This window comes from Chiloscyllium punctatum, chromosome 39 (genome assembly GCF_047496795.1).
Source record: "Chiloscyllium punctatum isolate Juve2018m chromosome 39, sChiPun1.3, whole genome shotgun sequence".
Taxonomy (NCBI): domain Eukaryota; kingdom Metazoa; phylum Chordata; class Chondrichthyes; order Orectolobiformes; family Hemiscylliidae; genus Chiloscyllium; species Chiloscyllium punctatum.
In genome coordinates this window covers 23,324,689-24,478,121 of record NC_092777.1, presented here as the reverse complement: position 1 = coordinate 24,478,121, position 1,153,433 = coordinate 23,324,689, and the positions used below count along the sequence as shown (strand labels likewise).

Genomic DNA, 1,153,433 nt, shown 5'->3' with positions numbered 1-1,153,433 from the left:
CAGAACTCAATCCCTCTACCAATAAAACCGAACACACCGTATGCCTTCTTAATAGCACTATCAACCTGGGTGGCAACTTTCAGGGTTTCAGAAAGCCTGTAGAAAGTAGACAAAGACGACTCAAAGATCAAAGCCAAAGGCTCCAACATCTCCTCCTTAGCTTCCCAGAGAATCCCCTGATAAATTCCATCCGGCCAGAGGACTATCACTCCTTCTCGAATTGATAACATCTCAATCCTTACTAGTCTAATATGTCATATCTCAGTCTTCTCCTCTACAATATTCTCCTTTTCCTGAGTGAAAACCAATGAGAAATATTCGTTTAGCACCTCTCCGATCTCCACAGGGTCTACACACAACTTCCCACTTCTGTCTTTGACTGGCCCTGTTCCTACCTTAGTCATCCTTTTATTCCTCACATACCTATATAAAGCTTTAGGGTTCTCCTTTATTTGACTTGTTAAAGACAGCTCAGGTCCTCTCTTTGGTCTTCTTAACTCACTCTTTAAATTCTTCCGAGCTGATCTGTAACTCTCCATCGCCTCATCTGAACCATCTTGTCTCATCGTCACATAAGCCTCTTTTTTCCGCTTAACAAGAGATGTAATTGCTGTAGAAAACTACAGTTCCCTTACCTTATCACTTCCTCTTTGCCTGACAGGGACATACCTATCACGGACATGCAATATCTGTTCCTTAAACCAACTCCACATTCAGGTTGTCTCCATCCCCTGCATTTTTCTTCCCCATTCCATGCATCCAAAGTCTTGCCTAATCGGATTATAATTGCCCTTCCCCCATCGATAACTCTTGCCCTGTGGTATGCACCTATCCCTTTCCATTGCTAAACTAAACATAACCAGATTATGGTCACTTTCTCCAAAGTGCTCACCTACCACTAAATCAAACACCTCGCCTGGTTCATTACCAAGCACGAGTTTAAAGGGATATGGGCCAAACATAGGCTAATGGGATTAATTCAGGTAAGGAAACCTGGTAAGCATGGAAGAGTTAGTCCAAAGGATTTGGTTCCATGGCATATAACTCTATGACTCTATGTTTCTGCTCTTATTTTAAAGAAACAATATCATTCACAATTACTTCATTTTGATAATCCCGTGAGGTCAAATCTTATATTGCAAACATTCAAAACATCTTTATCTTCAGCAGTCCCTCAGAAACGAGCATGACTTGCTTCTAGTCTGGCTCGATGAATTCTGGGATAGCCATCAGCTAAGTGCACAGTCTACCGACTCTGCCACCTGCAGGGTTCTTGAAAAGTTGGGTAAATGAGTTGTTGAGAACTTTGTGTGCTCTCTCCAACTTCACCTCTGCACATCCTCGATGCAGTCTGCCAAGATGCCTTCCTGGATGAAGCTTCTCCAATTTGGTGGGTCAAAGGCCAGGGCCTCTCATCACTTAGTGGTGATGTTTAATCTGATAAGGACACTTTGAGAAACAACCAATCTGATGTGCTTCTCAAAGTCTCCTGGTATGACTGAATTCTGAACAAGTCAGGCAAATGAGAGACATGGTGGATTTTGCATGGTCAGCATTATATTGATGAGCAGGTGGCTTGAGAGGGGATGCTGTTGTTGCATCCAAATTTGGACAGTCTTGGGAATGTATCACTGTATGGTATTTCTGCAGTGTTTTGAGGTGCCTGCTATAGGTCTTCCAAGTTTTTGAAGTATATAGCAGCCCAGTGGTACTAACTGGTTGCAGCAGCAGCATTGTGAGATCACAGATGTACTATGCTAAATGGCACATTAAAAAAACCCTCAACCAAACTTTTTAAAAAGAAGTTTCAGCACCATTGAACTATCTTTGAACAATCCAGCAGGTGGAGAGATTGCCAGTTTTGTATTTTGTCGATTTGTCTTAAAGACTAAGCACTAAAAACATCATCAGATAAAACTAATCAACAGGAATTCCTGATTCTGGCATTATGAGAGAACTGAATTAACATTAATCACCCACCTTAAGAAACCAAGATCTATAAATTAAAGTCATTTACAAGATACCATGCAAGAACTATAAAAAAACACTACATCGGACAAGCTAGCAGGAAACTTGCCACCAGGATACATGAACACCAACTGGCCACCAAAAGACATGACCCACTATCACTAGTTTCTATACATACAGGCAAAGAAGGACACCACTTTGACTGGGACAACACACATATCCAAGACACTCACAAGAGTTCTTTAACGAGAACTCCATCAATAAATGTAAAGATTTAGATCCTATCTACCTCTCCTTGAAAAAAGAACCGGAAATGGCATCACTCACCCTAAGAAACCAAGACCTATAAATAGAGAGGTGGAACATACCACCAGCGCTTTACCAGAGACTCTCACTGATGATGTTACCTAGTATAGTGATGGAAGGTCTGAAAACAGACCTTCAAGCTCAGTGAGCTAACTTACATACTGAATTAACACATATATTGTTTGAAAGATTTAATAAAACGCTTACTGAAGCATTTTGGAAATACCACAATTCTAACCACATCTCCTTCCAGAGCTATTTCAGATATCAAGTTGAAATTTGCCTTTCCTCCTCACTCCAATTCTATTGCTTAACTGACAGTCATCACAACATACTTTTGAAACAGTATTTATATTAAATTGTGTTTATAATAAGGCAGAAAAGCAAGGCAATCTTCAAGCCTGTGAGTAAGGTTTTAATTCTTTGATTTTGGAAAAAGCAACTAAGATCATGCAAGTGAACTTACCTGCATTCCAAAAAGTTTTCATGACTCCTTCATTTCAAAGAGGTCCTGTTGCGTAATGTTTGTCAAAGCAGCCATAAAGTGTGAAGGCAGATGAGTGTCCCTGTTTTGAATGTGAGTTCAACTGCTGTAGTCCAATTACTGAGATGAATTCTTCAACATTGAGTCAAGCATTTGCCATATATTTAATTTGCAACCAATGGGATGTCAATGGATGCTTCACAACAGAAAATGCAACGTGTTATCAATTTTAGAAGGAGTGAAAGTAGACAAGTCTCCTGGACCAGATGGGATTTATCTGAGGATTCTCTGGGAAGCCAGGGAGGAGATGGCAGAGCCTTTGGTTTTGATCTTTGAATCATCATTGTCTATAGGTTTAGTACCAGAGGACTGGAGGATTGCAAATGTTGTGTCCTTCCTTGTTCAAGAAGGGCAGTAGAGATGACATGGGTAATTATAGACCAGTGAGCCTTACGTCTGTTGTAGGAAAAGTTTTGTAAAGGATTATGAGAAATAGGATTTATAATCATTGAGCAATCAACAGTTTGATTGCAGATAGTCAACATGGTTTCGTTAAGGGCAGGTCATGTCTCACAAACCTCATTGAAGTTTTTGAGAAGGTGACCAAACCTGTGGATGAGGGTAGGGAAGTTGATGTGGTATACATAGACTTCAGTAAAAGCCTTTTTAAGGTTCCACATGGTAGGCTGTTGTAGAAAATGCAGAGGCATGGGATTGAGGGTGGTTTCGCAGTTTGGATTAGAAACTGGTTTTCTGTAAGAAAGCCGTGAGTGATTGCCAATGGAAAATATTCAGCCTGGAGTACAGTTACTAGTGGTGTGCCACAAGGATTTGTTGTGGGACCACTGCTGTTTGTCATTTTCATAAATGACTTAGACGCAGGCATAGGTGGATGGGTTAGTAACTTTACAGATGACATTAAAGTTGGTGGAGTAGTGGACAGTGTGGAAGAATGTTGCAGGTTGCAGGGAGACTTGGATAAACTGCAGAATTGGGCTGAGAGGTGGCAAATGGAGTTTAATGAGATAAATGTGAGGTGATTCACTTTGGGAAAAACAGGAAGGCAGAATACTGGGTCAATAGAAATATTCTTGGTAGTGTGGATGTGCAGAGGGATCTTGGAGTCTATGTACATAGATCCCTGAAAGTTGCCACCCAGGTTGATAGTGCTATTAAGAAGGCATATGGTGTGTTAAGTTTTATTGGTAGAGGGATTGAGTTCTGGAGCCATAATGTCATGCTGCAACCATAGAAAACACTGGTGCGGCGGCACTTGGAATATTGCGTACAGTTCTGGTCGCCCCATTACAGGAAGGATGTGGAAGCACTGGAAAAGATGCAGAGGAGATTTACCAGGATGTTGCCTGGTCTGGAGGGAAGGTCTTATGAGGAAAGGCTGAGAGACTTGGGTCTGTTCTCTTGGAAAGAAAAAGGCTAAGAGGCGATTCCTACAAGATGATTAGATGATTAGATAGGGTAGACAGTGAAAGTCTTTTTCCTAGGATGATGTCATCAGCTTGTACGAGGACAGAATAGTTACAAATTGAGGGATGATAGATGTATAAGGTTACCCCTGTGGGAAGAAAAGTCCCAACCTGTCCAGCCTTCCATTTTCACTCAAACCCTGTAGTCTTGGCAACATTCGTATAAATCATTTCTGCACCCTTTCCAGTTTAATAATATCCTGCCTATAGCAGTGTGACCAGAACTGTATGCAGTATTCCAAAAGTGGCCTCACCAATATCCTTCACAGCCACAACATGATGTACCAACTCCTATACTCAATGTTCTGAACAATAAAGGCAAGTGTACCAAATACTTTCTGCACCACCCTGCCTATCTGTGATGCCACTTGCAAGGAACTATTCTTCTAATGAATTAAATTGTCCCAAACAAATTGTGATTTTGACTCAAAGTTATCTGTATGCTTTTTCTTGGAGGCATCTATGGTGCAATTATTAAGGCATTCTTTATGGTGATTTTTTTTTGTAATACCCTGATATTTCTAAGCAGTTGTTTTGACATTCTGTACAAAACCCCGGGTGTGAAATCTATTGTGTCAACTGGAGTTAATTACGTGCCTAAATCGAACCTTTCCTGCTACAACAGGCAATGCACAGAATGAATTGTCCCAGAAAAGAAAGCCAAAGTCACTTGCTTTCAAAATCAATTGAACAATATTTCAAGCCATGTTGAAAGATGAATTGTTTAATAAAAGATTGCCAGCTGTTACTGCTCAGCAAGCTGGAGAGAAGGCAATTGTTCAAAATACAAGTTGCATCTAAATGGTTTTGCATGCATCGGCTCTCTGTTGAACTAAACAATAGTGGCATTTTTGCTGATGTGTAATGTAAATACTCCAATGAGGTTGAAAAGGCAGAGGAATTAGAAAGAACTGCCATCCTCATAAAATACATATTTGTTTACACTTTAATTATATCTGCTTGAAGAAATGACAACAAAATAATTGAAAACAATTAAATAATTTCATGATTGCATTTTCAACAATATTTAATTAGTAACTGACATGCAAAGGAAGTTTGATGATATTGAGAATAGGCAAGCCCATTAATTAACAGGCCACCTAAACTCCATCTGTGCTTTTAGCCAGATTGATAGGATCTTGCAGTGCAATGTGACAATACTGTGGCTTTAAGAGGTTACTTTATCCTGGGTTTTGTTGAAGAGAGTTTTTAGGGCATACACCCCAAGCAGTCTACCAAAGCCACTAGAGTAAACAGCTGGTGAGGCCTTGTTTTCTTTTTTTAAAGTTGGAACAATAGAAGCAGCCTGAATGGGTGGGGTCAAGTGCCCACAGAACCAGGATTTTTCATCATAACTTTCAGCAGTTGCTGTTGGCTCTTGAAGAAGTGGAAGCTATTTTTTCTTTCTCTTGTTTCTCGGCAAAAGCTAGGGTTCTTTTCCTGCAATGGGAGTTACATTTGAAGCCATCTGTTTTCTGAATTTGCCTTTTGCCAAGGATGTGATTATGAGATGTTATTATATTGAAACAGTTATTTATTAATAGTTACTATATCTATTATTCTATCAAGTATTTTCCAATAGAGTTAAATTATTTCAATTTCTTCTTTCTTTGTTGAATTTTAACTGTAATGGATCAATAATACGTGCTTTGTTTTAAATCCAATCGTTTGACCAATCAAATTGCATCTGGAATGCAACACCTTATATTTACTTTTAAAACAAGAAAAAGTTAGGGTCTAGACTATCTTCTGAATATTTTGAGGAGGTTTTGTCTGGTCCATAACAGCAGAGAAAGAACATTTGACTGATTGTGCCACTTCTCTTCATTGGAGCTATCAAAAATCAATCCCAAATGCTACACTTTCACCTCATGACCCTGCACCAAGTTCAGCATCAATAATATTGCAGAATCAGTCACACCCTGGTGAGAGTGGAATGTGTAGGAGGAATGATATAATCCCTATGGTGTAGAAGTGGGCCCTTCTGCCCATCAAGTCCACACTGACCCTTCAAAGAGTATCCCACCAAAGTTTTTGCTCCTGAAGGCAAATTAGATGCTAATTTCTGTCTGTTGGACATCTCTGAAATAACTGACAGGAACTCATACAGGGTAGCTGCAGACTGGTAACACTCAACAAGGTACATGGCTGGACATTAAAGATGACAACAGCGCCAGGAATCCCAGGAGGTACTGGTAGTGCCAATATGTCTCCTGTGATGAATGGGACGTTCCAATAAGTGGGGCACAATTGGGGTGTAATATGTAGAAAATGAGGTATGTTTACAAAGAGAAAACTTGCCAGAGCTTGAGGAGAGAATAAATCAAGCTGGAATTAAAAGTTAGCCGTGGCAGAAGTCCAACCTTGGACGATAAAAGTCTGAACTTCTACCAAAGTACTCAGAACTTTGGAGCACAAAGCTTATACTGCAATGGAAGCTGCATCAACCATCAGATCCTGATTGTGTCTATAGATGCAGTCGACCACTTTGGGAAGAGTAATGCTCTGAATTCTGCCCAAATTTCTGTGCCTAGTTGCTGCTGGGCTGTCCTGTGGACCTTGATATGAAATACACAATGTCTGGCAGCTTTCCAAAAGTACCAAGTATTTTGTCCTCCATACTCAATGGCCATCTGCTGTAGGATACTCCTTTAAAGGTTCCCACTGAATCCTCCAAGCGGGCACATGTTCCATCCTTGTTCCTGCCACAACAGCAGTCTACTCATGCTCTACATTACACCATATACATGCTACACTTCTAATCTATCCTCAGAGACAAGCTGTGAGGTAATGGTTGTAAAGGTTATATCTTACTTATCACTCTCTTCCTTATGATTCTCCACTGGCTGGCCAGGTTGCACATCCTGAATATCGGAAAGGAAAATAGCACCTGGTTGATGTGGTGGTGTGGGCAGTGGGAGTTAGAAGTTCATACTTGCACCATCTACAGCTTGTACATCAGCAGAGAATCTGGGATGAGAACACAATCATCTTCAAAAGTTTCACTCTTTGGGCAATGATTTCAGCCTGTGCCATCTCAATAACAATCAGCACTGTCATCTCTGAAGGGGCCAGGACATCTAGGTATCCTCGGATGGTGCCTGACTTGCAGTGCTTTTCCAGCACCACTCTAATCTTGACTTTGATCTCCAGCGTCTGCAGTACCGACTTTTGCCATTTCGGTATCCTGTCCACTTTGGGTTAGTTCCTGGTTGTACGCCACCTTTTCCTGCAAAAGAAAGTGAAGTCTGGCAGCGAGTGCCATGCGATTTATTGACTGATGTAGCTATAGCAGCTGAATAACTGATAATGTGTGCAAAATAGGAGTTGCAGCTGGCAGGCATGTGCATGCCTAGGTGTGTGAGAGTGAGCTGAAGAATATGAACATCAGGTATGAGTGCTGATTGTTGGAGATATTTAATCGATGAGTAATGTGGGTGTGGGGATTGAGGCTGAGGCTAATATTACAGTTGATAGAATATGGTATTTGAAGGTGTATTCATTGATCTTGATTGCTTAAGTCATTGAACTTCATGTGACACTGCCTCAAGATTCTCAGGATTTGAATCTCAAGAATAATGTCCGCAGTCCTCTCTCTCTCTCTCTCACTGCCTTTGGGCTATTTTTCTAGAGAGGCTCCTGCTCCCTATTGATACAGAATATTATTCCAGCACCTCCACCAGGATCTCTAGTGTAGCCTGTGCTAAACTTAAAGCCTAGCCACTCTACTGCTGTGCCTCTCCTCAATCTGTCACAGGTCAGATACTCTTCAGTTATGGCTCTCGCCAACTGCTCTGAGCAATGTATACCTTTAGTCCAAGCAATGCAGGCTACTTCTGAACAAGGCTGACTTGCGTTTGGCAATTCTGCTGTGGCAAGCAGGGAACAAATAGTGCTGTTAGAGTTAGATGGACACAGGCATCACTTAGATGAGCAGGCAGCATGGTGTTGGCATCTTGCCCCATTTGCAATCAGCGTGCATCACGATCCCTGTGGCGAAAGTGAGGACTGCAGAAGCTGGAGATCAGAGTCAAGGGTGTGTTGCTGGAAAAGCACAGAAGGTCAGGCAGCATCTGAGGAGCAGGAGAATCGATGTTTCAGGCATAAGCCCTTCATCAGGAATGAGGCTTGTGAGCCAGGGTGGCTGAGAGATAAACGGGAGGCGGTGGGGCTGGGGGGAAGGTAACTGAGAGTGCGATAAGTAGATGAAGGTAGGGGTAATGGTGATAGGTTAGGGAGGAGGGTGGAGTGGATAGGTGGGAAGGAAGGTGGACAGGTCAGACAGGTCATGAAGGCAGTACCGATTTGGGAGGTTGGATCTGGGATAATGTGGGGTGAAGGGGAAATGAAGGAGGAGAAAGTGAGGACTGCAGATGCTGGAGATCAGAGCTGAAAATATGAACAGGAATGAGGGCTGAAGAAGGGCTGATGCCCGAAACGTCGATTCTCCTGTTCCTTGGATGCTGCCTGACTTGTTGCGCTTTTCCAGCAACACATTTTCAGCTCTGAAGGGGAAATGAAGAAACTAATGAAATCTACATTGACGCTGTGTGGTTGGAGGGTGGACGATGAGGCGTTCTTCCTCCAGGCATCGGATGATTAGGGTGTAGTGATAGAGAAAGCCCAAAACCTGCATCTTACGCAGTTCTTCCGCAGTTACACCAACACCACTCCCCACCTTTCCCTCCGCTACATTGATGACTGTATCAGCGCCACCTCATGCTCATACAAGGAGGTTGAACAGTTCATCAACATCGCCAACACATTCCACTCTGACCTTAAGTTCACCTGGACCATCTCGGACACCTCCCTCCCCTTCTTGAACCTCTCCATCTCCATCAATGGTGACCAACTTAACACTGACATTTTCTACAAACCCACTGACTCCCACAGCTACTGGAACTACATCTCCTCCCATCGTGCTTCCTGTAAAAACACTATCCCTTATTCCTAATTCCTCTGCCTCTGCTGCGTCTGCTCCCAAGAGGACCAGTTCTACCACAGAACACACTAGATGGCAGCCTCCTTCAAAGACCACCATTTCCCCTTCCACAAGGTCAATGATGCCATCCCGCACTTCCTGCACCTCCACCCTCGCTCCTTATCCCTCCCATGCACCAAGAACAGAAATGCACCCCCCCACCCCTCACCTTCCACCCCGCCAACCTCTACATACATCACATCATCCTCCACCATTTCCGCCATCTACAAACAGACCCCAACACAAGAGATATATTTCCCTCCCTACCCCTATCTGCATACCAGAGAGACCATTCCCTCCATGACTCTCTTGTCAAGTTCAAGCACCCACCTTCCCCTTCCGGCACCTTCTCCTGCCACCACAAGAATTCCAAAACCTGTGCCCACACCACCCCCTCACCTTCGTCCAAGGCTCCAAATGAGCCTTCCACATTCTTCAGAGTTTTACTTGTATTTTCACACATCATTTGCTGTATCCGTTGCTTCCAAAGCGGTCTCCTCTACATTGGGGAGACAGGACACCTACTTGAAGAATGCTTCAGAAAACATCTCCTAGCCACCTGCACCAAACAATCAAACTGCCCCCTGGCCAAACATTTTAATTCCTCCTCCCACTCCACCAAGGACAGGCAGGTCCTGGGCCTCCTTCACCACTACACCCTCACTATCTGAGGCCTTGAAAAAAGAACACCTCATCTTCTGCCTTGGGATCCTCCAACCACACAGCATCAATGTGGATTTCACCAGTTTCCTTATTTCCACTCACCCCATCTTATCCCAGGTCCAACCTTCCAACTAGGATCTGCTCTCATGACCTGTCCTACCTGTCCATCTTCCTTCCCACCTATCCCCTCCACCCTCTTCTCCGACCTATCACAATTACTTCCACCTCCATCTACCTATCACACTCTCAGCTATCTACCCCCAGCCCCCCCCCTCCTATTTATCTCCCCACCCCTGAGACTCACAAGCCTCATTCCTGATGAAGGATGTTTGCCTGAAACGTTGATTCTCCTGCTCCTCGGACACTACCTGACCTGCTGCGCTGTTCCAGCACCACACTCTCGATCTCAATCCCATTTTCAGGAGATACATACTTTAAATACCCAAGATGCAGAAGGGCTAATGTCAGTGCAACAGTCCCTGCAATTTGGTTAGTCAGCTGAATTTCAAACTACAAGAGATAGAAAATCAAAGATATAGAGCTCTGAACCTGCATTTAAATCCAAAATATTTCTCTTTGACAGGATAAGGCTGATGGAAAGTTCAATCACTTTCCCCAGGCAGCAAGAAATCTGCATTTTACTGTAATCCCACATTGATCTGTTCTGCACCTTATAGGAAGAATGTGAAAGGCAGAGATTAAGAACTGGTTCTTGCACCCAACTGCTTTGTGCAGCTGCTCTTTCAAGTTTACCTGAACCTTTCTGACATGAATCGTATAAAAATGACTGCATTACAAGCCTTTTTCTGCAGAGGCAGCTAATTTTAAAACACAGCACGTGTAGAGATTGACACCACCAGCGTCAGATCACTGCAGTGGTTCCTGCAAGACAAATCTCTGTTTCTGGACATGTATGCTGATCATGGAGCAAATTGAATCTGAGAAGCAGAGGTCTGGACTGGATTGTGAAGACTTGTATTAATTGACAAGGACATCATTGAATTCTAAATTGGACAATATTACATTCAAAATTAAATGTCAGATTGCAAGCTGAATACTGATCCCTCATTATTAAATTGAATTGGCTCTATATTGTAGTTAGTTACAATGTCAAGGAGCAGCTCCTGATAGAACTACTTGCTGAAAGACTCATAGCTAGAATTGTGCTAGAATTATGTTCTGTGATAGTATTGCAGGAACATGCTGTTGCATTTGCAAGAAATTCCTTTGTCTCATAGTTTGATGGAGACATTAGGTTGTTTACAGGTTAATCCTCTGTATTTTACTCGACCCATATTCAAACCAAAACTTAATGAGAAATTGCTTCATGGACAGACAACGTGTTTCCCGACAAAGTTGGCCCCTTCCTGTGTTGCTTGCCCAGTAGGAGAAGGGTACACTTAGGTGTTGCCTGTTGTATACACAAGAGGCCTCTGACTGACTGATATCACCTCAAGACCCTAGTTATCAGAACAAATATATAGGCTGCGACCATGTTTATTTACTGAAGGGAAAGGAAAGCAAGAAATTACAACTTGGACTTTAATTCAAAGGGCTGTGGACTGTGTTCCAAACATCTTTGGAACCATCCAGGGTACCCAGCATCTCAGTGCGCATGTTCATTGTGTTTTCCTGCATTGTCCTGTACACCCAGCATTGAAATTCTTATCAAATTTCTCGGTAGCAGAATGCATGTGCAAATTCACCCTTCAGTGAGCCAGCAAATTCACCATCTATTAGCCGTAGAATCATAGAATCCATACATTGAGCCCATTGAGTCCAGACTGACCCTCTGAAAAGCATCCCAAACTATCCCTGTAACCCTGTGTTTTCCATGATTAGATCACCTAGCCTGCATATCCCTGAACACTATGGGCAATTTAGCACGGCTAAACCACCCAACCTGCACATTTTTATACTGGGAGGAAACCCAAGCACCCGGAGGCAACCCACACAGATATGGGGAGAACATGCAAACTCCACAGTCACCCAAGGCTGGAATTAAACTCAGGCCCCTGGTGCTATGATGCAGCAATACTAACCACTGTATCAACCTTGCTTGGTGAATTCCACTTTTGCCAAAAGACTATGTATTGATCCCAACTCTACTCCCATTTTCTTTTGAGGGTAGTACACAATAGTCTCCTGACCCTCCTTGGACCAAAGGATCCATCTCCCCACACTTCTACTCCAGTGCCTCATTCATGACAATGGACTCTTCTGTTTGCCCTAGTATTCACTTGGCATTAAATTGCATCTCAACATTATTCTTATGTTGCTCTTCTACAGCCTACCTTTATAGTGAACAGGTTGTCCAGTTTGACTGACAAGGAAACAATACCGCTGTGCTATTTGGCTCTCCATACAGGGGTGCAAGTAGCATTCAGGAGCTATTCAGACCAACTCTAAAATCATCTAGATGAAATGTGTGCATAAAGTTGGGGTGTTGTTCACCCCTCTCTGTATCTGTCATGAATTGAAAATCACACAGCTAAATAAAATTTCCAAACTGACAGTCATAATTGCAAACCTACGCATAAAAGGTAAGTGCAATCTCATACCCTCCTTATCAGATGAAAAGTGAAAATGATTCATTGAGGAAACAGTTAAAAATACGTATTATTTTAGTGAGGCTCTTAATTCTAGATCACATTTAATCATAAGCAAATTTATTTCCAGAGAAAATTTATTCTACCGTCTGTAAATGAGTCATCCTTCCCCATGATTCGCTCTCACTCTGAGTACACCCCTGCTGTCTTTCCCATTTTTCTAAAATGGGTTAAAATAAACTAAAACTACAGAATAACATGGAGCTAATTGTAAGTGCAGGAACGTTTAAACATTTGGAATAATTGACACTCTCTCCTTCCTGCTCTCTGTTATTGATACAAATCATCCTTTTGGAAGGATTTCAGCTCCTATTTCTCCAGGAACATACTGATTGCACAACATTTACAACTTCTTAATTCACCTATCGATCATTCAAAGCCAAATTTCTCATCCGTACCCTTCAGATAATTGGCAAAAAGAACCATGGGGAAGATGAGCAGAATATTTTTATGCATCGAGATTTTATGACTTAGATTGCACTCCTTGAGACGGTGACAGGAGAAGACTCAGGAGGGAATTGGATTCGTCCTTGAGAGAGAAATACAAGCAACATCATGGCCATGGAGAGCAAGTTAGAGAGTAGGACTTATTTGACAGTGCCTTATAACCTTTATGTTAGAGATGCTCTGTACCTCCAGTTGGTATTGTCATAAACAAATAAAATTACTGAGGATGAGCTGCATAACAGTTAGAACATAGTTGAACTTCAAAGCTCACATTCAACCAATGACTAAAGTACTTATGGGGCTGTGAGGATGAACAGGGGAATGGCTGGCATGGGCTGCCATGGACACAGTGGGATGAATAGCCTCTTTCTCTGCCATGACAACTTTTTCAAACATATAGCTCAAGCAAAGAAATGTATGATAAGTGAGAACATGGAACAATTGGGAGGGATGTAAAATGAAAACACAATTTGGAAGGCAAAGATGAACTATGGAATAGAATAAGGAAAATAAAACAGAAGAGTAAAATATTTCACATGCGTTTCAATAAATAAAAAGTAAGCCTGGAATGGGTGCATGGTTATCAGGGATAGATAGGATTGCACTGTATTAACGAGATGGAAAAAGTATTAACTGATTATTTCATTTAGGTATTTACAGAGAGAAAATATAGACACGACATTCATTGATGATGTGAATATTGAGATCACTTAAAATAAACACAAGGGTGTGTATAGAAAGCTTTAAAGCTGATCAGGATAGATTGTATTCACATATTTAAAAAGATTTTAGGGAGGATATTGTAGAGAAATTACACAACATTTAATAATTTTAGAAATAGATCTAGTGCCACACAACAGGTACATAGCTAAACCTAATTTCTGTACTTAAGAAGGGGGTCAGAACACACGCAGGGAATTAGAGACCATTCAGTTTAACATCAGTGATGGGAAAAAAAATGGAAGTTTTGCTGAAGGGGAGAATAGAACATCATCAATAAATGGGAAATATGAATAGTCAACATGGACTTCAAAAGGGGATCTTTTGCTTGACCAAACTCAATGAATCTTTTGGGAAGTAACAGAGAGATCTAAAGATGATAATGCTGTTAATGTAATATATCTGGATTTTATGAAGGCCTTTGATAAAATTTCTTGTAATCAACTATTGAATATGGTCAGAAAGTGTGGATTTAGGGACAAGTAGAAGAATAGATTGCTAACTGGCTTCAAGCCAGTGGGTAAGCTAAGTTGTGTTGCTAATCTTTGGATATCAAGCCATCTGATAGTTTCAAAAATGCTGCAGAAGTGGCCAACTTCACATTCAGTACTAGTGACATTAAGGATCTGGCCTAGTCTCTGATTCACCATTACTGATGGAAATTTGCTGCTAGATATATACATTTTGAGTCCCTTATATTTTGGGCAGAACAGTACAGACACTAAAAGAATCTTTAAAAGAGATGATATATCTGATTTTGTGGAGGAATCAAGTATTTGCATCCAGTTTTGAATTGAGAGGAACTAAATTCAATTTTTAAAAAAAATTCCTTTGTAGGATGTGGGTGTTGCTGGCTGGCCAGCATTTATTTACCATCCCAGGTTGCCCTTGAGAAGGTGGTGGTAAGCTGCCATCTTGAACCGCTGCAGCCCACTGCTATGGGTTGACCCACAACATCATTAGGGAGGGAATTCTAGGATTTTGACTCAATGAGAGTGAAGGAACAGCGATGTATTTTCAAGTCAGGATAGAAAGTAGCTTGGAGGGGAACTTGAAGGTAGTGATGTTTCCATATATCTGCTACTTTTATCTTTCTAGGTGGAAGTGGTTGTGGGTTTGGAAGGTGCTGTCTGAGGATCTTTGGTGAATTTTGAAGTGCATTTTGTCGATAATACACACATGCTGCTACTGAATGTCGGTGGTGGTGGAGTGGATATTTGTGGATGTAATGCCAATCAAGTGGGCTACTTTGTCCTTGTGATATCAAGCTTCTTGAGTGTTGTTGGAGCTGCAACCATCCAGGCAAGTGGGAAGTATTCCATCACACTCCTGACTTGTGCCTGGTTGATTGTGGACAGGCTTTGGGGAATGAGGTGGTGAGTTACTTGCTGCAGTACTCCTAGCCTTTCACTTGCCCTTGTAGCCACTGCGTTTATGTAGTGAGTGATAAGCCCGCAGGATGCTGAGAGTAAGGATTCAGTGATGGTAACATCATTGAATCTCAAAGGGTGTTGTTTAGATTGTCTCTTATTGGTGATGGTCATAGCCTGGCTTTTTTTTGTGCAAATGTTACTTGCCACTTGTCAGCCGAAGTCTGAATATTGTCCAGATCTTGTTGCATTTGAACATGGACTGCTTCAGTACCTGACGAGTCATGAATGATGCTGAATGTTGTGCAATCATCAGCGAACATCCCCACTTCTGACCTTATGAAGGTGCTGAAGATGGTTAGGCATAGGACACTACCTTGAGGAACTCCTTCAGAGATGTCCTGGAGATGAGATGACTGACCTCTAACCAACTCCAACCATCTTCCTTTTTGCCAGGTATGACTCCAACACCGAAGAATTTGCTCCCTGATACCCATTGATTGCAGTTCTACTGAGGCTCCTTGACACACTTGTTAAATTTAGCTTTGATGTTGAGGGCTGACACTCTCACCTCACCTCTGGAATTCAGCTGTTTTGCCCATTGTTGAACCAAGGCTGTAAGGAGATCTGGAGTAGAGTGGCCTTGGCGGAAACAAACTGAGTGTCACTGAGCAGGTTATTGCTGAGCAGGTGCTGCTTGATAGCACTATTGAAGACACAATCCACCACTTTACTGATGATGCAGAGTAGCCTGATGGGGTAGTCATTGGTCAGGTTGGATTTGTCCCGCCTTTTATATACAGGGCATACCTGGGCAATTATCCACATTGTCATTGCCAGTGTTGTAATTGTACTGGAACAGCTTGGCTAGGGGGAATGGCAAATTCTGGAGCAGAAGCCTTCAGTACTACTGCAGGAATTATACATAAGAGGAACTACTAGCAGGATGTGCCTATATTACGATAAAGAGGGAGGTATCTGGGAAGTACAGTGAGCACATCCAATTTCCACTGCAAGTTTGGCCTACTCCTTTGGAAACTTCACATGTGATTTTGCATTTACTCTAGATGTCAGTGTATAAGAGGAGCTTTGAAACCTTGAAACATCTGTTCAAATGTGGAAGTCGGCTTTCCCGCTGAATATAAAAATTAACCACTGATGTGAAGTGATTGGCTGTCATTTTGAAATGTCATTTGCATTCAATGTGAAGAACAGATCTGTCTTAAACTTAAGCACAGCTTCACAACACAGCTTGCATAACATGCCTGACTTTTTCATCACACCGGGTTTAAAACTGGAGGTTGACTGCTAATGGGGGCATGGCCGATTGAAGTCGAATGAGAGCTAGGGTCAACAGTGCTGAGTATATGCAAAAACCATGATTTATAGACCTGGAATGACTGGATCATCTTATATACTGGATCGACTTATACTTTACAATTTACAGTGCTTTTTATTACTTTGTATTCTTTTCCCCCTGTCTTATCCTCAATTGATTGTTCCCATTTGGTTTCAAAAAGTACACACCTTGCAAAATGTCTACTATCCATTGAGATACAACGCTAATACTTGACAGGAGAAAGCTGAACATATGGGGTAAATCCATCAATTTGTATATTCTAATGGACAAGATGTCTATACACATGGGTGCACTGCAGGTCTTAAAACAGAGTGTTTGATTGCTTCTATGCACAAGCAAAAAATTAAATGGAGCAATCAGAGAGAGAAAGAGAAAAAAAAGAGAATTCTTTACATGTCCCTGACTTTTGGAAAATCTGCTAATGGAGCTGATAACCACATAATGCTCTTCAACTTACACATAGAAATTTAAACAATGAATTACTGTCAGGATAAATCTTAGGTTAAGGCAATACCATTGTATATAAAAATTGTTTGTGTAATTTCCTAATCCAAACATTATCGATGGTTTCACAAATACAAATTTGATTGGAACCCCAATCATGTTTCAATAAACAGAGATCAGAGCTGAAAATCTGTTGCTGGAAAAGCGCAGCAGGTCAGGCAGCATCCAAGGAGCAGGAGAATTGACATTTCAGGCATGAGCCCTTCTTCAGGAATGAGGAAAGTGTGTCCAGCAGGCTAAGATAAAACGTAGGGTGGAGGAACTTGGGGGAGGGACGTTGGAAATGCAATAGGTGGAAGGAGGTTAAGGTGAGGGTGATAGGCCGGTGTGGGGGTGGGGGCGGAGAGGTCAGGAAGAAGATTGCAGGTTAGGAAGGCGGTGCTGAGTTCGAGGGATTTGACTGAGACAAGGTGGGGGGAGGGGAAATGAGGAAACTGGAGAAATCTGAGTTCATCCCTTGTGGGTGGAGGGTTCCTAGGCGGAAGATAAGGTGCTCTTCCTCCAACCATCGTGTTGCTATGGTCTGGCGATGGAGAAGTCCAAGGACCTGCATGTCCTTGGTGGAGTGGGAGGGGGAGCTGAAGTGTTGAGCTACGGGGTGGTACCTCTGGGACACCCGGATCAACCAACCCAACCACCCCGTAGCAACACGACGGTTGGAGGAAGAGCGCCTCATCTTCCACCTAGGAACCCTCCAACCACAAGAGATGAACTCAGATTTCTCCAGTTTCCTCATTTCCCCTCCCCCCACCCCACTCCGGCCTATCAACCTCCTTCCACCTATCGCATTTCCAACGCCCCTCCCCCAAGTCCCTCCTCCCTACTTTTTATCTTAGCCTGCTGGACACACTTTCCTCATCCCTGAAGAAGGCCTTATGCCCGAAACATCGATTCTCCTGTTCCTTGGATGCTGCCTGACCTGCTGCGCTTTTCCAGCAACACATTTTCAGCTCTATTCTTGTAAGCTCCCTAGTTCCTGAGCCCCACTTTTCTGTCGATGCAGATCACAGTCCCATTTGTAACTGGATTTTCTTTTCCCCTGGATTTTTATTTTAATCTTCTTGCCCTTCAGTTTTGGAAAAAGGTGCTCTTAACACCAGCAATCACACTGAGAGATTCCACTCAGAGTATCAAAATCTGTCAGTATTAGCAACATGAGACATATGTAAATTTTGGAAACAATGACTTAATCCTTGCACGTAGCATATGAGGCTGATTTCACGATGGCCCTAAATTATAATCATCTTTTTAAGGCTGTAAGCAATTACTGACCAGACCATTGAGGAATTTGGTTGCAAAAAGTTTGCAAATATCTGTTGTTCATAATTTAAATCACACCAGGTCCAATTCACTCAATCACCTCTGTGTTCACTGTGTCACCTACATTGAATCCCAGTGCGGCAAAGATTTGGTTTAATTTACTTTTAATGCTTGTTTTCAAATTCGTCCATCTCTTCAATTCTTTTCATCAAACTTCCTTGAGCCCTATTGACCACCAAGAATTCTGCACTTTGGCAATTCTATTTTTTTTTGTGTCACTGATTTTCCTTACTCTTTCATGCCTTCAGATGTCTCAAAGTGAATCTCTGGGAAAGGTTCACACAGTAAAAACCAAATCATGACAGTAAAACAATGCTTTAAAGTTAACCATGTGACAAATGAGGGGTTTTAGCCACAATTGGTTATAGTCCAGCAGAGGCACTAGATAGTAAAATTGCTAGAGTACTTGAATGGCAGTGACAAACATAAAATTGTTTGAGAAAGACAGCACCAGGACTGATAAAACCTTGTCAAAATAAGAATTTTACACATATTAACACACAGAATATAAAAATAAATTGAGTGAATTGAAAAGGTCAAAGACAGCTTGAGGGTAATGACATAGTGGCCATTACAGATATGAGGCTGCAAGCTGACCATAATTAAGATTAGACTCCCTACAGTGAGGAAACAGACCTTTGACCCAACAAGTCCACACTGACCCTCCAAAGAGTAGCCCACCCAGACCCATGACCAATTCACCTGACCTGCACATCTTTGGACTGTGGGAGGAAACCCACGCAGACACAGGGAGAATGTGCAAACTCCACACAGACAGTTCCCCGAGGCTGGATTTGAACCTGGAGCTGGGAGGCAGCAGTGCTAACCACTGAGCCACCGTGTCACCCCCAAGAGTCAGCAATTCCAGAATGTGAGGTCTTCAGAAAGATTAGATTCCCTAACAGTGTGGAAACAGGCCCTTTGGCTTAATAAGTCCACACCGACCCTTCGAAAACTAACCCACCCAGACCCATTTCCCTTTGACTAATGTACCTAACACTTTGGGCAATTTAGCATGTCCAATTCACCTGACCTGCACATCCCTGGATCATGGGAGGAAACCAAAGCCAACCCACGTAGACACAGGAAAAATGTGCAAACTCCACATAGACAGTCGCCCAAGATTGGAATCAAACCCAGGTGCCTGGTGCTGTGAGGCAGCAATGCTAACCACTGAGCCACCATGTCACCCTTTTCATAAAGTGAAAAGGTTTGGGAAGTTTTAACATAAGGAGGGGAGTGGTAGGATTTTCCTAGGTAACTAGTTCTGGTACATTGTATTCATTACCTCTACCAGCATGTGAAAGAAGACAAGGAAATATATCAGTATTTATATTAGAAGAAAAAGATAAGTGAAGTGCAACATGCACTTTAAATCAAATGTGATTGTTTTTCTGCATAAGGAGATATGGAAATGGCAGATATCCTTGAACAGTTACTCCTTGTTTGTCTCCAAAGTAGATGAAGCGGATTAGATCACTGGCATTCCCCAGGGAAAATAATAATGAGTCTAGGACTTGAACTCACTAATGTCAGCAATGATTAAAAAAAATAGTCAAAATAAAAGCACTGAAGACTGGAAAATCCTAAGGATTGATCGTTTCCACTCCAAGACTTTAAATGAAGTGGTTGAGCAAATCACAAATGCCAAATCATAATCTTCCAAAGCTTCTTAAATTCAGTCACCATGGGAAAATTGCAAATATAATTCCATGCTGTAGAAAAGTGTGAGAGAAAAACCGAGCAATAATGGGACAAGTTAGATTAACATCTTTTTACGACAATTTTTTTAGAATCCATAATTAGGGACAAAGTGAAATTTGAGCTGACTAATGGTAACCACCATTAATTCAGAAACGTAGGCTATGTCTCACAGATGTAAATTACTCTTTGAATCAGGAACAAAAGTAATAAACAAAGAAATGCCCGTGGATGTAACTTATATGGATTTTCAGAAGGTATTTTTCACATTCTACAGAAGAATCTGTTACCTGAAAACAAAAGATTGCAGGATTAACAGTAAATATTAATCTGAACTGGAGACTGGTTAGACAGTGGAAAATGGAAAGTGAGGATAATGCAGATGTATTCAGATTGGGAGCAAGTGATTAGAAGTGTCTCACAAGCACCTCTGGTGGGCCTCAACTGTTCTCCATATTTATTAATGACACATTGTCAATGGAACAAAGCTCAGCAGCACAGTAAGTAATTACAGAATTCTCTGCAGTATGGAAATAGGCCAGGCAGCTCAGTGAGTCTACACCAATCCTCTGAAGCCAGCCACTCAGACCCATTCCATCCCTGTAGCCTTACATTTCCCATGGTTGACCCCCCCCCAACCCACCCACCCGCCTCCCCAGCCTCCATACCCCCGGACAAGCATGGACAATTCACCATAGCCAATCCACTTAATTTGCACATCTTTGGACTGTGGGAGGAAACCCATACAGACACAGGGAGAATGTGTAAACTCCACACAGACAGTCTCCTGAGGCTGGAATCAAACCCGAGTCCCTGGTGCTGCGAGGCAGCAGTGCTAATCATTGAGCCATCATACCACCAGTAATGCTTACAGGAGCATAAAATCATGAAGAGACACTGATGGATTAAATAAATTGACAAGATTGTAACTGATTAATTTTAACACATTAAAACATGTTAAAATGTTGGAGCACCTGTTAACACATTTTAACACATGCTAAAATGTTGGGCTGGTAGGGTCACTCAGTGGTTAGCACTGCTGCCTCACAGCACCAGGGACCTGGGCTCAATTCTAGCCTCGGGAGACTGTGTGGACTTTGCACATTTTCCCTGGGTTTGCTCTGGTTTCCTCCCACAGTCCAATGATGTGCACGTTAGGAGAATTGGCCATGCTAAGTTGCCCATTGGTCAAAGGTAAATATAGGGTAGGGGAATGGGTCTAAGTGGGTTACCCTTCAGAGAGTCAGTGTGGACTTGTTGGGCTGAAGGGCCTGTTTCCACACTGTGGGGATACTATGCTATGTTGATGTGATGCCATTTTGGACCAAGAAAGGATAGATTGAAATATAACTTAGATGGTGAAAAGTGGAGGTTCAGTCAGTGATTTAGTTGAGGTTCAAGGACATAGATCTCTGAAATGAAGTGCTGAGTTGTATGAAGATCAAAGGCTAATAGGATATTAACCTTTATATTTAGAAGTCTGAAACATACATGGGAGATAGGTTTTCGTAGCTTTGGAACCCCATGGAAGAATTACATCTGGAGTCATCCCAGCCAGTAATGATAAATTGAACTTGAAAGGAGTGAGGAACAGGTTGACCAGAATGTTAACAGGGCTCCAGTGGTATAATTATGAGGAATGATTAAACTAGGCACATATTCTCCAGGCTATCAATGATTAAAAGGTCTTGTGACACAATTGTAGTGTATCTACCTCTGAATGTGAATGAGGTTTATCTGCAATAATTCTAGAACTGAGTGATTTGCTGGATCATTACAGAATCAACCCGATCATTGTGGATTGCTGTCACATATATCCCAGAGCAGATAAGGACATTAAAGGGCATTCATGTACCCAGTAGAGTATTTACCCTTTTGTGATTATTGCTGAGACTAGCTTTTAACTCAAGATTTATTGAATTTTAATGTCACCAGTTGCGATGTTGGGATTCAAATCTATGTATCCTGAGCATAAACCTGCATCTCTGGTAAGTAAGTGATATTACTGGTAATATTGTGTCACCCTGCCTCAAACGTAAAATAGGTGAGGGGAAGAAAGACAGAGATGCGGAGATTTTCTGTTGAGGTCAAAAGACACAATAGTCAATGATGCAATGGGCATTTATATAAACATAATAAGTTTTAGTGGGAATGACCAGCAATAAAGAAGCTGTTCAGAGCTTAGAAAGTAAAGTGGACCAAATAAACCACAAGCATCATAGTTTATAAAATGGAGAACATGTAAAGGTTTCAAGAAAGAGAAATGTTGGAGGCAATGCTGGGGAATGGAAAGTATGATCAATTATCAGATGATCAGTTTTCTTACAACTGCCTAATAGTTCAAGGGACTGGAAAGCCTCAGATTCAGAACCTCTGATGGCAAACGTTCCCTCTGTATCGCAATTGTAAAGTTTTAAAAATATGTTTACTTTTAGTGGAAATATAATTGGTAACATATTGACATCACGATGTGTATCTCTGTTCACAAATATCATAGCCTAGTATCTTCACCACTTATCGGATAATGATGGCCCCTTAAACTGTCACATCTGTTAATTCTGGCACATTATAAAACTATTCTGCTTAATAATGGTTCAGTTTGTGGTGCTGAAGTTCGTACACAAAGATAAGTAGCTGTTGAGTGGATATAATTGAGGTCCTCGAAATGATGAAGGAAATAAATTATTTCCAGGTGGGTAAGTTATTTAAACTAGACAAGAAGGCTAAAGTGGGGCATCAGTACAAAATAAGAAAATATAGAATAACTTAGAAGGCAGTGGTAGTGTTCCTGCTTATGTGCCAAGTGGCCTGAATTCAAGTCCTGCTTGCTTCAAAGGTCTGTAATAAAATCTCTGACCAAGTTAATTACAAAATATCAAGAATAGGCTCAACTGCAAGAGGAAATTCTGAATTGAGGACCAAATCATGTGGTAACTCTGGTCTTATTATTAGCCTTTAAGAAGCAACTGTACAGGACCCTGTAAATGGGAAGACTTCTTGGTGACAGAAGATGGGTGGGGCCAGACCATGCCAATATTATTATTTACTCCAGTGTGATTGTCTTTGGCAGGTAGACAGTAGTTTCCTAAAACGTTTTCCTCAACTGAGTTAGACATGTTTCTTTTTCGTTGTTGTTGCCACTTACATGGGATCTGGTTTTTGGCTCAGGAAAGCTACCCCATGTCGAGATAACACAAATTGCTCTGGATTTATAAATCTGTGCCAACACCTTAGAGCACCAGTAAGAAGGAGCAGCTGGTCTGGAGGAGGAGTGGAGATACATCAAGTTTATCTTTGCACGTGTGTGGCCTAGAAACTAGGTACTCCTTTAGAGACAAAGTGAAAAATTCAAAATTGTTAACCAGAAGCAAAAATAGAAAGACTGCAGCTGGTCACACAGCTTTGAAAGAACAGATTAGTTGGATATCCTTTGACAGGATTGACCTGCTCAGGCTGGAAAATGTATAATTTTTATGAATACCGGCCAGGCCAGGCTGGGCCAAGCAAATAAAGTGGATGAAGGAGATAACAAGTAGGATTTACTTCCACTGATTCACACAAAGCCTTAGATAAATCTTATTTAATTGGATGTAAGCAAGAATTTTTTTCCTGTCTGTTATCACAACCACTGGTATCCTTTGGAAGGTCTTGAAATTTGAAATACAAGATAGAAAGGTCACAAAAAAAAACCCTATCCCAACTCAAGTTCACCTGGACCATCTTGGACACCTCTCTCCCCTACCGGGACCTCTCCACCTCCATTTCCAATGACAGACTGAACACAGACAGCTACTACAAACCCACTGACTCCCACAGCTACCTGAACTACACCTCCTCCCACCCTGCCTCCTATAAAAATGCTATCCCTTACTCACAGTTCCTCCGTCTCCGCCGTATCTGCTCCAAGGAGACCAATTCCACCATAGAATACCAAGATAGCCTCCTTCTTCAAGGACTGCAGTATTCCCTCCCAAGTGGTTAAAGATGCTCTCCAGCGTGTCTCCTCTACTTCCTGCACCTCCGTCCTTGAACCCCATCCCACCAATCACAACAAAGGCAGATTACCACTGGCCCTCACCTTCCACCCCACCAACCTCCGGATACAATACATCATCCTCCGCCATTTTGACCACCACCAGGGATATATTTCCCTCCCCACCCTTATTTGCATTTGGCAGAGATCATTCCTTCTGCGATTCCATTGTTAGATCCACAGCCCCCACCAATCCACCCTCCACTCTCGGCTTCTTCCCTTGTCACCACAAGAAGTGCAAAACTTTCACGCTTATCTCCCCCCTCACCTCCGTCCTATGCCTCAAAAGATCCTTCCACATCCGACAGAGATCTACCTGTACTTCCACATGTATCACCTATTGTGTCCATTGCTCTTGGTGTGGTCTCCTCCACGTTGGGGAAACAGGACAACAACTTGCACAACATTTCAGAGAACATCTCTGGGACACACGCACCAAACCTGTACCGAACACTTTAACCCCCACCTCCCACTCCGCCAAGGACATGCAAGTCCTGGGCCTCCTCCATCGCCAAACTCTAGCCACCTGATACCTGGTGGAAGAACGCCTCATCTTAGGACCCTCCAACCACATGGGATCAATGCTGATTTCACCAGTTTCCTCATTCTCCACCCCCCCACCTTATCTCAGATACAACCTTCCAACTTGGCACCACCTTCTTGAACTGTCTTACCTGTCCATCTTCCTTCCCACCTATCCGCTCCACCCTCCTTTCTGACCGATCACCATCAACACTCCATCTCCATCTACCTATCGCATTCCCAGCTACATTCTCCCCAGCCCTACCATCCCTCCCATTTATCTCTCAGCTCCCTTGGGCCACCCCTCATTCCTGATGAAGAGTTTATGCTCAAAACATTGACTCTCCTGCTCCTCGGATGCTGCCTGACTGTCTGTGCTTTTCCAGCACCACATGTTTTGACTCTGATCTCCAGTATCTGCAGTTCTCACTTTCTCCCTGTCCCCACAAGTGTCAAATCTGATTAACTTGAAATGTTGTGCATAGAAACCATGATCATTAGTGCACAAAGTTGGGTCATAGAGATGTAGAAGCAAACCCTTCAATCCAGCATGCCAACAAGATATCCTAAATTAATCTAGTCCCATTTGTCAGCATTTGGCCCATATTGCTTTAAACCCTTCCTAATCATATATCCATCCAGATGCATTTTAAATCTTGTTATTGTACCAGCCTCTACCACTTCCTCTGGCAGAAATTCCATCCACGCATCACCCTCTGCTTGAAAACATTGACCCTTAGGTCCTTTTTAAATTTTTCCCCTCATCTTAAAACCTATGCCCTCTAGTTTTGGACTCCCCAACCCTGGGGAAAAGCCCTTGATTATGCACCCTATCCATGCCCCTCATATAAGGTCACCCCTCAGCCTCTGATGCTCCAGGGAACATAGGCCCAGCCTATTCAGCCTCTGCCTACAGCTCAAACCCGCCAACCCTGACTACATCCTTGTAAATCTTTTCTGAACCTTTTCAAGTTTTACAACATCTTTCCTATAGCAGTGAAACCAGAACTGAAAGCAATATTCCAAAAGTGGCCAGATCAATGTCCTGTACAGCCACAATATGACTTCCCAACTCTTATATTCAATACACTGATCAGTAAAGGCAAACACCCAAATGTTTAAGTCTTTGTATTTCTACCCACTGGAACAACACAAGTTCAAACACTCTTGAAATCTACCAACAGAATTCATGAATATGCATTCTCTGTTAATTATTTTAGATTCAGCAAAACATGGTGACAGTAATCTGCTCAGTATCTGTAGTCTTTGAAATAATAATTTGCACCAAAGTTGTTAGGTACAATTGGACCATACCAAACAGTCTGGAAAATATGCAGGACCATCATCAACAGCAGGAGGTGTTTTGAGAAAAGAACACTTTACCAGGAAGGGACAATGTTGACAGTGTGTGAAGGTCACAGTTCCCAATTTCTTGAAGCATTTAGCAAAGTAACTATTCCTAAAATTTACAAGAAATGAAAAATAAGCAAGAAGTAGTGGCAACATAGCAAAATCAAACAATTTTCAAAAGCTATACTGCCCATGGTATTTGTACTGTGTTACATACTGCACTTATGAAAAGTGTGAAACTGCCTTCCGCAAACAACATTCTCTGAATTTGATTAGAGTCTTTATGGATAGTTGTTCTTAACAATTAATTGAAAATGCCTTCAAAGCATGAAACACCATACCTTTATCTATTAATTTGACAAAATCAATATTGACACATCTCTAAATCAGAAGAATAATACCTGCATCCACACATATAGGTAAACAGGACCCACAGTATCTGCATCTGTGGTTTGGCATTACATCCCAGGCTCTAGGCAAATTTGAAAAACTGAAGTTGACAAATAATATACTTGGAATGGCAAGAGGCAAAGAAACAAATAAATTGTGCCAGACAAAATCTGACAGAAATAATAAGCATATTTAATGAGGAAATACTCAGAAAGGCAATTGTTCAAACGCTAATAAATAAAAAATGTTATTTCATTTTCAAAACTGGTAAAGGAGCCTGTGATGTTTTGTCTATTGTTTGCATCCACAGTGCATCCATCTTACTCACCATATGCTTTGGACTGAGTGCATGAGCTGTTAGACAGCAATTACCCAGGGAAAGTGAAAGGGAAGGAGTGGTGTGAATACTAATGAGCATATTGGCCATTGAAGAGGAGTACGTGCACTAGATTCCTGGAAACTGTGAGCGCCCAAATGTCTTATATTTTCCACCACACAGCCTATCTCAGCACACCTTCAGGTTTGTAATGCTTCTTTGATTGTTCTGCTGTTACCTACTTATATCAGCATCATTGCCTTCTGTGTTTGGCTGCTACGTTGTGAAGCCTGAATGATCTCATTACTATATCTTCCCCCACCCCCACATTCTTATCTGTATCATTTATATATGCCATAAACAGTAAGGGACCCAGCACTAATCCCTATGGTATACAAGTGGACACCAGCCTCCAGTCACACAATCATCTTACCACCACCCACTGTCTCTGACCACTAAACCAATTTTGCATCCATCTTACCAAGTTAAGCTGGATTTTATTTGCTTTAACCTTCTTTATTAAATTCCCATATGGGATCTTATCAATGGGTTTGCTGAAATCCATATAAACTAATTGACTGCACTAACGCCATCTACACAAATCATCACCTCCTGTTAGGCATGACTTCCCTTTTCACAAAGCTATTACTGATCAAGATTTGTCTCTGCTTGTGCAGATTAATTCCGTCCTTCAGAACTTCCACTGATGTGAGACTCTTTGATCTGTAATTCAGTGGTTTGTCCCTACCACTTTTCTTGAAAAGTGGAATCACACTAGCTGCCCTCCAGTCCTCTGGCACCTCCCCTGTGTCTAAAGAAGAGCTGAAAGCTTTGCAATCCCTCTCCTTGAATTCTGTACCTGAGTCCTCACTTTTCTGAGTGAGGTCAGAAGTGAAGCATACATTTAGTAGCCTATCAATGTCCTCCAGCTCCACACACAAATTACTCTCTGGTCCCTTATGGGCCCTAATCCATCCCTGGTTATATCATCCTCTTGATATATTTACAGAACACCATGGGGTTCTCCCTAATTTTACCCATCTAAGATTTTTCTTCTGCCCTCTTTGTTCCCCTAATACCTTTCGCAAAATCTCCCTGCACTTTCCATCCTCCACTCAGGCTTCCATTGATTTGCTCCTTTTGTACCTACTCATAGCCGATCTTTTCCTTCTTCTCCAGTCCTGAATATTTCTAGACATCCAGAGATTGTTGGACTTGCTAGTTAGATATTTCACCCTAAAAATAACACAATAAGCCCATCTTCTCACCATTTCCTCTTTGAACACATGGTTCAGCAGTAGATTTTCCCACAAGTAACTGCTGTCAATCTACTTTGGTCAGATCCCGCATTATTTTAATAAGATATACCTGCCCCCAATCCAAACATTTTTTTTTTGCAGACCATATATTTCTTTTTCCATTACATAATTCGGTCCAGCATTGCACCATCCATTGTTTCACCTTTTAGGTGTTGACATAAAAAGGTCCCCCGAGTACATTTTAAGAAATCCATTCCATCTAAATCCTTTATGCTGACTATCACAATTATTGTTGAGGAAGTTGAAATTCCCAAACTTAATTACTCTATTATTGATATGGATCATAGTGAATTGTCTACTCTATTTCCTGGTGACTGTTTGGGGGCCTCAAACACACGCCCAGCAATGTGACTGCCCCCATTTTTACTCATAAGCTTGACCCTCAAAGCCTGATTTAATAACCTTTCCAAGACATCACTCTTCTTTATTGCAATAGCTGACTCTTTGATTGAGAATGCAACACCACCACTTCCTTTACACCCTCCCCTGTCTTGAAGATCCTATATCCCCGAATATTGTATTGTCAGTCCTGTTCCTCCCTTAATCATGTCTCTGCAATGGAAACAACATCACAATTCTACGTGCCAAACCATACCCTTAACTCACCTGTCTTACTTCTAATTTCCTAACATTAGAGACCATCCAGACTCACCTTACTCCCTTGAATCTCAACATGACGGAACACTTTCTGATGTGGTTCTTTTAGCCCACTATGCTATGTCCTGATCGTACTAATGCCCTGTGTTCCCTCCCGCTGCCGAATTAGTTTTAACTTCTCCAAACAGCACTAGCAAACCCATCCACAAGTATGTTGGTCCCATTCTGGTCCAAGTGCAGGCATACTCTATTGTACACGTCTCACCCCAGAAACAATCCCAATTCCAGAATCTAAAACTCTCCCTCCTGCACTAACTCGTGAGCCATGCACTCGTAAGCCAGCTGCTCTACTCTCTTATTGTTGTACTCGTGAGCCTGTAGCACAGGAAATACATATGAACAGGAGTAGGCCATTCCCCCCTCCTGGCCTGTTCCACCATTCAACAAGATAATGACTGACCTGTGGCCTGATCCCATATGTCTGCCTTTGGCCTGTATTCCTTAATATTTTTAATACCCTTAACAGAAATTTATCTATTTAAAATTAAAATTAACAACTGATCCATTCTCTGCCATTTTGGAAGAGAGTTCAAAACATCTACTACCCTTTGTGTGCAGAATTGATTCCTAACATCTCTCCTGAACAATCCAGCACTAATTCTCAGACTATGCTCCCTAGTTCTTACAGCCCCAACCAGTGTAACTTTATTTACTGTCTTTTCCTGCTAAGACCTTGAAGGCTTCGATCAGATTCCACCTTTACCTGCTAAATTCTAGAGAAAACAGTTCTAATTTGTATAATCTCTCCTCATAACTTAACCCCTGAATTCCAAGTGTGATTCTTGTAAACTTACATTGTATTCCTTCCTGAGGCCAATATATCGTTCCAAACGTGTGGTGCCCAGATCTGCTCACAGTACTGGGGTCAAACCAGGATTTTGTCTAACTGTGACATAACTTCTGTATCCTCTACTTCAGTCTTCTCAATATAAAGGCTAACAGTCCATTACCTTCCCATCTCCCTTTAGAAGTCCTGCTTTTTAATCTACTGCCTTGCTCCCTATTTTCTTTGATCACTTTTATTTCTTTAAATCTATGCTGTGCTCCATGCAATACATATCTGTGGAAGTAGTAAAAACTTAGCATACTGCTGCATGATGGGATACTTGATCAAGGTAAGAGGTGGTTTAGCTCTCAGGCTCGCAGCTTTATTGGAAAAATACTGCTAGAGATAAAGACTGAGATTGTGTAATTATTGTTTGACAAAATATAGGGAGTGTATCTTAACTTCATTAGAGGGAGTGCATCTTCGGTTCATTAGTTTCCCTGTCCTTGAGCAACATCACATAACAAAGGTTATAGCTGCACTGTGTTTATCTTTATCTTGAATTATGGTAAAGTTTGGAATATAAGCAAAGTTGTTTGTATAAGTATAGGCTGACTGTTCAGCTCGAGAGAGTGTTGTGAGACAGTGGAGACTGTAGCAGCCTGTCCATGAATTCATGATAAATAAAGCTTCTTGAAACAAGCCTCAAAGTCTCAGACTAACTTATTTCCTCAACAATATCCCAAGGTGTGGTGCCCAGAACTGTTCATAGTCCTCTGGACCCAGCCGAATTAGGCCATATATAGCTAGAAGCATAACTTTTAACTCCTCCTACTCTCAATCTTTAGTGACAAGGCCAGCATTACATTTGACTTTTAGATTTTTTTTCTACCTGTCCATGCCATTTTAGTGCTCTACGATTTTGGAGCCTTAAACCTAGACAGACCCCTACAGCTTCCAGCTTTTTCCCATTGATAGTATTCTGCTTTGTCCTTCTCAGGACCAGTGTTGACATCCAAACGTTTTGATGAGATTGACATCCAAGTTTCAAAGTCTTGCCCCTTTACTTAGTCTATTAATACCTAGTAATTTTCTGCTTCCATCCATACTGCTTCTGAAGAAGTCCATTTGTATCAATGGCAAACATTGATATTTGTCTTTGTATTCTATCATTGAAATTATTACAGATAGCTGATGTTCCATTACATATTCTGTAGGAAACCATATCTGGAATGTTTACAAGGGTTTGGGGTGCAGATAGGAGCTGGCAGGCAGCTGCACAAACTGTTACTGGTGACCTTCATGTTTGTTCCCCATCATAATTGACAGGTAGCCAATTGAGGCCAATTAAATTTAATTACAAAGCTGATTAAGGTCAAGTTCCTGCACTGACTCAAGTTTCAGTCAGCAAGATGGGCAGCCTACATGGTCAAGCCAACACGATCAATTCCGAGTGGAGAGGGTGAGATCGCATAGGAGTCTTCCTGCTTGGGACCCATAATGACCACTGGATCAGAACTGTAGCTGTCAGCTGGAGAGGTTGCCCCACAGGGATCATCCAGGCATCTGTGGCTTTTTAAGAAATAAAAAGAAACTTACCCTGCACCATCACCATGTGAAGACTGGTTCCTCTGGTGGTGGCACTGTCAACACTAAGTTGTGGAGGATCTCTCATCCATCATATCCAATTGGGAGCATATCTGCTGTCTTTCATTGGGCAACAGGCTCCCTCTCTGGCTTCCTCTTGGCTGAGGACATTAAAATTCCTATGGCATGCTTTAAGCATGCTGTGCAGGGTTGAGACCGAGAACTAGCCACCCAGCTGTTTGGTTCCTGAGTACTGCTTGAAAATCCAGCTCCAACAGTCACATCACCATGACCCCCATCTTCTGCCACTGAGCTAATTTCCGAAATCAGGGCAGTAACTTGCCATCAATGAGCTACATATAAATTTTGAAAGTATTTCAAGAAAGAGGATCAAGATCTGTGGCTGGTTACAGATTATATCTTGTGCAGTGAGACCTGACTGCACAGAATGTACCACTACAAAATCATTTTAAATAAAACTGAGTAGGAAGCATAAAAGATGACTACATACATGAGCGTGCACCAATACATTTGTTTTTTCCTTTCTCCTGTAGAGTTCCCTTGTGTACTGCACTCTGCTCCAGCACAACTCTCTGAAATACTGTCTTTACATGTCAAATCCCTCTTGAGCAAGTGACTAAATCACAGTATTACTTAACTATATACCACAGGTCATCAACACCACCAAGACAAAAAAAAGAGCTAAATCATTCAAAACAATCTAAAACTAAAAGTACATCTTGACACAATGAAATCTATGGACTGAAGCCATTAGAACATTATGATATAAAATATCAAACTCACATGGACCACCAGCCCATAATATGGGATTCATAGAACCTTTACAGTGTGGAAACAGGCCATCTAGCCCAACAAGTTCACACCAAGCCTCCAAAGGGTAACCCAACCAGACTAATTTCCCAACATTTACCCTGGACTAATGCACTTAACCGACACATCCCTGAACTCTATGGGCAATTCAGTATGGCCAATTCACCTAAGCTGCATATCTTTGGATTGTGAGAGGAAACCTGCACAGACACAGGGAGAATGTGCAAACTACACACAGACAGTCAGCCAAAACAGAAATTGAACCTGAGTCCCCAGCACTGTGAGGCAGCAGTGCTAACCGCTTAGCCACAGTGCTACCCATAATATGGCACAACAAACCACAAATGATGCACTGGGATTTGTTGTAATGTGGTGGAAGTGTTCTTCCAATTATTGGATGTTATCTTTCATTTTAAGAATCTGTGTTTAGACATGTAATTTGTGGAATTAATTACTTACCACCTTTTGTGTCTACATAAGGGAAACTGTTAAATAATTTGTCACACTTCAATCTTTTTGATAGTGCATGACAGTCTCGCTGCATATTACTGCACATTTGTTGGTACTAACAGCTTGAGTGTTTGTGTACATTCTTCTACTCATGTTTGATATGATTTGAGTGTGAATGTCTATGTGGATATGGAACAGGCTGCAGTGAATGCTGCAAAATGATTTTTGACAATTTTGGACATGGTTTGGAAACATTGCAGTCATTGTTATTCCAGCAATCAGTACACAATCTGTCATTTTTCTTTACTCCTCCCTTGCGGTCTTACCTAAATGTGATTTTGACTTGCATCTGGTATTGTTGACATTTCAGTAAAAACCTGACAACTGTAAAATAATGAATACCTTGGATTGTAAAGTATTAATTGTCATCAGCTCCTTACAAACTGGAAATAAATCCTTGCTAACTTTCAGATTCCATATTGTGTCTCAGTTCCGTGTAAAACTTGAATATTGCTTTCAAATTCGAGGACTTTTTTTGACATATATGCAAACAAATGAATTAGGAATGTGAGCAAATCATCTGACCCCTTGAGCCTTCTCCACCATTTGATAAGCTCATGGTTGTTTTGATTGCAGCCTCAACTCTATTTTCTTCTTGAGATCAGGTTCCCTTCCTTCCATTTTGTAGAATACAAGGAAGTGTTATTTGGGAAGTATCTCCATTAACACTGTTCTGTCTTTAACATTTTGACCTTTTCTGGTGAGGTCATTGGGTGTTTGCATTCCATGATGCAAAGGGAGGTGAACAGTGATCCTAAGAAAGGAAGTTGGACCACAGTTATGGATTGTGCCTGTAGGCTTGTCATCATTGTACTCTAAAACTCTAAGACTTGCAATTATCTAGTGCATTTCTTCAGAACATCAGAAAGCACTTTAATAAAGCAGCAAAGGACTTTACATTAGCAACAAAGCACTTGACTGTGAATGAAGTACTTTTGAAATATATTCACTTGTAGCCTAAGAAATGTAGTAGACAGTTTTTGCACATCAAGGTCACATAAACAGCAACATGGTACTGACAAGGCAATCTGTTTTTGTAATGCTAGTTGATGGATAAATATTGGCTAGATCACTGGCAATAACTAACCTGTTCTTCTTCAGAGTACCTTCATGGGATCTTTTACATCCAAGTTAGAGAACAGACTGGGTTATTGTTTAGCACTTCCTCAGCATTGTACTGGAGTGTCAGAAGAATTTATTTTGCACTGGGCTCTGCTGTGGGGTTTGGAACTACATTGTTTGATTCAGAGCTGACCAACTGGGCCACAACTGGCAATTCAACATATTGTGACACTCCAAAAGTGTAGAAGTATTGTCTAGGGTTTAGTGACTAATTTCCACAGCATTTTGCGTAGAACTTCACAAACCTCACAGGTGTGTTTTTGGATTATTGGTTTGCAGTTTTAATCAAAACTATGAGCATTTAGCAGCCTGATGAGCTATAAAAATGGGTTTTAAAGTATGCACATCTGTTTAATTTCTCATTGTTTTGAAGTGGTGATTGTTGTTATCTTCAGTATTTATTTCTGTTCCTTCTCCCCCTCGTACCATAATTTCTTGAGCAGGAGAAAGATAGAGAAAAGTATTGCACTTGATCCATGCAAAATCCATGAGGTAAGTCTTCACTGATTCCACCTTTGGGTGACATGCCCATATTGCTGCCTGTCTGCTTTGATTTGAAGTAAATATTCAATTTTCACTTCCTCAGAACCAAAGGGTTCTCAAACTGTTCATTCTTGTCCACATATAACATGAACACACACACACACACACACACACACACAAACTAGACTGATGCTGTCAAACACAAATGTGAAAATGCTACACAAACTTCTGTGACCTGTAGGGAAATCTCTTTAACTCAAGTAAATGACTTCACCTGGTTCTATCTCAAACACATTTCAAATTTAAGTTTATTTCTCAGAAAGTGAAACCTATTATCGTTAAATAATAAACCCTTAACATCTGGATTTCTACAGTTTTCAAGCTTGGTTTTCATGTGAGTAAATTTTGCCTGAAGTCCCAGGAGCTCTAACTTCAAGACTGGCTGATATCCGATCTTATGGATCCTTCTTTAAATACATCTGAATATGCATATATCCTTTTGGGATTTGAGTCATACCACATGTTATCCAGGCAATATAATGAAGTGAGATTCGTTTGCATAATAAGTATCTTGTTGGTTTAACTGTTCATTGAATAAGATTACAAGACAGAAGCAGAAATAGACCAGTCAGTCCATCGAGTCTACTCTGCCCCCATTCAATGAGAGCATGGTTGATTTGATTAATCCTCAACTCCACTTCACTCTTTTTTCCCCCATTACCCTTCATTCCATTACTGATTAAAAGTCTGACTATCCCAACCTTGAATATGCTCAACAGCCTTCTGGTAAGAAATTCCAAAGATTTATAAGAGATGAAATTCCTCCTCATCTCTATTTCAAATGCATTTCCTCTTATTCTGAGATTATAATCTTGGTCCTAGAATCTCCCACAACAATCTTTTCACATCCACCCTCTCAAGTACTTTAAAAATCCTTGATGTTTCAATGTATTCCGGTCAGCAAGTGCCTAATCTACTCAAGCTCTCCTCATAAGACAATTCCTACATATCTGGTTTCAGCCCAATTTAACTTCCTGCTTAACATTATAGAGGAATCAGAAATGCCTTGAACAAACTCAGATCATTAATGTGATTACTGGTAGGTCAATGCTGCCGTTTTTTTCAGCTAAGGTCTGATATCAACATGTATCCTTATCTCACAATGACCTCAAGATGTGAATAACTTTGAAAGGACACTTGACACAAAAGCAAATCCAAACAGTTTCTCTCTACTGCACCAGCACATGGAAATGCAATGCAAGTTCTATGTCAAAATGTTTTAGCCCCTGAGACTTGGTGGGCATTTAAGGCACCATTCAAATAGATATCATCATTACTATTGCAAGGCCAATATTCAAGATAAGATGAATATGTATATCCATAAATGTGGTGTGTAAATGTGCTGCATTGATGCTTCTGAGCCAACCTGTTTTTGGGAATGGTGTTAGAAGAGATGTGAGGGCTCCATTTGAGATCAACTTGGAAGGAAGACAGAGACACAAAGGTGAGTAATCTCAGAAAAAAAGGTTCAGAACTGTTGGTTAGATTTCAAATAACAAGAATCAATGTTCAAAAAAACTGCATGAGTTATGATTTTCTGCTTTCACTGAAGGGCATTGAATGGAGGTCAAAATGTACTGAATAAATTGTTATACTCCAAGATTGTGGGCACGAGGTCATGAATGTATAGTGTTCATTTGTAGTGGGCAACTTTTAAAGGTTATTGTTAGATTACAGAAAGAGGTTGAGCAGCATGTTTTGTACATTCGGTAGGATAGTTTATGAATTTTCAAGGAAGGTTTTTTAGATAAACACGGGAAAACAGAAATAAAATGAAAATGAAAATACAACTGCCAATGCTGATCATTTAATGTAAGAGCAAGAAAATTAGCACTGCTTAATCATTATTTCATCTCTTCTGCGTTTTCCAATCTGGCATTCAATTAAAAAGTTTAAAGGACCTGGACTAATATGAAGAAAATAAATTGTGACTTTGAAGTATCTAATTGGTGCTATGGTGTGTATATATAAACACATCAGAATCCAGATATACTGAAGGATGCCTATAGCGCTACTAAAATCTATCTTCCTTTGTGGGTGGTTGACAGCAGTACTCCGAACACAGGTTTTAAATATAATAAAGTAGCTGTCAAAAACAGCTGGACACTTCCAATTCAGACCCTGCTGAGGTCCAGAAAAAACTGGCACTACATAATGTTGGCAAGCAAAAGAGTTGGTCTTGTCTCTTGACACAAGCTGTAATCATTGATTACACAACCACTGCGCTCCTCACTGGTAATCCATTTAATGTACCGTGAGATTAGTAATCGAAGTTTTAGCATGGCACAGAAACTTGTTTCACTGGAGGAAGAAAATGCATGAAGCCACTTATTAATAATTGTAGGAAATTGGAAAAGACGACAAGGAAAAAAATAGTGAAAATCAAAAGGCCTGGTAAATCAAAACACTACATCGGTGCACTGGTAGAGAATTTAAAACCACTTTTCAAGGCAACCAAACATTATTGTTTAAGGAAACAGGAGATTAAAAATTGGAAATGAATGTAATTACATTTTATCAGTTTTCTCCAATTCCAACATAATTTTAAATGTGCCAATACATTCTCAGCCAATATAATCCCATGTAGAGCAAAAGATAGAGAAGTAGAATCAGGTCATCCAGCCAATCAAGTTGGCTCCATCATGTGATCATAGCTGATATGTTTCTCAACCCCATTCTCCTGCCTTCTACCTGTAACCCTGAATCCCCATACCAGTTGAGAACCTGGTTATCTCTGTCTTAAATACATTCAAAGTCCTGGCCTCCACAGCCCTCTGTGATAATGAGTTGCACAGATTAACCACCGTCTCATTGAAGAAATTCCTCTTCATCGCAGCTATAAAGGGCTATCTCTTCACCCTAGGGTTGTGCCCCTGGGTCCTAGTCTCTCCTACTTTCTTCATGTCCACTCTATCCAGACCCCTCCATATTCTGTAAGTTTCAATCAGAGTCCCACTCATCCTTTGAAACTCCACAAGTACGGACCCAGAGTCCTCAATTGGTCCTCTTTTGACAAGCACTTCATCCCAGGATCATTCATGTAAACATACTCTGGACTCTCTCCAATTCTAGCACGTCTTTCCTTAGATATGGGGCCCAAAACTGCTCACAATTTTCCAAATGCAGTCCGACCAGATCCTTATACAGCCCCGGCCAAAAGTCTCGGCTCTTGTTTCCTAGCTCTCTCAAAATGAAGGCGAACATTGCATTTGCCTTCCTAACTGCTAACTGACCCTGGATGTTAACCTTAAGAGAATCCTGAACTAGGACTCCCTTTGTGCTTCAAATTTCTGTAGCCTTTCCCCATTTGAAAATAGTACATGCTTCTCTACTTCTAAGAAAAATGTATAACCTCATACTTTCCCACATTGTATTCTGTCTGCCATTTCTTTGCTTACTCTCCTAGCCTATCTAAGTCCTTCTGCAGCCTTCCTGCTCCTCAACACTACCTGTCCCTCCACCTATCTTTGTGCCATCTGCAAACTTAGCATCAATGCCCTTCGTTCCTACGTTCAGATCGTGAATGTATAACATGAATAGTTGTAGTCCCAACAATGACGCCTGTGGAACTCCACTAGCCACCAGCTGCCATCCTGAAAAATACCCTTTTATCCCTATTCTCTGCCAATCCTGTATCCATATCAGTACCTTGCCTCTAACATTATGAGTACAGCCTCCTGTACAGCACCCTGCCAAAGGCCTTCTGGACGTCCAAATAGACCACATTCACTGGCTCTCCTTTGTCTAACTTGATTGTTACCTCTGTTATGGACTAGACCAGAACACCCCTGCCCCCAAAAGCATTATAAGGAGATAGCCTAGACTCTAGCTTCCATATTTATTTGAAGGTATGTGTAAGGTGCTGTGTTCCAGATGTGATTCAATTGGTCCATCACTAGGTTTTAATAAAAACTCACTTTAGTTTTACAACCCAGTTAAAATAAAATAAAAATTACCTCAACTCCATTGAAATACTTAACAAGATAATGTATTACTTAACCACATCACAGTTCCAATATAGCAGCAGCCTATAAACAGACCCTTGGCAAGGCAATTTAGCAAAACAGTTAGGAATCTCAAGTGCTGTCTTTCTTCAGTCCAGCAGAACAAAATACTGAAAGAAACAGTTTGTTTCTCTTTGTATATAAGAGAAAGCCTTGCTATCCAAGACTTCACTCCAACAGAGAACTCAAGCTTTTAGCTCAGCAGCTAACAGAGTACCTTCTTATCAATTGAAAGCAAAACTAAAAGCCTTCCTGTGTCTTTGTGAGCCCTGACCCTGCCCACTCAAGATTCTTTTGTTTCATTTAAACAAACACTCATGGATACCTCCAAGCTGTTTACCAACTGTCTGTCTGAAGGAGACATTCTGTCACAACTGACAATACTCCTCTGCAAGAGAAACAGGACAGAATCCATCTCTCTTAAAGGCACTGTACTATCACAACTCCTTCAAGAATGCTAACAGATTTTTCAGGCATGATCTCTACTCGTTGAAGCTGTGCTGACTTTACCCTAATTTGCCATACACTTTCAAGAACTTCATAACCTCATCCTTAACAATGAACTCTAAAGTCTTACCAATAACTGAAGTCATGCTAATGGGCCTATAGTTTCCTGTCTTCTGCCTCCATCTCTTCTTAAACAGGGGTATTACATTAGCTAGTTTCCAGTCCTCCGAGACCCTCCCTGCAACTAGTGATTGCTGAAAGATGACCGGCCATTCCTCTACAATCTCCTCAGCTATCTCCTTCAGAACTCTGGGGTAGAGTCCAGCTCTGGCCAGCTCCTCTCTCACCTTTGTAGTTACCAATAATCAATTGTAGTGTTGTTACTTGTGATTCGAGTTTCTCCCTCTCAAACTGCAGGGTGAATTCTAACATATTACAGTCATTGCCCCTAGAGTTCCTTCACCTTATGCTCCCTAATCAAGTCTGCCTCATACATCACCAAATCCAGAATTGTCTGCTCCCAAGTGGGCTCTACCATAAACACAAATTCATTGTGTTGACATTCCACGATTTCCTTTTCTTGAAACCCTATATCAGCATCATTTTCCCTGTCTACCTGCATATCAGAGACTCCATGTTTATTGTATTATTATCTTTCTGACATGCCTTTTCTGATTCATGATCTATTTTCTCCCTCACATCCTGACTGCTGCCGAGAGGCCTGTACACAGCTCTCATCAGAGTATTATTTCCTTTGTGGTACCTCAGCTCTACCCACACAGATTCTGTGCCTTCCAGCTCAGTATCATTTCTTACTAAAAAGGCAACACTCCCCCTTCTGCCCAATCTTACCTGTCCTTTTGATAGGACACGTGGACATTTATTTCCTAGCCCCAATACTTTTGCAGCCATGTCTTTGTGATACCCACAACATCGTACCCACCAATTTCAATCTGCGCTACCAGTTCATGTATTTTGTTTTGTACACTGTATACTGTCTGCATCTAAGTACAGCATCCTCAGTCCTGTGTTGACTGCTCCCCTTTTCATAGTTGTCCTATTATCTGCTATGCCTGAAATTAGAGATTCCTGACCCTTTCAATACTCTCTACTTTATATACTTCCTTCCTGAAAAATTCTGTTCGTGGCTCAGGCAGTAATCCAGAGTAAACCTTTTGGCTTCTGCCTTTTCATTTAGCTTCTATCTGCTCATTTTCCCTCAGCAGAACCCCTTATCTCTTTCTACCTACGTTGTTGGTATGTACGTAGACTATGACAAATGGATCTTTCTTCTGCCTCTCCAAGTCCCATAGGGCGGCATGGTGGCTCAGTGCTTAGCACTACTGTCTCACCATGCCAGGGAGCTGGGCTCAATTCCAGCCTCAGGCAACTATCTGCATGGAGTTTGTACATTCTCCATGTGTCTCTCTGGGCTTCCCCTCGATGCTCAGGTTTCTTCCCACAATCCAAAATGCACAGGTTAGGTGGGTTGGCCATGCTAAATTGCCCATAGCGTCCAGGGATGTGCAGGCTAGGTGGATTAGCATAGGAAATGCAGGGTTACAGGTAGGGGGATGGGTGTAGGGATTTTGCTCTTCAGAGGGTCACCGTGGACTCGATGGGCTGAATGGCCTGTTTCCACACTATAGGGATTCTATGATTGTATTTTGCAGCACAGATGAGATATCCTGAATCCAGGCAAGCAACACAACCTTTGGGACTCTTGATCCTGGCCACAGAGGACAGTGTCTATTCCCTGACTATATTATTCCTGTTTATACCTACATTTAGTTGTCTTTTCTTCCCCCTTTTGAATGGCTTTCTGCACTATGGTGCTATGGTCAGTTTGCTCATCCTCGCGAGAGCCCCCACTCTCATCCACACAGGGAGCAAAAATCTCAAACCCGTTAGACAAGCAGAAGAGTTGAGGCTTCTTTGGCACTACTTCCTGGATCCCCCTACCTGCCTTGCTTGTAGTGACACCCTCTTACCCCTGAGCATTGACCACATTTGAAGCAGTTAATCCAAAGGGTATAACTATCTCCTGAAACACCCCATCCAGGTAACTCTCCCCCTCCCTGATGTGTTGTAGTGTTCAAAGCTCAGAGTCCAGCTCATGAACTCTGAGCCAGAGTTCTTTAAGCTACAGATGTGGTTACTATGAATGACTTTGTAATTTATCAGCTCCCACACCATGCAGTTACAATAGATCACCTGGTCCAGCATCTCTATTTTAATGACATAGTTGTTAATTTGATTTTGAAAAAAAATTCATACTGGGTCTTTTCATTTATAGCCTGTAAATGTTTCCCCTATTTATCTTCAAGCTGAAAGTAAGCTATAATAGATAGTCAAATTAACAGCTATCACCATCCAATGAACGTGTGGTTTACCTGTGATGTCACCCTTGTGTTGGGCCCCGATCCTGGGTTCAATTATCCTGTAAAAAAATCTTACAAATCATGAGCCAAAAAACCCCAAAACACCTCATTCCTTCCTGCACTGAATTGCCATGTTGCCTCTAAATTTCGTGAACTATATACTCATTGTGTTTTACTCTTGATGTGATCTCTCCCTCCTGATCATGCAAATTGTTGATTGTGAACTTTCAACAGGCCCTTTCTAAATAGAGCTGAGATGACTCTCACTAATGAAGCTTCAACAGTAAATTAACACCTATTAAGGATCTATTCAAGCTTCAGGATTGACTGTCAGCTACCTTATTAACTTTTGCACTAGACTACTGGATTTAAAATCTTTAAAACAGCGAAAAAAAAGATAGATTTATTAGTTGAATTCCCACATTGTCACCAAACTCTATACATTCACTTGGACTGTGTCTCACTCAGGATGGGATCTCTCCTGCCTGACCATGCCAAGATAGAATAGAAGAATATGCTTTGGCCCTCTGACTCATGTATGGCGATCAGGGAATGATTTTGATTATTTTTTTTGTTACAAATTACAATCAATTACATCCACCTCTGTATTAGTAAATATAAATTTTCTGTTTTATAGCTACACCAAAAATGTTTATTTTGTCTATCAAATTAATTTAAAGCATTTGTTCAGCCAAGTATAAAGACGCATTAGTATTATTGTGATTAAAGACTCTTAAACCAAAGTACAGACAAAAGCACATAAACAGAGTTTCTGTTTGTTTGATATACTCCTTCCATTGGACATGCCTACTGGGATATAAAGAATTTTGAATCAAATACCAATGTTTATAAGCCCTTTGAATTTGTTTAAGAATAATTCTGGAGAGCCCAGGAAAAGGCTCACTAATGGGCAATTGGCTGTCCAGTCAGGTCTCACTTGTTTGGGCAATGGGACTTTTGGAATTATCTGGAGCCAATATGGTAGATTGTGACTAGAAATCTCTTCCTTCAGGTGTTATCAATAAACTTGACTGACTAGCCCATTTGCAATCGCATCCAAAAAAATTCTAACCAAATTAGTTCCTGATTTTTGAATTTGTGAGTCACAGGGCCAGACCCCGTATATGACTCTGGAGAATAAGGGAAACAAGGAGAAAACCTTAAATGCGATTAGTGATCCCGATGTCATCATGGAAAATGAAAAGCAATAATGGCATATAAAAATCTTAATGGGAGGGCGTCTAATTTCAGTGAGCGGAAAAGTGTCTGGAAAAGGTCAATTTGAATCAAAAATAGGTAGACAAAACATTAATTAAAAGGCTTTCAAAGAGTTTAGTTAACATAAGTAGGAATGGAGTAAAGAAGAGAATCTAAGTGTTAAAGGTCCATGGTAATGTAATAAAGATAAAAATGAAACAGGGGAAGGGAACACATGAAAAATTTATGATTCAAACTACAATAGAACATCAAGCTGGTTCCAGAAACATGTAGTTAGTAAAGGTGTAATTCTTAAGACCACCATGTTTTGTGATATGTATATCAATGATTTTGATTCTGGCTTTTAGGTCAAAAGGGCAGCACGGTGGCTCAGTGGTTAGCACTGCAGCCTCACAGCATCAGGGACCCAGGTTCAATTTCAGCCTTGGGTGACTGTCTGTGTGTGGAGTTTGCACATTCTCCTTGCGTCTGTGTGGGTTTCCTCTGGGTGCTCCGGTTTCCTCCCACAGTCAAAAGATGTGCTTGTCAGATGGATTGGCCATGCTGAATTGCCCGTAGTGTTAGGTGCATTAGGCAGAGGTGAAAAATGTGTTGCTGGAAAAGCGCAGCAGGTCAGGCAGCATCAAAGGAGCAGGAGAATCGACATTTCGGGCATAAGCTCTTCTTCAGGAATGACATTATGAATGCTCATTCCTGAAGAAGGGCTTATGCCCGAAACGTCGATTCTCCTGCTCCTTGGATGCTGCCTGACCTGCTGCGCTTTTCCAGCAACACATTTTTCAGCTCTGATCTCCAGCATCTGCAGTCCTCACTTTCTCTGCATTAGTCAGAGGGAAATGAGTCTGGGTGGGTTACTCTTCAAAGGGCCGATGTGGACCTGTTGGACCAAAAGGCCTGTTTCCACACTGTAGAGTATCTAATCTAATCAATTGTGAGCTTTGCAGATATATGAAACTTGAAACTGTAGTTAATGTGGAAGAGGACAATAGTGGCAAATTTCAGGAGGACGTAGATGGTTTGATAAATGAAATTTCATGCACAGAAGTGTGAAGTGATACATTTTGTCTTAAGGATGAATGGAGGCAATGGGAAATACATTAGCACAAGAGGAAAGAGGTCTGGAGATGCCTACATACAAATCTTTGAACATGGCAGGAACCTGATTAAAGTAATGGCATTTTGAATCAATATGTTTCTTGAAAGAGGCATATGAATTTATGCCAAATCTTTAAAACTTTCATTATGCCTCAACCACACTTAAGAAAGCATGTCAAGACCTTGCAGGGGGCAAGAAGAGGAGTTTCGGCTATTAACAGGGGTAAGAGACGCCAGGAAACTAGAAAAAAAATCATGGGTTGTTCTTGGAACAGAAATAGTTAGGAGGAGGTGTGATACAGTTGTTCAAGTTTTGAAAGTGGAAATATAGAGAAACTGCTTATACTGACAACAAAGTAATTAACTGGAAATTTAAGGTGATTTGCCAAAAAATAAATTAAAAAAGAAAAGTGAAAAAGCAATATGCAGAGTTGTAACCTTTATTGCATTGATTAGATTAGATTCCCTACATTGTGGAAACAGGCCCTTCAGTCCAACAAGTCCACACCAACCCTTCGAAGAGTAACCCACCCCGCTCTGACAAATGCAGCTAACAACTGTCCTATCCCCCCTAGTTCAGGAACTCCCCACATAACGTTCGAGACACCACCCACGCCTTCCACCTCCTCCAAGACTTCCGTTTCCCCGGCCCACAATGCCTCATCTTCACCATGGATATCCAGTCCCTCTACACCTCCATCCGCCATGACCAGGGCCTCCAAGCCCTCTGTTTCTTCCTCTCCCTACATCCCCAACAGTACCCTTCCACCGACACTCTCATTCGTTTGGCCGAACTGGTCCTCACCCTTAACAGTTTCTCCTTTGAATCCTCCCACTTCCTCCAGACCAAAGGGGTAGCTATGGGCACCCATATGGGCCCCAGCTATGCCTGTCTCTTTGTTGGCTACGTAGAACAGTCCATCTTCCGTAATTACACCGGCACCACTCCCCACCTCTTCCTCCGCTACATTGATAACTGCATTGGCGCCACCTTGTGCTCCCGCGAGGAGGTTGAGCAATTCATCAACTTCACCAACACATTCCACGCTGACCTTAAATTTACCTGGACCATCTCTGACACCTCCCTCCCCTTCCTGGACCTCTCCATCTCCATTAATGACGACTGACTTGACACCGACATTTCTAGCAAACCCACCACCTCCCACAGCTACCTGGATTACACCTCTTCCCACCCTACCTCCTGAAAAAATGCCATCCCGTATTCCCAATTCCTCTGCCTCTGCCGTATCTGCTCCCAGGAGGACCAGTTCCACGACAAAACACACCAGATGGCCTCCTTCTTTAGAGACTGCAATTTCCCTTCCCACGTGGTTAAAGATGCCCTCCAACGCATCTTGTCCACATCCCGCACCTCGGCCCTCAGACCCCACCCCTCCAACTGTAACAAGGACAGAACGCCCCGAGTGCTCACCTTCCACACTACCAACCTTCGCATAAAACAAATCATTTGCCGACATTTCCGCCACCACCAAACGGACCCCACTACCAAGGATATATTTCCTTCCCCACCCCTTCCCACCTTCTGCTAAGACCGTTCCCTCCGTGACTACCTGGTCAGGTCCACGCACCCCCTACAACCTACCCTCCCATTCTGGCACTTTCCCCTGCCACCGCAGGAATTGCAAAACCTGCGCCCATACCTCCTCCCTCACCTCCATCCAAGGCCCTAAAGGAGCCTTCCACATACATCAAAGTTTTACCTGCACATCTAACAATATCATTTATTGTATCTGTTGCTCCCGACGCGGTCTCCTGTACAATGGGGAGACTGAACACTTCCTGGCAGAGCGCTTTAGGGAACATCTCTTGGACACCCAGACCAATCAACCACACTGCCCTGTGGCCCAACATTTCAACTCCCCCTTCCACTCTGCCGAGGACATGGAAGTCCTGGGCCTCCTTCACTGCCGCTCCCTCACCACCAGACGCCTGGAGGAAGAATGCCTCATCTTCTGCTTCGGAACACTTCAACCCCAGGTCTTCAATGTGGACTTCAACAGTTTCCTCATTTCCCCTTCCCCCACCTCACCTCAGTTCCAAACTTCCAGCTCAGCACTGTCCCCATGACTTGTCCTACCTGTCTATCTTCTTTTCCACCTATCCACCCCATCCTCCTCCCTGACCTATCACCTTCATCCCCTCCCCCACTCACCTATTGTACTCTATGCTACTTTCTCCCAACCCCCACCCTCCTGTCATTTATCTCTCCACCCTTTAGGCACTCTGCCTGTATTCCTGATGAAGGGCTTTCCCAAAACGTCAATTTTACTGTTCCTCGGATGCTGCCTGAACTGCTATGCTTTTCCAGCATTACTCTAATCCAGAACTATGGACAATTTAGCATGGCCAATTCACCTGACCTGCAAATCTTTGGACTGTGGGAGGAAACCGGAGCACCTGGAGGAAACCCACGCAGACACGGGGAGAATGTGCAAACTCCACACAGTCGGTTGCCGAAGGCTGGGATTGAACCTGGGACCCTAGCGCTGTGAGGCAGCAGTGCTAACCACTGAGCCACCATGCTGCCCATTGGCTGAAAATGTAGTGGATACAAAATCAGAAATAACTTTCATAAGACCCTTGAATAAAACACATGATTAAAAACAGGTACAAGGCTATGTGAGAAGCTCAGGGAGTGGGATTAGTTGGATAGCTTTACTTAAGAGGGACAAGGAGCTGAGGAGGCTTCTGTGCTGTATGCTCCTACAGTTCTCAGATGTGAGAATTACGTGTCTAACTGAGTAGCCAAAGGCTTCTGACTGCCAGATCTAAAGCTTTGTAGGAAGAATTAACATCTCTGATCTCTGGTGCATGGTTTTCTGGATGATGTGTAAAGAGGAGCTTCCAATCTTCCTCCAGTAGGTCTTAGCCTGCAGGATATGTGGCAGTGTCTGCAATTATGTTCTGAAACTGATAGAATATGCCATGTGAGTCTATTGGAAGTGTATTTAAATTCACATTACCATAAGAACTTAGAGTCTTTCCTTTTTGTTTAAACACACAGTAGCCTATACCCTATGATTGTTGATGTATGGTCATTTTGAGACATAATCCAGATAGAATGACAACTAAACTCTTGCAGCAATGAGGAGACAACAAGATCAGCACCACAAGAGTGGTATGTTTGATTGCTGAGAGGCATTTGGCAGCTGTCAGATCACTGAGGGACCATTTGTTTCCTGCAAGCTTCAGCAGCATTACAATGAAGCAAGTGGAGGGACACTCATTTCTGACTCTTTTATAATATATCAACAGTGTCAGCGTTGCAACACTGCTGACTGATATAGTCATAATATGGTGCTGCTGTCTTCTGACTGCCCATTACATATTGCCTATGTCAACCACTTGATTATACCCATCCTCTGATGGCTACTGCTGAACATTTCCCCTGCTTATATAGTACACCCAAAGTATTCTGGACAGATAGAATAAACAACGTAGCTCTGTCAAATTGATCACTGTAGCCTGAATGGAGCCTAGACCATCATAACTTAAAGTTACAATTGTTTTAAGAACAATATTCATGGTGAATTACTCCTTCATTTGGGGTACCTTATCGTGGCACATCATGATACTCAGGCAGTGATAATATTTTGTTTTGTACCAATATTTATTGTCTAGATTAGCAACATGTTATGTATGTGGCTCTGCTAATATACAGCGCCCATCACTAATTGCCCCACACATGGTGGTGTGAGTTGCCTTCTTGTTACTACTACACTTTTTAGTGTAGGAACACTTACAATGGCGTAAGGGAGGGAGTTCCAGGATTTGGACCCAGTTGCAGTGAAGGCATGGTGATCTTGTTCCAGGTCAGGATGGTATGTGAAGGGAAGAGAATCTGCAGGAGGTGGTGTTCCTTTGTCTCTGCTGCACTTGTCCTACAAAGTGACCAAGATCATTTGTCTGTTGGGGGCGTGCCAAAAAGGTGATGAAAAATAAGAACTTTCAGGTGAATCAGCTGAGGCAAGTTGTAATGCAATTAGTAATGTGACAAAATGGCCTCCACCAGAAAACAACATGTACAACATTTACACGTTATTTTATAAATGTTTCATGTAAAATAGCTTCTTCTGTCCACGGCATGCTTGTGATTAGTATTAGTTTAAGTTGGTGAGGTTCAGATTTCCCATAAAATTATTCCTATTCCTATCTTTCAACTACTCTACCATCCAAACTAAAAATTATAAAATAATTAGATGCACCAAAACAGCAACACTCTCACATTGTTTTCATTCCCTAGTGCAATCATGCATTCTTCTGGATGACGACCTGCAGTCCTCCTGCCTCCCAATTGCTCAACTATACCACAAAGCAAAGACCCTCCCACTCATCCATGCAGGTCTCCAAGTTGGCCCATACTCTGCCCCACAATCAATGGCCTGCTTTCCACACTGGAAAATCCCTGCTGTGTCCTCGGTCCAGAGTACAGAGTGCAGCGTAAAACTTAAACCAAGAAGATAAATGAAGAAGTACATGGAAGAAGCAAGCAAACGAGAGGAAAGAATAAGCCAGAAGTTGAGAAGAGAGAAAAAAGAATCACAACATACCATGCACGGGGGGATGAGATGTAGTTGTGTTGTAACGTTCGCAGTCAGTCAACATGTCCTGGGCACTACCTTCCAAACATTGTATCTTTCTACAGATGCAAAATGATCTTAAAATGCTAGGTTGTTCTAAGCTCTAATAGTAAACCACGAAGCACATTCTGATCAGTGAAAATCTTTGACTGAATAACTATGATGCTATAAGTGACATTAGCCTGTATCAAGGTACAGTAATTATAATGTTCAGCCTTAAACATGGTTTAGCAGCACAATAGATACCTCCTGATATTAATAATATTAATATATTAAATAATATAGAAATGTTTTTTAACATTAGGATTCCTACAGTGTGGAAACAGGCCCAACAAGCCCACACTTGTTGAGTAGCCACACTCTGAAGAATATCCCACCCAGATGCATTACCCTACATTTCCCCTCACTAATGCACCTAACCTACACATCCCTGGACACTTCGGGTAATTTAACTTAGCCAGCTCACTTAACCTGCACATCTTTGCACCATGGGAGTAAACAAGACTACCCAGAGGAAACCCCTTCAGACACGGGGAGAACGTGCAAGCTCCACACAGACAGTTTCCCCAAGGCTGGAATTGAACCCGGGATTGTGGTACTGTGAGGCAACAGTGCTAACCACTGAACCATCATACCACCCATATTCTGATACAATGTTGGAATACATGAGACTTGAACCCCAGCCTCCTCTCAATAAAATAGCTTGAAATCAACCAAGTGGAACATATTGTGACACATTTCCAGCACTGATGGGTCTTGAACCTAGCCTGTTTAGCATAGAGGTAGAGACAATACCACACCACCACAAGAGCTCTTTCTGTATGCAGTTAAACATATGGATTATATATATTATAGCTTATAGAAATCAACCTCATTAAGATTCACTGATTTATGTAAATATTTTATCAACAGGAAGGAATGAAACAAATATGGTCCGAAATCTTCTAATCATTTAGTATACTGCTTTCATTTTCATGCGATTTTTACTTCATCAAGTTATTGATAAATAATTACTCATTTTCCTAGTAACTTATTAATTATTAAGACTTCCTTATGCCTTCTTAATTTATAATATATTTGGATTCTGCTCCAACTGCATCTCCCCCTCCAGGGACAGAGACTGTTTTGTTAATGATCTAGCCATTTGAACACATTCTTCAGATTGAGCTGGGTCAGTTAACCTCACCATTACCAAGTAATTAGAGATCTATTTCCTCTGATGGTTCAGATAATTCTTCTGAATGACACCTGAGTTGTTTTCTATTCATCTGGTATTCTTTCAATCTTTCAACCTGTCAGCTTTGACAGCACTCGTCACCCCAATCACAGGTTACATAACCAATTGTAGTCTGCTATTCCAGCCAGACCAATGACAATCACCAAACTGTCTCTGGAAGGTGTCAGGTGAAACATCTCATTTGAACAGGAGGTCAGAGAGCCACAGTCAATTTCTGTGGAGTCTATTCAGATGCAATGTGCTATGCCTTTTCCTGCTTCTGTAACTCACTGGTTAACCTGTTATTTGCAGTGTCTGTTGCTTCTTCGAAATGGGACACATAATCAAAACTTGAAAGCGCTTCTCAGTTGTATTTCATTGTTACAGTGGCTCAGCCAATGTAGTTTAACACATGGTAAAGTTGCTTGAATGAAGTCTGGGCATTTTCACTATCTTAGGCAGTTTCTTGCTGCTTCAGTTTCACCCTCATAACATCACAAGTACAATCAATACACTGTGAACCTTAAGATGCAATAGAAAGAAAAACTCACAGTTTGTACAGTGTGCTTCACCACATCAGGGTGTCTGTACACTCATTGCAGTTAATTAAGTCTGCTGTAATGTAGGAAACACAGCAGCCAATTTGTATATGACGAGACCCTGCAAACAATAATATAATAATTATACAATTTATTTTTGGGATGTTTAAGGGCAAAGTCATTGGCACTGACAATAATTGGCTTGTTCTTCCTTAAAATAGTATGCTGGAATTTTCTAATGTCAGTCCTAAAGGTTGGACAGGTCTGATTTAACATTTGACCTGAAAATCAACACCACCACTGGTGCAGCATTCCCTCAATAATACACTGCAGTATCAATCTAGATTTTTTTAAATTTCAAAAATATACTTTATTCATAAAATTATTTTGATATCTATACAATTGGTCATGCCATACATATGTATACATCCATTTCTTTACATACAGAGATCGGAATTAATCATTCATATGTACAAGTCTGTACATTGACCATCCAGGTATTTAGCTGAGGCACCAGTGGGGCCCAATTACTGGGTGGGCCCCATGTTCTTAGGCAGGCAGACCTTTCACGGTGATCCTTCCCCACCACACCTTGCCGGCAGCTGCCCCAAGCTTCAGCGTGTCCCTCAACATGTAGTCCTGCAGTATCAATCTAGATTGTTGCACTGAAGTGTCTGGAGTTGACTTGGAACAAAGACTCTCTACCTCAGATGTGAGAGTGTGGCTATTGAGCTGTAACAGCACTGCATGGGTGACTGCCTTTTAAATCTGTCTAATGTTAATGACAAAACAATTGTTCCAAACAAACAGAGTTGACTTTTCAGATTGACTGTCGTTTATCCAAACTAAAAGATGCTAGAGAGGCAATATATTTCTTCTAAGTAGAAAGGGATGAACAAAACATCTGTGATAGGTTTGAAAGTAAGAGAGAGTAAAGGACAAGTGTGTTGATTGTAGGAGATAAAATGAGAGGGTATTTAAAGAAACTGAAGATAAGTCAAAAGGAAGTTTAAATCCAATAGCAGAATTGTTAACAGGGTCTGTTGATTGAAAAAAATGAGAATGATGGTTGTTGTTTGGAACTTTGATCTCAATGCTGGATCTGGAAGACTCGGAGAAAGTGAGGACTGCAGATGCTGGAGATCAGAGTCAAAAAGTGTTGTGCTCGTAAAGCACAGCAGGTCAGGTAACATCCGAGGAGCAGCCATTCATCAGGAAAGGGATCTGGAAGGTTGTAAGATACCAAATTGAAAGGTGAAGTGCTGTTCTTATGGTTCCATTAAGCTTCACTGGAACAATGTAGGAGGTCAAAGATTGAGAGATCACAGTGGTGTGGGAAGAACCTCAAATCAGCAAGTGGCAGAAGGTCTGTGTTGTGTTAATGAACAGATTTATTTACTGGTATAATTATCTCATTTAAATCTGCAGACACTTCACTGCAGAAGACATCACATTATGAACAATGAACACTGAAGTGGGCACAAGTTGCTGTTAAACCTCAAGAAAAGTGTTTGAAGCTCAAGATGGCGGAAAAACAAGAGGTAATAATCAGCAGCTGCTGCAATTCCTGTGATTGCATGGAAAGGTGACATGGAGAGAAGGAAGTGTTGCTGAGAGTGATTAAAGAATGACGGGGCTGACCCTTTGAAGTGTTTAAAGTGAAGGGGAGATTTGTCATGGTTCTGAGATGGAGGGAAAGGCTGAGACAGAAGCACAGGAAGGGGAGCAGGCAGAATCAAGGCCCTATCATCCACGCTGAGCATAGGTATCATTCAAATCCACAGTTAAGGAAAAGGAAGGTACATCAAAATCCCTGGTGGCATCATCAGAATTAGATGCAATCAACATGGAAAAATCAAGAAGTAGAACAGCTAATGGGAACGGGATGAATTGTAGTCACGATAGGTCGTGGGGTTACAGTAGTTAATGGTTGACTTCCTAGACCCAGAAATGGAGATAGAAAATTGAAAAAGACAATGGATAAATCAGCAGTGGATAATGTGAAGGTCTAGGTAGGATGCAAAAGATGATAAGTATTTCTTATTTGGGGCAAGAGTAGGAAACAACTGCTACTGTCATCAATATTGGCATCAGTATGGAAAGGAAAAGGTGAGTTAAGTCACCTAAGCTGATTACAACTAAGAAAGTTCCATGTATTGCATGAGAAGGCAGTCATAGGCAAGACCAACACAGGTCCTTACCGCAAGACCATTTTGTTTTGAGGAAATGAGTGGAATCAAAGGAGCAGCTGTTCAGTGTTAGAACAAATTCAGACATTATAGGAGGGTGGTGCTGGATGGAGCATAGTCAGGCTGTCATTTAAGAAAGAAGAATCCTCTTGCTGTTCCAGTAGGTTAGAGAAAGGGGAACAGAGACCTTAAGATAGTCTATAATACATCACCAATTTAGAATGAAAATATCTAGAAGGGTTAAGAAACCAGACAGGTGGCGAAGAGTAGACACAAGTGTTTGCTGAATAAGGGGAAAGCAACATGGCCAAAACAGATTGATTTCATTCATTTGTGGGACATGGGCATCACTGACTGGCCAGCCCATCCCTAATTGCCCTTGTAAAGGTGGTGGTGAGCTGCCTTCTTGAATCACTGTAGTCCACTTGCTGTGGGTTGACCCACAATGCCAGTAGGGAGGGAATTCCAGGAGTTTCACCCACCAACTGTGAAGGAATGGCAGTATATTAGGTGTTGAGGAAAAGAGATGGAAAAGTGATTAAAACGATGTCAAATTCAAATATGAAGCTGAAATCTTTGTTGAGGGTTGACTGTTCAGGACAGAGAGGGTAAGATAAGAGTGAAACTTATTCAAAAGTCTGAAAGAAGGAATGGGGTCAGAGAAATTTGAGAGGGAAGGAGAATCCTGAGGAACATGAGTTGTTATTCAAGGACTGTTGAAGCTTGTAGTCCTTAGGATAAAAAGAATGCTTTTGTTCAAGTGGCATTTGAGCTGAAGGAGGAAATGAGGGAGTTGGTGCTGCTGAAGAGAGGCCTCCATGGTGTTAAGTGTTATTCTCATGAAGGTGTGAGAACTGTGGGTTGAGAAACACTGAATATCACAGAGATAGTTGGAAGCACGGATGGTCTCAACCATGAGATTTTCAGTGGAATTTTAGGAGGAATCTGTGTGGTCAAAGTCAGAGCCAGAGGCACTTGCTGAAGAAAAAAGCTAAGACCGAAACTATAACTAAGAACAAAACTACTTCACAGAAGCACAGAATAAGTTAAGATGCTTAAATGAATTGCTTTGTGCAACAGCTCAATAGTATGACATTTCATGTAAAGAAAAAGCTACAAAAGATTCCATGTACCAGTTAATCATACACACAAATGGGTTTTGGATGGTAAAGTCTAAAGTGCTATATTGTATCGACTACTTGTCATAAACCCTATTAATGTGCTACACTAGTGAAGTTTATGGAACTGAGTAGAGGGATGGCGAATAACACTTAACTGATTCAATAGACAGTGGTTTGCATTATTGACCAGAACCAATATTCCCCTCATTGTATAGAGTGAGATTGAGGCAAAAATACAAGTTGACAGCATTGCTCTCAGTGAGAAACTGATTTCTGCCAAATATCTATGTCATCGATTCACACTCATTTTATCCTAAAGTGTTGAACTGTGAACTTTTGCTGAGGACACAAAATCTCAGCCCAGAATGAGATCTGGCACTGCATCTTCTTACTCACTGCCTTCTTGGTGCCAAATGGAAAATGACAATAAATGGAATCGGCTAAGCAGATAATTGAGGCTATCCATTTTTCCAGTGGTAATAGAAACTGGGTTGCTACTATGATGCGCTAAGGATTGAATGAGACAAATGAATCATGCTGAATATTGACTTCCAGGTTCAGATTTGCAAGCATATGAAGAAAAGGATTAGCTAATTTCTTTGGAGCAAAATAGAATGACAGTTCAAATCATTCTGTGGGAGGTGACAGATGACAATCTCTTCAACAATTCCACTGAGATGCATCTTTAAGAAGATTGAATCTTTCAATGTTGACATCTTGTGTGCAGCTGAGAAATAGAAGATTTCAAATTTTTGAAGTGTTACTATTAATTTAGATGGTAAATATAGAAGGTAGGTCTCTGCAATCGAAAGTAGTTTGTGACATCTTGTTACATGATTCTGAAGTTTCAATCATTTACCCTTGTTTTGGCAAGAAATGTAAAAAGAAATATGATTACATTGATTATGGGGAAGAATAATGTGAAAGGATGCTCTTTTTTCCCCACTATACACAAGTTCAGAGCCAGGATCTCCAGTACTACACTTCACTGATATAATCTACCATAACCCTAATGTAACAACTCGAGACCCACAGCAAGGTGGTTGACTCTGAGCTACCTTCTAAAAATAATCCACCAAGTCACTTTCTTGTAGTAAACTGCTACAAGAAACAATCAAATTGCATGAAGCACCAGGTATCTACTTAAATATAAGATAGGGCAAAGGGACACCAAGTCCAGCAAAGTTTGCTTTACCAATATCTGGAGACTTTTTGCCAAAATTGGGAGCATTCTTCAATAGGTTATGGAAAAAAATAAACCTGTCATATTCACAAGACTATTCACAAACTCTAATTTTCAGCCAATGGGTATACCTTGCACCACTGTCAAAAAAAAACTTACCAGAGGAAACAGCACAGACTTAACCATTTGAGTCCTCAACATTGACTCATAGAATCAGGTCAAAGGTAGCATCCTGCTTGTTACCATCTACCATCTTCTCACAGTTAATTAATCAAACTTCCTTCTTGTTGAACACCACTTCCTGGAGACACTAAGACTGGCAAAGGAACCTAATGCTCTCTGGATAGAGAACCATAATGTTCTTCAGCAAGAATGACTCCATTAACACAAGACCTAATGCATGCTAAACAGTGAAACCTACATGCAATAGGCAGTTGAGTGATCTGACAATCAAGTGATCAGATCAAAAGATTGCAGTTCTATCAAATCCAGTTAGGAATGGGTTGGGTAGTTAAACAATTAACAGAAGGGGGAGGCTGTGTCCAGGTGTATCCAGAAAGGATTCCTGACTCAATATGTAGATAGGCCGACTAGAGGGAAGCCATATTGGATTTGGTACTTGCCAACGAACCATGCCAAGTGTCAAATCTCTCGGTGGGACAGCATTTCAATGATAGTGATCACAACTCCCTGACCTTTACTGTTGCCATTGAGAGGGATAGGAGCAGATGGTATGGGTAAGTATTTAAATGGTGGAGTGGGGATTACAATGCTATTAGACAGGAACTGTGGAGCATAACTTGGGAATAGATATTCTCAGGGAAATGCACGATAGAAATAGGGAGCACTTACTATGAGTCCAGGATAGGTTTCTCCCAGTGAGGCAAGGAAGGAATGGTAGGTTAAAAGAACCTTGGATGACAAGAGATGTGGAACATCTAGTCAAGAGGAAGAAGGAAGCTTACTTAAGGTTGAGGAAGCAAGGATCAAATAGGGGTTTAGAGAGTTACAACGTAGCAAGGAAGGAACTGAAGTATGCACTTAGAAGAGCTAGAAGGGGGCATGAAAAAGCCTTGGTGGGTAAGATTAAGGAAAACCCAAGGTATTCTAAACTTAGTGAGAAACAAGAGGATTGCCAGTGTGAGGATAGGGCTGATCAGGGAGGGAACTTGTGCCTGGAGTCAGAGGAGGTAGGGGAGGTCCTTAATGAATACTTTGCTTCAGTATTCACTGAGAGGAATTGTGTCGTTTGTGAAGACAGCATGAAACAGATTGATACGCTCAAACAGGTTGATGTTAAGAAGGAGGATGTGCTGGAAACTTTGAAAAACATGAGGAAGGATAGGTCCCCTGGGCCAGATGGGATATACCTGAGGTTACCACAGGAAGCAAAGGAAAAGATTGCTGTACCTTTGGTGATGATCTTTACATCCTCACTGTCCACTGGAGTAGTACAAGATGATTCGAGGGTGGCAAATTCTATTTCCTTGTTCAAGAAAGGAATAGGGATAACTCTGGGAATTACAAACCAGTCAGTCTTACTATAAATGCCGGAGGAAACAGCACAGAAGCGCTTCACAGGAGGCTCCCAAGCACTGAGGATGTCACCTAGACAGGGGACGAAACGTTTGCAAGACAAATTCCCAGCTCGGCGAACAGAACCACAACAACAGTCAGTCTTACATTGATGGTGGGCAAATTATTAAAGAGGATTCCGAGAGACAGGATTTATTATTATTTGGAAAAGCTTAGTTAAATTAGAAATACTCAGCATGGCTTTGTGAGAGGCAGATCATACCTCACAAGCCTTATTGAATTCTTTGAGGATGTGACAAAACACATTGATGAAGGTACAGCAGTCAATGAAATTTAGCTATATGGAATTTAGCAAGGTGGTTGATAAACATTTCCCATGGTGGGCTCATTGATAAAGTAAGGAAGCATGGGATACAGGGAAATTTGGCTGTCTAGATACAGAAGTAGCTGACCAATGAAGACAGAGGGTGGTAGTAGATGGGAAGTATTCAGTCTGGACCTTGGTGACCAGTGATGGTTCTAGGACCAGATCAGTTCAAGGACTGCTGTTCTCTGTGATTTTTATAAATGACTTGGATGAGGAAGAGGGAGGGTGGGTTAGTAAGTTTGCTGATGACACAAAGGTTTGGTGGAGTTGTGGATAGTGTGGAGGGCTGTTAAAGATTGTAACGTAACATTGACAGGATGCAGAGCTGGGCTGAGAAGTAGGAGCTGGAGTTTAACCTGGAAAAGTGTAAAGTGATTCATTTTGGAAGGTCAAATTTGTATGCAGATTACAGAGTTAAAGACAGGATTTTTGGCAGTATGGAGGAACAGAGGGATCTTAGGGACCACGTCAATTGATCCCTCAAAGTTACCACCCAAGTTGATGTTGTTAAAAAGGTATATGGTATATTGACTTCCATTAACAAGGAGATTGAGTTTAACAGCTGCAAGGTTATACTGCAGCTCTATAATGCTCTGGTTAGACTACACTTGGAATATTGTGTTCAGTTCTGGTCACTTCATTATAGGAAGGATGTAGAAGCTTTAGAGAGGGTGAAGAGGAGATTTACCAGGATGCTGCCTGTACTGGAGGGCATGTCTTATGAAGAAAGATTGCGGGAGCTAGGGCTTTTCTCATTGGAGTGAAGAAGGATGAAAGGTGACTTGATAGAGGTGTACAAGATGATGAAAGGCATAGATAGAGTGGTTAGCCAGAGAATTTTTCCCAGGCAGAAATGGCTATCACAAGGGGACATAATTTTAAGGTGATTGGACAAAGTTTAGGGGAGGTGTCAGAGGTAGAGTGGTGGGTGCGTGGAATGCACTACCAGTGGTAGTAGTAGAGTCAGATACATTAGGGACATTTAAGTGACTCTTGGATAGGCACATGGATGATAGCAAAATGAAGAGAATGAAGGTTACTTTGATCTTGGAGTAGGATAAAAGGTTGGCGCAACATTGAGGGCTGAAGGGCTCGTACTGTGCTGTACTGAGCTTTGTTCTATGCTCCATCCATAGCCCCATCCTCAATGATGGTACAGTCTGCATCTGAGTACAAGATACATGACTGAAAGGTTTGCAATCATGTTTAATTGGAAGTGCCAAGCGAATGAATCACTTTCCTGATATAACCAACATTACAGATATATCCATCAGACAACTAACTTGACTTCATCTGATATCAATAAATGACCAACTGAACTCAGTAGATATGCCAAAAGCTTGCTCAATAATATTCCATTCCAATGGGTTCTTCCAGGGTCATAACACACGACCTCAATTAAACCTTGGTTCAAACTTGAACAAAGCAGCCGAATCCCAGTAATAATCTGAGAGTGACTGACTTTGACTTCAAAGCAGCATCTGACCAAGTGTGGAATCAAGAAACCCTCGCAAAATTGAAGTCAAATGAATCAGAGGGAAATCTCTCCACTGGCTGGACTCAAATCCAGTATAAAGATTGATGATTGTGGTTGGAGGTTAATTGTCCTAGCCCATGAACATCACAGCATGCGTTTCTTCAACCCAACTATCATTATCATCATATTCACAGAATCATATTTTTCAGCCAACAGCCCTAAGCATGATTTGTAGTATCTACTTTGTACTATGTTATCAATCACCTCCCTCCATCATAAGATCAGGAGTGGGGATGTTCAATAATCACTGCATAGTATTCAGTTCCCATCCCAACTTGTCAGATAATTAACAGTCCTATAGACCTAAACAACACACATGCTTGATTTGATATGTAGAATATAATACTTATGCTGCAAAAGTCCCAGGCAAGAGCCAACTCTGACAAGGGAGAGTCTAACCACCACCCATTGATATGCAATGGCGTTGCCATTACTAAATCCTCTAATATTAGCTGGGGTATTTAAATCAAACTAAATCTGGTATAAAAAGTGAATTAAACTGATTGAAAGAAAATTGGATTGGATTAAGATAGATGTGATAAAGGGACGTAAGGAAAATATTTTTAACAGCATTTGATTTGAATTTGGTTCTTTTTATCTTTCCTATCTATAAAAGTTAATTCTACATGCCGGAAGGGTTGTTTAGTAGCTTAGATTGCTGCATACTTAAAAGGGTGCTCATAATGATTGGATAAATCTTAAGAGTTTCTGGCCAGTTTGATCTGTGCCTGTGAGATATGTTTAGGAACTTCAAGCCATTGTATTTCAGCAGTGAGCCTGATTGTGAGATAACATTTTTGGGAAGCTCATGGAGGTGAAGGCATTTCAGAAAGCAACTTCTAGGGTTTTTTTGTTCAATTGCATGTGTACATTCATTAAAAGTTGCTCTCTTAATAACACAATAGCAACATCAGATCATGGTTATATTTACATGAAGATCTAGATCATTATTAGTCGTAGGTAGATAGGATAGTGAAGGCGGTGTATGCTTTCCTTTATTGGTCAGGGCATCGAGTGAAGGAGTTGGGAGGTCACATTGCTGCTGTACAGGACATTGGTTAGGCCACTTTTGGAATATTGTGTGCAATTTTGGTATCCCTCCAACAGGATGGATGTTGTGAAACTTGAAACTGTTCAGTAAAGATTTACAAGGACATTGCCAAGGTTGGAGGGTTTGAGCTAGAGAGAGAGGCTGAATAGTCTGGACTGTTTTCCCTAGAGCATCAGAGGCTGAGGGGTGACCTTATCGAGGTTTATAAAATCATGAGGGGCATGGATAGGATAAATAGACAAGGTCTTTTGCCTGGGTTGAGGGAGTCCAGAACTAGAGAGCATAGGTTTAGGGTGAGAAGGGAAAGATTTAAAAGGGACCTAAAGGGCAACTTTTTCATACAAAGGGTGGCGAATGTATGGATTGATCTGCCAAAGAAAGTGGAGGAGGCTGGTACAATTGCAACATTTAAAAGGCATTAGGATGGATATACGCACAGGAAGGGTTTAGAGGGATATGGGCCAAATGTTGGAAAATGGCTCTAGATTAATTTAGGATATTTGTTCGGCATGGACGAGTTGGACCAAAGGGTCTGTTTCTGTGTGGTACATCTCTATGACTCAAAATCTATCAGTAACCCCTTAGAATTAGTGGCTAAAAATTGGATGATCAAATTGTTTCGACCAAGTGGTTGTCATTCTCCACCTACCAGCCCCGATTGTCACAGAGATAGGCAGCACATAAATTTCATCCTGCCTCTTTAAACCTGGTAACCGTATTGATCTGATCCAATCAACTTCAGGCTACCTGACCACTCAGTTCAGAGCTGAACAGTGTCTGCTGATAAAAGGTGGTATCACCAGCCTTCTCTTGTGAAAGGCATTCTGTCCTTCTTAAAAGGAAGCTGCATTTTATCATTCACTGAACATTATAGCAACAATTCGGAAGAAAGTTGGTGAATTACAGAGATAGAGGGTTCTCAGGTTTCGGAATTTTCCATGGCCGGGATCAGGGGAATAGGTGCCATTGTTCCAAAAGGAGCCGGTCTCACTGAGAAAACTGTGATTGAGTGTCTTCCTGTCTATGTCCCTTCTTAACATCCAGCCCATCCTAATCCTATGATTGGACATGAGAAAGAAGTTACCTTAGACCTTTTTTGCTTTCCTTCCTCTCCCATCCCCTCAGCTCAGCCTTCTCTTTTTTGATTTCCTGCTTTCAGATACCCAAGAAATGTCAATCCTCCAGGAAATGACAAATGAGTTCCGAAGGCTAATTGATGTTATGTCAGCATCAGTTCAGATACTTAAGGTACATACAGGGTGCACATGTGCAAATACTCAATCCTGTGTGTGTTGCTGCATGGGCTAAACCAGGAACTGGAGGTGTAATGGTGTACATTTCCACACTTCAAGGCCCTCTGATTTCCAGCACTGCTGTTTTGGAGTTGAGGATGTCTAGATATCTGAGCCAGCTTTTTCTCCAGCGCAAATATTTTAACTGAATGGAACATAAATAAAAATTCACAATTTTGTAAATATCCAAGCTATTGGTCTTCATTAAGATGCACCAAATCTCAACATCAACCAATTAAATCACTTGTTCTTTTTTAACTAAGTTTACTGCTTTTATCCCTTTCTAATCCGTTAACTAAGGATTCAAAATATGATTTGTTACATGATTTGTGGGCGGCACGGTGGCACAGTGGTTAGCACTGCTGCCTCACAGCGTCAGAGACCTGCGTTCAATTCCCGCCTCAGGCGACTGACTGTGTGGAGTTTACACGTTCTCCCCGTGTCTGCGTGGGTTTCCTCCGGGTGCTCCGGTTTCCTCCCACACTCCAAAGATGTGCAGGTCAGGTGAATTGGCCATGCTAAATTGCCCGTAGTGTTAGGTAAGGGGTAGATGTAGATGTAGGGATATGGGTGGGTTACGCTTCGGCGGGTCGGTGTGGACTTGTTGGGCCGAAGGGCCTGTTTCCACACTGTAAGTAATCTAATCTATCTAATCTAAAAATCACTTACAAATTTCTTACTTAATAATCAGCCAAAGAAACTTACCTACTTAAACTGGAGTCATTTACAAAGTCTTATATTTAAGACTTTAAGGGCTTTAAGGGCTGGATATATAATTGAATATTTTCCCAGAAGTATTCTACTGGGTTAGCACTCTGTAGATGTATGGTGTAAATTGCTATTTTTCTTTCATGGTTTGAAACCCAGTCTTGGAATAAAACGTTCGCTGCTTCATCCAGGCTTGTCACTACAGTTAACCCACGATGTATATTTTTCACATCATAGAAAGAGAGCCTAAAGAAGCAGAAGGAGTAAATAGAACAAATATTTTGAACATTTGTGTTCACATTTTGAATTCAAAATATTATTCTTGGAAAATGACATAGTATTACTTTGCTTACTTGACAGAAAAGCATTTTGACTTATTGCTTCAAATGAGTTTGAGTTATAAAAATAGGCTGAATAGGCTGGGGCTTTTTCACTGGAGAGGAAGAGGTTGAGGAGTGAATTTACAAAGGTTTATAAAATCATGAAGGGCATAGTTACAGTAAATAACAAAGGTCTTTTCCTTCAGGTGGCGTAGTTCAAAACTAGGGGGTATATTTTTAAGGTGAGAGAAGAAAGACTTTAAAAGGACCTGAGGGCCATTTTATTCATACAAAGCGTAGCTCATATGTGGAATGAACTGCCAGAAGAAGTGGTAGATGCAGGTACAGTTATGACATTTAAAACACATTTGTTGAAAAGTGTGGTGCTGGAAAAGCGCAGCAGGTCAGTCAGCATCCGCGGAGCAGGAAAATCGACGTTTCGGGCATAAGCCCTTCTTCAGGAATGAATCATTCCTGAAGAAGGGCTTATGCCCGAAACGTCGATTTTCCTGCTCCGCGGATGCTGACTGACCTGCTGCGCTTTTCCAGCACCACACTTTTCAACTCTGGTCTCCAGCATCTGCAGTCCTCACTTTCTCCCAGTTGAAAACACATTTGAACAGGTACACAAATAGGAAAGATTTCGAGGGATATCGATCAAACCCAAGCAAATGGGACAAGTTTAGTTTGAGAAACCTGGTCAGCATGGGTGAGTTGGACCTAAGGATCTTTTAATGTGCTGTATGACTCTGAGTTGAAACCAAACAAAGTAGAAGGTAAAATGTTTTTTTCAACTAATGCTAGAATGATTGTAATAAGTTTATATTTTACTCCAGAAGGTGATTGAGAGAAAATGAACAACAGACATCAGAAAAAGTATTACATATGGAGATATGGATAATTAGCAACTCTAACACTTTGCTTGAATTGAGAAAACAAAAAAAAGACTTTTTGCACTTTGACCCTCAGCGAGAGATATACAAGATGTATATTACTTGTGTATCGCCATGCCATTTAGTGCAGACACAAAGGCAGAAACTTGTCATGGTTGTCAGCATGTCTCAATGAAGAGAGCTAGCCTCTGGTCAGGGAGTCCTGGCACAAGGGCAGCCTCTGATATCGTCTAAAGACCTGGCCAAGATCAATCAGCTGTTTGGGACGGTATGAGTCAGGACACTCTTTATATAAAGGATTAGGAGCCAAACATCAGGAAGTCCACCTTGACACTACCTGCCCAATTGTGGGCTGTTTTGCAACTGGAATGAGAGACAAACAGTTAGAAGGGAGATGAGAGTGGGTGACACAGCTATAACTTTTGGTATGGGTGAGGAGGTATTCTGAGTGAATGAGTAAGCAGCACAGAGTTAGTGGTGTCAGGGGTTGACATTGGTGATAGCAAGTGAGAGAAGATGTTGCAGGCAACAGTGAGACTGGTAGAGCATGAGTTTTGTTGGGTGGTGGGTACAATAGCAGAGACAGTGTGTGTGTAAGGTATCGGATGGAAGATTGTGGCACTCACACTGGCAGAGTGGCGAAGGTCGTTGACCTACTTCCTGTAGTGCTGGACATTCCTCTGGACAGCTGAAACCATTTTAAGCCAGGTGGTAACCTTGGAGTAAGGCTGGTATTGCCTGTTGTTGGAGCCTCCATTCCCAATCCTGGGGGAAAAAAAGGAAGTCCCCACCTCTGCACCATGTCACCCAGCAGGACCCGCCAGCTCTCTGTCTGCACAGCAAGGCACTGATTTCCGTTTGACTGCTTTGTTCAGGGCAAATGTCAGGAACTGTCCAAGACAGCTTTAGATTGATTTTGCACCCGGACAATCACAATGTACTTTTAAAAGGGTCACATAAGGGATTCTGGTGAATTCTGGGATATCCTGGTAGTGGTGAGTTGTTCAGGAAATGGCACAGGTTATAATGGAGCTGGAATTGGATGTAAGGAATGCCATGGAGATAGGATAGGCAGTTAATCAGATATACTTGGTAAGATATGGTGAGAAAACCCACCAGGTCATGTGTTGAAAATCTCTTTAGTGATCTCAACGCAACTTGGACTTTGCCAAAAATAGTAAGATTCAGCCCCAAGTTTTGAACATTACTGTGCAACAGTAAGGCTCACAGTCCATCAATCTGCATCGTGCTATGAGTCACAACATCATAATGATCAAAAGAGCAGAGAATGAAGGCAAATCCTGCTCTGTTAATTCCACTATTTCACAGGACATCCTGCTGTCTGGATCCCACTATTTTTGGGATATCCTGCACTCAGGATCCCACTATTTTACAGGATATCCTGCTCTCTGGATCCCAGTATTTGATGAGATATCCTCTCTCTGGATCCCACTATTTCACGGGATAGCCTGCACTCAGGATACCACTATTTTGCAGGGCATCCTGCTCTCTGGATCCCACTATCTCATGGGATATCCTGCTCACTGGATTCCACTATTTTATGGGATGTCCTGCTCTCTGGATTTCACTATTTCATGGCATAGCCTGCCCTCTGGATCCCAGTATTTTATAGGACAATTTGAAAGATCTGAGAGTCAAGAACTGGCTTGTTCAATCACAACATGATCCACATGACAGAAACATATGACCCTCAGCTGGCTTGAGCCCCTTCCATGGATTTAATTCCTTGCTGAGTCTGCCCACCATGATATCTGTCATTGGGTGTCTATACTCTATTTCTGAGCCTGTTCGACTTCATTGGACTGCTCCTGCTATGCATTTGCTGCCTTCTTTATCTCTACCTTATCCGGGAGTCAGTAGCAACCTTCCATACTAGTGTACGGAATATTAATTACAACTCTTGCACAGCTCTTCCATTCTTCTCTTCTCTAAGTCTTCATATAAGTGACTGTTGATGTCAGAATGACTTAATCACATAGATAATCACCATTAACATATTCTCAATATTCTTGAAGCATTCACAGACATCATTCTTGAATCAAAAGCCAGCAGACAATGATAAAATACTCGGGCTATCCTCAGTATTTGGGACCAATTCAAGAATTCTCTCCTTTACTCCATTCTACTAACCTAATGTTAATTTAATCCATACTGTTAAATCCATTTTAGCCTTGTCAAGCTCTGGAACACTTGACCTAATTTTGGCTAAATTGTGTGCCATTAACAACACAGCCATAAGAAGCTGAGAAAGTTCCCCTCATTGTACTGCCAGAAACCAGGAAGATCCCATTTTTACTCCTCAATCACTTATTTCAGAACCTCTTCTATCCCTTACTAAATACTGGAGAGAGACAGAGGGAGACATTTTGCAGGAATGTTCATAAATCAGCTGTAACTTTGGTGAAAAACATAGAAAAGTGGGGTTAATGCTTGCTTTCATCCATTTCCGTCTTTGTGGATTTTTACCCAATATCCCTTTGAACAATCACTGGGATCTATCATTGTGTTAATAAAAGTGGGAGTAGCTGGTTGAAGGAACAAAACGACAGATTTTGATTTTGACACAAAAATAGGCAGAATAGAGATAACATAAATATCTTAATAGTGACAATACCACATTGTCGAAATATTATTTGCTATGCTGATCATTATTCTGAATAAATATAGTGTAGTGTATGGTATAGCACGCCTATTATGAAGGAACAGATTACCCTGTGACCTCATGAGTAACTTCACAGAATATCAACGTGTGCCAGTTTTGATGTAGTTCTGAATATTCACACTGAATCTATGTATTTATGTGTGAGAGTAAATGGATGAAAGGTGAAGCACAAATCCTTCGACACATCTTCATCTTTTAATGTTGGTGATTGATTTGCAGAAACTACAAGCAGCACTATTTTCTGCCTGTATGGTATTTTGAGCTGATCCCTTTTTTTTCATCCATGTCCAACAGAAATTCCAAATTCTGGTTTCCCCAACACAAAGGAATTGCAGCTTCAGCAGAGAAACAAAAGCAATCTCTACATTTAATTCCACTGAATCAATCACAAGGAGAAGGGAGAGAGAGAGAGAGAGAGAGAGGAAAAACACAACAAACGTGTTAGATTTTACGATGAACAATTAAATGCGTAGGATTTTGTGTCCTATTTAAATAATTTTAATTGTTGCTCATTAAAGCTTACTCGCTCTCTTATACAGACCTGTTCCAACCACAATTTCGATACAGCACATTGTACTAAATTGTATAATAGGCAAGGTAGATAAACTTAGAGTGTTGGTTAGTACTTGGAATATGACATTATTACAATTACAGACACTTGGCTGAAAGAGGGACAGGACTGGCAGCTGGATGTCCCAGAATGTAGATGTTTCAGGTTTGATAGAAAGAGATGTCAAAGGGGTGGGGGAGTTGCATTACTGGTAAAGGAGTATCTCATAACTGTACTGAGGGAGGATACATTGGAGGACTCATACACTGAGGCAGTATGGGTAGAACTCAGGAATTGGAAAGATGATCACAATGCTGAATGTATACTATAGGCCTCAGGACAGCTAGCAAGGGGTAGAGGAAAGAATATGGAGACAGATTTTGGACAGATGTAAAAACAGAGATGTTGTGCTGGGTGATTTCAACTTCCCTTATATTAATTGGGACTCATTATATGCTAGGGATTTGGATGGGGCAGAATTTGTAAGAACCATTCGGGAAGGATTCTTGATATAATATATAAACAGTCCAACCAAGGGTTATACTGGACCTGGTTTTGGGAAAAGAGCCCAGCCAGGTGAGTGAAGTTTCAGTGGGAGAGCACTTCAGGAGTAGTGACCATAAAACCATGCACAATAGCAGTCCTCGGGTGAAGGTGTTAAAATAGGGGAAGGCGAACTACAACAATAATAGGCAGGAAGTAGAGGGTGTTGATTGGATGTGGCTGTTTGAGGGTAAATCTGCATTGGACATAAGGGAATATTTCAAACGGCAGTTGATAAGAATTCAGGAGTGGCACGTTCCTGTGAGATTGAAGGATAGGTATAGCAGGTTACATGAACCTTGGATGACCAGGGTTGTTATGATCTTGGTCAGAAAGAAAAAGAAAGCAATGTAAGGTCTAGGAGGATGGGAATTGACACAGCCCTTGAAGTATATGAGGATAGTAGGAAAGAACTTAAACAAGGAATTAGAAGGGCTAAAAGGGGTTCATGATAAGTTGTTAAGAAACAGGATTTAGGAAAATCCCAAACCTTTAATCTACAAAAGGTAAGAGGGTAGCCAGGGGAAGAGTTGGCTCACTCAAGAAGAAAGGAAGGAATCTATTTGTGGAGCCAGCAGTGGTAGGTGGGACCCTAAACAAATACTTTGTGTTGGTTTCAGCAAAGAGAAATAATTGGTAGAGAATGATCTTAGGGAAGGGAGTGTAAGTTTCTAAGCCAAGTTTCTATTAAAAAGGAAGAGATGTTCTGCATCTTAAAAAGTAATAAGGTAGATAAGTCACTGGGTCCTAACTGGATCTATCCCAGAATATTGAGGGAGGCAAGAGAACAAATTGCTGTAGCAATCTGTGTATCCTCTTTGGCCACAAGGTGGTCCCAGAGGACTGGAGAATAGCCAGTGATGTCCCACAGTTTAAGAAGGATAGCAGGGATAATCCTAGAAGTTACAGGCCTGTGAACCTCATGTCAGTGGGAGGGAAGTTAATGGAAAAGATTCTCATGGACAAGATCGATATGCATTTAGAAGAAAATGGACTAACCAGTGATAGACAGCATGGTTTTGTGCAGGGGAGGTCATGCCTCACTAACCTGATCGAGTTTTTTGATGAGGTGATGAAGATGATTGATGGGGGAAAAGTGGCTGATGTTGCTTACCTGGACTTCAGAAAAACATTTGACAATGTCCTTCATTGCAGTCTGGTACAAAAGGCAAAGTCACATGATATCAGGGATGAGCTGGCAAAATGGATACAGATTGTGTGCAATTTTGGTCGCCATACTATAGGAAGGATGTGGAGGCATTGGAACGGGTGCAGAGGAGGTTTACCAGGATGTTGCCTGGTATGGTAGGAAGATCCTATGAGGAAAGGCTGAGGCACTTGGGGTTGTTTTCATTGGAGAAAAGAAGGTTTAGGGGTGACTTGATAGAGGTGTACAAGATGATTAGGGGGTTAGATAGGGTTGACAGTGAGAACCTTTTCTCACGTATGGAGTCAGCTATTACGAGGGGGCATAGCTTTAAATTAAGGGGTTGTAGATATAGGACTGATGTTAGGGGTAGGTTCTTCACTCAGCGAGTCGTAAGTTCATGGAATGCCCTGCCAGTAGCAGTGGTGGACTCTCCCTCTTTATGGGTATTTAAGCGGGCATTGGATAGGTATATGGAGGATAGTGGGTTAGTGTAGGTTAGGTGTGCTTTGATCGGCGCAACATCGAGGGCCGAAGGGCCTGTACTGCGCTGTATTCTTCTATGTTCTATGTTCTATGTTCTATGTTCTAGAACTGGCTGTATAGGAGACAGAGGGTAACAGTGGAAGGGTGCTTTTAGAAATAGTGAGCTATGACTAGTAGTGTTCCACAGGGATCAGGGATCAGTGCTGGGACCTCTGCTGTTCATGATCTACATAAAAGATTTGGAGGAAAATGTAGCTGGCCTAAGTATCAAGTTTGAAGATGATACAAAGATTGGTGGAGTTGTGGATAGTGAGAGGATTGTCACGAAACAGCAGGATATATATCAATTGGAGACATGGGCAGGAAAATTGCAGATGGAGTTTAATCCAGACAAATGGAAGGTCAAGTACAGGTGGAAATTATACAGTGAATGGCAGAACCCTGAGGAGTATTGATATGCAGAGGGAACTGGGTGCGTAGTTCCACAAATCACTGAAGGTGGCAGCGCAGATGGATAAGGTAGTGAAAAAGGCCTATGGCATGCTTGCCCTCATTGAAATGGCATTGAGTTTAAGGAGAGACAAGTTATGCTGCAACTTTATAGAACTTTAGTTAGGCCACATTTGAAATATTGTGTACTGTTCTGCTTAGCGCACTACTGTGGGCGGCACGGTGGCACAGTGGTTAGCACTGCTGCCTCACAGCGCCGGAGACCCGGGTTCAATTCCCGCCTCAGGCGACTGACTGTGTGGAGTTTGCACGTTCTCCCCGTGTCTGCGTGGGTTTCCTCCGGGTGCTCCGGTTTCCTCCCACAGTCCAAAGATGTGCAGGCCAGGTGAATTGGCCATGCTAAATTGCCCGTAGTGTTAGGTAAGGGGTCGATGTAGATGTAGATAGAGTGGAGAATATGATGATGATTTTTCCCAGGGTGGAGAGGTCAATTATAGGTGCAAGGCAGGAAATTTAAAAGAGATGTGCGAGGCAAGGTTTTCACACAAAGCGTGGTGAGTGCCTGGAACACGCTGCTAGAGGAAACACTGGAACGAACATATGAATAGGAAGGGAATAGAGGGATATGGATCCTGTAAATGAAGACAGTTTTAATATGGAAGGGCAAAATGTATTGGCGCAGGCTTGGAGGATCAAAGGGCCTGTTCCTGTTCTGTATTGTTCTTGGTTGTGAACCTCCAAGACAATGAATTTGAAAATAACCCATTGAGACACAGTACAAGGTTGGTGTCTTGATTAAATGCACAGGCATGTCATATCACAAACTGTTTTGAAGCATGCATCAGTTTACAGCATTAATGACTAAGTTGTGCAACCAGAACAATAGTATAATGCTGTTGTCCTAGTTGCAAGCTAAAAAGTTCTATTTGGTCCATAATTAAAGCCACACGCCAAGCTATTGTGATTTAGAGGTGCTGGTGTTGGACTAGGTTGCACAAAATTAAAAATCATATCAGGTGGTTGTGAAGTATAAGATCGTAAGACACAGATTTTATAGCAAAAGTTTTCAGTGTGATGCAACTGAAATTATATATTGAAAAAGACCTGGATTGCTTGTTATGTATCTCATCTTTTAGAATGACCATGTCGGTTTCAGTTCTTTCATAAGTAAATCCCAGAACCTTTTTTAAAGTTACATTCTCAAGTGAACTTTAAAAATAGGTGCCATGTCAATTCAGATAATGAGCTAAAGGTGTGAGGTGCCCTGTGTGAGGCTATCTGTGCCCCAATGTTCAGACTGATTCTAATCTAAAAAAGGGATTTACAGAATCTTACATGGATTCATGCAGCTTTTGAGCAAAATAAAATGCATTTTACAAGTACTCCACAACTCCTGATGAAGGAGCAGCGCACGGAAAGCTAGTGCTTCAAATAAACCTGTTGGACTCTAACCTGGTGTTGTGTGATTTTTAACTATGTTATTGGGATTTTAGTTGATATACTGATTCACGTTGTTCTAAACTAAATATGATACAATTGCGACAACTTTTAGATATATTTAAAGAGTGTTCTCTTCCATAGTGCTCTCTAATCTTTGACGAATTACCCTCCATTCGACTGTATCTTTCTATAGATGGTAATCGGAAGTTGGAGGATTATTTTATTTGCTGCACCTGTAATAAAGCCAGTGACAATCAGGATCTTATTCCTCTTACTATGTCATCACTATTAAAATGTGAATGACTTAGTGGTTAAAACCATTCAATTTTTGGGCAAAAAGAATGGTTGGGATTTGATTTTGTTTTCACAGGGGGTTCACTTACACTGAGCAGGAGCATTGGACTATGCTGTTAATTGTGCTTTAAGGTCCAGTAATTTTGTTAGTTAATATTTATGGCCACTATTGCCCTGAGTTTTCAAATTACTTCTGCGAGTAAGTAACTAGAACACACATTAACGCAATGGCCTGGTGTTAATTTTGCTTTGTAAAATGATCATTAAGGAAAATGAACAGGAGTCATGAAGATTCCAAGAGGATTTGGCTGATTAGCTTGTAGCATTAATTTTGTACAATTGAGACTGGTATAAAAGAATGACAAAGAGTGGTGTTGATGGGTGGACACGGGAGGAAGCAGTTTAGCAAAATAGAGTGGAGTTATTCAATGAACTGCAGGTGCACATCGCACCTCTCTGTCAGCCACTTCAGAGGAACAGGAGTAACAATCACTAAACATCATAGGGCCTTTTGGTTTAAGGCAGGGAGGGTGCATTGTCATTTCTCACAACTGCTGGAGGAGGCATCAATGACAGTTCCTTATTGCATTCACTTCGCTGCACTTGTACCTCCAGGTAATGGTACGCCATTTGTAACAGAAAAAATTCAATTCCCTTAATATTGAGATGATGCATAACCACCAGTAATGAATGATGCAGGTAGGTACATCTTGTACTGAATGCTCATGACACACAACATTTCCTGAGGGAAATAAGATACGAAAATCTCTAACAATACCTCTGCACAGTTCTTGGACCCATCAGGGGAAGCCTACAACAGTGTATATCTGTGAGACAGATCTATATATCCGAACACCCTGTGGATTTGTCCCAGAGAAAGAAATTACTTGCATTTGAATAATGGGTTTTACAACCTTGGGACCTCTCAAAGCACTTTACGGCCAGAGATAATTTTAAAGTGCTGCCCATTTGCAATTGTCAGTTGTATGTACCACAAAGCTGCAGCTAAAACTATATTGATGCTTTCAGCCAGTTCAAGCAGCTGATTCCATTTAAACCGTACAAATACAGATGTTAAGGCATGCTTTTAAATATTGGTCCTGATGTATGTACTACTTAAGGAATAATAGCTATCAGTTAAATAATTAACAATATAAATGGATGTGGCAAAAAAACACCTTTCACTGGATACTTAGTAGGCTATTTGCAAAAAAGCACTCCAGTGTCCAGTAATGTGCTGATTCTGTTGACTTCTATGGTGATTGGTTTGGTGCTTCTTATGTAAGCCTACATGTAAATGAAGGCTTTGCTAAGAAATACATTTAAGGTTTGTTGTGTTTAGTTGACCCACCCTGTCCACATTGTATTCATCATCATGTATAGCACACAAATTCTCACAGATGTGACCTGTAGGGAGAAATTATGTATTTCTTCTTCAACACCTGCAATTTTTGAATATATTATTTTCTTGAATGAGTTATTGTTAAAAGTAAAGAATACTTCCAGCCTTACAGGTCAGACACTTGAAAATGAATGCTGCAACAAATTATGTTAGCTTGCTCTCTCTCCATGGATGCCGTCTGACCTGCAATGATCGCCAGCATTTGTTGTTTTCGCTCAAGAATGAATAGCAACCTGCTTTGAGGGATAGCAGATCGGATTGTTTGATTTGACAAAAAATCTGTTCAGAGATAATGTGCTTTTGTGACAGAGACAAGCAAAGGTAGTTTCCTAATGCACCAGGTGCCAATAGAATAAGCCCCATCTGCTGCCATTGTTTGAGGTGTTGTTTTGATCGACAGTTCTGAGGTTAAAAGCTAAACTTGGGAATAACTACATCAGCTGCTGGTGTCACGGGGAGGAGACAGCAACTCCAGAACATACCTGTGCAGTTCTCATGATACTCCAGATTTTGTCTTTGGATGTCTAACCATTGTTTTTAACACATCTCTGCCTTCCCTCCTCTCTCTGTCTTATTTAGATGTGGGAGTTAAGCTACAGTAGATTTTAAAAAAACTTTTATTTCTGCAGAAGTAGCTTATTCTGATCATAGTCAGTGCCAAATATGCAAATAATCAGCACATCTGCAAATAGTCAAGTATTAAATAACCTATACTTACAGTTCCTTCCATGCCTACTACATTGTCAAAGCTACAAAATAAATTTGCATGAACTGATTGCTAGAACTAATAATACTTTTCAGAGACAGAATTGATTCTCAGTCTAATCTACAAAACTAAACAAGCAGAATGTTTATGACAGTCTTCAATTCTACACTTACTTTAGGGCAATAAGTATGTTTGTGGATAAAATGAACACAATGTAAAACCTAAAAGAAATCCCTTCAGTCACCAAGTTCAATGGTTCTGCATTCGATTATATAAGTCTGTTTCCTATTGAAACTCATTGTGCTCGATAAGCTATGTCTGGGTGTGGAATCAGGGAGATGGAAACAAACTATAAAAAAAGAGTTGGAAGCCCCAGGTGATGCACGGATTAGACGTTTTAAAATATTGAATAAAACTCACACATAGAAATAAATGTAATCTCTGCACAGATATAATTTATAAAATGAGCGTCACCTAGAATTCTCATAACAGTACTTCATCTAACATTATATAATTATAAACATGACCTTTTGCTACAATAGTATGTCTACTTCAGAACTTTAAATCCAAAATGCGCGTAATTACTTAAATAACAGTACAGGCCTTTCAGAAATTATTTCCTTTGGTTCAATCTTTTTATTGGTTTACTTTTGTTTTTGCTAAACTAGATCAAACATTCGTTTGATCACAATGCAGATTGATGCCAACAATATGGCTTCAATTTCTGTTAAGGCTGAGGTTACTACGAAGTTCCTGACTTCTCAACCTCATCCCTCACCTGAGTTGTGGTGATCCTCAAGTTAAACTTACCATCAGACATCTCTCTGAAAAGCTGCATAAACCTCTAGAACGATGGTAACTTTACCCTTATAAGAATTTTGAATAAACCTGTTTCGAGATGTTAATACACACCTTTGGAGCAGGCGGAACTTGAACTTGACCTCCTGGTTCAGAGGTGTAGGTATGGCTACTGCATCTCAACAGCCTCTCCCTTTACTTTTATGGACGTTTCTAATCCACCTATTCAGAAATATTTTTCACACACCTCAAACATGGATGTGACTTGAACTCTCCTGGCTAAGAGGTAGGGATTTTACCGCTCCGTCGCAAGAGCTAGTTTGACTTTTTTGTTTTAAGATTCAGAAGTGCTCTTACATATAACAGGACATTATTTTCCCCCCATCACCGAATCACCTGTGGTAATGTTTTTAAAACCTCTTAATCACGACCAGTAAATCACTCATGTTTTCCAACTGATTAACTTATGCACGAGGCCTGTTAAGGGCAATGCAGACCGGCAAAGGTGAGGGAGAGGTCAGGAGACAGGGAGGGGACTAAATCAAAATGAAGTTAGAACTTTACCTTTATGCTTTTTTTCATGTCTGGAAGTCCTCTTACTCACAACTAACTGGCTTTCTCACCACCGACTCACCCTGACTTTTCTTTGTGTTTTTAACTACTAGGTGCCACCAGTAAATCACCTGAGTAGAAATTGGCATGCAAAGTCCAACACAGGCAATGCAAACTATCAAAGTGAGGGAAGGGTAGGGACAGTAGGAAGGGACTAAATCAAAATGGAGTCAGAGGGGAAAGTAAAGCACTGTAACCTTTCCCATTATATTGCTCAGGCAAATAACTACCACCCATCTGCTTCTCTTAACCTTAAATAACGACATTAACAAACCCGAATAAATGTGATTAACCACACATGAACACATCAGATGCTCTCAACAAAGAACCTATTGATGATGTATCAGGAAATTGAGACCATGCATCACTAATTAAAATCAAAACTTGGGTTCTGCATTATTTGCTAATGTTTTACTCTAAAACTCTACAATATGTTTATTCTCATCTGACCTTTATGAAATTTCAAAACGATATCTCTGCTTCAACACTTGATACATTGTTTTCAAATCTCAGATGCAAATCAATGTTTTGCAAGTATATGTGTTCCCATTTTAGCCCTGAGGTTAACATTCTAGGACACAGCTAGACAAGTTATCTTGACTATTTTAGAGAGGGCTTATTTGGTTTAAATGGGTTAATAACTCTGATAACATCCCAGAAGCATAAATTTTACAAATGCATCAAACAATTTTACATAGAATTATAGCAGGACTTTGAAACCTCAGTATCTGAGGTTAGGACATGGAGGTGCAGCACCTTTTGCACCAAGTATTAGGATTCAAGTCCTACCCCATACTGCTCAAAAAGACTGATAGTGTCTCTTGGCCACTGAAAAATGCTTAGCCATACAGTTCTTTAAAGGCATTTGTTTTCTGCTGTAAAGTATTTGGGGTCATACCTGAGACCACGACATGGAGATTAAATACTTTAGTATGAAGTACGGAGTTACAAGACCTGCCCCCTCACTGGTCATGAAGATTAATAGTGTCTATTTGGAACTGAGAAATGCTTAACCACGTGGAGGCTTTGAAACACTTGCTAAATACTTTACAGGTGTCTGAGGCCAGAACATAGCAATGCAATTCATTAGCGCTAAATATTTGTTTTCACGACATGCCCCCACATGAGGATTAATAGCAATTCCTGGGAACTTAAATATTATTGTGGACCTTTTAAAGCAGTAGCTATATATCTTGGTCATATAACACCAGGGTATTGATGAATTGAGAGACATATTGCACTCAGGACAAATGTAAAACTGCAAAATTGAAACGATTGTAGCAATGTGTACAGATACGATGATTGATTCTCAGCAGGTCAGGCAGCATCTATGGAGAGAGAGAGAGAGAAACAGAGTTAATGTTTTGAACCCAATCCAAATTCATCTGAACAATGAAGATTTTTCTCAAGAAGAGCCATATTGGATTAGAAACGTTAACTTTGTTCCTCACTCCACAGACATTGCCTAACTTTCAGAGTCTCTCCCACATTTTCTGTTTTTCTTCTCTATTTCCAGAATTTGCATTAATTTTCCTTTGCCACAATTTATGCTGATAAAGAAGTGACTGCTCAATAGTTGACAAACCATCACTAATTGGAGAGATCAACTATCCAAGAGCCTATTCGTCCCCCAATCTCTGTTGCAAGGCCTGGGGAATTGGAGTCAATTCGCCAATTGATCAGCACTCTGTTCTCCTGTTGCATGAAGGGATGAAGTGGTTCCAGAAGGCAGCTCACAGTGACCTGCTCCAGGGAAAGTAAGGATGTGCAATAAATGCTGATCTATCCTGTATTTACATCCTATAAACGAATGACAAAAAAGGTGTTATGATGGTTTGAAATTTGGCATTCTTGCATTTGTCCTGGACAGTGCATGATGAAACATTTTGGCACAATCTACTTTTTCCAGCAATATTCAAGTTATCTATGTTTCAAATAATGTGATACCTCACTGACATTCCTTCAATTACTTATTTCTAACCAGATAGATCGAAAAGAAGAAAATTCTGAGGGAGAACTTATCTTTTAAAAATGCATAGCTAGTGATAGCCTTACACTGGAGTTCTCCATTAGTACTGTTAGTTTTGATATAACCCACTTATTTGGAGAATTTGATTCCATTACCCATTTATAGAATTTGATTCCATTACTCTTTATTTAATTAGAGTAAATCATATTAAGCATTAATGTGTTGGGTTTATGGAACAGAAGTAAATTATTTCCAAACAAGTGCTACGGAAGAATGATGAAAAATTAAAATAAAATATGCAGATGCTAGAGATCAGAAATACAAACAGAAAATTCTACAGGATCACAGCAGGTCTGGGATCTATGGAGAAAGAAACAATGCAAACATTTTTAGTGCGATATGACACTTCTTAACTGCTGAAGGGGGCTGGAAATGATGGCTTTTATGTTACTGTGAAAGGATGAGGAAAAGAGAGTGGAACGGATAGTGAGGGTATGCAGAGATAAAAACTAAGGGAATGCAACTGGTAATAGAGGAGAGTTTCATAGGTGCAAAATAGGTACGAATAGTAGGTGTGAATAATAGAAAGTAGAACAGCTCTGCTGAGAACAAATCTGTACAAACAGGACATGGAGGTGGAGGGTGCTGTACTCTAAATGGAGGACAGGGTTCATGGTCTGAAGTTGTTGAACTTAATATTGTTTCCTGAAGGTTGCCAAATGCCAAAATGGAAAATGAGGTGCTGCTCCTTGAGCTTTTATTGGGCTAGACTGGGACACCACAGCAGGCATAGGTCAGTGATGTCAGCTTGAGAGCAAGATGCTGCATTAAAATGAGAAGGAAGTGGAAAGTTGGGATCGTGGACTGAGCAGAAGAGATGCAAATTGGCCACTCAGTCTGCATTTGGTCTCACTGAAGTTGAAGAAACTACACTGTGAGCAGCAAATGCAGCAGACTAGGTAAAAGAGGGGTAAGAAAAATGTTGCTTCACCTAGATGGTGTGTTTAAGAGCCCAGACGTTGAGGAGGGAGGATGTATAAGGGTAAGTGTTACAGCTTCTGTGACTGCATGGGAAGATGCCATTGGGGGAGGGAGGGGTGGAATGGTCAGGGTGTTGGTGAGTAAGTATAGGGTGTGATGGGGGAGTGGATTAGCTTACCAGGAAGGGAATGGCCCTGGCAAAACGCTATCCAGTGATCAATCATTATTCTGGGAGGGCAAGGAAATGGGTTGAACACAGCAGAGAGTGTTTTCAACCACAATAGGCAGGCTAGGGGGTGGAGTGGGGGCGGGGAAGGGGAAGAGTCTACAGTTGAAGCAAGAAAAGAAAATGTCAGAGGCATGGAAGAAATGGAACTGAGTTAGAAGAGAAATTGTTCAAAGTGAGAATGAGCTTAGCCAGGCAAAGTGGGGAGGCAGTGCGGGATGGTCGCTGTTCAGGCCTCCATTCAGAGAATATGTGGAAAACAGTCAGATCATCCTGATGGGAGATGGATTTGTGGAAGGATTTCATGTCTGTGATAAACAAGGAGGGGCTGGGATCAGAAAATAAGGATACGTGGAACTGACAAAGAGTCGGAAGAGTCCTGAATGTAGGTGGGAGAAGACTGAACAAAGAGGGATGGCGAATCGTGTGAAAGAATGAAGAAGGTGGCTCACTGGGACAGGAACAGGCTGACACAATAGGTCTGCCAGGGCAGTCATGGTTCCAGACTTTGGAGAGAAGATAGATGTGGTCTGTGCAGTTTCAAGGTAGGAAGCTGTGGTGGGGAGATCCCTAGAGGAAATGAGGTCAGTGGCAATCTTGAAAACAAAACATAACGTTCAATGGTGGGGTCATGGTTTAATGGGAGATAAAAGAAGAGGCTCAGATTTGGAGCTCAGCCATTACCAGGTAGAGGTCAGTACACCAGATAACACAGTATCACCCTTATTGACAAATTTAACTCAGGATTAGACATGAGGGAATGGAGTGCTACAAGTTAGAATGGGAGGGAGAGCAGATTATTAAATATATGAAAAAGACTGCACAGAAAATAACTGTGATATAGAGTCATAGAGATGTACAACATGGAAACAAACCCTTCGGTCCAACTCATCCATACTGACCAGATATCCTAACCCAAACTAGTCCGACTTGCCAGCACCCTGCCCATATCCCTCCAAACCCTTCCCACTCATATACCCATCCAGCTGCCTTTTAACTGTTACAATTGTACTAGCCTCCACCACTTTCTCTGGCAGCTCATTCCATACACGTACCCCTCACTGAGTGAAAAAGTTGCCCCTTAGGTCTCTTTTATATCTTTCCCATTTCACTCTAAACCTATGCCCTCTCAGTCTGGACTCCCCCACCCCAGGAAAAGACCTTGTCTATTTATCCTATTCATGCCTCTCATAATTTTGTAAACCTCTATAAGATCACCCCTCAGCCTCCAACGCTCCAGGGAAAACAGCTCCAGCCTATTCAGTCTCTCCCTATAGTTCAAATCCTCCAGCCTTGGCTACATCCTTGTAAATCTTTTCTGAACCCTTTCAAGTTTCACAACATCCTTCTGATAGGAAGGAGATCAGAATTGCATGCAACATTCCAACAGTGGCCTAACCAATGTCCTGTACAGCCACAACATGACCTCCCAACTCCTGTACTCAATACTCCGGTCAATAAAGAAAAGCATGTCAAACACCTTCTTCACTATCCTATCGACATGCGACTCCACTTTCAAGGAACCATGAACCTGCACTGCAAGGTCTCTTTGTTTTGTAACACTCCCTAGGACCTTATCATTAAGTGTATAAGTCCTGGTAAGGTTTGCTTTCCCAAAATGCAGCACCTCGCATTTATCCTGAATTAAACTCCATCTGTAACTCCTCAGTCCATTGGCCTATCTGATCAAGATCCTATTGTAATCTGAGGTAATCTTCTTCGCTGTCCACTAAACTTCCAATTTTGGTGTCATCTGCAAAGTTACGAACTATACCTCTTATGCTCACATCCAAATCATTTATATAAATGATGAAAAGTAGTGGATCCAGCACCGATCCTTGTGGCACTCACTTGGTCACAGGCCTCCAGTCTGAAAAGCAACCCTCCAGCATCATCCTCTGTCTTCTACCTTTGAGCCAGTTCTGCATCCAAATGGCTAGTTCTCCCTGTATTCCATGTATACCTTACTAACCAGTCTCCCATGGGGAACATTTTCAAATGCCTTACTGAAGTTGATATAGATCACATCTACCACTCTGCCCTCATCAATCCTCTTTGTTACTTCTTCAAAAAACTCTATCAAGTTTGTGACACATGATTTCCCATGCACAATGTCATGTTGACTATCCCTAATCAGTCCTTGCCTTTCCAAATACATGTACATCCTGTCCCTCAGGATTCCCTCCAACAACTTGCCCACCACCGATGTCAGGCTCACTGGTTTATAGTTCTCTGGCTTGTCCTTACCACTCTTCTTAAACCATGGCACCATGTTTGCCAACTTCCCGTCTTCCGACACCTCACCTATGACTATTGATGATGCAAATACCTCAGTGAGAGGCCCAGCAATCACTCCCTTGCTTCCCACAGAGTTTGAGGGTACACCTGATCAGACCCTGGGAATTTAACCACTTTTATGTGTTTCAAGACATCCAGCACTTCCTCCTCTGTAATATGGATATTTTTCAAGATGTCACCATCTGTTTCCATGCATTCTATATTTTCCATGTCCTTTTCCACAGTAAACCCTAAGGCAAAATATTCATTAAGTATCTCCCCCATCTCCTATGACTCCACACAAAGGCCGTCTTGCTGATCTTTGAGGGGCCCTATTCTCTTCCTAGTTACCCTTTTGTCTTTAATGTATTTGTCATTACTCTTTGGATTCTCCTTAACTCTATTTGCCAAAGCTATCTCATGGCCCCTTTTTGCCCTCCTGATTTCCTTCTTAAGTATACTCCTACTGCCTTTATACTCTTCTAAGGACTCCCTCGATCTCTCCTGTCTATACCTGAGATATACTTCCTTCTTTTTCTTAACCAAACCCTCAATTTCTTTAGTCATTTGACATTCCCTACACCTACCAACCTTTCCTTTCACCCTAACAGGAATATACTGTCTCTGGACTCTCATTATCTCATACCTGAAGGCTTCCCATTTTCCAGCCATCCCTTTACCTGTGAACATCTGCCCCAATCAGCTTTGGAAAGTTCTTGCCTAATACCATCAAAATTAGCTTTCCTCCAATTTCGAACTTCAACTTTTAGATCTTGTCGATCCTTTTCCATCACTATTTTAAAACTGATAGAATTATGGTTGTTGGCCCCAAAGTGCTTCCCCAGTGACACCTCAGTCACCTGACCTGCCTTATTTCCCAAGAGTAGGTCAAGGTTTGCACCTTCTCTAGGAGGCACATCCACATACTGACTCAGAAAATTTTCTTGTACCTCTCCATCTAAACCCTTAATGCTGTGGCAGTCCCAGTCTCTGTTTGGAACGTTAAAATCCCCCACCATAACCATCCTATTATTCTTACAGATAACTGAAATCTCCTTACAAATTTATTTCTCAATTTCCTGCTGACTATTAGGGGATCTATAATACAATCCCAATAAGGTGATCATCCCTTTCTTATTTCATGTTGGAATGAAGATTCTACTTTCTTTCTTGCAGTGGGGGTTACTGTTATTTTGTTTCACATGAAAAGTGACAAAAGATGGTGCATTTAAATCTTAAAATGCAAACCTATTTCAAATGAACTGTGTTCACTTGAATATTTTGGTGATAATGCATGATCTGCACGTTAATTCCCAGCTATAAAGTAGCTATACTTAAAGTTTGTTCTCAAAGTTGGATAAAAAATTAAATGAAGGGACCAATTATTGCTGTAATCTGCTCGAGTTCTTATTTTGAATAGTAATGGTTTCTGTTTACAACCAACTTCAATAGATAAATGTAATGAACAGATGTCCATACTTTGGAGAGTCTTGAGCACAATTCCAAAATGAAAATTATCTGTCAGAGATCTTTTCATTTTGTCTTCATTTGCATTTCATCAACATGTTAGTTTTGAATTGAATTCTGCTTGATGTGTCAGTAATTAGTACTGTTCACTCAAGTTTATCCAAAGAGAAGAAAGAGATGGATGTTTTTAATGAGCTTTTTGTTTGTGGAAACAAATTATGAGGGATTGGCTTGTCCACACTTTCAATTACGTTTTCCTCATTCAGCTTCCTATAGAATTTTGGCAAAGCTAACAAATTGATATGTTTGTGATATGAAGGACAGACAAATTGGGTGAAATATTGTGAACTTCTTCAGGACTTTAAGTGTTGTGGGAAGCCTTGAGTTGAACCTCATCAGTTTATACCAATCATGTTTATTCTGTGGAAAAATATCAATGAAGAATTGCGGACAACTAGGTTTGGAAAGGCTAGGAGAGAAGATAAAGCAAGTCCCAAGAATCTGTGGTTGAGTTTCAAATGCCTCTAGGTTGTAGAAGGAAATGAAGGTAGAGGAAATTAAGAAATGTTATCTATTAAAGAATGAAGAATGTGAGTTTGAGCAAAAACTGAATACCAAGGAGGATGGAGAGAAGAGGAAGATTTGTAAGTATTTGGGATTTGGAATGAGTAGGAAGGGATAGATCAGAATAATAACAACTATCGTAATGTTAGTCAATTAACACAAAGAAAATATGAACAGAAATTGCAGTTGGAGTTTCCTGCAAAGGTTGAAGTGCACCTCCAGACAGAATTCCTGGCATTGGCCATTCTTTCTTGTGTGGGAACCACAGTGAGGAACATCAGGAATTCTGTGCCATTGGAGCAGTGGAAATTATGTTATTGAATTCCTTTTAGGCAAAATAAAATACACCTTTTATCTACCAAAGGACATGGGGTTTTGGATAAGTTAAGATCACAATCAGATCAACATTGATGTTATTGAATGGAGCAGGCTGGAGCGGTCAAATGCCTACTTTATCTTCAATTTCTAGGTTCTTATATTTTGTCAGCTAGTACCAAACATTAAGAGAAGTCACATTCTGCAGTGGAAGCCAAACCTCTAAGTTAACATTTCCCAAATTGATCTCTTCTGCATTTAATTTCATAATCTGCTTACTTTGTAACATTTCATGCATTACAACATTACTGTTGCCCTCAATCTATCTGCAAGAGTTTCACAGCCGGAATTATTTTAAATTGTGAAGCAGCCACATTTTTATAAATTGAACTAATAAATTCAATTACTTTTTGTAATGTGAAATAACTGCGAGTGTTACATGGCAGATAGTGAAGTTTGAATGAAAAGAAATAGTTGGAATTAAGAATCTGATGATAACTGTGAAACCATTGTTGAGTGTCAGGAAAAAGCCTCCCTGGTTCACTAATGTCCTTTCCGGAAGGAAATTACCATCCTTACCTGGTCTGGCCTACCTGTGACTCCAGACCCACAGCGATGTGGCTGACCCTCAAGTGCCCTCTGGGGTAATTAGGGGTGAGCAATGATTGCTGGCCTTGCCACTGATGCTCACATCTTATGAATAAATAAAACAAAATATGCATACACTTACATATAAATAATGAGCTTAAGTTATTTAGTTTTTTGAAATTGAAATGAAAGTGAAAAGTTTTATTGATTAAATACAGACAAGAATTTCCCACTCTGCAACATTTACATTGGGTGTGGGTGTAATTAAAGTTCGTTGCTTTTGTTTTGCTATCGCACCAGGAATTGCTTAGTTTCAGTGCTGATTAGTGGAATAATTGAACTGCAATAACTATTGGTGTGTTCTCTTGGTATTTATTTTATTTTCCTTCTCTGAGATTAAATATTACTGTCTACATGCTTTGAGGCAACAGCCTTTGTTTAATTCTGCAGAAATTTGTGCTATTTCATAGTTGCGAGTTTTTTTTCATTAAACAACATTGATCTGTGCTCATTTCTGACTCTGCCAGCAGCTTAAGTGGCAAGTTATTTGGTACATTCTGAGTAATGCAGTAGGTTAGAGATAAGGTCATATAACATAATTAACAAGTAGTAAAAATCAATATGTTCACAAGCTAGCAACAAATTCACATACACATGTGTCATAATGTTAGAAGTATTTTTTCATAATTCTTTTATTATCCAACTTTGAACCATCAGGTAGGAAGGTGGCATGAAGGGCAAGTGACCTAAAGTTTACTCATTTGAGTAGGACATAGGGGAATTGCTTGAAATGGGTGGGAAATTGGCTGAGTTGACCATAATGAAAAGAGCAATTGCAGGCTTTTGAAATTCAAATTTAAAACCTGAGAAATGATTCTCTGAAAAGTGGTGGTTATGGGGGTGGGGTGGCGGTGGTCAGTTCGCCGAATTGGCCAGCTGGCTGGCTGTGGTGTAGAAACTTTGGCTCAATCCCTGTACTATCTGTGCTTGTTCATGAAGGTCTACTTTTGCACTTTGCCCCAAACTTGCTGTGGAATGGTATGTCTGAAACAACCTAACCATTGGTCACCCTCTAATGCAGAGAGATACCTAAAATCCTCCATGAAATATGACTAATTATCAATATCAGCGGGTATAAAGAGAATGAATAAGTGGTGGTTGGAGGATGCCAGAGAAAAGCGAAAACAAAAATGTCACAATGCATAGGGGATGTTTTGAGTGGTTCAGGAAAATAGCTATTAACATGAACAATGGTGCAAGTCAACTATTTGAAGGTAATGTGATTTGGGGTATAGGTGTGCTACCTGCCAGTGATATTGTTGGGGATGATATCACTTTATAGAATGCTCAGTCAGATATGTCAGAATCATCTGAAGCTGATGAGCTCGATGTGAAACCAATTTCTGTACCAAGGCAGCAGAGTTGAGGAAGACATTGAATTGGACTAGTTGGTTTATAGAGACCACATAAGCAAAGTTTAATCAGTCAATTGGAAAAAGAAGCAGCAACCATTGCTCCTTATAATAGAAGGAACAGAATAAAAGGCAACATTGTAAATTACACACATACTTTAAAAATGAAAATTCACATTGCTGCATTTGTATGGCATATTGTTGCTAAAATGGAACTAACCCTGATTTTGAGGCAATTGATATTCAATGTGAGATGTACCCAACAGACCCTTGTTATAGTGCAGACCTTACATGGTATTTTAGCTAGAGAATGGACTATTTCCATTGAGCTCAATTAAATGTTAATATTAAAGTGATAATTACCTGTGTACGTATTTTAATTTTTGCATAAAAAAGGCTATTGGATCGTCCTCTATTTGTTTCTATAGAATATGTTCAATATCTTTAGGTCAGCACATTGGAACCTGTGAACAGTTCCTCAGTGTTGCTAGAGTCTGGTCTGAACACCTCACTGTCAAGATGTAGATTATGAAGACTCACAGTCAGCCAGTGATCATTTGGTGTTACTGCCTTAGGAATAAATATAGGCTGGAATATTGGCAAAATTACCATGACTTTCTTTGCAGAATACCATGTGGTCTCCAAAATTCACCAGTCGCTCAGTACAGCATTTAAATGCTAACTTAAGACCTTTGACTTTCAGATACAGAGGCAGAGTACTACAGCTACTGTATTTTTACATGAACTTGCATCACATTCATAATGGAACAATGTCTGTCATGTACTGAAAATTAATTTATGCATTTTTTCCATTTGAGGCTACCATACACAAGTGTCAATAGAGGAAGTCTACCAGGAAGAGAATAATTAAAAAAAGGAATACATTTTTAACAGCTCATGCAGTTCTAATTGTCAATGTCTATGGCAGAATGTAGAAATGTTTCTGCCCAAAAATATTCACAACAGTGACAATATGGTGGAAAATAACCATTATGTCAATGAAAAAAATGAATTGCAAGTTATTTATTTGACTAAATACAATTCACTGTGTTGGAGTACTCATACAGCAACAAAGAAAAACAGTCATTCAGCATTTTCTTCAAGGTATAGCTAGATTTTAATTCCAGCAACAGAAGATAAAACAGAGACTTGCATCAACATGGTGTCTGTCAAATAGCAAAATATCCAATCAAAGTGCAATTAAACAAAATTTGCATCAAGTCACTTAAGAAGATATTGGTACTGGTGAGCAAATGCTCAGGGCAAAGAGGCAGGTTTTCTGGAGCATCTTAAAGGAAGAGAGCAAGGTAGATGGGTAGAGAGACTTGGCACGTCAGCTTCAGAAGTTACGGCCCAGACAGTTGAAGGCCTAACAAAGGGTGGAGAGGTGAAAATAGTGGGATTGCACAGGGAGCCAGAATTCAATGAACACAGAAATCCAGGAGGATTTGAGGGCAGGAAGAAGTTACAGAGTGGAACCTTGAAGTTCGGGATGAATTTGAAAACAAGGATGAGAATTTTTAAATCAAGACATAGCTGAACTGGAAGTCAGTGTGATCATTAGTACCAACACAGTACATCACACACATTAGAATATATTGTCCAACAGGCTCTCGTCCTTCTGGGGAAAAAGACACTGCTCAAACAACAACAACTTGCTTATAACAGTGCCTTTAACAAGGAGAAACTCTCCTTGAGATGCTGAAGATCCAGCAAGCATAAGAAGGTGCTACAAAATGATTAAGATTACACTTTACAATGCAGTTATTCTGTTCTTCAGCCATGAAAATCGATCCCTAACTTTCAATGTAATGAGAACTTCCACTGGCTTGAATCATCCTGACCGATAAATGTCTTTGTGTAAGACCTTACCAGCAAAGAATGCCAGAGGGACTTACGGCTTGTACTTAAACAAATGTTATTGTAGGATGTATTTCTATTTAGATGTCCTTCTTCGTTCTTTCATGGGATATGAGTGTTACTGGCAAGGTCAAAAGTGTTGGTTATCCCAAAAATCCCTTGAGTTAAATGGCTTGTTCAGATATTTCATAAACCAGTTAAGAACCAACAACTTATCATAGAGTCATAGAGATGTACAGCACGGAAACAAACTCTTTGGTCCAACTTGTCCAAGCCAACCAGATATCCTAGCCTAATCGAGACCCACTTGCCAGCACCCGGCCCATGTCCCTCCAAACCCATTCTATTCATACACCCAACCAAATGCCTTTTCAATATTGTAATTGTACTAGCCTCCACCACTTCCCCGGCAGCTCATTCCACACACGCACCACCTTCTTAGGTCTCTTGTATATCTTTCTCCTCTCACCCTAAACCTATGCCCTTTAGTTCTGGACTCCCCCATCCCAGGGAAAAGACTTTGTCTATTTATCCTGTCCATGCCCCTCATGATTTTATAAACCTCTATAAGGTCACCCCTCAGCCTCTGACGCTCCAGGGAAAACAGCCCAAGCCTATTTAGCCTCTCCCTATAGCTCAAATCCTCCAACCATGGCAGCAGCCTCATAAATCTTATCTGAACCCTTTCAAGTTTCACAACATCTTTCCGATAGTAAGGAGACCAGAATTGCATGCAATATTCCAACAGTGGTCCAACCAATGTCCTGTACAGCCGCAACATGACCTACCAACTCCTGTACTCAATACTCTGACCAATAAAGAAAAACATTCCAAATGCCTTCTTCACTATCCTATCTACCTGTGAATCTACTTTCAAGGAGCTATGAATCTGCACTCCAAGGTCTCTTTGTTCAGCAATACTCCCTAGGACCTTACCATTAAGTGCCTTAGTCCTGCTAAGATTTGCTTTCCCAAAATGCAGCACCTTGCATTTTTCTAGAAGTGGATCAGAAATCACATGGAGGCTGGACACTGTAAGAATTGCAGATTTCTCCCTCTGAAAGTCAATGAACCAGATGGGATTTTCCAACAGTTAATGGAAAGTGTCATGATCCTCATTACAGAAAATAGCTTTCAAATCCAGACTTATTAATTACCCCAGCTGCTGTTGTTGGTATTTGAACTCATAATCTCAGAGAATTATGTCAGGAATATGCAGTTATAATTAAAGACCATCTGGGAAATACTGGAAGATTTTGGATACATTAGGTAATCGCTGTATTAGGAAAGGGGTTACCATGCGATATCTTGGAAATTGATGTCAACAGTCTGATGTGCAATGTGAGCTTCCATATTTTTTCTTTGGAAATCAAGTGATTTTGGAAAAGCTCCTCAACAAAGCTGAAGGAGATAAGAGAAGTGTTTATTGCTTTAATACTCGAAAAGAAATCTAGCCATGAGTGGACTAATACCCCACTGCTGATGGTTGCCTAGCAACCCTCTCAGGCCTTAGAATTCTGTTTTGCAGACCCAGGTGTCACAGGAAGGAAGACATCCCAGAAGCAGAAATCTCCTGAATCCTGTTTCTCAACAAAAATTCCTGGGAATTTGATAGTATTTGTAAATATCTATCTACCTGGTAGAACCTGAAATAGTGGACAGTGACCAATTCTCATATACGTGTATCCAAGTTGATTGGAATCAGAGCTGGAAGTCTACTGTTAATTAATAGATATCAGTCATTCAGCTTCATTGGCAAGATAAAGCAGATGTGAGAATTCATCCCATTTATTCCCAGACCCTTGGCCCACACAGCATTATGCTGGTTCCCTCTTGTCTCTTCTTTAAAATCCATAATTGTTGCAGAGAGTTTTCCTTTTACGTGGCATGTGTGCATCTGTGTGTGGGATTAGAGTCATAGCGACATACAGCACAGAAACAGACCCTTCGGTTCAACTCATCCATGCTGACCAGATATCCCAAACTAATCTACACCCATTTTCCAGAGCTTGGCCCATATCCCTCTTAACCCTTCCTATTCATATGCCCATCTAGATGCGTCGACCACTTCCTCTGGCAGCACATTCCATACACACCACCCTCTGTGTGAAAAGTTACCCCTTAGCCCTCTTTTAAATTTATCCTCTCTCATCCTAAACCTATGCCCTCTAGTTCTGGACTCCCCCACTCCTGTGAAAAGACTTTGCCTATTTACCCTATCCATGCCCATCATGATTTTATACACCTCTATAAGGTCATCCCTCAGCCTCCGACACTCCAGGGAAAACAGCCCCAGCCTATTCAGCGTCTTCCTACAGCTCAAATCCTCTAACCCTGGCAATGTCCTTCCATAGGAAGGAGACCAGAATTGCATACAATATTCCAAAAGTGACCTGACCAATGTACTGTACAGCTGCAACATGACCTCCCAACTCCTGTGCTCAATACTCTGACCAATAAAGGAAAGCATGCCAAATGCCTTCTTCACTATCCTATCTAACTGTAATTCCAATTTCATGGAGCGATGAAACTGCACTCCAAGGTCTCTTTGTTCAGTAACACTCGGCAGGACCTTACCATTAAGTGTGTAAGTCCAGCTCTGATTTGCTTTTTCAAAATGCAGTACTGAACATTTATCGAAATTAAACTCTGTCTGCCACTCATCAGTCCATTGGTCCATCTGATCAAGATCCCATTGTACTCTGAGGTAACCTTTTTCGCTGTCCACTGCACCTCCAATAGACAATAGACAATAGGTGCAGGAGTAGGCCATTCTGCCCTTCGAGCCTGCACTACTATTCAATATGATCATGGCTGATCATCCTTAATCAGTATCCTGTTCCTGCCTTATCTCCATAACCCTTGATTCCACTATCCTTGAGAGCTCGATCCAACTCTTTCTTAAATGAATTCAGAGACTGGGCCTCCACTGCCCTCTGGGGCAGAGCATTCCACACAGCCACCACTCTCTGGGTGAAGAAGTTTCTCCTCATCTCTGTCCTAAATGGTCTACCCCGTATTTTTAAGCTGTGTCCTCTGGTTCGGCACTCACCCATCAGCGGAAACATGTTTCCTGCCTCCAGAGTGTCCAATCCTTTAATAATCTTATATGTCTCAATCAGATCCTCTCTCAGTCTTCTAAACTCAAGGATATACAAGCCCAGTCGCTCCAGTCTTTCAGCGTAAAGTGGTCCCGCCATTCCAGGAATTGACCTCGTGAACCTACGTTGCACTCCCTCAATAGCCAGAATGTCTTTCCTCAAATTTGGAGACCAGAACTGCACACAATACTCCAAGTGTGGTCTCACCAGGGCCCTGTACAGCTGCAGAAGAACCTCTTTGCTTCTATACTCAATCCCTCTTGTTATGAAGGCCAGCATGCTATTAGCCTTCTTCATTACCTGCTGTACCTGCATGCTTACCTTCATTGACTGGTGTACAAGAACACCCAGATCTCTTTGTACTGCCCCTTTACCTAAATTGATTCCATTTAGGTAGTAATCTACCTTCCTGTTCTTGCCACCAAAGTGGATAACCATACACTTATCCACATTAAACTGCATCTGCCATGAATCTGACCACTCATCTAACCTGTCCAGGTCACCCTGTAGTCTCCTAACATCCTCCTCACATTTCACCCTGCCACCCAGCTTAGTATCATCAGCAAATTTGCTAATGTTATTACTAATACCATCTTCTATATCATTAATATATATTAAAAAAAGCTGCGGTCCCAGCACTGATCCCTGCGGTACCCCACTGGACACTGTCTGCCATTCCGAAATGGAGCCGTTTATCACTACTCTTTGTTTCCTGTCAGCCAACCAACTTTCAATCCAAGTTAGTACTTTGCCCCCAATACCATGCGCCATAATTTTGCCCATTAATCTCCTATGTGAGACTTTATCAAAAGCTTTCTGAAAGTCCAGGTACACTACACCTACTAGATTTCCCTCATCCATCTTCAGAGTTACATCCTCAAAAAATTCCAGAAGATTAGTCAAGCATGATTTCCCCTTCATAAATCCATGCTGACTCTGACCTATCCTGTTACTACTATCCAGATGTGCCGTAATTTTATCCTTTATAATAGACTCCAGCATCTTTCCCACCACTGAGGTCAGACTAACTGGTCTATAATTTCCTGCTTTCTCTCTCCCACCTTTCTTAAAAAGTGGTACAACATTAGCCACCCTCCAATTTGCAGGAACTGATCCCGAATCTATCAAACTCTGGAAAATAATCACCAACGCATCCATGATTTCTCGAGCCACCTCCTTCAGTACACTGGGATGTAGACCATCAGGCCCCGGGGACTTATCAATCTTCAGACCTAACAGTCTCTCCAACACCAATTCCTGGCAAATATAAATTCCCTTACATTCATGTCCTTTAGCCACTGTTACCTCAGGGAGATTGCTTGTGTCTTCCCCAGTGAACACTGATCTGAAGTACCAATTCAATTCTTCTGCCATTTCTTTTTTTCCCGTAATATATTCCCCTATTTCTGTCTTCAAGAGCCCAATTTTAGTCTTAACCATTTTTTTGCCTTTCACATACTTTAAAAAGGTTTTACTATCCTCCTTTATATTATTGGCCAGTACCTCATTTTTTCTATGTGTATTTCCTTCTTAGTAATCCTTTGTTGTTCTTTAAAAGCTTCCCAGTCCTCCGTTTTTTTCCTTTTTTTTGCTATGTTATACTTTTTCTCTTTTAACTTTATATGTTTCTTAACTTCCTTCGTCAGCCACGGCCACCCATGCCTCCTCCTAGGATCTTTCTTCCTTTTTGGAATGAACTGATCCTGCAACTTCTGCATTATACACAGAAATATCTGCCATTGTTCCTCCACTGTCATCCCTGCTAAGGTATTGCACCATTGAACTTTGGCCAGCTCCTCCCTCATAGCTTCATAGTTCCCTTTATTCAACAGAAATATTGTCACTTCCGATTGTACCCTCTCCCTCTCAAATTACAGATTGAAGCTTGTTGTATTATGGTCACTACTTCCCAATGGCTCCTTCACTTCGAGGTCCCTGATCAATTCTGGTTCGTTGCACAATACCAGATCCAGAATTCCCTTCTCCCTGGTAGGCTCCAGCACCAGCTGTTCTAAGAATCCATCTCAGAGGCACTCCACAAAGTTGCTTTCTTGAGGTCCAATACCATCCTGATTCTCCCAGTCTACCTGCATGTTAAAATCCCCCATAACAACTGTAGTAACATCTTTGCGACAGACCAATTTCAGCTCCTGATTCAACTTACATCCAACATCCAGACGACTGTTTGGGAGCCTGTAGATAACTCTCAAGAGCGTCTTTTTACCCTTAGTGTTTCTCAGCTGTATCCACACTGACTCTACATCTCCCTGATTCTAGGTCCCCCAGCGCAAGGGACTGAATATCATCCCTTACCAATTTTGGTGTCATCTGCAAACTTAGTAACTACACCTCCTATGTTCACATCCAAATCATTTATATAAATGACAAATATAAATGACGGTATTAGGCAAGATCTTTCAAAAGCTGATTGGAGGCAGATGTTCGCAGGTAAAGGGATGGCTGGAAAATGGGAAGCCTACAGAAATGAGATAACAAGAATCCAGCAAAAGTATATTCCTGTCAGGGTGAAAGGGAAGGCTGGTAGCTATAGGGAATGTTCGATGACTAAAGAAATTGAGGGTTTGGTTAAGAAAAAGAAGGAAGTATATGTCAGGTACAGACAGGATAGATCGAGTGAATCCTTAGAAGAGTAAAAAGAAAGTAGGAGTATACTTAAGAGGGAAATCAGGAGGGCAAAATGGGGATATGAGATAGTTTTGGCAAATAGAATTAAGGAGAATCCAAAGGGATTTTACAAATATATTAAGGACAAAAGGGTAACTAGGGAGAGAATAGGGCTACTGCTCCTCAGATGCTGCCTGAACTGCTGTGCTCTTCCAGCACCACTAATCCCGTCAAAGATCTGCAAGGCGGCCATTGTGTGGAGCCACAAAAAATGGGGGAGATACTAAATGAATATTTTGCATCAGTATTTACTGTGGAAAAGGATATGGAAGATATGGACTGTAGGGAAATAGATGGTGACATCTTGCAAAATGTCCAGATTACAGAGGAAGAAATGCTGGATGTCTTGAAATGGTTAAAGGTGGATAAATCCCCAGCACCTGATCAGGTGAACCCGAGAACTCTGTGGGAAGCTAGAGAAGTGATTGCTGGCCTCTTTGTATTATCGATAGTCACAGGTGAGGTGCCGAAAGACTGGAGGTTGGCAAATGTGGTGCCACTGTTTAAGAAGGGTGGTAAGGACAAGCCAGGGAACTATAGACCAGTGAGCCTGACCTCGGTGGTGGGCAAGTTGTTGGAGGGAATCTTGAGGGACAGGATGTACATGTATTTGGAAAGGCAAGGACTGATTCGGGATAGTCAACATGGCTTTGTGCGTGGGAAATCAAGTCTCACAAACTTGATTTAGTTTTTTGATGAAGTAACAAAGAAGATTGATGAGGACAGAGCAGTAGATGTGATCTATATGGACTTTAGTAAGGCGTTCGACAAGGTTCCCCATGGGAGACTGATTAGCAAGGTTAGATCTCATGGAATCCAGGGAGAACTAGCCATTTGGATACAGAACTGGCTCAAAGGTAGAAGACAGAGGGTGGTGGAGGGTTGTTTTTCAGACTGGAGGCCTGTGACCAGTAGAGTGCCACAAGGATCGGTGCTGGGCCCTCTACTTTTTGTCATTTACATAAATGATTTGGATGCAAGCATAAGAGGTACAGTTAGTAAGTTTGCAGATGACACCAAAATTGGAGGTATAGTGGACAGTGAAGAGTATTACCTCAGATTACAACAGGATCTGGACCAGATGGGCTGAGAAGTGGCAGATGGATTTTAATTCAGATAAATGCGAGGTGCTGCATTTTGGGAAAGCAAATCTTAGCAGTTCTTATACACTTAATGGTAAGGTCCTAGGGAGCGTTGCTGAACAAAGAGACCTTGGAGTGCAGGTTCATAGCTCCTTGAAAGTGGAGTTGCAGGTAGATAGGATAGTGAAGAAGGCGTTTGGTATGCTTTCCTTTATTGATCAGTGTATTGAGTACAGGAGTTGGGAGGTCATGTTGCGGCTGTACAAGACGTTAGTTGGGCCACTGTTGGAATATTGCATGCAATTCTGGTCTCCTTACTATTGGAAAGATGTTGTGAAACTTGAAAGGGCTAAAAAAAGATTTACAAGGATGTTGCCAGGGTTGGAGGATCTGAGTTACAAGGAGAGGCTGAACAGGCTGGGGCTGTTTTCCCTGGAGCGTCAGAAGCTGAGGGGTGACCTTATACAGGGTTACAAAATTATGAGGGGCATGGATAGGATAAATAGACAAAGTCTTTTCCCTGGGGTCGGCAGGTTCAGAACTAGAGGGCATAGGTTTAGGGTGAGAGGGGAAAGATATAAAAGAGACCTCAGGGGCAACTTTTTCACACAGAGGCTGGTACGTGTATGGAATCAGCTGCCAGAGGATGTGGTGGAGGCTGGTACAATTGCAACATTTAAGAGTCATTTGAATGGATATATGAATAGGAAGGGTTTGGTGGGAGATGGGCCGGGTGCTGGCAGGTGGGACTAGATTGGGTTGGGATATCTGGTCGGCATGGACAGGTTGGACCGAAGGTTCTGTTTCCATGCTGTACATCTCTATGACTCTATGACTCTAAAAAGCAGTGTATCAAACACTGATCCTTACGGTGCACCATTGGTCACAGGCTTCCAGTCTGAAAAACAACCCTCCATCAGCACATTCTGTCTTCTACCTTCAAGCTATTCTGTATCTAAATGGATAGTTCTCCCTGTATTCCATGATATCTAACCTTGTTAACCAGTCTCCCATGAGGAACTTTGTCGAATGCCTTACTAAAGTCCATTTGGATCACATCCATCACTCTGCCCTCATCAATCCTCTTGATTATTTCTTCAAAAAACTCAAACAAGTTCGTGAGACATGATTTTACATGCACAAAGCTGTGTTGACTATCCTTAATCAGTCCTTGGGTTACCAATGCATGTAAATCCTGTCCCTCAAGATTCTCTCCAACAACTTGTCCACCACCGATGTCAGATTCTCCGGTCTATAGTTCCCTGACTTTTCCTTGCCACCTTTCTTAAGTAGTGGCACAATATTAACCAACCTCCAGTCTTCTAGCACCTCCCCCGTGACTATCGATGATTCAAATATCTCAGCAACGGGCCTAGCAATCACTTCCCTAGCTTCCCACAGAGTTCAAGGGTAATCTGATCAGGTCCTGGGGATTTGTCCACTTTTATGCATTTCAAGACATCCAGCACCTCCTCTAAGGGGATATAGTTTAATTCTGCTTATTAACTGGAGTTTATCACTTGCTTTAAGAATAAGTTCTGTTTATAATAAATGGATGATTTTGCATTAGTTAAAGAATGCTTCTTTTACATTAGGTAGAATTGCAAAAGAGTGGAACTCAACATTTTGTTGATTGAATCCACAAGTTTTATGGTGCAACTGGTGGAGTGGTGAAGCTTGATTCTCAATACATTCCTCCCGTCACAGTTGTAACAAATAGTCTGCTTCTCTGGATGCGCCTCAGTGACATTACTATTGCACCACTGTCTCCCCAACAATTGCTTTGGAATAAAAAAAACCGTTCAAAATGTTAACTTTCCAAACAGCCACTTTACAAACCTTGTGCTGAAAATGTTTCTGCAATTCAGACAAATTACAAATTGTAACGTGGTTCAACTGCTACATTCGGGTGATACGCAATTGTCTTTGCTATAATTGTGTTTTATTCTGACGAGATGAATTGCTATGTCTTGAAAGAGAACGTGTTAGAACAGAAGATAGTATCACATTAAAACTGAAATTGAATGTTCTGTTGGATCTGCAAGATTTTTCAAGATAGGATAACTGGCAGTTTCCATTAAGTGATATGTTGCTGAATATTCATTCAGAGAGAACTGCCTATTATTCTCGACGATGCCTCAAGGAATCAGTACTTCCAATTCTTGGTGGAAACACTTTTTTAGATTTGTATCCAATGAATAAATTATTTATGTCAAGTCCCACCCACCCATCTCTCCCTTTAACTTTCTACATCAATTGCCTGTGCAGTCAATAGAGAATACCTCACCACATGAGTAATTTTGAAAATGAATACACATCCCTTGTATTTTGAAGCTTATCCTATTCCTTTGGACAAGTGTTGCTTGAATGCACAACTATTGCTGGAAGCAAGAGAAAAAAAGATAATTTTCCTTATAACTTCAGGTATAAATTCACTGCACACTTCGTGATTTATGAGACTTATATTCAAAAGCTAGGATTCCAGAAAATGTTAGAGGCTGACACACAGAGAAGGAGGGGAATAAGGACACTGGGGCAACATTTTAATTTTAGAGCATGTGGCTCATTTGAAACACCAGAAACACGTCAGACACCATCTTTAATACCGCAGTAATTATTTGGAATTCACATGCATACACATGTGAAGCAATGTTGGTGATGGGAGTGATGTCTATTCTCTCTGATTAAAACAAAATCTTCACACACACAAAGCAGTAATGCTTGGAATAGATTTACACACCCTGTCATAGTTTATCATCTTCAAATCTTGAGTAATCCATTAATTAGGTCATTGCAATTAACGGGTAATAAGCATCCGACCTAACCAGATGCATCTTGCTACACAACGTGCCAATTATCATTAAACAGTGACATTTTCTGTCATCCTAATTTGCTACAATCGAGCCAGCACAACACCAGTGCAGGTGTTCCACTACTCAGGGCTCTTATTGCGTAGTTTAAGATGATTCAGGTCACAGTTATGAGCATGCCACCACGGTTTGCCAATCTTGAAGAAGAAACAAAGGATATTTAGGAATTTGGAACACTGAAGACCAAGAATCAGTAATTGTCCAAACCTCCTTTATTCCGAATGGATGTTTTATGCTTACGTCTGAGAATTGAAAGAAATTACGGCGTCCTCTTAATCAGTCTTATCAGTCTGAAGCTGTGGAAATGTTGGTCTTGTTTGCCTCTAATAACAAAGATGTTGCAGGAACAAGGTCTCCAAAGAAGCAAACCTAACACATTTGACTTTTGAGGCAGTGGGATTCTTCAGGTGTATTAGAGAATTCACTTGGTGCACTTACTATAGGTGTTGTTGATCATTCACATTGTCAGCTTTTTGGCATCAAGTCATAAACGTCCAAGTGTCAAACTATATGGGCAAGCAACATACAAAAACAGAGCCAATCTGTCTCAAAGTGTGGCTTTGCAGTAAATGTTGTTCATCATCTCGAAATTGATTTGGTCTAAGATTCATTATTATTAAACAAAATCATAGGATGTCTCAAAGCACTTCACATCCGTACAAAACTTATGACTTTCCAGGTGAGTGCGACATAATGATTTTAAAAAAAGGCAATATGGATGCTGAAGATCTGAATGAAACTAGAAAGTGTGAGACAAACTCTTGAGGTCTGATAGGATGTGTGGAGAGAGAAACATAATCGATGGCTGTTTTTCAGGTTCTGATGCTGCCAGACCTGCTGATTTTTCTAGCAAGCTAGGAGCAAATTACTACTGAAGCTTGATTCTGTAATGAAAACAGAAAAATGCTGGAGATCACAGCAGGTCAGGCAGCATCCATGGACAGAAAGAAAGTCAGCTTTTCAAATTGAGATGACTCTTCATTACAGCTAAGGTAAAATGTGGAGGGGGCAGCATTTATGCTATGGTTCATGTCATCTCGGTTCAACATTAGCTTGCTCTCTTTCTGCATGGATGCTGCATGGTCTCTAGTGCTTTTTGCTTTCTTCAGCAATGTCTGCCTTGATGTTTTATATCTTAACCATTCAGTGCATAAATTTGCTAAGTGTGAAAACGTCAATTAATCTGGGTACAGCTTCAAACATCATAATTATAGCTTTTTCAAATGTGCTTGACAGGGTCGATCACATGGTTAGGAAGCTGCTTAAATTAAACCTAAGTGAGATTCTCATCCGATGCACTCAGTAACCTTACACAAACAGCAATATGACAATAACAGAACATCTTTTTGTATGTGATTTTATTTTTTGAGGGATAAATATTGACCATTAGAGCAGAGATAACTACCCACTCTTCTTTAATATAGTGCCTGTGGTCTTTCACAATTGCTTGAGCAGGCAGATGGAATCTTTTATCATCCTAATCAAAAGATAATACCACTAGTGCGTGTGTCTAGCCTTTTGCACTCAGCCCTTGGAACTGGTACCTTATGACATAGCAGTAAGTATGCAACCAACGGTGTCAGGGCTAACAAGAACAGTCATAATACTGAGGTGCCTACAAAGGTTACCCAGTCAAAAGGCCAGACCTCTTGGCTTCTATACTGATAATATATAGAAATATGAACTAGAAGCATGAGGAAGCCATTTGGCCCATTCAGCCTGCTCTCCCTTTCGATAAGTGCATGGCTGATCTGACTGTGGCCTCAACCCAATTTCCTGGCTATTTCTGATACCCTCTGACCTCCTTGTTAGTCAAGTATTTATTGACCTCTGCCTTAAATACATTTAGTATCCCTGTCTTCGTCGTTGTCTGGGAAAGAAATTTCACAGACTTACTAAACTCTGAGAAAAAAAAGGTTCCTTCTCTTTGTCTTAAAAGGAAGATCTGTTACATTTAAACTATATTCCTTTGTTCTAATCTCTCCTCTGAGGGGAAATAGCATCCAACCTGTCGAGCCCCCTTGCATGTCTCAATACAATCACCTCTGCTTCTTCTAAACTCAAATGAATACAGACCTAATCTGTCCAACTCTTCTCACAAGATAACCCTCTCATCCCAAAAATTAGTTGAGTGCATTTTCTCTGAACAACTTGTCGTGAATTATATTCTCTCCTTCCTGAGGTGCAGATGAGCTTGAGCTTGGGCTGGCCTCTCATGATTTTTCCACCCACAGCGAAGGCATGAAACCCTTCAGCATTGGGCTTAGTGTTGACTACCTGCTGCAATATATTGCTTGTAAATATTGGAAGCAATGGGCAAAGGTTAATAATGCATCATGATGCCTAAACCCATTTAGTGTTAACTAAAACAGATTTTTAAAAAAAATTCACAATCTTTCCATATAAAACTAATATTGTATTTGATCACATGGTGTAATTTGCCTTTCTCTTATTCCAATTAGCACTTACATTTACTGAAGAGGCAATCCAACATCTTGCACTGAATCCAACATTATAGTATAATGTCTGAGACCCCCCCCTTCAATGACTTTGTTACTATCAGATATCGTGGATCCAAAGTGTTCCTGACCTGCCTCCCAACTATCCTTTGTAAACTTGTGGCTGTGCAAAACTCTGCTGCTCACATCCCTACTCACATAGAGTCTCATTCACCCAATATCTTTATGTTGTCTGACTTACATTGGCTCCTGGTTAAGCAATATTCCAATTCTAAAAATATCACCACATTTTCAAATCTACACTAACATATGGATTAGGACCAGGAGTAACTCCTTGAGTCTGCTTCACTGGTCAATTAGATTACTGTTGAAATCTTTCCATTTCTTTGCCCCTCCTGAGGTCTGTAATCTTGTCTTGTCCACAGTGCTCCAAAACACATGTATCCCCTAATGAGCATCCCCAAATTTAATTGCATGTCCCAATATCAGCCTTTAGCTGCTAACCCATGCTCAGAATTTACTGCCTAAACCTCTTGGGCTCTCAACCTCTCTAACCCCCTTTAAACCCCTGTTTGACTAAGATTTTGACCAACTGCCCCAGTAATACCTCATGTAGCTGAATATCAACTTTGCCTTACAGTCCCCTTGTGAAACGTATTGTCTTATCTCTATTTCATTATTTGTCTTAAACATAGTATCTCTAAAAGGAAAGCACTGCAGATGCTGAAGATTTGCAACAAGCACAGAGACTGCTGGAGAAACTCAGCAGATCTGGCAGCATCTATGGAGAGAGAGAATCAAAATTAACATTTTGAGTGAGATATGACTTTTCTTCAGAACAGTCTTTGGCCAGATCTGCTGAATTCGTCCTGAACTTTGGTTTTGTCTCTGTTTAATTCAAATTGAGTTATTATTATCCTTGTTAATTTTAGTTGATTTAGATAACATTAATTCCCATGCTGATATTGATCGGTAAATGGAAAATATTAACTTAAAAGTGGAATTTTAAGTCCCAAGGTAGAATGTGAGTTAAGATCTCCCATGTTTTTCTACCCTTTTGTCATTTCACAACTCTTATCAATTTTTGGTTTTGGTGCCTGCCTAACCAGGAATTTTGTGTCTGATAATGTTCGCTGCATCACAAATTTATTTTCAGAACCTATGGGTGGAATGCCAGTAACAAATGAGTAAATTAGGTACTGACAGTAATTCAGCGCCTGTTTTCTGTGAAACACTGGTATCCTCTGAAAGTGTCAACTCGTGGCTGAAGGCTTTTGTGGCATGAAATCAGTATTAACTGGTTGAAATTCCTGTCATGGAATTCCACCAAATGTGATAGCAGATTGCTGGGCTTTTGGTCAACCCTGGCCCTTATTTGAAGTAGATGTTCAGAGAATAATGGAGCATTTGGCCCATCAAGCTAGTGCCAGTCCTTTGTGAAGGGCTAACCCTCCCTTGTTCCATCTCTGCAAGCCTGCATTTTGTTCCATTGAAGTATATCGAATTATGCATTGTACATACTTCCACTATCCTTTCAGGCAGCAAATTGTAGATCATAACAATCTGATGTGCTAAGGTTACACCTTATCTCCTCTCTGGCTCTTTTGCCAAATGTCATTTTCTTTATATTCATTCATGGGATGTGGGCACCATTGGTTCGGGTAGCATTAATTGCCCATCTCTAATTGCACAGACTGCTGTAGGTCTGGGGTCGTGTGTAGGCCAGACCAGGTAAGCATACTAGTAAACCAGATAGGTTTTTATGACAATCGGCAATGGTTTCATGGTTAACATTACACTCTTTATTCCAGATGCTTTATTGATTTCGAATTCCACCATCTGCTATAGAGGGATTTGAATCCAGGTCCCCAAAACAGTTGGGTTTCTGGATGAACAGTCCAGCGCTAGTACCACTAGGCCATTACCTCCCTTTCTCAGGTCCTTTTGTTGCTATTAACCAGTTTTAAAACTTTTCCCTCTTTAGTGTATCAGAAATCTTCATAATTTCAGCCTTTCTCGTCTTGCCACATTTTGGTAACATTCTATTAAACCTCCTTTGCACCCTTTCTAAAGTCTTGATGTAATTCCTATTGTGACTGTAACTGTAATAATTTCAACGGGGTCTATATACTGATTAGTAAAGGTGTCTCATAAGGTCACCTCATTTCATGTTGAAAGGCTTCCAACTATTGAAGTTGTGATCCCATACTGGTTATGGAGCTTTGATTACATATAAATACGTGAAACATGCTCTGTACATTAACTTCAGTGGTTGTGAATTAGGTTAAATTTTTTCTTCCTAAAAACTAGATCAGTTTATCATTTACATCTGTAAGCATCTTCACTCACATATTTTATTTCTCATGTGGATATACAGTGATGTGCAAGGAACTTTGACATGTTCACAATGTCTTTCAGGTTGTACCTAAAAGCATGTATTTCCAGCAAATTGATATTTAAGTCATTACCAATTAATTCAGAATTTTTAAAAATCTTATAATACCATCATGTCTAAGAAAAGGTTGATGGCCCTTCAACAAATTATGTTACTGCCACTATTTCTATATTACCACAGGATTGACAGACCAGTGCTCAGAGAACTCAGCAATTCAGTGTTAATTACTTCATGCACAACAACTTGCAATACCTTAAACATCAAAACATGCCCAAAGTACTAAAAGAATGTTACCAAAGAAACTTTTACTTCAAAATTTGAACAGATATTAGGGCAGATGATCAAAAGCTTGCTCAAAGAGGTGGTTTCAAGGAGTGTCTTAAAGGAGGAAAAAAAGATAAAGAAACTGAAAGGTTTGTTCGGAGAATTTCAGAGCTTAGAACTTGGCAGCTGTATGTACGGCACCAGTGGTTCTGAAATTAAAGTCTGGGATGCTCAAGGGGTAAGAATTGGATCAGTACTGAAATCTTGGAGGATTGTGAAGGTGGAAGGGGTTACAGAGAGTGAAACTGTAGAGAAATTTGAAAACAATGTTAAGAACTTTAAAATTGAATCATTAATCTGGGAGTTAACATCGGTCAGTGAGCACAGACTGATTGGTAAATGGAACTTGTCTCATGGCAGGGTATGAGAGTTTTTGGTTGAGCTTGAGTTTATGTAGAGTGAAAGGTGGGAAGATGTCTAGCAGAGCATTTCAATAGTCAGGTTCAGTGGTAACAAAGATATGGATGAATGTTTTAACAGCAAATGAGACAGGGCAGAGTCAGAATATTGTTATGATTCCAGCTGGTGTTATTACTGGACAAGTCAGATCCCAGACAGGAAACCAGCTTGCTGGATCACAATTTTATTTGTTTTCATTTTATCAAAGTGGTTTCTCACTGAAACGTGAGCATACATTGCTGCAGGTTTTGTTTTAACAACAAGTGAAAGTTTAGTACAAAACAAACTACAATAAAATCGAATAACTCAAATAATCTACTTACAATACAAACTCAAATATTTTATATACACAACAAAGGTACAAACTAATTAGTCACAAAATGCATCTTTATAAATTGATAATAAACAGAACAGCTTTTTTAAAGTACCCAAAACATTATGGCACAGTTTGCAAAAATACCACCTGCATAATGCTCACACCAGAATCCCCGTATCTAACATCTGGCTAAGTTCAAGTCGCTTGTGACATCAATTTTTAAAGTGGAACTGCAATGGAGTTCTGGAGCTAGAATACACCGGAGCTTCAATCAACTCATCTTAAATAAGTACTTCTGGGTTGGTATTCAACAGTTTGGTCAGGGACTAACACTAATATTTCATTCCAAGGTGATTTAATTCACTAAATCTGTCATTCTGTTTTCAGGAGAACAACTTTCTGCAACCATTCCATTCCAATGTCTTTCTAAGACTAAAAGCACCACCCAAAGTTAAAAGTGAAACCGAGCATCTCTCAGTTGTGGGCATTTCCCTTAAGCTTTAAAAAAAAAACTGGATTTCAGAATTCCCTAACAAACCTTTGAGGCCCCATTATTTAACACACTGAGTCAAAATACCTCAAATAAACAGAAGCCCATTATGGTGCACAATCCATTCACTCTGCAGCCAGGCTTCGAAGACCTTTTTTTTTAAAAAAAACGCTGCCATGGTTACAGAAAAACTTACACAAGGAAGTCACCGGTTCCTAACTCAAAAAACAAGACTCATAATCATCTCAAATGTCATTAAACTTGTATGTGTAAGTCCCAATATCAGTCTATAACCTGATTATTGAATGAAAAATATTAAAATTCACCCTGTCAAGTCCACAGCATAAACTATAAAGAGGAAAGATATAGGCAAATGGGACTGAATTAGAACAATATAATCCTGGGTATATACATTGCTGATTTCATGGGTTATTAGATTATTCACCCCTTCATGGGCTTGCTCTCCTCCACTCGATCTCATGTATCTTGAACCATATGAACAATATAAAACTAATTTAGGATCATGTATAAACAGCTGTTAGTTTTCTTCTGAATCCTCATGTATGATAATAGTAATGGATATTTTACATAAATAGATACAATAAAGAATTAGTGCTTTGCAGAAGGAGGGATAGTTGCAATGCTTCCTTTTAGTTAATGATTTCCATTGTTTGGAATTCTTTTATAGTGCCAGCTCCTTTCAGCAAGACACTGTGCAACCTCTGTAAAAACATCCTCCTCTAGTTGGTCCATGTTGATCATTACTAAATTATTCTGCAACTTATAAATTATGCTGTTTGATATCCCCGTCTGCATTATTTTGAATGGCTCTGCTTCCCTCATTCAGAGGTGGACTATGGGATAATCAGTATAAGCACGGTCTGTATGGGTGTATCTATTTCTCTCTTCCAAATGGAAGTGGTTAAAATCTCAATAGGTTTGTACAAAACCTAGTATTGTGTGATTTTTAACATACACTCAAGTCCAACACCGGCATCTCCAAGTCAATAGGTTTGCGCATTTTAACAAAATCCAAAATGGTGGTTGAACCTGATTTTTCTTCTGCGGTGACAAAACACAAATACATGCCGAAGAACAGGAGACCGGTTAGTTGCAAAACATGAGCAGCAACACTGCTCCTTTCCCTATTCTCAAGCAGCTAAGTTGCAAATGGTGCAACTGGGAAGGAAAGTGCTTGGCCACCAGTTATGATGCACATAATATGGTTTGACAATATCAGCCTAAGTGGGTTTGTCAAGGAGAGAGGGGAGAGATTTAAAAGGAACCTAAGGGGCAACATTTTCATGCTAAGGGTGATGCATACATAGAATGAGCTGCCAGAGGAGGTGGCAGAGACTGGTACAGTTACAACATTTAAAAGGCATCTAGATGGGTATATGAATAGGAAGGGTTTAGAGGAATTTGGGCCAAATGCTGGCAATTGGAATTAGATTAATTTAGGATATCTGGTCGGCATGGATGAGTTGAACTGAAGAGTCCGTTTCTGTGCTGCACGGCTCTATGACTCTGTAACTCCACTATTACCGGCAAGGCAAAGATCAACCCTAGTTTGATTAGGAATAGAGGAGGGCAGGCCAGAAGTAGCAGCAGGCACACCTAAAAATGAGGTATCAAACTGGTTAAGCTACAAGGTAGAAATACTTTGGAGTGTCAAACAAGAGGATAACATTGAAATAGCCATGGCTAAGTGACCCTACAACCAGTGGATTCGATCTAAGCTCTGCAGACCTATCACATCCAATTCATGACTGGCAGTGGACATTTAAACACCTGGTCTCCAGCATTATTGATGCCAATCTTCAACCAATTTGATTCACTCGATATGATGTCAAGAAATGGCTGAAGACACTAAACACTGGAAAACTGTTGGACCAGACATTATTGCAGCAATAGTATGGAATGTTTGTACTCCAGAATCAGCCACACTCCTAGCCAGGTTGTTCCAGCAAAGCTACAAGACTGTCATACACCCAGCAGTGGAGAAGATTGTCCTGGTATGTCCTCTACATAAAAAGAAGACAAGTCAACCTGACCAATTATTGCCCGATCAGTCTACTTATGCTAATCATAAAACTGATGGAAAGGGTTATCAACAGTGCTACTAGTATCATTTACTCAGCAAAACTTGCTCACTAACACTCAGTTTGGTTCTATAACGTGCACTCACTTGCATGTTCCCCTCATTACAGCATTGGTGGAAACATGGACAAAAGAGCTGAACTCCAATAATATGAGAGTGTCTATCCTTGACATCAAGGATACTCTTTGACTGAGTGTGGCATCAAGGAGCTCTAACAAAATTGGAATCAATAGAAATTGGGATAAACTCCATTCTGGTTGGAGTTATACCTGGCACCTAGGAAGATAGTTGTGATTGATGTTGTGGTTGTTGGAGGTCAGTCACCTTAGTCCCAGGACATGTCTGCAGGACTTCCTCCGTGTTCTAGGCCCAACCATCTTCAGCTGATATGTTACTGATCTTTCCTCTACCATACAATTTAAAGTGGTGGTACTTAACTGATGATTGTATACTAATCAGCCTCATTGGTAACTCCTCTGATACTGCAACAGTTTGTGTTCATATACAGCAAGACCTGGAAAAGACCCAGGCCTACATTGATAAGTCACAAATAACGTTCTTGCCACACAAATGGCAAATAATGATGATCTCAAAGCAAAACAGAATCTAACTATTACCCTTTAATGTTCAATGGCATTGTCATCACTGAATCATCCACAATCACCATCCTGGCAATGCCAAAAGGATGTCATCTACAAGATGGACGCAATAACTCACCGTGGCTCCTCCAACAGAACCTTCCAAACACATGACCTCTAAAAGGACAAGGTCAACATGTTCACTACCACCTCCAAACTCTCCCCTCCAAGTCACGCCAGTCTGACTTGGAAATGCATCATTGCTCCTTCATTGTGCTGGATCAAAATCCTGGAGCTCCTTCCTTAACAGCCCTTTGGCTGCACCTGCACACCAAGGACAGCAACAATTCAAGAGAGCAAATCATCACCCACCTTCTCAAGGGCAAATTACAGAGTGAAATGTACACTGGCAAGGTCAGCGATGCCCACATCTCATGAAGGAATAAATAAAAGAAGATCCCTATTAAACTCATAAGGCTCAATTGACCTGAAAAGCATGCATATCCAGCAGAAGACAGCTATGTCTTCTGCTGGGAATCATCATTCACCCCTCTGGTGTAGTGTTCTATTCATATCTAATAAATACATGGTTTGCATCCTACACTATATTGTTCATAAGGTGCCACTGGAATTAGAAAGGCTGTATGATGCTAGATACAGTACCTCTTGCATTTCCACGCTTTTGTTGATTACTGCCTCTTTTATTTCTGAACAAATTGTTACTTACTTTTTCCCATCAGAGTAAGAGGGCTGACTCGATTAGACGAGATAACTTGAATTAAAGTAAATCATGACACAAATCCGACAGATCAAATTGTTACCTTTTATGCCACACTTATAATTGGATCATGCAAAGGGCCATAAACTCTTCACTGCTAATTCATTTCAAGTTTAATACTTTAACAGCTGACAAACATTTATGTTTACTATTCAATTCAAGGCAAATATCGTAGAATGGGAGCTAAATGCAAAACAGCGCCAGGCCAGCAAGCTCCCTCATTAGAGAGAGGTAGGGATGGGTACATAGTTTATTCTATGTTCATGAGACTGACAGCAATCGATGTGAACACTGGGGCTGGACACAAGTAGAAAAGCAATCAGAAAGATTACAGGAAATGTGAATGTACAATGTGTAAATAAAGATTAAAAAGAAAATCTTCCTGCAGCCTCTATCCAAGCTATTTTTAGAGTAAGAGGAATCTAGCTGCAATTCATAGAATTCCTACAGTGCAGAAGCAGGCCATTATGCCCATTCAGTTTACACCAACCCTCTGAAAAGCATGCCACCCAGACTCATCCCCGTAACCCTGCATTTCCCATGGCTAATCCACCTAACCTGCAGACTATGGGCAATTTAGCATGGCCAATCCACCTAACCGGCACATCTTTAGACTGTGGGAGGAAACCGGGAGGCCCGGAGGAAACCCACACAGACACGGGTAAACCGTACAAACTTCACATAGACAGTCGCCTGAGGGTGGATTCAAACCCAGGTCCCTGGCACTTTGAGGCAGCAATGCTAACCATTAGCCACCTGACCATCACTCAAAGTGAAGAAAAAGACAAGTGTCTTATGGCATGTGATAATGCTGTTACCTCCAGACTAAATGATTAGGGTTTAAGTCTCACCTTAATATGTGATGTCTGCAGAAATATGTTATAGTACATCTAAACAGGTTGATTTAAAAACATAAGCAGAACAAAGATCCCAAAACATCCACCTTTTCACTTATGCCTGCTCTTTCTACTTAAATTTTCATTTGATGACCACAGGAAAGTCTAGTCCATGTTTTCTGATTCAGAGGATGAATTGATGGTCTACATCCCAGTGTACTGAAGGAGGTCGCTCGAGAAATCATGGATGCGTTGGTGATTACTTTCCAGAGTTCGATAGATTCGGGATCAGTTCCTGTGGATCGGAGGGTGGCTAATGTTGTACCACTTTTTAAGAAAGGTGGGAGAGAGAAAGCAGGAAATTATAGACCAGTTAGTCTGACCTCAGTGGTGGGAAAGATGCTGGAGTCTATTATAAAGGATGAAATTACGACACATTTGGATAGTAGTAACAGGATAGGTCAGAGTTAGCATGGATTTATGAAAAGGAAATCATGCTTGACTAATCTTCTGGAATTTTTTGAGGATGTAACTCTGAAGATGGATGAGGGAGATCCAGTAGGTGTAGTGTACTGGACTTTCAGAAAGTTTTTGATAAAGTCCCATATTGGAGGTTAATGAGCAAAATTATGGCACATGGTATTGGAGGCAAAGTACTAACTTGGATTGAAAATTGGTTGGCTGACAGGAAACAAAGAGTAGTGATAAACGGCTCCATTTCGGAATGGCAGGCAGTGACCAGTGGGGTATCGCAAGGATCAGTGCTGGGACCGCAGCTTTTTTTAATATATATTAATGATATAGAAGATGGTATTAGTAATAACATTAGCAAATTTGCTGATGATACTAAGCTGGGTGGCAGGGTGAAATGTGAGGAGGATGTTAGGAGATTACAGGGTGACCTGGACAGGTTAGATGAGTGGTCAGATTCATGGCAGATGCAGTTTAATGTGGATAAATGTATGGTCATCCACTTTGGTGGCAAGAACAGGAAGGCAGATTACTTCCTAAATGGAATCAATTTAGGTAAAGGGGCAGTACAGAGAGATCTGGGTGTTCTTGTACACCAGTCAATGAAGGTAAGCATGCAGGTACAGCAGGTAGTGAAGAAGGCTAATAGCATGCTGGCCTTCATAACAAGAGGGATTGAGTACAGAAGCAAAGAGGTTCTTCTGCAGCTGTACAGGGCTCTGGTGAGACCATAGCTGGAGTATTGTGTGCAGTTCTGGTCTCCAAATTTGAGGAAAGACATTCTGGCTATTGAGGGAGTGCAGCGTCGGTTCACGAGGTCAATTCCTGGAATGGCGGGACTACCTTACGCTGAAAGACTGGAGCGACTGGGCTTGTATATCCTTGAGTTTAGAAGACTGAGAGGGGATCTGATTGAGACATATAAGATTATTAAAGGATTGGACACTCAGGAGACAGGAAACATGTTTCCGCTGATGGGTGAGTGCCGAACCAGAGGACACAGCTTAAAAATACGGGGTAGACCATTTAGGACAGAGATGAGGAGAAACTTCTTCACTTAGAGAGTGGTGCTCTGCCCCAGAGGGCAGTGGAGGCCCAGTCTCTGGATTCATTTAAGAAAGAGTTGGGTAGAGCTCTCAAGGATAGTGGAATCAAGGGTTATGGAGATAAAGCAGGAAGAGGATACTGATTAAGGATAATCAGCCATGATCATATTGAATGGTGGTGCAGGCTCGAAGGGCAGAATGGCCTACTCCTGCGCCTATTGTCTATTGTCTATTGCTGATCCTTTAACTTACCGTTATCAAAATTAAAGCTCACATGTCAGAAGGCCAGCAAGAATTATTGGAGGACTGGTGGTCTCCATGGAGGAAAAATGGGAAGATAAGGAGGAAATAAATTGGACAAAATATCCTTAAGGAAAATGCAGACTTCAACTTAAAATAGAGCTTTGATATTAAATCACAAACCATTAAGCAGCAATAATATAAGCCATCAATACTGGGCATTATTAAACATTCTCCATTAGTTTTTACTTGTTTTGCAAAGCTCATATTCATGGAATGATAAAGTCCCTTTAAGGCAGTACAGGTTATGAGACTCCAGAGAAACACTACAGATTGCATTATGAGAACAAGCTGAGGTTGGTGCAGAGGAAGTCGCTGGGGACCTTTGTTCTCAGGAACAATTCAATACTTGAGCAGTTGCATTAGGAAGCCCATTTCTAAGTACTCCGACCCGAGACAGGTGGGCCTCGTGGGCATTGACTGATGCATCCAAGTTTGTCACTTTTTTCGCATCATAAGCTAGGCAGCCTAGAATTTGTCTGCAGGAACATTTGCAATTGAAATTGCTTATACTTTGCGAGATGCAGCATGCAGTTTAATTTAATCCCTGCTGGAGACTGGCACAGCAACAGCTGTAAAGGAGTTCGAAGCGTGTTGGTGCCTGAACAGGAGATATAGCTGAATTGGGTGGAATCGGGCAGATCAAAATGAGTGCTGCCTTAAATCTGTTCAAAGATGCTGTTAAGGGGTAAAGCCATGACCACTGAATGTGTCTCATTAAGAATAGTTCGAAAAGTAAGCTTCCTAATATGCACCAAATCTCTGATGAGCTCAGCAGTCAAGGACATTCACAGAGCTTTAATTCTTCTGTCTTGTGATAAAAAATACTGAAATAGAGGCTGACAATTTGGATCCTATTTTAAACTGAAAGTCCAGGTCTTTGCGAGTGCTGCCAAATGAATAAATACCTTGTATAGTTTATTTGCTGACTGTCATTTCAAGGATAGACTGTGCCCATTACTCTAGTTCCACCTTTTCATTGAACGTCCCATCAATCACTGAATCAAGGCTTTCACTGAGCCTTCTCTGACATATCAAATGATGTAGTGCTTTTTGACTTGAGACAATGGAAGTCTTAGAGCTGCAGTGACCTGTGATTGGTGCCATTATTTTCCCCTGGTTTCAGAATCCAGTGTCATTTTCTAGGGCTGATCATTACAATGTAGAGAACTGAATATATATCTGGATATGAACCAAGATTGAAGGTGGGAGGAACATATCCGGTCATAGACAGTCATATGAATGACTCATTGCCTCAACTGAACTTTGACAATTGGACATCAACTGTGGAATCAGAATTGTTAATGCTAATTATAATGCACATTAATCTCCTGGTGTTATCACTTCAGAGTTCAAGATGCACAGGACACTGGTTCGGCCACTTTTGGACTATTGCATTCGATTCTGGTCTCCCTGCTCTAGGAAAGATGTTCCAAAACTTGAAAGGGTTCAGAAATGATTTACAACGATGTTGCCAGGGTTGTAGGGTTTGAACTACAGGGATAGATTGAATAGGCTGGGGCTGTTTTCCCTGGAGTATCGGAGGCTGTGGGGTGAGCTTCTAAAGGTTTATAAAATCTTGAGAGGCATGGAGAGGGTGATTAGTCAAAGTCTTTTCTCCAGGGTAGGGAAGTCCAAACTAGAAGGCATAGGTTTAAGTTGAGAGGGGAAAGATTCAAAAGGGACTTAAGGGACAATATTTTCATGTAGAGAGTTGTGCATGTATGGAACGAGCTACCAGAGCAAGTGGTGGAAGCTGGTACAACTAAAATATTTAAAGGGTATCTGAATAAGTATATGAATCAGGAAGAGTTTAGAGGGATATGGTCCAAGTGCTGGCAAATGGGACTAGATTAAATTAGGATAGTTGGTTGGCATGGATGAGTTGGACCATGCTGTACATCTCTATGAATCTATAATCATTTATAAATTTGCTTTTCTGAAAGTTCAGGACATAAAGTATACTTTAATAGGCATAGAACAAATGATTCATGATTCCTTCTAAAGATGGTGGTCAGACAAAATGAATAAACTTCATTCATTCAGTGTTTTTCAGAGACACTTACTTCAAGATCAGGAATTAAATGTCCAGGCTCATCATTCAGGATGAGGTACAACAAGCAATGCACTATTCTGACCTTGAGAAAAAAGGGCTCAAATATCAAAGTACTGTCAACAATTCCCAATGGCTGCATTGAGCATAGCTGGAAAGATGTCAATGCAAATAGGTCATTGGAGTGGGTGACTTGGAAGATTAGTTTGGGCTGGGTTTACCTGATGCACAGCCATACTAGTCCAATATTTACAGAGTTGACCATTTGGAAGAACAGTGGATGGAACACTGAGCTGTATAAGTGCATTGAGAATGTCACTTTAATATTTTCCTCAGCCAACTAGCCAATGGTCAACCCTTGTTCAATGAAGAGTGTGAGAGAGTGTGCCAGGAACAGCACTAGCCATATCTAAATATGAGGTGTCAACCTGGTGCAGCCACTAAATAGGTCTACCTGGAAACCTAATAGAACAATAAGAAAGTGATAGACAATGCTGAGTGAGTTGACAACCAACAGATCTAAGCTCGGCAGTCCAGCCATACCCGGTCATGAATTATGATGGACAATTAAATAACTTGCTGGATGAGGATGCTCCACAAATATCCACACCCCGAAGAGTGGATAATTCCAGCATGTCAGTGCAAAAGATAAGGCTAAAGCATTTGTCACAATCTACAGCTAGAAGTGCCAAGTGAATGATCCATCACAGCCTTCTTTGGAGGTTCCCAGCATCACACTGACAATTTCCAGTTAATTTGATTCACTCCATATTATGTCAAGAAATGGTTGAATTATGCAAACAGCATGGATCCTGACAAAATTCCACTAACAGGACTGAAGACTTACACTCCAGAAAATGCTGTGCCTAAGGCAGGCTATTCACTTACAGCTATAATACAGGATACAACACCAACCAGCAATGGAGAAAATTACCTCATATATCAACTCTGTTAACTCTCAGTTTCTCTCTCCATTGATGCTGCCATAGCTGCTGAGTTTATCCAGCATTCTCTGTTCAGGTAGTCCTGGCCGAGTAAGCTAAGGGCAGCCTCCAATTCCAGTCTAGGGGCATAGATACGATGGTGGTGACAATCTGGACCCTCTTCACCTTAGTGGTAAGGAGCTGAATGCTGGGCCACCTACTACCCATCTCGATTCTTTCTGCCTCTTTGGAGGCTGCTTTCCTCCTGGAATGAGAGATTCAGGGATTATCTAGAGGTGTCTTTCGGGGTACAGCTGCTACTTTTGGTGCAGTTGGGGAGTAAGTGAGTAGATTGTAGAGAGGGCGTGTAGGGGTTAGTAATATCAGGGTTACAGCTGGTGATACTGAGTGAAGGAAGTTGTTGCAAGCAGTAGTGAGAGTGCTAAACCATGAGCCTTGGTGGGAAGTGATTCCAGTTGATGAGTATATGGTATTGCAGAGAAAATGGCAGCACTTTCATTGACAAAGTTGAAGGTCATTGACTTTCTTCCTACAGTTAACACATTATTAGATACTTCAATTGAAATGGATTCATTTATAAAACCTGTCTTATGACCAAAACTCAGAGTGTTATTAGCGAGTCAGTCTGTTAAGAATCTAAATGATTACATTATAGCAAAGACTCCATCCAGGCTTAGCTAAGCCTGTTAACAGTCTAAATGCCCCTTGAAACCTAGTCAACTTTGTCAACTTTGTTAACAAGAAATTCTATAAGATCAGTCAACTGTGCTGATCTGAATCAGAACACCTCCAAACTAATAGTGACTGAACACTGACCTTGTGGACTCCAGAATATGTGAATTAATGTGCATACATTTGGTGTTTAAGTTATTCATAATTTGAAATTCTTTCCTTTCCTTCTTTCTCTATTTCTTCCTTATATGTTGTGACACTCATCCCCAGGGTGTAACTGCATGAATAAACCATACTTCCGGTTTAATATTCAGGAGTTTGCTTGTGGTTCATTTTTAATTTGAATATCACAAATAGTCTGGGACACACACCGCAATCTATTTCAAACTCAAATTAGAATTAGGATCCCTACAGTGTGGAAACAGACCCTTCGGCCCAACAAGTCCACACCGACCCTCTGAAGAGTAATCCACCCAGACCCATTCCCCTACTCTATATTTGCCTAATGCACCAAACCTACACATCCCTGAACACTATGGGCAATTTAGCATGGCCAGTTCACCTGACCTACGCATCTTTGGACTGTGGAAGGAAACTGGAGGAAACCCATTCAGACACGAGGAGAATGTGCAAACACCACACAGACTGTCAATGGAGCTGGAATTGAACCCAGGTCCTTGGCACTGTGAGGCAGCAGTGCTTACCACTGAGCCATTGTTTTTCAAACTAGTAATTGATTACAGACACACAAAAAAAAGTTTACTTCTCTCCCCTGTATATGTATTGAAAATTGAGGGCTCAAGTACAATGAATGAAAATGCACTAAAATCTGTCTAGAGTCCGAATTTAAGAAATGAGCTGAATCAGGTATCAAAAGAACCAATTGGAAGCCAAGTGGGAAAATTCAATGGTTGAAATTGCTTTTTTTCTAAAAAGAAATCTAATAAACATGACATGGCAAATTTTCTTAATCTTCAGATTATAGCAAAATGTGTACAAAGACATATGTAGAAGAGGAAGTCTTAACAAGCAAAACATTAACCTGATCATGCAACGTTTGAAATTTGTAACCACGAGAATATAAGTGGAAACATGTAGCAAGACAAAAAAACTTGAGTTACTCTGGGTGTTTCTCAAACATTTGGGCTTCAATCATACGTAGAACAGATAGACTGTCAGAATCTAAAACTGACTGGGCAGTCAATCCCTCATTCGTGATGAAGACCCTACGTTTGAAACATTGATTCTCCGGCTCTTCGGATGCTGCCTGACCGGTTGTACTTTTCCAACACCACACTCTGATCTCCAGCATCTGCAATCCTCACTTTCTCCCAGTCAATCCAATGACCAATTTTGGACAAACAATGGCTGCTAACAGCTGGAAAAGAGGAGCGAATGGCTAGAGTTTCAGGGATGACCAGGAGAGGAACAATGAGCTTTTCAGCTAAAAAGATGATGGAGATGAAATTATAAAGTACCAGTGAGACAAAGGGAATTAGCTATATTATACAGAAACAGCTCAATAAGGTACTGCACCCAGAGAATCAAGAGAAGTTCAAAGAGATTGGACAAATGGATGGGAACTATGGATGCAGTAAATCAGAAACAAAAACAAAAATTGCTGGAAAAGCTCAGCAGGTCTGGCAGCACCTGTGGACTGAAATCAGGGTTAATGTCTCAGGTCGAGTGACCCTCTCAGCTCTGAACGCTAACTTTGATTTCTCTCCACGAATGCTGCCAGATCCGCTGAACTTTTCCAGCAATTTCTGATTTTGTTTTTGCTTTTGTTGTTGTAGATGGGAACCACAAGGTTCTGTGGAGTTACTGAGAGCAAAGGAGCTGCCAAACACCCTAAAGGAGATGCAATTGGCAGCAGAAATAGAAAATCAAAAGGCAGATCCACAGGAGGTTAGGAGGACTAAAGTAGAGCTTGCTCGATTAAAAGGGTCAGAATAGAACCTATCAGAACTCAAAAAGGCAAAGAAACACCTACAGAATCAGATAGAGCCAGTCAGACCTCCGGGAACTGTGGAGAGAGAAAGGCTGGACTAACAAAACCAACTGAATAACGTTCTGTGGGGTTTAAGAATGCTGGAGGGGGTTTAGAAGACCCTGCTTAGATTAAAACAACTCATCGGGAATAAGCTGACTCAGAGGAAGCTACCTGTTTGTCAAAATGCTGAAGTCAAAGCAGTAGAATTGAATCAAAGAATGAAGAAAGAACCTATATATTTCAGAAGAGGTGAATGGACTGAATCAGAAATGAAATGGGCAAGCTCCTTCCTTAAATTAAATGGGGGCTGGGGCTATTTCCATGCTGAGAGAAAGACCTCATACAATAGAGAGACAGACTGGAAATTAGCCAGCGCTAGAGGAGCCAGGGTGTCCCGAAGGACATGGGATTCTTTCGGTACTGGTGCAACACTGCAGCAGCTGAACTGAGGAAAATATTACTCCATAAGGAAGACCACACTCACAGTCATCCAAAAGGCAGTATGAGTGCTGCTGATAACTCTCAGGCATCCAAAACTGGTGTGCGCCATTCTAGTGAGAGCCAGAAGGAAGTAGTAATGTATGAATGGGATGAGCAGACCTTTAAGGAGAGGCAGTCAAAATGCAGAGAGCATGATATTAATTCCCGGGGATAAGCATGAGCATGAAAAGTACACAGAATGAGCTGGAAAATTTGAAAGGCGGGGAACCCTGAGTTTTGTTGGATGAGCAGGAGGTCTGGCTGATGGAAACCTGCTTCCTACAATTAGATGGAGACCCAAGAAGTTTTGAAATAGCCTCTCAGCTGGTGAGGAGGCCATCTAAGTCAGAGTTAAAAGGAGAGGAGTTCATACTCTTGCTGGACCAGAAGGGTGGCTGGCTATCTGAAACCTTCCAACATTCCACAGCTGGTCAAGGAGCTTCCCCCCACAGTTTGATAAGAAACCCCTTGTTGGATGTGCTGATACCTTTTCAACTTTAAAAGGGGATTAATAAAGTTCCAAATAGATTTACAGTTGGTGAGAAAACTATATGAACCTCTAGATTTAACAGACGATGGGACCACATCCCTATTGGATGAGCAGGAGGTCTGGCTAAGCAACACCATCTTTCCAACATTAGAGAGACAACAGGGGAGTTCCCAGGTAGGCAGGTAGATAGTGTGGGAGATGCCTCACCAAGCTGAAGCGCAGTAGGGCAACGCTGCAGGAACTGGATGGTCACCAGGGGGCAGTACTATCCTAAATCATTTGGCAATTTAGGCACCAACTCCTCCCTACTGTAAAAGAATTAGGAAGGTTCATAATCCTGAGGCTGGCTCAACAGGGGTTTAAGTGCAGATCGAACAGTATCAGATTCAGAAACCAATCAATCAATGAGTACCTGCCAGAGAGAGGACACTTTGGAAGGTAAGCAGGAGGAGCCAGTTGAGGAGGCAGAATTAGAACTTGCTCAGTTGAGTTCTCCCTCCAAGGCTGGCAGCCACTGGAATCTGAACATCCCTGCTGGGTTCACCTATCTGTTCCTGTCAGAATTTTATATGCTTCTATGAGATTCCTCATATCCTTCTACATTCTAGGGATTATAGTCCTCACCATTCCAGTCTCTCTTTATTCATCAGTCTTGCCATCCCAGGAATAGTGGGGTAAGTCTTCACTGCACTCCCTTCCTCAGTTAAAGAGACCAAAACTGCACATAATACTCAAGGTGTGGTCTCACCAAGGCCTATACACTTGTAACAAGACACCCCTGCTTTTGTACAGAGACCAGTACAGCACAGGAACTGGTCCTTTGGCCACTAAGACTGCACAAATACATGATGCCTTCTAAACTAAAAACCTCTGCCCGCCTGCTGTCTCTATCCTTCTATACCCTGCCTATTTATACATCTGTCAAGATGCCTCTTAAACATTGCTATTGTATCTACCTCCACCACCTGCCTCTGGTAGCATCACCCTCTGTGTAAAAAAAACTCTCTCACATCTCCTTTAAACTTTCCCTCCTTTACCTTAAACCTATGTTCCCTGGTAATTGACACTTCTATGCTGGCAAAAAGACTCTGACTATCCATTCTATTTGTGCCTCTCATAATTTTAGAAAATTCTATCAAGTTTCCCCTCATCCTTTGACTTTCAAGTGGAAACAAACCAAGTTTGTCTAATCTCTCCTCATAGCCAGTATTCTCCAAATCAGGCAACATCCTGGTAAACCATTCCTTTTTCCTCTCCAAAGCCTCCATATCCTTCTGGTGTGTGGAGACCAGCAATGTATGCAACATTCCAAATGCAGTCTGACTAAAGTTCCCTACAGCTGCAACACGACTTAGTAATTTTTATATTCTATGCCCAGAACCATGAAGGCGAGCATGCTGTATGCCTTCTTGACTACTGTCGTGGTAAGATTAAAAATGATACCTTCAAAGCAGATCATTAAGGGTTAATTGGACATGACAATTGAATAAAGTGGAAAAGTACATGGGAAACAGGCTGAATACCGGAAGCAGCTTGTTTTGGCTGAGGAAGGACCACGTGATATGACACTGTTGTGAGAATTGTCCTGTTTGGCCCTTAAACAGAGCCACCTGGAGTTGTTTTTTCCTGGATATTGGACCTCCACAAAAGTACATGAAAGTACCATAGAATGATGATTTGGCAGGTCAGCTTAGATTCAGAACAGTATTAATAATCGAAGCCTTGGCTCTAAACAGGGGATTTCATCTTGGGCCGGGATTGCGAATGGAACCAAAAACCCCAAGTTCTCCAGACTAGCTGCTGTAAAGCAGGCTCCCCAATGGCAGGAGGCAGTGAGGTTCATTGTTGAACATGTCGAAAGTAGTTTCAGCATTCATTAGTTTAGGTGTGTTTCTAACATAACGAAAATGGATTACTGCTTATAGATATATTTACTGCTATTTATACATATTTACTGCTTCATGTACATACATATATTTATCTCAATATATCAATTTACTCCTTAGCGCATTCATAAATGTTTAATATAAATATATTACCACCAAGAAACATTACAATTAGCATCACTTAGCTCACAATATTTTGTTCCATCTCACCAAACCCACTATCAAAGCATAACAACCATCTTATGCACTTAAAATGCCAATTTCAGGTAATTCTGGATGTGTATGCCTAAATCCCTCTGTATCTTGATGCTACTAAGGGTTGTCCCATTTACTGCATGCATCCCTCTCAGATCTTCAAAATGCATTGCCTCACATTTGTCTGGATTAAACTCCACCTGCCATTTCTCTGCCCATGTCTCCAGCTTGTCTATATCCTGTTGTATCCTTTGGGAATCCTCCTCATTATCCAGAGTTAGCCCAATCTTTGTGTTGTCTGCAGATTTACTAATCAGGCCACCTATATTCTCTTTCAAATCATTTATACATGCTACAAACACACAGGGGTCCTAGTGCTGGGGTCAGTAGTTAGTACTGTTTCCTCACAGTGCCAGGGACCTGGATTCGATTCCATCCTCATGCAACTGCCTGTTTGCACATTCTCCCTATGTCTGTGTGGGTTTCCTCCGGTGCTCTGGTTTTCTGCCACAGTCAAAGATATGCGGGTTAGGTGGCTTGGCCGTGTCACATTGATCATAGTGTCCAGGGACATGCAGGCTAGGTGAGTTAGTCATGGAAAATATAGGGTTAAAGGGATAGAGTAGAGGGGTGGGTCTGGGTGGGATATTCTTCAGAGGGTTGGTATGGACCTGATGGGCAGAATAGCTGCTTCCTTGCTGCAGGGAGTCTATGATTCACTGATCCATGTAGAACACCACTGATCACAAATCTTCAGTCTGAAAAATACTCTTCCACTGCTACTCTCTGTCTTCTATGACTAAGCCAGTACTGTATCCCATTTTACCAGCTTACTGTTGATCCCATGTGTCTTCACCTTTGAATAAGCCTGCCAATGAAGACCTTCTCAAAGACCTTGCTAAAGTCCATATAGACATCATCTACACCCTGCCTTTATTAATCAGCTTTGCCAGTTTCTCAAAAGTCTCTCCACAAAAAGCCATGCTGCCTATCACTGATAAGTCCGTATTATTCCAAATTTGAGCAAATCCTATGCTTAAGAATCTTCTCCAATAATTTCCATGTCATTGACATAAGGCTCGCTGGCCTGTAATTTTGCAGATTATTCCTGTTGCCCTTCTTAAACAAAGGAATAACATTGGCTAATCTTGGGTCCTCTGGGACCTGTCCTGTGACTAAGGAGGATACAAAGATTTTGTATAAGGCCCCAACAATTTCCTCAGCTGTCTCCCTCAGCATTTTGGGATAAAACCCATCAGGCCTTGGGGACTTATCTATCTTAATGCTTTTTAAAATTAACAACACCCCCTCCTTTTTTAATATTGCCATGCCCCAGAATATCAACGTACCTCTCTCCAGGCTCACCATCCACCAAGTCCTTCTCCTTTGTGAATACAAATGCAAAGTATTCATTAACGACCTCAATCACTTCCTCTAGCTCCACACACAAATTCCCTCTTTTATCATTGAGTGTACCTTCCCTTTTCCTAGCTCCACTGTTGCTTCTTGTATATGTATAAAATGCCTTAACATTTTCTTTAATTCTGTTTATCAAAGACATTTTGTGGCCCCTTTTAGACCCCTAATTCCTTGTTTGAGATCTTTCTGGCTACCATTGCATTCCTCAAGGGTTCTGTCTGTCTTCAGTTTCTGAAACCTTCCTTATGTCTCCTTTTTCTTTTTGAGAATCCAACATTATTTGCCTCTCAGGGTTGACCAGATATCTCTTTTAGACTCCTGCTTGCCATTGGCATGCATTAGTAGGATTTTTATGTTGGTATTCAACTGTTTTGGCCGCATTATGAATGAACTTTCTTTTGGCCTCAGGACCTGTGGTGAGACTTGAACCTGAAGAGTCTGGCTTTGACAAATGCGAGATCTTGCACTTTGGCAAAAAGAATAAAAGCACAGACTACTTTCTAAACGGTGAGAAAATTCGTAAAGCCAAAGTACAAAGGGATCTGGGAGTGCTAGTCGAGAATTCTCTAAAGGTCTAAAGTCTGTGATTAAGAAAGCGAATGCAATGTTGTCACTTATCTCAAGAGGGTTGGAATATAAAAGCACCATTGTGCTACTGAGACTTTATAAAATTCTGGTTAGGCCCCATTTGGAGTACTGTGTCCAGTTTTGGTCCCCACACCTCAGGAAGGACATACTGGCACTGGAACGTGTCCAGCGGAGATTCACACAGATGATCCCTGGAATGGTAGGTCTAACATATGAGGAACAGCTGAGGATCCTGGGATTGTATTCATTGGAGTTTAGAAGATTAAGGGGAGACTTAATAGAGACGTACAAGATAATACATGGCTTGGAAAGGGTGGATGCTAGGAAATTGTTTCCGTTAGGTGAGGAGACTAGGACCCGTGGACACAGCCTTAGAATTAGAGGGGGTAAATTCAGAACAGAAATGCAGAGACATTTCTTCAGCCAGAGAGTGGTGGGCCTGTAGAATTCATTGCTGCAGAGTGCAGTGGAGGCCAGGACGCTAAATGTCTTCAAGGCAGAGATTGATAGATTCTTGTTGTCTCGGGGAATTAAGGGCTACGGGGAGAATGCGGGTAAGTGGAGTTGAAGTGCCCAGCAGCCATGATTGAATGGCGGAGTGGACTCGATGGGCCGAATGGCCTTACTTCCACTCCTATGTCTTATGGTCTTATGGTCTTAAACTCTCACTCAGCCCTCTCTCCTTTGTGGAGCACCGTGCTTGAATAGTGCATAATTTGGGTGTGGGTTGCTAGAATAAATTAAGTTCTGCATTTGTAGCCACAGTAAGGGAGTAAAGGTGAATTAAAAAATCTTAAAATTCCACTTATAGTTCACCTTTAGAAAGGCAAATAAAAGATAACTTGCAAAGAACAGTAATGATTCCTTCATAAGTTTATTTATTTACACATGGGATATGTTGTTGCTGCCTGGCCAGCATTTATTGCCCATCCCTAGCTGGTGATGTGCCTTGTTGGTCCGCTGCAGAACACCTACTGCAGGTACATCCACAACGCTCTTGGGGGTGGTGTTCAACACTTCATTTTGGCCCAACGACAGAGAAGGAACATCAATATATTTCCAAGTCAGGGTGGTGGGTGATTTTTGAGGAACTTGCAGGTGGTGGTGTTCCCATGTATATGCTGCCCTTGTCCTTCTAGAAGGAAGTGGTTGTGGATTTGAAAAGTGCTGCATAGGGATCTTTGGTGAATTTCTGCAGTGCATCTTATAGATAGTACACACTGCAGCTACTGAGCATCAGTGGTGGAGGGAGTGGATACTTGTGAATCTGGTGCCACTCAGGTGGGCTACTTTGTCCTGGATGGTATCAAGCTTCCTGAATGTTATTGAAGTTGTACCCATCCAGGCAGGTAGGGAGTATTCCATCACACTCTAGATTTATACCTTGTAGATGGTGGACATGCTTTAGGAGCTGTAGATTAGTTTCTTATACACTTGCAAAAATATTATAAAATTATTCTACCAGAAAGAAAGACAACTATTAAATAAACATAGTGTCGCTTGCAGTAGGCTTGATCTTACCCCAATTCCTCAATCAAATTAGATATTTGTCATTGCTACATATATTGTCTCAAGTTCATGAAATACAAGAGTACACAATCCAACCAAAAAACTGTGCATGATGGCGGAAACATAATATGCCAGAAGAGGCTTCTTTTGGGTTAGACTAAACTAAATTCCCATCTGCCTATTTCGGTGGATATAAACACTTCATTGTTTGAAGGTCAAGGAAGTTTCTCTGGGGATGAATCAACAGCCCTTCCTCAAGCAGTATCTTCAAAAGCAGAACAACCATCCATCTATCTCATTTACTCCTTGTGGAAATTGCACTAATTTCCTCTTTTTCTCAGCCTCCCAATAAATAGTGCACACTTTTGTTACATTGTGCTGCACTTCAAATCTGAAAGGCACTGCATAAATGCTGTTCCTTTGACTTTCATTTCAAATGTTGCAACACAACAATATCATATCAGCTTCAAAGTTCATAAGCAGTCTAATCTAACTTCTATTTGACTGATCGTTTATGCTGGTTTTGTTTTATTAGAGACAGTTGTGTAGATGAGAGAACAAATGAGAAACAAACAGTGAATAGTCTATACTTATTCATAGCTCCATTCAATAAGTTTCACAATGTCATCAGGATTCCTAAACATTAGCAGCATTAATCTCTTGCCACCACCCATTACAATGGAAGTAAATCAATTTTAAGGAATTGTCATTCTGCTATTGTATTGACAAATAGCTTTCACAGATCTTATGCCTACCTTGTGATATTTGTACGAGCTGTACAAAGTAGTCATTCAGTTTCACAGGATTTATATCCTAGACCTGCAAATCCATACTGACTTTATCCGAACGATCTCCAGTTTCAAGATTTCAGTTACATTGGGACTGCAAAAATTGATTTATTTATGACATCCTGAGGACTCAATGTAACTCAGGCAACAAAATCCACTAAGTTTGCAATTGATCAACAACTTCACTAAGAGCAGTTGATTGTCTCTACTTTGTAACTGCAGGGTTCACTGGATCTAACAGAGCGACATTTTCTAACCCTTTAGCAATTCTTTCCAGTCACTGGACAAGTTCAGCTCCACGCTTCAGGCTCACTGCCTTTATTCCTGATGAAGGGCTTTTGCCTGAAACGTCGATTTCGAAGCTACTTGGATGCTGCCTGAACTGCTGTGCTCTTCCAGCACCACTAATCCAAGTTCAGTTAAAGTCAGTGCTCTAACTTTGTGAAAAAGAGTCACTAACCCAAACTATGTGGGTAGCAAAGAAACAATACCACTGAGCTCAAAGAAAGTTGCCCACAAATACCTAGCCAGTGTGTCGTGGCTTCCCCCTTCTCCAACATTAATTTTGTTGTTGCTGCACCAAAATGGGATCTCTCGAGATGCCATCAAACAAACTAAATAGTCAATCACTTTAACAGATTATATAACCAGAAAGTAGTAAATGGGTTTTGTCCTTCTTTGTTCTGAAAAGGTAAAACAAAAACATTAGTATGAATTGAGGTAGAAGCTGAAATATTATAAATATATCATAAAAATTATTTATTATTTTAAAAGTCTAACATGGAATTTTTGTAAGGAATGGAGAAATGTGATACAGCAAACTTATTTTTTAACCGGCATCGGCAAAACTTATATACCTCAAATAACATGACGTTTACTGTATTGTTCTGTCCAATTATTATCGTTTTTTAAAAATTTATTTATTTCAATGTAAATATACTCATTGTTTAATAGGATGGCTACACAAAATATCAACAGTTAATTCAATTTCGAGTCAATTTCTCCTCAAATGCAGCAATTTACCACAATGTCTCAGTAATCAGTTGAGGGTGCGAGTGAGAAGGCTCTCTGCCAGTAAGTTTAATTTAAAACAAATTCACATTATTATTTAAGTGATGTTTGCTGTAAATCAAGAATAACCGTGATGTGTATACCCTCTGTGTTACATTTCCATTATTCGAGTGTGTTTTTTTTTACATTGATTATATAGATCTCTTGATCACCAGAATATTTGATCACTAAGTGCACACTTGCCCCTTGGTGCTGGACAATAACAGGTTTACGAGTGTATTCCACAAATATGAATTTTAATTTTAGAGCTGGAGTGGTTATTCAAACATAATCATTACTTTGCACATCATGAAAAATAAACAGTTGCTCACATTCCACAAAGATTAAGTTTTCAAAACTTTCTAATGCATAAGTAATATTAATTTATTGGCATCTGTGATTTCCACTTGATTTCTATTGCTATATCTTCAAAAACATATTCAATGAAAGAGTCGACTACAACTGATAGTAACCTTTGGATTTCAGAATTCAGTGCTGATACTAGACGTGCTGCCAGATTCATATGTAATGATGGGTGAGTGTTAACAGTCCTGCAATTGCGACAAGCACAAAATCAAAGTCAATTAATCTGTTTAGTATAAATCTGTCACCTCAGTTTCATGCTAATTTATTTCAATATATTATCAGACGATTGACATGTTAATTTCATCACAACTATTATGATGTTCAGCTTAGTGTGTACACATTCTGTTTTCTTTTTATGAAGCTAATACTTTTGGTGAATGAGTTGTGATTAGCCCTTTCCTGAACCTTTTAACAAGTTTGTTCTTTTGACTTTGTGTACCTGTTAGCACTCATTCAACATCCTAGTAGTTAGTAAACAGCTAATTACACATGGCCCAGTGGGCTCATAAATCATATGTAGACACTCCAATGTTGTCCTGGATGAATAAATCATGTCAAAACACATCCAGCTCTTGTTAGCAATTATTATGCAGATTGCTGACAGCTACACACAAGAAAGTAGGTGTGTGTTTTTATTGAAGATTGTTCTTATGCAACAGAAAGGAAAACTCATTCTTTTTAATCGGGAAATTGTTCAAGTTCCAATTGAACATATTATAAAGTCCTGTTGTAAAGAGTAAAGATACATAGCTAAAGGTTTACACAGTAGAATAGCGAAACATGCAAGGCACTGCACATTATCATGTTAAATGTGAGTCATATTACACCTCTTCAGTGATATCAAATGTAATGAAAGCATTCTTGCATTCATACTCTGACATTCAACTAGGAACTAATTTTTCCTAATTGGTGGACACTCAACTAGTGATTTTGCTGCAATGATATCACTGATCAAACAAATATCCCGCAAACAAATATGATGAAAGTAAGTAGAAAATAACTAGTCAATCATTCTATTGCTATCTGTGTGGAGTTTGGATGTTCTCCCCATGTCTGCGTGGGTTTCCTCCAGGTGCTCCAGTTTCCTCCCACAATCCAAAAATGTGCAGGTCAGGTGAATTGGCCATACTAAATTGCCCGTAGTGTTAGGTGAAGGGGTAAATGTAGGGGAATGGGTCTGGGCGGGTTGTGCTTCGGCAGGTTGGTATGGACTTGTTGGGCCGAAGGACCTGTTTCCACACTAAGTAATCTAATCTAATCTAATCTAATCTAATCTAATATTCTGGTTTAGATTGATTGCTGTTTATGACTACTCAAAAATTGTTGGATATTATGATTAGTTTATTTAAAATAATTATAAAAAGTGATGCATTGTTTATAGAGTCATAGAGATGTACAACACGGAAACAGATCGTTTGGTCCAACATGTCCATACTGACCAGGTACCCTAAATTAATCTAGTTTCATTTGCTACCATTTGGCCAACATCCCTCTAAACCATTCCTATTCAATTACCCACCCAGATACCTTTTAAATGTTGTGATTGCACCAACCTCCACCACGTCCTCTGGCAGTTTGTTCCATTTACGCATCATCCTCTGTGTGAAAAAGTTGCCCTTTATGTTCCTTTTAAATCTTACCCCCTCACCTTAAACCTGCACCCTCTAGTTTTGGACTCCTCTACCCTGGGGAAAAGACCTTGGCTATTCACCCTATCCATACTCCTCACGATTTTATAAAGCTCTGTAATGTCACCCCTCAGCTTCCAGTGCTCCAGGGAAAATAGTCCGATCCTATTCCTATAACTCAAACCCTCCAACTCTGGCAACATCCTTGTAAACCTTTTCTGAACCCTTTCAAGTTTAACAACATCTTTCCTATAGCAGGGAGACCAGAAGTTATTTGACTTTAATGAGATTTATTCTCAAATTTGTAATTAACAGTAAACTGTTTGATGAATCACTGCCTTGTGGGATATCAATTGATTAAATTAGTTACAAGAAAAATGAATTAAAGCACATTTTAATACAAATATTTGAGTACATTTGTTTGTGCACTGAATGTTATTTTACCAATGGATCTAAAAAAATACCTTTTGATCTAGGTTTAGTTTACTTCCAAAAGCTATTTCATTGTTCATACTTTGCTTTTCTTGCTGTTTGTTATGATGTACCGTTACTTAATCAAGACCATGTAACTTCCATTCAAGCCTATAGCTGTTACAGATTTAGTGGAAGAGATTAGAATTCTGTAGTGTTAGGATAAAAAGTCAGGCTAAAAGGGTGATAAAAGTCAACATGGGCAAGAGTGTAAAATAGATTATGGCATATAGCCTGCCGACGATACGTAATGCGCAGTCTTCCTGCCCGAAGTAATGCAAAAATAAAGCAGGTTGAATGTTTCATTGGTGCATTCCTTACACTCACTCGGGCCAATCTGCCATTCCTGCTTTGCATTCCTGCCTAAGATGATTTCATCCTGAGGACTTTGCACAAAGCTTCACTTTAGGAGTTAAGTAGTGAGCCCACGCTAAGGTAAATTGTACATGACTGGTGGGAAAATTGGATTGAATAGCTTTTCTTACTTCAGGCTTTTACGCTAAGTGTTGATCAACAACAAATTTTCCCATTCTGTGATTGTCTGTGATTCTATCATCACCTACCCAGGAAAGAGGCATGGAAAGCTTCAACATCTGTGATTCTGTGATCTCTGGCTGCTTTGCCAATGGATGTGAAGCACTGGGATGATCTGTGCATAGGATAATGCCCTAGCCAGATTAAGTGAGTTCACAATGATATTTTGAGGGCCAGTGTACATTGAAAGGTTTCTCAAGTCAACAGTTCATACACGCAACAAGTGTGGTCTCAGCTACCTGGCCAATCTTAATTTTCTTGCGATTGAAATTTTATTATTTTCTCCTGCTGTTGTCAATCCATGGAATATAATGATTCTACATCAGATTTAAAAATGGTCCTGGAGGCTATTAACTGAGAGTTAAAGGGACAAATATTTCTTTAGAAATCAGGGTGAGGCTAACAATGCTTGCTGTCTGTACCCAGGACTATAAATCCTCAATAATACTGAAATCCTCCACTTTGCTATAGCCATCTGTTTACCTCATGGCACCAGACTCGGAACTGCACTTCTTCTAGATGTCGCAACTCTTTAAAAACTCATTTAGCAAAGTCAAGTCAGGGAATGAACTTGTTGTCCAGCCAATGACCAACCCATAAAGTACAAGCGGGCATACACAACTGCAATGGTTTGGGAATCTGACACTCTGAAACCACAACTCAGCACTGGTTGCCAGAGAGGGTGGTGCAATGATGCTGTCAGTCAATATGAGGCTTGGGGAGGGTGAATGGGTGGGGCAGGGTATTGGGGGAAAAGGCAGAGAGTACTGCTAGTACAACAGAGTATAGGAACTCAGATGTAATTATGGATTCCAAAATAATGGGAGACTTGCTGACTCTTTGGCAATTGTTAATAACTTTGCAAAAGCGAGTCTTGATTTTCAGTGCACTCTCTCAGTCAAGGCACAAAATATTATGTAGTAGTCCAGTCTCAGTTAAGAGTTTCATTTCCATATCTCTATTATCATGTACATGATGCAAAGCTTTGGATGAAGCTGGAAGTAATGTCTAGAGGCAAATGTTTCTTCCTATTTCTAAGATTGAGATTGTTGTTATGAACGCAGAATGTTTGAGATAGTAATTTACAACTGAATATAAAAAAGAATACCCTGGAATGGGGAATAGTTTACTGAACTTTGCCCAGACACAGGCTTTTATGCTTTTATGATTTGATTGTCATGTGGACAGAGATCCAGGTTGAAACTTGGTGAAACTCAAGTGCTAGTTTTCATACCTTGTCACAAAGGAAGGGCAGCTGGTCACCCAGGATCCATCCCGTCAGATTTAAGCAGACAGCGAGAACTGGAGGTGGCGATGGAACATAGCTGCTGATTTGTTACCTGAATGCTGGTGGGAACTGATTCCTTGTTGAAGAGTTGAGACTTGGAGAGACTTGAAGACAAAGGAATTGCCAGAGGGTGCCTTATTGTTGGAAGTTAATCGATGATACGCATTGGATGGAGTGAAAGCTCGCAGGGGCATGGAGAAGAGAACCTATGGAATAGTTAGGAAGAGTTTGCCACGCTGTTGAGAGTGCGATGTAATATTTAAACTCAGCATAGTTTTTTCTGTTGTCATAATTTATTATTGATGAAAATTCTTCTTCTGTGCATGAGTTGCCGAATTTTCTAAGATTTATTTTGTTACAGTAAGTATTTTTAAGTCATGCGATTTTTTTCAATTGGTCACTCTTTTGGTCACGTTGATTTTCCTGCTCCTCGGATGCTGCCTGAACTGCTGTGCTTTTCCAGCACCATTCTAATCTAGACTCTGGTTTCCAGCATCTGTAGTCATTATTTTTACCTCAACTGGTCACTGGGAAATTCCTACTGTATATACTTGAGAAATAGTCTAATTGTTTTGTCTACTTTTTAAGGTTAAATTTATGGGGTCGACTATTACATGGACACCACTTTTGAGTGGCTAAACTTCATGCCTGCCAAAATTCATACCACCATTAGCAGAATCCCAATTGATCTCTGAACAAATAAAGAAAAAAAAACACAATGAATTATGGTAATTCTGAAAACCCGAAGCATTGCGCAACAGCTGGTGGACTGGAATACCCAGAACAGAGCAGGGTGACTGGCAGATTGGAAACCTGGAATGGAGCACAACGACTGGCACACTGAATCAGTTGATCGTTATCTGTGAAAAACTAGGCTGGACTTTTATATGAGATATATGGAAAATTCCAGCTGTTTTGGCCAAAAATAGGGGGTCAATTTTTACATGAGATCGACTGTTACTCGAGTATATATAAAGTATCTCTTTTAAAAAGTGATCCGTCTCCTTGTCAAGAGCCCTACATCACATATTTTGCAGATCTAACTTTTAAAACTTAAAATTGGTTGAATCTGTTTCAAACTGAATTAAAATAAGACAAATTACTGAAAAATTCAAAGCAATCTCACAGTGGAAGGAATAGGAGGACAAACAAATACATTTGAGAGTGTGAATGGAGGTACAGAAAGAGGAGTAGCCAACAATCCAGACCTTTGAGACATATTACAGGGTCAGCAAAAAGTTGACAACATGATGATGGAGATGAACCTGCTGAAAAATACCTCTGGGAAATATACACTGGAACCAGTATTTCGAGGAAAGTTCTGAGAGATTTTACCAGCTTAATGAAAGGGAAGCTGCTGTCTCCAATGTTCTCCTTCTCAAAGAGATGACCCAGAACATGTGGAAAACTCACAAGGAAGATGTATATTAAGAAATATGAACTTTAAAATAACTGAACATTCTCTACTGCTGACTGCATCCAAGAAACTAATAAGCTGACATTGAATGCAAGTTAAAGCCTTAGCTTCACTTACGCACAGTGGATTCTGAACTGATTTCTTCTTCATTTTCCTTCATTCTGGACACTTGTTTCCTTTAAGCTGTGTAGCTTTTTACATTTTCTTCAAAAGCACACTTTTTATATCTCTGTGGTCCAAAAACCATTTGCTTTCTCCATCGAGATTTCATTATCCAAAAGTATGATAATGTTTTGTGACTTTAATCACTGCTTTACTTTTGTAACTCTCACTGTCCTGACAAGTCACCATTGATTGCTGGTGGGTGGTACATGTGCTTTTTAGTAAGAAGGGTGTAAATCCAATTCCAACCCTTGAGACTTGAACATCAGAACTGACTGTATGGAGGGAGAGCTGTACATTTCGTTCTCACCTTTAATGTACACAATAAACCAAAGCCATTTCAGATAACGTCTCATGGCAGCTTGTTTGAAGATATATAAAGGAATTATCCCTGCTGTTCTGACTAATTTTTATTTTTTAATCAACTTTGCTAAAACAGATGATACAGTCATTTTCATATTTCTGTTTGTGGGAACAGTTCTGTTTAAATTGGCTGCCGAATTCCCTCCATTACAACACTGACTACACTTCAAGAGTCTTTAACTAGCCACTAAGAGATTTGAGGTCATTAAGTCATGAAAGGCACAATATATAATTAAGTTGTTTTTTTCTCGTTTAAAGATACTTTGGTGGTCTCAACTCCAAGACCACTTTTGTGTTTAGAAAGTTTGCAGACATCAAGTCAAATTGGAGTCATTTTTTTCACCAAAGGAGCAATGGGAAACAAGGTTTTCAGCCTTCAACATGAACTCCATTCACTCACTATGATCTTTGCCAGTCACCTACTCAAGCTGAATCATTCAGCCGAAAACTTTGAAGTCCTCTTTGTCTGAAAGCTGAGGTTGAAACTCAATGCGTCATTCATAATTAAAATAAATTACTTGATATATTCTCTTTGATTGCTACCTCATTTGGTTTTGAAACTCTCATCTATGATTTTGACATCTCTCGATTTTAATTTTTTTCAGGCAAAGGGATTGTGACCATACATTGTGCCTCTTAAATAAAACAAAAATATGAAGAATAATTGTTCCCTGATACAGTCTCCATGACAACTCAATCAATCAGAGTAGACCTTGCCAATCAATCAGCACCCTTTTCTCATGTAGTATAAATTATTGCTCTTTTTAAAATGTAGTATTCTTGGGCCTGTCCTGATGAGTGCAAGATGAAAAAGTTTAACCATTTGTTTCTCTTCCCAGCAACTTACTAAACTCTAATAAGTTGAGAGAATTATCATTCCTTGCTGTGCATTTACTCATGTCAGTAATCACTTCCACCTTCAATAGACGTTTCCTCACACCTGTTGCAGTCAAATTAAAATCCTTGTCTTTAAGGCTCTTTAACTGCATTTTCCTGAGCTGGCTTTTTATCCCTGCCAATCCACTAAGACATCCTTCAGTTTTTTTAGTTAATATTTTTTGCATACACCAAAATCTTCCCCTGTGCCATTACTCCCATCCAATCCATATCCCCACCAGCCCTTTGGCCAGAGTCTACACGATTATTTAATTTTCAATTTGGAACTCTCCTTCTCAATCTCCACCTTTGAAACCTCTTCATGTCTGTTCTTCTATTCATCTCGGTATAATTTTCTTCTCTCCCTCACCAATACTCTAACATGACCCACCTCCAACACACATGCTCACTTGACAAATTCTCTTCACATTAGTGGAATACGAGGAAGACGTTTTGTACCTTACAAATATTGTCAAAGCGCAAATCACCTTCAATGGGCATGCATCTGAACAACTGGTGCTGTAGACAGGTAACATGCTTTTATTTTTAAAAAATGTTATTTTTAGGTCCTTAATGCATTTCGCAATTCACTACTGCAATTAAAAAACTTGGAGGAAACTTGAAAAGAATACAGATTCTCCATGTAACTTCAATACTTTATTTCAACTGTGGTGCTATATGCCAGCAAGATTAAGTGCTGTGATAAATCTTCTGCAGTTAGTGCCTGTGGAATGCAGGCTCAGGACATTTTGTCCAGCAAAATTTATACTTATAAGGAAGGCAGCTAATCGTAATGCACCATAAAGAAAGAGTTTAGTTCAATATAATCTGGTAGATGTTTTGAACTCACACCCATAGTTTACCAGTTGATGTTGTACATATCCTAAGAATTGTAATACATGTACTTTCAATAACCAGCATTTTTCTCTGTTAAGGCTGTTTATTAGTTGCTTTCATTACCAACTATACTTGTCAGTTTATTCATAAAGTTTGAGTTGTCTATGTATAATTCACTGGCATGTATTCTTCTTTCAGGCTTGATTTATCTTTTGCTGTTTCTAGGAGAATATGAGCATTGCTCACTATGAATTGCATGTAGGATAACAATTACTCAGCAGTCTACAATAAGTTCGAATAATTCAAGATTATTTATATCAACAATCTATTGCTGGCAAAACAATTCATGAATGAAGCTTGCTGATTGTTGACTGAGATCTTGTTGGTTAACAGCAGGCAAGCCAGAGGTTCTAAATTCAAATAATATTGTCTAGAATTTTGCATAATTACAGAGACTCAGTGGGAATTCAAACACAGTGTCCAGGGTTCATTTCTGGGACTCCTACCCACATTTTCAACACCCCCAACATTTGCTGGATTGGGAGATGGTTGCATGCTCTGCCCTTTCTCCTTGCCAGTGCATGGCAGATAAAATATCTCCAAGTCACCTTTAACCTTTATGGAATCAGCTTCTCAAGTACTCATGAGCCATGGGCCCTCAGAAGAGGCACAAAGCATAGTTTAGATACAGGAACCTATTGAAACATTAGTGGAAAGGCCTAACGACTTTGCCTATGCAAATTCATGCTCCCCACAAACTCACAATGACCCCTCATACCCTCCATGCCAATCCATGCAAATTTATACCCAGCTTCATCATGCACACTGAGCTGAGAATCCAGAATTGCTGAAACAAGTGCACGGAAGGTAAAACATTGCTTGATTTATACTTTTAGAAATTGTTTTACTGTGATCTACTTTGTCACTGGCTCAATGTTTATTTCTGCAAGATGATGAGGTGTCAAAATCTAATGGGGTTTCTGGTGTTGTGGATATTTTAAATTTCCCATTGATCGATAATGTTATAGAGATGATGCAGAGCACTTTCTTTCGGAAGTTATGAATTACCCGCCCAGCAACTCAGTTCCTAGTCTGTCCCAATCTGTGTCTTGAGACAACAGACCCAACCCTGTCCTGACACCCACCTCCTCAGAGGGGGTGAAGATTACACTCAGGTGCTTGTCTCCTAACCTGGGTACCTGAGCTACAAAATTTCACATCTGAATTACTCACCTTGGGAGCAAAAATGCACTCCATTGTTCTCCTCTTGTCTGTCCCTTTTCTGTTAATGCTGCAGTTTCTTTTCTCTGTGTTTTCCCTCTTCTTTTTCTGTCCTCTTAACTCTATTCATTTATTTTCCTTTGCATCTGTTCCTCTTGCTGGCTTTATCTTTTGCCTGTTAATTGAGAGGAAGAGGATAATAAGATTAGAAAAGGAACGTATTTTCCAATTCTGGTCTCCCCGCTATAGGAACAATGTTGTGAAACTTGAAAGGGGTCAGGAAAGATTTACAAGGATGTTGCCAGGTTTGGAGGACTTGAGTTATAGGGAGAGGCTGAATAGGCTGAGGCTGTTTTCCCGAGAGCGTCAGAGGTTGAGGAGTGACCTTATAGAGGTTTATAAAATCATGAGGGGCATGGATAGGATATATGGACAAAGTCTTTTCCTCAGGGTAGGGGAATCCAAAACTAGAGGGCATGGGTTTAAGGCGAGAGGGGAAAGATTTAAAAAGATTTAAGGGACAACATTTTCATGTCGAGGGCAGTGCATGTGTGGAACAAACTGCCAGAAGAAATTGTGGAGGCTGATACAATTACAACATTTAAAAGGCACCAGGATGGGAACATGAATAGGAAGGGTTTAGTGGGATATGGGCCAACATGTGGTAAATGAGAGTGAATTAATTTAGGATATCAGTTAAGCATGGATGAGTTGGACCGAAGGATTTGTTTCGGTACAGTACATCTCCATGACACTATGACTTTATGTGGCCCCCATAGAATCATAGGATCCCTACAGTGCAGAAAGAGGCCATTTAGCCCAACAAGTCCACACTGACCCTCCGAAAAGTAACCCACCCAGATCCATTCCCCTAACTTATTAATCTACATTTACCCCTGACTAACCAGGGTAGAAATGAAAGAATAGGCAGGATGAACATGTGGCTTGAGGCCTGGTATGAAAAATGCTAGCTTTGAAGAGAGGTTGACTAGGTTAGCATTGTTTTCATTAGAAAAAAGGAGATTGAGGGGGCACCTTATTGAGGTCTACAAAATTGTGAAGGGTATAGACAGGGTGGATAGAGGTAAGCTTGTTCCCAGGGTGAGGGATTAAGTAATGAGGTCATGCGTTCAAGGTGAAAGGTGAAAGGTTTAAGGGGGATAAACGTGGAAAGTACTTTACACAGAGGGTGGTTAGGTGCCTGGCCAGCAGAGGTAGTAGAGGCAGGCACGGTAGATTCATTTAAGGTGTGTCTGAACAGATGCATGAGTAGGTGGGGAGCAGAGGGAAACAGATGCTTAGGCATTGGGCGATAGGTTTAGACAGTGGATTTGGATCGGCTCAGGCTTGGAGGGCTGAAGGGCCTGTTCCTGGGCTGTAAATTTTCTTCGTTCTTCTTCTTTGCTCTTTGTGATGCACCTAACCCACACATCCTTGAACACTGTGGGCAATTTAGCATGCCAATTCGCTGACCCTGCACATCTTTGCTGCACAATTGAAGCTTATTCAAGGACCAGTTACTGTGAGTCCTTAATAAGTGTGTACCGGTCAGACAGGGAGGAAGTTGTCAAACACAGGAGCTGTGGTTTACGAAGGAAGTTGAATCTCTCTTCAAGAGGAAGAAGTAGGCTTATGTTAGGATATGATGTGATGATTCAGTTAGAATGCTTGACATTTACAAGTTAGCCAGGAAAGACCTAAAGAAAGAGTTAAGGAGAGCCAGGAGGGGACATGAGAAGTCATTGGCAGAAAGGATCCAAGAAAAACCCTAAGGCTTTCTATATCTATTTCAGGAATAAAAGAATGGCTAGAGTAAGATTAGGGCTGAAAATGTGTTACTGGAAAAGCGCAACAGGTCAGGCAGCATCCAAGGAGCAGGAGAATCGACGTTTTGGGCATGAGCCCTTCCGGGCATGAGCATCTGCACTCCTCTTCTAGAGTAAGATTAGGGCCAATCAAATATAGCAGTGGGAAGTTGTGCATGAAGTCAGAGGAGATGGGGAAGTGCTAAATGAATACTTTACGTCATTATTCACACGAGAAAAAGACAATGGGGTCGGGGAAAATACTGAGATACAGTCTATTAGACTAGATGGGATTTCGGTGCATAAGGAGCGGGTGTTAGCGATTCTGTAAAGTGTAAAAATAGGTAAATCACCTAGGTCGTATAGGATTTATCCCAGGATTCTCTGGGAAGCCAAGAAGGAAATTGCCAGGCTTTTGGCTTTGATCTTTAAGTCATCATTGTCTACAGGAATAGTGCCAGAAGACTGGAGGATAACAAATACCATTCCCTTGTTCAAGAAGGGGAGTAGAGACAACTTTGGAAATTACAGACCTGTGAGCCTCACTTCTGTTGTGGGTAAAGTTTTGGAAAGGCTTATACAGATAGGATTTATCATCGTCTGGAGAGGAATAAGTTGATTAGGGATAGTCAACACGGTTTTTGTGAAGGGTAGGTCGTGCCTCACAAACATTATTGAGTTCTTTGAGAGGGTGACCAAACAGGTGGATGAGGGTAAAGCCATTGATGTGGTGTATATGAAATTCAGTAAGGCATTTGATAAGGTTCCCCACGGTAGGCTATTGCACAAAATATAGAAGCATGGGATTGAGGGTGATTTAGCATTTTGGATCAGAAATTGGCGAGCTGAAAGAAGACAGAGGGTGGTAGTTTATGGGAAATATTCATCCTGGAGTTTCATTACTAGTGGTGTATCGCAAGGATCTGTCTTGGGTCCACTGTTGTTTGTCATTTATATAAATGACCTGGATGATGACATAGAAGGATGAGTTAGTAAATTTGTGGATGACACTAAGGTCGGTAGAGTTGTGGATAGTCATGAAGAATGTTGTAGGTTACAGAGAGACATAGATAAGCTGCAGAACTGGGCTGAGGCGTGGCAAATGGAGTTTAATTTGGAAAAGTGTGAGCTGATTCACCTTGGAGGGACTAACATGAATGCAGAGTACTGGGCTAATGGTAAAATTCTTGGTTGTGTAGATGAGCAGAGAGGTCTCGGTGTCCAGGTACATAGATCCTTGAAATTTGCCACACAGGTTGGTAGGGTTGTTAAGAAGGCATATGGTGTGTTAGCTTTTATTGGTTGAAGGATTGACTTTCGGAACCATGAGATCATGCTGCAGCTGGAGAAAACTCTGGTGCGGCTACATTTGGAGTATTGTTACAGTTCTGGTCAGCACATTACAGGAAGAATGTGGAAGCTTTGGAAAGGGTTCGGAGGAGATTGACTAGGATGTTGCTTGATATGGAGGGAAGGTCTTACGAGGAAAGGCTGAGGGACTTGAGGCTGTTTTCATTAGAGAGAAGAAGGTTGAGAGTCAACTTAATTGAGACATATAAGATAATCAGAGGGTTAGATAGGGTGGACAGGGAGAGCCTTTTTTCTCGGATGGTGATGGCTAGCACAAGGGGATGTAGTTTTAAGTTGAGGGGTGATAGATATAGGACCGATATCAGAGGTAGTTTCTTTACTCAGAAAATAGTAGGGGCATGGAATGTACTGTCTGCAGCAGTTGTAGACTCACCAACTTTAAGGGCATTTAAATGGTGATTAGATAGGCATATGGATGAGAATGGAAAAGTGTAGGTTAGATGGGCATCAGATTGGTTCCACAGGTCGGCACAACATCGAGGCCCAAAGGGCCTGTACTGCGCTGTAATGTTCTGTGTCCTAGCTTTGGATTATGGGAGGAAACCCACGCAGACACAGGGAGAATGTGAAAACTCCACATGGCAGTCGCCCGAGGCTGGAATCAACCCAGATGCCTGGTGCTGTGATGCTGCAGTGCTAATCACTGAACCACCCTGCCACCCCAATGCCATGCCATCCTCAACGGATTCCCCTCCCCCATGATAGAATAATCACACACAGATCTCAGTAAGGTCTCGTGTGGGATAGCTCAATTGTCAATTGGGTTTTTCTCATTCCATGTCCTCTTCTGCTCTTATGGTTTGTATTTGTTAGTCTATATGCCTCCAAAAGATCCATTACATGTTATTTTAATGTAATAGCAATTGTGATTATGAATTTCCTTTTTATATTTTTGACCTCATTTTAAAGTCCTTTGAAGTGTACTAATCCTCATTCAGAGCTGGTCAGAGATCCTCACAAATTTTCCTTGCAAATTTTTTAATGACTACATTGTATTTAATTGTCTTTGTTCTTTCACAGGATGTTGGTACCCATTCCTAATTGCCCTTGAAATGATTGTCTTGCCTTTCTGTGGATTGAAGATTCCCTTCCTTAAAACGACATTACTGAAAGGGCTACTCTGGATGGAAGGCTGAGACTAGCTTTCCATTCCCAACTTAAATAATTGAAGTTAAATTTCACCATCACTGTCAAGAGATTTGATTGGAGCCCCCAAAGTATGCACCTGGTCTTCTGGAAAACTAGTCCAATGACATTATCATTCCCTCCCATTTAATGCCTATAATGAACCTTAATTTGAAACAACAACAGCTTATGGAGTGTGGCAGCAGCTGGGGGCCTGGATCAGGAACTTGGATGGTTGGAGATCGAACCCAACTTGGTCGTGAGGGAGGTTCCGTGGAAGCGAAGGAATGGTGATATAGTTCCAGGTCTGGATTGTATTTAACTTCAGATGTCAGTATACTTACAGCACTAAGGATGGGATAAATCACAGAATCATGCAAGTGGCTATTCAGCCCATCTGGCCTGCACTAGCATTCTTTATAACTGAAGTTTCGCATCTATGGAACCATTCTTGTAAATCGTTTCTGCACTCTCTCCACCACATTCAAATCTTTCCTCTTTTGTAGTATCCACAATTGTACAAAATACTCCTGCTGGGGTGTAGCAAGTGCCTGACACAAGTTCAACATCACTGTTTAGAATGTAGAGGACAACTTCACTATGTTGCTGTTGTACTCTATGTCACTATTAATAAAGTTAAGGATACTATGTACTTTACTTACTGCTCTCTCTCCATCTAATGCCACTTTCAATGATCTGTGCACTTATACATCCATACCCCTCTGCTTCTGCACCCCCTTACAATTGTACCCTCTATTTTTTATTCTCTTTCAATGTTCTTCCTATCAAAATACATTACCTCAGACTCATCTGCAGCGTACTTGCTCACTCCACCAACTTGTCTATCTCCTTCTGCTGTTCCATGCTGTCCTGCTCACAACATACGATTTCTCCCAATGATAGGAAAAAGATTGCCTGCACTGTTCTGCTAAGTCTTTTTGCAATGCTATGGAGGAAAAGAACTGGCATCAACATCAACAATGTGTGGAAGCAGTACACCCACCCCTGCCAACACCCCCTTCACTGCTGAACATCGTACAGTTTAAATCAAACAAAAGGGAGAATAAAATAAGTCCATAAGAATAAACAATACAAGTTCTCATGTGCATTGCAACTTAGTAGAATGTAAATCTACCATGGACATTATGGATAACTCTGCTTGTTATATCATCACCAATACCTTCCAGTGGCTGGCACAATAAACACAACCTCATTCATTGAGTACTGCCATTGATTTTCATTAATTAACTCGGTTTATTTATATTGGACCATATTAAGGTGTGCCTGCTTCATAAGAAATGTGTAGACATGAGGGATTGGCATACAAATCTGCTGACTTGCCAAGTTAGCAGCAGCAGAACAATTATTCTGTTACATTTAAACTGCAACAATGTGGTTTTGTGGGTGCCTGTGTCTGTTTAATTTTGTGTATGTGGGTGTGTCCATTGGTGTGACCAGAGGCTGGGCGAGTTCCCTATAAGTCTAAAGGCCCAGATGTAATATCCCAAATTGTCAACCTGATGGGTGAAGAGTGATGAACTGGCTCTTCTGCTCTAATCATCCTCAGTTGGTTGCAAAAAGGTTAATTTTCCAAAGACTCTTTCTCCCAGATCAAATGAATTTAAAAGGAAAGTCAATTTAACTGGGTCTTATTGAATTAATAAAAGAGTGAGTTTATTAGTTTTTAAGTATGAGAAGAAATAATAACACAAATAACACACATGCCTACAGATAAGATGTGAGTCCAACAAAAATATAACATTTAAATGAAGACATGCAGATGAGTTGTTCATGAACGGTAGGTAATAGAAGTTTTGGGCATTATATTCAGTGAAAACAACAGTTTAACATTGAGAGTTGAACAGTTGATTGAGGTGTTTGGCTTTGCAGATCAACTGATTTTTCTTTATCCTGGATCCTTTCAACAATAGCTGGCTGACTACATTGAGTAAAAGTTTTTCCCTCTCGTTAACTGCATTGTAAAGTGTTTTATGGCTGTTCTCAAAGCTGCTCACATGGCACTAGACAGCCACTGGATTTATACATACAGTCCTTGTCTTAAAAAATACAAGTTTTAATTTAAGTTTGATGTGTCTATAATTGATCTAGGGAAGTGATTTGTGTTTATGATGGCATATAACAGTTTGAGAAATGACAATTAAGGGAGCAACATAGCAGCACATACATTAACCTTACATTATATCCCCAATGGATCTAAATCTAACTGTATGTGCAAAGAGAAAATACACACCAATTCCTGAACATATAAGAACATTCAACCTTACTCTGCCATTTAATATGATCATGGCTGGTGTGGTCAAACCACACTTCGTATCAATAAAGATTTTTCCAAAATTTACTGGCTGGAAAATCCTAATTTCATTTCAAAAACCCGAAGACACATTTGTATTACTTGAAATCACAGTCTTAGAGCTGTCTGAACTTTTGGATCATTATACCTTCTACATTGCAAAAAGACTAAAAGGGAGACAACGTTTCTTCAAAGTCTCACAAGGAAGAATTACCATGAAGATGTATAAAAGTGGTTTACATCCTATCCATGGACTATGAAAGAAATCTACTCAGATGTAATGTTAATATGTAAGACCTGGAATCCATTGGCCATAACCATATTAGTTGCCTTGATAATTGGATACAAAAGGCGATGGGGTGCATCAGCTATGCCTTGCATATTTCATCACTTGTTTTTTTTCTCCAGACCATTACACAAGCAAATGAAGTTCTGAAGAAAAAAAAAATCCTGACTGGTCCTATATTTTCTCTTTTTTTCTCCAACTGACTTGCAGGTTGTGAAGTCTGTCTGCTGTTTGACTGTTCATGTGCTAAAGTCAGAGAGTTAATATCAACCTAAAAGCTGCTGAAGGGGAGATAAATTGACCATCAACATCTTCATCACTTTAACTCCAAACCTAAAAGAACCACCCAGTTCAGGCTGAAGCCAAATGAGTCAACAGGCATTTCAAGAGACGTTTGCTCTTTAGTTCTCTTGTATTTTAAATTGCTTAATCTATCCTTCCACTTTAACACACTTCTGTGTATGATAGAGCATTTTGTATTGTTTGTTTAAGCTGCAATAAAATCTAATCTGTCATCTTTTATAAAAATTACTCAAGGAAACCTTTCTGGATTTGTCTTTTACAATCATGGCACAGGAACAGTTAATACTTACTGAATTGCAAGCATTTTTTTTTCTCTTAAAAAACTGTTACAGTCAAACAAGGAATGGGAAAAGAGAAATGTTCCTACCCCCTCCTCACCTGACCACACTTGTTCTGTCCATTCAAAGTAAAAGATAATAGGGTGAAATGTGCAAGTAACGCAAACATCTGAAGACAGGAATGCTAAGTTAATGACAACGATTGTTCAATTAATGACTTGGCTGGCAATCCTTCAAAGTTTACCTCCCTTTTCATTTTTCAGGCTTTGCGAAACAAGCAGTGTTATTCCAACATCTTTTTTAATTTCAGGAAATGTAATATTTGATCACAAATCTGTGTTCATTCAGATTGAGTTTCCACAGCGACACAAAACATACTGCAGATGTGATGTTCGACTGAATGCTCAACTGTACAGGATTTCTTAGTAGCTACAGTGAAACTGTTTTAATCTAAATGCAGTATTGATTTTTCTAACCAATAACAGTTCTCAAGCTAAGTGGTAGCTGAACATTAATTATGGATGAAGTATGACTAATAAATGATCAAAAATATTGTGACATTCATATCAAAACTATTCTTTGCTCCTTTACAAACAAAAAATGGCATTTCTCTACTGACCGAAACATGTATTTCAAATTAAGCTTCATTTCTCTCCAACTTTTATTATTATTGCTCTGAGCAGAAAGGGTGTATAAAAGGGCTTATCAATAAAGACACTTCTATCAATCAGTCTGATAACTACCTTCTGTAGATCTGGACTGTGGTTCTAAAACATGGGATTTTCTTCTTTATCAGTTTTCTCTCAACCTTCTTTCCTGCTCATTACTTTTTGCAAGCACCACCAGAACTTCAGTATAACAGTCTTTCTATGTGTTGGCCTTGATGTGAACTGTCCCTAAGTTGTTTGACCAGAGAGAACATGGCACATACCCAGATACATGCACAAAATGTAGAATTTAGCAGGACCAACCAAAGCTAATGACGTATCCACATCATTTGTTTGTCCAGGAGCAATAAGGGAATTAAATTCTCAATTGCTGAATGTTCAGCACCCCACCCCGCGACCCCCCCCCCCCCCAAAACCCACCCCCGGAGATCCAGGCTCCAAGGGGAATATGTGATTGCGATACATCCCACAGTGTGCTGGAGATCCTGAACCCTGAGAGGTCCTGGCCAATTTGAGGCCAACAGCTCTCCACTACGAGTAGCACCACCAAGACCAGAGAATGGGCCTTCACCAGGGTTCATCATGGCAGCCCTGGAGTAGCTAAGTGACAGTGAGTTATACAGAGGGGAGCACCGGCCAAGATGAAGTAGGAGATTGGATGAAAGGCCAGGTTGATGGCTCTCAGTGTTCACTTCCTTTGACTGATGCTGTGTCCCTCCATTAGGCACTCCCTTATCCATCATCTGGAGTGAGGCCTTTAAGTTGATTTTGCATGCTCATTTGAGGGTCTCAATTAGGGTAGAAGTGGAAAAGGCCACCTGCTAACCTGCCTGCTCTGGAACTAATCCAGGGGAGGTAGGGAGGCAGCAGAGTTCAAAGTCTGCATTCTCCTTCCCAATCACGTTTGCCTTTAAACCAACATCCAAGAGTGATAGCAGGGAGTATTACATAGTTTATTAAGTGTGGGGACCTGAATACATTCTAAAATTATAGAATTAAGATTTCTATCTATTCTGATTGGAATATTGAACATCAATGAGATACTAGATTTCTGATTGATATTGATGGCCACAGTGAGACAAAATGGTCATCAAAGATGAACTGCAAATATCCTGCCTACTGGAAAATAAAGTGCACTCCTGATTTGATTGAAATGGTAATATGCTAAATTGATTCCAAACTGAGCTGAAGTTCAATAAAATAGGCATGAAAATTTGACATTAATTTTATCAAACAGAAGTGGGCCTACTGAAAGTACAAGTCCAGTTTTAATAGATTTTCACCGAATATGGATCAATCAGGAATGCTGTAAAAATGATGACCAGATCCCAATTCCAGGATTTCCCACACTTACCCCCAAATGTTTATTCCCGGACATTTGTTTTGATATACATTAGTTTCGATTAGAGCTTCAGGCTGGTATGGGTGATGCATTGTACCTGATCATTTATTATACTTCATACACTGGATATGGGTGTCATCGGAAGGTCCAGCATTTATTGCCCAACCCTAGGTTGCAGTGAGCTGTCTTCCTGAACTACTACAGTCAATATTGTGTAGATAGACTCACAATGTCAGTAAGGAGGGAATTCCAGGATTTTGAACCAATGACATTGAAGGAACGGTGATTTTGTTCTAGATCTGGATGGTGACTGGCTTGGAGTGCCTTGCATATGCTCCAGTTTCCTTGTCCTTGTTACAGCAGTGGTTGTGGGTTTGGATGGTGCTGTCAAAGGAGTCTTGGTGAATTTCTGCAATGCATCTTGCAGATGGTATACATTGCTGCCATGCTGGAAGGAGTGAATTCTTGTGGATGTGACTCCAACAATCAGGCTGCTTTGTCTTTAATGGTATCTGGCTCCATGAGTGTTGTGGGAGCTTCATTCAAACAGGCAAAGGGAGAGTATTCCATCATATTCCATACAATTGACCTCATTGTGAGGATAGAAATAGATCTCCACAGATTTCTTGGTGTTGGGTGACAGCACCCAGAAATGTGACATATCATATTCTACAAGGCCATAAGCCCACAACACAGAGGAGCAGAATTAGGTCATCCAGTCCATCAAGTCTGCCCATGGCTGATACATTTCTCAACTCTATTCTGCTGCCTTGTCTCTGTTGACACTTAATGACTTGACCTCCACAGCTCTCTATGGCAATGGGTTCCACAGATTCACCACCCCCTCACTGAAAAAATTCCCCCTCATCTCAGTTTTGAAGGGTGTCTTTTTACTCTAAGCCTGTACTCTTGAGTCCTAGTCTTTCCTATTAGTGGAAATATCTTCTCCACATCTGCTCTATCCAGGCCTCTCTGTATTCTGTAAGCTTTAACTAGATCCCCTTCATCATTCTAAACTCCAATGAGTACAGACCCAGGGTTCTCAACTCCTCATATGAAAGCCCTTCATCCCCAGGATCATTCTCCTCTGGCTCAAAACTAATCACAATTTTCCAAAATGTAGTCTGACCACAGCCTTATACAGCCTCAGCAGTACATCTCTGCGCTTGTATTCTCGCCCTCTTGAAATGAATACTCACATTACATTTGCAATCCTAACTGCCAGCTGAACCTGCATGTTAACCTTGAGAGAATCCTGAACTAGGACTCCTAAGTTTTTGTGTTTCAGATTTCCAAAGCATTTGCCCATTTAGAAAACAGTGCATGACTCTATTCTTCCTACCAAATTGCATAACCTCGCATTTTCCCACATTGTATTCCATCTGCCATTTCTTTGCCCACTCTCTTAACACGTCCAAGTCATTCTGCAATCACTCCACTTCCTCAACACTGCCTGTCCTTCCACCTATTTTAGTGTCATCTGCAAACTTAGCAACAATGCCCTCAATTCCTTTATCCAGATTGTTAATACATATCATGAATAGTTGTGGTCCCAACACTGACCCTTGCATTACTCCACTAATCACTAGCTACCATCCTGAAAAAGACCCCTTTGTCCCTACTTTCTGCCTTCTGCCAGTCAGCCAATCCTCTAACCGTGCCAATACCTTGTCCTTAACACCATTTGCTTTTATTTTATTTAGCAGTCTCCTGTGCAGCACCATGTCAAATGCATTCTGGAAATTCAAATAGATCACGTCCACTGGCTCTCCTTTGTCTAATTTATTCGTTACTTCCTCCACAAGAATTCATTGGAATCCTCGACATTTCGAACATAAGCTCTTCATCAGGAATCCTGATGAAGAGCTTATGCTCGAAATGTCGACTCTCATGCTCCTCAGATGCTGCTTGACTGGCTTTACTTTTCCAGCACCACATTCTTCGAATCTTTCCCCTCCCATTTGTGCAGCCCAGATGAGATATCCTGAACTCAGGCATTAGGCAAGCAACACATTCTGCGTGAGGTCTTTCTGATGATCTTCTTTTCCAAGATGGGTCTCCCACCCTCCCTGATGGTCCCTCATGCCAATGATGCCTCCAGCCATGCTCTAATATACCTCATGATGACACCATGCCAAATAAAGTCATAGATTCATAGAGATGTACAGCACAGAAACAGACCCTTCAGTCCAACACGTCCATGTCAACCAGACATCCCAACTCAATCTAGTCCCACCTGCTAGCACCTGACCCATATCCCTCCAAACCATTCTTAATCAAATACCCATCCAGATGCCTTTTAAATATTACAATTGTACTAGCCTTCTCAGGCAGTTTGTTCTATACATGTACTATCCTCTGCATGAAAAAGTTGCCCCTTGGGTCTCTTTTATATTTTTCTCCTCTGACCCTAAACTTATGCCCTCTCGTTCCCCCACCCCAGGGGAAAGACTTTGTCTATTTATCCTATCCATGCCCCTCATGATTTTATAAATCCCTATAAGGTCACTCCTCAGCCTCCGACGCTCTAAGGAAAACAGCCCTAGCCTAGTTAATCTCTCCCTGCAGCTCAAAACCTCCAACCCTGGCAACATCCTTGTAAATCTTTTCTGACCCCTTTCAAGTTTTACAACATATTTCTGATAGGAAGGAGACTGGAATTGCACAATATTCCAACAGTGGCCTGACCAATGTCCTGTACAGCTGCAGTATGACCTCCCAACTCCTATACTCAGTATCCTGACCAATAAAGGAAAGCATACCAAATGCCTTCTTCACTATCCTATCTACCTACGACTCCACTTTCAAAGAGTTATAAACCTGCACTGCAAGGTCTCTTTGTTTAGCAACACTCCCAAGGACCTTACCATTAGAAACCCGGGTTCAATTCCCACCTCAGGCAACTGTTTGTGTGGAGTTTGCACATTCTCCCCGTGTCTGCATGGGTTTCCTCCGGGTGCTCCGGTTTCCTCCCACAATCCAAAAATGTGCAGGTTAGGTGAATTGGCCATGCAAAATTGTCCGTAGAGTTAGGTGAAGGGGTAAATGTAGGGGAATGGGTCTGGGTGGGTTGCTCTTTGGAGGGTTGGTGTGGACTGGTTGGGCCGAAGGGCCTGTTTCCACACTGTAAGTAATCTAATCTAATTAAGTATATAAGCCCTGCTAAGATGTGCTTTGCCAAAAATGCAGCACCTCACGTTTATCTAAATTAAACTCCATCTGCCACTTCTTAGCCTATTGGCCCATCTCATCAAGATCCTGTTGTAATCTGAGGTAACCTTCTTCGCTGTCCATTACACCTCCAATTTTGGTATCATCTGCAAACTTTCTAACTATACCTCTTATGGTCATATCCAAATCATTTATATACAGAGGAAGGTTGATTATCCGAATATCAATTACCCTAATATTGGATTATCCGAAGGAGATCTCGAGGTCCCAATGGAAACATTGTGTTTCCAACACTAATCGTATTTGTTGTTTACAGTGATTAACCAGGCACTGTCTCCAAATGACTGACCTCATGCCCCCTCTCTCTCCCCACAGTTTCCCTGGAGTTCTACACGGGGGTGTACCCTAAATCCCCCTTCCCCAGATAATCTCTCCAACATTGTCCTGTACAGGGCAAATGTGGAACCTGTCAAAACGTTTCAGTAAAAAGTTGTGCGTGTGGCTGTGGCTGTGTGTGTGCTATTGTGCTTCCCCACAAAGGCAACTGCAGCAGTCTTGTTGTTGGTGTCCAGTCCAGCTGCCCTGGAGAGGAGACAGGTGTGTATGGGTTGGGGCCGGAGGGGGGGCGGTGTTGGACGGGATTGGGGTGTGGTATTGTCGGCGGGGGTAGTGTTACATGGGTTTGGGGGCAGGGATGTGTTGCAAGGGGTTGGGGTGGGGGCGGTGTCGGACGGTGTTGCATGGTGTTGTGGCGGTGTTGGGGCAGGGGCGGTGTTGCGCGGGATTGGGGTGGTGTTGGGGGCGGGGACAGTGTTGGAGGAGGGGGCGGTCTTGCATGGGGTTGCGGACAGATTTGAGGGTGGGGAATGGTGTTGCACGGGGTTGGGTGTAGGGGGCGGTGTTGCCTGGGGTTGGGGTGGGGGGACAGTGTTGCACGGGGTTGGGGGTGGTGTTGGGGGAGGAGCGGTGTCACACGGGTTTGGGGATGGGGGGGGTGTTGTACAGGGTTGGAGGCGGAGGAGCGGTGTCAGACAGGGTTGGAGGACAGGGGACCGGTGTCAGACGGGGCTGGGGGATGGGGGAGTGATGTCAGACAGGATTGGTGGCGGGTCCTCGAGCGCTGTGCTGCTGCAGTCTCCTGAACGTGGAGCAGACTTTAAAAACTCCGAGCCCCAGAGGAAAGGCATTTAATCGATTAACCGAATAATCAATTATCCGAGCGAAATAGTGCCCGCCCATCACGTTCCGTTAATTGAGGTTGCCCTGTGAATGATGAAAAGTAGTTGCACTCGACTGGTCATCGGCCTCCAGTCTGAAAAACAACCCTCCAGCACCATCCTCTGTATTCTATCTTTCAGCCAGTTCTGTATCCAAATAGCAAGTTTAGATTAGATTACTTACAGTGTGGAAACAGGAATTTGGCCCCACAAGTCCACACCAACCTGCAACCCACCCAGACCCATTCCCCTACCTTTACTCCTTCACCTAACACTATGGCCAATTCACCTAACCTGCACATTTTTGGATTGTGGGAGGAAACTGGAGCACCCGGAGAAAACCCAAGCAGACACGGGGAGAATGTGCAAACTCCACACAGAGTGCCGCCTGAGGCAGGAATTGAACCCGGGTCATTGGCGCTGTGAGGCAGCAGTGCTAACCACTGTGCCACCGTGCCGCCCAGTTCTCTCTGTATTCCATGAGATCTAACCTTGCTAACAAGTGTCCCATGAGGAATCTTGTCGAACACCTTATTGAAGTCCATTTGGATCACGTCCATCACTCTGCCCTCATCAATCCTCTTTGTTACTTCTTCAAAAAAGTCAATCAAGTTTGTGAGACATGATTTCCCACCACAAAGCCATGCTGACGATCCCTAATCAGTCCTTGCCTTTCCAAATACATGTACATCCTGTCCCTCAGGATTCCCTTCAACAACTTGCCCACCACTGATGTTAGGCTCACCAGTCTATAGTTCCCTGGCTTGTCCTTACCATCTTTCTTCAACAGTGGCACCACTTTAGCCAATCTCCAGTCTTCCGGCACCTCACCTGTGACTAACAATGATACAAATATCTCAGCAAGAGGCCCAGCAATCACTTCCCTAGCTTCCCACAGAGTTCTAGGGTACACCTGATCAGGTTCTGAGGACAGATCCACTTTTATGCGTTTCAAGACATCCAGCACTTCCTCCACTGTAATATAGACATTTTTCAATTTGTCACCATCTATTTCCCTACATTCGATGTCTTCCATGTCCTTTTCCACAGTAAACGCTGATGCAAAATATTCGTTTAGTGTCTCCCCCATTTTCTGTGGCTCCACACAAAGGCCGCCTTGCTGATCTTTGAGGGGCCCTATTCTCTCTCTAGTTACCCTTTACTCCTTAATGTATTTGCAAAAACCCTTTGGATTCTCCTTAATTCTATTTGCCAAAGCTATCTCATGTCCCTGTTTTGCCCTCCTGATTTCCCTCTTAAGTATACTCCTACTGCCTTTATACTCTTCTGAGGATTCACTCGATCTATCCTGTCCATACCTGACATATGCTTCCTTCTTTTTCTTAACTAAAACCTCAATTTCTTTAGTTATCCAGCATTCCCTACACCTACTAGCCTTCCCTTTCCCCCTGACAGGAATATACTGTCTCGTCACTCTTGTTATCTTATTTCTGAAGGCTTCCCATTTTCCAGCCGTCCCTTTGCCTGCGAACGTCTGCCTCCAATCAGCTTTCGAACGTTCTTGCCTAATACTGTCAAAATTGGCCTTTCTCCAATTTAGAACTTCAACTTTTTGATCTGGACCAGTATTTTTTATCACTATTTTAAAACTGATAGAATTATGGTCACTGGCCCCAAAGTGCTGCCCCACTGACACCTCAGTCACCTGCCCTGTCTTATTTCCCAAGAGTAGGTCATGTTTTGCACCTTCCTATAGTAGGTACATCCACATACTGAATCAAAAAATTGTCTTGTACACACTTAACCAATTCATCTCCATCTAAACCCTCAACACTATGGCAGTCTCAGTGTATGATGGAAAGTTAAAATCCCCTACCATAACCACCCTATTATTCTTACAGATAACTGAGATCTCCTTACAAGTTTGTTTCTCAATTTCCCTCTGACTATTAGGGGGTCTATAGAACAATCCTAATAAGGTGATCATCCCTTTCTCATTTCTCAGTTCCATCCACCCAAATAACTTCCCTGGATATATTTCTGGGAATATCCTCCCTCAGTGCAGCTGTAATGCTATCCCTAATCAAAAATGCCAGTCTCTCTCCTTTCTTGCTTCCCTTTCTGTCCTTCCTGTAGCATTTGTAGCCTGGAACATAAAGCTGCCAGTCCTGCCCATTCCTGAGCCATGTTTCTGTGATGAACCTCATCTGCTCTACATCTCCTCATGCACCCACTGCTGAGTTATGGAAATTTCATGCCATTCACTCACCCCACACTACATAGAAATAATACAAAATAATGACAGAAGGATAATTTAAAAAATCTTTTAAAGAAAATCATTCACTGATCATATTGAACACTTAAAGAAAATCCTGTTGTTGGGCAAAGTTCACAACACAGAATCAGATAAGTTCATCGTTGTTTTAAGTCAGTCCAAGAGAAAGGCTGCAGTAGTGGGTACAGTGGGTTCTTTCTTGATTATATGTTTTTGGAAATAAGTCTCTTGATTAAATTTAAAATATAAGCCAAAAATATGAATTTAACCTGGTGCAGTGTTTTGTAGAGGAATAAGACGGTGTTATTTTCTGGGTCTGTAGGTTGTGAAGGAACAAAAATGACCTTTGCAGTGATATGTACTTCTTGTCAGATGTGGGAGTTTAAAGAGAGTTTAAGGGTTACTGTGGATTATATCTGCAATAAAATTTGCACAATCTCTCTGTGTCTGCGTGGGTTTCCTCCGTGTGCTCCCGGTTCCCTCCCGCAGTCCAAAAATGTGCAGGTTAGGTGAATTGGCCATGCTAAATTTCCCGTAGTGTTCGGTGAAGGGGTAAATGTAGGGGAATGGGTCTGGGTGGGTTGCTCTTCGGCAGGTCAGTGTGGACTTGTTGGGCCGAAGGGCCTGTTTCCACATTGTAAGTAATCTAATCTAATAAAAATACTGTTAGTTGCAAATCTTATCATATCAAATGCATTGGTTGGAGAGACAGTTAGAAGCGATGAGGAATTTGCAACAGCAACAGTATGTGATGGATGGCATTATAGGAAGGGGGGGATGTCTCAGATACAGTCACATAGATGGGGTTAACTCCAGGAAGGGTAAGAGAGGTCGGCACATAGGACAGGAGTCTTTTGTGGAGACACCCATTTCAAACAGGTATGCTGGTTGGGAACATGTAGGGGCTGAAGGATTATCAGGGGAATGTAGCACAAACAGCCGGGTTTCTGGCATTGAGACTGGTTCTAATGCAATGAGGGCTATGTCAGGTTCCAAGAGATCAATTGTGTTAGGGGATGCTATAGTCTGAGGAACAGACAGACGTTCCTGTGGCCAGCAGAGAAAAAGCAAAATGGTGCTGTTTCCCTGGTGCCAGGATCAAGGATGTCTCAGAAAGGGTGCAGAATGTTCTCACGGGGGAGAGAGGCCAGCAAGAGGTCATTGTCCACATTGGAACCAATGATATAGGAAGTGAAAAGGTTGAGATTCTGAAAGGAGATTACAGAGAGTTAGGCAGAAACTTAAAAAGGAGGTCCTCAAGGGTAGTAATATCCAGATTACTCTCAGTGCTACGAGCTAGTGAGGGCAAGAATAGGAGGATAGAGCAGATGAATGCATGGCTGAGGAGCTGGTGTATGGGAGAAGGATTCACATTTTTGGATCATTGGGATATCTTTTGGGTTAGAAGTGACCTGTACAAGAAGGACGGATTGAACCTGAATTGGAAGGGGACCAGTACACTAGCAGGGAAATTCGCTAGAACTGCTTGGGAGGATTTAAACTAGTAAGGGGGGGGGGGGGGGGGGGGGGGAATCCCAGGGAGATAGTGAGGAAAGAGATCGATCTGAGATGGGTACAGCTGAGAACAGAAGTGAGTCAAACAGTCAGGGCAGGCAGGGACAAGGTAGGACTAATAAATTAAAATGCATTTATTTCAATGCAAGGGGCCTAACAGGGAAGGCAGATGAACTCAGGGCATGGTTAGGAACATGGGACTGGGATATCATAGCAATTACAGAAACATGGCTCAGGGATGGGCAGGACTGGCAGCTTAATGTTCCAGGATATAAATGCTACAGGAAGGATAGAAAGGGAGGCAAGAGAGGAGGGGGAGTGGCATTTTTGATAAGGGATAGCATTACAGCTGTGCTGAGGGAAGATATTCCCGGAAATACATCCGCGGAAGTTATTTGCGTGGAACTGATAAATAAGAAAGGAATGATTACCTTATTGGGATTGTGTTGTAGACCCCCGAACAGTCAGAGGGAAATTGAGAAACAAACTTGTAAGGAGATCTCAGTTATCTGTAATAATAATAGGGTAGTTATGGTAGGGGATTTTAACTTTCCAAACATCGACTGGGACTGCCAGAGTGTTAAAGGTTTAGATGGTGAGGAATTTCTTAAGTGTGTACAAGACAATTTTCTGATTCAGTATGTGGATGTACCTACTACAGAAGGTGCAAAACTTGACCTACTCTTGGGAAATAAGGCAGGGCAGATGACTGAGGTGTCAGTGGGGGAGCACTTTGGGGCCAGCGATCATTAACTCTATTCGTTTTAAAATAGTGATGGAAAAGGATAGACCAGATCAAAAAGTTGAAGTTCTAAATTGGAGAAAGGCCAATTTTGACAGTCCTAGGCAAGAAATTTCAAAAGCTGATTGGAGGCAGATGTTCACAGATAAAGGGATGGCTGGAAAATGGGTAGCCTTCAGAAATGAGATAACAAGAATCCAGAGAAAGTATATTCCTGTCAGGGTGAAAGGAAAGGCTGGTAGCTATAGGGAATGCTGGATGACTAAAGAAATTGAGGGTTTAGTTAAGAAGGAAGCATATGTTAGGTATAGACAGGATAGGTTGAGTGAATTCCTGAAGAAGGGCTCATGCCTGAAACGTCAATTCTCCTGCTCCTTGGATGCTGCCTGACCTGCTGCACTTTTCCAACAACACATTTTCAGCTCTGATCTCCAGCATCTGCAGTCCTTACTTTCTCCTGAGTGAATCCTTAGAAGAGTATAAAGGAAATAGGAGTATACTTAAGAGGGAAATCAGGAGGGCAAAACGGGGACTTCAGATAGCTTTGGCAAATAGAATTAAGGAGAATCCAAAGAGGTTTTACAAATATATTAAGGACAAAAGGGTAACTAGGGAGAGAAAGTGTCCCTCAAAGATCAGCAAGGTGGCCTTTGTGTGGAGCCACAAAAAATGGGGGAGATACTAAATGAATATTTTGCATCAGTATTTACTGTGGAAAAGGATATGGAAGATATAGACTGTTGGGAAATAGATGATGACATCTTGCAAAATGTCCAGATTACAGAGGAGGAAGTGCTTGATGTCTTGAAATGGATAAAGGTTGATAAATCCCCAGGACCTGATCAGGTGTACCCGAGAACTCTGCGGGAAGCCAGAGAAGTGATTGCTGGACCTCTTGCTGAGATATTTATATCATCGATAGTCACGGGTGAGGTGCCGGAAGACTGGAGATTGGCAAACGTGGTGTCACTGTTTAAAAATGGCGGTAAAGACAAGCCAGGAAACTATAGACCGGTGGGCCTGACCTCAGTGCTGGGCAGGTCGTTGGAGGGAATCCTGAGGGACAGGATGTACATGTATTTGGAAAGGCAAGGACTGATTCGGGATAGTCAACGTGGCTTTGTGCGTGGGAAATCATGTGTCACAAACTTGACTGAGTTTTTTGAAGAAGTAACAAAGAAGATTGATGAGGGCAGAGCAGTAGATGTGATCTATATGGACTTCAGTAAGGTGTACGACAAGGTTCCCCATGGGAGACTGATAAGGAAGGTTAGATCTCGTGGAATCCAGGGAGAACTAGCCATTTGGATACAGAACTGGCTCAAAGGTAGAAGACAGAGGGTGGTGGTGGAGGGTTGTTTTTCAGACTGGAGTTCTGTGACCAGTGGAGTGTCATAAGAATCAGTGCAGGGCCCTCTACTTTTTGTCATTTACATAAATGATTTGGATGTGAGCATAAAAGGTACAGTTAGTAAGTTTGCAGATGATACCAAAATTGGAGGTGTAGTGGACAGCGAAGAGGGTTACCTCAGATTACAACAGGATCTGGACCAGATGGGCCAATGAGCTGAGAAGTGGCAAATGGAGTTTAATTTAGATAAATGTGAAGTATTGCATTTTGGAAAGCAAATCTTAGCAGGACTTATACACTTAAAGTAAGGTCCTAGGGAGTGTTGCTGAACAAAGAGACCTTGGAGTGCAGGTTCATAGCTCATTGTAAGTGGAGTCGCAGGTAGATAGGATAGTGAAGAAGGCGTTTGGTATGCTTTCCTTTATTGGTCAGAGTATTGAGTACAGGAGTTGGGAGGTCATGTTGTGGCTGTACAGGACATTGATTAGGCCACTGTTGGAATATTGCATGCAATTCTGGTCTCTTTCCTATCAGAAAGATGTTGTGAAAAGATTCAGAAAAAGTTCAGAAAAGATTTACAAGGATGTTGGCAGGGTTGGAGGATCTGAGCTATAGGGAGAGGCTGAACAGGCTGGGCCTCAGTTCCCTGAATCGTCGGAGGCTGAGGGGTGACCTTAGAGAGGTTCACAAAATTATGAGGGGCATGGATAGGATAAGTAGGCAAAGTCTTTTCCCTGGGGTGGGGGGATCCAGAACTAGAGGGCATAGGTTTAGGGTGAGACGGGAAAGATATAAAAGAGACCTAAGGGGCAACATTTTCAAGCAGAGGGTGGTACGTGTATGGAATGAGCTGCCAGAGGAAGTGGTGGAGGCTGGTACAATTGCAACATTTAAGAGGCATTTGGATGAGTATATGAATAGGAAGGGTTTGGAGGGATAAGGGCCGGGTGCTGGCAGGTGGGACTAAATTGGGTTGGGATATCTGGTCGGCATGGACAGGTTGGACCGAAGGGTCTGTTCCATGCTGTACATCTCTATGACTCTATCACTCTAGTTCAATGAAAGGGTAAAGAATCCAAATCCATTAAAGTATAACCACTGAAACAGCCAGCACTTGATCCCTCTTTGTCTTATGTAAGTAAACATTGTGGCATTGTCAGCAGAGATCTGAGAGACTGGACTGTAAATCAAACAGGGCTGCAGGAGTTTCAGCAGAGTTATGGATAACTTGACTCTCAGATAAGACTCATTGTACATTCTTGGAATAGGGTTCAGAAGGTTCAATGAGGTGTGGAGGGAGCTAAAGGTGGAATGGATAAGGTGTGCATGGGGGTTCGGGCTGTGAGCCCTGATGTGCTGTAGAACACTTTTGTTTTTATTGTAATTGGGATGAAGTTTCATATCTCCAAGGTAGGTCTGTTAAACAGACCTCTTTGGTACATGGTAGCCTCTCTGAATGCCACCAAATATTTTCATGATGGACTGGCCTGACTAGACCCCTAATTGTACCCCTCACTATGAAAATCATGGCACTGTTAACTGAAGCAGGTGGGCCACGCAAGAACTTTCCTAACTCTGGTCCCCCACCTTGACACTGAAAGTTCAGACCTAAATCTTCCAAGTTGCTTCACAGGACCATTAAATATGACACTAAGACATGAAAGGAGGAACTAAGTCAGATAATGAAAAGCTTGGTTGAAACAGTACACAGAGGAGCCTCGATTTCCTGGCATTTGATTATCTGAACAAGATCACAAGATCCGGATCTTTGGCTAAACTGTGTTATCCGGCAATCTGTTTTGTTATCTGAACACAATACTCCCCACCCGTGTCATTCGGATAATCTAAGTTTCTCTGTATATAAAGGAATGTTTTAAAGTGGAAAGCAAAATAAACAGGGGTAAAGGTAGTGAGAGGGAATTCCATTTCTGGAGCCTAGGCGACATGATAAGGTGCTGAAAATCAGGGATGCTCAAGGGGCCAGAATTAGACGAGCACACGTGTATTCATTAATTTTACTAAAATATTTAATAGCATTATCCAACAACACAACACAGGTATAAAGCAGGCACATGAGAATCTTCAAACTCCTCCAAGTCACACATCAGCCTCACATAGACACACCTCTCTATTCCTCCATTTTTGCTGTGTCAGGATTCTATAAGTGCTTAATCACTGCCATTTTAGTGTCTGAATTGTAACAGTTGAAGCAGGTGGTTCAACATCATTTTCTCAAGGGCAACTGGATTGAGCAACTAATGCTGATCTTGCTTGTCATAGAGTCGTAGAGATGTACAGCATGGAAAAAGTCCTGTTGGTCCAACTTGTCTATGCTGACCAGATATCCTAACCTAATCTAGCCCCATTTGCTAGCATTTGGCCCACATCCTTCTAAACCCTACCTATTCATGTACCCATCCAGATGCCTTTTAAATGTTGTAATTGTACCAGCCTCCACCACTTCCTCTGGCAGTTCATTCCATACACGCTCCACTCTCTGTGTGAAAAAATTGCCCCTTACGTCCCTTTTAAATCTTTGCCCTCTCAACTAAACCCTATGCCTTCTCGTTCTGGACTCCTTTAACCTGGGGAAAAAACCTTATCCATTGCCCTCATGATTTTATAAACCTCTATAAGGTCACCCCTCAGTCTCCAAACAGCCCCAGACTATTTTACCTCTTCCTATAGCTCAAACCTTCCAACCTGGCATCATCCTTGTAAATCTTTTCTGAAACCTTTCAAGTTTCACAACATCCTTCCTATAGCAGGGAGACCAGAAATGAATGCAGTATTCCAAAGTCTTGACAATGCTTTTCTGGAAATTATATACAAGGGTACTTCAGCAGTTTTGATTTGATACCAGATGAATCTTCAACATTTAATCTAGTTTTATTTTTCCAAACAACCATATTTTTATCTTAAGTGTCCAGGAGCTGATCTTGTATTTCATTCTTCTGGAAGAAAGTTTAAAAAAAAATCATATATCTCCACTTGATTCGGGGACAATGATCTATTCTAACATAAGTTCCAAATGTTCCAGTTCCTGGAAATACTGCATTCATTTTTGCAAAGTTGCATTCACATACTAAGTTTCCAGAACATGCTATTCTGTCATGTGTAGAAGTTTTCAAAAGGTTTGATGCTTTGAGTCTAAAATGTAATAAAAATGTGTTATACAATCGGATCTTATTTTTAACTGTCACTCATATGCGGCAAGGTCCAATATAACTAAGCCTCATTCTGTTTTCTTTTCGTTCCTCTTGAGGCCAGTTCCAGTCATGTTATGATTACAAAATGTTTTATTACAGTAAATAGCCATTACTTCTTCTGCTTCAATTTACTGAGTGCTATAACACTGTCAATTTCAAATACTATAAAGGTCATATTGCCTTATTGGGTACAGAGGTGTTGGAAGAATGCATAATTTATGTTGTAAAGGGCCAATAATTAAAATGATTAAATGGCAGAGCTGATTCCACAGCCTGCCACGGTTTGAAAAATCATCATTTTCATTGAAGAAAATTGGTAACTAATTATGATTAATGGAGAACAAAAACAATGCATATTTTAGTTGAATGAATTCTCTTATATACAGATATATGGCACATATAAATCTCAAAATCCACACTGTTGTTTTGTTGTTTAAGTGCACAATTTTTTAGTGCAATGTTAATTAATATTTTACCATGTCAGTTTAGCTATTACATATATTGAACATTTACTGGACGTGTTACCATACTTATTGAACCATGATCAATTAACTATTTTGAGTAGAAATAACATCCCTTGATTATTGAGTCATGGAGTCATAGAGTCATAGAGATGTACAGCATGGAAACAGACCCTTCGGTCCAACCCATCCATGCCGACCAGATATCTCAACCCAATCTATTCCCACCTGCCAGCACCCAGCCCATATCCCTCCAAACCCTTCCTATTCATATATCCATCCAAATGCCCCTTAAGTGTTGCAATTGTACCAGCCTCCACCACATCCTCTGGCAGCTCATTCCATACACGTACCACCCTCTGCATGAAAAAGTTGCTCCTCAGGTCTCTTTTATATCTTTCCCCACTCACCCTAAACCTATGCCCTCTAGTTCTGGACACCCCGACCCCAGGGAAAAGACTTTGTCTATTTATCCTATCCATGCCCCTCATAATTTTGTAAACCTCTATAAGGTCACTCCTCAGCCTCCGACGCTCCAGGGAAAACAGCCACAGCCTGTTCAGCCTCACCCTGTAGCTCAGATCCTCTAAGCCTGGCAACATCCTTGTAAATCTGTTCTGTAACCCTTTCAAGTTTCACAACATCTTTCTGATAGGAAGGAGACCACAATTGCATGCAATATTCCAACAATATTCTAATCAATGTCCTGTACAGCCGCAACATGACCTCCAAATTCCTGTACTCAATACTCTGATCAATAAAGGAAAGCATACCAAACGCCTTCTTCACTATCCTATCTACCTGCAACTCCACTTACATGGAGCTATGAACCTGCACTCCAAGGTCTTTTTGTTCAGCAACACTCCCTAGGACCATACCATTAAGTGTATAAGTCCTGCTAAGATTGCTCTCCCAAAATGCAGCACCTCACATTTATCTGAATTAAAATCCATCTGCCACCTCTCAGCCCATTGGCCCAACTGGCCCAGATCCTGTTGTAATCTGAGGTAACCCTCTTTGCGTCCACTACACCTCCAATTTTGGTATCATCTGCAAACTTACTAACTGTACCTCTTATGCTCACATCCAAATCATTTATGTAAATGACAAAAAGTAGAGGACCCAGCACCGATCCTTGTGGCACTCCACTGGTCACAGGCCTCCAGTCTGAAAAACAACTCTCCACCACCACCCTCTGTTTTCTACCTTTGAGCCAGTCCTGTATCCAAATGGCTAGTTCTCCCTGTATTCCATGAGATCTAACCTTGCTAATCAGTCTCCCATGGGGAACCTTGTCGAACGCCTTACTGAAGTCCATATAGATCACATCTATTGCTCTGCCCTCATCAATCGTCTTTGTTACTGCTTCAAAAAAACTCTGTTAAGTTTGTGAGACATGATTTCCCACACACAAAGCCACGTTGACTATCCCGAATCAGTCCTTGCCTTTCCAAATACATGTACATCCTGTCCCTCAGGATTCCCTCCAACAACTTGCCCAGCATTGAGGTCAGGCTCACTGGTCTATAGTTCCCTGGCTTGTCTTTGCAGCCCTTCTTAAACAGTGGCACCACGTTAGCCAGCCTCCAGTCTTCCGGAACTTCACCAGTGATTATTGATGATACAAATATCTCAGCAAGAGGCCCAACAATCACTTCTCTAGCCTCCCACAGAGTTCTCGGGTACACCTGATCAGGTCCTGGGAATTTATCCACCTTTAACCATTTCAAGATATCCAGCACTTCCTCCTCTGTAATCTGGACATTTTGTAAGATGTCACCATCTATTTCCCTACAGTCTATATCTTCCTTTTCCAGAGTAAATACTGATGCAAAATATTCATTTAGTATCTCCCCCATTTTCTGTGGCTCCACACAAAGGCCGCCTTGCTGATCTTGAGGTGCCCTATTCTCTCCCTAGTTACCCTTTTGTCCTTAATATATTTGTAAAAACCCTTTGGATTCTCCTTAATTCTATTTGCCAAACCTATCTGACGTCCCCGTTTTGCCCTCCTGATTTCCCTCTTAAGTGTACTCCTACTTTCTTTTTACTCTTCTAAGGATTCACTCGATCTATCCTGTCTGTACCTGACATATGCTTCCTTCTTTTTCTTAAGTAAACCCTCAATTTCTTTAGTCATCCAGCATTCCCTTTCACCCTGACAGGAATATACTTTCTCTGGATTCTTGTTATCTCATTTCTGAAGGCTTCTCATTTTCCAGTTGTCCCTTTGCCTGCGAACATCTGCCGCCAATCAGCTTTCGAACGTTCTTGCTGAATACCATCAAAATTGTCCTTTCTCCAATTTTGCACTTCAACTTTAAGATCTGGTCTATCCTTTTCCATCACTATTTTAAAACGAATAGAATTATGGTCGCTGTCCCCAAAGTGCTCCCCCACTGACACCTCAGTCATCTGCCCTGCCTTATTTCCCAAGAGTAGGTCAAGTTTTGCACCTTCTCTGGTAGGTATATCCACATACTGAATCAGAAAATTGTCTTGTATAACTACCCTATTATTCTTACAGATAACTGAGATCTCCCTACAAGTTTGTTTCTCAATTTCCCTCTGACTATTGGGGGTCGATAATACGATCCCAATAAGGTGATCATCCCTTTCTTATTTATCAGTTCCACACAAATAACTTCCCTGGATGTATTTCCGGGAATATCTTCCCTCTGCACAGTTGTAATGCTATCCCTTATCAAAAATGCCACTCCCCCTCTTCTCTTGCCTCCCTTTCTATCCTCCCTGTAGTATTTGTATCCTGGAACATTAAGCTGCCAGTCCTGCCCATCCCTGAGCCATGTTTCTGTAATTGCAATGATATCCCAGTCCCATGTTCCTAACCATGCCCTGAGTTCATCTGCCTTCCCTGTTAGGCCGCTTACATTGAAATAAATGCAGTTTAATTTATTAGTCCTACCTTGTCCCTGCCTGCCCTGACTGTTTGACTCACTTCTGTTCTCAGCTGTACCCATCTCAGATTGATCTCTTTCCTCACTATCTCCCTGGGTCCCCCCCCCCCCCCCCTTACTAGTTTAGATCCTCCCAAGCAGTTCTAGCGAATTTCCCTGCTAGTGTACTGGTCCCCTTCCAATTCAGGTTCAATCTGTCCTTCTTGTACAGGTCACTTCTACCCCAAAAGAGATTCCAATGATCCAAAAATGTGAATCCTTCTCCCATACACCAGCTCCTCAGCCATGCATTCATCTGCTCTATCCTCCTACTCCTGCCCTTACTAGCTTGTAGCACTGGGAGTAATCCAGATATTACAACCGTTGAGGACCTCCTTTTTAAATTTCTGCCTAACTCTCTGTAATCTTCTTTCAGAATCTCAACCATTTCCCTTCCTCTATTGTTGGTTCCAATGGGGACAATGACCTCTTGCTGCCCCCTCTCCCTTGTGAGAACATTCTGGACCCTCTCTGAGACATCCTTGATCCTGGCACCAGGGAAACAACACACCATTCTGCTTTTTATCTGCTGGCCACAGAAACGTCTGTCTGTACCTCGGACTACAGAATCCCCTAACACAATTGATCTCTTGGAAGTCGACGTAGCCCTCATTGCATTAGAGCCAGTCTCAATACCAGAAACTTGGCTGTTCGTGCTACATTCCCCTGAGAATCCATCAGCCCCTACATTTTTCAAAACAGCATACTTGTTTGAAATGGGTATATCCAGAAAAGACTCCTGCCCTAGTTGCTGACCTCTCTCACCCTTCCTGGAGTTAACCCATCTCTGTGACTGTATCTGAGACTTTCCCCCCTTCCTATAACTGCCATCGATCACATACTGTTGCTGTTGCAAATTCCTCATTGCTTCTATCTGTCTCTCCAACCGATCCACTCGATCTGATAAGATTCGCATCCAACAGCATTTATGGCAGATATAATCCGCAGTAACCCTTAAATTCTCTTTAAACTCTCACATCTGACAAGAAGTACATATCACTGCAAAGGCCATTTTTGCTCCTTCATAATCTACAGACCCAGAAAATAACACCGTCTTATTCCTCTGCAAACACTGCCCCAGGTTAAAGTAATAGCTATGACTTATATTTTAAGTTTAATCGAAAGACTTATCTCCAAAAACATATAATCAAGAAAGAATCCACTATACTCACTACTGCAGCCTTTCTCTTGGACAGACTTAAAACAACAATTAACTTAACTGATTCTGTGCTGTGAACTTCGCCCAACAGTTCCTCGAAGATTAGTTGTGAATTTCACTGTTTGTTAGTTTTCCCAGATGCACTCTGATGTCCAGCGATACACAAAGAGAGAGAGAGTGTGTGTCTCTCTCTCTCTCTCTCTCTCTTCCCTTTGTCTACTCTTCTCCCTTTTTTTTTCCAAAGTTCCAAAACAATGCAACAACATATAAAACAGTAATTGCTGCTCCTGGAATTTGAGGAAATCACCTCCAACACCTAAAATACCTCAAAAAAAGGAGCAGCTCTCACACCAGAGAGTTTTCCCGTCCTCCATCTTGGATGACTCAGAATCTGATTAGTTGTAACTTTATTTTAAACTTCAGCTATCTTCGATTAAATATATCATGCAAGGCTGATATTGTGTTTCTCTTTCTTCCATGCAGATCATATGTTCAACTACAGGCAACCGTTATTGAACTATTTATTACTCTTCAACAAAGAAGGCAGCAGAAAGTATAATATAAGAGAATGCTCAGTTCTTACAATACACAGAGTCTTGATAAGTAACTTAACAAGTTACTCTTAATAATTAACTATGCTATATCTGTTACTATGAATTTGTTTAGAGGGCTTTACGGTAAGGCAGTGTGGTGTGCAACAAAAACAGAAGTTGCTGCAAAAGCTCAGTGGCACAGTGGTTAGCACTGCTGCCTCACAGCGCCAGAGACCTGGGTTCAATTCCCGCCTCAGGCGACTGACTGTGTGGAGTTTGCACATTCTCCCCGTGTCTGCGTGGGTTTCCTCCGGGTGCTCCGGTTTCCTCCCACAGTCCAAAGATGTGCAGGTCAGGTGAATTGGCCATGCTAAATTGCCCGTAGTGTTAGGTAAGGGGTAGATGTAGGGGTATGGGTGGGTTGCGCTTCGGCGGGGCGGTGTGGACTTGTTGGGCCGAAGGGCCTGTTTCCACACTGTAAGTAATCTAATCTAATCTCAGTGGGTCTGGCAGTTTCTGTGAAGAGAAATCAGAGTTAATATTTCGAGTTTTTAACACTTCTTCAAAACATTTTTTTTGCAAATACCCAGTCAAACAACAGGAGTGACAGTGATATTAATTAAGTATGGTGTGCAACTGAATAAGCAGTTTGATTAAAAAAGGGGATCAAGAGTATACATTAGATATCCACTGTTAGACTAGGGTGCAGAGATGATTGTTCAGACCACTGTTAGTTCTCAAACACTGAGACAAGCTGGAGGTTGAAAACAATGTGTTAAATATACAGACAGCATTAAAACTGTGACAAGAGTAGGACCCAAGGCATTGTTAATGCGCAGAACAATTTGGGTTAGTTGTGCTTTAAAGAAGTAAACAACAAATAATTGTTAATATTAACAATTATGAAGTATTTCTTTTTGGGTAAAACCAGCATTCTGGTTGTAAAATGATGATAATTCAATTGGAACATAGAAACGTAGTTGGTAACAGTAGATTTATCAGCAATTGGGATACTAATTGAAAAAGTGAATAAAATGTTAGGATATATAAAGTATATTGTAGTAATACAATACTTTCTAATTCACTGACCACACCTGAGGTACAGTTTGATCAGCACGTTTCATAAAAAGACACAGTTGTATTGGGAAGGGTGCACAAAAGAGAAATAAAATGAACCCAAGAATATAGTCAATGAGCTTTGACCCTGACTGATATAAGCCTGAGCTCTGCAGCCATCAGAAATGTTTAATAGTGCACTTCAATGACACATACAGAAACTATTATATGGTATATATTATAATATCATAGCCAACTAAGTTAAGCAAGTAGAATAGGAGGATATAAATTGAAGTTTGGGCAAAACAAAAAGTACAACAGATACCTAAAGATTAATTTACATTTTAAATAATCCAAATTAATTTAATCTAATTTAAGGGGAGGCTGTGTGGTGGTAATGTCACTAAAATGAATAATCTAGAACCCCAAGGCAATATTCTGAGGAACATTGAATTCCTCAGGGTAAAGGGTGAAACTTGAGTTTAATGGCATCTGGAATAAAGAGCTGGTCTAATTTAGTGATGTAAACACTGTCAATTGTTGTAAAAACCCTTCTAGTTCACTAATGTCCTTCAGGGAAAGAAATCTGACATCCTTACCTGGTTTGGTCTATATGTGACTCCAGACCCATAGCAATGTGGTTGACCCATACATACTTTCTAGACAATTAGTGATGGAGAATAAAAGCTGGCCTGGCTAGTGTCATCCATTTTCACAAAAACGCTAAAAGGTGGTAAATTGAGAAACCTCTCAAATACAGTTATATACAAGTAAAATGTGAATTCAAGTGTTGGAGCATGTTTGGACGAAATGGTCTTGTTTTCTCTGTTGATATAATCTCCTTATGTCATAATGGGTTTTATTTTATCTAAGTGAGCAAAGCGACTGATTTGTGGAACTCAAGTGGAAGCCATAGAATATTGAAGGTTAGTGTGGCTTTTTGGACAAATATAAAATACTTTAGTCAAATGCATGTTTTTTAAAAATATATCTGTTTGATTCAGGTGTGACCATAAACATGATTGCTGAATTTGTTCTTTGTGCCCTAGTTAACACATCCCTGTGACGACAACAACATGTTTTGTAAACAACTTGAAATTAGTTTGAAAAAAGTGTTATTTTCTGAATGCAATTATCAAAGAGTTAACGCTGTAACCTCTCAGTTCAAACCACCTGAATATATTTGCACATTGCCAACTCTGTTTGGAAATTTTACAGGCGATTTTGTCTTGTGACCTCCCTCCTTCCAGCTGGACTACTGAGTCAATCATTGAGGAGAGAGTGAGGACAGCAGATGCTGGAGATCAGAGCTGAAAATGTGTTGCTGGAAAAGCGCAGCAGGTCAGGCAGCATCCAAGGAGCAGGACAATCGACATTTCGGGCATCAGCCCTTCTTCAGGAATGAGGAAAGTGTGTCCAGCAGGCTAAGATAAAAGGTAAGGAGGAGGGACTTGGGGGAGGGGCGTTGGAAATACGATAGGTGGAAGGAGGTCAAGGTGAGGGTGATAGGCCGGAGTGGGGGTGGGGGCGGAGAGGTCAGGAAGAAGATTGCAGGTTAGGAAGGCAGTGCTGAGTTCGAGGGTTGGGACTGAGACAAGGTGGGGGGAGGGGAAATGAGGAAACTGGAGAAATCTGAGTTCATCCCTTGTGGTTGGAGGGTTCCTAGGCCGAAGATGAGGTGCTCTTCCTCCAACCGTCGCTATGGTCTGGCGATGGAGGAGTCCAAGGACCTGCATGTCCTTGGTGGAGTGGGAGGGGGAGTTGAAGTGTTGAGCCACGGGGTGGTTGGTCCAGGTGTCCCAGAGGTGTTCTCTGAAACGTTCCGCAAGTAGGCGGCCTGTCTCCCCAATGTATAGGAGGCCACATCGGGTGCAGCAGATACAGTAAATGATGTGTGTGGAGGTGCAGGTGAATTTGTGGTGGATATGGAAGGATCCCTTGGGGTCTTGGAGGGAAGTAAGGGGTGATGTGTGGGCGCAAGTTTTGCATTTCTTGCGGTTGCAGGGGAAGGTGCCGGGAGTGGAGGTTGGTTGGTGGGGGGTGTGGACCTGACGAGGGAGTCATGGAGGGAGTGGTCTTTTCGGAACGCTGATCGGGGAGGGGAGGGAAATATATCCCTGGTGGTGGGGTCTGTTTGGAGGTGGCGGAAATGACGACGGATGATACGCTGTATATGGAGGTTGGTGGGGTGGTAGGTGAGGACCAGTGGGGTTCTGTCCTGGTGGTGATTGGAGGGGCGGGGCTCAAGGGCGGAGGAGCGGGAAGTGGAGGAGATGCGGTGGAGGGCATCATTGATCACATCTGGGGGGAAATTGCGGTCTTTGAAGAGGGAGGCCATCTGGGTTGTGCAGTATTGGAACTGGTCCTCCTGAGAGCAGATACGGCAGAGATGAAGGAATTGGGAATATGGGATGGCGTTTTTACAGGTGGCAGGGTGGGAGGAGGTGTAGTCTAGGTAGCTGTGGGAGTCGGTTGGTTTATAGCAAATATCCGTGTAGATTCGGTCGCCCGAGATAGAAATGGAAAGGTCTAGGAAGGGGAGGGAGGAGTCTGAGACGGTCCAGGTGAATTTGTGGTCGGGGTGGAAGGTGTTGGTAAAGTGGATGAACTGTTCAACCTCCTCATGGGAGCACGAGGCTGCGCCGATACAGTCATTGATGTAGCCTGCTGGACACACTTTCCTCATTCCTGAAGAAGGGCTCATGCCTGAAACGTCGATTCTCCTGCTCCTTGGATGCTGCCTGACCTGCTGCGCTTTTCCAGTAACACATTTTCAGTACTGAGTCAATCATTGCCAATATCTTTTAAATCATTAATGAAAACTGCATTGGAGATTAATTTCTAAATGCTGGAGACAACAGGACAATTCTAATGGGCGGAAAATTCTAACAGGTTCCTATCAAAATATTATGGACTGAATCTTTTTACTGTTTGACTCTGTCAGTCGGTTTTGTTGAGTTTCATGGAAGCTCTCTCATTCTCTGCGAGGCCTAATTAAATCGCTCGTTCATATCTTACCCAACTCTCCTCATGAATAGCCCACCCTGCCCTCATGATGCACCTCTCTTACGTAATCTCAGCCCCATTCTACCACTTACTGTTCCCAGAAGAGTACATCATTCACCAGATATCTGCTAAACAATTGGCATACCTGGCACCAGCACTATCGCTGAAAGGCTGCCGTACACCTGATTGAGCACTGGCATTCCAAAGCAGTCCTGCTTGCCAAAGGACACTTTCCCAAAGATGTGCCTCTTAGACACACTATCCCCAAAATCCCATATGTCGTTGATTAACCAAACACGTGTCAACCTATACTTTAAATATACTCAAAGACTGAGCTTCCACAGCCCTTTAAGGCCGAGAATTACAAAGATTCACCAACTTCCTTATCTCTGAATGATTTCAAGATATGAAATACAAAGCACTTTCTGCAAGGAACTGATTATTGAATGAAGGCTTATCTTCAGAAGTCAGTAAAGTTCTAATGCCTATGAATCTGAGAAAAAAATGTATCAGTAGGGAATTGTCAAAACCACCAAGAACTGGAAAAAACATCCAAAAGGTCAGTGAGCAACATTGCGTGTTGAAATTGCAGAATGATAAACTAATGTGTAAAATGGAGTATCCAGAACAGAAGACGGTAAAAGCCAATCATATAATGAGTAGACCATAGTCCAAAACTGGGAATGTGATGGGATTTTAATTCAAATGAACACTTTTATTATATTTATGAATGAATATCAAAACATCAAATTTTTACTCTTTACTTCCAGAATATGTTTTTTAAGGACTGTTACAGAGACAATAACTGCAAGGTATAAAATAAAAAAATCTGTGGGGGACTGATGGGATGTAATGCCTAATGGTGTCAAAGAAACATCAGTGTAAACTGAAACTTCAATTGATAACGGGCTCCTGCTCAACAGCAAGCCACCCCCTGTAGACACGTTTTCTTTCTTTTCCTTTGAAGAATACACAAGCGCTGAAATTAAAAAGCTCAAAGATGAAACAGACAGAGTGTCAGGAGAGAAGTTAAAATTGGAGCAGTGGACATTAGCATTTTGGGGAAAAAAGAGAAGGCATGAGAGAGAGGAAGGAAAAGAAGAGGAGAAGAGAAGAAGTTTCAGGAAAAGCTGCAGGAAAATGAGTTTTCCTGAAATGAAAAGGCAGCTTTAGCTGAGGAGCAGGAATCCTACTGTGTCCCCTGAAGATGCCATTGGTTTAGACTTGAGGTAACTCTGTGATGGGAAGGATACTATTCAGCTGGGGAGGGGTCAGAAGAGATTTACGAGGATGTTTCTGGGAATGGAGGGCTTGAGTTATCAGGAAAGGCTGGATAGGCTGGGACTTCTATCACTGGGAGGTTGAGAGGTTATCGAGGATTATAAAATCATGGGGGGTATGGATAAAATGAATGAGGTAAAAACAATGACTGCAGATGCTGGAAACCAGATTCTGGATTAGTGGTGCTGGAAGAGCACAGCAGTTCAGACAGCATCCAAGTAGCTTCGAAATCGACGTTTCGGGCAAAAGCCCTGAATGGCAGGTGTCTTTTCCTTGGACTGGGCATGTTCAAGACGGGGGACATAATTTTAAGGTGAGAGGAGAAAGATTTTAAAAAGACATGGGGGATATTTTGTTTACATAGGCAGCAGTTTGTGTGTGGAATGAACTTCCAGAGAAAGTGGTGGATACGGGTACAGTTACAACATTTAAAAGGCATTTAGATAACAATATGAATTAGAAATGTTTGAAGGGGTATAGGCAAAGCACAGGCAGGTGGGACTAATTTAGTTTGGGATTATGAGTGGCATAGACTGGTTGGAACGAAGGGTCTGTTTTCTTGCTGTTTAACTCTATGGCTCTATAACTCAGTTAACTAAATTAATTGTTCAATTCATTCCTATGTATGAGGATATAGAGATGAAAGATTTCTTGACTGCTTTCAGCTGGCTAGTACAGCAGTTTAAGTGGCCAATCCAACACAAACTGTGTGAGAGGAGGCGGTGTTGGTACAGTGGTTAAACACAATGGACTAATAGTCCAGAAACTTCCAACCAACTGGCTCAAATTCCACCCTAGCAGTTGACGAAATCTGAATTTCTGTTTGTGTAAGAAGTCATAGATTTAAAGCAGCTTGCAAAAGAAGTAACAAATTTGCTTTCACCTTATGTCGTCTGGAATTCATTGCCTGGAAATATGGTGAAGGCATTCAAGAAAACTTTGGATAAAAATAATATGCAAGGATATGGGGAAAAAGCAACAGATTAGCACTAGACAGTGATGCTCATTTGAAGAGCCAGTTCAGGTACAATTGGCTGAATGGCCTCCTTCCCTCCTATAACACACTGACACTTTTTATGGGAAATGCATAAAATGTACTTCCATTTGCCTGAGTAGCGTGCTGCTGATTAGAAGGCAGTAAGTCAAGCTATCATAACACTAACAGTGAGTGCTAGAGGCGTGCCATCAAACATTCCATTCACTCACAAAACAGCCTTACCTGAAAGGCTGAAATAGTTCCTTTTGACCAATGAGTATGATCATTTAAAATGGAAGCCACTCACATAAACTTCTGTAAAATAATTCTCCATGATGGGTTTATAAATGTCATCCCCCTTCCCAAAGGAATACACCCACGGAGTGTGATTGGGTCTAGGCAAGCCATCACACTGAGCTGATCCCCAAATCCTTCCTCTAGTCACTCTCAACCAACTGCAATGGACAGAGATGGGAGAGTGAAAGGAAACTGAGGGTAGTGCTGGGAGCCCTTCTCATGACAGAAACAGTGGTGCTTGGATAAAAGGTGGAGCCAAGAAACCTGTCTGTTTTAGCTGTGAAAGGATAGTGCAGGTCCGGGTGAGCTGCTGGAGGTTACAGTGGGAAAAAAATGGGATTTAATTAGGGCATATACCAGACTACAGCTTTGACTACATCTGTGAATCTCTGTGAAGGCATTTCTGAAAGTGCAGATGAAGCTATCCTGGAGTCTGGCCAGTTTGCTGCGAATAACAGTTTAAGATTTGGTGGTTGTTTAAGGCGAGAAGTGGAGATGTGGGGAAGGTCTTGGTGAGATACTCATCCTCATTGATAATGTGTTGCAGGCTGTGAAGAACATGGCATACTTTCTCCACTCACGGGAAGTACTGGACAATGAAGGGTACCCTGTTAGTCGCAACTCATGTCTGTTTCGTGAGGAGGTCATTACGATTTCTTGCTTTAGCAGGTCAGAACTGGTGATCGATGAGTTGAGCATCATACCCTGTTCTTATAAGGGCGTCCTTCAGCACTTTCACGTGCCCATCGCGTTCCTCCTCATCTGAACAGATTCTGTGTATGCCTTTCAAGACAGCATCGATCACAACACTGTACAACCCTGTCATGGCAACCACTGCATGACATGTCAGAGTGTTGACATGGATACATCATTACACGTGGGGACAGCACCCACCATGTGCACGGCAGGTATTCATGTGACTCGGCCAATGTGGTCTATCTCATACACTGCAGACAAGGATGCCCCGAGGCATGGTACATTGGGTAGATCAAGCAAAGGCTACGACAATGGACGAGAGGACACCACGCAACAATCACCAGGCAGGGATGTTCCCTCCCAATCAGGGAACACTTCAATGGCCAGAGACATTTGGCCTTGGATCTTCGACTGACCTTCCTCCAAGGCAGACTTTGGAACAGGCAATAATGCACAATGGCCGAGCAGATGCTGTTAGTTCGGTACCCATGGGGATGGCCTCAACCTGGACCTGGGGTTGATATCGCAGTACAGGTGACCCCACTAGACTATACACTCTTATATACACACACACACACACACATGCTCTCACACACACACACACACACACACACACATGCTCACACACACACACATGCTCACACACACACATGCTCACACAGACCCTCCCTCATACACATGCTCTCTCTTGGACACACACACACACACAAACATGCCCCATACACCCACGCGTCCACCCTCTCATCACTGAGATGGGATTGTCTTCTGATTGGCTGTTGATCTGACTCCATTCTCCGCCTTCTCGCGTTCCCGGATGTCTGACCCCATGTGACCTCCTGCTGCCCGCGAAACAGTCTCCACGTGACCTCCTCTTGCGCGCGAAACAATCTCCACGTGACTTCCTCTTGCGCGCGAAACAAATATATCATTAAAGGCTTCTGAATGCCTCGCACTAAGCCATATATTTACAACACACAGACATGCACACACTCACACTCGCACTCTCTCCCACATATACGCACACTCACTCTCCTTCACATGTATACATACGCATATATGTATACGCGGTGAATTCGCATTTGCAGAATTGTAATTGCAGATATATTCTATTTTGCACAAAAAAAGCACAAAGTCTGCAGGCAGTCAATGCAGGCAGTCAATCCATGTAACATTTTATAAATTCCGAATTTGGAAATAGAACCAGTCTGTTTCCAGGTTGGGATACAGACAGACTCTAACCTCACGCCTTTAATGCATTGTTTGAGCTGAGACATCACCTTTTTTTAATAAAACCTTAAGTTATCTCAGGAATGTGACTTGAAAGAAGTTCTGGGATTTGCATATTAATGAATTAAAACCTGTAACCCATTCTAAAAGATGAAAGCTTTAACAGCAATCTAGGTTTGTTCAATACATCGTATCAGTTGCATGACACTATGATCTTTGTGCTATAAATTCTGTGTCTTATGATCTTGCCCCACTAGCTACCTGACAAAGGAGCAGTGCTCCGAAAGCTCCTCCTTCTAAATAAACCTGTTGAACTATAACCTGGTGTTTTGTGACTTTTAACTCATTTTAGAACGTAATTACCTAATTGATCATGCTGTGTGTTGTGGTTTAGAAAGTGTCAATAAACAGCAGCTTACAGTGACCAAGGTGTATACAAAGTTTAAAACTGGAGTTCTGGAGAGTGCTGTCTAATCAGATACAGAGACCGTCCCAGAGGTGTTGGTGAGTTGTATCATCGATAGTCACAGGTGAGGTAGAGGAAGACTGGAGGTAGGCTAACGTGGTGCCACTGTTTAAGAAAGGTGATAAGGACAGGCCAGGGAACTATAGAGCAGTGAGCCTGACATTGGTGGTGGGCAGGTTCATATCCTGAGGGACAGGATATACATGTATTTGGAAAGGCAAGGACTGATTTGGGATAGTCAACATGGCTTTGTACATGGGAAATCATGTCTCACAAACTTGATAGAGTTTATTGAAGAAGTAACAAAGAAGATTGATGAGGTCAGAGCAGTAGATGAGATCTATATGGACTTCAGTAAGGCATTTGACATGCTTCCCCATGGGAGACTGGTGAGCAAGGTTAGATCTCATGGAATCCAGGGAGAACTCACCATTTGGATACAGAACTGGCTCAAAGGTAGAAGACAGAGGGTGGTGATGGAAGGTTGTTTTTCAGACTGGAAGCCTGTGACCAGTGGAGTACCACAAGGATCGGTGCTGGGTCCACTACTTTTCATCATTTATATAAATGATTTGGATGGGAGCATAAGAGGTACAGTTAGTAAGTTTGCAGATGATACCACAATTGGAGGTGAAGTGGACAGCAAAGAAAATTACCTCAGATTACAATGGGATCTTTATCAGATGTGCCAATGGACTGAGAAATGGCAGATGGAGTTTAATTTAGATAAATGTGAGGTGTTGCATTTTGGAAAAGCAAATCTTAGCAGGACCTATACACTCTATGTAAGGTCCTAGGGAGTGTTGCTGAACAAAGAGACCTTGGAGTGCAGGCTCATATCTCCTTGAAAGTGGAGTCGCAGGTAAATAGGATAGTGAAGAAGGCATTTGGTATGCTTTTCTTTATTGATCAGAATATTGAGTACAGGAGTTGGGAGGTCATATTGTGGCTGTACAGGACATTGGTTAGGCCACTGTTGGAATATTGTGGGCAATTCTGGTCTCCTTCCTATCGAAAAGAAGTTGTGAAACCTGAAAGGGTTTAGAAAAGATTTCCAAGAATGTTGCCAGGGTTGGATGATTTGACCTATAGAATAGGCTCGGGATGTTTTCCCTGGAGTGTCGGAGGCTGAGGGGTGACCTCATAGAGGTTTATAAAATCATGAGGGGTATGGATAGGATAAATAGACAAGGTCTTTTCCCTGGGGTGGGGGAGTCCAGAGCGAGAGGACATAGGTTCAGGGTAAGAGGGAAAAGATATAAAAGAGACCTAAGAGGCAAAGTTTTCACTCAGAGGGTGGTACATGTATGGAATGATTTGCCAGAGGAAGTAGTGGAGGCTAGTACATTTGCAACAATTAAAAGGCATCTGGATGGGTATATGAATAGGAAGGGTTTGGAGGGATATGGGCTGGGTGCTGGCAGGTGGCACTAGACTGTGTTGGGATATCTGGTCGGCATGGATCAGTTGGACCGAAGGGTCTGTTTCCGTGCTGTACATCTGTATGACTCTATGACTCTATGAGTGAATAAGGGCTATGACAGGTAATTGATTTAAATGGTGGTAACATAACTACAATAGCTTACATAGTTTGAAATTACGTGTGCACTGAAGCAGATAAACCAGGTGTGTGATAGCATTGTGCGGCCACAATCACAGTGTATATGCAGTTATTCTGAATGGTAGACAAATATAGAAGGTGGGCATGAAATTATTTGAGTAGTCATTGATTGCTGATACATGAACAACTCATGCACACCTGTGTGGGCCTGAATTGATTGGATATATGAACTTAACGGCTTATTATCACTTGGATTATGCTTATATCCACTGAGTGATTATTCACAAAAATCTTGTTTTCTATTGTTCAAAGAATGCCTGTCAGCTTTACTGAATTTCATGCTTCCAGGTATATGTTTGAATAAACCAGTTGAAGTCTGGTCGGTAGCCAAGGAAGGAGATCGAACTCCAAAGATTCCCTGTTTAGTCAGAGATCAGAGACGGAGTGTTCACACTATGTCCTAAGCTGAACAAGAAAGCAAGAGAGATAGTATGCCATAAAATTGCTACCTATTTTGATAAGTATTAATCTATAGCTTAAGTAAAGTTTCTTGACTTATCTCCTTGGATTGTCTCCTGTTGCATTATGGTTAAAGTCTAAGAATAACAAATAAATATGGGGATTTGAGTTTAAACTCTCATCTAAAATTTATACCATATATCCAAGCAGAATGAATAGATACCAACTAACTGTTCTGCTTTGTAGAGATAAGTCAAACTTGCATAATTATGAGAATAGAAGATCAATTGCTTTAAATGAAAACAGATCTTATCCGTTCGAAAGGTTCCTAATTACTCAGAAAAGATGACAAAAAAAATCTCAGCATGCAGGATTAAAAGAAAGTAACTGGAGATTGTACAGGAAGAAACAAATTGAAGATATTAATCCAAAACACAAAAGCATTTGTTCATTTGGATGTACATTTTAATTGGCCAAGCTAAAATTGCCCATTGTGTTCAGGGATACATAGGTTAGGTGCATTAGTAAGGGGTAAATGTAGAGTAATGCGGTAGGGGAATGGGTCTGGATGGCTTACTCTTTGGAGGGCCAGTGTGGACCTGTTGGGCTAAATGGCCTTTTTCCACACTGTAGGGATTCTGTGATTCTATGGTAATTGTCATAGTGTCAAACGACAGAAATAATACAAGAGCAAAATACTATAAATGAAACAGAAGTCTGGCAGCATCCAGGATGAAAGAAGGAAAGTGGGTGAAATCTTCCAGATCCAGAGGAGGTGGACAGGGAATTTAGTTAGGTAATGAGGAGGCACACCTGATCTCATCATTTTCCCACCTCCAGCGGAACTCGATGCAGGTCCATGGCCCAGTTTCCCACCTTAATGTTAATTGAGACCTTTAGGTGGACAATCATTAATCCAAGATTAAACCAGTTGCAGATCATCTTTGTCAGAAACAGTGAGGATGTCTCATTACTTTTTTAGGCACAGAAACATATAAAATAGGAGGAGTAGGCCATTTGGCCCTTCAAGCCTGCATCACCATTCATTGTTTTGGCCACAATTACTTTCTGCAGCAGAGAATTCCACAGGCTCACTACTCTCTGGGTGAAAATATTTCTCCTCATCACAGTACAAAATGGACTACCCTGGGACTTCCCACTCATCGGGAACATCCTTCCTATGTTTACCCTGTGCATCATATCTTTGAAACCCAGAAGATGCCACTCAGTTACTGAGCTGAACTTCTGAGGGAAAGATTCTGAAGCAAGGTTGGGGTTTTGTGTGTGTGTGTGTGAGAGGTGGATGGGGGGGGGGGGGGGGAATGTATTTAGGGTGGGGAGTGGGATTATAAGGTGGCCCCTATTGGGTGGTTGCTGTTTGGAAAATTGGAACTTTCTCGGGATTGATTTGGGAATTGGTTCAACTGGCTGGTCCATGAAGCTGGGCTTACACATTCTGAGACCACCATCAGAGTGGCCTTTCACTGTGTGCTGTACAGAAGTTGCTCCCCAGCATCAGAACATGTGTCTGTCAGAGTCAGAGGCTCCATGTGCCCATTGATGAGGCTGAAAAGTTGCCAGGCCAGTCTGTGAGAGGAGTTTACCTTCCGTTCCGATGGGCCTACATTCCTCAGGCCTCTTTGTTTGTCAATTTCAATGCAGGCACTTAAAGCCCTTCCCTGCCTGCTTTGTCAATATCCACCTCTCCCAATGGAGCTGTGAGCTATCTGATTGGGTTGACAGTAGCATGAGACTCAAGTCAAGGGTGTGGTGCTGGAAAAGCACAGCAGGTCAGGCAGCATCTGAGGGGCAGGAAAGTTGACATTTTGGGCAAAAGCCCTTCATCAGTAGCAGGAGACTGCCCGTTGTCCCCAGTAGGATGGTGAGGGTAGGGGTGGTCAGTTGGGCATAAGGGCATGCACCTCTCACAAGGGCATGTTGGCACTCACACTGATAATGTAGACAGGGTTAATTTCCAATATCAGGACTCCAGTACCTATCAAAACCCAACATCATTCGTAAATCTAACCAGTTGAAAGCAACTGTGGAAGCAGCTAAAAGTCCTTGTGGCTGAATTTGTATTATCTGCACACAAATAGCAGTGAGCTACATTTTCCACACTGTTATCTTGGCAGCAAATTATGTTTTTTTATAAATATAAATCTGAATTGATCTACAGTACTTGCTGCCAGCTTTCATTGCTCAGACATATCCCTTTGTGCAAATACATAGTATTTTGCTGCATTTTATTTCAAGAACCCTCATGCTGTGTGAAATTTAAAATATCGGTCTTTGATTCTTTTAATTATTTGAGCTCAGTGTGAGTTTGCCTCCAACAAGGTGTTTTATCTGAGGCAGCAAAGCTTATGTAACCACCCATAACATAAAAAAAGGGGGTGGATATTTATTGTATTAAGAAGTGAACACAATTTTTTTATACTTAATTATAAATCAGTAACATTATTTTCTACAGGCATCTGAGTGTCTGGCCAAATGAGAGTTATTAATTTACAACAGAGGAATATGCTTCCATTAGTGTGTCATGCTTCAAATGATCTGAATTAAGGGAGAATCTGAGAGCTTTATACTCTTAGGTCACATGCTATGCAATAATGATATTTTGGACTTTGTTTCTTCTCGGTACACTGATGCACTGAACATGAGACAACACAAAATCACCCTATTTGCAAAGATAAAATCTTATGCCAATCAGGTATACATCTTTCACATAGGCACATGTTGTCAATTTTACATTTGTATAAATAGTGAAGCAAAATGTACAAGACTAACAATTCAAGCTCCAATGTAATGCTTTGGCGGTTTAACAGCTCTCCCTGATCTGATGATCATATACCAATCTGAAGAGGTACAGCATGTCCTTGTTGCACTTGTTTGAAAACACAGTTTTCCTGTTGCTGGTTGCTGTCACTCAATATCACTACATTATCATCACTGAAGTGTTCTTCCTCTCTCTCCTCATGCTTCATTGGTGTTCTGGAAACTGATCTGAGCTAGTTTCTGTTCCTTTGCAATTTAGTATCATGATCAATAATGACTTCGTATGATCTGGGCTGGCTGCATATTTTTGAAACCTTTGGTGGTATCCAAGTATTTGTATTTCTAACTCTCACTCTTTGGTCTGTGCAGGGTTTTGGTAACTCTCTTCCCACCTGCTGGTTGCGTATCTCCTTCACACTCCTCTGTCTTAGAAGATGAATGCCTGTGTCTCAGAATGGCGAGACAATTTGTTGCTGGGTAAGGTTGTTCATACTTCTCATCTGATCACAAACTGTGCTGGGCATGTTAATCCCTTCGCCATCGGTGTTGCATGATAATGCAGCAATGCAGTGTGAAATTATTAATGGTATTGGTTTGATAGTGCAACAAACTTTTATTAACCAGTATATAAAGCACAGCAAGTGTACTGATTGGTCAAATATTCTGGATAATCAAGAGGTATGCATCAAGACGTAAATAAACCCTGACCAAGTGAAGTTTCGAGACATTAACACCCCTCAAAAATCTGTGTAAAACATCAACACATCTCCTAAAGTCAAAGTAAAATCACACAGTGAGTAACAGAAACTTAATGCAGGGGGTATACACATCACTGTTATACATTATTTAGAGCACAAACACTTGGACATCATGATAAATTGTGGTATTTAAATTATATAATTTTTGTCAGCTTACCCAGAGTAAAAATTGATAAGGTGCCAGTTAAAACAAAGTTTGTTCTGCTTTGTATACATTCTGCTCGATTGTATGAGTTTTGAGAGTGGGGTGACAATGTGATAGGGTTCACTTTGCACTTTGTAAACATGTTTTGAAATTACCTTCCAATATGCCGAGCTCATTGTCAGACACCAGCTGACCCGGGATACCAAATTAACAGAAGAAAGCAATATGTCAATATTGGTCATGCTTATTCTATTCCTAAATCATTAAGCAAATCTTCCCTGTCCACAATGGATAGTTCTGTTGTTACTTTCATCTGTTATGACACAGGGTAATCCCCTCTGCTAATTTCAACCAGCAACACACAAAAAAGATTCACCCCTGCTGTAATCTGTTAAAATTTAAGAGGCAAAGAAATATCCAAGAGGTCACTAGTTAAAGTAAAAATTAACAACTTTATTCCTTAAGTCCAACAGAGAAAAATTAAAACCAACAACTATTTATAATTCCTTTCTCTTAAACCTATCTTTTACCTCCCACTCAACAACACTAGTCTGATAAAATTCCAGATGAAGATTCACAAAAAAAAACACATTTCAAAACCAGTCAGCTTTGTCGAGTCTCCTTTGTAGATATTCCTCTGTAGATTCTCTCCAGGTCAGTTTCGATATTCTGCTGTGCAAACTCCTTCCACAGACAGGTACCTCTCAGAGAGCTCTTGAGCTGGCAGCCTACATTTGTTGGTCTTTTCGCAGTTCTCTCTCTAGCTGTTCAAAATGTCCAGTTTTATACCCCAAACCATCCGATCATTTTATTGATTTTAATATTAACAAAATATTAAATTCAAATTTGATTGGATTCTGGTATCTTTGGGCATAATTTAAACTGATTGACTGAATTTGAATTTGTTTTTGCTCCATAGCAATACAGCTGCTGCTAGCTGTTTCAACCAAGTGTTACATTGTTACCTTGTTCCAGGCTCTGTGTGCTTTGTCCTGACTAGCATTTCAACTCTTTTAAAGGTCCAGTACCTCCTCACCTTCATAACATCTCCTCCCTTAATGAAAAGATGGCTTCATTTTTTTTCTCTATTCCTTAACCACAATATCATGACACACATATGGTTTTAATCTAAGTTCATATTAATATCTTCCCACATAACGATAACATTGAATAAATCTCAATCTTATTTACATTTTATCAGTTAAATCCATGATAACGCATCTGCGATTATATTTTTATGAACTGCAACATGTACGATATGTAAGTTAAAAATCTGCAACATAAGACTACAACGAAATAGTCTCCTATTGTCTTTAAAGCATTCCAAGAATGTAAGGGGATTGTGATCCATGTGCACAACCATGGATGGTTGTGATATACACATATTGTTTGTGATATACACATTAAAATGTTGTAAGGTCAGTACCAAACTCAATAGTTTGACCATGGAGTATTTCCTCTGGTGGATATTGAGTTTCTTTGAAAAGTAACCAACTGGAAGTTCAATTCCCTCATTATCTTCCTGTATATGTACAGCTCCAATTACTGTGTCACTAGCATCAATGGCAACTTTAAAAGGTTTTGAAAAGTCTGGCGTAGCTAAAACTGGTGTGGTGGTTAAGATTGCTTTCAAATGGTCAAATGTCTTTTGGCATTGTTCTGTCCACCGAAACTTTGTGTTCTTCTTCAGCAAATCAGTTAACAGTGCCACTACACTTCCAATAGAATCCGTTTAGTCCCAAGAATCAAAGCACCTCTTTCTTTGAAGTTGATCATGGAAAATCCTCGATGGCCTTCGCCTTTGCGTTCTGTGGGGGTCAACCTTCCATGACCGATGTTATGTCCCAAGAACATCACCTCTGCTTTCATATTCAGTTTTGTTTAAGTTCATTACCAGTTTTGCTATTCATTGTTCTTCAAAGGGCTCTGCCAACTGTATCATGCGATCTTTCCAGGACTTACTAAAGATTCAAATAGACTGTATAATTTGTTAACCCAGCCACAACTCTGTTCATGAGTCTTTGGAATGTGGCGGGTGCATTCTTCAATTCAAAGGGCATCACTTTAAACTGATATAGCTGATTTGGGGTTACAACCGCAAACATTGCTTTCACTGTCTCTGATAAAGGTACTTGCCAGTAACCATGCAGTAAGTCCAACTTGGTGAAGTAACTGGCTTCTCCAACTTTCTCAATACAGTTCTCTAATCTCAGAAGTGGATATGAGTCCAATTTTGTAACGGTGTTGACCTTCGGATAATCCATGCAAAATCATTAAATCCTGCCTAGGTTGGGAACTAAGACAATTGGCAAATTCCAATTGCTCCGGCTTGGTTCAGTGATGTCCTTGTAGAGCATGGCCTCCACCTCTATCAGGACCTGTTTAGCTTTGAAAGGATTAAGTTGATAGGGGCGTTGTTTTATCAGAGCAGTATTTCCTACATCTACCTCATGTACAATAGCATTAGTCATCCCCATCTGATTCTTACATATGCCCTTATACTGTACTAACAAACCTTTCAACTGTGTTCTATGCTCCTGAGATAGACAGCTTATAACCTATCCCACGCCTCAAGGACTTCTTCATTTTTTAATCTATTTTGAGGCACATCAAAATCCATATCATCTGGATTTGATTCCTCACTCTGCACAGCAGTAACTAAGCTGAAAATGTGTTGCTGGAAAAGCGCAGCAGGTCAGGCAGCATCCAAGGAGCAGGAGAATCGACATTTCGGGCATCAGCCCTTCTTCAGGAGAAGAAGAAGGGCTTCTGAAGAAGGGCTGATGCCTGAAACGTCGATTCTCCTGCTCCTTGGATGCTGCCTGACCTGCTGCGCTTTTCCAGCAACACATTTTCAGCTCTGATCTCCAGCATCTGCAGTCTTCGCTTTCTCCTCACAGCAGTAACTAACACCTGTTTCTCCAGTTCTTTCTCTCTAGTGTAATACTGTTTCAATATGTTCACATGACATACCTGATACTTTTTTTTTTATCTGGCATCTTTACTAGATAGTTCACCTGACTCAACTTTTTCTCAATTTGATAGGGACCATTAAACCTGGCTTTGAAGGGATCTGCTATCACTGGTAACAGTACTAAACCAATATCCCCTTGGGAAAATGCCCGAGTCTCAGAGCTTTTATCTGCCACCTGCTTCAGACTATGCTATGGCCTCTTTAGGTGCTGGTTAGCTAACACACCTACTCAACTTAATCTCTCTCTCACTTCCTATATATAATCTAAGTGTCAGATCTCTGATTTGGTTCTGTCAATTGTTCTTTAATTAATGTCAAAGGACCTCTTACTTCATGCCCGAATATTAATTTGGAGGGAGTGAACTCAGTAGATTTGTTTGGGGCATTTGTAATGGCAAACAATTTGAATGGGATACCTTTATCCCAATCACTTGGGTAATCCTGACAGTGTGCTCTCAACATGGTCTTCCTGGTCTGATGTCACCTTTCTGAAGCTCCCTGTGATTCATGCTGATATGCACTAGATTTAAAGTGCTGTATACCTAAGCTATCCATAACCTCCCTAAACAGCATTGCAGTAAAATATGACCCTTGATCCGACTGAATCTCTCTGGGTAGCCCGTACCATGTGACGAAAGCCACGAAATCCTCTACCACCCTTTTTGCCTTGATACTCTGTAATGGAATTGCCTCTGGAAATCTGGTAGATAATCCATTGTGGTTAACAAACACCTGTTCCCACTTTTAGTGCTGAGGAGGGCACATACACAATTAATTATGACCCATGTGAAAGGTTCTTAAAATGTGGGAATTGGCAACAAAGGTGTTGGTTTCATTATTGCTTGTGGTTTACCTACCATTTGTCATGTATGACATGTATAGCAAAAGTTAACCACATCCTTGTTCATTCCAGGCCAATAAGAATGTTTTTGTACCTTAGCCTGAGTCTTTCATACCCCTAGGTGACCTCCTACAGGTAGTTCATGTGCTACCCATAACACTTCCTGTCTCTATGCTACCGGCAACATAATCTGGTACACTTTGACCCATTTCTCCTTTACAGTAACCCGCTGTGACCTCCATTTCCACCTTAGGATTTTACCTTTCAGATAATAACCCTCTGGGATATTCTCTGCCTCCTTTTTGGAGTATGCATCCACATATATATATTTTATTGTTTTGTCTTGCTGTTGCAAGTCCCTTAGCCTTTCACGACTAAACACTTTTGTCTGACCCTCTGCCTGTTCAGGTTATTCCTGCACCATCACGTCAACCAGGGTGTCCACTAACTGAACCTCAACTCCTTCATCTTTCTCTTTAGTTTTTGCTTCATGCTATGACTTATAATAGTAGGATCTGGTTATCATACAATCAGGGAAAATGCCAGGATATTTCTGTTTTAACTCCTCAATTTCTTGGTTTCCCTTGGGCTTCTCCACAACAAGGGGTGTCACTCCCACATTGGATCCTGCTAAATCATTTCCAACAACAGACTAAGTTCTTGGAACTGACACTCTGTCAATCATTCCCACTGTTACTTCCCCAGTCTTGGAGTTGCCAGTCCAACCTGATCTTCCATAAGGGAATGCTAAATTTCTGTCCATCTATCCCACAGGTGAAAGGAAAGGCTGGTAGGTATAGGGAATGCGGGATGACTAAAGAAATTGAGGGTTTGGTTAAGAAAAAGAAGGAAGCATATGTCAGGTACAGACAGGATAGATCGAGTGAATCCTTAGAAGAGTAAAAAGAAAGTAGGAGTATTCTTAAGAGGGAAATCAGGAGGGCAAAACGGGGACATGCGATAGCTTTGGCAAATAGAATTAAGGAGAATCCAAAGGGTTTTTAAAAATATATTAAGGACAAAAGGGTAACTAGGGAGAGAATAGGGCCCCTCAATGATCAGCAAAGCAGCCATTGTGTGGAGCCACAGAAAATGGGGGAGATACTAAATGAATATTTTGCATCAGTATTTACTGTGGAAAAGGATATGGAAGATACAGACTGTAGGGAAATAGATGGTGACATCTTGCAAAATGTCCAGACTACAGAGGAGGAAGTGCTGGATATCTTGAAATGGGTAAAGGTGGATAAGTCCCCAGGACCTGATCAGGTGTATCCGAGAACTCTGTGGGCAGCTAGAGAAGTGATTGCTGGGCCTCTTGCTGAGATATTTGTCTCATCAATATTCACAGGTGAGGTGCTGGAAGACTGGAGGTTGGCAAACATGGTGCCACTGTTTAAGAAGAGTGGTAAGGACAAGCCAGGGAACTATAGACCAGTGAGCCTGACCTCAGTGGTGGGCAAGTTGTTGGAGGGAATCCTGAGGGATAGGATGTACATGTATTTGGAAAGGCAAGGACTGATTCGGGATAGTCAACATGGCTTTTTGCGTGTGAAATCATGTCTCACAAACTTGACAGAGTTTTTTGAAGAAGTAACAAAGATGATTGATGAGGGCAGAGCAATAGATGTGATCTATATGGACTTCAGTAAGGCGTTCGACAAGGTTCCCCATGGGAGACTGATTAGCAAGGTTAGATCGCATGGAATCCAGGGAGAACTAGCCATTTGGATACAGAACTGCCTCAAAGGTAGAAGATAGAGGGTGGTGGTGGAGGGTTGTTTTTCAGACTGGTGGTCTGTGACTAGTGGAGTGCCACAAGGATCGGTGCTGTGCCCTCTACTTTTTGTCATTTACATATATTATTTGGATGCGAGCATAAAAGGTACAGTTAGTAAGTTTGCAGATGACACCAAAATTGGAGGTGTAGTGGACAGCGAAGAGGGTTACCTCAGATTGCAACAGGATCTGGACCAGATGGGCCAATGGGCTGAGAAGTGGCAGAAGGAGTTTAATTCAGATAAATGCGAGGTGCTGCATTTTGGGAAAGCAAATCTTAGCAGGACTTATATACTTAATGGCAATGTCCTAGGGAGTGTTGCTGAACAAAGAGACCTTCGAGTGCAGGTTCATAGCTCCTTGAAAGTGGAGTCGCAGGTAGACAGGATAGTGAAGAAGGCGTTTCGTATGCTTTCCTTTATTGGTCAGAGTATTGAGTACAGGACTTGGGAGGTCATGTTGCGGTTGTACAAGACATTGGTTAGGCCACTGTTGGAATATTGCGTGCAATTCTGGTCTCCTTCCTATCGGAAAGATGTTGTGAAACTTGAAAGTGTTCAGAAAAGATTTACAAGGATGTTGCCAGGATTGGAGGATCTGAGCTACAGGGTGAGGCTGAACAGGCTGGGGCTGTTTTCCCTGGAGTGTCGGAGGCTGAGCGGTGACCTTATAGAGGTTTACAAAATTATGAGGGGCATGGGTAGAATAAATAGACAAAGTCTTTTCCCTGGGGTCGGGGAGTCCAGAACTACAGAGCATAGGTTTAGGGTGAGAGGGGAAAGATATAAAAGAGACCTAAGGGGCAACTTTTTCATGCAGATGATGGTCCGTGTATGGAATGAGCTGCCAGAGGATATGGTGGAGGCTGGTACAATTGCAACACTTAAGAGGCATTTGGATGGGTATATGAATAGGGAGGGTTTGGAGGGATATGGGCTGGGTGCTGGCAGGTGGGACTAGATTGGGTTGGGATATCTGGTCGGCATGGATGAGTTGGACCAAAGGGTCTGTTTCCATGCTGTACATCTCTATGACACTATGACTCTATGACTTGATCAGGTGTACCCGAGAACTCTGTGGGAAGCTAGAGAAGTGATTGCTGGGCCTCTTGCTGAGATATTTGTATCATTGATAGTGACAGGTGAGGTGCCGGAAGACTGGAGGTTGGCAAACGTGGTGCCACTGTTTAAGAAGGGCGGTAAAGACAAGTCAGGGAACTGTAGACCGGTGAGCCTGACCTCAGTGGTGGGCAAGTTGTTGGAGGGAATCCTGAGGGACAGGATGTACATGTATTTGGAAAGGCAAGGACTGATTACATATCGTCAACATGGCTTTGCGTGGGAAATCATGTCTCACAAACTTGATAGAGTTTTTTGAAGAAGTAACAAAGAAGATTGATGAGGGCAGAGCAGTAGATGTGATCTATTTGGACTTCAGTAAGGAGTTCGACAAGATTCCCCATGGGAGACTGATTAGCAAGGTTAGATCTCATGGAATCCAGGGAGAACTAGCCATTTGGATACAGAACTGGCTCAAAGGTAGAAGACAGAGGGTGGTGGTGGAGGGTTGTTTTTCAGACTGGAGGCCTGTGACCAGTGGAGTGCCACAAGGATCGGTGCTGGGACCTCTACTTTTTGTCATTTACAAAAATGATTTAGATGCGAGCATAAGAGGTACAGTTAGTAAGTTTGCAGATGATACCAAAATTGGAGGTGTAGTGGACAGTGAAGAGGGTTACCTCAGATTACAACAGTATCTGGACCAGATGGGCCAATGGGCTGAGAGGTGGCAGATGGAGTTTAATTCAGATAAATGTGAGGTGCTGCATTTTGGGAAAGCAAATCTTAGCAGGACTTATACACTTAATGGTATGGTCCTAGGGAGTGTTGCTGAACAAGGAGACCTTCGAGTGCAGGTTCATAGCTCCTTGAACGTGGAGTCACAGGTAGATAGGATAGTGAAGAAGGCGTTTGGTATGCTTTCCTTTATTGATCAGAGTATTGAGTACAGGAGTTGGGAGGTCATGTTGTGGCTGTACAGGACATTGGTTAGGCCACTGTTGGAATATTGCATACAATTCTGGTCTCCTTCCTATCAGAAAGATGTTGTGAAACTTGAAAGGGTTCAGAAAAGATTTACAAGGATGTTGCCAGGGTTGGAGGATTTGAGCTATAGGGAGATGCTGAACAGGCTGGGGCTGTTATCCCTGGAGCGTCGGAGGCTGAGGGGTGACCTTATAGAGGTTTACAAAATTATGAGGGGCATGGATAGGGTAAATAGACAAAGTATTTTCCCTGGGATCGGGGAGTCCAGAACTAGAGGGCATAGGTTTGAGTGAGAGGGGAAAGATATAAAAGATACCTAAGGGGCAACTTTTCCACACAGAGGGTGTTACGTGTACGGAATGAGCTTCCAGAGGATGTGGTGGAGGCTGGTACAATTGCAACATTCAACAGGCATTTGGTTGGGTATATGAATAGGAAGGGTTTGGAGGGATATGGGCCGGGTGCTGGCAGGTGGGACTAGATTGGTTGGGATATCTGGTCGATGTGGACAGGTTGGACCGAAGGGTCTGTTTCCATGCTGTACATCTCTATGACTCTATGACTCTAATTGAGTTTTAAACTCCTCCAGCAGAATAATCTCTCTTCGAGCCTCAAATGCCCTATCTATCTTTAAAGCATGTACCTATCTATCAAAATGACTATGTTTAATTCTTTCAAACGCAACATAAATCTGACCTGGTTCCTTACTTGTGTTTCCAAACCGCTGACTATACACTTCCCTCCCAATCCATAAGCACTTAAAATAACCTGTTTGACCTCTTCATAATCTCTTGGTCCCTAATCTGACAGCACAGCAAATCCCTCACTAGCTCTGCCTACCAGTTTAGTCTGAACCAGCATTACCCATAAATTCTTGGGCCACTCCATCTGCCTAGCCAATTTTTCAAAGGAAATAAAGAAGGCTTCAATATCTTTCTCATCAAAATGTGGCAGAATTTTGATATATTTGTATATATCATTGTCTTCTCTTTTAGTCTCCATCCTGTTAACTTGACTTTGCTGACTAAGTCACAACTTCTCAAGTTCAAATTCTCTTTCTTTTTGCTCAGTTAAGAACCTTCTATTTTTTCTTTCTCCTCTCTCTCTTCCATCTCACTTTGTCTCTCCCTTTCTTCTCTCTCTTTTTGCTCAGCTAAGAACTTTCTTTCTCTGTTTACTGTATAACTCCATTTACCTCAGTTGTAATTTAAGTTTTTCTACCTCTACTGCACTTGGAAGTTTCTCTGACATGCCTAAGTGTTTAAGTAGCCCCTTTACAATTTCAGCTTTACTTTTGTCCTTGGTTAAACTCAAATCTAACTTATTTGCTAATTCTAAAAGTATGCCTTTTTCTTTCCGTCTAAAATTTCTTGGCAAATTTGAGAATCATCTTCAAAGCCCAGCACCTATTTAGCAATTTTACGAGCCATTTCTCTCACTTTTCATTTAACAAGTCCCCGAAATTAAACAAATTGTCTCATTTATGTTTTTTTAAAGATCCTGGACACTAACCGGCAAGTATTTAAATCTACTGGGCTTTTTTATACCCCAAATCTATTCAAATCTGTCCAAATCTCAGTCTGGATCTGTCTAAACCTGTTCAAATCACAGACAAAAGCTCCCAAAACTGTTATGACATGGGGTAAACCCCTCTGCTAATTTATACCAGCAACACACAAAAGATTCACCCCATGCTGTAATCTGCTAAAATTCAAGAGGTAAAGAAATATCCCAGAAGTCACTATTTAAAGTGAAAATTAACAACTTTATTCTTTAAGTTCAACACAGAATTTTAACATCAACAACTATTTACAACTCCTTCCTTTTAAATCTATCTTTTACCTCCCACTCTACAATACTAGTCTGATAAAAAAATCCCAATTAGAATTCGCAAAAACAAAATCATGTTACAAAACCAATCAGCTTTGTCGAACCTCCTTTGTAGATTTTCCTCTGTAGATTCTTTCCCAGTCAGTTTCGATGTTCTGCTGTGCAAAATCCTTCCACAGACAGGTACCTCTCAGAGAGCTCCTGAGCTGTCAGCCTACATTTGTTGGTCTTTTGGCAGTTCTTTTCAAAACATTTATTTTTATACCCTAAAACATCCGATCATGTTATTGGTTTTAATATTATCAAAATATTAAATACAAACTTGATTGGATTCTGGTATCTTGGGGCATAATTTAAACTGTTTGGCCGAAGTTGAATTTTCTTTTGTTCCATGGCAATACAGCTGCTGCTAGATGTTTTGACCAAGTGTTATATTGTTACCTTGTTCTGGATTCTGTGTGCTTTGTCCTTGCTAGCTTTACAACTCTCTTAAAGGTACAGTACCTCCACACTTTCATAACACCCCCAAAGAGCAGGTAGAACATGGTGTGTAAGTGGAGGCTTTCTCCATTGATGTTGACATGAATGCATGTGAGGAATGCAAAATATAAGTTTTTGATCATCTTGATTTACTGGATAGTATGTAGATTCATCTGCATTCAGTTGTGGGAAGCCTATCTTTGACAATGAAAAGCAAGATTTTTAGAGCTCTTTTCTCACAGTCATCATGTGTTTGATGTATAAAGTAGACATTGCCCTATTGTTTGAACAGTTGTAACTCAGTAAAGGTGTCATTGAATGTCGGCCAATCCACAATGAGGTTTCTATTATCTATGATTCCAAGTTAAAAATATTCGGCTTTATCACTTTAAGCCTTTATCTCCCTAACTTCACTGCAGTGTGACATTAAAGGTGTTTTCTCCTTCAAAATACAGACTTTGCAGCAGCTGTTCTGATATACTTGTATTATGTATCAACTATCAAGAAGAGCACTTACTTAGTTCGAGCTTCTGTATTAGATTTGTGCTGCAACTCAAAATGCACAGCAGCATTTCTTTATTCAAAGTACAGCAATATTAGAAATGTATTTTGTCCTGAATCAGTTCTCATCAAAAGGAAGTCAGTGTGTTTTCTTCACAGTTAATGCCCTCCCTGCAGATGCTACAGTTGGAAGTACTCACAGAAATTGGTGTTGCTGAAAAGTTTCAGAACTTCTACCTTTGTTTGAATTCTCTGTTGTCTGCTTGGTCTTTAATCAGTTTTCCAAATATCTACCACCGAAATACTGGAGACTTTTTTAGATAGCCACTGCAGGTAATGTGAGAGTTGACTTTCATCAGAGTGTTTTGCCTGATGCAGCAGAGTTTACATTATCTCCAGTAACCTGAGAATCTGGCAGACCACATCATCTAGATGTCTGACACAAGACCCCCAAAACAAGCTCACTATTGTGAGCTCTGTCAAGTAAGTGGTTACCAGGAGGGAACTTGAAATGTTTCAAGGACATCCTGAAAGCCTCACTGAAAAAATGCAAGATCCCCACTGACTCATAGGATGCTGTTGTCCAAGTTGCCCAAACTGGAGAAAAAGCATTTACAAAGGTGCCAATCATTCAGCATCTGAGGCAGATCCTAGTGGTGGCCAAATGCAAACAGTGGAGGAAACCTGCTTTTTCAAGCACCACCATTTGCAGCAATGTGGGTGGATCCAACATTGGACTGTTTCAGCACCTAAGGACCCACACCTCTGGAGTGCAAGAAATTCATTCTTGGTCTTGAGGGACTGCTTCAGAAAATAGGATTGTGAAAGTCTTGCTGCATGCTGTTTCATCACCTAACAAAATGCATCATTAAACACAAGAATTCTACATATTTTCTGATAATTGTCTTTTCAGAAATGGCATCTTACTATCTGCCTTATTTTGGAAATGTTTTGAATGATGTATGATGTTACATGGAAACTTGCATGGTAGGTCCAAACCAAGCTTGTCACATCAATTGAATCTTTTCCATTTCATTCTAATGATCATTTTAACATGCTATTTTCAGCTAGTCTGGCATTTAAAATTATTAAAATTGAAGAGTCTTATCTGTTCAGGTTGTAATTGTTGTTGGAGATTCAAAACAGTCAAATTTATCATATTAAACACTGAGTGTCTTTCTTTCTCTATAATCTCTCTCTCAATCCAATTTTGCTTTGAGTCCCTTTGTTTCTCTTCCTGGACCTGACTTAACATCCACTCTCATTTACACTTCCTTCTTAGCCCAATCAATGTCACAATCTTCAGTCTGTTGGTTAAGGAGATATGCAGTTGCTTGACCCATGAACTCAGGCCCCAAGTGTTCCATGTCCTTCACTATAATCTTATCAAAGCACATTTTCAGCAACTTGTCACTCAGTATGTAGGAATGATAACATGCAAGGGCAAGTCTAACTAATGGCAGAAGCTATTATGGCCTAATGTATTTTACCAAATTTATAATAACCATATGGCTTCTATTCTGTTCATCTGCCATCAATGAGAACAAAACATTAAATCTACAGCTGTTGAAATCCCCCCGATTCTCTTTCTATACATCACAGTTTTTCAACTAACAGACACACCATTCTATTACTCACAGTGATTGAATTCAAAGCCAGCTTCATAAAAGCATAAAGCATTCTCATTTTAGCATCTCCGCTGAGAAAACAAAAAAAGCTCCAAAGTATAATACTCTGTTTCAGTCTTCAAATTTAATGAACATTCCCTGGACATCAGTATTATGCATGAAGTTAAACAACACTATTTTAAAACAGCTCTAGAGCCACACACACACACATATGCATTATGATTTGGAATGGGGTTAAGGAGCATTATATCATATTTGTGCTAATTCACCCACCTCAGATCTAGTGCACCATTAGGCACATCATTGGGGAACATAATGGCCACTCTTTCAGGCTGGAGTGGGATTCATATGTGTGGGCTAAAGCAAGTGGTGAACAGTTTGTGATATAATGGGATTCATATAAATCACAACAATATAATGGATTGTGTAATCCTGACAATCTCTTGGAGTGAAGATAGCTGTCTAGAACACGCATGTGAACAGAATGGTCTTTGACACTAACATGCCAATATTGTTTAGTGTTATCAGCAGCTGGGATTATAACAGTAGAAGGCTTTGAAACAGAATGGAACTCAACTCAATAGCAACTTGGAGGACAGTTTGCCATGACTGAAGTATGAGAAAGCCAGACCAGCTAACATAAAACTCCAAGGTCCAGGAGACACACATCTTGAAGCATGTGGTCAAAGCTTAGTCACAGAGGATGAGATGTCAATGAAGCACTATTTACACGAAGGAATCAAAATATCTCATTGTTGAGCAAAAATGCTCAAGTGTCTTAGTGAACGCAACAAGTTCAGGCATCTTAGTGAGTGTAGAATCATTACTTCTAAAGAAAGGTGGGAGAGAACTTCAGCAAGAATTTCTAAAGTTATTTAACAGGTATGTTGAAGCAGGTATACCACATCACTTTACAAGAAAATGCTCAGCTCATCTGTTTGCACATTCCCTTTCTCATCTTGAGTTTGATAGCATGACTGAAATCAAAGTCATACCACCTGGGACAGAACTGACTCAACAGTGCAGGGATTCTCAAGACAAATGGAGAACTAAGATTTTGTGTGGGATCTTACTCATTTTAACAAGGCAAAATCCACCCTATTTCAACTGTTGACAACAACTTGGCATAGAGTCATAGAGCTGTGCATTTTGATCCAACTCATCCACACCAACTAGATTTCCTAAATTAATCTATTTGCCAGCATTTAGCTCATATCCCTCTTAACCCTTCCTATTCATAAACCCATCCAGATGCCTTTTAGATGTTGTAATTGTACTAGCCTCTGCTCCTTCCTCTGGCAGCTCATTCCATACATGCACCACCTTCGGCATGAAAAAGTTGCCCCTCAGGTTCCTCTTAAATGTTTCCCCTCTCAACTTAAACCTATGCTCTTTAGTTTTGGACTCCCCTACCCTGGGGAAAAAATCTGCGCTATTCATCCTTTCCGTGCCCCTTATGATTTTAGAAACATCTCAGTCTCCTACCTCCCAGAGAAAATATTTGGCCTCTCCTTATAGCTCAAACCTTCCAACCCTGACAACATCCTTATAAGTATTTTCTGCACCCTCTCAACTTTCACAACATCTTTTCTATAGCTGGGAGAGCAGAATTGAATGCAGTATCCTACAAATGGCCGAATCAATGTCCTGTACAGCCACAACATGACCTTCCAACTCTTATACTCAATGCATTGATCAATAAAGGCAAGTGTATCAAATGTCTTCTTCACTACCTTGTCTAGATGGGACACCACTTTCTAGGAACAATGAAGCAGCACTTCAAGGTCTCGTTGTTCTGCAACGGTCCCCACTACCTTACCATTATCTGTATGCCCTGTCCTGATTTGTCCTACCAAGAAGTCATGCTTCACATTAATGTTTACATGCAAATTTTTCACAAAAATGGGGCTAACAGTGACAGATAAAGCTGGACCAAGACTACAATCATTATACTGTTTGTTCAATATTGCTTCAACTGTCTACAATTTAGGATCTCCTTTGTATCAGAAATTTGCCAAAGGGAAATGTCTAGAACATAGAAGGGAAGCAGAGAACAATTTGACATATGGATAACATCTTGGTGCATGGTGAAAGTAAGAAGGAACACGACCAGAGGACCATAGAGTCATAGAGCCATCGAGATGTAGAGCACAGAAATAGACCCTTTCATCCAACTCGTCCATGCCAACCAGACATCTCACTACAATCTAGTCCCACCTGCCAGTACCCAGCCCATATCCCTCCAAACCCTTCCTATTCATATACCCATCCAGATGTCTTTTAAATGTTGCAATTGTACTATCCTCCACCACTTCCTCTGGCAGCCCATTCCATACATGTACCACCCTCTGCATGAAAAAGCTGCCCCTTAGGTCTCCTTTATATCTTTCCCCTCTCACCCTAAACCTATGTGCTCTAGTTCTGGACTTCTCCCATCCTAGAGAAAAGTCTTGTCTATTTACTTTATCCATACCCCTCATGATTTTATAAATCTCTAAAGGTCACCCCTCAGCCTCTGATGCTCCAGGAAAAACAGCCCTAGCCTATTCAACCTCTTCCTATAGCTCAAATCCTCCAACCCTGGCAACATCCTTATAAATCCTTTCTGAACCCTTTCAAGTTTCATAATAGGAAGGAGACCAGGATTGCATGCAATATTCCAAAAGTAGCTTAACCAATGTCCTGTATAGCTGCAACATGAACTCCCAACTCCTGTACTCAATACTCTGACCAATAAAGGAAAGCATACTAAATGCCTTTTCCATTATCTTATCTACCTGCGACTCTACTTTCACGGAGCTATGAACCGCACTCCAAGGTGTCTTTGTTTAGCAGCACCCTCTAGGACCTTACCATTAAGTGTAGAAGTCCTGTCCTGATATGCCTTTCCAAAATGCAGCACCTCGCATTTATCTGAATTAAATTCCATCTGCCCCTCCTCAGCCCATTGGCCTATCTGATCAAGATCCTGTTGTAATCTGAGGTAACCTTATTCGCTCTACACTATACCTTAGATTTTAGTGTCATCTGCAAACTTGCTAACCATACCTCTTATGCTCACACCCAAATCATTTATATAAATGATGAAAAGTAGTGGACCCAGCACCGATCCTTGTGGCACTCCACTGGTCACAGGCCTCCAGTCTGAAAAACAACCCTCCACCACCACCCTCTGTCTTCTACCTTTGAGCCAGTTCTGTATCCAAATGGCCAGTTCTCCCTGGATTCCATGAGATCTACTGAAAACATTACAGGACACAGGCTTTGCACTGAACAAAAAATGCCAATGGCTACATTTCCAGAACACTTTATCCAAGAACAAAGCATCATACCTGTGAACTTCCAGTAGTGAAGTGTATAAATGATGCACAGTGTTTCTTAGGGATGGTCAATCAAATGGAAAAGTTTATCTACAACAAAGTCTGATTCAACCCATAAGAGCAGTTTTGAAAAAACTCAACAATGGTATTGGAGTCAGGAACAGGCTGCAGCCTGTGAAAGAATTAGAAAGAAGCTACTTCCCATTGATGCATTAATACATTATAATCCTGATTTATTCACTACAACAACTGCTGATGTATTGTTCACAGGTCTAGGAGCAGTCCATATTAAAATACAAACTGATGGAATTTGAGAAGTGATATATTTTAGTTCAAGATCTTTGAGGGAGACTGAACAAAGTTCTGCAAACACAAAAAGGGAAGCAATTGCAGATAAAAAGGCATGTGAAAGATTCACAAACTTGGAAGCATTATAACCCGTGAGGAGGATGGTAGACCTTCAAATGGACATTGGCAAGTTATTGGAGTTGGCGGATAATTGGCAGACAAAGGGCGGCACGGTGGCACAGTGGTTAGCACTGCTGCCTCACAGCGCCAGAGACCTGGGTTCAATTCCCGCCTCAGGCGACTGACTGTGTGGAGTTTGCACATTCTCCCCGTGTTTGCGTGGGTTTCCTCCGGGTGCTCCGGTTTCCTCCCACACTCCAAAGATGTGCAGGGCAGGTGAATTGGCCATGGTAAATTGTCCGTAGCGTTAGGTAAGGGGTAGATGTAGGGGTATGGGTGGGTTGCGCTTCGGCGGGGCGGTGTGGACTTGTTGGGCCGAAGGGCCTGTTTCCACACTGTAAGTAATCTAATCTAATCTAATCTAAAAGATCAATGTGGCAAAGTGTGAGTTGGTATTTTTTTGGGAGAAAAGCATAGAATAGATCCATACATTGCAGGAGCAGTGTGCAGGAGCAAGGGTGTCTGGGTGTCCCTCTGGAAAGAGGTGATGGCCCGATGGTACTATTGTCAGAGACCCAGATAACATTCTGGGGACCTGAGTTCAAATCCCATTAGAGCAAATGGTGGAACTTGAATTCAATTTTTTAAAATCTGTAATTAAGAGCCTGATGATGACCATGAATCTGTTATCAATTGTCAGAAAAACTCACCTGGTTCACTAATGTCTTTTAGGGAAGGAAACTGCCATCCTTACTTGGTCTGGCCCACATGTGACTTCAGACCTACAGGATGTGGTTGGTTCTTAGTTGCCGTCTGGGCAATTAGAGTTGGGCAATAAATGCTGCCTCGCCAGCGATGACCTCATCCCATGAATGAATTTTAAAAAGTGCATAAATCATGAAAGGTGGAAGAACAGGGTGACAGAGTTAATAAAGCATATAGTATCCAAGGTTTTATTAATAGGGCATAAAGTCCAAAATCAAGATTAGATTAGATTACTTACAGTGTGGAAACAGGCCCTTCGGCCCAACAAGTCCACACCGCCCCGCCGAAGCATAACCCACCCATACATCTACATCTACACCTACCCCTTACCTAACACTACGGGCAATTTAGCATGGCCAATTCACCTGACCTGCACATCTTTGGACTGTGGGAGGAAACCGGAGCACCCGGAGGAAACCCACGCAGACACGGGGAGAACGTGCAAACTCCACACAGTCAGTCGCCTGAGGCGGGAATTGAACCCGGGTCTCCGGCGCTGTGAGGCAGCAGTGCTAACCACTGTGCCACCGTGCCGCCCTTTTATATAAGACACTATTTCCACCTCGGCTGGAATATTGGGTACAGTTCTGGGTGCACACGTTAGCAAGATGTGGACACAATAGAGGAAGTGAAGTCGTAGTCTTAAGATGGGTTCCAGGGATGAGAAACTTCAGTTATGAAAATAGACTAGAGAAGTTGGGTCTGTTTCCTTAGACAGAAGAAGGCAAAGGTTCTGGATTAGAGTGGCGCTGGAAAAGCACAGCAATTCAGGCAGCATCCGAAGAGCAGGAAAATCGACATTTCGGGCGAAAGCCCTTAATCACCACTCTTTCCAGCACCACTCTAATCCAGAATCTGGTTTCCAGCATCTGCAGTCATTGTTTTTGCCTAGAAGAAGGCAAAGAAGACATTTGAGAGAAGTTTTCAAAATCACGAGAGGTCTGTACAGAGGGGACGGCTTTATCTAGTTGTGAGAGAATTAATAAAGAGACATCGCAGATTTAAAGTGATTTACAAAAGATGCAAATGCAACATCAGAAAAATCTTTTCCGCACAAAATGTGATTTGGGTATGGGAAATGCGTTTCCTGGGAACATGGTGGAGTCAAGTTTAATGGAATTATTGAAGAGGGCATTGGATGGTTAATTAAATAGAAATAATGTGCAGGGTTGTGGGAAAATTGGTGAGAACGGTGTTAAGTCATGATGCTTATCCAGAGAAGTAGTACAGACTGAAAGTCCTCCTTCCAGACCTTAACAGTTCTGTGAATAACGACCAACATCTTAATGTTTAATTTACTGTATCATTTTACATTTTTGTCAAAAAAAATTAGTGAAACCTTCTTCCAAACCCATGACCTCTACTATGCAAAAGAATAAGAACATCAGATACATGGGAACTCCTCCACCAACATGTTCTTCTCCAAACCACACACTATCCTGACTTGGAAATATATCATATTTCCTTCACTGTCTTGCAGTCAGAATTCGAACTGTCGGGTACATCACATGGGCTGCAGTGATTGAAGTCGGCAGCTCACATTCATCTTTCCCAGGGCAATTAGTGATGGATATTAAATGCTGGCTTAGCCAACAAAGCCTACATCCTGTGAATGATTTTCTTAAAATTGTATGTTACACCACAAATATTGCAGCAGTTCGAGAAGAGAGATTAGCACCACCTTCTCAAGTGGCCATTAGAAGTGGGCAAGAAATGCTAGATTCGCCAGGTAACACCCATACTCCATGAAGGAATAGAAAAAGTCACAGAATTATTTAAGATAATTGGGCATACAGGGAATACTTCAATATCATAACTAATATGTTAATTAGACAAGATGCACATGCACAACACATGCCCCTACATTTGAGAGATAGTGAATGGGAACTTTAATGGCTGAGATTCTTCAAAGTTATGAACAATGTCATTATCCCAGGAAATATAGTCCAACTACCACAATGTCAATATTATGTAAGGAGTTGAATGTATAATTAACATGTTAACTATTGCACATATAGGTGATTAATGAATGCCCTTATGCTCAACATAAGGATATAAGAATTTAGAATGTTTTGAGATTGTTGAAATAGATAAAGTAGTCCAGCAGTTGTAAAAATTATTGGACTCTTGCAAGATTTCATGGAATGAGGGAGACAAACTGAAATACATCAATACTTTATGGGACATTGGGAAAGCCAAGCTATTTGTTAATGACTAAAAGCATAAAAACCTATAGGCTGCAACTAGAGCTAATCTATAAAAATGACAAAGCAGATTTAACAGCTTGGAAGGCATGTCCCCTGTGCTGGTTTTTACAATCACCAACTGTTAAATCGCATCTATTCTTCATGTAAACTATGTTGGAGTTTTATTGGGTATTTTGACTCAATCTTCCAAAATTTACTTGAGTTAGATAGAAAGACAAATTACTAGTTTTGAAACCAGCTATGTGAAGGGCCCTGCACGTTCAACTGCACTATGTGCTCTTCCACTCTAGAATTTCTACAGCATGAAAGCAGGCCATTTGGCCCATCGAGTCCACACCGATCCTCTAAAGAGAATCCCACCCAGAGCCACCCTCCGACCCTATTCTTGTAACCCCACATTTCCCTTGGCTAACCCATCTCACCTGCACATCCCTGAACACTATGGGCAATGTAGCATAGCCAATCCACCTAACCTACACATCTTTGGACTATAGGAGGAAAACAGAGCACCCAAGGACACCCATACAGACATGGGGAGAACATGCAAACTCCACATGGACAGTTGCTCGAGTGTGGAATTGACCCCAGGGTCCTGCTGCTGTGAGGCAGTGGTGCTAACCACTGAGTCACCAATTCACACCACTAAAAAAAACTTTTTTCACTGGAAATCTAAGTTACTGTGGCTTCAGTGGAGAGGTCATTGAGACAAAAACATAATACCAGAGTCATTCTCTAGCTTTGTGCAGTGGAAATTGGTCACTCTGTGCATCCAGAGACATTTGTCAGAAATATTGGTGCGTGCTGCACCCTATTTTCTGATTTTGTTTTTAAATGGTGGGAAAATCAGTGCACAACAATTACAATTCTGACATTAATTATTGAAAAACTACAAGATCCTAATAGATGAGAACTATCATTTTGGTTCCTATCACTTTCAGTACTGCACAGATGAACATTACCTGTCGCTCCATTGTTGCACCGAATAATTTGAGGCTTTTGAAACCTTTTGAGGCTTAATCAATTCTGGGACCTTTGTTATTTGTAATCTCATAAATGATCTGGAGGATAATATAGGTGGTCTGATTAGTAAGTTTGTAGATGACACCAAAATTGGTGGAGTTGCAGATAGCGAAGAGGATTGTCAAAGGATGCAGTAGATATAGATATATTACAGATTTGGGCAGAGAATTGGCAGATGGAGTTTAATCTTGACATATGTGAAATGATGAATTTTGGATGATCAAACTCAGATGTGAATTATATAATAAATGGCAGAACTCTTAGGAGTCCTGACATAAAGAGGGATCTGGGTGTACACAGATCCCTGAAAGTGGTAACACAGGTGGATAAGGTAGTCAAGAAGGCATACAGCATGCTTGCCTTCATTGGCTGTGGCATTGAATATAAGAACTGGTGAATGATATTACAGCTGTCCAAAACTGTATGGATTTGGAATGCTGCATGTACTTCTGGTCATCACGGATGTGGATGCTTTCGTGAAGGTGCAGAGAAGGACTACCAAGCCGTTGCCTGGTCTGGAGGGTTTGGATATGAGGAGAGAGGTTGGGTAAATGCAGAGTGTTTTCACTGAAAAGATGGAAGCTGAGGGGTTACCTGACAGTGGTTTACAAAATTATGAGAGGCACAGATAACGTGGATAGTCAGAGGCATTTTCCCAGGGTGGAAAGTTCAACTACAAGAGAGCACAGATTTAAGGTGACAGGGGAAATTCTAGGAAAGAATTACAGGGAAAAAGTTTCACACAGAGGGTGGTGGGTGCCTGGAATGCACTAGGTAAAAACGATGACTGCAGATGCTGGAAACCAGGGTTTAGATTAGAGCGGTGCTGGAAAAGCACAGCAGTTCAGGCAGCATCCGAGGCGCAGTAAAATCGATGTTTCGGGCAAAAGCCCTTCATCAGGAATACAGAATGCACTGCCAGTGGAGGTGGTGGAAGCAGGCACGTTAGCAACATTTAAGGCTTATCTCCATAGATGCTTGAATGAGAGACAAACAGAGGAATAGAAAGCATATATATACAATAAATAGCGGGTCGAAATGAGGATTAAGAATCAGCTCAGGCTTGATGGGCCGAAGGGCCGAATCCCGTGCTGTATTGTTTGGCTCTTTATTCTCAGTATAGAGTCATAGAGTCATACAGATGTACAGCATGGAAACAGACCCTTCGGTCCAACCCGTCCATGCCGACCAGATATCCCAATCCAATCTAGTCCCACCTGCCAGTGCCCGGCCCATATCCCTCCAAACCCTTCCTGTTCATATACCCATCCTAATGCTTCTTAAATGTTGCAATTGTACCAGCCTCCACCACATCCTCTGGCAGCTCATTCCATACACGTACCACCCTTTGCATGGAAAAGTTGCCCCTTAGGTCTCTTTTATATCTTTCCCCTCTCACCCTAAACCTATGCCCTCTAGTTCTGGACTCCCCGGCCCCAGGGAAAAGATTTTGTCTATTTATCCTATCTATGCCCCTCATAATTTTGTAAACCTCTATAAGGTCACCCCTCACCCTCCAACGGTCCAGAGAAAACAGCCCCCCTCTGTTCAGCCTCTCCCTATAGTTCAGATCCTCCAACATCCTTGTAAATCTTTTCTGAACCCTTTCAAGTTTCACAACATCTTTTCAATAGGAAGAAGACCACAATATTCCAACAGTGGCCTAACGCAACATGACCTCCCAACTCCTGTATTCAATACTCTGACCAATAAAGGAAAGCATACCAAACGCCTTCTTCAATATCCTATCTACCTGCGACTCCACTTTCAAGGAGCTATGAACCTTTACTCCAAGGTCTCTTTGTTCAGCAACATTCCCTAGGACCTTACCAATATGTGTAAAAGTCCTGCTAAGATTTGCTTTCCCAAAATGCAGCACCTCGCATTTATCTGAATTAAACTCCTTCTGCCACTTCTCAACCCATTGGCCCATCTGGTCCAGATCCTGTTGTAATCTGAGGTAACCCTCTTCACTGTCCACTACAACTCCAATTTTGGTGTCATCTACACACTAACTGTACCTCTTATGCTCGCATCCAAATCATGTATGTAAATGACAAAAAGTAGAGGGCCCTGCACTGATTCTTATGACACTCCACTGGTCACAGAACTCCAGTCTGAAAAACAACCCTCCACCACCACCCTCTGTCTTCTACCTTTGAGCCCGTTCTGTATCCAAATGGCTAGTTCTCCCTGTATTCCATGAGATCTAACCTTGCTAATCAGTCTCCCATGGGGAACCTTGTCGAACACCTTACTGAAGTCCATGTGGATCACATCTACTGCTCTGCCCTCATCAAACCTCTTTGTTCCTTCTTAAAAAAACTCAATCAAGCTTTTGAGACATGATTTCCCACGCACAAACCCATGTTGCCTATCCCGAATCAGTCCTTGCCTTTCCAAATACATGTACATCCTATCCCTCAGGATTCCCTCCAACAACTTGCCCACCACCGAGGTCAGGCTCACTGGTCTATAGTTCCCTGGCTTGTCTTTACTGCCATTCTTAAACAGTGGCACCACGTTTGCCAACCTCTAGTCTTCCGGCACCTCACCTGTGACTATCGATGATATAAATATTTCAGCAAGAGGCCCAACAATCACTTCCCACAGAGTTCTCGAGTACACCTGATCAGGTCCTGGGGATTTATCCACCTTTACCCATTTCAAGACATCCAGCACTTCCTCCTCTGTAATCTGGACATTTTGCAAGATGTCACCATCTATTTCTCTACAGTCTATGTCTTCCATATCCTTTTCCACAGTAAATACTGATGCAAAATATTCATTTAGTATCTCCCCCATTTTCTGTGGCTCCACACAAAGGCCACCTTGCTGATCTTTGAGGGGCCCTATTCTCTCCCTAGTTACCCTTTTGTCCTTAATATATTTGTAAAAACCCCTTTGGATTTTCCTTAATTCTATTTGCCAAAGTTATCTCATGTCCCATTTTTGTCGTCCTGATTTCCCTCTTAAGTATACTCCTACTTTCTTTATACTCTTCTGAGGATTCACTCGATCTATCCTGTCTGTACCTGACATATGCTTCCTTCTTTTTCTTAACCAATCCCTCAATTTCTTTAGTCATCCAGCATTCCCTATACCTACCAGCCTTCCCTTTCCCCCTGACAGGAATATACTTTCTCTAGATTCTCATTTTCTCATTTCTGTAGGCTTCCCATTTTCCAGCCATCCCTTTACCTACGAACATCTGCCTCCAATCAGCTTTCGAACGTTCTTGCCAAATACCATCAAAATTGGCCTTTCTCCAATTTAGAACTTCAACTTTTAGATCTAGTCTATCCTTTTCCATCACTATTTTAAAACGAATAGAATTATGGTCGCTAGCCCCAAAGTGCTCCCCCACTGACACCTCAGTCACCTGCCCTGCCTTATTTCCCAAGAGTAAGTCAAGTTTTGCACCTTCTCTAGTAGGTACATCCACATACTGAATCAGAAAATTGTCTTGTACACACTTAAGAAATTCTTCTCCATCTAAACCTTTAACACTATGGCAGTCCCAGTCGATGTTCGGAAAGTTAAAATCTCCTACCATAACTACCCTATTATTCTTACAGATAGCTGAGATCTCCTTACAAGTTTGTTTCTCAATTTCCTTCTGACTGTTGGGGGGTCTATAATACAATCCCAATAAGGTGATCATCCCTTTCTTATTTTTCAGTTCCATCCAAATAACTTCTCTGGATGTATTTCCGGGAATATCCTCCCTTAGCACAGCTGTAATGCTATCCCTTATCAAAAATGCCACTCCCCCTCCCTTCCCTTTTGCCTCCCTTTCTATCCTCCCTGTAGCATTTGTATCCTGGAACATTAAGATGCCAGTCCTGCCCATCCTGGAGCCATGTTTCTGTAATTGCTATGATATCCCAGTCCCATGTTCCTAACCATGCCCTGAGTTTATCTGCCTTCCCTGTTAGGCCCCTTGCATTGAAAAAAATGCAGTTTAATTTATTAGTCCTACCTTGTCCCTGCCTGCCCTGACTGTTTGACTCACTTCTGTTCTCAGCTGTACCCGTCTCAGATCGATCTCTTTCCTCACTATCTCCCTGGGTCCCCCCCCCCCCCCCCCCCCTTTACTAGTTTAGATCCTCCCAAGCAGTTCTAGCAAATTTCCCTGCTAGTGTACTGGTCCCCTTCCAATTTAGGTGCAATCCGTCCTTCTTGTACAGGTCACTTCTACCCCAAAAGAGATTCCAATGATCCAAAAATGTGAATCCTTCTCCCATACACCAGCTCCTCAGCCATGCGTTCATCTGCTCTATCCTCCTACTCCTGCCCTCACTAGCTTGTAGCACTGGGAGTAATCCAGATATTACTACCCTTGAGGACCTCCTTTTTAAATTTCTGCCTAACTCTCTGTAATCTTCTTTCAGAATCTCAACCATTTCCCTTCCTATATCATTGGTTCCAATGGGGACAATGACCTCTTGCTGGCCCCTCTCCCCCGTGAGAACATTCTGCACCCTCTCTGAGACATCCTTGATCCTGGCACCAGGGAAACAACACACCATTCTGCTTTTTATCTGCTGGCCACAGAAACATTTGCTTGTACCTCTGACTACAGAATCCCCTAACACAATTGATCTCTTCATGTTCCAATATTGCAACACTCCCTCAAATCCTGATTGAAATACTTTGCTAAATGATTTGCACAATTGTATGAAGGGTCTTGACCCCACAGCTTCAAACTCAGAAACATGGGCACTACTAACTGAGTCAAGTGAGCACTGAAACTAACAGTATATGCATTGTGAATTGAAGATTAGCTGACATTTTCTGGGGATAATTGAACATTTCTTTTTATAATGGCTTACAGTATATTCTCACAGCATATTTTGCATAAATGTGACTGAAAACATTGGATCTTAATTTAATATCTCATAATTTGTCACTTTTATCATGAAATATGAGGAACGTTTTAATGCCATCTCATGAATTTTACTGTAAAACAAATTAACACAGAACATTCAGTAAAGACCATCAAGATTTCAATAACACACCTTTTCAAACTCAACTTCTAATTCCATCACTATGTACTTTTATAGATCTTTTTCTATTTTTAATCAGATGATTTTATAGTTTCTGCCTTTGTATAATAGCCACACGGTAAAGCACTCAACATTTTAATAAACATCAATTTAGAAATATATTTTTTAGCTTCCCCGTTCTGATATCTCAAGAAAGAATAAAAGAATGATGCTGTGCAATTCTAAAGTATTGGACTAGATAACATACAATGCTTAGTCAACAATGAGGGAAATACTTTTACATTTTTTAGAGTACAACAGCATAGAATTGGTAAGACCTCATGGAAGGGAGCACACTCAGAGCTGAGAAACTGTGGTGTCGTCCCCACAAAAGATCTGCTGGAGTCAGTTGGAAAATATCGAGGCTTTTATTATATTATTGTTTTTAAAATAAACCACATCTAGTAAAGACAAGCAGAGAACAACCCACTAGCACTGAGAATATTAACATTAAAACTACATTGCATTATTTAGATGATTTTGGTTTCTGTTCCATTCCTTTTTGCAGTCTGATCTTGAGAGATTAGGGTAAATTCAACTTTACCTGTCTTTTGGGAAACTGATAGGATTGAGTGAAATGGAGAGTGGCACAGTCTTGCTTTTAGAGGGAGCCGGTACACACATGAAGGGCTGAATGGTCACCTCTATGCTGCAACCGTTCCAAATGAATTCTACTTATTTATCACTTTATAGATTATCTAAATTTCAGTATTTGTGCAATACCTCGTAGGAGATAAAACCAATGCTTTACTTAATCTTATGCCTTTCAAAATGGGCAAATTGATTAAAATTACCTCCTTACATTTATTTTCAACGTAGTTCAACTATAATCCCTGTAACAGCAAACACGTTTTCTTCTTTAAAAAGGTATAACAGCAAAAATTGCTAAAGTGAATTTTTAGTGTTGATCCAATCTTTAGGTCATACCTGCAAGCTATTCTAATTTTATTTTTGCAGCTTCTGATGTTTTCTCAACCCTTGTTTAGACTACTGATTCATAAGCAGATTGAATAAATCCATTTCATATCGTGAAATAGTTGTATGCTATCTTATCCTTCACCTATGATTCATTTTTGGCATGCTTTCATATTTAACCAACCACAAACATTGGAGATTGAGCTGGTATGAACGACTGCAAGGAGTGAAAACTATTTATGGTCTTGCTTTCATTGAGATAATAAAGACAGGCATCTATTTAGATCAAATTCCTGTAGACCGAATACAAATTGCAACTATTTTCATTGTGGCTGTAAAATGAAATGCTTTTTGTTTTATGAATCAAATACCTACATGATTCAATTTAAATTAGTTCATAATTTTTAGTGTAACTAAAATAAAGCAACAGCAAGCTTGGAGAGTGGTACTGTCTTGGAGAGTGGTACAGCCTTGGAGAGTGGTACAGTCTTGGAGAGTGGCACAGTCCTGGAGAGTTGTACAGTCTTGGAGTGTGGTACAATCTTGGAGAGTGGTACAGCCTTGGAGAGTGGTACAGTCTTGCTTTTAGAGGGAGCCAGTGCACACAAGAAGGGTTGAATGGTCTCCTCTATGCTGCAACTATCCCAAATGAATCCTACTTACTTATTACTTTATAGTTTATCTAAGTTTCAGTATGTAATTTTATTTGCAGTAAAATCATGTGTGATCTTTTTATCTAGCCCCATTTGAGCAGTGTTTCTGAAAATTTTAAAAACAATCAACTCTACTTAAATGCTGAAATATAAAAAAAAATCCAGACACTGCTAGTCAAAAAAAAATCATGCCAAAATGATCCTGCTACTTTTATTGTGTGGCATATTGCATATTGTTCTAATCTACTCATGCATACTTATGAATGCTTAACAAAATATCTCCTTTACGCACTTGATAACGCTGGATAATGGTCTGTTCTGAGTCAGTTGATCTCAGCCAAAGCAGAATATGAGATGCTACAGATGGATGACATGCTAATGACTTTAGGCTGGTGAGAGGAAAGACATCATTGCGAGCTCTCATTTGATGGGTAATCAGTTTCAAGGTGTGGGGGGGGAGGATGTTTAAAAAAGATGTGCGAGACAAGTTTTTCATACAAAGGTTCGTGTGTGTCTGGAATGTGCTGCCAGAGGAGTTGGTGGAAGCAGACACAATAGCAGCATTGAAGGAATACTTGGACAAATTCAGGAATAGTAAAGGAATAGAGGGATACAGATCCTGAAGTGAAGACAGTTTTAGTTTGGAAGGACAAAATGCATCAGCGCAGACTTGGAGGGCCGAAGGACCTGTTCCTGTGTTGTATTGTTCTTTGAAATTAGATTTATCTCTGATTTTCCTTGGAGTTGAACAAGTAGCCAAAATTCACTGTTCTATATTCACACAGGCTGTGATGAATTTACACTTGGATTTAGTAAAAACATAGACTGGTTTCAGTAACAGACCTTCATTCATGATGTGTTTTGAATGAACCAGATGAACCAATACTTCTATATTATTTGATGATACAACATTCCCAGTCTTGCTGCATTATTAAAAAAATATTTACTGAGCCTGCTAAGCTAAGAAATACATTAACTTTACTTAAGAAACATCTGACTGTAGCTCCATCTTGCCATGAGGTTTCAAGAGGGTGTAAGATCATGTGATATTGCATCATTTACTGTTATGACATTTAACTGTGTCTCATGGGGCATGTCACACAATTAGATTTAATCCCTTAAAACTGCAGGTAATGGAATCCATCTTGCTTTTGTCCATGACCCCTGATGACTTTGAGAGAACATTTGCTGAGCCAGACAAGTCAGAAATCTTACCTTCATTTAGGTGGCTCACCAACATTATTTAGACTGTTGGTTGATAAGGCACAATCATTGAGCAGTGATCTGTCCTGGAAGCCTCATAGTTTCCACTCTATCCTGGACTTTTCAATGTTTGGTGGAGATGCTTCTTGTGATCACAATCAGTCTCACAACCATTGTTTTTCAGCAAGATTCATGCTACTGAACAACAATTACTGGCACAGACACACAACTTTTCTTTCATCACAGTAACATTCCCAAAAACAAATATAAAGCAGTCATTCCATATTCACCAATGTAATGAAAATTATATATAATTGCAATTCAACACATGATCACAAAATATTATGTGTGATTAATAACTACTTGGTGAGGAAATGGACCATGACAACAGCATTGAAACCATGACAAAGATGCTGTGCATATTTGGATGCTGTATTTTCCTACATTACAGCAGCAATTAAACTTAAAAGAAAGCTTTGAAATGCTGTAGATATCTAAGGTCACAAAAATATAAATACAGATTCTTCCCCATTTTTAAAACTGCTGCAAAAAGAAAACAGTTGGAGGGGTGGCAGGGATGTGGGAGTGGGGCGGTTGCAGAGGGTAGTGATGTGATGGGGCGCATGATATTCTCAGACTGAAGGAAAGGGAAGAGAGGTATTTGAGAACACAAAAGTGTTTGATAGAAATTATACATCCTGCATTGCAATAAAATAAAAAAGTAAGGTCAACATTGTCCTGCTTTTTCATTCCAGAGAAATGTTTAGTCATGGTTTAACTTGAGGATCACACACCTCAGGCAAAGGCAAGAAGGACAGTCCTTCATGGTAACTGAAATAACTCCATGAAGGCCGGTATCCTGCCATTAAGTTACCCTTACTTTCATGTGCATAGTACATGACACTGACCCAGCTAGCTCAGAGCCGGCTCCTACAGTGATCAGAACCTCCAACACTCTTGTTTATATCCGTGAGCCAGGGCCAATAAGGGAAATCATATTTTATGAGGTCTACCTGGCTGACCTTGTTACAATCACTACAGTGACCTTGGTTGGTGTAAAACTTGAACCTACACAATTGGAATCACTCCACATTGCAAACTAGATGTCCAGCCAACTGAGCTAATGTCTTCATTGGCACTGTTCATAGACACAGTAATACCACTTATCCCTGCTCGCATACTGTCACTGTTTGATTAGTATTAGTGCTCTGATTCTAAAGAGTTGTTCATGCATCAAAAAAAGATCTCTCAGAAGTGTAATAATCTAATGGCATAATAACATTTAAAAATTCTTCCTGAATAACCTTTGATGCGAGAGGGTGCCATGTTAGAAAGACATGTAATACAGAGTTTTTTTTAACCAAAGAAGGAAATCTGATTAGAGAAAAGTTCTTCAAATGAAATTTGGTCAAAAATTACATAGATTCTTTTTTTCAATTCAACGATTGTCTGAAGGACTACAACAAACAAAATTATGATATAATTTTGATGAATTTTGTAAAACAAAATGGTGTACCAAACAATAGAAACAGGAATCAAAGTAAAAAATAAAAAAAAATTGGTCCCTTCAACTTCATTTTATCCTGGAGACAATGTAATCTTTGTTACCTACTCCTTTGATCATGCTGATGTTCTGGCAAGGTAAAAAATAAGCAAAATATATGATGGTCCAAGGGGAAGAAAAACTTCTGTGATATTCATCAGACACTCCCTGAGTCAAATCAAACAGCATCAAGGATATTATGTTTTCTCATGACACAACGTTGCTACCTTCTTAAAGACAAAGAGGAATGGCCAACAGATTCTGTCCCATGAACGAATAAAGGAAAACATTCTAAATTAGCAATGAATTTACCTCCAGCAAATCATATTCCTGTTTTCTAAGCAACCTGTTATCTTCTGACAGGATTGCAGTAACTCTGATTCCCAGTCTGTGAAACCAGGCTCCAGGTGATGATGTCTTTCTGTGTGGAACAAAGTGCTTTCTGAATGTCAATGGACTCCACTGAAACCATGTCCTCTGGATACAAAGGAAATCAAAATGAATTTCTTGGAGAAGGTGCCTTACTGAAAATGATTAATGACAAGTATGATGTTTGTTGAGTACGATGCAAACTACCACCAACAGATCCATGAAGCAACCATAACTCTTATAAACTCAATCCAATAAGCAAAATGTGCAGGCATCTCCTTTTGGATCAAGATGCCCAATGACAAGATCAAATGTGTGTCCTGACTACGGACATTATTGGAACCATTGAAACAACATCATTTTTTTTGCTGGATGGCTAACTAATGGCACAAAAAAGTGCTCACTATGGTATTAAGGAAGGTAGGCAGGCTACTGAAGCTGGAAGGCAGATAAGAGACCCTCAAGAAATAGAGGAGTTGCAGTCTACTGATCTATGGAGAGAGAAGATGCCTCCATCACAGCATCTTTAACGTATTTGAAACAAGAATGACTGGTGAACCCATTGTGCAAAAAGATATAGAAAGTAACGAAATAGATGGTGAAACCTTGCAAAATGTCCATTTTATAGAGGAGGAAGTGCTGGATGTCTTGAAACACATAAAGGTGGATAAATCCCCAGGACCTGATGAGGTGTACCCTAGAACTCTGTGGAAAGCTAGAGAAGGGATTGCTGGGCCTCTTGCTGAGATATTTGTATCATCAATAGTCACAGGTGAGGTGCTGGAAGACTGGAGGTTGGCTAACGTGGTGCCACTCTTTAAGAAGGGTGGTAAGGACAAGCCAGGGAACTATAGACCGGTGAGCCTGACGTCGGTGGTGGGCAAGTTGTTGGAGGGAATCCTGAGGGACAGGATGTACATGTTTTTGGAAAGGCAAGGACTGATCAGGGATAGTCAACATGGATTTGTGCGTGGGAGAGGCTGAACAGGTTTTCCCTGAAGCGTCGGAGGCTGAGGGGTGACCTTATCAAGGTTTACAAAATTATGAGGGGCATGGATAGGATAAATAGACAAAGTCTTTTCCCTGGGGTGGGGGAGTCCAGAACTAGAGGGCATAGGTTCATGGTGAGAGGGGAAAGATATACAAGGGACCTAAGGGGAAACATTTTCACGCAGAGGGTGGTATGTATATGGAATGAGCTGCCAGAGGAAGTGGTGGAGGCTGGTACAATTGCAACATTTAAGAGGCATTTGGATGGGTATATGAATAGGAAGGGTTTGGAGGGCTATGGGCCGGGTGCTGGCAGGTGGGACTAGATTGGGTTGGGATATCTGGTTGGCATGGATCGGTTGGACCGAAGGGTCTGTTTCCATGCTGTACATCTCTTTGACTCTATGGCTACTGCTATAGCTGAGTTTCAGTGCCAGCGTCTGGTGGGTGTGGAAAAGGAGTTTTGCTCATATAATTCTGGAGTGTTTAATCCTGCTCAAGGTTACCTCCAGGCATTGGCCATGGCCTCAATGCCATCAAAGACCTACAGGCCATAACACATTCCAGTTATCTTCTGATCGATGGTCATAAATGGTCCTTTAATTGATTTGACTAATTACACTTTACTTACAAGTGGTTAGCTATACATCACCTGACATAACCTTCAGCAAAATGACTGGGATTTGGGACCTTGGCAGAGAACTGGTACAAAGACCGGTTCGGTGGAAATCCACGCCCATCTGTGTTCCCACATTCATATCTGGGTCAAATTCCTGCCTGTGAACTTAACCTAAATATCTGCAAAATTAAATCTTCCCTCTTCATGGTAGAACCAGTGCAAATTATTTTAAGTTCTTAAATAGTAAATTTGAAGTGCAAATTAGTCAACGTCATGTGTGTTTCTATGATCCAATTGCATTTGCTTTAATAGCTGATGTGTTCCTTCAATGAAATTGGTCGTGTCACTAATGAAATTCCTTCAATAGAAGCGTGTTCCTTCAATGAAATTGGTCGTGTCACCAGGATGGATTAATTACCATTGGAAATCTCTGCTCATTGTGCTCATTTGCAGTCTTCAAAAAGAGACTCCAATGGTTAAGTTCAAAATTTTAAGTGAAGCACACTAAGAGTTATGGTTTAATAGTATTCAAATGCTTTTTATTCAAACCAGAAGAGAACAACGAACTGACTATTGTGCTCATCCAAACAAATAGCTTTGTATATTATATTAGAGTTCATTATTTGTAACAAAAACAGCCAACTATTCAGAGGTTGTGAATTTGCACTGTGATTTAAAGTGCTTTTTTTTTCCATGCCCAATGCATTTTTACCTTGATTAATCAATCTTTACTGAATTACTGCTCTTAAAGTATATCAAGATATATCTTGATAGAAGCATCATTAAAATAAACCTGCCTGAATACATTGGGTTCATGGTACGTTTAGTAGTCAGTAGAGTCATTGAGCCATACAGTATGGAAAGGTTTGGTCCAATTCGTCCACGCCGACCAGACATCCCAGTCTGACGTAGCCTCATTTGACAGCATTTGACTTTAAACCCTTCCTATTCATGTAACCATCCAGATGCCTTTTAAATGATGGAATTGTACCCGCCTCCCCCACTTCCTCTAGCAGTTTATTCCATACATGCACCACCTCTGCATGAAAAAGCTTACCTTCAGGTCTGTTTTAAATCTTTCCCCTCTCACCTTAAATCTATGTCCTCTAGTTTTGGACTCCCCATATCCAAGAATAAAGACCTTGGATATTCACCTTATCCACGCCCCTCATGATTTTATAAACCATTATAAGATCACCTCTGAGCCTCTGAGGGTCCAGGGAAAATAGCCCCAGCCTAATCAGCTCCTCTCTACAACTCAAATCCTCCAGTCCCAGCAACATCCTTGTAAACCTTTTCTGAATCCTAATTTAACGACATACTTTATCTCGAAGGGCAACCAGAGTTGTGCACAGTATTCTAAAATCCTTGAAAATCCGAGAAAAGAAATATTTGAAATTAGCTCAATTGGTAGCTGAGTCATTTGTGCCCAGAGTAAAATCTCTACCCCAATGCTTTTCAGCAATAGCTGTGGCCACAATTTCGAGGGCCATCCCGTAGGGATTGAATTCACAACACTGCATGTTGCCAATCCATTTGCCAACAGAGATCAGCAGACATTAGTCTAATAGGCAGTGAGCAAAATAATTGTACTCATTCTAGACAGTTGGAACAATATGAAAAACAGAACAGCGAAGAAATTAGGTGATTTTCACTTCAGTCTGACAAGCATAACCTCTGAAAATGAGAGATCTGTGCAGTTTTGTTCTTCATTTACATTTCCAAGAGACCAGAACACTTAAAAACCTATGCAATTCATCGTGGCCCCTCTTGAGATTTGCAAGGAAGAGTTGAGACAAGAATAACACAACCCTCGCATTCATATTCAAAGCTGAAAGACAAAACAAAGCTATAAATTAGTGGTAGGCCTATTCAGTTAATTGATCTTCAAAAGTCAGTTTCAGATGAATTGGTAGATGATGGACCTGGTTCTTTCTAACCCAGAAGATAAAAATCCAAATGTAGCCTCGACTATGAGTTGTTATCTTGGCTTGTGTGAAACATATATTTCTGTGACACTCACAAATCCTTCCACAGTCACCACGCTTAATCCCATTTAAGTGTTAAATGAATGAAGACTTTTTAAAAACTGGAAATTGTGCTTTAAAACATAGACATTGCATTTTAACATACTTAAGCTGCAATGAATTGCTAACAAGTACATGAACTGATGTGCACGTAATTACAACAGCCATCATTGCAGACTGCAAGGTACCACACAGTCTGATGAAATGACCTGTCAATTTTTCAAAACAATTGGTTGCAGGGTGTGGACTAGGCCAACATTTATTGCCTATCTATAAACGCCCTCGAAAAGTCAGTGTAGTGTCAGAACTTTGAGCCAGCAACAGTGAAGGAATGGCAATGATATATTTTCAAATCAATGTGGAGTATTAAGCACATTTTTGAGAAAGCCCATGTTCAGCCTGTTTTACTTTGGTATAGTATAGCAAAGTAGATAACTGGTTATATAAATGTAACATCTTGCTTCCAATGATGGTGTTTCCATTCAGGAGATTGATTATAAAATCGCTTACTGGTAATAGAACATAGAACATAGAACATAGAACATTACAGCGCAGTACAGGCCCTTCGGCCCTCGATGTTGCACCGATCAAAGCACACCTAACCTACACTAACCCAATATCCTCCATATACCTATCCAATGCCCGCTTAAATACCCATAAAGAGGGAGAGTCCACTACTGCTACTGGCAGGGCATTCCATGAACTTACGACTCGCTGAGTGAAGAACCTACCCCTGTTCCTGGAATTCTTCAGTCATTTGAAAAATCAGGTTTTCAATTACAAATGCTGTTTCAATTGCACACTGGCATCCTGTGGTGTTTGTGCCTATGTCTAGTGCTGGCTGTGCTGGACACTGTTTTAAAAAGATATTGTTTCATGGGATTTGTGCAAATCCTGCATTGTTGCCTATCATTAATTGCCCTAAAATCGAGTGTTCAGCTATTTCAGGAGGACACTAAGATTCAGCCACAGAGTAGTAGAGTTAGAGTCATGTGTAGGCCAGATGAGGTAGACTTCCTTCCATAAAAGACACTAGACAGCTAGATGGGTTTTGTAATGACAACTGATGCTAGTTTCATGGTCACCATGGTGACCACTGCTGGCACTTTGTATGGTTTGCTACCTCTACTAGTATGTGGCACTGGGTAAGGTTCGTTTGAAGTTGTTCATTGTCACCAATCCTCTTTTTTTTCTCTGATTTGTCAAGGACCTATCCTGTGGTACAGGATACACCATTAGACAGAAGAGGCACTTTACTTAGAAAGGTTTGTTGCAGGATAGCAATAAGTACAACTACCTTACAACAGACAAATATTAAGAACATAATTACTACAATACATGTGCTCCCTCTAAAAACTGCAGTAGAACTGTTTGTCTCCATCCACAGACTCTGCATGACATCAGGACAATGGGTGGAGCCAATGTAATATAAAGATACATTCAGATACCTTACCTCATGCAATAACTACCCCCTAAGCTATTTTCCCTTTAGTTAACCCATTATATATATATATAAAACAAACCTATATAAAACATTTACCACTATCGTAGCCCGCTTTCTGCACCCCCCCCCCAACCCCCACCAACCACTTCCCCCAAATCTCTGACTTCATAATGCAGACAGTCTTGACATTTCAGAGTTTTCTCAGAAGGAACTCTCTTCAATCTTGCAAGAATGCTACATCTCTTGCTTGAGGGCTGTAGACCTCGTTTCTGATCCACAGATCATTCCTCCATTTGAGGTTCTTTTATCACTCGGATATACTTTGTCAACCTTGTTTTGACCCAAGAGGGACTGTTAATTTCTCCCACAGGGAAGCTCTTCTCTGATAACTCCACTATTTGTCCCATAGCATCATCTGATAATCTGAAATCGGGAGAACGTCCATCCTTGAAGCCAGCTGCAGTACTTCCTTCCTAGTAGTATCATGGATTCCTAGATAAGGCAATCCGAGGAGGTGATGGCCTAGTGGTATTATAGCTAGACTATTAATCCAGAAACTCAGTTTATGTTCTGGGGACTCGGGTTTTACCATGGCAGATGGTGGAATTTGAATACAATTTTTAAAAAATCTGGTATTAAGAATCCACTGATGATCATGAAGCCAATGTCGATTGTTGGAAAAACCCATCTGGTTCACTGATGTACTAATTCACTAATTCAGGGACAGAAATGTGCTATCCTCACCCAGTCTAGCCTACATGTGACTTGAGATACCACAGCAATGTGGTTGACTTTAAATTACCCTCTAAATTGGCCTACCAAGCCATTCAGTTGTACCAATTGCTACAACGTTTCAAAGAAATGAAACCAGACAGATTGACCTAGGCACCGGAAACAACAATGGCAGAAATAGCCCTGTCGACACTGTAATGTCCTTCTTGTTAACATCTGCGAACTAGTGCCAAAATTGGGAGAGCTGTCTCACAGACTTGTCAAGCAACAGCCTGACAACAGTCATACTCATGGATTCATCTCTTACAGACAATGTCTAAGACACCACCAGCACCATAATTGGACATGCCCTGTCCCACCGGCAGTACTGACCCAAAAGAGGTAGGGCGACAGTGGCATTCAGTGGGGCAGGAGTTACCCTGGGAGTCCTCAACATTGACTGTGGATCTTATGAGGTCTCGAGGCTTCAGGTTTAAAGATGGGTAAAGAAATCCTCTGCTGGTTACTACATACCGTACTCCCCCAGTTGATGAATCAGAACTCCTCCATGTTGAACAACACTTCGAGGATGGCAAGGGCACTAAATGTACTCTGGGTGTGTGACAGCAATGCCCATCACCAAGAGTGACTCAGCAGCAGTACTACAGATTGAGCTAGTCGGGTTCTAAAGAACATCGCTGCCAGACTGGGTCTGCGGTAGCTGGTGAGGGAGTCAACAAGAGGGAAAACATATTTGACCTCATCATCACCAATCTGCCAGCTGCACATGCATTTGTTCTTGAAAGTTTCAGTAAGAGCGACCACCGCTCAGTCCTTGTGGAGTCAAAGTCCCACCTTCACAATGAGAATAACCTCTATTGTGTTGTGAGGCACTATCACCACGCTAAATGGTACAGACTTCAAACAGATCTAGCAAATAAGACTGGGCATCCATGAGGTACCATCAATAGCAGCAGAATTATACTCCAGCAAATTCTGTAACCTCATGGCTCGGCATATCCCCCACTCAACCATTACCGTCAAGTCAGGGGATCAACCCTGGTTCAATGGAGTGCGCAAGAGGACATGCCAGGAACAATACCAGGCATATCTGAAGATGAGGTGTCAACCTGGTGAAGCCACCAAGCAGGGCTACTTGTGTGCGAATTAGCATAAGCTGCAAGTGATAGATAGAGCTAAATGATTCCACCACCAATGGATTAGATCAAAGCTCTGCAGTCCTTCCACATCCATCTGTGAATAATAGTGGACAATTCAACAACTCACTGGAGGAGGAGGCTCCACAAATAGCCCCATTCTCAATGATGGAAGAGCCCAGCACATCAGTGCAAAAGATAAGGCTGAAGCTTTCACAGCAATCTTCAGCCAGAAATGCCAAGTGGTTGATCCACGTTGCCCTCTTCCAGTGGTCCCCAGGATAACAGATACCAGTCTTCAGCCAATTCGATTCACTCCACGTGATATCAAGAAATGGTCGGAGACACTGGATATTACAAAGGCAATGGTCCCTGACAGCATTCTGGCAATAGTACTGAAGATGTGTGCTCCAAAACTTGCTACTCCCCTAGTCAAGCTCTACCAGTACAGTTACAACACTGGAGTCTACCTGACAATGTGGAAAACTGCCCAGGTATGTCCTATACATATAAGAATCAGGACAAATCCAACCCGACCAATTACCACCCCATCAATCTACTCTCCATCATCAGTAAAGTGATGGAAGGTGTCATCAACAGTGCAATCAAGCAATACCTGCTCAGCAATAACCTACTCAGTGATGCCCATTTTGGATTCTGCCAGGGCCACTCAGCTCCTGATTTAATTATAGCTTTGGTTCAAATATGGCCAAAACAGCTGAATTCCAGAGGTGAGAATGACAGCCCTCAACATCAAGGCTGCATTTGACTGAGCATGGCATCAAGGAGCCCTAGCAAAGCTAGAATCAATGGGCATCAGGGGGGAAAACTCTCCAGTGTTTGGAGTCATATCTGGCACATAGGAAGATGGTTATGGTTGTTGGAGATATGTCATCTCATCTCCAGGACACTTCTGCAAGAGTTCCTCGGGACTGTCCAGGACCCAACCATCTTCGGTTGCTTCATCAACTACCCTCTATCATAAGGTCAGAAATGGGAATGTATGTCGATGATTACATGATGTTTAGCACCATTCATGACTCCTCAAATACTGAAGAAGTCTATGTTCAAAAGATCTGGACAATATCCAGGCTTGGGCTAACAAGTGGCAAGTGACATTTGTGCCCCACTAGTGCCTCATTATGATCATCATCAATAAGAGATGATCTAACCACAGCCCCTTGACATTCAGTGGGATGACCATCACTGAATCTGCCACTATCAACATCCTGAGGATTATCACTAACCAGAAACTCAACTGGAGCCACAATATAAACACAGTGACTAAAAGAGTAGGTCAGAGACTCAGAATTCTGTGACAAGTAACTCACCTTCTGACTCCCCAAAGCCTGTCCACCATCAACAAGGTACAAGTCAGGAGTGTGGTGGAATATTCCCATTTGCCTGGATGAGTGCAGCTCACACAACACTCAAGAGGCTTGGCACCATCCAACAAAGCAGTCCGTACTACATCCACAAGCATCCACTCCCTCCGCCACCAACGCTCATTAGCAGCAGAGAATATTATCTATAAAAATGCACTATAGAAATTCAGCAAAGATCCTTAGATAGCATCTTCCGCATCTATGACCAGTTCCATCTAGAAGGAAACATATATCCCCTCCAAACTACTCACCATCCTGACTTGGAAATATATGGCCATTCCTTCACTGTTACAGGGTCAAACCCCTGGAATTCCTTCCCTCATGACATTGTGGTTCAACCTGCAGCAGATGGACTGCAATAGTTCAAGAAGGCAGCTCGCCATTACCTTCTCAAGGGCAGCTAGGGACAGGTAATAAATACTGACCAGCCAGCAATACCCACATCCCACAAATGAATAGATAAAATAAAGATATCTTTCTATTTGGAAGAGGTTGTCTCTAATATCCTGAGTGTTCAGACTAGGCAATTTCTTACTGAATGTGTCCTGGATCTGTAGACATTGATTTTGCTCCCATGGCGTCATATGTAAGTTATCTCCATAAGGATATTGATCAAGCTGGACATGTTCAGGCACTCTCTGGTTCTTTGACCGATGGTGTAGACCTTTTCAAACTCTCAGTTGTGTTACTGAGAGGTTGCTGTTCACTCAGCACCATCACTGAACACATTGACTGTTCTGTTGTAAAGGTTTGCTCACCAGATCATATGTCTTCTAAACAGCTTCAGTTAAGATTCCTGAGTGGGGGGATCCAAGATAGCGGTGATGTAGGAGGATCGCGTTGTAGAGTTCCGCACTGCAGCACAAGCGGGACGAACTTTTAACCCACCCAACCTAGACCATCGCGATATCCTTGGAATCTGGAAGGGTCGTGGAGTCCCAGGAAATTGTTGAAAATCAACTGACTTGGGTTTTTGCCGTCAAGGGATGCTGAAAAAGGAAGGAGGAGCATCCGAGGCCAGGACTGCAGCCCAGCCTGCAGGATCCTCGGACTCAATTAGTTACCAGGCCCCGGTGAGGGAGCTTGTGAAATCTCATGAGATCTTGGGAAGTAGATAGAGGAGTAGCTGGCCCCGATCTCTATCATACTGCATGCTGGGAGTCGTGGAAAAAATGGATGGATGAGGTTGAGCACAGGGTCACAGTGGTGGAAGCTGATACCAGTTCCTCCAAGGATGGGATCCAGGCCCTGGAGATGCAGGTCCATAGTTTGCATGACCAAGTTGATGATCTCGAGAACAGGGGCAGGAGAAAGAAATTTCAGATCGTTAGTCTGCCGGAGGGTAAAGAAGATGAGCAGCCAGCGGAATTTATTGAGGACTGGCTGCTGAAGTTCCTTAACTTGGAGGCTGGCATGAGAGGCTTGAAGATTGAGAGGGCTGACAGGGTCACGGCACGGAGGTCAGGCCTGGGTCAAAGTCCTCGTCCTCTCTTGGTGCGGTTTCATCATTATAGAGATAAGGAGAGCAGCATGGAAGCTTCCAGAATTCAGGGGAAGGATCTGAAGACCCTAAGTTACAAGGTCTCTAAGATCATGTTCTTTCAGGACTTCTCAGCGGTGATGATCCAGAAAAGATAATCCTATCATGGTGTCAAGAGAAGACTGAGAGAGCTTGGGATCCAGTACTCTCTGAGGTATCTGGAGGTGCTTCTGAATACCTTAGATGGATCTGTACATCGCTTTGACACGTTGGAGTAGGCAAGAGACTTTGTGGACAAATTAACTTAATCTGAACAATTTAGTATGTACAAATAGTAGTGTTGTCTTTTTTTTCTTTAAAAAACAGGAAGTCTGGTTGGAGCTTTCTTTTCCAGTTTTTTTAACATTGGTAACAATCTGTTCAAACTATGTTTGGCGGTGGTTGAGATGTGTACTTTCAATTTCAAAGTTAAGTTATACCAAAGGATGGGTGGGGTATTTACCTCTTTTCTAAAAACAAATTCTTTATTCACATTGCTATTTCATGGTGTATTTTCTTTCTTTTCTGCTTCTGTTTGCGGTGCAGCTCTAGCTAGGAGGAAGGAAAATGGTTGGGATGGCTAGATGCCTACTTACAGACATTTTATACCTGGTTCAGGTATTTAATTGCCTGGGCTGCAGTCTTGGCAGCAGGATGGGAAATTGGTTTTGGGATGGGTAGTTGCCACCTTTGGGCAGGGGGTGAATTCCCCTATTCAGTGCCATTGGTGCTTTATATGTTGGTTTGCTTTTTGGATTTTGTTGTATGTACTCTTTGATAGTTTTATAGGTTTGTTAACTGTAGTGGCTTTAGTTTATGTAGTTTTTAATGTTCGCTGGATCTTGCGATACTCAGGCTTGGCAGCTTGTGGTTCGAGTTCCTCCTCTCTGGAATTTAAATGTTACTGCAGAAGGTTATGGCTAATGACTTGATTAAATGGTGTACCTGGAATATCAAAGGGTGTCATTCACCGATTAAGGTACTTTCAAGTCTTAAAAAGGGGAATGTGGATATTGCTTCATTACAGGAGACACACTTGGATGAAAGGGAGCAATTGAAACTACAGTAGAATGGCTTTGATGGGGTTTACTTTTCATCTTTTAATACCAGAAATAGGGGAGTGGCTATATTGGTAGGACGAATCTCCCATTTAAGTTATTAGAGTGGGTTAAAGACTCACACGGGAGATTTGTCAGTCTTAAAGCCCTGATAAATGGGGAAGAATATGATGTTTTAAATGTTTATTGCCCTCCAGCACACCTCCTTAAATTTTTGGTAGATGCGTTCTCTAAACTGATCAGTCTTGAGTCCCAGCATATTATTATAGGGGGGAGATTTTAATTATCTCATGGATCCCACGATAGACGGGTTGCCCAAAAGTCTCCCGATACCCTCTGTGCAAACTAAACAATTAGCGGATCTGTGTGGGAAGTTAGGGTTGGTGGACGTCTGGAGGCGTCTCCACCCTACAGGCAGGGATTTTACATTATTTTTCCAATCTGCAAAGATGTCACACCAGGATTGATATTTTTCTGATCCCCGTGGCAATCCTGGAATTGGTGGCATCTTGTATGATTAGTAATATTACCATCGCCGATCACGCTCCAGTATACCTGTTGGTTAAGATTAAGGGCTTTTCAGTGAGTCCAAGGCACTGGCAAATTAATCCCTTTATCCTCAAGGATAATGTGTTTGTGAAGTACTTCTCTAGGGAATTTCGGGCATTCCTCAACATTAACTCGGGCTCGGTTAGTAGCCCATCTCTCCTTTGGAAAAACTGCCAAAGCCTATGCCAGGGGTTAGTTATTTCCTTCTCTGCCAGTAGGAAGCGGCAGAATGGTGAGCAGCAATGTCTCCTTGAAGCACGGTTGAATACAGCCAAGAAGGCTTACTTTGATAGGCCCTCGTTGGCCAACCTACATAGGATTACGGGGCTTCCATCTGTATTGAATTCTGTGCTCACGCAGATGGCAAAGAAGGAGCTATTTTTCACAAAGCAAAGGTTATATGAGCATGGCGACAGGCCAGGCAAATACTTAGCATATCTCACCAGGAAAAGGAGTGCCCCTCAAGCCATTATGGTGATGAGGGAAGGGTCTGGGAACCAAGCATGTGACTCCAAAAAGATTAATGTGGCATTCCAGAGATTTTACTCTAAACTGTACCAATCCGGGGATTGTGAGAAAGGGTGGGCCAAAATGGAGTCCTTTTTCAAGGATCTGGAGCTCCTGGGCATGACCCCGAACGCCACCTTATCAGAGCAAGAGGTGCAGGAGGCTGGGAAGCAGCTTCAGAGTGGAAAGGCACCTGGTCCTGATGGACTTGCCAGTGGATTCTATAAGGAATTTATAAACATATTGTCAGGCTCGATGATCAACATGTTCAATGACTCACACAGCCATGATTGTCTCCTGCCATCTCTGAGAGAGGCCAATATTTCACTTATTCTTAGAAAAAGGAAGGTCCCGGAAGACTGTGCTTCACACCGGCCCATTTCATTCTTAAATGTGGACTTCAAAATCCTCTCTGAGACCCTAGCATTAAGGCTGGAGACTATGTTACCTTCTATTGTTAAAGACGACCAGACAGGCTTCATAAAGGGCCGCAGATCCTCCAATAATGTTAGGAGGCTGCTTAATGTAATTCAAGCGTGTCAACAACAGTCAATACAGGGATTGGTGATTTCTCTAGATGCAAAGAAGGCATTTGACCGACTTGAGTGGCTGTACCTTTTTAACACTCTGTGGTTTGGCTTGGGCGAATCTTTTATAAGATGGGTAAAGGTTTTCTACAGTGACCCTCTCACTGTGGTCATCACTAATGGGGTACAATCAGTGTTGGACAAATGTCTTTGATGTAATGTTTCTGTCGAGACTTCGAGATCTCCTTCGGGTAATCCGGTTTTCGGATAATTGGTATTCGGATAATCGAGGTTCCTCTGTATTGTCAAAATACCTCCCCTTACACCTATAGTGGGTATTCCAGGTCTTCAACCGTGGATGATAGATTCAGGATTCAAACATTGGGCAGCTAGGGTTTGTCTCGCATGGGCAATTTATTTGAGGGAGACACAATTATGTCCTTTGATTAGTTAGCATGGAAATACGAGCTATCTAACAGGGACCTCTTTCTTTTTTTTTCAAGTTAAGGATTTTATACAAAAAAACACTACACTTTTCACTGATTGCTACAAATCCAACATAGAAAGGAGGGTGCTCAGTGCTAAGAATACACTTTCCGTCAGTACTTTACATCATCAATTGGGGAGTGCCCCCTCAGGTGAGTTCGATTGACTCTGCAGGGTGTGGGAGAGAGAGCTAGGTGTTGAGGTCTCCTCAGAGGCAGGGGAAGATATTTGGGAAAACACAAGACATCTATCAATGCTTTACAATTGAAGATTCTCCACAAGGTCCACTTGGCTGCAGAACGTTTGTCAAAATTTAAATCGGGGTAGCTTCCACATGTCCCAAATGCAAGGTCTGCACGGGCACTCTTAACCATTGTCTGTGGTCCTGTGATAGGTTTCAAACATACTGGAGCGCTGTGCGGGTGCAATGGAGGGGATTTGGGTGTAAGGGTGAAGAACGACCCAATTTCTCTTCTTCTGGGCCTGCCCAGTGCGTTCCCTGTAGATGCATATAAGAAAAAAAATTTTCAACATCCTCACTCTCTGTGCAAGAAAGAATATCTTGCTAGGTTGGGTATCCGAAAATCCCCCGGGCCTATCAGGTTGGTGGAAGATTGTTATGGAGCATATCCCTTTGGATTTTCTCACAAGTGTGGTTACACCACAAAACTGAGAATTTCTATAAGACATGGCAGCCCTTTTTGGACTACCTGGACACAGATCTGTCTGCCACACTAACCAGGACGTTTACATAACTGTAACAATTTTGCTTCACGAGGTCAATATCCGGAGAGGATGAACTGTGAACATATGAGTGTTTTATTTGGCTGAGCTGAGTTATTACTATTTATTAGTTTGTTGCTGGTTAGTATTTATTTAGTTAAATAATTAGTTGGGTTTTTTTAATATATGTTTTTCTATATATATTTTTACATTTGTGCATGAGGGCAGTTTGGGTTTTTAAAACATTTTTTGGTGTTCTTTCTTTGTCTTGTTTTGAATTGTATTGTTTTGTATTTGCTGCAATATTTTAAAAATCCATTCTTCAATAAAAATACATTTTAAAAAAAATTCCTGAATGAGTTCAATTTGGTTGTGCTGTTCATTTTTGCTCAGAATTTTGATTCTTCTTGCAAACTTTGTTGGGTTTTAGTGTTTGATCTGCCTTCAATGATGACAGGAGTGTTTTCCATTCCTGAAGACCCTGCATTATTGCAGATTTCATAATGAGTTGCAATCTTTATTGTAATTCCTGTCCACCACATCATTGACTGGACTCTTGTTCTCCCCCTGACAATTCTTACCCATTGCCCAGTGTATTCCTTCCAGTACATTTTCCCAAAGTAAACGTGGATTAATTAGATTACCGTCACATACTAGCAAATCATCCATGAATTCAGAATGTTGATGGTGTTCAAAGAATATGATGTGATTGCATTAGAGAAGGTCAATTTGGAGTGATTCAGCTTTAAAGTGAGACTACGTAGGCTGGGGTTCTTTCACTTCAAAAAGAGAAGGCTGAAGAGACATCTGATTGAGATGTACAAAGTTCTGAGGGTCCTAGACAAGGAAGATAGGCAGAAACATATCCCCTAAATAGAAGGGTCAATAACTAGATTTCACACATTTAAGTAAAGGAGCAGGAAATTGAGAGCAAATTTGTGGAAAAATGTTAAATTCCAGTTTCTTCTTGCATTCTATTTCTGCTTTTGTTTTTTTTAAAGGTCACCTCTGAACCTTTTAATTCATCCTGATTTTCAATTGTATAGTCCATCAAACTGAGACTTGGAGATGGTTGTATAGGGTGGAGTTATGCACAAAAAGGTCACTGTCTGGCACCATGAATGATCAAGGAAGGTAGCAGCTCAAGGAAAATTGAAGTTCCAAACTTAAATGATCAGGGGAAGCAGGTTGGGGGGTGGTAGGATGATGTGGGGGGAGGTGGAGGAAGATGTTCAGGGTCTATTGCTAGAAAAGGCTAGGGAGACTAGAATAAAGAGCTATCAGGGTATGAGGCAAGAATAAAGAGATGGGCAAGTTCAAAAACCAGAAGCTTATTAGAGGCTGGGATCAATGAGGGAGGCTCATAGCTTAAATTTGATTCCAGGCTTATGAAGGTTGGGGAGATTGGAGGCCTCACAAGAGTCAAGGGAAATATCTGCTCATTGCTGATGGGGTTTAATGAAGGAAGAAAAGTAGATCTTGAAGCTAAATGAAAAGTTATTTATCTCCTGGATGTGGATGACCTTTTCCTCCATCTCCTTTCCCTCTCTCATTCTGATCCAGCTCCCATTAAAAATGTGTTCTCCTGAGGCCCTCAGATTTGGCTCACCAGGGGTACATTTAAATTGGAAGCAAACAGCCTCCTGTAAGATTTCAACTCTCCCTCGGGAGTGGACTGGTGGTTCTGACCCATCACTACCCCATTAAAACCAGGAGTGGGCTAGTTGGAATCAGGATTGAAATTTTTAATGTTTTAACATCAAATTATTTCCAACCATTCAGTTGGTATCCATAACTGATAAGCTGTGGTAGGAGAAAGTGAGGACTGCAGATGCTGGAGACCAGAGTTGGAAAGTGTGGTGCTGGAAAAGCGCAGCAGGCCAGGCAGCACCCAAGGAGCAGGAGAATCGACGTTTATGCCCAAAATGTCAATTCTCCTGCTCCTCGGACGCTGCCCGGCCTGCTGCACTTTTCCAGCACCACACTTTTCAACTCTGATAAGATGTGGTGCTAAACAATTGATCACAGACTATAAATTAACACTTGAAAAGACCTTGGAACTGCATCATTGAATATAAATGATATTTAATGAGTTCGTGAGAATGTTTTCCTCTGGCTTTTAAATTTATTTTGACAATGGACAAACACACCTTCAGAACAAAAGTGTAAGAGTAAAGGAGTGGAACTAGTTGGAATAGTTCTTTCAAAGAATGCACAGCTATGATACACTGATTGATTCCTATTTGTCCTCTATAATTGTATAGCAGAATTTCGTATCATTAAACCTGCACAGAAGAAAACCTGACAGTGCTTTTAATCGGAGGATGAAATGTGAGAGTATGATGTCTTGCATATTTATTCAGCTGTACAATTAATCTGTAATCATCATTTTCATCCTCAAGCACACCTCTTGGATATGTAATTTTACCAGCTACAATTACTCAGGTTACCCAATAGCTACTTCTTGACAGCACTGCTGTGGGATGTCACACTGAATCTAGATAAACCTGAAGCTGTAGTTAGATTTCAGCATGCAGTAAGAATTGCTTTCAATATAATCTATTTTACTGAATCCATTACTCATGATATAATATACAAACCATGTTAACAATATGAAAGTAATCTGCTTCCAAGTAATCTGATCCATAGTTTGCAGCATTTTAATACAATCTAACCATTCTGTTGAAGCTCTCATTTATCACACCCCAGTCTCATATGGCTGTAATGTTTGCTGAAGAAGCTTACTGTATCTGTCCCCCATTGACCTATTTTACTGCTAACAATTGATGTTCATGATCGATGGGAAATGTTTGCTACTCCTTTTGTTATTGAGTAACTTGTTAGACATATATAGGGAGATATGAATTACTGAAAATGGTCATTGCAATACTGCCATTTTCAAAGCTCACAAATTGCATTTTATAAAGTCATAAATCTAAACATTTCCCTCAGTGCAACAATGAACTGTATGTGCTTTATGTAACACCAGTTTTATGGCACATTTTGGCTCTTTTAAAAAAAACATAGATAGTGTCAGTAACACAGCAGGGAAGCTCCAGAATTTTGATCCATATGTCTTTGTTCCATTTTTTTCAGATTTTCATACATTGAGAAAAATTGAACTGTTAAACCCAATTCATCAGGTTACCTCAATGTAGATGAATAAAGGAGGAAACAATAGCTGATCAAACAACTTAGCAGCTTTAAAGCACAGCGATTAATCACTTCAATTCTGAACACTGAGTGAGTTAAAGTACACAAACAGAGGTTGTTCAACTCTTGGAACCTGTCCCACCATTCAATCAGTTAACTGGCAATCTGCATCTTAACTCCATTGATGTGTCTTGTTATATTCCCAAATACCCTCGTCTAATATCTATTATGAATTTCAATCTTGGAAGTTTCAATTGCCTTCAAATCTACGAATATTTTGCAGGAGCGAATCATACATTTCTAACCCCTTGCTTGAAATGTTACTTCCAGATTTCATATCTAAATGGCCTAGCTCTCATATTAAGGATGATGGGCTCTTGTTCTGGATTCCCTGCCAGAGGCGCTTGTTTCTCTGTATGTGTCTCACAATTTATTTAAAGGCTCTATGCAAATGAAACATCATCCTCAGTTTTGAATTCTAATTCCCTTGAACTAATCAGCAACATTCTGTTAGCTATTAGAATGGATTTTTGGATCCATACACTAGATTTTACTGATTTCTCTACATGGACACTTAAATACTTTTGTTCGCTTACAAGCTTCTTGGCTCTCACTATTAAAAAAAATTATTCCAGCTTGTCTTTCTCAGATGCAAGATAGATCATTTCATACTTTGTCACAATAAGCTAAAGCTTCAGCATGGATTCTTGCGAAACACCAATTGTCACACCCTCCTAATTGGAGAAGAAACCCTTTCTCACTAATCTTAGTTTTCCACCTCCCACACAGTTACCGACTTTTATCTCAGGAATCTTCCAATGTGGTGCACTCTCATGTTTTGATAGAGCCTTCAGTGCTGAACAAGATATCTGCTGGAGTTTGTGCTGTAAAGGGTTAACTGTACATTTGATCTTAGAATGGCTACTGAGCATGTATGAAAGGAACAGTGTCAATGTTTTATCGTATAGCATGGCGTTTCAGCCTAAGCCTGTTGATTTGCAGAAGATGTCCACTCTAACATTCCTTATTATTATTTTTGAACAAAGCCTCTAATGTTCACACATGCTGTAGACCTGATCTTACTTCAGAGCTCATACTGCTCAGCATACTAGATAGGTTTTGTCCTGAGACCACTGTTGTTGTTTACCCAATATCTTGTATCCTCAACAATGGTGTAATTTACAGATTTTCATGAGCTCTTAGTGACTGGATACTTCTACAATTTTCTTTCTCACTTGTTGCTGCATTTCCAGCAGCTCACAAATAGAGAGAGAGAGAGAGAGAGATAAGGAAAGAGAGAGAGGGAAGGAAAGAGAGAGAGAAAAAAATGGAGAAAGAATGAAAAAAAGAGAGAAAGCAACAAAGAGAAAGAGAGAAAGAGAAAGAAAGAGAGAAAGAGAGAAAGAAAGAAAGAGAGAAAGAGAGAAAAGAGGAAAGGAAGAGAGAAAGAAAGGAAGAGAGAGAGAAAGAAAGAAAGCCTCTAGGTTCTGCTGTTGGAATCAATCTTCACCTCTTCTTGCCTGCTCAACTGTCAATCAGCTACTGATCTATGGTTCATATGAGAATGTCCAATTTGGCACAATTATTCTTCCCAACTAGACGGTTGCCAGCAACCTTTCATATACAAAAAATATGCAACTTCTCATTCAAGTATAAATTAAAACAGGAAATGTAAGTTTCTTAACAACTCAGTTGACTGCTTTCAATGTCTTTGAATAATGTGACAATTTCAGTTTAGTCAATTTTGTTTGTTCTACATTAGTTTCCTGACCCTGTCTAAATCTGTGGTCTGATGATTACTGCAGGTTGAGTTAGGTCATATGAACAAAGAAATAGGAGCAGAGAAGAGTTTGGCCTCTCAAGTTTGCTATCCAATAAGCTAATTGCTGATTGGTTTGCATTTTGAATCCACGTTACTATCCAATCCTGATAACCCTTGATTCCCTTGCCTCAAAATAAACTATCTACTCCACCTTGAAAATATTCAATGACCCTGCCTTCACCATCTGCAGCAGCAGAGTTCAAAGTCACAGAACTCTTGGAGTGAAGAAAAGTCTCTCCTCATTTCTATTCATGTTTCTTCCTTTTTAAAACCAGTTTAGTTCATGAAGATAATGGAAGTTGAAAAGTGATGATCAATATCTTACCATGATCTTGATCAAACAGCTTTCCAATGTTCCAAATGGATGTTGTACCTCTTGGGTACCTATTAAAATGTATCTGACCTTTTAATTGAAAGAGGGGGTTTCCTCGTTTCATTTTTTGCATCCAAGCCATACTCTTGATTTTTTGCACTCTATAAAACTGTCCAGTTGACATAGGGTACCAAGGCAGTGCTCAGTGACATGAACAATGTATGGTGTAACTGAACCTAAACTGCACTTGAGCAGCTTCTACTGGGTAAACACATTGAGATAGAAATCCAGATCACCTCCTAGCTTTAGCATTCAGAAACGAAAAACATGATGCCCACAGCATTTGGTTCAATACAGATATGCCCATTACCATGCATGAGGCAAATCAATAAAAGTTTGTTGTGCAACCAAACATAGCACAAAAATCTATAAATATTAGATATTATGTGTTCAAATATATTTTGTATTTAAAAATGTAATCTCAAATTAATTTGCACTATACATTTAACCGCACTACAAAGCACTACTTAATTATTGCTTATGATTTGTTTGTCGCATGCAGTTTTTCTGTAAATACATTTTCTTGCTTCGTTTGCATTGCCCACGACGCCATATTATACAGTAATGTAGTTATACAATATAGAAAAAGCTCTTCAGACCATCAAGTCTGACCTGACCTCTCTACACTTATCCCACTTTCCAGCACCTGGCCCATTGCCCTGAATGTTATGACATTTAAATGCCCATTCACATATTTTTAAAAATATTATGAGGTTTCCTGGCTCTACTCTGCTCCCACACAGTGCATTCCAGATTCCCACCATCTTCTGGGTGAAAATACTTTCCCTCAAGCCCCCTCTAAGCTGCCTGTCCTTCATAAAATTATATTACTTTGTTATTGACCCTCCAACTAAGGAAAACAACTGCTTCCTGTCCATCTATTCACACCCCAGAAACTTAAACACCTCAGCCAAGTCACCCTCAGCCTTCTCAGCTTTAAAGAAAACAACTGAACTTATCCAACCTCTCTTCATAGCTAAAATGCTCCAACTCAGGCAATGATCCCTCCAGTGCAATCACATCCTCCCTATGGGGTGGCAACCAAGAACTGCACACAGGTTGGTCAGGTGGGCATATCAGTGGCATTAGAATTTAATCCTGAAAAGTGTAAAGTGGTGCATTTTGGAGGAAGTAACAACACAAGACAGTATTCGATGAATGACAGGGCACGAGCAAGCTTAGAGGAACAGAGCCACTTGGGGTTACTTCTCCACAGATCCCTGTAGGTGGCAGGACAGGTTAATAGGGTGGTTTATGGCAGATGAGACATTTTCCTTTGTCAATTGTGGCATAGATTATAACAGCAGGGAGGTTATGTCAGAGCTGTACAAAACTTCAGTTAGGCCACAGCTAGAGTACTGTGTGCAGTTCTTGGTTGCCACCCCATAGGGAGGATGTTGGAGTCTGTAAGTTGAAAAAGTCCATGTATTTAGATAAGGAGAGAATAGTTCGATGTTACACGGATTTCACAAAGAATATTTATGTTTGACAAACCTTGTAAAAGTAGTTTTGGGAATCTGATAGACATAATCACTAGAGGAAATGGGGCGGATGTATAGTTGGTGAAATTTGGGACAGCCTTTGGCAAGATGTCACATGGGAGATTACATGCAATGGAATTCGTGGATGAATATCAAGTTGGCTTAAAAATTGGTTAGAAGGGAAACAACAGAAAATAAGCATTAAGAAAAGTCAAACTGTGTGTTTGGGAATAGGATGTGGTAACTTGTAGGGTTTAATTTTGGAGTCACTTCTGATGATTGCATATATCAATGTTTTGGATGTTGATATTTGCAGACTGTATAAAAGTAAAACATAGAGTTAATTCTACATTATACCCCAAATCACTGATATAAGGTTTTGAAGAGATGAGGGATTAGCCTTAAAGATAGCTGAAGATAAAGTCAGTAAGATGACACATTTTGGTAGAAAGTAACAGCATCAGTTCCTATGCTCTGAATAGAAGCACGTTCCATGATGTGAAAGAACAGAGAGACTTGAGGGTAAGGATTCACTGAATATTGAATACAACACATCACACAGTAAACATGGAATATAAAGCAAGTCCATGGATGACGATGAAACTTCCATCCATTAATACAAAAAGTTATCTGGTTTACTAATGTCCTTCAGGGAAAGGAAATCTGCCATCCATGTCGAGTCTGGCACTGCAAGCTGTTGCAAGGGATGCTTGCAACTGACTTTATTCATTTAAGTTTTCTGAAACCAATCATTGTACTCAGTGCATATCCAAGGCTTACCAGCAAAAAGAGGGAAAAGATAACCATTTCTACGTCTTGGCCAAAGAGGAATGAGATTGCATAAGAAGAAAAGAATTATTACATAGTCGTAAGAACAGGTGACAATAGATTAAGAATAATTATCTAGACTGTACTGGATAAAGAGAAGTTGGTATGTTTTAAGACATAGCAGCTTGGTCTAATCTACATGGCTTTAGATAGCAGAACTGGTTAGTTTAGAACCAATTTAGATTAACTGACTAACTCCTCCCAGAGAATATCATTTCGAGCTCAGTGGACACAGCCAGTCCAAATCTTCAAGGACAATTAGGGATGGGAAATAAATGCTGGGTTTGCCTGCCATGTCATCCTATGAATGAATAAAGAAGATTAATATGTGTTTAAAAAAATTAATAGATTTCAAAGTTTTATCATAAAAGGCATGGAATATAGAAAAGAACATGATGAGCCAATATAAAACTTAAATAAAACGTTTGATAGAGTACTGTATGCTGTATTGCTCACTACATTAAACAAAGGTTATTGAGTTATTAGATTGCTTGTAATGTAGAAATGCCGTTTGAAAAAAAGCTTATAAAATGCAACTAACTTTTTTATTCAGTGACCTTTCTTGCAGTCCTTTTTTGGATAAAAATTCTGGATCCAAAATAAATATCTCAAATGGAATTTCCTCAGATCCTGAGCAATGTGAGTATTAGGGAGAAATATGTGTGAGAATTATGTGAGGTGGCCAGTGAGGAGCATGCCTCAAAATTAGAATGCAACAAAATCTGCATTTTTATGGTATATCTCGTTTCCCATTCTCCCACTCACCAGATAAAAACTAGATGGTGACAATTCCTAACACTGAAGTCAGGGTGGTTACCTAGTGGCTCCTACATCAGTCACCAACATCTCAGGCACATGATAAACTCAGAAATAATGAGTGCTATGACAGGAGATGAATAGGGTGGAGGTAGTTATAGAGTCATAGATTCCTTCGGCACGGAGACAGGCACTTTGGCCCGAACTAGTCTATACTGATCAATAGCACCTGAGGACACAGTGTTCTTGTAGAAACCTTACATTGATTGGTACCAGTTCAACTGGAGACGAAGCATTAAAGTGCAGAAACATCCCGTTAGTGGATGGGAGATGTGTCACGAGAGTTCTTAGAGATTGGCAAACATCAAATGCCAATGCATGTGGACATAATGTGCATGTTACCATTGCCCATGGAGTGTACCCTGAGATATTCATGCTCAGTGCCCAAGATGGGGATTCTTTGGAGTAAGTGGCTAGTTTAAATTGTCTGGACTATATTCTGACTGCCATGTCAAGAATCCTCAACGTCTTGCTTGTTTGATGGGTTTGGTAAGCCATGAAGTTGTAGATTAGTGAAGCATTAGTTAAGCTATAAAATCGCCTTAATTGGCAACTCATTCTTTAATAAGAAACTCACCTCAAAGCTCAGCAAAGATGCAGTGAGTTACCCTCGATATCAAGATAGGCCTCAGCAGAATTTCTGCAAAATTGAGCTACAGATCTTGCCACTGTCCATGTTATTCCAACCTTTATTAGCTTCTGCTCAGAATCTTAATGGTTTGCAGGTTTGGTCTCAAGCCATAAATGGCACCTTCAGAAGATCATCATTGAATGGCCGATACCATAGTATCATGGATTTGCTTCCCATTTAAGCCCCAACTTGCCTGATTTGTACACCATTTCCAATTCTCCTCTCTTTTCCTGAGGAATTCTGTGACACACGTTCTTGAGCTGTAAATCTGTATGGGTTCTTGGTGGCTGCATCTTGCTGAATGTTTGCCCTGGCCATCATCCAAGTACTTCACCACAGCGACATCCCTGCGCCATTCTCTCCACCAATCATGCCAGTTCGTGGATCAACTTGTGCATCATTTCAATCTTTCAGAGCTTCCATTGGGATCTCAGGAACATGTAACCATGCATGCTTCTGCCAGGTCACTTTGCACACAGAGAGACATGTGCATCTCTTGCATCTACACAGGACGTAGCTTATGATTCTTAGCTTGCTTTGTTAGTGCTCGCTTACTTTTACTGACTTGGAGGCTGTTCAGTCTCTACATATATTATATTTCATCCTTAGTGCACAATCACTGATTTTAAATCTGTTCTAAAGACTGTCAGTTTCTATGTGGATCACACTGCATCCTCAGTTTGCAGCACCTCCATTGCTCAGTTCCAGTCTGCTAGCCTCTGATGCTTGCATCGCTTTCCAGAGTTAAAGGAGAGTTTCACCATTTGTGAGGTGGGGAACACTGAACATTCAAGAAGGCAGATATATCACTGTGTTATATCACTACATTAATGTTACACCTGCACTATCAGCCAGTAGTCTAGATGGTAAACACATTGCATGTGCTTAAAGCAAATAGCTGTCTCTGAAAGTCAAAGTGAGTTGTCCTTAGTGAAGCAAAAGGAAACAAGAGTCAAACAGGGAATACCACCATAGTCAGTAAAGTTGCTCCTCCGATTTCAGTACAGAAAGTCAGGTGCTTGGTATTATCAGAGCCTGTAGATCCATGTCCCTGCAGTCTAGGTTCTGGATCATGATTAGTCACTGCTTGTCAAGTGCAACCACTGTGATGATTATAGATCGGTGAGTCAGGTTGCTGTTTAAACATCAGTGTGGAGGGTGAGCTAGTTTATCCTGCATTGAGGCAAAGAGAGGGATTGAGTATGACAACAATAGATGGCACAGTAATGAGTGATGATGCACAAGCAGGAGAGGTGGTGAGGTGTCCTCACTGAGTGAATGGGAAGCTCGGTGGGTAAGGAGAGTAGGTAGTTGGGAGGGTAAGGTGAGAACCAGAATCCTGGAATTCCCTCCCTAATGGCATTGTGGGTCAACTTACAGCACATGGTTTGCAGCGGTTCAAGAAGGCAGATCACCCCCACCTTCTCAAGGTCAATAAATGCTAGTCCAGGCAGCAATATCCAAGTTCCACAAGTGAATTTTAAAAAAAGCTGTTGAGTGGACATGATGCCTGAATTAGTGAGAGTTAATGACCATGATCCTTGGTGAGAAGTGTGTTCAATAGCCTAGTTGATGTCGGTGATGGCCCTATGATTGTGAGATATTAGGGAGAAGGTGGCACTTACTGTTATGAAGTCACAGAAGATTTCTGGCTTTCTTCCTGCACTGCTGGGTCTCCCACCTCACTGAAAACAGAGCTGTGCTGCAATTTGCATCCATAACGGCTGGGTCTGATGGTGTGGCCTCCTGGAGTAGTCGACTGGAAACTGGAACAGCCCTCCCCTCCAACAGTCTGTCCACCATCGCCTGCAAAGTGGGCAATGAACTTTCGTCTTCTCTGGGTCAGGTCTTGAGCATTGAGGCTTGAGCAGCATAGTGTGAGGGGACGCTCCTGGGCCGCCGTGACTGAAGTGGTAGGCAGCTGAGCTTTTAATGTGGTACAACTGGCATGAACACCAGAAGCTCCAACTCTTTGCTGTCCAAATTCCCAGAAAAAAGGTGCCCAGGAGCATTACTAATGAGGGGGGAGAACAGAAGGTTGCACCTGATAAGCTGTTCTGATCCATTGGAGGCTGGACACCATGATTCTCACTCGACAAAACACTTTAACTGGAAATGGGAAAATTCTGCCCAGAGTCTTTACAGGTCTTGAGTATAGAATAGGATGCCGTGGATAAAATATTAAACAAAGGTGATTTAGGACACAAAGTCAGTAAAATTCATGGAGTCTTGTGAAGAAGGTTTCATCTACTTTTAGAATGCTTTAGCTACTACACTGCAAGTAGCAGGCCTCCCTCAAATTGTAGAAGTAAATGTCTTTCTTCAGAGTAAACTATAAAAACTCTCTATTTGGGAACTCAGATGGCTCCAACTTAGTTTCTTACAGGTGTGACTATTTATCTTAAAAGCTGCTTATAAATGAGAAAGCTAAAGATAGAATTTTAACCATAACTTCTCTGAGAATATATGGCTTGGACTCCCATGTCTCCATTACTTTACATATTAGTGTCAGTAGTTATATTTTGCAGATAAGGGATATAATCAGTTTGAGAAGATAATCTGCTTGAGACCAAAACAAAGCAACTACAATGGGTTATGAGCCACTAATAATAGAAAATAAATGTGGTTATTGTAATGAGGTCAGCCAGGTTGACCCCATAGAATATGAGTTCCCTGCTTGGGGTTGTTAATCTGGTCCAATTAGGGAGCCCTAGCTGACAGATATAAACAGGGGTGTCAGAGGTTCTGTTCACTCTGAGAGCTGGCTCTGAGGGAGCTGGATCTGTGTAAATGACTCTCCATGTGCCAATAAAGGGTAACTTAATGCCTGGTGCACTATGATCCCAAGGAAGATCTGGTACTGACATTAGATGCCTCCCTGGAAGGCACCGGGTAGTATTGGCTCATAGGTTGCCCAATAGAGAGGAATGCCAAATAGCGTCTGCATTCAGGGCTTTAACTAATACAGAGTGTAAACATACCCAGATAGTAAGGAAGGTTTGGCTGTCATATTTGGATTCAGGAAGTTCCACTAATACCTTTATGGAAGTAAATTTGTAATGACAATAGACCACAAACCCTTGCTAAGTCTAAGAGAACAATGCAGTGCTGACCATAGCTTCAGGTTGCATTCAGCAGTGGGCTCTAATGCCATATACATACAATTACAAGTTGGAACACTGTCTGGGAGGCCAATTAGCAAATATGATGGTATTGAGCCCCTCCTGCAGGCAGCTACTCCAGTGGTGATACAGCCACTGGAAGAGTCCAGAATGATTTTAATTGCTTTGGACATACTTCAGGTCACAACTGACTGTGGATGCAGAATGATCCAGTCCTGGCAAAAAGGTTTCAGTTCAGGTGGTGATGAGGGAGACCAAAGGGCCATCACAACCCAAACCCAGAGGGCGGCATGGTGGCACAGTGGTTAGCACTGCTGCCTCACAGCGCCGGAGACCCGGGTTCAATTCCCGCCTCAGGCGACTGACTGTGTGGAGTTTGCACGTTCTCCCCGTGTCTGTGTGGGTTTCCTCCGGGTGCTCCGGTTTCCTCCCACAGTCCAAAAAATGTGCAGGCCAGGTGAATTGCCCATGTTAAATTGCCCGTAGTGTTAGGTAAGTGGTAGATGTAGATGTAGGGGTATGGGTGGGTTACGCTTCGGCGGGGCGGTGTGGACTTGTTGGGCCGAAGGGCCTGTTTCCACACTGTAAGTAATCTAATCTAATCAAACTGAAAGCTCTTTGGACCTGAAGAGAATATATTTCCTCTTCTCAAATTTTCACATCATCCTGTCCAGCCCATTCCAAGCTCAGGTACAAAAAAGCCGCTAGTGACCTTGCCTTAGATTTTTCATTGTAACATTTGTAGTGGAAGAGTCCTACTATAGAACATAGAACAATACAGCACAGAACAGGCCCTTCGGCCCACGATGTTGTGCCGAACTTCTATCCTAGATTAAGCACCCATCCATGTATCTATCCAAATGCCGCTTAAAGGTCGCCAATGATTCTGACTCTACCACTCCCATGGGCAGCGCATTCCATGCCCCCACCACCCTCTGGGGAAAGAACCCACCCCTGACATCTCCCCTATACCTTCCACCCTTCACCTTAAATTCATGTCCCCTTGTAACACTCTGTTGTACCCGGGGAAAAAGTTTCTGACTGTCTACTCTATCTATTCCTCTGATCATCTTATAAACCTCTATCAAGTCACCCCTCATCCTTCGCCGTTCCAATGAGAAAAGGCCGAGAACACTCAACCTATCCTCGTATGACCTACTCTCCATTCCAGGCAACATCCTGGTAAATCTTCTCTGCACCCTCTCCAAAGCTTCCACATCTTTCCTAAAGTGAGGCGACCAGAACTGCACACAGTACTCCAACTGTGGCCTAACCAAAGTCCTGTACAGCTACTATCTGACGGAGAATGTTTCTTAAACACTTTGTGAAAGAGCATTTGTCTTCTCTCTGAATCATAATGCAAGGCAATTATGAGGGAACGATAAGTTTGTCTGTTTTAACAGATTTAGAAAGAGCATTGCCACTTATATGTGTATGAATGATTTGGTCCTTCTGTGGGGGTGAGGCAAAACAGTTTCTGAGGTTTATGCCTCTTGTACTTTGTTTAAGGAGTCTATTACGTATTGATCACTCTTCATGAGAAAAGGATTTTATGATATATATTAAGATGCCCTTTTAATAGTTTAAAAGCTGTTATCTAGTCCTACTTCCCAAATTTATTATAAGGCAATAGTCATGATTTATTTTTTCATGTTATTTACTTTCTTGTACAATGTTTTAAAACAACCATCTCTCTAATACATCCCTTCCAGTCTGAACAAAACACAGGCTTCTCTGATCTTCCTCAATGACTGAGACACATGGCAATAAAAATTGTTCCTGTCTTCATTGCCTGTTGTCCAGAAATGTACACAGAATTCAATGTGTAACGTGACAACAGCACTGTTCTAAACAGTCATGTTTTCCTCAATTTATATTTGACCCACTGAAGGAGGCACAATGGCTCAGTGGTTAGCACTGCTGCCTCACAACACCAGGGACCCCAGTTCAATTCCAGCCTCGGGTGACTGTCTGTGTGGAGTTTGCACGTTCTCCCCGTGTCTGTGTGGGTTTCCGCCCACAATCCAAAGATGTGCAGGTTAGGTGAATTAACCATGCTAAATTGTCCATTGTGTTCAGGGATGGGTAGGTTAGCTGCATTAGTCAAGGATAAATATAAGATGGGGGGATGGGTTACTCATCAGTGGGGTTGGTGAGGGCTGTAGGAATTCTATTTAAAGAGTTTAGTTTAGCACTCTATTGGCCTTACTTGATTTCTATGCCTTTATTGAGTTTTCTTTAATGTTTCAGCAGTGCATTTCCTTTGAAGCCTCCAAACTACCACACATTGCAAATAGGGGGATGCTACACAACAAAAACAACTTATCATAGGCTAAGAAGGAACATTTCCAAAATCCATCTTGCAATGTGTTACCAGAATTTGTGTGCACTTATTTTTTATTCAGCACATTCTTTCATCACCTGGTCATTAAGACTATTTACTCTGTACAGCACCTAACAGAACATATCTTCTGAATGGATAGAAGGAAAATTATTTCTTCAAGTTAAGTTTACATCAGAACAGTTTATCTCTTTAAATCTTATCTTTGAAATAAAAAGCATAACTGTTGGAAAGTAAGCTAGAAGGAATAAAATGGACTCATGTTGAGGGACAGTCTGTCCTGAGAGATAAGGTTCTACAGTGCAGGACAAAACCCTGACAACCAGACCTCATGGTCAGCAAACTCCATGGGGACAGAACATTTACAGAGGTAGATTATTCCATAGTGTCAGTACAAATCTTGGTGGTATCTCAGGAGGCTTCATTATTGATGTTCCAGATCACAATCCACAAAGAGAACATCCAAAGGGTTCAGTAGTCAAAGGTTAAACTGAAACAGAAGATTTAGCGGGGTCAGAGATGTGCTGAAGCCTGTGCAATGGTAACACCAATTGAATCACTGTGTCTGCTGTAGCAGTTTGACAATGCAGGAGCTAGGTATGGAGATCTTTATTGGTAAGTGTGGAAGAAACAGTTCCAGTGGTATCAGATAGCATTGGGGTTGCATGTTAAAGAGGAGAAGCACCATCTTTGTATAATCATATGTACACTTGAAAGTGCAGTTAACAATGTCTCCATTGTGACAGAGAGTTGAAGAAGCAACTGTAGGTTTCAAGTCCATCCAAAAGGCATTTGATGCATATTTTAGCCCAAACAACACTCATAATTGATCAAACAGGATTTAATTAAAGGTTCCAGAGTCAAGGGAGCTCTAAATGTTGAGCAGAGTCATGATTAGATCATCATTTTCATCCATGATAAGTTGTCAGATTTCTTACTGTCAAAATGATTCAGTACTGGATGCAGGCTGAGATCAGGCCATTATCCAAGAAAACAAGAACAAGAACTATGCTTGTACGTTCCCATTATAGATCAAAGCACTACCACAAACGCCATGAGTGCCCAGAAGGGGGAGCCGAATATTTCCAATGTCATCACCACAAAATCAGCATGAATAGTCTCACCAAGGAAAAGATTCCTGAGAAAGGAAAGATTATTACGAAAGGAAAAATATAGCAGAGTGGAGGTAAACACCAGCAAGACAATACCTGTACTTCTTTTGTTGGTAAAGTCAAAAAATGCAAGCAGAGATTCTAGATCAAGGAAATGGAAGGCTTCAGGACAGAGATTAAATTTGAGTGCAGCACAGTGCTTCACATTTAGCTGAAAATTGACGGCTTAAATCATTAACTATCCAGTCAGTGAGCATTAGACTACAAGGTCTAGTGGGCACATGTCACCAAATACAAGATTGGTTCACTGCTACACTTAATGACAAAGGGTGAGAGACCAACAAGGTTCTTTCAGTCTTAATGATTCAAATGACATCTCTTTAGAATAGGAATGCACGCAGACAATTAGGTTTCTTGGAAAGACTGAGTGCAGTATCATAAGAAGATAATGTGATAAAACTGCATCAAGAATTCCCTTGGTTTTTCAAGGGCTAGGAATGTGCAAGAAAACAATGTCATGTCACATTAATTCAGCATGTCAGCCAATAGGTTTATGCCAGTGCTTGCTGGTGCAGGCAACTGTGGGCAACTATGCATGTGCACTCATTGGGGAATGCACAGTTCCAAGCAATGACATCATCACATAGACTTTGCTTGTGATATCATAAGCAAATGCATTACTGCATATGTGCAGAGAAGGACATGTGATTCTGAACTGGGGTTCAGCATTGGGGAGAAGGAGATGTGGGGAGCTACCTGGAATGAGAAGCAAAGATGGCCCAGGAATTGGGGTGTGGAGGCTGGGGGCCTAGGCATCAAAGAGACGCCAGGACAGAAATCGGTGGGTATCTCCCAGAAATTTGCACATGCACAATTAAAGTGGTATATAGTGTGTATGCGTCGATATCAGTAAACCCAGCCTACTGGAAAGGACATTAGCAGGTGGTGCCATGTGAAAGTGAGAGGAATACTCAGATTGTGAGGTCAGTCACCTGATCCAATTGAATTGGCACATGTGACAGAACATTACCCTCTCTCCCATGGTGTGGGGCAATCACAAGAAAGTTCAGACAGTATGGAGAGAATGAAAGAAAGTCAGAATCGTGATGTCAAGAAAATATGTTCCAATCTTCCCCCTAAATTTTAAATGTGACATCAGAATCACTACCATATCTGCATGTGATTGGCATATAAACCACTGCCACTTCTCTTCTACTTCCTAGAGAAAAAGGATGATGGAATTTTCCAGCCAGGAAGTCAGAGTGGCTACTGCATTCACTGATTCCTTGTGTGGTCATCACCTGGCTGCTTGTTCACAACAATGTCCCAGCACGTTCCGTGGTCACTATCAACCTGCACGTCACTGTCACCAAACCACATCACCCATACCACACCAGGAAGACTGCTCTCTGAGCAACTCATCTACCACATCTGGACTTCAACACTTGTCTTTAACACACAGGGAAACCTACAGCTTGCATGATCTGGCCAGCTCTTTAAGGTGGTATTTGCTGACACCATGAAATTACACATGAGCTCTCATTGGGAATGCAAGTACTGACATCATCACTTGGACTTTATATGTGATATCAAACACAAATGCATTTCCAGTGAAGCTCACACAATTTTGAGAGCCCAGGGATTTGTGAGTGGGGGTTGACGCTGGGGTGGGGGTTAACAAGAAGACCCCAATGTCCAAGTGGCCCCTACCCCTTGTACTATTGCTCTGTGCTCCCTTAAACTCTTTTCCCTTCCCCACCCTGGCTCCCTCCCCCACTTTATCTCAATATCTTCTACCAGCCCACCCCCCTCTGCCCAATCTCTTCCCTCTATTCCAGCTTGTCCCTGTCTTCATCCTGAAATTCAGCAAACTCCCAAGTTAAAGCAGTGTTTTGCACACATGTGCCAATGTGAGGAAACACGGCCTTTGCATACCTACATTCAGGAGCAGACTACACCCATTGCTGGAGAAACTGAAGGCACAGTATCGCAGTGTGCAACAAAGTGGAGCAAAACCTCCATCGCAGAGCCAACAAGGTGATGTTCAGGACCGATCATTATTACCTAATTCAATGGTGAGCTCAGAAAATGTGTATACCTCACCCAATTAAACAAGACAGTCCAGAGAAATAAAAAAACCTAATATCTTCAGCAATTGACAGTCTGGCGAAACTAGAATACTTCTTATGAAAATAGTTAACCATCTTTATCACACCCTTCCAGTGGTTTGGTTTTAAATCACCTTTTTGAAATAACATCAGGCCCAAAAAAAAGTTCAACATACAATATCTCAAATCCTAGAAGAACAAAAGGAATCAAATCTGCTTTTAACGAGTGTAGAAATAATTGGTGACAAACATCCTGCAAGTTTACCGCAAATGGTATTAAAATGGCCTGCTTTCATTTGGTCACGGCCTCACAATTGGTTCTTCTTGAGAAGAATCAAACTGAAATGTAACGATCCAACTCAACCAATATCAATTGACTGCTTTCTGGAGATCACATAAAGGGATATTTTCTTGATTATCTTGAAATAAGTACAATTGATAGCTTCATCGCTTTGAGTCTGGAAGCCTCCATAAAAAAGGAAATCTAGACATCGACACCTTTAACTCCAACGTTCTCCTATTTATACAATTGTGAAGCAAGGTCCATGCTCAAAAAAGCCTTCATAACCTGACAATTCCAGTAATTAGTTAATTAGTAAGCTGCTTAATTAGTAGACTTCTATGGCTGACTAGTTTCGAATGATTGTTTTTCGGTCTATGGCTGGCTTTCTTATCCCTTGTGTAATAACTGAAGATGCTATCATGGAGTTGAACAGACCCCGTTAACATCTGGCTGCATAGACACGCACATTTCTGAGAAGGTATTTCAAAAGATAAACCAGTCCATTCTAAATAACAACTTGTATTTCCATAATGCCTTTGAAGTAATAGATTGTTACTAGCTGCTTTGTTGTTGCATCTGTGCTGCACTATGACACCAAACAAAAAGCAGGCAAAATTAGACCTGTTTTTGATCAATGAGATTAATTATGGATCTTGTAGTGAAAGCTCACCGGGATAGCAGTGACCAGAACACGATACAATTGAAAAAAAAATTAACAAATTGAGTGCTGGTTCTATAGAAAACAAATCTGGAGAGTTAGTAATGGAGAGAAAAGAGATGACAGATGAATTGAACAGATATTTTGCATTGGACTTCACTCACGAGAATCCTGAAAAATAACTGCAAACCAGGAATTGAAATGGAAAACCTGAAGAGAATTACAAGCTCCAAGAAGTAGTACTGAGTAAGTTGTTGGAAGTAAGAGTTGGCAATTCTCTCTGTCCTGATAGATCACATCTTATAATTTTAACACAAGTCGCTGGTGTGATGCATTGGTATTAATTTTCCAAAATTCATTAGATTTGCGAAAGGCTCCTTTAAATTGGAATGTTTATGTGAGCATTTCTATGATGTCACTCTTTATTTTTCAACAGGAATTGACTACAGGACACACTTCCCAGTCTTCTTTTTATTTCAAAAATATACTTTATTCATAAAATTATTTGATATCTATACAATTGGTGATGCCATACATACGTATACATTCCATTTCTTTATATACAGAGATCGGAATTAATCTTTCGTATGTACAAGTCTGTACATTGACTATCCAGCCATTCTGCTGAGGCGTCAGCAGAGCCCAATTACTGGGTGGACCCCCTATTCTTAGGCAGGCAGACCTAACACGGTGGTCTTTCTCCACCACGCTTTGGCGACAGCTGCCCCAAGGTTCAGCGCGTCCCTCAACACGTAGTCCTGGATCTTGGAATGTGCCAGTCTGCAACACTCATTCGGGTACAACTCCTTCAGTTGGAAGATCAACAGGTTTCGGACAGACCAAAGAGAGTCTTTCACCGAGTTGATGATCCTCCAGGCACAGTTGATGTTCGGCTCAGTGTGCGAACCGGGGAACAGACCATAGAGCACGGAGTCCCGCATCACGGCACTGACTAGATTAGATTAGATTACTTACAGTGTGGAAACAGGCCCTTCGGCCCAACAAGTCCACACCGCCCCGCCGAAGCGTAACCCACCCATACCCCTACATCTACATCTACTCCTTACCTAACACTACGGGCAATTTAGCAAGACCAATTCACCTGACCTGCACATCTTTGGACTGTAGGAGGAAACCGGAGCACCCGGAGGAAACCCACGCAGACACGGGGAGAACATGCAAACTCCACACAGTCAGTCAGGGAATTGAACCCGGGTCTCTGGCGCTGTGATGCATCAGTGCTAACCACTGTGCCACCGTGACGTCACTGCTCGGGACGAACCTCGACAAACACCACTGCATTCCTCTCCAGACTTCCTTTGCATAGGCACACTCCAGAAGGAGGTGTGTGACAGTCTCGGCCCCTCCACTGCCACGTCGTGGGCAGCATACGGTGTGGCAGAGAGTCCGGGCGTGCATAAAGAATCTCACAGGCAGAGCCCTTCTCACCACCAGCTAAGCCATGTCTTGGTGCTTGTTGGAAAGTTCTGGCAATGAGGCATTCTGCCAAATGACTTTGACAGTCTGCCCTCAAAAGGATCCGCCCTCTCCTTTTCCCCAAGGGTCTCAAGGACATTACGTGCTGACCATTTCCTGATGGACTTGTGGTCAAAGATGTTTTTCTTCATAAATTTCTCCATGAAGGGCAGGTGATATGGAATGGTCCAACTACTTGGAGTGTTCTGCGGCAGCGAGGCCAGGTCCATCCTTTGCAATACCGGCCATAGGTTTCTATTTTGAGAAACTCCCTTCCACTACTACTCTCTGTCTCCTATTGCCCTACCATTCTCTATCCATCTAGCTAGAACACCCTAGACCCCATGCAACTTCACCTTCTTCATCAGCCTACCATGGGAACCTTATCAAATGCCTTACTAAAGATCATGTATATGACATCTACATCCCTTCCTTCATCAACCAACTTTGTCACCTTTTCAAATAATTCTATTAGTTATGTAAAACATGACCTTCCCTGCACAAAATCCAGCTGCCTATCACTGGTAAGCCTACTTTCTTCCAAATGGATATATATCCTATCCCTGCAGTATCTTCTCCAGTAGCTTCCCTACCACTGACGTCAGACTCACAGGTCTATAATTACCTGGATTATCCCTGTTACCCTCCTTAAACAAGGGGACACCATTGGCAATTCTCCCGTCCTCTGGGACCTCCCCTGTTTTCAAGGATACTGTAAAGGTATCTGTTAAAGCCCCAGCTGTTTCCGCTCTTGCTTCCCTCATTAACCTGGGATAGATCCCATCCGGTCCTGGGGACTTGTCCACCCTAATGCCTTTTAGAATACACAATACTTCCTCCCTCCTTCTGCTGACTTGACCTAGAGTAATCAAAGATCTATCCTGATTCACCCAGTGAATACCGATGCAAAGTACTCATTAAGAATCTCACCCATTTTCTCTGACTCCACGCATATCTTGCCTCCTTTGTCCTTGGGTGGGCCAGCCCTTTCCCTGGTCATCCTCTTGCTCCTTCTGTATGAATAAAAGGCTTTGGGGTTTTCCTTACCCCTGCTCGCTGAGGATAACTCATGACTCCTTTTCGCCTTCTTAATTCCTCATTTCAAATTGGTCCTACATTCTCAATATTCTTCCAATGTTTCATCTGTCTTCAGTCACTTAGACCTTATGTGCACATCCTTTTTCCTCTTAGCCAGTCTCACAATTTCACCAATCATCCATGGTTCCCTAATCTTGCCTTTATGATGATGACTAATAATCACACTGCTGATGTTGCCTAGCATAGTGACAAAATGTCTGAATACAAACCTTCCAGCTCAGCAAGCAAAATGTTTCTCACTGAAACGGATGAAGTTGTCAGCAAGAGCTAGGCCGAGAGGGTATCCCTTGGCAACATTACCTATTCAAGCGTGCAAGGTGTAATTGAAATTGATCTGAACTCAACAAGTTGATCAGCTTAACAATTCAATGAAAACATATTCAGACAAGTGCCCATCTGATTGTCCTGATATAGTCAATCAATGCAAACGTCAAGCTTGAATGTTATCCAGGTCAGTCTGTGCAGAGGTACAGGTTGCTTCATTGTCTGAATTGTATGAATACAGCTGAACGAATACTATTCAATCATCATTGCAATTCCTCAATTCTGACATTATGCTGAAGGTAAAGTCATTGATGAATCAACTGAAGATGGTTGTGCCATGGACAAGAAACCAAGGAATTTCCACAAAAATATCCTTGTGTTGAAATTATTGACTTTCAACAACCACAACAACTACCATTCTGCTAGATGTTATTCCCACGATTGGAGATTTCGCCCCTTCCCCAACCAACCCCAGGTGGACAAAATCCCTGGGACAGAATGGGATCTATCCCAGGTTGCTGAGGGAGGTGAGAGAGGAAATAGCTGGGGCCCTGACAGATATCTTTGTCGTATCCTTAAACACAAATGAAGTGCCGGAGGACTAGAGAGTTGCTAATATTATCCCCTTGTACAAGAAAGGTAGTAGGGATATTCCAGGTAACTACAGACCAGTGAGCCTGATGTCAGTGGTGGGAAAGTTGCTGGAGAAGGTACTGAGGGATAAGATCTATTTATATTTGGAAGAGAATGAGCTTATCAGTGATAGGCAACATGGTTTTGTGCGGGGGGAATCATGCCTTACCAACTTAATAGAGTTCTTTGAGGAAGTGACCAAGTTGATAGATGTAGGAAGGACTGTAGATGTCATATACATGGATTTCAGTAAGGTGTTTGATAAGGTTCCCCATGGTAAACTAATGGAGAAAGTGAAGTCACATGGTGTACAGGAGGTTCTCGCGAGGTGGATAAAGAACTGGTTGAGCAACAGGAGACAGAGAGTAGTAGTTGAAGGACATTTCTTGAAATGGAGAACGGTGACCAGTGTGTTCCACAGGGATCAGTGCTGGGGCTGCTGTTGTTTGTGATATACATCAATGATCTGGGAGAGGGCATTGGTGATCTGATCAGTAAGTTTGCAGATGACACGAAGATTGGTGGAGTAGCAGAAAGCATAAGGGACTGTCAAAGAATGCTGGAGAATATAGTTGGACTGGAGAGTTGGGCGGTGAAGTGGCAGATGGAATTCAATCCGGTCAAATTTGAGGTGATGCATTTTGGAAGGTCTAAATCTGGAGCGAACTATACTGTAAATGGAAGAGCCTTGGGAAAAGTTGATGAGCAGAGAGATTTGGGAGTTCAAGTCAATTGTACCCTGAAGGTGGCTGTACAGGTGGATAGAGTGGTCATGAAGGCATATGGTATGCTTGCCTTCATTGGACGAGATATTGAGTATAAGAGCTTGCAGGTCATGTTAACATTATACAAGACTTTGGTTTGGCTGCATTTAGAATGCTGTGTACAGTTCTGGTTGCCACATTACCAAAAGGATGTGGACACTTTGGAGAGGGTACAGAGAAGGTTTATGAGGATGTTGCCTGGGATGGAAGGTGCTCGCTATGAAGAGAGGTTGAGTAGGTTAGGATTGTTTTCATTAGAAAAAAGGAGATTGAGGGGGGACCTTATTGAGGTCTACAAAATCATGAAGGGTATAGATAGGGTGGATAGAGATAAGCTTTTTCCCAGGGTGAGGGATTCAAAAACAAGAGGTCATGCGTTAAAGGTGAGAGGAGAAAGGTTTAAGGGGGATACACACGGAAAGTACTTTACACAGAGGGTGTAGGTTTTGCTGGCGATCCCTAATGCCACACATGGCCAAATACTGTCTTAATGGCAAGCAGATACATCGTTATTTCTTGTCTGAAATTCAACTTTTCTGTCAATGATTTGGAGATGCCAGTGTTGGACTGCATGTACAAAGTAAAAACTCACACAACACCAAGTTATAGTCCAACAGGTTTATTTGGAAGCACTAGCTTTCAAAGCACTGCTCCTTCACCAGGTGGTTGTGGAGTATAAGATCGTAGGACACAGAATTTATGCTATAATAAGTAGCATAAATTTATTATGTTACCTGGTGAAGGAGCAGCACTCTGAAAGCTAGTGCTTCAAAATAAACTTGTTGGACTATAACCTTTTGTCAATGTTTGTGCTAAAACTGCAATAATTACATATTGGAGCTATAGCATATCCTGGGCAGCACTGATAAGGTTATTGCTGTGTGAGTGCTGCTAGATAGCATTGTGTATGATACCTTCCATCATTTTACTGGTGATTCAGAGAAAACACTAAGAGGTCTCCAAGGAAACCAAGATGAAATCTAAACTGAAACATTGTGTCCATTTTTAATGAAAAATGTCATCTCAGGAAGCTTGATGTGGAAATAACCACCAAGAGGATCATTGAGTTATCTGTTAGTGCTCATTAAGAAGGCTGCATGCCATTTTGCGGACCAATCCTTGATCGAATGTTCTTTCTGAGAAATGACTAGCTGACTGGAAACAAAAAAAAATTGTTATGGAGGATTTGGAAAGCTGCTTAAAAGCAGTGTCTCTTTTTACTGTTCATTCGCTACTGGACATATGAAAAGGAGTTTTGAAACACATTGGGAGAACTCAGGGACACTTGGTCAAATCTTCACTGACGTTCCATCAACATTAATTCTGAATAATCCCTGAAGGCCTCAGTTAAAATGTGCTATGTTACTCAAGCTTATTAGCTACCTTACAGAAAATATCAGGAGAAAGATCAATGTCCTGTTAGGATGCCAGAAAATTAAAGGTGCATGTGTTGCATGACGGAGTAACATTGTACACTAAGATTAGGTGCTGATAGGAAGTTGTCTACATTCATGTTAGTGAACATCAATAAACCTTATTAAATGTTCAAGTGATGGTAACAGAGGCCATCTCTGCATTTCTGCAGATGCAGGTCTCAGTTCCACATGAACTGAGGGCATCACAGCACAGTTCCTTATGCATATGCTCAGAAGCTAATCTTTAAAGGTGTATGTTTTGTAATGTCAGCCACTACCAGCTTGAGCTTGGAGGATTTTGCTGCCCCCATCCCTCTTCCTTGTCTGGATCTAAGGGCCTCTTTGATCGATGAGTTTGATTTTATTGTCACATGCATTTTACAGTAAGAACACAACAAAATACAGTGAAAAGCTTCCATTTGTCACCTTGACGAGGTGCTATTTTGAATAATTTAAGATTAAGGAAGAAAAAGACATAGTTTGAAGAGAATCCATCAGTCCTAAGCCAGCTCATCACCGCTGAAGATGCCTGTGCTACCATCCCACTGCCACTACTTCACACCATCTACATCAGACCCAATCAACACCAAAGTCACCAACCGTCAGGTGCCATGTTTGCCACTGGGCCAATACTCCTCTGCTGCTGCCTCCCCACTGTCAGACCAATCAATGTCAGAGTCGTGTCTCTCACTACTGGGCCAACCTCATCCATGTCACAGTGATGCCCTTCCACCATTGCTTTGTCACCTCCAGTGCCAGACCCAACCAATAATAAAGCTGCCAATCCTCAGGTGCCATCTGTTGCTGCTGAATCTACCTCGCTGATATCGCCACTGCCAATGTAGCAGCTGCCGATTCCAGGTCCTGGGCTTTCTCCAGAAAAGAAAGTGGGGGCTCTCTCTCCTGTGTGCTGGACGATCCATGTAGGCCCGCCCAAAGTCCATGCACTGTGCTCTCGGTGCCACCGATGCCATCCAAGATAGGTCGGTAAGAAAAGTAGAACAGAAAAGGAAATAAAAAGAAAAGGAAAAGGAAAAGCAGTCAGAGCCGACAAGCTTCAGCACAGGAGCCCTACTCCACAACCATCATGAACTGGAAGTACTTGGTTTACATGACTCCCAGCGGGAGACCTCCATTTCTGTTTTTCAGCGGCAGCAGGAACTTGAAGGACGGGAGCTTGCACCAGGGACCTGCCGGGAGTGGTGAGTCACTGACTTGTGCTTTTAAATTTGAAGTCAGAGAGCAGAGGTTTCTTGGGAAAGGAGGGACTTCTTATTTTTATTTCTGTCCAGCTGTATATATGTCAGTGTTTTCTCAACCCGAGACCCTACCTTTTTAAGGCCTCCCACCCAACCACCTCCTCTAACCTTAAAGACCAGGGACATATCTGGTAAGTGTCTCTTCGTTTTTACTTTGTGATGATGGGACTAGCAGGGATGTTGAGGGGGACAACTTACCAGGGGTATGCAGTGGGGCCCAGGTCTCTGGCACAGAGTCTGTCCCTGTTGCACAGGATAGGAGGGAAAGGAGGAGAGTGTTAGTCATTGGGGACTCAATAGTTAGAGACTCAGATAGAAGGTTTGTAGAGAACGAATGAGACTCACAGTTGGTGTGTTGCCTCCCAGGTGCCAGGGTCCGTGATGCCTCGGATTGTATCTTTGGGGTCCTGAAGGGAGAGGGTGACCAGCCTCAAGTCATTGTCCATGTAGGTACCAAAGACATAGGTAGGAAGAGGGATAGGGATGAGGAGTATTGGCCCAGTGGCAAACATGGCACCTGACGGTTGGTGGCTTTGGTGTTGATTGGGTCTGATGTAGATGGTGTGAAGTAGTGGCAGTGGGATGGTAGCACAGGCATCTTCAGCGGTGATGAGCTGGCTTAGGACTGATGGATTCTCTTCAAACTATGTCTTTTTCTTCCTTAATCTTAAATTATTCAAAATAGCACCTCGTCGAGGTGACAAATGGAAGCTTTTCACTGTATTTTGTTGTGTTCTTACTGTAAAATGCATGTGACAATAAAATCAAACTCATCGATCAAAGAGGCCCTTAGATCCAGACAAGGAAGAGGGATGGCAGTGCAGGGAGAGTAATGTTCCTCCTGCATGATGTTTGAGGTCAGGGACACCAATAGTGTCCCATCCAAGTACATCTGCAGGAAATTCACCCAACTCTTGCTCCTCCAAGACCATGTTAGGGAACTGGAGCGGGAGCTGGATGAACTTTGGATCATTTGGGAGGCAAAGGCTGTGATAGATAGGAGTTACAGGGAAGTAGTTACTCCTAGGCAAGAAGAAAGTTGGGTGACTGTTCAAAGGGGGAAAACACAGTCAGTGGAGGGATCCCCTGTGGTTGTTCCCCTAAAAAACATGTATAACATTTTGGATTCTGTTGAGGGGGACAACTTACCAGGGGTATGCAGTGGGGCCCAGGTCTCTGGCACAGATGCTGTCCCTGTTGCACAGGATAGGAGGGAAAGGAGGAGAGTGTTAGTCATTGGGGACTCGATAGTTAGAGGCTCAGATAGAAGGTTTGTAGAGAACGAATGAGACTCGCAGTTGGCGTGTTGCCTCCCAGGTGCCAGGGTCCGTGATGTCTCGGATTGTATCTTTGGGGTCCTGAAGGGAGAGGGTGACCAGCCTGGAAGTCATTGTCCATGTAGGTACCAACGGCATAGGTAGGAAGAGGGATAGGGATGTAAGGAAGGATTTCAGGGAGCTAGGGTGGAAGCTGAGAGCTAGAACAAACAGAGTTGTTATCTCTGGTTTGTTACCCTTGCCACGTGATAGTGAGGCAAGGAATAGGGAGAGATATCAGCTGAACACGTGGCTTCAAGGATGGTGCAGGAGGGAGGGTTTCAGATTCTTGGATAATTGCGGCTCATTGTGGGGAAGGTGGGACTTGTACAAACAGGATATCTTCACTTGAACCGGAGGGGTACGAATCTCCTGGGTGGGAAATTTGCTGGTGCTATTCGGGTGGGTTTAAACTAGCTCAGCAGGGGATGGGAACCGGAGGTGTAGTTGCAGTGCACAGGAGGATGAGAGTTGGAAGGACAGGGACAGGATTTCAGGGTCACAGGAATGTGCTGGCAGACAGCAAAGTGGTTTGAAGTGTGTCTACTTCAACGCCTGAAGTATCCCAAATAAGGTAGATGAGCTTGCAGCATGGATAGATACCTGGGACTTCGACGTTGTGGCCATTTCAGAGACATGGATAGAGTAGGGTGAGGAATGGATGTTGCAGGTTCCAGGGTTTAGATCTTTCATTAAAAATAGGCAAGATGGTAAAAGAGGGGGAGGCGTGGCCTTGTTAGTCAAAGATAGTATAATGGTGGCTGAGAGAATTTTTGATGAGGACTTTCTACTGAGGTAGTGTGGGCTGAGGTTAGAAACGGGAGAGGAGAGGTCACACTTCTTGGAGTTTTTTTTATAGGCCTTCGCAGAGTTCCAGAGAGGTGGAAGAAAGGATTGGCAAAATTATTCTGGGTAAGAGTGAAAGGAACAGGGTGGTCATTATGGGGGACTTTAACTTCCCCAATATTGATTGGAAATGTTATAGCTCTAGTAAGTCGGATCGATCAGTTTTTGTCCAATGTGTACAGGAGGTTTCCTGACACAGTATATCAAAGGGCCAACAAAAGGGGAGGCCACAATGGATCTGGTGCTTGATAATGAACCAGGCCAGGTGTTTGATTTAGTTGTAGGTGAGCACTTTGGAGAGAGTGACCATAATTCAGTTACATTTAGTTTAGCGATGGAAAGGGATAGGGACATGCCACAGGTCAAGAGTTATCGATGGGGCAAGGGCAATTATAATGTGATTAGGCACGAATTAAGATACATAAAATGGGGTAGCAAAATGCAGGGGATGCAGACAATGGAAGTGTAGAGCTGGTTTAAGGAACAGATAATGCGTGTCCTTTATAGGTATGTCCCTCTCAGGCAGGGAGGAAGTGATAAGGTAAGGGAACCGTGATTTACAACAGAAATTGCATCTCATGTTACGAAGAAGAAGGAGACTTATGTGTTGATGAGGCAAGATGGTTCAGATGAGGCAATGGAGAGTTACAGATCAGCCAGGAAGGATTTAAAGAGAGAGTTAAGAAGAGCAAAGAGACGACACGAGCAGTCTTTAGCAAATAGAATAAAGGAGAACCCTAAAGCTTTATATAGGTATGTGAGGAATAAAAGGATGATTAGGGTAGGAATAGGGCCAGTCAAAGACAGAAGTGGGAAGTTGAGTGAGGACCCTGTTGGGATCAGAGAGGTGCTAAACGAACATTTCTCATCGGTGTTCTCTCAGGAAAAGGAGAATATTGTAGAGGAGAAGAATGAGGTACGAGAAATTAGACTAGAAAGGATTGAGGTTAGTTATGAACAGGTGTTATCAATTCTAGAAGAAGTGAAAGTAGACAAGTCCCCAGGGCCGGATGGGATTTATCTGAGGATTCTCTGGGAAGCTAGGGAGGAGATAGCAGAGCCTTTGGCTTTGATATTTGAGTCGTCATTGTCTACAGGTTTAGTACCAGAGGACTGGAGGATTGCAAATGTTGTACCCTCATTCAAGAAGGGCAGTAGAGATGACCCAGGTAATTATAGACCAGTGAGCCTTACTTCTGTTGTAGGAAAGGTTTTGGAAAGGATTATAAGAGAAAAGGTTTATAATCATGTCGCAAGCAACAATTCGATTTTAGATAGTCAACATGGTTTCTTCAAGAGCAGGTTGTGTCTCACAAACCTCATTGAGTTTCTTGAGAAGGTGACCAAGCATGTAGATGAGGGTAGGGCAGTTGACGTGGTATACATAGACTTCAGGAAAGGTTCCACATGGTAGGCTGTTGGAGAAAATGCAGAGGCATAGAATTGAGGGTGATTTAGCAGTTTGGATTAGAAACTGGCTTTCTGAAAGAAGGCAGCAAGTGGTGGTTGATGGAAAATATTTAGCCTGGAGTCCAGTTACTAGTGGTGTGCCACAAGGATCTGTTTTGGACCACTGCTGTTTGTCATTTTTATAAATGACTTAGACACAGGCATAGGTGGATGGATTAGTAAATTTGCAGATGACACTAAAGTCAGTGAGGTAGTGGGCAGTATGGAAGAATGTTACAGGTTGCAGGGGGACTTGGATAAACTGTAGAATTAGGCTGAGAGGTGGCAAATGGAGTTCAATGCAGCTAAATGTGAGGTGATGCACTTTGGGAAGAATAACAGGAAGGCAGAGTCCTGGGTCAATGGAAAGATTGTTGGTAACGTGGATGTGCAGAGGGATCTTGGAGTCCATGTACATAGATCCCTGAAAGTTGCCACCCAGGTGGATAGTGCTGTTAAGAAGGCATACGGTGTGTTAGGTTGCATTCGTAGAGGAATTGAGTTCCGGAGCTGCAATGTCATGCTGAAACTATACAAAACGCTGGTGCGGCCACACTTGGAATATTGTGTACAGTTCTGGTCCCCATATTTCGGGAAGGATGTGAAAGCATTGGAAAAGGTGCAGAGGAGATTTACCATGATGTTGCCTGGTCTGGAGGGAAGGTCTTATGAGGAAAGGCTGAGAGACTTGAACCTCTTCTCATTGGCAAGAAGAAGGCTAGGAGGGGATTTGATAAAGACATACAAGATGATCAGAGGATTAGATAAGGTAGCCAGTGAAAGTCTTTTTCCGAGGATGGTGATGTCAACATGTAAGAGGGGGCATAACTACAAATTGAGGGGTTATAGATCTAAGACAGATGTCAGAGGCAGGTTCTTTACGCAGAGAGTGGTAAGGGCATGGAATGCCCTACCTGCTAATGTAGTCAACTCAGCCACATTAGGGAGATTTAAACAATCCTTAGATAAGCAGATGGATGATTTTGGGATAGTGTCAGGGGACAAGCTGACATCGCGGGCCGAAGGGCCTGTTCTGCACTGTATTGATATATATTCTATGAATCTAAATGAGAAGAGGATTTCTGTCTTAAACAACGTGCAATTGATTGTATGATAGCAATAAGGCACATGTTACATTGCTTAGACATTGCTACTAAGACTTTGAGGAGACCTAGGTTTTAGGTCTTCATTCTACAAGATCCTAAGCTGTTCTGTCTTTGTCCCACTCAAGTCCATATGACACTATCTGATTGAGTGAAGCTTAATGGAGTCTCCTTTAACCCTTTCAGAACCAGTTGTTTGGACAATTTCTCCCCACAAGTTATTTTTCCACAATTAATATTTATATAATGATGTGTCTAGGTATATTTACAAATAAGGGTAGTATAGTGGCAAAGGGAGGCACAGTGGCACAGTGGTCAGCACTGCTGCCTAACGGTGCCAGGGACAAGGGTTCAATTCTAGCGTAGGGTGACCGTGTGAAGTTTTCACGTTCTCCCTCCGCCTGTGTTTCCTCCCATAGTCCAATAATGTGCAGGTTAGGTGGATTGGCTATGATTAATGTGAGGCTATGGAAATAGGGCGGGATGGTCTTCGGAGGATAAGTGCAGTCTTTGATGGGCCAGTGGCCTTGCTCTGCACTGTGGGGATTCTATGATTCAACAATTACTACATGTCCTTCAAGTCACTTCAGACAGTCAGAAGGTTTCAAAGTTCTTTAAGAACATGTTTTCTTTGGACGTTAAAAGTCATTTTTTTGTCTTGAAGCCTGTTGACCTTGATCCTGTTCTTGACCCTGGTAGGTCTGTAAATCTTTACCATCGTGATGTTCCTCACTGGATTCATCACAATTAATTATTGGTGGACAGTTGTTCCATAAAGAGACAAGGTATCTGCAGTTACTTCATTCAACTCATTGAACAATATATGATAGCTGCTAGTCTGTTGCCTCTTTAATGAAATGCTATTGGAGTCCCATCTCTTTCCGTGTTGCTAAATTCCCAAATATGCTATCTATTAGACTAGGCAGTTTGTTGCTCTTGATAAGATTGCTCCTTCTTACATCCATCCTTATTGTCCTGTGATAAGATGTTTTCTGCCTGTTTGCAACTCTGATGGCAACTGTCATGGTTGGCATCCCTTACTGTGGGCATGTCCAGGAGCTTGTTAATGTTCAAATCTAAAAATGTCTGTAAATTTACTGAAAGGCTCATTAGCAAACTGTAGTCCGTAATCCAACATGACCATATCAGGGATTCCATGCAAGACCCTGATAACTGTGTCTCTTATGATGGAGTGTAACCATTTCTCCTCGATCCACTGTGTAAAATAGTTGATGGCAACAAGCTAAGATTGTCCATTAAACCTAAATAGATCTGTTCCTGTTCATTCCCATGGGTTAGTGGGGAAAGTGATGGGTATCAGTTGCTCACACTGCTCAGACCTTCTACTGTGGTTAAATGGGGGTCTGTTCAGTTATCCCAATGCCTCAAATATATGTAAATATAATCTTGAAGTAATAAAAAAATTCCAATGTTTATTTTTTCTTCAAATGTTACCATATAGAACTGGACTGCTTTAGTGACTATGTATGTATGTAAAGATATATTTATGAATAAAGTATACTTTTGAAATTAAATAAAACAGCCTTTCATTGTCAGCCATGAGGTCCTCAATCTCATTTATGATTTGGAAGAGCTGGTGTTGGACTGGGGTGTACAAAGTTAAAATTCACACAACACCAGGTTATAGACCAACAGGTTTATTTGGAACCACTAGCTTTCAAAGCGCTGCTTCTTCACCAGGTGGTTGTGGAGCAGGATCATAAGACACAGAATTTATAGCAAAAGATTAGTGTCATGCAGCTGAAATCATATATTGAACAAACCTAGATTAAGTCTCCCATCTTTTAGAATGGATTTGCTAGTTTTGGTTCTTTAATATGTAAATCCTAGAACTTCTTTTATTCACATTCTCAAGATAGGGTGGCACGGTGGCACAGTGGTTAGCACTGCTGCCTCACAGCACCAGAGACCTGGGTTCAATTCCCGCCTCAGGCGACTCTCTGTGTGGAGTTTGCACATTCTCCCCGTGTCTGCGTGGGTTTCCTCCGGGTGCTCCGGTTTCCTCCCACAGTCCAAAGATGTGCAGGTCAGGTGAATTGGCCATGCTAAATTGCCCGTAGTGTTAGGTAAGGGGTAAATGTAGGGGTATGGGTGGGTTGCGCTTCGGCGGGGCGGTGTGGATTTGTTGGGCTAAAGGGCCTGTTTCCACACTGTAAGTAATCTAATCTAATCTAAAAAAAAACTTAAGGTTTTATAACAAAAGGTGCCATCTCAGCTCAGACAACGCATTAAAGGTGTGAAGTTAAAGTCCATGTGTATCAAAATCTTGCGTCAGACTGGTTCTGTTTCAAAAAATTTACAAAATATTACATGAATTGACTGCCTGTAAATTATGCATTTTTGAGCAAAATAGAATGTATCTGCAAATATAAATTCACACCCTAAACTTACATATATGTGTGTGTGCATGCAGGTGGGAGAGACAAAGTGAGTGTGTGCATGTGAATGTGAGTACATGTGAGAGAATGTGTGCTTGTGTGTTTGCAAGCTTGGAAAAGCATGTGTGTGAATGTGATGGGGTATAAGCCTGTGAGAGGATGCATGCATGGGTGTAAGTATGGGCGGTGTTTGTATGCGTATGAAAGAGAGCTTGTGTATGAGAGTGGGTTTGTATGAGTGTGTGAGTATGTAAGAGTGTACAGTGCAGTGGGGTCATCTGTAGTGTGAGATGAATCCAAGGTCCCAGTTGAGGCCATCTCCATGGGTACCGAACTTGGCTATCAGCCTCTGCTCAGCCACTTTGTGATGTTGCCTGTCCTGAAGTCCGCCTTGGAGGATGGTCCCCCGACAGTCCAAGGCCGAATGTCCCTGACCGTTGAGGTGTTCTCTGACTGGGTGGTAACACGCCTGCCTGGTGGTTGTTGTTACGTGGTGTCCATTCACCCATTGTCGTAGCATCTGCTTGGTCTCGCCAATGTATCCTGCCTCGCGGCATCCTTCCCTGCAGTGTATGAGATAGACAACATTAACTGAGGTACATGAGTGCCTGCCATGTACATGGTGGGTTGTGTCTCCACGCCTAATGGTGGTATCAGTGTCGACACTCTGACATGTCTTGCGGTGGTTGACATGACAGGGTTGTACGGTGTCGTGGTTGATGTTGTCCTGAAAGCTGGGTAATTTGCTGAGAATAATGATCTGTTTAAGGTTTGGCAGTTGTTTAAAGGTGAGAAGTTGAGGCATAGGGAAGGTCTTGGTGAGGTGCACATGCACACACTCACTCTGCCTCTCTTTCTCTCTACTGCACGCACAACACATGTAAGCTTATGGGGTGAATTTATATTTGCAGAATTATATTTGCAGATACATTTCACTTTGCTCAAAAAATGCATAACCTACAGCCAATATTTTGTCATTTCCACTTTCAAAATAGAAACAATCTGACGCAAGGTTGGGATACAGGCAGACTTTAACCTCACACCTTTAATGCATTGTCTGAGCTGAGATGACATCTTTTGTTATGAAACCTTAAGTCATCTTGAGAATGTGACTTAAAAGAAATTCTGAGATTTACATATTAAAGAACCAAAACTAGCAAAGACATTCTAAAAGATGAAAGACTTCCTCTAGGTTTATTCAATACATCATTTCAGCTGCATGACAGTATAATTTTTTGCTATACATTCTGTGCCTTATAATCCTGCTTCACAACCACCTGATGAAGAAATAGCACTTCGAAAGCCAGTGCTTCCAAATAAACCTGTTGGACTATAACTTGGTGTGTGATTTTTAACTTAATCTCATTTATAGTCATGTTTTCACTTTGAGCCTTCTCAGTTCTGCAGTTAATTTAAAGTTTTCATCTTGTCCAACCGGAATTTTTACTTAACCCACAGAACTCACCAGCTGAGAATTTGTGTGTTCCCTCACTCAGTCCCTGAACCATATGAACAGCAACTTCAGTGGAGGCCTGTACAAGGAGCCCACGTACAAAGTGAGACAAAGATTGTACCTCATCAGGATTACACGTACATCTGTAGGTACCTGCTTAGTGCCTCTAGGCAAATTCAAATCATGTTAGTTAGCAGTTGGGACCAAAATTGTCTGCTACAAGCAAACCTGCATAAACCGGAAAGAAAATTCAAATGCTGTAAAAATGTGACTATTAATGTCATAATGACATCACGCCAACCCCTAACCCTGAAAGAAATTTCACTTTCAAATTGCCGGATGATAGATTTAAGACAGATGTCAGAGGCAGGTTCTTTATTCAGAGAGTGATAAGGACGTGGAATGCCCTGCCTGCCAATCTAGTTAACTGAGCCACATTAAGGAGATGTAAACATTCCTTGGATAAGCATATGGATGATGGTGGGATAGTGTAGGAGGATGGGCTTAGATTAGTTCACAGGTTGGCGCAACATCGAGGGCCAAAGGGCCTGTTCTGCACTGTATTGTTCTATGTTCTAACCTTCTTGAAGGATAGTTAACAACAATAATGAGCAGAAACTTTGACCAGAGTGTTTGGCCCATTTTGTGGGTGTAACCAATTTTGAGAGTAATTTTTTTTTTCAAACTAGGGCAAAAAATTATGGAAATTCAATTTGCACTAGAGTTAATTTGTGTTTAAAATTCCTGGATAATTTGTGCTGGTTGGTCAATTTTGGGGAATGAACTGCTGGAACAAACACAGCACCACCTTGTGGAACCTCCTGATCCCTCACCACGACCCGAATAACTTGCTGATAGCTGACTTGAAGCTCAGTGGTAGAAAATTCTCTTGTACCTTTTTTGAAGAAAGGAATGATGTCTTTTCAAATGTTGATGATTTTAGTTCATATTTCTCTCATTATACCATTTTTAAAATATTCATTCATGGAATGAGGGTGTCACTATCTGGACTGCCATTTATTGTCCATCTCTAATTGCACAGGAGGCAGTTGAGAGTCAACTACATTGCTATAGGTCTAGAGTCACATTTAGGCCAGACCAGATAAGGATATTAGCTTCCTTCCCCAAAGGACATTAGTGAGCCAGATGGGACTTTTCAACAATCAACAATGGATTCATGATCATCATTAGACTCTTAAATCATCTTTATTAGATTCAAATTCCACCCTTTGCTGTGGTGAGATTCAAATCCAGGTCCCCAAAAAATTACCTATGTGTCTGGATGAACAGTTCAGCAACAATGCCACTAGGCCATCACTTCCCCAGAAGATACCTATGAAAGCAAATTCACCCAAAGTTTACACAGTTTGTGGGTGGCACGGTGGCACAGTGGTTAGCACTGCTACCTCACAGCACCAGAGACCCGGGTTCAATTCCCGCCTCAGGCGACTCTCTGTGTGGAGTTTGCACATTCTCCCTGTGTCTGTGTGGGTTTCCTCCCACAGTCCAAAAATGTGCAGGTTAGGTGAATTGACCATGCTAAATTGTCCGTAGTGTTAGGTGAGTATGGGTCTGGGTGGTATACGCTTCGGTGGGTCGGTGTGGACTTGTTGGGCCGAAGGGCCTGTTTCCACACTGTAAGTAATCTAATTCAGTGAGAAATGGAATGCATTTCCACAGAGAGGTGATTTGGGAAATATGGCAACTAGATGCTTATTGAGATAAAAGAAAAAGAATCAAACTTGTTGATGTAGGGAGTTGCTTGTTATTTGGAGAAAATGTTCAATTCTGGATGTAAGTTTGCTCACTGAGCTGGAAGGTTCATTTTCAGACATTTTATCACCGTACTAGGTAACATCATCAGTGAGCTTCCGATGAAGTAATGTTAGTGACCCACTTTCTATTTATATGTTTAGGTTTCCTTGGGTTGGTTCCTTCTCAAAACTCATTCAATTCTGTGTTATTTCATTTTTACTGTTCAGGGAATTTACAACATGCGTCACAATCTCAAGATATTGAGATTGATGATTTAGGACCAAGAAGAAATTACTTCACGCAAAGAGTTACAAGTCTTTGGAAGTATCTCCCTCTGAGTGGTACTCTTCAGTAAAGGCTGGGATAGACAGGTATTTGGTCTGTCAGATACAGAGCTGAAGACAAAGATTAGTCGTGATTGTAATAATTGGCAAATTAGGTTTGGTGTGCCACAGTTTACTCCTGTAGTTATTATTGGTGTTCTTCTCAGCTAGGCTCAGGGGAAGCACTTGGTATTGGCATGAATGAGGCAGGAGATTGTGTCTTCAATTCCCACTCCAGGATTTGAGCACAGGTTGACAATTTGGTGAGAGTCCTGCATATTAGAGGTTTCGCATTAGACCAATACCCTACTTACAAAAGCTCTTCTAGTACCAGTTGAAAAGAAGAAATGTCCATACACACCTTTCAGTTTAGTCCTCAGAAAATACAGAATCACTTATAATGTTTTTTGTTGTTTTTAGGGCTTGCTATTTGCAAATTAAGAAGCATTTTGTGATACCCTTTCTTTTCTTTCTGTTGTTATTGTCCTTATATTGTTACTGGAACCGACGCCTGGAGGAAGAACACCTCATCTTCTGCCTCAGAACACTTCAACCCTATGGCATCAATGTGGACTTCACCAGTTTCCTCGTTTCCCCTTCCCTCACCTCACCCCAGCTCCAAACTTCCAGCTCAGCATTGACCCCATGACTTTTCCTACCTGCCTATCTTCCTTTCCACCTATCCACTCCACCCTCCTCTCTGAGCTATCACCTTCATCCCCACCCCCATTCACCCATTGTACTCTTTGTTACCTTCCCCCACCCTCCTCTCTGACCTATCACCTCCATCCCCACCCCCATTCACCTATTCTACTCTGTGCTACTTTCTCCCCACCCCCACCCTCCTCTCATTTATCTCTCCACCCTGCAGGCACTCTGCCTCTATTCCTGATGAAGGGCTTTTGCCTGAAACATCGATTTTCCTGCTCCTTGGATGCTGCCTGAACTGCTGTGCTTTTCCAGCACCACTCTAATCTCGAATCTGGTTTCCAGCATCAGCAGCCCTTGGTTTTACCTTATATTATTACTTTCCAATTACAAGAGACAAAATAAGTTACAGAATGGCAAACTGCTGATTTATCATTGTTAAAGTGAGTGGAACATTGCTGTACTCAAGAATTATGCACACACTTTATGTCATATAGAACTTGACGTGAAAGTTAAAAGCTGGTACTAAGATGTCTTCTGGGAAATTAATGACTGGTGCAACGTTGCATAAAGCAAAGGGTTCCTGATAATTTTATTCTGTTCTTTACAAATTGAAACATTGAGTCTTCTGACTCAAGCTTTGCTGCTTGTGAGGCAAATCAAATATAGAATCATAGACATAGAGCTGTATAGCTTGGAAACAGATCTTTTTCCAAATTGTCCATGCCGACAAGATAACCTGAATCAATCTAGTTGCACTTGTTAGAACTTGGCCCATATCCCTCTAAACCTTAGTATTCTTGTATCCATCCATATGTCTTTTAAATGTTGTAATTATACTCATCTCCATCACTTCCTCTGGCAGCTCATTTCATACACATACCACCCTCTGCATGAAAGCGTTGCCCCTTACGTCTCTTTTAACTCTTTCCCCTCTCACTTTCAATCTATGCCCTCTAGTTTTGGACTCCCCTACCCTGGGAAAAAGACCTTGGCTATTCACCCTATCCATGCCCTAAATGATTTTATAAATCTCTAAAATTTCACCTCTCAGCCTCTGATGCTCCAGGGAAAATAGCCCTTGCCTTTTCAACCTCTCCCTTTAGCTCAAACTCTCCAACCCCAGCAACATCCCTTGTAAATCGTTTCTGCACGCTTTCAAGTTTAAGTCCATTTTTCCTGCAACATGGAGACCAGAACTGACCACAGTATTCCAAAAGTGGTCAAATCAATGTGTGATTGCATTTTCAAAACCAAGGATGATAGCAGTTTTTTTTTCTCTCCCTTCAGGATGTACAGCATACTGTTTCATTATTTAACATCCATTCTATAACATTAAGTAGATTTTTCATACAAACTGAAAAGCAATAAAAATTGCATAAAGAGCTAGTGAGTTCCTCTGCTCATTAGTAGGTCTGGGATCCCAAATCTCCAGATTATGTCAATTTAATCCTTTTTTTTGGTCAATTGTCATTTTAAAAAGTTTCATAACTGGGTTAAGGTGTTTGATAAGGTTCCCATGGTATTGCACAAAATATGGAGACTTGGGATTGAGGGTGATTTAATAGTTTGGATCAGAAATTGGCTAGCTGAAAGAAGACAACGGATGATGGCTGATGGGAAAGGTTCATCCTGGAGTTTAGTTATTAGTGGGGTACCACAATAATCTGTTTTGGGTCCACAATAGTTTGTCATTTTTATAAATGACCTGGATAAGGGCGGAGAAAGATAATTAGTAAATTTGCGGACAACACTAAGGTCAGTAGTGTTGTGGATAATGCCAAAGGATGTTGTAGGTTACAGAGGGACTTAGATAAGTTGCAGAGCTGGGCTGAGAGGTGGCAAATGGAGTTTAATGTGGAAAGGTGTGAGGTGATTCACTTTGGTAGGAGTAACAGGAATGCAGAGTGCTGGGCTAATGGTAAGATTCTTGATAATGTAGATGAGCAGAGGGATCTTGGCGTTCATGTGCAAAGATCCCTGAAAGTTGCCAGCCAGGTTGATAGGATTGTTAAGGCATACGGTGTGTTAGCTTTTATTAACAGAGAGATTAAGCTTCAGAACCATAAGGTCATGCTGCAGCTGTACAAAACTCTGATGTAGCAGCACTTGGAGTATTGAGTACAGTTCTGGTCACTGCATTATAGGAAGGATTTGGAAGCTTTGGAAAGGGTCCAGAGGACATTTACAAGAAGGTTGCCTGGATTGGAGAGAGGGTCTTTTGAGGAAGGTCTGAGGGACTTGAGGCTGTTTTCGTTAGAGAGATGGTTGAGAGGTGACTTAATTGAGACATATAAAATAATCAGATTGTTAGATAGGGGAGTCACTGAGAGCCTTTTTCCTCAGATGGTGATGGCTAGCACAAGGTGGCATAGCTTAAAATTGAGGGGTGACAGATATAGGACAGATGTGAAAGGTAGTTTCATTACGCAGAAAGCAATAAGGACATGAAAGGAACTGCCTGCAACAATAGTAGACTCGCTAAATTTAAAGGCATTTAAATGGTCATTGGATCGGCATATGGACATTCATGAAATAGTGTAGGTTAGAAGGGTTCAGGTTGGTTTCACAGGTCGGCACAACTTTGAAGAGTGAAAGGCCTGTACTGTGCTGTAATGTTCTATGTAACTTTGCTGGAGGTAACTGTGATATTTTCCCACTTGACCACTTAGTATTTGCTATGTCTAACAGCGTGTGGAGCTGGGTCAGATTTGTTTGAGGTAGTTTCCTACCACTGACCTTCTTTTACATTTTCTATCTATTGATTACTTGAAGTAGATACACCAATATGGAATATCTACAGAAGAGGCACTAATCAAGATGATTTATTGCATGTTAGCAATAAGTCCAACTACATTTGGTCATGCAGTGCTACTAGAAACTTACAGAACAGGTACAGATAGATCTGCTCCCTCAAAAGCTGGAGTAGATCTTCTTGTCACCATCCACGGTCTGCTGGGGTGACATCAGTTGAATGGGTGGAGCAAATTTTACATGATCATTAACTCCTTCAGAAACGTAACAATAACAAAGCCTTGATAGCATTCTTTGCAATATGAATGTCAATCGTCCAATTTCACAAGTGACGGTATTTGCTAAGATCCATAATGCCCTCTAATTTCGCTGAACACCAGCATCACAATTTCCTTACAGTGGAAACATTTTTGAAAATTCTCTTATTTTTGGGAGATGTACAATACATTTTTGTAATGAGGAGGAATTAGGCAGAAGACCCATTATCATTCACGTTTATGCTACTGAGAAATATGCACAAATTAGAATTTCTGTTTGTTCAATGCCGAATATAACTCCTTCTCCTTATAGCCATGTGTTTTTGTGTGTGTGAAGATGATTGTAGGATATCAAAAAACATTTTACTACAAAATTTGCATGCTTTTGGATAAAAGTCACTTGTATCATACACAGCGGTGAAGTAAATGTCGAGATCACCTATTGACTGAGAGATAATTGGTAACTAGAAAACTGGGAAAGCTATTCCAGTTTGAGTTTGAATAATGCCAAACCATTTCTCACTTCTACTTGAGAGGGTAGATGGACCTTTGGTTCAGTGCCACATGAGGCAAGTAGGTATGTTTAACAGTGCAGTATTTCCTCACTACGCTGATGTGGCAGCTAAAGTCATTGGCATGTCACTGGCAAAGCTTTTGCTGTTTGGCCAATGTGAGTCACCATACTTGATAGGGATTTGTGGATACCTGGAGACAGATCGGTGGGATGTCAAAAGCCTTGTTCCCAGATACTGGATTACTGCTCCAAGCTCTAATAGTGAAACAGGCAGTGTTTGGTAAAAAAATGTGGAGTACTTAAGTCCTGGCTCTAAGTTATCCAAAATGCCAGGGAAATGAAATGCTCATATTGCACAGATGAAAAGCAGCATTTGTCATACTCAGCGACAGAACACAAACATTTATTAATTATGAACTGAACTTTGTTAACCGTGAAAAGAAACAGTTACAGAATGGAAAGAATTATCTTCAGAGTCTTTCTAAAATCCTCAATGTACATAGACAGTAAGCATTCAGTTTTAATTTCACATCTGCTCATATCAGGACTTTGAGGATTCCTTCAGTGAAGGTATGCAATTTATGGAAATCTAGTCATCTATGAATATTTAAAGCTGCAGTTGATTGTTTATTGGATGCTAAGAGAAACAATTTTTAAGCTTCAGTAGCTCCAGGCAATTTACAAACATGTTAGTGCGGAGATTACAAAGCATTGGTTAGCTCCATCCTTAAACCATATGGCTGACATGCTGGCTGAATCTCCCCATGATGATTAATAATTCTGAAGGTCTTTCTATCTTGTCCCCAAAGTTTTTCAGAACACTAAAACTTGGAATCTGATGCTTTATTCTCATCTTATTTTCACCTTCCCAGCAATCATATGTTTGAAGGCTGTTTAATTATGTAGTAGATGAAATGTATGCACTGAATGATGCAAGAATTGTTTGATAAACACTCACCCAGAATCTTACTGCTTTCATAGTTATTTATTTGCAGATCTGTTATCTGCATTGAAATATTACTCAAAGCCAATGGATCACAGTTGTGTCAGATTTAAAAGGTTGATGGGCATTGGATTCAAGTAATGACCTTTTTTTTAAAAAATGAAGCACATTTGTAAGGTTTGTACCAACGGGTTCACAGTTCTGTAAACACACTACTTGACTTGGTCATAAATGAAAACTTTTTGCATTCATTGAAAGATGACACGATGCTTGACCTTCTGAAACCATCAACTGGTTTGACTGGCGCAGTACAGAAATGATAGATTTGTGTAGCATTGTCATGTTGAGTATAACCCAAGATGCCGACATATAATTGCACTCACCCCAAATTTCAGTGACAAAGATCTCTTGTTGGAGTCCTTGTGAACTTTTACAGAAATACAGTTTATCTCACAGCTAAATGTACTGTATAATAATTATTGCTTTGATGGCATAAGACATTCACAGTATATAAAATAGCGTTTTACAGAAATAGAATTTTCATGAGCTTTTCATTTTTTTTCATCTCTGTTGTTGCACATGAACACCTCAGTGGAAAAGTCCCGAGGTATTTGTATAACAAACATTTCATGCTGAGGTCTAGGTTTCTGCTATGTGGTGGAGAAACACAACAAAAATCTGGTTTATTTGCTTGTGAATAAAACTGTGCAATGAATGAGGATATAGATTTAATATAGCCATATCAACATATGGACTTACAATGGACCAATGTTAACCAATTTTGTAGTAAAAAGGCCCATATTCAATCTGTACAGGAATTCAGGCACTGTAAAATTGGTCAAGGTTTTCATTTAGGTGCCTGCTTGCTGTATACATTTTAATCTTGAAATGATGCTCCTGAAGTCTCTTCAGAATCAGATTCCTCACTTTGCTTGCAATGTAGAAACGTGACTGCTTTTTCCAAGTCTTGGGCAAATTGCAACAGAAGGGTGGAAGAGTGCTTGATAGCCTCATTACAGAAATCCTCAAATGGACCACAGTAAAGAAAGAAGAAGTAAACATACTCTGTAAACCAACAATGGTTAGCAGCTCTCCTTCCCAAATGTAGGTCACCATGCCTAACGTTCCCTTCAACTCCATCCACAAGGCCTTGATGTTGCATGGATGGTGTGCTATGTTGGGGAACCTGGTTTATTCTGATGCAGGCTGAGCATGAACAATGATAGTTAGACAACTGAATGCCATCCCGTATTCCCAATTCCTCCGCCTCCGCCGGATCTGCTCCCAGGAGGACCAGTTCCATCACCAGATGGCCTCCTTCTTTAGAGAGCGCAATTTCCCTTCCCACGTGGTTAAAGATGCCCTCCAACGCATCTCGTCTACATCCCGCACCTCCGCCCTCAGACCCCACCCCTCCAACCGTAATAAGGACAGAACGCCCCTAGTTCTCACCTTCCACCATACCAACCTTCGCATAAACCAAATCATCCGCCGGCATTTCCGCCACCTCCAAAAAGACCCCACCACCAGGGATATATTTCCCTCCCCACCCCTTTCCGCCTTCCGCAAAGACCGTTCCCTCCACGACTACCTGGTCAGGTCCACGCCCCCAAACAACCCACCCTCCAATCCTGGCACTTTCCCCTGCCACCGCAGGAACTGTAAAACCTGCGCCCACACCTTCTCCCTCACCTCTATCCAAGGCCCTAAAGGAGCCTTCCACATCCATCAAAGTTTTACTTGCACATCCACTAATATGATTTATTGTATCCGTTGCTCCCGATGCGGTCTCCTCTACATTGGGGAGACTGGGCGCCTCCTAGCAGAGCGCTTTAGGGAACATCTCTGGGACACCTGCACCAATCAACCACACCGCCCCGTGGCCCAACATTTCAACTCCCCCTCTCACTCTGCCGAGGACATGGAGGTCCTGGGCCTCTTTCACCGCCGCTCCCTCACCACCAGACACCTGGAGGAAGAACGCCTCATCTTCCGCCTCGGAACACTTCAACCCCAGGGCATCAATGTGGACTTCAACAGCTTCCTCATTTCCCCTTCCCCCACCTCACCCTAGTTCTAAACTTCCAGCTCAGTAACTGTCCCCATAACTTGTCCGGACTTGTCCTACCTGCTTATCTTCTTTTCCACCTATCCACTCTACCCTCTCCTCCTTGACCTATCACCTTCATCCCCTCCCCCACTCGCCCATTGTACTCTATGCTACTTTCTCCCACCCCCACCCTCCTCTAGCTTATCTCTCCACGCTTCAGGCTCACTGCCTTTATTCCTGATGAAGGGCTTTTGCCCGAAACGTCGATTTTGAAGCTACTTGGATGCTGCCTGAACTGCTGTGCTCTTCCAGCACCACTAATCCAGACAGCTGAACCTCTCCATCCTGTGCATTGTCATTGTCCAGTACTGGTATGGCACCCAGAATGAGGCCCTAAGGTTTCACACACCTTTAGAATTCAAGACGATTTGAATGTCAGAGCAGACTTGCAGGGTCAAATGGACTACTTCTGCTTCTATTTCACATGTATGAGGCCATTTATCCCATCACTCTAAAAATGCTATCCACTTATTTATATTTCAATCTACTGCATGTTACCTTTTCTCCAAGTTTTATCCACTTGCATTTCCATAGCTGTTTGAGATTCCCTTCCTTTACACATAATGTTTTGGGCTTCCCATCCCTAATTATGCTGGTACCAGTGACTTGTTGGGTCATTTCAGAGGTCGGTTAAGAGACAAGTTGGGTCTGGAGTCACATGTAGGTCAGACTAAGTGAGGATATCAGCTTTCCTTCCCGAAAGGACTTTAGTGAGCTAAATAGTTTTTACACCAAATGATGGACTAGTTTACAATTTCAGATTTTATTATTTAGATTGAAAATTCAGCCATATTTGAACTCATGACACCAGAAGGTTAGTCTGGTTACTAGTCTTGTGACATAACGGCTATATCAACATGTTCCTACGTCCACTATTTCTGACAGAGCCTTCTATGCCTTAGCATTCCTTATTGAAAAAATCTCAAACTTCTGTCATCATTCCACACTGTGGCTCAGTCGTCAGCACTGCAGCCTCAGAGTGCCAGGAACATTGGGTTTGATTCCAGCCATGGGCGACTGTCTGTGGATGTTTCCTCCAGGTGCACTGGTTTCTTCCCAAGGACCAAAGATGTGCAGATTTAGTGGATTGGTCAAACTAAATTGCCCGTAGTGTCTAGCTGGATTAGCCATGGGAAATGCAGGGTTATTGGGATGCTCTTTGGAGGGTCAATGTGAAAGGCCTGCTTTCACAAGTCTTTGATAAGTTTAAACCAATACATCTAGTTAGCAATCCACCAACCAATAGAAATAATTAGTTTTCTAAATACTGTATCTTATCAAAACCCTCCATAATTCTGACTATTTTAGCATGTCTTCTACTTCATCCCTTTTTGTTAATCAAGTGTATCCTCGTAGCCAAAGTCTTTCATCTCTGATATAAATGTAGTATTTTTTACATTAAATATCACAGTGCTGGAAGATGAGGAGCAAATTGCTGGTTTTGTGGTTTCATTGTTTTATTTTAATTGGATTATTAAAGCAGCTTCCGAGAATGAAACCTTAAAAAATAACTCTTAAGCATATCAGACAGAGGACAATAGCAGGCTGTGCTTTAAAGTGGATCAGATTACTGCAATCAGGTCACCGTAACTCAATAAAGGCTGGGGCAGCATAAGGAGCAACTTTAATCATATAAGATAATACTAAACTCATCAGAGCTGTCCTCCCACAGGCTTTGTGATAAATACACTGTATTGCAACCCATGAAGCGTTAACCTTGCTATTGGCTTGCTACCCTTGTAGTGCAAACATTGATCATTCACAGATGGTATAATAACTGATTATTACACGGCTGGGCTTTATACTCCATTCTGCTTGTTTCTCACTTTTTTTCTGCTCAAGACATTATTATTAAAAGGTTATGTTCTGGAGGAATCCTGAAGCATAAGTAAGTTTGCAGATGACACCAAAATTGGAGGTGTGGTGGACAGCGAAGAGGGTTACCTCAGATTACAACACGATCTGGACCAGATGGGCCAATGGGCTGAGAAGTGGCAGATGGAGTTTAATTCAGATAAATGCGAGGTGCTGCATTTTGGGAAAGCAAATCTTAGCAGGACTTATACACTTAATGGTGAGGTCCTAGAGAGTGTTGCTGAACAAAGAGACCTTGGAATGCAGGTTCATAGCTCCTTGAAAGTGGAGTCGCAGGTAGATAGGATAGTGAAGAAGGTGTTTGGCATACTTTCCTTTATTGGTCAGAGTATTGAATACAGGAGTTGGGAGGTCATATTGCAGCTGTCAGGACATTGGTTAGGCCACTGTTGGAATATTCTGTGTAATTCTGGTCTCCTTTCTATCGGAAAGATGTTGTGAAACTTGAAAGGGTTCAGAAAAGATTTACAAGGATGTTGCTAGGGTTGGAGGATCTGACCTATAGGGAGAGGCTGAACAGGCTGGGGCTGTTTTCCCTGGAGCGTCGGAGGCTGAGGGGTGACCTTAAAGAGGTTTACAAAATTATGAGAGGCATGGATAAGATAAATAGGCAAAGTCTTTTCCCTGGGATTGGGGAGTCCAGAACTGGAGGGCGTAGGTTTAGGGTGAGAGGGGAAAGATATAAAAGAGACCTAAGGGGCAACTTTTTTACGCAGCGGGTGGTATGTGTATGGAATGAAGTGCCAGAGGATGTGGTGGAGGCTGGTACAATTGCAACATTTAAGAGGCATTTGGATGGGTATATAAATAGGAAGGGTTTGGAGGGATATGGGCCGGGCGCTGGCAGGTGGGACTAGATTGGGTTGGGATATCCGGTCGGCATGGACGGGTTGGACCGAAGGGTCTGTTTCCATGCTGTATATCTCTATGACTCTATGACCTTTTGACCATCCTATCATGGTTCAGCTGATAGTGTCTACCATTTTACAATTGCGCTAAATGAGCACATGCTGTATTAGCATGCTTAACGCCAACTTCTGGAGTGGCAGAGACTGCACTTATCGCATTTTCCCATCAGAACAATATGCAATGAGACAGAGCTTGGATGTTAATTGAACATTGGACATCACTCATCCTTAAAGGATTATGCACTTCTTTGGTGGAGACTTAAGTAGAAAGAACCATTGCCTCCCAGAGAAGTGTGCAGTCACGAATGATCACATCGACACACACATAAAGTGGGAACATGAGAGCGGGCCATGAACAATTACAAGGTGTCAATGGTAACTTTGGCCTCAATGATCTCCTTATTAAAGTGCTAAGTTTGGCTGCACTCATAGACATAAGGGTTGAAGGATGTCTACAATCTGTGCTATCCAGGATGGTTTTCATAGATGACCAATAGCTCACCATCAGAACTTCTATTATCCTTGGGACATAAGAAGAGGCTGCTTAACTTTAACATGGCAGTCATATAACTTAATGCGCAGCTAAAATGGTAATTAGACATGTGATGCTTGGAAGTGCATCGTCATTTATAGCCATGAAGTACATTTATGATATGTACCACCCCTGCTACCTACGAACCCTCAGAGGTCTTTATCCTTGCCCTTTGACTATGCCTAATGGCAGTTGTGGGGTGGAGGGCACCTACTATGTAGTGGAGTGTGTTGGTCTGGAATATTTGGGCAGACCATTCATGGAGAACGTTTGTGCCTGGAAGCCACACACAACCTAACCAGACGCACGCTCACCTTTCTCAGCTGCAGCGATCACAGGCAGGGTGGGGATGGAGGAGTCCTGACCAACTGGAGTGTCTGAAGAGCAGATGTCTGGATGGCTGTATCATCTCATCCTCCAGCTGGGTGCTTTGCCCACACCGCCATGTCCCCCTGAGGTGGAGTGGAACCCAGAGTAAAAGCAAGGTCACTTTTCTCCCTCCTGACTTGCTGTTGTCTGAGAGTGCAGGTCTGCATGCACCTCCAGCAGTAACATTCTGCTGGCTATGGCTTTCTATGGCAGCTGCCACACTGTCCGTGCACACTAGAACCAGCACAGTACTGATGACATTGGAGTGCTGGTCCAACCTTCAATCCATTTTATCATGCATATCCATGCATGCCCAACAAGCCTTCTTTGCTTCTCCTGTGTCTATTTGTGCATTTGTGTTAATGGCCAGACCATGGGATCATCTTTTATCTGGGACTGAGCTGGTGTCCAGCACTCCTCTGAGTTTCAGTGACCTGAATTGTTTCTTTCTGGACAACTGTGGGGATGTAGCAGCAACAGGATGACCAGGATGTGTTTCTGAATCTAGATAAAGATTTCTCAGAGCTGAATGTCTCCTAGCTGGTAGAGGACTCAGGAGAAAGCATTGCTGGGCCAACCTCTGAGGGATATTTTGCTCCTTCCTCAGAGGTGATGGAGGAGCTGATGAGCTCGGGGATGGTCTCTTTTGACTGGAGGCATTGTGAGTGTCATTGGGTGCCTTTATAAGAGAAGAGAGTTACCCAATGGCAATAGAAGCCTGAACATCTTAAGATGTGTTCACAGTGCTGTGGTGGGAGAGCAGCAGTGCACAATGAAGCTGACTTGGTTGCCTCAATGTGGAGATCTTGGCATTCCCTCATGTGCAGCCATGGTCCTTCCCTGCTATTTCAATGATCTTCTCCTTATTGGAGATAAGACATGACATCAACCACTCCACAGCACATCTCTGTCCAACTGGCCCTGTTGTGTGATCAGTTTTCCCACAGTGAGACAAAAGGAAGGAATGCTTGAACAGAATAGCTGTTAGTGGCGCTACAGGAGTACAAAAGTTGGTGAGGTGTTCCCGAGGGGCGGTCAGGAAAGGTTACTGAAAGGGATGAGATGTTTGAGCACCACCAAATGGAGATGCTTCATGTAATGATGAGAGTTCCAGACTCTGAACCTTGGTGGCAGGTAGGTACGGTAACATTGAGACAGTGAAGTAGCAGAGGTGGTACTCACCTTCTGTGAGTGCAAAATGCCATTAGCTTTCTTATAGATATTGCTGGGTCTTTTTTTTCACCTGAGACACTGCACTAACTATTCCCATCCAGGCTGCCTGCATCTGGTGGCATCAATTATTTTGTCAGTCTGGAAGACCACTTCTGTTGACCACCTGTCCTCCAGCAGGAGCAGGTTGCTGTCAGAAAAACTGGATGGCGACTTCCCTTTCCAGGTCATTTCCCTCATGAGAACAGAATGACGGTGTAAAGACCAGCTCCTGATTCACAGAGTTTGAAGAGGTTCAATGAGAGTCTAAATATGGTCTCCACAGTACGAATGCTGGGAGCTTCCAGGAAGGGCAAGCAAACCTACCCCTCCAGCCGCACAACTGAACAAGATAGGTAGTCAAGGAGCCCAGATACATACTTAATGAGGTGAGCAACTGAAAGTGGTACAAGAAAAGCTGATATGAGCCACAGTGGAAACGCTACATGGAAATCTGCAAAAATAGCTGAAAAAATGGGGGAAAAAAAGAGTCCAAAATGTCATACAAACATCCAAAATAGATACTGATCACTGTCTTTTGTCTTAGTGATTTGATATTGACCATTAGAAACAGCTGCTGTATTTTCACTCCTTTTGTCCTATTTTGAAAAGATAGGTGTTTAATAGTTACTTTTGTACAGGTTGTTGCAATTTTATGAGGTTGACCTTGAATGAATGGTTTTACCCCACTTACAATCTTCGAATATTATCCATCAATACACAATTGTCATAGGAGTTCTATTTAAAAAAAATTGTTCTTGTTAAAAGTGGAGATTCTTACACAAGTCAACACGTACTTTTTTGGCTTTATGCTGTTATACACTTGGCATGTTTGATCTATGTGAGTTTAAGTATTGTTTAAAGCTTTCTTCAGAATCAATTTTCACAAAGTATGCAATGTTTTGAAAGAAATTTGAAACTGGGCACAGGACAGGACCCTGAACTACTTCTCATTTCTCTCTGTCAAGTGGCCTTTCATTGAACTGTCAAGGATCTACCACAGTATTTCTGTTCAGGGAAAACCTTATTTTTACATCTGCAGTTATCAGAGTCCATGTCTGAAATTTGAAAGAAAACAATTATTTTCACAACAGATAATTATTTGTAGAAACATTGTACAGTTCCTCATTGTACAGACTATGCTTCAGCTTTAATCACGAACAGTGCTCACAGATTTAAAGAATGTAGCAATCATGTGGAGATTACTATAATTGCCTTGGCAAATAATGACAGATAATCCAAGCGATTAACTTTTACCTATTCTTTTGCTTGTTTCCAATTATGATATTTTAACAATCTACTGATTATCGCAAGAATTAATTATAATTCACACATAATTGAGGCGGCTATTGTCTGCACAAATTACTGTAATGAGTCTTCAGCATATACCAAACAAATTAAGAACTGGTTTAGTCATTGCCAGCGTTGATGATTTAAAAAAAAATTAATTTCTACTGCTGAACTGTAAATTTTGCAGCTGACAATGTGACATGATAAAGGTTATGATCTGAATGCTCATAAAGTGAAAATAAATGAACAAATTTAAAACTAAAAGAAAAATACAAACAAGTATCTGAAGAGTAATGAGCCCCAAACTTAACTTCCTTATCCTTTCCTGCTCCAATCTTACTAATTGCTATTTTAATTTGGAGAAAGTAAGGACATCTGCTACAAGCCAAATATCCACCTTAAATAGGTAGAATCATCCAATTCTGTCACCTGCATGGCATCATGGGCCAAAAAGATCACATGACTTAATCACACTAGCTCAGCTGATGACATCATCATTGACATGGTCTTATTACAACACCATGTGACATCATCAGAGTTTGACCTATTGTTGTAGCTGGAACCAGAGCTGAAGGAGAGAGACAGCTTTCCGCTGAACCCATACTTGTCGTGAATTGGGTAGTGGACCAGAAGAAACTGAGCAATGCACACGTTTACACTTCCAAAAACCAGGGTCAAAATTTTACCAGTCCTATGCATATTGGGCTGAGAGATTGATGGATGGCAAAATTTTATCAGGAGGGAAAGGCCCAAGTGTCCCCATTGCCAGAGAATGTTCAATGTGGTGAGGCTGTCACCTTAGGCTGCCATTTTACTGAATTGTCCTCATTTTACTGGCATAGGAATGGCAATCGCTTTCCCGCCATGTAAAGAAGTTGCTAAATGTAGTGAGGTGACCTTTCAGTGTCTTTGCAGAGAACGAGAGGCATTCCTTTGCTGGCCCAGCAGGGGTTGCTGGACTCCAATAGCTATTCCCATGGTCCTGACATCATTGCAGAAACATTCATTCCTCTGATCAACAGGACCTGCTTGCCTTGCCCTGGAACATCCTTAAATTTCTTAGCGAGCCATTGAATGCATTTCAATACAGAGGCATCTTCTCTGCTCCCTCTCCTCTATTCCTGAGTATGATTGGGCCAGCACATCTGAGAGCTAACTTGTGTTGTTAAAGAGATAGCATCTCAGTTGTAACCTCTAGATTAACTGTGGCAAGTAAATTTGCTGCTGCAGTCTTACTGTCTGCCCATGGGGGCTCAGTGCACTCGTTTGGTCCTGCTAATGAGCTTCGTAGTATGCCAATAAAATCCTAACTCATGGGTCTCTCAACTCCCTCACCCTCCAACCCCCAAGATCGCTTCTCTTTCTTCTCCTTCTCTTTGTTCTTTGACTGCAATTGCTCCCTGCCCCATTTCATTGAAAATTGCTGAACCTGGGTCTTGGGACAAAGGCTATCTATCACCAGGATCTTTGCTTCCATCCACCAGCCAAGATCAGGGTGTATGGGAGATGTTTGTAGTCTCCTTATCATCTAGCCACACATCCACATCTAAAAGGGTGTGTGTTGTTGTCTCAAACTGTTACACCAGCAGCCATACCCCAAGATCTTGACTTGGAAAAAACAGACTGTGGCAACCAACTGTAGTGGTGTGGGGATGTCACCGTTATCTTGGTGCATAAAGTCTGGGGAGTGGCAGATGAAGCAGAAGATCCTAACATGTTAGTAGTACAATGGCTAGGAAGGCAAAGGCCAGCAAGGTGTGAGGCATACTGAGTGCACTGTCATGACCCAGAGGAAGGCAAGTGGCCATCTACCTTTGAAGAATTTTGGGATCTTGCACATTGTAAGCTCCATAGTTAGTCGTGGAAGATTACAACCAAACCACAACATCAGTTCACCAACTCAGAGCAGCCACAGGCAAGCAAGACAATGATTTCTAGCCATCATTGACAGTAGTCACAACCAGATGACATGCAAAGAGCAACAGAAGTTAAAATATCTTTGAACCCCAAATTGAAAAACTGGTTGCTTGTCTACATCCCAAGCATGTTATTATGTCCCATCACATTGAACCATTCGGTGGATTCTGAAGGAGAGATAGGAAGACCTGTATGACAGTAGAGTGTTTAAACACAATTTCAAACCACAGGACACTATATTCTAACTTACACCCAGCGAAATGTCTGAGCTTTTATCAGGCAAATCGAGGATTAAAACCTATCTTATTCTGGAGCTTCCCGATTGGAAACTAACACAATATTTTATTATGTTTATTTCACTAATACTTTCTCAATGTTGAAAAGCTATAAAAGAAAATAGGATTGATTGTTGATGAAACTGGCCTCTTGTACAAGTGTTTATTAACTTAAATTTTTAAAAAATAAAATGCTTTTCAACACTTACTCATCCAGATCCTTTTCTCTCAATGCAAGAATGCACGTCAAAAGCACACACTTATTCATGTCAAGTCAGTGCTCTGAAGCATGGTGAATTTACATAGCCTTATTTGCCTGGAAGCCAAAAAAATTGAGTGAAGAGAAAGATGGTCATTTTCAAATATTTCATTTTCAGTAGAGCTCTGATGAAAGCATTAGTTGTTGGAGTAATAGGCTTTTCCTTTCCTTTCTTCTTTCTGTTTGCTCTAGTCAAATGCTTGCTTGACAACAGTCCTACAGTGACATTTCCAGAGATAAAAGGAATATTGAGAGCTGCTGTTACATTATAGGGCAGTGTACAATGCCAGCAGGTTCCCAATTAATCAAATGACTTTCAGACTGCCAAAACAGTAAACTTTCTGAAGAAGTGTCACTGGATTTGAAACATTAATGCTAATTTCTCTCCACTGCTGCTGTAAGACCTGCTGAGTTTCTCCAGCAATTTCTCTTTCTGTCTGGAAGCTTTCGACTTGCTGCATTACAATCCCGACCTACATGTGTGCTTGTTTTGTTTGAAATTCATTCATGAGACATCACCATCATTAGCTAGATCAACATTTACTGCCCATCCCTAATGACCAGAGGGCAGTTAAGTGTCAACCACATTGCTGTGGGTCTGGAGTCATGTGTAGACTAGACGAGGTAAGATGACAGATTTCCTTCCCTCAAGGACATTTGTGAATCAGATAGTTTTTTCCTGACAATCAACAATAGTTTCATGGTCATCAGTAGACTCCTAATTCCAGCTATTTATTGAATTCAAATTCCACCATCTGCTATGGCAGGATTCAAACATTACCAATATCTGTGGATTAATAAACCAACGATAATACCATTATGCCATCACCTCTCTACAGTATAGGCATTTATATCATCAATGCTATAAAACATTGATGTGTGTTTTTTCAATTTATTTTGCGATCTGCCAGTCAGTGGCAATGCTGGCACATGCTGCCTCTTGGAATGCCCTTTAGAAGATGGTGGTAAATTGCTCATCTTCTTGAATAAGAGTGATCATCTTCTTGAATAAGATTGGATAGCATTTCAAAGGGCAGTTAAGGATGAACAATTCTGATGTAGACCTCAGTCACATAAAGATCAAACCAGGTAAGGACGTCAGATTACCTTCTATCTTAGTGAGTCCAATTGGTGCTTAACTTTCAGGGTCCCCATTATTGTGATGACTTTTATTTTCCAGAGTTTTGGCTTGCTTAGGTGAATTTGAAGACCCCAGCTACTGTGGTGAAATTGGTACTATTGTCACCAACTTTAAGTTGGAATCAAGAATAAACAATTCCTGGTTCCACAAAACATTGAATTAGTAGAGACAGCATCTTGATTCTAATATTCTATGAAGACATCTGTCCAGTTAATTGAAATAAATTCAGAAATTCTCACCAGGAGTCACAGAATAGCAATTAGGAGTTATCAATCATGAGATTATTGCATGACAGAGCAGACTGATGAGCTGAATGGCCCAGTGTTTCTTTTTTAATGATTTTATTAATTCTTTCTCAAAGGTGACCACAGTTAGCTTGTACAACTTCAGCAATCAATAACTGTCACTGCCAAAAAGCGTGGGGCGCAGGGAAAGTACAGCCAGTCAGGCAGCATCCGAGGAGCAGGAGAGTTGACATTTCAGGCATAAGCTCTACATCAGGAAATTAGGAGGGGGTGCAAGGGGGCTGAAAGATAAATGGGAGGTAGTGGGGCTGGGGGTAGGTAGCTAGGATTACAATAGGTCGATGAAGGTGTGGTTGGAGAGTCCTAAGATGGAAGATGAGGTGCTGTTCCTATAGGGTGGTTAGGATTAGGTGGTGGAGGAGGCCCAGGACTTGCATGTCCTTGGCGGAGTGGGAGGAGGAGTTGAAGTGGTCAGACACAGGGGAGTGGGGTTGTTTAGTGCATCTGTCCCAGAGATGTTCTCTGAAAGGTTCCTGTCTCTCCAGTATTGAGGAGACCACATCAAGAGCTAGAAGATGATGTGTTTGGATGTGCAGGAAATGGTCACAGCCTATGTCGAACAAATCTGATAAAGACATATAAAATTAATTCCAACAATGAGGTGGGCACAAAAAGTGAAGCCAAATGTGCCGATTTGGTGTTGCTGAAGTGCATAGGTTAATCTGGGCTGATCTAAAGAGAGAGCTACCTGGCAGGTGGTCTTCAAAAGACTGGGTTAATATACTGCAATAATTTCAAAGTGAAACGTTCTTTTGTAAAGTTAGTAAAACTCTATTCTTGTTCCAGGTTTCTTGAAGTCAGGTCACATTTAAGATTTAATAAGTAAGTAATTCTGCATTATCTATGAAAAAGCAGCACTGCTCCATTCATTCTGTGATTGATGACAAGCATTCACTGACAACAGCGAACATCTGACCGAGAATTGTTGCGTATATCACATCTGTCATTTTCTTGGGAAACTGTCAGCATCTAGTCAGAAGTGATCATGTGATCTTCATTCATTGACATTATATGGCAGTGCTGAACTAGGGCTGATGCTGAACTCTGCTGAGGAGACAGCAAGCAGTTTGTGGATGTGTTTTTCAAGAACAAAGATGAAGTACATCTGAATGCAAGAACAAGAACACCAGACATTGGAACAGGGGTAGAAAGCATAATTAGTAAGTTTGCAGATGACATGAAAATTGGTGGTGTTTTTGATGGTGAGGAAGATCATAGGATCCCTACAGCATTGAAGCAGGTCATTCAGCCCAGAAAATCTATACTGACACTCCAATGAGCATTCAACCCAGACCCAACCCTTTCCCTGTAACCCTGCATTTCCCATGGCTAACTCACCTAGCCTGCACACCCCTGGGCGAATTAGCATGGCCAATCCACCTAACTTACGCATCCTTGAAATGGGGGAGGAAACCAAAACACCCAGAGGAAACCCATGCAGACATAGGGGAAATGTATAAACTCCACACAGAGGGTTGCCCACCTGGAAGCAAACCTGGGTCCCTGGTGCGGTGAGGTAGCTTGCTAACCACTGAGCCACCCCCTTGATGGTATCAGGCTCCAGTCTGATATTGATCAGCTAGTAAGGTGGGTAGAGCAATAGCAGATGGAATTTAATCACAAAAGTGCAAGGTGTTATGTTTTGGGAGATCTGATGAGGGAAAGATATCGACAATGAATGAGAGGTAAATCTTCCCCATAGCAGATGTGTCTAAGACCCAAAGGCATACATTTAAGGTGAGGGGCAAGTGGTTTAGAGGAGATCTAAGGAATTTGTTTTTCACCTAGAAGGTGGTAGAAATATGGAACATGCTGCCTGAGATGGTGGTAGAGCCAGGCACTTTCACAATATTTTCGAAGTATCTGGATGAGCACTTAAAATGCCTACGCAAAGTTGACTATGGACCAAGTGCAAATAAACGGGATTAGTGTAGTTTGGTGTTTGTTGGTCAGAATAGACATGGTGGGCCAAAGGGGCTGTTTCTTTGCTGTATGACTCTATGACTCTAGACCTGATTGTTGAGCCTGTTTCACAATTTAATGTAATCACAGCTAATGTTGGGCTCCAACTTGGAAAGTGAGAATGGGGGATTGATACTTGGTAATAAAGAAATTGCTGTTAAAAAAAATTCCATCTCTCTTCACAATAGATGATGCAAACAAAAAAATTCCTGTAATAGCTGTAAATCAGAAAACAAAAAGGAGAAAGGACCTTGGTGAAATTATAGTCATCATGGAAGCAGTACTCAGCAAACGGATGAGGCTGTGGGCTGACAAATTCCCAGGTTCAGGTGGACTTCATCCTCGGATCGTAAAAGAGCTATGAATGAGGTCATACATGCTTTGGTGCTAATTTTCACAAATCTGGTACTTTCAGGAATCGTCCCACCCATCAGACTGGAAAGTATTAAATAAAAGCTCTCTATACAAGAAGGAGGTGAGATTGTAAACAATAATCTATTAGATGGTCAGCTTGATGTCTATCATGGAGAACCTGTTAGAATCAACCTTTAAGGAGGACACTCAGAAGAGGTTAATTGGCAAGAGTCTGCATGGTTTCGTGAAAAGGAAATCATGTGCAACCAATTTATTGGAGTTCTTTGAAGACATAACATATATTGTAGGTAAAGGAGAGGCTGTAGACATACTGTACTTGTATTTCCAGAAGGCATTTAACAAGATGCTACAGAAATGGTTATTGTGTAAACATGAGCTCATGGTCTGGGGTGCAATATACTAAATTGGATAGAAGATTGGCTGGCTGGGAGAAAACAGAGAATACGAATAAATGGGTCTTTTTCTGATTGGTGGGTTATGATGATTGGACTCCTACATGGGCCTGTCTGTGCTGGGGCCTCAGCTCTTTACAAGTTCTGTCAATGGCTTAGGTGAAGAGTGTGAAGACGTGGTAATTAAATTTGCTGACAACACAAAGATAGGCAGGAGAGTATGTTGTTTGCAGGGCCACCTGGATGGATATAAATGAGCAAAAATCTGGCAGATGGCATATATTGTGGGAAAATGTGAAGTTGTTCATTTTGGCAGGAAGAACCAAAAAGTTAAGTATTTCTTATTGTAAGCATTTTTTAAAACACAGAATGACTACAGATTCTGAGATGCAAAGGGGTCTGGGTCTTCCAGGATTAGAAAATGTCAGTAAACAGGCACAGCATGTAATCAAGAAGGTTAACGGAATACTATCCTTCATTATAAGGAGAATTGAATAACAATGTAAGGTTGTTATGCTTCAGTTATTTGGGGTATTAGTGGAACCACATCTTGCATATTGCATATAATCTTGGTCTTCTTATTTAAAGAAGGCTGAAAATGTGTTGGAGGCAGTCCAAGGGAGGTTTTCTGGTTTGAAACATGGAATATACAGGTTGTCTAATAAGGAAAGTTTTGACAGACTGGACAATTCCAGCAGAGTTTAGAAGAATGAGTTGTGATTTGATTAAGGTATATAAAATGCTGAATGACCTTGAAAAGGTAGATGATAGTGGACAGGCTTTGGTGAGAAAGCAAGTGAGTTACTTGCTGCAGAACACGCAGTCTCTTATCTTTTTCTGTTCCCACAGTAGTTCTATGGCTGGTCCAGTTGAGCTTCTGGCCAATGTTAATACCCAGGTTATTCATAGAGGTGGTTTCAGTGATGATAATGGCATTGGACATTAAGAAATGATGGTTAGTTTCTATTTTATTTCAGAAAGTCGTTGCATGGGTGTTATATGTCATAAATTTTACCTACCACTTCCCCAAGCCTTGCTACATATGAGCTACTTCTGTGAATGGTATTAAACATTGTGCAATTATTAATGAACATTCCCTTTACTAGCTTTATGATGGAGGCAAGGTCATTGATGAATTTGCAGTATCCATTATTCTTTTGATATCATGTGAAATTAATTGATTTGGTTGAAGATTGGTAGCTGTTTTGCTGGAGATTTCTGGAAGAGGTAAAGATCGATCATCCACACAACACTTTTGGCTGAAAATGGATACAACTGAATCAGACTTGCCTTTTGTACTGGACTCCCCATAATTGGGAATGGGGATGTCTGTGGACCCTCCATAGCTGGTTAATTGTCCACTACTAGTCATGACCGAACGTGACAATTGTAGAGCTTAGGCCTGATCCATTGCCTGCGGTGTCACTTAACCCTGTTTATTGCATGCTGCTTCCATTGAGTAGCATACCTAGTGCTGCTCCTGATTTACTTCCTGAACTCTTCATTCATCCAGGCTACCATTGATGGTAATGGTACAACAGGGGATCTGCCAGCTATGCCTCATAAAATCTCAATTTTGAGTTTCTACATCTGTTTGAAGTCTGTCTCATTTAGTGTCACACAAAATGATGGATATTACCCCTAATGGCAGCATGGTGGCTCAGTGGTTAGCACCGCTGCCTCACAGTGCCAGGGATCTGGGTACACTTCCATTCTTGAGTGACTGTCTGTGTGGAGTTTGCACATTCACCCTGAAGTTTTCTTCAGGTGTTCCAGTTTCCTCCCACAGCCCAAAGATGTCCAGGTTAGGTGGATTGCCCATGCTAAAATGCCCATGGTGTTCAGGATAGGTGGGCTAGCCATGGGAAATGCAGGGTTACAGGGATGGGGTTGTTCTGGTGGGGCGCTCTTTGGAGGGTCGATGTTGATTTCATGGACTGAATGGCCTGCTTCCACATTGTAGAGTTTCTATGATTCTATGAATGTGCAGCAAGCATTTCATCTCCACAGAGACAAATTGATGATCATTTCTCCTGCTGCTGAAGGTCTTGCCTCAATAACTACTGCCCCATTGAGCTTACACCCACCATCATAAAGTGCTTCAAGAGGCTCATGATGAGACATATTAAGACCCTTATACCCTCCTCACTGAACACCTGGCAGTTCGTGTATCGACCCAACTGCTCAACAGATAATGCCATTTCCACCACCCTCCATCTGGCCCTCACCAACCTAGAGAAGAAGGGCACCTACATCAGACTACTGTTCGACTTCAGTTCTGCATTTAACACAATCATTCCTCAGCACCTGACTGGAAAGCTGAGTCTGCTGGGCTTAAGTACCTCCTTGTGTAACTGGATCCTGGACTTCCTGACTGGGAGACCTCAGTCAGTTCAGATCAGGAACAGCATCTTCAACAGTGAGTTCACTGAGTGTAGCCTGAGCTGCTGCATCACTGCCTGGTTCAGGAATTTCCCTGTCTTGGATCGTAAGAACCTGTAATGGGTAGTGAGGACAGCTGAGAAGATCATCAGGGTCTCTCTTCCCTCCATTATAGACATTTATACCACACGCTGCATTCAAAAGGCTAAGAGCATTGTGGAAGACCCCACACACCCCTCATTCAAACTCTTCCCCCTCCTGCCATCTGGCTGATGGTACCGGAGCATATGATCTCTCGCAGCCAGCCAGTGCAACAGTTTCTTCCCCCCAAGTCATCAGGATCCTTAACACAGTATAATCAGACTCTTTCCCATCTGAAATTCTTTTGTATTGCTGCTAGAAAAATGTGTATCATTCATCATTCTTCTGTTACACTGTAACTTGCGTATTTTGTACTTCTTATGCCGTGTACAAGTGTGGAGTTTGTGCTGCCCATGTAGCACCCTCGGTCCGGGAGGAACGCTGTCTCATTCTTACTGTATTAGTTGCATATGGTAGAAATATCAAATAAAAAGCTACTCCACACTTCTCCATTCCACCTTACTAGTTTAAATCCTCCCGAGTAGCTCTAGCAAATCTCCCTGCCAGTATATTAGGCCCCTTCCAATTCAGGTGCAACCGTCCTTCTTGTACAGGTCACTTCCACTCCAGAAGAGATTCCGATGATACAAAAATGTGAACCCTTCTCCCATGCACTAGCTTGATTTCTTTCACCTAGTTCTAAGGTGCTGATAGGCAAACCATCCACTTGTGGAACAAAGAATTGAGACTAACTGCTAGTGCAAGTATACCAAGCCATTGCTTTGAAAAGGACAGTCAGCTTGACATGTTGTACAAATGCAAACACATGAGTTTTATTGGGCCAGACAAATGGGATTGTCTTTTATGCCAGTTTGTTTAACAAGTCACAGTTTATTTATAGAGGAGTTCTGAACTATGACAGGCTTTGATGAAGTACATCGGGAGAAATTGTTTTCACTGACAGGAGGATTGATGACACAGATTTAAGATTATTGATAGAAAAGTAAGGGGGAGGAAGATGAGGAGAATATGTATTTTTTTACACTGCAAGTTGACATGATCAGGAATGCACAGTCTGAAAGACACAAGCTATCTGTTTCAAAATATCATTCAGACCACACAAATTCCAAAACAAAGAAAATTTAAACATCTCCCCTTGGAATCCTTTGGCATTACCATCACTGAATCCCCAACCATCCACATCTGGGGGTTACCATTGACCAGAAAGTGAAGTAAACCAGCCACGTAAGTACAATGGCCGCAAGGTTAGATCAGAGCTTAAGATTTCTCAGCTGAATAACTCATTTTCTACAATGCCTGTACAACATCTCCAAGCACAAATCAGAGTGTGTTATTTACCTGGAAGAGTGCAGCTCCAATAACACTCAAAAAGCACAACATCATCCAAGGCAAATTGGTCCACTTGAACCGAATCCACCATCGTCAATATTTACTCCCTCTGCCACCGTAGGGACAGCACTGTGTACCATCTATACAGGATGCCAAGGATCCATTCATGGCTGAATATGAATATGAAGACAGGGAGAGTGGGATACCCTGTCATCACTAACAGCACAACAGAAGCAAGAATGTAAGTACAGAGAATGGATTGTCCAGAGGCTTTTTAACATTTCTATAAAAGAATAAATGGAGTGTGTATGCACAATAGACCCCTCAGGGCGTAGGTCAGACATGCTTGAAAGGAAACCGCAAATGAAGAAAATGTAATAATTTCAGAAGTTCTATTGTGAAAAGTAGTGTCGTCAGAATGGCAGCAAGAGATTTGAGAAATTGAGGAGAAAGGGATCTTCACCAGAAGAGTGACCATTTATGTAGCTGGAGAAGGATGAGAGTTGTCATGGAGTCATTACAGTGCACATTGGATCTAAGCAGGACGTTTTGTTGGAGATATCCACCAAATATGGAAGAATTAATGCTGGAAATACTTAAGAAAAAACATGCATAGAATGTAAGGAATTTTTCAAAGGATGGTTAATCTTTTTTAGATTAGACATTAAGGTAGACGAACCTGGAATTCCACCTCAGCATTTAAAGGAATTAATTATATATGACGTAAATTCCAAATTAGGAATCTATTCAGCAGATTGAAACAAAATGTGCTGTGCTCAAACAGAAGGGTGACGCTAAGCACAGCATTAAATCCCAAACACTGCATTAAATCTCATGTGCTTTGCAAATATTTTGCTTTGGTGAAATTATTATCTTGTTTGTATAGAGCAGTACTGGGAGAAGAGAGAAACTATTTGGGTCAGTAAGTTTCTCAGAAGAAAAGAGATGAAGACCAACAGAAAGAAAGAGCTCCCTCATATTGAAAGAGACCTGTCATTTTAAGTGCATGATTGTAATGTATTGCAGAGACAGTTCTGATAAGATTGCCACCTTTCCAAGCAAAAGTGCAAATTCTAGCTCTCTGAAGAGTTGCTTCTGCTGCTGATCATCAGCGTTGGAACACCGAATGGATACAGCACGGAAAGAAGCCACTGTTATGCTGTTGTCAGTCTCTGAAGGAGCAATTCATCTAATGCAACTCAGCTGTCTTTTTCCCGTATACCTGTGCATTTGTCCTTATCAGGTATTGATCTGTTTCTCAAAGCCTCAATTGATCCTACTTCCAAAACACTTTCAGGCAGTTCATTCCAGATCATTACCATTTACTGTGTGAACAAGATTTCCTCACGGTGTCAGTGTTTTTCATTCCGATTACCTTAATTTTGTGCCCTGATTTTCAATCCCTCCATTGTAGAATCCCTACAGTGTGGAAACAGGCCGTTCGGCCCAACAAGTCCACACTGACCCATTCCCCTACCCTATTACTCTACATTTCCAATGACTAATGCACCTAACCTACCCACCCCTCCAGGGAGAGCATTCCTACATATCTACTGCTTCACACCAAGCCATTACAACTAAAAATTGGCATTTATCCATGTTCCTGGTTGCTACTAAAACAATTGAACTGCTTAACCACAGCGGGCAATGATAGAGGGGATCAGAATGAACCACTGAATTGAAAGAAGGTCAGTCCAGGGATGAGGAGATATTGTTTTATGGAGATAGATTGGAGAAATTGGAGCTGTTCTCCTTGGAAAAGTAATGGTTCAGATGAGACTTGATGTTCAAATCCCATGAGGAGTGTGAACAGAGTAGACGGGGAAAAAAATATTTCCTATGGGCGGCATGGTGGCTCAGTGGTTAGCACCGCTGCCTCACAGCACCAAGTACCAGGGTTCGATTCCTGCCTCAGTGACTGTCTGTGTGGAGTTTGCACATTCTCCGCGTGTCTGCGTGGTTTTTCTCTGGGTGTTCCGGTTTCCTCCACAGTCTAAAGGTGAATTGGCCATACTGAATTGCCAGGTGTCCAGTGAGGAGGGAAGCAGGGTGTTAATATGCCTCATCATGAGTCTCTTGAAGCATCTCATGATGATGGGTGTAAGCTCAATGGAGCTGTAGTTATTGAGACAAGACGCTGAAGACTTCTTTGGCACGGGGATGATGGTAGCGGCCTTGAAGTATATTGGAGCTATGGCGCAGCTCAGGAAGATGTTGAAGATGTCCATAAGAACATCTGCCAGTATGTCAGAGCATCCTCTGAGCACTCTGCCAGGGATGTTATCTGGTCCAACAACCTTATGTGGGTTGACTCTGCATAGGGTATTCCCCACGTTGGCCGTGGTAAGACACAGCACCCAGTTGGGGGGGGGGGGGGGATTATCTTCCTCGCTGCCATGTCGTTTTGTGCTTAGAAGTTGTTCAACTCATCCGGGAGGGAGGCACCACCAGCACAAGTAGGCGATGCTGTTCTGCGGTTGGTGATAGCCTGGATGCCCTTCCACATGCTCCATGTATTGCCGCTGTCCTGAAAGTAACTGCGTATTTTCTGTGCGTGTACACACTTTGTCTCTTTGATGGTCTGGGTCAGGTTAGCCCTCGCTGTTGTTAGGGCTGCCTTGTCATCTGCACTGGAGGTGGAATCACAGCTCCTCAACAGCGCACAAACACCTTTGCAGTGATCCATGGCTTCTGGGTGAAGTGATGGTGTTGGACACAGTGACATCATCAATACACTTGCTAATGTAACAAATCACCGATGCCATGTACTCCTCCAAGTTGATGGAATTGCCATCAGTTGCTGCCTCTCTGAACACATGCAAGTCAGTGCACTCAAAACTGTCTTGAAGACCAGAAATGGCTCCTGCTGGTGGAGGAGTGGGACCCAGGGAAATAGTGAGGAAAGAGATCAACCTGAGACTGGTACAATCCAAGATGGTGCCATTCTCAATCCAGGCAGTGGGAGAAGGAGTGAGTCAAACAGTCAGGGCAGGCAGGGACAAAGGAGAGAACAAGGGAGGACTGATAAATTAAACTGCAATTACTTCAATGCAAGAGGCCTAATAGGGAAGGCAGATGAACTCAGGGCATAGTTAGGAACATGGGACTGGGATATCTTAGCACTTACAGAAACGTGGCTCAGGGATGGACAGGACTGGCAGCTTAATGTTCCAAGATATAAATGCTATTGGAAGAATAAAAAAGGGGGGGGGGGCAAGAGAGGAGAGGTGTGGCATTTTTGATGAGGAATAACATTACCGCTTTACTTAGGGAGGATATTCTTGGGAATACATTCAGGGAAATTATTTGGGTGGAACTAAGAAATAAGGAAGGGATGATCACCTGACTGGGATTGTATTATCAACCCCCGTAATAGTCAATGGAAAATTGAGAAACAAATTTGTAAGGAGATTTCAGTTATGTGTTCGAATAATAGGGTGCTTATGGTAGGGGATTCAACTTTCCAAACAGAGACTGGGGCTGTCATAGTGTTAAGTGTATAGATGGAGAGGCATTTGTTAAGTGTGCACAAGAAAATTTTCTGATTCAGAATGTGGATGTTCCTACTAGAGAAGGTGCAGAACTTGACCTACTCTTGGGAAATAAGGCAGGACAGGTGACTGAGATGTCAGTGGGGTGCACTTTGGGGCCAGCGACCATAATTCTATTAGTTTTTAAATAGTGATGGAATAGGATAGACCAGATTTAAAAGTTGAAGCTCTAAATTTGAGGAATTTTGACGGTATTAGGCAAGAAATTTCAAAAGCTGACTGGAGACAGATGTTCGAAGGCAAAGGGATGGCTGGAAAATGGGAAGCCTTCAGAAATGAGATAACAAGAGTCGAGAGACAGTATATTCCTGTTATGGTGAAAGGAAGGGCTGGTAGGTATAGGGAATGCTGGATGACTAAAGAAATTGAGGTTTTGGGCCTCTTGCTGAGATATTTGAAACATCGATAGTCACAGATGAGGCGCCGTAAGACTGGAAGTTAACTGATGTGGTGCCACTATTTAAGAAAGGTGGTAAGGACAAGCCAGGGAACTATAGACCGGTGAGCCTGACATTGGTGGTAGGTAAGTTGTTGGAGAGAATCCTGAGGGATATGATTTACACGTATTTGGAAAGTCAAGGACTGATTCGGGATAGTCAGCATGGCTTTGTGTGTGGGCAATTATGTCTCATGAACCTGACTGACATTTTCGAAGAAGTAACGAAGAGGATTGATGACAGCAGAGCTGTGGACATGATCTATTTGGACCTCAGTAAGATGTTCGACAAAGTTCTCCATTGGAGACTGGCAATCAAGGTTAGATCTCATGAAATACAGGGAGAACTAGCCATCTGGATACAGAACTGGCTTGAAGGTAGAAGACAGAGGGTGGTGGTGGAGGGTTGTTTTTCAGACTGGAGGCCTGTGACCAGTGGAGTGCCACAAGGATTGGTGCTGGGTCCACTACATTTCGTCATTTATATAAATGATTTGGATGTGAATGTAGGAAGTATAGTTGGTAAGTTTGCAGATGACACCAAAATTTGAGGTGTAGTGGACAGCAAAGAAGGCTACGTCAGGTTACAATGGGATCTTGGTCAGATGGGCCAATGGGCTGAGGAGTGGCAGATGGAGTTTAATTTAGATAAATGCAAGGTGCTGCATTTTGGGAGAGCAAATCTTTGCAGGACATATACACTTAATGGTAAGGTCCTACAGTGTGTTGCTGAACAAAGAGATCTTGGAGTGCAGGTCCATAGTTCCTTGAAAATAGAGTCGCAGGTAGATAGGATAGTGAAGAAGGCGTTTGGCATGCTTTCCTTTATTGGTCAGAGCATTGAGTACAGGAGTTAAGAGGTCATATTGCAGCTGTTCAGGACATTGGTTAGGCCACTTTCGGAATATTGCATGCAATTCTGGTCTCCTTCCTATCAGAAAGATGTTGTGAAACATGAAATGGTTGAGAAAGGATTTACAAGGATGTTGTCAGGGTTGGAGGATTTGAGCTACAAGGAGAGGCTGAATAGGCTGGGGTTGTTTTCTCTGGAGTGCTAGAGGCTGAAGGATGACCTCATAGAGGTTTATAAAATCATGAGGGGCATGGATAGGATAAATAAACAAAGCCTTTTCCCTGGGGTGAGGGAGTCCAGAGCTAGAGGGCATAGGTTTGGGGTGAGAGCCGAAAGATGTAAAAGGGACCTAAGGGGCAATGTTTTTACTCAGAGGGTGGTACGTGTATGGAATGAGCTGCCAGAGGAAGTGGTGGAGGCTGGTACAATTGCAACATTTAAAAGACATCTGGATGGGTTTGTGAATAGGAAGGGTTTAGAGGGATATGGACCAAGTGCTAGCAAATGGAACTAGATTAAGTTAGGATATCTGGTCGGCATGGACAAGTTAGACCAAAGGATCTGTTTCTGTGATGTACATCTCTGTGACTCTATGTTGTGAAGATGCATGAGAGTTTAAGGAACGCCTATTCTTCGTATAGATTGCTGATGACATTTAAAAATGGAGACCACCCATCCCCATACCATTGTTTCACCTTACACTTGGTATATGAATGGAACCCCTCCCCCTATTAATGGAGGGAAGTCTTCAGCCTTTGGAAGTTGACCCCTGACATCATCCATTAAGCTTTTGTGGCCGAAGACAAGTTATCTCACCAAATCAACGTAACATCTCAATATAAACAAAACAATAAATCCTTCATAGCAATCCATAATCTAGTATTCTGTATTTAGTGTGGAATTAGGATATTGCCAAGTTTCAGGCCCAATTATTTCAATCGTTTCATTGCCATTAGGTCCAAAAAACTCTCGGAATTCTGATATTGGAGAGGTTTATATGTTGATATCTTTTAAAACACTATCGACATATGTACAAACATACTTGAAAGCAATCAAAGAAAGCCAAAATATTGCCCCCAAAGGTGCTACTCAACCATATTTAAGTCCAGACAAAATAAAATACTGCAAGCGCTGAAAGTATGTAATAAAAACAGAAGGTGCTGGAGAAACCCAGCAATTCTGGCAGCAACAATGGAGAGATAGAGAGAGAGAGAGAACGAGAGAGAGTTAACTATTTGCTTGACTCTTTTTGGAACTCTGCTGAGGTTCGCCAGCACATTCTGTTTTTATTTCAACTCTAGATGGCTGTCTTCCAAAATTGACATGCCATCTCAGCACCAAAATAATCTTTGTTGTGTTATCTCTTACAGCTAACATGCAGCAGGCCTTTAAGAAACATGCTGATGATCCCATTGCCATATCAAAGTATGTGAGTATGAGTATAGAAGTCTCAGACTTCATTTTAACAGGGCCTCTTGAAGTATGACATGCCAATGAAAGTGAGCATCTCTTTGTAAGAACTTAGTACTAGCGCACACAATGAAGTGTTTATGATTTTAAGATATATGTGTAGCAAAGAGTTTATTAACCAGCATATGGGACTAGAGGTGTGCCACTTGATCAAGTATTCTTGATAATTAAGAGGTACGTATAACTGCAATAAATTCTGACCAAGTGAAGCTCTGAGACATCAACACACCTCATAAAATCAATGTAAAACATCAACACACCTCATAAAATCAATGTAAAACATCAACATTCCTCAGAAAAATGTAAAACATCAACACACCTTCTAAAATTAATGTAAGACATCACCATTCCTCAGAAACTCCATGTAAAACATCAACACACCTCCTAAAATCCATGTAAAACATCAACATTCCTCAGGAACTCTATGTAAAGCATCAACACACCTCCTAAAATCAATGTAAAATCATACAATAGGTAATAGAAACATAATACAGGGTATACACATCACATTTTTACATTATTTACATAATAACTATTTGGACATTGTGGTAGACCATGGTATTTGAGGAGTATAATTTTTGCCAGTTTATCAAGAGTGCCAATTAATAAGGTGCCATTTTAAAGAAAGTTTGCTTCATATACACCACCAGGAACTGTAATAAGCATTTATTGAATCTTTAGGTACAACATCCCAAAGTCTAGCTCTTATTTTACACCAAGCCAATGTAAGAATTACTTCACCTGGTATAAATACCCTGATGAAGATAAAAGCTAACAACACAATTATGGCTGACAATAACAGGTCAATCATCACAGACATGATTTTCTATTCACCAATCACTGTTCATTTTTTTACTCTGAAGCACAGTTAAGAATGTAACAGATGTGATCAAGGTCTGGAAGAACATTGCTGAGTTTTTGCGTTTTCAGGTTGAAATCTTTAGCCTGCACGCAACATTTCTCAGTCACAGATTCACATCCACTTAAAAATCTTCAATGCAACATCTAGTCCCAATTCAGGGAGATCTCTTGATGTGCCTATTCCTGTTTTCATTTTAATTCTTTCATCCATTCACTCACAGAGGGCCTTGTTACCAAGGCCTATATTTATTGTCCTTGCCCAAGTGCCCTTAAGAAACTGGTAGGAAACCTCATTCATGAACAAGTGTAGTCCATGTAGTGGAAGTATTTGTATCATGTTGTTCAATAAGGAGTTACAGGATTTTGACTGAAGTAATGAAGTAACAGCAACAAAGTCAGGGGAGTGAGTGATCTTTAAGGGGAACACGGAGCTCATACTGATCTCAATCGCCTGTTGCCCTAGTCCTTTGAGGTGGTCGAGGTTTAGGAAGTTCTGTTCAAGAAAATGTGGTGAGTGTATCCTGTACAGGTTTTTCACTGTGGTCCAACAGCACAAAGGAAAGGACAATAAATATAGACCTTTGGTAACAAGGCCCACTGTGAATGAATGAATGACAAGAGATTTTAAAGGAAACAGTATACGCATAGGAACAAACAAGGGTAGGACTTATATAATCAATGGTAGGGCCTTAGGTAGTGTTGCAAAACAGAAGAATCTAGGGGTTCAGATACCTAATTCATTGAAGTTTGCGGCACATATAGAGAGGGTGGTTAAAAAGGCATTTGGCATACTTGCCTTCACCGCTTAGTCCTATGCGTATAGGAGTTGGGAAGTCATGTTAAGATTATACAGGACTTTGGTGAGGCTTCATCTGGAATACTGTGTCCAGTTCTGTTGGCCAGTTATAGAAAGGACATTATTAAGCTGGAGAGGGTTCAGAAGAGATTAACTGGACTGTTGCTGGGAATGGATGGATTGAATTATAAAGAAAGGCTGGATAGGCTGAGATTACTTTCACTGAAATGTAGGAGGTTGAGAGGCGAACTGATAGAAGTTTATAAAATGAGAGGCATAGATAGACTTAATAGTAGTTGTCTTTTCCATAGGATGAGGGATTTCAAGACTTGGGGGCACAATTTTAAGGTGAGAGGGGAGAGATTTAAAAAAGACATGAAGGACAAATTTTTTACACAGAGGGTGATTTGTGTGTGGAATGAACTTCCTGAGGAAGTATTGCATACGGGTACAATTACAACCTTTAAAAGACATCTGGATAAGTACATGAATAGGAAATGTTTGGAGGGATATGGGCCAGGAGCAGGCAGGTGGGACTAGTTTAGTTTGGGATTATGTTCAGCATGGACTGGTTGGACCAAAGAGTCTGTTTCCATGCTGTATGACTCTATCACCTAAGATATGTGGCTGGTTTAATTAAGCTTCTGACTACATGAGATCCCACTATTTTATAGGAGAAAGTTTATTGGCAATAGTGCCATTGCCAGTCAAGGAAAGATAGTTAACCACAAAGGATAGTTAACCAACCTTTTCCTAGTGACAATCAGTTCTGAAGAAGGGTCGGTGGATTTCTCTCTTTAGATGTGTCAGACTTGCTGAGTTTCTCCAGCAATTTTGGGGTTTTTTTTTGGTGATTGCAGTTGCTGGTACATCTGTGGCGTGAATGCTACTCACCATTTATCAGCATAAGCCTGGTTGTCATGTAGGTCTCACATGTACACACAGGCTGCTGCTTCATTATCTAAGGAATTGTACACCTTGTTGGAGATGGCTAAACAAAACAAATCCAAAGAACTGTGGATGCTAGAAATTTAAAACAAAAACAGAAACTCAGCAGGTCTGGCAGCATCTGTGGAAGAAAACAGTTAACATTTCACGTCCAATGCCCATCTCCAGACACACATTCCTCTCTCCTCTCTTATCAGTCTTCCACAAGGCCCATTTCCTCCAGGAGACCCTGGTGTACTCCTTCTCCAATTGCAATACCTCCCCACATGCTGACAGCACCTTCCCCTGTAGCCGCTGAAGGTCTTACACCTGTCTGTTTACTTCCTCCCTCCTCACTATTCAAGGTCCCAGACAAACCTTCCAGGTGAATCAGCACTCAACCTGCACATCAATCAATGTAGTCTACTGCATCCGCTGCTCACAATGGGATCTCCTGTCAACTGGGGAGACAGAAAGCAGACTGGGTGATTGCTTTTCACAACGCCTGTGTTCTGTCTGCAAAAATGACCCTGGATTTCCTGTTGTCTGCCATTTCAATACACCATCATGTCCCCTGGCCAATATCTCTGTCTCGAGCATACTGCACTGCTCCAGTGAGGCTCAGGGCAAATTTGAAGAACAGCATCCCATTTTCCACTTCAGGACCCTGTAGCCTTCTGGACTCAATATTGAGTTCAATAATTTTAAGGCCTGACCACTTTCCCACAATCCCCAGAGTCCAGGCCTTGTCATCACATGGGCTGTTTTTACAACCATCCCATTGTCAGCCACGGATGGTCCCCATTAGCAGCTATTGATTCCCTGGGCTGACCTTCACCCATTCTTTTGTCTGTCCAACTGTTGTCCTTTCCCTCTGGGCATCACCTCCACTTTTTGTTTACTCCTCCCCTCTCCCCCACCCCATCTTCAGCATACATACCAACCTTTTCCTAGCGACAATCAGTTCTGAAGAAGAGTCGGTGGATTTCTCTCTTTAGATGTGTCAGACCTGCTGAGTTTCTCCAGCAATTTTGGGGGTTTTTTTTGGTGATTGCAGTTGCTGGTACATCTGTGGCATGAATGCTACTCACCATTTATCAGCATAAGCCTGGTTGTCATGTAGGTCTCACATGTACACACAGGCTGCTGCTTCATTATTTAAGGAATTGGAAACAAATTGATCCCTTACAATTATCAGCAGACTTTACCCAATCCAATCCCAACTGAAACATATGATGAAGGGTTTTATATTAATGATAACAATCTGAACATCAGTGACTGACTGACATTGAGGATTGGTTTATTTAAAACAATTTAAGTAGATAGTGAGGACAGCAGATACTGGAGAAGTCAGAGGCTATAAAGTGTAGCACTTGAAAAAGCACTATAGGTCAGGCACCTGAACAACGAGAGAGTCGATGTTTTGGGCTTATGCCATGGAAGCAAATATTACAGCAACCAGCTAATTTCATTGTGTGCAAATTGCAAACTCACAGCAGAGCAACTGCTGATAGAATTGTATACATACAGGATATTGAATTGTTAAAGTTAACTCTCTTATAGACAAGGTGCATATACAGCAAAGGGCAGGTCTTTTCTGAAACAGATTATATTTAGTTTGGCCTCAAATGCAGTCTTAAGGGAATCATGTGGTGATATCCATCGATCACAACTTTTACCCTTAGTGCTTAGTATGATTCCACCATCTTTAGGAAAGATTTCTCTGAATTCCCATTTACCAAGAAACCAGTTGAATCATTCGCACACAGATTTCCTGCCTCATGACCATTAAATCTGAAGAAAGAGAGTGAGAAGTCTCTCTGTTTTTCGTGTTTCCTAACCTCATAATGGTTGTAACTTTATGCACAAGGCACTCACAACTTAAGACTTGATCAGTGACACGGTAACATGGATTCTTTATTCAAGGATTGTTCTGTATGTTCACACAAGTCTTTAGTGCACAAAAAATGTCTTCAAATGCCAACATATAGAAAACACAGCCCTATGCTAGAAATATCACCAATCTAATGAAGGTACCTGAGCACCTGCAATACCTTATACAGAACATTAAATCCTGCTCAAAAACATTAAGACACAAAATAGAATTGCACTCTGTCTGGGAGACATAAAATGCAGTAATCGGGAATTGGAGAGGCACCTGTTAACACTTTACACGAGAACTGGCAGATGGTCTGATACAGTCTACAAACCAACTGATTACATTTGAGTGCCTATTCTTGAAGTGTCACAGTGCCTAATCATGAATTTTAGAAACCAGTGTTTATCTTTGTGCATTTGGCATTGACAACATAAAGGGCATATTTACATAATGCTAATTCAAAACTTTTAACAGAAAGCCACTCATTCAAGAACTTGCTTAACTACAATCCATGAAGTAATCTTAAAACAGACAAATGAAAGTCAAATATACATTGAAACAGTTCAGGAGTCAGCTTCTCAATAGAGCAGGGTAAAATGTGAATAACAACATTTCATTCTGCAGATGTCAGTCTTGCCTTCTGTTCTGTGATTAGTAAAGACTTTCTGTTATGTGCTGACTTGCAGAGAAAAATCATTCCACCCTTCTCTTCTGTTTGATTATACTTGGCTGGCAGCTAAGTTATTCAATACCACGGTAGATTTGTACTGATAACAGAAGTTTGAAGACCCTAGGTGGTCAACAGGATAAGGTAATTCCTTGTGCTCTGCACAAATGGGTTTGAATCCTCTTCTCTCTGTTGATTTAAGAAAGGTCAACAGCTGTATTCTTTCCAGCTGCTGTCCCTACCTCTGAGCCAGAAAGCCTGAGTCCAGGGTTGAAAGGTTTTGTTTAAAAAATTGGGAATGGAATCGAGGGTTATGGGGGGAAAAGGTAGGAAAGTGGAATTGAGGATTATCACTTCAGCCATGAACGGTGAAGCATACCTGATGGGCTGCATGGCCAATGTTTGCTCCTAGCCCTTATGACTTTATGATCTAAGTCCCACCATTTTCAGAGGTGTGTTGTAATATATCCAAACGGGCTGATTAAAAATACCTACAATAAAAGTTTGAGGCTGCAATACAAAAATTTGCTGTAGTCTTAATCTGCTCTAAATGTTTGGCGACCTACAGCACTGTTCCCTGGAGTCCTTTGCATTCAGTAAAGGGAAGGAATGTTTTTGGATCCTGATCCCATTGGATCTTGATATAACAGAGGCACTTTAGCCTTATAAACAAATACAGAAGTTGATAGAAAAGCTCAGCAGATCTGACAAATCTGTGAAGAGAAACCAAAGTTAAGATTTTGGGTCTGGTGACTCTTTCTTCTGAGGAATCAGACCCGAAACGTTAACTCTGATTTCTCCTCACAGATGCTGCCAGACCTGTTCAGCATTTCCATCAACTTCTGTTTTTGTTTCTGATTTACAGCATCTGCAGTTCTTTCGGTTTTCGCTTTAGCCTTATTGTTCACTTGGAGTTTGTTGGAAAATTGAAATGAAAATGATTCCACTCAAAAGGATCTCCTTGTGACAAGTTAAGGATGATCATTGACGAAGAAAACAGGATCTATTGAGAAAGACATTAAGTAATGAAAAGCCAAAGAAAGACTAAATTATGACATGCCTGTTCACATTTCCATGCTTAGTTTTCTATGCATACGAGAATTGATTATCAAGCCTGCAGAGAACACAGTCAAAAAATCAAGCTACCAGAGCTCTCTACCTTGGCTTCCCTGCTGTGTCATAGGATTTGGAGCCGTTCCTGTAATTATAATGCAATGAAAATTAAACACTCTTGACTTTAAATGTCCTTTTTTCAATTTCAGAAATTTCTGATACCTCAAGTTAACAGATGTGCTGAGAAAATGAAAGAGATTTGCTTTCTACTATAATTATTTAGTTCCTTTAAATGTGCTCATTAAGTTGGGAGAGAGTCAGCGTGGGCAACATTTTTAAAATGTATCATGCTTTATGATGTATGTACCTGCTGCAGGCCGCTTTGAGCTACCCTCCAAGTAATGCTTCTCTGCGTTCATTAATCAGGTCGGTTGACCAACAAAGTGTGGAAGCCAATATATTTCCCAACCAAGCTTCCACAGCCACCTAACAGCAATGAGTCACCCAGTCAGTGTTTATAGCTCACTGGTGACATTTAAATGTGACAAAATCTAATTTTGATTCAGGCCTCATACTGACAAACAGAATAGCCGTTCTACTGAATTCATGTCTGTTTTAAGCAGGAGTCAAACTGTTTGAACATCATTCTCCAAAACTAGATTATAATGAAATAAATTAGACAAATTACATGCTCTTCAGTCTCCTGTCTCATTTCCCAAGTATGTCTCATACTGTTATTAAAAACAGTTCACAAAGCCATATAGAAATATATCTTGAACTCTGATTCAAAGAACAAACAATCGCAAGCTACTCTTAACTTTTTAATCATTTGCTGATAGGGTTAGATGAAGGAGGAATTGGGAGAACCTCATATGGAACATAATCCCTGGGGTGAACCTGTTTGGCCAAATCGACTGTTTCTGTTCTGTGCATTCTATGCAATTACTGTAGTCATTTATAACACTAATTACATCATTGAGCATCTTACATAGGCTTAACACAAACATTGTACATTGAAATCTGTTGCATGTAATTAAGAGCAAGGCATCACAGCAATGTAGAACAAAACAAACAGATGAAAATTATAGTGTGCATTCAATATGCAACAGTGCGATCTCAGTGCAAAATGAGCTGCATTTGTTAAAGTTGTAAATACGGCACTATGAACTGTTAACAATCTGCTAATGTGTATTGTGAATATAAGTAAACAGAAAGAAAATATGAAACTTTAGGAGTGATTAAATTAAATGTGTTTGCATTAGCATTTTTAAAAAGCTTTGGGGAAGATATTCTGTAGCTTGTTATATTTTAATGACATCATCAGCATAACAGCAATACTTCCTCTCGTTGTAACTGAACTCAGAAGCATGATCTTCCCAAAAGATTTTATGATGTTATGAGTAAAACCATATCTGATGGGATCTCCCTCTTGTATTATATTACATGTGCTTTTTCCGGTGAATGTGAGGGAATTTACAGTTGATTAATCTGAACCATTGCCAGCGAATGTGGGATAAAGAGCTACACATTATCCACATGCGGACATCAACACAAACATCTGGACATCAATCAACAATGTCCAGGACCTCTGGAAACTGACTGTTCAGAAGAGTTTCAGAATAGTCAAGGAAGAATGGAAAGCTCCACTGAGAAGAGGTCTCAGCAAAGACAAGCCAAAAAGAATCCTGCACCTTCTCAGCCCCCTTCCTTTATCTGCACCAAGTGTAGCAGAGACTGACTTACCAGAGTGGTGCTCCTGAGCCACACTATGACTTTTAACATAGATCTGGCAGCCAAGGTGCAAACCATTGTTTCATACAAGTGAAGGTTTGCAGGGGTGATAACTGGAGAAACTAAAAAAAACTGCAAATACTGGAAATCTAAAATACAAATTGCAGAAAATCTCAACAGGTCTGGCAGCATCCGTAGAGACCATTAGGAGGTAATGTTTTGAGCTATACATAACTTTGAAGATTCTGAAAGAGAGTTCCTCCTTCTACAGTTGCTGTCAGACCTGCTGAATATTTCTAACACTTCTTGTTTTTGTTTCATCTTGTACTTGATGACTACGCAAGCCAGATTCTTAAATAATTGCTCCTGAAAAACAACTTAACTTCTATAGTATTTGACACATACAAGATGATATCTCAAGTTAAGGCAATTGAGTGAATAACAAGAAAGTAAGAATAACTGGAGAGTCATGGAAAAGAAAATTGCATGCAATGTAATATGATGTTGATGTAGAATGTTCATTTTGTGCAAGGAAGCAAGACTAATTCATACACAATGTATTTAGTATAATACCATTATAGTTGCAAATAATGATTCTGTCATAAACTAAGAATTGAAGTTGTTGCCAACACAGAGTTTATTCTTCCCTATCGTAAATGAGGATCTCTGCTGTTCTTGATTTTAACTCTTCCTCTGCTTGATGTATGGTACAGCAAAATTCAGAAATAGTTTCATCTTGGCAGGGTCAGGTCAGGGCATGAGCTTAAACCAAGGATTAAAAGGAAAAATAAGATTTGATTTGCTTCAGTTCATTGATAGATACTTTACTGTTCAAAATTCTAATCAAATTTATTCATTTTGCCCAGAAGGATGGCACTTCCTTATTTCTAAACAGCAGATTAAACAGAGGCTTCATGCGTATTGTTTTGTGAAAAACTGACTGAAATGAGAAATAACATTGTACTTTAGAGTAAATTGATGATGTGATGCTGATTGAACACCTGTCTGAGCAGCTTGCCAGAACTTCCTGTTTAGTGAATACTTGCCGAAGCTAAATGGCAAAAAAATGCACTTCTCCCACTTGGTAAACCTATAGCATGACAGCAAACATTGTACAATGATTCCAAAGTAAAATGTAATTGGTTGCATTAGTTTTCAAGCTACTGTCAGACTCATTTTCACTTTGTACTTGGTCTTTCTTTTGAACTGATCATTCAACCTGAAGCATTTTTCAGTAACTCTGTTTCTCAGAAACTCTGAGCAGGAATTCCTACAATGCCCCACTATCCAGCCAGTGGGAATGGGATAATTATTGGGATTATACAGGATCAAATAGGACATATGTCACAGAAACAGACCATTTAGCTCAAGAAGTCTATACCAATATTAATGCTATACTTAAGTCTCCCAAAATAATCAGAATAGCATCACTTTAGTACAGGTTTGAAAGCTTTAAATCCAGCAATTTTACATATTATAGAATTATTCAACCTTTGAGGTAACCAGAACAAAACAGCACTGAATTGCTAAGGGATTCAAAAAACTTCAAAACAATAAGTAAATACTGACACTGAGAAGAAATTGCAGGAGGAAAAATATTGTCATTAAAATTTATTATCAGGGATGGGAAAAATAGAACACAGGATTTGATATTATGGAAAAAAAACAGTTCTTGGATACACAATTAAACACTAAATCACAAGCTGAACAAATAACTAAATTATTGAATCCAGTAATTTCGAAAGCTGATATCAAAAATGGTCAAAATATGAAAGAAAGTATAGGTATTTCTGGAAGTGTTTGAATAGCTTTTGATAATCACTTCTGGCAAAGAATAAATAAGCTTCTTGAAATAGCAAGATTTAATAAAAGAGTTCAACATGCAGGGGATTTGCAAATAAGGTCATGAATGTCTTGGATAGATTCATGGAAAAATGTGAAAGCAGAGATTCCAAGAAACATATTTATTGATGAACTATTGTTGGAATTATTAAATGAACTTTTACCAGATTTATTCCATCCCAAAGAAAAATTGATATTAGAGAATACAATTCAAATTGTGCCAGAAGCAGAAATGAGGAATGCTCCCACTCAAAACCTGAGAGGAGAAGGCAAACCTTAATACAGAAGAGCAACAGAACTGATTCACTAAGAAGATGCAAACGTAAGCTGAGTTTCTGGATAAATAGTCTGCTGATAATACCACTCACTCATTGCCTCTTCATTTATTTTCTTACAGTTTTTCACATTGAATGTACCAAGACAATTCACAAGAAATATCAATGTAAAAGGAAAATAGTATTTATGCTCTATGGGAAGAAAGTGCTGATTGGTCGGTGAGTAGATTCTGGTTGATAGATACATTGCCATTGAGTGTGGTGCTGGAAAAGCACAGCAGGTCAGGCAGCATCTGAGGAGCAGGAGAATTGATGTTTTGGGCATTCCTGATGAAGGGCTTATGCCCAAAATGTTGATTTTCCTGCTCCTTGAATGCTGCCTTACCTGCTGGGCTTTTCCAGCACCACACTCTCGACTCTGATCTCCAGCATCTGCAGTCCTCACTTTCTCCTAGATGCACTGCCATTCAGAATGCACCATTTGGTGATGACTGGCATTAACTGCTAAGCTTTGTCTAAATTTTAAACAAGGAAATTTTAAAACAAGGAAAAACCCTGAAGAAGGGCTGATGCCCGAAACGTCGATTCTCCTGTTCCTTGGATGCTGCCTGACCTGCTGCGCTTTTCCAGCAACACATTTTCAGCTAAATTTTAAACAAGGCAGGTTGACTCTGATTAGTCAAAGCTTTAACTAAAGTCCAACCAATGTGAGTCAACTTTCTTGATTGCATTGCCTCCGTAATTGTTGGGTAGAATTTTCCAATGGTGATGTCAGTTCTGATGAATCAGCTAGGAAATATAACAAGTATGCAAAAATGAAGTTTTCAGCATTGAGGAGAAACTAAGTCTGATTTTCCAACTGAGGTTTTAATGACTGGATGAAAATCTCAGTAGTAAGTGGTGAGGGTCATATTTACATTCATTGACATTTCATTTTCACGTACCTCTTGCCTCATTTGCATGCAGTATTCTATTTTCCTGGTCAATGAAGAGAAATAGGAAACAATTTTCAATGTGAAAATCAAAGCAGTTACCTGGTGGCTACAGTTTGCTGATGTCTTCTCCACCTTGGCCAGCATTCCTAATATCTTAGAGCATACTCCATGGTTGTGATTGCCTGCATTCTTCAGCTACAGAGTTTGCTCCTGAGAGAGCAGCAGTCTCACACATCAACATGCACACTCAGACTCAACACAGTTCAACACCTCAATACTGCACTTTAGAATTACCAATACTCTACATTGCAATGCTGCTGTCAGGCCATTTATACGTAGACTCAGGCATTCATCTCATGTACCAAACATGAGCCATCTCTGGATTTGTAGTCTGCTTTTATATGTCACACTCATTTTGTGCTTAATTGGAAGCTCATAACATCTACTATCTTGCCTTCCCTTTTTGAGTAGACAGATATACAAACAGCTTTCCATATTTGGCAACAATGACTGTGGCCACTTCGGGGGCTGATGCAACTGAGAGATTGTGCTTTATATTTTTTCACATAACCAATACTCCAACAGCAAATTACAGTTATTTTTGCCATTGGTACTAGACATTATTGCCCAGCACAGTCATATGGTCACTAACACAGTACGTCATAAACTAAAATCACAGTTTACTAATAATTAAATGGATTTAACCAGACAGTTTAACACCAGAATATCACCAGTCCTCAATAAAATGATATGCTTACATGTATCTTAGAAATGTTTAATTTAACTCAAAATGTTTGAAAGGCTAGTGCAAGTTTTAGTTAAATTTTGGTTCTTTGCTACCCAAGCAGCTCATTGTTTCAGGAACATGACCTCACAAATTTCTATAGAGAATATGAATATTTTGGGGCAGAAATCCATCTCAGACAGTATCAGATCTGCTGTCCTTTAAAGCAAACAATTGATATTAAGTTCCATAGCAGTCTATGGAATTAAATTTCAGGCACTGCCTCAATTCCATACTGCCCAAGTCCAGTCTTGATTTATGCTCTGCTATCTCTTATTGCAGCAAGCTGTCTACAATTCAGGATATTTGGCTGGGCAATCAAGAAATTGCTCATGTCCTCAGCAGATGGCATAACATTTGGAAATAACTGGTATAGTTAGTCACAAATGCATCTCATTAAAATTTTTGCAAAAACGATAAATCTTTTTGGAGTGGAGGCATCTTTCTGTTTTGGTAGAGAGAGAAACCTTTGCCTGATGTATAATTTAATTTACATTGTTCACTCCAGTCAGTTTGAGCCTTCAGGGTATTCAATTAGATCTCTAGTGTTTACAGAACTGAATATTAGAAACAAATCACCACCTTTACAGCAGATTTTTACGAATAATGTAAATTAATCAACAATGTACAGAGAGGTACTTAACAGATTAGTCAAATGACTTCCTCAAAACAAAAGAAACATTTTACATTAACACTGATGGTATCAATATTATTTTTTGAAAGACCACGTTTGGGATGAAGTGCATCGCAACTATTTGGGGGAAATAATCAGGAGAAATAATACTATAAATTCTAAATTCATGTTTGGAAACATCATCTAACTTAACATTTCACTGTGTGAAGGGATGAGTACAGAGCACTTTTGAAAATATTTTTGAAAATATCACCATTGTCACTCTCCTTTATCTTTTCATAAATGTCATTTCTCATTCATTCGGTTTTTGCTGAAATTTGTTTTGACAAGGCTCTTTGCTGCACTTCATTAGTTGTGAGTTATGTTGAATTCTCCTGAGATCATGCAAGTACTACGTAAATGCAAGTCTTTCTTTCCTTGATTACAGTTTCATAACAGCATTTGCTCCCTGACATCTTGTCCAAATAGCAATTCTGTATGTGTGAGCTTTGTGTATAAATGCCAGATGTTGTTATCTTATTAGATAGACAATGGTAGCTCAATGCTGTCCTGCTGCAATATTCTTACCTTTGCAAGACAGGATAAGCTTACAGTCATATGCTTAGTTTTGGATGTAGATTTGCTCACTGAGCAAGGTATTTTGATGTAGGGAAGAATGGCTCGGGTTTCTGGACGTGTTTTGTCTGCTTGTTTGGGTTTGTTGTTGAGAAATCAGTGGACTGTGTTCATTGGATGCCCGTTCTTTTTGAATACAATGTACACCCTACATCAAAGACATCTCAGAAATGACAGCCAGACTACTCAGACTCCTTGGCATAATGATAGCTCACAAACCCATCAAAACATTAAAACAGCAGCTAATGAACTTGAAAGACCCTATACAGACAACAAGCAAATCCAATGTCAGTTACAAAATACCTTGCAAGAACAGAGAAAAAGAACAAGAAATTACATCACCATAGGAAATGACATTACTGACCCAAGGAAGCTCAAACACATAAATAGAAAGTGGGCCACGGCACCAGTGCTTCATCTGGAGGCTCACTGAAGATGTTACCTAGTATGGTGACGAAACATCTGAAAATGAAACCTTCCAGCTCAGCGAGCAAACCTACATCCAGAACCTCAACCTGAGCTACAAATATTCTCAAAACTCACTAATATGTTTAGTTTGCTGGCCTCCTAAGATGCTGAGTGAAGAAATGAGGTGTTTCTTGGCTCAAACCCATGCCCAAAGTGGCAATTTTGATTGTTGCTCAAATTCCACTTCTGGAATCATTGGCTGCATTGTCCATGCTCTGAGTAAATTCCATTAAATGCAATCTTAGGAGGTCGAAGCCATAGAATTCTGCTGTTGGGTCAGTGATGGGTTTATATACTGCACACATCACATCATTCTGTCCATCAGGATTGTGCTTATCAGTTGCGTGAATATTAGCTGCTGTGTTGCAGAATGGCTATTTGAAATGAATTTTTGTCATTTTCATGTTGCAAAACATTTTTTCCACCTGATGATTTGTGACCATAATTTCTCAAACATTCATTACATAGATTTCATGAAGATGGAAGTTAAAAGACAGTCAGGTAAAAAACAAGATGGTAAAGTAGATGTATTATATTGTAAAGCAGAGTATGATTAAATCACTAAAGTCAATCTCCATTACAACGTTATATTTCTGTCTAGTTTTATTCTCTTAGTTTTCCATTCCTGTTCATTGACGACCTGTGGTACATTCTGTCTGTAGCAAGTGTCCTTGTGATTTCACATGCAATCAGCCTCTTCATGATTTTAAATGCAGCTTGTTCTCTCAGGTCCCTAACTGAGTGATTGCAGACTGTAACTGTCAATCTGTTAAAAAGGGATAATTTTATAGCCAATCCCAAATCCATCCCTCTGTATATCAATGCAAAACTGGTGCATGTTTACTTTCATGCTTCAACCCTCCAGTCTGTGCTGTATTATCTGATCAAGGCTGGTGTCAGTGTCAAGGATGCTTAAGTTCACTCTAACTGAATGATTCCTGGAGATGTATGATGATGCTCCATTTGCTGTTCACTGCAAGATCATATTGCCACAGGAATTAAAATGCTGTGACAGATCCAATGTTTGCTCAGTACACCACTTACTAATCCTGATTTGAATTTAAATTTTAGGGCACTAGGCAGAATTTGCCAGTCCGCTCTTAGCCTTGGGCATTACCAGACAACAGTACCCAACCTTTCCTTGACTGTTCATTTTATCAAATGCTAAAACAGCAAGAGATAGAATCCTTTCAAATACATTTACAATATCTTAAATAAAGTCAATGTTATAAATGCCAGCACTCTGATCAGAAAGACAGCATTCATATATTAGAAAAAAATAATCTGGTGAGATACAACTGTCTACACTTAACCAGATTTTTGATGGGAGAATCATGTAGCACAGGAGAACATTCATGGGAAGAATATAGAATACAGGAGGGCATGCCAGGAGCAGCACCAGGAATACATAAATTGAAGTGTCAATCTGGTGAAGATACAGCACAGGACTACTTGCATGCTAAACACTGTGAGCAGCAAGTGGTAGACTGAGCTAAGCAATCCCATAAATAACGTGAGTATACATGTTAAATTTTTTTTAGTTCTGGTTTTTCTTCAGTTCCTGGACGCAGTCGGAGAGGTCCCAAGGTCACCAGGGAGCAGCGGAGCCTGTCGGGACATGTAAGTAAATGATTTAAATTTCTTTTATTTCCGGTTGCTTTAACCCAAAAGACTACTTGGGTAGTGTCTCCCACTCACCATCCTCCTCTAACCAAAAACACCATTCTGTGCATCGGTTGATTAGGTGACAAGTGTTTTCTTTAGTGTTCCATTTGTTTAGTTTTTTTCCGGCAGTCTATTTGAGTATTTAGAATAGCGGGAATAGAGGTTAGGGCATTTGAATGTTCCTCCCTAAGTATGTGGGAGTGAAGGTCACCTCTAGTGTCCCTGCTGACTTCATTTGTAGGAAGTGCACCCAACTCCAGCTCCTCGAGAACCATATTAAGGAACTCGAGTTGAAACTGGATGAACTTCAGATCATTCAAAAAGTAGAGGGGTTTATTGAGAGGAGTTACAGGGAGGTAGTTACTCCACAGCTACATGAAGAAGGTAGATGGGTTACTATCGGGGTGGGACAGGGAACCGGCAAGTAGTGCAAGGATCTCCTGTGGTGGTTCCCCTCAACAAAAGTATACCGTTTTGGACACTGTTGGGGAGAACAGCTTACCAGGGGTAAGCAATGGGGCACAGGTCTCTGGTGCAGAGTTTGTCCCTGTTGCTTAGAGGGGAAGAGGGAAGAGGAGCAGAGCTTTAGTCATTGGGGACTCCATAGATAGTGGGACAATAGGAGGTTTTGTGGGAATGAGAGAGACTCACAATTGGTATGTGCCAGGGTTTGTGATGCCTCTGATCGTGTTTTAGATTTAGATTTAGATTAGATTAGATATTAGGGATCTTTGATGGGGAGGGCAGTAGCCCCCAGTCATGGTCCACATAGACACCAATGACATAGGTAGGGAGAAAGGTGGGGATCTAAGGTAGAAATTCAGGGAGCTAGGGTGGAAGCTTACAGCTGGAACAAACAGAGTTGTTATCTCTGGTTTGTTGCCCATGCCACATACCAGTGAAGCGAGGAACAGGGCTGAACATGTGGCTGCAGGGATGATGCAGGAGGGAGGGTTTTGGATTCTTGGATAATTGGGGCTCTTTCTGGGGAAGGTGGGACCTCTACGAACAGGATGGTCTTCACCTGAACCAGAAGGGTACCAATATCCTGGGGGAGAGACTTGTGAATGCACTTCGGTGGGTTTAAACTCATGCAACAGGGGGATCGGAATCCTGAACTGTAGCTCCAGTATAAAGAGGTTGAGAGTATTGAGGTCAGGGATAGGTTTACAAGGTCGCTAGAGAGCACCGACAATCAGGATGTTGGTGTGAAATGTGTGTAATTCAATGCCAGGAGCATCCAGAATAAGGTGGGTGAACTTGCAGCATGGGTTAATACTTGGGATTTCGATGTTGTGGCCATTTCAGAGACATGGCTAGAGGAGGGACAGGAATGGTTGTTGCAGATTCTGGGATTTAGATGTTTCAGCAAGAACAGAGAAGATGGTAAAGGAGACTGGGGTGTGGCATTGTTAATCAAAGGTAGTATCTCAGCACCTGAGATAACTTTTGAGGACTCATCCACTGAGGTAGTTTGGGCTGAGCTTAGAAACAGGAAAGGAGAGGTCACCCTGTTGAGGGTTTTCTATAGGCCTCTGAATTGTTCCAGGGATGTAGAGGAAAGGATAGTAAAGGTGATTCTCGATAGGAGCGAGAGAAACAGGGTAGTTGTTATGGGGGACTTTAACATCCCCAATATTGACTGGGAATACTATAATTCAAGTACTTTAGATGGGTCAGTTTTTGTTCAATGTGTGCAGGAGCGTTTTCTGACACAGTATGTAGACAGGCCAACAAGGGGCGATGCCATATTGGATTTGGTACTGGGGAATGAACCCAGCCAAGTGTTAGATTTGGAGTTAGGTGAGCACTTTGGCGATAGTGACCATAATTCTGTTATGTTTACAATAGCAATGGACAGGGATATATATATACCGCAGGGAAAGGGGTATAACTGGGGGAAAGGCAATTATGATGTGATTAGGCAAGATTTAGGATGCATAGGATGGGGAAGGAAACTGCAGAGGATGGACACTATTGAAATGTGGAGCTTATTCAAGTAACAGCTACTGCGAGTCCTTGCTAAGTATATACCTATCAGGCAGGGAAGTAGTTGTCCAGAAAGGGAGCTGTGGTTTACTAAAGAAGTTAAAGCTCTTGTCAAGAGGAAGAGGAAAGCTTATATGAGGATGAAGCATGAAGGCTCAGTTAGAGTGCTTGAGAGTTATAAGTTAGCCAGAAAAGATCTAAAGAGAGGGCTAAGAAGAGCCAGGAGGGGACATGAGGAGTTGTTGGCCAATAGGATCAAGGAAAATCCTAAGGCCTTCTATAGGTATATCAAGAATAAAAAAATGACTAGAGTAAGATTGGGGCCAATCAAAGATTGTAGTGGAAAGTTGTATGTGGAATCTGAGGACATAGGGGAAACGCTTAATGAATACTTTGTGTCAGTATTCACACTGGAAAATTGAAAAGGGTTCAGAGGAGAGTTACTAGGATGTTGCCTCATGTGGAGGGAAGGTCTTATGAGGAAAGGCTGAGGGAACAGAGGCTGTTTTAATTGGAGAGAAGAAGATTGAGAGGTGACTTAATTGAGACGCATAAGATAATCAGAGGGTTAAATAGGGTGGACAGTGAGAGCCCTTTTCCTCGGAAGGTGAAGGCTACCATGAGAGGAAATAGCTTTAAATTGAGGGGTGACAGATTTAGGACAGATATCAGGAGTAACTTCTTTACTCAGAGAGTGGTAGGGACGTGGAACAGCCTGCCTGCAACAGTAGTAGAATCGCCAATGCTAAGAGCATTTAAATGGGCACTGGACATACATATGGATAATAATGGAACGGTGTAGGTTAGATGAGCACCAGATTAATATCGCAGGTTGGCGCAACATCGAGGGCTGAAGGCTTGTACTGCACTGTAACATTCTATGTTCCATGTTCTAATGGACCAGATCTTGGTCTGCAGTCCAGCTGCACCTGATCATGAATGATAGTAGACAGTTAAATAACTCACTGGAGGAGTATACACAGATATCTACAACTTAAATAATGTGGGAATATAACATATCAGTGCAAAAGACAAAGCTGAAACATTTCACCTTTCTTCAACCAGAAGTGCGGAGTGAATGTTCCAGCCTGGTCTCTTCCTGAAGTCTCCAGGATGCTAGCCATTTGTGAATTCAATTCACTCCATGTGATATCAACAATGACTAAAGGCACTGGATACTGCAAAGACTGTGGGACCTGATACAATTCAGGTAAGTGGTGGAGGCTGGTACAATTGCAGCACTTTAAGAGCATCTGGATGGGTATATGAATAGGAAGGGTTTAAGAGAGATATGGGCCAAATGCTGGCAAATGGGAACTAGATTAGGTTAGGGTATCTGGTTGGCATGGATGAGTTGGACCAAAGGGTCTGTTTCTGTGCTACACATCTCTATGACTCTAAGGTTCTAAATGTTGGAGTTGTACCAGCCTCCACCACTTCCCCTAGCAGCTCATTCTATACATGCACCACCCTCTGAGTGAAAACGTTGCCCCTTAAGTTCCTTTTAAATCTTTCCCCTCATCCTAAACCTAGACCCTCTCGTTCTGGACTCCCCAACCCATGGAAAAGACCTTGTGTATTTCCCCTATCCATGCCCCTTATGATTTTGTAAACCTCTACAAGGTCACCCCTCAGCTTCTGATACTCCAGGGAAAACAGCCCCAGCTGATTCAGCCTCTCCCTGTAGCTCAAATCATTGAACGCCGGCAACATCCTTGTAAACCTTTTCTGTACCCTTTTAAGTTTCTCAAGATCCTTCCAATAGGAGGGAGACCAGAATTGTACACACTATTCCAAATCTGACCAAGGCTGCTTAAGGCCAGAATTTGGACTTTGGACTTAGATTCAGTACCAGATGTAGTGATAAACTGTCCCCCACAAGCATGTCGCAGTGCTGTCAGTGGAACTGATCACAGTCCATTTGCAACCCAGTGAAGGATTGAAGTACACAATTATATTGGCTCTCGTGACGCTCTGCTGACCTGCAGAACAGCGTCTGGCAAAGACCCAAACCTTTTTGTCACAAAATGAAGAATAATCCGCCCCAGGCTCAGGGACCTACTAGCTTGAATTAATACCAAATGGCAGAAATTGTGCGATCAAGCCTGAAGGTTTTATTGTTTATATGAGTGTCATTTGTATTTATAAATTCAAATGATTTCTACTCAACAAGTGGTGATGACAAACAGATTACTGATTGCTATTTAGATGTGTTTCTTTTTCATTATTTTGTACCTCTTGGTGTAAGGTAATACCACCATTCAAATGGCAATAGAGTTACCAAGCTTGGGTAGTTAACAGGTAATGCATCACACTTGCTGGACTTTTAAGTTTATTTAAGAAAAAAAAATCACTAATTACTTCCAGTGCCTCTCTACTGGTTCTTTTCACTTGAATCTGGTTGAGTAGAATGCAAATTTGCTAATTGTAATATAAAGTTACAATTATTTTAGGTGCTCCCATACCTGCAAGCAAATAACAGACTAAAGACCACATAAATAAATGAATAAGATTCTGTATAATTTAGCAGTGAGAGCTGCAATGTTAAAATTCAAAATAGTCAGTCACAATCGCTATTTTTTAACCATAATCTAAAGTGACTTGGCTTTAAAAAGAAGTATAATGTATAATTTTTTTTCAGATGTCCATCATTATAATCATTATAATGCAGAAAGATCTTGTGAGCATTGATCAAATGAACTATTGATCTCCCTGGCAGATTGAATTACACTGCCAGCACTTACCCAGGACTTTCTGATGAACATTTACATCTCTAATGGGCAACTGTATCTCATAAATATAAAAGATTTCAGAGGTAATTGGCCCAAGGGTACGAAGCCTCAGTTAGCAGGGAAGTATGATTAATTAAGAATACAAAAAGTTGGCAGAATTGTTGTAAAGGATTTCCACACTGCAAAGCATTCAATTCAGGCTGTAACTGATGGACAGAATCCTTTAGATATGCTTGCACAATTTGCTTCATGTAATTTAAAGAAAGACCTTTCTTCCTTTTTAAATTTAGCAAAATCTGATAAAAATGGATTGCACTACTTCCTGTATCTTTATACATCACTGTTCTTGCCTGCAATGGCAATCGATCACACAAATTAAAACTTTTGCTTGAAAACTTAAAAATAAAATTTCAATACAAATACCGACAGCTCTCAGTCAATTGTACTGTGGTATCTGGATCACTAATGTCCTTTAGGGAAGGAAATTAGCCATTCTCACCTGGTTTGGCCTTTGTGTGACTCCAGACCCACTGCAATGCAGTTGACTCTTAACTGTCCTTTGGGTAATTAAGAATGAGCAATAAATGCCGGCCTAGCCAGTGACACCCACATCTCATGAATAAATACATCAAGAAATAAACAGCATGGATTCTGAATGGTATTAACCAGTGCTGTAGTAACAACTTCTGCAACAAATACTGTTTGATGTTACAAAATACAGCTATGTCACTTCAGTATTAGGGAGTTGATTAAATGAAACAAAACCTATGACTTTAGGTAACACTTAATCACATCCTCAGCTTGTCTCAAAACATTCCCTAACCAATTTATTATTTTTGAAGTGCCGCTATTGTTGTCATGTTGGCAAACCTAGCAGTCAATTTACATCCATAAACAGCAAATGAGATGAATGACCATTTCAGCTGATTTTATTGGGATGTGCGAGGTAAAATTGCAGGCCTGCATTTCAAGGAAACTCACTGCTGCTCTTTAAATAATGCTAAAGAATCCATTTGGGTGGAGGTAAGAAATAACAAGTGGAAGAAGACACTGATAGGAGAAGTCTACAGGCCCCCGAGCAGGATCTGTCCCACAGGATAGAGAATAAATCAGGAAATAATAAGGGAATGTAAAAAAGATAGTACATGAATCATGGGTGAATTTGGTCTTCGGGGAAATTAAAGTGGTAAAGGTAGTCAACAAGAAGAATTCATAAAGTGCATTTGAGACAGTTTCCTGGAAGTGTAGAAATTGAGGACTGCTGGAGATCAGAGTCGAGAGTGTGGTGCTGGAAAAGCACAGCAGATCAGGCAGCATCCAAGGACCAGGTGAATCAAATCCTCCTGCTCCTCGGATGCTGCCTGACCTGCTATGCTTTTCCAGCACCATACTCTCGGCCCCAGTTTCCTGAAAGAACCAGGGATCATGTTAATTTTGGCTCTGGGGATATGTAATGACGCAGGATTAATAAATGATTTCAGGGGAAACGATCTCTCCTAGGGTTCTGTGACCATAACATGGTGGAATTTAACATTCAGATTGAAAATGAGAAACTTGGGTCAGAAAAAAAGTGCCAAACTTCACCAAATAATTCATCAAAGATCTTTCAATAGCACCTTCCGATCCTGCATCCATTTCCATCTAGAAGGACAAGGGCAGCAGATAAATGGGAATCCACCACCTGCACGTTCCCCTCCAAGCCATTCACCACTGTAACTTGAAAAATATCACCATTCCTTCATTGTTGCTGGATCAAAATCTTGGAATTCCCTCTGTAAGGGCATTCTGGGTCAACTTACAGTTCACACTCTGCAGTAGTGCAAGAAGGCAGCTCACCACCACCTTCTCCACCTCAACCAGGGTTAGGGCAATAAAATGCTGACCAGCCAGCCATGTCAAAGTACCACAAGATTAGATTACTTACAGTGTGAAAACAGGCCCTTCGGCCCAACAAGTCCACATGGTCCCGCCGAAGCGCAACCCACCCATACCCCTACATATACTCCTTACCTAACACTACGGGCAATTTAGCATGGCCAATTCACCTGACCTGCACATCTTTGGACTGTGGGAGGAAACCGGAGCACCCGGGGGAAACCCACGCAGACACGGGGAGAACGTGCAAACTCCACACAGTCAGTCGCCTGAGGCGGGAATTGAACCCAGGTCTCTGGCGCTGTGAGGCAGCAGTGCTAACCACTGTGCCACCATGCCACCCAGCGGTTGGAGTGAAGAAGCGTGATGTCTGGAAGAGGTAAAGGAGGCAAAGGCCTGGGAAAAGGCGGAGCGAAGCGGCACCACACAACTGAATTAAAATTTTAAAAATACTTAAATTGGGCTAATTATATGTATTATGGAGCATGAATCCAGGATTAGCTAACTAATAGAACAAAGCACCAGGGTAAAGGAGGAATTTTTGGGATGGTAAACTTTAACTAGTGGATTATCACAAGGATCAGTCCCAGGCCATAATTATTTCCAACATATATCAATGATTTATGAGGGATGATGGGAAGGTAGTGGCCTAGTGGTATTATTGTAAGGTTATTAATCCAGGGACCCAGATAATGTTCGAGGGACCCAGGTTTGAATCAGAATTTGAATGACCATTAAAATGTTGCTAACTGTCAGGAAAAAAAAAATCTGGTTCATTAATGTCCTTTAGGGAAGAAAACGTGACTCCAAAACCACAGAAATGTCGTTGACTCTTAACTACCCTCTGGGTAATTAGGGATTGGCAATAAATGCTGGCCCAGCCAGCAACACCCACATCCTGCGAATGAATTTTTAAAAATGCAATTTCATGTATGAGGGGCCCTTGTGCGTGCATCACAAAAATTCAAGGGAAGTAGGTAAAACAGAAGGCAAATTGAGTTTTTCAAAAGGAATGAAGCATAAAAATAGGGATGTCTTGCTAAAAGTATACAAGGAACTACTAAGACTACGAGTAGAATGCTATGAAAGGTTTTGGTCCTGTTGCCTAGACCGTCAGAGGTAATCCACATAAGGTTCACTTTTAGATTAGATTACCAACAGTGTCGAAGCACAACCCACCCAGACCCATTCCCCTACATTTACCCCTTCACCTAACACTATGGGCAATTTAGCATGGCCAATCCATTTAACCTGCACATTTTTGGATTGAGGGAGGAAACCGCAGCACCCGGAGGAAACCCACGCAGAGAATGTGCAAACTCCACACAGAGAGTCGCCCGAGGCAGAATTTGAACCCGGGTCCCTGGCACTGTGAGGCAGCAGTGCTAACCATTGTGCCACCGTGTCACCCATCTGACCGATCCCAGGTAAGGAGAGATGTTCTTAGGAGGAGATGTTGAGTACGGTTTGGCTTGTAGTCATTGGAATTCAGAAGAATGAGCAGAGACCATATTGAAACATATAAGTTTCTTATAGGAATTGCCAGGGTAGATACTCAGAAGTTGTTTCTTTTTTTGGGAAAGTCTAGGCCTGAATCTCAGAGTAAGAAGTCACCATGTTAGGACAAAGATGAGGAGGAATCTTTTCTCTCAGAGGGTAACGTATCATGGAATTCTTTAGCGCAGCGAGCTGCCAAGACTGGATCTTTAAGTGTATTCAAGGCTTTAGTGGACAGATTTCTATTCAGTAAAGCAATCAATTAAGGCAGGAGAGTAGACTTGAGAATTATCAGGTCAACCATGATCTCATTAGATGGTGGAACAGACTCATTGGGCTGAATGGTTTACTCCTCCTCCTGCATCTTATGGTTTCCTCATAACCAATGGCACAGGTAGGCAGGATCTCTGCTGATAGACAGAACTCCATGTGCTCCATGCACTGAAGCATCAGCCCGAATAGTCGGTGTGATAATTGCAGAGGCTAGCTCCTGGCAGATATTTTAACAAAAACAAATATGATTTTGTAACATAAAAATGCAAAGTGGACAGCAATTGTTTCAGACAAGGCAGAGGGAAATGATTTCCTCCATCAACTGCGTTATTTACTCTCTTTTTGTAAACTGGAGTAAGCTCTGTGCTTGGAATCCATTCCTGAAACAATATTCAAGACAGAGACTCTCAAAACATTTTAAAAATGAATTCAGAACTGAATCCTTACAGTGTAGAAGCAGGCCATTCAGCCCATCCTCAACTCTCTATCCCACCCAGACTTACCCCACCCTTGTAACCCTGCATTTCCCACAGCTGATACACCTAGCCTGCACATCCCCAGACATTATTGGCAATTTAGCACGGCCAATCCACCAAACCTGCACATCTGTGGGCGGAAACTCATGCACACACGGGAAGAATTTGCAAACTCCACACAGAGAGTCACCTGAGACTGGAATTGAACCAAAGTCCCTGGTGCTGTGAGGTAGCAGTGCTAACCACTGTGCCACCCCACTTGAAGTACTGTGGTCAACAAGGCTGAGTTGGAAAGTGAGACTTGGCTGCATAGCTACATGATGCCCAGTGTAAACTCAACAGAGTTAATGTTCTTCTTCCACACTTTAAATTGTGATGATTCTATGCAAATCTTTGACTCCTTTGAGACAATTCAATTAGGAAACTGTAATGTTCGTTCATTTTCCCAATAAATGATATTAATAACCAGATAGAAACAGATGGCATGAAATTACCCAACCATATTGCCTGAGATATTTTACGGCCTTGTTTACATCACCTAAATATTCATTAGTTTTTCATTATTGATATTCTGCATGTTTCCAGTCTTATTACCTCTTAATACATTGGTTATTGTTGAGATGTGGCTATTCAGAAAAAATTCCAATCATATTCTGAAATATTGAATTTAATTCAACAATATTTAACTCTGAGACAGTCCAAAGGCTATTCCTCTCAGAATGCCTCAAGATAATGCCCAGAGTGAATTACTCCTGAGATGATTTATGATTTATGCTTTGGAGAATTCACTTGCCCGTGGCTCCTCCAAAACTCAATGGACTGTACTTTGTGCTCCCTTGATGGCTGTGTTTTTCTGGCTCACCACACATGCCTCAGGAGAAAGTGTTCCAAATAATGTGATCTTTGTTCTTGAGAAGGGGGGTGCAGTGTGTGTGGGCTTGAGTTGTGTCTATCACACCAGAGAAGTAAATCACAGAACTGTCAAATGCAGAGGCAAGCTGTTTAAAAATCTTAACTTCATCTGGATCATTTTATAAAAATTAAGAACTCCACCCTCAGTCTTCACATATAACTACCATTCACACCCAATCTTCTGTCAACTCATATCAAACCATGTCCCACTTTTCATGATGTCCTACATCTGCAGATCTACACCTCCCACCCATTCCATTGATGTCTTACAGCCCCTATGCCAACTTGGTGCCAACCCATGCCCCCTATATCAATGGCCCCTGAGAACCAGATGCAATTTACCAAGGATCCACCACGGAAGGATGTCAGGAACTAGGCTGTGATCAAGTGAAGTCTCACCCATCTAAATCTTCCAGACCACTCTCCATTCCCTATTTCATCTCTAATCCAGAATGTCCTCACTTTTCCAGCTCCAGTTAAGAAGGACATAGCATACCATGATAATGTGGCATATTCCTTTCTGGGTTATACCACTAAGCCCTGCTGGGTTGATCCAGAATTTAGAACCTCACTTTCAAGAACCCTATAATCTGATCTACTGTGGCCTTAGTGGAAGCGTGGAGTAGTGCAGTATCACTACACTGCATGTATGAAGCATTTGCCAAGTCCTTAACTCACAGAAGCCAACTCTTTTTGAGCAAAGGATGTTTAAAGGAGAGATCAAGGCAGCTTCCAGGCTATCTGGCACGTACTTCCACAATCTGGTATTGACTGTCATAGATGGGCCTGACAGTAATGGAGTGGATGGAGACCTGTTCTTACTGATGAACTCTGCAGGTTGGTTAAAGGCCATTGTCAAAGATATAGGTGCAGCCTCTGGACCAGTGCCAGTGATGTTGGAGAACTCCACAACTGGGGTTGCTTTCCTCTCCACATCTTGGGGGAATGTTATAAACTGGTGTAAACCAGACAAAATGTCAACTGTGACTTCCCAGTTGCAGTTGGGCACCGATGGTTTGGGAGAAGCCACACAGATCCCCAGTTTCGTTTTGGACTGAGCCACTGACTTAACAATACAGGGCAGCAGTGACCTTGATGGGCATGAGGATAAGTTGGTCTCTCAGTCCTTCTGAGCACAAGTCCTGTTCTGAGGGATGACTGTTCAGAGATGATGGCCCAGGATATCCTCATCTGAACCTGTGTATTATGCTTCCAAGAGCTGTGACTGAAACCTGTAGATTCAGGTCTTGGTCATTGTCCTCTCACTCTCCGGGGGATTGTCAGCTGTGGATTCATCCTCTGGAAGCTGTGCAGCATCTACTGGAGGTTCCTGCTGTTGCTGCATTGTTAAAAATGCATTAATTAGAGTCATAGATTTATACAGCATGGAAACAGACCCTTCAGTCCAACTCATCCATGCTAACCTAAATTAATCCAGTTCCATTTGCCAGCATTTGGTCCATATCCTTCTAAACTGTTTCCTATTCACATATCCATCCAGATGTCTTTTAAATACTGTAATTGTACCAGTATCCACCACTTCCCTGTGCAACATATTCCATACACGCACCACACACTGCATGAAAAATTTGCCCCTTAGGTCCCTTTTAAGTCTTTCCACTCTCAGCTTAAGCCTATGCCCTCTAGGTTGGACTCCACTACCCTGGGAAAAAGATCTTGTCTGTTCACCCTATCTATTCTCCTCATATTTATGTAAAACTCTTTCTGGGCCTGTCGATTGTGAAGGAGCAAAAATGGCCTTTAGTAGAGAGATATGTGCTTCTTGTCAGATGTGAGAGTTTAAAGAGAGTTTTAGGGTTACTGCAGATTATATCTGTCATAAATGCTGCTGGTTGTGAGTCTTATCAGATCGAATGAATCGGTTGGAGAGACAGGTAGAAGCAAAGAGGAATTTGCAACAACAACAGTATGTGATGGATGGCAGTTATAGGAAGCGGGGAAAGTCAGATACAGTCACATAGATGGGTTAACTCCAGGAAAGGTATGAGAGATAGGCAGCTAGTGCAGGAGTTTTTTGTGGTTATACCCATTTCAAACAAATATGCTGTTTTGGAAACTGTAGTGGGGGATGGATTCTCAGGGGAACATAGCACGAACAGCCAAGTTTCTAGTATTGAGACTGGCTCTAATGCAACGAGGGGTACGTCGGGTTCCAAGAGATCAATTGTATTGGGGGATTCTCTAGTCCAAGGTATAGACAGACATTTCTGTGGCCAGCAGCGAAAAAAAACAGAATTGTGTGTTGCTTCCCTGGTGCCAGAACTTTCTCACAGGGCAGAGAGGCCAGCAAGAGGTCATTGTCCACATTGGAACCATCGACATAGGAAGGGAAAAGGTTGAGAGTCTGAAGGGAGATTACAGAGAGTTAGGCAGAAATTTAAAAAGGAGGCCCTCAAGGGTAGTAATATCTGGATTACTCCCAGTGCTACAAGCTAGTGAAGGCAGGAATAGGAGGATAGAGCAGATGAATGCATGGCTGAGTAACTGGTGTATGGGAGAAGGATTCACATTTTTGGATCATTGAAATCTCTTTTGGGGTAGAAGTGACCGGTACAAGAAGGACAAATTGAACCTGAATTGGAAGGGGACTAATACACTGGCAGGGAAATTTGCTAGAGCTGCTCGGGAGGATTTAAACTAGTAAGGTGGGGGGGGGACCCCAGGGAGATAGTAAGGAAAAAGGTCAACCTGAGACTGATACAGTTGAGAACAGAAGCGAGTCTAACAGTCAGGGCAGGCAGGGACAAGGTAAGACTAATAAATTAAACTGCATTTATTTCAATGCAAGCGGCCTAACAGGGAAGGCAGATGAACTCAGGGCATGGTTAGGAACATGGGACTGGGATATCATTGCAATTACAGAAACATGGCTCAGGGATGGGCAGGACTGGCAGCTTAATGTTCCAGGATACAAATACTACTGGAAGGATAGAAAGAGAGGCAAGAGAGGAGGGGGAGTGGCATTTTTGATAAGGGATAGCATTACAGCTGTGCTGAGGGAGAATATTCCTGGAAATACATCCAGGGAAGGGATGATCACCTGATTGGGATTATATTATACACCGCCTAATAGTCGGAGGGAAATTGAGAAACAAATTTGTGAGGAAATATTGGCTATTTGTAAGAATAATAGGGTGATTATGGTTGAGGATTTTAATTTTCTAAACATAGACTGGGACTGGCATAGTGCGAAGGGTTTAGATGGAGAGGAATTTGTTAAGCGTGTACAAGACAATTTTCTGATTCAGTATGTGGATATACCTACCAGAGAGGGTGCAAAATTTGGCCTACTCTTGGGAAATAAGGCAGGGCAGATGACTGAGCTGTCAGTGTGAGAGCACTTTGGGGCGAGCGACCATAATTCTATTAGATTTAAAATAGTGATGGAAAAGGATAGACCAGATCTAAAAGTTGAAGTTCTAAATTGGAAAAAGGCCAATTTTTACAGGATTAGGCAAGAACTTTTGAAAGCTGATTGGGGGCAGATGTTTGCAGGTAAAGGTACGACCAGAAAATGGAAAGCCTTTAGAATTAAGATAATGAGAATCCAGAGAAAGTATATTTTTGATAGGGTGAAAGAAAAGCTGATAGGTATAGTGAATGCTGGATGACTAAAGAAATTGAGGGTTTGGTTAAGAAAAAGAAGGAAGCATATGTCAGGTATAGACAGGATAGATCGAGTGAATCCTTAGAACAGTATAAAGGCAGGAGGAGTATACTTAAGAAGGGAAATCAGGAGGGCAAAACAGGGACATGAGATAGCTTTGGCATTTAGAATTAAGGAGAATCCAAAGGATTTTTATAAATACATTAAGGACAAAAGGGTAACTAGGGAGAGAATAGGGCCCCTCAAAGATCAGCGAGGCGGCCTTTGTGTGGAGTCACAGAAAATGGGGGAGATACTAAATGAATATTTTGCATCAGTATTTCCTGTGGAAAAGGATATGGAAAATATGGACTGTAGGGAAATGGATGGTGACACCTTGAAAAATGTCCAAAGTACAGAGGAGGATGTGCTGGATGTCTTGAAATGCATAAAAGTGGATAAATCCCCAGGACCTGATCAGGTGTACCCTAGAACTCTGTGGGAAGCTAGAGAAGTGATTGCTGGGCCTCTTGCTGAGATATTTGTATCATTGATAGTCACAGGTGAGGTGCTGGAAGACTGGAGGTTGGCAAACGTGGTGCCACTGTTTAAGAAGGGCGGTAAAGACAAGCCAGGAAACTATAGACCGGTGAGCCTGACCTCAGTGGTGGGCAAGTTGTTGGAGGGAATCCTGAGGGACAGGATGTACATGTATTTGGAAAGACAAGGACTGATTCGGGATAGTCAACATGGCTTTGTACATGGGAAATCATGTCTCACAAACTTGATTGAATTTTTTGAGGAAGTAACAAAGAAGATTGATGATGGCAGAGCGGTAGCTGTAATCTATATGGACTTCAGCAAAGCGTTCAACAAGGTTCCCCATGAGAGACTGATTAGCAAGGTTACATCTCACGGAATACAGGGAGAACTAACCATTTGGATACAGACCTGGCTCAAAGGTAGAAGACAGAGGGTGCTGGTGGAGTGTTTTTTTTAAGACTGGAGGCCTGTGACCAGTGGAGTGCCTCAAGGATCAGTGCTGGGTCCACTACTTTTTGTCATTTACATAAATGATTTGGATGTGAGCATAAGAGGTACAGTTAGTAAGTTTACAGATGACACCAAAATTGGAGGTGTAGTGGACAGCTAAGAGGGCTACCTCAGATTACAACCGGTTCTTGACCAGAAGGGCCAATGGGCTGAGAGTTGAAGTTCTAAACTGGAGAAAGGCCAATTTTGACAGTATTAGGCAAGTACTTTTGAAAGCTGATTGGGGGCAGATGTTTGCAGGTAAAGGTACGCCTGGAAAATGGAAAGCCTTTAGAATTGAGATAACGAGAATCCAGAGAAAGTACATTCCTGATAGGGTGAAAGAAAGGCTGGTAGGTATAGGGAATGCTGGATGACTAAAGAAATTGAGGGTTTGGTTAAGAAAAAGAAGGAAGCATATGTCAGGTATAGACAGGATAGATCGAGTGAATCCTTAGAACAGTATAAAGGCAGTAGGAGTATACTTAAGAGGGAAATCAGGAGGGCAAAAAGGGGACATGAGATAGCTTTGGCAAATAGAATTAAGGAGAATTCAAAGGGCTTTTAAAAATACGTTATGGACAAAAGGGTAACTAGGGAGAGAATAGGGATGGAGTTTAATTCAGATAAATGCAAGGTGCTGCACTTTGGGAAAGCAAATCTTAGCAGGACTTATACACTTAATGGTAAGGTCCAAGGGAGTGTTGCTGAACAAAGAGACCTTGGAGTGCAGGTTCATAGCTCCTTGAAAGTGGAGTCGCAGGTAGATAGGATAGTGAAGAAGACATTTGGTATGCTTTCATTTATTGGTCAGAGTATTGAGTGCAGGAGTTGGGAGGTCATGTTGCGGCTGTACAGGACATTGGCCACTGTTGGAATATTGCGTGCAATTCTGATCTTATTCCTATCGGAAAGTTGTTGTAAAACATGAAAGGGTTCAGAAAAAATTTTCAAGGATATTGCCATGGTTGGAGGATTTGAGCTATAGGGAGAAGCTGAACAGGCTGGGGCTGTTTTGCCTGGAGTGTCGGAGGCTGAGGAGTGACGTTAGAGAGGTTTACAAAATTATGAGGGGCATGGATAGGATAAATAGACAAAGTCTTTTCCCTGGCGTCGGGGAGTCCAGAACTAGAGGGCATAGGTTTAGGGTGAGAGGGAAAAGATATAAAAGAGACCTACAGGGCAACTTTTTCACACAGAGGGTGGTACATGTATGGAATGAGCTGCCAGAGGATGTGGTGGAGGCTGGTACAATTGCAACATTTAAGAGGCATTTGGATGGGTCTATGGATAGGAAGAGTTTGGAGGGATATGGGCCGGGTGCTGGCAGGTGGGTCTAGATGCGGTTGGGATATCTGGTCAGCGTGGATGGATTGGACCAAATGGTCTGTTTCCATGCTGTACATTTTCATTTTTTTTTCCAGTTAAGTTACTCAATTGAAATTTTAATGAAAAACGATAGAATTCAAACTGACCTTGTTGACTATGTTCCCTATATTAGCCTCTTCACTATCCCTCTTACATCCAAACTGCAGTAATCTGATGCTGAAGGTATTTATTTCTGCATTTCAAATGTGACTTGGCCACTGATTATTTGCGCCAGTCGGCACACTTCATTAAGTTGTTCTGTAAATACATCACAAGGCATTCTGCAATAGGAAACAAACAAAAATAAAATATTCAGATTTGGGCTATTTAAAGGTTTGGCAGGAGAGTAGGAGAAAACTCGGGGTGATAAAGCTGAATGTAGTGGGGATATTATAATCTAAGGCGTGATGGTTTCAGTCTGACAGTATAAATTGCAAGCAAGAGGCAGGTGGTTTGTGACTTCCTCAATGAGATGAATAGATATTGTGACTTGACTATTAAGAATGCCCATAGGCAGTGCTGTACAAAATGAATGGGATCATAAGGAATCACATGCATGATTTGCTGATCTCTTAGTGGTTAAACCAATAATGGCAGTAGCTGAGGGGGAGGTTTAGAATCACGCTGCATTATGATAGAAGTGTTAAATAAACTGAATCTAACAATTTCAAATGCTAAGAAATCTTACCTGGTCCAAATCCTGCACAATTGTGCTTTAATTCTCTCATATTTTTCTCACCAACATTCATCTGACAATATATTGATCAAGGATCTGGTTTTGTGATTTTCTACCTCAGTTACCTCTCACGGACAATCGAAACTATCCTGTTAAAAAAGAATACTTAATTCACAATGCTGCCAGGATCTGGAGCTCAACTCATAAATGTTTCAGACTTCCCCTAGGCCCTTATCCTCTGGCCCTAGCCTTGTGAAATCCATCAATTATCCTATCAGTGTCAGATTTGAGACAGAAAGTCTGGTCAGAGTGAAACCTAGACAGATTTGGAGATTTTTTTACTAACATAGCATACCAAATTATTTTGAGAAACATTGTCAGAATCAGGTCTAAATCTTGTTTGCTCATGCACATAACAAATTTGAGGGTTTTTTTTTCTTGGTATACTTCAGCCTGTATAGATCATGTACCTGTTCATGAAGACATGTTTTGAAAGGTCATATCATTAGCACAACCTTTCATGTGATAGCACCTGAAAGCACAGAAGAATCCATTCCATTTAGGAACTCGTTGAAGGTGATAAAGCACTATTGCTTGGGAGTGTTATTGATAATAGGTTGAAAGAAATGTTGCTGGAAGTGTGTGTGTACCAGGAATTATAGCTTTGCAGCAATGCAGCGTAACTGAGAGGTCTAAGTCCATCTGATTTGACACTGCGTGCCTCATCCAAGAAAATGTGTAAGTGGTCACTGCCTGCCAGAGGTCCATAGGTAAGTCATATAATTACTTTGAGAAATGTCTTGCCACCACTGTCTGGATGCTTCCAGTGTGACTAGTGTTGACTGTTTTAAGTCTTGAATCAATGTAGAGAATGACACTGGTTTCTATTTCCCTGTAAAAAATGATTTGTAATAGTCACAAAATGTCTCACACACCTATACTCACAGCTCAAGCTTCCATTCTCCGAGTCCAAACCCAGAATTAATCAATCAAGCAGGTTGAGCTTCAATTATAAACAGACTCATGTATTCAAATTCAGAGCAATTAAACATTGCCTCATAATGCCTCATACTGGAAAGGACATTAGCAAGTGGGTACCATGTGAAAATGACAGGAATACTCAGATTGTGAGGTCAGTCAGCTGATCTGATTGAATTGGCACATGTGACAGGATATTACCCTTCCTGCCATCGTGGGGAGCAATCACAAGAAAGTTCAGACAGTATGGGGTGAATTAAAGAAAATCAGAATCCCGATGTCGAGAAAAACTGCTCCAATCTTCCCCTTAAGTTTAAATGGTGACTTCAGAATCTCTACCATATCTCCATGTGATTAACATATAAACCACTTTCAGTTCTCTTCAACTTCCCAGAGAAACAAGATGATGGAAGTTTCCAGCCAGGAAGTCAGAGTGGATACTGTGTTCACTGATTCCTTGTGTGGTCATCACCTGGCTGCTTGTTCACAACAATGTCCCAGCACGCTCTGTGGTCACGATCGTCCTCAACCTTTCATCACTGTATGTCACCATCACCAAACCACATCACCCTCACCACACCAGGAAGACTGCTCTCAGAGAAACTCACACACCACTTCTACCCTTCAATACTTGCTTTTAAAGATCAGAGACACCCACAACTTGCATGCTTCTGCTAGCTCTGTTTGCACACAGAGCCAGACATGTACCTTATACATCTACATGGGAAGTACCACATATTTCTTCACTTCCTTTATGAATGCCCACTCACTATGAGTTTAGTTATAAATCACACAATACCAGGTTATAGTCCAACAGGTTTATTTGGATGTACAAGCTTTCGGAGCGCTGCTCCTTCATCAGGTAGCTAGTGGAGCAGGATCCTAGGAGACAGCATTTATAGTGAAAGATGATAGTGTCATACACTGATGTGATATATTGAACAAACCTTGATTACTGTTAAGTCTTTCTGCAGGTTTCAATTCATTTATATGTAAATCCCAGAACTTCTTTCAAGTCACATTCCTAAGATAACTTAAGGTTTTATTTTAAAAAGTGATATCTCAGCTCAGATAATGCATTAAAGCATGAGATTAGAATCTGTATGTACTCCAATCTTGAGTCAGGTTGGTTCTATTTCCAAAGCACGCACACACACACACACACTTACACTCTTCCCCCACTCTCTCTCTCTCACACACACACATAGACACATGTACACTCTCTCTCTCTCTCTCACACTCTCTATTTCCCTCACATTCATGCATTTACACACACACATAAATGTTTATGGGGTGAATTTGCATGTGCAGAATTACATTCTATTTTGCGCAAAAAGCACAATCTGCAGTCAGTCAATATTTTTTATAATCCATGTGACATTTTAAAAATTCCTACTTTGGAAATAGAACCAGTCTGGCTCAAGATTAGAATTCAGATAGACTCTAACCTCACATCTTTAATGCATAGTGTTAGCTGAGATGTCACTTTTTTTTATAAAACCTTAAGTTATCTCAGGAACATGACTTGAAAGAAGTTTTGGGATTTACGTATTAATGAATTGAAACCTGCAACCCATTCTAAAAGATGAAGGACTTAACAGCAATCTGGGTTTATTACGTCAGTGTATGACACTATGTTCTTTTGCGATACATTCTGTGTCCTATAATCCTGCCCCACTAGCTACTTGATGAAGGAGCAGCGCTCCAAAAGCTTGTACTTCCAAATAAACCTGTTGGACTATAACCTGGTGTTGTGTGATTTATAACTTTGTCCACCCCAGTCCAATACCAGAACCTCCATATCATGGAGGCTGCCAGCTTCACATTGCTGGCAACTTCTCATAGTGAGAGAGAACTGAACAGCCAAAGAGGTGGATATATAGCTCTGGGAAACACTTGCAGCATGTGCCAGCAGTCTACATCACACTGCTTATGCTTCAAGCAAATGGCCATATCTGAAAATCAAAGGGGAAGCAGTGCTTAGTGAGGCCAGGGGTGACGACAGTCACTTGGGAGGGGGTGGGGGGGTGGGGAATGTGGGTGGAGGGAGTAACTCCATTGTTAGTTAAGGCACTGTCACTCAATTCTAGTCCAGGAGACTCACCATGGTCAGACAGGCACTTCATCTTACTAGTATCTGAGAATCCGTGCCCTTATACTATGGGGACTGGCCTGCACATCAGTGTCGGCATTGCAGATAGGTTAGTCAGGTTGCTGTAGAGATATCGTACCGGGGCTGGGCCAGTTCTTCCTGCAGTGAGACAAATGGACGGTTTGAAAATATTAGAAGTGGCTGGAGAGCAGTTAGTGGTGATGAAGAAGAAGGACAGGTATTGAGGTGTCCCCAGAGTGAGTGGAAAGCACAAAGGGCTGGAAGATGAGCAATTTAGGAGGATGAAGGGAGTGAATGTCACTGCGTGGGCATAACATTTGCAATAGCAGAAGTTGTCACCCATAAAGCTTGATGACAGAGTGAAACTGAGTGGTGCCCCTGTGAATGCGAGGTAGTGGAGAAAAGATGGTGGCACATACCCTTGCAGAGTGCAGACAATCTTTGACTTTTTTGCTGAAGTGATAGATATTCCTATTAACCCAGGACAGAGCACTGACATAAACATGTCATCTATATCTGAGTCTAAGCCAGTTGTGTCTGGTGTTATAACCTTCTGTGGTTGTCACTAGGATAAACAATGGTGCTCCTCTCTATTGTCTCATGAGCACCTCCAGGTGCCAGTCCATAAAGTGGGGATCGAGCTTCCTTTCTGGGCCATATCCTCAGTGATAATGATTGAGCACCACAGTGTGAGGGCGGTTCCTGGCTTACTGAAGTGGTTCACAACTGGGCTTTACGTATGGCACCAGTCGCAAGTACCCGAGAGTGATGCTGAATAGTGAAAGATCATGTGCGAGAAAAGTCCCTGTGAGTTATAGCAGACAGGACTCCATGAATCTCACTCAACAAAACTTTTCAATAGAAAAATGAAGACTCCGCCAATGGTTTCAAAATTTAGACTGCACTCACTCAACAAACACACACATACACACCCAAGGCATTGAGCAGCATGAGGCTGGAAAGGCTATTTAGTGATTGTAATGAGGTCAGCCATAGAATATGAGTTCCATGATTGGGCCTGTTAATCAGGTTCAATCAGGGAGCCCTGGCTGACAAATATAAACAGGAGTGTCAGAGGTTTTGTTCACACTGAGAACTGCTCTGAGGGAGCTGGATCAGTGTCAAGAACTCTCCATGTGTAAATAAAGGGTGACATGGTGATGGGATACCAGCCTTTGTGGAGTTATTTCGGGAGCTCACTAGCAATATCTAAAGAAATAGCAATCCAATTTTCAGGTGGGGTGCTACCAGGAGTCTGGAGGCTGCCCCACTAAGTAAAGGGAGAAGGAAGGGGCAGTTGCGCTTTAGATATCCCTATCAAAACTTCGATCCCAGACAACCCTGTCTGCCAAGGACAAGTAATCGCAGCAGGGGTAGCATAAGTTAATCGTGGCCGATAGTCCCAGGCAACCCTTGCCACCCCTGTGTATGGAGTCACAAACACTCAGCAGAGGTTTCATTCAGTGAGTATTTTACGAGCCTATACAAAGAGAGTTTAAACCTCCCATCCAATGAAGTTTTTAATTATGGTTGTTGGCTTTAAATCACAGGATTGCGGAAAGGTGATAATTTGCACAGGCGGATGTTTTACATTGAGAAGCTCTAATTCATACCTATCAGCAAAGGCCACAAAAAAAACTTTAAAATAATCATTTCTGACAACAAGAAGCTCAGTGCAACTGTTTGGTTTAATAAGATGGTTGCATATCAGCAATAAATTACAGTTTTATACTCGTGCTACTGAATTACGTTAGATATTAAAATTGCTGACAGTTTTACTGCTCTTACAGTTTAACATGTAGTAATTATACCCAGTAGCTGATGTATCAAAATGCAGAGTTACATTTCCTTAATGAAACTAGAACTTTCCTTTTAATCAAAGTGACTTTCCCATTTTCTGGTGAATGTCCTTGCTGTCTTTCATTGCTATTAGTGTACAGTAACGATGTATAAACCAAAAATGATGCCCCTAAATAATAAGTTTTCACATCACAGGCTGCCAGCTGCCAAAGGCTTTATTAAAGGTTACAGCAGCGAAAGCTTCTGGAATATAAAAGAGAACACATTAAATATTTAGGATCTGAGAAGCAGTGGTTTGAACTGTTGATATGAGAGAGGTAATTTAGGATCAGGCATTAGTTACTTCTCAGTTGAAATTGAGTCATTCCAAAGCACACAGCGTGACTTTCTTTCCTCTCCTCTTCATTTTGGTTAATTCTGTGCTCATCAAGATGAAGGATATTTGTGCTGGGATTCTGGAATTGTTTAAACAACTGGTATTTTGACTGACACATCCCGGCTTAGTTTCAATACCTTTAAGGTACTACTGTGCTCTTATACTCTCTCAGGAGATGAATTCTAGTGTTGTGCAACTGTTAAACTTTCCTTTTTACACAAGCTATCTTCGGGATTCTCTCTGAATCAGTTTGTCACCTGAGTATCAGGGGCTCTTTGTGTTGGAGCCCCATAAATACTCGGTTAAGACCAGTCAAACTCTTTTCACATCTAACCATTTTCATGCTATTAAGGAAACAGCAATATCAAATGTTTCCAGTTTCAATGGATGATCATTATGTCACCTAATTAACTATCAAGGAAATGCAGGGATGGGATGGTGGGGGTAAGTCTGGGTGGGATGCTCTCCAGAGGATGGGTGTGGACTCAATGGGCCAAATGGTCTGCTTCCATGCTGTAAGAATTCAATGATTCTATGAAGTCTTCCAAAGGATGATTTACATCTAATTGAGAGGGCAGGTAAACCTTCAATTTAACAACTCACCTAAAAGGCAACACCTCTGAAAGGGCAGGGAAATTTGTGCCAAAGTCCCTGGAGTGGAACTTGAATCCACAGCCCAGAGACAAGCATAGCCTTTCCTACTACTGCACATGAAATGGCAGGCAGACAGGGAACTGATCGTCCAAGGATGACTAACCCAAATACATCAGTGATCATTTCTTCCAAGTAAAGAGGAGCTTTTTAAAGAAACCTCCCAAGTCAAAAGAATCTTCTTCCCACTAGATGTGCCACATTATTGAGAAATTATACTCATCTAGTAGGTAAAGTTGAAACAATAGAACCACTTTGTGGTCTACCAAGTCATTTGCTTTGCCACTAGCTGAAACAAAGTCTATTGGAATTTTCCTTGCCTTTTTTCACAATTGCAAACCTTAAGGTGCTATCACATCAGAAAGTGCGGCACATGATAATCAAGTCTGACCTCATTAGGCTCTGAATCACTCACTAAAATGGCTTGCTCCCTAAAGCAAATAACTTTGCATATCGTTTTTCATTCCCTAAGCCCAACAAAGAAGCATCTTTTTATACAGTATTAATATATTTACTGTTCAATATTTACAAATATCAAAGTTTCAAATGAGCAGAAATTTTAGAACTTGAAACAAGATTGGTCTTTGCTTCCATCTCACTTGTTAACCACAAGGTGCTTAACTTCTCTACCTTTGACTAAACTGATAAGTCTGATATTTGTTCAATTCAATTTTCTTGAAATGCATACTGATTAATGTCTTTAAATCTCTGAAGCTGAAATCAGACATTCAGGTAAACATGATCTGACTGCTGGTTAATTATTTTTCCATCTATTGCAAGAATCGGTTGTACGAAGATCATAGAATGACAATTGAGGAAAGTGTACAACTTGGATACAAATTGAGGTCTGAAACAGAACCTCACTAGTGACTCTGAACTGAGAGAAATGTTATCGCACAGAAGGAGGCTATTTGGACAACTGTGTCTATTTTCATTCTCTGCAAAAACAATTCCCCTCACACTTTTCACCATGAGCCTATAACCTGCATTTTTTTTTTCTATTCAGCGAATGATCCAAATCTGTATTGGAAGCTTTGATTGGACCTACATTGACTATGTGCTCAGGCAATGCACATAAAATAATTTTCTGTTATGTCGCCTTCTTTTGCTGATCAATAGAGTAGTTGTCTTAAATGGTATAAAACAGAAAGTAGTTGGTAAATTGTTCACATGATGAAGAAAACCTCTGAGTAAATGTAGCAAAGGACACCAATTGTGAGTTTTAAATTTATTTGATGGAGCATTTTACTCATTGACAAAAGCCACATTCTTGCCTAGTCCTTGTGCCAAGACATCAATAAGCTCAGAGCTGCAATATGTTTCAATTTCAATTACAAGCTATTAATACAATGCCTGCCAAAGTCATTACCATAATTCTGCAACAAAAGGTCAAGTTTAGAGCAGTAAAATTCATTGCAGTGCATCTTCCATTCATTATCTGTGTCAGCAGCAGCAGCAGTGTAGTTTTAACTTGGTAAACTCCATCCATTCAAGTGAAATCTCAATGTCCTCTCACACTTTAAGATCACCCAAGCTGAACAGTATCAGGGATCTTTCTGATTATGCTGGGGGTAACTGAAGTCATCATTAAACAAAAGATTTCAGACTATGTCATGTGATCAAGTGACCGGGGCTCAAAACTGGACATTCTAATTTGGCAACAGCTGGAGAAATTAGGCCTGACTGAATATTGGCCAAACTAAGTTAAACAGCAGCCAGTAGTTATTGACTACAGAAAACAGTGGAAACAGAGGTCAAAGAGGTCAGAAAGGTTCCGAGGGGGCCAGCTAGAACAAGCCCGAGGGATGTGTATTAGGGAAATGCTGATCAGACTTCTGGGCAGCTTGACATCCAGCCAGTGCCTGAGGATGTGCACTTTACACCTCTCTGGCATAACAACAGTGACAGGTGTTGGCACAACCCCATTGGGTGTTTTGAACCGAGCCTGTGACCAAAGGCCACAGAATATTCAGGAAGGTCTGGGATGAAGGGATAAAAATGCACACCTGGAAGCCATCATCCTCAGCAAAGAGTCACAGCAAGACTTGTGGCTGAAGGCTGTGCGGCAATCCAAGAAGACCCAGGAGAAAATCTGCCCTGACCTGTGAGACCCACCTTCATGGAAGAGAGCCAGCCCTAAGTCAAAGAGGGAGGAAATTCCAATGACCCAGCTCAAACACATGGATTGTTGTGGGGAATGTACTTTTCCAGACAAATAGTGCTGGATAGAGAAGAAATATTGTGAGAATTTGGGAAATGCTCACATGATGTTTTTAAAAAAAAGGATTATTTTGTTAATAAAAACAAGTTGAACCCCAAATTCTGTGCCCTTTAATCTGCTTCTTCAACAAGAGTGCTTGGGTAAAGTGTTATTAATAAACTGGGCAAATTATCCAAAGCACGGATGACACTCAGAATCAGTGACAACAAGAGTTCTGAAGATATCCTTAAAACGCCGATGAAACATTGCTGATCTACATTTGGCTACTGTCAATGTTTCTGACCTTTGAAATTATGTTGGTGGTATAATCAAATCACCTGCCCCCCTCAGAAAGTTGGCATTGCAGGATGTGACACTGTCACTGGATTCTTGGCAATAGAGTGACAAGCAATGTTGGGGCAACTGGGGTATTAGAAATCAAAGGGAACATTCAACAAGGTTAGAAATTGGAATCTTAGAAGATAGAACATAGAACAATACAGTGCAGAACAGGCCCTTCGGCCCTCGATGTTGCACCGACCTGTGAACTATTCTCAGCTCGTCCCACATACTATCCCAAAATCATCCATGTGCTTATCTAAGGATTGTTTAAATCTCCCTAATATGGCTGAATTGACTACATTAGCAGGTAGGGTATTCCACGCCCTTACCACTCTCTGCGTAAAGAACCTGCCTCTGACATTTGTCTTAAATCTAACACCCCTCAATTTGTAGTGATGCCCTCTCGTACAAGCTGACGTCATCATCCTAGGAAAAAGTATTTCACTGTCTACCCGATCTAATCCTCTGATCATCTTGTATGTCTCTGTCAAATCCCCTCTTAGCCTTCTTCTTTCCAATGAGAGCAGACCCAACTCTCTCGGCCTTTCCTCATAAGACCTTCCCTCCAGACCAGGCAACATCCTGATAAATCTCCTCTGCACCTTTTCCAATTCTTCCACATTCTTCCTGTAATGGGGTGACCAGAAATTGTCGTTCCTTCGGAGAAATCAGATGATACGAAAATTTTGCTTACATGCCTTACAAATTTTGCTTACAAACTGCAACTTTTTCATTTTTTTGTTGTGATTGTGCTTTCACCTCAGTTGAGTTTCAAAATTAACCAAACTGTAGAAAGAAATGAGCTGAGAAAATACGTAGAGTTGAATTAAATCTAGAACACCTTTGCTGATTATCAGATTGCTATTCTAATATAAGAAGGCACAAATTCCAGAATTCACAACAGAATTAATTTAACAGCCAAGGTTACCTGTAACTTTATTTTATATACACAAGGATTTCTGCCTTCAATGAAAACCCATTATAGAATGTATTTACAGCAATCTGCCTTTATGGTGTACTACAAAGGCTTGTGTCTCTGAAAGTTTTATAAGTCATTTTCAAAGAGTTGGTGAAATAAATTGCAAAACAGCCATGTGCAACCATTTATAAATTTCAAAACAATGATCAAAACCATTTCCCTGTGTGTTCTTATCAAGGTGAGACGTAACAGTCGAGGGAAGCGATGTGCATTTCTCATGCACATACAAGGAGAGGGCCAGCAACTTTCCAATTAGGAAATTCAGAAGAATTTAGGCCCTTTGATCCTGCTTCATCATTCGATAATATCTGATTGTGGCCCGAAATCTATTTTCTAACCTGCCCCACATATCTCTTGACTCCCTTGTGAATCAAAAAGTTGAGTATCCCAGCTCTGCAGATAAACAATGATCCAGCTGCCACTGCTCGGAGAACTTGAAAGCATAATGATCCCTGATAGAAGAAGTTCCTCCTTATCTTCATCTTAAATGAGATACTACTCGTTTATTAATAGCAGCCCCTAATTCTCGGGTCCCCCACAAGGGGAGTAATCTTCTTAACATCACATTGTCAAGCCCCTCAGAATCTTATATGATTCATCGAGATTGCATCTCATTCTTCTAAACTCCAATGCATATGGGCCCAACCTGCTTAACCATTTCTCATGACACAATCCTCTTAACCCAGGAATCAGCACAGTTAATATCGTTGAACCACCTCCAATGCAAGTTTAATGCTTCCTGTGGAAGATCATCAAAACAGTCCTCCAGCTGCAGCTAACCAATCTTCTGTCCACAGTAATACATTCCCCCCAATACCACATGCTCTTATCTCATGTAGAAAGTCTTTAAATTACAACTTATGTCATGCATTTTGGAATTACAAATACATCACTGTTACCCATAAAACCTTTCTGCTTATGGATCCTCAAAGAACACAAATAAATTTGTGAAACACAATTTCCCTTTTATAAAACTGTGTTGACTCTGCTTTACTGTTTAATGATTTTCTCAATGCTCTGCTATTACCTTTTTTAGTATGAATTTTATTATTTTCCAAGAAATAGATATTAAATTAACTGGCATGTAGTTTCCTACACACACACGCACACACTTTTCTGCTTGGGAACTCTATTGCCTTCTGGACACAATATTGATTTCAACAATTCTCAGGCTTGAGTTCTCCAGTGTCCTTACCACAACCCCCACACACCAGGCCTTGTTATCACTCAGTCTGCTATTACACACAACCCATTGTTAGTCACTAACAATCTCCATTAACAGCTATTCATCCTCCTAGCCTGGACATTATCCACTCCTTTGTCTGTCCAACTGTCTTCTCTCTCTTTGGGCTCTATCTCCATCTATCCCTTACACCTTACCTCCTCCACCTACCCCATCTTGTCCATTAAAAAAAACCTTTCCCTTCGGTTCTGAGGAAGGGTCACTGGACCCAAAGCATTAACTCTGTTTTCTCTCGACAAATGCTGTCAGACCTGCTGAGCTTTTCCAATAATTCTGGTTTTGTTTCTGATTACTAGCATCAGCAGTCCTTTCGGTTTTTAATTTCTATAATTTCCTGGCTTTAGTTTCCCTCCTTTCGTGAATGATGGTGTTATATTTGTGGCTTATACATCTGCTGAAACTTTCTAGTCACTTACAATTTTGGACAATTATCACGTATGAAGGCATTATCTCTACAGCCTATGATGGAACCTGTAAGGTTCAGGGGTCTTGGCAACTTTTATTCTATTAGTTTTACTAACATTTTTTCTTTAAGATCCTGATTGTCTTAAGTTTCCTTTATCTTTTACCCACCCCTTTTCTATTACCCTTGAATGATTTTTGATCTTCTGTTGTAAAGACAGATACAAAATATTTGTTTAAAGTTTCTGCTATTTCCTTGCTTCAACTTATTAATTCCTGGTTTTACTGTCCCAGGGACCAAAACTCAGCATTGCCACTCTCCTTTTTTCTATATTGAAAGAAGCTTTTACTGTATGTTTTAATATTTCTTTTCGGGTTCCCATCATTATTATTTATTTCTTTATTATTTCTGGATGATCTGAGGCTGATTTCCAAATTTTTCTCAATTTTTCCAGCCTACCACTGATCACTACCACCTTTGATGTCTTTTCAATCTTTTAAATACACTCGTTTTAACCCTTATCAATAAGCTTTTAAATTAGTCACACAATCAGCATCTTTCTTGTAGAATCTTTCTTTCTCAATGGAATGTCCTTTTGTTTAGAATCATGAGATATGTCCTTAAATCTGCTGGAACTCCACCACCTTCCTTTTAACACACTTGAGGCAATTTTGACTTCAGTACCATTGGTCTTTATTTAAGTTGAAGACAAGTAAAAATTCTTCACCCAGAATTGGAATTCTTTAATATTATAATCACTGTTATCTCATGGATTCTTTACTATGTTGTCATTTATTAATTCTTTCTTATTGCTCATTACCTGGTTTAAAGTAGTCACCTTCCAATTGGCTCCAGAAGGTATTGTTCTGAGAAACTATCTGGAGTTAACTCTATGAACTTATTCCCCTGGCTACCATTACCAATTTGATTCATTTAATCAAATGAGTGGATTAAAATTTCAAATGATGACTACAGTACACTTCTTACAAGCTTCCATTATTTCTTGATTTATACTGTGCCCCATAGTGTCGTTACCACTAGTGAATCTGTAAACCACCCTGTGTCCAAAGCACAGTAGCACAGTGGTTAGCACTGCTGCCTCACAGCGCCTGAGACCCGGGTTCAATTCCCGCCTCAGGCGACTGACTGTGTGGAGTTTGCACGTTCTCCCCGTGTCTGCGTGGGTTTCCTCCGGGTGCTCCGGTTTCCTCCCACAGTCCAAAGATGTGCAGGCCAGGTGAATTGGCCATGCTAAATTGCCCATAGTGTTAGGTAAGGGGTAAATGTAGATGTAGGGGTATGGGTGGGTTACGCTTCGGCGGGGCGGTGTGGACTTGTTGGGCCGAAGGGCCTGTTTCCACACTGTAAGTAATCTAATCTAATTTTAAAAAATTTGTACTCTTCATTTCCCCCAATAATGCTGATCTTATCTTCAATTAACAGAGCTACCTTGGTGTGTTGCTTAGATGAAAATTGGATTATCACGGCCAGGTGCATTGTTTTGAAACCTATATGCATTAAAAATGTATTGATGAAGTGTAACATGGTGGTAATGACACCACGTTAATAATACAGAGGGCTAGCCTAATCCTCTGGGGACTTTGGTTCAGATCTCACCACAGCAGGTAGTGGAATATTAATTCAATCATAAAATCAGGATTAAAAGCTAATCTCAATCATGATGACCATGAAACAATATATTATTGGTTGTTCTAAAAAAACAACTCATCTGGTTCATGAAAATCTTTTAGGTAAGGAAATCCGTCATCCTTATGTGGTCTGGTCTAAATATAATTTCAGACCCACTGTACTGCATTTGATACTGACCTGCCTCTGAAATGGTCCAGCAAACTATTCAGTTCAAGGGAAATTATGGATGGGCAATAAATGTTGAAACTTAGTGGTGACACTCACATCATATGCAAATATTAAGTCAAGACTTCTTTTACTCTCTTGCTTTCCTTCTGAAATGTCAAATACCCTTGAACATTCAGATTCTAGCTCTGTCCCTATAATGGCCATCATTTTGCACTCATTTATTTCTGCTGTGCTCTCAGTTTTTCCTTTTTGTTCTAAATGCTGCATATCTTCAGATAAAGAGCTTTTAATTCTGACTTTTTAACCATTTTCCTTACTCTGACCTTATTTGCTTGTGCACAATTAAGTTTCAATGCTCTAATCCTTCCTTTCAAACTCTGCTTTTTATTACCAGCATTGTTATCTTGTAGGAATGCCTTGTCATTTCAATTTAGATTTCCAGTTCTCCCGTAATCTTCTATTTTACAGTTTAGTTTAAACCCACTCACTATATGATTCGGCCAGACGTTGGCACCAGCAAATCCCTTTTTTCTCAGTACGACTCCCAGTGCCACATGTCTAGAAACACCCATTTCTCACGTGGAGCATTCAACTTCTGATCTTGTTTACCCTCTGCATTATGCACTTGGCTTTGATAGTAATCCAGAAGATGATTCTGGTGCATTTTCTTATTCTTCAGCAGACCCCCTTCCCTCGATAGAATCCTATTCTTTGGCATACCCATGTTGTGGGCACATGCAAGGGTCACAACAACTGAACTTTTCTACCTGCTCTCAATCCAAGTTATTCTCCAGCCCTGAGGAGATGTGTTAACCCTGACACTGGGCATGTAACACAACTTTTGGGAATTGTGCCTGCAGATAATGGTATCTGTCCCTCTCACTACTCCAGTGGCATCTACTCCAATGGCATTCCTTTTAGCTCACTCCATTGGAATTGTACCATGGTGTTCTGGTCAGTTTGCTCAACCATCATCTCTTTTACACGAGCCACAAGAACCTCAAACCAGTTGGACAATGTCAAGGGCTGAGTCTCTTTCATTGCTATCTTCTAGAATCTTCTAGAATCCACTCAGTCTCCTGTACAGTCATAGCCTCCTGTCTCTGACCACAGGGCAAGTTTAAACTACCTGACCTCAGGGGAGTGATTGCCTCCTGTGTGGAAGTAAATTTCTCCTTTTCTAACACATCACAGTATCTGAATCTCCCTGAATCACAAAGTTGACTATAAGTTCCCATATGAATCAGTGAAACATATCCCCTGACTGCCTCCTTATAGTTTTAATGTACCTAAATAAATTTCAAGTCTAGAATGTTACACATAGACTATCTGTAGTTATTGTAGACTTATTCTTCCAGTCAGTATTGCAGTATACCTTTAAGAGACACAGTATGCCAGTTAACCAGTTATGCTATAAATTTTATATCATTGTTATATACACCCAGGACTGGTTTAAACCACTGCCCTATTCGAAAAGAGGAAAGATCTTCCATGAATGCTGATAATCTAAACTTCATTTTTCCATTCACAGGAGTGTTTTTCTGTTGTAGTTTCACCAAGAGATACTTGCGCCGTTTAGCTCTGAATCATTTCAAACAGGGAAGTGCTGAGCAGAGGCATCACCATCTCTCCACAAGGAAATGGGAAAATCTGAGGGAAAATGATATTGTGTCAAAATGATTGCAATTATCTCTTGATAGCTGGCTTCATGGAACCCGAGTGCCAGCCTAAATAGATTAATCTTTTAGTTGCTGCCTTGACTTCAAATGGATGTAAAAGGTGAAAAGATGATAACAAAAGGAAAATTATTAAAGTACTTAGTTAAAGGCAAGTTAAAGGAGAACCGATTCCTCTTCGTGGAAGGGTCAGTGCTTTAAATGAGACTGGTTTCTGGAAAACCATCCGGATTTAACATTAGTTAGAAAAAGTGGCAAATATTTTTCTGTATCTCAGCATAGTTACTTTCAATGATTCAAAACTTAATATGATATCTTCTGGAAATCGTGTGGCAGAAGATAATTTACAATATAAAGATTTTTAAAACTTAAAGACTGAAACATATGTTGTCATGTAATAATATTATCTAAAAATACCATTATTGTGAACACACCATAGACTGCCCACGAGGTGAAAGTGAGGACTGCAGATGCTGGAGATTAGAGTCGAAAGCGTGGTGCTGGAAAAGCACAGTAGGTCAGGCAGCATCCGAGGAATGGGAGAATCAACGTTTCGGGCAAAAGCCTTTCATCAGGAGAGAGGCCTCATTCCTAATGAAGGGCTTTTGCCCAAAACGTTGATTCTCCCATTCCTCGGATGCTGCCTGACCTACTGTGCTTTTCCAGCACCACACTCATGGACTGCTCACTGCCCATTCATTGGGATGTATCCAGACTAATTTGATGAAAGATTTTTTTTCACCATTATTGGTCAAAATAATTTAATGCGCACTGACCAGAATTCAAAACTGCCCCCAGGCAAGAGTACTGCCCAAAACCCAATTCACCCTGGAGGTAATCAGAGGGAGCCGTGAAGGAAGCAGAACCTTCACTTTGCCCCCTCCCACCTGATCATAGAATCTCCTTCCCTTCAGAGGGGGAGTTACAAAATTCAGCACTTGTTCTTCAATCTTCCCCAACCATTTATCACTGACCTAGGCTAAACACACTATCTTCAATTTGAATGTCACATCTGATGTCAATGTGAACTACCAACCACACATCCTGACCATCTCTAAGACAAGTCTATTTCCATTTCCACAAACTTTCCAGATTTCTCACCTGCATCAGTCCACCTACTGTTGAAATCTCCATTTATGCCTTTGCTACCTCTAGGCTCCTCCATGTTAATTCTCTCCAGGCCAACCTTCCATCATTTACCTTTTATAAACTTAACGCCGTCTAAACCTCTACTGTCCATATCATAACTTGTGCAGGGCATCACCTCTGTCCTCACTGAACAAAAAAGATTCCTTTTAAACAATGCTCGTGGTTGCTTGCAAATCCTACCATGGCCTCAGCCACATCCCTCTTTGTTCCTGTGAACTCTTTCCAGCCCATGTAACTTGGAGATCTCCATGCTCAAAGAATTCTGACTTTTTGAGTATTCACAGTTTTAATTGCTCCACCAATGGTTGCTCTGCCTTCGGTAAGTCAAGTCCTCCAAGCCCCAGAATTGCTTGCTGACAGCTCTCAGTCTCTGTATCCCTCTTTCCATTTTTAAGACAATCCTTTATATAGATCCTTTTAATCAACCACTTGATCAACTGCTTTAGTACCTTTGCACGGCTCACAGGCTGTCAAATTTTGTTTGCTACTGTTCCTGCGAAGTACATTCCGACAGTTTACTATGTCCAAAGATGAAAGATGTATGAATGCATGTTGTTTTTGAATCAATATTTATGACAGCAAAAGCATTAGATGTTAATCCTATACTCCTTCCAGTTAAATGGCTTAACAAATAGGAGGTATTTATTCCTGATAATATACATGCCCTGTTATACAGGAGCTCCTCTAAATCAGACTCTTTTTATTATGTTCTGTATAGATCCCACACAATAAAGTTTAAAACAAGATGTGGGGAGAGGTGGGCTGTGTCATCAACTGCAAAAGCACGAAATATTGAAAGGGCTTCAGCAACTGGTGCAAAAAAGGTGTATTTGCTTTGACAAGAGCAATAGTGATGACTGCAATAATTTGACATTTATGCTGCATCACATTATTAGCTACTCTGAGGAGAATAACAGAAATGGTTGTTTCAAATATTTTAAATTGAACAATAGTTTTAAAAATGCTACTTGTCACACAGTAATAGCTTGGTTCATTTAACCTCAATTGAGTTAAGTACATCGTATCTTTATTTTTCTTCGAATACAAGCAACTGAACTATGCATTCCTGCACTGTCAAGTGTGTGCACGTTTCATTCTATAGGAAAAATCTGTTTCTGTATGACAACAATTTAAAATAAGTATTGAGTTACTTCAGTTTAACTACTGACTTGATGAAACTTCAGAGAATTTTTCAAAGTTTATATGACTTAAAAATGCAACAATTGCTGTAAATATTGCAAAATACATACTTGGCTTGTTAAGACCTGAAAAAAAGCAACAAGAATTGAAACAATATTCTACTTTTCCATTGTTCTAAAGTTTTAAAATTGCAATATAGATACTTGGTATTGCTGTTCCTTCCAAAACAGATTAAGCCACAATCCATGTGAATAGTTTTAGGTTGAGAGCAAATACTGAACTCAGAAGCAATGAAATCCAATGTGGGAGCAGTGAAAAAGTACATTAGAAATAATAACAATCCATCTAGGATGTGTTTATTTCCCCAGAAGTAACTTTGCAGCAAACAGCCCAAACAAAATTGATATCTTTTGTTCCATTGCACCTTAGGTTGTAAGTTATGTAATCCCCTGACTATTTATAGGGTGATACCAATATATTGTAGCTATAAAGGTGATTGTGTCTGCATGAGTGATGTTGCCTGGATGATTAACTGGACTCACAACATTGAAAGTAGAGAGATGGCTTTTGAACTTATTGGAAGGAGATGGCATTCAGAGCAGACACAAACTGTGTTTTTAAAGTGTTAAAGGGTAAGAATTATTTACAAAAGCAGAGTATTCAATTTAAACTGAGATTTGTAGGAATTGGAGATCATGAGTCCAAAATTTTAAAGAGCTAAGCAAGACCAAATACTTGGAAGGAAAGTTTATGAAGTTAGGATTTGCAAGTTGCCTTGATGATGATGGTATGTGTCACCATAACGAAGACAGCCTCTGGCTGCTCGTATCATGGAACAGTCTTATTTTGACAAGGAATACATTTCTACATATAAGACATCGGATATCATATTGACCTAGTCTTTGTTTTCTCTTTACTTGTGTTGGCTAGACAGGACTTGCTTCAAGAATTGACATTGCCTTTTTTTCTTTTTAAGGGCTGGGCAATAAACGCTGGCCTAGTCAGCAACAGTCAATTCCCATGAACTAACAGAAAAAAATCTTGTGCCAGTTGTTCCTGACATTTGCATCATACTTTCATGTGTTGGTTAGGATGTCACTTGCTTCTGGATTGGTACTGAGGCAATCCATATTGCTTTTGAACTGAGTATCATGAGAGCATCGATCATGTTCAGCTCACATTACTATTAAACCTCACTGTAGAGCACACTAAAAATCGAACCCTGCTGTTCCCGAAATCATTAAAACTTTTTTATTCAAGTGTGCAAAGTTTCCTTTTTACCCAGCCTGACAGATTCAGGTTAACAGAAAACCAGGCTTCTGTATTTACTGTCTATTACAATTAAATAGATTCTAACTGCAGGTAAAACCAATCAACCATTGACATATAACTCTGCTGCTTAAAGGTTAACACCCTTGTAACACCTCCTCATCACCCCCACTCCCACCTACACAAAAAAAATTAACAAAAACATTGGATGGAGGGGTCAAACATATTGGAGAAACAATTCAATGGCACCAATTCTCAGGTTCAGTAGAGAGCTTCCTTTCGATTCCCAAACTCTAGTCGTTTGATCTTTTCCTTCAGGTTCTTTCATTTCTTCACACTTTGGGCAAAGCGATTGGTTTGAAAACTATAAAGACTCTGACTTACTGGGTTAAAGCTTGCAACAGCTTACAGCAACTGGTAGGAGAAAACAACTGGATGTCTTTAGTTTTGAGTATTTTGTCTGAGGCAGAGACACACATCACCTTCCCTTCCAGAGGTCTGAGGGCTTCTGTATCATTAACATCCACAAACTGTTCACCTACTACAGGAACCAATCAAAGAGATGCTGTCAGGCTGATGATCTTTGGTATCTATGTCTTGTTACAATTCCACAAGCCAATCTGCTGTTTGTTGCCAGCTGAATCTCAGTTCATACACATATCTTGGTGCTGTTCCATCTATTTATGCCTTCTCCCACTGCTTGCAAAGCAACGGTGGAAACATGATTTACAGTGAGTCTCAGTAATTTACTTGCGAAAAGTACAGCAATTTCTTCCTCGGTTCTTGTTGTTAAACAGTCAGTAAATAGGTACACGCCATGGAAACTTGCAAATCTTGTTATGTAATCAGGGCTTGTGGATAGTATTGCTGACAGGGGCAGCTTTGGCAAAATTACTTTTAAACCAGTGTGAAAGATAATGAAAATCATTTTACACTTTACATAAATCATGTTTTAGATTCTTCAGTCCTTTGTGCTAGTTGTTCCCACTACACACTCGATTCTGCTAATAAAACTAGCACAAAGTAGTTGAAACTTGCATTTAACTTTCAATGCAAGATAGTTGCTTTCCTTGACATAAGAATATATCCCCCAGCACTCTACTTTCTCCCAATCTGTGACATTCATAGTAGGTTATTGCAGAGCATGAGAAACTTCACATTTAGGTTAGGGGGTACTGTAAATTGAATAGACGGGAGCAGGAAACTGCAAAGGGCTGTAAGCCATTGCACCAAACCTGATGTACCAAAGGACCATCCCAATTTGGTCTTCTTAGTTGGTGAGATTGAGATTGGCATGCTGCTGACACCAATAGCAGCCCAATGGGCAGTGTACTGATCCTGAAGAAGGGAACGATCAGCCAGAAAGGATGTTCGCATTGCATCTATGGAGAGTTTATGGCAAAGAGGAAGTGAGCACTTACACCTTCTAACTTGATTGCTATTCATCTGAGAAAGCTAAATGCAGAATTGCTGCCAGACACTGTGGTCAATTATCAAACAGTTTCCTAAATTAGGAGATGTAAGCCAGGAGCTCAGGACTTTGCTCTGGAGTTCAAATTCCTCCCCAGCTTACAGAGTTTACACGAAGTAAATAAATCTGAAATATGAATCTGACCATCAGTAATACTGACCATGAAACTATTGTTTATTGGGACAAAAGCCCATGTGGTTCACTAATGTCCTTTAGGAAAGAATATCTGCTGTCTTCACTTGGCCATTTTGCACGTAACTCCAGAACCAAAATAATGTGGTTGACTGTTTTGAAACGGCCTACCAAGCCACTCAGTTCAAAGCAATTAGGAGTGGGTAACAAACGTTTGCCTTGCCAGCAACATTCACATCTCATGAAACAATAAAGAATAAAATAAAGGTCTGAAACAGACCCTTCATTAGCATGAATTATGCACCTATTAATGCAATCGTGTCACATTGGAGTATTTTGACACATGAGAAAATGTTTAGCCATTCCAAATGTTTCTAAAAATATCCTTATTACCTGACATAGATGTTCTGCTTACAGCACATTATTAAATAAATTAAAGTTAAATGTTTTACTTTCTAAAATGAGTTCTGCAAAACCGTTTTAGATACTGCTCCATAAGATAGATGATTTGTTAAATATAGATGCCAGAGCCTATTTCCTTTCCTGTACCCACAGAATTCTTGCTTCCCAGTTAGTAATTGTTACACATGTACTGTGCTTTTAAGAGAATTCATCTTTTGAGTCTCCAGGTCCGGTGTGTATACAATACTGTGACTCTGACTGTCAGTTGGTTTGCTATGGATTTGCTAGTTGTACATACAAACACCAGCTTGCTCACTGCAATGTTTGTTTTATTACTTATAACCCCAGATATTCTGATGCCCAGATAGGTGCCAGGGCAGCATAAACTGAAATTATGTGTCAGTACCATATGGAGTTACTGACACAGCTGATTCCAAGGGGATTGCCTGGGAAATTGAAAATTCCAATGGCAATTCACCTTTCCTGAGAACATTCCCAACAAGCCCCCTCAAATTAAAAATTATTGAAACTTCTAATTCACTAAGGTTACCTGTGGAAAGTTGGAAGGTTTGTAAATCTGCATTACTCAGAGGTGAGTATTAAACTGAACCTCTGACTCAAAACTGATCCTCCCAGTACAGGGTCTCTAATCCCTCACAACACATGTGACATTTCCCATCTGATCACCAGGGGATCTTATGTTTTTAGCATCTTACAGATAGCTGTTTATTTTACCCTCCTGGCTTCAGAGTGCACCCTTTACAAGAGCATCAAAGTTCTCTCATTTATGTTTGCAGCTTTCCCCTTTGGAGATTTTCTCAAACCAATCTTAGTCTGTTTCATCAACAGCTAAGAATATGCAAAACACATTTGAAAATTATTTTTCCCAGTTTAGATTGCAGTGTCAAACTTTATGTCCCTCTGATATTCTGTACTTAGCGCTTTCCCAAACTCCGAGCTTCTCCAATCTCAGGATTGCTATTTTCTTGTCTGTACTGTACCATTTGGCAAGGAGTAACTTTGTGAGATGTTCTCTGGATTCAGAATACCTCAGAAATCCCCTGTAACTCCAATGGTGCTATTGGCATTTTAATCAGTAATTTGATGTTGGCTTTTTCCTTGGACACAAACTTCACTATTAGCACCTTAATCTCCTTTTCCAATAAAGTTCAAACCCTCTCTTTTTTTTCTTATGATGCCACATATTCCCCAAATTCTTAAATCATTTCTAAGTTTTTAATTCTAGTAAGAGATATCACTTAGCTGGAAGAGGAAAATAAATGAACAATAAGAGGAATTTCAATATATTGAGGGTAAAGGAACAAAGGAAAATATCATGGCTTCAAATCTTTAGATCCTTATATAGCAAAGCTTGAAATATTACCAATTCAATAGTGTTTCATCATGTACTCTAATGTAATCCACAAATGACTACGAGATATACTTTTTTGTAACTTTCCAACAAAATAAACAACTTTATTTTAATAATTTTACAATTAATTCTACCTGGTTTATCTCAAGTGATTTAAATGGTGAAGAACTGTATAATGAAAATGAAAGAGAAACAGTAAAAGATTAAGCAGGTTTCAACAGTTACAATGTGATACCGTCAAGCACTAATCAAAATAGTCAATTATCTCTGCTTGCCTTCTGGCAGTCATTTTTCTTGTTCAATTATTCTTTGCAGTGAGCTGAAATAAGTTTTCTGAATTTAATGTTAAGAGGAACCTGAACAGTTTTGTTACTGTTGCCAACCTGTCACTTGATTTGATGGTCTGTGTATATCAATTTCTTTTTTTCATCTCCTTCATTTTCAACCTCTGAAATGGTAAGAGTCACTAGGTGTTTGTTTTTTAATTGATTCATGGGATGTGGGTGCCACTGGCCAAGCCAACATTTACTGCCTACCCTTCATTACCCAAAGGACAGTTAAGAGTCAATCACGCATTGTCGTGGGTGTAAACATGTAGACCAGTGACATGGTGTAAAGAAAACAATCTCTCCATCAACGTCAGCAGAATGAAAGAGCTGGTCATTGACTTCAGCAAGCTGAGTGGAGGGCACGTCCCTGCTTGTATCAATGGTGCTGAGGTGGAGATGGACGAGAGCATCAAGTTCCTAAGAGTGATGATCACCAACAATCTATCCTGGTTCACCCACATTGACAGAATGCTCAAGAAAGCAAAACAACACCTCTACTTCCTCAGGAGTGGAAGGAAATTCAGCACGTCCATAAAGATTCTTACCAATTTTTATGGATGCACCACAGAAAGCATTCTATCTGGACGCATCACAGCTTGGTATGGCAACTGCTCTGCTCAGTAAGAAACGACAGGGAGTTGTGAAACACAGCCCAGACCATCTCACAAGCCAACCTTCCATCCGCTGACTTTATCTATACTTGCCACTGCCTTGGGAAGGCAGCCAACATAAGCAAAGGCCCCTCCTATCCCAGTTATAATCTCTTCCATTGGTGGAAAAGCTTCCAACAGATTTAAGAACAGCTTCTTTCCCACTCTTATTTGATTTCTAAATCGACTTGTCAAATTTTAAATTTAATGTTGATCTCCCTCTTTGTGCACCTCAGCAGCTGTAACATTGTATTCCTCGCTCTGTTCTATTGGCTTAATGCACTTTGTATGGTATGATCTGCCAGTACTCCATGCAAAACAAATGTTTTCACTGTACCTAGCTACATGTGATAACAATAAATCAATCACAGTGGGATTTGAATCCATATCCTCAGAACATCAGCTTGAGGTCTGGATTTCTAGACACTGATATTATCACTGCACCACTTCTTTCCCTATGCCTGTCAGCCTTATACAGACCTTATCATCAAAAGCCAACATATGGAGAAGACAAAAATAATGTTGCTTGCATTTGAGACCACATGTCCTCCTTTTTGTCCTAATACGAGATCAGGTCTTAATTACAATTCTGCAATCAGTTTTGTTACCCTCACATGATGCATAGGATTGTGGCTCTGGAAAGAATGCAGATGGAAGGCCAGTGGACTAGTTTCAGGTTTATCAGGACACTTTAAAGGTATGCTCCTAGTCTTGAAATTCCCCCATCCTAGAGAAAAGACACCTACCATTAACCTGATCAAACCGCTCATGATGTTACAAACCTCTATAAAGACAACTCTCAAATTCCTACACTCCAGTGCAAAAAAGTCCCAGTTTATCCAGCCTCTCCTTATAACTCAAATCCTCTATTCCTGGCAAGGTAATGTCTCATCTGGATAATAGAGGTGATGGAAATCAACCAGTTTTGTTTGTTCTCTGATGTATTATAGTGGAGCACTACCCTCTTTGGCTGTTAGAATCCCTACTTTAGTGTGGATCATGTGTGTTAGAGGCAATTTTCCATGTCAATTTCAAGTGGAGTATATCTCCCAGATCCATTTTCCTCCTTCCCCATTACTGGTAAGAGAAAATTCCTACCTTTGTAAAAATAGAAGAGGGCAATAATCAATGGCTACCTTTTTGTTCTGTCTCTTTCTTCTTATCTTTTTCAATATTCTGAAGACAATTTGTGAAAAAGTTGTGTCGTCATTCAAGTGTTTCATTGCTTTTATACATCATGGGTAATGAGTACAAGTACTGAAATGCTTTACAGATTTTCTTACATTTACTGACTACCTTTATGCCTTTCCAGGCCATGAGCTCAGAGAATCACTTTTATCGCAAGTGAACATTGTCCCCTGAGAAAAAAAGTCAAGGTTTTGTGAGGAAGGTTTGTTAAAATAACCTGAACTCTGCAGGAAGGACAGTGTATGAAACGATCCTTCAGTCATTTTCAGCATGATATGGTTGGACATACCCTATCATTTGAAACACTATGCTGTCTAACCAATGTGATACTTGGAGCCTGTAGCCATATCAAGGTTTTGTCATAACACAATTTTAGTTGTTTTAATATATGGTTATTCCATAACAGGAAACACTTAAGCCAAGCATTACTGTATGGACCTGAAAGGATAAGAATAATGTCCTAATGCCCTAATAGACTCAATTTTATACGAGTGGATACACCAAGCTCTCTCTCTCAATATATGTATTCAGGTGGATTTTTCAGGTGGAATGGAGAAGATATTCCCACTAAAACTGACAGCCCTGCAGCTATTTAATGCTCCAAAGAACATTATTTGGGCGAACCTGCGACTTGCGTCTCTCAGTCGAGGGGAAATCTGACTTTAGGAAGCTGTTGGCTAATCTGATTCAATGATTGTTGGTGTATAAAGTAACAATACTAATGTCTGAAGGGAATAAAGGCACAGATGAGGACTTCAGCAACAGATGAGCTGAGGCCGGGGAAGACATGGCGTAATGTTACGAAGGTGGTGGGAAGTGTTTTTTGCCAACCAAATGCTTGTGATTTGCAGTCCAAAAATTACAGTTTTGTGGAAGGAAAGTTCAGTGGAAACAGCAGTTTGTGACTGGATCTAAGTGAAAACAAGTTATCTTTAACTTTTATATTCCTGCCTGAGGTTTGAATGCCAACATTTGACATTTGTGAATCTGTTATGCTTGTGAAATATAAACCTCGGATATGAGTTTATACACTGGTGTAACACAGATATTAGGGAATCTACAATCTGTTTAATATCTGTCCCAATTTGTACTTTCATGGAATTTAAAGTGAGAGATGTAAGACAATTTCTTATCACCCTTATAGCATCAGAGAGCATTGTGAAAAGTTAGCCCATACAGTTCAGTGTGAATAATTCAAAGTATTAATCACTTTGGGAAATAACCTATTTAACCTCACATGGTCAACATTCCTTTCTCGAAATGAATGGAATTTAGGACTTTTTTGTACTCACGAATAATAATATTTTATAAAATGGAACTTAACCGTGTTTCATCTGAGCTCACATAATCCCTTTTAAAGACGGTACAAATAAGTAAAATTTCTATTATTTCAAAAAATATGTTTTCACATTGATTATTTCATGATGTCCTTCAATAATATTTGAAAAAACAAGTTTGAAATGTTTTGGTTGTGTACAAACCATTCAGATTTAACTATGTTAAACCTGCAAAACAATATGAAAAATGAACTGTAAAATTGTGGATTCAAATTTCAAATACATTTTACATAATTTCATTCTTTGTTCAAATTATAACAACAACCAAATGAGACTGACTAGTATGGAGCACAGAACTTGACATTTTATAATTATTACCACACATGACAGGCATTTCAATCAAGCAAGCCAAACCTCCATTCATTATGAATAAAATGAAACACTTTTCTTGATTCATGTTACAGGGGGATACTTAAAGGATGAAGTTCGTTTGGTCTCATATCCAGAGGGATTATGAAAGTACACAGTTTATGTAATAACCAGTATGATTATCTTCGCCAGTATCTATCAAAACAAATCATCAGACTCACAGCCTAAGCATTTCCAATTACATTATAGACTGGGATGTATCCTTAAGGAGATTCAAATGAGACACTGATATGCTAGACTAGTACAAGAAGAATCCACTTTGGCCTATGATCCAATGACACTGACAAGTCAGGTCTTTTGGTTATTAAATAATTGTCCACTGCTGTATGAGATAGGAGAGGCTGCTCAACCAAATCACAAAAGTAGATCACATATTGCTTGCAAACTCAGATATCCTTAAAATCCTGAGGGAATTTAAGAAGAAGAGGGAAAATTCCAAATAGATAAGACTTTATGCAGTTTATTTCTCATTCCTGAAGGTAATTGAATGAAATTTCCTTGAGGGCTATCTAAAATTGCAATCTCAGTTATTCAGTTTTATTTGGTTACATTTCATGGATTATCGTCCCATCGTTCTGCAGGAGAAACAAATCAAATGCCTTTACTCATCATGTAGCCCCGACATTTTTTTAAGTATTTAAGTTTGAGATTGACTATTGCCAAGTACCAGGATCTGAACATCTTTGTCCATCTAGCAAAACAGTTACCAAGTCAACAAGACTGAAACCATGGTTTTCTATTGAATATTTGATGATATATATTGTATTTCATTGCATTAGCCATTCATGACTTCCTATGTCTTAATTAACACAACATTACTTTTGATATATCTTTCAGAAGATAAGAAGGTAAATGCATGGTTTAAAGATTGATGTATGAGAAATGGGTTTGAATTCATGGGACATTGACATGAGTACTTGGGAAAAAAGGACCTGTTTCGATGGGACGGTCTTCACCTGAACCATACTGCAACCAGAGTCCTCATGAATCGTATAACTAGGGCTGTAGACAGAGCTTTCAACTAAATAGGTGGGCGGAAGGTTCATTTATAGGGAAAATGTAGAAAGTAAGAGTGCAGAACTCAGGAGAGGTTATTAAAGTCTCCAGCACAGACACAAATAGGACAGACTGTATGGAAAGGGGTAGCAATCAAAGTTCAAGCACACTGGACAGGTGAATAACAATGAGAAGAGGGAAGGTTAATACAAGACTGAAGGTGTTATATTGAATGCACACAATATAAGGAATAAGGTAAATGAACTTGTGCATAGATTGAAATTGGCAGGTATGACGCAGTTGGCATCAGTGAGACGTGACTGCAAGGGGATCAGGATTGGTAGCTGAATATTCAAGGATATACATCCTATTGAAAAGATAGGCAGGTGGGTGGGGGGTGGGGGGTGGGGTTGCCTTATTAGCAAGAAATGAAACAAATCAATAGTAAGAAACAAAGTAGGGTCAGATGGTGTAGAATTGAGGAATCACAAAGGTAAAAAAAGCATAGTTGGAGTTATGCACAGGCCTCCAAATAGTAGTCAGGAGCTGGGGCACAAGATATACCAGGAGATTGAAAAGATATGTAGGAAAGGCAAAGTTACAATGATCATTGGGGGATTTCAATAAGCAAGTAAAATATGTTGGTGATTGCAAGAAAAGGAATTTGTGGAATGTCTATGAGATGGCTTTTTGGAGCAGCTTGTGGGGGGAGCCCACTAGGGAATAGGCAATGCTAGATTTAGTGTTGTACAATGAGGCAGGCTTGATAAAGAAGCTTAAGATGAAGGAACCCTTAGGAGGCAGAGATCATAATATGATTGAATTTACTCTGTAATTGAAAGGGTGAAGATAGAATCAGAGGTAACGGTATTATAGCTGAATAAAGGCAACTACAGAGGCACGAGGGAGGACCACGTAGGAAAGACAGTGGAACAGCGATGGCAGGAGTTTCTGGGAGTAATTCAGGAGACACAGCAGAGATTCATCCTGAGGAAAAAGAAGTATGGTGCGGCGCAGTGGGGGAGGGGTGGTGGGGAATGAGGCAACCATAGCTAACCAGGAAAGTCAGGTATAGCATAAAAGCAAAAGAGAAAGCATATAATGTGGCGAAGGGCAGTGGGAAACCCGAGGATTGGGAAGCTTACAAAGTCCAACAGAGGGCAACAAAAAAAGAAATAAGGAGGGAGAAGATTAAATATGAGACTAAGCTAGGCAGTAGTATGAAGAAAGACTGTCAGAGTTTCTTTAGATATATAAAGGGCAAAAGAGAGGCAAAAGTGGACATTGGGCGGCTGGAAAATTATGCTGGAGAGATAGTAGTGGGAAACAAGGAAATAGCTGATCAATGGAATACATAATTTGCGTCAGTCTTCACAGTGGAAGACACAAGTTAAATCCCAAAAATTCAAGAGAGTCAGGAGCAGAGCTGAGTACGGCGGCCATCACAAAGGAGAAGGTGCTAGAAAGAATGAATGGCCTGAATGTGGATATATCACCTGGTCCAGATGGACTACACTCCAGAGTTCTAAGGAAGAAAACTGAAGAGAAAGTGGAGGCATTAGAGTGATCGTTCAAGAATCACTAGAATCAGGGAGGGTCCCACAGGACTGGAAAGTCACTATTGTGACACCCCTGTTTAAAAAGAGAGTAAGTCAAAAGATGGAAAATTACAGACTGATTAGCCTAACCTTGGTTGTGGGTAAGATCCTGGAATCCATTGTGAAAGATGAGATTTCTGAATACTTGGAAGTGTATGGCAAAATAAGGCAAAATCAGCATGGTTTCATCAAGGGGAGGTCATGCCTGACAAATCTGTTAGAATTCTTTGAGGAAGTAATGAGCAGGTTACACTAAGGGGAGCCAATGGATGTCATCTACCTGGACTTCAAGGTACTGCACAGGAGGCTACTGAATAAGATAAAGGCCCATGGTGTTAGAGTCAAGGTACTAGCATGGGTAGGAGCTTGGCTATCTGGCAGGAAGCAGAGACTGGGGATAAGAGTGTCCTTCTCAGGATGGCAGCCAGTGACAAATGGTGTTCCACAAGGCTCAGTATTGGGACCACACCTTTTCGCTTGAAACATTAAAGATCTAGATGAAGGATCTGAGGGCATTCTAGCTAAGTTTTCAGACAAGACAAAGTTAGGTAGAGGGACAGGTAATATTGAGCAGATTGTGAGGCTGCTGAAGGGTTTGGACAGGTTAGGAGAATAGGCAAAGAAGTGGCAGATGGAATACAATGTGGGAAAATGTGAGGTCATGCACTTTGGTCAGAAGAATAGAGGCATGGACTATTTTCTAAATGGGGAGAAAATTCAGAAGTTTGAAGTGCAAAGAGACTTGTGAGTTCTTGTCCAGGATTCTCTCAAAGTAAACTTGCAAGCTGAGTCAGTATTTAGAAAGGCAAATGTAACAATGACATTTATCTTGAGAGGACTTGAATTTTAAAGCAGGGATGTACTTCTGAGGATCTGCAAAGTTCTGGTCAGACCACATTTGGAGTATTGAGCAAAGGTTTGGGCCCATATCTCAGGAAGGATGAGATGGCTCTCGAGTATGTTCAGAGGAGATCCACGAGAATGGTCCCAGGAATGAAAAGTTTGAGATATGAGGAACATTTGAGATCTCTGGGTGTATCATCAGTGGAGTTTAGAAGGAAGTCAGCTGATCTAATTGAAACTTACAGAGTACTGAATCACCTGGAAAAATATTAGGAAGATGTTTCCATTGGTGGGAGAGACTAGGACCCAAGGGAGTAGTAGGGTAAAGGGAAGACTTTTTAGAATGGAGATAAGGAGAAACTTCTTCAGCCAGAGAGTGACGACTCTATGGAATTCACTGCTACAGAAGGCTGAGGAGGCCAGGTCATTGCAAATATTCAGGACGGAGATAGACAGGATCTTGAGTATCAAGGGGATCAAGGGTTATGGAGAGAAAGCGGGAGAATGGGGTTGAGAGACTTATCAGTCATGATCGAACGGCAGAGCAGACTCGATGGGCTGAATGGCCTAATTTCTGTTCTTAGTTCTTATGGTCTTATGGAAGAATGCAAAAATAAAACCTCTTCCAATGTCTAAATCTAGACCATCCCCAGGATAGCAGTGGAGTACCAGCCTAGCTGCAACCTCCTGCCGGGAGCCAATTGTTTGCTTTTCCATGTTGTTTCCTTCTTTCACAGCTTTTGTTTTCTTTTTTTAATCTATTTATCTTCTGTGGAGAGATCAAGCTAGCATGAAGGACAGTGAGAGAGCACGGGGAAGAGCAAGCCCAACGTGAATGAGGTCCCCTAGCATCTGCGGTGGTGTTGAGTGCGGTGTGATCGAACCAATGTGGAGGAGATCAAGCCCTTTTGGAAATTGTGAGCCCAGCATGGCTCAGCAACCAAGGTGGACTGCAATGTTGAACTTTTAACAATATTTCCTTATTTTTTCATTTTGTATCTAAGATTTTGTACCTAGGTTTTTTTTGTACCTAGGTTTTTTTGTACCTTGGGCGAAAGTGAAGACCGCAGATGCTGGAGATGAGAGTCCAGAGTGTGGTACTGGAAAAGCACAGCAGATCAGGCAGCATCCAAGGAGCAGGAAAATTGATGTCTTTGTACCTCAGGGGATACTAGGAACGGTGACATTGTGAACTCACACAGTACTCCTGTATGTCTGTACTTCAGTACACATAACATTATAACCTCATTCTAACTCTAATTATAGACTTAGAAGTTTTGTGTTCATGTTCTTTCAGCTCTGCAAATTTAGTTAATTTATTTTAATAAAATTGTAAGTAAGTTAACGATATGCTTTCACATTTGAAAACACAAATTATATTACAACGCGCACGATGCAAAAAACAATGTTTTCATAATGTATGGGCTTTAAAACAGGGATTTATCCTAATTACCTCAAACTGAATCTTGTGAATTGACAGGAAACAGTATACCAAATGTAGTATTTACCAAGGAATTACCCTTCTAATTTACATCAAATTCCATTAAAGGACTCTGAGCACAAGGCAAAACGGGAAGGATTTTCACAGGTTTGTGTATATATAGACATCAATTTCCTTGGTTCTTGACATTATCATATACCCCGTTTGATGTTTGAAATCTGGCAAATAGGTTACAAAGGTCATTAAAAAACCAACTAGCAATGTTCTTATAAGCATTTCTGGATATTCCAGTCAGGAGATTTGTTTTCTGTTCTATCAGCAACTCACCCTGCAGGGTCACCAAGACAAGTATACAGTAGGAGGAGGATGTTCAATGAAACTAACCGTCAGAATCCAACCCCTTATCAGGCATCCTCTGCATCATTCCCAGGAGCTTTCAGTTTAAGGGTTCTCTTTCTTAGCCAGAATGTAACGGTTTTGGGACTACAAGGTATGTTGACCTGAAGAGAATAGTATGTAAGTCAGCATGTGGGGTTTGGCACTTTAAAGTGCTCCTCTACTGTCCTAGCATGCCCTTCTGGGGTTCTGGGTTGTCTTGGTGCACTGTCTGTTATGTCGGAAGAAGTCAATCTAGTTTCCTGCCTTTCTCAGCTGTTTCCATCCATGCCTGCTTGGTTGGAGAGATTGTGCACTTATTTCCTTTTGGAAAAGGCTTGATTACTGCATCTCCTTAGATCACAAAGCAGCACCTCCAGACAAGAATGAAACCCCTGGTGAGGAATCTTCCTAAGTCTCCTCTCCATTCTGCAATCTCTACAAGCCTAGTGTTGATCAGCCCTTGTAACTCATTTCAAAGTACCTTTAGCCAGAAATCCTATCTTTAACATAATACATACATCTTTAATTGGCTAGAAATTCTGATGCTGATAATACTGTGGCTGAGTCAAAGAGTTTCAGTAAAGCCCACTGATTAGGCAAATGGATTCCTAACCTGAAAATATTCCTGCTGTTCTGGCAAGCAGAACATTCAGAAGGTTCCACCTCATAGCTCCAAGGAGGTCAATTAGTGCATAATGATCATGCTGGGTTTTTTTCTGGAAGTTTCTCAAACATAACTCTTTCACTGAGGTAACATTTCCTTAACTATTCTGATCAATCTCCTTTTTCTAGGACAGGCCATGCTTGCTGTGTCCCCCACTCAGGTCTTCTGCAAACCGAACCCAAAAACTTTTGAACCAAATTAAAGAAACTTGCTCATCCTTGATTCCGCAAAAACTAATGGCTTAACGTTTTCTTTCTCTTATTGTAAACATGCATATTGTAAACAAACTTCCATTAATACTCCAGGCTGTCTTGCATTGGCCTGGTCTCTCTGATGCATACTGGTTTTAAAGTCATGGTTCCGGAAAGGCAGACCTAAACAATTTTTAAACCCTTTCACAAAAATATACCAACAACCCATATGACACTAATATAAAATCCAAACTCTGAAAAGGATATTTCTATATACATATATCTCACACACATTTCATTTCAAATGTTTTTCTTCGAAATAATTTAAGTGAACAGCTGACCTTCCAGTTTCGAGTTCCAGCCCAAGTGTTGAGTCTCACAATCCTTCAAACAATTACCAGCTCTCTCATGTCCATCTTGTAAGAGTCACACTAGCATTCTTCCTGGTAGTTGCCAGTTGGCATGGCAACTAAAGTGGTTTCAACTGCTCCTGGGGTTTCAATGAAGAATTGGAGTGGATTGGTCAATTTTGCAAGTCAGAGAAGATGACTTATACTACTGTAGCATCTTGCATGAGCCTGGGATGTCCCAGTGTACAGCCAACATTTCTGAAGTGTACTAACGTTTAAGGGAGGAGAGTTGCTCCTATCATTGAGGCCCCACAAACAGGAATATGATAATGACCAGATTTTGTTTAAGCAATAAATATTGATGGGAGAGAACTCCTCAGTTTTTTGCTGAATTAGCACTGCATGTTCTTCTACATCCAACTGAGAAGTAAGATAGGACCTTGGTTGAAGGTCTCATCACAAATATTGCACTAGAATGTCAGCCTAGATTTTATGTTCAATTCTCTGGAATAAGACTTGAACCCATGACCTTCAGGGCTATGAATGTATGGCAGAGCCACAGGTGGCACATTTGAGAAGAACTTTCTTCTTTTTTTTTCAATATGATTGAAAAACATCAAATGGACCGGATATGAGCGAATTGCAATGGCATCCACCAAGTGGATGATCTGGGTTCAATGACTGGAGTGTGGGATTTTCTTTCTAATCTGTGTGAAAATGTACACATGTTTCAGTTCTAAAATTCTTTTTGTGAAGAGTCAGAAAGATGTTGTGAGACTTGAAAGGGTTCAGAAAAGGTTTACAAGGATTTTGCCAGGGTTAGAGGATTTGAGTTATAGGGAGACGCTGAACAAGCTGGGGCTGTTTTTCCTGGAGTGTCGGAGGCTGAGGAGTGACCTTATAGAGGGTTACAAAATTATGAGGGGCATGGATAGGGTAAATAGGCAAAGTCTTTTCCCTGGGGTCGGGGAGTCCAGAACTAGAGGGTAAAGGTGTAGGGTGAGAGGGGAAAGATATAAAAGAGACCTAAGGGGCAACTTATTCACACAGAGGGTGAAACGGATATGGAATGAGCTGCCAGAGGAAGTGGTGGAGGTTGGTACAATTGCAACATTTAAGAGGCATTTGGATGGGTTTGTGAATAGGAAGGGTTTGGAGGGATATGGGCCGGGTGCTGGCAGGTGGGACTAGATTGAGTTGGGATATCTGGTTGGCATGGATGGGTTGGACCGAAGGCTGTACATCTCTATGACTCTATAAGTGTCACTGCCAATAAAAAGCATCAGAATGGATATATGAATAGGAAGGGTTTAGAGTGATATGGGGGCCAAGTGCTGGTAAATGGGACTAGATTAGTTTAGGATATCTGGTCAGCATGCATGAGTTGGTCTGAAGGGTTTGTTTCCATGCTGTCTATCTCTATGATTCTATAATGCAAAGAATGAGCATGAATTTGATCACTAGTACGAACAGATCCACAGCAATCTCACCTAGTCACTATCATTCATAGAATCTAAACCCACTTCTTAACTTATTCTTTATGAAATGACAAAAGATCAGGTTCATTCCACATTATCTATAGTTGTCCTCAAACAAATTATTTTATTAAATTGAAAGCCGTTGATCTTAAATGGATAGGGGCCTAATGCTGTGAACACCAAAAGCAGAATCTATCAAATTACATCAAATGATATTGTTCCAATTACTTCTGAGGTTTAAGAAAACAGGATTTATTTCATTGAGGGCACTTTGAGCCAGTCTCAGGGAGATTACCTGGCTCCACATTCTGATAACCATAGGGTTTTCTCATCATGTTCTTTGAAACAAAGATGTTAGTAAGTTTTCTAATTATGGCTTTTAAATTAAAAATCAATGAAAATGGCTTAACTTCAGGCTTAGCATTGGGCATTCATTAAGAATGCATTAGTCCTAATTATGAGCTGTCTGCAGGGAAGCATTCTGATACTCTCAATGTGTTGCTGATCCTAGCTGCAGGAGACTGACAAATAAAGTGAAAAGTGTCTCATAGACTCTTAACCTCACTGCAGCATGCCAGATCTCAAGGGCAGTCTTTTATTTCTGAGATAATAAATGGCACATTGATGTACAGCTGAGATGCAGTTACCTGGTCTTGATTTACTACTTACAATAGCAAACTGAGGCTACTCAGGAGATAATACTTTTTAAGATTTGGAACTGCATGATCTTGTGAACAAGTTACGATGAAGATGTCGTATACATCCAGATAGCAGTCACACTGCAATTATGATGAGAAAGCAGCTTCTTTGGCACTGTGATTTGTTGTTATGGTCAGACAAATAATAAGTTTATTGAGAAATTAACATGGAGGCAGATGTTGAATTGTGATGACAGGACAAATATAACAAGTAGTAGTCAGATAAAGTGCTGCTGACATGGAGGAGAATGGTTTATCAGTTGCAACATATTGGAACCGCGCTCAAAATATCTTACAGATACAGATTGACCTGGGTTTTCATTTCAAAGTTGAATATTTTGCAGGGCTATTCAAGTTGTATTATTTCTGCTTACAGTCCTTCGCATCAACCAAATCATCCACCGACATTTCCGCCACCTCCAAAAAGACCCCACCACCATGGATATATTTCCCTCCCCACCCCTTTCCGCCTTCCGCAAAGACCGTTCCCTCCGTGACTACCTGGTCAGATCCACACACCCCTACGACCCACCCTCCCATTCTGGCACTTTCCCCTGCCACCGCAGGAACTGTAAAACCTGTGCCCACACCTCCTCCCTCACCTCTATCCAAGGCCCTAAAGAAGCCTTCCACATCCATCAAAGTTTCACCTGCACATCCACCAATATCATTTATTGTATCCGTTGCTCCCGATGTGGTCTCCTCTACATTGGGGAGACTGGGCGCCTCCTAGCAGAGCGCTTTAGGGAACATCTCCGAGACACCCGCACCAATCAACCAAACCGCCCCGTGGTCCAACATTTCAACTCCCCCTCCCACTCTGCTGAGGATATGGAGGTCCTGGGCCTCCTTCACCGCCGCTCCCTCACCACCAGACGCCTGGAGGAAGAACGCCTCATCTTCCGCCTCGGAACACTTCAACCCCAGGGCATCAATGTGGACTTCAACAGCTTCCTCATTTCCCCTTCCCCCACCTCATCCTAGTTTCAAACTTCCAGCTCAGTTACTGTCTCCTTGACTTGTCCGACCTGCCTATCTTCTTTTCCACCTATCCACTCCACCCTCTCCTCCTTGACCTATCACCTTCATCTCCTCCCCCACTCACCCATTGTACTCTATGCTACTCTCTCCCCACCCCCACCCTCCTCTAGCTTATCTCTCCATGCTTCGGGCTCACTGCCTTTATTCCTGATGAAGGGCTTTTGCCCGAAACGTCGATTTCGCTGCTCATTGGATGCTGCCTGAACTGCTGTGCTCTTCCAGCACCACTATTCCAGTATTTGGTTTTCAGCATCTGCAGTCATTGTTTTTACCTTACAGACCTTGTCTACCCTGATCAGCTAACTCATAAAAAAAATGAGCATTTTCATTACTGGCGTGCTCATTTATATGCAACTATACGCTTGGGTTATAAGGCAAAATGCACAAAGCATCTAAATAGCTTACTTAAATACTTTAGAAATGATAGGGTGCCTGTTAGATCTTCAGAACTGCCCAGTTTTGCAGAGGTCAAGATCTGATTGAAACACTCCCAGATTTGACAGAACACGCAATAAAGAATTACTGTCACCATCACAATATGATCATTAGCAACATTAATTGTGAATGTGACATGATAGTGCCACTTGATCTATGTGTATAGATATGCTTAATTAAATAACGATGGGGTCACTAATCAAGGGAATCAAGGCATCGCGAGAATAAAACAAGTTTAATTCATTCATGTCAACTGAAGGCATGGTGAAGGCATTGACTTGATAAATGGTACTTATTGTGGACAAATGAATATCCTAGGAGCAAGACCATAAAGTTGATGTATCACTCATCACTCAAAATAATTTCAATTATTGTTTATACTGAACCATGATTTTACTTTATTGCAAACTCACCACCTTGTAGTGGTCTCATTTCCAACACCTCACCATCTAATGAGAAGTTAAGGTCAACCTCAAAGGTTGAATTTGAGGGTTCTTAAACTCAGTCATGGGATATGAGCATATCTGACAATAACAGTGGTTACATGAGTACAACTGGGCCAGCTTTTTAATTTCAGATTTACATTTACAACTTGCCAATTTGTAGGAACCATTACAGAATTAATAGAACTTTGAAAGATAATGGCCAACAATTCCATTATTAACGATCTCCTTCAACACTCTATGGTGGGAGCTTATTGGATCCCAGGAATTTGTCAGATTTCAGTCCCATTAATTTATCTAATGCTCCTTTTTGCACTGACACTAATTATGCTCAATTGTACACTTTCACCAGACACTTGGATTTTAATCATTTCAGGAATAGTTATTGTACCTTCCTCTGTGATGACAGACTCAATGTACGTCTTTAACTTCTCTGCCATTTCTCTATTTCTTTTTATTAATTTTGTTATTTTTGCCTGAAACAGAAATGTGTTTTTCTTTATGAATATTGTTCCTTTTTGCATATCTATTTAGGCTTTCTTAATCCCTTTCTTAAAGTTTCATGCTATTTTACATTCATATTCTGTTCTGTCTTTATTTATCAATTTTTTTTGTCCTATTAAGCTGATTTAAAAATACTCCCAATTATCAAGCTTACAACTATTCTACTGGTAACTTTATAAGTCTCCCCATTTGATCTATTACTGACTTTAACTTGCCTTGTTAACGATGGTTCTCCAACTGTTCGTGTTGCTTATTTCTTTCGTTAAAGTATTTTTTTTTGAAGACCAAGCATTTATACTTTTAATACTAGCCTTTGATTAGCTATTGCCTAACATTTTAGTGTACCTTCCAATGCACTACAACTAATTTCCTCTTAGTACCTTCATAATTTCCCTTGCTTAGATTTAAGACTCCAGTTTCAAATCGAGCTACATTTTTTTCAAACATAACAAAGATTTATATCATACTAAGGTTCCTACTTCCTAAGGGTTCTTTTAAAGCAAGATTATTTATTAGCCTGGCCATATTTCATAATACCTCATCTAAAATAACCTGTTCTCCAGTTGGTTCCTCAAATTATAGCTCCAGGAAACTAAGTCCAGGAAACCTTTTGCATTAAATTCAACCAATCTATATGTAGATTAAAGTCAGCCATGATTATTGCAGTCTTCTTGCTACCAGTATCTCTAATTCCTTGAGTAACACCATAACCTCCATTGCCACTACTGTTTGGTGGCCAATAAAACACACATACCAATGTTTGTTGCCTTTTGCTGCTCTCAGCTGAACCCAAACACATTTTACTTCCTGTTGTCCCAAGCACAGATTCACTTCCACTAACACAGTCATCTCATTACTTACAATCAGCATTGCCCTTCTTTCTTTCCTCTCCGAAATGTTGCATGTACTTTTATTTTCAATTCTCAAACTCAATTATACTACAGTCTTATCTCTATATGGACAATTTAATCATACACTTTTACTGCTACTGGTGTTATCAATTCACCCATCTTATTGTAAAAGTTGCATGCTATCAGATAGAATTCTTTTAACTCTTCATTTTTAAAAAATGCCAGCAATGCCTTCCAATGTACATAGGAACATAAGAACAGGAGTGGACTGTGGACTGTTCAGGCCCACAAGCCTGTTTTATCATTCAATGAGATCATGGTTGATTTGTGGCCTAACAGCTTATTCCTGCCTTTGGTCCAACTCCATATACCTGCCTTTGGCCCATATCCCTTAATTCCTTTGCTTAACAAAAAAAATCTCAAATTTAAAATTAACAAGGGATCTAGCCTCCACTGCCATTTGTTGAAGAGAATCCTAAATCTGGATGTAGGTTTGTTTGCTGAGCTGGAAGATTCAATTCCAAATGTTTTGTCATCCTACTAGGTAACATCTTCAGTAGGCCTCAGGCTAAGCATTGTATGTGATTCCTGCTTTCTATTTATATGTTTGGGATTCTTTAGGTTGGTGACGTCATTTCCTGTGGTGATGTCATTTCCTATTCTTTTTCTCAGGGGGTGGTAGATGTGGTCTAACACAATTTGTTTGTTGATAGGGTTCTGGTCGGGATGCCATGCTTCTAGGAATTCTCATGCGTGTCTCTTTTCGGCTTGTCCTAAGATGGATGTGTTGTCCCAGTCGAAGTGGTGTCCTTCCATATCTGTATGTAAGGATACGAGTGAGAGAGGGTCATGTCGTTTTGTGGTTAGTTGGTGTTCATGTGTCCTGGTGGCTAGTTTTCTGCCTGTTTGTCCAATGTAGTGTTTGTTACAGTCTTGCACGGTATTTTGTACACTAAAACAGCAGCTAATGAACTTGACAACAAGCAAAACTAATGTCAATTACAAAATACCATGCAAGAACTGTAACAAACACTACATTGGACAACAGGTAGAAAACTGCCACCAGGGTACATGAACACCAACTAACCACAAAACGACATGGCCCTCTCTCACTAGTATCCTCACATACAGATAAGGAAGGACACCACTTCGATTGGGGCAACACCACTTCGATTGGGACAAGCCAAATGGAGACACACATGAGAATTCCTAGAAGCATGGCATTCCAACCGGAACTCTATCAACAAACACATCGAGTTAGACCCTCATCTACCAACCCCTGAGAAAAAGAACAGGAAATGACATAACCACAGGAAATGACCTCACCAACCCAAAGAAACTCAAACATATAAATAGAAAGCAGGAATCATGTACAGTACTTTGCCTGAGGCCCACTAAAGATGTTACCTCGTAGGGTTTCGAAATGTATGGAAAGAACTTTCTAGATCAGCGAGCAAACCTATATCCAGAACCTCAACCTGAGCTACAAATCTTCTCAAAACTCACTAATTTCTAAATCTCTTCTATCCTTCTGTGGAAGGTGCTTCCTAACATCTCTCCTGAATAGTCTGGCCCTAATTCTCAGACCACATCCCCTCAGGAAGGCAATGGCGTAGTGGTATTATTGCTAGACTGTTAATCCAGATAATGTTCCAGTGACCCAGGTTCAAATCCTGCCATGGCAGATGGTGTAATTTGAGCTCAGTAAAGTCTGGAAGTAAGAGTCTAACAATGACTAGGAATCCATTGTCGATTGTTGGAACAACCCATCTGGTTCATGAGTGCCCTTTAGAGAAGGAATCTGCCAGCTTTACCTGGTCTGGCCAACATGTGACTCCAGACCCACAGCAATGTGGTTGACTTAACTGCCTCTGGGAAATTAGGTATGGGCAATATATGCTGACTTAGCCAGTGACACCCTCATTCCATGAATAAATAAACAAAATTTTAGAATCCATTGTAAGTAGTTTATCTTTATCTACCCTGGCTTTTCCTGTTAATATCTTGAAGACTTCAATCAGATTACCCCTTAACCTTGGAAATTCTTCAGAAAACAGCCATAACTTGTCTAAGCTATTCTAATAGGATAAACCCTGAAGTTCAGGTAACATTCCTTTAAATTTACATTCTACTCCCTCCAAGACCAATATATCCTTCCTCAGGTGTGGTACCCAGATCTGCTTATTGTACTCCAAGTGGGATGCAACCAGGATTTTGTATAACTGCAGTGTAGTTTCTGCATCCTTATGCTTCAGATATAAAGGCCAGTTTTCCATGAGCCTTCTTGATTATTTTCAGCACTTTTTTCTTCATTCATTCACAGGATGAGGCCTTCACTGGCTAGGCCAGGATTTATTGCCCATCCCTAATTGCCAGAGGTGGGGTTTAACATTGATGTGGATCTGGAGTCACATGCAGACCAGGTAAGGATGGCAGTTAGAGAAACAGATGGTTTATTTCTGGCAATCGGCAATGGATTCGTGGTCATCATTAGACTCTTAGGTTCAATTTTTTCAAATTGAATTCAAATTCCACCATCTTTTGTGGCATTTTAAAGATCTATGTGTGAACTTCCAAGTCACTTTGGACATCACTGTATTTAACTTCTTATCATTTATAAATATCTAATTCAAAATGGATAACCTCACACTTGCTTACATTGAATGCCATCTGCCACCATTTTTCACATTCACCAGTCTCTCAATATCCCTTTATAATTTAAAGTTAGCATGTACATTGTCTCCAATGCTGCCTAACTTTTTATCATCAGAAAACTTGAATATATGACTTTCTAAACCATTTTCCAAGTTCTTAACACATAATGTAAATAATTGAGGCCCTAACTCAGATCCTTGTGGCACACCATTGTTTACATCCTGCCAATTTGAGTATTTACACATTAACCCTACTTTCTGTTGCCTGCCATTCAGTCATGTCAATAATTTGACCTCAATTTCATGGGCCTCAATTAACACTTTTGTAAATGGGACTGTATCAATGCCTTTCGCAAGTCCAGATAAACAACATCCATTCACATTCCCCTAGTTATTGTCTTAGTGTTCTCTTTGAAAACAAGAGATTTGCCAGGCATGACCTGTAATGAATCCATGCTGGCTTTCCTTGATTAATTGAAAATTTTCAAGGTGTTCAGTTAGTCCATCCTTGACTATAGACTCTAACAGTTTCCCGAGCACACATGTTAGGCTAATGGTTTTTCTTAAAAAGTGGAATGATCTTGACAATTTTCTAATCCATAGATACTACTCCTGTATCTCGGGATCTCTGAAAAATTATAGTTAGGTTATCTACAATGAGTATCCCTTTTTCCTATAACACCCTCAGTTGGAAACTGCCAGGTCCTGGGAATTTTCCTTCTTTATTTCCACTAATTTCTTTATTATTGATATTGTACTTATACTCATTTTAGTCAATCCCTATCCCCCATCCACTATCGATTTTCTCGGGACTTCCTCCATGCTATCCTCCTTTTCTACTGTTAAGACTGAAGCAAAGTGATTATTGAACGCATTTATTATTTCTCCATAGTCACTGACAACATTTCACTTTCACTTTAACCTTTAGTAAGAGACAACAAAAATCAAATTAAATTTAGAGTTGATTTTTTTGGTGTCAAAAATTAACATTAATTATTCCTGAAATTTTGTACTTCTGGAGGTGGCGTGTTTGGAGACAAGAAGGTAGCTAGATTTGGTGGGGTAGTGTTACAACCAAATCCTCATCCTCACTTTCATCAGAGTGAGGCTTAACTGGGGTGGGAGTAAAGTGGGCCCTCAAACAAAGGCAATCAGTCTGATCAAGAGCCTAGACTTTGGCCAAAGAGGGTTACCCTGAGCAGAAATCCCCTGCCCTTGCTTTCAATCCCCCCACCAGAAACACCGTCTCTCCTACTAATCATAGATTTACTTCTTGATCCTCTACTATCCTGGATGTCCTTCCAGCAGCATGCATGGTCTTCTACTCTATAGTATTGCCAAGTGCAAGAGCTGCCAGCTCAGAGCGCAAGAGTTCTGCCCTTGAGTCTTGACAAAAAACCCACCAGTGGGCTTGTCAACAGCATGACTAGCGTTAGCGCCATCAGGTCCTGCTATAAGGAGTCAGCACTGGTCTCTTATCAGCTGACAAGCCATCGTGTCCTCAACATAATTCCACTTTATGTCTAAAAAGTGCGATGATATTGAAAATCAAAATATTTTAATAAATTACCACCACTAATGGAATGGGTTACAATTAAAAGGTTAAAGAGCGTGGTAACACTGAATGAAATCTAATCTCCAGCATTCCTTATTACAAGAAGTAAGAAATGCCTCAGGGCTGAGCTGATCCTCTGTAGATATTCAAAATGACAAAGGATTTATTTAATCAGGCACCACATTCCTGTACATGCTACTTGATGAATTGTCGGCATTTGCAAAACTGCTATCCATTTTCCAAAGTATCTCTGCTGCTCTTTAAAACTGACTGGGTCATTTACTCACCTAAACTGAATGCAGCAATGCTAACATGCATTGAAACAGCAAATTCAGTGCTGCTTCTGTGAGAAGAGTTTAGTTCAAATAGGGAATCTTGATGATAACATCTGGCTGTTGACAAGCAGAGCATTATCCACCTTCAAAAACAAGAAGGAAGCAGACAGGGAGATAGTGAGAGACACAGCAACATGAAAGTGATGAGGTCAGACAGCCCCTGGGTACTCTGACTTACAATACGTAATGCCACAGAAAGTTAACATGCAACAAATGTCTTGCAGTTGCATGTGTTTTAACATGAGCAACAGCAATGAGATGTCCCACGGACAGTCAAAATTATTCAAGTGGAATGAACACAAATGGGCGGCACGGTGGCACAGCGCCAGAGACCCAGGTTCAATTCCCACCTGTGTGGAGTTTGCACGTTCTCCCCGTGTCTGCGTGGGTTTCCTCCGGGTGCTCTGGTTTCCTCCCACAGTCCAAAAATGTGCAGGTTAGGTGAGTTGGCCATGCTAAATTGCCCATAGTGTTAGGTGAAGGGGTAAATGTAGGGGAATGGGTCTTGGTGGGTTGCTGATCGGAGGGTTGGTGTGGACTTGTTGGGCTGAAAGGCCTGTTTCCACACTGTAAGTAATCTAATCTAATCGAATTGAATGAATGCTTCAGTTCAGAAGTATTAGGACTGTTTACTTTTGCAAAGTATTTTGCTGGTGAGGTTCAGTGAAGCTGGAAGAACAATTTTAAACCTAGCCCTTGGGTACTGAATTATTAATTGTTCTCAAACAGATATCTGTATTAGTTAGGGAGATTCGTAGCAATTTCTGACGTGTTAAGAAGATTTGAATATGAAATCTTCAATGATCTTTCTTCCAGCATTACTATTGTATAAGAAGTCAACAAAAGTCTGAACTGTAAACTAAACAATTTCCAGTGCACGTTACATACAGTAAATATTTCTGATTGTGTCCAAAGCAGGAATTATCCCTGCCAATGTATAACATATTGTGAATTATATCTACACCCTCACTATTATAGAGTCCATACAGTGTGGAAACAAGCCATTCGACCAGCATTTGGCCCACATCCTTCTAAACCCTTCCTATTCATGTACCCATCCAGATGCCTTTTCAATGTTGTAATTGTACCAGCCTCCACCACTTCCTCTGACAGTTCATTCCATATTTGCACCATCCTCTGCATGAAAAGGTTGTCCCATAAGTCCCTTTTAAATCTTTCCCCTCTCACCTTGAACCTATGCCCTCGAGTTTTGGACTGGGAAAAAAACCTTGGCTATTCACCCTGTCTATACACCTCATGATTTTATAAACTTCTAACAGGTCACCCCTGAAGAAATTTTTTATCATTTCAGTCCTAAAAGGTTTACTCGTTATCCTTAAATTATGATCCCTAGTTCTAGACTCCCTCCGCATCAGGAAAATCCTTCCTGCATCTAGCCTGTCTAGTCCTGTTAGAATGTTATAGGTTTGTATGAGATCTCTCTCTCATTCTTCAAAGCTCTAGTGAATACAATCCTAATCAACTCAATCTCTCCTCATATGTCAGTCCTGCTATCTCAGGGATCAATTTGGTAAAACTTTGCTGCACTTTCTCTATAGCAGGAACATCCTTCTTCAGATATGGAGATGAAAACTTCATACGCCATTGCAGGTGTGGCCTTGCCAATGCCTTGTACAGTTGCGTCAGACATCTTTGTTCCTGTATTCGAATCCTCTCACTACAAAAGTCAACATTTAGTTTGCTGCTTTTACTGCCAGCTGCACCAGCACACTTACTTTCAGTGACTGCTGAACATGTACATCCAGATCTCATTGAAGATTCCTCTTTCTCAGTTTAGAGCCACTCAAATAATAATCTGTTTTCCTAGTTTTGCTACCAAAGTAGTTAACCTCACATTTTTCCACATTATACTGCATCTGCCATACATTTGCCCACTCACCCAGCCTGTCCAAATCACACTGCAATATCTCTGCATCTTCTTCACAGCTCATCCTTCCACCTAGCTTTGCACCATCTGCAAAGTTGGAGATATTACATTTAGTTCACTCATCTAAGTCATTAACATCTGTTGTGAATAGTTGGGTTCCTAGCACCGCTCTCTGTGGGACTCCAATTGTCACTGCCTGTCGTCCAGAAAAGAAACCCGTTTCTTCCCACTCTTTCTTTCCTGTCTGCTAACCAATCTTCTGTCCACTTCGATATGCAACTCCCAATCCCACGCATTTAATGTCTTATGATATTAATATTAATACATATTTATCTCTTATGTGGGACTTTGTCAAGAGCCTTCTAAAAGTCCAACTGAACCACCGACTCTTCCTAATCAATTCTACTAGCTTTATCTTCAACAAATTCCCAATAGATTTGCCAAGCATGATTTTCCCTTTTGTAAATCCATGTTGGTGATGTCTGATTTGACCACTTGTTTCTGAATGCGCTGCTTTGAAATCCTTGATAATGGACTCTAGTTCACAACTGACATCAGACATCAGACTCACTGGTCTATAATTTTCCCTGTTTTCTCTCTCCCTCCCTCCTTTTTCAAATAGCTACCCTCCGGAGTGTAGGAACTGTTCTGGAGCCTAAAGAATTTTGGAAGATGATCACCAATGCATCTGAAATTACTCTTCAAAGGTCAGCATTGCATCACCAATCATCCTTTATTTACAAATCCATAGCATTTAACAATAGCACTGTCTCTCACTGAGGCATTTCCAGGCCTCAATATCCCTAATATTTTATGTTAGCCAGCTCTCCCTGATTGAACCAGGTTAACAGGCCCAATCAGGGAACTCATATCCTATGCAGTCCAGCTGGCTGACCTCATTGCAATCACTGCAGCATCCACTATTTCTATGGCCACTTCCTTAATTACTCTGGAATGTAGATTATCAGGCTATGGGCATTTATTAAACATCGATCCAATCTATGCCGCCAACATAATTTCTCTAATCATACAGATTTGCTTCAGTCCATCCCTCTCACTAAACTTTGTGTTCCCCATCATTTCTGGTATGTTATTCATGCCCTTCTTTGTGAAGACAGAAGTGAAGTATGAACTTAGTTCATCAGCCATCCATAACGAATAATGTTTCTGAAGGGGAAGGCGTGCTTGACCATCACCAGTTTTATCTCATAGATTTAATGTCTATTTTCTACAGATGACCACAACATTGTTAAGACAACTGACTGTTAACAGACCAAGAGAAAGATTGAGGTACTTGCTGGAATTTGGGAATGTGGAGATATTCTATTAAGACTCAATGTGGTTTTAAACAAATGGAAAGTTTAATTATTGAAACAAATCCTCACCATGCAGAAGCTAATCTATTTTTACAAGTTGTTACTCTGTTGAATTCTTTCTGTGCATTTAGGCATCACTAAATAAATCAACTTTGATGATAGAGTTCAACCAAAATATATAATAATTTGAATTAAATATGTTTAAACATGCCACTCTGCATTTTGGCATTTGAGTATGCAACTTGATCTATCTGCAATGCAGAGCAGTGCATCTTATAACCATATCACAATTTGTGTTTGAGGGCAAGACTTTTTCTGTGTACCTCTGAAAATCAACATTATGTTCAAATGAAGGTCTGTAGCTGCACTGAGTAAGAAATGGTCGCTCAGTGTGATTTCCTGCAGAACAGCCCATTAATGGTCAGAGGGTCTGATCTCAGAGCTGAAACAGGTCTCTCACTTTGAAAGCAGCAGGAGCAAGATGCCACATCAGGTAGATGAAGGAGCGTGCATATCAAATAAAGAGCCACCCTCCGATCAAATGTTTTCACAGTTCAAATAAAAGAAGGCTTTTGTAGCTAGGCCACCACCAAGATAATAGGAGCCCCACCAGAGGGTGGTCAGTGGTAACTGCAGAATCCAGGCAGGCAGTGTCCTACATACCAGCTTCCCCCACATCCACACCCTACCCCCTCCCCACTTTCCACCATGCCATTCTCTGTGACATTGGATTGGGGATGAGATGAGACTGGGGACAGGCTAGTGGCAACGTTCCACTTCCCCACCTCCCTTCTGTGCCCATTCCTGATGAGGTCTCAAAGTCCAGCCCTAAGTTTGTATATGGATGTTAGAATCACTGAATTCCAAAGCACTCTGCACAAAAGGAAGCCATTCAATCAATTGTGCCTGCACCAGCTCATTATTTGAGCATCATGCCAATCTCCTACTTTTACTCCATATTCTTGCACATTATTTTCATCTAAATAATAATCCAATGTCATCTTGAATACCTCAATTGAACCTGCTTTGACCACATTTCCAGGTGGTGCATTACACACCCTGACTACTTGTTGAGTGAAAATGTTTTTCCTCGCTTCACCCTTGCTTCTTTTGCACATCAATGTAAATTTATCACCTTTTTCTTCCTCCGTTTACAAGCAAAACGTTTCTCCTTATCAACTCTATCACGCCTGCTCATGACTGAAAAACTTTATCAGGTCTCCTTAGCCTTTTCTCTCCAAGGAGAACTTGCAATGTATCTTCTATCTACCCTCATACCTGACACCTCTGGAGCCATTCTTGTAATCCCTTTCTGCACTCTCTTCAACACATCACACTCTTCCTATAGTATGGTCCCAGAACAGTACAGTAAAGGACAAAAGTCTGAAGTAAAAACAAGAGCAGTAGAAAACAAATCAATATTTCAGGCGGCATTTTCAGATGTGACATGGTTAAGTAGATCAGGCTCATTTTGGAAAAACCACGATATAGGTGGGAAGAGGTGAGAGAGGAATGACTTGTGGAGGTCAAAAAAGCAAAATGCTACTTTAATGCAAGAAGATACAAATCGATTCAAAGCCTTGTAAATATACTTTTCAAAGTGTGACAGATTGACTGAAACTTGAGATATGACGCAATTGCTGTGATGTCAGGCATCTTTCACAGATGGCCACCATATCGCATGATGAATACGATGGTCACCTCCCAGGGTCAACTCTCATCACTTTGACTACACGATGAACCCTGATACCCTCCTGATTCTACTAAAGACCAAAGATTCAGCAAAGCAACCAACAATTATTCAATAGTTTCTAAAATTCATGATCTTCAATGTGTTGCATGAAGGAATTACAGCAATTGTGGCATAAAGGATTGTCTGAGTCTCATGCATGAAATAAAGAATTAGAAAAGGAGAATCAAAGATACACAAAGACCTGATTGAAAATTTATTTCGGAAAAAAAGACCTCCAATTTAATTTATTCCTTTCATGGTCTCAGGAGATTCCAAAGTCTCTACAGTCCATGGTCTCTTTTGAAGTGCAGTTACTGTTACATCTTGGGTAATGTGCCCAGTAGTGCCCAAATAACCTAATCTAGTGATGACAATTAGCAGATGATTATCAGCTAGAACTAAAGAGAACATGCCTATTCTGCTTCAAATTGGGACTTGGGTTAGAATTCCACTAGGACACATGGAGTGAGACTCCAGATGTGTGGGGGATATATGGAACAATGACAATATGCCACTGGAATTGGGGGAGGGGACCCCACCCTGGTAATGACCAACACTATGACCTTCACAAGGGGAGCAGAGAGGTGCAGCCTGAGCTTCATCAGCTGAGTAAATATGGAGCTCAGAGGGCAGGGAGGACTGTTGGAAGTGAGGTTTGGTGGGATATAATAGGGGATTTGGATGGTCTGGGGTGACTAGGTGGAGCCCAGGGTTGATGAGTGGTGTTTCCTGCCAGCATTTGTCATTGTCCAGATTGAAGAGCTACCAGTATTATTACTCTGGTGATTGCAAGGAGGTCAGCCAGGTGGACCACACAGAATGAGTTCCCTGAATGGGGCTGTGAATCTGATCCAAAGAGGAGTCCTTGCTGATAGATATGAACATGAGTGTCGCCCGGGGTAGTCTGGTCAGTACGCGGGGCGACTGGGAGCTAGATGGTCGACAAGCAGCCTGGAGGAAAGTGGGCCTGGGGAGGGTCAGTCAGTATGCAGGGTGACCGGAGACCAGAACGCCGATGACAATCCTGCAGGAGGGTTAGTCAGGGACGATATGATCAGTGGACGGGTGTCAGGTGTTTTTTTATAACTATATTGGGTCTATGCACTGTTTCTCATTTGATTGCACTGTCTTGTCTGTGTTTGTATTGTTATCTTTGTGATGAATGGAAGTGGGATTTGACATTTGTCCTCATCTCCCTGAAAACTGGTCGAATGGTGGGATTTGGGGTTTGGCTTTGCTGTCCTTTGCCCTGTATATACTGTTGTTTTGTGAACTGCTACTTTCTGTTTATTGTCAACTGTATTTTGTACTGTTTAATAAAATTTTTAAAAAACAGGATTGACACAGGTTCTGTTCACTTTGAAAGTGAGTAAATAAAGGGTGACTCGGTGATGGGATACCAGCCTTTGTGGAGTTGTTTCAGTTACAATGCCCCTTGGTGGATGGAGTCAATACCCAGTGGATGGGAAAAAGCATGGGATCCAAATTTGTTGGTCAATAGGACCTCTGGCTATATTTAATCTCCAATCATTTCACCATTCAGGTGCTGCTAAGGGTAGAGATACTGATCAAAGGCAATTTGCATCATGCCTGGGGGACCCCGTCTTCATTAAACTTGGAGAAGGTGGTTTAGAGCACTTGCATCATACCATTGGTGTTTGCAAATGGAACACTAGTAGACAGACAGGAGGTTGGAATAACACAGCAAGCCAGGCAGCATTAGGAGGTGGACAAGTTGATGTTTCTGGTGTAACCCTTCTTCAGGACTGGGGGTGGGTGTGAGGGGAGCTGCAGATAAAGTGGGTCACGGGATGGGAATGGTGAAGACAGGGAGAGGATACAACCTAGTTGGTCAATGGGAGGAAGAATCTGGATGGTGGCAGGGACCAGTGGAAGGGCGGGGGGAGGGAAATGAGGGATGGGAAGGGATGCTATTTGAAGTTGGAGAACTCAATGTTGAGTCCTCCGGGCTGTAGGCTACCCAGGCGGAAGATGAGATGTTATTCCTTCAATTTGCAGTTTGGTTCATTGTGGCAAAGGAGGAGGCCAAGGATGGTTACGTTGGAAAGGAAGTGGTTGGGGGAATTAAAATGGGTGGTGACTGGGTGGTTCAGTTGGCCCCCGCGGGCCTGGCTGAGATGCTCGGTGAACCGTTCCCTAAGTTTATGTTTGGTCTCCCTGTTGTAGAGAAGGCCACATCGGGAGCATCTGATGCAGTAAACTAGGTTGGAAGAAAGGCTAGTGAACCTCTGACTCACCTGGAAGGACTGTTTGGGGCCTTGGATGGTGGTGAGGGGGGTTGGTATTTTGCACCTTTTGTGGTTGTAGAGGAAGGTACCTGCAGATTTGGTGGGATTAGTGGGGAGAATGGTACTAATCAAGGACTATCAAAGGGAATGATCCATTCAGAAAGCTGGAGGGGTGGGGAGGGGAAGATGTTCTTGGCAGTGGGATCTATTTGGAGGTGGTGGAAGTGTTTAAGGATGATGTGTTGGCTTTGGGGACGGTGGGGTGAGGACAGCTACATTTAATCTGCTAAGGGCAGAGATACTGATCAAAGGCAATTTGCATCATGCCTGGCGGGGTCTCTGTCTTTATTACGCTTGGAGGAGGCAGTTTAGAGCATCGGAATGGGGAATGGATGTTGTGCGGTGGAGAGCTGTCTGAATGACAGAGGGAGGAAAAGCACGTTATTCAAAATAGGTGGCCATCTGGGATGCAAGGGAGTGAATGTCTCCTCATCAGAGCAGATGCAGTGGAGGCGGAGGAATTGGGAGAATGGGATGGAGTTCTTCTACGATATTGGGTGGGAGGTGGTGTAGTCCAGGTACTTCTGGGAGTCTGTGAGCTTGTAGTAAATGTCCATCTGGACACTGTCTGGGAAATGGAGGAAGGGAAGGGGGAGGAGGTATCCGAAATGAATCAAATGAATTTGAGGGCGGGGTGGACGTTGTGGGTGAAATCGATCAACTGCTCCAGTCCAGCCTGGGCGCAGGACGCTGCACTGAGGCAGTTGTCAATGTAACGGCAGAAGAGTTGGGGCACAGTGCCTGTGTAGGTACTGAAGAGGGACTGTTCAACAAAGCCGGCAAAGAGGCAGGCCTATCTGGGGCCCATCTGAGTGCCCATGGCTATCCCCTGGATTTGGAGGAAATGGGAGGACCAGTTTGGTGAGGAGGAGGAGGGGGACTGGATGGGTGTGTTGGAGTGAAAGAGACGGAAGGGCTGGAGGCCGAACTTGTGGGGTATGGACGTGTCTAAGGACTGCACATTCATAGTGGAAGATAAGGTGCTTGGGGCCAAGGAAGTTGCTGAAGAGTTGGAGGACGTGGTTGGTGTCGTGGATGTAGGTTGCAAGTGCCTGAGCCAAGAGGGAAAGGATAAAGTCGAGATAAAACGAGATGAGTTCAGTGGGGCAGGAGCATGCCAAGATGATGCATCGGCCAGGGTATTTGGGCTTATGGATTTTGGAGAGCAGGTAGAACTGGGCAGTGCGGGGCTGCGGGACTATGTGTTTGGAGACAGTGGAGGGGAGATCACCAGAGGCAATGAGGGCACTGAAGGTGTCTTTGAATTTGGTCTGATGGGTCATGGTAGGGTTGTGGGCCAGGGGGAGGTAGGACATGGTCTCGGAGAGTTGCATTATACAGGTTGTGGTATAGAGGTCTGTTCTGGAGGACCTCTACCATTCTACATCCAATGGAGAATCCACAGCTCAAAAAACAATTTCTCGGTTTCATATCCAATTCTAAAAATTGGAAGTTTACAAAACTGCTCCTCTCACCTCCAGCTAGATAACTCGCTCACTGTTTGAAATTCACGCCCTGGTTCTGGCTGCCTCCAGACACCTTTCCCCTCGCTCAACACCATCCCCCTCGCCCCGCTGCTGCAACCACCCTTCCCCATGTGAAGACTTCATCCAGCACTGGACCTCTCCAGTCCATAGCCACTTCCAGTTTGGACGCCACTTCCGGTTCCGAGTCAGTACCCGTGCCATTGTAACCACATACTGGGCCCACCAAGTACTCACCCACAAACTCCGTCTCTGCTCTGGACATCTCCTACAATGCTGCCCAGGATTCTGCTGACAACAGCACTTGGACCGACCTCCACTGCCCTCCAACTTCTGCCTCCACCTCTGGCTCCCCCCACTCTGCAAGCAAGACTTGGACTACATTTCCCAGGGTCACCCCGAGGTCCTACTGCCAACCTGCTAGCCAGCCAGCGCAGCAGCTCTCCTTCCTCACTCATCTACCACCCACAATGCACCCTACCCCTCCACGACTCCCTCTTCACTTCATCTCCCCTCACCACTCCCCCACACCACTCCCCAGACCACTCCTCCCAATCCCCCTTCTTTCCCAAATCCACTCACCCACACCACACCACATCTAAACCTCGCCCACTACATGCCATCACCCTTCCCCCTCCCCTCCATCAGCCACCTCGGAAACCTCCCAAAACCCCACCCCTGAGCCTTCCCACATATTTACTATCCCCTCCCAAGCTCAAACTCTCTCAGGCCGAAAATATAAAGGAGGATAGTAAAAGCTTTTTTAGGTATGTGAAAGGCAAAAAAATGGTTAATACTAAAATTGGGCCCTTGAAACAGGGGAATATATTACAGGGAACAAAGAAACGGCAGAAGAGTTGAATTGGTACTTCAGATCTGTGTTCACTGGGGAATACACAAGCAATCTCCCTGAGGGAACAGTGGCTGAAGGACCTGAACTTAAGGGAATTTATATTTGCCAGGAATTGGTGTTGGAGAGACTGTTAGGTCTGAAGGTTGATAAGTCCCCGGGGCTTGATGGTCTACATCCCAGTGTACTGATGGAGGTGGCTCGAGAAATCGTGGCTGCATTGGTGATTATTTTCCAGAGATCGATAGATTTGGGATCAGTTCCTGCGGATTGGAGGGTGGCTAATGTTGTACCACTTTTTAAGAAAGGTGGGAGATAGAAAGGAGGAAATTATAGACCAGTTAGTCTGACCTCAGTGGTGGGAAAGATGCTGGAATCTATTATAAAGGATGAAATTACAACACACCTGGAGAGTAGTAGCAGGATAGGTCAGAGTCAGCATGAATTTATGAAGGGGAAATCATGCTTGACTAATCTTCTGGAATTTTTTGAGGATGTAACTCTGAAGATGGACAAGGGAGATCCAGTAAATGTAGTGTACCTGGACTTTCAGAAAGCTTTTGATAAAGTCCCACAAAGGAGGTAAGTGAGTAAAATTAGGGCGCATGGTATTGGGGGCAAAGTACTAACTTAGATTGAAATTTGGTTGGCTAACAGGAAACAAAGAGTAGTGATAAACGGCTCCATTTCGGAATGGCAGGCAGTGACCAGTGGGGTACCGCAGGGATCAGTGCTGGGACCGCAGCTTTTTACAATATATATTAATGATATAGAAGATGGTATTAGTAATAACATTAGCAAATTTGCTGATGATACTAAGCTGGGTGGCAGGGTGAAATGTGAGGAGGATGTTAGGAGAGTACAGGGTGGCCTGGACAGGTTAGGTGAGTGTTCAGATTCATGGCAGATGCAGTTTAATGTGGATAAATATATGGTTATCCACTTTGGTGGCAAGAACAGGAAGGCAGATTACTACCAAAATGGAATCAATTTAGGTAAAGGGGCAGTACAAAGAGATCTGGGTGTTCTTGTACACCAGTCAATGAAGGTAAGCATGTAGGTACAGCAGGTGGTGAAGAAGGCTAATAGCATACTGGCCTTCATAACAAGAGGGATTGAGTATAGAAGCAAAGAGGTTCTTCTGCAGCTGTACAGGGCCCTGGTGAGACCACACCTGGAGTACTGTGTGCAGTTCTGGTCTCCAAATTTGAGGAAAGACATTCTGGCTATTCAGAGAGTGCAGCATAGGTTCACGAGGTCAATTCCTGGAATGGCGGGACTACCTTACTCTGAAAGACTGGAGTGACTGGGCTTGTATACTCTTGAGTTTAGAAGACTGAGAGGGGATCTGATTGAGACATATAAGATTATTAAAGATTGGACACTCTGGAGGCAGGAAACATGTTTCCGCTGATGGGTGAGTGCCGAACCAGAGGACACAGCTTAAAAATATGGGGTAGACCATTTAGGACAGAGATGAGGAGAAACATCTTCACTCAGAGAGTGGTGGCTGTGTGGAATGCTCAGCTCCAAAGGGCAGTGGAGGCCCAGTCTCTGGATTCATTTAAGAAAGAGTTGGATAGAGCTCTCAAGGATAGTGGAATCAAGGGTTATGGAGGTAAGGCAGGAACAGGATACTGATTAAGGATGATCAGCCATGATCATATTGAATGGTGGTACAGGCTTGAAGGGCAGAATGGCCTACTCCTGCACCTATTGTCTATTGTCTATTGAACAGTCTGTCGTCAGGAAAGGGCACACATCCATACCCCTCCACCCCCACCTCACCGAATTCTGGATCCGCCACGACGTGGAGCTCTTCTTCCACCAGCTCTGCCTTCGTGCCTTCTTCTTAGACAAAAACCTCCCAACGTCCCTCTGAGGACCCCTTCTCCCACCTCCAACCTTCTTCCTCCACTTGGTCACCACCTGACAGCCTTGTACTTGCCCTTGACCTCTTCATTGCAGATTGCCAACATGACATTAACTGCCTCAATTTCTCCACCCCCTCACTCACTCCAACCTCACCTCATCCAAACGTGCAGTGCTCCACACTCTCTGCACCAGCCCATAGTTCACCATCAAACCTGCTGACAAAGGCAGTGTGGTGGTAGTCTGGAGAATTAACCTCTATGTCGTGGAGGCCAAACACCAACTCTCTGACACCACATCCTACCCCACTCCTTGCCCACGACCCCAACGTGTCCCATCAGGCCAAAATCACTTGCACTGTCCCTGCCCTCATTGCCTCCGGTGATCTCCCCTCTACTGCCTCCAAACTCACAGTCCCCTAGCCCCGCACTGCCCAATTCTACCTGCTCCCCTAGATCCACAAGCCCAATTACCCTGGCCGACCCATCATCTCAGCATGTTCCTGCCCCACCGAATTCATCTTGTCCTACCTTGACGCTCCACCTTGGTTCAAGCATTTCCTACCAACATCCACGACACCAATCACCCCCTCCATCTCTTCAGTAACTTCCAGTTCCCCGGCTCCTAGTGCTTTATCTTCACTATGAATGTGCAGTCCTTAACAAGTCCATATCCCACAAGGACAGCCTCCAGGATCTCCGCTTCTTCAACTCCAACAGACCCATCCAGTCCCACTCGACCAATACCATCCTCCGCCTCCCCGAACTGATCCTCACCCTCAACAAGTTTTCCTTTAACACCGCCCAACCTGACTCTTACTGCCTCAAATGAGGGTGATTTTTTTCCTGCTATTAAGGAAAAGGATAACAAATGTCTTGGATCATGCAGGACAGCTTCGTACTGCCAGTGCTTGACCAAGTGTATAATCGCTTTTTAAAGATGGTGCCAGTACCAGTGAGCCCGAGATATCCCAGCAGAGGCATGTGCTTCTGACTATGGCACTGGGTGAATTGGGCCAGCACTGGATGAGGGAGGCACCACAGGGGGCATGATATCTCATTAACAAAGTGAACTTAGGATGATTGCATGAGAAAACTCACTAGGCCTCACAGGAAGAAACCTTCCACAAAACTCAGTAAAAATGACATTCAGCCAATTTCTGGTAAAATGAATCTCATTGGCATTTGTCTAACTTTGGAAGTGCAATGATAAAAAAAATGTTCTATAATTTACAATATAATAAAACAAATAACTTATACAAAGATGTGCCATAGCTGCAAAAGGTGCGTGTGTACATAGAGTAGTGGCATTTGATATTATGCAAAACTGCATAGAATCTCTTAGAACAAAGAAAACTTTACACCAGGAAAAAAAACATTGTTGAAAATGAATAAAAAAAAGTTTCTAAATATGAAAAGAAAACACAGACATTTACATCTACCTCATGAATTACAATGAGAAACAGATGGTTGCTTACTGAAACATGACATTATTCTCTGATTCACTTCTCTCATTATTTCAGGGCTGTTGTTTCCAAATCACTCCAAGATTCTTAGTACTGTAATCATTGCAGGAGAACAGCTGCAAAGGTGAGCTACATGTAGGAAAGATTTCCCTCCCCAATCTAACAAGATTATGTGGCAACACAGTCCCATATTGTCAAGGGCCATCTAAACTCCAGGTACAAGAGTAGGATAAAAATAAAATGGGAGTAAAATCATTGCTCCATGAACTAATCCCCATCAAGTGGTTACTCATCAAATAGAATCATAGAGTCATAAAATCATATAGTCTAGAAACAAATCCTTTGGCCCAACCAGTCCATATTGACCATAATTCCAAACTAAACTAATCTCACTTCCCTGTATTTGGCCCATATTCCTCCAAACATTTCTTAATCATGTACTTATCTGTATGTCTTTTAAACACTGCAACTGTACCCACATCCACCAGTTCCTCTGGATGTTTAAAGTCAGAAGCCACATGACACCAGGTTATAGTCCAACAAGTTTCGTTGAAATCACAAGCTTTCAGAGTGTTGCTCCTTCGTCAGGTGAAGTGGCTGTTCAATCCACACACGAACCACTCACTGAGTAAACAAAATGCCTCTCATGATTTTTTAAAAAATCTTTCTCCTCTCACCTTAAAAATGTGCATGTTTTGAAATCCCCCACCAAAGGGAAAAACCCACCTGCCATTCACCTTATCCACCCCCCTTATGATGTTATAAACCTCTATAAGCTCATCTCTCAACCTCCTATGTTCCAGTGAAAAGAAGTGAAAAAAAAGTGAAAAGCATACCAGACTCTCCAGCCTCTCCTTATAACTCAAACCCTCTGTTCCTGCCAACATCCTGGTAAATCTCCTTCCTATAACAGAAAGACCATAACTGCACACAGTACTCTAGAAAAGGCTTCACCAACACCCTGTATAACCTCAACACAACATCCCAACTCCTGCTCTCAAAAGTCTGAGCAAGGAAGGTATGCACACTAAACACCTTCTTAACCATCCTATCTCTGTGTGGTGCAAACAAGTGATGCTGAAATGTACATAACCAGTGCATAAAAACTACACTTTTTTTCTAAAGGCTTTGAGACGATGATGATATCAAAACAGTTGAAATTTACAACACTGGCTAACTACCTAATTACAGTGAGTGGAAGGCTACTTTATCATGAGAGTCGAGAGTGTGGTGCTGGAAAAGCACAGCCGGTCAAGCAGTATCCGAGGAGCAGAAGAATCAACGTTTTGGGCATAAGCCCTTCATCAGGAATCAGCATCTGCAGTCCTCACTTTGTCCTACTTTATCATGAGAAGCTATTCCAATGTCGTCTTATCCTGTTCTCCAACAATGATCCATGGGCACAGTGTCCAGCAAGAGCCAGTGAATTGATGTCAAAGGGTGTCACTGAGATGTCCCAGGGACACTCCGTGGGTTGTGGGCATGTTTTGTACTTCATCTGCTGTTCACAACCTCAACACAGACAGAGATGGTCAAGACTGGCTCAAGTTGGGCAGGCTCTTTTTTCAAGTTTCTTTTGTTTATTATGATCAGACACTGACACATGAAAAGATTAGTAAGAATTTGAAAGTTTTTAAATATATTATGCATCAAGAAAAGAAATGATTATTTATAGAAAGAGAAAAATGGAATATTTAAGTGCTTTCCATCAGAATCCTACAGAGGGTTAGAATTTACATCTTACACTTGTAAACTTTGCAATTACAAATGAAGCAAATCACATGATAGGTAGTGAAAAAGTCCAGGAACAGTCAGAGTTTGACAGATTGTTAAAAGACTTAGCCAAATGGAAATGCCAACCTGATCTTTAATGGAGATCAAATGTCCAGGAATTTCATAATTATAAATGTCACGCTGAACTGAGAAGCCATTTATATTCAAGCTGCTAATTTACTTCGGTAGTGAACAAGCAGCTGTGAATTTGTACTGGTCGTCAAAACACGATCTATTCATAAGCTGCAAGTCAAAACCCAGGGTGCTAATCTACTCTTGGCTCCATCATTGTCATTTGATTCACTTTCCAATTATAGTTGCCACTGAAGACACTTGAAGGATCTTGAATGATTCTATGATCCTTCACCCCTCCTGCAGTCCTCAAGGGAGTTCAAGGTTCACAAGGTATGCTTCCACAAGGCTAAATAAAATTTCATTTGTATTGGTTTCCCTGGGATGTCTAAATGTCTCTTTCCTAATTCACTAAACCTGAGGGATTGAGACCCGTTGAAGTTAATGGTAGAGACATTTAAAAGGTTAATTACCTCAACTAAAACACACTGTGCAGGACTGTGCTCCAAACCTCAATGTTGCATGTGGAAACAGAATTTAAGAGATGGGGATAGTAGTTAGCTTTTGAACTGAGTTGTGAGGAAAGGTTACCGGACCCAAAACATTAACTCTAATTTCTTTCCACAGATGCTGTCAGACCTGCTGAGCTCTTCCAACAATTTCTGTTTGTGCTTGTGGCTTTTGAATTGTTTGATTCACAACTGATCTTGGAGGAGCTGTTGGGTGAAGTTCACAGCTTGTTGCTTTAAGTGTGATCTACAGAATGTTTGCAGTAGTGAGGAGAGTGAGTTCTTTCTTGATTATATGTTTTTGGAGAAATGTCACTTGATTAAACTTAAAACATAAACCATAATTATTAATTTAACCTGGGGCAGTGTTTTATAGAGGAATAAGACAATGTTATTTTCTGGGTTTGTAAATTGTGAAGAAGCAAAAATGGTCTTTAGTAGAGTGATATGTGCTTCATGTCAGATGTGGGAGTTTAAAGAGAGTTTAAGGATTACAGCAGATTAAATCTGCTATAAATGCTGTTGGTTGCAAAACTTAAAAGATTGAATGGATTGTTTGGAGAGACAGTTAGAAGCAATGAGGAATTTGCAACAACAACAGTATGCAATGGATGGCAGTTATAGGAAGGGGGGAATGTTTCAGATACAGTCACAGAGATGGGTTAACTCCAGGAAAGGTAAGAGAGGTAGACACCTAGTGCAGGAGTCTTTTGTGGCTATACCCATTTCAAACAGGTATGCTGTTTTGGAAAATGTAGGGGGGTGGGGGGTGGTGGGGGGGGGGGGTGGTGAGGTGGGGGAAGGATTCTCAGGGGAGCGTAGCATGAACAGCCAAGTTTCTGGTTCTAATGCAACGAGGGGTACGTCAGATCAATTGTGTCAGGGGATTCTCTAGTCTGAGGTATAGACAGATGTTTCTGCGGCCAGCAGTGCAAAATCAGAATAGCGTGTTGCTTCCCTGGTACCAGGATCAAGGATGTCTCAGAGAGGGTGTGGAATGTTCTCACAGGGGAGAGGGGCCAGCAAGAGATCATTGTCCACATTGGAACCATCGACATAGGAAGGGAAAAGGTTGAGAGTCTGAAGGGAGATTACAGAGAGTTAGGCAGGAATTTCAAAAAAGAGGTCCTCGAGAGTAGTAATATCTGGATTACCCCTGGTGCTACGATTAGTGCAGGCTGGAATAGGAGGATAGAGCAGATGAATGCATGGCTGAGGAGCTGGTGTATGAGAGAAGGATTCACGTTTTTGGATCATTGGGATCTCTTTTGGGGTAGAAGTGACCAGTACAAGGAGGATGGATTGCACCTAAATTGGAAGGGGATAATATACTGGCAGGGAAATTTGCTAGAGCTGCTCAGGAGGATTTAAACTAGTAAGGTGGGGGGGGGGGGGTACCCAGGGAAATAGTGAGGAAAGAGATCATTCTGGCACTGATACGGTTGAGAACAGAAGCGAGTCAAGCAGTCAGGGCAGGCAAGGACAAGGTAGGACTAATAAATTAAACTGCATTTATTTCAATGCAAATGGCCTAACAGGGAAGGCAGATGAACTCAGGGCATGGTTAGGAACATGGGACTGGGATATCAGAGCAATTACAGAAACATGGCTCGGGGATGGGCAGGACTGGCAGCTTAATGTCCCAGGATACAAATGTTATAGGAAGGATAGAAAGGGAGGCAAGAGAGGAGGAGGAGAGGCGTTTTTGATAAGGGATAGCATTACAGCTGTGCCGAGGGAGGATATTCCCGGAAATACATCCAGGGAAGTTATTTGGGTGGAACTGAGAAATAATAAAGGGATGATCACCTTATTGGGATTGTATTATAGACCCCCCCAATCGTCAGAGGGAAATTGAGAAACAAATTTGTAAGGAGATCTCAGCTATCTGTAAGAATAATAGGATGGTTATGGTCGGTGATTTTAACTTTCCAAACATCAAAGGGGACTGCCATAGTGTTAAGGGTTTAGATGGAGAGGAATTTGTTAATTGTGTACAAGAAAATTTTCTGATTCAATATGTGGATGTACCTACTAGAGAAGGTGCAAAATTTGATCTCCTCTTAGGAAATAAGGCAGGGCAGGTGACTGAGATGTCAGTGGGGGAGCACTTTGGGGCCAGTGACCATAATTCTATTTGATTTAAGATAGTGATGGAAAAGGATAGACCAGATCTAAAAGTTGAAGTTCTAAATTGGAGGAAGGCCAATTTTGATGGTATTAGGCAAGAACTTTTGAAAGCTGATTGGAGGCAGATGTTCGCAGGTAAAGGTATGGATGGAAAATGGGAAGCCTTCAGGAATGAAATAACGAGAATCCAGAGACAGTATAGTCCTCTTAGGTGGAACGGAAAGGCTGGTAAGTATAGGGAATGCTGGATGACTAAAGAAATTGAGGGTTTGGTTCAGAATAAGAAGGAAGCATATGTAAGGTATAGACAGGATAGATCGAGTGAATCATTAGAAGAGTATAAAGGCAGTAGGAGTATACTTAAGAGGGAAATCAGGAGGGATAAAAGGGGTCATGAGAGAGCTTTGGCAAGGCACGGTGGCTCAGTGGCTAGCACTGTTGCTCCACAGCACCAGGGTCCCTGGTTCGATTCCAGCCTTGGGTGACTGGCAGTGTGGAGTTTGCACATTCTCTCTGTGTCTGCGTGGGTTTCCTCTGGATGCTCCAGTTTCCTCCCACAGTCCAAAGGTGTGCAGGCCAGATGAATTGGCCATGCTAAATTGCCCATAGTGTTAGGTGCATTAGTCAGAGGGAAATGGGTCTGGGTGGGTTACTCTTCGGAGGGTCAGTGTGGACTGGTTGGGCTGAAGGGCTTGTTTCTACACTTTAGGGAAACTATTCTAAATACAATTAAGGAGAATCAAAAGGGGTTCTACAAATACGTTAAGGATAAAGGGTAACCAGGGAGAAAATAGGGCCCCTCAAAGATCAGCAAGGTGACCGTTGTGTGGAGCCCCAGAAATGAGGGAGATACTAAATGAATATTTTGCATCACTATTTACTGTGGAAAAGGATATGGAAGATATAGACTGTATGGAAATAGATGGTGACATCTTGCAAAATGTCCAGATTACAGAGGAGGAAGTACTGGATGTCTTGAAACGCATAAAGGTGGATAAATCCCCAGGACCTGATCAGGTGTACCCAAGAACTCTGTGGGAAGCTGGAGAAGTGATTGCTGGGCCTCTTCTTGAAATATTTGTATCATCAATAGTCAGGTGAGGTGCCGGAAGACTGGAGGTTGGCTAATGTGGTGCCACTGTTTAAGAAGGGTGGTAAAGACAAGCCAGGGAACTATAGACCAGTGAGCCCGATGTCGGTGGTGGGCAAGTTGTTGGAGGGAATCCTGAGGGACAGGATGTACATGTATTTGAAAAGGCAAGGACTGATTAAGGATAGTCAACATGGCTTTATGTGTGGGAAATCATGTCTCATAAACTTGATTGAGTTTTTTGAGGAAGTAACAAAGAGGATTGATTAGAGCAGAGTGGTAGATGTGATCTATATGGACTTCAGTAAGGCGTTTGACAAGGGAGACTGATTAGCAAGGTTAGATCTCATGGAATACAGGGAGAACTAGCCATTTGGATACAGAACTGGCTCAAAGGTGGAAGACAGAGGGTGATGGTGGAGGGTTGTTTTTCAGACTGGAGGCCTGTGACTAGTGGAGTGCCACAAGGATTGGTGCTGGGTCCACTACTTTTTGTCATTGACATAAATGATTTGGATGCGAGCATAAGAGGTACAGTTAGTAAGTTTGCAGATGACACCAAAATTGGAGGTGTAGTGGATAGCGAAGAGGGTTACCTCAGATGACAACAGGATCTTGATCAGATGGGCCAATGGGCTGAGAAGTAGCAGATGGAGTTTAATTCAGATAAATGCAAGGTGCTGCATTTTGGGAAAGCAAATCTTAGCAGGACTTATACACTTAATGGTAAGGTCCTAGGGAGTGTTGCTGAACAAAGAGATCTTGGAGTGCAGGTTCATAGCTCCTTGAAAGTGGAGTCGCAGTTATATAGGATAGTGAAGAAGGCGTTTGGTATACTTTCGTTTATTGGTCAGAGTATTGAGTACAGCAGTTGGGAGGTCATGTTGCGGCTGTACCGTGGTTAGGCCACTGTTGGAATATTGCGTGCAATTCTGGTCTCCTTCCTATTGGAAAGATGTTGTGAAACTTGAAAGAGTTCAGAAAAGATTTGCAAGGATGTTGCCAGGGTTGGAAGATTTGAGTTATAGGGAGTGGCTGAACAGGCTGGAGCTGTTTTCACTGGAGCGTCAGAGGCTGAGGGGTGACTGTATAGACGTTTGCAAATTATGAGGGGCATGGATAGGATAAATAGGCAAAGTCTTTTCACTGAGGTCGGGGAGTCCAGAACTGGAGGGCATAGGTTCAGGGTGAGAAGGGAAAGATATAAAAGAGACCTACAGAGCAACTTTTTCACACAGAGGGTGGTACGTGTATGGAATGAGCTGCCAGAGGATGTGGTGGAGGCTGGTACAATTGCAACATTTAAGAGCCATTTGGATGGGCATATGAATAGGAAGGGTTTGGAGGGATATGGGCCGGGTGCTGGCAGGTGGGACTAGATTGGGTTGGGATATCTGGTCGGCGTGGATAGGTTGGACCAAAGGGCTGTTTCCATGCTGCACATCTCTATGACTGGGAACATTTACTTTGAGCAGACACTTGAGGATGAAGACATTTCCAAATTACAGTACTCAACTGTATTAACGATGAACAGTGTGTGGGGTTGGGATTTTTCCCCTTGGTTACCATGGGTTCTTGGAAAATATGTCCAGAATTCATTTTCTATCCGCTGAAAAGAAGTATGAGTGTTCTTTATGTGTTGAGCCGAGGAAACCAGCAAGATCAAGGGATCTTTGCTCACTCCCTGAAGCTGGTCTACCTGCTGGGTTCACCTTACGCCAAACACTGACTATTTGACTACATAATCCATCACAGCTGCCGAACAAAGCTTCTCAACATTACCTTTGTCCTTGCAGCTGGAGAATGCCGAAGAAAGGAGGAAGCTTGCCTGTGACCAGGTCAGAGCCCTGGCCTCTGAAGCAGCGGGCTTGCGTACTCACCAGATCAGGATTGAGGAACTGGCCAAATCTCATGAGGTCCTGGGGAGGTAGTTCCAGGAAAAAAATCAAGGAGAAGCTGCCTCCTGTATCTGCTGCAAGACTAGGGAAAAATGACCAATGAGCTCGAGCTCTGGGCTGTAGGGTAGAGGCAGAGACTGACTCCTCCAAGAGCCGGATTGAAGCTCTGGAAATATAGGTCCGTGGTCTGTTGGATCTGGTAGACAATCTTGAAAACAGGGTCAGTAGAAAGAATCTGCTCATTGTTGGCGTAACGGAGAGGACGGAAGGTGAACATCGGTGGAGATCTTTGAGAAGTTGTTCCCGGAGTTCTGTGGTTTGGAGGATGAGAAGGGAAGGATAACAATTGTAAGAGCCCACCAGATCACTGTACGAAAGCCAGGTGTGGATCAGCACCCACGTCCTGTCCTGGTAAGGTTTCATCATTCTAAAGACAAGCAGAGGGTCATGGAAGCCTCTGGAGCCTAAGGGAGGGATTCGAGGGTGTTGAAATGTGACGGCTCCAAGTCTTGTCTTTTCAGGACTTCTCGGCGCAGTGGTCCAGAAAAGGAAGTCCTACGATGGCTTCAAGAGAAGATTGAGAGAGCTTGGGATCCAGTATTCTTTAAGATATTCAGCAGTGCTTCGGATCAATCATAACCGATCCATACATTTGTTCAGGTTACCAGAGAAAGTAAAGAACTTGGTGGATACATTGACTTAAGTTGAACAGCTGAATAGGTGCAGAGGACAGACTTGTTTGGATTTGGTTTTCTTTAAAAAGAACTTGGTGGAGTCATCTTTCTGGTAATAAGTTGTGGGAAAGATGTCCGGGACGGATAGAGTATTTATTTTTAATCTCTAAGTTCTGTTAAGCAATGGGTGACATATTTATTTTTAGTTTATTTGTCTATTGTACTAACCTTGCTATTTGGTGTTTTTCTTTCTCTACTAGGTGGTCGGTGCGTGTAACGCAAGCCTAGTTGGCAGGAGTTCAGGGGGTGGTTGGGATGGTTAATAGGGTCATAGGATGTGTAGGTTCCTCCTTTGAATGGGGGGTAAATTCCTCCAATCAGTGCCTTTGGCGATCTTTTGCTTTTCTGTTTTTGCTGGACATATTTTTTATAAGTTTTGTAGATTTGCTGGTTGTAGTTATTTTAGTCTGTGTGTTATTTTTGAGTTTTGTGGATTCATTTGCATTAAAGCTCAACAATCTGTAGTTCTGGTTCTTCTCTCTGGAGCCGAGATGGTGCGATAGAAGGATATGGCTAAGGATGTGTTTAAATAGTGCACCTGGAATATTAAGGGGAGTCATTCACCTGTCAAGGGGAAGAAGGTATTTTCCCGCCTTAAACGGGAGAGGGGTATGTTGCCTTGTTACAGGAAACACACTTGGATGATGCAGAGCACTTGAAGCTGCAACAGAATAGGTATGACCGGGTTTATTTTTCATCTTTCAATACGAGGAGTAGAGGGGTGGCCATTTTAGTTAGAAAGAATCTCCCATTTAAGTTACTAGATTGCATTAAAGACATACACGGAAGATTTATAATCCTTAAAGCATTGATACATGGGGAAGAATGCGGGATCATAAATGTTTACTGTTCCCCGGCCCACCCTCTCAAATTCTTAACAGACACACTTTCTAGATTGGTTACCCTTACATCTCAATATATCATTGTAGGAGGGGATTTCAATTGTCTCACAGACCCCATGGTAGACAGATTGCCCAAAGCCTGCTGATATCTTCTTTGCAATCTAAACCACGAAGGGATTTGTATGCTGAATTGGGGTTGGTAGATGTTTGGAGGCACCTTCACCCTGCTGGCAGGGACTTCACATTATTTTTGAACCCACATAAATGATTGATCTTTTTCTGACCCCCGCAGCACATCTGGGCTCGGTGGTGTCATGTCCAATTGGTAATATCACTATTTCCGATCACGCCCCAGTGTATTTAATGGTTAAGACCAAGGATACAGTGGTAGGCTCGAGGCACTGGCAAATGGACCCCTTCATCTCCAAGGATAGCAAGTTTATAGAATTCTTTTTGACTGAGTTCATGGCTTTTAAAAATATTAATTCAGGCTTAGCTAGTAGCCCATCCATCCTTTGGGGAACAGTGAAAGCCTGTGCTAGGGGTTTGGTTATCTCTTATTCGGCCAGTAATAAGCAACGGACAGGTGAGCAGCAACGCTTGCTCAAGATGCATTTGAAAGTAGCTGAAAAGGTATACTTTAACAGGCCCTTTCTGGTTAAACTGCAGAGGATCACGGCATTTCGGTCTACTCTGAACTCCATGCTCAGATGGACAGCCAAGGGGAAGCTTACATTTGCAAGTCAAAGGCTGTTTGAGCTTAGGGATAAGCCGGGCAAGTACTTAGCATATCTTGCCAGGAACAGGCGTGCCCCCCCAGGCCATTACCTCGATCAGAGAGGACACTGGAAATTTGACCTACAATTCTAAAAGGGTTAAGGTAGCATTCCAGAAATTTTACTCTGAATTGTACTAATCTGAAAGCTGTGACAGTGGGCAGGTTAGGATGGAGTCTTTTTTTAAGAATTTGTACCTTCCGGGATGACACCTGAACAAGAATCTCTCCTCAATGCCCCATTGTTAGAGCAAAAGGTGCAGGAGGCTGTGAGGCAGCTCTGGGATGGAAAGATGTCAGGTTCTGATGAGTTTGATAAGGAATTTATAAGTACATTGTCAGGGCCGATACTTAGTATGTTTAATGACTCACATAGTTGTGACCTCCTCCATCATCTCTAAGAGAAGCAAACATCTCTCTTATTCTTAAAAAAGGGAAGGCCCCAGAAGATTGTGCTTCATATAGACCCATTTCACTCCTGAATGTCAACTTCAAAATCCTATCAAAAACTTTGGCATTAAGGCTCGAAACTTCCTGCCCTCCATCGTTAAGGAGAACCAGACGGTGTTCATAAAAGGTCGCAGATCAATGGATAATGTCAGGAGATTACTTAACATGATCCAAGTTTGTCAACAGCAATTGGTACAGGGATTGGTGATCTCCTTAGATATAGCAAAGACATTTGACAGGGTCGCGTGGCTATATCTTTTTCATACTTTGAAGCAGTTTGGCCTGGGAGAGATCTTCATCAGGTGGGTGAAGGTTTTGTATAGTGTTTCTCTTGCTGCAGTCCTCACCAATGGCATAGAGTCAAGCAATTTTAATATTTGTAGGGGCAGTCGACAGGGCTGTCCCTTGTCCCCATTGCTTTTCACATTGGTGATTAAACCACTGGCAGAGGCAATATGTAAGCATCCCAATATAACTGCTCCAGAAGTGGGTACGAAGTCACATTCAATCGCACTGTATGTGGATGCCGTTCTTGTCTTCTTATCAAACCCAACAGTCTCAGTGCCATACCTGATACGATGCATCAATCTATTTGGTGACTTCTCAGGTTATAAGATCAATTTTGTGAAGTCAGAGGCCATGCCCTTGGGTGGTCTCAGAGTGCCTGATCCTGGGGGTGGATCTTGGTTCCCCTTTAGATGATCACAGGAGGGCTTTCTCTACTTAGGTATATTTATTACTCCCATTTTTGATTGGCTATTTTAAGCCAATTTTGCCCATTTATTTGACAGAATCAAGCAGGATCTTCATAGATGGAGGCACTTCTCATTTCTTGGTTAGGTCGGATAGCCCTCATTGAAATGAACATTCAGCCCCGCCTGTTGTATCCTACGTGAATGCTTCCTCTGCTTTTTACTAAGCAAATATTTAGAAGACTGAACGGCTGATTCAGTTCTTCTATCTGGTATTGCATGCAGCCCCTAATTAAATTGACTAAACTGCAGTTCCTTTACAGACTGGCAGGAGTGGGCCTCCCAGATATCAAAAACTATCAGTTAAGCTCGTTGCTATCTTATGTGAATGACTGGGCCTGGTGGGAGGGAGGGGGTGGGGGGTGGGGGGGGGGGGGTGGGGATGGTGGGGAGCGGGGAGGTGGGGACTCACCCACTTTGGTTGGACATCAAAACATCTCAGGCAAGTTGCGCCCTTATTAGCCTGTTGTTCTTAGACAAAATGAGAACAGTTAAGAAATATTGCCATAGCTTAATAGTCATCCATACTGTCAAGGATGGAGGACATTGCATCAGAGTGAGAGCAATAATGCCAAAACATCATTTTTGACACCCATAGTTAGTATGCTGGGCTTTCAGGCAGAGATGATGGACTCTGGGTTTAAACTCTGGGCAGCTAGGGGCATGTCTTGTGTGGGTGATTTATTCAAAGGGACATATTAATACCCTTTGATTAGCTGCCCAGAAATATGAACTGCCCAGTAGGGAACTAATTCATTTCTTTCAAATTAGCAACTTCACACAAAAAGAGACCACACTTCTAACCAATTCTTATAGGTCTGACATGGAGAAGAGGGTGTTAAGTGCTGAGGGTACTTAGCAACACTTACCATCTGTTGGGAGAGGATCACTCAGACAAGACTGAACGGCTCTGTAAGGTATCGGAGAGGGAATTGGACATTGAGATCTCTTCTGAAATATGCCAGAAGGATCTCAATTTGCAACAGGACCCACGCTTTGCAATTGAAGATTCTCCACAGAGTCCACCTGGTCCCAGACTGCCTTGCCACATTTAAAGCAGGAGTATCTCTAATGTGTCCCAAATGCAAAATGAATGTCTTTGGTCCTACACTGGGGGCATACTTGAGTGTTGTGGTAGGTAAAATAGAGAAGGCCTTGGGGACGGAGGTGGAGATGGTGTCACAAAGTTAGTCCCTTACTCTTTCTAAAAGCTGTCCCTTGGCTCAAGGATACTTTGTCCTTTATTTTTATCAGAAGGGTAATAAACCAGGCCGGGCTCCGATCAGTCTGGTTTGGTACCGAGATGAAAAAGATTTTGAGAGGCCTTTTGTTTATATGTAAACAGATTAGTCTTCAGGCCAAAGTGGTTATGTTTTAGAAGTGACCTGTATAATGAAAGGGGAATGGTCAGCTCTCTAGCTGAACTGAGCAGTTTAGTTCAGTCCTGAATGGGTTGGAAGTTCAACAGGGAGCTGTGGTATAAACTCGCTATCTCTTTTCTGCCTTTCAACTTCAACTTGTAAACATGTGTTCTATTTTTACTAGTTTTTAAGGGGAGTTTGCTTATTGGGACTGTTGTGTATATTCACAATAGCATAATTAAGTCTAGTTGAATAGGTTGAGTTCTCTCGGGGTTTTTTATTCTGTTTTTTGTGTTCCATTGTGTAACTTTGTGAATACATTTTTGTTTGTTTTAAAATCTCGTAGTCAACCTAACTAACTTCAGGTAATTTTCACTGTACACTTACTGAAACAAATTGCAAAGTTATGGTCTAGGACCATCTGCTCAAGAATGCTTTGAGAGGTCTGGCTTAGTGCATAACAATGGATCCAGCATCTCTTCTTCTTGCCTTTGTTCATTCACTTTCATTATTTGCACACAAAAAAAGGCTCTTCAGAATCTTCACTTATTGTGCAAGAAAGAACATTCTGTTAGGGTGGGTGTCAGAAAATCCCCTAGGGCTGGTGGGCTGGCGTAAGCTAGTCATGGAGCACACCCCCTTGGACCTTCTGAGGAATGTGGTGCACCATTACACTGAGAATTTCGATGAGACATGGCTGCCCTTTTTGGACTACCTGGGTACAGATTTGTCAGCCATACTAATAAGAGCCTTTACATCGCCATGGCAATTCTATGTAATGAATCTGGTACCCAGAGGGGAGGAACTGCGAACATATGAATATGTAGAAATTTATACACTCGATAATTGAGGGCTGTTGCTTCGTTGTACTGAGCTGTGATATGGTTATTATCATTATTATTATTGTTAAGATTTTCCTTTTTTAGCTTAGTTATCAGTTATTAGTTATTTTTGTAATTAGCGGCTTTTTTTCTTTAATATCATGGGTTTGTTCTTTAATATTGGTTTTAATTGTTTGGTTTTGTATTCATTGTAATGTTCAAAAGAAAATGTTTTCCTTTTTTAAATGAAAATATATTTTTAAAAAAAGGAATAAGGCAAAAGACAGATAATTACAGATCGATTAGCCTAATCTTGGTTGTGGGTGAGATTTTGGAGCTCATTGTGAAGGATGAGATTTCTGAATACTTGGAAGTGCATGGTAAATTAGGGCATAGTCAGCCCTAGTTCCACCAAGGAGACATCATGCCTGAATAATCTGCTGCATTGAGGAAGTAACGAGCAGGTTAGACCAAGGAGAGCCAATGGATGTTATCTACCTGGACTCAGGAAGGCCTTTGACAAGGTGCCACACAGGAGGCTGCTGAATAAGTTAAGGGCCCAGGAGTTTAGAGGTTGGGTGCTCACATGGATAGAGCTTGGCTGTCTGGCAGAGAGTGGAGATAAAAAGGTCCTTCCCAGGATGGCAGCCGCTGACAAGTGGTGTTCTGCAAGGCTCAGTGATGGGACCACAACTTTTCATTTTATACATTAATGATCTAGATGAAGGAACTGAAGGCATTTTGGCTCAGTTTTCAGACAAAACAAACAACAAAGATGAGATGGTGAGGCTGCAGAAGGACTTGAACATGTAAGGAGAATGGGCAAAGGAGTCGCCGATGGAGTATGGTATGGGAAAGTGTGAGGTCATGCACTTTGGTCGGAAGAACAGAGGCATAGGATATTTTCTGAATGGGGAGAAAATTCAGAAGTCTGAAGTACAAAGAGGCTTGGGAGTTCTAGTCCAGGATTTTCTCAAGGTAAACTTGCAGGTTGAGTCAGTAGTTGAGAAGGCAAATGCAATGATGGCACTTATTTTGAGACGTCTTGAATATGAAAACAGGAATGTACTTCTGAGGTTCTATAAAGCTCTGGTCAGACCACATTTGGAGTATTATGTGCAGGTTTGGGCCCCATGTCTCAGAAGGATGTACTGACCCTGGAGCAGGTTCAAAGGAGATTCACAAGAATGGTCCCAGGAATGAAAAGCTTAACATATGAGGAACATTTGAGATCTCTGAGGTTATACTTGTTGGAATTTAGAAGGTTGAGGGGGATCTAATGGAAACTTACAGAATACTGAATGACCTGGACAGAGTGGATGTTGGGAAGATGCTTCCATTGGCAGGATAGACTAGGACCCGAGGCACAGCCTTAGAGTAAAGGGAAGACCCTTTAGAACGGAGATAAGGAGAAACTTCTCCAGCCAGAGAACTGGGAATCTATGGAATTCACTGCCACAGAAGGTTGTGGAGGCCTGGTCATTGAGTATATTTAAGATGCCGATACATAGGTTCTGGATTGTAAAGAGGATAAAGGGTTATGGGGAGAAAACGGGAGAAGGTGTGGTTGAGAAACTTATCAACCATGATTGAATGGTGGAACAGACTCAATGGGCTGAATGGCCTAATTTCTGCTCCTATTTCTTATGGTCTCATGGAGTTCCTAAGATTTCCTTCATGGTATGTGAGGCAAGTTAGGATCTCTATCTACAAAGGATACACGACCAATGATGCCATATAAGGAATTGGAAATGGAACTCCTGACTGTTTCAATTTTCTGATCAGTTGGGTGCCTGATAAAAATGATAGGGGGACCCCCTTAGCAGTGGGGAATCACTGGTGCCCGAGCCAACTCACCTAACGATAGGACCAGAAGGCACATAATTCATTTTATTTCTAGCAGGGACAAAGATAGACTTCTGGGCTCACAGGTATTTGGCTGATATTCTCATATCAAGTCTGCTACAGCAACACCATTTCTCTAACGAAGCACAGTACAGGAAGTAAATCTGAGCCATTTATAGCCCAAGCTAGCGCACAACTGGTCACAGCAAGTGTCTGAGCAAGCACAGTAGCCAACAGGAATATGCCAACTATCTAATACTGTTTAGAGCTAGTCACTGTCTCTTAACTTTAACTAGCCGGCCCAGTGAAATAGACGTTGTACATCAGCTCCAAAATACTTACAGTGCTTTACTGCAAAGGAGGGGATTTTGTTTTGCTGGATTAATCTGCGTCTGAGAGATTAATTTTTTTTTGTATTTAATCAAGGGATTTGAGCACATTGGTGAGTGCAGCATTTGTGGCCCATCTTTAACTATCCTTCAGAAGGACGGTACACGAATGACATATGCTGATCGGATGCCATCTATTAAAATGCAAAGCCCACACCTTCCACGAGCATTTGGATACTCGCAGCAAAAAGCTCTGGAATTAAATGTGGGAATGTGATGGGTTGGAGCTGGCTTGTCAATGCAGTGTCAATTATTTCTATTTTCACTGGCCAAGTCAACTGGACAAGTCAAACATTTAACAAACTGTGTTGAGAAAAATGCGCTTACTCAGTGTGCCTTATCCATGATTGGCACAAATCAAACCCGTTTCACCAAGCTGTCCAAATCCTAAGTGTGAGATTCTCAAGCACTCTGAGGGTTTGACTGCTCACATAAGCCATGATTCCTGCTACAAATTGCTTTTTGCCACGCACTAAGGATCTGTATTCTGCAGAATATTTGCAGATAATTGCGTCGTCTTGACACAAAAAAAACAAGGAGAAGAAAACAGGATTTCTCAAAAGCTGACAGAAACCGAATTTGTTCCTCCTGTATTTGAGGTACTTTATAATGGTACATCTGCAGGAAGTAAATTAGCTCCCAAGTGATTTCTTTTTTTATGTCTAGTTGTGGCCCCCAACCATACTTCATTCAGACACTGACTTCTCAACTTCATAGATTGATTTGAGAATAAGTGCTGCTTCACCTGTTTAGGTAAAGAACAACATTCATTTGAAAAGTTGCAATGATTTTGCCTACTGTGTTAAAATAACAAATCTCTGAGAAATATAATGCTTTTATAGCAGGAATGATGTCTTAGCATTCCAAACGTGCATGTTTTTAAAACTGTTGCTGTGATATTGTTTCTTCTGTTACAGACCTCATCCAGCCTGATTGTTTTAATAATGATAAGGCAGATAGTTTGATTGTACCCAAAGTACTCTGTGCTAAAGACTTTCCGTGCCAGGAGGGGAACCATTCACCATTTTGGTGTGTATTGCTCAATTCATGGGAAGTGTCAGAATTTGGTGTTCAGTCCACTGCATTTGCAAATTAGATTAGAATGAATGTTCCAGGCAAATGCGAATGAGTGTGGCCTGCATTTGGGACAGCTTTCCTCAGCAGTAGACCAAGAGTCTGCCAGCAAAATAAAAGGCACGTTTAACACTGTATTCTGTCTACTGTCAGTCATGAAGGGAAAGGAATGCTAATTGTCCATACAAACTTCCCTCATTCAAAATTTCTGGGATGTGGCAAGGCCAGCATTTATGCCATGTCCCTAATTGCCTGTGAACAGAGTGTCTTGCAAGGTCTTTTCAGGGACTACGTCAGAGTCGACAACACTGCTCTGTGTCTCAGGCCACATTTTACTAGTTTATATTAAATCAACAATTTAATGTTAAATATCGCCTTTTGTTTTAATTATTCTATGAAGGTAATGCTTAACTTTCTAAATTTTGATTCTGTACTACCTTGTACCTAAGTTTTTTATACCTAGGTACCTTTGAACTTAAGATGACGCAGCATTATACACTTATTGCTGTACTCCTGTACTTCAGTTTTTGAGCATACGGGACAATAAATCTAAATCTAAACAAACCAAATAAAGATGATGAATTCTTCCTTTTCCACATGGATTTTTACAGTTTAATAACAATTACATGATAGTTTCATGTTTCATTAGCTTTCAATTCCACTCTTTTATAAAATTAACTAATTCACTTTGTTATTTAGCAGGGTTTAAACTCCACCAGATTTGAAATGTTTGACCGCAGTTCACTAACCAGGGCCTCCAATTTGTTATGAAGGCTTCATATTTAATAATTTTTGTGAATTTTAATTTGAATGATTGTGGACACATGGATTTTTATTTGTTGAAGGAAGTACAGTTCCGAGTTTGGTATAACTTCTCTCTAGAACTCTTTATCAGTTCTGAAGAAGAGCCATCTTATGCTAAATGCTAGCTCTGTTTCTTTCTCTCTACAGATGCTGCTAGGCCTGCTGAGTTTCTCCAGCATTCTCTGTGTTTATTTCAGATTTCCAGCATCCACAGTACTTTGGTTTTATTCAGTGCTGGGAATTGTCAATATGGCATCCCATGACAGTGTTCCACCATGATCAGTCTTTTGTTTTTGATTTTTGTTTGTCTCATGCATCCTGGCCCTATAACATGTCTTGGGTATCTGTTGGAAATTGGAAACGAGTACAGGCTGTGAGATGTGAGTGTGGGGCTTACAAGAGTGTTTGAGGATGTCAGCTGAAGCTACAAATGCTCTTCATAGTTAAATAGGAAACTCAGAATTACAGTCATCCATTTAAGTTTCTAATACTTCTTTGGTATTGGTGATAGAGAAAAGGAATTTGACGAAAAAAATTACTTGAAGTGGAAGTGTAGTTGAAGTGGAGTTGAAGTCGACCTCTGTGGAGAAGAAAAGCTAACAGTAGCATCTACATACTTAATTGCTTTAAAACTTATAACTTAAGCATCTCAAAACAAGTAATTTCAAAATTAATGTAATCATTTTCTCTTAATGCTGTAGCAATTTACTCCCCTCCACTTTTCCTGGGCTGAAAATGGTGATTCGATGTATTCAGAGAGTGGCACTGCTGCCTGGCATTTCTCTCCATTGACTATTCTCTAGTTTGAGCGGAGAGGAGCAGTTTCTTTGAGAAAGGCATCAGAGCTGAGTCTGATCTTAGCCTGATCAATATCCATTAACAGGCACCTGCAAGAGGTCCGAGTATTTAGCAACTTTCATCCTGAAGCTAGACATGCCAAGATAAATGGCAGCATCCAAATACTAATCCCTACTAAGGTGCCCCAACTGAACACCAATTAGAGCTCAGGTCAGCCTGTTCCTAATGTTGTAGCTAATGTTGCAGTGAGAGGCGATGGCCTAGTGGCATTATCGCTGGACTGTTAATCCAGAGACTCAGGTAATATTCTGTGGAGTGATGCCCTTACCCCATGAATGGAATAACAAAAAAGCTGAACCTTTGGTGGTGCTGGGGTGAGGGAAGGGCAGGGGTGTGTGAGGAGGAGGAGTGTGTGTTAGATTTGTCCTTATTGTTTGAGCTGTCAATAGGTGTGGGACTCAGGGTCCTATCCTGCATGTTAGAAAGTCTGTAATCTCAAACTCCTTGTGTCTCTTCTGGCAGTCTGAGCCCCTAGTAGTTCTTCTTTACCTGAGAAACTGCTGTCTGATTCTGCTAGGTTTCTGAAGACTCTTATTTTCACTACAATTGATTGGTATCTCTAGTATATCTCTCTAGCTTTTTTATTTATTAGTTCATGGGGTTTGTGTGCATGGTATTGGGGGCAAAGTACTAACTTGGATTGAAAGTTAGTTGGCTGACAGGAAACAAAGAGTAGTGATAAACGGCTCCATTTCGGAATGGCAGGCAGTGACCAGTGGGATACCGCAGGGATCAGTGCTGGGACCGCAGCTTTTTACAATATATATTAATGATATAGAAGATGGTATTAGTAATAACATTAGCAAATTTGCTGATGATACTAAGCTGGGTGGCAGGGTGAAATGTGAGGAGGATGTTAGGAGATTACAGGGTGACCTGGACAGGTTAGGTGAGTGGTCAGATTCATGGCAGATGCAGTTTAATGTGGATAAATGTATGGTTATCCACTTTGGTGGCAAGAACAGGAAGGCAGATTACTTCCTGAATAGAATCAATTTAGGTAAAGGGGCAGTACAAAGAGATCTGGGTGTTCTTGTACACCAGTCAATGAAGGTAAGCATGCAGGTACAGCAGGTAGTGAAGAAGGCTAATAGCATGCTGGCCTTCATAACAAGAGGGATTGAGTATAGAAGCAAAGAGGTTCTTCTGCAGCTGTACAGGGCCCTGGTGAGACCACACCTGGAGTACTGTGTGCAGTTCTGGTCTCGTAATTTGAGGAAAGACATTCTGGCTATTGAGGGAGTGCAGTGTAGGTTCACGAGATCAATTCCTGGAATGGCGGGACTACCTTACGCTGAAAGACTGGAGCAACTGGGCTTGTATACCCTTGAGTTTAGAAGATTGAGAGGGGATCTGATTGAGACATATAAGATTATTAAAGGATTGGACACTCTGGAGGCAGGAAACATGTTTCCGCTGATGAGTGAGTGCCGAACCAGAGGACACAGCTTAAAAATATGGGGTAGACCATTTAGGACAGAGATGAGGAGGAATGTCTTCACCCAGAGAGTGGTGGCTGTGTGGAATGCTCAGCTCCAGAGGGCAGTGGAGGCCCAGTCTCTGGATTCATTTAAGAAAGAGTTGGATAGAGCTCTCAAGGATAATGGAATCAAGGGTTATGGAGATAAAGCAGGAACAGGATACTGATTAAGGATGATCAGCCATGATCATATTGAATGGTGGTGCAGGCTCGAAGGGTAGAATGGCCTACTCCTGCACCTATTATCTATTGTCTATCTCGGCCAACATTGGTTATCCATCTGAAATTGACCAGAGAGCAGTTAAGAGTCAACTATATAGCTGTGAGTCTGGAGTCACGTGTCAGCCAGACATGGTAAGGACAGCAGATTTCCTTCCCTAACATGCATTAGTGAGCCTGATGGGTTTATACAATGATCAATAGTGGTTACATGGTCATCACTAGGCTATTATATTATTCCAGATGTTATTGAACTTAACTTTTACCATCTACCATTTTGTGACTCAAGTTCATGTCCCCGAAACATTAACCTGGGTTTCTCAATAGATAGTCAAAAAGCGTGGCACTGATAAAGCTTGGCAAGTCAGGCAGTAGGAACAGGAGAATCGATGTTTCAGGCATAAGCCCTTTCTCAACAACAATGACATTAGCACCGCATTACTGCTTCTTTCCTGGTACAACTCTATGCATCTTTTTATCAGCACCTCTCGTATGTGACTGTTGATCGATTTGTTTTATCATTTAGATATCACCACCTCATCGATTCTCATTATACTACAGCAGAAAGAAACCATATTGGCACTAATATTTATCATAATTATTAAATATACAATGCACATCAACACTAGAAGGTTAATTGACTGTTAACATCTGCATTGACACCCACTGGTGGTCTAAAACTCGAGCTAAAATATGTTAAAATCACCCAAAAGTTCAGACTATAAGAGTATTAAGTACATAGATATTTCAAGTACAGAATCTCATCACAGGATTCAGATAACATTTTCAGAGTCTTGCTGTCATAGTTTATGATATGGTCCAACATCCTGATTGAAATTATTGTTTTGTAATGCCTCTGACGTATTAATTATTCTTGATTAAAATTTTTAAATCAGAAGATTGGTTTATGAAATAACTTTCACTGTATGACTTCACCTGTGCAAAGATAATAACAGAGATGACCACATTTGAAATAAATCACAAGAAACCTACTAATGTTTCCCTATACAACCATCTTTCAGTGCATCCTCTATTAAATCAAGCATTGGAGGACATGTGTAAGTTATTGTTGCAAATAGCTCAAGGTCAGAAAATTCTTGTCTTCAGTTCATGTCTACAAGTTTTCTAAAATCAATCTCAGGAAGAATCCAAGACATCAAATTCTCCCCAGAAATTGCAAGTAAACAAGACCGGATACAACCAGGAGGCCAGACTACAATAAATAGTCATTAATGTTTGACACTTGTCATCATTGAAACACTTAACGGCTAACAAACAAGCAAGACATTAAATGGAAAGCCAGTGAGCTGCAGTTCATTAATCGTATTTCTTTGGTCTGCATAACTGTTTGAGTTCTTTGAATTTTGATAAATTGGGATATAAGTATTAGGTACTAGTGATGCCTTCATACTTCTCTAGTGTATGCTGTGGATCTAGCCAGGACCTGCACAAGTTTGTGTAGAATTTGTTTTTTTCTTTATTCATTCAGAGGATGCGGACATCACTGGCTCAGCCCCTCAGGCAGTTAAGTCTCAACCACATTATTGTGTGTCTGGAGTTACATGTAGGCCAGACCAGGTAAGGATGGTAGTTTCCTTCCCTAAAGGACATTAGTGAACAAGATGGTGATGAATCCATTCCAACAACAGAATCATTACTTTCAGATTTTTTTATTGACTTCAAATTTCACCAGCTGCCATGGCAGGACTCAAAGCCAGGTACCAGAACATTATCTGGATCAACAGTCCAGTGATAATATCACTAGGCCATCAACTTCCCTGATGTTACCACCAATTCTCCTTCCTACTTTTTTCTCTGAAAGAGGAAACTTTAAACTGGGAGCAATATCTAATCTTCAACAGAAACTTCAATAAAACTAGAATGGAAGGTATTAACTCACAATAATGTTATCCAGGGTGATGATGCAACCCAACTACTCCAGTGCCTGCCAGTCTCTAAAGACTCAATCTTCCTTTCTGGATTGGATCTAAGGATCTGTTTGTTTAACAATAGTACAAGTTGAACAACTAGTGAATGCGTGTAAAAAGAGGCACTTGTCTTAACAAGATGCACTTTATACCATTCTAGAAATACAGCCTAGTCAAATTACTTACTCCATGATAACTTCAAAGACTATCAAGAGACAGGTAAAGACACATCTGACCCCAAAGGGACCTTGAGCTAGACCTGTTTTTTTTTCTTAAGACTGTAATACATTATCAGATTAGATAAAACCTAATTAGAGCAGTCTTTAGTCATATCAGAGCCATTGACTTATATAGCAATATCAAACATAAAAAATAGTAAAATTTTAATATGTAGCTGCTAACAACAAATTCATTGCTTCCAAAATTATTGGATTGGACAGATATGCCGCATGGTTGAATATTCTGATCTCAACAAATGTTTAATTAAACATTCAACTGAAAGGGGCAGAGTGGAGCAAGACAGGAAGAGAGAGATTTTTAATTATGGTAAATCTGGAAGTCCAATGATGGCCAGGAGTCCATTACCGATTGTCAGAAAATCCTATCAGGTTCACTGATATCTTTTAGGGAAGGAAATCTGCCATCCTTACCCGATATGGCCTACTTGTGACTCCAGGCCCACAGGAATGTGGTTGACTCTTAACTATCATCTGGGCAATTAGGGATGGGCAATAAATGCTGGCTGAACCAGTGATGTCTGCATCCTGTGAATGAATGTGATGATTTACATGAACAGTCTATATCGTAAAAGAAAAAAAATCAGGATCTTCCTCAGCAGAGGTCAGATCCAAACATTATGGGTGGAATCCTGTGATATTTCTGGAAGTAGTAAGCAAGGAAGGTCGGGGAAGTTAACAAAATGAGAGGGTAAAAATCATGTTCCCAATGGCAGGAGGAAAGTTTTCAATTAAATCCTCAGAAATTAAAATACTTGGTAGTATTGATGTGGAGGTGCTAACATTAGACTGGGGCAAATAAAATTAAAGATCACACAACATCAAGTTATAGTCCAATAGGTTTAGTTGAAAGTACAAGCTTTCAGAACACTGCTTCTTTGTCAGTCACCTGATGAAGGACCAGTATTCAAAAGCTTGTACTTTCAAATAAACATGTTGGACTATAACCTGGTGTTGGGTGCTGTTTAACTTCCTGGCAGTAGGCATTGGAAAGTTGTTTGCAAGTACTTACATGTTATGCATGTTCATTAAGAGGCCAATTAAGTTTGCCTTTCCAATTAAGTTCTCTGTAAACCTTTCAGTTTTCAACTGCACAGAAAAGATGGATGTCAGGTGAGGATGGCAGATTTCCTTCCCTATAGGTTTTTCCGTCAATCAACAATGGATTCATGGCCATCATTAGACTTCCAGATTTAGTGTAATCAAAAAGCTTTCTTTCTCTCTTGCTCCACTCTGCCCCCTTAAGTTGAATGTTTAATTAAGCAGCAGTTGAGATCAGCATATTCAAGCATACTGCGGATTTACACAATCCCAATAATTTTAGAATGCATGAATTTGTTGTCAGAAGCTACATATTAAGATTTTACCACATTTTATGCTTGAGGTTGTTACATCAGGTAATTGGTCTTAAATAATTAATGCTAAAGGCTCTCTAATTAAGAGCAGACTGCTGGAGTCGAAAGAGAGATGTTGTCAATTTGAGGTGTTTTGAGATGTGCTAATTGAGATTGTGTGGAGACAGTCTAAAGGGGCATGGAGCAGATTGTCTGGGGAAGTGAAGCATTGTGTCCAGTTTCTCCAAGTGGCCAGGGGAGGGGTTTCCTGGCAGGGGGGCTACTAAAAAAAAAGTACCGGGCAAGGTTCATATTGTCTGTGGTGAGGTTCTAGGAGTTAAAGTGAGGGCACTGGGATGCAGAGAGAGTAGTGACAGTTAGGAGGGAAGACATAGAAAGGGATCAGGTTGGGTGAGAGATATATTGATGTTGGAAGTTGCAGAATGTCATGGTAAAGATAGCTTGGATCATGGGAGGGATCAGATTGGATATGGGGACAATGATGGACATTGATTCAGGGAGGAGAGCAGTTCCATAAACATGCTATATCGGAAGCCACATGGACCCTTAGGTCAACTTGTATGCAATCATGCCTCCAATGCTATGAAATATCTGAGTGTGTTCTCTGCTTCTAGATCCTCTCCAGCCATTATAAACATTCCTCACCCAATGACGTTACAGAACCCCTTGAGAGTTTTGCACGCTTCAATTAAATCACCTGTAATTCTAAACTCTAGAGAATACAGGTGGAATCTCCTCATCTCTTCTTGTAGGGAAATCCCACTTGCTCTGTACGTTCCCTTCATAACTTTGGTTTCAATCTGTTAATGGCAAGCATATTCTTCCTTATAATAAGTGGCCATCACTTTCACAATTGTGCAGGTGTGATCTGCCCAAAGCACTAAACAAGTGCAGCAACACAACTCTACACTTGCTTTCGATTCCTCTTTGACAGCTAATGAAACCATCTGACTTCCTAATCTTTTAAAAATGCACTTATGGGACATTGATGTTTCTGGCTGGGCAAACATTTATTGTTCATCCCTACTTGACAAGCTGGTGGTGAGCTGCTTTCTTGAACAGCTGTACTCCATGTTCTATAGGTAAATCAGAATGCACTTAGGAAGAGAATTCTAGGATTATGTTATGAAATGACAGACCTAACCCCATCAGTACTGTACTCTGTGTTATGCAGTGACAGATCTGCTCCTACCAGTGCTTAATCCAATGTTATACAGAGACAGACCTGTCTTCATTGGTACTGAACCGTAGTGTTATGTAGTGACAAACCTGTCCCCATGAGTAATAGACCCTTGTCACTTTCTGAACCTGAATTTGAGCTTTCAGTGAACAGGGACACCCACAAGCATATGGACATTACCATTAAACAGTCTTTTACCATATAAGAAATGTTTTGTATTTTTGTTGAACCTACAAAGGTGGAAACCCTCACATTGTTCCATGTCATATTTTCTTTGTTATGTTGTTGCACACTCCATTAGCCAGTTTGCTGACCCTTGAGATGTCTGCATCCTCCTCAAGACTCACTGCAGGATGACAGACACAGATCAGATGACAATCACAGAAGATTCAAAACATGGTGTTTGGGTCCTATGGGTTGCCTGATATATTCCAGAGCCAAAACATCCCAAAGGTTGCCATGTTTTAATTGTGCACAAATCAGGACACTCAGAGATTACACTGTTGATGATGCGGGACAATAATTGCTATGTCCTTTGGTCTGCATCATTTGAAACTGATGGGATATGAGGTGAAGTACCCTTGAAGGCCTCAGACCATTGCACAAACCATCAGGATATTGCGAATATAGCAAGCGTAAAGAAAGTGCTATGCAATTTATATTGACAAGGGTTATTACTATACAATGATTGCATACCTGTGCCATCTATGGGGTTTATAATATTCCTCTATCTTTTTATTGTATCATTATTGTCAAGGATGACGAAGGATTGCTGTGCTTTTCAAACAAATAGTTTGACACTCATTGTTCCAGCAGTTATGGAAACCTAGTTTACAGATGAGCTGGAGGCAAGGGAAGTGCACAAATTAACGGCTCTCATCAAGTAGCTGATTGGTCAGTGGACCGGTTCTGGATAGTGATGAGTATCGATGACAAAGGCCTGTATGCCAACAGCTCTGTGACTGGCTCCCAGGAAGCTGAACAGCTTGGTGGTGTGAATGTTTTGGCAGAAACCATTGGATGTCTGAAGGAAAAGAAGATGTTTTCTCCACTGCAGTAAACAGCATCTCAAGCTGAAAGGTAGCTAGTTTTTCTCCCTCCAACAGTTGTTGTAAGTTATGGCTCTTAACCAGTCAGCCAGAAACTTTAGAAGCATCAACCAGTCATACTGTACATTTGAAAAGTCAAAGAATATGGAGAAGAGTCATGGAGTAGCATGTCCTGACAAATTAAAAGGACCATCTATGAATAGAGACCATTGAACTGCCTTCCCAGTCATTGCCTTCACTCATGTTTTGTGTATGTGTGTGCGTGTGTGTGTGTGTGTGTAGAGGTGGCATTTACAGTTTTAACTAGTAGAGTTATATGTTGATGATTCATTATTGTTTATCTCTTTAAAATCTATGTATTTGGAATAAACGTTCATTCTTCTTAAGTTCAGAATCCTGTACTGATCCCAAACCTGATCTAGAATGCACAGCTCCTAAGATGGAAGTCTCCATGCTGCCAGAAGGTGAGGATTCAGCATCAGTACGCAGCCCCCTTCACCATTCCCCCTCCCCACCTCAGAAGTGGAAGCAGAGATGCAGGTGGAGTTGCAGCAGTGAGTAGAATTTCTCTACCTCTTCTTTTATGTACATGCCGGCCACAACCTGCAATGAAAAACAAAAAAAGAATTAGTTGATGGTTATGCAGACTCACTAATCTGAGCAGTGTTTCTAGCATGACTCCTGTAGATTTATCTGTCAAAAGAAGAGTGGAGATATCCTCATAGTGATGTCCCAGTCTCTCCGTCGATACACATGCAGTTCCTGTCCTTCACTGCTAGTTATTTGGCCTCCTTCTCACAGTGGGTGAGGAATCTTATTATCTAGCACTCCTCATGAAGCCTGCAAATAGTCCATCTGTTTGTGGTCATTCTACTCCTGCAGATAACCAGAATGATTGAGTATTATCCCAATGGGTACATGAGTAATTTGTGAGCATTCATGCACTTGACAGCTCTGGAGCCCTCTCCAGTAAGTGATGAATAACCACACTATTCTGGAACTGATTCAACATTGACAGCATGATTTGGTAACACACATTCAGTCCACACATTCTACCTGCTGCTGAGGTCTGCATGTGTTCCTACTAACGAATATCCCTCTGCAGTTGCATCATTACATGCCTGATACCTTTGTGAATGTCACTTTGCAGTGATTACACAGTGCCAATTATCCTGGTGGAGTGCGCCAGATTATTCATCCATTTGTGGCATTGCAGTCAGGTCTGAATGGGCCCCATGTGTGCCAACCTGTGCTGCTACCTCATCGTCAGGCTGATGCAATCTCTTCCTGGGAAACAGGATCTTCTGCTTTTTTCCGGATGGTGAGGAGAAATCGCTGAAACAGGAAGCCACTTGTTGTCTTGTCTTTGACATCTCTGACGGGTCTGGGGGCCAGGACCAATTGGCAGATAGCTACTCCTGGGCTGCGATGTTTGCATACCTGTAAGGATGCCATTTAACTTTGGCACCAGCGGGGTGTGGCAAGTTCCTGCCCGTCCCCATCGTGGGTTTTGCCTTGTTACTTGCATATGCATACTTTATGAGCTTAAAACTGATAACCATGGAAAAAAGAAAAGCTACCTTCCCCTTCCAACAATAGTGACACTCACTTCCACACCCACTGCCCTTTAGAACAGCCCAGAGTAACTGCAAAGGTGCAAAAGAAAACTGAACAATGGGTATGTACCAGCCAATAGGGAGGTGTGTGTTACCTGGACGACATCTCCTAAATCTGATAATGATGCTGTGTTCAGGGAGGTGAAAAATGCAAACCAGAAAATAAACAACTAAAACAGAAAAGCTATTTTCTATAAACAAGTGACTCATTCTCAATTCTATTAATTAATTCTGTTTTATGATATCTTAATAAGAAGTATGTTTTTACAATCGCCAATTGAATAATAATTGTAAACAAATCACGCCTGCTAAAGATGATCTTGTCTGAACAATTTACAATCCTACTGCTATTTCCTGAACAAAGCTTGCAACATTCATTGAACCTTGTCAAAGTTTTCAGCATCTGTTTGTACTACAACCCTCAGTGCATGAACCATCCGCTATGATTATTTAGTTAGATGATATACAATCCTACAATTCATATTTGCCATCCAATCTTATCTTCTTGATTATAAATTGGCAGTTGTAATGAAACGTTAACTTGCCCGAAAATTGAAAAGACTGACAAAGTTCGCACAAACAAATTGAAGATAATTTTTATATCAAAGGTTACATTTGTCTGTTTTGTCACATTTGAATGCACTTTACTGAGGTTATTTTGACACTACTGCCCTACCTGCAGTAGGTATGGGCTGCACATATTCACTCAACACCATTCCTGATTATACAGACCTCACTGCAGAAACTGCTGATGGAGCTATAAAATATTTCAGAATTTGAATGTGTTAGTTTTCACCAAAAATATGCTCAACAGTATACTTAGTAGCATTTCAGAGAAGAGGGCTTTCAGATAGGATGTTAAATTGAGTGCCTGTTAGCTTTCTACTGTGAATGTAAAAAAGTCCCATAGCATTATATTGAAAAAGGTAGGGGAGTTATTGCCAGTCCTAGCCAACATTTATTACTTAGGTCACGTCACAAAAGCAGATTATCCATTCACGCCCACGTTGCTGCTTGTGGGATCTTGCTGCAGGCAATTCGACTGTAATTTTTCCAACATGACTACATTTCAAAATGTGTATCATTGACATTGAAGTATTTAGAATATTGATACTTCTAGATTAGATTAGATTAGATTACTTACAGTGTGGAACCCACCCATACCCCTACATCTACCCCTTCACCGAACACTACGGGCAATTTAGCATGGCCAATTCACCTGACCTGCACATTTTTGGACTGTGGGAGGAAACCGGAGCACCCGGAAGAAACCCACGCAGACACAGGGAGAACGTGCAAACTCCACACAGTCAGTCGCCTGAGGTGGGATGTTAGATGAGATTCCCAATCCGTGATAGCTCCCAACAGAATACCCAAACTATTATGTTACAGAGTGAACATGGATGAACTGGAACCTCTTCTTTCTTCACTCATCCCTCAGTTGCTTGGAACAAGGTTAATTTTAAAAGGATCACTTCCCTTTGCTGATACCTTTCTCTGAAACCTTTCTCTTAAAAATACTTTATTTAACCAGGCTTACTTGAGTTAACAAAGAGTGAATTTATTAATGACCAAACACAAGAAGAATTAGTACCATTAGACAAAAACACATATTTGAAATATGAATTGACTCCAAACAGACAAAAGTTATAAAATAACAGATATACTGATCAGTCTTTGAATTGTTTATGAAGAGCAGATAGTTGATTGGCCATTGTTGTAAAAATTACCAGTAGCATTAATGCTGAAAGCTGAACAGTCATTTTTGGCAAGCTTGGCTTTATAGGTTATGAATAGCTCAGTCACATCGAAGAGAGAGTTGAGCTGAGCAGACTATTACTTTCCTGTGAAATCTCTAAACTTCCTTCAATTGTCTTCATTATGAACAGACATGAACAATGGTGAACACCTTCTATGATGGACATTTAGCATATGAAGCAGTTAATTAAGCTGTGTAATAAAATAATAAAGAAAACTATACAATTAGCAGCAATAATGCTTTGATCTCTTCCATTAAGGTAGAACTATGAACCACCTGGTTAAATTGAGAAAGTAGAGCATTAGTTTGATCAATTATCATTGCACAAATGAACAAGAATTTTACCATTTGTATCAACTAATTACAAGAGGACAATTTTTAAGAAAAGTGCATGAGGAGAGAATTAAATTGATAGTCTGTTCTTTTTTCCCAGATAACTGGAAAAGTAGCTACTTATAATGAAGAGAAACTTCCAGCAGTACCCAAAACTAAGACATAAATATAAATCAAGCAAAGCAGAAGGTAATAACAACACCTCCAGAATCTCATAATATGGCATTGTCCTGTTCAAAAACCACTACTTTTACGACTTCTAGTGTTTATCATTCGGTTTTGATTTCCTGTCACTCAGCTTGCTTCATATCCATGCTGCCATTGTCCCGTTTAACTTTGGTGGCAAGCCTGCCTTGTAGTACTTCATCACACACCTTTGGAACTCCATGTACACAACATCAACACAATTATTTTAATAAATCCTGTCTGTTAACTTGTTAAATAAAGTTAGTTAAATGTGATTTCCCTTTAACAAATCTGTCTAGGCATTCCTTAATTAAACAATTGTTGAAGTGATTTATTTTTGTCTCAAAGTAAAATTCCTAAAGATCTTTCCATCAGCAAGACTAAACAAACCAATTTTCAACTGCTGACCTTGGCCTTACACTATTTTTTTGAAGAAAGAAATAACAATTGCAAATTCTCTAGGCCTCTGGCACTATTACCAGGGAATAGCCAATGACTTTGCAATTCCCACCTTTATTTGTTTTAATATCCTGAGACGCATTGGATCTGGATTTTTTCTTGTCTTTTCTGCAGGTGATTTAAAACCTATGATATTGTGAACACTGTCACCTAAATGTCCCTCCACTTACACTTGATTCATTTGAACAAATAATTGAATAGAAGTAGATTTATTTGTAGAATTAAAAAAAAATAGACCCTATGTAATTCTAAATCAAAATACATACAGAGTGATTCTGTAATCTGGAACCAGAAATCCTGAGTTACATAAACCAAATAAAGAACAGAAATATAACATATCCAGGCATATTAATGTGTTAAATTACTGCACAATAGCATGTATGTAAAAGGTGTGTTGGCTCTAACACAGACAGTAAATAATTTCATCATGTTCCATACTGGCATCCTCTCACCTGGTTTTGTCAGGACTTTTGAGAATGTACTGTAAATAATCTCTCTCATTCTTGCTGATCATCCTTAACTTGCAGAACTTTGTACACAAAACATTGTTCATCTAATTACATAGAGTCATAGAGTATGGAAACTGACCCTTCGGTCCAATCCATCCATGCCAAACATGATGCCAAACTAATCTAGTCTCATCCACCTGTTCCTGGCACATATCACTCCAAATCTTTCCTGGTCATGTATCCATCCAAGTGTCTTTTAAATGTTGTAATTGTACCCACATCCACCACTTCCTCAGGAAGTTCATTCCACACACGAATCACCCTCCATGTAAAGAAATTGCATCTTATGTCTTTTTAAAATCTCTCTCCTCTCACCTTAAAAATGTGCCCCATAGTCTTGAAGTTCTCCGTTTTCAGGAACAGACAACTACACCTCTCATTATTTTATAAATTTCTATTAGGTTACCTCACAACTTCCCACGTTGCAGTGAAAAAAACTCACAGACTATCCAGCCTTTCTTTATAACTTAAACCTTCCATTCCCAATCTTCCTAGTTTATCTGATTTACCAATCTTTTCAGTCCAAGGAATATGCTGCATTGGGGAATTTAGCCCATTGCCTTGAGTTTTCAATGATAAAGAAAATCAATACTAATGACAGTAACATCTTGGCTCTGAAGATCCTTAACATTTAAGTTATGTATGGTGACTAACTAAACTCAATAATGCATTCAGAAGTGCACAACACAGAAGATGAAAATGGGTGGTGTCTTTTCAGTGTTTTAAATTTCTTTCTGTGCTCTGTAGGAAAGGTCCTGAGGCTGCTCCTAATTAGATGAGTCATCGTTCCTAATTTATATCAACTCCATCATATGTCTGATTATGTTATGTATGAAAGTTCAAGGTAAAGTATGTACTTCTCAAAATCAATTTAAAAGTTGAATTTTACAAGATAAGTTTAATTCTTTTTCTATTATTTCAATTTTCTTTGTGCACTGTTCAATTTACAATCAGTGATCCAATGTGAGATAGAGAAATTAATCATGGATGAGATCAATTTCATCCAGAATGTACTAACATTGGAAATGTGATGATATGTCTTTGAGTCAACCTCAAGGAATCTCTGTCTCGTCTACTGTCATAGCTCTTGGGCAGATATGCAAAGAGATCCTATGGATAAAGCTGTGAAATGTCCCTCCAAAAATGGAAGTTAGCTGAGTATGAAAATGAACTGTTGGTATTTGTTATCTTGAACTAACCCTACCCAGGTTCTGCCATGTGTAGCTATGTCCTCAACTCCCATGTGTCTTTGCAACATAGCTCATATTGCCTATTTGATGCTTTGCGCCCAGTTATAAGGTACTGGTAAGTACAACAACCATTTGTGAGTGAAAAATTGATTCCAACTATAGTATATAAAATGTCCTTGTTGTTCAATTTATGTGCATTAGTTTTGGAGTTGAGAAAATGGGGTTATTGCATATATCAATAAACTTATGTGGTTCAATCTATGGTACATTCAAGACAAGAACCCAATCCTAAATATTTCCTGAGATAAATGGGTGGAATGTTCCATTAATCAGTCTAAGATCAAAAGTGGAGATTGAAGGAAGCATCACATGCACGGGGGTGAGTGGGCTATCAATGAGCAATCAGCCAATTTTAAGCTCATTGTATATACATTGTAAAAGTGCAAGTAGTTCAGCAAGTCTTGAAGTGGGGAATCAGGAATTCGGTTCTCCTACAACAAAGCTACATGATCAAAGGCACCATATTTAAAGGGCATCTGCATGCATATTAATTCTTTACAACTGCAATTCCACCTCTTGGAGTAGACACCTGTAGTTAAACTAACCCTTCCTCCACTTCCTGGCTGAGTCTGCTTCCATGTCCCAGATGGACTTTCACCATTGGTCAGACTCCTTGACTAGTCCCTGTTATACTCCAGTGCCTATCCCCCAGTCATTCACTGTACCCCATACCATTACCAATCAGAACATTGCACAGAGGAGTGTGAAGAGGTCAAGGCATTGGCTACTGACTCCAAAGATGAATGAGTACAACACTTTCCCTACTGTATGCCTCTTACATACAGTGAGGAATTGAAGGATATGAATTGTTTGCTTATAGATAATTTAATTGGAACGAAACTTTATTCAATATAGTTGGTCTTTTATTAAGCGTGTACGAAAAAGGGCATCCTGAAGCCCACTGATGGGAAGCTTGAACCACCTTTAAATTTCTGATAAATTAATTTCAAATGTTCATCCTACTATTGTGAACTTGATTTTTGGCACACTAAGGTTCCTTGTGGGCTCTGCTTTCTGTTTGCAGGATCAGCACAAGATTCTTTCCATGATTTATATTTATCCAAACTGGCTTAAGCTTATTGCAGAATAGGTACTTTTATTGCACTCTACTGAATCCATATTTTGTAGCTATTCATTTTTATGCCTTCTTTGAGGGCAGAGCTAGACAATTGCAATGCATTGGCAAGTATATCCACCGATCAGTCCAGAAGACTATGAATGCCAATTCCCTTTCAGGGCATGTTACCCGAGGACAGAGTCACATTGAAAATATTTGATGTTATCTTAATTTCAATTTATCCATGCTCCCCAAACCTTTCTTTAGCCACATATTCCGTAAACATCAAATTGGAAAGATTATATGCTGAAAGATATTAGTGCACTGAAGGCTATAGAAGACATGAAGAGCTCATGATTAAAATGAAGTGTTAATTATTTAGGTACAAATCATAGCCATTGACATCAGGAGAAAATTTGCAGAGGGGAGCTGAGTATATATTTCCACTATATTGCCAGAAACCAAACACACCACTAATTCAAAGTACTTTGCAACTGAAATATAAATGAATACATTTGTATTCAAATAAAATAATATTTGCCCACACTTTCTTTGCAATTTATCCAATCAGAACAAATATAAATAGCCCTTTAAGAGGTTAATTACATAACACGAGTTCTGAATATAGAAATGGAGAGTGGGTTGCTTTTAGTTACTCAAACATGCAGCTGACATCTTCTCTTTCACAGGCAGTAGGAAAGAAACAGAGAGAAAATTCACCCAAATAGCAAGGAACTGGTTTTCTGAATGTCAACTACCAGCAGGGAGTTGAAAGAATCAGAGGTTGAAGTGTAAATGATGATATTTATTTCAAAATAACAGTTTGATAATTCACAAATACACATTCTAAATTAAACCAATGAATTTTTTTTCTCTCCTTTATAGTTTTCAGGATTTCAAAATATACCAGGGAATGGTTAAGTTGGGTTAGTTAATTCTGGTAAATATACTGTTTCGTGTGGAAATGAGTCTATCAAACATGAAGTTCACAGAGTTGATGACTAACATGCGCTGAGTTGAAGGATCTTCCTTAATAGGATTTGGGACTGAGAATCACAGAGCCAAAGAGCTGTACAGGACGGAAACGGGCCCTTTTATCGGATTCGTCCATGCTGACCAGATATTCTTCATTAATCTAGTCCCATTTGCTAGCATTTTGTACATATCCCTCTAAACCCTTCCTATTTATATACATATCCAGATGCCTTTTAAATGCTGTAATTGTACCAGCTCCACAATCTCACCTGGCAACTCATTCCATTCGCACACCATCCTCTCCATGAAAACGTCACCTCTTAGTTCCCTTTTAAATCTTTGCCCTCTCACCTTATACCTACGCCCTTTAGTTTTGGACTCCTCTATGCTGGGAAGAAGACCTTGGCTATTCACCCTACCCATGTCCCTCATGATTTTATAAACCTCTATAAGGTCACCCCCAGTCTATTCAGCCTCTCCCTATTGGTTAAACCAACCAACCCTGGACAATATCCTTGTAAATATTTTCTGCACCCTTTCAAGTTTCATAACATCTTTCCTATAGCAGGGAGACTAGAATTGATTGCAGCATTCCACAAGTGGCCTCACCAATCTCTTGTACAGCCATAACATGACCTCCCAACTCCTGTAACAGCAAAAGTCGGCCATTCTACCCTTCAAACCTGCTCCACCATTCAATATAACTGTGGCTAATCTGCTTGTGGTCCCAATTCCACTTTCCTCTCTCCCCTTTATAATCCTCGATTCCCTTGTTCATTAAAACTCTCTGACTTGCAAGTGAGCTGTCTTATTCTGAATATACATCACCTAGTTTTCTTCTCTCCCTCACAAGGGGAACCATTCTTCTGGTAACCATCCTTTGCAGTCCTCTCAAAATATTATAAGTTTCAGTGAGGCATTCTCCAAAGTTTCTCTAAATTCCAACAGGTAAAGTCCTCATCTTTACATTCTTTCTTCATAAGATTAGCTTTTAATTCCAGGACTGAGTCAAGTGATCCTTTTTGAACTGGTCCTAATGCAATTATATACTGGATTAGTGGTGCTGGAAGAGCACAGCAGTTCAGGCAGCATCCAATGAGCAGCGAAATCAACGTTTCAGGCAAAAGCCCTTCATCAGGAATAAAAGGATGAAGGGCTTTTGCCCGAAACGTTGATTTTGCTGCTCGTTGGATGCTGCCTGAACTGCTGTGCTCTTCCAGCACCACTAATCCAGTATTTGATTTTCAGCATCTGCAGTCATTGTTTTTACCCTAATGCAATTATATCCTGTTTAAATAAGGACACCAAAACTGTCAGCAATATTCCAAATGCAATCTCACTAAGGTTCTTTAAGGCTACAGTAAGGTTTCTTACTTTTATATTCCTTCCCTCTTGCAACACATGCCAATTTTCCAATTGCCTTCCTAATTACTTGCTGTACCTGCACGCTAACTTATTGTGATTCATGCACCATGACACCTAGATCTCTCTTTCTATATAGAATTCTGTGATCTCACTCCTTTTAGATTGTATGCTGCATTTCCATTCTTCTGCCAAAGAGGACAAGTTCACACTTTCCCAGATTATATTCTATCTTATATCTGTCGGGTTTTTTTTGCCCATTTATTACACTTATCTGTATCCCTTTGCAGCTTCTCCACTTTGCCTTCAGAGGTTGTACTGCCACCCATCTTGGTGTGATTAGCACATTTAGTTACCACACATAGGATGGGGGCAACATAGTCAACATAGGATGGGGACAAGAATGATGACAAATATGCTTTTTCTTTCCATTTGCTGACACTCGCAGCTTCATGAAAACAGTGAGTCATGGGGACCGTAATGGAGATTGGTCAGCTTCCAGGCATACATGCCTCAGTGTCTTTTGGAGAACAGGAAAGAAAAGTGTAGAGGAGAATAAGATAAATTGAACTGTGATTTAAGAGGCAAATTTGAAAATTAATTTTCCATTTAAGAGAATGAACAATTTAATTGTAAAACTGAAATTGTCCCATTAGTAGGAGCAGAGAGCAACAGTAATGGATGAATCTTTTGCCAGTAATTCACAACGCTTAGGATCATTAATAATGGAAGCATCACTGTTTCAAAAAAATTGGACTTTTAAAAGATGTTGACTGTTTAATAGTGCCTCCATCGGTTATATTTCCCCAGCAACAGGAACAATTCATCTCTGCTAATAACTGCCTAGTCCATGTCCTCAGCTCATTATAGAAGAAAATTGAATTGAATTGAAGTTGACCACTAAAACTGATGACAACAAATTTTTATGAGAATTTATGCCTGTAGGAAAAGTGTTTTTCTAAGTGTCGAGGCCTACAACCATCTGTTCAGTAACTGGATAAGAGGACCAGCATAAGATGTAACCTGGAACACAGATAACTACTTTAAACCAATGAGATAGCTCAGTGACTAAAATAAAAGCAGGGATTGTGAGTGGTAGGAATTGATTGACACTGTGAGTATTCACTTCTGTTATTAAATAATCCCTGTCCATTTTGCAACGGTATAAGCCAGTATATGTATGTTTATTTTGTTATCTTGTTATGTAGATTTAATTGTGTGAGTTAGAGATTATCATGAAAATGTCTAACTCTCAATAAACAATTTTTACTAATTAATGAAGGGTCAAACTTGAAAGGTTGTGACCTGCAAGGTGTGAAAGTATGCCATAAAAATAATTATTGATATATATATAGAAAAACAAAGAAACAACTGAAACTTGCATTACCACATCAGGAGAGTCACCATCAGATAAACAAGTGCCAGTACCTGTGATTACCTGAACCAAGAGAAAAACAGATTTGTTAAACATGGTGGCTCACTGCTGCCTCACAGCGCCAGGGACCCGGATTTCATTCCAGCCTCGGGCAACTGTCTGCATGGAGTTTGCATGCTTCCCCGTGTTTGCATGGGTTTCCATTGGGTGCTCCGGTTTCTTCTCACTGTCCAAAGCTGTGCAGGTTAGGTGGATTGGCCATGTTAGGTTGCCCATAATGTTCAGGGATGTGTAGGTTAGCCGCCTTAGCCATGAGTCCCGTAGGGTTACAGGGGTGATGGATCTGGGTGGGATGCTCTTCAGGGGGTCGGTGTGAACTTGTTGGGTTGAATGACATGTTTCCACACTGTTGGGATTCTCTGGTTCTATGAGATGGCCCTGATCACCCTAAACATTTGTGTTGTGAGTGCATAATCTCATATTCTTTTGATATGCCAAAACAAGAGAAGGTTTAACTTGATAAAGGTGTCGAGTCAAAGTGGACAGTATACTCACTGTCTCATTGAAGGAAAATCAAAATGATAAGCTGCAAATCACTACAGTTTTCATGGTTTTACAGCCATATGATCAAACAGCTATAAGAATATAGGTGAAACAGAGTCGATTGGTAGAGGTTGAGATGCTGCACAAGCTCTACCCTGAGGAGAAACAGGGTAATACAATTCCACTTCTCTTTAAATCGCTTTTTAATTACAGAAATATATTAATGCTCATTCCTTCTTGAAATAAAGGGCCGTTGTACAAAAGTTGTTGTCAGCATGGACTCTATTACAGCTGCTCAGATTGAAACAAAGATCAGGCTAAACAATCTCCTCTGGACGATGCTGACGGCCCATGTCAAACTGTGTTTTATTTTCATTAGTCAGATGCACAACCTGGAACCAGCCAAATTATGAATGACTTATGTCTCGACTTAAACCGGAGATAAAGGAAGAGTCACACATATTGCTGAACAGTTTACTGTCATCTTATGTTATTTATTTCAGTGAGACAAAGCCGATAACGTTGTAATTTATTCATTTGTACATGTTGGTTATCGGCTGGGAGGGCAAATGTAACAATTTTTCCTAATGTCATTTACATGGAAATAGGATTCAAATTCCTACAGGATTGTAATTATATTCTGACCCTTTCAGCTCTTTGCATGAAGGAATGTCCTTGGAAATTAAGTTATTGAAAAGTTACCAGAATGCCATGGTTGTCATTTACAGGTAGAGCAAGTAACCAAGCCCAGAACTTACTTCTACCATGTTAGGGAATCAACCCTTATGATGCTGGCTCTAACCTGATCCACATGTTCGCTGGTTAGTCATCCAAGACAACTGGGTCCCCATTTATTCTGACTTACTGTCTCACAAAGATCTAAGTCTCAGTAAGCTTGAAGTACATTACAAACCTGCAGTATGTCAAACAGTGGATACAGTTAACTATTCAAGTGGTGACATAAATTGATATAGCAATTATTAATTTGATATATGCCACTTTTCAGCAGATCATTTTCCCCAGCAATTTGATATCACGTGTGGTAAATTAGATAATATACTCTATGAAGGCAGATGATAACGAGAAGCTGTGAAGTGGATGTGGTTATGAATATCAGGAATTCTGTGGCACTTGAGACATTCTACTGTATTTACTTTGTAGTATGCAATTTGGCACAATTTGAAAAGATGTGTAATCGGGTGTGAATCAACCCTTTAACAAATGAAAATTGGTGCAAACTTTCTCCAAATCAAATTGCATTGCAGACAGAAAAAAAAGAACAAACTATGGCTTGGAGTTTGCATACAGAAAAACCACGAGTCTATCTATTTCCATCATTATTGTGCAAATAATAATGCATATATAGCCTCCAGGTATTGCATATATACAGGTGACTGCAGAAATCTAGGAGTTTCTGTTCATGTTACCTTGTTTCTCTGTAGTCCAACTATAACAGCACATCGTTGATAGATTGATTTCAATGTCAAGTCAAAGTTGAAGTTGCTGTGCTCACCTACTAAACACACCAGAAAAAAAAACTTCTGGTGCATTTAGGCATAAATGATTACTTTTAACCTGGTTGATAAGTCATGGCTACAACATAACAAACTCTCTGCCCCTGAAAATTTACAGATAGGTATGAAGTCTCATTCCTTCAGAACTGAATTATGGTTTGAGATTTAAAAATATTTTTTTCCTCTTTTTATCTGTTTTGCCTTCTTTAATCTTTCCTATTGTTCTTAATCTTTATTTCATTTTTTGATATATGATTTAAGACTAATTTTAACATCCTGCCTTTGATTCTCTGGAATGTTTCAATGTTTTGATCCTCTGGGAGCTGAGGGAAACATATGTGTTCAGATTTCTCTGCATAAAGTCAGGCAGGAAACATTAGAGAAGTTGTCATAGCATTAGGTAGGTCTGTGCTCTGATCCAGGGGTATCCAGCGCTGGTGTAGGGCAGGGGCCTAAGTCCATGGGAGGGATCAAAAGCCCAGAGGAAGATTAGGGAGTATAGATAGGGTTATTTAGTAGTTACTGATGGAGGAGTGATAGCATGGAGAGAGAAGATTATTGGATGTTGGTGAGGCACCAGCAGATGTGTTGAAAGACATTTACCTTATGGATACATCAATTTACACTTGCTTGCAGCAGTGTTAAAAAGTTCGCATGATCCTAACTGATGATTATGTGGGACAAAATCAGATTTCAGAGTGAAAACTGGCTTGATAGACCATAAATTATATTTTTCGTTTAGTTTGCCATGGACATCAGTCTCTGAACATATTTCAAGAGGCTGCCAATGTTCTTTTTACAAAAGAACAGAAAAATTCATTACACAAAACAGAAACACAAAGTATATCACACTATTTAATGAATATTGGAATGATCTCATTACCAACATTAGAAAGAAAACTCATTCCTATTGACTTAGAAATTTTTTTTGTCACAACCCAGATGGTGAGAGTGCACTGGAAATCAAGCGTCCATTAATCTCTGAGTCATCACAAGTCTGAATCTGACTGATTCAATCACTACAGTGGTTACTTTACCTAACGCTGACCACGATCGAAGATATAAAAAACACTAGATTTCAACAATGTACAATGTACACACAACCAAAAGACCATATTTTAACAGCAAAGTTATTCCCAACATGTGGCAAAAGTCAATTATAAACAGACAAGGCAGATGCGTCAATTTTCAGGAATACTGTGGGTGGAAAATAAAGTCAAAAGCAACAAAGTCAAGAATCGAAACCACAAGGAGAAATTAAGTGAATTCTATCTGTTACTTTGATTTTTGGTGATGACATCACAATGTTGTCAACTGTGGTGATCCTCAATTCATGTCAAACCTATACTTTAGCTTGAGTTCATTTCGTTTTCCATTTTGTGGATTTGTTTTCTAAATACAGAAAGGGAAGAAGAGTTCTGGCTTGATTGCAGGCTTTTTGAGGTCTGAGAGTCTCACTCCTCTCAGCTCAGTGACAAACTGCCACTTAAAATAAATCATAAAGCAGTTGCTGGGCAGTTTCCACTTCCACTTCCAAGGCACCAAGAATCACATAGTCTTCTTCTGAACATTCCATGTTCTTACCACTCAATGAGTGAACACCACACATTGCTGTTTTAGCTTGAGTGATAAAATCAAAAATAACTGGCTCTTTTCCTGTTACAGAGCAATCCAAACTTTAATTTTACAATTTATATTTCCATATAAAATATCTATCGTCCATAAAGATGTTCAAACCTCAGTGATGGGTGTTATCTATCTCCATATTGAAATCTTTGTGCTCAGCTGATATTACTGTAGACAGTTTCCTTACAGCATACTTCTGTGCATTCAGTTGATCTTTTTTAAGATAATGTCTCTTCCTAAAAATCTTAAAATAAGCTGCTAACTCAGCTCACTTATTATTTAACGTGGGTTCCTGAGACCTACATTTTCAATAGCCTTGTAGGATTCTTTCCATTACGACATATCTATAGCCTTCTACTTTAGCAGTTTTCATCTCAGGAGATCCCCCAAGTCCTGACATTTTGGAGAGAGCTAATCGCAACATTTCTGCTGGTATGGCCTTCTTCTTTCTGCTTCTGGTCCCTTTTCTCTCTCTCTCTCTCTCTCTCTCCCTCTCTGGTTTGTGAAACCCAAGTCTGCAAACTGCTAAGCACTTATCTCCCAGGTGAGTGGTCATTTAACTAAAAACACACCACCTTTTTGGAGATGCTACTTTGAGCTTGCTGTTCAAAATGACTTTCTGACCTTTTCAAACAAAAACAAGTCCAACCTTCACAGGAAGTAAATTGAGATCCATTTTTGGTCAAATTTAGAACCCAAGTTCTCAGATAACAATACCATATTAGACCATAAGACCATAAGACATAGGAGTGGAAGTAAGGCCATTCGGCCCATCGAGTCCACTCTGCCATTCAATCATGGCTGATGCGCATTTCAGCTCCACTTACCAGCGTTCTCCCCGTAGCCCTTAATTCCTCTAGACAACAAGAATCTATCAATCTCGGCCTTGAAGACATTTAGCGTCCCGGCTTCCACTGCACTCCGTGGCAATGAATTCCACAGGCCCACCACTCTCTGGCTGAAGAAATGTCTCCGCATTTCTGTTCTGAAATGACCCCCTCTAATTCTAAGGCTGTGTCCACGGGTCCTAGTCTCTTCGTCTAACGGAAATAATTTCCTAGCATCCACCTTTTCCAAGCCATGTATTATTTTGTACATCTCTATTAAGTCTCCCCTTAATCTTCTGAACTCCAATGAATACAATCCCAGTATCCTCAGCCGTTCCTCATATGCTAGACCTGTCATTCCAGGGATCATCCATGTGAATCTCCGCTGGACACGCTCCAGTGCCAGTATGTCCTTCCTGAGGTGTGGGGACCAAAACTGGACACAGTACTCCAAATGGGGCCTAACCAGAGCTTTATAAAGTCTTAGTAGTACATCACTGCTTTTATATTCCAACCCTCTTGAGATAAGAGACAACATTGCATTCGCTTTCTTAATCACGGACTCAACCTGCATGTTTACCTTTAGAGAATCCTCGACTAGCACTCCCAGATCCCTTTGTGCTTTGGCTTTATTAATTTTCTCACCATTTAGAAAGTAGTCCATGCTTTTATTCTTTTTGCCAAAGTGCAAGACCTCGCACTTGCTCACGTTAAATTCCATCAGCCATTTCCTGGACCACTCTCCCAACCTGTCTAGATATTATGAATCTTCATCTCATAGTTCAGGGTTAAATTTGAAATGAGACACCAACATGAGGTAAAAAGCCTTATTATTATATTTAGTTTGACAACTCATCTCTCAGGAGAGGATGTTTGCCTGTCACACTTCTTGTCTCAGTTAAAACTAGAAGTGAGTAGTACAGAGGCAAGTTGGGGTCAGAATTCAGACTGTTGATTTGGTGTTGTTTGGATAGAAATATGGGAAAAATAGTGGAAGTATGTAACAGAAGTGGTGCAGGTACAATGGACAGAATGGTCTCCTTCTGCGCCGTAACTATTCTGTGATCATGTAAAGTTTTCAATCTAAACACCAGGAAAACTCAGCTAACAGCTGTCAGTATGATGAAGGGTGAGTGTCTCTGGCTGCAAAATCTGGGCCATTGCTTTAAAACTGCTGGTTTTTATTTCAAGGGCACTGAATATGAACCAGCAAGATCTTTGTATCAATTCATAGTCAATAAGAAAGAAAGCCAGTTTTATACATGCAAATATTACATTTCAAAGTGAAGAAGTAGCATTGGGTTCAACTTTAACAGTAGATGGTAATTATACTAATTGCATGGATAGACTCAGACAGCAATGTATTTCATTATTTTCTTACCTGATTAGCAATTATGCCTTATAATTGAATTAAATAAATATGTAACATATACTATGATCACCAATTACAAGAAAGAAAGACTTGTTTTGTGGCTATGATGACCACATAGTGAATACTGAATCATGACTGGTGTTTACTAGTAAGCAGAATGACTACATATACTATATAAGAAGTCATATTGGACACAAAACATTAATTTCATTTCTTTCCCCACAGATGCTTCTGAATTTGTCTAGCATGTTCTGTCTTTATTTCACATCTCAAACCTGCACTCTACCTTGTATTTATGCAAAATATCAGTGCGAGCCAAAATTTGGCAAACATGTTCAAAAACCTAATATTAATACAGAAGACCATAAGACCATAAGAAATAGGAGTGGAAGTAAGGCCATTCAGCCCATCGAGTCCACTCCACCATTCAATCATGGCTGATGGGCATTTCAATGCCATTTCCCTGCACTCTCCCCATAGCCCTAAATTCCTTGCGAGATTAAGAATTTATCAATCTCTGCCTTGAAGAAATTTAACATCCCAGCCTTCACTGCGCTCCATGGCAGTGAATTCCACAGGCCCACCACTCTCTGGCTGAACAAATGTCTCCTCATTTCCATTTTAAATGGACACCCTCTAATTCTAAGGCTGTGCCCAAAGGTCCTAGCATCCCCTGGATGTAGGTGTGCTCGCTGAGCTGCAAGGTTCATTGCCAGACGTTTCGTTACCCTACTAGGTAACATCTTCAGTGAGCCTCAGGCGAAGCAATGCTGAAAATTCCTGCTTTCTATTTATACATTTGGGTTTCTTTGGGTTGGTGATGTCATTTCCTGTGGTGAAGTCACTTCCTGTTCCTTTTCTCAGGGGGTGGTAGATAAGACCATAAGACCATAAGACATAGGAGTGGAAGTAAGGCCATTCGGCCCATTGAGTCCACTCCGCCATTCAATCATGGCTGATGCGCATTTCAGCTCCACTTACCAGCATTCTCCCCGTAGCCCTTAATTCCTCTAGACAACAAGAATCTATCAATCTCGGCCTTGAAGACATTTAGCGTCCCGGCTTCCACTGCACTCCGTGGCAATGAATTCCACAGGCCCACCACTCTCTGGCTGAAGAAATGTCTCCGCATTTCTGTTCTGAAATTACCCCCTCTAATTCTAAGGCTGTGTCCACGGGTCCTAGTCTCCTCGTCTAACGGAAATAATTTCCTAGCATCCACCTTTTCCAAGCCATGTATTATTTTGTACGTCTCTATTAAGTCTTCCCTTAATCTTCTGAACTCCAACGAATACAATCCCAGTATCCTCAGCCGTTCCTCATATGCTAGACCTGTCATTCCAGGGATCATCCATGTGAATCTCCGCTGGACACGTTCCAGTGCCAGTATGTCCTTCCTGAGGTGTGGGGACCAAAACTGGACACAGTACTCCAAATGGGGCCTAACCAGAGCTTTATAAAGTCTTAGTAGTACATCTCCGCTTTTATATTCCAACCCTCTTGAGATAAGAGACAACATTGCATTCGCTTTCTTAATCACGGACTCAACCTGCATGTTTACCTTTAGAGAATCCTCAACTAGCACTCCCAGATCCCTTTGTGCTTTGGCTTTATTAATTTTCTCACCATTTAGAAAGTAGTCCATGCTTTTATTCTTTTTGCCAAAGTACAAGACCTCGCACTTGCTCACGTTAAATTCCATCAGCCATTTCCTGGACCACTCTCCCAACCTGTCTAGATCCTTCTCTAGCCTCCCCACTTCCTCAGTACTACCTGCCTGTCCACCTAACTTCGTATCATCGGCAAACTTCGCTAGAATGCCCCCGGTTCCCTCATCCAAATCATTAATATATAATGCGAACAGCTGTGGCCCCAGCACCAAACCCTGCGGGACACCGCTCGTCACCGGCTGCCATTCTTAAAAAGAACCTTTTATCCCAACTCTCTGCCTTCTGTTAGACAGCCAATCCTCAATCCATCCCAGCAGGTCACCTCAAACACCATGGGACCTCACCTTGCTCAGCAGCCTCCCGTGTGGCACCTTATCAAAGGCCTTTTGAAAGTCTAGATAGACCACATCCACTGGGTTTCCCTGGTCTAACCTACTTGTTACCTCTTCAAAAAATTCCAACAGGTTTGTCAGGCATGACCTCCCTTTACTAAATCCATGTTGACTTGTTCTAATCAGACTCTGGGGTCTAACTCGATGTGTTTGTTGATAGAGCTCCGGTTGGAATGCCATGCTTCTAGGAATTCTCGTGCATGCCTTTGTTTGGCTTGTCCTAGGATGGATGTATTGTCCCAGTCGAAGTGGTGTCCTTCCTCATCCGAATGTGAGGATACTAGTGAGAGAGGGTCATGTCTTTTTGTGGCTAGTTGGTGTTCATGTATCCTGGTGGCTAGTTTTCTGCCTGTTTGTCCAATGTAGAGTTTGTTACAGTCCTTGCATGGTATTTTGTAAATGATATTAGTTTTGCTCGTTGTCTGTATGGGGTCTGTCAAGTTCATTAGCTGCTGTTTTAGTGTGTTGGTGGGTTTGTGGGCTATTATGATGCTAAGGGGTCTGAGTAGTCTGGCAGTCATTTCCAAGATGTCTTTGATGTAAGGGACAGCAGCTAGGGTTTCTGGACGTGTTTTGTCTGCTTGTTTGGGTTTGTTGCTGAGAAATTAGCGGACGGTGTTCATTGGGTACCCATTCTTTTTTAATATACTGTATAGGTGATTTTTCTCTGCTCTGCATAGTTCCTCTCTGCTGCAATGTGTGTTGGCTCATTGAAATAATGTTCTGACGTAGCTTCGTTTGTGGGTGTTGGGATGATTGCTTCTGTCGTTCAATATTTGGTCTGTATGTGCTATGGTCTTGAAGACACTGGTTTGATGTTCCCCATTGGCTGTTCGCTCTACTGTGACATCTAGGAATGGCAGTTTGTTGTTGTTTTCCTCCTTTTTAGTGAATTTTATGCCAGTAAGGGTATTATTGATGGTCTTGAAGGTTTCCTCTAATTTGCTTCATTTAGTGATGACACAGGTGTCATCCACGTGGGTTGGATGGTTGACAGAGGTGTTTGTTCAAGTCTCTGCATTATTGGAAGTGAACCTTGCAGCTCAGCGAGCAAACCTACATCCAAAACCTCAACCTGAGCTACAAATCTTCTCAAAAACTTCTAGTATCCCTGCCTGATGGAAACAATTTCCCAGTGTCCACCCTTTCTAAGCCATGCATTACGCTGTAAGTTTCTATTTGATCTCCCCTCAACTTTCTGAACTCTAATGAATACAATCCCAGGATCCTCAGCCGTTCATCATACGTTAGGTCTACCATTCCAGGAACATCCGTGTGAATCTCTGCTGGACATGCTCCAGTGCCAGTATGTCCTTCCTGAGGTGTGGAGCCCAAAACTGGACACAGTATTCTAAATGGGGGCCGAACCAGAGCTTTATAAAGTCTCAGTAGCACATCACTACTTTTACAATCCAACCCTCTTGATACAAATGACAACATTACATCTGCTTTCTTAACCATGGACTCAACCTGCAAGTCAACCTTTAGAGAATCCTGTACTAGCACTCCCAGATCCCTTTGTACTTTGGCTTTATGAATTTTCTCACCGTTTATAAAATAGTCCATACCTGTGTTCTTTTTTCCCAAAGTGCAAGACCTCGCATTTGCTCACATTGAATTTCATCAGCTATTTCTTGAACTATTCTCCTAAACTGCCTAAGTCTTGCTGTAACCTCCCCACCTCCTCAGAATTACTTGCCTGTCCACTCAACTTCATATCATTGGTGAACTTTGCCATAAAGCCCCCAGTCATAGAGAAGTCATGCTAAGATTTGCTTTCCCAAAACGCCTTCATCCAGATCATTAATAAAGTGAACAGCTGTGACCCCAACATTGAACCCTGCGGGACACCACTTGCCACTAGCTGCCATTCCGAAAAAGAACATTTTATCCCAACTCTCTGCCTTCTGTCAGACAGCCAATCCTCAATCCATGCCAGTAATAGACAATAGACAATAGGTGCAGGAGTAGGCCATTCTGCTTTTCGAGCCTGCAACACCATTCATTATGATCATGGCTGATCATCCTCAATCAGTATCCTGTTCCTGCCTTATCTCCATAACCCTTGATTCCACTATCCTTGAGAGCTCTATCCAACTCTTTCTTAAACAAATCCAGAGACTGGGCCTCCACTGCCTTCTGGTGCAGAGCATTCCACACAGCCACCACTCTCTGGGTGAAGACATTCCTCCTCATCTCTGTCCTAAATGGTCTACCCCTTATTTTTAAGCTGTGTCCTCTGGTTTGGCACTCACCTATCAGCAGAAACATGTTTCCTGCCTCCAGAGTGTCCAATCCTTTAATAATCTTATATGTCTCAATCAGATCCCCTCTCAGTCTTCTAAACTCACCTCAAATACCATGCACCTTCACCTTACTCAGCAGCCTCTCATGAGGCATCTTGTCAAAGATCTTTTGGAAATCTAGATAGATAACATCAACTGGGTTTCCCTGGTCTAACCTACTTGTTACCTCTTGAAAGGTCCTCTGCTGCAATGATTGTATCCCTGCCTCAGACCCAGACGCTCTAGGCTGAAATCCAACTTTAGGAGATGATGAAACTGTGTCCATAATATTGCCAAGGTAATCCTTCCAATACACACAAATAGTGTGTTGACATTGCATTAATCCCACTAAAGTGCTTGTTACACAGCATTCAGATTTTGCATCTTGAAACAGGGATTCTCAGGTTCCTGCTAGAATGCAGACATTTTGTTAACTTTCTGCTATAGATGCTTTGATATCCATGAGTGTTGACTATTGTCATATTGATTTTAGTAAGGGCAAGCTTGCATTTGACTGAGCCACTAATGTGTTTTCCATCTAATGTTGACATACACCCATTTATTGCCTTGATTATAACAAATACCTCACAATATGAGCCTGGAAGAAGGAGGAGCAAGTTTTGGATCTCCAGCTCCTCTGATCTGCTATCCTGTTGAATAAGGTTAAGGCTGATGGTGCACCTGAACTCAACCTCTCTGTCAAATCACCAGATACCATGCTTTACTTTGCAACTCAAAAATCTGTTCATCTCAATCTTCAATATGCACATTCACTAAAGAACCATAGCTCTACCAGGTTGTGAATGCCAAGCAAATGGAATGATTAATGTGAAAAAACACCACCCTATCTCACTCCTAACTGGCCGACCCACCTATCCTGATAGGAGGTTACCTTATCCTGGTTTTCTAGTCAGGGGAAAATAGCCTATGTGACAAAGCTGGTCCTTTTTCTAAAAGCTGTTCCTTTTCTCAAGGATACTGCGTCCTTGATTTTTTTCAGAGGGTTGCAAAGTACTCCAGGCTCCCATCAGACTGGTTTGGTACAGAGATGAAAGAGTTTATTGAGAGGCCTTTTGTTTATATGAAAACAGATAAGACTTCAGATCAAAGTGGTTATGTTTAGAAGTGACCTGTATAATGAAAGAGGAGTGTTCAGTTCAAAACTTTAGTTAAATTTGAGTCAGTTCAGCTGTAGGCTGTGTGGAAACAGGCTGCTAGACTCTCTCTGCTTCTGCCTTTCTGACTCGACCTGTTAGCCTTTGTTTCATTTTTTTTGCTCTGTGTTTAAGGGGTTTGTTTAATGGGACTGTTGTGTAGGTTTGAACAGCATAATTAAGTCTAGTTTGGATAGACTGAGTTCTGTAGGTGTTCTTTATTCTGTTCTTTGTGTTTCATTCAGTAATTTTATGAAAACATTTTTGTCTGTTTCAAAACCTGGTAGACAACCGAGCTAACTTACTCTGGGTAATTTTCACTGTACACTTACTGAAACAAATTGCAAAGTTATGGTCTGGGGCTGCCTGCTTAAGAATGTTTTGAATAATCTGGCCTAGTCCATAACATTCTATCAACATCAGCCCGATCAAACCCCACTAAAATTATGATATATATTTCAGTTAAATCATCTCTCATTCTTCTAACCCCAGGCAGTATAAACTCATTTTACTTTATCCTCATATTGCATGAACCAATCTTGGGAATCTTGATTGAACACCCTCTAAAGCAAGCACATCCTAAGTTAAGATGACATGTACATATTACTGCTGGTGTAACCTCACCAAATCTCTATCTTATTGCAACAAGACCCTTATGCTCTAGCATTATTGCAATACCATTTTCTTTCCATTTTTTAACGTGGAAGTTTCCCATACAAGGACTCCACATATATCCAAATATCCATATTTACTAGTTTAAAAGAACATTAAAATATTTTAATTTTCCATTTGTTCTGCCATTTATTTCATATTTTGTCACATCATGCTTCATTTGCTAGCTTCTTTCCTATTCACTTAACCAGTGAATATTTCTCAGTTACCTTTTCCACCTAGTTTTATAACATTAGCAAACCTGAATGCATCCCATTTGAGCACTTGATCATTAACATAGATTGGAAAAAAGCTAAGACCCCAGCACTGATCTTTCAGGCATTTAATTAGCCTGGCATTCTGAAACTGGCCTGTCAATTCCTAGTGTTTTCTATTTATTAACCAATCTTCACTCCATGATGACAAATTATGGGAAGCACCATGGCTCAGTGGTTAACACTGCTGCCTCACATCATCAGGGATTGGATTTGATTCCAGCCTTGGGCGACTGACTGGGGGGTGTTGTTGCAATAAGATAGCGATTTAGTGTGATTACACCAGGAGTACTATCTACATGCCATCTTAACTTAGGATGTGCTTGCTTTAGAGGCTGTTCAATGAAGATTCTCAAGATTGGTTCATGCAATATGAGGATTGAGTAAAATGAGTTTGTACTGCCTGGATTTAGAAGAATGAGAGATAATTTAACTGAAATATGTATCATAATTTGTCAACATAATTTGTCTGACACTCTCCCTGTGTTTGTGTGGGTTTCTTCCAAGTGTTCTGGTGTCTTCCAAAAATGTGCAGGTTAGGTGGATTGCCCATGCCAAATTCTCCATTGTGACTAGGGATGTGGGTGAGGTGGATTAGCCACAGGAAATATGGGATTATGGGGATAGGGTAGGGGACTGGGTTTGGATGGGATGATCTTTGGAGGGTTAATGTGGAATCATTGGGCTGAACAGTCTCTTTCTGCAATGTAGGGATTCTATAAGATTACAGCAAATCTTTCGAGTCCTTGTGTAACAATTTCTTTTGTGACACTTCATTGAATGTGTTTTGGAAGTCTATAGAGAGTACATCCACTGGTTCCCCTTCACTACGCACTTGTCAAAGTTCAAACCTCCTTTGTAAAACAATGCTGACGTTGCCTAATTGTACTGAATGCTCTGACATCCTTGCATGAAATCGAATGAAACATTCAAAATGGGTTATTAAACAACATAAAATTGCAATTCTTTGAGCTTCACAAAATAAAGAAAGTCGATTCAGTTAGCAGTTTCTTACAGCTTGATCCCTTGTGTAAACGAAGAATAGAACTTATGCAAGGAACAAATGGAATACTAAGCATAATCCAGATCATTTGTTAGCCAGAAACAGTTGCCCCATAACTCCATTGGAATATCTGCCATGGATCAAGTTTCAGCACATTTCACTTGTACAGGAAACTGTTAGTTTGGGTAAACAAGATTTATGCGATATATTTTTTAATGACACATCATCCAAGATATAAAAAAATTTGATTCGCTGCTTTTGACAAATTAGGTATTTTACTCTTGAAATGGGTTGGTGAACAAATTGCATTTTACTTATTTATATAAACATTGGCTAGAGGCAAAAGCGGTGAACTTTTGAATTAACAATTCCCGCAAGCAAGGTTATGAGGCTAGTGTTTGCATGATCAGAGCTATTTAATGCCTCATTACTTTTGCTCCTCAATGATTCCCTCACCTCTCCTGAATGCAATAATTCTTTACTGAAACATACTTCTATGTGCAGCTGATGTCCTCTGTACATTCCATAACTAATTCTTCAAAGGTTGAGGGACTGATTGGCCATTAAGCCAGGCACAGTTCCTGATGGCTACATTTACAATCTTTCCAGAGGGCAATAATGGGTCAGAAATAGAAATCCTACTTGGATTGGCTTCCAGTTGGCTGTTTTTTGCTCAAGTGTTTTCCAACTCAGTTCAGAATGGACCAATGATTGTATCTTAGAATGATATATAATATGCCACCAATTACAACAAGATGCATAATTGAGGTATTAATTGTGAGAAAATATCCAGTCGGACAATAAAGAGGTTTAGTTACAAAAGTCATGAGCTGTTACAATTTGGAGTACAATGCCTGTACAGATTTTTTTCTTAGAATTAGAATGCCGACTGTGTGGAAACAGGCCCTTCAGCCCAACAAGTCCACATTGACCTTCAGAGTAACCCACCCAGACCCATTCCCCAACTCCTACACATCCCTGAACACTATAGACAATTTAGCATGGCCAATTAACCTAACCTGTACATCTTTGGATTGTGGGAGGCAACCACAGGAAACCCAAGCAGACACAGGGAGAATGTGCAAACTCCTTACAGACAGTCACCTGAGGCTGGCATTGAACACTGCTGCCTCACCTGGTGCTGTGAGACAGCAGTGCTAATGACTGAGCTACTGTGCGGCCCATAATGTTGGTAGTAGATGAGATAGAAAATTTAAGAAGGGGTTTGGGTAACTGGGTGTAAAGGATGAATTTGCATGGCAATAGAGAAGGGGCAGGAGGATGGGACTATTGGTCACCATTGCCAAAGAGCTGAAACAAGCACTGACTGATTTCTTATGTTTTATGAGCCCATGTACCTAGGAATTTTCAGTTGCCATAGTCCACAAAAAGCTATTGGAAACATGGGACAATTGCTTACGGATAGCTTGAAGGCCATTATTCCACTAACATAGAGAAAGGTGAGGACACAGGCATGAACTACCTCAGCTAGTATACACATGGAAGCCACACTTTTGGCTTTCTTCAGCATCACGCTAGAGCCATCTAGTCAACTGAACTATAGAAACTACCCTAGCCTCTTTGGTAGCATGTATGAACACTATAAGATGCACTTAAAAGCCACAGAAACTGTTTATAAGACTTAATTAAGAACAATTAGAAACCTTATTTGAGATACTCCTTTGTAATTTTCCACTTTTCAAATTATACAGTTTGTGTGTGACTATGAACATGGACGGGAACTTTGCACCACTTTATTGATTAAGGGCTGCTGTTCAAAAAGAGACATTTATTAAAGTAAATCTCAAAACAAAATAACTTGTGTTTGCTTCGGGGTTCATAAGTTTAGCAAAAGATTAATTACTATTAGTGCTAGTTCATAAATCTCACTTGTGCTACTGAGAAGATATACTGAGATTAATTCAGTCCTTCAAGGGAAACACAGTAAACAGCACTAGCTCCTGGTGATAGGTTATATAGCAAGAAAATTAAATTTAAACACCAAAACTAAAAGTAGAAAATCCCAGCTATACAAAGCAATTTTATTTAAAAATGGATAATATTGTTTTGATCAGCAATCATTTGACAGGACCTCTGCTAAAGTATTTTTGAAAGGGGTTTCTCAAAACAGTTTGTACCTAAATTTGAGAAATGCTTGATGCTGTCATGGATGAAGTTTTTGGTTCTCTAGCACTAACATTTCGCACATTAATGAGCATACATTTGTCAACAGATTTCCAAATCACCTTATAAGTATTCCTTAATGTACACTTGAGCGTAAGTTATTTAAAAAACTCCTTTTTTGCACACATCTTCAAGATTGATGCTGACTGGCAACAAAGTGATATATAAACCAGCATAACATTGTTACAGGATTTCTGTACAAATCTCTGTCGTGGATGGGATGTAGAGAAATATTTCAGTATCAACCTCATGTTTATCTGTCTACCATGTGCTTTAATTGATCATCCTACAAAAACCCAGTATCTATCTACCTTTGTATATATTACATTCTGAAGAAGGGAATTCCAAATATTCTCAGTTGAGAATTTTTCCCTCTTTATTAATCTTGTAGTTTGTGTATTTTGTCTAATCCTTTGACCTGCTAGCCACCTTTGCAGAATGAAATGTCATTTCTTTGAGTTTGAAACTACCTTTGACATTTTTAGCTCACTACAGATGGTGAGCCTGTCTCTTAAAATCTTTCTTGTTTGTTGGAATGTATTTATTTTGTGCTTTCTGGAATATCCCCTTGAATGAATATCACTGTATCTCTATTGATTTAACCCCTTAACCCAAATTGCAAACTCACTTTCATGCTCTCATAGCTGCCCTTGTTTAAACTCAAAATAATTGTGTTGGACCCACGTCACCCCCTGAAACAGTATGTAAAAATTCAATCCTTCCCTGGGGGCTTTCACAATGAGATCAGTAGTTAAACCTTTCTTGTTGATCAAAATCAAGTGTAACATAGTCGACTGTGCACTCGATGCCATAACATGCTGATCTCAGAAGCTGCCCTGAAAACATTCAAAAAATTTCTCATTTAGACTACTTCCTGCCAATATCCCACCCCAAACACCCCTGACTCCCAGCCACCACTGATTTCTCTGACTATATGTAGTTACTGTACCCTTTTGATAAGCTGCTTTTCTAATCTACCATGTATCTACTGTTAGGAGGCCTATACCCAATTCTCAGAAGTGATCCCTTGCCTTAATCAATCCTTATCTCTACCCAGACTGCTTCTATATCCTGGTTTACTGAATTTAGATTATCCCTCTCTGTTGTGGTAATATCTATAATCACTAGAGCCAGATGTATTAGAGTGGTATCAGGGTGTGAGATTCAGTTACATGGAAAGATTAAATAAAGTGAGGATGTTATCCTCAGAGCAGCACGGTTTTAAGGTAGATGTACAGAACTGGCTCAAAGGTAGAAGATAGAGGGTGGTGGTGGAGGGTTGTTTTTCAGACTGGAGGCCTGTGACCAGTGGAGTGCCACAAGGATCGGTGCTGGGTCCTCTACTTTTTGTCATTTACATAAATGATTTGGATGCAAGCATAAGAGGTATAGTTAGTAAGTTTGCTGATGATGTGAAAATTGGAGGTGTAGTGGACAGCGAAGAGGGTTACCTCAGATTACAACAGGATCTGGACCAGATGGGCCAATGGGTTGAGAAGTGGCAGATGGAATTTCATTTAGATAAATGCAAGGTGCTGCATTTGGGAAAAGCAAATCTTAGCAGGACTTATGCACTTAATGGTAAGGTCCTAGGGAGTGTTGCTGAACGAAGAGACCTTGGAGTGCAGGTACACAGCTCCTTGAAAGTGGATTCGCAGGTAGATAGGATAGTGAAGAAGGCATTTGGTCAGAGTATTGAGTACAGGATTTGGGAGGTCATGTTGTGGCTGTACAGGACACTGTTGGAATATTGCGTGCAATTCTGGTCTCCTTCCTATCGGAAAGATGTTGCGAAACTTGAAAGGGTTCAGAAAAGATTTACAAGGATGTTGCTGGCTAGGGCTGTTTTCCCTGGAGCATTGGAGGCTGAGGGGAACCTTATAGAGGTTTATAAAATCATGAGGGCATGGATAGGATAAATAGACAAAGTCTTTTCCCTCGGTCGGGGAGTCCAGAACTAGAGGGCATCGGTTTAGCATGAGAGGGGAAAGATATAAAAGAGACCTAAGAGGCAACTTTTTTACTCAGAGGGTGGTACGTGTATGGAATGAACTGCCAGAGGAAGTGGTGGAGACTAGTACAATTGCAACATCTAAAAGGCATCTGGATGGGTATATGAATAGGAAGGGTTTGGAGGGATATGGGCCAAGTGCTGGCAGATGGGACTAGATTAGGTTGGGATATCTGGTCGGCATGGACGGGTTGGACCTAAGGATCTATTACCGCGCTGTACATCTCTGAGCCCATGACTGTATGTGACAGAGGCATTCTAAAGTACGGATGATTTTGAAAGAATAAAGAGAGAATCTGTTTTTATTGGAAAGAGAGTCAACAAACAAAAGACACAAATTTGATACCATTCATAAAAGAACAAGAGTGGAGGTGGAGATTTTGTTTGAAATATGCTGAGCTGTTATGATTTGAAATACACTATCTGAAAGGCTCATGTGAAGTGTCGCAATATGAGATCCACATTCATCAATATTAACTGATTTTACTGAATGGAACAATATGAATGATAAAAGAGGACATCATATCTGCATTCCAACAGATCCAGAGTCCAGGTCTATGTGGTCTGATATCATTATCATACATGCTCAGTAGCTACACTTAAAGATATAGGTATTTACTCCACAAAATGATTAAATTCTAACTTATACGTGAAAATTAAATAAATGTGTATGACTAATAAGCTGCAAGATTGCACAGAAAGAGCAAGAAAGTTGGATAACTCTTTATAAGATGAGCAAAAAAGATCTCCTTTTGTGGTGAATATTTTTCTCCTGTTTGTTTCAGTGGCTTTCCATTATATCTTAATTGAAAGTTTTGCAAATATTTAACATAGGTGCTTAACATATCACTTGGTAGCACATATGGAAAATCAATAATTGGTTCATTTTCTGAATGGGATTCTTGCCGTACATTTCACAAATGATGCTGGTAAACAGTGAAATTAGCTGCAAATTACATAAAGGATGTGGTACGTTTTGCATAAACAAACTCAAAGCAAACAAATGTGCAGAGTCCACCTCAACCAGATGGGATACACCCTCAAGTCATTAAGGAATTGAGTGATGAAATACATGAGGATTAGTACATTTCCAGAAGTTCTGAATATTCCTGGACCACGCTCAAGGATTGCAAGGTTTCCAAAATAACTTAAATATTTTTTTAAAATTACAGAGTCATAACATGTGCAATTATAAGCCTGGCAACTGTAGCTGAGAAAATTTAGATTTCCTTTCCACGTGATATGATTGAAATTCACCCGAAGACTATTGAAACCAACAATAAGCTTTTAAACGAAGTAGATTATGCCTCAAATATTATTAGAACTCTCCAAGGATAAGGAGTTCATGAGAGACTTCCAATAAGTATTCACTGATTGCAATGGACTTTCTTAAGACGATTGATCAGCTTCCGCACTTGAACCTTTTAAAGCATTTGGAAGCACATACTTTTACTTTGTAAATTGACGAGGTAATAGTTTGCTGATCAATAGAGTGGAGACTGTCTTGAAGTTAAGTTACAATTAGAGATTCATTGCAGTCTGTTACGGGTGAGATTTTTCTTTGCACTATTCGCAAATGATGGTGGAAATAAATAATTTTATGAAGCTTTCCAGGCACCAAGCTGTGTGGTGCAGTCACCTTTGTAGAGGAGGGACACCAATTCAATTAGAACTGAAACAGTTCTTGAAATGGGCTAAGGAATTGCAGAGTGAGCTTATTAAATATAAATGTATTGTGATGAGTTTTAATGCACAGAACAAGGATATCATATGTACCATGGATGGGCATCTGTTAATAAGAATGGAAAAGGAGAGACAGAATAGTCCTTTGATTATTGTGCTTGCACCAAAATCATCTGGTCAATATGACATTAATGAGGGAAATCAGGATTGAGAATGTGTCAAAAGAGAATTTGATATCAGATCAAAGAAACTTATTTTAACTCTATACACGTAACTGTTGGCACAAGGTCATGTTTTGACATTTTACAAAACACATTCATCCTTTGGACAAGTATCAGCAAAGAAAGAATAGGGTGGATATAAAACCAGGAACTCTAAACTCTAAAAGAACTGAAGTTGCTGAATTTGTGTAATTTTAAATTAGAAGAAGAACATTAGGATACAACACTTTTGAAGTATTCAAAACTATTAGAAAAAAAGAGACTTTGTGAACATAATTAAGCCAGAAGACATAGCCTTAAGACAGAAAAATCTGATGTAAGGCTAGCATTTCAAAGGAATGCCTTTTTCACTGAAATAATTTAGTTGGAGAAAGGATTTTGCTGAGGTTTAACACTTCGATTCACTGTAAGGGGTTGAATATTAATGAGAACAGTGAAAGCAAAGAGTGAATTTAGATTGCTTAAATAGCTATTAAATACATTGGAGGATGATTCAATAAATGATAAAAAAAACAAAAAAAGTGCAGAAAGCTTGGTGTTTGAAATCCTTCCAAGTTTTAACTGGTACAAGTCATCTTCCTCAGGCATTGGATTAAGGATGAACTGATGGATGAGAACATATCTGTAGATGTTACAGTGGTGAGACTAAGCTTGATAGACTTCCACAATTCTTTTTTATGCTCTTTTAAATAAACAAATTCCTTTCTTAATTTTAACTTCTAACCTTCATCCACAATGGTTCAACCCACAGCATAATGGAAAATAATTATTTGTATCATCTCCATTACCCTTTATATTCTAGTGAACGTTAATTGGTTCAACTTAATGCCTACTCTTTTTCATAAAAATAAAGATGGGTTTCTTTAATTTTCATCATGAAAGCTAAATTATCAATCAGTATTTAGCTGGGCCACATACAATCAGTGTCCATCTTCATCTCATGAAGAATTGCAAGCTGTTTGCATTGGCAACAATCTTTAGCAGTACTGATGTGATTATAAGTAAATTCATTCTTGTCAGGCAGCCTTTAATTTCCATGAGTGATTATACTTATTAATATCCATTATTTGTATTAATGATTAATCACAAACAAAGCTTAGGAAAAAATCATAATGTTCTCTTGACTAAGTTTGATTGAAGTTTGGGAATTGTACGAATGCGTAACGTGTTCAGAGGGCATTCGTTGAAAGGAAAAACTGAAAGATGAGCAACAAACTATGAAAAGAAACATCCATCATTTCATACTATTGCAAACTTTCATGTTAAATCTCATTTTTAAAAAAAGTAAAACCAGAATTGATAACAATAACTGATGCATTCTAAATCTGACTGTTTGCTGTTCTTGATGATACAGGAAGTTTGGAAGAAACACTTGTATGTAGTTACAGCCAGCCAAAGATTTCTGATACCTAAAAGACTCTTATATAAACATGAAAACAAACATCAGGAACAAACAGAAATCGCTGGAAAAACTCAGCAGATTTGGCAGCATCTATGGAGAGAAAAAAGTTAATGTTTTGGTTCAGTGGTCGCAACCCATAGGATGTCAAGATCTGGTGCGTGGATGTTTGGGGATGGTGGTCAGATTCTAAAATTATTGAACTTGATTTTGAGTCCTGAAGGCTGCAGGGTCCCCAAATGGAAAAAAAGGTGCTGTTCTTCCAACTTGTGATGAGCTTTGCTAGAGCACTGCAGCAAGAAGGAGAGACAGAGATTATTGACCATGGTGGTGTGTTGAAGTAGCATGCAATAGGAAGTTCAGGATTATTTTTGTGGACAGAACGTAGGTGCTCTGCACAGTGGTCATTCAGTCTGCCCTTCATCTGCCCAGTGTAGAGCAGGCCACATTGTGAGCAATGAATACTGTAGACTAGACTGAATGAAGTGGAGATAAATCACTGCTAGCATAACCGACCAATTGCCAGCCACTAAGGGTCCCTATTAACAGTTCTTGATTTGCCTAGCTGATCTTTACCCATTCCTTTTCTGCCTCTTTTTCTCTCTCTCTGGCTCCATCTCCATCTATCTTGTATTCTGTCCACCCAATCTTCAGCATACATACCAACCTTTTCCTCACTACAATCAGTTCTGTTAACTCTGTTTCTCTCCATTAATGTTTTTTAGATTAGATTAGATTACTTACAGTGTGGAAACAGGCCCTTCGGCCCAACAAGTCCACACCGCCCCGCCGAAGCGTAACCCACCCATACCCCTGCATCTACATCTACCCCATACCTAACACTACGGGCAATTTAGCATGGCCAATTCACCTGGCCTGCACATCTTTGGAGTGTGGGAGGAAACCGGAGCACCCGGAGGAAACCCACGCAGACACGGGGAGAACGTGCAAACTCCACACAGTCAGTCACCTGAGGCGGGAATTGAACCCAGGTCTCTGGCGCTGTGAGGCAGCAGTGCTAACCACTGTGCCACCGTGCCGCCCATAAATGTTGTAGGGATTGCTGGGTTTATTCAACAATTTCTGTTTTTGTCTCTCATAAACATGGGTACATTGAGCTATGGTGAGTCTAACATTTTGAAATCTCTGATTTCCTAGAGACCAATTTATTTTGTAGCACCCTCACCAACAGCAATTCTAATTTGGGCAAAATATTGTCAATTTGTTGAGAGTGGTCCAGATAAATGTCTGAATTACAGTCATCCCCAGAATGTTGGTAAGGAATTCAGTGTTGGCAATGCTGTTGAAAGTCAAAGGGAGATGATAAATTGTCCCTTCTTGGAAAAAGTCATTGCAACTTACATAGAGGAACTGTTATTTGCTCCAACCTCTCCTGTGTTATCCAGTTCTTGCGATTCAATAACTGAGAAATTGCAAATGGTACTGACTACTGTGCAATCATTAGCAAACATTTCCATTTCTCATCTTACAATGGAAGAAATTTCATTGACGAAGCAACTAACAATGTTTGGATCATCTACAAATACATTGCACAAGAGAGAAATGTTGTCTCCTTTCATGCCTTCAGAGAACTTCTTCCATTTTCCTACGCAGATATCCAGGAAGGAAATAATTACATTGACTTTGTTGTCTCACAACTAAGCACTTGCTAAAGTAGGTACTGTTGCACTGCTAAAAAATGTAGTAGAATATTTGTGCACAAGTTCTCAGAAATGCCAACAAGACAATTAACCAGATGATGTATTTAAACAATGTTGGCTGATGGATAAATGAAGTTGTGTCCAAGAAACTCCCTTCTTATTCTGTAATAAAACCATTATATCTTTCACAGTTAGCAGAGTCTCCACTTCACATAACATTTGAAAGACATACGTTCAACCTTTCAACAGCACAGCATTATCTCTGTACACTGACATGTCAACTGGATTCTGGATGGGAGCTTGATCCTACAGTCAGCTAACTCAGAGGTAGAAATCCTATTAATAACTGATGGCTGTCATTTCAATATTGTTCTATCACTGATGCACCTACTTGTGGGATCTGCTCTGAAAATATGGAATAAGTGGGTGTTATAGCAATGTGTTTATATCTTTGTCAATGCAAGTCAGACTACAGACCAATTTGTTGAAGTGTCTATGATGGATCTGTATATCCACATATAAAAGGTTCCTACAACTCGCTCCACATGTTATAGCCCCATAACCTATCAATTCGTCATGTAGTCTCCTGTGAAACTTTAGAGGCAAAAAAAAAACAATTCGCCGTTCATTTCAGAAAAATAGATGAGCAATTCCTCCTCCCACACCTCAGTTGATTGAGAATAGTCCAGCACATATAAACTTCATTATGCTCTTTATTGCTGCATTCTATCACTGGCCTGGACACTTCATAATATTCCTGTTAGAAAGATGCCCAATTGCTCTTTGAAGGATTAAAAGGCTATAGCAATCTTTGTTCTTCAATAATATGTTTCAGAGGATATTTATTCTCCGTGAAAAAGGAATATTTATTCTCAGTTTACAACTATTTTTTCCATTCCACCATCTCCAACTGGCTACAATCCATCCCTTTGTCCTATGAAGAAAATCAATCCTAAATTATGAAAGCTAATGCTTATCTAATAAAAAAAAGGCCCAGCTCTTCACATTGATTCCAGGGACTAAAATTGCTCAGATTGTAGAACTTCCATACCATCGCAAGTCTAAATTGTAAAGCCTACATCTTCTTCATATTTGTGGGTTTTTAATTGTGCCTGAGAAGGGGAAAGAACTGTTTTAAAACCAAGAAATGTGGGAAGGAATTGCTTCTCTTTTTAAAAAGCAAATTGCTGAAAGTCATTGCAAGTCATGTTTACATTGCTGCATTGGTCAAACTAAAGAGAGACTGTTTGCAGATGGGCCAACACCAAGGGCATGTGTAATATGAGATTCAACTTGCAACAGGTAGCTGATTGGTTTATGCAGTTGTGAGCATTTATGAACAACAAGGGCTAGCAGCCTGAGAAAAATAACCTGATTGGCTTCTAGGAAGCTGTATAGCTTGTGGCTATGAATGATACTGGCAGAAGCCTTTGGACCTCTACAATGGCAGATGGTGTGTCCTTTTCTCCATAAAATACCTAAAGCATGGCAAAAAACAGTTTATTTTTTTCTTCACTGGTTGCTATAAACTGTATCCCATAAGTCAGTAACTAAGAGATTTTGCACTGAAAGTACCAATTGTCTGTAATTCCAGCAAAGAAGTTAAAGGAATGTGGAGAATAGAGACTGGAGAACAGCAACTCCTAGCAAAAGGAGTATCTAAACTGAACTAGGGGCATTGAACTGTATTCCCACATTTTTTCACTCCATTCATAATGCCATTTTTTAATTGTTTGCATGTGTGTGGGGGGAGTTTTAGAAGAGGCAGACTAGAGTTTTAACTTGTAGTGTTACATGTTGACAGTTAACTTGAGGCTATCAGACAGGAAAAGTAGGGAAGTTTTAAGTACTTTGATAAAACATTTAAGTTGTTGACAAATTCTGGAATAGTGGGCCATGATTTCCAACACATCACCCCCATAGGTATTTCACCCCCCTCCCCACCTCCGTAATAATGACAATATTATCTGGGGACCAAAACTGGATACATTACAGGTTCAATAAAGAAACGTATGATTGAATTAGATTTACATGCACTGTTTAGTAATTTAGCCAAACTTTCTACTTATTTTTATTCATGTTAATCCATAGTTGTAATGTTTCATCAATTATGAGCCCCAGATATCTCCCCTACTCTTGTAACTGTTGATGAATAAGTCTGTCATTTCTCAGTATGTCAATAGAACATTATTGAATCTAAATTTGCAGAGCACATTCAGATTTTTCTGTCACTCCCAAATATGTGAATCATCTCAGCAATCACTTGCAAGGATTATTAATAGAAATAATGTCATCACTGAGTCCTGCAGCACTCCTATCATGACTAGACTTAAACAGATCAAACTCCATTGATAATTACCTTCTGCTTGTGGTGATTGCAAACAGATTCTAATCTCAGCGGTGAAGCATAGACAGCACCTTCTAAACCCACAATCACTTCCATCTTAAAGGGCAATGCCAGCAGATACACGGGAACACCATCACCTGCAAGTACCCTTACAAGCTATTCAACATCCAGACTTGTAAATATATCATCATTCCTTCATTGGGTCAAAATCCTACAACTCCCTCCACAAGAGCATCGCAGGTCTACCTCCAGCACATGGGCTGCAGCAGTACAAAAAGGCAGCCTACTACCAACCTCCCAAGGGCAATGAGAGAAGGGCAATAAGAACTGGTACAGCCAGTGATGCCCGTATCCCCATGAGTGCATTTAAAAAATGCCATATAATCTCATCTTACCCACTTCTACCATGCAGCACTTCATTGAACAATTACAGGAAACCAAGGTGTGCAACTTTTTCACTGTGAAACATGCCAATGAAAAGGGGATAATTTCAAATTAGGTGGTAACTTGGTGGAACCAATTGGCCAGTGGAATACAGAGGAACCTCGATTATCTGAACAAATCGGGGAGACAGTATTTTGTTCGAATAATTGATTATTTGGATAATTGATTTGACCTTAAACAGGGGAAGCCATACTGATCTAATGTTGTGCTCTACTGGAGAGTTTGTTTAAATCTATCATTTTGACGAGTCTGCTATTTAAACAAATAATCTTTGCATTCTGCAAATCACAGGTTAAACCGAGAAGGACTAACCCCTTATCATCACATAAATATATGAAATCCCAGCATTAAGCAAGGTCCCAAACACCTTCTACAATCACAAAGCATTTGTCAGTTTCTGCTGAATTCAGTGTTGGATAGAAAGACAAAAGCACTACCTCATGCATGTGTTTACTTTCTCCGCCAATTATTTTCATGAACGGCCTGGTAAAGTGACAGGTATAAAGCACTGGGTTGTGTAACTAAACCTTATGTTAAAAAAAATCCCATCACTGTTGCTTGAGGTGCTTGTGTTTCTTTGTTTTTGCCACTGTTTTCACATGTTATTCAGTACAGGTAATCCGAATACACTTACCTCTTTGATGTAAAGTTTTTATAGGACCATGAGATCTTATTCAGATGATCTGAAATTTGAATAATTGATATTTAGATAATTAAGGTTCCTCTCTAGATCACTCCCATGTTGTGTTCCATTGCAATTTATGAGTTCTATATTGGCTGAACAATATTCACAGGTCACTATGCAGGGTCCTTTGTTAAAAATGTCCTCCCTGCCTGGGTGTTAAATGTTGTTATGCATCAAGTTCTTCCAATCAACTGCAAAATAAAGGTGACATAGAGATTAGAGGTGGGATCTCATCTCAGGATCTTATTGTAAGGTTGAAAGATCAACTGTGGCTCTTGAACGTGTATCTGGAACATTTTCCATGGTCAAACTTTGTCTACTGCTGTATCTGTTGTCTCTGCAAGAAACCAAACCAAGAACTGAGACCCTGAGGCAGTCATGGTATGAATGGAATCTCAGAACACAGAACAATTGGTGTGACAGTCGGAAATCGGAATTTACTGAAATGCATCAACATAAAGGCTACATTTCAAAGTAACTTTTTTTTTTGCTTTACCCATCCATTTAAGGAGAAAGTACAGGTTCTCATTGCATCCCTTGCTTTTGCAAATTAGTGGAAAATGTTTGTATTAAGTTCCTTTAGCCAAGAAAGAACCATTATTCCCGTTTTAAAATGACAGCTTTGACAAAATAGATATTTGGAAAGTGTTTTTGCAAATACAGACCTTGACAGTAACAATATCCTTTAAAGTGAGTGATGAATGACCAGGAACATTCCAATTATATTTCACTGCTTCTCACCAAAAAAAATTGAACAAACTCAGTAAATATGTTAAATGGCTGGACAAATATTTATTGACATGTAACTGTGGTACATAGCACATCATTTTTCCTTGTCTGTTTATCATCTTAATTGCAAAAAGTGAAATGTTTTTCCATTATTTTCTTTTGTTTCTCCTGAGGACACTAATCCAGTCTGTGAATGATATCAGCCAGTAGTCAGTAACTTGACCATGGTTCATCCTTCAAATGCAATCAACATACACTGTTTGCAGGACCTACCAGTTTGAAAACATCCAATCTTAATCTGAATTTAGAATCTAAGCAGACTCAGGTCTGGTTACTACTTGGATGGGAGACTGCACCACATTCAGAGGTTCTTGTGGTGGAGTGCTTGAATCCCCGCCTCTGAGCGAGCTGGTCTTGGTGCAAGTCTCACCTACCCCGGATGTCTTACAATGCATTTAAACAGGATGATGCAAATCTTAAGGGCTCCTTTGGCTTAGTGGCAGCATCCTTACTTCAGAGTTGGGAGGCCTGGTTTGAAGTCCAACCTGCTCCCAACATTTCTGAAGAGTTTGTTTGGGCAGTATTTGTATGGTATTGGTGGTTGTGCCTTTAGCTACATACACCCAAGCTTTAGAATTCCCTCCCTAGATTTCTCCACTTCTCTACCTCTCCTCCCTATAGGATGCCTCTTAAAACATACCTCTTTATTCAGACTTCTGGCTACCAGTGGTTTGATGTTGAAATTTGATTGATATGTTATGAGGCAGTTGGACACAGGGGCAGACAAGTTAAGATTCTTATGATGTATAAGCCCAGTAACAGAGTGAAGTCATATTGGGTGAGTATCAGTCAAGGTGGATCACATTTGACCATGAGTTAAAGAGGATTTTGAAGCTGAGGTTTGGTGAACACATGACATGAACATACATAGAAATGCTGATAAATTTAAAATCTGCTAGTAGACAATTGTTTGGTCATTGGAAATTCATCAGTGCTTCTGCGCCTATCAAGAGATTAGAAAGAGATTATAATCATAATGTTAGGGGCCAAAATGACTATACATGTCCCATGTGAATTGAACATAATTTACACCACACACTGGGATGTGCATGTTGACAATTCACTAACCTGGGAAGCAATTTATGATGTTAAATAATTTAATATAAAACAGAATCATGCATCTGTAAGCCTGTGTAAAATTATAAGCCATTATTATGTAAACACATAATATCTAGTTAGATGAGTAATAAAATAACTTGTGTTACACAAAATATCTCTCTCTATCGTTGGCCAGCTGAGAAAACACCATTACCAAATAAATGGCAGGTTTACAAGTAGCGAGTAAGCTATTAAAGTATTCATCTTAATGAATAAACTAGATGCTTTAAAATCCTCTGTTTAATTGTTGAGGTATAACATCCTTTCTTGTAATTATAGAAGTTCATTCTATCATCTGCCTTCCTAATTTCAAAGAAGTAAATGGTCTTAGTAAGCAGATCTGCTGTGCACATGGACTCAATTTGAGACCCCTATTTCTATTTAAAATTATTGGCAAGATGTTTTTGTAGAAACAACACTAGGCCCAAATAAACTACAGGATGTGGGTTTTTTTCCCAAGATGTGTAACCATGAGCATTTATATAAAGTGTACTTCTGGTATAAAATTTTCAGCTGGAAGTACAATTATAGACTTTGAACTTCTGATCTCGTGTTGTACCTTGAGAGAGTGTTTTGAATGAGACTCCACTTGGATGGAGTGCTGGTGGTTATGTTCAATTTTAACTAAAAAGTGAAGTTTGCAACACTACACTGATGTTGTTTAAGTGCAATTTTTCTTTGGTTTATTGAAAGTAATAAGTTTGATCTTGATATTACGTCAATTGGTTGAACAACTCAAAAAGCTGATATCACCTATTTAAGTTTAAAGCTTACAAATTTAAAGCTTGCAAAGATTCAGATTCAGTTCTGATTCCCCACCACCATTGACCTCCTTGCCCCACCTATATCCCACAACTCTCCTTCCAACTTCCAACTAGATTACAAACAAGAACAGAAATTGATGGAAAAGCTCAGCCGGTCTAGCAGCGTCAGTGGTGAGAAACCAGAGTTAATGTTTCAGGTCCAATGACCCTTCCTCAGAACTGGTCCAAACCAACTTACACTGGCCATTTTCTTGAACTGTCTTATGCCAGAGCGAAGAGCAGATATAGTTGTGACAACGTTGACTAATTGTGTGACAAAACTAAGTTACAGTAAAAGAATGGTTGTCTAGTAAAGTTGCAGGTTTATTCTTGCTAGATTGGCCAATTCAAGTGAGCTACATGCATTGCTCTAGTTCTAAGTACCTGGCATGAAAATGACTTCAACAAGAGTGATCCTTCCACTGACAGCTAATAGTTCCAGAATGAAACTCATCTCAAAATTTCTGTTTGCGTGATTTCTATCGAGAGTCAGAATATTAGAATGCAAAGGGAATTAAAATGCTCCTGTTCAACAATTAAGCAAACGTTTCACTGAGAGGCTTTAAACAAGTGGAGGAGACTGAATTAGGTTTTCTATAATGGATTTTATCCTTTAGCTAACAATATTTTAAAACATTTATTGTCTTAACATTTTACTTGCCTTTCACTGAAAGCTTAGCTCAGCAAAATACTCCCCTCAATAGTCAGGATTGAAGGGCCCTTCTGGTGCCTTGCGAATAAATGAATAGATCAGTCAGTGACACAGCAAGTGCTGAGTCAGCACATCTGAACTAGGAGAGAAGCAATGTGCGAACATTGACGACAGCATCACAGATTTGGGCAGGTAAGGGCGAGTAACAACTGGATAAGATTCACAATCAAAGCCTCACCAACCTGCCTCACAAAGATCGGCAACGGACACATGAGCTACTTAATCGCTGCTAGTATTGATGGAACAATGCTTTAAAGATGCTGAAAACTGCATATGATTCATTGATTTAAAGAGACTACACAAGGTCCAAGGCAACTAAGTTCTCTATGGTGCACTTGTGCGGAAAAATGCATCTTCTACTTCACCAACCTTAAGGCACCTCAAATAGCAATCAGGCCAAATGATTACTTAAGCTTTTTCTGGTTATTTTGGCTGAAGAAAGAATGCTAGATACAAGAAAAAGTCTTCCTATTAGAAACATGGGAACCTAATTGCCAAGTAGGGTGGTTTAATGGCTCATCTAAAAAATACCACCTTGTTCATTGCTGCATTGCAATGTCAGCCTCCAGCATGTGTTCACATCATAGAGTGCAGATGGAACCAGCAATCGCAACAATTCCCATTTATATAATGCTTCTAATATAATAAAATGTTCCCGTGCATTTCACAGATGTATTAGCAAACACCACACCTCACAGGAAACTATTAGTTCATTGCAACTGAATGGCTGCATTTAATTCTTAAACTGTACCAGAATGGTTAACAGCTAAGACTCTACAAGGATGATAGAGTCATTGACTCCTACAGCACAGAGACAGGCCCTTTGGCCCAAGCTGGTCCATGCCGACCAAAATGTCCATCCACGCTAACCCCATTTCCCTGGATTTGGCTCATGTCCTGCAAAGCAAAAGTGAGTGCTGAAGATGCTGGAGATCAGAGTCACCAATCAACTCCACCGCCCCATGGCTGAACATTGTGGTTCCCTTGTTCAAGAAGGGAGTAGGGATAACCCGAGTAACTATAGGCCAGTAAGCCTCACTTCTGTTGTGGGCAAAGTCTGAGAGAGAATTGTAAGGGATAGGATTTATGAACATCTGGATAGGAATAATGTGATCGAGGATAGTCAGCAAGGTTTTGTGAAGGGCAGATCGTGCCTCACGAACCTTATTGAATTCTTTGAGAAGGTGACTAAGGAGGTGGACGAGGGTAAAGCGGTAGATGTAGTGTATGTGGATTTTAGTAAGGCGTTTGATAAGGTTCCCCATGGTAGGTTACTGCAAAAAGTACGGAGGTATTGAGGGTGAGTTGGAGGTTTGGATTAGGAATTGGCTGGCTGGAAGAAAACAGAGGGTAGTAGTTGATGGTAAAGATTCATCTTGGAGTGCAGTTACTAGCGGTGTTCCGCAAGGGTCTGTTTTGGGACCATTGCTGTTTGTCATTTTTATAAATAACCTGGAGGAGGGCTAGAAGGTTGGGTGAGCAAATTCGCGGATGATACAAAAGTCGGTGGAGTTGTTGACAATGAGGAAGGATGTGTCAGGTTACAGCGGGATATAGATAAGCTGCAGAGCTGGGCAGAAAGGTGGCAAATGGAGTTCAATGTGGGTAAGTGTAAGGTGATTCACTTTGGTATGAGTAACAAAAAGATGGGGTACTGGGTTAATGGTCGGATACTTGGTAGTGTGGATGAGCAGAGGGATCTTGGTGTCCATGTACAAAGATCTCTGAAAGTTGCCACCCAGGTAAATAGTGCGGTGAAGAAGGCATATGGTGTACTGGCTTTTATTGGTAGAGGAATTGAGTTCCAGAGTCCTGAGGTCACATTGCAGTTGTATAAGACTCTGGTGCGGCCGCATCTGGAGTATTGTGTGCAGTTTTGGTCGCCATACTATAGGAAGGATGTGGAGGCACTGGAACGGGTGCAGAGGAGGTTTACCAGGATGTTGCCTGGTATGGTAGGAAGATCGTATGAGGAAAGGCAGAGGCACTTGGGGCTGTTTTCATTGGAGAAAAGAAGGTTTAGGGGTGACTTGATAGAGGTGTACAAGATGATTAGGGGTTCAGATAGGGTTGACCGTGAGAACATTTTTCCACGTATGGAGTCAGCTATTACGAGGGGACATAGCTTTAAATTAAGGGGTGGTAGGTATAGGACTGATGTTAGGGGTAGATTCTTTACTCAGCGAGTCGTGAGTTCATGGAATGCCCTGCCAGTAGCAGTGGTGGACTCTCCCTCTTTATGGGCATTTAAACGGGCATTGGATAGGCATATGGAGGATAATGGGCTAGTGTAGGTTAGGTGGGCTTGGATCGGGGCAACATCGAGGGCCAAAGGGCCTGTACTGCGCTGTATTTTTCTATGTTCTATGTTCCATTTCAACTCCCCCTCCCACTCTGCCGAGGACATGCTCGGCCTCTTCCATCGCCACTCCCTTACCACCTGGGGCCTGGAGGAAGGACGCCTCATCTTCCACCTAGGGACCCTCCAACGCCACAACCTCAATGTGGACTTCACCAGTTTCCTCATTTCCCCTCCCCCCACCTTACCCCAGTTCCAGCCTTCCACCTCAGCACTATCCTCATGACCTATCCCCTCTATCAATCTTCCTTCCTACCTATCCGCTCCATCCTCCTCTCTGACCTATCATCTTCTCCCCCACCTCCATCCATCTACTGCACACTCAGCTACTTTCCCCCACCCCCACCCCTCTCCCATTTATCGCTCCACCTCCGAGGTTCCCAGCCTCATTCCTAATGAAAGGTTGATTTTCCTGCTCCTCGGATGCTGCCTGACCTGCTGTGCTTTTTCCAGCACCACTCTAATCTTGACTCCCATATCCTGCTAACCTTTCCTATCCATGTATTTGTCCAAATACCTTTTAAATGTTGTTAATGTACCCGCCTCAACCATATCCGCTGGCAGCTCAGTCCATATGTGGACCACTCTCTGTGTAAAAATGTTGCCCCTCAGGTTCCCTTTTATTCTTTCCCCTCTAACCTTAAACTGATGCCCTCTAGTCCTCGATTCCCCAACCCTGGGAAAAAGATGAGTGCATTCACCCTATCCATGCCTCTCATGATCTTATACACCTCTATAAGGTCGTCCCTCAATCTCCTACACTCTGAAGAAAAAAATCCTAGCTTGTCCAACCTCTCCCTATAACGCAGACCTTTGAGTCAAGGCACCATCCTTGTAAATTATTTCTCCATTCTTTCCAGTTTAATAACAGACTTCCTATAACAAGGTAACCAAAACTGAACACAATACGCCAAGTGTGGCCTCACCAACATCCTGTACACCTACAACATTACTTCCTAACTTCTATACTCAGTGCCCTGACTGATGAAGGCCAGTGTGCCAAAAGCTTTCTTCCCTGCCCTGTCTACCTGTGAATCCACTTTCGAAGAAATGTGAACCTGAACTCCAAGATCCCTTTATTCCACGATACTCCTTAAAGCCCTGCCATTCACCATGAAATTCCTCCCTTGAGTTGACTTTCCAAAATGCAAGACCTCACACTTGTCTATATTAATCTCCATTTGTCATTTCTCAGCTGATCAAGGTCCTGCTGCAATTTTTGATAACCATTCTCACTATACACGATACCGCCGGTTTTAGTGTCATCAGCAAACTTACAAACTTGTACATTCTCATCCCAATCAGTGATATAGATAACAAACAGCAATGGTTCCAGCACCGACCCCTGAGGCACTCCAGTAGTCACAGATCTCCAACCTAATGAACATCCTTCCATTATGATCCTCCTCTTCCTACCATCAAGCCAATATTGTATTCAATTTGGCAGCTCGCCCTAGATTCTATGTGATCTAACCTCCCAGAGCAGCCTACCATATGGAGTGTTATCAAAGGCCTTACTGAAATCCATATAGACCATGTCTACAACCCTGCCCTCATCAACCTTCCTGGTCACTTTATCAAAGAACTCAAAAAAAATTTGTGAGCCATGATCTCCCACTCACAAAAACATGCTGACTACTCCTAATCAAACCTTGTCTGTCCAAATGCATGTATATCTTATCTCTCAGAATCTTCTCAAGCAACTTACCCACCACAGATGTTAAGCTCACTGGTCTATTGTCCCCAGGCTTTTCTTTGCAGCCCTTTTTGAGTAATGGCACAACATTTTCTACCCTCCAGTATTCCAGGACCTCACCCGTGGCGAACGATGATGCAAAAATATCAGCCAGGGCCTCCGCAATTTCTTCTCTAGCCTCTTACAGTATTCTTGGGTATATCTGGTCAGGATCAGGAGATTTATCCACCTCATACATTCTAATACATCCAACACATCCTCTACTGTGATATGGACTGTCCCCAAGATATCACCATTAACTTCCCCAAGTTACCAAGTCTTCACGACTTTCTCCATGGCAAACACAGAGGAGAAATATTCATTGAGAAACTCGTTAATGTCTTGTCGTCTAAACATACATGTCCACTTTGGTCCTTGAAGGGCCCTATTTTCTCTCTAGTTATTCTTTTTCCTTTAATAGACTTAAAATACCTCTCTGGATTCTCCCGAAATTTTCTCAGCCAAAGCTATCTCGTGCTCCCTTTTCACCCTCCTGATTTCATTCTTCAGTAAGCTTCTGTACTTTTCTGTATACCTCCAGGGATTCCATTGATCCCAGCTGCCTTTCCCTGAGCCAGGTCAAAGCTTCAATATCTCTTGTCATCCAGGGTTGCCTATTCCTGCCAATCTTGCCCTTCACGCTGACAGGTACATATAGACTTTGAACTCGAGCTATCTTACTTTTAAAGGCCTCCCACTTGCCAGAGGTCCCTCTGCCTGCAAGCAAACTATTCCAATCAACACCTGCAGGCTCCTGTCTAATTCCATCATGGGATGGGAAAAAGTAGCCAACGTCACAGGAACAGTAGTTTGCAGTACAAGGCGGAAGCAAGCAATGCCGTTAAGCAGGAATCTGGTGATAAGGCCTGTTAAAAGGCTGCTTGATCTTCATGTTACTAAAACTACAAATTAAAGACAGAGGGAGGAAAATGAAACAGGTGTATCTTGCCTGTATGGCCCTTGGATGATCTTAGAGTCAGAAAGGGTAAGTGTTGAACTTACAAAAAAAAAGCTTATAACATTAAGTATTTTGAAGACATTAGCAATGTAACATAGGAACAACCATTACAGAAGCAGGACCCTGAGCTCGGAATTCAGAGAAAAAGGACAGACACAGCTAAGTGAATGAAGCCTGGCCGGCGATCCCTCACTGTTGCCAGTAACACCCAAAGCTCAGTTGTGTCTTCAGCAGCTTTGTTTGTAACCTGATGCAATTTTATACTGTAGTGTTATATATAATGAAGTAGATTGCAGTAATAGTACAGGCTGTATTCATTGTGTTGACCGCATTGATATAGCGAGGGCAGCTGACAGTAAAAGGAAACTCAAAACTTACCTCAACATTTTCAGAAGAATTGCAAATGAAAAGAGAGATGTTGGGAAGAGGCTTAGTGAAGGAATGACAATGCTTAGGGCCTCAGCTGCTGAAGGCACAACTGTTCACAGTGGACAAATTAAGAGCAGAGATGTACCAGACACCAGAATTGTTGGAGTCGGACATAATGGTTGGATTATAAGGCTGGGGGACGTTATAGATGGAGCAAGAAATGGTTGCCATTCCAAGAGCCAATGTACGTCAGTGAATACAGGGCCAATAGATGAATGAGACTGGTGTGAGTTAGGATACAGGTGATAAAAATTTGAATGCATTTAAGTTTATGAAGGCTGGAAATACCACCTGATTTTAAAGAGACAGTGTTACCAACTTTGCTAAAGTGAAAACTGGATAGAAGAAACAAAGTGAAAAACATATGGTTATAATCATGATTACTCAACTCTAATGTTGCTTGTATGTGTTAATCATAATGTATTTCAAATGATCCTAATTACATGTGAAGAATGTGCAATAATGTTCAGCTGCTCATTTTATAGGTTTTAATCCATGACCAAGGATCATAAAGTTATTAAGGAAAGTTAAAACAGTTCTAAAAATAAAAAATTAAAAGGCAAAAATAATTTATATAATTAATATACTGTGTTCTCAAGTTTGTTTCAACAAAATTTCCAGTATATGATAACAACTGTTACAAAAGCAAAATACCTTAGATAGTGGAAATCTTTAAAAGAGCAAAGAAAAGGAATGATTTTCTTTTACCAGTCTTCAAGTTGAGGTAAATCTCCTGAGTAGATTACTAGGACAAAGGGGTTGGTTAGCTCAGTTGGTTGAATGGTTGGTTTGTGATGCAGAGTGATACCAGTAGCATCAGTTCAACAACAAAGGTATTGACGTGTATTTCTACTGCAAATGAGCTAATGTGGGACAGCTAAGGAAGAACCAGTAGGATGTGGTGCATTTGGATTTTCAGAAGGTGTTTGATATGGTCCCTCTTGAGAGGTTAGTGGGCAAAATCAAAGCACATGGGATAGGGTGTAATATATTGACATAATTTGATTTGATTGACAGACAAAAAGTACAAAGGGGAATAAATGGACTTTTTAAGAGTGATGTCCAAGGTATGGCCTCAATTCCTTTCACCAACTGAGGTTAGCATGAAGGATTTTCCTTCTCAAGCTGTCCCCTCACCTGACACCTGATGACCCTTCGGTTAAACTACCATTAGTCATCTCCCTGTAATGGGAAACCAGCCCACGATCTCTGGGAGCATGGGAACTTTACCTTTATGAGAGCACAGTTTGTTCATCACTGCACAAAATACCAGGTGCAGCCCAACTTTGCTGAACTACTGTGCTATTCTAAGTACAATGATGACTTTATTAAGCTTCACATGGAAAACCCTTGGCTATTAATTTGATATAGTTACATGACAGAAGAAAGTCCTAAGCAATAAGTTTTATAGTGTGCTATGTTTGCTTGAATCTTTGTCAATATAGCTTCATTTTTTTGGCAGCACCTAAGCTCATTGCTGGGGAATTTATCAACACAGGCATTCACATGGACAGAAACACATTATTTGGATACAAGCACGGCAATACAGATCATGCCTCCTATCTTTGGTCTCTGCTGAGCCTATCAGCGCAGCAGGAGCTCAGGGTTTCTCGAGCTCGGGATAACTACAATCAGTCAAGACATGTGCTCTTGATTTGTGTCCAAAGGTAGGATTTGCTTTCCTACAGCGTCTTTCATTAACCCAAGATGTCCCCAAGCTCTTTACAGCAAATTAACAGACTTTGAATTATAGTCACTGATGTAATGTAATAAAAACGGCAGCCAATTTGCACATGGAGCAGCCAACAAAGAACAAAGAGATGAGGATCAGATAAACTGTTTTACTGATGTTAGTTGAGCTCCTTGACAGACACCAGAAAGAACTCCCCTGGTTCTCTTCAATATAATGTGATGTGTAATTTTAAATCTGAAAGGGCAGTTTCACTTTTCATTGGAAAGATGGTACCTCCACAGAGCAGCACAACCTCAACTTGGGTTATGTGTTTGAAGTACGGCTTGAAAATAAGCTCTTTTGTCTGAGAGTTAAGAGTGCTACCAATGACAACAACACACAACCTACTACTTATAATACTGTAGCACTCAGTTCTGATGATCCCCATTAGAAAATACCCAAGTGATAATTCCTGGTCATGTTCTGTTATTATTCCATATGCAGGAACTTATCACTGCCTATTGCCTTCAATATAGTTAAATGCTCCAAACTGCTTCATAGGAGAATTATTACCCAAATTTAAAACCCAAACACACAAAGAGGTAGCAAGGGATAGGGTGCAAGATACTGTCATAGATCTAGCATTAGTTGATAGGCATGATACAGAGAATGGGAATAAATGAGCCCTTTGTACAAGTGATAGGCGGTAACTACCAGTGTACCACAAGGATCAGTGCTTGGATCCCAGTGATTCACAATATGTATAAATGATTTGAATGATGGAAATATTCCATTCGATTGCAAGTTTGCTGATGACCCAAGTTTGCTGGATTGAAAGTTGTGAAGAGGATTTAAGGAGGTTTCAAGGTGTTTTAGAGGAGTTGAGACAACGGACAAACACATCACAAATGCAGTACAAAATGGCTAAATGTGAAGTTATGCACTTTGGGGTGAAAATCAGAAAGGATTAGGAAGTGGTAAGGTGGTACATTAGGAAGTGTGGATTTATAAAGGGATTTAGATGTCCTTACCAGTCAATGAAAGTAAACAGGCAGGTGCAGCAAGCAATTCTGAAAGTAAATGGTATATTGGTGTTCATTGCATGCAGTTTTGAGTTCAGAGGCAGGGATGACTTATTGTACTTATGAGGGGCTTTGTGAGACAACATGTGGAGAATTGCATGCAGTTTTGGTCTCCCTACCTAAAAAGAGATATACAGAAAAATCTTGGTTATCCAAACAAGATCTCAAGGTCCCATAAAAACATTATCTATTATCCGAACAATCAGTTATCCAAATAATCAATTATCTGAACAAAATACTCCCCGCCCATCTCATTTGGATAATTGAGGTTACTCTGTACTTCCCAGAGAGGGAATGCAGCAAAGGTTCACTTGGCTGATACTGGAGATGGCAGGACTGTCCTATGGCAAGAGATTAGTTCCACTGGACCTGTATTCACTAGTGTTGAAAAGTGTGGAACTGGAAAATCACCAGGTCAGGCAGCATCTGAGGATCAAGAGATTCAACGTTTAGGGCAAAAGTTTCTGACGAAGGGTTTATTCCTGAAACATTGACTCTCCTGCTCCTCAGATGCTGCCTGACCTGTTGTGCTTTTCCAGCACCACACTTTTCAACTCTGACTCTCCAGCATCTGCAGTCCTCACTTTCTCCTGTATTCACGAGAGTTTAGAAGGATGAGAGGGGATCTGACTGAAATATATAAAATTCTAACAGAGCGGGACAAACGAGATGAAGGGAGGATGCTTTCTCTGGTCAGTGAGTCTAGAACCAGGAGGCATCGTCTCAGTATATAGGGTAGAGTATTTAAGACTGAGATGAGGAAAAATGCCTATACCCAAGGGGTAGCAAGCCTTTGGAATTCTTGATCACAAAAGGATATGGAGGGTAAGTCACTGAATATATTCAAGAAAGAGGTAGATAAAAATTTTAGATTTTGGCATCAAGGGATATGGAATGAAAGTGGGAGTATAGCATTGAGATACAGGATCAGCCATGATCACACTGAATGTTAGGGCAGGCTCGAAGGGTCAAAGGTCCTACTCTTGTGTTTAGCTTTGATTTTTTTTTGTGAAAAGTCAAAGACTTGGGAGGAGGTGGAACACTGGCTCATTTAATTATATAAACAAATGCATAACAATAATAATTTAGCAATTGGCTTGAGGGGAGGTGTTCCATATGAGTCTCAAAGGGTTTGCAAGGGTTAATACTTAATTGGGTTCAATAAGTAACATCTACTGTGATGATGACTTGAGGGAGACTGTAAAGTAGGATTTTGTGTGTGACAAGCTGTAAGGCTAGGTCTTCCCAAATGCCTTGTAGTTATGTACAGCCTAGCTGTAGTGATTGTAACAAGACAGACAGGCAGAGCGTATAGATTATGAGTTCCCGGATTGGAGCTGTTAACCTCGTCCAATCAGGGCGCCCTGGCTGACAGATATAAACAGGAATGTCAGAAGTTCTGTTCACTCTGCAAACTGGCTCTGAGGGCGCTGCATTAGTGTCAAAGACATTCCACATGTAAATAAAAGTGACTTGGTTATGAGGTAACAGCCTCTGTGGAGTGACTTCACTATCCTTAGACCAGATAGTGGATACTTTCGCACACACTAGACCATGAAAGCCCCTGAAAAAGACCTCACATTTAGAAGTCACAACTGGGAAGACATACCTTGCAGTCAGTCCTGCTCCACAATAGACCAAAATATGCTATTTTTTCAATCGTAATGAATCACAGAATCATTGGGTAAGTCACACACAGTATCCAATCTTAGGTAAACAACACCACATATACTGCTTCAAGAGTAGAATTAACTTCAGATTTGAGTAATATGTTAAAAAAACAAGGAATATTGAGTTAAGGGCCCTCCCATTGAGAAGTTTTAGGTCAATGAATCTTAAAAAAGTGTCCAAATACCAACCTCCAATTTATTGTCATGGACTCATACAGTCAACTTAGAATACAAAGCCAGTAAAGTTATTAATGGTTTTCCCAAGAGACCTTTTTTGTGTTGAAATATGGTTGTTATTGAATGCGTTAGTGACACCTAGTGACAGGTCATTAATCGTGCATCAATATTTAACTGACAGCCTATTCAATTTGAATATCTTCAATTTTGCCTCTGGTAAGACCAACTAAAAGAACAATACTCATTTATAATTTGGCCACATTGTCCTTTGAACCACTCACACCTTGCCAAAGTTGCCATCTGTCTGATAAAGTGTTAAACCAGCGCCCCCGTGCCTTCACAGGAATATGCAAAAGATCCTGTCAGCCTCTTCAAAGCGGAAAAGGGGAAATTCACTTGGAGCAATATTTATCCTTCAACAAACATCATTCAAATAAAACCAAATGATATTTTATCATCTTGCTTTTCATGGGAGCTTGCTATGTGCAAACTGGCAACCAAATTTCCAATATCACATTAGTGACTACACTTCAATGGTACTTTATTGACTGTAGAGTATAGGTTAATGAGAGTAGATTAGTTTGTAAAATGGTAATATATATCATGGTGTGACATCAATATTCTTATGCAAGAAATTGTGAAGGAAGCATGAAATAACGTGTATCAATGAGAAATGAAGCTGCAAAGAACATTATTTGGTACAATAGTATAAAATAAAATATTTTGCAGAAACTGATCAGAGTAAGGCAGTAGCTGTTCTTAAATCATCACAGGCCACAAACTCCAGAAAAAAGCAAGAGTAGTCCTTTGTGCAAAGTGTATAGTATCCCAGGCCACAAGACTCACAGCAAAACAAGTAACAAAGTGTTGCGGGATGTCTTGAGTCTGTGACAGACACAATATCAAAATGTGTTCACTTTTCATTGCAATTGTGTTTACTGGTCTACAGCAGATTTTTCTCCTGTCATATCACAGGGTGCTCTGGTCACATCTATGACACGGGCCAATCAATTTACAGACCTTGAGCAACCAGTCTTCTCAATCAGTTTTAAGTCAATCATAATCCTTTGTGTCATTTGCTTCTCCCTCCAAAGTGGATGGTGAGAAACAGGAAGAGAAAACAACAGAGAAAACATGTCTAAAAGTGAAGCCAAAGAGTCTACGAGTTGATAGATGACAGATAGGGTAGATGATAAAGAAGTATAGAGTTGAAATAGGAGAAAACAAAGGGACACCAAGATAAATAGAAGTAAAGGATTTATGTCAGTATTTATTTTTCTTGTGGGGGATTCAAATTCCAATAATTGAGCTCCTCTTACATCTGAATAGCTTTGCTACTGTAATATTAGTTTTTGTTATAGACTCTATTATCTAAGGTGACATCTGGCTCAGATTGATGAATCTGATCCTCTTAGACAACACACTCCAGATCAAATGACTCACTTCATTCATTTCATTTCTCTTATGCTGCTTCTGGTTCTGTCAGCAATCAACTTAACTTTGAGTCTTCCAGTCCTTTGGTCATTAGAAAATGTTTCTCCTATTAATCTATTGAAACTGCTCATTATGTTGCATAACTGTATCACATCTCCTCTAGGGTACTGTATTAAAATGAACAGCTCCAGCTTGTCCAACCTCTTTATATACCTACAGTCCATTCTCAATTTTTATCTGCTTTGAGATTTCCAAGCTTATAATGTGTTCTTGCCATGTGTATGGCCAATGCATAAAAAAAACAAGCTGAGTTCAGCTTTGAGATTATGGACTGGAAGTTTAATTTTTCATGGGGAATGCTCAAAAATGTAACCAGACACTAATGAGAAAAGGATCCCAAGCCAAATAGTAAAGCATAAAACTAGGCACAAATCCCTTTCTTGATGGTAGACTAATTTACAGAATGCCGAATTACATATGTCAGCCTCCTACTTAACAAAACAGAATCCCAGATGTCTCTCTTTGTAAGTGTCTGAAGGGCCTAATTAAACAATGTTTTCACCTCTGTAGCTTAACAAAGTATAGTTAACATATTATTTAGATACAAAGGGCCTGATTTTTAAGTTTAAAGTCTATTTTAATTTCTAGGAAGCATTGTACTGTATATTGATGACTTCCAATATATTATATCTGCATCGAGTCAAACATTCAAATTCCAGTTTGGCCCTCAGTGATTTGCTTGACACCACAAAGATTCACAAAAGGTTTAAGAAAAAGAATTACATAGCATTCTCCTTTGGGAATTTGATTCATCATGGAAGACAATATTAATATTATTTATATTGGTAATGTTGCTACACTATTGACTACACTATAAACAAAGTTTCCTTTGCTTTACATGCTTGAAGTTAATCACAATTTTTAAATCTTGAATGAGTAAAACCATACATTAACTCTTGATGAATTGATTATAAATATTAATGAGTCAAAATAGAAAGTGTAATCATGGCATCCTATGAGTTGCATTCTGAGCTTATTGTTGGGAAATATGTTGGTAAATCTTGGGAACAGCATGAAGTGCAATATAAATGCAAGTCCACTTTTTAAATGCTCAACACAAGAAAAGGAAAAACGTTGAACTCTGTAACGAGTTATGCTGTGTACTTCCAGCATTCTCTGCTTAGTTGACGTTTTGAGTGTCAACACTTCATTATTTCCAATAAATAGCTATTGGCATGCTATTAGTTTAAATATGTAGGCAGTAACCTGGAGGAACATGTTTTCTCCTTGTTACAGAACTGGTCTGAATTTCATTCTGGTGAAATCAGTGGAAGAAAACCGTACAAAGGACGGGAAATCAACTGAATTAGCATCCAGGTGATTGAACTAAAACTCTAACCCCGATGTCTGAAACGGAAGTGCACTGTTCCGTTCTGTGTGTGACTATGAGAGTCTGATAACTGATTTATGCATGTGATCCTTGATTGATTCAGCTAGGGTGTGGACTCAGGGACAAGTAAACAAACACAGGCAAGCTACAAGAATCCAGGATTTTAAAAAAATTGACATAAAACTCTGTAAATAAAGTTCCTGCACACTTCAAAGCTAGTGGTCATCTCGGCATTGTTTTGTAGTGAATTAACACATATTGTGAGGCATTTTACTTTCGCTTCTGACAAATTTTCTGTGTTTTTACTCCTCAGGTCGTATTAATTCTGAAGATCTAATGTATTATCATTGAACTGGACAATAACAATTTTCCCAGAATAAATACCTCAGCCGATGGTCAGGCATGAAATAACTAATGCTTTCTGCACTTGTGACAAATGGAAGTTACTGGATAATAGGTATGATGAAAGACTAAACTCATTAATTTATGTCAATAACTAGTCAAATGAAACTACTTGGTCAGCCACATGAAAGTATTATTTTACTCTGAAGTTGTCACAGTGTGTTATGACACCTTATTGATGATATTGAGGCAATAAGTGGCTATCTTATCACTGCTGTAGCTAAGTTACTGATAAATTTAGGTGTGTCCATATTGCTTATATCATAAAATATAGTTGTGATAATTGAGAGATTTAATTGAATTTAGTCATTCCAGTTATTTCATTTGATAATGTAATTTTTTTGCAAATTGCTTTTGAATATGTGATTCAATGGCTGACACAATGTAGTTCAGTTTCACTCCCCCACTTTTGTGTGCAACAACTCTCTCCCCAGCATCTGACAGTCTGTGTTAGTAAAGGAGCAATACACAACATAAATGTAATCATGTGACCTGTCATTGTTGAATGATGGGGTGACAATCCAATCACAGTGCAGGAATTCACTTGATAATAATGTATTACAGCACAGACTTGTACTTTGTGTTAAGATCAGTTCAAATCCCAATTCCTGCTTTACCATTCTGACATTCTCCTTACTAATATTTGTAAAGAGACATTGCCATGGGACTGGCCAACATTATGTTAAGTATTAATGCCTGCAGACTTGGATAACAATATTATTGTTTCATTGTTAATATATTCATCGTTATGCATAAACTGAAAGACGCAGGCAACCTCTTTATGATTTTCTTATTTCCATTGTCTTCTATTGTGTTACCCACTACACCTAACAGACCGAGCCTATGAGCTATTCAAAGGCTCTGGCTGAAGATGTTCCTCAGCACAGTCAACATAATGAGAGACAAAAGCTCATATTGGCGTGACTTCCTTCCTTCAATGTGATGAATCACTGAGAATTTTCTAGGGATACGCCCAACAGCCCATCTTATATCTCACCATGGGTATAAACTTGCATCTTGCCATCACCATGTCACATTTATACTGAACATTTGTGTCAATAAGATTCTCCATATTTACTTTATTTGAAGTCCTTTCAATATCAATCAGAGAGGTTTCTGAGTCTAGTACCTGCTGACTCATCCTCCCATCATTAATGCATCATGTCCCCTGCTCAGTCAGCAGTACACACAAACATACTGACTGAAAATCAATTTAAAACTGGTCATCATGGCCCTCATGAAGAAAAATCGAAAATCTACTTGTGCACGCTTTCAGAGATGGATTAGACAATTGTGATTAGTAAAGATTACTATGTTGAGTTAACTCAAAGAACCTATGATTTTGACTGGGCTCTTCACAGCCTATGGTTCTTAACAGTTTTGTTGTGGACACATTCAAAATAATTTTTCTGAAATAAAGGCTAAATATTGTGGATGATGGAAATCTAATATAAAACCAGAAAATGCTGGAAAACTCATTAGGTCTGACAGAATACATGGAGAAAGAAATAGAGTTAACATTTCAAAGAAAACCAACACCTGAGTATGTTGAAAGTCTGAAACAAAAACAGAAATTTTTGGAGAAGTTTAGTAAGCCTGGCAGCATCTTTAGAGAGAAAGCAGAATAGGTAATATTTCAGGTCCAGAAGATGAAGGTGAGACCACTGAATACTAGGCCTAGGACAATACCTAGGCAAAAGTGAGGACTGCAGATGCAAGATTGCAGTGGTGCTGGAAAGCACAGCAGGTCAGGCAGCATCTGAGGAGCAGGAAAATCGATGTTTCGGGCAGAAGCCCTTCATTAAGAAAGAGGCTGGACCTAAGATGACAGACCTTCAACAACCACTACCAGCAAAGAGTGTCCCCCGATTCCCATTGACTCCAAAGTTTGCTGGAGTTCCATAATGCCACTCTTGGTCAAATGTGGCCTTAATGTCAAGGACAGTAACTTACATCCCCTCTGGAGTTCAGCTCTTATGTCCATACTTAACCTAAATCTGTAATGTGATCAAGAGCTGAGTGGAACTCAAACTGAGTATGAGGTTACTGCTAAGCAAGTGTAGTTTGATTGCACTGTTTTTGACATCTTGCATTACTTTACTGATGATCAGGAGTAAACTGACTGGGTTGGATTTGCCCTGTTAATTTTGCATGGGATATTCTTGGACAATTTTCCACACTAGTGAGTAAATATCAGCATTTTTTGCCATTAATGTTTCTGGTACCTAGGTCAATACCAGGTGGTCCAACTGGTTTCAGTCCTCTTTTGAGATTTTTAGTGGTTAATATAACTGAATGGCTTGTTATTTCAGAGGAAAGAATCAAACACATTGCTGTGGGTCTGGTGTTGTGCACAGGCCAGACCAGGTAAAGATAGCAGATTTCCTGCAATAAAGATCATTAGTGAATCAATTTTTAAAAAAATGACAATTGACAATGGTTTCAAGGCAAAAGCCCTTCATCAGAAATAGAGGCCTATTCCTGATGAAGGGCTTTTGCCCGAAACGTCGATTTTCCTGCTTCTCGGATGCTGCCTGAACTGCTGTGCTTTTCTAGCACAACTCTGATCTAAACTCTGGTTTCCAGCATCTGCAGTCCTCACTTTTGCCTAATGGTTTCAAGGTCATTACTGTATTTTAATTCCAGATTTTACTGAATTCAGATTCTACCGCTCTGCAAGGTTTGATTGTCAATGCAAAATGTGTGTTCCCAATTATGGGGAAGTGCAACATTACAATGGTTAAGATGATAATTACCCAGTAATTAAATCAAGAATTCAAATGAAACCTTTTTACCACAGGCTGGTGTGAATGTGGAAGCTACTACCACAGAGGGCAGTAACAGTGAATAGGATAGACATTTTTAAAGGGAAAACAAATAATGCAAATGTGGAAAGTAGGAAGACGAGGAGACAAGAGTAGAGGATTACACTCAGAGTTATATTCAGAATGGATGGTAGGACGTTCAAAGACAGTATCAATGACTATATTCCTTACACTGCAATAAGTTCTATGCTGGTTTGACAGTGGCTCCCTCTAAACAGTGAAGATTGCCTAGATCCACCCTTGCAGATATAACTACATCTGAGGCAGATATGACCTCTTGTTGAAAACTGCCCTGGCTCTAAAGAGCATGAATCTAATCTCTCTCAGGAAGACAGCGACTGTCCAACCAACTCTTCTATTTTACAAGTGGCTTATCAAGTTGCTCTGACTGCTACCATCCATGTCAAGATGGTGGAATCCAGAGCAGGAATTTGAATTAAAGCTTTCAGTGAAGTAGCAGAGAAAGGAATGCAATGAATGTTACTTGCATGGATTTAAAGACAGAGTTTCACAAGGAGCGCATCAAAGGTTGCTTGAAGATTAAGGATAAAATAAAGCAGTGAGTCATCGTAAAGGTATTTTTTAAAAATCAGATTGAGAGTGGTAGACTGCAGTATGTTCAAATCTTACAACTTTCATTTGAATTACCTCGGAACTTTGGAGGCCTATAGTTTCCTGTTGCTATCTCCATGGCAACATCACGACCAGTCAACTTTCCAACTGATCAATGCTCCTTTTGCCTATGCTATAAATTATTGTGATCATTTGAAGTTTGCCATTCTTGCATTTGGCCTTATGAATGCAAGCCAAAAGATTTTGATAACATCACTCTTTTTAGTGATATTCAAGTTCTGAGCCATCAAGTGACAGTTTACAAATAGATATTAATGAATTAAATGAATCAACAAAATGGCAAATGGATTTCATATATGTAAATGTGAGTATTTAATTTGACCCAAAGTAGAATATAACAGGGCTTTTTCAGTGGCGATCCAATTAAACGTCAGTCTCTTTGTAGCAAAATTGTTAAAATGTCATGCAGACAGATAAAAAAATCATCAAAATTCCTAATGGAATGCTGACCTTTATATCTAAAGGACTAGTATAAAAGGCAGGAGAAGTCATTCTACAGCTATCATTACAATCCCCAGAAAAAAACAGTAACTTTTAAAGAAAGGTATCCCCATGGCACCAAAAGGAATATCTAAAGGTCAAGATTTCAATTTTTAAGACTTTTACTTTAACAAATGCTATGATCCCAGCTGACGATAATACTGGACAAGTCAGATTTCAACGCAAGACCTAGTTTAATAGACCATAAGTTATATTTTTGCTCTATATTTTGTACCGGGGAAGTCAATCACTGAACAAATTCACAAGAGGCTGTCAATGCATTATTCACAAAAGCACATAAAAGATTATTAAACAATATGAGAAAAAAAGTCACTAATTACATGGCACTATACAAAAATGACTGGAATGAATTCATTACAAATATCAGGAAGACTTAGCCCTTTTACTCCAATAATAACTGTGCAGTCAATCAAACCTCAGTGAAGTGTCTCTCCTATTTCCACACCAAAGCTTCAAATTCAGCTGGTGTGGCTTAATCAGGCTCCTTTTTGGCAAATTCTATGCATTCATTCAATACTATTCTCCTAAATGAAGCACTTTAAACAAGCTCCTCACTCAGTTCACTATTCCTTATGGACATGGTTTCCTCAAATTCATGTCTTCAACAGCCTTGTTGGAGGTCTTCCTCTCTGACCCCTCCAAGCTTCCTACTTGAGTTTTCTTTTGAAGCAACTCTAAACTCTCGCATGCCTCCTTCTGCCCTGACTGTTTTGGAGATAACTAATCTAACAGCTGCTGTTGACTTTCTAGGAACATAAGAACAGGAATAGGCCATGCAACATCTTAAACCCATTCTACCACTCAATGAGATCATGGCTGATCTGTGACCTAACACCATATTTCCTGCCTTTGGCCCATTTCCTTAATACCTTTGCTGAAAAATAACTAATCTAACTCAGAGTCAAAGTTAACAACTGATTTAGCATCTGCTGTCATTTGTGGAAGAGTCCCAAACATCTACCACCTTTTGCATGTCGAAGTGCTTCCTAATGAATTCTCATATTATACCCCTGGTTCTAGAATCTCCAATCAGTGGAAACAGTTTCATCCTGCTGTGGGTCTGCAGTCACATGTCGGCCAGGCCAGATAAGGATGGCAGCTTCCTTCCCTAAAGGACATTAGCGAACCAGATTTTTGTTCCTGACAATCGATAACGATTTCATGGTCATCATTAGACGTCTAATTCCAGATACTTATTGGATTCAAATTCCACCATGTATCATGGCAGGTTTTGAACCTGGATACCCAAAACACTGCCTGGATTAATAGTCTAGTGATAATACCACTAGCCATCACCTTCCCAGAGTCACACAAACAAATTAAGATCACCAAAGATCAAGTATTAATTAGCAGGTAACTTAGACACCACATTAAAGAAAGAGGGACCTGTAGGTAGCTAGCATAAACAAAATGTTCCTTACAAAATATTTTTGGCTGATACATAACGTTAAAAGAGACTGTCTCAAGAGGCCCAGTTTCCTGAAGTGGGTGCACCACGCACCACCGGACTACACCAAAACGTTTTGCATCCTTCGACAATCATTCTAATCCCTGGAATTTTCTGGAACCAATTTTCACCAGAAGGTACACCTCAACAAAGGTGCCTGCCCTCAGGGCACGGCAGTGCTGACAATCCAGAGTTCTGGCGATTCCTGCGCTCAATCTCTTTAAATGTTTTAGACATGTCTGGCATAACTGCCTTCTCCATTGAGAATTTTTAATTCTGCTCCTCATTATTTCCATCAGAACAGGAAATGGTTATTCCTGGGAGAATTCCAATGCTTCGCAGAATCCGCTTGTTCTTCTGTTCTGTTAGCTACTTTAAGAGGTGCTATAAACTGCAGCTGGACACCTTAGTGGGTTTCTGTTTGAGTTTCACTGGCTTCTCAAATACTATCCTCCTGGATTTATCATAAGGTCAGAAATAGGGATGTTTGCCAATGATTGCACAATGTTCAGTACCATTTGCAACTCCTCAGATACCTGAAGCAGTCCATGTTTAACTGCAACAAGACATGGACAATATTCAGGTTTGGGCTGAAATATGTCCAGCAACATCTGAACCACACAAATGCCAGGCAATGATAATTTCCAATAAAAGACAATCTTGCCATTATCCCTTGAAATTCAATGGCATTATCATGACTGAATCCCCCATTATGACTGCCTGGTGGTTGCCATTGACCACAAACTCAGTTAGACTCTCTGTATAAATACAATGGCTGCAAAAGCAGGTCAGAGGCTTGTAACAATCACTTGACACCCTAAAGTCTGTCCAATTCCAAAAGGCACAAGTCAGGAGTGTGATGGAATATCCCCCCTTTGGATGGATGAGTGTAGCTCCAACAACACTCAAGAAGCTTGACACCATTCGGAACAGAGCAGCCTGCTTGATTAGCATCATATCCACAAGCATCTAGTCCCTCTGCCAACAATTAGTTACAGCAGAGTGTACAGCTTACAAGATACTTGCCAAAGATCCCTAGACAGATCCATAATCACTCCCACCTAGAAGGACAAGGGCAGCAAATGCATGGGAACACCACAATATGCAAGATCCTCTCCAAGACACTCATTATCCTGACTTGGAAACATGTTGTCATTCTGTCACTGTTGCTGGGTCAAAATTCTGGATTCCCCACCTAATGGCATTGTGGGTTTACCTGCAGCACATGGACTGTTTTAGTTAAAGAAGGCAGCTCAGCATCTTCTTGAGGGCAATAAATTCAGGCCAACCAGTAACACCTGCAACCCAAAAGTGAACAAAATAAAATGATGTAATGAGTTCATATATCTGAGGGAGGTTGACTAACGTGGTGCCACTGTTTAAGAAAGGTGGTAAGGAAAAGCCAGGGAATTATAGACCAGTGAGCCTGACATCGGTGGTGGGCAAGTTGTTGGAGAGAATCCTGAGGGATAGGATGTAAATGTATTTGGAAAGGCAAGGACTGATTAGGGATAGTCAACATGGCTTTGTATGTTGGAAATCATGTCTCACAAACCTGATTTAGTTTTTTCAAGAAGTAGCAAAGAGAATTGATGAGGGCAGAGCGGTAGACATAGACTTCAGTAAGGCATTCGACAAGGTTCCCCATGGGAGACTGGTTAGCAAGGTTAGGTCTTATGGAATACAGCGAGAACTAGCCATTTGTACACAGAACTGGCCCAACAGTAGAAGACAGAGGGTGGTGGTGAAGGGTTGTTTTTCAGACTGGAGGTCTGTGACCAGTGGAATGCCACAAAGATTGGTGCTAGGGTCACTACTTTTCGTCATTTATATCAATGACTTGGATGTGAGCATAAGAGGTATAGTCAGTAAGTTTGCAGATGACAACAAAATTGGAGGTGTAGTGTAGAGCGAAGAAGGTTACCTCAGATTACAATGGGATCTTGATCAGATGGGCCAATGGGCTGAGAAGTAGAAGCCGGAGTTTAATTTAGATAAATGCGAGGTGCTGCATTTTGGAAAAGCAAATCTTAGCAGGATTTATACACTTAATGGTAAGATCCAAGGAAGTGTTGCTGAACAACTTGGGTGCAGGTTCATAGCTCCTTGAAAATGGAGTCGCAGGTAGATAGGATAGTGAAGAAGGTGTTTGGTATGCTTTCCTTTATTGGTCAGAGTATTGAGTACAGGAGTTGGGAGGTCAGGTTGCGGCTGTACAGGACATTAGTTAGGCCACTTTTGGAATATTGCATGCAATTCTGGTCTCCTTCCTATCAGAAGGATGCTGTGAAACTTGAAAGGATTCAGAAAAGATTTACAAGGATGTTACCAGGGTTGGAGGATTTGAGCTATAGGGAGAGGTTGAATAGGCTGGGACTGTTTTCCCCGAGCGTCAGAGGCTGAGACGGTGACCTTATAGAGGTTTATAAAATCATGAGGGGCATGGATAGGGTAAATAGGCAAAGTCTTTTCCCGGGGGTGGGGAAGTCCAGAACTAGAAGGCATAGGTTTAGGGTGAGAGGGGAAAGATATAAAAGAGACCTAAGGGACAACTTTTTCATGCAGAGGGTGGTACGTGTATGGAATGAGCTGTCAGAGAAACTGGTGGAGGCTGGTACAATTGCAACGTTTAAAAGGGTATATGAACAGGGAGGGTTTGGAGAGATATGGGCCTGGTGCTGGCAAATGGCAGTAAGTTGTGTTGGGATATCTGGTTGGCATGGACAAGTTGGACCAAAGGGTATGTTTCCGTGTTGTACATCTCTATGACTATATGGCTCTAAGTTGTTTACTGAGAATACACCACCTTCCTTTTTAGAACTTCTCGATTTCACTTGAGTTAAAATCATAATTTTAAGTATTAGCTTGTAAAGTTCACTGTTTGTGACACATCACAAAAATATGTTGAGATCACAGCTGGGATATGTGGTGTAAAGGGTATATGGGAATGTAAGTAAGATAGTTTAGATCAGCAAGGAAAATTGTGTAAGGTCACATCACTCCAAGGAAGCTGTCTGACCTGCTGTGCTTTTCCAGCACTACTCTAATCTAGACTCTTGTTCCTGGAGTCATACAGCCATTGAATCAGACAGCATGGAAGCAGACCCTTCGGTCTAATCAGTCCATGCCGACCATAATGCAAAGCTAAACTAGTTCCACCTTCCTGTGCTTGGTCCATATCCCTTTAAACATTCCTTATTCATGTACTTATTCAAATGTCTTTTAAAAATTGTAACTGTACCCGCATCCACCACTTCCCTTGGAAGTTCATTCCACACGCAATCCACTCCCTATGTAAAAATGTTACCCCTGATGTCCGTTTTCAACCTTTCTCCTCTCACCTTAAAATATGCCCCCAATCTTGAAATCTCCCACCACAGGAAAAGGCATCTGCTATTCATCTTATCTATACTACCCATGATTTTAAATACCTCTATTAGGTCACCCCCTCAACCTCTTATGCTTCTGTTCACCAATGAATGGTGTTAAGGGATACGATACAATGATGGGTGTATGGAGTGAGGTCATACATATCACTGAATGTCAGAAAAGCCTAGAGCTGTTAAATGGGTTTTACTCTGTCTCCGTTGTTGCTATGCACCTATGACCTAGGAAAATATGTTGAGGTCACAGGAGAGTCAGAATGATTGGCAAAAGTCACACCCTGATCCATCTCTAACAATGATACAGCCTGATTGAAAAACTTAGGCAATGCCACAACAACAAGTGTGCATAATGTCAGTGCTAGCTTTCTGACCTCCCTTCGGAAGGTTATAGTTTTAAACTCAATCTCTGTCTTAAGCTCATTACCTAGGTTAAAATGTAGGCGTAATTTTGACAGTGCGTAGTAGTCCAATCTTGGAATAGGAGCATACAATGCAGAAGAAATCTATTCAGTCCACAATGCCAGTGACTGGTCTCTCACACTCCCTACTAACCTTGGCTTTTCCACTCTTCCAAGTAGCACAACAGCTGCCTAAATATAAAATATAAAATTATGACATTCTAAAAAGAAAATCAAGTTTTTTTAGCTATTATTGCTCCCTTAACCATTTTAAATCCATTTTTTTTTGTATACTGTGTTCCTGTGCAGATTGGATGCAGGCTGTTGGCTACATTGGTTATGCTTTGAAAATAACTCATTGGTTGTGAAGCACCGCATCATGAGGTACTCAACAAAGACTTTCTTTACTTTAAAATGTAATCAAATTGTAAATGATCTTCAAACTTGAAAAGTCAGTCACACAACCTTGGTTATTATATCCATTAAATATTAGTTTAATTCTTCACAAAATCCAACTTTCAGAGTCAAAGCCAAAATAATGTCGAGTATATGAGACAGCAATCATAAACTACCCTTTATTTGGTTCGAAAGGCTGCTAAGTATTAAGCATTAAGGTTGACAGTGGAACATTTTGTAGCCCTAGGTGACAAGCAACTTCAAACAGCTACCAGTGGCGAAAAGAAATTAGAGCAAAATTCAGAAGTAACAGAATAATCAATGCACAACATTTCATCACCAGCATTTTGGTTTTGCAATGTCTGGTTAAGTACTTTAACAGAAAAATTTAAATTCAGCACCTTGTGAGCGCTTAATGACGTGTTGGATATCGTAATGCCCTTTTCAATAGTACATAATTAATAAATCCCAAACCTGACACTGTGCAATAAAGTTAAGATTCTGTCATGCATACCATCAGTGTATAACTTACTGAGCATAAAGAATAATAAGCCAAGTTATAGTGGAGGTTCATTAGCACTTTGCAAAACAAATGTTTCATTCATTTCAAAGTTATGCTGAATTTGCACAAAATTGATTATGAATTTATTATTTATTATTTAAAAGGGCATAAAGATATGCAATGAGCTATTAAAGTGTTCACACAGGCATGCTTTCAGAGCGATATTGCTTCAGTAATTCACTGGGCATTTTCTGACTCCATAAATCTTCTTGAACATCCAGAACATTGGTGACAAAATGTCATGTGCTGCTCTTTCAACATTATGTCTGAGTGTAGCATTGATACCTTTTTAAACACATGCAAACCAGTTATGACCACCATATTCGTAGCATGGCTGTATCATTTCATTGTTTAAAGCTAACACAAATAAACAGAGAAGGGTAAGAAGCACATCTCATGTGAAAACATAGGTTTGAGTTGTTGAACGAACATAGGACAGTACAGTACAGGAACAGCCCTTCAGCCCACCATGATGTCATTAATACTAATCCAATCTGCCTGCGCATGGTCCACATCCTTCTAATCACTACCTGTTCAAGCGTCATTCTCAGTGCTTCTTAAACATTGTTATTGAATCTGCTTCTACCACATTCTGTGCATTGGTTTCCAATTGGATACCCACTGTGTAAAAAATTTCCTTCATACATCCCCCTTAAACATTTCCTTTCTCACCCTAAATCTATGCCCCCTAGTATTCAACATTTCTGCCTTGGGAAAAAAGACTTTCCATCCAATCATGCCTCTCAATGTTATATACTATCAGGGCACCCCATAACCACCAATGCTCTAGCAAAAACAATCCACATTTATCCAACCTCTCCCTATAGGTAATTCATATCAATCTAGGCAACATTCTGGCAAACCTCTTCTGCACCCTCTCCAAAGCTTCTACATCCCTCCCATTATGTGGGGATCAGACCTGAACACAATACTCCAAGCATGGTCAACTCAAAGTCTTATGCAGTTTTGACAACACCTTGTACATTATTTTCCAGTTTCCTCTTTTGTCCCCTGGAGGTGTTGACTTTGGCTAGGATATCCGGTAGAATCTTGTTGGGTTGTCAGGGGTCTTGCTGGAGAACTAGCAAGAGGCCAGTGCTGCCTCTTCCCATGAAGGCCCACAGAACTACAAGCCATTCAGGTAGTGGTCCTGCCACTGGAGTCAAGAGCCTGGAGGTTGAGGTCTTTCCAATCAAGAGCTGCTTGCCAATCTGAGGCCAGCAGCTCATGTTCAGCAGTACCATAGGGGAGACTTTGGCCTTCGCCAGAAGGACAGGTAGCAGAGACCCCCAGCCTGTGGAGCATCCCAGGCCAATGGTGTGGCAAGGGGGGGGAATGGGAGAACACATTTCCACAGGGCAGGAACCACAGTGAGAGGCATGTAGTGATTGGTTGAGACAGGGCAAGAGGATAGTTCTAAGAGTTCCTGCTTCTTTTCCCAATATTTCGGCCCTCAATAGGCAGTGAGTGTGATTGACTGGGAGACAGCATCCAAGCACGCTCCCCCCTCAAATACCCCAAGATGAAAAGCAGAACACACAAATTCAGTTGTCTTGCATAGTAGGTTGTACAAGATAGACCAGCCTGCAACTGAGCTAATACCAACAGTGGGAGAAATGTGGGAGGAGGATTTGGGTGTAGGTTTGATTGCTGAGCTAAAAGGTTCATTTCCAGACGTTTCATCACCTTACTAGGTAACATCTTCAGTGGACTTTATGCAAAGCAATGCTGAAACTTCCTGCTTTCTATTTTTATGTTTGGGTTTCTTTGGGTTGGTGATGTCATTTCCTTTGGTGATGTTTTTTCCTGTGGTAAAGTCACTTCCTGTTCCTTTTCTCAGGGGGTGGTAGATGGGGTCTAACTCAATATGTTTGTTGATAGAATTCTGGTTGGAATGCCATGCTTCTAGGAATTCTCGTGTATGTCTTTGTTTGGCTTGTCCTAGGATGGATGTATTGTCCCAGTCAAAGTGGTGTCCTTCCTCATCTGTATGTGAGGATATTAGTGAGGGTGGGTCATGTCTTTTTGTGGCTAGTTGGTGTTCATGTATCCTGGTGGCTTGTATTCTGCCTGTTTGTCCAATGTATTGTTTGTTATAGTCCTTGCACGGTATTTTGTAAATGATGTTAGTTTTGCTCATTGTCTGTACAGGGTCTTTCAAGTTCACTAGTCTCAAAACTTGCTGTGGGAGGAGGGTTTGGTGTAAGACACACTTAAGAGTTATTTAACTAGCTACATAAGTGGATCCAGTAGTAGTAGAGCAGGAAATTCAACAACAGGTCTCCTTGCAAACAATTTAACTTTGGTTGAAGTGAGAAAGTGCTACACTTATCCTGCCCATGAAAATTGCAACCACCCCCACCGCCACAAGCTCACCACCAGAAAAAGAAGATTTTATCTGTGGTCATCTTGTCACTATCTTGACCCACCACCTCACCAGGAGAGGGTTGGGCTCTTCTTTGAATCCATAATTTGCTGGTTTTTGTCCATTCTCAGTACAGCCATCATTCAGATGTTACGGAATCAGAGTACGCTGTGTTTTAGAAGGACAACTTAGAAACATAGAAAGGAAGCTGTATCAAAACAGGCTCCAAAAATCTATGAGGCTATTTGTTACATTAACTAATCTTTATTTCCAGTTTGCTAATGCCAAAAAGTTTAGTGGCATAACAAGTACTACAGATGGGTGTAGAGTGCCTTGCAATGACATTGATTGATTCTTTGAATAGATGAAACTGTTGCACCTGAATTTCAGTGCAGATAGATGTAAGGATGAATCAACAAAGGATAGATCTGAGTAAAATGCAAGTGGTGAAACTCCAGGGACAGTAAAGGTCTATAAAGATCTGGGAAATCCATACACGCAAATCACTAAAATATGGGAGCCAGATAGAAACTAATCAATAAGTCTAAAAGAAAGTTAGCCTTTGTAAATAGAGGACTAGAATATAAAGGAGAGGAGGTCTTAACTGCAGCAGTACACACAAGGAATGTCTTGGATAAGAAACTGGGCTTATTTTACAAGCTTCTCTGAATCTTTATATTTAAAACAAAAGACATCCAAGCCTGGATGCAAATTTCTGAGGGTGAATCAGGTCAGAGGGCAAGTTGTTGACTTTGTTGGAAGACCTGCAGTGAATGGTTGTTGGAGCAAACAAATCACATTTTCAACTTGCATGCACTCTGATTTGACATAATTGTTGGTGTTTTTGGAGTTCTTGCACTAGCTAATTCCCTTTAACCTCACACTTGCGCCAACTAGATCAGAAACGCTGTGGCAAACGAAGAAATGTTTGAATTATGATAAGGGCTTTTGTTGACCATATCTCTATTGGTTCCAGTGTTGAACCCAAGCGCAGCTGGACAGATTGCAGCCAGTGCAAGCCATACTATCACTGGAAATGTAAATGTCAAGGATTGCATTGGTGTACTGCATGCAACATGGCCTCACCGTTATGAAGGGAAAACCAGAGCCAGTCAGAGGCAAGAGGAGGAAGAAATGACAATGAGGAGGAGAAAGATGGAGAGGAAGAAGGTGAGAAAGGAAGAAGGCAATCTATATTGCTCCTTGTCATGTGTGTTGCGGAACCAATCAATACCAGCTAATGGTTGGGATAGAACAATATGTGAGCATACTCAGAGTGGAGGGGGACATGGGACAATGTGAGCATGCTCTCCAAAATGGGTTAAAGAGTTTGTTTGGTTAACAGAATTAGAGGGTGAACCACTATTGAATCTTAACAAGAAGAGGAACTATTTAGTCTTAACAAGAAGAGGAACTTATCATATAATAGTAGATTGATGATGGCATTAGATACAGGTTACATTGTCTCTTTAGATGTAATTACTAACACTATTAAAAGCCAGAGATGACACATTTAACCTCATTAGGATCTTGAGCTAAACTCCTCTTTTCTCTACTGTATGACATTATCAGATTGAGTGCAGCCTAACGCAATCTCCATTAGATAGTGAAATAAAGGTAATGTGTTGAATTAGTAATCCAAAGCATTAGGTCAATGTTTCATGGACATAGTTTCAAATCCTACCACAGGAAGTGGTGGAATTTGAATTCTGTAAGAAATCTGGAATTAAAAGCTACCTAATTTCATTGTTATCACCAGGAGCAATTCTTGTAAAATCTAATGACATGTATGCTCTTTATGGAATGGAAATTGCATTGTTTAGCTGGTCTGGCTAACATGTGACTCCAGACCCACAGCAATCTAACTGAATCTTAAATGCCCTCTGAAATAGGCTAATGACATTTGAATCTCACCAATGTAAGGTCAAAGTGAAGGAATGAGCTGAGACAGACCATCTGTCATCCACCTAGTCTCTGGAAATGAGAATGGAAAATACAGCCCTGTCAAAGTTCTCCTTACCAATGCCTGGGGGCAAGCGTCAAAATTGAGAAAGCTGTCTCACAGACAAACCAAGCAACAGCAATCTGACATTGGCATACTCACAACATCATATCTATAGACAATGTGCCAGACAAAAACCGAAATTTGTTGGAGAAACTCAACAGATCTGATAGCATCTGCTGAGTTTCACCAGGTATTTTTGGGTTTTTTTTCTCAGTTTTCCAGCCCCCATAGTCCTTTGTTTCTTTTTAATGTTCCAGACAATATTGTCAGCACCTGCCAGTGATGCAGGACAGACACACCAAAGATGGAGGCACAGTTAGGGAGGAGTTCCACTGTGAGTCCTTAATATTAACTGTGGACCCATGATGTCTTATGTAATCAAGTCAAACTTGGGCAAGGAAACCTCTTGCTGATTACTACCTACTGTACCCCATTGAGTGATGAATCAGTACACCTCAATATCACATTGAACAATAAGCAAGGGCACCTTATGTACCCTAGAAGGGACTTTCAACATCCATCACCAAGAGTGGCTCAGTAGCCCAATTATTGACTGAATTGGTCGAGCCTTAGGGGACAACAATAGACTAGGTCTACAGCCATTGGTGAGAGAACCAAGAACAGGAAAAATCTAATTGACCGTGTCTTTCACTGGTCAGTCACAAGTCTGGCAGTATCAGTACTCATGACTATAACACAATGATTTTGGAGATCAAGTCCCATGTTGACATGGAGGAAACCCTCTATCGTGTTGTGTGGCAATCCCGCTGTGCTAGATGGCACAGACTTCAAACAGATTTGGCAACTCAAAGTTGGACATCCTTAATGCCTTGTGGACCAGCAGAACTCAGTTTGATTAATATTTTAACTTTATACTTGGCACATCCCCCACTATACCATTATCATTGAGCAGGGAGATTAACCATGGTTCAGTGAAGAAGTCAGTAGGCCATGCCAAAAGGAAGACAAGGCACAACTAAAATGAGGTGGCTACTTGTGTACCCAAACAGCAGAAACAGACATAACTAAGTTATGCCACAATCAATGCATCAAACTTAAGTACTGCAGTCCTGCCACATCCATTTGTGAATAGTGACTGACAATGAAACAACTAATAGCAGGTAGAGGCTCCACAAATATCTTCAATGGCAAGGGAGCCCAGCACAAGGGCTTGTGCATCCATCTTCAGTCAGAAGTGTTGAGTCGATGTTTCATGCTTCCTGCAACTGGGATCCCGAGCGGTACAGATGCCAGTCTTCAACCAATTCAATTCACACCATTGCAGGAGGCACTGAATACTACAAGAGCCATGAGTCCTGATAGCATTTCTGGAATAGTGTTGAAGACTTGTTCTCCAGAACAAGCTGCTCTCACCAAGCTGTTGCAGTCCAGCTACAAAAATGGCAGCTACCCGACAATGGAGGACATTGCCTAAGTACGTCCTGTGGACAAGAGGCGGAAAAACTGACTTGCCTATTACCACCCTGTCTGCCCCCAAGTGCTTCCAGTTTCTGACTGATTGAATATTCTGCTATGACTAAGATGGGAGAGTACACTGTTGCTATAGTCCCATTAATCTCCTAGTTTCAACATAAAATGAAAAATACTATACCCATTTTTGGATAGAGCGAACCATATAGTTTGTGTACATTGGACTTAGAATAAAAAAGATCAATTGACCAGATTTGCTTGATAAACATAAAATGTTTGATTTGTTATTAAATAAAACCCACTTAATGAAAATGCAGAATTAGCTAAGAAACAGAATTCATGACACAAAAATGTAAAATGTTTACTGTTCAAACTAACCTAAAGGACACACAAACAAACACACTCCAAGTGAAAGAAGAAAAGAGAGAGATTTTTCCCTGTACAGAAGTTAAAAATAAAGTCACTTTCTGGCCACTGATGGTTATTTGTAAAAGCATAAAAAGGGCAAGGTCGAAAATGCCCAATGCCTGTTGATGGGGTGTGCTTGCCTTTATGGTGAAGTAGTTAATCACACACAGCTGTCTCTGGAATTTTGGCAGACACAGCTTTCGCAGGAGAAAAAAGAATATTGAAAAGTTCTTCTGATCACTATTGCATCAGGTTTCAGCCTGATTTCATAGGCAAGGTTCCAGAAACAGGAGATATGAGTTGAAAAGCATGTTCCATACAAGAGTCCTCTAACTAATCCAGATATCAAATGTATTTATAAGCCAGTCACTGTTCAACAGGGGTCTACAGAATTATAAGAGATATTGGTTTAAAATAATCTTTCACTGTGCAAAGACCTTTCACTGACCTGTCCTGGTATCCTCAGGACTAGAAACAAATCCACTTTCTGATAATCCTTCAAGTCCTCGAGAAAAAATAAATATAAACGTCACAACGATTTTTAAAACATAGTAGATTCACTTGTTGTCTGAACTTTGTTTCTCATCTGGGTCACCCTCCTTCACCACCAGTACCTTGGGATATTTAAGCAATCTTCCTATGACGGCTCACATGTGTATATGATGCAGCACCCTTTGCTATCTGCTAATGGTTTGGATAGAGAGCACTTGCTATAGGATAGCTCATGAAAAGCTCATTGGAGTGCCATTTTATTTACTGTAAGCTCAATTCCCCATTTAGCAACAACTTATATTTACTTTCCCTCCGTCTCTGACCATCTGGCTACAATACCAAAATACAATCTACTAAAAAGCCAATAATTTGAGTGAAACTTCAGATAGAAATCATACAATATTGCATACAAAGTCAATATATCAACCATATGCATTCCTTTATTGACTATAGCATTGTAGAACCATAGAATTCCTACATCCTGGAAACAGGCCATTCGACCCAACAAGTCCACACCTATCCTCTGAAGAACATCCCACCTAGACCCATTCCCCTATGTTTTCCATGACTAATGCACCTACCTACACAACACATAATGGGCAATGTAGTATGGTCAATTCATAACCTGCATATCTTTGGATTGTGGGAGGAAACTGGAGCACCTGGAGGAAACCCATGCAGACCCAGGGAGAATGTGCAAACTGCATACAGACAAACACCCGAGGCTGTAATCAAACCCAGGTCCCTGGCACTGTGAGGCAGCAGTGCTAACCACTGAGCCACCGTGCTGCCCCTGCAGCCAAACAGAGCAGCGGACAACGTGGCAGGGTCGGGGTGGTGATGTGTTTCTGCCTTACTTGCTGCATGGACAATGCAGACCTGGAGCCTGATGTTTCAGCAGCTGCTCAAGACTATCTTCTCTTTATTTTTGCCTGTCCCAGTGTTTCTGAGCAGTGCAACCACAGTAGCTGCAGCATTGGTGGTGGAAGGCAGTAATTTGCAGTAATGATGGCCTCAGAGGATGACCTCAAGCCGCTGTGGGCCTGAAAGTCCTGGCTGTGGACTGAACAGTAGGCAGCAGTAATTTGCACTGTTAAGTTGAAAGGCAATAGCAAGAGGATTGACTGAGGTGTCCAGACATCAGGAGGATGCACAGCTCATCAACAACACCTCACATGATCTTCCAAAACCTCGCTGCCTTTTGAGATGATGGTTTATGTCATAGTGGTCAAGTGGTGAGGTAAAGGAATTCCACACTGGCAGGACAGTCATTGCTGCATTTGCTCCAATCAAAGCAATAAGCCTGGTTTGTCTGCATCATCTTGCTGAATGAGCAACTCATCTAGGCCTACTGCCTATGTTCTTTCCATAACCCAGAAGATTCCTCCATTGTAGATAATAATTTAATTCCCTATTCAAGATGACAGACATTTGAGAAGAAGCCACATTTGCTGCCTTCTGATTACTCTGTGATCTCTTCTAGGTCAGGAGAGTTTTGTATTTTTGCATTAGCTCAGTTAATTCTCCTTCAGATTGAGATTATGTAATGCTATTAATACAGTAACAATTCACAGGGCACTGAGACATAAGGGGGTAGATGGATCCTTCTATCCAGTCATGAATGGATATCACAACTGAGTTTAATGCCACAAAAGACAGTTTCTCTGATATACAATAACCTCTCAGTACTGCATATAAATACCAGGCTAGTTATATCTTTTTTCACACAGAGGGTGGTGCATGTATGAAATGAGTTGCCAGAGGAAGTGGTGGAGGCTGGTGCAATTACAACATTTAAAAGTCATCTGGATGGGTATATGATTAAGAAAAGTTTGGAGGGATATGGGCCAAGTGTTGGCAAATGGGACTAGATTAGGTTAGGATATCTGGTCAACATCGACGATTGGATCGAAGGATCTGTTTCTGTGCTGTACATCTCTATGACTCCATAAGTGTCTAGACTGGTCAATCAGCCTGTAACCTTCTGACTCCATGACAAAAACGTTAACAATAAGCCAAGTCTAAAAAAGATCACAGTACCAATGGTACAACAAAACTCCCGTCATTCATGGGATATGGCCGTTGCTGGCTAAGTCAGCATTATTGCCCAACCATAATCGCCCTTGAGAAGGTGGTAGCAATGCCCTGTCTGTTTGAACTGTAACCATCCTTGGGTGCCTTTGGGCATGATTTCCAGGATTTCGGCTGAGCGACAGTAAAGGAATGGCGAGATATTTCCAAGTCAGAATGGTGAGTAGCTTAGAGAGGAATTTGCAGGTGGTGGTGTTTCCATGGTGCCAAACCTTTACGGGGTTAAGCATTTTGAGTGTTGTTGAAACTGTACTTAGATGGCGTCCAGGTTTTGGAGATTCAGGATGGCAGTTACTTACAGCAAAATTCCGAGACTCCATCCTCTCTTGGAGCTACAGTATTTATTTGGTTGTCAAAGAGTGTGGTGCTGGAAAAGCACAGCCAGTCAGGCAGCATCCAAGGAGCAGGACCACACTCTTCGACTCTGGTCTCCAGCATCTGCAGTCCTCAGTTTCTTCTATTTATATGGCTGGTCCAGTTTAGTTTCTGGTTAATGGTAACCTCATGATATTGATAGTGGGGGATTGAGTGATGGTCATGCCTTTGAATTTCAAGAGACAATGGCGAGATGTGATTTGTTGGAGATGGTCACAACTTGGCACTTGCGGAGCAGAAATTCTACTTGCCTCTTATCAGTCCTAACCTGGAAATTGTCCAGGTCTTGCTACGTTTGGACTGTTTCAGTATTTGAGGAGTCACAAATGATGCTGAACATTGTGGGGACATCAGTAAACATTCCCAATTCTGACTTAATGATGGAGAAAAGGTCATTGATGAAGCAGCTGAAGATGGTTGGGCCTAGGACACTATCCTGAGCATGATTAAGAACACTTCTGGATCTAAAAAGAAAACAAAACATGAGCATGGTGATAGTATCACACCACATGGTACAGAGCATCCTCAATACAAAGATGAGAACTAGTCTCCAAAATGACTGATCAGTCCTCCCAATAAGGTCATAGATAGATTCATCTGTGATGAATAGAATGGCGAGAATGGGATCAAGTAAGTTTTTCCCTCTTGGTTCCCTCACCACCTGCCACGGCCCCAGCCTTGCAGCAATGTCCTATAGGACTGGACCAGCTTACCCTGTAGTGGTGCTACCAGCCCAGTGTTTGTTATGGATATTGAAGTAACCCAAATTCAGTGCAATTGCCAACCTCATTGTTTTTTTCCAAATGATGTTCAATATGAACGAGTATTCATTCATCAACTGAAAAGGGGGAGCAGGGGGTGATGGAACAATTAGTAATGAGTGGGAGGTTTCCTTTTCCATGTTTGACCACATGCGACATCCTGGGATCTGGAGTCAATGCTGAGGACTCCCAAGCAACTCTCTTCTGACTGTACATCATGCCTGGTAGGACAAGACATACCTGGGGATACCACTGGTGATCTCTGGGAGGTTGTCTGTAAGCTATAGGTCTATGAGAATGACTGTGGCCAAGCTGTTATTCACCTACCCCGTGGGACAGCTCTACCAATGTTGGCACTCTGCCCCAGATATTCATTTGGACAGCTTTGTCGGATCAACAGTTGTTGTTGGCATTTCTAATACCGAGGTTAATGCTGGATAATTTATATGGTGGCATTCTTTGCTTGTAGCAATTTTTGACAACTGTGTGGCTTGCTGGCAATTTCAGAGGGCAGAAAAGAGTCAACTACATTACAGATCAGGTTAGAATAGCAGTTTTCCTTTCCTAAAAGGCATTGGTGATGGAGATAGGTTTTAAACAATAATCTAGAATGGTTATAATTGCTAATAAACTAGCCTTTACAATTCCAGATTTACTATTCAAATTTAAATTTCATCATCCCTCCTAACGCATCTCCACAGCATTAGCCTGAGGGTCTAGATTGCTAGTCGAGATTAGAATGGTGCTGGAAAAGCACAGCAGGTCAGGCAGCATCTGAGGAGCAGAAAAATCAATGTTTCAGGTAAAAGCCTGATGAAGGTCTTTTGCCCGAAACGTCAATTTTCCTGGTCCTCAGATGCTGCCTGACCTGCTGTGCTTTTCCAGCACCACTCTAATCTAGACTCTGATCTCCAGCATCTGCAGTCCTTACTTTCTCTCAGTCTAGATTACTAGTCCCGTGGCAATACAGTTACACCACTGTGATATCAGCGAAGAAAGAATATCCCAGATTATCAATTGTGCAATGGAATAATCCAATAGATAAAAGGCATAGGCAATATTGGTCATTTACTTGTAGCAGGTAAAGTAACAATGCTGGAGTCTGTATGACTGCCTCAACAAGTGAGGAAAAATACATTCCTTCTAAGACCTAGAACTTCTTCTGCCTGCATGGCTGGTCTCTGTGGGTAACTTGGTATTTCCTATTTTTGCATGCAACTATTCCTTCAAATTCTGGCAATTCCACAGCCAAATTACTGAAACCTTAGTCAGTTACAACGGTTGAGTGGTTATTTTGCAACTTCAGAAGTGTAGCTGATCAATTTTATTCCTGTTGATTTGTATTGCATGAATAGCAATCGATGCAAGGTCATGCACTATCATTTCAATGTGGATCTATTATCAATAGATAGCACAATGTAACACTTCATTCATGAAAAGACAGGACCTGTCCTGCTTTCACTCAGAAAATGTGAGTAGCCATGGGAATGGCAACAATTCACATATAGGAGACTAGGCATAGGTTGAAAAAAGGTTGAGTTTAAATTATAAAAGTAAGCAGTGCAGCTCTCATATGCCTAATAACTATACTTTCTTTCGTTGCATGCATATCAGTAGCTAATACTGTAATCAATATTAAGCCCTTTAATTTCAAATTAAAACATTGGAATTAAAATCACGACATTAAAATGTTCAAATCTAAATTAACAAGTCAATTTGACCAAAGCCTCTCTCATTTGAAACCTGAAAAATCTTTACCCTCCAAGAAGGTTTCTGGAAGGTTATCATTTGGGTGCTGCTGATGCAATGATTTGAATTTTTTCTCTCTCATGTGCTTTATTTCATGGCTGTAAAAACAATATTACTAAACTTGTCTAAATTTTGCTATCCTGCATTTAGATTTCACAAGATTTGTGGATGTGATGTTGGCTTCAATTATTTGACTGAAAGTTCTTCAAGATTCATATTGCTTAACAGACTTTTGATGGAATAAGTTATTTTGTGAATGTGTGCACAGAATAAGAAGACTTTTGGGAAAGATGTATAATTATCTAGTAACTAAATAACACTTTCGGCTTTCTCAGTTACAGTGTGTTTTAAGCTGACATTGCACAAAGTCAACAAATTATTGCAGTGCTTTGGACTTTTAAAGGATATTTTTCAGGATGCAAAAAAAGTATTCCAAGTAATAAAAAACAGCAATTAACCAGTTGCCTTGCAATGGCATTCAGTGTTCACCTTGTCTCAAGCTCCACTGTAATTTAACGATCAATTACTGAGCGTAGGATCAGCAAGATTCAGCTACTCAGCCCTGTTACACATTCAATTATGTCACAGCTGATTTGTACTTCAACTCCATTTTCTAACTATTTCTCTCTGTCACTTGATGATTGTAATTAACAAAAATCTATCACAACTTTGAAAGGTAGGCTTCTCTATCATTAAATTATACTTGTGTATTTCCAACAAAAATCATTGGTGCTGTATCTAATTAGTGTTGCAATGATTTGGGGTTCAAATATGATCATCACTGAAACTGGTTTGGTATTCATGCTTATCAGTCCTTACTGTAACATATTTTAACATTAGGGAGAGATGACATCCTTCTGAGACAAAGAACCTGAAGATACACTCCTGTGTATCTCAGCAAACTATCACCGCATAAAGGCAGGGTAGTGCCCATACTTTGACTGAAACAAGTATTTTCAGAGAGTTATTGGGACATTTCAGACCAAGTTAAGGCATTGTTCATTCAAAGAACTAAACCAAGGTTTGGATTATCTTAATTCATCTTGGTTTGGTTGATAGAAGGCCACAAAGTTGCAAGTTCAACCCATAGAGAGCAGCTTGAGCACATAATCTGGGCCAATACACCAGTGCAGTAATGGGGGATTGTAACCTGGCTTCGAAGTGCTACTGTCAAATAAGAGGTTAAACTAGAGCTCCCATTGTCCACGGAGGTGAACGTTAGATTGCCAAGACCCGACCTCCACACTCTTGTCAGGCATGCTCCTCATTGTGCCTTCTTCGATCATCAGAGAGTTGCTGCCTAATAATCTCTACACAGCAAAATATATTTCATGGTGTGATGTATTCCAATGTGATACCATGCAATATAAAAGCCAAGTTTTGCATTAGATATTCTATTACCTTCAATGTTACATTAAGTGCATCAGCTCTGATGGACTTATTTTACGAGTTTGCCTGAAGCCTTTCCTTCTTTTTACTGCTTGCTCTTGTTTTGCTGAAAGCAGCATTAATAATACCATTAAAGTCTTCCTTCCACACTACAGACCAAACAATCGAGGCAGATCCATTCTGGATCCAAATGTTTCAAAAAGTACCAGATGTATCAATCATGACAACTCACTTCCTTCATTCAGTTATAGAGCCAATTATACACATATAGAAGGCCCTCAAATCCATAGCAGTTCTCTGCAGAGAAACCCAATTAATTCTACACTATGTTCAATCCTTTTAACCCTGCAAGTTTATTCCTTTCAAATGCCCATCTAATTTCGTTTTGAAATCACCCCATTTCCCCTTCCACCACATTTGTGGGTATAGAGTTGCAGGTTATTACTATTGATGGAGCAAAGACATTCTTCCTCATGTTACACAACATCTTATAAATTGTATCCCTCTGTCCTTGTACCATGAGCTTAAAATGAAAATGTTTCCTTGACCACATATCTAAACCTCCCATAATCATATACACACACCTGTCACATCTCTCCTCAACCTGACATTCCCAGCCTTTCCAATCTAAAGTTGTACTTGGATTGAAATGCAATCATGCTGTTTTCCCTGGAGCATCGGAGGCTGAGGGGTGACCTTATAGAGGTTTATAAAATCATGAGGGGCATGGATAGGGTGAATATACAAGGTCTTTTCTCAGGGGTGGGGGAGTCTAAGACAAGAGGGTAAGATAGGAAAAATTTAAAAGGGTGGCATAGTGGTTAGCACTGCTGCCTCACAGCACCAGAGACCCGGGTTCAATTCCCGCCTCAGGCGACTGACTGTGTGGAGTTTGCACATTCTCCCCGTGTCTGCGTGGGTTTCCTCCGGGTGCTCCGGTTTCTTCCCACAGTCCAAAGATGTGCAGGTCAGGTGAATTGGCCATGCTAAATTGTCCATAGTGTTAGGTAAGGGGTAGATGTAGGGGTATGGGTGGTTTGCGCTTCGGTGTGGAAGGCTTGTTGGGCTGAAGGGCCTGTTTCCACACTGTAAAGTAATCTAATCTAAGACCTAAGGGGCAACTTTTTCATACAAAGAATGATGTGTATATGAAATGAGCTGCCAGACAAAGTGATGGAGGCTGGTACAATTACAACATTACAAAGTCATCTGGATGGGTATATGAATAGGAAGGGTTTAGAGGAATATGGGCCAAGTGAGAAATGGGACCAGGTTAACTTAGGATATCGGGTTGGCATGGACAAATTGGACTCAAGGGCCTGTTTCCGTGCTGTACAGCACTATGATTGTATGACCTTATATACAAATGTCCATCATAGTCAGCTGCATTCATGTGATGTCTACCATGAACATGTACTCTTGGCAGACATCATACATTCACTGTTATAAAGACCTTGTGTAGAAGACATTACACAGAAACATGGGTATATCGAGAGTACTGTCACTAAAATAAAATGAAGAACAAAGAAGCAAGCCACAGTTAAAATACTGGTTAAGAGAAAATGTCTGCAGCTCTTCCTCTACCTGGTACCATTATTCGGAGATGCCGGTGTTGGACTGGGGTGGATAAAGTTAAAAATCACATAACACCAGGTTAGAGTTCAACAGGTTTATTTTGAATCACTAGCTTTTGAAGTGTTTTGTGTGATTTTTAACTCTACCAGGTGTGGTTGAACTGACTGGGGATGCAAAGCAAAACTGACTTTCTTCGACAAATTATGGAATAGCAATAGATCTGTTGAGCAAGCCAGCACAGTTTATTACTGTTGACAGTGACTGTTCCAAGGTATATTACAATGTAGATGTCTTTGAAGCCAAAAAGCAACACATGGCTGAAATTGGAAGAGCATTAACTGTATATATTGAACACCAACTGACATGCCGTATGAATGGTGAGGATTCCATTTTCGGGGACAAAGTAAAATTCTGATTGATCAATAGCTCAGCTCACCCTGTGAATCTGTGTAATTGAGGATGATCTAATTAAAGGCAGGTATGTATTAGGCATTACAGAACCTACAGTGAGAGCATGCCTGTGAAGAGAGGAAAAAGCCACACTCAGGAGAGCAATTGATATATGAAGAAGTTCTGAGGTTGTAAATCAGCAGGTAGAGCATGTTCATCCCAGAATAGACAACATCCTAAATTATCCTGACAGATCTGCCAGGCAAATAAACACAGTAAAAGGGCAGGATTCAGAGGACATCCAGCATAGGAGGAGACTGCATGGGAAAATCGAAAGACAATGTTCTCTCTGCAAGAAAACAAATAATTTTGCACACAAGTATATGGTTAGAAGGAAATACAACAAACAAGTAGAGATGGCACTTAATAAGAATGAGATGACGATTCGAAAGAATCACTATACAACAGGTTAGTGCAGTCAATTTAATAGGAGAGACATGACTGATGGCTGTTGGAATGAGAATTGCAGGAGGAGAACATCAGGTCACCAGAAAATGTCAGAATGACCTTGGTGTGTCATGCAACATCATGAGCTTCACGGGTCTGCATGAAGTGGCATAACATGGCAATCCAAAAACAAAGCCCTCAAAAGTAAGATTAGGACTATGTGGTGACACCATACTTGTACCAAGGGGGCATATTACCCCATGAGCCCACTGCAACAACATGAATAAGGATTTGGAGTTCCAGATCAGAGATGGCATGCAAATGTCACTTGCTCAGCCAGAGCAAGTCCAAATCTTAGACTGGTAATTGTCAATATGTCAAACTATGTTTGCAGTGTGATGCACACACTAAACCATTGACCATGGAACAGATCCTTTAGGAGTGAAATGTGTTTACACAGTTAGGATCATTTTCAGGGAAATATCTTCTCAAAATAGATGCACATGTAAGGCTAAAATAACATCTTCTGAGGATTGTTCCAGATGCTCACAAAGCCAACCGAAGGAAAGAAGAGCTAGAAAAGAATGGAGCAATCAAGAAAGAATGGATTAGCAGCAAGGTAACGGTGAAACAACCTGGATAGCTGAGAGCATACATCAATCCAAAGAATCAAAATAAAGCCTGGAAGAGATCTCACTTTCCCGTACCAACCATCAAAGAAATTTTGCCACAACATGCAAACACAAAGACAAGGATCTTCACTAGCCTAGATGTGGATGATTGTTACTGGCAAGTGAAGTTGAATGAAGTTGTATCTTTCTAATCACATTTTGGACACTCTTTGGGAGGTACAGATGGTTGTGCAGGCCATTTGACAGTTCTACTGCTCCAGAAGAATATCAATGCAGACAATATGAAGTAGTTGGTGATTTTCCTGGAGTGGTAACTATCGTGAATTATCTGCTGATTTATGGTTGTGGAAGAAATCATTACTGACCACGATTAAAATCTAATGCCACTGTGCGCCAGATAAACCTGATATTTAACAAAATAAAAATAATAATTAAAGATACCCAAGAGCAAGTGCATAGACCAGGTACTGAGAGCAGAAAGACTTCACTCAGGCCATGATAAGGTGAGAGCTGTAATAATGAGGTTGTGACCATCAGATGTAAAAATGTGTAATTATTTGCTGGATTTTTCAACTATTTGGCAAAATTCTTGTCTATTTTGTGGCAGCGTGAACCATTATACTAATGCATGACCAAGAATGTGTAGTGGTCTTAGAGTACTGAGCAAGAAGTGGCATTCACACAAATCAAGCAACTGCTGCTGAAATATGAAGTAAACTAGAGAACTATTAATGATGCACAACACCCATGGACCATGAATGAAGCTGGGAATAGACATCTTCAGAATTGCAGAAGCTATTATCTTGTCAGAGTTGCCCCTATTCTGACAACTGGAAGGTAGACCCAGTTGACTTCAAGAACTACTGCTGAAATTATTGAATGTTTAAAAGCATGATTCAGCTGTTACGATGTCTCTGACATTGTCATGAGTGACAATAGCCCTCAGTTCATCAGTGAAGAATTCAGTTGCTTCATAAACAGTTGGCAAACCCAACATCATGTGTCATCTCCATTTTATCTCAAGTCAAATGGAAAGGTGAAGGAGGCAGTGAAAATTGCCAAAGAAATCAAACACAAATGTACCTGAGGCAATCTTCAGGTGAAGAAGATACACATTCTTGTGTAGTAGAGAGAAGTCCGGTACAAAGATTAATGCCACGTTGTACACACTGAATTCAGTATAGCAAAGTAAATACTGAAGCCAGAACGAGTAACAAGTGTGAATGCCAAATTCAAGGTGAAATAGAGTAAATCCAAATTTCATTTTGACAACCATTGCCAGATACAAGTATCAGACAGCCAGTCAGAGTACAAACCTTCATCATTCTATACAAAGACAGTCTAAGTGGCAACTTGCGACATGCGTAAAGTCACTGTTGCCTCAATTACACTTGGTGGAAAGGAATGATCAGATCTCCTGTTGCAACCTTAAGTAGATAGGCAGGATTGCTGAAGCAGTTCCTTAACTGTGGGCAGCTGATCAGGAGAAGGTGAACACACCACCAGCACAGAATTCACACAAGGTAGTGCAAGGACAATTATTGATGGAGAATAAATGTTCACTCTGTCATAGATGCTCATATTGCTAGAATAAATTAACAAAAAGGTGAGGTCCTTCTTCCACAAACCCTCTCTTAAGCCCCCGCTATCTGCACCTTTCAAGAATTTTAGAGGAGAGGGGAGCACTGAACATTTTTAAAGCTTTGTTGCTTTAGTTCTGCAGTATCCAATGTATTGACAGCAATTTTGTACAGCAGTCAGTGCTGAGACCTGACCCGATTAGCTAGCTTTTTTTTAGGTTCTTAAATTGGACTGCATAATGCTGTGATGGTAAAATTGTGGGAATTATTTTTTGTTTTAGCTAAATATAGTATCTAATGAATACTCTTCAATATCCTTTTTTGTTTACTTAGAAATATGTTTGAAACTTATAAAAAAATTAGGAAGTAAGTTATAATATTTTGCAACTTATTTAAGGATTCATACAGTGTAATCCAAAATTATGTCGCCATATTTCAAGAATCTGTACCTGTGGTGTATATTAATCAGAATCAAATCTGGTGTCATTATTTGCAAAGTTTAGTGCAATAGTTACTTATTCATGATTGACATTTCATCTTCATGACTATCAATAAAGAAAGACAGATATGCATTTATATAGTGCTTATCATGGTCACAGTACATCCCAAAATACTTTCTAGCTAATTAAGTATTGTTGAAGTGTAATCATTGTTGTAATGTGGGATATGCAGCTAGTTTACATGTAGCAAACTCCCACACACAACAATGTGAAAATGATCAGAAAATCTGCTGGCTGGAGCATAAATATTGCCCAGGACGAGCCTGCACTTTTTGCAAAATAATGCCATTGGATCTTTTAGGCCCACCAGTGAGGGAAAAATGGGTCTTGGTTTAACATTGGAACAGCTAGTCAATATGAACGAGTTGTACCAAAGAGTCTATTTCTGTGCTGTATGATTCTATAACTCTTGTTTTATCGTTCAGCACTTCAGTGGAGTTCCAGCCCCGATTTTGTGAAAAATCTTTGGACTGATACTTAAACTCACAACTTTCAGTCTCTGAGGTGAGAAGGCTTCAATTGAAGATGACTTCACTCATTCCCTTCTTGTGACGGCTGCTCCATCTTCCTGCAAATGTAAATGCTGACAGGTCTGTTTTCGTGGCCTAATTGTGCTCCAGTTTAAACTCTCGTCACTGCTCCAAAACATAAAACAGAGCACCGGTGACTTTAATCTAACACATTCTCATATTTCAAATGCTTGGACCTTGTCCTGCCATTGTGAGTCCTCATTCTCTGACTCCATCTGGTTTTTACTGATTCCTGAATCTTTTCCCACTGACAATAGAACTACGATGAAAGGAAGCATATATTGTAAACAGACCATCTTCAGAGGAAAGAACAATGAGGAATAATAGTGGTTCTGCATTATTGGGGAGCAGCTTCAGAGGCCATTCAGTGACTGAAGCACTTCTCCATTTTATTAGCTAGTGAGTAATTCATTGGTTAATTCTGCTGCTTAGATCTTTAGCCCTCAATTCTTTGCCTAACAATATTTAAGATTCTGAATCTTTCAAATGACCTCAGTGTAGTGATTGTATCGAGGTCAGCCAGCTGGAAATCATAGAATATGAGTTCCCTGACTGGGGCTGTTAATCTGGTCCAGTCAGGGAGCCCTCATTGCCATAGAGAAAGGGTGAGTGTCAGAGATACTGACACTCTTGTACCTGACTTTGAGGCAGTTCTCTAGTCAAGGACTGCTCATGTGTAAATAAAGGGTGATTTAATGATGGGATACTGGCCTCTGTGGGGTTATTTCCCTCAGCTCACCAGCTTTCAATGGAAACAAAGTTTCAGATTTCTACTCCCTAGGTACGAAGACATAGGGCCGAAACTTACATTTTTATCACAACATTTTGTCGAGTTTCACAGACAGCCTCTCTCCACAATGCCAAGTGAGATCTTTCACTGCATCTTGTCCAACTGTGCTTTTCTAGCACCACACTCTTGAGTCCGATCTTCACCCTCTGCAGTCCTCACTTTCAACTCAAAAACTCCCTGCCATGCACCTATGATGCCGCCCTCACCCAATTGTTGCCCCATTCTACCACCTGCAATTCCCAGAAAAACTCACACTTGCCAGGTATTTGCTGAAAGACTAGTATGCCTGGCATCGGTGCCATTTGTAACAGGCCGCCATGCTCCCAGACATACATTGGCAATCCAGCATTGCCCTACTCTTGCAACATAATGACTCAGTAGCGACAACGCCACACTGCTCATGCACAGAGCCAACAGCTGCCATCCCTTCCCATGTACAAGCCCCATTCTTTCACCCAGCTTACTGGTGAATGACCAGGCCACACAGTTTACCTGTCTGTAGCTACATCCCATAAACCATTCTTGCTAAGTCATGATTACTCTGTTCCCATTTCCCATCAGAGATGCACATCTTGTCATTGTCCATTTGGGGAACATCATACTTAGGCAAGGAGGCAGACAATTCCAAAGACTTACAGTCAACAAAAGTGAAGCCATGAGGTGCAGATGCCAGTGTTGGACTGGAGTGGACAAGGTCAGAAGTCACACGACACCAGGTTATAGTCCAACAGATTTATTTGAAAACATTAGCTTTTGGAGTGGTCCCTTATCATCGGGTGATGTGAACACAAACAAAACAAATACAGGCTGCAGCTCACTCCCACAATTAAAACTAAATGCTGACATGATGACCAATGACTATTTGACAGTCCACGATGGTGTGCTGCATCCCAGCTTTCATCTACTGGAAGCGGGTGTCAATCAGGTCTTGTCTGCCCAGTAGTACCCGATGCATCTGGGCTCTACCTGGCAAGCTCAAGTTGCCAGGATCCATTCTGACTTCCATAAAAGGTTGCTTACAAATGAAATGTATAGAATATAAGGTTATTACCAAACAATAATTCCCCTTAATAGTCACGTCCCCACTGTCTGGGGAGAATTTGACTTCACCCTGGTTACAAGATGCAGTGAGTTGCTCCTGATGTTGAAACAGACCTCATTGTACTTCTGCCATACTTCTCACCACAGCCAACACCATGCAAGTCTTTATGAGATTCTGACCAGGGTTTCTGAGACCTCCTGAAAGACCTAGCTCTAATTTTAAGATTATTTCCCTCTTGTTTAGACTCCCCCATTAAAGGAAATAATTTCTCTCTATTTTCCTGGTCAACCCCTTTAATCATATTAATTAGATCATCCTTTAAATTTCTGCCCTTGGGTATACCAGCCTTGTCTACGTGACATGACCTCATAATTTAACCGTTCCAGCCAGGAGGTTCAAAGTGTCGTTTGTTTAACAATTATTACCCTTTATTCTGATGAGCAGCTCAAACATCCTCTTAATTACACGTGTGAGTAGAATCTATCAAGCTTACAGTTTTCTCATTGAGTTAATAGCTGTAATTCCAGTTGAAACTGTCGTGTGGGTGTAACAGTGGAAAATTAAGGCAGCAACAAACCAAGCCAAGTGTCGGTAATGGAGTTTGAAAACACATATGTATCAATTGCAGGAATGGCTTCAAAAAATGATGGACTGTCCATTTTGACACCCATTGGATTGTTTTACTTACTCCAAATCTGTAAGCTTTTGTAACAGAATTGAAGGCATTTGCTGAACAAATGGCACTAACAGTCTGAAGTAGTCTCTAAGAATGACAGATATAGGAACTTGCACATATTGTTAATCTGTCTAAATTCCTAGATACAATATTTTCACTCTGTCATTCAATTCTGTATTGTCTGATCTTGGATCTTGAAATAAAGCTCCTCTCCCTCCATTACAGACTCATTTAAATCCATTCTCACCTTCTGTTTCCTCTATGCCATGATATTGATGCCGGGACAATCCACTGAAGGTTGGATTGCACATGCTCTCCCATGTCAGAACTCATCTCAATTCCCTGTCACATCTAAAACTCACTTTTGCTTGCATCATTAGTTGCAATGTGAACCAAGCTATTGGCTACTGTTTATTGTCAGTGTTATATTTAATGACTGCAGTATCCCTCAGCCTGACTCCAAGCAGCGAATGCTTTGGAACTCACTGCTTTGGTTCGAAGCAAGCTGTCTCTGTCTTGAATCAGTCATTAATTTACAACTATCTCTGTCTTCTCTATTGGAATTGTCATATCTCCCCTTTTTCCAACACTTTGTGCAAACATCATTTGGGACTAGCCACTAATATTATCTCTGAACTCCTGTTGATTTCCTTTTCCTTGCTGTCCAAACCTGCTGAACAGCTGTTGGACGGTGAAGTTTTTCTGTATCTCCAGTCTCTTTCTCTCTCCCTTTCTGCCTGTCAGAGCCGCTGTGCAGCCAATCGCCACCAGTGGGTTCTTAATACCCTCCCCTCAATGCACTTGTGTCTTATTGAAGAATGTCTGCCATACAGACCAAGTGTGGACTAATCGCCTTCAACTCAGAAAACGACAGTGTTACCACTTGGCTTTAGCAACTTGTATTTGCCAAGTAAGATAAAAATCTCTGAACTTTCCTTCCTCACCTGACTGCTGATCTGACTCGATCAGGTAATCACCCTCTGGAAAATGTGATCGATTAAATCCTTGACTCCCAAATGATGCAAAGTCGAGAATTGATCCTGCGGAATCTAAAGCTTGAAAAGTTCTCTTGTTTGTTGCTCCATAGGGATGTATTGCTGAGATCGTGGATCTTCAGATTTTACATCCACATGTGTCTTGGCAGTGCCCTTCTAAAACCATGAACACATTTCCCCAGTGACCCTTGCTCAGCTGAAGTTTTAGATGGACTGCAGTCAAGGGTAAAGTCCACCTCAAGCTCAACTTCACATTCCATGTCTTCACTACACTCACTTCTCATTTTTCTCTACTCTTGAACACAATGATTTCCTGCACACTATCCAGATGTGTGACTACAACCCATGATGGAATATTACCCAGCAGTGTCACTTGATCACTGTCCATTCAGTAGTTTCTACTTGCTTTGCAATCACAATGCACTTACACAAGGATAACGTCTTTGAAACAACATTTCTATGCACATCAATAACAAATGGAAACAACTGAGCAGCAACCAATGTTCAACTGACCAATCTAAAAATATATTCTAAATTTGATAGGCCTCTAAAAGCAGACATGGGGATCAGATTGCACAATTAATCTGCACTCAAAAGTAAACAGTTGACAACAATGGAAACAGCACCACAGCCATTAACTAAAAAAACAAAAGAACTGTGTTCTGCTGTAAATCAGAAACAAAAACAAAATTGCTGGTCTGGCAGCATCTGTGAAGAGATATCCGAATTAATGTTTCTGGTCTGGTGATCCTACCTCAGGACTGATCGTAGCTAGGAAATGTCAGTTTATGTGCAGAAGATAGGGTTGGGGAGAGGGTAAGGAGTAAACAATAGGTAGACATAGATACCAAAGAGAGAGAAGAGCAGTTGGACAGACAACAAAGTTAATAACACTCTGGCTGGGAGGGTGAATAGCTATTAATGGAGACTGTTAATGGCTAACAATAGGTAGTGTGTAATGGCAGACTATGTGATATCAAGGCCTGGTAGGACCTAAGAGATGGGGGAGGTCAAGCCTTAAAATTGTTGAACTCGATATTGAGTCCAGAAGGCTGCAGGGTCCCCAAGCAGAAAATGAGGTGCTGTTCTTCCAGCTTGAACTGAGCTTCACTGGAGCACTGCAGTAAGCCTTAGACAGAGACGTTGGCCATTGAATAGGGTGGGGTGTTAAAGTGACAGGCAACTGGAAGCTCAGGGTCATCCAGTCTATGCATTGGGGAAACAATTTTGCAAATATTTTCAGCTCTGGCCTGGAAGAGCAAGATACAAAAATTTTGCATGCCACAGTCCCCCTTCATAAATCTCTGCCAATGCCATCCTTGCCCTTTTCTGAAGTTACAGCAGTGTGGGTGCAGCAGGTAGCAGATTTTAAGTGTTGACATAGTGCACATTGTTCCCCACTGAGGTCCATGTCAGGGAATTGCTCCGAATCACCCTGCGTGTAAAGGCCTCCTGCTATTTGCCCTGTAGCATATGGCCTCTGTTTATCTGCCAAGCTTATGCTGTCTTCCATGCCGACATCATGAGCTTGCTGCTCTGTATAGTTCCAGCTGATGATTACTTTCCAATCTCTGAAACTCTCTCCAACAATGCATCCAGAATGGTGCACCCAAAAATTTGCCCATGCTTCTTGTGACACCATTCTGAACACCAACCAACACATGTAGCACCAAAAGACAGGCAGTACTGTTACATCCATATCTGGGAAAAATTGGTCTGTGAAGAAGCTCTGCAGTCAGCAAAAGCTCCTTCAGTGTCTGCTACCTTTGGATTATCATCCTGCAGACGTTGGCAGTTCTAAATAAGTATAGACCTGATAGAATTGAAGCAACAGGCAGAAGGAATCAACTGATCTGAAGGCAGCCAATTCCCCTTTTAAATAGAACTGATAAATTAGGCAGGATTGGGGTAGGCTTGAAGGGTTGTGGAGACTTCCTTCCTACTGTCGAACACATGGCTGTGTGAGCATGAGAGAGCATTGAGCTCCAAATGGTAACACTCGCATCAAATTTGAGATGCATACTGACTGACATCAAGAGCTGCCTGCTCTGCATATTTCCAGCTGTTCTCTACTCTCCACTCCCTGAAACTCTCTCCTTCAATGCATCCAGAACGATGCATTCAAATCTTTACCCATGCTTCTTGTGACACCATTTTGAACACCAAACAACATTTGTAGCATTGGCAGTACTGATCCAAATTTCACAATGATAGATGTGAAACCTTGAACACTTGTTACAATATACAAACAGACACAGCTCACAATGCCAGACATTCAATTAAAAGCAAGACTTTTCCATGTTTTTCTCTTGAGCTCCAAGGCTCTGAGTCTGAATCATAACTTTACAAACATTCTAGCTGTGACTAGTAAACGTGGACCAGAAATGAACTTGTACATTTGTGAATCAATTATTGAGCGACAGACCTAACCACAACTTCTTTGCCCGCCATGTGATCGAACAGGCATCTTGTATACAGAGAAATCATGTGCCAATTACCTCTTCCTCACAAGTAGAAAGGAGAACTTGACTATGTTCATAGTAGTGCCACAGATCCATCCATTTCAAACAAACACTCCACAAACTCAGAAGATGAGGGTTTAGTATCTACAAATGTATTTTAAATTGGCTAAGCTGTTCAAAATCTATGAAGGTCAGTGAGATCCCCCCTATGTAGCAAGATATTTGCATTTCATGCTCTCTGTACAATGTTAATTATATGCAATCAAAAATAGGCAGTGATCTTCCCACTGATAGCTTTCAACATGTCTCATTGAACATTATTCTTGATATTCATGCAGAATTTATTTTGGACTTTGGCATTGACTAGCACAGTAGTATAATATTTTCCATTAACTCGGTTTGTTATTCTTCCATTTAAATTTCTTTTTTTATAATAATGCCTTATCTATAATTCATGAGGGTACAATTCACGGTACAGAATAAAGGTAAAAGCTTAAAAAACAGCAAACGCAAAATAAGTAAAAATGGAAAGGTTCCTTGCTTTCCCATTTCCATCGGCTAATAGAATTGTTTCTTTTTTGGGTTATTTTCTCTTTCTCTGAACTGCTTCCTATAAAAGTATCTGTCATCTTTACAACCAGGTCATTATCACCTTATTCCCTCAAGCAAAACTGAAATTTCTTATAAGTAAACATATTTTTACATTCTTACTTCTGAATGAATGCTCCACTATGTAAATGTAGGTTGTATTTATGTAAATTTATCTCCGATTTTCTAAAATGTACAGTATCGTTTATGTACCATCTGGCTTGCCAATTTCCTTCTGGGAATTAAAGCTGCCACTTTTACCTGGTGTGGCCTACATGTGTCTCACAAAAATGTGGTTGACTCTTAACTTCTCTCTCAAATGGCCCAGGATGCCACTCAGTTCAAGGGCAATTATCCTGCTAACATTGGCATAATGAACAGGTCCTAAACAATGCCTTACAATCAGAGCAATTCAGGTCAAAGTGCAACAAATGCAATCCACACAGGAGGCTCGGTTATATCTTATGATTGCAATGCTTGCAATTTTCAAAAGAAAAATCTTTGAGATAAGGGCAAATACTGGCCATGTTATTGTGCTTTTGACTGGTTATTCACAACAAGCCACTTAGCAGCATTTCTTCAGGAATTATGATTGATATCTTAGCCGATACTTCGTTATACCAACACTAAACATTCATACTTTAAGGGAAATGGTGGCATAGAGGTAATGCCACTGAATTTTCTTTATACAGCAGCCTCTAGTGCAGCAACCTCTGTGGTCCATCACCCACTGTGTTTAGGGCTGAGTTTGGGGGGTGTTGGGGGTGGGGGTGTAGTCGGTGCTGTGCTCAGGTCAAGGCATTAAAAGGGCCCTGAAGCTGTATTGGACACATCACTTCCTGTGTCATTGAGTCATAGAGATCTACAGCACAGAAAAAAGCCCTTTGGCCCATTGCATCGACACCAGTCTAAAATGACACTTGGTCCAGCAAATTCTTTCTTGGCAAAGATAACTCTCTGAAATTACAAAGGTTGCAATCTGCAGTAATCCAGAGACCTAGTTTAATTCTCTTGGAGCTAGGCCTCAAATTAAATTGAATTGAAATTCAGTCTTTAAAATATGGCAGTGAAAATTAATGACAAGTTATCAAAATTATTTTCAAAACCCATCTGGTTTATTGATGTCCTTTAGGGAAGGAAATCTGCCATCCTTACCTGGTCTGGCCTACATGTGACTCAAGATTCTGTGATCCACAGCACTGTGGATGATTCTGAATTGCCCTCTGAAATGGCCAAGCCAGCCACTCAGTTCGAGGGCATTTAGAGATGGCCTTTCCCAATGATGCCACATCTTCTGGAAGAAGAAAGGAAACTTTTAGCGCTGTAACATTATACCAAATAACAGGACATTAACATTAACTCTCATTTTTTAACCTGTAGGACATAAAGTCACACAGTGGGTTAAAAAAAAATGCCCAGAAGTGCCTGCTATTGCCACCGAAAATTAGACAAGAAAGGTTGCTGACAGATTCTCAACAGAAGATAGGCCATTCACTGCCAGCTCGAATGAACATGCCTCTAACATCCAGATGCCCAATTTCTATTACAAAGCCGATCAATCTCACTTCATCAATAATGTGGTGCCAGAGTTCTTCATATCAAAGCCAATATACTATTAGTATCACAGCTACTTTCTCGTTGTTCTTCAGACTAGCAGCAAATGTGTACACAACTTTATACCTTAATCTGGGTTGCACTAAATCATTAAGACAGGCAGGACAGTTATTTATGTTCAATAGAAAATGCAATCTAGGGCAACCCCTTCGAAGAAAGCAATTCCCAAATTAGGTAACTAGATATATTCACAGTCATTTAACTGGGGCAATTCCACAAACTGGGCTAGTGTCAGATATTCCCACATGTGGGTAGGGATCTTCAAGGCCAAACACAGAACACTGCTGTAAAATGATTTTGCACATTCTACATTTTAAGGAATGCTTTCACTTTAAATTTTCAATTCAGGAATGGTGAGCAAAAGTTCCTTTCGAGGAAGACCGCAGCAGGCCTCAAAAACCAAAGGTGAAGGAAAATCTTCTCAAAGCCCTGTTTTTACCAACATTGATTTCCTCAAAAAATAATGTTGCATCCCACTTGCCTCATGGCATGGGAAGTTGTAGGTTACCAAGAGCAAAATACTTCATGTGGGCCAAGTGCAGGTCAATGGGACTTGATTAACTTACAATATCTGGTCGGCATGGACGAGTTGGTCTGAAGGGTCTGTTCCTGTGCTGTACATTTCTATGATTCTATGGGCTGGAAATCTGAAACAAAAACAGAAAATGCTGCAAATGCTCAACAGCTCTGGCAGCGTTTGTGTGACAAATAGAATTAACATTTCAAATATGTGGTTTAGATTAGTTCTTAGCAATCCAATCAAAATGCACTGTGCATTGAATGGGAAAATTGTGTTGTCTCCAAAGTGCCATTGCATAATATTCAAAGGAGTTGAGGAGCAGGTGATCTCCCCATCTTTGACCATAGTAAGGTGCAACAGATTAGGATAAATTTTCATCTTCACTCTATTGTCACCAATCTGCTGGATGGGATTGGTTCACACAATCAGTGCAGAGGACAGTGAATTTTCTTCCTATTGCAGGACATGAGTAGCTGGAGGAGCCAATCTGCTCCATCTGAATATTACGCATGTTGCAGAAAATGAAAACCTATCTTAAGGCAGAACAAGCATTTCCTTTGGAGCATTTATGAGCCCAGCATTATGTTCAGAGATGGGAACACTGGTAAAATTGCATGAGAAAGAAAATAGGTTGACATCGCTACAAAATGTCACACCTCCCCTCTCCCCACCTGCATTAGCAACCCCTGCCTTCAGTCACCTTCCTCCAACATCCTCTCCTCCCCCCATTATCTGCTTGACTGTCACCATGCCCCCACTCTGGTTAGAAAGGAGCACAAGCATTAATGTGCCCTCATCGTCCAATTGTAGCCATGGATCCTTGAGGCACTATTGTTTAGGCTGACAGCACTTGGAGACAGGCTGTCCTGAAGCCAGTCATTGGATCAGCTACCACCTTAAGATGTGTCTCATTGTCCACCAAAGCATAATCATCCCCATCCTAACCTTACACCACTGCTATCAGCTGCACAATGTGACATGTTGCCACTTCTGAAAACCCTTGGCCAATGTTATTAATTTGCCTTTTCAGATATTAATGCTCAGAGTTTTAAACAACCATTCATGTGTCGTGGGTGTCACTGTCAGCATTTATTGTTCACCCCTAATTTTCCTTGAAATCTAAAATATATTTCACCAGTTCCCCTCAATAAAAAGAGATATGAAAATTCATGGAGTTTCATAAATACTTGGCTACTTCAATATTCATCATTTTATTTTTGTTGGCAGCACAATGATTTGTTCTGAAAATTATTATGACTGTACAAAATTTATTTTAAGTGAAACAGTGCAGCAACCCTGTTAGATTTCATCTGTTTGATGCTGTGTATTGGCTTTGTGGGTGAGCTTCATACTCTTTCTGTTGCATTACTCATCTTATCAAATTAGAAGCATTACTCCACTAATACTGGAAATGTAATTTTGTTAATAACTCATACAAATCCCTAACTGGTTATGATTTGACTGCATTGGCAAATTTCAATGCTAATAATTTGCAGGCACACTTAATTTCAAGACTTCATAAAACAGCATGGAATTAGATCAAATTGTGCAACAATATACCGGCTATAAATCCTCTTTGAGAGGATTTGCTGCTGTCCTGAAGATCATGATTTGGAGGTGCCAGTGTTGGACTGGGATGTACAAAGTTAAAAATCATACAATCACCTGATGAAGGAGCAGCGCTCCGAAAGCTAGTGCTTCCAAATAAACCTGTTGGACTTTCACCTGTGTTGTGTGATCTTTAATTTTGTCCTGAAGATCATTTGTGGCAGTTCTGAAACAGAATCTGGGAATGAGTGCGGATTGCCACTCTGGAAAGTTTCTTGGCGATCTCTTCATGTTCCTACCTCTGCAAATGAAGCTCTAGGTTCAAGTTACACCTCATGACTTGATGTCTGTCATAACATGGTCAAACAGGTTGGATATTAATCTGTAAACTCTTCAGATACACCAGTGGTAGGCAGCATAAACCAGAGTATTTCTTGGTCAGCTAGAAATGCAATAGCTATAGCACAACAGCCACTCCACATTAAAAGACTCCAGAGGAAACTTAAAAGACTCCTTGGGAAGGTGATGGCCAAGCGGCATTCTTGCTGGACTATGAATCCAGAAACCCAGCTAATATTCTGGGGACCAGGATTCAAATCTGACCATGGCAGATGGTGGAATTTGAATTCAATAAAACAAAATCTGGAATTTATAATCTATTGCTGACCATGAAACCATTGCTGACTGCCAGGAAAAAAACTGATGTGAGTTACTAATGTCCTTCAGGAAAGGAAATCTGTCATCCCCACCTGATTTGGTCTACACGTGACTCCAGGTGCACAGCAAAACAAAGTGACAAGTCAATCCAGGTGACAAACCAAACTTACATAATTCGAGGTATAGTGACCCGTGACCATGGAAAACACATTTACATTCTGGGCCATGTTCAGCAGTGACCTGTCTAACTGCTCTTGTTTCAGTCAAGGAATTAAAGGACAACAAACATAAACTGACAGGAAATAGTAACATGGCATCAAGCAAAATGGAGTCCAATGTTAGAAGCACTTGGTGCAATTGTGGGTATCTGGTCTATTGCAGCAGAGGGCCCCAAATAACATTGAAGTCACTGAAGTTACATTTTTGTTTTATTTACATTTGTATGGTTCATTCACTATGGATGGGACATTGTGGCCTTTTGCATGCTGTGTTTGGAGAGGTGGATATTTAATTAGATGGGACTGAACCCATTGTCTTTCCAACCCTGTCAGAATTGGGTCAGAGGGTGGGGAGGCCTTTGAATGGACTGCCTACCTGCAGCACATTGAGGCTCTTTAGCCAGCAATTAATGACTACTTAATCCTTATCCTGCTGCAGATGGTAAGACCTGCATGGTGGGCAGGCCTATTGGCACATGCTGTACACGACGGCAAACAAAACTGTGTGTCCTGCTCGTGGTTCCTTGGGCTGCTGCTGCAAGGAATGAGGTGGGATGGATGAGATGCGCTGAGAGCTAGGTGGGCGTCACTGATTGAAAGGAGCTTAAGTGCTTGATTGAGGGACGTGACATAGAAAAGTGGCAGCAGGAGTAGGCTACTGGGCCCTTCATGTCTGCTCCACCACTCAATATGATCATGGCTGATCATCCATCTCAGTATCTTGTTCCTGCTTACATCCCAGACACTTTGAGTTTAGTTCTAAGAACCATATCTATCTCCATCTTGAACACATTAAAAGTGCTGACCCCAGCCACTTTCAGAGGCAGAGAATTCCACAGGCTCACCACGCTCTGGTTGAAGAAATTTCCCCTCATCTTAGTCCTAAATGGCCTAACTCCTATCTTAGGCTGTGACTCTTGGTTCTAGTCTCCCCAGTTAGTCTCAAAAACATCATTCCTGTGTGTACCTTGTCTGGTGGGTTTTGTGGGTTCCTATGAGATCACTGTCCTTCTAAACTCCAGTGTCCTAACCAATCTAGTCTCGCTTCATATTAAAGTCTACTGACGTCCCCATCAGTACCCTTCCACTGACACTCTAATTTGTTTAGCTAAACTTGTCCTCACCCTCAACAATTTCTCCTTTGAATCCTCCCACTTCCTCCAGACGAAAGGGGTAGCCATGGGCACCACATGGGCCCCAGCTACACCTGTCTCTTTGTTGACTACATGGAACAGTCTATCTTCCACAGTCACACTGGCACCACCCCCTACCTTTTCCTCCGCTATATTGATGACTGCATTGGTGCCACCTTGTGCTCCCATGAAGAAGTTGAACAGTTCATCAACTTTGCCAATACATTCCACCCTGACCTTAAGTTCACCTGAACTAACTCTGACAGTTCCCTCCCCTTCCTGGACCTTTCCATCTCCATCAACGGTGACCGACTCAACAATGATATTTTCTACAAACCCACAGCTACCAAGATTACACCTCCTCCCATCCTTCCTCCTGCAAAGATGCTATCCCATATTCCCAATTCCACCGCCTCCACTGCTCCCAGGAGGACCAGTTCCACCACAGAACACACCACATGGCCTCCTTCTTTAAAGACTGTAATTTCCCCACCCACATGGTTGATTATGCCCTCCAGCGTAACTCATCCGCTTCCTGCACCTCCACACTTGAACCCCACCCCTCCACCTCAACAAGGACAGAACCCCCCTGGTCCTCACCTTCCACCCCACCAACCTCCATGTATATCACATCATCATCTGCCATTTCTGCCACCTACAAATGGGCACTATCATATTTCCCTCCCCACCCCATCCGCTTTCTGTAAAGACCATTCTCTCCGTGACTACCTGGTCAGGTCCATGCCCCCCAACAATGCACCCTCCCCGCCTGGCAGCTTACCCTGCCACCGCAGGAATTGTAAAACCTGTGCCTACGCCTCCCCCCTTACCTCCATCCAAGGCCCCAAAGAAGCCTTCCACATCCATCAAAGTTTCACCTGCACTTCCACACATGTCATTTATTGTATCCGTTGCTCCCGATGTGATCTCCTCTGCATTGGGGAGACAGGATGCCTATGCGCATGGCGCTTCAGAGAATATCTTCATGACAGCTGCACCAACCAACCCCACCGCCCCGGGGCCGAACTGTTCAATTCTCCCTCCCACTCCGCTGAGGACATGTAAGTCCTGGACCCCTCCACCGCCACTCCCTTAGCACTCACCACCTGGAGGAAGAACACCTCATCTTCCACCTCGGGACTCCCCAATCCCATGGCATCAATGTGGATTTCACCAGTTTCCTCATTTCCCCTCCCCCAACCTTACCGCAGTTCTAACCTTCCAGCTCAGCACTGCCCTCATGACTGTCCCACCTGTCAATCTTCCTTTCCACCTGTCCACTCCACCCTCCCTCTGACCTATCACCATTACCCCCACCTTCGTCCACTTTTGCGCTCTCAGCTACCTTCCCCTTTGCCCCACCCACCTCCTGTTTATCTCTCCACCCTCTAGACTCCCAGCCTCACTCCTGATGAAGGGCTTTTGCTCGAAAGGTCATTTATCCTGCTCCTCAGATGCTGCCTGACTAGCTGCGCTTTTCCAGCACCACACTCCAGCCTTAACCTACAGCATCTGCAGTCCTCACTTTCGCCTACACAGTATTAAGGTCTTGCAAGCCCAAGGATCAGAATGCCTTTACCCTGGGTGGGTGGGGCTGAAATGCGGGTTGGTGACGATTCACCGCGGCACATTCGCTGCCGCCGACTAGCCACTGCCGGTTTGCCACCAGCTTTTCTCCACTGGGGTAGTTTGACCTCTGGAGACTATTCACCAGTGGAAACATACATATGTACTGACTGTTTTCCCTCCCACCTGTTCTTTCATACTTCTCAGTCCCCTTAATTTATACAACAACATAGTACATATTGATAAAAAAAGAGCTGAAATAAATATCATTTTATTGGTTTATACATAAAAATGAGTTACAAACACTTGCAGTGGCGAATCGTCCTCAGCGGCCAATGGGCGGTGGCGAAGCGTCCTCGGCGGTGAAAGGGCAGTGGCTAATCGGTGGCAGCGAATCAGCAGCGGCGAATAGTCCCATCCCGCTGAAATGCACCCCTTCACCTTTGTTTCCAACCTTCTTACCTCTTTCTCCTTCTGATCTTTACCTCACAAAACTCCTCCTGCCATTGCTTACCTGAGGCCTGGCTCACCCTTGATCCTGAGAATTTGGAAGATATAATTCCAGTTGTATCCATGGTCGATGCTCATTAAGTTAGTAACTGATCAATAGTTCTATCACCCAGGAAAGTGCCTGAATAGCATGTAAAACTGTTGTGCATCCCTAGAGCAGGACATGTGGATCTTCTGCCAGATCTCCAGCTATTAGATGAAAATACTGACAGCTTTCAGAGACATAGATATCGATCAGTTTAAATACTTGACCATGTTGATTGACCAAGTTCAGGTATCAGGTTAAACATATCGTGGAACATCTCACTTAGATCTGGTCTGCTAGTTTTTGTTTCTGAATTATCTTCCAATTCAGATATGATTGGATGGTTACCTCTCTGGTGGGGAAGTGGAATGTAGAATAGGAGGGAACTTTTACAATTGAACAACATTTTTAAATGAAGGATAATATAAAAATCAAAATGCGATACTATAACTTGATTTGCTAACATAAGATTTATTGATTTCGCATTAATCTAAGATATTGTGCAAAGTATGGGGTATTGGGTATGTTCTAACAGTTTTAGATGTCAACATATATGCAGTTATGGAGTTGAAGAAAAGGTTCTTCACAGAAGTGAACTGATCAAAATCTCAGCGATAATAAAGTGAAAGGAAAATAGAGAACCTAAAAGCATCTCCATAAATTTCTGAACAAGGAAAGAAACTGAACTGTGCCCCTTCATTTTCTATCTAAATTTAATTCTACAAAAGACAAAGTAATGAAAATATAGAATCCTTTTCATATCATGGAAATGTTTCTATTGTTTAACTTTCAGAACATACACATATTTTCATGTCTACAAGCTTAAATTACACAAAATCCAGCTCCACCTGTTTGTACAGGCTTCTTTTAAGTGGCTGTAATTATGACTACAACAGAAAAAGCAGAATGTTTTGTTGTTTATCTTTTTTTTCTGTTAACGAATATATTCCAAATTTATTACGAACAAAGCAGGCGGTTAATTGACCGAAGTAGTGAGAACTAGAAATAACTCATTTTAAAAGCCTTCACCGTTTTAATTATTACTCTGTCAGCTGCATCTACAGAACAAAGGGTAGAATAATTGCCCTGCTTATTCCAGTGTAAATCCGGGTAGGCAGTGCCAGAGTGGTAATTTCAGAGGATTAATAATGCAGAGGCAGAAACCAATGCTCTGGAGACACGGGGTTCAAATCCTAGCATTACAGAAAGCATGACTTGAGCTGAATGAATTCATCTGAAATTAGAAGTTAGTCTAGTGGTGACCACATTGTCTTTGTCTTTATCCTGAAAACCTATCTGGTTCACTAATTTCTTTCAGAAAAGGAAAGACTTCCATTCTTATCTGGTCAGGCCGACACGTGACTCTAGATCCATATCAAGATTAGATTAGATTAGATTTTTTTTTAGATTAGATTAGATTACTTACAGTGTGGAAACAGGCCCTTTGGCCCAACAAGTCCACACCGCCCCGCCGAAGCGCAACCCACCCATACCCCTACATCTACCCCTTACCTAACACTACGGGCAATTTCCCATGGCCAATCCACCTGACCTGCACATCTTTGGACTGTGGGAGGAAACCGGAGCACCCGGAGGAAACCCACGCAGACACGGGGAGAACGTGCAAACTCCACACACTCAGTCGCCTGAGGCGGGAATTGAACCCGGGTCTCTGGCGCTGTGAGGCAGCAGTGCTAACCACTGTGCCACCATGCCACCCACTGGTTGGTAGAATAGTCAAGCAATCAGTTATTTGTGTCATAATTGCCACATAGCCTAAAGGTGGGAATGAAACCAGATGAACCATCTAGCATCAAACAACACAAACAGAAACAACAACAGCCTCAGTTCTGTTGATCCTACAGTCCTCCTTACTACGATCAAGGGGTTTTCATCAAGATTGTGAGAGCTGACCCACAACGTGGTTAAACAGCCGTCTAACATTGTCTGCAATGTATAATTGTATGATCATGACTATGCCCCAGGCATCACCATCACCATCCCTGGGTATATCCTGTCCCACCAGCAGAACAGACTCACCAGAGGTGGTGGAACAAGGCTTGCCATGACATCTCAGGACATCAGGTCAAAAACAGGTCAGGAAATTTTCTGCTGATCAGAAAGAAAAAATGGGACTGGTCATGATATTTATTTATCTGTGATACAAATGGGAATGCATAAAACAGAATGTATATTTCCAGTAAAATAGTAATGTTATTTCCAGTCAGGACACCCTGTAATGCCATGATATTATCACATGGCAAGAATAGCAACCATAGTGACAATCTTCCACTTATAGTCTCAATGGTAATGGAGAACAGAAAGTCCTATCAAAAGTTCTGAACAAGAAAGTAGCATTTTTTAAAAAATGTATTCATTTTTGTTGGATGTGGGTGTTGCTGGCTGGCCAGCATTGATAGCTCATCCCTAGTTGCCCTTGTGAAGGTGGTAGTGCGTTGCCTTTTTGAACTGCCATGATGTGATGGAGCTGGTGTTGCACTGGGATGGACAAAGTTAGTAATCACACAACATTAGGTTATAGTCCAACAGGTTTATTTGGAAGCACTAGCTTTCGGAGCGCAGCTCCTTTATCTAATGAAGGAGCAGCGCTCTGAAAGCTAGTGCTTCCAAATAAATCTGTTGGACTATCACTTAGTACTGTGTGATTTTTTTAACCTTTTGAACTGCTGCAGTCCACTTGCTGTGGGTTGATCCACAATGTCGTTAGGGAGGGAATTCCAGGATTTTGACCCTGCAACAGTGAAAGAACAGCGATATATTTCCAAGTCAGGATGGTGAGTAGCTTGCAATGTTAAAATGAGATTAAGAAGACATTAGTCTTTAAAATTTAAAGCAGTATAATCCCACACCTATTGGTATAGCTAACTATTGTGGTCTAATTTATCCAGGCTTCTAAAATGTGCTGTAACCTTGAACACACAAGACATCTAATTTATCCATCAGTTATTTTTCTACATAACTGAAATTACACTGATTAATGTGGTACCTGCATTCACAACCATTTCTTAGCATTCACTCTATCGGTAAACAAGATTGGACAGGCTTCCCTGAAAAGAAGCAGGATTTGGATGCATCATAATCCCAGCTAATTGTAAATTGGACAAGTCAGATCCCAGAATACAACCTGGCTTGATATGTTTATTTATTTCCTTTGTTTAGTTAGTTGATGTGGTGGCTAGGCACTGAAACATCTTCACATGAGGCAGAAGCTTTTCTTCAGTAACAGAACAGACGTTTGTTACATTAAAGAAGAAATTTAAAAATGTAAGGAGATACATATGTTTTTTAAAGAATATAAATCAGAAAAGAGAAGTTTGAACAGCCCTATGGTTGTTTCTTTTTACAAAATGCAATGAACCGGATTTGATCAGGGACCTCAAAGTAAAGGAGCCATTAGAAGGTAGTGACCATAATGTGATAAGTTTTAATCTGCAACTTGAGAGGGAGAAGGGAGAATTGGAAGGGTCAGTATTGCAGTTGAACAAAGGGAACTATGGAGCTATGAGGGAGGAGCTGGCCAAAGTTCAATGGTTCAATATCCTAGCAGGGATGGAACAACAATGGCAGATATTTCTGGATATAATGAAGAAGGTGCAGGATCATTTCATTCCAAAGAGGAAGAAAGATCCTAAGGGAGGCTGATGAGGGAAGTTAAGGACTGCATAAAGATAAACGAGAAGAAATATAATATAGCCAAGATGAGCAGGAAGCCGGAGGACTAGGAAACTTTTAAAGAGCAACAGAGGACAATTAAAAAGGCAACATGCGGAGAAAAAATGAGGTACTAAGGCAAACTGGCCAAAAACATAAAGGAGGATAGTAAAAGCTTTTTTAGGTATGTGAAAAGAAAAAAAATGGTTAAGACTAAAATTGGGCCCTTGAAGACAGAAATGGGTGAATTTATTATGGGGAACAAAGAAATGGCAGAAGAGTTGAATAGGTACTCTGGATCTGTCTTCACTGGGGAAGACATAAGCAATCTCCCAGATGTAATAGTGGCTGAAGGACCCAGGGTAATGGATGAACTGAAGGGAATTTATATAGGGCAGGAAATGGTGTTGGATAGACTGTTAGGTCTGAAGGCTGGTAAGTCCCCGGGACCTGATGGTCTGCATCCCAGGGTACTTAGAAGCTGGATCTAGAAATCGTGGACGCATTGGTAATTATTTTCCAATGTTCTATTGATTCAGGATCAGTTCCTGTGGATTGGAGGGTTGCTAATGTTGTCCCACTTTTCAAAAAGGGAGGGAGAGAGAAAACAGGGAATTATAGGCCGGTTAGCCTGACATCAGTGGTGGGAAAGATGCTGGAGTCAATTATAAAAAATGAAATTACGACTCATTTGGATAGCAGTAACAGGATAGGTCAGAGTCTGCATGAATATACAAAGGGGAAATTGTGCTTGACTAGTCTGGAATTTTTTGAGGATGTAACTATGAAGATGGACAAGGGAGAGCCAGTGGATGTAGTGTACCTGGATTTTCAGAAAGTCTTTGATAAGATCCCACATTGGAGATTAGTGAGCAAAATTAGGGCACATGGTATTGGGGGCAAGATACTGACTTACATTGAAAATTGGCTGACTGACAGGAAGCAAAGTGTAGTGGTAAATGGGTCCCTTTTGGAATGGCAAGTGGCGACCAGTGGGGTACCACAAGATTTGGTGTTGGGACTGCAGCTGTTTACAATGTACATTAATGATATAGATGAAGGCATTAAAAGTAATATTAGCAAATTTGCTGACGACACAAAACTGGGTGGCAGGGTGAAATGAGAGGAGGATGTTATGAGAATACAGGGTGACTTGGACAGGCTAGGTGAGTGGACGGATGCATGACAGATGCAGTTTAATGTGGATTAATGTATAGTTATCCACTTTGGTGGCAAAAACAGGAAGGTAGTTTACTACCTAAATGAAGACAAGTTAGGTAAAGGTGAAGTACAGCGAGATCTAGGTGTTCCGTTCTTGTACATCAGTCAATAAAAGCAAGCATGCAGGTACAGCAGGCAGTGAAGAAAGCTAATGGCATGCTGGCCTTCATAACAAGAGGAATTGAGTATAGGAGCAAACGGATCCTTCTGCAGCTGTACAGGGCCCTGGTGAGACTGCATCTGGAGTATTGTGTACAGTTTTGGTCTCCAAAAGGTAGGTGCTGGTTCAAAGGGCCGAATGGCCTACTCCTGCACCTATTGTCTATTGTCTTTAAGATGAAGATAAGAGTGCATTTGTTGGTTGTTCACTTACTAGTTACACAAGGAACAAAACATTTGGAGATGGTAGATTTGATAATTTTGTGAAACAAATTGGAATTGGGTGACTTTAGGTTAAAATTCTGCCTAATGACAGCTATTATAGTAAAATTACCATTCATCACTGAATAGAGAAAAGACTGCAGTACTCAGACTTCCAAAAGCTTAAAAGCTAAGTCTCTCTCTCTCTCTCTCTTTCTCATTCTGTCCTTCGCTGTGTGTGGAAAAGAAGCAATTCAAAGACTCTGAAAAGAAGACCTTATTCTAACTAAAATAAGAAAATCCTAGGTCCAACTATCTGGCTTATTGAATTGAGTATCACTGCATTTGGCAATAAGGTAGCATAATTGCTAGAAGCCACAAGAACTGTGAGGAAGCCACCTCATCCCACCCTTGTAGTTTGAACTAATGATCCACAATTGTTTTTGTTATTTTTGCATATATTTTCCAAGCATGATATTCCTGCAGAAGTCTCTGACCTGTCTGTCTCAATTGTGAAAGAATGTGTAGTTGGATTTTAACTGGTTTCAGTTTGCATTTGATAATCAATAATCAATTTTTACAATAACTAAAGGATGAACTGAGAAAATAATATTGGGGAGCCAGAAAATGATTAGATTAGATTACTTACAGTGTGGAAACAGGCCCTTCGGCCCAACAAGTCCACACCGCCCCGCCGAAGCGCAACCCACCCATACCCCTACATCTACATCTACCCCTTACTTAACACTACGGGCAATTTAGCATGGCCAATTCACCTGACCTGCACATCTTTGGACTGTGGGAGGAAACCGGAGCACCCGGAGGAAACCCACGCAGACACAGGGAGAACGTGCAAACTCCACACAGTCAGTCGCCTGAGGCGGGAATTGAACCCGGGTCTCTGGCGCTGTGAGGCAGCAGTGCTAACCACTGTGCCACCGTACCGCCCACAAAAATGGCAGAGGCATTGAATAAATACTTTTCACCATTCTTCACAGTACAGGACAAGAATAGTATTTGAGAAATATTAACAAAAGCAATAACTACCTGTAGAGAAAAGGGGACTGTAGGCTAAAATGCTCCCTCGAGTGTAAACAAAGTAACTGTAGAAATATTTCATGCTCTGCTAGTAATCTTCTAAGAATCCTTAGAATCTGGAAAGGTCTCATGGAATTAGAATACTACAAATATAATATCCTTATTCAAAAAGATAGACAGACAGACAAACAGGTAACTGTTGACCAATTAGCTTAACAACTGTCATTGGGAAAATAATAGAGTACATTATGAAAAATGTAATAGTAGAATATTTAGAAATGCATGATCTAGTCAAGCAGATTCAGTGTGGCTTCACAAGGGAAGCACAAATTATGCCTGACCAATTTATTCTAGTTCTTTGAGGAGGCGTCAAGCAGGATAGATAAAGGGGAACCAGTAAATGTACTATATTTGGATTTCCAAAGGGATTGGATAAGATACCACATGTAAAGTTAATTAAAAATTAACATCCCATGGTGTTAGAGATAGTACATTAGCATTGATAGAGTAATAATGAACTAATAGAAGACAGAGAGTTGGGATAAGGGGAAAATTTTCAGTATGGTAATCTGTATCTAGTGGAGTACCACAGGGATCATTACTGGAGCCACAATTAGTTATAATAGATAAAAAGTGGATAATAAAATGTTCTATCAGCAAGTTTACGGATGCTACAAAAGAAGGTAGTGGAAAAGCAAGTAGTGAGAAAAACACAAGGAATCTGAAGAGAAATGCATGGAAAAAAAATACTTGACAGGTGAAGTATAATCTTGGAGAATATGAGGTTATGCACTTAGGTTGGGAGAATAGATGAACTGAATATTAATGAAGTGGGGAAAGACTGCAGAAAGCTGCACAGAACAACTTGGGGATCCTCATACATGAATCACAGAAAGACAACATCCAAGTTCAGCCCATAATAGGGAAGGCAAATTGACTGTGGCCTTCATTTCAAAGGGAATGGAATATAAAAATGGGGAAATCTTACTGATATTATACAAGTCTCTAGTCAAACCAAAACTGGAATATTGTGAACAGTTTTGGTTTCCTTATCAAAAAGAAGGAAAGGGTGGCATGGCAGCTCAGTGGTTAGCACTACTACCTCACAGCACCTGGGACTCGAGTTCAATTCCAGCGTTGGGCAACTGTCTGTGTGGAGTTTGCACATTCTCGCCATGCATGAGTGTATTTCCCCCAGGTGCTCCAATTTCCTCCCACAGTCCAAAGATGTGTAGGTTAGATTGACTGGCCATGCTAAATTGCCCATAGTATCCAGGGATGTGTAGGTTAGGTGGATTAGCCATGGGAAATGCAGTGTTACAGGGATAAGCTCTTTAGTGAATCAGTGTGGACTTGTTGGGCCAAATGGCCTGTTTCCACACTGTAGGGATTCTATGATTATGGTATTGAAGGCAGTTCAGGGAAGGTTTATTAGGTTGATCCTGAGTATGGTGGGCTTGTTTTTTGAGGAGAGGTTGAATGGGTTGTTTTGTATTTATTGGAGTTTAGAGGAATGAGAATAAACCTAATTGAAACATATAAAATTGTTGGCAGGCTTGACAGGATAGATGTGGAGAACCTGTTTGCCCTTATAAGGTAGCCTGTGAACAGAGAGAATTATCACAGTAGTGGCTGTCTTATTAAGATAGAGAGGAGGAGGACTTACTTTTCTCTGAGAGTTGTGAATCTGTGGAACTTTTTACCACGGAGGGTTGTTCAGGTCATGTTATTAATTATATTCAAGGCTGAGATACACAGATTTCTAATTAGATTCCCTACAGTGTAGAAACAGGCTCTTTGGCCCAACAAGTCCACACCGACCCTCCGAAGAGTATCCCACCCAGACCCATTCCCCTCCATTTCCCTCTGATTAATGCACCTAACACTATGGGCAATTTAACATGGCCAATTCACCTAACCTGCACATTTCTGAACTGTGGAAGGAAACCGGAGCAAACCACGCAGGCAAGGGGAGGATGTGCAAACTCCACACAGGCAGTTGCCTGAGGTGGGAATTGAACCTGGGTCCCTGGCGCTGTGAGGCAGCAGTGCCAACCACTGAGCCACGTGCCGAAATCCAGTTTTGGGGATAATGCAGGAAAATGGAGTTGAGGATTATCTGATCAGCCATAACCTCAATGAATGGGTACTAAATTCAATATGACTATCAGAAATGGATATTTACTGTTCGGTCTGTCTGATGTCTCACAAATGATTTGCATATAGCATGTGGAGAAGATTTGATTGGCCGAATGGCCTCTTTCTGTTTTTATATATTATGGTCTCAAGGAAAGATAATAGATCATTAATAAAATTATGATGTAGATTTATTGGCATTCTCATGAAAAAGGCATGAGAATCTACCAACAAATTTCAAATAAGCTGGCCAATCATAGAATCATCGAGATGTTCAGCATGGAAACAGACCCTTCTGTACAACCCGTCCACATTGACCAAATGTCTTAAACTAATCCAGTCCCATTTGTCATCACTTTGCCCATATCCCTCTAGACCCTTCTATTCATGTACCCATCCAGATGCCTTTTAAATGTTGTAATTGTATCAGCCTCCATCACTTCCTCCTGTAGCTCATTCCATACATACATCAACCTTTGTGTGAAAAGGTTGCCCCTTAGGTCCCTTTTAAATCTTTCCCTCTCACCCTAAATCTATGCTCTCTAGTTCTGGACTTGCCCACCCCAGGGAAAAGATCTTGTCTATTTACTCTATCCATGCCCCTCATGAGTTTATAATCATCTCAGATGTATGTGAGTTAATTGTAGAGATTGGACATTGCACAGACTAAATCATGTGCACACTCTTAATGAGACATCTAATTAAAAAGACTACATTTTCAATTTAGATTTCACTGTACATAAACCACACATTGAACTAGTTTATGGAACAAATTTCACACAGAGTTATGATTTTACAGGGCAATATTAAATACATTTTTGAAAAGCTTATGTATCATTTCAAAAGATATAAGCATGTAAAAACATTACAGTGTCATCAGCAGAGATTTATTTTAAAGTTTGCGCAGTAAAGCTATTTCAGACCACTCTTCGCAATAGGACTACCGATATTTGAAGTAATTATGTTGAGTGTTAGGGCTTCATTGCTCTCAAAATGCAAAGTGAGAATTTGAATACAGGCAAGGTATCCATTAGAACCATCTGAGACACGTTGGGTAGTATCATTTCCACAATTCCTTCTTCATGGTCTTAGTTCCAAGTTACTGAACCAAGTGGGGAAGTATGTCCGTACAATATCTTTAGTTGAAATGTTCCTTAGAATTCCTACAGCGTGGAAGCAGGCCATTCAGCCCATCAAGTCCACATTGCCCTTTTGAAGAGCTTCACACACAGACCCACACTATCCTTGTAATGCCGAATTTCCCATGGCTAATCCACCTAACCTGCATTTCTTTGCACTGCGAGAGAAAACCCATACAGACACGGGATGAATGTGCAAACTCCACACAGTCGCCTGAGGGTGGAATCAAACCCGAGTCTCTGGCACTGGAAGGCAGCAGTGCCAACCACTGAGCCACTGTGGCATCACTTGTTCATCTTGTTATACAGCTTTTTGCATAATAGTATCATTTTGTCTGAGCTAATGCAAGTCTCTTGTGAGACTGCAGGTCGGTGTAAGAGTAAATATACATTTCTATTAGTGACATTGGACTTAATACTAAAGTCTGGTTAGCACTTCCTAGAGACAGGCCTTCACATCCGGATGGGTGGTGCTCAGTTTGTGAAGTTAGTTAACGCTCTCAGGTACTATCTTATACATCAGGGAGTAATGAGAAACAGCTCCATTTCACATTGTCTCTTTGGCAAAGTTGAAGATCGCATGTTCGCATATCTCCTTATGCCAGATGGTGTCAACATTTGTCTGGCAATATTATATTAATATTAATGAGACATTTTGTCATATTAATGGCACTATATAAATGCAAGTTACTGTTATTTGTGTGTGCTTGTGATATCATGTCACAGAATCAAAGAAATGCTACAGTGCAGAAGTAGGCCATTCAGCCCATTGAGTCTACACCAGCTCTCCAAATGAACATCAAGACTATGCCTTCCTGCTTTTTCCCTAAACCCTTATGTATTGCTTCTAAAATAATCTCCCTGATGGAAGGCGTATAATATTGGGTGGGGCTATCCAATTCATGAAGAGATTTTAAATTACTTTCTGCTGCAGAAAAATGTCCTCCCTTTTATGATTTATTTTTCGACTTACTTTGGCTATCCTACATCATAGGGGATTGTGATGATAAAAACCATTGCTTTTGGATTTTGCAAGTAGTTTTATCACATGCCATTCCTGATGGTCATCTTTTCCATCCAGAGCTGAGAATTGGAGTGGGGCTGGTCAGGAGATTCTCTCTGTCTCACTCAGTGCCAGCCATTGACACGTTGGAAATAGTTGCAGGTTGCCGATGAACTTGTTTGGCCAGGTTACAAATGCAACTTCCTTGACCATCAAGTCCTAAAGTGGGCCTTGAACCCAGAACTCCAGGCCTAGAGGCAGGGATGTGACTGCACCACTATGTGTCCACCCTTTTACCACTTACACCCCATTATTAAACCAAGATGCATTAATCGGTTTGGTCTCTTTATACTTCTCTTGATGTTAGCTTCATATTGCCTTGGCACATATGTGGCTGAAGTCCTATGGAACTTGAAATGTCTTTTCCATTTAAATCAGATAATTCAGCGGATTCTGTTGAAATTAGGAAAATAACTACTCAGGAAATGTTACATTATTTAATGCACTGTGTAACTCCTGATTAACCGTTCACATGACCCCACAATTACCTTACACATTCCCAACAACATCTCCTTTAGGTCACTTACATATCCCAGATCTTGGCTTGACAGCCCCCCCAGGAAATGACACCCCCTCACTGGGTGGAACTGAACCCCCATCAGCCCCCAGGCCACGTACCTGATTTTCCTGCCACCAGACTCGACATCCCTTGCTCTGTACCTCTTACTGCCACACCGAACACTCAGTTCTGCACAACTACTCCTGTTACCACCACTGGACAAACTCCTTCCTTTTATCCTTCCCTCACTCTGCAGCTCCCCGCCCACCTCCCCCATCACCACCACTGGACTTGCCCCGATACTATCCATGCCCCGATACTATCCTCCCTGCAACCCCGCACATCCTACTTCCCCGCACACACCAACACCCACTACTTCTCCCAATGACCATGCTCTATCCTAAATACTAACTGGCATCCTATCCAGCTGACACCCTATTCCTTTCCCAACTGATATCCTACCTCCCTCGCACACTTCTTACCTAGGATCTCAACTCCTAACTATCTGACATTCTACCCATTGCACGTATCTGAACAATATCTTACTAACCCTGACCCCTATCCATTTGGCATCGTTTTCCCACACCCTACTGCTACCAAGCTGGACGTCTACCCTATTGACTTGGCAATGTGGCATCATACCACCCCCCCTTACACATCTACCACTTTACCCTCCCAACATCCTCAGATCCACTTATCTTGTGCTATTACCATTTAGCAGCAGTTTTCAAAGTGTCCATCAGGACCATTGATTTTCAGAATACAATGGCTGACTGCTGTGAAAAGAGGGCATGGTTTGCCTCCCTTTGATAGTTTGAATCTCTGCAAGAACTGTCAGAATAGAAGTATGACTCAGCATTTCTGAAGGAGTGCTGATCCCTCTCATAAATACAGAACTCCCTCCTTCCATAACAAAAAAATCCGCTGATCAGTAATCAAAGTGAGACAGCCACTCAGAAATTCTAGCCCTCTGCTTTCCGCTCCGGGCCACCGGATGTTTATGGTTAAATTTATGTAACTATGAGCAAAGTTATTGGAAAAGCACACAGTGTATTTACTGCCTGAAAGCCAATTACTTTATGGGAACATGATTAGCACAGAAAGGCCACCAAACATTTGCTAATCAAAATGAAGTGTATGTTTTCTAATTAAAACACTTGTTTGGATTACAACTCTGACATATCACCACCAAACTGATTTTATTTAAACTTCCATTTGAACAAGTAAATTTCAGTTTCCTATTAATGACTATTATACCTGAAATTGTGGCATTCATTGTCACTATTGTTCAATAATTGACATTGCTGTGGTTTGACAAATCCCCAATACTTTAAATGTCATGGCAATAGTCTGTTCCTGCATTTCTGCTTCATTTTGGATGAAATAAGATTTGCATAATGGAATGTTAATAACTTTATATATTCTCATTCTTCTGCCTGCAGATTCAAATGACTTCTTTGTGACAAACTCTACTGTTACATTGTAGGAGGCCAAGATATAAATCCTTACTACCCGCCCCCTCCCCCCCTCCCTCATCACAATTCAATAGTTTCAAATGCCTTGTGTGGGATTGCCTCAAAATTGATACTGGGAGAATTATGCATTTTCTGCATCTTAGCAACAAGGCTATTTTTTGTGTATAGTAACTTAAAAGATTATCTTTTACTAAGATAGCAATGTATTAGTTTGTGGACATAATATAGAATACAAAAAATGGAACATTGGTATTTTAAAATTCAATTTGGCAATGAGTAAACCACAATGTGAATATTTCTAGCAGAATGCAATGACAAATTTGTGTAATTTTTGGGAACCGTAAAAATGAATCACATTAATTGATTTATCAAAGTATTCCAAAGGGTGCTTTTTCAAAATCAAGCACAATGAATGTGATTCATCACAAGTACTCCCAGAAGGACTGGCCACTTATTTTAAGTAAGCACATGTTTTGTACATGTACAATAGTACTGTATTGAGAAGCTTAATGGTCTCCAAAAATAATCATTTATTTTGGGAGATAGAGGGCCAAAATCCATTAGAAATTACATTTGAAACGGTTAGCTGAAAGTTGAAAATCAACATCAAGCTTTTTAAAAATCTTTAATGAAATGTGAGTTTCACTTGCAAGACCAGCAATTGTTTTCATTTGTCTTTATTCTTGAATTGAATAACTTGTTGGACCATTTCAGGGGGCAGTTAAGAGTCAACCATGTTACTGTAGATCTGGAGTCGCATTCAGGACAGACTAGTATGAACTGCAAATTTCTTTCCCATAAGGACATTAGTGATTCAGATGGGCTTTTCCACAGCTAATATAATAATACAGTACGGAAAGAGACGTTTCAGTTCAATTCATCCGTGCCGATGCTAACATCCCATTCTGACCTTGTCCCACATGCCAGCATTTGGAGGTAGAATTCTCCACTTGAGTGGTGTGAGCAATGGAGGGAAATATGGAATAATCAGGAAAAATGAGAAAGTAAGATCTGCGATGTCGAGGAAAACAATGGCCATTTTTCTCCTGGAGGTTTAAACGGCAAATTCAGAATCTCACCAACGAGCGTTACCCCTTTATTTCTATGCATATGCATTGCGCACCTTGCCTCGTTTCAATGCAGCTCCTGATTCTGCTCTTCAAATCCAAGAACGTAGATGGTGCAAATTCTCAACATGAAAATCAGAGTGAGTCCATGGTGACGGCAGCTCATTGCTTAATTCTTTGGGTCTTCATCACAACATGCCTGCATACCCCATAGTCACCATCCAATTCCATCCTGCAGCCAAGCAAGCTGGAAGTGGCAAACTACCAGCCTGCTCCCAGACCAAATCACACCCCACATGAATTCTGCAGGATTTTTCTTTGGGGCTCACAAACACCTACAACTTGCATGCTTCAAGCAGGTCACTTTGCGGGCAGGGACACACATACATAGAATCCCTAGTTTGGTCCATTTGGCCAAATAAGTTCACACTGACCCTCCGAAAAATAATCCATTCAGATCCATTCCCCTACATTTACCCCTGACTAATGCACCGAACCAACAAATCCCTGAACACTACCGGCAATTTAGCATGGCCAATTTACCTGACCTGCATATTATTGGTTTGTGGGAGGAAACCGAAGCACCCGGAGGAAACCCAGGCAGACACGTGGAAAAATGTGCAAACTTCACACAGACAATCACCCGAGGCTGGAATCAAACCCATGTCCCTGGTGCTGTGAGGCAGCAGCGCTAACCACTGAGCCACTGTATGTCTGCACAGCATGTATCTTGCAGACGTTATCCTCATTTCTTAGTATTCACTCACTTTGTGCTTATTACTTTTGTTCCTAGCATTGCCTTTTAGCACTGCAGGAGATCCAGATGGCTTGTCACAGTCCAGAGCACTGCACAGTCAAAGGGGAGACATGTTGCTGTTCAGCACTGTGCTACATTAATCGGTCACCAACAACATGTGCCAGTGGCTTACACAACAAACAGACTCTGTGTGCTTCAGCCTATTGGGGTCAAGTGCAACCTCAGCCAGCTAGGAGATAACACCATAGGCCAAGGTGCTCATCTGATTCTAATCTGTCGAGTTGGCCATAGTCAGCCCTGCAAGTCAAATGCAGTCAGTCTGGGATGACAGAGAAGTCAGTTGGCGTACTGTAAAGTTATCAGTCTAAGCTTTCACCAATTTCTCCTGTCTTGGGAAGGAAGTATTGAATATGATGACAGTGGATTGAAGAACAGTTAGTGATGAGGTGCCTCCAGTGAGTGAGTATGATGCGCAAACGTAAGGAGGAGTTTGTAGCTTGGGAGGATGAAGTGAGTAGGAACATTGAGTACATATGATGCATGCAATAGTGAGAGTTGTAGTCCCATGTTTTGGTGAGAGGCACTTGCAATGGGGGAGTTAAAGTGAGTAGTGGTTTTGTGTGAGAGAAAATGGTGGTACTTATCCTTAAACAGCACAGATAACCATTAACATTATCCCTGCACTTCTTTGTGCTGTGTTTCACACAGACCACTACAATAAGCTCAGCTGCTGGGTCGGCTGGTGTGGCCTTATTTGGAGGTCAGCAGGTTATAACACAGTCCTCTTCTCCATCACCCCATCCACTAGCATCTCCTTGTCAGTGAACGGAGGAGCTAATTTGCCTTTCTTGGCCATTTCCTTTACAGTGCAAAGAAGAGACTCTTAGCAGAGTCTGAAGCATGGGATTTAAACAGGAGTCTTAGTGACCTGCAGATGGTAAAGTCCAAGCACCAGGGAACACGTCTGCCTCTCCAGGTGAGCAACTTAATGAGATGGGCTCTGTAGAATGCAGTTGCATAATTAATGATAGAAAAAGCAGGAGATTGCATGAGATGAACTGGCATGGGTCAAAACAGATCAAGTACCATGCATCCCACATGAAAAATCATTTTACCAAACAATGGGAAAAATCAGCCTGAGCCACTATAATTCTAGACATACTACTTAACGGAACTTTTAATTTAGGCGAAGCATGGTATAGTAGTAATGTTACTGAACCAGTAACCCAGAGACCCAGTTTAATGTTCTGGGATGTACGTTCAAATTTTCCTATGTCTCTTGATTGAATTTAAATTTGTAAATCTGAAATTAAAATTCTTAACGGTGACCAAAAAAACCATTGTCTACTGTCATAAAAACACATCTGGTTCACTGACATCATTTAAGGAAGGGAATCTGCTGTCCTTACCTGGTCTGGCCTACATGTGACTCCAGACACACAGCAAATGTGGTTGCTTCTTAACTTCCCTCTGGGTAATTAGGAGTGAGCAGTTAATCCTGGCCTTGCCAGAGATACTGTCCCACAAAAGGACACTGTCAACAAAATATGGCAATAATTATCACAGTGTAATCCTCATACCCTGAGCATTAACTTGGATCTCAGGAGCATTAGTCAAATTTACAGGTAAATAATTACTGAAATCAATCTGAAACATTATATTAGCAAATCTAATTAAATTTTATTCAACTGAGTCAAGGGGTGAACTTTTCCAGCCTGGAGTTTTCAGAAGGGAGGGTGAAGCATCGAATTGCTCAGGAGGAAAAAAGTCAGTTTACTGATGGTGAATAGATATTTTGCTGTTAAGTTCTCAGAACCTTTTAGATGTGTCAATTTTCCCAACTTTCCTCATCAAAAATGATTTTAGCATTCATTTGAACACCCTAGTCCCCCGCAATTATATTCATCGGCGCCATCTTGTCAGCTATAAAGAAGAAACGTGTATGTTCAAAACCCTGACCATATACAACCATCCGATAAATGAGACGCATGCCTGGTAAGGCAGAAATCTTCCTCCTTCAATAGTAAAAATGTCGTCAAACTTGAAAGGGTTCAGAAAAGATTTACAAGGAGGTTGCCAGGATTGGATGGTTTGAGCTACAGGGACAGGCTGAATAGGCTGGGGCTGTTTTCCCTGAAGCATCAGAAACTGGCCTTATCGAGGTTTATAAAATCTTGAGGGGCATGGATAGGGTAAATAGGCAACATCTTTTCCCTGGGTTCGGGAAGTCCAAAACTAGAGGGCATAGGTTTAGGGTGAGAGGGGAAAGATATAAAAGGGACCTAAGGGGCAAGTTTTTCACACAGAGGGTGGTGGGTATATGGAATGAGTTGCCAGAGGAGGTGGTGGAGGCTGGTACATTTAAAAGGCATCTGGATGAATATATGAATAGGAAGAGTTTAAGAGGGATATGGGCCGTATACTGACAAATGGGACTAGATTTAGATAGGATACCTGGTCGGCATGGATGAGTTGGACCAAAACGTCTGTTTCCGTGCTGTACAGCTGTATGACTGTATAATCGGGCTCCTTCAGAACCAGGTTATTACTTTGTGTGAATGTTTGCAGTGTTAGGGGTAAAGCTTCTCCATATTGATTAGCTCATGAGACAGCTGAGTCATATGCAGTCTGGCTTGCTGTTGTTAAACACATAAAATGTGAGGTGTAGAACCCAACCAGGCTGACAAGCTTGCCCCAAGCAAAGCAGTCATACAAACCAATGTCAGCAAACCTAACCAGAACAAGGAAGTGGCTCAACTCAATACGGGACTGAACTGAAAAGGCCAGTGTTGGCGATTGCATCCTTGTTCCATGCTAGCTTTTTGCTGAAAAGCTGTCAGCTTGTGTACATTCTTCCAGTTGTGAAAGAAAGGTGCATGAGCCACTGATGTTTGAAGTGTGAATCCCAGCTGATATGCAAGAGGCAGTGCTACTGTTGTGCTACGCTGGGAACTGCAATGAAGTGGCAGATATTGGTTATACAGGAGACATTTGATGGAGATGCCTGGCACCAACCTCCTGTGTGCAATTCTTTTCAGAAACATGAAGCACTGAGTAGACATGGTACATACCCTGGCAGCACTGGAGTCAGATTGTCTTCAGCCACCCATGGGTGTTGGCTTCCACAACCACCTCTGCCCAAGCTCTGCCTTCAGCAGTCAGGACATTGGTTTTGATTCTTTCATGGGATGAGGGCTTCAATGGCTAGGCCAGCACTTGTTGCCCATCCCTAACTGCATGGAGAGCAATTAAGAGTCAACACATAGCTGTGAATTTGGACTCACATGTAGGCCAGAACAGGTAGAGAAGGCAGATTTTCTTCCTTAGAGGACATCAGTGAAACAAATGGTGTTTTCCAATAATTGGGAATGGTTTCATGGTCATCATTAGGTTCTTAATTCCAGATTTTCTATTGAATTCAAATTCCACCATCTGCCATGACAGGATTTGAACCTGGGTCCCAGAACTTTCCCTGGGTTTCTAGATTAACAGTCCACCAGACCATCACCTTCCCTAAATGCCATCTTACTGCCATTCCTTGGGAAAAGTACTTCCATTCTCTCTCAAATGACCTTCAGAACCTGTAGGTTCACTGAATCATGCTGCAGATTTTTGCGAGACATCTCCAGTGGTGAAAGGGAGTCATGAGCAGAGGTTCAGTGATACTTCTGGGCTGCAAGGGTTGAAGTGCTGTCTGCTTGCTAAGCAAATATGGGGCCTAGATGTCGGAGACAGGAAGCAGCTTCAGAACTTCTTGCCTGTAAACGGTGGCATTTTGCCCATGCATGAATATATAACTAGAGAAGAATAAAATTGTGTGGGGAAACCCAACCTGCTTGAGAACATAAGTATCTCCCAGTCTTAAAACCACCTCCACACTGCTTTCAAAAAAAGAAAGCTCTGCTCAAATTGTCAAGCCTGCTACTTAGCTGTAAGTGTCAACTCTTAACTTCAGTTCATAAAACTTAAATAGGATATATAGCGAAATATTTAACTCATCTGAAAAAGTTACAAAGGTAGTTGTGTTCAAAAATTTAATCTCCATTAATTCTCTGTTGCATTAAAAAAAATTTAAAATTATTTCTACATAATTGTCATATTGGGCTATATTCTTGAATAACAGGGTTTCTAGTTGCTCTCTCAGTAGTTTAGTGTTGGTTCACAAAAATGATACTTTTCTCTTACAATGCAGTATTAGGGCCAGAGTGAGCAGAGGTGAAATCGTCCTCCTTTTTATAAGATCCTTGGGATCACGTTAGATGGAGGCTTCTTCATTCTGGCTTTCCAGATGTTAAAAATGAAACAGAGTCTTCCTTGATACTACAAATCAATTTTCTTTCTCTCTCTCTCTCTCTTTCTCTCTCTGTGAAGTTGCTGCTCAGCCAAACAGCTACTGAAATTTTCATTTGTGTATTCCCATGTCTAACTTTATTATCTTTCCAAGCTGGATAGACGTAGCCAACCCTTTCACATCCAATGCATGCAAACCTTCAGACAAGTCGAAGTGAAAACAGGAAGTTCAGGTTTCTTGATGCAGGTCAGTTTCAGTGCAACAACTTTCTTCATTCCATATCAGTGTCTGGAACTTTTCTTAATCAATGTGCAGCAATTTTCCATTAGCACACGCCAATTCACAGCCACACATAGTGTTCGGAGATTCACACAGAGGCAAAAAAAAATAGAGGGAATCCAGGTGACTGGTGAAAGCTGCATCCATTTTACACCCATGTTTCTTCTGTTTTCAAAACACTATAGATTTCAGATATTGAAAGTAAATGATGAAAATTGAATATTGGTAAGCCATATTTTAACACTATTATGACAGTAGAATAAAGATCTTTTCCCTTATGAAAACATATAGACTTGACTGATTAATCTCCATGTCAGTCTTTGAAAACTGAAATAACTCCACAGGGGTGGGTATTCCATCACCAAGTCACCCTTTATTTAAATGTGGAGACTCCTTAACTCTGATCCAGCACCCTCAGAGCTAGCTCTCAGAGTGAACCAAATCCCTGACAGTCTTGTTCTTATCTGTCAGCTGGGAATCCCTGATTGGACCAGACTATCAGGGAACTCATATTCAATGAGGTCCGCCTGGTTGACCTTGTAATAATCATTATATCCATTCCCCGCTGGGTCTGAGGACATGGGTCAGTTCTTTTCTTTATAGCTCCTCCTGGGGCGTTTGAGCACTGGGCCAAGTTCCACTAACTCTACCTCAGATATGGGCAGCTTGGAGCACAAAGTAACTTGCCTCTTGCGCTCAGAATATCTCAGAAGAAATTAATTCTCTTCTTCAGCTGCAAAGGCATAGAGGCAGTGCATCCGCCATGTCCAACTCAGATTCCGAGGTATTTTCAACATTTAATGGATAGGGAGAACCAATGGGTTTGGGAACAGTTGGAAAGGTTGTTGAGGAGTTGCTCCCACACCATTTGCAAGTTTGCAGCTTTCATATGGTCCATGTGCTTATTCTGGACCGTCGCACCTACTCGAACTTTATACACCACTGGACATGACCTCGCATCGACCATGCCTTTTCCCCATGCTAGGCTATTCCTGTGGTTCCTACATCAAAACTTTTATCCCTTAAGTAAATGGTCTTGCTTACTGACTCGAGTCTTGTGTACAGCACTGGCATTCCTGATGACATTTCATCCTCCCTCACCCCCAAGGTCCAGGATGATCGGATTTAACCCGGTAGGGAGTCTTCTCCCCATTAGCAATTCTGTTGGAGTTATCCCTGAGTTGCATGAGGGGTGGTCCTATAATCAAATAGGAACTGGAACAGTTTGATATCTAGTGAAGCTGTAATCTGTTTCTTTAAACCTGCCTTCGAAGTTTGGAATGTTCTTTTTTGCCAAACCATCTAATGATGGATGGTATGGTGCTGTCCTTATATGACGAATACCATTCGACTTGAGGAATTACTCAGATTCCCTGTTGGTAAATGACAGCCCATTGTCTGTAATGCAAAAATTTTATGCAGTTTTTCTATCCTTGTCCCCCGTTTGATGAATGAACTTTATCACATCCAGTCACTTTGATGAAGAACATTGAGCCTATGAAAGGACGTGCATAGTCGACATATAACCAAGTCCAGGGTTTATCCAACCATTCTGACAAATGTGGGGGAAGCTGCTGGTGGAATGTTTTGTCACTGGCACTCTGGGCACTGCCCCACTGACGTGGCGATGTCTGCCAGTACACAGAACTTCTCACTAACATCTTCATCGTGGCAACCCCTGGATGACTCTGGTGGAGCTCAGCCAGTATCTGGCGACGACCTTTACTTGGGACAATTACTCTTATTCTTCATAGTAGCATGCCACACTTTACTGTGATATGATCTCTCTGGGTCCAAAAAAGGTTTCGATTCTTTTCAGTTTCCGTCATCACCACCAGCTGTTTCAGCGTTGCCAGGACCGGATCCTTCTGTGTCCAAAGTCTGATATTGTCAACTGTGACTGGAAGTGTGTCCAGAGAATTTAAAACCATCTGCCAGCAGGAGGCAGCTTAAAGGCATTCGCATTTCCTACTTCGCCTCCGGAAGATTAGATTAGATTACTTACAGTGTGGAAACAGGCCTTGTGGCCCAACAAGTCCACACCGCCCCACCGAAGCGCAACCCACCCATACCCCTACATTTACCCCTTACCTAACACTACGGGCAATTTAGCATGGCCAATTCACCTGAACTGCACATCTTTGGACTGTGGGAGGAAACCAGAGCACCCGGAGGAAACCCATGCAGACACGGGGAGAACGTACAAACTCCACACAGTCAGTCGCCTGAGGCGGGAATTGAACCCAGGTCTCTGGAGCTGTGAGGCAGCAGTGCTAACCACTGTGCCACCGTGCCGCCCACAAGGTGTTCCAACTTGTAATTATACGCATTTAGCATTACAGCCCACTGCTGAATTCAGCCTGAAGCTATGGGCAGCACTGCCTTGTCCTCTCTAAGCAGACCTAGCAGGGGTTTGTGGTCTGGTATTATTTAAAAATTAATGTCTGTAAAAGTATTAGTGGAACTTTCTGGCTCCAAATGTGACTGCCAAATCTTCCTTGTCTAACAGGGTGCATTTACACGCTGCATTAGCTAAAGTTCTGGATGCTTACTATTGAGTGTTCCTCGCCACTGGACCACCTATGAGCTAATACTACCCCAATAGCATATGGGCAGGCATCACATGTCGATACCAGATTTTACCTGGGATCATAGTGCGCTAGCACTTTATATGATGAAAGCTGTTTCTTCACTTCCCTGAAAGCTATGCCTTGGCTACAGGCCCATTTCCAAGGCTGACTCTTTTTTCAAGAGCTGATGCGAAGGTGCCAGGATGGAGGCCAGGTTATGTATGAACTTTGCGTAATAGTTCACCAGCCTAATGAAAGACCTAAGCTCCAGCATAGACATGAGAGCCAGGGCACTTTTGATCACCTTCACTTTACCTCCTGAGGGGTGTAACCCAGTCTCGTTGGCTCCATAACTCAAATAGATCCCTAAGGGTGCCTTGAACATTTTTGCTGTTCTAACGTGTATACCCATCAGGGAGAAATCTCTAAAGACTATGTCCAAGTTCCCTTAGTGCTCCTTATTGGTTTTCCTGTTATTAGCACATCACCTAGATAAATGGCCAAATGGGGTGGACCTAGTAAAATGTTCTCCATTGTTCACTGAAAACTGGCATAGGCTGACAATATCTCAAATGGCAGTCTCATATACTGGCACAGACCATTATGGATATTAATTGTCACATAGTATCCCTAAAGTATGGATGCAAGCCATTTGGACCATTGAGTCCACACTGACCTTCTGAAGAGCATCCCACCCAGAGCTATATCATCACTGATAACGCTGCATTTCCTATGGCTCATGCACCTAATCTGCATATCTTTGAACTGTGGGAGGAAACCCACACAGACATGGGGCAAATATGCAAACTCCACAAAGAGAGTCTTCCAAGGGTGGAATTGAACTCGGGTCCCTGGTGCTGTAAAGCAGTGGCGCTAACCACTGAGCCACCGTGCTAACTCTGGCAGGAAGGCCCTAATTCAGCCTTACTGCCCTGCTGTAAACTGAGGGCCATGAAGAGTTACCCATAAAGGACCTATTTCCATCTGGATTGCAATGATCTGAGCTGCAGGTGGGATAAATAAAAGGCAGCTCACCTGTCTGGTGAACCAGTGTTGGAGGGCTCGGAGGGTTGAGTATTGCTTGAGTGGTGGTGGTCTCTAGGTCTGCACAAATGACGGACTGAAAATAGGGCAGAAGGTGTTGGCTTCCAACACCCCTTTCTCAGTACACCGCTTCGTGTGTGACCCCCAGCCCAGAAATCCCCTGTCTCAACAAGATGATCTTGGCTCTCAGAATGTTAAGCAACCTCCTAGCAGCTACCACAGCCTTTGTTATGGTGCTACTGAAAGTACTGGCCTTTGACTAGCAGTTCTGGCTGGCTGGATTTCTGTTCCAGGGATGTGACCTTTAGACAGAGGATCACTACTGCTCCTCAAACTACCCAGGTGACAGAAAATAAAATAGGCCTTGCTCTAAAATGTCAGGTGAGGTGTCTTAAGTGAGTGAGATACTCAACAACATTAGAAGATTTATGTCCAATGTAATACATAGAGATGTTTGACATGTCTGATTCCTTCCATTGGTTTAACGACTAACTGAATTTGGTAGTTTTATGAACGTCATTCTCAGTACTAGGCAGATGCCAAAGCTCTGATAATCTCACTTATTATTCTATAATTACTGAGGGGTGCTGCAATTCTCTTTCTTCCAAGGGAAGAAAAATCATGTTTGCGATCATTGCAGGTCATCACAACTTTCATATTATTTCTTCTTAATTGGTTTGATTTAATTTTAAAATTCACATTATTTTCAAACTCTCTGCAGCTTTGCCCTTCACCATTTCAGTGATATTTTTCCTGTCACACAACTTTCTGAGATACCCCTGCAATCTAAAACTGGCGACTTGAGCATCCCCAATATTTGTCACTCCTCCATTCATACTCAAGCCTTCATTGCTTGGACCCAAAGTTCTGAAATTCTTTCCCTAAATCTCTCTGCTTTCCTACCTCTTTCCTCCTTTAAGACATTCCTCTTTGACCAAACAGTTGGTTATCTATCACTATGTGGTTTGGTATTACATCTTGCTTCATCATGTTTCTGTGAAACGTCTTTGGATGATTTATAATGTTAAAGGCTGTATATTAAAAAGAATTGTTGTTCTTTTTCATACGTTGGTTTGCTAACATGACAGTGATTTCACATGGAACAGTCATCTATTTCTTGCAAAGTGGGACAACACATGGAAGTCGTGCTCCATGATATAAATGTAAGGATTTCTTTATTACAATGGTGAGATCTGCAAAGAATCATTGGATGCAAACCAATTAATAATTCCAATTTAGCCAGAGAGCAATTCCACAAAGGATTACGGGCCGCTCAAAATTGGTTTGGTGATGTCAGAAAGAATTTAAACAGGTTACAATCTATTTTCTGAGCCATAGAATTGGGGCACAGGTTCCTTATTACAATCTATTGTCTATTTGAACAGTGTTAACATGATCGGAACATTTCTGAGCTAATGGAAAGGAGAGAACAGGCCCTCAACTTTAGCCATATCAGCCTTATAATTCTCTAATTTGTGCACCAAAGAGATTCTAGTTCAAAATACCAATGGTATCAATTAACAACTGGTACAAAGGCATTGATAATTCACAAAGTGTACTGAATATTATTCCACAGAATCTCACTGTCATAGCATTACCTAGATAACGATATTCTTAACACTCTTGGACAAAGAACTTCCTCCTGAGTTCCCAATTGGATTACTTGGTAATTAATGTTTATTGATGTCCCTTAGTTAGGTTCCTCTCAATAAGAGAGATTTAGGAATATAGAAACAGGAATGAGATGTTCAGTCCACTGAGCCTGTCGCAACATTCAATAACATCATGGTTGATCGAACAGTGAATGCTTTTTACACACCCCATCACCCTAACCTGTACACAATTAGGAAGTAGAAACCTGTCAATCTCTACCTTAAACATTCTCAATGACTGAGCCCTCTGTAGTCAGGAATTCTGAAGATTCACAACCCCTTGAGTTAAAAAAAATCCTCATTTCAGATCTAAGTGGTATCTCCTTTATGTTTAAATTGAGCCCTTTGGTTTTAGTCTTTCCAACTGGGGAAATGTCTTACCCAAACCTACCTTGTCTATCCCTGAATATAGTTTATAAACTTCAATTAGAATACCTCTTGTTCTTTGAAATTCCAGAGAATACAAGTCCAGTTTATTCAATCTCCCTTTTGTAGAGCAGTCCTCCCACCCTGAGAACAAGCCTGATGAACCATTTTTACATTTCCTCTATGATAATAATATCTTTTCTGAGATAAGGAGACCAACCTGCACACAGTACTCCAAGTGCGGTCTAACCAAGTTTCTATACAATTGAAGCAAAACTCCACTACTCCAACACACAAATCCTCTTGCAATGAAGATTAACATTCCATTATCCCTCTTAATAATTGCTACAACTGTGTGTTAGGTGTCCTTGTCACTGAAGGCTTTAATCCCTTTGCAGATCTATTTTTTTCAACAACTTATAATTTAAGATATACTATGTCCATTACTTCCACCAAGATGGCTAACCTCACATTTTTCCACTTTATATTCCACTTACTATGTTATTGGCCATTTACTAATCCTGTTTCGAGAGCATAATCTCAGGCTAAGAGGTCACACATTTAAGACAGAGATGAGGAGGAATACCTTCTCTCAGAGGATTGTGGATTTGTGGCCATCTTTACCATGGAGGGCTAATATGGCTGAGTCATTAAGGCCAAAATAGATGGATTTTTATTCAGTAAAGGAATCCAGGGAAATGGGGAAAAGGCAAAAGAGTGGAGCTGAGGATTATTAAATCAGCCATGAACTCATTGAACAACAGAGCAGTCTTGATGGGTTGAATGGACTACTTCTCTTTTTTGTCTTATATATATGTCAAATACAATTTCCCATTTGCAAAGCTATGTCCAGTCAGATAATTATTATCCAAGTGTCTATTCATCACATCTTTTATGATAGATTCTAGCAAGCGCCTTGCCCCTGATGTAAATATTCTGTCTGCGCCCACACTTCCACAATTTTAAAAACCTGCATTAGGTCATTCCTCCATTTCCTTTTTTAGGAGTGAATAGACTCTTCTTAATAATACTTTACAGAAATTTACACCCCTACAGTTCCCACATCATCCTTAGAAATCAACTCTGCACCCTCTCCAGTTTCTCTGTATTCTTTTTATATTGTGACAATCAGATCTGCTCTAAAGTCCAGTGGTTGGTTTGTCTTTTATATGCCCTTGCCAACCTGTAATGCAACTTTATATAATGAAATATATAAAATGTGATGAAGCTGAAGGGCAACAGAGCACCAACATTAACTAGTTGAGCCCTGCTCTTGAGCCTCATAACATATGTAATCCAATGTAATAGCTCATTTATGACTCTTTCATTTCTTGGTGGTGAATAATAGGTTAAGTTGTTTAACAGTACGTTAATTACTAAAGTATTTTCTGAGATCCAAAATTAGCATATGCTAACACAATTTTATTATTTACAAACCTTCCATTGAGACCTGTAACTCCATACTGTCATAAATGCTGTCATCGTTTTGGTGTTGTATTCATTGTGATGAAACAGCGCTTGTGTTCCTCAGATACAATATGATTAGATTCACTTTCGAGTTAGAGTATGTATTCAGCTTTTCACAGATGTTTCAAAAGAGAAGTTAACGTAGACAATGACAATTTATTGTGGCATACCATAAAATCAGAAAAGATGCTGGATCTACAACAAACAGGCCAATCATTTCAAATACAGCTAGATCAGAGTGGTGCTGGAAAAGCACAGCAGGTCAGGCAGCATCTGAGGAGCAAGAAAATCGACGTTTCGGGCAAAAGCCCTTCATCAGGAATAGAGGTAGGAAGCCTCCTGGGTGGAGAAATAAATGGGGGTGCGGCTGGTTGAAGGTAGCAAAGAGTGCAATAGGTGAATGGGGGTGGGGACAGAGGTGATAGGTCAGAGAGGAGGGTGGGGGAAGGTAGCAAAGAGTGCAACAGGTGAATGGGGGTGGGGATGGAGGTGATAGGTCGGAGGGGAGGGTGGAGTGGGTAGGTGGGAAAGGGGATTGACAAGTAGGACAGGTCATGAGGACAGGGCTGAGCTGGAAGATTGGAACTAGGGTAAGGTGGGGGGAGGGGAAATGAGGAAACTGAAGTCCACATTGATGCCCTGGGGTTGAAGTGTTCCGAGGCAGAAGATGAGGCGTTCTTCCTCCATGTGTCAGGTGGTGAGGGAGAGGCGGTGGAGAAGGCCCAGGACTGAAGGGGAGTTGAAATGTTGGGCCACGGGACGGTGGGGTTGATTGGTGCAGGAGTCCTGGAGATGTTCCCTGAAGCGCTCTGCGAGGAGGTGCCCAGTCTCCCCAACGTAGAGGAGACCGCATCGGGAGCACTGGATACAATAAATGACATTGGTGGATGTGCAGGTGAAACTTTGATGGATGTGGAAAGCTCCTTTGGGGCCTTGGATGGTGGTGAGGGAGGAGGTGTGTGCGCAGGTTTTGCAATTCTTGTGGTGGCAGGAGAAGGTGCCAGGATGGGAGGATGGTTTGTTGGGGGACGTGGACTTGACCAGGTTGTCACGGTGGGAATGGTCTCTCTGCCTTTTCAAATACAGTTACCCTTTGAACCTTGTTTGACTGGATGTTAAATTGACAGATCTACCTGGCTACAAGGCTATTTAAATTTCCTGTCTCCCTGTCACCATTTTGTAAAATGTAGCCAGGATAAAAACATCAGAGAACTTTAGTTGGGATGTAGAAATTTCACAGGAAGCCAGCAGTTTCTTTTTAGAAACCACGCAAAATTAATATTTTAGACCATTAGCTTTTTTTTGGGAATTGGAAGTGCTATTGTTATCCATTATCTCCTGTGGAAGGATAGCTAAAGTTGCAACTATTGTAAATCTATAATGTATCACTGGCTTCTGTGTATTTACTCGTTCATTGTTTAATAGGTCAGAAAACTCGAGTACAATGACCTGGAGTTTCTGCTCGATTCTCGAGCACCCTGGAAATTACTTCTGCACTGGCCATGTAAAAGTGAATTCTAGCCCATGGAGAGTGAAGCCTTGTTTATGGGATTAGTCTGTAAGATATCTGAAGTAGTAAGGAATATTTTTGTCAGGCAATGTCATCAGCCTAATTAATAATGACAAAATGCGTGCATGTCCATAACACATCGGAGCAGAGTTAGGTCATTTGGCCCATCAAGTTTTCTCCATCATTCGATCATGGTTCATCTGCCTCTCAAATCCATTCTCCTCTCTTCTCCCTGTAACCTTTGGTCCGCCCCTTAGTAATCAAGAGCCTTTCTATATAAAAACTGAGTGAACTGTGGATGTTGTGAATCAGAATCAAAAACAGAAATTGCTGGAAAAGCTCAGCAGGTCTGGCAGCATCTGTGGAGAGAAATCAGAACTAACATTTCGGGTTGAGTGACCCTTCCTCAGAACCTTTCTATGTCTGTCTGAAATACACTCAATGATTTGAGCCCACAGCCCTTGGGTTCCACTGAATCACCACCCTCTGTCTGAAGAGGTTCTTCCTCATCTCCATTCTAATGTGTGTCCTTTATTCTGATGCTGTGCCCTTGGGTTCTAGTCTCCCCAGCTAGTGGAAACATCCTCTCCACATCCAGCCTCTCATTATTCTTTAAGCCTCAATCAGATTCCCTCTCATCTTTCTAAACTCTAATGAGACCCAGAGTCCTCAACCACTCCTCACATGATAAGTCTTTCATCCCTGCGATCATTCCTGTAAACCTCATCCAGACCCACTCCAATGCCAGCAGTAAAATCATCATCGAGCACAAATTAAACCTGTTACATTCCTCATGAATAGTTCAGACACTCGCCAGTGTGGCGTTTTTTGTTTGTCATTGGATTATTTCTAGTCAGGTTATGGGAAGTTCAATTTACTTGTTGGCTTCCTGACTGCTTAGAAACCTCAGTAAATATTAGAAAATGTGGAAATGATGAACAACATTCAGATGTGAGTCCAAGAAAATCTAAATGAATGATAATTTAAAAATAAGTTTTGAAGAGAAACATAACATATGTGAAGATTTCATCTACAGTCTCTTTCTCACCAACAGCTCTAGTTCCATATGCAATATCATAACAACTACTCTAAACCAAAGGAAATCATAAGAACACCAAAAATAACATCTCAGAAATAAATTTATGTGTTACCACTAAATTATGGGACTGACTGTTAAACTGGAATGGGGTTTTTAAATCTCTCAATACATCCGGGGCAGTTCTGCTTTGCCACTTTCAACATACTGTAATTTGGAATGCTCGCTGTGTAAAAAAGACCAGTGCTGAAAATGTAATGACTCATATTTAAATTAATTAATCCTCCTCATTACAACAATTTTCCTTAAATAGTATTTCAGTTAGAGTAGGTGCCAACAATTCTTTTGATAAGCTCTCATTTTTTTGATGTTTTGGAAGGAAACTAACTGGCTGCCTGCCTGATATCATGATGCATCGTCTAATGATTCTCTCACCTTTCAGTTTGCTCTGGAGGGACATCCAGAGTTAATATTCAGCAGAGGTAGGAAAACAGGAGCAAAGCAGATGACATGATTTGGGTGACATGGAGAAAAGGGATTTGCAGCATGATGCACCAAACCAAAAGCTAAGGGCAAGTAATGTTTTGGAGATGCGGGAGGGTTAACAAAGGAGATGCACAAACCCTCAAACCTTTAGACACAAAGAGGGAAGTGATTTTGAAACATAGGGCAAGAAATTATGACCTGGATTGATTTAGTTCACAGAATCAGAATTGTTACAGCACAAAATGAGGTCCTTTGGCCCATGGTATCTATTGAATGTCACTGCCCCATCTTCCCACTGCAGGCCTGCAGATTCTGTAACATCCAATGTCCTCTTGAAAGTCTTGATTCAACTGGCTTCCACCAGTTTATCAGGTAAGGTATTCCAAACCCTAACTACATACTGTGCGAAAACATTTTCCATATGCCTCTTTTCTTTCTTTTGCCAACACCTTAAAACTGTACCCTCTTGTTCTTGATCCTTTCAACAAAGATAACAATTCCTCCTTGTCTCCCCTGTCCAACCTTTATTGCCCAATCCGTCTCAACTTTTAGTGCACCAAGGAAGACAGTCCCATTTTTTCCAATTTATCTTTGTAAAGCTCCTTCTTCCTAGGACCATTCACAAGAATCTTTCCTGCATTCTCTCTAAAACCTACCCATCTTTACTGAAATATGGTGCCTCAAACTGGATGCAGTGTTCCACTTTGGGCCATATCAGTGTAATTTTAACATAACCACCTTGCTTTCATAGTGTATGCACCAATTAATGAAGCCTAAGGTGCTGTATGCATTGTTAACCATTCTCTCAAATTGTCCTGCATTCAACTCCCCTCCTCTTTCAAAATCGTTAGAATTGCACCCTTTGTTGTGTATTGTGGCTCTGTCTTCTTCCTAACAAAATGCATCACATACCTTTATCTGTGTAAAATATCATTTGCCACTTGTCCGTCCTTTCCAAAAACCGATGTCGCTTTCAAGCTTGATGGTTTCATCCTCACAGTTCACAAAAGGTTTCATATCATCCACAAATTTTGAAATTATGTTCAACATGCCAAGGTTTATATCATTAATATACTTCCAGAAAAACAGGAGTTCCAATGCTGACCATTGTGGACCTCCACTCAAACCTTGCTACTGTAGAAATATTATTCATTAAACATTGCTCTATGTTTCCTGCCAGCTATTCAATTTTGTTTCCTTGTTGATGCTTTGCTACTGTCCCTTTAGTTCCATAATTCAGTCTAGTTATTGCTGATTATGGATGCAGTCTGCTGTTATCATTGATACCAACTTCAGGAAATACTAAAGTATAAGCAACATATGCCAGCTTATACAATAGTGTTGATAATTTCTCCATCTCAGAGGATAATAAGTCATCTCTAATGGGCTGTCAATAAAGAAACCAGCCAATAAGTGTGTCAAGGCCATGAAAATTGTTGTGGTTTCACTGTTTCAATCTAATGATGCACATGAGAGTTAGTTAGGCAGTTCACATTCCAAAAAGATACGTACCAATTGCCAATGAATGGAAAGGGTAAGAGAAGTAAAAAATAAATATTAATATAAAGGAAATAAAAGTACTGAATGAAAGGGTTAATAATTTCACACAGAATTGGGAAATAAAAGCAGAAAATGTAAACCAGAGACTACAGAAAAGAAATACAAGGGGAGAAAACAAAATCTGAGGAGAGTGTAAGTTTAAAAGTTATAAATATTAAAACGCATTCTTAAAACATCAGGTCAAACTTTAGCTAACGCTATTCCGGTGAAGGGTCACTGGACTTGAAACATTAACTTTGTTAGTGATTGTTAAGAGGATTTATAGCTCAGGTTGATGATAAGTATGTAAGTTAGCTTACTGAGCTGGAAGGCTTGTTTTCAGACATTACGTCACCATGACTAGGTAATATCATCGTGAAAGTCTCTGATGAAGCGCTGGTGGTATGTCCCGCCTCTCTATTTATAGGTCTTAGTTTCTTAAGGTGGGTGATGTCATTTCTGTTTTCTTTTCAAGGGAAGGTCGATAGGATCTAAGTCAATGTGTTTATTGATGAAGTTCTGTTTAGAATGCCCATGCCTCTAAGAATTCTGGATGTGTGTGTTGTCCCAGTCAAAGTGGTGTCTTCTTTGTCTGTATGTATGGAAACTAGTGACAGTGGGTCGTGTCTTTTGGTGGGTAGTTGGGGTTTATATATCCTGGTAGCAAATTTCCTGCTTGTTTGTCTTATGTAGTGTTTTTTCTTTACAGTTCTTGCATGGTATTTTGTAAATGACATTAGTTTTGCTGGTAGTATCCAATGGATCCTTTAGGTTCATTAGTCAGTGTTTAAGTGTGTTAGTAGGTTTGTGGACTACCACAATGCCAAGGGGTCTGAGTAGTCTGGACGTCATTTCTGCTATGTCTTTGATGTAAGGTAATGTGGCTATAGTTTTTGGTTGCTTTTGTCTGCTTGTTTGGGTTTGTTTCTGAGGAATCAGCGGATTATGTTTATTGGGTACCTGTTTTTCTTGAAAATGTTGTATAGATATTTTTCTTCTGCTGTTTGTAGTTCTTGGGGGCTACAGTGTAGTGTAGTTCATTGAAATAATGTCTTGATGGAGCTCCATTTGTGGGTATTGGGATGATTGCTTCTGAAGTTAAGTATTTGGTCCATATGTGTTGTTTTTTCTGTAGACACTGGTTTGAAGCTCTCTGCTAACTATATGTTTAACTGTCATGTCTAGGGATGGGAGTCTTTGTCATTCTCCTCCTCTTTTGTGAATTTTATGCCAGTCAGAATATTGTTGATGGTATTGCATGTTTCCTCTAATTTGTTCCATTTTGTGATGACAAAGGTATCATCCATGTCGCGGACCCATAGTTTGGGTTGGATAGATAGGAGGGCAGTTTGTTCAAGTCTCTGCATTACTGCTTCTGCTATGAGACCTAATATTGGTGATCCCACGGGTATTCTGTTGACTTGTTTGTAGATTTTGTAATTGAATGTGAAGTGGGTGGTGAGACACAGGTCCACTAGCTTGAGTCTTTGCTGATGAGGTTGGTGCTTGTGGTCCTAGTTTTCCTAGTAGTGATCCAAGTGTTTCTTTGACCAGGTCAATGTGAAAAGATCTCCTTTGACATTACAGCCCTTTTCACAATAATTAACATCAACCTGGCCAAAGAAACACTGGCATCACTACTAGGAAAACCAACCCACACAAACAAAGCTACATCAAGACATTACTTCAATGAGCTACATCACACTGCAGCACTGAAGAACTACAAACAGCAGAAGAAAAATATCTATACAACGTTTTCAAGAAAAACAGGTACCCAATAAACATAATCCACGGATTCCTCGGAAACACACCCAAATAAGCAGCCCCAATACCACATTACCTTACATCACTCACATATCAGAAATGACTTCCAGACTACTCAGACCCCTTGGCATCATGGTAGCCCACAAACCTGTAAACAGCAACTAATGAACCCAAAGGATCCATTAGATACTACCAGCAAAACTAACATCATTTACAAAATACATGCAAGAACTGTAAAAAAACACTACATCGGACATCACAAGCAGGAAACTTGCCATCAACTAACTACTAAGAGACACAACCCACTATCACTAGTTTCCACACATACACACAAAGAAGGACACCACTTTGACTGGGACAATACACACATCCTGGGACAGGCAAAACAAAGACATGCAGGAGGCACGGCATTCTAACCAGAAATCCATCAATAAGCACATTGGATTTGATCCCATCTACCTTCCCTTAAAAAAAAGGAACCGGAATTGACATCACCCACCTTAAGAAACCAAGACCCATAAATAGAGAGGCGGGACATACCACCAGCACTTCACTGGAGAGTCTCACTGATGATGCTACCTAGTATGGTGACGAAACATCTGAAAACAAACCTTCCAGCTCAGCGAGCTAACGTACATACTTACATTAATTCTGTTTCTATCCCTACAGATACCGTCAGACCTGCTGAGCTTCTTCAGCACATTTTGTATCTGCTAATGTTGAATTAATTTCTCTGAACCATTCGGCAAACATGATCATAGTGATTGTGTCCAGTATCTTAGTAAAACATGGCGTCAATAACCTAGGCTTCTCAGTCTGATCACTGTTTCATGACTCTTATCGGAAGTCTGATTGTGGAAATTCAAGATGAGGACAAGATCTGAGCTGTGCTGCATTCTATGGCCAATTAACATCCAGAATATTTAAGCTTTAGAAGAACAATTGAAGATTGACCACTTCAAGAAAGTTTCAGCATCCCCTAACGCTAAAATGAGAATGAGTCAGTACTTTTGGCAGGAGTGGCAATGAGAATGGGTAGAACAGTGAAGGAAATTGAAAACATTCTGTATATACATGAATTGAAAAGTAATTTGAAACAATACAACAGTATTTGTAGTTGTTTGGCAGTACAGAACTTGATTATTGCTGAAAAAAGACATATTTTGTTGAAACTTTTCGCCGTGCATTCATTAGATCAATTTGCAAGAATACCACCTTAAAGGGAAAAGAACATTCATACTGAATAAAAGAGAATTGTTGACTATTTGGCAAATTGACTTAACATTTTAAGTGCGAGCAGCAGCGGAGATAGGACGAACTCGGAAGACTGCAGATAAGGTAAGGCAGTTTTTATTAAAATTACTTACCGGTAGCGGGCAGCGGTGTTTTTCTCTTTCACAGAAGGAGTGGGAGCAGCGGAGGAAGTGACGGGGACCAGAGTGGTAGCCAGGAAGGTAAGCAGTGAGTATAAATACTCATCCTTCGACACCAACGGCCATTTTAAGTGCAAGCAGCAGTGGAGAAGGAGCGGGAGCAGTGGAGAAAATGACGTGGACCGGAGGGGTAGCCGGGAAGGAAAGCAGTGACCATATATATCAGCAAGGCAGCTAAACCCAAGACTCTACTACTGTAGTGTCTCCCACCTGCCCTCCTCCTCTAACCTAGTTAATAAGTAGGAAGAGTGGGAGCGACGACCAGGGGACTGCCGGTAATATATCTGGACAGTGGCTGAACCCGAGACACTACAAGTGTTGTGTCTCCCACCCAAACCCCCCAACCCCACCTCGTCTAATCAAAAATAGGACTCTGGTTTGTTAAGGTAAGGATTTTCTATTTCTTTATCAGTGAATGGTTAAAAATTTACTTTTTATGGTTTATCCATTAATTGTTTTTTAGAAAAAGACTATAGCAGAGAGGTATCAGAAAGTATTTTAACTCAAACCTATACAAAGTAATAAAGTATTTAACTAAGCAGAGATGGCTGGGCAGGTGAGGTGCTGTAGCTGTATGATGTGGGAGCTGGCTGATCCCATTGTGAATGGCAGTGACCACATCTGCAGCAAGTGTTGGTTGCTGGAAGAACTCCGGCTCAGAGTTGATGATCTGGAATCTGAGCTTCAAACACTGCGGCACATCCGGGAGGGGGAGAGTTACCTGGACGCTTTGTTTCAGGAGGCAGTCACACCTGGGAGATTAAGTAATTCATTCAGCTAGTGATCAGGGACATCAGAGTGTGACTGTAAGTGAGGCAGGTAGGGGGAACTTGAGTTCAGGAGTGCAGGAGCCTCAGCCCTTGACCTTGTCCAAAAGGTATGAGATTCTTGCTCCCTGTACGGATGAGGAAAAGGGCTCCGGAGAGGATAAGCCAGCTGACCACGGCACCATGGTGCAGAAGGCCATTCAAGAGGGGGGAGCAAAAAGACAAATAGTTGTTATAGGGGATTCTATAATTAGGGGGACAGATAGTATCCTATGCGAGCCGGATCGGGAGTCTCGCATGGTGTGTTGCCTACACGGTGCCAGGGTGCGGGACATCTCCGACCGGCTTGAAAGGATATTGGAGCGGGAGGGGGAGGATCCAGTTTTTGTGGCCCACGTTGGGACTAACAACATAGGCAAAGCTAGGGTGGAGGACCTGTTTGGGGATTATCGAGCACTAGGAAGGAAATTGAAGTACAGGTCCTCAAGGGTCATAATCTCCGGATTACTGCCTGAGCCACGTGCCAATTGGCATAGGGATAAGAAAATTAGGGAAGTAAACACGTGGCTAACGGATTGGTGTGGGAAAGAGGGATTCCATTTCATGGGATTGGGATCAGTTTTGGAACCGGGCGATCTGTACCGTTGGGACGGTCTCCACCTGAACCGATCAGGTACCAATGTTCTAGCGAAGAGGATAAATAGGGTGGTCAGTAGGACTTTAAACTTCTGAGTTGGGGGGAAGGGAAAGTGAAAGCGACAGGCAGTATGGAGTTAAATGGAAAGATAAGCAGGAGGATAGCATGTATGCAGGTGGATTTAACCTTGAGGCAGATTAGGAATGCAACAAAAAGGAAGGATAATTTAGGACATCTTATGACTTCCAATATCTCTAATGATAAGAATGTTAGCATTAAGGCACTTTACCTGAATGCTCGTAGCATTCGTAACAAAGTAGATGAACTAACGGCACAGACCATTGTGAATGATTATGATGTGGTAGGCATCACAGAGACATGGTTGCAGGGGGTTCAGGACTGGCAGTTAAACATCCAAGGATTTACAACTTATCAAAAAGACAGGGAGGTGGGCAGAGAGGGCGGAGTGGCCTTGTTATTTAAGAACAAAATTAAATCTATGGCACTGAATGACATAGGGTCAGATGATGTGGAGTCTGTGTGGGTGGAATTGAGGAACCACAAAGGCAAAAAAACCATAATGGGAGTTATGTACAGACCTCCTAATAGTGGTCAGGACCAGAGGCGCAACATGTAACGGGAAATAGAAAAGGCATGTCAGAAAGGCAAGGTCACGGTGGGACTTCAATATGCAGGTGGACTGGGTAAATAATGTTGCCAGTGGATCCAAAGAAAGAGAATTCTTGGAATGCTTACAGGATGGCTTTTTGGAATAGCTTGTCATGGAGCCCACAAGGGAGCAGACTATTTTGGACCTAGTGCTATGTAATGAACCAGACTTTATAAAAAAGACCTTAAACTAAGGGAACATTTAGGAAGCAGCGATCATAATATGGTGGACTTCAGTTTGCAGTTTGAAAGAGAGAAGGCAAAACTGTAATGGTGTTACAGTTAAATAAAGGTAATTATAAGGGCATGAGAGAGGAACTGACGAAAAGCAGAGCTTAGCAGGGAAGAAGGTAGAACAAAAATGGCAGGAGTTTGTGGGTATAATTGAGGACACAGTTCATCCCCAAGAAAAGAAAGATTATCCAGGGAGGGATTAGACAGTCATGGCTGACAAAGGAAGTCAGGAAATGTATCAAAGAAAAAGAGAGATCCTATAAAGTGGCCAAGAGCACTGGGAAATCAGAAGATTGGGAAGGCTACAAAAACAAACAGAGGATAACAAAGAGAGAAATAAGGAAGGAGAGGATCAAATATGAAGGTAGGCTAGCCAGTAATATTAGAAATGATAGTAAATGTTTCTTTCAATACATAAGAAACAAACGACAGGCAAAAGTAAACATTGTAAAAACAATGACTGCAGATGCTGAAAATCAAATACTGGATTAGTGGTGCTGGAAGAGCACAGCAGTTCAGGCAGCATCCAACGAGCAGCGAAATCAACGTTTCGGGCAAAAGCCCTTCATCAGGAATCATTGGGCCACTTCAAACTGATGCTGGAAGGCCAGTGATTGGAGATAAGGAAATAGCTGGAGAACTTAATAAGTACTTTGCGTCAGTTTTCACAGTGGAAGACATGAGTAATATCCCAACAATTAAAGGGAGTCAGGGGGCTGAGTTGAGTATGGTTGCCATTACAAAAGAGACAGTGCTAGAAAAGCTAAAAGGTCTTAAAATTGACAAATCTCCTGGCCCCAATGGGATACACCCTAGAGTTCTGAGGGAGATAGCTGAGGAAATAGCGGAGACGTTGGCTGAGATCTTTCAAAAGTCACTGGAGTCAGAGAAAGTTCTGGATGATTGGAAGATCGCTGTTGTAACCCCCTTGTTCAAGAAAGGATCAAGATAAAAGATGGAAAATTATAGGCAATTAGCCTAACCTCGGTTGTTGGTAAAATTTTAGAATCCATCGTTAAAGATGAGGTTTCTAAATTCTTGGAAGAGCAGGGTCAGATTAGAACAAGTCAACATGGATTTAGTAAGGGGAGGTCATGCCTGACAAACCTGTTAGAATTCTTTGAAGAGATGACAAGTAGGTTAGACCAGGGAAACCCAGTGGATGTGGTCTATCTAGACTTCCAAAAGGCCTTTGATAAGGTGCCACACGGGAGGCTACTGAGTAAGGTGAAGGCCAATGGGGTGTTCGAGGTGAGCTACTGGCATGGATTGAGGATTGGCTGTCTGACAGAAGGCAGAGAGTTGGGATAAAAGGTTCTTTTTTGGAATGGCAGCTCGTGACAAGCGGTGTCCCACAGAGTTCAGTGTTGGGGCCACAGCTGTTCATGTTATATATTAATGATCTGGATGAAGGGACTGGGGACATTCTAGCGAAGTTTGCTGATGATACGAAGATAGGTGGACAGGCAGGTAGTACTGAGGAAGTGGGGAGGCTGCAGAAGGATCTAGACAGTTTAGGAGAGTGGTCCAGGAAATGGCTGATGAAGTTCAATGTGAGCAAATGTGAGGTCTTGCACTTTGGAAAAAAGAATACAAGCATGGACTACTTTCTAAGCGGTGAGAAAATTCATAAAGCCAAAGTACAAAGGGATCTGGGAGTGCTAGTCAAAGATTCTCTAAAGATAAACATGCAGGTTGAATCCGTGATTAAGAAAACGAATGCAATGTTGTCATTTATCTCAAGAGGGTTGGAATATAAAAGCAGCGATGTGCTACTGAGACTTTATAAAGCTCTGGTTAGGCCCCATTTGGAGTACTGTGTCCAGTTTTGGTCCCCACACCTCAGGAAGGACATACTGGCACTGGAGCATGCCCAGCGGAGATTCACATGGATGATCCCTGGAATGGTAGCTCTAACATATGAGGAATGGCTGAGGATCCTGGGATTGTACTCATTGGAGTTTAGAAGGTTAAGGGGAGATCTAATAGAAACTTACAAGATAATACATGGCTTGGAAAGGGTGGATGCTAAGAAATTGTTTCCGTTAGGTGAGGAGACTAGGACCCGTGGGCACAACCTTAGAATTAGAGGGGCTAAATTCAGAACAGAAATGTGGAGACATTCCTTCAGCCAGAGAGTAGTGGGCCTGTGGAATTCATTGCCGCGGAGTGCAGTGGAGGCTGGGACGCTAAATGTCTTCAAGGCAGAGATTGATAAATTCTTGATGTCACAAGGAATTAAGGGCTACGGGGAGAATGCGGGTAAGTGAAGTTGAAATGCCCATCAGCCATGATTGAATGGCGGAGTGGACTCAATGGGCCGAATGCCCTTACTTCCACTCCTATGTCTTATGGTCTTAAAATGATTGCCTTGTAGAATGCCTCCATTAGATAATGACCGACAACAAACTGTCAAGATTTTTGTTTTAAAATTTAAATCAGGCACATTAATTCTGATTTGTCAATGCATTGCCCTGAGAAATTAACCAGAGAATGGCTATCATGTGTTTTGTTGAGCTGTAACAGACACAGTGCGTGGACCAAGTATTACTGCCTGTAATGAACAGGGTCCTGCCTAATACAAAATAAAACCGAAAGAACTGTGGATGTTATAAATCAGAAACAAAAACAGAAATTGCTGGGAGAGCTCAGCAGGTCTGGCAGCATTGAGTGACTTGATCGAAATGTTAACTCTGATTTTTCACCATAGCTGCTGCCAGACCCGCTGAGCTTTTCCTGCAATTTCAGTTTTTGTTCTTGCTTAATATACATAGTTTCCAGTAAGTGCACCAAACTGTGAGCCTGACTGAAAATCCAAAATTTGTTATTTCCATAATTCTTAGCACACACAGAGTTAGTCAGAATGTGGGGAGAAAACAGAGTTAACATTTCGACTTTAACTCTGCTTTCTTTCCACAGATGGTGCCAGACCTGCTGAGTGTCACCAGCAATTTCTGTTTTTTGTTTCAGATCTCCAGTAGCTCTTTAACTTATTTAGAACATATTGTCCAATTCATCTGCTTAACAAATTGTCATGCAAAATCCAAAAGGGGATGTGAAAAAAACAGATAGAAAAAGATTAGGGATAAAGAGTAGAAGGTTCAAGTTTGACCCAGGATTGGAAGTATTTTATTTATTAAATTTGAGCATTATCTATTCCTGAAAGCCTCCTAGTATAAAAGAAAACAGTTTATAAACATCACATGCTTTTAGAACAAAAAAGACAGCAGGTCAGGTAGCATCTGTGAGATACAGGAAGTTACAAGTCTATCAGAACTGAAGAGAAAACAGAAATATGGCCAGAAATATAAATTGTCTTGACTTTGATTAAGATGTTAATCTTACTGCATCTTAATTTTAACCTTACTGCAAACCCTCTTCCAAGGATGCTTACTTTGAAGAAGTTCTCCTCTCTCTGCAAGGATCTCAGTGAGTCTCTCTCTCTCTCACTGCACCCCCTCCAGGTTATCTCCACTCTGTTCCCATTTATCTCTCATCGCCCCCTGGCCCACAAGCCTCATTCTCGATGAAGGGCTGATGCCCCAAACGTCAATTCTCCTTCTCCTCAGATGCTGCCTAACCTGCTGTGCTTTTCCAGCACCACACTCTCGACTTTGATTAAGATGCGTCCAGTAACGGATTGAATTCATAGAATTTCTGTATTCAGATAGGAAAAAAAACCGGATGGTAACATCATTATACCGTCCAGCTATTATCGCCTGATTAGACTTGATTTCAAAACCCGGTAAGGATAATTTGCACTGAAACACAGCAGACAGTCCGCGTCCTCACTTTCCAATACGCCTGGCTAAAGTGATACCTGAATAACTTGTTACCGTTGAATAGACTAGGACGATTCTTCCCAATTTGCTACACTGTTTCTTGCAGCTTCCTGCCTTGAGGAAATTTGTGCAAAGCCGGAAATATTCGAGTTTGTCAGAAGTTAGGCTAATTAACATAGAGTGAATATTAACCCAATAATTAAACTCGCGTGTTTGTGTGCACGCGGCTTATCAAAGTTTTTAAGTCTATGAATTATACTCGAAACTTATGCACATTAAAACCCGGACTTTCCTGATCCATGCAAACACTGGGGAAGGGACTGGTGACCCTAACCCTAATCCTAACATAGTCAAATGGTGACAAATACATGGCACATATTAGCGGCATGTTACCTGCGTGCTCCGAAAAACTATTGGGATATTATTCACTAGCTAGTTTGCTTTTATAATTTGGAAATGACTATTCCATGTTGAAGCAGAATGGCACTTCATCCATTTTTTGCACAGGCGGCGCTAAAGAAAGAAATACCACAGTTGTTGGGAAGTTGACGGTTCACTGACCAGCTTCAAGTTCCCCAGGAGGAAAAGATTAACATCACTCGGAGGCGGGGATAGTGTCCCTAGCCCTTCTTATCGGGAATAGGGAGTGATTCAACAAGACAAGATAAAAAAATCCTTCGCACGATGAATTGGAAGCAGCAGCGATATTGGGTATGACAGGGCTGTATTAACCCCCCCCCCCCATTCTCATCTGTCCATTCTGTGTCACGGTCTCTACAGCACTCTGCTCAGAGACCCCCCACCCCCCACCCCCAATTCCACTGTATAAGGACCAAGACAGCGAGTTTAACAGTCACGTTTAAACACGGAGAGAGTGAATTTTTTTTTAAAAAGTCAATTGGCGCCACCGTCTCTCCAGAAACGAGTAAATCGAATAAAAATCGTATCAATATGAAACAGGGGGAAATCTGAGAATCCGCTGCTAACTTTAATACACTCCTGTTGCTTGGCAACCAGGAGCGCCTGTATCTTTTCGGCTCCAAATCTTTCCCCCCTGATCTTTAAACATGTCGAAATGTTTCAGCAGACAGATCAGGTTTTATCCCCCTGTACCTTTTTTTTTGTCTTTGTTAACCGATCTCCTGAATCCTATTCAGCCGGGCTCGAAGAAGCAAAATTCACAAGCGCTTTCATTTTGCCCGCAATGCAATTGTGCAGTTGGGGATATTAAGAGTCGCTCCTGAAATAAGAGAACCAATCTCAGTTTAAAGTGCTAATTTCGCACACTATTCCCGTGCTCGGGGCCCACTGTGAAGATACGTCTTTGTCAGCAACACGAATCTTGAACGTACTGATGGGAAACCGGGAAAAGGACTCCGCGAGCTGGGAACAATCAGTTCCACAATTTACTCAGAAAGTAAAATACTGAGGATGCTGCGGATCTGAAATAAAAATCGAAAGTGCAGGTCTGGCAGCATCTGTGCAGAGGCAGAAACAGAGTTAACATTTTGAGTCCGGTTAGTGGGTGGCACAGTGGTTAGCACTGCTGCCTCACAGCACCAAGAGACCCGGGTTCCATTCCCGACTCGGGCGACTGACTGCGTGGAGTTTGCACATTCTCCCTTCCGGGTGCTCCGGTTTCCTCCCACAGTCACAAAGATGTGTAGGTTAGGTGAATTGGCCATGCTAAATTGCCCGCAGTGTTAGGTAAAGGGGTAAATGTACGGGAATGGGTGGGTTACGCTTCGGTGTGGACTTGTTGAGCCGAAGGGCCTGTTTCCACACTGTAAGTAATCTAATCTAATCTTGACTCTCCTCACAATACACATCCCTTCCTCCCTGAAGGATATGCATGAGGTGGCGCATTCCTGTAACAGTCGCCTCTTGATTGCATTCAATTTATCTGATAATCCGGTTTTGTTTTATATTCATCTCCTGCTTCCCACTTAATTCTGGTATGAATATGGCTCAAGTCGAATTATGGGCTATTCGAGTCTTAGAGGCTAGATATAAAATAAATAATCGGAATGCATACCAAATATCCCACATTTAGTCAAAGTAGTTGCCTTAATTGTAAACATATTAGGCACAAATCAAAACTTGTTAGGAAAGTATTAAAGGAGAAAGTGAGGACTGCAGATGCTGGAGATCAGAGCTGAAAATGTGTTGCTGGAAAAGCGCAGCAGGTCAGGCAGCATCCAAGGAGCAGGAGAATCGACGTTTCAGGATTCCTTCAGGAAACGTCGATTCTCCTGCTCCTTGGATGCTGCCTGACCTGCTGCGCTTTTCCTGCAAAATATTAAAGGACTCTGAGTCGGTCAGTGGTAACGACCAGATGAGATTTAAAACTAAAATTAGAGAACAGTAATACTGCCACTGAGTTGTTGTGGCTACCCCTGCCGAGGGAACTGTGATTTGGTTAGAAATGAACGTTGAGTAGTGTATCCTTAAACTATTCAATCTTCTGCTTATTTTATTGTAAATCAAGCAAGGTTTAGGACTACAAATGCATGTGGATACAATCTGATATCATGCATGGGAGCAGAGATCCTGCAGAATGTCTGGGGTAGGATGCTTTTCAAAGCAACGTGCACAACATTTTGCAAACATCTACTGCTGCCTCAAAAACTGCAAGCAGACGAAGGACCATCGTCCCCTCCGGACGTCCGAGTAACAGGTTCAGGGACAGGTCCATTGCCTGTGGTGGAAAATAGCGAGCCTCGTGTTCCTCTCCTCTCTGGGTGTCCCATCTCCACCACAATATCCACGTCCCCTGGAGCGCTCGGTCTCGAACAAGGATTTGGCGGAAGGGTGTCGGTCTGGCTCGATCCCAAACTGGCCAGCCGCTCTTAGAATGGGAGCAGCGGGACAAGCGGCTCCACCCGGTGGAGTGTCGGGCGGTCTTTGAGAAGCAGATGGAGAGGGTCATTCACCGATCCCAGTTCTGAAGGGGGCACACAGGACTCGAAAGTTAACTGTGTCTTCTCTCTGCACGCTTGCTGGCAGGCCGGCTGAGTTTCTCCAGTGTTTGTTGTAACATCAGGCTGTTGTGCCTTTAATGAGGTATCAGAACTGACTTGCAGTGAGGCCGCATTTCGATGGACTGTGATTTGGTTTCATTGAGCCTGGGTGCAGCCTCCAATCCAATGCCAGTGCTCGCCTAATGGGATTAACCATTGAGTGGGTAAAGTATTTGTGTTCTTCGGGCGGTAAACAATTCGCATGGGGGAGATGCTGGCCATCCCATAACCCAATTCCCGCAATTAGAGAGCACTCCCCCATCCCCAAACACCCCACCAACTCCCCCCCCAACCTCCAAATCTGACCTTGGGTGACAGTGTACACCCCATCGTTAGAATTTGTCAACCACAGCCACCTCCTGATCCAACTGTTTCACAGACTCCCTGCAATGAAAGGTTCAGTTGTTTTTGTGAGGTATTGATCGAGTCTCAGAGGTGGAGCAGGCTGTGTGTGATGACTGCCTTTGCCGAAGAGCTTCTGAGCAGCGCCTTCACGTTCACTCAGCGGCAGCCTGGGGCAGGAAGGAGTCCACTTGGGATTGAGTCCGAGCTGGGGCTCGCAGTCAGCTCCTGACGGGGTGTGCGAACGTTCACCCTTCGCACGTCAGCGGTGCGGAGTCTGTGTGAGTAACCTCCTCTCCCTCTCTCTCTCTCTCTCACTCCAGCCTATTTCTCTACCCCCTGAGAGTGGTGATAGGAGGAAGGGAAGGCTGTTTAAGTAGGTGACCGGAGCCGAGGTTGTGCTGTCCGGAGCATTCGAGTGGGTTTTGACATTGGCTGGAGGTGGAGTGGGCCGTGTCTGATCATCTCTGTGTGTGTGTGTGTGTGGTCTCTCTCTCTCACAGATGCCCCTGTGTGTGTGAGCCGCCGGCAAGCAGCAGTGTGAGCCGCGGGTAAGTCTTGAAGGTGCTCACCCTCTGAATGAATAACAATACGATGTTGATGTGGGGGAGCGGGAGGGGGGGGGGGGTTGGGTGGTGGGCTGGTGGAGATGGCTGGCCATTCGGCCAGGATCCCAGAACAGCACCAACTCCAACAGCGAGGATTCCCGTCACTGAAACGTAACCCACTCCCCCCCCCCCACCCCCTCCAATCTCTATTAAACCATGTCACTTCTCGGGAGTAGCACTGATTAGTGTTCTCACATCCTGCTCCTTGCCTCAGTCAGTGTGTGTGTGTGCGTGTGCGCTTGGAGTTAGGTGCATCTCCCCATCCCTATCCTCAGTTGAATGTAGAAAGCGCTTTCTCTCGATCTTCCACTCTTCTAACCGGCCTCTTTTTTTATTTCTCTGTGTATTATCTGTTCTTGTTAGCACTCGGCAGACCAGCCCGGGCTGTGGAAACCGACAGGGGCATCCAATCTCTTCCCCCATCTCGAACACAACATGTGGTGAGTGTCGAGGGGCTCTCTCTCTCTCTCTCCCGCCCCCTTTCCCCACGCCCCCCGAAACTTCTACATTCCGAAAGAGAGGAAGGGGCTTCTCCGCAGCCTCCCCCAGCGATGGGATTTAGCTCCAGCTCAACCTGATCCTCACAAGCCAGAGACTTTTGTATTCCCTCTCTCCTTTTATGGGAGGGGGGAAACAGTCCAATTTTGCCGCAGTGGAGAGCGACACGGTTTGATATCTGCCAGGGCAACCTCCAGACAAGCAAGCTTCCTGAAGCCATTTATTTGCACGGCCGACTGAGAGAGAGAGAGACAGAGACAGAGAGAGAAGGAGGATGTTTCTCCTGGGTCTCCCGGATCGGTGCCATGTGGGAACTGTTTGTTAGCCCAGCTCCTTGGGAGTGGGCCAGGGAACGCCACTGTTAAGAGAGAGAGAGTAAAGGGGGGTGGCGGGGGGGGGGGGGGAACAGAAACGGTACCAGCCCTGCCAGCCTGCTTCCCCCCCACCCCACCCCCCCTCCCTCTTGGCAGAGACCATGCAGCAACACCTACTCCTCTTTCTGGTTTACATGGACCCCCTGAGCCTGCTGGTGTGGGCGGGCAGGAGCCGCAGCAACAGGACACTGGCTTCACCCCCGCGGCGCCAGGGGGGCAAAGCGGCGCCAGTCAATGCCACCGTGGTGGTGCCCGTCCTGCAGATCAACAAGATGAAGCCGCTGGTGCTGCAGCACTCCGAGAAATGTCGGGGTCACTACGACGTGGCCGGCCAGTGGGACCCCGATTTCGAGTGCAACAGGACTTCCTACAATTACTGCTGTGGCACTTGCTACATGCGCTACTGCTGCCAGGACAAGAACTACCGGCTGGAGCAGAACGGCTGTAAAAACTACGTGACCCCCAAAGTGGAGGTCCAAGTCACCACCGACCCGGATCTGGGACAGCTGGACAACGTGTATGACCCGAGCAAAGACAAGACCAACAGCACGGTGTACATCACCTGCGGAGTCATCGCCTTTGTGATTATCGCTGGGGTCTTCGCGAAAGTTGCCTACGACAAAGCTACTCGCCCCCCGCGCGAAATGAACGTCTCCAGGTAAGACCCGGCCCCCTGTTTCTGGGTGGTTCAGAGGTGACAGTCACTTGTTTCAACTTGCGTGGAGATCACTGTCTCTCTCTTTCTTTCTTTCTTGTTTGGAAATCTCAGGGACCACAATTTCCCAAAGACCAAACCGCCCTATATTTTAAAAAAAACTTTTTATTTCACGTTAAATACAGAGCCATAGGCGGGGAATAGCAATGACATGTATCACAGTAACAGCACTTCCAGGATTTTTTAAAATGACAATCGCTGAAACGCCACGTGATGCTTTGTAAACTACATCCCTTTCATTATCGGGTTATCAGTGTTGAATTGTTTTGGTTTTACGCCCCTCGATTGAGAGCAGCCGGAGAGGGCCTGGCGGATTGAAGTTGAGTACCCTTACATGTAGACTGCCCTGGGAGAGTGTGGGTAACAGGCACACAAGAAAAAAAACTGCGTCTGACTAAGACCCACAAAGCAAGAGCAGCCACATACTAAACCTCCGAAATTGGTAATCATCCATCCAGACTAAAAATAAAGCCGAGCTAATAATGTACAGAAAGGATATATTAAAAGCATGCTTCAACGTACAGAAGTGTGGTAACATTCTGCAGTCCGAATATGGAGCTGCTCTGTATCTATGGTGATATATCTACAGCACATCTTGCTAGCTCTAGAGATGCTGTGCTATCTTCATTTTTCCCAAACTGTAAAGTTCCAGCAGAATTTTCCGATTAATTAAAACCAAGAGTGTAAATATAGGGTCATAATATTACCGTGGTGTCCTAGAAATATATAGCTGTCAATGCAAGTTCAATACTTCAGCTTTTAAGCTCATAACAGCACAGAAACAGGACAGACTATATGGTTCTTAACAGTTACCCTGGTTTATCCCATAATATCTGAGGAGTTCATGCAAAGTGAATGTCGACTAGGCATCTAGCCACCACATTGACACTGTCTACACAATGTGATGCTGACTTTAACACCTAACTAAAGAGAATTTGTAAAATGTTGGAACCAGTAGAAAATGTTTCACAACAAACATACCAATAGGCAGAAGTTTCACACCTTGGGTTTTTTTTTGGTATAAATTCCTAATTTCCACTCCCTGCCGAAACATCAGTATATTGTAAAATGATCAGGTAGGGTTGTGGTCATTAAATTAAATGAGATTAATTTAAATGTTTGTTGCTGTTTTAAAAGTGCAATGTTATTTTCAAAATATAATTACAATGCATTTTGTTTTGCTGACTGTAATAGTATTGTCTTGGAAATAGTATAGTTTATAGTATAACCTTGATTAACTATGATATATCCTTTACATTTTGTTTTTTATCCACTAAAGTGAAAAGAATAGAACAATTATACAATATGATATGGGAAGCAGACTGCCAACGCACTGTCACTTTCATATTGATACAATCTGGTTTCAGGTGCACACTGATAAAATGCAAGCACAGGTACAGGTCAGCCACTGAGCACACTGGACCACTTTGGATATGTTTGTCTCATACTGGATGGAGAACACGTAAACCTCTAAGATCATAAATAAAACATGAGCTATGCGAAACATATATTTCAATGCTTTCAATGTCTAGGGAAACCTAAAGTTTACCCACCATTCTCGGAACATGCCTCACAGCACCAGGGGCCCGGGTTCAATTCCTGCCTCGGGCAATTGTCTGTATGAAGTTTGCACATCCTCCCCGTGTCTGCGTGGGTTTCCTGCGGGTGCTCCGGTTTCCTCCCACAATCCAAAGGTGTGCAAGTTAGGCGAATTGGCCAGGCTAAATTACCTACAGTGTTCAGGGATGTGTAGGTTAGGTGTATTAGTTTGGGGGAAATGTAGACCATTGGGAATGGGTCTGGGTGCATTACTCTTCAGAGAGTCGGTGTGGACTTGTTGGGCTGAAGGGCCTGTTTCCACAATGTAGAGATTCTTCTTCTAAAAACATTTATATTATGGTGCATCTTTACCCAAGAAAATCTCAAAGAGCTCCTTTATTGAAATGCACAACTGGGAGGGGTGTCCAGTCAGCACTATAACCTAAGTGTTGCCATCTGCAACATTACATTTTACACGTACTATTGTCAAACTAATAGATGATCTACAGGTGCAATTTCAAACACATCATTTCCATCTCTGAACCAATTGCCATTCTACCTTTTATTTTCCAACATCTACAGCATTTGTAAACCTCACCTCCCAACAGCAGAAGATGCAGCAAGTGCCAGCTTTAATAATAAGTGTGACCTTGTGTATTTTCTCATGAATGAAGTATGACTAGCAGAGATATGAAAGCATGATTAATTCAAACATGCAAAACTACCATATTGCTGATGTTGGACATCCAAAACAAAAACAGAAAATGCTGGAAATACTCAATAGTTCCATTAACATCTGTGGAAAGAGAAACAGAGATCACATTTCAGATTTATTTCCATCAGATTTGCTGCCTGATGCATTGAGCATTACTGGCATCTTCTGTGGTATTTTTTTGCAATCGAATTGTAGAGTTTTGATGATCAAAACTGATCTAATGTTTGCACTGCAAAAGCAGAACTCAGAGTCCCTCTATTTAAGTGTCGTCCTGCATCTCATTATCATCTAACCACGGCCTGCATTTATTTTGATGGATGAATACAGAAGTGATGCTCTCATGGATGTTAAGACACAAGTGGTTTGTATCCCGACAGTGAAGAATAGATAGTGTTGGTATTCCAATGAACAGACAGTTTAGAAAACAGTCAGCATCCCTTTTAACTCCAGCAATACATACAAGAATATAATTTGGGCTTTTATTTTCTAAAGCTGCTTACAATTATTTACTTGATCTAGTAAAGACGTCCTTTTAAGCAGTAACTTGTTATGGAGTCATACCATAAATATTAATGCAAACATTTGTGGGGGTTCCCATCACAATGTGAAATCAAAAGTCTTTTTCCTGATTGGCTTCTTTCAGTTAAAATCAGTACATTTTTCTTTTAGTTATTTTGAATATGACTTTAAAAATGAAGCATCCCTGTACAATGTCTGGAAGAATTTTCTTTATGAGGTCAACTGAGTTCTTTTTAAATCAGCAGTTTGAGCAGTAAAAGTAAAAAGGGAAAGTAGTAACATTTTAAAATATGGAGATAATCTGCTTTATTGTATTCAGAGCTGATTCTCAAAATGAAGCTGTACTCAGCTGGGTGGCTGAGCTTCAGTTGTGTGTCATATTTCACTGGCAGTACACAATGATTTAAACATCAGGTGTGTGTACCATCAGTGTGCTCCTGTGTATGCTGACTGGATAGGCTACCTGGTCACAATAATACGCAGGAGATGAAATAAAACTCAACCCCGGGAGGGTAAAAGAAGTGCAGTTTTGCTGTTAATTTATTAAGATTCAGAAAAGTTTTTATTTCTGTTCCAATCTCAATACAATTGCTTGCACTAACCAAAATGTCAAATTAACATATACAGTTTGTTTAACTTAATTGCTTTGATATGATTATTGGGCTAAAAATATTTCCTCAGTTTGAGCAATGCTACGGTTATTAATTTTGAGAGAGCCAGCTGTGAATATCCAAGTTACAGAATAATGGAGCAGGTTGCAAAGATGCTGTGACACTGATAAACAGAGGACGAAAGTAGCAAGACGTAACAATCTAGAATAAGAATAAAAAAGCACTCTGTACTGTGCTTTGTGGGTTCAATCCAGAAGCCAGTTGAGAGACGAAATTAAACCTTGTAGGCACCATTTAAATCAGAATAGGTTGCAGAGCACATGTCAGTTGGAAAGAAAAGTGTTCAAACCTGATCAGTCAAACCTGGGAATGATAGGCTGGTCAGTTTCAAACTTTTGTTCCCATTCAGCAGATGACTATCTGACCTGTGATCCAGAGAACACAATGGTGTCTTTGTTATTTGAAGTGAAACTATTAAATCTTTCAGAAGTCTAAAGCCTTGAGAAATTAAATTCTCTATTATGTATCACCAACACAATACTAAATCTGTAACCTTTAGCTACTAAATGCCAACACCACCAAGCTGATAAATCCTGTACAATGCAACACCAGTTAGAATAGGAGCACAAAGTATCCAATCGATTGATCTTATCAAGTGTTATTGAGTTTCGTGTTTTGGCTTACAGAATAATTGATATCGAAGATAGCTCAGATTTTAGTTATTTTTATTAAATACAATGTCTGGTACAGCAAGCTAAGAGTAGAAAGGTTACAATTTCATTTCCAATCTTTGCAGAGTTAAGCGGGAAACAAAAGGGATGTAGTGTTTGGCTTAAATCCTTCTGCACCTTCTGTGAAATAAAGTGAGTTTGTTCCATTACAGTATTTATTGGGCACCGTTGGAAAGATTGCATGTGTAAACATTGGTTGAGAAGAAAACAGTTGTGGCTTTAATGTCTGACACATGGATAGTCTTCTGACAGAGACTGTCCAGACTCCTGGAGAAGGATCTTAGGATGTTAGCCCCTGCTGTAGCAACATAACCATGACCTGAAATGAAACTTGACTTTCTGCATCTGTCACACTCAGCCAATGCCCGTTACTGAGCAAACCAACTGCTATTCAAGGTCCGCAGGCCTAGCCCAATTGATGTGGATTGGATGGTGTATCCGTTCTGTCAGAGACTCGGTGGCTCAGTGGTTAGCACTGTCGTGTCACAGCGGTTGGGACCAGGTTTGATTCCAGCCTCAGGTGACTGCATGGAGTTTGCGCTTCTCCCTGCGCCTGCATGGGTTTCGTCCGGGTGCACCGGTTTCCTCCCACATGCAAAGATGTGCAGGTTAGGTGAATTAGCGATACTAAATTACTCATAGTTTTCAGGGATGTGTGGGTTAGGTGCATTAGTCAGGGGCAAATATAGAGTAATAGAGTAGGGTAATGGATCTGGGTGGGTTACTCTTCGGAGGGTTGGTGTGGACTTGATGAGCCAATAACCTGTTTCCACCCTGTAGGGGTTCTATGAAAACTCTTCTATGAGAAGGCACTATGTATAACATAAGCCAGAAAAGCTCAACAGTCTTTGGAATTTCTCAGCCGCAATAATCACAGGAAGACTGCCCTCCAAGATCTCTCACTCTTACCTGGAGGCCTAGCTATGGCATCAAAGGGATTACGGTGAGGCACACTTTCAGAAGGAAAGGACAACTTGCCAAAGCAAGCAGTTATGGGCGAATGTGGCCAACAAAGTCAGTAAATAGGGTGTGCTTTCTCCAACCTGGAGACAGTTCATCAAGTGAGGCCAGAACATTTCAGAAGTCCACACTCAGGCTTGCCAATAACATCCCTGCACTATGCTCCTCATATCAATACAGTTATTTCAGGTGGTTGGTTGGCAGTGCAGAGTGACACCAACTGCATAGGTTCAATTCCCACACTGGTTGATATTACCACAAAGGTCCCACATTCTCAATGTCACCCCTCACCTGAGGCATGGTGGCCCTCAGGTTACACATACCACTGGCTCTGTCATGAAAGAGAAGCCCTACGATCCTCTAGGATTATGGAGACTTTACTTTTTACCTTTACAGCTTACATCACATTCCTCTCCCTGGAGACACCTCACAACCCTAAATCACAGTCAATGCTCAGTCTCATCCCATTTGTCTGTCACAAATATGCCTCACAGTCATTTCCCAAAATGGTACTCTTCCTTCCTGTTCACATTTATTATGAGCATCCACCCTTCCCTGACTTCTCACCTTGTAAAAGCAGCAACCTCACAACATGATAAGAGAAAGAGAGCTGGGAAGGGGAGTGATGTCTCTTCATTTACAGGTATCATATTGGCCATTGACATCTTGTATCCACCTAGGCAAAAGTGAGGACTGCAGATGCTGGAAACCAGAGTTTAGATCAGAGTGATGCTGGAAAAGCACAGCAGGTCAGGCAGCACCCGAGGAGCAGGAAAATCAATGTCCTGATGCAGGGCTTTTGCCCGAAATGTTGATTTTCCTGCTGCCTGACCTGCTGTGCTTTTCCAGCACCACTTTGACCAAAACCTTGTATCCACCTGCCTGTTCCAGATCTCAGCAGAGACTTACCATGAGAGCCCAAGTCTCTTGAGGCATTGGCAGTCAGGTATGTCGAGAAAGCCGATCTTCTGCCTGTGCACCCTGTGTTGGAGTCAGGTCTCCTTTCAGCTGGGTTTGTGTCCATCCCATTTCTCTTGAGCCTGAGGAAAAGGCAGCTGATGCTGCTACTAGCATTGCTCCTGGTGTTACTGATACTGACAAAGATGGTATGGCTTCTGCTCTTGTCCCTCAGCTGTGCTGAAAGACAGAAGAGCGTAAGTTGCTCCAATGGTGTGTTGAAGGCTGGACTGGTAGTAAGGAATATTAGTCAAAGATGAGAGCAATTCTACCCAGTGAAGTGCCTTCCAATAGTGACCACACTCAGTGAAAAATTGATGTGAACAAACAGTCCCATAATTGCTATGGCTAGAACTTTTCCATGTAATTGATTATAGATATTTTTAGGTAATCTGTTCAGATATGTTATTATACATCTCTCAGGTAGGTGGGACTTGAATTTAAGCCTTCTAGCTCAAAGGTACAGACACTACCACTGTACCACAGAGTTCCTTTAGTAATTGCCTCAATGATCCTGATAAATGGGTGACAGGTCAGAAAACAGGATCTGAGGCTAGGATATTCAGGATTCTTGGCTTAAGTTATCCACTAATTGTCATCTTCATAACCGCAAGCACCATTTATTTGCTTACCAGACAGACCCAAATCCTTCACTGTTTCAACAACACCCTGGGTAAAGCGAGAACAGGGCCAGGTCACATCAGGATCCTAACCTACATGGGTTTTCGAGACTTTCCCAGTCCACTTGTCTCTGAGGCCACCTTCAACATGGTGGACAAAAAACCTGCCCAATACCATTGGTTACTTGCAAAAGGTCATGGAAGGCCACAGGCACTGGTGCAATTGTATTCTTTGCCTTCATGAAATGCAGGAGATAACTGGGGAATGTCCCAGTTTTAATGAGGACCAAACCACTGGAGCCTCAGACGTTTTGAATCCCTTAGAACTGGTCATTTTCTTCATCACCTAGGAGACAATTAATCTGTCTGTACAGTACCAAATGAAAGATGGCAATAGGTTTACGAAAAAAAAAGTTGCTTGTATGATTCTACAAACAATGTAGGTATCACAGTAAATAGCATTTTTTAAGTTCTATGGGAGCTAACCATTGTAGTCTATTGTATGAGGAATCTTTAGATTCAGACTTCTGTGTTCCTATATTAACAACTAACTCTACTAGTCTATTCCAGACAAAAAAAAAGTTCAGCAAAATCTGTTTTATTTTGAATCTGTATTAGGACCATCTCACCTTCTAAAATCTATCCTATAAAATTCCCTTCTCTTCTTGAAATTATTACTCACTCTTATTTGACCTTTAAAGTCTGGCCTAGTAACTTACTTCCCTCAGCCTTGTTACTGGTTCTGTCCCACTTTTCTGGTTTTGCAGTCTTTTGATGAGTTTTTTGCTCCCACCATTGACTTTCAACATTGACAACAACTTGTACCTATTTAGCTACAGTACAGACGGGTGTCCCAGAGTGATCATTGAGACATAATCAGACAACTCGATGATGGGAAAACAAACAAAAATAGCAAGTTGGTTAATGCTTGATCAAAGAAATGAGTTCTGAGCAAATTTATGGAGGAGATGGAGAGGATTGAGAAGGGAATTCCACAGCCAACCTGGGGAGATAATTAAAGACTTGGTGACAGGGAATGTTAACAAAGGATGACAAGGGCAGGAGATGGTGCACCAAAAACCAGAATCAGAGGAATTGACTTTAATTTCAGTGTGGGGAAAGGAAATGTGTGTGTTTTAAGGCTGGAGGAGTTTAGACAGATAGAAATCAGCAAGGCCATAATGGCATTTAAATAAGACAAAATCGGTCTAATTCTGGGTCATCACCATAATTGTCCATTTTAAACTGCACTCTTGTCACCTCTCTGCAGCGTTTGCAGTTGTTAGTCCTGGTCAAACCAGTTTTTCATCAGGAATTCCTGATGAAGGGCTTATGCCTGAAACGTCAATTCTCCTGTTCCTCGGATGTTGCCTGTCCTGCTGCACTTTTCCAGCACCACACTCTCGATCCTGATCTCCAGCATCTGCAGTCCTTTCTCCCTTTCAAAACAGTTTTCGTCTTGTTCAGGTATCAACAAAATGTTGAGGCAACTGGGTTTTATACACATACGTATCAGCAGGTGAATTTCGTTTAGTCATATGAAAATGTATGCCTCTCCAAGTGGGTGAGAAACCTTCTCCGAAACCATGGCATCAGCATAGTTTCAGAACGAAATTCTTCACTCACATGGCTTGCTGAGGTGAAAGGCTGTCTCCACCAGTTTGAAGCTGAATTCATACTCAGCACATAGAATAAGATTTGTTTGTATTTGGTTCAACATTTTTATGGCTCTTGGTTCTTTCCATCCAAGATCAGCAGCTATAATACTGCAGTGTTATAATCCTAACTGCACTAGTGAAAAAGCATTTGGGCATAGGACTCAGATAACAAAAAACAGTTCTTTAATAGGCTTACAGTTTTACAATTTTTAAATAAGACGTAATCTTCCCTGTGTGGTACAGTACTTGTGTTTTCCTTACTTGATTTTGCTGTTCATTTATTGTGAGGTTTGCTTTCTAGTCTCATGTCACACATTCAGAATTGCTTTTTTGGTTTGTTAACAATACCACATGTAATCTTGTATATGTCATGAAGGGACAGTTTATTGAGTGACTAAGCAGTATATTTCCATAAAGATTTCCACAATTCTCCTTTTACATACATTATATAAAAGATAAAAGATGATTGAGAGAATATTTGAAGGCTGAGAAAGAACTTACAATATTGAGAAAATTAAACAATAGCAGGCAACTCCAAATAGGTGCTCAGAATGGAGTCAGACATCGACAGGCCAAAGGGACCCTTCTGTGAATTCAATTTCTGATGATAAAACAAGCGAGCGCAACAAGATATATATAAATATATATATATATATGTATGAGATACAATTAAACACAAGCTTTGCCTTATTTTATAACATACATATTTCTCATCTTCATGCTTTGCATTTGTATTTATTAATGCTTCTGAATATATCCAATAGGTAAGGTGAAGGTAAAATTGCCATAGTCCAGTCAGACCATAGGGCTCCATTCACATTCAGGCCAAATGACTGGTAGTGGTTTAACCCAAGGGTCACCAGGCCTCAGGTGAGAGGAGAGATTGAGAAGGAGAGTCCTTCATGGTAACCTCAGTCAGGGCAGGAATTAACCCACACTGCTGACATAACTCTGCATTACAAAGCAGCCAAGAAGCCAATAAAATGTAACCTGAAGATTATTACACTAAAACATTTTGCAATTTCTGATGAACGATTATAAATGTAAAACCTTAAGATGCAGGGGCAGGTGTAGTCCCTTGCACCTGATCTGTTATTCAATAACATCATTAGTCATCAGATGTTGGCCTCAACTCATTTCCTGTCTTTCCCCAAAGCTCCTGACATCCCTAAATAGATCAAAATAGCACAAAATAGATCTCTGTCTTGATTGCACCCACAGCTCACTGAGTAGAGTTCCAAATCTTCACAATTTTCTGGGAGATGAAATTCCTTTTCAACTGTCTCGTAAATGAATGACCCCTTAATCCTAAACAGAGTTTAAATACTTCCTTAAAAAAATGCTCTCAGCGTTTACCCTGTCAAACACCTCAGCATCTGATGCATATCCGCAAGATCACTGTCCAACCAGCTCTACCTTTCCTTATAAAATAATCCCTTAATTCCATCATTCAGTTAAGAGAATCTCTTCTGAATGGTGCAATTAGATGCAATTAGATCCTTCCTTCGATAAGAAGACCAGAAATGTACACAATACAGTATTTGGATTAGCACCAATGTACAGTTGAATCAAGATTTCACTTACTTTTATTCTCCATCCTTTTTGCAATAAAGGCCAACATTCCATTCAGCTCTCTAAATGTTGTGCAAACTGCACTTATTTTGTCGAGGGCATCTAGATCTTTCTTAATGTAAAATTCTATAGTCTCTCCCCATTTAAATCATACTTTCTTTCCTATTCTTCTTACCAAAGGGGATAACTTGCACTCTTTCCACAATATACTCCATCTGTCACTCTATCCATTTAATTAACCTCGCTCTATCTGAGTTGACTGTTTGTATTCTCCTCACAATTGCTTCCTTGCTGATCTTTGTTTTGTCAGCAAATTTTGCTACTACGCACCTGATCCCTTCATTCATGTCAGTGATAAGGATAGTGAATAGTTGAAGCTCCAGCATTAATCCTTGTGGCACTTACTAAGTACACTTAGTATTTGAATGTGACCCAGTTAGTCTTACTTTTCTATTATGAAGTTAAGCTTCTATCCAGACTAATAAATACCCCAAAACTGTGTGTTCTTATCTTATCTTACCTGTAAAGTTACTTATGGTAAGTTGAAAAACATTTCTTCAAGCAAAAGGTAGCAAAACAGTCCACCTTTCTCCAACTTAAATGTCCTAGATCATAGATTTTGAATGAGAGATTGATAGATTATTATTTGCCAAAGCACACCAATGGAGTTAGGATAAATCCCAGCCATGATCTAAATGAGTTATGAATAAGTCTGAAGGACTGAATGATCTACACACCCTCCTTCATGAATATAAAGTTAGGTCGGAAGTGAAGAAGAGGTGATTCTTTTTGCAGCAAGTCACTGAAATCTGAAACTAATTGCTGGTGAGTGCCAATGAATTACCAGACTTCAGATTGAAAGTGAAGAAATCCTTGTGAGCAGCAAAGATATTCATGCACCACGGAGAAGGGAAATGGACCAGGCATTGCACCAATATCGTCTATGAGAACTCGACTACCTTTGGGGTTGGAGAATGGTTTCCAAGATATTTTCCTCCCAAGAAATCACATGACTGTAATTGGGGTTGAGGGGGGGTAATGAGGGCAATGGGAAATTGAAACCATGCAGTGAGCTTGATGGATCATTGAGCTTCTCTATTTCAGAAGTTGTTTCATCTTATGTTAATCTACAGGCTTTTAAGTCTCGAGTTTGGTGTCAACTAATACTACTTTTGACTCATTTCTGAACTTGGCAGTGATGAAAATCATCGGTCCTGCCCAATTATTTTCCCAGTTATGAAGTGGAACTGGAGGGCATTCCTAAAAATGGAACACAGTTTACTCCTGCATGTACTTTATCAAGGAAACAACAAAAAAAGTTGGACTGAATTAATTGCAAACTTCACAACTTAATTTCCAGTTTATTTGAAATAATGACAGGCATAATTGCAAAAAAATGGACTTTGACAACATGATCACTGATGCAGTTTAAGTCTCATCTGGAGTATGGAAAGCATAATATAAATATATATTACTTATATAGACATAAAATGCTTACACATTCATACTAAAGTATTTATCCATAATTCATTGGTGACAGAGCATTTTTGGGCATCCTGAGAATTTGAAATTTCTTCTTGCTTTCCAAATAGTAATCGTCATTGAACATTGGCAGGTCTGGTATTATTGTTTCACAAATACTGCCGACTGATGTGAATAATAAGTCTGCTTATGAACACCCGAGTTATGTAACAGCAGGTCTTAAATTTGTGTATTGTATCAACATAATTATAGAAGCATTCATTTTGTGTCCCTGAAATATGTCACTCCCATTTCCAACAGATGCCTTGTTTAGTCATAGCTGTCAAGGTGGAAGAGCTATTACGCATGAGATTTATGATCAAAAAGTAAGACTGATCAGCAGTTTATTTAAACATATGGAGCTCAGGTTATTTTTAAACTGTCAAAAAACACCAAAGGTGGTTACATTTTAAGATCAATGGTTGAGATTTGTTTCAGATGAATATAACATGGTAGGTATGATCATTGTTACTACAGATATGCTCAAATTGGGACCTGAGGTTTTATAAAGACTCATCTTTTTACTGGAATTCAGTACAGAGTCTTGGAACCAAGAATTTTCAGGTTTAGCACTGATAGAAGAAGCCCTATCCACAGACATTTACTGATATTGTAATGTCAGACAGACGTCTTTAACACTTCATCTCCCCTTGCAACGAACCCCAGAATCTCCAGATGGTAAAATCAGGAACAAGAGCCAAATAATAGCACTGAAAAGACATTAGAGAGCATAACATAACAGAATTTGGGTTCACATTTAAGTGTCCTGGCGATGCCCAATCTGAAGCTACATGACAAGTCACTTGCTTGAAAGAAAAGTCCCTTGCTGCTCCTGCTGATGCTCAATTTGAGACGTACCAGTGCAAAAGTCCAGCGAGAAATTAACTGCCCTCAGATTTGAGAATGTCCCTCTGCTGGAATACAGAATATTCTTTATCGTGTCGCAGATCATGAAAATGTGTTCAGAAAATCTCAAGAGGTTGGCAACACAGCTGTTGAGCTTCAATCTCTTCGATCTCACTACCTGTGTTTCATAAATATAATCTTACTGTCCATAACTGCTTATCTTATCAGTCTTGAGAGGAAACATGATTTGAGAGGAAAGATCATATTAGTGAGTGACTATATCAACAGCTTAATTTCCTGACTCTGAGATGTCATCAGAGTTTGTAAGGAGTACAATAAGCAGGTAGGCATTATTTGAATTTTATTGTTTTAGTTTTAAAACTTGATTAAATAGTGCTTAGCCTTAACCATGGAACTCAAAAATGGGTCTACACGATGCAATTCCTTTTGTTATTTAGCTCCCTTTGTCTGTCACAAGCTATTACATTTTGTAAGTCACATCAGTACATGGTACTTTTTAGTCTCTGCCACTCCATCTTTCACATGAGACAATATACTGTGCCTGTCCTGTCAATTGATTCAAAACTGTGGGCGGCACAGTGGCACAGTGGTTAGTACTACTGCCTCACAGCGTCAGAGACCTGGGTTCAATTCCCGCCTCAGGCGACTCTGTGTGGAGTTTGCACATTCTCCCTGTGTCTGCATGGGTTTCCTCTGGGTGCTACGGTTTCCTCCCACAATCCAAAAATGTGCAGGTCAGGTGAATTGGCCATGCTAAATTGCCCGTAGTGTTAGATGAAGGGGTAAATGTAAGGGAATGGGTCTGGGTGGGTTGCGCTGCGGCGGATCAGTGTGGACTTGTTGGGCCGAAGAGCCTGTTTCCACACTGTAAGTAATCTAATCTTATTGTGTCCCCAACAATGTGTATTTCTCAGCCAAGGTTACCACACCATTCCACAGATGCTGAGTATTTCCAGAAATTTCAGCTTTCATTTCAAATGTCAGCATCCATTGTATTTCCCTTTGGTGTCGGTAAACTGGATTTTCTGGGCATTAATTTAATTACTCCTTGTGGGATCTTACTGTGTGCAAACTGGCTGTTGTATTTCATACCTTACTACCCGAAGTAATTAATTGTCTGTCATGATCTTTGGAACATGCGGAGGTTATTAAAAGTTACTCTATAAATGGATGTTCCCTTTCTTTCTGAAAAAACCTCCCCAGCAAAAGAATGGCAAAGAATCTGCAGTTTTGTACAGTTTCTCAATTTCTCCTGAGATGGTACTAGGGGTTATTGCAATGGGGTTAGGGGGCTGAATGGCAGAAGCACCAAAATTAGCAAAGTGCCATATTGGAGGGAGGGGGAGAAAGAATCATGATAATGACACCATATCCTGTGCCAAAACAACTAAGCATGCACTCTGCTATTTCAGTGCCCGAGACATCCTTTTTTTTAATAGGATAGGACTTGACTCTTTTGCTTAAAGCGAACTAGCACCATGCCCAATCATTCGGTTGTATTACTTCCACTTTCTGCAATTTATTCCTATAATCGCTTTCTTAAAGGTCACCTGCAGAAAGCCCAGGATCTGAGAGGCGACATTATGAGGGAAATATTTCAATGATGTACTCCTGATAAATTTTCGCTAGACTTTAATTGCATTCGATATTAAATATTAGATGTTTTGATTGCCTTCATTCAACCACACTGCAGATAGAGGTGAAATATCAAGACTGCTGCTGTTTTGGATTTATTTTGGTATTTAATAACAACAGCAGAATTTGAAATAATAAGTGCTGTGACACAGCCCGCGGTTGATTGTTGGTCTCGTGGCTATGCTTGTGACTGGAATACGTTACAAAACCCGACCATGAATTGAAAACCCATTACAGAAGTAAAAATTACTCGTGTGATCGAAGACAAATGACTGAGATGGGAAATTAAAAAAACAAATCATTAACAGTCAGAAAAATCAATGCCTCCACATGCATTGTTCTATAACTGAAGAATGTCAAATAATGTTAAACTTAAATTATTGATTGATGTGAGAAAATTATTGGAGATTGCAGCTACCTGGTTAAATACTTGTCGTACACTAGCTACAGGACATACATAAAAGTGCAAGTTGAACTATTATGCCTTAGAATGTTTGTATTTTCATATTTCAATAACAATGAAGAATAAAGCACAAAGTTACTGTTATGTTGGAATCCTCACCCACCTCTGTGGTACAAGCACATATGTTAGACAAATTATTTAATGGGGTAGCACGTTACTTGCTTTGGAGGTAAACAACAATATCAACATGAAGAATGTGGATACATTTAGGTCCTACATCTCATCTGAGTTTTGTCACCCTATAAACATAACAAAGACTGTGCTGTCTTGCTGCATTGACTCTTAGATGTCATTTGTCATGAATGTGTTGGGGAAAAAAAGTAACGATGTTTAAGCTCAAAACAATTTGTAATTCACTTTTACAAAAAGGCTGTTTTGTCTTCAAGCATTGGATCTTGCTTCGGAGTGGCCAGCGGTGGTGTTGAAGAAAGCTGAAGGCTGTATTTTGGCTTGGCACTCAACATATCAACGCTTGCCAATAGTTCTGTTCTCTTGGCCAACCTCTCTTCTTGCATTATCTGTAAATTTCAGCTCATTTAAAGTTCGACTATCATTTCCTGACTCACAGCAATGTCCTTTTCAATGTCTCTCCTGAGTCCAGTAACTTGCCCTCAGCTTTCAGCCAAGAAACACCTCAAATTTAAAGATCGCATATTAATATTCCAATCCCTTCATAGCCCTTTCCCTCCTATCTTTGAAACCTCCTAGGGCCTTACTATACTGCAAAAATATTGCATTTGTCTAATTCTGAACTTGTGCACATCCACAAATTCTTTAGAGGTGTGGGTGTACCAGATTGTGAGAAGAAAGAGTCAACAAAGAAATCAAGCATGATGATCTAAGGTCTGCAGTGGGTTAGGTCGAAGAGCAAGGACAGGGAAAGGGTACAGTGCAGTGCCATAAGGCACAAAAATGGAGTAAGACACAAGACATAAAGTTGACTCAGGACATGAGAGAGTCACAATAAAATAAAATGCATGGAACTAGAGACACAGGAACAGCACGGACCATTTACTCATTTACCGGAGATGCTTCAGAAGAAATTTACCAGGATGTTGCTGAGAGTGGAGGATTTGAGTTATAATGTTGGCTGGGACATTTTTCACTGGAGCAGAGGTGGTTCAGGGATGACCTTATAGAGGATTATAAAATCATGAGGGGTATAGATAAGGTGAATGGCAGTTGTCTTTTCCCTAGAGTGGGAGTTTTCAAGACGAGGGGCCATATTTTTAAGGTGAGAGAAGAAGGATTTAAAAAGAAATGGGGCAACACAGAGAGTGGTTTGTGTGTGGAATGAACTTCCAGAGGAAGTGGTGAATGCAGGTACAATTACAATACTCAAAAGACATTTGGATAATGGCATGAATAAGAAATGTTTGGAGGATATGGGTCAAGTGCAGTCAGCTGGGACTAGTTTAGTTTGGGATTATGGGCAGCATAGACTGGTTGGACTGAAGAGATATTGGGAAGGGAGGATACCCGCTGAAAGCCACCTGCCTTGCCCTTGGTGCCACCCCATTGCACCCTTCTCCTCATGACCATTACCCCATGAAGCCCACCCCCACCTGCCCAATCTACTGACCTGTGACCTTGGTCGCATGCATCTGGAAGGGGCAGGAAATACTGAATGAACTCTCTTCTGTATATTTATCAGATTATGTTGGTTATTGAAACTTGAGGGGAGAAAGTGAGGACTGCAGATGCTGGAGATCAGAGCTGAAAATGTGTTGCTGGAAAAGCGCAGCAGGTCAGGCAGCATCCAAGGAGCAGGAGAATCGACGTTTCGGGCATGAGCCCTTCTTCAGGTTCCTTCTTCAGCAACACATTTTCAGTATTGAAACTTGAGAGCCTGTCACAAATTCATTGGTGGTATTTCGGAAGATGTAGGACAGTTATCATGGAATTTGTGACCAAGAAGAGAAAAAGAAAGGGAAAAGAAAGACTCAAAGGCTATCAGAGAAGACAGTGAAATTCGACATTTAAAGGAGGTGGGAATTGGAACGTTAAAGGAGAAGTCAGAATAGAAATCCAAAATTTGGATGGGTAGTCAATCATATCGATTGGGAAGTCCATTACCAATGAGGGATTACACACCTTCTTTAGCTTTCTTCTTGCTCTTATATTTTTGGTTGTCATTCACCTGCATCAATGCAGGGCCCACCATTGTGTGGGGTCCAGTGCTGATTTATCCTAGCTGTTGAAGTCAAAGCCTATCTTCTGCAAGTAATCTTTAAGGATATCTACAAAATATTTTAACTGGCCACCTTGTGATCCTTGACTGGTCATGAGCTGAGAATGCAGAGTGCACTTTGCAGAGTGGGTTTTGGCATTCTGATGCAGTGCAGTTGCCACACAAGAACGATCATTTCAATGCTCAGTATACTTGCATCCTGGAGGGTGTCTGTTAGCATGCACACATCATATCACATCTTCCACGGACAGCGCGGATGGTATGTCTCAACTTTCTTAGGTGTTGATGGTCATCACCAAGAGGATGACAGCTCTGTAGACTCCAACTATTGTGCTTTCCTCAGCCCCAGGTAATGGTCAATCGAGATTCATCTGACCACTTCCCTAAAAGTGAAGGCTTTGTGTTGGATCTAGTGTCAAACCCCAGCCACTCCCTGAAAGTAAAAGCTTCCACTGTTCCCTGGAAGTGGTTGATCCCTTCTGCTTTCTCAGTGGCCAGATTAGCAAGTCAGTCATCAATTATTGGGACATCAAAGGTAGTAGAAAGTTAGCAAATTCTTAAACAGGACACAGGAGGTGATGGTCTCGTGGCATTATTGCGAAACTGTTAATTTGGAGATTCTGGGGACCTGAGTTCAGCAGATGGTGGAATTTGATTAGATTAGATTACTTTAGATTAGATTACTTACAGTGTGGAAACAGGCCCTTCGGCCCAACAAGTCCACACCGCCCCACCGAAGCGCAATCCTCCCATACCCCTACATCTACTCCTTACCTAACACTACGGACAATTTAGCATGGCCAATTCACCTGACCTGCAAATCTTTGGAGTGTGGGAGGAAACCGGAGCACCCGGAGGAAACCCACGCAGACACGGGGAGAACGTGCAAACTCCACACAGTCTGTCGTCTGAGGCGGGAATTGAACCTGGGTCTCTGGCGCTGTGAGGCAGCAGTGCTAACCACTGTGCCACCGAATTCAGTTTTAAAAAATAATCTGGAAGTGAAAATCTAATGATGACTATGAATCCATTTGTTGGAAAAGTTATCTGGTTCACTAACGTCTTTTAGGGAAGGAAGCTGCCATCTTCACCTGGTCTGGCCTAATATGACTCCAGACCCACAGCGATGTGACTGATTCTTAACTGCCCCCGCCCACCCATTAAATGCTTGCCTAGCCAGCATTGCCCTAATGCCGTGAGGGAATTTTTAAAAAACCCTGGAAGACATTGGAAGTGTCAACTTTCATCAAATACGAGGATATCATTCTCTGGCTGATCGGGTTTGTATTTTGCGGTAAACTAGCATTTACTTAGTTGAAAATGATAAGCACATTTAAACAACTTATTGACCAATCGTAGTTTTCAGATGACCTGTTCATTATTCAATCTGTTTTTATTATCCATCATTTAGTATAAAAGAAGCTGATAAGGCCTAGATCAATGTGCCACGTCTCTCTCTTAAAATAACATAATAAAGATGTCACTCCAGGCTCTGCTCACTGGGCTGTGTGTGCAAGTTTGCCACACTAACACTAAATTTGTTTTTTGTTCTGAATTGAGCTCATCGAGAGTAGGTTGCTGCAATTGATCCCAGTATTGCCAAATAGGAAGGGAAAAATCAGTGAGGCTTTGATTTCTACCGAGTGACCTCTGTTGGGAGAAAAATGTGTGTGTGACTAACAGAGAAGGACAGTGTAACTAGCTAGAATGTCCTCTTTTGGGAATAATCTAACACCACTCATTTTGTAGGCTTCAAATGACCACTGAATGACTCTGCCCGAGATTGGGACTCAATTGTTGGAGATCAATGTCTGGAATTCCTGATAAGCTCCCAGACTCCTGGTGATGGGTGTAAAAGTAAAAGTAAAATGTAGCCTGCAGTCTCACCCTTTGCTGAAATTCAGAATGAACTGAGAGGATGGGAACACCCTACTGTGTTGTTCTAATGCACATGCAAACCCAATCTGATCAGGTGCTCCAGGAGGAGATTCATTCCATTGCATCTCTAGCCTCCTTTTCCTGATCTCTGCATTGTTTTGTTACAGTTTTAAGAGTATAGAATGTTGGGGATGATACCACATAAGCAGCATCCCAAACGAATCCAAGCAAGAACTCGCAAGCCAGTGTACATAAGATGCCCTGTGACAGGAAAGAATCAATAGCTTATGAAGTAAATGGGAGATTTTCAGTAAATTTAATGCTCCTGACAATGCAGAATGAGAGTGGTACTTATATTAAGGCAAAAAGCACAAGAATTAAATATGCACCTGAACAGTCTTGTGGCAGTATTTCCACCTCTCGATCAAAAAGCCTAGGTTCAAGTCTCTGGCAGTGAGATATGATACACCAAAACAGGTTGATCAAAAAATATCTGCAACATGCACACAGTGCAATGAAAGAAAAAAAACCTCCTATACCCTATGGAGCTGCTTGTGACCAGAGACAACACAAATGTAGCGCCAATGTGTTAGTATCTACAATATGGCCAGCAATGATCTGATTTTAATGTGAAACCTATGCAGCAATTGTCTCTGTAATAGATGTTCCCGTCCTATGGTCTCACACATTTAACTCTTCACTTGAGGTAAAATAGTTCTTAAAAACATTTAGTACTTAATTTAATACTCTTTCAGAAGTCAGTAAATAACTTTTCAAAACTGACTCTGACTTTTGGCACAGAATTTATTCACATATCAACGGCTTCCTTGAATTAAGATTTATTCCTATACCCATAGAATGTTTATCCTCCACTTTTACCTTAGGTTTTGTTTCTTGATAATGAGCATTTGCAAAACAAAATATAGTGCCACAGAGGGAAGAAATAACAATGTAATCAGTTTGACACCATTTTAGATTCTGTTATGTACAAGGCGTCCATCTTGGAATCTGATGAACATTAACAGAGGCTTCAGGGTCCATTGATTTAGTCACTTTTACAGCTAATGCATAATTTGAATTTTGTTTCAAATGTGCTCCTGTCCTTTGTGTGACTGGCAGATATTTCTATTAAAGATAGTTATAGCTTCAACCAAAAAATAAAAGCCAATTTCATCGACTATTTTACAGTCCAGTGCACACTCCTTGTTTGTGTCAGTGAGGCATCACAGTATCATTTTGCAGAGAGTGTACATCGTGCAACTCACAAAGGGTACTATTGAGTGAGATTGAAAATACCAATAAATTGCATGTGTCACAGTGAGCAGCAACACGTGAGGAAACAAATGGAACTATCAGCACTACAGCCCATCCATCCATTGTGCATCTTGGATTACTTAACTTAAATGTCAAAATAAGGCCACCAGTCTCAGAAAGAACTCCGTTCTAATGTCTAAATAACTAAGCTGAGCTAGCTACATACAAAAATGCTGGAACTGATTCAAATAAAGCATCAAATAAATAAAAAAAAGGCCAACATTTAACGCTAAAACATAATTGGTAAGGTGAAAGGTTAATCTAACATCCTTGGCACTCTTGGCTGAATTAATCAGCTTACTCTCATGCTTTGAATGTGTCAGAGTGTCTTGGCACAATCAAAAGAGGAACAAAATTTTACATTTTACGTGCTTGATGACTTTCAACATTTCCCTAATTCCACGTGGCAACAATTATTGGTAGAAATTTACAGGAAATGTTTTCTGAGGTATTATATCATACAAAAATATAAGATAGGTGCAGGAGTAAGCCATATGGCCCTCCAGGCCCACTCTCCTATTCCAAAAGATTAAGGTGGATCAATTTGTATTCTGAATTCCACATTTCTATCTATCCCTGTTAACCTTTCATTCCCCTTGCTTAATCTGTATGAATATTTTCAAAGTTGAGGAAATCATAGATTCACAGAGACCTTCAGCACAGAAAATGGCCATTTGGCCTATTGTGTCCACACCAGCCAAAAACAACCACTTAATTATTGTGATCACAGTATTTAATGGAGTTACAATCACAGCAAATGCTGCAAAATTATTGATAAGGCAACAAATCATGTTGATCCTCAATTACTCTGGCCCTCAACTGGATCCCTTCTGAAATAAAGTCATTTAAAAGGACTGACCTGTCTAAGATAGACTAGAATTTATCTCAAATCCATGAGATCATGGTTTAGAACTGGTTACCAAAGGGCCTTGCCTCCTACCTTAGATTAGATTACTTACAGCTTAGATTACTTACAGTGTGGAAACAGGCCCTTCGGCCCAACAAGTCCACACCGACCCGCCGAAGCGTAACCCACCCATTCCCGTACACTTACCCCTTTACCTTACACTACGGGCAATTTAGCATGGTCAATTCACCTGACGTGCGCATCTTTGGACTGTGGGAGGAAACCAGAGCACCCGGAGGAAACCCACGCAGACACGGGGAGAATGTGCAAACTCCACACAGTCAGTCGCCTGAGTCGGGAATTGAACCAGGGTCTCTGGTGCTGTGAGGCAGCAGTGCTAACCACTGTGCCACCATGTCGCCCACTACCTCTGCTTGTGTTGCACAAATGCACTGGCCAACAACCTAAGCAACCTTAGTGGTATTAACTAATGAACAGTATTTAGGCCAGATACTGACAACATGAAGTCCATTGTATCTTTGGAGTGGCACAGTGGTTAACACTGCTGCCTCACAGTGCCAGAGACCTCAGTTCAAATTCATTCCCTGATGATGGTCTGTGTGGAGTTTGCATATTCTATGTTTACATGGGCTTCTTCTGGGTGCTCCGGTTTCCTCCCACAGTCCAAAGATGGCCAAGCTGGTTGGATTGACCATGGGAAATGCAAGGTTACAGGGATGGGGGGAGTAGGTTTGGGTGGGATGCTCTTTGGAGGGTCAGTGTAAACATGATGGGCCAAATGGCCTGCTTCGAGGGATTCTAACATTTTCTGGGTTTCTGGGTTAATAATCTAATGATAAAGCCATTGCCTATCTTTTACTTCACTTTTGGTTTCACTGCCTGGTTTGAGCAGCACATAGCGTGGGACTGGCTCTCAGAAGCTGTGACAGACAAGGCCAAACACCTAATGGAGTCCTGGGCTGATGATGAGCTCTGTAGATGCTGCAATTCCAGCATGAGGTGTATGAAGATCTGGTGGTGATTCTAAATGGTGTGTGTGCTCTGGTTTAGACAGTGAAGAAGCATCATCTGACAAATAACAGTCATCTATAATAGCTCTGAAATAAGTGGCATGTATTTTGTGTGCCCTTTAAAAGGCATGCACAGTCCACAAAGGAGGATGGACTTTCTGTAGCTTTAACATGGTGGTAGTGACCCAGCAGCTGCATAGGCCTGGTAAACCTGCCAAAGAGGCAGTTAAGAGTCAACCACATTACTGGAGATCTGGAGTCACATGTAGGCCAAACCGGCTAAGAATGGGAGACTTGCTTTCTGATGGCAAATTAATGAATACAAGAGGGGAGATGCAATGGGGTTGTGGGTCCTCTCAGCACCGACTGGAAATGTGCCCACTACCCAATTATATACTCAGCATGTAGGCGACATAGGCATCAGATAGTCAGGTGGTGGCTTCTTAGCGAGGGGCACAGCTAGAGGAGGGAGTCTGGAAGCGTGGGAAGGAAAGTGGCCACAGACAACAGTGACCCATTGGCCATATGCAGGATGGTGAAGCATCAGAAAGTCAGACAGGGGACCAGGTTCAGAGACCTCTGTGGCAGTGAATGCATATTTAGGCGTCCTTCCTGAATTTGAGCACAACTGTCATCTGGGTCCTCAAAAGATCCAGATTTCAGGTTCATTTCAGTCATTTATGATCAGCACATTGGCACACATGCCTGGTCAACCCAATCCAGCCCCTGGGTCACCACATCCCATCCATGCATCTCACCATGGTCACTGCCACTGCATTGAGATTGTCATAAACATAAAATGGAACACATAACACTGGAACACATTTCCCGTGACACACCCATGAAGTCTAAGGGCAGTTACAGTGCCATCGCAAATATCATATGTGTACTCCTATATGGTACCAGTCTCCTGTTGACTCCAGAGGTTCCTCATCAATCCTGTGCTCGCACTGGCCTGGAATCTCACACTGGTCGGGCACCAACCCACATCAAGTGGTTCTCTGGTGGCATAATCCCAGGGCTTGACCTACAACAATGTAAAATGGCATGCAGTCTCCTTGGTTCCACCAGCAACCATTTCTCACCATCGAAATTCCAGCCTCAGTAACAGAAAATGTTGCAAGATGCTGTAGTATTTACAAATACTATCTGAATCAGTGAGATTTGGAAGTGAGGAGGAGGCACAGCAGCAGCTCTACTGGGGGGTATATGCCAAGTAGAGCCACCCAAGGTGGGGTGCTGTCTAGTATATGATGTGATGTGCAACACGGACGTGACACTGGCCCCTGCTGAACGTCACTTCACTATTTCCAATGACATCAGCACTAATTGGAACAGAGGAGATCACAAGCAAACCTTGACATTTTCCCATCACCAACTATTTTGTGGGTCGAGCTTGATTGCCATTCCAGTCCAGGCAGGAACAGAAACACAGAACAGAAGTTGATCATTCAGCCCCTCAAGTCTATTTTTGCCGGATGATTGCTAATCTGTGATTTCACTCCATATTCCTAATAACTTTGGTTAACAAAAAAAAAGTCAATTCAGTTTTAAAATTCAAGTAAATACCAATTACTATTTATGGAAGAATTTTCAAACTTCTGCCTCACCATGTGAGAGAGATTACTGTTTAACTAATAGGTAAGTTGGTGCTTTTGAGTAATTTGTTAAGTAGAAAGAATGTCTAAATAGCTGTCTTCTGCTGTTGTGCACGGTTCAATATGGCCAATTGTAGTGATTTCTAACCTCTGACCTTTCGTTTCAGTCATTGTGAATGAGGCAGATTTATCTGTGAGATCATTCAAGTTTTTAATCAATGGCACTGAACAAACTGCAATGACCCTGACATGTTGACAAATGGAAACTAACAGGCAGTCTTCAGAATTTCCTAATTAATTGTTAACCACGTCTTCGCAGGGAAGCTGGGGTCAAGATGAGATCCCTGGTTGCAATTAACATTTCGTTGATTTCCAGTCCCAGTGATTACAGGTACTATCCAATGACTGACATCTTTCATACATTCATCTACCAATGTCAGTATAAACAATAATATTGCATTGACCCTTACCCGCTTCTGATGGCTTTGTTAGGTTTTGGCAACAAATTGTGGAGCAGGTTAATTCAGAATATTTCCACTAGTATTGGTCAGTCTGTGAGTCAAGCCTATGAAGTAATGATAAATATACTATGTTCCAAATAGAATTTATAATAAAACTGTTTTTCTTCTATACCACTCCAAAGGCACATGAACAAAATTTAACCTGCTAAAATTTGCTTTAGTAGAGATGATTATGCACACTGATGCTCTTGCCTTCTCACACCTCCATCTTGCAAACAATGAGCCTTGATCAAATGTTTCTTAAAAACAGAAATTTCTGGAGAAACTCAGCAGATCTGGCAGCATCTGTAGAGAGAAAGCAGAATTAACTTTGGGTCTAGTGACCCCTCTAATGTACAGTTCTGAAGAAGGGTCACAGGACCTGAAACATTAACTCTGCTTTCTCTCCTCAGATGCTGCCAGACCTGCTGAGTTTGTCCAGCAATTCCTGTTTCTGTTTCTGATTTCCACCATCCGCAATTCTTTGTTTCTTTCTCCCCCCGGAAAGTTTTTTTGCTTGGTTGAGTGTGACAAGAAGCCAGTGTGACTCTTTACAAAATCCTTGCTGCAGAGATTCTTATAATAGTTACTGAAAAACACACCATCAGAATTTTTCCAATTTGGAACTCATTTATCATTGATGCAGACAACACAGTTTCAAAAGATAAAAGACCATAGATCCTGTGACAGTCACTTCAACACAAAACTTATCCATTCTCAGACCTCTGCAGGGAAACAGGGCAAGGTGAAATTTTCAAGCTTTTGATATTGATTATCAGAGCTCCATTCTGTAACCAGTCCAATTTCTTAATCATACCATTTCACAATTAAACCTGAAATGTCGAATCTCAGATTGAAAAACCATTGCTAGATTCCTTGTTTCTTTAGCAAAGTACATAAGGGAGACATCTTGTCAAGTTTATTAGCAGTCTAAATGCAAACCTAGCATTTCCAATGGTAACTTGTAAAAACAAACATTTTCCAAAAATATTGCTTAAAAGCAAAACAGATTCATGCAAGTAATACTGCCCTGAATTGTGAGCTGCTACTGGATTAGTCATCCAGAGGCCCTGGTTACTTCTCTGGAAACATGGGTTCAAATTCTACTAAAATTGGTTGGTGAAGTTTGAATTCAATTACTAAAATCTGAAGCTAAAAGCCTATCAGTGATGGTGACTATGACAAGCATCATTGATTGGAACAACAATCCATTACATTAATTGCAGACATGCAGTAATGCGGTTAGCTCCCCCTCCAACTCTATTTTGATTTAGTCCCTACCCTCCCCTTCACTGTTTTGATCACACAGCATTGCCCTTTGATGTGAAGGGCGGTGCTTGTCACTGGCCACTCTGGTGTTTTCCTATCTTCCTGGTGGTGGAAATTGAATAAAGATTTGTGCACCTTGTGTTTCTCACTGTGTCTCACACCTACACACGCACAAAAAAGAAAGAAAAAAAAGTGCGGTTAGCTGCCATGTGAAATGGCCTCGCAACAACACTCATATCAAGGGTAACCAAAGATTATACATCTGATGAAGGAATAAAGAACCCAAAAACAGAGGATGTGTTGGGAACTTAAAACGAAGAGGTGCTGTGCATTTTAACGCAGCTAGCTCCCTGGATCCTGATGGGATCTATCACAGAATATTGAGGGAGGCAAGAGAACAAATTGCTGGAGCATTGACAGATATCTTTGTATCCTCTTTGGCCACAAGGTGGTCCCAGAGGACTGGAGAATAGCCAATGTTGCCCCACTGTTTAAGAAGAGTAGCAGGGATAATCCTGGAAATTACAGGCCTGTTAGGGAAAATATGTGTAAAGATTCTCGGGACGGAGACCTGTACGCACTTTGAAGCAAATGGACATACTAGTGATAGACAGCATAGTTTTGTGCGGAGGTCGTGCCTCACTAACCTGATCAAGTTTTTTTGAGGAGGTGACGAAGATAATTGATGATAGAAAAGCAGTTGATGATGTCTACATGGATTTCAGTAAAGCCTTTGACAAGGTCCCTTATGGGAAACTGGTACAAAACGTGAAGTCATATGGTATCAGGAGAGAACTGGCAAGATGGATACAGAACTTACTTAGTCATAGGAAACAGAGGGTAGCGGTGGAAGGATGCTTTTTGGAATGGTGGGCTGTGACTAGCGGTGTTCCACAGGGATCAGCGCTGGGACTTTGCTTTTCATGATCTACATAAATGATTTGGAAAAACATGTAGCTGGTCTAATATGTAAGTTTGCAGATGATGCAAAGATTGGTGGAGTTGCAGATAGTGAGGAGGATTGTCAGAGGATACAACAAGATATAGATCAGTTGGAGGCATGGGCAGAAAAATGGCAGATGGAGCTTAAGCCGGACAAATGTGAAGTGATGCATTCTGAAAGGTCAAGTACAGGTGGAAATTATACAGTGAATGGCAGAACCCTTAGAAGTATTGATATGCAGAGGGATCAGGGTGTACAGGTCCACAGATCACTGAAGGTGACAGTGCAGGTGGATAAGGTAACAAAAAAGGTCTTCAGCTTGCTTACCTTTACTGGAAGGGTCATTGAGCATAAGGTTTAGACAAGTTATGCTGCAGCTTTATAAAACTTTAGTTAGGCCACACTTGGAATGTTGTGTACAGTTCTGGTCACCGCACTACCAGAAGGATGTGGATGCTTTGGAGAGGATACAGAAAAGGTTTACCAGGATGTTGCCTGAAATGGGGGATTTAGCTATGAAGTAAGGTTGGATTGAATGGGTTTGTTTTCACTGGAATGCAGGAGGTTGAGAGGCGACCTGATAGAAGTTTATAAGATTGTGAAAGGCATGGATAGAGTGGTAAGTATGAGGCTTTTTTTCCTAGTGTGGAGGAGTCAATTACTAAGGGAGACAGGTTCAAGGTGCAAGGGAGGAAGTTTAAAAGAGGTGTCCAAGACAGGTTTTTCTCACAAAAGATGGTGAATACATGGAACTCATTGCCGGAGGAGATGGTGGAAGCAGACACAATAGCAGCATTCAAGAAGCACTGGAACAAATACATGAATATGAAGGGATTAGAGTGATACAGATTCTGTAAATGTTACTCAAAGGAAAGGGGTTGAGAAGGATCTTTAATCTCCCAGGAGATGAAGTATCCTGAGCATGCTCTGTAAACAGATCATGTCATATAGGGTAAATAAGGCACTATTACAGCTGTATTGATTAAAGAGCCAAAAATGGATGATCATCAAGTTCAACAGATTATAACAACTAAGAGCTGGAGTAAGCCATTCAGCCCATTGAACCTGCTGCATCATCAGAGAAGATCATTAAATAGAAGCAGAATTAGGCCAATTAGCTCATTGAGTCTGTTCTTCCACTCAGTCATGTCTGATATATTTCTCCACCCATTTTCCTGCCTTCGCCCCTTGATTTCCTTAGCATCAAGAACCTATCTATCCCAGTCTTAAATACACTGAATGACTTGATCTCTACAGCCCTCTGCAGCAATAAGTTCCACAGGTTCATCACCCCCAGTTGAAGAAATTTCTCCTTATCTCATTTCTAAAGGGTCATCCCTTCACTCTGAGGCTGTGCCCTGGGGTCCCATTCTCTTCTATTACTGGAAATATATTTTCTATGTCCACTCTATCCAGGCCAGTCAGTATTCTGTAAGTTTCAATAAGATTCACCTTCTAAACTCCTTGAAATGCAGACTCAGAGTGGTAACCTCTCCTCATATGATAAGCCTTTCATCCCAGGATCGTTCTTGTAACCCTTCTCTGGACACCCTCCAATGATCATGCTTGATCGATGTGGCCTTAACTTCACTTTCCTGTCTGTCCCACATAACCCTGAACTCGCTTGTCAACCGAACATTCATCAGCTCAATTTTCGATACATTCACTGACCCAGCCCTTTTTGGAGGAGAGAAGTTCCTCCTCATTTCAATCCTAAATGGGAGACCTATTGTTAATAAAGAATGTCTGAGTTCTAAATTCTTTTATGAGAGAAAACATCCTCCCAACATTTATCATGACGTGTCCCCTCAGAATCTTCTGTGTGCCAATAAGATCACCTCGTTCTTCTAAACTCTAATGGGTTTGGGCCCATTCTGCTCAACCTTTCCTCACAAGACAATCCTCTCATGCCAGGATGCAGCCCATTGAACAGAAACATGGAAATGCCGCAGGAAATGACCTGTTTTCTTTTAAGCAAATGAGTTTTGTTCTTCCGAATAAGTGACAGTGTACAATATCATAGTAGCCCATATGTAGAACAATATCCCAAACAATATCTGGAGAGCGGAAACCTTCAGTCTTGAATTTTAAGGCAAGGTTAAAGAGGTTTACACAGAGATGGAAAGGTCACAGGCAAGCAATGCCTGTAGCAACTTCCTTTGAGGGAGTAGGATGCAAATATTTCCTAACATGTCTTCTTGGGCTCCAGCCTGGACCAGTCAGTAGTCATGTGTGAAATGGAGCAGTCAGATAAGCTCTCTTTCCTCAATAATTCCAGTTGGGAAATTACTAGGGGATTCTTTACTACTGTCTACTGAAAACCTCCCTTCATTGGTCAGTGTACACATTGGAAGCTCCCTTACACTGACTGGTCTTATTGGTGACCTCATGAGTTAGAGCACGAGACATTTATTTGCTGTGCCAACTTGATGCTGAAATAGTGTGCAACGCAGCCATTCTATAGGTTAATGGCTACGCTGATCAGATCATTTCTTTGGCTCTTCGCAATAAACATGGGATCCACTGTACCCAACCAGAACCATGCTCACATAACATACAATACAGTGTCCAACATTAGATGCATAATCATGATTAGATAGAATTTGCCAGATAACTCATGTGCACAAAGAATTATGTTGATGACCAATTTTGGATGGTGAGTCAGGCATGCAGTATGGTGCAGTGAATCTACTCGAAGCTGCGTATATTATTACAAAAGGACTCTGTTTTGAACAGACAGAGAGAACATGTACACACAGCACAATTGTTTCAATCTCAGCATTACGGATGATAGCCTTTCATTTGTTCATTTCTCAGGCAGTGTCCTGACCAGTCATAGAGATGTACAGCGTGGAAACAGACCCTTCAGTCCAACCTGTCCACGCCGACCAGATATCCCAACCCAATCTAGTCCCACCTGCCAGCACCCAGCCCATATCCCTCCAAACCCTTCCAATTCATATACCCATCCAAATGCCTCTTAAATGTTGCAATTGTATCAGCCTCCACCACATCCTCTGGCAGCTTATTCCATACACATGCCACCCTCTGTGTGAAAAAGTTGCCCGTTAGGTCTCTTTTATATCTTTCCCCTCTCACCCTAAACCTATGCCCTCTAGTTCTGGACTCCCCGATCCCAGGAAAAAGACTTTGTCTATTTATCCTATCCATGCCCCTCATAATTTTGTAAACCTCCAACCCAGCTTAAAATTTAAATAAAGCCTAGCCATTAACTATTACCATTAATTGGTGCATTCTCCATGGCAGTGCCTTTACCAATCAAAATCCACTTACTAGCCAATCAGCACTGCCCTCTTATGCACTATACACAATGACTTTCCCCCTGTTTACTATTGTTGTGAATTATCCTGAAGAGTACAAGATGAAAAGCGTCGCCAAAAAGTGTCTTTATTCATCAACACTCAAGTTCTACACAACTAAATGACTGTGAGAAGAAAAGATATAAAATTTTAAGCACACATTCTGTGCAGTGTAAAACATGTTCACATAGTTGTTTGCTCTGGTTTAAAAAGACATAATGCTGGAAGTTGACCCCACCAATAATTCTGGCTAAGACACCATATCCAAAGTAACCAACATTTGTAATTTCTATTAAAGTCTATTTGCAAGGAGTTTCTTTAAAGTAAGTTTTTTTTAATTTAGATGCAAGGACACTGACAGACATCTTTTTAAAGCTTTTAGGTATTAAAATTATACTTCAATGTTGAAGCAATGAAATAACTAAATGGTCCTATATTGGTTGCAGATGTTATAGAAAGCTAGACATTGATTAAAAATGAAAATGGCAAGTTTCAGTGATCTACAGGTACTATCTGGCAAGTGCTCATGTACTTTATTAACAATTTAAAGTTGTATGTATATCAGGCAGCCTGTGTTGTCATTTCACAAAGTCCTGGCTTGTTTGGGTTCAATGCTGGAGATCTGAACTCAAAATAAAGTGCTGGAGAAACTCAGCATGTCTGGCAGCATCTGTGAAGAGCAAAATCGAGAAAGGCACTACTTGAAGACATCTTATTGGACTCAAAATATTAACTTGATTTCTCTTCACAGAAGCTGCTAGACCTGCTTGGTTTCTCCATCACTTTCTGCTTTTACTTAAAGAATCTGTCTATTCGTTGACCTTTTCTGCAATCGTCTCTGGGGAAGAGAATTTCACGGTCTTAAAACCTTTGAAAAGAATATTCTCATTTTCCTCTTAAATGTGATACCTCTTACTTTTAATCTGGATCCCCTCTTTCTTGTCTCTCTCAGAAGGGGAATAATCCTTTCAGTATTCACCCTGTCCATTCCTTATGGAATTTGCTATGATTCAATAAGATCACGTCTCAATCTTCAAAACCCAAATGGATGCAGGCCTGCCCTGTTCAGCCTTTCTTCATAGATGATAAAATGAACCTTTCATCTCAGGAATCAGTTGAATGAATCCCCTCTGAATAGCTTCGAAAGCAGCTATATGCTTTTTCAAACAAGGACACCAAACACTCTACACAGTGCTCCAAATATTGTCTAACTAATGCTCTGTATAGTTGCAGTAAACCTTCCATAATTGTATAGTCTATATCCTAATAAATGGCAACATTCCATTTGCCTTCCTGACTACTTGCTTAATCTGTATATTAACTCTGTGAATCATAAACAAGGACACCCAGACTTCTCTGTCCCACAAAGTCGTGCAACCCCTCTCCATTTCAATAATATGATGCGTTACTATTCGTTTGCAGAAGTTGGCAAATTCGCGTTGTTACATTTTTCTCCATTTGCCAAGTTTTGCCTCCTCACAACCTATCTATATCCTTTTTTAGTCTCCTGATGGATTCTTCATAACTTATTCTCCTACCCACCTTAGAACAAATTTAATGACTACACATTCAGCCTTTTCATCTAAGTCATTGAAGTGGATTGTAAATAGTTGAGATCCCACAACTGATCTCTATGGAACTTTACTCATTTAATCTCAGAACCCAGAATTGATCCATTTCTATCTACTCTGTTAACTAACTAATCCTTTACAATGGAGCTATGTTAACCTGTACATCATAAGCTCTTATTTTTTGTAGTAACCTTTGATGTGGCTCTTTGTCAAGAATCCAACCACTTCAAGATACCTTTATCCATGCTGCCTGTTACTTCCTCAAATAATACTAATAAAACAGTCGACCACAATTTCCTTTTCACAAAACCTTGTTGATTCTGCGCTTTTGCATTAAGCTCTAAGTGCCCTGCTACAACCTCTATAATAATAGAGGTCAGGAATTTCCCTGTGAGAGATGTTAAGTTAACTGACTTATAGTTTCCTTATATCAGTTTTCCTTCTTTCTTGAATAGAGGACTTATATTTGATGGGACTTTCCCAAAATTCATGGAACTTCAGAAAATTAACATCAATCTAACTCCTTTTTTTAAGACCCTAGGATGAGGTGCATTAGTCTTCAGCTCCAATAACTTTCTGAGTCTAATTTCTAGTGATTGTAATTGTTTAAATGTTCCTCCCTCACTTCCATCTCTTGTTTTGCACTTGTGAAGACAAGTGAAAAATAACTCATCAATTCACCTGTTTCCTTTGTTTCATTGGCAATTCACTGGACAGTCTATATTACAGAGGAAGTGGTGCTGAATGTCTTGAAATGCATAAAAGTGGAAAAATCCCCCAGCCCTGGGCAAGTGTACCCTAGAACCCTGTGGGAAGCTAGGGAAGTGATTGCTGGGCCCCTTGCTGAGAAGTTTGTATTATCGTTAGGCAAAGACGAGGTGCTGGGAGACTGGAGGTTGGCTAACGTTATGCCACCATTTAAGAGAGGTGGTAAGGAAAAGCCAGGGAACTATAGACTGGTGAGCATAACATTAGTGGTGGGCAAGTTGATGAAGGTAATGTTGAGGGACAATATTTACATGTATTTGAAAAGGACTGATTAGGGTTAGTCAGCATGGCTTTGTACACGGGAAATCATGTCTCTCAAACTTGATTGAGTTTTTTGAAGAAGTAACAAAAAGGATTGATGAGGGCAGAGCAGTAGACATTTTCTATATGGACTTTAATAAGGTGTTCAACAAGGTTCCCCATGGGAAACTGGTTAGCAAGGTTAGATCTCAACGACTAGAAGGAGATACAGAACTGGCTCAAAGGTAGAAGACAGTGGGTGATGGTGGAGGGTTGCTTTTCAGACTGGAGGCCTGACCAGTGGAGTGCCACAAGGATAGGTGCTGGGTCCACTACGTCTTATTATTTATATAAATGATTTGGATGTAAGTTTGCAGATGACATCAAAATTGGAGGTGTGGTGGACAGAGAAGAAGGTTACCTCGGAGTACAACAGGATCTTGATCAAATAGGACAATAGACTGAGGAATGGCAGATGGAGTTTAATTTAGAGAAATTTAAGGTGCTGCATTTTGGAAAAGCAAATCTTAGCAGGACTTATGTACTTAATGGTAAGGTCCTAAGGAGTGCTGCTGAACAAAGAGACTTTGGAATGCAGGTTCATAGCTCCTTGAAAATAGTGTCACAGGGAAACAGGATAATGACGAAGGCATTTGGTATGCTTTTTTTTATTGGTCAGAGCATTGAGTATAGGCGTTGGGAGGTAATGTTGCGGCTGTGCAGGACATTGGTTAGGCCACTTTTGGAATATTGCTTGCAATTCTGGTCTCTATCCTATTGGAAGGATGTTGTGAAACCTGAAAGTGTTCAGAAAAGATTTACCAAAATTGGAGGGTCTGAGCTATAGGGAAAAGCTGAACAGGCTGGGGCTGTTTTTCCTGGAGCGCTGGAGGCTGAGGGGTGACCTTATAGAGGTTTACAAAATTATGAGGGGCATGGATAGGATAAATAGACAACATTTTTCTTCCCTGGGGTGGGGGAGTCCAGAACTAGAGGACATAGGTTTAGGGTGAGAGGGGAAGGATATGAAAGGCTTCTAAGGGACAACATTTTCACACAGAGGGTGGTGTGTGTGTATGGAATGAGCTGCCAGAGGAAGCGGTGGAGGTGGTAGAATGCAGAATTTAAAAGGCATCTGAATGGATATATGAATAGGAAGCGTTTGGAGAGATATGGGCCAAGTACTGGCAAATGGGACTAAATTAGGTTAGGATATTGGTCGGCATGGATCAGTTGAACCAAAGGATCTGTTTCCATGCAGTACATCTCTATGACTCTATGATGTACTCTAGAGGATCAACATTCCCTCAATTACTCTTCCTTTTGAAATACCAGTAGGGGCTTTCACTATTTGTTTTAATATTTCTAGCTAGCTCTCTCTCATGCTCCAATTGCTCCTTCCTTTTTAACCGTTCTTTGCAATTCTTATATTCTGCCCAATGTTCTGATTTGCCAGTAACCTTCATGAATTGTATGTTTTCTTTGTTCTTCAATGAGTTATTATAGGTGGTAAAACAGATGTTGAGAGCTGTTAATAGAGCACACCATATTCTAGGCTTCTTAAATTGATGCTTCGAGTACAAGAGCAGGGAGGTTATGAAGAGCTTATATAAGACTGGTTGGACTTCAGCTAGGGTATTGTGTGCAGTTTGGGGTGCCATGCTAACATTTGGCAATTGACCACAAACCTTTTGGCAGGTTTCCCATTGCACCAAGGACTTTGTAGTGATTACCCAATAGTTTCCTTCTGAAGTTTGCTCCATCAAATGGTCATTTTGAGTCCTGTGCTGCAGGACAAGTATGTGATCTCTCCCTCTGGTGAACTGGGATGTTCATTATCAACTCATTATTCAGGCAGTAATGCATTTGTGCACAATACTTCACTATGTTCAGACCCTGCCTCTATCTTACACGTTATATTTAGACTCAATGGTAGTATCTGAGCTGTTATAATGGTGAAATTTAATGATCATGTCCCATCATCATGACTCTCTTCTTGCTGTTGTTCCATTGGCTGCATAGGTTATAAGTCTTGGGCTTTTCCTTTGAAAGAATAAATGGATAAGGTTAGGATTGTCGTGAGAGAAGAATGTAATTACAACTACATTCTTCCACTAAGCTTCTCGATCAAAAGAGACCATGGGTTGAGAGAGATATAGGAAGAGAGGAGAAAGATTGGCGATATGGAAATCCTTATCTTTAATGGATTTCGTGCTGGTTGACTCAGTCTCATCACACCCAGAACCATGTCCTCCATGAGATTCAGAGTCTATTTGTAGCTGTATGTCCACTTCTGAAAGCCAGCATGAGGTACATTATGCAATTCAATTGGCATGGCTGGAATGCTGTCAATGTGTGCAAGCTCAGATGTAAGTGACAGCAGTGCTTGGTTTGAGAAGGTGAATTAAAACTATGAACGTTAGGTATGATTTGTGATTGGTCGACAATTCTTGCATGTGTGTGTGTGAATGATGCATTGAGCAGTGGTAGGTTACAACATTCAAAGATGCATTCACTGATCTGGAACATTCACATGAGATCATTAAACATCCTCTGGCTCTGTACCTTGATCCATAGCGTCATGCTCCTGGCGTTCTCCTCTTCAACTTTCTGTTCCCAATTCTCCTGAGCATGTGCTTCGATGACCGCCTGTCATCTCATGTAAACTGGCTCCTTTCCCCTCCATTGCTTCCAACAGGACCTTCAGTACAGTATAAGAAAATGTCCAGACCTTCTCTTCCTATTTTGTGTCATTGATCTCGCTTATCCAAGTCAGATTCAGTTCCAGACCAACTCCCAATACCTGCTGCAGCTACAATGTACCTCCCATTTAAGCAGTGAAGGGTAATACTAAGAATAGCAAATTACCAATGATATCATGTCTTCTGCTCTTGTGTATGGCTAATGAACAGTGAATAAAGTGCTGATGCAGCCTGAATTCAATATAAATGGCTGAGAGCTTGCATTTGCTTTGCTTCCTGCATTCTGTCTTGCATTCAAAGCCTTGACTAGTAAGAGAAGTATCTCATATTCCTTCTTAAACTCCTCATTACCTATGCTGTTGCCTTCAACATGCTCACCAAGTCCCTCTAATCCCCTATACTTCTTCCTGTCCTACCATTCATCATGTGTTCCCCTTCCATGTTAGATCTTCCAAAACGCATATTTTGCACTTTTCAAACAGCAAGTCTAAGTTGTTCCAGAGTCTAAGGCTTTCCTCCTTGCTATTTAAAACACCACCAATTTAACTGCAAACTTACTGATCAAAATCTCTACATTTGCATTTGGATCATCATTGTACACTATAAACAAGGGACCCAGCACTGAATCTTGTCCCTGAAGACAAGTTTCCGTCACAAAAGCAACCTTTGATTACTGCCCTCCACCTCTAACCATTAAGACAATTTTGGATTCAATTTGCCAAATTGCCACGGATACTATGGATCACTTGACCACTCTCACATGCAAGACCATGTCTAAAGCTTTACTGAGGTCCATATAGACTTCATCCACTGTACTCCATTATCCACACACCTGGTCACCTTGTTGAAAAACTTAATACAGTTTGTCAGACATGTTCTTGCCCTTGTATGGTGGCAGTCCTTCACTAATCTATGTTTCCCCAAGAGGAGATTAACTCTGTCCTTCATAATCCTTTCCAAAAGTTTCCCTGCCACTGATGTTTGACTCACCAGCCATTAATTTCCTGGCTAATCCCTACCATCCTTCTTGAATAATGGTAGGGCATTAGTTGCCATCCAATACGTTTCCTGTGTCAAGAGAGGATTTAAAAATTAAAATCAAGGGCCCCGACCCAGCCCTGCCTGTCACGGCAATCTAGGTTACATCATATCTGGGCCTGAGGATTTAACCAATTTTATGCCCACTAATACCTTCTTCCTCCCGATTGTTATTGAATCAAATATATCACTGTTCTTCTCCCTGATTCCCAGACCTACTTCATCCTTCTCCATTGTAAACAGAGATGTGAAGTACTCATTTAAAACCTCACATATTTCTTCTGATTCAACTGTGCGCCACTTTGGTTCCTAATGAGCCCCAATCTTTCTTGCCTTAATGTACTAACACAATGTCTTTGGAATACTATTTCTTTAAATGCCATTGCTTAGCATGCCTATGCTTTGCTTTCCTAATTTCTTAAGTAACCCCTGCACTTGTTATACACCTCTGGGGCTTCTGATGTTTTGAGCTGTCTACATTGACCATAAAATTCCCTGTTTTCCTTATCTCATCTTGTACCTTCCTTAAAATCCAGGGTTTCCTGGACTTAATCGGTCTCATTTATCACCTCTTCAGGAACATGTTGACTCCACACTTTCACTATTTTCTTTTTGAAGTAACCCCATTACTCTGATGTATATTTTCCTCTCAGTACTGCGGTCCACTTTGCCCAGATAGTGTACTATCACAGTAAACATCAGCTTTCCCTAAACCAGAACTTTTATTTCTGGTGCATCTTTGTCCTTCTCCGAGAGTACTTTAAAACTTACTGAGTTATGCCACTGTCATCAAAGTCCCACTTCCTTATGTTGCAGGATAATCTAAAAACACAGCATTCACACAACTCTCAGGCTCAAGTTGATCAAATTGGTGGCACTTTCTGGAGATGTGGTCATCCAGACTGCCAGAAGCATCATATACTGCAGGCTGTGTCACTAACAGGATTGAACATCCTTATCATACTTTAAGTAAATTCCTCACATGTACTTTTCGACTTGGCATAAATTTTGGTTAAGTTTCTTTTACCATTGACGAATGGTTATTAGAAAGTAGAAATTTCTTGCCCTTAATGACAAGTCTACTCCCTCTCCTGTGCTAATTTAGAAATTTACATTTTTCAAAATGCTTGGGACTGAAACGCGATCCGCAACAGCAGTTGCTCAATGTCAACCAACTCATGGCTTTCCTATAATGTTACACTCTATAACTCAGCTCTTGAAGGGAACTTGCTCCTCCTTTCTCAGTGCTGTGTTTAGAATTAATCCAAGCCCTGCCAACTTTTAAAAGCTCCTTCCATCTCTGAGGAGCATTTAGAATGGATCCAAATCATCTCAATTATCTTAGTCCCAGGACATTTCAGCAGGAGTTTCTCAGGGCATTGTCAAAGGCCCAACCATCTTCATCTGCTTCACCAATGGCCTTGCCTTCATCATAAGCTCAGAGTGGGGATGCTCACTGATGATTGCACAGTGTACAGCACCATTTGGGACTCTTCAGGTACTGAAGCATGTCATGTACATATTGTTATCTTCCTTTTTTAATGAGCAATCACTGGAGATCGAGTGCAGGTTTTAGTTGTTTTATTCATTCAATACAGGAAGGGATTCCCCTCAATTTTAAACCAAATTGAGCTCCAAAGTAAATAGAATCTTTATTCTGTTAGTACCTCACTGTCCAAATTCCAATCTTCCCTCATACAAACATAAAAAAGCGATGTGTCCATTCTATTTCGTAGGTTAATGCCATTAATGTTTTGTTCACCCAGGCAGGAAGCAATCAATTTTAACCTAGATATTGCTGGCTCTTTGTTATTGCTACCATTCTGTTCTCTCCCTAAGGCCTACTAAGAATGGTTTTATTAACAGTAGCTCTTATTTACACAGGCGGCTACAAAAATTCTGCTGACATTAGCCACGACGTTGCATGAGGTTCATTCAATACAGAAAATTGAAATCTCCTCTTACTCCTAGTATGGAAATATCATTTCATTCTTTCAGTCCAAATTCTAAATTTACTGTAACAATGTACCTCAAGACCTGGACAATGCCCAGGGCTGATAACAGGGAAGTAATATCAGGACACACAAGCGTCAGGCTATGACCAATACTGTAGCTACCACCACAACTCAGAGGCTGGGAATTTTGCATTCAGTAACTCAAATTCCCAATGTCTGTCCACCATCTGCAAGGCATAAATCAGGAATGTTACGCAATATCCTTCACTCGCTTTGATGGGTGAAGTAAAACAGTCTGTTCAATTGGCACCATTATCAATCACCTTCTCAATAAATTCCCTTCACTGTTGATACACAGTTGTAGTACTGTTTACCATCCACAAGATTTTCCACGTATGGAGTCAGCAATTACATGGGGGCATAGCTTTAAATTAAGGGGGGGTAGATATAGGACTGATGTTAGGGGTAGGTTCTTCACTCAGCGAGTCGTAAGTTCATGGAATGCCCTGCCAGTAGCAGTAGTGGACTCTCCCTCTTTATGGGTATTTAAGCGGGCATTGGATGGGTATATGGAGGATAGTGGGTTAGTGTAGGTTAGGTGGGCTTTGATCGGCGCAACATCGAGGGCCGAAGGGCCTGTACTGCGCTGTATTCTTCTATGTTCTATGTTCTATGTTCTAACTCATCAAGGTTCCTCTGACAACACCTTCCAACTCTGCAACCTCTACCATTTAGAAAATAAGAGCATCAGATACCTGGGAACGCAACCCCCAAGTCAAGCCATTCTGATTTGAAATAATATTGCTGTTCTTTCACTGTCAATGGATCAGGAACTGCCTCCCTAATAGTACTGTGGACACACCCCAAACATTTTAGTGGTTCAAGGAGGCAGCTCATCACCACCTTTTTTGGGTTAATTATGAATGTTTAATAAAGGCTGGCCCAGTTACCAGTGTCCAGATCCCACAAATGACTAAGCTGAATAACTATTCAAATTCTGAGAAAGGTCACTGGACCTGAAACACTAACTCTGATTTCTCTGCACAGACGCTGCCAGACCTGCTGAGGTTTTCCAGCAACTTCTGTTTTTGTTTCTATTTACTGCACCCGCAGTTCTATCAGTTTTTATAAAAACCATCACCCCTCCCAAACATTTTTACCACTGTTGTAACCTCTGCTGCAGAGGAAGCATACAGTTGCCTTGAGAATTTATATGATAATAAGATTAACTTCATCTCCTGGTTGATTGATAGTGTCATTCCTGTGATAACTCAAGGGTACTAAAACTCCACGAAGCACTATTGCTCTGAACGTAGATTTAATAAAAGCTCTTTTTGAGGTTCATCGAGGCAAAGCAATCTCTGTCCACTGCTCATCTTAACAGTGACAATTTGCAGAAAATGAGATGCAAATAAAGTCATTGTTGCTCATCAAAGAACCAATAATTTGATTAGCACATGGAGTTAAGCTTCAATATTGTAGCTAATCCATGGATCAAAAACCTTCCTTTATCTTGAAGTTGGGTTTTAGTCTCCTTGAAGCAAAGATAGAATGCATTATACACTCGGTATTTTAATGTACATAATTTGCAAATGTAAGAAAATTAATATTGCATTTTTTCAAATCATTGCTAAATTTCACCAGTCCAATGAAAGTGATGTCCATTGCTTTTATTTTGGGAGCCTTATTTGGGATCACATATAAAGCTTTGCTTAAGCAAATAATTGCTTACCTACTTATCAGACAGACTTCTGAAATTAATGTCGAGCCCAGGAGGATTTTCCTTAATGCACAGTTTTGATGAAACCTATGTTCCATTGTGGGAGTTGTCATTTAAACAGTGCAATTTAAAAATAATGAACTCAGGCAATTTCTAGAGAAAAGAACAATCGTAAGAGAAATACAAATTTTCCTTGAACAATAAAATAAAATTGTTTTGCAAAGGGATCTGTGCAGCTAACAGTATGCTGCTCAAAGTGAAATGGAAACACAACTGCCTGAAGTGGAAGACATTGATTAATGAACAGGGAGGGCATTACAAAGCCACAATCAGGCTCACGGAAGCTTGCTGTAGTCAGGGGCCAAGGATTTTTCAGGGGTCTTGTGGCACAATGGTAGCGTCCCTACTTCTGAGCCAAATGCCTGGGTTCAAGTCCCATCTGTATGCTGCAACATGTGTGAACAAGTTAATTAAATTAATTACATTGTCAAGTGCAATGGGTTTGACTTGACCATATAGAACACTGAGAGTGTGTGTTACTGGCTAGAATGGGCTTCTTTTAAAATCCGAATAATGTATATATTTGGGATACATATGCATTGAATGCAATAGTGTAAAGCAGGCAGTTTGGATTGGCTGGCTGCTATATGCAGTACCTAACATTTAATTCCATTAACTGTAACGAAGTAGGTTATCAGCATCTTCACTTAATGGAGAACCTATCCAGTTCCATCTGAGAGCAACTTCTAGTGTTTGTGAGTTGCATACTTGTGATGAGTTGCTATCATTCAGAAGTTGTAGATAGTTTGAATTAGAGAACTGATAAAATGCTGACCTACAGCACTGAAATAAGTTAACACAGCTCCCAAAAATATGATAGTTCTATAGTGGCTGACATTTGAAAACAAGTAGTTACAGGGGTTTTGCGAATTACAGCAGGTATATTGGATATTCACTTATTTTGGGGAGTACGATATAGAATATGAATAATGAAGGGGGAGATCCAAGTGCTGAAGACTTATAACCCATGCTAAAACTCTGGAAGGTCCCATGTATATTGAGCTGGAAGATTTTACAATTTATACAGTAAATACTAGTACATTATTTTCCATGTTATATCGCACAATTAAGATCATTACTCTGAGTGCCATTTCCATCACTTATTAAAATTATCTCTCTCATTTTACCCTCTCCGCAAGGTTGACAAAGAGACTCACCAGCTCTTTAAGATCAGGCTGAGAGGTGTGATGACTGGCAAAGATGGTGCACAAAGGTGTCAGATGGTATAGGACCTTAATTGCCATTTCGGCAAAGAACTGGTTAGAGCATGTCCTATCTATTGTTTGACCAGTTTCATCAGTGATAGAGCCTAAGAAGCCTGGAGAAGAATGTAATGGTCTCTGTCAAGACCAGTAATTTGTTAATTATTTTTAGCATTCAAAAACCCGGGTATTTAATAAAATAACCCCCACAGGGTTCACAGATTAAATTAAATCTATTTTACTGTACTAAAATCAAAGAACACAAATCCTAATGACCATATTCTATTTTAAATAGTTAGTCATATTAAAGATATTAAAAGTACAATGAGTGCAGATACTTATTATCTAAACTGATTATACTCCACTTTCCTACTACGCCCATTTGATGTGCACATAGTCAAATATTTGTCAGATGTTTGAAGGTTACTGCTTCAAAGACTTGTTTGAGGAATGAAATTTGTTGGATTTGCTGTACAATTCTAGCAAGGTTGTCCATTCAACTCCCCACCAATCATTTGCTTATTGCAATGTCTTCTTTCAATACAGGTATCTCTAACATCCTAAGCACAGCCACTTTGGATCAGAGCACTGCTGGTTTTAAAATTCTTTAACTCTGGAATTTGGCATTTTAAAATGAACACACTCACTCTGTCTCTCTGTTTCACATACACACACACGAACAACACCAGGTTATCCAGGACTATAACCTGGTGTTGTGTGATTTCTTTTTTAACTGTGCACACCCCAGTCCAACATCTCCAAACATCTCTGTCTCTCAGCTTGGCCATACCAGAAGTTCACCTTACTGTCAGGAACTCTTCCATCATGAAGTTTTTTTTTAAACTAGCTTACAGTCAAAACACAAAACTTTAAATGAACAGGGATGCTTTTCCTTTTGTAGTCAATATGGTCCAAATCTAAACTGTTTGAGCACTGAATTCGTCTGTATAATTCACTTCTACAGATTTATTTTTCTCTACTTTCTATCTGGCATGCAACCTGATCACATGGTCATTTACTGGAACCCAGCTGTTATATTGTCATAAATTTCCTTTCCAACATATTCACATTTGAGTGACAGTTGTCACAAATCAAGTATTGGTTTGTCACCGAAAGCACACATGCCGTTGCAAGGGTACATTTTAAATTCATGTTGTGGAGCCTGAAGGCGATGAAAATAATCTAGAGAATTGCCATTGATGGGATTCTGCCCCCAAAGTTTAAACCATCTCCAGCACACTGAACACGCTTTCCCACAAGTGGCCCCAGAGCTTTGGGTGTTTGGCAAACTCAGGAGAGTGATAAGCTATAACAAATTTCACTGATAACGCAGCCTCTTTGGGTGTTGTGGAAATTAATAGAAAGCTTCCACACAGTCTAATAAAAGGAATTTTCATTCTTGAAGTATTCCATGTTTAGTTGTGGCTTGCCAGGACCTTAGTGTGGCTATCCTACTCACATCTGCAATAATTATTATGGGAAAATAATGATCCCTGGTGCCGTCTTGTGGCACAGTGGTTGTGTCCATACCCCTAGATTAGGAGGCCTGGGTTCCACTCCCACCCACTCCAGAGTTGCATAATAATATCTCTGAACAGGTTGATTCAAAAAAATAGGCTATCCCAGTATCTGATAGAACATTCAACAATTCTTATTTTTCTAATGTACATTTTTTAAAAGCTTGTATGATTCCACTAACTGCAGAGTTGGGAATCACAAAAATAGCAGAACTGTTGACTTATGGCGTAGATTGTAATAAATTTTCACTTTGCGCACATGCATCATTTTGCCAGTCTCTTGACCCCGTGTCTAGCATACAAATGACCCATGATTCTAACTTGCCTTGTACTGTTTAATAGTGCTGACTATTTCAACACCAGTTCATCATTGCTGATGTAGCCAACATCAGAGATAATGACAATACTAGAATCTGTGAGTAAGATGGAATCAGGCACTTAGCAAGAAATTACACAGTGGACAAAATCAGTACCAATTTCTGAAAGGGAAATTGTTCACACAAGTGTCAGACCTTTAGAGCTTATAGCTAGAAAGACAAATCAGAGGAAGTGAATGGATGTTGTGTATTTTTGCACATCATTCAGTAAGATGTTATCCAAGTAAATATTATGCAAAATGAGGACTCGTGGTTTGAGGCAACATACTAGCATGGACTGAAGATCAGTTAATGGATAGAAACTAACGTCGCAATAAACAGGATATTTTTGGATTTGTAGGCCATGATTTGTGCCTTATCATATGGATCAGCTATGATGTGGATGTGCCGGTGTTGGACTGGAGTGGACAAAGTCAGGTGTTGTGTGACTTCTGACATGGATCAGTACTTGGGAGCCTCAGCTATTTACAATCTAAATCAATGCCTAAATAAGAGGTCAATTGTAATGTTCCCAAGTTTGCTGACAATGCAAAAGACCAAGGGAATTTAAGCAGTGAGAGATACAAAGAGTTTGAAAAATGATTTAGATCAGTTACATAGGAAGAAACAAACCTACCAGTTGCAATGGCTTTACATTTCTCCACATGATATTTGTTTTGACGAGAAAAATTGAGAAGCAACTTCTTTTTCCTAAACAAAAACAGAAATTGATGGAAAAGCTCAGCAGGCCCAGCAGCATCTGTGGAGAGAAATCAGTGATTGGGGTGGCATGGTGGCTCAGTGGTTAGCACTGCTGCCTCAGGGTGCTGAGTTCGATTCCAGCGTCAGGTGACTGTCTGTGTGGAGGTTCACATTTTCCCAGTATCTGCGTGGGTTTCCTTTGGGTGCTGTGGTTCCCTCCCACAGTCCAAAAATGTGCTGGTCAGGTGAATTGGCTATGCTAAATTGCCCATAGTGGTCTGGGATGTGTAGGTGACGTGCATTAGTCAGGGGTAAATGTAGGGTAGGCGAATGAGTCTGGGTGGGTTGCGTGGATTTGTTGGGCCGAAGGACCTGTTTCCATGCTGTAGGGATTATATGATACTATAATTTTTCTGGTCTGGTGACGCTTCCTCAGAACCTGACCTGAAATGTTAACTCTGATTTCTCTTCACAGATGTGGCCAGACCTGCTGAGCTTTGCCAGCAATTTTTATTTTTTTTTCTGATTTACAGCACCTGCAGTCAGTTCAGTTTTCATTTTCCTAAATGCTGGGATATTAGAAAATGCTTGCTGGTACAAATCACTGGAAGCTATCATGCAATTTGTAATAAAGGCTAATATACTATTTGCATTCCTAAGGAATTGGAGTATGGATATAAAGAATGCTTTAAATGGTATAGGTACTTGGTTAGACCACATGTGGAGTACTCTCTAAAGGTCTGGTCTCCTCACTAAAGATGGATATATTGCATTTGGCGGACAGCAGAAAGATTTACCAGACTGATTTTTGGGATAAGAGGATCGCTCTGAGAAGGGATTGAGTCGACTGAGCTTTTATTTTCGAGAGTTTGTAAGTATGAGATTTAAATATATAAAATTCCCAATAAGGTTGACACAATAGATGATGGAGCCATGTTTTCCGTGGCTGGAAAGGTCTACAGCAAAGTGATGAGGTGTCACTGTCTCAAAATAAGATGTTGAATATTTCGGGTTGAGTTGAGGAGAAATCTCTTTACTCAGAAGAGTTTGAATCTTTGGAATTCTCTATTGCAAAGAGGAATTAATGCTCATTCACTTAATACGTTAAGTGAAGGAGAATGATTTTTAGATACAAACGGCATCAAGGAATATGGTGATATTGTAGTGAGCTGAGGTAAATGATCAGCCATGATGTTTGTGGAGTGTGGAGCAGGCTCAAGGAGCCAAATGATCTCCCCTATTTCTGATGAAGAGAAACCACAATCCATTTGTTTCACCTTTTATTATCCTGTTAGTCACATGAAATTTTGATAACGGAATTACCACTAATTATAACAAACAATCTCTATTGGTAGATCTGGATATGAGGTGAAGAAAACCCCACTGACAAATAACTTTGGAATCTATAGGTTCAAAGTCACCTATTTATCCCATGTATGCCACATTTACCTATTGTCACATTTCAGACACACATAAAACATATCCCTGAGTTATTTTCTAAAAAGGAATCTATCTTATTAGCATCTAAATGAATCATTACTATCTGATTCTACCATCTGCTAAGCGAGTCAGTTCCACAGATTTATCACTAACTCACTGAAATATTTCTGAAGATTAGATTTGAATTTACTCCCTTCAAGCATAGGCCATATGTCCTTTGTTCTGGAAATGTAAAACAGCTCGACATGGTCGACATATCATCAATTTAGATTCCCAAACAAAAAGCCATCATATCACCTTTAGATGGTTTGTTTCAAATAAGAACTTGTCTAATGTACAAGAGTTGCTCTCCTAATTCAATCCTTTGCCATGAACACCCTGCTACTAATTCACTCTTTGCTGGCTTTTGCATCCTTTCAATATCTCTTTCATACTATGACCATTATTGTACTTTGTATTTTAAGTGCAGTTACATCATTGATTTGTAAAACAGACAGATCTTTAATATTTTAGTTCAGTAGTGACTTTTAATACATTCCATGTCTGATTTGGCTTACATGTTGCTCCTGAGAATTGCTCTGATAGCTTCACTTTGTAAATCAAGATCAATAGGTCTCTTACATTTTCCATGGGCACAATTTTCTTTCCTTTTCCATAATGACCCATTACTGGAGCTTTTATTCTAACATAGAGCATTTCATATTTCTCTACAATGAGTTCATTGGTCACTCATCTTTCCAATTCTCAAATATATTCAGATCCTGCTGTAATTTATTTTTTCAGGTCTGAAGTCAACTACCGTCGTAAGCTTGGTATTGTCGACAAATCTAGGCATGATGCAAAGCGCTTCACATTTATTCACTAGGTTGTATTTCCTGCATCACTTTTGTTACCTTTGAAAAATAAAAACATCTGCCTATTTTCAGCCCCAAGGCACTCTTACAATATGCACTAATTTCTGAAAGCTTTCTTCCAGAGTTCCTGTAATTTCTTTCCATATTTCCTAAAGAATACTCTGGTGCATTTTATCTGGCCTTTGAGATTTAATTTACCCTCAGGTTGTGCCCAAGGGCATCAACCTTGCTCAGAGGAATGTTATAGTGTTACAACTTACTTCTGCAATATCCTTCAGTTCCCTTTTCTGACCAAATACAGTAACAACCACCTCTTTTTTTCTCCAGCTGAGGCAAATACATGTTAATAATAATTTGCAGTCAGTGTTAGATCAGTTTCTGTGACTGCACCTGAAATTACTTTCACCTACCTCTTCACCTCCATTATTTTTATATTATGACAAAACACATTGTATTATTAGCCTTTATGACTCTTGCCATGCTAAAGTCAAGAAATGTTCAGATTGTTGCCATTTTTATACTTTAACAATTCCTTTTGGCATTGAATTCATTTTTGTGCTGTGCCATTTTCCTTCAGATAGTTTTTTTAAATTCATTCATGCGATCTGATTAGCACTTGCAAGACCAACACTTATTGCCCACCCCTACAATCCATTGATAAGATGATGGGAAACCACTTTCTTGAACTTCTACAGTTCAATAGTGCAGGTACCACCACCACCACCACCACCACCCCCCCCCCCCCAACCAGTGCTAACAGGGAGGCGTTTGTGGGAATTTGAACCATTGACAGTGAGGAAATCCTGATAAGAGTCCAAGTCATGATGTGTATGGCTTTTAGGCTACATTGCAGGTGATAGTATTCCTATGTGTCTGCTATGCATATTCCGCTTTGTGGTAACGATTTTGGATTTATAAGTGCTTGATGAGGAGGGTTTCAGACTTGTTGCAGTCTGTTGTTCAGCACAAGAAGGTAGTTGTGATTGTTCGAGTCTGACCTTTTCAGCTCTGGGACAACACTACAGAGATTCCTCAAATTTATAAATCACACAACACCAGGTTATAGTCCAATAGGTTTAATTCCTCAAGGTAGTCCCCTCGACTCAGCCATCTTCAGTTGTTTCATCAAGGAGCTTTCCTTCAGTTTAATGTCAGAAGTGGGGCTGGTCACAGACAATTGCACATTTGCAGCTCCTTGGATGTGAAAGTTGTCTGTGTCCATATACAGGGTTTGTCTGCCAATTGGCAAGTAGCATTCAGCAAGTGCCCAGTAATGACTACCACCAACAAAAGAGAATACAACCATGTTCTCTTTATGTCAACAACCTTTCAGTTTCTGCTTTTCTCACCAACAACATCCTAAAGATTACATTTCAGCAGGAACTTAACTGGACCATGGGCCCAGGCAGAAGCTACACTGAATATTAATGAGCAAGGTTATTGCTATTTTTTAAGTGATGGAGAGGAAGCTATATTAGTGGTAATTGGCTGGATTGAATTTGCTGAAATAAAATGGAACAAATCAAATTGGATCTGTGATATTGGGGACCTCAAGTGGAGCTGAGATAAACCATTCACTTGGCACTTCCTTTTTTAAGTTGTTTGGTATTCCCTTTCAAATTGGCAGAATCCTTTTAAGCCTTGCATCTTGACATTGGTTCACCAAACTAGTCCTTCTGTTCTCCTACACATTTTCAGATCTCCCGACATCTATTCTGAGAAAACTTCTCAGCAGTTAGATTGAGTCTTTTCCAATTTGTCTAGATGAAGTTCTGTGACCTTCGCTGTTTATCCTAGCAATCAGTTTTTCTTTTATACTTGAATGTTATCATGTGGTCTCCTCAAATTTTGAGATTAAATGCATTCATTTATTATGTTGAATTACAATGTAATAAGAATGAAAATTTTAAAAATTGATATTCTTATTTTTTTTTCAAAAAGGTTTGATCTTTTGATCATTTAAACATCCTGGAATTAGTAGGAAGAACTGACCTTATGAAGAGTGTGAGGGGTTGGGCAGAGGAATTTTAATTTTTGAAGTTTCAAACATAATTGCAAGTCACCATTATATCAGAACCCATCTTAAACAAAGCTAAACCCTGGGTAGGTGAGATCACAAGAAATTTGACTTAACAAGCAACAGAAACTGCCTCAAGGTGCAAAAAGAGGTAATTCAGCCATTTTTCAGGTTTGCATGTATGTCAGAGGAGTGAATATGGAGGAGATGAGAGCAAAAGGAGCAGCTCACCATCACCTTCTGCCGGGCAACTAGGGATTGGCAATAAATGCTGGCCCAGCCAGCGACGCTCATGTCCCACAAGTAGATTTTTTTTAAAAAATTGTGTGTATTTTAGATTATTCTGTTTATTCTAGATTATTCTGATGTATGCTTCAGGGTAACTGTAAAAATGAATAGGAGCCAATAGCTAGATTACAACTTCTAAGTGTGTTTGAAGTTGCACAGCTATCACTCAGCTACACATGGAGAATTAATGTAGAAATTAGGCAAGTGTCCACTTTTACCATAAATTGTTCAAAACACAATGAGATCTTGAAAAATAAAGTAGTTCTTAGAATGTTAGAACCCTCATCATTCACAATACATTGCATCTTAGAAAATCTGTTGACTTATTGCCAAAGTTAAGAGAGGGAAATCAAGTCAGCTGAAGCAGAGGGAGGTTTACACTTGTATGTCTGATGAGTAGCAGCTGGATTTTCAGAATGCTACCAGAGGGGGCAAAGGACTGAAAAGATAATAGTGAATAATAAAATGGGATGAACCGTAAATTTCTGCCTGGGAACATAATTGAGACCAGTGCACCCTTGCAATAAAGGAAAAAAAAAGCTTTCTTCAAACTGAAAAGTTATTGCATAACTGAAAAATGTGTTGCTGGAAAAGCGCAGCAGGTCAGGCAGCATCCAAGGAGCAGGAGAATCGAAGTTTCGGGCATAAGCCCTTCTTCAGGCATATGCCCAAAACGTCGATTCTCCTGCTCCTTGGATGCTGCCTGACCTGCTGCGCTTTTCCAGCAACACATTTTTCACCTCTGATCTCCAACATCTGCAGTCCTCACTTTCTCTAAGTTATTGCATAAGTCAATTTCTCTATTAGTCTTGATTAAACTAATGATTACCACTGTTGGAGATCATGAGAGAATACCTAGAATCATAGAATCCCCATTTGGCCCATTGAGAACATACCAACCCTTCAAAAACATCCCACCCACACTCACCCACTAACCTATCCCTGTAAACTTGCATTCCCCATAGATAATGCACCTAACCTATACATCCATGGACACTATGGGCAATTTAGCATGGCCAATCCACCTAATCTGCATACTGTTGGACTGTGAGAGGCAACTGGAGCACCTGGAAGAAACTCCACACAGACAGTCACCTGAGGTTGGAATCAAACATGGGTCCCTGGTGCTGTGCTGCAGCAGTGCTAACCACTGAGACACGTTCCTTCTCCCAAAATGCAGTTTCCCTTCCTGGGCAAAGCAGGCAGCAAACAGCAGAAATTCTGTTTATCATTCTTTTAAAGTCAACCAAATGACAATCATCAAAGGAAGCACTGAAATGTGGAAGTGAGTTAGAAAAGGAAGACAAACAAGATTCTAGCTCCTTTCACATGACAGCATATGTTAATGAGAGATCCTAGCAAGCAAAAGGAAAGGAGCAAAAAAGTGATGAGAACCTAGAAGGAATTGCCTATCATTTGAAAAGGATGACAAAAAAAATGATCATTTTAAAAGAAGACATGAGAAAGTTTTCCCTCCTTTCACTTTAGATGAATACCAAATATGGAAAATGGAAGGGTCAGAGGCAAGAACAGGTACAAGCAGTTTGACAAATTAATCTGAGTAAAGGCAATAATGTAATAGGGATGAATGTAACAATCTAGAAGAGACAATTTTTCTTCAAGATTGCCCTATAAAAGAAGAAAAATGTGGTGAATATATTGGAGCAATCTTCAGATGGGAATTTCCTGAGGACATACTCCATGTTGATCAGATCTTGTGTGCCCACCTTGTCAATAAATCAAAAAGCAAGGGGAAGTACAGAAAGCTGTCAATGATGAGGAATAATACTAATCTGGGAATATGATCTTGTTAAATTATACAAGTCAAAGACTTGTGTGACTGAACCTGAAGTTTGTCGCTGAGAATGGGAAACCTGTGTCTGAAAACAAGCCCAGGAGGTATAACCAGAACTAGGAGGGAATGAAGAAAAAAAGCTGTTACTGTCAGAATCGAGAAATGCACCAATGCCCTTTGATAGGAAAAGATGGAAGAGATAAAAGGTATAGCAACTTAGAATTATTATCTACTCTCACGTAATTGAGGTGGAATGAGCTGTGTTCTTTCTACACAGTTAGAATGGAAAAAACACAGTCCAGAAAACATGCACCTGGCAGGTTGCAATCAGACAAATGACAATGGAATGCCCTGCAAGGGAAAAGGTGAATTGCAAAACGACAAGTCAATATACAAGCTGAGATCGACTCATTTACTAGAAAGGTAAAACAGTTCAGCCAGAGAGCAAAGGCACAACTACTGTTGAAGAATATTACATCAATAATATATTAGGTAGGTTAAAATGAATGAGTCTAGAAGGAGAGTGTGATTGGGTCTGAAACAAGTTGTAAATTGGGTAAGAAATTTAACCCTCATTTATCCAACAAAATCTGCTGGAACTAGGTAGCGAAGATCTAACACAAGAAAGAGCAGCAGCAGAGTGCGGTGTAGAACACTTTGTTCAAATTTCTCAATAAAATCAAAGTTGTGTGGAACTTTTTTTAAAAAATCACAGACAATAAATGGTTACTGAGAACCTTCTCAGCTTTTATCTCACCATATAAAAGTCAATTTTTGTATTAGTTGACAGGACACAAAGTCCTCAGATGTTACTTATTGTAAAGTCTTTCGAACCAAAAACTTAGAGATATAAGCTTTCAGAACCATTAAAATTGTCCTGTCCAAATTTGAGGTATCCCCTTCTGACAAACTGCTGGAATAAAAAGCAAACATTCTGTGAGTTGAAATATTGTAGTTTCTTTCAATTCAGTAGAAAGTCTTAAGCACAACTGAAAATTCAGAATCCATATATGTAGTCATCAGAGGACTTAAAACAATAGTGATGTAAAGAAAGAATTACTTTATTGAACATAAAAGCCAAGCAAAGAGGAATGATGGTAAGCAGACAGACAAACCAGATGAAAAGTATCTCAAAGTGGAAAATTGGTACATGAGGTGATAATGAAGGCAAAGGTGTGTAGAAACGGACATTTCTTGTGAGACAAAGTAGTGTTTAACTGTGTCACAATGTGAGTAAACCAAAGAGCAAAGCAAATAAGTATGCAGTAAGCGACCCAACCAAATGAAATATCTGGGGGCGAAATGAAGAAAGGAATAGTATGCAAATACATCAATGGAATATTAATCTCCTCTAATCTCTGTTAAGCATAGGCCATAAATGCTAATACATCACACAAGCTTTCAAATCTGTGAACTGAATAAATGTGTTGAGAAGAGCAATTGTCTGCATACGGTTATACAGAATTGTGAGCCCCATGCTCAAAAGTATATTCATTTTTTCACTATACTGTATTCTTCTCCCTGTTTCTGTTTCTCATAAGCCCTGGAATATTACTTCTTCAGACTGAGATCCCGCTGCCTCATACCAACATCTGTTAACTTGCCATCACTCCACACACATTCCCCCCCTCCCCCCACCACCATGACTTGAAATTGTCAACTTTTTAAAAGTTGGAAAACTGGTAAAGAGTGGTTTCTTATTGATGCAAAAAAATTTGTTCTGTCACAAAATCCTCTGAAGTGGTATCAACCTTTGCCTGTTCTGAAGTTCAGGATGGTTAAAGAGGTTAAAAGCAACTAGGCCCGCTCTAAGAAATGATTTGGAGGAGCCAGTGTTGGACTGGGGTGGACAAAGTTAAAAATCACACAACACCAGGTTATAGTCCAACAGGTTTATTTGGAACCACTAGCTCCTTCATCAGGTGGTTGTGACAACCATCTGAAGAAGAAGCATTGCTTTGAAAGCTACTGCTTCCAAATAAACCTGTTGGACTATACCCTGGTGTTGTGGGCTTTAAGAAACACCTTATTTTGGGGGACCTTTGTTAATCTGCATGCCATACACAAACATTCATCACGGGTTGAAGTGTGCATTATATAATTGATATTATGCTCTGTCTACAATACATAGTGTATCGTTGTATTTGTAATTGCATAGATACAAAATTAACATTTAAAAAGCCACATCCTCAAGTTAATCATTATTTATTACCGTTACTGCATTAGAGTTTGCAAATATTATCCAGATACTTGTTACATTTCATTTTCAATGAATTATACCCAATGATGCAGTAATATGGTATTTTCGATTGTCTATATAAATCATACAAATGGTGTTTCACAACAGTAATACCAACTTTTAACCAAATAGCAATCCCAACAATTCTGACAAAACCTGTAACTGTACAACATGAGTAGCGAGTCATATAAAAAGACACTGTGCCATCTTTCAAACATTACTTTCTGTTCAATTTCACAGGGCCTTGGCAGACATCTTACGAAGCCAGGGACCGATTCCAGTGCCACACTATGAGCGAGAGAACATGACTGCAATAGATGGATCACCCAAGGAAAACTCTCCTGTTAGAACCTCCAAAAACCATTTTACACCCGTGCGAACATCCAAAGGCAATCACGGTGAGCAAAACTTCATCCCCAAACTGAGATTTTAATGTGTGTTTTGTGATTTCTGTCATTCTGTTGACTTAACAAATTTTGGTGAAAACATTTGCTACAGTTAGATAGCAGTGAATATAAAGTTGCAATTGAAGGCTGAGACAGACAGCTTTTTAATCAGTTAGGGAATCAAGGAAAAAGGCAAGAAAGTGGAGTTGAGGATTATCGTACTAGCCATGATCTTATTGAATGGCAAAGCAGACTTGGTGGGCTGAATAGTCTATTTCTGCTCCTATATCTTATGACCTTATAGATCATATGGCTTCTAATAAACTAGCCATGGACTTGGAGCAAGATCAGTGAAGGTCTAAATCTAAATGCACTAAAACTGGGACAAATACACACATTTGAGTTTGCGATTGTGATTATTACAGATTAGGAAAGGATATTTTTTCAGTATATCATTAATTAGGCTGAAATGCTATCACCAGAGACTGTTAACTGTGGCAGTTTGAAGTTATATTGTAAGAGGTTCCTTATAGAAACCGCATTGAGGTCAAGAGCAAAGGAGTACTACACAAGTGCAATTAAATGCAGTTGCTAGTCCCCAGTGGCTAACTTTTCCCACTTGGCAAGGAGAATATTCATTTGATTAATCACAACAAAATGATTGAAACATAAAATTCTTAAATTTCATGGGGATCTCGGGAAATACTTGGATACTTTCAAAGAAGGACCGTTGCAGTCAGTGTAAGTAAATGAGTCTCAGTATGCCTGTATGAGCCTCGGTATCCCAGTTGGAAATTATCTTTGGGGGTGATGATGGTGTAGTGGTTCCATTGCTGAACTATTAACTGAAGACCCAGGTAACATCCTGATATTAAAAAAAACAGAAAGTGCTAGAGAAACTCAGCAGGTTTAGCAGCATCTGTGAAGAGAGAAACAGAACTAACATTTTGAGTCCATCAAAGGTAGTATTTATGTTGATCACTGGGTCTGTGTGGGGGCAGAGAATGAGTGAGATAGATGAGTGGAGATAAAGAGAGAAAAGAGAAAGGGAAGGAAACAATGGGATTGTTAACAGTGAACAGAGAGACGTAGATGCTGAATGGGTGCTAACAGAAAGTGTGAATAATTGAAAATGTATTCGGAGCAACACATACAAAATAGGACCTGGGAGTGTGGGGGTGAGTAATAAAGATGGAGGGAGATGTTCACGTTCTGAAATTGTTAAAGTCGATGATATGTCCTGAGGGCTGTAAGGTACCTTGGCAGAAGAGGAGATGTTGTTCTTCCAGCTTGCATTGAGTTTCACTGGAGCACTGCAGCAGGCCTGAGACAGAGATGTTAGCCAGGAACACAACGGTGTGTTGAAGTGGCAGGCAACTAGATGTTCAAGGTTATTTTTATGAATAGAGTGAAGTGTTCCGTAAACCTCCATACTCACAGAATCATTACTGACAGGCAATGTCCCAAACAGTAGCATCACCATATGCCCTGTCCCACTGGCAGGATTGAGCCAGTAACAATGGCTGCATTGCTGGGGAGGAGTTTTTCTTTTAGTTTTCACTCTTCAACTCAGAACCACATAGAATCCCATGGTATCAGATCAAACATGGGCTGGAATGGCAAGTAACGTTCATGCCATACAAATGCCAGGAAATGATCACTTCCAACAAAAAGGAGCTATCCATTGTCCTTTGTCATTCAATAACATTTCCTAGCGAGTTTTGAGAAGATTTGTAGCTCAGGTTGAGGTTCTGAATGTAGGCTTGCTCGCTGAGCTGGGAGGTTCATTTCCAGATGTTTCATCATCCTACAAGGTAACATCCTCAGTGGGCCTCAGGCGAAGCAGTGTACATGATTCCTGCTTTCTATTTATATGATTGGGTTTCTTTGGATTGGTGATGTCATTTCCTGTAGTGATGTCCTTTCCTGTTCATTTTCTCAGGGGCTGGTAGATGGGGTCTAACTCGATGTGTTTGTTGATAGATTGTTGACCCCATCTACCAGCCCCTGAGACAAAGGACAGGAAATGACATCACCAACCCAAAGAAACCCAATCATATAAATAGAGAGCAGGAATCATGTACACTACTTCGCCTGAGGCCCACGGAAGATGTTACCTAGTAGGATGACGAAACGTCTGGAAATGAACCTCCCAGCTCAGCGAGCAAACCTACATCCAATAACATTTTCGTTATTAAATCTCCTACTATCAACATCTGGGGGCTTATTATTGATCAGAAACTGAACTGAACTAAGCATTGGAGTATTGTTGCTATAAGAACTGAACATATACTCTCAATATTGAGGAAATAACTCACCTCTTGACTCCCTACAACCTGTCACCATTTACAAGGTACAAGTTAGGAGTGTGCTGGAATACTCCCCACTTGCCTGGATGATACTCAGGAACAGTCAAGAGGTTTGACATCACCAAGGACAAAGCCACCCACTTGATTGGCACCACATCCACAAACATTCAGTCCCTCCACCACCAAGCACAGCAGTAATGATGTGTACGATCAACAAGATGCACTGTAGAAATCTTTAAACAGCATCATCCAAGCACACAACTACAAACATCTATAAAGACAAAGGATGCAGTGTATGGATACACCAACACTAACAAGTTCCCTCCAAACCATTGACCATCCTGACCTGGAAAGATATCAGCCATTCCTTCACAGTCACTCAGTCAAAATCCTGGAACTCCCTCCCTAAAGGTATTTGGGATGTACCAACAGCACATGGACTGCAGTGAATCAAAAAGAAGCTTGCATCATCTTCTAGCCAATAAATGTTTCCCAGGTCAATAGCACCTAATCCCATAAATGAATTAAACAAAACTTCAGTCTCTTTGGGATTTGTTTCAGGAAGTGATTTCCACAAGACATGTCACTTTTTCATTGATTCATAACGAAGCTAGTGTTAGCATGTAAGTGACAGTTTAACTGCAAATTTATTGTTCTTTGGAATAGCTCAACAAAAATACTTGAGGCCAATTAAAGTTATGTATAAGGGATTCATAACAATTCTTAATCAGGATACTTCTTTTTTTTAATTTTTAATTAGGAGCAGTCTAGAATTGCAAAGCAATTTTAGTTTACAGCAAGCTATAGCCTCATATTAACAAAACACAGGACTATTAATAACTCATTTATTATTTCCAAACTGCTTCTACTTGACAATAGCTTTGAATTTGAAGGATCAATTATCTATCTCCTTGTCAACTTTTAATGGGTGGTCAAAACTTTCTTCCCCATTCATCCCCCACTCACATTCCAATTTGTCCAATTCCAATTTTAACAATTGTCTTCAGTTCCAGACCAGTAGTTCCAAAATCTATCCTCCGGGGAACATCAAACAGACAATACCTGGGAAGGGAAAACAATTGAATAAAATAACACTGTCCTTGTACATTGGGATCCAAGTTCAGATCCAATCTCGGCTCTCAGGATGAAAGCTTTTTCACTTTCTACTGCTTCTAATTTCTCAGAGTTAACCTAGTCTGTAGTGGTGATGATAATTGCACAAAACCATCCATTATTTAGCACTAACTTATCTCCAAATTGACAGTTTTGATTCAACAGTAAGCAGGATGGCTGGAGTGGAGAATCCAATGTGACACACCATCTGGCATAGTACTGTTTTGAAAATAGGGTTAAGGTGCATTCATTAGTACAATGAGATGAGGATCTATTGTGTTAGTAGATGCTATACATAACCCCATTTAATGAAGTTTATAATTCGAGATTTTAATGTATGGTGGGGTATCCTTCCTACCACAGGAAAATGCAAAGATGATACCGACTGCCATTTAATTAGCTGGAGGTAGGACAGCCACCCCTGACTCAGAATGAAATTCCATCCTTGTGCAATGCCTGCCAATTTGATTGGCCAATGCCTTTCACAGCTCAGTAGTGCCATAAGTTGCACTGGAACGGCTGGGAATGGAAGCATTTCAAGAAGTCTAAGCCTCTGGAGTCCAGGACAAGCAAATTGTCAGGGTCTCAGGCTTGGAGGCACAACCAGGTTTGGCCAGGAATTGACAGTATTGGTGGAGTGGTCAAGGGTGAGGAAGCAATCCCAAAGGGATGCATCTTGTGGGGGTGCGCTCAACTTCGAAATGGTGCCATTGATGGAGACTGTCCACTTCCTGCCTGATGCCCGGGAAGGGTAGCTTTCTGGATTTACTCGCTGCCTTGATCACATGCTGAAAACTGTGACTGGGTGGGGAAATGGCGTTTCGACTGTCATTAATTGGCCACTTTTGGGCCTTAGCGGTGGAACAAGTCTTGCTGTTCCCACAGCAAGTTGCAGCATGCCTGGAGTGTGTGTTGTGACTCTTCTGGTGTGATCAATGATTAGGCAAGCATGTATCTTGAAGAGATTAATTAATGTCATCCATGTAAAGTCATGTCGCATGATATTTTTTGTACAAAATTATCAGCTCTACTTGAATAGCTATTGCTGTACTTTGTAATCCAACAAGATAATCAGTTCATCCCAGATTAAAGCAATGCCTGTGATAAATTTGTAACATGTTTAGTTGCTCTATAAAATAAATCTTCTGATACATGCCCTCAGTAAAAACACAGTCTGTGTTTGGGAGTCAACATAATCGTAAGATCCAAAGATCGCATTGTAATAATAGCTTATGCCCAGCACTGGAGTTTTTTTAAAAAACAAAACAAGATTGCTCATTCTAATGTGTCAAATAAACACTCTTAGTTTACTCTCAAGAAGACCACCATCATCATGGTGGCTCCATTATCCAACTCTAAAGGTTTGAGTATCTTCTATTTGATTAGAGTGTGATCAATTAACTTCTCAATTAATGTGTCACAGTGGAAGAGACCACTAGTTAAAAAATACAAGCACTGCCTGTATCGATCCAGACCTGATGGGAGAAAAATGGCAGGCTTTTATTAACATTTCAACCTAACTCTACCGCAATAATAGGTCCCATCATAGCATGAATGAGACTTCCAAGAGTGTTCTCAGAGGCTCTGCTCTGTTGAATCATCACTTGATTTTATCAAATTGATTTTCAGGAAGGTGCATTAATTGTGAAGAACATGCATACAATCCACATCCATTTTATCTGCTACACTGGATATAGTTGTAAGAGTCTTTCTCCTAGCACAAAGCATTTCAATCAGTGATAACTGATAAAGTGTGGCACTAGAAAAAGCGCAGCAGATCGGGCAGGATCTGAGGAGCAAGAGAGTTGACAGTCTGAAGAAGGGTTATGCCTGAAACGTTGATTTTCTTGCACCTCAGATGCTGCCTGACCTGCTGCACTTTTATCAGTGTCATGCTTTATCAACTCTGACTCTCCAGCATCTGAAGTCCTCACTTTCTCCGAACTCGTGAAAGCTCAAATAGTTCTGAAAACATCGCATAATACTTGATACACAATGGAAATTAATTAAAGTCCTAAAATAGATTGGCAGGCTACAGACCTCATACCTGAATTCCAGTTTTTCAAACAAAGGAGAAAACTTAATTCAGAAAGCTGTCATAATCATTGCTCTAGGAACTTACTTTTGAGAAGAGTTAATTCTTTAGGTTTCTTCAACAATGACCAGAAAAACGATGGGAAAAACAAATAAACTCAAGATCAGTTCAAGTTTAAGATGCACTTCAGAATTCACAGACATTAGTTTATGCCTACAGGTATAATTATTTATTAGTTTGTATGCAGATATTGCCACAAAAGTGCAGAGAGTGATTTCAGTGAAGAAAAACTGACTGTAAGACTTATAGAATTGGTAGTGGCATCAACATCAACCAAAATCATTCTAAAAAAGATTTAGTGCATTATTAGCATATCATGTAGCTTTGTCTATTTGAAAATGGAGGTAAAAGTTTAGATCAGCAAATTGTCTTATCTGTTGACTCCACAATAATAATAGCAATGGTGAACAAAGTCCATGAAACACCCAAATCATGCATAAAGTGTGGCATCTCCCATTTAATGACACAGTGTTCAACGTCCTACCACAGGCAAGCTATGTACCATAAAGGGGCATTGGACAAAGACATGCAGATAATCCAATCATCAGGAAAAACCCATAATGCAGCATAAAGCTCAACAAAATGTGGAAGCTTTGGAGAGGGTGCAGAGAAGATTTACCAGGATGTTGCCTGGAATGGAGAGTAGGTCGTACGAGGATAGGTTGAGAGTTCTCGGCCTTTTCTCGTTGGAACGGCGAAGGATGAGGGGTGACTTGATAGAGGTTTATAAGATGATCAGAGGAATAGATAGAGTAGACAGTCAGAAACTTTTCCCCGGGTACAACAGAGTGTTACAAGGGGACATAAATTTAAGGTGAAGGGTGGAAGGTATAGGGGAGATGTCAGGGGTGGGTTCTTTACCCAGAGAGTGGTGGGGGCATGGAATGCGCTGCCCGTGGGAGTGGTAGAGTCAGAATCATTGGCGACCTTTAAGCGGCATTTGGATAGGTACATGGATGGGTGCTTAATCTAGGATAGAAGTTCGGCACAACATCGTGGGCCGAAGGGCCTGTTCTGTGCTGTATTGTTCTATGTTCTATGTTCTAAAACATAAAAACGGTTCAACCAACATCCGACACAGAGAATGTTCACAAGATAAGAACCTTGAAATAAAAGATTGTTACTGAAGTTCAGGAACTGCCTATAACAAAGCAGCTAGTTCCAAAGCCGAATCAAATTTTACATTCTGGTCAGTTTTACACAGTTTACTGACAACATTAGAAAAGCTGAAAAGTTCACAACGATCATGATAATGTATCCCAGGAAAGTGGTTAGCATGAATTAATTGAAAGCCAAAATCGGCTGATACAAAACATAATGTTATCCCATTACACACCCTGGATTACGTGTACACAGGCAAATGTACAATGTGTGAAGCCTACCCACAATAAGCTCGCTTCTTCTGGATGCTAGAAATCTGAAACACAAACAGAAATTGCTGGAAAATCTCAGCAGGTCTGGCAGCATCTGAAAGCAAAGTCAACTCTACTTTCTCTCCATAGATGCTGCCAGAGCTGCTGAGATTCTCCAGCAATTTCAGTTTGTGTTTCACTTCCTACAATAGATTGGAGACTGTGCGTATTGGCATTATTAATATCAGTGTCAATATGGTTGTTCTGAATGGACATGAGGAACCTTGTTCATTGTTGAAATAAGTCATCCAACCATTTTTGCTTTGCTAATGTTCACAATCATCGTGACCTTCCCATAACACAACATCACATACCTCACCAGTTTGCACCCTGATACCCCACCCTACTCAATCGGCACTCTACTTGCCTGACAGTTTACTCTCTATTCCTTTAGCACCTCATTTGCCTGGTGTCTTATCCTATCCATTGCACCATACCCTTTCTGCAGTTGGCACTCGACTTACCTGGCAAGCAACTCATCTGGATTCCTACCCCCTAACATTATACACTCTTGCCTTCTGGCATTCCACTTACCTGGAACCCTGGTGCCTTACTCCTTGTTCATCTGGCATCCTGCCTCTAGAACCCTGCCCCTTCCCTTACTGACCACCTTCTTAAGTGGCAACCTGTCTGGCAGCGGCTGTCCAAGTGGTTGTGAGGACTTTGACATTTCAGAATACAGCAGCTGATAACTATGAAAATGGGATGTGGTTTGCCGACCCCTGTCAGTTCCGCGTGGCACATAAGACCAGTCAGAATGGAAGTATGGCACACCATTTCTGAGGGATGGCTGCAAAGATTCTCTTAGAAATGCAGGCTCTCTTTTGTAAATAAAAAGGGTCACTTCTTGGAGAAATCCAGCCACGAGTGTATAAATACAGGCTTGAATATGATATTCAAGGGAGAAAACTACTCTTTGAACGAAAAAGAGGGATAGCGTGCTCTTGCAGGCATCTATGATCAGACAAAGATGTGCCTTTTAAGAAAGTTGCATGATGTTTTTAGAATAACACTGCTCCCCCAGTTAAATTGCAGCAGAACCACCATTAGGATCAGAGAGGAACATGTCTTCATTTTGCAGTTGGGAAAGTGGGTGAGGTGGATTCTAATGCCTAGAAAAATTCACCATATGACTTTGCATTAGTGCCTCAACTGTTCTTAATGATGTTTGCATCTTATCCCTCTATACTTTTACTGAACAAAAAAAACTATTGATCTCAGCCTTGAAAAATTCAATTGACCCAGTAACCACAGCCTTTAGAGAACATTTCTATTCATCTTTCTGTAAAAATGTGCTTTCTACTTTATTTCTGAATGGCTTTGTTCTAATTTTAAGATCCTTTGTTCTGCACTTCCCCATCAGAGAAAATAATTTCTCTCTACCATATCAAATGCTTTTATAATTTTAAGACCTCAATTAAAATGCCTTTCAACCTTCTTACCACAAGACAATATAATTGCTCACAAGTTAACCTTTTAAATGCTGGCATCTTTCCAGTGGACCTCCTCCCAGACCTATATATTCTTCTTAATGCACAGCATCTTAAATCAAATGCAGGACTGATGAATAAATTTAAGCCTCCTTTCAATTCCAGACACAGAAATAAAGCTTTTTTGCACTTGGATATCCAAATCTCTTTTCATCTTCATAGCTCCTGGTCTCTCACCATGAAGAAAGTATTCTACTCTTCCTCAAATACATAATGAATAGCACCACTCTTTATTACAATGAATTCCATCAGATATAGGGAAACATACAAGTTAACTGACTACAAACCTTATCCCCATCTACCCAATTTACCAGGCTTGATAGCTTAGGTGCCTTCAGAACACTTGGATGTACAGCTGACTATTTCTCTTGGACTTGTTAAGCCTCATTAGAATAGAGGGCTGGAAATCAAGCCCTATTTATTTAGCCCTATTTATTTAGTGAAAGATTTTTAAAACCTGCCGAATTCCCCAATTTACTAGCCTTTCAGACCTAGGTTGAAAGAAAATATGAGCCAGGTTTCTGTACTTAACACAAATGACAATTTATTACAAAAAAAAGATGAGCCACAGATAAATTGTCATCAATGACTTATAGAATCATAGAGATGTACAGCATGGAAACAAACCCTTTGATCCAACTTGTCCATGCTGATCAGACATCCAAACCTAATCTAGTCCTTTTTGCCAGCAACCGGCCCAAATCCCTCCAAACCCTTCCTATTCGTATACCCATCCAGATGCCCGTTAAATGCTGTAATTGTACCAGCCTCCAGTACTCCCTCTGGCAGCTCATTCCATACATGCACCACTCTCTGTGAAAAAGTTGCCCCTTAGGTCCTTTTAAAATTCTCCTTTCTCACTTTAATCCTATGCACTCTAGTTCTGGACTCCCTGACCTCAGAGAAATGACCTTGTTAATTTACTCTATCCAAGCTCCTCATGATTATATAAACCTTTATAAGGTCACCCCTCAGCCTCCAAATCTCCAGGGAAAACAACTCCAGCTTATTCAGCCTCTCCCAATAGCTCAAATCCTCCAACCCTGGCAACATCCTTGTAAATCATTTCTGAGCCCTTGCAAGTTTCACAACTTACTTCTGATAGGAGGGAGACCAGAACTGTACATTATATACAAAAAGTGGCCTAACCAATGTCCTGTAAAGCTGCAACATGACCTCCCAACTCATATAAGAATATATTCTCTACAGTGTGGACACAGGCCCTTTGGCCCAACAAGTCCACATCAACCATCCAAAGAGTAACCCAGCCAGACCCATTTCCCATAGTTAGCCCCTGACAATTGCACCTAACACTATGGGCAATTCAGCATGGCCAATTCACCTGACCAGCACATTTTTTGGATTGTGGGAGGAAACCAGAGCAGCTGGAGGAAACCCACACAGACACAGGGAGAACGTGCAAACTCCATACAGTCGCCCAAGGCTGGAATTGAACCAGGGTCCCTGGCTCTGTGAGGCAGCAGTGCTAACCACAGAGCCACTGTGCCACCACAATCCTGGGGTCAAGGATACAATTCTCCTCTGCACCACCCATCTGCCAGCCCCAGCCTATTCAGCCTCTCCCTATAGCTCAGATCCTCCAACCTCGGCAATATCCTTGTAAACCTTTTCTAAATCCTTTCAAGTTTCAAAACATCCTTCCAATAGGAAGCAGACTGAAACTGCATGCTATATTCCAAAAGTGGCCAAACCAATGTCCTGTACAGCTGCAACATGACTTCTCAATTCCAATACTCAATGCTCTGTTCAATAAAGAAAAGCATACCAAATGCCTTCCTCACTATCCTATCTACCTGCGGCTCTACTTTCAATGAATTATGAACCTGCACTCTAAGGTCTCTTTGTTCAGCAACACTCTGCAGGACCTTACCATTAAGTGCATAGGTCCTGCTCTGGTTTGCCTTTCCAAAATGCAGCACCTCACATTTATCTAAATTAAATCCCATCTACCGCACCTCAGCCCATTGGTCCGTCTGATCACAATCCCATTGCACTCTGAGGTAACCTTCTTTGCTGTCCACGACACCTCCAATTTTGGTGTCATCAGCAAACTTACTAATATACTCCCATGTTCTATTGGGTAACAGTCTAATCCCATGACAATGTTTCCCCAACTCACACACGTTCATTCAAACAAAAATAGTGCATTATAGATAGAGAAAAAGACTGGAAAGCCAAGGTTTCCTGAAGCAGAGTTTGCTGAGGTTCTCCTTTGCTGATCAGAATGCTGCATTTCAGTCTTTCTTCTCCAGATACTTCCACTTGTTTGCTGAAGACACAGAGTGGTTGGCTGACACTTATAAAAATGTTTTAAAAGACTTGCCTTACAGCGAATGGAAAGGGGAAGCAAACCAGCTATCTTCAGGCTGTTGGTGCTTTTAACTGCAGAGCAAAAATAAACTTTTCTTCTGGAGATCTGATGGCTTCTGCCCACATGCTCACGGCCAACCCGCAAGCTGTTCAGCTACCTAGGAGCCAATCATCTAATTGTTGGCAGCAGGAAATCTTTATCTGGGTTGTGAACTAGTAACCAATCAACAATTACTGTTGGCCAAAGCTCCAATCATACATAGCCTCTGCCCCTCCCCCAGATCCAGCTCACCTGTAACCAGATTTTCACTACTGCTTGAAAAAGCAGCTACATAAGCAACACATACAATGAGTGTCAGGTCACTTGCTTGTAAAAAGTGCTACAATCCCTGTTTTCCTCAAAAAAAGAAACATTTTCCCATTTCAATCCACAATAAAAAAAGTAGTAAAATAGTCTTTACACAATCATGACAAATGCAAGATTGCCAAACTTGAAATGATCACAATAGTTTGCACTATAGGAGAAAAGAATGCTAATTAGCCACCAAGTTGACTTCAACTGGCTGTGGTGTTTCCATGATGAAAGCAATGAGGAAATCTTGGCTCATGCTTTTTGCAAACAGGATATACCTGGGTAATTTTCCACCTCGGTGACTAAAAGCCAGTGGTGTAGTTATACTGGGATAACTTGGCTGGGAGTACGGCTAGTTCTGGGCCATAAAGCTTTCAGTTCTATTGCCTGAGGAGGAATTTGCCTGAAGAGGAATTTGCAGGGCTGACAGGGCTCAATTGCCATTGTCATTTCCAGTGCCCAGGTCGATGGACTTTGGACTTGGTAGCAGTTTGATACAAGTGAGTAGCTTGCTTGGCAACTTCATGAGAACAATTGAGAGTCAACCACATGGGTCTGGAGTCCTATGTAGGCCAGATCAGGTAAGGACAGCAGATTCCCTTCCCTAAAAGGACATTAGTGAACCAGAGTTTTGTTTAAAATAACAATTGGCATTGGTTACATGGTTGCTATTAAACTAGATTTGAGATTTAATTCAATTAAATTTTATTCAAATTCCACCATTTGTCATAGTGGGATTTGAACTCACATCCCTAGAACATTAGCCTGGAGATCTGGATTACTAGCACAGTGACAGTACCACTACATTATTACTTCCTCTTTATTCCTACTTTCCAACCAATTATCTTCCATTCAATTGCTTTTGCTAATACCCTCTTCTGTGGAACATGATTGAGGGCCTATGGAAGTCAGTAGAGAACCTCTTTCTTAACCCTCAGCTATCTACCATGTGAGTGACTTCCTCAAAAAGTTCAACTAGTTTAGTTAGAATTGTTTCACAATTCTATGTGGCCTTTGATCAACTTTTACTTGTCCTAAGTACTCAGTCATCCTGCCCTGATAATAGATTCCAGTAACTTCCATATGATTTAGATCTCCGGAACTTACTAAGGAGAATTCTATGACCCATTTTTTCGTTCCAGTCTTTCTATATTAGAGAAATGGGTCATAGAATTTTTATTTTAAGTTCTAGAGATCTACAACTCATCAAAATGGTATAAGGGATTTAATATAACCAAAAAGGCAGGTTTTTTTAGTGCCGTGTGCTACTAATTCATATTTTTAGACGTTTGTAATAGAATTTAAAACATACTTCACATTTGGTGTCAAATAAAGATAAACTGGTCACTGATATCAAGAAGTCAATTACAAGTATAAATCTTGTGGAAATTGACTTTTTCAAAATAGACTAGTGAATAAAAAAAATATAATTTTTGTAAACCAAAAGTGGGACATTTTCTCCCTATGGGTTGTCAAAAACAGGGACGTGGTGTCGTGAACACAAGGCACTCCTTAAACCAATGGGATGTGCACATTCTTTCTTGCCTTTAAGTGCGAAATAGAAAATGGGTCAGGGAAATGTTTAGCCATATCTAGAAAGCACAGTGTCGACAATCTAACTATTCCAATTCTCACTTATGACTCTCTGCTTCTGAGGTGATTAAACTCAATAAGTTGTGCCCAAGAGTAACAGGGTGTGATGTGTGTGGGATTGTAAGTGTTAGGTCACAAATTTTTAAGACTGTGAAGAGAACAAGAGTCCATAATAAGTTAGTAAGTTACAGAAGATGAAACAAAACATTGTACAAGGCAATTAGGTCACATTTGCTTAACACTGTCCTGTCTGCAATGGGATGACACTAACCTTGTACTGTAAAATATTAATTTCTTCTGGATTTGGAGAGAAGTTAGAAGTTCACCCACCACACTTCCTTCATTCAAAGTCAAATAGCCAGATGATCAAGGGTAGAACCACTGGAGTCTAGTCCTCATACACTGATTAGCTTCTATTTAAGTCACGCTTTGTAATTTCTGAACTCCTTCAAGCATCCGTACATTCAATTTGCTGCAAAATATAGTAGGACAAATGAGTCTCCAGTGAATACTGATGGTGTCCCTGCCTCTGAGCCAGAAGATCTGGGTTCCAGTCCTTCTTGTGCCAGGGTTATTTCATAACATGCCTGAACAGGTTGATGTGAAACAATCTCAAAGTAATACCTACCCTGTGCTTCCAAGCAGTTCTTGTAATGCAGATAATCTACTCAGTAGCATGCCTGGTAATATGGTGCATCTATTTATTTGCTCCAATTCTGGCATGAGCCTACACCACTCACACTGCATGATGACTCTTAGCCATCAGGACAGACTTAATGCCTACAGAGATAACAGCTCATCAGTCTGGGAGGAACACAAAACATGCAAGCTTTCCCCCACCACCCCAGAGGAGAAAATGCTTACTGTGATATTTTATTTCTGCTATGGTACCCTCAGGTTGCTCAGAGTTTAGGGGTAAGGTATTTTCACCCAGCATTGGAAATCTGGTAGAATATAAAGAAGGGGCAGAGGTATGAAATCAAAAATAGTAGGTGCTGGAAGCGCAGCAGGTTTGGTATCATCTGTGGAGAGAGAAAGAGAGTTAACATTGAGTCCAATATTACTCTTCTTCTGAAGAATTTAAGATTCAAAATGTAACTCTGTTTCTCCTTCACAGATGCTGCCAAACCTGCTACATTTCTCCAACTTTTTTTATTTCAGATCTCCAGCATCTGCAGTAAATTGCTTTTATTTTAGAGTCAGAAAGGTGTTGGACCAAGACCTCATCCTTTTTGGATGACCTTTGCTTTTCGGGAAATGACATAAGAATCAAATAGAATCTCATCTCAATATCCTTAATTGCTTTCAAAGGGTTCACCATTGTTCTATTTTAGATTATTACTCAGTTGCTTACAGTGTTCTGTGAAGCAAGACATCTCTAAAAGTAAGTTTCAATCCCTACAGAGTGGAAGCTAGCCAGTTGAGCCAGCGAGGCTACAGTGACCCTCCGAAGAGCATCCCGTCCAAACCCATACCCCTTACCTATCACCATGCATTTCCCATGGCTAATTCATCTAACCTGCACATCCCTGGACACTATGGGCAATTTAGTATGGTCAACCTGGGAGGAAACCAGAGCACCCAGAGGACACCCACACACTCACAGGGAGAATGTGTAAACTTCACACAGACAGTCAACCAAGACTGGAATCAAACTCAAGTCCCTGGCACTGTGAGACAGCAGGGCTAACCATTGAGCCACCATGCCTCCCTTAAGGTTTAGGTTCAGAATGATCACTGTCTTGTAAACTACTCTAATTATCAAAGTAGGAGCTGACAACAGATACTGAGGCAGTAAATCAGTGTACTCTGTCAATGTTCGAAGGCTTTAATTGCTGTGAATAAATGTCTGTGAACAAGGACAAGAAGCATGCCTAAATATGGAATTCCATGCAGGGCAATCTTTTCAATGTTCTTGAGACTGGCCTTATTTTTAAAATCATTCAAATAATACTGCACCAACCCCACAGCTTTGCTGACAAGTGAATCCTGTGTTTTGACCTAGATGTCACCATGTTACATAGTTTCATTTGAAAAAATACACTTTTGACACTTCTCCCTGTGGTAATTCTCTCGAAGGTGATATTGAGATCAACTTGTATTCTAAAGCAGCTTTTATTTTGCTTGAAGTGAAGATCTAGTAAATGGAACAACTAATTCTTGAGTTTTTGTGTTCATAAATTTTAAAACATTTTAATGCAAATACGCAGGCTGAATTTTTTTAAATCCGGAATGTAAACACAAAACAAGAACAGAAATTGCTGTTAAGACTCAGTAGGTCTGGCAGCATCTGTGGGAACATCCCAAATATATTGGCCGACCTGCTGAATTTCACCAGCAATCCGCAGTTGTTTGTTTTATCTTAATGTAAACTCAAAAGAGAAGTTTTGGTGTCCAGTTGTGATGTGATATAATGTGGTGTCTGAGCTCTGGGAGTTCTTTTCTTATAAATAGACATGATATGTCTGCCCTCTTAATCTGATATAGATGAATTGATGGGCTTTTTACCTTCAGCAGGTTAATCACACCTGATGAGACAATGCTTAAGCTTAGTCCTGTAAAACAAGAACATGAGTCACGTGGTACTAAAAGCTTCAGGAAGTGTTTATTACAGTTCCTCATCTCTACTTTTATTACTGACAAAGGCATTGTCATGTCTAAGATAGGACTGAGAAATTCACTTCTAAACTGCAATCTCCATCCCTCAGCATGTCATGTTGCAAGTGACCACTGTAAGATGGGGTATGAGAACACTATACCATCAACCCACATGCTAGGATTTGGTGATGAGTCTGGATGTAGGGTGGCTCGCTGAGCTGGGAAGTTTGTTTTCAGATGTTTCGTAATCATATCAGGTAACATCTTCAGTGAGCCTCCGGATGAAGCAGTGGTAGTGTAGCCCACTTTCTATTTATATGTTTGGAGTTCCTTGGGTTGGTGATGTCATTTCCTGTGGTGACTTCATTTCCTGTTCTTTTTCTCAGGGGCTAGTAAATGGGATCCAAGTCAATGTGTTTGTTGATAGAGTTCCGGTTGGAATGCCATGCTTCTAGGAATTCTCATGTGTGTCTCTGTTTGGCTTGTCCTAGGGCAGATGAGTTGTCGCAGTTGAAGTGGTGTCCTTCCTCATCCGAATGTGAGGATACTAGTGAGAGTGGGTCGTGTCTTTTTGTGGCTAGTTGATGTTCATGCATCCTGGTGGACAAACAGGCAGAAAACTAGCACCAGGATACATGAACATCAACTAGCCACAAAAAGATATGACCCACTCTCACTAGAATCCTTACATGTGGAGGAGGAAGGACACCAGTTCAAATTGGACAACACATCCATCCTAGGAAAGCCAAACAAAGACAGGCATGAGAATTCCTAAAGGTATGGCATTTCAACTGAAATGCTATCAACAAACACATTGACTTGGAACCCATTTACCACCCCCTGAGAAAATGAACAGGAAATGGCATCACCATAGGAAATTATGTCACCAACCCAAGGAAACCAAAACATAGAAATAGAGAGCGGGCTACACCACCAGTGCTTCATCCAGACGCTCACTGAAGATGTTACCTAATATGATGATGAAACATCTGAAAATGAACCTTCCAGCTCAGTGAGCAAACATACATCCAGAACCTCAACCTGAGCTACAAAACTTCTCAAATCTTGCTAATTTGGTGATGATATTAACAGCATGTCTCTAAAACGTATATTGTGTGCTAGATGAGAGGCATAACACAAGTAGGAGAAATAAAAATGAAAATTTCATTTTGCATCTTTGCTTTGCAAAGCTCAAAGGCAATTAGAACCTATGTTATCTACAAGCTAGCGATTTTTTTACTAAAAAGGGTTAAGCATTCCTGCTTAATTATTTGTATTTTGCACTTGAAATCTGACTTAGTGAGTCGAAGCTCAACAGTGGTTTTGGTAATTTGCCAACAAACATATAAATAAGTAATAGAGCAGAGCAGCTTTCCTTTAAACAAGCCTGGACTGTAGAACAGAAGGTCAGGAATGGCAGGCCCCTGTTGTGAATTTGCTGTGAGGTGGGATTTGTGGGTTGCATGCAGACATCCAAAACCATTATTCCTCCCAATCAAAAGTTGATAACACACTGCCGTCACAACAACAATAAAAATCGAATCAGTAGTCGCACTGAATAATCATGACATAACCGCATCCAAAATAGAATCAGATTGGTGGGTCTCCACACATACACTGCTTTAAACTTGTATTGAGTTGGATTGGCTACCATCTTTCCTTAGACACGAGGAAGGAAGTACATCAAGTGAATGCTAGTTTCCAACATTAGATATTTTACTAATGACTTCAGGAACATAACAGTAAAATTTTTGAAATTCCCTAAGCCTCTCCATATCCTTCATTTTCTGGCCTCCTTTAAGAGTATCCTTAAAACTCACCTAAATGACAAAAAAAATTCAGTCATTGGTCTTTCTTTGGTTCAGTACCACATTTTATTTGCTAATGCTTAAATGAAGTGCTTTGGAACATTTTGCTACATTAACAATAGAATGTAGGTTATTGTTGATGAATGTGCAGGAATTAACAGAATTGCGTGTTCAATATTTTGCCTTTTGGGATAAATACATGAGTAAAACTAATTTTTTAAAATATCACTTTATTACATTTTTTACAAATATCCCAAAGTATTTCACATACAATGAACGATTTTGAAGCACAGTCTTTATTGCTATACACCAATAACAAACATATTGGACACTACTGAGCCCTGTACATTAAGGTGTTTCGATGATAATTGTGGACCAAATGATAGGAGGAAGCTAGGATATTTTTCTACTCTGACTAAGAAATGCAACAGCATTTGAATGGTCACCTAAACCATGGAAACACAAGAATAGCACCATATTTAATGTATACACCAAGGGATTTCACTTGTTAAAACTAACTCAGCCCTACATTGGAGTGCATCAGTCTACCTAAGTCTTGAGGCAAGTCTTGAATCCAAATTTATCTACTTAGCAGAGTTAATACACTTCTGATAAAACCTGCATGCGTAAACATAAATGTTGCCTTTTACTTGCTTAAGATTAAATCAGAAGCTAAAAAGAAATAACAGTTGAGACAACAAAATGCCTATTTCACAAAGCTGTTAGATTTATTGCATTGTACTGCAGACTGAAATGGAAGTGGTTCACAATTGAATGGAAATGTTGGACCATCCATGACTTTAGATTGTTCTGGTCACATGGAGCAACATTGTGACCTTTGAAGGCATTCACACTCAAAAATGGAGTGCAACCAACTAAAGATTTAAAATTTGGACTAATTGAAAAGCAATGTTAAGTGAGAAAAAAAAGAATGGAATTGTAATAATGCAACTCAATGACACAGCATGATGACCACAGTAGGGAGCTGCTTTACCAGCAATGTGATCAACAGATGTTTTCTCATGTAGATGTAAATCTGAGTTATTAATTAAACTGACTAGAACATTTTGAAAGTCAACTGAGCCCAGAATAAGTCACAATTATATTTGGGGTGTTGAGGGGGAATCATAAACGTAAGCTGAAATCAATTTCAGTTAAATGTGGGCTGTTGTGTGCTATTTTGTATGAATTTTCTGTCAGATTTGCTTTTGTACAATCTGTTAGATATATGTGTATTGTACTTTCTGTAAACTAAGGCATAAAATTACACCCCCCCCTCCCCACCCATCTTTACTATTCTAGATTTTACTTTGAGTGTTAGAAGTATGGAACAGAGTTAAAGATTGAAAATTCAGTTACAATCATCACACTCATAACAACCATTCATTTCTTACAACCTTCTCTTGATACAAAATCGCATCACAGGGAAAATAAAGCTCCCGTATCAGCTTGTTATAAATTATTACACCACCAGCCTGAATTACTAAATATAGTATATTACAGCAAAGTGTGAACACTGTTGTGTTTGGATTGTGGGGCTGCAATAAAGGTCAGAAAATCACCTACGGCACTGACTGTCTCAGAGTAATGCCACAGAACATCTGCAATGAATTATACAAAGAGTAACACACTCCAGCATATTGTCTAATACAATAATTCAGTCTTAATTTTTATTCTCAAGATCTGTGATGCTAATGCATTTGATATGTTCCGACCAGAAATCCACATTTCAGATAATGGGTTGTCCTGAGCATCAGGTATCACCTTCTTGGCATCCATTCACTCCAGCACATTTCCATATGTCTCCCAAAGGCAATTGTATTGAATGAATGTTGCAAAGGTTTATGAAGCACATTTCCAGTTGATATTAGGATAAATGGAACAAAGTCATGGCTTCAGATGCAAACACTTATTGATGTACCGCTTGAAGCCATTCCAAATAATGTAAAATGCACTCTGAGCGTGTTACTATTAGAGACTTATATTAAAATACACAGTTGCAACAGAGATTGTCTGGATCAATAAGTCGCCCAATTAAGGAATCTTTAAATTCTTTCAACAAGGAAGTTTTAAGAAGTTACTTATCAAACCATTCTTTGTTTCACCTGTACTGTAGCTGCATAAGAGTACTTCTGTAACTTACTGCAGATTGGTTAGATTTATAAATCATGGTCATGTCCAATCCATTACAGCAGGGACATAAAAATAAAAAAGCTGAACCCAACAGTCTTGCTAAAATGATTGTCTGTAGATCATGACAGCTTTGAGCTTCTAATTGTCATATGTTTCTTGCAGGAAGTTTGCTTTCCCATTGTGGTTAATTAATTGAGCACATTAATTTATTTCTTTAAGCTATGTTTATTACATTGGAGGAGCTTTGAGCTGTCAGCAGAAGTCACTAATGCTCAAGTTAGTAAATTAAACTCCAGACCTATGTAAAAACAGCTTTACCATAATAATTATTTGCATTGATGTAGAAGCTTTGATGTCAGAACGCCTCTGCAAAATTTTGCCAAGGTTCAAAATGAAGCTGACAGCAGGCAAGGTGGATACAAAAAGAACAGAGACCTTTATTAGGCTAGAAAGACAGATTTCCAGAGAATTAACCTTTCTTCCTAAATTAGCTGCAGTATTCCCAATTATTTAATTTACAACCTTTTCATTCAAATCATTTAAGATTTCCTATTAACTTTAAATTCACAATACACTTGTTTCACTCTATACTGTGTCTTCACATGTCAGGATTAATTTCCAGGGCTTCTTTTGACTGATCAATTTTCACTTATTTTTTAGCCTTGGTCTGTATGCAAATCCCTGAATACTATGAGTGATATTTTATGATCCTAACACTGGTGTCAGCAGCTGTGAACTCATGCTTTTCGCAGTTGCTCTTAGCAAATCAATGATTCAACCAAGTAAACTGCAGAGAGGAATAATCCCAGAGAAACATCATCAGCATCTGATTTTTCTGGATGGCATATTCTCACTTACACATAACATTATAATAACAGGTGGTTACAAGAGAGACAGAGCTTGAGATAATCATCAGAAACCCAACAGTGACAATTTGTACTGGAGCTTGCTGTGAGAACAGTCAGTACCTGCAGGGAACAATTTGGGTGGAAAATCTCCAAAGGCCTAATCAGAGATGTGTTAGTAAGGTCCCCTTTGACAAACATAATGAACTATAATATACTAAAAACTACAACACTGTCTGTTTAACTTTCAGATAATAGAAGTTATTTATTAACTGAGCACCAAAATACATTTTCTCATTTGCATTTATTTCTTCGCATGCTGTTCCTCTTAGGTCCCCCTCTGCACACACACTTTAATGCATTATGTCTCTGCATTTGAAGCACCCACCACTTTGCTTTTCAGAAATTCATCATCATTATATTTGGATTGCTTTGCTGAATATCAATTTATCTGATTTACCTCAGAACAAAGCAGCACCGACTCTAAATTCAAACAATTTATTTACAGAACTTTAAACCGCTTCGAACTTTGTGAAGTTCCATGGTCTATGATGTCAAGGTCATTGTGCTTGCTGTATCTCCATGACAATAATGGTCCAATCATGCCATAGAAAATGGTGTCTCTTTATTCAAGTCTGTTTTTTGTGTCCTACTTCTGATGAGTGCAGGACGAAGAGCTTCAACTTCTTGTTTTCTTTTACCAATGTCCATGTTTCTACCTGTCTTATTTATCTGCTTAATATCACAGCAATGAACTAGCACAAAGCAAGCCCTAAATCCAAGCCGTTTATTTACAGAATTTGAAACATCTGCCAACTGACAGAAATTACAAATATGTGTCTACGCAGAACCTCCGAATCTTCCCCAGCTCTCTCTGAAGGCAGTCTCTATCTCCACACACACAGCATAAGCGATCAAACAATGTAAAAGAATCAGTGAGCACACAGAACAGAATCAAACATGATGGGACCCATGTACTCAAATGAAAAGTTTACAGCATCACTTACAGTGCCATCTTAGGTACAAAGGTACCTAGGTACAGATTCAAAGGTACCTAGACACTGATGGGGAAATACACCATCAGTCATGTTGAAAACTGCGATTGACACTAATTACCTGTTAAATTAGAATGTTTAACCATAAGATTCTGCTTTGTAGACATTGCAGAAATGGCAGAATGTGTTTTGCACCATGGACAGACTAACTAAAGTCATGAAGTAGACACCTTAGCTAGTAATCTCAATTAAAAATCCCACAACACCAGGTTATAATCCAACAGGTTTATTTGGAAGCACTAGCTTTCAGAGCGCTGCACCTTCATCAGTCCAACACTGGTTCCTTCACATCAGAGTAATCTTTGTGAAATAGCTCTGAGAGAAATTTGAGTGCTACAGAGTGAACTATTTCAATTTGGTTTTGCTAGGAGAATGAATTCACTGTTTGTTTGGAAATGTTAACTATTATATGTAATTGAAGTCTGATTAAATGTACTTATTTGTGGAAATGCGTAGGTGGATGCTTTGGAAGATGAAAGAAATTCTGCTTGCTGGGTAGTAATGTAAAATCTAAGGATGTATCTAATAACCTGAGTCAGGGAGATGTTGAGCAAGATTTTGGGTGACACAGTGGATTTGAGTCCCACAGAGCATATTGAGGTCTTTATTTTCTTTCTTTGTCGGTTATCACAAAGGATGGTTTCAATTAAATTCTCAGAAAGCACAGAAATGAGTTACAGATATATTTGGCCTGGCAACATTTAGTACAGCACTGAGTGCATTGATCAGCAGTTCCCTGTGTAGCAGTATCAATAGGTGCTTCTGGGAACTTGAGATATATGAGGGATGAATTTATTGTAAACGGTTACTATTTATTACCTTTGACATACATACACTTTTATACATATGCTTGATGAAGGAAGGCTTCACCAGTGCTTTCTTCCATCAGGCCTCATCCCCTTATGAATTGACATCATTGTGACATCGTTCCTTATGTACATGCGCTGTAGATATTATTAGAGTTTGGTTCAGATCTGCTTATTATTCTACATTCTCCCCTTCCCTGATCCTGCAAAAAAAATGTAATGACGCCATGAGAAAAAAAGATGCTTGTCGTTCAATCAGAAAATGTTACCTTTTTAGAAAGTGCACATAAGAATGAGATACAGTTTAATAGCAGGACGTGAAGGAAGAGGCAATGAATGGGAACTTGCAGTGCGTATATTTTGCCACATGGTATGGTTCTATAATAATTCCATCAATTGTTGTCATGCGCAGTTTGGCTAAAGATTCAAAGAGCCATAGAGTCTTGTTGCACAGAAACAGATCCTTTGGTCCAACTCATCCATGCCTAAAGGCATCCCAATCTGACCTAATCCTATTTGCCAGCATTTGGCCCATTTCTCTCTAAAATCTTCCTATCATGTACCCATCCATATGCCTTTAAATGTTATAATTGTACCCACCTCCACCACTTCCTCTGGCAGTTCGTTCCATACACACACCACCCTCTGTGTGAATAATGTATCCCTCAGGTCCTTTTTAAATCTTTCCCCTCTCACCTTAAATCTATGCCCTCTAGTTTTGGACTCCCCACCTGAAGAAAAAGACCTTGGCTATTCAGCTTATCCATGTAACTTTCTTGATGGGAATGATGTCCATTACAAACTGGGTTGTGACTGGCAGAATCTGTTTCACTGAGGACTATTGAAGGTTGAAGACAGAAGAGAATCATTTCCAATTATCTGGTATTGAGATCTATAGAGGGGCATAATGGACAAGTTCTGAATTCTGTGAAAAGGTGACAGCAGATCTGAAGCCCATCTTTCATCTCTCCCAGTTTTTATTTCTATTTCTATTTCTATTTCTATTTTATGGTGTTAACAATTGGAAGAAAGAGAATAGCTGTTGAAGAGTGTGGTTCTGTAAAAGCACAGCCGGTCAGGCAGCATGTGAGGTGCAGAGAACCGACATTTCGAGCATAAGCCCTTCATCAGGAATGAGGGAGTCGCCCAAGGGGGCTGAGAGATAAATGGGAGGGGAAGGGTGGGGCTGGGGGGAAGGTAGCTAGAAATGCGATAGGTTGAAGAAGGTGAGGGAGAAGGTGATAGGTTGGACAGGAGGGTGGAGCGGATAGGTGGGATGGAAGATGGACAAGTAGGATAGGTCATGAGGGCAGTGCCAAGTAGGAAGGTAGGCACCCCAATGTAGAGGAAACCACATCAGGAGCAATGGATGCTCCTGGTTGTCTCCTCCACATTGGGGAGACAGGATGCCTACTTGCAAAACACTTCAAGGAACATCTCCGGGACACATGCACGAAATAATCCCACTGCCCCGTGGCCGAACACTTTAACTCCCCCTCTCACTCTGCATGCAGATCCTGAGCCTCCTCTACTGCCAAACCCTTACTAACTGATGCCTGGAGGAAGAACACCTCATTTTCTGCCTTGGGACCGCTCCAACCACATGAGATCAATGTGGTTTTCACCAGTTTCCTCATTTCCCCTCCACCCCACCTTATTCCAGATCCAACCTTCCAACTCAGCTCCGCTCTCTTTACCTGTCCTACCTGTCTATCTTCCTTCCCACCTATCCACACCAGCCCCCTCTCTGACCTATCAACTTCACCCCTACTTCATCTACCTATCCCATTCCCAGATACCTTCTCCCCAGCCCCACCCCCCCCCCCCCTCCCCCGCCCTCCAATATATCCCTCAGCCCCCTTGGGCCACCCCTTCATTCCTCATGAAGAGCTTATGCTCAGGCTTATGCTCAAAACATCGATTCTCCTGCTCCCCAGATGCTGCCTGACCAGCTGTGCTTTTACAGCAACACACTCTTCGACTCTGCTCTCCAGCATCTGCAGGGCTTACTTTCTCCCAGAAAGAGAATAGCTGCCTTTTCATTATTACCATTTTACATTATTGCGCAAAATCAAGAACTACTTCAATATCCCTGAGCTACTAAGTGGAAAATCCACTTCTACTGTGTAGATCGTGCAAAAAGATATGATGGCCTCATCTGCAGAGGTCTCTGATGCCTAACACCCCACCAGCCCTGATCTTGGCTCATGCAGGAAGGATGATTGCTTGATTGTGAGAGTGGAAGGTGGCCCATTATGGAAATGAATGACTCACTGTACTAAGGAAAGACGGGTGAAGGAGGTGTGAAAACAACAAATACTGAACATAGGCCGAGAGAAATTGGAAGAACCCCAGTTTTAATTATTAATTCACATTATGTGGGTGTTGTTGCCAAGGCCAGTATTTATTGCCCATCTCTAATTGACCTTCAGAAGTTCGTGGTGGTGGTGAGCTGTCACTATTAAATGAGTTCCAGGACTTTGATTCAGCAGCAATGAAGGAATAGTGACGTTAGGTTCAAGCTAGGTCTTTGTGTGAAATGAAGGAGGGCTTGTAGGTGTGCTATTCCCATTTATCTGCTCCCCTTGTCCACCGAGATGATGGAGATCATGAGCTTGGGAGGTGTTGTTAAAAATATTTGGTAATTTTCTGCAGTGCATTCATTTTTGTGGCTGATACAAACTACAACCACGTGATGCCAGGAGAGGATGGAAGGAGTGAATGTTTACGGGAATGTTAATCAAGCAAACAGCTCCCTCCTGCATAATGAGCAAATTGGCAAAGATGGATTGATTCCTCTCCTTGTCCCATTCTTCCAGTGGACAAAGCAGAGTTTGACTTTAAAAAGGAGATCATATTGCCATTAATGTACATTTGACTGTCTATAACTTAGCATTAGAAGCCAGTTAGTCAGGTTTCTCAACTTATCAAAATACAGATTTAGTTTTGATGTAAAGAACTTACTCAAACAAAGATGTTAAACTTGACAAATGGTTTAAATCTGCAAATGACGCAGACCACAAACAGGGAAAAAAAATATAAAACTCTGTAGAATATAATCTCAAAAGAACTTTGGTCAACTATCAATTAAATTCAGGGAAAAATAAAACATTGTCAAAATGCTGGCCTGTAGCAGAAATCACTTTCAACACAGCTATTGATACTAGGGCTTTTACCTGGATCAGTGATGGTTGGGTGTATTATCTTTTATAAGAAATAGTGGTGTAGATGCAGACATGTCCTAAGGGTACACCTCCCCCACCATGTCACAATGTGACCTTCCAGTGAATTTTAACTCTCAAAGGCTAATGAGATCAGTTTCAGAGAAAGAGAGAAAGGGTAATTTCTCATTTTCATTGTGCAGTTTCTCTCTAACTGTGTTCAAAACCCAAATATTGTACTGTGCAAACTGGGTCACCTTTCCTCTCTGAAGTGTTACAAACTTCCTAATTCCTAATTCCATTCAAGCAGCTTGTCGTTTGGAGCTGCAACATGTTTGCTGCTACAGCCAACCTCTTCTGAAAAATGTTTGTGTAGAGTCCTTGACCCTGATCCTGCTCCTCTCAGTGAACAGAATCCCTGACACTCCTGTTTATTTTTTTCTTACCCTTTTTTTTTGACAAGCAGGGCCCTGACACTCCTTTTTTTTCTTTTTTTTAACCCCCCACACTGCCACCTAACTGCGGTAGTGCTTATTTTTCCCCCAGCACCCATGGTGTGTGTGTGTGTGTGTGTGTGTGTGTGTGTGTGTGGGTGTGAGACACAGTGAGAAACACAAGGTGCACGAATCTTTATTCAATTTCCACCACCAGGAAGATAGGAAAAACACCCGAGTGGCCAGTGACAAGCACTGCCCTTCACATCAAAGGGCAATGCTGTGTGATCAAAACAGTGAAGGGGAGGGTAGGGACTAAATCAAAATAGAGTTGGAGGGGAAATAATGCACTCTACTCCCTGCGGTGCCCACCTCTCCCTGAACGACTCCAGGGTGTTGGTGGACACCGCGTGCTCCTTCTCCAAGGACACCCAGGCTCTAACGTAACCGCGGAAGAGGGGGACACTCCTGTTTATTTATTTATTTATTTTTCGACACCGCGTGCTCCTTCTCCAGAGACACCCGGGCCCTAACGTAACCGCGGAAGAGGGGGACACTCCTGTTTATTTATTTATTTTTTTTTTCTTTTTTCTTTTTCTTTTTTTTTATCCCAGCACCCATGGTGTGTGGGTGTAGATGTGAGACACAGTGAAAGACACAAAGTGCACAGATCTTTATTCAATTTCCACCACCAGGAAGATAGGGAAAACACCCGAGTGGCCAGTGACAAGCACTGCCCTTCAAACCACAGGGCAATGCTGTGTGATCAAAACAGTGAAGGGGAGGGTAGGGATCAAATCAAAATAGAGTTGGAGGGAGAAATGATGCACTCCACTCCCTGCGGCGCCCACCTCTCCCTGAACGACTCCAGGGTGTTGGTGGACACCGCGTGCTCCTTCTCCAAGGACACCCAGGCTCTAACGTAACCGCGGAAGAGGGGGACACTCCTGTTTATTTATTTATTTATTTTTCGACACCGCGTGCTCCTTCTCCAGAGACACCCGGGCCCTAACGTAACCGCGGAAGAGGGGGACACTCCTGTTTATATCTGTCAGCCAGGGGTCGCTGATTGGACCAGATTAACAGCCCAATCAGGGAGCTCATACTCTATGAGGTCCACTCAGCTAACCTCAGTACAATTACTACACTTCCTAACTGTTGTAAAAAGTGCACACATCCATAAAAATAGAGAGTGTTCCATCACATTTGTGCCTTGGAGGTGGAAGCCAGACTTTAGGAATTCAGGAATAGATTAAAGCCATTGGAATTCCAACCTCTGACCCATTTCTTTTTAGCAACAATATTTATGTAGCTGATTCAATTCAAGGTCTGTTCAATAGTCACCCCAGGATGTTGGTGGTAGGGGATTTAATACAATGGTGGTCATATCAGAAATCTCATTACTTCCTTTCCAATGCCTTCAGCCACATCAGGAACGTATTTTTCTACTGGCTTCAAAGAGTTCCCTTTTGATATGTGCTGTATTTTAAGGAACTCTATAATTGTTTTCTTGCCTCACAGCTGCTTGCCTCTGTCAGCTTTCTTGGCACAGACAATGAATAGGCCGTGGGCTTCTGCACAGTTTATCCATTACATCGTTCAAATGACAAGAGGCACTCTCTACAGAGGCAAAGTGGCAGTATTTCCCCAGGGTAGATGACATTCTAATAACACTAGTCTGTGATGTGGGGGTTTAAGTGCAGCATAGTTGGTTCAGAATGCTGGAAAACTATTTCAGCTCTACTGGGTCTGCAGATGGACAAGATAAAAATCTCCTGTAGTGATTAACTGTTATGGTCTGAATCAGATCCAGCTGGGCAGTTTCAATCCAGCTTCAAGTCAGTTCAACTTGTTCCTAATTCTCCACCCATTTGTCAAGTATTTTTTTTTAACACTTCAAATAGACATGAAGCTGGTGTAGGAAATTGAACTGCTACACTGGTACAATACCTGGAACACTTCTTGATACAAGATGGATATATACCTTACACTGCAGCTGCAATCACCTTTCAGGCAATGCATAACAATTCACTGCATTAAAAAAAAGATAAGTCTCACATCCCTCCAACTCGTTCTTTTGCCAATTATGTTAAATCAGTGTCCTTGCCTTTTGAATTTTCCTGCTCATAGAACCATTTTTTCCTTTTTCACTCTGTCAAAACACTTAACAATATAAACACCTCTCTTAAATTTCCTTTAACCTTCTCTAAAGAAGAATTTTCAGTTTCCCCAGTCTCTCCATGTAACCTCTTCAATACAATTGTGCTTGCAAACCTAGTCTGCACTCTTGCCAAAGCCTTGCCATCCTTTCAAATATGTAGTATCCAAAATTGGATACAGCACTACAGTTAATTATTAACCAGTGACTTATAAAAGATAAGCACAACTTTCTTGCTTTTGTGCCTGTACTTATAAAATCACAGACCCCTGTGTCCTTTTAACAACTTTATCAGCTTGCATTTCCACTCTCAAAGGTTTTTATGTGTAAACCAACAGGTCTCTCATTATTAAAATTCTTCATGTGCATTTTATTCATAGGCTGATTTGAATAGAGTGTCATTGTCTGTTGATTCGAAAATAAAAAAAAAACTTCAATTAAACAGATATCTATAATACTTTCCCAGATAATTACTCCTGGGCCCATTGTGATATTTGCCACCTCCACCAGTTTTTGGTACTCAATAAGAAGTAATTCACAGCCGTCAGCCTTCCTTTGGATTTTCCTGGTTTCAATTGTATCTAGTGATTAATGGTAATGGTTACATCACTTTCGAGGATCGACAAAAGAGGTGCTATTCTGTTCTTCGATAACAAGAAGATTTAATCACAATAAATACAGCTACTTTTTGTCAGGCCCAATTACTATGATCTTAGGGAGTTGGTACAAATACATCTGGTCCCTTCAAAACTGAGAGTAGAACTCGTCTCCAACCACAAACTGTGTAACATCAGTATTATGGGTGGAACCAGTGTATCATGAACAGTAACGCCTCATACATCTGTGTCCTATGGGACAAAAAAAATCATATAAGCTTATAAACTTGTACACTAACACCAGCCAACACGTTATTCCATTGGAGCTTTAACACCTCGATTGATAGTTATTGATAAGATTATTCCATTCTTATGACAGGAGTCATTTCACGAGTCAAGAATTAGTTAGCAAAGATTTATTAAAATACTCAACCACATTCAAAGCAAAAATGTGAATGAACAAACCATATTTCTTAAGGACTTAAGGTAATAAAATAGAAAGTCCATATATCTAAGTTTGTTGATTATACAAAATCAGATGATAACTTAAGTGAGTGAGCAAAATCAGCACAGATAAGTTTGATGGAGACAAGTAGTGAATTTGTCTAATTTGGCTCAATAGATGCAGTGTGTTTTTAAATACTGAAATGCTAGGAACTGTGCATATGGGATATGATAGAGATAATCCTTTTTCATTACTCAAGGCTTCCAAGATGAGGGGGCATAGTCTTAAACTAGAGTTAGCCTTCCAGAAGATTAGTTAGGGACCGATTCTTCATGTTATAGTTGGGAGAAGTAAAGAACGCCTTTCCACAAAATAAACTGCTGCTCACTGGATTTATAATTTTCATAGTAAAAGATTTCTGATGGACAATGCCTGAAGGGCAATGGAGTCAAAGCGGGGGATAGAATTGGATACAAGTCGACCATGATCTGGTTGAATGATGGAATAGACTCAAGATGCTGAAAGATCGCTTTTAATTCCTCTGATATGGAATCATAAAACATTGCACTGTTCAGATATACTTTCATGCAGGATTGTTGTACTTGAACTACTATAAAGTTTGTCTATGAGAAGTACGAAACATATAGTTCTTAACTCACCAGCACTTTGTGTCTAGGTACCTTTGAATCTGTACCTAGGTACCTTTGTACCTAAGATGGCACTGTAAGTGGTGCTGTAAACTTTTCATTTGAGTACATGGGCCAATAAAGCTCATTCAATTTTAGTGCAGCATTGGTAGATATGGACCGTTCTTGATGATTCCTCAAGAAGGCAGGTGGGAGGTGCTGCTTTACATCACGATGGGTGAAGTCAAAAAATTCCAGAATAATCATTTTTATCCAGTTTTCAAAGTGAAGTCAATATCTCTCATGGGCGTTAAGTAATACTTGTCAGTTACCTTGTCCAAATATTCACTGTTTTGAGCTAATCTGGAGAGTGCCCAGTATGTCGTTTGTCAATCGGGACCATCACAACTGAATGCAATAAGAATAGAGCATGTCAATCAGCCTCAGTATTGCGTGCATCTCAAAGAAGCCTTCCAACTCACAGACTGATTCTCCCATTTACAATGGGAATTTGAGCCAAATATTGGATGAGGGAAGAAAAATGAAAATTCGTAATAAACATAATCAGGATGCGTTCATTGCAAAGTCCTCGGAGCTATCATAAATTTTCAAGGGAGCTCCTGAAGTAATTAGTTTGGTTTGATGAACAGAAATGTGGTCTTGAGCAGGCCCACCACTTTAATGTGCACGCTCATTGACTGTTGTGATGATGTAAATCACATAACCGATGTCATCACTAGGTGGTGTAAGATCGTATGACGACTAAGATTAGATTAGATTACTTACAGTGTGGAAACAGGCCCTTCAGCCCAACAAGTCCACACCGATAGTCCTCTCCCAGTCTCATGGTGGAGGAAAGTTTTGGACCTGTATAAATAATCTGTATTAACTATGTTCCAATAAAAAGGTCATGTTTTAACCCACAAGAAAAAAAATCCGCGGCACGGTGGCACAGTGGTTAGCACTGCTGCCTCACAGCGCCTGAGATCCGGGTTCAATTCCCGCCTCAGGCGACTGACTGTGTGGAGTTTGCACGTTCTCCCCGTGTCTGCGTGGGTTTCCTCCGGGTGCTCCGGTTTCCTCCCACAGTCCAAAGATGTGCAGGCCAGGTGAATTGGCCATGCTAAATTGCCCGTAGTGTTCGGTAAGGGGTAAATGTAGATGTAGGGGTATGGGTGGGTTACGCTTCGGCGGGGCGGTGTGGACTTGTTGGGCCGAAGGGCCTGTTTCCACACTGTAAGTAATCTAATCTAATCTAATATATCAATCATTCTCATTGATTAAATCATGGTATAATAACTGTAAAACAAAATGTCTATTTCTTCTCTAATGATCAAGCATAAGAGTAATAAGAAGTTGCATGCATAGTTGCTCCAAAGAATACTTGTAGAAATGATAGTTAAAAATCTTGGTCCTCTAGAGATGGGCTGCTAGGCAGAAGAGCTGGTCAATACAATGGAAGGTGTTCAGAGAGGGGCCTGACGTCTTCTGCTACAACCAGATCTTATCAGTGGCTGAAACCTAAGCAACATCAAGGACCTGTTGCCACTGTATGGGGAGACCACCATGTGCTCTCCCCAGCAAGATTGTGGACAGCTTATTTTAATAGAACCCCAACAGTGTGGAAATAGGCCATTTGGCCCAACAAGTCCGCATCGACCCTCTGAAGAGTAACCCACCCAGATCCATTCCCCTTACCCTATTACTCTACAGTTACCCTAACTAAAGCACCTAATCTAGGCATCCATGAACACTATGGGCAATTTAGCATGGCCAATTCACCTAACCTGCACACTTTTGGATTGTGGGAGGAAACCGGGGCACCCGGAGGAAACACATGCAGACATGGGGAGAATGTGCAAACTCCACACAGACAGTCACCTAAAGCTGGAATCGCACCCAGGTCCCTGGCGCTGTGAGGCAGCAGTGCTAACCACTGAGCCACTGAGCTGTCTACATGGCCCTTACTTTGGATAAATATGAGGTGTTGCATTTTAGTAAGATAAACCAGGGTTGGACTTACACAGTTAATGATAGAGTCCTGTGGAGTGTTGTCAAACAGAGGTTCTGAGGAGTTCAGGTATACAGTTCGCAGATAATGGTCTTGCGGGGAGACAAACTGGTGAAGAAGGTGTTTGGTATGCTTGTCTTCATTGGTCAGAGGATTAAGTACAGGGATTGGAATGTCATGCTGTGGCTATACAAAACATTAGTGAGGCCACCATTGAGGAAATGGTAGAGGTGGATAGAATGACAACATTGAAAAGACGTTTGGACAGGTACATGAACAGGAAACGTTTAGAGGGATATGGGCCAAACACACCCTAGTTCCAAACTTCCAGCTCAGCACCATCCCAATGACTTGTCCGGACTTGTCCTACCTGCCTATCTCCTTTTCCACCTATCCACTCCACCCTCTCCTCCCTGACCTATCACCTTCATCCCCTCCCCCACTCACCCATTGTACTCAATGCTACTTTCTCCCCACCCCCACCCTCCTCTAGCTTATCTCTCCACGCTTCAGGCTCACTGTCTTTATTCCTGATGAAGGGCTTTTGCCCAAAACGTCGATTTTGCTGCTCCTTGGATGCTGCCTGCACTGCTGTGCTCTTCCAGCACCACTAATACAGAATCTGGTTTCCAGCATCTGCAGTCATTATTTTTACCTACAGGCAATTGGGGCTAGTTCAGCTTAGGAAACCTGATCAATGTGGACGAGAGTGGCATAGTGGCTCAGTGGTTAGCATTGCTGCCTCACAGCACCAGGGTCCCAGATTCGATTCCAGCCTCGGGCGACTGTGTGGAGTTTGTACTTTCTCTCCATGTCTGCCTAGGTTTCCTCCAGGTGCTCCAGTTTCCTCCCACAATCCAAAGATGTGCAGGTCAGGTGAATTGGCCATGGGAAATTGCCCGTAGTGCTAGTGCATTAGTCAGAGGGAAATGGGTCTGAGTAGGTTACTCTTCTGAGGGTCAGTGTGGACTGGTTGGAGTGAAGGGCCTGTTTCTACACTGTAGGGCATCTAATCTAATCTAAAGGGTCTGTTTCCATGTTATGACTCTATGATTCAGTGATCAGTCACTGCTGGATTGCCAGAGTGTACCTACATGAGTTTGGCACAGCAAGAAGAAAAACCTACCTTGTTTTTGTCCTTTACCTTTATGTAGCCATTGGCGTTCTGATTTGCTTGTCAGTTCTGGGAGATGGGTCATTATTGTCAATTGCATGGCTGCTCTGGGAGGTGGGTCATTGTTGTCAATTGCATGGCTGCTCTGGGAGGTGGGTCATTGTTATCAGTTGCATGGCTGCTCTGGGAGGTGGGTCATTGTTATCAGTTGCATGGCTGCTCTGGGAGGTGGGTCACTGTTGTCAATTGCATGGCTGCTCTGGGAGATGGGTCATTGTTGTCAATTGCATGGCTGCTCTGGGAGGTGGGTCATTGTTGTCAATTGCATGGCTGCTCTGGGAGGTGGGTCATTGTTGTCAATTGCATGGCTGCTCTGGGAGGTGGGTCATTGTTGTCAATTGCATGGCTGTCCTGTGGCAGCTTCTTACTTGGCTGTAAAATCACACCTAGAATCCCACTGCCCTCCCACATGCTCCCAGTGGTAGGACTATTTACTCTCTGAGAAAACGCAGCCTCTCATTTCAATAAGACAGTGGTATATCCATCACAAGAATAAAGAAATCAGCAAGGATGGTAAGAAAGTCACTGCTACCTCAGTAATGTTGAGAACGAGTGTAGAGCAACTCTTTTGTAAACCCTACTCAATCTCCCTTTGCTGGCTAATTGGTTGTAGATTTTCTTCCAACAATCCTTTTATAATCCCCTTTTGTTTCCCTGTGTGCTTTTCAGTCTGCTATCATATCAATTAGGTCAGTGTTTTTACAGATACTACAACATTGCTGTTCAGAATAATGTGATTATTCATCTGTCCTCTATCTCTGAGCTGATGAGACTATTACCTGCACAGAGATTTCATGCATTCTAGATCAATGCGACTTGAATCGAATTGAATTTTCATGCACTGCTTGCATTTTCCTTTGAACATGGATTTTAAAAGCATGTTTTGTGAGAAACAGAAGGATTTAGGAAGATATAATTTGATAACAACTTGAGGAGGTGAAGGGATTCAGTATAAAACACAAGGACAAATAATGGTCACAGTGTTGTTTCTCTTGTGGAGAAAATAGCTGGAGTGCCAACATCTGTCCTCTTTTTAGTGCAGTTTGAGGATAACCTTCATCCAATCTAGTTCATTGGTTCTGAGATGGTTGATAAATCCTCAATGTGTCAACTCTGCTACATGTAGGCAAGTGGTGCTGGAAGGGTTGGGTAACTGGGTTGGCTGTAGGTTTACACCTTGCTGTTGCCTCTGCATAATCTCAGTGAAAATTGACATCTTCAGACCTTCTCAAAGGTTTTCTCACTTCTAACCCACTCAATGGATGTGATGGACTAGAAGTATTATTTCTAGATTATTAATTCAAAGAACCAGGTAATGTTCTGGAGACTGAAAAATGTGTTGCTGGAAAAGTGCAGCATGTCAGGCAGCATCCAAGGAGCAGGAGAATCGACATTTCGGGCATAAGCCCTTCTTCAGGATTCCTGAAGGGCTTATGCCCGAAATGTCGATTCTTCTGCTCCTTGGATGCTGCCTGACCTGCTGCGCTTTTCCAGCAACACATTTTTCAGCTCTGATCTCCAGCATCTGCAGTCCTCACTTTCTCCAATGTTCTGGGGACCCAAGCTTGAATTCTGCCATAGTAGATGGAGAAATTTGATTTCAGTTAAAAAAATCTGGAATTAATGATGGCCATGAAACCATTGTCAGAAATTGCTGAAGAAACACAGCAGGTCTGGCAGCATCAGTGGAGAGAGAAACCAAGTTAATGTTTCAGGTCCAGTGACTACTGTTGAGACCCTTTCTTTCCATAGACCTGCTGAGTTTCTCCGGCAATTTCTGGGTTTTTTTTGGAAAGAAATCAATTTGGTTTATTAATATTGTTTTGTCAAAGTAACTAACATATTTACCTGAGCTGGCTACATGTGAATCCAAACCTACAGCAATGTGGTTGATTCTTATCTGTCCTCTGGGCAAATAGGGATTGGCAATAAATGCTGACCTAGCCAGCCACATCTATGTCCCATGAAATAATAAGAAAGCAACCAATTTATTATACTCCTTAGCTTTGTTTGACCTCCTCAAATGCATTACTTCCCACTTCTCTGGATTGAATTCCAGTTTTTATTTGCCACCCACAATGAAACCATTGATAGTATTCCAGAGTCAACAGTTATCCTCTTCACTAACAACTATATGGCCAATTTTTATGTAACTGACAAACATCCAAATCATGCCTCCCACATCTAGGTCCAAATCACTAATATATACAACAGGCTTATTCACTGCACACTTATTCACTGCAGCTGTCTATCTCACTTCCCTCTTCAGTGTACAAAGCAGTTGTATCTATATGCCTTTCTCCTCATAATAAACACTCATAAATGCTTCCTAGGCAGGGGATGATGTAACTACATGAAAGCAGCATTAATGAAAACATGCCATCACTCAATTTCACATACACAGTCACCAGCTCCAATCCTGTCACTTCACAACATTTAGAGGCGAGGATGGAGTTGGGATTTGCATGTGTGAGAAGTGAGAACCTGGATTCTACAACCAAGGCAAAAACAATTGAGGCACCAGCATATTAGGATGTAAGGTCACATGAGACCCATTCCAGAGGAGTGACCATTATTCGGAACTGCTTAAAAAGAAGACAGAACTTAGCTAGTTTCAGCTACTTTCTCCACAAGAGAAAAAAGCACCAGCCAGCCAATATCTGGGCACTAACATAAGAATATAAGAACTCAGAGCAAGAGCAGACAATTCAGCCCCACTAATCTGTTTCAACATTTAATATAATCATGACAGATCTCATCTTGGTATGAATTCTACTTTTCCTGTCCATTCCCCATAACCCTTTAATCGGTTACTACTTAAAGTAGAGAAAGTGAGGACTGCAGATATTGGAGATCAGAGTCGAGAGTGTGGATGAGCGTCAAGATTCCTGATGAAGGGCTTATGCTCGAAACATCAATTCTCCTGCTTCTCGAAAGCTGCCTGACCTGCTGTCCTTTTCCAGCACCACACTCTCGACCCAGTTACTACTTAAACCTCTGTCTATCTCCTCCTTAAATTTATTCAGTGTCTCAGTGCTCACCAGAATCTAGAGTAGTGAATTCCATCAATTCACAAGCCTTTGAGAGAAGTAATTCCTCCACGTATCTGTTTTAAATCTGCCACACCTTATCCTAAAATTGTGACCTTACATTCTAGATTGTCCCAAAAGGGAAACATTCCCTCTATGCATGCTTTGTCAATCCCTTTTAACATCTTACATAACGCAATTAAAATTTCCCTTATTCTTCTAAACTCCAGTGAGTCTGGCCTTAAACTGCTCAATCTGTCCTCATCAAACAAACCTTCCATCTCGGAAATTAACCTAGTGAGCCTTTTTTGAACCACTTAATTGAAAAATATAATTACATTTTTCCTCAAGTAAGGGTGCCAAAACTGTCTGTAGTATTCTGGGTTCAGCCTCACCAATGCCTTGTACAATTACAGCAACAGCTCTCTACTTTTAGTTCATTTTTTTCCACAATAAATGGCAACATTTCATTTACCCTATTACCTGCTGTATGTGCACACTAGCTTGCTGCAATCTCGTACAAGGACTCCCAGATCCCTCTGTACGGAAACATTTTGAGGCTTCTCTCCACTTAGATAATAAATTGCTTTTTTATTCTGCTGACTCACATTTCAAAACTACTTAAACTGGTAATCTGCATCTCACAACCTTTGGCCTATGCACCTAATGCATTCATTTCCATTTGTACATTTTCTATTTACATTTCATTCCAACTTACTTTCCCAGCAATTTCAGCGTCATCTGCAAATTTGTCTTGGTACATTTTATCCCTACATCCAAGTCATTAATATGGATAGTAAATAGTTGGGGCCCAAGAACTGAACTTTGTGGCACCTCACTAGTTACAGTTTGCCAACCTGAAAAAGAGCCACTTATCCCAACTCTCTGCTTTCTGTTGGTTAGCCAATCCTTTATCCAAGCTAATATGTTACTCTTAACCCCGTGTGACCTGACCTTGTATATTAATCTTTTCTGCAACACATTATCAAACACCTTCTGGAAATCCCAGGTATTTTTCATCTCCATTTTGCTCGTCCTGTATTCAAAGAAATTAATCAAATACAATTTACCCTTAAGAAAACCATGCTGATTGATGGCTTGCATTTTGACTTTCCAAATGTCCTGCTGCTACTTCAAACAATTTCCCACTGACATGTTAAACTAACTGGTCTATGGTTTCCTACTTATTGTGTCCCGTCTTTTTTGAATAAGGGTTACATTAGCAGTGGAAGATTAAATTGTTCTCATGCACTGCTCAAAATACACAGGGGCAGAAGATGAATTTGCCCCCAAAGACCCTAAATTCCCCAAGAAAATCAACTCATGGGGATGACCAATCAGAGAGAGGTCGCTTCCTGTAAATAGTGATAGCAAATGGCAAGGATCCACTCCTCCAATCATAGATTGATTCTCTCCTGTGTTTGCTGCTGATTGGCTGATTATGAGCCTACAAATAACAATCATGGGAGAGAATGAGCCTATGATTAAAGAAGCAGTGGGACTGGCAGTAGTCAGCAATGCTAGAGGAAGCAAGAGCAGGAATGGAAATCCAGGCTGATGGGCAGGGGAAGGGAAATGAGACCTGTGAACAAGCACAGAGAGGTGTATAAACAAGGCCAGTGAGGGCAGCAAGGGATGCCAGTGAGGGGCACCACGAGCCAAGGGTAAAGAGTAAAGCTGATACTGGGGAGCAAAGCTGTGGAGCAAGGTCAGAGACTGAGGCCTGAGGAAGTGAGGTTGGAGAGTGAAGAAAGAAGATGCTATTCATAGAGGTAGGACAGTGGAGGCTCACCAAACTAACCCCTACAATGGCAAGGTTGTCTTTGAAGAGAGATTGAGGATACTGGGTTAGTATTTCCTGGTGTTTCAAAGAGCACGAGGTGATCTTACTGAAACTTTCAAAATTCTTATAGCTTATGAAAGCATAGATGCAGAAGCGATGTTTCTCCTGGCTAATGAATCTGGAATGAGAGGGCATGGTTTCAGAATAAAGGGTCAGTCATTTAAGAGTGAGATAACAAGGAACCTGGTAGGTAAAGTAATGGAAAGGGTACTGAGGGATAGGATTTATGAGTATCTGGAAAGACACAGCTTGATTAGGGACAGCCAGCACGGATTTGTGAAGGGTAGGTCTTGCCTTACAAGTCTTATTGAATTCTTCGAGGAGGTGACTAAGCATGTGGATGAGGGTAGAGCAGTGGATGTAGTGTACATGGATTTTAGTAAGGCATTTGATAAGGTTCCCCATGGTAGGCTTAATCGGAAAGTCAGGAGGCATGGGATAGAGGGAAATTTGGCCAATTGGATAGAAAACTGGCTAACCGGTCGAAGGCAGAGAGTGGTGGTAGATGGTAAATATTCAGCCTGGAGCCCAGTTACAAGTGGAGTTCTGCAGGGATCAGTTCTGGGTCCTCTGCTGTTTGTAGTTTTTATTAATGACTTGGATGAGGGAGTCGAAGGGTGGGTCAGTAAATTCGCAGATGATACGAAGATAGGTGGAGTTGTGGACAGTGAGGAGGGCATTTGTCGTTTGCAAAGGGACTTAGATATGATGCAGAGCTGGGCTGAGGAGTGGCAGATGGAGTTCAACCCTGCCAAGTGTGAGGTTGTCCATTTTGGAAGAACAAATAAGAATGCAGAATACAGGGTGAATGGTAGGGTTCTTAGTCAGGTAGAGGAACAGAGGGATCTTGGGGTCTATGTACATAGATCTTTGAAAGTTGCCACTCAGGTGGATAGAGTTTGTAAGAAGGCCTATGGAGTATTATCGTTCATTAGCAGAGGGATTGAATTCAAGAGTCGTGAAGTGATGGTGCAGCTGTACAGGACCTTGGTTAGGCCACAGTTGGAGTACTGTGTGCAGTTCTGGTCGCCTCACTTTAAGATGTGGAAACTTTGGAGAGGGTGCAGAGAAGATTTACCAGGATGTTGCCTGGAATGGAGAATAGGTCGTACGAGGATAGGTTGAGAGTTCTCAGCCTTTTCTCGTTGGAATGGCAAAGGATGAGGGGTGACTTGATAGAGGTTTATAAGATGATCAGAGGAATAGATAGAGTAGACAGTCAGAAACTTTTCCCCCGGGTACAACAGAGTGTTACAAGGGGACATAAATTTAAGGTGAAGGGTGGAGGGTATAGGGGAGATGTCAGGGGTGGGTTCTTTACCCAGAGAGTGGTGGGGGCATGGAATGCGCTGCCTGTGGGAGTGGTAGAGTCAGAATCATTGGCGACCTTTAAGCGGCATTTGGATAGGTACATGGATGGGTGCTTAATCTAGGATAGAAGTTCGGCACAACATCGTGGGCCGAAGGGCCTGTTCTGTGCTGTATTGTTCTATGTTCTATGAACCTCTTCACTCAGAAGGTGATGACTATTTAGCACAGGTATTCTGATGGACAGATAATCATTGGAGTAGCACAGACTGGAGTTGTACATTGGCACCCTGTGGAATTGCAGACACAGCAGACTCGGTAGAAATCCTGACTCACCCAAAGCCTATGCATCATCCACAAGGTAAAGGTCAGGAGTGTGATGAAATGGATCCCACTTGCCTGGATGAGTGCAGCTCCAACAACACTCAAGAAGATTGACACCATCCAGGATAAAGCTTCCCACTTGATTGGCATCACATTCAGAAACATCTACTCACTCCACCATAGTTGCTCAGTAGCAGTCGTGTGTGCCATCTCCAAGATACAATGCAGAAATTTACTAAAGCTCCTAAGACAGTATCTTCCAAACCAAAAACCATTTCCATCAACAGAACAAGGCCAGCAGACATGTTGGAACCCCATCACCTGCAAGTTCCTCTCTGAGCCATTCCCCATCCCGACTTGGAAATGTATCGCTGTTCTTTCAGTGTTTCTGAGTCAAAGTAGTGGAATTCCCTCCCTAATGGCATTTTGGATCTACCTGCAGCAAATAGACTGCAGCAGTTCAAGAAGGCAGCTCACCTTCTTGAGGGTAACTAGGGACAGTCAATAAATGCTGGCCAGCCAATGACCCATCCCATAAACGAATGAAAAGAAATCACCTGGGAAACAGAAGATTCTGATGGCCCCTCTGAGAAATCCCTTACTGTCAGATGATTCAGAGATTTGGCTTCAGTTAAGTTATCTGCAAAATGTTGGACAATTAAAAACCTGGCACCTTACCCACTTGCAACCCTATTTACTTGCCACCTTACCAATCTGGTATGCTAACTCCTTAACCAACTAACATCCTAACCGTACACTAGGATTACATAATCTTCTCACAGGAGCTGCCAAAGGCTGAGCTGTTGGGCGTTTGAATTACAGAACAGGACACATTGACTGTGACAAAAGGGTGTGTGATTTGACTTGTCCCACCTCACCCTGACTATCCTGCACTACGGAGGCTTGTTTGATTTCGACTACATTCCATATTTCTGACAGAACTGGGAATGGAATTTGGAGCTAGAATCATGAAGCTCGGTACTAAAGTTAAAAAGATGTATGTTAAAAAAAGGCAATCTGACTGAGAATATCCAGTTCTTTGAAATTTTCAACGCTGAAGGGCTGCAAAGCTCAAATCTTCAAGACAGAAATCATTAGATTGTTGGAGACTAATGATTGCAAGGCATAAAGGGACAGCATGGGAAATGGCATTGCAGCTGATGATCAGCAGTGAATAAATGACAGAATGGGCTTGACAGGCTGAATGGCCTACTCCTGTTTCTGTATTCCTAAAGTAGCACCTCTGATGTCAGAGATTTGTGCCCCAATTGACAGCATGATCAGCTTGCTTTGATCTGTTCTGTATGCTCACTGACTGCACACGACCATCCACGTCAATTCACTCCACAGGTAAGCACCACATGCCACAGACATCATTCTGCAGCTCTAAGAATACTTGCAGCACTAAAAAGATCAAGCACAAACAATCCTAACTTCTCACACCTGATATTTCCATTAATATGTTTTGTAATTTCCAATGCAAATTGAACACTTAGTTCAACAGTCACACTTCTTTCTGGAGTCAGAATTCATAATGACACAATATATCATACATTTCCAACACATGCAGGATGTAGACCAAGCCTGTTATTTCTTCACAAACCTCCAGTAATTCTATCACAATTTCCCTATAATGAGCTTCAGTGAATACTGAACAGTTGATTGCTCACTCAGTAAAGAATCAAACAGGAACATGTAGGTTAAAATGGTAGAAATTGAATGAATATGTTTCAGAGTGTCAAAGCTGAACATTGTTATCTTCAACTCTCACTCTCACTGTCTTTGTGAATCAATCATAAATTTACAATATGGCAAAGAAAAACAAATACTGGTGAGATGAAACTTGCGCACATCCTCTCTTCAGACATCTTCCCTGCTTCATTTCACAGCTGTACACATCATTATTTTCCAACACAACATCACAAACTTTTGCCACCTTACTCCAGCATTTGAACATAATCTCAGCGGATAATATAATGTAGACTGGGGGCAATTTTGTACTGTTTGAGGTGATGTCTTTCAAATGGCATATTAAAATGTGATACCTCTAAAGTAGATCCATTGTAGTTTTTGTGGAAGTGGTGCGGGTATTCTGTGCTGTTCATGCCAATATTTATGACTCAATCAACATCACGAAAGTCACTTAATCAGTAATCTCAATGTTATTTGCAGAATCTTGCTGTGTACGATTTCTCTACGTTATAATCTTGACAGTTTTCTCATTCCATGGTCTTACATATCTTCATTACTTCCCTCCATGACCTCTCATAACCTCATTCCACAATTCACACATTTTCATTAACTTAATATGTGACCCCACATATCATTGTCATCTCAGTCAGTGACCTCACATCTCTCCCACAATGACAGGAGAAAACAGAGGTACAAAGAATGAAGATGAAAGCACTTCAACAATAAATAACTGCGAGCAGATAATGGTTACAGAGTTGTACATTAACCTTCAGAATCAGATGACTGACATTCCTGAGGCAAAACCTCATGTTTAAGGTGTAATTCAGTCATTAAATTAGAGCAAATAATTTAAGTGTCTCTCTTCTACTTATATCCAGAATTAAAGCTCAATTCCATGTGTACAAAAGCAATGCTATTCATTCCCAATAGCTGGGCAAGCTTTTCCATGTACACTAGGCACCAGGCACACCCCATCTTTGGGTCACTTAGTGTATGAGCTTACCAACAGCGAGGTTAATAGTGGAGAGGTGATAAACCTGGACTAGGCCAAGTAAAATTACCTAATTTTAGGAACCTTCTAATGATGTTTGTTTTGCAAATCATGTGTGAATAGAATTGGTCTACAGGGGGCAGCACAGTGCTTCACAATGCCTGGGACAGGAGTTCGATTTCAGCCTCAGGTGACTGTCTGCTGGAACCTGCACATTTTCCCATGTCTGCGTGGCTTTTCCTCTGTGTGCTCTGGTTCCCTCCCATAGTCCAAAGATGGACAGATTTAGGTGGATTGGCCATACTAAATTGCTGATGAAGTGCTTTTGCCCGAAACGTCGATTTTCCTGCTCCTCAGATGCTGCCTGACCTGATGTGCTTTTCCAGCACCACTCTAATCTAGACTCTGCTCTCCAGCATCTGCAGTCCTCACTTTCACCATACTAAATTGTCTATAGTGTGCTGGCTAGGTGGGTTGGCTATATGAATTGCAGGGTGATAGAGTTAGGGTAAAGGTATGGGTCTGAGTTGGATGCTCTTTGGAGAGTTGGAGTGGACTCAATGAGCCAAATGGCCTGCTTCCATTCTATATGGATTGTAGGATTCAGGCTTTCGAGGTTGCATAGTCATCCAGTGCTAATTTTCAAGGTTCCCAACTGTTGGACAAGTGGTCTGCAAGAAACCATACTTCAGTAAAGAGTAAACGCTCTTAGACGATGAATGGAGAAGAGAAAATTGATTGCAGGAAAGAAAATGTCAGGCGTTTCAAGTCTTTGATGTGTGAACTGCAATGTGTTTTTCTGATTCAGCGCATAAATATTGGAAAGAACATGGAGCTAGAGTCACAGTTCAATCAACCACATATTGTACAAATGTTAAAAGCAGCAACATATTGTTAACTTAAAGCCCAGTGATTTTTAAGAAAGTGTCTCATATTTCAGTTCGGTCTCTGAGGCACTAATATGTAAAGTAATTTGGGAGACTACAACTATCCATAAGACTTATGAGAAAGGCAAGGAGAACACAGAGATCAAAGCAGTTGTATTCTGCGGTTAATTCCTCAAATTAATGCAGGAAAAAGAATTCAACCTGTTCTTAATGTAGACATTGAAAAATAATTGTAATTGATTATTGGTTTGAGTAATTTATTAGATGTATGTTCAAACTGTTTACACTTTTGAGTTCTCCATATTACATTTATGATGTAAACAATTTTGTTCTTTTTTGCGCTATTCAATAATGTACCTGTCAGCTTGCATAACTAAAGGCAGAGAATTAGATTACTTATAGTGTGGAAACAGGCCCTTCGGCCCAACAAGTCCACACCGCCCCGCCGAAGCGCAACCCACCCATACCCTACATTTACCCCTTACCTAATACTACGGGCAATTTAGCGTGGTCAATTCACCTGGCCTGCACATCTTTGGACTGTAGGAGGAAACTGGAGCACCCGGAGGAAACCCATGCAGACACGGGGAGAACGTGCAAACTCCACACAGTTAGTCACCTGAGGCGGGAATTGAACCCAGATCTCTGGCGCTGTGAGGCAACAGTGCTAACCACTGTGCCACCGTGCCGCCCACAATTATTTAGCCTACTCACCTGTTCTTCTCAGCTTGTAAATGACCTGCAGTGAACTCTGTTCCTTTATCTACATTTCTCAATTAGAAAAGAAAATCAACTTTCCTAAGATTCATGTCATAAATGCCAGAGACCTATTTGAACCTGTCAGTGAACAAAAGTTAACATCATTATGTTCAAGACAGTAGGCTTTCACTGGGACTTTGGTTACTTTGAAAAACAATTTATGCATTATAATTGGACATTAGAGACAATAAGAACACACATTAAGGTCTTTTGTGTGGTGCTGTGAAATAACATGATATTACACACCATGAATAAAGGATTCATGAGACTGACAACAGAAGTCAATAAATGTGTTAGCATACCATTGGAATGTTTGCTCATTTAGGTTCTGAAAGATCAAGTATCAAATTAGACTGTAGTTACTTTACTAACTCCAAAGCTTTTGATTAGACATTGAAACATAAGAGTTCTGCCAAGAAAGCAGAAATTTCTTATACAGAAGGGACAAGAGAGTGATCAAGTCCTTGTTGGGAGATGAGGACAGTTCCTCTTGAAGACTGCCTTCCTCAAATGTCATATGTGGCTCATTTAAAAGTCCTTCCAAGCTTGAGTATTTTATTCGTTATGCTTCCCCAAGTCTGTCGGTGACCAGAGGCATAATTGGGCTTGTTTACAATTCGGCAACTTCCTTATCATTTCTGTGCATCTTGTCCATTATCTCTGCAAGTATCAGCAGCCTTTATAAGTTCGGTCTTCGGGCCTTAACAGGGCTCCAGTCAATCATGTCCACATTCTTTTCTTTCTAAAGAGATTGGATGGGAAGCAAGAGCTATCATACACTCTGATTATAAAGATAGGGACAGGAAAGGGCCATTTACCTGCAGAAGCTGGTTCCAGTATTCACTGAGGTTAGAGCTGATCAGCAGCCTCACCCCAGCTGCTGCCTTTTAACCATTTTTAAAAAATTTTGAGTTACAATAGTCTTTCAAAGTCAGATCTAAACTATCATATGGCCTAGCAACAATTTCCATTTGCAAATGATAAATTCCAACTTTTGCAAATCCTTCCCTGTAGAAATGTTTCCTAATTTTATTCCTGAAAAGTTTTATTTTAGATTAAGTTGCTTAGTGTTAGAATTCTCAGCCAGTGAAAATGGTATCTCTCTTGCTAGGTATAAAAAATCCATTAAATATTCTGATTATATTCTGTACCAATTCATGACACTTTAATGACCAATGTATCTGTGCCCTCAAGTCACTTCGGATCCCATTGTTTCTAGCTTTTCTCAACTCAGAAAGTGCACTCATCTATCCTTTTTATGTCCAAAGTGAATGACCTTATATGAATCCAGATTGAAATCCCAATGTCATAGCTATTGCTTAATCTATCAGTGCATCTCTATGATGTAAACTGCTTACAATGCTGTCTATCTTTGTGTCATTGACAAACTCAGACATGAGCCTTTCTAACCTGCGTTCAACATTTTTAATAAATAAATGATAGGCGATGTCCCAGCACATATCCTTGCAGGGAATGCCAGTCCTGTTCTGCCATTTAGATACCTGCCCGTTATCCTGACTCTATTCCTGCCACTCAGCCAATTTCCTATCCAGGCCAATCATTTGTTTTCATTTCTACAAGTTTTAGGTTTAGTTGAGCTTTTGTTTTGATCAGATCAGAAGTCATGTCATAAACTAGTCTAGAAATGCTGAATACTTTTTCAATGGCCGAGATGGAAAATTAGAACCAAACCAACGCAAACTCAGTGAGCAGGATTTCCTCTTGGGCTTCAGGACATTAGGACTCTGGACGCTGCTGGCCTGACTAGAGAGCCAGCAGACCTAAAGATTGGGTATCCTTGCTGTGAGAAGTAGACACTCTGCTGAAGCACGTAGGGCAAAAGTGAGGACACTTCAGTAAGGCAGCACCCTCAAGAGTTGTAAACATGAACTATTTTAGAAGGAGTGACAGGAGGGGCTGGCAGAACCTTTCGATCAGAGCAAAGCCCCTTCCAGTTGGTTCGTTAAGGATGTGGCGATGTCTTACTGGCCTTTGCCACCCTCTTTTTGGGGACAGACTCTCCAGCAGTGTTACAGTATCTCCCTTAATTAATTATTTACATTCTGTCTGCCTCTGTCTGCAGCAATAAGGCAATCCATTTGCCAGGTTGCTCCACGGAATTCGGCCCAGCAGCAAGCGGGTGGGGAATCATCCTGGTGCATCTCGTTGCTACTTTACCCACTAACACTCTTGCTGCCACCAGGTCAGGCCTATTAGCAATGATTAACATGAGAGTCTGGTTATCCCAGAGTGGGATGTAATGGGGTACAGCAGTGACTGGTACGTGGGATCCTTAAACATGCATAGTTTGGAGATATAGCAAGGATTAGTTCCTGTTAAGCATCTAATTCACTTTACAAATGAATCACTAGGTTACGTACATTAAGTTATTAATTGATAAACAAATTGGAAGTCTTCCATTTCTAAAGCACACCTTTCATATCTTCAGATGTCTTACAACTAATTATTTTCAGAGTTTGTTTATATTCTTTCATGGGATGTGGGCTTCATAGGTAAGGCTAGCATTTGTTGCTCTTTCAGAGTCTGGAGTCACGTACAGGCAATATTCGGAAAGAATGATAGGTTTCCTTCCCTGGAGGATATCAGTGTACCAGAAGGTCCTTTATGACAATTGATGATAGATTTAATTCCAGATTCATCAATTCAGCGACCATGATGGGATTCAAATCCATGTTCTCCAGGGCATTCGTTTGGACCTCAGGATTACCAATCCAGTAATGTCCCCACTAACCCACTATCTCCCCATGAATAGTTGTTGTTGCTTTCTAAGCAAGTGCAGCATGCAGTTTGAGAATAGAAAGGTGCCACAGACAGATGAGAGGGAATCTGGACTGAGCACTAATTGAGGATTGGATGTTGAACAGGGTGCCAGAAGAAGGTTAATAGGATTGTTTATGCCGACCTGAATAGGAAAGCAAGACCTCAGTCTAGTGTCTTACCTGAGATTTGAGTTTCTAATGAGGCAGAACATCCTCAGAACCACACTGAGTTATTAGCCTAGATTATAAGAATTCCAAGAATAGTTCAGAAAGCAACTAGTGTGCTGCTATTCAGAAACAAAAAAACAGGAGATAAAACGGAACAGTCATACTTGTAAATCAAAGTGTTGGTCATATTAGATCACCATTTTGACATAAACAAGTCGAGTTGAATCGGGATGTGTCATTTTCAAGTTTTACAGTTTTTCCCTCTGGGTAAGTTAACTGAGCAATCATCTTTGTTAAATTCTTCTATAAATCCAGGATTTGTTTATTGGATAACAATGCACAAAACCAAGAAACTTAATAAAATCAATAGGCCAAACATATGTTCCACCTTCTTGTTTGCCAAAATTGACCTGATTTTTTATTCACCTTTAGGATATGGGCAATGGGTACTTATTGCTAGTCCCCAGTCCTCAGAAGAAGGCAATGGTAAGCTGCCTTCTTGAACCGCTGCACACAATCTACTGTTGGTTGTGTCTTTTCTGAGTGACTGTTTGAGCCATTGATGATACTTTCAGATGATTTCAGGACATCTGTAACTGCATATTTCCCAGTCACTCAGAAGTGTAATAATCAGCCTTCAGGTTGTTATATTCTAGATAACGGTACAAATGTGAAGTTGTCTCCATCCATCAACCAGTCAGGATGACCAAGTATAAAACTGTGATGTGTACACTAGATTCTACGGTAAGCTAGATTCACAAGTTGCTGTTTCATTTTAGAATTCAGTAACACTTACAAGGAACAGGCCAATTACTCAGTGGTTGTTCTTCACAGTTCTTGAGACCTTCAAAGTGTGTGACGTAAATCAAAGAGCCATCACTTTCAGTCAAGCAGATGGCTAACAACAGCAACACTGTATTTAGAGGGAGACATTCTGTCATCGTTCAATTACTTTATATTGCCTGGATTGAGTATTTTGTGACAACTGTAACTATTGCTTAGATTCTATGATGTATCCTCATTCTTAGACACCATTAACTAACTAAAGGGGAATCTTTGCTTTTCTATTGCTTTTTAAAAATGACAGGAAGCGCTGTTGCATACAGAGCACTTTTAGATTTTCCACTCATAGTTGTGAATAACACCAATACTTCTCAATTATAGGAGTCAGACCAGCTGGCACTAAGTGAAGTTAATTTAGAAACAAATACTTTACAATATATCACAATTCTAGTGTATGTGCTGCAAGCAGTGGTCATCATTCCATTTGTGCTGCATATGAAATGTGAGCATCATCCAGCCTTTTAGCTGGTTTATACATCAGATAGAAGTTTAATATGACTGCAAAAGGGCCTGAAAATAGGGATAGGAATCACAGAGGGATCACGCTGTTCCCATGGCTTATAACACAGCCTGCACAAAAAGTGCTGCTAAACGACTGCTGGAAGTAACCGAGGACACAAATTTGTAAGAGGTCAGCACAAGTGCAAGCTAAGCTACACTGCAGTCAGCATGGTGGCTCGGGGTGGCACAGTAGCTCAGTGGTGTTTCACAGCGCTAGGGACCTCAGGCGACTGTCTGTGTGGAGACTGCACATTCTCCCCATGTTAGCATGGGTTTCCTCCAGGTGCTACAGTTTCCTCCCACTGCCCAAAGATGTGCAGGTTAGGTTGGTTGGGCATGCTAAATTGCCCGTAGTGTCCAGGGCAGTGCAACCTAGGTGGGTTAGCAATGGGCAATGCAGAATGATAGAGTAGGGGGGTGGGTCTGGGAGGGATGCTCTTTGGAGGAGTCGGAGTGGACTCAATTGGCTGAATGGCCTGCTTCCACACTGCAAGGTTTCAATGAATACTTAAAGTCAGCCTGGATATCTGAAATGTCCATCGTGCCAAATTATTGGCTGGAAGTCATTGTAAGAGTTGTCTTGCCATGGGAAACACTTGTGGGTATCCATGCCCCAACTCTGTGCCTACTATGGAGACAAAGACCACTTCTGTGAGGAGCTTAATTGACTCTGTTTTCATCTGATCACATTAAGGGGGAGTCTGTATTAAATCAAGGGGGCTGGCTGTCCTGAAATAGACATCATAGCTTGGGAAACATAAATTAGAACCGACCAAGACTTCTTGAATATTGCTGCCAACACTCTCTGCAACTAACAGCTTCTTTCATTCAATCTAAGTCATAGGATGTCCTGGAAAAATCCAAGACAATAGTTTTGATACTGGCTGGATCTGATCATCATCAGATATGATGGCCTAACACCATTCTCAAAACACATAGCTGCCACAACACAGATGTGTTGTGTCGGTTGAGGATACATCCCTGGAACCTTTTCATTCAAAGCAGAAATGGATGCTCATTATGAAGGTCAGCCATATTCCCTCCCTAGGTAATACCTAACTTGCTTGAATAGGCATTCTCTGATATTCCCACACAGAGTGCAGAAACAAAATGGAACATACTTCTTGATCCCATTACCCTTTCAACATATGGGAAACAAGAGCAGAAAATTGCTGGCTGGTTCAAGCCAAACATTGCTGTTATTGACCCTATCACTGAAGCAAACTAGTCAGTTCTCTTTGGTCAGAAGAGAGATCTGAGTGAGAAAATTCTGAATGCAGTAAGAGCCACTAAAGTTAAAGACCAACAGTTAATCAATGACGAGCTGGGTGCAAAAATTGCCAGAATTCCCAGAAGTCCTTTGCACAGGGAATGCTAAGGGAAGAGATGAAACAATCAAAAAGGAAATAGCAAATAAAATGGCAACCTTGAAAACAAAGCAGCAGTAGTTATCACCAACAGCAATGAACAGTTGTAGTGATGGGTTTAACTCTCCTTTTGAGTTGTACTCTGGGGAGAACACTATCACCAAGGAATCTCTAGATTCCAAAGAGAGCCTTCCAATCAGAACAGAACTGGAGATAGTACTCTCAGTGAGGGAGCTTAACAATGCTATTATCTCACTTCAACGTAAAAACTCCAGATGTAGCTATGACACCTGAACTCATCAAGCACAGCAACCTGGAACAAATTCATCATTTACATGAACTTACTTTCACCATCTAGGCTTGGAAATGTATCATCATTCCTTCAGTGTTGCTGGGGCAAAATCCTGGAACTCACTCCCTAATGGCTCTGTAAGTGTATCTACACCCAATGTACTGTAGCAGTTCAAGAAGGCAGCTCAGCACCACCTTCTCCAGGGCAACCAGGGATGGGCAATAAATCCTGGCCCAGCCAGCGACGTCCCCACCCCTTGAGTGAATGAATGAAATAAAACTTCTCTGTCTCTGCTGGAGGAAGTGTGAAGGTGCCTCAGGATATGTGTGATACAAAGATTGTCACCCTGTATAAGAACAGGGTGTTCACAGTAAATACAATAACTGTTGAGACATTTCCTGGCTAAGCTTCATAGGGAAAGGTATTGTCCATGTTGCTCTTGTCAGACTGTAAATCCACATTAAACACATCTACAGAAATCCCAGAGTGGTTTCAGAACTGGAAGATATATTATTGATATGTTCTTCTCAGTTTAATACCTGCAAGAAAAATAGAGTGAAAAGTGATCTCTATCAGTCTCATCAAGACATTCAACCATGTGAACTGAGACAGTCTGTTTAAGGTGCTGAATAAAGATTAGATAACCAGTAAAGCTGTTCAATGTGAGCTCTCCTTCCATGACAACAAATCAGCTACAATGGGACTGATGACCTCCACAGACAGATCAACCAAAGCTTTTTTTACATCTCAGGCCAGTACTCATTGCATATTCTTCTCTTTGCTGCTGCTATATGACTACAGAGAGTGTTTGGTAACATACCAGAACTGACAAAAAATGGCTTAGCCTTCCCTACCTGGGTTCCAAAACAAAGACGTGTCAAGTCATTGTCAGAGATTTGCTCTACACTGACAATGCTGCATTAGAATTCCATTCCAAGGACCATCTTCAGATATTTGCTAATCAACTCGTTCAGATATTACCATGCTACTTTGGAGCAGGCAGGACTTGAACACAAGCTTCCCATCACAAAGGAAAGGACATAATGATTGTCCCACAGATATCCTGAAGAAAAATAAGTGCTGTCTCACTTGAAGGTATGTAGTTGTCTTTAATCAATCAAAACAAATTTCAAACATTTTATGACACATCTTTGGAGTAGGTGGGATTTGAGACCTGGCCTCCTGCCCCAGAGAGAGGGACAATACCATTATGGCATAAGAGGATTACCTTCAGAGGCACATGGACAAACTCTCTCACATCTGTAAATGGTTGGGTCTGACCATCAGCAGCAGGAAGACAAATTATATGTTCCTGAATGTTGCCACACTGCCATCTATCAGACTGATAGTGTGACACTGGAAGTCGTTGATTGCGTCACAATTGATGCTAAACTCAACACATACTTTGCAAAAGCTGCAGCTGTTATGTTCAAGCTGAGGAAGAGGGTGTGAGAACAGCAGAAACCTGATTGAGTACACCAAACTGTGAGTCTACCTAGCCTGAATCCATAGTGCACTCCCCTATTGTAATAAGACCCAGGTTAACCACGAGAAAAAAATGTGCAGTTTGCATCTTCGCTTTCTCAAAAGTCTCTGCAGCCATTTTTGGCATGAGAAACTCACCAGCCCAGAGGTCCTGGAATGTAATAATCCCATCAACATTCATTCATTGGTAAACCAACATTACCTGCACTGGCTCAGCCACATTCACCAGATGAATGAAGGCCACGCACACAAAACCTCCTGCACAATGAACTTGCCACTAGTTCATGATTTTCTGGGCCTCTATACCTCAGATACAAGGACACCTGTAAATGTGCTATGCAGAAGGTGTTTTAACTGGGAGACAGTTGTCAACGCTGTGACCTCTGGAAGCTGATTCAGAAAGCAGATATCAGAGAAAGCAAGCAGAAACAAAAAGCAAGAACTCAGCTGGCCAAGAAGATAGTGAGAACAGGCCAGTGAAATGTGGACTTTCTCAGCTCGCTGTCTTCCTCTGCAACAAAGGGCTCAGCATTTACAACACCGGAGTTAGGCTCTGCAGCCAAACCAGGCAACACGTAACCAAGAGTTGATCAACATGACACAAAAGATCATTGTACGAGATGGAAGTCATACAATCTCAGCCGGTGGAAATTAGAATGGTTACAGCACAGAAGGAGGCATTTTGTCCATGTGTCTCTGTGCTGGTTCTCTGCAAGAATAGCTCACTAAATCCTACTGCCCTGTCTTATCCCTTGTAGTCCTGCAATTTTGTTTTCTCTTCAGGCAATTATCCACTTTGTGTTTGGACACATGTCAGGCAGTGCATTCCAGATCCTATCCAGTTACTGCATGCTGCCATTGCATCTTTAGGAGGGGTAGTGGGAGAAAGCCATAGCTGCCCAATATCCTCAGGGAACTGATATCATGTCTTGACCTCAGGCAGAGGCAGTGTGTCAGAAATCTCAGCTTAAGTACAGAGCTCCTCACTGGATTTTGTTACCTGGCTACGGTCACAATGGCAGCTTCAAAACAGAGGAAAATAATAGAGACTTTAAACAGAATCTGAGAATTGTTTCAGCGTAGGAAGAGACTATTCTGTTGACTGTGTTGGTGCCAGCTCTCTGACTGAGCAATGCACATCGTGCGATTATCCTGCCATCTCCCTTTAGCTCTGCACATTTCTTCCTTTTCAGATAATAATTCAATTATAAGTGAAATCAATCAGAAAATAACCTGAAATTGGTTAATGACCCATTTAAGTGGAGCTGGCAGGGGTCTTTTTCCTACTTATGAATCCATGTTCAGCTGTGCAAAGTTAAGAGAGGGCATTCACTGAAGCACTGAGCTCAGAATGACAGCGCCGGTGTCAAACTAGGGTTAAGCATAGATTGACGTCACTATCTACCTACTCTTCAAACTTCCAGCAGCTGCTTCCTGCCTGCATGTCATCACATGCCAGCTCCTATGTAGCTTGTACCAGATGTGTGCAGGTGGATGCTGCAGATGCTTTTTTTTTTCACTTTGAAACAGCAGTTGCTGCACCAAACAGTGTACTAAAGAGTTGCAATGAGGTCCATAAACTTGAAAGAGAACTCTTAATTTTTTTTTGTTACTTTTGTGACACAAATAGAGGCAAATGTTTTTGCTTTCCTTCACTAATGTTTCAGATAAAGATTATAAGTATACCAGGTTGATTAGGAAAATAGGTTAATAAAAAATTGGGAAAAAGAATGTATAAGTATAAAAGGAAGGGACTCTTGTGGCACTGTGGTAGTGTCCTTACCACAGCAACAGAAGATTAATGTTCAAGACCAACCTGCTCCAGAGGTATGTAATAACATCTCTGAGCAGGTCGATTAGAAAAATCGGTTAAATACTCTTTTTGTATTGTATAAACATATCAGGAAGGGGCTCTTGAGATGCAATGGTAATGTCCCTATTTCTAAAACAGGAGGCCTGGAATCAAGTTTCACCTGCCCCGGCATGTGTCATAGTGTGTCTGAACAAGTTGATTTCGAAAATATAAGTGTATCAGGGTGGGCCCTCTTGTGGTGCAGTGGTAGTGTCACTATGCCTGGACTGGGAGGTAAAAACAATGACTGCAGATGCTGGAAACCAGATTCTGGATTAGTGGTGCTGGAAGAGCACAGCAGTTCAGGCAGCATCCAAAGAGCTCCTTGGATGCTGCCTGAACTGCTGTGCTCTTCCTGGACTGGGAGGAACAACTTCAAGATCCACCTGCTCCAGAGGTGGATCCTTAAGGTATGTATTAGCATCTTTGGGCAGGTTCATTAGAAAATAGGTTAAATAAAAACATGTATAACCAGGGTGGTCCCTCTTGTGGTGCACTGGTAGTGTCACTACCCTTAGATAGGAAGGCCATGTTCAAGTCCCAGCAGCTCCAGAGGTCTGTAATAACATCTCTGAGCAGGTTGATTAGGAAAAAAAATGTGAAATGAAAGAAAGTTTATCAGAAGAGTTCTTGTGGTGCAGTTGTAGTGTCCATACCTCTGAGCCAGCAGTCCTGGTGCAAGTGCCAGCCACTCCAGAGATGTATCAGAGTATCTCATGAAAATGTTGATGAGAAAATAGATATTAAAAAGGTATAAGTATACCAGAATTGAAGAAATTCAAATATTTTCTTCACATTTAAAAATCTTGCGTATAACTTAAACCCTTTGCACTTTAGATATTTTACTTCAACGTGCCAAAAAAAAGCATTTTGTCAAAACAAAATTGAAACATTAAAGCTCTCATTTCTTGCTGGTTTCTTCTGAGCTCGAACCAAGTCATTAACAATGAAACATGCACCAAGCACGAACAAATAACCTTTAATTGAACTCATACTCTAAACTGATTATAGAAATCGATGGCCTTAAAGTGGCATGCCATGTTAAACATAGCTGAGCTTTGGCAGCAGAATTACTGTACATTACGTGTTCTAACAGCTATGCTATTACAATAGTGCAGTGTCCGGCTGGTTGTGAGTTACATAACAAGAAGCAATAGTTATAAGTGATGTACATATAAAAGAGAGATTTTTAATTCACTTCCTCACTCAATAATGAATATAAACAAAGGACCTACTAATTTGAGAGAATTAAGGAGGAGCCTGTGTCAGGTATACAATCTCAACAAAAGCATTTGAATGCTGAAATTAGCTCATGAAAGCTAAATTGGCTGAGATGGCAACTTACTTAAATTAAGCAAGTTAATAATATCCTGCAGCATAATTTCAGGCCTTTCATTGTTCGTTATGGGTCTAATTTCTTAAGAAAACAAATATTAAAAGGTCCTAAATGGTGAATGAGAAAAATGCCCTTCCCTGTCTAAAATTCAGTCAAAGGTGGTAAATTAGTTTAACATTGTCTCAATCCACATTCGAGCAGGTGGGTGTCTACAGCACAAAACTGTCCATAATTTGGAAGTAATTAGCACTAAATTGGAATCTCACTCAGAGATGGCATAAAAACAGCTGGTATTAAAAAAAGTGAAAGATGAATATGGACATTTATCAAGCTTTCACTGACATATATTACCTCGGCTTTGCTCTGCTGGTTTATGACTTTATTAAAAGTGTTCAACTAAAGCACTATCTTTAACTCACTAGCAGCCAACTTCTATTAGACGTTTAATATACATTGATGACACTGCAATTTATAAGTTACATCTGCTCAAGCCCCATAGCTAAAATGAACAATTGTATTTACATTACTTTTCTTCCATAATACTTGGAATAATGTCTCTAATCAGTGAAGTAATGAAAATTTATTTTAACAATGGGGATTCACTTTGACAATAAATTCAACTCACTCTGAAGGAGAATCACCTCTAAGCTGAACTGTAATAGTTTTACAACAGGATGGTACGATAGTTCAGTGGTTAGCACTGCTGCCTCATAGCACCAGAGTTCTCTGTTTAATTCCAGCCTCAGGTAATTGACTGTGTGGGTTTCTTCTGGATGCCCTGGCTTCATCCCACAGTCCAAAAATGTGAGGTTATGTGGATTGGCCGTGCTAGGTTACCCAAACTGTACAGAAATGTGGATTAGCCATGGGGAAGGCAGTGTTAGAGGGAAAGAATAGGGCATGTGTCTGGGTGGACTGCTCTTTGGACGGTTGGTGTGAACTCAGTGGGCCGAAAGACCTGTTTCCACACTATATCGATTCTATGTTTTGTAGGGCTAATAATCCCCAACTAATTATTAAAGTACACTGTTTACCATTAATTTTAAACATTGACAGTATTGCCAGTTAACTAAAATATTTAAAAATTATGCACAATGAAACTGTGTATTTTATACACAGTGGCCCATTTGAAAATACTTTGTCCAGAACTGTCTGTGAGTTTTCTTCATTACATACACTGTGTTATGAATGTGTCCACTCATATGTTACCTCAATTATTCCCTAATTAAACATGACCATAGGATTCTTGGACCAATTCTTTCTCAAGTCATAGGAAATTTTCAAACAAAATAATAACCTCAAATGGGTTGTTAAAGTCAACCAGGGATTAGTTCATGATGAAGCTCAAGCAGAAAGACAGATGGTGTTCATCAAGGGGAGGGATGTTAATGTTGCCAAGTAAAAATTCCTTCAATTTTTGCCACCCAGCACACCCTAGGTCAGACACAACACTGACCAGATGCAAATCAAAGTTATGTTCTGGTCCAGCAAGGTGCCTCATGGAATGGAACCAGCTCTTTTGTCCTTCCTAATCAACTTGCTCAGATATGTTATCTCACAATTCTGGGGCAGATGGAACCTGAACTGAGGCCTCCTGGCTCACAGGCAGGGACACTATCTCTCTGCACCACAATAGCCCTTAACCTCCACACTACTTGGAGTCATTCCTAGTGTAAAGGGAGATGGTTATTATAGTTGGAAATCAAACATACCAGTTCCAGGGTTTAATTGCAGGAGTTTGTCAGATTAGAGATTTTCTGTATTAATCTGCTTAGAGATGTTACAACACACCTCTGGAGCAGGTGGAACTTAAACCTGGGTCTCCTGGCTCAAGAGTTGGAACACTACCATGCTGCCACAACAGTCCTTAATGCAGATGATTTGTGGTCATGGAGTACAAGGTTGAGGTTCCCTGAGCTAATTTTACAAAGTGTTTGTTTAACTTGCAGAGAAGGCACATTGAGGTTGTTATTTTGTTTGAAATTTTCCTGGAACTTGAGAGAGAATTGGTCCAAGAATCCTATGGCCATGTTTAATGTTTGGAATAATTGAGGTAACAAATGATGGACACATTTATAATACAGTGCATTTAATGTAGAAAACTCATTGACAGTTCTGGGCAAATTATTTTCCAGAATGATTATTTTAAAAATAATTCACAGGGAACACTGTTTATTTCACTATTGGACAATACAAAACTCTAATACTCAAAAAGCACTTCTAAATAAAAATAGGCACATTATAAATGCAGTGTGACTGCCAATATTTTATCTTATCAAGTAACAGAGTGAATTTTCTGAAGCAGGCAGTGAATTTGACAAGAATCCAAATGTGATAGTTAATGTTGTGCTGGCAATCAAATTGAGACTCACAGGCTGAGCTGGAGTCCAGGCTATGGCTAGGCCCAAGTGCCTGCACTGGTGGCTGAGCATTCCAAACACATTTATGGAGATAAGACTTCAGACTTGGCTGTTTTTAATAAAATATTTTCTGGGTTTTTTTTTAGATTTCAGTTTTGTAACCAAGGTAATGCCAGAGAATGATGACATTGTACAATTTTAACTGTACTCCTGTATTTTTGTACTTGAGTACACATGACAATAATATCTAATTCTAGTTCTAATTCTTGTAGAGAGAGAGAATGGAGGAGGGAAATATATAATGAAATACTTCTGGACATAACTATGTGAAATATATGAGGCAAAAGAATCAAAGTGCATAGATTATAAATAGTCAGAAGGACACTGTGGATGCACCATCAAAGTCCATTTTCAATAAAGGAGCAATTTACTTAGAAAGGATATCATTTGTTGATTCGTCACCATTGCCATTAGCTTCCATCTTCTTTATGGTTTAAGTTATGAATAGTTGATGGGCATCTGAAATGTCCTTTCTTGTATATTCCCTAGTATTACACATCCTGCATTCTCTGCACATATTGTTTCTCCACTCGTGATTCTCTCTGTGTTTAAATGAAGACACATGCATTTTCTACGACTATAAACTGGAGATCCTTGACCCTTAAACTCTACAGGTCTTTAAAACCCAACTTCTTGACTCATGGAATTTGCTTTAGTAATCTTTCCAAGCCTTTCCATTCCCTTGGGATATGACCCCTTCTCTGGGCTTCTCATTTTTAAAGAAAATGATGCAAGATCACCAGCACCAATGGAAAATGAAAATAAAAATATTTGTTTCAAAGTTATTTGTTTAAGAATATAGATCAATCCTCAAAGGTTGAGGTATTCACGAGAGATTTGAAGAATAATAGGTGATCTCATTGAGCATGCAGTATTCATCCAGAGTTTGATGGGTGGGAGCAGGAGGTGAGGTGTCAAAAGGAAATGTCAACTGGCAGTTTTCCAACTGATTTCTAAAGGACATAGCTGCTAGGCATGGCCTACTGCATGTGATGAGGGAACCGACAAAAAGAGATTTAAAAAGCTGCTTAAAATCACCAATTTATCTTGCGCAGATTATTCTGTCCATGACAGTATCAATAGGTGTGACGACCACACTGACTTTGTGGAGACAGAGTTCTCTCTTCATATTGAAGACACCCTCCATTGTGTTGTATAAATGGACAAGACTTCAAAAGGTTCAAGCAATATAAAATATGCCATCTGAGATGGCATGGGCCATCAGCAGCAGAGGAATTGTCCCCACATGCAATCTGTAACCTCATGGTCTGGCATATCCCACACTCTACTATTCTCAGCTAACCAAGGGTCTAATTCTGGGTTCAGTGAAGAGTGCAGGAGGTCTTTGCATGATCAGCACCAAACAAATGCAGAAAATGAGTTGTCAACCTGATGAAACTGCAACACAAGACTATCTGTATGCCAAACAGAAACAACAGCCATGTAATAGGCAGTGCTAAGTGATTCTAACCAATGGATCAGATCTAATCTCTGCAGTCCTGCCATATCCAGTCATGACTGGTGGAACAACTAATCAACTAACAGGAGGAGGCAGGTCCACTACTTATCCTCAATGCTGGGGAAGATTCAGAAATCAGTGCAAAAGATAAGACTGATGCATTTGCAACAATCATCAGTCAAAAGTACTGAGTGGATAATCCATCTCAGCCTTTTTTACTAGGTCCCAGTACTACAGATACCAATCTTCAGCCAATTTGATTCACTCCACGTGATATCTAGAAATGGTTGGAAGCACTGCGACCTGCAAAGACTATGGGCCTGACAACATTCCAACAATATTACTGAAGACTTGTGCTCCAGAACTTGCTGCACCCCTGGCCAAGCTGTTCCAGTACAATTACATGACCGGTATCTAGCCGACAACATGGAAAATTGTCCAGATGTGCCCTGGACACAAAAAGCAGCACAAATCCAACCCAATCAATTACCACCCCATCAGTTTACTCTTGATCACCAATAAAGTGATGGATGATGTCATCAACAGTGCTATCACTGTAACTTCAGCTTACCAAGTCACTTGCTCACTTCATCCCCTGCACAACGAAAGCCATTCATATACAGAGGAGTCTCGATTTTCCGAACGATGCAGGCAGGGAGTATCTTATTTGGATAATCAAATGTTCGGATAACACAGTTTAGCCAAGCATTGGGACCTTGTGATCTCGCCGGATAATCTGAAATTCAGATAATCAATTGCCGAATAATCGAGGTTCCTCTGTACTTTGACATGATTTATAGTCAGTATTATGCATGACGATATCTTCCTGACTTAACAAATGTGCAGCCAGAGATTTTAATATTCTAATCTAAAAATGAACAACATAACAATTAATATATCAAATGTCCTGCTAACGTTATTTTCTTGGAATGCAACTGTTCATTTTCCTGTAAACTACAGTGTCTGCACCATAGTAATTATTCTCCCTGATAGAAGTCATGTGTTTTAATAAAAGAGACATAATATTGAATAAAACAAGCCTCCGTAAAGCTTTCATGGGAAAATGAATGCCATGCCAGAAGCAATTGAGCCATACTGGTTAGGATGTTCTCTGTTTCATTTCCGGTCTGTCCTGAATAATCTGATTTAAGCCTTACAGTGATCAGGGTATTAAATTGACATCAATATCCTCAGAATACAAAGAGGCAAAAAAGGCATTTAAAGCTCCTGTTCTTCAATGCTACGTAGTACAATGATGGGATATATTTTTTAGTTAGATTAGACACTATGGCCAAAGAGGCTTGTCACTGTTACTTATGTTTGCTTTCTTCCACATTACTAATGAAAATATTGTTTATTTCAAGTATTTAGATAAATTGTTTCTTCATATTTCTTAAGAATCTAACCAACAACTACCTCACCATTAATAGCTCAACTTTTATACCTTCCTTAATCAACATTTTTAACCTGACCATCTCTTTCAGTTTGCATGGATTTCCCATAATCCCTTCAATTTGAAAATTGTCAATGTGAAGTTTGATTTGGTCTTTAACTCAAACATTTATATTCCCTGCAACAACTGTTGACTCAATAAAGTCCAATTTCTGAAGATGGCTGCTATTATCAGACAACCAGTAAAATATTGCTTAATGGTGAGGGTTTCCAACTATTTGTCTTTTCTTCAGGTAAACTGTGCCTCTCATTCTCTCTTTGGCCTGCATTGTCAATACTTTTCAGTCAAGATTCATAGCAGTCTCTCCAATTTCAATCATTTTTTCTTAGGACTTCAGAACTCTGCAACCCTGAACCTGTACCATTAATTCCTGCCATAATCTTGAGGTCCTTCTTTGTAATTCACATCCCCTAGAATCTGAGAACGTTTACAGCACAGATAGAGGCCACTTATTGGAAGAGTGCAGCTCCAATAACAAATCAAGAATCTTGACACCATCCAGGGCAAAGCAGCCTGCTTGATTAACACCGTATCCACAAGAATCCACTCCTTCCACCACCAAGGCTGTGTAGCAGCAGTGTGTACTATCTCCAAGATGCCCTGCAGAAATTCACCAGAGATCCTTATTCGGCACCTTCCAAATCCATGACCACTTCCACCTAGAAGGACAAGGGCAGTGGATACATGGGAACACCACTGCCACAAGTTCCCCTCCAAGCCACTCACCATCCTGGCTTGGAAGTATATCATTGTTTCTTTAGTGTCACTGGATTAAAATCCTGGAACTCCTCCTTAACAGCATTGTGTGTCTACCCACAACAAATGGATCACGATGGTCAAAAAGGTAGCTCATCACCATCTTCTCAAGATGGGTAATCAGTGCACTCTGTGCCAATAATGTCCACATCCTATGAGTGAACAAAAAACAAATGCAACTAGTTGGGTCCATGCTCGTCCCCATCCTACTCCCTTCACCAGAGCTCAGAAATGTTTTTCTCTTCATGTGCCCTTTCACTCTCATCTCCATGGGGATTGGTTATCATTATGGGCTTTGATGCAAAACATTGCCATCTCAAATTTGATGAATGATTAAAAGGATGAGGTAGAATCATAGGGCACAATTCTCCCCAACATGGAGATGATGAGAGAGGTGGCAAGAAAAGGAAATAATTAGGAGAATTGGCTGTGGTGAGTGCATTGGTTCATTGGGTTTGCTCTGGATATCAATGATACACAGCAGCTATAACAATGGAATATACCCAATGTTCTTCATTAAAGAAAAATAATTTGAAAAGTCCAAAAAAACTTTCCCGTACAATGCTTACAACCACAAGTGAACCCTTTAATGAGGACTTCTCTGAAAATCAGACCAGAACAAACAAGCAGCTCACTCCATTGTAACTTCTAGTTGTTGATCAATCAACCTTCCTGTGCTGTCTAAATTTTTACTGTGAGGCAAGTTGCTTGATACGCTTTCCATACAAAGAAGCTATGCATTCAAAGTCTTGACATTATCCAGTCTCTAGCAAATGTTCAGTTTGGCCACTGGTAAATGTCACAGATGTGTCAGGTTTTCCATGTCAGTTTGATCAATTAACTATTAAAACTTGCTTGTGTCTCCTTGGAAAGATGCTCTTGCGTTTAATGGGCTTTGACATAAAACGTAGTTTGTGCTTGCTGGTGATCACTTTCTTATCGTCGTATCAAACTTATGATACTAACACAGCATGACAATCAAAAATCCAATGGATAAATAATCCACATTATCACATCTAATTCACTATCACTGTTTTAAACAAAACTTCAGCTTTTCCAAAATTACTGTGACAGTTCGATCCGTTACTGCTGAGCTTATACAGTTGGGTCTGCTATAATGCAGTATTCCATTCTCATGCAATCCTGTAAATCCTGTAAGAGTACCACCACTTAAACTAATGTGATCGCAATCGTGTTACAACCAAAATATGCTTTAAAAGTTTGCACTTTAGAAACAGTGTTCCCAATTTGTCAATCACATTGAAGCGAATTTGCATTATCGAAATGCACATTATAGCAGAATGACCTGTCCTTGATGTAAACAAACACTCACATTCCTTCAGCCAAACACAGAAACACTTCCAAAAGCCTTGACATTACTAACCATTAGGTCATTGCCAGGTTTCATATGTTATCTCCTGATTTCATTCTAATTTAATTTTGGCTACTAATTTAACTGCCTGTTAAAGTTCAGATTCATATCTATACAAGATACTCACCCCTTCCACGGAACCTCACTCATCATGTTCTGGGCTTCCTCTCAATCTGCCACCAAATAAGATCCCTAAGTGATCAATAAATAATGAAATAATATAAATATGCCCTCCATTTCCTTTAAACCTTTCACCTCTTAACCTAAAATATATGCTTCCGGGTGATGGATTCTTCAACTTAAGATGGAAAAAGCCTTCTTGTCCACTTTGTCTTGATTCCTCATAATTACATACACTTAATTTCAGTCAATTGTGAAATAGTTTGATAGGTTGGTGTTTATAACTAGACCATTTCATCCAAATATTTGTGTTTAATCTCTGCAGGAACTTTCTCCTACCTTCAATCACATTCAAACTGAATATTCTTATATTCTTAAATAATTTGTTTTTGTCTTCTGCTAAAAACCCTACATTCTTAAACCTATTCATAATGTTTTAGACCTGGTCAAGCCACTGCTCAGACTTCTGCATTCGTAGCGCCAAGTGTCAGTTCAAACAGTCCTTTCCTGAAAGTTACAAATTCTTTGTCCCTGTATCATCATTGTAAATTACTTTGCTATTTCTCTGGAGTTTCCATTGACCTTTTGCTGAAGTTATAGCAAGAAGTCAGAAGAATTCCCCAGGAAATTACTGACCTATATATCTGTTTCAAAAGCTGCACAATCAGAAGGTAAAGTAAATATTGAATATTGTTGCCAAGCTTCCAACCAGGGAAGCTTATCACCAGTAAAATGCCATGCACTTTCCAGTTGTCGAGAAGTCTAGAATCAGAGGTTATAAATTTGAGCTGGTCAGAAATAAATACAATACAGAATTCAAGAGAAACTTTATTGTTCAAGAGGACAGAATGTCATTGCAAATTCACAAAAAGAAGGGTGGCTACTTCATGGATCTACAAATTGTGACAAGTCTTTTAAAGTCTTCGTTTAAAAGACAGAGGCATAATTAATTGATTTGGTGTGAAAGGGCATAAACATCTGGAGGGACTACTTACTTTTCAAAATATTAGCCTGAAAAAGTACTGTTGCATTTTGAGGCTGATTGCTTTATTCCAACACCACTTCCGCCAAGGGATCACTGGTCACAGTTAATTTTTTTTATAATTTAAATTAGTGGATCGAAATCCTGAGATTTGTGCCTGTAATTTTATGACCAGCACTACTACATGTTCCATTTTCAGTATTAGTGCATGTTTAGAGATTACTGCTTGTTTCTTGCTGAAATAATTGCTAAGTTGTAACTCAGTTATCATGAATGAATGATATAGAATTTCTGCAGAGGTTCATTTTCCCATGGTTAGCCAGGATTCATTATCCAAATGATTAGGTTTGATGGTTTGTCTCTATCCAGTTGGGTATCTGGATGTTATGTTAATGAAGTAACAAATGTGGTTCATTTATATTCCTCTGAGATCTTTGTTTTTGATGGGCTTTTACTGTTTCCCTCCCAATGGGACTGGAATAGAAAACAGATAATGACACAAATTAGATAGCAACTTGGTTGCAAGTTTGAATCATTTTAGTCTGTTACAAAGAAGAGTCATATTGGGCTTGATGCATTAATTCTGTTTTACTGTCCTCAAATGATGTCAGACCTCCTAAGTTTCCCCAGAACTTTTTATTCTTTTTATTTCGGGTCTCCAACATCTGCAGTATTTAGCTTTTGCTTTCAATTCAGTGTCTGTGTTAAAATACTTTTTCCCAAAAGTTCCATTAATTTTTTTTCAGCCAGTGCTGGAAAATGCAAGTATTGGTTGCATAAATAGCTTTTTATACTGTTTCTTATATATTTAAAATCAGTGAGGGAATACATGATATATCCATGCTATCGATGTGTAGAGGGTGTATTTGTATGTTAGGTGTCAAAAGAGCAAACAGTGTGATCTTTTGCACATTTGGAATTTTCTGTGGCAAGATACCAATGTGTGAAATAGCCCTTAAACAATTCTGCCTTACGCAAATATAAGAAACCAACACTATCACTTGAAATAAATATAAAGGCATTAGAGGCAGTGTAGACAAGATTCATAAGAATGAGTGCATGGTTAGGAATATCATTTATATAGATTGATTAGATCCTGGAGTACAGGATTGAAGATGTTTTACTGCCTTGGTGAGATCTCACCTGAATATTGTGTACAGTTTTGGTCTCTTCACACAATGGGAGGTGAATTTTGGGAATTCTTTACCCAGGGGTAGATTCTAGAAGAATCTGTGCAACAGTTTCTTCCCCCAAGCCATCAGGCTCCTTAATACTGTATGATCGGAGTCTTTCCCATCTGAAATTCTTTCCACAACTTTGAATTGCTGCTAGAACAATGTCTATTAATTATCATTCTTTTATTACACTGTAATTTGCATGTTTTGCACTTCTTATGCACTTTATGCCACCCTTTGTACAATCGTGTAGTTTGTGCTGTCGATGTAGCACCTTGGTCCTGGAGGAACTCTGTCTCATTTTTTTACTGTATCAGAGGTATATGGTAGAAATGACAAATAAAATCTACTCTACTCTACTCTATTGATTATGTTTAAGACAGCAATTGATATATTCCTGAAGACTAATGACTTCAAAAGAAATGGGGATAGAACAGTAAAGTAGCATTGAAGGAGATGATTAGCTTCGATCTAATTAAATGGGAGAGCAGGCTGGATGGGCTAAAAGGCCCACTCATTTTCTTATGTTCCTAAATTGAAAATATTTTCCTCGAAGGAGGATGGGATTTAATATAATGGAGATATCCAAAATCACAAACAGTCTGATTAGAGTAGATAGGGAGAAACAGTCCCGATTGATGTAAGGATCGAAAACCAGAGTGTATAGATTTAAGGAAATGGAAGAAGCAATGAAGACATTTTCCCCCAAGGAGTAGTTAAAATTTGGAATGCGCTGCCTGAGAGTGTGGCCACATCAGGTTTAATCAAGGCATGGACGAAAGAATTGGTTTATTATCTGAAAAGGAAGACGGGAGGGTTACTGTGAGACAACAGGAGACGATACTCAGTGGTTGCTCACTTGGACAGCCAGTGCTGAGACAATGATTGAATGACTGTAACAATTCTGTGAATCTGATCCTGCATCTCTATGACCTTCATTTACGATTTGGCTGTAGGGCAGTTGTTTGCTAGCTTAATTATATCCATATGATGTATGCCTGTTGATGTTTTGCCACTTAATTTGGACATGGTTTATGCAAATAGAAGCCATCTTAATTTCCTGATAATCAACTTTACACGATTAATAAGTAATGGTTCATAATTGCTGTGTGCAGATGCATCCATATACCTGTTAATGTCTAGCTGTGCTACATTTAATATAATGGAAAATGTGAACACTCCTTCTCTTGCTAACAGGACTACATGGAAAAGATTCAAGCACCAGTCATGGCTATCGTAGTGGAGGACCAGACTTGCATAACTTCATTTCTTCAGGATTTGTGACACTGGGACGAGGACATCTCAAGGGTACAGTAGAAACCACTTCTTTGCAAAAAGCGCTTCATGCTTATAATCTGCCGTCCACATTCCCGCATGATGCAATGTTTGTGTGCCCATTAGAAGGAAAGGGAATTTTAGTATAGATTGTCGGAGGCACAGGACAATTAAAATGAGTATTTGAACACATATGCAGTAATAAATCTATTTCAGCTTCTTGTGTTGTGATTACAAAGCATGGGATTCATTTATTATGTTGCTGGGCTTTGCATCAGTAAGCCCATCCAAATGGAAGACAATGTTCAGCAGGAGTGCAGTCAATTTGTAGCAATGCAGTTGCCTGTTTGTATTAAAACTGACATGTTGATGCAAAAAAAATGTAATGCTAATGTCGCACTGTGAGATAATAAATATATTTGTTCATAATTTACAACAAGTAAGATACAAGAACTTCCAGGTTGCAGCTGTGTTTTCAGAAAAGAGGTGCTAGACACAGGACAGGCATTTCCTTAAAGTACCTAGTGTGTTTCCTAGGTATTGATAATAGATGATTTTAAAAAAAGCAGGAGGGAAGAAGTCATTTTATATTGAGAGAAATTCATTTCCCTTTGCCTTGTGAAAACAATAAGAATGGTGGGTGTTGGGAATTTCCAATTCTGTTTTTGCATGTTCTCAAAGTACAATTGTTCTGTGACTGTCCCCTTTCTGACCATTCCTGTGATCCTCAGGGCAGAAAGTTATCCTCTGCCCCCTACCCACTGCCGTGTTTCAAGGGCAATATATCCTGTCCTATTCGTTTCAGTGATTCACAATGCTCTACATTATTCTCTGTACATATTCAACACCATGATTTTGAGATTCTTAGCCACTCCCTCATGATAATTACTGCTTGTAATCTTAACCCTGAATTGGATTGTAGGATTGATGGAGTATCATATAAAAGTCAGTACTGATGCTAAAATGAAAATCTATAAGCACGACCCTATTTAGTATTTGGAATTGGTATCGCTGTTTAATATAGCAGTTTAATTTCCTTTTTATCTCACACAATACATTACATGTAAATTCAATATTCATATATATATATTATGTACACACATATGAATAAGATGCTTACAGACATATGCAAGGATATATATATTATATCCAAATTGGTTCAGAGATAATTTATTAATTTACCATTTAGAAGTGGTGTGCTTATCATGGTAGAGTTCTGTGTATTGGAGTTTCAACATTATTGAGCGCTTGTAGGCAAATACCATGACAAATATTCTGTGCATTGTCACTGCTAGTGAATCTTCTTCTTGCCCTGTGGGTCACCATATTATAGATGGCAGTGTTGATGAAAACATTTGCTGAAAGAATGTTTTTTATGAGCTGTTTAAATGCCTATTAGAGTACTGTGATTTGCTTGATTAATTGCAGCGACACTGAACGGAAAATCAATTAAAGGCAGAAACCCAGGTCTCTATTTTACTTCTGCCACTTGCGTCATTAATCCTTTACCTTATCTGTTTTAACGTCACCATAGTCTTCAATGCAAAACACTAGTTACAGTTATGTAGAGATTTTATTGAGAAAAAATGCAGGGATCTTAATAAGTTTCAGAATTTTCCACAGCCCATGATACAGATTTAGAGAACTGCAAAAGCAGTGGTGTGTTTCGAAGACTTTGCAAAGGTTTAGTTGCATGGTCACATTGATTTTCTTGCAGGCCAACACTCATCATTTACTTACAACTTTACAAAAGTAGGGGAAGGGGAATATCTCAGATTTTCACAAAGCATATAGCTCCTCCAGTTCTAGTAGTTTGGGATCTAGCTAACATCATATTTGTGAAACCGAAAGCATTTCACTGCCAATGAATACAGTGGACCAAGAAAACTTGTTCTTCCAGCCTTAGTAGAACTTAACAAATTCCAGGATTGCCCTTCAACATAATGGAAGAATTTCAAGTATCAATTTACACAGGGATTTTTAAAGTCTATGTTGAATGATATGCAATAATATAAAAGGTACCACTCATGACTGATTGGCCCTTTACTGGGAGAATGGAAATCCTAATGGAAGTGGGGTCATTCATTTCTGTATTGCACTGGTATGATGGTCAGTGGATCAAAAGAGTTTTCATTGTGATATTTTCACTAACTGTCCATTACAAGTGTTGCTTTAGTGTCACAAACAGTAACATCTGTTTAAAAGCTTTTTTTTTCTCGACCATAGTGAATGAGTTTGTGATCAGAGCGTTTATATGTACCCCTGTTAGCAAAAGCAACTAAAAGTCAAAAGCATTGACATGTCACTAAGCCTTATTGAAGAGTACAATCATTTACAACATTATGGGCCAATTACTGTTAGGCTATTGGTGCCTCTAAAGGGTAAATTCAACAGCAGCTTTTTGCATGTTTAAATCTTTAAGGCAAGAAGGAAAATTGACAAAAATATATCTGTGACAGGTATATCTGTAACAAAAATATATCTGATTATTTGAAGCATGAACACCAAATATTAAAATATTAATGCAATCAAATAGCAAGATTTATAACATTAATTCATCATTAAAATGGGACAGTGAAAACAGAGGGACTACAAAAGAAAATTATCAGGTTAATCTGAAGTAAAATAGCTAAAACTAAGCAAAATGTTATGTTAAAAGTAAAACCTAAGGCTGAGATTGGAAACACAGATGATTGGCGAATAATGTGAAATAGATGATTTTGATGTGTGTTTTTATCAACATGGTTAAAAATCACACAACACTTGGTTATAGTCCAACAGGTTTATTTGGAAGCACTAGCTTTCGGAGCACTAGCTATCAGCTACCTGACGAAGGAGCAGCGCTCTAAAAGCTAGTGTTTCCAAAGAAACCTGTTGGACTGTAACCTGGTGTTGTGTGATTTTTAACTTTGACCACCACTGTCCAACACCAACGCCTCCACATCATGGCTTTATCAATGCTGGATTAGGTCACAGGAATAACCTGGTTCATGATGTTTGACTTGTTTTGTTGTCTTTTAGAATATTAAGTCTGATATTTGGTGAACTCTATCTGTATGACTGAGATTGCATCAGACCCAATATTTACAAAGAACTTCTATTCTGGCAAGTTTAATCAGTGCATGTGAGCCATGCTGAATCCAGATCTGATGTATGCCCTTTGTTGATTGGCTGCTTATTTAAGCACAGTGGTGATCAAGCATGCAACTGACTTCAGTATTCCTGTTTTAGTCAGGGTTCCTACTGCTGTTTGTTATCAAGAGGCCTCTGGCAAAAGTGCAGATTTGTAAGTGTCAGATGCAGTAAGGGTTAGCCATTGCTGTCAGTGCTGCACTGAGAACCAGAGGGTGCAGATTTGAAGTGACTCACAAATGTAGCAAATGTAAGGCGTGAAAAAAAACTTCTTCACTTATAAATATCTTGGGTCTGGAAATGCACTGCTTGGAACTTTGATGGAGGCATAGACAATTAAAGCATTCAAAAAAGCAGTCAGTGATTAGTTGAAAAAAATGTTCAAGGGCAAGGTGGGTGAATGGAACTGAATCTAAATATTCATTGGTAGGTTGATGCAAACATGATGGCCAATTGGTCTCCTGCTGCATTGTAATAATTCTGTAATTCTGTGAAATAGTTAATTGACAGTAATGGTCAAAGCTCACGAATGAATAATGGCTGCATAAACAGGGTGTGGGGATTGTCTATGACATTCCCAACTTAGGCGTTAAAGTGGGATTTTGGAATTGAATTCATGTTAACAGAAATACATGAATAAGAGCATTGTGGACGTACCATCACCAGATGGACTGCAATAGTTCAAGAAAAGCAGTCTCTTCATAGGGCAATTAAGGATGGACAAAAAGGTTCGTCTTGCTAGTGATACCCACATACAACAAAAGAATAAAATCAACCAAACTTAGCTGGACTTTGGCTACCAATCCTGAAATTTCCCACTCGCCTTGTCTGCCTTGGTTAAAAGGTACTCCGATCTTTGCAATGTTTGCTCAGGTCTTGTGTGGGAAATTACGTGATGGAACCAGTCCTCCAATCGGGGATTCAAAACATAGTGACCACATGGGTGGGAAGGTAGTGAGATGGATGGTTAGAACATTCATTTTGATTCTCTAGGACTCTGTTCTAGTTATTGTCAGAAGCAGTTAGGCACTGTATCCCTCATCCTTCACAATCTTCACCCCAGCCCATGGCACCTTTTACTTTCCATGCCAAATCATGCCTCCCACTTAAATCCTCCCAAGACTACCATCCCCTCCATGTCATGTTGATAGTTACTCTCCCTCTATCCACCATAGGCAGACATTAGTCACCATTCAGAGATGGGAAAAGTAAGCTTTTATCTCTCACATTGAATATGAAACACTTCCCATTCATACAATTCATTCAAAGCTTTTGAAGTAGTTAATCTCTTGTAAAAACGAACAAAATTCCATTCAGGCCCCACATCAAAGACATCTAATACTTAATAGCTATTTAAATTGCTAACTGAATACTGAACTTCTTAGTTGTAATTATAATCTTTTTAAACTCAGACAATCATCCATAATAACATGCTAACAGGTCTTGGGTAAATGCTGATAAATAACTCTATAGTAATAAACAGGTCTATGCAGCAGATGTTTGGGGTGGGGGTGTAATTCAGACTGGCTGCCTCTCTTTTGTACTGGATGTCCTTGGAGAAGAGAGTACTCACCATCCTGACTTGGAATCATATCGCCGTTCCTTCACTGTCATTGGGTCAAAATCCTGGAATTCCCTCCCCAGTGGCATTGTGGGTCAACCCACAGCAGGTGGAGTACAGCGATTCAAGAAGGCAGCTCACCACCACCTTCTCAAGAGGCAACTAGGGACGACCAATAAATGCTGGCCAGCCAGCAATGCCCACAAAATGAATAATTCTTTAAAAATAAAAGACACGGTGTCCACAAGTTTGCCCAAAGCTTCCCATGATCAGTGAACTACACAGATTAGAGTTCATCATTACTCATCAAAACCATTTTTTCCTAAGACCACAAGATATAGGAGCTGAAGTAGACCACTCAGCCCATCGAATCCACTCCACCATTCACCTAGATCATGGCTGATCTAGTAATCTTCAACTCTACATTTCTATTTTTCCTCCATAGCCCTTGATTCCCTCACTGATTAAAAATCTGTCTCTCTCCTTGAATATTTTTAATTGCCAAACTCTACAGCCTTCTATGTTAATTTTTCAATCGGAATTTTCTCTATTTACAATACTATAAGGGCTGTTAGATTGGTTTTGTGGCTCATTTGTTTCTATTGTATTGGAAAACTAGTAATTCTAATTATACTCTACTGTGCTGCTATTTATTTTAATCTGTATCAAACAGCCTGTTAATAAAAGCGGTCTAGAACCCCTACAGTGTGGAAGCAGACTACTCAACACTGACCCTCCAAAGAGCATCTGACCCTGACCCAACACATCCCTGGATACTATGGACAATTTACCTAACCTGCACATCTTTGGACTGTGGGCAGGAGCTTGAACACCCAGAGGAAACCCAGGCAGACATGGGGAGAATGTGCAAATTCCACACAGTCACCCAAGGGTAGAATTGAACCCAGGTCCCTGGTGCTATGAGGCAGTAATGCTAACCACTGAGCCATCATGCCTCCCTTGTTGAGTATTTATTTTAAATCCTCAATGATAGCTGCAGCAATATTTTTGCCCATTTAAGGAGCAGGGGATTGAAGAACACACCTGATCATGATAATTATCAAGAATTTATTAACTCCAAAAAAGTTTTATGCACATTCCATGAACTCATGACTCCCACATAGCCCTTGCAATGGCCAAAAAGTGGTTTGTTTAAGCTCAGCTCCGACTGCAGATGGTACTTGGGATTTTTGGGTTTCTTTCCAGTGTGAATACACCCTAACCCCCTTCTACTAGGAAAAATTGGAACTGATAGAATTTGGGTAAGATTTGCGCATCTGGGAACTGCCCAACATTTCAAAGATCTGCAAAATGTTTGCCGAAGTTTGACAATGATACGAAGTTAGGTGGACAGGCAGGTAGTACTGAGGAAGTGGGGAGGCTGCAGAAGGATCTAGACAGTTTGGAAGAGTGGTCCAGGAAATGGCTGATGGAATTCAATGTGAGCAAATGCAAGGTCTTGCACTTTGGAAAAAAGAATGCAAGCATGGGCTACTTTCTAAATGGTGAGAAAATTCATAAAGCCAAAGTACAAAGGGATCTGGGAGGGCTAGTCGAGGATTCTCTAAAGGTAAACATGCAGGTTGTGTCCGTGATTAAGAAAGCGAATGCAATATTGTCATTTATCTCAAGAGGGTTGGAATATAAAAGCACCATTGTGTTACTGAGACTTGATAAAGCTCTGGTTAGGCCCCATTTGGAGTACTGTGTCCAGTTTTGGGCCCCACACCTCAGGAAGGACATACTGGCACTGGAACGTGTCCAGCGGAGATTCACACGGATGATCCCTGGAATGGTAGGTCTAACATACGGGAAACGGCTGAGGATCCTGGGATTGTATTCATTGGAGTTTAGAAGATTAAGGGGAAATCTAATAGAAACTTACAAGATAATACATGGCTTGGAAAGGGTGGACGCTAGGAAATTGTTTCTGTTAGGTGAGGAGACTAGGACCCGTGGACACAGCCTTAGAATTAGAGGGGGTAAATTCAGAACAGAAATGCGGAGACATTTCTTCAGCCAGGGAGTGGTGGGCCTGTGGAATTCATTGCTGCAGAGTACAGTGGAGGCCGGGACGCTAAATGTCTTCAAGGCAGAGATTGATAAATTCTTGTTGTCACAAGGAATTAAGGGCTACGGGGAGAATGCGGGTAAGTGGAGTTGAAATGCCCATCAGCCATGATTGAATGGCGGAGTGGACTCGATGGGCCGAATGGCCTACTTCCACTCCTATGTCTTATGGTCTAAAAACTCCCTGACTCCACAAATTCCAGCGCACAATCTCTCCGAGAAATTTGTTTAGCCATTAATTCATTATACAACCCAATATGCTCTGGGGTCCTTAAGAGTCCAAGATGACAAAATCAACAACCACACAGTCTTTTTTTTAAGCTGTTTTCTCTCGCTAACTGCAATAAAAAGCTAGTTAATATTCAGTTCTTATATTCTATGTGTGTGCATTTTTTTTGTGAGTCCCACAAGCACATCCCAATGATTCAGTTCTTCATTTATGCCAATACTCCTTGGTGTTCATGGATGGTTCAAAGCTTTTTGAGGTTACTTCATCATGCAGTTCACTTGTTGATGCCTCGTGATATTTTATCTCAAGACACTTCCACTCACTCCATTCTGTAAATCGCATAGCAACCCAAGATTTGTCCTTGGTTACCAGCTGCTCATGTCTAAGAGATATGTTCTTTTGTATTCTTGTTTCTCAGCTTGTACTTTAACATGGATCAACAATAATTGTGGTTCTTGTTGTAAGGGAAGGTTAAAGCTGATTTTCATTTCAAAGACACTAGTGGGTCATTCATACCTAGAGAACTATACACAAGCAAAGACTTGGAAAAGGATAAGGAGATAGAAATTTCAAACCTTAAAATGTCTGGATGTTCAACATTGAAACCGAAAAAAGCCAAAGGTATTGACAAATTCTTCTCCCTTTTATTTTAATTGCTCATCAAAGGTTAGCTTACAGCTGATCTGGTTTATGCTCAGGAGTGAATGATTCTTAATTTTGACTCACTGAACATTTTCATTCAAGCTAGTTTGATTATTTGTCTGGTCAAACTGCTTTACGAATTTGCCATTAGGATCCACTACGCTGAAGCGACTGAAAGAACAAGTTAGTATTTGTCTAAAGTAAAGTCAGCCAGCAAAGCAATCAACTAATAATTGCTGATTAACCTTTGAGTAAAATTAGGCAAATAATCAGTAGATAGGGTTAACTGTCAAAATAACTAGGGTTTTAAAGTTGTCACGAAAATTCATCATTAATTGTCACTGATTATGAACTCCCAGAAGATAGCAGTATCTGAGATGACATAATTCTCAAACAAGTCTTGATTTAACCATGACACATAAGTGGCCTTAGCCTGTGATTAATTTTCACCAGTTTTACATAGAAGCATGCATACATGTGAATTTCCTCAATCTTTGCACTATTTCCTGAAAACATCTTCTGAAAACTTCTGATATTCATTTAATCGTCACAAGCTGATACAGCTCATGTGAATTTCCTGCATTTACATGTGTAATAGTTTGATGTAGAATTAGACTCATTAGCTTAGCTTCAACCTGGAGTTTTACATTGATTTTATTTGCAAGAGTTTCCGTTTAGAGTGTACTTTATTGAGACTTGTATTATACTTAAGCAAGGTCATGACAAATTCACTACACTGGATACAGCCTTGCAACCATCTCCTCATCAGCTAATAACTCATAATATATTATCTGTAATGTAAGATAAAATCTCAGTATGGCTTTAGTGGAGAGTTACAACTCAAAATTAGGCACAGAAAACAATATTACCATATATATTCAAAGAGCTGTTTTCAAAAATATGTCTTCATTTGTGGCATGCGGTCATTACTAGCTGGGCCATCCTTTGTTGCCCATTCCTAATTCTTCTTGTGTGGTTAGCTGTCTTCTTGAACAACTATCGTCCATGTGCTGTAGACACCCCTGCAGTACTATTAGGAAGGGAGTTATGTAGGTTTTAAGGGTAAATGAGGATAAATAAGAGATGTAAAATAAAAGACAGTCCAGAGTTTAGGGCTTAATCACAGGCTATCAAACCATAAAATCTGGGATGCTTAAGAGGCCGAATTAGACAAATACTGTTATCTTGGCGGTTGTGGGGCATAAGAGGATTGCCAAGACAGAATTGAGCATGGCCAAAGAGGAAGTTGGAAACAACCATGAAAATAAAATCAAGACATTGTTTTATTGGGAATCAATGTACATCAGCAAGCACAGGGGTGATTGATGAACAGGATTTGATATGCAGTAAGAGACAAGCAGCAAAGTTTTGTAAATCTGCAGTCTCCACACGATAGAACATGAGAAGCCTGCCTACTATGTGTTAGAATTGTTAATGTGAGAAGTAACAAAGGCATGAATGAAGGTTTCAGCAGCAGCAGGTGAGCTGAGGCAGGGATGTAGTCAGACAATATTACAGTGGTGGAAATAGGCTCAATAGAAGGAGTAAATAGCTAGTATGGTCTTTGCAATAAACATCCACAACAACTACCTTGTACAATACCAGACAATATATACCTACACTTTCTTTTACAAGACTGATGCAAAAATAAAGAAATTAAAAATGAAGGATTGGATATAGAAACATTAATGTCTAAAAGCATCTTCCATTGCCTTAATTCCAAAGAAATTTCTGAATGGCCAACTTGACAGAAGAGTTCAGGCCTTTTTTTCTCAATATCCTCACTCGGTCATATTTGTCCCTCTGACTTTCCAAATCAATTGACATACCAGGTTCCATCGTTACTCCTAAACCTCTCAGTTCTTTGTTCACAAAGGTTTCACACAAATCCAGTAAGAGTGCATATCTTTATACCTTCCTTAACAATCTATTTTTAGGACTGTAGTCTTAATTGCATGTCTTCTAACCCTATTGCAGATCGCTTTATTACCTTCACAATGCAGATAGGTGAAGGTAATGTGTTCACTCCTGTTTATTAGTTTGTTGCTTGAAAACAATCTGTCTCAAAGACCTTAGAATGGGTTCCAATGAAAATTGATATACAGGTAGAGTATGGTCTAAGGAGGAACTTAATAAATTTTGGCAAAGATGCAGATCCGGATCCTGGACTCCTAAAGGATCCATTAACATTGGAAGGTAGGACAACTGATATTTTTGTTTAGAATGTTTTGGGTTGTTTTACTTAAGAATGGTATTTATTATTTTGGAATATTATGGGACTATCTTATTTGCTGTGGTGGAAATGTCACAGCTGCCAAAATGGGAGCAGACTTTTCAGAGCAGTGTGTTGGATGTAGATCAGTTTGATGCCTCACCAGTGAAATGGAAGCTGTTAATAACAAGATTTCTTTTTCCTGTTCTGTAGTAACAGAGCATTATCCTGAGAAAAGGCTGAAGGAAGAGCTACATAATTGTGATAATGTTAACACTGCCCGATTCTGCAGAATACCTTGTTTGTGCAAGCTTTTATGATGAATTAACATTACCTATTTCCTTTCCCATCATTTAGTCAGGCTACTGACTCTATTTTAAGGACACATTTAACACAATTCTTAGGGTCTGTTATGTTGCCATGGTAATACGAGCATATTTGCAGGAGTTACTTTTAGCATAAGCACCTTTCCAAAAAACACTTGTAGAAGTGAAGTAGGGGTCTGTGAAAAACAGATTAAACATGGCTCATAGTGTTAGCAAGGAGCTGAAGTAAAACCAAATCTGAATAATTCAAGTCCCATCAGTAACTGAAATACTCACAACAACAGAGTATTGCAGTCTATCCTTTAGACAAGGGTCATATATATGTTCAATACTCCATCAATCGAAACTATTGAAGTTCCACATCTGATGGAAAAGTAAAACACAAAATGGCTTCCTGCTTTGTTTAATGTGTGATTCTAACTGGATATGTAATGTTGTTGGGTTTCTCCCATGATTGGACCTGAAAATCTGGATACTTTATTTGAAAGCTACACATGTACAGTCACCGAGGAAATCAAACCCCTCCCTTTGCTTATACACTGATGAGTCCAGTTCAATATAACATCTGTTAAATGAGGATTGGGTAGGACTGAAACTGACAGCCAAGCCTTTCATCAATGCCACCACAAATCACCACATCATCACAGGAACTGGTGCCTCAAAAATCTCAGAACATGTTCCCAAAACCAGAGGTCTGATCACGAAAAAAATTGCATTCTCTGTCCTTCTTACGATAATTACAGTAATGTGTTAAATCAACATGTCATTAGCTCTCTTGCAACATCATTATCAGTTTTAATTAATTAACATTAGCAAAACAAACAAATATGTTGCCTAACACTTTGCTAATCCTTGCATGGAGGTGTTAAAAGACTTGGGGCAGTATCCACCATTATTCAACAGTTTTCAATGGGGGCCTTCAAAGCTGATCAACACTGTAATGAAAAGAAACTGAAATCTTATTTGGCGAACTCTAATGTCACCATCTGTTTAATGTCTTGATGCACAAATCAATGGCCTGATTACTCTTGCAAAATGCTTAACGGCAGATTTGGTAGCATTAAACAAACATTCTGAGAGGGCTTATGTGGTGCAGTGGTAGTGTTGCTAATTCTGTACCAGGAGGCCTGAGTTCAAGTCCTATCTGTCCCCAGAAGTGGGAAGTAGCATCTCTGAGTAGCTTGATTAAAAAATATCCTGAGTAGAGATTCTGTTGTATGTGTAAGCACCCATCTGTCACTTCAACCTTTGATATTTTCCAAGTGTGTGTCTTTTCTTTTTGTTTAGATTTTCTTTTGCTTCCTCCAAGGAATGTGATATTTAAAGCTGTGTCTCAATGTAGGACTGCAGGACTCAACCAGTGTGGCCTCTCATAGTTAATCATAGTTGTCTTATAAATAAGCCTCAAGAGCTTGAGACTTAGTAAAGGTTCAGGGTGGGTGTGGGGAATAAAAAGCATAAGCCAATATGTCTGTTCCCCAGGCTTTTAAATCATCCTGCTCAGGATATATTGAGCACACCTCTGAAGCATGTGGGACTTGAACCCAGACCTCTTGGTTTAGAGGTAAGGACACTACCACTGTGCCACAAGAGCTATTTGTCTAACACTTATGGTTATTTGAGATATACACTGTGTGTGAGTAGCATGTGTACTAAACACTGTTCAGTTTCGATGCCCCAGAGAACAACAGCTTATACCATCAAAGCTCCCACATATGACACATTTATTTGACTGCACTACCTAACTGTAGTTAGCAGCCATACAATGTTCCTGCCATGAACTATTACTTTTAGAAGAATGAGAAAAGAAATCAGAGATGGAAAAGTACAAAGTTGTTTATTTTTTAAACTATAATCAATCTCCTTGCTTATGGCAGGGTCTAGGTAGTGGACCAGCATCTAGCAATCATCTTAGTAATTCATGTATGTCAATGTTGAAACAATAAGAAAAACTTTCTTTTGAAATCCCCAATTTTAACCATCAACCTGAATTGGTCAGTTCAATCAAATCAACTCTAATTCCACAGTCATTGTCAGAACCTCAGATATCTGTATTTCTGCATAAACCCATCTGCAACAGAATGTAGGAGAAGCAGTAGACCATTCAGTCTGCCCCAGCATTCAGTATGATTATGGCTGATCACGCACTCCCATGCCTTTTGCCCACACCATTCCCATAACTCTGTATATCTTTGATAGTCAGAAATCTATTGATTTCTACTATAAACATACTCAACGACTGAGGATCCACAGCCCTCTGTGGTTGAGAATTCCAAAGATTCAAAATCATCTGATTTTAAAAACATCACCTTATTTTAGACCTAAGTACTCTTAAATTGTTCCCCCAGTTATAGACTTCCCAACCAAGGGAAACATCCTACTTGTATTTACCCAGTCTATATCTTTAAGTACTTTGTATGTTTCAATGATTGACTCACATTCTCGAGATGCACCAGAGAGTGGAAAACTGCCAACGTGACAGCCCTAATCTAACAGGGAAGGAGGCGTAAAGTGTATAACTTCAGGCCAATCAACCTATTGTTGTAAAAGTATTAGAATCAATTATTAAATAAATAATCGTAGAATATTTGGAAAATCATAATCTGATCAAGCAGAGTCAGCATGGCTTCATGAAAGGGAAATTGTGTCTGACTAATTTACGAGACATACTTTGGATTTCCTGAAGGTTGCCTTCATGACAGGGTACCTCATGAATGATTAAGTCATAAGATAAGAAATCATGTTGTTGGAAGTAGTATATTAGCATGGATAGAGAACTGGCACTTGGGCAGGAAACAGGAAGGGAGCACAAAGGGTCCTTTTTCAGGTTGGTGACCTGTGACCAGTGAGGTTCCACAGGGATCTGTGCTGTGACTGCAGTGTTTACAATGTATGTTTAATGACTTGGACGATGGAGGTAAACAAATTTGCATGCAACATAAAATTAACTGGAAAGGCAAGTTGCAAGAGGGATACAAATAGTTTAGAGAGCTGGGTTGAATAAGTTGGCAAAAATTTGGCAAATGGAGTATCATGTCGGAAAATGTGAAGAGAACAGAAGCATAGCATTAGTTAAATAGGGAAAACCTGCATAAAGCTGCAAAACAAAGGGATTGGATGTACTTGTACATGAAACACAAAAAGCTAGTACATGGTCAGCAGGCAATCAGGAAGGCTAAAGGAATGTTGGCCCTTATTTCAAGGGGTTTGGAGTATAAGAATGGGGAAGACTAAAACTGTCCAAGACGCTGGTGAGACTACATTTGGTCTCCTTATTTAAGGAAAGATATTATTTTGTTGGAAGCAGTTCAGTGAAGGTTCACCCTGTATAGTCGGATTGTCTTATGAACAGAAGTTGAACAGGTTGGGGACTCACTGAAATTCGGAAGAGGTGATCTCAATAAAACATATGAGATTCTTCAGGGGCTTGACAGGCTAAATGCTGAGAGGATGTTTTCCGTTGTGGGGGAGTCTAGGGTCCAAGGACTTAATCTCAGAATAAAGGCTTCCGAATTTAAGACTGAGATGACGCGGAATTTCTTTTTCCAGAAAGTTGGGAGACATTAGAACTTCTTGCCACAGAGAGCTGTGGGAATGCAGTCCTTGTTATATTTAAGTCTGACAGAGATAGATTCGTGATTAGTAGGGGAATGAAGGGTCACAGGGACGACACAGGAAAGTGGACGTGAGGAATTTCAGATAAATCATAATCCCATTGAATGGTGGGCCATTCTCCAAGGACTGAATAGTCAACTGTTGCTCCTATTTGTTAGGTCTTATTCTTTGAAATGCTAGTGAATATGAATTGCCCAACCCTCTTCCATAGGACAGTCTCATCATCTTGGGACCAAACCTTTTTCCATCTTCACTGGACTCCTCAAAGTCTATATCTTCAATCCCAGGCATGTGACATTTTTCTGAACTTCTCTAATTTCTTTTGTGGAAATGATGATTTAATAAAACAAAAAGGGAGATGCTACACCTCTAAAATATCAGCGGGCATCAGAGTTTGGTTATCAAGGCATGTCATTTGATTTTGCCTTGATATTTTGCATTTTTTACTGTGGCATGACCTGCCACAGTAAAAAATGATCTGGCAGACTCAGTTTTTACTCTGGGGAGTTTGGGGATTGGGTGGGATATATGGACCCTGAATGGAGTCATGACCATCCATCCCTAAAGTAGATGGGGGAACAGGAGTTCCCGAGATAAATAGGTTAGAAGGTCCACCGTGGTTCTCTGGTAATTTGTTCTAGTTGTGTTTGAAGATCTCCAGTGTTCTGGTCCTCATTCCTCACATCCATTCACTCTAACATCACCTCCATAATCACATTGGCAACCCATGTTTGCCAACCCTCCGACACCCAATAGCAGTTTACACCCTTCATGCCAACCAATACCTCCCCCCCCACTCCCTCTCATCTCCTACAGCCTGTTACACATTCCACACTGACTCAGTGCTAACTCCTCTTATATCGACCATTGGAGATCTCAGGTGTCACATAGTGATGAAATAAAAGAAAGTTTAATATCTAAATCACACTATACAAACTTGATAATTAAACAAATTCACTTTTATGAAACTGCATTCAAAGCTTGTAAATCTCAAGTGCTTAATCTTTTCTCAAAATGTATGAATGTCAATCAAAACTCCATGAAAAACTGAACATACAAAATGAAAGCGTGTGGGCTTGTAAGTTATGTACTGAAATGGATTCAGAAATGGTTGGCAGACAGGAAATAAAGGGGAGGATTAAATGGGTCTTTTTTCCCAGTGACTAATGGGTTACTGAAGGGATCAATGCTTGGACCCCAGCTATTCACAATATATATTAATGATCCAGATCAAGAAACTACGTGTCATATCTCCAAGTTTGCAAATGACTCAAAGCTGAGTGGGAAGGTATGTTATGAGGAGGGTGCAGAATGTGATTTGGACAAGTAAGTGGGAAAATACATGGAATGCAGTATAATAAGGATATCCACTTTGGTAGCAAAAATATACAGGCATATTATTATTTGAATGGGGATAGGTTGGGAAAGAAGGAGAGGCAACAAGATCTGAGTGTTGCTCTGCACCAATTGCTGAAAGTAAGAAAGCAGATGCAGCAGGCAGTAAAGAAGGCAAATTGCACGATGACCTTCATTGCAAGAAGATTCAAGTACAGTAATAGCAATGACTTGTCGCAACTGTACACAACCTCGGTGAGACCACACCTGAGGTACTGTGTGTAGTTGTGGTCTCCTTACCAGAGAAAGGATGTTCTGGCTATGGAGGGAGTGTAAAGAAGGTTTACCAGACTGATTCCTGGGATGGCAGAACTAGTGTACAGCGAGAAACTGGACTAGTTAGGATTATATTCACCAAAGACTGGAAGAATAAAGGGGAATCTCATAGAATTCTGTAAAATTTCTAATAGGAGGGGTATGGATAAAGTAAAAAGCAAAGGTCTTCCCCTAGGGTGGGGTGTTCAAAACTAGAGGGCATATTTTTAAGGTAAGAAGAGAAAGATTTAAAAGAGACTTGAGGGGGCAGTTATTTCACACAGAGGGTGATTTGAATGTGGAAATGGTAGGTGCAGGTACAGCTACAATATTTAAAAGACATTTGGATAGGTACATGAAACACAAAGGTTGAGAGGAATATGGGCCAAATGCAGGTAAGTGGGACTAGTTTAGTTTGGGAAATTTGGTCGGCGTGGATGAATTGGATCATAGGGTCTGTTTCTGTGCTGTATGACTCCATGATTAGACAGGGCAGGTGTAAAAAAGACATTGCCAATGACTGGGAAGTTCATAACCAGAGGTCAGAGTTTAAGGATACGGCGTAGGCCTTTGAGAACAGAGATGAGGAGAACGCCCAGAGAGTGGTGAGCCAATCAAATTCTCTGCTCCAAGAAACTGTTGAGGCCAAAACATTGAATACTTTCAAGCAAGATACACATATAGTTCAGAGAACTTTAAGGGACCAGAGAGTATGGGGAGAAAGTGGGAACAGGTTACTGATTTGGATGCTCAGCCACGATCATATTGAACGGTGGAATCGGTTCAAAGGGCTAATGGCCTACTCCTGCTTCTAGGTTCCATGTTTCCTTGTTAATCCTTATCTCACATGATGGGAGCTAATCCTTTAATAGGCTTTTGTACCTGCCAATTAAACAGTGATAAGCATACCTTTTGAAATCAACCAAGTATTCTTAAAGAACCCTGAAAGAAGTTATCAGGAAATGACACCTAAAACTGCTGGAACAGATATTTCAGTAAACTAGTATTTGTTACCCTTGTTCTGGAAGAGATTAAGAAAGCTCTACAGCAAAGGTATACATTGTCTGGTGTGAGGATGAAGATTTTATTGTTCTAAGGTTTCAATTTCTACACGTTGTCATCAAGACATAGAGAGAGTAAACAGATGTTCCTGCACTTACACACTTTCTACTGGCTATTTTAAGAGTGGAAATAGTGAAGTCTGGAAATAGAACATCATCTCAGAACACTAAAACACACCACAGGGAAAATATAAACAATGAAATTAAAGTCCACTTTAAAAAAAAATTTAAAACCACATTTTCCTTAGAAATTATCTGATCCTAAAGTATCAGTCTCTTTGAAGTTGGCTTACACTAAGACCAGTGGATAGAATTCCAAACACTGTAAATAGAAAGGAATGATAAAACCATTGCAACGTGTCACCTTTTGTCTCGTTTCTTCTCTCTCCCTGTAGAACACCCATATATACCTAATACAACCTTAGATTCATTCTTACCAGCCTCCCTCCAATATTAGCTTCCTTTTGTCCAGCCCTTAAGACCACAGTGCTTTACTGAAACTAGGATTCAGATGCCAACAATTCATCATCAGTGAAAATCTTTGAATTAATTAAAAGTTGGGAAATGGTCCTGTTTCATTTAATGTGAGAGGTGTTCAATCTGTAGCTGTATGTTACTACCCACTTTGTGTCAAACCCACACAGTTGGGGGCCTGATATGAATCATATTTGTCACTTATTCTGATCCATATATAACAAACAGCAAAGTTGCACTGTGCAATTTAGAGTGTGATACGCTTAAGAATTAAATTTAAAAAATGAATTTATTTTTCAAAAACTAAAGCATGCTTCTCATTTTAATGGTGTTTTAATGAACTAGTCAATCAGGCAGACACAATGAGTTAATATTTTTTCTATGGTACAATTCTACAGTGGCCCATTTATGGTGCAATGTTATAATATGACATATATAAGATTGTTGTTTTGGAACTTTTTTCTTCAGTTGAGGATAAATTGAAAGGGGTCATGTGACTTGTTCTGAAGTCTAACAAAAGGCTTCAATGATGTGCCTGTAAAGACTAAAGCTGGGGGCTTTGGGTTGTTTTCATGATGATCAGACTGCAAAGTTCCAGGATGATGTTGAAAAATTTTGGGCTGTAAACTGTTTTGTGTTAAACTGTTCATGTACTTCCAAACGAAAAGACAGAGTGTGTCTGAAGGATAGCTCATCAGCATTCCTACGTGGATACAAGGCCCATATGATTCTTGCCACCATGGAGATGAACTTTAAGACAGGAAGGATTTTGAAAATATCCCTGATGAACGCAGAACTTTGTCTGCCAGGATCTGGAATAGCATGTTCAGCTGGAGGTTACAAACTTCAATATTTCACTGCAAAGGAATGCTAGTGGGAGCTCGCACTCAGATTGGGAAGACCAATCCATGCAGATTTGAAACAAAGTCTGGAAGATTCACCGAGTGTGCATAAGAAGGAGAATTGCCCAAATTAAAAAAACTCTCGTCATGGAAGTCAGTTCCAGGCTGGGAAAGGAAAAGAACCTTCAGGAACTTTGATCAGGGCCCAGAAAAAATTAATGACTTCTGAATGGACACTGTAAAGTATACCCATGAAATTAATTTTTTCAACTTGTGTTAAAAGTGAAAAGGCAAATTTCTGTTGTGTAGTTTTAAGTATAAGCTGCCTACAAAAAAAAGGTGTTTTGTCTATAGTGCTTTTAGTCTGTTTATTCCAGTAAAATCCCTAAAACATGAAATCTTGTCATGTCATCCTTTCAGATATTAATTGCGAGCTAATTTATTTTAAAGTTAACTTGCTCTACAGAGATCATAATAATGCTGGGTCTTGGCCATTCTACTTTGAGACCTTCAGTCAATGAATTCTTCAACTAAACCAGACCATTTCTGCACCAGGAGTGAATGGGAGAATGACAGAAAAAGTCCAACCCTGCACAGTTATTTTGTCTCTTAGCAACCAATCTTTTTTTTAATTCACTCATGGAACATGGGTGTTTCTGGCTGCCCAGAATATAACCGAAAAGCAACGTAAACTGGGAACCAATAGCAGCTTAATTTTAGAGTCATAGAATCATAGAGATGTACAGCATGGAAACAGACCCTTCGGTCCAACCCGTCCATGCCGACCAGATATACCACCCAGTTTAGTCCCCCCTGCCAGCACCCAGCCCATATCCCTCTAAACCCTTCCTAATCGTATACCCATCCAGATGCCTTTTAAATGTTGCAATTGTACCAGCCTCCACCACATCCTCTGGCAGCTCATTCCATACATGTACCACCCTCTTCGTGAAAATGTTGCCCCTTAGGTTTCTTTTATATCTTTCCCCTCTCACCCTAAACCTAGGCCCTCCAGTTCTGGACTCCTCCACCCCAGGGAAAATACTTTGTTTATTTATCTTATCCATGCCCCTCATGATTTTATAAACCTCTATAAGGTCACCCCTCAACCTCCGACGCTCCAAGGAAAACAGCCCCAGCCTGTTCAGCCTTTCCCTGTAGCTCAGGTCCTCCAACCCTGGCAACATCCTTGTAAATCTTTTCTGAACCCTTTCAAGTTTCACAACATCTTTCCGATAGGAAGGAAACCAGAATTGCACACAATATTCCAACAGTGGCCTAACCAATGTCCTGTACAGCAGCAACATGAACTCCCAACTCCTGTACTCAATATTCTGATCAATAAAGGAAAGCATACCAAACACCTTCTTCACTATCCTATCCACCTGCAACTCCACTTTCAAGGAGCTTTGAACCTGCACTCCAAGGTTATCATTAAGTGTATAAGTCCTGCTCAGATTTGCTTTCCCAAAATGCAGCAGCTCGCATTTATCTAAATTAAACTCCATCTGCCACTTCTCAGCCCATTGGCCCATCTGGTCAAGATACTGTTATTAAAGAGGATTTGGGGATGGGTTTGATGAACAAAACTAAAAGGGGCAAAAGTTATCTTAAAATGAAGGCAAAGCTAAAAGTATGGATGAGAATAACTATCTCTGAAATCAGTACAGTTCTTGACTGAGTAAGCAACAAGGAACCTGAGCTAAATAGGTCAAAGTTCATGGTGGAGGTAAAGTGGAAAACTCCGACAGTGCCTAGAGTCACCCCTAATACAAACAGAGAGGCAATCTTTGATGGATGCCAATTATTAGCAGGCCCAGGATATCGCTGTAGGAGTTCCTGAGGAAAGCCCCCTAGCCAGTAGGCCCATCATTTGTTTTCCTTGTGAGTTAATTTTTGAGTGAATGCTACCTTCAAGTGTTTTTGCGCTGCAGTTCCTTAAAGCAAACAGCTTGTTACTGACCTGTGTGGCATTTCCAATTTATGTAGCAAACAGGGAACATTGGTCCTTGGCCCAACTATTTCTGGCTGCTTGTTTTAGGAGTTATTAGATTAGATTACTTACAGTGTGGAAACAGGCCCTTCGGCCCAACAAGTCCACACCGCCCCGCTGAAGCGTAACCCACCCATACCCCTACATCTACATTTACCCCTTACCTAACACTATGGGCAATTTAGCATGGCCAATTCACCTGACCTGCACATCTTTGGACTGTGGGAGGAAACCAGAGCACCCGGAGGAAACCCACGCAGACACGGGGAGAACGTGCAAACTCCACACAGTCAGTCGCCTGAGGCGGGAATTGAACCCGGGTCTCAGGCGCTGTGAGGCAGCAGTGCTAACCACTGTGCCACCGTGCCGCCCACAAGGTCAAAAGTGGGGCTAGAAACACAAACAGAAATTGCTGTAAGAACTCAGTGGCTGTGCAGAGAAAGCAGAAGTGATTGTAGCTATGGAAAGGTTGATATATGTGGTGAAGAATGGTGGGGGAGCAGGAAGGAGTCAATGATAGGTTAAGATGGAGCTTAGAGAGAGAGAGAGAGAGAGAGAAATAGTTGGGCATTCAAAGGAATGGGTAAAGATCATCTCGCACAAACTGGAAAAAGAACAGCTCATTTTCTGCTTGGGAACCTTGCAGCCTCCTGAATTCAATATCAAGTTCAAAAATATTAGGGCCTGAGCACTTTCTCCAAGTCCTTACCCCAACCACCGCACACCAGGCCTTGTTATCACATGGGCCACTATCACAAACAACCCATTGTCAGCCATTCATGATCCTCATTAGCAGCTATTGATTCTCTCAGATTGACCTTGACCCATTCATTTGTCTGCCCACTTTCTCTGGGCTCCATCTTCATCTATGTTTACTCCACCCCCTACCCCCACCCCATCTTCAGCATATATACCAACATTTTCCTTGCTACAATCAGTTCTGAGAAAGGGTCACTAGAACAGAAATGTTAACACTGCTTTGTCTCCAGACATTCTGGAGGTGCTGGTGTTGGACTGGGTGGATAAAGTTAAAAATCACAGGAAGCTACCTGATGAAGGAGGACTGCTTTGAAAGCTTGTGCTTCCAAATAAATCTGTTGGATAATAACCTGCTGTTGTGTGATTTTTAACTTAGTCCACATATACTGCCAGACCTGTTGAGTTTTTCCAGCAATTTCTGGTTTTGATTCTGATTTCCAACATACGTGGTTGTTTTAATTTTTATTTCAAAAGTGGGGTAGTTCGTTTGCAGTGTCAGTGTTCAGCATCACTCAAAACCTCACCGATATAATACAGCCCATATCAAACACAGGAGAATTTTTACAACATTCCACCTTAGTTAAACAAATTGTACATATGATTCATACCACAGAAGGACCCAGGAATGATAGCTTGAACAGCAAAAGGTCCAACCATCTCCTCCTAATCTTCAATCACATCAACATTCCTAAATCCCAGTCATTAATATCTTGAATGTTTTCCCCATGTACTGGCCAGGTCAGCATTGTGGGCAGAGGCTACGCACTCTTTGATATTTGGCTCACTTCCTTGTCTCTCAAAGGCAATTTGCATGTTAAAGCTCAAGTAAGAAGTAATGCTCATAATTTATGTTGACGAGTGTTGCTGCCAGTGGACTGAATATTGCACATTTCACTGTGTGATCAGCAGGAATCAATGACCAAGTCATTTAGTCTATTATAACAGCACATCCCAAACTGGAGATGTCTCCCATGGAGAACGTCAAGGATAGCACAACTATCCAAACACCATCACCATCACTTCCAACTGATCCCCCTGATGGCATATTATCTGAATCATAGAGTCCCTACAGTGTGGAAACAGGCATTTGGCCCATCTTATCCAGGACAAGAAAAAATGGTGGCTGTAAGAACTGCTCTTTTTTTGAGGTATTTTAGCTATTGGAGGTGATTTTCTTGAATTCCAGGAGCAGCAATTGCTGTTTTATTCATTGTTGCATTGTTTTGGAACTTTGGGGGAAAATGATCAAAACAATCGCACTTTTAAAAGGAGGAAGACAGGCAAAAGGCAGTGACCACATTGTCAGTGAGGGAGAGAGAGAGAAAGAAACCTACACTGCTGACTGACACAGCAATGAATCTGCACAGTTACTGCCTTTGCTGTTTGCGTTCATGTAGCTTTGGACATTGGCATGCTTGTAGGAAAAATTAACAAATAGCGAAATTCACAGCTGACCTTGGAGGAACCTTTGTGGGAGAGCTCACAGCACAGGAACAGACAGGTGCATAGTTTTTAATGTGTAACCTTGCTGTAAGTCTACAGTAGTGAGTAGAGTGGGTTCTTTCTTGATAATATGTTTTATTGAGATCTGTCTCTTGATTTAATTTTTAAAATATAAACCATAAATACTAAGTTAGCCTGAAGCACTGTTTTTTAGAGCAAAAACATTTCTGGGTCTGTAGATTGTGAAGGAGTAAAGATGGTCTTTAGCAGAGTGATACACTCTTCCTGTTGAATGTATGAGTTTGGGGAGAGTTTCCACGTTACTGGTGATTATGTTTGCAAGAATGTCTTTGGTTATGAATCCTATCAGATCGCACGGATCAGTTGGAGAGACAGTTAGAGGCAATAAGGAATTCACAAAAGCAAGGGGGCCTGATGGATGGCAGTTATAGGAAGGGAGAAGAGCCACAGATTCAGTCAGGTAGATGGGTTAACTCCAGGAAAGTGGGGAGATGTAGGCAGGTAGTACAGAAGTCTTCTGTACTGTATTTCAAACAAGTATGCTGTTTTGCAAAAGATAGGGGGTGATGTACTCTCAGGGGAATGTAGCATGAACCTGCCTAGGAACCCTCCAACCACAAGGGATGAACTCAGATTTCTCCAGTTTCCTCATTTCCCCTCCCCCCACCTTGTCTCAGTCAAATCCCTCGAACTCAGCACCGCCTTCCTAACCTGCAATCTTCTTCCTGACCTCTCCGCCCCCACCCCACTCCAGCCTATCACCCTCACCTTGACCTCCTTCCACCTATCGCATTTCCAACGCCCCTCCCCCAAGTCCCTCCTCCCTACCTTTTAGCTTAGCCTGCTGGACACACTTTCCTCAATCCTGAAGGAGGGCTTATGCCCGAAACGTCGATTCTCCTGTTCCTCGGATGCTGCCTGACCTGCTGCGCTTTTCCAGCAACACATTTTCAGCTCTGATCTCCAGCATCTGCAGTCCTCACTTTCTCCTCAATGTAGCATGAAAAGCCAAGTTTCTGGTATCGAGACAGGCTCTAATGTAATGAAGGATATGTCAGGTTCCATGTGTTTGATTGTGTTAGGGGACTCTCTAGTCCGAGGTACAGACAGATGTTTCTGCGGCCAGCAGCGAAAAATCAGAATGGTGTGATGCTGCCCTGGTGCCAGGATCAAGGATATCTCAGAGAGGGTACAGAATGTTCACAAAGGGGGGGGGGGGGGGGGGGGGGGGGGCGGGAGGAAGGGGTGAAACTAGCAGGAAGTCATTGTACACATTGGAATTAATGACATAGGAAGGAAAAAGGATGAGATTCTATAAGGAGAACATAGGAACTTAGGCAGGAACTTAAAAAGGAGGTGCTCAAGCATAGTAATGTCTGGATTATTCCTAGTGCTATGAGCTAGTGAGGGTAGGAATAGGAGGATAAAATGTAAATTGTGTGGCTGAGGAGCTGGTGGAGGGGAGAAGGGTTCATATTTTTGGACCATTGGAATCTCTTCTGTGGTAGAATTGACCTGTACAAGAAGGATGGATTGCACCTGAATTGGAACAGGACTAATATACTGGCAGGGCAATTTGTGAGAGCTGCTTAGGAAGATTTAAACGAGGAAGGTGGGGTGGGGGGGGGGGGGGGGGGGGAACCAAGTGAAATAGTGAGAAAAGAGATCAATCTGAGACTGGTGCAGTTGGAAAAACAAGCGAGTTAAACAGTCAGGGCATGCAGGGACAGAGCAGAGAACAAGGTAGGGCTGATAAATTAAACTGCATCTACTTCAATGCAAGAGGCCAAACAGGGAAGGCAGATGAACTCAGGGCATGGTTAGGAATATGGGACTGGGATATCATAGCCATTACAGAAACATAACTCAGGGATGGGCAGGACTGGCAGCTTAATGTTCCAGGATACAAATGCTATAGGAAGGATAGAAAGGGAGGCAAGAGAGGAGGGGGAGTGCTGTTTTTGATAAGGGATAACATAACTGCTGTACTTAGGGAGGTTATTCCTGGGGAATACATCCAGGGAATTTATTTGGGTGAATCACCTCATTGGGACTGTATTATAGCCCCCCTAATAGTCAGCGGGAAATTGAGAAATGAATTTGTAAGGAGATTTCTGTAAGAATAATAGGGTGGTTATGGTTCTGGTTGGGGATTTTAACTTTCCAAGCATAGACTGGGACTGCCATAGTGTCAAGGGTTTAGGTGGAGAGGAACATGTTAAGCATGTTAAGCATGTACAAGAAAATGTTCTGATTCAGTGTGTGCATGTACTTACCACAGAAGGTGCAAAATTTGACCTACGCTTGGGAAATAATGCAGGACAGGTGACTGAGGCGTCTGTGGGGGAGCACTTTGGGGCCAACTACCATAATTCTATTAGACTTAAAATGGTGATGCAAAAAGATTGACCAGATCTAAAAGTTGAAGTTCTAAATCGGAGGAAGGCAAATTTTGATGGTACCAGGCAAGAACTTTCAACAGCTGATTGGGGGCAGATGTTCACAGGTAAAGGGACAGCTGGAAAATGGGAAACCTTCAGAAATGAGATAACGAGAATCCAGGGACAGTATATTCCTGTCAGGGTGAAAGGGAATGCTGGTAGATGTAGGAAATGCTGGATGACTAGAGAAATTGAGGTTTTGGTTAAGATGAAGAAGGAAGCATATGTCAGGTAAAGACAGGATAGATCGAATGAATCCTTAGAAGAGTATAAAGGTAGCAGGAATATACTTATGAGGGACATCAGGAGGGCAAAAAGGGGACATGAGATAACTTTTGGCAAATAGGTTTAAGGAAAATCCAATGGGATTTTATACATACATTAAGGCCAAAAGAGTAACTAGGGAGAGAATAGTGCCCCTCAAAAGTCAGCAAGGCAGTCTATCTGTGGAGCTGCAGGAGATAGGGGAGATATTAAATGAGTAGTGGAAAAGGACATGGATGATATAGAATGTGAGGAAATAGATGGTGACATCTTGAAAATTGTCCATATTACAGAGGAGGAGGTACTGGATGTCTTGAAACACATAAAAGTGGATAAATCTCCAGGACCATTTCAAGTGTACTGTCGAACTCTGTGGGAAGCTAGGGAAGTGATTTCTGGGATTCTTGCTGAGATATTTGTATCATTGGTAGTCACAGGTGAGGTGCCGTAAGACTGGAAGTTGACTAATGTCACTATTTAAGAAAGGTGGTAAGGAAAAGCCAGGGAACTATAGACCGGTGGTGACATCGGTGGTGGGCAAGTTGTTGGAGGAATCCTGAGGGACAGGATTTACATGTATTTGGAAAGGCAAGGATTGATTAGGGATTGTCAGCATGGCTTTGTGCATGGGAAATCATGTCTCACAAGCTTGATTGAGTGTTTTGAAGAAGTAACAAAGAGGATTGATGAGAGCAGAGTGGTGGACATGATCTATATGGACTTCAGCAAGGCGTTTGACAAGGTTCCTCATGGGAAACTGGTTAGCAAGGTTAGATTTCATGGAATACAGGGAGAACTAGCTAGTTGGATACAAAACTGGCTCGAAGGTAGAAGACAGACGGTGATGGTGGAGTGTTGCTTTTCAGGCTGGAGGCCTGTTACCAGTGGAGTACCACAAGGATTGGTGCTGGGTCCACTATTTTTCATCCTTTAAATAAATGATTTGGATGTGAACATAGGAGGTTTAGTTAGTAAGTTTGCAGATGACACCAAATTTGGAGGCGTAATGGACAGTGAAGAAGGTTACTTCAGAGTACAATGGGATCTTGATCAGATGGGCCAATGGGGTGAGTGGTGGCAAATGGAATTTAGTTTAGCTAAATGCGAGGTGCTGCATTTTGGAAACGCAAATCAGAGCAAGACTTACAGACTTAATAATAAGGTCCTGGGGAGTATAGCTGAACAGAGACCTTGGAGTGCAGGTTCATAGTTCTTTGAAAGTAGAGTCGAAGGTGGATAGGATAGTGAAGAAGGTGTTTGGTATTTTTTCCTTTATTGGTCAAAGCCTTCAGTATAGGGGTTAGCATGTCATATTATAACTGTACAGGACATTGGGTAGGCCATTTTTGCAATATTGCATGCAATTCTAGTTTCCTTCCTGTCAGAAGGATGTTGTGAAACCTGAAAGGGTCCAGAAAAGATTGACAAGGGTGTTGCCGGGGTTGGAGGATTTGAGCTACAGGGAGAGGCTGAAAAGACTGGGGCTGTTTTCCCTGCAATGTCGGAGGCTGAGGGTGACCTTATAGAGGTTTATAAAATCATGAGGGGCATGGATAGGATAAATAGACAAGGTCTTTTCCCTGGGATGAGGGAGTCCAAAGCTAGAGGGCATAGGTTTAGGGTGAGAGGAGAAAGATGTAAAAGGGACCTCAGGGGCAACTTTTTCACACAGAGGGTGGTGTGTATATGGAATGATTTGCCAGACAAAGTGGTGGAGGCTGGTACAATTACAGCATTTCAAAGGCATCTGGATGAGTATATGAATAGGAAGGGTTTAGAGGGATATGGACTAAGTGGTGGCAAATGGGACTAGATAAAGTTAGCATGAATGAGTTGGACCAAAGAGTCTGTTTCTATGATTCTCCGAAGAGCATCCCATCCAGACTCCTGCCCCTACTCTATCCTGACAATCCTGCATTTCCCATAGTTAATCCACACATCCCTGGACACTATGCACAATTTAGCATGGCCAATCCACCTAACCAGCACATTTGGATTGTGGGAGGTAACTGGAGCACTTGGAGCAAACCCACGCAGACATGGGGACAATGTGCAAAGTCCACACAGACAAACGCCCAAGGGTGGAATCGAACCCTGGCGCTGTGAGGCAGCAATGCTAACCACTGAGCTCTCGTGCTGCCCTACAGATATTTTACTATTCCTTCATCAATGTTGAATAAAGACTTGGAATTTCTGACCCAACGCAATGGTGGGCACAATCCCATCACAAAAACTGCAACAGGGTGATCTACCACCACCTTTGGAGGGCAAGCAGGGAAAGGGCAAGAAATGCTGCCGTGTCAGCAATTAATACATAGAGAGAATGAAGATTAATTTATTTTTAAATTGTAAACATTGACTTTCATCTCTAACGTAACAACAAACTGGATCAGCCAGTATTTCAAGCAGACCACAGACTCATGAATTTTGATTACACAGCAGTGTTAAGTCAAATCCTGTAAAAATCACTGAACTTAGAATACATATGTCCAGAGAGAGCAGCAGCACTGACTCTAGCATGACCCAAGAGGAGACTCACAGGAGGCAATAAAAGTTAATGAGGTGGAATATAAATGCGAAATCTGAAATCAATCAAGCAGTCAATGAGCAATGCAAGCACTGTGATTTACAGCAGATGACAGGCTCAGAGAGATATATCTGAACCAATTTGACTATTGGCATTTTGTGGCAGGGTCACTGAATAGAACGAAGAGGCAGGTAGGAGTACCATTTTCATGACTGGAATACGGCATGTTTTTCTTACATTCAAAGGGATTGGAACCTGGTTATAGTCATAAATTGATAGCATTCTGCTGAATGCATTATAATGGAAAATGGATCAATTGAATTCAAAGTGAAGCACTTCAGTTTACTGGGCCCGGCAGCTAACAATGAACCACAAGTTATTCAGAGCCATCAGTTTTATCAGAACAGATGGGAGCTGGACTCATTCATTTCTTGTGTCATCACAATGTTGAAATCCTGCTGCCATTATTTCTGGGATCCAGAACACGACAGGATACAGTAATTTATTGAACGCATCATTAATCATATTGTAAGAGTTCTGACCACCCCCTTCCCCAACCAATACCATTACCATTACAAATCTAAAATAATGTGCTCAGACTGCATTCTGGTGAATTAAGTTTCTCAAGATGGACTCCCATTTGCAGCTTAAATATCATCATATAAACATTTTCAAAATTCTGCTTCTATTGCTAACTACTACCCTATAAAATGAGACCAGTTGGATAAATGGGTAAGCGTAGATTTTGCAGGGTGAAAGATTTCTTAATTATTTTTATTATCATATAAAATAATGTAAAAATAAAATACTGCGGATGCTGGCAATCTGAAATAAAAATATGAGGTGTTGGTGAAGCTCAGCAGGTCTGGCAGCATATGGAGAAGAGTATTGATGAAGAGTGACATCAGACTCAAAACATTGACTCTGCTTCTCTCTCTACACAATGGTGCTAGACCTGAAAACAAAATAATATTGGCAATCACAGCGGTCAGACAGCATCCATGGAGAGACAGCAAGTTAATGTTTCAAGTCTAGATGATAATTCATCAGCGGTGATGCGAAGTGTGGAAGGGCAACATTCATCCAATAGTGGGGAGGAGGCTGAGGGAGAAAAGATGTTGATAGTTCAGATGAAGTGATTGGAATGTGAGAATGGCAGAGCAATGGTGTGTCTAACTGGGAAGAACACACATTCACAGTGAGGTGGGGGGAGGGGACAGAGGGCATGGTAACACAGAACGTAACATCTTTCCTTATTCCTAGTGAAGGGCTTATGCCCAAAAATGTTGATTCTCCTGCTCCTCGGATGCTGCCTGACCTGCTGTGCTTTTACAGCACCACACTCTCGATTCTGATTTCCAGCATCTGCAGTCCTCACTTTCTCCTGGAGAACGTAACAAATAAAACTAAAAGAAAGGGAAAGAATGGGTTCACAATCTGAAGTTGTTGAACTCAATATTGAGCCCAGAAAGTTGTAAAGTGCCTTGTCCAAAGATAAGATGTTGCTCCTTCAGTTTTTGCTGTGATCTGTTGGAGCATTGTATCATGCTAAGGACAGACAAGTAGGTATACAACCAGGATGCTGTATTAAAATGACCAGCTATGGGAAAGCACTTGCTAGACCTGCTGAGTTCTCCAATGTTCTCCTTATCCCATAAAATGGTGTGTTGAAAATGATTTCAATGAGCATTGTAACAGTTTGGTTTGCTTCACAACCAAACATTGACTCCTCTTTGAAGTGGAGTGTTCTCTGAGGGAATCACAAAATATTTCTTATGTTGTTATAATGATATTCAAATAACTTTTCAGTTCGCGTCACCATGGAATTTGTTGCAGGGCACACTTCACACTTGTGTGCTCATATCATTAGGAATGGATTGTAGGATCATTCATGTAGGATGTGAGAGTATTCAATGTTGACTGGAAATTTAGGTGATTAGGAGTTTGATTCAAAAGCGTGCTTTTTCTTGCAGGTTTTATTGTAAAATGGAGGTCATGAGAATGGAGGTCATTTTTTCTTACATTTACTGGACCATAAGTAAAACAATGCAAAGTAGTCATAAATAACAACTCACAATTAGTTATATGGTTTGCAGCCAGGAACAGTGCTTCAAAGTGTGCATTCATAGCAGTTGCTGTAGCCACCAAACATAGAGGTGCAGGGGTTAATCTGAACAGCCCTTTTGATTTCGGCCTTATTATCCCATTTGGAAAGTGGGATTTCAAAAAGCTAACAGAAAGGCTTTCATCCTGCTAACCCATGAGACATTTCAGAGTGCTAGGGGATACATAAATACTTCTCATTTGAGAACACCATCAACTGCAGGTTCCCCTCTGAGTGACACACCATACTAACTTCATGGTCCTTCACAGACACTGAAATGAAATTCTTGAAGAGTGGGTGTCCCTACTCTTGATGGACTACAGCAGTTCAAATAAGGTGCTCACTGCCACATTCCCCAGAGCAATCAGAGATTGCTATCGGATGCTGGCTTAACCAGCATAACCCACAATCCATTAACAAATAAGATAAATGATCCCATCAAAGAAATATTTGTTGATCCAGAGCCACTAAGACAGGCACCATAATCACAAACACTACCTATTGCAAAACAAAAATGCAAAATTCTTGCTCTCATATTTGAATCCTCTCTACCTTCACATCTTTATATTGTTAAAAATCACACAACACCAGGCTATAGTCAAGAGTGTGGTGCTGGAAAAGTACAGAAGGTCAGGCAGCATCCATGGAGCAGGAGAATCAACATTTCAGACATAAGCCCTTCATCAGGAATGAGCTGTGTGTCTTATGGACCTGCTCCACAGCTATGTGGTGAAGGAGCAGCGCTCTGAAAGCTAGTGCTTCCAAATGAACCTGTTGGACTGTAACCTGGTGTTGTGTGATTTTTAACTTTGACACACCCCAGTCCAACACCAGCTCCTCCATTTCATATCTTTGTATAGTCATTCTCTAGTGCTACAACTTCCCAACTCTGTTTCTTTGCCGTTTCTGCTTTCTTCCTTTGCCTCTTCATTCGGCCATTGATAATCATGCCTTTGGCCATCTAGGAAACACTCTGCAAATACTTCCCTCAAGTCTTCTGTTTTGTCATGTGCCACTCTTTTATGATTCCTTAAAATGCCTGTGATAAAGTTTTTACTGCTTCTAGTTGTTCATTCTTTGGGCTAGCTGGTTTTGCCTTCTGCACAAGGCGATGGAATATTTTCCTACATAAATACCTACAGCACATAGACTGCAATAGTTCAAGAAAACAGCTTACCACCATGTTCTCCAGTACAACTAGGGACAGGCAATAAATGCCAGCCACTGGATTAGTGGTGCTGGAAGAGCACAGCAGTTCAGGCAGCATCCAACGAGCAGCGAAATCAACGTTTCGGGCAAAAGCCCTTCATCAGGAATAAAGGCAGTGAGCCTGAAGCATGGAGAGATAAGCTAGAGGAGGGTGGGGGTGGGGAGAGAGTAGCACAGAGTACAATGGGTGAGTGGGGGAGGAGATGAAGGTGATAGGTCAAGGAGGAGAGGGTGGAGTGAATAGGTGGAAAAGAAGATAGGCAGGTCGGACAAGTCAAGGAGTTAGTAACTGAGCTGCAAGTTTGAAACTAGGATGAGGTGGGGGAAGGGGAAGTGAGGAAGCTGTTGAAGTCCACATTGATGCCCTGGGGTTGAAGTGTTCCGAGGCAGAAGATGAGGCGTTCTTCCTCCAGTCGTCTGGTGGTGAGGGAGCGGCGGTGAAGGAGGCCCAGGACCTCCATGTCCTCGGCAGAGTGGGAGGGGGAGTTGAAATGTTGGGCCACGGGGCGGTTTGGTTGATTGGTGCGGGTGTCTCGGAGATGTTCCCTAAAGCGCTCTGCTAGGAGGCGCCCAGTCTCCCCAATGTAGAGGAGACCACATCGGGAGCAACGGATACAATAAATGATATTGGTGGATGTGCAGGTGAAACTTTGATGGATGTGGAAGGCTCCTTTAGGGCCTTGGATAGAGGTGAGGGAGGAGGTGTGGGCACAGGTTTTACAGTTCCTGCGGTGGCAGGGGAAAGTGCCAGAATGGGAGGGTGGGTCGTAGGGGGGTGTGGACCTGACCAGGTAGTCACGGAGGGAACGGTCTTTGTGGAAGGCGGAAAGGGGTGGGGAGGGAAATATATCCCTGGTGGTGGGGTCTTTTTGGAGGTGGCGGAAATGCCGACGGATGATTTGGTTGATGCGAAGGTTGGTAGGGTGGAAGGTGAGCACCAGGGGCGTTCTGTCCCGTTAAATGCCAGCCAGCCAGTGACATCCACATTCTACAAGTGATTAGAAAAATAAGCAAGTTATTGCCCACTAGGTGGGGCTTCAAATGGGTCATAAGTATTGGCTTCAACCTTTCAAGAAGAATTGTCTGTGTTCTATCTTCTATAAAGTAAGTGTTTTCAAGGGATTCCTAAGATCAGGGGCCAGCAAACAGCTGAGATTGCATTACTCACCTATATTGCTCTTTTGTGAGGCTAAATGGAACTTTCCCTTAAAAAAAACTTTACAAAAATGTTATTTTTTTTCATGGAGGGGGTTATCATTACACTTGTTTTCTATTGCTGATTGCCCTTGAACTGCATGACTTACAAAGCCATTTCAGAGGGCAGTTTAAAGGCAACCACATTACTGCGGATCTGGAGTTACATTTAGGGAGGGGCTGCAGATTTCCTTAAGGACATTAGTGAACCAGATGGGCTTTGTTTTACAATATTTGATGTCCATCTATTCTTCTCGCTGCCTTGGAAAGGCATCCAACATCATCAAAGACCCCTTCCACCCTGATTATAATCTCTTCCAACATCTTCCATCAGGCAGAAGATACAAAAACTTAAACACATGTACCAATAGGGTCAACAATAGCTGTTGATTCCCCTTTGTTATTAGACTTCTGATTGGACCACTCACATTTCAAATCTAATGTTGACCTCACTCTTTGTGGACTTTCTTTGCAGTCGTAACATTGTATTCCTCACTCTGTTCTAAAACCCTCAGAATTTTGTACCATATGATCTGCCTGTCCTCCTCACAAAACAAAACTTTTCACTGTACCTAAGTACATGTGACAACAATAAATCAAATATGAAAAAAAGATAGTTTCAAGGCAATCATTTCTGGGAATAGCTTTCAATTCCAGATTTTATTAATTGAATTTAAAGTCCATCAGCTCATTGATGGGATTTAACTTGTGTCCCAGAGACATTGGCCTAAGCTTCTGAATGATTAATCCAATGACGTTATCACTATGCTACACACTATAAGGCCACATAGAGACATTCTCCAGACCCCAGTAAAATTCCCTTGTCAGTGTAGAGCGAGAATCACAGTATAAGACATTTACAGCTGAGGGTCCAAGTTTTCTTTTAAAGTTTAAGGTTTTGGCTGCAGTTCCACTGGCAGGGTTCCAGTCACTAGTGAATAATGAGGTGTTAAACCAGTCCATTTAGATAAACATTTGAAACATTAGCATTTCTGCAGGTGAGAATTACTTCTGTTAATCTGGTGGTTGAGTGCAAATGTGAATGGACTACAAAATTAAAAGAGCAGGAATATTATTCATATGATAATATTCAGCTAAAAGCATTTACTGTGGGAAAAGATGACAAACGTTCTAAAATATTTTACTTTTTAATTAATTTCACACTTATAGAATTGAGGAATATAACTAGTCAGGTGGGTTACCAAGACATTGTTTGGTTGATGGTGAGAAGGACAGTACTTGAGAGATCGTTCATGTATGCCCATTTTGTGTGTGCCACCACATGCTGCCCTCAAAGCAGATGGTGGGAGGTAGAAGCTGTCACACACTTCCTCCTAGAATGTGCTTTTGCAAAGAAAATCTGGAGACAAATGCAGTGGCTTTTGTCGAGGTCGGTTCTGAGCAACTCCGTGACGCAGGACTGCATGCTCTTCAGTCTGTTCCCTGGGACATACACTGAGACAAACATCAGCTGCACCTGGAGGACCATTGACTCAGTGAAAAATGCTGTTTGGTCTGTCAGAAACTTGTTGGTCTTCCAGTACAAGGAGTTGACCTTGATTGAGTGTTGCAGACTGGCACATTCCATGATCCAGGACTACATGCTGTGGGATGCACCAAAGGTTGGGGTAACTGCCACCAAGGTGCAGTGGGGGAAAACCACTTCTGACAAAATTAAATTCGGGTCCGCTCATTTATTGGGCCCTCCTGATGCCTTAAATGTATGTAAGTGTACAAGTAAGAAATGGTTCATTTGTTCTCCATTTGTAAAGACTGTTCATAATTCAACTGCTGTAATGTCCATGAATGTATATAAAGATTGTTATGATAAAATATATTTTTGAAGTAAAATAAATGAGTAGATATGCAGGAATACCTTTTCTATTCCAAGTGTTACAAATGTGAGTTTGATGAGGATCTGATAATTTAGGATCTGTTACTTCATGAAATGACTGCAGTTTGAGATTGTCGATTTAATTGTAGGGTAGATGAATGTGGTCATGTGAACTTTGCTGACGTCTATCTAGTATATGCGCAGGCCAGCTTAATTGTTCGAACTCTGAGGGAGATTCAGTTTGCTTTATTGAAAGGAAGATGCAAAGAACTTACCTTTGAAGACAATGACTGTAATTCCTAAGTCTACAATGAATAGATTCTGAGTTTCCCAAAGTCCCAAGAATATATTATAGTCATTTAGCTGTTAACAGTTAAACTTTAAATTATCCAATTACTTTTCCAAGATAAAAGGAAATTTGGATCAATGATACGAGTTAACATTTGTACTTAGGTACAAAGTGTTGCCATGGGGAAAACAGCAGCGGGCCCATTTTGAGATCGAATTAGAGGCTTCCCTACAACCCAAGAATATAGCAGACAGACAGATGTTACAGTTTGCCTTATGGGGTTTGCAGTCACCTGAGTGGTGCAGACATCAAGAGAAAGACTCAGCAACACTTGCCTCTCACACAGAGAAAATAGATTCTGTCATTCCTGACATAGAACATGGGTGGTAACTCATGCGCAGATTAAAGCCATTCTTGAGGAGTTAAAGGGACATTGAAGATTTGGAGGCTTGGAGCTAGTGATTAAAATCCACAGGGTAACACTCACAGTGCAAGGCAGTTCTGGAATTAGAAGGCATCTAGCTGGCAAAGTAAAAAGGAAGCAGCCCATTGGAAACTGTGAACAAGTGGCGGCACAGCCAGACAGCATGTCTATTAATGAAAGAAGCCATAAAGAAGGAGTGAAGTGGCAGCTCACAACTCCTGGTTACAGAGTCATCATATTGAATAGAGAGGAGAGTAATAAAAGGAGTAGGGACACAATAAAGAATCAAAAATAAAATTACAGCTGTAAAGAAGGGTTATAGTGTGGAATCACTGAATCATTATAGCATATAAAGAGACCATTCAACCCACTATACCTGTCCTGCTTCGGTCAAGAGCTAATAGCACTTCTTGTCCTTTCCCCCAGCCTTAGATTTTTATTCTTTTCAGATAATGTTCGAATTCCATTCGAAAAGATTCCACTGACCCAACTCTCAGCATAGTCTCAGGCAGTGTATTCCAGACTCTATCCACTTACTGCCTGAAAATATTTTTTTACAAATGTCACCATTGCTTCTTTTGCCATCCACTTTTAATTCTAAGTTCTGATTCATAATCCTCCTTCCTATGTATTGTGTCCAAACCTCTCAGGATGCTCAATACCTTCATCAAATCTCCTTCCAGCATATGCTTCTCCAAGGAAAACATTTCCAATCTTTCTTCATGAATCAAGTTTCTCATACCCAGAGCTATCCTGTAAATCTTTTCTGCAGCCTGTCTAGCAACTTCAATCCCAAAGTGTGTGCACAGAAATGGATGCAGTATTCCAGTGAATCAGTGCTTTCGACGGGTACTCAGATAACGGTCTAATTCCATTTTGAATGCTTCAAATAAACTTGCCTCAGGATATACATGCCAGACCTTCTCCACTTATTATGTTAAGAAAGTTTCTCCATATCAGTGTAACTTCTTTATCCAATTACTTTAAATCTGTGCCCTTTCATTCTTAAGCCTTTCACAAGCAGGAACAGTTTCTCCTTATCTATCCGCCCAAACCTTGCTTGACTTTGATTTCCTCTATCAAATGTCCTCTTAAGGGAAAAGAGTCTTAATTTCTCCAATCTATTTAGAGGATTTATGTTGCTCATCCCTACAGACCCATTTTCATGAATCTCTTCTGCACTCTGTCCAAAACCTTCAGAGCCTTCCTAAACTGCAGCACCCAGAACTGAACACAATACCCCAAGCCTAGGCCAATCAGGCAACATGAATTTCAGTCAACAAAGCATTTTAATTGTAAATAGGAACATTCAGCCCTTTGTGTCAAAACACAAAGAGAGTGGAAATATTAAACGATTTTGAATCTTTAAAAAGTATCTAAATAACTAGAGCTTGATAATATCCCAGGTTATTGAGAAGCAATGGACGAAATAGAGTTAGGTCTGACCATAATTTTTCAGTCCTCCCGGGCTATGGGTTTGGTGCTGGAGGACTGAAGGACTGCTAACACTGCAGCATTGTTTAAAAAGGGAGGAAGGGATGGATCAAGTAATTACAGACTAGTCAACCAAATGTTAACATTGGACAAGTTAATTGGCAAATTTCCAGGAATGGTAATCGTTGTCATTTTGAAAAGCAATGCTTAATTGAAGACAGAGCTGAGTTTTGTTAAGGAGTCTTGTTTGACTAATTTGTTGACAGTTTTTCGGGAGGGAACAAGGCTGCTGGATGATGGTGTTGTCAGATGGATCCTCAGCAGAGATGGCCTTAGTGAAAGACACATTTAGTACATTAATAGGCACAATCATCTTTCATAGGGTAAAAACAATGACTGCAGATGCTGGAAACCAGATTCTGGATTAGTGTGGTGCTGGAAAAGCACAGCAGTTCAGGCAGCATCCGAGAAGCAGGGAAATCAACGTTTTGGGCAAAAGCTCTTCATGGTAGGGATCCATAGGTCCCAGTTAATTTAGCATGGTAGAGGGGAGCCACTTGAAAGAAGAAGCTCTTGTCTTCAACAAGATATAATGTATTGCATGATAACAACTGGACACAATTTGTATGATAGGTGTTGCTATTGAGATTGTGAGGGAGTCCTAGCTGTTTGGTTCCATGTCTTCAAAGTTCAAAGCTGTTTTCCCACTCAACTTCACACAACACCTCCATAGTGGACAATGTTTAGTGTACACCTCGTCATTAACCTTTTCAGTCCCCTACATCCTTTTACAACAAAGGAGCAAATTTTATATAGTTCATGTGGATTTGAGCAAGGCTTTTGAGAAAGTTCCACATGGCAGCCTGATCAGAAAGACGAAAGCCTATGGTAACGAAGGCAAAGTGCCAAGATGGATCCAAATTGGCTCAATGACAGGAAGGAATAGGTAATGGCTAAGGGTGTTTTTATAACTGGAAGGCTGTTTCCAGTGAGGTTCCAGAGGACTCAGCACTGGCATCACATTTTAACCTTTTCCTTTGCATTTTCTTTATTTTTTTCATGGGATGTGGCTGTTGTTGACACGGTCAGCATTTGTTTTACTCATCCATGATTACCTTTGAATTGAGTGGCTTGCTAAGCTGATAGGTCTGTCACTTTACTGTGGATCTGGAGTCACATATAGTCCATACCAGGAAAGGATGACAGATTTCCTTTCCAAAATGAAATCAGTAAACCAGATGGGTTTTTACAACAATCAATTATAATTTCATGGTCACCTTTAGATAGGGTGGCTATATATTTCAGGTTGATTTATCAAATTCAAATTTAATCATTGTGTAAATATATGCATGACAATACATTAATGACTTAGATTTAAATGTCTGGGGTGTATTTAAGAAACTTGCAGATGATACAAAGATCAACAGTGTGGTAGATTTTGAGAAAGTAAACTAAAGACTGCGGGAAGATGGGAAAGTAGCAAATGGAATTCAATTCCGAGAAGTATGAGCCATTGTACCTGTAAGAGGGCATTTGATATTTTCTGTTTCAGTTTCTCTTTACTACATTTACATAGGTATTAGGTCTATTCTGGTCCACTATTGTTCAAACCTTATTCTTTGTTCCTGTTATTGCTTCCTGCTTTTACACGAAGTATTCAGTTTGATCAAATGGCAGCTGTAAGTTCCCTCAGGTTTTCTGCTTTATACTTTCAGGTGCTTGCCATCTAGTCTTTCAGCTTTGTAGTTCCTAGAGCCACACTCACCTTGTGAGACAACAAACTGTAAACCACCATGATCATCTTCTATTTTTTTGATTCTGTTCCATTAGCTGATGATTTACCTCATCTATTCCTCAGTGCTGCAATTCTACAACCCTCCCTGAGCTGGGAAAGCCACCTTCCATTCTTTAATCTGACGGTTTCCCATCTCCTCATCCTCCCTGCTGTCTTCATCTTTCTGTTCTCCTCAGTTTGAAGTTTAGATACCTTAACGTTACATGGATTAAAACATAGGGTTTTCAGATTTTGCTTAACCTGAAAAAATTAGCCAAATGCATGACTTTTTAACAACAAACCTGTTATACATATGTTGTCCATCCCTAATAGCCCTTAAAATTAGTTCTTTCCATTTAAAGGTCAGTTAAAAGTCAACCACATCAAAGTAAATCTGCAGTCGGGTAAGCATGGCAAACTTACTTCCCTAAAGGATATTAGTGAACAGATGTGTTTTTAATTACAATCATCGATAGTTGTCATGTTCATCATTACTGTCACTAACTTTATATTCCAGACATTTCCCAGAGAATTAGCCTGACACTCCTAATCCACTGACATTACTTGTACACCAGCATCTTCCCAAATGAGCTATAACCTCACCTTTAGCTTGGATGGGTCAGAATACAATATTTCTGTAACATCTGAAGCATCCTTATTCTCAAGCTGAAGTAGTTCATTTGCAAAAACTGTCTGTAATGAAAATTTTAACATCCGTCATCTGACTGTTGTATCTGAGGCTTGTCAGAGACTTACGAGGGACAAATACTGATGGAAAATGGCTGCTATGATCACTTCACTACAGATTGTTTGTGAGACCCAAGTAAACCCATCTACATTAAAATTGCCATTCTATTGTAAAGGTATTGAAACCAGGCAATCAAGTTATGGTCAAAATATTTTAATCTCCAGTTTTAGTTCACATAATTTCACATATTTGGAGGTGAAAGGCTAAAATAAAATTTGTTAACCAGCTTAAAAAGACAACGGAGTTCGACTGAGAAATGCATATCAAACTATATTTCAGCAACTGCTTTTGAGCAGCACACCACAGATAAGAATCATTGATTTATTAGTAAGTATTGGAAGATTCTCTCTTGCCTCCTCTCCTTGTCACTCATCTCAGAAGACAGTGCCCATTCTAAAGCAAATTGGGGAAAGAACCAATCACAGAAACTCAAGGATATCAATAAACGTTGTGACTACCAATGTTACTAGACAAACATTAATCAACTATCACCTCAAATAAGAATCTAAGTTCTCAAAAATTCTCATAACTGTTAAACTGCAAAATTTTTATTCTCCCAATGTGTGTGTGTGTGTGTGTGTGTGAGTGTGTAATGTCACATTTTTATTATTTTTTTCCATGGGTTAGAAGATAATAAAATTTCCCTTTTCTCACTTAAGAAAACCGTGGTAATTGGGCTCCCTCATTTTCTAGCAATCTATGCTTTATTTGAAGTGTCATAGCTGTGTGCTAGAGAAAGAATTTGGTTGAGTGAGAGGGGAGTTACAAAGAGGACAGCAAATTCCCCCTCCTCACCTAGTGGTAACTTTGGAACAATTTGTAAAAACGATGGAAATTCATGGATGTCAGGAATTTTATTCAAAGTTGAAACAGTTTCTTCAGAAAAACAAACTGCATTTGACTCTTAGCTGCAGAACTTAATTTGATCAATGATATCTGCTATTTGCATCACTCCTGATGTGATGGAGCAAGCAAGCAAGAAAAATGCAATTTCCGATAGATGTCACATGGTTCCACAATCTGGTTTGAAACATAGAAAAGAAAATATAAGGCAGTGTCTCAATTCCTTACTAGAGTGTTAGATCAGTATCTCATTCAAGACTGTAAATTTTGCTTCTTTGTCCCACGTAAGATATAATTCCCATGTGTTGTATTCTGAAGTAGATAAATGCCCAGAGCTAATGAATGTTGGAGGTGCGTCATTCAACCATTGTCATTCTTCAAAGAATTGCAGACAATGTTTCAATGCAGCTTAATAACAGATTCACAGCCATTGCATAAATAAAACTGCACTATACTCATTTGTAAAAAAGAGGTAGAATAAATCAGCTACTTAAAATGCAACAAAAAATCATGAAGGAAAATACTGAAAAATAGTCAATATATCAATAAGGCACAGATGAATTTTTAGGTTGAGCTTACATTAGAACTGAAGTCATATTTCAATTTAATGTAAGTATTGACAATATGAAATGAGAAAAGGTCAATTCAGTTCTGTAGAATGTGAAATGTTGTCATTCTTTCTTAGCTTGCTTGGAAACATTACATGTTTGGACATAGGACTAGCAAATCAAACCAAATCAGCCTCACAATCACTGCATTCACAACACAGTGAAATTAAAACATTCAATGACCCTTCAAACTGACCAATTGTTCTGACAAATAGCAGGTCCATGACATCAAGTTTATAACTCAAAAGTTAGCAATTTATTTTTAATGTTGCAACTTTAGCAGAAGACTTATAAACAACAGGGTAATCTAATTAATATCTATGATCTAAAGTCCCAAATGTCTTCTGTTCATACCCACTACTCACAGATAATGTATAAATTAAGAATTGTAATTTGCCAGTGTGATAAACAGTTTTTGATAATTGATACCTGGCCCTCATGAAATACTTAGACAATGTGTTAGCTACAGGCATTAGAACTGTATATCTTACTTGAATTTGAAAGTCACCAGTTTATGCAAACAATTTTAGCTGACTTCTAAAAATATTTATGTATTCATTACAGAATGGGATATTTTTTTCACAGAACCTTCAACCATTTGATAACTAGTGTGACAGCAAAACCAAGCAGCAATATCTCTGGAATTCTCCAAAAACAAATCAATGCTTCCTACCACAACCAAGCAGAACAGGTTCTCCTTTGATTGATCAATTCAACATCTAACCAGCTGCCAGCTCAAACATAGCAACAGCTCAGTGCTTTTATGTCTAGAGTGTCCTTTGCTTAGTGAGTAAGTTGTGTTACTTTCCAAGCCACTTCCCAACAGAAAACATTAATATTGCTCCCTTTTCTTTTAAACAAACTGCTGTTCAAAGTTCAATTCATAACTTCAACCCACAGTTCCAAACCAAAAACAAGAAAAATATTTTAAAAAGGGATGATCTCTACATTTACCATTGATGTTTCTGATTTCAAGAGCTAATTAAGCAATTGAGCACATGGTCTAGGCTGACCACCCTGTGCAATTGTAAAAGATTATTTAATTATCACAGATGCTGCTTTGCTGGTATCATAGTCAATATTCCTTATTCAACCAAAATGACTAAAAACAGATTGATGGATCTTTCAGTGTGGTGCTCTTTGTGAGACTTCACAGAAAAATGGCAGCTTAGAAAAGTAGAGCAGAGCCTTCATTACAGTGTGCTTTATTTCACAGTTATGAAAATATAACAAGAATTTATGCACAGAATTTTTCATAATTATTTCTGATCTGAATCTCTACCAATATCGGGAATTTGGGAATTGTTCCATTGAGATGATCTACACCTGACTTTTTCTTGGTCTGATGTTCTAGCGAGGTGTATTCTAGGGACATAGAGAAAGTTTAAAATTAAATATTGGTGGAAAGAGAGTAAATTGGAAAATGTGATATGTTAAAGGGTCAAGATAAAGGAAGAGAGAGAAAAGTGTTTATGTGAGAAATAATACATAGACCATGACAGAAAGGAGCAGCTGGCACAAATAAGTCAATGGAAAGGCTAATGGTTACAAAAATAAAGTACAAAATTAAAAACTTTGTATCTCAATGTACATAACATTCAAAACAAAACAGATCAGATGACAGCCTAAATAGAAATAAATTACTAAACATTGATAGGAATCACAAAAAAGTTAGTAGTGGGTAAGTTGTTGGAGGGGATTCTGAGGGACAGGATTTACATGCATTTGGAAAGGCAAGGACTAATTAGGGATAGTCAACGTGGCTTTGTACGTGGGAAATTATGTCTCAGAAACTTGATTTTTGAAGAGGCAACAAAGATGACTGATGGGGGAAGAGCAGTAGTTATTGTCTATCTGGACTTCAGCAAAGTATTTGACAAGGTTCTGCATGGTAGACTGCCTAGTAAGGTTAAATCACATAGGATCCAGGGGAAGTTAGCCAACTAGATACTAAACTGGTTTCAAGGTAGGAGACAGAGGATGGTGGTGGAAGGTTGCTTTTCAGACTGGAGGCCTGTGACCAGTGGTGTGCCACAATGATCAGTGCTGGGTCCACTGCTTTTCGTTTTTTTATATAAATGATTTGGATGTGAACATAGGAGGTATAGTTATTAAGCTTGCAAATGACTCCAACATAGATGGTGTAGTGGACAGTGAAGAAGGTTATCTCAAGTACAACAGGACTTTGATCAGATGGACCAATGGGCCGAGGAGTGGCAGATGGAATTTAATTTAGATAAATGTCAGATGTTGACTTTGGTAAGGCAAACCAGGGGACGACTTATATTGTAATGATAGGGCCTTGGAGAGTGTTGCCGAACAAAAAGACCTAGAGGTGCAGGTGCATGGTTCCTTGAAAGTAGAGTCACATGCAGGCAGTGTGGTGAAGAAGGCATTTGACAAGCTGGCCGTCATTGGTCAAAATATTGAGTATTGGAGTTAGGACATCCTGCTGCAACTGTACATAAAATTGGTAAGGCCACTTTTAGAATACTGCATACAATTCCGATCGCCTTTGTGGAGGGAGGATGTTGTTAAACTTGAGAGGGTGCAGAAAAGATTTACAAGGATGATGCCAGGGTTGGAGGCCTTGGGTTATTGGGAGAGGCTGAAAAGGCTAGGGATTTTTTTCCCTGGAATATCAGAGGCTGAGAGATGACCTTCTCGAAGTTCATAAAATCATGAGGGGCATGGATAGGGTAAATAGTCTTTTCCCTGGGGTGGGGGAGTCCAAAACTAGAGGATATAGGTTTAAGGTGAAAAGGGAAAGATTTAAAAAGGACCTGAGGGATAACATTTTCACACAGAGGGTGGTGCATAAATAGAACGAGCTTCCAGAGGAAGTGGTGGAGGTGGGTACAATTACAACATTTAAAAGGCGTTTGGATGGTATATGAATAGGAAGGGTTTGGAGGGATATGTGCCAAATGCTGGCAAATGGGACAAGGTCAGATTGGGATATCTGGTTGGTGCCAATGAGTTGGACTTAAGGTCTGTTTCCATGCTATAAGATTCTATGACTGTCCGGCTCAAACTAGCCACAAGATGACTTTGTTTGGGATCTGAAAATTGAAAAGTACATGGCATTTCGGAAGATCAGAAAGTCTGGAAATTGGGGAGCCCTAGCTCTGTTAATTAATAATGATACTAACTGAATAAGGAGGGATGACCTAAGTTCTGAAAATCAGAATCTAGGAGGGGTTTGAATAGAAATGAGAAATATAAAGACACTTCTTGGTGTGGTGCATGGTTTTCTCCAACATTAGCCACATGATTGGATAGAGTATTAAAAGAAGAAATAATGGGAGATTGTCAAAAATCTACTGTTATAATCACAGGGGACTTCAACACTCATGTAGATTGGAAAAATCAAATGGGCAAGGGTTGTCTCAATGAGGAGTTTTTGGAATGTTCAGCATGTCTTGGAGCCAACCAGAGAGCAGACTATACTAGACCTGGTACTGGGCACCAAGATAGGATTAATTAATGCCCTCATTGTGAAGGTGACATTTGGAAGCAGCAACAGAACACAGTTGAATTTTATATTCATTTTGAGTGAGACAAAACTGAATGCAGTAATACTATTTTAATCTTATGTAAGGGCAATTATGTGGACATAGAAACAAAGCAAACTGGCAAATTAGGTAAAACATAGGTCAACAGAAATTCAGTGACAGACATTTAAGGGAATATTTCAGAATACACAGCATAGGTACATTTCAATGAAAAAGCAAAAAAGGCTACTGAGAGATCCAAATCCAACACCAAAGATTAATGAAAAAGCTAAGATATTGTCACATTTAAAGAAAAAGCAAATATTGTTGGTTTGTTGAAGGTTGGACAGAATAAAAATATTTAACAGAGTGACTAAAAGGTTAAGAAGGAGGGACAAAATCAGAATGAGAGAGGAAGATAACTGGAAATATAAACACTGGTAGCGAGAGTTTTTATGAACATGTTTTAAAAAGCTGTTAACAGTGTGAGAGTTTATCCTTGAACTATAGAACTGTAGAAATGCTATAGCAGGCCATTCAACCCTTGGTTGAAAAAATGCCTGGCTATTCATTCCAATCCTACCTCCAGCACCTGGTCTGCAGTTTTGCAGGTTACAGCACTTCAGGTGCTGATGCACATACTTTTTAAAATGAATTGAAGGTTTCTGCCTCTTCCACCAGACTGGCCAGTGAAATCCGGACACCCACCACCCTCGAGATGAAAAAGATATTCTTCATGTCCCCTGTAACCTTTCCACCAAGTACCTTAAATCTGTGCACTGCCACCCCCACCCAACACCCCCACCACTATCCTCCCTCTCTGCCCCCCTCCCAACATCAAAAAACCCCACAGACCAATGCCCCAACAATGTACCTCTCTCTAGGATAAACAGGTCTTTTTGTACATGTTGGCCTGCTCTGTTCTAAGGAAAATAGCCCAACCTATCAAATTTTTGCTGCAATTGTCAGACCTCAGTCTTATAAATCTCATCTCACTCTCTCTGGTGCAATTATGTCCTTCCTGTAAGGCTGTGATCAGAACTGTGGGCAAACTTCCAGCCTACTAGCGGTTTATTCTATTGAAGCATTACACTCCTGCTTTGCTATTCTACCCTTCAACCAATAAAGGAAAGCCATTAGCTTCCCTTTAAATATCCTCCTGTTTATTGTGTATTCTTTTTTATTGCCCTCCCTAAGTGTATTACTTCATACTTCTCCACATTGAATACCATCCACTCATTCAAATAAGTAATTAATATCATTTTGGAGTTGATGGATTTCCTCTTCAGTATAAACAATCCTCGGGTCAATGACATATCCAGAGCAGTCCCCCCACCCCCCACCTCCCCCCCACCTCCCCCACCCCCCACCCCCACTTTTTATGTCTAAACCATTAAAATATGCAACAAACAGCAAGGGACCTAACACTGAGCTATGTGGAATGTGTTGGAAACAGCTTTCCATTTGCAGAAATATCCATTGACCATTAACCTTTGTTTTCTGTCATTGAATCAATTTAAATTCCAACTTGTCACATTTCCCTGTATCCGGTGAGCTTTTCCTTTCTTGACGTGTTTGTCATATGGGACTTTGTCAAATACCTTTGCAAAACAAATGCAGCCAACACTCCTCTCATTAATCTTCTTTGTTACTTCCTTAAAAAACTTCAATCAAGTTCGTAAGTCAAGATCTTCCCTTAATAAAACCTTGCTACTGTCCCTGATTACTTTATGTATTTCTAAGTGACATTTAGAAACATTCTCAGTTTTTCCTGAGTCTCAGAATTCGTTACAATAATTAACCCACTGTCAAAGTCAAACTCACTGGCCTATGATTATGTTGCCGATCCCACACACCGTTTTTAAGTTAAAAATCACACAACACCAGGTTATAGTCCAACAGCGCTGCTCCTTCATTACGCTCAAAAGTTAGTGCTTCCAATTAAACCTGTTGGACTATAACCCAATGTTGTGTGATTTTTAAACTTTGTCCACCCCAGTCCTACTCCGGCATCTCCAAATCATGACCTTTTTTTAAAATAATGGTACAATATTCACAGACCTTTGGTCCTCTAATACATCACCAGTATCTAATAAAGATTGGAAAATTATTATCAGCGCATCCATTATTTCCTCCTGACTTATGTTAATCCTCTGTCATTGGTGATTAATCCATTTTCAAAGGGTGTCTGCCTGTGCAGTACTTCATTTGGCATTAGGCTATTTTAATATCACATACTCCTTCTCTCTCAGTAGAATATTGGTATTGCCCCTCTCCTGTGTGAAGACAGAGACAAAATACTCATTTAGAATTCTGCCTACATTCTCTGCATCCAAACAGAATTCCTATAGAAATTGGTCTCATAGAAATTGAATTAACAAGGGAGAAAAGGGGTTGGCAGATAAATTGAAGAAGTATTTTGCATCAGATCTCTATAGAGGATCGAGTAACTGTAGAGTTAGTTTAGAAATAGCTGTTAAACCCAGAAAAAGAAGGGAGTGAGGAATTCAAGTAAATTACAATCAACTGAACCAATTGTTAGAGCTTCAGGTTGATACAATCCCAAAAACTGACAATCTTCACTCTAAGGCCTTAAGAGAAGAGTCTAGGGAGAGATACTTGATGCATTGTTTTTAATTTTCCAAAATTCCTTAGATTCCTGAAAGGTTCCTTATGGTTAGAAAGTAGCAAACGTAACTTTTTTGTTCAAAAAGGGATGGAGGCAGAAAACAGAAGAGTCCAGGCCATTTAGGTTTAACATCTGCCATTTGAAAGCTGTCAGATTCTAGTTTAAAGATGATATAGCAGAGAAGTTAGAAAACAAATCAATGTAGTCAGGGGGAGGCAACATGATTTGCGAAAGAGAAATCATGATTAACTAGTGGATGGATTGTGCTTAGATTTCCAGAGAGCATTTGATAAGTTGGCACATAAAATGTTATTGCAGAAAATAAAAGCATATGGTGTAGGATGTTGATTATTAGCATGGTTATTATTATTAGGTGGTTGGCTAGCTAATGGGAAACATGAAACAGGCATAAGTGGGTAATTTTCTGATTGGTAATATGGAATGAATGGTGTGTGCTGGGACCTCAACCGTTTGCAACTTCTACAAATGACTGGGATTAAGGGACAGAAGGGATGGCTGCTAAATTTGCTGATGACATGAAAATAGATAAGAAAGTAAGTCACGAAGAGGGAGTAAGGTAGCTGTAAGGAGATTGTAGATAGATTAATAGGGAAAAGATCTTTCAAATGGAGTATAATGTGACAAAATGTTAAATTATCAATTTCAGAATGAAGAACAAAAAGAAGCATATTGTTTAAATGGTGAGAAATTGCAGAGCTCTGAAATGCAGAGGGATCTGGGTCTCCTAGCTCATGCAACACAAAATATTAGTATATTCAAGGACAGCAAGTACTTTACAAATCTATTTGTATACAAGCCTTTTGTGATTCATGCATGAGTGCTATCAGATCACTTCAGCTCAGACCACTATAATCTGTCCCCATTTAGATAATATGTTTTTATTTATTCTTTCTGACAAAATGGACAACTTCACATTTTCCCACATTTTTCACCATTTGCCACTCACTCAACCTATTGATATCTTTTTGTAACCTCCTTGAGTCCTCTTGACAACTTACTTTTCTATCTTCGTAGCTTAAGCAAAAGGGGAGGTGATGGCCGAGTGATATTATCATTGGATTATTAATCCAGAGACCCAGGTAATGTCCTAGGTTCAAATTAGATGGTGGAATTTGAATTGAATAAAAATAAATCTGGGATTAACAATCTAATTTGGAATCATGGCTCATAGAATCCCTACAGTGTGGAAGGAGATCATTCAGTCTATCATGTCCACACTGACCCTATGAAGAGCACCCCTACCCCTTCCCTCTAACCCTGCATTTCCCACAGCTAATCCACCTGGCCTGCACATCTTTGGGCTGTGGGAGGAATCCAGAGCACCTGAAAGAAATCTACGCAGACACAGGGATAATGTGCAAACTCCACACAGACAGTCACCTGAGGCTGGAATCAAACCCAGGTTCCTGGTGTTGTGAGTCCCTGTGCCACCACCCAAATGATGACGATGAAATCATTGTTGATTATTGGAAAAACTCATCTGGATCACCTAATATCCATTACAGAAGGAAATCTGCCATCCTTACCTCGTCTGGCCTACAGGTGACTCCAGACACATAGCAATGTGGTTGATTCTCAATTAGAGACGGACGCAACCATTCATTACATTTTGTCAACCTGAAAAGGATCCATTTACCTGACTCTCTGAGATGCAGAGTTAACAGGGGTAGGCAAGAATGTGGAATAATAAGAACAGATCTTATTGAATGGCACAGCAGGCTTGAGGGGCCGAGTGGCCTACTCCTGCTCCTAATTGGTTTGTTTGCAGGTTTGCATGTATCTCCAACATTCAGTTTGTTTTTTAATCTGACCCTACAATGGCTAATTCAAAATAGTTCCAAGACGATGTTATTTGTAGCAAAACATGTCACACAACATTTCAGGACACTTGTATGCATTGGTTTTGAATATGCATTAAAACCTAATGAAACATTACCTCTATAATTAACTATTGTGTTCATACAACAGGTTTATTGTCAAGCAGCTTCTGGTGTTTATTATGGTACTACGAATCCTCTCACACAATGATGTTAATCATTCAGCTTACAGTAATTATTTCATGACCTCTCTCCACCTTATTCAAATGATCTTCTCCAGCCATATGTCCTGTCCTGTTTCTCTGCTCCTTTGACCCCAGATTAGTGTTTGTTCTACATGGATTTTCAAGCACTGGCCTCTTGCCTTGCTGGTACCAATCCATCTGGCTCCCTTTCAAAGCTTCCTGATAAAATGAGATGGCTGGGAAGCTGAACCAACAAGCTATGCTTGTACACTGTCCAAGAACAGTCAAAGTCAACATGTCAACCAGCTAAAAGAACAGTTAACACATCAGTCAGACAGACATACAACAGGGCCAGATAGCTAATACAGCTCAGCAATTTTTCAAATGAGTGGAAAGTTTTGGATATTATTTTGAATGTGACATGTATATTCCTTATCATTCATAAGATTGGCCTTCAACATTTCATCATAAATACCTGCCTGGACCATAAATCTCCTTGCTGTGATCTGTGTCTTCCTTAGAGTCTGGCTGATTTATTACCATTACAGACAGAGATTCATTGTCCAGAATTTTACAGCAGTGTCTCATGGAGCATTTTATTAACTAATAGAACAAGTAGTGACTTAAAACCACAATCCTAATATTAGCAACTGACCCACAGAAAAAAAACATTCTGACTTTGTATAATCAATGCATCTTAAACTCCACTGGGCATTGACCTAATTGGTAGAGAAGAGAGCTGCAGATAACATCACTTTGATTAAATTAACCATTTGGAGATGGTAAATATTTTCAGCTGTTTTTTGTCCGGTTACGAACATTTAATATTCACCACAGATTCCAATTTCCGGCAGATTTTTGATAACGTTATCACTTTGGATTAATTAACAATTGTTGGATTATTTTTATTTTGCAAAGCTTTTATGAATTATCTATCCCTTAATACTACTCAGCACACAAATAACCACAGACATCCCTTTGTTGAATAAATTACATTTATTTTGCTATCAATGACACCCTGCCCTGATCAAATACTGTTCAATCTTCCTGCATCAGAAATATAAGCAGTGTGGAAAGAAAGAATGAATAAAATTCATCGACTGCTTATTTTTACATATCCTGTTAAGTTAGCTTTTCTGTTTGTACATGTGGTGAAATAACAGCAGGCTGCACTGTAGGCATCTTTAACTAGGACAGTTGTCTACTGAAATTCACCTTCGCAATTGTTGAGTACATCAAAGGCTCAGGGGTTGAGGTGCTGCTGTGTGATATGAGTAATGAGCACACTTTCAGCTCACGAAAGAACTATGTTAGAAAGTCTTTTCGTGCACCCGAGCATGCTGTGGCTGAGCAGTTGATATTAAATTCACAGCATCTCAATCGCTTCAGAAAGGGAACAGGGGTTCCATGATATGTCTCCATCTGGGGAATGAGGTCCACAGGCTTGTCAAAGTTCACTGATGATGCTGACAGAATATCTGAATTTAATGCAGCTTGCTGAACTATAGCTACTCAGGAGGCAAATGGTGGTCAATAACCATGCAGGGCAATGTATCTGGTTTTTTTTTAAGAAAAGATGTTCTTTTGATGCTGACAGGCCTGCATTTATTGACCATCCCCTAGCTGTCAAGGTGATAGCGATGGACTGCCTTGACCATTGCTGTCCTTGGCCCAGATTTTCTGACAGCATGAGATTAGCGATTCCCAGTGCGAGTTTAGCTGTATGCAGGTACACCAGTCTCATATTCGATAAAGTTCTTCATTTTCCCCTGCATTGCTAATCAAAATACACTGTGGTGAGAATTGCAATGAAGAAGCACAGATTTTTATTTTCTTTCTGAGCCAATGTCAATGCATTTCTGAATGGGGCTGTGATGCAAACTCATGAAAGTGTGAAGCCTTAAGTATAGCACTGTTGAGAAATGGCTTTTGCAACAATCAGTCTCTGTTTAAAACAACATTCCAAAAGTGTACTGAGAACCCACAGATTTCTGGAGCTTTTGAGTGGGGTATGGTTAACAGTGTGAACAATGAACAGGACCATCATTCTTAAGTGACAGTGATTTTAAAAACTCACATGAATCCCACAAAAATCACACCATTGCTTTCATGTCAAGGATGGGTGACTAAAGAGTGACTAGCATTTACAGAGCCATAGAGGCATAGAGCTGTATAGGACAGAAACACACCCTTCAGTCCAACTCGTCCATGCCCATCATTTAGATATCCTAAATTAATCTAGTTCCATTTGCGAGCATTTGGCCCATATCCCTGTAAACCCTTTCTATTCATGAACCCATTCAGATGCCTTTTAAATGTTGTAATTGTACCAGCCTCCACCACTTCCTCTTGCAGTTCATTCCATACATGCACCACCCTCTGTGTGTTAAAGTTAACCCTTATATCCCTTTTAAATCTTCCCTCCCTCACCTTAAACCTATGCCCTCTAGGTTTGGACTCCTCTACCCTGGGAAAAAGACCTTGGCTATTCAGACTATCCATGCCCTTCATGATTTTATAAATCTTTATAATTATAGTGCTTTTAACATAATGGATGTCCCAGGTGGTATCACAGCAGCACTACAAAGCAAACTGGACACTAGCCTGAATATTATGCTTTTAGGCTAAATCCGGGTTGCATTGAGATTTTTGGAGGAATTTCTGCGACAAGATCTAGCGAGTTTTCTCAGAATATCTGAATGTACTCACCTCATTGATTATCAATCCCACTCCTCCAATGCCCATTATATCTGATTCTGGCCCCATTTTACCACGGTCAGTTCCCGGAACAACTACACACTCAGCAGATATCCTGGAATTCACCAACGTCACTTGCGGCCACTCCTCAAGAAGGTGGTTGTGTAATTGGACAAGCACTGTCAGTCTGGAGCTGCCCTGCATGGTTCCTGACATTTACCCCAGACATCGCAAACAGGGAGAATTCACTGCCTTGCTTTGAGGGCAATGTCCTGCTGGATGGGATTGTGCATAGGCAGGACTTTCAGGGGTGGATCATGCCAGTTTGTCCTGACGGCACCACATGGGTTAAAGCAGTCTTAGCTGTCTAGAGGAATGCACAACCATATAGGAAGATAGTCAGTGACCAATACTAACAGCTGTGCCAACCACTCTCATCTCCCTTAATACTTGCCTCTCTTTAATACCAGGAAGAAAACCCCCCACAATAGGGCAGAATGACTCAAGCCAGGTGAGGAGCTGTCTGTCATTCAGCTCTTCGTTCCTTATATGAAGTACATGGGCAGCACATTGACTCTGACTATCGGAGTAGCTGAGTAAGCATTTCCAAGCCCCTGACTTGGTATTGGAGGCGGTCCTTGTCATATTATGTCAGGAAGGTTCTTCCACTTGACTGAAGCCTATTGACAGCTTTGGCGAACTTCCTTCTTTTGAATCTGCAGTAAATAGCAACACAATGCAGCTGTACAGCTGAGGGGGGGGGGGGGGGGGGGGGGGGGGGGGGGAGGACAAAATGGCAAGGTGATACATTGCAGGACTGCTGCGACCGTACAGGTACGCTCAGAGTGAGTGAGCACTATGACGGTGAGCAAAGAGCCTAGTTCGGTCCATGAGCTGGGTGGGTGTCCCTGAGCACACTACGTCCTTGCTGCAGAATTCCAATGATGGTCATTGCTGCAGCCCAAGGTGCAGCAGTGATCTGCATAAGTGTCCTGTATGTGGATCAGAGCTGGGCCATGAGGTTTCTTAGAAGCTGGTGAGCATTGAATTCCAATATCCATGGACATGGGGTCATTTATGCAGTGCCCTGAGAAGTTGATGCCCAGTGTCTAATGTGTATGCCCTTCAGGGCAAACAGTGAGTGAATTCACCAGATGCCCACTTGGTTTTCATCTTGAATTCCTTGATTTTGTTTTTGTTTGACAATTTTGGTAAGATAGAAAACTGAACACTAATAAGGTATATTGGCATCAACAAGACATTTAATAAGTAATAAGCTTCTTTTAGTTGGCAACATGCCATAGGCTAGTGAGAAACTTGCCATGCCACTTGTGAAAAGCATAAGATATGCAGCAAGTTTTGGAGTCATACAGTATGGAAACAGACCCTTTGGTCCAACGAATCCATGTTGACCATGTTTGCAAACTAAACTAGTCCCACTTGCCTACATTTCCCTCTAAACCTTTCCTACTCATGTTCTTACCCAGATGTCTTTTAAACATTGTAACTGTGCCTTCATCTACCACTTGCTCTGGCAGTTCATTCAATACACGAACTATACTCTGTGTGAAAAAGCTGCTCCATCATATCCTTTTTAAAATGTTCTCCCCTTATTTTAAAAATATGTCTCCGAGTTTTGAACCTCTCCATCTGATGGAAAAGACCCTTGCTATTCACCTTACCTATGTCCCTCATGATTTTGTAAACCTCTATAAGGTCGTCCCCAAAACTAATGTGTTCCAGTGAAGAAAGTCCCAGCCTATCCATTATATTCTTGTAACTCAGTACTTCCTCACATGGCAACAACCTGGTAAATCTTTTCCGAACTCTCTTCAATTTAATAATATCCTTCTTGTACCACAGCAACCAGAACTGCACACAGTACTCAAGAAGGTGCCTCACCAACATCCTATACAACCTCAACATGACTTCCCAACCCCTATAGTCAAAAGGTCTGAGCAATGAAGGCAAGCGTGCTAAACACCCTTCTTCACCACCCTGTCTCCCCTTGTGTTCAGTGTTGAGGTCAGCCTCACTAGACTTCTTGTGTGATTCTGTGATAAACTTCACCATTGTCCACATCACTCAGGCAGCTGTAAGTTTCCATCCGTGGAGTCACATAAGGAGAGCTTAGGATAGATTACCACAGCTTAGTCAAAGAAGTGTGATTAGTGGACTGACTTGCAGGAGGAAAGTGAAGTGAGAAGGTAGATATTGGGCAATGAGGGTTTTCCAGTGTTTGCAGCCCATAGAGGCAACAGGCATTAGGGTCAGACATGGTGGAGTGATTCAAACTGGTGATGCACAAAATGCCATAGTTCGGGGAGAACAGAGGGTTTTGGTACTGGAAGAGCTCACAGCAATAGGGATGGGTGAGGAAGTTCAAAGCAAGCCTGAGAATTTTAAGATCAAGGCGTTGCTTGACTACAAGCCTATGTAGATCAGCGAGCACAAGGGTCAATCGGGAACTTACTTTGAGTTAAGACTGTTGCCAGTATTTTGGTTGCTCTGGCATTTACAGAGGATGGAATGGGGGAGATGAACCAGGAGTGTCTGAATTTTGATGATTGATGAAGGCACAAATCAGGATTTCACCAGCAGATGTGCTGAGACTACAGTGAGGTTGGGCAATATTTTGAATATGAAACACACCAGTCTTAATGACAGCATGAAAATGAGGTTGGACATTCATCTTAGAATCACATGTAACTTGACTGGCTTAATCTTAGACTGTTGTCTTGGAGAAGGATGGTGTTGGTAGCTACCGAATGGAATTTGGAATTATGAACACGACTTTTGAGAAGGCAAGTGACACAAAAGTCCAAGGACAAAATGGAAGATCAGAAGTGAGAGTTAAATCACTCACTGATCATTTCCTTTACTTTTTGCAGCATGCAAAGGATCCCAGTGACATTGTTATGATAGTGGAACTCTCTGAGGAAGGTCTTGGGCTTCTTCTTGCTCAGTTATGCAGCAAAAAAGGCCAAACTGAATCTAAACAGGTCTAATCATGAACATTTGTGAAGTGACTGGAATGATTTAGTTCAGTTCAATGAATTACCTGATATTTCTGTTCGGTAGTTATTTCTGTGAATACAGTACAATAACTAGCACAAACCTGTATTCAGACTTGAAGAAACAATGCTGTGAGCAAAAAAAAAGTTCCTTTGTCTTTGTGGGTCAACTCAGTTACCTCTGTTCAAAGAGCAATATCTTACAACCACACTGAATCCTGCACATGACATAGATATAGTTCAGCAAGAAGCTGAGTTAAACTCAGCAGATGATTATCAGTAATTAACAGAGAAAAATCAATATCCAGTACGATGGGCTGATTGCAACTCAAGTAATATGTCATGTTGAAATCATCTTCACAATGAAAGTGATTCCCTGCATGCATTAGTGAATAAAGGATCTGTGATCTGTTCTGACTGCTGATTCCAGAAAATCACCCATGGCGTTCGTGGGGTTGGCACTCTTATATCAGAGATCAAAACGATATCTATTCTTCAGAAATGAACAATGCAGTTTTGTCTCTTTGTACAAATGTAAATCAGTCATGATATGAAAAAATGAATAATGGACCGACACAGACTGTCAAATCTTTCTTTTACTCTCATTTATGGAAGAGGAATCAAGAGAAAATGAGATAGTAGATTCTGTGGAATTCTGTCCAACGTCTTCTCCTGAGCAACCTTTCTTTCTAGTTCTTTTCTGCAATCTTCCTCATTCTTTCCATATCGGTTTCCATAATGGTATAGGTCTTTCAGCATTGGATGTCCTCAAATACCTCTCCCAAAGCATCTCCTTCTGTCAGCAAGCTATTCAAAGTTATTCCTATGACCAGGAATCTAGGGTCACTTTCCCATTGTCAGTTAACAGACCCTGCTACCACTGGAACTTGCATAATTCTGGAGATCAGATAGCACAATGCGATTCGCGAAATAGAGTTCAGTTCGCTCAATTGGCTCTGTATCTGGCATTTGGTTCAATGACGTTAACAGTGTGGCCTCAATTGCTACTTTGATTGAAGTAGATTTGTGACCTGTCCTATGATTGATACAGAGTCGAGAGTGTGGGTGCTGGAAAAGCACAGCAGTTCAGGCAGCATTCGAGGAGCAGGAGAATTGACATTTTGGGCATAAGCCCTTCATCAGGAATGAGGTTTATGGGCCAGGGGGGCTGGGAGATAAATGGGAAGGAGGTGGGGCTGGGGGGAAACTTGATGCAGAGTGGGCCTCCCCAAGCTATATGACTAATCATTTCTTTCTGATAGAGATCTTACCCACAGTTCCTCATGGGAGATGGCTAATTAACAACTTAAATTGGGACACAAAATAATGCTTTATTACCAATAATTTTGTACTTTCTTTGCACAAAAAGTTATAGAGAAAGTCATATTACGTTTGGATAAAGCCTCCAAAGAACAGGAATGGTTTTAGCTAGCTAAGAATGCAAACAAGAGGAAAGATGAAAACAAGCATTGCTGGTATGAGAGCATTAATATGGATAGATTGCACCACAAATTTTAATGTATTGTTATTCAGATGCAGTCGAATGATCAAGGATCTATTGATGTCGTGCTAGTTACCCACGTTGCTCTTACCATTTGCTCGGGTTGTTTTCATAAATAGAACACCTAAAGTGTGGAAACAGGCCATTCGGTCCAACAAGTCCACACCAACTGTCTGAACAGTATCCCACTCAGACCCATTCTCCTGCCCTATTACTTTTCATTTCCCCTGACTAATGCATCTAACGTACACATCCCTGAACACTATGAGCAATTTAACATGGCCAATTCACTTAATCTGCGCATCTTTGGACTATGGGAGGAAACCGGAGCACCTGGAGGAAACCCATGCAGACACGGGGAGAACGTGTAAATTCCATACAGACAGTCACCCGAGGTTGGAATTGGACCCAGGTCCCTGGTGCTGTGAGGCAGCAGTGCTAAACTAAGGCCTGAATTTAATGATAAACTGATTGCCAGATTGTATTTGAAACCACATGAAATTGCCTGACTTCACAAATACTCACCTTGTTGAAAACGTCCAGAATTAGTTTTCAGTTCTGCTGGAGGATCTATCCAGTATTGCTCGGTGCAGTTAGAAGAAGATGTTGCTTTCTTAAGGAAGGAACATTGAATCGTGTAATGCATTTTTAGCTGACGCTTTTGAGTTTACGAGTTATAAATCGGGACATCAACTCACTCAGTGGCAGATTTCTCTTCAGGACAAAAACAGAAATTGCTGAAACAAAACTCAATAGGTCTGGAAGTATCTGTGGAGAGAAAATAGAATTAAAAATTTTGTGCCCAGTGACCCTTCTTCAGGCATCCTGAAATCAACTGGGGGGATGATAGGTGCCAATCCACAGAAAAAATAATAATTTTTTGAGACTTTTAACTATAACATATCTGTGATGGCATTACTGGTGCTAAGGTATGTGGCGTTGTCTGCTTATGTAAGGATATAATAGGCTGATACCTCAGTGGTGTGCAAAGGAAGTGCTGCCTGATCAGAACTGGCATATTTCAGAAGAAAGATTAAACCATCCCCTGCCTTCTTAGATAGGTTTAAAAAAAATTCCATGGCATAATGACAATCAGGCACTGGAGCTTACATTTCTACAATGCATTTATCACAGTAAAATGTCCTAAGGCACTGTACAGGAGCATTACAAAACAAAGTTTGCAACATAAGGAAACAAAGAGGTAGGTTTAAGAAATGTCTTAAAGAGATGTAAAGAGATGGAGTGATTTAGGGAGGGAATTCCAGAGCTTCAAGCTGTGGCTGTTGTTGGCAAAGGCACCAAGAGTGAACCCACTGAATTATGGATGCTCAAAAGCTAGAATTACAGCATCAGCACCATCTCAGAGAGTCGTGTGCTTTGAGCTGATTGCTTGAGGCCATGGAAGGATTTATAAACAAAGATGAGAGCTGTAAAAATTGAGATGTTGGTTAACCAGGAGTCAATTAGATCAAGGAAAAATGTGTGAATGGAATTTGACTGATTAAGGAAAGGGCAGCAGAGTTTTTGATGACCTATGGATTATAGAGGGTAGATATGGGCAGCTAGCCAGCAGAACATTAAAATAATCCAGTTCAGAGTTAACAAAGGCACAGATGAGGAGCAGATGGGCTAAGGCTGGAATGAAGTTGAGTGATCTTCCAAAGCTCAACACAGACGGTCTTAGTGATTGGATAGATACGTATTAGGAAGTTACTTGTTTCTGAATACGAAACCAAGCTTGCATGAAGCCTGTTTCAGATGCAGAGAACTACCAGGGAGAGGGATGGATTTACTATCAGAAACAGTGTTGGCAACAGGGACTAAAGATATTGGGTTTGGCTTGGTTTATTTCATTTTTAGCTGGGGAAGATTTCTGCTTACCCAGTATAGGTTTTCAGGTAAGCAGCTTGACAATATACAGTTATCATTCCCAAAAGTAATTCAAGATATGCTTGAGAGGAATTAACCATTGTGATGAAAAAGGCCCTAACTTTAATAGCCAATATTTCCGTTCTGCAAGCTTTTCTAGATGGATCTGATGAAGGTCACAGATATATAATGTTGGTTCTGGGGTTATTCTGTCCATGGTTTTTGACAGATCTGAGCATTTCCAGCGTTTTTTTCAAGTTTCCAGTTACTGATATCTACAGTACTTTGATTTTATATGACTCAAAGGTATCAGCTAGGTATATGTTACATAACATAGTGCTCCTTTCCTTATAAAACAGCATGTTGCCCATGTTAGTGTGAGCAGTGACAGGGAGATCTATTAGTAGGAATGATGACTCGTTTTGGCCTTTTTGAAAAAAAAATGTACATGAAGCTAAAATACTGCAGTGGAACCCTGCAGCAAACACCAACTTTACCTGGTCATTTCTTACAAAGCTCTTTGTTATGTACAAATTGACTTCCAGATTTGCAACAACACATCAGCATCAATACTTCAAAGGATCTAATTGGCAGCAAATCACTTTGCAATATCCGAGGGTCATGAACAGAATTCTGTAGCTGCAAGTTTTAATTTCTCTGTAAGTGAAGCTGCAGCATACGATGGTGTGCTTGCTAAAATATTCGAAACAGTATTCTACAGACCGAGCTAATTGTTCCCACAACCAGCAGGTCACATCAAAGCTCTGCAGTAATGCCGTATCCATCATGAAGGTTTGTAAAGCAATTCACTGGACAGGGTAAAAACAAGGGCTGCAGATGCTGGAAACCAGATTCGAGATTAGAGTGGTGATGGAAAAGCACAGCAGTTCAGGCAGCATCCAAGGAGCAGGAAAATTGACGTTTCAGGCAAAAGCCCTTCATCAGGAATAGAGGCAGAGTGCCTGGGCACTCTGCCTCTATTCCTGATGAAGGGCTTTTGCCTGAAACGTCAATTTTCCTGCTCCTTGGATGCTGCCTGAACTACTGTGCTTTTCCAGCACCACTCTAATCTAGAATTAACTGAACAGGGAAGCTCTAAAACATCCTTATTGACAACGGTGCTAGAACACACACAAACACCAGTGCAAAAGACAAAGTTGAAGCATTTGCAACCACACTCTAGCTAATAGAAGTGTCAGTGAGTGCTCTAACGTGGCCTTCTCCTGAGCTTCCCAGAGATGCCAGCCTTCAGCTAATCCATCTGACACCAGGCATGGCTGAAAGCACTGAATACTGCAAAGACAATTGGCCCTGATGTTGGCTGTAATAAGGAAGAGGAGAAAATGAGGACTGCAGATGCTGGAGATCAGAGCTGAAAATGTGTTGCTGGAAAAGCGCAGCAGGTCAAGCAGCATCCAAGGAACAGGAGAATCGACGTTTCGGGCATCAGCCCTTCTTCAGGGCTGAAGAAGGGCTGATGCCCGAAACGTCGATTCTCCTGTTCCTTGAACGCTGCCTGACCTGCTGCGCTTTTCCAGCAACACATTTTCAGCTGTAATAAGGAAGACTCTTGCTCCAAATCCAGTTTGTTCTTATCCAAGCTGTTACAATTTGGCATCAATGTGAAATTGCTCAAGAATATTCTATCAACAGTAAACAGAACAAATCCAATAGGTTTAGTTACCAACTCATTTATCCACAATTAGTCATCAGCAAAAGGATATCCTCATCAATCCTGTCAAGTGGCATTTATTCAACAACAACTTACTCACTGGTGTTCAATTTGGTTTCTGTCAGGACCACTTGTTCACAGACTTCATTGCAATTTAAGATCAAACAGGGACACATTCCAGAGGTGAGGTAATTCATTCATTTTGTACATTCACACACACACCTTTGTCCCTGTGGGGATTAATTGTAAGGCTCAACAGACTGATAATGAACCATGTCATTGATGTTCCCACTGTGGCCAGTGAAACCTGGAGTCAGACTTGAAGCTCTGGCTGTGAGACAATGCATCAACCCACTGAGCTCCAGATCTCCCAAGGTGAGAACGGCTACCCTTGATGTAATGATTGCATTTGGCTGAGTGTGGCATCAAGGACCCCAAGTAAAACTGAAATCCTTGTGCAACAAGGGAAAATGTTTCACTGCTTAGAGGCATATCTAGCAAAAAGAAAGATAGCTATACTTGCAGACCAATCATCTCATTAAAAACATACAAAATAACTGCAGAAGTACATCATATGGTTGCTTGGGCTGACACTGTCAATCAATAAGATTGTGGCTGATCCTTTGTGTTTTGAATTCCGCATTTCCATCTACCCCAAATAACCTTTGATTCCCCTGCCTAACAAAAAGCTATCTGTCTCTGTCTTGAAATATATTCAAAGACCCTGCTTTTACTGTCTTCTGAGGCAGAGAAGCTCTAGGCTGAATCACCTTCAACTGCTTTATCTTTCCTTTTCCTCTGACATAATGTCAGAAATCAGGATGATTGCTGACGATTGCAAAATGCTCTGTCTTTCAGAACTCTCAGATGGTGAACCAGTCCGTGCATTTTCACCCCAGACAAGTGCTAGTGTCTCTAAGAAAATAAAATCTAACTTTCTCTTTGACTTTTCAACAAAATTATTGTCACTGAATCCCTGTCATCAACATCCTAGTGATTACCACTGATCAGGAACTGAATTAGACTTGCCATATAAATACCATGGCGATAACAGCAGGTCAGAGGCTGGAAATTCTGTGGCACGTTGCTCACCTCCTGACTCCCCAAAGCATATCCACCATCAACAAGGCACAGGAGTGTGATGGAATACTTTTCACTTGTCTGGATGAGTGCAGCTTCAACAACACTCAAGAAGCTCAAAATTGTCTAGGATTAAACAACTTGCTTGATTGGTATCCCATTCATCGTCTAAAACATTTTACGTTTCTGTTTCTACATCTGTTGGTATTGGAATTTCAGGTAATATTTGTATTCCATCAGTAGTTGTATGGGTTTCAACTGCCAACCTAGCTATGACCTGTGAGCTTTCTTGAGTATGGTGCGTGTTGCACCCAGCCAGACAAGTATCCCATCACATTTTTGCCTTGTAGATGATGAACAAGCAATGTGGAGATTGCAATACATCACTTACCACAGAATTCTTACCTTCTGACCCACTTATGTATCCACAGTAACCAAGAACATTTTAGTTTCCAGAGAATGCAAACCCCCAGACGTTGGTAGCGACAAATTTAGATTAGATTACTTACAGTGAGGAAACAAGCCCTTCGGCCCAACAAGTCCACACCGACCCAGCGAATCGCAACCCATCCAGACCCATTCCCCTACATTTACCCCTTCACCTAACACTATGGGCAATTTAGGCTGGCCAATTCACCTAACCCGCACATTTTTGGATTGTGGGAGGAAACCGGAGCACCTGGAGGAAACCCATGCAGACACGGGGAGAATGTGCAAACTCCACACAGAGAGTCGCTTGAGGCGGGAATTGAACCCGGGTCTCTGGCGCTGTGAGGCAGCAGTGCTAACCACTGTGCCACAGTGTCAGCATGATACTAATGTCGTTGAAGGTCAGGAGGACGTTGTTAGATTCTTCCTTGTTTGAGATGGTCATTGTGTGGCACTTGTGGGTACACATGTTATTTACCATTTATCACCCCAAGTTTGGACATTGCCCAGGTCTTACTCAATTTGAATATGAACTGCTTCAGCATCTGAGGAGATGTGAGTGGTGCTCAACATTGTGCAATCATCAGCATAAATACCCATCTCTAACTGTATGGTGGAGCAAAGGTCATTGATAAAGCAACTGAAAACCTTTGGACCTAGGACACTACCCTGAGGAACTTCTGCAGAGATGTCCAAAGGCTGAGGTGACTGACCTCCAACAATCAGGACAATCACCCTTTTGTCCCAGATATTGTCTACCTGATTTCCATTGATGCCAGATTTGTTAGCGACCACACTCATTAAATGCTGCCTTGATGGCAACACTAGCAGTGAAAGGCTACAGCAGAGACACTTTATGTTCATGGAGAGGGACACAGCTCAAAGAAGGGAACAGGCTGCATCTCAGGGTTGCTTCCCCTGCTGACTTAGCACTCACTCACTCACTCGGCACTTAACTGCTTGCAAATACCATCCATGCCCTACCTTATGAACTGCTGCAGTCAAACAACCAGTCATCTGGCTTTGCTGGTCAACAGTCCTCAGTCTTGCCTTAGGTGTACTGCATCAATCTCACACCTCCACAATGTAGCAGCAGCTTATGTGGCAAATACATCACACAGGTTGCAAACAAACAGCCATGTCTCAAATCTTTAGGGAGATACCTGTCAGCCAGGAGTCCTGGCACAATAGGTCAAGGCAGCCTCTCATGTAAGCTCAGTGGATTGTCCACAGTCAGGTGACTAGTCAAAGCATCTTAGTGAGAGTATCTGTACATCTGCAGTCCAGGGACTGGGTCACGGTCAGTCCTGAGTTCCCATAGCAGCCAATCTAAGGGGTAGGACTAATACAGTCAGGGGTCTGGGAACTCTCTGTCTGGAGCTGGCGGGTTACTCCAGGGGTTGAGCCACAATCATTCCATTAGCTCCATCAATAGAAATGAAAAGAAAATGGGGTGGGGTTGGGGACAAATGGGAGGGAGGTGCCAAGAGCAGCTTTTGCCATGGGATTGAGACTTGGTAAGTTAGTCTTCAAGAATGAGGGCTGCAAGCTGCAGGCAGTAGTGGCTGACAGTTGTGAAGAGGGGGCAACAGTATCTGTAAGGATGGGATAGGGCAAAGGACGGGTGAGAAGGGGGTCATGGGGATGGGATGGGGAATTCATCCACTTTATGGAGGCCCTGGCTTCAGTGGGGAGGCAGTGAATTACCACACCTGACCTGGTCACCTCATATGCCAGGATCTGGCATAGATGTCTATAGATACACAATTGGGGACTTGAGGAGGTGTGAGTCCAATAGGATTGATGTAAAAGGTGAGCAGGAAGAATAATTCAGATGCTTGGAGCTCACCAACATGTTGAGATGGAGGCTCCAAGCCAGCGGCTGAAGAGTACTGACTGTCCCCTTCCAACATACTGGGACTTAAAATGACTGTGACATAAGCTGTTTGAGTCATGTGGCTTTCATGATCAAAGAGATGGAATGTCTGCAAGTTTGATCTGTTTATGTGAGGCTTGCCGTAATGCTAAGTGTTAGGATAATGTGAAGCTATGATTGATAGGCATGAGTTTGCTAGAGATGGTTGGCAAATGAGACAGGGTGTGGCATCTGAGGCTAGTTGGTGCCTTTGCTGAGTTGTGACAATCTGAAGATACATTCACAGGCCTGACTACTTACATTGAGATCTGTGAGCTTTTTATGTCACTACATTATGGCCCTCAGGATTTGACTGCTGGCATGGATCCATATAACTACTTGCTTCCATCAGCTTCTTTGGATTTGCCTGGAAGATCTCCTTGTTCTCTGTGGATGAAGTTTGCGTTTCTTCCCTTTCACCTTCTCAACTCAGATCTCCAGAACATCACAGAGCTCACTCTTGGTCATCTCCTGCCATTTTCTATCTTCACACGGTAAGGAGTAGTTGTAGAATGCCTGATCCAGCCATATTCTAACTCCCCCTGAAAACGTGTAGGCTAGCATGGAGTCCCTGTCAGAAATGCAGCTAGGAAACTGCACAATTTGTGTTGACTGCACTTTCCAATCACTTATCTTCGGAGACAGTTTGAAGATGGCTTGCATAAAAGCAACAGTCACAGATTGAATTTGCACAGCAATCTCTGCTTTCTCTGCCTCTATTTTGTAATTTATCTCATAATCTTAAGATTATGGTAAGATTAAAGATTTATTTTTCCCTCAACTGAAAATGAATTTAAAATCCTTGAAATATTTTCACTTCGGTTTGATTTTGAATTTCAAAAGTAATTTCACTCCTCAGCTGTTGATCAGAGACCACAGTTAAATGAATGTTAAAATGTCATCTTATAATTAATTGAGCTTTCATTAAAAGAATGTTGAGTCGTGGAGATAAAGTTTAGGAAAACACTTCAGGAACAAAAAATTCAAATTATTAATACTGTAAAACCAATAATGACTTGTTTTGCTTGTACAAAATGTATGAATTAACTGACATGTCCACAATCTCAAAAAATAAACAAACCAAGATGGATTGCACCTAAGCTGGAGGAGAACCAATGTCCTCACAGGAAAGTGAGCTGGTGCTACTTGGGACGGTTTAAACTAGAGTGACATGGGGCTGAGAATCAGAGTAGCAGGTCATCAGGTAGAGGGATCGAGGGGAAGGTACATGTTAGGACCAGTAAATCAGGAAGAAAGGCAGGTAGAGACAGGTAAATGAACATGATGGTACTAATGGCTGAAGTGTGTTTACTTCAACACAAAGAGTATTAGCGGTACAGCAGATGAGCTTAGAGCCTGCATCAATACATGGAACTTTGATGTTGCAGCCATTACAGAGACGTGGTTGAGAGAGGGACAAGACTGGCTGCTTAATGTTCCAGGGTTTTGTTGTTTGAGACGAGACACAGAGGAAAGTGAGAAAAGGTGGAGGAGTTGCTAATTACTAATCTGGGAAAATGTTACATTTGCATTCAGAAACGACATGCTGGAGGCCTTGTCCACTGAGGCAATTTGGATAGAGCTCAAAAATAAGATGAGTGCAATCATAAAAGCAGATTTGTCATAGTGGATGACTTTAAGCACCCCCCCCCCCCCCCCACCCCCCCGCCACCCCTCCAGTATTGACTGGGAATCCCTTAGAGAAAGGCTTAAATGGTGCGGAATTTGTTAAGTGCATCCAAAAAGGTTTCTTGAAACAATCTTTGAATAGTTCAACTAGAGGAGGGGCCATATTGAACCTTGTATTGACTGACCAGATGATTGAACTTTCAGTAGGAGGGCATCACAACTCCTTAAGTTTTAAGGTTACTATTAATAAGGATAACTCAGGACCTTGCAGGAAAGTACTAAACTGGGGGAGAACAGAATAAGTCAGTATTAGGGAGTGTTAGTTGGAAGAAGCTGTTATCAGGCAAGTCCACATTTGGGATGTGGGAATTGTTTAAAGACCTGCTGATGAGCGTTCAGGATCAGCATGTTCCAGTAAGAAGGTGGCAAGGTAAGGGATCCTTACATAACAAGGGAGATTGTGAATTTAGTCAAAAGAAGCATTTGTACAGTTTAGGAAGCTAAAATCGGACAGGGCCCTTGAGGAATATAAGCAAAGCAGGAAAGTACTCAAGTAGGGAATGAGGAGAGCAAGCAGGGGCCATGAAATGACCTTGGCAAGTAGGGTCACAGAGAATCCCAAGGCATTCTATGCACCCACTAAACACATGAGGATAACTCGGGGGAAGGTGGGAGCACTTAAGGATAAAGGAGGATATGTGCTTGGAGACAGAGGATGTGGGTGTGATCCTAAATGAGTACTTTACATCAGTATTCACCCAGGAGAAGGATATGGAGGGTAGTGAGATTTGTGTGCAGCATGCTAATATGCTGAGGCATTTTGAGATCAAGAAAGAAGTGATGTTGGATCTCTTGAAGAGCATTAAGGTGGATAAGTTCCCAGGGTCTGACATGTCTACCCCAGGTTACTGAGGGAGGCAAGAGAGGAGATTGCTGGGGCCTTGACCAAGATCTCTGTGTCCTCATTAGCCACTGGAGAGGTCTCAGCTCTGGCAAGTAGCTATTGTTGTTCCTCTGTTCAAGAAGGGAAATAGAAATAATCGAGGAAACTATCAACCGGTGAGTCTCAAGCCAGTGGTTGGGAAGCTACTGGAGAGAATTTTTTGGGATAGACTAGGCACATCTGGAAGAGCATGACCTAATTAGGGCCAGTCAGCATGGCTTTGTGCAGGGCAGGCCATATCGTACAAACTTGTTTCAAAGTTTTGAGGAGGGGACAAAGGTGATCGATGAGGCTAGAGAAATGGATGTTGTTTGTGTGGATTTTGTTAAGGCTCTTGACAAGGTCCCTCATGGTAGATTCATCCAGAAGATTAAGATGTATGGGATCCATGGTTACTTGGCTGCATGGATTCAGAATTGGCTTGCCCATGGAAGGCAGAGGGTAGTGGTGTAAAAATATTTTTTAGGCTGCATGTCCACGACTAGTGGTATTCCGCAGAGATCCATACTAGAGCCTCTGCTATTTGTGATATATATAAATAAGTTGGATGAAAATGTAGATGGGTGGCTTAGTAATTTGCAGATGATACAAAGATTGGTGGAAATGTGGCTGGTGTAGAAGGATACAGCAGGATATAGATCAGTTGCAGATATGGACGGATAAATAGCAGATGGAGTTTAATCCAGGTTAGCATGAGGTGCTGCACTTTGGGAGATCAAATATTAAGGAAAAGTATACAGTTAATGGCAGGACACTGAACAGCATTGATGTACAGACAGATCTTGGGGTTCAAGTCTACAGATCCCTGAAAAATAGGGTAAAAGAAGGCATATGGCATGCTTGCCTTTATTGGTAGAGGAATAGAGTCAGGATGTCATATTGCAGCTTTATGAGACTTTGGTTAGTCCATACTTAAATAACTGCATTCAATTCTGGTTGCCATATTACGGGAAGGATGTGGAGGCTTTGGAGAGGATGCATAAGAGGTTTATCAGGATGCTGTCTAGATTAGAGGATATGAGCTATAAGGAGAGGATAGAAAAACATGGGTTGCTTTTTCTTAAGGGGTGGATAAGCACATGAATGTGCAGGGAATGGAGGGATATGCACCAAGGGCAGGCAGAGGGATTAATTTCATTCGGTGTCATGTTGGGCCGAAGGGCCCATCCCTGTGCTGGACAGTTCTATGTTCTATATAAGTAAAGAAAACAAAAGAAATGGGAGTGTTTATTATTGATGAGGAATAACTTGAGAAAGTGAAGTTTCTCAAGATGAAACAAGAGTGGGTGGGGGTAGGACTGTGGTGGTTACACATTGCAGAAAATATAGCTGAGAAGTCTGATTACAGATACAAAAGGGTCCACCTTTTCAGCTGGAACAGGTATATTTTATAAATTAAATGAAGTGATATTTTATGCGTGGGATGAATTTCTGGATATCCCTGTGAGCTCACTCTCGGGTACTTCACCTGTACTGGCAGTCAGGATATGAAGTCAAGTAATGTTTCTGTAGGGAGAGAAATAGACAAGATGATAGCTTTCCTGTTTTTGGGCTGCTTCTTGTCCTAACTGTATTCTTTTTTGATTTAATATGAAGAAGAATATGATGGATGATTCTTTAAGTAATTGTTCTGTTTGGTTAGGAGTGCTATAAGGAGACTGAAAGCCAATGTGCTTGTTAAAGCACCAGTCACAGACATGAGAATGGTTTTGTTTGGAACAACACAGGGGATCTTATGTTACAGGGATAGTTAACAAGTAAGGCACTCTTTTTTTAACTTCTCATGTACTCACTTTCTCTCTGCCAGAATTCCATACCCAATCTCTTCCACTAGCTTTACCAGGCAGGTCTGATATTCATAATGAAACATCCAAATTCAGGAAGAATTAAGACTATGTGCTCCACTTGCAATTCCTGCATTGTGACTCTTAGTTCCAGCACATCCTCTGTTCTTAACAGCCTACTCCTGTTACTATTTCCTATGGTCTTATCTCTAAAACAACTAGGAAGACTGCGAGGAAGCAATTATGTGTCTGCCAGCAGCCAGAGCATGGAGCAAAGGGGCCAGTAGGATTGTGCAAATTCATGAAAAATTGAAATTGTCAGATCTGCCTGGTAAAGCTAGTAGAAGAGATTGGGTTTGGAATTCTGGCAGAGAGAAAGTACACCCTGGAAGTCTAAATAGCAGACAGGGATACAGAAGAAAATCAAAGTAAATTCCTTAGAGCTGTCAGATACCTTAATTTAATCCCAGCAGAAAAGTGAAAATTAAGACCATGCAAAGTATGAGGAAACACTTCATCAGCATTGAAAAAATTAAATTGGCAGTTATCTGCTGAGACCTTCAGAGCTATAGGTTTAAAAAACAAGTCTTCACAAAATATAATAATAAATTATACGTAAATGCTTTGTTTAATGTTACAGTATAAATTTTAAAACCATGAAATGTTATCATGAAATTCTTTTGGATAGTAACAAAGTTCAAGAGTTAATCGTGTCCCTTGAGATCACAACAATATTCATGGAAAAGATTGTGGAATTGATATATGCAAAAGGATTGAGCTTTAGAATACAATTTATTTGCACAGATGTCAAAACATGGTCACAGCTTATAGGTATTTAAAAAGTAGTTTGAAGAGCGAGGCTAGTTTGTGGATTCCCAACTATTACAATGAGTGCTAATGGGCCCATTGTTAACTAAGATGGCCTTCAATCATGTTCACAAGAGCAGGAAATAATCTCTTTAAATCCACAGGGGAGTACAGGGAGCCAATTTTATTGAGGCCACGTTTGGTGAAGCAACGACTGCAGAGGGCGCACTTCCTACACGTGTTGTTCCATTGTTTGTGGTGGCAAAACTAGTGATGCCCCCGGAATTGTAGGGGCATAGTTCAAACAAAGACAGTTTGTATTTAACATTGCAGTCCTAACGGTGGATGGGAAAATAGACAAATAGACATGGGCTTGTGGCCCGATACTGGAAACAAAAACAAAGAGCCAGTTTAAACAGTTAGAAATCTGGAAGAAAGATCATGCACCAAACACATAAGTTAGCCCACAGAAATTTGCAGAGAATATCTTATATTGTCAACATTACAGCAATTGCTGCATTTCAGAAATACAAAGTTAAGTGCTTGGGGAATCCTGAGAACATAAAGATACTATATAAATGCAAGCCTTTCCTCCTTTCATTTCCTGTGTTATACAATTTCTTCCATATCTTTGAGCAAAGAGATGGGATGAAGCTCAGGAAATTGGATTTGTGTTGATTATTGTGCTGCATGGTCCATGCAGATTTTGGAATAAAGCAACTTTGACATTTGTATCTATTCATATGTGTACATTCTATTAAGGAGATGATGGCTAAGCCTTTGAGGAAGAAGATGCAATGCAAATAGAGTTAGAAAAAGAAGGATGGGAGATAGCTTATATAGATCATAAATGTCAGCATGGACTGTTGAAACCCAGTGACGTGTTTCTGACATGTATCTTATATCTAATCAATCCTTTACTAGGCTATTCTCAGTTCACCTTTAAATAAAATCATACAGGTACATGTGAGAAAATGCATTAAAGACGTGCTATCCAGCTCAGATCATACAAGGCTGAAAATGTGTTGCTGGAAATGCGCAGCAGGTCGGGCAGCATCCAAGGAGCAGGAGAATCGACGTTTCGGGCATAAGCCCTTCTTCAGGAATGAGGAAAGTGTCTCCAGCAGGCTAAGATAAAAGGTAGGGAGGAGGGACTTGGGAGAGGGGCGTTGGAAATGCGATAGGTGGAAGGAGGTCAAGGTGAGGGTGATAGGCCAGAGTGGGGTGGGGGCGGAGAGGTCAGGAAGAAGATTGCAGGTTAGGAAGGTGATGCTAAGTTCGAGGGATTTGACTGGGACAAGGTGGGGGGAGGGGAAATGAGGAAACTGAAGAAATCTGAGTTCATCCCTTGTGGTTGGAGGGTTCCTAGGTGGAAGATGAGGCGCTCTTCCTCCAACCGTCGTGTTGCTATGGTCTGGCGATGGAGGAGTCCAAGGACCTGCATGTCCTTGGTAGAATGGGAGGGGGAGTTGAAGTGTTGAGCTACAGGGTGGTTGGGTTGGTTGGTCCGGGTGTCCCAGAGGTGTTCTCTGAAACGTTCCGCAAGTTCTGCTGGACACACTTTCCTCATTCCTGAAGAAGGGCTTATGCCCGAAATGTCGATTCTCCTGCTCCTTGGATGCTGCCTGACCGCTGCGCTTTTCCAGCAACACATTTTCAGCTCTGATCTCCAGCATCTGCAGTCCTCACTTTCTCCTCAGATCATACAAGGCTCAATATTGTTATAACCCCCTGTCATATATCGAAATATTAATTAGAATGGGTACAATCTAAAATGCAAGGCACTCAGTTCACATAATAGAAGCAAGTGGACAAGCAGCAACGTAGCAGAAGGTTGTAGTGATGCCGAGCAGGTTTTGCATATCAATGGGGGATAGTTAAAAAGGGGCTTTTAGCTTGACTCCAGTCCAATATAAAGTGAATGCCTTTCTTCCTTTTTTAAACTTTACCTTTCACATTTTGAAATGTCATTGGAAGTCTGACAGAAATGCAAATGTTAATAAATATAGACACTACACAAGAAAAGAGCTTACATTACCTTAGCATCTGTCTCAGGTGCAGCTTCTAGTCTAAGTGAACAGGCAACAACAATATTAAATCAATGACAATGCTACTTAAAGGTACAGCCCATTTTGAGTTACCTGAAGAAACTGGTTGAAGGTGAAACCTTGGAACTGTATTTTATTGTCAGGTGGCTGTGGATTTAAGCCATCATATTATCATGGTCATTTTTTTACCTAAATGTTATGCTCCTTATAGGATTGTTCAACATCCACACTTTCAATGGGAACATCACAAAAGTATAGATAGATCTAACAGTGTTCCTGTGATCCTAACACTACTTATGTTCTTACAATACCCAAGGACCTACATCATTTAAAAGTTCAATGAGTTGGCAAACAGCCAGAAAAAAACTTTTACATTATCTACCAGTGAATTTAAAACAAAAGTTCACATACAGTTTTCTGATGACAAAAGTAAGCTGCTTGATTTTTGAGCTCCCTCAATTAGAATAGTATTAAAAGATTCACTGTGCATTCAAACAGAAGAGGATCTATTCAGACTTAGATAGTAATACCGAGATGAGCACTGAGAATAGATTTATCTACCTGAAATGAAAGAGGTGACCTTGATAATAATTTACTTAATCTTCTTGTCAAAGTACTACCAGAGCTCCTAACCCAACTTTAATACTTACATTACCTGTTACATTATGTAATTACTCTTGGATTGGGTTAAAAGGAATCTTATACAAGTTGAAGATTTCCCAAAGACAAAAATGCAGAAAGCATCCATTGCTTTAATTAAGAAAATCCATTAGGTGATTTAGTGGGCAAGTGCACTGCTGGTTTGACATGTAGGCATATGGACCAGGCAATTCTTAGAATGGTTTTGATCTGCGTTGAGTGTACTGACTGTAATATGCCACTACATTTAGTTATAAATACTTGTGATCAGAGGGATTGGATGCTATGGTTAGCTGTATTCCTGCAGGTTTCAGTGCAATCTCTAATCTCTGGCCTCCCTGCCTAATAAAACAGCCTTTCTTCACATCTTTAATAGTTTTGTAACTGCTGAATGAAAGTGTTCCTTGTGCATGTGTTGTACTCAATTGAAGTGAGCCCCATGCTCGATAGAGCAAGGAATAGAAGGATATATGAAGCAGAAATACCTGGTTTGGTTAAGTTAGTTCGGCAGAATGGTTTCTTTCTACACTATTTATTCTATATTATGCACTTTTTTAATGTCTCTAGAATGTTTTTCTCCCAGATTAATCAACATCAGGACAATCCTGGAGAGTATGGCAATTAGTGAAGGAATGGAACATGTTTTGATATTTATTATGTCAATTAAAAAGTGTAATAGAAATTGCAGAAAGTATGGTTACTTGACTAAAAGAGAACAAAGTGCTAAAGCATTTTTAACTATGCAGGCCATGTATCTGCTTGCAAATAAAAATTTAACCTCGACCATAATAATATCCAGCCTTAAAGAACATTGAGTAACAGCCAGCCATCCATAAGGAAGATCGGTTCATATAGTATCTTCTGTGGCCTTAGGATAGCCTAAAGCACCTTGAATACGTCTAAAGTGTATCACTAGTGTAACTTGGCAACTAAGGCTCACACAGCACAATTCCACAAACAACAATTTTAATGACTGGACCGTCTATTTTAAAAGTTTTGGTGCAGGAAGAAATATTAGTGAGCATACTGGGAGAACTCTCTTATTCTTCAAATCATACCTCCTGAGAGGTAACATCTCATCTGAATGACAGCACCTCTGACAGGACAATGCCCCCTCAGTATTGATTTGATTTGATTTATTATAGTCACATGTACAGAAGTATAGTAAAAGGTTTTGTTTGCAAGCAGTGCAGGTAGATCACAACAAGCAAGGACATATAGATCACAGGGTGCTTTAGACAGACTGAGTCATGCAGGTTACAGTGCACAGGAGGTCCATGAAGCAAGATCAACGTTAATGAGAGCCACACTATTTGAAGTTAGAGCCCATTCCTTGGTCTAATAAAGGCCAGGAAGAAGTTGTTCTTGAACCTGTTCATGTGTGTGTTCAAGCTTCTATTTCATCTGCCTGTTGGAAGAGGTTGTAGGAGATCATTACTGGGGTGCGATGGGTCTTTGATGATGTTGGCAGCCTTTCTGATGGCGGGGGGGTGGGGGGTGCAGCCAGCTGTGTAAATGGATTCCTGATGAAGGCTTTATGCCCAAAACAGCGATTCTCCTGCTCCTTGGACGCTGCCTGACTGGCTGTGCTTTTCCAGCATCACACTCTTGACTCAGATCTCCAGTATCTGCAGTCCTCACTTTCTACATGTGTAAATGGAGTCCATAGATGGAAGGGTAGCTTCTGTGAAGGTCCGGGCTATGCACAACCTTCTGTAGTTTCTTACAGTCCTGGGCAGAGCAGTTGCCGGACCAGGCTGTTATGCACCTGGACAGTCTATTTTCTATGGCACATCTTTAAAAGTTGATGAGGACATGCCGAGTTTCCTAAATCGCCTGAGGAAGAGGGGGCATTGTTGTGCCTTCTTGAGCGTCACATCTACATGGGTACTACGTACTGCACTGGGGTACCAGCTTCAGACTAGGCTCCCAACATGGGGTCCGGGTTCAGTCAGCATCGATTAAGACCCAAACAGAAAAGAAACTCTACATAGCTGGCCTGGCACGCTGACAGGGAAATGGGTGGATTGGAGAGCACTTCTTACAGGCTATGTAAATACAACAAAGTTTGATCAAGGAAAGTTTAGACATCATTCAGACAAAACCAGTAACACTTGCAAATGATGCACATTGGTCCAACTTATTTTGAAAACCTCAGAACAGCATCCAGCATGACTAGTTAGTTCATTTCCAAACATCGCTATTTTTTAAAACTTTTTTTCCTTGCAGGAAGCCAAGTGGAATGAACCAATTCTGTACTTCTCTAGGGATCCTGTGAGTCAGGGCTGAAGAAACAGTCAATTGGAACCCGGAGATAGCAATCAGAGTCAATTAGTAAACTCCCTAAAGATTCTGCAATGAGGTCTGTTACTTGTTGTCAAAAGAGAACAGATTCCTTTACAAGGTTGACTGACAAGGTGTATCTCTTGAGAAATGAGAGCTGGGGCTGTATTGCCATTTTTGCCTGACAAAGGAGGAGATCCAAAATACTGTTAGCCGGTAGAAAGATGAACAATACAGTAAAAAAAAACACAACTGGGCCTTTGTTAACTGCAAAACCAAACCAAACCAAACTGCACGACCCATCTGAGGAAGGGTCACCAGACTCAAAATGTTAACTTTAATTTGTCTTCACAGATGCTGCCAGACTTGCTGAACTTTTACAGCAATTTCTGTTTTAATGCCTGTGCTTCTTCTGTTTCTTCAAATCTGTGTACTGAAGGCAAACTGGATGATTTATTGCCAATTACTTGGGAATTAATAACAAAAGAAATGACTAAAGGTGGTGATTACTGTTAATAGCTTTGTAATCAGCCCTAGTTAAAGTGACAAAATCTGACTGATGGTGTTAACTGCTGAGCTGAGACCATGTCATGAGCCGCTTAGAAGAAGAAATAAAGTTTTTTAAAAAAGCTGAGGAAATAAATATTTATCATATGAAAGGGAAAAAAATGAGAATTCTAAATTGACTAGCATTCTCACATGTGGTAACTTAGCCACAGAGTGATGAGATATTGTAGGGTGTCGTATCTGCAGGGACCAATTGTCCACTTTATTTATGCCAGAATGGGATGGATCATGGCTGGTTTTTTTTCAAACACAAACACTTTCAATTGGATAATACACACTCTGATTCTGTTTGTCATAGTTGCTCTGGTTTCAGTCCGATTTGATTTGCAGCACAGACTCCATTGTCAACAATTTAAAACACAAAACTGCACAAAGCGAACTGTACACACAATCTAGATGTTCACTTCTGGATGTATTCTCCCTCTGTTGCTTGAGAAAAGTCTATTCGAACCAATAGACAGAGACAATCACCATTTTATATCTAAATAAAGGACCACAGATGTTGGAAATCTGAAACAAGAACAGAAGTTGCTGGAGAAACTCAGCAGGACTGGCAGAATCTGTGGACAGACAGCAGAGTTAACATTTTGAAACTATTTAAATTTCTCATTTTCTGTTCCAGGGCCTCCTTACACATGTTATTTACTTTCAAGACATTTTATATCCCAGCTATTAGTTTCAAAGTCTTTGGCAGTATCCACTTTTATTGAATTAAACTTACTAGACCTACAGCTGGCAGCTTGATAGTAACTATTTAGTAATGCATTACATTCAGAATAAATAATTGATAATAAATTTCATCAAAATGAGTATATGAGCAATGAAAGTGAATTAATGAGAATGCATAATGAATTAATATTTTGGAATCAGCATATTGAATAAAATTGTCAAATATATTGGATGCAACAACTTGACAGCATGTAGTGGTTTCCACCCATTGGTCTTGGATTTAACTTGTCACCATAAGGTAAAAACAATGACCGCAGATGCTGGAAACCAGATTCTGGATTAGTGGTGCTGGAAGAGCACAGCAGTTCAGGCACCATCCGAGGAGCAGTAAAATCGACGTTTCGGGCTAAAGCCCTTCGTCAGGAATAAAGGCAGAGAGCCTGAAGTGTGGGGAGATAAGCTAGAGGAGGGCGGGGTGGGGAGAAAGTAGCATAGAGTACAATAGGTGAGTGGGGGTGGGGATGAAGGTGATAGGTCGGGGGTAGGGGAGGGTGGAGTGCTTAGGTGGAAAAGGAGATAGGCAGGTAGGACAAGTCATGGGGACAGTGCTGAGCTGGAAGTTTGGAACTAGGGTGAGGTGAGGGAAGGGGAAATGAGGAAACTGTTGAAGTCCACATTGATGCCCTGGGGTTGAAGTGTTCTGAGGCAGAAGATGAGGTGTCTGGTGGTGAGGGAGCGGCGGTGAAGGAGGCCCAGGACCTCCATGTCCACGGCAGAGTGGGAGGGGGAGTTGAAATGTTGGGCCACAGGGTGGTGTGGTTGATTGGTGCGGGTGTCCCGGAGATGTTCCCTAAAGTGCTCTGCTAGGAGGCATCCCCAATATAGAGGTGACTGTATCGGGAGCAACGGATACAGTAAATGATATTAGTGGATGTGCAGGTAAAACTTTGATGGATGTGGAAGGCTTCTTTAGGGCCTTGGATGGAGGTGAGGGAGGAGGTGTGGGCACAGGTTTTGCAATTCCTGCGGTGGTAGGGGAAGGTGCCAGGATGGGAGGGTGGGTTGTAGGGGGGGCGTGGACCTGACCAGGTAGTCACGGAGGGAATGGTCTTTGCGGAAGGCAGAAAGGGGTGGGGAGGGAAATATATCCCTGGTGGTGGGGTCTTTTTGGAGGTGGCGGAAATGTCAGCGGATGATTTGGTTTATGCGAAGGTTGGTCGGGTGGAAGGTGAGCTGCAGGAGCGTTCTGTCCTTGCTATGGTTGGAGGGGTGGGGTCTGAGGGCGGAGGTGCAGGATGTGGACGAGATGTGTTGGAGGGCATCTTTAACCATGTGGGAAGGGAAAATGCGGCCTCTAAAGAAGTAAGCCATCTGATGTGTTCTGTGGTGGAACTGATCCTCCTGGGAGCAGATCCAGCGGAGACGGAGGAATTGGGAATACGGGATGGCATTTTTGCAAGAGATAGGGTGGGAAGAGGTGTAATCCAGGTACCTGTGGGAGTCAGTGGGTTTGTAAAAAATGTCAGTGTCAAGTCGGTCATCATTAATGGAGATGGAGAGGTCCAGGAAGGGGAGGGAGGTGTCAGAGATGGTTCAGGTAAATTTAAGGTCAAGGTGGAATGTGTTGGTGAAGTTGATGCATTGCTCAACCTCCTCACGGGAGCACGAGGTGGCGCCAATGCAGTCATCAATGTAGCGGAGGTAGAGGTGGGGAATGGTGCCGGTGTAATTACGAAAGATCGACTGTTCTACGTAGCCAACAAAGAGACAGGCATAGCTGGGGCCCATACGTGTGCCCATGGCTACCCCTTTGGTCTGGAGGAAGTGGGAGGATTCAAAGGAGAAATTGTTAAGGGTGAGGACCAGTTTGGCCAAACGAATGGGAGTGTTGGTGGAAGGGTGCTGTTGGTGATGTCGAGAGAGGAAAAAAACAGGGGGGCTTGGAGGTCCTGGTCATGGCGGATGGAGGTGTAGAGGGATTGGATATCCATGGTGAAGATGAGGCGTTGGGCGCCAGGGAAACGGAATTCTTGGAGGAGGTGGAGGGCGTGGGTGGTGTCTCGAACGTATGTGGGGAGTTCCTGGACTAGGGGGGGATAGGACAGTGTCGAGGTAGGTAGAGATGAGTTCAGTGGGGCAGGAGCATGCTGAGACAATGGGTCGGCCAGGGTGGTCAGGCTTGTGGATCTTGGGAAGGAGATAGAACCGGGCAGTGTGGGGTTTCCGGACTGAGGTTGGAAGCTGTGGGTGGGAGATCTCCTGAGGTGATGAGGTTCTGTATGGTCTGGGAGATGATGGTTTGGTGATGGGGGGTGGGGTCATGGTCGAGGGGACAGTAGGAAGAGGTGTCCTCGAGTTGGCGTTTGGCTTCAGCGGTGTAGTGGTCAGTGCGCCAGACTAGCACTGCGCCCCCTTTATCTGCTGGCTTGATGGTGAAATTGGGATTGGAGCAGAGGGATTGGAGGGCTGTGCGTTGTGAGGGTGAGAGGTTGGAGTGGGGGAGGGGGGTAGATAGGTTGAGGCGGTTAATGTCCCGGCGGCAGTTGGAAATGAAGAGGTCGAGGGCAGGTAATAGGCCAGCGCGGGGTGTCCAGGTGGATGCAGTGTGTTGGAGGTGGGCGAAGGGGTCCTCGGAAGGTGGGCGGGAGTCCTGATTGTGAAAGTAAGCTCGGAGGCGGAGGCGGCGGAAGAAGTGTTCGACGTCACGGCGTGTATTAAATTCATTGATGCATGGACGGAGGGGGATGAAGGTGAGTCCTTTGCTGAGGACTGATCGTTTGTCCTCAGTGAAGGGGAGGTCTGGGGGGGATGGTGAAAACTCGGCAGGGCCGGGAGCTGGGATCTGGTGTGGGTGTGGAGCTGGGAGTGGGGGCGGAGCCATTAATGGAGTGGGTGGGGTGGTGGGGGGAATGGGAGTGGAGTCATGAGCAGGGGTGGTGTTCCCCTCAGGGTTCTGGGGGCAGGGAATGGTGACAGTGGTATATGTGGGGGGGCGTGTCAGCAGAATGCAGGTGAGTGGTGCTGGTGGGGGCGGAAGGGGTGGCAGACACGGCAGTAGGGGTGGCGGAAGTCACTGAGCGTGTGACATCAACGATGATGTGAGAGCGGAAGTGATGTTACGCGTGATGCATGAGGAATTGTGAGGGGCAGAAGTGGTTGTGGGAGTGGCCATGGTGGGGGCGTAAGTGACATAATCAATCAGCGTGGGGGTGGCAGCTGCACGAGCCGCATGGCTAATAGCGTCCAAGCAGTTCCAGAGACCAGGGGAATCTTCTGGAATGTTTGAAGAGCGCTGGTTATGGAGGTGGGTAGATAAAAGTTTGTTGAACTTACAGTTTTTGATGTTTGAGATGGAGTTGAAATACTGTTTGTTGAGAGTGTGAATTCTCCTGAGGATGTAGTACAGAGTGGGTCCTTTGCAATTCTGAGAGAGTGTGGCCCTCAGCTGAGGCAGTGCTGACTGGAGAGAGGTTAGGTGCCGGCGCATTGCTGCAAGCGTGGAGCGGAGGATCTTGAAGGAGAACTGTTGCTGGTGTTTTTGAATCTGTAGTCTGTACTGTCTGTCCTGTTCGGGTCCAAACTCTGCTGGTTTAAAGGTGGTCCGGAGTCCATGTGGGATGAGTTGGTTACGGAGGCAGGCACTGAGGAAGCAAATGTGGCTGTGGTAGCGAGTTTGTTTCAGGACATGGTTGAAGAGCTTCAGGGCAGAGGAAATGACCTGGGGGTTGCAGTGGGAGAGGGACTCCCTGAGATTCTTGTAGAGCGAGGAGGAAAACTTCTTCAAGGCAGGCATCCTTGCAAGAGGATTCGCAGTAGGGTTAAAATCAACTAAGTAAAAACAATGACTGCAGATGCTGGAAACCAGATTCTGGATTAGTGGTGCTGGAAGAGCACGGCAGTTCAGGCAGCATCCAAGGAGCAGTAAAATCGACGTTTTGGGCAAATGCCCTTCATCAGGAATAAAGGCAGAGAGACTGAAGCGTGGAGAGATAAACTAGAGGAGGGTTGGGGTGGGAAGAAAGTAGCATAGAGTACAATAGGTGAGTGGGGGTGGGGATGAAGGTGATAGGTCGGGGGTGGGGGGAGGGTGGAGTGGATAGGTGAAAAAGAAGAGAGGCAGATAGGACAAGTCATGGGGACAGTGCTGAGCTGGAAGTTTGGAACTGGGGTGAGGTGGGGGAAGGTGAAATGAGGAAACTGTTGAAGTCCACATTGATGCCCTGGGGTTGAAGTGTTCCGAGGCAGAAGATGAGGCGTTCTTCCTCCAGGCGTCTGGTGGTGAGGGAGCGGCGGTGAAGGAGGCCCAGGACCTCCATGTCCTTGGCAGAGTTGGAGGGGGAGTTGAAATATTGGGCCACAGGGCGGTGTGGTTGATTGGTGCGGGTGTCCCGGAGATGTTCCCTAAAGTGCTCTGCTAGGAAGCATCCAGTCTCCCCAATGTAGAGGACACCGCATCGGGAGCAACGGATACAATAAATGATATTAGTGGATGTGCAGGTAAAACTTTGATGGATGTGGAAGGCTTCTTTAGGGCCTTGGATGGAGGTGAGGGAGGAGGTGTGGGCGCAGGTTTTCCAGTTTCCGCGGTGGCAGGGGAAGGTGCCAGGATGGGAGGGTGGTTTGTAGGGGGGCGTGGACCTGACCACGGAGGGAACGGTCTTTGGGGAAGGCAGAAGCGGTGGGGAGGGAAATATATCCCTGGTGGTGGGGTCTTTTTGGAGGTGGCGGAAATGTCGGCAGATGATTTGGTTTATGCGAAGGTTGGTAGGGTGGAAGGTGAGCACCAGGGGTGTCCTTGTTACGGTTGGAGGGGTGGGGTCTGAGGGCGGACGTGTGGGATGTGGATGAGATGCATTGGAGGGCATCTTTAACCACATGGGAAGGAAAATTGTGGTCTCTGAAGAAGGAGGCCATCTGGTGTGTTCTGTGGTGGAACTGGTCCTCCTGGGAGCAGATACGGCGGAGATGGAGGAATTGGGAATACGGGATGGCATTTTTGCAAGAGATAGGGTGGGAAGAGGTGTAACCCAGGTACCTGTGGGAGTCGGTGGGTTTGTAAAAAATGTCAGTGTCAAGTCGGTCATCATTAATGGAGATGGTGAGGTCCAGGAAGGGGAGGGAGGTGTCAGAGATGGTTCAGGTAAATTTAAGGTCAGGGTGGAACGTGTTGGTGAAGTTGGTGAATTGCTCAACCTCCTCACAGGAGCACGAGGTGTCGCCAATGCAGTCATCGATGTACCGGAGGAAGAGGTAGGGAGTGGTGCCGGTGTAATTACAGAAGATCTACTGTTCTACATATTCAACAAAGAGACAGGCATAGCTGGGGCCCATATGTGTGCCCATGGCTACCCTTTTGGTCTGGAGGAAGTGGGAGGATTCGAAGGAGAAATTATTAAGGGTGAGGACCAGTCACCATAACCCTTGATTCACTGAATTCACCCGAATTCCCTTGAGTTACTGTCACAGTACCAAGGAACTCTCTTCAAGATATTTGTTCTCTACCAAGCTGTTAATCTGCTCCCGAATTAAACTGCAGTTTAGTTTCTGCAAAAACAGCTATTAATTTCAGCTCCACAGCTAAATCAAGTGAAGATGACAGAAACAAAGTTGAAGACAAAATTATCCAATACTCTTTAATTATGCCAGCCCAAACTGAAATGCTAATTTCACAAGGTTTTGTTTTAGCATACTTGACCTATCTTAAGTTAGTTCATCAGATGCAAAGTTTAATTAATTGTAAGTGCAGATGGACTTACTTGAATATTCCTAGAGATCTAAGAAGGTTTCCATGTCAATACTAATTTCAATTGATCCACTATCTGGGCTAGTGAAGGGGAAATATGGTACCTTCCTACAAGAGATGGAATGGAGGATATTAAATGGAAAGCATACAGGTGTGAATCATCTAAAGTTGTTTATTAAGGATGATAGCAAAAGACTTGTTGGGAGTAGGCATTGTTCTTTGCCCTGGGTACACGTGTCGCACAGCCTGGGGAGATCACAATGAGAGCAGGGGGAAAACAAGAGATACCTTAAAGTGTTTGCAGACATTTTCTCTTTTCCAGCCGTCCTGCAGCTGGTGGACTCTCAGGCTTCCAGATTGGCACTGGAAAGGACTTATGGAAGATTGAGAAATAATTGAGTTTTTGGTGACTTTTCCATTGCCAATTTGGATGAAGTGTATGAGGCAGGCCTTAATTCAGGATTTCAGCCATATGGGGAAGATTAAGTGTTTCTCTTCTATCTTAGAAGCAATGAAAGATTTGCGTCTGAATGTTTCAGTGCCCTAAATCAATGTTGACCACCCTTTCAAAGGGCTATAGAAATCCTGGATCAGCTCTAAATTATGTTGCCTACCTTAGTTGCTCACTGAAGACACAAAACTCTATTCACACCTATCCCATTCTGTTAATGTATAACCAGTATAGAATAATGTGAAAATCTAATTACTAATCAACTTCATGTTGCCTTGCACTGTGATACTGGCATAACATCAATTGGAGTACATTTCTTTTCCAGAAACTGGGCATATGTACCAACTCCAAAGCCCTGTAGCATCTATTCAACAAATTCTAGTAAAGAATACCATTGAGAGAGGCAACTGAAGAACGATCAGATATGTTTAGAGAAAATCCTCGATGCAGAGTGAGGAATGTAATTAATTGTACGACTGAGAATCTTACAAATTGCTGGAGGAAGAAATTCAATGAAGGAAAATTGATTAATTTTTTTTATTGGAACACTATCAATTTAGTTGCTCTTTTAAATGTCTTGGGCCAATGGATAATTTATAACTGGGATCAAATAGGTCGATCAGTTATTTGGTTAACCAGCATGGATTCACACAAGGTAAAGTGCTACATGTCTTATAATGAAACAAGCATAATTCAAAGTCAAAGTACATTGGATTACAATATGCTATTGTTCATCACCAAACTGGTTCCAAATGTCCAAGCTGAATTGATTAGAAATAATTTATTATCATTGAAATACTGAACTCTCTATTCTGGGTACTCTCAAATAATATAAGTTATTTCAGTGTATATAATTGCAATTAGAGAACTTATTGTTTATATAAGGTAACATTAGCCATTGAATATGGTCTTGTTGGATCATACATCAGTTGAATCTCAGAAATAATGATAATCACACATTGCAACCTTGGACAGGAATACACCCTAACCATTAAGGTAAATGGCATTAACCACATTTTATGACTGTAAAGTATCAAGAATGATCTTTTCCTCAGTCCCTTAGAGTCAAAAGGCAGTAGTTGCAAACTTCACTGCAAGACTTGAGTATGTGATCACAGTGGACACTCTGCTGCAGTACTGAAGAGGTTGAGGTACTGTCTTGTCTTTCAAAGAAATGCTCAACCAAGTTTGCAGCTGCCTTCTGCAAGTAGACCACATAGCATTCTGCAAAGAAGAGCTGGGAAGGTCTCCTCGTGTCCTGCCAATGTTTATCCTTCAATCGGCATCACTAAAACAATTTAATTGGATGTTTATCTCTTCAATGCTCATCAGAGCTTTCAGTGTGCACATTGCTGTGTTTCTACATTACAACACTGACCTAACTTCACAAATGCTTCATTAGCTCTATAATGCTGCAAAATGCATTTTCCTTCCTCCTTTTCGGGTCAAATATCTTTTAGAAAATATTTCAGATTTGCTCAAAACCAACAAAATCTCTTGATGAAATTACAGCCTGGTAAACACTCCTCAAATATTCCTTGATCTGTATTTGGAATATTAGTTATTCTTAATCTAATCATTCGCTAGAGATGATTTTAAAATATTGTCCAATACACCTTAAGTTGTACGTCATTCAGTAGGTAAACTGATTCTGTCTTGTAACGATTGTGACATTTATGTTTGAAGTGTTATTGAAAATCTTTTGTATCAACAAACAGTCAGACAGGTCACCTCATATCAGTTTTAAAAAACATGCTAAATGAATATAAGGCACTAATCCTATTGAAGATTAGTTCTTGTGGCTTGTGGTCCATCTTAGCCCTTTGATCAGATTACTGCCTAATAATCTACTTAGAGGAATCTGCTAAATTTCAGCATCTTGGCAGCAGGCAATCTAACACAGAGAATTGATTAGCAACAAATTGGGTTCATTGGCATTTGTTTTTGTGGTGCTGTGAGTGACCTTCAATGTCTGAAATGTGTCTGAAGCACACATGTGAATTTTACTAGATGTCATATGGTGCAAGTCTTAATGAGTACACAGTGTATGTCTGTCAGAAGTTGGCAGGGCAGATTGATCCTGACAGTTAGTTTACAACAATGCTTTAATGCTAAACTTCATTATTTTAGAGCTCCATGATTCAGCAACTGGCTTCCCCTTACTTTGCACATTGATGCCCACCAATGCAGTACCAATCCCACCAATTCAAAACTGATCATTTCAGGCTAGATAGTAATCGAATTGTGTTTACTGATTGTTGCTATGACAACACAAGAGCACAGGGCTCCTTATTGTTGTTACAAATAGCAAAACACTACATAAGACTAGAAGATAAAGGAGCACAATTAGGCCATTCAGCCCACCATTTGATCATGATTGATGTTTTTCACAAACCCATACTCCTGCCTTTTTCCTGTGACTCTTAATTCCCTTACCAATCTCTGTCTTAAAGATACTCAATGAGATGGTTTCCATAGCCTTCTGGTGCGATGAGTTCCACAAATTCACCACCCTCTGGCTGAAGAAATTCCTCCTTATCTCAGTTCCAAAGTGTCATCCCTTCATTCTGAGGCTATGCCTTTGGGTCCTAGTCTCTCCTCCAAGTGGAAACAACTTCTCCATGTCTACTCTGTCCATGCCTCTCAGTATTCGGTAAGTTTCAATTAGATCCCCCATTATCCTTCTAAACTCCATTGAGTACAGACCCAGAGGCTTCAACTGCTCCTCATATGACAAGCCCTTCATCCCTGGGATCATTCTTGTAAACCTCCTCTGGATCCCCTCCAATGACAACAAATTCTTCTTAGATGCAGGGCCCAAAACTGTTCATAATACTCCGTATACAGTCTGTCCAGAACCTTATACAGCCCCAGCAGGACATCTCCGCGCTTGTATTCTAACCCTATTGAAATGAATACTATCATTACATTTGCCTTCCTAACTGGCAAGTGAAATTGTATGTTAACCTTCAGAGAATCCTAAACTAGGACTCCTAAGTCCCTTTGCACTTCAAATTTTGAAGTCTTTCCCCATTTTGAAGATAGTCTATGTCACTATTCATCCTACCAATGTACATAACCTCACACTTTCCCCACTCCTTTGCCACTCTCCTAGACATTATGTAGCCTCTCTGATTCTTCAACACTACCTGTCTCTCCACCAACTGTGTCATCTGCAAACTTTGCCCTCAGTTCTTTTATCCAGATCATTAACATATAAGATGAACAGTTGTGGTCCCAACACTGACAACTATGGAACTTCACTTGCCACCGGCTCCTCTATTCCTAATCTCTGCTTTCTCCCAGTCAGCAAATCCTCTATCCACACCAGTACCTTGCCCCTTAGCACCATGGGATCTTACCTTATTTAGCAGTCTCCTGTGTGACATCTCATCGAAAGTCTTCTGGAAATCCAAATAGATCACGTTCACTGGTTTGCCTTTGTCTAACTTGCTTGTTACCTCTTCAAAGAATTCTAACAGACTTTTCAGGTATGGACTACAGTGGCAGGTGTTAAAAAACATTTTTGTAATGTCAATGATCCAGAATAAAGCAATTTCTCCCAGACATGGATGAATTCCTCCTATGATTTCGTACATGAGTTGAAGAATGAACACAAATCATGCACAGCAGGAAAGGAGGGAACAGTGCTACCACCACATAACTACAAACCTTCACCAAAAAGCTGGCAAGAGGTGAGGATGAAAAAAAAGAACTTGGGTTATGAGAGAAAGCCAACCACACATTATCAAAAGGTGCCATTTAGAGGGATCAACAGAAGAGATAAGGAGCAAAGTTAGATATCCATAAGTGAATAGAGGAAAATTTTATGAAAATAGGCTCAAAGACCAGTAAAGAAAAGCAAGAGAGTGAGAAGAGAATACTTACGCTAGCTATGAACACTTGTCTTTGTGAAGCACATCTACAATGAGGCATATCTACAAGGGGCAGCGTAAGTGCCAGAAAATAAATTTATACTGGGGCTGCTGAACCTGGAAAACATAGTAATTCATTTAAGCTGAAAGGTTAGATTCAGAAAAAATTTAGTGAAGAAGAAAAGTAATCAAAAACTATAAACATTTGAAAGCATCAAATCGAAAGCAATTTCAGAAGAAAGATTGATGAGCGCCATTGTCAGAGAACTTTGTTAGAAACTCATGGAGAAGAAAGTGCTTGGTGTTTCAGACTGTGAAAGATGGGAAAGTATCAAATTTTCCAAGGAATTGGGGAAATCTTGGCTACAGCTGCAAGAAAACCCTGCAAAAGTTGAGCAATCCTTATTTTGATAACTGAAAAGACGGACAAAAAATGAAAAGGATGGGAAACCCCAGTAAGCTATACCAAGATAAAATATAACAAAAGAACATTAAATTTAAAATTTGAATGGCAAAGATAAAAAAGACCCTGATGGGCATACGTACATGCCTCCCAGCAACAGTCAGGATTAGGGATGAAAATAAGTCAGGAGATAGACAAGCATATCAAAAAGGCATATAAGAGAGGCACTATTTCTATTTACAATAATCATGGGTGACTTCAATAAACTGGGGCTGGAAAAATTGGAAAAATCAGGTTGGTAGCAGGTCACAAGAAATGGAATTTGTGGACTGTCCACAAGATTTATTTTTGGAGAAGCTTGTGGTAGACCCCACTAGAAAACAGACAATTCTGGGTTTGATAAGGCAGTCTTAATTAGGGGACTGGAAGGGAAGGAACCCTAGGGACCAGTCACCACAATAGTATAAATTAAACCTGCAGTTTGAAAGGGCGAAGTTGGAATCAGATAAAATGTTATTACACTTGAGTAAAAATAACCGCAAAGGCATGCGGGAGGAGCTGGTTAGCAGTGATTAGAAGGGAAGTCAGACAGGGAAGACAGTAGAACAGCAATGGCAGGAGTTTCTGGGGTAATTCAGGAGGCACAGCAGAAATTCATCCCAAAGAAGAAGCATACTAAGGGGAGGATAAGGCAACCATGACTGACCAAGGAAATCAGGGAGAGTATAAAAGCAAGAGAAAAATCATACAATGTGGTGAAGATTAGTGGGAAGCCAGAGGATTGGGAAGCCTTTAAAAACCAGCAGAGGATAACGAGAAAAGCGATAAGGTGGGAGAAAAATATATGAGGGTAGGCTAGTAGCAATATATAAGAAGATTGCAAGAATTCTTTTAGAATATTAAAAGGTAAGATAGAGGCAGGAGTTGACATTGGCTTGCTGTTGGATAAGTCTGGAGATGTTGTCATGGTGAACAAAGAAATGGACATTCTGTAAATTTTAAGTTTGATTTAGTTCCTATCAGACCATGGCTGTACTCTCAGAAGTTATAGTCTATTGAGATGAAACTTCACGACGGAGATGGAATTATTGTTGAGAGCACAGATATGCTACAACTTACACTGGAACACAAGGAGCATAAGACAAGTTGAAAATGTTTACAATGTCCACAATCAAAATTCTTCACATTTGTGCCTCCCTCCATGTCTCAACTTCATTTGAAGAGTTGGAGGAGATCAACAACCTCTCAGAGAATAATGATATTGAAACAAACAACTGGCCAGACACTGACCCAGGAATAAACTGTGATTGAACCAGTCAAGAGGAAACCAGGATAAGATTATTAGTGGGTTTCCTTGACTCATTGCAGAAGCCAGACAGAAAGAGAAGATTCCAGTGAAATTACTTCTATTGGCATTTGACAGCTGCTTAATATTGTCAACATAGATGAAGTCACAGACCTTTAAGGGCTGGTATAAATGTAAAATTCTTTGTCTTCTAAAACAGAAGTCATACAATCATAAAAACACATACAAAGAAGCCCTTTGGCTCATTGAGTCTGTATTGTCAAAAATAAATTAATTCTACAATAGTCCCACTTTCCAGTACTAGGCCCATAGTCTTGATGTTTTGGTAAAGTCAAAGATGAAGAGTGTGTGGAAATCCTTCAGTAACTCAACTGTGGGTCTCAAAGAAATCTATTTTACCAGTCAAACAAACACAGAAGTTGAGCCTGATCAATAACTCATTGTCAACATGGCAAAGAAAAGGCAATTCTCAGAATATTGCAAAAAAGAGCCATCCTCTTCCAATCTGAAATGTTTTGTCTGGTCAAGAAATCCAGAATGCTACAAGGAATAAAGTATTTATTTCAACAAAGCAGCTGTCTTCCATGATGTGCTTTCACAAGGTTAAAGATCCCACAGAGGCCATTATGGGGCAACTATCAATGATCAGGAAATAACGTAAAGGAATTCAAGTGTTCTCCTGAATAAAGTAGTATGTCAATGACAATTCCAGCAATGAACAACATCATCCATAAAGGGTATACAAAAGATAAAGAATCATCTTGCAGAGAAATCCTCCATTAATCAGAGCCACAACCAACACTCCTCTTAGAACCATAGAATTTTTCAGTACACAAGGAGGTCATTTGACTCCAGAAAGAGTTACCCAACAAAAGTGGAAGACTAACCAAACTTCCAAGTTTGAAGAGAGTGATTTCTGAGATAATTGTGAATGTCTGTATTGCCTACATTTGTGAATTCAAAGACTTGGGGGATTATGGGGCAGTATTAAATGTAATATAGCCATCTACATGAATGTCTGATGGGTTAGTTATTGGGAAAACAGCTTGAGATGTGTATAAGCTACTGTTCCTGAAGAAGTTAAGCTCATGTTACATTAAGCTCCACCCTTTCTGATGAGGTCTCAGACAGAGCAGCTTTCATAGTGAGCAGAATGTATTCTGTACATATTCTGATAATCCTAGTAATTATGCCTGACTTGCATTGCACTTGTATTTATTTTTATTATGCAATAAACCACACTACGAACAGTGCCTCTACTGTAAAGGATCAATGGTGGTGCATCTTCTACTATTGCTGGTTATACAGGTCTGAGACTTCTGTAATTGGTGTACAGGCTCCCTAACATTTATGGGAGTGATGTACAAACACACTAACAGTAACCACACAGTAAGATGGATTATAAAGTAAGAAATAATAGGAATCTCTCAGAAAGATATGGCAAAAATCATGAAGAATTTTGATTTACATATGAACCAGAAAAATCAAATGGGCAAAGTTTTGCCTCAATGAGAAGTTCATAGAGTGTTTTTAGGATAGTTTTCAATGAACAGTAAACTGTGGAGCAAATCAGAGAGCAGACTATTCCAGAAATGACATTTTGATTTGCTTTATATTGTCACATGTACCTAGGTGCAGTGAACAGTTTTGTTTTGTGTGCAGTACAGGCAGATCACACCATACAAAGATCATAGGGTGACTGGACAAAGCAAGAAATACAAAGTTACAGCAACAAAGAAGGCACAAAAAAAGCAAGATCAACATAAGATTTGAAATTTGAGGGGTCCATTCATAAGTCTAATAACAATAGGAAAGAAGATGTTCTTGAATCTGTTGGTACCTGTGTTTACGCTTTGTTATCTTCTCCCAGACAGAAGAGTCATAGAGATGTACAGTATGGAAACAGACCCTTCAGTCCATGTCATCCATGCTAATATCCTAAATAAATCTAGTCATATTTGCCAGCATTTGGCCCATATCCCTCTAAACACTTCCTATTCATATACTCATTCAGATGCCTTTTAAATGCTGTAATTGTACCAGCCTCCACCACTTTCTCTGGCAATTCATTCCATACATGCACCACTCTGCTTGAAAATGTTGCCCCTTAGGCCCCTTTTAAATCTTTTCCCTCTCACCATAAACCTATGCCCTATAGTTCTGAACTCCTCCACCCCAAAGAAAAGTCCTTGTCTATTTACCCAATCCATGCCCCTCATGATTTTATAAATCTCTGTAAGGTCACCCCTCAGCCTCTGACACTCCAGGGAAAATAGCCCCAACCTATTCAGCATCTCCCTTAACTGGACTGGGAGGGGTCTTTGTTGATGTTGGCTGCCTTTCCGAGACAATGAGATAATGTTAATTAATGAACTCACTTGGAAGGCACCACTAAGGAGAGAGGGGTGTGTCTCTGACTAGCTTTTAAATATAATTAAGGACAATTATGAGAACATGAATACAGAAAGTAATCTGGCAAATCGGGTTAATAGGAATGCAGTGGCAGACATTTAACAGGATATTTCCAAATGTACAGAATAAGTATTTCCAAGAAGGAAACGAAATTCCAAGGGATGCACCTTGTGACATTTTATAATGGCAAAGGACTATATAAATATAAATTATAGTTGTAGTTTTGTGTGAGGTATTTTTATTATTTGGTACTTTTTTGTTGCAATTGATTTACCTGCTAGCTAACCTACTTCATTCATGAATATATTATTAAAGCGAAACAATGATCTTTACAAAAGTGCAGTGTCGTCCAACTGTATCACAAAGTTGCTGTTGCAGGCTCTTTGTGATTCCAACAATAGTTTTTGTCATCAAAGTTTTCCTCAACAAAGTTTGATCTTAGTTATGGTTTGATTGGAACTGTGATCAAATCAAATCTCCTTCTCCTTTCTTAAGACCTTGCCTAAAACTGTGTGACTACATTTTTGCCACCCTTCCTAATATCTTGTCCTTAGATATGGGATTGAGTTTTGGCTGATTACACAGCTTTAAGGTACCTTGAAACATATTATGATATTAATGCTGTTATATAAATGCAATATATTGTTGAATCTTTCATGATGTCATGACTAGCTAAGAATGGGTAAATGGCTCTCTGTTTCAACAGACTTAATGAAACAAATATTTAACATTATTACTTAGCACCTTGTTAACCCTCTCCTCAATGAAAGAGTAGTGAATTGCTTTCAACAAAGACAGTAAGGAACTAATTGCAAGGTTTTCTTGGTGAAAGGTACAGCAATATTATTACCTACTAATCCCAAGAAAAATAAGAAAGGCAGAACATCAAGCATACAGCCTCTGTGAAATAACATGGGCTTTCTTGCAAACACACACACACACACACACACAAAACAAAGGTAGGTAAATATGCAGTTCAGAATCCTTAGTGTATCCTTACAATGTAAGCTTGTAACTTGTGACCTGCGTTGGCAAGCAGTGCCTTTGATCAAGAGGAGTCAGAAGTATTGTAGACTGTATTTTAACATTCACAGTGTCCTGATGTTTCTGTCCAATCAGTATTGCTACCAGGAACTGTTTCTTCTTGACAGAAAGAGAGAGAGAGAGAGTTCTCCAGCTTCTTTCAGGTCTGCAGTTAAAAATCAATCCCTCCATTTTACTACAAACAAGTGCTTGAAATCCAAGTTTGTTTGTGTATTTCTGTGTCTGAGTTCATTGTCTCCTAACTTGATAATTGCAATTAATGTTTTCATCTCCAACATGTGAACATTTTCATAAAGGTGTAAATAAAAAAAAAGAGACGAGGGCTTTTTCAAGCTTGTCTGTATTGACTGATTTCAGTGTCTTTTGATGAAATGTTAATTTCAGTTCAGATTGTTTTCTGTTTATCCCACATTTGTTTCGCAAGCTTAGCCAATCTCTAGGGTCAGGCATTTGATCTGGCCTTTTTAAGCCAGTGCTTTTGTTTTTTATTAATACCATTTCAGTCTATAAAAAGTCCTTGGTATTAAAATTCAAAATCAAGTGTTGATATTTTATTGGCATTATGATAATTATCAATTTCTGGGGAAATCCAGCTGCTTCATCCCCATTTTCAATTGTCATCCGAAGTAGCAGTGCGCCTCATATGGTAAACACTGGCAATGACAGAAATCATTTCTGCCACACAGCTGGTCATAGCAGATAAAGTACCCACCCCAACACCACCGCTAGCTTAATGAATAGTGTCTGATTAGCCTGAGAACATGTTCAACTTCTAGTTTATATCAAACCAGCTAATCTCAGCAGAAGTAGCCATTAGTGTTCATCATTTTTGAAACAGTGATGTACTGTCAACACTGTTTCAAGAACTCCTGGGGATAAAAAGGAATGTTTATAATGTAAACACATGAACTGGAATTACACAAAATTTATAATACAAACAGGCCATTCTGCTCAACATGTCATTGTGGTGTGATGCTCTACGTATGCCTCCTCTTACTTTCTTTCACCTCAGCCTATCAACATGCCCTCTGCTCATTTCTGCCTTGTATACAAAACTAATTGTGAACATTCTATAAGTGTTGGTCCATTTTATCAGCATGCAATCCTCCTCTCCCTGCTTCTATTTCTTTGTGCAGTCTACGTGCATTGAAATCCTGCAAGTTTGTTAATTGCTGGTATTTGTTTTCTTGTCTTTTTGACCTTGTTGGTGTCTTACACTGGATTCTTTACCTGAGTTTTACAGCAGGAGAGGAAAAAAAAACAAAATCTCAGCTTTGACTGCAGTTCAGACAGTTGCCTTCACCAGACCTACTCCCAATTACTTCCTAAAATATTTTTTCTTGCTTTCAGGCACATGCTGAGGGAGATGGAACCTGCATCCCCACCAGATGTCTTTTACTAGCCAGAAGCACCTTGACCTATAAAAATGTATTGTTCACTTGCATCCAGCTTAATATGACATCATTGAGACAAACTAACTTGTGCTGTAAATTGGTCCTTGGAACATGCTTGTTGGTATTTGCATACACCACTTAGTCTGTGTGATTTAAATATATATATATAAAAATATACACATATAGCAAAACCGCTAATAGCTTGCCGCACAGGTTAATCTTTGGGTATAATTAAACAGTAACCCCAGGCAGCAGAATGCATTTGATTTTAATGTGAATTGTGCACAAGTTGAACAAATGCCAGAGCCAACGTATTCAGTGATTACTCAATGTGTGGAAAATGCATTCTCTTTTGCCGCACAAAGCTTACGATAAAGAATGAAGATTTGTGCTGAAAGAGACGGAAATATTTATTGCCTTTTAAAAGCCCAAGTAGACAACAATATTTTGCAGCCCTTGGGTATGTTCAATGTATTTTCTAAGGCAGAAGAGGTGAAGTATTTAATTATGTCACTGGATGCAATCTGAGTGATCATGAGGCAGCATAGATCCATTAGGCCAAAGGGTTTGTTACTGTGCTGTAAATGTTATTTATTTACTGACGCATCATTATGGCATGATCTCCAAACCTCATGTTAGTTCCATCCAGTTTGCATTCTCACAGTGATCACAGATGGCTAGTGTGGGCACTGGAAAGCATTGGACTACAATAAGGTAGAAACTGGGCCAAAGGGAGTGGAGTTGAGAGAACATCATCTGCCTCAGACTGTACTCACTAAGAGTGTTTGAGGCTGGTGCAGGCTGCCTGAAATAAGAGCTTAGGTTCCAATTTTTTCTGTCTTTTGACCAGGTACTAGAGCAATCACCCACAAAAGTCCATTTATTATTGAGAAATCATACAAAAATTATTGTAACAATATCTGAATATGCAAAACCTGAACTGTTAGGGAATGGCTATGTTGTATATATGATTCTGGATCACACAGTTATTGTTTAACCAGTAACATGAGTATTAACACTGCCTCAATCATTGGGGATGCGGTGGTGTAGAAGTAATGTGACTAGATTAACAAGCCAGAACCCCAAGCCACTGTCCTGGAGAAAGGGGCCAGAATCCCACCTTAGCACATGGTGACATTTGAATTTGATAAAATCTGAAAGCGAGAGCTGGCCTAATAGTGACCATGTAACTGCTGTTGATTGTCGTAAAAGCTAATGTCCTTTTAGGAAGGAAATCTGGCCTATGTGTGGCTCCAGACCCATAGTTATGTGATTAACTGTTTTCTGGGCAATTTGAGATGGGCAACAAATGTGATACCCACCAACAATGTCCTCATCCCATGAATGAATAAAAATCTATGAAGGATGTGTAGCCCCAACAGCACCATTGTGACTTTTTTAAGCTTCCCTGAATGTGAGTCTACAGGATGGTTTAAGGATTGGGGAAAGGATTGGAGAGAGTGTGGAGGTGGCATTGGTCCAAGAGAAAGGGCCTCTGCATAAGGTGAGCATTATTATATGTACACTGAGTTCTAAGGTGGTCCCCAATTTATATTTGCATGATGCTTCGACATTATTGCTTTGCAGTTATTGACTTATCACACAATAGCTCTGCACTTGTTCTTTAGCCATTGTCCACTCTTCTAGTGACGAGTAAACAACTCTACTTCTCACAAAACAAGTGGAGCTACATCACATCACACTTCTGTTGAATCCCTGGGTTGGGTTTTCATGGAGTCAGGGAGACCCTGTGGCACACGAACAATGACAAGCTCCAGATCAGGAAGTCTCTGCCCCATTTCCATAATGTTGCCATTTTCACGTCAGAGGGTGTGAACCACACATTAAGGGAACACAAACTCAGCTGAGCTACTTAAATTCAGAGAACAGAAGAATCAAATCTGATTTCCACACCAGAAATTTACCCAACCCTCATGCCCTAATAATAGCATAAATGCTCATAAAGACCAGATAAAATCATAACAAACCATCAAACTGTTGAGGTGTTTAAATCTCCTGTCCTTTAATTTTTGGGCAAGAAAGTGCCAGTCCATGTCTCTATGACTAGGAAAGAAATCCATGCTGGCAATTTTACAAACTCAATGTTGAAAGCCATCCCTAATATAGATGTAGATTTATGCTGCTTGACACTTTTCCTAACTTATCATTATCACAATGAAGAGGCTGCAACTTCACCGTTTGATTGATGGTTTTAAGAGGCTTAGTTGTCTTTGACCTTTGTCAGCCCTTCAAGTGTATAATTCTTCCTTTAAATGATGTTTTCAGATACAGTTTTACCAGTTTTTATTTCATATTGATGAGATACATAGAACTTTATTTGATTTTTCTCAGCATGAGTCCAGAGCTCTGCTCATGGAGGATTCTAGGTAAACTGGCATAGAGGGGGTCAGGGCACACATAAGAATGGGTTGGTATGAGTTAGCACTAAGTTGGTGTAGGTGCTGTAAACATTGTGTAGAGGGGCATAGATTGGCATAGGTACCAATGTGTTGGCATATATGAAGTAGAAGGAGCATGTGGGTGAGCAAGGCAATGTGAGGAATTAAAATTGGAATTAACTTATTTTGTCACAACTGAAACAAAGTTCCAAAACAATGAGGTGGGTCTTTTAACGAGTCCTCCTGCAGTTGGCAGCCTGTGTCATTGCATACAGTGGTCCCAAGATCAGTCCACATCTACATCCCCAGATGGAACATCCAAGTCGTTTTGGAAGCATTTTCACAGCTCCCAATGGCCATCACATTTTGCTGATTTCCCTTTTTTCAGGCACTTGGTTTCAGTGGCCTCTGCTGGACATTCAAATACTGGTCCACCCATTCTACTATTGGGATAATTCAGTTAATCAAGTCTAATAGCCTCCTTGCTTTGTGTAGTCTCATCTTTAATGCCACACCCTTTCCTGAAACACTTTAATAAAAACTGTCTGCCGCTCTTGATTTAACTGTAATTGCAGGCTGTCTAAGATGTAAATACCCCATTACCCAAACACCATCCTAAAAAGCACATCTGTTTCCTTCAATTGCTTCCTTTACTTTTTGCCCCTGTCTTTTAGTTCCTTCAGTTCCCTTCAACATTAACTAGTGCTTCTGCCAAAAGCTACATTTCTGTGGATTGCTGTTAGATCCCGATATGTGGATCTCATGTAACCAATGACAATACCAAAATAAAGTTTCTGTCACTTATACAGCAGCCATATAATAACAGCCATTGAGAGAGCTTCTTGAGGGAGTCATAAATAATGCATTCTGCATAAAAAGGCTTGGTTGTATGTACATGTGTGAGGGGTGATGCTAATCAGTAATGGATCTCAATAGAATTGTTATGCTTTTTAGTTCTATTTTCAAAAAGCAAGGCTGGTGTTATTTTGCAATGTTGTGAACATTTAGAGCAGGGTTATCCAATAATTTTTTCTGACAGGCCGCATTTCAGTTTTGCAGTTGAGCTTTTTTACTTTCGCCCAAGCTGCTTGCAATCCCTCTGCAGAACCTTGCTATTATTATTATGTTGTGGGTAGCTACATGCGCCATGGCAACTGGATCCATTTCCTGCCACTCCAAGTTCTCTTCAGCCCAGATGAGGCCTTCTGAAGGATGAGTTGCATAACTAGTACCACGGTTCAGGAGTGAAATACATGGCTTGAAAATTGGTGTGGGAGAAATGGATTCAGATTCATGGGCACCAGATGGGCAATGAGAAAACTCTTCTGTTGGGATGGGCTTCACTTGAATCATGATGAACCGGTATCCTGGTAAATCATATAACTAGGTCATGAAAATAATTTGTGGGGGAGGGGTGGTTCAATTGAAGAGAAGTTTAAAAATTCTAAAAAGAAACAAGAGAGCAAAGATACAAGGTAGTTAAGAGGTGAACAATAATCAGAGTGTGACAGGAAGGGCCAAAATTAGAAACAGAATGGATAGTGATGGTAAAAAGGCAAAGCTAAAGGCTCTTTATCTTGAATGTTTGCAATATTTTTTCAAAAGGATAGATGAGTTGGTGATGCAAAGATAAGTATATTAATATATCGTGATTGTGATTGCACGATTGCAAGGCAAACAGCACTGAGAATTCAATATTCAAGAGTACTCAACACTTCAGAAGAATAGGCAAGAAGGACAAGGAGGTATTAGTGATCTCTTTAGATGCAGAGAAGGCATTTAATTGGGTTGAGTGGTCGGGTCTCTTCTATACATTAGAACAGTTTGGTCTGGGTGAAGCTTTTATCAAGTGGCTGAGGGGCCTTTATAGCGATCCTCTGGCCCTGGTTCTCACCAATGGTTTGTTAATAAAAGAGGGTATAGATGCAGTGGTGAGTAGGGATATAAGTGCTACTGATTTTAGTATGAAATCAGTCTGGATAGAAATAAGGAATATCGTGGGAAAGAAGTCACATGAGGGAGTGCCTGCAGGTCCCTGAAGAATTGTCTCACTGTACAGCAAAGTATGAATCAGAAAATAATGGAGGCATTTAAGAAAGGCACTACAGTATTCATGGGTGATTTTTAACCTGCATATTGATTGGAAAAAAAAAGAGATAGGCAAGGGTAACATGGAAGAACTTGGAGAGTTGCACCTGGGATTGTTCCTTTAAGCCATCTGTTTCACAACATACTTGTGAACAGACTACTATATACATCTACTAATGTGTAATGAGGTAGATTTAATAAGAGACTTTGTAGCTAAGGATCCTCTGTGGGTAGCAATTACAACTTGGCAGAATTTCAGTTTGACAGAGAACAACTTGGGTCTCAAACCAATGTCCTCAACTTAATTAAGAGAAATTACAGAGGTGTGAAGGAACAGTTGTTCAGAGAAGATTAGGGAAATAGACTAAAAGGCAGATCAGTAGATCAGCAGTGGCAGGCATATTATCCGATATTTCATAAAACTGAACAAAAAAATTATCCCAGTCTAAAAGAAGGATTCGATGAGAAGGATGAACTATCTATGGTTAAGTCAAGCCATCAAGGAGTGATCTAATCTGGTAGGCCAGAGGATTAGGATTTTTCTTTTAGAAACTAGCAAGTGGGGACTTAAAGAGAAAGAAAATCTATTGCAAAAGCAAATTTCCAAACAATAATACAACAAACAGCAAGAGCTTCTACAGATATAGAAAAAGCTAAAGTGAGTATGGGAACCATGGAGGAATTGATAATGGGGAACAGGGAATGGTAGAAAAATTAAAGCATTAGTTTTGCGCTGGGCTTCATGGTGGAGGACATTGTAAAGATATCAGATAAACAAGGTATTAATAGGAGAGGGATCTTGTAAAGTAGTCTTTATCACAATGGACAAGGTAATAGACAAGCCAACAGGACTAAAGGCAAAAAGGTCAACAGGAGCTGAATGCCTGCATCCATGTGTTTAAACAAAAGTAGACACAGAGGGATCTGGATATCCTTGTCTATGAAACACAAATCATTAGCATGCAGCGAGTAATTAAGAAGGTAAATGGAATTTTGGCATTTATTGCTAGGGGAGTGGAGTTTAAAATCAGGGAAGTCTTGTTGTGATTGTATATGTTGCTAGTGAACCAAACCTTGAGTACTGTGTATAGTTGAGGTCCTCGTATTTCAGAAAGGATGGACTGGGACCGAAAACAACTCGAAAGACATAGCTGATTCCTAAGATGAATGGGGTTAACTAATCAACAGCTAAACAGGTCAGTTCTTTCTTAGAGTTTGAAAGAATGAGTGGTGATCTGAATGAAACATACAGGATTCTGAGGGGGGTTGAGAGGATAGACGTTGAGAAGATGTTTCCACTAATGCAGAATCTCAAACTCGAAGACAAAGCTACAGAATCAGGTTAAAAACTGAGATGTGAAAGAATTTATTTTGTCAGGAAGCAGTGAATGTTTATACTTCAGTAAACCTGGAGAGGTGCAGAGGCGAGATCACTGAGAATATTTAAAGAGGGTTGGATAGATTTTTAAATGTTGAGGAGTTGAAGACACTGAGAACTGGCCCAAAAGAGGACTGAACCTGGGGAGATCAGCCATGATCATATAAATCAGCAGGGCAGGCTTGAGGGGGACAATGTCCAATTCCTGCTCCTATTTCTTATGCTCTTATGTCAAAGCAATGAGGATTTTCATTTACACACAATGGACTTGTCATAGATTGGTGAACAGCTGAAAGACTGTGCAAGCAGATATAATGCCAAGTTCCAAAAAAAGGGCAGGATAAATACTAGGAAATGGAATAATTTTCAGGAATCTGGGAAAAGAAAAAATACTTTTTCAAAGTGTTTACACAGACATGATTGGGCCAATGGCTTCCATACACTTTGTAAATCTTCCTGTGTTTCTGTTCTGCATGATTTTAAGGTGAAAGAACCCCAAGAGGGCAGTGACCAGAATAGACAATAGACAATAGACAATAGATGCAGGAGTAGGCCATTCAGCCCTTCGAGCCTGCACCGCCATTCAATATGATCATGGCTGATCATTCCCAATCAGTATCCTGTTCCAGCCTTATCTCCATAACCCTTGACTCCACTATCTTTAAGAGCTCTATCCAATTCTTTCTTAAATGAATCCAGAGACTGGGCCTCCACTGCCCTCTGGGGCAGAGCATTCCACACAGCCACCACTCTCTGGGTGAAGTAGTTTCTCCTCATCTCTGTCCTAAATGGTCTACCCCGTATTTTTAAGTTGTGTCCTCTGGTTCGGCACTCCCCCATCAGCGGAAATATGTTTCCTCCTGCCAGAGTGTCCAATCCTTTCATAATCCTATACGTTTCAATCAGATCCCCTCTCAGTCTTCTAAACTCAAGGGTATACAAGCCCAGTCGCTTCAGTCTTTCCGTGTAAGGCAATCCTGCCATTCCAGGAATTGACCTCGTGAACCTACGCTGCACTCCCTCAATAGCCAGAATGTCTTTCCTCAAATTTGGAGACCAGAACTGTACACAGTACTCCAGGTGTGGTCTCACCAGGGCCCTGTACAGCTGCAGAAGCACCTCTTTGCTTCTATACTCAATCCCTCTTGTTATGAAGGCCAGCATGCTATTAGCCTTCTTCACGACCTGCTGTACCTGCATGCTTGCCTTCATTGACTGGTGGACAAGAACACCCAGATCTCTCTGAACAGCCCCTTTACCTAATTTGATACCATTGAGGTAGTAATCTGCCTTCCTGTTCTTGCCACCAAAGTGGATAACCAGACATTTATCCACATTAAACTGTATCTGCCATATGATAGAGCTCATCGTGTCGTTTGAGAGGGAGAAGGTGGAGTCAGAAAAATGGTATTATATTAAGTAAAGGTAACTACAAAGACATGAGGGAGGAGCTGGCCAGAGTTGAATAGAAGGGGAGCCTAGCAGGGAAGATGGTGAAGCAGCAATGGCAAGTGTTTCTGGGGGTAATTCATCACAAGGAAGAAGAAACATACTAAGGGGACAGTGAGGCAACCGTAGCTGACAAGGGAACTCAGACACAGCATAAAAGCAAACCAAAAAGTATACTATGTGGTGAAGATTAATCGGAAGCCAGATGATTAGGAAGCAGAGGGCGACAAAAAAAAGAAAGAAGATGAGGGAAGCTAGTAATATAACAAAAGAATGCAAGAGTTTTTTTGGAAATCTAAAAGGTAAGAGAGAGGCAAGGGTGGACATTGGACCACTGGAGAGTGAGGCTGGAGAAGGAGGAGTGGAGAACAAAGAAATAGCGGAGGAACTTTGCAACAGGTTTCACAGTGGAAGGCACCTGTAACATACCAAAAGAATTGTGGGCAGAGGTGAATGTAGTGACCATCACTTCAGAGAAGATGCTGGGGAAGCTAAAAGTTCTGAAGGTAGATAAATCACCCTGACTTGATGAATGACACCCCACGATTCTGAAGGAGATAGCTGAGGTATTTGTAAAGACATTTGCGGTGATCTTTCAGGAATCACTGAGTCAGGAGGACTGGAAAGTAGGTAACATTTAAGAAGCGAGGGAGGCAAAACACAGGAAAGTATAGGCTGGTTAGCCTGACCTCAGTCATGTGTAGGATTTTAGAGTCTTTTATTGAGGATGAGATTATGGAACATTTGGAAACGCATTGTAAAATAGGGCTGAGTAAGCATGGCTTTGTCATGGGGAGGTCATGCCTGACAAATATGTTAGAATCTTTGAGAAAGAAACGAGCAAGTTAAACAACACAGAACCATTGTCAGGATCTGCTTGGATCTCAAGGCAGCTTTTGACAAGGTGCTGCACAGAGTTTGCTCAATAAGAACCCAGGGAGTGAGTTATTGGCATGCAGAGAGGATTGGCTGACTGGTAGAAGGTAGAGACTAGGGATAAAGAAGTCCTTTACAGAATGGTATCTGGTGACTAGTGGAGTTCCACAGGGATCAGTGTTGGAACCACAACTATTCATGTCATATCTGGACAAAGGAAAGGAATGCATTTTTTACTGAGTTTGCAGATGATCCAAAGATAGGTGAAGGGACAAGTAGTGATGAGGATGTGGGGAAGCTACGGAAGAACTTAGACAGGTTAGGAGATGACCAAAGAAATGGCAGGTGGAATTCAGTGTAGTTTATACATTTAGGACAGAGGAAATAAGCATGGACTATTTTTTTCCAAATGGAAAAAGGCTTCAAAAATCTGTGGTACAAAGGGACATAGGAGCCCTAGTTCAAGATTCTCTTAAGGTTAACATGCAGATTCAGGTGGCAGGTAGGAAGCAAATCCAATGTTAGCTTTCATTTGAAGAGGGTAGAGATGTTGGGGCTGTATAAGGCCCTGGTCAGATTGCAGTTGGAATATTTTGAGCAGTTTTGGGCTCTGTAGGAATGAAGGACATGCTGGCTGTGAAAGGTTTCAGAGGAGGTGCACAAGAATGATCTTGGGGACGAAGTTGTCATAGTTGTTGAGGACTCTGGGTCTGTACTCGATGGAGGATACTGAAGGATGGGGAGGGTGGTGGAAGGGGCAGGGGGTGGATTCTGATTGAAACTTATAGAATACTGAGAGGACTGAATAGAGTGAATGTGAGGAAGATGTTTCAACAATTAGGAGAGACTAGGACCCAAGGGCACAGCCTCTGAGTAAAGAACTGAGATGAGTTGAAATTTGTTCATTTAAAGGGTGGTGAATCTGTGGAAGTCAAAGTCATAGAAGTTGGTGGAGGCCAAACCGTTGTATGTATTAAGACAGAGTGATAGATAGGTTCTTGATTGATAAAGGAGTAAAACGTTGTAGGGAAAGGAGAGGAGAATGGGTTTGAGAAATACATCAGCCATGATCAAATGGGAGAGCAGATTCAATGGGCTGAATGGCCTGATTCAGTTCCTATATCTTCTGGTCTTATGACATCAAACACCAGGTGGATTCACTTAATATGTTTTGGTGCAACTAGTTAGCGGATTGGAGGAAGGTTCATTCTCTGCAACATGTTATGCAGTGCTATAAAAACAAAATACTGTGGATGCTGGAAACCTGAAACAAACACAGAGAGAATGCTGGAGAAACTCAGCGGATCTGGTAGCGTCCATGGAGAGAAGAACAGTGTTAACATTTTGATTCTGGTATGACTCTTTTTCAGATCTCTAAAACAAAGGTCAGACTGAACTCGACATAAACATTTTTCTCTCTCCACAGATGCTGCCAGACCTGCTGAGGTTCTCCTGTATTCTCTGGTGTTTGGTGCAATTGGTTTCCAATTTATGGCCTCTAGCTGTGATAAGATGTCTAATCAGTTGGACTTGCACTCTCAGCCCCTGCACCTTTGTTTCCTTCTCAGGTGGGAGTCTGCATACACATGTCCATAAGTACACAGTGAGCGTTGCTCTCCCTTGTTCTAGCACCTGTTCATTTTAATTCTTGGATCTTTCTTTCAATAGGGCAACCTGTTATTTTTAAACAATTTGAAATTGATTTGTTAAAAAAAATTCCTTGGCGGTCTAACAGACCATTTTGGAACATTCATATTCTGCCTTTTGACCATATTGCAGTCTGCCTGACAGTGAAGATGCGAGAGATTACCTCTTTGAAGGAATAATGCTATTTGGCAGAATTGGCTGACTTGAGATTTTACAGTTTATATTGACCCATAACTAATATTGGGTTGCCTCAACATAAATGGTACAGTATAACTGACACTCCACAGAAAATGACTTATTTATATCCATTGCCTTCTTATATCAACGACGCAAAACACAGTATTTTCACTCCTGGTACTTCCAGTGTTCACAGAAATCAAAAGTTAAGAAAAACTCAGAAGAGAATGGAAAGTACATCTTTAACCAGGCATGCTGAGATACAGGAGGAAGTGAGTTACAATCCTGAAATTTGTGCAGACAAAGAATGGTGCATGAACAAGAACAGAAACATTTCTGCTGGTCCTCAAACAGAAAATTGGATTCTGGCCATCGATATCATAGCTCACATGGTTTTAATTAGGATGTGAAAAGAACAGAGTACAGTGATGGAGTGTAAGCAGATTTCTACGACAGAGTCAGATTGACCAGTTGTAACAGACAGTTAAAGCTAATGTTCACCAATGCATGCCTGTCGAAGCGATTTGCAAGTAGCTTCAGCCACTGAAAAATACTCTACAGAGCATAGCTGCTTATATGTAGTGTAATTACTGAGGTCTATGGTGTTAGAGTTGTGTTGCTTTGAAGTGTTTGAGTTAGACTGTGTGCCTGGAAATCGGAGAACAAGGTTTTGTAAAATTAGGGTTCAGTTGCATGGAACATTACGGAAAATGCTAAAGGGGGATGACTCAGCAGGGTTATTAAAGCTTCAAAAACAAGTAATAGGACAGAGAGTGTGGAAAGGATCGGGAGTCTAATTTCAGGCACAGCAGATAAGGGGACATCTGAGGACTGAGGGTGTTGTACTTAAATGCAAGCAGTACATGAAACAAGATGAATGAGCTTGTAGCACAGATTGAAATTGTTGAGTATGATGTGGGTATCACGGAGACATGCCGACAAGGGGAGGGCTCGGAACTAAGTATCCAAGGACACACATCCATTGAAAGTAGACAGATGGGCAGAGGAAGGGTGGGGTTGCCTTGTTAGTACAAAACAAAATCAAATGGAGAGCCGGAAGTGATATAGTCGGGAGACATAAAATCTGCATCGGTAGAGTTGAGGAACCATAATACACAAAAGACTCTGCTGGGAGTTCTGCACCTGCCTCCTAGCAGTAGTCAGGATACGAAAAAGAAAATAAATCAACATATACAGAAGACATGTAAGAAATACACTACTAAAATAATCGTGGGGAGCTTCAATATTCAGATGGAAGTGGTAATTCAATTCAGTAGTGGATCCCACGAAAAAGAATTTGTGAACGTTTATGAGATTGTTTTTGGAGAGGCTTGTGGTGTAGTGCAAAAGGGAAGAAGCAGTTCAGGATTTGATGATGTATAATAAGGTAGACTTGATTAGGAAGTGTAAGGTGAAGGAACTCCTAGGGGACAGTGACCATTATTTGATAGAATTCACTCTGCAGTTTGAGTGGGAGAAGTTTGAAACACATGTAAAGGTAACTACAAAGACATGGGGGAGGAGTTGGCCAGAGTTGATTAGAAGGGAAGCCGAGCAGGAAGACAATTGTAGTAGTTTCTGAGGGTAATTCAGGAGGTACAGCAGAAATTCATCCCAAGGAAGAAGGAACAAACTAAGGGGAAGATGAGGCAACCATGGCTGACAAGGGAAGTCAGGGACTGCACAAAAGCAAGAAAAATCACACAATGTTCTGAAGATTAGTGGGAAGCCTTTAAAAACCAACAAAGGATAATTTAAAAATAAACACAATAAGGGGGTTGGAGAAGATGAAATTTGACAGTAAGCTAGCTAGTAATATAAAAGAAGATTGCAAGAGTTTTTTAAAGATATTTAAAAGTAAGAGAGAGACAACAGTGGACAATTAACTGCTGGAAAATGAGGCTGGAGAAGTTGCAATGGGGAACAAAGAAATGGTGAAGGAACTGAATAGGTACTGTGCATCAGTTTTCACAGAGGAAGATACCAGCAGCATACCAAAACTTGAAGAGAGTCAGGGTGCAGAGTGGAGTGGAGTGGCCATCACTAAAAGAGGAACATTAGGCATGGACTATTTTCTAAATGGAAAAAGTCACCTTAATAGCTGTGTAAAGAATCAAAACAGACTCAAACTGTGTGAAAATAGCAGGTAGGAATCTAACATGCCCATCCTTGCAGTAGAATACGGGCTGCTACTTACAACCGTGTCCTTGAGGCTATAAAAATTCCATATTACATGAATGGGGCAAGAGTCATGGAATTTGTTTCCACCCACCATTTTTAAACCGTTACTCTACTTTAACATGCATTGAGGCATAAAATCCAATTCAGTTAGAAGAGATGCTGAGCAGATGGTTAATTCATCAGAGAACACATTATCTGGAAGAATTTTCATGTATCGAAATTGAACATTCCATAGCACCTTCCAGTGGCTGGATGAGCATGTCTGATGAGCTGCAGAAACAGACAGATAGGAAAGAACACTGCCTCAACTGTTTAGTTCTGTTAAGTGAACTGATCTCAGTCATGGTCATTAGACATCCACACCTCAGGGGTTTGGAGAGGATAAATGAACAAGAATTCCTGCTATAGGTGCTATCCTGAAGGAAGCAGATCTGGATTAGGCTTGATTGTGATGTAGCCATTATATAGCCTGACAGCACACATATTGTGGACCTATATTGAAAAAAATTACCAGGACAAGGTAATATTGGGGTAACAAGTGTCCATGGGGCTAAAAGGAATTTCATTAAGGATCACAGCTTCATGATCAGGTTTAAAATAGTTCCAGTTCTCTTGATGGCTCCATGTCTTTATCCCCAGAGCAAGTGGGTAATATAAGCCATGAGCAACAAGGTATTGATCCCAAGACTGGTGATCAAACCTATAATACTGCCAGAGCAAAAACCTCAGTCCAATAGGTCCCATTGTTATAAAGGGTAAAATTATTCAAGATTCCAACATCTGGTGATTGTCTAGCAATTTCTATTGGAATTGAATTTGCCTGGATATCAGTTAGGGGCAGCATCAGATATGATTGTGCTATCTTCTTATCACTTGGTCTTCAGACACTCACAAACATAGCCCAGTCAGGTTTCCAGCAACAGTGGAATTGGTCTTCAAGTGAGGAAGATGCTTCTGGAGGACGAGAAAACTACTGGGCAAGAGGGAGGAATATTTAGTTTCCATGGGACAATTTACCCTCTTAATGTAGGACAACCAGAAAGGGACCTCGCTTTAGTAATAGCTAAAAAAAAGTTTGTGATTGTCAATTGAAACTGCTCCTTAACAAGAAAATCTCTGGGTACACATGCAGTGGCTAAAGCATTCGTCATTAAAGTAGGTAGCCATCATAATCCACAGATGGAAGTCCTGCTATGATTTCTCAACAATGATTAACAGCACAGCTAGCTGGAATTAGCTTATTTTCCCTTGAGCAGCATGATTCAATGGCTCTCAGTCGCAGTGTTCATTGAAACTTAAGCGTTCTTGGAAAGCTTAGCCATCTCACTGAGCAACTAATGAATTAAGTGTCGTTTATGTTTCTCACAGCAGCGGAGATTGATAGATTAAAAATGCAAATCGGATTTTGAGATACAGGGTGGCAAAAATAACTGCAGCTTGTAAGGACAGGCCATGCTAATCCATCTCAAGTCCAGTCAGAATTAGGCAAAGCTGTATGTACAAGTGACTCGCTATGGGAGGCAAATTGTAATGAAACGTTGAATCTGTGAGGAAGAGAGTGAGGCAGGATAATGCCAAGACCACAAAATAGCCTAACTAAGAATCATTCTGCAATATTAAAAATTCCAATTGAACAAAGATTTAAAACTAATTAGGTGCCTCCTTTAATTTTCTGTGAGAAAATGGAAATTCAGGAATGTTTTATCTCGCTTCTGGAAAGAGCCATAAAAACATAAAACTCACTTATTTTCCCTCACAATACTCTCTCAACTATGTGAATATAACCTAATATTCACAATTCAAATTGACAGAAATGTATTTAAATTAAGCTAAAGCCGATGTTCATATGATTGGAGTGATTTTCCACTCCCACTTCCGAGACACACTGTTTACAGGTTGAGATATATGATCGTAACCCCAATTCTCTGACGCTTACATATTTTAAGAACGGTTTCCAGAAGGGCATGCAGGCTCACAGAATATCCTGCAAATTGAGTCATAGAGATGTACAGCACTGAAACAGACCCTTCAGTTCAACTTGTCCATGCCAACCAGATATCCCAACCTAATCTAGTCCCATTTGCCAGCACTTGCCCCGTATCCCTCTAAACCCTTCCTATTCATCTACCCATCCAGATACTTTTAAATGCTGTAATTGTACCAGCCTCCACCACTTCCTCTGGCAGCTCATTCCATACAAGCACCACCCTCTGTGTTAAAAAGTTGGCCCTTAGATCCCTTTTATATCTTTCCCCTCTCACCCTGAACCTATGCCCTCTAGTTCTGGACAGCCCCCCACCCCATGGAAAAGACTTTGTCTATTTATCTTATGATTTTGTAAACCTCTATAAGGTCACCCCTCAGCCTCCGACGTTCCAGGGAAAACAGCCCCAGCCTGTTCAGCTTCTCCCTATAGCTCAAATCCTCCAACCCTGTCAACATCGTTGTAAATCTTGTTTAACACATTTAAATGAAACTTCTCTCCACAATCGCTTGACCAAGAGGGAAATGCGGGGTTACATTTTTGAGGTACCACATATCATTGACAGCTGCTGTCCTCGAAATTCTCCCATTGCCTATATAATATAATGTTTTCAGAAATCCATGATTTTTGTATCTTGATCCTCAGGAGGATGTTTGTACCCTCAAAGTTGTAGAACAGTGGACCAAGGGTGATTTTGTCTTATGGCTATTTAAGTTATGTAGGTCAGTAAGGAGGTTGGATTGATTTGGATAAGAGAAGACTGTAATAAACTGTTGCAAGTTTCCAAGATTGGGAAGGTATTGAAAAAGCTGATTTAGAGTTTATTGCACAGGATTTAACGACAGGTTGAAGATTTTTTTTAAAAATTGAATGGATTAAGCAGAAGCTTTAACCCAAAGTGTGGTGGTTATATATAATTAAGCAAAGAGGTGAGAAAAGAATTCACCTTTCAAGATGCCTTGCAATCAGTGAAGAAAAGGCTGTAAAATGTGAATCCAGAAAGAAAGGGGTTTGAAAGAAATATTGTAAAGCCAGGAAGGTACATGTCACAGGATCAGAATCCTGGAACTCCCTTCCAAACAGCTTTATGAGTCACCTACACAAAATATACAGCAGCAATTCAAGCAGGCAGCTCCCACCACTTTCTCAGCACGTGTTAAGGATGGGCAATAAATGCTGGCCTAGCCATCATCGTCCACATTCAATGAGTGAATACACACAGACAAAAATAAGAACAAGTCCTCAAGATGTGGAAATAGAGGTACAGTATATGTTATTGAATGATTAATCTGAGACCTAGGCTAATGTTGTGCATTTAGCAGCTGATGGAATTCAAGTTATAATAAATAAACTGGAATATAAAAGCTAGTTTCAGTCATGTTTGATCATGACAAATATTATTGTTGCAAGAACCCATATGGTTCACCAATGTCCCTTAAGGAAGGAAACCAGCCATCTTCACCTGTTTTGGTTTACATGTGACTCTAGACCCACAGACATACATGAACAACCCTCTGAAAAGACCAAGAAAGTCACTCACTTCAAAGGCAGTTAGAGATCACCATCAAATGGTGGCCTTGACAGCAATGCCCACATCCCACAAAGTATAAACATAGTATGATTATTGTTTAAAATTGCTTCTTCCTTTCCCTAAACATACGTGTGTACAAATTCCTTATCCAAGGCCATCACTCCTGTCCAGTATCCTGCCATTAAGAAATGACAAATTGACACTGTTTACATTTGTGTTCAGTGATGCACTTCAGAACACTGAACCACGCGTACTCATAACAGCTAATATAATTAACAAATACATCCTGCACTTTGTTTTTAAATAACAAAATGTTCTTGAAGCAACCAGCAGCCTTGAATGGTAAGAAGCTCTGACAGGAGGGAACTGACAGGATCTCGATCCTGTTCAACCACCACTCACGATGTAATGGATGACTCATTTGAATTGATTTTCTTCTGTAGCCTGAGTCCAACTGAAAGCTGATAACTGATTTTGCTGCAGTGTTACTGAGCTTCTGTTTCAGATTAGATCTGAACCAAGATATCAAATTTAAACCTATGCTTGTCTTGCTCACACCATAACTCCATCAAAAAATGACCTGTAACAATGCGAATACTCCACTGGACTAAAGGATAGTGTCTTGATGCTAAACTGAGATAAGAAGACCACTCAGTGAGCTCTTGCTCCTTATACATCAGCCTTTACTTTGAAGTTATACTCTCCCCTCTGACACACAAGGCTGCACATTTAATTTCTGTGTCATGGATTTATAACTCAGGCCAGCACCTCTGTGCAGTACTAAGGGATGCACTATCAGGGACACCATTTCACCATTCAAACAGTATGTCATCTCTTTCTCAGGTAGACGTAAAAGGCCCTTTGACATAATATTGAAGAAGAGTTTTCTCCAGTATTCTGGCAAAAAACATTATCTATCAATCACCATCAATAAAATGGATTGTTGAGTCCTTGATATAACAGCAATTGTGGGGCTTTGCTGTGAACAGGTTGACTGTTGCATTTCCCACATGATCATCATGATAACCCTTCGATTGTATTTAATTATTTGTGGAGTACTTTGGGGTAACCTGAGGTCATAATTGCACTGTATAAATGTAAGGTTTTTTCAACAGTTGAATTATTTATATGAATAATATCAGGTTATACAGCAAACCCTGTGTGAAACCCTATTCAGCTTATTGAATCCATCATGGGTCTGCTCAGTTGAAGATTGTAGAGTATTAATTGAATCAGAATGTGGACCAGACAACAAACCATAATACAGATTTATTATAAGCACCAGATATAGGAACCTGAGAAAGGGCATTACAGTAATTTTCATTGATTTACAAAACTACATATTTCTGCCTAAATAACAGCAAGCTAATATCAGTACCACAGGAACTAGGTTTACTATGACAAATAACAGAACTTGAAGAAGTCATTATAAGAATACAGAGAGAAAAAATTGACTCTTTGCTAAAAATGTTATGAACCATAACGTAATGATCTGCTTTGGAACTCTCCCATGCTCCCAACTACCCTGCTGAGACTCATGTTTTAGAGCATACTCCCCAAGAAATAATTTGAAAAAATTATGAAATACAGTCAGCAAGAAAGTGAACTCAAAATCTCTAATCAAAAAGGAAATAAACATGCAAAGAATGAACAGTCATATTGGTTTTGAAATATTAACCCTGTTTCACTTTCCACAGGTGCTGCTAGACCTGCTGAGTTTCTCTAGCACTTTCTGTTTTTATTTTAGATCTCCAGCATCAGCAGCACTTTGCTTTAATCTGTTTGTGAATTTGGTTATTCAATGATAAATGTTGTACAGGATTGTACCGCGACTTCAAGTGAGAGTGAGATGTGCAATTAAACCAAATTGTCCAAATGTTATTGCTCAAATCATGATGCTCTGCCATTACTTCAGAAAAGCATCATGTCAGTGTGTGCCTCAGTGCTGAAATGTATTAAACAGTGTTAAGTGTATGTATTTATATAGTATACAAACTAAACTCACTACCAATATTCAATTCTTGCCATTTCAATCGAGGTGATCTTTGATTCTATGACTATGACTCTAATGGTATGATAAGTGTTAATTATTGCCAGGTAACCTCCAGATACTGGAAAAAAAGCTGGTAATCTGCAGAGTCTCACTTCTTCAGGTTTCAGTATGTTATGATCCCATAAAACCATAAGATATGGAGCAGAAATAGGCCAGTCGCCCACTGAGTCTGCTTGATTATTTGATCATGGCTCTCATATGTTTCTTCACCCCACTGTCCTGTCTTCTCCTCATAACCTTTGATCCAATTACTAAACAAGAACCTCTCCATCTCTGTCTTAAATACACTCAATGACTTGGCCTCCACAGCCTTCTGTGGCAATGGGTTCCACAGATTTATCACACCTTTGCTGAAGAAATTCATCTCAGTTCTAATGGATCGTCCCTTCACTTTGAGGTTATATCCTCAGGTCCTAGTATCTCCTACAAGCAGAAACAACCTCTCCACATCCATTCTATCCAAGCCTCTCAGTATTCTGTAAGTTTCAATGAGATCATCCCTCATCCTTCTAAATTGCAACAAGAATAAACCTAATGTCCTCAACCATTCCTCATATGATAAGGCCTTCATCCCAGGGATTATTATTTTTGTAAACTTCCTCTGGACCCATCTAAGGTTAGTACATCCTTCCTTAGATACAAAGTCCAAAACTGTTCACAATATTCTAAATGCAATCTGGTAAAACAAGACGTGTCAGATCCCAGAGTGAAACTTGGTTTGACAGAATGTGAGTACTTTTGCCATTTGATTACCATGGAGTTCAGTCACTGTACAAATTCAAAAGAGGCTGCCAATGTAATTTTAACAAAAGAATATAAGTTTCTTACAGAAATGAAAAAAAAATTGACAATTAAAAATTGTGGGCAATTTGCTTAGATATTATTGTAAACAATAAGAAGAAAGAATTAAACCTTTTTATCCCAGCAATGTCCATTATAAATACTCAACATCAATGATGTATCACTGCTTTCCTTATGCTTTAATGTCTTACTTAATTGACAAGGTACAAAGATTTCCTTTCAGTAAATTTCTGCACATTCATCAGGTGTGATTGTCTCCATTATTCTGTCTCCTGAGATACACAAACACAGGCTAATTCATTGACTTTTTCTCACTAAGTGCTCGGAGAAGCTCAGGATTTATTTTCTAGTCCTGTTGACCTGGACTGCTAAAACAGATTAATACCCCTTTCTAGTTCTGATGATGTGAAAGCTGCCAATAATTAACTGTCCTTGTATTGGCATGGATCTTTTCTCTCTCCGAGTTAGACCTATTCATGTCCTCTATTCATCTGTCTCTCTCTCTGGGTTGTATATCTCAGATCAGTAAACGTTCAGCAATTATTTTACCAGGTGATTTGCTTGAGCTTTAGGTTAAATCACATGCTTTCTTCAAATGGTCATTTTGACTCAATGCAAAAAAGAAATGAGTTTCTGACCCTTGAAAAAAACAAGTCATCTTCATGAACTGGAAACAGAAATCTATTTACTTCAACCTTAGAACTCAAGTTCCAAAATAATCATAAACTTTTAATTTCAGTTGTTATTGGAAAGTTTATCATTTGTTCTTCCTTCCTTTGTTTCTTTGTCTCTTAGTCCAATATTCCATTCATTCACTGTCTTTCACTTTCTGTATCTGATCTGAGGTTGAATTCACACACTCTATTGTATATTTCCTTTTCAGCCTATGCACTGTTGGTTCACAATGTTTCAATCTTTGATATACAGTCACTTTCTCTGTTCACTTATGTGCTTCAATATAATGTCATCAACTCACAGTTGTAGCAACTTGTCACACAAAAACCTTAAAACCTTCAAATGCATGGGAAAGTCTAATTATTGTCAAATGCTGTCAGATGCCCTGCCATTAAAATTATTGTCCTTTAGTGGAATCATAAAATGCCGAATTATCATATCTCGCTGGTAACCATAGGCTATGCCTATTTAAACACTGGAAAAATTGAGAAGTGTCAGATTCTTTATACACATACTGCAGGGGGAGCTTTCAATTAACTTTTCAAATATTCATTGTGGGTGCCCAGTTCCCTTTGAGAGTTGAACAGTACTCAACAAATAGGTATGACTTGAACAGTTCCTCTGGCACTTGGCTTAAAATTCTTTGTGCTACTTCATGAAGTAATAGGTAAGCTACACTAAATAAATTATTTACAGTAGTGTTAATAATTCCATCTCTGCTGATTCTTAAATCCTAAGCATTAGAAACATCACTTCCCTTATGTGTATAGTATCAAAGTATTTGTTGGGTGGTCTCATGTAAGTTTTATGAAGTTGCAACATTGCTAACATGAAATCGAATCATCAAAAGAAAACATAGAAAACTGATGATAGTAATGTTTAACTTAAGCATTCTACTTTTTTTATTTTCGTGAGATCATATTCTTGTCCTCTAGGCTGAATTCTAAAGCATTAAGACATTTGACCTTTGATTAAAAATAATTTAAACAACCTGTTCAGAAAACCTATGACATACCTCTGTGGAAAGTCAAACTTGTGGGTACTTTCAATCAATAGTTCAGACATGTTATGACATACATGCAGGTGGAACTTGGCTCAGAGGTAGATATATCACGATTGCACCATAAGAGCCCATTGCTCGTTTTTTCCAGATATCTTCTGTTCAGAGATATTATTACACACTTCAGGAGCAAGTAAGATTAGAACCCAGGCACTCAGCTCAGAGGTAGGAATACTACACCTGTGCAGCTGATCCATTCTGCTCAGAGCCAAATTAATACAAACCTCCAATTCAATTTGCAGTCAGTATCACAATCCAAACTTCACTCATCAAGTTTGTCTCATTAACCTAACAGATCAGGCTTGACTCTCAATGATTTCCCCAACTAGTTAACAATCCACTACACCACCACTCCCATCCGTTCCAACTAGCATCAACCGATGCTCCCATTGAATATTATTCAATTCTCCTTGAAGAACTGTTCTCTCAGTGACATGGCCAGCTGAGATTTTCTTCACTAGAAAATCATCTTCTCAAGTATTCCAGAAAGAGTACCAACAAAACTCTTCGCCCCCCCCAACCCCCACTATTGCACATTGTGACAGTAAGATCTCAGCATTCTGATAGTGCTGCAGTAAGTTTGTGACATACAACCAGATTTAGTTGTTTCTGATCAACTAACAATGACAGCACCATGAAACTTAAACTTATCTGAAAGAAAGAGTTGAAACAAAAGCTTTAAAGCAAAAGTTGCAGTGACTTTACTTTCCAAGCCAGAACTCATTTTGAGACACCACAGGGGATTCTATGCAGTTTTGTTTTATCTTCAGGGTTGTACAATATGATTTGGAAAATGATCAAATATATCTGCTGTCACTTGGGAAGTCAATTTGGAACAGTAAGTAATCTGGAGAGAAACTTGCCAAAGAATGCAGGGTTAAAGATGTGAAGTTTAGCATTTTATATCATTATTATTATCAGAATTCAATATGTATGAGTTGGAGTCATTTTATTACATATGTTGTGGTCTAGATACAGATTTCTTAATTTGTCTTGGGAGATGAAATGGAATTATGGGTTGTTTCCTCTGCTTTTAAGGTATTTCTAATCATGGCAAAGAACACAATAGTTTTATTTTGGGTATAGTGAGATTTCACAAATAGGAAAACCTTTTCTATTAATGAATTGTTCAATCTGGTTGAAGAATTAGAAGGTCATGGAATTTGGCTTAGAGGCTGATTTTTCAAGTTCCTTCAACACTTCACTTTTGTTACATCACTGGTTATGGTATTGGAAGCTGGTTATTCACCCAATGCCATTATATTTTTAATGGACTTGGGGTAACCCTCGCATCTCTATGTATTAACAGTATGATGGAATAGCTTGAAATGCAAGACTATTATACACATGATATCCACTCTGGGGAAAATGGTAACAAAAATATATTTACTGTGGTAGTTCGAAATAGACCAATATTTTCTCAAAACAGTGGTAAGACGAATGTACGCCCAGGGAGTCTTATGGATGGTAACTAGGATAGCTGAATCTCCAGTCACAGCCCGGATCATGTAACAGTTCATGTAATGGATTCAATCCCACACGAACAGTTCATTGTAGACTATTCCTCTGTGATGTCATTAAAGGTGTTTAGGGATATGGGTCTCAATCTCTCAGTTCCCAATCTTTCATTGCCTGAAAATTTCACAAATATTTGCAGAATGCTACTGTGGTAAAACATACTAAGTGGGTGAATTCTGAAAGAGGGTAACATTGTGATAAAACTTCATCAGGTTTCCACCTGAAGGCAGCAGTATGGCTCCAATGTACATTCAAACTGGGGACCTCCTTGAGTACAGCACCAAAATTGGGCCCAATAGGCTTCATCTGAATCATGTGAGCAAGTCACTGGAGTGACTGTAATGTGGTGAACCAGGGAATATGACTTCCCTGACTGGGACTGTTAATCTGGTCCAATCAGGGAGCCCTAGCTAATAAATTTAAACAGGAGTGTCAGAGGTTCTGTTCACACTGAGAGCTGGCACTGAAGAAGCTGGATCAGTGTTAAAGACTTTCCATGTGCAAGTAAAGGGTGGCTTGGTGATGGGATACCAGACTCTGTGGAGTTATGTCAGTGCTGATGAGACAAAAGCACGTTCCTGAAGAAATTTGCTCACAACAGTCTTCTTTGAGTTGGGTTATGCATCATGCCAGAATTTGGGAAGCTTGACTTGTTTGACCCTGCCATCGAAGACTGGGCCTAATATGTGAAAAGAATGTGTTATTTTTCCTGGGCAAATTACATTCGGGCAGATGAAAAGCAACGACTAATTGTCCTGATGGCTTGTGGACGCATAGTTTTTTCAGTTATGAGGAGCCTAACTTTCTCTGAGGCACCAGGTACAAAAACTGTTCAAGAGTTGATGGATTTAGTTAAGGAATATTATGACCCCAAGCCTCCTCTAATTCTAAGACACTATCAGTTTTACTCTGTAATTTGCGAACCAGGGGAATCTGTAATGGGATTTTTGACCAGGTTAAGATAACCGGCAGAGACATGTGACTTTGGTTTAACCCTTTACGTGATGTTGGGAGACCATTTGGTGTGTAGGTTTAATGATGTAACCATGCAAAAACACCAACTAGCTGAACCACAACTAGACTTCAAACAGGCACTACAGTTCGCTTTATTATTGGAAAATGCAGCAAGTGGAGCATATCAGCTACAAGGTATTCTGATAGAAGTGGACATCCCCATCAGTGCAACTGAACTTGGAGAACACCACTTGAGTAAATGCCATTCAGGACATATCCTGAAGAGAGGGACTCTAAGTTGGCCCACATCAAAACCTGAAAACAAAGCCAAGAGGTTAAAGTTTTCTTCAGGATCTGGGCCAGCAAATACTGTAGTTGTTGCCAGGATGTGGACTTAAGTAGACAAAAGTGTCCAACTAGGCCGAATTTGAGTAAGGGAACTCATAGGCCAGTATCTAGGATAGTGCACACCCTGCAAAGCCCACCTGCATCTGGTTTGGGGCAGTTAAATTTCTGATCAACATCCAAATCAGAACCAATCAAAATAAATGCCTGGTTAAATGGTCACCCGGTTCTAATGAAGTTCAATACTGGTGCAGCTGATTCAGTGAGCGTGGAACCTACCTTTAACAAAATTTGTTCTGGACTCCCAAGTCTTCGGTTTGCATAAGAACTCGGCTAGACTGAGAACCTATACCAGGGAACCTTTACAGATTAAGGGTATAACTTTGGTTCTGGTCTCTTATGAGAAGCAACTTATTGAGTTACCACTGAACATAGTAAAAGACTCAGACCCAAGCTTAATGGGGCGAAATTGGTTGAGCAAGATTCAACTAGACTGGCTCAACAATTTTCGATTAGAAAATGGCTGCCTGAGTAAAGTCCTAATTAAACACCTGGAACTTTTTCAGAAAGGTCAAGGGACTATTAAAAGAGCTAAGAGCACATTGCATGTTGACCAGAAGCAATTCCAGGATTCTGTGAGTTCGCCAAGTGTCATTTACCTGACGGGCAAAAGTAGAGGCAGAAATCAGAGAGCTGGAAAGTGAATGAAGCATCAAACCATGACAGTTTATGGAATTGACAGCATTGGTCATACCGATTGTGAAGCCTGATGGGTTGGTTCAACTGTGTGGGGCTGCTAATCAAACAGTAAACCACTTTTTGCACCTGGATAAATATCTAGTCCCTAGCATAGAGGAATTATACACAAAGCTGGCAGGAAGGCTGTCCTTCACGAAGCTGGACATGAGCCATTCGTACGTGCAATTGTGGTCAGATGAGAATACCCCGAAGGATGCTACAACTGATACCCTTAGGCATTTGTATCAAGAAACGAGACTGCCATTTGGGGTATTGTCAGCCGGTGCCATTTTTCAGTGGGCGATGGAGAACATTTTAAAAGGTCTACCAAGATTGCCATTTATCTAGATGACGTGTGAGAAACAGGGAAGACCAATAAGGAGCACTTAGAGAACTTGGACATAATCCTTAGACATTTCTCCCAGGTGGGCATATGCCTAAGAATGGAAAAATGTGTATTCCAGGTGCTCCAGGTAGCCCCACTCAGGCTACAGAATCAACAAGACGAGGTAACACCCATTGAAGGATAACGTGAGGACGATCAAATGTACCCCAGCTTCCACATCTGTATAGGAGCTTAAGTCTTTCCCTGGACTGGCAAACTATTATGGAAAGTTCATTCATAACCTGGCCTCCATCCTGGCACCTTTGCACCAACTTTTAAAAAAGGGTCAGCCTTCGAAATGGTCACATAGTCAAGCCATTGCTTTCAGGGAAGTGAAGAAACAGCTATCATCCTCTAAGATGTTGGCACATTATGATCCCAAGTGATAACTGGAATGGACATGCGATGTCTTCCTGTATGGCATCAAGGTAGTAATACCTCATGGGTGACCCAATGGAGAGGAACACCCAATAGTATATGCATCCTCCACTATGGCGAATACAGAGTGTAAATGCACCCAGATAGAGAAGAAAGGTTTGGCAGTAATATTTGGAGTCAGGAAGTTCCACCAATAAATCTTTACGGAAATAAATTTGTAATAAGACCACAAACCTCTCCAAGGTCTGCTTAAAGAGGGCAAGGCAGTGCCGCCCAAATCTTCAGGTCAAATTCATTGGTGGGCTCTAATACGAAGTGCGTATAAGTACAAGATGAAACACTGTCTGGAGGGCCAAGTAACATATGCGGATGTATTGAACTGCTTCCCACTGGCAGATACACCACCGGTGATACCACCACTGGAAAAGTCTGTAATGATTTTAAATTTTCTGGGCACACTTCCAGTAACAATATCAGATTTTGAACACAGATAGATCCAGTCCTGGCAAACCTAAAACAGCTGGTGGCGATGGAGGGAACTAATGGGCCATCATAGCCAGAACTGAAATGTTCTGGACCCGGGAGAGCAGAGGACAGCATATTATTATGGCGAGCAAGAATGATTGTCCCAAGTAAACGTCATTGCCAGATGCTGGCTGAATCCCACCAGGGTCATCCAAGGGTTTCTAAAATGAAGACTGGCAAGAAATTATATCCGATGGCCAGGATTGGATGAAGACATAGTTGTGTTGGTAGGGCAATGCCCAGAGTGCCAAAAAAGACAAAAACTGCTGCCAGCAGCTCCCCCACATTTGTGGGAATGGCCGAGCCAACCGTGGACTGGTTACATGTCGACTATGCTAATCCTTTCATTGGCTCAGTGTTCTTAGTCATTGCTCAAAGTGATGGGTGAGCATAGAGCCCATTCGTCAAAATAGGGGTGATAATAGAAAAACTGCGCGCATCTTTTGCAATACACAGACTCCTGGAAATGTTGGTCACAGATAATGGGCCATTGTTTACCTGTAGGGAATTTGAGTGTTTCCTGAAGTCAAACAATATTCGTCATTTAAGGACAACTCCACATCATCCACCATCCAATGGTCTGGCAGAAAGAGCTGTCCAAACTTTGACGGCATGCTTAAGGAAACAGTCTAAGCTTCACTAGATGCCAAACTGTTCCAGTTCCTGTTTGATTATAGGACCACCCCTCATTCAAACACAAAGATAGCTTCCAACAGAGTTGGTAAGGTGGAGAAGACTCTGCACCAGGTTTAATCTGATCTTTAAGAACCTAGGAGTTGGAGACAGCAATGGCATCAGGAATGCCACTGCCAGACAAAAGTCTTCGCCAAAAAAGAGAGACAGTTTACTTCAGGGGAAGAAGTTTGGTGTAGGGGTGGCTCTGCATGGTATGAGGCATGGTTGACGTGAGGTCAGCTCCAGTGAAATATGAAGGTCGGGTAGATGCAATGGTCCTGAACAAGCACATGGACCGTATGAAGTGTGAGACCTCAAACAGTGTGGGAGCAAAATGTGCCCATCTCCTCAACTGCCTTTCTGACTATTCCAGAAGTCGTACGTTCTAACCATCAGGCATTGAAGATATCTCGGAGTCTGAGATGGACATGGTGGATGCCAATACCTCAACACCTTTGCCACCTGAAAAGGTGAATGAATTCCTCCCAAGACCCTTCAGGTGCAAGAAGTGAGCTACTGTGTGTTACACACTGCCTGTGTCAGAGGCATAGTCGGATGAACCTGACCACTGCTAAAACACTCCAGAAGGAGCTACAAAAAGAAAATATCTGGCCTATGTCCTTAGACTCAGAGGGGGAGTGATGTAGTCATTGTAATGAGGTCAGCCAGGTGGACCTCATAGACTATGAGTTCCCTGATTGGGCTAGCTATAGACAGGAGTATCCGATTCTGTTCAATCTGAAAGCTGGCTCTGAGAGAGCTGGATCAGTGTCAAGGACATTCCATATGTAAATAAAGGGTGACTTGGTGATAGGGTACCGGCCTCTGTGGAGTTATTTCAGCCATTTGCTCACGTTCCATCTCCACAGGCAACATACTTGACTTGAATTAGGGCCATTTGCTTCACCAGCAGTGACTTACAGAGGCAGGAGCACAGGGAACAATGACAGGGCAACTAATGGCAGGCTAGAAACAACTTCCTGTCATTGAGTAGTGCTGCTTAGTCCAAAACAGACACTGATTTGAGGAAGTGCAAATCACATTCCTGGCTCCAATATTTTCTTCTTATTCATTCATGGAACATGGGCAGCACTTTCAAGACATCATTTGTTGTCCATCCTTAAGTTGCCTCGGGAAGATGGTGGTGAGCTGCCATTTTGAATCATCATGTGCACAAATATGTCAGTCACAGTGCTGTGAAGACATCAGGATGGACCAATTGTTTCTTGTAATGAGACAAAGGGAGGGACTGAGTGATAATAGTAGATGGAAGAACAGTTTAGCAGTGATGCTCAAGTGAGAAAGATGGTGAGGTGACCAAGTGAGTGACTAGGAAGCATGGAAGGCAAGAAGGGTTTGTAGTTTGGGAGGATGAGATGGGCGAGAGCAGTTGAGTGATTATGATGCATGCAATTGTGAAAGCTGTAGACCATAAACCTTGGGAAGAGATATGTGCAGTGGCAGAGTTAGAGTGAGCGGTGGTCCAGTGAGAATGAGATAACAAGGTTAAGTGGCACTTAACCTTGCAGAGCACAGAAGGCCATTGACTTTCTTCCTGCACTGGTAAGCATCTTATTTTCCCCAGGGTCAAAGAACTGATCTGCTTGCAGCTTGGGGACTGGCTGGCTTGGTATGGTGGTATGACCTCTTGTGGCACTTTGCTGGCTAAAGGACCAACCTCAAGCTGTCCACCACCCCAACCACAGGAGTCCTCTCCAGGAAGTCTGCATTGACGGGTCCTTTCCTCTGAGCTATGGCCTTGTGGTAATGGCTGAGCAGTATTCCCTGCATATTCATTAATGTTACATTTATACACCCCAAGGAAAACTGTGATGAGGCTTTCTGACACCAAGGAAGCTATTGATGATTTCTCTGAACTCAGTACCACGCCAACCTGTTTGCCATCCTTCTTCTTGAACCGTCCCTCGAGATCAAAAATGACTTGTTTCCACTCTGGTTTGATGGGAGTTGGGATGACTGATAAGGCCAATGTAGAATCTCAGACTCTCACACATTGGGGAATGCAGTACTTGATCAGTTTGCTTTGAGGCTTTTGCACTCCCCCATTTGAAGCCTCATTGTAGACACTGTCTAGACAGTAATTTGAAACTTGGCAATGATCAGTAGCTCTGATCTGAACGTTGCCCTGTTTTAACATACTTGTCACTACATGAAGATCAATTAGAGAGAGTTACACCAGCAGGAAATGCTGACAAGATTTTGTCCAAGTTGCAAACAATATGGGATATTACATGAATATGGCTATTCACAACCTTGTGCAATATATAACACTTTCTATTAACAAGAAAATAAATTTGAAGAAAGTCCAAATGATCAATAACTTTTCACAAAAAATTGCCATGCGACAAGTAGTTTGTAGTATTTTAAATTATCATATTTATGGAAAATCTGTATGGGGCTTGTTTAACAGTGTTAAGGGCTGTCTGTTTGAAATCTTTCTCACTACAGCACTATGAATCCTTTTAGACAAGGCTAATGCCAACAAAGACAAAAGGGGTGCAATTCATTGTACAGATGTGTAGCATACTCATATTATAGGGTAGAATTTAATCCAGCCCATCACAAAAGGAAACATGGATTTCAGGTCAACATAATTGTGCAAGAAGACCACTGGTCAGTTAGCAAGCTACAGGAAAACTGATTGTGATCTGGTAGGAGGCAGGAATGGGCCCGTACAGGAAATTCACCAGCTTGATGAGCCAATGATACCAATTATCCCAAGTCTACCAAAATCCAACATTGTCTCAGGGATTAAGTGGGAGTTATATAACATTCTCCTGGGTCTGTACTTATTGAGTTGAGCCTTTACCCATAAAAAATTAAGCAAGTTTTCCACCAATGAATGGGATGCAGCCTGGGAATATGAAAACCATGGTGTCAATGCTTCTGGGTTGTTGTCTAATAAATCTAAGACAGTTGGCAGGACCATAGCAGTGCTTTTGATATGGAAGGGAGGTCATAGTTTTTTTTTACTTTATAATTTTATATCAAAGCATAAGCCTTCCACCATATTACAGGGAGGGACATTATCAGGGTGTAATTGTAGTCTTGGCGATGACTTACAATGAGAGAATAAGTCAAATTCTGTTTTTATAGTACATGAGGTTCTTTTTTTTTGTATTTTGTTTGCAATGATTCTGATCATTTACAGTTAGGGTCATCAGACTATGGTGACTGAATATGTCAACATCTAATTAATTTTCATGGGATTGTGAGTTAAATATTTTGAACATCAGTTCCCTTAATCCGGCCCATTTTCCCACAAAAAGCTCAAGTTAATACACTTAATGGTTCAGCTGTCCCTTAATGGCTCAGTTGGTTGGCATACCATATAGCAGCCATACAGACCTGAACATTCAAGATTCAATCTTTTGTCAGAATTAGGTTAGGCCTCCAGAATCAAATAGACCATTAGCATTCGCAACTTATGTGTGGACAGGTAGTGTGCATGTGCATCATAGAGCCGTAGAGTCCTACAGCATGGAAACACACCCTTTGGTCCAACTTGGCCACACTGATCATGTTTCCAACCTAAACTAGTCCCACCTGCCTGCATTTGGCTCATATCCCTCCAAAGCTTTCCTATTCATGTACTTATCCAAATATCTTTTAAAAGTTGTAACTGGACCTACATCCACCACTTCCTCAGGCAGTTCATTCCACACTCAGACCACTCTCTGCATAAAATGGTTGCCCCTCATGGTTTTTTTAAAACTTTCTCCTCTCGCCTTAAAAATAAGCCCCCTAGTTTTGAACTCTTCCCACCCTGGTGAAAAGATTTTTTGCTATTTGCTTATCTATGTCCCTCATGATTTTATTAACCTCTAAAAGCTCACCCAACCTTGCACACTCCAGTGAAAAAAGTTTCAGCCTATCCAGCCTCTCCTTATAACTCAAATCCTCCATTTGTGGCAACATCCTGGTAAATCTTTTCTGAAACCTCTCCTATTTAACAGTATCCTTCTCATGTCAGGGCAATCAGAACTGCACACAGTACTCCAGAAACTCACTAACATCCTGTAAACCTCAACATAACATCTCAACTCTATATTCAAAGGTCTGAGCAATGAAGGCAAGCATGCTAAATGCCTTCTTAACCACCCTGTCTAACCGTGATGCAAGAACACCTGGGTCTCTTTGTTCTACACCACTACCCAAGGTGCTACCATTAATTGTATAAGCCCTGTCCTTGTGCGTATTACCAAGATGCAATATCTCACATTTCTCCAAATTAAACTCTATTAGCCACTCCTCAGTATATTGATCAAGATCTCTTTGTAATCTGAAATAACCTTCTTCATTGTTCACCATACCACCAATTTTGGTGTCATCCACAAACTTGCTAACCATTCTTCCCATATTCTGATCCATGTTCAAATCATTCACATAAATAACAAACAAAAGTGGACCCAGTACTGGTCCCTGTGGTCCGCTGGTCACAGGCCTCCAGTCTGGAAAATAAAACTCTTCATCACCACCCTCTGTCTCCTATCGTCAAGTTACTTTTATATCCACTTCACAAGCTCATCAAGAGTCATAAAGAGCCATCAGAATTTGGAGGGTGAAAATTGTCAAGGGAAAAAATATAGTGAATCCCTAACATTCAACTGTATCAAACATTGGTTAGCCCGCAGCTAGACTACTGTGTGCAGATCTGAAATCCACATTATCGGGTGGGGAAATCTGATTGAACTAGAGAGGGTACAGAGATTTACCAGGATGTTGCTTGGGCTGGAGAGTTTTAGTTATGAACATAGATTGGATCAACTGGGTTGTTTCTGCTTGGAACAGAGGAGTCTAAAAGGAAATATGTTTTGAGGTGTATGAAATTAGAGGGATAGACAGGGTAGATAGCAAGGAACTTTTCCCATTGGTGGAGAGATCAATGACCAGGGGGCATAGATTTAAGGGAAGGGGCAGGAAATTTAGATGAGAGGAAAAAATGTCACTCAGATGGTGGTGGGAATCTGGAATTCACTGTCTATAATGGTGGTAGAGACAGAAACCTGCATAAGTATTTAGATGAACACTTATGATGCCAAGGCATACAAGGCTATGAGTCAAGTGCTGAAAAATGGGATTGGAATAACTTAGGTTGTTTTTGATTGGCCCAGACTCAGTGGACTAAAGGACTTCTAACTGTGCTGTAGCCCTGTCTGAGTCTGATCTGTAGACAATCAGGCTACTCTGGTTTATTACTGGAAGAGTTAAAGTATCAAAGTTCATTAAAATTATGGTATATGTTCAAGTGCTGCACCGGCAAGCAAGTCATTCCACAAAACATGGAACGGATATCAGGAATGAGGGACAATTCCATCTTGCAGGTAATGGTAAGATTGTAGGCAATCCAGAAATAAAATAAAAATACGAAAATAGAAAATCCTTGGGATTCAGCATGGAGATGGTGTGTATTTTAAATCAGGAATACAACTCTTAATTCTGTTATTCAAAAAATATTCTAATACAGTCCTTTAAAACATCCTTTTCTATTTTCATATTTTTCCCACATGAAAACAATATAATTAAATCTGAACATGTTGGATTTCCAGTAAATGAGTCATGCTTTATACATTTGTAACACGTTGTTGTGGATTATATTTATAGGGAGTGAGATATACATGACAACTGGTCAATATTTTTCGATAGTTCTCGGATTTTTTTTTGACCTGCATAATTTCTCTGAATGACAAATAATTCCATTAAGATTTTGCATTGTTCAATATTGCTTGCATTTCCGCTTCTCACTGTAGTGTGGAAATTAAACTGTATTGTATTGCTGAACTCACGAATTGTGATACAGTAAATGTGTAATAAAAGATGTCATTGATGGATAAACACTAATACAGAAAATAAAATATTACACTACTGAAAGATGTTCACAACAATTTCACCTCAAGTCAAGTAGAGGCAGAGTAACAGCTTAAGGCATTGGTAATACAAGTGGTTAAATTGCTGGTTTGAGAAGCCTATTTGATTTATAAATGTGCACTTAAAGTGACAACAGTCAATGCAGCACAGTTTTAAACGATGATCACGAAACACTATACTAAGCCAGTGAGAAGTACATTTTTGTGGCTGAGGCTGAACAAAAATGCTGCTGGCACGATCAAGCTTTGAAAATACATCAAAATTGTTTTCACAGCAACGACATCCATTTCTGTCTTGGTTGAGAAGTGTCCAGAATTAGTCAATAGGTTTATATGTAATCTGGGTCTCTGAAGTGCTCACTTAATCCGCAGTGACCTTGGTCAGATGAAACATTAACGCACAGTTTTGGTGTCATTAAAACTTAACAGAGTATATGCCAAACTAAGAAAATGGACAGCCAGCAGAAGATCTGGGAATTAGCCCCAAACTCCAACTACTTAGAAACAGTTCCAAATATAAAGTGGCAATGTAAGACAACAAGGTGTTTGGCTAAAAATTGTGTAGGACACAGGCTTGGCAGTACCTGTGCAGCAGATAAATCCAATCTTCCATCACTTTAGGTACAGCAGATAAAAAGGGGCAATGATGCTGAAGAGGTGAGATTTATTTTCCTGGTTTTGGAAAGCAGCAGGATACATACATCTCCCCGAATAAGACCTATCATTCCAACGCCATTTCCTTTGTTGCTTCCAAATTATGATATATTCCACAAACACCATGAAGGCCTCACGAAATAAACCCTGGTCAATACACTCACACCAGGGAAGTGTCATGTTTTTTTCAAATTATGATAAAGAAACCTGCTGATAATTCAAAAAAGGAATTTCACACATGGCAACAGTTTAACATTCATAAATGAATTAATTTGGAGGCAAGGCAGCAGCTATTTAGAAGGTAATTATGAATTGCTACTAGATGTAATGGAACTTTCCGAAAGCAGTCACGTTTTGTTTTTCTTTCTCCTCAAGTTTGCAAATAACAAAGAATGGGAGAAGACAAGTGGAGACTGACCCTAATCTTATCCTCTAACAGTCTGGCTTGCACAGATAGGAGGCCACTTCTAGTGCCCTGATAAGTTTATACTGACCACTTGCAATGCCAGTGAAATGCATTAACTCATCTGGGAAAGCATCAATTAGGTGTTGGAGAGGGTGAAATTTAATGATCTAAGGTGAGTTTGGTGGTGCGGGTCTTTAATCATGTGTGAGGGTGATGTGTCAGGGCCTTGCTGCCAATTCCTGATTCTGCCCTGATTAAACTGATAGGAAGACTGCTAATGGAATGGCCTTCTTCCCCTGCCATCTATTGATAACCTTAAGTGATCATTAAACCTTCAACGTGTGGGAGATGTGCCATCCAGAAACACTTTTTGCAGACTCCCAGAATGTGTCTGGGTTATTCAATGCCTGATCGAAGGGGAGGGGGTGCACACTGAGAACCATTCTTCTACCCTTGCTGCCAACACTTCCTCACCCCTGCCCCTACTCCCATGATCTCCACTTGATTGCCCTCAGCTTGCCATCACTCACTATTGTCCTTGGAAACCTAATGCTCCTGGGTGTCTGGTGAATGCATTAACAGTATCTGCCATCACTCCTGCAGGTAGCATCTGCAGTGGACAGTTGCCATTGTTTGATTGGCAGTGCTTGGTGAATAGGACTTTAGAGTCTTATCCCAGGGAAGATGCACTACTGGCTCCTTGTAAGTGCCTGATGAGCACTCAATACAGTATGCTTTCCATATATTTAGTGATTTAGGGCTTGGCCAAGAGGAGAACAGCTGACAATTTATGATGATGTGCTGTACAATCAGGAGAGGTTTTCTTAATGTTCCACTAACAAAGGATTTTAGTGGTCCAGTAGTTGGCAAGGTTATGGGCAGGGATGAGTAAGATCTGGAATCCCAATTCCCTTCTCTTACAGTCGAAAATCAGTGTTTACTTTTGAAAAGGAAGATGTGAAATCCCCGAGTACGTGGTCAGTTTGAACAACCAGCAGCAAGTGTTTGTGGATTTTAAATAAAGAGGATTATTTATTCACACCTTCACCCCAAGAGTCCTGAGATAACATTTAGGCAGAAAGAAGAGTGCACCGTTACAAGATGTAAATAACGGTTCATCATTCTCAACTAAGAAGAAAGCTTATGTTGCAGATTCAGTAACAATGGTATTTTGCTCTTGAAGGGCAGTCGTTGAATGAGCTCAATTGTTCAAGTCCTACATTAGAATTATTGTAGGATTCCCTTGGCTTTTCAGCAGGTCACAATTTTGTTTGCCGGTGGTCTTGTTGTTAGATTTTGATACTTGTGGATTTGGAAAGGGAAAGGCTTGGAGAATATAAAATTTTGCAGCATCTAGTTCTCAAGATTACTGCCTCTTTCTGCTGCTGATGTTCACAGACAGATTGGTTCTTTTAGTATTACGATTTGCTATCTGTAACCAGTTTGGTCACAATAATCAACCTTCTACTGCATGTTGAGACTAATTTAAATTTTGAAACCATTGCTGTGCAATGGGAGAGTTGGCTGCCTTTCACGTTTATTTATGATTAATTGGTTTCTTCTGTTTTATTTAGCTAAATATTGAGCCTGAAGACAGTGGGTCTGAAAATTCACTGATTTTGAGTGTTGGATTAAATATGCAAAAAGATAGGAAGTGCGAATTTCATGGAATGGTTTTGCCTATTTATGGCCATTTAACGAACACCCCACCCTCAACAATCAATTAGGAATATTTTGGAGACTCCAATTAGTTTCTGCACAAATGTCAAGAGTCACATGACCATCTGCAGCCATCTAAGCGACATTTTGATGCCCAACTCTAAAATAAAAGGCCATTACTGAAGGTTCTCTGCAGAATACAGTTCATGTTTAAAGTTATGAATATGATGTGTCTTTATTCAGCACACCAGACAGCAATCCAGATCAATGTGAATGAACAGTCAAGTTTCATTAGGGTAATGCCGCATTTTACTGACAGCCATTTGCTTATTGCTTTTTTTCCTCTTTTGCTCTCAGTTTATTTCCCAGATTCTCTATTGTGTCAGTTTCATGTTTATCCCACTAATACATTGAAGTGTCTGTTATTGTGAAGCTGTACAAAAGAATGATGGTTGTTTTTACATATAAAAATGTAGTACTGTTAGTACTCTGAATGACACAATTCAGATAGATTCACTCTAACCAATAGTAAGGCTGTTTCCAAAAAAATGTTTTCTGTAAGGGACCTTGATTTGAAGTCTTGGAGATAATCTGTTTCACCTTAATCTACAGCCCAAATAACATTTGAGAATAAACTCCCAATGCAAATTGAAGCTTATACTTAGCTACACAGGAATTGGGGACTCTGTGCACTCTTCAGGTCACAGAGATTGGTTGTGTGGCAATGGCCATGAACCTGAAGTGGAAAACATTCATAATTTGCATCTGATCTGGGCAACCTCAGCATCACTTTGTGGCTTGAAGAATACAATTACTAGACTGGGTCATGAGAGATAGTCTCCTGAGGCTAAGTTTCTAGTATCATCAATGGTTCTTTACAGACAGGCTTTACAATAGCTCCCCGTCATAAGAAGAGCACAGAATGTAATGTTCTGTGATAGATTAATCATTGCTCTGACAACCATTGTTCTGGACAGAATTGATTTGCGTTGCTGGTCATTAGCCATCATCAGAAGGAAAACCTTTACAGCCAAGCCATTTGGATGATTATTACAGCTACAGTTTAATTATAGGGGCTGACACACTGTTGCAAAAGAAAAAGAACATTTTTTTTAAAATGGATGATGTATAAGAAGGCAGGAGAAAGAACCACATGAAGTTAGGAAAAGGGAGTAATGCTGCAGAAGAACATTTTCACATTTGCCGAAAACGTGCCCAAGGTCGCCAGAGAAGCAGTGGTGCTCACTCAAAGCAGGAACCATTTGCAAGTTCAAGGTTCAAGGAGGTGACAATTATGCTCATTGGTTGTGCAAACATCAAGCCAGCCAGCAGGATAAAGCTGGTTGGGTAAATTGTTTGTAATTTGCATCTTAAAACTATCCCCACCAAAATATATGAACAGGCTAGGTAAAAACAAGGACTGCAGATGCTGGAAACCAGATTCTAGATTAGAGTGATGCTGGAAAAGCACAGCAGGTCAGGCAGCATCCGAGGAGCGGGAAGATCTGCTCCTCGGATGCTGCCTGAACTGCTGTGCTTTTCCAGCACCACTCTAATCTAGTATATGAACAGGCTGCACGGCCCTTCACAATCTTTCTGATAAGTGAATCAAATGCTGCTAATGTTAGGGTCGAAGATCGATCTCAATGTTTCTCTGCTGGCTTCCCATTTTTCAAACAACAGATCACAGCTTAAATTTGCTTGCCAGCAATAAAGGTGAGGGCTTGAAGATGCTGATGATGTTTTTAAAAGGATATTTACAGTTGGGATCAGAATAAGTAACTTAAAATAAATGAACTTTTTTCTATCTTTGTCCCATGAAGATCCTGTCAGTTTCCAATGTGTAAAAATGGAGGTCTACTTGACCATCATTCAGCCTTCACTCTTAATCAAAAACCTAATATTTGATAAGGAACAATTGCTTAAGGATTAGCAAACATAAACAGCAACAATATACATTTGTGAAGGAAAATGTATCCTATTGTAGCTACTAAGCATGTGGAAAAGGAACTGCTTAGCAACATCAGATCATGTGGCATTGGAACCTGGATCTGTAGAGTTCCAGGTAAGATGTCCTCTCTTACCATCCACTGTATATGCTCAATAAAGGTTTTCACACAAAGGAGAAGATCTCATATTATTGCATATCGACAACCTCCAATCCATTGGCCAAACCAACTTCAGCCTGAATGTCAAAAGATTCAAAATTGGGGGCAAAGATTAGAAATAAAGAGTGTCACAGAACCATTTCTGTAGCTTGCTGTGTGGCATGTTAACTGTTAAAGTTTATGAGAATGACCCTTCCCTTAAACACAAAGGAAAACTGAATGTGCAGAGTGGAAGGGGAGATCTTATAATGATTTGCATTGCACTGCCTGTACTCTTGGAATAATCAATAAATCAATCTGTTTAATTGAAGTGATAGAAGTCTGACTGAGTCTTTATACAGAGATTAGATTTCAACAATTTTGATAGGCTATGTTGGTTTATCTTAAAGAAGTGACAATCAAAGAATTGCACTCAACCTGATCTGCAAATATAATAAGAATTCTCTAAAGCCTGATCTTTGGTTGAATGCTTTAGCATTACAAACGTGGCATTTCCTGACCACTATTTGTACCATTCTTCCCATTATTTTGTTTATCCTTCACCAAAGTTACAGCAGGGAATCCCTGAATGTCCAATTTAACACAGATTCTGATTCCAATGTGCCTGGCACAGCAGTGGAGAAGTGTTGGATGTGCCTGTCCATGAATTGAAAATTGACTCAATATGCCAGCTCATGCTGGGATTGTAAACTTCATCACTGCAATTAAGTTCCCATTAACATGAAGATTTCAGCTTATTGCATTTTCAAGCTACAAGCACAGTAAAAAGATTTGCTGTTGTAAGGCTCATGTGTACTAAATACTATCTGCATTTTAACTCTCAAATGACCATGCAATAATTTTTGTCAATGAGGACACCAAAGCCTTTGCATCTGTTACTAATCAAACACTTTCTGAAGGGCAACTAAGGACATATAAGTTAGTGACAGTCACATCCCATGGGTAAATATATTTATGAAAAACAGCAGTCGAGGGCAGCAGAGTCATGTCTTCAGTCAGTCTTGTTAGTTTATTGTTACGGCACCTGAAAGACTGAGAGGGATATTGATCCTGCATTAGATCACTGTTGGAACAAAAGCTGTCATAATCCTGGCACATACCCTTTAAAATATTGGCATGTCTCTCTGGTTGTCAACTCTGGTTGAATGTTTTCTTCAAGATTTTCACCTAAGCTCATCCATCTGCAACTATCCCGTCTGACCAAACTGTCACCTCACGTCCTATCTCCAATAATTTTATAACGGGTTCAAGAAATTCATGAAAATTCTTGAAAATATAAGGAAGAGATTCTTATTTTAAAACATCTATTGTTTCTCTCTCCTGCAATGCTCACAGCAGTACCCGGCAAACTGATAATTGATTCTTTAGAGATTCCAAGACAATCTGCAAGGGCACTGAACTCTAGCTTGTGTAGATGTAAGTCTTTCCCTACAGTAAAGATTATTTGTATTTCATGGAATAATGTGATGATCAAATTAATAGTCAAATTAGAAATACTTAGTCACTTGTTCAATGAGTTGATCCTGGTTCTGTTTTTGTCAGGAGTGTAGCAGGGGAACTCCTATTGAAATCAGTAATTCTAGTCAGTAGGGGTTGGGGTGGAGGGGGGGAAAAGATTATCAATCCCAATAGGCTAATGAAGGTATGGATTGGCAAAGTTAAAACTCAGACAACACCATGTGATAGTCCAACAGGTTTATTTGGAAGCACTCACTTTCAGAGCATTGTTCCTTCATCAGGATGCTGTGAAACAGGATCATAAGACACAGAATATATAGCAAAAGATTACAGTGTCATGCAACTGAAATGATATATTGAACAAAGCTAGATTGCTGTTAAGTCTTTCATCTTTTAGAATGGGTTGCAGGTTTCCGTTCATTAATATGTAAATCCCAGAACTTCTTTTACATCACATTCTCGAGATAACTTAAGGTTTTATGAAAAAAGGTGACATCTCAGCTCAGACAATGCAAAGACTTAATAGCAATCTAGGTTTGTTTAATATATCATTTTAGTTGCATTACATTAATCTTTTGCTATAAATTCTATGCTTTATGATCCTGTTCCACAGCTATCTGATGAAGGAGCAGCACTCTGAAAGCTAGTGCTTCTAAATAAACCTGTTGGACTGTAACCTGATGTTGTGTGATGTTTAACTTGGTCTATACCATCTTCCACATCGTGACATCCACTTCATTGGTCTAGAAATTGAATATTGGCCTGAGACACAATTGTTTCTGCTGTGATGCCTCCTGTAATCTAACATTCATCCACGATTCACCACCAAGGCTCATATAAGAAGCTGGAGGATCAGACAGATGCTGAAGGGTTGTAGAGATGGAACAGAAAGCGACTTATTAAATCCCCTTTAAGGCTTCCCATTACATAAAGAGGTCTTTCAGTGGGTAAGAAAGCCACAGAAGGATACTATGAATAGATAAAATGTAGATGTTGGGAATCTGAAATGAATACAAAAAGGTGCTGGAGGATCTCAACAGGTCAGGTGGCGTCTGTAGGGAAAGAAACACAGCAAATCCATATGATTTCTTCAGAAGATGTACAATACATAAATATTACATACCAGCTCTCATTAATGTTAATGAAAGATACATGCTCAAAGATAGCATGTCAAAACATGAATTCTCTCTCCCACAGAAATAATACAATACAGATTGGCATTCCAAACTAAGCATATGAAGCATACGTATCCTTCTATTTTTGGCTGCATTGGCATTACAGACTACTATCCATTTTCTGCCAACTTTTAAAGAAATATATAATTGTGAACAATGTCATGATGGCAATGTCATCATATTTCTGAGGCACAGATATTGGCGAGGGCACCTTTTAGTCTTGAAGAATAAAAGACCATCTGTCGTGTTTTTTGTCAATATTCTGCAACAGTTTTAATTCTTTTAAGGAAGAAAATTCAAAGCTGATGCCAGCCAAGTTTCACTATTCTCTGAATCCCAATTCAAATCCATGCAACAATTATGTCAGGAATTTCATGGGGATGCTTGAAAAGATATTACATGGAAATGAGTTTGTAAAGTGTCACTAGAATTTCCAGTGGCAATGAGAGCACAGTATAGATCTCTTCTGTAATTTCCCAGTAATTGATAGTACATGGCCAAGGTGTCAAAGGAACCCCATGCTAATGTGGGCCAGTAGAATGCCACATTGTTAAGTATCAATTTAAGCCCTATTAGTGCAGTCATACTGAGGCAGCTTCAACTTGAATCTAAACAGTTCCATATCTAACTAGGGGATACTAAGATTGGTTATAAGTGGGAAGTTACCTTTTTCTTCCCACTATTGACCTCTGTCACTTTGAAGGCTCCTCAAATGCTTCATTGCCAATATTTCTTGATCTCACAATAATTCAAAGCTGTTGTGCTGCAGTTTTTTTTCAAAAACTCTACATGAACTGAGCCAAATACAGAAGTTCGGAAGGCATGTGGAAAAGCAAACAGAAAGAACAAACAGGGATTAATACAAAGGGGAACCACAAAGTCTCCAATGAGCCCGTAAACAAAAAAAAGGGTAGTAAAAGGAGGAGTAAAACCAATTAGGAACTAAAACAGGATTTTATATTTGGAGGCAGAGGATGTGGTTAAGGTGTTAAATGAATATTTTGCACCGACATCAGTATGGAAGGCAAACATCACACGTCACTGGGTTATAGTCCAACCGTAAAGCTTGAGGTTTCAAATAAACCTGTTGAACTATAACCCAGTGTTGAGTGTTTTTTGACTTTGTCCACCCCATTCCAAAACTGGCACCTCCACATAGAGTCATAGCGTCATAGAGATGTACAGCATGGAAACACACCCTTCGGTCCAACCCGTCCATGCCAACCAGATATCCCAACGCATTCCAGTCCCACCTGTCAGCACCCGGGCCCATATCCCTGCAAACCCTTCCTATTCATATAACCATCCAAATGCCTTTTAAATGTTGCAATTGTACCAGCCTCCACCACATCCTCTGGCAGCTCATTCCAGACACGTACCAACCTCTGTGTGAAAAAGTTGCCCCTTAGGTCTCTTTTATATCTTTCCCCACTCACCCTAAACCTATGCCCTCTAGTTTGGGACACCACCACCCCAGGGAAAAGACTTTATCTATTTATCCTATCCATGCCCCTCATAATTTTGTAAACCTCTATAAGGTCACCCCTCAACCTCCGATCCTCCAGGGAAAACACCGCCAGCCTATTCAGCGTCTCCCTATAGCTCAAATCCTCCAACATCTTAGTAAGGAAGGAGATGCTGTTCAAACCATGGTGACAGAGGAGGAAACTCAATCATTAGAAGGGGTTAAATTAATTAAGGATAGGATTTGGCACTTAAAGCTGACAAGATGCCAGGAATAGAAGAGATGCATCTAAGAGTACTGAAGGAAGTGAGAGTGAAAATTGCAGAGGCATTGTCAATAATCTTCCTTTGACTCAAAGGTGATGCTAGAGGAGTACTACAAATGTACCACCTTCTTATAAAAAAATTGTGAGGAAAAATGCCACAATTAAAGACTGGTCAGTTAAATTTCTATGGTGGGGAAAATTCTAGACACAGTTATTCTGAATGGAATAAAAATGTGGGCTGACTAGGAAGAGTGATTGTGGATTTCAAAAGGGAAAATCATGTTTAATTTGCTAGAGTTTTTGAAGAGGTAAGAGCGAGTTAGTAAGATTACTGCTTTTGATATAGTGTATATTGATTTGCAAAAGGTGTCCAATACAGTACCATACGTCAGACAGAAAGGTTACTTAGCTCATGGAGTCAATAGGACAGTAGCAACATGGATATGGGAATGAGAATTAAAAAGGAATGGTTAGAAGATATTTTACAGGCTGGAGGAAGGTTTGTCCTGGAGTTGCACAGGGATCAGTTTTAGGACCTGTGCTTTTCCTGATATATATTAATCAACTAGAGGTTAGGGTGCATGGAACAATTTCCAGGTTTGTGGGCGATACAAAATGTTGAAGCATCATAGAAGGGCATTATAGAACATCAAACAGGTGCTGACAGGTTTGTGGAGTGGGCAGATAGATGGAAGATGACGTGTTAAATGATACCATTTGGACCAAACAGCGTGGAGAAACAGTATGAATTACAGGGCACTACCTATGCAATAACAGGTAAATCAGGGTGTAATTGTGCATAAATCACTGGAGGTGCCAAGGCAGTTAAAACATACAATCTATAAATCATATAGTATTCTCGGCTTCATTAATAGTAGAACAGAGTTCAGTAGCAAAGACCAAACAACCAGTTCTGAAGAAGGGTCACTGGACTTGAAACCTTAATTCTGTTTTCTCTCCACAGATGCTGCCCAATCTGCTGAGTTTCTCCAGAAATTTGTTTCAGATCTCCAGCATCCACAGTCCTTTGTTTTATGACAACAGCAAGGAGGTTGTGCTGAACTTGTGTAAGATATTAAATTGGTGCTGACAGGTTTGTGGAGTGGGCAGATAGATGGAAGATGAAGTGTTAGGTGATATCATTTGGACCAAACAGCATGGAGATACAGTATGAATTACAGGGCACTACCTGTGCAATAACAGATAAATCAGGGGACTACCTGATTAGACCTCAGTTGAAATATTCTCTACATATTTTGGGCACCACATGTGGTAGCATGTTTAATGGAGGCATTCAAAAAAAGCACATTTGATGATTATTACATAGATTATTACATACATTCCTAGAGGCATGGCACTCATCCACAGACTCTATCAACAAACACATCGACCTGGACCCAATATACCGGCCACTACAGCGGACAGCTGGAACTGACAACCGGAAGCGGCAGAGACAGGCCACTATAAATGCCAGAGGAAACAGTACAGAAGCGCTTCGCAGGAGGCTCCCAAGTACTGAGGCTGTCACCTAGACAGGGGACGAAACGTTTGCAAGACAAATTCCCAGCTCGGCGAACAGAACCACAACAATGAGCACCCGAGCTACAAATCTTCTCCCAAACTTATTACATAGAAACAATATTCAAGGTTATGGGGAACAGTCAGAAGAATTGCATTAAGCCACAATTCTCTTTTAAAGGGCTGGGGTAGATGGGCTGAATGGTCTCTTATTGCAAACATTAACAATTAGGCAAACCACCTCAATGAAATTGCAAAACAATCCTAGGTAGAGTGGAATTTTTGTTGTTGGCTACGCACCCTCAGTTAAGAGTGATCTAACTCACTTTACATATGATCCATGTGAGACTGGAGACAGTGGAAACCTTCACCCTATCTGTCTAGGCCGAATTTGAACTGCTGATCTAGATTTGAAAGCCAATACAGATCAAGATGGATTACATTATATTTCAAAGAGAGAAACAGGATGGATGGTATCCCTTTATTAAGTGATCTTTTAATTAACGTATACTTACTTATTGCATCAGCACTGTTGTCTACTGCAGATTTAGTCATCACAATTCCACACAAAAATAAACCTACTTCCCTCAAATATCCTCAAGCAGAAGTCATAAACAGAACTAGTTTCACTTAACTAGGATCAACTATTATTGACTGATGACTGGTAATAGCAGTTACTTACTTGTTCAGTGATTAACAAATCTCTGAAGCTTATTCCTTTCCAAACTAATTAAAATAGTTTTTCTATCTTGTGGGAGGAGGTTAAGGACGGTTAGCCAGACAGGCAAAAGATGAGAAATAGTGATCTACTGCATTGGGCTCACACCATTGTTGTTCACAAATGACATTATTAATTTGGATCCAGGAATCTGAAGAACAATTTCTAAATTTTTAGGGACACCAAGTTGGAGGGAAGTGAAGTAAAACTATCACAGGATATGGACCAGACAAAAGCAGTTCCACCCAAATGAGCAATGGTGGAGAGTGAAAGGGTTATCATGCCCAACTGTGTCAAATAACTGTAGACATGATAAGGACAGACAGCTCCCCTTTACAACAATCATAGTAAAGTCTCAAATGATAGCCTGTAAGAGCTGTTTTTGTACTGTAGGAGGAGTGGAAATTCAATGGTAAAGATTCAACCATGAACACTTGTCTGGTTGAAACGGGAACTGATTTGGGAGATGACAATGCATTCAACAATCAAAAGTAATCAAGGAAAATCCCAGAATATCAAGGTCAAGTTATAGTTCTCACTACTCAACCCTTAGTAGTTGCATTCTACAACCTCCCATTGTCTCAGTAACACAAGAGTGATTGGTCATCTATATATGACAATATGTATTTGGAGACACTTCCAAATGCATTCTTTAGCATTGATTGTATCTTGCTAAATGGTCAGTACTGATGACATCAATCTAACTAGATGCCAACTCCTGAATTATCTGTCAATCTTTAAGCATACCAGGAAATTTGTATTCCCAGGTTTGATCCTAGATTGATAGAAAATTTGAAAGTATTAACTTTTGTATCACCTATTTCTTTGTAGTGTCTCAACGACTTCTACTTAATTCCTTGACTTATTAGCACATATTTTATCATATACATCGATCATTTACCTGAGGTGAGCTGACTGAATCTGTCTGCTGTTTGCATCTTTCATTTAGGAAGAATAGTATGCAGGAATATTTCTGACATTTCATTCATTGTAATCTGTCTAATCCACAAACCTTTGAAATAAATGCTGACGGAAGGGGAATATTTTTGTTATTCATGTTTCTTTTAATGGATTCACTTGCAGAGACAGCAAACAACAATTGAAATGCTAATGGTTTATAATAACAAAGCAATCAATCAGTAAGATGAAGATGGACTGTTCTTTGTAAAATTTGAAAGCAAAATGAAGCAGCAAAATATCCAGCTACTGGCTATGAAATGGAATAAATTAGCCAGGGTGTAGCACACTCTTGGGTTCCAACTACCAAAACAATGCCTGTCTCATCTTTAACTTATTGGATTAAAATACAAGCTCAAGCAGAAATGAAGAAGAAGAAAAGTTAAGATGCAGGACAGAAACTCTACGAGGAATGAGGTTGTCATTAGATCTAGATCTATCAATAGATCATGGTACATGGACGAAACTATCTGATCAATATTGTAAATTAAAATAGCCTCAATTGCACAATAACTACAAATATTGGAACTAAATAGACACTGCAAATTTACCCTGGGATAATTTAAGTGAATTCATTGTTTCCTCAAAATGGACATTTATTATACAGAACCTGACCAGTCAGATCAGAAAGGAAAGCACATACAGTGAAGAGAAATCAGGAAGTATCGATCAGACACCAACAAATGGTTACAGGGATTCACCATACTAGGTCCTGGTGGAGATTTTAAATGGGATTTCAAAGCATAAAAAGAAACATTGACCTTCAGTGTGATGCTAATTATAGAGCTAAATCATAGCTCAATAGTTTAGACCTTTTGGACGTGTCTTGGTATGACCCCAATGGACAAGTCAGATGTCAGAATGAAAACTGGCTTGATAAATCACATGTTTAAGTTTTGCAGTGTTGCTAGTCACTGAAAAATATTTCTTCGAGGCCACTGATGTTATTAATAACAGAATACAGGACTTTGACAGAAACAAAGAAAAACAAAGCTATATATCCATAAGACAATTAGAGAGATTTTAACATGAACTGCAAAACAAAGTTCCAACCAGTTCCCCAACACTATCCTTTTGTAAATACTCAATTGCATAGAATTTTCATCCCCAACTCAACTCTACATTTTTATTGAACTGAGTTCTGCCAGTTTATTTTCTTTGGATGGTGGAGATAATTTTATGATTGCTTTCTGAGTCCACTGGCATGAATCTTCTACATTTCTGATTGCTGAAACATTTTCAGTACTTCGCAACCTGAAGATGACTCTCCAAACTCTCTTGGCTTGAAAACTCCACAAAATAAAACCAATGGTGACTGGTTCCCTGAAGTAAAGCTTGATTCTCTTGTTAGGAGAAACTTTTCTCCCTTCTGAATTGAACTCCTGGTTTGTTCGAGCTGAAACCCTGAAACTTCTGCTCCGAAGTCTAAACTAATGGGATTTCGGTCAATTGTAAACTGAGAAATATAAACATGACATCCACCAACAATACAGGGGTTTAGCCAGGCACTTGGCCATAATTCTCTTGTGCAGCCACTCAAAGGGTAGCGATTAGCTGCTAGTGTCTTTCACAGTATTGACTTCGGATTCTAGAAATCATTGCTGTGCACATTTGAAGCTCAGATTTGGTGATACACCTGACTACAGTCACATGCATTCTCGGAATTGACACATTTAGGTAGCTGTTCCAAATTACTTTCTGACCTGTTTAAAAACAAGTATCTTCACAGAAATGACCTACATCCACCTGCTTCTATTAAATCCAAATCCCAAATACATTTATTCTACAGCTTTCATTAGAATCCATAGATTTGGCATGTTGGAATGTGCTGTCCAACATTAGTGAGAAATCTTAGGTTGTCACTGTTGGGGTCATTTGGCATGGGGCACTCCACAAAAAAATTAAGAACTGCTGATACTCGAAATCTGAACAAAACAAAAACAAAAGTTACTGGAGGAACTCAGCAGGTCTGGCATTATCTGTGGAGAGAAAGCAGAGTTAGATTTTTGAGTCCAGTGACCCATCCAATCCACAGATGCTGCCAGACCTGCTGAGTTTCTCCAGCAATTTCTATTTTTGTGGCATGGCGTGTTTATGTTGTTCTCCAGCTTTCTCATTCGCTTTGGCACTAACAAGTGGGAGGTTTATTTTAACCTGGACTTGTAAATGAGATGCACGAGTTAAAATCCCAGTCCATGAGCTGGGGAATTTAAATTCAATTCACTAAATTAATCTACAATTTGCAATCTCGCGGGAAACATTTATGTGGGTGAAATTGCACTATTCAGACTACTTTGCTTTCCCAAGGGAAAGTGAGGAAACACACGCAAGTAGTGCAGGGAGTTGTCTGCACCCAGAGGGTCCTCAAAGTGACAATGCACAAAATATTCTTATTCTTCCAACATGCCCTCCTGTCTCATATCGGTAATAGTAACCCAAAAAATACTGTACTCACTTAAAAAAAAATCTCATTCATGATAGCCTTGAGGGAAGAAATCTGGTGTCTTTACCTGGTCCAACTAATATGTAATTCCAGATTCACAGCAATGTGGCAGGATCTACAACTCCCTATGAAATAATCTAACAAGCTAGTTTTAGATAAAAAAGAGGCTCACCACCATCTTTAAGGACAAATAAGGATAAGCAATTAATGTTGTCCTTGCCAGTGATGCCCACAGGCAGGGGAAGAATGAAAAATAACTCATTGTAGAATAATTTATAATTCACGTCTTCAAAACCCAAATTTAGGTACGACTTTTTTTTTAAGTTTGTTCATGGAATGTGGGCATCACTGGCATTTATTGCCATCTCTAATTGCTCTTGAGAAGGTGGCATTGATCTGCCTGCTGGAACTGCTGCAGTCCACAAAGTCAGGAATGGAGTCGAAGGAGTTTGACTCAGCAACTATGAAGAAAGTTCCACATAGTTCCAAGTTAGGGTGGTAAGCAGCTTTCAGGAGAACTTGCAAATGGTTCTGTTCCCCTGTGTTGATACCCTTGTCATCCTACATAGTATAGGTCAAGGATTTGGAAGGTGCTTTCAAAAGAACCTTGGTACATTATTGGAGTGCATCTTGGAGATGATACACACTGTCGTCACTGCCACAGTGATGAAGGGAGTACAATTTGAAAATGATGGATGTGGTGCCATTTAAGAGGGTTACTGTCCTGGATAGTGTGAATTTCTTTAATATTGTGGGAGTTGTACCCGCACAGGCAAGTGGAGAGTGTTCCATTGTGCTCTTGACTTGTGCTTTGTTGATCATGAACAGGAATTGGGGAGGAAAGAGATGAGTCACTAATCACAGAATTCCTCACTTCTGGCATGCTCTGCGGCCCCAGTATATTATATTGGTTAGTCCAGTTCAGTTTCTGGTCAATGGTTACTCCCAGGGCATTGATATTGGAAAGTTCAACAGTGGTAATGAGATCAAAGACCAATTGGTAAAGTTTCTCTATTGGAGATGGTCATTTCCCGGCATTTGTGTGACTTAAATACGACTTGCCGCTTGGCTGTCGATTCTGTATGTTGTTCTACATAAGAACACAAAATCTGCAGAGTCGTAAATAGTGCTGAACATTGTGCAATCCCCCACTTCTGATCTTATAGTGTGAAGAACATTGAAACTGCTGAAGATGGCTGAGTCTTGGACACAACCCTGAACAAATCCCACAGTGATGTCCTGGTTCTGTGGGTCTAGTCATCTTCTGCCACCATATAATAAAATGAGGTTGATTCTTGGAGTGAATTTTATTAAACATAAACGTAAATGGGGCATGCTAAGAGAAGACATCTTTCAGATTCTTTCTGGTTCATGCTGAAGTTCCGCACGATCTGATGTCACTATGAAATAGCACCTTGTGCACATGCTCAGTTGCTTTTCTTAACATAACATTCCAATTAACTCTTTACCCCACACAAAGCTAAGGATGTAGACTTAGAAGATAAGCTCATGTTCAAAAGGGACATCTGAGGCTGCAAATGAAATGACCAGATTTTTGAAGATTTCATAACATGAAAAGAGCTATATTTCCACGAGACAATGAAATAATCCCACAGTTCAGGAGCTTAATGAGTGAAGACTCGGTTCTTAATTCTGGAACACAGGAAGAGAGGAAACACTGAATGCCAGTGTAATCATCAAGTGGGAAAGTGGGACTGGAGAACATTTTAGAGGTTGAGTGAGCTGAGAGCATGAAGGGATTTACATAAAGTGCAAAGACTTTCAAATGTATCTGCTGGAGGGAGTGCTGCCTAATGTAAATTGTTCATGGAGATCTGATCATTTGACAGCTTATTGTATGACATTTTCCAACTGTTTATAAATGTCATTTCATTTTCCAAACTTGCTTGGCTCAACATCATCAAATCTTGTGACTTAGGAAGTAGCAACCCCTGCCAGCAACACAGGGTTCAAATCCCACAGAAGCTTAGTTCATTATCATACTGGAGTGAACAGTGTCATCACTCTGATGATCCTTCCAACACCTCCTCACTTCTCCAAAGTGTGTGTGAAGGTACAAACCTGAATCAGTATGTAGGAAGACTGGAGAAGCTGTGATTGTTCTCTTTGAGTAAGTGACAGTTGAGAAAAGATTTGACAGAGATATTTTAAAGTCATGGTAAAGAAACTGTTCCCACGGTGGAAAATGAAAGGACATGAATTTATAGTAAGCAGCAAAAGAAACAGTGGTGACATGAGGGAAAACATCTCACACAGCTGGTGGTTAGGACCTGAAATGTGTTGTCTGATAGGGGTGTGAAGGTAGAATGAATCGAGGCATGCAAAATGGCATTAGATTGTTATCTGACAAAAAAGGAAAATATGCAGGGACACGGAAAGCAGGCAGGAGAGTGGCAGTAAATGACTTGTTCCTGCAGAGATCCAGCACAGCCACAACAGATTGACCAGCCTCCTTCCATGCAGTGTGTGATTCTGTGAATTATTTGAGCTTTATTTTATAATAAGTAACAAAAAATGCAAAATACAAAGATTTACCGAAAGAAAAGTTAATAAAGATGAACTTTACATTTCTGAAACATTGCAACAAGAAACATCAAGAAAAGCAAACTTAAAGTGATAACTGATATAATTAACTTCCTTCCAAAGTTTTCATACAATGTTATTACTTTTTGCAATACACAGGAAGTTATGAAACTAAACTTAAAGCAAACGTAACGTAATTCATATCATAGAAAAAAAGCTGCTGGATTCCCACAAAACAGCACGTATCACAGGCCAATGTGAAGGGTCTCTTTCCCAATTTGTGTTTTTCTCTCCCTCGCTCCTTAGCCTGATTCTCTTTTGCATTTGTGCCGAAATTTCTGCTTCTCTCTCCCTCACACACCATTTTTTTCTCTTTTCCCTGTTGAATGTCTCTTTCTCTTTATCCCAGTTTCTCTCTAAGGACCAACAAAGTTTCCAAGTGACTTTCATTGACACCAGCCACGAGCCACACAACTGGAAAGGAAGTAATAGGTTTGGACGGAGTACTTAGGGGTACAATGGTCCTTTCTGACCGACAGGGCCACAGCAGGAGACTGCTTGCAGTGGGATTCAATGAGAGCAGGAATGCTCAGTATTTGGGATTAGATGTGGATAATTCATTTTATGGTAAGTGGACCTTGGTCAATAATGAGATCATTGCAGATGCTTATTCAAGGTAAAGACAAGCTTAAAAATAATAATATAAATTAATAGAAATGTCAAACCAAAACCCAAGCTGTGGGGCAATGTGATTTTTAGATGTAACCCATCAAGAATCAAGCAGTCATGTACAAATCATTGGTTAATTATCAAAAAAGCACAACAAAAGAAATACATTGAAATTTATCACAGGTATTTAATTTACACCTGAAGGACTCTGTTACATCAGAAAAAAATCTGCAACTCAACCTACCTGTGTACTTAAGGACATCCACTGATTCCCATCCTTCTAGATCAAACAGAGTTGGTATCTAAAAACTGAAAGAACTGTGGATGCTGGAAATCAGAAACAAAAACAGAAATTACTGGAAAAGCCTAGCAAGTCTGTGGAGAGAAATCAAGAGTTAACCTTTCAGGTCGAGTGACCCTTCCTCAGAACAGATCTACATAATTGTGCGCACTGAGGTTTCCCTACTGTTCTCCCTGTGATGTGTGTAGATTCATGTTTAAAACAATAAAGTACAATTCTTTATACTTCCACATGTACTTGGTTGTTCTGAGGTTCCACACTGTGGTCTTTGCAATCATAGGGTTATGGCTTGGAACAGTAATTATGTATTATCCATAGAAAATTTTCTTTAAAATCCCTGTAGTGCTTCACATGCAAATTCTGTGTCACAGCTAAAAATAAGGGATAGAAAAAAATAGAGAAATGCAATTTTAATCCAGGGAGAAACAGAAAGCAGCATCTAAAGGAGTCACATTTAAAATGCAAGTCTGACATTTAATTAATCTGAGGATCTGCCTAAGAGCAATTAACCTCTAACTGACCCGAAGGTGTCACAGCTATTGTAGCTTGCTGGTTTACAGAAACAAGTTGTCACACCATTGTTGCAATTCAGTATGATAGAACAGTTTGCATTACATGGTATAATGATCTTGTCCTTTTAAGTTGCACCATCCTCCAACTCAATGCATACTACTGACATAATAAAATGCAGGGTCTGACTTAAAGTAATACATTGCACAATGACTTTCAGTGTGCAGAACTGTACATTTACCTATATTATATGATGGCCCTCTCTCTAGAGATACGGCTGCTGTACAAATGACTCAGCTATCCTCTGCCCATGTAAAAGAGCCATTGGATTTCCATAAACTTTCACAAACAACCTGGGTGTAAGGGTGTGCTTGAGAGTTTTGAATGATTTTATGCGCAGTTCTGAGATTATGACACATTCAGAACACTGGTAAAGTGCAAATGACGCAAATTCACAGCTCCATTTATACAGGACCTCCAACCCTATCAGTTGTAATGTATAAATTGCATATGTGGGTGGTAACATTTTATACCATGTAAAAGTAAATGGGAACCAAGGATACACATATTTTATTTTAGCCTCAAATGTTGGCATTTTAAAATTCATTGCATTAAAGTTCAAATACACAATGGTTCTGTTAACCAATGTGCTGCTGATCCTTCGACAACATAGAGACTGAGCTTTAAAACTGCCTTTGTGTTGTTTTGTGCATGAATTCCTCATTGATATTTCACAAACAGATGAGCTATGAGGGAATGAGCAGGCAATTTGAAGCTTCATATAAACTAATTTAACCGGTAGATTACATGTTATATTAGCAGCTTTTGCTCCGTGGCATTTGTGCCTCATGTGAGATCACCCATAATAATACAGACTATGGATTAGGAAGATGGTTTTGAACCTAAAACACTCCTTTCCAAGGTTGCTGAATTCCAAAGCACAACTTCTAAAGTCAATGGACCTGAATAAAAAAAAGATGTAAATATCATTGCACTTGTAAAAAAAAATTGCAATTGTTCCTTTAGCTCTACTTAATTCAGTATGACCTCCAGGATTTCATCTCTTCAATAACATATTTTTGTTTATTCTTACTGTTCACTGCTCAGAAATAAATGTCGACCATTAACATTGGAGTAAACAAGTGGGATTATAGAAACGAAGTCGGCAAAGAAGCAGCTCTCCAGAGGATGACATGCAAATTGCAGCTTTAATGTACACTAATATGAGCAAGATCAAAAAACCAATCTCATTGCAATGGTAAAATGACAGAGTCTGATATATTCTGTACTCAACTGAAAACAGAAATAGGGTCAGCAGTGTAGGTTTTGAGCAACGAAAACAAGTACAATACACAACAGGCTTCTAACAGTTTAATAAGCAAGTACACTGCTGATCATATTGGAACACAAACTCCACAACATTTCAAGGTGTGCATAAACACATTTTAAAAAAGCAGAAAAGGCTACAGTTCAGGAAATCATTCTTTAGCATCGCGTGAAGGTTTGTTGCATTAAGATGCATTGCAAAGATCAGCTTTCTTTCTTTACTGTACACTATAATTATACTACAGGCCACTGGCCTGTGTTTTGGGTAGCAAATGGGTAGTACAGTTGGCACAGTGGCTTAACAGTTAGCACTGCTGCCTCACAGCGCCAGGGATCTGGGTTCGATTCTAGCCTCAGGCTAGAATCAGGTTGCTCCGATTTCCTCCCACGGTCCAAAGCTGTGCAGGTTCAGTGAATTAGCTGCCCTGTAGTGTCCGGGGATGTGCAGGTTAGGTGCACTGGCCATACTAAACTGCCCTATAGTGTCCAGAAACATGCAGATTAGGCACATTGGCCATGCTAAACTGCCCTGTAGTGTCCGGGGATGTGCTGGTTAGGTGAAGTGGCCATGGAAAATGCAGTATTATGGGGTAGGTCAGGGTGAGATGGTCTTTGGAGATTTGGTGTGGACTTAATGGACCAAATGGCCTGCTTCCACGCAGCAGAATGGCTTCTTCCTCTGGTGAATTGTTTTATAATTCTATGAAAGGACTTTAATTTCCTGTTTTTCATGGCAAGGAAAGCTTGATACTGTATCTGAGCAATAAACCCAAGGCAGGCATTGCTATTGTGACATTTGCTTCTAACATAATCCACAAGAGTATCATCCCAGATAAAAGCCATCCAATCAGACAGATGTGTTAATAAAAAAGGTGGAACTTGACTGACTGCCATAGGGAAGGATTCACATTCTGATGATGGAAAAGGCTGTAAATTAAAGTTTCAAAGTGTTCCAGACCTTGAGGTGCATAATGCAGTGGTTAATGGGTTTTAAGAAGATGGACAACCTCAATACAAGAACAAAACAGGCTTAACTTAATCTGCAATAAAAACAGAAATTGCAAGAAATTCTCAACATGTGAGCCTGCAATAATGGAAATTTGCTGGGGCAGTGGTCGGAGCTCCTTCCTATAAGTCAAGAGCACACTCCAAAGAAAATATCCTCCTCTTTCCCGCTGTCTTAAAAAGCATTTTTAAGAGGTCTGACCACTCCCACTAAACCTCCCATGCTATAAAGGTTTTTAAAAAGCCTGAATAATCTTTAATTATGCATTTACACATGGTGGGCAAGCTCCACTACCTTGTCCAAATTGCCCTCCAAGCCAATCTTTGGGAGGGAGTTTTCTAGACTCACACAGAGGTTTTATGGGTGGGATGCAAATACTTTCATGTTACAACAATGGAGTTCAGCTTTGACTCTTAAGTTTTCACAACCTTTAAGGTGTTTGATGTTATGAAATGTAATGCATTTATTTGCATGTCATGAGTACTGCTGATCAAAACCCCAGCTCACTGGAATTACATTCATGGCAGCAATCTTATTGGACAGAAGTGGGAAATATGTCTGCTCCCAAACCTAAAGGTATACATGAGGTGGGGATCCCAGCAGGTGGACTTCTTCCTTCAAACTCCAATGGGTGCAAACTCATAGAGTCAAAGAGATGTACAGCACAGAAACAGACCCTTTGATCCAATTCGTCGATCCCAACCAGTTATCCCAAATTAATCTAATCCCACTTGCCAGCATTTGGCCTATTTACCTCCAAAGCTTTCCTAATTATGTACACAATCAGATGCCTTTTAAATATTATAATTGTACCACATTCCACCACTCCCTCTGGCAGCTCCTTTCTTACATGCACCTCCCTCTGGATGAAATAGTTGCCTCTTGGATCCCTTTTATATTTTTCCCCTCTTACCTGGCACCAATGCCCTCTCATTTTGGACTCCCTTACCTGGGAGAAAGACCTTGAATATTCACCCTATCTATGCCCCACATGATTTTATAAACCATTATAAAATCACTCCTCAGTGACGCTCCAGGGAAAATAAGCCCATGTTTGAACATCCTCGTGTGGAAATCTTAAAATATTGGCTCCACCTTCACAGAAGCTAGAAACATTGAATAGGCAGCGGCACATACCCTAGCAGGGCAGATCATCACTCTGTTTCTTATGGCGCTGGAGTCAGGTTCTCTTCAACTGCCCACAGGTGCTGACTTCTATCCAGGCGGCCTATGTCAGCTAGAATGGCCTGTGGTTTCCATCCATGGGGAAGAGAGCTTTCCTTCCCTCATCAGCTGCCTTCAGCAGAACCTCGAGGAAGGCATTGTTAAAGTATGGTGCAATTTTCTGCTAATTATCTGTCACATCCACTTGTGGGTGTGGGCCACAAGTAGATGTTGAGTTATACTCCTGGGCTGCAGTAGACTGTGAAGCATGATCTGGGTGCTTTTAATTGTGGTGCGCAGAATTTGGAGCCCAAATAAGTTCTGGTGTTAGGCACAACTTCCTGAACGTCTGCCACAAAATTTGATCATTTTATCCACTCGCGAATATGTAATGAGCCAAGAAGGATATAATCACATGGGATAACTCCAAATGTCGTTGAGTGGACAAGACCGTCCAGCTTTTTTGATCACATCCAACTTAGTTTAAAGAAAAGAGCCTAACTCCTCCCATCATCCTGATTTGGAGCGACATCACCGTTCCTTCAGTGTTGCTGGATTCCAAGGTTGGGGCTCCCTCACTAACAGCCTTTAGGGATGCCTACATCAGATAGACTACAATGGTTCATCAAGGCATCTAACCACCACCAACTCAACTGGGATGGGCAACAGATGCTGATTTTGCCAGATATCTACATCCCATAAAAGAATAGGTCTCTTACTGAGATATTTGTATCATTGATCGTCACAGGTGAGGTGCCAGAAGACTGGAGGTTTGCTAACGTGGTGCCATTGTTTAAGAAGGGCGGTAAGGACAAGTCAGGGAACTATAGACCAGTTAGCCTGACATCGGTGGTGGGCAGGTAGTTGGAGGGAATCCTGAGGGACAGGATGTACTTGTAGTTGGAAAGGCAAGGACTGATTAGGGATAGTCAACATGGCTTTATGTGTGGGAAATCATGTCTCACAAACTTGATTGAGTTTTTTGAAGAAGTAACAAAGAGGATTGATTAGAGCAGAGTGATAGATGTGATCTATATGGACTTCAGTAAGGCGTTCGACATGGGACACTGATGAGCAAGGTTAGATCTCATGGAATACAGGGAGAACTCACCATTTGGATACAGAACTGGCTCAAAGGTAGAAGACAGAGGGTGGTGGTGGAGGGTTGTTTTTCAGACTGAGGCCTATGACCAGTGGAGTGCCACAAGGATCGGTGCTGGGTTCACTACTTTTTATCATTTATATAAATGATTTGGATGTGAGCATAAGAGGTATAGTTAGTAAATTTGCTGATGACACCAAAATTGGAGATGTAGTGGACAGCAAAGATTACAACAGGATCTTGATCAGCTGGGCCAATGGGCTGAGAAGTGGCCAATGGGAGTTTAATTTAGATAAATGTGAGTTGCTGCATTTTGGGAAAGCAAATCTTAGCAGGACTTATACACTTAATGGTAAGGTCCTAGGGAGTGTTGCTGAACAAAGAGACCTTGGAGTGCAGGTTCATAGCTCCTTGAAAGTGGAGTCACAGGTAGATAGGATAGTGAAGGTGTTTGGTATGCTTTCCTTTATTGGTCAGAGTGTTGAGTACAGGAGTTGGGAGGTCATGTTGTGGCTGTACAGGACATTGTTTAGGCCACTGTTGGAATATTGCATGCAATTCTGGTCTCCTTCCTATCAGAAAGATGTTGTGAAACTTGAAAGGGTTCAGAAAAGATTTACAAGGATGTTGCCATGGTTGGAGGATTTGAGCTATAGGGGGATGTCGAATAGGCTAGGGCTGTTTTCCCTGGAGTTCGGAAGCTGAGGGGTCACATTATAGAGGTTTATAAAACCATGAGGGGCATGGATAGGATAAATAGACCCTTTTCCCTGGGGTGGGGGAGTCCAGAACTCAAGGGCATAGGTTTAGGGCGAGAGGGGAAAGATATAAAAAAGAGGGTGGTACATGTGTGGAATGGGCTGCCAGAGGAAGTGGTGGAGGCTAGTACAATTGCAACATTTAAAAGGCATCTGGATGAGTATATGAATAGGAAGGGTTTGGAGGGATATGAGCCAGGTACTGGCAGGTGGGACTAGATTGGGTTTGGATATCTGGTCAGCATGGACGAGTTGGACTGAAGGGTCTGTTTCCGTTGTTGTACAGCTCTATGACTCTATGACTCTAATAGAAAATAGTCAAATAAAATGATGATCCAGTGATCACAACCCTTTCATCTATACTTGTATTTATTTCACCATGAAGTTCAACATAATTAAAAATACGGTAGAACATTTAACAGTTGGATGCACATTCCACTTGTACAAACAAACTTCTTTGTTAATTTGTCAAGTTTGTCAATCCAAACTGTACTTTTAAATTTGCAGGGCAGCCATTTTGAAATCAGCCCTCCAAATAGTTAACAGCCTTTATTCAAATATAAAAAAAATAACATTTTAACTAGTATCTTAACTGTGAATATCCTTAGGCATGTATATATACAGTGTCATCCCCTTTAAATCGATAAATGGTAAGCCAATTTATTTTTAATATTTTCTAGATAAATTAGTTAGCTTGGTTGGAATAGAACGTTCTTTTTTTTAATAATTTCTTTTGTTAGTGCTTGTTGTTAAATCTTTTGAAGTTTTAATAAATGTTCATTTTCAAAGTTAAAGAAGCCTGTCTACTATAATGATAGCAAGGATTCTATGGGCCAAATAATCTGAATTCATTTTGTTGCCAATTAGAAAAGAAGCGCTCAAAAGCACAATCTTTTTTGGGTCAAATTATAATACAACAATACCTGGTATTACATGTTCTGGGAGCAGTTCTGCTTTACTTTTCAAATGTTTTGTTTGTAGGGTTCAGTCTCCTTCGTTGGTCGGGTTCAGTCTCCTTAATTTCCACAAAAACAATGGGAGATGACCTGGTCAGAATTTAGCCATGGCTTCCAAGTGATTCCTGATGAGACCAGAGTCTCCCAAATTTCAATTAGAAAACATAACAAGAGAAGCACTAAACAATGACACCACTTTATCTCCCTATGTTCTCCTTCAAGAACACCTACACATCCATTGAAATAATTACTCAAACCTCTCTACCTGTAACACTCTCATGGTGCATTTACAACGTTCTCAATGATCAGCAACACAATGATTGGCTGTTGGTGACAAACCAATAGAATGACTAGTAACTAAAGAGATTATTTAGCAAACCTCAACGTAGTCAGTTCGTCTTTTGAGCAAAAAAGGAGTGTGTTTACAAATAAAATCATGGAATAAGGGCATAGAGAAATGTGCCTTCTTTCTAATTGGTTGAATACAAGCTATTTTGAAAACAACAACTGGATTTATTCCAATCTCAATTCAATCTCTCAAGGATTCCTAAAAATGTTGGTATTATTTTATTTGTTGAAAGAATGCATATAAGGAAAATTATAAATGCTCTGTAAATTTCTTCTGAACAATATTATACTGCTAATTGTAGTACTAATCCCATGGAAAATGCTTCTAATGGAGTTCTACCAATGTTGGCATTGGGCAAATGCACCAGAGAGTGGTACTAGATCTGACAGTCCAGAAAGCAGTCAGATTTGATGCCCTTTAATGACAGTGCTTTTGGAGGCCATCATCCAAGTTTTCTCCTTTCGATTGCTTTCTAATTTGCAACATGTTTTCTTTGGGAACGGATGAATTGGGCTCAGTATAAGATTAAAGAATTTGGCAACATTCACAGCCCAGCCCCCAAGCCAAATGGATATTAGAATAATGCACTAGATAGATTCCAGCAACCATGGAGACAAACCAAACTAAAAGATACTAATTCAAGAGAAAAATGAAAATGGACGAGAAGAGTCAGACAAAAATCCAAATTGAGATTGTATCTGCGAGTTTTGGGAAGATTTGCAGATCAAGTTGAGGTTGTAGGTTTGCTCACTGAGCTGGAAGATTTGTTTACAGATGTTTCATCACCATACTAGGGAACATGATCAGTGAGCCTCCAGATGAAGTACTAATGGCATGGCCCGCTTTCTATTTATGTGTTTACGTTTTCTTGGGTTGTTGATGTCATTTCCTGTTCCTTTTCTCAGGGGGTGGTAAATGAGATCCAAGTCAATGTGTTTGTTGATAGCGTTCCGGTTGGAATGCCATGCTTCTAGGAATTCCCATGCGTCAATACACCAAAGACTAAAACACTCAGTAGAAGACTCATGCCAACACAAGAGTATTCCTAGAAGCATGGCATTCCAACCGGACCTCTACCAACAAACACATTGAATTGGATCCCATTTATTCCCCCCCACCCCCCCAGAAAAGAACAGGAAATGACATCACCACAGGAAATGACATCACCAAGCCAAGGAAACCTAAATACATAAATAGAAAGCAGGCCATGCCACCATTGCTTCATCTGGAGGCTCACTGATGATGTTACCTCGTATAGTGACAAAATGTCTGAAAGCAAACCTTCCAGCTCAGCAAGCAAACCTATATCCAGGAGATTATATCTTCCAAAAATTATCAAGAAGTTGATGGCAATGCAATAGCAACAGGTATTCAGGCAATGTGAAGCATTGGAGTTTTGTTCTCCATGGCTAGAGTAATTTCTAAATCTTTTCCACGGCGTTAGCAACATGAAAGCACTTCACAGACAGCATGGTGGCTCATTGGCGAGCACTGCTCTCTTACAGTGTCAAAGACCTGGCTTTGATTCCACCCTCAGGTGTGGAGTTTGTATGTTCTCGCCATGTAGATTAAATTAGAGTCCCTACAGTGTGGAAACAGGCCCTTCAGCCCGACAAGTCCACACCGACCCTCTGAATTGTACCCACCCAGACCCATTTCCCTCTGACTAATGCACCTAACACTAAGGGCAATTTAGCTGGGGAATTCACCTACCCTGCACATCATTGGACTGTGGGAGGAAACCCACGCAGACATGGGGAGATTGTACAAACTCCACAGGGATAGTCGCCCGAGGTTAGAATCGAACCTGGGTCCCCGGCGCTGTGAGGTAGCAGTGCTAATCACTGAGCCACTGTGCAGCCCACCATTTCCTCCCCACAGTCCAAAGATGTGCAGATTAGGTGGATTGGCCAGGCTAAATTGCTCATCGAGTACAGGAAAGTGCAGGCAAGTTGGATTAGCTGTGGAAAATACAGGGGTGGAGTACTGTGGATGGGATACTCTTCAGAGCGCCAGTGTAGGCTGAATGGCCTGTATCCACACTGTAGGAATTTCGTGATCAGTCAACCAATATCTTGTGCATGCATATGGTATAATTTTCCATAGGAAGAAAACTTAAACAATATAGAATATTAAAGTAAACCTGACAATAACTTAGAAGTTGTACATGTAAAACTATTTAATATGTAGTATATTCATCATGAAATCCTAAGTGAAATCCTAATCCTATTCATCATGAAATCTGAGTTCAAAAATAGGCTTTTGTTGTTTCCAAACTTTGTTATGCAAACTTTTTACAGGCAGATAATGATTAACTGTGGTCATTTGGAAAGTGAATGTGTCATGCTGCAAATTGCCAGCCCATTTGTGCTTCCTTTATGTTTTACATTGAGACAGATGTCAAGCAGCAAATAGGCAAGTCATAGAAGCTGTGTTGCCAATCAGCCATCTGTATGTTTCCTGTCTCTGGTAAAAGGAGGTCATTTTACCCAGAGAGTGGAGCCTGCTGTCTGCAGGAGTGGTGGTTGCGAGGATGTGAGTGGAGGTGTTGGTGACGGGTGAGCTGAGACCAGAATAACTGTGGAGTTGGGAGGGGGATGGTTCGAATCAGATACAACTTATTGCATCTCGCGTCAATTCACAAGCCACAATGTTTCTCTGCTGGCTGATTTGGAATCTATCCGAAATCACTCAAACCCACACTCTGAAGACTGCAGGCTCAGTCTCCCCGAGGAATACAGGGTAGAAGGTGTCCTACAGGACACAATCAAAATAAAGGCTAATCCCTTAAAATATGGGTCAGTCGATCAATTTGTCATTGGCTTGGGCCTGAATCAGCCAAATCACTTGTCCCTTAGTTGGAAGTGAGGCACAAAAAGGGTAAAAACAGAACCAATGGTTTAAAATCAGGAATAAAAAAAAACAAAGAACTGTGGAGGCTGGAGATTGGAAACAAAAACAGAAATTGCTGGAGAAACTGAGCAGGTCTGGCAGCTTCTGTTGAAAGAAAGCAGAGTTAGCATCAGAACTGCTCTAATGAAGAGTCACCAGATTCCAAACACTAACCACAGATGCTGCCAGACCACTGACCCAGCAACTTCTGTCTTTGTTTCTTCAGATTTAAAGAATCAGCTGGAAGCCATTGCTCTTCCCCTCCAGTGACTAAATATGCTCAGTTCATCAGAGAGACTCCTGTACTGTTCTTCAAAGCAAAATTAGTTTTGGAATGTGGATGATGCTGATCAGGCCACATTCATTTCTTTTGGAACAATTCCAAGTTTGTTTCCAAGCCTGTGTTTCTCAGGAGACAGAGGGAAGTCCACATTTATTCATTGTCTTGAATTACCAGATGTCTTTAGAAGCCATTTCGCACAGATTAACTGTGCAAACCCCTTCATAATGGCAATCAAAGCTGTATCACCTCAGTAATCTCAAGATTGTCATTGATGTCCCGATGAAAGGTTCTGACCTGAAATGTTGACTTTCCTTCTCCTCTGAAGCTGCTTGAACTGCTGTGCTTTTCCCAGCTCTGCACTTTATCCACATTGATGAAATTAAACACAACTTAGCTTTATGATATGTCCTGATGGGATTTGAATTCCTAATCTTTAGATTGTGAGTTAAACGCCCTTACCTTGGCACTAACCTAGTCACAGGATAGCAAGCTGGTACCATAATGTGCCTTAATTTAGTCAGGCTGAGGAACAGTTGAACAAAGAAGGAGCTCTGTTTGTCCTTCTGCAGAGCGAGCCTGCCCACTGAATACAGGATGGATTTCAATTCTAACATCTACTGTAATTGAAATGCCTACCAGCCATCACCGTCTGGACTCTGATATCAGGAAAGGTATTCAGGAGATTTCGCAGAGGGACGCAACCATAGCTTCAGGGAAGAGATCAGAAAACTGAGGAAAATGTTCTCACAAGATTTTTTTTGCAGAATAAAAGAACTAATGAATTAGCTGGCTAATAAAGCACAACTGTAAAGTTTCAAAATGTCAGTACGCATTTCCTAGAGGCAATTGAGAATATTGTTACTCATGAATCCAAGCAATATGATCTAAAGCTTCCCAGCATGAGACAACAAAATGCAATATATACAGTCAAAACACATTACTGATGGCTACAGATGTGAAATTAAAAATGCACTCACTTCACTCCAGAATGGATGGAAAATCACTCGTCCCTAGGGTAAATACACAAGGTATGTTTTTCTATCCAGTATGAAGACCAGTGCCTTTCTTTTAACATATGTAGCAAAAAATTGAAATGTGAGTGGCAAATTACTGTGCAAAAATATATCAGACTGATGTCACAACTGATGCCTGCATAAATTTTTCAAGCTAAATCAGCAGGGCCAGTATGTACTGTTGTGACTGAATCACTCAAATGTCATCTTTTATTACTTGGAGTCTTGATATTTTTATTGGTGTTCTGAGGCACATACTTCACATTTTTGTCCATTTGTGTGTAAATAATGTGAACCCTTGGCTTTGAGCATAGCATCTGTAGACACTCCTGCAGTAAATTGATGCTGGTATTTGTTAGAAGGGTGGGTGGACAAATTGACTCACATTGGCATTAGAGGTGTGGGAGTTGGGACAGCAGAAACAGTGCTGATCTTTCAGCATAATAAACAGTTTCATTACAGTTTAAGTTATAACACTGCATTCAGCTGGAAGTAACTTAGCTAAGATCATCTCATGGACTCTGCCAGATTATTCTCAGTAAAGATTTATTTGAGCAGTGTTATTCGAGCATTGTACATATGGATAACACACATTGAGATGCAAGAAAATTCGAGGAGGCACTGAGTTTTGGAAGAATTGCAAGCTGTCAAAAAGTATCATTTAATTGTGGAAATATTAGACAAACTGACCATCAATGCCACCGATGCCAAGTACTACATTTACTTGAATTGTGTGGGTGGTGTGGGGTGCTATGTTGTATCTAACAGGTCACCACTATTACTGAGCCTTGGGGATGTGTAGGTGGTGCATCAGAATCAGAGAAGAAATTAGCTGTTCCATATTCTGATTTTCATAACAAATTGAATTTGGTGGAAACCTAGTCAAACAAATGCATCAAAATCAAAGAACAAACAGGAGCATAGTTACATACCGATAGATGGCAGAAACCAGCAGCAGAAGTCTTGCGTGGGTGTATTCTGAATGCTTTACTATCGAACACCATTTTACTTGAAATACAAAGCAAGCAAAAATTTAGCGAGGGCCAGTGCACTTCTCAGAAGCAGGTATTCCTATGAATGTTGTTAACTCCACACTGGTTCTTTTGTTATCTTCTGATAGTTTCTTTGGCAGAGCAGTTGTGGTTCCAATCTGGTGTAATTTGTGCAGAAGACCATCCCTCCCCAGTTTAATGGTTGCTATCTATTGCAAATTTGCTAGGAAACTAGTGGGGATTACAGAGATAGAGAAGAATGTGTCCATGGAAAAATTTGAAAACAAAGATGAGAACGTTGAAGTCAACATGTTTCTTGAAAGGAAATCAACATAGATCAGTAAGCATAAAGTTAGTGGGGGGGGAACAGAATTCTACAAGAGCTCGGGCAGCTATGTTTTGATTATCTCAAAATTGACAGAGCTTAGAATATGGGAGATTAGATAAAATTTGGACTGTGGGAGGAAACCCACGCATACAATGTGCAAACTCCATTCAGCCATCCAAGGCTGGAGTAGAACCCAAATCCCTAGCACTGAGAGATGTAAGTGCTCGCCACTCAGCCACTGTGCTGCCCCTAGAGGTAGCAAAGGCATTTCAGCAACAGATGAGCTGAATTAGTCTATGCTGCAGAATTGGAAATGGTTGTGATGGCGTAAATGATTGGTCCGAAGCTCAGTTTAGGATGATATATGATATCAAGGTTGGAAACAAATAAGCTTAATCTCAGACTGCTGCCTAGGAAAAAAAGATATAGTCAGTAGCTAGGGAACAGGGTTTTCAATGGAGTTATAAAAAAGGCTTCAGTCTTCAAAAATTTGATTGGAGGACATTTCTGCACATTGAGTACTTGATGTTGGATAAACAGTCTGATAATATGGTAACCCTGGTGGAGTTGAGAGGGGTGGTGACAAAACGGAGCTGGGTGTCATCAGCAGACATGTGAAAATGAACGCTGTTTTCAAATGATGGTGTCAGGAAGCATGTATGAGAAAAAAAGGAGGATCAATCCTTGGTGAACAGCAAAGATAGTGGTGTGGGAACAGAAGGAGAAGCCAATGTATGTGATTCTCTGGTCATGTTTAGATATTAAAGAAGTGAACCAGCTGAATGCAGTCCCACACAACTGGACAACATTGGAAAGGTGTTAAGGAGGGAGGAGTTCAAGAGACCAATGCTTTGAGTTAGGCAGCAAAAGACTTTCGGAGAATTATAAGATGTTATTGTTGATCTATAGTTTAGTTTCAACGCTAGTTTCCAACTTTCCCTGTCCAAAATGCAGTGCCCAACTGGGGAAGAACTGAAGGCTTTTGACATGTTATGAGATATCTCTGTGGCTGGTGGGACTTGAACAAGACTTTCTAGCCCAGAGATAGGGGCACTATCACTGCAGCACAAAACCGTTTTAATAACCCAGCATTTAAATAAGAAATCTGAGTATGAGATGTAAGCAACAGTGAGGATTTCTGTATCTAATAATCCCATCACTACCAAATATTCTACATTTTTACAATACAATTCTTCAAAAGGATAAGTGTAGGAGAAAAGTTACAGAAAAGCCGTGATGTCTGAGAATGCTGAATCAGCAATCACTATTCCCTGTTCACCAAGGTTTTGTAATTTTTGTTTTGGAAGTTGAGTTTGTTAACTGGTCCTTTTCACTCCTCTCTCAGCATCGTAATAACTATAGTTCTGTGAGTCTTTTGCTGCCTTAATTCAATGACCAATTTTCAAGTATAAACCTGGTTGATGAGCACTGGAAGGCAATTCAATCAGAGGAAGAATAGCTTAGAATCACAGAATCGCTACAGTGTTGAAGCAGGCTATTCGACCCATCGAGTCCACAATGACCCTCTGAACAGTGTCCCACCCAGATCCAATCAACACCCCCAAACCCTATTTTTGTAACCCTGCATTTTTCATGGCTAATCCAACTAGCCCGCACATCCCCAAACACTATGTGCAATTGTTTGCATGACTGCTCTGCCTAACAGGGTGGGGGGTGGGTGTGGAAAGGTTGAAAAAGGTGTGAAGGGCAAACCTAGCATTCAATATCCACCAGATATCTGCATTTGAGAATCTTCCAGATAGTCTTGGATGCTCTACTCAGACTTTTGCCAATAAATAAGAACCTTTTAGTATGTATAACTTGTACAGTTCATTTTCAATAAACATTTGTCAAATTTTCTCTGGTCCATGTAAAATTCCCAACTGGCCAATTATAAAAGTCCATGGGCAGTATGGAATTTAAATAAATGATGTTTCTTATTAATATTCATTTAAAATACCCAACTTGACTGGGAGATATTCGAGATGCCTGCATTATTGTTGAAAATAAAATTGGAAAAACATGCACGTAAGCAAATCCGTAAAGTTATGTATTTCCAGCAAGAAACCTCAAACAGTGATGGTGTGAGCTCATTTGTTTATTTAATCAAAAAATGGGAATACAATCTTACAGCTGAAACTGACATACTTTGGGGAATCGACACTGAGTGCATCTAAATCAGTTTCTGGTCCTAGACATCAGTGTAGAACTTTACAAGGGTAGTGTTCTAGGCCCAATTATTGCAAGCTGTTTCATCATGACATTCCCTCCAATATAAGGTCCAAAGTGAGATATTTGCTGATGATCACATAATACTCAGCACTATTCGTATCTCTAAGACAACGAAGCAGATGGCAACTTCATGTAGCAAGGCTTGGACAACATTCAGGCTTTAACTCATAAGTGGTGTATAACTTTTGTGCCACATAAATGTCATACTCTGAAGATTTCCAGCAAGAGAGTACTTAACCAGCTCTGATTGACATTGAATGGAATTCCCATTACGGAATCCCCCTATGAACTATGAACATCTTGAGGCTAACCACAGACCAGAAATTGAACTGGACAAGACACATAAATACTGTGACAATAGGAGTAGATCGGAAGCTGGGAATTCCATACTTAATAAGTCATCCCACAACACCTCAAAGTCAGATCACCATTTAGAAGGCACAAGTCAAGAGTATGATGGAATACCCTTCATGTGTGCCTGGATGAGTGGAGCTCCAAAATGGGTCAAGAAGCTCAACACTGTCCAGGACAAAGCAATCTGCTTATAGCACCCTATCCACTATGATAAACATTCACTCTTCCCAGCACTGGGCATTGAGAGTGTGTTAGTGACAAGATACACCACAGGAACTTGCTAAGACTCTTTCAAGAGCACTTTCGAAACCAATGGGTTTTACCACCTGGGACAGCAAGTTCAATGGATGCATGTTTGTCTCTACGTCACACATAATATCTTATTTAAGCATAATCACTGCTTCTTCATTCTCACTAAGTCAAATTCTGAGATTTCTTATCCAACAGCACTCTCAGAGTACCTTCATTACATGGACAGTCATTCAAGAAAGCTGACTCAAGAGCTATTCTCTTTGCCAGTGATGTTGAAGTCCTGTGAATGACTACAGAGGTATTTATTCATAGTCGTATTATCTGTAGTTCCTAAGGCTGTTCTACGAACATGTGTGATGATAATTTGAGGGGTGAAAAGTTTCAAGATTACCTTTTACGGTGACTCTCACTAAGGTACATTGTCATTGCTATCCTTTGAAACTCCTGCAAGTAATGATCCTCTAAATTTCAACTGAGATAACGACTATTGGCATGTTATTTATCAATTACTGTGGGATTCTCAATAACAACCTGTATCGATACTGTGCCTTAAACATAATGAAAAGTCCCAAGGCACTTCAAGGTACACTATTGAGTTACGTGAGGAAATATTAGGTCAGATGATGAAAAGCTTGGTCAAAGTGTAGGTTTTAAGATGCTTCTTAAAAGGGGGAAATCAAGGTGGAGAGGTACAGGAATGGTATCCCAGAGCTTAGAGTCTAGGCAACTGAAAGTATGACACCTTTGCAGCTAGAATGGGGAAAGTACAGGAAGTTAGAATGACAGCAGCATAGATAGCTCAGAGGTTTATGAGGTTGGAGGAGATTATGGAAGGCTCAAAGCCAAGGAAGGATTTGAAAACAAATATGAAAAATTCAAAATTAAGAACTAATCAATCTGATCAACGCTTCTTAAGTTCAGATTTTTTCATTCCAATTCTTTAAATTCTTAATTTCAAATTTATAGGGCATTTCAGTTGAACCCAGTTTTGAATCACACATCCTCTCATACATGTCATCACAGAGTCATAGAGTCGTAGAAATGTACAGCACAGAAACAGACTCTTCGGTCCAACTTGTCCAGGCCAACCATGTTTCCTAAACTAATTTAGTTCCATTTGACAGCACTTGGCCCATATCCCTCTAAACCCTACTTATTAATATAGTCATCCTGATGCCTTTTAAATGCTGTAACTGTACCAGCCTCCACCACTTCCTCTGGCAGCTCAGTCCATACATGCACCACCCTGTAAATGAAAACGTTGCCCCTTAGGTCCCTTTTAAATCTTTCCCCTCTCACCCTAAACCTCACCCTATGCCCTCTAGTTCTGGACTCCCCTGAGGATCTAAAGTCTGGATTTAAGCTGTCGTCAGGAGCAGCCATTTTATGCATGCTTTTATTAACCACAAAATGGCTTCCTAATGCAAAGTAAGATAACTAAATGGCTTCAGGCTGCAAATTAACAGTGTTTAAAATGGTTTCTTGCCCTGCTAAAAGCTGCATTCCTGCCTGGCTGAGCGAAGTGAATCAAAAGATAAAGCAGACAATGGAGCCTTCACAGTATGGAATTAACTAAACTAGATAGGAGATTACTAACCATCCCAGCTAACCTTGAAAAGCAACTGCAAAGAGATAATGGGTGGTAAACAACTATGTTTCCCAAGAAATATCATTGGGTTAACCTGCTGTCCATTATGTCATTTTGTTACACTTTATTGGATTTACTCTGCAATTAAGGTGGTACTATTTCTTAAGAAACATATAAAAATTGCCTTTGTTCAAAGTGAATTTTGCAGTTCCTCCAAGGAACACAGAAGCTTTTAACCTCTGTGTTGCTGGACAAACCTGTGCCCAACGTTGTAATGATCTGTGAAACCTGGCTGAAGCAGACCATATTCCTGTTGATTATTTGACCGATCACAGAACCGAGAGACCCCTCCTCGAGGGTCAAGATCTTCAACCCCACCCCAGGAAAAGACCTTGTCTATTTACCCTATTCACGCCCCTCATGATTTTATAAACTTATATAGTGTCACCCCTCAGCCTCTGATGCTCCAGGGAAAACAGCTCAAGCCTATTCAATCTCTCCCTATAGCTCAAACCCTCTAATCCTGGCAACATCCTTGTAAATGTTTGGGAACCACCTGATGTTTCTTCTTCCATATCTAGGGGAATGGAGTTCAGCCATCCTATATACAGTCAATCATCATCCTCTGGGAACTAAATCTGTTACATTTTGTACCTCGTCAGATTGTGCCATGGTCCACAGTGCCATCAGGCAGTGATCCATTGTGCAGGATATACCAGGAATCTTCCTTGATTTACGTTATGGCATGCATCTTGCCCTCCTATCTCATTGTAGTTGTACCCTGACAGACAATTGTGATTAGGCTGGTTGTAACAATTGTAGGAAACTTCTGGCAAGTGATACCAGTTCAGTGAGGGGACGCCAACCTTAGATGGAAGTGGAGGGTGTAGAGCAAGGTGTGGGAGAGGAAGAGATGGATGAGTAGGAGAAAATTGTTGTGTAATAACCCAGTTCATTTTTTTTTAGGTATTAGTTACATTCTTCCATTTACGGGAGAATAATTATCATTCTGAAATCAATTACATTGGTCTGTAGCTCACTTTATATCTCACCTCCCCCTTCAGTTGCAACACTCAAGACTTGGAATCAAAATGTAGTCTCTGAAACTATTTAAAAAAACACAATTAAATCAATAGAGTGAAAGAGACAGATAGACACTGAATTTGCTCAAGTATTGATGTGAAATATGCTGGATAAGGGATGACCACACCCTGTCATTCATTCAGCCTGCATTGATAGCTTGAAGAAACTTCAGCAAGGAGTCAGTGGAAAGACAGGCAATGACTCAACATCAACTACTGGTCCATCTAACTTAGCTCGTAAAAATCTATGATACTGTTTTTATTGGCCCTGGAAAGAACACCTTGGTAATAGCATAATGCTTTTCCCCCAAAATTAAAACTACAATAGTTAAGCATATGGCTTTAAAGATCATCGAAGTTTCTAAGCTTTTGTTTGATTGAGCAAAGGCAAAGTCCCCTGTGGAGTCACTTCATTGAACTTCTCACACAATCCATGCACAGGGACAGTTTGATTCCACTACTTTGCTTAGTGAATCTTTCCAACAAATTTTAAAATGTAGCTCGCATTCAGAACGCTATAATAACAGCTTTTCTAAAATTAATGGCCTTCAGAGTCACCTAGTACATTGTTTGTTCTTCTGATGCTTAAAGAACAGACAGACACTTCCAGTTGGTTAGTAAGTGTGTTCATCAAGTAGGATCCCTGGCAGAATCGTTAATCTTTACGAAGTTAACACTTGACAATGGGACTGGTACTAGGGGATGATTGACTCCCTTTGCATCATAGAACAGCTTTAGCCTGGGGCTAAATTTCCATGGAGGCTATGCCCTTTGCAAAGCCTGACAATAGCTTCTGAGAAACATGAGGAAACTTGATGCCCAGACATGCAATGTGCAGGAGAAAGTGCGGACTGCAGATGCTAGTGAGTCAGAGTCGAAAAGTGTGGTGCTAGAAAAGCACAGCAGATCAGGCAGCACCCGAGGAGCAGAAGAGTCGACGTTTCGGGCATATTATGCTGCCTGACCTGCTGTGCTTTTCCAGTGCCACACTTTTCAATTCATGCAGTATGCAGGTCCAGCAACATATGGGCATGCCCTGGCACTCATGGACCAAACCCCCAGCTGTACACCACTGCCTCATGGTTAGCTCTGGAGAGTCGAAGGTTAAGGGAATAATCCTGACAAAATAAAAATCTGGAGTGAAGCCCAGATCTGAAAGGTTGCTCAATATGTCACCTTGCTGACAATTTCTGCAATGAAACCAGTGCCAAGCACAATGCATACTTTGGACCCAAATGGGAAGGTAGAGAGGGAGACCCTGACAAGTGAGCAGTTTGGGTTCCCAATAAATTTTGCCCAGGGTTTGTGCACTAGAGAGGATGCTCCACTCTCACTGCAGACTGTTAACACAACAAAGGAGACAACAATCACAAATGGTAAGTTCAACTAGATCTATGAAGAGAAATGGCTCCCAGGCTGAATTGAACAACACTGCAATGGACCATCACATTCTAATGGCCATAGAATCATACAGTGTGGAAGCAGGCCATTCAGCTCATTGAGTTTGCATGCCCGAAGAGCATCCCACCCAGACCGACCCTCTACCCTATCCCTGTAACCCTGAATTCCCATGGCTAATTCTCCTGGCCTGCACATCCCTGTACATTATGGGCAATTTAACTTGGCCAATCCATCTAACCTGCACATCTTTGGACTGTGGGAAGAAACCGGAGCACCCAGCAGAAACCAATGTAGACATGTGCAAACTCCACACAGACAATCGAAGCCAGGTCCCTGATGCTGTGAGGCAGCAGTACTAACCACTGAGCCACTGTGCCAGGCACAGATCACCATAGATTGGACAGACCCCAACTACTAGCCAGATACTGAGTCACCATGGTCCACCCGTTTCAGTGGATGCTTGGAGCTTAGAGTCTTCACAAATGAACTGAACTCATCGTGCCTGCCGGTGAAGAAAACAACCAAACATTAGAGAAAAGTCAAATCTTCGAATGTTGAGCTGCAATGTCTGGACCATCAGCCTGGAACTTACAGACGATTTGACCATTGTTGATAACACAGGTGAGATGGCTGTGATCAAAGAGGAACTTCTTAGGCTGAACATTGATGTCGCTGCCAAATGAGAGTCAAAGCTCGCTGAGAATGGGTCCCTGAGAAGAAAATGATTTTTCATTCATCTGGAAGAGTTCAGGTGAAATGTGAACACAAAATGTAGGCTTTGCTGTAAGGAACTTGCTGGTTTTGATGATAGAACCTACTATTGTGGCCGAGCACAAGAACAAAGTTGACTGCAGTGATTGCAATAACTGACTGAACAGTGCTGATGCTCCCTTTGTCAGAAGTGGAGATCCTGATTGAGCACATCTCCGCTGAATGTCAATGTGATTTCAAAAGTGAATGATCTACTTAGCCTGGCAGCTGAATGGGAAATGCTGTGAAAGAAGAAGTCCACGTTATTGCCTTCACCAATCTCACAAAGGCATTCAGTCAAATGAGCAAAGACAGTATACTTAAGGTGAAGTAAATCAACTGGCCAAACAAAGCTGTTCAGTGTAATCTCTTCTTTCCAGATATCATCTTAGGTAACATCTGCAGAAATAAAATAAAAATTCACTCTCAATACTAATTTGCAAATTGCCAACAAAATGTGTTCCTCTGTGCAGAGTTAAACACAAGAGCTGCGATGTGCTGCTACAAAGGGTTGCAGTTTCAAATTGTACTGATTACTTTTCTGACAGCACAGCATCTCTCTGATTAGCACCCATAACATGGTGGGAACACTGCAAAGTTTTCATTCACTCTCTGCTGAGTATAAATTCCCAGGAAACTTTTCTCAAGTAGGCAGACACCCAGTCAGTTAGGAAGGATGTGCTCAGTGAGATAATACTGTACTTGTGATGAGCTCAATGTTATCCTGAGACTGTCAATGCCAACAGACAATGATCACACCTTCAGTTGTTTTCTTCACCTTTCAGGGTTTCTCTTAGAACAGGAAGCAGGCAAGTATAGCAGGGGTCCAGTTTGCACTGCGTCTGAAATTAAGTTCATGCAGTCAAACTGAACCTTCCATAAATACTTCAGATTTCTGAGTTCATGTGGCATATGTTATAGAGATCAGACTGCTTATGTACAAGGTGCATCTGTGTATGTAATTGGTACAGCGTTGGAACTTTAACATGACATTTTTGGCTGTAAACCTTACTCAATTGTCAGGTAAGGCAAAAACCATCTTGTTGGTCCCTGACGTTTGTTCATCTGGGGCTCCCTTCAGACATAAATTTATAATTTCAATGTGAACGATGATTCCACTGTGTGAACAAAACCCGATGGTGAATAATTATCATCTGCTTTAAAGATAAACACAATGACAGAGTAATTTTAATACTGAGGCTTTGTCCTTATTACTTCCAGAAGGCAATGGTGAAAGGGCAAAAACTTCATGGGAGTGAAGGTCAGATTTTCTTAATGAGTCATTGATATTTCTGAGTAGACTCAGTACAGCAGTCATTAACAATAACTAATTGCACTGGTTTTAAAGTTCTTTGCCTTCTGTATACTTATGGGTGAGGCTGTGATGCCATTGGATGAGTAATCCAGATGTTCAGGCTAATGTTCTAGGGACGTGGATTTGAATCTCCCCATGGCAGCTGGTGGAATTTAAATTCAATTAATAAAATCTTGAATTGAAAGCCTGTCTAAATAACAGTGCCTGTGATTAATCTCGAATTGTAAAAATCCATCTGGTTCACTAATGCCTTCCAAGGAAATTTGCTGTCCTTGTCTGGTCTGACCCATAAATGACTACAGACCCACATCAATGTGTTTGTCTCTTAACTGCTCTCTGAAATGCTCTTGCAGTTCAAAGGAAGTGGATATGGACTAATACTGGCTTTGTCACTGATGCCCACATCTTATGAAATAATAAAGAAAGAAAATGTGAGATCATGATAGGTCTTTTGTCGTCATGCCTTCTGCACTGCAGTAAGGAGATGTAGATGTGTAGACAGGATCAGAAGCAAATTTAAGTCAGGATTAAGGCAAATACCCAATTGTTAAAAACTGGCAGGTACATCTGTATGGCACCTTAATATAAGAAAATGCCTGATGACTAGTTGAGATCCTGAATGTCAAGGAGGGTAAATACGCAAGGGAGTGTTGCTGAACAAAGAGACCTTGGAGTGTAGGTTCATAGCTCCTTGAAGTCACAAGTAGATAGGATAGTGAAGAAGGCGTCTGGTATGCTTTCCTTTATTGGTCAGAGTATTGAGTACAGGAGTTGGGAGGTCATGTTGTGGCTGTGCAGGACATTGTTTAGGCCACTGTTGGAATATTGCGTGCAATTCTGGTCTCCTTTCCTATCGGAAAGATGTTGTGAAACTTGAAAGGGTTCAGAAGACATTTACAAGGATGTTGCCAGGGTTGGAGGATTTGAGCTATGGGGAGAGGCTGAACAGGCTGGGGCTGTTTTCCCTGGAGCGTTGGAGGCTGAGGGGTGACCTTATAGAGGCTTACAAAATTATGAGGGGCATGGATAGGATAAATAGGCAAAGTCTTTTCCCTGGGGTCAGGGAGTCCAGAACTAGAGGGCATAGGTTTAGGGTGAGGGGGAAAGATTTAAAAGAGACCTAAGGGGCAACTTTTTCACACAGAGGGTGGCATGTGTATGGAATGAGCTGTCAGAGGATGTGGTGGAGGCTTTATCCAATGTCAGCGATGAATTTGTTACTTCAGTAGTGATCATGAAATCAGGGCCATTGTACACCAAACAAGGCAGGGCCTTCCTGAACAGGGAAGGAGTACATTGGATAGATTTTGACCTTTGTTCCACTGTCAGTGAAGAAGTGGTGAGAGTTTCAACTCATTAATCTTCTGAACAAATGCAAATGGCTTATTTATTAAACATTATTTCAATAAGTAAGAATGTTTCTTTCACAAAAATAAAGCCATGTTCAGAAACGCAGGTTAAAGCATATGCATATCTTCGATGTGGAGATTATGAACAGGGGAGTAGACTAGGGGGCTGGAGTGGTCTGTTGCTTCTAATTGGTATGTCTATGTCTGTTCAAGTCTCACTTAAAACAAGCTTATTTAATTTGCTTATTAAGCATCTAAAGCAGTGCAGGCCCTCTTGTGGCACTGTGGTAATGTCCCTACTTCAGGACCAGGAGGTCTAGGTTCAAGCTCCATGTGTAATAACATCCCTGAATAGGTTGGCAAGAAAATTTGCCCAAAGCAATGCACATAATGCTGAGAGTACAGACAGACTTCATCTCTCTTTCATATATTGCTGCTAACTCTTTCATTTTGTCTCTCCCATTCTTTTCTCCCCTGCAACTTCCCCAACAGCCCATCCTCATGTGCTTCACACTGTGTGCTTATACTATTCTTTCTTCCTATAACGTAGGAGTTGACAAACGGGATTGTAAAGAAGCCACCAAACACTTAAGGCTGCATTTGGGATGGATAGTTCAGGAAAATGTGGCTGTCCATGGCTACCTTATTGCCTCTCTCAAGTTTTGTTCTTGCTCTAATCACTTCCCCAATGTTTTCACCTTCCTACATTTACTTGCTGTTTTTCCCGTTCTTCTGTCACTACCTCTTACTCTCAAATGACCCATTCAGCCATTACAACCATTCACCCACCACCTTTGCTGCCTCTTTCATTACTTACCTCATCCTCAACACAGCCACTTGTTACCCCAACCCCAGACTCCCAAATATGGAAATAAGCCAGTGAACTTTCCCTATTTTCCTTTCAGTTCCCCACCAGCAAAACTGTGCTTTTTTCTTTATCTGTGGGACCTGAGAATTGCTCATCGGACTAGTATTTATTGTCTGTCGCTAGTTGCCCTTGGAGAAGGTGGTGATGAGCTGCTTTCTTGAATGACTGCAGTCCACATGGTGAAGCGGTAAGATCCTGGACTAGTAATCTAGCAATCCAAGCTAATGCTCTATGAATAGATTCAAACTGATTACCAGAAAAACCCATCAGGTACACTAGTGTCCTTTAGGGAAGGAAGTCTGCCAACCTTACTCCAGTCAGGCCGACAGTAATGTGACTGGTTCCTACGTGCCATCTGGAAGGGCAGAGCACATTGTTCACTTCAAAGATGATTAGAAATGGGCAATAATTCCTCATCTCGGCATCAACACTCATATCCCATAAAATAAAAAATTTCTAAAAAGTTATTTTCATTGCTTTTGAGATTTGACTCAAACAAGAAATAAGGAGAGAAATTGCTCCTTTTCCCATTTTCTCTCATTCCTGTTAAAAATGAGAATCTCGACACATGCAGGCAATTAGCATTGATCCTTTTGGTCTACAAAGCACAATTAAAAATAATCAGATGAATTTCAAATTCAACCAGCATTTTTAATTGAAAACAGAAGAAGTGCACCATCTCTCATTCTCTCAGTTTTATAAACTTTGTGCAAACCACAAAATGAAAACTAAAACAAGCATTTATTCAGAATGTTTTCATTCTTAGAAATCCTTTCCATTTTGGAAATATCAACAGAAATTTAAGAATATTTATGAAATTCATCTTGTTGTTTTCAAAACGTTGCAGAAAAGAATTCAGCAGCATCACGCAACATCTAAAGGAAATATCCTATCAGAATGAGTAGCACTGATGGTTCCTGGAAAATGAGGTACACTATACATGTTCAGCACACAATATAAATACAAGTCAGAACTTTACTAGCACTGAGCAAAACATTAAATTTACACAGAGGCTTCTAATGGAGACTGAGGCTTTCAACCACAAATATAATACTGACCTAGAGAATCCAATGGATGAATTTAATGATAGCAGTGAAAATATATATGTTCTAAACTTTGATAAAATCATCATTTTGGATGTATAGAAAAATAATGGATAAGAAAGTTATAAAGAATTTTGAATGTTTCACATCTGATTGAACAAGGGAGATAGACACACCAACATGACATTTGGTGGCATATTACTCTGAGTAATCTTATGATGGTGAGATAGTACAATATTCCTCCTCATCCTCCTTGACCCATCTTTGACATAATTATCTTCACACCATTTTCTTCCAGCACCTCTCCTGTGTTGTTCAGCCAGGTGGGATTTAATTCACTCAATTCCATTCTTACTGAATGATAAAGCAAAATATCAAAGGTGCTGGAAATCTGAAATAAAAGACAGAAAATGCAGGAAATACTGAGCAGACTGGGCAGCATCCGTACAATGAGAAATACAGAATAATCGTTTCAGGTCACTGACATCTCAAAAGATTAAAGAACGAACACAACATGGAAATAAAGCAGACTGGTATGGGTCCTCTTGCATGTCTTAAACTGGAGCACTGGTATGAGCAGTACGTTAATTTCCAAGTATGATTAGTTTTGTGTTTTCTTCTCTCTGTGTGCTTTGGTTTGAAGTTTACCGATTAGATACTGCTTGACCTGCTGAGAGTTTCCAGTATTCCGTGTCTTTAATTCCATTGTTATCTACCCAGTTATATCCAAGGAGTCCTCTGTATTTGTTTCCCGTCCTCGTCCTCTTGCATCACACTGGGTTTCTCTGAAGATCGACCTTTTGTCCACATCTATTGCTCATTGACATCAGTCTCTTGGTGACCTATCAGTGTGGAAGTTGATGGCACTAAGTTCATCACCCAATTCATTTACAAAAACAGAAATTGCTGAAAAAGCTGCGCAGGTCTGGCAGCATCTGTGAAGCTACTTCAGAGTTAACATTTTGTGTCCCTTCCTCAGAAATGGACCCGAAACGTTAGCTCTGCCAGACCTGCTGAGCTTTTCCAGCAATTTCTGTTTTTGTTTCTGATTTCCAGCATCTGCGGTTCTTTCAGTTTTTATTCAATTCATTCATGTTACCAGCTCTGTCAACTCCTCCATTATCTGCGATTTGTCACTCGTGAGGTATCCAGTCCTCAGTAAAGACAAAAGGACCAGGCAGCTCTCCCCATAGCAGAGAAACAATTAGTTGTAGATGGTCTGAGAGTAGCCACTCCACAAATGTGGATTGTGGTGAGGATTCAGGTCTCCATAAACTCGTACAATTCATATCGGGTATGAACCCATACTATTGCTTTATTCTGTGACACACTCTCGATCTAACCAACTAAACTAACCATAATCATCACTTCTTCACTATTGCTTGGTCGTAATGTTGGACCTCTTGTTCCAAAATCTTTATGCGTGCTCCTACACTCCAAGGCCTACAGTGGTTCAAAAAGGCAACTCAACACCACCACCTTTTCCAGAGTAATTAAATATACACAACAAATGCCCACATCCCACAAACAAATAAAAAGTAAGGAAATTATTTTTTGACAGCCATATCCTGTCATTCAGCAGAAGTCATTATCAACGCCTCCATTAAAATATCATTTACTTCTGAGTGAGCAATGCGCAATGTTTGATGGGGTTTACAACAGCTGTGTGAGAGTGGAATGGGAAGGTCTTAGCCCAGTCATTTCAATGATTGCTGTCTCTGAGGGTGGAGGTTCAGATGGGATGTTTTCCAAGAAACATGCACCTTGTGCCAGTGTGAGAAGTGACTGAAGGCAAAACTGCCATTTTAAATGCTGAAGTTTAGGTTCATTGCCAAGGTTTAATAAAAGCAAATGCCAAAGGTTCATTGTCAAACCAGGTACACATCCTTCACAGTCCCATTTGCAGGAACCACAGGTGTTACTTACTTAAAATGTTTTTTTTTCACAGCTCTTTCAGAAATGAGAATGTAAGTGAAATTTAATGGTCTCTGGTAGTGCAAGATATTTGAGGGAAGTCAAACCACACCCCTTTTCAGATCAGTTGTCATTGTGTTCTGTGATTCACATGTTCAACATCACAGAAAGCCACTTTGAGAGCTGCTGTAAAGACCAAAGTATGTGTAGTGTTATGGTGCCAGGTGGGTAGGGGGTCAGGGTGCAAGGTGGGTAGGGTGCCAGCTAAGTGGAGATTAATAGTGGATCAGGGCAGGCATAAGGTATTGTGTCTGGTAGGGTTAGAGGGGGTGTTTTATCTGGCAAGGTAGAGGAGGTTTTGTCAGTTATAATGTTTGAGGAGATGGGATGCTGGTCAGAATCCGAGGGGCATAAGTTGTCTGGAGAGGTGTAGCCGAGCTTGTGAGTGGTCAGTTGAGGGTCAGTTTAACAGCTAGCCTGGAGTCAGATTAGGATTTAATTATCTAAACTTTTCTGTGTAACTATTGACTTAAGTGCAGCAGAATCCTCAGGATTTTTTGATTTAAATGGATAGATAATGGAGGGTTCCAAGTAGAGAGGAATATTTGATTTGCTAGGAAATTCCTTTGGAATCTGCTGTGTTGAAGATTTTGCAGTATTCTCACACACTTTTATAATGCAGAAATGACAGTCTGGTGATTGGAAAATTCAGGCCTCTATCTGTGTAAAAGATTTCTGTGCAATATCTTTGCCATATGTTACATGAGCTAGTGTACAGAGCAGCACTCATACTGACAGTGGTGATTAACCTAAGAAAACATATCTGTGGGCTATCAGTATATTTTTTGAATAAGTTGCGGCGGTGATTTAAAATAAAAACAGAATGTGCTGGAAAAACTCAGCATGTCTGGCATACAAGGAGAGAGAAACTCTGATGAAGAGCTTATGCTTGAAACATTAAACATTCTCCGGTTCCTCGGATGCTGCTTGACCGGTTGTGCTTTTTGACTCTCATCTCCAGCATCTGCAATCCTCACTATCTCCTGCTCCAGCAGCTCTCAAATCAATCAACTCAACTGGTCTCAAATCAATCAATCTGCATCATAGGGAAAGAAAACTATCTGATCTTTCTTCACCCAGTAGTTTTCTGGTGGCCTAGAACACAGAGCTCAGAATGAGAATAGTAGTAGAAATTAGTTATATGGTTAGCTAATGCTTATTGTATGGATGTGCAGCTTCTGATGCTGCATCAGTTGCTGTTCATGATGAAGGTTACTGCCACCATCCTTTACAAGTATAGAAAGCTCTCAGTCCTTCCTGGTCTAATATGATGGAGGATAATCACTTCCTAGTCTAACAAGAAGAGTCTTTTGTAGTGAACAAGATATAGTTTAATGCATATTATCAACTAATTGCAAATTAGATCTGTATTATAGTCTCTGTAACAGTGCCTATGAGCAGGACCAGATAGAATGTTTGCTCTTTGACATCCTCAGCTGTCTGCCCACAAGTCCATCTGACTCCATCATACCAGGAGGTGATTATGGTGATCCAAAATGTTAAGCCTTTTAGACTAATATACAACAGTGTTTTGACTCCACAGTGAGTAGTAAGAGGAAATCATCATTTGCTGCCTACATATAGTGTGAATGACAATTACTCGGCTTTCTTACTCTAATGCCATGGGCACAAAAGTAAAGGGCTAATTAAACTTGGTTATTATGTACAGTATTGAGACTTTTCTTGTAAGTCACATTTATTTTCAGCAGCAGAGTCCTGAGAAATGACTTACACACAGAATTTTACATCTAATTTTAAATCAGAATTTAGCGTGTCAGTAACATCATGTAAACATGGACCAAGTACCAGTGTACATTCTAATCAGCTGGCTTTCTTTCAGGCAAATTCAAACAGTACAGTGACCCTCTGGCAAAACAAACACAGGAGATTTACTTTAGGGACTCAAACTTTGTTGCTGTGATCTGATGGAGCCAACTACTTCTGTTCAGTGTAGTTCTTTTTTTATTATTTCACGGGATGAGAGCTTCGATAGCAAGGCTAGCATTTGTTGCTCATCCCCAATTGCCCTCGAGAAGGTGGTGAACCACTTTCTCAAACTGCTGCCATCCTCACAGGTGTGAGTAAGCCTACTTTTGACATTTCTTCATGGACTAGATTTTACAAAGACTGTACTCATTTGTTGAAAGTTCACTGGCAGTTGTTCAGAACTAGTTATAACCATCAGATTCATCCTCAGTAGATGCACGTGAACATGTAGACGCTGTTGGGGGCAATTAGATCTATCCTACTCCTCTTTGTTTCTATGTTGGCTCTTGGCTCAGTCTCAAAGCTGTCTACAGCACTCCCAATGAAGCATATAAAGTCTGCATTTCCCATTAGCTATGATTGATATGGCATCATCAACAGGTATTTCTTCAGGGAGTCCTGGAAATGTTTGAGTGAGGCCCTCGCTCCCATTTATCAGTCTTCAGCTCTCCATACAATGTGATCTTGGGCAGATGACTCTCATCCATTTGGGCAACATGGTCTGCCCAATGCAGTTGGCTTTGCATGAGGATGGTGACAATGCTGGTGATGTTGACTGTTTCCAGGACGTCAGTGTTTTTGTGATGTGATTCTATTAGAGGGTCATGCAGATGCTGTGGTAGTAGCACTGATGAAAGCACTAGAAGGTGTATGTCAGTGTGTTACAGGACCCATGACTTGAAGCCATGGTGAAGATATTTGTTTTGCACACTGAATTTGGTTCTGCTTTAACATATTTGTTACATCCAAATTCATTTGCAGAGTCTGTCAAATGTACTGTTCGGTTTTGTGATGTAGGTGTATAATATATTATTGTATAAGAGGTTGGATCCTAAAGTCGATGAAAATGGTTTTAGCTCTTCATGTTTTACTTCTGCAATGGTGACTTATTTGTAAGAAAAATAAACACAGGCATTTTGATGTACAGTTAAAGAAAGCAGGCAAGTTAAGCTAAATGACGAAATAAGCTACCTGGTGAGATGATTGCTGAAGTGTTTACAAAGTTGTACTCCTGTGACTTGCAGAAACAGGCTGGGGCTACGAGCCATGACTCATTTCAGGAGAAAAGATCTATTCCAGCAGAAAGGCAGTTTAGTTACAGCAGTATTCAGGACAGTATTCAATTGGAATGAGGTCTTAAGATATAATTAGCAGTCCGAAGAGTCAGGACTGGGAAAAAAATCCCTGAACTTCTCTCAGAGCCCAATAAGGTAAGTCAATGAGTTAACCTATGCTTGTGTGTCTCTGGGAAGAGATGGAGGAAATCACACCTGGTGAATCTACGACAAGTCAGTGAAATGAAATGCTTGAGAACTCATCAGTTGAAAAGAAATGTTAAAGTAAAAGTAGCCACGATACTTCACTGGGGTTTAGTGTCTGTTAGGGATATTGCTGAGTATGTGCTGGTTAAGATGAGAGCTTTCCCAATTATCTCATATAGAATTTTTTTACTTTGGTGAAATAATCTTACATGTTTGTGCTGAAAGTATATTTGTAGCCTCAAGTGAAAATGTTCAGTGATTGGCCACCACTATGTTCAAACATTGATATTAGTAGTGTCATTGTAAGTTGAGGAGAGTTGTTTTAAGGTTTTGTGATCGCAGTTGGCAGTCAATGGTTTGTAAGTAATGTTCTGATAGTTTATGGAGTTTAGATATGATACATTATTTAGTGTACAACCATGACAATTGGAGATGGTTCACTGATACCAGAGGACAAACAGGTTATTGGTGCAGAATATTTCAATCTCATTAAAGTGCTGGGGACAGCATCCAGCTCTCCAGACTAAGTATTGGGAACTCTTCCCTCAATCTTCCTCCTTGCCTGCTGATGTGTCTTCCATCTGCTTTGGTGAGGACTTATCCAATGCCTGCAGTCTGAGAAATCTCCCCCCAGCCCTGAGTCTGCTCTGTTTGTGGTCCTTGTGCAGGTCCTCCAGTGCCCCAGCATGGTTATTCCTGGGCTTTCTGCAGTGCCTCCTATTCTGAGTACTCCTGCTCTGAACCTGGCAGTTACTGTTACATGATATTTTGAGGGGCAGATAGCTTACGTAGTGTCAGTCAATAGTCTGAACTCTTCTGGCCAATGGACAGCCAGTTATGATGTTGGATAGTCATTGTCCCTTGCCCACCTTCATCTGAGGGCTAGTTTACCATTCTTCCTCAGCTAATTCTCAAAAACACTCCCCTGACAATTGGGTCCATTTGGCACCAGATGAATTGTTGATGTTAGGCTTGGGTATTGAGGTCTTTGTGTTTTTTGTAATTCTCCTTTCTGTTTTATATGCTAGAATTTTGGAGATTAAGAACTGCTGTAATAGCTTTTAAATTAAATCTCATGCTACACAGTAAATACTAGGAAAATTCAGTTGTTAGGGGACTCCAATATTCAGCAAGGGCTAATGTCTTGATTCTCAATTTTCAAAGATTGTAATTGCCTGACACTTGTGTTTCTTGCCACTTTCTGGTCCAAATCTGAATGTTGAACAGTTCTTGCATCATGTGGCCATGGACTGTATCAATATTTGAGAAGTCATGTTTAGTTCTGAACTTTGTGTTATCATTGAATATCCCTATTTCTGATTTTATTAGGAACATAAAATCAGTGATGAAGCAACTGAAGGTGGTTGGGTCTAGATTGTGACCCAAAGGGTTTCCTGCAGTCTGGGGGTGCAGTTGGCAGCAAAAAAGGTTACCTCAGAGTACAATGGGACCTTGATCAGATGGACCGATGAGCCAAGGAGAGGCAGATGGTGTTTAATCTAGATAAAGCTGAAGTATTGCATTTTGGAAAGCCAATCAGGACAGGACATACACACTTAATGGTCACATCCTGGAGAGCGTTGCTGAACAATTGAACAATATATCATTTTAATTGCATGATCGTTTGCTATAAATTATGTGTGTTATTATCCTGCCCCACTTTTTACCTGATGAAGGAGCAGTGCTCTGAAAGCTAGTGCTTCCAAACAAATCTGTTGGACTACTGTATTGTTTGGTGTTGTGTGATTTTTAACTTTATTGATCAGTACATTGATTATCGGAGTTGGAAGGTCATGTTGTGGCTATACAGGACATTGGTTAAGCCACTTTTGGAATACTGCATTCAATTCTGGTCTTCCTGCGATAGGAAGGATCTTGTGAAACTTGAAAGGGTTCAGAAAAAATTTACAAGGATGTTGCCAGGGTTGGAGGATTTAAGCTAGAGGGAGAAGCTGAATAGACTGTGGCTATTTTACCTGGACCATAGGAGGTTGAGAGGTGACCTAATAGAAGTTTATAAAATCATAAGGGACATGGATAGGGTCAAGATCTTTGCGCCAAGGTGGAGGAGTCCAAAACTGGAGGGCATAGGTTTAAGTTGAGAGGAGAAAGATTTGGAAATGACTTAAAGGGCACCTTTTCAGAGGGTGTTGCTTGTACGGAATGAGCTGCCACAGGAAGTGGTGGAGGCTCGTACAATTGCAACATTTAAAAGGTATCTGGATGGTACATGAATTGGAAGGGTTTAGAGGGATATGGGCCAAACACTGGCAAATAGGACTAAATTAATTTATAATAGACTGGTTGACATAGACGAGTTGGACCAAAGGGTCTGTTTCCATGCTGTACAACTCTATGACTCTATGTAACCACAACAATCATCCTTTGTGCTGAGTGTGACTCCAACCAGTGGAGAAACTCCTGCTCATTCCCATTGACTTGACTTCTTAAACAGCTCCTTGTTGCCTCACACAGCCAAACGCTGCTTTAATATCAAGATCAGTCACTCTCACCTCAGTTTTCCCACACTGATTCATAATAGTCTTAACTTCCCTTCAGCACAGACTGGCACTTCATTAACATAGTCAGAATTTCAGTTATTTAAAGAAAGAATTAATCTTTACTACTTAGATTGATAAATAGGTGACTGCTTGACTTCCCTAATGAAATTTGCTATTGCTTTGGGAAATGAAGGATTAAGAGTACAATCCTCCAGTGTTATATTTCACGATGACTACAAAGATCCTGACAATATTTTCAAGATTTTAGAGGGCCAACTTAAATTTGAGTGAACATCAGAATGTATAGGCTTATCATAAAAGCAACAGTCAGGTGAAACAATCGACCGAACCATTAGCGGCTGTTGAATGTGAACTCACTGAAGCTAACTTAGCTGAAAGGCTGATGGAACTGTTCATTGCTTTTACACCATTAAATCCTTCAGGAATGCATTTGCAGACAGTCCTTAAGAATATACTAATGCTAAAAGGGGCATGCAGGTTCAAAGCAATTATAACTGGTCATCAAAATCTTCAGGTACTTGACTCAAGAATAACTACTGCAACCAACAAAAGGGTCAGAAGATGTGATTTGTCTCACCCATCAGGAATGTGCTCATTCATTACATTTTGTAACATATGAAAGCTATGTTCTATGGGATGACATTGAGTTAAAACAGCAAAAAATCCACTTACCTGAGGAAACCTAAAGTGCAATATTATGCTTTACAGCAGCATGTGGAGAGAAGTCTACTATGATACAATGCTAAGGATGCTTCCAAACTTCCATTCTGGCATGCATGCAGGTTGGCGGAGTCCAAAAGGTGCCTGCAACTTACAGTCAGACAGTACATGTGGTCAATGTGGACATTGTCAGAAAAGATGAATCTTCTACTGCCACCCCAGTGATATACCCCAAAATGAATGGACAAATATACACTGAATACCAAGGTGACAACACTGTAAATGCAAATACTATCCCTTTATGCATCTTACAAGATATTCAGTCAAGAAATTGTATAGTGAGATGCAATCTACACATAAAATGCTAACTGCAAATAATGGGTCTAACTTCCCTCTCAATGGCATTATCTGTCTTAAATGTAAATACGGATCATTGGAATTGACATCTGAAACCCTTTGCATCATTGATACAGCAGGACTTTCTATTATTGGTTGACCAGGATACATGAATCTAGAATCTATCATGAACTTTGAGGTAAGCAAACATTTTCAATTGCAACACCAAAGATTGCAGCCTGTAATATCAAGTTGATCCATTATCTTCAACAATCAAGTGAAGGACACCTTCCACACAAGATTTCTGCTGAGCCATTGTGCAAGACTATAACAGATATTTTCCATGTCCAAGGACACAATAGCATTCTAGTGATGGACTACTTCACCAGTAATGTGACAAATACAGGATATCACTAGGCCAATGGTTGTTGACAAATTGACCACAATATTCCGAATGCTTGATTTTCCTCAACAAATTGTGGACAGCAGTCTCCTGATCAAAAGTGCACCCTTCCAAGACATGCAGGAAATGGACTGAAAACATTTAAAATCTTTGCATTCTTAACCCTCAGTCAAAAGGCATCACAGACTGTAGACAGCTTGTCCATTAAAACCTATGACAGTCAAAGATAAAGCCAAGATTGTTGATTGTTAAATATGTTAAATTATGTCCTCCTCCTCCTCAAGACATTCATTAGCAGCAGTTCTCACTATTGCGAAGACAGATCCACATAGTTCTACTCCCCCACCCCACCCCTTTCACCACCCAACCATAAGTGCATGATGGCTGTTAGAAAGAAGGATGAAAGTGGTACCACAGCGTGATGAACAGACATGCAGACAGTATCCCAACTTGAACAAGGACAAAGCGTAAGAGTTTGAGATCTTTATAAAAACATATGGATTGATGGAAAGATGTTACTTTGTCATGTCTAGGTTAGATCATTATGACATTCTAATGAGTAATGGTCAAGCTCAGCACAGAACAGGTTGAATATTCTAATGCATATCATCAACCACCCATCATACAGGATAACTCAGATATTGAAGATATCATGTCAGAGAACAGGAACCGATCTATCACAAATCATACATCGCCATTCCTTCGATAGACACTCAACGTGGAGTGAAGCTACATAGCCAAATCATGATAACTATATGAGGACTACATTTTGTCATGCCATTAAGTCCACCAAAGCATAATCTAAAAGGAACTGAATTTTACCAAAAATGGTCAAAATGTCAACTTTGAAAAGTTTCACAGATGGTTTCACCCACTGAGCTCTAAGATGTTATCTCACATTATTCTCCGCAGCCAACCTCATTAGCTTCATGCCATGCCTGGGTGCTCTGCTCATGGTGTTGTGCACTCAGCAATGATGGAAGTATTCACCACTGCTGGGACTGCCCAGGATTCCCCGTGCAGGTGCCATTTTTAAAACCTAACAGGACACCAGGTCAAGGGCTGGCAACCAGGGGATATCCAACATAGTACATATAGTTCGAGGTGAGTGAGAAAAAATGTGTCTGAAGGCATAGAGGTAGTGTTTCTTTGCAAATACAAGCTCACATTTTCAATTGGATTGATACCTTACATTCATTCCCTGCCTGACCAATTGTCACCATAATGACAGCCCCAAGAATCGAGCTACACAGGTTAGCCATCTTTAATGGCATATCATATGAGAATCCTGCCCAAAGGAGGGCTATTCTGTCCCTAGCTACATAGCTACATAGTGGGAGCATCACATGCTGAAAAACCTTCAAACAGATCACCATCTAAGACTGGTGATTGTATTTAAAGGCAACCTTTCCGAGGTAACCTTAGCCAATCAATGTAAAATGCAAAACTTTAACCTAATCTACCCAGTCACAATCAGGTTTTCCTCCATCCTGTGCCTAAATTCTTTGTATTAATATTGCATTTTTGAACGTCCACAGTGGAAGAACCACAATAAGATCAGACATCACTTACAATGTAAATGCAGATTTTGATTGTTTGTTTGCTTGATTTATTGTTGTCATGTGCACCAAGATACAGTGAAGATGTTGTTTTATGTGCTACACAGACAGATCATACCATACAAATTGAATCAGGGTATCAGAAACAGTGCAGAATACAGTGTATAGCCCAGAGAGACATATTGAAATTAACATTTGGGATGTTCACTTAAAAGTCTGATAACAGTGGGGAAGAAGCTGTCTTTGAATCTGTTCATGATGGTGCACTATTCAATCTTTTATATCTTCTGCCTGACGGAAGAGGGTGGAAGACAGTATAACTGGGTTGGGAAGGGTCTTTGATTATGTTGATTGCTTTCCCAGTGCAGCGGGAGGTATATATGAAGTTAATAGAAAGAATGTTGGCTTGCGTGAGGACTGGGCAGTGCTCACAATTCTCTGTAGTTTCTTGGGAAGAGTAGTTGCTGTACTATGCTGTGATGCATCCAGCTAGGATACTTTCTATGGTGCATCTATAAAAATTGATATGAGTCCTTGTTGACAAGCTGCATTTCCTTAGCTTCCTGAAGAAGTAGAGACATTTTTGTGCTTTCTTCAGCATCGCAGTGACATGGGTGAACCAGGACAGATTGTTGGTGATCATCACTCCTTGGGACTTGATGCTCTTGACCATCTCCACCTCAGCTCCATTGATGCAGCCAGGGGCACACCCTCTACTCCACTTCCTGAAGTCAATCACGAGTTCCTTCATTTTGCTGACACCGATAGAGAGATAGCTGTCTTTACACCATGCCACTAAGTAGTCAATCTCTTTCCTGAATTCTGTCTTGTCACTGTTTGAAATCTGACCTACAATGGTGGTGGCTACAGCAAACCTGTAAGTGGAGTTGGGGTGGAATTTGGCCATACAGCCAAGAGTATATAAGCAGTATAACAGGGGGCTGAGTATGCAGCCTTGTGAGTCACTAGCGTTGAAGATTATGGTGGAGGAACTATTTTGACTTGAACTATTAATAATTAATAAATTGGGGAAGCTGCTAAAGATTGATGAGGCTGTGTCCCTGCAAACTCTGGCAACAGTTATCAGAATATTATTAGCAGCTTCTAAATGCTTACTATAAATGAGGTCTTAACACAAGGTCAGTGCTAATTACTAACCCATAAGCTAATATGCAAGTGCGGTGGAGTAAGGCTTCACTATCAGGCCTATTTCTATCAGGTCTCCATCCCATATGAGCTAACATCGCCATGAAATTGATCTTTATGCACATGCTCAGCATCCATTGTTAATGTATTGGTGCCATTACCCCTTTATTGTGATGTTCTTGGGCCTTCAACAACCACCATCAGCCCCCCTCCTCACCCTTGCAGCTAATTTTAACCACAGAAGGTTTTCTATTTGACTCCTATTTCTGTCAGCTTTTCTTCAGATCCAGATTCTGTCACATGGTCTTCCCTCAAGAATAGTTTTCAGTAATCAAGCAAGAGTGACAATAGATGACAAATTAATTCACTTGAACGTGCATTTTTAAAAAAAACTTCAAAAATTAAAAGCTTATAGCACAAACAGTAATGAAATTATTAAGATGCCATGTCAGGGTTGAGATGACAAAAATAAATCATTTGCATTTTAATGATCGTTTCTGATAATTTGACTGCCTTAATTTCAACTGCTGTCTCAAACACTCCAAGACATCAATTTGTTTTTGATTTTTTTTGATGGAACATGGGTGTCGTTGACACGGCCAACATTTGTTGTCTATCTCTCATTGCCTTTGAGTGACATTAATTGCTCGGCTATTTCAGGGAGCACGTAAAAGCCAATCCCATGGCTGTCTCATGTAGGTCAGAACTGGTGAGGACAGCAGATTTCTGTCCTTAAAGGACAGTGAATCAGACAGGCTTTGTACAACAATCAGTGATGGTCACCATGGTTACCATCACTGCGACTACTTTGATATTCCAGATTTATAAGTGAAATGTAAATTCCAGCAGCTGCAGTAGTGGGATCTGAACTCATGCCTCTGGATTCCCAGCCAGGAATTCCTCAATAATATGTGACAACTCAAGACTCAGGACTATTTTCAACAATGTATTTCCTGTATTAGTAGGATCGACGCTTGTATCTTAGAAGATTTAAAGCTTTGCTTGAGCCTCTTTGGGTTCAGTACTACTGTACCTCTAGCAATCTCTGTACTGCTAGTAGTTTTAGTGAAACTGGAGCTGGTTGGATTAAAAAACAACTGTCATGGACGACAGTCTTGATGCAGCGCACACCAATCTCTGTTGTCGTGAATGATAGTGCAATTGTAATACATGTGCACGAGAAGCATGTAATGTCTAACACTGATTTGACACACAACCTACATTCTGGACCTCAGCACTCCAGTGAACACCTCTCATATACACACAGCAAGGCATGAAATCATTTGCCTTCAATGTCATTTAAAATAGTGTCCAGTATGTGTGTTAGTTTTAGCTACCTATTTTCTTTTTGGAGATGATGGAAGTGTGATAATGGGGGAATTAAGAACAATTGGGTATGATGATGTACACCTACTTTGAAAAAAACTCAGGGTATCACCTGCTCCTTGTTGTAGGTCCCTGTGTACTGCAACTTTGGAGGGAAATAGACAGAGGAAACAAATGGGGGAGGAGCAAGATGCCTCATCCACTAAAAGGCTTTCAGGAAACCATTTTCCTGACCCAAACCAAAAGAAGTGCATTCCCAGGCTAGGTTCCACTGAGAAGATGCTCATGTGACAACTCCTGGATCCCAATTTATGACCTCAGAGTACAATCAGTGGCCATCAGGGTGGCCATAACTCTGAATATTTAGGCTACACCGGACTTTTCCAATCTGGAACAGGTAGTCTTGCAAACAACTACATCTGGAAGGGTACAAACGCTCTGACATGAATGAGAGGCAACAGAAGGGTATGTGGCTTTGCCAGGATTATCAGTCTTCTCATGCTACAGAAAATTATCACTTTCACATTTCTGGCTTTGCAGGTGCCACATTTCAAATTACAACTACAAGGATTATCCCGAACTCAATAGTGCAGTTAACAGGCAGTCACACACATAACTTCATGGTGATGAATGTCCACTATTCCGCCAGCAGTTATGGTGCTTTCAATCTGCATCAGTTTGCAATTCTATAAAGCATCCAGCAACCAGGTCACACTACAAGGTGATGGCTCAAGGATAGGGTCTGTCTGCCAAATGCCTGGTTTATTATTCCTTTCTACAAACCTACCCCACATGGTCACTATTCTCAGAATGTGAGCTTTGTTGCTTTGGGGAACATGGTTGAGTGAACCATATATGTGCTGAAGTGATGGTTTCTCTGCCTGAACCTTTGGTGGTGGAAGCTTTCCAGAACTTGTCAGAGCAGATCTTCCAAGTCTGTTGCATCCTCCACAATCTGTTCATTATGAGATTACCCACACTGTTCTTTCTTGACCTGCACTGGCTGCAACCACTCCTGTTCAGTATCTCACCACAATTGGGTCTCAGTCCCATTAGCATCATTTTGACGGGCTCAGAGTTAAGTTGAACAGGGCAATCCCTGAGCATGAATCTACCTTTCATAGTTGAGATATTTTTACTTTTCTCTTTTCCCCATCTCTCATTTCCATTGGATTGTCCATGCATATGGTCAACATTTCCCTGAATTCCCAACAGGACTTATTAGTGATTGCTTATATTTATAAATCCTAGTTTTGCCTTTCTCCAGAAACATTTTCACTTTATTCTGTACACTAAAATGATCATAATCTTAAAGATTGCTATCAAGGCATCCTCTTCTTTCCAAGAGAAAAGGAACTCCAAGATTTTAAATCTTTCGTGTTGGGTATAACCTCTCAGTTCTGTCGTCATCTATGCAAGTCTTCCAAAAACATGTAGGCATCAAGCCAGCAGACAGATCTACAGATCTCTTTCTCTCATGGGTGGGCACCAGCAGCCTATCTACTCTTGATGAGGTATTGAGCTCTCAATCTGCCATGCAGTTTTACTGATCTCCCTGAGATACAGCTAACAGCATTGCACCTGTTCCCAATAAGAAACACTTAGCTGTTAAGCCACCCCGCTGAGCTCTCTCACACAGGCAGCCATTCCCACTGAGAACCCTGAAGGAAACTGACTCCATTAATCGACCCACACCCGTAAGGACAGCAGAACCATCAAGCTGCTCCACTGGCATCACCATAACCCTGTTCGTATTATGGCTTGGTCAATTCCTCTCTCATTCCCTGCTTGCTAACATTCTATATTAATAAGCGTGTATCACAACAATTACCTAACTGCTTATTTAAATCAGTATTTTAAAAAAGCTACCGCACAACATCCATCAATTTCCATCCCAACTGAAACTGACTATATGAACTGCAAGTGACAAGTATGATGATCTTTTGAGTATACTGTTGCCATAGGGATAAACACAACACAACCTCTAAGACTTGTGTTGGAACATGAAAAATGTTCAAAGTTCAAACAACTCCATTGAAACAGCCAATGCCTATTATTTTATATGCTCTTTATTTTCAACATTTTCCCACAGGTGGTGAAGACTTTTTTTTTGTGGAGAGTTTGAGTGTCACTACCCAGCTTCAAACCTTCCTTGGGTCAGCAGGTAACTAGGAGGATCAGGAATAGGCTATTCAAACCTTCAAGCCTGCTGCACATTCAATAGGATCATGGCTGATTGACTGAGGCTTTAACTTCACTTCCCTACTTCTCCCTGCAAGCTATGATTTCCTTGTTAATCAAAAAATGTCTCTAACTCAGCCTTGAATACAGTCAATTGCCCAGCCTCCTCTGCTTTCTGGGGGGACACAATTCCAAACAACACTGACCATGCAAAAGACAAAACAGCCCATCATTTTCTTTTTACTTTAATTGCCTGTGAAAGAAAACATCCTCCCACAATTTACCTGTCCCCATAATCTTATGTTAAATGAGATCAAATCAATCAACTTTTCTCTTTGTCTTCTTCTCTCCTGATAGAATTAAGTGAAATACCTCCCAAACTGCATGTTGTTTTTGTTGCCTAACATTATCCAAGCTTGTTCTTTCCATCTCTCTTAAGTTGTCAAGCTCTGTTACTTCTTACCAGATGGACAAACTATCGGGCTCTTTCTGATGCAGATCAAATAACTCACCAGATGTTGTTTGGCTTCTTTGGATTTCCTCATTTGTCATATTTTGTGCCCAATGAAACCTTTTTAAGCAGCTGCTCATGGCAGCACACAATCTCCTCCTGGACCTTTGCTGCATTCCAAATCTCTGTGCTATGGACCCCGCGAGCCAGTCAACTGCTGTTACACAACATTATTGTAGCTTCAAGCTGATGCTCTTGTCTATCCTGCTACTCAGAGACTGAATCGAGCAGTGGCCTTTTTCCACAAAGTACTTTACTTACTTTTGTTCCCCTATCGACTATTAGCAATCTGCCAAGACAGAGAACTGCTCTATTTTTTTATTGATGTGACAGATTTACACTTCACAGTTGTGTTGTTCCAATGTTTATGAACTGTTGCTCATGGTGATGGTTGCTGCCACCAAGCCATTTATAACATAAGAACCAGGAGCAGGAGTAGGCCATCTGGCCTGTTGAGTCTGCTCAGCCGTTCAATAAGATCATGGCTGATCTTTTTGTGGCCTCAGCTCCAATTACCCATCCTCTCAACATAACCCTCAATTCCTTTACTGTTGAAAAACATAATCTATCTTATCTTTAAAAACAGTCAATGAGGAAGCCTCAACTACTGCACTGGGCAGGGAATTCCACAGATTCACCAGCCTTTTGGTGAAGAAGTTCCTCCTCAATTCAGTCTGAAATCTGCTCTCTCTAATTTTGAGGCTATGCGCTCTTGCTTAAATAAAGGAAATGATGGGAAATGGTCTGGTATGGGAAAGAGAAAACAATTCCTGGTCTAAATAGAAGAGTCTCTTGTGGTTAACAAAATATAACATATCAGAGCGATTACTGATAGTGCCTGAGAAAATGGCTGCCTGGCACATGGACAGTTAAGACTGCTGACATTACTGACCCACAATGCTGTGCTCCTGTGCTGGTGGACACATTGCCCCACCTGAATTCCTGATAAAGGGCTTATGCCTGAAATGTCAATTCTCCTGCTCCTCAAGATGCAAGTGACCTGCTGTGCTTTTCCAGCACCACACTCTCAACTCTGATCTCTAGCATCTGCAGACCTCACTTTCTCCTCATTGTTACGGAGGTTGTAAAGATGACCCAATGTTAGGTCACATTACTTCAAGATCCTCAGTGGTTCTGCCCCCAAGTCCTTCTAACACCATTTTAGTGGGTGATTTTATAGCACACCTGAGTATTAACCCTTTCAGAGCTATACAAAATAAGTAGTGACTCAGTTTGAATCAACCATCCCAGCACAGATCTTAAGCAAGCATTTAATCCATACCAATATGCTTGCAAGTCAGTGAAAGCTTCAGAATGATCTGTTAAATACTGCCTTCTCAGACTTAGATTTAATGGTTTCGGTTGGAGTTTCTTGTCATCAGGCCAACTTCAAACATGGTTAAAATAGTGGTCGGGACACCAGCCCTATTCCAGTTTTTGCCAGCATAAAGCAAGGGTTTCAATAGGGAGCTCACACCTGGCATTGGCAAGGAGGGGGCATTTCCTCCCCCTTCCCCTGCCCCCAGACATACAAGTCTACTATCAGACCAGCTTCTTGGAGAAAAGAGTTCACTGCCCCTCAGAAGACTTGTGAACCACAGACTGGATTCAGGAACCCTCTCATGCACTTCTCAAGCTTGCCAGACCTCCAGACCCCTTCCATTAAGTCCCTTTCATCGAGCTACTCTATCATAGAGTCATAGAGTCATAGAGATAGACAGCATGGAAACAGACCCTTCGGTCCAACCTGTCCATGCCGACCAGATATCCCAACCAATCTAGTCCCACCTGCCAGTACCCAGCTCATATCCCTCCAAACCCTTCCTATTCATATACCCATCCAAATGCCTCTTAAATGTTGCAATTATACCAGCCTCCACCACTTCCTCTGGCAGCTCATTCCATACACGTACCACCCTCTGTGTGAAAAAGTTGCCCCTTGGGTCTCTTTTATATCTTCCCCCCTCACCCTAAACCTATGCCTTCTAGTTCTAGACTCCCCGACCCCAGGGAAAATACTTTGCCTATTTACCCTATCCATGCCCCTCAATTTTGTAAACCTCTATAAGGTCACCCCTCAGCCTCCGAAGCTCCAGGGAAAACAGTCCCAGCCTGTTCAGCCTCTCCCTATAGCTCAAATCCTCCAAACCTGGCAACATCCTTGTAAATCTTTTCTGAAACCTTTCAAGTTTCACAACATCTTTCCGATAGGAAGGAGAACAGAATTGCACACAATATTCCAAGAGTGGCCTAACCAATGTCCTATATAGTTGCAACATGACCTCCCAACTCCTGTACTCAATACTCTGACCAATAAAGGAAAGCATACCAAACACCTTCTTCACTATCCTATCTACCCACGACTCCACTTTCAAGGAGCTATGATCCTGCACTCCAAGGTCTCTTTGTTCAGCAACACTCCCCAGGACCTTACCATTAAGTGTATACGTCCTGATAAGAGTTGCTTTCCCAAAATGCAGCACCTCCCATTTATCTGAATTAAACTCCATCTGCCAATTCTCAGCCCATTGGCCCATCTGGTCCAGATCCTGTTGTAACCTGAGGTAACCCTCTTCGCTGTCCACTACACCTCCAATTTTGATGTCATCTGCAAACTTACTAACTCTACCTCTTATGGTCATATCCAAATCATTTATGTGAATGATGAAAAGTAGTGGACTCAGCACCGATCTTTATGGCACTCCACTGGTCACAGACCTCCAGTCTGAAAAACAACCCTCCAAGACCACCCTCTGTCTTCTACCTTTGAGCCAGTTCTATATCCAAATGGCTAGTTTTCCCTGTATTCCGTGAGCTCTAACCTTGCTCACCAGTCTCCCTTGGGGAACCTTGTCGAACGCCTTACTGAACCCATATAGATCACATCTACTGCTCTGCCCTCATCAATCCTCCTTGTTACTTCCTCAAAAAACTCAATCAAGTTTGTGAGATATGATTTTCCAGGCACAAAGCCATGTTGACTATCCCTAATCAGTCCTTGCTTTTCCAAATACATGTACATCTTGTTCCTCAGGATTCCCTCCCACAATTTGCCCACCACCAATGTCAGGCTCACTGGTCTATAGTTCCCTGGCTTGTCCTTACCACCCTTCTTAAACAGTGGCACCACTTTAGCCAACCTCCAGTCCACCAGCACCTCACCTGTGACTATCGATGATACAAATATCTCAGCAAGAGGCCCAGCAATCACCTCTCTAGCTTCCCACAGAGTTCTAGGGTACACCTGATCAGGTCCTGGGGATTTATCCACCTTTACTGTTTCAAGATAGCTAGCACTTACTGCTCTTGGACATTTTGCAAGATGTCACCATCTATTTCCCTCCCGTCTATATCTTATAGGAAGGATATTATTAAACTGGAGAGGGTTTGGAAAAGATGTTTGGGATGCTGCTGGCAATGGAGGATTTGACTTATAAAAATAGGCTGGACAGGCTGGGACCTTTTCCAATGGAGTGTAGAAGGTTGAGGGACGTAGAAAAGGTGTGTAGCAAAGATCTTTTTCCTAAGGCAGTTCAAAACTAGAGTGCATATTTTTAAGATGAGAAGAGAAAGATTTTCAGAGGACATGAGGAGCAACATTTTTATAGAGTGTGTGATTAGTCTTTGGAATGGACTATCAGAGGAATTCGTGGATGCAGGTACAGCTACAATATCTAAAAGACATTGAGATTGGCACATGAATAGGAAGGGTTTGGAGGAACATGGACCAAACACAGGCAGGTGGGTCGAGTTTAGTTTGGGAACATAGTCAGCATGGACTAGAATAATTGAGTCATAAAGATATACAGCATGGAAACAGATTCTTCAGTTGAACTTGTCCATGCGGACCAGATAAGTTAACCTCATCTAGTCCCATTTTCCAGCACTTGGCCCATACCGCTCAAACCCTTCCTATTCATATACCCAGCCAGATGCCTTTCAAATGTTATAATTGTACCAGCCTCCACCAATTCCTCTGGCACCTTATTCCATACATGCACCCACCCTCTGTGTGAAAAGGTTGCTCCTTAGATTCCTTTTAAGTCTTCTTCTCACCCAAAACCTATGCCCTCTAATTCTGGACTCCCCAACCCCAGGGAAAAGATCTTGTCTATTTACTCAGTTCATGCCCCCCATGATTTTATAAACCTCTATAAGGTCACCCCTCAGCCTCCAATGCTCCAGGGAAAACAGCCCCAGTCTATTCAGCCTCACCCTATAACTCAAATAACAACATCCTTGTAAATATTTTCTGAACCCTTTCAAGTTTCACAACATCCTTCCTATAGGAAGGAGACAAGAATTGCATGCAATATTCCAAGCGTGACCTACCGATGTCCTGTACAATCGTAACATAACCTCTCAACTCCTATACTCAATGCTCTGACCAATAATGGAAATCATATTAAATGCTTTCTTCCTGCCTCCTGAATATCTGTCCACTGGATACAAAGTACAAGTCAAGAACACCATCCCTTATCCGTTGTGTGGTCATATATAAATGCAGCTGCTCCAACAGCCCATGCACGGCCATTGGCATGCCGACACTGTTTGTAGCTTTGACTTCCCGATGCAGACGTCACTGCCATGCATAAAATAAAGTAAATTAGTAAGATTGTTCATCAGGAGTGTGAGGGAATATCCTCCATCTGCCTGGTCAAGTATGGTTCCAGTAACTGTCAAGGAGGTTGGCATCATCCATGATAAAGGAGCCCTTTTGATTGGCACCATATCCACCACCGTTTAATTTCATTGGGTGAAGTCATGATAATCAATCCCTAACATCATTGTGAATGTGCCTGCACCCCAAGAACTACAGAAGTTCAAGAAATCAACTCATCACCCCCATCTCCAGGGCAACTAAGAATAGGCAATAATTGTAGACAAAATCAGCAGTACCCACATTCCTTGAACACATTTTAAAAAATGAATAGAAGATTAAATGATTTCAAAAGAAATATGAAGGTCTAGAGCAAGAAAGCTACTGGGATCATCCAAAGAATTAAATTGAGCCACCTGGAATGTAGAAAAAAGTAATCAAAGACCAAAGCCACCATAATACAGACATTTATTGGAACATAACAACCATTTAAATTCTATTGAAATAGTGAAAAGGGATTTCAGTCAGAACTGAAATAAAATGTAAGCACACTAAGAGCCCATGTTGGTGTTAATGACATTAATGATGTTAATAAAGTAACAATCTGTTGGATTTAAGTATGGAAATGAATCTAAAGATTCACCTAGAGTTGAGATTAAGAAGCAGCAATTAAGCTATGGATTTAGCTGGAATATTCTTTGCAGAGTTAAAAAAGGAGTTCAGTTATGTTGGTGTTGTGAAGGTTGAGCTCCGCTAATCTCATTTGTCACATGTTCTTACTTTTCTTTAGATTAGATTTAGTTACAGTGTGGAAACAGGCTCTTCGGCCCAACAAGTCCACACCGACCCGCCATCCACCCAGACCCATTCTCCTAAATTTACCCCTTCACCTAACACGATGGGCAATTTAGCCTGGCCAATTCACCTAACTTGCACATCTTTGGATTGTGGGAGGAAACCGGAGCACCCGGAGGAAACCCACACAGACACGGGGAGAATGTGCAAACTCCACACAGACAATCACCCGTTGAAGTTGTTTTCATAGCTTTGGAAATAGAACAATATATAAACAAAAGGATTATTTGTGTGATCTTACATTTTTTTTTGTAGGGTGCCTTTGCTTATGAACACGTATATTCAATGCCATAAAGAAGAAAGCTTCAGTATGTTAACATTTCTCGCTTCAAGAGCAGAGAGGTGTGATGAAATCTTTTTTTGTTGTGTTGTGGATGAGTCAGTATTGGGGTGGACAAAGTTAAAAATCACACAACATCAGGTTGTAGTCCAACAGGTTTATTCGGAAGCACTAGCTTTCAGAGCGCCGCTCCTTCATCAGGTGGCTGTGGAGCAGGACCATAAGACACAGAACTTATAGCAAAAGATTACAGTGTCATGCAACTAAAATGATATATTGAACAAACTTAGATTACTGTTAACTCCTTTTTTATTGTCAGCAATATGTGCTGTAGATGTCAGCAGTCCAGTGAACAATATACCATTCAGGGAATAGGTTCAATATCGTGAATGTTTCTTCACAGTAGCATTGAAAACATAACAGTTCTGAGGAATTGCCACCTTTCACTGTTCACATATGGTGACCATGTAACCACGATTGATGATCATAAAATCCAACTAGTTGTCTGCTGTCCTTCTGACAAGGAAACCTGCCATTCATACTGGTAGACCTCCATGTGACCCAGACCCACAGAAATCTGCTTGACTTTTAATTCCATCTGGGCATTTCAGGATATGCTGGCTGAGCCAATGATGCCCATATCCTATGACCAAATAATGAAAAAAAAGACATTTGAAGAAACAATTCAACAAAAGTGTCAGATGCAGTTTGACTGAGATAAAAGTGAGGCATTGCATTTGGGGATGGCTAACCAGGGCAGGACTTATACAGTTAATGGTAGGGTCCTGAAAGTGTTGCCAAACAAAGAGAGCTAGGGGTGAAGATGCATAGTTCCTTGAAAGTTGAGTTGGAGGTAGACAGGATGGTGTAGAAGGCATTTGGCACGCTTGCCTTCATTGTCAGAACACTGAGTATAGGAGTTGGGATGTCATATTGCAGCTATACAGGACATTAGTTAGGCCACTTTTAAAATACTGCATACAATTCTGGTCATCCTTCTATAGGAAAGATTTGATAAAGTTGAGAGGGCGCAGAAAAAGATTTCCCAGAATGTTGCCTGGAATGGAGGGTTTGAGCTAAAGAGAGAGGCTGAATAGGCTGGGACTTTTTTGCCTAGAGTGTCGAAGACTGAAAGGGGACCTTATAGAGGTTTATTAAATCATGAGGAGCATGGATAGGGCGAATGGCCAAGGTCTTTTTCCCAGGATTAGGGAAATCCAAAACTAGAAGCCATAGGCTTTTGTCAGAGGGGAAAGATTTAAAAGAGATCTAAGGAACAACCTTTTAACACAGAGGGTGGTGTGTGCATGAATTGAGCTGCCAGAGGAAGTGGTGGAGACAGGTATAATTACAACATTTGAAAGGCATCTGGATGGGTATATGGATAGGAAGGGTTCAGAGGGACATGGGCCTATGCTGGCAAATGGGACTAGTTCAGATTGGAATGTCTGGTTGGTACGGATGAGTTGAACCGAAGGGAATGTTTCAGTGCTGTTTAATTCTGTGACTCTAAAAGAATAACTTGTTATAACCTTTATAAAACTTCACTTCGACTTGTGAAAACAGAGCCTTGCTGAGCTAGTCCATTAATAAGCCTTGAAGCCAAGCATTTACAGTGAGGTTATTTGGGAACAGTATTAATCAAAACAGATGGCCAGACGTCTGTTTCTGCAGATGAAGAATTTGAGGAGAGATTTTGTGAACATCATATGGCAAAGTATGTGACAATCAGAAATGTAACAGTCCCCTGTTCATTCTGTGGCCAAATGGAATCATCCTTTCAGCCTGTTTCATTTATGTGATAACATCTCTAACCTTAGTTACTCAAAGTGGAAGCTGAGGAATTAACACAAAAAGCAAGCATAAATGGTAAAACAAACACAGACTCTAAATGGGAAAGAGGTTAGAAAGGGATTTCTGCAAGATATGCAGGCACACTAGGTGTCTGAATTAATGTTCATATGAAATAAACCAAGTCTTGATCATCCGCCTTCATTTTTTTCAAAAAGAGCTGCCAAGATTTATTATTTCAAATCTTTTTGATGGCCCAAGTGGATTAGAAGAAATTGTTTTAAATATTTGAAAGATGGCTTGGTACAACACTAACCGTCAAACCATCAATGACGAATTTATCCATAAAAGTAATACATTGACATTAACATTGTAAGAACTACGAAAGAAAGTGAGATTACCTAATGCAAAAAAACCCAAAAGTAATTGTAGATGGTCGCTGCAATATTTTATTTATGTCTCATTCATGGGGGAGGATAGGCTTTAAATATGAAGCAAAGAATTCAGTTACATTTTTCTAACAACAGAGAAGTATTTGGCAAACACCACAAGAAAAGGTGATATATTAAGGAGTAGTTAATGCCAGTTAATCAGAAGCCTTGGTACACGAAGTAGCTGCTATTTCCAAAGGATTGTGGATTTTCCAAAATTACAAGAGGCTTTTAATCATAATCATTTTATTATACAAATGAATAAATGATGATCATTCAGGTGACATCCAGAGAAACATTCTTTGATGATCCCGATCATATTTATTAACCTTCACAGGCAGTAAGATTTTTTTTAACTCTGTCATGGGATGTGTACCATCAGGGACAATAGTTGTTACCCATTTGTAATTGCCCTCAAGAAGCTGGTGGTGATCCATCTTCTTGAACTGCTATATCCATCTATGTTTCTGGGAAGGGAGTTCCAGGAATTTCATCCCACAGCAGTGAGGTGATGACATGATGCATTTCCAAGTCGGAATGGTATGTGGCTTGGAGGTGAACTTGCAGGTATTGGGTGTTCCTACTGCCCTGGTCCTCCGACATGGTTGTACGTTTGTAAAGTTCAACCAAAGGAGCCTTGTTGAATTGCTGCATTTTCATTTGTACTGAGTACACATGGCTGCCACTGTGCACGGCAGTAGAAGGAGCAAATATTTAGGTTCATGGACAAGGTATCCATCAAGCAGTCTGTTTCAAGCTGGATAGTGTCAAGTTAATTCAGTCTTGTTGAAGACATAATCATCCAGGCAAGTGGACAGTATTTCATCACAGTCCTGACTTGTAGATGGCAAAACAGGAGTGAATTATTCACTGAAGAATTCTTAACCTCTGACATGCTCTTGTCAAATTTATCTGGCTGATCTAGTTAACTTTTGAAGAATGGTAACCCTCAGCATGTTAATGTTGAGGAATTCAGTGATGGTAATGTCACTGAATGTCAAGGGAGACAATTAAATTCTCTCTTCTTGGAGAAGAACATTCCCTCACACTCAAGAAACAAATCATACTTGCAACATATATCAGTGCAAGCCAGAGAATTGTCCAAGTCTTGCAGCACATTGGCAACTCCTCAGATACTGAAACAGTCAATACCAGTGATTGTGAACATTGCAATTTAGCAAAATCTACTTCTGCCTTTTAGAATATCATAGAATAGAATCCTTACAGTGTGGAAACAGGCCCTTCGGCTCAACAAGTCCACACCAACCCTCTGAAGAGTAATCCACCCAGACCCCTGACTTACATTCCCCTACATTTACCCCTGACTTATCCACCCACTCCACATATCCCTGAACACTATGGACAATTTAGCATGGCCAATTCACTTAACCTTCACATCTTTGGACTGTGGGAGGAAACCCATGCAGACACAGGGAGAATGTGCAAACTCCACACAGACACAGACAGTCACCCAAGACTGGATTCGAACCCAGGTCCCTGGTGCTATGAGGCAGCAGTGCTAACCACTGAGCCACTGTGCCATCACCATGCCATTCTATTGATTATACAGCTGAAAATCTTTGAGCCAAATAACTACACTGAGGAACCGGGTCTGAAACAATCAATCTTGACAATGATGAGACAAGTAACCTCCAACAATCATCTTCCTTTTTGCTAGCAATATCTCCAACCAGTGGAGTGTTGTCCCCTTGACCAGGTATAATGTGCCATTTCCTGTGACCCTATCAACTTATCAAGCGGCAGATGACAAATATGAACTGAGCCATCAGTTTACATAATTCAAAGGCATTTGGTAGTTCAATTTCACAATAAGCATCTGAAGTATGACACGATATACAAATACCAAGGGTAAAGGAAAAAAACCTTATGGGAAGACAGTGGCGTGGTGGTAATGTCACTGTTCTAGCCAGAGGCCCAAGCTAATGTTCTGAGTTTTTTGGTTCAAAAATCTGAAATGAAAAGCTTGTTGGTAATGGTAATCATGAAGCTATCATCATTTGTCATGAAAACCTGTCTAGTTTGTGGATGCCCCTTTGGAAAGGAAATCTATCTACATGTGTCCAGATCCTCAGCAATCTTATAGGACTGGAACCTGGACTCTTGGTGGTGTTGGTAAGGAGGCAGAGTTAGGCTTTCCTAGGTATCAGTGTCAACGTTGCTGTTCCTGGAATGGGACTCTCTGTGGACCAGAGATCTTGCAGAAGCCCTGAAGCTGTACTTAAGACACCAATTTGAATAGAAGATGAACTCTCATTTCAGTAATAAATTTGTATCCTATTATAAAAAGGCACTAGATTATGGCTACAAAACACTTTTCACTGGGCCTTCAGATATATGTGTCAATAAATAAATCATCGTCATTCTCTTTTAACTGCCCTCTGAAGCAGCCAAGGGAAGGCATTGAGGGTTGGGCAATGAATGTTCATCAGCTACATCCACATCACATCAAAGAAAGAACAGTAAAAACCTTTACAAAAGGATGTCAGATTAAAAACTTGCAAAAGTACAAAATTTGCAGCATGCATTTAAATGATGATTTTGCTAAGGGCTGAACAAAAATTGAATCCAATTTACTTTGAATTCCATTGTGTGCAATTTCCAAATACTTGGATTTCCAAAGGGCTGGCACCAACTTGAGTTACCGCTTCCTTTACTAAAAGGTCAACAGTGGGTTTGGGGAATGGGGGGTCAAGGGTGCAAGAAAAATAACATAAGATCCAACCCAACACATGCTCACAGATAGCAACGAGAGCCCAGGTTGTCAAGTGAGGCTGGTGTTATTAACCATTGTAATCACTATGCCTTTGAACTTCATAAATTCAGAAAACTGAGGAGGAAATTGCTCTGTGAATTGTCAAGCCTTGGAATCTAAATGCAAGAATGAGGAAATATGTAAAATAAATCCATGCAAAGACAGCCTGAGAAAAGAATGTTAACAGATCCCAAGAATTTGTGATATTATCGAGACAATGATGGCTCAGATTCCAAGGATGGAATCTGAGCCGCCATTTTCTGGATTGTATCAAAAATTTGTAAGGTTAAAAACAATAACTGCAGATGCTGGAAACCAAATTCTGGATTAGTGGTGCTGGAAGAGCACAGCAGTTCAGACAGCATCCAACGAGCAGCGAAATCAACGTTTCGGGCAAAAGCCCTTCATCAGGAATAAGGCAGGGAGCCTGAAGTGTGGAGAGATAAGCTAGAGGAGGGTGGGGGTGGGGAGAGAGTAGCATAGAGTACAATGGGTGAGTGGGGGAGGAGATGAAGGTGATAAGTCAGGGAGGGGAGGGTGGAGTGGATAGGTGGAAAAGGAGATAGGCAGGTCGGACAAGTCAAGGGGACAGTGCTGAACTGGAAGTTTGAAACTAGGATGAGGTGGGGGAAGGGGAAATGAGGAAGCTGTTGAAGTCCACATTGATGCCCTGGGGTTGAAGTGTTCCGAGGCGGAAGATGAGGCGTTCTTCCTCCAGGCGTCTGGTGGTGAGGGAGTGGCGGTGAAGGAGGCCCAGGACCTCCATGTCCTCGGCAGAGTGGGAGGGGGAGTTGAAATGTTGGGCCACGGGGCAGTTTGGTTGATTGGTGCAGGTGTCTCGGAGATGTTCCCTAAAGTGCTCTGCTAGGAGGCGCCCAGTCTCCCCAATGTAGAGGAGACCACATCGGGAGCAACGGACACAATAAATGATATTAGTAGATGTGCAAGTAAAACTTAGTAGATGTGGAAGGCTCCTTTAGGGCCTTGGATAGAGGTGAGGGAGAAGGTGTGGGCACAGGTTTTACAGTTCCTGCAGTGGCAGGGGAAAGTGCCAGAATGGGAGGGTGGGTCGTAGGGGGGTGTGGACCTGACCAGGTAGTCACGGAGGGAACGGTCTTTACGGAAGGCGGAAAGGGGTGGGGAGGGAAATATATCCATGGTGGTGGGGTCTTTTTGGAGGTGGCGGAAATGTCGGTGGATGATTTGGTTGATGCAAAGGTTTGTAGGGTGGAAGGTGAGCATCAGGGGTGTTCTGTCCTTGTTACGGTTGGAGGGGTGGGGTCTGAGGGCGGAGGTGCGGGATGTGGACGAGATGCATTGGAGGGCATCTTTATTCACGTGGGAAGGGAAATTGCGGTCTCTAAAGAAAGAGCCCATCTAATATGTTCTGTGGTGGAACTGGTCCTCCTGGGAGCAGATACGACGGAGGCGGAGAAATTGGGAATACAGGATGGCATTTTTGCAAGAGATAGGGTGGGAAGAGGTGTAATCCAGGTAGCTGTGGGAGTCGGTGGGTTTGTAAAAACTGTCAGTGTCAAGTCGGTCGTCACTAATGGAGATGGAGGGGTCCAGGAAGGGGAGGGAGGTGTCAGAGATGGTCCAGGTAAATTTAAGGTCAGGGTGGAATGTGTTGGTGTAGTTGATGAATTGCTCAACCTCCTCGCGGGAGCACGAGGTGGCGCCAATGCAGTCATCAATGTAGCGGAGGAAGAGGTGGGGAGTGGTGCCGGTGTAATTACGGAAGAGCAACTGTTCTACATAGCCAACAAAGAGACAGGCATAGCTGGGGCCCATACGTGTGCCCATGGCTACGCCTTTGGTCTGGAGGAAGTGAGAGGATTCAAAGGAGAAATTTTTAAGGGTGAGGACCAGTTCGGCCAAACGAATGAGAGTGCCGGTGGAAGGGTACTGTTGGGGACATCTGGAGAGGAACAAATGGAGGGCTTGGAGGCGGATGGAAGTGTAGAGGGATTGGATATCCATGGTGAAGATGATGCGTTGGGGGCCGGAAAACTTTGTAACCTATTTTTGCCATCTGAATGCTAAAGGCAATAGCCTTGTTAACTGCCTTTGGTGTGGTAAATTTGTTGGTGATGTATGGGCACCAAGTATAAATTTGTTGCATGTTTTGGGCTTTAACAGCAGACTGTAAGGCTTGAGCTTCAAGACAATAAGTTGTGCTATGCAGGTACTCAGCTGTTGTATCAGCACATTTTGTGGAACTAATAAAAGTGTCTGGCATTGTTACTGTGTATGCAGACAAGGGTCAGATATCGAATAAGTTTGAGAGATGCAATGGTAAGACAGATTCACCTCATTTATCGAAAATGGTAGTGGATGATGCAGTATAGGAATTGAGACATGGACAAATTCTCTGTTCCAGGTTTCTTTTGTAAAAAAGTGCGAAACACATTTTACTTGAAGGGAAAATCCAGGATACAAAGGATCCCAATTATGAAGCACAGGTCATGGACAAACCATTTAACATGTTGGGGCATTTTGCACCTCATATTCCTGTGTGTAATTCCATTTCACAAGCACAGCCTCAGTGAATTCTCTTTTGGACTCTGGTCCACTGCAACCTCACATCACAGTGTGGTGTTTTTATACAGATACATCCAAAATTGATGGTTGGGTAAAGACCAGCTGCTCCCTCAACCTTGCCCCAAACTCAGCAGTTCGAGGCATGATGACCTGCCTGTGAATGTTTCATTTTGGCTGAAATAACACAAGGAGCACTGCCAAATTATAAATGGGAAATTAACTGTGTTTTTAAAAGTTTTTTTGTTTTTCCATAACTAAAAGCTCAACATTAATTCATAACAGACTCAGCAAAATATTAGTTTGTCTTTGGACAAAGTGAAACTCTCACCTTTATCATCAAATTAATTACTTAAAAAGAAAAAGAGTAAGTATGAATATTACAGGCTGTGGTCAACTCAGTCCCTTAATTCAGTCTTTGTCAGAAACACTGTGTTGCATTGCATAGAATCGCTACTGTGTGGAAACAGGCCATTTAACCCATTGAGCCCACACTGACCCTCCAAACAGCATCCCACTCCCTACCTTACCTCTGTAACCCTGCATTTCCAATGTCTAACCCACCTAGCCTGCATACTATGGGCAATTTAGAATGACCAATCCATCTAAGTTGTACATCTTTGGACTGCGGGGGAAAATTGGAACATCCAGAGGAAATCCATGCAGATACAGGGAGAATGTGCAAACTCCACTCAGACGGTTGCTCAAGGCTAGGTCCCTGGTGCTGTGAGGCAGCAGTGCTAACCACTGAGCCACCGTGCTACCCTGACAAGACGACTTCAAACCAGGTATATGCAAGAAGTTCAGCAAAGAGCCATTTTGTGCTCCCAGAATGGATTGCTGTAAGATTTCCCTGTTATGCAGGTCATTTGTACTGATATAACAAGTGGATATGTAGCTTTCTTTAAGTCCATCTGTCACAGTATGCTCCTAACCCAATTTCATGAGTATCATAAACTGGAGATTAACATACTTCGTTGTAAATTGTTGGCACTTGCAACTGACTGGTGCAACAGAAGCTGCTGGCTGAAATGAGACAACAGCTTTTCTCCCAGTGGTACCATTTCTAGGATGTTTAACAACAACACAGAGTCCTAGTAATTAAGGAAAAGTAGGCTGGCATTTATGGATCCCATGGTTTAACTGCTCAAGGGTATGTAAGCATGAGTCATTTTGAAAATGGAAAGTATCAAGTGACTGTTCACTGTAAAAGTTGCCTCAGATTGAAATTCCAGCCTTTGTAATCAAATAAACAGTGCAATTATCAAACCCAAGTTTTGACTTACGGGTGGGTAAAGTGTTGTTTCCGTCTAAATCAAAGGAGATCATGCTACCAGCTTATGAATTGAATGAGAATTTGTGTGAGGCATTATTTTGTGTGAAAGAAAATGTGTGTTTTCCAGATTATTTATTTTATTGTAAATTAGTGATGTAATAGTGTCAGAGAGATGTACAGCATGGAAACAAACCCTTTGGTCCAACCCGTCCATGCCGACCAGATATCCCAACCCAATCTAGTCCCAACTGCCAGCACCCGGCCCATATCCTTCCAAACCCATCTTATTCATGCACCCATCCAAATGCCTGTTAAATGTTGCAATTGTACCAGCCTCCACCACCTCCTCTGGCAGCTCATTCCATATCAAACATATTTTTAAACAAATCAATCATAGAATGGGGCAATCAAGTCATAATCTTGACAAATTGTTCAAGAAAAAAACATTTAAGGAATAGGAGCATGAGTAGGCCATTCAGCCCCTCAAGCCTGCTCCTTCATTTTAGTAAAATCATTGTTGAGCTTTTCTTGCTTGACCCCATGACTCAATCAATGCTCTTCCCAGCTCCGCCCTGAATATATTTAATCGCTGGTTTCCCATGCTTTCTGGAGTTGAGAAAATTTAAATATGATGACCCTCTGAGAAAAGAAATTCCTCCTCATCCGTCTCAAATGGGAGACCCCCTTGTTTTGAAACGGTGGCCCCCAATTCTAAACACTATTATGAGGGGAAACATCCTCTCAGCCCCAACCCTTGCAATGTCCCTCAGGATATTCCATATTTCAATAAGATCACTTCTCACCCTTATACATTTCAATGAGTATAGACCCAACCTGCTCAAAATTTCCTCATAGCTCAAACACCTTATTCCAGGAATCATCCACATGAACATTCCCTGAACTGCTTCCAATGTAATGTTCCTCCATAAATGTCCAAACTGTTAATGTTAACCTTGAAATCTAAAAGGTTTGATATTGTATAGCAATATTCCCAACTGCAGGAAATCCCAAAGTACTTTATAGCCAACAATATGTATAAGAGTAACAATGTATAGAACACAACCACCAATTTTGCACACACACAGAAATGAAATAATTTGTTATAGTTCTGTTGGTTGGGGCATAAATGTAGTCAGAACAAAAGTCAAAAGCATACAACATTTGAGAGATCATTTTTGCTTCTGTACCATCTCTCCCTCCACAAAGCCCACTTCTTAACTAACAAGTACAAAAAGGCTTGGAGAATGTGAAAATGATAATACCCTTTAGTACCTGGCTGGCTTCATTTTTAAACTATTGAACAACAATGGGACCACGCTAAATAAGATGGTGCCCTGCTAAGGTGAACTGTGAATCTCTTCAATCACTCGGGATCCAATATTTCTCTGCCTGTGGAGAAAGTTTCTCAAGAAGATGATGTGCTGAGATCTTCATTAAAACTTGACAATCGTTCATGAACATAGTAGGATGTATACAAAATCAGGGAGGCAGTGTTAGAGACTGATCTGATTCAGTGATGTTTGCTTATTAAATTCTTGGAATCTTGATTTGAAACATGTTCAGAATAATGGATACCCTGGAGTTATGGCAGAGTGATAACCAAATCAAACAGTTCCCTCTCTAAAATGTTTGAGTAACTTCAAAGACTACACACTGACAGTTGAGCAACAACTCTGCCTCTTACCTAGGTACTGAGATTCTTAAATACAATTTTATTCCCTCCAGATTTAACCATTGCAGTACTCTTCTCATTGACTTCTGATCCTTGATTCCGTTTACGTAGAAACATAGCAAATAGGAACAGAAGTAGGCCATTCGGCCCTTTGAGACTGCTCCACCAGTCAATACGATCATGGCTGATCATCCAACTCAGTATCCTGTTCATACTTACTCCCCATACTCTTTAATCCCTTTGGTTCTAAGAATAATATCTAACTCCTTTTTGGAAATATTCAATGTTTTGGCCTCAAATACTTTCTGTGGCAGAGAAATTCACAAGCTTACCACTCTTTGGATGAAGAAAGTTGTCCTCATCTCAGTCTGAAGTGGCCTACCCTATATCCTTAAACTGTGACCCTGGTTCTTGATTCCCCAATTATCTGGCATATCCTTCCTGTGTTAATCTCATATAAACTCCCGATAAACTCAAACTTGCCCAAAACCACCCTTCCCCATTATTAATGTGAATGTTTAACTACATTAGCCCTCTCTGCCACAAAATTAATTCTTCATGTTCATCGTTAAATCCTTGCTTGGACTTTGCTCCCAAAACCTGTATTACTTTGACCCTGATTTCTTCCTCACTTGCCTTGCCACCTCAGCTTCTTATGTTCTTTTCTTTGAAATTAACCTAAACTATGTCAACCATGACCCATAACTTGTATTGGACTCAGAAGACTGGAAGTTAAAATCTCATTCCTGAGACATAAATAGCAAAGGTCTTTTTTCCAGGGTAGGGAAGTCCAAATCTAGAGGGCAAAGATTTAAGTTGAGAGGAAAATATTTAAAAGGGACCTGAATAGGGTGGTGTGTGTATGGAATGAGCTGCTGGAGGCGGTGGTGGAGCTGGTACAATTACCACAAATAAAATGCATCTGGATAGGATGGGTTTAGAGGGATATGGGCTAAAGGCTGGCAAATAAGATTAGATTAGTTAAGGATATCTGGTCAGCATGGACGAGTTGGACTGAGCACATTTAAGAAAGCAGCTCACCGCCATCTTCTCAAGGGCAACACTGACAGGAAATAAATGTTGGCCAGTCAACAATGTCCTGGTCCCAGGAGTGAATATAAAAAAACTAATATGACAGCAATATGCTACAACTTTTAAAAATAAAGTAGGGGAGTTTTCTATATTATCTTGGTGAATAGTCATCATTCAAGAAACATTACAAACAGATAATCTGATACTATTGGAGCTTTGTGTGGAAATCAGCTAACACGTTTTACACGCCATGGATATTATAATTTAAACTTATTTCACTGGCTGTAAAATGTGTTATGATGTTTTATAAAAGGCATCATGCTGAAGAAAGAAAAAAGAAGTTTTTCAATAGCCAATAGGAATTTATTGGGATTCATTGCCATTAACATTAATGGAGTGTAAACATTGACTAAACACCAAAAATTGATTTCAAATGAGATTAGCTAAGTGAGTAATTGGAGTATGTGTAGGTTAGTCCAAGGGAACAAACACCTCTAAATGATGCAACTATTATTAGCTGTCCAGTAAAGTACACGCAAGGACTGTGTCAATTGGCTGAAGAGTTTGTGTGGATACTTGAGGCACTCTCTTGTTTATCTCATCATCATCAATTTAAAAAATAAGTGAAGCTGAGGTCTATGCTCTTCTTAATTGGGGTGGGGCTATGTTCGAACATCTGAGTTTATTTTCATGTAAAGATGCCTGCCCATTGTTAAATATTAATCATGGTTGAATATAGCACCAGACGTAGCAGAGGATTCAATGCTTCAGTGCAAAATATCCAAATCTCCAAGATCAAAATCAATATCATGTATTTGTCCCAAATGCCCTCACACACTGGTATTGTGACACTTGATGGAAAGAAGTTCAAATGGGAAATGTTCACAAATTAAATATCAAACCTGAATGAAATAGAACAGTGGTCAAACTTACCTTATAGACTGGTTGTAAACAAATATTTTGGAAGATCTTAAATATCTGTTATGATGTGTCCTATTCAATACAGCCAGTAACATTATTTATTGGCTGACAAATTATGTTCAAGACTTAATGAATGAATGTGTGACATTGTTAAGTACGATACAGATAAGTCATCTCTTGAACTTTCTACATAGGAACATAGGAAATGTGAACAGGAGTAGGCCATTCCACTCATCAATGCTAGCTCTACCATTCAACTAGAACATTGTTGATTGTCTCCCTCGATGCCATTTTCCCTCAGTATCCCCATATTCCTCAATATTTATTGATCTCTGTCTTGAATGTACTCAATGACTGATCCTCCGCAGCCCTTTTGGATAGAGAATTCCAAAGACTGACTGTCCTCAGAGGTAAGGAATTATTCTTCATTTCTGTTCTAGCTCTTATTCTGAGATTGTGTCCCCTCATCCTAGAACTGTCCTCCTATCCCAAATTCAGGAGAAACATGCTTCCTGCATCTCCTCCCTCAATGCTTCAATGGAGATTACTTTTCATTATTCTAATCTCTGAAGGATATATAGGTTCAATATCATCAATCTCTCCTCATTGCACAATCAAATGATCCCAATCTGCTGGACCTTTGTTGCACTCCCTTATTCACCTCAGGTTAAAGTACTTCAGGTTGATTCTGCAAGTTCTTGTCATGAAATTGAAAACAAATGGCTTGTAATTCATTCAAAACATGCTAAGTGGCTGTAAAGTTTTGTGTTCAGATAAACTGAAATAGATAAATGGCACATTTGCACATTTCCAGGTTTGCATGTGTGAATTAATTGGAATGCATTGGAGCTTGTAATTGATACAAATCATCCATTGATAATCATCTGAACTCCCTCACCACATGCCTACCCAGCTGGTCATCATTTCATATCCATAAAGTGCTTTTTACAGGTCATGAGTTGATATTGATGGCTGCACCAATATTGCCGTGTGGGGTTAGGGAAATCAGTAGATGTAAATTCATCGAGTATTACTGTTAAGTTGATCACAAATAAAGATATCACTCAACAGATCTGTTAGCAAAATGTTCAGAGAAAAATGTCTTTTTATATATGTTTCATTAAGCACTCTCTGAACAGTTTTGCTAATTCCAAAGTTTATCCATACTTATTCAGCTTAAAATCTAAACCAATTCTTAAAACCCCTTGAAGTCTGATTTCTAATCTTATGTTAAAGTTTGGTCTTATTAATAACAGATTTTTCAAATTCTGCAGTACCACCCCATAAGTAATCATCAAAATACATCAAGAAGATGTAGAAAGTTTCCCCTCCTTAATACCAGAAAACATTGTAGCAACTGCTGTTAATTAAATATAGTCTACCTTCAGCAAAAAGCAAATCACCAAAGGCATCATCAGATCAAGTCCAGTTTTGAAGAACAACTATTGCACTCCAATAATCAACATTTGTCCTTCCAAGCAGTAGAGGTTGTGGATTTGGAACATGATGTCAGAGGTCAGTACTGGGAATTCTGTAGTGAGTCACTGCATTCTTGCCTAGTCAAAACATCTTTAATGTACAAGTCAGGAATACGATGGATTGTTCCCCATTTGCCTGGATAGATGAAGTTCCAACAATACTTGAGAAATGTGACACCATCCAGCCATTTTGATTGCCATCCCATCCACTCCTATGATGCTTTCTTTTATAATACACATCAAATTCCCCAGAATTCAAGGCCATCTCAGGTGGTCTTATGCAATGTCTTAGAACTCTGATCTGTTCTTTTCAGAAAGCAAGCCTTAATGAAAGCTCTTCTCCTTGTATGTAAAGCATTCAAATGTGTTGAAAGATTGGAACTAATTGTCAAACTGCCAAAGCCCTGCCAAGAACAGAGGGGCTATCACATATCGCTAGAGGTATATTGGGATTGCTTCTATTGCCTCATTGATAAGGATAATATGCCCCAACCACTTGAAGTAATTTCTTTACCTGAACCACCTATACAAATAAAAGTACCACTTATTAGACTACTTAGTAAGATAAGAGCCAATGATGTTAGGTGTGATATATTAGCTTGGATAGAGTATTGGCTATTTAATAGAAGACAGAGAGATAGGATAAGGCTGAGTGCCATTGGGTTCAATGCTGAGGCCGCAATTACAATAAACATTAATAACTTGAGTAAGGAAAGTGAATGTACAAAGCCAAGTTGTAGATGTCACAAAAATGGGTGGGAAGGTAAGTGACAAAGGATATAGACAGGTTAGGCAAAACCATGGCAGGTGGAGTATAGTATTGGAAAATCTGATGCCATTTGCTGATGGAAACAGAAACAAATCTTCACTCAGTTTCACAGGTCTTTGCTCCTAAGCTACTCCACACCACTCTCAATGAACACTCAATGAGTATATATGTGCTTGGGAATCATCCAAATCATTGCCCTCTACCTGCATATATTGACATTTAATTATATAGTTATCATCAGGGGAAACAAAGTCTCTTCAGACCAGAGATATGTCCGGCACAAACAAAGTTCGTTGTTGATTTTGAAGGTAAATCATTTCAGCCATGGAACAGCATTGTAGGAATTCTTCAGGGCAGGAGCCTATTACCATCCAGTTGTTTCATCCATGATCTTCTCACCACATTAAGTTTGATGCAAAGCTGTTTATTCATGATTGCATCACATTCAATTCCATTTGCAACATTTCAGAAGCTGAAACAATCCGTCTTATAAAGTCAGACTGGAGCTGACAAGTCACAACTAACATTTGCACCAGTAAGTGCCAAGCAAGACTGGCTCCAACAAGAAAGAATCCACCAATTTCCCCTTGACATCCACTGACATTGCAAACCCTGAATCTTCCAACATTAACATCCTTGGGGACAACAATGGTCAAACACTGAACTTAAACAATGGAGTTCAGTAGTTAGAAGAGAATGTCAAGTTTTTTCTCCCATCCACAACACATAAGTCAGTTGTGTAAAGGAATTTACTTGCCTGGAAGAGTGCAGCTGCAACACTGAAGAAGCTCAAGATCAATCAAGACAAAGCAGTCTACTTGATCCACTTCTCTCCCACCAATATCAAACTGCGATGACAGTATGTTCCATCTAAGAGGACAACGCAGTAACTCATCAGGGTTTCCTCAATGTCACCTCCCAACACTCACCTTCCACCATCTACAGGAACAAGGGCTGCAGCCTCTTACCACCATCTCCAGGTTTGCCTCCAAATTGCACAACCTGAATTGGAATTAAATTACTGTCCTTGAGAATCCTGCCAACAGCACTCTCCAGACTGCTGTATTTTAGAAACGTCGCTCCACTCCCATTCTTACAGACAAATAAATGCTGGCCACTACTTGTAGTTTCACATTCTGTGAATAATAAAAAAAAAACTTCCCGAGTCTCAACTTCTCCAAAACAAACTATCCAAATCCAAAAAAAAGTCTTTGTATCCCTAGTGTCTAAATTCTGGCTATCAGTTTATATTATTTGTTCAAGACCAGGCTGACCCACTCCTTTGAAGTAAGGTGACCATGAAACAGTTGAAGCTACGCATCAATTATTGTAATTATTAATAGATGTAATAAGAGTAAGTGCATCATCTCCATATCTCAGCTCTACATTTTAGTATTCATGCTGCAGCTGTACAAAACTCCGATGGAGGCCGCACTTGGAGTATTGTGTACAGTTCTAGTCACCGTATTATAAGAAGGATGGGGAAGCTTTAGAAGGGGTGCAGAGGAGATTTACTAGGATGTTGCCTGGTATGAAGGGAAGTTCTTATGAGGAAAGGCTGAGGGGCTTAATGCTGTTTTTGTTAGAGAGAAATAGGTTGAGAAGTGACTTAATTGAGACATATAAGATAATCAGAGGATTAGATAGGGTGGACAGTGAGACCCTTTTTCCTCAGATGGTGATGGCTAGCATAAGGGGACATTGTTTTAAATTGAGGGGTGATAGATATAGGACAGATGTCAGAGGTAGTTTCTTCACTCAGTAGTAGGGGCATGGAACGCAAGAGCAGTAGACATGCCAACTTTAAGGGCATTTAAATGGTCACTGGATAAACACATGGATGAAAATGGAATAGTGTAGGATAGATGGGCTTCAGATTGGTTCCACAGGTCGGTGCAACATCAAGGGCTGAAGGGCCTGTACTGCACTGTAATGTTCTATGTTCTATTTTGTTGCCCAAAGTGTGTGTTCAAATTCCATCACTGGCTGGGGCTAACATGAAGGACTCTACTTCTCAACCTCTCCCCTTGCCTGAGAAATGGTGCTCTTCAGGTAAATCACCACCAGTCATCTCTCCCACACCCCGCTAACGAAAGAGCAACCATAGCGTCCTCTGGAATTATGGTTACTTTACCTTGCCTTTACTGTACTCATGTTGAAGTTAGTTTGCAAACAGAGACGATGTCAACTGTAATTAATTCAATTTCTGTTGTTTCCATAAAGAAACATTACCTGACCAGTGTTTCTGAGCTATTAAAAAGATAGCCAAATTTCAAACGTTCAATTGGTAAAATGTCCCTGACAAAGCAAATCAGGACAAATATTTTAGAAGTTTGTTTACAAAAAGAGTATGTTCTACTCAATAGCAACATTTTCAAGCTAAACAATTAGCAATAAATTTAGACTTTATATCTCTGTTAAAGATTATGATTCATTTCACTCTGTCAATTGTTGGATAAATACTACAAACGTGTCAAGAGCCACTTTACAAATGTTAAACTCTTGCACTTCACAGATAGGGAATGAGCTGTGAGGGGGCACTCCCTAAGGTACAGGAGGTACAGTAACAAAGAAAAACTCAATATTGGAGTCAATGAATTCAAACATCAGTGCTCCTGGGCAGAACTAATCAGACTTTAATCATGAGTGATGCAGATTCTAAAGCCAACACACAGTACTATGCCATTCTGCCACTTTCTTGGCAGGTGTGTAGTAGAGAGAGAAAATAAGAATTGCCATTAGCAATTCCCTCACCTACTGTGGTAAAATTGAAATGTCTGAGCTTTGGGGCTGAATTATTAATTGTACAATTTGTCATTAAACATGCAATAAAAGTATCTAAAAATATCTAAACCAGTTTATCAGTCTACATTTATAATCACTCCACTTTTTTCACTAAAAGACTGAAAAGTTTGTCATTGACTTTACATCATCTGAGCTTTTCCACAACTTCTCCTTTTTGTATCCTCTATGTGTTGAAGTCCAAGCCTCATTATATTGTCTTCTACTTTAATTCTTTCTGAGAATCTTAAAATCATGCAAGTCTTTACATTTTCCCTTCTTCTAAATTTCACTTGCTATTAATATTGAACTTTAATATGAGTTCCAGAAGGACCTCACCTATCCTGTCCTTTTGGGCCTTAATGTATCTTTCAATCATGGTTAGCACTACAGCCTCATAGCGCCAAGGACCCAGGTTCGATTCCTGCCTCGGGCTACTGTCTGTGTGGAGTGTGCACATTCTCCCCATGTCTGTGTGGGTTTCCTCTACCCACCTGTGTGGGTGCTCCAGTTTCTTCCCACAGTCCAAAGATGTGCAGGTCTGATGCTTTGGCCATGCTAAATTGCCCATAGTGTTAGGTGCATTCGTCAGGGGTAAATGTAGGTTAGGGGAATGGGTCTGGGTTGGTTACTCTTTGGAGGAAGTGTGGAACTGTTGGGTCGAAGGGCCTGTTTCCGTACTGTAGGGAATCTAATCTTAACCCTTAGAGTAGGGCACATGGCCACAGAAAGGGGATTTCCTTGATGTGAGACAAAGACAGAGAAAGTAACTGGGAACTTGGGTCAAAGTAGGAATTCAGAGCAGGGGAAAATAGAGTTTTAATTCAGGGTTATTGCTTGGAAGAGTGAGAAGTGAGCGGAAGAGGAAATAAGGTGCAAATCAAGACAACCACCTGCATGGAAACCAATGGTGGCATGGCATCATCGGTGCAGGGGAAGCAGCTGATCGGTGAGTAGGATTGGTCAGCATTTCTAACTGTAATATGAAAATTGGTTATTTTGTTTGTGTTTAAGTTGGCAGACTCGAACGGCTGGAGTCATTGTTGTAGTCCCATGCCTCATAGAGACACACACAATCAGAGAGTCATAGAGATGTACAGCACGGACCAGACCCTTCAGTCCAAGTCGTCCATGCCGACCAGATACCCAGAATAAATCTAGTCCCATTTACCAGCATTTGGCCCATATTCCTCTAAATCCTTCCTATTCAATCTTTTAAATATTGTAATTGTACCAGCTTCCACCACTTCCTCTGGCACCTCACTCCGTATATGCACCACCCTCTGTGTGAAAAAGTTGCCCCTTAGGTCTCTTTTAAATTTTTCCCCTCTCACTTTAAACTAATGCCCTTTAGTTTTGGACTTTGCCACTCTCAGAAAAGCCCTTGTCTATTTACCCTATTCATGCTCCTCGTGATTTCAGAAATCTCTATTAGGTCAGCCCTTAGGCTCTGATACTCCAGGAAAAGAAGCCCCAGCCTATTCAGCCTCTCCTTACAGCTCAAACCCTCCAAACCTGGCAACATCCTTGTAAATCTTTTCTGAACCCTTTCAAGTTTCACAACCAATGTCCTGTACAGCCGCAACATGACCTCCTAACATGTATATGGATAGCACATATAGGGTGGTGATCACACTGCAGATTAAAATTGTACCAGCCGAGAAAGAACATGACTCAGGAACAGGACATTGTTGTCGATATGAATACTGAGGCACGAATAAGTAGAATGGATGGCTTTGAGATATGTAGAGAAGAGGTGTTGGAAATTCTGGCAAGGGTGAAAATAGATAAGTCCCCTGGGCCTGATTGCATTTATCCTAGGATTCTCTGGGAAGCAAGGGAGGAGATTGCAGAGCCATTGGCCTTGATTTTTGTGTCCTCTTTGTCTACAGGAGTAGTGCCAGAGGACTGGAGGCTAGCAAACGTGGTTCCCTTGTTCAAGAAGGGGAGTAGGGATAATCCTAGTAACTATAGGCCAGTGAGTCTCACTTCTGTTGTGGGCAAAGTCTTAGAGAGAATTGTAAGGGATAGGATTTATGCACATCTGGATAAGAATGATGTGATCAAGGATAGTCAGCATGGTTTTGTGAAGGGCAGGTCGTGCCTCACAAACCTTATTGAATTCTTTGAGAAGGTGACGAAGGAGGTAGATGAGGGGAAAGCGGTAGATGTGGTATATATGGATTTTAGTAAGGCGTTTGATAAGGTCCCCCATGGTAGGCTACTGCAGAAAATACAGAGATATGGCATTGAGGGTGAGTTGGGGGTTTGGATTAGGAATTGGCTCTCTGGAAGAAGACAGAGGGTAGTAGTTGATGGCAAAGGTTCATCTTGGAGTGCTGTCACTAGTGGTGTTCCGCAAGGATCTGTTTTGGGACCATTGCTGTTTGTCATTTTTATAAATGACCTGGAGGAAGGGTTAGAAGGTTGGGTGAGCAAGTTTGCGGATGATATGAAAGTCGGAGGAGTTGTAGACAGTGAGGAAGGATATGGCAGGTTACAGCGGGATATAGAGAAGCTGCAGAGCTGGGCAGAAAGGTGGCAAATGGAGTTCAATGTAGCTAAGTGTGAAGTGATTCACTTTGGTAAGAGTAATAAAAAGATGGATTACTGGGCTAATGGTAGACTACTTGGTAGTGTGGAAGAGCAGAGGGATCTTGGTGTCCATGTACACAGATCTCTGAAAGTTGCCACCCAGGTAAATAGTGCAGTGAAGAAGGCTTATAGCGTACTGGCTTTTATTGGTAGAGGAATTGAGTTCCGGAGTCCTGAGGTCATGCTGCAGTTGTATAAGACTCTGGTGCGGCCGCATCTGGAATATTGTGTGCAGTTTTGGTCGCCATACTATAGGAAGGATGTGGAGGCACTGGAACGGGTGCAGAGGAAGTTTACCAGGATGTTGCCTGGTATGGTAGGAAGATCCTATGAGGAAAGGCTGAGGCACTTGGGGTTGTTTTCTTTGGAGAAAAGAAGGTTTAGGGGTGATTTGATAGAGGTGTACAAGATGATTAGGGGGTTAGATAGGGTTGACAGTGAGAACCTTTTTCCACGTATGGAGTCAGCTATTACAAGGGGGCATAGCTTTAAATTAAGGGGGGGTAGATATAGGACTGATGTTAGGGGTAGGTTCTTCACTCAGCGAGTCGTAGGATCATGGAATGCCCTGCCAGTAGCAGTAGTGGACTCTCCCTCTTTATGGGTATTTAAGCGGGCATTGGATAGGTATATGGAGGATAGTGGGTTAGTGTAGGTTAGGTGGGCTTTGATCGGCGCAACATCGAGGGCCGAAGGGCCTGTACTGCGCTGTATTGTTCTATGTTCTATGTTCTATGTTCTATGACCAACAGGCAGCTAGTAAAGGTGTCCCCAGAACCTATCTGCTTTTTTCATTGATATTGCATTTTAGAAACTAGTGAGAGCAATGGTTCCTCAGAGGAGTGCAACCAGAGCCAAACGCACAGCACCACATGTGATTTAGTCGTACAGTGTAGGAGCAAGAAGAATGAAACAACAATTATTATATGGGAATCCATGGCCAAGCGATTAATCAGGCATTTCTATTGCAGTAATCCTGACTCCTGGATGGTATATGCTTCCTGTTATGTAGTTGGGGTTGCTGCCCCTTTAAGACAGCCTGTCAAATGACCCTGAGGGGCAGAGGATGGGAGCAGTCTAGAACCTACTGTGGAAGTGTAAACATTGTCAATTGAGTGTTCCTGTTCAGATTTACCAATTGTCTGCCTGGTATATAATTCCTGGTTCCATACAAGGTACAAACATAACAACTGGAGATGAAGTGGGATCTGGCCCACAAACAATGAGCAACCATAGTTTGTCTTATGTCTGGACGAGACGTCGCCCAGATTTGGAAATGGCCATGAGGGGATTCCGGCTGTGGCAAAACCAGGAAGGAACGGTACATCACCACAGTTAGTGAGGGAGTGGCTGACATGGAGCATTCACCAAGAGACTTGGGCTGTGAATGGCTACCAGACAAGAAAGCACAATGGTGGGCCAATTGAGGCAATGGAATCATTTGATGAAGAGTCAGAAAATTGGACTTTATACATGGAACATCTTGCCCAATGAGGCAAGAGTGACCATTGTGTTGGACTCAAGAATTATTCATTACTGAATGTGAACAAAATAGCTGAGGACATCATGACACAGTTATTTTTAAAATACCATCAGGAGAAAGGCCTTCGCTGTTCTAAGGAGTCTGTTACAACCAGAGAAATCTGTGGAAAAGCCATTCCAAGAATGATGTGAAGTATTGCAGAATTATTTTGCACCTAAGTCACTGATGATCATGGAACATTTCAATTTGTATAAGCGGGTACATCACAAAGGAGCATCCATCGCCTAATTAGTGGCTGCCTTAAAGAAGTTAGCAGAACATTGTGAATTCAGAGGATCCTCCAAGATGGCCACTGACACACTGCCATCCCATGGAAGCTACTGATAAGAAGAGACCTGGATTTTCAGACAGCTTTTGAAATTGCTACCACAATGGAGTTGGCCACCAGCGAAGCAACCCAGTTGGTTGATGATGCCAGGGCGCATCAAATAGCGGAAATTGGGCAGAGTGCTGGAATGCTGCCCAATGTGGCAAGAGTAGTCATTGCGTTGGACTCAAAAAGCTCAGGTAGAAGTGAGTGGGTCATATGCCCAAAATTGCCAGGGACAACTCAAATAAGAGAAGGGGAGTCAGAAAGAAATAATCCTGAGGACACGACATAAAGCTAATGTTAGCCAGGGAGTAGACAGGGAGCCAGCTTGGTCTGTGGGAGAAATAGAATGCCCAGAGTCAGCATTCTTTCAATTAACCATACTGTGATTAACGGGGGTAAAACTGATCATTTCTGGGTTCTTCCCTGGTTACAAGAGAAGACAGAAAAGATGGAAGTAGCTATGTGCACAGTGATGTCCCTGAACCCTGAATCAGTCTATAAGGAGAAGTTGGGGGCACTACCGTTGAAGCCTGCCTAGATTATACTACAGACATACATGGAACAAGTAGTGCCACTGAAGGGCTATATACAGTGAAAGTACAGTTATGGGACAGTGTACAGAATTGCCACTTTACATAGTACAAGGCAAATACTCAGTATTATTCGGATACTCATGTTTACAAAAAATAATGGGGTTAATAGGCTGGCGGACTCAAACATAAGTTTGCAAGAGGTCCTGGACAAAGGAACCCTGGGGGATATCCTGAGAGTCAGAAGGCATATCCAATACCATATGCCGTCTGGCCTAAAGTGGAGTCAGAACTGGAATTGCTGGTGAATCTGGCAGCATTGGCACCAGTAACCACCAGTGAATGGGCTTCTCCCATCATTCCAGTCTTAAAAACAAGTGGCACGGTGAGGATTTGGGGTGACTTTAAGGTCATAGTCAACCCAGCCAAGAGTGCGGATCAAAACCCCCTTCCACTCATTGAGGACTTATTCAGTGGACTGGTAGGGGGAAAGATATTTTCAAATATTGGTCTGTCACAGACAGACATTGGGCATCATGAAGGAGTCTCAGCCACCACTGATGATAGTGACACACAGGGGACTGTTCCGCTACAAGCAACTTCTTTTGGCATTGTGTCAGCTTGATGTTCCAGAGGATCATGGATCAAATATTAAGTGGGTTGTCCAGTGTTACCGAGATGGTATTTTGATTACTAGATCCACCAAATAGGAGCATTTGAAAAATTTAGAAATAACCCTGAAAATATTGCAGGAGCACAGCCTGCAAGTAAAAAGAGAGAAATGCGAGGTTTCAGGGACTCCATAGAGTACTTTGGCTATGTAATCGATGAAGAGGGACTAGACACGAGGTGTCCAGGTAAATGGAGGCTGACGTGAAGGCCCCTGGACTAAAGAATGTGTTTTAGCTGAGATAATTCCAAGGACTTATAAATAACTACAGCAAGTTCATGTCTGATCTGGTAACGATGCTAAAACCACTGCATTGGTTACTGGGAAAAGGAATGTAATGGAAATTGATTCAGGAATGTGATGCTGACTGGGATGTGAAACAAGCATTAAAAAGGTGGGAAGTGTTCATGCATTTTTGATCCAAAATTGCTAACCCAGTTAGCATGTTATCTCATCTTATGAGTTTGGCACTGTCCTGTTGCACACCTTACTGAAAGGCCCATCGCATTCACATCAAAGTCACTAACAATGCAGAGAAGAATTATGCTCAAATCGAAAAAGAAGGATTGAGCAGTGTGTTCGGTGTTAAGAAGTTCACCCTTTTTTTATGGCAGGCACGTTGTGCTGTTGATCAAGCACACACCTTTAATCTCCATTTTTGGCCTATTTGGAGGAGGTTCACGAGAATGGCCCCAGGAAATAAAAAAACTTAACTTATGAGGAAGGTTTGAAGACTCTGGGGTCTACACTCGATGGAGTTTAGAAGGATGACGGAGGATCTAATTGAAACTTACGGAATACTGAATAGCCAGGACAGAGTGGATGTTGGGAAAATGTTTCCATTGATTGGAGAAACTAGGAACCGAGGACATAGCCTGAGAGCAAAGGGAAGAACTTTTAGCACTGAGATAAGGAGAAACATCTTCAGCCAGAGAGTGATGAATCTATGGAATTCACTGCAACAGAAGGCTGTGGAGGCCAAGTCGTTGTGTGTATTTAAGACCAACATAGATAGATTCTTGATTGTCAAGGGGATCAATGGTTATGGGGAGAAAGCAGGAGAATGGCTTGAGAAACTTATCAACCATGATTGAATGGAGGAACAAACTTGATGGGCTGAATGGCCTAACTTCTGCTCTTATGTCTTATAGTCTTATGGCCTGATACAGGGATTCCATCAATGGTGGCCAGAATGCCTGCAGAGAGAAGCATTAGCTCCATTAGCCTACTCATATGAAATCAAATATAGCCAGGAGGAGAAGCAAGGCAGGACAGAGGCCCCGTTAAGGCTGCCACTACATGGAATAAAGATGTTACTGACTGGAACATGAAAATTATGCACTTTTCCCAGGATGACAATGTGTTGGTGTCAGTGAATCAGGTACGGAACCCTACTCAGAATGACCCAACTTTGAGCCGAGTAGTGGACTTGGTCCTGAGAGGGGAGACCAGTCATGGAAACCTCCCAGAATTCCATCCTTCTCCATCCAGGAGGTGGAGGCTATCTGTATCAGACAGGTATTTGATGCTTAATGTTTAATGTGGGGAATCAGAATTTCGAGGAAGGTTGCTGGAACAAATTAACCAAGGGTACCCCGGCATGGTGCGAATGGATGAAATAGTCAGGAGCTATTTTTGTGGCCGTATGTGGTCTTGCAGACTGAGGAGAAAGCAGGATTCTGTGCATTAGTAAGGAAGGTGCTACCATGGTCATCCCTTCACCATGGGAATGTCCTCAAACACTGTGGCAGCGGATTCACACCAATTTCATGGGACCAGTAGAGGGATAGATGTTACTCGTGATCAGGAATGCCCACTCCAAGTTGCCCAAGGTGGTGGTCATGAAGTCAGTACCACCCGAAGCAACGACAGACCAACTGGATGAAATATTTGCCAGATTCAGGAACCTGACGAAGTTGTGAGTGACAATGGTCCACTATTTGTGTTGCAAGCACTTGAGTAGTATCTGGAAAATCACAGAGTCAGACATGTGAGATCAGCTCCAATACTACCATGTGGCAAACAGCCAAGCCAGGTTCAAACCTTGAAGCAGGGGTCGCATCGCTGGGATGGTGAATCAGCAAGTTCTACAGCATGTATAAGAATATGTCACATGTGACAATCCAGTGTTCACTGATGTCCTTAACTTTCAACCACCAGCTGAGAAACATGTTTGACTTACTTTCGCTGGAAGAGAGGTGGTAGAATGAAATCAAGAAGAAGAGATGGCTAGAAGGGTGGGAACCTCACAGTCAATGGGGTATTCCAAAGAGGAGAGACTGATTTGGCCTGGAATTGCACATCTCGGGAGAAATGGCTCAATCAGGACCATTGTCATTTACGGTCCAGACTGGGGATGAACTGGTCTGGCGGAGACACATGCACCAGCTGGTAGCCGCATGTCACCAACAGGGGAGATGTCCTTCAGAATACCAAGCTGGTCCAGATGGGGCCAGGAGTATCAGAGTTATGTGTCTCTGAGCCAGGGTTGGCCATAACCAGGGAGGAGACAATAGCAGCATCACAGGGCAACAACAACTAATCAGAGAGGGACATACCTGCAGAACCACAGGAGCTCTGGAAGCTTGGAAGACTACACTAGAAAAAAGTTTCTGAGATGAGGGGACGATTTATGAGAATTTGTCATCCGCCTGAGAGATTGATCATGTCAATGTAGACAGCGGAAGGACTGTTTTCTTTTTGCATGTTTTATTTTGGAAATGTGCTTGATGATGTATGCATATTAGCTACAATACATGTGGAATAGATATAATCTTTTAATATATGTTTATTGATGGGATTTTTAAAGTAAAGGGAGTTTGGTGTTAATCTAGTTGGTGGTGCTGCCCATTTAAGAGAACTGATCAGGTGACCTATCAAGTGGAGCTTGGATACAGTCTAGAAGCAGATGTGGAGATGTGAATATCGTCAATAATGTGTTCCTGGTCAGATTTACCAGTTTTTGACTGTGTATATTGTTCCTAGTTCCAAAGAAAACACCAATGTAACACTTCCCTGATCAAGAATGTCATGGAACAGGTGCAGGGCATCCTTCTAGGGGAGAGAGATACGACCAGAAATTATGGTCCACATTGGTACAAATGAAAAAGGAATTATGTCCTGAAGTCAGATTTTAATGAGTTAGCAAGGAAATTAACAACAGCTGAAATCTCTGGATAACTCCCAATGCCATGCATAAGTGAGCATGAGAGAAAGAGAATTGATCAATTGAATGTATGGCTGGCGAAGGGAAGAAATTTCTGAGGAATTGGGACCAGTTCTGGGGCAAGTGTGACCATGAACAAGGAGCGAGGGGTGGGAGATGAAACATCTTAAAAAGACTGGGAGTCTTGCCTAGTGGTATTGCACTGGATTTAAACCAGCTTGTCAGGGGAATGGGAACCTGCAGGATAAGCTAAATTGCAAGGAAGTAAATTGGTTAGCGGAATTTGAAAAGATGCTAGAGAGACTAGAAGACAGCAGAAATAAAGTTGAGCCCTGTGTACACTTCAAATATGGTTACTTCTCCCCTGCACTGATGTCAAAAAGGTTGAATTCAAGGTGCAGTATCTTCCAGATTTTCTGCATTTAATGATGACAACAACCACACAGAGCTTTTGCAACAAGATAGATAATCAAAAGGCACAACAGAAATACATCTAATTATCTAATTGCGAGAATAGAAGCTTAGCTGCATGCTGACCAGGACTGGGAACTAAAGATTCAAGGTTATTCCAAATCTAGGAAAGAATTAAAAGGAGATTGAGTTGCACTGATAGTAAGAAATAAGATCAGTACATTGGTAAGGGTGGATCTCAGATTATAAGAACAGTGCATGGAATCTGTTTGGGTGAAGCTAAGTAACAGCAAAGAGCAGCAAATATTGTTTAGAGTTACTTACAGGCCTCCAAATATTAGCATTATTCAAGCGATGAAAAAGCATGTAGCATGAGTCCACAGTTACCATTGGTGATTTCAATGTGCATGTAGACTGGGTAAACCAATTGTGCTCTAAAGTTGTGCAGGATGCTGAGTTACTAGAGTGTGTTAGGAATGGTTAGGAATGAGCAGTATCCTGAGGAGCCAAAAAGAGGATGTTGTACTTTAGATCTAGTATTAACCTTGGTGTAAAAGAATCTCCAGGGTTGACTCACTACAATGTGATAGAATTTTATATTATACCTGAAAATCAGATAGTTTACCCTGAAGCAAAGGTGTTAAATTTGAATACAGGAAATGATGGAGTCATGAGGCAGAAACTGGATAAGGTGGATTGGGAAAATACATTATAAGGTATGACTGTGTGGGCAATGAATATTTTTTTAAACTACAACTAAAACTGACTTACAACAACCATACATTCCTTCGAGGTACAAAAACTCAAGAAGGATAAATTACCTTTGCCTGATCAAGTAAGATTAAAAGCAAAGACCTATAATGTTGCCAAAATTAGCAGTTTTTTGTAAATACAGCAAAGAAGGCGAAGAAACTAATAGTGAGAGGAGAATGTGAATTCAACCTAGCAACAAACATAAAAACAGACTGTAAAAGCTTCTAAGGTACATAAAAGGGAATGATTTGCCTAAAATGAATGGGGTCGCTTCCAGACAGAGTGACAATGTGTGTTGTGATCAAGATTTAAAATGGATTCAGGATGATTTGAATAGGCTTACTGAATGAACAAGAACATGGCAGTTGGACTATAATGTGGAAAAATGAAAAATTTTCCATTTTGGTAGGAGAAACAGATCTGCAGAGTATTCTTTAAATGATAAGAGATTGGAAAGTGCTAATGTACAAGGGACCTAGATGTCTTAGTCACTGAAAATGAACATGCAAGAGCCATTAATGGAAGAGGATTTGAGTACAGGAGTCAGAAAGTCATACAGCACAGAAGAGTCTCTTTAGTCAAATCGTACTGCACTAACCTTTCTACACTAATTACACTTTCCTGCACTTGGTCCACAGCATTGAATGTTATGACATTTCAAGTGATCATTCGTGTACTTTTTAAAGGTTGTGAGGCTTCCCATCTCTACTATCCTTCTCGGCAGTCCATTCCAGACTCTTCAACCAAGCTGCTTGCTATCCACCATTTCCATGGCCCTCGTAATTTTAGACACCTCAGTCAGGTCCCCACTCAGCGTTCGCTTCTCTCAAGAATATAACTCAAGCCTATCCAGTCTCTCTTCATAGCTAAAGAGCTCCACATCAGGCAACATCCTGGTGAATCTCCTCTGCACCACCTCCAATGCAATTGCATGCTTCCTATAAAGTGGTGACCAGAATTGCACACTGTACCGATATTTTCCTTACTTTGTAAATCTAGAACCAATGCAAACAGTTAAAAAAACAAGGAGCATACCACCTAGGTTCATGGTGAGGAGAATTTCTTACTTTGTGGGCTGTGAACCTTTGGAACTCTCTACCACAATGGGCTGTGGAGTTCAATCTTTACTTATGTTTAAGGTAAAGATTGATAGATTACTGATTACCAATGGCCTATCTGATTATGGGAATAGGTGAGTAAAAGGGCCTGAAATGTTCAATTGTTCAGCATTTAATATGATCAAGGCCAATTTTTAAAATTCATTTATGGGATCTTGGCATCACTGGCTGGGTCAACATTTATTACCTATCCCTATTAGTCCAAAGGGCAGTTAAGAGTCAACACGTTAATGTGGGCCTGGAGTCACTCGTAGGCCAGACCAGATAAGAATGGCATTTTGCTTTCCAAAAGAACATTAGTAAATCAGATGATTTTTCTGATAATCGACAATGGTTTTGCAGTCACAATTAGACCCTTAATTCCAGATTCTTTATTGAATTCAAATTCCACCATCTATCATAGCAGGATTTTAACCCTTGTCCCCAGAGCATTAGCTGAGTTTCTGGATTTATTGACTAGCGCTAATACCACAAGGCCATTGCCTCCCCTTTTTCGGCCTACACTTGCACTTATGTGCTTTTGTGTCCCTCCCCCTAAATTCTCAATAAAAATTCCTTTATTGAATATTCAAGTCTTCTGTCAGCAGCAGTCTTCGTTTGTTGTTTTTCTCCCTGACAATGCCACTAATGGAAAAGCCAAACTGAAGCTTCTATCTGAAAGTTATCAAACACTTCAGAATAATTGAGGTGGCACGGTGGTTCAGCAGTTAGCACTGCTGCCTCACAGTGCCAGGGACCCAGGTTCAATTCCTGCCTTGGGCAACTGAAAGTGTGGAGTGTGTACATTGTCTGTGTGGGTGTGTTCCAGTTTCCTACCACAATCCAAAGCTGTGCAGGCTAAGTGAATTGGCCATACTAAATTGCCCATAGTGCTAGGTGAATTAGTTAGGGGTAAACATGGAGGGGGGGGGGGGGGGTTCTCTTTGGAGGCTCAGTGTGGACTTGTTGGGCCGAAGGAACTGTTGCCACGCTTTATTTTTTCAAGGTACAATCTCACTGAGGATATCATTCTGGACTTTTACTAAAATAAGCTCTTGAACAAGAACAAATTCCTTGCCATGGGAAGTAAAGGCCAGCACTTCAAACATCATTTGCTTTTTCATTTTTTTTAGAAAGAAAGTGAAATCTAGCTAAGTACCGGTACTTCAGTAATTCTCCTCTGATTATCTTCTTCTGCCCATGACAGTGGATAGTCCATTATCGCCAATAGATGCTGGTGTGTAAATGGCTTTGCCACTGGAGAAAATATTCAGGTAAATAGCCGATTGGATTTGTAGTGCAGCCTTCTTATTTGACATGCAATCAATAGCTTCTCCCCATGTTGCGTTCTGTGACTGATTACCATCTATGAGCAATACAAACAAATAGTCAACAAATAGAATTGATTCTATTTCAGTCAATACTGCTGCATAATATATGGCTTTCTGTCAAACTGTCCCCAGCTATTCATTGGGGAACTTTCCCCTTCAAGTGCAACTCTGGAGAATTTGTGCAAAAACACTACAAGCCAGATCCAATCCTAACCATTTAAAATGCTAATTTTCTCAAGAACGCATAGACTAGCAGCATAAATATACTATAATCTCCTTAAGCACTCATAAACAGTCATATTGTTGGAAATCTAATTCTACCATGCAAATTGCATTCTGTAAAATAGTTGACTTTCTATTGACCGTTCTTTAATCTGTATGTATCTATGAATTTGCAGAAACTGCATTATATTTTTAAAAGGAACATTGAGAAAACAGTTTGGCATACATGCTATACTTATGTGAAACAAAGACAAAGTGCTGGAAAAGCTCAGCTGGTCTGGCAGTATCTGTGAAGAGAAAAACTGAGTTAATATTTTGAGTCCAGTGACTTCATCACAACTGTCTGAAAAAGGCCCACTATATTCAAAATGATAATTCTGTTTTTCTCTCTTCACAGATGCTGCCAGATATGCTGAGTTTCTGTATTTGTTTCAGATCTCTGGCATCCCTAGTTCTTTGTTGCTTACTACTATGTTTATGCAGTTGGGTGGATTCAGTTGCTGACTAGAGAGTTTGTTAATCTAACCTATTGGCATGTCACTAATTGATGGTGTCCAGTTTTTAAGGTTGCTACAATATGTCTGAGTAAAATCCAGAATAGTGGCTCACTTTGGACGTTACCTGTCGCTATTCTATGTCTATGAATCCAAATTTTTCACAAAAAGCCTCAGAGTGTTATGTTTGCAGTTTGCTTCCAGAATGAATTGACAGGACTCAGAGACAAAAAGCTATATCCATTGATAGATTTGAATGATTATTCCATTGACTTGTTTAGATAATCATGAATCGTGTTCCATTCTCATTAGTTACTTGGTAAACAAAAATTAATTTGTGAAATTATTTGACTTTATTTTCAGAATGAAAAGCCAAATTAATATGTCCAACATTTTTTCCACCTGAATACCTGATTTGTTAAAAGGCAGAAAATAGGTATGTAGCATCAATTAATTTTTGGCTTCAACCGTTAGACCACATACTTATTCTGGTGGTGTAGGGATCAGGGACCACATGGTAGTAAACAGAACAACACATGAAGGTTATCAGTGTTTGATGTTCTACAGACTAGGGATGAACTGCCTGGTGTATAACACATTAAAGGGTGATCTTATTGAAGTGGTTAATATGATGTAAGGAGTTGATGGGTAGATAAGGAGAAACTATTTCCTCAGATGAGTAAATCCAAAGCAAAAAGGCATAAACCTTAAAATTAGAGCCAAACTGTTCAGGTGTGATATCAGGATCATTTCTTCACATAAGAGGGTAGTAGAAGTCAGGAACTTTCTCCCTCAAAATGCCACTGATGTTAGATCAAAACTTAACTTGCTAACAACTTCCATTGAGGAACCAAGATCTTTCGATGAGTGAAGATCGGTAGAGACCTAGTTCAAGAGAGACAGGCTTGAAGGGTTAGATGGTCTATTCCCATCCCTATCGTCATGGAGATATTCTTCCCCAACCACTTCTTGACTGTGACCATTGATACTAAATTAGTTTCAGTAAGTGTCCTGTTGCTCCACTCTCACAAATCCATTCTTCAAGCAAGACAACAAAGAACGTGGCTATTTTTAGTTATAGTGCATAAATGAAGCCAACCTCATTCTTGCCATGTGTCTTCATAGGGGAACTTTGCCAAAAAGAAGCATGGCCAGGGCTTCCTTTCTTTAACCAAGTGATATCAGCGCAGATATCAAAGTGACGAGAGTTGGTTGCTGGAAAAGCACAGCAGGTCAGGCAGCATCCGGGGAGCAGGAGAATAAACATTTCGGGTTAAGCCCGTCATCTGGAATGAGGCTTGTGGGCCGGGGGACTGAGAGATAAATGGGACGGGGGTGGGTTTGAGGGGAAAGTAGCTGAGAATGTGATAGGTTGGTGAAGGTGGGGGAGAAGGTGATAGGTCGGAGAGGAGGGTGGAGTGGATCACCTTTCCCATCTATCCATTCCGCCCTCCTCTCCAACCTATCACCTTCTCCCCCACCTTCATCAACCTATCACATTCTCACTTAGCTTCCCCTATCTCTCAGTCCCTCGGCCTACAAGCCTCATTCCTGATGAAGGGCTTATGCCTGACATGTCGATTCTCCTGCTCCTCAGATGTTGTCTGACCTGCTGTGCTTTTCCAGTACCACACTCTCAATTCTGATCTCCAGCATCTGCAGTCCTCACCGTCTCCTCATAGATATCAGTGTGTCAACGAACTGAACACAGTGAAGGACCCAGGAATTCACAGAATCCCTAAAGTGTAGAAGCAGACCATTCAGAGAGTCCACACCAGCCCTCTGAAGAGCCTCCCACCCAGGCACACCCCTTATCCTATCCCTAGAATCCTACATTTCCCTAGCCTGCACACTATGCACAATTTAGCATGACCAATCTACCTAACCTGCACATCTTTGAACTATGGCAGGAAACCCACACAGACACAGGAGAATGTGCAAACTCCACATAGACAGTTACCCAAGAGTGGAATAGAATTTGGGTTTAAGGTGGCTGTGCTAACCACGGAGTCATTGATGTCCTTGTGTGCTTGGTTGAGAATTGTCTTTCTCTGGATTGAGAGAAAGAAGTAATGTCTGTGCTTTCAAAGGGCCTTTGTTTTATTTTTCACTTGCAAATGAATTCTATTTAAAGAAAAAAATCCAGAATTTTAAATGTGGCATTGTCATGAACTGGAGTGACAGGCCAATGTGCTGCCAATGTACTTTATTGCTGTAAAGTAGGGGTCATTAGAATGAACACCTTATTTCAAAGTACTTTTATATTGGCCAAGAATGAATAAAATGCTTGAGTTTGTAACCTCATATTCATTTATAAGGGTGTTATTTTCACAATGACGTGCTTAACAAAACATTACTTACTGACAGAAAGACCCCAATTGTATTAATGTGTGAAATGAATAGAGGTGGCAGGAGACTTGGGTAAAGCACAAAAATTAAGGAGGAGTCAGTTCACCTGAATGACTCCTGGGATGAAGGTGTTAGTTTAACGAGGAAAGGGTAAGCAGGTTGGACCTTTCCCCATTGGCGTTTAGAAGACTATGAGATCTTTTTGAAACATGGAAGATTCTGAGAGGGACTTAGCAGCATGCAAACTGAGAGAATATTTCCTATTTCTGGGAGACTAGAACTAGGTAACACTGTTTAAAAGTCGGAAGTGTTTCATTTGAAAAAAAAGTGGACTGGTAGTGTGTCACTTATCTTTTCCAGAGAAAAATAGTCTGGGTCACTGAATGTTTTCAAGGCTGAGTTAGATAGATTATTGAGAGACAAAGGGGTTCAGGATTATGGGCGGCAAGTAGGAATTGGGAGGTCAAGCCACAATCAGATCAACTATGATTTTGTCAAATGGTGGAACAGGCCACAGAGGTAGAATGACCTATTTCTGATACTCACAGTCCTTGGTCTACATGGCTTTTTCTGTGCCTTGTATCTATGTTACATATGGATAATTCTTTTTTCTGGGGAAGTCACAATGAAAAATACTCTTGTCACTCCCCAAAGAAAAAAACATTTTCAGGATGTCCAAGACTTTTTAATCAAATTAAAACTGAAAGAACTGCAAATGCTGTAGACCAGAAATAAAAACAGAAATTGCTGAAAAGCTGAGTAGGTCTGGCAGTATCTGTGGAGAGAAAGCAGAGTTAACATTTCAGGTCGAGTGACTCTTCCTCAGAACTGCCTCAGACATTTTGTCAATTGAGTAAGTGAACACAAGTGAACACCATATTTATGGTTTTATATGTTGTGTTGTGCATCATAATAATTCAGGACTGTGCTCAACACAGTCCACTTGACAGGTGTCAGTGACAGAAGACACAATTTTGTTTTGCTCATCGGGGTGTGTGCCCAGATTGCACTGAATTACATTAATCCGTTAACCATGCTGTGCCATCTTGCCCTAAAGTTAAAGTGCTTGACTATACTGGTCAATCTGCCATTGAAACAAAATGCATGTTTGGTTTCTCTGACCCATTTCATTACATGCCTATGGACGTAAAATTGCAGTTTACTGAGATTAAGTAAATATGGATGTGTAATTTCCTGGACATAAAAAGATTACTTAAAAAGAAATTAGTTCAAATGTCTGTGATAATATTTCTATGTTTAACTTAGTTGCATAGATTTAGAAGTCTCAAACAGCGAGAGAGGATAAACTGTGGTTATAAAACAAGTTAGACCTGGAGACCAGTATGATAATTTCCCTGAGTTTTGTTACAGTGAGTTCCCAATTTGATTATTCACAAATGTAAATCTGCAATGTTGGCAAAATATTCAAACCATAGAATGTTCTCACTTAAAGTAGGTGAAACATTAATTCAAACCGCTCGTCAAATTGAAGTTTAATACATAGGTTGAGTAAAAGTATCAGTAGAACATGATTGTCTAGTTTCTTCCCTGCCAAACCACCTTCCTCCCGCACCCCCTCCAGCTGAATAGAAACATCATGAGCTTGAGGCCACCCACGTCTATTCCTGCTGGGTTATGAAGCATCAGAGTTGTGCTCTGTCATTGCCTTGAGAAATCAGATGGTCTTTACTACACCATCTGTTAGCCTCCAGCCATGTACGGCTGTTGCTCATTTGCAATGTTCTCTCATGGTGAAAAGCTTACAACACTCAGCTGGTTCAGGCAAAGACTTACAGGTCAGGGAGGTCCCCAGTTTAATCTCTGGTCTGCCCTAGTTGTCTAATTTCATGCAGGACAGACTATTGGGATTATTGTAACTTATTTCAGCTATTCAGTTTGGAGGGAAAGGTAAGAAACAGAATAGAAATCAGCCAATGTTTTCAATCCTATAGCCATCTGTATCATAGATGAGATTTGGATCAGACTTGTAATTCTCTGCAGATAGCTTTACTACAATTATTGACTGGACCCCTACAATGAACAAGCTACACAGTAGGAAAATGTAATAAAGGATGATTCCCTAGCAAACAGAAGGCAGGAGAGGAAGCAGGAGAAATGGATAGATTCAAAACAGCTACCTCTGCATGGGTTAGTTATTTTTGACAAATTCATTTAGATTGTCCCTCACTAAAAATTTCTGCTTATCTTAAAAGTGTGGTGGTATGAATATTATCTGAGAATTGTGCTTATAACAAACTGAGAAATCAGCAATTATTGTATTGAGTCTGTTCACTACACTTGAAAAAGAGCAGTTTGAATTATAAATTAATATTTGCTGTTAAAAATTATTAGCACAATGCATGAGATTAATTATCTATCCTTAGGGGAAAAATTAGTGAATAGAATCCACAATCAAATAATCTTGCCTTTTTGATTGCCATTCTATTGAATAGAGGGGAAAAAAAGTCAGGATGGTTCAAAGACATAATCAAGACTTTAAAGTGCACCCAAATTAATCATTGGAACTTTTCTAAAGATGACTTGTAAGACCAGTGGCCTATTGCAGCTTCAGAAACTGTACACCACAGCTAACACCAGCCCTAAGCGTAGTGTCATAATATGTAAAGCCACAAAGAGAGGTGTTGAGCAAAGTGTAACTTTGCTTAGGCTGCAAGAGTCTGGGTTTAATAAGATTAGATACTTGAGTTTTACGCTCGCTCCACAATTCACAAGGAATTAGAAATAAAGTTGAGACTGGAGGGAATGTGGGGTTCAGTTTGAGACACAAAAGCTATTAATATGAAGGAATTAGAGACTGAAAGAGGTGGATGGTTGTCAGAAAGAGGAAGTCGAAGATGAAATCTAGTGTCAGCGCTGTCTAAATTCATGGGAGTGAAGTGGAGGTGCAGGTGGGGGAGTCAGTAATGTGGGAGATAGTTTAGAATGAGTGGAAGTTGAGTGATTTGATGGAGAGAGTGAGACATTATGTGAGGGAAGTAGGAGGTAAGAAGGGGAAATGGGAGATCAAGTAGAGAAACTGGAAAATTGGACATGGGGTAAGGGAAAGATTGGGAGATCAGCTGGGGGTTGGCTGATAACAGTGGGGGTGGGGGCAGGAAAAATTGTAGCTCCGTTTCACTCACAGACTTTATGTAAATTACCTCAAAAATCCAACCTCTCCCAATTCCTTTCACCTGACCAGTGAAAGCTGGCTAACCTTTGTTAAACATATAAATTGTACGAAAAATAGGGGCACAGAGTTCTTGTTGACCCATTCACCTTGTCAGAGTAGCTTGGTTACTTGCCATTCAACCCATTTCCAGTAGGAATGGATTGAGTTTAAATTTCTGATTTTTTAAGAATGTTTAGTTTGCATCTCTCAGCACACCCCCATCCTCCACTGTATCTACCTCTCGACAGGTTTGATTGAAGATTGCTCTACTCCAACATCAGGTAATCAAAGTGAAGTGATTAGATCACATCAGTGATAGATTTTGCTTTTGGTCAATTCAGAAGTCATTTTTATATTCATTTGGTCTTTGTCAAAATTAAATGTAAATTGGATTAACCAAACAAAACTTTAATCAGACTCCAATCTAGTTGTATAACTTAGGAGTGACTGAAAAAATGGTGACCTTCATGTGTTTCATAATACCAGGTTGATTTTTTGTAGCTACCTGACACAATAATAGCTGTTATAAATCTATGAAATAGAGATATTCAACCCACTGATCAACAACTGATGATAACTGCAGTGTATTAAAATGAATATGCACCATTAGTTTTCAGGAAGGCTGAAGGTTATTAAAGTGCTATGTACTAACATTACTATTCAGAAAAGATTTCCCTTCCTCACAGCTAAAATGTTAAGAGCTGATAAGGGGGCAAAGGAACAGGAAGTACAGAATTTTATGCTCCCCGCACTGGGGGTATTGAGAGTGTGAGAAGGCCATCAAATTGCCCAGGCTTCTTTCCCATCTCCCACCCATTAACTGTCCACTATTGTAGAGAAGAGGGTGAGGTCTATTATGACCTGCATACATTTGGCCCAGATGAGGCCCTTAAGTGAGCAATTTGTTACCACTTAAATGCTGTTTCTCTGCCAATCTCAAATTTGAGGAGAAAGTGAGGACTGCAGATGCTGGAGATCAGAGCTGAAAATGTGTTGCTGGAAAAGCGCAGCAGGTCAGGCAGCATCCAAGGAGCAGGAGAATCGACGTTTCGGGCATGACCCCTTCTTCAGGAATTCAATCTCAAATTTGAGGCTAGCAGGCTGAACTCAAGGGGTCCACATGTCATCCTACTTGAGCTGTTGCCTCCATGATGACCACCTTTAAACACTGGACACCCCCCTCCCCACCATCTCAAAGGGTTGCCATACTGAGAGGAGACTCCCTCTGTGGCCCTTCCATTAAGGTTCCTACTTTCTCTCTCCTCATCTCATCGTGCATCACCTCCAAAACCTTGCTATGAGACCATCTGATCCTTGACTCCCGACAGCAGGCACTGCTTGTAATCCCACTGTTGCATCTGGTGCTGTTGGGGCTACAGCCCTGCAAGATGGCAGGAGTTCCACTTGACTGAAGGGTGAGAGTTCCATCTCCTACAGAGAGCACCTCATGGAGCATTAAAGGGCTGCACAGCATCTGACTCTTATCTGACAGGATGGGGAACCCTGCCCTCTAAAAGAATTTGCTTGATACTTGCTGACAGACTGCTATGATCTAACCTTGTACTTTAATGAGATATGAACTCATGTATTGCAGTGAAGTATTACCATAAGACCATAAGACATAGGAGTAGAAGTAAGGCCATTCGGCCCATCGAGTCCACTCCGCCATTCAATCATGGCTGTTGGACACTTCAACTCCACTTACCCGCATTCTCCCCATAGCCCTTAATTCCCCGAGACAACAAGAATCTATCAATCTCTGCCTTGAAGACATTTAGCGTCCTAGCCTCCACTGCACTCTGCAGCAATGAATTCCACAGGCCCACCACTCTCTGGCTGAAGAAATGTCTCCGCATTTCTGTTCTGAATTTACCCCCTCTAATTCTAAGGCTGTGTCCACGGGTCCTAGTCTCCTCACCTAACGGAAACAATTTCCTAGAATCTATCCTTTCCAAGCCATGTATTATCTTGTACATCTCTATTAAGTCTCCCCTTAATCTTCTAAACTCCAACGAATACAATCCCAGGATCCTCAGCTGTTCCTCATACCTACCATTCCAGGGATCATCCATGTGAATCTCCGCTGGACACGTTTCAGTGCCAGTATGTCCTTCCTGAGGTGTGGGGACCAAAACTGGACACAGTACTCCAAATGGGGCCTAACCAGAGCTTTTATAAAGTCTCATTAGCATAATGGTGTTTTTATATTCCAACCCTCTTGAGATAAGTGACAACATCGGATTTGCTTTCTTAATCACAGACTCAACCTGCATGTTGACCTTTAGAGAATCCTCGACTAGCACTCCCAGATCCCTTTGTACTTTGGTTTTACGAATTTTCTCACCGTTTAGAAAGTAGTCTGTGCTTTTATTCTTTTTGCCAAAGTGCAAGACCTCACATTTGTTCATGTTGAATTCCATCAGCCATTTCCTGGACCACTCTCCCAAACTGTCTAGATCCTTCTGCAGCCTCCCCACTTCCTCAGTACTACCTGCCTGTCCACCTAACTTTGTATCATCTGCAAACTTCGTTAGAATGCCCCCAGTCCCTTCATCCAGATTATTAATATATAATGCGAACAGTTGTGGCCCCAACACTGAACCCTGCGGGACACCGCTCGTCACCGGCTGCCAATCTGAAAAAGAACCTTTTATCCCAACTCTCTGCCTTCTGTCAGACAGCCAATCCTCAATCCATCCCAGTAACTCACCTCGAACACTATGGGCCCTCACCTTGCTCAGCAGCAACATGACCTCCCAACTCCTGTACTCAAGTAGCACTTCGATTAGCATTACAAGGTTACTTCATATACCATCTCCAATTTGAAGGGAGATGACAGAAGGAGAATATGCAATGTCTTGTTTATCTACTTTAAAACAAATATGTAAATGTGCCCACAGTTTCGCAGTTAACAGTCAAGACTAATTATTAAAGAAACGCAAGAGACTGGTTACTGCAATCACAGAGCTACAGCAGAGACATGTAGCTGAAGTTTGCTTTAAAACATACCTTTACTCACAATCATTTGTTTTTGGGGAATGCTGGGGAAACTTCAGAGCTAATTATCAGCTTGTTGAACCATACTGTGAATGCTCCATCTGTAACCAACAAGTCTTAACATCAATCCACTGATAGAAACACTACTGTTGTCTCACAAAGCCTCCATGGGTTAAAGTGCTCAATAGTACTGCCACTGGCAATTTCTAACCTTTCTCATTAGTTCCAATGGCAATGAACCTCTATAGGCTGAGGGTCTGGAAGGCTGTAATCATCTTGGATACTTTGAGTGGCCTGTAATGTGTTTTCTCTGGCACTGTCCTTCCTCCTCCAAATTGAGCACCTATCAATGCATACCCACAGATCATGATAAGGCAACATTTAACATTGATCCCTCATCCTGTGTCCATTGACGATAGGTGAAGTGAGAGATCAACATGATCTGAATAATTGTGACGAATATGAAGCCATGTAATTAGTTTGGTAACATACAAACCCCTTGACGGACCTACACATCAAATCTCCCTTCAAGAAAGAGGAACCAAAAAAAAAGAATAGGCCATCTATCTGGTACCTACTTCTGTAAGAGTCACCAAGATTCAACAGAACATGCGTATGCAAGTTCTGCCTCATGGGATCTGGGGGTGAAAGGATGTAGACTTGTGGCTACACCCAGATCTGTTGTGATCTTATTAAATTGTGAAGCTGTTAAAAGGAGTATATGGCATACTCCTGCTCCTATTCCATCTATTTGTGTGTTATTCAGATAAAATTAAGGGGCAATTATTTCAGTTCTTATTTTTTGAGGCTTCGGAGTTGGGAGGTCATGTTGCAGCTGTACAGGACATTGGTTAGACCACTGTTGGAATATTGCGTGCAATTCTGGTCACCTTCCTATCGGAAAGATGTTGTGAAACTTGAAAGGGTTCAGAAAAGATTTACAAGGATGTTGCCAGGATTGGAGGATCTGAGCTACAGGGAGAGGCTGAACAGGCTGGGGCTGTTTTCCCTGGAGCGTCGGAGGCTGAGGGGTGACCTTATAGAGGCTTACAAAATTATGAGGGGCATGCATAGGATAAATAGGCAAAGTCTTTTCCCTGGGGTTGGGGAGTCCAGAACTAGAGGGCATAGGTTTAGGGTGAGAGGGGAAAGATATAAAAGAGACCTAAGGGGCAACGTTTTCATGCAGAGTCTGGTACGTGTATGGAATGAGCTGCCAGAGGATGTGATGGAGGCTGGTACAATTGCAACATTTAAGAAGCATTTGGATGGGTATATGACTAGGAAGGGTTTGGAGGGATATGGGCCGGGTGCTGGCAGGTGGGACTAGATTGGGTTGGGATATCTTGTCGGCATGGATGGGTCTGTTTCCATGCTGTACATCTCTATGACTCTATGACACAGGCTTGTTTAACATACCTGCAGCACCATGGACAGTTCCCTGTACCCATTCACATCATTATCCCACACGAAATTGCACAGAGTGTACAGGAAATCCCTGTAACCAAAAGTTTGGACCCAACAGAAATATGGGTCATGGATACTGTGTTATCACCTCCATGCTATACAAATACAAACAGAAAATGTGACAAACACCCATCTCCTCTTGACAGATTCTGTAAAAAGAGTTAAAGTTGCAGATCAATGATGTATTTGCAGAACAGATCTGAAAGGGTAGAGAAAGAGCATTTGACATCAGTTTCTAATGAATGTTGTTAGCCCACCTGTAAGGAGCATTTTCTAGGCTCCCACAAGCTAATATTCCCACTGGATATCAATCCAGATTCACAATTCCACTTGTTAATACAATCTACAGCAGAGTTCAAACCACACACTCAGAGGCAGAATGTACCACAACTCATTATTGTATCATTGCATCAAATAAAAGCAAAATACTGCACATGCTGGAAATCTAAATCAAACACAAAGACTGCTGAAGAAACTCAGCAAGTCTGGCAGCATCTGTGGAGAGAGAAAAAGGTTAACGTTTCGAGTCTGGTATGACTCTTCTTCAGTGTTTCCTTCAGATGCTCTCTGTATTCATTACTGAGTAAGGCCTGAGGAATAAAAACACAGTTTCAAACACAGATTCAACAGTCCACCAAGTTCTCTAGATTTTCTCCTTTCTTCATCTCATGATCTCGGAGTTCATCTTACCCTTGAACCCTTTCTCCTACATCCTTAATCCTGTTCTTATCAAACTACTGATTCCTAACTTATCTTTCAGGCCCTATATAAGTTGAGCTTTAGCAGGATTTTGTTTTGTAAGAACAAATAAATCCCATCAACCATTCTTTAACAGTTGTACATGGACATAAGTTTTCATGGGTTTCGCAAATGCAACTTACTGTAAATTACAGAACCAAATCCATAAAGCGCCCTCTACTGGAAATGGCAGTGTATCACCTGAGGAAAAGTGAGGACTGCAGATGCTGGAACCCAGAGTTTAGGAAAGGGCCTGATGAAGGGCTTTTGCCTGAATCGTCGATTTTCCTGCTCCTCGGATGCTGCCTGACCTGCAGTGCTTTTCCAGCGCCACTCTAATCTAAACAATGTATCACCTGAACTAAGTGCAGTCAGTTTGGCTAGAACACAGTAGTTCCATTGTCCTGCAACCCCATGTTATAAGAAAATTGTATAATAGTAGCACCATTTAAGCTAATGGGGCTAGAATTGCATTATAACCCATACACGCTTTTAAAGTTCGCGCTTTAGTGTCTCCAATTCATCAACTGCATTATAGCAAATTCACATTAAAGAAATGTGCATTATAGAAGAATGATCTGTGGACTGAAAAGTATGTTTCATTTATTGTCAGTTAACATATTCACTTTTGAAACATGTACACAAAGTGAAATAAAAGATAAGAAAAACATGTGAATTTTAATATGGCCATAACTTTCTGCTTATCTGCTACTCAATCCTTCATGCCTTTGGAGTAGTGAAGTCTGGCTATAACAATATGCTGGCTGACCTTTGCCCTACCTTCCCCCTGAAAACTCAACTAAATCCAAGATGCAAACATCCTAATTGCACCATCTTCCATATACAACAAATAAAACCAAATAACAACAACCCCCAAATTTCCATAATCCTTGAATTTTAACCTATTACAAACCCCCAATTATTATTGTTCTGCCATTGAAGACTATGACTTTAGTAGTTTTGGTCTTAAGCTGTAGAATTCCCTCCCTAAATTTTCTATTAATGCTGATTAAAAATCTGCTTATTTGAAAATATTTCTTGTCAACCATAACTACATTGTTCCATGTTGGGTAATGTTCCTGCTCAGTGTTTTGGGATATTTTCTTATGTTTAAAGGCACTAAGTTGCTATAATTTTTTAATACCTTGCCTGCTGCTTTTCTAGTAAACTTACAGATCCAACCTTACACTCCTAAACAATGTAGATCAACACTGGACAGTTTGTTTATCAGTTGAGGCATTGGAGGCACAACAGGATATTTTTGTTGATACATTCACACTCCAAAGCCTTATCTCTACACACTGTGTGAGCAGTCTGTAGTGCTGTTGTAGTGATCCTGCACCATAAACTAGGTATGTATGCATGGCACATATCATCCTGCCAATGTACTGCTTGAATGCGAGTCAATGTTATTAAGAGATGAGAAAGCACACAGTGTGAATGTTAAATATATTTTCTCTTGGTGTTTCACCTTCATTTTGATCTCCAATTCAAATCTATGATCATAAAATTAATTTTGATGTAGCAGAGGGTTTTGAATTGCTATACACAGAGTTCCTTGATGTTGTCATGCAGGATTTGAAAGAGAGTATGATAAACACCATACAAAACCTTTGGAAGTATTTAAAATATAAAAGTTACTGCATAAAATCTGACACTGATGTGCAGAATTATGTATAAACTATAAACTATTTGAACATGAGTGACGGACCGTTTAGTTAAATATCATATTGTGTGCAAACCATTGTTTAAAGATCTGAAATGCAACACATGAATATTAGCTTTTCAATCAATGGGATGGTTTGTCCTATGCTTTGAGCATTGTAGTAGTGATCAGCCTAAGGGAAGATCCAAAGATGTGCAGGTTAAGTGGATTGACCATGCTAAATTGTCCATGGTATCCAGGGATGTGTAGGCTGGGTGGGTTAGCCATGGGAAAAGTGGGGTAACAGGGATAGGGTAGGGGAATGGGTCTGAGTGGGATGTTCTTCAGATGGTTGGTGTGGACTCAATAGGCAAAATGGCCTACTCCCACACTGGAGGGTTTCTATGAATCTATGAAAGTGCTTTACTCACTTTTCCAACATTCCATGCTCTTGTACTTCTTTTTCAGTTTGTCATGAGTTTTCAATTGCAATGAGCACAGGCAATGTGATGAGGAAAAAAGAAATACGAAGTGATCTTCCCTTGGTTTCATCATGTCATTAGAGGAAACACATTTCTTTCCTCAAGGACCCTCCCCTGTAAGCAGCCGTTTCCTCTTGATATTTTACCTCTTTAAGTAACACCATCAAAGAAAAACATAGTTGATTCAGATTCGCCATGGCTTGTAACCATGGGCATGGGACACTTGTATTTGGGCTTCAAGCAACTTGCAAAAGGGAAGAGGCAAACACTTCAAATGAGCTTGCTGGCCTAATTTAAAACATCTGTTCCACTGATATGTAAGGTAAAGACACCATTGTCTTATCAGACGACACAGCTATTCTTCCATTAGATACCACACACAGAATTTGTATGGTGTTTATAATACTGCATCGTTATTCCTGTGTGATATCAAGGAACTCTACATATAGAAATTTATTACAGAGAGATGACTGGTGGTGGTTTAACATGACAGTCACCATGCCTCAGGCAAATGGAGTGGTTCAGAAGGAGAATCCTTCTTGATAATCTCAGCTGGTGTGGGAATTGAACCTAATGTGCCAATAGTGTGACTTTAAGAGGTGTGCTTTGTGCTTTTTTAATGAAGAAAAGTTGAGACAGAGGTAGAAAGTAGTCTCCTCAAAGCCAATAAAGTAAACAGCTTGTGAGGCCTTGGGTTTTTTTTTAAGTTGGAACAATAGAAGCAGCTTGAATGGGTGGGACCAAGCTCCCACAGAACAAGGATTTGTAGTTTTAGCTTTCTGCATTTGTTAGTGTGGAAGCTCACATTCTTCTCTCTGCTACAGTTAAAAGCTGGGCTTCTCTTCCTGCTGTTAGAATTGCATGTGAGGCAATCTGTTTTACAGAATTTGCTTTTGCTAAGGGAATTTATGGGATATTACTATACTGGAACAATTAATTAGTAGTAATAATATCTATTATATTGTTAAGCATTTCAATAAAGTTTCAGTTAAGCCACTTTTTTTTAATTTTGTCTGTATTTTAGCTGTCGTGCAAAAATAAAGTGTGTTTTGCTTAAAGACGAGTAGTTTGACTAATCGAATTGAATCTGGAACACAATGCCTTACACTTACCTTTTAATAATAAAAGTTATGGTCAAAGCTATCTTCTTAATATATTTTGAGGGGGTGCGGTCTGGTCCATAACACAACACCATTGATATAACTCTGCATCACAAACCAGCCGTCTAGGCAACTGTGCCAAAGCTATCCCAATATTAGATAGAGCATTGCAAAGAGACCAAAGTGCAGAAACAAAGCATTCAACCAAGCGGTTTACACCAGTATGCCCTTCATAAGCCTCTTCCTAGTCTACTTCTTCAACTCTATTATCACATTCCTTTATTCCTTTCTCCCTCATGTACTGAATAAGCTTCCCCTTCAACACATCCAGAGCTTTCACCTCAACTATTCATATAGTAGCTAAACTCAGCTTTTCCATTGCAAAATATTTCACAGAACCAATTGATCTGATAGTTGCATGAGATATATAGTGCTCGATACAAGAGATGTATTCACATTCACCTGTCACAAACTATACAGCTCACATTGTCATCTTCCTGAAACAAAATGACAAGCTCTGCTTGATAATGAAAGAGATTTGTTTTCTTCCATTCGACATCATTGAGAAGATGGAATGCCTGAGGGAGCAACACGTGCTTAGTATAGAAGGCACTAAGGTAGCTGTCACATTGCAAGCCATTTCCCCATTGTGCAGCTGCAGCATGTATGCAGAAATCATACAAACTGGTCAGTTATTGGCAACACATCGCTTTGAATATTAAGACAGTTTCTGGAGAGTAGGAGTCACTGTGCAAACATTCCGAAATGTTAAAATTTTTATATGGTGCATTTCCTGCCCTTTCATTGCTCTTCAGGGCACAAGCCATCAGACATGCTGGAAGGTTTCTGCCACTGTGTACGATGCCTTTCCAGTGATAGCTCATGAAATTGCTGTCTTTTAAAACTCTGACGACATATGCTCGGGTACATATTGTATTACACCAGTGTTACAGACTTACCTCAAACACTGTGTTACAAGTGAAAATAATAAAGAAATCAAGTGGGGAAAATGGTGCTGAAAATATCCAAAAAGGACACTTTAAAAGATTTTAGAAATGGTAATGTGATTGAAACAACATTCTTCTGCAAAATTTGTTGAGTGATTATAAATTTTCTACTATAGCTTAAGTATGCTAACAATAAGACAACAGTTCAGATTGTGTGGACAGCAAACATGAAACATTAGCTACTTATTATACAGGTAGAAGATCCTTTATCCGCACATCCAAAAACTGAAAAGCTCCGAAATCCAAAGGTTGTTTTTCTCATTAACAAGGTTGTTGGCATGCAAACAGTTAACCTAAATCGACAACCATTCCATGCATATCACTAAGATGTGACGGGTGTGTGTGTGTGTGGAGGTGGGGGGGTGTGGGGGGTGTGGGGGGGGGGGGGGGGGGGATGGTGGCCAAACACTTATTACTTAGAAGTTTGTTCCTCTGGTAAGATTTTTAAAAATTTCACTATTAAACTGTCACTTATTCTGAAAACCAAAAAATTCCAAATTCCGAAAAAACTGCTGGTTCCGAGCATTTTGGATAAAGGATCTTCCGCCTGTATTTGCATGTACTCCAGAGCTGCTATAGGTATCTGGAATGAAACTGGCAGTTACTGAAACCTGAACCAGCACAGTACCCTCCCAATGCAACATGCTCAAGAGGTGGTTTGGACTTCTGTACAAACAGTGCAGACAGCTACAAAAGACTGGGAGAAAGTGAGGACTGCAGATGCTGGAGAGTCAGAGTGTAGTGCTGGAAAAGCACAGCAGGTCAAGCAGCATCCGAGGAGCAGGAGAGTTGAAGTTTTGGGCATAGCCCTTCATCAGGAATGTGGAGGGGGATGGGGACTGAGAGATAAGTAAGAGGATGGGGGTAGGGCTGGGGGGAAGGTAGGTGGGAAAACGATAGGTAGATGTAGGTGGGGGGGTCATTGTGATACGTCGGTGGGAAGGGTTGAACAGATAGGTGGGAAGGAAGATGACAGATAGGACAGGTCAAGAGGGTAGTGCCAAGTTGGAGATTTGGATCTGGAGTGAGGTGGGGAGGAGGGGAGATTTGGAAACTAATGAAATCGATGTTGATACCGTGTGGTTGTAGGGTCGCAAGGTGGAAGATGAGGCATTATTCATCCAGTTGGCGGATGACTTGGATTTGGCAGTAGAGAAGCCCCAGGGCTTGCATGTCCTTGGGGGAGTGGGAGGGAGAGTTGAAGTGCTTGGGTACAGGGTGGTGGATTTATTTGGTGTGTGTGTGTGTCTCAGATGTTCCCTGAACTGCTCTGCAGGTGGACGTCCTGTCTCCCCGATGTAGAGGAGACTGCATCAAGAGGAACGGATGCAGTAGATGACATGGGCGGTTGTACAGGAAAATCTCCGCCAGATTTGAAATGATCCTTTAGGCCCTTGAGAGAGGTGAGGGGAGCAGATGTGGGCATAGGTTGTCCACCTCATGCAGTGGCAGGGGAAGGTGCCAAAAGTGGAGGGTAGTTTGGTGGGGGGGGTGAGGCATAGACCTAATGAGGGAGCCACAGAGGGAATGGTCTCTGTGGAACACAGATAGGGATGGGGAGGGAAACATATCTTTGGTGGTGGTGTCTGACTGTAGGTAGCAGAAATGGCGGAGGATAATGTGCTGTATCCGGAGATTTTTTGGCTGAAAGGTGAGGACCAGGAGAGGGGATTCGATCCTTGTGCAGTTGGAGAGGTGAGGTTTGGAGGAGGAGGTGCAGGAAGTGGAGGAGATGTGCTGGAAAGCATTGTTGATCGCGTGGGAGGGGAAATTGCAGTCCTGGAAATAGGAAGCCATCTGGGATGTCCTGGAGTGGAATTGCTCCTCCTGGGAGCAGATACAGCAGAGGTGGAGGAATTGGGAATAAAGTATAGCATTTTTAGCAAAGGAACAAGGGTAGGAGGACGTGGAGTCAAGGTGGGAGTTGGTGGGTTTGAAATAGATGCCCGTGTTGAGTCAGTCACCAGAAACAAAGATGGAGAAGTCCAGGAAGGAGAGGGAGGTATTGGAGATGGTCCACATGAAGTTGAGGTCAGGGTGGAAGGTGTGGGTGAAGTTGATGTGAACTGTTCAAACTTGTCATGAGAACATCAGGTGGCAACGTTACAGTCAGCGATGTAGTAGAGGAAAAGCTGGGGGGTGGTTGCCAGTGTAACTGTGGAAGATGGACAGTTCCATGTATCCTATGAAAAGGCAGGCATAGCTGAGGCCCATAGCTAACACTCTGTCTGTAGGAAGTGGGAACATTCAAAGAAGAAGCTGATTGAAAGATTTATCTATTGTCACGTGGACTGAAGTACAGTGAAAAGCTTTGTTTACAAGCAGTACAGGCAGATTACAGTAAGCAAGGATGCACAGATCAAAAAGACTGAGATAGAGGCATATGAATGACATTGCACAGGGCATGCATGAGGCAACATCAACGTAAGCAAGATCAGCATTATTTGAGGCTAGGGAACCCATTCATCGGTATAATAACATCCAGGATTAAGCTGTTTCTGAATCTGCTGGTGTTCAGGCTTCTGTATCTTCTGCCTGATGAAAGAGGTTGCAGGAGATCATTACTGGGAGGTGAAGGGTCTTTGATGATATTGGTAGTCTTTCCATGGCAGCGATCTGTGTAAATAGAGTCCGTGGAGAGAAGGTGAACCCCTCCAGTTCCCTGATAGGGAAATCTGTCCAATTAAGGTGGGACACTTAATTGAGTGGGGAGGAGGATGTGGGCTGAAATTAGGTCTAGGGTGAGAATGGTCATAAATGATCTTCCCATCCAGACACAAAGGGCAAGGGTATTCAACCAATGATAGATGACGGAATCCACAAAAGCTTCAATAATCACTTTTGAAAAGGCACCCAGTGCCAGTTTGACAGACAGAGCAGCAGGAATGGATGACCTGCTCAGAACTTTCCTCGATCTTTTCACCAGACTTTGTACCATCCCAGCCTGGAACTGCCATTTTACAACTCCCCACCCCCAGTGAAAACGTCAGCAATCCTGAGCCTTTGGGGTGCTTCGCTGCTCCTAGTTGCGCTGCCTGAAAGAGAGAACTGGAGGTCAGAAGTTATCAGGGCAAATGCTTGGGGTCCTAAATCCCAGGCAAGGTGCCTACCATTCACCAATTAAGTGTCTTATGGACACTCAATATGGGAATCATCCCCAACCTGAAGACAACATGGAGTTTTGACTAACTTCCTCATCCAGAAGTATCTCCTTAATCAATCAAAAGACATCTTATGGAGCAGAAAAAAGTCCGAATCAAATCGTAAGTGATTGAAATCATGTTCAATGTCAAATCTTGAACAAAGAGTACAGCAAAGGCAGAGAAAGGAAAATACATTTGAGAGAGTGAAAGAAATCTAAAGAGAAATGAGAAAAGCTGAACTGTTTAATTTTCAAAACTTTACAACAATAGTGATTGAGACTCCACACTAGTAACATTACTAATCAGTGCCACTTTGTCAGGCAGTGATGAAGACTTAACACATTGGTAAAGTGAGCCGGTGTTGGACTGGGGTGGACAAAGTTAAAATCACACAACACCAGGTTATAGCCCAACAGGTTTATTTGGAAGCACTAGCTTTCGGAGCACTGCTCCTCCGTCAGCTAATGTTTCCAAATAAATCTGTTGGACTGTAACTTGGTGTTGTGTGACTTTGAACACTGGTAACAGTTCACTTACACAGGAATGGACAAGCCCTAACTTTTTCCAACGCAGTTAGTTTCAGTCATCATGTAAATGCTGCTACTTCATGATTTTCGATGTATTTGAAGCTGAATCACTCAGTGAGATCCTATTAAAGACAAATCCCTTGAGAAAGAGGACAACTCAGGTTGCAACCTCTTGAAATCTACATTTAACTACACATGCATTCACCTGGAGTTGCTGCTGATTTACTGCTAATAGTGAGTACTTATATACTACTATTATTCACTGCTAATTATGTACAGTTTCACAATAAATTATTATGTTTAACATGTTCTTTGGGTAAGTTAACAAGGAAAAATCTACCAGGAAGCAACAATGTGTGGACCAAGGGTAGCAGGCAATGGCAAGTGTGATAATTATTTTATTTTTTGAGTAACTTATATAAAAATAAATAGCTGTTTTAGTGATAATGGCAAATCTAGGCTCTAACAATAGTTGAAAAGATCTTTTACAAAATCAAGTTGGAGCATTGTCAGATTTTCTCAAAATGTCTCTTGACCAACTAAATACCTGGCAACTGTTTCCATAGAAATCCCCTGACCACTTGATCATTGTTTCCATAGAAACCCCTCTGACCATTTTGCTAATTATTCACTGGATGCCTTTGGCAATAATTGTATCTTTCCATCCATGGACTCAAAATTGACTGCAAGTAATGTCAAATGTTTCCTTTGCAGATTGAGTAGATAGGTTGAATGGTTGGTTTTTGTGTCTGCATTTAATGAAAAAAATGTCATCGTGAAATTTTCCCAAATGGACTACAACTCGAATCCATATTAAATAAAGTGGATTCAAAGTTTTGTGGGTCACTCATAAGGTGTTTAGGAAATAAAAGTAGGAGAAGGCGTTGTCCCTTAAACCTGCACTGCCATTCAATAAGATCATTTTGAGCATCTACATCAATTCTACTATCCAAGAATCTATTGATCCCAGCTTTCATTATACCTATTGACTGAACATGTTCAGTCCTTAAGAAAAAGAAATCTCAAAAATGTACACCCCTCTGAGTGAAGATATTTCTGCTCAGCCAGCTCCAAATGATTTTCCCCTTATCCTGAGTTGATATCCTCTTGATCTAGACTGTTCAGCCAAGGGGGTACAAAAAAAATTAGAAAACCCAAGCCAAGCGATAATAGAAAAACTCAAGCTTCTCTAAGATTAACAGTTTCATCCAGTGCCCTATTATGTTCATACATTTTCAAGACGAGAGTGAATGTAGTTAAGTTTTATTGAATAAAATGACAAGGGAGACCAGTTTCAAGTGTTATTCAGATGCTGAGTTGCAATCATAATGCAATTAGGGACCTATCTGTTCAGTCAAACGTAGACACTTACAGCATTAAGTGTAGGCTTGTGCCCTTGTGTGTTCAGGCTGATCAATCTAGTGAAAAGCATAACGTCTGGAACGAACCCTTCCTCTCACCTTCTACTGAACTCTCTTCCTGTAGGAACTGAATTATTATTTTGAAGTTTTAGGCTACTTCTTAAAAGAAGCACATATTCAGATAAACAGGTGTTTAATTATGGGTTTAGGGAGTTCCAGGTTAAGTAATGGCTCATGGTTTGTCTTGAGAAATGCAAAAAGCTGAACAAAAGACTGAATGTGAAGTACGGTTTGAATTGTAAGATGGTTACAGCACAGAGAAAGCCTATTCAGCCTATCTTGCCTATGCTGGTTCCCTGCAAAGTAATCCATAACTAAGCTGATTCCACTTGCCCACCTTTTTCCTTTCAAATCCTTTCTCTTCAGATGGTTGACCTATTCATTTTTGAAAGCTACTTATTCTAATCAGTTGAGGAGGAAATCATATGTCATGTCTCTTTACTCTCTCCTTGTTTTAGTGCAACAGACTTCTTTTTAATTTTGGCTGAAAAATGTGTTGCTGGAAAAGCGCAGCAGGTCAGGCAGCATCCAAGGAGCAGGAGAATCGACGTTTCGGGCATAAGCCCTTCTTCAGGAATGAGGAGGGTGTGCCAAGCAGGCTAAGATAAAAGGTAGGGAGGAGGAACTTGGGGGAGGGGCGTTGGGAATGCGATAGGTGGAAGGAGGTTAAGGTGAGGGTGATAGGCCAGAGAGGGGGTGAGGGCAGAGAGGTCGGGAAGAAGATTGCAGGTCAAGAAGGTGGTGCTGAGTCCGAGGGTTGGGACTAAGATAAGGTGGGAGGAGGGGAAATGAGAAAGCTGGAGAAATCTGCATTCATCCCTTGTGGTTGGAGGGTTCCTAGGCGGAAAATGAGACGCTCTTCCTCCAGGCGTTGTGTTGCCATGGTCTGGCGATGGAGGAGGCCAAGGACCTGCACGTCCTTGGTGGAGTGGGAGGGGGAATTAAAGTTTTCAGCCACGGGGCGGTTGGGTTGGTTGGTGCGGGTGTCCCAGAGGTGTTCTCTGAAACGTTCCGCAAGTAGGCGGCCTGTCTCCCCAATGTATAGGAGGCCACATCGGGTGCAGTGGATGCAGTAAATGATGTGTGTGGAGGTGCAGGTGAATTTGTGATGGATATGAAAGGATCCCTTGGGGCCTTGGAGGGAAGTGAAGGGGAAGGTGTGGGCGCAAGTTTTGCATTTCTTGCAGTTGCAGGGGAAGGTGCCGGGAGTGGAGGTTGGGTTGGTGGTGGGTCTGGACCTGATGTGGGAGTCACGGAGAGAGCGGTCTTTCTGGAATGAGGAGATGGGCCTCCATGAAAGAACTCAGACTGGTATGAAGATTAAACCCATTGGCATTATTGTCTGATCATCTAATCAACTAAGCTAATTACCCCCCTAACTTTTCCAATTGGTCGGTTTTGTGCCTCTCACATCTAAATAATTCCAAATGCTTTGTTTGTACCCGATGAGTTATGTTCTTCTGTATGATGCAGTGCCGAATAAATATTTTATAAGCAGACTCACCTTAACCTCCTTCCACCTATCGCATTCCCATTGTCCCTCCCCCAAGTCCCTCCTCCCTACCTTTTATCTTAGGTAAGATGGAGAACGAAACCTTTATACCCTTAGATCACATGCAGTGATGATATCATGAATATGTCTTTAAAATTATATTGTCATACTGACTGAGAAACAACAGTGGATACCATCATTGTCTGGTCCTACTTGTTCCAATTGAATGTTATTCTTGTCCTCAGTTCTTTACGAAACTCTAATAGCTTTGATATAATACAACTTGCTGAATGAAATTGGGGGTTTGAAAGTTGATCTACAAGAACAAAAGGGAACATGAGGAGCATTGTTTGTACCCGATGAGTTATGTTCTTCTGTATGATGCAGTGCCGAATAAATATTTTATAAGCAGACTCAACACTAAAGTTCAAAAGAAAATCTGTTGTATACTTGAAAAAAATTTCAGGATTAAGGGGAAAAGAATGGGATTAAATGGATGCAGCATAAACTCAATTATCCCCTTTTTGTGCCGTACAGTTTTATGATTCTGTACAAGTAGGACAGCTTGCAAATCAAGAACCTGGTTGTGGAGCTACAACATGTTGTATTGCTTATGATTCATGCTTAAGGTATCATTAGATTATATCAACCACTAATATTTTCTGCAGTAAAATTACTTGTACTTTTGGAGACAATTTCAACATTGCAGCTCAAATACCATCAGTATCCTTATGGATCTGAACAATCAGAGCCTTGATGCCAATGCAAATAGATATATTTTTGTATGCCATAGAATTTATCAGTTCAAGAAACTACCCAAAATTAAAGCCTCACCTTCAAACTATATAAAGTTCAGTTTCTGGAATTGTTGAGGAAGTTAGTCATAGCTCACAGGCATCTCTCTCCATTGGAGATGAACCATTGATTATTTATGGCTTGAGGAAGACTACTCAACAAACACAGGGCAAATGAGGAGATGGGCCTCCATGAAAGAACTCAGACTGGTATGAAGATTAAACCCATTGGCATTATTGTCTGATCATCTAATCAAATAAGCTAAATACCCCCCTAACTTTTCCAATTGGTTAGTTTTGTGCCTCTCACATCTAAATAATTCCAGGTGCTTTATGCTTCCAGTTAAATCTATCATTCTACAATATGTTCTAGATCTAAATATGTCTGCATTTCATCCATCTAATGGTAGAATGCTTATCATAGATTCCTAGAAAAGGAAATGCACAAAATTAGTTTTAAAAGCTGTTTTGAGGAAGGTGAGAGATACTTCGAGGGGTAGTAAGGGGTATCGAGCTATTTGTGATTTAAATGCTAAAATATAATGTCAGGAGCAAGATGGGCAATATGTAAGATGTCCTTTGTCTTTCACAAAGGTGTTAGTTTTGATGGCAATAATTCCACAAGTACAGATTTAGGTGAAACAAAGAAAAAAGTCTGAAAACCAAGCATGACATCTAAAATAACAGTATTCCACTCATGCAATATGAGATGTTAATTAAGCTTAGGGAACCAAAAAACTTGAGCACTAAGCTTGAATAATTTTTAATTGGCATACTTTCTTTAATTGGTTTGTTATTTTATGTCTTTGCCACTTGTAAGATGATGGCTAAGTTGCTTTTTCAGACAATTATCAAAATTGCAATTTGATTCAATCATAACGTTTTTTTTGCTCATTCAAGGATTTTCATATTAATTCAGTTAAGTGAAAAGACTCATATGGCAGAAAGATTTCTCACACTCAAATCAACTATCACCCTCATTTCCCCACTCACTCCTTCATTTCACAATGCCATAAGTGATAGTATAAATAAAACAAAGATTTATACAGATGACCTGAGGAATCTAACACTTCCAGTTAATTCAGTATTAAATATTACTGAAGCAGCCTTTCCAGAGTTAGTCAATGAGTATGCAACCTCTTTGCGAGATTTTCTTTGCAATAGACACAGTTCATACATAAATTAAATAAATTTGGCACTTAAGGTTCAATATAACATTTCAACACCACAGCAATTTCTTTTTAGGGAACTTGGACTGGTTTCAGGACACTAGAATGTAAATGGAGCAAAACTTCTTTGACGGGCCTCAGCACAAGCCAGGTCAAATAACTTTTTTGGCCTATGAAATGCTGAAAACTCATCCACTTTGACAAGAGCACACACCCAGCAGGAAGTCTAATCTGCTAGGGGCATGCATTCATTAAATCTGCCTCATATGAAAATATTGTGAGGAAAATAGTCCAAGAGATTTCAATACATTTGTTACTATATTTAGTTCAAGGAATTCTATGATGAGATATCAATCTTATGTGACACGATGACTTTGTTAATACTACTCTGGAATTGATTATCTTTGCTCCTTTTTCTTCTCTGAGGCCATCATTATGCTCAGGTACATCTGCTGTCAATGGGCACAAGAAGCCTGAAGCCTAACTGAGTTGTTCTGAATTCTTCAGAATGTCCCTATCTATGCCCATGAACTGCTGCTGTCATTGGGAAAGAGGGGTGAGGGTAGGCAAGCAGAAGGACTAGATTCCACCATAAATTGGACCCTACTGCTACTGTGCTGGAATTCCACACCTAGAAATTTCTACCCAGCTGTCTTGGAGCTGATTTTGAAGCTGGAGAAATTTCAGAAGGTGTTGAACCATCAATAGTAACACTGGATTATCTATAGAGGTCAGATAATATTCCAGTTCACTGCTGGTTTCTGTGGTGGTGGAGGGGAAGACAGGTAGATGTTGCAAACCTGAATTCTCATGTTCATCACAGCCAAGGGCATCAGTTCTGAGAAATGGAACACATTTCCACTTTTGACAGTATTGAGTTGCCAGGCAGGATGCCACGTGTTAAGTCAGATAAAGCTACTGCTCTACGTCAAAAGATCACCATTATTTACCATTGTTGGTATTCCTGGCTTTCAAAGCAACCATTTTGAAGACTTTTTCCAGGAAATTGTATTGGTTTGATCAATGAACTGGGTCAAGTTGAAACTCACTGAACTCTTAGGAGCATTACCATGGTCACAATATGCTAGCTTGCCCATAGCCCTCTCATGGTGTCACCCAAAGTGAATCAAGTAGATTTGCTAAATCTAGACATTCGTCCTATAATCTGGTACTGGTGGAATCAAATATATTGCTACTTCATACCAGAGAATTACATAGCATTGCAGTACAACACTGGTCTTTCATCCCAAAAGGACCAGCTTGATATTTATGCTCCACCTGATTCGCCTCCTACCTCTTGTCATCTCAGCATCTCAAAAGGGTATAAACTTCTCTTTCAAATGTTCCTTTCTTACATTAATCATTTTTGCATGAGGACCTGGTTTGGTTGAGTGTAAGGAATTGCATGTTACCATATATTTATCTCCCAGAAAAAATCACAACCTTCAATGACATCCTTGAAAAATAGAGATTGTTTCATAGCTCACAGATTATTATTCCAGTCCAAGTCTGTCAAGTCAATATAAAAGTACAAAATTGTGCAAACCCGTCTGAACAAAAAGACACAATATTTACAGTTGTATAAGACTTTGGTTCGGCCACATTTGGAATACTGGTCACCACATTACCAAAAGGATGTGGATGCTTTGGAGAGGGTGCAGAGGAGATTCACCAGGATGTTGCCTGGTATGGGTATGGAGGGTGTTAGCTATGAGGAGAGATTGAGTAAATTGAGGCCTACAAAATCATGAGAGGTGTAGACACGGTGGATAGCAAGAAACTTTTTTCCAGAGTGGAGGACTCAATTACTACGGGTCACAAGTTCAAAGTGAGTAGGGAAAATGTTTGGGGAGGTATACATGGAAAGTTCTTCATGCAGAGGAGAATGGGTGCTTGGAATGTGTTGCCAGTGGAGGTGGTAGGGGCAGAAACAATAGTGTCATTTAAGATTTATCTAGACAGATACATGAATGGGCAGGGAGCAAAGGGATACAGATCCTTAGAAAGTAGGCAGCAGGTTTACATAAAGGATCTGGATCGGTGCAGGCTTGAAGGGCCAAAGGACCTGTTCCTGTGCTGTAAGGTTCTTTGTTCTCTTTTAATTAATTTGCAAACAAGGAAATATATATCATGCCTGAAGACATTATGTATAGTAAGGCACACAAAATGGCATGCTCATGATTTATGACTCAGTGAAATATAGTTTCCAAGTAGCCTTTGCTGCATGGCAATACAATGAGAAACACTAATGTTTACTTGTCAGATATGCATAACTCAGATTTGAACATGATTGTTATGCCTAGGGATTGTGAAATACACAGCACTTACAAAAGGTTTCATTTTCACACAGCAGTTAAATCATCACTACTGAGGGTAGAATGTTGCATTTGGTGCTTGTTCTCCAAGATCATTCCACTTCACTTACTTACCATGTCATCATTCTCAGTATGTAAGAACAATGGCAGAAAATTGAGAAAATGAAACAGGTTATGCAAGCAAATTGGTGTGTAATTTTGCTCTGTTGAGCTGCCACGTACCAAGGTGAGACTCAAAAATAGCACCCACCTTCCCTTGATTAAGATTTTACATTCCCATTGTTTTACCTCAAAAAAAAATCAAAGATTTAATCAAAGATTATACATCTCCTGGTCTGTATAACCTTGTCTTCATGTCAAACAGTTGGATGTGGTGTGAAAGAGAAAAAAGAAACACCTCAAGATTCTCTTCAGAAAGCACAATCACATACAGGGACCCAATGGCCGGTTTCACCATTAATATAGGGACACGAACCACTCTCTCATTAAAGCACACAAAAACCAGGATTGCCTTTACATGAAGATCCCTACCTGACCAAACAAAAGTGACAATTAAATAAACAATTCTGAAATAACTGAAGAGACATTCCTAACATAAATCCTTAAAAAAACAAATGCAAAATTAGGCTGCTTGTCATAATCTTTGCCTTAATGTTCTGGTATACAAATAAAGAAATGTTTACAGCTATCATCATGACAACCGTCCCCAGTTGTACTGTTACTACATAACACAAAGGCTTAAGTGGACTGCTTTCTTGCAAGTCTTACAGCTAACTGTACGCAAACTCTCAGTAGGCAGTTGGACATCAGATTTGACAGAAGCACTTGCTCACTATCCTAGCTGGGCAATGTTAGACATGGGTCTGAAAGGGATAACACTTGCTTGATTTCAGTAAGCACTACCAACTTGTGATGATGCCACAAGAAGTTGGCCAGAATAAATTAAGAGCAGCAGGAGACAGATGGGAGGCCATCGTGTTCCTTATAGTCTACACAGGTCAAATTCATGTAAAATGTAAATTGCAATAATGCAATAAATTTTCTATTGTTTACTCACCAAGACACTTCTGAATGAATCAGAAAGGTAGATATCCTCGCCCACGTTGTAACACTTCAAGCCTTGTAGGAACTCACAAACATAACATGGCGAGTAGTGTTATGCTGGCAATTGTGGATCCTGTTACAACATAGTGAGCAGTGTTGACCAGCACTATTTTGAAAATGTACCAACTAAGAGAAGATAGACTTTCCAGAAAAAATAGAGAAAGAAACAAAAACCTGCTAGTGACCCAGAAGACTTTAAGAGAAACAGATATTGTTGATTACTATTGGCAGTGAGCCCCACAAACCTTGTTGCAATAGTCAACACTAAAGAATTCTTCAGAGAATGACACAGAATGCATGAATGAAAGAAGAACATACAGGATCAGAAAAATCTATTCTCCAAGGCAAACATACAGGCTAGATTGTGAGGCAGCCATCTGTGTGACTGCCCTTATATCTGAGTTGCGATAATAACTGACCAGACAATAAAGACTGCATGAATTAAAGCAACAAAAATATTCTCTTGTCCAAAAAGGGAAACCTTAATATCTGCAATAATTCATGTTGAAAATAGTGATTTGAAAAAAATAAGTTTCAGTCCCCAAACTTGTCTTGCCACCATAGCATACTAATATCACAAGCGAGAGATGAGGAAACAAAATTAGAGGGCCACAAGAGAAAGTTTGAATATTTTTCAGAGCAGAGAGCAGTGGAAATTGTTAAACAAGATCATTTTAAGTACAAGATTCTGGTCCAATACAGAAATGTTTTGAGGAGAATACAGTGGAAGTCATGGAGAACCGCTGAAGCATCTTAAGGCCTCCACTACAGCCTCAAAGCATTGGTAAACCCCTGATTATAGCAGTGAATCAAATCACCAATACTGCTGAATAAAAATGTTGCAAGAACATAAAATATCTAATCACATCACAAAACTATGGCACCTCAAATAGTATTGTCAGTAAGACTCAATTTCAGAGATAGGCCAAATAGAAAACAAAATTGGGCACTCTGGAAAAGAGAATTCTTGAGTCATAGTATAGTCTCCATACTGGACACTAAGACAGGAGCTGGACAAATATACTTCTGTATACAAATGAACGTATAGCAGGTGACATTCTTGCCTGCCAAGAGGTAAATTAAACCAAATGCAAGTGGGATTGAAAGTCTTTGATAAGAAAGAACAAGTTTCAATACAAGAGTGCAACATCCAGGCGAATCTCTAAGTGACATTAAATTTTCATAAATGCTTTCTAAAGGTGAGATGGACAGATGCAATTAAAATGACTTAAAGACAGAAACTGGATTGTCATAGACATTACTGGTGATGTTTTTTCAGACTTACTGCAGTCCAAAAAAAAACCTGATTTTAAAGAAAGCCATTTGGATGTTGAACAAAGCTGAGGTCTGGAAGTAAAACATCAATCTCAAGAGGAGTGAATTATGGACTTTATTCAATGCTTAAGGTGCAAAACCACAAATAGCACACTAGATAAGCCAATGTAATGGATAGGAAATAAAAACACCAGGCTCTAAAAACCTTTGTCGGTGGTGTGCAGCAAAAGAAACTTCACAGATATGAGCAGTGCCCATTTTTAAAATCTAAATGTTTTTATTGTAAGAAAATTGGTCACCTTCAGAAAATGTACGGAAACAGTACTAGGCAACAGAAAAACAGAAGATCAACTATCTACCCACACAGAGAGAAAAATGAGATAGAATAGTCTCCAACAGAAAATCAATTTAAAGTTTTGCAAGGAGAAATCACAGCATATTTAACAACTAAGAATTTTCACTCTTAAGCAGAAGGTCATGTATCAATCTCAATCTCATTCAGAATGTGGACGAATTTAAACAAGAAGTGGTCAAGGAAAAGTCAGCAAAAGAAAAATGGCAGAATCTAAGCAAAATCAGAATTTTCTGAGGTTAGTTATGTTATCTGAGAATAAAAAAAATTTCCGACAGCAAATGAGGTATGAAGCTGTGACTATTATTGTTTGGGCGAAATACCGACCCCAACAATGAAAACTGAAGAGAGCTCAGATTTCAAGAGGCAGCAATGGGACTTTCCACACAACACGACCTGTACTGTGCCCTGATGAGAATATATTGGCGAGACTCTAATACATGCATATAGATCTGGGATCAGCATATATAAGAAATCTACTAACTTAAAGATAAAAGGAGTGATTCCGGTTCTTGTATCAGAGGGAAGAGCAATGTGAAACAACATATTTGGATTGTACTCTTCACCTCTGAGGAGATGAAGTCTTGAAATAACTTGTACGACATGGAATGGAGACAAACTAAGGCAGAGGGCTGGATACAGTCCAGCCCATTATGATTTGGTCCAACTTATCATGAAAGTCAGAAGCAAGAAAACCTCCCATAATTAATTTTGAGAGCAAAAGGGTCTTAGACATGATTCCAACTGACTGCTGATGAGCAATTGACTGATGCAATAATAATCTAATCGATGCCCATTACCCTCAGTTTTGCTGTAATACAGTGCTGTTTTAGGGATTAATTGTGGTCCTCAGGACTCTCCCACACCTTTGGCATAACACTTAGCAAACCAAGTTGGATTTGTCAGCAACCTCCCCAGGAGAATCCCATTATTAGGCAGTCTCAGAACCTGACAGCAGGAAATTGGGAGCAGAGAGGTTCCAAATGCCTGCACCTGCCCTTGTCTTCGATTCCCTTGCACCACCTATCCCAAGAACCCATGCAGAGTGACCTTTCATCAGAACTGGCCAGTGCAATAAAAGGTCACCTTGTCTTGAACTTTTAACCCAATCTCAGCTAACAAACCCACTGAACATTCTCACTAATTTCTGCTCTTAGTTCAGACTTCTAGAATTAACATCTGCTTCTTTATTTAAAAAAGAAATAACCTATTTTGCTGACTAACCTGTCTGGAGATGTTACTACATACTGCCTGAGCAGGTATGACTTGAATCCAGGCCTGCTGGTCCAGGGTAGGGACACTTTGCACCACAAGAGTTCTAGGATATCAGCTTCTATGTTAGGTTTCAAATTGATTGCATGTGCTGCATAGTGAAAAGAATTAATTAAATTTATTTCTAAGTACCTCTATTGTTGATGTAATTCTCAGTTAATCTTCCTCCCACATGAATTCTTCAAGATTCTTTTTCTCCATTTTAATTTTTTGCTTACTGTGTAATTTAGATACCCATTCACCCACAATAAGGGCAGAGTCAGTATGGATGAAGGTCTGCCCAGTACTGGATTCCTCACTCCTTATGAGGACAGCATCCTCATGCTGACTGCCCAACAGTACCTGAATGACCATGTCTATGTCCCTGGATTAGTACCAGAGGCTATCCTTGACTTATTGTACTCGGTCTCCTGAGTGAAGCAATCTGCCTCGATTTCACTGAGGATTACTGGAAAGCATGACCAATACAGCAGTATGGTGAGCTTAGTCCCTATGAATGAGGGGGTAAACCATAAAAAGGCAAGGCAATGCAAGGCAGGGATGCAGTGAGCATCCAGGTAGCCTCAGAGTGACTATGATAGCATGTGAAAAACCTGGAGATACAGCCTGGTCCAGTCCAAGAGCTGAGCATAGTGTCCAAATTGCTGAATTACATTGATAATTACCAGTGCAGCCAAAAGGTCAACACTTTGCAGAATGCAGAGGAGTGCTCCAGATAAAGCTGCAGAGCTGGGCTGAGAGGTGGCAAATGGAATTTAATGCAGAAAAGTGTGAGGTGATTCATTTTGGAAGGAGTAACAGGAATGCAGAGTATTGGGTTAATGGAGAGATTCTTGGTAGTGTAGATGAACAGAGAGATCCACATGCATAGATCCCTGAAAGTTGCCACCCAGGTTGATAAGGTTGTTAAGAAGGCATATGGTGTGTTAGCTTTTATTAGTAGAGGGATTGAGTTTTACAACCATGAACTCATGCTGCAACTGTACAAAACTTTGGTGCGGCCGCACTTGGTGTATTGCATGCAATTCTGGTCATCACATTATAGAAGGAAGCTTTGGAAAGGGTTCAGAGGAGATTTACTAGGATGTTGCCTGGTATGGAGGAAAGGTCTTACAAGGAAAGGCTGAGGGACCTGAGGCTGTTTTCATTAAAGAGAAGGTTGAGAGGTGACTTAATCGAGAGATAGATGGCACAGTGACTCAGTGGTTAGCACTGCTGCTTCACACCACCAGGGACCCCAGTTCGACTCGGGCCTTGGGCAACTGTCTGTGTGGAGTTTGCACATTCTCCCGATGCCTGAATGGGTTTCCTCTGGGTGCTCTGGTTACCTCCTACAATCCAAAGATGTGCAAGTCAGGTGAATTGGCCATGCTAAATTGCCCACAGTGTTCAGGAATGTGTAGGTCAGGTGCATTAGTCAAGATTAGTGTGGTGCTGGAAAAGCACAACAAGTTAGGCAGTATCCGAGGAGCAGGAAAATCAACATTTCGAGCAAAAGACCTTCATCAGGAGACCTCATTCCCGATGAAGGTCTTTTGCCCGAAACTTCGATTTTCCTGCTCCTCGGATACTGCTTAACCTGCTGTGCTTTTCCAGCACCACGCTAATCTTGACTCTAATCCCCAGCATCTGCTGTCCTCACGTTCGCCTAGGTCAGATGTATTCGTCAGGGGTAAATGTAGAGTAATAGGATAGGGGAATGGGTCTGGGTGGGATACTCTTTGGAGGGTCAGTGTGAACTTGCTGGGCAAAAGGGACTATTTCCATACTGTAGGGACTTAATTCTATGATGATATAAGATAATCAGAGAGTTAGATTGGGTGGACGACGAGAACCTTTTTCCTCGGATGGTGATGGCTAGCACGAGGGGACATAGCTTTAAATTGAGGGGTGATAGATATGGGACAGATGTCACAGGTCATTTCTTTACTCAGAGAGAAGTAGGGGCATGGAACAGCCTGCCTGCAACAGTAGTAGACTCGCTAACTTTAAGGGCATTTAAATGGTCATTGGATAAACATATGAATAAAAATGGAATAGTGTAGGTTACATGGGCTTCAGATTGGTCCACAGGTCAGCGCAACATCAAGGGTCAAAGTGCCTATACTGCGCTGTTATGTTCTATGTTCAAATTGGATTAGAGATGTGCAGGTACATGTCAGATTCTGATGTCTGTGGATCTGGCCTGCATGTGGCCAGTGCCTGTGGAGTGTGCTCTGAGATATTGATGCCCAGTGTCCGACATGGAGGTCCTTTGGAGCAAGCACTGAACTGAAATCGCTGGGAATATGCTCTGACTCTGATGTCAAAAATGCTCAATATAGAATTTATTTGGTCCCTTCAACAAAAGAAGAAGCTGCATATTAGTGAGGCAAGTTGTGCCATTAATAAGGCTTTCCTTTTAGCTATAGTTCCCCTTAAGTGATGACTCCCTGCTGTCTAGCAAGAATCTCACCTCACCATCCAAGAGATACCCAAAAGATGCCATAACATGATCTTGACATTGACATAGCCTTTGCTGGATTTCTCATCAGACTTTGCCACAAATTTCACAGTAGCCTATGATGTTCAGGCCCCAATTAGATTCTGTGCTCAGTATTTCATTTGCTTCTGGATTAAATTAAAATAATCCTTCCAGGTATCACCTGAGAGAAAGACATTTATTTAAATAGGAGGATCCAGTTTAGTAGATTAATGCAGGTACTCAGAATTATAAGTAGTGTCGAGTTCCCAAATAAAGTCATTTTCAATAGCTCATAGAATTTAACAAGTTTTAAAATTAAAGTTAATGGTGGTTGGGGATCCTATCATCCTTACATTCAACTGTTGCATTAATGCATTTTGAAGTTTCTGAGACTAAACGTTGAGTTTCAGTCTACAACCAAGTAGAGCAAACTCTGAAGAAAATAAATCCATCATTTTGGCTGAAATATATCAAAATCCATTAATGGAATCAATTTTCTGGACAGATAAAGATGTAGAACAGAGGCACACACGCGAGTGACACACAAACATGAATACCTCAATTATTTGAAATGGCATTTTGCATATACTAAAGCGTTTATTTTTTTTTTAAAACAGCTCTGTATGTTTTCTGAAATGTAGAGAGAATGAAGTGGTGCCAAAGGATTTGAGATAAATGTTGTGCTTCTAATCCAATCTATAGAATCATTCACAGAGGGAAAACACACATCCATTAGGAAAAGCGGGAATTAGATGCAATAAGTGAAGATAATAAAAAATTAATGCCGGTACATCAAATGATTAAGGCAGCAAATGGAAGGTTGTTATTCACCGAAATATAATAGGAAAGGCAAAGTGTCTTGCAACAGTTGTACAGAACATTGGTGATACCACATTTAAAATAATGTGCAGCATTGGTTTCCATACTTAAACAAAGCTATAGAAGTATTAGAAGCAGTTTAGAGCATGCTCATTTGACTGATTCCTGGGAGGAGGGGATTGTATTATAAAGAAACATTGGACAAGTTGGCTCTGTATCCACTGAAGCTGAGAAGAATGAGAGGTGATTTATTGAAACGTATAAGATCCTGAGGGTATTTGACAAGGTGGATACTGAAAGGACATTGCTCCTCTTGTGAGATACCAGAATGAGAGAAGACAACTTAAAATAAGCAGTCTTCCAACTATTATGGAGATAATATTTGCCATCAGTTGAGAGCCTCTGGAAATTTCTAACCAGAGAGTGGTGGAGACAAGGTCATCAAAGAATTTGAAGGCTAAATTGATAGAATTCTTGTCAACAAGTAAAGTTGAGCCGTGACCTTAACAAATGGCAGAGAAGGCTGGAGGGGCTAATGGCCTACAAATGCTCTTAACTATGTTTGTATATATATTTAAAGTATGCCCATTACAGGGATGTTATGTAACAAGATATAAATATATAGAAAACAGGAATTCTTCAAGGATATAGCAAAGGTGGTGAACATATGTTTTGATTTTATAGCATTCAGTAAGGTCCAGAGAAAGGTTATATGTGTACTGACTCCTGATACCATACGTTGGGCCAAGGTATTTTATAAATCCAATGAAAAGTAGTTTGACCAAACCCATTTGTTAGAAAGATCACAGGTATTGGTATTGTCATACTACAACTGTGATTCTGAATAGAAACATAGAATCCCCACAGCATGGAAACAGACCATTTGACAGAACAAGTCTGCATCGACCCTCCGAACAGTAACTCACCCAGCCCCAACCCCTTACCGTATTACTCTACATGTCCCTGACTAATACACCTAATCTACACATTCCTATACACTATGGGCAAAATAGCATGACCAATTCACCTAACCTGCACATCTTTGGACGGTGGGAGGAAACCAGAGCACCTGTAGTAAACCCATGCAGACATTTGCCCAAGGCTGGATTTGAATCCGGGTCCCTGGCGCTATGAGGCAGCAGTGCTAATCACTGAGCCCATATCACACAGTTGCAGAGGAAGTCAGGTAAGTTTGCCAATCCCACATTTGCCTGACATCCTTGCTGAAAGGGGAGTCAGAACCAGAACAATATTATCGTGACTTCTCTGTGACCTACACTGCCTTTCACTTATTGGGATTGCAAGATTGGTAAATATGTCCTAGTATTAAAAGAGACTAGTTATAGGACAGGATTTAACTACTGGTTTCAGGCTTAAAATACAGTGTAATGATTATATTGTGTGGGAAACAGTCATCCAGTTGTGACATTCCCCAAGTTTGCCAATTGATGGTCAGAAGATGGACGAGCAATCCAGTTTGGTGAGTGGGTTCTCAAAGCCAAGAGGCCAATAGGAGGCACTCCAGCACCAAAAAGGCAGCAGAAAAGCATGTTCAAGTAGGAATAAGGATGCCCCAAAGGCAGAGGCATCCTGAGTCTCACTTGTTGAAATTTAAAATATAAAAGTTCCCTTCATAGCTAGGCCACCATTATGGAGGGGAATCTCCTTTAAAGGGAGATGTGTGGTTGCAGTGATTGCCAGGCAGGTAGGCTGGTATGCACAAAGGGCTATCCAACAGTGCCCTCACTGCAACCCCACCACTCCCATTAGAGCTTAAACATTTAGCCACTGACTTTCCTTTGAGGTTCTGAAGTATACTGTGCATTGCATATGTAACAATCTTTGCTAGAAAACATATATGAGTCTGTATAGGATTGAACTCAGGGTCAAATCCATTGTCTAGGCTTCCATGGGATAAATGGCAAATTAAATGAGATGAAAAAGATCTGTTGGCACCTAGGAAAATATGTCCAGCTCAAACCACTATCTTAAATAGCAAGAAGAATAATTGGGAATCAAAAATGTGGAGAAAACAGGGTCTATAACACTTAAGTGCAATCAACTTTTGGTTTCTAATTTTTGTTGGAACTGCAACAGCATCATGATGTTATTTTTGGAACAAATGCTTTCTACTTATTTTCAGACAGGCAAATTCATAGGGCAAATTATTTAAAGATGCTAACAATTTCCATTTACATTGCATTGCACTTTGACTCTTTATACTATGCACTCAGTAATTTCAAGCAAAGGTTTCTCTATTCAAAGCTTTTGATGATCACTATGTTATTTTACCAGGGCAAATCAGATGAATCCTTGCAAAATTATTAGTTTACTTCATACTTCATACTGCAATTAATCAATTAGAACCCAATCTGTAGCAGTCAAATTTAACATCTCCTTTAAACTTTATTTGTCAGTTTAATTAATCCATTACACTGCAAAATTATTTTGGAATGTCTTGGCTTATGTAATTCATTCCATTAGGAAGAATGTCATTAATGCCTGCTTTATATAAAGGACAGTTCTTCATGTACCTGTGAATATTCCTTGATTAGACTATATTCTTTTTGTCAATAATCTAATGGACTCTTATTTTAATAAAACAGGAATAATGATATGATTGAAAGCTCACTCCTATGCACCTCACCACTGCTGACTGCTAACACAATGGACATCGTGAAAGAATAATAATGGGCTGATTCGTGATAACTAGTATCTTTTTTTCCTAACCATCAATTTTAATAAATGCCACTTTATGTCACTTCATACCTCTCAGTGCTTCAACTGTGAACCTTACTGAATTGCCCCAGAGTTACTTTCGAGATGATCTCCTGTTGTATACCTTGTGGGAGATTAAGGGCAGCTCTCCCTCACTACCCTTGCACCACATAACACTTAACCTGTGCCTGCCTAAATTTGACTTTGTGCTGTCTGCCAGAGTTCTGCTCTGCCTCATCACCTTTCCAGGATTTTGTGCAACGATTTTCATTTAATGAACATTCAAATGAGTGAATGCATCATTAGCATGCAGTTTGGCATATTACATGTGTTCATTAATAAGGATTGTGACTGCCACTTTATACTGGACTAGAATAGTAAATATGCTTTCTTTGGTGTCATAAAAGTTTTTTACATTACATCCACTTTGGGTTTGGTCTTGCTATTTTAGCTGAAAATGACCGTCTCCAAACGTGAATATATGACAAACCTGATCCCATCACAAGTACTGACTGATAGAAATACAGAGGTTAACTTTTCTTTTCTAAATTCAACTATTGCTTAAATAGTGGATGACAAATGGTCTTTGCAGCCAAACAGAGTGACCATGCATGTCCATTTGTACAACTGATTGAATCCCCACAGGGCTCCCGTTAAACATGATAATAAGTGGTTGTTGGTGTTGGTCTTTGCCAGTCTAGCAGCTCAGATGAAATGAAATAGAAGCCGATCAGTCTGTTAGACAGCTTGAGACAAGACTACCAACCAGTAAGTAGGATTAAGAGCCAAATGCGTGCTTTGGCTCAATGTGCTTGTCAGACCTGTTTGAAGGCTCTGACTTAAGAGGTTCAGTCAAATGGAGCTTTATGTGACTTAAAGTGGCATACAATTGAACTGTTATTCAAAGCTGTGAACTTTCTAACTCTTAGCAGCCTGCCTAGTAGTGAGATGTGCAAGTGTTTCCCATGTGCTTTTCTTGTATTCATTCACAGGATGTGGGCAAAACCAGCATTTATTACGCATCACCTAGGGCTTTTGAACTGAACTACTTGCTCGGTTATTCCAGGCAACAGTTAAAAATCAACCACAAGCTGTGGATCTGGAGTCACATGTAGGTAAAGACGTACCAAAGACTTCAGATTTCTCTCCCAACCAAGGATGTCAGTGAGCCAGATGTGTCTTTAGCATAAATTATTATTATTTCATGATCACCACAACTGGAAATACCTTCATCTTCCAAAGATTTTTAAATTCCATCAATTGCTGTGGTAGGATTTGAACATATGTTCTCAGACCCATTGTACTAACCTGGATCTCTGTGTTACTGTCTCCCCAACCTCTCTCTCAGATAATATAAGGGTGAAATTAACAGGCAAAGGACAAACATGTCCATAAACTCTGCCCGACACCATATAATAGTTGGGACATCATGATTAATCATCCCTCCTTACTTCCTCAGCAGTATTTGCAAGACAGCTAAATATTAGACAAGCATACATCAGATTCCTTCTTGCAATTTCAGTACTATTTCCCCATCTTTTGTGCTTTATAATATCTTACAGCCAAAAGCCAATTCAACTAAGTAATTGCTTTGCACTAAATACATTTCTTCTCATGCTCCGTGCTCCATTCCTTTGCAATACTTACATGGAATGACAAATACCCAATCCTATTCAGATATTTTTCCTGAAACTTAAGATGCAAATTGAATAAAGTGACCTTTATGCAAGAAATCACTAGTGTGTGAAACATAACTGATGTGCTAGACTGATACTTTTCAGTGTGAAATATGTCAAAACCAGAAATGAATGGGAGAAAATTTCACACAAATCATTATTTGAATGTGTTGCATAGATCTTGTTTTGCATCAACAGTGATTAAATTCATGAGTTGAATTGTAATTAATTGAATACAGAGTGGGTACTTATTTGATAATGGGGCATCTGCAATGTAACTGGAACTTTGCAAGACATTGTTCTAAGGTTTAAAGCCACAAGGCATAATATCCCTGTTGATATTATGCCTATCAGTGCTAATGTATATTTGACAGGTAATCTGATAGGTTCTGGGGCAAAACATGGTTTGAAATGAGCATTAGATAAGTAATAGATAAAACATACAGAACATTTATACTTGATGTTGGAACAGTCTATTAAATTGTCAGACCACATGAAGCATCACAGAGTTAAGATGCTAGAGCCTCCAGTGGCAATGGCAGATCAAAGCAAAATGGGCCATGTTCAAAAAGCATCTGGTCCTGATGCTATTACATTCACAATTTGTTGGATTATGATGTGGCACTTCTGAAGTCTTTTAGACATTACCATGTGGTTCATAGTCAATTAGGTTTAAGAATTTATTTACAGGTTGTTTGATGGTAAATCTACATCTGACATGTGCAAGTCTTTTAAAAGCCAATTGATCAGATTTCAGGATCAGCATATTTCTGTGAGGATGAAAGATAAGAATGGCAAGACTGGGGAATCGTGAATGGCAAGAGATATTGATGGTTTAGTCAAGAAGAAAACGGAAGCGTATGTAGGGTTTGGGAAACTGAAATCAGATAAGGCTCTTGAGGAATATAAATGAAGCAAGAAAGAAGATAAATGACAAATAAGCAGAGTTGAAAGGGATCATGAAAAGTAGAATTAAAGCATTTTATATTTATATTAGGAGCAAGAGCCTAATTAGGGAAAGGGTAAATCCTCTTAAGAACAAAGGAGGGAATTTATGCATGGAGCCAGAGGAAATGGGTGAGGTCTTTAATGGGTACTTTGCATCAATATTCACAAAGAAGGATGTGGATATTGGGAGGCGTATGTTGATATTCTAGGGCATGTCAATATTAAGAAGGTGTTGGTTGTCTTGAAAAACGTTAACGTAGACTAGTCAGGTTTCTCATGGATCTATTCCAGATAGTGAAGGAGGCAAGGGAGGAAATTGCTGGGGCCTTGACAGAAATCTTTGTACCATTTTTAACCTCAAATGAGGTCTCAGAAGCCTTGAGAATAGCTGATGTTGTTTCTCTTTTGAAGAAAGGCAGCAGGGATAATCCAAGAAATTAGATGCTGGGCGCCTTACATCAGTAACAGGGAAATTATCATAGAATCCCTGCAGTGTGGAAACAGGCCCTCCGGAACAACAAGTCCACACCAACCTTCTGAAGAGTATATCATCCAGACTCATTCCCCCACGCTATATTTACACCCAACTAATGCACCTAACTTACACATCCCTGAACACTATGGGGAATTTAGCACAGCCAATTCACCTAACCTGCACATCTTTGAACTGCCAGATGAAACCAGAGCACCCGGAGGAAACCCACACAGACACAGAGAGAATGTGCGAACTCGACACAGCCAGTTGGCCCAGGCTGGGATTGAACCTGGGACCCTGGCACTATGAGGCAAAGCTAACCACTGAGCCTCTGTGCCACCCTTAATGGAGATTACTGGAGAAGACTCTTAGGAACAGGATTTACTCACATTTGGAAAAAAAAAACTCATTCAGGATAGCCAGCATATTTGACTGATTTTTATTTTGAGGAAGTGATGAAGATGATTGATGAGGGTACAGCAGTGTATGTTGTCTACATGGACATTATTAAAGCATTTAAAAATGTGTTGCTGGAAAAGCACAGCAGGTAAGGCAGCATCAAAGGAGCAGGAGAATCGATATTTCGGGCATAAGCCCTTCTTCAGGAATGAGGAGGGTGTGCCAAGCAGGCTAAGATAAAAGGTAGGGAGGAGGGACTTGGGGGAGGGGTGTTGGGAAGACGATAGATGGAAGGAGGTTACGCTGCCTGACCTGCTGCGCTTTTCCAGCAACACATTTTTAAGCTCTGATCTCCAGCATCTGCAGTCTTGGGATACAAGCCCACAGCTCCTAGAAAGTGGAAAGACAGTGGATAAGGTGGTAAAGATGTATGGCATGCTTACCTTCATCAGATGGGGCACTGAGTATCAAAATTGAAAAGTCATGTTGTGGCTGTATAAATCTTTAGTTAAGCCACATTTGGAGTATTGCATGCTGTTCTAGTCACCACACCATGGGAAGGATGTGTAGGCTTTGAAGAGGGTACAAAAAAGCATGTTGCCTTGATTGAAGTATATTAAAGAGAGGATGGACAAATTGGATTGTTTTTGTTAGAGCTTTGGAGGTTAAGAGGTGACCTGATAGAAATATATAAATTATAAGAGGATGGATAATATGGATAGTCAGAGTCTTTTTTCCCAGGGTGGAAATGTAAAATACTAGGGGACACGGCTTTAAGGTGAGAGGGGGAAAGTTTAAAGTTGATGTGCTAAGCAAGTTTTTTATACAGAGGGTGGTAGGTGCCCAGGACACACTGCCAGGGGAGGTGATATAAACGTATTTTAGCAGCATTTAAGAAGTATGTACAAACTGGGAGTGGAAGGATATGGACCATGTGCAGGGAGATGGGATTAGTTTGGAATAGCATCATGGTCAGCACAAACACAATGGGCCAAAGGACACATTCTTGTCCCATGTTGTAAGTTCACTAACGAGCCCAGGACATTTTACCAATCCTTAATTACCCTTTAGATAGTGGAAGTGACCAGCCTCTTTGATGTACTGTAGTCCACAGGGAGTGGAGATATTACCTTTAGGGAAGGAATTCCAGGATATTGACCCAGTGAAAGTGAAGGAACAATGATATATGCCTATATAGGGTTGGCATGTAGCTTGGAGGGATAGTGCTCCCATACATCCGCTGCTCCTATCCTTCTCGTTCATTGAGGTTGTGGGTCTGGAAGGTCCTGTCTTGGTGAGTTGTTGCACTGCATTTTTTATATGCCAGCACACTGCCAGGGGAGGTGATATAAACATATTTTAGCAGCATTTAAGAAGTATGTACAAACTGGGAGTGGAAGGATATGGACCATGTGTCAGTGGTGAAGGGAGTGAATATTGAAGTTATTGGATGGGGTGCCAGCAAAGCTAGCTGATTTTCCCCAGATAAAGCTCAGCCTCTTAAGTGTTTCTGGAACTGCATTAATTCAGGAAAGTGGAGAATATTCAAACACATCACTGACTTGTGCCTTGTAGATGTTGGACAGTTTTCAGGAAGTTAGGAGATCAGTTACTCACTGTAGAATACTCAACCTTTTGACGTGCTGTTGTAGACTCCATATTTAGATGTCGAGTCTAGTTCAGCTTCTGGTCAGAGGTAATCCTCAGGATGTTGATATTGGGAGATTCAGTGATGGTAATGTCAGTGAATGTCAATGAGTGAGTGCTGGGTTCTCACTTGTAGGAAACAGTTGTTGCCTGGTATGTGTGTGAAGCAAATGTTATTTGCCATTTACCAATCCCCCCACACCTGGATGTTGTCCAGGTCTTGCTGAATATATGCATGTATTTCTTCAGTATCGAAGGAGCACAAATGGTACTGAACATTGTGCAGTCATCAATGAACATAGCCACCTCTGACCTTACAATGGAAGGAAGTTCATTGATGAAACAACTGAAGCTGCCAACAACCACAACCTTGGTGCTACACCCAGCTCGAAACAGTGGAGAATTTTCCCCTCACCCCCAGCAACGTTCATTCTTGTAGGGCGCCTTGATGCCACACACAGTTAAATGCTGTTTAAGGGTTGTCACTCTCACTTCTATGTTTAAGTTCAGCTCCTTAATTCATATTTGTAACAAGGTTGTAATGAAATCAGGAGCTGAATGAAACCTATTCTGAGCATCAGTGAGCAAATGATTCCCTTGCAAGTGTGCTTGACAGTACAACTGACAATCCCTTCCATTACTTTGCTAATGATTGAGAGCAGACTGATGAGGCAGGAATTTTCTGGGTTCAATTTACCCTGTCTTTTATGGACATGGTATACCTTGGCAATTTTCATTTTGCTGTCTTATTGCCAGTGTTGTAGCTATACTGGAAATAGTATAGCAGGGGCACAGCTGTCTCCAAAGCACAAGCATTCATCACTGTTGAATCAAGCCCCATAACCTTTGCAATACTCAATGCTATCAGGTGAGGGAAGAATTGAGTTGGCTAAAGACTGTTATCTGTGATGTTGAGACCTCTGGAGGAGGCTAAGATGGATAATTCATTCAGAGTCGAAAGTGTGGTGCTAAAAATGCAAAGCCAGTCAGGCAGCATCTGAGGAGCAGGCCTCATTCCTGTTGAAGAGCTTTTGTTTGAAACGTCAATTCTCCTGCTCCTCGGATGCTGTCTGACTGGTTGTGCTTTTCCAGCATCATACTCTCGACTCTAATTTCCAGCATCTGCAGTCCTCAGTTTCTCCAGGGATAATTCATTCAGCAGATTGTTGAAAATGCTTTAGCTTTTACTTTTGCACTGATATGCTGGCTCCCCATCTTTGAGGATGTTTGTGGAGCATCCTCCTTCTGTTAGTCACCATTCACAAGTGGATGCAGCAGGACTGCAGAGCTTAGATCTGATAAATCAGTTGTGATATCTCCGAGCTGTATCTATTACATACTGCTTACAATACTTGGCATGCAAGTCATCCTGTGTTGTAGCATCATGGTGGGTTCACCCTGTTCCTGTCATTCTCTCTTGTACGTTTCATTAGGTTAGGGTTGATCACCTAACTTAATGACAATGGTAGAGTGGCGGATAGGCCAAGCATAGGGGTTACAGGTTGTCATTGAATATAATTCTTCTGTAGGTGGCACATAGCACCTCAGGGATACCCAGTTTTGAGCTGCTAAATCTACTTGAAGTCTATCCCACTGTGGTAGTGCCATACAAATGGCAAAATGACTCAGCAGTGTTCACTCTTATTAATACTATCATGGATAAATGCATCTGTGACCACTACGTCTGTGAGGATGAGATAAATTAAGTATTTCCATCCTTTGGTTTCCTCACAATTTATGGTCCAAATATAGTCCAAAACTTATATCTTTCAGAGCTAGGCCACCTCAATCATAAGTAGTCCTTCTGAGCTACTTGTGGTGGACATTGAGGTCTCCCAGTCATTCTATATTCAGTACTCTTATCCTCAAGTGCTTCTTCCACTCGGTGTTTTACATGGAGGAGAACTGATTTTTCAGGTGAGGGGGTGGGGGGGTTAGTTTAAGGGGTGCTCAGCAGGAGATTTCCTTGCTCATTTTTGACCAGATACCTTGATAATGGGGATACCTGTGAATGGTGATGTTGGTGTCTGTTACTTTGTCTCGAAGGTATGATTCCATAAGAATGTCTTTGTCAACTTTATTTTTTTTGGCTAGTTTTTGGCATATCTCTTCCACCTTTGGTGTAAGTTCTAAAATGTTCATAAGGAGTACTTTCCAGGGTCTATAAGGGACTGTTGAGTTTCCAGCATCTTTGTTGATGCTAGATGGTCTATCTGGTCTTATTACCTTCAATCAGGCTTTGTTATGGTTAGACACAATCAAGTATCTTGATATGCCATTCCACAAGGTAGTTAATAATCAACCATATGACAATTTGAAGACACATATAGGCCAGGACAGATGGGGGCAGCAAATTTTCTTTTCTTAAAAGGCATTTAATGAACCTGATGGGTTTGTTTGACAATCAATTCAAGGTCATTAGACCAATTTTTTTTTGAATTCCAGTTTTTGCTAATTAATTAATTCAAAATCCACCATGTGTCATGACTTAAAACCAGAGTATGACATTGGGAATCTGGATTGCTCGTTCAGTGATAATGCCATTACATCACCACTTAACACTTTTAAAGATTATCAAGGCTGTAGCCATTCAATCTTTGAGCATATTTAAAGTAGAAGTTGACATTTTAAAATAATCAACAGCATATAGGGCAATGGGTCTAGATTGGGGAAAAGGGATTGAAGGGTTTGATCAGCCATGCTTGTGTTGAACGACAGAGCAGTATCAATGGGCAGAATAGCCTACTCTGCTCTTATGTGTCTTCAGTCATTTATTTTTCTTCAGGTGAGGTGCCGGAAGACTGGAGGTTGGCAAACGTGGTGCCACTGTTTATGAAGGGCAGTAAAGACAAGCCAGGGAACTATGGACCGGTGAGCCTGACCTCAGTGGTGGGCAAGTTGTTGGAGTGAATCCTGAGGGACAGGATGTACATGTATTTGGAAAGGCAAGGAATGATTTCGGATAGTCAACATGGCTTTGTGTGTGGGAAATCATGTCTCACAAACTTGATTAAGCTTTTTGAAGAAGTAACAAAGAAGATTGATGAGGGCAGAGCAGTAAATGTGATCTATATGGACTTCAGTAAGGTGTTTGACAAGGTTCCCCATGGGAGACTGATTAGCAAGGTTAGATCTCATGGAATACAGGGAGAACTAGCCATTTGGATACAGAACTGGCTCAAAGGTAGAAGATAGAGGGTGGTGGTGGAGGGTTGTTTTTCAGACTGGAGACCTGTGACCAGTGGAGTGCCACAAGGATCAGTGCTGGGTCCTCTACTTTTTATCATTTACATAAATGATTTGGATTTGAGAATAAGAGGTACAGTTAATAAGTTTGCAGATGACACCAAAATTGGTGGTGTAGTGGACAGCGAAGAGGGTTACCTCAGATTATAACCGGAGCTGGACCAGATGGGCCAATGGGCTGAGAAGTGGCAGATGGAGTTTAATTCAGATAAATGCGAGGTGCTGCATTTTGGGAAAGCAAATCTTAGCAGGACTTATACACTTAATGGTAAGGTCCTAGGGAGTGTTGCTGAACAAAGAGACCTTGGAGTTCAGGTTCATAGCTCCTTGAAAGTGGAGTCGCAGGCAGATAGGATAGTGAAGAAGGTGTTTGGTAGGCTTTCTTTTATTGGTCAGAGTATTGAGTACAGGAATTGGGAGGTCATGTTGCGGCTGTACAGGACATTGGTTAGGCCACTGTTGGAGTATTGTGTGCAATTCTGGTCTCCTTCCTATCGGAAAGATGTTATGAAACTAGAAAGGGTTCAGAAAAGATTTACAAGGACGTTGCCAGGGTTGGAGGATTTGAGCTATCGGGAGAGGCTGAACAGGCTGGGGCTGTTTTTCCTGGAGCGTCGGAGGCTGAGGGGTGACCTTATAGAGGTTTACAAAATTATGAGAGGCATGGATAGGATAAATAGACAAACTCTTTTCCCTGGGATCAGGGAGTCGAGAACTAGAGGGCATAGATTTAGGGTGAGAGGGGAAAGATATAAAAGAGACCTATGGGGCAACGTTTTCACACAGAGGATGGTACGTGTATGGAACGAGCTGCCAGAGGAAGTGGTGGAGGCTGGAACAATTGCAACATTTAAGAGGCATTTGGATGGGTGTATGAATAGGAAGGGTTTGGAGGGATATGGGCCGGGTGCTGGCAGGTGGGACTAGATTGGGTTGGGATATCTGGTCAGCGTGGATCGAGGGGTCTGTTTCCATGCTGTACATCTCTATGACTCTCTATGAATCAAGCTACCAATTTCCACACAGCAAGCATCAACAGCAGGCAAAGGGCTAAGTAATCAGCTAATCTATTTTGGCTTGCTGATGGATTGATAGTGACGAAAGAACACAAGTAGTTCCCCTCTCCTCTTCAAATAGCACTGTGGAAACTTTTACAACCCTTTTCTCAGGCATTGAAACTTTGTTTAGGATCTTTGCAAAGAATCTTTGTTTAATTAGAATGTGACCAATATTTTTGTGCAAAATGTGTTTAATACAGTCAACCAAGGATCCTTATATTGGTAACTAACTATAATGTGCCCAAATGCATACAATAATTATTCATTTCATAAATATTTTTATGGAAAGTTTAACAGAGTTAGATGTCTCAAAGTGCTTCACAAGGGTGTTATCAAATGAAATTTAACACAAGAAACTGTTAGAATGGGTGACCAAAGGTGTTGCAAAACTTGTTGTTTTTTCCAGAGCATCTTAAAAGGAAGAGCTGGAAACAGATGATAGTTTCAGTAACTCATTTCAGAGCTTGGACCTAAGTCACAGAAGACATAGTTGTCAATGATAAATTGATTAAAACAGTGGATACTCAAGGAGCCAGAATTGGAAGAGCACAGCCCTATCAAAAGGTTTGTAGACATGAAGGAAGTCACAGAGATAAGGAGCAGGAGAAATTAGGAACAGATTTCAGAGGAAGGCTGAGAATTCTAAAATTGAGGCATTGTCAGATCAGGAGTCTATATGGGTCTGAAAGGTGAGAACGATTGGTGAACAGGCCATGTGTGGTGTGATGTATAGTAGATTATGGCACTCTTGTGCCTCCCAAGCTGACCGGAGTGCTAAATCCATTTGATTTAATGGATGAAGGCATTATGATTGTGTTCCTGTGACACCCACCAGGCGATTCTAAGGTTCAATCCCCTGACTGTACTGAGCTTGTGGATCTCAGCCAGCTGGCCACATAAACTTTAGGGGAAGGAGAATAAAGAAAAATTATGATTATGTAGCAATCTTGTTCTGCCTCACCATTCAACTCTGCCAAAACTAGACCAACAGATGTAGTTTTGAATTGGTTTGATACACAGCATCATGCCATGAATACTGCACTAAAGCTGGAGTGTAGAAACAGTGGCCTTACAACGTCTACGAGAAACTTTTCACAGCACTGACTGATTCTGAAACTCCCTAAGCTGCTAAGAGAAAGCCGTTTTGTGTGCTGATGAAAATTGAATACTTTTAAAGCTAATTGCCTCATTATTCAGAATTAATTCACAATACCGATTACTAGGGTCATTAGCATTCAGCAGTGCTCATCTGTCAGTTAGAATCTTCTTTCCTATGTATCGGCCATTTTCGTTGAGCAAACAAGAGGCAAAAGAGCACCACTTTTGACTTCTCAATTTGCTTCAGTCCCTAAATGATTGCAAACAAAGTTGCTGTGGGTCTCAAAAGCACTAGGCTTAGGAAGCTTGCCCAGTCTAGTGCAATAATTAGAACTGAATACATTACTGCTTTGGTACCAAATATAACTGGTCATTCACATGATCGAGCACAAGAGGGAATATCAGGTGCAATGGGAGACAACACATGAGGAGCCAGGGTACTGGAACTGTATGATTCCGAATTTTGTAGGTTTAAGTTTTTTCTCAAGGGTCAGTGAAATTTTATTTGTTGAATTTCTCAATATGGAAGGCCATTCAGCCCATTATAGCCATAATAGTTCTTTGCAAAAGAAATCAAATTAATCACATTCCCCTACTGTTTCCTCAATCCTGCATTTTAAGAAAGAAACTCCAATTCCCTTGTAAGATCTCCTAGAATCTGTATCCATCATCTTTGCAGCTCCAGTCACAATTGTCAATCTGTCTCTGATTTCCATCAAACCTCACTTGAAAAACAAAGGTGATAACTTCACTAAACAAGAAAGAAAGGGGTACGTGATTTATATCAATATCATTACTAACACCTGCTACTTCAAACCAAAGATTTGCCTTTGTAAATAACCACTCTGTTTAGCCTGAACCATTCACTAAAAGTAGAATGGTTCATGACTCTTTACCAACTGTTGTAATCGGAATAAATGCATTTCTGTTAACACATAAAGCAATGAAGAAAAATTACAACTATGAAGTAACAGTTGTAATTGGGGTGATAAAGCATTCAGACTGGAAGCATTAACAAAAGAAAACAAAACTTAAAGAGAAATCTAAATGCATGAGGCATGAATTAATAGCAAAAATGGTTGGTGTTAACTTTTCAGGTTTGATAAAACATCATGAAAGCTTATATTTTATTGAATCCCTACAATGTGGAGGCAGGCTATTTGCTGTGTCAAGTCCACACCAAACTTCCAAAGAGCAGCCTATCCAGACCCACCCCATCCCTGTACCCTGCATGCCCCATGGCTAAGCCACCGAGCCTGCACATTCCTGAATGATGTTACATGAGCAATCCACTTGACCTGCACATCTTTCGACTGTGGAAGGAAACCAGAGCACCCAAAGGAAACCCACACAGAGACGAGAAAGTACAAACTCCACACAGACAGGTGGCCAAGGCTGGAATCAAACCCAGGTTCCTGATGTTGAGAGACAGCAGTGCTAACTGCTAAGCAACCATGTTGCCATAATTTGTTGTCTGATAAAACTGCTCCATTAACTGTTGAAACATCTCTCGTATGGGCATGTTTGTCACTCTTTAGAATGGTTGCTGTATTGTAGTATTAGCAGCAACTGCTTCACATTTATTTCTCCAATACTTTGCAGTGGACAGTGCGAAATCTCAACCCCTCCTTGTTCAGCATTCAAAGAGTCTTCATGAATTCGGTCTAGATGAACTCCTCAACAACAAAGTTACTGCTTGCTGATGAGTCATCTGAGTTTCTGGATACTGGTAGGTATGAACTGAAAACCAAAGGGAAATTTGCAATCATATCACATCTTGCACCCTCAATTGAGCAATTTCTACTGCTCTTCTTTAAAGTCACCCACCAGTCTGTAATCAGAACTTTCTTTGATGCTGATCACAGTGATTCCACTTTCGTAAACAATCTCTGATCCATTCCAATGAGATTATACCACAGGTACAGTCAGGCTTGTCTATCCATTGCAGTTTATTTTCTTAATTGTACCATGCAATCCATTCCCACTGATATCTGTTCTCTTTACACCATGCAGTGCCTTCAAACCATACTAGCATGATTTAAAAATACATTTTCAATGTCAAGTTAAACAGCCTAAGTTACCAAGTGATTAAGACATCAGTTGTTTAATTACATTCAGTGCTTTATCCTTGTCATCTCTGTTATGACTGAATAATTAAATACCTTGATTTGGTAAACTTGATGGAGTTTACTTCCATAGTCCAAATGTTCTGTTAGATCACACCAAAATAATACAAGACACTAGAATGAAGTTGTTAAAACGTGTATCATGTTCAGTTAGCAACTGGCAAGTACCAAGCATGATGGAACAGACTGACTGACAGATTAGTTTACAACTCAGACAAATTTCTAACAGTTGGTCATGAGCTAATTTCAATAAAATTGTCAAGATAGTACTGGACAGGTCACGCTAGTATATTTGCTATGCTTTTTCTGGTCTTAAGAAATACTATTGGTACCAAATAGTAGGCAGGTTTACCCTACTTGATGTTTGCCCATGGTATCATGATATACCCAAAATTAATTTGGCAATTGGAAAACACAGGCCAATTCTTGGTATGCCACAACAAACAATGGATGACCTCCTAGAATGCTGAACATCAATTTCACGGAAAGGTTGCCATGCAAAACCCCAACCTATTTTTTTCTCTTCTCAGATGTCAATCGATGAGCATTTTCTGAAAGGATAGCTTAGAAAATTCCTCTTTTTAAGGTGAAGAATTAAACAGAATTGCTGTTTACATTACAGTATGTAAAACAAAGGAGTTTTTAGGGATTATCTAGAAGCTGAATTAGTACAATCAGGTCCTATTGATCTTTGTGGGTTCCCAAACTGTGGGAAATGGGGATTTGTTTGATTGAAACTGCTACTAAATTTGGACAAAGGTCCATTGGTAAAAATGTAGATGCATTTTTCAGAATATTTCTTCTTCCTTACTCACAATTGACCACCTCCTGGTCATAGGCGTGTTCCAAGAGATTAAATGCTTGCAAGTAAGAAGAGGAGGGAGTGTTTAGTACATCATATTCCAGCCTATCAGATTCATAAACTTTTAAGCTGCTAAAGTAATTTTAGATTTGCATGCAACAATATTAACACTGGGAAATAAACTGTTCTGCTTGCTCTCCTAATGCTGTAAGTATAAAAGTACATTCATTGTAGAAAAGCAGTAATGGTCAATACAGTGTACAACAGGGCAAATTTGGCCATTTCCCTAAGTGAACAAAACACTTCAATATTATAGATATTCCAAAGCAGCATTCTTGCATTACTTCTGTGCAATGATCAGCTGCATTTTCTTCTCTGCTATGAAGCAAACTTCAATTTGTGTCCTAATACCTTTAAGTATCTAGATAATAAATCAAACTCAGAATGAGAACAGAATGCCAGCAAGCTCATCAGTAACTCTGAACATGGCACTTACACATGGTATTGGTGGGCATAGTTTCACGATGTTTAAACCTGCAAATTCTCATTATAAGATTTTATTGAGTCTGTTGAGCAGGGGTAGTGAACAATTGGCAGTGGCACATATTGTATGCTTCAGTGCACCAGAGTCATGCGCATGTGCTCAGTCAGTCTTTCACAATGATTGTATTGAGGTCGGAACAAACGGTGCTCCAGATGGAATTAACCTACATTTCTCTCTGCACTGCTAGCTTTGTTTATTTAGTTTGCACCTGCGGGACAGTGTGTGAATGAGTTATAAATTAACCAGATGCATCTCAACAGGAACTGGAGTAAAATTATAAAATAATTATCAACTGTTAACAGAAAAAAAACAAGGTAATTCGGAAGCAACTAAAACTCTATGCTCCACCAAATATCTTGCCTTAAGAACTTATTCTTGTATTCAGTGAAAGCTGAATGGGTACTGAAGTGTGCCTAAGTTTATTTTTCATCAATTATACTGCATATTTTAAGTTGACATAAGGTTGAATCTGTTTTATACTGATATGTGAAGTGTTCTCTAACTAATCTGCCAACAGTGAATTCAATAGAATGCAATGAAAATAGAATTGTTACAACACAAAAGGAAGCCCGGTTGATGTGTATCTGTGTTGTCTTTCTAAAGGACCAATTCACTTCAAGCTACTCCCTGCCTTCTCGCTTTCCCTCAAGACAGCACATCCAATTCCCCTTTGAATGACACAATTGAAGCTCCCTCTAACACACCCTCAGGCAGTGCATTTCGGATCTAAACATTTACTCTGTGAAAAAGATTTTCCTTACTCCGCCATTGCTTATTTTTGCCAGTTACTTTAGATTTTTTGCTCTGTTGTTCTTGATTTTTCTGTAAATGGAACCAGTTTTTCTTGATCTACTCTGTCTAGGCCCCTCATAATTTTGGTTGAGTTGATCAAATCTCCATTCAGCCTTCTCTTTTCCAAGAATCCCAACAATCCTCTTTTCCAACAATTCCAAAGCTGTGTATCTTCAGTGTTCGATATATTTTAAGTACTTGGTTTCCCTCAAAGTATTGCAGAGATGACACTTGTTTTTAAGTCTATAATAGGATTATAAGTTCTAAGTCTATATAAGTTTCTAAGTCTATAACAGGATTATTTACATTCTTTTAAAATAGCTCAGTAATCACAAAATGTTTGTTCTCATCCTAATCCCAGCTCAGGTTTTAGTTATTTTTATTTATTTTGGCTCTGAGCCATCATGCAGGCTTACCCAATCAAGAACATGGATCATAAGATTGTCTACCAGACTGTCATGGTCGAACAAATAATAATGGAACACCTCAACAAAACCCTCCAATTTAACTGCATTACTGAGTGTCCTCATCCATAGAAACATGCTCATGAATATTTTCTGTACCTCCTCTAATGACCTCTCATTCTTCCTAACCTGTGGAGCCCAAAACTAGATACAGTTCTTCAGTTGATCACAAATCAATGTTTAATGCATGTTTAATGTAACTTTCTTGCTTTTGTACACTATGCCCTTACTGGGCAAAGGCCAGGTGCTAGCTGTTTTCTTAACTGTTCTCCCAATCTATCCTACCATTTTCAATTAATTATACACATCACACAAAGACTCCGATGTTCCTGCTCTCCCTTTGAATGATACTCTTTATTTACGATAGGCTATCCATGTTCTTCCTCTCAAAGTTAATCTTCTTGCCTGTTCTAGCAATTCTTGTCTATGTCCTTTTGGAATTCTACACCATTCGCCACAGTTCGCAATGGTGCCAGTTTTGAATCATCCACAAATTCAGATAACGTGCCCAAACATCGAGGTCAAGATCAATTAGAAGAGTAGGACTTCCAGAACTGACTGTGGAAGAGCTACACTATAAATCTTGCTCCAGTCCATGAATCACTACCTCATTTTGTGTCATTCATTCAGTTTCATATGCATATTGCTCCTGCATTTGTTTTTAATCCCATGAACTCTAATCTTGCTTAAAAGCGTTTTGTGTGGCATTTATCAAATGCTTAAGGGAAGTCCAAATACACCAGATCTACAGTGTTACCATCATCGACACTTTGTAAATATTCCAGATAAAATGAAATACATTCAAGTAAAGCTATGAAGTATGCTAACAGGGTACCTATTTTATGCACAAACAACCATGAAATAAATGAATAGTAAATTATTGGCTGAGGGTGAAATGTTAATTGTGACATTTTAAGAGCTCCCTGCTCAACCTTGAATAATGCTTTGAGATTATCCATTATTTTGGAAGAGTCCTTAGAGGTCACATAAAAGCTTGCCACATTCAACATCACTGGGAATGATGTAAAAAAACTCTATTTACACATGGTTCAATTTTGTAGAAGTGCAAAGAATGTCAAACTATGTACAGGAGTCAAATGTTATTTTAAACCAACAAAATAGTCATTTAAAACCAGAAGCTGAACAATACACTTTGCTTTCTTTCACATTTTACTCCACTCTACATCAGAGTGCAACCCAGGGCAATAGACCTGTGGGGATTTCAGAAGAACTGCTCCCCAACTCTCTTCAACCCATTAAGTCAAATTAGGTAAACTCTCTGAACTCTTTTTAAACTTCAATTTGTATTTATTTTTCATACTTAGATCGGACAAGGCTTAAAAAGAATTTTTTTAAAATTTCTGTTTTCACAACAATCTGACATAACTGGTATTGAATCTCATGTAATAGTTCCAGGCTAATGTGCACAGCCTTCTGGTCTTTTCTGAATAATAATGTCTGAGAAACATCTTCAGTGATGACACAGATTATCTTTTTTTCCTGATGCCACCCCTTGAGAGCTGATGGGTTTCATTCTTTAATGAATTTGTGCATCAGAAAGTTGTCTTTCACTTTGCCTAACATGGATAGAGCCAGTGCTGTGTAACATTCTAATTATAATTTCCACGGATGAGGGGAAGACCGGAATGAAACTCCTATCAGCACAATGTTTAATCCAGTAGTCTATCCAAGTGTTTCCTTCCTCTTGTCTGGCTCACCCAGTTAATACTCATTCAAACTTCATTAGATGATTACAAGGTTTTGTTAGCAATGTTATTTTGCTTCCCTTCCCTTCTGTGCTAATTTTATGTTGCTGTTTTTCAAAATAGACATCATAGTCAAAAAAAATCACCACTGTGATCGGATTGCTCACAATCAGCAGAGATGCCTTTGCATTTTAAAGGCAGTGGGAACTGAAGTAAAAAGTCAGAAACTACCATATGCAAAGAAAATCCAACATAAAGTGTCCAAAGGTGTACAATAATTTGCAGGGTCAATTAGCTCAGTTGGCTGAACAGTCAGTTTGTGATAAAGAGTGATGTCAACAGCATGAGTTCCATTCCTGCACCAGAGGGGGATACAATGGAGGACTCTCCTTTCAAACCAACAAAATAGTCATGCCTCACCTGAGGCATTGACTCCCAAATTAAACCACCACCAGTTGTCTCTTGCTCCAATGGGAAAATGTGGTCAGACTACAGTGACTTTACTTTTTAGCTTAGGATAATTTGCCAAAAATAATTTAATTTTCCACAAGATTTCATACCACAGTCTGCTCCCAATAATTTAAATGTGATTTTGCTTCTTTAGGTAATTATTTTTGCTTGCTTTTGACATTGAGATGTTGCAACAGAAGAATGGTTTGTAGTTACGTTGTAATGTAGGAAACATGACAGACTATTTTTACATAACAAACCCACTAAAGCATAATGCTGTCATGACCAAATAATTGTTTTGGCAAAATTATTTAAAAGACCAATATTGACCACAAAACTGGAATAATCCCATGTTATTCTTTGCAATAGCATCATAGAATTTTTTCATGTCCAGGAAGAGCTGACACGGCCTTTATTCAACATCATTTCTGACAAATGCCACCCTTGGGAGTGTTGCATTCCCATGGTGCTGAATTTTTGTTTTTAAATGAGGCTTGAATTTGTTACCTTTGATCACAGAGTTTAGCCAACACTGAGTCCCTTCTATAAGCAGCCAACCCCTACATGAACATTAGCAGATTTTATTTGACCTGCAGCATCACTGCCGAGCTTTATCCCAATAACACCTGGGCTAAGCAGTGTATCAAGGCAAGTAAGAAAGGTAAGAATATTCTGAAGAAAATTGATTAGACCTTAAATATTAACTCTGCTTTCTCTTTGCAGATGCTGCCAGACCTGCTGAGTATCTCCAGCAATTTCTGTTTATGTTAAGGGATTTTGTTTTGCTATGACATCACTTATTTTATTGACAATCTGGTCATTATCACTTTGCTGTTTTGGGATCTGGCTGTTCACAAACTGACTGAAATATTTCCTGCATAACTGCTCCACAAAAGTACCTAATTAGCCATAAGGAATGTTGAAACATCTGGAGGTTGTGAAAGGGAGCATAAAGATGCAACTTCTTTCTAATCAGATATTCATTAGCAAGTATTTTCTGACGGGGTCACTGAGAAGTGAATAGGAATCGGGATCCTTCTAATAGTTTCTTTTCCCTCTGTGGGTTTGAAGTTATAAGCCAAATTGCAGTGGCTTTACTGCCAGCCCCACTCAGCTCAACTACCTCACAACACTGCGAGAATCATATTTGCTTTTCCAAGGAATTATATGGCACACTCCCATCTGGTGAGGAAAAAGGTATGCAAATGCTCACCAGCTGACCCACTTAGAGAGTTCAGGATCTTATTCCATTTTTTTCAAAGGATCTGGCCATCTATCATTCCCCTGGAATACGTATTCCCTGGTGAGCTGGCATATTGAACTGTTCGCACTACCTGAGATGTAGGTAGATCTGATTTTGACCCACTGCCAGTGAAGGCTATGAACTGAGGGTGTAAATGTCTCAGATTCCACCTTAATTGGGGCATATGAAGCATGACGTGCTAAGAGGAGTATTTCTAATTTTGTGACCAAGTAGCTTAATATTAGCCTGGGCACTGACATGCCTATGAATACATTATTTTGTATATATTAGTGAGCTGTAATAATGTCAGTTGGATTTTTCAATACTAGATTATCTATGTCATAGGTTTTAAGCTACAAGGAATAACTTAAGCATTGCACATCAAGTGAAGATATCCTGCTGGAGGCAAAATGCATATTAGAGGTATTATGGGCAGCACGGTGGCACAGTGGTTAGCACTGCTGCCTCACAGCGCCAGAGACTCGGGTTCAATTCCCACCTCAGGCGACTGACTGTGTGGAGTTTCCTCCGGGTGCTCCGGTTTCCTCCCACAGTCCAAATATGTGCAGGTCAGGTGAATTGGCCATGCTAAATTGCCCGTAGTGTTGGGTAAGGGGTAGATGTAGGGGTATGGGTGGGTTGCACTTCGGCGGGGCGGTGTGGACTTGTTGGGCCGAAGGGCCTGTTTCCACACTGTAAGTAATCTAATCTAATCAAAGAGGTCACTCCTACCAATCTTGTCATAGAGAGGTATATCTGCGACAGGGAAATTGATCAAGGTGGCTTTTCCCTCTTATTAGTTCCTTCATCATCTGATGTAAACACGTTTAACATTTACGTCCTTTATGACTTGACCAGTTTGGTCAGCGATGGTGCTAACCATCATTGAAGTTCTCCACCCAAACTACAGTCTGTGTCCTTGCCAGCCTCAGTTCTTACAAGACTCATCAAGATTGTTGTGGTTGTGGAGTCACGTGTAGGCTAGCTGAAGCTGGATCATTAAATATATTAATGCTGAGATAGGTACAATTTTAATTTGTAAGGGAATCCACAGTTATGGGAAAATGCAGGAAAATGAGTTGAGAATTATCATATCACCTGTGATTTCGTTGAATTGCAGAGCAAACCTGATGGTGCTAAATGGCCATACCTCTGCTCCTAGGCCTCATGACCTTATGAGGTTAAGATGATTGATTTCTCTCTCTTAAACAACATTGTAGTTGAGTTATGTTAACGGCAGTCAACAATGATTTCATGGCCATCATTCGATTAGCTTTTATTTCCAAATTTATTTGTTGGATTCAAATTTCCCGATGCATCATGGCAGGTTTTGACCCTAGCAAATTAGCCTGGGTCTCTGAATAACCAGTTTAATGACATAATCACTACGATTACCATTAGCACTGCAGCCTCACAGCACCTGGGACCCAGGTTCGATTCCACCCTTGGGCAATTGTCAGTGCAGGGAATGCACATTCTCTCTATGTCTGCATGGATTTCCTCTGGGTGCTCTAGTTTCCTCCCATACTCCAAAAATGTGTGGATTCGGTGGATTTGTCATGCTAGGGGTATGCAGTGGGGCCCAGGTCTCTGGCACAGAGCCTGTCCCTGTTGCACAGAAGTGAAGGAGGGAAATGAGGAGATTATTAGTCATTGGGGACTCAATAGTTAGAGGGTCAGATAGAAGCTGTGTTGGGAACAAATAAGACTCACAGTTGGTGTGTTGCCTCCCAGGTGCTACTGGCCTTGATGTCTTGGTTTGTATCTGTGGGGTCCTGAAGGGAGAGGGTGACCAGCCTCAAGTCGTGGTCCATGTAGGTACCAATGACATAGGTACAAAGAGGGATAGGGATGTAAGGCAGGATTTCAGGGAGGTAGGGTGGAAGCTGAGAGCTAGAACAAACAGTTGTTATCTCTGGTCTGTTACCCGTGCCACGTGGTAGCGAGACAAGGAGTGGGGAGGGATATCAGCTGAACACGTGGCTGCAAGAATGGTGCAGAAGGGAGGGTTTCAGGTACTTGGATAACTGGGGCTCATTCAGGGGAAGGTGGCACCTGTACAAACCGGACACCTTCACTTGAACCAGAGGGGAGTAATATCCTGGGTGGGGAATTTGCTGATGCTATTCGGGTGGGTTTAAACTAGCTCAGCAGGGGGATGGGAACCTGAGGTGCACAGGAGGATGAGAGTAGGGAGGAAAGGGACAGGATTTCATGGTCACAGGAATGTGCTGGCAGATAAATAGCTGGTTTGAAGTGTGTCTACTTCAATGCCAGAAGTATCCCAAATAAGGTAGGTGAGCTCACAACATAGATAGGTACCTGGGACTTCGATGTTGTGGCTATTTCAGAGACATGGATAGAACAGGGTGAGGAATGGACTTTTCAGGTTCCAGGGTTTAGATCTTCCATTAAGAACAGGCAAGGTGGTAAAAGAGGGGGAGGTGTGGCCTTGTTAGTCAAGGATAGTGTAACTGAAAAAACTTTTAACGAGGACTCGCCTACTGAGGTAGTGTGGTCTGAGGTTAGAAACAGGAGAGAGGTCACACTGCTTGGAGCTTTTTTATAGGCCTCCACAGAGTTCCAGGGAGGTGGAAGAGAGGATTGGAAAAATTATTCTGGGTAGGAGTGAAAGGAACAGGGTGGTCATTATGGGGGGCTTTAACTTCCCCAACATTGACTGGAAATACTATAACTCTAGCATGTCGGATGGATCAGTTTTTGTCCAATCTCGACAGGAGGGTTTCCTGACGCAGTATGTCGAAGAGCCGACAAGAGGGGAGGCCACACTGGATCTGGTGCTTGATAATGAACCAGGCCAGGTGTTTGATTTAGTTGTAGGTGAGCTCTTTGGAGAGAGTGACCATAATTCCGTTATATTTAGTTTAGCGATGGAAAGGGATAGGTACATGCCACAGGTCAAGAGTTATCGATGGGGCAAGGGCAATTATACTGCGATTAGGCAAGAATTAGGATGCATAGATTGGGGTAGCAAAATGCAGGGGATACAAACAATGGAAATATGGAGCTGGTTTAAGGAACAGATATTGCGTGTCCTTTTTAGGTATATTCCTGTCAGGCAGGGAGGAAGTGATAAGGTAAGGGAACCGTGGTTTACTACAGAAATTGTATCTCTTGTTAAGCAGAAGAAGGAGGCTTATTTGTTGATGAGGCAAGATGGTTCAGATGAGGTGATGGAGAGTTACAGATCAGCTAGGAAGAATTTAAAGAGAGAGTTAAGAAGAGCAAAGAGAGGACATGAGCAGTCTTTAGCAAATAGAATAAAGCTTTCTTTAGGTATGTGAGGAATAAAAGGATGACTAGGGTAGGAATAGGGCCAGTCAAAGACAGAAGTGGGAAGTTGAGTGTGGACCCTGTGGAGACCAGAGAAGTGCTAAACGAACATTTCTCATTGGTTTTCACTCAGGAAAAGGCGAATATTGTAGAGGAGAAGAATGAGGTACGAGATATTAGACTAGAAAGGATCAAGATTAGTTAAGAACAGGTGTTATCAATTCTAGAAGGAGTGAAAGTAGACAAGTCCTCTGGGCCGGATGGGATTTATCCGAGGATTCTCTGGGAAACTAAGTAGGAGATAGCAGAGCCTTTGGCTTTGATATTTGAGTCATCATTGTCTACAGGTTTAGTATCAGAGGACTGCAAATGTTGTACCCTTGTTCAAGAAGGGCAGTAGAGATGACCCAGGTAATTATAAACCAGTGAGCCTTACTTCTGTTTTAGGAAAGGTTTTGGAAAGGATTATAAGAGATAAGATTTATAATCATCGAGCAAGCAATTGATTTCAGATAGTCAACATGGTTTCATCAAGGGTAGGTTATCTCTCACAAACCTCTGAGATTTTTGAGAAGGTGACCAAGTATTTAGATGAGGATAGGACAGTTGATGTGGTATACACAGACTTCAGTAAAGCCTTTGATAAGGTTCGACATGGTAGGCTGTTGGAGACAATGAAGAGGCATGAGATTTGTTTTGGGACCATCTGTTTGTCATTTTTATAAATGACTGAGATGCAGGCATAGGTGGATGGATTAGTAAATTTGCAGATGACACTAAAGTCGGTGAAGTAGTGCACAGTTTGGAAGAATGTTACAGGTTGCAGGGGTACTTGGATAAACTGCAGAATTGGGCTGAGAGGTGGCAAATGGAGATGAGTAGCTAAATGTGAGGTGACACACTTTGGGAAGATTAACAGGAAGGTAGAGTACTGGGTCAATGGAAAGATTCTTGGTAATGTGGATGTGCAGAGGGATCTTGGAATCCACGTACATAGATCCCTGAAAGTTGCCACCCAGGTTGATAGTGCTGTTAAGATGGTATACTGTGTGTTAGGTTTCATTGGTAGAGGGATTGAGTTCAGGAGCCACAATATCATGCTGTAACTATACAAAATGCTAGTGCGGCCACACTTGGAATATTGTGTACAGTTCTGGTCGCCATATTTCAGAAAGGATGTGGAAGCACTGAAAAAGGTGCAGATGAGATTTACCAGGATGTTGCCTGGTCTGGAGGGAAGGTCTTATGAGGAAAGGCTGAGAGACTTGAGTCTGTTGTCATTGGAAAGAAGAAGGCTACGAGGGGATTTGATAGAGACATACAAGATGATCAGAGGATTAGATAGGGTAGACAGTGAAAGTCTTTTTCCTAGGATGATGACGTCAGCTTGTACAAGAGGGCATAACTACAAATTGTGGAGTGATAGATTTAAGACAGAGGTCAGAGACAGTTTCTTTACTCAGAGAGTAGTAAGGGCGTGGAATGCCCTACCTCCCAATGTAGTCAACTCAGCCACATTAGGGAGATTTAACCAATCCTTGGATAAGCACATGGATGATGATGGGATAGTGTAGGGGGACGAGCTGAGAATAGTTCACAGGTCAGCGCAACATCAAGGGCCGAAGGGCCTGTTCTGCGCTGTATTGTTCTAGGTTCTAAATTGCCCAAAATATACAGGGATGTGTGGGCTATGTGGGTTAGCCATGGGATATTGCAGGGTTACAGTACTAGGGTGAGGGGTTGGGTCGGGGTTGGATGCTCCTCGGAGGGTCAACGGGGACTCAGTGGGCCAAATGGCCTGCTTCCACACTGTAGGGATTCTATGCTTGTCAGCAGGCTACCATGTTCAAAAACGAGACCAGACTTTGTATTGAATCTTTTTACCATACACACATATAACATTGAAGAAGCCTTTTGAACACAAAGTAGTAGGTCAGTGAGGAAGAAACATAACTCTATACTTGCCCCCATTTCATTTGAATTCAGGTCAGTGAGATGAATCCAGCATTGCTTTATTTTTGTTGCTGTAAATAAAATTTCACTATGGGTCTACTATCAAGATGAGAAAACCTATTCAATATCTACAAATAAGAGATCATTCTATTTTCCACATCCTTCAAATGTTACTCCCCAGCAATGAGCACAAAATCCCATCAGTGGGAAACCAGTCAGGTGGATCTTTCCTCTGACAACTTCCTGTCAGGGAATGGGTTGAGGAGTCCACAGTTGAATGGAGGGAAATAAAATGTGCTGACATATATAATGAAGGGGATGTGTCTAACAACGTTGCTGACTTAATCACAGTGCTAAGTTTTTTTTTTTGAGAGTGAGGAGTTTCTTCACTATAAGTACTTCTCCTCACAACAGTGCTCCTCTGTAAGGTTCATACATCTACAAGCAATTCCTATCACCTTCCTATTGGGCTGAAGAGAGCAAAACATTCCAACCTCATCAAGATACCTTCAGCATCCTGGAGTTGTGAAATAGAACAGGCAGAGCTATCCAATGAGGTTGGCTTGTATTGTCACACTGAATGATCCATTATTGCTGACCTGTTCTGTGCGTGCCTGTGGAGGACTTCATGCTGTCAGCAAACAGATATCCCTCTCCTGGCACTTGATGGGCAGAAAAATGCACAAAGGCAAAATATGGACCAACTACCCAGAAATCCCATTGAGGAGTCAAACACAATTATGGGTCTGAGGAGTAAAGATTGAAGATGGTTTCTAAATGTTATTTCCTCCCAAGATGATCTAGCATTACGGCCTTTAATTTACTTCAGGGGATATTCTTGAGAATACAGCCTGCACATGTTGCTAAATTTACTGACTGTTTCTTGCCAGGGAGCAGGGTCTGTTGTTGTTGCCCGCTGGCTGTAAGGAAAAAAAATCAGCATGACAGCTTGACAAATAAATGTTTTGGCAACTTGACATCAGGCTAGGGATTTTTCAGCAAAGACAATGCAGCAAATGACCTCGAGCTGTTTTCTAAGATAATAAAATCATATTTTCCACATATTAATGGGGGGATAAAAAAGAAACAGTGCTGAAATACTTTTTAACACTAACATTTACCACATGAATGATTGGATTTAAATGACATGAACTGGAGGGGCAACTGCTTGTCTTAATAATTTCAATGGCTATCAGGTAGAATTGTATTTATTTTAATTGCGCGGGTCAGGAGCAGAAGAATCTAGGATGGATTGAAATTTCACTGAACATATTAGATCTTTTATCACTTGAACAATACTAATTTTCAGGCATTCAGATGTAGTCGCATTAAAGATACATTTTGGCATCAAGTACATGTGCAGTCTAGGTCCTGTCACAAAAATCTGTATCTCTAGCTGAAACAAAGTAATAAGGACAGATGTTCTACTTACTGTTGTCTTTCCATTTAAGACCAAGTCTGTTTTGGATCAGGGATTTTAAGTTGCCCAGCTCTTGTCTGATTCCCATTTAAGTCAATGAATTTCAACCAGTACAAATAGGCCTCCAAAATCGTTGAAGGAAATTGGAAACTTGAACACAGAGTAATAAAATTGGGAAGTGAGAAAAGCTGCAATGGGTTAAAGGTGCCATGAAGCAGTTTGCAAAAACTCAAAAGATTCATTGATGTTGTTTATAGAAGAAAAACTGCTCTCTTCATCCAGTTTGATAGTTCCACAGCAAAATGACTAACTCTTCATTGCCTTCTGAACGGGTGTAGCATGTAAGTAGTTGTATCCATTCATGCTAGTCATGTCCATCTTCAGAGATTCAGCCGATGAACAAAATGGCCTACCTTCAATTTTTTTTTTTGCATTCATTTCATGTAGACAGTAGGATACATGTGGAGATCAGTGTCAAACTTCGGTAAGAATAGATATGACAAAATGAAATGGTGATCATACAGCACAATGCAATAATGACATCAGCAGTCATGTAGAAGAGATTGTGAAGGAATGATGGATGAAATACTGACAGAGGGCAGTCCTAGATACAAGTGTGTAATGAAAAGAATTTAGGGACACCAATGGGTAGACAGCGGTCACTCTTACGCAAAGCAAAACCATTACAGGCCACAAGCTGCCCAAAAGAAGCGAGGATATCCAGCTCTCCAATGTGCAGAATAAAGCCCTGAATCGCAAACCCTTTTGGCAACACAAACCAATTAGTACTACAACTTTGAAGTAGCTGCATGGAGTGGTGAATGATTGTTAGTGCTTGCTACAAAGTAATTTACAAATTCACTGTCTTACCTACTCACTGGCACACGTACAGAAGAGGTATAGAATGTAATCGTTTTGAAAATTTCAAAATCTGAACTGTCCCTGACACTCAAGTTCGTTTTGTTTCTGTATTCCCTAGTAGTCAAGTGAAGGTCATGATGTAGTTCATTTTCCACTATACTTAAGCTAGGCTGGATACACAGGCTTACCTTGTTATTCCTTTACTTCTGCAGCACCATGGAAAATAAATCACCCAGTCATTTTGCCATTATCCTCTCTCCAAATATCATTTTGTATTGTACCTTCATTCTCAAACAGCAAAAATCCTTGTAATGCTTACTTAATATGCTTTCCAGCCAGGCCTCCCATTCTGTCCTTGGTAACTGTGATTTATTTCATATCTCAGGGCTGTGCAGAGATTACATTAGTGTCAAATGTAACAGGTTTCATTCACAGTACTTTAAAAGGTCTGCTCCATGATACAGGTCTAGCTTCAAGCTCTTTCTCCACATTTGTTAACATTTCTCTGAGTCCACACCAAGCTTAAGCATTCAAGCATTATAACCATCAGTAGTAAACAGCTTCATTATCAAGTACAGAAGATGCGATCAATATCACAGTCTCGGCCTCCTGATGTCACTAAGCACTTAAGATTATTTTTTGCATTATGTTGCTGCTTACTGTGCTGTTTACTCTAATATTCTAGAAAGCCTTTGTCTGAATTATTGTCTAAGTGAAACAAGTTACATTATGCATTCTTTAAGGGACAAGTAAGTCTTCTGCATTGACCCATTGCAGCTGACATCATATTTAAAAGTCTCAGTTTTGCATATACTGTATACCAGTTTCTAATGTAGCAATAGAAAGAAGGCAGTCAGCCAAGCTTACAACAGAGTTCATATTAATGCACGCATTTGTGCAATAAAATGCACATTGTTAGCAGGAGATGCTATTTGGTATGTAAATGACAAGAATCTTGATGTTTATGTATTGAAAAAATGAGGATGGATGTCACAGGAATTATAGCTTCAGGACACAAAGATTCGTAACACTTCACAGATAGTGAATATAATTCGCGATTTAGATGGGTTTAGTCAGGGATTTTATCCCTCGAGGTCTCAAGTGTGTTGCAGTAATTTTTTTTTATCAGCTTTGTATTCCTGGCCAACAATTGCCCTTATCTCACTGCCTTCCACTAGTGTGCAATCCTGGAGCCTTGAAGTAATTATATGTAGATTAATTATTCATGAACAGAACATCAGGAGGGTATCCATTCACAAGAAGACTCCTGATGTTTCAGACACAAACCTCTTGTCGCATGTATCACATTTGATAAACGTTACTGAAAACTAATAGTCCCCAAAGTATGCGATGAAAGCGAGTTCAGCCAGAGATCTCAAATTGCTTCACATGTACTCCTGCTCTGGTGCAATATAGTGGACAGTGTCTTACTATCTCTGTATGTGACTATATAGGCCAGTAAATAAAATTAATTTTGGAAAATTCAATGATTTTATTCCAACTCCATAATTTCTATGCCTACTGAGCAATTTAAATGGTAATGTCTTTGAGGCAGCAGCAAGGACCAACAGGCAGAACTATAAAGTATTGATCTACTCGTCAGTGTGTTGTGGAGCCGAGCTGGAGGACTGTGTGCCATTTCCTGTTTCAGGTTCCATAAAGCATTGATCTTCTGCCTAATTCAAGAGAGGAGAGAGGTAGGGCTTTGTTCAATTACTTTGTGCTGGCGTTAACAGATTGTGGTTGTGTGTCCTCTTGCTGTTGAAAACAAAAGTTTCTTTTTGTCCAGCAGGTGAGAAAGCCTGAATTTTTTTAAAAGATGTCGGCACACAACTTTCAATTAGTGGGCTGGATTTTCATCCCCAAGGTGGAGAAAGGTCTATCTTGTGAGGAAGTGCCAGGGAAGACAAGATCTTCATTGGCGGGGCTGACTGAAGGCCTCAGTCTGGCCAGCTAAGTCAGTTAAAAAGTAGGAGGCGAGCAACAGGGGCTGTTGGATGCAGAGGCCCAGTGTTTAAAAGGCCCAGTGCTGTGCTCAGTGCCATGGGGATTCATACCAGCTATAAAGATAGTGATAAGCTTTTGCATCCCCTCACTCGCCCACATAGCTCCATGCCACATTCATGTCCCCATTTCAGGCTATACCATTGCACACATCTCAGTGGCCCCTCAAGCCCCTGTGTTAGGCTATATTTCTCTAGCCATCGTATAGATGCAATGAACCCTATATTTACAAAGAACATGCAACTATCGTTGTTCATTGATTCCACTTTCAACTCAGTTTTCACACAAGCCAAACCAATGGAAATGTATGTCATCCAGACCCTTTAATGTATCAAACTAACAACTACAAGCACTTGAAATCTCGATCTAATGTCAATTATAAAATATTTCTTGATAGAAGACATCACAGGAGCTGTCAACTAAGCTAGATTCAAGTGTTTTGGCAGAGTAATGAATGCTGGGGCTTTCAGCCAAGGCTGTATAATAAGACTTAACTGAGAGCTCAGACATCAATTACTCTGCTGAAACACCTGAACCCCTACTTGACTGACAGCTCGAGTTCTCTGATCTCTGCTGTCAATTTGACAGATGTTACTTTACACAGGATAAGAGGTATGATGTTCTTTTAATTTCTGTCATTGATACATAATTATGAGTGACACTTAAATAGCTTGTAGATTTTTTTAAGAAGTGACTGTATGCTAGTTGTTTCTTGATGAGAAAGGTCATTTGCACCATGATGCCTAGAATGTTCAAGTCCACATTGATGGCAGTGTTCTCTTCTTGCACTACCAATCTGAAGAACTAGTAAGGAATAGGATAAGAGCTAGCATTGCTCAAGATATTCTCTGTTTGTACTGGCACCTTCCAAGGGATCTCTGCACATTGAGGCCATACTGGATTTGGTTCTGGGTAACGAACCAGGCCAGGTATTAGAACTAGAGGTAGGTGAGCACTTTGGGGACAGTGACCACAATTCGGTGATTTTTACTCTAGTGATGGAGAGAGATAAGTGTGTACTACAGGGCAAGAGTTATAGCTGGGGGCAGGGAAATTATGATGTGTTGAGGCATGACTTAGAATGTGTGGATTGGAAAAGTAGATTCCAAGGCAAGAGCGTAATTGATATGTGGAACTTGTTCAAGGAGCAACTATTGAGTGTCCTTGATAAGTACGTACCTATCAGGCAGGGAGGAAAGGGTCGTGTGAGGGAGCCGTGGTTTAATAAGGAGTTGGAATCCCTTGTTAAATGGAAGAGGGCGGCCTTTGTAAAGACGAGGCGTGAAGGTTCAATAGGGGCAATTGAGAGTTATAAGGTAGCCCGGAAGGACCTGAAGAGAGAGCTAAGAGCAGCAAGGAGGGGACATGAAAGGTCCTTAGTTGGTAGGATTAGGGAAAACCCTAAGGCTTTCTATAGGTATGTTAGGAATAAAAGAATGACTAGGGAAGGAATAGGTCCAATCAAGGATAGTAATGGGAAGTTGCGTGTGGAGGCTGAAGAGATTGGGGAGGCGCTGAATGAATACTTTTCGTCAGTATTCACTCAGGAACAGGACATTGTTGTCGATATGAATACTGAGGCACGAATAAGTAGAATGGATGGCTTTGAGATATGTAGAGAAGAGGTGTTGGAAATTCTGGTAAGGGTGAAAATAGATAAGTCCCCTGGGCCTGATGGCATTTATCCTAGGATTCTCTGGGAAGCAAGGGAGGAGATTGCAGAGCCATTGGCCTTGATTTTTGTGTCCTCTTTGTCGACAGGAGTAGTGCCAGAGGACTGGAGGCTAGCAAACGTGGTTCCCTTGTTCAAGAAGGGGAGTAGGGATAATCCTAGTAACTATAGGCCAGTGAGTCTCACTTCTGTTGTGGGCAAAGTCTTAGAGAGAATTGTAAGGGATAGGATTTATGCACATCTGGATAAGAATGATGTGATCAAGGATAGTCAGCATGGTTTTGTGAAGGGCAGGTCGTGCCTCACAAACCTTATTGAATTCTTTGAGAAGGTGACTAAGGAGGTAGATGAGGGGAAAGCGGTAGATGTGGTATATATGGATTTTAGTAAGGCGTTTGATAAGGTCCCCCATGGTAGGCTACTGCAGAAAATACAGAGATATGGCATTGAGGGTGAGTTGGAGGTTTGGATTAGGAATTGGCTCTCTGGAAGAAGACAGAGGGTAGTAGTTGATGGCAAAGGTTCATCTTGGAGTGCCGTCACTAGCGGTGTTCCGCAAGGATCTGTTTTGGGACCATTGCTGTTTGTCATTTTTATAAATGACCTGGAGGAAGGGTTAGAAGGTTGGGTGAGCAAGTTTGCGGATGATACGAAAGTCGGAGGAGTTGTAGACAGTGAGGAAGGATATGGCAGGTTACAGCGGGATATAGAGAAGCTGCAGAGCTGGGCAGAAAGGTGGCAAATGGAGTTCAATGTTGCTAAGTGTGAAGTGATTCACTTTGGTAAGAGTAATAAAAAGATGGATTACTGGGCTAATGGTAGACTACTTGGTAGTGTGGAAGAGCAGAGGGATCTTGGTGTCCATGTACACAGATCTCTGAAAGTTGCCACCCAGGTAAATAGTGCAGTGAAGAAGGCATATGGCGTACTGGCTTTTATTGGTAGAGGAATTGAGTTCCGGAGTCCTGAGGTCATGCTGCAGTTGTATAAGACTCTGGTGTGGCCGCATCTGGAATATTGTGTGCAGTTTTGGTCGCCATACTATAGGAAAGATGTGGAGGCACTGGAACGGGTGCAGAGGAAGTTTACCAGGATGTTGCCTGGTATGGTAGGAAGATCCTATGAGGAAAGGCTGAGGCACTTGGGGTTGTTTTCTTTGGAGAAAAGAAGGTTTAGGGGTGATTTGATAGAGGTGTACAAGATGATTAGGGGGTTAGATAGGGTTGACAGTGAGAACCTTTTTCCACGTATGGAGTCAGCTATTACAAGGGGGCATAGCTTTAAATTAAGGGGGGGTAGATATAGGACTGATGTTAGGGGTAGGTTCTTCACTCAGCGAGTCGTAAGTTCATGGAATGCCCTGCCAGTAGCAGTAGTGGACTCTCCCTCTTTATGGGTATTTAAGCGGGCATTGGATAGGTATATGGAGGATAGTGGGTTAGTGTAGGTTAGGTGGGCTTTGATCGGCGCAACATCGAGGGCTGAAGGGCCTGTACTGCGCTGTATTCTTCTATGTTCTATGTTCTATTAGGGTTTACGTAGTAGGGGCTCCAGGAGTTGGATGTCAGTTTCTGCCATCCGGCAGGTCCTCCCTGCACTATTTTCCAGAGCAGATGTGTAGGCCTCACCTACACATAGATCAGTTCAGCATTCCACATCACTCTGCAACTGTTCCACTTGAGCTATCAAACACTAACACTTCATGTTGTGCAGCATTGCTGAGTGAGCTTCACATCATCCACGAGTCTCCTGGCTTAAAGCAACTCCCCTCCTACTGTAAACCATTTTCTGAAGCTGCACTCCAGCCATTACTTCAACAAGATACTCGTGAGTTACACTTGTGAGCAACACTTACTAATTCTGTAGGGTTCAAGGTCCATACTCTGTATCTTATTCTGATCCTTGATATTCCAATTGTGCCGAAATGTCCTTACACTGACTTACAGGTTAGTCTTGTAAGCTTTGCGATTGACCAATATTTCTCTTCTCCACACTTCCCTCTCAGTTCTCTTGGACAACATTTTGAACCTGACTTAGCCTTGTAGATGCTTGGCTGTTCACACATTGACCTGACTGTCCCCATCATAAGGTGCTCTGACTCCAGAGAAAGGATTGATTCTTATCCAAAAAGGCAACAGTGTCGAGAATAGCCTGAGGATGAAGGTGGGGTGTTAGTATAAGCATAATGCAGCTCCAGAGGTTATTCAAATCATTTTCATTTACTTTCAGGATGCAGAGTGCATAGTGATGCCTCTGGCTGATGAGGGATGATGCAGTTTTTGACATTGCAAAGCTCCTGTAGGGTCTTTCTCTTTAAGGTTTAGTGTTCAAAATTGTTTTTAAGTATGCCTATTGTGCGTAATTATACACATCCAACAATAGGAAGAGGCGGATAAATCTCTAATTTGTTTGTTACATCCATTCTCTTGAGTAAGTTAGAGATACAAAATGAGAAATCAAACAACGCCTACTTCTTTCAGAACATACTTGATCAATCCATTCCACTGATACAGGATACTTTGGGAATTGTGATATTGAATACCATCATTTATCTAATCGATGTTAGAATTGAAGACCAGCTGATGTTTCAGTTTAAAAGTGGATGATGCCTCTGAGGTAGAAAGAGATGTCGACCTTCACATATCATCAGTGACGTGTGCTTTATAGATATGTATTTTATACCTTTCAGAGTTATTCTTTGTATTGTGTTTGAATGAGCATCAAAAGAAATCAGTATTATTGGATTGGCCTCAAATTGATACATAGTGGATTTATACAGAAGGTTTTGTGATGGATTGGGTAGCGCTCCTGCATCTAAGTACTGCTGTAACTTATCGAGGTTTACCTTCCAAATTTACAATCTCTACTAACTAGAAGAAGAAAGGCATCACATGTATGGGAACATCTCACACTTCCAAGCTCCTCATCATTGACTTTGAAATATATCCCCATTCCTTTATTATCGCTGGGTCAAAATGCTGGTGTTACCTCTCTAACAGCATGGATGGATGACCCCACACTCCAACAACTACAGCGGTTCAAGAAAGGAATGCAACACTATCACCTTCATGACAAGTAGGGAGGACAATTAACGCTAACCTAGCCAGCATTATACATAGGAGAAAGTGAGGACTGCAGATGCTGGAGATCAGAGTCAAAAAGTGTGGCACTGGAAAAGCACAGTCGATCAGGTAGCATCCGAGGAGCAGCAGAATCGACATTTCAAGCATAAGGTCTTCATCAGGAAAGGTGGTTGGGGGAGGGGGGAGGGGTGAGGGGTGTACAAGGGTGCTGACAGATAATGGGAGAGGGGCTGGGGCTGGGGGGGAAGGTAGCTAACTAATGCATTCCCCCCAGCCCCACCCCCCTTCCACTTAACTCTCAGCCCCCTCAACCTACCCGATGAAGAGCTTATCCTTGAAACGTCGACTCTCCTGCTCTTCAGATATTGCCTGACCAGCTGTGCTTTTCCAGGGCTACACTTTTTCAGCACTGTACAGAGCCCTTGAACCAACTTTTAAAAAGCCAAGAGCTCTGGCTTTAAGGTCTGACTCCAGCACTTGATAAATGTAGAAGACACATCTGTAATATAACAAAATTACTTGATTATCAACTGGAAATCCTCTGATTCACTATAGTAGGTGGTAACTCTCCTGCTCAGCCATGGTTATGTTCTTGAAGTTATAGCCTCTGGTGACAGTCAGGCAACCCGTTCTGGGGATATCTAGCTTTGCAAACAGATATCAGCACATGCTTTGTCTGTCTCCTAAGCCACTAAGACTGAGAAAAGATATTTACAAGAAAACATTCCATGAACAAGATACTGCCTTATGGCAACTTGCTTACTTTTATGAGTTTATCCTTGGGATCTGGGCATTGCTAGTAAGGCCATAACTTATTGCTCATCACAGAGTTGGTACAGAGCCTTCTTGACTGCTCCAGAATATGTCAGCCCACAATATTGTTAGACAGGGAATTCCAGGGGTTTGAATCAAAGATGATGAATGAATGCCGATATAATCAAGAAAGGATGTGAGTGACTTGGAGATGGCAATGCTTCCATATGCCTGCAAGCCTTCTGTATTTCAAGGTCATGGGTTTTGTCAATATTGTTAAATGAAGCCTTGTTAACAAGCTGAATACATTTTTTTGTGTTTTGGACATACTGCATACTGCATCTGATATGTCTGGGAGCAAAGTTTTAAGTTATGTAGTTAAATAACTTGTCTTATTTTACTTGGTTTTACTTTGTGTTTCTAGATGGGTTTAATTTGCACTTTTTCAATTGCTTTCAAGATACATTTAGACACAATAAGAAAAATGTGAAATGCTAAACCTACCTTAAAATGGTATTAAAAGTTATGAAGTATCACTTGTTTGAAGGATAACTTTCTTGGGTTTGATCCTTAGCAGGTAAGTCAGGTATGGCAGTATGGCTAAATGCCATAGTTGCTAAATCAACTCATAACACTAAAAGGTGTTTTATTTATTTGAATGTCCAGTTTGGTGAATTTTGAGAACATAAACAAATAAGCCTGAGAATGCATTAAATTGTAGTAGAATAAAACACATGTGCAATGATTAGAATTTTTAAAAAATTCACCTATTTTCTAATCAACCTGTTCAGAGTGTTATTACACACCTCTGGAGCAGATGGGTCTTGAACCTGTGTCTCCCAGTCCAGGGTAGGGATCCTACCACTGTGCCACAACAGGTGCAATTGCCTGGAATAAGATCAGAATACAAAGTTTACATTTTGTCCTTCACTGGATACAGCTCAATGATTATTGTGATACAATATAGTCAGACAAAGCCACCAACACCTTCGCTCCAGAACGAGTAGGGCTTGAAGTTGACATCAAATGCGTACAAAATTATCCAATAATTCTACTCAGAGTGCTGAAACCCAGTGATGCCTAAAAATGTGTCAGGCTGATAATTCATGAACAAGACGCTCCGATAAAGGAGGATTACTTAGCTAAGGAGTCTCTGCTTTGGACACAAGCAGCAATCTTCAAGTCATTTACACTCCATTCAAAATCATTGGGATAGTTTTAACACTATCAGGTAGCAATTTAGAACATGAATTTAAAAAAAACACTTGCATTCAAAAAATGTCCTTTGATATTATTTAAGAGCAACAACCTAGGCAGGTTGTATAATGCAGCTGAAAGCGGGAGTTATCGCAAGAAGAAATAATTTTGGTCAGATATTATCATTCATTACTCGTGAACAAACATGTCTTGAATAAATGGAAATAATTATACATAACAATTTACTGGTTTCAATAATTTATGGTATTCAGCTTCTTCATAAACTAAATACAAATGTAAAATCTTTTTTAAAATCACCTATTGAAGCCCTGATGTAACTTTAAGAGTCTTCCTGAAGGTCCAGGAATGGGAGCAAATCGCAGAAACTCAGCTTGGTGATTACTTCTTTTCTTCCGGTGGATGTCAAGAGAATTAAGGGTTGTGTGATAAGGGAAAGTCTAGTTGTCTGATGGTGCAGTCGGCTCCAAAGATCAGATTCTCTTTCTTATGTTCTTAATTCAGTTTTGAGAGTGGCTAATTTTATATGTGGAACTAAATTACAGCATGATTTTTACATTTATGCAAAAGATCACAGAAACTCAACTTTTGGAAGACAAAACAAAATAAAACAAAGAACTACGGATGCTTTTTTACAATGTTGCTTTTGTTTGTGCAAGACAAAATTTGCCTTTAAGTTCCTTATATATTCTGGTTTGGTTGAACTTAGATCATGAAAATTCCAACCTTTTGTTGTGAATCAAGATTCTGGACCTCCAGTAGCTGTGTGATGTTGCAATTTCCATCCTCAATCATATGCAACTAGCAATGCTAAAAGAGAATTATATATTATTGAAAACAACAATAGAATACATTTTCAATTTGCAAATAACAAATACATTTACAACACAAAAATGAGGAGTTAATATGGTCTTGTTTTCATCAGAATGTTTGACAATTTTCATAAGAAATTGTATATCTGGACAATAAGATGTGGGACCATAAAACTCAGAGTCAACCAAGACTTAAAAATTGAAGTCAATTTGAATAACTCCAATAGTTCATAATCTGCCATGATTTTTACAGAAACGTATTACATATCGATCAAAGGGAATATAAAAATTCCACGTGTATTCCCTATGCTGTTTATAAAGTAGTAAGATACAGCTAAAATACAGTTTATGCAGCAGTCAAATCAATTGTCATTTATAAATGGAGGATTTATTTGGAAACATCATGTAGCTCAAAGATTTATCATCTTGTAAATTAATTTCTAACCATCTTACAAGCTTATTTTGCTCTTATACCCATGTAGCTAATTGTTGTTGCCCAAAAGCAAGCACAACTCCAATAATACACAGCAGTAGCATGAATGAACCTAGAACACGGGGATCATATGGAACATATCTTTGGGCTCCATTATTACAATGTGGTCCTAAATAGGAGCAGAATTAGACCATTTGAATCCTTGAGCCTGCTCCACCATTCAATAAGATTATGCTCTGTATTTTTTCAAGTTTCACATTCCCATATATTTCCTAATACTTTTGATTCAGTTGTCTAACAAGAATCTATCTAAATTAAGCACAGAGACTGCTGGAGAAACTCAGCATCTGTGAAGACACAAACAGTTATTGTTTTGAGCCCAGTACACCTCTTCTTCAGAACCTGTGTCTTTAAAAATACTTAATAATACTGCCTTTGCAGGCTGAGACAGTCCTCTAGGCACTTTGATATAGCTTGCCTGTCCATGCCAAATCAACTTATATTAGTGCCAAGACCTACAGGTTTGTTGGCAGGAAGGATGGTTAACATAGAGAAGGGTGACGTAGATGAAGATTGTGGAATATTCATCAAAACTCAAATTTTGCTCAAATTGCTCAAGGTAAAACTCAAATTGATCTAAACAAATTTAGGATCAGGGCTTGAAATGTCACATGCAGAAGGCTTCAAGTTGCTTTCAGGGTCACCATAGAAAAGATCTTACCAATTCTAGCATCTGCAGTCATTGTTTTTACCTAGTTGATTTTAACCCTACTGCGAATCCTCTTGCAAGGATGCCTGCCTTGAAGAAGTTTTTCTCCTCTCTCTACAAGAATCTCAGGGAATCCCTCTCCTAATGCAACTCCCAGGTCACTCTATCCTACTTTCTCCCCACTCCCACCCTGCTCTCATTTATCTCTCCACCCTTCAGGCACTCTGCCTCTATTCCTGATGAAGGGCTTTTGCCCAAAACGTCGATTTTCCTGCTCCTCGGATGCTGCCTGAACTACTGTGCTTTTCCAGCACCACTCGAATCCAGAATCTGGTTTCCAGCATCTGCAGTCATTGTTTTTACCCAATAGGATTGGCCTGAATACCTTTGCAAGTGAAGCACAGGTCTTTGCTCTGTAAAATTAGGAACCTTTGTAGTTGTCTGATGCCGTAAAACATACACTATGTAAAATTTGGGATATTACGAGTTTATGCAACAGTTAGTTTCGACATGGGAGACTACAAGGTGTATGACAGTTTGTGATTCTGTTCATCGTTTTGTTGGAAAGAACACTTCAACCAACTCCAAAATTTCTGCCGACCTGAAAGTTTATATACTACAAGAATTTCAGATTTGTATTTTTTTTCTTGTCACACTCAAATTCAAAATGGCAAGTATTACCAACTTGTAAACATGACAAGAGCTATTTCTGTACAAAAGATATAGATGAAAAGGTCAAAAATATCTGGAAAATCTGCTCAGTTGAGGTGGAATCACTCAGTCAGGTGGAACCCCTACTGAAATTCCTGTCTATTAGAATACATCCTAACTGGTTAGTAACTAAATGAAACGAACAAGGCTAAAAAGTCTGAGGGTACTTAAGCCACCATGGTAGCAGTTCTGAACTTACAATTGAATATTAATATGGAAAATGTAAATGACAGCATGTACATGCATACAAAACTTAGATTCAAATTCTTATTAATTCAACAGCTGCAATATGGCAGAGAAATTTGACAAAAAATGTGTGGTGGGTGACTTCAGTGTAGAGTAAAAGTTGAGGTGTTTATCTAGCATTGCACAAGATCCTATCAGTTTTTCTATGGACACATTTGGTTAAAATTACCCCCTCCACCCTTGTAGTTTATCATCTTGATGGTCTGCCATTTGATTGTGACAAGATGAAATGCATTCCTCAACTGTGATTTGCTTCTCAGCAATCTACATACCATCAACAGTCGACAGGAAACAGATTGCAAAGGTAGTCAGTGAACAAAAAGTGGTGCTGAATGTGCATTTCGATGAAACCAGGTGCAAATAGAAAATGTTCAAGTCCACAGGTGCTTATCTGTATATTAAGCATATTTTAAGCATATTGTAGTAGAGACATTGAAAAATTGTCCAGAAATGCTTGACACAGCACAAGAGAAATGTGCAGGCAGCTGCACAGGACGATTATTAATCTGAACACACATATAACTGAAGAAATGTGTGAGATGTATCAGCTATCAGACAAAAATGATGGAAAGTGAAATTTTAGTAGTCAATGGAAGAACGGTGACTACATCAGAGTGGATTCTCCAAATGCCATTGAGCAGGGAGCCTCGAAGATCCACAGCGACCTCCAGCACGACGTCACGCGTCAGCGGCGTGATGACGTTTTTGCGACGCGATGACGTTTTTCGACTCAAGTTACATCATCACGACGCGAATTACGTCATCGCGTCGCGTGGTTACGGGGAGAGGAGAAGACTTTGCCTATCAACAGGGCCCCGCCCCTAGAACCAGCAGGCCACTGTCAGGGGGGGAGGCAGCCAGCAGTTGTCATCTTGCTGCTTAGTGTCCTCAAGATGGACATTGGGTTCTTCAACGGCCAACTAATGATATCAAGTGAGTTTGAATATTGAATAACTTTGTGATTAACTGCTGCTTAAGAAACCCAAATAGCACTGAGCTGAAAATGTTACCCTGAGAGGCATCTGCAGGATTGCTGAGTGTAATGTTCCTTAGAAAAATCAAGCTGACTCAATGTCTAATAAATATCTATTTTATGAATGGAATTGGCTTCTTTTTCAACATTCAGCTGAATAAGACAGTTCCTGTACGTGACAGACAGCAATAGTTCACTGTGTCCTAATACAACTCATATTTTCAAACTGAAAACTCATGACTTAGAAGTGTTTCTCGAAAGTGAGCTTTGATTTATTGTTTCATTTTGTGCCTTATTAATAAAACTGGTTCACAACATTTGGCATAGATTGAGAGAATGCTACCAGCATTTCAACTTCTTTTCCTCAGAGAGAGTGCACTAAATTGGTACAAACTGCACACTTCCATTTCGCTCTTCTGTCTCCTCCTTCTTAATCTCACACACCATTAATTAGATCCCAAGCCAGATGGTGAAGTACAGCACTTGACGCTGATTCCCTTCTTGATAATAATTTACTCCCAAAAGACAGCATGATGCTTCTGCCTCCTACCAACCCAGTGTCCCAGCAGTCGCCCTTTATGGGTATTCTAGAGATATTTTCGAATCAACCTGATGACAGACACTATTGCACACTTCTCGAGCAGATGAAACTTGAAAGCAGACATCCTGCACTACAACAGCCTCTGTGCTAGTGTTCAAAATCCTTTGCCTTTATAGCTTAGTAGCATCATTGACAAACCATGAATGCATGTAATTCCCAAATGATGAGATCAAGATTTGAGATGTGCAATGTAAAGAACATTTTTTAATATAACTATGAGTTGATTGACAAAGATTAAAATGGAATTGTTCAGAGTGTAGGAATAATAAAAGCAATTGCTGTCTTAGAGATTCCACTAGAACTCTGAAAATGGCAGGATCCGTTAATGGGGGAAAAAAATCAAATCTCTGCTGACTATTGGCTGAACACTATGCTAAATATACGGAGAGACAGAGGTGAAGTTAATGACATGTTTATAAAATGCCAGCTGGTTCTGCTAGTGGATATGATAATGACATTTCATAAAAGTTGTGGCTAACCATTTTCCTCTTGTTGCCTTGCCAAAGCAGATGATGCATTTTATGTTAACACAGAGTTTGATGTTAAATATCATCAACGTAATTTGACAACTTACTAAAAGATTGCCTTTATGCCCAGTCCTCACATTATTGATTGCCTTTTTTTTAAGCTTACAAATCTACTATAAATACCACACCATTAATGGTGGCAGTACATGACCGTGATTAAAAGTCTTGACAAGATCTTACGCTCACAGAAATTAATGGGACAGAAAAAGAGACCATTGCAATTTATTTGTCCCTGTTTACAAGGCTTGTGGGTAATTTTCTAAGACTTTTGATCCCATGTGGAATAGTGGACAGAAGGCATTTCTGGCCTAAACCTCTGTCTAGCAAAGGTTCCCATTCTGGGAACAGAGTAAACTTAAGCCAAGAGTTTGCAGTTATAGGGAAACAAAGGGCTCTCATGGCCAACTACAAAGAAGGTCTCACTGAGCAATCTAGTGATCTCTCAAATGAAAATGCCATGCAGTTGGACTATAATTGGTTCAACATTCTTTACTAAACATTCACAGCACGGAACAGCGCACTGTCCAAGCAGCCAATCACATTTAGGCATTTCCACAAATATCCAAACAAGAAACTAAAATTCACAAGGTAAAAATGCAGCAATTAAATGTCTGGTCATATACATGGTTTGAAGACAAAAGTTGAAATATTCTGCAATTTTATAAAAAAAATAAAAGATGCTTAAGAAATTTACAAATTAGTAATTTAATAGATCTCCAAAGGTATAAATGTACTTTTTGAGGACATTCAGTTACCCCCCCCCCCCAGCACTCCACTGTCCACCTCCCTGCAAAGCGTATCTCAAATTGCTCAATTGCTTTATGCACTATCTGAATTTTTGTAACTCTTATTAGAATCTTTGCTATGATTATAATTTGTAATGTACTCAATGTTGCTAAAGGAGAAGATCAAGAAGTCTACTTGTTTGATCATGTTGCACAGGCAGAACAAAATATGCAATAAAGCTTTTGGCATGAAGTTCTGTGTCTTATCTTACTTGTTCATGGTAGATAAAATGATAAAAATATGGTGATAAATTTATAGAAAGCTTACTGTAACATCTCCCTACTCAAAGAAAAGCTGTGTTTCCTTCAAAGGAACAATGACAAATGGAAAAGCACTGTTTTCCACTATTGCAGTTTGAGTGTGGTGTTTTCAGTTTTGAAAAAGCAGGTGCCTACAGTGAAAATCCAGTGGTGTAATAACAAAAAGGATCATTGTAGATTCTGTGGCATGCTTCTCCTGTTTGTGACGTGTACAGAGCTGTACACTATAGATCATGGTGGATGGGGCTCTGCATCTGCTAGGAATACAAATCAACCCATTTGAGAGAACACCCAGATTATACTGAAGGCAAAATGTAACAAACTTTAATTCAGAAAGCAAATTTTCCTGCATACTGCCTTTCGCCACAGATCAAGAAAACAAGAAATAGAAATACAGTTAGAAAAGAGTGTTGGTATGAAAGGGAAAGTGAAATTATCATCAGATTTAAGGATGCTGGACATCCATGTCAATCTCTCAGCAAACCCCCATGACAGCAGTAAACCTGCCTGCTCTTGCAAAGGAGAAATATTGTTTTGAGGGATAGGTATCATTGAAGAAATATTCCAATGTTGGCCTGCTTCTCAAAGCCTAAAACAATCAGAGATTAACAACATGGTGTGACTGTATAAAATAAAAAAATTGCATTTATATAACAATTTTCATCACCACAGTATTATGCATCTACCATAAAGTGTATTATATTATCTCAGAGAAATGCTGAAATGACACTTGTTCCAAAACTAGAACAGATTTATTTACATTACTTACAAATTTCTCAGAACTTAGTGGATTTCCATACACATGATCTCAGCTCAGAGCCTCAGATCGTTCTGGAACTATGTTTCCTTAATTCTCTAATTCCAACCCCAGGTTTAAGCAATCAAGTAGTTGCACAGAGCAGAGAACTGACTAACCTAATCAAGCACAGATTAATCAATATACACGACTGGATTGTCCAAAGTGCTTAACAGTCAATGAATATTTCTCTCCTATGCTTATTGTTCTAATGTGAAAAATACAGAGCCAACTTCTGCACAGCAAAGTGTCACAAGCAAATGTGGCCACAATCAGATAATCCATTTCTAACATAACAGAATGTCTCAAGATGGAAGAATGGAGTAGGTGGGGAGTTTTAAAATCTGAAAAGTCTGTATCCCATTCTCAATCTATCTTTAATCTTTATGTCTTTAACTGAGATTGGAGCTTGCCAGGGCAACATTGTGTTATTTGACATTTCACCTTTAATCATGACCTGCCAGCATTCCCAGCAACTCCATCAAGGAGAGGACTCGGAAGGGTGAGTGCCTCAGCAGCTGAGTGCTTTGGAACAAGCTCCAGGATTTAGATTTGATTTGAGGAGATTCTGAAATTGGGTCCCCTACTCCCAACAAGCATCACTCAACTCCCATCAGGGTCCATTGCAACCTACCTCAATTTCACCACACAATCCTCCATCCCTCTCCCTACAGACTCCTGCCTCTACCTTCTCCATCAAGTTAACAGCACAAGGTTTTTATTCCTGTGCTTTCAGGACACCAACCTTTCCACCATAATCCTCTGTTCCTCCTCCGAGACGCCAATCCATTCGCATAAAACTTAATGAGGCAAACTCATTTGATTCCACCCTTTTCTAGACTAACAAAACCCCATTCCAATCAACTGTCTAGGCACTATTGTCTTCCAGAGCATTGCCCAAATTGGTCCTGCAACCAACATCACTGGCTTCCCCTTGGACATGAAGCCATTTCCATAGAATGCACAAGAAACCTACTTCCAGGTTTTCCATAACACTCCCAACAGGTTCAGTAAGGAGACATTCGGCCATCCCGTGTGAGGAAAAATTTCTTGAAAATTAAACTTTGGCCACTGCACTAGAGAAAATGTCTCTGCTCATCTTCAGATACAAGAAGAGCCAATTCCATCCATACATTCATAAAAGGGAGTGACAGATCTTAGTTTAACTTTTCATACAGCAGCACTCCCGTAGAATCTCACAGGATTTTGTACTCAGGTGTCCAGGTTTGGGACTGGAGCACACTTTAAACTAAATCAGAGGCTGGATTGCTACCATTTGGTCACAGCTGACCACCCTTTCAGGCACTACGTTCATAAAGCCACAGAATGGTTACTGTACAGAAGGAAGACATGCAATGTGTCTGTGTTGGCTCTTTGAAGGAGCAGTTCACCTAGTGCCACACCCTGCTTTTCTCTGTGACTTTGCACAATTTTCATTTTCGGATAATAATCTAGTGCCCTGTTGAAAAAGAAATATGTTGCCATTTCTTGCCCCGACAATCAGCAGGACAAATTCATGAATGGCCGATTACAGATGGCCACATCAAGTTATACAATAAGAGAAAAAGAATAGTGATTGGTTGACTCTGACGAAAGGGTGTCTTGATGAATGGGAGACAAAAGCCTTCATCAACATGACTGTGTCTTCAGCAATATCCAAGCGCTGTACTAGAAAGTGGCTGTTTAAACGCATTAATTTTAAACAAAGCTCAGAAAATGAAGTTGCTTCTTATACATTTTTATACAGGTCAAATATACATGCACTTTGAGAAGGGTCATTCAGTCCATCAAGTGCGAACTGATTAATTCTATTTAAACAAGAATGTATTCAAAGTAAAAGGACATTGAAAATGTATGAAACTGGAAATTAATACAAAAAATGTGGCGAGCATGGATCAATCAGTGTGTACAAAGAGAAAAGCCAACTTGATATTTCTACAGAACCCAGCCTGAATTATTTATCTTGTTTGTCTTCTCTCCCTATGTGCAGCAGTTTATAATTTTTGATATTAAGCTTCAAGAATTGCCATGCTTTCTGCCTTTAAATATTTTGTGACCCTATGTCGCAAAAATTTGACAAACAGCTATATAAAAAAATTCTGAAAGCCAAAGTGCAACTGAATAAAGCCTATGTTTCAATTTAGAATGAAACTAGATTTCCATTTATTGAGACAGTTAATCCTCTGGATATTTTAACTAGTACCTCACACAATACTTCATTTTCTCTGTTTCCATACTGACTTTTTAAATTTAATTATTCATTCACAGATGTGGGTATTTAGCGCCCAGCCCTAGCTACATTTAAGAAGGTTGTAGTGAGCTGCCTTCTTGAACTGCTGCAATGCATTTGGTGTAGGCAGACCTACAATGCCATTTGGAAGGGAGTTCTAACATTTTGACTCCGGGACACTGAAGGAATGGCAATACATTTCCAAGTGTAGATGGTGATTGCTTTGAAGGGAAACTTGGAGTTTGTGGTGTTCTCATGAATCTGTTGCCCTTGTTCTTTTAGATGATAGCGGTGGCAGGTTTAGAAGGTGCTGTCTAAGAATCCAGAGTCATAGAGATGTACAGCATGGAAACAGACCCTTCGGTCTGACTCATCCTTGCCAATCAGATATCCTAAATTAATCGAGTTCCATTTGCCAGCATTTGGCCAATATCTCTCTATTTTCTCCTATTCATGTACCCATCTTGTAACTGTACCACTTCCTCTGGCAGCTCATTCCATACATTGCCACTCTCTGTGTGAAAAAGTTACCCCTTAGATCCCTTTTAAATTTTTTTTCTCTCACCTTAAACCGATGCCTTCTAGTTTTGCACTCCCTCACCCCTGGGGACAGATCTTGTCTATTTACTGTATCCACGCTCCTCATGATTTTAGAAGCCTCCAAAAGGTCACCCCTCAGCCTCCGACTATAGGGAAAACAGTCCCAACCTATTCAGCTTCTCCCTTTAGCTCAAACCCTCCAAACCTGCCAACATCTTTGTAAATCTTTTCTGAACCTTTTCAGCCTTTGTGAATTTCTGTTGTTTCCATCTTCCAGTACTTAAATATCTAGTCATGTTGAGTTTCTGGTCATTGGTAACCACCCCAGGACATTGATAATGGGGGATTCAGTGATGGTGATGGCGTTGAATATGAAAGGGTGATGATTAGATTTTCTCTTGTTAGAGATAATCTTTGTTGTGACATAAATGTTACTTGCCACTTGTCAGCCCAAATCTGGATATTGTCCAGATCTTGCTTCATTTGGGCATGGACCATTTCATGGTGATTTAATTTGGTGCGTTGTAACTTTACAACTTCTCATTCTGATGGCAGAATGAAGAACTGTCAAGATGGATCTGATTCAATGACTATTTTCTTTTAGTTTTATCACATTCACTGGTTTGAAACCGAATACAACCTTATAGCAGAAGTTTGCATCGTTAGCACCTGGACATCAGGAAAGTCCATTCAATGAGCTTCTAATAGTGCAAAAGATTTGAACTCAATTATGACAAAGATTCAAAACTAAATTAATTTTCAACTTTAAGTAGTCTTCAAAATGACAGCTGCTATCTTAATTTATTTGTTAGTTTGTTAACAGTCTGTTTTGATTCAACCATCCCTCTCAATTTAGTTATGTCTGTGAAGTTAGAGCATTTAAACTGAGCTTCTGAATCCAAATGGTTAAGTAGATGAGAATGAGTCAGAATTCCACTGCCACCAATCCGTAGAAACGACAGTCATTACTCTTTCTATAACTCCTGTAACAAGCACGTTATGCTTTCTAGTTTTCATTCTCTTTCTTCTCCAGTTCCAGAGTTAATCTCAATTTCCCAATGGTTCAGATAAAAGTAATGGCTTTTCATAATTTTTCTTTGAGTGTGCTTGTTTAAATAGAATTCCATATAGGGTGACCTATCGTGAGAATTTCTTACGTGGAATATCACTACATGCATATTTTCCTCTGAACATTTTAAAAAGCCAATCATCCATCACTTTCTTTATTCAATTCAAATCATTATATTTTTTTTCCATAATTTTTCCATCTGGCGTGTTTCAGCATTTACAGATCCCAGTGTCCCACCTGAGTATATGTGTAATGGTTTCCTGGTCATTTTGTGCCAAGTGAATGCATATGAAAGGAGAAAGTGAGGACTGCAGATGCTGGAGATCAAGCTGAAAATGTGTTGCTGGAAAAGCGCAGCAGGTCAGGCAGCATCCAAGGAGCAGGAGAATCGACGTTTCGGGCATGAGCCCTCATTCCTGAAGAAGGGCTTATGCCCGAAACGTCGATTCTCCTGCTCCTTGGATGCTGCCTGACCTGCTGCACTTTTCCAGCAACACAAACCTGGCAATGGAAATTAGTGACCACAGAAAGGAAAGGACTACAGAATAGGAGCGGAACCTGAGTTGAGGTGTGTGTTGGATTGATCTACAGTCCAGTCCCTGTATGGACAACTACATGTTTATGGCTCAAGTAATGAATGGCTGAGATGGTCAAGTTGCCAACTTTAATTCAACACATTCCTGATCACAAAATCTGTCCATTGCAAGTACCATCTCATGATTCAAATGCCCTTTTATTCCAATCGCCAGCTAATTAATGGAAGTATTAATAAGAATATACTTTTAAAAAACAGAATTTAATATCTGCTGCCACGGTCTCTGCTTTGATCACTGCAAGTCCAGGAGGTCACTTTATAATTGCTGGAGACTCCAGGAAGGTTGACAACCTTAGGTCACTTTAGCTGTTCGTGATAGATGTCATTATTGCAAAATAGACGGTTTCTGCCACACAGTTTTAAAAGAGCAATAGTATCTTAATGAAAAGATTTTTCTCCTCATTACTATGGTGAGAATGGGTCCATGCTGATATATGTGTTCTCTGTTAAAATCTTAAGAAGTTGGTGGGCCAACCACCTCCAGAAGCAGGCCCAAGGCACAACAAAACTGAGCAGATGACAGTGCCAGGAGGCTAGTAGGCCAACCTCTGTTCACTAGCCCAGTTGTAAGAATCATTATTCAGACCTCCAGCCACTTAAAAAAATATATCTGATCATCTGTTCAGCCAGCTTTGCTAATACAGTGATGGGAACAGAAAATGTTGGGTAAACTTAGCAAGTTCACCAGCATCTGTAGAGAGAAAATCAGAGTTAACATTTTGGGCCCGATATGACTCTTCTTCAGAACTTCAGAAATACTGAAGAAGAATCATATCCGATTCAAAATGTTAACTCTGTTTCTCTCACCAGGATTATGTTGCTGAGTTTCTTCAGATTGTCCATTTCTATTTCAGATTTCCAGTATCTGCAGTATTTTGCTTTTGTTAATAAAGTTGCCAGATGGTCTCGTTATGAATGCTTGGCTGAGGTCTGAATATTGACACAGATTTCAAGGAAGTGATAGCCTTGTTTAATTGAAATATGTGTTACTTTGTAATATTCTGATCTATCTTTAAAACGTTTTTCAACATTTATATGTTTATTTACACAACATTAAGAAATATAAAGGAATTAGGAGATGTGAAGTGATGAAGTGTTTTTTTAGTCATTGATGTGATAAATGGCAACGATTGAATGACATCTTTGTGAAAGGGTGAGGGGTCAATGTATTTCAAAGACAATGAAGAAAATTTATCCAACTTGGTTCCCAATTTGGGAGGAGGATTCAAGTGTGGTTCATGATCCTCTGGGGTGCCATGACTCATGTTACTTATCAGAAAAGACCCTGCTCGGTCCAAAGTGTGGAGGGCGGTAAATCTGAAATGCCTACCCCCACAATGAAGCTGGTTATAGTTGGGAGTGCTGTGAGCAGAGCTGCTATATGCATGTTTATCCTAAGCCTGTAATACATAGCCCATGTCAGAATGTTTTTAGCAAACTACACAAAATCTGGACTGTAATTTCTGATGGATGTCTTTCCTAAAGGAAACTGTTCTGTCTTAAAGTGACACAAATGTCAAAGAATCATGCATTTCCCTTTTCTCACTCTTGTCAGAACTGCTACCTTCAATAAGAACAAACACGTTCATTTTTTTCTCATAAATGTCAGAGCAAGTGCCATTATCAGTTTGCATTGAGAGTTGTGAAGTGTTTCTGCTTCATACTGGAGTCATACTGACTGGCTAAAAGTCAGTGACATTAATGTGGGAAAGTACTTATCTCCTATTCTGCCTTCCCTATTGAACTACAGGAGGCTGCAGTTGTTGCGAGACATCCAACATGTTCCTTTATTCACTGAACTCCTCTGGAGATGTGATCACTATGAACATGGGCTTTATTATTAGCAGAGTAGGCTTTAGAAAATGATCAGACTAACCGAGTAATCCCATTGAGTTTCATCAGACAGTGATTACTCTAGCCAGCCTCCACTCTCTGCAGCAGGTGGAAGTGAATTACCAGGCAGAAGATTGGCCAAGGGATTCAGATGAAATATTTGAGCTGTAATGTTAACAACAATAGTTAAACCCTCTGTGATTCTGTACTGACTGATCCAGCAGGTTTTTTTTTCTGGCCTGGGATGTAGAGAACTAATTTAATAAAGAGTTTAGTCGGAGTGCTTTAATTAGCTGAGGGGCCCCTATTGCAGCATAAAGCCTGTAGCCATCAAAATACGTTCTGGATGAGCAGCTATTACATTCAGCTTGGCGTTTTTGAGCAGAATTTGACGGCTCTGTCATTCAGACCAAATAGCTGTCCAATTTGCAACAGTATCAGCCATGGCACAGAGAAAACCCCTGTCCTATTTATTTCCTCTGTCAATTTTCCACTGCTTCTTTCCTGATGGTGCTAACTGAACCGGCAATAGTGGTCCATTAGAAATGCAAGAAGAGAGGATTTACATTTAAGTGGCACCTATCATGAACTCAAGATGTGCCAAGGAAGTAATGTCATCACCAAAGAGCATCTTCACATGAGAGTCTAACTATTGAATGAGAGATAGATCCAGTTCCATGGGCAACATCATTCCCTGTGAATTGAAAGCTGTGTTGTCCTTACATAAAATCCTGATTCAAACCCACCTGAGGTCTATTAACATTCTGGGAATCCCGTCTCAAGAAGATTTGTTGACCTTGGAGAGAATGCAGTGAAATTTCAGGCTGTACAGAGCATTGGTTAGGCACAATAGAATTGAATATTGCATTCAATTCTGGTCTCCTCATTAAGGAAAGATGTTGTTAAACTTGAAAGGGTTCAGAAAATATTTACAAGTAAGTTGCCAGGGTTGGAGGTATTGAGCTATAGAGAGAGGTGGAATAAGTTGGGGCTACTTTTTCTGGAGCGTCGGAGGCTGTGGAGACCTCATAGAAGTTTATAAAATCATGAGGGGCATAGATAGGGTAAATAGCCAGGGTCTTTTCTCCAGGGTAGTGGAGCCCCAAATTAGAGGGCATAGGTTTAAGCTGAGAGGGGATAGATTTGAAAGGGGCAACTTTTTCACACAGAGGATCTCTCATTCAATAGTTAGACTCTCATGTGAAGATGCTCTTTGGTGATGACATTACTTCCTTGGCACATCTTGAGTTCATGATAGGTGCCACTTAAATGTAAATCCTCTCTTCTTGCATTTCTAATGGACCACTATTGCCGGTTCAGTTAGCACCATCAGGAAAGAAGCAGTGGAAAATTGAGATACTGTTGCAAATTGGACAGCTATTTGGTCTGAATGACAGAGCCGTCAAATTCTGCTCAAAAACGCCAAGCTGAATGTAATAGCTGCTCATCCAGAACGTATTTTGATGGCTACAGGCTTTATGCTGCAATAGGGGCCCCTCAGCTAATTAAAGCACTCCGACTAAATTCTTTATTAAATTAGTTCTCTACATTTTCACACATGCACAGAGAATGGTACGTGTATGGAATGAGCTGCGGAGGAAGTGGAGGAGACTGGCACAATTACAAAATTTAAAAGGCATGGGGATGGGTACATGAATAGGAAGGGTTTAGAGGGATATGGGCCAATGGGACTAGATTAGTTTAGAATATCTGGTCAACTTGGAGAAGTTGGACTGAAGGATCTTTTTCCATGCTATATAACTCGATAACTACAACTAAAGGGTTAAATGATGATGACAAGTTATATAGACTGGATTGTATTTCCTTGGTAATGGTCGACTGGTATTACTGCTGGACTATTAATCCAGAAACTCAGCTAAATTTCTGGGGACTTCAGTTTGAATCCCACAACGGCAAATGGTGGAATTGACCTTATTGAAAAAAACCTGGAATTAAGAATCTACTGGCATCCATGAAACCACAGTCGATTGTCAGAAGAACCAATCTGGCTCAGTAATGTCCTTCAGGGAAGGAAATCTGCCATCCTCACCTGGTCTGGCTACATGTGTCTACAGATCCACAGCAATGTGGTTGACTCTGAACTGCTCTCTGAAATCACCTAGCAAGCTATTCAATTGTGTCAATCACTTTGAAGTTTGAACAATTAAATGAAATGTAAACAGATCACCCGGCATTGACCTAGACACTGGAATCAACAAAGACAGAAATAGGTGAAAGTCGACCCTGCAATATCCTCCTTACTAACATCTAGGGGCCAGTGCCAAAATTGAGTAAGCTGTCTCTCAGACTAGTCAAGCAACAACTTGACATTCCTGATGAAGGGCTTTTGCCCGAAACGTCGATTTCGCTGCTCGTTGGATGCTGCCTGAACTGCTGTGCTCTTCCAGCACCACTAATCCAGTAACAACTTGACATAGTCATACTCATGAAACCACAGACAATGACTTAGACACCACCATCACCATCCCGTGGTACGACCTGTCCCAATGACAGAATAGACTCAGCAGAGATAGAGACACAGTGGTATATATTCAGGATGGAATTGCCTTGGGAGATCTTAACATTAACTTTGAACGCTATGAAATCCCATGGTTAAACATGGGCAAGGAAACCTCCTGCTGATCACCACATACCATCCTTCCTCAGCTGATGATTCAGCACTCCTCCATGTTGATGAACTCTTGGAGAAAGCACTGAGGTGGCATTGTGTAAAATGTACTCTGGGTGGTGGATTTCATTATCCACCACCAAGAATGGCTCCGCAGCAGCACTACTGATTGAGCTGGTTGAGTCTTGAAAGACAGAGCTGCTAGACTGGTTCCGTAAGTGGTGGTGAGGGAACCAAGATGGAAAAGCGTACCCAACCCCAACATTACCTACCAGCCAGCTGCAGACACATCTGTCCATGACAGTATCAATAAAAGTAGCTATGGCACAGTTCTTGTGGAGACAAAATCCCACCTTCACATTGAGAATACCCTCCATTGTCTTTTGTGGCACTATCTAAATGGAACAGACTTTGAACATATCTAGCAACTGAAGACCAGGCATACAAGGCACTATGGGCCATCAACAGTAACAGAATTGTACTCCAGCACAATCTATACCCTCATAGCCTAGCATATCCCCCACTCAACCATTACCATCAAGCCAGGGAATCAACTCTGGGGTTCAAAGTAAAGTGCAGGAGGCCATGCCGGGGGAGCAGCAACAGGCATATCTAAAAATGAGGTGTCAACCTAGTGAAGCTACCAAACAAGACTATTTGCGTGCCACATTGACTCAGTGGTTAGCACTGCTGCCTCACAGCACCAGGGTCCCAGGTTCGATTCCAGCCTCAGGCGGCCGTCTGTGTCGAGTTTGCACATTCTTCCCATGTCTGCGTGGGTTTCCTCTAGGTGCTCCAGTTTCCTCCCACAGTCCAAAGATGTGCAGGTTAGGTGAATTAGCGATGCTAAATTGCCTGTAATGTTAGGTGCATTAGTCAGGGGTAAATGTAAGAGAATGGGTCTGGGTGGGTTGCTCTTCGAAGAGTCAGTGTTGACTTGTTGGGTCGAATGGCCTGTTTCCACACTGTGGGGAATCTAATCTAATCTAATCTAATCAAATAGCGTAAAAATTGTAAGAACTGAGGCTGGCAAGGTCACAGAATGTAGTTTGAGTGGAGAACTTCAATGCTCATGACAAAGAATGGGTGGTTCGCACCATCACTCACCAAGATGGTCAAGTCGTAAAGGATGTAATTGTTAAACTGTGTTTACATCAGATGATGAGGGAATGAATAAGAGGGAAAAGCCACCTTGATCGATGTCCCTGTAGCAAACATATCTCACTATAATAGGATTGGTAGGAGTGACCTCTAATATGCATTTTGCCTCCAGCAGGATATCTTCACTTGATGTGCAATGCTTAAGTTATTCCTTGTAGCTTAAAACCTATGACATAGATAATCTAGTATTGAAAAATCCAACTGACGTTATTACAGCTCACTAATATATGCAAAATAATGTATTCATAGGCATGTCAGTGCCTAGGCTAATATTAAGCTACTTGGTCACAAAATTTCAAATACTCCTCTTAGCATGCCATACTTCATGTGTCCCAATTAAGATGGAATCTGAGACATTTACACCTCGGGTCATATCCTTCACTGTCAGTGGGTCAAAATCAGGTCTACCTAAATCTCAGGTAGTGCGAACAGTTCAAGTCACCAGCTCACCACTACGTATTCCAGGGGAATGAGCCACATCCTTTGAAAAACATGGAATAAGATCCTGAACTGTCTAAGTGGGTCAGCTGGTGAGCATTTGCATTACTTTTTCTTCGCCTGGTCTGAGTGTGCCATATAATTTCTTGGAAAAGCCTGAATATGATTCCTGCAGTGTTGAGGTAGTTGAGCTGGCAGTAAGACCACTGCAATTTGGCTCACAACTTCAAACCCACAGAGGGAAATCAAACTATTAGAAGGATCCTGATTCCTATTCACTTCTCAGTTACCCCATCAGAAAATACTTGCAAATGAATAGCTGATCAGAAAGAAGTCATTTTTATAAATGATTTGGATGTGAACACAGGAGGTATAGTTAGTAAGTTTGCAGATGACACCAAAATTGGAGATGTAGTGGACAGCAAAGAAGATTACCTCAGATTACAACGGGATCTTGATCAGATGGGCCAGTGGGCTGAGGAGTGGCAGATGGAGTTTCATTTAGATAAATACGAGGTGCTGCATTTTGGGAAAGCAAATCTTAGCAGGATGTATATACTTAATGGTAAGCTCCGAGGGAGTGTTGCTGAACAAAGAGACTTTGGAGGGCAGGTTCATAGCTCCTTGAAAATAGAGTTGCAGGTAGATAGGATAGTGAAGAAGGCATTTGGTATGCTTTCCTTTATTGGTCAGAGTATTGAGTATAGGAATTGGTAGGTCATGTTGCAGATGTACAGGACATTGGTTAGGCCACTTTTGGAATATTACATGCAATTCTGGTCTCCTTCCTATTGGAAGAATATTGTGAAACTTGAAAGGTTTCAGAAAAGATTTACAAGGATGTTGCCAGGGTTGGAGGATTTGAGCTATAGGGAGAGGTTGAATAGGCTAGGACTGTTTTCCCTGGAGTGTCAGAGTCTGAGGGGTGACCTTATAGAGGTTTATAAAATAATGAGGGGCACGGATAGGATAAATAGGCAAAGTCTTTTTCTGGTGGTGTGGGAGTCCAGAACTAGAGGGCATAGGTTTAGGGTGAGAGGGGAAAGATATAAAAGAGACCTAAGGGGCAGAGATTGGTACGTGTATGGAATGAGCTGCCAGAGGAAGTGATGGACGCTAGTACAATTGGAATATTTAAATGGCATTTGGATGGGTATATGAATAGGAAGGTTTGGAGGGATATGGGCTGGGTGCTGGAAGTGGGTCTAGATTAGGTTGGGATATCTGGTCAGCATGAATGAGTTGGACCAAAGGGTCTGTTTCCGTGCTGTACATCTCTATGACTCTATGATTCTAAGTAAGTGATAGACACAGCTAAACGATTCCACAACCAATGGAACAGATCTAAGCTTTGTGGTCCTGCCATATCCAATTGTGAAAGATGGTGGAAAATTAAACAATTCATTAGAGGAGGCAGTTCCATAAATATCCTCATCCTCAATGACGAAAGAGCCCAGCACATCATTGCAAAAGATAAGGCTGAAGCTTTTGCAGCAATCTTCAGCCAGTAGTCCCAAGTGGATGATTCATCTTGGCCTCCTCCAGTGGTGCCCAGTAATACAGATGTCAAACTTGAGCCAATTTGATTGACTGCATTTCATATAAAGAAATGGTTCGAGACACTGGATACAGCAAAGATATGGGCCTGACAACATTTCAGCAATAGTCCTGAAGACTTGTGCTCCAGAACTTGCTGTTCCCCTATTCAGTATATTACTGGCATCTACTCAACCTTGTAGAAAACTGCAAAGGAGTATCCTTTAAACAAAGAAGCAGGACATATCCAACCCGACCAAGTACCATCCCATCAGACTACCCTCAGTCATCAGTAAAGTGATGGAAGATGTCATCAACAGTGCTGTCAAGCAGTACCTGTTCAGCAATAACCTGCTCAGTTGGGCCCAATTTGGGTTCCACCAGGGCCACTCAGCTCCTGACCTCTTGAACCTCATTATAGCTTTGGTTCAAACATGGACAAAAGAGTTGAATTCCAGGGTGAGATGACAGTAGCAGCCCTTGACATCAATGCCACATTTGACTGAGTGTGGCATCAAAGAGCCCTCACAAAACTGGAATTAATGGATGTCAGGGAAAACTCACTAATGTTTGGAGTCAGGGTTAAAAGGGAGGAAAACTTCTTCACGGCAGGCATCCTTGCAAGAGGATTCACAGTGGGCTCTGTTCCTGTATTCAGGCTCTCTGCCTGTATTCCTGATGAAGTGCTTTTGCCCGAAATGTCGATTTTACTGCTCCTGGAATGCTGCCTGAACTGCTGTACTCTTCCAGCACCACTAATCCAGAAAGTTTGGTGTCATACCTGGCACAAAGGAAGATGGTCATGGTCGGAAGTCAGTCACCTCAGCTCCAGGCCATCTCTGCACAAGTTCCTCAGGGTTGTGTTCTAGGCCCAAACATCTTCAGTTGTTTCATCAATGACCTTCCCTCCATCATAAGGTCAGATGTGGGGATGTCTGCCAATGATTGCACTATTTGAGACTCCTCAGATGTTGAAACAGTCCATGTTCAAATATAATAAGACGTGGACAATATCCAGGTTTGGGCTGATAATTGGCAAGGAACATTCGCACCATAGAATGCCAGGTAATGACCATCTCCAATTAGAGACAATCTAATCAATGCCCTTTGACATTCAATGGTGTTACCTTCATTCAAGCACCCACGATCAACAACCTGGGAGTTATCACTAACCAGAAACTCAACCGGACTTACCACATAAACACTGGTTACAAAAGCATGTCAGAGGCTCAGCGTATTGTGATGAGTAACTCACCTCCTGCGATGAGTAACTCACCTCCTGCGATGAGTAACTCACTTCCTGAGTCCCCAAAGCCTTCCACCATGTACAAGGCAAAGGTCAGCAATGTTGTGGAATAATCCCCACTTGCCTGGAATTGTGCAGCTCAAACAACACTCAAAAAGTTTGACATCATCTAGAACAAAGCAGCGTGCTTGACTGGCACCACATCCACAAGCATCCACTTCCTCCACTAATGACACTCAATAGCAGCTTTGTGTATTATCTACAGGATGCACTTGACCATGACTACTTCCATATAGAAAAACAAGGGCAGCAGATACATGGAAACACCACTACCTGCGATGTGCCCTGGAAGCCACAGACCATCCTGACTTTGAAATATATTGCTTTTCCTTCACTGTTGCTGGGTAAAAGTCCTAAGGGCATTGTGGGTTTACCTACAGCATGTGGACACAATGTTTCAAAAAGATACCTCACCATTTTCTCAAAAGCAAATCGAGATGGTCAATAAATGGAGACCAACCAACAACGTCCATATCCCACAAGCGAATAAAGAAAAAGATTAAGGGGAAATCTACTCTAATTCAGTTTGTTCAAATGATTCTTGAAAGGGCAGATAGAGAAGATTTATTTCCCCTTATTGTTAATATCCAGAAGGAAGACATAATCTTACAATTAGGGGTGGCTTATTGAGGGGTGACTTTAGGAAGCATTTCTTTAAGAAAGGAGAATGTGTTTCCTCCAAGCACATGATCTGCCAAATAAGCCTTACTTGTATTCTGGTTTCTAAACCACCTCATCACCATCACCATCCACTACTGTCCGGACCCCCATTCCCACCAGCCCCATGAAGAGGGAACTCTTTTCCCCGAAACATTTTGAGTGTGGAGGGAGGGGTGGGGTGGTTCAGTTGAAATCTAAGACTGATAGATTTGTAGAATAAAATAAATCAGGAAGTGTTCAAATCACTCAGCTGGCAACAACTGCGGTGAAAGAGACAGAATTAATAGAGAACTTCCTCAGTTCTGGAACACGGAGGCCATTAGCTTGCTGGTGGATTTGCCATGGCAATATATTGAAAGAACAGAACCAACTGACCAATCAATCAGAATCCCTTTTTCCAAGCAGGATGTTTCCTTCCTCCTGTGAAATTCAACATTCTTACAATTGATAAGTGCAAGATGAAAAGATTTCATTGCATATCTCATTTGTCAACAATTCTCAAGTTTTTGTTTTACCAAGCAATGAGTTCCACAATCCAAAATGTTGTGTATTTTGTTAGGTAAGGCTACTACGTGTTTTGAAATTAAGATAGTTTGCTGGATGTGCAGATCAGTTCTGATCTAAGTAAATAGCTGAGGGGATGAATGAGCTCCTCCTATTTCTAGTCTTAGCTGGTTAGCTCAGTAGGCTGGATGGCTGGCTTGTGACACCAGAAGTGTAGGCTCAGTTCCCATACTGGCTGAGGTTACTGTGAAGGACTCTCCTTCTTAACCCTCCCCTCACCTGAGGTGTGGTGACTCTCGGGTTAACCTAATACTAATCATCTCTCTCTTGTGAGAGAATCACTATATGGGACTATTTTCCTTACCCTATTTCCTTGATTATTACCCTTTCCATTAGGAGCACAGACTACAATTGACATCTACTATTCCCAGTCAGCAGTCCTGCAGTCAACTGCACGACAACAAATACACAGTCATTTAAGAACAATCAATTTTGAAAAGACTGAAACCCAAAACATCGGACTTCCCTGATCCGATGTGGTTCAGTTGAACATTGAGCATGCTACTTATGAATCAACCTTCAAGCGGAGCAGAAACAGCATGAACCTTCACCTAGCAGAACCTACTTCAAAATAATTCTTTCTGAGGTACATAAAGAAATACTGTGTCAGTGCCAAGTTTCTACTCATGGATAAAAGACACAGAGCTGATAACAACAGGCGGTACTTGCTGAGTACATCAATCAGCCTGCTGTGCTTTATCTTTATGTAGAATTTATTCCACAGTAAGCTACAGCCCTTTTTGAAATTTATAAAAAGAACACTATTACATGGCAAAATTCATGGTTATTCTGAAAGCTGTGGCAGAAATTCAATGAACTGGAAGTAAGAGGAGGGAGAAAACATTCTGCAGCATGTTATAAGGATCTGGAATGCATTGGATGTTGCAGATTCAATAGTATTCATCAAAACAGAATTGGATAAATACTTGAAGGAGAAATAATTTCTGGGTCAGAGGGATTGAACAAAGGAATGGATGTAAATGGATCTCTCAGTTATGGATTGCTCCTTCAAAGAGTTAGTACAAATGGATTGGGCAGAATGAGTGGTTGCAATCAATGTGAGAACAGAAGGTAATTTTCTACATTGGTATTTTAATTCTCTTTAATAGTGATTCTATTTTTAATCACAGCTAGCCAGGTTTCACATACTTTAAGGTCCCGCAAGTGAAGACAGACACAGGGGTTGAACCTATGATGCAAGTGCCTTTGCAGGACTGCTTGTGGATCAAGAGGAGCACAGATATTTCCAACAAGCACCAAGTCTGCAAAGTAAATCTTAGTGGCGTTTTGTTTTCTACCTCATCACCATCCCCAACCATGACTTTAAGGGCTTCAATTCCTTCGACCTTCACCAGGCACCAGATTTTTTTGCTCCTGTACCTAAGATCCTCTGATTCTATTTAAAGAAATGTCAGTTTTTTGTTGTAAGATTTTCATGATCATTGGTTTTGTGATTTAGACTTTGATGTTATTATCGATTCTGAATGCTAAAATAATGTATTCGAATTTTTTTTTCTTTTTAATCATTGAGTTCTGTGACTGTTGCAATACTGACAGCCTTAACATCAGCAAGTCAGTGCTTCAGATGAATTACTAGGGCTCCTAGTGAAACCCTGAATATTTTCAGATATAATGCAACAGATGTGAATCATCAGATATGATTGCTTCAATCCATCATGTGCAGATTAAGATTGGAAATGACACATCACTGCATTCCATAGTTACTGCAGACCTCCAAACTGGTTTTCAAACACTCATTCTAATGGATCCTGCACAAAATGTTCATTTGTCCTATCTTAATCAGAATGAATTTCACTGGTTTTCATTTTCCCCACATGAAAGTGACACTACCTGGTTGAAACAGTTCAGATGAGAGATTAAGGAGTCTCATCAGCTTGTGGTGCATTCTTTTTCTCACATCCCCATTAATCCAGACACACATTCCTAGTTAGAGTCACAGTAAGATGTCAGCAAATCAGGGGTGTCATTTCTGGGGTGGAGGGAGGAGAGCGAAAGGAGAAGGAGGAAATCATTGAGAATCACTGCATTTTCCAGCAATTCCTTCTAAAAAAAAATGTATGGATGGGAACTAACTTGGGCTCACCTTTGTCAACTCATCCAACATGCCATTGAAACTGCTGACTTTCAGGAGTAATTTTAACACCTCAAAACTGCAATGGATCTGGTTTCAGTGGGAAAGTTAAAAGTTAAAAGTTAAAAAGTTTTGAATAAGAACACTGACCTGGCTACTTTGGATTTTAACAAAGTCCAGGCCACCAATCCAGTGGCAGGAGGAAGCTTTGTCATTCAAATGTTTTAGTACTTACATTTTGACAAGGTTTAGATTTTAAACCACAGTCAGATGGATATAGCTGGTGTCAAGATTTTAGCAAGTAACTGAAACCGCAGAAGACTGAATCCATGAAACAATACCTTTATCACACTGTTTGTGTGAGTATGCATCTCCCAGCCTCATGAGCTCCCTAATGGGTATGAGTAAACTCTAATGTTGATCTGTCTGCTCCCCACCCTAGAACCAATTAGTAGACTCAACACCAACAACCGCACCCCCCCAGCCCCCCATCCCTAATCTGACCACTTTCTATTCCCATCCCATTAGTAAACTCACACTTGTAATTAAAACTACATCCCCACACTCTCTCTCAAATCACCCTTCAGAGCAGCCAGCCATCATCTCATTGTTTGTGACCTTGTGTTGCAGGCCATTCCACTCAAAAGTATCACAAGTCAATCAGCCTGTCAGCATAGATAGCTGTGGATGGAAACACCACAGGAAATGATTTAAAAGTGTGCTGCAGTTAAGAATTCATTATCTGTAGTGTTTCCAATCGCTTACCAATCCCTCTGTTCTCTCTTTATTCTGAACTAATATCCTATTCGCAATGTTAAAGTCCATAGTTGTTGAATGACCATTTGAATGAGGTACCAGAGAATCGCAGTAATGAATAACAGCCAGTAACAGCCTAAGGCAGATTTGTGAACACATTAAATTGAAAAACCAGCTGGTCCATCAAGTCTGCCATAGACATGAGTGATGGCCAGGTGTTCAAGATTTAAATTCTTCCCTCCATCTCTGCCACAATCACCCCACCCCAATCATCCCATTCCTCTCTCCACTTGCAACCATGATATCGTCAAGGAGAGGCAAAAATAAAGCAGACACCAATAAAGAAAACCATATTCTGCAAAGTTCCTCCTCAAATCCCTGAGTTAACTAAATGTTAGACATAAAAATACTTACCCTCAAGAAACATGTGATCACGGCACCAGAAAAACCAGCACAACCCTCTCTTCAACATATACTGAACTTCCAGCACATATTACCTTTGATTAGATTAGATAGTGTGGAAACAGGCCCTTTGGCCCAACAGGTCCACACTGACCATCCGAAGAGTAACCCACCCAGACCCACTTCCCTCTGACTAATGCACCCAACACCATGGGCAATTTAGCATTGCCAATTCACCTGATCTGCACAAGACGGTGGCTCAGTGGTTAGCACTGCTGCCTCACAGCACAAGGGACCTGGGTTCGATTCCCGCCTTGGGCCACTTTGCGTGAAGTTTGCATATTCTCCCCATATCTGTTTGGGTTTTCTCCCACAATCCAAAAATGTGCAGGTCAGGTGAATTGACCATGCTAAATTGCCCATAGTTTAGGTCCATTAGTCAGGGGTCAAATGTAGGGGAATGGGTCTGGGTGGGTTACCCTTCAGAGGGTCAGTGTGGACTTGCTGGGCCAAAGGGCCTGTTTCCACACTGTGGGAATCTAATCTAATCTATGAACTTTGGGAGGAAACCGGAGAAAACTCACGCAGACGTGGGGAGAATGTGCAAACTCAACACAGACAATCATCCGAGGCAGGAATTGAACCTGGGTCCCTGGTGCTGTGAGGCAGTAGTGCTAACCACTGAGCCATGGTGTTGCCCAGCCCTTTTGTCCCACCAGAGAGAAAAAAAATTCTTGCCTTGGCTTTCCAGACTTTAATTTAAGACAATACAAAAGATACCAAACCTTCCTGAACAATACTGATAGTAGACTGGCTGCTTGCAAACATTGAAACAGATTTGTTCTAAATTGTTTGTCTATTGTGCAATCAGGCTTGGCTTACACAACATTCCTTGGGTGTCATTTCAGCTGTTATAAAACACACCCAAGCCAAAATGGACAAATAAAACAGATTTGCTCTTCTCGAATTTTGATGACTGGTTTGCAGAAGCTAATTAACAAGACTGGCACGATAAATAAGCATTCAGCTGGTAGTAGCACTTCCAATGTTTCCCCTGGGTTTGAATGTTACTATGACCGCGAAAACGAAGCGCAAACTACTTTTCATCATCTGGATGGAGACAATTTGGTTGTTGTCCCTGTCCTTGCAGTAACAGCTGTCAACAATGCAAAACAGTTCCATCTGAGGCATTTAACCAGAATAAATTAAATGCTTTGAAGGAGCATATGTTGGAAGAATTTTGTGACTATGGAGGTGAAGTTTTGTCTTTCACAAGAAGCCTTGGAATAGCATGGAATTAAAACGGCAGCTAGAGTAAAGCTGGCATGATTTTTACAAACAAATTGTTAGTATGATTTTCCAATTAATTCTGAACTCCAGACAAATCTCACTGTCTATCCCTTTCACTACACCAGGCCTACCATTGATTTTTCCATTCAAGTCTATCTATAGACCTTTCAGGTGAAGAAATAGCAGAATGCAATTGTGAGAATGAAAGGAATGTGATGAACTCTAACCATTTTAGGTTGTGCAACTAACCCTTCTGACTTTACTTCAGGGACAGTGGGTTTGTCTCTATAAGTCTCACCGCAAGTGATTGGAGGTAAATTGCCCATATTAAGTAGGAATAAGATAACCATGAAAATATTTATGCAGATTTAATTGTTTTTTTTTTGCCCAGTGCTGAAAAGAAAGCCACATTATTGAAGATTTTTACAATGCATGCATCAGGCCAAATGCAAAAATGCCAAATTTCAACCATCACAATAATTTGTTCTATAGGAGGAAAGGGTGGTTGGCAAGACAATTTTGATTGGCCAAGATATTGTCAAGGAAAAAGTCACAAGGAATTAAAATCTCCCTGAACTTTTAGGTAAAAACAAGCCTCAGCCAATAGAAGTCGATAATGAAGACAATTTACATCTCAGGCATTGTGGGATAGAAAATTGTACTGAACACTTGTGAATGACAGGTGGTATTACATAAGGCAATAGTTTTACTTCCTGATTGATGTACATGGAATTTAATATGGGGAGGCAATGGCTTGTGGTATTAACTCTTGTCTATTAATCCAGAGACCCAGATAATATTCTTGGGACCTGAGTTCAAATTCTGCTCTGCCAGATGATGGAATTTGAATTCAATAAATATCTGGAGTTAAGTGTCTAATGATGACCATGAATCCATTGTTGATTGTCAGAATAACCCATCTGGCTCACTAATGTCCTTTTGGGAAGGAAACTGCCATCATCATTTGGTCTGTCCTACATGTGATTCCAGACTCTCAGCAATGTGATTGACTCTTAACTAATCCCTGGGCAGTTAGGATTGGGCAATAATTGCTGGCCTAGCTAGCAATACTCTCATCCTGTGAATAATAAAGGAAAAAAAATCAGACAGCTGAAATCATTGGTAGATGATTTAATACCATCCAGTTTGAACTACAGCCCCAGATGAAATTCTGCTTTGATGAACAACTTACAAACAGAGAGTATACATTTGGAACATGCAAGCAGTGATTGCAATTATCTCTTACTGGCCTCAGAATAACCGAAGGTTCAATTAGTTTCATGCACAAATACCGTTCTTGTTCCATCTCTGTCAGCAAGCATTCAAAAATTGGCAGTTTGATGTCATGTTGCTAATAGTAACAACAGACTTGCTACTACCAAACAAGAAATTGATCTTGTGTCCATTGCGTTTGGTGTGCTGCTTGGAAGGAAAGCGGTTGCATTTTTATGAATTATTGTACACCTCGAAATGAAGGTTGCTACTTCTGGGAAACAGACCATTTTCCATTGCTTCTACCATCAGTATCTCTTGAGCAGGGAAAGGCAGTATAAATCACTCACTAGAGTCCCCTATCCACAAGTGTTCCCAGCCAAACCAGCACTTTGTTTTCCGTCTACCTCAGTGGTTACCCTGTGGCCTCATTGACTCAAATTTGATATTGTTTTATGCAATGGTCCCATGCCCACTAGGAAGTGATCATGACTATAAAATAGGATTCTTCAAGGCAAGCAAAAAACATTTTTATCCCATCAGTCTGTGTTGGATTTGAACCCAAATCTCCAAAAAAGGTCAATATTTCACCTTATTGTGTTTTACCAATAACCATATTTTGTAATTAGCTTTTTATGTTGATCCTGGATAGCACTGTGGTGACTGCACCACATGCCAAACACTTCACAGCGAATGAAATACATTTGAAGCATAATGAGTGATGTAACTAACACAATTTCTGATATGTGCATTGCAAGGTCACAACAATGAGACCTTTCGGAGGAAGGGTCACCAGATCTGAAACATTAATTCTGATTTCTCTTCACAGATGCTGCCAGACCTGCTGAGCGTTTTTAGCAACTTCTGTTTTTGCTCCCAGCAATGAGATGTTGACCAGATAATTGTTAAATGATTTTGGCTATGGAATAAACCATTTCCAGGGCACAAGGGATAGGACACATTCTCTTATGTCACTCAGCACTTGGATCTTTTGGAAAAATAGAATGTGTAGTATGCCATTCAGTGTCCAAGCTTGCTTCAGCATTCAATTAGATTCAGGCCTATCTCCACCTCTACTCCATTAACCCACCTGAGTTTCATGTCTTTCAATATTCTTACCTAATAATAATAATCTCAAAATTTCACTTTTGAATTGACATGGGTTCAAGAGTCTTCTGAAGAACAGAGTGCCCAATTTTCCCCCATCTTTTATATGAAGGAGTGCCTTCTAACAAAACATATTAACAGGTTACACAAACCTCAAAGTTATGCTGCCCTGTTCTGCACTGCCTCCTTATTTAATCAAGCCCTTTAATTATCTTAATTGCCTTAATTAGCTCACCCTTCATAGTCCAGGGAATTCAAGGATTGTCTCTGCAACATATGACGAGGAATTTCAATTTTGTTAATAGATTGGTGAAGTTGCAACTTGGAGAAGGGAAAAAGGAGATTCCATAGAAATATTCAAAGTCATCAAGAGATCTCGACAGTAAATGAGAGAAAATATTGCTGCTCAAGAAAAGAAATCTGATGACAAGTTACAAAGTAATTGGCGAAAGAAATAGAAGAGATTTGAGGAAAAACATTTACTTTGGATTAGACGGTCTGAAAGTGTGGCGCAAGTGGGTACTGCAGATACTGGAGATTAGAGTCAAGATTAGAGTGGTGCTGGAAAAGCACAGCAGGTCAGGCAGCATCTGAGGAGCAGGAAAATTGACGCTTCAGGCAGAAGCCCTTCGTTAGGTAGGGTGTCTGAAAGCATGGTCAAGTAGGTTTCATTAAGGCATTTGAAGGCAATGACACAATTCATGAAAAGGAACAATGTACAGAATTATGGGGAGAAGGCAAGAGAATGGCACAAGGTGAGATGCTCAGTTGGAAAGTTGGCTACATGATGGTCTCCTTCAGGGCTGTAACAACGTCGTGATTTTATCCTGATAGTAAACCATTTTGCACAAATATCATTCCGATGAATCTTCATTGTAACCTCCCAACCTGCCCCCTCCCCTACACTAAAGTAGATATTCAGTGCATAGAATTGAAACAATGCTCTAGATACAATCCAACTCAAACTTTGTACAACTGCAGTATAACTACCATCCCTTTGTATGCCAGTCCCTGAGGTAAAGTCCAACATTCTCTTGTTTTATTTAAAATGACCTTATGTCCCTGTTCACTAGTTTGTACTACTTTCTGCACATGAATGCCAAAATTAGTTTACATTCACCAGAGCAGACATCTCTTCTAAAATACAAAACCTACAATAGTACCCCTTCAATATTGCACCAGATCGTCAAGCTAAACTGTGGGCTCAAGTCTTGAGAGTAATACTTGAGTCCACATGTTTCTAAGGTGAAAATGTAAGTCCTGCCACTGAGACTGAACTGAATTCCATTCATGTACTGCAGTTTCCCATCTTTGATGTGTCTAAAGTATTAAGATAAGACTTAAAAAAATTTAAAAACTAAAAAAAATCCAAAAATCTCAGGTCTGTGAACTATAACAATCTCTGATCTTCCCGAGCTTATATATTGACATTTTTACATGGAGCTATTTGGATCACAATTACATTCTCATGTAAAGTAATTAACTTTGGGTACATATTGCAAATCAATCTTTTCTATTTTAAAGCATGAATCTAATTTTGGGTGACAGTTTGAAACCAACTTGAACATCGCTTCTGTAGTTTATGACATCATTTGAAATGTTTGATCAGATGTCCATATTGGAATTGCCCCCAGGAGTCCAATATCTTTTAATGATGTATTGCAAGAATTCAATTTTATGCTGACAAATGCATTTCAAGGTTTCAATTTTGAGCTGAGAAATGTATTTGATATGCAGGGCTATATTGATAAATAAGTACCAGAATGCTCCTCATGTCGATTATAAGATTGAGTCATCTTTCACTTGATTAGCTTTGAAAAATAAAGCAAGTGAAGGCATTGCAGACTCTTAAAGTGTCGACCATTACCAGCTATATCATCAATATGCATAAAGCTTTATCGCCAAAAATAAACAAGTTGTATTTGACAAAACATGTCCTCTCAGGGTAACAGACTCAAGGGATTTAGAAAGTGCTATCATGTTGTTCCTAGCTTTAGAGTATTATGGTATTTTATTAAATCTTAGACATGAACAGTCTTTGTAGTGAGAAACTGCCAGTGAGATAAATTTTAAAGCGAATATTTTGCCAGTCAACAACATCGTGTCACCATTTGCATCATAAATAATTTGGTGATGCTAGCATTTTAAAAGACAGGCAGGAATGTCAGTTAGGTGAAATTAAGGACTGCAAGTCCTTTAGTAGCTGAAAATACAACCAACATTGATCAAGTCAGGGAAACATCTTCAGTTTTGCCATGACTTATGCTCTTTGAAGTATGTGGCTAGCAGTGATTAAACCCATAGCACAATAAACGCTGTTTTATATCAAAGAAGCATTACATATTGTAAGGCGCAATGTGTTACCTTTCTGTCAATGGGACAGCACCATTTAATGTCAAAAGATCTAATTAATTTTGCTATGTATGGTCCAGGGTCAGTTGAAGCGGAATTGCTTCTCTGTAGATTAATAATTGGTTATACAACAACAGGGGACTACCCAAATCTGCAAAAATAAAATGCTAGCATGAAAGACTGGCTTATAATTGTTCTGAATTTTCAACAAAGTGTAAATTGTAGCATATTCAAAACACAAAGTAAAAACTGCATTCATATGTGAGTTTCAAACATAACAAATGAGCTGAAGTTATTAAAAACATTAGGAGTCTGATCAATGCACCGCGCCACTAATTCGCAATCAGGCAGTAACATGTGGGCAAGGGAAAAAAAACCTTTGGATTATCATTCATCAGAAATTGCTGGACAATTTTCACCATATGTTGTAAAAATAGCATCTTGAGCCTAACTTCTTTGTGATTTTCAGGATGTTGCTGCATTTGCAAATTAATTTCCTGTTAAACTTACCACAGAAGTTTAAGATGAGTAATTAACTGTTGAAGTACTAATGACATGATAATTGTTGTTGACTGTCAATCAACTTCTCTGACTCAGAAAGAAGCAATTAAAAACTGTGGAGTCCTCATTCTTCATGCAGTGAATTACCACTGTAGATTTTAAAAGTGTTGAATTTTAAAATTATCTTCATGTTTAATTTTTCAATCTCTCACTTAACTCAAACTTTCTCCCTCTGCCTGGCTCTCTGTACATGATTTGACCTTGAATTCACCCAGTCAACGTTCTTGTAATATTTTTGAATATTGATCCCATTGCAAGATTCTAGATGCTTTGTTGTTCTCTAAGGTCTGTTCTTAGCTTACACCGCCAGCAACGTATAAGACAGTACATTTTTTAAACGAAGGGTGCAGGGAAGGATCTGATTAAATCTTTTCCTAATACTCAAGATACCTAACACCCATTTTATCAGTCAACAGATTTTCATAATGTTAAGGACATTGATTAATTAAGTGGTAGTCCAAATATATTTGTGCAGATCATGGGATGTCCATCATATTCCCAGTGCTGAATTCATTGCATTTCATGCCTTCACCTGGATTTATTAAGTCTTGGAAATGATTAGCTTTCCTGCTGATTATTGTCTTTTTATCTTTCCTGAGTTCAATATATGAAGAACAAAGCATTGGGACAATCAGAAGTTGATCTTGCTGGACTTGCAAGACAATAGTTTAGATAAAAAAAGTAATTAATTTCCCCTCACCAACTGCATCTTACTCTTCTCATGCAGATTTGTAGCATTTTCAATAGGTACAAAGGAAATAAAAGACCTAGGGCTATAGCTCATTTTCTGCATCTTCTCTATCCATATTTGACAATTATATTGTAGGAGCTAGGTTCATTCCAAAGTTAATGTACAAAGTTACTCAGATATAATTTAAGCAACAATTTAGTTAGTTTGATCATTTATTGTGTATTTAAAATCTTCTTGATGAGCATTCTTGCTGCCAGCACAGGTACTTTTTCCAATACACCAGCCAATACATCTCCACTAAGCTAATTTCTTGCTACCATACAGAGTGTACAGAAGGCTGTTTAGCCTTGAAAAATAGGTGATATGTAGTTGAGTCTCTATTTTATTGTTGCTCTGATGTTGCAACAGGCCATGCATAGATGGTAAAAAAAATCAAAACCCTTGTTCAGTACTTTTGTAGTGACTAATAAGTTGTTCTGGGTACAACAAGATATACAATACAATATACGTTCAATGTACATACACAGGAACACGCCTTAAGCTAATGCATAATTGAAAAGATTATTCAAGATTGAAATTAATTTACTTAGGATGCAAATTGTCATTAGAAATTCCTTCAACGTATGGTAACAGAAGTGGACTGCTAGTGTCTCATCATTTTTAGGGCAGTTTGTTTTCTCAGTAAACTTTTGGGATTTTGCTCTCTATTACCAAATAGCTCAGTGACATTCACAGCCTATATTCATGTAGGAAGGATAGATTCCTGGGTGAGGAAAGCAGATGAGGGATTTGGGAAAAATAAGCATGGAAAATTTCTAAAATAAGCTGTGTTACTTCAGTTACAAAGAAAGGTTGGAAAAGTTGAGACCATTTTGCTTGAGGAAGACTGAAGGGAAATTTGATAATGATATTCAAAATTATGAGAGGCTGGACAGATTAGATTAGCGAGAAATTGTTCCAATTGGTGGATGGATCAAGAGAAAGAAAGGTGATTGTCAGAAATATGAATGATAACATGAGGAAAATCTTTTTCACACAGCAAGTGATTAGGATCTAGCATAAGATTCCTGCAAATGTGTTGGAGGCAGGTTCAATAAAGGCAAGCAAAAGAGGATTAGATTGCAAAGTCAAAAAGAAGAAAGAGAACATGGGAAGAATGCTAGGTAACTCATTTTGATATGAGAGCCAGTAGTGCTGAATGTCCTCTTTCAATGACTGTAATCATTCTGTGATTCTTTTGAAAAAGAATAACTAAAATGCAAAATATATGGATTATTTCCCAAATGACATTTTGCTGTATGGTTTGGAGAGGTTGATAATTAAGACATTTTCATTTAAAATACAAAGGTAGCTCTGGCCACATCTCACTTCCTGCACCATCCCTATTCAAGTGCGACAACCATGTCTGAGAATCCAAGTTCTTTCCAACTTAACAAAATTAGTCAAAAAATATTTCCAATTGCAAATACCGCAGAGGGACACTCAGTGTCTTTAATTTAAAAAGTAGTCTTCACCATTATTATTACATCGCAACATGTTTCACCAACTCAAATATAAAGGCTGGCAGTTTCCATGACTCTAAGAAGGTTGCAGCAGTTTAAAGCACTGACGTCCCATTTTACAGTTCCATTCAAAAGCTGCAATAACAATTGTTCACGCAATTATGCACTGATCCGCTTTTTAAAGTTGCGAAACAAGAAATTGGTAAGAGTTTATACACCTCACCGATCCTCTATAAAAAATAATCCATTCAATTCAATCATGTAGTGTCATCCTCTTACCAGTGGTGTCCCTAATGTGCTATAATAGAATGTCTTTCAGAGGAAAGTACATTCAGCACAAAATTAAGCTGAACTTTCACAAGAAGAGTTATTTTCTGACCTATATTGACCTAATAAATTATCTGAATGGAATTTGAAAAACTTCCTTTTCTTTCTTCACCTTGAAAGGATTTATCTGCTTTACCATAATTACCTGAGAGGCTTCTGTGTGCAACCAAGGCCATATTCAAGATTGATATTTGAAAGATGTACTTTAGATTTATCTCCATAACTATAGAACTTTATCTTTGAGCTGCTGTCTAAAACAGTAAACCTTAAATCTGATTTCAGCTAGCTTTGAATTTCCTGCTCATTGCGTTCTTTTACTATACTCTTTCTGTCCACATCTCCTTTTACTAAATTTTACAATGTTGAAGTCCACTATAGATTCTGAATTCAGTTCTATTTGGTTCCTCCCTTAAATTGACCCACATTTTTTGCATTCTGCATTTGATTTACACTGACCAATACCTGTTTGAATGGTAATGCAATGCAGAGTATGCAATATTGACATATTAACTAGATCATCATGACCTAAAAACTGGGACTTGCTGACCTAATTTTCCATGCGTAAAACAAATGCAATACCAGTACTCTATGCTCAAAAGATGCCTCAAAGATTAAGTTATACTGAGTGCATGGTCCATGATATAGCAACTTTTCTGAATTTCGACTGATTTTTGCCCATACTTTGTGACTTTACATTCTCATGTTCTTTACCTGTTGTTACAATCCCCATGGACACTGAGAACATTTACAAAGAGATATAAATTCTTCAGCAATCAGCACAAAGCAATTGCCATATTAAGATTTAATATTTTATATAATTTTTCTGAGACAAACCCAAACAAAAATGAACATCAGCAGAATGTTACTTAGCAGGAACTAATCAGTAAAAGTATTGCCCATTAATTTTGTAACGCAACCAAAAACTAAAAACATCCCAAGATTCTTCTGGCTTTAACAGGATCTATTCTCCCGACCTGCAAAGGCAAATCTTTCCAGATGCTTTTAAACAAAGTCTCTTCAATCAATCTACTGGGCATACCTCTGGGGACTTTTTGGTCTTCAACTCTTCACAAGCCTCATTTCTTTACATCCATCCTCATTAGCATTCTGATGATGCTTCTCCCAGAATCAGTCCTTTTCTTCTGTTCAGCATTGAAGCATCCCAAATCCCTCAGTCTGACAACCTCTCAAGGTCTGAATCTACATGTAGAAAGGCCAGTTGCCTCTTCCATCATGTCAAGACAGTACAACTTACACCTTATATTTGATAAATTTTAACTTAAGTTTCTGTCTCTATAATCACATGCCTTGTCTCCAACAGATTTATTTTGAGGTTACATGAGCTAGTCTCTCGGAAGATAGTCAGGAAGGTGTTTTGGTCATAGCTCCCTTTACAAACTATTCCATTTTACCTTGAATTAAAGGAGACCATTTATAAAGTCCCACATTTGTAATGTGTGTTTACATACATGACATCCATTTATTAGCTCATTTTTCATTCTATCCAATTTCTTTCAGTTTCCTTGCTCTTCTGTGTACCTTCTAAAGAAATAATGCATGTGATTTCTGTCCATTTTTCTTGATCATAAAAATGAATGTAATGAACAGAACAATACAGCGCAGACCAGGTCGTTTGGTCCTCGGCCCAGAAAGTCGCTAATACGTAATTATGGTGCACTTCAATTGTGACCAATATGTAATGGGCTGTTTTTCCATTTAAAACTATTCTTAACTGACAGCTCTTTCACCTATTTTAATCCACATTCTCTTCCTCCCCACATGAAGCCAGATTTCGTAATATAAATCCCCATGTCGCACTTTATGAAAACCCTCTTAGAGATTTGAGTAGATGATCTCTCTCAAGTCTGCTACTTTATAATTCTAATGACATCTTTAATAAATTGGATCAGTATTGTCAAACATGACCTGTGCTTTTGGAAACCATATTAACCACTCTCTCTAATTAAGAATGTTCTCAGTGCTCACATGGGACTTCTCTTAAGGTGGCTTTCATTAACTTCCCAAAATTGATATGTAGATCACTGGATTGATTGACTTTGTTCCTTTTGCATAATGGGATAGGTGTTGAATGTACTTCATTCCAAACTGTTGGCACTGCAACAGTTCCCAACAGGTTTTACTTGAGGTATACCGACATCTGTAATTTCTTTCAGCAATCAGGGATAAATAAATTCAGGCCCTGCTTCTTATCACAAATTGACCCCTCTAATAAATTGAATACCAATTCTCTTGTTACATACATGATACTGATTTGGAGTTTTGCCCAATCCGCTTGGCAAGGAGTTGTTGGGTGTGTGAGTGAGTGAGTGAGTGGGTGGGGGAGAAGGGTTGGTGTCAAGCATACATGTAATAATTAAAATAAAGTGGAGGTCAAATATCTGTTCAACCCTCCTAATTCAGGTCTTTATCAACACTTTTATCACTCCCACGTAAATCCGTTATTGTTTTATTAGTTCTTCAATTGATTTTTTCATCGGCACTGCCTGTTGTTCACTATTCTCCTCTATCGTTCATTTTAATTTTTCGATTCAATGCTAACTGTTTCATGAAACTTTTCCAATCTTAATTCTGTCCATTCATTCTAAAGATCTCTTCAAACTCCAGTTGCTGAATTATCACACTCATTAACCAGTGCCCTCTCATCATTCATTCATTTCCACTTTGCAAGGATATATAAGACTTGTTAGGTCATTTTTATAAGGCATTTGTTTTTTTTCTTAATGCGGCACTGATCTGCACCAGATAATTTTCCTAGTTAACTGATGTTCAAATGAAAAGTATGTTTGTAGAGAAAGAAATTAGTAGTTGTTAAAAACAATGCAGAGAGAGCACTTAGTGAAATTTTTACATATCGTGGCATTGCAGCTTTTAGACTTGTTTCTGCAGTCTCATTTTGAAAAGCATGCGCATTTAAATTGTATTTACATTTGCAGATTTTTTGGGTTTATAAATGATTCAATGCAAAGTGCAATTAAACAAGCCGTATGTCTCAATTAATAGCGCTGGCAGTGGAATCACAAACGATCTTCTAAATATCTAACCAAAACCTTCTGCAAAACTGTTATTTGACATTGAGTAATGCATGCATTACCCTAACAGATCCATTACTTGGAAGTGTGAAGAATGGTTGCCTATGGAGGAAAAATAACTTATATTTGCATAGTATCTCATGCCTCCCACCACACCTCAAAGGATTTCACAGATGGTGGAGAATGTTAAATTGAAATTACTGCAGCTATGCTGGCAAGGGCATCATGCAACCTGCACACAAGATTACACAGGTAGAATGAGATAAATGACCAGTTGATCTGTTTGGAGCTATCAGGTTGAGAAGGGAACATTGGACAGTTTATTTGGAGGAATTCCACTATCCCACCCCCACTAGCTCATATCAGCACCCACATCCCCAACACCGTTACCCTCCTCAATGTATGAATAGCTCTACTGTCCAATCCATCAATGGCGACTAAATATCGTAAACTGATCTAGTCCTACTTGCCAGCTTCGACCATATCCCCTGAAACCCTACCTATTCATGTACCCATCCAAAAGGATTTTAAATGTTGTAATTGTACCCACTCCACCACTTTCTTTGGCAGCTTGTTCCATTCACACACCACTATCTGTGTGTAAACGTCCACAAGGTCCCTTTTCAATGTTTCTCCTCTTACCTTAAACTTATGTCCTCTAGTTTTGGACTCCCCTATTCACCCTATCCATGTCCCTCATGATTTTATAAACCTCTATAAAGGTTACCCCACAGCCTCTGAAGCCTCAGTCTATTCAGCCTCTCCCTATAACTCAAACCCTCCAACCCTGGCATCCTTATAAAATTTGTCTGAACCCTTTCAAGTTTAGCAAAATCTTTCCTATAGCAGAGGGATTGAAATAGAACATAGTATTCTAAAAGTTGTCTAACCAATATCCTGTATAGCTGCAACATGACATCCCAATCCTATACTCAATGCACTGACTAATAAAGGCAAGTGTACCGAACACCTTCTTCACCATCCTCTCTATCTGCGACTCTGCTTTTAAGGAACTATGTACCTGAACCCCTAAATCCATTTGTTCAGCAAAACTCCCTAGGAACCTACCATTAACTGTGTAAGTCCTGCCCTGATTTGCCTTACCAAAATGCAACACCTCATATTTATCTAAATTAATCTCCATCTGCCAGTCCTCAGCTTATTGGCCTATCTGATCAAGGTCTCATTGTACTTTGAGATAACCTTCTTTGCTGTCGACTACATTATCAATTGTGGTGTCATCTGCAAACACATTAACCATGCCTCCTATATTCACATCCAAATCATGTATATAAATGATGAAAAGCACCACAAGCCTCCAGTCCAAAAATACAACCCTACTCTACCACCCTCTATCTCCAGCTTCAAGCAAATTTTGTATCCAAATGGCTAGCTCCCCCTGTAATCCTTGTGATCCAACTCTAACCATTCTACCATGCGGAACCTCGTCGAACACTCTGCTGAATTCCATATAAACAATGTCTACTGCTCTGCCTTCATCAATCTTCTTTGTCCCTTCTTCAAAAAACTCAACCAAGTTAGTGAGATATGATTTCCCACACACAACTCCACAATGTTGGAAGTTGAACAGTTGCAGCTCATTCATGGTAAACTGCAGGCCTAGCACAAAGTCCAAGCAGAAGCATGCTACAACCACCTACTGTTTACAGAGGAGGAGTTTAAAGTAAAAGAAAATGAAGTGTTGTCACAAGCAGAAACTTGTCAATAAATCATTTAGAATCAAAAATAAATCCATATCATTCCTTGTTACAGACCGTGGGCTTAGTGCACAAGACTGCCAGTATCAAAGTTCTCTCTTCCTCAGAGTATATTTATCCATTGCATAGTTTGTGCAAACAAGGCGAAAGGAATCTGTACCTTCAAGGACTAAAATCTGAAGCTTACGTAAACAACAATATGAAGTCTGACAGACAGTACCCTAGCACTGCTCCTCTGCCTTGAATAGTATACAGTGTAAAAGATTCAAACTCACACTCCTTCCTAAGGCTATGTGGCATGAGTTATAAAAGAAGGGATAAAAGAGAATTTAAAATGGCAAGTAGTAGTTGGGAACAATCTCCATCCCATGCACTAAGTGAAATGCTCACTTCCAGTTAGCCTCCAGAAATAGTTCCTTCAATGATTCTCCAAAGCTACCTGCAACAATCCAACCTTATTTGACAATCCTGTCTAATTGGACCTGGAGAAAGGAATACTCATAAACATGTAGTTCTTAAAAGGGAGCTACACTTCAAGCTTAAAGCAATATTGCCACTTAAAAATGACAGTGGCAAATGAAAGCTACAAATTACGTTTTTCTTTCTAATAAATAGTTTATACCCCTGTGGACAGGGTCAGTTAACTCAGCTGGCTACATATTTAAAACTGATAGCTCAGGGAAATATTGGTAGGGAAGGTTCAACTGCTGTTCCAGCTGAGGTCGTCCTCGGACCTGCCTCTTCATCCTGACCATGCTTGAAGTGGAGTGGTGCCTCTCCAGCTGTATAACCAATTGTCTTTCTATAACAAAAAGAGAAAGGCTGAAGATCCCTAGTGGATTTTTCCTAATTATCTGCCTATCTTTTGTAGAGAGGTTACAGTCAAGAATATACGTGTGATGAGCATAATATAGAAATACAAACATGAATCTATAGGTTTCACACCATTTGACGGTTGACATGGTAGACGACTACATGAAATGGATACAGGCAATCTTATCCCTTTGACACCACTCCACAGAGATGGCAGTGTGTCATGCCAGTCATATCTAGCCTGAATTCTATTCATCTGGGAAAAGGTACAAAGGGCTGTAAAGTCTCTCAATGACAGGAACAACTTATCCAATCCCTGATTAAGTCAGAGGGTAGACGGAATGATGCAAGACCCCATCCTGGTTGTGTTAGGATGTCAATTAATCTCTGAGTCAGTTGATGCCCAATATCCCTGAACTCACTGTAATTTACTGATGATTTAGTAATTAGATGGCAGCTGCGGAGATTACCTGTGCCCTCAGAGGGTACCTGCCAGAAAATGTCGGGTTTGCCAGCTGACTTAAAGGAGACGAGTATTGTGCCAAACTGAGGGATCTGCTCTGGAAGCCACCACCTTGGCCTGCTCTCTCACCTAACATTAGTCAGTGAGGTCTGTAGATGCTGGAGATCAGACTTAAGAGTGTGTTGCTGGAAAAGCACAGCAGGTCAGGAGGCATCCGAGGAGCAGGAAAATCGACATTTTGGGCCGAGCTCATCATCAGGAACTTGATCATTCCTGATGAATGTCTCCGGCCCGAATCATCAATTCTCCTGCTCCTCAGATGCCGCCTGACCTACTGTGCTTTTCCAGCAACACACTCTCAACACTGACATGCTTATTGCTCAACCATGGTCTGGAGGTCCTGTTGTGATCCCTTGTGGAAGTTGTGCCACCACAACACCTCTGACACTGGAGGCAACAGTGAACTGCTGGCTTTCAGTTGGCTTGCAGGTTTAGCAGACTAGTTTTCTCAATTATCGCAGGAATTCCCAGGAAAGATCAACTCAGTCTCTGAAGGACACTTGATTCAATTATGGTTGGATTCCATTAGACCTTCCCCACAAAACCAAAAGGGGTTCTCTGAGCAATGGATGACACCCTGTCAACCCAACAGAATCCTGGCCCAGATAAGTTTTAACAAGTTTAAAGGAATTAGCACAATAAAATTTCCCAACCATCTTAAATGACAGGCAGCCCCAGAATACATGCCACAAACTGTGACTGCTTGACTTTGCTAAGTGCACATGCAGGCTATATAGCTTTTTCATCCAATTATATCTATTGTCAGTAAGGCACTCAAGTTGCAACTTACAAGTGAATGTCATCCACATTAGCATCTCCAGAGGCTTGACATAAGAACAGGAGTAGGCCATTCAGCCCTTTGAGTTTATTCCATCATTCAATTAATTCATGGCTTATCTTGTCTCTTGCAATTCTTTATGTACAAAGATTTTAGGAAGGTTGTATTCATCAGTTGCAGAACCACTAATTGTTAATCAGGCCTATCTGGGATTGACAGATTCTTCCACATTGAGTGCAAGTGAAGGTATAGTTGCTGCTGGGAGCAGCTGGATCTGTCCTTCTCCTCCTTTTCTATTTCATGCTCAGTCTCAAAGTTGTCTGTAGTACTCCTAATATAGCATCTACAGAGGTCACAATCTAAGGATTGCTGTTTCCACTGTCAGTTTCGATGTAGCATACAGATGGGAATGTTTTTGGGGAGTCCTTGAAATATTTGTGTGGGCCCTGTGTGTTCTGTTTCCCAGTGGTCAGGTGTCCACATAACATAATCTCGGACAGGTGAATGCCAATGTGGCTCACCCACCGCAGATGACTTTGCAGGAATCTGACCTTGATTCTGGTGATGTTGGCTGTTTCCTTGTGGTTTCATCCAAACCAATTGGCAACCCCCTTATGTCCAAGTCTCACAACAATGCACCAAACAAGCTCTTTTTAAGTTGTGAAAATTGAAACAATCCTCTGGTTGAAGAAGATTTAAGGTGGGAATACACAGGAGAAACAGGAACTTAGAAAGGCTGAATGAATTAAATGAAGAATTTGGAAATGAGGTAAAGAAAGCTTGAGTTGGAAAAGACATAGATATCACCAAGGTGAATGAGCAATGGAAACAGATTAAAGAATCTGTCAAGGAATGAGAGAGAAATAGGATAGGGCTTTGGACAGCAAAGAAATCAGGAAATCGCAGGTTATGAATAAAACAAATGATGAAAGAAAGAGGTGGAAGATGCCAATACTGAAGAAAACAAAGCTGAAATAAAGACACTTAAATAATAAGAAGAGAAACATAAAAGACACATAAAATCAGTTAGAAGAGCAGTCAAAAAATGACATTAACCAGGAAGTGTAGACCTCATGTATGAAAAAGCAAAGGATATTAAAGAGAATCCTGAACTAGGACTAGCAAGTCCCTTTGTACTTCAGATTTCTGAAGCCTTTCCCCATATAGAAAATAGTCTACTTCTTTATTCTTCCTCCCAAAACCTTTTCTTTCACTTTCCTACATTTTATTTCATCTGCCATTTCTTTGCCTACTCTTTAGCCTTTCCAAATCTTTCTATAGCCTCCCACTTCCTCAACACTACTTATCCTTCTATCTAACTTTGTGTCATCTGAAAACTTAGGAACAATGCCCTCACTTCCTTCATCCAGGTCGTTAATGTATAATGTGAAACAGTTGTAGTCCCAATACTGGCCCCAACAGAACACCAATAGTCACCAGCAGCCATTCTGAAAAAGACCCCTTTATCCCAGTTCTCTGCCTTTTAGCAGTCAGTCAATCCGTTTTCCATGCCAGTACCTTGTCGCTAACAGCACGGAGGCTTATCTTATTTAGACCATTAAACCATAAGACCATAAGATTTAGGAGCATAAATTAGGCCACTCAGCCATCGTTCAGTATTCTATAAGTTTCAATTGGATCACCCCCTTATCCTTCTAAATTCCATCGAGTATAGACACAGAGTCCTCAAACATTCCTCATACATTAAGTCTTTCATTCCTGGTATCATTCTCACAAACTTTCTCTGGACTCACTGCAGTGCCAGTACAACCTTCCTAAGGTATGGGGGGACCCAAAATTGCTCACAATATTCTCAATGTGGTCTGACCAGAGTCTTATAGAGCCTCAGAAGTGTACTTCTGCTTTTATATTCTGGTCCTCTTGAAATAAATGCCAACGTTGTATTTGTCTTCCTTACTACAAACTCAACCTATAAGTTGACCTTAAGAGAAACCTGGACTCAGACTCCCTAGTCCCTTTGCATTTCATATTTCTGAACTTTCTCCCCATTTAAAAAATAGTCTCTGCCTCACTTCTTCCTACTAAAGTACATGACCTCAAACTTTCCTAAATTGTATTCCATCTGTCTCTTCTGTGCCCATTTCCTAATCTATCTAAATCCTTCTGCAGCCTCCCCGCTTCAGCATTACTACCTATCCCTCCACCTATCTTTGTACCATCTGCAAACTTAGCTAGAATGCCCTCAGTTCTTTCCTCTACATTGTTAATGTATAAAGTGAAAAGTTGTGGTCCTAACACTGACCCTTGAGGAACACCAATAGTCACTGACTGCCATCATGAGAAAGACACTTTTATCCCCACTCTCTGCTTTCTGCCAGACTACCAGGCTTCTATCCATGCTTGTACCTTGCCTGTAACACCATGGGCCCTTATCTCAGCCAACCGTGCAGCACTTTGTTGAAGGCTTTCTTGAAGTCCAAGTTGATAACATCCATTGGCTCTTCTTGGTCTAACCTGCTCATTACCTCCTCAAAGAATTCTAATAGATTTGTCAGGCATGACTCCCCTTGATGAAACCATGCTGGCTTTGCCTTATTTAGCAGCCTTCTGTGTGGCAACTTGTGAAAGGCCTTCTGGAAATCCAAATAGGTCACATCTGCTGGCTCTCCTTTATCTAATTTGCTCATTATCTCCACAAAGAACTACAATACATCCATCAGGCATTACCTCCATGATCCTTTCCCACATGAAGGTGTGAGTAGTGCTTGGTATTCTAACATTTCTACCTTTTGTCTATTTGTAGGCTTGAAACATTTGTTCCTGAAAGCCTCAGAACAAGGCAGCAGCATAAAACACCTACTTTACAAGTTACCATCACAGCCCACACCCATCCCAAGAGGAGGTACTTTTTGAGGTTGAGAGACTGGGGCTAGTTAAGGCAAGAGTGGTGAGAAACATCCTGGTGCTGGCACAAGAGTAGCAGAGATCTGTAAGTCAGGTATCTACAAGGCCAACATCAGGAACATACAAAGTTTATCATATGCTGCAGTGTCATGAAGTTGGACAGTTTTAGTGGGAAGGGAGATGAGATTAATCTTTCTGCTGATGGAGGCATTCATCAACTGCTGGGCATTTCAGTTTACAACCAGCCAGTACAGGATGAGTTTATGATAATGGAGACCTTCAGTTTCATTGAGAAGATTTATGATGACTGCGGACAACAAGGTTCTGACATGGATCTCCTGAGTCTGAAGTTTGTATCAGCAGTAGTTCATCCTTGGCACTGGCTTGAAAAACAGAGTTTATGGAGCAATGGCATTAAGTCCCAAAAAAAGTCCCAAAGTAGCTGCTGCAAGTAAAAAAGTAAGAATTATTAAATCATTAAAAGAAATATGACAGTTCCAGAAACATGGTATAAATCTTGGAAGAACTGTAGTTCAAAGCTTCTTCCCCTTTAAGAGGCCTCAGATCAACAGAGCTGCTTGTATGTCCATTTAAAATGAACAAAAGGCAAGAGATTAAGCCTAATACAAACATCATGAAATTAAATCATACAGTCTGTGACATATTCTGGAATTGGATGCCCTGGAACTTTAATAAAGTGAATGCCGTATGAAAAGTCTCAGGCCTTTGGTATGAGCTGGACAATATGTTTCATCGTATTAGCATAAGAAATAGCAACACGAATAGCTGACTCTACCATTCTGTAAGATCAGTGCTGAACTTAACAGCCTTTTTTAAACCTTATCCACAAACCCATCAACAGAATTGATGAGAAAAATCACACACTATTGTTGTCCTCCCACCCGCCCATGCCTCTTCCAATTCTTGTTTTATTTAGACCATTCACGGTTATAAAGATTGTGGTCACTCTGGCAACAGACACCATCCAAATCCATCTTGGAAATAAAAATGCAAAATGGCAAACTGGTGCTGCACAAGAAAAATGTTCACCAAATATTGAACAAGCATATCTGATGCTGGGAAAAAAATGTAGATTTAATGGCTATACAAAGATCATAATTGTTTAAAATGATAATCCCTGTTGAAGGAACTGAATGCATTGGTATTGATATCATCATGTCAGTATACCTGTTACTTCAACTTGCTCAGTTCGGTTATAATTTACTTATGGAATTATTTCCTTGCTACTCAGATATGTAAATATGACTTTTTTAGCAGTCAATTACATGCACAGAATAAAATGGCGCTCATTGGTCATATAATTTACTGTTATCTCAAAGTATAAATGTGCAAAAACACATCACAAAGTACGGTGACAGGCATGTGGCCTGTCTCTTGACTGATTAATAATGGAACCAGTAAGTGTTCTCATGCAAAGTACGAGTCAACTGTATGATAATCTCATCAAGGAAAAAGAGGTGCTCACTCACCGTCCATCAGGGAAATGGGAGGTCAACTTGCACGTGTACTTGAAAGGTGTAGGGAAGCAAAAGAAATTAGTGTGTCCAAGTGATGACTTTTCAAACCAAAGGTTTGATTCTAACTCAGTGCCCTTTTTCTGTTGATATGTAGGCCAGTCTTTCATGACGGGCAGAATTGACTCCACTCCTTTTCCTTTTTTCTAGACTGTTTCAGAGATCCTTTCCAATATTCCAAACCAACAAGCCATAAGGAACAAATTGCATATCTGGACTGGGAGGCCAAAAACGTTCAGAGGTTTCCCCAAAGATACAGAGAACTTGGATCCCTTGGTATGTCAAATTTCTCAACTTCCATGCCCTGACCTCCCTTCCTTCCCACATTACCCATTACCCGGAACAATGTTCCAAATGCAGGAGGATGCCATGAATATTTAACCCCATTTCTCAAGCACACAATACACATTTAAACTCTGTCACTGAACAATTCTAATAAAAGCATAAACATACCTTAAACTGCAGCAATCTAAGAATTGAATTCAAAAAGCCTCATAGAATACACCATGCAATAATAACATGGAAAAAGATTAATGTGTTCAACTGCATTTTACATTTTAATTTTAACTCATTTGAAATTAATCAGTCAGCACCTTAGCTAAAATTAATAACAGTAATTTCAAGAAAAGGTATTAAACATTGTTACTTAATCATCCTACAGCTTACAATCAAAACTAATGATTTAACAGATCCATTTAAATCAGATCTATAGCATTTATCTGTAAATTTTTCATTTTCATCTCTCTCAGTAAAATGTTTTCAGGTGAGCTTGCAAAATGTTGGATGGCTCCTTTTTAGCAGCTTCACAAAAATGTAATGAGCAACAGACTAAGTCACCTTTTCACATGCTTATGTCAAGTATGATGCTTTGTTAGTGCAGCTTAAAACTTTAATGAAGATATATCTATTATATTTGCGCCTGCATGGAATCTTCAAGAAAGTTCTCCAAACGCTTGCCTGGTATGTGAAAAGAGCAGAGCTTTTGTGCATGTGAAGAATGCACATACATTAGGTGACCAGCTGCTGATAGTGATGTGTTGTATTGACTTTCTGTTGTTGCTCAGATGAAATATTCATAGCATATTGTCACGAACAGGAATATCAAGGCTGTAGTAACAAACCCACAGTTTACATTTACAGATAAAAAGGGTCAAATGCATCAATACTTAGAGATGTAACAGTGTTTTACAAGTTTTAACCTGTTTTTGAAAAATATAGAATCATTATATTGTGGAAGCAGGCCATTCAGCCCACACCAACCCTTTAAAGAGCATCCCACCGAGACCCATCCTACTACTCTACACTTTGCAATTCCCATGGCTATTTCAGTAAGCCTGCACATCCCTGGACACTATGGACAATTTAATCTGGCCAAACCACCCAACTTGCACATCTTTGGATTATGGAAGGAAACCAGAACCCCCAGAAGAAACCCATGCAGACACAGGGAGAATGTGCAAACTCCATCTAAGGGTGGACCTAAACCAAGGTTGCTGGCATCATGAGGCAGCAGTGCTGGCCACTGAGCCACCATGCCAACCACTTTATTCTGAGCTGTCATTCATAGACACTTAATGATTTCACATTTGCCAATAAATAGCATTCTCTGAAAATAAAGTATTCCAATCTGGTACTAGAAAAAAATAAAACTTGCATCTGAAGTTTCCAAAGGAAATCATTTGAGAAAAACAGTGTGTTTACACTCTATCCTTTTGTTTTCATGATCTGCCTACCTGGAGTTATTTGTGGCCGAAATCAATCAGTTGGATAAGTCTACTGGAGTTTTGACTCTTCTCCAAATGGATACCAGTCCATAGTTAATCACAGGTTGCAAACTAGATTGCTATTGGTATTGTATTGAGTCTGAATCAGAGAAGTTTGCAATAGGAAATCAGAATCGGGCGTGAGCAACATAGTGGCTCGGTGGTTAGCACTACTGCCTCACAGTACCAGAGACGTGAGTTCAATCCCACCCTCGGGAACTGTCTGTATGGAATTTGCATGTTCAATCCATGTCTTTGTGGGTTTCCTCCCACAGTCCAAAGATGTGCAGGTTTAGAGATGAAAAATGCAAGGTTAGAGAGATAGATATTGGCTGAATGGCCTGCTTCTGCATGGTAAGGTTGGCAGTAGTCAGAAAATTATCCCTATGAAGTTTATGTTTCGTTGACATTTACATTTGTGGTGCAAATATAACAAACTATCATAAATTTAGATTAAAGATATCTCTGTTCAATACTGCACAGCATAAAAGAGAATTGTTTGAATGGTAAGTTATAATATTTTATCTCTTCATGTTTCATTTTGAAATCATCTTCTTCTAGGCCCAGGATGACACAATAGTCTGGTGCATCAGAGAATGAAACTAGCCTTATGGAGCTGTTCGAAATTCAGGCTTGGACATTCACTCCAAATTGGATGTACAGTGCTCGGAAGTCTCTCAGCTCATTGCACCCATGTCAGGAAAAGTGTCCCAAATGATGGTTTGGGCAGAGTGGGTGAACTCATGAGGGTCTACCATCACATGGCTCTAGGAGCTTCAAGGACCAAAGCAGTCTGTTTCAAAGGGCTTCTTTGCTCTATGCAACTTTATCATTGTTCACTTGTGGAGTGTGGACATTGCTGGCTGGATCAGCATTTATTGTCCATCCCTTGTTGCCCTTGACAAGGTGGTGAGCTGCCTCCTTGAACTGCTGCAGTCTATTTCATATAGGTTGATCTTAGGGAGGAAATTCTAGGATTTTGAACCAGTGACAGTGAAGGAACAGCGATATATTTCAAATCAGGAGGATGAGTAGCTTGGATGGTAACTTGCAGGGGCTGATGTTCCCATATATCTGCTATTCTTGGCCTTATAAGTGGAAGTGGTCATGGGTCTGGAAGGTGTTGCCTAAGGATATTTGCTGAATTTCTTCAGTGCATCTTGTAGATACTACACACTGCTGCTACTGAGCATTGGAAGGAGCATTTGTGGTTGTGATTGTCAAGCGGACTGATTCATCCTGTATGTTGTTCTTGAATTTGTGTTCGTCCAGGCAAATGGGGAATATTCCATCATACTTGTGATTTGTGCCTTGTAGATGAGGGACTGGCTTTGGGGAGTCAGGAGGTGAGATACTCACCGCAGTATTCTGAGCTTCTGATCAGCTCTTGCAACCACTGTATTTATTTGCAAGTCCAATTGAATTTCTGGTCAATGGTAATACCTTAGGATATTGATAGTGGGGCATTCGGTGAAGGTAACATGTCAAGGGGTGGTGGTTAGAATATGGCTTATTGCAGATGGTTATTGTCTGGCATTTGAGTGGCATGACACTTATCAGCCCAAGTCTGGATATTGTCCAGGTTTTGTTGTACTTGAACATGGACTGCTTTGGTATGTACAGAACCATGAATGGTGGTGAACATTGTGCAAGTATCGGTGAGCATCCATACTTCTGACTGAATGATGTGGAGAAGGTCATTAAAAAAGCAACTAATGATGTTTGAGCTTAGAACACTACGCTGAGGAACTCCTGCAGAGATGGCCTGAAACTGGAATGACTGACCTACAGCAACCACACTCATCTTCAGGTATGACTCCAACTAAGGGAGAGCTTGTTCCCCATTACCATTCATTCCAGTTTTGCCAGAGCTCCCTTGATGCCATATTTGATCGAATGCTGCCTTAAGTTAAAGAGTTGAAAAATGTGGTGCTGGAAAAATACAGCAGGCCAGGCAGCATCTGAGGAGCAGGAGAATCGGCGTTTTGGGCATAAGCCCTTCTTCAGGATTGAGGCTGGTGTGCCAAGCGGGCTGAGATAAAAGATAAGGGGGAGGGGTGGTGGGAATACGATAGGTGGAAGGAGGTGAGGGTGAGGGTGATAGGCCAGAGAGGGGGTGGGGGCGGAGAGGTCGGGAAGAAGCTTGCAGGTCAAGAGGGCGGTGCTGAATCCGAGGGTTGGGACTGAGTTAAGGTGGAGGGAGGGGAAATGAGGAAGCTGGAGAAATCTACATTCATCCCGTGTGGTTGGAGGGTTCCTAGGCGGAAGATGAGGCGCTCTTCCTCCAGGCATCGTGTGGCCAGGGTCTGGTGATGGAGGAGGCCAAGGACCTGCATGTCATTGGCGGAGTGGGAGGGGGAGCTAAAGTGTTCAGCCACGGGGCGGTTTGGTTGGTTGGTGTGGATGTCCCAGAGGTGTTCCCTGAAACATTCCGCAAGTAGGCAGCCTGTCTCCCCAATGGAGAGGAGACCATATCGGGTGCAGCGGATACAGTAAATGATGTGTGTGGAGGTGCAGGTGAATTTGCGACGGTTATAGAAGGATCCATTGGGGCCTTGGAGGGAGGTGAGGGGGGAGGTGAGGGCGCAAGTTTTGCACTTCTTGCGGCTGCAGGGGAAGGTGCCGGGAGTGGAGGTTGGGTTGATGGGGGGTGTGGACCTGACGAGGGAGTCGCGGAGGGAGTGGTCTCTCCTGAATGCTGATAGGGGTGGAGAGAGAAATATATCCCTGGTGATGGGGTCTGTCTGAAGGTGGCGGAAATGACAGAGGATGATAGGATGTATCCGGAGGTTGTGGGGTGGAAGGTGAGGACCAGTTGGGTTCTGTCCTGGTAGCAATTGGAGAGGTGGGGTTCAAGGGCAGAGGTGCGGGAAGTGGAGGAGATGCGGTGGAGAGTGTTGTCGACCACATCTGAGGGGAAATTGCGGTCTTTGAAGGAGGAGGCCATTTGAGTTGTTCGGTAGTGGAATTGGTCCTCCTGGGAGCAGATGCGGCGGAGGCGAAGGAATTGGGAATATGGGATGGCGTTTTTACAGGGGACAGGGTGGGAGGAGGTGTAATCTAGGTAGCTGTGGGAGTCGGTCAGTTTGTAGGAAATGTCTGTGTTGAGTTGGTCGCCCAAGATAGAAATGGAGAGGTCTAGGAAGGGGAGGGAGGAGTCTGAGACGGTCCAGGTAAATTTGAGGTTGGGGTGGAAGGTGTTAGTAAGGCGGATGAACTTTTCAACCTCCTCGTGGGAGCACGAGGTAGCGCCAATACAATCATCGATATAGCAGAGGAAAAGGGTGGTGGTGGTGCCAATGTAGCTGTGGAAGATGGATTGTTCCACATATCCTACGAAGAGACAGGCATAGCTGGTGCCCATGCGGGTGCCCATGGCTACTCCTTTGGTTTGGAGAAAGTGGGACGATTGGAAGGAGAAATTGTTAAGACTGAGGACCAGTTCAGTCAGTCGAAGGAGGGTGTCAGTGGAAGGGTACTGGTTGGGTCGGGGGGAGAGCAAGAAGCGGAGGGCTTGGAGGCCTTCGTGATGGGGGATGGAAGTATATAGGGACTGGATGTCCATCGTGAAGATAAGGCGTTGGGGGCCGGGGAAGCGAAAATCATGGAGGAGGTCGAGGGCGTGGGTGGTGTCCCGAATGTAGGTGGGGAGTTCTTGGACTAAGGGGGACAGGACCGTGTTGAGGTATGCAGAGATGAGTTCGGTGGGGCAGGAGCAGGCTGAGACAATGGATTGGCCGGGGCAGTCGGGTTTGTGGATTTTGGGTAGGAGGTAGAAATGGCGGTACAGGGTTGTGGGACTATGAGGTTGAAGGCAGTGGATGGGAGATCTCCTGAGGTGATGAGGTTATGGATGGTCTGGGAGATGATGGTTTGGTGGTGTGAGGTGGGGTCATGGTCAAGGGGGCAGTAGGAGGAGGTGTCCACGAGTTGGCGTCTAGCTTCAGCAGTGTAAAGATCGGTGCGCCAAACTACCACTGCGCCTCCCTTGTCTGCCAGTTTGATGGTGAGGTTGGGGTTGGAGCGGAGGGAGTGGAGAGCTGCGTGTTGTGAGGGTGAGAGGTTGGAGTGGGTGAGAGGGGTGGAGAGGTTGAGGCGGTCAATGTCGTGGCAGCAGTTGGATATGAAGAGATCGAGGGCAGGTAAGAGGCCAGCAATGGGTCTCCAGGTGGATGGGGTGTGTTGGAGGCGGGAGAAGAGGTCGTGAAAGGGTGGGCGAGAATCCTTGTTGAAGAAGTAGGCGCAGAGGCGAAGGCAGCAGAAGAAATACTCGATATCTAGCCGCGTGTCGAACCCATTGATCCGGGAGTGTAAGGGGATGAAGGTGAGGCCTCTGCTGAGGACTGATTGTAAAGTTAAAGGACTGAGTTAAAGGACTGTTACTCTGACCTTGTCCCTGGAATTCAATTCTTTTGTTCATGAGCTTTGAGAAGATTTGTAGCTCAGATTGAGGTTCTGGATGTAAGTATGTTGAAGGTGTTAGCCCCCTGTGTTCCCTGTCTGTGCCATAATGTTTAGACTGATTTTAATCTAAAAAGTGAGTTTACAGAGTCTTACATGGATTCATGCAGTTTTTGAGCAAAGTACAGTGTAACTCTGCAAGGGTTGTGAGTGTCTGTGAGAGAGAGTGGAAAGTGGTCTAAGTCTGTGAGAGGATGCATGTGTGAGTGTGGTAGTGTGTGTGTCTGTAGGAGTGTGTGTGTGCTTGTCTGTGTATACTTGTGTCTGTATGTATGTGTGTGTATAGGAGTGCGTGTGTGTATGTATGTGTTTAGGAGCATCTGTGTGTGTGTATAGTGCAATGGTGGTCACCTGTAGTGTGACATGAACCCAAGGTCCCAGTTGAGACCCTCTGGGTACAGAACGTAGCTATCAGCCACTGCTCGGCCACTTTTCACTGATGCCTGTTCTGAAGTCCGCCTTGGAGGATGGTCACCCGAAGGTCCGAGGTCGAATGTCTTGGACCGCTGAAGTGTTCACCAACTGGGAGAGATCATTCCTGTCTGTTGATTGTTGTGCGGTGCCCATTCATCCGTTGCCATAGCCTTTGCTCGGTTTCTCCAATGTACCATGCCTCAGGGCATCCTTGCCTGCAACGTATAAGATAGACAACGTTGGCTGAGTCACATGAGTACTTGCCACGTACATGGTGGGAGGTGTCCCCACGTGTAATGGTGGTATTCATGTCCAATATCAACAAACAGCTATTAAAACGGATCAAACATGCTTTCTTTTAATCTTATAAAGACATGCAAATTATGTCCCCATCATTTTTATAGGACTGATTTGGGTAAATTGATACTTTACGGTTCTATATAGTACTCAGTATTTCAAGAGATATCATGTTGACATTAAAAGATTCCATGTTGTGGGATAATGCCCTAACCCTAAGCTTAACCCAGCAGAAATTGGATTTGTTTGAACTCTGCACTCTGTTCAAATGGTTCTGCTGAGTTCAAATTTCCCACACGTAGAAGCCACATTTTTTTCTTGATGCCCTCTTGCCCAGTGAAAATAGTTTCCACGAGACATGAGGTATTAACTTCCAGATCTGGTGTCCAGCTGCCATTTTGAATATACCATGTATTCTCCAAGACTCCATGTGGAATCCAGATTTCTGTAGCTCAGTAGGAAAGTGTTAAGAATCAGTCTGTGGCTCATTTGTGGGATAGCAAGTCAGTTTGCAACATGTGGGACAGTGCTTTAGATCTCAAAATTGCATACAGTGAGATGGTAAGAAAATGGTATTGGACAATATCACTACCAAGTTGTTGTTCAAGGGGTAAAAGAAAGAGAAGAACAATATTTACGATAAAAACTAATATTGTTCTTTATTTCCATATTTTTCTGCACCTGATCATCAGAGTTATTCCTATCACCTTTGTCTTCAAGATATTTATTGTTGACAGACATTGCCGACTAAGAATTGAGATATTGATGAATTGTCTCAATTTGTCCAGGATAATTCCTAACTAGGCATGAAGCTCAAATATTGAACCTGGCAAAATAAAACTGCATAAATGTAATTATGCTGGATCATGAATGTGATCAAAGATCTCCCAAGATTTGAATTTGTAGAAATGTTTGATTTCTTGAACTTGAATAAAGCAGAGAGATCTATTGGTATAACTACACCTGCAACCTTCCTCTGTCCACTAATTTTACCTCACAAAGTGTAGATCACAATGAAGAATTTCAATAAATCATTGCCATCAAAATCTACACTCTAAATTCCTCCCTTATTATCAAAAGCTCCGTGGATAACTCTAATTGAAGAGTAATTTTATTTACCTCAAGGAACATTTCTATGCATTCCATTTTCTGCCCAATATTTTACATTGTGGCATTTCCTATTGTTTTAGATAATAGGATTTCACCAATAGAATGAGGTTTTGGGGGACATTCAACTGTTTTGCCTTCATTGCAGCATGGGTACTCCATTAAGACAGAAATATTCTGGGAGAAGAATGCACTAGCCATTACTAACTAAGGAAGTTAAAAATGGCATCAAATTAAATAGGAATATATGCAATAGTATAAAGATTAGTAGTCATTCAGAAACCAGCAAAGCATGACTCATAAAAAGGGCAAATTGGAGTTTAAGAGAAAGCTATCTAGCAAAATAAAAACAGATAGCAAAAGTATTTTTAATGAATGTTTTAAAAAAGAAAAAAAAAGTGCAGAACTGTTGAATCTGGTTTTGTTGTATATGGTGCTCCATGGTTAGCACTGCCACCTCACAGCACCAGGGACTTGGATTCAATTCCACCCTCGGCAGACTGTATGTGCGGAGTTTGCGCATTCTTCTCGTGTCTGCGTGCGTTTCCTTTTGGTGCTCCAGTTTCCTCTCACAGACCAGAGTTGTGCAGATTAGGAGGAATGACCATGCTAAATTGCCCATTGTGTTCAGGGATGTGTAGTTTGGATGGGTTAGTCATGGGAAATGCAGGGTTACAGGTATAGGTGGGGCCTGGATCTGGGTGGGATGCTTTTTGGAGAGGCAGTGTGGACTCAATGGGCCAAATGGCCTGTTTCAACACTGTAGGGATTCTATGATTCTATAATTTGAAAATAAAGAAGCACCAGAGAGGAAGGAAGTTAAATAATCACGATCATTAGGGAAAAGATACAAAGAAAAAGATTAGTTCTAAAAGTTAACAGGTCCACTGCATCCGATAGCTTTCATTGTAGGTCCCAGGAAAAGAAGTAATTGATTGTAATTTTTGAAACTTTTCCTGATTCTGGAAGGGATTCAACAGATTAGAAAATGATTAATGTAATTTGTCTATTCGAGAACAGAGGGACACACAATGCAAAAAACCTGTAAGCCAGTTATGCTGACATCTGTCATATTAAAAATGCTAGAATCTATTTTAAAGGAAATAATAGTGAATATAGAGCAAATTATAATACAATCAGGCAAAGTCAACATGGCTTTATGGAAATGGAAATCATGTTTCATTAATATCTTAGCATTCTTTAAGGAATTAACAAGCAAAGTGTATAAAGGGAAGCATGTAGTTGTGATGGTTGGATTTCCAAAATGGTAAGATGCCCCACCAAAGGTGACAACATAAGAGATCAATTGTGAGTTGCAACATATTGACATAGATAGAAGTTTGATTAATTAACAGGAAGCAGAGACTAGGGATAAATGGCAACTGTTATGAGTAGAGTACCACAACGATATGTGCTGGGGCCTCAACAATTTACAAATTGAATCAACAACTTGGATGTAGGACCAAAGTATGACAACTAATTTTACTGATGGCACAAAGATAGGTGCCCTCATTTGCAAGAGGGCATTTGGAGTCTTATGGATTCAAAACCAAAACAATTCAGATTGGCTAAGTGAGTTGGCAAAGACTTTGCAGATAGATGTGGGGAAATGTAAACTTGTAAACTTTGTCAAGAAGAAGAAAAAGATGGTATATTTATTTGAATGGAGAGAGACTATAGAACTCCATGCTTGAAGGGATTTGGATGTCCTGGCACATGGATCACACAAAAACAATGTTGTGAAACAGGTGATTGGAGAAGGCAAATGGAACCTTGGTGCTTATTACAAGGGGAATCGAATATAAAATAGGAAGTGTTGCTGCAACCATATAGGACCTGGGTGAGACTGTATCTGAAGTATTGTGTGAAAAATGTTTCTTTTCTGAAGCAAAGATAAAATTGCATTTGAAACATTTCAGAGAATATTTACTGAACTGATGCCTGGGATATAGGGTTGTTTTATGAGGAAGGGTTGAGTAATTTGGACTGATACCCATTGGCATTTTGAACAGTAAGAGGCAATTTTATTAAAACAAGTAAGATCCCGAGAGGACTTGTTGTGATGTATGCCGAGAGGAATTTACCCTGGAGAAAGGGCACCCACTTTAAAAATTCTGAGCTTCCAATTTAAGACTGAAATCAGGATTCTGTTTTCCCTAAAGGCTGATTAATCTGTGGAATTCTCTTTACTAGAGTGCATTGGAGGCCACATGGTTCAAAATATTCAAGTCTAAGTCAGATTGGTTTTTGATCAACAAGAAAATCAAGAGTTTCAGGGCATCAGACAGGAACATGGAGTTGAGACCATAATCAGGTCAGCCATGATCTTATCAAATGATGAAGTAGACCCGAAGGGCCATATGGGCTTCTCCTGCTGTGAGGCTCATGTATCTCAAAAATCACAAGTGAGATATTAACATAGAATTACATCGATTCTACAGTTTTGATACGGACCATTCAGTTCAATTAGACCTGCCAGAACTTGTGCTCCATTCAAGCTCGTCCTATCCTCTCTCATCTAATTTAATCTTCATTAATCCTTTATTATCTTCTCTTACATAAACTTATCCAGTTTAACTTTGAATACATCAACAAATTTTCCTCAAGCTATTCCCTGTGTTAGTGAGTTCCACACCCCAGCTATTCTGTAGGTGAAGAGCTTAATTTCTGATTTGGCTGTTTGCTACAGAATACTCCAGCTGTGTATAGCCAAAGCCAAGCTGCTATAAAATTTTAGGATGACTTCTCTACATTTTAGTTTTATGTGCTCTAATACTTGTTTTGTTTTTGGCTGGCCTTATGAACCTACATCCCTTTTCTGAGCCGTTCATGGGATTGCACTCCCAGATACCTTTGCTCCTTTATCCTGTTTAAAATCTCTTTTTTTTTGAGTAATGAGATATTAAAATATAGTACTGTGTTGAAATAATTTGTTAAGTATATGCCAATTAACAATTGCTAATGTTTTCTTTTAATTTGTTGCAGTTTTCACAAATGAGCATTCTCCACACCAGCTTTCTAACCATCAAAAACCCAACTCCTATAACCTGATGTTATCTGCAAATTTAGAAATTGTGGCCAGGACCCTTTCTTTCTGAGATTAAGTAGGTGTATTAGGTGATTACTAACTCACAACTTCCACCTTTGAAAAAACTCAACCAACTCCACAGCAGTCAGCTTGTTAGGAGCTGATTGGTCTGCTTTGGCAATTACCTTGGCCAATTGCAGGCTTCAAAAGTGAAGTTGTTGGCCAATTAGAATCCAGTAGTTTCTGGATTCTAAAGACTATGGACCAATGCCTCCTACTCAAAGATCCAACATCAAGAAGGTAGATTTTTCTCTTTTACCTCTTATAGGATAGGTATTGTGGGGAGACTGAAAGGTAGTGGTGTGGCTTTCTAAAGCCCTCTTCCTTCCCTCCAGAGAACCCTGTCAGGGAATATTCAAGCCTGGATCAGAAGGAAAAGAGAGGCTCTTAGCAGGTGCAAGGGAGCAAACCAAGAGGCTATTATGGAGTATGAAAAAGTGCCGGGGGAGATGTTAAGAAACATTTGGAGAGCAAAGAGGTGGCAATGAAAAAAGACAGATGGGTAAAATTAGACAGAATCCCACGATATTCTACAAGTATATTAAAGGAAGGTGGATAACTAGAGAAAAAGTAAGACCAATTAGTGACCAAGAGAGCAGTCTGTGTGTGGAGGACCTTTTGGGTGGGGTGTGTGTGTGTGGGGGAGGGGGTGGGGGGTGGGGGGGTGTTGACCAGTGCTTACCTCTATCCTCACCCAGGAGAAGGACAATGTAGTTACAGAATTTGGTGAGAGGGACTGTGAGATTCTTGAGCAGATTAACATGGAGGTTTTGCAGGCTTGAAAGTGGAAATACCCCCAGGCCCAGATGATATATCCCAGGTTGCTCTAAGAGGTGAGGGAGAAATGCACAGTAGTTCTGACCCAAATTGTTTATTCCTGTCTGGCCAGAACTGGAGGACAGCTAATGTGATTCAACTTTTCAAGAAGGGTAATTGGGATAAACCAGGGATTTACAGACCAGAGAGTCTCACATCAATAAGACCCCAAAAGGGAAACTATTTGAGAGAGTTCTAAAGGAAAGAACTAATCTTCCTAGGAAAGGTAATGTTTGATCAAGAATAATTAGTATGGCTTTGTGAGAGGGTGGTCACACCTAACAGATTTCACTGAATTGTTCCAAGTGACCAGGTGTGTAGATGAGGTAAGTATGATTAATATAATTCATATCGATTTCTGCAAAGCCTTTGACAAGGGCCCACATGGGAGAATGATAAAGAAGGTAAAAGCATATGGGATCCTGCGTAACTTGGCAAGATCGATCCAAAGTTGGCTTAGAGGTAGGAGGCTGTTTGTGTAACTGGAGGTATATAAATTATATAAATGAAATTATGGGAAATTGAGGAATAATAAAAGTTTGCAGATGGCACAAGGACTTGCTAAGTGTTTAAGGATATGAAATAGGAACAGGAGTAGGCCATTCGGCCCTTTGAGCCTTCAATAGCACCATGGCTGATCCAACATTCCTCACATCCACTTTCCTGTGTGTTCTCTGTATCCCTTGATTCCCCTACTGATCATGAGCCTGTACATCTCAGTAATAAACATGCACAAGGACTCTGCCCCGACAGCTCTCTGTGGCAAGGGGTTCCAAAGATTCACAAATACCGTCCTACACTGTGCCCCCCCCCCCCAACACCGTCCCCTCAAACCCATCTGACACCATCCCCCCAACCCCGTCTAACCAATACCGCCCCCCCAATCCCACAAACATCAGTCTTAAACTAGCACCCCTTTATTCTGAGACTATGCCCTCTGCTCATATACTTCCCATGAGGGGAATCATGCTTCCAGCATTTACCCTGCCAAGCCCCCTAAGAATCCTATATGTTTCAGTGCGTTCACCTCTCATTCTTCGAAATTCCAGAGACAGTCCCAATCTCTGGATGTAGGTTTGCTCACTGAGATAGAAGGTTCATTTCCAGATGTTTTGTCCCCTACTAAGTAACATCTTCAGTGGGTGTCTGGGCAAGCACTGCTGATGATTCCTGCTTTCTATTTATATGTTTGGGTTTCTTTGGGGTGGTGATGTCATTTCCTGTTCTTTTTCTCAGGAGGTGGTCATTGTGTTTGTTGATAGAGTTCCAGATGGAATGCCATGCTTCTAGGAATTCTTGTGCATGTCTCTGTTTGGCTTGTCCTAGGATGGATGTGTTGTCCCTCCTTATCTGTATGTAAAGATACTAGTGAGAGAGGGTCATGTCGTTTTGTGGCTAGTTGGTGTTCATGTATCCTGGTGGCTAGTATTCTGCCTGTTTATCCAATATAGTGTTTGTTCCAGTTCTTGCACGGTATTTTTGTCCCAACCTGTTTAGTATTTTGTCATTAGACTATCCTGCCATACCAGGGATCGGCCTAATTAACCTTTTCTGAACTGCCTCCAATGAAACAATGTCCTTCTTTAAGGGGACCAAAACTGCTCACAGTTCTCCACATGTAGTCTCATCAGTGCCTTGGAAAGCTGCAGAATTCCCTACCCTCATACTCCAACCCCCGAGAAAAGGACCAACATTGCATTAGCCTTCCTGATTACCGACTAGGGCTGGGCTTTGTGTACAAGTACTCCCAAATCCGATTATGTTGCAGCTTGCTGCCATTTTTCTTTATTTAAATAATTTTCTGTCCTATTATTCTCCCTTCCAAGCTGAATAGCTTCAAATTTCCCCATATTATACTCCATTTGCCAACATTTTCCCACTTACTGAACCTAGCAATATCTCTTAGTTTATATCCCTCTCGAAACTTGCCTTTCCATCTATTTTTGTACCATCTTCAAATTTGGCTACAGTACATTCATGTATCCACTCACTGTTTACTTCCCATTAGTTAAGTCTCTATCCACACCAATATACTACCTCCGTCATTATAGGCTCTTGTTTTATGACTTACCCCTTTTGTGATATACCTTGTTGAATGCTTTTTGGAAATCCAATTAAAACATATCCACTCAATCAACTCCGGTTGAGACTTCCTCAAAAAAAAACTCTAATAAATTAGTCAGACATGATTTTCCTTTCATGAAGCCATGCTGACTCTGCTTGTTTAGATTATGACTTTCCAAATGTTCTGCTATTGAGTCCAGTACTTTTTGAACAAAAGAAGTTTGAAAATTAGCCTATTGTTATCCACTTTTTGCTTCCTTCCTTTTTGAGTAATGGTGTCAGATTGGCAATTTTCCAATTCTCTGGCACTTGTCCAGAATTTTTACCACTCCTCAAGACTATCATTGTTTCCTTATCTGCTTTTTTGTTCAACTTAATGCTCTCCTTAACTTCCTTGGTTAGCCATAGTTGGTTTTCCCTCTCTTAGAATCTTTCCTCCTTAATGGAATGTATTTTTATCTGAGAGACATGTATTACCCCCTTAAATGTCTTCCACTGTTTGTTTACCGTCCTTTCTGCTAATCTATCTGTGCAGGCCACTTCAGCTAACTCTCCCCTAATTTCATTGTAATTCCCTTTATTTACATCAGGCACAGTTGTTTCCAACCCAGGTTTCTCACTCTCGAATTGAATATTAAATTCTATCATATTATGATCACTAGTCCTGAGGAGATTTTTTTGCTCAGAGGTTATTTATTAAACTTGCCTCATTACCCATTACTTGATTCAAGATATCCTGCACCCCGATGTCTTCATGACATATTGCTATGGGACATTATCCTTAATATACTCTATGAATTTGATTAACCTCATTGACAAGAAGATTAAAGTCACTCATGATAATTGCGCTTTTCATTTCTCATACTCCTATTATTTGTTGATTTATAGCCTTTCCCACAGAGTGGCTATTGTTTGGGGGTCTGTACACTGTCCCTACTAATGTCTTTATTCTATTGCTGTTTACAACCTTCATCCAAATGTACATCATCTGACCCATGACCATCTCCCACAATTCTCTTAATTTCATTTCTTATTAACAATACTGCCACCATCATATTTTCCATGCCCCTATCTCTCCGAAAGGTCAAATGTTCCTGAATATTAAGTTCTCAGTTTTGATCCCTTTGTAACCATGTTTCTGTAATCACTGTGAGATTATATTCATTTACCTCAATTTGCAACATCAATTTATCTACCTTATTCCAAATGCTTCATCCATTAAGTTACAAAGTCTTAATGTTTGTTCTATTATTGAATTTCCCTACACTTTTGTGATTCGTTGGTACAATGTGATGTTCACACAATCTGCACATCCCTTTTATTTTCTGGTAACAATCAAACCTATCGCTAGCTAGCAATCTTACCTTCTCCTTTACCTTTGATTTTATAATTTTCCACGTAACTGAAACCCCACCCCACATCCACTATTTAGTTTAAAGCCCTAACCAGAGCTCTAGTTATGCATTTCACCAGGATTCTAGTCCCAGCATGATTCAGGTGGAGACTGTCCCATCGAAGCATCTCCCTTCTTCCCCAATACTGGTGCCATATCCTGAAAATCTGAACCCACTTCTCCCATACCAATCTTTGAACCCTGTGTTTACCTCTTTAATTTTGTTGATCCTATGCCAATTAGCTTGTTACTAATAGTGAGGAAGAAGATCTTAGGTTATAGGAAGATATAGATGCTTTGGTCAGGTGGACAAATCAGTGGCAGGTGGACTTTAACCCTTGAACATTTGAGGTCATGCACTATGTAAGAAGTAACAAGACAAGGGAGTACTCAATGAATGACAGGACATTAGGAAACTCAGAAGAACAGAGGGATTTTGGGGTGCTTGTCCACAGATCCTTGAAGGTGATAAGGCAGGTTGATAGGGTAGTTATAAAGTCATAGAAAACACTTGTCTTTATCAGTCATGGCATAGATTATAAAAACAGGAAGGTTATGTTGAAGCTTACTACAGTTCAACTACAGTTGGTGTACCATGTATGGCTCTGGTCACCACATTATTGGAAGGATGTGATTGCAATGGAGGGAGCAAAAGGAGATTCACCAGGATGTTACCTGGAACCATTTCAATTCTGAAAAGACCCTGGGTCAGCTCAAGTTGTTTACTTTAGAGAAGCAAACGCTTAGGTGGACCTGGCGGAGTGTATATAATTATGGGGCAGGGACAAGGTGGAGAGGAAACAACAGTCCCCCTACGTTGAAGGGTCAGTAATGACTGGGCTTAATTAGGTGAAAGGAGATTAGAGAAAATTTGCAGAAAATATTTTCACCCAGAGGGTAGCAGGAATCTGGAATGCGTTGCCTGGGTGGTAGGAGAGGCAGGAAAACTCACAACTTTTAAAACGTATGTGGATGAGCACTTGAAATGGCGTAACATTCAAACAGTGGGTCTGTGACTAGTAACTGGGACTAGTGTAGATAAGTAAGTGCAGACTGAAAAGGAGAACAGCCTCTTCTTTAGGTTATGCCTCTATAATTCATTTGGAATGGGAATAATTTATAACCTCCATGGTCTTTCATTTGATGGGAAGAAGGTGTGCATTCTTCTAGCTGTTTGGATTTGCAATGTGCACTGTCATGTGTACAGACACATGCACTAGTTAAGTTGACAGAAACCTTGAGTGCTCATACCTCTTCCTGACACAATGAACATTTGAGGAGATATCTTCAAAGTGGTATTGCATAGTATTCAAGATTGCATTCATATGGATGTGAGAGCTCCTCACATCTACATCATGATTCCATGAACTCAATGTGTTTGCACTCCAGTATTGAGTAATATTGATCAAAAGTTACTCAGAATGTCACCGTGATGCCCTCATTGTTTCAGCAGTTCTCTCCTCTAAGGCAGGACTGATCCACAGTCCCACACCCTCCACAAAATGGAGGGCAAAGAGACAGGACCCAAATCCACTCCACCAGAACGAGGATAGATATTGTTGGACCAAATTGGCTGATCAACCATCAGAGTCAACTAATACTCAAGGAGTCCAAGTTCTTGTGGCAACATGCACTCTTCCATGTATATTTTAGTCCAGAAACTATGAATAGTGATGACAGAGTTTCTGATTTTCTTTGCATCACATGAATGACGAGAAATGTCTCCCACTCTTGCCATCTATCATTTTCATATGTTGAAAGAATTTACACATTAACACACAACCTGTATGGCCTTGTTATGAACATCCTTTGAGTATTCAGAGCTTCTGGCTCAGAGGCAAAGATGCAACCCATTGTGCCACAGGACCCTCCTCATGTATTGTAGAAAGGAGACCTGTCTTTTATCTGAAACGGACAATGCTCTGTGTACAATCCATTGTTTTTTCTGGAAAACTTTCAACAACAAAGGTCCACCTTAGCATGGATGCCTCTGAAGTCATTTGCTGTCATTCAATTACTCATCAACATTCAAACCCTGCAACTTTATTGTGATAAAACAGTGTGAGAAACAACTGCAGACAATATTTCATGAGGGGGTGGGAGTTCCCAACTTATGCTGGTGTCTGGGTTGATGGACCTCAAAAGAAATATGAACAAATATGATGTTTAGTTAAAACCAGCAAAGTTTTGACTTGTAGATTCAGTTATGAGGGACTCAAGTGACAGCACAAAGGCTGTCCATGATCTCATCCATACAGCTTGCACCTTTGTTTTAACTGGTGACTGACTTTTAATTCTGTACGGACCATTCATCATGTGACCTGTCTCCAACAGCAAGTACTCCAATTGTCAAGTAACAGGGTTTTTAACATGACTTCCTTGTACCATTGTAAGCATCTGGTCATATATTTACTGCCCTCAATAAATTCGGTCTGTTACTTTCATTCTAATCTGCCTACCAAATATTGTAAAAATAAATTAATCAACTAAAGTGTTGGACACTGAGGGGTGACCGTATAGAGGTTTATAAAATCATGAGGGGCATGAATAGGATAAGTAGACAAGGTATTTTCCCTGGGGTGGGAGAGTCCAGAGCTAGCAGGCATAGGTTTAGGGTGAGGTGGGAAAAATTTAAAAGGGACCTAAGGGGCAGCTTTTTCTCACAGAGGGTTGTGCATGTATGGAATGAGCTGCCAGAGGAAGTGGTGGAAGCTGGTACAATTACAGTATTTAAAAGGCACCTGGATGGGTATATGAATAGGAAGAGTTTAGAGGGATATGGGCCAACTCTCTGCAACTGGGACTAGATTACTTTAGGATATCTTGCCGGCATGGACAAATTGGACTGAAGGGTGTGTTTCCATGCTGTACATCTCTATGACTTCGTGACTCTGAAAATGTTTCATGAAGCAGAAAGTGTCAGGTGATCCAAGATGTATCGACAATAAAGACACCATCACAAAGTAATTAAGAAGCATAAAACTAGCTTTGTTCAATTAAAAAATTTAATACACCTTTATGGCAAATTGCATGTTGTCACACATTTTTAGCAGACAAGAAAATAAAGCAAATAATGCTTTGATTTCTCTTTCCATATTAAAAGTCAAAAAACAAACACAAGGAAACCCAATATGTGTGCTCACCCAGAACCAATGATGACTGATGTGATTCAGACAGTAATTACTTCAGGTTATGTTCCATCAATCGTTTTTATTTATGACCTGAGGTCAGATTCAGAAATGTACCTGCAATTAGTTTTTTTGTTGCGATTTATGACCTCCCTTGTTAACAAAAATCATTTTTACCAGAACATTATTGTGAAGATTCATTTTTTGCTTCCGTGGACCACTTCTGCAATATTCTTGCAAATGGGACTAATTGTAAAATATTCTTAATGTTTTAAGTCTTCCATTCTAAGGCATTATTGTGCAAGAGTTTGTATGACATTGAAAATATCATACAAGCAAAACATCATAAAAGATTTATGATTTATAGTTTTTGTCACGCAGCTTCTGAATCTTGCGTTAACTCCATCTGAGAGGGATAAGACAAAGATGTGTTAAAGACTCCTAAGGCAGAATTTTCATTTGGCTGAGGGGACAGCACCAGAGAGAAATAATCAAAATCCATTGAATGAGGACAAGGGAGACAATAAGGGGGAGATAGAAGAGGAATGATACCAGGCTGTAGAGAGTTCAATCTGGGGTATAACGGTTCTGCAGAAACACTGGAGGAATATTTACATTCCCTATTCAATGTGGTATGTACTGGGCCTTCAGTTTACAATGGTTTTAACAAGCTTTATCAATGGATTTCTTTCTGGTTATTATCAACCTCTCAATCTGCAGGAGAAACATTGCTGCATGGAAGAGAAGAAATCACTCCCCTATGAGATTGCACTCATCAGGCCAGGAACCAAATTTCAAAGGGGACCAACAGCATGGAAGAAGAAGCTGACTGGTTGGCAAGTCACTCAGAAAAGTCAAGGGTTGCCATGGAGAGTTCTCCAGCAAACTAGTATTCTTCCAAGCTTTTATTTAATTAAAAAAGTGTGAAGTGCTTGGACAAGATGCAGATCCCTATGTCCAATTGTTGCTCCTTTTGAAATTTGCATTTTAGCATATGTCCTGATGATTATACAACGGAAAAGTTCAACAATATTCACTGATACTCACTTTCTGTACTACAAAGAGACTGTTTAAATACAGAGGAGGTACTTCAAGGAGGGCAGCAAGTGACTTGGCAGAAATAGATATTAAATGAGCATGAATTGTCTTTTGGCAACGTATGTTTAGAGGGAATAAAAACTCAAAGAATTGCTGATGGTGTAAATTTGAAACAAAAACTGAAGTTGGTGGAAAAGCTCAACAGGTCTGGTAGCATCTGTGAAGAGAAATCATAGTCCAATGACGCTTCCTCAGAATGTTTAGAGAGAGGTTCTCACAGATGCTTCACAATACTTATCAATGGATGTAAGTGCAATGTGTTCAATTGACTGAAATATCATTGAATGTGTTCTTTTATTACTTTCATAAAAACACATTTTGAAACTGTTCTTTGTAGACCATTTTGGTTATTGTGTAAAGTTAGCCCAGCAGCATGGCTGACTACTGTTAGACATCCATTAAATGAGGCGAAAGTGAGGACTGCAGATGCTGGAGATTAGAGTCAAGATTAAAGTGGTGCTGGAAAAGCACAGCAGGTCAGGCAGCATCCAAGGAGCAGAAAAATTAATGTTTCGGGCAAAAGCCCTTTATCAGGAATTAAATGAGTCAATTTCAAAAAGACAGTGAAAAAGTAATTTTGCCAGTAATCTTGTAAAGAAAGAATCGATACAGTGTGGCACTGGAAAAGGCACAGCATCTGAGGAGCAAGAAAATTAACATTTCAGGCATAACCCTTCATTTTGTAAGGAAATATAAAGAAATTGAGATGTTAAGAAAGAACAAACATAGGTGAAAAATGGGAGAATTTCAAAAGGGAGATGAATAGGGTGCAAGCTAGGTACATAGCCATGAGAAATAAATATGGGGTATCTAAAGCTAGAATACCCTAGATGACAAAAGATATTGAGAAGTAAATAAGGATGAAAAAGGAGATAGCTGGGTAGTATTTTGGGAGTCTGCACAGACATGATAGATCGAATGGTCCTCTTCTGTACTGTAAAATTCTATGATTCTACTTGAATTTTTTGTAAGTGTAACAATTTTGGCATTACCTAAAGGACTTCATTAACAATTGCATTTGAAGTGTACTTACTATTGTACTATAAGGAAACATGGCAGTCAAATTAAGCATAGCAAAATCCCACAATCAGCAATGACATTAATGGCCAAATTATGTGTTTTGACCCTATTAAATGAGGAATGTATGCTAGCCTGAATATTTTCCAGACATTTTCCCTCCTCTTCATCGTGCATAATCCCAAGAAAAGCCTTGTTCTTATGCATTGTTCGTATTCATAGTACAATGCCCATGACAATGCAGCACCCCAGTAACAGTTGGAGTGGGATTTGTATAAATTACCTTCTGGCTCAACATTGAGAATGTAATCTCTGATAGTTCAGAAATCAGCATAAACTGAAAAATGATCATGATCTCTTCCAACAGATGAATAGTATTTATTCTGATGTTTCACAGACCTTGTTAAGCTGCAAATGGATTTACCATATGAAGAAACGCATTAGGCAAACATCACTACTGGAACCAAGTGCAGGGTCAGAAAGTTGGCATGTTGATTATGCCTCTGATTCAGTTTTCTTTCCATTCTGGCTTCATCTTCTTGTTGAGGATTGCTTCTGCACCTTTTAGTGAATCTTCAATTGAAAACATTGCAACAAAGGAAGAACATTTGATAACAGTGTGAAGTAATAAGACTTTTCAACAACGTGGAGAGAGGAGCCGAATTTTACTGGTGCAAGTAAACAAGATCAATAGTGTCAAACTGTTTAGAGAGCAGCAGCAGTAGAGCTGTCACACAAGTCACTGAGCGCAAGAAAAGGAGATGAGTGAAAGTGTTCAACTGTATATCAACTAAATGATCTGCTGAAACCTCCCTGTCTGAGTGATTAGATTAAAGATTATGTCTGGGATGTAGTTCCCATACACTGTGACATTGTTGTAGCTGCATTTGTTGTGTAAATTCAAACTGCTCATGTTGTGATACCAGTGTGTTGCAATCTGCTATTAATTATGTTATTCCTTGTTGTCATTGCTTCCAATTACAAATCTGCTCAATTCTGTGCTGTGCTTATTATGGTAATCAGTTTGAACAATAGAGATCAGTTAAATGATAATGATTTCTCACATATTCTACTTTGATCAGCTACAAGTGATTATGAATTGCTAATGATGCCTCCTCACCATCCCTCTCCCTCCTCCCCTCCCCCCTCCCACCCAAGTTGATCTGGAGTTTGCACATTTTCAATTTTCACCGTCATTCTTCAACCATGATTTAGAGATGCCGGTGTTGGACTGGGGTGTTAAAATCACACAACACCAGGTTATAGTCCAATAGGTTTAATTGGAAGCACACTAGCCTTCGGAGCGACGCTCCTTCTTCAACCAGATTTAGAATAATCTACCTCTGGGTGTTATGTCATACCCTGGATCTATCCCACTCATGTGACATTTTTGTTAAAACAGAATTGAGGTTAGCGGCATTACCCAGCAATTAGTACTGATACAATCCTCAGTGCCCCATTAGAGGAGTTCAACTCAAATTTTCCAGTTGGCGATCAAGTTTCTGCTCTGCTGAGGGACAAAAGTATGTGTCTGCTGACTGGTAGGGTGAGGGACCCATGCTCCAGGCAACCGTACGTACCTTCCCTACATGATCCAGTTTACAACCATTTACAGGTCACCCTGCTGAGGGTCTCCCCCATCCACCTACCCCCACAGTAAACAACAGTTTAAGATGTTGAAGGGAGAAAACCTCCATATTGAAGTGCCCTTTCCCTTATTGACCCTTTCTATTGTTCCTCTCAAACTGGAAGTCCTATTATCAACCTTCCAGCTACAAGAATCTGCCCTATATCTTTATTTGAATGAGGAACCTTAGTTCATAAAGGGGAACTGTTCTTGATGACTGAAGGAAAAGCAACTTTTCTCTGTTTTCTGTTTGTTCCTATCACAAGTGAATTCCAACAATATTGCGAAAATCAATAAATCAGTGATAGTGCAAATATTGAGTCTGTATTTTGCTGCATAAGTTTGTTCCCAATCATGCACAGATAAAATTATGTTTGGAGACATATAAATTGCTTATATTTAGCTTTACTCCTTGTTTCCTTATGTTGCAGGTAATCATCAACACAATTATAACCATTTAGGACTGATCAGTCCAACTCGAACTCCCACAAATGGTAAGTATAAAGTGTTTGCATTGTTGAGGTAAAGGGCTTTGATTCAATTACATTTTTTCATTCATTGCTCACCCTTTAACATGACAAGTTAATGTTCAGACATAAATTCTCTGAACTGGCTGATTCAACAGATTAAGGCTGTTTTTACATTATTTTAAATACATAACATAAACTCAGAATTTATACATATCAAAGTTGGATAACACACTACGTTTGCAATTGTACTGTTACTCCTTGTCACCTTTGTTTCTTTATGCTCACTCTGGGTGAAGGTCATCAATATTAAACAAAGTAACAATTAACTGCTTTGATGTAGTAATTTATCCTTGAGATGTTTCATCGTACTTTACAGCTAAGGAGTCACACTTGAAAGAGAGTTACTTCTATAATATAGAAAAACCTAGCATCCACTTATGCACATGTTACATAAATAAAATGAATGAGAAGATAATCAATAGCCTCTAATGTAGAAGCATATTTTTCTAACAAATAGCTAGTGTTAGTACATTTAAAGCCAGTTGGGTAGAATGGAATCAATACACACATATATTTCTTTTTGTGGTCAGAGTTTATTGACTTCCTCATCTCAGTCTTATGACTGTCATTCCACATCCAATATATACGTAAGTATGCAATTAATTGTAATTTTCCGAATGTTTAGTGCCAACCTTTCCAATATTAACCATAGAAATAAATGTGTTTTTTCTCCTATGGTATACATTATCAACCATTAGCTGATCCCATAATCCCCATTCTTCAAAAATGTATTTTACTTGTCAAAGAAATTACAAGCGTTTGAAGAAAAAATGATATTCATATTTTTGTAACACAATACTCCATATTCTCATCTCAATATTCCATGTTCTTATCAGAATGCAAGACATCTCTCTTTGAAGACATCTAATAATTTCTTTAAGCAAGTATTTCACTTTGTGAAATAAAGGAACATTTGGTGACTTGTTTCAGCCCATTTTCTTTTAGAACTCTCTTTTCTTTGTAACGTTTCCTTCAAATTAGTAAGGTCAATTATTAAACTTTTCTCTGCATCACCCTTTGTCCAATGAACATTGTTCCGAATAGAATGATTTCCCATATAATATTCAATGGGCATTTTTTCATTCCAATGAACAGTTAAGTAAGGTTCCCTTCAGAATATTAGACTGGTACACACCCATTTCCTTTACTTTTACTTATCGTTTAACTCCTCATTTAACCATCTTTTTTGTATTCTTGGCTTTTCTGATAAATGGACAACTGATTATTCTTTCCCACTAAGAATAAGATTAATTTTCCTGTGGAATTTCTATCTAGATGATTGCTGGATGAAGCATCACTGAGAATGATTAACTTAATATCTTCTGCATAACTAAAGGCTGGATCTTGAGTGCATAGTTCCCTGATTTCAATTTATAAAATATTGTATTTGGTCTCAGAATCATAATACATTTAATATGGTATTCAGTTCCAACAGGTTTTGGATCTGGTCTAAGTGCGCAAACAGTTCAATTGGCCAATCAAACTTCTCAACTGGTTTGTTTCCACTTTTGAGTTACGATCGTCTTTCTGTGAGGATCTGGTCCTAACTATTTGTATTCAATTGACCTGTTGTATGAAAGAATGTTAATTGAAGGCCACCCCGGTCTTGTTCTGCTTGATGAACTCTTCTATGTATTTAAAGGATCCTGAACAATTTTAATCTATGTTACTTAAAATTTTATCAATCAAACATTGCTTGAAATATGAAGAATCTCCTCATAAAAAATCATTAATGTGCATCATAAAAATGCCTGCTAGTTGTCATGCTAATAAAACACTGCTGTGTTTACTTTGGATTAAATACCATCTGCTTTCAATGGGACAGGCTGCAATAGGAAGTTTCATATCTTTGATGTTTTATTCAACTCATAAACATACTTGTTTAATTTTTACAGTTTCCTTTTCATATTGTTAGCTTCTTTATGGGAGCTCAAAAAGACTCCCCTTTGAATGTTTCACTTGGAAAAAAGTTTTCTTATCAATTGATTTACATTCCCAGGAATATTGACAAAAGACCAAGGCCAATCATCAGACTGTGGAATCATTGATTCTAATAGTTGACCCCCTCAAGTCTCTCTTCAAATCCCTGAGCCACTATAGTCATAAAGATGTACATCACAGAAACAGACTCTTCAACCCAATTCATTCATGCCGACCAGATATCCTAAATTAATTTAGACCCATTTGCCAGCATTTGGCCCATGTCATTCTAAACCTTCCCTATTTATATAGCCATCCAGTTGCCTTTTAAATGTTGTAATTAATCAACCTCTACCACCTCCTCTGGCAGTTCATTCCATAATCTGGCTTTATAGTTATGTGTTCTGTCATGATGCACTTTTTCTGTGCATATTTATCTGTGTGGTAAGGCTAGTGATCACCTATCTGGCACCCCCTACATACACCAAATTCTTTCCAGCTTTTCACAATTTTTCACTTGGCATCATTTATTACCTCTTATCAGTTCATAACCACTAATACAACTCAATCAGAAGGACATCTGTTTTTTTTGACATCACAATCATATTCTATGTTTCTTGTCCTTGTCAAACCATGACCTTCACTCACACTCCTCGCTTATTCCGGACTACTGTAAGGTCCTCCAAAGTTCCTTTTCCAAGTCTATGATCTTTTTCGAGGACAGTAGGCACTTCTAGACCTACTTTCAAACTCTAAGTGCATTTTCTGGCCTTTAACATATTCACCTAATTTTACCAATCCACAAAACCGAGCTGTTGTCTTACATGTTTAGCCGATGCTTCTATTGTATTCACTGTTGGCTTTCCCTTCTTGCAGCCTGTAATTGCAGCCTCCCTCCATTCACTGAATCCTTCTAAAATATACGTGTTTCTAGTGCCAACTTTTTGCAGGTTCCCTCTGGGACAACAGGTATTGGGAAACTATAACAGAAGAATGAACCCCGGGAATGACAGGGAATGGTTAACGTGTGCTTTAGATGTGACCTTAATTATCATTATGCAGTAAGTTGCACTAAATTGAAAAACAAGGTTTTCCAAATGACACATGACACAGAAAGTTCAGAAGGAGAAGAGGGTGGTACAGATCAGTTGGAAGGAATTGTACATTTTGCCCAGTAATGAATACCTAGATTTTCAATTGCACTGTATTGGATAATAGGTGCAAATCCACAATTTGTGGAGTGCATTAGTAAGAATATTACCTGGATTCTCTAAATGGTGAAGACCAGAGTAAGGTAAAGGAGTTTAAGAGTTCTATATGCTTCAGTTATGGGGATGACAGCACCCTGAAGTTAATGAAATGAGTCATGATTTCATGTGAAATAGCAGGCGTAAACCATTTTATCAACGTGGTTGTGGTTCCCTTTCTATTGAACAATATCTACAAAAGGCTCAAATGAAATTGGATATGGTACATAATAAGGCAATTCTTTTTGGGAATTCAGTGGTTTTACACTTTGCAATGTCTGGATCTCATCAATCCTTTCAATTCTGTAATCAAATTATTGAAGATGTGATAATAGCATCAGGGAATGGGGGCTTCAGGGGAAAAGAAGCAAATTATTTTAAAACTATTTTGGGAGTTTACCCATACATCTTTTCACAGGTGAATATTCCTACTAAAGGATGTAGGCTTTAGGGACAATGAAAACAATAAACTTATAAAATAGATCAATGATATATGTGACATATATAAAAAATGAAGGACATCTTCATGGCCCACAGTGTGTTGCCCATTAGCAAAAGACATTTAAAAAGTTGCAGCAATAGACATGAAGGTTTGGGATATGGAAAGAAACATTTTAATCTTACACTTTGTAAATATGACAACAAGGTTGAGCCAGTCCAGAGTAAGATATAATAAAGTTAAAAAGAATGGTGGACAGCAGGACTGATGGCATTGTGGTGTGGGATTGGGGATGCTCATGGTTGGAGAATGTTGTCAATGATGTGTTTAAAGATTTCGATGAATTGTAGTAATGGATATGACAATAGAAAGCCTGCCTCTTCATTAATTGAGTTTGTGAAAAAATATACAAAAATAGATAGAATGCTTCATAAAATATTATAAATAGGCAGTGTGGGCATTTCTGTTTGTGACATGCACAGCGCCCTGTTTTATATTCCTCCTCTCCTGACATTCTGGATCTCCACCCCGGGAGTGGGGAGTGATTCTGTGATTTCTGATCCTTTGTCTTTGATCAGCCGTGAACTGACAGCACTCAGTGTTGATATCGAAGAGTGTCCTCAATAGTCTAGAGATATTTGAACATTGCTGAAATGGGTATAATTTATTTCACTAACTAGTTGTCCTTGAGAAGGCAATTGTGTAACATGGAACATAGAACATTACAACGCAGAACAGGCCCTTCTGCCCTCGATGTTGTGTCAACCTATAAAAACAATGTGAAGCCCATCTAACCTACCCTATTCTATACTAGTCCATATGTCTATCCAATGACCATTTAAATGCCCTTAAAATTGGCAGGCAGTGCATTCCACGTCTTTACTACTCTCTGATTAAAGAAACTACCTCTGACATCTGTCCTATATCTATCACCCCTTTCGTGCTAGCCATCACCATCCCCAGGAAAAAGGCTCTCACTGTCCAACGTGTCTAACCCTCTGATTATTTTATATGTCTCAATTAAGTCATCTCTCAACCTTCTCTCTAACAAAAACAGCCTCAAGGTCCTCAGCCTTCCCTCATAAGACCTTCCCTCAATACCAGGCAACATTCTAGTAAATCTCCTCGAGTGACTGTCTGTGTGGAGTTTACACATACTCCCCGTGTCTGCGTGGGTTTCCTCTGGGTGCTCTGGTTTCCTCCCACAGTCCAAAGATGTGCAGGTTAGGTGAATTGGCCATGCTAAATTGCCCATAATGTTAGGTGCATTAGTCAGGAGTAAATACAGGGTAGGGGAATGGATCTGGGTGGGTTACTCTTTGAGAGTTGGTGTGGACTTGTGGGGCCAAAGGACTTGTTTCCATACTGTAGAGAACCTAATCTAATCTCGGTTTATACAACCTCAGTAGATGAGTCCTCAAATGTCCTTTTTGCAACTGTAATACTGTTCTTGACTAACAGTGCCACCTGCCCCCCACCCCACCAGACACCACCATTTTCTCTGTTCTAACTGAAACCTATAAATCCCGGAAACCTGCAATAACCATTTCTATCCCTGCTCTACTCATGTCTCTGAAATGGCCACAACATTGAAATCCCAGGTACCAATGCTGCAAGTTCACCCAACTTATTCTGGATGCTCCTGGCATTGAAGTAGACACACTTCAAGCCAGTGCCTTCTTGCAACCTTGAAATCTTAGTTTTGACCTCATTACTCAACCTCCTGGAGATTTGAACTACAGTTTAGGTTCCCATTCCCCTGCTGAATTAGTTTAAATCTACCTGAAGAACATTCTCAAATATCCCTCCCTCCCAGGATATTGGTACCCCTCTGGTTCATGTGAAAACCATCCTGTTTGTAGAGGAGCCCTTCCTCCAGAAAGAGCCCCAATTATCCAGGAATCCAAAATGCTTTCTCCTGCACCATCTCTGTAGCCACGTGTTTAATTCCTCTCTCTCCCTATTCCTCACCTTACTAGCATGTGCCACCACAACAAGCCAAAGATAATAACTCTCTTTGTTCTAGCTCTAAGTTTCCATCCTAGCTCCCTGAATTTCTGTCTTAAATCCCTATCTCTCTTCCTGCCTATGTTGTTTGTGCCTCTGTGGACCACGACTTGGAGCTGCTCCCCCTCCCCCTTGAGGATCCCGAAAACAAGATCAGAAACATCATGAATCCTGGCACCTGGGAGGCAACACACCAACCTTACCTCTCTCTCACTCCCACAAAACCTCCTATCTGTCCGCCTAACTATGGAGTCCCCAATGACGAATGCTCTGTTTCTCTTCCCTTCTGAGCAACAGGGACAGGCTCTATGCCAGAGACCTGTGCCCCATTGGTAAGTCCCTGGTAAGTTGATTCCTGCCCCCCCAACAGTATCCAAAACGGTATACTTGTTGTTGAGGGGAATGGCCACAGAGGATCCTTGCACACTGCCTGCGGTTCCCTTTCTGTCTCCTGACAGTAACCCATCTACCTTCTTTTTTTACCTGAGGTGTGATGATCTCCCTGCAACTTCTCTCAATAACCCTCTTCGCCTCCCAAATGATCTGAAGTTCAGCCAGCTCCAACTTTGGTTCCCTAACATGGTTTTTGAGGAGCTGGAGTTGGGTGCGTTTCCTGCAGATGCAGTCAGCAGGGACACTAGTGGTGACCCTTACCTCCCACATTCTGCATGAGGAGCATTCAACTGCCCTAACCTGCATTCCCACTATTTTAAATTCCCAACGAGACTACTGTAAACCTAAAAAAAAATTAAAGAAACTAGTCACCTTACCAATCCAGTGCACAGACTTTTTGTTTTAGTTAGAGGAGGAGGATGGGTGGGAGACACTACCCGAGTAGTGTTCAGATAAAGCCACCACCCAAATATAAACTACAGTTACCCAGCAGTTCCATGTCTGCTCCTGCTCAGTGTGCGCTCCACCTATACATGAGGTAAACTTTTATCTATTTTAAATTTACCTTCCTGTCCGGCCTCTGGTCCTTGCTGTTGATCCTTCCACTCCAACTGCTGCTGCATAAATGAAGAACACTGAACCCCTGTTGTACGCTTTTATCTATTATTGTGAGTCATATTGAATAATAGAATCCCTACAGTGTGGAAGCAGACCATTTAGCCCATCAAGTCCACACTGACCCTCTGAATAGCATCCCATCAAGATTCAGACCCACCCCCTACCCTATAACCCTGCATTTCCCATAGCTAACCTACCGAGCTTGCACATCCCTGGACCACCATGGGCACTTTAGCATGGCCAATCTACCTAAACTGCACATCTTCGGTCTGTGGTAGGAAACCACAGCACCCAGAGCAAACCCACACAGACATGGGGACAATATGCAAACTACACACAGACAGTCACCCAAAGGTGGAATCGAACCCAAGTCCCTGGCGCTGTGAAGCAGCAGTGCCGACCATTGAGCCAACTTATTTGAACTGCTGCTATTCAACTGAATCAGTGCACTCTCAGTGCTATTTGGGAGACAGTTCCAGGATTTTGACCCAGCAATTAATGAACGGTGATATAATGCCAAGTCAAGATTGTAGACATGGCAGGTTTGAAAGATGCTAATGCTTTGGTGAGTTAATGCAGAATATGTTTTATGTGACAAATACCGCTGTCATTGTGCATCATTGGCAGATGGAATGACTGTTCAAAGTGTTGAATGGATGTTGAAATAAGTGGACAACTTCATCATGAAAAACATAATTCTTTGAGAAGGTGGTTAAACAAGTGGATGAGGGTAAAGCAGTTAATGTGGTGTATATGGATTTCAGTAAGGCGTTTGATAAGGTTCCCCACAGTAGGCTGTTGCACAAAATACGGAGGCATGAGATTGAGGGTGATTTAGCGGTTTGGATCAGAAATTGGCTAGCTGGAAGAAGAAGATGGTGGTTGATGGGAAATGTTCATCCTGGACTTTAGTCTCTATTGGTATACTGCAAGGATCTGTTTTGGGTCCACTGCTGTTTGTCATTTTTATAAATGACCTAGATGAGGGTGTAGAATGCTGGTATTGTAAATTTGTGGATGACACTAAGATTGGTGGAGTTGTGGATAATGCTGAAGGATGTTGCAAGTTACAGAAGGAAATAAATAAGCTGCAGAGCTGGGCTGAGAGGTGGAAAATGGAGTTTAATGCAGAAAAATGGGAGGTAATTCACCTTGGAAGGAGCAACAGTAATAAAGAGTACTGGGCTAATGGTAAGATTTTTCATAGTGTAAATGAGCAGAGAGTCTCAGTGTCCAACTACATAGATCCCTGAAAGATGCCACCCAAGTTGATAGGGTTATGAAGAAGGCATACGGTGTGGTAGCTTTTATTGGTAGAGGGATTGAGTTTCAGCGCCACAAGGTCATGCTGTAGCAGTACAAAAGTCTAGTGCAGCCGCACTTGGAGTATTGCATACAGTTCTGGTCACCACATTATAGGAAGGATGTGGAAGCTTTGGAAAGGGTTCAGAGGTGATTTACTAGGGTGTTGCCTGGTATGGAGGGAGGGTTTTATGAGGAAAAACTGAATGACTTGAGGCTGTTTTTGTTAGAGACTAGAAGGTCAAGAGGTGGCTTAATTGAGACATATAAGATAATCAGAGGGTTAGATAAGTTGGACAGTGAGAGCCTTTTTCCTCGATGTGATGGCTAGCATGAGGGGACACAGCTTTAAATTTGAGGGGTGATAGATATAGGACAGATGTCAGAGGTAGTTTCTTTACTCAGAGAGTCGTAGGGGCGTGGAATGCACTGCCTGCAACAGTAGTAGACTCGCCAACTTTAAGGTCATTTAAATGGTCATTGGATAAACATATGGATGAAAATGGCATAGTGTAGAATAGATGGGCTTCAGAGGTTGGCGCAACAACAGTGGCCAAAGGGCCTGTACTGCACTGTAATGTTCTATATTCTATGTTCTATAGTGATCTTCTTGAGGGTTGTTGGAGCTCCATTCATCCAGGCAAGTGGAGAGCATTCTGTCATACTCTTCACTTGCACCTTGTTGACAGTTTTGGGAAACCAGGTGGTAAGTTACTCCCTGCCGAATTCCACCCTCTGACCTACCTTTGTAGCCACAGTACTTAAAAGGCTGGTCCAGTTCAGTTTCTGGTCAATGATAACACCCCCAGGATGTTGAAAGTTGGAGATTCAGCAATGGTAATGCCGTGGAGAGATGGTTCGATTTTCTCTTGCTGAAGAGGGTCATGAGCTGGCACCTCTGTGACTTAAAGTTTTCTTGCCAAGCCTGAATGTTGTCCAGCTATTACTGCACAAATACATGGTCTGCTTCGGTATCTGAGGAATTGCAAATGGAACTAAATTTTGTTTAAACATCCCCACCTTTGAACCTATGATAGAGAGAGGTTTATTATTGATGCAGCTGAAGATAGTGATGCCAAAGTCAGAGATGGTCTGGAACTGAGATGATTAGTGTCCCTTTGTGTAGGTATGAATTCAACCAGTTCCCCACTGATTCCCATTGATTTTGATTTTGCTCAGGCTCCCTCATACTGCATTCACTCAAGTTATAACTTGATGTCAATTCACCATACATCTTGTGTTCAGCTCCAGATTTGAACAAAGCTGTAATGAGTTCAGGAGCCGTGTAGCCTTGATGGAACTCAGACTGAAAAATAGGGAGCAATTTATTGCCATCTAACTTCTGCTTTCTAGCACTGTCAGCATTTCCTTCCATCACTTTATGCCAATGATCAGGAGCAGAACCATGGGGTAGTAAATGACTAGATTAGGTTTCTTCTGCTTTTTGCAGACAGTAAATATCTCAGCAGATTTTTCACATTGTCTTCAGGCTATAGTACTCCAGTGCTTCCAGTTGGAGTGAATCAAGTTGGTTGAAAATTGGTTTCAATGACTTTGGGAGCCTCAGGAGGAGGCTAAGGTAAATGATTCATATTTCTGCATGAAAGTGGTTCACATATTGGAATGAACACTACGTGAAGATATGTGGGTGGCACAGTGGCTCAGTGGTTAGCACTGTTGCCTCACAATGCCAGGGACCCAGATTTGATTCCAGCCTCGGGTGACTGTCTGTGTGGAGTTTGCACACTCTCCCTGTGTCTGCGTGGGTTTCCTCCAGGTGCTCTGGTTTCCTCCCACAGTCCAAAGAAGTGCAGGTCAGGTGAATTAGCCATATTAAATTGCCCATAGTGCTAGGTGCATTAGTCAGAGGGAAATGGGTCTGGGTGGGTTACTCTTCAGAGGGTCGGTGTGGACTTGTTGGGCCGAAGAGCCTGTTTCCACACTGTAGGGAAACTAATCTAATCAAGATTATTCAGCCAAAGAAACAGTGACACCAGATGTAGGAACACATAAATGAATGATATTTAAGGAAAACTGCTTTTGGGCAGAGCAGACAAGGAAAGAAAATGGTTTTGTAAAGGACTAGAAGACTCCCTCTGTTACTCTGCCTCTCAGAAGAAGATGCAGGGTGAAAAAGCAAATTGGCGAAATATCCATTCATTGACAAGGACTCTACAAATTTCACAACAGCAGAGGACATAGACGTCAACAGCGATTGAGTTATTTAATTGCCTACCACTCCACTGAAGAGCTATGGTCTCAGGTTTAGCTGGAGCAAATCAAGAGTTCTGAAAGCTTTTTGAACTGCAAGTTCTTTATATTCCTATTTTATTGGACACTCACTTCCCTTTTTAAACATTATATTTGAGTTTGTGTGAATGGCCGATATTGTATATATTTTCTTGGGATTAGTAACTAATAAAATTCCTCTTTCATTTGGTCAAGGAAACCTTGGAATTGACTCCATAATTTTGATGAGCATTGTGTTTCAATCAAAGTGCTTTGTAGCAGCATGCTAAAAATAAATGAATGATTTGTGTTACCTGCTGGGAGGTTAAAAAGAAAAGAACGGATATTCTCCGTTTGTAACCCTGAGGTGGTAATTGATCAGATCAGACTTGTCTTGCTTTTTATAGACAGAATGTACCTGCAGAATTTCCACATTGACTTCAGTCTTCACCACTATTGCCAGGATTTTTCAAGGCCCTTCCCAATCATGCCAATATCCAGTACCACGTGGTATCATGTGGAGTAAATCAAATTAGGCACCTCAGGAGGAGGCTAAGATTGGCCATCCAGTTGTTACTTCTGGCTGAAGATGGTTGCAAATGCTTCACACCTCTTCTCCACATAATTGCCCACCACCATTCCCAACGGGACATAGAAGAACTGCAGAGCTTTTACCTAATCCATTGGCTTCTCTGTGCTCAAAAGCAACTTCTGCTGTCTAATATTCAGGTTGTCATGTATTATAGTTTCACCAGGATCATATCTCATATGCAGAAATGCTCAGTCGTGCTAGGGTTGTGCAGCCATAGGGTGGAACCTTATTAGGATCTGAGAGACATTGGCTATGATAAAATATGCAGCAGAACCGAGCAACAAGTGTGACAAGTACCCATCTCAACATCGGGAGCAATATGCAACATCATTATTGCTTTTCACAAGCTGCATAGCAAGATATTCACCAGGCCATGTCAAGATGTCAACTGATGAGCATTGACATGTTAAACTTCATGTTACTGACACAACTCACCCTATTAATATTCAGTCCTCATCTTAGGAAATTAGTCTGGTGTCATGCCCACCACTGCTGGGCCTAGGGGGAAAAGGAAGCCCAAATTCACACTATCCCATCCAGAAAGTTCTACGGAATCCTGCATGCAAAGCAGGTCACCAGTTTCCCCCATCTGTTAGGTGTGGGGCAAATGCCAGGAACCATATTGGGCAGCTCCTTCGTGGCGAGGTTTGTCTACATGTACAAGAGGCTTTTAAAGATGGTACCCAGCATGTAGGATTCTGGTTTCTTCTAGAATACTTGGTGAGTGGTGAGTTTATCTGGGAATGGCATGTGCTAAAATGCAGCAGAAATGAGATGTAAGAGAAGCCATAGGTGCATGGTAGGCAATTAGTGGGGAGTTTGGTAAGATATAGTGAGAGAGCTGGTTAGGCCTTGTGGCAACAAACACTCCCAAAAAAAAATTCCAACATAACTCTGACTTAAGCATAAAAATATAAGATTCAGGCTCTGGAATGTACAGCTCAGGAAGAGGGTCTTTGGCCCATCGTGTCTGTGCAGGATATCAAGCACGTATTTACCCCAGTTCCATTTTTCTTCATTTGGTTTGTAACCTTGTAGGCTGTGAACACTTCAAGCATTCATCTGCAAACTCTTTAAATGTTGTGATAAATTTCAAGCAATGATTTTTCTGTTACTTACCAGCCTCTGGATGAAAAGTTTCTTCCTTAAATCCCCTCTAAGACTCCTGCTCCTTATCTTAACTCTTTCGTCTCTAGTCATTGACAACCCTACTGAGGGGAAAAGTTTCTTCCTATCTATCCACCTTTACATTGTTTTGTAGACCTCAATCAGGTCCATCTTTAGCCTTCTCTAAAAGAAAACAACCCCAGCATATTTAATATCTCTTCTTTACTGAATCACTCTAGACCAGGCAACATCCTGATGAATCTCCTCTGGACTCTCAGTAGTGTAGAGTCAAGAGTATGTTGCTGGAAAGGCACAGCAGGTCAGGCAGCATCCGAGGAGCAAGAGAATCATGTTGTGGGCCGGAGCCTAATCCCATCTTGTTGGGGATAAAACTCTGATCTTCTACTACCATTTACATGAAGAAGTCCTGTCTGATATTATCTTAACTCAATTTAATATCAAGTCCTTATTCAGGATACAAACAGCAAAGATAAAAGAATATATTCTATCTATCCTATTAATGCTCCAGTCACCTCAAGTGTCTCATTTCGATCTCTCCTTAATCTTTAACAAGCAAGACAGTATATACCTTGTCTATGAAACTTTCAAAAAAAAAGAAAGAACAGCAGATGCTGTAAATCTGAAACAAAAACAAAAATTGCTGGAGAAACTCAGCAGGTCTGGCAGCATCTGGTCCAGTGACCCTTCTTCAGAATGATTCTGAACAAGTACACTTGAGCACCTTTCTTACTTAGGCCTAAAGTGAATTAACTCAGACCTCTTCACATAGAACTCTGTTTGTCATGGTCTTTCCCACTTGAATCCATTAATTAACGCTGATGAATGCAAAAGTTGAGGTGCTACCTAGCTTAGCATCATTCACAAAGCTCCATATGCATAACTCAAAGTTACACCTTACACCATGCATGGCATTTGTAAATGAAGTCTGAAACCAAGGACCCAATGCAAATCCTCTAATTACATCTTGCCAATTGGAATATTTATCCACGATTTCTCCTGTCTGTCCCATACCTTTTAAACAATTCCTTACCTATGCCATTAAGTTACTTCCAACTCCATGTGCTTTCATTTTTGTTAACATGATGGACCATATTTGATGCCTTCATCATCATAAGGAGGTCCATAGACACTCCTTAACCAGAAAGTTAGCTCCTCAAAATTGTCAGATGACATTGTAGACCTCAATCAGGTCCATCCTTAGCCTTCTCTAAAAGAAAACAACCCCAGCATATTTAATATCTCTTCTTTACTGAATCACTCTAGACCAGGCAACATCCTGATGAATCTCCTCTGGACTCTCAGTAGTGTAGAGTCAAGAGTATGTTGCTGGAAAGGCACAGCAGATGCCTCACAGCGCCAAAGACCCGGTTCAATTCCTGCCTCAGGCGACTCTCTGTGTGGAGTTTGCACATTCTCCCCGTGTCTGCGTGGATTTCCTCCGGGTGCTCCGGTTTCCACCCACAATGCAAAAATGTGCAGGTTAGGTGAATTGGCCATGCTAAATTGCCCGTACTGTTAGGTGTAGGGGAATGGGTGTGGGTGGGTTACGCTTCGGTGGGTCGGTGTGGACTCGATGGGCTGAAGGGCCTGTTTCCACACTGTAAGTAATCTAATCTAATCTAATTACATGAGATATTCTTTATCAATCCATGCTGACTCTCTCTTATTAATTATATTTATTCAAGTAATTTATTCTTCAAAGATGAGTTCTACTATTTTTGTTATGACATTCTCCTACTTTGCAAGCCTATGAAAATGAATAACTGAATTCAGTGAATGCTCTTCAAAGAATAGAAGGCCAAACTCACATATAGTAAACACAGTGGCATTGTGCTGTGCTTTACATTTTGGAAAATCTGTCAATGCTGTTAAAATCTATGCAAGAACGTCGACTTTGGACATACTTATTAGTAGCTCAGCATGAATCCTAGTTTAGCAAAGTGAATAAAATGCACAAAGCTGGTCTATTCACTGAGCAGGAATTGACTATAATATGAAATCTGCTAACACATATAATATTTATGGATTCAATATGCCGTCGATTATGCATCCCATATTGCAAGGCAATTGTTGTGCTGACGAGAATTCCATGGTGTTTTTCTTTTGCTGATTCACAAATGTAACAGGGAAGATTAGTGTGAACTCGGAACAGCAGACGGAGCAACTGCAGTTCCTCATGTGCATTACAAACAGCTTGGATTTATGTATAAATAGAAAATTTATAGTATTTCCATCGCAGCTTTTGCAACCCAGGACATTGCAAAAGCACTTTACAGCAACTGATATTTTTGAAGCCTAAGTACTGTTGTAATGCAGAAAATGTGGAAACTTCTGCTATTTGAGATTTGATAATGACCAGATAAACTGTTCTGGTGATGATGGTTGTGGGATAAATAATGGCCAAGACATCCCTGGTTGACTCCCATGTTCTTCTATCAAATAGTGCCATTGTTTTTTTAGAGAGTGTGAACTTTCCATCCAATGGAAATAGATGTCAAGATTTAGTTCAAAGAAAATCTAAGCAATTTAATATCTCTTAAAATAGAAAAGAAATTTAAGTGAATGCACTCAAATAACTCAGCCTAATTAATACAAAGAGGGGTTTTCATATGCGTAGATGCTCTTATCAGAAAGCACTACATTAGATTTTTTATATAGTTATCATGCAGACAGGCTGTGAATTGCTTAATATGGCAGCACCTTGTAAAGACAACTAATTAAATGTTCATCAGACAGTTTGATTAACTCAAAACCACTCAAGGACAAAACAGAGAATATATAATTTTCTTTCGCAGAAGCAAACTATGACTATTTGTGACTTGAGGTTTACAACAGAGTCCTTGCTAACTAACAAAATTCATTCCTATTTTGAATATCATTTCTGCATTTGACTGGAGTTTTAAAACATTTTAGTTATTTGGCCACTTTCTTTTTCCTTTTGGAACAATTTGCCTTTTGTGCTTCAAATTATCTAAAGAAAAGCTGAATACCATGTTGAAATTGCATGAGCCCTCTCAAATGACTAAATCATTGTGCTTGCAATTAAAACAGCAGTAGAGTCACTGCAGTAGAGTCAGCCCAAGATGTCTGTACTGTGCTGGCTCTTTCAAAGAATTGTCCAATTCATGATGCTTTCTACTCTTTCTCCACAATCATACAATCTTCTCTATTCAAATACAAAGAGTAATAGAGTCATAGAGATGTACAGCATGGAAACAGACCCTTTGGTCCAACTCATCCATGCCAACCAATCTAGTCCCACCTGCCAGTACCCAGCCCATATCCTTCCAAACCCTTCCTTTTCATATACCCGTACAGATGCCTTTTAAATGTTGCAATCATACTAGCCTTCACCATTTCCTCTGGCAGCCCATTCCATACACATACCACCCTCTGTGTGAAAACGTTGCCCCTCAGGTCTCTTTTATATCTTTCTCCTCTCACCCTAAACCTATACCCTCTAGTTCTGGATTCCCCCACCCCAGGAAGAGACTTTGTCTACTTTTCCTATCCATTCCTCTCATGATTTTATAAAACCTCTATAAGGTCACCCCTTAGCCGCTGATGCTCCAGGGAAAACAGCCCCAGCTATTCAAACTCTCCCTCCAGCTCAAATCCTTCAATCCTGGCAACATCTTTGTAAATCTTTTATGAACCTCTTCACAACATCCTTCCGATAGGAAGGAGACCAGAATTGCATGCAGAATTCCAAAAGTGGCCTAACCAATGTCCTACATCTACAATATGACCTCCCAACTCCTGTGCTCAATACATTGACCTATAAAGGAAAGTATACCAAACGCTTCTTCACTATATCTGAATGCTTTTTGCAAGCTATATTAAATCTGCATCCTTTTCCCTCACAGGCAGTGCATGAGGGGAGGTGAGGTCCAGTGGTATTATCATTGGACTGTTAATCCAGAAACCAAAGTCATGTTCTGGGAACCCATGTTCAAATCCTGCCACAGCAGGTAGTAGAATTTGAATTCAGTGAAAATCCTCAATTAACTGTCTAATAATGACCATGAATCCATTGGCAATTGTCAGAAAGGGAAACTGCCATCCATAGCTGGTCTGGCCTATCCTTGGCTCCAGACCCACAGCAAAGTGGTTGACTCTTAACAGGCCTCAGGGTAATTAGGGATGGGTGATAAATGCTGGCCTAGTCAGTGACACCCTCATCTAGTGAATGAATTAAAAAAAAAAGGATCATGACAACTTGCTGCATTTAAAAAAAATCACCTTTCCTTGTTTTTTTTTACCCAATTTACTTAAATCTGTGTAGTCTGATTATTACCCTTCTTTGCAGTAGCAATTCTTTAGTTAGCAATTTAGCAATTCTTTAGCAATTCTATCAAAACCTGTAATACATTTCCCACTAATCAGCTTTACAGAAAGGAAAATAATCTAAGATTTTTGAATCTGTCTATGTAAGTAACAGCCATTATCCCTGGAACCTTCCTAATGTATCTTCTCTGCACCAATTCCAATTCCAAAATATTGAAATCTAAAGATGTAAGTTAATAAGTCCATAAGAAACATGCTTGGAAAGAATTTGTTAAAGTATTGGAGAGACCAGAATCTGAGTGCATAGTCTCAAGAGTCAAGAGATGACCCTTTAGAACCAAGTTGAGGAGACCTTTCTTCAGTCAGAGCGTGGTGAATCTGTGGAACGCATTGCCACAGAGGGCTGTGGAGGGCAAATCATTGTGTGTATTTAAGACAGAGATGGAGAGATTCTTGAATGGTAAGGGGATCAAGAATTTTGAGGAAAAGGCAGGAGAATGGTGTTGAGAAATATATAAGCCAGGATTGAATAGCAGAGCAGATTCAATGGAACAACTGGCTTAATTCCATTCCTTTGTCTTATGGTCTTAAAGTAAGTAATTGTTCAGTGATTTCAAATTGAAGCTTAATGGAATTATGATTCCTACCAGTTCTTCATGTACCAGCAGGCATAATTCTATCATGTACGCTGGGGGTAGAATGCTCGCTTTCCAGGCACAATGTTAAAAATCAAAATAAAGTCCTACTCTTGGTGTATAAAGGCTATTCCCAGCATGGGACAGATAGTTCTGCAGATTCATCCCTGAGTCTTCTTTACCATATTTTCTAATCAACTTGTTCAGAAATGTGATTCCACACCTCCAGGAGCAGATGGAACTTGAACCCGGGCTTCCTGGCTCAGAGGCAGGGACTTATCGCTGCACCACAAGAACCCACAGGCCACTGTACCTTAAGTAAAAAAATCAAAGGAATTGCAGGTGCTGTCAAACAGAAACAAAAATAGAAGTTGCTTGAAAAGCTCAGCAGGTCTGGCAGCATCTGTGAAGAGAAATTAGAGTTAACAGTTTGAGTTTGGTGACCCTTCATCAGAACCAATCCCGAAATGTTAACTCTGATTTCTCTTCGCAGATGATGCCAGACCGGCTAAGCTTTTACAGCAACTTCTATTTTTGTGTCTACTTTATCTTATTTTCTAATCTGCCTGTGAAGTGAGATGCTATCTGGAGCAGGTGGGACTTGAACCTGGGCTTCCTGCCTTAGAGATAGGGACACTACCACTGTACCACAGGACTCCTTAGATCTGCTTTTTGTTATACCCAGAAGTGCTATCACTCACAAGCGAGTGACTTTCCCACCACCAAAATCACCGTGACTTTGTTTTTACCACAAACTGCCACCAAGAAAACACCCATGTAGCTAATTAGATATTTACAAGTGAAGCCCATTATAAGCAATTTGGGTCTTTTTTTTCTTTTTCTGATGGGTCTACTTTATTTATTTATTTTAAACACAATCGTCATATATCTCAGACAGTCACCTGTATCTCATACAGATATTTTCCAATCAACTTCTTCAAGGGGAGAAGGTAGAACTTGAACCCAGGCCTCCTGGCTCAGAGGTTGGGACACTACCACTATGCCACAAAAACACCAGGGCGTACTTTATCTTCTTTATCACACACAACTGAGTGACTTTCCCTCTGACCAAAATCACCATGACTCTTTATCTGTTTTTTTTTAATCTATTGACCACCACCAGGAAAACACACATATAGCCAATTGAATTTTTACAAGCAACGCCTTTTATGGGTAATACAAACCTTCAAAGGTCAAGTGGAGTGCAGTAGGGAGACTGGGAAGGGACTACATCAAAATGTAGTTGGATGGGAAATGAAGCACCATATTTCCACAGTGCCCACCTCTCTCTGAAAGCATCAAGAACGATAATGGATACTACACGCTCCTTCTCCAATGTCACAAGGGCATGAATATAACCAAGGAAGAGGGGCAGACAGTTGGCAGATATGATTCCCTCCACAGCCTTCTGCCTAGACCTGTTTAAGGCCAACTTGGTCAGGAGTAGATCTGTGAGGGAGCCCACAGATCTGCCTACACCTCAGCAGCAGGTACCTAAACATCGGGGGCATAGGGCTGAAATTTAACTAAAAACACAACAAAACATGTTTCAAATAACTAAAAAGGGAGTGCAAACACCCACTGGGCCTACTTCATAAAGGGCTCAGGTGATGAGATTCAGGCTAAGCAGGCACTTCCTGTTTTCAGGGAAACACATACTCCACACATACCACAGGGGGATTAATTAAGGATTTTCCCATGGGTCTTATAGAGGCTATTACAATGACAATGCCATCCATCCATACCCTGACTCCTGTGCAGTCAAAGTTCACCTACCCCATGTCCTCTTTAATTGAGTTCAACTGGCCTGTTGGCAGCATATCCTGCATGACCCAAAAGCTATGAGTCCTGGCCTGCAGCTCCAATTAACCCTTGGCTGGATGATAGCCTTAGTTGCAGGTCTTCCAAGCTTACAGCACCAGTTTCAATTTCCAACCCAATTCTGAGTTTACAATCTTGCCTGGGTAGAAGTGCATCCCTACCTGGAGTACATTGGACCCAAAATAATGGCCTGATTGAGGACATCTAGGAAATGTCAGATGATTCAAAAGACTTGACCTACCTACAAACAGAAAGAAAAACGGAAAATCAAAGCTATAGTTACCCAGACCTGCATGCATGAAGTCGAGCAGCAGATATATTCCTGAGAGAGCACGGATTAGAGAATAAGGGAATGAACGGCCATAATACAAAGATATGCATTTTTTTCTCAAATGATTAGAAGAAGCTAATTGCAAGGAAGTTTATTTGAGACAAAACAAAATCATGACAATAATGTAATTTGGACATGTTCCTTCATGGTTTGCAGGTAGAAAGCTGGTGGTTATTGGATCAACCATCCATTTTAAGTAGAATCCAGTTATCTTCATCTTTTTAGGTGTATAAGGAATAGGAAGCAATCAAACTTCAGCTATTAGTTTTCCATTCACCCATAAGTAAAAGTTAACCTCTGTGAATCTAATCTAAAATATCATGTTTAGAAACAAAAGAAAATGAGCCTTTTTTGTCATTGGACACTTCCATATCATCTGTAAAGGGGTGATGGGACTGTGACTGCTTTTGATGGCTCTTGTTTTGAGGCATCATGCTTCATGAGTACAAGATATATTTACTGCTATCTTCTTTGCATAGAATTTTGGATGAAAGAATAAGGAGACTATATGGCATGGAAAATAAAAATCTAAATGGGTAGAAATGCAATGAGGCTTTAGGGTATGGTTACATTAATCAGCAAAAGTGCAGAGACATTGAAGTCATTATGTTATTAAAGCCATCCAATGAAGCAAAGTGCTGGGGACTATTTCTCAAGGAATAAAATTGAAACACAGAGAAGTTGAGTTAAACCAGCACTTTGTCATCACTAATTGGATTAATCCAACAGTGACAACAAGATGCCACCAACAATAATGGCACTTATAACAGATAGCTTATTTCAAGAATGTTTTGTTTGGAAATTAAAAGTTTGCCATGTTTTAAGAGATCATAGAATTGGAGTGTGAGAAAGAACGGTGCAGAAATGCTGCCAAAGCAGTAATGGGAAGGATGTGTGAATGGCTGAAAACCTAGGAGTTAATATGATTTAAGTGTGTGCTTGTCAGAGTGAACAGATGAAATTCATTTACAGCTCAGGGAATTCACACATAGGCTAGTGAGAATCACTTAAATTAATCATTTTACTAAGAGAATTTTATTGTGACCTCGAAACATATCTGTTGCAGCATAAATGGAAAGAAATGCAATATATTGCAGGTTCATGTCAATTCTGTTAATGGGTTTATTTCTCTTTCCATTACAGTGAGGTTTTAATTGCACTGTACTGTAAGGATTTATTCTCTGACATACACCATTTTATAGCCGAGTACATTCTTTTTATTAGAGAAACCTTGGGAGAGGCCAGCCCACTGTGCAGGACGATTAAGTTAGGAAGAATGGAAGAGCGGATAAGTCAAGTCAGGAAATACAGTTAAAAGATGTAAAACTTGTGCTTTAAGGACCTGAATTTTAATCCAACAAGGCACATCTGTTTTTAGTGAGGTCAAGGAATCAGTCTGAGAAATCCATTTCCTGATGCAAACCAGTCTCCCACTCATTTCTAACATTGACAAAGGCTCGATCGTAAGTGCACAACAATCTGATTGAAGAAGACAGGTTGCAATTTTAAATATAATAATGAGACTCTGGACCTTATTGCCATTCAGATTTTTGATTTTAGCTATTCACAGAATCACAGATGTATGATAGCAGAGAAAGAAGGCATTCAGCTCTTTGAGCCTGTAATGACTCTTCAAAGATCATTACCCACTGCCAATGTCCTGTTTTCTTCTCATACCCTTGCAGTTTCTATCCACGTAATCATCCAATGCCCTCTTGAATGGCTGAAATGAACCTGCCTTCACCACATTTCCAGGCAGTGTATTCCGTATCCTAACTACTTGCTGTGCCAAAAAGACTGTCTCACATCACCCTTGCTTTTTTTGAGCATCACTTTAAATCTCATTTGTGTTTCTTTTTATGAGCAGGAACAGACTGTCCCTATCTACTCTATCTAGTCCACTTATAATTTTGAATACCTCTACCAAATTTCCTCCTAGCCTTCTTCTCTCTAGGGAGAACAGTCCCAACTTCTTCAATCTATCTTCAGCACTGAAGTTCTCAGTTGGGATTGCAGGTAACTTCACCAAGGTGGAAGCTTGGCAGATTCAGGAGGTAAGTGCCTTTACACTTAGATCCCAGGATACCTGAGCAGTTTCAATGATCATTCACCCATACATGCTTCCCCAAAACCTTTTGACAGTAAGGCCTCACGTGGAGGTCACCTGATCAACCAACCATTATTGGAAATCGACTACCCTTTGTCTCCTCTCCCAACAAGTACCCATCCTCACTGGCTTGGTCTTAGAGTTGTTGTCGCCTTCACAACTAGTTCCTTGTGTGACTGGAAGTCAATCTGTCAATTATGGCAAGAAACTGCTGTCACTGGGTTTGAAAGAGTTAACATCAAGAAGTGCCAAAAGTGCCAATCACCATTATCATCTAAAATTGACTTGCGGGTTCAACAACCCAGGTTCTTGAAGTGGTAAGATCTAACACTTGTTCCTCCTCAAAGTCTTTGTCATATTGTCTATCATAACATAATATTGGAACAGGAGAAGCGCTATTCAGTCCTTCAATACTGCCCAGGCATTCAATTAGGTCATGCCTGATCTCTTTCTCCACACTACCTCCAATGACTAAATGATATTCATCACCATAAACTTAGCAATTTCTGTTTTGATTCTGCTCAATGATTGAACCTTCATCACACTCTGTGGTAAAGAATTTGCATGATTCACTATCCTCTGATTGACGAAATTCCTCCTCATCTACATTTTAAATGGCATCTCATATCCCTGGTCTATGGTCACCTGCCGAAGAAAACATCTTAGATTTTCTTCACTCTGTCATGCCCAACTATAAAAACTTTTTAAGTTTAAACGAGATCTTTCTCATTCTTTGAAACATAAGGGAATACAAACCCTTTTACTTCAATCTCTCTGTGTAAGACTAGTTTGGTCTCCCAACAAATAATTAGATTAGATTACATTACAGTGTGGAAACAGGACCTTCGGCCCAACAAGTCCACACCGACGCGCAACCCACCCATACCCCTACATTTACCCCTTACCTAACACTACGGGCAATTTAGCATGGCCAATTCACCTGACCTGCACATCTTTGGACTGTGGGAGGAAACCGGAGCAAACCCACGGGGAGAACATGCAAACTCCACATAGTCAGTCGCCTGAGGCGGGAATTGAACCCAAATCTCTGGTGCTGTGAGGCAGCAGTGCTAACCACTGTGCCACCGTGCTGCCCACACATGTACAGGCATAATGTAGCAATTCTCCAATGAACTCTCTCTATGGCAAGTATATCCTTGCTTAGATAAGGGAGGCCGAAACTGTACACAATATTTCTGTGACATTTTTATTCCTCTACTCATATCCCCTTGAAAGGAATCCCAGTTATGTTTTGTCTTCTTAATTGTTTGCTGCATCTTCATGCTGGCTATAATGCTGGGATAATGCTCATCTGATCCAGGAGATTATCAACCTTTAATCCAACTATTTTTTCCAGTACTGTCTCTTTTCTATTAATAATTTTGTTTAGTTCCTCAGTTTCATAAATGTCTTGAATACCTGATATTTCTGAGAGATTTTCTGTACCCTCTTCTTTGAAAACAGTGAAGAAACTGACCATTTACTTCACATCTGTTCCTACCTCTAACGGAATTACATTTGTTCTTGCTAATCTTTTTCCTTTTGATGATAGAAGCCTTTATAGCCTGTTCCTCACTAACTTGCATTTCTTTTTCTCCGTTTTGATTCTCCTTTGCTGGGTCCTAAGTTGCTCCTAATCCTCAGCATCCTTGGAAGAAATTTACTCTGTTCAAATCTTTAACTTCTTTTATTAATTGCCTTTTTGATACTTGTGCCCTAAAGGAATGCTTCTCTGATGCAAACTTTGTAGTATTTCATTAAGTATAACATTTGACTGTCTATCATCAATTTTTTTTAGTGTATTTTCACAATCCACCATAGCCAACTTGCACTTCATACTCTCATAATCTTTGTACAGATCTAAGACTGAAGTATCAGAATATACTATATCACATACAGGCTGAATGTTAGATTCTATCATGTTATAGGCACTATTTCCCCTAATGATTCTGTAAGGAAGGATTATTAATTAGCCCTTCTTCTTTACATAACAGTAAATTTTTTAAAATCCTAATACCTATTTGTTTCCTTTACATTTTTAGAATGGGTTCTAGAAATCCATTTCATTGAAACTCCAGGAATTCATGCTCCACAACATTACTGCTGACTTCATCAACCTAGTCTATACACAAAGTGAAGCTGCGCATGAATCTTCTATTATATGTGTTACATGTATCATTTTTATAAAATTTCCAAAATTAGCACAAGAATTTGATAGTCTATAAATAACTCCCATCAATGTTCACTTCTCCTTGCTGTATCTTAGCTCTGTTCAAACTGATTCTACATCCTTTCATTTCAGGTTCTCTCTTACTTATTTAACCCGCAATTTGAAGAGCTAGCCAACTTCCATTTGTTTTTGCCTATTCATCTTAAATATTGAATATCTTTGGATATTCAGTTCCCAATTTCAGTCACCCTGTAGCCACATGAATGTAATGACAATTAAATCATATCTGTTTACTTCCATTTGTGCGCTCAAATATTCACCACTATTGTAAATACTTTACACAAGCCGATAGAATGCCTGTAATTTAGTTTTTTTTAACATTATTCTCCATTTTGATTTGATTTGATTCTTGCTACTGCTTCATCCAAATTCTTACTTGCTACTATTTTATCTACTTTTCGTGGTTTTGCTTCTCTCAAATCTGAGCTCCCTCTAAGGTTCCCATTCCCCTGTCAATCTTCTATAAATCCTCCTCCACAGGACTGTCCAATTTCCTGCAAGAATGTTTGTATCAGTCCTGTTAAGATGTAAGCAGTCCATCTTATCTACGTCCCAGCTGCTCCAGAACTGTTCCAAATGTTTGGAAATCCAATTCTTGTCATTTTACTCCATTTTCTAGCCATGTATTCAATCATCAAATTCTCCTCGTTCTGTACGCTGTTGATATAATCTGGAGATATTCGCTGATAAGCAATAAATTTTAACTTGTTAACTATAAAGTACTCTTTTAGTTAGATCAGGAAGTGGGTTTCCTCCGTAACACTAGACCAAAATGACCCTGTATTTTCCTACATTTAAAGAAGATGGTGGCAGGAACCTTCATCAGGAGCCACAGCTGACTCAGTGTGGTCAGTGGCTGTGCTCATAGTGGGCAGTGATGTTGATTTTATTTGATTACTCATGCAGCACATGGTGAGAGGCTGAATGAGATCCTTACACTTAGCTTTAAGTTATCTGCTCACACAGCATGGTCAAAAACAGAGAAGAGCTGAAAAGTTAAGAAACCCACAGAGGGATGATGTTGTCCATCATGTATTAGCCTTTGCAGTGAACTTGTGTAGGTCCTCTTGAGGCATCCCCTTAAACACTTACTTACTTACCATTGCAATGTCAGAGTCTTGGGAGGAGATGATATAATGGTCAATGTAACAGTATGTACAAGTGTATAACATTAATGATGAAATTTTAAAAAGCATGGGAGGAAATGTTGTATATAAAACTGTAGATGTTAATGCTGAGAGGCCTAAGCATCACCTATTATGACGATGTCACGTAGAATAATCGACAGAAAAATTGAGGATCTTTAAGGTGTAATCCTCCTCAACTTCTCTGTAACAATGTCAAACATACCAATATAACCAATAAAAAGCAAGAATCAAATATAACCAATAGCTACTCGTTAGCAAACAATGAACTGTAGCTTGTTAACTAGAAGAGATTCTTTCAGTTTGACCAGCAAGTGGTTTTCCTCTGCCACACTGAACCAAGTAGGCTCGGTAGTTTCCTACATTTAATGGGAGTGGTGGCAGCAATCTTCATCAGCAGCAGCTCGTACGATATTGTAAGCTGAATTGCCCATACAACTGGATAGATCACTGATATCATGCACTTGAGTCAAACTAACAATGTACAGGGGTATCCTGTGTTGTTAACTGTGTAGAAACCAGTTCAAATCTACTTTTAGCAGGCTTGCTTTTCCATGTCCCATTGAGTTGTAAGTTGAAGGTCATTTCTGACAGCCTTCTGAGAATCTCTGAACCAACTTCAGTGGTAAAGCCCACTCTGCTGAAGCCTCCTCCTGGCCATGACAGGACAAATCATCCAATGTCTTTAAATTTCCATGGGTTCCATCTCTTTGACCAAAGAATATCCATTCACCTAGATTCTGTCTGGTAGTTAACAGAGAAACCTCACTGTATCCTCTGTTGATTGTAGCAGTTGCTGTTCCTGCCTCTGTCTCTTTTTCTCATACACACTCTCTTTCTTTGTTTGGGGATTATTTTAATCATTTATCTATCCATGGCAAAACCTGCTGCTCTGTCTTTGTTTTCAGGAATTAAATCTGACACATGGATTTCCGTAGTACTTGTTCTTGGCCCCTGTCCCCATTGAAATAGGTCACACCTATGTTTTGTCTCACAGAAGGTCATCTTCTCCGTTTTTTACTCACTCATCGGCCCTAGTGCAATCAAGCCCCACCATTCCCCAAGCCAGCATAAATGTGAAAAATTGGTTAAACCACCAAATTGTCAAATTCTATCAACCTGATTAATTCAGATTAAAAGAATATGTGCTTAAGATGAAAATAATTGTTGATTACAAACAAATTACTTTAAATGGAGAAAAAGAACTGAATGCTAACTTAGAACTTGAACTCTATCCCTTCTTAAATTCCTCCCTTCACAAATAGGCACACAAGACAGGCCAAACATGAATATTAAGGGATGGAAAAAGGATGAAAAATATCAGGGAAAAGTTCAATAACTTTAGTCTATATCATAAGAGTTAATAAATTGTTTTCTTTTGGTCTCTTCCAATTCGTTTTAGTTTTTGGCTAATTAGACTTGCAACCTAATGCTGTCTTTTATTCACTGCTTGAGATTTTGTCCCTTTCAGAGTCTCTGAAGGTGATTTTCCCTTTTTTCCCTTCAACAAAGAAATTTGCAAAGAAAGCATTTTATAAGGAAATGGTGAGTGAGTACGGCTACCAGGAGTTGTTCTGTAAACGTCTCTATCCAAGAGGGAGAGAAAGATAATTTCTCTCTGCAGGCTAGCCATTTTTGCAGCGCTGTTTCCATACAAGCCTGTGGGCACCTGGCAGGAGGCGATTAAGATGTCTTGTCAAACAATTGTCCCTTAGTTCAAGAGCCATGGGCTCCATTCTGTCTATCTGTGCCCTCACTGTTTCAGGAAAAGGCAACATTGTGTATACAACTCACAGTGTTCAGTAAACATGATTTTTAAAATGACTTACACAGACACATTGATTTCAAGAAATAGCATCCTTTTTTTGAGTGTACAGTCCAAAAAAATAAATTAAAAAGATGTTGACTTTACAAACTTGAATTATAATTTACGATTTAAACCAGTTTATAAAATCTCACATTCAAACAATTATGTAGTGAAACCTCTCAAGGTGTTTCATGGGTATGAAATCAGGGAATCACTGTCACAGCCTGCCTGCAACAGTAGTAGACTCGCTGACAATAAGGGCGTTTAAATGGGCACTGGACATACATATGAATAATAATGGAATGGTGCAGGTTAGATAGCATCAGATTATTTTCACAGGTCTGCGCAACATCGAGGGCCGAAGGGCCTGTACTGCGCTGTAATGTTCTACGTTCTACATTCTATGTTCTACAATTTAAATTCAACAAAGGAGATATAGGAACAGAGGTACGTTTCGCGTTCTTAAAGGAGAAGAATTTTGAGAAGATAATTCAGGAACTTTGAGTCAGGACATCATGACTAAATGGTTGCCAAAAATGGGTGAATCAAAACAATGTTTCCTTCAAACATTTTTCCTAATGACAAATTCTTTCGCAGTACAGCTCAAGAATGTAAGAGAGCATGAAGCAACAAAAAGCCTAAAAGGCCACAACATTTGGTTACTTTTTTGTTGCTTACTTAGAATTGAAATCTAGTAGCCAGTCCTGGTAACTGAAGTGGTCCTCAGAACTGTTTCACAATTAGATGTCTGCTGTATCACGTTCTTCATTGTGAATTATCCTCTGTGATCTCCGTGTTTGGAAATGGATTCCTAGAGAGATAACAATGTGTTGGCTTTTGGAAAGTACCATTACAATTACACTGTACAGGTGCAGTGATTAGCTGATGGAATTATACTTGAGTTCACATGCTGCTGTAGCAAAATATCCAATTAGTGCAAACTGCGACATTTGCCTACCATGGAATTGTACACAATCTGTGCTCATTTTCAAACAGAAAACATGGAAACTGTGGAGAGTTACTAACAGCTGCTTTACCAGTTGCTGTTTATCTGGGATTTGTAATGCTATGCAATGGATAGTGTCCCTGCCTCCAAGCCAGGAACTCCATGTATAAGCTGCACTACAGTCCTTAATGCCCAAGGAAGATGCATTCACAATGTGGACAAAGGGTATCAAGCTTCAATTCTTCCCAATGCCCACCAATGGCAAGCAATAAGAGCAGGAGAGCTTCCTGATCAGCCTGGAGATGGAAAGAATCTTTCAGCCTTTACAATCACCATCCGTAGCTCCAGAATACAGCATGCACGGACAAGTGCTTGTTTCCACAACCAGTTAGACTCCCTGAATGAATCAAAGCACAGTACTTCTGCTGAAAAGCTCAAAAGTAGAAGTATGATCATATTGACGTGAAACAGTTGTGCAGAAGAGTATTTTCAACCAGCATGCTGTGGAATTGTTCAAGTGTGCCATTCAATTTTGTGTAAAGGGCTAATAAAAATCGATGTAAAACAAACATCGTTTCTGCTGAAAGAAATAGGGCCATGAAGAGTTAAAAATACTTGAGCTGTACAGATTTGAAAATGCTCACAGTCGATGTCAATGTATTTTTTTCAGTGGATTTGAAACGTTAATGCTATTGATCCTTCTTCAGTTTCGTGTATGCACTATGTTGCAAACTAGTTGAATTAAGATATTAACCATAAAAACAGCAAGTAAGTATTTGAAATCAGTTCAAATAAAAAAACACAAGTGTGACATGGAATTTTTTAATCTCATTGAAGAGTGCCTTGATACCGAAAAGGCCAGAAACCACTGGTGTAGAGTTCAAAATCTCCTTCCAAAAAGATTGCCCAGTTGTCCCTCAGACAAGAGGGTCATACCAGATTCATTATAACCAATTATACGACATGAATACAGTCACTGTGGAAATATATTGCAGTTCCTTCACCCTTGTTGGGTTAAAACCCTGGAATTCCTCCTAACGGCACTGTGAGTCTACTTACAGCAAATAGATTGCAGCAGTTCAAGAAGGAAGATTGTCACCACCTTCTCAAAGGCAAATAGACATGAGCAATAAATGCTGATCAGACTGACATGGCCACATTCCATGAGTAAATAAATAAAAACATAACAACACCGTGAGCAGAATTGTATTGTGGTCTGAATAACATGCAAATAAACCAGTTGGACTATAACCAGGTGTTGTGTGATTTTTAACTTCGTACACCCCAGTCCAACATCGGATCTCCAAATCATGAATAACGTGGGGGAGAATTGTGACAGGATCAAATGGGAAGTCCAGTGTCAAGAGTATCTCACTCCATCTTTTATGCTTTTCGTAAGTGGCAAAGTTAGTTTCTCGTTAGGCAGCGATAAGTTGCCAATTAAGAAGAATTAAAGCTTGTTAGTACCTTATTAATGGCCAAACTCACCTGAGCTTCCCACCTTAACAAACGTGCCGAGTAAGTTCGATGTCAAGAAAACTCGTATGGAAATCACTGCAAGTGCCCGACGATATCAACTCACCAATTGTCTCGAAGGGCTTCCAATGTTGCTCAGGGCAAATGGAATCTCAAGTAATGGTCTATGGGCACAAACTGTACATACCCCTCGTTCTCAGATGTTGGTGTCTGGCATTTGCCAACACCTCACAATCAACATGGCACCTCTCAATAAACTTGCAGGCTGCACAGGAACTGCAGACTTGTATTGCTGGATTGATCAGCAAGTCACACTGAAAGGTTGCATCAGGGACACTTTAGGGCTTTTGCCTGAAACGTCGATTTTCCTGCTCCTCGGATGCTGCCTGACCTGTTGTTCTTTTCCAGCGCCACTCTGATCTAAACTCAGGTTTCCAGCATCTGCAGTCTTCACTTTTGCCATATGAACAGGGAGCCATCACATGGACTAGACCTGGCTGTATCCCAGGGAAGCTCACTTGCTGTCTTCGTGCTTGCTCATTTAGCACATACCCACATGCTCAAAATGTCTATGCCATGATGTGCCAATTAGCGCAGTCAAAGAACCGGGCAGCATGCCTTGTTGGTCAGCAGTCCCCAGTGTAATGCACACTGCTGTGTGGTAGTGCTATGCCAATCTCACAGCTGCTCTAAATGCTAGCAACTTATGTGGCAGACGCAAGCATGTGCAGCAAACACATATAGGAAGGATGTTGTTAAACTTGAGACTGTTCAGAAAAGATTAACAAAGATGTTGTCAGGCTTGAAGGGTTTGAGTTACAGGAAGAGGCTGAATAGGCTGGGGCTGTTTTTTTCCTGAAGGGGTGACCATATAGTGGTTTATAAAATGTTGAGGAGCATGGATAGGATGAATAGCCAAGGTCTTTTCCCCAGGCTATGGGAGTCCAATCCAAGAGGGGGAATAGGTTTAACATGAGAAGGAAAGATTTAAAAAGGACCTGAGGGGTAGCTTTTTCACATAGAGGGTGGTGTATGTATGGAATGAGCTACCAGAGGAGATGGTGAAGGCTAGTACAATTACACCATTGAAAGGCATCTGGATGGGTATATGAATAGGAAGAGTTTAGAGAGATAAGGACCAATTGCTGGCAAATGAGACTAAGTCAAATTGGGATGTCAGATTGGTGTGGATGAGTTGGACTGAAGGGTCTGTTTCCGTGCTGTATGACTCTGTGTCTCGAAGTCTCTCAGGAATAGTCTTCACCAAAGTCATTGAAGGCACCCATGTGTCAGGGGGTCCTGGCACAGTAAGTCAAGATAAGCCTCCCAGACCAGTCTAAGGGATAGTCCATAGCCAAGCATCCAGTCAAGATGTTCTTAGCCAGAGGGCCCATGCCTCTGCAGTCGTGGGAGTCAGTCTGTGGCTCCACAACAGCCAGTCTGGGGGGGGCCTAGGACTAATTTGGTCAGAAAGATGGACAACTACCAACCGGGGATCGAGGCATCTCTCATCTCGGGCTGTCTGGTCAGGGTGTAGACCGAGGTCAATCCATTGGGTCTGTCCACAGAGGTTGAAGGGAAAAAAGTGATAAGGAGGGGACAAGGAAGCCACTGCTGCAGGAATGAGACCCGGCAAGGTATTCTTTAGGAGTGGAGCTGCAGTCTTGGGGGAAGCAGAGATGCTAACTATGAAGGGGGAAGAACAGTATCTGCAAGGGGTGAATACAGTAAAGCATGGATGGAAAGGGTGTCATGCAGGTTGGAGGGGAGGGGATGGTCCATGTTCAGGAGCAGGGCTGAAGAAGGGCTTATGCCCGAAACATCGATTCTCCTGCTCCTTGGATGCTGCCTGACCTGCTGCGCTTTTCTAGCAACACATTTTTCAGCTCTGATCGCCAGCATCTGCAGTCCTCACTTTCTCCATGTTCAGGAGCATCCTAGCTTCAAGGAGGTGAGGGGGATACAATATCAGAGCACACACCTGGCATGACTGGGGTTGGGGTTGAAAGGTGGGCAGGTTAAGGCTGATGTCAATGGGTTGGATGGGGACCTGGAGAGTGGGAGCCTTTGGGAGTTATAGGTTATCAGAAAGCAGATCTGAATGTTTGAGGCCTACTGAGTCATAGAGACTGGTACCCACTAGGTGAGGAGAGGTAGTAGCATCACTGGTGTAGAGATGAAAATAGGTGGCATCATTGTTAGTGCTGGGTCAAGTGATGAGGCTTGCAGAGTGACAGGTGTGAGGTTTGAGGGGCTGTAGTAAGAAGGAGAAAGTGAGGACTGCAGATGCTGGCGATCAGAGCTGAAAATGTGTTGCTGGAAAAGCGCAGCAGGTCAGGCAGCATCCAAGGAGCAGGAGAATCAACGTTTCGGGCATGAACCCTTCTTCAGGAATTCCTGAAGAAAGGCTCATGCCCGAAACGTCGATTCTCCTGCTCCTTGGATGCTGCCTAACCTGCTGTGCTTTTCCAGCAACACATTTTCAGCTCGGGGCTGTAGTAAGCACAGGTGCGAGCAGATGTTGCAGCCAGCTGTGGGATGGTAGCACATGAGCTTTGTTGGGAGGTAGATGCAGTAACAGAGATAGAGCGATTGTGAGATGGCATAGACAAGAGTGTGGCATTTCCTCTAGCACAGCTGGGGAAGCCTTTAGCCTTTTCTAGAATCCCTACAGTGTGTGAACAGGTCCTTCGGCCCAACAAGTTCACACCGAATGACCGAAGGGTAGCCCACTACCTAATATTTACCCCTGACTAATGCACCCAACCTGTATATCCCTGAACACTCTGGGCAATTCACCTAACCTGTACATCTTTGGACTGTGGAAGGAAACGGGAGCACCCGGAGGAAACCCACACAGACACGGGGAGAATATGCAAACTCCACACAGACAGTCACCCGAGGCTGGAATCAAACCCAGGTCCCTAGCGCTGTAAGGCAGCAGTGCTAACCACTGAGCCACCATGCTGCCCCAACAAGCCCATACCGACCCTCTGAAGAATAACCCACCCAGACCCATTCCCTAACCCTAGTGCCCTTCTTTAGCCACTGCTGGCTGTTCCTCTATACTGTGGAGATGGCATTGACCTGGGTGGTGATCTCAGACCCGCCTGCCAAGGTCTGATGGCTTGGCCTCCTTTGCTGGCCCTCTAGGAGTAAGACACTTCTCCTTTATACCACCCCTTCCACTAGGAACTCTGGGTCTCTGAGGGAGGGCATAGTACCACATTCCCTTGTCAAACATCTTCAGAATGCCAAGGTTGGTCCAGGTGATCAGAGGCCTTTTGGAGATGGCGCAAACGTAAGGGATGCTAGTCTTTCAGCAGATATCCACTGAGTAGTGCGTTGTTCTGAGAATAATGCGAAGTAAGATAGGGCTGGAACCAGACATGATGGGTGCCATGGGGATTGGGTGGCTAGTTAATGAAGTGTGTTTTATCACTCACAGCAAGAAAACTCTCTTGGCCATACAGCTGAAATCCCTCCAAATAAACTGAACACAACCTGCAATTATCCAAAAATTGTAAGAATCAGACTCACACTATTGTGCACTGATTGATAATAAAAGATTTTAGGTGAAAGTGAGTACTGCAGATGCTGGAGATTAGAGTCCAGAGTGTGATGCTGGAAAGGCACAGCAGGTCAGGCAGCATCCAAGGAACAGGAGAATCAACGTTTCAGGCAAAAGTCCTTCATCAGGGACAAAAGATTTTAGTTGAGGGTATTTACAATTTATTATGGATTACATTACTATATTGTCCATTTAGTTCTTATTAAATAGAAAACTTCACAAGAAGTACTGTTTGTGATTTGGATAGAATGTCATTCATCCTCAATATCAAGTATAAATTAATATCCTTTTAGATAGGGTAGAACCATGTCTCACTATTAGCCAACTTCAGAAGGTAAAATGTTATAGATTGTAAATTGGAAGTAAATCTCTGGTTGCAACAAATGAGTTACTAATTCCTGACATTGACCCCTGTGCAATTTAAACAGCAAGGCTTTAAATATGTTTACTAATGATAGCATTGCACTTAGATAACAGTTTTATAATATTACATGCAATTGATAAAACCTACTTCATCTGCAGAGTTCATGATAATCAACTTGCTCTTTTGTGCGCTAGCCTAAGCAAAAATGAACTTCCTACAATCACAGAACACATTTGTTGATAAAAAATTGGGTAATGCTATTGTACTAGGAGAAAGTGAGGACTGCAGATGCTGGAGATCAGAGCTGAAAATGTGTTGCTGGAAAAGCGCAGCAGGTCAGGCAGCATCCAAGGAACAGGAGAATCAACGTTTCGGGCATAAGCCCTTCTTCAGGAATTCCTAAAGAAGGGCTTATGCCCGAAACGTCGATTCTCCTGTTCCTTGGATGCTGCCTGACCTGCTGCACTTTTCCAGCAACACATTTTCAGCTCTAATGCTATTGTACTGTTTGGCTACCTTGCACATGCATTGATAACGCAATCATTTGGTGATCCCACCAACAGGCACTACACTGAATGGGTTATACAAGCAACCTTAACACCCCATAGTATCCAGCTATGTCTTACAAGCTTATTATTATCCTCAACAATGTGTAGAGATATAGATATATCTTTAACTATCTGACCCTTCATAGTTTGGTCTGATATTTGTAAACTCAGCTAATATGTTGTGAAGGCATTTTCATTTGCCACACAGGAGTAAGAGTTTGCTAGGACAATTTTCAATTAATAATGCTAAATATTCAAATATGTATATTTTGTAATGTTAATCATTATTTGCACTGGGTAATTACAGTCATAATTATGTACATAAATATATGACTACATGCAATTTTTCCATTAAAATTTCTAGCTCACACATTTCCAGTTGCAGCTATAAAGAAAAGATTTGGCTTTTTTTCTCATCGCCCTACAGGTTGTGTATTTGTAGTCATTGAAGTTTCCTTTCTCTTGAACAAATATCAATAACTGGTATTTTCCCTTTAACTTACAACATTCTTAGCTCTTTGAGGCAGTGTCAAGTTAAACCTTCATTACAGGATTTTCTTCTTGACATTAGCTCCTGTTTGGCAGATCTACCAATATCATTTACCAGTTTCTGCGTTTTGATTAAATGACTCAGATTTTTTGGGAGACGTGTACTCTCTGGGGAACTTCCAGAATGATGGGTTTGTTTTGGATCTGAAACTGCACCCCATTTTAGGCAGATGGAAAACTGAAACCTGATACAAAAATGTCTCTAAATGCTTCACTCTTGGCATCAGTAAATAGCATGCTTTTCAAAAAAGAGATTTGTATTTCTTAGTTAACCCCAGTGCTTCTGTAACTGTATAAGCTGTAATGAGTGAAGTGAATTGGAGATGTCAATCTTGTGCATACAATTCTAGTTAATTTCTCCCCAACTCATATAGCTGTGGTGAACATACACCATTTGGCTAGTCTGATCAGCTGCATAAATCTGTAATGAATAATGCTGTCATTTGTAGTAACATTTACATTAGAGTCCATGACACATCTGTGAAAATATGCTTGCAATTTTCATCTAATGAAAGGACTGGACATCAGTTATCTCAGTTGGCTAAATGGCTGGTTTGTGATGCAGAGTGATGCCAACAGCATGGTTTAATTCCTGCACTGGCTGAAGTTACTATGAAGGACACTCCTTCTCAACCCCTGGTCTTGCTTGGTGATCCTCAAATTAAACCATTACAGTCGTCTCTGTCCAATGAGAGAGCAATTTTGTGGTCTGATAAATCTATGGTGACTTTTAATGTAAGGACAAGAGATAAGCTATTGTGTCCATTTGCCCCCTGCACTAACAGCATCATAGCCTCCACTAGTTGAGGGATGTACCTCAATGTTGCACTTTCCGCTACCTCATCCACAGAAGCTGTTGAGAGTTTTGAATTTGCTGACTGCAACACTGCATATTTTAAGATAGAATTTGATCTGCTGTTCAATCTATAAATGAAGTAGCATTTTGAAACTCCTTGCTAACTTGTTGGTCAAGTCCAAATGTGTTAAGTCCACATAGTGTGTTCCTGAGCTATTCATTCTCCAGCCTATGCTTAGTTATCTCATGACAATGAAAGTCTCAATCATCATTGGCCTCATCCACCACCTTCCCCATCACCAAGGAGAGAACATGCAGCCAGGGTTCCCAGCACTGGTTACAATGACCTCTCACTGAGATATGTGGAGATCGAGGATCTATTGGGTCAGATGCCTGCATAGAAAGGTATAATGGAACTCTCACTTCAACATTGGTCAGGCTCTTTAGGATGTAGTAGAAGAGACAGAAAATTAACTGAAAATTTGTTGGACAACTTACTTGTTCTCACATGATTCTTCCTTTTTTTTTATCTCTTCTCCTACCTTCTTCCCCATAGAAAAGCCTCGGATGAACAGTATTCTTACTTCTGCAACTGAACCATATGATCTGTCTTTCTCAAGATCCTACCAGAGTCTCTCACACCTTCCACCATCTTATGAATCTGCAGTTAAATCTGACATAAGCAAGTATTCTTCACTAAAGCGGTTAAGTAGGTGTTCCATGATCTTCCATTAACATTATTTTGCATCATACCTAGGAAAACAAATCTGGTAATTAATGGCTGTTATTTTCCAACTGCTTCAGTCTTGAAGTTCCCCAGCTGCTGCACAAGCAAGTGTGTCAACTGTTCAACTTCATGGTGCACCATCATTCATTGATGGCCAATCTCGTAGTGTCAATAGAATATTCCATGGATAAGGGATACTAACTGTACTTTTACCTCACCTTATAGCATCAATCCTTTTGCAATGCTTTTGTTGACTGCTGCTTTGACATGTCAGAAGGCAAATGAGATTTGAAACATCAGCTAAATATGCTTTCTGAGGTGACGAGCAACATTGCTCCCATATTTTTATGTACATCACCCACCTGGAGGTTATAAGCAGGCTTTTCCTTCAGTTTGTCCAAAATGTGACAGAGTATTTGGGAAAGCCTAATGCTCAGAATACTACTCTTTTGCTACTGGAGTGTCATTCTCCACTGCATTTCACACAATCCCCATCTCCCCCTCCCCTGTCCCCCATTAAAAAAAAGCTTCTCCCACCCCCCTGCAATACGAACACAGCCCATTCAAGCAGCAAGATTTCCAAGAAATCACAAAGCCACCTTTTCATTAAGTTGCTTTGTCTGGTAAAGGGTTTCATTGCAAGTCCAGAAATCTTAGTTCAGCAGTAAGAACTTAGAGTATGTAAGTGAAATTCAAAGTCTGCAAGAGAGCCAATGGCCTAGTGGTATTGTCATTAGACTTTTAATCCAGAAACTCAGCCACAGTCCTGAAGACCTGGGTTCAAATCCCACCATGGCACATAGGGGAATTTGAATTAAACTTTTTAAAAAGAAATTTGGAATTCATCATCTATTGGTGACCATGAAATCATTGTTGATTGTTGGAAAACCCATCTGGTTCACTAATATCCTTTATGGAAGGTAACTGCTGACCTTATCTGGTCTGGCCTACATGTTGCTTCCAGACCCACAGCAATTTGGTTGACTCTTAACTGCCCTCTGGGCAATTAGGGATGGGCAATAAATGCTGGTTAGCAAGAAATGCCTGCATCCTGTGAACTAATGAAAAGAAATCTTCTGGACCATTCCCTTCACATTATTCAAAACAGTGATCTGTCTAAAAATGGAAAAGAATCAGTGCAAAGAGAAATATAACAGAACAAAACTGAAATAACTGAAGACAGAACAAAGGAAATTATAAATTAAGAAATAGAATAATATGAGAAAAACAGACAGAACCATGAAAAAGCAAAAAGGTAAGGGAATAGAATAAAATAAGGGATGGGGAATTACTGAAAAGACTCAACGATTGCAATTTGGAACAGAAGAGGTAAAACTATATTGAGACGAAATTAGTAACATGGAGAAATCACACAAAATGTAAGATATTGAGAGATAAGAGAAGGAAATATAAAAAAGAAAGGCAATGATCAAGCACATTCTTTTTTGAAAAAAGTGCTTGAACCAAACTTGTACCTCAATAGTAAATATTCATTTTAATGTGAAAATATAGAGAACTGAAAATGGAAGGAAGAAAACAAATATGCAGCATTTTGTACTGGAGACGAAGAAGTTAGCAAGGCCTAATGAGTCTAATAGGGTAGAACCTAACTAGTAGCCACTAGGATCTCCTGATAGCACACACAAATGGCTAACTTAGTTCTGGCCATCTTTTCCCACTACTAGAAACTCTCAAAACTTTTACGGAATTCTGGGCTTACTGGAACATTTTAAAATTGCTAAAGTGACTGCCAGATGGAGTTCCAAGTAGAATGTTACTGCAGCTGTACATGAACCGTGACTCATTCAGGTCCATTGCTCAGAGGAGATGAACAGACACTTGAGATACAAGTCTGAGTTAATGCTGCAATACAAGTGTGGTTTAACCATAGAACATGGCATCAATCACCCTGGGGATTGTAACACTACTTTGCTGGGGAAAAAGAAAGGCAGATCAAGTTTCGTATTGCACAACTGAGCAAAGGGTACCATGAGAGTTGCAGTTACTCTACTGATGCCTGTCTGCTTCTGCTATGTATTTTCATTGATACCTGTCCTCGTGGGAGACATTACTGTCAGCATTTTTCTGTACGAATGGCAGTTCATGCATTTCACAATCAAATACATTCAACATTACATATTTCTCTGCATGAGCATCAGATGTACAATTCTGTTTATAAATGAAAATATAAATAACTCCTGTGTACATTGAAGATATAAAAATCATACGCATGTTATTAAAGGCAGTCTCAAATCTATTATGGCTTCATCGACGTAACAGAACATGTTATCAGGGTTGCTGAAATTTCAATTAATGTAAAGTTGGGTGAAGGAAGTTAGTGGAGGTGGGACATTCAAAGTGATATAATGGCAGAGGATTTTATAGGTGCCTTTCTTACTACTGATTGGATTAATTAATGCCTCAATAGCATAGAACTGCACAAAAGTTGAAAAGAACAGATCCCCACTTCTCACAACTGGCATTTTATTGACAATGTAGAAATCTAAGAGAAAAGATTTTAAAAATTGGACAAAACCGAAGAACTAGCAGCCCTGACAGTGATAACTATAATCATTCAGGAATGTAAAATATTGAGTAGATGACTATAACAAAGCCATTCTAAAAGGATTTTTTTTTGCATCATTCCTGCAGGTGAAAAGGAGATTGATGAATATTACATGAAAAGGCGACACCTTCCAGACTTGGCAGCAAGAGGAACCCTGCCTCTCCACATTATGAAAGTGAACCAGGAACATAGTAACACCAGGGAGAGGCCTAGACGACCAATGCGAGCAATGTCACAGGACAGAGTCCTGTCTCCAGAGAGAGATGTGCCTCAAGAATGTGTCATGACTTACGAGCGCATCTTATCTGATGAACAACTACTATCAGCTGAACGTCTTCAGTCCCAGGACCCTCTGCTCTCTCCCGATAAAGTTATGTCCCTCAAACGCTCGGGGTTCCGTGAAAAGGCCATGTCCAGGGCCTTGTCCCAGTCCCACACAGATGTCTTTGTATCCACGCCCGTCTTAGATCGCTATAAGATGACAAAAATGCACTCGCATCCCAGTGCCTCAAACTCTTCTTATAATACCTTAAATACAAATCAAACAAACCACACTGCTGCTAAGCGACATGCCTTTGCTTCACGTCGGCACAACACAGTGGAACAGCTCCACTATATCCCAGGACATCACCGTAATTACCATACAGCCAGCAAAACAGAAGTAACTGTTTGATCTTAATAAAAAAAAAACACATCACCGATTCCATAATAACAAGAGTCTGGAATATTTGTCAGTGAGCCAGAGGACAATGGCACTATCAGACCACACTAATTACTCACGCCCTAATTCCTGACATGTTATTCGAGCAAATGCATTTGTTTTATCTAAACAAAGTGGCATCCAATATGAGGCTTCAGTCTTTCCAGAGACATGTAACATCAGTTCCTTGTTTTATTCAAGGTTTTCATTTTAGTTGGTACATTAGCACAACAGATGGTATTATACCATCCAGGTCACCTGACAGTTTCTATCAAAGGAAGCCATGTGGTATGGTAGTCAATTTAAAGGGCTGATGGAGATACAAGGTCAGTGGTTGAATTTCTAACCAAATGTTAATGCTACTATTGGAGATTAAAGCTATTTTGGTTAGGAGATACCAGGTTAGATTTCTGAATAGTCAGAATTGGTGTGTTTGCTCAATTCTTCTTTTTAAAAAAGGAAGGTTGTACCATATCATCCTAAATATGTGAAAAAAATTTTCATCTTCGAAGCATGTACAGTATAAGTCAACCAACTCATGGGTGACCATTTCCATACACTGGTATGGGACACAGCTGGCTTTCCCTCCATGTGTTTCTTTTGCCCCTTCAAAAGATGAGATGGTTACTTTGACTTCAAGGCCTAGGGAGGTACGATGCCTCGGATAGTTTCACCTTAGCGAGAACATAACTGCACGTTACTGGGCATAGCTCAGCCATTTTCTAACTGTGGTCATGAGTTGTGAGATGTTGTTCTCAACAGAATGAAAAACTCCAAGTTTTTCTTTGCTGAGTGAAAGAATCCTGGAGGACATTGCATAGAGACAAAATATTGAGCTTATTCCATGAGCATGTGACTGTGCAAAAGATTTTTTTTAATCGCAGAGGCCAAAGTGAACTTATCTTTTTTTAAAACTTAGTTATCAAGTTTGTGCTGGATTATGGACTGCCAATCGTCCCAGTACTGAAATCATCAATCAGGTCAATAGGCTAAATTCAGTGACAATATGATATGAAATAAGTGAAAAATCATAATTTCTTAGTCGTCAATAGATTATAGCCAAGAACTGTCAGTCATTCAGACAAATCAGTATTTCCCATAGAAAGTAATAGAAGCAGACTTGCCATTCACTTTTTATGCCACATGTGCCCTTTATCCTCATCTTTTCTTCTTCTTTTGTGTTTCATTTCTCTGTTTCAACCTTGCTTTTCATATTTTTATGGCACCATGTCATTTGCCTTCTTTTTTTTTTCCCAGACAGTCCAATCTTCTTGGAAATATTCATTGCTTTTCCATGTTTGGCAGTTTTGAAAATATTCATGCTTTTTTGATGGCCTTCAATTTTGAGGCAACTACCCCTTGCTGTTTTACATTTTGTTCATCTTTGTTTTCCTTTTACGCCGATGATGCTTCTAACGTTTCTGCTTAGTTAGGCACTAGGCTTTACATATGCAGTGAAGCTTGCTATGAAAATTTGGCTGCAAGCACAATGCGACAATGAAACTTAGCATGTCCTAAAAACAGTGCACTGGATGTTTTGAGAGTAGGTCTGAAAATTGATATTCTCACAGAATAGCATGTTAAATATTCAGACTCCAACTACTCGGATGATGGTGGAATCTGAGGAGTTGTAAAGTTAAAGTTTGTGAAAATTATGGTACACATGTTTGAAGCTATATATAAATACTGGACCTGTGTTAGCCTGGTGAGGCATTTATTGTAGAGTGGTAAGCATTTTATAAGTCTTTTTGCCTCCGCAATGACCTGTGGTGACAAGTAGAAGTGTTCCTGTGATGCAGCAATGATGTGGTCATCTATACCATATCAGCTGCCTTGAAATCTCCTTGTAGGTTTATGTGCAAAATTGACCATGAAGTGATCATGAACTGCATTAAATGTAGGTTTTATCTTCATTAGCCAGTTCCAAAGCAGTGGACGTACGGCAGGTAAAACTGCAGTTGAGATCATTTTTATTTGAAGCAAAATGTTATTTTCATCATCCAATTTCCAAACTTGGCAGGCAGCGGGCCTTCTCCAGTCATGTTCACATGGAGATATATGTCAAGTCGTAAAGTTATCAGCAACACTACATTTTAGCCAAAAACATGTAAGAGATTGTGTTTCAGAGTCTTGCAACCAAGTGAAGACAAAGAATTGAAATTTGCTTTGATGGAAGACCTAAAAGAAGGCTAGCTTTTATTCAAGGCACAAAGCAGGAAGATAGTCAAGTAGATTTTATAGTGATATTTTGAACTGTCAAGTTTGGAAACAGTGATTCAAATCCCAGTTTCCACTGTTAAATAAACTGATATTTACCACACATTCAGCAAGTTAGCAGAGAATATTGTACACAACAATGGATCGATATAACTTGAAAGACTAACAGGCAAAGGAAAAGTCATTAAAGAACGTTAACTGCCTATCATTCAATATAGAGTTATCATTCAGTGTATAAGCAGAACTAATATCAATGATCCAGGCTTTCTAACTTAAAAAGAGTGTAATTCAGGCAAATGATTGGGATAGTGTTTTAAGATAGGCAGTTTTGTTTTTGTACAATGGTTAATTCACCAGAGATATTTTCCTCTTCAGTTGATGCTGCTTAGCAGATGAAGCGGCAGTGTTACTGACATCTTAATTCTTGTGGGTCACAATAGTCTTGTGGCTGTCAATGTGAGTAGCTAATTGCTTATAACATCAGAACACCCATCCAGTTCTTTGTTGTGTCATTGCAGTGAAATAGATGAACAAACATAAAAGGAGCCCACAGAAAAAGACAGTGGTTAGATAGTATCTCATGGCCAATTTTCAGCCAAACCTGGTGCCTTGTTGTCCACTACAGATTTTTTTTCAGTCACTTAGGAAAGCAAGGACTAATCTCAATCAATTCGTTCCCTGCCATGGAGAGAATGGCATTGATAAGAAATGCAATGTCTGAGGTAGTGTTGGGCGAAAATTGGAGAAGGTTAGAAAGGTAGTTTTGAAAGGACAGAGACACCTCTGTTATACTTTGTACATTAAATGTAAATAATAGTGACACCACCTAAATAAAAGTGATGTTTTCCATCTGATATACATTTTATTGATTAAAGCACAATAGTAGTACAACTTACTATTTAGAAGATGGTGTTTAATCTATTTGACAATATTAAAGTGATGTTGCAAGTCTTAAAAGGAATGTTAAAAAAAGTGTTTTGGGTTGTTTATGAGGACATCAAACTGGAATCTGCCAGGAGAGGATTGTAGGCAGATGCTCTTAAGAAATTGCATTCTGAAGTATAAATTGGGTCAAATCAGGCATGCAAAATGGAGACAGCATAATTGTTTGAATAATTCTCAAATAAAGGAGTAGTCGACACAGTAGGTGATTTAAAATTGAATAATTGCTTTGCTAATTAGCTGACTTCTGTTTCCATCATCAATCGTGTTCTGAGCTAACTTGTGCTAGCAGTGGTTTTGGAATATGAAAGTAAATTACATCCTTGTTGTCATTCCAACAGTGAAGCTGCCTCAGCTTGGAATAACGAGTGAAAAGCCTGGCATCAATTAACTGCCTCAGTCCACAAGTAGCCAACCTTTGACAATTAGTAAGAGCTCAAACTGTCCCCAGTGTGAAAAACACCCACCCCTTTCAATGTTATTGCTGCCCTCGCATGACAACTATTTTAAAAAGGCTTTTTCTCCAACTCATTTTACTGAGATAATTGTACCACTTACCATAGGTTTAATCTGAGTTTCCACCAGTTGGAAGTATGAGATTTGGAACACCCCATATTTAGCAGCTGAGCATCAGATCCCTTCATTATTACATCACAAATGTTGTTTTAGTAAGTCATTTTCATTGCACTCCTGGTACTTTTCTCTCTGTAAATCAGTGTCCTGCACTTCTCTCAGCCTCATTTTGCACATGGTTTATTCCCATATCCTAACGATCATTCCCATCTTTCACTCATGTCAATCAGGTGATTTAGACCTAAGTCTCCTGACAGGTTGCTCTTAACCAAAAAGGTTTATCACCATCTTCTACTTCACAACCACCTTTAACAAAAACCATACTGAGACCAGGAGGTCACAGAACTGGGACAGCAGGATGCTTTGTGCTGTTTGGTTTTATATATTGCTGTTACTTCTGAAAATAAAATATGCAGACTTCCTTCAAAGTGCACTGTCCGCTGATGGAAAGCAGGACAGATCAAATTCCAATAAATTCACTAGGCAGATTGATTCTACTATAACAGCAACAAAAATAAATATTTTTTTTAAGTGATTGAAGCACCAGTGATAACAAGCTTTAACAATGAGGTAAAGTAGCACAAACACAAAGGGAGCACGACTGAAAATGGGAGCACAAAGTGAAGGGAAAGACTTTTCGAAATTAAATATTAACAAGGGAGCATAACATTAATAACATTAGCCTAGGACCCCATGCTAATTCTTTGCAGTCTACATGGCATGAGACAGCACCAGTATAAATCTGAGAGCATTAAAATCAAGAGAACTAACACTGTGACATTTTAGTTCATTCAGCACTTCCTGAAATCATTTTGCAATGATAATTCACTGGAGTTGCAATGAAAATAATCTGAAATGGCACATTTTGCAACAGATAGGTTTTTAGATGCAATGTATGCCCTCCAGCAGACTCAGTATCCATGTCAATCCTTCTACTGGTGTTAATACACTCAGGAACCTGGGAGAAAAAGTAGTGGAAGATAACAGAGACAGCAAAAAAATTAAAGGAAAGGTAAGCAAGTCTAGGGAATAAGCACTGATCAGTCAAAATGGAAGGTGGTGTGAAATAGTGGAATGTGTAACATTGTAATCTGATGGTTTCTTGTTCATCTCCTTTCTTTGAATTTTTTATTAGATTATCAAGTAATCTTTTAGATTAGCAAGCTTGTTTAATAAAGATTTAAATATGTACACCGCAGAAACAAAAGTAACCTACGTGTTGTGAAACAATGTGGTGGAAGATGAGGTTTTGAGTATGAAAGGTTTAAATTGTACTGAAGAACACTGAGAAGCTGCTGTGATTACATTACAACATTGGATATGCAGAGAAACAATTAGAGATTTACTACTCTAATTGAATACAGTTTAAACCCAGACAACACTTTTTTTTCAAGTCTTGTAAAGGATTTGTGGCTTTGTTTGATGGAAACTGTGACAGTTACTGCAAAGTGGACACATCTCCACCTTGGGAAACTTGTATCACGTTATGTTCACTCTACTTATTATTAATCCAATCCAACTGACCTGTGAGGTCTGCTACAAAAAGCATCTTTATTTCTGCGTACCTCTTCCGTGTAGGATTTGTAGCAGCCGTTCAGCCTTCTCACCATATATAAAATTTGGGTGAAGTTTTATATCCACAGTTTTGAACTAGCTTCAGAACCAGTTGCAGTGTATTAGCTAATTATCTTGATTAATAAAAAAAATACAGATTAGACGTTTTTGTAGCAAGTATTTAACTGGCTATAAGACAAACTATTGTTAATATAACATTTTTACTTTAGTATGGAGAAAATGTATTTGCTAAGAGAGAGACAGGTGGTGATTTTGTGTTTTTGGTCATTTTATGGATTGTTTATGGTAGTATACATGACAATGTACCTTTGTAGCTGTTACTTTGCACAAACTATTGGTTGAAAATTGAGTAAGCTTCAGGATGAGCAGTACTTGACTGTTTTCTCTGTAACTAATTGTTGTTCTAATTACCTGTAAAAGCACATTCTGTATGTACTGTATACAAAACTGTAATGAGTTTAGTAAAACTTATATAGTCTTAAGGACATTTTTTCACTTTGTCAGTTATAATTATTTATGGATTCACTAAAAAAAAATTAAATCAATTTAAACAAAATCAAACTGGCCAGATGCTTAAGTTCTTGGAATGTTCTTGCTTTTAACACAATGAAAATATTCAATATTTCTCTTCCATGAACAGACATTCAGTCATTCCACCATTCACACCTCATATTGAAGTTTCACTGCCTCTTCTTTAACTAATAATGACTTGTAAGTACTATGAACAGGAATATTTGTGCAATCGACAAACACTGAGCATGGTCCAAGAGTTTATAACAATGCAAAGTGTAATCCTTATATCCTAAGTAACAACAATCATTCATTGGGAGCCCCTAAAACACCACAAGGAACATAGAGCAGCATTTAAAAAACATAATTATGATACCAAGCCATATTAAGAAGTTTTAATTCAGTTAACAAAAAGCTTTATCAAAATAGAGAGATGAAGAGGTGTAGGCAGGGAATTCCAGGGCTGAAGATGCAGCCTCCATAAGTCAAATGAATAAAATCAGGGACACTCAAGATGCCAGTGTTAGAGAAGCAAATATATTTTTGGAGAATTGTGGGTTGGGAGAGATCAGAGCAATAGGGAGGGGCAAGGCCATGAAAAGATTAGAAAAAGAAGATGGATAGATTAAAATCAAGGCATTGCTTGACTGGAGCTGTTGTAGACAAGCATCATGGTGATAAGGGAACTGGATTGGTGGGAATGATCAGTTAAGGGTGCTTTGATTCAGTGAATCAAAACAGGAACATAAATATGAAGTATTGGTCTTGACATAACTTCACAGGATGGTAGTGTGAGACTCTCCTGGAAGTCGCAATTGAGCATCAGTTAATTTGACATCCAATTTTGCAGCTCATCCAGGCAGTGTCACGATGGGCTTTATAATGAACTAGTAGGCTCACTTAAATGACCTGGGAATTTTCAGAACTTTTACAGAATTAATGTAACTTCATCAAGAAAGATTTATTTATTTAATGAGCATGACAGAAATTTTGCATATGAGCGAGTTTGCTTGTGAGTTATACAGGAGCCAAAGGGTGAGACAAAATTTTGTCAGAAATGAATCCATTCTGTAGCTACCACTTTCAGATGGTTCCAAACCTTTCAACTTGTTTCATCCATATCTAAACATAGATGGAAATAAAAATCACCATATTGCCTGAAGGAGCTCTGGATGTGATCTCTTTGAATCATACATTTAAACTGTATTCCTAACTTAAATTTGGTTGCATTTCCCACTGGAATGTAACATCCTCCGTGTAGTTTTTAACATCAATTTCAGTTGCTGTTTATGCAACTTCACTATTCACTGACTGCGTGTTGTTCCTGCCTTCATAACAAGAGTGACTTAAATTCCAAACCAACTAATTAGCCATGGAGCGCATTAAGGTCTTCAGATTCTACAGATTGAAAAGAAGGATTTGTATAAATGCAATTCTAATGTAAGACCAAAAGGAAGAATGTAAAATGTTAGCTAAGGCAAGTAATGGGCAGTTAATGGTTACTCACCATGTCTGATTTTTATTGGTTTTGGTTCAAATGCAGAAATAAATTGGCTAGGATTTTAATGGGCAGCCAATCTACTGTCTGACCACTGACAGTTCCACTGAGCTTGAACATTCAGCCAAAAAGTAGGTTTACAAAAGTAAGCAACAGCAAAATATTACTGTTATTTTTAAACTAAACTTCTTTGGGTAGCTACAACAGATATAAATAATGTTATACAGTCATAAAGTATACAAAAGTAAAACCACAATGCAATCCATAAATATATCCGATACAAAGTTAAAAATCACACAATACCAGGTTATAGTCCAACAGGTTTAATTGGAAGCACTAGCTTTCAGAGCGCCGCTCCTTCATGAAGTGGTTGTAGAGTGCACAATTGTAAGACACAGAAATATACTGAATTTATACAGAATTTATCAGATACTTTCTTATACACACTTGCACTTCATTGAAATGGCCTCATAGTTCATCCCACAATATTTGAAAGTAATGCATATGGATTTCGCAAGGTAATCTGTAAATCTTATAAACCAAATACCTGGTTGCTTTTCAAAGCAAAATATGTGATCTTTGGTGAATCATAGATTCCTGCAGTGTGGAAGCAGGACATTCTGCCTATCAAATGTATTGCTGGAAAAGTGCAGCAGGTCAGGCAGCATCCAAGGAGCAGGAGAATCGACGTTTCGAGCATAAGCCCTTCTTCATATGCCTGAAACGTCGATTCTCATGCTCCTTGGATGCTGCCTGACCTGCTGCGCTTTTCCAGCAATACATTTTTCAGCTCTGATCTCCAGCATCTGCAGTCCTCACTTTCTCCTCATTCTGCCTATCAAGTCCATAACAAAGAGCACCCAGTCAGACTCACCCCATCCCTGTAACCTTACATTTCTCATGGTTAATCCAGCTATCTTGTACATCCCTGGATACTATTGACAATTTAGCATGGCCAATCCACTTAACCTGCACGTCTTTAGACTGTAGGAGAGACCTGGAGCACCCAGTAGAAACCCACGTGGAAATGTTAAGAATGTGCAAACTTCAGACAGTCAGTTGCCCAAGGCTAGAATCAATCCTGGGTTCCTGGCACTGTGAGACAGCAGTGCTAACCATTGAGCCACTGTGCTGCCCCAAACATGTCAAGAAATCTGCAACTTCAAAGTGAAGCCACTGCATGCATTGAAAATAATGTACCCATACAATCAAGAAAACATCAAGTGACAGATTAAAAACTATTCCGTGTATCACAATTGCCTGCACAGTGTAGTGAAAGGAAATTGTTGAAACTTGTGCATCTCGATGTGTGAATGTTGATGTGTTACAATTATATAACACATTATCACTTTTTTGACTAAATGTAGCAACCAGACGAATACAGTAGAATCTAGCTGCAGGCTAAACCGGTCTCAAAATCAATGATATTATGTATCCAGTCTCAACACTTCCTTTCATACAAATGCAACCTATATCCCACACCAATAAACAAGACTGTCAGCTAAGTAATGCATTATATCCCTATTATCTGTGACCCACCAGATTAAAAGTGAACAAAGTAATTTCTCACAGGATCCAATCATCAAATATTTTTATCATTAATCAGACTCTACCAGACAAGATTTGTGTCAAACAGACAATATGCTAAATAACTGGATCATGCTACCCCAATTGTGAATAAAAATGAAATATTTTTAACCTAAGAAATTTAAACACAATGGTGCCTTTTTTTAAAAGATGTTTCTTTAAAATTATAACTTGACTATATTTTAAAAAGTCTTTGAGTTTCTCTAAACATCCAAAGACACAGCATTTGTAGGTACCAATTTGAATGTGACATTCAATGGGCCATTGAAGCAGAACCGGAATATTGTGTGACAGCCATATTACACTGATTTTGTTACTGGCAGTCAGGATGCAGTAAGAATATTCCTGAGGTCAGGGGTCAGAGGTCAGGTCATCCACCTAAACTGCAAGGAGACCAATATCCTGGTGGGAAAAATTTGGGAGCCTTAAAACTAGTAGGGAGTAGGGGTATAGTGAGTCCGAGTAGTAGTGAGACAGAAAGACAGATGAGGATGCTTCTGAATTGAAAGAGAGCAAGTTAATTAGAAAATGTAGACGAGCAAGCCAGAGAACGAGGTAAATCTGAAGAAGTGAACTGCATTTATTTCAATGTTAGGTGTCCGACAGGTAAGGCAGATTAACACAGGGCACATATGGGAACATGGGATTGGGATATCATAGCTATTACAGAAATAGGCTGAGAGGGGAACAGGACTGGCAGCTCAATGTTCCAGTATTAGATGTCATATGAAGGATAGAAGGGGAGACAAGAGAGAGAGGGGGGGTGGATTGAGGAAAACATTGCTATTGTATTTAGAGAGATATTTCCAAGGAACCATCTAGTGAAACTATATGGGTGGAACTCAGAAATAAGAAGGGATGATCATCTTGATGGGATTGTTCTATAGGGACCCCAATAGTCAGGGGGAAATTGAGGAACAAGTATGTAGAGGGATCTTGGATATATGAAAGAATAATAGGGTGTAATGGTAGGGGATTTTACGTTTCCAGAAATAGATTGGGACTGCCACAGTATTGATGCTTTGTTGGTGAGGAATTCATTAAATACATTTAAGAAACTTTTCTTTATCAATATTTAGAAGTACCTACTAGAGAAAGAGCAAAGCTCGACTTTCTCTTGAGAAATAAGGCAGGGCAAGTGACTGAAGTGTTAGTAGGGGAGCACTTTGGGGCCAGCGATCATAATTCTCTAAATTTTAAAATAGTTATGGAAAAGGAAAGGCCTTGTAAAAGAATTAAACTTCTTAATTGGGGTAAGGCCAATTTTGACGATATGACACAGGAACTTTCAAGAGTTGTTTGGAGTATACTCTTCACAGGTAAAGGGAGGGCTGTCAAGTGAGGCTTTCAAAAGCCAGATAACAAGAGGTCAGAAGCATTATATTCCTGTTGGAGTGAAGGATAATGCTGATAAGAGTAGACAACAATGGCTGAATAAACATATAGAGGCTCTGATCAAGAATGAGAAGAAGAAATCATATATTAGATATAGACAACTGGGAGCAAATGAATCTCTTGAAAAGTAAAAGTGGTGTAGGGGCATTTTAAAGAGGGAAATCAGGTGGGCAAAAGGGGATATGAAATAGCCTTGACAGATAAAGTTAAGGATAATCCAAAGAGATTCTGTAAGCACATTAAAAGTAAAAGAGAAGCTAGGGTGAGAACAGGGTCCTTAAAGATCACCAAGTTTTGCCTATGTGTGGAACCACAGGAGATGGGAGAGATACTGAACAAATAATATTTCAGGTCAGATTTTACTATGGGCAAGGAAATGGAGGCTACGGAACTTGGGGAAATAAATATTGATGTTTTGGAAACAGTCCACATTACAGATGAGCAAGTGCTGCAGGTCTTAAAAAACATAAAAGTAGATAAATCTCTGGGACCTAATCAAGTGTATTCCAAGACATTGTGGAAAGTCAGGGAATAAATTGCATTGTCCTTAGCAGAGATGTTTGTATCATCTACAGCCACGGGTGAGGTGCCAAAAGTTTGGAGGGTGGTGAATGCTGTGCCTTTATTTAAGAAAGACTGTAAGGAGAGGTCTGGGAACCATAGACCTGTGAGTCTGACATCAGTGGCAGGTAAGTTGTTGGAGAGGATTCTGAGAGATAGGATTTACATGCACTTGGAGAGGCAAGGACTGATTAGGGATAGTCAGCATGACTTTGTGTGTGGGAAATCGTGAGTCAACACGATTGAGCTTTTTGAGGATGCAACCAAAATGCTAGATGAGTAGTAGACCTCGTCTTTGTTTTTGGATATTAGTAAAGTCTTTGACATGGTTCTGCGCATGATAGACTAAGGGAGAGCTTGCCAATTGGACACAAAATTGGTTTGACAGTAGGAGACAGAGGGCAGTAGTGGTGAGTTGTTTTTCAGGATGGAGGCCTGTGACCAGCAGTGTTGTGCAAGGATTGGTGCTAGGTCCATTTTTGTTTGTCATCTATATCAGTGATTTGGATGAGAATTTATGAGGTATGGTCAGTAAGTTTGTGGAGGACACCAAAATTGGTGGTATAGTCTAAAATTACAAAGGGGTCTTGATCAATTGGGTCAATGGGCTGAGTGCATCAGAAACTTTGACTTCTCTATCTCATGATGCTGTGTGGCTAGCTGTGTTCTTCCAGGCTCCTGCTTGTCTACCTTCGATTCCAGCATCTGCAGTTCTTTTGGCTCTAAGTGGGCTGAGGAGTGGCAGGTGGAGTTTAATTTGGATATATGTGAGGGCAGGACTCATACACTTAATGGTAGGGCCCTGTATAGTGTTGTCAAACAGAGAGACCTAGGGGTTCAAGTACATAGTTCTTTGAAAGTTGCATCATAGGTAGACTGGGTGGTTAAGAAGGTGTTTAGCATGCTTGCTTTCATTGCTCAGATCTTTGAGTATAGGAACTGAGACATCATTTTGAAGTTGTACAAGACATTGGTGAGGCCACTTTTGGAGTACTATATACAATTCTGGTCACCCTGATGTAGGAAGGATATTATTAAATTGGAGAAGGTCCAGAAAAGATTTGCCATGATGTTGCTGGGACTGGAGGGTTTGAGTTATAAGGATAGGCTGGATAGGCTGACACTTTTTTCACTGGAGTGGAGAAGGTTGGAGAGGTGACCTTACAGAGGTTTATAAAATCAGAAGCGGCACGTATAAGGTGAACAGCAAAGCTCTTTTCTCTCTCATGGGTGAGTTCGAAACTAAGGGGCGTATTTTTTACGGTGAGAGGACAAAGATTTACAAGGAACCTTCGGGGCAACTTCTTCACACAAACAGTAGTTCGGATGTGAAATAAACTGCTAGATGAAGAGATAGATGCAGGTACAGTGACAACATTTAAAAGACATTTGGACAGGTATATGAATAGGAAAATCTTTTTGGGATATGGACTAAACATAGGCAAGTGAGACTAGTTTAGTTGGGAAACTTCACTGGCATGAATGACTTTGATCAAAGAGTGTGTTTCTCTTCAGTACAGTTCTATTATCATTAGAACATTAAGTGAGCATATGTTCAGCTCCACTCCCAAAACTTTGGTATATAATTTTGAATGGCATTTTAGTGCAATACTAGAGGAGTTCAATATTGCAGGAAATTCCTTCTTTTCAATGCGATGCAAATCTGAGTCCCTATCTGCCTTTTAAAACAGACACAAAATTTCCCGGCACCATTCAAAGAGAAAGGAAGATCTTACAGAGGCCAGGCCAGAAATATCACAAGACCAACATCATTATAATAGATTAATTAATCATTTATCTCTTTAGTAGCCAAACAGTGTAGACCAAACTTTCACCTTTTGGACGAGCCTCTTGAATTGGGAAATTTCCTGACTCTGCAGACCCACCTCAGTGGCATGTGTACTGTTAGACTCAATTTTCATTTCCATGGTTCAGCTATGAAAAGGGGGATAGGCTTGCCAACCCCAAAATGAGATTGGACCCAAAAGCAAATTGAAGGTCACCATAGGGTGAGTGCTGGGCTGGCTGGTTGGAAAGCCCTTTTTGGTTCTCTGGAACTTCAGTCCAGTTGGCCCCACTTCAAATCCTCCAGCCCTTGCTCCTCACATTGCATCACCACCCCGCCCTCCCCAAATCCCCATGCCTCTGCCATGACCCCATGAAGATTCAATGTCATTAACGCCCGTATCTACCTCCAAGATATTTAAACTCCCCATACCAATTCAATTCCCAGTCATCATCTTACCCAGTCCCAGGTTCACTCACTCATACTTGTTCTGCAAATTAATGGCCCTCCATGCCCATTCATCCAGAGTTCTTTTGGACAGAATCAATATGAAACCATTTAAAAACAGATCAAAGTTAATAACTCTTTGATGACACTGGTGTTCCTACAGACCTAAAATAAGTATCAAATGGGCCATTAAAGTATTACAAACAAAGGCTTTAAGCACAGCATACCTCTGAAGGTTGTGCAAATAAATGATGAGAAATTGACAAAACAGATTGTAAAAAGAACAAATTACAGTAACCACATGACAATATCAAGGTAAAAACAATGACTGCAGATGCTGAAAACCAAATACTGGATTAGTGGTGCTGGAAGAGCACAGCAGTTCAGGCAGCATCCAACGAGCAGCGAGCAGTCAATCTAAGTCTCCAGTTCTACCCTCCACTATCATAAACAACCTACCACTCACATCATCCACTCACATCATCCTGTTATGGACTAGACCAAACCCAATCAAAAAACTCAGGAAACCGTCTCGACCCTAACACTTTCTTATGTCAAAGGTAAATGTGAGATGTTGTGTTCCAGATACAATTTGATTGATCAAACTACTTGATGGTAAGCAAAACACAATTTATTCAAACACTATAGTTAAGATACAACCAAAGGAAAATAAACTTGGAAAAACTTAACTCTGTTGGAATTTTAATTGAATTTTAGATGTAGTAACTGTTAGTGATTAACTGTTCTAATACAGTAACATCCCATAAACATGCCCTTGGCAAAAAGGCAAATTCAGGAAACAGATTGTCTCACATGCCAGTCCCATTGCAGCCCAGGAGGAAAGCATCCAGAGAAAACTCGGAAAGAGAATGTTGCAGCCAGCTGAGACTCCAACACCAATTGGTGCTGAAAAACGTAAAAGTCCTGGTTCTGTAGGTAGGAGCTTGACCATACCCTTTCAAGCTGTGTCTACTGTTCCAACTTGAAAAGAGAAACACCCTAGGCTTCACAAGTTGTTTATCATCTCAAAGACCACTTGGTATCTGTCCCCCAGTCTCTCTCTAAGTAAAACCAGGACAAAACACACATCTTAAAGCCACACTATCATCACAATCCCCTTTTAGTGTGAACTCTCAGCTAAGTATGCATAATGAGGAGACCCATATGCAATTCCACCAGAACTTGACTATTAACTATTTATGGATTACAGAATTCCACAATTCTACACATAGCTAAGACTGCTTAGCTACTGAAAAGGACAGTATTGTTGGGCATGGAGACGGCATTATGTTTTACTTCTCTCATTCATTTTATTATCCGATTGATACTTATCCCAACCACACTGATAAAATTCCATATCATCACTGTGTCTTTCTGTATAGACCATAGGGAATAGGAAGGCTGTTTGGCCCCTTGAGACTGTTCTGCTGTTCAATAGGTGCCAACCCCTGCCTGCTCCAGTGTACATTGTCCCATAGTTAACTTTTCCCACTTTTCTCATTATTAAAGATGAAAATTTAAAACTAGTTATTCTTCTTGAACAATAATAGTTGTGGACCCCTATTTGACAATCTGTACATTTTTGCACCTTAACAAATTTTCCTTCACCAAGAAGATATCGACAGTTGGAAGATATTGACAGTACTGTGAAGTACTATCATGAACAACTTTTATCATATGGCATTTTATTTTTGACAAAGTACCATGAGAGATGGGTTGCAGATGTGCAATCTTAATTCCTCATACTGTAAATTCCCAAGTTTACTGAACAGTCAGGGACAGGGATGACATGAAAGCTTGAAATTTTCCTATGGGACGAGACGGAAAATCAGAGACTGAGAGCCATAGAGTTGTACAGAATACACACAGACACTTCAGTCCTACTCATCCATGCTGATGATATATCCTTAATAAATCTAGTTCCATTTGCCAGTATTTGGCCCATAAACCATTCCTATTCGCATACCCATGCAGATGCATTTTAAATGTTGTAATTGTACCAGCCTACACCACTTCCTCTGGCAGCTCCTTCCATACACACACCATATTCTGTGTGAAAACGTTGCCCCTTATGTCTCTTTCATATCTTTCCCCTCTCACCTTAAACCTATGTCCTCCAGTTTTGGACTTCCCTAGCCTGGGGAAAAGACCTTGACTATTCACCCTATCCATTCCTCTCATGATTTTATAAACCTCTATAAGATCACCACTCAGCCTTCAATGCTCTAGGGACATTATCTCCAGCCTATTCTGCCTCGCCCTCTAGCTCAAACGCTCCAACCTAGCAACATCCTTGTAAATCTTTTGTGCACCCTTTCAAGTTTCTTGGGAGGCCAGAATTGAATGGCCTGGTCAGGTCCACGCCCTCCTACAACCCACCCTCCCATCCTGACACCTTCCCCTGCCACCGCAGGAATTGCAAAACCTGCGCCCACACCTCTTCCCTCACCCCCATCCAAGGCCCTAAAGGAGCCTTCCACATCCATCAAAGTTTTACCTGCACATCCACCAATATCATTTATTGAATCTGTTGCTTCCGATGCAGTCTCCTCTACACTGGGGAGACTGGACGCCTCCTAGCAGAACACTTTAGGGAACATCTCTGCGACACCCACACCAATCAACCACACCGCTCTGTGGCCCAACATTTCAACTCCCCCTCCCACTCTGCTGAGGACATGGAGGTCCTGGGCCTCCTTCACCGCCACTCCCTCACCACCAGACGCCTGGAGGAAGAACACCTCATCTTCCACCTCAGAACACTTCAATCCCAGGGCATCAATGTGGACTTCAACAGTTTCCTCATTTCCCCTTCCCCCACCTCACCCCAGTTCCAAACTTCCAGCTCAGCACTGCCCCCATGACTTGTCCTACCTGCCTATCTTCTTTTCCACCTATCCACTCCACACTCTTCCCTGACCTATCACCTTCATCCATACCCCCATTCACCTATTGTACTCTATGCTACTTTCTCTCCACCCCCACCCTCCTCTCACTTATCTCTCCACCCTTCAGGCTCTCTGCCTGTATTCGGGCTTTTGCCTGAAATGTCGATTTTACTGCTCCTCGGATACTGACTGCTGTGCTTTTCCAGCACCACTCTAATCTAGACTCTGGTTTCCAGCATCTACAGTCATTGTTTTTACCTGGCCTCATCAATGTGCTGTGCAGCTGCAACATGACCTCCAACCCCCTTTATTCAATGCACTGACCAATGACGGCAAACGTACAAAACACTTTCTTCAATACCCTGTCTACCTGCAACTTCACTTTCAAAAAACTATTAACCTGCACCCCAAGGTCTCTTTGTTCAGCAACACTCCCCTGAGCCCTACCATCAAGTGTATAGGTCTTACCCTAATTTGCCTTATAAAATGCAACACCTCACTTTTTCCTAAATTAAACTCCTTCTGCCACTCCTCGGCCCAAGGTCCCATTGCACTCTGAGGTAATCTTCTTTACTGTCCACTACACCACCAATTTTGGTGTCATATGCACATTCAGAGAGTTAGTTACCTCACCCTATTTAACTACCATTTGCAACCATCTGGATCAAAGCTAGACTGTGGCAGATGATTATGACTTTTGTTTAATAAAAAGTGCCAAAAGGCAAAAAGTGCTTGAAAAGTATCATATTGCTACATAACGAGTGTCCATGTATATTGGCATGGATAGATGACTAGCTTATTGATGGAAGACAGACAGTTGGGAGGAAAGGGACATTTTTACAATGGAAATCTGAATCTAGTGAATCACCATTGTGATCAGCACTGGGGTCACAATTATTTCCAATACATATGAATGACTTGGATGATGGAAGTGAATGTACTGTTGCCAAGTTTGTGTGTGACAGTAAAATAGGTGGGAAGGGCACATAGTGAGAATGATAGGAAGAGTCTATTGTCGGCAGATGAAATACCATGTGGGAAAATATTAGTTTATGCACTTTGGCAGAATGAATAAAAGAGCTGAATATTATTTAAGTAGAGAGAGAGATTGCAGAAAGCCGTAGTGCAGAGGGATTTGGGAGTTGTTGTGTATGCATCATACAAACCTAGCATCCAAGTTGAGCAAGTTATAGGAACTGCAAATGGAATGTTGGTCCCTGTTTCATTGGGAACAGAGTAAAGAAAAAATGGGAATTCTTGTTGAAACTATACAAGGCAGTAGTCAGAGCACAGTTCATTTACTAGGAACAGTTTTGTTTCCCTTATTGAAGACAGAATGTGCTGGCATTGGAGGCTGTCCAGAAAAGGTTCACTAGATTGATTCTGGTTTTGAGACATTTTCTTGAGGAGAGGTGAGTGGGTTGGGCCTGTACTTGTTGAAGTTTAGGAGAATGAGAGATTATCTTATTGATACATGCAAAATTCTTAGGGGTTTGATACGCAAGATGAAGACAGCGACATTGTCTCTGTTTTAGCTACCAAAGTGGATAATTTCACATTCATTCACATTAAACTTTGTCTACCAGACAAATTCCCACTTATGCAACTTATCCAAATCACACAGAAGCATCTCTGCATCCTCCTCATAGTTCACCCTCCCACCTAACTTTGTGTCATCTGCAAATTTGGAGACATTACATTTAGTTGCCTCACCTAAATTATTATCATATATTGTGAATAGTTGGGGTCAAAGCACTGATCTCTATAGTACCCCATTGGTCATTGCCCTCCACTATGAAAAAGATAATTTATTCCTCTGATTGTTTTCTGTCTGCCAATTAGTTCTCTATCCATTTCAGTTCACTACCCCTAATCTAATGCACTTTGATTTTGTATGCTAATCTCTTACGTGAGATCTTATCAAGTATCTTTAAAAAAAAATAAGTAAACTCTATCCAGTGGCTCCTCCTTATCTACTCTATCAGTTACATTCCTGTAGATTTGTCAAGCATGATTTGTCTTTGATCAGTCTATGTAACTCTGTCCGATTCTGTTATTATTCTCTAAATGCACTGTTATTAAATTTTTTATCATGGAGTATTGCATTTTCCCCACTATCCACGTCAGGATAATAGTTTATAATTCCATTTTCTCTCCACCTTCCTTTTTAAATATTGGAGTTACTTTAGCTATGTATGAATCCATTGGAACTGTTCCAGATTCTCTAGAATTTTAAACTACGACCACCAAATGGATCCACTGTTTCTAGAACCATTCCCTACTCTACATACTCTATGATTTAGATTATCGAATCCTGGGGATTCATCAGCTTTTAATCCCATCAATTTTTCCAACACCATTTCCCTACAAATACTGATTTACTTCAGTTCCTTCCTCTCAAGCTACAACATTTTTGGTACTCTACTTGAATTCACCTTTGTAAAGACATTAACCAAGATATGGTTTCAATTGGCCTGTCATCTCTTTACTCCCCACGATAACTTCTGGTTTGTCACCACTGATCATTTTCTCTTTGTGTACCTATTGAAGCATTTGCAATCAGCTTTGTATGTGTCTGGCAAACCTATTTTCAAACTATCTGCCCCCAGCCTTCCCAATCCCCAACCATGCAGAAAATAAATATGTTATGATATTGAAGGCACGTACTGTACCTTTAAGAGAGAATGAATCCTGTTCTGAACTGAGAGATTACAAGCATTTGTGTATATGACTAGATGGCAATCCCAGAGTGTACTGGAAAATTGAAAATATGCAATATTCGGCTGTGAAACAGACATCTGAGTTTTGGTTGCTGTTTTGACAACAATTTGAATTTGACCAATCAATTTAAATTATGCCCCAGGATACTAAAACCCAATTGAGTTTGAATTTATTGTTTTGACAACATTGAACAACAAAACAATCCAATTTTAGATATAGAAATATGGACATCTTGAAAATTGGAGAAAAACCAACTGCCATTGAGATAGATCGAAGAAATTAGGAAACACTCTCTATCAAAGATGCCTTTCCAAATGAAACATACTCGCAGTAAAATGAAGGGCAATGGCCCAAGGAATTCAGCAGCAGGAAGAGTGAAGTCACAGAAGACAACAGTTACTGTGTGGTTTTGAAATTAAATTAATGTCTTATTGGAACAGCGTATTGTTATAGAGTTGGAGGCAAGTAATATGCAGTTCAAAAAAAGGGGGTCTTAGAGTCATGAATAGTTGTTGTTTAATGTTCACTTTTCGAGTTAAAAAATAGTGGATTTTGGGAGTTCTCAGTGACTCATCTGTTAACAGATTATGAGATGAGGTGAGCTTTTCTGGTTGTTTGATTTAATTAACAGAAGGGTTCACTGCCATGTCATAACAACCACAGCATCCTATGGAAACAAATTCAGTCGATGCACCAGCTTGAACCCATGATATGAATTTGTCCAAGTAGCATGACTACTAATTACTTAATGCAAATAAACCATCTTCTAAATGTTTCTAGTTTTCCCATAGCTGCGAAGAATTGTTGTAAATTTGTTGAAGGTGGCTGCCTTTTGATTGATACCACCCGTGGCTCGTGGGTGGATGCAGAAGTTTGCAGCAGCTATGTGGGCAGACAGGAGAGTTGTGTCAGGGGTCAGAACTATGTCAAATCACTCCATTAGCATATATTAACAAAGCTCCACGCTGTTTCGAGTAGGAGTTCTGGGCCACCTGTAAATTGGCAAGGTCAGGAATTAAAGTCGACAATTCCATTGTGTGAGCTCTTTAGGTTCAGTCACTGCCCCAATTTTCAAGCCCCTTAGACACAAAATTGTGACTGGTTGAACAGAATTTGGAAAGTTTAGAGCTTTTAAAAGGGGAAATTCTAAAGAGAATTCTTTCTTTCAGCATCTAATTTGGAGCTTCTTGAAAAGGTGAAATCGACTCAAGTGTAACTTAAGAAAGGAAACTGAACTTAGAATTTACAGGGTGAAGGGAGTAAGCATGGAACTCTGATTATCTTTTTTTTAATAAGCAACGAGGCAGAAATTATGGGCTGAATGGCCTTCTTTTACATTATGAATTTTTTACCAACCATGATGATCTAGAGAAAAAGATTCTGGGAGAGAAATTACTTTACTTACTGTTAGTTCTAACAATATGAATGACACATTTGAAGAGTTCTGTTTGATGCTTGGGACTCAAGGTTGTGGATCACATTAAACAAATTTTATCACTAGACACCCATGCCCATCACTATGAACAATCCCGCGTCAACACAGACAAATGGGAAACACCAAATTTCAAAGGAAAATGTTGGCCTGATGTTATTTCATACTTTATTATTTTAATTTTTAAACACAAAAGTGCATCTGAGTGAAATCAGCCTCATTTGGAAAACATCCTCCATGAAAATTAAAATGAATTCAACTGTACTTTCAGTATTGCTAATTATTTCAGCCAGATTTTAAGAGAACGCCAGTTAAGATTTAACATTGACAGCGTTCACTTGTCCAATGGGAACTTCAGTATTATTATTTACCCTTTCTCTTTGTTGTCCATCATGAAGATTTAATCCAATTTTCAACCTTCCCTTGATCCTGTTTTAGTGTGTGATACTGTAACACTGTAACACCACAATCACCGTAGCAGCATAACTCATGAATTGAACTGTACCTAAAGCAGCCTGCAGGGAGGGGAGCAAAAGTACAAAATGGAGTGAACATAGCTAGTGTCTGAAGGGAGGTGGATTTTTTTTTGCCAATGAAATTTGGACATTGCTGGTTAGTCCAATATTTATTGCCCATTCCTAAATGGTCAGAGGGCAACTAAGAGTTATTCTGGAGTCACCAGCCAGAGCAAGGACACCAAGTTTCATTCTGTAAAAGAGAATGGTGAATGAGATGGGTTCTTGTGCCAATTGACAGTGATTACTTATTCGCTATTAGGCTAGCTTTTCATTCCTCAATATTTCCTGAATTCAAATTCCACTATCTGTCTTGTGGGATTTGAACATTAACCTACTGCTCTGGATTACTAATCCAGTGACATTACCACTATGCTTTCCCTCCTCCTAATAAATTGCTGATTAAACACTGTGGGATGGCCCACCACATATTATGTCAATCAAGCACTTTCTGAATAACTTTCTGAATGAGCCTACTGTGGGAACCTTATCAAATGCCTTATTGCAATCCATATACACCACATCCATGTTCGACCTTCGTCAACTTGTCTTGTCACATCCTCAAAGAACTATCTGCCCCTCACAAAGCCGTGCTGACTACCTTTAATCAAGCTATGTTTTTCCAAATAATCAGAAATCCTATCTCTCAGAACCCTTTCCAGCACCTTGCTTACCACAGACGTAAGACGGATTGGTCTGTAATTACCGGAGATTTCCCTTTTCCCTTTCTTGAACAGAGGAACAACATTCGCCTCCCTCCAATCATCCAGTACTACCTCTGTGGAGAGTGAGGATGCAAAGATCATCACCTGAGGTGCAGCAATCTCATTCCTCACTTCCTGTAGTAACTTTGGATTTTTTGGTCCCGCCCTGGATACCTAGCTATCTTGATATTTCCCAGAATTTCCAGTATATCCACTCTCTTAATATAAATGTGTTCAAGCCTATTAACTAGGTCCATCATGTTCTCACAATCAGCAAGGTCCCTCTCTCAAGTGAATACTGAAGGAAAACATTCACTTAGGGCCTCCCCTACCTCTTCAGACTCCAGGCAGAAGTTCCTTCCACTATTCCTGATTGGCCTTACCCTCTCTCTGATTATTCTCTTATTCCTCACCTAAGTGTAGATTAGATTACTTACAGTGTGGAAACAGGCCCTTCAGCCCAACAAGTCCACACCGCCTGGCCGAAATGCAACCCACCCATACCCCTACATCTACCCCTTACCTAACACTACAGGCAATTTAGCATGGCCAATTCACCTGACCTGCACATCTTTGGAATGTGGGAAGAAACCGGAGCACCCGGAGGAAACCCACGCAGACACTGGGAGAATGTGCAAACTCCACACAGAGAGTCGCCTGAGGTGGGAATTGAACCCGGGTCTCTGGCGCTGTGAGGCAGCAGTGCTAACCACTGTGCTACCGCGCCACCCACAAGAGCACCTTTGGATTTTCTCTGATCCTTTCTGCCAAGGCTTTTGCATGCCCCCTCCTCCTTTTCCTCAGTCCATTTTTGAGTTCTTTCCTAGCTACCCTGTAACCCTCTAAGGCTGTGCCAGGTCTTTACTTCCTCAACTTTGAGTAAGCTTCCTTCTTCCTCTTGATGATCTTGTCATCTTGTCATTCCTCTTGTCATCCAAGGCTCCTTTTCCTTACCATTCCTTGCCTGTCTCAGGGGGACAGAGTTATCCAATGCGCACAACAAGTGCTCCTTAAACAGACTCCACATTTCTGTTGTGCATTTTCTGCAGAACAATTGTTCCCGATTTATACTTCACAGCAGTATAATTTCTCCTCCTCTAATTAAATACCTTCCCATACTGTGTGTTCCTATCCGTCTCCATGGCTACGGTAAAGGTGAGGCAGTTGTAGTCACTGTCACTGAAATGCTTTCCCACCAAGATATCTGACACCTGGCCTGACTTGTTGCCTAGCACCAAATCCAATATGGCCTCCCCCCCACCCAAGTTGACCTAACAATATATTGAGTTAGGATTCTTTCCAGGACACACCTGACAAAATCAACTCCATCTAACCCACCTGCACTAGGAGGTTCCAATAAACATTTGGGAAGTTGAAGCCACCCTAACAAGAACTCTGTTACATCTGCACCTTTCCAAGATCTGCTGTCCAATTTGTTCTTCCATCTCTCTGCTGCTATTAGGGAGTCTACAGAAAATACCCAAAAAAATGACTGCTCCTTTCCTGTTATTGACATCTACCCATACTGACTCAGTAGACAAAGCCTCCTCAGCAAGATCATAGTAATTTATCAAGGTTATAATGTCAAAACAGGACAGTAAGTAAGATTTTACAGATATGTTTCAATGAAATCACCCCTCATTCTTTTAAACTTTAATTAGTATAGTTCAAACCCTGTTTAGCCTTTGCACATCATACAATCCTTCCATAGCAGGGATCATCACTCAGTGGCATGGTGGTTCAGTGATTAGAACTGCTATCTCACAATACCAGGGACCTGGGTTCGATTCTAGCCTTGGGTAACTGTATGGAATTGCATGCTCTCCCGTTGTCTGTATGGATTTCCTCTGGGTGCTCCAATTTCTTTCCATAGTCCAAAGATTGCAGGTTCGGTGGGTTGGTCATATTAAGTTGTCCATAGTGTCCAGGAAATGCAGGGTTACAAGAATAGGGTAGGGGGATGGGTCTAGGTGATTTGCCCTTCTGAGGGTCAGTGTGGGCTTGATGGGCCGAATGACCTACTTCCACACTGTAGGGATTCAAATGATTCTCTAGATTGCCTCCAATGAAAGATGGAAGAGGCCTCCTCCTCCTCACCTCCCATAATGGGAGGCCATTTAAAAAACAACACCCAAGGTTAATCACATGTGTGATCTATGGACATTGAGCAAGGGACTCAGTTTCCCTCCAAACCACCAAACCTGCCAAAAGAGAGAATATGAGAATCTTAGTGTTAGCTTGCTTGGCAGCACACTCAAAGGGTTTGAGTATTTGACTTTGGCACCCAATCTAGGTTCACATTTGATTAGATTAGATTAGATTACTTACAGTGTGGAAACAGGCCCTTCGGCCCAACAAGTCCACACCGCCCCGCCGAAGCGTAACCCACCCATACCCCTACATCTACCCCTTACCTAACACTATTGGCAATTTAGCATGGCCAATTCACCTGGCCTGCACATCTTTGGACTGTGGGAGGAAACCGGAGCACCCGGAGGAAACCCATGCAGACACAGGGAGAACGTGCAAACTCCACACAGTCAGTCGCCTGAGGCGGGAATTGAACCCGGGTCTCAGGCGCTGTGAGGCAGCAGTGCTAACCACTGTGCCACCGTGCAGTTTGGGAATGCCAAACTGCCAGTGGTCTTTCAGAAGAGATACTTGGCTAATTTAAATTTTAGCTACATTAGTTAGTGAATTTCCTTACACCACATCCCTTGGAAATGATTAAATTATTTGTGAAGCATTTTGGAATATCCTGAGGCAATGGTAGACACTATATGAATGGAGGTAGATTTCCAAGATGTCAAACAAAGGTGTAATAATCCATTTCATTGTTTGTAGTGTGAAAAATGGTAAATGTTTGCCTGGAACACACTTTTGAGAATCGATGGTAAAACATCATATAAATGTTACTTTCCCTTCTTTTATAAATAAGGTTTAATCATTCAGAATTGCATAAACTTAAGATATAGCTTGTCAAAAATACTGCTGTGCTATAGATAAAAAAAATACAAATAAATCCATGCAGCACTTTGGATGGTTTTGATGTACAAATTATTATTGTCTGGGCTTGCAAACAAAGTCAAAAATGTTCATTTTTGCATAAATTGAATTCCAAAGAAGAATCAAAATTTCCTTTCAGTTCCTTGAATACCAATAAACAGGATACATTTTAAATTAAATTACTGATGCATGTCAGATGGGGATAAGAAATTCATACAGTTTGCTAGAAAGGGCCAAATATTTAGACAAAAGACTTCAAATTTAGACAGTTACCTTCTATTGTATCGGGCCAGACCAGAAAAAGAATAGCAAAGACATTTTACTGATGATGTAGAGGCGCCTACATTGGGGTGGATAAAGTCAGAAGTCACACCACGCCAGGTTATAATCAACTAGGCGAAAGTGAGGACTGCAGATGCTGGAGATTAGAGTCGAGAGGGTGGTTCTGGAAAAGCGCAGCAGGTCAGGCAGCATCCAAGGAACTGCTATGCTTTTCCAGCACCACACTCTCGACATCAGGTTATAGTCCAACAGGTTTATTTGAAATCAAGCTTTTGGAGTGCTGCTCCTTTGTCAGGTTGGGGGAGGGGGGTGTAAGAGGGAGAGGGGTGGTGGAGGGTTGAAGCAGGGAGGAGGCAATAACTTTCAACCTTAATTTTGAACTTAACAAAATCGTCTTCAAACTCAATGTAAAATTATGTCATGGTGTCTCTTCCCCAGAAAGTAATTTACTGCAAGGTTATTAATTAACCCACTCTTATCATACAGTACTTAATCTTAAATAAGCCTGTTCTGAGTTGGTTCTGTGGCATACTGATATAGCTGACTATCCTGTATACATTCCATCGACATGTCAACAACACTATTACTGCAATTCAGTTTATCCAATACAAAAAAAGATTAAGGTCTTCCACGCTTACTCCATTACCCTCCTACATTCATCTGTTGCCTAGCACTAGACCTATTTTCGAGAGGCTATAAAGGACTCCCACCAGTGAGTTTTGCCCCTTGTTGATTTTTCATTCTACCAAGCTGATTCTATATCATGATTTTCTGAGCTAAACTCCATTTGCTCCACTGCCTTTATTCCATCTCTTATTAATTAGCCACTTGTCTTCTGATGAAGACCTTGCTACATACAAATTATATACCTTGTAATTGAGTCTTCATACTTTAACCTGTAGTGTATCGGGACCAACTCAGATTAAGATGTTAAGGATCATTCATCAGATGAAAGATGTGGAAGAAAATTCTCAGACTAAAGAAGAGTTAGCAGCAGCAACAGAGATAAGGAAGCTGGAATGAATTATGTCCTAGGTTAGCAAACACATGAAGCCGAGATGCCTGGGGATTCAGTGCAGTTTGCATGCGTTAATTACTGTACTGTTGGTCCTGGCTTACTGGAACATATCGGTATGTGCCTCCAGCAATGCCTGGCTATCTTTACCATCTTTTAGTATAGTAATTACAGTTCCAAATTTCAAACGTTTCAGCTTTTGTATGATCAGTAAGCTTACCTTTAAAAATTAGATTTGCATATGGTGTTGTACTTATTTTCTCCAGTTGTTGCATAAGTTCAGGAGGATTCCTTCTGCTGCCCTGACTGAAACATATATTGCAATAATAAGGTGAAGGATCTCATAGCTCCCCAATTCCGTTACTGAAAGGCTCAGGGTGGACTTCACTAGATATAAGTCTCAGCTTTAAAGCTATTTACTGACAGGAGGAGAATGTCATTTTATTTAAATCCTGGGAGGTGAGAGCACTCATCTTTGTCACAAATACAATAGGCCTGCTCAATGGTGGCACCTACATACTTCAGGAAAAGCAAGTGCAAGATCATTTTGTGTAATTCTTTTTGAGAAAAATTCATTCAGATACTATAAACTGTTTGTTTTACCAAATGCCATTTTACAGTAGAGATGTTTCTTTTCAAGAGACCTTCTGTACAACATTTACTTTAACTCTGGTACTTTCATCTTCAACTTTCCGACTTTTAAATTTTGTTAGATTTTGAATCTGCATCTTGCACCCTCACAATACTGTGGAGTTGATAGCCCGATACACATTTGATTGCTTTGAAATACGCAATTAAATAACACCTACTGCCATACAGTATCGGCTTAACTCAGAGAATAGCTCCTCTGACATTCAGTTGACAGATTGACCCCATATATGGACCGAAATGCATGGATTTTCAATTCAACTGCATCAGTATGAAGGGAGATTTGTGTTGTTAGAGTCAGTGCACCTCTGGTGACATTTTAGCCATTAATCCATCAGCCAGAAAAATGTTTGCTGAAGATTAAGCAGCAGGAATGAATGCAAGAAATTGGAAACCTGGGGTTATTCCACAGAGAATGATATTATGCAGCCCATCTTAATTGTAAGAAAGGGGTTTCTCAAGACTGGATAAAAGTCTGTCACTGCAACCTCAGATTTCATGTGTTAGGATTCTCATAAAAGGTGGATCCAGAACTCGGAGCTCTGCAGCATTACCATCATGTTCACTAATACTCAGTTTGGGTTTGGCTGGAAACACTTGGTTCCTACCACTTTATAACCTTGATTCATATATGGACAAAAGGGCTGAATTTCAGAGGTGAGGTGAAAGTGAATGCCCTTGATATCAAGACCACCAGTGACCATGTGTGGCATCAAGGAACCCTGGCAAGTCTGGAGCCAATGGGAATTACAGGAAACTTTCTGCTGGTCCAATTCATACCTGGCACAGAAGAAGGTGGCTGGAGTTTAGTCGTCTCAGCTCCAGGACATTTCTGCAGGAGTTCTTCAGAGGAAGGTCCGAGGCCAAACCATCTTTAGCTGCTTCATCAATGATCTTCCCTCCATCATAGGGGATGTGTGCCAGTGATTACCCAACATTCAGCACCATGCCCAAATCCACAGATACTGAAGCAGAAACATGTTCAAATGCAACTAGATCTGTACAATATCCAATAGGTTGAAAAATGCCAAGTAACATTCACACCACAGACCATTTCTAATCTAATCATTGTTCCTTGACATTCAATGGCATTACCATCACTGAATCCTTCACTGTCAACATCCTGGGGGTTACCATTACTCTGAAAGTGTATTGAACTCACCATATAAATACATTGTCTACAAGGTCAGAGACTAGGAATCATGCACATTTTCTGATTCCCCAAAACCTGCCAACCAGCTTCAAGGTACATCCACTTGCCTGGATGAGTGCCACTCCAACAATACTCAAGAGGCTTGACAGCATCCAGGACAAAACAGCTCACTTGATTGGCATCACATCCACAAGCATTCACATTCTACTACCTATAATCAGTACCAGCACTGGGTACCATCCACAAGATGCACTGCATAAATCTACCTAATTCCTTAGATAGCACCTTCCTAACTCACATACATCTACAAGGACAAGGATAACAAATATATGGGAACACCTGCATGTTGCCCTCCAAGCCACTCACCAAGTTGACTTGGAAACATATCTCTGTTCCTTTAGTATGGACAGGTCAAAATCATGGAACTCCCTCCCTTGTGGCATTGTGGGTCCTACAGCTCATTGTTATGGACCAGGCCAGACCCCCTCAAAACATTTCAAGAAAGTAGCCCAGACCCTAAATTTTCTTATTATTTTAAGCAGGTGTGAGGTGGATATTCCAGGAGGGATGCAACTGGCCCAAATGCTTAGCATTAAACAAAACAGAATTTATTTGCTAGATCCCTGAATGAAACACAAACAAAAGACAACAGAATACAGATTAACTTAACCTATCCGAAACCTCAACGGACTATCCCAACTTAATGATGCTATTCCAAATTCCTGCAACAATCCCCATAAACACCCCTTGGCAAAAAAAAGGCAAAATCAAACACAGGGTCTAACAGCAGAGGTGAGTCGAGAGTGTGGTGCTGGAAAAGCACAGCAGGTCAGGCAGCATCCGAGGAGCAGGAGAATCAATGTTTTGGGAAAAAGTCCTTCATTCCTGAATACTGACCCTGCATGTTGCCCTCCAAGCTACCCACCAACCTGATATACCCACAATCCATGAATAACTTTTTTAAAAAACATGTGAAGTTTAATATGTATTGTTTAACATTAACATTGAGGTCTGCCCTGAAGTTGCATGAAGACCTGAATAACCTGCTTTAGAACAAATTCCAACAAAAATGTTTGGATTAGTTTTTTGGCGAAGTGTTCCATTTATCCATATTTTCCTGTATATGCCTATGCCATTTTGTATTTGCTAAGTATTTATCCAATTTCTTTTTTTAAAAACTGGTTATAAAGGGAATGATCAACTTCTCTCCAAAACCAATATTTTCAAAAGTAGTTTAATGTGTCAGTCCATGACTTTTTTTTTGTATAGCATTGTTGGCAGAGAATGACTGCTATGTTTGCTGACATTACTATTATAATGTGTCAGTATATCAGTTTGAGTTAGTGAATTGGAAATATTCCTTTTACACCAGTAATGAGTACAAAAACAGGCAAGTTATACTGAACCTTCATTAAGCTTTAGTTAAGCCAGAACTTGAGAGGGTGAAGAGGAGATTTTTCAGAATAAGTCCAGGGTTAAGAAGTTTAGCTCCAAGGTTAACTTGGAGGAACTGGACTGTCATCACTGGAATAAAGGAGATTTAAAGGTGGTCAGGATTGTGGCAAATTTAGATAAGGTAGACAAAGAAATGCTGTTCCTATTAGCTGATGGCACAATGATTAGGGGAGAGAAGGTTTAAGGTTGTGATCGAGTTATACAGATGGAATGTTAGGAAGAACATTTTCAAACACCTAACGAGTGGTATAAACCTTGAACTCACTGCTAATGAAACTGACAAAGCAGAAATGATCAATGATATCAAAGGAAACTGGATGAACTCTTGACAGAAACAAACTTGCTCGATCAGGGTAATGAGGCTGAATGGATTGTTCCACAGCCAACCACTGTGGACTCAATGGGTCCAATGGACTCCTACTGAGCTGTAATTACTCTATGTCTTAAATGTGAGGATTTTTGTACAATTGCCATTGAGTAATTGATCTGCAATAATTTAAGGCTTTGAGAGGAAAGCCAACATAGAGATTTTTCTGACCCATTTATTTCCTCGTTCATCCCCTTACCCCCAAAGCAATATTTCTTCATTGAGAGAGCAGGCAGGTTAACTGCTCTCAGGATGCTGAGAGATGCACATGAAAATTCTGGACTCATGAGTCTGATGATGATTTATTCTCCCTGGCAGGTTGATGCACTCCAGCGCAGCATGATAATTTGGAGACAAAACTCTAATATTGTTTTTTCTTCTAATAAGTTTAATTAAAATGTAAAAAAGAATGGTCTTGATAATAGGTGATGAAAATGACCCTTGATTACAATTTCAGCTTTCCTTCAAATTACATTATTTGCATTTACATCAAAATGCAGTGATTTCTCTTATAACTGAGCTTATTTAGGACGATATGAGATAAACAGAGATCATCATGAGCTACACTTAAAAATGTCAACTGTAAAGTTCCATTAGCATATAACTGTGATTGGCAGTTTCTTTTTAGCTATCTGGGAGTTATCCTAACTGACTTACTCTATGTGCCGATCCGTCCTTACTGATCTTCATGTCCATAGAGTGACACTTACTGATCTACTCTGTGTGTGGAGTTATCCTCACTAATCTACTCTGTGTGTGGAGTTATCCTCACTGATCTACTCTATCTGTGGAGTTATTCTTACTGACCTGCTCTGTCTGTAGAGGTATCCTTACTGAAATACTTTGTGTGTGGAGCTTTCCTTACTGATCTACTCTGTGCGTGGAGTTACCCTTAGAGTCATAGAGATATACACCATGGAAACAGATTCTTTGGCCCAACCTGTCCATGCTGACCAGGCATTCCAACCCAATCTAGTCCCACCTGCCAGCACCCGGCCCATATCCCTCCAAACCCTTCCTATTCATATACCCATCCAAATGCCTTTTAAATGTTGCAATTGTACCAGCTTCCACCACTTCCTCCAGCAGCTCATTCCATACACATACCACCCTCTGAGTGAAAACATTGTCCCTTAGGTCCCTTTTATGTCTTTCCCCTCTCACCCTAAAGCTATGCCCTCTAGTTCTGGACTCCCTGACCCCAGGGAAAAGACTTTGTCTATTTACCATATTCAAGCCCCTCATAATTTGTAAACCTCTATAAGGTCACCCCTCAGCCTTGAATGCTTCAGGGAAAACAGCCTCAGCCTGTTCAGCCTCTCCTGATAGCTCAAATTCTCCAACCATGGCAACATCCTTGCAAATCTTTTCTGAACCCTTTCAAGTTTCACAGCATCGTTCCAATAGGAAGGTGACCAGAATTGTATGCAATATTCCAATAGCAGCTTAACCAATGTCCTGTACAGTCACAACATGACCTCCCAACTCCTGTACTCAATACTCTGACCAATAAAAGAAAGCATACCAAATGCCTTCTTCACTACCCTATTTACCTGTGACTCCACTTTCAAGGAACTATGAACCTACACTCCAAGGTCTCTTTGTTCAGCAACACTCCCTAGGACCTTACCATTAAGTCTATGAGTCCTGCTAAGATTTGCTTTCCCAAAATGCAGCACCTCACATTTATCTGAATTAACCCTCCATCTGCCACATCTCAGCCCATTGGCCCATCTGGTAAAGATCCTGTTTTAATCTGAGGTAACATTCTTCACTGTCCACTACATCTCCAATTTTGGTGTCATCTGCAAACTTACTAACTATACATCTTATGCTTGCATCCAAATCATTTATATAACTAGCAAAAAGTAGAGGACCCAGCACCGATCCTTGTGGCACTCCACTGGTCACAGGCCTCCAGTCTGAAAAACAACCCTCTACCACCACCTTTGAGCCAGTTCTGTATCCATATGGCTAGTTCTCCCTGTATTCCATGAGATCTAAACTTGCTAATCAGTCACCTATGGGGAACCTTGTTGAACGCCTTACTGAAGTCCATATAGATCACATCCACAACTCTGCCCTCATCAATCCTCTTTGTTACTTCTTCAAAAACCTCAATCAAGTTTGTGAGACATGATTGCCCACACACAAAGCCATGCCGACTATCCCTAATCAGTCCTTGCCTTTCCAAATATATGTACATCCTGTCCCTCAGGACTCCCTCCAATAACTTGCTCACCACCCTCGTCAGGCTCACTGGTCTATAGTTCCCTGGCTGGTCCTTCCCACATTTCGTAAAGAGTGGCACCCCGTTAGCCAACCTCCAGTATTGCGGCACCTCACCTGTGACAATCGATGATACAAATATACTTACTAATCTACTCTGTGTGTGGAGTTATCCTCACTGATCTATACTGTGTGCGGTGTTATCCTCACTGATCTATACTGTGGGCGGAGTTATCCTCACTGATCTGTACTGTGGGTGGAGTAATCCTTACTGATCTACCCTGTCCGTGGAGTTATCCACTCTGATCTACTCCATCTGTGGAGTTATTCTTACTGATCTATTCTGTGTGCAGAGTTATCCTCACTGATCAACTCTGTCCATAGAGTTATCCTCACTGATCTACTCTGTGTGTGGAGTTATCCTCACTGATCTACTCTGTGTGTGGACTTATCCTCACTGATCTACTCTGTGTGTGGAGATATACTCACTGATCTACTCTGTATGTTGAGTTATCCAAACTGATCTACTCTGTGTGTGGACTTATCCTCACTGATCTACTCTGTGTGTGGAGATATACTCACTGATCTACTCTGTATGTTGAGTTATCCAAACTGATCTACTCTGTGTGTGGAGTTATCCTCACTGATCTACTCTGTGTGTGGAGTTATCCTCACTGATCTACTCTGTGTGTGGAGATGTCCTCACTGATCTACTCTGTGTGTGGAGTTATCCTCACTGATCTATACTCTTTCCGGAGTTATCCCCTCTGATCTGCTCTGTGTGTGGAGTTATCCTTACTGCTCTACTCTGTGTGTGGAGTCATTCTGACTGATCTACTCTGTGTGTGGATTTATCCTCACTAATCTATACTGTGTGCGGAGTTATCTTCATTGATCTACTCTATGTGTGGAGTTATCCTTACTGATCTTCTCTGTCTGTGGAGTCATCCTCACTGATTTACTCTGTCTGTGGACTTATCCTCACTGATCTACTCTGTGTGTCGAGTTATCCTCAATAATTTACTCTGTGTGTGACATTATCCTCACTGATCTACTCTGTGTGTCGAGTTATCCTCAATAATTTACTCTGTGTGTGACATTATCCTCACTGATCTACTCTGTTTGTGGAGTTATCCTTACTGATCTACTCTGTGTGTGACATTATCCTCACTGATCTACTCTGTTTGTGGAGTTATCCTCACTGATCTACTCTGTGTTTGGAGATGTCCTCACTGATCTACTCTGTGTCTGGAGTTGTCCTCACTGACCTACTCTGCGTGTGGAGTTATCCTCACTGATCTACTTTGTGTGTGGAGTTGTCGTTGCTGACCTACTCTGTGTGTGACATTATCCTCACTGATCTACTCTGTCTGTGGAGTTATCCTCACTGATCTACTCTGTCTGTGGAGTTATCCTCACTGATCTACTCTGTGTTTGGAGATGTCCTCACTGATCTACTCTGTGTCTGGAGTTGTCCTCACTGACCTACTCTGCGTGTGGAGTTAACCTCACTGATCTACTCTGTGTGTGGGGTTAACCTTAAAAATCTACTCTGTGTGTGGAGTTATCCTCACTGATCTATACTGTTTGCGGAGATTTCCTCACTGATCTACTCTGTGTGTGGAGTTACCCTCACACATCTATATTGTGTGCGGAGTTATCCTCACTGATCTACTCTGTGCGTGGAGTTATCCTCACTGATCTATACTGTGTGTGGAGTTATCCAGACTGATCTACTCTGTGTTTGGAGATGTCCTCACTGATCTACTCTGAGTGTGGAGTTATCCTTCCTCTACTCTGTGTGTGGAGTTATTCTCACTGATCTACTCTGTGTGTGGAGTTATCCGTTCTGATCTACTCTACATGTGGAGGTATCCGCCCTGATCTATTCTGTGTGGAGCTATCCTTACTGATATACTGTGTGTGGAGTTATCCGCTCTGATCTACTCTGTGTGGAGTTATCCGCACTCATCTACTCTGCGTGTGGAGGTATCCACCCTGATCTACTCTGTGTGTGGACTTATTCTCACTGATCTACTCTGTGTGTGGAGTTATCCAGACTGATCTACTCTGTGTGTGCAGTCATCCTCACTGATCTACTCTTTGTGTGCAGTTATCCTTACTGATTTTCTCTATCTGGAGATCTAACCATACTGATCTACTCTGTCTGCAGAGCTTACCGTACTGACTTACTCCAGCTAGATAAGTAAGAAAACCATCACATGCCAAAATTAACCAGGTTCCTCCATTTAAATTTCAGATCCATGTCAATCAGGACAAAGAACTATGACAAAGGGGCAGCACAGTGGCTCAGTGGTTAACATCGCTGCCTCCCAACACCAGGGACCTGGGTTTGATGCCACTCTTGGCGACTGTGTGGAGTTTGCAGATTTTCCCCATGTCTGTGTGGGTTTCCTCTGAATGCTCCGATTTCCTCCCACAGTCAATGATGTAGAGATTAGGTGGATTGGCCATACGCGGCATCCACTGTATATGTTGGCTATGGGGATCGGATGGAGTGTGATTCTGTGTGGGATGCTGTTTGGAGTGTCAGTGTGGTCTCACTGAGTAGAATGGCCCACTCCCAAACTATAGGGATTTTATGAAAAACATCGAGATTGGTTTCCTTTGTTTGTTGAAGTGTTATGTCTAATTTTGGGCACCAAACATTAGGAAGAATGTGATGGCATAGAAGAGATTTACTGTAATAATTCCCAAGGAGATGAACTATAGTTGTGTACAATCTGGAAAAGCTCCTTCGAGCAAAGAAGACGAAAAAGACATTTGATAGAAGTGTTTAAAATCATGATGAGTTTAGATAGAGTAAATAAAATTAAACCTTTTGCAATAGCTCAAACCTTGAGAGGTCAAGATTTAAGCTTACTGGCCAAAGGACCTTAGACAAATAGAGGAAAATCTTTTCTCTATGTGACAAATAATTAGAATTTTGAATGCACTATCTGGTACAGGGTCAATAATAATATTTAAATTGAATTGAATAAATACTCGAAGGACAAAAACACTTGCAACAATATGGGGAAAGAGTGAAGAGTGGAACTAATTAGAAAAAGCAATTGAGACACAAAGAATTGTGCTGCAATATTGTTGAATTTGACAAAACCTTTTCCTGATTTTCATCTCAATGCCATTCTCAACAGTTATGGAGAAGTAGAGCAGGAAAAAAAGGACATAATCAGGAAGAGTCAAAGAGTGTGGCGCTGGAAAAACACAGCTGGTCAGGCAGCATCCAAGGAGCAGGAGAATCGACGTTTCAGGCGTAAGCTATTCCTCCTCCCTCTTAAAGGATCTCAGTGAGTCTTTCTCTCTCACTGCATCCCCCAGGTCATCTCCTCGGCCTTGAAACCATAAAGATTCTCCTGCTCCTCAGATGCTGCCTGACCTGCTGTGCTTTATATAATGTACTGTATATTCCACCACTGTTTGACTCTGATCTCCAGCATCTGCAGTCATCACATTCTTTCATAATCAGGAACAGACCCAAGCAAAGAGTGAGGTGCATGAACAGATAGGGTCTGATGAGAGAATGGTGTTTGAGAGCCACACATGGAGAAATACAGTGAAAGGTAGAATGTAAAGTACTGGTGTTGGGGGGATGGTTCAGTGATGTATTAACCCAGGGGTTAAGTCAGATTTTAATTTGCTCAATGTTTTACGGATAACTGTCCATGTAAGTCAAAGCCATTTGAAGTCTCCAACACCAGCTTAGAGTTGGATCCTGTTTGATCCCACAGAGTGGAAGAATCGCCTTTCCAAAGTCTAAATTTCCTGGGCAATTCCCACAGATGCCAGTGCTTAGGAATTTCTGTGAGGTCCCAACAAGCAGCTTGAATTCTACATCCAGTCTCCAATGGTTCAGAGACCTAAAATGTGAAACAATAGGATAGTATCAAGGGTAAATATGAACAAGATAGCAGTGACAAGTTAAGGAAGAATAGGATCATAGTAGATATATTCACCATATAAACTAACGTTGTAGTAAATGAGGAGTGTATGATAGGATAAAATTAAGAATGGACAAGAGTTGGTTCCTTGAAAAAATGTTTTTTTCTAAATGTTGTTCTGACAGTGACAGCACTACAGATGAATTGTTTTATATAATGTACTGTATATTTCAAAGTGTCACATCATATCTGTGTTATTTGAAAGTGGTATATGCTGCAAATGACCTTGAGCAGAACAACATAATAATGCCACCACACTTCTAAAAGTAATTAACTACATTTGGAGATATTTTGAAGTTAAAGGGTTTGTATAAATATAATACTTGAACTTAAATAGCTTTCTATCAGGAGTTTTTGCCCAATTCTTTCATACTATACATACACAATCACATATTTATCTATAAACTTCCTGTATCCAAGGAAGAAAACTAGGTTTCTATCAGATTGATGTTGTATATTATAGAAATCAAATAAATAATTAAGCATAAGAGCAAAACAAAAAAAATAGTTTGGAACCTGAAATAAATCATGCTGCAATACATTTCAATGGAAGAGAGAAATGAGTGTACAATCTAGTATCTAACACTATTGTAATGTAGCTAATGTTCTACATCATCAGCTAAAACGTGTCAGTGTCATCATGGATTTTTCTCAAAGATCCCATTCTCTTTGGAGAAACACCCACCACTGTAAGTTTACAAGTTTTAGCTGGTGATCTAGAGCTATAGCAATTTATTATAGCATTTGATATTCAAGGATTGTACACGCATTTGTCTTTGCAATTTTCCCAAACTTGTTCTTGTTATCTTATGTGCTGGTTTGTATTGACCCCTGAGACTACCTTATTAACTCACATTTCATAATCCTCCAACATCCAAACAAAGATGCACATTGGAACCCCAAACAAATTCCTATAAATCCTGGCCTCTGTGGGAACTGCCCAAGAAATTTGAACATCAGAAGGACAAATTGCCTGTTCTGTGGGAACATGCACAATAGCCTTTGACTTTGAACTAGTGTGGGAAATATCAAACAGGTCTGACTCACTGACCTGGATAGTTACCTAGAAAATCGTAGACAGATTAAAATTGAATATAACTCCTAGGCAATCACAGAACTGACCCTTCCACCCCAACACACACCCCAGTCAATCACATTGATAAGTAGTGCCATAAAAAGGGGGTGTGTCCAGTCCTCCCCAATCCACAGTGCCACAATGGGGCTCTTCAATGGATGCTCAACATTTCTGCAGCAGCCAGGCTTGGGAGACGCACCAACAACTGCAGAGCTGAGTCATGGTATGGCAATGCGACAATGAGTGTCAATCCTCAGAATACCTGGGCATCAGGCATCTGACCTGGGTTTCTGTCTGCTCATAGTGGAATGGCAATGGCTGTTGTTATTCGTCTTACGGCAGTTCCACTATTAAAAAAAAGTCTAATAGTATTTATTGTAAAACAAAAACAATTGATTCACTGATGTCCTTTAGGAAAATAAGTCTGTCATTCTTATCTGATCTGTCTTACATGTGACTGCCAAGCCCCAGCATTGTGGTAGACTCATCACTGGCCTAACAAGCCACACAGTACTATGGAAATTGCTGCGACAGTAGAGAAAGGAATCAAATAGAATAGACCACATGGCATTGACTTAAGCACAGGAAATGACAACGGCAAACACAGCTCATGCAAAGTCCTCCTTACTGACATCTACAGGCTTTTGCCATAATTGGGACAGATGTCTCACAGGCTAGTCAATCAACAGTCATCTTCATGGCATCAGACGCTATGACAATGTCCCAGATACCATCCCTGGCTTGTCCTGAACTCACCAACAGAATAAACCCAGCATAGTTATCATTACAATGGTACACAGTCAGGAAGCAGTGGGAGTCCTCCACATTGATGTGGACTCCATGGGTTCTCATGGGATCATGTCAAATGTGGACAAGGAAACCTTCTGCTGATTATCAGCTACCACCACCATCCCCCATTTTCACCTTTGGCTGATAAATTAGTATTTCTGAAGGCATATGGAAGAAACACCGAGGCTGGGGAATTAACAGCACCAATCAGCAAGAACGGCTTGGTAGCACCAGTACTGACAGAGTTGACTAAATCTTAATGGGCGTGGTTGCGAGCCTACAGCGGGTGGGGAGGCAACTGACAAGAGTGAATATCTATGATCACTACTCAATTGTTGAGGAGGCCAAGCCTTGTCTTCACATTGAGGATAGTCTCATGTTGTGTGGCAATACCACCAACTCAAACCGATTAGACTTAATACAGATCAAGTACTCAAAAGTATTCAATAAGTATTCAATAAGCACAGCATGCCATCAACAGCATCACAATCAATGTCTGTAAAGTTATGGTGAAGCACATCCCCCAACCTTCCATTATCATCAAGATGAGAGCTTTTTCTGCAAAGAGTGCAGGAGGGTATGCCAGGCGTAGGGACAAGCTATAACACAGGACCACCTGCTGGCCAAACAGCAGAAGCACTGAGTAATGGAAAAGGCTAAGAGATTCCACAACAATAGATCAGATGTAGGCTCTGCCATCCTGTCACATGGATGTTATGATTTGCACTGGGCAATTAGGTGGACCCTCCACAAGTATTTCCAGTCTCCATGATGGGGGAGACCAGCATATCAGTGTAAAAGGCTGAAGCTTTTGCACCCATCATCAGTCAGAAATATCAAGTGGAGGATTCAACTCAGCCTCCTGCTGAGGAGTGTTATCATGAGTGAGTTCAATTTACATTTAGATTAGACGAAGCAAACTAGTAATAGTATTGTGGAGTTGCAAGAGTATGTGATGTTTTCTTTGACCAATCTGTGAGGAACCAACCAGACAGCAAACTATTCTTGCCATGACTTCTGTCATGAGAAAAAAATTTGTTGAGATTCCCTTGATGCTAATATGATAAGATTTTCCGTTAAGGTGAAGAGTGGAATAGTTGAATCCAAAACTAGGGTCTTGAATGTTAATAGAGGGAAATATGAGGGGACGAAACATTAATTGGCTTCATTCGGGAACCTTGCCAAAGTGGTTGATGATGGATAAACAACAGCAAGGGCAATATCTGGTTCTATGTTACTGACATTCTATATAGCATGATTTTCTTAGCGTGAGATTGCCAAGGAACACAACTGTCATGTTATAGCAGAACGACCTGTATCCAACAAGTCTTCTTCCCTTGCTCCATCCCCATCACCTTGTAATTCCTTTCCCTTTATCTACAATTTTTTAATGTTAGAATTGAATCTTTTCTCAGTATACTTTTAGACAGTGCATTCCAGGTTGCAGCAACGTCCTGTGTAAATTGTATTAAATCTATGTGCTTTGCAAAGTCAACATTCTGATCTTACCGGTCCTCCATTTTGAAGTGTGCACAACAAGACAAAGCAGTATTTCTCATTTACCAATTTAACTGTTTTACTTTCTTTCTGAGTGGTTAGTGACTCTTCTGTCACTGGAAACAATTTCTGCTTAGCTACTTTATCAGGGTTATTCATGATTTGGAGCACCTCTTCCAACTTTCCCCTGAACTATCTTTACCCTCTGGAAAGCAACACAAATGTCTCCATGTTTTACTACATAACCAACATTTTGCATCACTGGAACCATATTGGTGAATTCCTTCTGTACCCTTTCCAAGGCTTTGACATCCTTCTGAATGCATTGTACTAAGAATTGAACACAACATCCACCAGAGACCCAGTAATAGTTTGGTACAAGGTATTTGCTTTCGTACTTAATAATTAGTTAATAATCTTGGTTGTCCCTTCTGCTTTTTCAAAAGCCTTCTCAAATTCTTTTGGCACCTTCAAAGATTGAATGCACACCCTATTCTCTCTGTTCCTCCAACTCCTTTAACATTGCATCGTTTAATTTATATCATCCGTCCTATCAAAAAAAGTATCATTTTGCACTCCTCTTTGTTAAACTTCAAATATGTCTCTCCATTTCGCCAAACTGTTTAACCTCCTGAAGCCCCTGATATTCTCAATGCCTGTGACTCTTCTGAGCTTTACGTCATATGCAAGTTTTATCCTCATGTACTTTAGACTTTATCATTAAAGTTAAGTAACAAAATAAGTAATTATAATATCAACAGTGGTAAGTACCACTGTAATCATCATTCCCCCATCTCGAATGTGAAAAGTAATGTAAAATAAAGCTGTCAATTTGTTTGCAATGCAAGACGGATGACAAGGTATCATGCTTTTGTGATGCTTTAATGCTCCTGATTTTATAGAGGCTGAACTTAAGCGGAAGAGAAAGTGAAAGGTATAATTTATTGTGTTACCTCGAAATGGAACATTAACCTTCAAACGTCACAGAACTACGATGAGATTTTTCTGCACAATTTGAAAGGGTAAAGTCCTTGGTCTGTGACATATTTCCTTCTGTGATGGCATTTCATTGCAAATTACTGTCTTTTGTTCATTTATCACCTATTCATTTCACCCCACCATACAAAATAAAACACAAGAATAGAGTGAGTTTATGCATGGAATATTGCAAATATTTTGAGTGATTTGTTTCCAGAAGACACTTTGATGTTTTTGCCATAAGTGATAAATGTGCTGCACAAATCTTTTTTTCATCTGATGGATTATGATGCAGTGGTTTACACTACATTCAGAGAGGAACACTTAATGTATTTTAGCGATTGATTTTGAAGGCTTCAATAATTGAGACATTCATGAAATCTACAATTCAATCTCAAAAGATGACCAAGACCGAAAAGGAAGGTAGAAGTTTTCCTCACCAACATTGTGAATATTGATACAAATAACCATATGTACAAATAAATTAACTAGGAACAAACCTGGACCACGCACCCCTTTCTCTGCCAACAATAAGATCATGCCTGTCCTGACTTCCCCATATTTCCACCTAACTCTAATAACATTTTACCCCCTTTCATTATCAAAAATCTATTCACATCTTGCTTAGCGATATTCCAAGCCTCTGTTTTCTTTCAAACTGCTGATTGAGGAAGAGAGTTCGAAAGACTCAAATCCCTCTGAGAGAAAACACATATCACTTTTTAAGTGGATAACTCTTATTTATAAACACTGACCCCTAGTTCTAGATTGTCCCACAAGAAAAATCTGTACTTTCCACATACATTCTGTCAAGATCACTTAGGATCTTAAAATGATTTGATTAAATCAGGTCTTTCCTTACTAAGCTCCAGCGGATACAAATCTAACCTGTCAAACCTTTTGTTATTAGACAACCCACCTATTTTAAGTATTAATCTCACAAAATCTCTTTGAACTGCTTCCAACACATTTACAGTCTTTCTTAATTAAGGAGACCAATACTATACTCAATACTTCAGATGTGGTCTCCCCAATACACTGTGCTCCCACTTCTGTACTCATTTTGCAATAAGTAATAATACTCCATTCGCTTTCTTAATACCTTCTGTAGCTACACACTAGTTAATTGTGATTCATGCACTTAGCCGACCAGATCCCTCTGCATCTAACAGCTCGGAAATCTCTCACCATTTACAGGGGAACCTCGATTATCCGAATACCAATTATCCAAAAATTGGATTATCTGAAGGAGATCTCAACGTCACAACAGAAACATTCCATCAAAGACATGTGTCCAACACTGATTGCATCTTTTGTTTACAGTGATTAAAAGTGCTACCAAGAACAGTCCTAGATTGATGGGAGCACAAGCACCATCTTTGAATGACTGAACTCCCACCCCCTCTCTCTCTCTCTCTTCCTACACCTTCCCTGGAGTTCTACACAGGTGTGTCCCTAAACTCCCCTTCCCCAGATAATCTCTCTAACATTATTCTGTACAGGATAAAGGTGGAACCTGTCAAAAAGTTACAGTAAAAAGATGTGTGTGTATGCTATTTGGAGACTCACCCCGCCAAATGGCAGCAGCAGCAGTCTTGTTGATGTCCAGTCCGGCTAGCACGGAGATGGGTTGGGGGCGGAAGGGATGGTAGTGGATGGGGAGTAACGTGGGGGGTGGGAGCAGACAGGGGTCATGAAGGGAGCAGTGTTGGGGGTGGGCAGGGGGCAGTGTTGCACGGAGTTTGGGGGCGGGTGGGTGGTGTTGGGGGCAAACAAGGGTTTGCGTGCGCTGTGCTGCTGCTAGACTCCTGAATAGGGAGCAGGCTTAATAGAAAACTCCGAGTCCCAGAGGAAAGGCATTGAATCGATTAAACGAATAATCAATTATCCGAACAAAATAGTGCCCGCCCATCTCGTTCAGATAATTGAGGTTCCTCTGTTGATCAAATGTTTCATTCCTTTCTTCTGACCAAATGGACAATTTCACATTTCCCATATTATACTCCATTTGCCAGATCATCTCCCCTTCCCTTACTCTATGTATATCCCTTTGTAACCTGTATCCCTTTGCAACCCTAATGATATATGCTGATAACACAGTCATCAGAAATATGTTGCATTCTGGATTAGTGGTGCTGGAAGAGCACAGCAGTTCAGGCAGCATCCAAGGAGCTTCGAAATCGACGTTTCGGGCAAAAGAAATATGTTGCATGTTCACTGCTACATCAGAGACAGAAACAAAAAGCTTTCATTACCATTATAAATCAGATGCTGCTCAGAGACATCCAGCCTTTAGCCACAAAAGCACAGACCAAGCAGGACTCTAATCTAACTCTGATTGATCTGAACATGGTTCTGGCTTTTCTGTCTCTGTGACTTTATTCAGGGTGTGTTACTGCAACAAACCTACACAGGACTGAAGAACTGGAGGTTCGTGTCCAGTTTATCAAAACTTCTGTTTTTAATGACATACAATTCTTTTTTTTTATAGATATTTTTATTAGAAATTTAACATTTTTACACATTTACAAAAATAAACAAAACTCTCAAGTACAAACATTGATATACAATTAAATCTTAAATATATAATAACCAAAATTTAACAAAAGAAAAATACCGAGAAAAATAAACAAAACTCAACTAACTACTAATCTAACCTACAACTAACCCCCAGAGTGTATATTTAAGTCTCTTACATTATTCAAATAAGAGAAAGAGAAAAAAAAACAGCGGATAACATAGAAATTGGGTTGTGAGATACATGCTCAGAATGTGTTAACATCAAATGTAACAAAACCTGTATTCGTACGGGATTCCTCTCCCAAGGGGCCCCGGACCAGCCAGGTTCGTAATCTCAATTAAATAAAAGCCCTTGTTAGGATAACCGAAATATCTGTATTCATATAATTCAAGAAGAGCTGCCATATTTTATAAAGTAATTTGGTCTTTCGGTGCACCATATTTGTAAGGAAGTCAAGGGGAATACATTCCATAGTTAATCTGTGCCAATTTGAAAGTCCAGGGGGGCCCTCAGCCACCCAGTTCACCAAAATATTTTTCCTTGCACAGAAAGAGAGAATAGAAAAGAGTCTCTTCCCATGAATGTCCAGGGAGGATAAATTCGAAAAGCCCAAAAGGAGAGATACGGGGTCCACTTTAATTTCCGATCCTTAAAATTTCTGTCAGGGCCCTTGCTATTTTAGTTCAGTATCAGTGTCAGGTCCATAGGCAATGTACAAGAGTGCCCACCTCTATTTTACATTTGGGACACATTGGAGATGCCCCTGCCTTAAATTTTGCCAATCGATCCTGTACTATATGGGCCCTATGAAGTATCTTCAGCTGGATCGCCTGAGTTCTGTTACAGATGGTGATTCTTCTGGCATTTTCTCAAATGTCATTCCACGTTTCTATAGAGATTTCTAGTCCCAATTCCTGATCCCATGTTTTAAGCAGATTGTCCGTATCTCCCGATACTTCATCATGTAGTAAATGATAAATAGTACTGATGGAGGATACCCCCATTGGTCGTAGTACTCTACATTCTCTTTCTGATTTATAAAGACTATCTAATAATGTAGTCTTCTTCTGTATATAGTCTCGAATTTGGAAGTATCGATAGAGGTCTCCATTACGTAATCCGAATTTCTGACGCAGCTGTTCAAAAGACATCAGGACCCCATCTTTAAATAGATCCCCTAGACATGAGAAACCCCTGGATCTCCAGAGTTTAAAAGTGGCATCTGTAACCCCCGGTTGGAATCCCCATGCTCCCACTATCGGCGCATAGGGGGATGTTTTATGTGAGTTGCCCTCATTTTGCCGCATTATATTCCAAGCTTTAATTGTATTTAGTATTATAGGGTTTTTACAGTAATCTGTAATAATTTTCCTCTTGTCTGAAAATAAAAGGTTAATAAGTGGGCATTTTACTTGAGAAGCGCAGCAGGTCAGGCAGCATGCAAGGAACAGGAGAATCGATGTTTCGGGCATGTCCGAAACATCAATTCTCCTGTTCCTTGGATGCTGCCTGACTTGCTGCGCTTTTCCAGCAACACATTTTCAGCTCTGATCTCCAGCATCTGCAGTCCTCACTTTCTCCTCGAAGATTTTACTTGAGAAGCCTCGTTGTCCAGCCAGATTGATTGTGGATCAGACAAGACTCAATCAGCTATGTTACTTAATAAGGAACTTAACTGATATTTCCTAAAATCTGGGGAGTCCAATCCTCCCCTTGCCTGTGGAAGCTGTAGCCTCTTCAGCTTAATGAGGGGCCGTCTATGATTCCAAATAAAGGAACCCAACCAGCCATATAATTTACGTAGTGCCAGCCTCAGCAGCATCACCGGAAGTATTCTCATAGGATATAGGAGACGGGGCAGGACATTCATTTTAATTAGTGCTATTCTACCCAGCCAGGAAATTGGAAGGTCTCCCCATCGCTGGAGGTCCTGCCTTATCCTTTCCAGTAAATGCACAAAATTAGACTTGTACAACTGACCAAATACTGGGGTAATAAAAATGTCTAAATATAAGAAACCCTCCAGGGACCAACGAAAGGGAAAAAGGGATCCATCCCCTAAGTGGGGTGTCATAGCAAGGCCACCCATTGGCATAGCCTCCGATTTTGAGAAATTAATTTTATAGCCTGAGAATGCGCTAAATGTATTAATAACTTGGATTAAGCAAGGTACAGATATCAGAGGATTACTGAGGAATAGAAGAACATCATCTGCATACAGGGTAATTTTATGTTTACCTGTACCAATCCTTGGGGCCGTTATATTAGGATCAGCCCGTATAGCTTCTGCTAGTGGTTCAATTATTAGCGTAAATAACAATGGCGAGAGAGGACATCCCTGACGGCAGCCCCTACCCACACTGAAGCTATCTGAACCTAATCCATTGGTAACCACAATGGCTTTGGGATCACTATACAATGTTGAGACCCATTTGGTAAACACCTTTCCAATGCCAAACCTTTCCAATGTGTAAAACAAATATGACCATTCAACCCTATCAAATGCCTTTTCCGCGTCTAATGAAATTACTACTCCTGGTATCTTTCCCTGATGACAGGCTTGAATCATATTCAAAACCCTTCTAATATTATTGGATGATCTACAGCCCTTAATAAACCCCGTCTGATCCTCTTTTATGATATATGGCAGTACCCTTTCTAGTCTCAATGCTAACGTTTTAGAAAGGATTTAAAAATCTACATTTAGCAAGGATATTGGTCTGTATGATGTACAATCTTCTGGATCCTTTCCTTTTTTAAGGATAAGAGAGATATTTGCCTCTTTCAGCGAAGGCGGGAGACAGCCCTGACTATATACATAGTTATACATGTCCATAAGTGGACCAGCCAATATTTCTTTATAGAATTCAGCTTGAAAACCATCTGGGCCCAGTGCCTTACCGCTCTGAAGTTGCCTGATTGCGTCAAGTATTTCTTGGACTGTTAGACGAGCATTTAAGACCGATACCTGTTCCAGAGTTAGGCCCGGAAAGGTCAAATTTTTTAAAAATGACTGCATCCTCCTAGTCCTGTCTTCACAATCCTGCGATTTATATAAATCAGAATAAAATTTTCTAAGGATTGCGTTAATCCTTTTATGATCATGAGTCAAAATACCCGTACTTTCCTTGATAGACGTAATAGTCTGAGGGGCCTTTTTCTTTCTTTGCAAGAAATGCTAAGTATCTACCCGGTTTGTCACCAAATTCATATAACCTTTGTTTTGCAAATAATATTTCCTTCTTAGCTGTTTGGGTAAGCATAGTGTTTAGAGCTGTCCTAAGGGCCATAATCCTTTGCAATTTGATAATAGAAGGTCTATCAGTGTATGCTGTTTCAGCTGCTTTTAAGCGTCTTCGAGCAGACGCTGTTGTTCTCCCTTTAATTTTTTCTGGGTCGCTGAGTAGGAGATGATCAAACCTCGCGTGTAAGCTTTGATGGTCTCCCACATCATTGATGGATTGCTAGCAGTACTTAAATTAATTTCTAAAAATGTTTTAAATTCTTGAGAAAAGTACTTTACAAATTTACTGTCTTTCATTAGGAAGGGGTCCATACGCCAATGCCGAGGGAATGTCCCATTGTTCCTCGCCTTGGTTTCCATATATACAGCAGCGTGGTCGGAAATTACTATATTACCTATTTTACAGGATGATATGGAATTTTAAAAAATAGCGGGGGCAAAAAATATATCAATTCTGGTATGCCATTTATGTGGATTGGAGTAAAAAGAAAAATCTTTGTTCTGTGGATGAAGACATCTCCATACATCTACTAATCCTAATTCTTTGTTCAGATCCACCAATTGTCTAGATCCGGGAGATACTCCTGCATTACTCTTGGGAATCCTATCTATTTCCGGATCCATAATACAATTAAAGTCTCCCCCTATAATTGTATGACGGGCACCAAAAGTCATCAATTTTGAAAAAGCTTCCGTTATAAATTTAAAGGGGTGTGCCGGGGGGCAGTACAAATTTAAAATCCCATATTCTTCTTCATTTAGAAGGGCTTTAATCAGAATATATCGTCCAGATTTGTCTTTTGTCTGATTTAGGATTTTGAAAGGGAAATTCTTCCGAATAAGAATGACAACTCCCCTACTTTTTGAGCTAAAAGAAGAAAAAAAGGCCTGATCAAATCCACCCTGTCGTAACTTCAAGTGTTCTTTATCCGACAGGTGTGTCTCCTGTAGGAGAGCTATATCAACTCTTTCTTTCTTAAGATTTGATAATATTTTCTTCCTTTTGATTGGCGAATTACTCCCCTTGACATTCCAGGTGCACCACTTAACCGACTGATCAACCATAATCATCCGGGCAAATCCGAGACCCCTCGGGAGGGGAAACCCTATCCAGAACATCCCGAGCATAGAGCATATAAAATTCACAAAAATAAAGGCTCTCTAATACACTCACTACAGTATAACAAAAAACTATTTCTAAATAATAAAAAAACGTATAAAACGTATTTAAATGGAGATTTTCCCCCTTGTTCCCAGGGGGTGTCACTTCCTTTCCAAAGGTCCATCATATCCTCTCCCAACCAATGCCCCACCCTTGACCCAGGCGCTCCTCAATAGGAGGAGAATTCAGATACAATACAAAGCTAGAGTTAACAGTGAGCACCCTACCCCCACCCATACCAACACCTGGATATATTTGGTAATGTTAATACCATGTATAAACATATATGACTATAAAATTACAACCTCAGCAAATAATAATCAAATATAATAATACAAAATAGCAAGGTAAAAAAGAAACCCGCTCCTAGAGACAGAGGTAAAATAGAATAAGGTAACCACCTCCCCCCACCAACATTAACTAAACCCCCCACTTATATATATACACACACATATATATATATATATATATGATATATATATATATATAATACATACATACATACATACATAGTTAAATAGAGAACAAATAAATAAATCCCTCTCCCCACCTCCCAAGATAATATTAAACAGTAAGGTAAGAAAAAAGAAAAAGGGGAGGATATAAACCGGAGTGGGGGAAAGGCAAACCAACATCCATTGTCTCTTACAATTTATCTAAGAGAGTCCAAAAATTCCTAAGCCTTTTCTGGTGATCCGAAGTTATACACGGATCCTTCATGGTTAAAGCACAGCGTCGGTAGGTAGCGTAAGGAGTACTGAATATTTAAGTCCCTTAAACACTTCTTTGCCTCATCGAATGCCTTCCTCTTTCGGACCAGAGCTGGGGAAAAGTCCTGGAATAACATGATCTTGGATCCTTTATAGATCATAGCTTGGGAATCTTTTTCAAGATTTCTAGAGGCTTCTAGGAGTATCTGCCTCTCCCTATAGCTTTGCAGCCGGAACAGGACCGGGCGTGGGCGCTGGTTCGAGCCGGGCCCGCGTATTGCAACCCGGTAGGCCCATTCTACCCTTACCTGGCCTGATCCAGCCTCCAGATTTAAAAGCTGTGGCAGCCACTGCTCGAGAAACGCTGTAAGCTGGCCTTCCTCTTCCCGTTCGGGAAGGCCCAGCAAACGAATATATTTTCGACGACCTCGATTATCGAGGTCATCAATATGATTCTCTAAGGTCCGGACTCGCTGTTCAAGAGTCCGACCCAATCCACAGACGATTGTGCTGTAGTTTCAGAGGTCGCGGCCTTTAGCTCCGCCCCTCCGACTCGGCGCTCGATTTCTTTAACGTCTCGGTCGTGCTTTTGCAGCGCGGCCGAGAGTGAGTCCCATCGACTTCGGGATTCTTCAATGAAAGCATCGATCTTCACATCCAGTTTGGAGATCATTTCCACGAGGCTTGTCACTGTAGGTAAGTCCCCCAGGGCGGCTGTGGACGCCTCTGCTGCAGCTGGAGAGGGTGGGGGAGGGGTTCCTGCTTGCTGAGAGCTCCGGGCTTCCTTCCCTTTGGTCATTTTTGCTGAAGATTAAATTGTTTAAATTCAACACTGAGCAATTAATTAAATTAAACAGTTATTTTAAATGATTTGGTGAGTGTGGTGGGGGCGGGTGACCCACTTTGCCCAAGTCTTGGGAAGAGCACTGTAGACTCAGACTTGCTGGGTCGCCGCCATCTTGGATCCCCGACATACAATTCTTATGTATTTCATTCGTCTTGACATCATCCTTCTCCAAGGGTAGATGTTGATGTTCCCTGAGGTGAATTTGGTAGTGGGGGCATTTTCTGGGTGTGAGAATGGTGATTGAGGAACCACCAGCCTTTGGCCGGATTAAGTTTGAAGCACAATAGCTTTCCTGCACCTCTGACAACTGAAAACCTTAAGCAGACAACTTAAGCCTACCACAGTGTCCCATACCACTACCACTGGTATTCAGCCAGCTGTGGGTGAGGAATGTGCCTGGAATGTAAAAAGTGTCAGGGTTGCTTATAAGTTTCAGGGGTGGGGTCCCTCCCTTCCAAGCTGCTTAATGTCTGACTGAAGATCTGATTGTTGGCAAAGGGATTGCCTGCTGAAAGTCACACCTCTGCTAACCTGCACTCCCACATTCTCCCTTGAATGTCGACCCCTTCAGCCCAATCCTGCTATCACTCTTGGTGGTTCTGGGCTTCATGAAAGTAGAAGGGAAAGAGGAATTTGCTGCTCATTAGGGTACTGGAGAATGGAATCTTATCTGCTTTGTCATTCACAGTCCACAACCAGCACTTCTGGATCAGGGATAACCAAAACTGTATGAATACCTTGCACCAACAAATGGGCTCATTCTCCAAGAAGAGCACTCATTCGTGCAATCAGCCTGACAGCTCCAGACCCCACTGAATTAAAAATAAAGTGCTGGAGATCTGAAATAAAAGCAGAAAGTACTAGAGAAACTGAGAAGGTCTGGTAGAATATGTGGAGAGAAAAATAGTGTTCTATCGAAAAGTCCAGGTGTATTGTGTCACTTCAGCATTTTCTGTCTTTGGCCACCTTAGTACTTCCTTTCAATGGTGGTGAGAATTATAGCCCAGAAGTATGTAATGTAGATTTGACTCAGGCTGTGTAAATCCACTTTATTAAAGCCGTGATAATCGAGAGAGAAAGGAGACTGTCCATCCTCAGTCTGAGTTGAAGTAGCACTGAAATAGCAGCTTTAGCACAAATCCTTTCTGTCCAGTCAATTTATTTTTGCTGGATCACATTGTAGCGTTTTTAAAAAAAACTAATAATCTCCAGGTATATAGGTTGTGGTTTATTACTGACTCAGCCAGTCAACTGAGTCTTTGAGCTCCCAGGAACAGATTTCAGAACAATTGCAAAAGTTGACAGGATAAGCAAGATATGTGCAATATTGAGGTCTGTATGAGAAAGTAGATGGATGTTGTGAGAGAATCGAGTGATGTTCACACTTCCTTCAACTTAATGATTAAAGGTTCCAAAGGGTGTTTAAAGTAGAAATTTAAATAATTTTACAAAGAGCAGAAACTCTTGCTGGGAGCTATAAAGGGTGAACAGCTTCAGCTGTCAGTTTTAGAAAGCATTAAACAGGCAAGAAATTATTTCACTTTTTTCCCATGGTGATATGTGAAGGAGCAGACTTACTGGTCCATCATAATTAAGAGAATAATTGGTTGAAGGTAAATCTGAGGCAAAGATGTGAATTCTAATGCAGAACACACAGTTCAGTTGACATTTGGCAGTAACTCTTTAAACCTTATGTCATATTAAATTAGTTCCATGCAGAAAACCAGTCACTAATATGATCCTCCGTCTGAGTGTTGAGATAGTGTGTTTGTTCTTGCACATTTTCCTTTAATGGGGCACTATCTAAGACTTTCAAATGAAAAAGGAAATGCAAGTCATAAAATAGAGGCAAGCAACATTAAAAGTGCACTGATGGATTCAAGGTCTCTTCTGTTTAGGGAAAAAAGCTATGCATTTTTTTAATGGTTGAAAATAAAAAATGGAAGATGACTGGAAAATAAATCCTGAAATAAAATTGCAGTGGGGGTCTTTCAGGATTAGTGCTGTCTGCTTTGATTGTATTGTCCATTTCAGAGCTTTGGAATTAAAAGCTTGTTTGTACTTAATGATATAATTATGGTGTCCTTGTAACGGGTCAGATCCAGAAAACAAATATAATTGTCTTTTCATCCAATTAAACAAAGAAGCTGAACAGTAGGATCCCAGAGTTTACTTATGGGCTTTTGTAAAATGATGACCTTTTAAAATGATGCAAAGCATTTTATTTATTTCATCAGTAGCATGCTTGTGTCACTGGAATGACCAACATTAATCTCCTCTACCTCTCCTCTACCTCCTCTCCTCTAACTAACAGCGATTATTGTCATGATGGTGAGCAGGTTTGAGGGAAACTTCTCGATTTTGATGTTCCCAAGTACTTGCTAGACTTGTCCTTCTGGGTGGTAGCGGTTGTGGGTTTGGAAGGTTTTGTTGAAGGAGCCTGGGCCAGTTGCTGTTCTTCACTGTATCAGAATAATGGTATGTGCTATTCCTTAGAAGTCAGATGAACAACGAAAGAAATCTGCTTTAAAATCCCAGAACTCTTAAGCAATATGAAGGTCAATATCACAGAGTATCTCATCACAATTTCTTAATGCCAGTTCAGATGGTCTCCACAATTTCTTTCCCCCCAAAAGCACAATATGTGCAATATATAAATGGTTATTCCCGTTCTTAACTTCAGTGTTTGTTCCCATCAGTGTATTTGTGAAATAGTTTGCAAGCTCAGTGAAAACAGCGACTTCTATTATCAGAGTCATAAAGTCATAGAGATGTACAGCATGGAAACAGACTCCTCTGTCCAACTTGTCAATGCCGACCAAGTACCTGAACCTAATCTAGTCCCATTTGTCAGCATTTGGCCCATATCCCTCTAAACCCTTCCTATTCATATACCCATCCGGATGCCTTTTAACTGTTGTAATTGTACCAGCCTCCACCATTTCCTCTGGCAGCTCATTCCATACATGCACCATCCTCTGTGTGAAAAAGTTGCCCCTTAGGTCTCTTTTAAATCTTTCACCTCTCACAAAATCTATGCTTTGGACTCCACTACCCTGGGGAAAAGACCATAACTATTCACCCTATCTAAGCCCCTCATGATTTTATAAACTTCTATAAGGTCACCGCTCAACCTCCGACGCTCCAGTGAAAATAGCCCCAGCCTATGCTTCCCAAACTTCTCCCAGAGTAAGTCCATTTTCCTGCCTGTCTTTTTTGGCCCCAGATGAAAATTTCACCACTTTGGAGGACGTGGTGTAAGGGTTACTGAACAGGACTGTGCACCCATTTCCTCTTCTCATGTTCCCTGGTGTCCCTTCTTACCTTCACCACCATTTCACCCTTCTCTCCCTTCATCGCATCCCCATTTCTCCCTTCCATCTCTTTCTCCATTGACCACCTTTCCCCTCGAGCCTTCCCTCCCATTCTCCACAGGATAGTTGATCAAAATCTCAGTAAAGTGAGCACTTACCTTTTCACACAGACTCTCTCACACAGCAAGAATTGGGTCTCGCTAAGCGTTCAACTAGGTTACAATCTCAATTTCACAAAGAAAGGTGCACATTTTAAACAGGACTAGGCAGCTGATGGGGATTCATGGCAACCATTGCTTCTTCTGAACTAATGACTCCAAAATCTCATCTTGTGACCCAACTGGGGTCATGATCCCCTTGTTTGGGAAGGTGATGGGTCGAGAGTGTGGAGCAAGAAACACACAGCAAGTCAGGCAGCATCTGAGGAGCAGAAAATTAGACATTTCGGGTAAAAGCTCCCTCATTCCAGATGAAGAGCTTTTGCCCGAAACATTGATTTTCTAGCTCCTTGGATACTGCCTAACCTGCTGTGCTTTTCCAGCACCACACTCTCAACTCTAACCTCCAGCAGCTGTAGTCCACACTTTTGTCTGGGAAGGTGATGGTGCTAATGACAGCTGTAAAATGGCAGACATGTTGTGGTGGCAGGTCTTCAGTGGGAAGGCCACACAGTGCATTTGACAAGCCCCTCTTCAAACCCACTGGCGTGGGACTGCAAAGTTCCAGCTGTGATTTAAAGCTGAATCATCAAGTCTCCCTGCTTACAGAATCCTGACAGTGCAGAAATAGGCCAGTTGGGGCATGGAGTCTGCTCCAAATTTCCAAAGAACACCCCAACCTATCCCCATAACCCATATTTCCCATGGATAACTCGCCTATTCCACAAATCCCTGGACACCATGGGAACAATTTAGCATGGCCAATTCACCTAACCTGTACATTATTGCAGTGAGGGAGGAGCAGAGGAAACCCATGCAGACACTGCGGAGAATGTACACACAGACAGTTGTTCAAGGGTGGAATCAAAGCTGGGTCCCTGGCGCTATGAGGCAGCAGTGCTAACCACTTAGCCACCATGCTGCTCATTTTTGGTTTTTTGACTTTCCCCTTTGTTCGTAATCCAAGGCTTTCCCTTCTCTTACTGCTTGAACTTCTTTGTTTTTTCCTTCCCTGACAATTTCCATCCAGGCTTGTTGTCAGATACAATCTAGAAAAAGGTCACATGACCCACTTCCATTTTATCTGAATGGAAAGTCACACTGCTGAAACATAACCAGGTTGTTAAAACTCATCTTTGTACCACATTGTACTGGAAATTGGCAAGGTGACAATTCTGCTGAATTTCACAGAGGATTTTGTTCTGTGAGTCCTTGCGAGACTTCTTGTGCTGGTCTCCAAGCCTCACCTCATTACCTATTCACCACAGTGTCTTCCTCATCTAATCTTCCCTCTCTAGTCTCCTGCAGGCGTTGGTAGAATCTGCATGGCCTTTTGAGGAAGAAACCTCAGATAACTCAGAGGGTTTGAGGCTGCCTCCTATATCCCTCACCAGCTCAGGTACTGACACTTTGGTGGGTGTCTTATCTTGAGTAGAGTTGGGAGCCCATGCTGGTGAGCACATCACTGTCACATCTCCACAGCTAGGCAAGGAGAGAGTGGTGGTGGGTGGGGGGGGGGCTTAATGCCCTTGCAGTGTGGTGACTGGTGTCCAGGCTGGAGGGTGTAGGACTGAGCAGAAATGTTGAGGTCACCAGCTAACTGGTCTGATTTTCATGTAAGAAATTGTAGCCATCTAGATTCTGTCTGGAAGAATGGATAACGCATGTAAATGAGGTAGGAATAGCTAATACTGACATGTCAATGCATGAACATCAGTGCTGGTAGGAACACTGTTAAAAATCACACAACACCAGGTTATAGTCCAACAGGTTTAATTGGAAGCACACTAGCTTTTGGAGTTCGCTCCTTCATCAGGTGGTAGTGGAGGGCTCAATCCTAACACACAGAATTTATAGCGAAAATTTACAGTGCGATGTAACTGAAATTATACATTGAAAAATTGATTGTCTGTTAAGCCTTGCATCTGTTAGAATACCGTGATAGTTTCACTACTTTCATGTGTAAATCACAAAGCCTTTTTTTTAAAAGTTGCATTCTCAGGTTAGCTGTTAACAATGGTGATAGCCAGACAATATGTTGTCCCTCCGTGTTCTCTGTCTATGCCATGATGTTTAGATTGATTCTAATCTAAAATGTGAGATAACGGAGTTTTACATAAATTCATGTAGTTTTTGAGCTCAGAATTCTCCATGAATTCATGCAGTTTTTGAGCTCAGAATTCTCCATGAATGCATGCAGTTTTTGAGTAACATACAATGTAATTCTGCAAGTACTTGCAGAGTTACATTGTACTTTACTTAAAAACTGCATGAATTCATGGAGAATTCTGAGCTCAAAAACTGCATGAATTCATGTAAAACTCCATTATCTCACTTTTTAGATTAGAATCAATCTAGACATCATGGCAAAGACAGAGAACACAGGGGGACAACACCTTCAACATATTGTCTAGCTGTCACCATTGTTAACAGCTAATCTGAGAATGCAACTTCTTAAAAAAGGCTTTGTGATTTACACATGAAAGTAGTGAAACCATCACGGTATTCTAACAGATGAAAGGCTTAACAGACAATCAATTTTTCAATGTATAATTTCAGTTACATCGCACAGTGGGATGCTACCCACTGTCTTAAACAAAGGAACTAGTTCAGAGGCTCACCACTTGAAATCTTTAAGATCCATCTTCAGATCACTTCCATTTCTAGGTTTTAGATGACCATGACAATTCTATCAGTAGGTCACATCTGGTTCGGCTCATCTGGAACAACATTGATAAATGTAGTGGATGTTAGTCTGTGATGTCAACACCCAAAGCACTCACTGGAGTGATTGGAAAGACGTTAACCAGGTGGACCACATAGAATATGATTTCCCTGATTCAGGCTGTTAAGCTGGTCTAATCAGGGAGCCCTAGCTGACAGATATAAACAGGGGTGTCAGGGATTCTGTTCACTGTAGGGACTGACTCTGAGCTAGCTGAATCCATGTCATGTACTATGCAAATGTAAATAAAGAGTAACTTGGAATACTGGCCTTTGTAGAGTTATTACAATCACAAGGAGTTACATTCTGTGAAATTGCAGCCTTGTAGCCAGTGATTGTATGTCCATTTCCAGAAAGGGGCTTCAAGCAGGAATGTTGTTTATGGATGGAGTTGTCATGGGTAACAGTAGAAAAGTCACAGATTCCCTGCAGCCCAGTCCATGCTGTAGCTATTATGCTGACAAAAGCCCCAGAAATTTCTGAACTTTTGAAGAAACATTTGCAGGTAAAGCCAGGGTTAGCCTTACAAGCAGGAGATACAGCCAGTCAAGCTTTGCAGTTTTTGTTTTGTGGGGGCTGTAAGAGGCTGTGTAAGCCAGTGACAATTTCTCAAAATGGCAGACATTGTCCTACAAAGAAAGGAGAACAGAGCGAAAGAGAAAAAGTAACAAATTAAACAGTTGGATTTACACAACTCATTTCTGATTTCAGGATGTTCCTGCCCAGACAATTAACTCCTTTCAAAGTGTCGTTAATGTTGTAATCACGGAATTGTCACAGTGCATAATGAGGCCGTTCGGCCCATCGTGCCTTCGTCATCCTGAGGAAAATACTGCAGCCAATTGGCACAGTACGAGCTTCCATACGCAGCAAAGGTTAATGATTAGATAGAAATGTTAGCTGGGGAATAACTATTTTCCAGGATGCTAGGAGAGAGCTCCTTTGAACGTCTTTAAAATAGTGTCAATGTGTCTTCATATTCAGTTGGGAGGGAAGACAGTGTCCCATTTTAATGTCTCATCTCAAAGCTGGCTGCTCTGAGAGTTCAGCACTCTTTTAATGCAGCAATGGGGAGTAAACATTCCATTCACCTTACAGGAAGAAATCATTCAGCGGACAGGAAGCTGATCGTGACGCTAAGTGGTAGCCTGGCTGTGGGCTGCAGCACTAACACCCCAGCAAGAAACAAATCTTCAAACTGAAACAGGTTTGTTTTCACTCTCGACTGCAGATCCTTTTCAGTGTTGAGCAGTTAAAAGGTCTCCCACTGAAATACACTCTTGGAGCACTGCCTGCCTGATGTATCTGCCCTGTGCTGTGCATGGTTTAACACTAATTGTGTGACTGTCAGAGCTGTTGGCCGTTAACCTGAGCTTTGTTTCTCTTTCATTTTCATATTATAAGTATTCAAATCCTCATGCTCAGATTTGAATTCTTTAACTAAAATTTTCAGCTAAGTTGTAGGAGTGGGGGAAGGAGTGAAGTTCCATATGTAAGTGTGTATGTTGGTGTGTGTTCTGAGTACTTGTATTTTACAATTTTTCTGGTTTTACACCGACATATTTATATGTGTTTATTTTTGATCGACATAAGTTTCTTGAATTTATTCTTCGATAAGCTGGAGCCCTGCTGGTTTGTTATCTCAATTTTTTTCACAGAGAGACAATAACATTTTAGTTTAGTCTCCATGGTGATAGTAAATAGTTTTCTTTATATATATATATATTATATATATAAATGCTATGAACAAAAATTACAAGTGATGCTCTGCTGGTGTGTTTTTTATTTACATTGCCCATTATGAAATTTGAGTCATCCAGCATGGAAACAGACCCTTCGGCCCAACTCATCCATGCAGACCCGGTTTCCAAACTAAACTAGTCCCATTTGCCTACTTTTGATCCAGATCCTTCTAAACCTTTGTACTTGTCCAACTGTCATTTAAATATTGTAATTGTGCCCACTTCTGCCACTTCCTATAGCTGTTCATTCCATATACATACAACCCTCAGTGTCCCTTTTAAATTTTTCTCCTCCCACCTTAAACCTATAGTTTTGGACTCCCCTACCTTAGGGAAAAGACCTTGGCTAATCACCTTTCCTTATCTTACAAACTGATATCTACTTTAATATTGCCTGGAACTTAAATGTTACAGAAGAAGATTGTTCCCACTCAATATCCAGCCTGAGATGACTTAACTATCAGCAACCAGAGATATGGAAAAACTACTGTTATTCTCCCAGTGCCCTGAGTTGATGGAAGGTGTGGGGGTGGACTGTGATCAGCCAAGGGTCTTGTTTTGATCAAGATGCGAGAGCAAGTGAGAATGGACATACTGAAGACGCCGTCCCTTAACCAGGAAATGGCCTTTGCCCCAGAAAGAATGGACAACAGTGAGATGCTAAAGATGACAACTGATATTGGCACTTTGTGAGGCATTGTAGGCTATTTGCAGGTTTGTTGCAAATTTTAGATATGTCCTAGACAAACATAAGTGTGTTCCTAAGTGGGCAATCGGTTATTTAAATTATCTCTGTAATCAGGCAATGCTTGCACTCATGCTTATCCCAGCTTAGCTTCTCCTAGCTTCGACGTTGTCTGTTTACTTTACCTCCAAGTCAATACCGAGGCTTAACCAATAGGTCAAACAAAAAATACAGAACTCTGGGTGCTGTAAACCTGAAAAGAAAACAGAGATTGCTGGAGGAACTCAGCAAGTCTGGTAGAGAAAAAGCAGAGGTCATGTTTCGAGTCCAGTATTCCTCCTTCAAGGGAGGATGGAGGGGGAGGGAATTGACTATTCAATCTATGCTTTTGGTTGCATATGTTTGATCTTGTTATTCAAAGCTTGAGATAAAGTTGGTAAGAGGTATTAATGTGACTTCTAATGAGGAGTTAGACAAGGCAGCAATGAATAAATGGAAGATATATGTCCAACTTTGCTTAATACCCGAGTTATTTTGCCTATTAGGAACATTGAGGTAGAGTGCTGCTTCTTTCCCAATAGCAATGGAGTTGGAAATGCTTTTAAAGTACCCAATACATTGTGTCAGGCAGGAGTTAAGTTCAGGTTCAGTGGGAGAGCTGTTTAACTCATTGAATACAAATGTTGCAAACACATCCAGTTTCCAGAGCAGTCAGGGAGCTTTGAATTCAACTATATAGCTTGATGGTCAAGAAAGGTGCAGTCATAATGTAGTCAAACAGGTAAATGGTCAATTTGCAAATCCTTCCAACACACATCACAGGCAGGCAGTAAGATGGGAGTAACTTTTGTTCAGCCATGTACTGGAGACTATTGAAACTTGTATCATCAGTTTCCTTAGCTCCAGAGTATAAGATACATGCAAAAGTGTGTGATACCACAACAACTTGGACACCTCAGGGTGGGGTGTGGGGTGGGGGTTGAGGGTGCCTTGCCACAGTTGGCTGCTGCCCAGTATGAATCCGATTGGTGACAACAGTATGGGGTTCAACCTCTGTTCTGACTGGCATGTTCAGGTTTTGGAACCTGTTTCCTTTCCCGACTCATTATGGATTTCATTATCCATTGGCCCCAACTTCAGGCAATAGATATCATCTTGACCGTGTGATGTAATAAAATAATTGGGACCTTTGCTGCATGTTGTTTTGATCATAAATCCTCAAGCACATTAGGTGAACACAGTCAATTGGTTGCCATAGTAACGGGTAGCAAGCTCCTGGATATTGAAAACAACTTGAGAGGGCTCGGTTTTTAATTTGTCTCAGTTGTGTAATGTTATTGCATTTTGTTGGCGACATTGATACCACAGAAAAGCTCGGTGACAGTTGTTTAGTTGGTTGCTATGGTTACAACTAGCACAAATGGGCGATGAGAGCAGGAATAAATCTGCTTCAAGTTTTACTTCCAAATAGCAATGGCTCCAGTTCCAGTCAGGTTGTTACATTATATATGTTCAGAGTCACACAGTGATCTGTCAGGGTGAAATAAGCAGGTCTTAGCCCCAGCCCCGAGACTGGCTTAAATCGGAGCTTGGGCCAAGCTGGAATGCAAGCAACTCTCTGATGTGTTCAGTGAGATATGGTTAATTGAAAAGGATGAAATGTGCCAATTCAATTAGATGGAGAAGATATAAATTGCTTGAAGAAAATTAGAGTATGATTGGATTACAAGATATCAATATAAGTAATATTGTGGAGAGGGTGTAAATAAATATCAAAACACATCATTTTGTAGCTGTAGAGAAGAAGCCCTCGAAGATTAATAGATGCTTTTAGCTTCATTATTAGATTACTTACAGTGTGGAAACAGGCCCTTCGGCCCAACAAGTCCACACTGACCCTCCAAAGAGTAACCCACCCAGACCCATTCTCCTACACCTAACACTATGGGTAATTTAGCGTGGCCAATTCACCTAACCTGCACATCTTTGGACTGTGGGAGGAAACCCACACAGACACGGGGAGAATGTGCAAACTCCACACAGACAGTTGCCCGAGGCGGAAATTGAAGCCAGGTCCCTGGCGCTGTGAGGCAGCAGTGCTAACCACTGCACCACTGTGCCGCTCCGGTATATGATTAAGGTTTGTAAGATAATTATTTTTGTTCAGAAAATCAGCTTCCTGTCAAATTTTGGGAGGTCCATGAAGGGTTTCTGTCGGTGACCCCTTGCGGGTTTTCTCACAATTCAATGCTGCTCACCTTATCATGTACAGTGTCCACTGTTCTTCAATGGCTGTGCTTTTGCTCTATTTTGCAGTTACCAATAGGGTAAGCACTGCCTCCTGCTGGGACAGTCTGGAATTGCAGCCACCAGCACCATTATTAAGGCCCAGCTGTGCACCAGGTCATCTATCAGGAGCTGGGCTTCATGTTTGCAGCATTGGAGGAATTGTCCCAGTGACGGTCAATAATGGCAACGTAGCACCACGATTTACTGACGGGGAGCTGAAGCCCCCAGTGAACTAGGGGATGTGACATGAGGGTTGTTATCTTGCTCATGACTCCCGAAGGAGACCAACACTCCAGACTCTACCAGCCTTTATTTGTATTTGCCATGTACGCCAGTTGAAGAAAACCAAGCAGTGCAGGAAGAAGATCAATGACTTTCTTCACAATGCAAGGATAAATGCCACTATCCTCCCTCTATCTCCTCACAATCACTCTAACTCTCCTACTGTCCTCACCTCCCACTTGCATGCAACTTTTAACTCACCCACACTGCCCTGACTCCAGTAGGCACCCACATACAAATCACCCAGAGGTCTTCCCTCAGGACAATCCAAGGTGCCTGGCACCTCCAGTCCTACGCTGCCTGCAATCTCCAACTCTGTGGGAGTTGAATCCAAGGAGGGTAAGTCTGCATTTGAGAATGCCTGAGCCCTGTACTGACAAACAGCCCTGGGATTACCCACTCAAAATTCCAAGGCCATCAATGTCCACTGCATAGGGCAATCTCGCAAGCAATCTAGCCTCAGACTGCACATAGACTTAGTGGGATGGAAAGGCAAAAGAAAACCTTAAGAGGGTATATAGCTTGCACAGGTGTTGCTTCATTGTAAATACATTATCATATTTGTCAATATACATTCACTCTTCTTCATCATCATCATCATCATTTTAGCTGCAATCCAGAATGAAGGTGTCTTGGAAACAGTGAGACATAGGCCCACCATAAACAGGCCAGTAGGATCCCTCCACATGGACACAGAGTCATAGAGATGTACAACATGGAAATGGACCCTTTGGTCCAACTCATCCATGCCAACCAGATATCCTAAATTAATCTCAGCACATTTGCCATCACTTGGCACATATCTTTCAAAACCACTGTTACTCATGTACCCGCCTAGATGCCTTTTAAGTGTTATAACTGTACCAACCTCCGCCACTTCCTCTGGAAGCTCATTGCATACCCTCTGCATGAAAAAGTTACCCTTTTAAGGTCCCTTTTAAATCCTTACCCTCTCACCTTAAACCTATGCCCTCTAGTTTTGGACTCCGTTACCATAGGGAAAATATCTTGACTATTCATCCTATCTATGCCTCTCTTGATTTTATGAACTTATATAAGGTTACCTCTCAGCCTCCGATGCTCCAGGGAAAACAGCCCCAGCCTACTCAGCCCGAAGCTCAAACCCTCCAAATCTAACACCATCATTGTAAATTATTTCTGAGCCCTTTCAAGTTTCACAATTTCCTTCCTATAGCAGGAAAACTAGAATTGAATGCAATGTTCCAAAAGTGATCTAACCAATATCTTGTACAGCTGCAACATGACCTCCCAACTCCTATTGTGAGTGCACTGAACAGTAAAGGCTAGTGTACCAAGCACCTTCACTATCCTGTCTCCCTGTAACTCCATTTTCAAGGAGTTATGAATCCACACTCCAAGGTCTCTTTGTTCAGCAACACTCCCCAGGACCTTAGCATTAAGTGTCTAAGTCCTGACCTGATTTGCATTTCCAAAATGCAGCACCTTGCATTTATCTAAATTAAACTCCATCTGCCACTCCATTGTGCAACTTTTCTCTGATTCAGACATGCGCTGCTCAAACCTTTTAATGCACAGACAGTAGGAGGTTGAATATGTGGCAGCAGTAATGTGAACCTCTACCCCTCAACCTCAGCCCCTACATCACCCTGAAAGGTAGCACTGCCGATAGGATAGTGGTGTGGATGTTTTATAACCCAATGTGTGAAATGAGCAGCTCCCGAACCATGTGCAGGCTATGGCACCTAAGCTGAATCTTTACAGTCCACGTGATGTTAATTGTGCTTCACACAGTCTTTAGAGGGCTTAATTTATAATGTTGCGTGATGTCATCAAGCTAACTTGTGGCCAGATCTCGAGGCAACACAATAGGCCAATGCACCAAGTTCACATGCAGGATCCTGCGGTAACAGTTACCTATACTGTCTGTTCAATGCTGGAGGCCTTTCAAGGGTCTCACATTACACAAACATGTAGTCCCCTCTCTCAGAGAAATAAAAGCACACACACCACCCACTTTGGATATGGTGGCAACCATTTTCCATTTCAATGACGATGAGGATGCAAGATGACAAGTTACATGGAGAGGGTTGCAGGCTCAGTGTGTCTCGGTGACATCATTCCCCCCCCCCCCCCGCCCCACAAATCTTTATTTTCCTTCCTTGCCCACAAATCAACCTCATCAGCTTTGACCTTCCCTACATTCCCACCCAACCCACTTATTTGACTGCTCATCTCCCCACATTACGGCTGAGCCCTAAGTATACAGCTTAGTCATGCCAAATACAGTAATGCACTGTTGCTTCTCATCAAAGTCAGCTTGGTGGTGACTATCAATGACCTGTATCCTCTTGGCCCTCCTGTGCTTGAAAAAAATCCCATTCTTGTATATTGAGTTGTCCCCTTCACGAGTCATTATTCTCTCTAAATTCCAGCATAACGCCTCGAATCCTCGTAATTCCGTCACTAACCTGCCCAGCACAGTGATATTGTCCCGATAATCCCCCTTAATTATCAGTGACCAGATCCCTGACTGTTGTCTCTGCGGTACCCCAACTGATTTAGCACTGATCCCCAGATTGGTTAAACTGGGCCTGACAGACTGGCCACAGCCCAAACCTTAGACCGTAGCGATACAAACCCATTGACTCAGGATGCCCCAACTGCTAACTGACTGTGCTCAAGCCCCTAACCTAAGGCCAGAAATGACCCTGACTTCTGTGTTGGTACTCCTGACTGAAGGCAATCACCATCAACTTGACTGAGGACTACACCCCTTAGATGTTGAGATATGGCCCTTGTTGAACCATATTCAGTGTGTTTTCTGCACATGTTCCTACATATATTTAGCTGTGACATTGATGTAGCACAGTGTCAAACAGCCCAACATGTCCATCCCTTTGGCAGATCACTGCTGACAACCATAACAAGCTGCCTGGCTTTGGTGTCTGCACTAAAAGGTAGAGCAATTCAGAAGCACAAGTCAGGAGTGTGATAGGTTACTCCCAGGGGTGGCGCAGAGGTTCAATAGACATGGTATGTTGGCTCATGTAGTTAGCATTGCTGCCACACAGCATCAGGGACCTGATTCCAGCCTTGGGCATGTTCTGCCTGTGTCTGCATGGCTTTCCTCCGGGTGTTTCAGTTTCCTCCCACAGTCCAATAATGTGTAGGTTAGGTGAATTGGTCATGCTAAATTGCCCGTAGTGTCCAGGGATATGCAGGCTGAGTTAGCACATGTGAAGTGTAAGGTTACAGGGATAGAGTGGGGGCTTCTGGGTGGAATGCCCTTTGGAGAATCGGAATGGACTCAATGGGCTGAATGGCCTCCTTCCAAACTGTCGGACTTCTATGACTCCATGATCACCACTTGCCTGATGGGTACAGCTCCAATAAAACTCAAGAAATTTGACTCTATCCATGACAAAGTAGTTCATATGCATAAGTATCCATTCCCTCCACCACTGTCGCTCATTACCAGCAGTGTGTTCTATCTACAAGATGCACTGCAGAAATACACCAACGATCCTTGGACAGCACCTTGCAAACCCATGACCTGCGACTAGCAGGCCAAGGAATACATGGGAACATCATCACTTGCAAGGGGGGTGTGATGCATCTGATTGCTAACCATGGAGCATGGTCTGAGAAGAAGGGGGCTGTTGGGAAGCCAGAGGCTAAGCTGGAGCCTCAGAGGAGCATGCCTGGCATCTGCTCATACCTCCACATTAGGAAATGTAGCTGTCTAGTTTCTCTCTGACATGTAGGAGAACAGCAAATTGCAATTAAAAGAGGCAAGGGTATGAACCAATAAGATGCAAATGCATGACAATGTGGCTCTCACCACTTACTAACAAGATTCTCATCTTGCCTTTAAACCTTCTGTGAAAGATCAACCATTTTTTTCCCTCAGCATTTGAGAATCTTATTTTTCTGATGATCACATTATTCGGGGGCTTGGACAATCCTTATTTCCTAAAGTGGAGGAAATAGATTTTTGGCTTTCAGTGCTTTTTAAAAAAAAAATTCAGGAAGTCATTTGGAATAGTTAATGCAAGACAGCCTTTCCAATGAATCATGTGAATTAAACTAAATGATTAGATAAACTGCTTAATTAAGCAATTTCTTGAAATGTCTACTAAATGAAATTTTAGCCTTAAGAGACAAAAGGCTTAGGATACCTCTATTGAATTCAGAGGAAAAGATCCATATCAGCAGAAGGGGAGTTCAGTTTCAGAGGAAGTCTTCAGGCCAGCTGAGCTGGAAAGAAGGGTTATGTTGCTCTAGTAGTGTCAAGATAGTCATAGAAATGTCAGTGAGTTAACATGTCTGTGTGTCACAGGGAGAGATGGTGAGAATCGCATCCAGTGAATGTGCAAAGTGTTCTGAAAATGAAATACGAGTGTGTGACTTGATCAATTCAGCAATAAATTTTAAAGTGAAGACAGGAGTGATACTTCCCTAAGATTGGGTATCTGTAAAATATATTAGACAATAGCTGCAGGAGTAGGCCATTCGGCCCTTTGAGCCAGCACCATCATTCATTATGATCAGGGCTGATCATCCACAATCAGTATCAGTATCCCACTGGTCACCACCTGCCATTCCAAAAGGGACCCATTTATCACTACACTTTACTTCCTGTCAGTCAGCCAATTTTCAATATAAGTCAGTATCTTGTCCCCAATACCATGTGCCCTAATTTTGCTCACTAATCTCCTATGTGGGACCTTATCAAGGCTTTCTGAAAGTCTAGGTACAATGCATCCACTGGGTCTCCCTTGTCCATCCTCAAAAATTTCCAGAAGATTAGCCAAGCACGATTTCCCCTTCATAAATCCATGCAAACTCTGGCCTATCCTGTTACTGCTATTCAAATGACTCATAATTTCATCTTTTATAATTGACTCCAGCATCTTTCCCACCACTGACATCAGGCTAACCAGTTTATAATTCTCTGTTTTTTCTCTCTCTCTCCCTTCTTGAAAAGTGGGACATTAGCCACCCTTCAATCCATAGGAACTGATCCTGAATTGATAGAACATTGGAAAATGGTTACCAATGCATCCACAATTTCTAAAGCCAGCTTCTAAGTACCCTGGGATACAGACCATCAGGTCCCGGGGACTTACCAGCCTTCAGACCTAACAGTCTATCCAACACCATTTCCTGCCCTATATAAATTCCCTTCAGTTCATCCATTACCCTGGGTCCTTCAGCCACTATTACATCTGGGAGATTGCTTATGTCTTCCCCAGTGAAGACAGATCCAGAGTACCTATTCAACTCTTCTGCCATTTCCTTGTTCCCCATGATAAATTCACCCATTTCTGTCTTCAAGGGCCCAATTTTAATCTTAACCATTTTTTTTTCTTTTCACATACCTAAAAAAGCTTTTACTATTCTCCTTTATATTTTTGGCCAGTTTGCCTTCGTACCGCATTTTTTCTCCGCATATTGTCTTTTTACTTATCCCCTGTTGCTCTTTAAAAGTTTCCTAGTCCTCCGGCTTCCTGCTCATCTTGGCTATATTATATTTCTTCTCTTTTATCTTTATACAGTCCTTAACTTTCCTCATCAGCCTCCCTTAGGATCTTTCTTCCTCTTTGGAATGAAATGATCCTGCACCTTCTGCATTATATCCAGAAATATCTGCCATTGTTGTTCCATCCCTGCTAGGATATTGAACCATTGAACTTTGGCCAGCTCCTCCCTCATAGCTCCGAAGTTCCCTTTGTTCAACTGGAACACTGACACTTCCAATTCTTCCTTCTCCCTCTCAAATTGCAGATTAAAACTTATCATATTATGGTCTCTACCTCCTAATGGCTCCCTTACTTCGAGGTCCCTGATCAAATCTGGTTTGTTGCACAACACCGGTTCGTTCCAGTGAGCTTTATCTTCCTTTTATCAGTTTATGCTAAGGTCATTCCAAATTGTTATCCATATGTATACATGTAGCTTTCTTTACTTTTATTTACATGTAATCTTTCTTTATTATAAGTACACTGAGTGCCTTGTGTGAACATGTTCATTGAATGAGTTCAACAATGAACAAATTAGAGAATAAAATCTATGGTCTATCAAATCACATGATCAGAATCACCATCAGCTGGGATCACAGCACTTATCATTGCCTCGACCTTGCCCTGAAAGCTTTTATTTTATAGTTAATTATGAATGCAGTTCTAAACACTGGATTAGGGTTTTGACAGTGAGCCAACCCAGATATGAAGACTGGAAAAGATGGCAATTGTTTTGTTCTAAAATTCCAAACTAATGCAACAACTTATGAAACAGTAATTACCGGTCCAAGAAATCCAGGAAATCAGCTCCAACACTTAAAAAAATCCTCAAAACAAAAAGGAGCAGCGCTTAGAACCACAATTTTCTTCTGCCCTCCATCTTGGAGTGGCACGGTGGCTCAGTGGTTAGCACTGCTGCCTCACAGCACCAGAGTCCCAGGTTTGATTCCAATCTTAGGTGACTATGTGGAGTTTGCACATTCTCCCCGTGTCTGTGTGGGTTTCCTCCCACAGTCCAAAGATGTGCAGGTAAGGTGAATTGGCCATGCTAAATTGTCCACAGTGTTAGCTGCATTAGTCAGAGGGAAATAAGTCTGGGTGGGTTACTCTTTGGAGGGTTAGTGTGGACTTGTTGGGCTAAAGGGCCTGTTTCCATGCTGTAGGGAATCTAATCATCCAGAAATTGGTAAATGGCCATAAAAGATCAAGGGCAAATCTGGACAATTTGTATTGATATATACATACCATACTCACACCCCAAAGCTTCGGATTCCTTAAGCTGAATAATTGATGTGTGCTCTGGTGGTTTGTTCCTTTGGGAGTAGATATTAAAGGTTCGCAAGGTCATTGGAATATTCTTCTGAATAAACATACACCAATTCAATGTGTTGTATTTATTGATACTCTGCTAGTGCTTCATATTTCACAGAATAAATCCTCATAGCTCAAAGCAGTATTCCTCTCTTTGGAAGACTGACTAACACAGAACCTTAATTTCTCCAAGATAACTACCAAATTAAATTGCTTAGGCTGAATGACAAAAGGACATTCTTACAAATGGGTATTAGAATCCTTTCATTCCCTTATCTTTTGCAAGAATGACTTTATGCATCATTTAATTCAAAATCTAAATATCAAATGATGCATTTAGTCAATAATAGATAACATAGGACAATAAGGAACATGACATACATTAGTGTGCCAAGGTTAAAACATTAATACAGTACATAAGAAGATTTCAAGCAAGGCTTTTGTTTTGTTTAAATTCTCAGCTATGGCTTGTGAAAGGAGAACATCTTGATTAACTTTTGTTTCAGCCAAAAATGTGCACTGAAGCTGTGTCATTTCTATAGAACATGTTGCTTGTCCAATTAGTTTTAGTACTTCAGTAATCGAATAAGGAAGGCTGATTCTCATTACCTCACCTTTAAGGAGCATGGGACCAAATAAGTGTAAAATGATGTTTGGCTTGAAGCACAATTGAGCATTATTAGGACATGGTAGACAGTGAAAAATCAATAACAATTTCCGACTTGATTTTCTGCACCCTGTTATTGAAACTTACTAAAGCATTTGTATGTTGGCAAAGGAGAAAGATCAAATCATACAACACAGGAGATGACTATTCAATCCATTCTGTCTTCAGTTTGTTCCATTCCATTCCTTCTGACCCAACGCTGAGTAACATTTTGTTCCAATTCAGCATCATATCCAAATTCTTTTTGTAAGTTAACAACTATTTTCACCACACTATGAGGCTATGCATTCCAGATCACTACAACTCACTGAGTTCAAAGGAAAAAAAAGTTTCTATGTCTCTTGCAGTTCTTGTATTATCTTGTATTTGAGCCCTCTGTTTAGCGACCCATCTGCCAATGGAAACTGTTTCCCCTGACCAATCTGATCACATCTCCTCCGAATCTGGAATAATTCTTCTAAAGCTCCAGTTACTTTCACTACTCCATGGAGAACAATCTCTGCTTCTCTAACCTTCTCCAACTGCTTCAATTATTGGTATTAGAGCCGCCATTTTAACCAATGTGGTAAAAAGACAGATTCATTAGTGACTTCCCTCAGTAGGGCATGATTAATCCCATCATAGAATGTTGAGCAAGTAACTCTCCAGGCATGACAGCCATCAGGGGAGAATATCTCTTTCCTTTAATGAATACCGGAACAAAGAATATTATTGTGTCTTGCTTCTAGGTGAACACTATTCAAGTAATTAATTAATCAGAACAAACGCACATGTTTTGTTGCAAGTCAGGCAACGCCATCGGCAGTTTCAGGAATTAAATAGAAAGGAGCCTCATCATATGTGGAATAAAGGTGTACAGAGGAGCATTGGGAATAGGCAAGTACTCCCTGAAATGTTAAAGTGTTTCCTTATATTCTAACAGGCTTCAGTCATTTAAAGATGCACATATTGGAAATTAATGATTTTCAATATGTCTTCAAAATCATATTTCCAAATCCCAAGGCTTACACGTCTCCCTGAAGAGAAACGTTGCTCAATGAAAGAAAAAGATCTGTTCTTATGGATGTGAGAAGTTAACCGACGTGCAGTTAATGACAATTAGTATGCAAAGACCACCTGCAATAAATGTGGTCAAGATCAATTGGACAAGTGTGCATCTCCAGTTTGCTGCAAAAACATCGATGTCCAAATGCATGTTGACTTCTGTTAGCAAAGCTGCAAATAAAATAAAACAATTTATTGTTTAACAGCAGTAACTCATGATTTACTAAATCTGGGAGCCTTTGTTCTCCAGAGTCAACTGATCAAAAATACATTTACTTAAAATTACATTTCCTGGACAATCTTAGGGGAAACAGAATCAATGACAAAGTTGAATCTGTCTGTTTGCTGGACATTTCTGAACAATCTTGTCCACTTGGCGTGTGCAACTAAAATTAATATATTTAATTCATTTGCAATTTTATTGCTCCTTTTGAAAAAGATCACAGTAAGCCCATGGGGTTTGGCATGATTTAAGATTTCTACAATAAATGAGAACCAGCCACATGTATTATAAGCACAGGCTGGCAATATCTAATAGGGCCCATGAGTTGCATTATATTATTTCCCATGTGGGATACTGTTTGTGCAATGACTCTACTGTGAAATGTCAGTGATTTTGCTGGATAAATGATTTTTTTTCTGAATATGTACAGCTCTTAGTCTTATGCGAGTGCCTGACATAGTCCAACAATGATCAGAAAGCCTCATTAACTGCTGCCTACAATATTCCTTATGAAATACTGAGTACCTTAAATTTTCACAACAGACAACATTTATCAGCACTGTTTAAGATTAAGGTATGAGTCATTTCTGGACCTCTTTTGTTTTGAAACCCTGGGAAACTTATTGATTTTAGTTAAAGATTGCAACCCATTCACCATATTCTAATCTCACTCAACAAAACTCTGGGGTCTTCTCTCTATCCATGAATAATATCATCTTCGTTTTACAGAACATCCAATGAATAAAGATGCATTTTCAACTCTTAATATATTGCAGTTATAGCACAGCAACTCTAACATTGGGGTAAGACAATTAGCACATTGAACTCATACTAAACATTTTGGGAATAACAGACTCTGGTTGATGCTGTAAATTGGACAATATTAGATCATCCAATAGTTCTGCATCTGTCCTTTGATGTCTTTGGAAATGAACATTGGGAGACAGTTTTAAAATTGCCCACTTTATACTACAGTATTGAGCAACGTGGTCTTGTACTGTGAACATGTGGTGTTAGGACTCAACTAGAGATCACAAATGAGACACCCTCCACCAGGATCCTCTGCTTTTAGATTGGGCCAGGCTCCAGAGTTACTCTACACGGTAAATTTTACATGACAAAACCGTTTAGTCAAGTGGAACATGAATTTGAGCATTGAACATGGCAGTCCATTTGCTCAATCTGTCACACTCCCAATGTTCTGGTGATGAACATAATGAATAGAAAATCAAGACTCTCTTGTAGTGGGTGTGCTGTCTTCTCAATCTCATTCTCAAATTGGAGCTTCCATTAAATGAGGCACTGAGCAGGGCACCAATTGTGTGAATGCGCATTACAATGTCAGACTCAGTTTCACAAGCTTTTAAAGACAAGTACATTCTAATTATTAAAATATACGTGCTTACAATAAGGTAATATATTTGAAGCATATCTGGGACCTCAGAAAACTTTAAATCTCACAAACTACGCTCAACTGAAGTCTCAACATATCTCAGTCTGGCTAAATTAGCTGAACATCTTGCATTGTTTTTGAAGTGTTACAAGAACATGGACCTAAGAACCTAGTATTTGTTTTATTAGCCATGATGATGGAGGTTTGAGACATGTTTCAGCCTCTTCAAATGGATGAACAGAACACAATTTTCATTAACCCACCTCATGTTACTGACAGAAAGTAGTGTTGGGCTGAGACACTCCAGCCCTGATTTACTGTCTCCAGGCTGGCTGTGACATTGTGCATTGGTAGCCAGCTGGACATTGTCTTGGAGCACAGAGAATTATGTTTCCCAAGAAGACATTATGCAGAGTACAGAACACATCATTATCATCAAGAACATAGTGGTCAGCTTGATAACAGCACAGAATCATAGAATTGTTACACTTCTGAAAGAGATCATTTAGCTCCTCAAGTCCACATCAACCCTCTGGACAGCATCCCATCCAGATACAGAACCGCTACCCTATCCCTGTCACCCTGTATCTACCATGGCTGATCCATCTGGCTTGTACATCCCTGGACCCTGCACGTCCTATCCACCCAACCTGCACATCTTTGGATGGTGGGAGGAAATAGGAGCATCCAGAGGAAACCCAGGCAGACACAGGGAGAACATGCAAACTCCACAGTCACCCAACACTGGAATCAATCCCAAATCCATGACACTGTGAGGCAGCAGTGCAAACCACTTAGCCACCTTGCTGCCCTAGCACCAGCCGATCAAACTGTAATGAAGACTCTCAAGGCCACTGTCTCACATACACTGCAACAAAGGTGGAAATCTCTTGACTTGCTCAATGCTGTAGCAGTAATTCAGGCTGAGATTCCCAGTGGCTGACTCACATGTTCAGAATGCTGTTATCGTGGGGGTAGATTTGAAATGGCTCATACAGTAGGCCAGAAAGTTTGAATACACCTCTGGGATCCTTGATGTTGCTCACCTTGAGGAGCACCACTAGCTCCAGGCAGCATGAACCTTTTGACATCCTATCACAATAATAACTTCTGTGCTCTCCCCATTGCCACTCCACCTTGATGGTGGCTCCCAGAGGCTGTCACCCATGTCAAGTGGGTGCAGAGCAAAGTCAGGCATTCTTGGCCCAGAGCTTCTCAAGAGACATGGCCACCGATAGTCTTCCTTTCCCAAAGTCAGCACTAGGCAAGCTGTAGGCATTGGAGTAGAAGTGGGTCAGGCACTTATCTAAATACGGGCACCTACATTCTGTCACTTCTTGATGGCTAGTTCATTGTTGTTTGTATCAGCAGATGTGTTGTTGTGTAAAAGATATGCACATTTTGTTGGTGGTGTTTATTTTTGAATGTTGGGGAAAAAGGGCTTTATGTTGAGGAGTATGAGTTGGATTGAAGACTTGTGATTCCTTAGGTTGTGACAGGAAGTTGCTCGAAGCAGAAGAGAAGCCCCACAATCCACTGCCTGAAGTGGTGGCCAGTTTCACTGGGTCCAAGACGCTCTTTCCCCCGTCCTCCTCTACTCACATAGGAGATGCACTCCCTTCCTTTGGACAATTTCCTGGCCAGTCTGCAGTCATAGAGGCAATGCAACGTTTGCCCCTACACCTAGGTCATATAGTCACATTTCCCCTGCTAGCTTCATTCCGAAACTGGCAGAGAACATTTCCAGAAATCCAGCTGCAACCAACTGAAGACAATTTACAGGGAAGGCCCGAATGGAGTATTGGGACAGTTTTGGCTCGCACTTTGCACTTATGTGCAGGGGCACAAACCAGAATTCTGCACCCCAATTCTGCTCCCAACCCAGGCCTTGGACCCCACATCATCCCAAGCACTTCAGGCCCCAGTTATTGGGTCCTGATTTACAACCTCCTCAATCCCAGGCCCTGGTTGAATGCCTGATCTTTGTTGACTGAGTGGCCCAGCAGTTAGCGCTGCTACCTCACAGCACCAGGAACCTAGGTTTGATTCCAATCTTGGGCAACTGTGTGAAATTTGTACATTCTCCCTGTGTCTGTGTGAGTTTCCTCCTGATGCTCTGGTTGCTTCCCACAGGCCAAAGATGTACAGGTCAGGTGGATTGGCCAAGCCAAATTGTTCCATAGTGTCCAGGGATATGCAGGCTAGGTGGATTAGCCAAGGGAAATACAGGGGTAGGGTAAGGGAATGGGCCTGGGTGGGGTGATCTTCAGAGGATTGGTAGGGACTCTATGGAGTGAATGGCCTACTTCCAAACTGTAAGGATTCTATGACGCATAAATCGTGGGCTAAACATTTGTTCACCATGCTTCCAACCCGAGGGTCACAGCAATCAGTTATGGTGTATGATATTGACATTGTGTTTGTTCAAGTTCTTTAACAGCATCCATTGTTACACTACAAAAGTTTCAATCACAATCTCTCTGAAGCAGGAATCAGAATGATGGGGCTGCTTCACCACTGGACTAAAACTCATCAGTTCAAAGGCATCATCTGTTGAAGATTAAGATAAGGGAGGCGCTATATTTTAATAGTGCAAGGGTCCAAGACCAAATCTGATCAACAAGTAAAGAAATGTGCCAGGGAAAAGAGTATAATCTGAATTTCTAAATGTGTTTGGACGAGAGTGAAACAGAGACAGCATGTTAAAACAAAGAAAGAACAAATACAGTGAGAAGAAGAAATATACATGACAAAAGATACAATCCAATCCACTAGATTGGAGAGAATGAGAAACTACAACAAAGGTTGGAAAAATAACCCAACAAGAAGAGCAGGTAAATGGCCACAATTAACTTCTTTGTAATTTCATCAACAGTGAAACCAATATTCCAGAATTACATACAGAGGTTGCAATCATCAGTTCATTTGCATACCAAGGACAAAGTAGCTTCTAATATTCAGCAGGGGTTTTTACTGAGAAGGTCAAAGAATAAATGTTTGCACTTGAGTAAGTTATGATTACTTTGGAGCCCAACAAGATGGCACTTTCTTAGTTTGTAAATGATAAGTAGTGTATACATTACAACTAACTTTAGAAAACTGCTCAACGAGCAGAGATTCGAAAAACTTCACTATCATTAAAAATGTTAATTGATCTCAAGATTTTATGAAAGCTAGGATAGGTATTAAAGGGTATTTCACCCTCCAGTGCTTTACAAGTAATATATTATAATAAAAAGAATACAACAGACCTCCCAGCACAAGATTTTACACCGTCTTCATGCTGATTTGTGATACTGAGTTAATGATGAGAACAAATACACTGGAAATATAAATGATACAGGGTATATCAACAGTTAGAGATGAATAGTAGAGATGAACAGAATAAAATGTCATTTTTAATTATCTTTTATCTTGGAATCTGCAAGATTCATAATCTATGCAATATGTCAACCAAGGCTTGCATCTTGTAAAGTAATTTAATCCAGACCGAATATAAACAGGGAAATCTAGCTCTTAACTAAGCTACAATGTGGGTAGGGGGAAGGGAAGAGTGTGGAAAGGGAAAGAATAAGTCAAAGTCTGTTTGTCCAAGATAATTCAAAATGTTTAATAGCTAGATTTTTATTCATGAGAAAAGCTTCCTATCTGCACTTCGCCAGCTGGGTGAATAGAACATTGGTGTGTATCACACTGAGGCTGGCTGTGCTCTAATCAGCTCTCCATGCTGCTGGACCTCAAACAGCGCAATAGTCCTCTCATCACAAAGTTACTACTTTAGCTTTAAACCATTTTGGCAGTTATCATTACCAAGTCCTGTGTAACATGTCTAATAACTATGTAAATTATGTTCGCCCAGTTAATGAATTCCCAGAACAAAAGTCAATGGACACATACAAACTAATTTTACTCAAATGAAAACCACGAGCACCGGAAATTTTCAGCAAGAATTAGCTATGGAAAGAAAAACAGAGTTAATATTGAGTTGACTATGACTTCTTTACAATCCTAACTTTTACTGAGCCTTTCAAATTGTAAAATTACGGATCCATGTAAAAGTGGGAGAAACCCTTTTGGGACACTGTCAATGTGCTAGCCTTTTGGAAGTGCTATCCAATTAATTATATTTCTTGATTCTTTCCTGATCACATTCCATATTATAATACGGTGAAAAACAAGAGCTCTTTATCATCATCCTTTTGGTTCTTTTAGCAATTCTCTTAAATCTATGTTATTTGGTTAGTATAACTAATCTGAAAATGTGTTGCTGGAAAAGCGCAGCAGGTCAGGCAGCATCAAAGGAACAGGAGAATCAACGTTTCGGACATGAGCCCTTCTTCAGGAATGAGGAAAGTGTGCCAAGCAGGCTAAGATAAAAGGTAGGGAGGAGGGACTTGGGGGAGGGGCGTTAGAATTGCAATAGGTGGAAGGAGGTTAAGGTGAGGGTGATAAGGTGAGGGTGATAGGCTGGAGTGTGGGTGCGGGCGGAGAGGTCAGGAAGAAGATTACAGGTTAGGAAGGTGATGCTGAGTTCGAGGGTTGGGACTGAGACAAGGTAGGGGGAGGGGAAATGAGGAAACTGGAGAAATCTGAGTTCATCCCTTGTGGTGGAGGGTTCCTAGGCGGAAGATGAGGCGCTCTTCCTCCAGCTGTCGTGTTGCTATGGTCTGGTGATGGAGGAGTCCAAGGACCTGCATGTCCTTGGTGGAGTGGGAGGGGGAGTTGAAGTGTTGAGCCACGGGGTGGACCAACCAACCTAACCATCCTGTGGCTCATCCCTCGTGGTTGGAGGGTTCCTAGGCGGAAGATGAGGCGTTCTTCCTCCAGCCGTCATGTTGCTATGGTCTGGCGATGGAGGAGTCCAAGGACCTGCATGTACTTGGTGGAGTGGGAGGGGGAGTTGAAGCGTTGACCCACGGGATGGTTGGGTTGGTTGGCCCACCCCGTGGCTCAACACTTCAACTCTCCTTCCCACTCCACCAAGGACATTCAGGTCCATGGACTCCTCCATTGCCAGACCATAGCAGACCAACCCACCCAGGCCCATTCCCCTCCCCTACCCTACATTTACCCCTGACCAATGCACCTAACCTAGACATCCCTGAACACCAAGGGACAATCTAGCATGGCCAACACACCTAACCTGGTGGGAAGAAATCAGAGCACCCGGCAGAAACCCAAATAGACACAGGGTGAATGTACAAACACCACACAGACAGTCACCCAAGGCTGGAATCGAACCCAGGTTCCTGGCGCTGTGAGGCAGCAGTGCTAACCACTGAGCCACCCAGCAACCTCACAGATGGAGCAAAATTGAGAAAATGTGAAGTTGTTTGCTTTAGCAGGAAGAATGAAAAAGAAGCATATTACTTCAATTCAAGTGACTATCAAATTCAGAAACACATAGGGCTTTGCGTGTTCTCACGCATATGTCACAAATTTAGCGTGTATATATAGCACCAACCAATGGGATACTATGCTCTATCATGAAAGGAGCTGAACATAAAAATAAGGATGTCATTCTTCACCTGAATAGGATATTGAGTGGGACACTACACCTCAAAGACTGTACGCAGGTTCGGTCTTCTTCGCAAAAGGAGGATGGAATCGCATTGGAGGGAGTTCAGAAGAGGTTTGCATGGTTGTTACCTGGAATGGGTGGGTTGCCTTATGAGGATGGGTTGATCAGGCGTTGGAGTTTAGAAGTGGGATGGATGACTTAATTGAAGCATACAAGATCCTGAATGGTCTTTGCAAGATGAAATGGAAAGAATGTGTGTTTTATGTGGGTCAGAATGAGGGGCACTGTTGTGACATTGGAGATTACCCTTTCAGGACAGAGAAAAGAAGAATTTATTTCTCCCAGGTGGTTGTCAGAAAGCAGTGGAGGCAGAATCATTAAGTATTCTTAAAGGCAAATTCTTCTTCGACAAGGGAATTGAAGGTTAACGGCGTAAATGGGACTGTGGAATTCAAAAGATCATCACTAGTTTTGAATGGTGGAGCAATTGGGGAGCCAGATAGTTTACTTCTGGTCCGATTTTTCATTTGCTCTATCAAAGTGTCTTATAATTTTGAAGACTTCTACTAAACCTACCCTTAATATTCACTGCTATAAGAAGGACTACCTAGGTTGTCTAGTCTCTGAGGTCCCTCAGTGCTGATATCAATATGGTAAATTTCCACCATAACCTTTTCATGACCTTGTTGTCTTTCGTAAGGTATACTGGGCAGAATTAGAGTCAGTTGTCTCACTGGAGTGTAACCCATGACTTATAATATTTCAAACAAGTTCACCAATAAATTGTACAGCTCAGGAACTCTATCTGGAGAATAAATACTCATGCTGCACATCACATTGAAAGAAAATAAATTGCATTTATATAGCACCTTTCATGATCTCAGGATTCTCCAAAGCACATGACAGCAAATTAATTATCTTTTAAGTGTCATTCTGGTTGCAATGTAGAAATCAAGGCAATTGTTTGTGCATAGTCATGGTAAGAAAATATGTTTATAGTGACGGTTGATCGAGCGATAAATATTGTCTATGACCATGGGGAAAATTTTGTCCAAAGTTCACATTAGAATTTAAAATTACCATATCAGTTTCACATCACCTTTGAAAAGATGCTTCTCACATTTCAGTACTGCATTGAAGAATCAACATAGGTTTGGTACGCAAGTTCCTGCAATGGTACCGATGACATTTTTCTATTCCAAGCGCTACATACAGAGTTATGGCTAGCATGCATTTTGCATAATTGCTTTTGTTTTGAAGTGGCTCTGTGTGGTGTGATGGTTTGCAGCTTACAGTGTTCAGGAATTTGCCCTCTGTCTTTCATGGCAACAACACAAGGGCAAACAAAGGAGCTCAATTTCAACTTTGATGCTGAGGCCATGACCTTCAATATGACCTTGGTGGTAAGACAAGACTACAATAGGCAATAGACAATAGGTGCAGGAGTAGGTTATTCTGCCCTTCGAGCCTGCAGCACCATTCAATATGATCATGGCTGATCATCCTTTATCAGTATCCTGTTCCTGCTTTATCTCCATAACCCTTGATTCCACTATCCTTGAGAGCTCTATCCAACTCTTTCTTAAATGAATCCAGAGACTGGGCCTCCACTGCCCTCTGGGGCAGAGCATTCCACACAGCCACCACTCTCTGAGTGAAGATGTTTCTCCTCATCTCTGTCCTAAATGGTCTACCCTGTATTTTTAAGCTGTCTCCTCTGGTTCGGCACTCACCCATCAGCGGAAACATGTTTCCTGCCTCCAGAGTGTCCAATCCTTTAATAATCTTATATGTCTCAATCAGATCCCCTCTCAATCTTCTAAACTCAAGGGTATACAAGCCCGGTCACTCCAGTCTTTCAGAGTAAGGTAGTCCCGCCATTCCAGGAATTGACCTCGTGAACCTACATTGCACTCCCTCAATAGCCAGAATGTCTTTCCTCAAATTTGGAGACCAGAACTGCACACAATACTCCAGGTGTGGTCTCACCAGGGCTCTGTACAGCTGCAGAAGAACCTCTTTCCTTCTATACTTAATCTCTCTTGTTATGAAGGCCAGCATTGCTATGAGCCTTCTTCACTGCCTGCTGTACCTGCATGCTTACCTTCATTGACTGGTGTACAAGAACACCCAGATCTCTTTGTACTGCCCCTTTACCTAAATTGATTCCATTTAAGTAGTAATCTGCCTTCCTGTTCTTGCCACCAAAGTGGATAACCATATATTTATCCATATTAAACTGCATCTGTCATGCATCTGACCACTCACCTAACTTGTCCAGGTCACCCTGTAATCTCCTAACATCCTCCTCACATTTCACCCTGCCACCCAGCTTAGTATCATCAGCAAATTTGCTAATATTATTACTAATATCATCTTCTATATCATTAACATATATTGTAAAAAGCTGTGGTCCCAGCACTGATCCCTGCGGTACCCGACTGGTCACTGCCTGCCATTCCGAAATGGAGCCGCTTTTCACTACTCTTTGTTTCCTGTCAGCCAACCAACTTTCAATCCAAGTTAGTACTTTGCCCACAATACCATGCGCCCTAATTTTGCTCACTAACCTCCTTTGTGGGACTTCATCAAAAGCTTTCTGAAAGTCCAGGTACACTACATCTACTGGATCTCCCTCGTCCATCTTCAGAGTTACATCCTCAAAAAATTCCAGAAGATTAGTCAAGCATGATTTCCCCTTCATAAATCCATGCTGACTCTGACCTATCCTGTTACTATTATCCAGATGTGTCGCAATTTCATCCTTTATAATAGACTCCAGCATCTTTCCCACCACTGAGGTCAGACTAATTGGCTTATAATTTCCTGCTTTCTCTCTCCCACCTTTCTTAAAAAGTGGTACAACATTAGCCACCCTCCAATCCGCAGGAACTGATCCTGAATCTATCGAACTCTGGAAAATAATCACCAACGCATCCACGATTTCTCGAGCCACCTCCTTCAGTACCCTGGGATGTAGACCATCAGACTTATCAACCTTCAGACCTAACAGTCTCTCCAACACCAATTCCTGGCAAATATAAATTCCCTTAAGTTCATCTTCAACCAAACAGCTGAATGGCTCGGAGTCACTGTGCTCAGTGGACTTTGTGCTATCCAGTAATTTGTCTATTTGTCACTCGTGGAACAATGTCCCCATACAGTGCAGGGAAGGCCACTTCTTGAGCTGGTCCCTCATGTGTCAAAGGCACCACCAAAATGCACCGGCAGCAGTTCAGGAATATACATTTATCATGATGCAAACATTTGAGAAGATTGCAATTTGCAGAACTGGTGGAATTCACCCATAACAGTTGTAATCTTTTTCAGTTGGAAGTGCTGCACAGGATAAGGGGAAAAGGGTTAGGAAAAATTGTTAAAAACTGAAAGAACTATGGATGCTGTAAATCAGAAACAAAAACAGAAATTGCTGGAAAAGCTCAGCAGGTCAGCAACATCTGTCCTCAGAGCTGGGGAAGGGTCACTCAATCTGAAAAGTTAATTCTGATTTCTTTCCACAGATGCTGCTGGATCTGCTGAGCTTTTCCACAATTTCTATTTTATGTGAGAGAAATAGTTTCATCTGTTTATATTAACCACGTGTGTGTGTGTAACTGCATAAAAAGATGGAGTTCAGTTAAATGAATGTTATGAATTATGAATGAGACTTGTTATTTTATTGGCACCAACTTATAGACTTATATTTGACCTGTAAATTCATCACTGCCTTTTACATAAGTATAGCAAACATAACTAACTGTAAATAGAATGATGCTCTAGAAATTGAATCCTAGCAACAAAAACACTTTCAAAATTAGACTGTTAGCGAGCACTATGCCAAAGTGTAAAATGGCTCCCCAAGTTTACTGAATTAGGCCTCACTTTTCCATAACTGGTTAACCTTATGTACCTTCGATGGTGTCCAGGCTAGTGAGTATCATGTCTCTCAGACTGAACTAAAGACACAACAACAGATCTGATACTTCCAAGTGGATTGCATGCAACTAAAGTTTGAGCTGACTATTTTGGAAAGTTTTCCATGATTATTCAATTGACTGTTGCAAAGATGTACAAAATTAATTGCCTAACTTGACTAGACAAGTAATCAATGTATTAATTCACTTTTAGACAACTTTCCAGCATCTATTAAGTTTCTTTAATTATAAATCTGAGGGAAAACTTGAGCAAAGTTTTATTTACTTAAAATATATGAAATATAAACTCAATCATCCACTGAACCCTCTAAGAAATATTTCTTAGCATCTCAAAATATTCTTGAATAAACTTACCTCCTCCGAGTGAAAGGAATGCAGAGAATACTGGATATCCTCTGTAGTTACCAATCTATTAGCAAAATTAGAGACTGGGGAGACTTGCAGGAACAACAGGGTTGTCATAGCAGGCAATTTGAATTTTCCTAACATAGACTGGGACTGCCAGAGTGTTAAAGGCTTAGATGGGTGGAATTTGTTAAGTGTGTTCAGGAATGTTTCCTCAAGCAATATATAGAGGGTCCTACACTAGAAGGGGCAATACTACCTAGTGTTGGAAAATAGGGCAGGACAGGTGTCAGCGATGACAGTGGGGAGAACTTTGGGACTGACAGCCATAGTTCTATTAATTTTCAAATAGCTATGGAGAGGGACAAAACTGGTCCATAGGTTCAAGTTTTAAATTGGGGCAAGGTGAACTGTGGTGGAATTAGACAGGAGTTTGCAGGGGTTGAGTGGAGTAATTTGTTTGGAGGCAAACGTACCTCTGGCAAGTGGGAGGCCTTTAAAAGTGAGATAGCTAGAGTTCAAGGTCTATATATTTCTTTGAGGGTGAAGGGTAAAGTTGACAGGAATAGTGAACCCTAGATGACAAGAGATATTGAGGTTTTGATCAGAAAAAAAGGAGACGTGGCTCACATACAGGCAGCTGGGATCAAGGGAATCCCTAGAGGTATGCAGGAACTGCAGGCGTTTACTGGGCTGAGAAGATTTAGGGTGAATCCAAAGAGGTATTTTCAATATATTAAAGGAAAAAGAATAACTAGAGAGAGAATAGGGCCCTTCAAGGACCAAAGTGGACATGTCTGTGTAGAACCGCTGAAGATGGGCGAGGTCCTCAATGAATATTTCTTCTCTGTGTTTGCCATGGAGAAAGACATGAAGACTTGGGAACCTGAGGCCTTGGGGAAGTTAGTAGAGTCATAGAGTCATAGAGATATACAGCATGGAACCAACCCGTCCATGCCAACCAGATATCCCAACCCAATCTAGTCCCACCTGCCAGCACCCGGCCCATATCCCTCCAAACCCTTCCTATTTATATCCCCATCCAAATGCCTCTTAAATGTTGCAATTGTACCAGCCTCCACCACATCCTCTGGCAGCTCATTCCATACATGTACCACCCTCTGTGTGAAAAGGTTGCCCCTTAGGTCTCTTTTATATCTTTCCCCTCTCACCCTAAACCTATGCCCTCTAGTTCTGGAGTCCCTGACCCCAGGGAAAAGACTTTGCCTATTTACCTTATCCATGCCCCTCATAAATATGTAAACCTCTATAAGGTCACCCCTCAGCCTCCGAAGATTCAGGAAAAACAGCCCCAACCTGTTCAGCCTCTCCCTGTAGCTCAGATCCTCCAACCCTGGCAATATCCTTGTAAGTCTTTTCTGAACCCTTTCAAGTTTCACAACATCTTTCCGATGGGAAAGAGACCAGAATTGCACGCAATATTCCAACAGTGGCCTAACCAATGTCCTGTACAGCCGCAACATGACCTCCAAACTCCTGTACTCAATACTCTGAGAAAACGTCTGCCAGTTAATCTACATATGCTCTGAGTGCATGCTTTGAAATTGCAGCAGGATACTGATCAGGTGAGGAAGTGGGCCAAGAAATGGCAAATGTAGTTTAATTTAGATAAATGTGAGGTCTTGCATTTTGGAAAGTCAAATCAAGGTAGGAGTTTCATGGTGAATGATAGGGCCTTAAGAAGTGTAGTGGAACAAAGTGATCTTGGAGTTCAGGTTCACAGTTCTCTGAAATTAGACCGAGCAGTGAAGGCAGCATTTGGCAACTGGCCTTCATCAGTCAGGGTACTGAGTCTCAAAGTTGAGAAGTTATGTTGCAGTTTTACAGGATGTTGGTCAGGCCACATTTGGGGTATTGTGTTCAGTTTTGGTCACCTTGTTATAGGAAGGAGGTTATTAAACTGGAAAGAGTGCAGTCAAAATTTACAAGGATGTTGGCTCGACTCAATGGTCTGAGATATATGGAGAGTTTGGGCAAGCTAGGACCTTTTCCTTTATAATATGGGAGACTGAAGGGGGGACCTTATTGAGGTATATAAGATCATGAGAGGCATGGATAAGGGTGAGTACATTCAGTCTTTTTCCCAGGGTTGGGGAATCGAGGTCTAGAGGGCATCAGTCTAAGGTTAGAGGGGAAAGAATAAAAGGGAACTTGAGGCACAGCTTTTTTGCACAGAGGGTTGTATGTAGATAGAATGAGCTGCCAGCAGTAGTTGAAGTGAGTACATTAACAACAATTAAAAGGCATTTGGACAAATACACGGATAGGAGAGGATTAGAAGGATATCAGCCAAGTGCAGGGAAATGGGGTTAGCGTGGACGGACATTTTGGTCAGCATGAAACAGTTTGGGCCAAAGGGCCTGTCTCCATGCTGTAGAACTCTATGACTCTATTAGGAGTAAATTACGGCAAGTGCTTGAATCAATACTGAAAAACAAATACTGGAGATCACAGTGGGTCAGACAGCATCCGTGAAGAGAGAGCAAGCTAACGTTTCAAGTCTAGATAACTTTTCAGTAGAGCTGAAGTGAAGTGGGGAGGCAGTAACATTTATGCTGTAGGTTTGGAGCGGAGGTGAGGGGGGGGGGTGGTGTGGGGTTAGTGGGTGTAGGGTACTGGTGGGGGAAAAGATGCTGATAGTTCAGATTAAGTGATGTGAGAATGTCAGAACAATGATTTGCCTCCTGTCTGACTTGAAAGGACAGACAGTCCACCTGGAATGGGTGGAGGTTTGGGTGGAGTTGGGGGACATGATAACAGAATACAACAAGCTAAAAAAAAGGAAGAAATGGGAGATGGTTCACAATTTAAAGGTGTTGAACCCAATATTAAGTCCAGAATGCTGTAGTCTTCCATTTTCATCTGGAGGACATGTCTCAAATGCTGACTCGCTTCATCTTGTTGCCATGCTTGCTCTACCTTCGTGTTCATATAGGTACTGCAGATCCAGAACAATTAATTATGTGAAGCAACTTCAGATGATGCATTCTGAGAAGCGCTTATATAAGAGCAAAATTTAATTTAAAATGCATGCATAATTTTGAAATGTTTACATTTCAAACTAATAGCGAGAACATCTGAGGCATTAAAGAAAATAAATTTCACACCATGCATATCAGAATGACCAATACATTAGGAACAATGAACTGAAAATGAAAAAGGCAAATATGGTTATGGAATTAACAATAACTTTCAAAGGCAATATAAGTTAGGGCTGGACATTAACTTTGTGAATGTTTGAACAATGGCTATATCAAAGATAATTAATCAATAAGAACCTGATCAGGCCTGATGATGGCAGGATCTAGAACAGGACAGCAGTTGCACCAAGCAAGGTGGAAAATTCTCAAACATGAATTGCACAGACAGCAGGTCAATTACTATCCCATAAATTTACTCTCAATCATTAGCAAAGGTGTCATAGAAAATGTAATAAACATTGCTATCAAGCAGCAAAACCTTCTCACTGATTCTCGGTTTGGGTTCTGTCCAGACCTCTTACGTCCTTACATCATTATAACCTTGGTCCAAATATGGACAGAGGAACTGAATTTCAGAAGTGATGTGAGAGTGACTGTACAATATATCAATATAGACAGGCTGGAGGCTGGAAGAACACAGCAAGCGAGGCAGCATCAGGAGGTGGAGACGTCGACATTTTGGATACATGAAGGCAGCATTTGTCCTAGTGGTATAGAGGAGCCCCAGCAAAACTGGAGTCAATGAGAATTGGCGGAGCTGGAAGAGGGTGTGGAGGTGAAGAAACTCGCCACTGGTTGTAGTCATGCCATGCACAAAGCAAGATTGTGGGAGGAGACATCTCTGCAGCAGTTCATTAGGGTGGTGTGCTGGGCTCAACCATTTCCATCGATTAACTTCCCTCCATCATAAGGTCAGAAGTGGGGATGTTTGATGATAATTGTACACTAACCACAACTCCTCAAATATTGAAATAACCAGTGTCCAAATGTAGCAAGACCTGGGCAAAACTCAGGCTTGAGATGTTGTAACATTCATGCTATTTTTAATGGAAAAGTGCGGCACTGGCAAAACATGACAGGCCAGGCAGCATCCAAGGAGCAAGACAGTCAACATTTTGAGGATAAACCCCTCATCAGGAATGCCCAGGAATGTTATTTCTAAGTGCCAAGCAGTGACCACCTCCAAGAAGAGCAAATCTAACCATCTATTCTTGATATTCAATGACATTACCATCACTGAATTCCTGACCACTATTATAATCCCAGTTTATGTTATTACTGAACAAAAAGATTCCAGACCTAAATCTGGCTTGCTAGATCAACTTTTGTTTTGTTTTGATTTTAATGAAGTGTTCTCTTATGGAAACATAAGCATGCAATGCTGCAGAGTTTGTGGAACAATAAAACAAGTTCGATAAATAAAACAAGAAATCAATGTAGCAAAATTAAACCATCTACTTTTAATACAAATCCAATTTTTAAAAAATACACAGTTTAAGTATAACCTCATTAATCACATAACACTCCTTTGTAAATAAGCAAGAAAAACAACAGCTTCTGCTTTGTACCCCAAAAACACAACATGTTTCATAACCAAAAATATCACTCACCCAGTTTGCATGCTAGAATCCCTATGGAAAAAAATGAGGACTGCAGATGCTGGAGATCAGTGTCGAAAGTGTAGTGCTGGAAAAGCAAAGCAGGTCAGGCAGCATCCGAGGGAGAGGAGAATCGAATATACCCAAAACTTCGATTCTACTGCTTCTCAGACACTGCCTGACCTGCTGTGCTTTTTCAGCACCACACTCTCGACTCTGTTCACTTGTGATGCAAATAGGAGAGATACTCCCAGTTAATTCAGTGCATGGAATGGAAGAATAAAGAAAAAAATAGTATATACAAGGGTTGCAGTGCCGACAAATACAGGCATTTAGCAGTTCAAGGGGCAACTTTAATAATTCAAGACCAGTGTAATCAGTGCTGAACCATTTACATGTGAATCAATTTTGTTGAAGGGATGGTATTCTTCTCTCTAATTTGACTGAGCAATCTAATCCACTAGTCTGCCTGAGGTCTCAACTTCATTTTCCTGTCTGTGCTCTTGTAACCTTTGACTTCTTTTGTCTATTAAAAATCGAACTCAGGCTTGAATAAAGTCAATAAACCAGCCTCTGTTGCTGTCTAGGTAAGACCGTTTCACAAAGTAAGAAGCCTCTGAGAGAAAATAATTCTCATCTCCATCTTTGGATAAGCTCATCCTGATATTGTACAGACACAGTGAACTAAGGTGCTCACAGTGATACATATTAGCAACTCTAAGCAGCAACTCCCATTCACGTCAGGCAATGACCATGTCCAATAGAAGACAATCTAATCACCACCTCATGACATTCAATGGTATTACCATTACTGAATCCCCCACTATCAACATCCTTGTGTTATCATTGACCAGAAACTCAACTAGACCACCATATAAATACGGTGACTACAACAGCAAGTCAGAGGCCAGGAATATTGTGGCAAGTAACTCACCTTATGATGCCCCAAAGATGTTCACCATCTACAATGCATAAATCAGGAGTGTGGTGCAATAGTCTCCCCTTGCATGGATGGGTGCAGCTTCAACAACACTCAAGCTTAACACCATCCACAACAAAGCAGGCAACTGGATTGGCACCCCATCCAGAAGCATGCATTCCTTCCACCACTGTTTCTCAGCAGCAGCAGTATGTACGATCTACAGAAATTAAACCAATGATCCTTAGACAACACCTTCCAAATGCACAACCACTTCTGTGCAGAAGGACAAGGGCATCACATGCATGGGAACACCACCACCTTTTATGTAATAAACTTCCGTTATTAAAGAAAATCTGAAAACTTGTGTAAATATGTCTTAGTAATTAACCACCATATTAATTAAGAAAACAGCATATAATCTATCAAGTAAGACTTTGATCTTGGATCTGATTTGCCCAATAGCACCATCAGTTAGGATCATGACAAAACATATTCTTTTGTTAACTATTGCAGGATATCCAACAAACTGATTCTTGTGTGTCTACGTGAACTTTAGCAAGGCCTTGCATAAGGTACTGCATGTAGTCTGGTTAGTAAGGTTAGATCACATGGGATCCAGGAAGAGATAGCCAATTGGATGTAAAATTGATAGAAAATAGAGGGTGGTGGCAGAGTTTAGGATTGGAGGCCTCTGACCAATGGTGCGCCATGACCTTCGGTGCTGGGTCCCCTGTTATTTGTCATTTATATAATTGATTTGGGTGAGAACATAGATGGTGTAGTTAGTATGTTTGTGGATGACACCAAAATTGGTGGTATAGCAGACAGAAAGAAATGTTATCTAATAGTACAAAGGGATTTTGATCAGATGGGCCAATGGGTAGGGAAGTGGCAAATGGAGTTTAATTTAGATAAATGTAAAGTGTTGCAGGGAAGGACTTACACAGTTAATAATAGAGCCATGGGGCATGTTATTGAATAGAGGGACCTACTTGTGTAGGTTCATAGTTACTTGAAAGTGGTATTGCATGGAGATGGGGTGGGAAAGAAAGCATTTGGCATGTTTGCCTTCATTGGTTAGAGTATTGAGTATATATGTTGGGACATCATATTGCAGCTATACAAGACATTGATGAAGCCACTTTTAAAATATTGTACATAATTCTGGTTGCCCTGTTGTAAGAAGGATGGTGTTAAACTAGAAATGGTACAGAAACAATTTACATATTGCCAGCATTTGAGTGGGTTTGAGGGTTTGAGTTATAAGGAAAGGCTGGGACCTTTGTCCCTGGAGCATCTGAGACTGAGGAATGACCCTTATAGTGGTTTATAAAGCTGTGAGGAACATGGATAGGGTGAATAGCTGAGGTCATTCTACAAGAGGACAGTCAAAAACTAGAGGGCATCAATTTAAGATGATAGGGAAAGATTTGAAAGGGAGCTGAGGGGCAACATTTTCACACAGAGGGCGGAGCATGTAGGGAATGAACTGCTTCACAGAAAGCTTTAGGCCCACCTATCTGAATAACATTGAAGGAAACTCACTGAAAAAGAGGGGAGGTGATGGCTTAGTGTTATTATCACTAGACTGTTAAGCCAGATAATGATCTGAGGACCTGACTTCATATTCCCTGATGGTGGATTTTGAATACAATAAAAATCTGGAATTAAGAGTCTAATGATCTCATTCATTCCCTTTAGGGAAGGAAATCTGCCATTCTTGCCCAGTCTGGTCTACGTGTGACTCTACACCCACAGCAATGTGGCTGACTTTTAACTGCCCTCTGGGCAATTAGGGATGGATAATAGATGCTGGCCTGGCCAGTGATACCATCATGCTATAAATGAATTAAAAAAATTTGGAGTCCTGTATACTCCTGACCTTAGGACAATAATTTGACTTTGTTGACTGATATTCTACTGTGAGCTGATGTGCTGTGATAATAGCTTTCATAGTCAGTGACTGGATTGAAGACCATTTAAATGAAGCGTGTTATGGCAACATGTACTGATTGTGAGTGATTAAGCCACTCATCGTGTTATATTGAATTGTTTAGAGTGATGAAAGCCAACGATCTTCTGTGGGAACTAAAAAGAACATTTCTTCCCTACAAAAGGCCTTTTTTTTGTTAAAATACCATTTTTTTCTCATTTAAGAAAGAGAACTTTGAGTGGCCTTATGATCTAACACATACCTATTTGTCTCACACTCAACATTCAATTATACTCTATATGAATGTATTTTTGGAAATTTTCCCCTTTCTGGAGGTGGCAAGAAGGAGAAATAATTGGACAAGTTTATCCTAGAGAGATGCTCACTATTTTCTCACCATCTTGTTACTGTCGTGGAGAAAATGTAGAGAATCACCAGGAGACGCAGAGAGTTCTTCAAGGAAGGAGGTCTTTTATTTGCAAACAAAAAACCGTGACCCAGAGAAAGCAGATTCTCAAATGCCCATGAACCTGAGGGTCTGTGGTTTTTTATATTTCTTTATCATGTTTCTGTTAGCTTATCAGCGTGTCCAACTATATCAATCAATGTACCTCACTCTAGCTACACAATAAACCAGTGATGTTAATTCCCATCATCTCGTTAGTTGTACATTCTACTTAATGTTATTCTAATGTCACGGTTAGATATTTAGTGTCAGCTTTTGCAACAATGGTCTTTCATTCCAGACCCTCCTTACTATTTTCCTACTGTCATGATTAGATATTTATTGTCAATAGTCTCAAACAGGCTGACTCTACTAACTATTAATTAGATATTTAATGTCATATCCCAAATATTTATGGTCCAAATCTTGTCATAATGATACTCAACAGTTGAGGCTAACTTTACTAATTGTGTTATCTCATCTCACCATAGTGACCTTTCAGCCTCAACTATTCTTATACCATCCCGCATGCCACAGACCCCTTGCAACAGATCAGCAGTGGACTCCATGCTTTAACCCTTCACCTGCTTTCATGCTCTTTATTTTCCATATTATTTAGGTTCTGGGTAGGTCTCTCTTCAGTGTACTGATCTGCCATTGGATCTATACTAGTCCTTATGGATCAAGCGTGTGCCCATCCTTTGAAGAAGGATCTAGATTAGTGGTGCTGGAAGTGCACAGCAGTTCAGGCAGCATCCAAGGAGCAGTAAAATCGACGTTTCGGGCAAAAGCTCTGTTTTTACCTTTGAAGAAGGCATTGAGTAAAGCTCATCTTACCTGCAAGTGTGACAAACATAAAGTGGAAGTAGTAGTATTGCATATAGCCATTTATGTTTGCCCCAGTGGAACTTAGCCACTAAAAATTGAGTTGGATGTCTACCTCAGGAGGTGAGTCTTTTAGAGTCACCAATATTGTCTCCATTATGATCATGTAGTTCCTGGTTTTCCTCCAACAAAGTGCTTTACCTTTTGCAGCAATGCTTATAATACCTTCTGTAACATAAGAAACTGGGTTTGGCTATCATGGTATTGAAAAATCCAACAGACATTCAGAACAGCTAACTATTTTATGTAAACATCTGATATACACAAGCCTTTCCAGAAACCTGAGTGCTTGGGCTAATATTAAATTTATAGGTAATAACAGAAGAGTGTACTTCTGATAGTGTATCACACTTCAAATGATCTGAGGTAAGATGGAATACCAGAGCTTCATTCTCTTGGTCACATGCTATGATGCAGTGATGACATAATCTCTTAAAGATACACTGACATGTCTCTAGGACACAACCAATACTCTGAAGACCACTTTATCTGTGAGCTATGTAATCAAGCATTATGGTACTACTTGCACTTGATCTCAATAAATCTCCAATAAATGTGTTATGCATGTGGAAAGGATTAAAGTGACAGTGACTGGGAAAGCCAATGGTGGGAAGGAGTTACCCCACAATTATTTACAACATACAACAGTGACTTGGATGAGGAAAGTGAATGTACAGTAGCCAAATTTGCAGATGACACAAAAGTAGGTGGGAAGGCTACTTGTGAGGATAACAAAGTGGCAGAGGGACCTAGATCAGAGTGTTGCTGGAAAAGCACAGCAGGTCAGGCAGCATCCGAGGAGCAGGAAAATCGACATTTCGGGCAAAGCCCTTCATCAGGAATACAGGCAGGAAGCCTCCAGGGTGGAGAGATATCCTCCACCCTAGAGGCTTCCTGCCTCTATTCCTGATGAAGAGCTTTTGCCGGAAACGTCGATTTTCCTGCTCCTTGGATGCTGCCTGACCTGCCGTGCTTTTCCAGCAACACTCTAATCCAGACTCTGGTTTCCAACATCTGCAGTCCTCAGTTTTGCCTGGCAGAGGGATCTACACAGGTTAAGTGTATGGGCAAAAACCTGGCAGATGAAATATAATGTGGAGAAATGCGAGGTTATGCACTTTGGCAAGAAGTACAAAGGGAGCTGAATATCATTTGAATAGAGAAATACTGCAGAAAACCACAGAACAGAGGAGGGATCTGGGAGATCTCAAGCATGAGTTATAATAAGCTGGTATTCAAGTTCAGCAGGCAATAGGGAAGGAATATTGGTGTTTATTTCAAAGGGAATGGAATATAAACATATGGAAGTTTAGCTCAAACTATTCAAGGTACTGGTCAGCTCCCAGCTGGAATATTGTGAACAGTTTTGTATCCCTTATGTAAGGAACAGTATACTGGCATTGGAGGCAGTCCAGAGAACATTAACTAGATTGATACCAGGTCTGTAGGGATAGTTTCACTACAGAGGTTGAGTAGATCGGGTCTGTTCTCACCGGAATTCAGAAGAAACATACAAGAATCTGAGCAGACTTAACAGGATAGAGGGGGAAAGGTTGTTTCCCCTCGTTAGAGAGTCTAGGACCAGAGGGCATCATCTCAGAATGACCGGTTGCACAATTAAGACTGAGATGAGGAGGAACTTCTTCGAGATTAGTAAATTCTTTACTATTGAGGGCTTCAAGTCTCGGTAAATAAGTCTATTCAAGGTGGACAGATTTTTAATTAGTAAAGGAAACAAAGATTTTGGGGAAAAGGCAGGAAAGTGAAATTGACCATTTGTTATCAGATCAGCCATCATCTCATTGTTTCGGAGAGCAGGCTTGGTGAATGGCCTACTTCTGCTCTTATACCTTATCGTCTTATGGACTGGGGCCTTGTGATGGGAAGGGTTATTGGTTAGGTACTACGTCGTGTAACTATTTTTACTTTTTAAAATTGTTATTTATGTGAAATATTTAGATTATGATACATCTGAAGAAGAAAAAAAAAGCAGGATTATAGGTTGTGTAGGGGAGTCAAATTAGGTTGGTTGCTCTAATAGGCATTGACATAATGGGCTGAATGGCCTCCTATGTTTTTTTTTCATTGATGCCATGATTAGGCTTAACCACTTCCATCACCAGTATTACCATTAAGACTAGTATTACTGTTACCATGACAAGTGTTATTGACACCATACTTATACCATGGCAGTTTTATTGATAAAATGACCAATGTTACTGCCATCATGGCTGGTATTATTTGTGAATTTTATTACTATACTGATACTCAACTATCAAAGCATCCTGATTTTTCACTGGTTTCAGTTTTACTGGGTTTGCTGTCTGGGAAGTGGCATCTTTCTAATGATACTGACAGTACTTCTCAGCTTTGGCCATCCAAAGTGGTCAATTACTCTGCTGGGCCAAGGCAAAAGTTACCTTTCATAGCTACAACATTCGGAGGATGAATGGATGTTTGTGAGGGCAGAGTTCAGAAAAGATTTACAAGGATATTGCCTGGAGTAGAGATTTTGAGTTAGAAGATGAGGCTGAGACTTTTTTCACTGGTTGCATGATGACCATAGAAGTTCATAAAATCATGAAGGGCATAGATAAGGTGAATAGCAAAGGTCTTTTCACTAAAGCATGGGAGTTCAAAACCAGGGGCATATTTTTAAGGTGAGAGGAGAAAGGTTTAAAAAGGAGCTCAGGATGGTGTGTATATGGAATGAACTGCCAGAGGAAGTGATCGATTCAGGTGCAGTTACAACATTTAAAAGATATTTGGACAGGTACATGATTAGGAAAGGTTTAAAGGGATATGGGTATACGCAGGCAAATGAGACTTGTTTTGTTTGGGAAACTTGGTTGGAGTGGATCGAAGGGTCTGTTTCTGTGCTGTATGATTCTTTGACTCTATAAGAGGACTTTTTTTCTCTGTTTATCTTCCTTCCAAGGATCCCTATGTGTCCATATTGTCCTGGAATAGGATTTTTAAAAAGTTATTTATTCATGGGATATGGGCATCAGTGGCTAGGCAAACACTTATTATGCCTCCATGATTGCCCTTGAGAAGATGGTGATGAGCCAGCTTCTTGAACTGCTGCACAGTGGTGTAGTAGACCCTCAGGAGGGATTTCAGGATTTTGACCCAAATATAGTTAAAAAATAGCAATTAAATTCTAATCCAGGATGGTGTGGGGTTTGGAAGGGGACTTTCAAGTAGCAATGTTCCCTGTATCAGCTGTTCTTATATCTCTCGGTAGAGATTGCTGGTTTCGAAGGTGCTGTTGTGTGGTATTGGTGAGTTTTTGCAGTGTATCTTGTAGATAATACACATAGCTACCATTATGAATTTGTGTGAAGAGAGTGAATGATGAAATTGTTAGATGGGGTTCCAACCAAGCAGGTTGCTTTGCCCTGGATGGTATCAAGCTTCTTGAGTGTTGTTGGAGTTGCACTCATCCAATGGAGAATATTCCATCACACTCTTGACTTCTGCCTTTTAGATGGTGGACAGGCTTTGAGGAGTCAGGAAGTGGGTTTTTACAGGTGATCCAGTTCAGTTTCTGGTCAGCTCTAACCCCAGAATGTTGATAGCTGGGGATTCTCTAATGGCAATGCCATTGAATGTTAAGGGTCATGGTTGGATTCCATCTTACTGGATATATTCACTGCTTAACACTTTTGTGGTATGAATGTGACTTGCCACTTATCAAACTGAATGTTGTCCAGGTCTTGCTGCATTTCAGCCAGACCTGAGGAGTTGTAAATGGCACTGAACATTGTTTAATCATCAATGAATGCCCCCACTTCTGACCTTTATGATAGAGGGTTTTATTGATGAAACAACTGAAGATGCTTGGGCCTAGGACACAACACTGAGAAACTCCTGCAGAGGTGTCCTGGAGCTAAGATGATTAACCCATAATGACAACTACCTTTCATTCTGCTAAATCTGATTCCAATCCATTTTAGGTGTCATTGGGAGCAAATTGTTAGATATAAACTTATCTGGCCTTCCTCTGATACACATTTTCAAGCAGGCATCAAAGTTAATTTTAAGGGAGTTTATAGATTTGTTAAATGGCAACATGGCTAATAACTTGCTGTAATCAAATCACTTTCTGTGAATTGAATTGTTATGCATTACAGTATAATTACAATTCTCCGCGGCAACAGACTCGTAGAACTTGTGAATATTTAAAGAATACTTTGGTTCTTGAAAAACTTTCACAATTTTAAAATGTGTCCAACCTAAAACATACAGTAGGGCTCTGGTAATAAGTTCCTGGTAAAATGCCGAGAAAAAAATGCCTGAGAGAAAAAGAGATGAAGGTTTCACACTCTTGATCACTATAGAATTGGAATGTGCATACACTGACAACCATCCTGTTTGGACATGTTTTGATATACTTGCATGACAGGTATGACTTGAACAAGACCTTCTAGCATAGAGATAGGGACACTATCACTGTGCCACAAAGGCCCCTTCAATCAGTAACGAGCTGCAAAGCAGTCATCCAGATTTGAACTGGCATTGAGAGACTCCAAGGGATTTCTAATCCTTCGTCTTAAGATCTTGGCCATGCCTACAGATCTGTGCACATCAATTAAGAACATAGGTTTACCCATCCATAATGCCCTGCATATAAATCTTGTTTGTTGATTCCGTCTGTGTTGGCTCTGGGATGAAACAATGTTTCATGTACTAAAGGCTACTCAGTACTGAGAGTAAACCAGAGGTCTCTGGAGATGGGCATGAAAATGTAATAATCATGCAAAGAAATTCAATAGGGTGCCATATAGCCAAGATGAAGGAGCCCTGCATTTTCTGCCAGCTTATTATAGAAACTGCTGATAATGTATTTACCAGCCTCCTGCACTTTGCCAAAGTTTTTATATTGGTCATTCATTGAGTATTATCAAACTTTTGGTTTGCAGCTTACTCAATTAAATATTCATATGTGTTTCTTTCACAGAAACTCATAAGTTGTGAAGGTAAAGCATTTAACAGTTCCACCACCAGGATTTATATCATCCAGGAAGCTTTATGTTCACACTTAACAAAAGACAGTGCCAGCATACTGTGTTGTATTTACTCATTAATTTCACAGTGTAAAATCAACTGGGAACAAGATCCAAATGTGCATCATATAAATCACCATGTTAACAGAGGATTTGAAAATGCACTTTATTTAGAAAAAAAGGCGTTTAAGTTACACATATATGAGAGTAACAAATTATATTCGTATGTGACTCAAATTGAGAAATCACAACTAAAGTACAAAATTTACTCCAAGTATTCACAGAACTGTTAAACCCTGTTAAATCATTTCTATTAATATTGCTCACAAAAAATCTATTAATCTTTATACTAAATTGAGAGATCTAAATTCAAGTGTGAATTATTGAGTAGTCTTTGCTGTCAGTGTTGGGAAGAAGGAACAAACTGTCCTGCTTAGATCTGCAGAAGCAGTGAAACTCCAGCCAGCACCCACTTGGATGGCTTTTCCTTGGTTTTCAGGTTGAATGTCCAGACGTAGGTCGGGCCTCGAAGGCGGGTTTTATAGACTGGGCATGGGTACAAGTTGCGAGTATCCTGCTTGTCCACGGGAATAGCTTTGATGAAAATTACCGGCATTGTTGGCGTCAGTTCCTTCAAACGTGCATCAGCAATAATTCCACCCTGTGGAAATACAAAAGTGGCTGTTAGAAGTCTGTGGATCACCCCTGTCACTGTACACAGTTCACAGCTGGATTTTCTGACAAATAGGTACCATAGAATCCATTTATTTGCTCAATAATCTTAGTCCTCTGACAAATGCATACTCTAACCTTTAAAACCTGCCCTAAATCACAGCTTTCTACCTTCAAACAGTAGCCATACTTCAGAAGTATTCAATTAGGCTGTAAAGGTCCTTTAAACATCCTGAGTTAAGTGCAATATAGATTAAAGTTCTTCAGTGCCTCTGGGAGCACTTTGGCAGGGAGAATCGAAAGAATGAATGTAACTTAAATGGAGGAAGACTGCAGAAAGCTGCAACACAGTGATTTGGAGGTCCTCATGCACAAACTTCAACAAGTTATTATACAAGTTCAGTTGGTCTTTATTTCAAAAGGAAGAGAATATTAAAAACAGAGATATCTTGCTAAAATTATACATGTCATAAATCAGACCATAATTAAAAACGTTTGGGCCTCTTTATTTCAGGAAAGATATACAGAGGAACCTCAATTATCTGAATGTGGGATTATCCAAAGAAGATTTCAAGGTCCAGCAAAAATGTTATATCAAAGAGGTAGTGTATTCGATTTACCTGGACTGAAGAACATGTGAAAATACTGGCAAAAACAAAGAAACACGAGCAGCTCAAGCATCAGCGATTGGATATTTTTTGGGTAAAGGTTGTTACACAGCCCTGTGCAAAAGCTTCCCAGCACTTTACCAGGCTGTTCATTTAAAAAAAGGCCCAAGAACATAAACACATGCACAAGGCGGGGTTTCCGTCTTCCTATCGAGAGACTGAGTTTCCAAAAACTGATACTGTAAATGCTCTTGTGATTGTAGAAGCTGTTTGGGACCTTGTTTAATGCTGGGATTTCATTGTAAGGGTTTAATTCTTCTCATTTTAACCTGTAATTTGCAGAAGTGCAAAGATTAGTTTGTTTAAATGGCAGACTCATTAAAATTATAGATTTAAACAAATTCGCCAGTACAGCACAACGTGAAATCAGTGTGGCTTCCCCTGTTTAAAATAAAATCAATTATCTGAATAATCAATTATCCGAACAAAATAGTGCCGCCCATATCATTTGGATAATCGAGGTTCCTTTGTACTGAGATTGAAGGCAGTCCACTGAAGGTTGACAGGTATGGAGGGATTTTCTTATGAGGAAAGTTTGAGCAGTTTGTGCTTGTACTCACTGAATTTTCTAGAAATAAGAGGACACCTATAGAAACATAAGATTCTTGGCGTTCTTGATAGGATAGTGGCGGAGACATATCCTCTTATGGGACAGTCTAGGACCAGAGGGTATAATCTTAGAGTAAGGGGTGCATTTTAGACCGACTTGAGCAGGACGTTTCTTCTCTGAGAGGGTAGTGAATGTATTGGAGAGGACTTTCCAGACTGAGTCATTAAGCAAATTCAAAGCTGAGGTGCATTTTCAATCAGTATGAGAATGTGGCAAAAATGCAGACGAAGAAGCTAAGGATTATCAGACTAGCCATTGAATGCCAGAGCAAACTTGACGGGCTAACTGAGTATCATTCCACCAGGGCCCACCTCTGCCCAGGTTTACATCCCGAGAGCCTCACCAGTGAAAGCGAGAGAGAAAACTAGTCAGTTTTGCATCCTGATAGGGGTGGACAATGAGTTCAAACACAGCAGCATCTGAATCATATTGGACTCGAACCATTAAGTTTGTTTCTCTCTCCAGTTTTGCTGCCAGATCTGCTGAGTGTATTCTGGCACTGTTTGTTTCTATTTCACATGCCTAACATGCCACAGCAATATTTTTATAAAAATTATATAAAGATGGTGACTTCTCCGGCTTTGTTTTTAAACTTGATAAAACATTGCAATACTCCAGCTTCAGGGGTGAGTCAATCAGCACTGGACACACATTTTGGCAAGGATGTCAAAGCCTTCAAAAAAGTTCAGAGTAAGTTTCCTGGAATAGGAGTAGGGTGAAAGGCTTGGATATCTGGAGAGACTCAATAAATTTGGATTGTTCTGCTTAGAGCAGAGACATTGTAGACTTGTTTAAAATCATGAAGGGCTTCCACAGAATAATTGTGGGGAAACGGTTTGTTCTGGAAGAAGATTCACAAACCAGAGACAAATAATTCCTCTGCCTGCTCCGGTTCCTTCCCACAGTCTGAAGATGTCCAGGTTAGATGGATTGCCCATGCTAAATTCCTTGTAGTGCCCAGAGATGTGCAGGTTAAATGGACTAGCCCTGGGGAATGTAAGGTTACAGAGATGGGGTGGAATGCTCTTTGGATGGTCAGTGTGGACTTGATGGGCCAAATGGCCTACTTCTATACTGAAGGAATCCCAAGATTTTTAAGGTAGTTGACAAAATAACAGGAGAAAATCATAATTTTCATCACATTAGACAAATACTATAAGGGGAAACGTTTGTGGGGATTTAGGGACAGGACAGGGAATTAGGTCTAATTGGATAGTTCTGTCAAAAAAGTGGCATAGGCAGGATAGGCTGAATCTCCCTCTGCCAATGCTATGAATGTATAATTGTTGGTTAAAGTGGCAGCAACAGCAGTCAATAAAGTTCATTTCACTTGCCAGAAACTTCAGCCCTTACTCAACATCACAAAAACCAAGGATCTGGTCAGGGCAGCAGTGCTGGATGTGAGCATTTGTACATGTAGTTTCTGGTGGTTGTGAAAAGTGCTATAAAAAAGCAATTTTCTTTTGTGTGTTAAGTTTTGCCATCACTTACCTACAAGACCAGAACTTGCTTGAAACAAGCAAGATGGGATAAGCATTGGGAGCAGAGAATATATCCAATTTTACAGTCGTGAAAACATGAAGGGCAAGTTCTGCCAAACAGCATTTGATTTGGCGATTCTATTAATCAGGATAATATTAAATTGAAGGAGTTCTATTCAAATTGAGACATTATATATTACTTCGCTTATATTTTAATTTAGTGTAGTCCTTGATAAATATTAAGTTATTGTAAAGCAAAGTGAACAAGTCACCAGGGTGAAAAGGTTCCATTAGATTTTCCACATGGTTGAGTAAAGGTCTGTTTTAATAGTGGATTAGATCGGTTAGTTCACATCAGGATATTGAACTTGGTCTGACTACAGGCTCACCAGGGTCATCCAGTGGCTAGTTGCAACATATAAACCAGCAAAGATTGAGAATAGTTTCACAAGTATTTGGCCACGTTAAACTACAGGGACACAGTTAGCGGGAAATCACTGTAAATGCTTCTTGCTGTTATAATCTCAAGGGAGATAATTAAGTATGGAAAGAAATCCAAAGTCCCAGCTATTAACTGAAAGAAATGACACCATGATTTTTCACATTTTAAATGACAACTTTTACTGTACCAGAATGAAGCAAAGCAACTCCTATTGGTTTAACACCATTTTTCATAAACCAATATTGTTTTTGAAATTGAAAATCTTAATTGACCACTTCCTGTTCTGCATTTCATCCCAGCCAAGAGTTCCTAACTGAGCCACAGCTTACAGGAATGCTTTGATTCTGCTCAGTGTTCCTGTGGTGGGAGCAGGCACCATTACCTTATGGGAGTTAAAGTCCTGCCACTCTATTTAAGGGGCACCCAGGCAGGCATTGATTCCCCACCAGCCAGGAGCACTCAGGCTCTCAAATCGGGCATTATACATTCTAAGGCTTTTATATTCCTCATTGGTAAATTTCTCACTGTTCCCCAAACTGACTTGCAAAATGGCAGGGCAAACTTCCATTCTTGGTCAGTCACCTTGGCCTATGCCCATTACATTCCAGCATTTCACCCTTTCTCATTCCCCATGTTCCATACAATGTAGACAATGTCCATCCAAAGTCAAAACATGGTACGGCATTGATGAATGCACAACAAAGAGATGAAAGTTGTGGCTGTTCACATAAAAGTCTAGGAAGTACTATATCTTACCTGCGAGATGCCTCTTATATGCAGTCATGACCTAGAAGGCAGCTATCACTAGCCTACAGAGAATATAATTGGGTAGGGGAATTAATTCTGGTGAGGTGGCCTTTTATTGAGCATGCACAGGAACACAGGAACAGGAGGAGGCCATTCAGCACCTTGAATCTGTTCTGCCATTCTCCATCATGGCTGATTATCTAGATCAATGCTATATTCCTGTGTCATCTCCATACCCATTGATTTCATTGCTAATTAGGAATCTATCAACCTCTGTTTGCACTTGTTTAATGACTAATTCAGGCCTATTCTCCACAAACAACAGTCCCACAACTGGAATAACTTTTGTAAACCTCTCCTGCACTCCCTCTGTAGCAACTCTATCCTTTCTTAGATGAAGGGACTAGAACTACAAACCATACTCACCAATGTTCTACACAAATAAAGCAAGACTTCCTTGGTTGTGCCCTCAAGTCCCATTGCGGTAAAAGCTAACATAACAATTGCTTTTTAAGTTGTTTGCTGAATCTACATACTAGCTTTTAGTGATTTATGAACAAGAAGTCCTAGAACCCTTTGGATATCAACATCTTCCAATCTCTTGCCATTTAAGAAGTAGTTTGCAACTTTGTTCACCCCAGGAGAGAGGATAAGTTCACACATCCTATTATATTCTATGTGCCACGCTCTTGTTCAATCATCTTAAATGCATGCACCTCACAACTTATGTTCTCACCAAGTTTTGTACCATCTGTAAATTTAAACATATTACAATTGGTTCCAGAACTAAATAAGTTTTATAGATTATGAGCAGCTGGGATCCCATATCCATATTCCTGCTATAACCCACAAGTTATAGCAGGAGAGGTCTGCCAACCTGAGAATGATCCATTTCTTCCACGCTTTGCTTTCTGCCAGTTGACAATCCTCAATTTGGTATATTGTCCTCAACCACATGTACTTTAATTTTATTTTCTATCTTTCTATGTGGGACTTTATCACAATATTCAAATACACACATTTTTCCTAATACTTGTCACCAAGAAGCTTGACTCACCTTTAAAGTTCCAAAGCCATAATTGCACATCTGACTTTTGCTCTTTTACATGATTAAGTTCCCCTGCCCACTTGGTTTCCCATTTCTAGCGAGTGCAGTGTAAGATTTCTTCCCCGAAGTGTTTTCAAAGTAATGCAGCACAGTCATTTAAAAGAGGCCTTTTTACTTTGATCAGGTGCCGGTAAGGTCAAATTCATGTTTACCTAAATGTTAACTACAGACTTCTCTTCAATGTTTTCTAAATTTTGGCCCATTACTGTTTGCGTGCAAGATTTACTTAACAAAGATTGATGGCAAAATGGAGAATTCAGTCAGTTAAAGTTGAAATAATTTAACAAGTAAACAAGTGCAATCAAAAACTCCCATACAGCTTCTTTCAGTTCACTGAGATCAATAGTATCTCATTAAACTGAGAGAAATCATTTAGGACTGATGATTAGATTATGCCTGACTGTATTAAAAGAATGTTTAGAGCAGCTTTAATAGAATCAACATTTGCGAAAGAAAGAAAGTGTCAGCAACTGCTACTTTGTTCAGGTGGAATAACTTAATCTCTGAAAAGTTTACTTTTACCCTTCACATAAAGTTTTGATCACTGATCTTTAGGCAGGCTGTTATTCCAAAGTTGCTCATTGCTCTGTGATCATGGGACCATCAATGGTTAGTATAGGCTGACTATTTACCCATAAAGGAAGGCACCACAGCCAAACTTGATTCATAGTTGTGGCCAATCAAGTCTGCACCCATCCTCCAAACAGCATCCCACCCATACTCAGGCACCCACCCTCTGCCCAAATTTCCCATGGCTAATCCACCACTTCTGTATGTACCTGGACACTATGGATGACTAGCATGTCCAAACCACCTAACCTGCACATCTTTGGACTGTGGGAGGAAACCAGAGCACCCAGGGAGCATGTACAAACTCCTCACAGACAGTCACCAGAGACCAGAATTGAACCTGGGTCCCTGGCACTGTGAGGAAGCAGTGCTAATCACGGAGCCACTGTGTCACCCCTTTTTCTCTTTTCTCACTTAATATCTAATCATTCCTATTATTAAGATCACTGTGGAGGTCAATACCTATTAAAAAATAAAATTGAACTTTTAGGGTTTTTTATTCATTCACAGAATGAGGATGTCACTGGCTAGGCCAGTATTTATTGCCCATCCCTTATTGCCCACGGACAGTTAAGAGTTAACCACATTGCTGTGAGTCTGGAGTCACATGTAGGCCAGATCAAGGAAGGATGGAAGTTTCCTTTCCCTAAAGGACATTAATAAACCAGATGGCTGTTTCCAACAATGGATTCATGGTCATCATTATGCTCTTTAAAACACTAGATATTCATTGAATTCAAATTCCACCATCTGCTGTAGAAGGATTTGAACTCAGGTCCCCAGAACATTACCTGGGTCTTTGGATTAGCAGAGCAGTGATAACACCACTAGGTTATCACCTCCCCTAATTGGTTAATAGCTGAATGGATGAGACACAGCAAGATTTCACATTTTAGGATGGGTAATGTAACTAAAGACAATATTACAATTGACTGAACACTATCCTTGTACACACCTCATACTTTAAACTGCAATATGAAACATCCCTTTTCATTTACTTTAGCACAACTGAAAATACATTCAAAGATATACTTTACACTGCTCTGTAAATACACCTTAAGTTCTTCTGGAACCAGTTCAAAGCTCCAGAGAGTTTCTTTCTGGTTTCTCTCCCTTTCTCAGCTTGGGAACCCCAAATATTAGAACTGTTTTCCACAGTGAGGATATTTCTCCCAGAAATTCTTTCTCTAGCACAAACTAGATAAATATTCCAATCTTGTTTTAACTGCTCATGAATTTGTTCTTTTCAGTGAGTGTGCAAGCGCCTTTCTCCACTTCTGTAACACTTTATCATTTTGCTCTCCCTTCCCTGGATACTGACTAACTTCCCCATTAAAGACCATAACAATGTGAATCAAATGGGTCATGTATTCAGGTAGAAGTGCTGCTTAGCTATTCTTGAAATACTAATTCTCTTTTACCTGTCTAATTGCTTACAACCCAAAATCCTCAACAACTTTAGACTTACAGTTGATCCACTGTTCACTGACAAGTTGCTACCATTGTCTCCAGTACAAATATCTTGCATTCTTCTATCCAATAAAAATCAATATTCCGTTAATAAAACCACCCAAGCTTGCTCCTCAGGCAGCCTTCTGAACAGGTGAAATGATTTGCCTCAATCTACCTGAAGTTAAAGCTACAGTCAAAAAACATAGCAATCTTATAAACCTCATAATCGTCTTACGACTGTAAGGACTTAAACAGTGATGTGTCTCACCATCCTCACCATAGGAATACTGAGACTAACAAAAACACTCTGTTACCAGCTACAGTTCATCCTCAAACACCCATGGTCTACATGAGTTGCACAGAATAAATTTAATTCAGAATGTCTTGTGACTTCAAATCAGTTCAAATATTTCACAATTAAAATATTTTTGTTGTCTACAGGAATAGTGCCAGAAGACTGGAGGATAGCAAATGTGGTTCCCTTGTTCAAGAAGGGGAGTAGGGATAACCCTAGTAGCTATAGGCCGGTGAGTCTCACTTCTGTGGTGGGCAAAGTCTTAGAGAGAATTGTAAGGGATAGGATTTATGAACATCTGGATAGGAATAATGTGATCAGGGATAGTCAGCATGGTTTTGTGAAGGGCAGGTCGTGCCTCACAAACCTTATTGAATTCTTCGAGAAGGTGACGAAGGTGGAGGATGAGGGGAAAGCGGTAGATGTGATGTATATGGATTTTAGTAAGGCATTTGATAAGGTTCCCCATGGTAGGCTACTGCAAAAAGTACGGAGGTATGGCATTGAGGGTGAGTTGGAGGTTTGGATTAGGAATTGGCTGGCTGGAAGAAGACAGAGGGTAGTAGTTGATGGTAAAAGTTCATCTTGGAGTGCAGTTACGAGCGGTGTTCCACAAGGATCTGTTCTGGGACCATTGCTGTTTGTCATTTTTATAAATGACCTGGAGGAGGGGCTAGAAGGTTGGGTGAGCAAGTTTGCAGATGATACGAAAGTCGGTGGAGTTGTTGACAGTGAGGAAGGATGTGTCAGGTTACAGCGGGATATAGATAAGCTGCAGAGCTGGGCAGAAAGGTGGCAAATGGAGTTCAATGTAGCTAAGTGTGAGGTGATTCACTTTGGTAAGAGTAACAAAAAGATGGGGTACTGGGCTAATGGTCAGATACTTAGTAGTGTGGATGAGCAGAGGGATCTTGGTGTCCATGTACACAGATCTCTGAAAGTTGCCACCCAGGTAAATAGTGCAGTGAAGAAGGCATATGGCGTACTGGCTTTTATTGGTAGAGGAATAGAGTTCTAGAGTCCTGAGGTCATGTTACAGTTGTATAAGACTCTGGTGCAGCTGCATCTGGAGTATTGTGTGCAGTTTTGGTCACCATACTATAGGAAGGATGTGGAGGCACTGGAACGGGTGCAGAGGAGGTTTACCAGGATGTTGCCTGGTATAGTAGGAAGATCGTATGAGGAAAGGCTGAGGCACTTGGGGCTGTTTTTATTGGAGAAAAGAAGGTTTAGGGGTGACTTGATAGAGGTGTACAAGATGATTAGGGGTTTAGATAGGGTTGACAGTGAGAACCTTTTTCCACGTATGGAGTCAGCTATTACGAGGGGGCATAGCTTTAAATTAAGGGTGGTAGGTATCGGACAGATGTTAGGGGTAGATTCTTTACTCAGCGGGTTGTGAGTTCATGGAATGCCCTGCCAGTAGCAGTGGTGGACTCTCCCTCTTTATGGGCATTTAAACGGGCATTGGATAGGCATATGGAGGATAGTGGGCTAGTGTAGGTTAGGGGGGCTTGGATCGGCGCAACATCGAGGGCCAAGGGGCCTGTACTGTGCTGTATTCTTCTATGTTCGATGTTGTATTAAAATGGCTTTAAATAAAACTGAAATGAAAGAATAGCAATTATGTAACTTGTATATAAAATAGAGTTGAATAAAGTTGGCGTATCAGATATTCTATGCTTGAATTAATAATTGAGGTGCAAATTTAATATGGATAATGGTAAAATGATGCGCGTGGGAAAAACAGGCGCTGCATTAGTACTTCGTGAATAAGTTTGAAATAGCTGAAGGTGAAGCTGAATGAGATCTAGATTTGATTATTTCAATCACTGCAAAGAAACAATTCACAAAGCAAATAATATGTAGAGGTCAAAATGTTCCTTCAGTACTCTATTTGGTTCTGGTCTGGGAGACATTCAAATCAATGGAGGCAGTGCAAAGAAGAAACATTAAACTGACTCCTAATATCAGTTTATCAGTTATGAGCAAAAGTTTTAGAAATGTAAGCATTTAGCCTTGCAAACTATATGAGGCTGGGTTTTAACCCACAGCGGGAACTAGAAGGTAGGGGTACGGGAATCCCAAAATCCCACAACCTGCTCAGCATCAATTTAAAACTGGGAGTAACATTAGTTACTTTAAGGGCAAATTTCTGCCCCTTTCTCTGGGAGAGTTCATGCCTTCGAAAGCTGATAGTCAATGCAGCTCTGTTGTCCCGGTAGTATCATTGGGAGACATTGCTGAGACTGCAGGCAGTCTGCAGTGCTGCGGAACCCAGACTGATAGGTACGTCCAGAGCTGAAGGTCACTTCAAGGGCACAAATGGGGATGAGGTGAGGTGGGGTGTGCATGGGATGGTGAGGAATCGGGTTCAAGGGGATTCAACATGAGAAGGCTTTCGCTAGGGCTAAGGCACTCTCCACCACTACTCCTGCCTGGCTTCCTGCATGTATAGGGCTGTCCCCGTTCTGGGTAATATATACCAGTTATGGTGGGATAAAGCTCTTAATATTTGGCCACTTAGGTTCTCAACAGGACCACAGTCAGTGGGGCAGGGCATATCATATCTGCTCAACCTCCTGCAATGTTTCAGATAGTCAGGAGTGGGCGGATAGGTACGAAGCATGACACCTGTTAGATTTACATACACCACCCCATGTTCAAAACCACTGGCTCTGGAGTTTAAAATCCAGGCCATAATAAAACGAATGTGGACAAAGCAAATTGGGACCACACTTCAAATTGAACCATGATTGCACGACATTTGCTATGAGCTCAAAGTGATGATAGACACATTCATGGTTGAGCCAGGAGCATTTTTGTTCACAATAATATAGACCTCAAGATTTCAATGAAAATCCATGAATCATGGATGTGGGATGCTGTGATGTGGGACACAAAGTTCTTTCTGAATGAGGCTCATGTAAATATCTTTGCAACCCAGAAGCTCAGTGCCGACTGTGGTGGAACTGCACAGTTAACCTATGAAATATTTCAAATTTAACGCCCAGGAACAAAAACATGCATTCAGATCATGATGAAAAAAAGCACTCTGTACCTGACTTATTTGACCATAGCAGTTCAGGCAGCATCCAAGTAGCTTCGAAATCGACGTTTCGGGCAAAAGCCCTTCATCAGGAATTCCTGATGAAGGGCTTTTGCCCGAAACGTCGATTTCGAAGCTACTTGGATGCTGCCTGAACTGCTGTGTTCTTCCAGCACCACTAATCCAGAATCTGCAGTCATTATTTTTACCTTATTTGACCATACACAATTCTAAGTGAAGGGTTAAGACAACTGTTACCTTGGCAATGTCCCTAATATCGATGATGGCTTGACATTCAGCAATCTCTCTGACCACAACCTCAGCATGTTACCCATGAAAAGACACTGACATTGGAATTGGACTTGGTGGTAGTGTGAAGCAGTAGTCTATTTCATAACCCATGTTTTGTTGATTTGAATTCTCTGTTAAGTCAAGATATCACTTAAATTGCTGACAAAAACCTTGATGTTAAACTGAAATGTGCTCGTACTAGAATTCCACATAGTTTGCCAAAAGAAAAAGCCTATAACTTGTTGCTTTGAATGGTGTTTGCAATGTAAATACACTGGTGAGGTACAATTAGCTGTATTGTGAGAAGCATCTTTTATGACAAGGCTGCGTTTATGGTGAATGTCACCACTAGGTGGAGCAACTTCTGTGCACACACGAAAACAGAGCTGCAATACAATGTCAACACCCAAGAACAGCAGCTGCCTGTCACAAATATGGCATTGTTGATATAATTCCATTGTGATTTTACACACTGCTTCTGAATATACTTGCTTCTGAGGCAACCTTGGCTATTCCTTCGTACTGAGCAGCTACTTTCTCCCTTGACCCCCCCGCCCAGGTAACTCCATAGAGGCCCGTATCCTATCACTAAGTCACCCTTTGTTTACAGATGAACAGTCCTTGACTTTAGTACTGTCTCTTCAGAGTCAGGCAACAAAGTGACAGTATCTCTGTCAGCCAGGGCTCCCTGACTGTACCAGGTGAACAATAACAATCAGGGATCTCATATTCTGTGAGGTCCAGCCAGCTGACCTTATTATAATCACTACACCCACTGCCTTGGTCTGAATGACATGAGGAGCCAAGATTGGTCCATGAGAGGAAGTGGCTGAGGCGGTGCAGAGAATGGGTCACCATTTTTTAAAAAATGTTAATTGGCATGAAGTGGATTTGCAGGTAGATAGGGTGGTGAAGGCAGCGTCTGGCACACTTGCCTTCATTGGTCTGTGCAATGAGTATAGAGTTGGGAGGTCATGTTGTAGCTGTACAAGACATTGGTGAGGCCAGATTTAGAATACTGCATTTACTTCTGGTCTCCATGCTGGAGTAAAGATGTTGCTAAACTT

The 1,153,433-nt window shown here is 40.9% G+C and overlaps 2 protein-coding genes across 10 annotated transcripts in view; one reads left to right on the top strand and one right to left on the bottom strand.

The window, feature by feature from the left end:
- Positions 1-534,029: 534,029 nt before the first annotated feature.
- LOC140463874 (protein shisa-6-like) lies at positions 534,030-1,053,590 on the top strand. Of its 8 annotated transcripts, none has more exons than XM_072558312.1 (8): positions 534,030-534,046; positions 535,196-536,362; positions 588,383-588,540; positions 653,465-653,575; positions 986,625-986,750; positions 1,009,179-1,009,241; positions 1,044,322-1,044,474; positions 1,047,145-1,053,590. In XM_072558312.1, exons 2-8 carry the CDS (start codon positions 535,806-535,808, stop codon positions 1,047,729-1,047,731), a joined length of 1,755 nt encoding a protein of 584 aa, XP_072414413.1. In that variant the 5' UTR covers positions 534,030-534,046; positions 535,196-535,805; the 3' UTR covers positions 1,047,732-1,053,590. The 8 variants fall into 8 exon arrangements, with proteins under 8 accessions (XP_072414413.1, XP_072414412.1, XP_072414410.1 ...); XM_072558311.1 differs by lacking the exon at positions 534,030-534,046 and adding an exon at positions 534,323-534,505; XM_072558309.1 differs by lacking the exon at positions 534,030-534,046 and adding an exon at positions 534,545-534,775.
- Positions 1,053,591-1,141,040: 87,450 nt separating this feature from the next.
- dnah9 (dynein, axonemal, heavy chain 9) overlaps positions 1,141,041-1,153,433 on the bottom strand; it is a 507,475-nt gene continuing 495,082 nt past the window's right edge. For both annotated transcript variants that reach the window (XM_072558306.1, XM_072558307.1), the window contains exon 69: positions 1,141,041-1,141,642. In XM_072558306.1, the coding sequence (XP_072414407.1) occupies positions 1,141,415-1,141,642 (228 nt within the window). In that variant the 3' untranslated portion in view covers positions 1,141,041-1,141,414. The remainder of the gene's footprint in view (positions 1,141,643-1,153,433) is intronic.

What these genes read in the sequence shown, in the direction of transcription:
- LOC140463874 (XM_072558312.1), top strand. Translation starts at nt 535,806, where the DNA reads ATGCAGCAACACCTACTCCTCTTTCTGGTTTACATGGACCCCCTGAGC. An exon ending in GGGACGAGGACATCTCAAGG is followed by an intron (nt 653,576 to 986,624) that starts GTACAGTAGAAA and finishes CCTTTTTTCTAG; the next exon opens with ACTGTTTCAGAGATCCTTTC. An exon ending in CAGAGAACTTGGATCCCTTG is followed by an intron (nt 986,751 to 1,009,178) that starts GTATGTCAAATT and finishes CTTATGTTGCAG; the next exon opens with GTAATCATCAACACAATTAT.